Source organism: Spermophilus citellus (assembly GCF_964194105.1).
Source record: "Spermophilus citellus genome assembly, chromosome: 3".
In the NCBI taxonomy this organism is placed as follows: Eukaryota; Metazoa; Chordata; class Mammalia; order Rodentia; family Sciuridae; genus Spermophilus; species Spermophilus citellus.
The window spans coordinates 114,984,952-116,129,940 of record NC_138184.1 but is presented as its reverse complement, the minus strand read 5'-3'; the positions used below and the strand labels follow the sequence as shown (position 1 = coordinate 116,129,940).

The 1,144,989-nt window shown below is 43.1% G+C and overlaps 11 protein-coding genes, 3 long non-coding RNA genes and 2 pseudogenes across 23 annotated transcripts; 10 read left to right on the top strand and 6 right to left on the bottom strand.

Moving 5' to 3' along the window:
• Nucleotides 1-7,459: 7,459 nt before the first annotated feature.
• On the top strand, nt 7,460-9,861 carry LOC308645248 (uncharacterized protein C22orf31; the record flags this gene model as incomplete). The annotated part of the gene is made up of 3 exons (XM_081287309.1): nt 7,460-7,465; nt 8,082-8,534; nt 9,487-9,861. 3 exons carry the CDS (start codon nt 7,460-7,462, stop codon nt 9,859-9,861), a joined length of 834 nt encoding a protein of 277 aa, XP_081143435.1.
• A 644-nt stretch (nt 9,862-10,505) lies between these two features.
• Nucleotides 10,506-159,067, bottom strand: ZNRF3 (zinc and ring finger 3). Its single transcript, XM_081285666.1, has 9 exons — nt 158,316-159,067; nt 69,435-69,560; nt 23,579-23,653; nt 23,024-23,155; nt 21,487-21,597; nt 20,209-20,376; nt 18,022-18,124; nt 15,315-17,075; nt 10,506-14,128 (listed from the first exon to the last, which is right to left on the bottom strand). The coding sequence occupies exons 1-9, from the start codon at nt 158,604-158,606 to the stop codon at nt 14,085-14,087; spliced, it is 2,811 nt and encodes a 936-aa protein (XP_081141792.1). The 5' UTR covers nt 158,607-159,067; the 3' UTR covers nt 10,506-14,084.
• A 73,893-nt stretch (nt 159,068-232,960) lies between these two features.
• XBP1 (X-box binding protein 1) lies at nt 232,961-237,996 on the top strand. Its single transcript, XM_081285678.1, is given in 6 exon segments — nt 232,961-233,262; nt 234,310-234,406; nt 235,416-235,544; nt 236,260-236,319; nt 236,322-236,405; nt 236,713-237,996. Coding segments are annotated over 6 exon segments (1,161 nt in total). The 5' UTR covers nt 232,961-233,029; the 3' UTR covers nt 237,271-237,996.
• Nucleotides 237,997-240,734: 2,738 nt separating this feature from the next.
• CCDC117 (coiled-coil domain containing 117) lies at nt 240,735-253,051 on the bottom strand. Its single transcript, XM_081284060.1, has 5 exons — nt 252,702-253,051; nt 252,016-252,066; nt 246,866-247,090; nt 245,873-246,010; nt 240,735-243,610 (listed from the first exon to the last, which is right to left on the bottom strand). Exons 1-5 carry the CDS (start codon nt 252,881-252,883, stop codon nt 243,373-243,375), a joined length of 834 nt encoding a protein of 277 aa, XP_081140186.1. The 5' UTR covers nt 252,884-253,051; the 3' UTR covers nt 240,735-243,372.
• A 16,869-nt stretch (nt 253,052-269,920) lies between these two features.
• Nucleotides 269,921-284,886, bottom strand: HSCB (HscB mitochondrial iron-sulfur cluster cochaperone). 5 transcript variants are annotated; one of them, XM_081286169.1, is made up of 6 exons: nt 284,785-284,886; nt 283,102-283,198; nt 282,673-282,762; nt 281,939-282,083; nt 273,809-273,856; nt 269,921-270,057 (listed from the first exon to the last, which is right to left on the bottom strand). In XM_081286169.1, exons 4-6 carry the CDS (start codon nt 282,036-282,038, stop codon nt 269,963-269,965), a joined length of 243 nt encoding a protein of 80 aa, XP_081142295.1. In that variant the 5' UTR covers nt 282,039-282,083; nt 282,673-282,762; nt 283,102-283,198; nt 284,785-284,886; the 3' UTR covers nt 269,921-269,962. The 5 variants fall into 5 exon arrangements, with proteins under 5 accessions (XP_081142295.1, XP_081142292.1, XP_081142296.1 ...); XM_081286166.1 differs by lacking the exon at nt 284,785-284,886 and adding an exon at nt 284,528-284,765; XM_081286170.1 differs by lacking the exon at nt 284,785-284,886 and adding an exon at nt 284,519-284,659 and having other exon boundaries at nt 282,668-282,762.
• On the top strand, nt 277,311-278,106 carry LOC308644679 (RING finger protein 11-like; annotated as a pseudogene). The gene has a single exon. The product of its transcript is annotated as an RING finger protein 11-like (transcript).
• CHEK2 (checkpoint kinase 2) lies at nt 284,785-331,824 on the top strand. The gene is made up of 15 exons (XM_081286165.1): nt 284,785-284,916; nt 286,974-287,543; nt 295,604-295,728; nt 295,846-295,993; nt 300,652-300,742; nt 303,913-304,021; nt 311,563-311,616; nt 316,992-317,053; nt 319,120-319,219; nt 322,056-322,142; nt 322,871-323,034; nt 323,258-323,373; nt 324,482-324,567; nt 328,875-328,955; nt 331,457-331,824. Exons 2-15 carry the CDS (start codon nt 287,198-287,200, stop codon nt 331,544-331,546), a joined length of 1,659 nt encoding a protein of 552 aa, XP_081142291.1. The 5' UTR covers nt 284,785-284,916; nt 286,974-287,197; the 3' UTR covers nt 331,547-331,824.
• LOC308643944 (polyadenylate-binding protein 4-like) lies at nt 306,139-308,971 on the bottom strand. The gene is given in 3 exon segments (XM_081284477.1): nt 306,139-306,702; nt 306,704-306,933; nt 307,069-308,971. Coding segments are annotated over 3 exon segments (1,836 nt in total). The 5' UTR covers nt 308,462-308,971; the 3' UTR covers nt 306,139-306,489.
• Nucleotides 331,825-336,821: 4,997 nt separating the features above from the next.
• TTC28 (tetratricopeptide repeat domain 28) lies at nt 336,822-959,166 on the top strand. Of its 3 annotated transcripts, XM_081286162.1 has the most exons (23): nt 336,822-337,065; nt 366,855-367,133; nt 681,743-681,890; nt 692,554-692,826; nt 693,777-693,907; nt 808,250-808,757; nt 862,314-863,655; nt 864,872-865,395; nt 869,189-869,298; nt 870,837-870,966; nt 872,918-873,136; nt 875,419-875,584; nt 919,830-919,970; nt 933,886-934,030; nt 942,258-942,437; nt 943,370-944,090; nt 946,036-946,160; nt 948,164-948,395; nt 948,884-948,960; nt 950,174-950,197; nt 950,992-951,121; nt 953,198-953,305; nt 954,319-959,166. In XM_081286162.1, the coding sequence occupies exons 1-23, from the start codon at nt 336,964-336,966 to the stop codon at nt 955,893-955,895; spliced, it is 7,392 nt and encodes a 2,463-aa protein (XP_081142288.1). In that variant the 5' UTR covers nt 336,822-336,963; the 3' UTR covers nt 955,896-959,166. The 3 variants fall into 3 exon arrangements, with proteins under 3 accessions (XP_081142288.1, XP_081142289.1, XP_081142290.1); XM_081286163.1 differs by lacking the exon at nt 950,174-950,197 and having other exon boundaries at nt 954,319-959,165; XM_081286164.1 differs by lacking the exons at nt 336,822-337,065; nt 366,855-367,133 and adding an exon at nt 546,450-547,171.
• LOC308645555 (small ribosomal subunit protein eS25-like) lies at nt 416,098-416,548 on the top strand. The gene has a single exon (XM_081287764.1). It carries the CDS (start codon nt 416,113-416,115, stop codon nt 416,482-416,484), a length of 372 nt encoding a protein of 123 aa, XP_081143890.1. The 5' UTR covers nt 416,098-416,112; the 3' UTR covers nt 416,485-416,548.
• Nucleotides 441,874-443,025, bottom strand: LOC308645247 (caspase-6-like; annotated as a pseudogene). The gene is made up of 2 exons: nt 442,733-443,025; nt 441,874-442,209 (listed from the first exon to the last, which is right to left on the bottom strand). The product of its transcript is annotated as a caspase-6-like (transcript).
• On the top strand, nt 929,993-933,870 carry LOC308644680. The gene is made up of 3 exons (XR_014021075.1): nt 929,993-930,289; nt 930,411-930,762; nt 932,738-933,870. It is a non-coding gene; the product is annotated as an uncharacterized lncRNA (long non-coding RNA).
• Nucleotides 959,167-1,008,827: 49,661 nt separating the features above from the next.
• Nucleotides 1,008,828-1,072,260, top strand: PITPNB (phosphatidylinositol transfer protein beta). Its single transcript, XM_081283799.1, has 11 exons — nt 1,008,828-1,008,959; nt 1,013,519-1,013,549; nt 1,016,763-1,016,908; nt 1,028,214-1,028,305; nt 1,029,040-1,029,047; nt 1,029,568-1,029,642; nt 1,031,546-1,031,629; nt 1,051,009-1,051,086; nt 1,064,252-1,064,362; nt 1,065,988-1,066,110; nt 1,070,381-1,072,260. Exons 1-11 carry the CDS (start codon nt 1,008,940-1,008,942, stop codon nt 1,070,429-1,070,431), a joined length of 819 nt encoding a protein of 272 aa, XP_081139925.1. The 5' UTR covers nt 1,008,828-1,008,939; the 3' UTR covers nt 1,070,432-1,072,260.
• Nucleotides 1,072,261-1,094,452: 22,192 nt separating this feature from the next.
• On the bottom strand, nt 1,094,453-1,096,221 carry LOC308644957. Its single transcript, XR_014021126.1, has 2 exons — nt 1,095,991-1,096,221; nt 1,094,453-1,095,442 (listed from the first exon to the last, which is right to left on the bottom strand). It is a non-coding gene; the product is annotated as an uncharacterized lncRNA (long non-coding RNA).
• Nucleotides 1,096,222-1,104,169: 7,948 nt separating this feature from the next.
• MN1 (MN1 proto-oncogene, transcriptional regulator) lies at nt 1,104,170-1,144,241 on the top strand. The gene is made up of 2 exons (XM_081286129.1): nt 1,104,170-1,107,941; nt 1,141,759-1,144,241. The coding sequence occupies exons 1-2, from the start codon at nt 1,104,173-1,104,175 to the stop codon at nt 1,141,932-1,141,934; spliced, it is 3,945 nt and encodes a 1,314-aa protein (XP_081142255.1). The 5' UTR covers nt 1,104,170-1,104,172; the 3' UTR covers nt 1,141,935-1,144,241.
• LOC308644667 lies at nt 1,130,061-1,136,665 on the top strand. 2 transcript variants are annotated; one of them, XR_014021070.1, is made up of 3 exons: nt 1,130,061-1,130,242; nt 1,130,300-1,130,783; nt 1,130,821-1,136,665. It is a non-coding gene; the product is annotated as an uncharacterized lncRNA (long non-coding RNA). The 2 variants fall into 2 exon arrangements; XR_014021071.1 differs by having other exon boundaries at nt 1,130,300-1,130,849; nt 1,130,926-1,136,665.
• Nucleotides 1,144,242-1,144,989: the final 748 nt, after the last annotated feature.

Genomic DNA, 1,144,989 nt, shown 5'->3' with positions numbered 1-1,144,989 from the left:
AGCAAGTAAATCGCCCAAAGCAGAGTCCAAAAGTGGATGGGACCGTGCTACTTATTTTGCAGACTGAGACACTAGGGCACAGAGGGCTCGTGCTTTTCTTAAACTCTTAGCCCCTGCGTGGCAGGCCCTTTGCCCCCTAAGGTCTTCCCCAGCCGCACCCAGTTCGGTGGTAGGCCTGTTTCCTCCCCCGCACTCCCCCAGGCGAAGGGGATTTTCCTACCGCTCCCTCCTAAAACGCCACGGCGACGCCCCGTGGGACAGGTCCAGGCGGCGCGCCCGGCGCTTTCAAGTCCCTGGTCCCGGACTTGCAAGTGCAGACCTGCGCCCGGCCCGGCGGCGGGAACATTTATTCTCCTGTGCAGACTCGAAGCGCCCAGGGGCTGGGCGGTACCGGCCCCAAGGGATCCCGTACACCGGCCCCTGCTCCGGGTCGCCCACTCCCAGAACCCACGTTCCCCGCAACAACCTCGGACCCACACGCACACACCGCGCTCCCAAGGCTGGACCCCAAAGGCGCAGCTACCTCCCACGAGGCCTCTCAGCCAAGTGTCCCTCTCCACCCACACGCTGCGGCAAGAAAAATCTTGTTCAGGTTTTTGTTTTCCGTGTCATTCGTAGTTCAAGAATCCTCTGGGCTTCTTATTGGAGTATGCGAACCCGCCCCACGCCTCAGACACACTCCATCCCAGGGACACATCCTCCACATCCCACCTGTCAGAGGAGAAAATAGGAAGAGGCACGTAAGAGGTAGAAACAAGGTTTTTTTGGGCCATCCGTGCCTCCTGATGGTATCTTTCGACTGCCCTTTCCCCTGGAGGAAGGCCCCCACTGCTGGGCTGGCACCGGCCCCCATCAGTGACTTGTCTTCCTCTCCTTTGGGTACAAATGGGACCAGCTATATGATTTGCATGGCTCCATGAGAAATTAAAATGCGGGGTCCTTTGTTCCAACTTTGGTGACAGCAGAGCATTAAAGCAAGCATAGAGCCCTTCCAAGCATAGAGCCTGTGTTGCCACAACCGATGAAATTGGTCCTGTGTCCAACAGAACTCAGAAAGTGTGCGAGCTCCTGCCCCCTCTGGCTGCTCTAAGAAGCGTCCCTCCAGCCTTCCCCACCCCCATCTTCTCTTTTCCAGTTTAAAGCCCATCGCAGGTGATGGAAACAGTGCACAAGAGGCTAAAAATACAGCCGAGTGTGTCTAGGTCATGGCACTTAAGGGCTCAAGGTCTTTTGCTCAGTTATGTGGTCCCGGCCTCTAACAGGGAGCAGCCCGAGATATTCATTTCAATGCTTCACATGCCTGGGGTGGTTAGCAGCTTTATTTCATGGAAAGAGTGGGGACATTGACTGCAGGCTCTGGGCCACCAGGAGGATGTTGGTGTTGGTTTGTTTGTTTGCCTGTTTAGCTCTGCAGTCAGATCCTTTTCCTCCTCTGAAAGGAGCAGGATTTGCTAAGAACTGGAGACAAACTGGTGGAGTTTGGGTCAGTCTAGTGTCTTTGAAACCCCAGTTGTGGGATGTTTTCTGATGAAAGGACAGTTTTGCTTTGTTTTTGGAACCGAGAATTGAACCCAGAGGTACTTAACCACTGAGCCACATCCCCAGCCATTTTTTTAATATTTATTTTTTAGTTTTAGGTGGACACAATGTCTTTATTTTTTATTTAATGTGGTGTTGAGGATCGAACCCAGCGCCCCATGCATGCCAGGCAAGCGTGCTACTGCTTGAGCCACATCCCCAGCCCCGCCCCCAGCCATTTTTTAAAAATATTTATTTAGTTGTTGATGGACCTTTATTTTAATCATTTATTTATATGTGGTGCTGAGAATCCAAGCCAGTGCCTCACACATGAGTGGCAAGCACTCTACCACAGCCACAGCCCCCCAGCCTTTTTTTAATATTTTATTTAGAGACAGGGTCTCACTAAGTTGCTTAGGGCCTCGCTAAGTTGCTGAGGCTGGCTTTGAACTCCTCCTGCTTCAGCCTCCCAAACCACTGGGATTACAGGCATGTGCCACCTTGACTGGCTAGGACAGTTGTTTTTACAGAGAGTACTAGTCAGGGGAATCCGGTTATAATGACAACAATACCAAACATATTTTACCAAGCACTGTAGGGAGTGTTTATGGTCAAATTGCATAGATCCCCCAGTAGGTTTATGAGGGAAGGGTCCTTGGCATCCAAAGTTCACATGGTAGTGGGGCTGGGCTTTGAACCTAGGCAGAGAGATCCCAGGTCTCTTTTTTTAAACACTATGGTAAAATGTCTCCCTGTCTCTACAGGAATGTCAACAGAGAGTGCTCCAGGACTGGGATTATGGTGAAACAAGGGAGATACGGACTCAAACTAAAAAATTAAGGAGACATAATAAAAAACACAGTAAAAAAACACCTCAGTAGTCATGATAAATATTATTTAATAAATATTTACACATCTAATAAATTAATAAACAGCATTTTAATATAATATTTTTAAAAATACAAATACCAAGAAAATCCACAATGAAGCTGGGCCTGGTGATATATTCCTCTAGATCCACTGTTATGGAGGTTGAGAAGGGAGGATCGCTTGAACTTTGGAATTCAGGGGCTGGGCAGGCCCTGGCAACATACTGAGACCTCATCTCATTAAAAAAAAAAAAAAAATCCTTTGGATGTAGTGGCATAACCTGTAATTCTAGCAGCTCCGGAGGCTGAGACAGGAGGATCACAAGTTCCAAATTAGCTTGGGCAACTTAGTGAGACCCTGTCTCAAAAAAGAAAGAAAGAAGTATGGGGGTGTGGCTCAGTGGTAGAGCACCCTTGGATTCCGTCCTCATTATGGGGGGGGGGATATCCAAGATGAGCAGAACGATAACATTTTTAACATCTCCTTCCTTTTCTTCCCTTCCCTTTTCCTTCCTCTCCTCCTTCCTTCCTTCTTTCCCTCTTTCCTACCGGAGCTGGGGATGGAATAGCCCTCCCCTCACACAACCTAGGCAAGCACTCCACCACTGAACTACATTCCAAACCAATGTCAATACTTTCAATAAAGATAGGATCCATGGTCCTGATTTTCCTTTGGACTCTGGTTTGACTCAGCACAGAATACTTACTGATCCTTTGTCCCAGGTTTGGCTCAGGCATCTAGTGATGGAAAATTCCAGAGAAGCAGTCATTTTTTTTTTCTTGTTGTTGTTCTGATGGAGATGAGGGAAGAGAAAGAATCTGGACTTAAACACAGTGACCCAGAGCTATCTGTGGAGCTTCCAGGTGAGTATGTTTGGGTTGGAAATGAAGAAATAGGACTAATCTACATCCTGGATCAGACAGGACCCGATCATCTCACACCCTGGGCCCACGATTGGTGCCTCTTCGGCACATGGGGTCTAAATTATTGGTCCTCGAGTTTGCATCATAGTTCAGGAATCTTTTCAAAATCTCTCTCCAAAGTTTTTCTCTCCTTTGCATCACAGACCTCAGATATACTCCCACATGGGTGTGGAAGTTTGCTTCTGGAGTGTTAATAAAAATATCTTCTGAGGAAAAGAGAAATTTGTGGGGGGGGGGAGGGCCATAAAGGGGAAAGACAAAAATTAATAAATGGAACCAATTTCTTCTTGATTAGCTGAGTCTCCAGAAACAGAATAAAAGCTAAGGGAAACTGAAGGAAGGAAAGAAAGAAGAAAGATTATAGGAGCTAAAAATATTATGAGAAAAGTTTGGCTAAGCATCAAAGACAGGCAGATGTGTTTCCCAATAGAAGCTCTGGTTTAGATATGTCAGGAAGCACAGCTCCAAAGGATGGGTGGAAAATAAGGTTATTTAGACTAAGCTCAACAGAATAAAATTTTAAAAGATTTAGAGGAGCATCAGATGGAAGAACAAGCCTTTCAGCAATATGGAAGCTCTGCCGCCTCAACCCCAAATTCTCTGGATCAAGTGTTGGCACTGAGGATGGAAATTTGCACCACAGTTTTCAGGACCTTGGACCAAATGGTCTTTCCAGCCTGACTTTATAATTCTAAAGGGAACAATCTCTGTTAAAGCCTAGCTACTTTCCTTATCATATCCTCGGCTGCCTGCTTCCCTATCCATTTAATAAAACATGGACTGTTCTGGAAAACTTCCACAACCAGGCAGGGAATGTAGCTCCCATGCATACACCACTTCTGTGAGGTCAATCAAGTCCAATTCTAGTAGGATTTCGTATTTGGTGAAGATGGATCATGAAGAAAGAGTTGCTATGATATCCAAACCAGGTCAAAACATTTCCTACATTCAATGGGCTTTTTGCTTGGCTTCATAAGCCCCATAGATGTATATAAATGACCAGATGTGAAGATCGTATCTAGGGGCTAGAGAGTGTTAAATGAGCACATGGGCCACAGTATAAATAACATTATAAGAAAATTATTTATTTATTCTCTGTAGATGTGTTTTCCAATTTAATCTCCACCACCCCAAAGACAGAAAATTGATTTTTTTTTCTTTTGCATCCTAGGGCAAGGACATTATTTATTGGGTACTGGCTAGGCACCGGAAGTCATGCCAAGTGCTTCCCATGGATCGTTCCACTCTGTTCTCACAGTAATTCTTGGGTAGGCACTATTACTATCCTCATTTCACAGAGAAGTACATGAAGGTTTAAAGATGTGGGTTTGCCTGTTGAAAATGGATCTGGGATGCCAGTTTGGGCAGAGTGACTCCAGAGCCCAGAGAAGGGTTCATGACAAGAATAGGACTAAAACTGGGCCCAGGGGTGCGCTGACCAGAGGACACACCTCATGGTAGTGACTGGTTCAGAGGAAGGGCGGTGTAGAATTTGGTTGAGTTCAGTCTTTTTTGGTTACTAGTTATGGGACCTGGGGCATGGCCCCCCTTTTTTTTTTTGTGGTTGGAGGTAGAACTCAGGGGCACTCAGCCACTGAGCCTCATCCCCAGCTCTATTTTGTATTTCATTTAGAGACAGGATCTCACTGAGTTGCTTTAGGGTCTCGCTAAGTTGCTGAGGCTGGCTTTGAGCTCGCGATCCTTCTGCCTCTGCCTCCTGAGCCGCTGGGATGACAGGCGTGTGCCACCACGCCCGGTTGGGGCATGGCTCTTGCTTCTTTTTTTTTTTTTTTTCTTCCTGGTGATGCTGGGGATTGAACTCAGGGCCTTTTATATGCAAGGCAAGCACTCTACCAACTGAGCTATATCCCCAGCCCTAGGGCATGGCTCTTGAGTAACTCAATTTCTTTGACTGTAATGTAGGGATGGCAAGAGGACCCATGCTCATGGTACTCTGGTGGCATTTCATGACTTGAAACACTCCTGGAACAGCACTTTGCCTTCAGTAAATGTTCAATAGATAATGAATTTTGTCAACATAGGAGAAATAGAACCCAGGTTGGTTATAAGGAAGGTGAAGGCTCCCTGATTGGGTACAGTCAATTGAAGTTACACTGAATAGACAGAAGGAGGGACTTACCAGATTTGAAGACACTGTGTCTGAAGCCACCTGGGTGAACAGCTCTGTGTAAAAAGAAGGAAGTTCAAAGTGCTGCGAGTCAGAGCTGTGTCCCTTGGTCATTGAGTAAGAGACCTAGGAAAGTAAATATGACCGACCAAGGAGTCGTGGGAAGGAGGAAGAGGTGCGGAAAAGCCAGATTCAAGACAGGAGAGAAGAGAAATAGAAAAGCTCTTCCAATTGTGCCTTTTTGGCTCCATGTTTGCCTTCTGTCCCTGCTGGGCACAACTGAATGCAGATGGTCATTTTCAGGAGACCCAAGAGCTTGGTGCCACCTCTTCAAGATTCCCTGGCTTTGAAAGGATGCTTGCCTGCCCAGTCTTCAGACATTCACAAACCCTTCCCAAAGACAAACCCTTTCCAACGCCCTGCTCTAAAACTGACCCACCTCTTGGGAGGTGAGGCCAGGGCTCGACACTGAATGGGCACCATTGTCCTCCCAAGTGTCTGTGGGTCCAGATGCTGTCGGCCTGGAGGTGGCTCCACCACAGCCTATGGTGAGGTCTGCCTGTAAGGCTTTGATTCCCTCCAGGGACAACACTTCAAAGATTCAAACAGGCAACACATGCAATTCCAGGAGTCCCTGCCAGGCTCATACTCTGTTTTTCCATCATTTCACTCTCCTCCCCTTCGGGAGGGAGCCTCCTTTGGCATTTTGCGTATGAAAAATGAAAACCACCAACAGGGCCAACACCTGATAAGGAGCAAGGCATTGCCTAAGAGTTCCCAGGAAGAGGCGTCTTTGTTCTCCTTTCAAGCCCTTGACACTGCTAACAGCTCTAATTACTGCATTTGCCATGGGATGTAAAATAATACCACATTCCAGAAACCCTGTAGTCTCCCTGGGAGAGACACACAGGGAGAGGTGCCCAGGGCTGCAGGAATGTGTTCTCTCATTTCTGGTCCCTAATGTTGGCAGCTATTCTGAGAACAGTACCTTCTTTATGTGCATGGAGAAGGGCACTTTTGCACGTGTAAGGGTACATCCTCTCACTACCCATATCCACCAATCTGGTCTGCGTATTGGACAACGCTTCATGCAGATCATGCTTCTGGAAAACGTAGGCTCTCCACCCAGGCCATTCTGGGGGGAAATGAGGACTTCAGAAGTTCCTGAGGCTATGAGCAACAACAAAATGGAACTTCTTCCAATATAATTTAACTATAAAACCTGATGATGTAACACCCACCCACACCCACATCACAAACCAAAGTGACATCACAAATACTAAAGATAATGGCTCCAAACTGCCTACATCTAAGCCCAAGTCTAAACAGCAATTTGCCCACACATGGCTGAGGCAGAGAAAGACAGGTGACTAGAAATATTCAAACAAAACAAAACAAAAAACAAAAGAGAAAAAAAGAAAAAAGAAAATACATGTTTCTTCCCCCTACTAAGCTAGCTAAAATAAAATTTAAGGCAACCGAAATATGGTAAGGTGATATTATTTATTAATTTATATTATTTTGGGGGTATTGGGGAATTGAACCCTGAGGTGCTCTACGGCTGAGCTACACCTCCAGTCCTTTTTTTTTTTTTTTTTTAAAGAGAGAGTGAGAGAGGAGAGAGAGAAAGAGAGAGAGAGAGAGAGAGAGAATTTTTAATATTTATTTTTTAGTTCTCGGCGGACACAACATCTTTGTATGTGGTGCTGAGGATCGAACCCGGGCCGCACGCATGCCAGGCGAGCGCGCTACCGCTTGAGCCACATCCCCAGCCCTAGTCCTTTTTATTTTTATTATTTTTTTTATTTTGAGGCAGGGTCTTGCTAAGTTGCCCAGGCTGGCCTTGAACTTTTGATCCTCCTCCTTCAGCCACCTGAGTCACTGGGATTATAGGCGTGCACCACGGCACCCAGCTGATTTTATTTTCTTATAGATGACATTTCTTAGAAAGTCAGGGCTCTTTAAGAATGTGATTCTAACCTATCCAAATTGTTTTCTTGTTCTTGCCCAGTCCCCGGAAATGGAGGCAAGTATGAATTACACGGGCTTTTGCCTCTATGGACCCTAGAGTTGATTTTCCTCTTGAGCAGCTTTTCTTGGCTCATGGGAGCCTGGTTAAAAGGTGTCTTGGGGTTTGGCAGGACTCACCTGCTGTCAATTCTGTGTTGCGGTGTGGTTGTGAAGTGACTGCAGCTCCCATAGGTGTCCTGAGTCATTCCCTCCCATCCCAGTCCCTGAGTGATCCCCTCCCATCCCTTTCCTGCGTGGATTCCTTTCTTTCCAGCAGGACTAAAATCGTCTTCTTTTATAGTAAACCCTCCCCGATCCCCCAACCCCCAACTTTCTGCCCCAGCATGCTATGTTCTTAAGAGTAGTGACCTTGTAAAGTTCCTATCTCTACCCTACTTGGAAGAAGAAGAAGAAAAAAGAAGAAGGAGAAGAAGGAGAAGAAGGAGAAAAAGAAGGAGATGATTATTTCAGTGAGCAGGAGAGAGCCATATAACAAAATTTCTAAGATTCATGTGGAAGAAATGGTCCATAGAATGATGTTAATACTTAGCCTTCAAAGTATAGATCTAGTCTCTGATTGAGAATTAGTCTTCTTTTTGTTTTATTCCTTCTCACCCCCCTTATAATTCTAGCACCCAATCAATGTGAGACGTGACCCCAGCATCCCCACCTATGGACTCCGACGGTCCATCTTACTGAACACCAGGCTTCAGGATTGCTATGTGGTTTCACCAGCTCTCACCAACATCTGGACTGCCAGAACATGTGCAAGGCAGAACATCAAGACCCCAGCACCAGGTACCACCTCTTGCTGGGAAGTGGTAAAGAACCCAATAATTGCCAGTTCGTTCTCTCTGGCTAAGCTTGTTCTCCGGAGGCAATTGAAGGATAAATGCTGTCCGGTACCTTCCAAGTTTGGAGAAGCGAAGCCACTGAAGAGATTAAAGCCCAGGAACAATTCAACAATGAAAGCCACGCAGAAGGCCAGGATAAGAAACTCCATCAGATCCAAGAACAAGCGGCCAGCAGGGCAGCTGCTGGGCTCACCTGGACGAGGACAGAGTCCTGCAGGAAGCATCGGCAAGGTAGACAATGGCCAGGAGTGGAGAAAGTGGGATGGGTGGGAAGAGAGAAATTCTAAAGTTGAAGACAGGATTGGGGAGGGAGGGTGCCCCGTGACAGAGTGGACAGAGAACTAGATCTAGGGTCATAGTATGTATTATTATTTTATTTTTTGTGGTGCTGGGGAGTGAACGCAGGGCATTGTGCATGTGAGGCAAGCACTCTGCCAACTGAGCTGTACCCCCAGCCCAGTATATATTATTTGTATTCCACCTCACTCCAAAGATGAAGGGACCTTCATAAACACAGACAAAAGGAACTTGGAGGTGAAGGGAAAATAAGGGTGAGAAAGGCCAGGATCATGCAAGCTTAGGTACATGTATGTGCGAGGTGAGCCGTGAGCTTCATATGGAGAACCTGGCAGCTAGAGGCTGATGGGAGCCAGCTCGGTCAATCCTTGGTGGCCAGTGGAGCTCAGAGCATGTCTTGGTGCTCAACTGTCAGGGTTCATATCCTAACTCTGACCATAATTGGGGATAACCTTGGGCTTAACCTCTTTTGTGTCTTGATTTTATCATATAAAATGAGGGATAATGGCCTCTCCCTTACAGGGCTTCATGAAGATTAAATGAGTTAATACATGCAAAAGGCTTTTGAATAGCGCCTGGCACAGAGTAAATAATTAGGATCCTGCATAGCATTCAATAGATGACAGCTGTGGTTATTAACCCTCCAACTGTGTGGCCTTGGGTAAACCAGTTCCAATTTCTCTGCCTTTAAAGCTATCTCCTGCTGACCTTCCAGGGCTCTGGGGAACACATGCAGTGGTATATAAAGGGGTTCAGTAAGCTAGAACATGCTGGACAAATGTTGGTTGTTGCTGTAACCAAGACTCTGAGACATAAATCCCAGATAATTATTCTGAGCTCCCTCCTCAAGTTTTAGCTTTGACTTCTCTGCTTTCTTCCTGGCTAGAGCAAAGAAAGTTCAAAGGAGAAAAAAGTAACAGTCCGCCAAGATCTTGAAGATAGATATGTGGAACGCGTGGCCGCCACCCAAGCACTATCCTGGGACAGAGGGACCGCAGCCTGGAAGGGCCGAGCATTGCCTCCTGAAACCCCAATGAGACAGCAGGTGCTGGGGGACTCACTAACAATCCATGGTCTCCCTACAGAGTGTTACCGGGCTCTGTACCATGCCGTGGTGGAGCCGATGCTGTGGAATCCTTCAGGAACCCCCAAGAGATATAGCTTGGAGCTGGGCAAGGCCATTAAACAAAAACTTTGGGAAGCTCTGTGCAGTCAGGCCACCACCCTTGAAGGTGCTCAGAAGGCCCAAGTTAAAGAGTGAAAGAAATGGCCCAAGTTAAAGAGTGAAAAATAAAAATAGGAACCCATGGGAATAGGATATTCTTTGCTAGATGTCTGAAAAATAAACACTACTTTGCACCTTCTACATAATCTCAAAGAGTGCTTTACAAATTAGTGACTGTGAAACAAGACAAACAATCCCCTCTACACTCATGGGTAGGTAATTTATTTGTGTATGTTGCTTTAAAGAGATGGGGCCTCACTTAGTTACCCAGGCTGGGATACAGGTGTGACACCCTGCATCCAGCACATGGTTATTTAATTTTGAGGGCTAGTGTTTGGAGGTTTTTTTGTACATAGGAAAAGCCCTGCATAGGAAGCCAATGGCTGAGGTCCCAAATTTTTAAAAAGTGGACTGTTCAGCTCTTTGTCTCCCTCCACACATCCTGAGCAGAAAGCCTACCACCACCTCAAGGAAATAAACCCACAGTCAGTCCCTAGCAGATGACCGCTTGTGACATTGCAGAAATGCCCTGTAACCTGGACTCCATGTTAACAGGGGAGGAAATCACATGGATGCTTCCACCGGCAAGCTGATGCAAAGCTCTTTGTAGGTTCTGAAGACCTTAGCCAAACAGCAACGACAACATATAAAACACATACTTGATAAAATTGTATTTTTTTTACAGTCATTTGTACAATTTGTTACAAAACCATAGACAACTATGACTTGTTTTAAATCATTTTTGGTCTGCAAATATGTAAAATCTGTGTGCAATTATCATGTATTTACAGGGCCTTGTGTTAGTCATTTTCAATGATTATTCCAACAATGTCACACTCTCAACATAAGACATGGCTTAAGATAAATATATTAGTAAATAAATATTCTGAGAACATATTTCCATAAATGAAATGTGCTGCTATACATATACAGAATATACATAAGTTGTTTTCTAGCTTTTAAAACATTTTTTTTAAAAAATGGTAATGTTGGAAAAAGAGCCCTTAGACCATTTTATTACAAAATCTTTACAGCAAAGTTTTTACAAAATATCTTTTAAGTGCTATGGGAGAAATTAAAACAAAACTTTTTAAAATAGTGCCTTGTTAGACCAACACAATAGAATTTATATATAAAGAATAGAAAAAGGCAGTTCTGTTTAAAAGACAATGCTCTTGATTAGTAATTCATTTTTAGACCTCATTAAAAAAGCATTAGCCCTGCCTGAATGTGAAGGAGGGACAAGGAGCACATAGGGGAAGATCTGAGCAGTAAAACAGGGTGAACTTAGGAAAATGGTGGGGGCTTCGGGTGGGGGAGGGGCTGAGTTAAACTAGCTTACTGGACCTGTGTCCACAAAGAGGTACCTCATTGGTCAGAACATCCAAACATCCATTTTCAGCTGGTTCTAGAACTCTTCAGTTTACATGGCTGTCCTACACCCAGGGCCGGGCCATAAGACCACACTCACTCCCTGACTCGGGGGATGTGGGGTTCTCAGTGTAAAGTGGGATGCTCCGTTTCCGTGGTTAAACCACCACCATGCCACTGAGAGTCCACGGAAAAAGGTACCTGTCACGATTACTGGAGTCTTAGAGCTTCAAAGAAGACATTTCTTTTGATTTAATGGTGACACAGATAGTTGTTAATTTATTCTAGTGACCTCCCTGTCTGGTGAGCCAATACAAATTCAAAAGATGGTGACTGACATTTTAAGTTTTTAAATTTTCATTTTTGCTTCTACTACAACAATTAAATATCCTTCTTTTGTCATCTGCAGCTATCACTCTTTCAAAACGAAATTGGATGCACGTAACAAATCCAGTGGCAGCCAGATTCTGTATTCCATCTATTTAATGCTTAAGGCTTTTGAGGAGTGGTTTCTAGCCAGGACTAAAGAAAGCTGCTTTGGGGGTATGGTTTCAGACAAGGAAGATAATATGCTTCAAAGGCATTAAAAACAAGAAAGCAAAACCACAAACAACAAAAATCTCAACAATGAGAAGCTGCTTTCTGCAGTTCATGTTAAAAGCCATACACTCCCCTTCCCTAAACCATGTAATGCAAGCTGTTGTCCTGAGCAGCTGCTACTCCTGGCCCCAGAAATAAAGGCAGCCCTGATCTCATGTCAACAGCTTAGGCGCTTCTCACACACTCGCCAACAGGTGTGCTGGGACAGCTTGCGGGGAGCCACCCCCAAGGGACCATACCCCAGAGGCTGGAGGACAAATCTCTCCACAGTGAGTTCCTAAATGGCAAATGGCTCCACCCTTTGATGCTGGGATCAGTGTCAAATCCTAGCTAGAAATAAGTACATTTCCTGATCATAGACTGGGGTTTTAAAGAAAAAAGGATTATATAAAGAGATATCTCATTGAAAACGTTCCAGTCTGTACTCTGGGTTGACTTCCTGTAAGCCGACTGTGAGTGGTAATAAGGGTTTCCTTGCAACCTAGGGTGGTCCCTATTTCCCCTACAGGAGGCCAGAGCTCAAGGTTCCTATGCTGTAATGAACATTTAGACCAAACAGATAAAACTTTAAATGGCAACAAGTATCTGCTAAATGAATAAAAGTGACCAGAAATTACTTCACATGAAGGCTAATGTGATTAGTTGCTTTTTTTTTTTTTTAAGGACAACAAGGACTACATTGGACAAGAAGGATGACAATCCCTGATCTGAAGTAGTTTTAAATATTCTCTCCCTTTTAAAAATGAAACATCTTAAAAAAAAAAAAAAAAAAAAAAAAGAAAAAGAAACAAGTTTGGGTTCTTAAAACTCTCCCTCCCCCTTTTAAAAAAACAAACAAAAGGCTGGAAAAATATACAAAACCCTACCCTTTGGGGTCTAAACTATCTGATAGTCTCTCTGTCTCATGGAGAATCAATACATAATAGTGCATTAGGCAGATAGGGTAGTAGACATTTACAGGCGAGATGAGCAATTTCAGCCACTAGGCAGAGGGCTGAAAAACCCTGAAGCAGTACTTCCATGGGGGGAAATGGAATAGGAAAAGCATCATTCGAATGGAGCTCAGTGCACACCCTAGGGGTCTGAGAACTTGCCCCCAGGAAGGCAGTCCAAGGAAGCAGCAGTCAAGGGGCATGGCCGCCCTCACAAACGTGCATGTGCACAGGCTTGCTCCAGCGTGCCCATCCCTTCTCCAAAGGGTAGTGTGCTGCTGGGAGAGCGCAGAGCACTCCTCCCAGCCCCATCGGACACCAAGGCCACAAAACTACATTCCTCCTGGGTGTCTGCCCCATACACCCTGCTGAACCATTTCTGCAGCCAGTGGCAGGAAGCACAAAATATTTTTCCAAAGGATTCCAAAGTCAGGATCACAGAAGGGAGAGCTTTCTCTTCCCTGCCCCAGGGCTGAGAGTTCGTGTACAAGACTACATGAACACTGCCCTTATTATAATCTGGACCTGTCAAGACCAGGACCAGGAACTTTTTGCTTGGGATAATGACCCAAAGGGACCGACTGAGGATACTGGGCAGAATTGTCCCTTTCACCCTGGGGCTTCTATAGCAATGGCTCGACTCAGCTCTCCAGTGCTGCAGATTTTATGGCCTGGGCCTACTCCTCGCCATTTCCATCCTCTGCCTACAGGTGTGGGCTGGAGAGGCGTGGCTTCGGAGAGGACCTGACATTTTTTATGTTCAGATTTGCCATAAGAAAGGAAGGCAGCTTTGCATTGTTCCTCAGAGTTTGTACCCATATCAACTAGCTTTACTTCAAGTTTCTGGTTCATTTTCTAAGGCAGGTGTAGCCCTGAGCTTTTCAAAGGCCTGAGCTCCCTCAGGGGAGACAACAGTATCTACACATGATGTGGTTCATTTAATGCAGCAGTGATTTTTTTCTTTTTCAGCAAAAGTTGGCAGCTAGGGTTCTTTAAAATATATATTTAAATAACTTTTTACATTTACATATAATATTAAAAAAAAAACAGAGAACTCAATCCCACACACCTTGGAACCCCAAGCACACACTCTACAAAACAAAAAATAACATGTTATCAAAAGACACAAAGGACTCAGAATTTTGTCTGTTGGTTTGCTAATGAGGGTGGGGGGGGCAGTGGGGGAGTTGCCACAGGTGGCTCACATTTTGGGTTGAGAAAGAGGGCTCTCTTTATTACCACTTTTGTGTTTGTCAAAGCTAAAAAAAAAATTGTTTCTTGTTTTTGTTTTGAAGGAAGTCAGAGTTTGGAGTCTCCATAAATTTCCCAATTTCCAGATAAGAGTTCCTTCTGAGCTCAGGCTCCTGGGCTGCTGCTGTCTGGTGGGTGAGATCCCAGTTCTAGGAGAGAGAAGGAAAACATTCATTAAGGGAGGGAGGTGGCACTGCAGGCTTTGGAACAATGCATAGGGAATAGGAGAGGGACCCCAGGTACCCTGTCCTTTGTACAGGCTCTTCTTCCTAAGGGCAGGCTCTTAGGAAGTGACAGTTCTGTCACATCGACTGTGTGCATGGTAACCACTGAAGCACAGCTCCTTTTCTGAGAGGAGCTCAGTGTATGCTAAGACCACCCCCCCACACACACGTTTTCCTCATCCCAGAGCCTTCTGGAAGCCCTTAGATAGCATGAAAACACAATGTACAAAGTGATGTTAACTGACTGCTGGGTGTAGGCCCTGGGAAGAACAGGGAGGAAGAGCCCCTCACAAGCTTGCAGACCTTCCCACAAAGTAACCTTGGCTTGAGATGACTTAGGAAGTAAGCAGATGGTTCAAGAGTGACCCAGAAGGGGCTGGAGGCAGAAATGAGCTTGGCTGGGACAGGCTGAAGGCCACAGCGGGGTAGAGCAGAGAGCAAGGAGAATAGAACAGACAATGGTGGATGGGTCAGCAGGAGCCAAATCACAGACAACTGAGGGAGCAGTTTACATTTTTAAGATTCTAAAGGTAATGGCAAGTCACTAAAGGTCTTTCTAAAGACATCAACTAATGTTTCAAAAAAGAATATTCTGGGGCTGGGGTTGTGGCTCAGTGGTAGAGTGCTTGCCTAACATGTGTGAGGCCCTGGGTTGATTCTCAGCACCACATATGAACAAACAAATAAAGGCCCATCAATAACTAATTTAAAAAAAAGATATTCTGCCTCCGAAGAGGAATAGAAGACCAGGCCAGTTATAGAAAACCCATCAGAAGGCCACTGCACACTCCGGAGAAAGGAACACAGCTGGGACAGAGGGGACAGCAGTGAGGGATGCAGAGAAGATGCAAGATACACTCTGGGGTGAATGCTTCTGTGGATGTAACAGGCTGGGATGCTTATGAAGCATTTCGGGGAAGAAGGACAACATCATAGAAACAGAGGGCTCAGGGGATCTAGAACTCAGGAGGTCGGGTAGGCACTGGAATGACGTTTGGAAGTCATCAGGTGCAGGAAAAGCCAAGGGCTCAGAGGAAGTCCCTCAGAAGAGGATGGAGAAGAGACGCCATGGAAATGCCTTCCCTGGCCTACTGCCGTCTTCTGCTCTCACCTGCAGCCTCAGTGGCTAGGGTGTTGGACTCCTGAGTGTCCTGGTGGGCAACAGGGAGGCCGACCCTGGTGGCACCTGCCTCCTCTGAAGGGCAGCCAGGCTGTAGCAGTACCTCAGCCTGGTGGCATGAAACCCGCTCCTCTTCCCTGGCTGTTGCCAGGCTCCTGTGGGGCCGCTGGGCATCTAGGCCCAGTGTCCCACTCCAGGGGCTGAGGCTGTGGGTCCCTTGGCAGTCTGGGGACAGGCCCAAGTCACAGTCCATGTCCTCCGGAATGATGGGGATGCGCTGGCTCAGGTCCTGGGCCCCCGGGGAGCAGCTGGGTGGGGGCTCCTCGGCAAGTGTGTACTGCACACTCACTGAGTAGTCCTCAGTGTAGCAGCCACTACCCCCGCCACCACTGTGGGCCACCTGCTTCTCTTCATAGAAGCAGCAGGGCAGGCCCTCATATTTCACCCCATCTGTCCTGGGCAAATGGTCTGGGTGGAGGCCATACAGGCCGAGGGAGCCTCTGGACTGTGGCTCCCCACCCACAGGGCCACAGCCCTCAAGGAGCAGAGCACCCAGGAGCAAGGTGCTGCCACCGCCGGCTGCCCCTGCCCCAGGCCCCGGTGCAGAGGGCTGAGGCTCACAGCAGCAGGCACATGAGGGACCCTCCCGGCTCCCCTTCCAGGTCCTCCTGAGGTCCAGGGCAGCCCCAGGAGAAGCCTCGAGCCCCACTTCTGAGGTAGAGCTATTGGGCCCCCTGTGCTCCAGCGAGGAGTTGCTGCTGTAGTTCATCTCCAGGCTGCAGGTGGACAGTTGGTCCCCTGAGGGAGAAGCAGGGCCCAGCCACGGTTCTCCCCTCCCAGCACCATAACTGTGTGCTGCCGGGAGCTCCTCGGGTGGCAGGGAGCCCTCAAGGCAAATGGCAGGCCCCCGGCCAGAGTTGCCTGAGGCCCCCGCCTCGCTGGTGCGACAGGGGCTCCGGCTTCGGTAGATGAAGGGGTCATAGTCACTGCTGAGGGAGCTGCGGAAGGTGGAGCAGCTTCCGTACACACCCTGGTTGCTGACCTCAGTGCAGTCCACCACAGAGTCGCTAGAGGAGCAGTGGCACTGGCCAGAGCTGCTGCTGCTGCTGCTGTCACTGCCTGGGCAGTCGGCCAGGTAGCCACTGCACACTGAGCGGTGGCCGTGGTAGCAGCTGAAGCTAGAAGTGCTGCCGCTCTCCAGGTGGGAAGGCGGGGCCACGTGCACCACAGTGGGGAAGAGCAGGTTGCCGCTGCCGCTGCTGCTCACTGGAAAGGCACGGGAGGGGCCCCTGGGCGTGAGGCTGGGCAGAGGCTGGCCCTCCTGCTCCGGGTAGCTGAGGCCCTGGAAGTAGTAGTGTTGGTACATGGTCTCATACTGGGAGAAGCAAGCTGCCTTGGAGAAGCTGCGGCCACTGAACTTGGGTCTGCGGAAGGGGTGGGCTGGGGAGTAGGCCCGGTGCTCCAGACTACAGCGGTGAGTGGCCAGGGCGTGATCCAGGTGCAGGGGTGGGTAGCTGCGGATGTAGGTGGGCGTCTGTGGAGAATAGAGGCTCTGCTCCCCATGCCGGTCCATGGTGAGCAGCGTGACGGGGTTCCCGTGGGAGTCCATGCTTGTCCTTGTAGGGTAGGCTGGGATGGCATTGGTCCTGTGCACGCGGCCAGGGTAATGTACTGGCAGGGTCACCCTCTGCTGCCGACTGCGTGCAAGGTTGCTGGTCTCCACACACACGGCACCCGGGTTTCCCTTTTGTTCTGGGGAGAGGTGGAGGAAACAAGGTAAGCAGGGCTGAGCATACTGGTGACAGGGGCTAGAGAAGTTAAAAAAAAAAAAAAAAAAGAAACGAAACTGAAGCAGCAAGCTGGGCCACGTCCCAGTGCCTATTCTCACCACCCTGCCACATCCTAAGCTATCTCCAAACTCAGCTGTGCTGGCAGGGCCCAGCTTGCCTCCGTGTGGAAGGCAGTTAGTCCCATAAGGGCCTGTGTCTCTCCTCCCCACTGCTCTGCCTGACAAGGGCACCTGTCTACAGAAAGCAATAAGGACTCAGGATAAAAGTGCCTCCTTCCTGCCCCATAAGAGTGATGCAGGAGCAGCGTCGCAAACCTGCCATTCATTATCTTTTGTGGTCCCTGGGAACACCCCTGTGGTCTGAGCACGGCAGCATCATTACTGTCATCCCACTGAGACTGGGGGCCTCAGGCTGGAGAGGCCACAGGCCTTGTTCAAGGTCAGGAAGCTATTTAATGTGAAGCCTAAACTTGAGCTTGGTGTGATTTTCTTGTGTGTGCTGAAGATGGAACCCAGGACCCTGAGCATGCTAGGCAAGTGCTCTACCACTGCGCTGCATCCCCAGCCCCATAGGGAGGTTCTTTTTTTAAATTATATATATATATATCTTTATTTATTTTTATGTGGTACTGAGGATCGAACCCAGTGCCTCACACATGTGAGGCGGGCGCTCTATCACTGAGCTACAGCTCCAGCCCCCTTCGGGTGGTTCTTAATGCCAAGCTTTTCTAAGGACTGTGTAGACAATCTCCAGAACTAAGGCCACATGCCTCCAGTCAGAGGACAATGCTATGGTGGTCTTGCTTGCTCACTAGATTATGACATGTGTCATGCTCTCGCTAGGCACTAGGAAGGGACAGTGTTCTTTGACTTGACTCTTCACCAATGATTAAGGCAGGTGACAATTACCTATGATGTTGTGCCGACAGTGGGGGCAGGTGTGGTGCTGCAGCAGCCATGGGTCCACGCACTTCCTGTGAAACCGGTGAGTACAGGGGATGACCCGCAGCTCCTGGGAAGGGAGAGAGGGGACACAGCCTGAAGGGAGGACGTGGCGGGAGCAGCCTCGCCTTCTGCCTCACACATACTTGCTTCTGTGGAGTCTGGCATGGGCGGAGCGGAGAACTCCTGCTCACTGTATTGGTACGTTCCTGCTTCAGTTTGGACCCTAACCTTCCCCAAAGGCCCATGTGTTAAAGGCTGATCCCCAACTTGGCACTACCAGGGGTGGGGCCTGGCATTGGTCTTTTGGTCATTGCAGGCATGTCCTTGAAGGGGATTTGGGGACTCCAATCTCCCCTATCTTGCACCCTGGCCATGAGGTGAGAAGTTCTGCTCGGCCACAGCCTCCCATAAGGATGTGCTGCCTCGCCACAGAACCAAAGCAATGGGGACAACTGATCATGATCTGAAACCTCTGAAACTGAACCAAAATAAAGCTCTTCTAAGTTGATTCTATCAGGTACCTGTGGCAGCAGTGGGCCACTGAATAACATATTTCCCACTCTCCTCTGCCTCCAGCTACAGGTGAGCTCCACTCCCTAAAGCAGAGCCCAGAAGGGAGTCTAGGGAGAAGAAAACTACCCCTCCCTCGGCCCGAGCCCTCAGAGTGGAGGGAGTGGATGTCCACAGAAGCAGCTCCTTTCCTGGAGTTGGAGAGGATGTGAACATGAGGATGTGAAGCCTGGGGTGTGAAAAGAGGGTCAGGAACACCCTAAGATATTATGCATCTGGAGTAGGAGGCATTGCCTCCAGGTACCCTAAGTGAGGATGATAGAAAGGGCGATGTCTAGGACTTGTGATTGACGGGGTGGGATGAAAGGTAGAGAGGGTGGTCCCTTCTGTCAGTGGACCCCAAACACTATCAGCCTATGTGGAGAGAACACGATGGGGGTTTTTGGGGTGCAAAACCACCTCTGTGGTTCCTGAGCCTAAGCATCCTGCAAATCTGCCTTATCTGACCAAATTAATATCAAACCTTTGTGCCTGTCAGGGTGACAGAGGTCTACCTGTACTTTGATCTTTGTGGTCACCTAGAATGCTGGTCAGTCTCAGGCCCACCTCACAAGTGCAGGCACAGGGAATGAGGTCACTTGCTCAAGTTCACAAAACTAGAATCCAGAAACTGGGTTGGAACCCAGGCAGTCTCTACTCAGAGCCCATGCAGGAACCTGTCATCCCAAAGGACTCTGCAAAACTAAACTCAACTCATTGTCATCCAACAGGGGGGACACTTTCATCAAAGGGGCATCAAATGTCAACAATTCAAGTGGTTTACTTGAAATTGCTCCGCATATATCTATCTACAGATGAAGCCACAGTGGCTAAATATTAGTGATGGGTGATTCTAGATGAATAATCTATGTCACTCATGTAATATTCTTATAACTTCTTTTTAAGATTTTTAACTTTCGGGCTGGGGTTGTGGCTCAGTTGTACAGTATTCGCCTAGCACATGCGAGGCCCTGGGTTCAATCCTCAGCACCACATAAAAGTAAATAAAATAAAGGTATTGTGTCCAACTACAATTAAAAAAAAAAAAAGATTTGTAACTTTCGAAAAAGAGCTGCAAGGAAAAGCAAAAAAGGGACAAGTTCCTTGTCTCTTTCCAAGTAAAAAACACCATATCAAGTATTAAGAAATTTTAGAAGAATGATTCTGAAACAGAGCCAGCATGTGTGAATGTGGGTTTTTTGTTCTTGTTTTTTTTTTTTTTTGGTGTGTGTGTGTGTGTGTGTGTGTGTGTGTGTGTGTGTATTAGTTACTGGGAATCAAACTCAAGGTCTTAAACATTCTAGGCAAGTGTTCCACCAGAGTCACATCCTTAGCCCCTGTGAATATTCTTTAAACTAGACATTTTCTGTCCTACCATATGTTTCTGATCAATTTCTGAAATCACTTACATCTAGCTGGACCCTGTGGGGAGTGTTGTGTCCTCCCCAGTCCTGGTGAGGGAATGGTTAGACTGTTCGGGCATCATCCCTTAGAAACCTCTGTGTTGACCCCTTTTAGGGTGTGGGGAAGACTGTGGCCCGAGTGTCTATGTTGATCTGCCACCTTCTCCCCACCCAAGACAGGCCCTGCCTCTGCCACTACCTCTCCGTCGATGTACTTCTCCAGGCAGATGGCACAGTCGGACGTGGAGCTGCTGCTGAGAGTGTCCAAGGCCCCGCAGCTTCCCTCCCGACGCCCCTTGCTCTTGGAGTTGAACTTTCTAGTTTCCATCTTCTCCAGAGCCTGCACAGCCAGCCTGTTCATGGAATTCTGCAAGGCAGAACAGGGTCAGTATTAAGAATCTGGTACATATTAACAGTGGTAATTATCCTTGGGGCCATGGTACCTGATGTACTGGGATAGTCGCTATCAGGCCAGAACAGATTTTTTTTTTCTTTTTCCCTTTGGTCCTGGAGATTTAACCTAGGGGCATGTAAACACTGAGCCCTCCAGCCTGTTTTATTTTGAGACAGGGCCTCACTAAGTTGCTTAGAGCCTTGCTCAGTTGTGGAGGCTGGTCTTGAACTTGCAATCCTCCTGTTTTAGCTTCCTGAGCTACTGGGATTATAGGTGTGCACCACTGAGCCCGGCTGCCAGACAGATTTTTGAGAAACTTAAAACTCAGACGGCCACGGCAAATATTTTCCAGACCCCTGGAGTATCCATGATATCAGCCCAGGCTGTACTCGAGTGGCCCTGCTAGCCGAGGTCTTGCCTTTGAGGTGAAGGCAGGGCTCTCTCTGCCACTGCCCCGCTGCTTCCCAATTCAGTGAGACTGCTTTACACTCCTTGTCTACAGTGGAGGAAGCTGTGAGGGTGAGGCAATGTATGAATCTTGGCACAGACACAGGATGTGCTCAGTAAACATCAGCCCCTGTGGTCGGTGGTGGCCCTCACCCCTTGTGAGAACTTGGTGCGTCTCCTTGACGGACTTCTGCCAGCTGTGGCACCATCTGTCTCTCAAGATGTTACACTGCTACATCTGAGAGTCTAGATTCCTGCTGGTCCTCTCACCACTCTACCCCTAAATCTTCCTTTCCTATAAGCACATAGTGACATGCTGGCTGGAGAATCACCAGGAGAGTCTGGTAGATGCGGATTTGGACTCTGTATTTCTAGTAAGCACTCAGGCCACTGGTGCCAGATCTGCTTGAGAAGCTAAGTTCAAGGATTCCATAAGTACATTTAAACATTTCCTTTGAAAAACTAGCTGGAAATGTCCCCAGCGCTGGGGCTTTGCCCCTTTTGGAACAGTAAAGGCATAGTGCTGGGGAGCAGCTGGGAGTTTGGACGCCCAAAACAGTAGGCTGATGAGAGCCCTGACTTTCACCAGCAACAGAGTAATGGGGTCAGTGTTCTGGGACTGCTCTGAGGGATTACCTGACTACGTCGCTGCTTCAGCTTGATTTTGACAAGGAGGATGAGGCAGACCAAGGAGACCACGACAAAGAACGCCAGGAAGATGCCCATGTCAAAGTACTCGGTGGGTTGCTTGAACAGAAGACAAACACGGTCAGTCAGACTCCATTCAGCCAGTAACAGGCACAGGGGGTGCGTGTTCCCACTGTGTGCAGGAAGCTCCTGAGGGTCTGTTCACGTCACACGGTGAACTCAGTGTGGCTGGGGGAGGCCTGTAGCCCTCAGGCCTCCCCATAGCCAAGTGAACTCTATTCGTTAAGCCTGGTCCCACTGGAATAGTGCAAAGTTTGATGTAACCATTAAGGAAAGCTCTTCCAAATAAATACGAATAATCACATTTAGAGGACAAAGGAGTGAGTGTCATGTTTTGAGGGAACAGTGATTACTAACCATATAATTAACGGTTTACAACAACTCAGAAAATTGTATGCTGCTTCCACAAATATCAGCTTCCACTACAATGAGTCATATTTACCAAAGCATTCTTTTTTCCTTTAAAAAGAAGCCAGCAAGTCAGTTCTGCAAATTCCCTCTAGTTTTAGTTCTAACCTTTTCTTCACGGCACACTCCCCAACCGCTTGAAGCCACCTCACCTCAGACATACATTTAGCCAAGGAGAGCAGAGTTGTCCTAAGAGGATCCCATGTGTGAGGAAGAAACCAGGGGTACTAGCCCCAGGCTCCTATTATCCTTCAGCTTGAGGTTGTACAAAACATGCCAGGCCAGCGTTAATAGCCATTAGTGTTTCTTCAACACACTGAAGAGAAGACTAAATGCTGTGTAAGTCAAGCCCAGTCGAAAGCTTATCTTTCCCAGACTCATCTGTGAGTCAGGGAGTTTGTGTTTTTTTTTGGGGATGGGTGGGGGATACTGAGGACTGAACTCAGGGGCCCTCAACCACTGAGCCACATCCCCAGCCCTATTTTGTATTTTATTTAGAGACAGGGTCTCACTGAGTTGCTTAGGGCCTCTCTTTTGTTGAGGCTGGCTTTGAACTGGTGATCCTCCTGGCTCAGCCTCCCAAGCTGCTGGGATGACAGACGTGTGCCACCACACTGGGCTTGAGTTGGGGAATTTGAAGAAGGTAATTTACCCCATGGAAAAAAGGACATACAGGCCTTTTCCCTATTCTCTAGTGTCTGGGTCAAATGAAAGGAGGGTGACACAGGAACCCAAGTGCTGGGCATTCCACCTTCATTCTCCTTCCCATGGCTCCCAGAGGCAGGCGCCATGTGAGAGAGAGAGAAGGAAGGATGAGAGGGAATACCAGGCAGGGAGAGCACAATTTTCTTAGCCCAAGCCATCTATTTCTGGGAAGTTTTTTCAACTTCCTGAAAAGGAAGATGGGTGAAATATTTTCCTGGCATCCTAGAGCTGATCTTGACCTGCAGGAGCCTGGGGTATGCCGGTATTTTAAAGAAATGACAGGAATGAAAGCATCAGCCCAAAGGAAACAAAGATATAGAGAGCAGCCAACAAGTCATGTGTGGACACTCACTCGAGGAGGGCGGTGTTGGATCCTTGCTCGGGCCACTTTCTGCTTGTTAACAATGTTCATCAGCTTGAGAGCATCGGCGCCCTTCACGTACACCACTGGTCTTTTGAGTGGGTCTTCTGAGCCCTGGTTTAGCTGAGAAGCAGAGAGCCCTCGTTAGAAGATGGGCTGACTTTAAGAAGAGAGGACTGAGGACACAGCTCAGTGGAAGAGAGCTTGCTTAGCCTGTGCAGGGCCCTGGGCTCAATAAAAATAAAGTGCAAGAGAAAGGGGCTGGAAATCTGTATCTGGAAATCCTTGAAATTGTGAGGCAAGACAGCCTCAGGGTCCCCAAAAGGGCCGCTAAGGCTGATGGTTGTTGTAAGATGGGCTAGCCAGGCTGCCGGCCCAGGAGTCTTTGAAAATGTTTTGCACCCCAACCCCCTGGCTCTTCACCCCTCTCAATACGCCTCCCCCAGGTAGGATGTCCAAATGCAGACAACTTACTTCAGCAGACAAGTTCACTAAAGGAAGTGCCTCTCTCAGGGAGATTTCAGGGTTGGTGTGGCGCAAGTTTACCTGGTCGATGGCTTCTGGGTTTTCAGACACATCAAAGATGACCGCAGTAGCTCCCCGCTGCACTGCTCGCTTGGCCTGGCAAAGGGAAAAAGAACAGGTTGGCAACTCTGGTCCTCTGACCTCACCAATGCTGACCTTGGACATTAGGCCTGTATGTGAAAGCAGACTGACAATAACCAACTTGTGTGGCTCTGAGCAAGTTACTCAGCTTTCTTAAACTTCAACTCTCTCATCTGTAAAATGGGACAATGCCACCTACCTGGTACGCATATCCTAAGAACCAGGTGACTTACAGGTAACTGGGTACTTGATAAGCCTGGCTCCTCAACCAGCCCTAACATTAACAACAAACTATAGATCAACAGACACACTGATATCAGTGTTTCCTCTGGTGAACACTGAGCCTTCAGCAACCAAGGCAAACACCTTTGGTCCATCTCTGTGGTCCTTTTCTTCCCTCCCACGTCACCTAGTTGGAACAGCATGTTGATTATTTCTGAATGGATCTCAGAATGGTCACTTTTAATCAGTGACACAAGCTGAAGACCTCTGGAGACACTGTGTTGGGGGGAAGCTATGAGAAATAATTGTGCATGGGGATTTAGAGCAGTTGGCTGCCAAACCTGGCTGCACATCAAAAACCACTTGGGAAGTTTGTAAAGCAGATTTCCTGGCTCAAACCACAGAGACTGATTCAGCAGGGCTGGAGTCAGGCCCAGGAAACTGAGTTCTATAAGCTTTCTGAGGGATTCGTATGATTCAACTACTTAGGGAACTACAGATCAGAGCGATGAGATTAGAAGGTTCAGAAACAAATGAGAAGTGAAGGGATTCTTTTTTTGAAGGGGGTGTGGTAGTGGGGAGAGAATTCCTTTCCATCCCAATGAACCTTCTAATTTCACATCCAGCCAAGTGGACAACAGGGCAGAAGCTGTGGAAGAAGTAGACTATAAGACAGACTTTTACTTTTAGGAGTCTGAATCTTGTTAAGGAAGTAACTCCTCTAAAAAAAAAAATGTGGGGGAAAAACAAAACAAAAACAAGACTGCTATATGCTATTAGATAGGCAAGTGATGGAAAGTGTTCAGAGGTCAATACAGGCACCAAAGGCCCGAGTGCTTGAGAAAGAATAAAATCTGAATTCCTTCCACAGGAATAATGGCTCTATATTGACATGGCTAGTCTAATGACTCCACTGGACCACTAGAGGGCAGCCTCATCCCACAGCTTTTAAACCAATTTCCTGCGCTTGGTACCAAAAAGCAGGACCAAAAACCTCTTCAGTGGTTCTCCTGGGCAAGGCATGTTCCTCAGCAGTTTAAGAAGCTCTGGCAACCTAGATGCTGTGCTGCAGAATCTGTCCCTGTTCTGCAGGAGACTCTCTCTCTCTCTCTCTCTCTCTCTCTCTTTTTTTTTTTTTTTTTTTGCAGTACTGGGACTGAACTCAGGAGTGCTTTACCATTGAGCTATATCCCCTGTTTTTTTGGAGACAGGGTCTCACTAAATTGTCCAGGCTATCCTCAAACTTGTAATCTTCCTGTCTCAGCCTCCCAAATAGCCAGAATTACATGTATGTGCCACTGCACCCAGCTCTTCTTTAAAAAATTGAGGTGGAATATATTAAAAGTCTTGCCTCTGGTCTGGTCCACCCCACCCTGTTTTACAATGGAGTTCTGCACTAGAAATCAGGAGTGAATCAATACTGGGGGCTCTTCCCAAGCAAGTTACAGAATCTCTTTCAGCATGTCTCAGTTTCCTTGTCTGTCAAAGGAGGTGGATGCCCATGTAATTATAACTAGGGTCCCTTTGACTTCTCAGTCTTGGCCATTCAACAGAGAATCCAGAGTAACTCAGAAGAGCAGTGTCATGTCCTCCAGCAAGAGGACATGGGTGGCAGAATTGAGAAAATATAAGGCAAGGTAGCATCAATTTCGTAGTTTGGAGCCTAGTTTGAACAGTGAAGAGGGTGGGTGGCAAATAAGGTGCTTCCATTCCACTTACAGCCCGATTTCAGATACAGCTCAACCAGCTCATACACAGGAGCCAAGGACAAACACCATGTTTAAGAAAATGCTTAATTCTCATAGTTTACTTTTAAAGTTATATTTAATGCAGACTATTAAAACGTTTATATTTCCTGCATGTACCAGGACTGGACAGGAGGGGAGTTAGGTCAGAACCCTATTGGAAACCTGCCTGTCAAGAGCCAGCTTAGGATTTAAAATAGGCTGTGAATAACCCATACTTAAAAAATATTCTTTATTATAATTTCCCCAAAGCAAATTTAAAAAGTACACAACACTTCTTGGTCACACCTTCCCTTTGCTCATTTTTAGTTAAAAAACTTGATGAGGCAAATTTCTTGAATCAATCTTCATACCTTAGAGCATCTCCCATTTTACCAAGTCAATCTTGAGCCAGGATATTATTTCAAAATAAACCTAACCCTAGTTGGGAGATTGTCCATACTGTGACTACTACAAACCCAGTCTCCACAGTGCCACACACTCAGTGTCCAAAACTCTCGAGGCTACTTGAAAGAAAGGATGTAGCCTGTGGATATGGCTAGATTAAGGTCGCTGGTCCAGAGGGCAGTTACCCCTAAAAACTGCAGAGACTGGAGTGGAAGGGAGAGTAAGAGAAGGCTGTGACAGCAGAAAAGAGGTGGGACATTTTGGCAGGCACAAGAAGAGCTCTTGCCTTGATGACCTCTGTGTACCCTTCCCACAGAGGGATCTTCACCTATGCTGCTTTGATCCTCACTGCAGGCCCCACCTGTCAGCAGGTGACTGGAAGCCCAGCGGGCAGAATGCTAAATAAAAGGTTGTCACGGTCCTTATTTACCCTTTCCAGGGTTGCAGAACCCAAGGTAGACAACGTCTGCAGCCACTGACAGCAAACGGCAATATCTGCACACAGATCCATTTTGAAAAGCATAAAATTTGAACCCTTACAAGAGGGGGGCCTACTGTGGTTGGCACTTATTGTTCCTATGGTAACTCAATTAACATTTATTAAAACTGAAAGACAGCCAGATGGGATCATACTCTTGATTGCCATTAAAAAAAAAAAGTGTTCCCCGACTATGGATGTGGTTTCCCGTCAGGAGGTCTATAGTGTCCCAATGCCAAGGGTATTCTGATTAGAAAGGTCCCATGACCTTTCTCATAAACATAAAGCCTAGAGGCCAGCACTTCTCAGAAATCCTACTTAGGGGAGGCTGAGGCAGGAGGATCATGAGTTCAAAGCCAGCCTCAGCAATAGCAAAATGCTAAGCAACTCAGTGAGACTCTATCTCGAAATAAAATACAAAATAGGGGCTGGGGATGTGGTTCAGTGCCCCCGAGTTCAATCCCTAGTACCCCCACACCCCAAAAAAGAAAAGGAAAAAAAGAAATTCCAATCAGTAATAGATCTCATGTCCCCCTTCCCACCATGTATAGTTACACTCAGACTGGTTTGGGGCTTGGACCCATAGAATCCATGCTCCCTGGAGTCTCCGGAGCACAGAGCCCATTTTTTAACCTGTTTGCCTATTCCTTTGCCAAACACTTGGGTGTGGTGTCCCCAATGCCTAAACTCTCATTGTAGGAAACCAGACAGAATATAATCTTAATCCAAATGATGATAGAAAATCTCTTTTGTCCCAAATTCCTAATCATAGGATAACCAAGGAAGCTTGGATTCTCAGAGATGACATGGGCTCTTTTGGGAAGTTCCACATATAGGGGCTCCAAACAGGCTTTTTTTTTTTTTTTTTGCATTTCACTTTTTCTAAATACTTATCATAAGCTTTCAATGAGTCATTAAAAATCTTATTTTTTTTTCCCTCCCCCTGTGCAAGTCAGGGCGTAGAACCCAGGATCCACATGCATCATAGGCAAGTGCTCTACCACTGAGCTATATCCCCAGCACTGCTATCACCCTTCTTGTGGTAGCTTTTAAATATAATACTGTGGTTTACATCCTTCCATGTTCTCCTTTAACCCATGCATTAGTAAGAATAAAATTAAGGGGGCTGGGGTTGTGGCTCAGCGGTAGAGTGCTCACCTCGTATGTGCGGGACCCTGGGTTCGATCTTTAGCACCACATAAATATAAATAAGTGAAATAAAGGTATTGTGTCCAACTACAACTAAAAAATAAATATTTAAAGAAAAAGAGTAAAATTAAGAATAAATGTATATGTATTATGTACACACAGCAAAATGTACTTCAAAATAAATTGGATGTGCGCTGTTCCATGTCTGCTATTTATTCTTTACCTCAATAATTTTCTCAACAATATTATAGGCATTGATGTAGGAAAATGTTCATTCTTAGCAGCTACACATATAACTCCACTATACGGTTGTGTCGAAGCTTATTTAATGACTGTCCCTCTGACAAGGGCACACAGGGATATCTACCTTTTCTCTTAGTATGAACAGAGCTGTATCCATATTGTAATTAGTTTGATGGCATTTGCCCTTAAAATAGCTCCGAGTGGTCCTGCTGAGGGAAAAGGGTATAGATATCCTATCTCCAAACACCCTGCTTGAGTGCCCAGCACACCCTTGGAGCCTAACAGAGACTCCTAGAAGCTAGGAAGTAGATCTTGCAGACCATGTTTGTATATCCCATAAAGCCTAACAAAGCAGATTGCCCTGGGCATGGTCCATACTCAACTAATTAACACAGTAGGTGGGAATGGAGTTTAATTCTTTTATATTACCACTTATTAATTTAGTTGTTCAACAGTAGTTATTAACCAGTTACTATGTGTGCTAGCCCCTGGGGAAAGGTCCAGCAGTGAACAGCAAGCAGTGACAAACCTCTGTCTCCATAGAGCATGTCTTCTGCCTCTGGGGCCAGCAGAGACCTCTCTGAAGAGGCTGGGAGTTCGCCAGGGAGAGTCAGTGTTTAGTACCAAGAACAAATAGGCATCAAATCAAGAACATAGGATCACTTATCTCATGTCTCCATAGCAGTTTTTCCTCATTAGTGTCCTTAGGGAAATGCTGCCTCTGATATTAATGTTCTAGAGGCTCCTACCTATCCAGCATCCCAAACTTTTGGACACAAAATCCCTTTTCCAGCAATGTCTGTGAACACCCTCTCTTCCATGAAGTAGGCTTTGGGACCAATGCTCCATGGCAGGTGGTATGCTTATGAGCAAGGGGTATCGTCTCTTATTTCTCTCCCACTCTCACTCTCACAAGTAGAGGATGTTGGGTCATGATGGAGGATCTACAATTTAATATACACACCTACAATTTATATGAGATGGATATTGGTATGAAAACATCCAACTACACAGTTCATCTGACAATTTAAGAGGCCCAAATCATCCCAAGAAATTCTAAGGAAGATACCAGCCAGGACCTTGTAGAAGTGTCTGCCATAACATACTTGCTGCTGTCTTGGGTGAGGAGATCTTGCTTAACAAGGAGCAGACTCTTTCCGTTTGACCATGTGCGCATTCACTGAGGCTCTCCTCAGGCAGACGTACATTCAGCAGCTTGCCCCAAGGGGCAGAGACAGGACTGTAGAGAATTCAGAATGGCATCAGAGTCCCAGAGCTTGGTTCCCATGACTTGGCCATCAGCCTTCTGTTTCAGCTTGGATCCCCAAGTTACTTGTGCAGCTGTTTCCAGAGCAGAGCACACTGTCCTGGACATCTGAGTCATCTCCTACTCAGGCCAATGTGGGTGTAAGGGGTCTTGCCATAGGCCTGTACTGTCCCTCCTACAACCTTTCCTTTCCTTCAACTTTAGTTTCTTCCTCAGGAGGTGCCTGTGCCCTCCCTGTCCTCTGCCCGCATCAGCATACACATCTGCTTACCCAGTTATACTGACTGTCTTCTCAATTCATCCATTGTTTCCCATCCCCACTGCTGCCACCCTGTCACCTTGTGAGTCGATCACATGTTGCCATGGGGGCTCCAGCCCACCCTCCCCCAGCACAGCAGAGGCTTTCTAAATCATGGATGTGACCTGCCTACTCTCCCATTTCTGTACTGCTCCTAGGGAAGGATCTCATCTCCTGGCTGCTCATTGCTTCTGAACGCTCCAATTTCCAGCCTCGAGGGGTCCGTTCTCTGAACCCCCAGGGGCTTTTCACTAATGCTCACACCACCGCCCCATGGATTCCTCTTTACCTCTTCTAACTCTCCTTGGCCAGGGCAGTGGGGTTCCCCGGAGCCTCCCTCGGGGCTCCACTGCAGCACTTATGACATCACACTGTAATTATTTACTTCAAATGCTTCCCTCACTAGAGGGCAACCTTTGTGTCAGACTTCTTTCCTGCTCAATTCCCAGAATTCAACAAAGGGCCTGACACTGGGTAAATGACCAAAAAATCTTGCTGATAGACCAACTTTTAAAGAGGACCAACTTTTGCCAGACAGTTTGGCGTCAAACACCTGGGCCCTGCTGTGTACAGCACCGACTGTGGCGTGGACTGCCTGGTCTCCTCTAGGCTGCTGTGACTCTTGGGTCAAGAAAGATCATTCTCTACCACGTCTTCTTGAAGTGGATATTGCTTGCACTTCAGGAGTTGACTTCTTAGTAGCCACAAAATCTTCTGCTCTCTATTTGCTGATCGGTTATTTTATTAGCAGGAATCACCTGCGCTCTTGGGCCCCTGAGGCGGGGGGCACACACAGGTTAACAAAAATAAACTGGTTTCTTTTAAGGACATACAAAGCATATGATTTTATCAAGTCAAACTTTTCCTTCCTTCCTTTTAAACACTGAGCCACATCCCCATCCCTTTTTGGTATTTTATTTAAAGAAAGGATCCAATTGAGTTATTTAGGGCCTCACTCAATTGCTGAGGCTGGCTTTGAACTCATGATCCTTCTGCCTCAGCCTTCTGAGCGCTGGGATTATAGGTGTGTGCCACCGCACAAGGCCTCAAGTCAAACTTGTAGACTGCTACCTACTAGGTAGGCACTTTGTCTCCGCCTTGCTGTGGATCTTTTTCAGGCCCTAGGTGTCTGTGCGTGCTCTTCTCTGGATATCAAAGCTCTCAGAAAACAGCCTCTGCACAAAACTGTGTGCAGGCATCGAGTCTGTTCTTCCCCTCAGTGTTTTCACCTAAGAAAAGCCAGCCAAAGACCACCCTTGGACATGTCTACAGGACAGAATGTACCAGACACATGCTTTTAGAGCTTCCACCCATTATCACTAGAGAAACTAGGCTTTCCTTTGGCCTAGAAGATTGATGGAGTCCATCCTCCAAAATGAGAGGAGAGTGGGACTTGAGTCTGCCCTCCCTACCAGATTCAAAGATCTGGAGCATGGCTCTCTGGTTGGACTGGTAGAAGATTTTACAGCTTCAAAGTTCTCAACTCAATGGTGGCCTAATTTGGGATAATCAGAGACCAAAGCACTGGCTTAAGAGACATGTCCACCTAAGGCCTGAGCCTACATAAAAGCAGGGCAGCAATAACAAGTCCTGTTTACGTTGCTGTGGTGGGGCCTGCTTCTGTGGTCAGGGAGGGGTGAGAGACCAACTAGCCAGCCTGGGGACTGGCCACGCCCAGCACCCACAGGTCTTTCTTGGCGGGTCCTACCCAGTCCAAACAGCCAGGCTTACTGGGTCCTTTTATGCTCCTCCTTCTGGAGGCCACTAAGTGGATTTTAAACCCTCATTCCTCGCTTTTTCCTTCCCTCCTCCCCTAGTTCTTCACTTAGCAGTGACCACCCAGGCACCAGCCTCTTGCACATTCTGGTCAGCTACTGTTCCCTGAAGCATGAGTCACTGTATGACATGGGACGCTCAAGCCAGTCAAGGGGGCTCGCAAAGCCTGTCTTACCAAGGGCCCTGTTTTCCAACAGAAACCTTTCATTCCATAGGAAATGAGGTCACACACCAGAGCACAGGGGTAACTGGTGAGAAAAACCTGGTGCCAAGGGGGAGGGCGACAGTGTGAGAAAGGGGGTGTGTGTGGTAAATCAGGCACCAGGGGGATCGCCTGCGCTTTTGAGTAATTCATATGGGGTAGGGGGCACACAGCTCAACAAAAATAACCTGGTTTCTTTTAAAGGACAGAGAAGGCATATGATTTTATCAAGTCAAACTTGTAGAGTATTTGGCTAGTTTACTTTCAGGACTTGGAGTTCCCAATTCACTGCTTAAGAGACTAACACACAAAAGGGCCCCAAGGTAAAGGAGGATAGGGCGGGAGGCCTGGGCAACTGGGCAGGGTCACTTCCCCCAGGAGTGGGTGTTACTGCACTGCTGCCCGTTCCACCGGCTCCTCGCTCCAGGGCTTGGCTGTAGCCCGGCCTGACCTTCCAGGTTTCCCTGGCAGGAGATCAAAGCACTGAAGCCACAAACAGCTCAGAACTCAGAGGCCCCACGGCCAACACCACCCCCCCTTGAGATCTGCCCCCAGGTCCCTCCTCCCTCTCCACCTCCGTTGGTATGGGGGGGTGGGCGCTCTCAGAGTCCTTCCTCTTCCCAAGCCTAGCTTCCCCAGGCTCCCACCGCCTACCCAGAGGGCTGGCCTTTGGGGCGGGCTGCTATCCGGCCTTCTCGCCCAGAAAATACCCTCCTGGCTGGCGGCATTCCTCCCCACAGGGAGAAGATATTTCTCGCCATAATTAAAGTTATTAAGCCTCCAAAGGCTCCCATCCGCTGCAGGTTCTGAGCTCCGGAACGAAGATGATGCATTTTAAGTCCTAGTTAAGATTATGCTGATCTATTTAGGAGACATATAACAGCGAGCATTCAGTGGTTAAGTTAGTGGTTAAGGCTGCCTGAGTTTAAACAAGGTGGGTTTTTCTCAAAATATGTAGCACCAAAAAAAAAAAAAAATATATGTAGCACCCCCCACTTAATCTCTCCTAATTAAAGGAGTGGACAGGAAGGCTAGAGTCCACAGCTGTGTCACCAGTACAGGTTGGTACCCTTTCCATAATCAGAAACTACTGGGTGTCAAACGGAAATGCACTTCCCTAGATCTTAATCTTAAACACAGACTTTCAGATCAGTTCCAAGAAACACAATGATCCTCTTTATTTTAACACCTGACAAGGAGCACCAAAAACCCGGGGGGAACCTGTTCACACCCTCCAGTTCCACTGATACTGCTGGGTGAAGGATGTCATGGAAAAAATGGCTACAGAGCCTGGAAGAGAAACTTTTGGAAACAACTACCTTAGGTTGAGCTCCCCAAAGTCCCACTTCAAGCCAAACAGTAACTAGAAACTTCACAAAGGACCTCTGCGTTCTATACATGTGGCAACTAACTAATATAAACAAATGTTAATTAGGTGGCAAAATCAGGCTTAAAAAGGAACAATGGGGCCTGCAAATCTGCACACTCCATAGCAGTTCTTCCCAGATGAAGACAGGCCCCCTTGAGGGCTGGGCTTCTTGCTGCAGTGGTCTTGGTTCTTAACCTTGGCCCACGGAGGGGGCAGTGGCGGGAAGGAGCTAAAAAATAACCATGCCTGGGCCCCTCCCTTAGAGATGAGTTTGATGTGGTAGCAATATTTTTCTAAAAGTTTTCCAATTAATTTCAAAATTCAAGAGGGTAGAAAACATTCATGCATCCTGAAATTGCAGTGATCCTCCGAGGTGAATATCCATGGTACACCCTGATACGGCTGGACAGATGTAGCTCAGGGGCTATCCAACCAACACTCAAGATGAGGCAAAGGAAGTCATTACAGCATTCCTGAATCAGGTGGTAAACTGATGTACAAAGCAGGATTATTTTGCTTATGCAATTTTGTTATTTTTATTAAGAGGAAAGCAATCTGAATAAAAATGTGCATGCCTGAGACATCTATGGGGCTTAAGACACAGGTTAACAAACCATCAAGTACAACATATCCTGCCCTAGACACATACACCTCCACAAAAACCTCAAAGGTTAAGTTTCAAGTGAGATTCTCTCGTTTTTTGGAGCCCCTCACCAAAGCAGTTCAGGTAGCCAACTGACACTTGGAGGGGCCTCAAACAGGTGCTGGTGGATCACTCCAGCCTCCAAAACCAAGCTCTCTCCTTGGGAAGAACAGTAGCTGCCATCCAGTCTGCCCCCAGGAGGACAGTCCTAGAAAAGCAGGCTCACAAGGGCTGGAAACCAGTACAACAGGGTCATATTGGAGAATTGAGGGATCCTTGGGAATGGTCAGAAGAGGCTTCCCTTTGGACTCTTTACCTTGTGGCCAGAAACTTGGCCTTAAAGTATGCCCCACCCCTTGCCTCATAAAGGGCAGGGTGGGGTATGGGCCCAAAGCATGAGACTATAAGAAGGGGGAGTAAGAAATGAAAGCACCTAGCTGGGTGCGGTGGCTTATGCCTGTCATCCCAGTGGTTCCGGAGGCTGAGGCAGGAGTTCAAAGCCAACCTCAGCAAAATCAAGGTGCTAAGCATCTCAGTGAGACCCTGTCTCTAAATAAAATATAGAATAGGGCTGGGGATGGGGCTCAGTGATGGACAGCCCCTGAGTTCAATCCCTGGTACCCACCCCACCCCCCAAAAAAAGAAAGGAAAGCACATTCAGTGCTTTCAGACAGTACTGAATCTGCACAGCAACTCTGCAAGAGAGGTGGTGCTGGCCCCATTTTATAGCTGGAGACTCCAAGATTACACAACTTGCCCTTGGGCACTCAGCCACAAAGTAGAGAGCTGATATTTGACCTAAGCCCCCTCTATAATCCAGGCCAGAGAAATACTCATCTTGACTCCGGGGTTTCTAAAGTCAAGCATGGTGATGTGTGCATATGTGAGCATGAATGAATGCTGAACCTCCAAGTGTTCAATTACTAGCTTGTATAAACACTGACCTTCCCAGTTCACAAGGAATTCCAGATAGCTCTCATCCCAACTCAGATGGACTCCCTTCTTTTCCACACTTCCTTTACAAATGTCATGCCACTAAATAGTCAACACGAGAACGATTTTTCCCTAGTTGCCTACCACACTGCATCACATCTAACCTTACCTGGAAGGGGGTAGGCTGCAAATTTGTACTGGTTAGCAGCTTGAAAGCATGTGTCTACTTAGTCAGAAGCTTTTTCATTAGAAGGGGTCATACCATTGCCACTGTAGATGGTCAAACCATTGCCACTGCAGACACTGCACTGGCCCACGCCAGCTCACACAGTCTTTACCCTGTGTACTTTTTTCTTTTTTCTTTTTGTTTTTTAAAAATTTTTTTTTTAATATTTATTTTTTAGTTCTCGGCGGATACAACATCTTTGTTGGTATGTGGTGCTGAGGATCGAACCCGGGCCGCACGCATGCCAGGCGAGCGAGGAAAAAGAGAGGAGGCATCCTCTGATCCCTCTTGCAGGCCCAGGATATTTGCAAAGCAGGCAGGCATTCACGATAATGACTCTATCTTTGAAGGTTTCACATACACACAGGAACATCACAGTGTAGGGCAAGAAATTATGCCATGGCACAAGTCAGGCACAGGATGCTCAGTGGCTGACCCTGGGGGCGGGGCACTGTTGAATATAATCCTCCACGGAGATGAGCGAGGGGAGCTGGCTGGAGGTGCACCTGGCCTCCGTAGGTTTGAGAGATCCTCAGATCAAGTCAATTCTTAGGTGCAACCAAGGTACATAACCACAAGACCAAGACCTTACGGGGGTTGGAGAGGAAGAGGTAGCGGGCTGGGAGTGAACTTCTTAACTCTTGTTCCTTTCCTCCTAGAATGGTCAAATTCCTTTCTCAGCTATATTTTCAAGAAACCCGCTTATGCTATTCTAACTCAGACTTGAGGACAGCCCTGTAAAAGAGAAAATGTGCTTCCAAGTCAATAAACAACTGAGTTTTTTTTTTGTTTTTTTTTTGTAATATCTGGGGAGAAAGAAACCCCTTTCTTCCAAGGGCTAGGCCCTTCCCAATGAAAGGCCTCATGGACATTTACTATTCCAGGCATTCTGTGGTCACCAACTGCTGGCATAGCACCTGGAACTGATGCCAGGAGGACACAAATGTGGGCACAAGAGCAACTATTTTAGTCTAAACAGGGCAAGGTCTGAGATTCACAGATGACCCCTGGCTCAGGGGCCTGTATCCACTAGTAGGACAGAATGCAAGTTTCAGAAGGGTCTTCTGTCATAACAGGTGGATAAAAATTGGGAAAGATGAGAATCTCAAGGACATAATTTTCAAGTTTAAGACTCATTACTCTTTCAAAAAACACATGCCTTCTTGAATTAAGCCCTCAAATACACTCTGAGCTGAACTTCTTAAGACACAGAACTTGTGTCAACCACCCAACTAATACACACTTCTCTGAAATAAGTCATGACACCTTTGTCATTAGGAGCATTTTTAGTGATGGGGCATAGGTGTGGAGAGGGCTACTGGCTATAGCAGCTGAGGTTATGGGATAGGCTATAAAACAATATGAGTTAAACTACAAAAGTCATATTTAAGGGTCTAATTCAAAGAAATGATGTCATGATCATACTTCTAAAGGCTAAAAGGTGAAGGTGTTTTCATAAGTACACTCTTGTTTTTTTCCAAATGCATTTTAGTCCTGGCCTTCTATTTATTAATAGCCTTCACAATAGCAGTGATGATGGAAGGGGAAGGAGAGAGCAGATTAGGCACCACACTGGCCTTCCTCAGCCCAATAACTGACGCTAAAAAAAAAAAAAAAAGAATTGACACTAATTGGGGGAAAAAGATGCTCCCAGACATGCTACCACGCGTCAGGGGTACAGCAGCAACAATCTTCACTAGTACTTCCTGCTCCTAAGTTCACGGTCCCATTGATGCCTCTGTCTGGGCTGCAAAGCAGTGGGAGGCAGGCCATCTGTGGGTTAAAGAAATAGAGCTAGACCAACAAGGCGACAAATGGATCAATTGTGTGGGGCCACCTCAAAGATGCTCAACACAGTCTGGGATGGAGGAGCTTGGGTGGAGTGATATGGCTGGTGTGGTAAGGAAGGGTTTCATGGAGGCCAAGCAGCCTGAAAGGAGAGAAGAGAGGGCTGGCCAGGAGCTGGACACATGGCATGCTGGTGGAAGCAGCACAACCTGCAGTCACACCAAGTGGCACGGAGGGAGAGGTCTGCAAGGGCAACTCTGGGGTGCATGATGGCTTCGTATGATAGTCCACTCCCAAGGCCAACAATGTCAGCGCCCACCCTTTCTCTTGGTAGCAGTCAGCATGCCCACAGCTAGTTTCCATCCAGCGCATCTAAGCAGTCCCTGTGGTTTTGGATCACTAACTGAAATTTTACCTTCCCTGGAAGGAGTCCTGAACTCTTACCCAAGGCCTGGTCCTGCTGCTCTGTGTATCCAGGCAAAATGCTTTACTTTAGCCAACTGTCTTTTCCAGGATTCACTAATTCAACCAATATTAGGTATCTAACACGACAGTCTAACTGCATGCCCCAAAGACCCAGTTCTAAAAGATTTAAATGTGGGGCTGGGGATGTGGCTCAAGCGGTAGCGCGCTCGCCTGGCATGCGTGCGGCCCGGGTTCGATCCTCAGCACCACATACAAACAAAGATGTTGTGTCCGCCAAAAACTAGAAAACAAATATTAAAAACTCTCTCTCTCTCTCTCTCTCTCTCTCTCTCTCTCTCTCTCACTATCCTCTCTCACTCTCTCTTTAAAAAAAAAATTAAAAAAAATAAAAAAAATAAAAAAAATAAAAGATTTAAATGTTCCTTCCATGGAACACAAGTAGCTACAGAAGGGATCCTACAAGCACAGTCCTGGAGAGGAACTGCAGGACAGCAAGAAGAAAGGGGGGAAAGGAGGAAGGAGGTACTTCAGGGCCTGTGTCTCCATTCTACAAGGACTCAGCTGGTCATGCTGTGAAGGGTCTCCTCCAGTGCAGGCATGCCGCCTGCGAGCCCCCGCTCACAAACTAAACATCTCCTCAATACCAACACTCCCACCCACAACACACAGGCAAGCTTTGTTACAGGAAGGCAGACTATAGTGTGAGAGCAGTTAACAGCACTGAGGATTGGAAAAAAAAAATAGCCAACGTCTTTAAAAGCATTATAATGAAGGTGACTAAGGGGACTACAGGCCACAGAAAGGTGGAGCTAGGCCAATCACTTCCTTTGGTCAATAATAGGTAAATGACTGTGTCATTAAGGAAAGGACATCTTGCAAAGGAACAGCTTAATCCCAGTAAAAGAGTAAAAAGGTTACATTAAGGGAGTCAGGGATAATCTCTATCAATTACTCAGAGCCCTTCCTGTTGGGGAAGTCTGAAGAGAACAGGAAGAGAGCTGGGTTGGGATCCAGGTGCTTACGGTTTGTTTTACATCCAAGGGTTTGGCTGTCTGGTCTGTGGGTAAGTAGACAGAGCTACACCTATGGGCTTTATGTAACCCCCCAAACAAGCAGGTAATTGCAGAATATGCCAACAGTGGCTCAAGAAGGCAAGCACGCAGGACTGGATGGCATCATTTTGAGGCTAAACAAATAAAAACTACATACCCTCCAGGTAGCTGGGACACGTGAAAGCACTGTAAGCCAAATCCAGATGGAGGACCGCAAACCACTCCCTTTGAGGATGAGTTTTGGCCAGATGGTCTCACATGGCATAACTGAGTCGGCTTCCCCTTCCTGGCCCCAAGGGCCAGTGTGGCACACCTCAGGAGACTGAGCCTGCTTTTCTCATTCTGGGACATGTGAAGCACCCTAAGGAGACTAAGCCTGCTTCTGCCATCCCAGGAGCATATGCGGAACCCTGAGGAGTTCCTGCTTCTCCTGTCCTGGGAGCGAGGGAAGAATCCCTGCAGTCCTCATGCAGAGGGACACAGGGGGTCTCTTAGTGATCCTGACTATGGTACATCTGCATGGGTTAAGGGCTTCTTAGCCCTGCTATGGGATGGAAAGTACAACTAACCCACACCTGAGATTTGCAAAGGAGACTGCGACTTTCCTGAGGTCAGCAGGGGAGGGCGCTCAGAGCCAACTGCTTCCTGTCAACCCTGAGCCTCTACTTTTTATACTCTATTAAAGTCTTGCAGTGTCCAAGTTTTTGTTTGGCAAGGGCCGGTGGGGGATCAGAATTTAGGGGAATTCAATGTTAGTTTTCCCAAAAATAACTTTAAAATATAGTAGTGTGTTAGTAAAAAATGTTGCCATTTTGTGTATTATTTTAAACAATCACCACTAAAACATTACTAAGAGATATGAAGCCATATCTCTTAGTAAGGAATTTCTTAAAAACCAATTTGTTAAAGAAAGGTTGACTATAAAGGACTTGGTAGTAGATGGGTGTAAGTTAGATCAGAAGGGAGATGGAATCTTGAAAAGAGAATACATGAAAATAATTTCAAATGTACCAACTAAGTTCACTTAATAAATCTTAAAGTGAGTACTTTGGTAACAATACTAATTTCACCAACATACTGAATGCTTCTAATGGGACTGGGGATTTTGCATAACTCAAAATCATAAGACTGAAAGCCAGAGGTTTTAATGGGGAACTTAGCTCTTGCCAGTCTGCTGGTCACACAGCCACACACAGCCACATGCCACCACAAGCACATGCTACATCGAGTTGCAATGATGGGTAAGGACCAAGACTCAGAAACAATGGCTTCCTCAAGGCCCTCAGCCCTACTTCAATTTCCACCTGAAGAGAAAGTGTGTCTAGAATTAGGGTCTGACAGTCAAGAGGCAGTTAGGTCTGGGGGTCACATTAACAGCTAGCAGACCAAGTTATAGATTAACTCATCACTGCCAGTGCTTGGTTAATGGACAATTTGTAAATAACTTCAGTAGTTCTGGCACAAGTTCGGAGTAAAAAAAGCAGCATTTTCTCTTTTTATTTAAGACTTAAAAAGTCATAAAAAGGAATGGATTACTACACCACCAAAATGGATGACTCTTAAAATAATTTTGCTGAGTGAAAGCCAGATTAAAGATACATATTGTATGATCCCATTCCTATAAAATTCCAAAAAATGCAAACCAATACATATTAGGAAAAAGCAGATCAGTAATTTCTGGGGACTGGAAAGGATAGGAGAGAGGGATGACCAAGGGGAACAGAGGGAACTTTTGGGGAATGATAGATCTTCACCTTGATTATAGTGATGGTTTTGTGTGTGTGTGTGTGTGTGTGTGTGTACAGGTCAAACTACCAATCTCTATACTTTATACTATTACTTATCTTTTCAACAAAGATATTTTTTTAAAAAGCACCATGGCTGGAGGAGAATCCACAACTATTCTTTTCCCATTATTGTCTTCAAAAGCAAATCTATAATAATCCTTTATCATGTATATAACATTAATTTTAGTTACTATAGGAAAATTCTAAAGCCAATTTAAAAAAAAATTATCCAGACTGAGAAGATAATACTGCCTTCTGATATCTACAACAGTTTCAGTATTTTATTTACTCAGTAAATCTGGATGAATGGGTAAGTTTGGCCAGTAGTGCAGAACCCACCTGGCCTCTGGGAAGCAGGCAGATCCTAGGTCAGCATATACAAGAGAACACTTCCATCAAGACAAGGATGATCAGTTGTGTGTGTACACTTGCTGCCCACTGTCAGGAGAGCTCAGTGGCCTGACCAAATTTTCTATTTCTGATTCTATCATATACTAAATAGAAGCCTTGGGGGAAATCACTTAATATATGATCCTAGTTCTTTATCTGTAGAACTGGGATAGTGATGATTCTTTAAAGGGTTGTTAATGGCATTAAACAGTTCATAGTTGTAAGGTGCTTAGCATAGTCTGGACATATGGCAAGTGCCACAATTCATAATAGCTATGATTACTACTTGATCTTTACTTCAATGAGTAATGGCACTAAGGTACTGACTGCTGCAAATCAGACAATACTGCTTTGAGCAAAGGGACTCAGAATGGAAGTCTAACCTGCATTTTATCTGTTTTTATAGTAATTGCTTTAGTGCAGTGTGATGGATGTGAATGGTACTGTTTTGTACTGCACTGACTTTACACTTCTGCTTTCATTTGGTGAACCGAAATAATCTCCAAAAGTACAAAAGTCTTCAAAATTGAAGATGCTCTCCTATGATCTTCCATCTTTCCAGGCTCAACTGGAAGTTACACGATGAACCTAAAGAATCAAGTATCTCCTCCTACCAAGTGTTAGAAGAATTCATTCATATCCCCTGGAGTAAACTGAAGAAAATGGCCACAATGTTTTGTGGTTCCTCCTAGCAAGGAATGAGTTTATTTCCTCCTCTTGAAGCCGGGCTTGAGCACGTGACTTGTGTTGGCCAATGGACATGAACAGATAGAACCCAAGCAGGGGCTTGGAAAGTACTCATGCTTTGGGCCTGGAGATCTCCATGTGAAGAAGCCTAGGCTAGTCTAACTGGGGCATTAGAGGCACAGCTGTCTCAGGTGAAGCTCCATACAGGAGTGGTGCCATCTTATCCCATTCAGGCCCAGCTGAACCAACAACTGACTACAGACGTCACCCATGCTGGCCAGGCCAGAGCTGCTCAACCAAATCACAAGCCGCAAAAAAAGGTGTTTTTTGGAATAATAAGTTTGAAGGGCAGTTCGTTAGCAGCAAAAGCTAACTGATAGACCTGTGCTAAATGAATGCATGAGGTGGTGCTGCCTCACCTGCACTGTCCACTGTGCTTTTCCACCATCCTATTTACGTTCTCAAGTTTCTCCTAGACCCAGGTAGGTTTGTGGAACCACCACCGTGTGAGCAGAGAAACCCGTGTTGCATGAGTTTCACTGTCTCTATTTGTTTGCCATTTCATCCTGTACATAATGCCCAGAGTTATCCTCTAGTCCTTTAGAGGATAGTCTGGACTCCTCATGTGATGTTTGAATTCAAGTCCACCTGACTTAGTTTGAATTCAGTCCACCTGACCTCCACCATCCCCCCATTTGCCTCCAGGCACTGTGTGCACCAGCCATATAGTCCTACCATTTCTGAAAAATGAACACACTTCTTCTGGCTGTTAAAAATAGGACTGGAGCTGTAGCTCAGTGGTTGAGCGCTTGCATAAAACCCGCTCTCTGGAAAATATTCCACTTTTAGGAATGGAAATGAATGAGGAGACTCCAGAGTCAGACTGTCTCTGCCTCTCACTGGCCCAGCCCAAAAGACCATATGTGGGTCAAGAATCACTGCCGAATATCAGACATAGACAACTGTTCTACCTACGACAGTGTTATTTCTCCTTCTAGTTTCAGGTCACTTGGGTGAAAATGTGTTGCAGAGGTAAAGTACACCCCTGGGCACCCCCGCCTTGCCAATGCTCATGGACACCTCAGCTAAAGTCTAAGGAGAAAGTTCTCTAATCCATCACGACTGTCTTGGGCTCTCATCTTCCTTCAAGGAGCTCAAACACTACCTCACCTTCCCCAAAGCATCTGTCAAGGGTCGAGAGGACACTTTGCTGGTCTGGTTTTCAGATTTTCATGTGAACTTGAGTTCGATGCACTGGGCAATCTGCATGGTCTGTGACAATGACCTTCCCCAGTGCCAGTGACATCATTTAGTGATGATCACTTAAATTCTTGCAACATAATTTAGTTCAGGGTGTAAGATACAAGCCTCAACAGTCAAACCGATTTTAGTTTTGATCCGTTTTTTCTTCTTCCTCCTTTCCTTCCCTTCTCTCCCCATCTACCACCCCTTTTGTGGCGCTGGGGATGGAACCCAGGGCTTCCTACATGCTAGGAAGGCACACTACTGCTGAGCTACATCCCCGGCCACAATCCTTCCCTTCTTAAAGTCACTGGGAGAGAAAGAAGTCTGGAAGGAATAATATGAACTCAGAGCAAAACACCAAGACTGGATTTAAATTAAGCTTTGGACTTGTTAGGCTTTTCTGAGCATTAAAACTATGCAAAATATAAGTTTTAGGCAATTATTAGTAAAACTAAGGTATACATCTGTAACTATATATCTATACATGTCTATATGTCTATGTGTATATATATATATATATATATATATATATATATATCCTTTTACCTCACACAGCATATTATGCAACTTTCAGATAATTTAAAAGCAATTGTCACAAAACAGTCAAGTAGATAATATTTAGCAAGATACCTAAAATAAAGTAGCTAACTTTCTGTAAGTCTCGAGTGTCTTCCTTTCATTACTTGGCAGAGGATAATACCTAATATGGTAGCAAAGTGCTGTTTGATGGGTTTGAAAATGACAGAAATGACAGGAAGCAGTAGAGCACACCTCAAGCAGCAGATGTGCCAAAGATCATGTGCTAGAGCGGAGGTGGTAGGCTCTGATGTGGGACAGGATGTGTACAGTGTCTCCCTCTTTCTTCCAGGAACCTCGATTTTGGGTTCTCTGCTCAAGGCAGCGGCTCTCCACTTCTCATTCTGTCAGTCTCAAAGTCACATCACAATCTGGATTGACCTTATTATGCGTTTGCATGTTGGTTGTCTCTGTGTCTCCCCTACTAATCGGGAAGCAAATGAAAGGAGGAAATTTGTCCACTTTCACCTATATAGGTAATGTCTAGAACACTGTGTGGGGCTATGGAAGTCCAATAAACATAAGAACAAATTCCATGGACTAGTATGCTCTACACTGAGCTTCCAAAGGGAGCCACTTAGTCAAGCTCATTGTATCCATGTTACTTTTGGGTAAAACTGGGAGGCCAGGGCATCTCAGCCTCCTGTCCAACAGGGGGTTGTGGCAAGACTGTCTGTGAAACAGCTTGGGAGGCTGAGGCAGGGGATCATGAGTTCAAAGCCAGCCTCAGCAACTCAGGGAGACCCTGTCTCTAAATAAAATACAAAACAGGGCTGGGGATGTGGCTCAGTAGTTGAGTGCCTCTGAGTTCAATCCCTGATACCAAAATAAATAAATAAATGAATGAATGAACAAATGAATAAATAAAATAAAAATAAAAAAAAGAAAAGAAAAGGAAGAAAAAAAAAGACTGTGAGGTTAGCTTCTGCACCATGGAGTGGCAGCTGCTGAACTGCTCTTGGCCCAGGGATCGCATTTATACTCAGGAATCACAAAATCCAGGCCTGCACTGCAACTTAAGCCAGGAGGCTGCTATTATCAGGGGATGCAGGGCATTGACAAGTGACTTCAACTAGGCCCACTACTAAGCGGGAGTGCCATGGGATGGTGGACAGGCACATAATTCAAAAGCAAGAAAACCAGTGGTGATAACTATCTTTCTGTAAAGATTGACTAGGATTCTTACTGTTGTTACAACAGCACTTGGGATGGCTGTGTAACTTTACAGCAATACAGAAATGTCCAGAGCAGAAGGAAAAACACAGGGAAAAGATACGTAAAGAAATATATTAAGATTTTTGTACCGTTTTCTCTGAGCATGGAGACATTTTTTACATTGTTAATAATGCCAGGCTATCCTGGAAAGGCTGCAATCAATATTCTGTGTTGCCTACAGTACTCTAACCCAGGTGCCAGGTCCACTCCAACCAGTCCCTCTGGCTATAAATCCAGTGTTATTCTGCTTACTCCATATACTCATGCTTTTATGGCCTATAGAGGTAATCCAAAATTCTGTGACATAATTTGATATTTGACACGTGAGTCCCTTTCCAAAGTCACAGACATCACAAATTTATGAAGGAATGATTTAAGCTGTTCATTAGTACAAATTTAAGTTGACAAGCAAGGTATCAGGGACCCTCTCCCACCCTCATTTTAATTTGATACAATTTTTGAACGAGCTGTGAGTGTGACCTGATAAATATTTCAGATAATAACCAAGGGGCAAAAGTTGCCACCACATTCTGCCATTTGTGTGGCAAAGAGCAACAAAACAAAACCAAGGACACAATGGTAATTTTTTTAAAATTTTTTCATATATTTTATTTTTTTTTAGAGAGAGAGAGAGAGAGAGAGAGAGAGAGAGAGAGAGAGAGAGAATTTTTAATATTTATTTTTTAGTTCTCGGCGGACACAACATCTTTGTTGGTATGTGGTGCTGAGGATCGAACCCGGGCCGCACGCATGCCAGGCGAGCGCGCTACCGCTTGAGCCACATCCCCAGCCCCGGTAATTTTTTTTTTAAAGAGAGAGAGAGAGAGAATATGAATCTTTTTTTGTAGATGGACACAACATAATGCCTTTTTTTTTTTATGTGGTGCTGAGGATCGAACCCGGGTCCCACCAGTGCTAGGCGAGTGCTCTACCACTAAGCCACAATCCCAGCCCAGTAATGTTGTTTTTATTATTTTTTTAGAAGGATCAATACAGTATCAAAAAACTTGTTTTTATTATTTTTTTAAGTCTGTTTCCCAATAACTTTCTGTAGCTTCTAGAAGCCCCTAAAAATTAAACCAAGAATGAAAAGCTGGAACTGGAATAGTCATTAGCACAGAAGGGATCTTGTTCATGGTCATCACTGTGCCAGGCAGCACACAGACTGGGCTACTTTCCTCCAACAAGCTGAAGCAGCCTACCCCAAGTGTAGAACTGAAAAACAAATGTCTTTGGATTCCCTGAAGCCTAACTTCAGACACTATGAACAAACTGAGGACTTTTGGGTAGTAAGTGCAACAGACATGCATTCTTCTAGCATGTGGCAACCAGGAATGGGTGGCTCTTTGGCAGCAGTGAGCTTCAACACTGGGAGGAGGCAGATGATCGATCAGAAATCTCTCCACGTGTCCTGTCACATATGCAGAACTGGAACAACCACCAACTGGAGGCTCAACTAACCCAAAGGGCAGAACCGATGTGCCAAGAACAGTTGAGATGGGCTGGAAAAAGCAGGAGGCCTGGACCTAACTTGGGACCTGGACAGGGCAGTGGCTGGTGTCTACAGGTCAGTGTCCTTTGCAGAGTCTCAGAGTACGCATCTTTCAAGTAGTGTATGGATTAGCTTCTATGAATGTGGATTTTTAAGGACTGTTTGGACAGAGGCCAGCCCAGAGCTCTGCACAGAACAGATGCTTGGCTCAAAAATGTAAATTTCCCTCAAAAGTTGTGTGCTCGCAGGTTTGCACAGTGCCATTAAGTCACACCCCAGCCCCATCTCCTCACAAGTTTTGGAAGCACTAAGCCGTGAATTTAACAACTACTCTGAAAGACTGAAAAGCATGTCACAGTATTCACTTTAGTTATCTAGAATCATCTACAAGTGGCTCTGTAATTTACCAGCACTTTGATACTTTTGGCCCAGAGAGGCTCAGTTCATCTGCCTTTCCAGGGCCACAGAGAAGTAAAGTTGAGTAGGATCATTCATTCTAAGTCCCTATGGATGCTGGGCAGGTCAACAAAACACCTACAATAAAATACCAGCACAGCATGTTCACCACCTGTGGGGTTCTTCTGGATATTCTGAGAACTAAAGGGTGATCAATTGGAACGAGACCTCTATGCTTCACTGTCTGTATCTAAGAGCCAAAGAATTACATAGCAGGCTGAAGAGAAGGCCCTGCTGTCTATTTTAGGCTTTGGTACCTGGGGGCTCCAGTTCTCACTCCCTACTTTGCATTTTGCTCACACTTCTTTTTTCCGTTGCAAATGAAGAAGTTTCACTTGCAGTCCAAGCATGGATTCAGGTGTCACCTGGGTAGGGGCAGCATAAACTCAAACTTGGCCAACAACTTCAAACGATAGGCCAATCCAGGTGACACAGTCACTCTGGCCTAGCCCAAGGTCTTTTGTTTTGGATTAGGCTGGTTGCAGGGTCCCCTGGCTGTGGTGGGCCCACATTGTCAGCTTGTTGCTGCTTTCCCAAAAGAGGATCTTGTTACAAAGAGAAGCTGGAAATTTCTTTGCACACAAGCAGAGACATGGCGGCCCTGCAAAGGCCCCAGGGTAAGGATTAAAGAAAAACAAAATAGAAACCCTTCCATCTCTAATTAGGGTCTTCATTTGCCAAAGTGCCATTCCCCAGCAGGAGGATTTACATTCAAGCAGTTGCTTGGAGTTACTTGGAAAACGTCTCCCAGCAGGTCGATTCCTCTGTTCAGGTTCCTTTGAGCCAACAGTTTCTGGTTACTTGGAGGAGTGCTGCCTACATATTGTTTTAACTGGCCTGGCTTCTGCAGCCAGCTTAGTTGTGTGAACAATCTCCCATTCAGAACCAAAGATAAAAGCACAGTTTGGTTGAAAAATCTTTTTTTTTTTTTTTTAATTTTTTTAAACTTGAGAATTATAGGTCTTGGAGCTGGCATTTCTTTCTCTCGGACATGGAGTGTTTTTCCCCCTCTGCCTTGGTTCTCAGCCAGCAAAGCCTGCATCCTGGAGTTCAGCCAGCCGCCAGTCCCTACTTCCTCGCCATTCACACCATGAGGCTGGTGGCAGCTGGCCATGGAGACGGACAGCAGCTCCCCATTTGCAAGAGGTTGACCGCAGAATAGTGAAGCCAGCTTGCTGGACCCCTGCGGCCAGCACAGGGCACCTCCTGTGCGGTCCCTTATCATTCTTTGTGTCCACAAGAGCCCATCTTCTAACACATCAAGACACTGGAAGCCTGGCCCAAGAAGCAAGAACTATCTTCCTTTCTGGAATTCTCAAGACAACAGTAAAGGATAAACCAAGACTCAGCAGGAAGTGGTAAAGTGTTCTGTGTGTGAAAAAAATTGCTAGGTGAGGATCAATTAAGGAGGTGGTGGAGGAGGAGGAGGAGGAAGAAGAAGAAGCAACATAATGGCAATAAAAAGAATAAAACAGATAAAGTGAACTTCCTCAAGATGAAAAACATCTGTACATCAAAGGACACTGTCAACAGAGTGAATGGGCACCCCCACAGAATGGGAGAAAACATTTGCAAATCCTATCAGACATGAGATTGAAATCAGAATATATAAAGAATTCCTACAACTCAAAATAAAAAAAAAACAATCTGATTAAAAAATGGGCAAAGACTTGAACAGTTCTTCTCCGAAGAAGATATATAAATGGACAACAAACATGCAAAAATCACTAATCATTAGGAAAATGCAAATCAAAACTTTATCTCATTATTAAGATGACTTTTACACAACACACACACACACACACACACACACGCCACAAAAGAAGTAGTAACAGGATATGGAGAAGTAAAACCCTATATATTTCTGATGGGAAAATAAAATGGTGGAGCCACTGTGGAAAATGGCAAGGTGGTTCCTCAAAGAATTAAACGTGGAGCCTTCTCGTGAGCTAGCAATTCCATTTCTAGGTACAGTATATACCCAAAAGAATTGAAAGCAGGGCCTTGAGCATGTGTGCACTCAAGTTCTTAAGTATTTACAACAGCCAAAATGTGGGAGCAACCCAGCCGACCAATGGCTGAACAGGTAAATAACATGTGGCATATCCAGACAATTGAATACACAGTCAACCATAAGAAGGAAGAAAATTCTGATACACACTACAATATGGATGAACCTGATGACATTATGATAAGGGAAAGAAGCTAGGCACAAAGGACAAATACCATGATTCTACTCATATAAGGTACCTAAAGAGGTCAAATCCACAGAGACAGAAGAATGGTGTTTGCTAGGGAGTCTGAAAGGCAGAACCAGGGAATTAACCAGTGTTTTATTGAGCAGAGTCTCAGTTGGAGCAGATGAAAAAATTCTAGAGGTGGTCAGCAATGATGGGCACACAGGAATGTGGATGTATTTAATGCCATAAAACTGTACACTTAGAATGAAAATGGCAACTCTCACATGGAATATATTTAACTACAATTTTAAAAAGAGAGTGAGAAGAGAGGAGTCAGGGTAAAATAATTAGCACCACAGAGAAGGGAAACCGGAGCCTTGCTGTGTTTTATGTTGACTGGTAAGTTCTACCCAGTACCACATTGGTTCTTTCATGTAAAAAATTGGATTTGGGCTGGGAATGTGGCTCAGGGGTAGTCTGTGCACTTAACATGTGTGAGGCCCAGGGTTCCATCTTCAGCACCACAAAAGAAAAAAGAAATCTCTGGGTTTTGAGTTTGAAGATCTCTAACACATTGCAAAGTTTTAATCCTTTTATATTTAAATTGCCACAGAACAGCAATACCATAGAAATGTCCAGAAATAGGCAAGCTATTTCTAGGCTGAAGCACATCCTGTTCCCTCTGCTGGGAGCCCGCTCCCCTCCCTCCACCTCACACTCCTCTTCTGCTCTCCCTGGGAATGCTTTCCTTATCAAGGGGATCTTCTTGTGCTTGCTCAGACACTCAGGCCCAGTGCGCTGGCTCTGGAACATGCTATGTGTTATTTATGTTCCTGCTGTCCCCACTTCTGGAACTTCCTCCCCCATCTCTTCCTTACCCCAAGCCCATTCATTCTTGAAAGCTTGAGTTTTTGTTTCTTCTGTGGAGCCATCCCTGATGCCATGATGCTGGTCCAGAAAGACTTTCAAGAAAAAGTGATGTCTAAATCAATACCAGAAGGAACTTGTCCTGATTCCCTCCCTACAATGATGCCCCAAGGAAAGAGGCCAGAGCACCACGGCATGCCAAAGCTGCTTGCTGGCCATCAAGAGACCAGGGAACCCAGTGCAAAGGAGTGTTTGGGAAGCTCCAATTCTGAGACACTAACTAAATTTAGTATCTAGACACATCCACGTCTTAACTTATAAACCCTAGTCCATTATAAGCCTTCTTGGTTAAATGACTACCTATATTAGCTCGGCCACAGAATTTGGACAAACAAGATAAATAATTTGAAGAATAAATTGCAATGGGTAAGAAACAACTTTCCTAATTTTTAAGTAAGCTGCTTACAGCACAGTCATAAGTGTACATGATGAAAAAAAACATGATCATCTTCTGAAGAACAATAAATTCAAGTCAAGAGCCATCACCAGTGGACATTCCTCCTGCAGAGATCTGAATGAGATCTAGGCTGTGCCAGGCCTCTCTCCCCGCGGAGTTTTATCAAAGAACACACAGAAAGAAAATGGTACTCATTCTTTCAGTCTTGATGTTAGATGGGTCCAATGTTGGGAAGAAGGAAAGACATAAAAATCAGAAAGTTCAAGTGAATAAGAACTTTATGTCCCTTTTTCCAAACACATGCTTGGTACCTAAGAGAGCTAAAGTATCAAGCTACCATTAATTTCTGCATGTCAAGTTGGATAAAGAATCCTGGAAGAACTGATTCAGAACATGGAATGAACAAAGCAATCATCTCCAAGAAAGCATGTACTGGTAAACTCAGCCACAGAAGACTCCATGGCTGTGGCCCAGTGCTCTGGAATGAGAGGCTGTGGTGTCCTAATCTGACCTGGAACTAATCAGAGTCTTCAACTCCCTTGAGCAAGAGCAGTTTGGAGCACATACTCTGCCCACCAAATGGGACACAGTGATGATGACATTTTTAAACACAGAGAATTGTTCCACCTTCTCATTCCCTTGTTGTTTTAGCATATAAATGAAAGAGACATAACTTCACATGCTTTTGCTAAAAGGAAAGAAACAGATTGCTTATAGAAGGGGAAGATGAGCAAATAGGGAAAAATGGAAAGCAAATTCTTATTCTTATTTTTGGTAGTGGGATTGAACCCAGGGGAGCTTTACCACTGAGCAATATATCCTGAGTCCTTTTTATTTTTGTTATCTTGAGATAGGGTCTTGCTAAGTTGCTGAGGGTCTTGCTAAGTTGCCGAGGCTGGCCTAAAACTTGCAATCCTCCTGCCTCAGCCTCCTAAATCACTGGGATTAGAGATGGGTTCCACTGCCCCTGGCTAAAGGCAAATTAAAAGCTACATGAGAGGGACTGTAGCTCAGTGGCAGAGCACTTGCCCTGCACGTTTTGAGGCACTGGGTTTGATCCTCAGCAATGCATAAAATAAACAAATAATGGGGCTGGGGTTGTGGCTCAGTGGTAAAGTGCTCGCCTAGCATGCATGAGGCACTGGGTTTGATCCTCAGCACCACATAAAAATAAAATAAAGATATTGTGTCCACCTAAAACTAAAAAATTAAAAAAAATAAACGAAATAAAGGCATTCTGTTGATTTTTAAAAAAGTTACATCAGAGAAAACAGTGACTTTAAACAGGATTATTTCATCAGGCCTTTTTATTCACTTATTAGACTTCTAAGTGCCCACTACGGAACTGAGTAACTAAGTGTAACCAACTTTCCCCTCTAGAATATTTAAGGTAATCTGACAACCACTGATAGCCTCATGTAAGACCTTTCACTGGGGCTGGGGTTGTGGCTCAAGCGGTAGCGCGCTCGCCTGGCATGCGTGCCGCCCGGGTTCGATCCTCAGCACCACATACCAACAAAGATGTTGTGTCCGCCAAGAACTAAAAAATAAATATTAAAAATTCTCTCTCTCTCTCTTTAAAAAAAAAAAATTAAAAAAAAAAAAAAAGACCTTTCACTGGAGCCAGGGCCCTCACTTCCAGAGCCCACTGGGAGCGGGAGACAGTGGGCAGTCTTGGGCTCCTACCTGCCTACCTACCTGTGGGCATGACCACACATTACCAAGTCACTGTGCGCCATCATCCTTATGTTAATAACACAATCTAGTAAACCATACCCTCCTGAGATATTACAAGGATTGTGAATCATGTGTGAAAACAACCATCACACAACAGGAATGTAATCATAATGCCTGTTACTACGACAACCAGCATCACTCTTCACTTTGCTTTTCACAGGCATGCCAAGTGCACTAGGCTTTAGGGCTCTAAATATGTGTTCTAACAGAAAAGCATCTTTGGGAATGCTGGTGCTCTTGAAACAAGACTTTCTGAAAGACTATCCTTAAAATGCTACTGTGGTCAGTGAAGACAGATAAATATTATTTTGGTGTAAAAAAAGTCTCCATAAGCTTTGCATATGCAAGTTTTGAAAACCTTTTCCAGAAGGATGAGTTAAAAGTAGGAACCAGAGTCCACACCATCAAGGAGAATTTTCCTCTAGTAATGTAAAAAGCAATCTGAAACTGCTCCAGAATTTTCCTCCCTATGAGCACAACTACTGAGAGTGCCTTTTATAGGGCATCCCCGTACTCTAACAGCAGGAAAGGGACAGACAGCCTGAAGTCTGACAAGGAACCAGAAATGATGAGAAAAGGAACACTAGGGCGAAACAGCCCAGATGAAAAACAAGACTCATAACAGTAACATACTCTTGGTAGCCCAATGCACAATTAAATGGTGAGCTCCGAGCTGGGGGACAGGCTTGGCATCTAAAATACAAACTTCTCAGATGATAAACACCTTTTAATTCCAGCAATATCATGGAACAGCCCCGACCCTGAAAGCCACTAAACCATTGCCTCTTTCCTCCCCAGGCAGACACAAGAGGCTTCATTTCCTGGCAACATTCAACAAATAAGCAAAAACAAATTTCAACAGGGTGGGCAACTGCTCAGGCATCTCTGGGCCATGGAAAAGTGAGCTAGCACATTCTTTCCCATCCCAGTTTGGGGGACAGGGAGCCATAGGCACCTGCCTTGATTCTACTCTCTGCTGGCTCAAAAGACCAGAGTCTAGCTGAGGATGTGCCAGTTGCCACACATGCCCCATCCCAAGTTGTGGTCTCTTCCCCACGCTCACCGAAAAGAGGCCACCTCTTTTCCTACAAGGAGCTTGGGCTTTGCTCTTTCCTTCCCTTTCAGGAAGGCTCTGCACACAGAGATGTGGGAAAGGGCAACACTCTCCCTTTCAGTCTGTAATCTCTCCATACAATAAAATCTACAAAGGGGCCCACGAAGACTCGGTGTCACAAGTGTGTGCACATCCGCCTACTCTGCAGAGGGCTATTTCTGTGAGGCTGGACAGCCTCTCTTGGCAAAGGCAAGGTCCTTCTCCTGGCAAGTGGGTCTGAGGCCTGGCGTGGAGCAGCCACTCATTGTGCACCCGCCTGGGGCAGGCAGCGCAGCGCCGGGAGGGGAAAGGTTCCCTTTGAAGCACATGGCGCTAAGAGCTTCCCAGTGACCATGGAAACAGGCACAGTGGGTTCCCAGCCTGAGAACCAGGGAGAGCAGCAGTGATTCAAACACAAAACACACAGAGTCTGAAAAGCGGAGACAGGAGGGGCCGGGTGAGGGGCAGGCAGCCCCAGGCTGGCAGGAACTGAGCGGCTCCCTGATAGGAAAATCCGGCCAATGAAGCCGAGCAGGTTCACGGGGTTTCCTTTTCATTCCCGAGGCTTTCTTCTCACTCGTCACTGCCCCTCGGGTCCTATTCAGCACCTCATCAGATCAGTAGAGCTGGGCTTTTGGCCGGCCTGCTGGCAGCAGGGCCAGGAACCGGGCAGGAGGGCGGGAGGTGATCAAAGGAGCCGCTGCTGCAGCCGCCACCGCCTTCCTCCCTCTTCGGCCCGCCCTCCTTGGGATGAGGCCCTGCCAAGGTGATCCAGTGGAAGCCACTGGGGGAGGGCCGGGAAGAGAGGCAGCTTTTATGTCTGCCTTTCTGTCAGAAGAGAGACAAAGCACAGCATGAACCGAGACATGCCACTGGTAGGTCAGAGCTCCTTCCTTTGGGGATGTTACTGTTCTTACACCACGGGACACAGCAGCCACCTAGACTGGCATAGTTGGGGTGCACTCAGATGCCCAAATCCTGAGTCTGAAAGACTAGCAGCCCTGCCACATGCTGCTTCCTGGTCCCCTTTCACAGCTGTCTACCTCCTGATTCTACAGATGAAGTTACATTGAAAATCCCTGTCATCTAAAGGTATCCAAGACACTGTGCTTCATTCTTCAGGGCTCCAATTTAAAGGGGGAGAAAAGCTATCTGGGATGTTTTTTTCAGGGGAAGAGGAAGCAATGTGATCGGTCTGTTAAGATAGACTAGTTCCTTGCTTACTGATGGGTATCTTTTCTCTTGGGCCAGACTGAGTCCTCATACCTGGCTCAGGGCCACACCAGAGAGAGAAGGGAGCCCACTTCTCTACCAGCCTGGCTGCTGACGGGCAAGGGCAGGCTTCGTCCCTGACCAACTTCTCTTGAGGAAGGCGGTGTTTGGACAGGCCTGTAATTTGAGAAGCCCATTAGGTGCATTCTCCCTTTCTTACCTTTGTTGGGCTGCCAAAATATTTACTTGACTTCTTAACTCTAAATCTCTGAAACACACCTGGATTGCCTAAAACAGGCAATTTTCTTATTTTCTCTTATTCACAGAAGAGATCCCAACCTAAGAAAAGATGACAACAGTACAGAGGGATCAGGAAGAGGGGAGGGCTGGTAAGAGATGCAGCTTTATAGAACCACCCCCCTTTTATTCCCCCCAGGTGCTGGGGATCCAGGGCTGCCACTTCTTAAGAGATGGGGTGTATGCTAAATTTGTCGTTTACCTGTGTTTGGTGGGTTGGGCAGATAGTTGAAAGCAACTGCACAGGCAATGCTGTTGTAAAACAAATGGACTCTACTTTGACTTACAGGGAAGAGTCAATTTCCATGCCAAGTAAAAACTCTGTTTGGTAGTCATTGCATTTATTCATTTTTAAAAAATATAATCATTCTATAAAAGTCAGCTGCACTGTATCATCATCAAAAGGACTAAAGGGGGGAAATAGAATGCTAAAACAAACAATGGGAAGTGTTTGGGATAAATTTCAGATGATAGAAAAGGCCCAGAAATAACGGTGATACTTCTGGCACTAGGAAAAGAACTACCAGTCTTAGGTCTAGTAGGCGTGAAGCCGCGGCAGAACCATTTTCCTTTGCTGTGTGCGTCTGACTATCAGCTCGCCTTTCTGCAGGGCACTTGCGGAAGTGCACACTTGCCAAGGCTGAATGGTCTAAAGTCAGACCTTCCAGACGGGCTGTGGTTTATGGGCAGAACGCAATGAAAGGTCCCTGCACCACTTGTTGGTGCTGTTCTTAGGAGCACAGAATCCTGGTTAATGATTCTCTACCCACAAAGACATCTACACCCCCTTCTGAAAACAAGGGCCCAACCATTAAGGGAATTATTTTTAGTCTGGTGCTTATCAGCAAACCTTTGAGAGAAAAATTATTTTGAAAACATTTTTTCAGATCTTGAAATTTCTAAAATGGGGCCTTGAGCTGTTCTTTTTTCAAAGGCTCAAAAAGCATAGCAGGGGCGGGGGGCTTACTGACAGCTGTCACTCGCCTACATCCTTCCTAGAGCATTAGGCTTCAAACGGCAGCTCTCCTATATTTACTTTGAAAGACTGGCTTGTCTTTCCTTACTTAGATCTGATGGAATATAATTTTAAGCTCATAAGAAACCAGGTCCCCTAAGGCTGGGCAGCAGGAGTATCCACATTCAGGGGTACTTTCTGGAATTCTAGTTAGTGGTGGGCCAGTCTTTTCCAGAACCCTCATTAGCTAAAAAAGGAGGAGCCTGGGCAGTAGCTCTCTGCTCTTTCTAAACATCCAACCTAGCCCTTCAGCTCCTGAGCTGGAACTGAGGGAGCCCTGACCGTTGGCATGCCTAGAGATCTGCTTCCATCCTCCCATGGATATATGGAGACTACTGTCATTCAGATGTCCCTGGTGAAACTAAGGATCTTAGAAGAAAAGTCAGGAGAAGGTCCAGTAATGTAGAGACTAATGCTTCCCAGCCCTTTATTATAAAAGCTTTTAGAGGGAAAGAAGAAATGAATTCTTTACTAGACATCCCAGAGGACCCTAAATGTGACCATGTAAAATACACCACACTAAGGACAATTACTGGGTCTCAGTAAAAGAATGAGCCTTCCACTAGTTGTCCTTAATGTGGTATATTTTACATGGTCATATTTAAGGTCCTCTGGGATGTCTCATAAAGAACTCATTTTTTTCCTTTAGATATAACAACAAAAGTCCATGAACTGCAGAAAAAATAAATTGGATTTCATCAAAATGAAACCTTTGTGCTGCAAAAGACATTTAGAAAGTGAAAAAAATAAAACCCACCGAGTAAGAGAAAATATTCTCAAATACTGTATCTAAATAAAAGACTTATTATAAGATGGACATGGTGGTGCATGCCTATAATCAAAACTACTGAGACAAAAGGATGCCAAGTTTGAGGCCAGCCTAAGCAACTCTCCAAGACCCTGTCCCAAAATGAAAAAGGACTGTGAATGCAACTCTGTGGTAAAACATGCCGTGGATTGAACTCAGTTCAGTCCCCAGAACCCAAAAAGAATTCTTATAAGTCAATAACAAAAAGAAATTACCCAATAAAAATGGGCAAAGAATCCGAAGTTATTTCACCAAAACAGCTATATAAACTCAGTAAGCGCATGAAAAGATGCGCAACATCATTAGTCAGCAAGGAAATGCAAATCAAAACCATAATGAGATACCGTTTAATACCCAGCAGAATGGCTATATGATCAAAGACGGATAATAAATTTTGGTGAGGATAGAGAGAAATTGGAACCCTATTATATTGATGTTAGGAATGAAGAATAGTACAGCCACTTTTATTTCATTTATTTATTTTTTGTAGTGCCAGGGGATTGAACCCAGGGCCTCATACATACTAGGCAAGTGCTCTGCCACTGAGCCACAGTCCCAGCCCAGTATAGCCACTTTAAAAACACAATTTGGCAGTTCTTAAAAAGTGTCAAACATGGAGTTGCCATATGACTCAGTAACCCTACTCTTAAGTATATGGGGGGGGGGGCAAAATGACAGAAAGTACTGATACAAGGTAAAACTTGGATGAACCTTGAAAATGTTTTGCTAAGTAAAAGGAACTAGACACAAACCATACCACATACTGTATGATCTCATTTACATGAAAGGTCCCAGATTAGGCAAATCCATAGAAAGTAGATTGCACGATTCTATGAATATATTTAAAAAACATGACATGTTTTTAAAAAAGGCCTTTTCATAGCTTCACAGGAACAATTTGATCATGCCTGTTTCTGTATAGAATCCAACTGTCCAAAAAATGGATAGTAGTTTTGGCAACATTAAGTTCAAATAGGTTTTGTGATTTAATCACAGTATACCTTTCCAGTATTAAAACAAAACAAAACACCATGTGCATGTGTGCATGCTAGAGTAGAACAGAACTTCAATATGGAAATTATGATAGTAACACAGATTCTGGGAACAACTCCTCATGCTGACACAGTCCCAGGTAGGGATATGAGGTGCTGGGCTGGGAAAATTAGGATTCCCTTATCTAAAGGGTGGCACAAGCAGGTACTTGTTCTGTCAATTTACAGATGAGTTTTTAAAAATGTGTTTATAAGCACAGTTCTTTTAGCTCTAGAAATATAAGCTTTAAGACAACAAAAATCAAAACAGTGTGGTACTAGACCAAAAAGGGATATAGATTTTTATTTGACAGTACATAATGCAGAATATGATCCTATTATAGAATATAGGACATAATGTTATTTTTTAAAAGGAGGGAATATATATAGAGAAAGAGAACTTTTAAGAATTCTACTTCCTACTCCTAAAATTACATCAAAATAATTATATGATTTTTAAGATGTTATATATTAAAATAAAAATAACAACCCTAGAAAAAGTAGAAGAGGGAAAGATGATTCTGGATTTCCAAGGGAAAAATAGAATAATTAAGCTTAGAAGTAACAGAAGAAATTATGAAGGAATGATGACCGTGTAAAAATTTAAAAGGACAGTTAAAGGGGCTGTGGCTGTGGCTTAGCGGTAGAGCCCTCCCCTAGCACGAGTGAGGCCCTGGGTTCGATCCTCAGCACCACATAAAATAAATTAATTAATTAAAGATATTGTATCCAACTACAACTAAAAAAATAAATATTAAAAATAAAAAAGGTCAGTTAAAAAACATTCCGGGGCTGGGGCTGTGGCTCAGTGGTAGAGCGCTTGCCTAGCACGTGTGAGGCACTGGTAAACAAATAAAATAAAGGTATCCATCTACAACTACAAATATTATTTTAAAAATAAAGCAGAAACAAAAAACATTCCACAAGTTGGGCATGAGGGTGCACAGTTATAATCCCACATGCTCAGGAAGCTAAGACAGGAGGATCTCAAGTATGAAGTCAGCCTGGGCAACTCAGTAAGACCCTGTTTCAAAAAATAAAAATGAAAAGGGCTCAGCAGTAGGGCTGGGGGTGTAGCTCAGCAGTAGAGTGCTTGCCTAGCATGCTTGAGGTATTGGGTTCCATCCTCAGCACCTCATAAAACAAATAAAGATACTGTGTCCATTTATAACTAAAAAGAAAAAAAATTAAAATGGGGGGGGGGCAGTGGTAGACTGCCCCAGATTCAATCCTTAGTGCCATGGGGTTGGGGGGCGCCTAGTAATCAAAGAAATGCAAAAGAAAACAGAGTAGTGCTTGCTATTTTAAATTTTTACTAAATTAGTAAAAGAAACATTAACAACAAGAGTCATTGTTGTTTCTGTGAAAAATGGTTCACTCTTACTTCATGGGTGGCACTGTAAACTAAGGGAAATTTGTTACACAGTGATTTGTAACTGTTTACATAAAGCCACTTAAAAAATGTTTGTATCTTTTTATCTATACTCATCTCTTAGAATATTACCTAAGGAAATAATTCAGAGGGCAGGGGCAATCAATCAGAAAGCCCATCCTATGCAAAGATTTCAGTCTGGTTTACTTATAATGGTTAGAAGTAAAACAGAAGCAATCTATATACTGAATACTGGGGGAATGGTCAACTAAGTCATTCTTTTAACTTTGTTATTCAGTCATTAAAATGATAGATTATGAAATTATATTAAATTAGTGAAATGAATAGCATTCATTATTAGGTTTGAAAAGGCAGGGTTGACATTTATATGTTTAAGAATTATATGCAGGCTCAGGAGGAACACAATAAAGGAATGAACCAAAATTGGCAGTACTTGTCTTAGGGGAATAGAATTCAAGGTGGTTTTCTTTCCTTCTATTTTCAATCTACATAATTAATTTTTTGTGCTACAAATATTTCTTGAGTGTCTGCTATATGAGTTAGGCTCTGTCTTTGGCACTTGGAATATAAAATTGGTGATATAACTGGGTGTCTGTAATCCTAGCAGCTCGGGAGGCAGAACGGGAGGCTCACGAGTTCAACGCCAGCTGCAGTAAAAGCTAGGCACTAAGCAACTCAGTGAGATCCTATCTCTAAATAAAATACAAAGTAGGGCTGGGGATGTGGCTCAGCGGTGGAGTGCCCCAGAGCTCAATCCCTGGTACCCCTCCACCCAAAAAGTGGTGATATAAATTATTATACTGTTTGTTTATTTTTTTAATATTTATTTTTTAGGTGTAGATGGACACAACACAATGCCTTTATTTTTATGTGGTGCTGAGGATTGAACCCAGGTCCTGCCCGTGCTAGGCAAGCGCTCTACCGCTGAGCCACAATCCCAGCCCATTATTATACTGTTTATACACTTAAAAACAAGACAAGGAAAGGGGGCTGGGGTTGTGGCTCAGTGGCAGGGCCCTTGCCTACCATGTGTGAGGCGCTGGTTTCAATTCTCAGCACCACATATAAATAAATGAATAAAATAAAGGTCCATCAACATCTAAAAAAATATTTGAAAAAATACAAGGAAAGGGACCACAAAACTTCTAACAGTAACTGAAATAGTAAGACAAATTAATGCTATAAATTTTGGGCTTAAATTAGAATTTAAAATGATAAGATTTTACCAATTAAATCAACAAAGTAAAAAATACTAACAACTGATTTTTACAAACCAATCTACCATGTTTACAACAGATGAAAAGGGAAACTTTTAAATCTAGATACTTTTAAACATGATTTTAATAAATGGAACATAACAATTGCACATTCCACATTCTTTGAGGTTCCCTTAAGAGTTGATACATTTATGAAAACCTATAGCTACAATAGGTCCCTCTATTTGAAGACAGAGAGCAAATTAGACTTTTGGGCTTCTAAAGCTTCCTTTTTCATCTATTGTAAACATAGTAGAATAGGTTCATACAAATCAGTTATTAACATTTTTTTTCTTTTTTTTTTTTGTTTAATTGATAAAAATGAGAAATTCTGGCCAAATATCCTGGTACTGGTTCTTTTATATTATGATGACTTAACATATTAGGTTCCAACTTCTTTCATAACTCAAAACAGTTTTTCAAAAGCAACCAAGTTTAGTGGCTACTTCTGAGTTTTTTAGTTGGCCTATCACACCATCTTTTGTTTTCTGGGACAGCCTCACTTGTGGCCCTTGCTCTGCTGAGAGTCTGGTTCCATGGATGGCGACAGTGGCAAAGAGGATTGTTGTGAGTCAGGCTTCCCTGTTCTGGGATCTGACCAGCCACCTGTGTTGCCTAGGGTAGAGACACATTATTTGTTCTATTCACTCATATATTCAAAACTCCCATAAATCTCCCAGTAGGTTTCAAATAGTGGTTTTGGTTAGGCTTTGATAGCTGAAAATGTCTCTGATATAGTTTTTTAAAAAATTGTGTTTAATATAGCTTTTAAGAAAGAGGTTCTTGGGGCCGGGATTGTGGTTCAGTGGTAGAGCGCTCACCTAGCACGGGCGGGACCCAGGTTCGGTCCTCAGCACCATATAAAAATAAAGGCATTGTGTTGTGTCTACCTACACCTAAAAAAATTAATTAAAAAAAAAAAAAAAGAGGTTCTTGGGTCAGGCATAATGGTGCACACCTGTAATCCCACCAATTCGAGAGGCTGAGGCAGGAGAATCACAAGTTCAAAACCAGCCTCAGCAACTTAGTGAGACCTTGTTTCAAAATAAAAAAATCAAAAGGGGTGGGAATGTGACTAATGGTTAAGCACCCCTGGGTTCAATCCCTAGCCCCCTAGCGCCCCCCCCCAAAAAAAATAAAAGAGGATCCTGGAAGATTTAGGTATAGATGAAAAGTATCAAATTAAAAGTTTGTGACTTTCAAATCAGACATGTGCCCTCAAAAGGAAAGTGGCATTCTGAGTTTTTTCACTCATATCACATCAATCTTTCCCTCTTGATCTGATCTCTTTTATTAAAAGTTCCTCTCTTACTTTCCTTTTTAACCATATATGGGAGATATTTATAGAAGTGTTCCTTAAAATAAATCTCAGGACCTTCAAACTTCCTCCTCACCAAGAAACCTGCCTTGCATGGCTCACATTAGAAAAGGGCTCCCGTTTGCTTGGTAGGAGCATGTTTTAAGGGGAAGAAACTACAATTTGTTGATTTTCTAAGAACCTGGCAAACATTTTAAAATCATTACAACTGTCTTTACAGAAGGGGATATGCAGAAACAGGGCAAAGAGACATCAGCTGGCCCGGTTATTCAGCTTCTGCTGAGCAGGACCGAAGCTATTCAGCCTCTTGGCCTTGGTCTCTGCACTCCTTACATGGAGACACAGATGTGCCATGACACTTACCATTCACTTCATAGAACACAGCACAAAGGCTACCATGTCACCACAGAGGAAGGCAATGGGATAGAGAATGGAATGAAAGAGGAAGAACTAGAATATATTGTCGGGCTGGGGATGTGGCTCAAGCGGTAGCGCGCTCGCCTCGCATGCGTGCGGCCCGGGTTCGATCCTCAGCACCACATACCAACAAAGATGTTGTGTCCGCCGAGAACTAAAAAAATAATAAATATTAAAAGTTCTCTCTCTCTCTCTCTCTCTCTCACTCTCTCTCCTCTCTCACTCTCTCTTTAAAAAAAAAAAAAAAAAAAAAAAAAAAAAAAAAAAAAGAATATATTGTCATTTTAGGGAAAGAAAACTTGTATGTCATAATGAAATAGGGCTTCTCCACCTCAATACTACTGACATCTGGGACCAGATTATTCTTTTTTCCCTTTATTATTAATCGATAAATAATAACTGAATGTGTTATGTATTTGTGGGGCCAGATTACTGTTAGCGGTAGTGGCTGTCTACACCGTAAGATGCTGAGCAGGAACCCTGGCCTCTACCCACCAAGAGTAGATCTCTACCCACTGACATTTTTGTCTAAGACCAAAAATGTCTCCAGACATTGCCCCTGGTTGAGAACCACTACAATAAGAAGACCCTAAAAGGTATTTAAGTGTCCCAAGCAATTGCATGGAGTGCCTCCAGAGATGCCAAAGCAATGAGCTGTAGTCATGGTGCCCTGCACTCAGAATGGGACAGTCACCAGCTTGGTTTGCTGACTGGAGAAAGCTGGAGAGTCTAATGCCTGAGGTGTGGAACAGCTGCCTCCAAACCCTGGGACCTCTCTCCTCTCCCACAGATTAGACCCCGGGATTTTAGTCTGCCATCCCTCTTGAGATGGGCATCTCACACTCAGAAGTGCTAAACTGGGCTTGGGATAAGGACCTGGGCACTCAGGTATCCCAGGAAATGCCTACCTGTGACCAAAACCCCAAGAGAGAATGTTATGTTGAAGGATAAGTCCTCCCTACCCCAAAACATATATGGCTTATAAAGGAACAAGCAGTTGTACCCAAGTTCCTGTCTCAAGTAAGGCCCATGCAGGTAAGCCTTGTTCTAGAAGGTCAAGACAGAGTTTATATCCCAATGCAAGCCTCGAAGACAGTAAGATCACTGCTTAGGTTCTTCCAATTAATTCTTGTTATTAAATGTGAAAAACATTATCCCGTTTGTTTTACTCAATTTAGTAACACTCCAGAACCAACACTCATTTGGCTGCAGTACAGCAGAACAAAATCATTTCATGACAATGCATTCACCTCTGTTTCCTGTAGTGTCTGCTAGTTTCTACTCACTTCCACTGACTTTAAAAGTCATGGAGATCAGCCAAGCTCTAAGAGATGATCTTGCAGTATGAACAAAATGCCAGGTTGTGAACTTACATTTCAGGGCCTATTTCATTTTAAATTACCTTAAAAATTATTAAGAGGGCTGGGGACATAGCTCAGTTGGTAGAGTGCTTGCCTGGCACAAGGCCCTGGGTTCAATCCCCAGTACCACCCCCCACCCCCAAAATTAAGAGCCTTAAACAACTTTTGTTCATATGTTTTATAGCTATTGGTATTTACAACATTAGGAATTTTAAAAGAAAGTTTCAAAACACAGCCTATGCAAACACACATTCCATTAGTTGTCGGAGAGATAAAGTCACCCCATTCAGTGATGCACTTGGAAAACACCACCATATACCTGTGAGACAATGTCAGTGAAAATGGCAAATGACATTTCATTTTTGTTGTAAAGTAATTTTAATCTTGTGGACTCCCCTAGAAACAACCTTGAAGATCCTTAAGGAGGTCCCCTGGCCATGCTTTGAGAACTGCTGTGCTAAATTAACACCCATACTATGACTTGACTAGCTTCAACTTTTACTGGAGAACCCAGTGAGGTAGTGCTCATCAGAGAAAAGCCTTAAATTCAGAGAGATTTGTCAAAATCCATCCATCACCATGAAGCAACCGTTCCCTGGATTATTCCTGAGTCCTTTTTTTTTTTTTTTCCTTAAAGCACCAAACTGCTGCCCATCACTTTATCGCGTATCAGGTTCTGGTTAATGTTTTGTGAAGAACATCTTTGTCCTTCAGTTAGTTTCATCTTCCTGTCCTCTATCCACTATGTCATGAGAACAGAACAGAAATAAATCCTTTCTCCCTTTAACCAAATTCTCTATTTTTTTTATTAGTTGCTCAAAACATTACAGTGATCTTGACATACCATACATTTGATTCAAATGGGGTATGAATTCTTATTTTTCCACGTGTACAGATTGCAGTATCACATTGGTTTTACAGCCACGTTTATACATTACAGCCATACTAGTGTCTATTGTATTCTGCTACCCTTTCTATCCCCCCAAATTCTCTATTTTAAGAGCTGCTGTTTGAAATATATGTAAGAATCTTTCCCAGGGTGGCCTGATGTAAAAGAAGGATTTGGTCTCTCTTCTCACCGCACCTACAATATCTGTACTATTACTTCTCTTCTTCTTCCCACCAGGATTTAGTGGTATCAGTCATCCATTCATGATGGAACTCTACTCTATCACTTCAGTTTTTATACCCCTGTTATCCTACCCCCCACATTATAAAATTATTTAAAAGTGATACCAGATTTCTCTTTATCATGGTAAAATACATAGTAGGCCATTTACCATTTTTACCATTAAGCACACAGTTGGGCAGCATAGACCACACTCACATTATCAACCATGACTATAATCTACCTCCAGAACTTTTTCCCAAACAAATTCCATCCATTAAACAAAAATTCCCCATTCTCCCCTGTCACTAGCTCCTGGGCAAGCACCATTCTTTCTACCTCTATGGATATGACTATTCAAGAATACAACTTTGAGGGCTCAAAGAACCTGGAGGCTAATAAAGGAAGGAGAGTGAGGAAGAAAAGATGGACCCTAAGAACCACTACTTTGTTTGGTGCATAGGGATGTGCCAGGATGATCAACACCACACAGACTCTCTCCTTTAGGTTCAGTTTCCATTTAAGGAGGTGGAAACATGCAGTGATGGGGGTCATAGAGCTCAGAGGGTTGAAACTGGGTTTTAAAGCCAGGTTGATTAGTATTAGCCACTACAGGCTCCCTACCCTCCAACTATCAAGAAAAGTAAAGCTTCTTTTAACCATCTTCTGGTCATCTTGGTTACGGGGGTCTTTATTTGTTCTTTGCTATGGCACTTCCAAGACACTTTAAGGGCTGTACAAGGTTGCTTGGCTGAACACAGGGGCTCAAGCTCCATCAACCCTTTGCACCATGGTTTCCCACTGCTCCTCAGAGGAGCTCGGGGTACACACGGAGCAGCTCTCCTGCTCACAAAACAGCAGTTTTAATCCTTGCCACTCTGCTGGCCACGATGCTTTTGCATTGCACACTTGCCTACATGTGAAAACAGGGAAGGACAGAGGGCAAACATGAGGTTTCCTCAGTCATTTCACTGGCTTGAGCCTCACCAAAGCATCACAGAGAACTAGTCTGGGTTGACGCAGTTACCAGAAACATCAAGCCGCAAAATGCAACCAGATATTCCATCCAGCCTAGACCCTACTGCAAAATGATCATCCAGAGAGGAGGGTCCTATGACACGGGTCCTTATCAGAAGCCTTCGGTGGCTTCCAGTTATCCAGAAAGAGACCTTCCTTAACCTGAAAGCCTCCTCCTTCCTCAACAACTTCCAATGTCCCTATAAGAAACCCTTGATCCCTCTTCCCTGCACTATTTTGGAGATTCTTTCCCCTGGTCCTGTCTCACGTCTCATGCTCTGTCACACAGCCCCTCTCAGTACAACCTGCCCACCCCTCCAGTCTGGACTAGCCATTCTCCGCTCACCACATTCATGGCCTATGTGCAGGGTAAGAGGATCTGGCCTATGAACCAAGAGTTCCTTCCCACTGGACCTCTCTGAGTGACTCAGGATAAACTGAGGGAGTTACTTGCAGACCAGCACTGCCTCCCCCAGCTCCCTTCCGGAGAACACAACTTCCTCTCGCTCTCCACACACAGCAGGGCGAGGCAGGCCAAGTTCCAGTGTTTTAAGCCTCCAAGTACCTGATCCAAGAGGGGCCAATGAATCTGTTTTCTAGAATCTTTTAGACTCAAAACAGTGTGTCAAGCCAGGAATGTTCAGGACTGTGTCTCCCACCCAGGAGACCAGGGGCAGGGACAGAAAGAGACAGATGCATGCAGAGAAGACTCAGCGGAGGCTGCCCAGGAGTGGCTGCATTAGAAGAGCAGCAGCAGCAGCAGCCGCCACACCACTGTGGGTTCCTAGGTTCTGGGACAGCCCAGGACCCTCAGAGCAAATCCCCTTTTCTGTCAGTGGAGCCCAAGGTGGGAGGCCACTGTGTGGAGCACAGTCCTGATCAGGCCTGCGGCTACACTAAAATGCATCTCACCTTTATCTAGAAAAACTGGCCAAGACAAAAGAAGGCAAGGAGAAGAAACCAACATTGGTGAAGCAGCAGAGGGTTTATTTCAGCTCTTCTGAGCTGTTTGATCTTAGGTTATGTAGAGAACCTCTCTGGGACTTGATTTCCTTGGCCTAACATGAGAACATGAACTGGAACTCAAAGTTAGTCGGATAATCCAAGGAGACACCGCACCTGCACATAAAGCTCCAGCCATGCGGAGGGCGCCCAACAAGTGACGATGCTTTCATACTCTCACCTGGCATCGCTGTGGTCAAGCTTGGAGCCAAGGGTGTTGCAAACGTCTCATAAGAATCCGCACAAAAAGGACAAAGGCAGCATTAGCTTATTTCACAAATGAGTAAGGCACCAAGAACTGAAGTCACCTTTCTAAGGTCACTCAGCCAATGTAAGGTCTCTGTGACACGAAATTCCTTGTCTTTTTATTAATGTCCCCACACTATCCTCTTAAGCATGGAAAGAGCTGAGTCCACGCCTGTTAACCATGCAATTTCAAAACCCTTGCTGGGAATCACTCCACTCGGGAGGTAGAGAAAGATTTATTCTGCCTGAAGTTACAGAATCAGGGCCAAGTGCTCCTGTACATCTTTTCTTCCATGAAATTCTCCATGAGGTGACAGGTCATGGGAGTCAAAGCTATTAAAGTGGACCCTCTAAATTCTTTGCAGCCCCACAAGATGCTTAATAAACACTGAATTGAAGGATTAAAATGCTTGGATTTAAACAGATTCTTGTACTTTGGGGGATGATTGAGACCCTTATTTTTCAATACAAGCTGTCCAGAAATGTCAGTTTATTTTTTTAATAACCTAGGACTGAAAACTGTCTCAGGCCACAGAGTCTGTCTTTCAATGGTGTAACTATAATCTCCCCACACTAGAATATCCAGGAAAGATTTTACATATGATCCAGAAGCTCAAAATACTAAAAGTGCAAGGGACCCAGTACAGGCTCCTCACATAAAATGAAAGAGAGAACCCTGGAGGTTTAAGAGACTTGCCCTGTGCCCGTCTGAGGCAGGGTCTGGCATGGCGCCCTGGCCTGCTGCTTCCCTGTGGGGGGCTCTCCCTCAACCCAAATCGGCCTCCCTAGCTGATCCTACTGTCTGAGCCTCCTCCTATTGCATCAAAAGATTAGAAGGAGGGGACCATAAATCATTTTTCTCATAAGTTTATAGTGTTCTTTTCCAAGAAGTTCAAAAGCACTTGGTAATAAACCAAGGTGATGAGTTTATGTCTTTTGTTTTTAAAAAGAAACTTTATTTGGGGAGGGGGGATAGTGGAGAATGGGATAGACAGCAGAATACATCAGTCACTAGAAAGGCAATTTGTAAATCAATGGAAATGTAACTGATGTGACACAACAATCTGTATACGGGGTAAAAATGGGAGTTCATAACCCACTTGAATCAATCTGTGAAATATGGTATATTAAGAACTATGTAATGTTTTGAACAACCAACAATAAAATAAAATTAAAAAAAAAAAAGAAACTTTATTTGAACTCCTGGAGAGGCATTTAAGTTTTTTTAAATTTAGGACATTCCTCTCTTATTTCAAGGTTTCACCCTGTGGCATTTTCTATGGGTGGGTGGGTGATGGTAAGAGAGAAGGGCCATGTCTAGCCCTCCCCTGTCTCTCCCAGGCTTTTCTGAATGCCTGCATGCTTCAGTTGACAGAAGCCTCCCTTCCATGGCTTTCCACAAGTCCCAACATCCACCCAGAGGAGTCCCTCCATGCGCACCCACAAGCCGGCCTTGTTGTACTTTCTTTCTATGTTTTTCTCAACTTTTTAAGTGCTGGGGATGGAGCCTAGGGCCTCCCACAAGCACTCTGCTGCGAGCTACAACAGCCCTCCTCCCTGGCCTTCTGGGCCTCTCTTTGCCCTGACTCCTTAGCCAAGAACTGGAAGGAAAATCATACTGTCTGAAAGGGACTCAGCTATTCACAGGAATTACTTTGCCTTCCTAGTAAATTAAAAACTCTTGTCTTTTGCTCCTGCCCTTCGGAGGTCAGAAAAAAAGAAAACACAGCAAACTTAATGAAACTGAAGCTGAGAAGAACCACATTTTATGAAGATGAGAAAGAGACCGAGAGACAGACAGGGTGGGCGCAGGCCGGACTCATCACACTTCCGACACCAATTTTAAGCAAATATGAAATCATCTTACTTTGACAGGACCAAGCTTTTTTTGCTAATGATTTTATGCAGGTATCAACTCTAAGACAAAGGGCAATAACTGTGTGCCAATGTTCCCTCCCACCCTGTAGTCTTTCCAAACAGAAACATGGGGTTAGCTGCTCTCAGGCAGGTAGAACTACACACTTAGCTCCTAGGATCCTGCATTCAATAAACATTTAGTGAATGAATAAACCCTCGAAGTACTTAATGATTCAATATATGTCTAAGGTTTCTATTCCCTCTGGCTTCACCGACTAGCAGACCAAACCATATAAAACTCTCCAAGTAAAACCACGGATGGCTAATCCAGGAGGCGGAAGAAATAGTGGGGTTCTCTGATTTCAACAAGTGCCCCTACCATTAAACTGTGGGAGAACAATAAGGTAACCCTTTGAATCCCATTCCAACCCATTTATAGACACAACAGTTATAAAGATGGAGCCCCACCACTGCGGAGCAGAGCAAATGAAGCGAAGGAGCTGAGCGCTACACAGCCGCAGTTTAAGTAGAGAAGAAAGCTGAACACCGACAAGGCAAGTTCTGTTCCTACCTGTGGATGTAGCTGGCATTTCTCCTAGAAAAATACCAAAATATTCTTAAGAGGGTTGTTGCTCTACTACAACCATTAAGCAGCTCTGGTCAACTATTTAAATGATAAAGTATCAGGGCCTGAGCTACTTAAAACATCTTGACTGAACTTTGTGAATTATAAACCAAACAGGTAATCAATTCCTGAGGGGCTCCCCAACCAACATCATCAAATGAAAAGCAGGAAAACTTGACAAGTGCCCTGTTGCTACTCCAAAGACAAAAGGGACACAAAAATCAAAAATTAGATCTGTGATGGTCTCCAGGGCCAAAAGTCTTTCAGGAGATAGGGGCTTCTTTAGACCCGAGAAAGGCTCCCCTCTCTGGTTCCCTGCACCCAAATCACCTCTTCTCTTGCCTAAATCTCTCAAGAGAGCCTAAGATGTCAGTAACCAGGATGGTTCCCCCACCAGCTGTCTCCCAACAGTACTCAGAACTAAAGCTTTTGAGAACATAAGAGATGTCCAGCAGTAATATCCATAGGGGACACCACTTTTCCTCCAACCAAAATTCAAATAATTTTCTCTGAACCTTTCCTTTTAACAAAATGATCCACTTTAAAACAGTTACCTGTTGTATTCTGAGGTCCCTGATGGATGGATTTATTTCTATCTTACACTGCAGTCAGAAGCAATGCTGATCCTTCTGGCTAAAAAGTCTTTTTTAGTACTTCTAAATGGGTGACAATGGTCAGCGGCAGCAGATGTCTTTGGAGAGCTTACTCTTACAGGAGGTATTTGCATCTCATCTCACCTCCTAACTACCCTATGAGGTAAGTTCTAATACAAGACCATAATTGCTGTCTGCCATTCTGAAACCTAAAAAGCTCTAAAACCCAAAAGTTTTTCCATAACTTACTTGGCAGCAAAATTTAATGGACCTGAACTCATTTGGAGGCAAAGCCTGCCCTGAACTAACATGAGACTATTTAGATTTTAGTTATCCCACATAATGTGAATATCCCAATGGTTTGCTAGACAAATAGGAATGTGTGTGATTACTATGTGCTGTCCTAGATCCCCTGGAGGTTATTTAATAGAAACTATATGCACCTTAATACCTTTTTAACCCCCCCACCATCTTAGGATTCTCAAATATTTGGTCCTCGTGTTGTAAGACATAGTATTGCCAATTTCTATTCTCAATTTCTATTATTGCTAATTTCTATTATTTCTCATTTGTCATTTTACAGACGAGAAACAGACTCCTTGAGGGGAAGCAACGAGCACATGAACACAAGGGGTAAGAGCTGTCTCTGAGGCTGGCAATTTCTTTCCAAGCCCAAGTTTGTAAGCACTGTGGTGGGTTGCCTTAAGATCTGTCTGAATCCTCAACACAAAACTTCACCAGGAGAGGCGCTGTGCCAGCTTGACTCTTCTCTCTAACCAACTACTTAAAAACCTAGGGAAATGAGTGGAAAACACCAACCAGAATGGCAGCAATTCAGAGGGCCTGGTACTTACCTTGCCCAGGACAGTGAGGCATGGTTTGGGGTCCAATTCTGGCTGTTCCAGCTTCACCACTCCTACCCAGCCATACTCGTACAAGTCCTCTTCATCATTGTTATTACACAGGCCCAGTGGGTGCATCTAGAGACAAAAGGGAAAGAAAATTTCAACAGGCCAGTTTGACTCACATCATACATTTCTCAGATTCCAGCCAAATGTAACCTTGAAACTCAAAACTTTAAGACAGGGGACAGTTTTCAACCCATGGGCAATCCTATTTCAGTACATTGATCTATGTGCTGGGGAGAACATAACAGACCCACTATAAATATATTTTATGGATGCTTTCCTTCTGCTTTGTAAGTAGTGGTCATTCAAGGTGGAAACCACCTGATAGGAGGTAGGGAAAGGAAAACAGTATAACTCCCATGTAAGTGCCAACCTAAATCACTATGAAATACCATAAATTTAACATTAAGTAGCAATTATAAATGAGACTCGCTAGGTGAGCATCCAAAACCGTTTGGCTCCTAAACCTTAAAAACACATATACTTCAACTTAAGCAAGAGACACATCCAGGACTTTATGGAGAGAGAACCAGAAACATGGCAGAATCACCAGTATGATTAGCAGAATGTTTAAAAACTTCCCTGGGTTAGTGGAAATTAGTTTAGTCTTTTCAAATTTTGCAAAGCACAAAATTGAAGATTGGCAGAAGAGCATCAACAAATTTTCTTACATAAAAGCCTGAAAAATGGCAATTCTAAGATATGTGCTCAGTTCTATCACTGAGTTGTATCAGATCCTAGAACCTTAACCAACAACACGCAAAGAGAAAAATCCTCATGGATAAACATATCAAGGAGCTGATGAACTAGCAGTGTGTGCTAAGTAAGTTCTTGCATACGGAAAAAATCAGTCTTTTGAATTGTGGCAAGTGAGAGACACAGGAGACCTAAGACAGAATAAGGGCCCTTAAAGACAAAGATTATGTCCTAATCTTCAGAACCTCTGAATAAATTACCTTACCCAACAAAAGGCAGTTTCCAGATATGATTCAGTTTGAGAAGGGAAGGCTGTCTAGATTATTCAGGCAGGCCCGATATATTAAAAGGGTCCTTAAAAGGGAAAGAGGGAGGAGAGAGTGAGGAGAGGGGAGGGGAGGGGAGGGGAGGATACACAAAAGCAGAGGTTGGAGTGATGTGCTCTGATGCAGAAGAGGGACAATATTCAAGGAAAGCAGGCAGTCTCCAGGAGCTGGAAAAAACAAACAGATTTTCCCCTACAGCTTCCAGAAGGAACGAAGCCCTGCAGACCCATTGTGGACTTCTGACCTCTAGAACTATAAGAGAACACAATGGTGCTGCTTTAAGCCTTTTAATTTGTAATAACTTGTTATAGCAGCATATAGGAAATCAATACATCCACCTTACCTCCACTTATTTTTACAGATGAGAACAGAAGTTTAAGTTTAGTGGCTTTTCCAAGATAACACAGCTATGAAGTAGCAGACCTAGAGGTATAATCTGTCACTCAGATTCATAGTTGAATACCTTCCCATGCTACCTGCTTACTTTATGATCCCTTCCTCTGAGAGCTGGCCATCTGACTGAGAGAGGGAGGAAGACAGAAAATCTTTAGGAAAAAAATGTTTCCAGCTGTATTTGAGTGCAATAGGGAATTATTGCAGGCAACAAAGGTTGCTAGAATGTTTGGGAAAGCTTTGCACAGCTGCTGAGCCTCAAATGAGCTTCAAAGGAAGAATGGGACCAATCAGGGCCATCATTCCAAGCCCTGGAAGAGCTGGTAAGAGATGATGGTAGGGGGAAGAATGAGACCAGCCTGATCAATAGACGGGCCAAAATCTACACCAAGAAGGCAAAGAGAAATTCTCAAAAATTAGAAGCTTGTCTGGAACACCAAGATAGTATCATAGGTTCTTATTACAGTTTTTTAGGCAGAAGATGATGCATTGCCATTTAGGCAGATGTGTGAAAGACACACCTTTGGGCGGTGAATGGTACAAACAGGGTGCAGCTCCCAGATTTGAGATCCTTGGAATCTGAATTTCATGGAATAATGAGGAAATGGTTGCATAAGCCCACAGAGCAAGTGAGGGGTTACTGTTGCTGAGCACGGAGTGGAAGGGGCCACCAATTGCTGTTTCTATAGTGATTGAGTACTGTATCCTCTGGGAATTCAAGAGATAGAGAGCCCTGGTATATCTAATTTTTGTTTGAGCCTTCAGGCTCAGGGCTCTACAGAACAGTGGAACTGTGAGACCTTTTCCCCAGGGTGCCCCTGCAGGGCCTACCCACTCTGGAATGATCTACAGTTATTAATGATGAGTAGCCTGAATGCCGAGACCTCCAACTAGAAAGGGGATGTGTGACAATGATGAGCCAACTGTACCACCTCTGACTTCCAAGAAAAGATTTGAGTGTTGGCTGAAACCAGCTTCCTGAAATCCCAGATCAACAGCAATGTCAACCACACTTGTGACCCTTTTCCACTACATTCCATGATAGTTCTAACCTGGCCACGTAACTTAGAGGTCTCCAGATAGATGATTGCTTTTTGTTACTTAGACATTTATGTGGTTTGATCGATGAAGAAGTACTGCTTTGGAGGAGCAGAGGTATCATCCAGTCCTATGACATTGTATCTTTATCAAAACTCTACTAAGGAAATAAACCTGGCACACAGGGCCACATATCATGTAAAATCTACTTGTATAAAATGTTCAGAACAGGGAAGATCACACAAACAGAAAGCAGACTTGTGGTTGCTATGGAAGGAGAAAATGGGAGTGACTGCTTAATAGGTATAGAGTTTCCTCTTGGGGGTGATAAAAATGTTCCTGAACAACATGGTGGTAATGGTTGCACAACACTGTGAACACGCTAAATGCCACTGAATTATATACTTCAAAATGGTTAAAATGCATTTTATGAGTGCCACAATAGAAACATTTGTTTAAAAAAATTGTACAACTGTATTGAGTTTGTTTACTCCAAAATTACTGCCATCTGCCTAGTGCTGCCTTCAGCTAATGTGGGGATCCACAGTGAAGGACAGTGCAGTTTCCACACTTCCAGAACCAAAGCCAATTACAGCAGTCCTTCTGGAAACTGTGTCTTGCAGAACAACAGCCCCACAAAATGAAAAACAGGTTCTTGCACAAGTAAATAACACAGAGGAACACTTCATAGGGACCAGGATCTATATTTGTAAATTAAAGCTATGTAGAAGATTATGGTTTAAAAAACAAAAAGTTGTGAGATACAGTAGTAATACATGCCTATACTAAGGCGGGAGGATTTCAACTTCAAGGTCAGTCTCAGCAGCTTAGTCAGACCCTATCACAAAATAAAAAAGAATCAGGAATGTAGCCCAGTGGTAGAACAATCTGCAGTACCAAAAAACAAAACAACACAAAGCTTTAACTCTTTGCTAAAACCACCAATTCCTACTCTAATTTTAAGCCTGTTTGTGTTTAATAGATCACATTGTTCATGGGACATTTTAAGAAATGCTAAGTTAGGGAGAATACATATACACATGTGGGAGAATAAACCTACAGTAAATATGACACAAGGTAAAGCTAAATGTAATCGAATGCTGAACACACAGAATGCAAAAGCAAAGGCAATTTTTGTGGAAAAAAGTGGAGGGACAGTCAAGGGCAGCCCGAGAGAAGGTGAGGCCCGGGAGGGCAGCAGATGTGGAGGGGAGAGGATTGGGATAGGAACCATGAGCAGCAGAAGTTGAGGCTGAGGACTAACCCATGGCAGCCATCGTGAGGATGAAGTAGGCCTGACCAGGCCAGAGGTCCACACCACGGAGGAGCGAAAAATACTCAGTTCCACACAAAAGGCATGTTAAGAATGCGTCCCCAGGCAGGCAGAAATCTGAACTGTGTAAACATCAGAACACACCCAAAGGTCCCTAAGTGTCTGTCAGGGTCCACTCAGGTCTGTCATGCCAGCACCCTAGGCTGCACTTCATGCCAGACCCTCTCTCCTCTCCTCAGCACCCACACTCTCCTCCACGACTCGCCTATCAGCTCTTCCAGTGACACCTGGGTGACTGTTAACAACTCAACATGTCAGTCCTGTCACAGGTGTTGACTTCTGAACAGGATCAAAGCCTTAAAAAGCAAAAGAAGGCTGTGGTCGAGGCTCAGTGTTAGGGCATTTGCCTTGCAAGTGCGAGGCACTGGGTTCGATCCTAGCACCACATAAAAATAAATAAAGGCATTGAGTCCATACACAACTTAAAAAATGTGTATGTTTTGAAAGCACTAGTGAGTACAACTGGCTGGTGTGGGTTGTTTATTTTCCTGTGAAAGGTAAAGAAGTTACCAAAATCCTGTCTCATAGGATTGAAAACCACCTCATCATCCTCGCCACTTCCTATCACCACTTCCTATCACCACACCAGTTCCTTCTCTTCTGAGTTCCTTATTCTTGTCTACATCCCCAGGTACCCAAACCTGCAAATTCAATCTTACCTACTATGTTTCTCAAATATAATGGGCTCTTTCAACCCAACTGCTAGAAGAAAACACTGTAAGATTCAGGTTGCTGTCAATTCAACCCTGACAACAGTATCTGCTTCCAGAAATACCTGTTTTCCTAGGACTATCGTCATTTACACCCCGGTATTCTCTTTACCCAAAGGTCAAAGTTATGAGCTCAGAAGAATGTATTTTAGGGTATAGAAATAGTCATACATGAAAATATTCATTAGTGAGCTGACCTGTCACAAAGGATAGAGTCTTCTAGGCAAAGGTGTCAAATACAAATTACTTATGCCATGTCTGGAAGACTGAAGCAGAGAGCTGTCCCATTCATTAAACGTATATTATGCTCCTATGTTTATATATTTTAATTTCATTTAATCCTTATAGCAAACTCTTTCCAGTTGTTGAAATACCAAAGAAGACAGTGAATAGACTATATTAAAAAGTTGCAAACTACAATTGCAAATCAGCAACCAACACAGAATTTAACAGAGTCCATCAAAGTCTTTTTTCTTGGTACTGGGAATTGAACCTGGGGGTATGTTACCAGTGAGCTATATCCCCAGGCCTCACCCATGCTAGGCAAATCTCTTAACACTCAGCTACACCCCCAGCTTCATTCCCAGTCCTTTTTATTGTTATTTCTGAAACAAAGTCTTGCTAAGTTGCTGAGTCTAGCCTCGACTGGGAGATCCTCCGGCCTCAGTGTCCCAAATTGCTGGAATTACAAAAGGCATGCACCATATGCCTGGCCCATGAAAGTCTAATTAGTTAACAATGATAGGGTTCTACTCAAAGCTAATGACAAATAATCTACTTAAAGAATAAGAAATATTCATAGGTGCTTCCATAGAGAATGATCAAATAGTTAAGAGAGAACTTTGAGCAAAGTGAGAGTTCTCTCACTTGGAAAATGACTCTTGATGATCATGCTGCAGAAGTAAAACATGAGGGAAGGACACCAATATCCATATTCTTAGCCAAACGTACTGAAAGTGTCTTAATACTATCCACACGAGTTTTACTCTTTGTTTATTCCTAGAAATCTAAACAAGGTTATCATTACCATTTAATTTGTTAAATTAAAAAAATTCAATTTCATTTTTTTAAAAGATATAACCTCAATCAAATCTTTTTTTTTTTAATATTTATTTTTAGTTTTCGGCGGACACAACATCTTTGTTTGTATGTGGTGCTGAGGATCGAACCCGGGCCGCACGCATGCCAGGCGTGCGCGCTACCGCTTGAGCCACATCCCCAGCCCTCAAATCTTTATTTATTGCCTTCTTAAACACACACACACACACACACACACACACGCCCTTAATTTTAAAAATCCCAAGATCTTTTTTTGGATAACAGCCATCTATACAGAATGGAGACCTTCTACATTTGAAATTCACATATTATTTCAAAGGTTCAGCTAAGCACTGCTTCCACACCATTGCTCCAGAGAGTTATCCTAATTCACACCAACCAGTATCATGCAGACTAACCAAACACAGGACCTGTGTGCACTTCTGAAGACAATCATTCAAAATTAGTCTTAGAGTACTTCAATGTACAATGTTTTAAACACTTTAACTTTGAACTTAATGGGGCATATAAACATTTTAAAATTATAGTCTTTTCTGAGTTTACTTTCTTAAAATGTTGATGAGTAGGGTTTACCTAATCAAATGTTTGAAATTTAAGAATTTTTGGCCTTACTATTTGTAAGAAGGCTAAAAACATGTATGAGGCACACGAGAAAGAAATACTAATGAAAACATAAAGGGAAAAATCCAACAGACTCAGAAATCTAGAATGGAACTCGACAAAAATACCAATAAACACTTTTCTTCTCCACTATGGAAGAGGACAGACTGAAATGAGAAGATAAGCAAAATTCCTGTGATGTATTTACAGAAGAACTTTGTGCAAATGAAAAGCTTCATAATGGAAGTATGACCTGTGTTATAACTTTGATCTTATGCTACCAGAACAATAATATCTTGCTTAAATCAATACCACGAAGTGTGCCACCATTATTATTCAGCTGTGGCTCGTGCACTCTTATTCCTTGTTTTGTCCCAAGTGGTATTTGGGAATGGGAAGATGAGAGCTTGGAAATCATGTTCTCTTGTGTCTAAATCTTTCTCCTGCATCTTAGAGGCACATCATATAGGCAGATGACTCTATACACCTTGATTTTCTGGGACAACAGCATCTGTATAAACAGGATATCAAGGATTAAGTGAGATAAAATACACAAACATAGTAACGTAGAAGATGTTCAATAGATGGGGAAAAAATCCCTTTCTCTAGAACTCATCATGCTCACTTGTGCTTTGTGCCTTGGAATATTCTGGCCAGGCATGGTGGTGCACACCTGTCATCCAGCAACTCCGGAGGCTGAGGCAGGAGGATCACAAGTTCAAAACCAGCCTCAGCAGATTAGCGAGGCACTTAGCAACTCAGGGAGACCCTATTTCTAAATAAAATATTTTAAAAGGGCTGGGGACTTGGCTCTGTGGTTAAGCATCTCGGGTTCAATCCCCAATACCAAAATAAATAAATAAATATTCTGCCCTTCGAGATTAGTTTAAATGTCACCTCTTCCATGAGGCTTTCTTGACAGTTACATTTAAGTTTCTTCCACCTCTGATCCCAAACACTCTGTATGATGCTTACCACAGTTCCTTTTCCCTCCCCTTGATAAAGCACAGTATTACTTGGAGGTCTCCATTTACCCCACCTAGGGCCTTGTCTTCAGTAGGTGCTCAGTAAATTACTACTGGCCAAACTGCCTTTGGCTTCTGGTAGACAGGCCAGCTGCCACGACTCCACTCTGCTTTTCTTAAGCCACTTGGGTTTCAGCTTGGCTAAGTGGTCAGGACAAACAGGTCAGGATTTAATCAAATTACTGGGTGAACTCTTAAAGACCTGGCTCTTACATTAATTGATTACCAAGTCAACAGATATTCTCAGGACAAAAAAGACAAGTAATGGCATTGGACAGAGGCTGTTCTCGTCAGCCCTGCTGTGAATCCATGGCAGCCAGAAGGCCAAGGCTTCCAACGTATAACACACACAAAACCACTCCCAGCTGACTGGCCACCAGGGCACTAGAAGGGGAGGAAAAGAGGATATCAAGCTTTCCCACTCATGTCCAGTCTCAAAATCTGCAGTAAGCAAAAACAAAATGAAAGACTAAAACAAGGAAGAGGCAGGCATGGGATCCAGGCACAAGGCATGCAGCAGAGAAATGAAGGAAATATCAGGATATAGGCTCTGCAACCAGCCTGGCAAGTGACCTGTCCAGATGAGGCCAGGGGATGACAGTTGTGTGACAGCCAAACAAACAAGATCCTGAATCATTACCCGATGAGTGTGCAGTAGTAAGGAGAGTTTTACAGTCCTGGACAAGAGAACGAAATGTGACAGTTACAGGGCAAAATCAAGTAACTAAGGGCAGGGAATAGGAAATGACACACAACTACTAACGCCAGGAAGAAATAAAAAGTTACACCAGAAGGTTAGACCATGAGCAGGGGAGGGCCTGCAGGGATGGCCCAGATGAGAAAACTGACAGCCAAATTAGTGCAGACCCTGACATATAAACAACAACTGTGATATAACTAAATTGGAAGAATGTAGGGAAGGAAGGGGGGGGGGTGCAAAGGAAAAAGAAAGAGACTAAAACCTTCATCTTTTTATAGCAGGAAATAAAAAGGCAATTTTAAAATGGACTAAAAATATCAAGCGGCAGTATGAGCATTATTCACAGAACTTGAGAAATATTCACTGAAGTGAAGAGCAGAAGAATTGAAAATAGTTGCCTCTGGCAATAGCATCAGAGATGGTGAAGGGTAAAACAGTGGAATAGTCTTTTTTATCTTGCCTGGGGTACTTTTTACCTACCCAGTCCCCTCCAGCACTGGGGATGGAACACCCAGGAGCACTTACCACTAAGCTATATCCCCAGTCCATTTTATTTTAAGACAGGATCTTGCTAAATTGCTTAGGCTGTCCTTGAACTTACAATCCTCCTGTTTCACCTTAATGAGCAGCTGGGATTACAGGTGTGTGCCACTGTGTCCAGTTTACACTTCTGTGTTTTTATTAATATAATGGTTCGGTTTTTTTTTTTGTATGTGGTGCTGAGGATCGAACCCAGGCCGCCGCTTGAGCCACATCCCCAGCCCCATGGTTTGTTATTTTGACCAAAACTTTATGCATTGCTGGTCAAAAGGCTCTTCCTCCAGGTATCCCAGCAGATTCTGTGGGTCCCCCCGACTGGAAAGGAAGGGAAGCATTTTGACAGGCCCAAGAGAGATCCCACAGACTCCCTGCACAAGACAGTGGACACTTAAAGGAAGACTGGTTGGGATGACTATTCTGAGAGCCATCCAGGACCTGGGCTGGGAGGGCTGGGAACACAGACAGCAAGAGGATGACTCAGGGAGAGACAGTGGAGGAGGAAGACCCTGCAGGATTCACCATGCTCACAACCAAAAATAACTCACAGGTGGCACCAGAGTGTGATATGGATTTTGGTGTCACAGAGAAGACAGACAAACAAAAACCAGGGTGACCACTCTAGGAAGCCCCAATTTTCTCCCAGACACTTACAGATCCTAAGATCTCTAGAAGAGGCCCTGAACATGCCACTGGCATTTCCAGGTAAGGAGCTGCACTGGCAAAATGGTTAACAACAAGCAACGCAGGCACCTGACCATCTTTGGTGTCAGGGATGGAACAACTGGTTTAATGTTGAAATATGAAAATGGACTTTCTTCAAGTTTCTGAGAGCCGGATGAGCTGGCTATCATGGTTTCACTGTTTTGTTAATAGACAAAAGAATCTATGAGAACTTCTAAGCCTGAAGACTGTGTCAGGCAAGGTTACATATCTGGAGAAAAAAAAAAAAAAACTACGTTCCCTTGAGTATGGTCCATCAAGCCAAGCTTTGAAACCAAGACCAGCTCTTTAAGAAGCTTTTAGCACAAAATCCTTGAGATACATTGCTGCACTTTCCACCTGTCTGAAGGGCAAAACTGAAACCACGGCTGGTGGTGCTTTTATCCAAGGTTACAATATCTCTACACTCCACTGAGAGTTTAAAATAACTTCAAAAGGGCCGCCTGCTTCTAAGTGGGTCACTGTTACACAGGAGCCAAACACTCAACTAACAGGAGGACCAGACATTTCACTCTGTAATATTATCTCATCAAAAGATTCCTGGGGATTTAAAAGGGAAACTTCCTTCCTTTTGTCCTTTGCCGATGTCGGCCAGGGTAGGGTGTCGCTGTGGTACAGTTTCACATCAAACAGTCCAGACCTTTTCTTAAAGGTGTGGTGGCTAGGATCAAGACTATAATTTATGTGAAGGAATGGAAAAAGGACAGCCCCACCCATTTTTCTCTTGAATCATAGGGATTAGTTTTTTCTCTTCTATGTACAAAGAAATGGACAACTCTTTACTTCTTTCAACAGACAGCCTAAACCTTTTTCTGGATCTAGAATCCAGAAGAACCTGAATATACTTTTTTCCCTTGTTGTTATAGCTGTAATGGGGATGGAAACGGACCCAGACTCAAAAAAGGAGCTGGCTGTGGCTGCTATTTGCTGGAGATTTCCAACTCACTGTGCCTGAGGATTAAACCAACACTTCTCCAAGAGGGACTCTGGTTTTCTGAATACTCAGCTGGAATCTCCCCCAGTGGGCATCAGTTTTTAGAGAAAACCAAAGAATATCCTATTTAGTTCCTCTTTTGGTAAAGAAGACAATAACGATGGTATGGTAGAAAAAGTATGATAAAATTTTTAAGTAAAATTAATATACACAATAACTACTATTTAAAAACCACATCTGCATCTGGCCCTACACTGACGGGAAACAATTTTAAAAGTTGATGGGTTGGAGAATAAGGACGATAGGAGATTTTTCTTTGGGGGAGTCTAGTATTCATTCATACCAACACTTGCTGAGCACTGACCCCATGAATGAAGGCTGGATAAGAAAAGGCAAACAAGACCTGAGCCCTCTCTTACCAGAATGTTGTTTGATCAGTACAGGTTTTCAAAAAAAATCTAAAATGTATGTACATCTACTGATGCAACTGACAATGGAAACTGGAAACTTAGGGCTTTTTCTTATAAGTGAGCTCTACGGATAACACAGTTTAAAAACCAACAAATGACACAACTAGGTAATAACATGCATCATCAAAGAGATGCACTCCTTTCCCACAACAAACACCACAGCCAGCTTCCAACGGGCTGGCTCAGCAGGGCTGAGCACACCCCTAGAGAAAGCTCTCTGTGTAAGTTGGAAAGAGAGACATGTATAGCGCCGAGCACACAACATGCTAGTTACCAAGGCAGCACAGGCTGCCTGCTGGTGCTCAGCAAGAAAAATACAAAAGAGCCAAGTATGATGGTGCACGCCCATAATCCCAGCAACTCAGGAGGCTGAGACAGGAGCTCACAAGTTCAAAGCCAGCCTGAGCAACTTAGCAAGAATTTGTCTCAAAATAAAAATAAGCCAGGTGTGGTGGCACACGCCTGTAATCCTAGCAACTCAGGAGGCTAAGGCAGGAGAATCCCAAGTTCAAAGTCAGCCTCGGCAACTTAGGGTCACACTAAGCAACTTGGTGAGACTCTGTCTATAAACAAACAAACAAAGAAACAAATAGGGCTAGGGATATGTCTCAGTGGTTAAGTGCCCCTGGGTTCAATCCCTGGTACCAAAAAGTAAAATAATTAATTAATTAATTTAATTAAAAGGCTGGTGGTGTAGCTCAGTGGTAGAGCATCCCTGGGTTTAATCTTTAGTGCTTTCAAAAAACAGAAAAAGAAAAGGGAGAGGAAAAAAAAAAACACAAGAGAAAAGCATAATGTAGCAGACAGGGTGCAATCAACAATAAAGACTATTTTAATTCATGATGACAGCAATTCAGCTCATCATTCTAACACCAAGTTTGTTCAAGAGGACATAATGACCGAAGGAACACCAACGCAGAAAAGAGACAAAATTAATCTAAACAAAAACAAAACTAAAAAATCATTTCACCATATATCTAAAAATACGTATCCTCCAAGTATCACAATACAGTTCGAGTCAAGGTTCTTTATAAAGACAATGACTCCTGACAGGAGGAATTTTTTTATAAAGATCTGGTGGAATGTAATAAGCCCAGTTTTTTGTAATCTTGAGTAGTTTTCTAAAGAAAGTGGAAGGTAAGCCTTTGAGAGACAGGTTCATTTCCTCCCGATCAAGAGTCTAAGTTTCTTTCTTTCCAGAAGTCTCTTTAATTAGATAAACATAGAAATTAAAACAGGAAGAATTATCCAATACAGTATGGAAAACAGGCACTTTAGGGTCCAGCCTAAGAGTAGAGCCTATGTTTTTAGCCTGACTCCATCAGGGAACCTTGAACCTACTGCGCTATCTATCATAAGCCATACTGGCCTGAGGTATAACTCGGCTCTGTCACTTCCCTGTGGCCTTGTCAGAATCACATAACCTCTGAGCCTTGTTTCCCCAAAGGGCAGTACTGATCCTTCCAACCCTGCTTACATTCCTGAGGGTTAAATATAAAGAACTTGTGTGTCTGGCACATGAAAAATGAGCAAATAAACACAATACCAAAAACACAAGCAACCAAAGGAAAAATAGATAAACTGAACTTCAACAAAATTTAAAACTTTTATGCTGTAAAAAATACATGCCATCAAAGAATACATACCACTGTAGGTGGTACACACCTACAATCCCAGCAATCCTGGAGGCAAGGAGGATTGCAAATTCAAAGCCAGCCTGGGCAACTTAATGAGACTGTGCCTCAAAATTAAAAATGAAAAGGGGTGGGGATATGTGTTGGTGGTAGAACACCCCTTGGTTCTATCCCCAGTATGGGAATGGGGGGTAGTGAAAAGATGACCACAGAATAGAAGAAAATATGTGAGAATCTTCTATGTGGTAAGGAACCTACATCTGAAATACAAAAAGAGATCTTACAATTCAATAATAAAAACACAAATTATCCAATTAAAAATGGGCAAAAGATCTAAACAGATATTTCTCTAAAAAAGATGTGCAAATAACAATAAGCACATGAAACGCTGCTCAGCGTCATTAATGCAAATCAAAACCACAATGATACCATTTCACACCCACTAGGATGGCTATAATACAAAAAGATAGTTAACAGCTTTATACACTGCTGGTAAAAATGCAGAATGGCATAGCTGCTTTGGAAAAGAGTCTGGAAGCTCCTCACACAATTAAACAAATGACCTAGCAATTCTATCCTTAGGTGTATATTCAAGAAAATGAAAACTATATATGCACAAAATCTTGCTTATAAGAATATTATTCATAATAGCCCAAAGGAGGAAATAACCCAAATGTCCATCAACTGATGAATGGGTAAACAAAATGTGGTATATCTGTACAATGGAATATTATTCAGCACTAAAAAGGACACACTAATACTTGGAGAAACTTGACAAGCCAAAGAAGCTGAGTGAAAGAAGCCAGTCACAAAAATCTACATCTTTTTTTTTTTTTAAAGAGAGAGTGAGAGAGGAGAGAGAGTGTGAGAGAGGAGAAAGAGTGTGAGAGAGAACGTTTAATATTTATTTTTTAGTTCTCGGCGGACACAACATCTTTGTTGGTATGTGGTGCTGAGGATCGAACCCGGGCCGCACGCATGCCAGGCGAGCGCGCTACCACCTGAGCCACATCCCCAGCCCCTCTACATCTTATATAAACATCCAGAATAGAGAAATCTATACAGACATAAAGCAGATTAGTGGTTGCTTAGGCTTAAGGGTTGTGAGGGTGGACAGAAAAACAGGAAAATGAGAGCCAAAGATTTCTTTTTGAGGTGATTAAAATGTTCTAAAATGGACTGTGGTGCAGACTGTAGAACACCATGAATATACTAAAAACTCCTGAATTGTACACTCTATATAGGTGAATTATGTGGCATGTGCATTATACCTCAATGAAGCTGTTATTAAAGAATTATGCAGGGACTGGAGTTATGGCTCAGTGGGAGAGTGCTTGCTTAGCACGTGTGAGGCACTAGGTTCGATTCTCAACACTACATAAAAATGAAGATATTATGTCTCCCTACAACTCAAAAATACCATTAAAAAAAGAATTATGCAAATAATGGGTAAGTGAGGGGAGAATATCTAATAAGGTAAGACTCATTATCATCAGTGGCATGCTGTGATGAAAAGAACACTGCCGAGCTCCACTACCCAGGCAATCCCCGCATCTCCCCAACGTTCCACTTGCTCATCTATTAAACAGGGACAGCGCCTGCCTCACCCAAGTGAGATGGCACAAGTCAATATACTCAATAAGGATCCAAGGCTGGATGGAAGTGGGGTGGATTATGGGGTACTGCACAAGGGTATCCCCCCAGGCAGGGATGGAATGGCCATGGCGCAGCCTCATGGGAGGGTCAGTGAGAGGGGCACTGGATGCAACAAGATTACTTCCATTCAACATTCCAAGACCACACAATCAAGCAAGAAACCAACACAAAGCAGGACACCAGGGACGAATCTGGCATGGGCAAGAATCCCCAGGGAGGCAGATGGTGCCTCTGGGTTTCTTAAGGGCTCGCTAGCTATACCCACAGGCTACAGATTCACCTCATTCCGTCCTCTGACTCTGTAATTGCCCTGGTAAGTTTCCAAACCCAGGGAAGGAGCCAAGAGCACTTCAGGAAGGGACACTTGATGAAAATCACCTGTTTAAAATATTCCTGTGTAGTCTGTTAATCGCAGGGGAAGAGGGTTGGGAAGGGAGGAAACCACAGGATCAAATGTTAAAAGCAATAAATTATATGCTGGGCTTTGCCACCCTGTATGACCTTGGGCAAGTCACACAAGGGCCCCGTTCTCTCTGATCCTGAGAGCAAGGGGAATGCCCGCCACCTGCCTACCTCATGGGGGTTTTGGGAAGATTAATGAGATAAAGTCTGAGCTGTGCTGTGAGCTCCATGGAGACAACCACTATATATCAGGAGTTATTAGCACAGGCTAGGGTAGTTTCTTGCCGATTCCCCACCTCATTAAGCTACCTATGCCTATTACATCTGCTTATAAAATTTCTTGCTCAAAGAAGAGTGGACCGGGGAGGTCATAACCCAGGCTGATCTGCCCTGATAGGTCTCATTAAAGCCACTCCCTAAATCTACCCTTGTCCCTAACAGGGCACCTTGAAACTCTGGCATAGTGTTCAACATGTCATACTAGTGATGGATGATTGAGGGTAGCGGGGAGGCCCTCTGGACAGTTTGAGATCCTTTATGTTACCATCCCCTACCTACCCCCAACGTTCTAACACACTAGAAGGTAACTGCTATGTTGCTGGGGATAAGGGACATATTGCTGGGGTCTTCAACTAATCAGTTCTAGGTGTCAGACAAGTTTTTGCAGTGTCTAATTTCAAGACAAAGAAATCAGCTGGCTCTATGTTCCTACACAAAGAAACCAGTATTTATTGTGGTTCTCCCCCACCTCCCCCACCAGTGCTGGGGATTGAACAGGGCATTCTACCATGGAATTACATCCCTAACCCTTTTTATTTTATTTTGAGGCAGGTCTAAGTTTTATTGTGTTTCGAAGTGAGGGCAAGATTATATTGTGTGACTGTGTGTATATAATGAAACACAGTCCTTATGTTTGATGCTGGTCTCTACCCAGTTGGATAAACTAAATGTATTGTTGGATGTATTTCTAAAAAGCTCACTAGCCCTGATACACACCAGGGGAGAAATTAGAGAAGGGGACCCAAATGCTTCAGGTCAAAGGATGCAGAGACTGTGGGCCTGTGGGTCAGAGGGCTGAGGGAATTCTCTGCCACAGCATCCTGCCACAAATCCATGGAGGTCTCCCAGGCAAATGCCATGAGGACCATGAGGTGTACTGCAAGACCTCCTCTATCTCCATTCACCTCCTCCATCTCCAGGAAGGCTGTCATAAGATAGTGTCTATCACCTCTGGGTTCTGATGAGGATGAGGCTTCCTACCTACTTCAGAACAGACTTGCAGAAGGTAAAATCTTGGTGGCAGTCTCAAATGGACTCCTCGGCCACAGAGCATCCCACACCCCACATTGAGGTCATCTGGCCCCTTTTGTTTCAGCAGCATTATGAAGGACAAAGATCTGGGAAGGCTGACACCATGCTATCTACCCTTCCTTCTGCTGTTCATGTAATTAACAAACTGAATCAAAAAGTGTCAGCCAAATCAGTGAGACCCTGGCCTTGTGTGCTTGACAACAGGGTGTACCCAACTCTCATAATGACCACACCAAAGCTTCAGGTCAAGAGGACAAGGCTGCTTTCCAGGGCCTGTCATAAGAAGAAAGCATCGGGATCTAGGACAATGGGCAAAGCTTTAGACCCAAGCAGCCCAACACCTCCTGCATGGCCAGAATTCTTTCTGTTTTATCATCCATACATAAAGATAGCAATACTGACAATTATGAGGTTATTGTGAAGATGAGAGACACCATACATTACACCCCTAGAGCAGTGCTTAACACAACCACTAAGAAGAGAGATGATAATGACAGCTGCTAACATTTAATGTGTCCTTGCCAGGTTGCAAGCACTATTCCACTACTTTTATAGGTATTAATTCATATGATCCCCATATTCGCCTTTTTAAAAAAATATTTTAAAAAAATCTTTGTTAGTTGTCAATGTACCTTTATTTATTTATGTGTGCTGAGAATCGAACCCAGTGCCTCACACATGCTATGCAAGCCCTCTATCACTGAGCCACAGCCCAGGCCCCCACAATCACCTTTGAAGTAGATACTTTTTGTTTTATAGATGAGGCAGTCAAGACAAAAATTCCGCAATAGGGCTGGGGATGTGGCTCAAGCGGTAGCGCGCTCGCCTGGCATGCGTGCGGCCTGGGTTCGATCCTCAGCACCACATACAAACAAAGATGTTGTGTCCGCCGAAAAATAAAAAAAATTAAATGAAATATTAAAATTCTCTCTCTCTCTTAAAAAAAAATTTAGCAATATACTCGGGGTCACACACAAATAAGTGGCAGGGCAGAGATTTAGAGCCAGGCAGCCTATGCATCTGGGCTCTCAAGCCCCCTCCCACTGTGGGCATCAACATCTTCCCATTACTTCACCTGCTGTAAAGAAAGTCACGTTTTATCCAGTCTAAGTGCTAAGAACAATTCCTGTCCTCACATCTTTGGTTGAGCTTGAAAGAAGGCAACAATGAGGCAAAGAGAAGAGCTGGCAGGGATAGAGATAACACAGGACTCTAGCAGTGATGGGAGCCAGTCTCTTAGCGAGAGAGAACATACCTGGTTCAAAGGTAAAAAGAAAGCCAAACTGAGCTTCAGGAACCCCCTGCCTCCAGATCAAAGGTCCAAATTTAGACTATGTAAGCAAGCATCCATGATATATTCAGCCAAATCCTAGACCAATTAAGTCAGATGTAGCAATGGAAATGAGAACACCAAATTCAGGAGGGTGGTCCCATTTTGCAGGAAGAGAAAAGAAAATACTGTTTCTTGGGCTAGTGTGTGAATGTCCAAGTATTTAACGTATTGTTGTTTCATACCCCAATCCCTTGATTCCTTAAGAAGCTAAAAACTTGATGACCCCATCACCCTCATCACAAGCACTCTACCCACTCCATAAGTCAGTGATCTTCCCAACACACCTCCCATTTACTCCCAGATACTCTCCCCAAAGCCTTGAGCACAAAAAACTAATTCTGATCTCTGCAAAGTTTCCTTGTCCTTGTCCAACTGAAAAAGAACAATGTACAAAATTAAATGTTTGGAACTCAACAGGGTAAGAAAAGGAAGGAAACAGGGTAGCGAAAACCAGGATACTTTGGAAGGAAGAAAACAAAAAGAAACTATCAACTATGTCAATTTTCTTAATCTGAAGAAAAATTTATAATAGCAACTAGTTAATACACAAAGTTGTTCTAGCTACGTATTAATAAAGGAAATAAGTCTTTCTTTTTTAACCCATTGTATCCCACCGTCCCATTTATGGAATACCTAAAAAACAAATTGAGCAACAAATATCTCACTTACAGTAACCTTGACATAGATATTTACATAATTTTTAGAGTTTTGTTCCTTTGAGAAAAGTAACAGGTAAATTATATATAATATTATATAATATTCAGTAATGACACAATTAATATTTATTAATAAATTATGTAATAAGTCCTATGATTTCCAACCTATTTTAATGTACCCGTGTCAATTTCTTTGACATATTTGCAGAATTGAAAACTTTGGACTTGACAGGTTAATTTGGAGGCCAAAAAAGTACAGAACCAGGCATCTGGTTATTTGTTGGACCTGGAGGATAACCAGGCAGTCTTGCTCTCTCCTCCATCAAGATGTAGCTGATCTACATCCAGAAACCAGGGGACCACTCACAGCCCTCGTGTAGAAGGTCATCAGCCACAACTGAAGCCACAAGGAGAGATCTTTAACTTAACACCTGAACTTATAATAAGGAGCTGAGAACTAACTCCTTATTACTGTAGCTGTTTAGTTAATTCACTAGCCTGAGAAGGAGCACACAGGGGCTCTGGACAACAGCCTGAACTCAAGTCTTTACAACTGTGGCCTTGAGCCCCTCTGGGCCTCAAGGATCTTCATCTACAAAATACAAACCCAGATCCTTTCTCAAATGACTTAATTTGTGGCTAAGAGCAAAACCTTTCAAATGCAATGTAAGCAATAACCTACTGCTTTAGTATTTAGGATTAAGGCTTACAATGGAGTACAATTGTGTGTGTGGGGGGGTACTTTACCTTCAAACTGTTACACCATAGGTCATTTGTCTTCTCTTTTTAGTAGCTTTGAAGACTTGTTTTATTCCTATATTGGGCTATTTTATGTTACTTCAGTGTGTCTGAGGGTAGATTTATCAATTTATTTCGATTCATTTTGTTACTAAGCAAAGCACCCTGTGCTTTTTTTTTTTTTTTTTTTTTTAGAGAGAGAGAGAGAGAGAGAATTTTAATATTTATTTTTTAGTTTTCGGCGGACACAACATCTTTGTTTGTATGTGGTGCTGAGGATCAAACCCGGGCCGCACGCACGAATGCCAGGTGAGCGCGCTACCGCTTGAGCCACATCCCCAGCCCCGCACTCTATGCTTTCAATCTGAAAACTTCACATCTTATTGTACTTCTGAAAAATTCTCACCCTTCATGCCTCTAATAGTGCTTGTCTGTCACCATCCATACCCTCTTTCCCTGGAGCAGGGTCAGTCCTGGCTTAGAGGCCGCCCTCTGGATCACTGACCACTCTATGAAAACACATTCACTCTTCCTTTGTGCACCCTTGCAAATTCTGAAGCATCTCTTCCCATTCACCAATCTACCTGCACCTTTATCAAGTTTGGATTTTTCACCTAAGATTTAAATTTCAATGCCTGGTTTTTATTTCTAATTTTTTAAAATATTTTTTTAGTTGTAAATGGACACAATACCTTTATTTTATTTACTTTTTTCTTATGTGGTGCTGAGGATGGAACCCAGTGCCTCATAAGTACGAGGAAGCACTATGCCACTGAGCCACACCCTAGCCTTCATTTCTAATATTACTTTATCTACCTAGTCACATTTCCCTTCTGTTGTGTTTTATATTCTTATTGATGCAATTCATTCTTCCTTTTCCAATAATCTTTTTTTTTTTTTTAACTGGGATTGAAACTAGAGACACTTTATCACTGAGTGACATCCCCAGCAGCCCATTTTTAATTTCGAGTCAGGGTCTTGCTAAATTGGTTAGGAACTTGCTTAACTGCTGAGGCTGGCTTTGAACTTGTGTCCTCCTGCCTCAGGCTCCCCTGTCACTGGGATTACAGATGTGTGCCACCATGCCTATCTCCTTTCCTGTAATACTACAGGATACATTCTAAAATCGTTGTCAGACCGCTCTAATTCCATGTGATCTTAAACAAATTAATCTCCCATTGTTGATTTTGTTAACTATCTTATTCTTTTCTTTTTGGTGATATAGGGATTGGGTATGGTTGTACATATTTTAACCAATGAACAACAACTCCAGCCCTGGTTATCATCTGAAGTAGTTTTTCCTTTTTTTTTTTTTTTTTGTACCAGGGATTGAACTCAGGGGCACTCGACCACTAAGCCACACCTCAGCCCTATTGGCTTTGAACTTGCCATCCTCCTGCCTCAGCCTCCAGAGCCACTGGGATGACAGGCATGCACCACAGTGCCCAGCTTCCTCTGGTATTTTTGAATTTGGATTTGCAAATGCATGGAGTCAGTTAGGTGGGGGCTTCTCTGGTACTAGTATCATCCCTTCTCCAAAAGTGTTGGAGTTACTTCTCTCAGGATCCATAAACCTAGAACATTCTTTATTTTGGCAGATCAGGACCACAGGACACAGTGACCCAGGTAAACTTCAGTCATAATGCCTCCTGGTGGCCTTGGTCCCATGTGGGTTGCAAGGCTGTATTCTTCCTATAGCCCCAGGCTTCAACTGAGCAATAACTGTCCAGAAGCCCTGGCCAAACCTTGGTTTTAAGTGGGGTCACCAGTCTCTTCCCCACATGGGCTACTTTTAGTTCTCACTGCCCCTCCAGAGTAGAGCTCTGGCACTAGCACCCACTTTCAAACTCAAAACACGGCAGGACTGTGACTTCAGCATCAATCTTTGCATTGTGTTTCTGTTCCTCCACCTCCTGCCACCATAGATGTTTATTCTTGTTTTGCAGCATAATTACATCTCTAATTTTTTTTATATGTGATGTTTGGAATAGGGGTAGAGAACTATTCAAAATTAAACTTATACACTGAACAGAAGGTGATGTTTAAACAACACTTAGGGAAGCAGGGAAATAGCCATGCCTGGGGATAGAAAATTATTCCATACCAAGGAAGTAAGAGCAAGTACAAGGGGCTGGGGATATAGCTCAGTTGATAGAGTGCTTGCCTTGCATGCACAAGGCCCTGGGTTCAATCCTCAAGCACCACCAAAAAAAAAAAAAAAAGAGCAAGTACAAAATACCTGAGCTAGGTCTGCATGTAAGAAGACCAGTGTGGTTGGAAAAGAGTGGGCAGGGGGAGAGTACAGGGAAAAGAGAGGCAGGTTAGAGTGGGCCAAACCACAAAGGGCTTTATAAGCCTTCGGAAGTCAGCTGGGAAGTCAGTGGTGAATTCTGAATAGAGTAGTAACATGGTTTGGCAGATGTTTTAACAGGACTCCTCTGGCTGCTATGCTTGGGAAAAGACTATGGGGTGGGGAGGGGGGGAAGGGAGGATAAAGGGGAAACCAGTTAGGAAGCTCTTAACAACCCAGAGGAGAAATGATGATGGCTTGGAATAGGGCAGAAGCTGTGGAGGTGGGAGGAATTGGTTGGATTCTGAAGCTAGCAGAATTTATTGATGAGCTAGATGTGGATGAAGGAGAAAGAGTATAGAAATGCCCTTCTTGAGAGGAGGATAAATGGTGGGATGGGTTTTTTTTGGGCGGAGGGGGGTGTCCCACTTTAAATGAAGACCACAAATTATTGTAAGTCTCAAAAGAGGAATGAGAGTTATAAACCAGAATATATGAAAAACTAAATGATGCAAATGCAAACAACCTAATTTAAACTAATTTCACCTAAATAAAACTGGATAAAATATTTGAATACAGACTTCACAAATAAGGAATGGCAAATAAGCAAATGAAAAAATGTTCAATATCAGTAGTCATCACAGAAATGCAAAGAAAACCACAGCTTACTGCTATGTCCCTACTACAATGGCTAAAATTAAAAGCCTGATAATACGAAGTGACGGCAACAGAAGTGTGTTTCCAAAGGACTCAGTTCCTCTGGAAGTGAGTTTGGCATTTCTTATAAAGTTAAACAGACATCTATCATGTGATCTACAAATTCTACTATTAGGTATTTACATGAGAAATGAAAACATTTGTCCAAACAAATCTTTTATTTGAAATCCATAGTGGTTTTATATGTTATAATCAAAAAGTGGAAACAATGCAAAGTCATTGGACAGGTGAATAGATACAAAAACTGGCACACCCACAAGATGGACTACTAGTCAGAAATAAAAAGCAACAAAACATTGATACATGCTATAACATGGCTGAATCTCAAGATCATCATACTGAATAAAAGAACCCAAATTTCCTGCCTTCTCTCAGGGTACATAATGGATGTTTTCACTTAGGTGAAATTCCAGAAAATGTAAACTAATATATAGACAGAATGCAGATGAGTAATTGTCTGGGTCTGGGATAGAGGAAGGGATGGACCACCAGGCGACGTCATGAAAATTTCTATATCTTGACTGTAATAATGGCTTCGTAGGCTTATACATCTGTCAGCTACACACTGCATCTTTAAATGATTAGTTGATTGGATGTAAAAATCTCAATTAAGATGTTTGTTTGAGCTGGGCAGGGTGGCACATACCTGTAATCCCAGCAGCTTGGGAGGATGAGGCAGGGAGATCACGAGTTCAAAGCAACTCAGTGAGATTCTGTTTCTAAATAAAACACAAAATAGGGCTGGGAATGTGGCTCAGTGGCCAAGAGCCCCTGAGTTCAATCCCCAGTACCTACCCCTGCCCCAAAAAAGATGTTTGATAAGAGGAAATTATTGAACTTGGGCTGTAAACAAACATTCTAAAAAGAGTCAACAACAACATCGTGGAGCTCTACAACTCAACCAAAAGTCTTGAGAATCCCAGTGTTGACCAGTCGATGACTACCAGCAGCTTCAGTTATGTAGATGGGCATTTGATTTATAAATAACTGAAAGTTTTTCTTTCTTGATTCAGGTCCAGCTCAGGACTGGACAATGGAAAGCCCAAGAAACGATGCCTTTTCAAGACAACTAGTATGCAAGTTGTTATTTCCCGTGCTTCGAAAAACCCAATATTGGGGCTGGGATTGTGGTCAGTGGCAGAGCGCTTGCCTCACATGTAAGAGGTAGTGGGTTCGATCTTCAGCACCACATAAAAATAAATAAATAAATAAATGTATTGTGTCCATCTACAGCTAAAAAAAAAATTTTAAAAGAAAGAAAACCCCAATATTGGTAGAATAAAGACTAAAACCTAGAGCAGAGCCCTCGTGATGTCAGGAGTCTTAATGCCCAGTCAGTGGCGGCGTACACACTGAGACATACAATAACCTTCTTTGCCATGCCCTTCTGAAAGGACACTCACAGTAGATGGCACTGTACAAAAAAAGAAAAATGACTTATTTCAATGCACTTGAACAAAAAGCAGTTCCCTACCTGTAACTCTGGATTCAGGATTTTATTCTTGCAAACTCAAAGAATGTTCACATCAAATTCCAGTCAAAAAACAGCAAACACAAAAGAGAACATTCTTAAGGGTGGAGGCATTAAGATGACAGCTCATTCCTTTGTATCAGAGCTTTTCTGGTTGCAGCTGTCCTCCTCTGCTGTCCCTCCCCAATCCAGGCACATGTATTCATGTGTATCTATTGATATGCACACATGCCCACACGACTACATAGATGTGCACCTCCAAGGACTAACTGAGAACTCCATATGTAAACATGTAACAAATGACCATACACCAGTTCTAGACTCCCTCGTGGCATGATGCCCAACCACAATACACCTCTACCAGTGTATTACAATCAGAGGTTTTCCTCTTTGTGAAAAATAACCGACTGCTCATGTCTCTGGGGGCAATGACCCAGAGAACATCTGAGGCTGGCCTGAGACATGTATCAGTAAATCTGACAACTTTGTTGCAAGAACCAGCTGAGAAAACATGTCAAATAACAAATCGCTGCATGACAAGATATAAAAGGCAACATTATAAAGTGAAGAGGGATGGTAGAGCCATGGGCATCACTAGGGAGAAGCCAAGGATGGTCTAAGAATGATTGGGAACAGTAGGAGAAGAGTAGCTGGTAAACCCTGCCAGTGGAATTCCAAAGGACCCCTCTCATTAGAGTCAAAGCAAGGGGGAGCCTGGCAGGTGGCAGCTTCCATGAGACCACACAGGGTCAACACTCCTAACTGAAAATGCCTCAACTGCAGTAGGGGCGGCAAGGTGGGCCCAAAGGCAAGTCACTGCAGTTTCCTTCCAACCAAGCTGCCAGGTTAGCTCTTTAAAAATACAGTCCCAATCGATATGACCCAAGATCTACAAAATTTAAGAACCTTGAATTCAGAAGAGTAGACCTGTTCGCTATATCTAATATTTTAGCAGTGTCATCGATCATTAATTAACAGTGGCTCTCTGGCTACAGGAACCACTAATAAGACATTCTGGGGTGCCATTAAAAATACATAGTCCAGGGGCTGGGCTTGTGGCTCAGCGGTAGAGCGCTCGCCTAGCGCATGCGAGGCCCTGGGTTCGATCCTCAGCACCATATAAAAAGAATAAGTAAATAAATAAAATAACAAAGGTATTGTATCCAGCTACAACTAAAAAATAAATATAAAAAAATACATAGGGCACAAGGGAATTTTCTGGGTTGATGTCATATTCTTCTCTATCACGACGGGGCTAAGGTACAAAAGAGAACTCATTTGCAAAAACCATAGGATAGTACACTTAAGATTTGTATACTTAATTCCATTTAAGTTTTACCCCAAAGGAAAAAACCATAAACAAAAAATGCACAGTCCCGCCACACACACATAACACCAACCAGAATCTCTGGGGCTGAGACTCAGACTGAGTTTTAACATTCTTCCCAGATGATTCTTAAGAAAGTGAACACCTTGAAAATGACTTGTCCAGACCAAAAGTTGATGAAGCACATATTCACATTAGCTTCCTACTTTCTATCTGAACCAAGTATCTTAGTCTGTTAAGTGGACATAACCAAATGGCACAGACTGGCTTAAACAACAGAAATGTATTTCTCACGGTTTTGAGGTTGGAAGTCCTAGATCAAGCTGCCAAAAAGGTTGGTTTCATTTTGAGGCTTTCTTGACTAGTGGGTGGCCACCATCTCACTGTGTGCTTGCATGACCCTTCTTTGTGCCCACGAAAGGTAAAAGAGAGTAAGCTCTCTGAGATATGTTTTTATGAAGACACTAAGCCCATCAGAGGGACCCACCCTCATGAGCCCATTGCATTCTAACTGCCTCCTAAGGACCCATCTCCAAATAACATCACATCGGGAGTCAGGGCTTCAATATATGAATGGGAAAGGAACACGAGAACATTCAGTCTGTAGAACACCTATCCACAGACATGACAGAAATCAAAACTCGGATTTTCAAGCGTTGTTATTGGGAAGGACCATATGAAAGGAATATCATTTCCCAGTTTTTTTAAATCTACAAAAATGGCACTTGCACATGGTTCTAATTTTAATATGGCAATAAGATGCATACGTCTTAGTGAATAGCTAACTCCTTAGCCACAGAAGAGCATCATCTTCTGGCCTACTCGGACCAGAGGTTCACCTGCATCCTGAAATGGACTATTACTCCCAAAAGGGAGAGACAGAAAGAGAGAGGAGAAAGATGTGAATTTGGTGTCAACATACCCTATATACAAACAGAGATATGATAAATTGTGGTATAAAGGTGTATTAAGAATTATAATGGGGCTGGGGATGTGGCTCAAGTGGTAGCGAGCTCGCCTGGCATGCGTGCGGCCCGGGATCGATCCTCAGCACCACATACAAACAAAGTGTTGTGTCCGCCAAGAACTAAAAAATAAATATTAAAATTCTCTCTCTCTCTTAAAAAAAAGAATTATAATGCAAAAATAAATAAGAGAGCTCATGTATAATGGCATAATTTGGCACGAACATACTTTATATACAGAGTCATGAAAAATTGTGCTGTGAATGGATAGTTATGATCGTAATGCATTCCACTATTGTCATGTGTGTGTGTGGGGGAGAGAGAGAGAGAGAGAGAGAGAGAGAGAGAGAGAGAGAGAGAGAAGGTAAGAGGAAGCAGCAGCTAATGGCTGTGGCAGTCAGAGGTGTTCCCCCATCCGCCGGGGCTCCACAGTTAAAGGGCCACTTCACGGAGCTGCTGGACAGATGCTCAGGTAAACTGAGCTTCTCTCTTTCTCTAAGAACAAGACTGGATCTTCTTGTTTCTGAGTTCTGGCTTTCCAACAAAACCAGAATTTTTACCCAAGGTTTCAAGACACACTTGATAAGTAACTTGGTCTTCCCTTGGGAAGGATAAAAGAATATACAAAAAAAAAAATTATTTTCACAACACTTGTGATCAATGAGAAGTTTCATACTAGGATGAGTACTCACTTCCAAGTGACTCTTTTTTCTCTGGTAATGAACAGATGCTCATGTTGTCAAGTCCCCAGAGTCCTATTTATTCCTTGCTATGAGATACAATGATTATACATGCTAGACGCAATTCATATGGTTCTGAACAGTCACTTGTTTATCTTGGGCTAAAACAGAAATCAAATTTGGAAATTCGTCTATTAAAGGAATTGAATAGAATTTGGTATCCATGGAGGATAGGAGAACCAATTGTGGCCAGTCATGAGCTTGAAGCTCCTAGTGTCCTCTGTACCCTATGAGGGCAACTCTTATACCCTCCCCATCCATTAGTAGCAACCATTTTAGATATGCAGGCTTCACAATTCATAATTCAGGTCACCTCTGCCTCCTCCCAGTGTGAGGTGAGCAGGAGAGAGATGACCTCCTTGTGCAAAGAGGAGCCTGGGCCCAGGTGACATACCCAGAACACATAATAGAGGTCTGCCAGACCCACATTCAAACCAGGCATTCTGACACCCCACCCCAAGGTCTTTGTTCTTAATCACTGTAACATTTTTGCTTCCAAAGGAGAGGAACAAAAGTAAAATCAACTGAGCTGGGTGGGTGGCACATACCTGTAATCCCAGCAACTTGGGAGGCTTAGGCAGGAGGATTGCAAGTTTTAGGCCAGCCTCAGCAAACTTATCAAGGCCTGGTCTCAAAAAAAAAAAAAAAAAAAAAAAAAGCCCAAACAAATTTTTTTTTAAATTTTTAATTTTATTTTTATTTTTAAGGCTGGGGCAAAAAGGCCTGGGGCTGGGCATGGTGGTGCTATAATCCCAGCGGCTCCAGAGGCTGAAGAAGGAATATTATAAGTTCAAAGCCAGCTTCAGCAACTTAGAAAGGCACTTAGCAACTCAGTGAGACCCTGTCTCTAAATAAAATATTAAAAAGGGCTGGGGATGTGGCCCAGTGGCTGAGCACCCCTGGGTTCAATCCTCAGTAGCCCCCTAAAAAAATGAGGGGACTGGGGATGTAGCTGAGTGATAAAGTACCCCTGCGTTCAATCCCCAGTACCCCTCCACAAAATAAATAAAAATAAAATTTAAAAAGGAGGCATGGTGTTGCGGAGTGTAGCTCTGTGGTAGAGTGCTCTGAATTAAATTCCCAGTACCACACACACAAAAGAAAACCCATTGCTTTATCTATCTCTAAATTTATCAATCATTACTTGATTGCCTACTTAGTAGACACTCAAATAGTTGTAGACAGACCAACTGGTTACTACATTTCAAGAAAGACATAAATTTGTTCCAAAAAAAAGTGTTGTAACCTCAGGTTCTATTAACAACGGGAGTAAGGAGTCATGCTTTTCAAAGCATCCTACTTGACTTCCCCATTAAATTCTCCACATGCAAAAACTAGCACAACACATATTTGTTTCCCATCTCTGAACATTGTAACATCTCAGGGGAAATTGCACAAGGTTCAGTGTAATAAGCAAAATCTCAGAAAGACTAACTATCCTTATCCAATTAATTAGAAAGCAATTTGTAAATTTATAACCTCATCTGAATAAATTTATTAAGCACCCTATGGGTGACATGCATTGTGACAGATGTCGTGAGGGAAACAAAGAGTCTACCTGCAGATGCAGCTGTGGAGCGGCTCTGGATAATAATCCTCAGCTTGGAATTTTTAAACAATTAGTCTTATTTTGCGACTAATGCCACCAAAACAAAAGTCCTTGATAAAGACAGAATTTGGAAAGCACTGTTCTTGGCTCCAATCGTAAAGCCCAGGGTTGTGATAGACCCAAAGCTATGCTATGTACACCTGCACTGCCTATAATGCTACTTTCAAAGGGAGACAGGCCTGAGTATAAAGCCCCCACATCCTGCACAATAGGTGTATTACCTTCTCTAGGATTTAATTCAATCATCTTCTTTTTAATATTTTTTAGTTGTCAATGGACCTTTATTTTATTTATTTATATGTGGTGCTGAGAATCAAACCCAGTGCCTCACACATGCTAGACAAGCACTCTACTACTGAGACACAACTCCAGCCCTCAAATCCATCTTCTTAACAAATCAAAATGTGCTGAGAGGGGGAAACAGTCAGTCTGGTGCCCTGGACCTCATTTGGCTGCTAAGACCTCTGGGGATAAATTACGGAGTGTAAATGGGTTATAACTATTAGGCCTTATTTTCTATCCAGACTGTCCCTGGTTAATTCCCAACCTTCAGAGACTATTTATACTCCATGCTTCAATCAGTGGGGCCCCTCCTCCTCAACAGGAGGCTGAATGATGCCCAAAGAGGTCTCAAGAAGCAGAAATGCTTTGCTCGGTTCTCAGCCCTCTTGCAGATAAAGTCAAAGCAGGAATTACATGCTGACCTCACACACTGCTTGGGGCAATTAGGTAATGTTCTTGCTCAGATCAAGGTTCAAGAAGTTAGAAGGACATTCTCTGTAAAACCATATGACTTTAGAAAACTGAAAGACAATCTCCCTTTTTTGCAGACAAGTCCTTTATCTGTAAGAGAAGGGCAAAACTAGCTTCCCCAACTCTCCATGCTGCACTGTCATTCACACAGAAAATTTCAGTCCTGGAAGAGGGAAGGGTAGAAGAGTCAGGAGGTGCCTCTGTCAGGATTATATTCAATTCAATGCAAGAAGTTATGTATGGCTTTAAAAAAAAACACACACACACACAAAGTAAATAAGATACTCCATTTAATAGGAAGATGTTCAGGTATAAGCAGGAACTATCCAACACCCTTCCCCACTTTATGTGCATTACACACATGTCCAGTTCCTTTTATTTGAGGGTAAGCACCATATATTACTAGCTCATTTCCATCCCAGAAAGCAGCCTGCAAAGAACACACTCCCTCCTTAAGGTGGCACCCCTCCCAGCATCTAGTCATCCCTGCAGCACTCAGGGTGCTCTAGAGTTAGACAAGGCCCCGCCCATGGATCAGGTAGACCTGACTCCCAGACAAACTTGGAGATGGGGCCTTTGGGAGGTAATGAGGGTTAGATGAGGTCATGAGGGTGAGGCTGTCGTGAAGAGGTTTGTGCCCTCATAAGAACAGACACCAACACCAGAGCTTGTGGTCTCCATTCTCCCTTCTGCCATGGGAGGACACTGCAAGAAGACAGCCCCCTGTGAGCCAGGAAGAAAGCCCTCACCGGAAACCAGCCATTCTGGCACCAGCTTCCAGCTGTATCGCTGGGGTTGTGGCTCAGTAGTAGAGCTCTCGCCTAGTGCGTGTAAGGCCCTGGGTTCTATCCTCAGCATCACATTTAAATTAATTAATTAATTGATTGATTGATTTTTTTAAAAAAGAAAGTCTGCTAGGGCTGGGGTTGTGGTTCAAAGGTAGGGCACTCAAGTCTGCTGTATTAGCCACCAGACCTACAGTATTTTGTCATAGGAGCTGAGTAGATACGACAATAAAAAGGTGACACTAGGATATGGCAGAATTGTGAAGGTTCTTGGTGGGACTGCAACCACTATGAAAAGCAGTAAGGAGATACCTCAGAAAACTTGGAATGGATCCACCACTTGACCAAGCTCTCTCACTCCTCGGTCTATACACAAAGGACTTAAAATCAGCATACTACAGTAACACAGCCACATCAGTGTTTATAGCAGCTCAATTCACATAGCTAAACCATGGAACCAACCTAGATGCCCTTCAACAGAGGAACGGATCAAGAAAATGTGGTACATATACATATACGCCTTAAAGAAGAATGAAATTATGGTATTTGCAGGTAAATGGACGGAACTAGAGAATATCATGCTAAGTGAAATAAGCCAATTCCCAAAACTAAAAGCTGAATGTTATCTCTGATTAGCAAATGGTGATCCATAGTGGGGCAGGGGGATAGGGAAGAATGAAGGAAGTTTGTATGGAGGGAAGTGAGGGGTGGGGGTGGGGTTTTGGGGATGGGAAGCACTGTAGAAAGTGCTTTATTACCCTATATACATGTATGATTACACTAGTGGAGTGACTCTGAACCATGTACAGCTAGAGGAATGAAAAGTTGTGCTCCATTTGTGTACTATATGTCAAAATGCATTCTACTGTAAAATAAACAGATAAATAAATAAATAAGAATTAAAAAGATTTGTGAAGGTCCTAAGAATGACTGAGGAAGAACAGTTCATAGTGAGCTATGTACCAAGAATTCCAGCCCTGCACAAGGTGTGCCTGGTCCAGGCACCTGATCTTTTTTTTTTTTTTTTAAAGGTGTAGATGGACACACACAATGCCTTTTATTTTTTAAGTGGTGCTGAGGATCGAACCCGGTTCCCACCCTTGCTAGGTGAGCGCTCTACTGCTGAGCCACAATCCCAGCCCTGAGGTACCTGATCTTAAGCAAAAGATCCCTCCAAGTAAAGCCATGGGAAACTGCCAATATCCAACCAGTGCTGACCTACAAAAATGGAAAGGCCGCAGCATTCAACCAAATATATGTAAGTGCCATTTGTTAAATATCTGATTAATAATTGACATATGATTAGATGCAGAGAAATATCCTTTCAGGATATAACGAACGGCATCTTCATCACTGGTGGAACATCACTAGGCTCAGCGAAAAGTCCTGAAACTTTTAAAATGTTCTAGAATATTTAACTGAAAGCCCCCTCCATCTTCTTCACACAGATTCCAACCTCCAGGGTCAACTGAAGGGCAAGAACACTTAGAGGAGATAGGTACAAAAAGGACAAACAAGGGCTGGGGCTGTAGCTCAGCAGCAGAGCACTTGTCTAGCATGTGTGAGGCACTGGGTCCCATCCTTAGCATCGAATAAAAATAAACAAATTTTTAAAAAGGTATGCTGTCCATACACAACTACAAAAAAATTAAAAAAAAAAAAAAGACAAACAAGGGCACCCACTTTACTTCAACTTCAGGATTGGCCCTCAAGCCATTTCAATGCAGCCTTAAGAGACAACCAGTAATTCTTCAGACTGATCTCTCACCAGCTGTGGCCTCATTCCTGTCAAGCTGTGGCTGAACTATGGCTAAGCCAGAGGCTGGAGGGCAAAGCCGTAACCCAGAGTTGGCCAAATACTCTCAGATGAACAATATGGTTTAAGGACAGAATACTAGAGTTATAACTAGTATTCATGTCTAAAAATAATTACATATTAATTGATCCAAGAAGCTAGAATCTCCACTCCACAGGCCTTCCCGGTTAGTGCCTGCTCTGAAGGGCTGCACTCCACTGAGCACCCTTGACTCCCTGGTCTACTCTACGAACACTAAGATGAATGGGGCCCCTAGAGTTGCACAACATCCAGGCCCCTCCTGCGGGTATGCAGGAAAGTATCTCAGGTTTCTAATAACACTGGGAAGATGCCCAAAGAAGATCTGAAGTTAGGCAGAAACCTGATACACTGTGATCAGCATGGAGGAAGGCAAGGGGAAACCTGGATCTTATTTTAGGAAAATGCTACCTTATTCTGACATTTAAATCAAAATACCTGATAGCCAAGGACTTTGACTGGGTTAATACTCCCAGCCCTTATACCAGCAGATCCTGACAGAGAAATCTCTTCTATTTCTTTTTAACTTCCAAAGCTCCTTTGCATTACTAATATACCTCTGTTAACTCCTAATTCCAGAGAAATTTTAAATATGACAATTTTTTAATTGTCAAAGCTCTGCGCCAGAAAAAAAATTAACTTGAGTCAGAGAAGATTATCTTCATAAACAGCATGTTCTTAATAGAAATAAACAGCTCTTTTCCCTTAAGCAAAATAGAACGTAACTATGCAATGCCTTTTGTACTTGGTTTTCAAAACGTAAATGGGAACACTTTTCCAAAGTCACTAACATACAAAAGAACCAAACAAAATTGGAAAAAAAACATGGAAATGAAAAACTTCTCTCTGCCAAAAGGAGCTGTTCTTTGTTGATAAAGGGAGGTTCAAACATATTTTAAATATTTTTAAACAAAGGCCTAGCTGATGTCCCTTAATCCATCTATCCAGCTCAACTTTCTGTGCAGGCAGCTGCTGCCGTAGAGCACCCATCCAGAAGGGAGGGCCACAAGCATTTCCTTAGCATCCCACATTCCTGGGGGACAGGGGACTTAGCAAGGTTAATAGCAATTTTCAAGCTCCAATGCAAGTACAACAACATCTTCATAAAAGTTTTACAAGGACATCCTGGCAAGAACCAAACTACCACGAAGGGTAATGTTTCGGGGCCCTGAGCATTCCAGCAGCTCGCTTTTCTTGGCCACCTCTCTGGGCTGTGTGGTACAAATCAGCGGTCAGCTGGGAACCCGCAGGAGGGTCCCATGAAGAAAGCTCTTGGAGAAAATAAAGCCAGACAGACCCATGCTGGCTCAATGCTCTTTGCTCCACAAAGCAAAGAGTCCAGTCAGAGTGCAACATCTCTAACCAGCACAGGGGAACAGGTATGGACAGAAGGAAGTAGACACATATAGGGGTCCATTAACCTTTTCCATCCTCCCTTCCAGAAGACACTGTCCTCAATCGTGCATTCTTAATTAGCATGAGCATTCAAAGAGCATTGCTCCCAGCAAGAACCTTGAGTGGTGGAAGCACCCTGGGAAACCCTCCCTGGTGTGACCTAAGGAATAAATGTCCAAGGTAAGTAACAGAAGCCTGTCCCCATGGGAGACAGCGGTCCACCTTGAGCCAGTAGTGATTTCCTAGTGCTGCTTCAGTGAATACCACAATTTGAGCACCTTAACAATAGAAATGTATCATCTCACAGTTCAGGAGGCCTGAAAGCCTGAGATCAAGGTGCGAGCAGGGCTGGCTCCTTCGGAGGTTGTGAGGGAGGATCTGCTTCATGCCTTTCCCCTAGCTTCTGGTAGACAGTCTTTGGCGATCCCTGGTTTGTAGAAGCATCACTCTGATCACTGCCTCCATCTTCACCTGGGGTTCTCCCTATGTGTTTCTACATGCAAATTTGAGGGCTCAGCCTAGTGACCTCATTTTAATTGATTGCCTCTATTAAGACCTTCTTTCCAAATTTTGGAGAAACAAAATCATAAGAGGGCCCTGAAGAGAACCACTGGCAGTTGAAAAAAGGAAGAGCCCTATAATAAGACATTAACATTTTTATTCTTTAACGTCTCTTTCACATGCTACTACAGAAGCCAAAAACCTTTAATATCAAGTGCAGGAATAAGTTAAACGAATAATTTTTTTAAGTCAGTGGAAAGATGTAGAAGTGAGAAACACAGGCAAGGTGCCATCCCAAGGGGAAACAAGGAAAAATGAGGTGTAAAACGATACATTCATAACTGTTTTGGCAGAGGCCTGTTGCCAGTAGCTATACAGTAGACTCTCAAGAGTTTGGCAAGAAATAAGAGGACAAGGCGCAAAATACATTAATGGCCCAGCTACAGCTTTAGATGGAGTCATAATTGGCTGGGAAACTGGGCTCACCTTACAATTCCATGAACTGCTAAGTTGGAGTCTCATGCCATTCAGTGAGAATTTACATGGCAAAGATCAGGTCATTGCCAGCCACTGGCCTGGGCTTGAACTAGACACCAGTCAAGGGTTTTCAATGTAACTGAGTGTCCTGAGAAAGAGAAACAGAGGAAAACCCTAAAGGACCACTGCCCTTCCAAACTCAAAACATGAAATAAGGGAAACAGCACATTTGGCAAAAGGGGGGCACTTGTAAAGAAGATACTTTCCTCAGAATAAAGAAAAGGAAGAAGAATGTAGAAAAGCATTTTATTTTTAAAGGTGCTCATTGGTAACAGGTTTGCAATTCTGTATATTGCTAAAGATAGGAAGAAAGGTGTACTTATAAGGTGCTTAATATCATGTGCATTCTGCCTCTATCACTATGCAAGACTATGCTGCCAGTCTCAGATAACCGAGGAGCAAGAACTTTCAAAACAATTTTATCCTAGTTTCCATCCAATGCTGTCTAGGCAAGCAATTCTCGAAGTCTGATCTATAAGCCCTGGGTAGGGTAGGATGTCTTTCAAACTTTACAGGTAATCTGTGAGGGCAAAAATATGTTTGTAATAATGCAAAGACACTACTATTTCCTTTTACAATCTGCTGACATTTGTGATGGTACAAAAGTAAAAGTGAGAAAAATTGTTGCAATAATCACAGCAATATCACCAAAGTACTCTCTTGACCACTATATACTTTCAATTAAAGAGGTTTTCTTAAGAAAGTTGATAAAGCAATGTGAAGGAAGCAATCAAAACTATTAATTTATTACACTTCAACCTGAGTACACTTTTTAAAATACTGAATGATGAAATGGGAAATATGAATAAAGCTAAATATTTATTTAAGAACCACAGACTGAACCCAGGGGTACTTTACCACTGAGCTACATCCCCAGCGCCCCCCCTTTTATTTTTAGACAGGTGTTGCTAAATTGCTGAGGTTGGCATTGAACTTGCAATCTTCCCACCTCAGCCTCCGAAGCCAGTGAGATTATAGGTCTGAGTCACTGCGCCTAGCTGCATAAAACTCTTCTGCTTTGCACCAAAACATGGACAGTTACCTCTGCTTGTGAAATTGTAAGTTTCAGGCTGAACTAGAATTTTTCCTTGGTACACTGTTGTAATTAAAAGAACAAATAACATGTATAGTTATATCTCAAATACTTACAGATGGAGATAGGGCAGGCATTTTCTCAAATGAATGAAGCAAACCTGTTGTTTCAAGAAAAGCAACTGAAAATATGTGTTACCAATGACAAAATTTGAACTTTCAAATTAAAAAATCAGAATTCAGGGAAACTTTTATCTACTACCATGAATTTAAGTCCTGATACTTATTGATATAAATGGGAATATTGACAAATATGAATTTTTAAATACTGTACAATGAAATGTGCTGGTATTTGGAAGAGCTGCAAGACTAGGTGAATCTAAATGACCAATGCATGATAATATAAAATCATCTGTTAGTAAAAGATCTATTCGGGGTTTAAGAGAAACCAGTGGATTTCACTATAAAAGAATATGAAGAGTTCATTGGTATGAATTCCACACTGCATCTAATCTTAAGAAACTGCCACTTGTCAAGTTTTGATATCGTAATAAATAATATCCATAATTAACCGGGCTTAGTGGTACACCCCTGTAATCACAGAAACTCGGGAGGCTGAGGTATGAGTTCAAAGCCAGCCTCAGCAGCTTAGCAAGGCCCTAAGCAACTTACTGATATGTGGCTTACTGATATGTGGCTCAGTGGTTAGGAATCCCTGTCTCAAAATATAAAAAGGGCTGGGGACGTGGCTCAGTGGTTAAGTACCCCTGGTTTCAATCACTGGTACCAAAAAAAAGAAAAGAGAAAAAAAAAGTATCCTTAATTATCTTAAGAGGCTATTAAAATGTACTCCTTTTTTCAACAACATATCCGTATAAAGCTAGATTTTCTTCACATACTTCAACCACAGTATACTGCAATAGACTAGGCACATAAACAGGTGAGAATCCAACTTTCTTTCAAGTATGTGAGTATATATATGTGTACAAGTGCGTGTTTTGCTGGGAACAGAACCTAGGTTCTTGTGCCTGTATGGCAAGCACTCTACTACTGAGCTACTTTCTCAGTTCCCAACTTCCTGTAACATGCTAGGCATTAAAGAGATTTTCAGAGCTAGAATGTGGCTCAGTGGTAGAGCACTTGCCCAGTATGCACCAGGTCCTGGGTTCGATCCCCAGCACTGAGAATGGAAGAATTAACAAATATATAAAACAGGCTACGGATCTCACTACATTTTCCAAAACAAAAATGTATTTTTCATTTAAAAAAGTTATTCTAGTTAACAGGCAATGGATTTTTAAGTCATTTTTCTTTTTCTTTAATATTTATTTTTTTAGGTGTAGATGGACACAACACAATGCCTTTATTTTTATGTGGTGCCAAGGATCGAACCCAGGTCCCGCCCGTGCTAGGCGAGCACTCTACCACTGAGCCACAATCCCAGCCCCTTTAAAGTCATTTTTAAATGAATTAAAAATATTTTTAACTGATTTGTTCTAATTTCTCAATAACCCACTTAAAGAAAATTTGTAATTCTCAATATTTTAAAAGTATAACTGCTCTTGCAATTCAAAAATCAAACAAATAACCCAACTGAAAGGGATAAAGGATCTATATAGACATTTGTGCAATAGAAATTGCATAGGAATGGCCAGTAAGCACATGAAAAGATGTTCGACATCATTACCCACCAGAGAAATGCAAATCAAAACCACAATGAGATACCACTTCTCACTTCCTTAAAACCAGATGGCTATCAACAACTAGATAAGTAATAACTAATGTTAGGGAGGACATGGAGAAATTAGAACCTTATACACTGCTAATGAGAATGTAAAGTGGTACAGTGGTATTGGAAAACAGTCTGTCAGTTCCTCAAAATATGAAATGTAGGGTGACCATATGACCCATCAATTCCACTCCTAAGCATATGCCCCTGAGCATGTGCCCAAGAGAAATGAAAAAATGTCCACACAAATTTGTTAATGAATATTCATAGCAGCATTATTCATTATTCATAATAACCATGGAGTGGAAACAATTCAAATGAATTGATGAGTGGATGAATAAAATGGTATATCCACACAGTATAGTAGTATTCAGCAATGTATGGTTGATAATAGGGTACCAATGGAAGAATATTCCATCACAACACTCATGGACTCCCCTGTGTGCTTATTGAAAGAAATAAAAGATGAATCCAACAGAAACACAGCATTGTAATTTTATCCATGTTCCAACACTCTGAACTGGCCTCAGCAACTTCCCAAGAAGTGGCTATTATTCTTTCAGCCTAATAGATTTCTCCAGTACTTGATGACAGTAAGGGCCAAGGAAGCATATAGCTTCTCAGCCCATGATTTCAGCTATTCATCTTCCAACTCAATGAACCTCATGGCCAAGTATACCTCAACAGAGTATATATGACTTCTCAGCCATCAGCAGTCATCACCTTCCACCAAACACAAATGAAACCATTCCAAGTCCCTTTCCCACCACTCTGATGCTTCTAGACAACCTGCTCCATTAATTACTAACACATTTCATTCTTCCCAAAATGCAAACCTTTCCAAGTAAAGATGGGTCCATGACTAATTATTTCAACCATCAACAAATGGAAGAGCTCCCAAGTCCACTGCCATTCATCCACCTTTAGTGAATGGACAATCCTCCTGAACTTTGTTACAAATAGCAGTTCAAATACCAATTTCCATAACTATTAAGTCATTCTGAAGTCAGATTATAGAAAGATGATACATTATTTTAATAAATTCCCGTTAAGGGATTTAACTTTCTTTGGACAAAACTGCAAAGCATTTCTCACACAAAAGAGTGATGGTGGCTTGATTTTAAAAAAGCAAACTCACAGCAGAGGTTAGTGGTGCATGCCAGTAATCCCAGCAACTTGGGAGCCTGAGGCAGGAGGATCGCATATTCAAAGCCACCTCAGCAACTCAGTAAGCCCCTGTCTCAACATAAAAAATAAAAAGGGCTGGATATGTGGCTCAGTGGTTAGGAACCCCTGGGTTCAATCCCCAGTATGGAAGGAAGGAAGGAAGGAAAGAAGGAAGGAAGGAACGAACGAACGAACCACAAATGCATCCTAATGACAAAAAATGGAAGGCATTCTCTTGATTCTCTTGATTTATTAAATACTTAGCTTTAGATTTAAAAAAATATATTCTTCAAGTACTTTGGGGTATGCGTAATCAATTAAAAGTAAACTTTCTCAGTTTATAAAAATAATATCTGCAATAGAAAGAAAATTAAAGTATTAAAAAATCCCATTATCAAAGAAGCAGTTAAGGAATAGAATTTCATTATAATGGCAAGTCCACTGAACTAAAGAGAAGTGCATAACCTAGCTTCAAGCTGCAAGCTGTCCACACAGGGTAAGGGCCAAGGACCAAGAGGTTCTGCTGCTTTAAATGAAGAGAAAATATGATGCTTTGGGGGAAAACAGGGGTGTTAAAATGTGTAGAGATTTAGATAATTCGGCAACTCCCAGAGCTCACATTATATCAGGAAGCAAGTTTGGTGCTAACAAACATTTGGGGAGGTTAAAGGGGAACAAATGGAGCCACCCTCTCCCTCCCATATGTGTTAATCACATTATAATAAAAATGAGAAGTAAATCAAGGAGCCTTAATAATCACCACAGCAACTATTTCCAAATTAGCTCACAACTAGGACCATCCTATAAACTGAAAGCTCCTGGATTCAAGCCCTAATATTCTGTGTATTCATGAAAACGTACAAGTACAGACAGACAGACAGACACACACACACACACACACACTTTCTAAACCTCATATTTTGGAGAGAGAAAATTCAGGCTGAGGGACGCTGGGAACCCTAAAAGAAATGTGCTAACAGCAGGGCCCTACCCCCAGCCTGGTAAATCTCTCATCTATAATCCAACATGAGAGACAACAGGCAAACAGCAAGAGGTCATCGTCAAAGGACCGGTTGCTAAGGGAAGCAAGTGTAGAGGCAGCAAGCATGTCCCCATCAAAGTCCAGCAGCTGCAGAAGAACCACAAAGGTACAGCTCCCTTCAGAGTGGAGCAAGAATGAGGGGGCGGGGGTGGGGGTGTACGTGGACAGAAGGAGGAGAAGGGGAGAGAAAAACATCAGACCCACAGCAGCTGCCCAGTGGAACATAAAACCTGGTAGTTTTGTGTTGTTCGATAAGGAAGAAAGTAGGAGGATAAAGAAATACAAAAATAGCTTTTCTTGACTATGCCTTTTAAGCACTCTCAAATCTTTCAGCAAATCTGAGATGGATAGATAAAGCTCATAGCTAGGGAAAGAGTAGCCATTAGGGACAAAAGGGAAATTATCAACTTTAAGGACTGCCTCAGTACAAATATGATCATTTCTTACTAGAAAAATCTCTAAATCTTTAGTCTAAATTGCCCCTTTCCCAAGAGAGGACCTACAACTGCTTCACAAAATCTAAATAGGGGAATCTGAGGGCACCGCTTAATTTGAGGAAAAGCTGCCCTCATTTTTCAAGGTAGAAGGCACAGAGTCAACAAGAGTCCGCAGGCCTAAGGGGATACTTCAAATAGTTCCTTAGTCCCACCAGCCCTAGGAACCACAGAGAACTCAGGGGAGACACAGGACAATCAAGTCTCGTTCCCTCACACTACAGAAAGACCTTGGGATGTTAAGAGACTTGCTCAAGGTCATCTGGCTTGTGGAGAGCCCAGGTCTTCCAACTCCCAGTCCCATGTAGGAACAAGAAAGAAAGGGGCTAATAGCTCGGACTCCATTGCTCAATTTCTGGTTGTTACTAATACTTTATACAAGTGCTGGATCTTCTTCCTCTTCCAAAAATTAAGCACAATCCCTTAATTTTCAGGGATTTTCACAGAAGTTAGGCCACCAGGCAGGTGGGCATATCTGTCTGTACCACATATGTACCACAGCTCTCTGTCTATACCACATAGCTCTGTTGACAAGCCCAGCTAAAAAAGTACCCAGACCCTCAAAGAAGGGAAGGTTTGTTCAAAACCATTTCTTGCAATAGCCAAGAGATTCATTCACAGGGCTACAGGTATATATACACAAAGACACAGGCTTGAAATGCCCTCAAAGATCCACGTCCCATGTGGAAGAGCAAAGCTAAAATGGTCTGAGAGATTCTTTCAACTTAGAAACTCAGAAGTTGAAAAAACACCACCTGTTTTTAATCAATGGATCTTCACTGCATTTTGCAGATACAAAATGTCCTGGGTTAAAAACAAAAATAGCATTTAAATAGCTCATTCAACCAGTCAACACTATCAATGATTGTCATCCGTCAAGTGGAAAAGAGTAAATATAGAACTTTTAAAAGTAGAATAAAATAATTTCATTCTACAAGTTTGGTGAGGTTAGAAGTTGCCTATACAGAATTTTAGCATTGACAATTACAGTGAGTTCAAAATTAAATTTCAAAGATGAAAAACAATAAAGACCAAAAAATTCCTCTGAATTCCAACAATAAAGATACATTTAAAGTTCCATTGCATTTGGTCTTTTGGTTATTTTTAATCAAAAAAATTTTGGTTGAAACCATTGAAGCTCTGGCTGAAATGGAGTGAATCCTTGCTGGTTACAGTTCACAACCAGAGATTAACTTTACAAGACCCAACCCAACCCCCCTCCCCAAAGAATGGGGCACCACTCCTGCCCTCAGAGCCTTCTGAAGGCCCAAGAGGAAGACCTCTGTGGCCTGGGTCAGGCGCCCGCACCTCTAAAGGGGAGGGGCAAGGGCCTCTGAATGACCAGATTAAGTCTGAATGGAAGAAGAACCTGTGATTAAGTTTTCTGAATAGTTGGTTCTCTTAAAGGGGAGCAATCTCCTTTAAGGGGGAAAAAAAATTAAAGGCAGAAGCCTAGTGTGGCTTTTCGTTACAGCCCTCTAAAAAACGAGAACCCTGCTGTTTGAATCTGGGAAGAGTGTATTGTCACATACTATACAAGTTCAGCCGATTTTCCAAGAGGAAGAAAAATAACATCATCATACTTCTCTTCAAGGTTACCATTAAGACAGTTCAGGCTGACATGGAACGTATTTAGCCACCAATCCTCCGAGGACAAACTTAGAGACTTCTCCAAGAAGTCTTTCCCTTAACTCACTCATGATCAACCAAAACTTCTTGAGGGTATTATCCCAATGTGGTTGGCCCAGAATCCTTGTGGGAATGCTCTTTCCTACAAGTGTGAGCAGGAAAGGAAAAGAGTGAACATTTCATCTAACCTGTGGCAGTCTAGTAAGAACTGCCCTGGCTAACAAAACACAGGCCTGCTGAGGTTTTGTTCCACTTTTCTAAGGGGGTGGGGAGGTAACCAACATAAATCTTTCCTCCCAGTGAAAGAGCTAAGGATTACATCAATACATAACGAAGACTACTCATGTGTCAAGATATAATTCATTAAAAATCCTGTTGAACAAAATGTTCAATAACCCTTCTATGTTCTATATTCTATGTTAAAAAATCAAGGTTGGGTGTCAAAGGCCCTTAAAAACCTTTAAAAATCAGGCAGTTGGGAGAGGTAAAATCATTTGCAAAAACTATAATGTGTAAGCACAACCTGAGATGCAGGATGTGAGCCCTTGCTATGGCATCTGGTTCTGCAACTGATATTTAATGTGTCCCATTAAACTGCAGGGGATACAAAAATGAAAGGCACAGATTCTGAACTCCAAGAAACTGTAGTTGGACAAGAGAGAGGCAATGTAAACAGAATATAAGGGAGATGTGAATGGAGAGTGTGGTGTAGGTAGGCCCACCAGGAGTGTGCTATGGAACCAAAGTGGGACATGAGAAGTTCAGGGAGGTTTCTGGATCTAGTCTTGAGAAATGAAATGTATTTATGAAGCAGAATAATAGTTAGTTCTTAATATTTAAGCTTTGCAACAACCCTCGAAAGTATATTTTAAGATACTCAAAACAAAAATTCAGAGAGGTTAAGTGCCCTGCCCAGAGTCACTCCGCTAAAAAAGTAACGATCAGAATTTGATCAGAAGTCCCTGATTAAAATGGTTCAACAGAAAATTGTTCCATTTTACCATGGTGTGAAAATAATATTTAATAGAAAACATACATTGAATTTTGATCTTTTCCTGGTTTAGTGATCCCCTCCAGTGGTGCTAGACATGGCAGTCAACCACAGCTTGCAGTCCACTACGATGAGATCACCAGGGAAAGAACTGAGACTCTACAGTGTGCTGTATTACTCAGCTAGAATATTCCATAGGTTAGGTGTATTCAATGCATTTTCAGCTTATAATGTTTTCTACTTACTAAGGGTTTATCGGGATGTAACCTCATTTTAAGTCAGGAAGCATCTCTACTTCCAGCCTCACTGTCCCAGTTCCAGGCACATACCTCCATCAGTGTCTTTGTAAGACATCAAAAACCCACCTTGTGACCTCTTATAACTTGCAACCTCTAGAGTTATAATCATTTATATATTTCTCTCTCCACTAGACTGTGAGTTCCTGAAAGATGCCCCTCCTGTTCATACTGTGAACCATACCGGGTGAAGCACATGGGAAGGCTGAACAAGCAAGCAATGTGCACACTAAGCTGAATGGCTCACAGCACCCAAAATGCCTCAGACAGCTTCAGCTAGAACGCTGTCAAAGGGTTTTGCTCACTTAACCTTCCTGACCCTCAGTTTCCTCATCTGTTAACAGGAATATAATGATACCCGTTTCATAAGATTGTTCCGATTACTGAATTAGATAATATATGCTAAGTACCTGGCAGTGCCTGGAACATGCTAAGCACTCCATAAAAGCAGGCAAGTAATCTCTAACCTCCAATGTAAGATAAAAGGGAGGTGTGCCAGACCTCACCTTTAATCTGCTAGATTTAAAATCTGGAAACAGATAAGATAACTTTTAAAAGGGTTCAAAAAAACCAGTGTGTGCTGTCCTTTAACAATGGGGCAGGGGCTGTGGTTGTGGCTTAGTGGCAGAGCGCTTGCCTTGCATGTATGAGGCACTGGGTTCTATCCTCAGCACCACATAAAAATAAATAAAAAGAAGATATTGTGTCCAACCAAGGAAAAAATTTTTTAAAAAAACAATGGGGCAGATCTAGATACACTAATGTAGAAAATGTTTTAAGACATATTTAAATGAAAAAAGCATATCCCAAAATAAGAAGGGTGTACATGTAATTATGCGTGTACATAAAGGAGAAAAATACCCTGGGATATATAGGAAGTGGGACGGGAAGAGTGACATGGTTTCTGTCATTCTGAAGTTCTACTTGAATCTTATGAAAATACATGTATTTTCACTAAAAGTGACAACAGCACAGAGTTCAGTTAACAATGTTGATTTCTTTGTTGTAACAAATGTTCTACAACAATGTAAGTTATTTAAAAAGACCAGGTGCAAGGTATATGGGAGCCCTCTTTATATTTTTGCAACTTTCCTGCAGATATGAAAATAAAATAAAAGGATGATGCTTAAAAATGCAATATTATCACCCAGAACTATCACCTCTTTTAAGAATATGTCCATATAAGTATGCATACATTCATTAAACCCTAAAATGTTAACAACTGTTCTCTCCAAACAATAAGATGGTGTTCATTTCTTTGTACCTTCAAAGGGTGGTTGTCAGATTAGCAGTAGCAGCAGCAGCAGTAGCATTTTGGAACTTGTTAGAAATGCAAATTCTCAGGCCCCACCCAGAGCTACAGAAACAGCCGCTCAAAGAGGTGGGGCCAAAGGATTCTGATGTACACAAAAGTTTGAGAGTGCTGTTCTAGATCACAGAAACTGGTTTTGTAACAAATGCCACTTTTATAGTCAAAACAATAGAACAATGAAACTTTAAAAAGGGGTCAGTGTGTTGATAGATGAATAGCATTTTAAGAGCTGCCACATGCCCAAACATGGTTTGTGCTGCACACACCGGCCACTCCCCAGCTTATACTGACCTGCTCATCCGTCCCCCCACACCCATGCCAGCTTCCACAAGGACCTTTGGGATACCTACAGAGGCAAATCTCAGACAAACCAATCTGGCATGGGTTGTTTTTTCCTCCCTTTTGATAAAATTGTTTTGTTCATTAACCAATTATGGTCATCTTCAAATTTACGGCCTCTAGTTTGTTTGTATTAACAGCACTGGCCAGAGCATGCAACTCACAGTCTAAGAGACTCATCTTCATAATTTAAGAAGAATCTTAAACATAGTTATAGCAGTTCTAATGAACAAGGTGCTATGTCAGGCTATGAACGGTGGCTTTGGGACGGCCCCTCGAGTCCTTCTTCTATTCTGTGGCTGGGGTCTATTTATTTATTTATAATAAATTGTTTATATTGGACTTTTCAGGGATTTTTTTCATGTTTTCATTTTCTTAAGTATTTTATTTATTTTTATGTGGTACTAAGGATGGAACCCAGTGCCTCACACGTGGGAGGAGGGTGCTCTACCACTGAGCCCCAGCCCCAGCCCCTCCCCTCTGGGGTCTATTTATAACCACCAGCTGGCTTCTCCCCAGCTCCAACATCCTTAGGCTCCTGACTCCCACATAGTGTAGAAGACCCAGCTCTCCCCAGTACTTTCAGAGGCATTCAAGAGGCTGCTTTTGGGCTGGAGATGTGGCTCAAGCGGTAGCGCGCTCGCCTGGCATGCGTGCGGCCCGGGTTCGATCCTCAGCACCACATACAAACGAAGATGTTGTGTCTGCCGATACTAAAAAATAAATATTAAAAAACTTAAAAAAAAAAAGAGGCTGCTTTTATTAGCAAAACTCTACAAAAGTCAAATAAAATTAAAAAATCACCCCTTTAAAAAAAAATCGGGGCTAGAGCTGGGGCTCAGCAGTAGCGCATTTGCCTGACATGTCTGAGGCACTGGGTTCAATACTCAGCACGGCATATAAATAAATAAAATAAAGGTCTATTAACAACAACAACAACAAAAAAATCATACTTCTTACAGTTAATTAGTTCATTCCAACTCCATGGGATGGCAGAGCCTAAATGGGCTGGGGTGGTAGAAGAGAAAGTATAAATGTACTATGATCAGAAGTCACCCACTCATGATCAAGCAGCTGCTCAGGACAACCTTCCCAGAACCAAGAAGCAGGGCCTACATTCTCAGGTGCTGAGTTCCATGCTTTTCCAGGGCAGGCTGCTGAAGTACTCTTGGGCAGGGGACAGCACCTGGCCACAGTATTGAGACTACATAGGTATGGCATGTTGGGTGGCCATGACATCCACAACACCTAAGCTAGAAGGACCCCTGGGTCTAGGTGGTGGCTGAGTCAGGTCAGGACTCTGAGCAAGAGGATGATGAGAGAGCAGCAGGAGTGCAGAGAGGAGGCTGGTCTCCCTAATCAGGGGCCTCGGGCTGAAAGACATTTGCAGGAGCATGGAAACACAATGTGGAATGGAGATGCCTAAGAAATGCCTCAAGATCAATGATGGTACTTGGGAGGGAGTAACAGTCCCATGTTTATGAGAACACAGAGTGCAGCGAATTACCCTGACCCTGCAACCACTCTGCACCTTGGAGCTCCCTCGCACCACAGAGAGCACTAGGAAAGACTACTTGGGTGAGTCCAGTGATGGTAGAAGAGCAAAAGTACAGGTAGTGCTTCTTGAGATGAAGGCATCATCTCCTCCCCTCTCTTATCCCCAGGATTAGTGGGACAGTTGGGTACTCAGGTGGGGAGTATATTTAGAGATACTAGAAGAACACTCTGTTGCTGATCACCCTACTGCTGGCGAGGTGACCCTATGATCAAAATTAGGAACATGGATTCTATTATAAACCACAGTGAAAGAAATGTAGCAAATCATGATCTGTAGCCACTAGAGGCAGGACTCCTACCATTCTTAGAGGAGATGGGATGAGGTGGGATACTGAGCCCAGGTTGCTGGCCAGATTGGTTCTGGTGATACTGGTATGGGCGTTTTACCTGCAGAGCACTCCAACAGCAGAAAGGCCAGGCCTCAAGTGTACAGACAACAGTCTTGACTGCAAGAAGTGGAGCTTGGTGAATATGCTTCAGGAAAAGAACTTGAATAAAGAAATGAACCAAGGACATGTGCAGAGCACCCCAAAAGCAAAGACAGAGCAATTTTAGGTTGGGGTGGATCACTGGAAACCTAAAAACAACAAGGCTTTATCCTTGGGACACCAAGACCTGCTGCCTCAGCAGAGCCAGAGCTAATCATATGATTAGAGCACTCACAGGGGTACCTTAGGGACAAATGGCAGGCACATAAGCAGGCTTAAAAGTCTCCTACAAAGGGGTCTGCGTGCATTGCTCTAGAAGAAATTGAATTTCGCAGAAATTTCATTCTAGAAGAGCCCTATTAGGAGAACAAGGCAGGAAGAATAAAGAATTGTAACAGGCATATCCAGAAAGTGGAATAACGTCTGAAGCTTAAGAGAAGAGAGGGCTGAGGATGCTGCTCAGTGGTTGAGTGCTTGCCTACCATATGCAAGGCCCTGGGTTTGATTCCCAGCACCACCAAAAAAGGGGGGGGGGGGGGAAGAGGAGGAGAAACCCCAGAGGCTTAAGGTAATTGCTGCTCAAGTGCCTGGGAGCATGTCCTGTCTCATAGCATACACATCGTGAGCCAACACAAAATTCTGCTGTAGTGCACCTAGAGTGCCCTAGATTCAGGGAGGCCCTGGGCCAGCAAGTCTAGTAATTGATGTACAGGATAATCCCACTTATGCAAAACCATGTAAAGATAAATACACAGTGAAGAAAAACCAGACACCTAGCTGGTCATAATCGAATCTACAAGAGGAAGAGAAGGATAGGAGGGCTTCCCCTTCTTATTTTTTATACTTTCTCATTGCTCAGATTTTAACATCTTCTTGCATGATGGCAGCAATTCTTCAAAATGATTTTTTAAAAAAATTAAGACCAAGAATACAGGAGAGCTAAGCAATGACTACCAATGAATGGCTTTTGATGCCAAGTCTCAATGCACCTCATCAGCTCTTTTTCCAAGGGGTATTTGAGAGTAAATGAGAAGCAAAGAGAAATGGCCACTCCAAAGCACTCTATATAGAAACAGGCTAAAATTTTATGGGGCCCTTTAGGCTAGGAAGCTATTAGGCGCCCCTGCTCCAAAGCAACTAGGTGGCAAAGAAAGCACTCCAGAGGAGCTATTCAAGAGCCTCCAAGATCTTCCCATTTGTAAAGTTGAAAGTACTTTTGTTCTTCTCAGGGTTTAAGTTTCTGGGTCATCCAGCCTTTTGTTAATAACCAAATGAACACATCTGCACTACAGCGGTACCTTCCTTAATCATTCCCATACATGTGAGTAGCCTGGGGAACATTAGTACCCCAAGTCCTTAAGCAGAAAGCTCTCAACTGCATTTAATTGCACCCTACTATCACTCAGTTTCCATGAAGCAACTCAAATGAGCATCCCAAATAGGAAAATAGGTTCCTTTTACTGTTACATAATGAAATAATCACTACAGCTTTCTCCCCTAGATTCAGATAACTCCTGGAATAGGGTCATGGTTGACAGGATACAAAATCTTGCTAAGGCAAACTCAATGTAACCACAAAGTCAGTGTTTCTTTGGACATAATCAAGAATCTCCCTTTGTTGTGGCCTAATGTCTATTCTCATTCTGACCTAGCATCTCTGTGGAGAAAGAACAAAGCTCGACTGCCAGAAAGTATTCCAAGGAATTGCTGATAACAGATATGGCAGAGGAAGCCCTTTGGTTAATGTTCAAACATGGCAGAGGTAACGTTAACTCCTTAATAGTTATGATAAGCAGCAGCAGGCTCAACTTAACTCAATGAGCCTGTGGCTCATTGGGAACACAGACTCCTTTATTCAGGTTTGGGAAAGTGCTTTATTTTAAAAAAAATAAATCTAAACAATATTTAAAACATCTTTGAATCACTATGCTGCTCAAACTTGACTTGATTAGGTTTGAAACAAATACAATGTGCAGTTCCTTAGTTCTTCTAAGTAGATTCCAAAAGTTTCTAGAGAAATTAAGAAGAAAGGGAAGATTGTGCTGGAATCGGGGTATGCAGCTTTGCTTTGAGAGGAAAGTGTATGTTCTAGAATGTCAAATGATATACTTTTGAAGCTATGGACACTGTTAGATGTGGAACACACAGACTCCCTTATAACACTCCATCCTAATAAACGTTGGCAATCTATTTTTCCATATAATAAGTAGTTTTGTTCTCCATTAAAGTAGACCAAAGGAGAAGAGGGCATGGGGAAAGGGAGAGAGAACAGACAGGATCTGAGGGAAGACATGTCCTAAAGACTTGCTAGTGGTGAAGAAGGCTACAGAGCAAACAGATATCTGATGACTTTCCTCTGGGACGGCTCTTACAGGGGAGTCAACCACAGCCAATGACACCCAAGTCAAGGCTGTAAAGGTCACTTCAGTCCAGGCTTTTGGGGTTCCAGCTGCAGAGGCCCACTTCTCTGCTCAGTATTGCCTCTCAGCTGGAGGGCAGGGGAGGGCAGCAATTTCTCTTAGGGCAAATGAACAGCCTCATGATAGGTTGTAAGGACGCTTACACGTGGACCCAGTGTCACCATGTGGTTACTACACTCTCACACTAAGATTCTGTGCATGTCAATAGGGACCCAGTCGTCAGAAAAATGGACATTCTGCACTCGCTCCAAAGGCAATGGGGACCAGGAAAGTCTGTTCCCCTTCATGCATGCGAATCATGGCAAAGATCAGAGGCAACAAGTTACATTCTTACTCAACAATGTCAAAATTTATTATTATTTTTTAAAATTTGAATCTGGAAAGACCTTTTGAGATATAGGCCTCATTTTACAGGTGAGGAAACCAAGACCAAGAGAGAGGATAGGCCTCCCCCCACTAAGATAATCCTAAACTCTCCCACCACCCATTGCCCCACACAGACCTCCATGATTCTATGCTTTCATCATTGCCAGTGGCACTCAGCAACAGCCTCATGAGTGGCTGAATGGGTCCTCCATGCTGGAGGAGGGTAGCTACTGGTGCCACATACCACTCTTGTCTGTTCCAAGGCTTTTGACCCAAGTTGATGCATACCTGGCCAGTGACCTGCATTATCCTTACCAAAGTTCTCTCAGGTGTCACTGAGCCCATCACACCTTCTACCTTTTCTGACCATACCAGCCTTACCTGCATTTTGCTGTTTGAACAAAGCTTGGCTATTCCTCAATCACAAATTCTCTTTACAAATCTAGCATAAACTGGACAGGAGGAGTCTCTGATTCCAGAATAGAAATGTGCTAGAACCTAAGTTTCCCCAGTACTTTGCTGGCTCCATGAGGACAGGTATCTTTTCCACTGAAGTATCCCTCGTGCTTTATATGGTACCTAGCATTGTTGGATAGATGGTCGGACAAATGCATAGATGGGTATGAGTAGTGGATGGTATTCCCTAGGAGCTTAGGAACCTTTCATTATTTTGCCTTTTGTCAAATCCCATCTGAAAACAGCACTGCTAGCCTAACAGCAAAACTTATGCCTTACTGGTAACAGCTTTGGGACAATAATCCTAGGGTTCCCCCTCATGTTAAATGATACACAATTTCAGGGTTCTTAGGTAACACAAATACTCACAAAGAAACACATTTACCTAGTGAACCAAGGCTGAAAGATAGTAGCTTCTTTGGGGGCCAGGGGAGGAAGGTTACAAAGGGCAAAAGAAATAGCTCTGCTTTATGCAGGCTGTTTCAATCCATAAGGCACCCCAGTGAAAAGTCCTTCACGGTATGAACATCATTGCCAGATTGATCTAACCTCAAACAGCTCAACTCTGGTCAACTTCTTGATGACTCACTGAAAGAAAGAAAGTAGCATCCTAGGGTTGATGGGAAGCGGGGGGTGGGGTGGGGATGAAGCTTCTAAAATATTGTACTGAAATGATCACTTCTTTTTCTTCCTGGGTAATTCAGTCTTCACAATATCACTCACTTTGTATGCACACCAAAGCAAGGGTAAAGGCTCTGTGAGGAGAAGCTGGCTGCTGCTTACACTCCACTCCAACCTCTGGTACTCACCCCCTGTGCTCTCACACCACTGTCTGCGCTCAAGGTTCATCACTGAGAAGCCAGTAAGCTCCATTCAAGCAAGACAGATGACGAAGACCCAGTCCTACGACGTGCCTTCACCATCAACACAGTAGAAACCCAAAGCCATTTCCTCAGCAGTGGGTATGAATCTGCACTGAGCAAAGCCTCCTGCATTTCCTCTTCTGACCAAAATCTCTTGCTGTTCAAGTGTTCTGTGGTCAAAGAAGCAGTAGCAGCCAACAAACCCTCGGAAGAGCACGTTCATTCTCAGGCTAAGTAATAGCTGGCTCATTAACAACAACTCAGTGTCCCCCTGTCCTTTACCAAGGCATTTCCTGTTACATGGCCGGCATGTAACCTGTGGGATAACCTGTTCTGTAGCTAAGACAAGCATTACTATCATTTCCATTTGACAGATGAGCAACCTGGGGCATGGGGCCACCGAAGGGCTTGCCTCAAATCCACAGATAGAAGGGAAGAATTGTAGCTTGAACCCAAGTTCCTGGCCCCTAAGAAGGCTCAACCTTAGAAAAGGCACCTCTACTTTTCTCTGGGGGCCACTTCATGCACTTCAAGAACATAGTGGGGGGGCTATTAACAGACCTGCTTAACTGTTAATAGCATCTGCACCACTGAAGACTCCTAGCCAAGAAACTTCTAATAGCCCCACATACCACTATTCCCACCAGCTGAGTTATCTTTTAGGCCAACTTGTCTCCTGTAATTATCTAACTAAATTAAATATCAATGTAAAAACCAGAGCTTTATTCTATGAAAACTATGTCAATTTTTTTAAAAAAAGAAAATTAAATGTTGGCTTTTTTTTTTTTTTTTTTGGACTGGGGATTGAAATAAGAGGTACTTACCACTGAGCCATATCCCCAGCCTTTTTTATTCTGAGATGGGGTCTTACTACATTGCTTAGGGCCTTACTTAGTTGCTGAGGCTGGCCTTGAACTTGCAATCCTCCTGACTCAGCCTCCCAAGTTGCTGGAATTACAGGCATATGTCACTGCACCCAGCTAATGGGAGTAGATATTATTTAATTTTAATTTTTAAATAAGTGCTGAGAACTAAGTGCAAATTTGAGGACACGAAGGAAAATAAGTGAAATTATAGAAGGTTCTCAATAGCTTTACAAGTGTCTTTGTCTTGCTTAGCTACTTAAAAACCCAGAAATGTAAATGAGAAGTAATGGTTGTTAGCTTCAACCATGATGTAAGAAGCCCATACTGATTGTCCTCTTTGTAAAGGCCTAGGACTGTATGTAAACTTACCAGTCTTAGACTTATTTATTTTTGGTACTGGAGATTGAACTCAAGGCTTGAAGCATGCTAAGTATGTGCTCTACCATTTAGCTATACCCCAATCCCTTATAACTTTATTTTAAACTATCACTCTTTTAAAAGCATTCCCTGCTTCAACTTAACTGACCTTTTTCAATTACCCAACCACCTTCAGATAACCAAAAGTATCAGATAACAAGGCTTCGGATAAAGTGTAAAAATCATGAAAAGGCACATACTCGGTTGACATCTGCCAACTAATTCTGATCCCTTGGTGAGTGACATCTATAAATTTCTGGGTTCTCAAATTGGGACAGGGCTTAAAAAGAACTTTCATTATAATAGGAAATGTTCCTCCAAAGAAATTTATCAGTAGCATAGTTAATAGCAACTCAACAATTAACCTTAAAGAATTTCTAGAGCAATGGTTCTTAACCCAGGGTTGACTATTGCCCACCCCGGACCCAACCAGAGGGCATTCAGCAATATCTGAAGACACTGGTAGTCATCATGTCTGGGGAGAGGGTTTACTACTGGCCTCTGGTGGGTAGACCTGGGATGCTGCTAAACATTCTATAATGTACAGGATAGGCCCCCAAACAACAACAAAAAAAATCATTCCAGGGCTAGGGTTGTAGCTCAGTGGTACAGTGCTTGCCTAGCACGTGTGAAGCGCTAGGTTAGATCCTCAGCACCACACAAACATAAAATCATAAAAATAAAGGTGATGTGTCCATCTACAACTTAAAAAAAATCAGCCCATCCCAAGTGTCAACACTACGGAGACAGAGAAACCTGGTTGGTCTAAGACAGGGAAAAGGGAATCCTACAACCTACAGATTCTCTTACATCATCATAAGTCAGCTTTTGAATAAAAAAATGGAAGACCTGATTTTTTTTCCCTCTTGATTCAAACATTATTCCAAGGCCACTGGCTTCCTGGTATTCTCCAAATCTCTCAGAATTTTCAACCACAATTTCTGGTAAAATATCACAACAGTTTTGGTCAGTCTTATTTTTTTCTTTTATTCCAAAATACCTCCAATTATCTTGGTTATAAAAATGAACTAAAAAAGTCTATTTGAAGCTTCATTTTTAAAGAATGTAGGAGACAGAAAAGTGAAATTGGTTTGGTTTATCAAGATAGTAGGAAATTTTTCCTTGTATTTTGCTTTATGCATGTATGCTAAATACTTTAAAAATTACTTTGAATATGTGAAACCCTGGGTTTGATCCCCAGTGTGTTTAAAAAAAAAAAGAAAAAGTTAAATTACATGAGAGGTTTGAACAAATCCTGGATTTTTAAAAGGCCAACAATAAAAAGACATTTCTGAGCCAGGCACAGCGGCACACACCTGTAACCCCAGAAGTTCAAGAAGCTGAGGCAGGAAGATCACAAGTTCGAGGCCAGCCTGAGCAATTTAGCAAAACCCTGTCACAAAATTAAAAATAAAAAGGGCTAAGGATGTAGCTCCGTGATAAAGGGCCCCTGGGGTTCAATCTTCAATACCCTGCCCACCCCAGAATCTGAGACGGAGATCTTTAAACATGTCAAGTCATTGGTGTGATAATGGCATAGTGGTTAGGAGCATGTCCTTAGTCTCAACAGATGTGTGTTGAGGTATTGAGGGGTTAAATTAAATGTCATGATGTTGGCAACTTTCCAATGACCTAGAAAAAAATAGAGATTTAAAAAAAAATGAATCAGAAAAGGAGGTTAAAAGAAAAAGAAAGAAAAACAACCCAGAGTATGTATAAAAAAAGAATACAAACTGGTATGGGGTTGTGGCTCAACGGTAAAGCACTCGGGTAAAGCGCTCACCTGGCACCTGCGAGGCGCTGAGTTTGATCCTCAGCACCACATAAAAATAAATACATAAATAAAATAAAGGTACTGGGTCCAACTATAACCAAAAAAAAAAAAATTTTTTTTAATTAACTGAGCAATTCTTTTGCCATAAACTGAATATTCATTCAACTGCTCTATGGGCTTAAAAACTCCAAAATAAAAGAACTGGGTAAGAATTAAAAACAGACCAAATAAAAGGTAGGAATATATCAATCAGCTTCCAATTATCACTGATCACAACTCCGAAATATACAGGAAAAAAATGTTCTTTAAAGGAATCAAGCTGGAGATGGTGATCTTAGTTTCAATATTAAAAAGCTGTATAGCTGAGCTGGGGCTGGGGCTCAGTGATAGAGCTCATCTCACCTATGTGAGGCACTGGGTTCCGTCCTCAGCACCACATAAAAATAAATAAATAAAACAAAGGTACTGTTGTCCATCTACAACTAAAAAAAAAAATTTAAAAAAAAAACTATGTAGCTGCCTTCTACAGTTACAGGTTTAACACAGGCACAACAGGCAGAGTCAGCAGGTCCACTACTCGACTCATGTCACAGACTTCTTGCACCCTAGAGATCATGGGAGACCACTGCGAAGTCTGATCATTGTTCTAAATACACACACACACACACAAACACATACCCTAGACCATATCTGAGTTTAAGTCCTCTAAGCAGGGAAACTACAGGTTGGAAATACAATATGCTACCTCTAAGAAAGGAAGAGCTTAGCCATTCTTTGAAGAATCAGTTAAGCTTATAGACCCTGTCCATCTCCTGCTCATGATGGTAAAAAAGGTGAATGCTGCTTCCTCTTTAAGACTTTACAGGCACATTGCACACATTTACACTCATAAGAAGCCACAATGCAACCAAGTGTGTGTGGTCCATCATAACTTTGCAAAACTTGCTCATTTTACTTAAAGTAAGTCCAAGCATTTTAGGCTTCCAGGATCCTTCTAACAGGTTTACAAGTGAGAGCTAAAGCCTTTCTATAAAAGGGTTAACATTTAAGATAAGCAGATTTTACCAACTTCAATGGAACCCCTCCTAGCCCCAAAGTACAGGTGCACATTGATATTTCAAGAAACCTGATTCATTCTGTTTACTTTAAAAAAAAAAAAAATGCTGTTTAGAGATTTTTTTCCAAACCAATTTACTTAAAACCTACCAAAAGTTCCACCCCATAGCTAATCACATACTCTATAATAACCATGCCACTTTCCTCCCCTACCCATTGTACAAAAATCTATAATCTCTGGGGAAAAAAGTGCCCTTGCTCATGGCAGCCACAAGGCCACACCACTAGAAGGCAAAGGGAGGGAGGATGCAATGAAGGAAAGACAATGGGCTCTGCTTCAGGACAGGATGACAAATCACTTAAGCATAACAAGGTCTTCACAACAAACTGTAACCCAAGTGGTCCATGGTCTCTGCCACCTCCTGGGTTCTCTCTTGAGTGTCTGAATATAGAAGCAAGATCTCAACTTGAGTCAGGGTGGGAGGGGAGAGTTGATCTAAAGGTACAGAAACATAAATAAAGAGGCCCTCAAAAACAGTCTCACATTCATTAAAGCATCTAAGTACCTACAATGTGCTGAGTGTGGCTTCAAATATTAAAATCATGTGTAGACAGACAACTATGTGATAAACTAAATTAGGTAAAATGTTAGTGATAGAATGAATATAAGTGGTGGATATATATGGGTGTTCACTGTAAAATTTTTCCCTGTTCCTATGTGTCTAAAATTTTTTATAATAAAACACAAAGCATGTGCTTTTGTAGAAGATGGGGGAAACCTAATTTATAATAGAAAAGAAAAGGAAAGGAGGAAAAGAAAAAGTTCCATTCTTTCCCTCTTAGAGTTTACCAACAATTCCACATGCATGGAGAAAGCCAGCATAGTCTGGAATGATATCAGCTTCATAGCTTGAATAACAGAAAAGAAACAGGTTTGGGAAGAGAAATCTGGCTTGACAGGTGTTGGGTTTGGTTGGGACACCTGTAAGATGCCAAGATGAATTCAGTCACCATGATTTAAATTGAGGAATGCCTTAGACCCTACTGATCCTGAATTCTGATATGGGGTACATTTGGGGAAGAAATAACACCCAGTGAACTGGCTCAATTTGGAGGGCTACCTTGTCAGTCGGGCTAATTGTAAGACTTACTAAACAAGGAAACAACATGGATATGAGTTTACTCATGTGTTACTGGGTTTCACTGATTTGTGTATTAAACAACTGCTAAAGGCAGGGGCACCAGCATAATCTGGGTACACCCCAAAGATCAGTCATATTTCTGTAATTTTAATAGAGAATGGAGGGTGATGGAGATCCTGGCATTCAGACATATTGCTGGGAGTCCCTGTCCCCCACCACATGGCTCTGCCTGCCAGCCTCTTGAAATCTCTTACAACTCTGGGGAAGGGAAGAGATATGCTTCCTTCCTGGATCTAGCCAGGGGCAGGTTGACCAAAGGCAGCCCACAGACTGCCTGCCTCCTTTTGGACCTGACTTCCCACCTGGTTCACCAGTTGTATTCCTAGAGTCTCCTTCGCTGGGGATTCAGCTTTCAAAATCTCAGGAATGTCACTTGGGAACAAACCTGACAACCCAAGAAGGGGGCGGGGGATTAACAGAAACTGGTTCTCTTTCGTGGAGAAAATCTGCAAGACTACCTAAAAATTGGCTACTTGCATCATTCTTGCCCCACCATAGACCCACCTGGGTCAGGAGACCTCCCGATGCCGCCTGCCCTCCATGCCACACACTTCACCTCCTTAAACAAACAAGGGGTGTCTTTGTTTAAAAAAAAAAAAAAAGAAAGAAAGAAAGAAAGAACCTGTCTCACAGGCTACGATTACATCAGCATCAGCAGAGCGCTCTCATTCTGGGCATCAATCCGGGCTGTTCTGGCGGCTTTGAAGCACCCCAGTGCGCGGTGCCTTTGATCTTTGGGTTCCCGCCCGGGGGCAAACCCGATACCATCGCGGCGCCCACGCGGATCCGAGATCACCATCTCAGGGCCAGCGCAGAGCCCGAGCCTCTCTCTCGCAGGCAGGCTGGGACCCCACCAGATCCGGCTCCACCGGAGGCCCCCAGACCCCATTTCCACTGCAGACACACAGATGCCACACAGTGTCTTAAGGAGTGCGAGGGTGGAGTGGATGCTTGTCCCTCCCGAGACCTCACTAATTTAACATTTACTTCTTGTGGAGCTAGCCTTGTGATTCCATTTGTTTGTTTTAAGGATATTTATATTTTATTTACAAGAAAAAAAATGATACAGGGTTGCCTTTGCTTTGGGAGTACAGATGAGACAAGTGGAGCCAGGCTACTGAAGGGAGGATGGTGATGAGTACATGGCCAGGGCACTGTGCACTGCACCATTTTTGTCTAGTGGGGCATATATAACATTTTCTATAATAAGAGCTTGAAAAAAGAGTTAACCTCTAACGCTCTGCTATTTTTATTCCTCACAGATTTTTAATTTCAGAAGAAAAACTCGGTTTGCCACAGGATGAAGATAAGGGAAGATCACATCTGACTTTCCTACTGTGTCTCCAGGATGGTCACCCGAGCTACCAAAATGGTAGCCCACAAACCCCACTTCTCCTGACAGTCTTTGCAGGGGCAGAGAGGCATTAGTGTCACCCCTTAGGGGCTCTTTACCACTGCTGGAACACAGAGTCCAACTCTCTGGGAAAATACCCAGGAATACACAAGAACTGGGAGGAAATACCAGAACCAGCTCTCAAAATCCATTACTTGTGGGACTTGGTGGCACATGCCGGTAATCCCAGCAGCTCAAAGACTGAGGAAGGAGGATATCCAAGTTCAAAGAGCCTGGGCAACTAACTTAATGAGGCCCTGTATCAAAATTAAAAATAAAAAGGCCTGGAGATGTAGCTCAGAGATAAACCACTTACTTGCCTGGCCTAGTATGTGTAAGGTCCTGGGTTCAATCCCCAGTAACAGAAAAAAATAACCATTACTTGTAGAAATCGACTTATTTTGTTTATTTATTTTTATGTGGTGCTGAGGATAGAACCCAGTGTCTCACATGTGCAAAGTAAGTGCTCTGCCACTGAGCCACAACAGCCCAGAAATCAATTTATGGACAACACCTGGAGTAAGTGCTTCCGGTTGCTTCCTTTGGACAACTCCTTTCATTTAAGAGGTACATACAGGTACTTGACAAATGACTAGACTTCCAACACCACCACACTGGGTCATCATGGGACATGGCACATCCCTGAGCTACTTCACAAGGCCAAGTTTGCTCATTTCTGGCTGTGGCCTTGAGTAAGTCACCTAGCCTCTCGAAGCCTATTTCTGCACTTTAGAAATGGACAGTTATCAATGTTAACCTTGTGTCATTAGCACTTCTTCTGCTTTACACTTGGGAAAGGGTAAAAGTGCCAAAAGGAAAAAGGATGCAAAAATATTCCACACACAGCTGAAGCTGAATATGCCATATACAGATGGGGCACAAAAAAGTTAACTGGGAAAGGGACATGGGCCAGGGCAGCTAGGTGTTCAAGGCCAGAATTTCATACACACAAGGCCAGAAGGCGGACAAAGGACTGGGAAGAGATGGAGAAGGGAAAACAAATCCTTCCCCTACAGAAAGGTGCACCTTTAGGGGGGCAAATTTAAAATTCCAGGGAAGGCTTCAACATATCTGATCCCCTCAGAATCAAGAGCTCAACTACAAACTACAGAAAACAGTCGAGAAAACAAAATATCTTCTCATAAAAGCTAAAATGATTAGAAATATTTTTTTAAATATTTATTTTTTTAGTTGTATGTGGTGCTAAGGATCGAACCCAGGGCCTCCCAAGTGCTAGGCAAGTATTCTACTGCTGAGCCACAACCCCAGCCCCTAGAAATATTTTTAAGAGAAAAACATAACTATGAGTAGAATCAAGAAATGAGTTGGGGGAGAAGTTTTAAGAACACTGATGTGAAAGTCTAAAAGTAAAAAGGCAACTAGGGAGGGCTGGAGTTGTGTCTCAGTGGTAGAGCACTCGCCTAGCACGCGTGCAAGGCCCTGGGTTCCATCCTCAGCACAACATAAAAATAAATAAATAAAAATAAAGGTATTGTGTCCAACTACAACTAAAAAATAGATATTTTTAAAAAAGGTAAGTAGGGTGCTAAACATCAACAGCAAATTTAAAATAGCATGTATTTATTAGCTTTCACCTTGAAGGACTCAATGACAAAAATCCTATTATAGATCATATGCCAGGCAAGTCACACATACCAAAAAAACTAAATTCCTTGATTTATTCAATAATTCTGACTTAAAGTACCGGTTCTGACACTGTACAGATCCCTTTTATTCAGAAATTCATTTAGCGGGTTTTTCATTCTTTTTCTTTTTTTTTTTTTTTTTTTTGATAGGAGATTGAACTCAGGGGCACTTGACCACTGAGCTACAACCTAGCCCTATTTTGTATTTTATTTAGAGATTTAGAGACAGGGCCTCACTGAGCTGCTCTGTGCCTCACTTTTGCTGAGGATGGCTTTGAACTTGCAATCCTCCTGCCTCAACCTCCCTAGCTGCTGGGATGACAGGCAGGCGCCACCACACCAAGCGGGTTTTTCATTCTTATTAATAGAAAAATTATGGCATTTCAGTCCCAGATCCTTGCACCTGGGCCCATGGAATGATGCAGGTGACTACAAAGCAGCTAGTTGAGAAGGCACACCATGGACCTCAGTGAGCTTACCCTTCCAGCTGGGAAGACAGACACACCTATAAATTAAACACCACAAATGAATATATTATTAAGTGACAAATGAGTGGCCAGATGAGGGTGTTTAGTTCTGAAGCAGCAGAGACAAGTGGATGCTGCAGTTGTGAGAGCCCAACCTGAAGGCAGCAGCTTTGAAAGATGGGCAGAATGTGCGCAAAGAGGAAATAAAAGCCAAAGCGCATTTGGAAGAGACATTTGACTGGAGCTAACTTTTCTATGGCTACCCAATTGCAAAGACAGACTGGGAGTAAAATGCCAAGGGCTTTAGAATATTAAGGTAAGGCAGGGTTTAGGTTCCATCCTATAAGCAGTAAAAAGCTTTGAAAGATTTGTGAAGAGGAGCATGACATCTGGCAGCCGAGTAGCAGAAGGGGAGAGCGGGTGTGGGGCCCTAAGTGAAACAGACCACTGGGGGTTGGGGGCTTCCTTCTTAAAAGAGAAATGCTGCCCCTCAGTGAACTAGAGGGAACCATGTGCTCAGTTGTGGTTTTGTATGTGTGGCTTTTTTTTTTTTTTAAACAAAGGGGTGAAGATCAAAAGAAACTGTTTGCAAATGAGAGCCCTCCTACTCCTCTGACTTGTCATTTCTATCCCTTTCATCTTGCCTCCTGTTTAAAATTCAGGTGAAAAGAAGAGGCCTGTGGCCAGTGATCTGGGAACCTGCCAGGCTGGCCCTCAGTTTGGCCCCAAGCATGACTTGGGGGTGGAAAGGGGGATCACTCAGCTTCTCAGGGCTGTTTCCTGCTGTGAGCTGAGGAGGATCCAGAACAGGATCTCAAGCCCCTTTGAAGGAACTGTCACCTCTGATTCTAGGCTGAGGAAAGAGCAAATCCTGTAACGAAGGACCCTGAATGTATAGCAATCTGTCTATCCCCAACACCAAGATCTTCAACTGTTAAGAAAGCCTCAGTTAAAAAGCCAGGCAATCATCTTCCCTTCCTTTTCAAGGAAAGAGAAACAGCATTTGTGTTATAAAGATAACATAGAGAATTGGTCATTAGAACAGTTACCTTTCAAAAACTACGAGGCAAAAGGCATTTGTTTATTCAACTATAACTGATCAATAAGAGTCAACCAATGAACCTAACATGGGTCAAAACTGCCTGAATGAACAGAGTTCAATGTTCCACTCATCTCCCTATAAACAGCTTCTGACCACGTTTGAGGCACAGAATTAAACTTCACTCTCCATCACTTACTATAACTTCTATCAAGAGTAAAGAGTGTAAAGTCAGCTTGACTGGGTCTGTATTTCCACACTGGTACATAATAGAACCTGAAATAAGTCATTTCACTTCTTCTGACCTTGGTTTCCGTATTTATAAAGTGGAGACAAGAACAGTTAACAGCATAGGGCTCTGGGGAGACACAGATGAGATCATTCATGTTAGGTGCTTAACACAATGCTGGGCAAAATGCAGCAATAAATGTTAGCCACATGGTATTATTTTTGTATCTGTGACCCTCATCCTTGTCTAAGAGAGCTAGTGTAATAAGATGTAAGAAATCTATATGAGGGCATCTCCAAGGAAGAAGGGATTGCACACTGCAGTTCAGAAAGAACTTGTGTGGCCCCATCTGTGGGGAGAAACAGGTTGGCATTCTTCTCTAGAATAGAACAGCTGCCTCTCCTCCCATCTCGCTCCAACCCCTCCTCGGCTGCAAATACTCAAGGATTAAGAAGACATTCAAGCTTTGTTTCGTCTCATTTCTGCTCTGGCATTCTTCTCTTTGGCCCCTTTATCCTAAATGCCATTTCTGCTCAACAGCAGAGCCTACATTAGAGAAGTATCTTGCACTTTCTCAAGGTGCCCCCAACTCTGTATTTCCATGGATCCTTAAAATACCTTTGTGTCAGGGGCTGCCAGCTCCACTTTAATGAACAGGAACCCAGAGGTGAGATTAGTCACAAATACTGAACCCAGTGCTCATCTGGACTTCTGAGATTTGTCCTGAAACTGAGATGAGATGGATCAGTGGCAGCTTTTCTACCCTAGTAGAGAGCAAGAAGAGGTCTGGTCTCTCTAGAACTTCACATATACTCCAGGATAGGACCCCCACTTGGAACAGCCCCAGGGGAAAGTGCCTTCAAAGGGATTCCTGTCACCTACAAAGGGGTAGCTGCATTCTAACTCTCTTGTTGAGAAACACTCCTTTCATGGAGACTTCTCTCACACACACACACACACACACACACACACACACACACACACAGCCAGCTCCAATGGGGCTCAAAGCTGAAAGCTCTTTGAGAAGATCCCCCCAGCCTGGGAGGTTATAATGAAGGCTGGGGGCTTCGTCTCACAGCAAACTCCCTGGAAGAGAAGTGCATTCTAGCCCCACTCCAGATTTTACTCTTCACCAGGTTTTACCCTTCACCGCTTCTCCTAACACTTCAAAGGAAGTATTTTTGTACAGCTCAGGGAGGAGTGTAAACTGGCCAGCTGCTTCCAAAGCACAGAAATTAACCCTGAAAGGGCCACTGGCCTGACCCAGCATGCCAGAAAATAAGAGAACAAGGTCATGGGGAGTAGACAGGAGTCCCCATACTTCCCCAGGCCTGCCCTTTCAGGCCATACTGAGGACATGGCTCTGAAACCATTACAGAAAAGCAGGGACTCAGTTCCTCTAAGCACGCAAACAGCTAGTTATAAATACCCTCATAGGCTGCAGGGTCAAAGAATCCAGCAGTTAGAACTTCAGTGGAAACTCCAGCTAAGAGAACAGGCCTCGCGCACAGCCCCAGCCCTCCCTGATCCATGCAAAGAACTGCAGAGCTCAAAAGCAGCCACACAAAACCAGCCCCCAAAGTCCAACTTGGCATGGCAGCCAAGGGAGAATATGGCTTCAGCAGTGTTCTAGAAGCTGAGCCCTTTCCAACAATGCCCTATTGGGCCTTTTTAAAAGATTTTACGTACTCTTAAAGTCTGTCACCCTACAGACTGTATCTTACATAAATTTAGAATCAATGTTCTTATAATTATCTAGTTTAAATTCGGTGAACCCTTCCAGTGAAGACTAAATGAACAGCGCACACAATACTCCCCAGTACACCAGTGAGTTAAGTCTTAAACTTCTGTGTGCAGATTGCTAAAAACACAGCCACCCACGAGTGAGCAGTGCAATCAGCATGGGCTTCTCTTAAGAGCACACATACATCAGTGTCTCCCCACCTCCACCCCACTCAGCCCCACCCCTAACCACTCTATCACAAAGGATGTGAACTCCAACCAGAAACTCTATGGCATCCCAGCAGCCTTAGCATTCTATACAAGTATAGGTGAGGCCCCAGAAGCACTCAGGTGAGGCTGAGCTCCTGCCACCTGGCTGCTAGGCAATCACAGAGCTGCAGGCAGATGAGTGTTTGCCCCATCCCACTGGCAAGGGCAACCTATAATTTACTGACACTGAAAAGTATGCTATAAATAGTTGGTGTTTTTAATGTTGTCGGGCCTCCAAAACAGGGGGCCTAACAGCTGTGTGGGGCCAGGGATCTGGGGATCGAAGGGCTACAATTTGGAAATCCTGGGTGGTGTAGTCAAGTGTCTTCAAAGAAAGAACTCCAAGAGTATCACACTCGATCTAAAGAGACTACAGGAAAAAGAAAGGCTGTCAAAACTATCAATCAGGATTTACAAACCACAAGTTAGCAGAAGAATGAACAGCAGGAAGGGGCTCTTCATGGGAAGCTCCACAGTTCAACAGCAAAAGGGAAAGTAAGGGCTGGGGATGTAGCTCGATGTAGAGCGCTTACCCAGCATGCATAAGGGTTCAATCCTCAGCACGGAAAAAATTTAAAAAGAGAAAAGCAACCAGAATTGCCAATTATACCACATTTAGGACTCTAAGACACATCAGGACACTCCCAATTAAATGAGCACAAGGTGATTAAGAGGACTCATTCAGTCATTCAACATACCTTTTCTGAACTCCATCCTGATGAGTTCTGAAAATGCAAAGAACAAGTCAGAGCCTTTTTGACAATTTCTGGTGGAGAAAATGGGCAATAAAACAAACAATTTCCAAAAATGAAGAGGATCTCTTATAATTTTAAATCTATTTACACTACAACTTGGTATAAGGGAAAAAAAATCTCCTCCACAATCATTTGTTCTTTTGGAATAACTACACCCACTAAATTTCCTAAAACTGAAGAAATATGAGGAAGGAAGAAGAGTGGTAAATAAATCTAGCATTCTTAATTCTGAACACAAATGCCTGAATCAAAAGAAGACTTATAGTTAGCACTGAACTCATGAGAGTGTTTATACACACACATGTGTCAATGGTCAGACACATTCAGTTCAAACTGAATAGTTGCTACTGAAACTTTGCAGGCCTATTTTCAGCTTTTTAATTTTTTTCAGAAATCATCAAAATTCTTCCTGGGGAAAAACATTAGAATGAATTCTATCTGAAATACCAAAGCAGTTCAAAGTATCTCACTTTGTCCTTCAGTTCAAAGTATCCCACTTTGTCCTTCCTAAACTGAACCAAGTTCAGACTCAATATGATGAGAAATGTCAAAACCATCTCCTGGGGCTGGGGTTTTGGCTCAGTGGTAGAGAGCCTGCCTTGCATGTGTGAGGCACTGTGTTCAATTCTCAGCACCATATATAAATAAATAAAGGTATTGTGTTCATCTACAACTAAAAAAGAAATTTTTTTTTTAATCAAACCACCTTCTATGAAGAATGACGGAAAGAACTGGGATTGCTCAGCAAGAAAAGCACAATTTTATTGGTTTTGATGATAAGGATCATAACCTTCAAAAATGTGAAAGGTCCTCAAGTCTCAGTGGCTCTATGTTATGGGATCTTTAAAGAGGTAATCAGGTTAAAACAGGTCCAGATCCAATATGACTCTTGCCTTTATAAGAGGAAATCTGGACAAGTCACAGGGAAGACCATGTGAAAACACAGGACAACCACCCATCATTTTATAAGCCAAGGCAAGAGGGCTCAGAAGACATCAATCCTGCTATCACCTTGATCCTGGACTGCTAACCTCTAGAACTGTGAGAAAATAAATTCTTGTTTAAGCACTTAGTCTATGATAATTGGTTATGGTAGCCCTAACCCACTTACACACTAGAAGAGACAGCACTGAAACCAAGAAGCAGAAGTATGGTTTGACGTAAGGACTTTCTGACAGTTAGCACTCTGCAAAAAAGAGAATGCCTCCTCAATGGAGGTAGGAGGAAGGCAGTGGAGACACACTGAAAAGAAGCTGAGCCCAGGTGCAAGAGAGCAGGGCTTGGGGCCTCATCAAAAGTTATTAAGGCGGCTGGGGATGTGGCTCAAGCGGTAGCGCGCTCGCCTGGCATGCGTGCGGCCCGGGTTCGATCCTCAGCACCACATACCAACAAAGATGTTGTGTCCGCCGAGAACTAAAAAATAAATATTAAAAATTCTCTCTCTCTCTCTCTCTCCTCTCTCACTCTCTCTTTAAAAAAAAAAAAAAGTTATTAAGGCGAAGATGCTCAGGCTGTTGCTGACAATATCACCAGGTAGGTCAACCCCAGTTTTATATTTATTTTTTTTTAAACCCCAAGTCAACACTGTACAAAATACAACACATAGAGAAGAACTTGAACTCCTGATCTGAGTTGCCTCTTAGCACCTTAAAGGTGGAATATTTCAATCCAGCTCATGTCACTTACTCTTCCTGCAGGCAACTACATTCATCTTCCATGCATTAATCACAGTAGACAAACATGGAAAAGGCATGTCCATCCAACTCCTCCATGGCTGCAGGCTCTCAAAACCAGGCAGCCAAATGTATAGGCTAAAAATCATTGGGGAGCATAGCCACTCCTGATCCAGGATGGAAACCCAGAAGAGGGAGGCCAGCAGATTATCAAGAGAACATCTCCTTCCAGGAGGCTTTCCAGGCATTTCAGCCAACTGGAAAACAGCTCATGAAATCAAGTCACAATAAAGACTTTCCCCGTTTCCTGCTGCCCACCCCCCTCCAAAATGCCACAGGACAGGTCGCTTGGAGCTGGGGTTGTATTCACTTTGGGATTATTCCATACACCACTGGACAGTATAACTGTTTCAATCTTTTATGACTCTTCTCAACCCAGTAAAAATTAAATTCCTCAAGGAGAGGTACTATTTCTTGATTCTTTCATACTACAGAACTATACCCCATCACTCAGTTATATAGAAGACACAAATTTGCTCAGCTGAAATAGGAAAAAAAAATGTCCAGGCCATTCTGCGTGGTGATGGCTATATCCCAGGGTCCTTAAGTTGGAAGTGACCAGTCTTGGCCTACCTTATTCATAATCCAACTGAACAAGGACAGATCCTAAACCAACCTAATACCAAGTACCTATAGCAGAATCTCCCCCAGTACTTTGGGTCCTTGGAGAAAGGAGTTTTGTGGTCAAGTATATTTGAGAAATGCCAGAATAAACAGAATAAAATCTTTTCAGTAAGATTTATTAAAGCCATTAATTCACTACCATGCAGAATATTTCTTCAAGAGGGAATGATGGTAAACAGCATTTCTCAAAATTAGGTCACTTGGAACATTCTGCAAGACTGGTGTTCTTGAGAAAATGAGAAATGCTCATCTAGGGCATACTCCAGAGAAGTCTGCATGTGGCTTTAGAAAGTATACATCTATTTTAATACAGGTATGCCTAAAGTCCCCCAAATTTACCACTACAAAACCTAAATAAGTCACCCAGTAAAAAACCAAATTAAGAAGAGATAGAAGACTATGTCCCTGAGCCTAGAGGGTCTTTGTCTATACCAAAAATTAACTTAGGAATGGTCTTACTGGGACAACAACAAAGGCAAGATGAGCCCCAGCCTCCCTCCCCTGGAGTGTCTGTGCTGCAGCTGACATCTTTCCTAGGGGCAAAGAAGCAATAATCAAGGGCTTGGGTTAAGAGGAGGCCTCCTTGATCCCCAGATGTAATCCAGCATAGCTAAAGAGAAAAGATAAGGACCAGGCTAAAATAAATAAATTAATTAATTAAGCAGACAGGAATAAAGGTCACAAGGAACTGATACTAAGAGAAAAAGAGAGGGAGAGAGAAACCCAAAATTAAACATTCTCAAGAAAATTCTGCCTGGACTGGCTCAGTTCATTCTGCACCTCTTGCCCTAAATAAAAAAGCTGACACGTGCTTTAGTTCTGGCTAGAGCAAGCAATGCTTCTGGAACAACTTCACCTTGGTTACATATTTCTACTTTAAACATTCCAAAGTTGCTGAAGGCCTCCCAGGAGCATCTGCTCCTGTTTCTCAGGCGGGAGTTAGTTCCTGTGGAAAGTGTTTGTTTAGTTTGATTACAACTTTGAAGAGGGGTAGGAATTCTGGCTCAGAAGAATTTAATGGCCAGGCCCTTCTCTTACATAATTTGTAAACAAACAGAGTTTATCCCAGTGTGGCTCATTTGGCTCACTGGCTGGATTTAGAAAAATATATTCCTCATTCATCTGGGAGAAGCCACAGTAAGGCCCGTCAATAACCAGAAAAATGTCCAAACCAGCCTATCGCCCTATTGCCTAATCCTAGGGGACCTAGCTCAGGATAGGGAACAATCACAACCTTCCTGCTGAAGTCCAGGACAGTCAATAGACAGAACACAAATGGAAGGGTGATAGGCAGAACTTGAAAGGCAGCTGATAAATTGCTCCCCAGAAGTTTCTACACACTCATGAAACATTAAAAATGCCCTCAGAAAAAAGTGTTAGCCAAGGTCAAATGCCACAACAGCAATTTTCCCCTAAGGTGTCATGAATGGTTGAGTGTATGGGTGGAGAGCAATTTGTAACTAATAGCAGTTAAAGACCAAAGTTGGCATGTGATTTATTTATCTTTAATAAAGTGAATTCAGGGTTGTCACTAGAACATCACCTACTCCCTTAACATTCCAGGCAGTTCTCATGAAAGGAGTGACTACTGGGGAACAGCCCCCTGGCCCCTGCAAAGGGACTGTTGCAACTGCAAACTGCTGGAAAACATGGGGCAGGAAGGAGGTTTTGTCATCAAAAACCTAACCAACCAGGTGTGGTAGTACAGCTACTCCAGAGGCTGAGGCAGGAGGATTGAGTTCAAGGCCAGCCTAGGCAACAAAGGCAACACAGCGAGACCCTGTCTCAAAAAAAAAGAAAAGAAAAGAAAAAGGGGGGGGGCGGGGGGAATCCAGCAATGACATAGATGTCCCCACTGGTCTCAATGGTTAAAGTCAACACCTTTCCCTGGCATTCAAAGGCATCCATCTCTCCCTTACACTTTGAAGTTCTTTTCCCTCCCTGATTCCCCAGTTAGGTTGCCTCTCTCCCTACTTCTGTTCCCACCAAACACCTTTCTGAGAGCCAGTTGCAGATCTCTTCTTCTCCTTCCAATAATTGTATCCAATCCCCCGAACTCAGTTTACAGTAGTGGGAATGAGGCCCAGGACAGCTGGCTGCCCTCGAGTCCCTAAGCAGTAGACCAGAAGGCAGATAGGTCTCCTGACTCCAGCCAGGCCTCACTTGCCTCCTGAATCTGCCAAAAGCATGTTCTATACCAGGCAACACCCCAAACTATACAAGCAAGGAAAAGCCCCATTAGATGCCAATCCAGTATGGGGCTCAGCAAAAACTGCCTTCCCCACCACAGGGGCCAGCAGGGGCCAATCCAAGCACCAATCTTTCTTAAAATCTAGATACTCTCTCTTGGCCCCAAGCATGTGGCACTTAGCCCATGCATGATGTACTGGACCATCTCAGGGACACATCCTGTCTTTACCACTGGCCCATAAAGGCCACCCCTAACAATCTCAAGAGAAGGCTGGCAATGATTCTGTGAGCAATATTCAGAAAATATCAAGCCCCATATCTATCAACCCTCTTCAGGAAAAAGAGGTCATTAGGGCTGGAACTCAGATAAGCAAAGCAAGGTCAGATACACCTTGCAATATCTGAAACCTATTGAAGATTTCCTCACCTTCCTACCCCAAAATGCAGTAACAAGGCAGTCCATAAGGAAGAGGCCAGGACTGCTTACAACCATAAGGAGAAGAAAGTATTAAGGCATTTCTTTTTTTTTTTTCTTACTATTTTTCAGATCCAAAGTCTAATAGACAAACTGAAACTTCCTGACACAAATCATATTTTAGTTGGGTGCAATGACATTTGCCTGTGAACCCAGCTGCTTAGGAGGCTAAAAAAGGAGGATCACAAGTTCAAAGCCAGCCTGGGCAACTTAGCAAGACTCTGTCTCAAACTAAAAAAATAAAAAAGATTAGGGATGTGGCTCAATTCACTATGTAAGTAGTAGGGCTAAATGAAGGTGCTCCCTTCTTTTGGAGTAACTACATTCCCAGGATCATAAGTACACAGACCTCATTTGCATAACATTCTATACCTGCAAGGGCAGGTGTTAGTTCAATGATTTTCTGTAAAATCACCCTGGTCTAAAGGGAAGAGTCCACAGAAGGGTTGGTAAACAAGCCCACATGAAAGCCCCAGGAAAGGCCCAGGCTTAAAAGCTGTTAGTTTCAAGTTGCTGCCCATTCCCAGAAAGCAAGTTTCCTGCAGGCAGCAACAAAGAGCTAAGACCAGAAAGGGCTTCAAAACTTTGGAAAGAAATTCAAAAAATCAAAAAAGCTTCTTCACACAAGCATATCTAAAAACTCACCTAAGACACTAAGCCCCCACCTGGGTACCAATGGTCTCCACTAGGCCAGAAGCTTCATCGTGGCTCCCCCTCAACACATGCAGATAAAACTAATCACCAATTTTAAAAACCTAAACTGAAAGCACAGGTCCTATAGCTTTATTATCAATGCAGGCTTTCCTTCCTTTAACAAAAACAAATTTCATTCAATGGATCACATATCCAGCTAAGCCCAGGGAGAGCCAAGACAGAAAGGACTCTGCTTCTGCTCCCAGTTTTGACAGCCAAAGGGGAAGGATAGAGACATGCTGCACATGACACGGGGCAAACTGATGCTCCCTGAAATCATTAGAAATGTAAACTTCACCACATACAGGCCCAGTTGTACTAATTCAGCCCTCTTGGACTTCTTTCTTTCTTCTAAACTTTGCTAATTAGTGACACCCACACATTCCCTTCAAAAGAGCTTTGCATGCTGCCCAACACTGCTTTAAAACGTTTCCTAGACATAACTCTTATCCACAGCATGGCCAGCATGCACTGTGCACCAAGGACAAAAGGATGCCCAGGAGAGGGTAAGAAAATATAGAGGGCTATTTAGGGTCCTTAGAGAGGAAAGCTGGGCTTCACTCACTTCATTCTCAATAAAATGAGACAGAGATGAACTGCAGCCATGCTGCCTTGTCATTTTTGCATTCTTCTGAACAATCTTCCAATCAGTTTTTTTTAGCTGATCAGAAGCTACTTCTAATGTGAAACCAAACATGCCATTTTAAAAAAGCATGGACCAGGCACAGTGGTGCACGGCAGCGTGTAATCCCAGGGGATGGGGAGGCTGAGACTGGAGGATCACAAGTTCAAAGCCAGCCTCAGCAATAGCAAGGTGCTGGGGATGTGGTTCAGTGGTTGAGAGCCCCCGAATTCAATCCTTGGTACTTCCCCCAAAAAAATAAAAGAAAGCATGGAATCAGGTGTGGGGGCACACACCTGTAATCCCAGTAACTGGGGAAGGTAAGGCAGGAGGATCATAAGTTCAAAGTCAGCCTCAGCAACTTATTAAGACCTTGTCTGAAAATAAAAAATAAAAAAAGGAATGAGAATGTAGTTCAGTGGTAAACTACCTCTGGACTGAAAGAAAGAAAATGAGAAAAAAAACCGAAGTTGAATGTAAGTAGTTGACCCCTGTGGTCCCTCCAAAAGGAGCCAAATTAAATGAAAACACTATTTTCACAGTTCAAAAGCAGTAAGAGCATCATCTTAGCATCAAATCAACTGCATATTTAGAGAAAAACTTCCCACTGAAAACCCAAGAGAAATGACATAGCTAGAAATGATCTTAAATCTGTTTTAGAGAAAGGCTTATTTGGTTCTCCCCATCATCACCACTGGTTTTTTTGTTGTTGTTTGTTTTTTGTTTGTTTGTTTGTTTGGTTTGGTTTGGTTTGGTTTTTTGGTACTGGGGATTGAACCCAGGATTTAACTTTACCTCTGGGCTACATCCCCAGACCTTTTTATTTTTTGAGACAGGATCTCTCTAAGTTGCTTAGGGCCTCACTAAGTTGCTGAAGCTGGCTTTGAACTTGCGATCTTCCTGCCTCAGCCTCATGCAACCACTCCCAGTTTTACTTGGGTTCTTAAGTATACAAAGACAACAATTGCCTTTCAATTGTGTCTTTTGTTCTAGATTAAATAAGTTATCAATCAATTCAACAAGTATAAGTACTCTAGATTATGTACTATGAGCACAGAGAAAAATTCTACTACACAACCAACCCCACTGCTTGCAAAGCTATTGGGGGGGGGGGGGGGTAGAGAATGTGACTCATGTTTCAGTATAGCCAAAGACTGAGACAATGCAACTCTGCAGAGAAAAAAGCTACAGTGCCAGTAATTAAGTCTGAATATGGTGCTGGGTTGGAAAAACAAATCAAAGCAAAATCTTATCAACAAATCCTCACAGAACTAGACCATGAGAAGGCACGGACACCATCTGGGCACTGTGGGGAACAAAACGGTCACCACCTGCTCCTTTGGCAAGTTGATAGTACATTCTCAAGGACCATAAAGTTCTCATGTGGAAGAGACCAAAAAAATTAGGGGAAATTAGATAAGATTAAAATAATAGTTGAAGGATAGCACAAGGCCATACAAGATAAATTGTTAAATGGAGTATATAGCTGTGCTATTTGGCACCTTGCGGTTTTATGTGAAAATGACTCCAGGAAATCTTTCTCCAGGTGGCAATTAACATTTTAGCTTAAATTCCCCCAAGAAGGAAAATGGAAAATTCGGGGAGGAGAGGGGAATCTGTGTGATTCAGTAACTCCACTTGGCACAAAATAAGCAAGCATTCAGTACATATCCACTAAAACAAAGTATATAAAACTCCCAGCCACTGGCTCTGTCCTGGGTTCCCACTAAGCATCAGCACGTCTCTCCACTGTAGCTGCCAAGCTGTCTTCTTTATTTTTTTTTTTTATTGGTTGTTCACAACATTACAAAGCTCTTGACATATCATATTTCATACATTAGATTGAAGTGGGTTATGAACTCCCATTTTTACCCCAAATGCAGATTGCAGAATCACATCGGTTACACATCCACAATTTTACCTAATGCCATATTAGTAACTGTTGTATTCTGCTACCTTTCCTATCCCCTACTATCCCCCCTCCCCTCCCCTCCCATCTTCTCTCTCTACCCCATCTACTGTAATTCATTTCTCTCCTTGTTTATTTTCCCATTCCCCTCACAACCTCTTATATGTAATTTTGTATACCAATGAGGGCAAGCTGTCTTCTAACGAACAATTTACCTGTCTTCCCACAGGACTATGAACTCCTTGATGATGATAATTTGGTAATAGCAACAGCCACTGATACTAACATACATTAAACATTTAATGTAGATCTTACATATATTATGTCACTTCATCTTAAAAAATGCTTTGGAGGTACAAGCGATGTGACCCATGCTACAGATGAGGAAAGAGAAATTCACCAAGTTTGGGTGAATTTCTGGCCAAGGTCACACAGCTGGCAGTGGCAAAGATGGCAAATATAGGCCTGTCTAGTACCAGGGCTGTGCTCTCCACCCTGCGCCCCTTGCATGGCAAGAGCCTAATCAGTTCTGAACTCTCAGAATACAACACACAGAAGATTTTAGCCTCAAGAGGGCTTCTAGCTGTGAGAGATTAGCAGACCACCACTGGATTACCTTCCTCACACTACTTATTGTGAGGATGCACACACAGTCCTCCAATTACTGGCTGCACTTTGGTGTCCTCATGTACCAAGACAGGGGTGGGGAGATGGGGGCTTCTTATCACTCTTAATCCTCCCAAGGATCTAGTGAGACAAACAGTATAAAGTTCCAAGGACAGTGTCTAACACACAGTATTCATTCATTCAAATATTTCATCAATCACCTATGTGACCTTCAGCCCTGCAAGGCTTCCAAGTAGTAGAAGGCAAAGCAAGCAATAATGGGGGGTTGGGGGTATTGTCATGAAATGTTCTGGGCTCCTGCCTGCCAGGGCCAGGTAAGTAACAGCAGTTCAATAACTGTTTCACAAGCAGAATATTTACTCTGAGCCCAGGCTAAAGAAATCACTGTCCTCTGTTCTATCATTTGTTTTGATTGGTAAAAAGTTTCCTTCTTTTTCCTTATTGGTTTAATAAATCTACATTGCAGCTCTGTTTTTCCCATCCCTGAGACTAAAGTCTTTGATTTTCTATTTCTTTTAGCCAAGAAGTCCGGCAGAGCCAAACAGGGCAAGCCTATAATGATCAAGAGAGAGTTCTGTCCATCTGGATGTCCTGCCCCAGTTACGACAGAATCTGCTGAAGCTACACTGTAAGTCATAACTTGCAGAGGCCCGGATAACAGAAGCAAGGACAGAATACCACAACACTGCCTGGCCATCTATAAAGAGTCACTTCCACACACACTGCCCAGGTCTCTACACTGGTCTGAAAACTTTCGGATCAGTCAGAAAGTAGATTCCTGAGCCAAATCTGAAGAGAACTTAGACTCTAAAAAGTCAAGGGATGAATAGAAGAAAGTGAAGGGATGAACAGAAGCCCCTTAAGCAATCTCAGGCAGGCAGGATGATGGAGAGAGGTGGCCTTTACCAAGGAGGCAAAACGAAGGGTCAACTTCATGTGTGTGTGAATGCAGCCAAAGAGCCTTCGCCAAAGCTGCAAAGGAAACAAAAATAAACTAACAGGATAAAAGGAAGGCTGTTGCATGAGGAAGAACTTTTGCTCCAGTTTTAAAAAGAGAGAGAGAGAAAAGAAAAAGAAAGCACACACTGAAATGATCTAAAGCTGCCTATAAATATTTGGGAACATCAAAGGCGGTCCTGTTAAATTAAAAATGCTGTCACACAGATAGGAACTCGCCTCTAGCACTGCCAGCTTCAACATGTGAGCCTGTGATCTGAGGAGCGAAGGCTCAGCTCCTCGAGAAATCTGATTCACTAAAGAAAAAAGTGAACAAGCAGTTGAGTTTTAATAAGGGCATTAAATACCTTAGGAATGAGCTAATTAGAGTTTAACTCTTTCAAGATTGTCCGAGCTCTTAAGAATGCTGTAAAGTAGGCTCTCTCCAGAATCTAGTTAAATCAGCCTCAAAACCTGCAATGTGAAAGAAAAATACTAAAATAGCACCTTAGAACTTCAAAGCCGATAAATCCCAACAAGTCAACTTAGACTTAAAGGCAGAGGCCACATGAAGAAGAGGAAGGAAGAGGTTAACCAAGAAATGTTTTCTGAGGTGCGGTTAGGTTGCTTGCTTATTTGGAGGCCTTTTTTTTTTTCTAGTTTAGATAAGAATAAACTCACTTTCTAATCCCAGATTTGTTCTACCCTGTGAGTTGCCCTTTGCCCCAACACACTCTGAGGAGAAACGCAGGGCATGGGGTAGGAAGTCCTACTGACCTCGCTCACAAGCCATACAAGAAATTATGGCTGAGCCTCCCAGATACACTCAAGGTCACTAACAGAAGTCACCCGAAAAAAGTTTTCTTTGCACACATTCTGACTCAGAATCCCAAGGAAACCAAGATGAATTCTCAGCCAGGAAAGTTCCATCAGGACAGCAAACACTCTTTTGTGCTGAAGGAGGAAGATGCAGAGCCCCATGGAGAAAAGTATACACACACCTTCACAGAAAGAGCATCTATTTCCATCACCCGGTTTCAGGAATGTGAGAGAAGGAGGTAGACAGCGATGGAAATCACCTTCTCCATTCAAGGAGAGGAATGCACAGCCCAGTCTTGGTGGAAGGGGAATGGGGAGGGGTAAAAAAAAAAAAAGACCCACAATGCACTCCAATCATTCCCATTTTTAGAAAAAGTCAATGTGTCTAATTTGGTGTGTGGGGGGGTAAGATTAATAAAGTATTTGCTTTGGCAAAATTGCATACTGGATTAAACTAAGCGCTGAAGTCATTTGTGCTTGCCATATAATTAGGCCCCCAGAGCGTGGCCTTAGTGTATCACAGCATTCCACATACCCTGGCCAGATCCAGAGGCGCAATCAACCACCCTGCTTTCCGTCAGAGCAGCCTTACCCAAACACAGGCCATGTGGTTCAGCAACAACAGACAGCAAGCCTAGAAGCACATGAGACTCATAATTCCCATCCAGCTGAGCATGTGCATGTGTCTGTGTGCACATGCCCAAGTGACAAAGCTTGAGGCTTGGCGGTGATCTAACTGCAGACAGGAGGGATGAGCAGGTAAGTTTCATCGAAGCACCACTCCCAGGACACAGAGAAGAGAGAGGGGACTGGGAGTCAGGGAGGAACAAACAGCCTGGGCCTCTCTCTGAGGAGCCCATGGATCCCTCACCAGGGCAGAAGGAACACAGCTACAAGCAAGATGGCATTGAACATGTTTTTTAAAAAAAAGATTCCCATGGTATTATCACTCTCAAAGAGTGGTAACCTGGAAAAGCTACGACTAGAATAAAACTTTTCAACCATCTGGAAACCACAACTTAAATGTTAGGTATATGTGGGGAACATCACGAAATTATGTATGTTCTTTTTCTTCATCCCATCCTGACTAAACACCAATTGCATGCTGAGTAATCTTTGCAGCAAGTCTAGGAAGGGTTTATCTCCATGGTACAGATGAAGAATCTGAGATCCAGAGGCAAAGCCGCGTTTCCACAGCAGGTAACTGGCAGTGTCAGTCTGACTCCACTCTGCTGCCTCTCCCATCATCAAAGGAAACCCAGAAGGACTTCTCTCTTCAGTGCTTACAACATGCTTTAAGGAACCTGGCAAACACTGTGTATCTGCAATGCAAAATTGAAAACTACCGCTCCTAATTAGCCATGCCAAAGCTTCATGACACAAGAAAGTGTCCTCCCGAATCCAGCTGGCTTTTAAAAGGTGTAGTTATAAGAACTAAAGAGAATTTGTACACAAATCAGGTTATAGTTCAAAAGTTAACTTGAAAGTTGGTGACTAGGGCCAATCGTGGTGGTGCACACCTATAATCCCAGCGGCTCAAGAGGTAGGAAGATCGAGTTCAAAGGCGGCCTCAGCAACAGCGAGGCCCTAAGCAACTCAGTGAGATCCTGTCTCTCAAAAAAATACAAAATAGGGCTGGGATGGGGCTCAGTGGTCAAGCGCCCCTGACTTTAATCTCTGGGCCCCACACCAAAAAAAAGAGAGAATTGGTGATTAGGAATATATTTGTATTTTTTCCCAAAAGGATCACCCATTAAACTATAAGTTACCAAAAGTTTCAGAACTGCATACTCCAGTCAACCGACCTTCAAAGAAGAGAGGTTGTGGCTGGAGTTGTGCTTCAGTGATGAAGCACTTGCCTAGCATATGTGAGGCACTGGGTTCGATTCTCAGCACCGCAAACAAATAAATAAAATAAAGGTCCATCAACAACTAAAAAATATTTAAAAAGAGAGAGAGAGAGAGAGAGAAAAGAGAGCTAGCACCAAGTAGATAAGCAGCCAGCCAAAGTAGATGCCGAGAACCACATACTCAATTCCTGACATCCCCTTGGTCTCTCTATTTCCTAACTTTACACACAATTCTATGGCTCCCTGATTTTCTAGGAAGGGACCTCAGAAATGAGAAGCAGCAAACCAGATTGCTGCAGGGGAAGCACTGGAGAAAAAGGAACCATTTATAGACAGGGGCCTCATGGGTCAACAGGGAGAAGGAGGAGAACCTTACGGCACCATCTCCCACACTTCAGAACACTAGGGAGTGCTATTCACCTCTGCTCTCAGCCTACAGCCACAAACAGAAATCAGTATCCTAAGGAAAGAACAGCTTTTCATACTTTGCACAAATAGGCCCTTTGGTCTGAAGTGGGGAAGTGTTAACAGATTAAGACATGAACCCTGCCCTAAAGGAGGTTACATTCTAGTAGAGAATATCAAAGTTGACTCCCAGTCAACAAGCGAAAATTACATTTGCGATTAGCCTCCCTCTTCTGAAACAGAAACTTTTCCTTTGGTTTTTTGGGTGATGAGGTTTGAGGACAAGCCCTCTACCAGACTATATAAGCTATTGAACCTGGTCAGTGTGAGCCTTCAGTGGCTCAGGTCTCCTTCTATAAAGAAGTGACATAGCACAATGGATGGCACCTCCAAGTCCATCCCACTCTACCTTCTGGGATCCCATCTGGCTTACTAGGCCTGATCAATTCCCCTTCTGACAGTTCACTGCAGAATACCAAGCACTGCAGAATAATCATGCAAGACAACATTGCAAAGGGCACTGAGGTGGGATGCTAAGCACACGGCCCTCCTCTCCTCATCTCAATTCTACTCGCCAAAGTTTGAAAGCAGGGCCCAAGATCCCACTTACAGATGATGGCACCCATGATCATGGTCTTTGCTGATATACAAGAATAGGAAAACAAGCAAAGACTATCATATTCTTGGAAGATGGGAAAAAAAGAAGGAAATGAAAATAAGGAGACAGGAAAAAGTCCCCCATCCACTCTTCCTCCTGGTCTATTCCTTCTCCCTTCTCCAATCAGACATCACTAAGTCAGAGTTACCAGAGGGCAAGGGATGTTGGCAGGGTTTGTAATGTTAAGAGCCAAGATTCCCTCTTTACAGTATGTAGGAAAGACACACACAAAAAGCCCACCAAATAAGTTCCACAGGCTTGCAAAAGGACAATTAAAACAGTCTCGCCAAAGAAAATTAATCATTAAGAAAAGCAATTAATGCTATCCAGTATGCAATAAAAATTCTAGGCTTTTCTACAATATCTTTCTTGCAGAGGCACTTCTAGGGAATAATTCCACTTGGAATATTCAAAACTATTCTGTCCCATCTCATGGTTGTTTCACAGCCCCCACCCCCTTCCAAAAACAAGGTTGGCATGACAACCAAGGCACCAGTCATCGTGGTCCCTAACCACATCCGCTGGGGCTTGGCATGCTGAGACGTGTGCCAACTCTGTTGTCTGTAGGGCACTCCTGGCCACAGCACACGCAAGCTATAATCAAGTCAGAAACCACCACATTCGTATAGAACTCAGTTGAACATAAATATTCATTAAATGTGAAAACCTATGGTGATGCAATGTTGAGACTGCAAATTTAAACACAAGAGTCAGGAAATGCAAAAATTACCATTGCCACTGGAACTCGAAATCACCCACATGGCACATTTAATGCCACAAGCTAGTTTATATGTGTCCTAGAGATTTAAACCTAATAACATCAAAACTTCAAAACTACATATTACCTACTCATTTGGCTTAGAATGAGGGTGACATTTATTGATGGCCACTGGAACATTTCCAGAGTGAACACGCCATGAAAAGGCAGTCATAAAAACCCTCTAGTACAAGTAAAACACAATACATCACAGATAGACTCTGGAATATTCCTGGAGGTCCCCATGCCCATGCAATTGACACTGTCCCACAAAAACAACAACAGTAACCGAAAAGTAAAAACCTCAATGCTAACATGTACAACTAAGCAATAATTTAATAATTTCCTAAATGCTTACTGTTGGCCCAGCAGAGCAGAAAATCAAATGTCACTAATTTGAAATCTAAAATTCTTTCATGCATAGCCTGCTGAACTCTTTAGAAATACTACTGTAGTACTTTAAATTTCTGCTTCCCACTTAGCACTTAAACACAAGATCAAGACCCATGCCAGAGCTTCCAAAGGGAGAAGAAAACCTTAAGGGAAAGTGACACCAAATATTATACATACTTAAATAAAACACATCCCTAAAGTCTACAGTCAGGCTGTGATGTCACCTTCTCCAGCACTCTCAGAACATACCCAGGCAGTCACACAGCAGGCTGGAAGGAGTTAGTGGGTGTCATTTCCTCACCCGACCTCTCTTCCCCAGACCTCCAAAAGAGCACAGGCAAGGTGAAGTTATTTTGAGAGTCTGGTCCATCCTGACTCTTTGGAATAGCCCTAGGACACACCCATGTCTGAAAACTGCTTGTGAATAGTTGCTACAATCATAAAGTTCTTCCTCAAAAAGCCCAGTCTTTTTCTGGACACACTAGCATCCCCCTCGCTATGCTATCCTGAAGCATAATGCTCTAAAAGCACTTAAATATCTGAGAATTTTTACATGCAAGGCAATAGAAAGATGGAGTGCTCTGGCTCAGAGGAACATACTGGTGGAACAAGAAAATGCTTGATGGGAATGGCTAGAAATTTGGCTGCACGTGGGAAAACTGGAAAAGGGTAAAAGAGAAAGCAAAAATGGCATTCAGGAATGTTGGGGTGCAGTAATATATTTCCGCAGAAGGGCAACCAAAATGGAAAGCACAGAGGGAGGAAAAACTGAGACCCATTCAGGGAACAAGGGCAGGAATACACAGGCCCAAGTCCCAGAGGCAACAATGAAAAAGACTGAAGAGCCCGCCAGCCTCTTAGCTCAGTAGTAAACAACAAGACGTCACAAAAGATTCTGATTAAGGGACTGGTATGATCAGAGGTTAATTCAGAAAGATGAATCTGGTGGGAAAGAAGAGATGATGGGAATAGAGAAGGGAAAAAGCTTGGGCAACAGCAGGCATGAAGAAGTAAGGTCAGCAAGAGGTAAAGAAAGCCAAGTATCATCATGAGAACACCACCATTCCCCTTTGACTTAGCCACAAGCTAACTTGATTTAAATTTTGAAATAGTTTGCAAGTCAGCTTGCAACATTCTTTATGTGCCATTAGCAGTCAGCTCACTACCTACTCCAAGACTGAGGCACTTTCAGAAAAGATGTCACATCTTCAGGTACACTGTTATATTACAAAAATCACATAAAGGAGCTGAATTCACAATGTCAAATGCATTTAAGGAAAAATATACAATCAGGTACAAAGAAAAGCATTTGGTGTCAAGCATGGGACAAAGCTTGGCAACCAGGACCACCTAAATGGCAGACAGCCTTCTTTCTGGGCAGAATGTACTCCCAGGTGAGAAAACAAACCAAGATGATACAACTAAAAGTACATCACGGACTAAAGCACCAGGTTCATGGAAGATTTTATAGAACACAACCATAAAGTGAAATGCTGCTCTAGAAAGAATACATCAGAATCCCTTAGACCTGAGTTTTAATGCCAATTTCTCTTGTGACCAATGGCAGGAGGCACCGGCCCACAGTTACCTCACTGTGAGAGCAAAATTGTGCCATTTTCAAGGTGCCCTTCATCTCAAAGAGTAACTCTCCTAATTAAAAGCATGGAACAAAAAGAAAGAAGGGACAAAGATCCTAATGAAGGCGCAGGACATGAGACTTCAGCCTTCAAGAAATCCAAGAGAAAATAAAAGCACCCACACCAATGTAAGAGCACTTTGATCACATCAGGGCCAATACAACCTTAACCAGCAGAATAACTTGAGACCCCTGGCCCCCCCCCCCCATGGACATCTGACATGAAGGAGAGAAAGGAGAGAAGGGAGTCGTGCAAAGTGCAACCTGAAGGAGTTCAACATTGGAACTTTCAGAAATAGCAAGGATGGCAAACTTAAATGCCTACAGGAATCAGGCACTGGTGAATTTAATTATGAAGTAAGCTGGGTGATGGTATAGGGACTCACAACCTGGAGAGCTCACGCCCCATCTGAAGTAGGGTGCAGTTACTCTACTACAGCAGGCTGTTACCACATGGGGACCTAATGTTGCCAGATCTTCTAATTTTTCAACATGTTAATTTGCATGTAAAATTTCTAGATATTTAACGGGATTGGAACAAAATACCTAGAAGCTGTTTTTAGCCCACAGGCTTGCCCATTAGATGTACCCCTCAGAGTCTGGCGCTTGGCTCTATTTGTATCTATACCCACCAAGAACTGACAGTGTCACTTTGAATTCAAGTCCGGATTCATTTGGTCTTTCCCAACCCAGGGTGTTCATAAGCCTTATAGGAAAGAGGCAGGGCAGAGAACAGCAAATGCAGTAGCACCCTCCTGGGCAACAATCTGCTGCCACGGATCTACAGACAGCACAATGGTCTGGGCCACAATGTCTCCTCTAGGCCTCCAAGCAATGTCATCTGCCTAGACAGCTACCACACCCCTGCCCAGAGCACAGGGGCAACCTGCTGCTCCTGAAATGTGCTCAGAGACACCTACAGGGAAGTAGCTGGATATGCAAGGTACCTACATAGAACTAGCCATAACTCAGATCTCATGACAGAGGAAAAAAAAAAAAAACAGGATTAGTGCTGGGCTCAATGGCACATGCCTGAAATCCCCAGGGGCTCAGGAGGCTGAGGCAGGAGGATCGAGATTCTGAAGCCAGCATCAGCAATTTAGCAAGATCCCGTCTCAAAACTTAAAAACGGTTTGGGGATGTGGCCCAGTGGTTAAGCATCCTTGGGTTCAATCCCTGTTATTAAAAAAAAAAAAAAAAAAAAAAAAAAAAAAAAAAAAAAAAGCCAGGATTCCACTATTTACTAAAAAGCAGGAATATATAGGCTTTCACTTTATGACTTTGTTATTTTTCTGCTGTTATTTAGATTTTTTTTAAGAATGACACACTATCCATTGTGAATGGGGTACGCTGAGATACAGGTATGCTCATCTAGAACGACCTTTCTACAGAGCAATCTGACTGTAAGTAGCAAGAATCTTAAAAATGTTTATACTGGACTGGGGCTGGGGCTGAGTGGTAGAGCACTTGCCTAGCATATGGGAGGCCCTGGGTTCAATCCTCAGCACCACATAAAAATATAAAGGTATGGGCTGGGGATGTGGCTCAAGTGGGAGCGCGCTCGCCTAGCATGCGTGAGGCACTGGGTTCGATTCTCAGCACCACATAAATGTGAAATAAAGATACTGTGTCCACCTAAAAACTAAAGAAATAAATATTTTAAAATATATATATATAAAGGTATTGCATCCATCTACAACTAAAAATATTTTTAGATGTTTATATTTATGACCCTAATTCTAAAAATCCCATGATAATAATCAAGGGATACAGAAAGCAGCAAGGAGATATAGCTCAGTAGAGTGCTTTCCTAGCATGTGGGAGAACCTGGGTTCCAGTCCCAGCACAGAAAAAGGAAAATAAAGAAAAAAAAATAAAAAAGAAAGAAAGGTTGTTCCTCATAACACTACTTCTAATAACAGAAAATAAGAACATATTACACAGTCACTAAAAATGTTTCACAACATTTATTAACAGGAAATACTCAAGATAGACAAAGGGTTATAGGCACTACATGTTTTCCCAGCTTTTTTTAAGATCCCTATAAGCTCATGGGGGAAAAAATTAAAGAGCTTCCAAAACACACAGGTATTAAAAGGTTAACAGAGTTAGGCATAGATAGAGGGAATTTTTTTCATATATTTCTGTATTTCCCAAGTATTCTGTAATAAACCTGTATTACTTGTACATTTTTTTTAAAGTTAGTTACAGATTTTTTTTTAAGATAAAGTTTGGGCCCTGACTATAGGTAATAAAAATTTAATTTATTCTAACATTTTTGCCTAAATCTCACTAAAATACATGTGGGTCCTGAGTCAAGTGGGGCAGTGAACACTGGTTTTAGGGGACCCAAGTTGAAATCCCAGCTCTGTGGCCTCAAGAAGCTTTCTTAGATGCTCAATCTCAGTTTCTTTTATAAACTGAAATTAATTAGGCAGCCCACATTTGTACTGGAGAAATCAGAGAAATAACATCTGTAAGTCACAGCTATATATCATGGATATACAAAAGCAACTTTTCGTCTCAAGAATGTATCCACAGTAGGAATTTGGTGATTGTCTGCTTACAAGTTAGCATACTAAAATTAACTCAAGTTCAAACAGAAATCAAGTTTTAATCAAATTCTTAGTGTTGGATGGAATTTTACATACACTTAGGCTAAGCCATCCTTATTTTTACTTTTTTAGCTTAAAAAATGCAGCAGCTTCTGCCCCAGGAGGCCACAAGTCTTCAACATACATTTTCACATCAAACTTCCAAGAGTCATCAAAGTTTTTTTTTTCCCCACCAAATCAACTCTCACATCCAAACAATCATAATCACACTAGCTGCTGGGAAGAGGAGGAGGATTAATATTAAGTCTTTAGAGTACACATCTTAAGAGTAATAAAAATAAAATGCTCTTCTCTGAACCACAATGGGCCCGGCTGACCTTATTCTTTTCACACTATCATGAGTCAACAGAGCTGCTAAAAGTCAGATTTTAAAACATCTCATTCAGGCTACAAATAGAACAAAGAGACTCCACTCTTTACCTCCTGCCTATTCTGTTTGACAGGTACAAAGGCACATTGGGGTTATCAGCCTTAACCTCAAAGGTAAGTAGAAAGGAGTGGGGGAAAGGCCAAACTGTTCAAATCCACATACTGTGTTGTGACATACAATGGGTTGCCCAGGCCCAAACTCAGTACCAGGACCAGGTTTCCTATTCCAGGGACTTCTCAGTAGCCTTAGTCCCAGTGCAAGTAACAGCTTGGGGTCTGGCTCCCTACCCTCAGCTGCCTGCAGGCAGGTTCTGAGTCTTACTCATCCGGGTTCCCTGCTTCACCCCATTCGGGGTCTGGTGGACAGAGGGCACCACTAAATGTCTGCCAAAGGAAGGAGCAGGGCGATGCACAGTTTTGGGCTCTTAAAGCCTTTTAATCAACAATTAGGAAATGTGCAGCCTATGCAAAGTAAGAAAGGCAATGAACATAGTACATGACCTCTTTGGAGAAAGCCATGCAAACTCCGAATGGCTCTGAAAAGTCAGCCACAGGAAGGAGGTGTGTCTCACACCAGAAATCCCTTTAAATGCCAGAATACTTCAGCTGTTCCAGCTTTCCAATAGCCAAAAACAACGGAAGTGCCATCAAGTGACAGTTGTATACTTCAAGTCACTGGTCCTTCTTTCCAAACTTGGCAGCCTGGCTCTTAGTGGAAAAAACAAGTTGGAATGATCCTTCTGTAATTACAAAAAGAAGAAAGCAAGTTGGAAAGGAAGGAAGGAAATAAATTTCTGTGAGGGTAGGGATTTTTCCCAGTTGATGATATAGACCCACTTCTTGATCAACCATTCACGGTTTAAGCTCAACTTTAAATTCCACCATCAGTTTGATAACCTCATCACAAGAAGTGCCAAGTGAAGCAGTCTTGTGAAAACAGAAATGTCTTAGAATCCAAGGGACCAGAGTTTGAATCTCAGCTCTACTTACTGACATGCTCAATGACTCTGACAAGTGACTTTACCTCTCCACTCAGTTTCCTCATCTGAAAACCTGGTAAATGTCACCTACCTTATCTGTTAAATGAGAGCAGAGCACTACCCAGGGACTGGCACATGGTAAGTAAGTACTTAATCATTAGTAGCTTTTTTTCTTTTGAGACAGGTTCTTATCATATTGCCCAGGCTGAGCTTGAGAGCCTCCTGCCTCAACCTCCTCAGTAGTTGGGACTACAAGTGTATACCAGCTTAATTAACAGCTATTTTTAAAAGTTCTGACAAAGACTGACAGATTCAATTTAAATTAATTAGAGAGGAAAAGCAACCACTTAAACTCAATGTACAATTGAAGAGTGCCTGGCTTTCCTCAACAATCTACCTGATCATAAGGCATGCTTCTGCATCTGCTCTTCCCCAGTACCCTCTGCTCAGATGCAGCCAGGGAGAACAATGCCTGAAGTTGGGGGACCTGAATATTAACCCTGGGTTGTTCCATGTGGCCCTAAGTATGACCTCTCTGGATTTTGGTCATATTATCTAACATATTAAAGGACTACAACTGGTTCTTTTTGCTCATGAAGATTAATTTAAATATCACCTTTGCCTTGAACTATAAATTATAAATCCACATTCTTCAAACTAGGGAAACCGTCATAAGCAAAATTTTTCACTTAGCATATATTCAGATTAATGATGATTTTCTGAATACCAAACCTTTATAATTACTCCCGGGGACACAAGTGATTCAAACATCTTTTTATCCACAGTGTCTGTAGTGTTTTATCTGGAAAAGGTTAACTTGAGACTTTTATAATGCTAGGTATCCTGCCCTGGAATGTGCATACCCCACACAGATCTCTCCATATAACCCAATTTTATAATACCAGTGGGTCTTCTGGAACCAGAGAGAGATATCCTTTCCTTCTAACCAAGCAAACTTGTGGAAATAACCAAAAAGGAAAAGTAACCCTGAAGTTAATCAGCCAAGCCAGACAAAGTTGTTCTCATTAATTAATCAAACCCCATGACACTCAGTGTCTACCTGACGTCCACTCTAAATCCATCATTCATTAAACAAATATCAAGTGTCTGATGAGTAAGTAGCAGGTATGGGAGTCTCAGGGATGGATCCAGGGGTGAATAAAAAAAAATGGAACTACTCCCTTAGAGTTTAGGTCCATGAGGGAAGGTGTGAGGAGCTGCTCTTAAAGCATTTCAATGCCAACAGACACATCACTTAATTTTTCAATGAACTGTGGAAAGGAATACATTCATACTATCCTCCCAAATCCTGCATTCAGATCATCTTTTTGCTCTTTATCTAAATTAAAAAAAATTATTTGACTATTTTTTCACTTTTTTTTTTCCTGACTGGGAAAATCCCGTCAGGAAGGATTATCATTTATCCATGCACATGACTGTGAACACCACAAGAGACTGTGAACACCAGAAGATAGTATCAATGTAGAACAGGGCTCTGGTAAATGTCTATCAAATTAATATGCTCCGTGGAGGCCTAGAAATACACAGCCTTCTTTCCTGCTTCTCTTGCCAGCCTAAGCCCCACATCACCTCACTCAAATTCTTAGTACTGGACTATTCCAGTCCATGACAAGTAGTAGTTCAGACCTTCTCTTTTCCTCCTGGGAGGAGGGTAGCACTTCAGAACCATCCAAGAAGTTTGCATGTCTGCTTAGGAAAACAAAAGTGCCCAATCACAAGAATGTGTGAATAAATTCAGTTTCACAGGACATCTCTGGATATCTGTGACCCTTGGGTTAAGAACTCCTATAGTAGATCGTTAAACATTAGACTTAAATCTGGGGCTGGGGATGTGGCTCAAGCGGTAGCACGCTCCCCTGGCATGCGTGCAGCCTGGGTTCGATCCTCAGCACCACATACAAACGAAGATGTTGTGTCCGCCGAAAACTAAAAAATAAATATTAAAATTGTTTTAAAAAAAATAACAAAATCCTAACAAAGCAAAGTTGTTTATCTGGCAAAAAAAAAAAAAAAAAAAAAAAAGATCAAGGACCCATACAGATCTGGGTTTCGATCCGGGTTTTATCATTTGCTAGCTAGCTGTGTGAGGTTAGAGAATTAAACTTGCCTATCAGTTTCCTCCTCTGTAAAATGGGTTAACAATAGTTGCCAATTCTGAGTTAATGTCAGGATGAGATGACAAACACATGACATGCTTGGCACATTGCCTTGTATACAACACAGGCTCATAAATGGAAGCCATAGATGCCTTCCTTTTAGTCTACAGACTCTACACTTACCTCCCACTCCCAACTTCATCCTTATTCCGAATTATACTAGTAAGTTCCATGAGATCTCAGAGTACAAGACAGAAAATAGGAGACTCTAAGAATTTATAAGGTCACAAAATATAGCCCTAATTCTTCCTCCAAATTAAATGCTTGGCATTAACCCATGAAGGCCCATTTGATAAGACAGTCAGCAATCCCTTCTGTGTAAATCCAGGTCAGCTGTCAGCATGTAATTGTTCTATTAGGCCAAGTCAATTTTTAGAGGCAGGCCTGTTAGTGGAGATGAAAAGAAAGTATTTGATCAAATGCTAACCTGCAAAAACCACACTGACAGGGAAACAGGCAGAGGAATTCGTTTCTTAAAATTATTTCTGTGATACTTTTAGTTTAACAGTGGATATTTAAGGACTTTAACCAGTCTTTTTTTTAATACCTTTATTTTATTTTTATGTGGTGCTGAGGATCGAACCCAGGGCCTCATGTGTGCCAGACGAGCACTCTACCACTGAGCCAGAGACCCAGCCCCTTAATCAGCCTTTTTAATCTACCACCCAGCTCTCCTTCCACCGATAACAGATGAAAAAATTGATTTAGTTCTTAATGTTCCCAGCTTCAAATCTGACCTAGGATCCAGAAAAGTTGATTTTAAAGTTACACAGAATCTATCATTCTGATTCCTTCCACAAATGAATTTCTAAAGCATTTCTAAATATTTGACTTCAAGGGGAAAAAAATGTATTTCCACTTTAAAACAATCTTTCATCTCCAGCAATGCAAATTTTCTTTGTTTGTTTAACCAATCCACATACCACTAGCCAGTGTTTAATCGGGCCTCTTTATTTAACATCATCAACCATGTGGGTTCCATAGCCAAGTCTAAAAGTTTCAGATAATGATCTCATTAACAGCAACAAATTGGCTCAAAGATGAAATATGTATCAATATGTCTAAAAAACCTTTAAAATGCCATGCTTCAGAACTACAGAAGTGTAATTAACTCCTCCAGCTCTCCAAATGCATACTGACACTCCTACATGCAAACAGGCTACAACATTGCATGAATAATACAAATAATTAATGGAATTTCATACCCACATAACTGTATTCACAATATATAAATGTGTATGTACAAATACATATATATACACACATGTATACATACACACATATCTTCACACTGACTATACTGTTGACTTTGGGATAGTTATTTAAGCCTAAAAGTGCACAAGGAAGAACCAATATTCCTGGTGACTAAATCCCAAGGTTTGAATTACAATCTTCTCTCTCTCTCTTACACACACACACACACACACACACACACACACACACACTTCTCCATACCCTAACCCATGCAAATGACTGAAAAAGTACTCTAATTAGAAATAGCTGGGCAAGCCAGACTATGATAAGGTATCTACTGTATAAACACACAGATATTTTCATTGGTATATAATAGGAAAAGAAAAAAATAATAATACAAACCAATTTCTTATCTTAAAATTCTTAAAGGAGAGAAATTTTCAGGTTTTTTTCCCCCTCTTTTTAACCAAGAACAATACTGTTATAGAACCCCACTGGATATTTAAAAAAAAAAAAAAGCAAGGCTATAGTCCTACTATTTAGCTTTCGTTATTGAAAATAAACTGTGAAGATCATAAAACATTAAATGCAAATCACTAAGTATTTTAAGATAGTACATAAAATGTTTTGAAAAGTTCAGAGTACTTAAAAAACATGAATAATCTGAAGCTGAATACCTATTTGTTTTTCCTATTCATTCCTTTTTTTAAATTTTTTTTTTAGTTGTCAATGGACCTTTATTTTATTTATTTATATGTGGTGCTGAGAAGTGAACACAGTGCTTCACACATGCTAGGCAAGCAATCTTCCATTGAGCTACAACCCCAGCCCTCTCACAAAAAAAAAAAAAAAATCACAGCCAGTAGACGGGGATCACAACAATTTCTTCAACTGCATAGTATTCGAAGAATAAAAGCATACCAGCCTTTGTCCACACATAGCCCTAAAAGCCACACTGCACTCCATCAAGGGACACAGTTCAACAAGTTGGCCACCACAATAAAGTTATTAAAGATATCGGATGCACCAAGGAATGGTTGTTCAGATAGCTCAGATAAGCCCACCAATATTATTGCACTTATAAGGGAATTAAGGACACCTATTAGTGTTTGCTTAACAGGTGAACTTATTAAATGCCATTTATGTCATTTTTTCTTAGCAATTGTTGACTTAATTTTTCTTTTTTCTTTTTTTGGCTAAGCTAATGGACTACAAACAATTAGATAAGCACTTCAAAAAGTTTCAAAAGAGAATAAATTCCTTCTGCCAAATTTACACATTATCTCTCTACTCACAAGGATAAAATAGTTACAAATGGTGTGTTTAAACTGCTAATTTTGTATTAAATGGTGAACCCAAGATTATCTCCAAAGCATAGCACTACTCTTAATGGATAGCTAGCCAAACTGCTGTGAATAAAGAGTATAAGTTAAAACGCTGGAGGTAAAAATCAAACTTCAAAAGTCTCCTCAAAAAGTGAAGAACCACGTTAACCCCCCTACCCGACACCCCAGCCTTTGGAAAGCTGTAAATCAAACAATTTCCAAAGCCATCAGGACACAGTGAAAGCCTCAAAGAGAGGCAAGAAGTCACAAGGAACAAGATTTAAGTTCAACTATTCTTGAAGGCTGCAATAGAAATGTTTAGGAATCGTCTGCAAAGCATGCTCTCTAAAGCTTTTATATTAAGAGATGGTAATAATAATATTATAAAGAAAAAAGTTCAACAGTTTTTAAAAACTGTCTGTAGTCACAGAACTCAATCAACGTGTTTTGCCTTCTATTTATCAGATAGAAGTCAGACAAGTCAAGAGCCCTGTAAGGCAATGCTGATTAATCACAGCATAGGTCCATCCTCCCTCTTTGTAAAGGACACACCTCTAAGGAGTCAAGCTGCATGCTTGCAGTCCTATGCGGGCTGGGCTCTGAGTCCGCACCAGAGAAAGGAAGAAGCAATCTACACTCTAGGCAGCTATACAGTCAGTCCGCACACCCCCCTTCTCTTTATAACTCACCCAAGACTAAAGGCCCAAAGTTTAGGCCCTGCAGCGATCCCATCACCCCAAAAGGCTCAAAGACATGCCAACCATTTCAAATCACCCCCACCAGAGGCGCGCCTATTAACAGCCATAAGTGCGCTGGCCCTCTACTAACAAGTTGATAAAATCATGTCCAAGGAAGCGGGAAATCTATCCCGCTAACCACCCGCAGAGACTTCAGCGAAGAGTCCCTCCTTCAAACCGTGGGCACAGTTTAACGCTCCCCCTAGCTAGCTTCCTTTGGAACGCAAACCTCTTTCATTTGCAGTAAGGTGGAGGCCCTGTCAGAAAGCGACCCTGGCTGGCGATTTGCAAGCCTCCACATTAGTCCTTGGCCGAGGGGCGGGCAGGCGGTCTCCCTCCGGTTCAGTGTAATCTGAAGCACTCAGCGACGGCTGCCTTCCACCACCACTGCTGGGCACCCCCGATCCCCACTCCTCCGCCAGGTTTCCTGCCTGCTTGTCCAGAGCCCTGCTGGAAGGGTCAGCACTCAGGTGAGGCTGGCGGCAGGTTGCAAGGAAAGAACCTGATGTTGTGCAGCCCCTCAGACAAACCTGGGCGTTCCGAAAAGGAGCATGCATTGGCTGGAAAGCACAGCCTACGACCTGTAACAAGCCACCAACTCCTCAACACTTGTCTTTCCAAAGTTGGCATTCAACAGGTAGTTCCCGAGACTTCCACCTGAGGCAGACAGAAGTACCCAATGGGCTCCGGGGGCCGCCCGAGAGTGGGTGCCATGCCCAGCGACTCCCTCCCCCACCCCGGACCCTCGGGAGGTCGAGCCCCCACGTGCGCTGGACCCCGCTGCAGTGCCCCGGAGGCCGCGTCCCGCCCGCCCGGGCGGGATGCCGCCGGCCTCCTCGCCGCCCCTCCCGCCCGCCAGTCAGCCAGCCCGCGGCGGGGTCGGCGGGCGCAGCCCCCGGAGCCATCTTGTGGCGGCGGAGGCGCGGGGCCCGGGCGGCGGGCAGCTACCTGCACGATCTCGCCCTCGGCGCTGAGCGTGGCCCCGGCACGCGAGAAGCGGCCCGTGAGGCCGGTGGTGTAGGTGGTGTAGTCGCCACTCGGGCTCGACTCGAACAGCACCACCTCCACGAACGCCGTCTCCTTGGCCCGCGCCGCGCCGGGCCCCGTGGCCGCCAGCAGCAGCCCGAGCAGCAGCGGCAGTGGCGGCGGTGGCGGCAGGCGGGGGCCGCGGGGGCCGCGGGGGCGGCGGCGGCGGCGGCGGCCCGGGGCCCCTGGGCGCCCGCCCGAGCGCGGCCTCATGGTCCTGCGGCGGGAGGGCGCGGAGGGCGGGCGCGGCCGGGCATAGTCGCGGGCCGGCGGAGGACCGAGCTAGGGCGGACGCCTCACAGCCCCATCGCGGCGGCAGCGGCTTTGTGGGTCGCAGGCTCCACTCGGTTCCCCCGGCCGTCGCGCCGCGGCCCTTTCATCTGCTCCACGTGAGGGGTTATCCCCGCCCCGGCAGCGTCGTGACCCGCTCTCCCCTCCCTCCCCGCGCTCGGCCGCAGCCGCGGCTGTTGGGGAGCTCGAAGGCGGGGCGGGTGCGCCTGCGGCGGCGGGAGGCGGAGCCCTGAGGCTGAGCACGCCCCGCCCCGGCCTCCGTCTGCGATCCTCCCCTCATCCTCGCTCCACCCCATCGTCCTCGCTCCGCCCTCTCCAGCCGTCTTGCCCCGCCTCATCACCCTCGCTCCGCCCCCTCTCTCAGTCTTGCTCCTCCCCCCTCGTCCTCACTCCGCCCCCGCCGGCCGCCTCTACCCCGCCCCTTCATCGGCGCTCCGCCCCCTCACCCGCGCTCCGCCTCCACCGCGCTGTCCCTTCAGCGGCCGACATTTCTCCTGGCGGTTGCTACGGTTCGGCGGGAACCGGGACCGCAACCTGCTCCTGGACTATGCACGTTTTGCCTGCGGGCCCCGCGTGTCCTTGTCTAATGCAGGAATTAGAGCCATTCAGACGTGGAAGGCCTCGTCCTTCCCCGGTCCACTGAACCTAAGCCCGAGTTCTAGTAGAGCTGGACGCCACCACCCGGCGCTATATCCCCACCCCCACCTCGGTGATCAAACGGGAAAGGCCTCGGCGGTCGGGGGCTGCTTGCCTCTGCTGTGCCAGGATGTGTCCGTGTAGCTCAGACAGTTCCTTTGCACCAGATGAGTAAGGGCAGGTGGAACAAACTTTGAGGAAGTCATTTGGATTCTCCTGGAGTTATCTTTCTACAGCCCCAAAGACCTAATTGATACACCTCCCTCAAAAGAAGTTCTGAAACCTTGAGGCTCATCTGTGCTGAAGGGTGAAAGAGTCCAACACCTTTACTGCAGATTGATGGCTGCCAGATTAACATACCAACCACACGTGCTCGAGGGCCCCAGGGTTCCCATTCACCAAGAAAAACTTTTTAACTCCCTACTCCTCTTTGAGCAAGCCTTTTCTTTCCTCATCTAATCAATTAGAATCGAAACCCTCCTTCGAAAGACACACATGAAATTCCTACTTCCTCCATCTGTCTTCCTTACCTGACTAGAATGGTTTGTTCAGATATTTGCAAATATTTGGTTAAGATGATCTGCTTCTACTTGATACCACACCCAAAATATTAAAAAGACCAAAAGAAAACTCATTGGGAATTCTCTTGAGTAAACAACTTACCAAGGTTACATTTTAAAAGTAGAAAAAATACTTCAAAATGTGAACTGGAGGGGATGGGTCTGTGGCTGAGCAGTAGCGTACCTGCCTGACATGTGTGAGGCACTAGGTTCGATTCTTTTATAAATGAAATAAAAGTCTATCAACAACTAAAAAAATAATAATAATGTAAACTAGAAAATACACTTGAAAAGATATCCACAAATTTGTTACCACATTTGGATCACCCAGAGCCTCAGCTCAGGAGAGAGGCACCTGGGAAAGTAGACTCTGTGAACAGCGGCCTCTTGGCTTCTCTGAAACCAGACTTCTGATGCTGACTTCTGAGCAGCACCCTCAGTTCTGATTGTCCCATTCTAAACCTCATGGCACCATCTAGTCTTTAAGGGCTAGGGCAATCACAGATGGCCCTTTATAATATTTAAAATTCAAGATGGTGAGGCATTGAGTTTGATCCTCAGCACCACATAAAAATAAAAGGTATTATGTCCATCTATAAATAAAAAATTTTTTCTTAAATTTCAAGGTCATCACCAACTGATGAATGTGTGAACAAAAATGAAATACTGATATATGCTACATTCCTGGATGAACCTTGAAAAGAAACTGAGTGAAACATATGTTATGCTCCCATTTATGTGTAATGCACAGAACATGTAGAGACAGAAAGTAGAATAGTGGGGGGTGGGCAGGGAGTAGGAATGGGTAGTGATGGCTAATGGGTTATTTTGGGGGGTAATGAAAATATTCTGGAATTAGATAATGGTGATGATTGTACACTTTGTAAATATCCAAGAACCAATAAGTTGTACACTTTCAAAGGGTGAATTTTTTGCTATGCAAATGGTATCTATCACAGTACACCTATAAACATACTTACGCCTTTAGCTGGGTGCGTTGGCATGTGCTTATGTTTCCAGCTACTTTGGAGTCTAGGGTGTAAAGATCACATGAGCCCAGGAGTTTGAGAAGATCACCCTGGGCAACACAATATAACCCCATCTAATGGTAGAGCACTTGCTAATAGTGCATGAGACCCTGAATTGGGTTAAAAAACAAAAATGGTCCTCAATTGTATTTTCATGCATGTGCACACATACACACAAGATACTATATAAGGAAACCCTCTGTTTTTTACTTCCTTGTCTTAAATCAAATCTTATACCCTCACCAAAGTCTAACCTGACTGATTAAAACTGCTATGTGTGCCCTACCCCCCACTCACAAACTCCCTTAGCCTCTTACCATTCCTATGGCATTTATCACCTTCTAACATACTAAATAATTTGCTTACTTATTTTTGTCTCTACTCCCACGTATACACATGCCAGAGAATGAAACTATGATGGCAGGGACCTTTGTCTCTTGTTCACTGAGAGGCCAAAACTGCCTGGCCCAGAGTAGGCACTCAACAAATATTTGTTGCATGAATTAATGACTAAATGAATGAGTGATAAGCTCATCATCATGTATCCCTCCCATTTTGCAGACATTTGGAGCAGCTTATTAACAGCTGCTTAGGAGTACTGTGCTTCATGGGACCAAAATAAATTCTGAGTGTGGAGAAGAACAGCAGTACTTCCTTCAAAAACTGGATGAAAATCCAGATGGGAGTCAGAAAAGAAACTAATTCTGATTTTTTAAAACTCGGCTTAAAGAAAGATGGTTAATGAGACACAGGCCAGCAACACAGAGGTAACAATGATTCATCTCTCAGCAGCATGAAGCTGTTTAGAAATTGAGGGTTTTAACCAGCAATGAAGTTTCACCAGAATCTAGCAGACAGTAAAGGGAAATAAAAAATAACCTCAAATAAATAAGAGATAAGACCCGTCAGTTAGAGGGAAGAATGGGATCAGCAAATTGATCAAATGATAGGAAAGAATTGATCAAATGACAGGAAAAGAAGTGATGGACATTCATTATCTTGTGTGGCACATCCCTAGTAAATAATCCTGGTCTTAATATATTCCTTTCTGTACTTATCAGACCACAGCTCAGATGAAAATAACTGAGAACAGGTGCATTAGCATCAGTTAAAGTTGCTAGATCTTTGGTAAATCTCACAAACTCAGGGCAAACACCACACAAAGCTTTAGGAAATTTTCTACCATCAAAGTTCTATTTGTGGCTGAGCATGGTGGCACATGCCTATAATCCCAGCAATTCAGGAGGCTGAAGCAGGAGGATCACAAGTTCAAGGACAGACTCTGAAACTTATCACCATCCTGTATCAAAATAAAAAATAAAAGGGGCTGAGGATATAGCTTAGTGATATAGCATCCCTATCTTAGCTCAAATCTCACACCCTCACCAAGGTCTACCCTGACTATTTAAAACTGCTTCGTGTTTTACACATACACCATGCAATGTGCTTTACATAAACACCATGGAGGTACTCAGCCTCCTATGCCTATAGGACAAAAAGTTCCCATTTGTATGACCAAATATGGAAGTGCAGGCATTTCAAATCCATAAATATATGCGTTAGTACCTAAATAGACTATATCTGTGCTAAATAAAAACAAGACATGGATATTCACTGCAGGACTGTTTTTAATAATAAAAATTTTAAAAAACCTAGTTGCCCATCAATAAGGGTTTAGTTAAATAAATTATGGTGCATCCATTTAATATTTTATTTTTTAAAAAATTGAAAACCCAGGCTGGAGTTGTGGCTTGGCGGTAGAACACTCGCCTAGCATGTGCGAGGCCCTGGGTTCAATCCTCAGCACAACATAAAAATAAATAAATAAAATAAAGGTATTGTGTCCAACTACAACTAAAAAATAAATATTTTTTCAAAAATTGAAAACTCTATGAACTTTTATGGAATGATCTCCAATATATATAGCTAAGTGCAAAAAAATGTGCAGATGGTAGGCTATAATGGAAGGGCAGATGTGGGCAGGGAGAAAATAGACTAGACACAAGAAGTTTTACAGATATTACACATGGAAGGAGACATAAGAAATAAATAAATGACTGTCTCTGAAGAGGTACCTGGGTGACTGGAAGGCAGGAAAGAGAGGGAGATCTGCTTTTCTGTAAATATCCTTTATACTGATTGAATTCGGCACTATGCATATATATTACCTACTCAAAAATAAGAAAATAAATAAACTAATGTGCTAAATCAACATATGATAATACTTGTTTTCTATATGCAAACACATTCATTCAATAGACTTTACTGAATAACAATATTTTGTACCATGGAAAGACATGCCATCAGAAGATGAAAAGGAATTGACCTGTAGTTATGGAAGATGTCACTTTTGCAGGAAGCTAGGTATTGGGTACACGGTTCCTCCTGTACTATTTTTGTAACTTCTAAATATTTATTTTTTTTAAGAGAGAGTGAGAGAGGAGAGAGAGAGAGAGAGAGAGAGAGAATTTTTAATATTTATTTTTTAGTTCTCGGCGGACACAACATCTTTGTTGGTATGAGGTGCTGAGGATCAAACCCGGGCCGCACGCATGCCAGGCGAGCGCGCTACCGCTTGAGCCACATCCCCAGCCCCACTTCTAAATATTTAAAGATAGAAATTAAACCACACATGGTAGCTCATGCCTATAATTCCAGAGACTTGGGAGGCTAAGGCAGGAGGATCACCAGTTAAAGGCCAGCCTCCACAACTTAGTGAGACCCTGTCTCAAAATAAAAAACGTAAAATGAGATGGGAATGTAGCTCAGTGGTAAAGTATCCTCAGGCTCAATCCCCAGTACCAAAAAATTATAAGAAGTCAATCTAAAAAGAGATCAGTCAGTGCCTGTATTCAAGTAGTTTCCTTCCTTTTCTTTTTCCTGCCTTCTGCAAACATTTATTACTATATGAGACAGACAAAGAAGTCAATAAAAGATCTCAGTGAAATGTAAGTAGACATTAACTATTTTACAAAATAATTTGAGACTTTGAATCTCATCTTGCTTCTTTAAGGTGATTCAAATTTAAGACATGCTAGAATTCTTCCACAGTGTTTAAATCTATTTCTGGAAACTTTCATTTATTGTGTTTAAACATCATATAATTCTCTTGAAAGGTACAATAGTTGTTATACAGACAAGTAGCAGCAGTTCTTTCAAAACCCTTAGAAGTTTCTGTTCTGCCTTTGAAGTACACCATCAATCCATGTCTACTTTGAGCCTTAAGGCAAAAGGCCAATGGAGGCCCCACTCATCAGTGGTTTAAACCTTGCTTCAACCTGTCCCTGATTTGCAATGGCCACCCAACCAGGAGTCACAAACTCCTCAAACAATGCTCCAGGGGCCAGGCAGAGAATGTGAGTGAGTGAGTGAGTGAGGTGGGCCAGGTGTAAGCAAAAATAACCTGCAAATGAGGTGGTATAGGGCACTGGGGCTTCAACTGGGAACACCTTTGGGAGCGTGGCCTGGGGAACATTTGGCTGGTCTAAAGGGCTATTTCAGCATATGGTTGCTATGGGTAACGTGGGCCCAAGATTCACAGGTATTCTGATTTGTTCAAAAGAAGCAAAACTCCAGGTTTATTTGCAGCATCGACTGGTTCTTCAGTGTGTGCAATAGTTTTTAGAGATATGTGTTAGTGTGGGAGCTAAATAAACATATAAACATATCTACAGACCAATTTTGGCCAAGAGACAGAAGAGAAAACTAACAGTAAATATGGATTGCAACAAGTAGTTACAATATCTGTCTCTTCTAGGCTGCCAAGGTAGAGGAAGAAAAAGCTACAAGATCCCAGAAGTATAAATACTGTAGTGTATATATAGGAGACAGTTGTATCTGTGGGCAGCACCCTTCTCAAGAGGCCCATGTCTCTAGAATGCAATATTTAATTGAAATAGATTTGTAATCCCAAGCCTATTTGACCAAGAAAGACCAATGATGGATGAGGGGTCATTAAACCTTTGAAAAGAGATAAGTCAGGTTGCTTTTACACTGATTATACTTCTATTTGAAGATAAGAAAAAAAGGATTGGGAGAAAACACTAGGAAGAAATAAAGGCCAATTACTTGCTTTGTGCAACTCTACTGGACAGGATGGCTTAGAACAGAAGTGAGTTAATAAGAGAGAAGAGAGTTTGGGTGATAATGTAGAAATGTACACTCCATTAACGGAGCCTGGAAAACATCAGTTTGAAGGCATGTGGTAATGAACGGGAATTATTTACTCAGCATCTGTTCTTATGGGTAACCACCCCTCCCTGCGTGGCTGTCAATCACAGAGCTCAACATTCCAATTTAGTTGAGCATGTGACCCAGAATAACCAATCACAGTGTTCCATTCCCCTAGCTCTAATGATTGGTTTAGAGATGAGCATATAACCAAAGCAGGGCCAATCAAAGTCTTCCCTGAAATTCCGTCTACTGCAACCTAGTAGGAAGATCTGCTTTGGGATTTAGAACTGTGAGGGTTATGTAAATTTAAGCTGTTCTCCGCTCTTTTCCTCAATCACATAGAAAAAGCTGCTGTGGATGAAAAGACCAGCAGAGGCAAACTAAGCTGAGACAAACAAGAAGCGAGAGCACTGGCTGCGTCCATTGAGCACCTGAATCCATCCTGGAACAAAAGATTACTCATAAATATAGCATTAAATCTGCCTAGTCTGGGCTGGGAACGTGGCTCAAGCGGTAGCGCGCTCGCCTGGCATGCGTGCGGCCCAGGTTCGATCCTCAGCACCACATACAAACAAAGATGTTGTGTCTGCTGAAAACTAAAAAATAAATATTAAAAAATAATCTCTCTCTCTCTCAAAAAAAAAAAAAAAACTGCCTAGTTCTATGCTGCAAACCACACACACACACACACACACACACACACACACACACACATACCATAAAACCAAAGAAACTCTGAGGTTGCCGAACATTAAGAAACCTGAATTTTCCTGGACGGGGTAGCGCTCGCCTGTCATCCTAGCAGCTCCAGAGGCTGAGGTGGGAGGATTGTGAGTTCAAAGCCAGCCTCAGCAATGGGGAGGCACTAAGCAACTCAGTGAGACCCTGTTTCTAAATAAAATGCAAAATAGGGCTGGGGATGGGGCTCAGTGGTCAAGTGCCCCTGAATTCAATCACCAGTACCCCCTGCCAACACACACACACACACACACACACACACACACACACACCCCTAAATTTTACTAAAAGTAATAGACTCAAACAGTTTCATTTCAAGATCTCTAGTATTAAAAAAATCTTTTGTGAAACAGAAGGACAAAGAATTCTAAAGCAAAATACCTAAAATAAAGAAGTGCTAGATATATTATTTTTTTTAGAATTTTTTTAATATTTATTTCTTAGTTTTCAGTGGACACAACATCTTTGTTGGTATGTGGTGCTGAGGATCGAACCCAGGCCGCACGCAAGTCAGGCGAGCGCGCTACCGCTTGAGCCACATCCCCAGCCCTAGATATATTATTAAGTGAATGAATAAATACATAAAGTTTCTTATTTCAATTTGAGGACACTTATAAGAAATAACTATATAGAAGACAACAAAACTGTAATCTCCATATGTAACATGGAATTTAGGTAGGCCTCATATTTTATTGCTGAAAGACACTTTAAACATCACATAATTTTATTTTTGTTGCTGCCATTTGTTTGACAGATGAGAAAACCTTCTAGAAGATGCAATGAACTAATAGACCCATAGGATTATATACCATGGGGGGCTGGGGTTGTAGCTCAGTGGTAGAACATTTGCCTAGCACAGTTGAGGCCCTGGGTTCCATCCTCAACACCACATAAAAACAAATAAATAAGAGTTAAATTAAATACACACACACACACACACAAACACACACACACACCATGGAGGTACCCAGCCTCCTGTGCCTTCTCTTCTATACTCAAATGGTATCTAGCAACAGTTAAACACTGAGTTCAGCCATGACATGGAAGAGAGAACCCACAAATAAGCTTAACTGGTTTGTGTTTGGAGCACGGACTTAAAACAGCCCCACTTTCTCTTGCCCAGTTCTTCTAGGCTCCTAGGTCTTCTGGCCCAGGTCTTCTTGAGGCTCTTGTGAGCCCCAGCCACCAGGTCCCCAGGAATTGATGACAACCCCCCTCCGGGAATGGCCAGGTAAGTAGCCTTCCTTCTTGCTCTTACTTTTCCCCTTCCTCTGGGCATCTTGTCTCTTTCCATCTAAGATAGAAGGAAAAAGAGAAAAATCAAAAACAGCAACTTGAACTGAAACAATGAGAAAGATGTTCAAAAGAAGCCCAAGAAGACGGGCAGGTGCAGTGGTGCACACCTGTAATCTTAGCAGCTCAGGAGGCTGAGGCAGGAGGATCGCTAAGTTCAAAGCCAGCCTCAGCAACTTAGTGAGGCCCTAAGCAACTCAGCAAGACCTTGTCTTAAAATAAAATAGGAGAAAGGGTTGGGGATGTGTTTAAGTGGTAAAAGTGCCTCTGCATTCAATCTTTAGTACCAAAATAAAAGAAGGGGGCAAAGAATTGACGATGCAGAATAGGAAATAGGATATCTCCTTTGAAGGACAATCTGACAAAATCGATCAGATTTTAATCCTTTGGATCAAGCAAGCCCACTCATGTAAACTTATTTTACAACTGTCTGCAAAGATTTATTTACAGGAATGTTCATTGTAGCATTGTTCATAGAAACTAGAGAGTGCAAACAATCTGCATCCACCAAGAGAGAATAAGGTATGGGATGAATGAGGTGAGAGCCTAAATTTGCTTCAAAATAATGCAATGGGGGAAGGGAGAACAGATGGAGGAAAGGTGAAGCAAGATTGGGAAGATGTTGCTTATTATTGAAACTGAGTGTTAGGTTCATGAAAGTACATTCTACCATTCACTGCTTTGTATATGTGTGAGATTTTTCCAAGATAACATTTTTTAAACTTTAAATTACGATACACCCATTAATGAAACACTCAACAGCAGTTAAAAATAAAGTAGACCTATATGTGCAAGAGTATATAAATCTGCTTTATAGACTGATACAGCAGGAGTTCCGGCACATTACTTTACACATCACAACATGTATAGAATTTTCCCAGTGTATTTTTCTCTTTGAACCTCTAGTGTATAAAATTAGATTAGTTATGGCACACTCACATCATTAGTCCATGTAAGATCTGCTTTTATTTAGTTAGTTCATTAGTTTTAACAATATAAGAAACAACCATGATTTCACCACCCAAAATAAAAATTAGAAACTACAATGAATACTCCAATATGGCATATACTAAATGTGAAGAGAAGAATTATTTACAAGAGCAAAAACTTGGAGATAGCCTAAATGCCCATAAACAGAAGAATGAAATGGATGAACTCTTAGATATCTATTTAATAAAATATTACACAAGAATTAAAAGAGATGAACCTCATGCAGGGCATAGTGGCCCATGCCTGTAATCCCAGCGACTCGGAATCTGAGGGGGGAGAATTGCGAGTTCAAAGCCAGACTCAGCACAAGGGAGGCCCTAAACAACTCAGTGAGACCCTGTCTCTAAATAAAATACGAAATAGGGCTGGGGATGGGGCTCAGTGGTTAAGTGCCCCTGAGTTCAATCACCAGTACCAAAATAAAAGAGATGAACTTCAATGCCTCATAATGATAAAAGTATTAGCAGTAAACTACTAAATAGAAAAATTGAGATCCCAAAAGATTTTATTCTTTTTTTTTTTTTTTTAAAGAGAGAGTGAGAGGAGAGAGAGAATTTTTAATATTTATTTTTTTTTAGTTCTCGGGGGACACAACATCTTTGTTGGTATGTGGTGCTGAGGATTGAACCCGGGCCGCACACATGCCAGGCGAGCGCGCTACCGCTTGAGCCACATCCCCAGCCCAAGATTTTATTCTTTATGATACTCTTATAAAACTAAAAGCGCCTTGGGGCTGGGGCTGGGGCTCAGTGGTGGAGCGCTTGTCTAGCACTTGCGAGGCCCTGGGTTCAATCCTCAGCACCACATAAAAATAAAATAAAGGTATTTAAAAAAAACTAAAAGCAACTAAAATGAAAAAATAAAACTTTTAGTATTACATGTAAACATTGGGATTCAAGATGATGGATAGCTCAAGTGGAGAAGGGCTGGGCCATGAGATAAGGGAATCTTATGAAGGGTCCCTTTTTTTAAGAAAACAAAAGCATTTATGTGTGTGTGTGCACATGTGTATGTTTAAGAAGAAAATTGTCCAAATTTTTTGGAAAAAAAGGAAAAGAAAAATTGGAAGTTTGGGATGGGAAAGAGCGGGAACATACTGAAAGACTTTCACTCATGGTGACAGAAACCCAAGTTAGGCAGGGCCGGTGGCGCACGCCTGTCATCCCAGCGGCTCTGGAGGCCGAGGCAGGAGGATAGCACGTTCAAAGCCAACCTCAGCAACAGGGAGGCACTAAGCAACTCAGTGAGACCCTGTCTCTAAATAAAATTTTAAAATAGGGATGCGGAGGCTGGGGTTGTGGCTCAGTGATAAAGTGCTCACCTAGCACGCATGAGTCACTGGGTTTCATCCTCAGCACCACACAAAAATAAATAAATAAATAAATAAATAAAGGTATTTTGTCCATCTATAACTATTTTATATATATATATATATTGGGATGTGGGTCAGTGGTCTAGTGCCCCTGAGTTCAATCTCAGCACCAAAAGGCGGGGGGTGGGGTGAGGGTGGTTAATGGTTCTATAAAAGTATAAGGTGCAGGGTTAATCTTGGGTTCAGACACAGCTAAGTCCAGGGCTCAAAGGATGTTATTAGGTGCCACTTCTCTTGGGCTCGAGGTTCTGCTTTTCTTTGGAATGTCACCCCCCACCCCCCGGTTTTATACGGGTCTCCTCTCTTCTAGGCTCCTGTCACCCAACCCTGCCAACACACCCTGGGAAAAGACAGCTCCCCCCGCCCCACCCAAGTCATGAATTGTCTCTCACAGGCCGCACCTGGTTGATATACACCTCAAAGAGCCAATCACCATGGCCAGAGGGATGGAATATACTGATTTTTTTAAAAATATATATTAGTTTTAACAATATAAATATTTTAGTTATTCATATGTGGTGCTGAGAATCAAACCCAGTGCCTCACATATGCCAGGCAAGTGCACTACCACTGAGCCCCAGCCTCAGCCCTGGAATATACTGATTAACCAGACCTGTTTCCTCTGCCTTTCTCTGGAGATAGGGACTGATACAGGGGACTTGGGTCACCCTCAGTATGGACTGAGACTGGTTGACTGTTTCCCCTTAGGATAGGGGATGTGAATACTAGGCAGGCAAAACCCATGAAAGCAAAAACAGATTCTGTAGTCACCTCCTGAAACATATTCTCTGGATTCCCACCCCAGGTGGACGCGTGCCTCCCCTCCTGTTCTCCCTCATCAGCTGTGCAATCACTCATCTATCTGTTCCTGTGTTCTTCCCTCCTACTAGACCATTTCACTCATTGAGGACAAGGTCTTTTGCTTAGACAGGTAATCCCTGGCAAAAAAATCAGATACAGTTGGCATACAAGAAATATTTGCTAAATGAATGAATGACTCTTGATCCTGTGCCAAAACCAAATCCTGGCATTCAGAGCTTTTCCCTGATTGGGCCCCAAACCACCCAATCTGCCTCTTCTGCACCTTCCACAATCTATACTAGGCCAGCATCTGCCTCAAACCCACCCTCCCCTTTCCCCTCTTCATCTTGCTATCCCTAGACTGACCACCCTCTCCCATCTCCTAAGGGCTCATGATGGAACGATCTAGAAAGATTGGCAAACCAGTTTTCTGATCACAGACCCTGCAGTTGAAGTTTCTATAAAAGAAGTCTTTTAACTACTTTGCTCAGCTTCTCGTTTTCACTTTTCTTTCATCTAATCCACATACACTGAAGACTGTGTTCAAATGAAAGGACCCACCTCTTTCCCTTGCTAAAGTTGGGTGCTCTGATTGGAGAGGTCAGAATTGTGGTCCTAGTAAGTTGATGGGGTGGTGCTAAGCTGGGGAGGGCTGGGGAGGCTGTTGCCCAACATGTGGAATGATAACGACGGCTCGTGTTTATTGAGCATTTATTATGTGCCAGGCACTGTGCCAAGGGCTTTGTACATGCTTTCCCCTTTGATTTCTACCTGGGGACTGTAGTATCCTCATTTTACAGGTGAGGAAGTGGAGGGAAAGTGGGCTTGCCTGAGGTCACAAAGGTAATAAATGGTGAAGCCAGGACTGGCACTAGATTTGACACCAGAACCCTTATTCTTACCTCCTTCCCTGCCCCCAAGTAGAAGGGAGAATAAAAATAAATGTTCAATAAAGAAGCAGGATTGGGAGACTAGGTGGTCCTGGAAAGAGTCAGACATTTGTTGCCTTGCCTCCCAATTGCTTTGCTGCTCCTGTCATTTAGAAGGCCCAGCTGTGTTTACTGCCCATATATTCCCGAACACACCCTTGAACTCTATCAGTCTCCTCTTTTTGCTAAAGCCATCTCCTGCTTATTGTCCTCCACCACTGACAAGCTGTGTGACTAGGACAAGTTGCTGTTCCTCTCTGAGCAAGGAACCTATGAAGTGCAGTTGTCCTAGCAGGTGAGCACGGAATCACACGAGATGATGGACAGGTCACGGTGGGCCGGGTGATTGGCACACGGTGCCTATGATGTCTGTGGGCTCTGATTTCCCCACCGCTGAGCTGAGGATAGGTTCTGATGGTCTTTATATACCTGTCCCCGCAGAACCTGGTGCCGAGACTTGATTATAGAAGGTGCCAACGTTTGCACACTAGCCTAGGGGAGCCTTGAGTGGCGGGCACTTCTGACAAGCAAGGTTCTTCACATCCCTGCGGCTCCCCAGTCCCGGGGCTGGAGATATGCCCTAAACTCCTGTTTGTTTCTTCCGCCAGTTAATGATTTACCTCCAGTGTTTAATTTTGTTTAAACAGACATGACCCCGTTGGTGCCCAAGGCTCTGTCCCTGCCAAAGTGGCTCAGAGATCAAAGAAATCTAAAGACACCAGAGCCCTCCCACTGCCCTGTCCCGGAATTGTCCTCTAGCCTGCTGGCAGCCACTCTGCACCACGGCACCATTGCCCCTTGACCTTGCCTGCAGCTATGCTTTAGTGAGCCCTTCTCTGTGAGGTTAGTCTGCAACCCTTGGGGGAAAGCCATGTGCCTGCCACCCCCTGGTGCTCAGGAGGCCTCCTCCCTCTTCCCACCATGGATGAGGTATCTAGAGGTGTCTGAAGTAGCTTCATTTGTTCCATTGAGGACATTGGGAACCAAAGATCCTTCTGGTTTGGGCTCTGTCACTTAACACCCGCTTCATGGCCGCTGTCTGTCCTCCCAGGCCTGTCAGAAAGAGGGCTGCCTGCTGCAGGCTGAGGCTTTGAATGTGACTCATCCCACACCCCCTGGTCTTCTCTAGTCTTGCAGTCTGGCCTCCCTGTCCATGGCCCTGCCGGCTCCCTTCTTCACTTTCCTGCCTGTAGTACTTTCCCAGGGTTGTTTAAGCCTGTGGTTAAAACAGCTGGGCACGGTGGCTGTAATGCCAGCAGCTCAGGAGGCTGAGGCAAGAGGATCACGAGTTCAAAGCCAGCCTCAGCAACTTGATGAGGCCCTAAGCAACACAGCGAGAACCTGTCTCTAAATAAAATATTCAAAAGGGCTGGGGATGGGGCTCAATGCTTCCGCGTCCCTGAGTTCAATCCTCAGGACCAAATTAAATAAATAAATAAAACCATAGAGTTGTATTCTCTTACAGCCTGAAAGCTGGAGAATCTAAATCCTGGTGTCACCAGGGCCCTATTCACTCCAAAGACTCTAGGCAGGATCCTTCCTTCGCTGTCCCCATCTCTGGGGGCTGTCCCTCTGAGGGTTCCTGGGGTTCCTGAGATTTTGACTCCATCACTTCAGCCTTTGCTCCCATCTGCACACAGCTGTCTCCTTCTTTTTGTGCCTTTTCCTCTTCCTTCTATCATGAGGCCACTCGACATTGGATTTGGAGTCCACCCAGGTAAGAACCCAGGAGGAACTCATTCTGAAATCCTTAACCTAATTACATATGCAAACACCTTTTTTTGTGAAATGAGATCACTGCAGGTTCTAGGTGGGCCTATCTTGTGAGAAGGAGGAACGTCTGGAAGTGAAAATAAAACCAGCAAAGGCTCCAGGCAAGAGAGAGCCCAGCCCCAGAGAACCGAGGCTCCCTGTGGCTGAAGAAGACTGGTGACAGGTGAGGGGGGCTTGGGTCGGTTCCTGCAATATTGAATACACCAAAGCAAAGAGATAGGGCTTCTCCTCATGGACTGAGAGCCACTGGAGGGTTTTAAGTAGGGGAATGGCACTCACTAATTGTCACCAATTATTGAGCATCTAAGAAAGTGACAACTTTTTATTCAAGTAGAAAAAAGCAGGGGGGAGAGGGGTCCGGCATCACAACATAGACACAAAATCAATGCCAAGAAGATTGAAGTCTTCAACTTGAAAGGCAAAACTTCAAAGCAAGGAAGGAAATAGGAGCAAATACTGTTTTGACTTTAGTGTTAGAGTAGTTTTTGTTTTTTAGGGTTGTGTGAGGGGGTCTGAGAATTGAACCCAGGGCCTGAAACATGTTAAGCACACGAGTTACACCCCCAGCCCTGGTGAATTTTTTTCTTTCTCTCTCCCTCTTTTTTTTTCCCCATTTTTTTTTTTTTGAGAGAGAGAGAGAGAGAGAATTTTTTTTTTTAATATTTATTTTTTAGTTCTCGGCGGACACAACATCTTTGTTGGTATGTGGTGCTGAGGATCGAACCCGGGCCGCACGCATGCGAGGCCAGCGCGCTACCACTTGAGCCACATCCCCAGCCCTTTTTTTTTCCCCATTTTTAATTGTAAATACCATTATTTTATACATTTATTTTTTACGTGGTGCAGAGAATCAAACCCAATGCCTCACATGTGCGAGGCAAGCACTTTACCACTGAGCTACAACCCCAACCCATCTTCCTCCTTTTTTTTTTTCAATTATTTTTGTGGTATTAAGAGGTATTGAACAAGGGGCCCCACCAATACTGGGAAATATTCTATCACTGAGCTATACATCTCCAGCCCTTTTTATTTTTTATTTCAAGGCAGTCCTGCTAAGTTTTTCAGGCTGGTCTCAAAACTGCAATCCTCCTGCCTTAGCCTCCCCAGTAGCTGGGATTACACGTGTATGCTACCACGCATGACATTTTTTGTGGGGGGGGGGGTTGGGGGGGCGTACCAGGGATTGAACTCAGCATATAAGGGATTGACCATTAAGCCACATCCCCAGCCCTATTTTATATTTTACTTAGAGACAAGGTCTCACTGAGTTACTTAGTAGCTCATAGTTACTAAGACTGGCTTTGAACTCACGATTCTCCTCTCTCAGCCTCCTGAGCCACTGGGATTACAGGCTGTGCCACTGTGCCTGAATTCTATTTCAACTTTGAGAAAGGGTCTCACTGATTTTCCCAGACTGGCATTGAACTTGCAGTCCTCCTGCATTAGCCTCCTGAGTAGCTGGGCTCCCTAAAGATTTCTCAATGAAGTCATATCATGAAGGAAAAGAGAGAAATAAAATTTTAAATCTTCAGTTAAAGGCTGGGGTTATGGCTCAATGGTAGAGCACTTGCCTGGCACATGTGAGGCACTGGGTTTGAGTCTCAACACCACATAAAAAAATAAATAAAATAAGGGTACAGTGTCCATCTACAACTAAAAATATTTTTTAAAAAAATTCAGTTAAACAAAAGGCATCATTAAAAAGGAGAACATAAGTCACAGATGGGAAGATTTTTGCAACATGTCATTAACAAAGATCGAGGGCCTGGGGATGTGGCTCAAGTGGTAGCGCGCTCGCCTGGCATGCGTGTGGCCCGGGTTCGATCCTCAGCACCACATACAAACAAAGATGTTGTGTCTGCTGAAAACTAAGAAATAAATACTAAAAAAAAAAAAAAAGATCAATATTGGGAATATGTAAAGAGCATGTGTCACTACATGGTATAAACATAAGCAACCCAATAGAAAAGCAGGCAAAATGTAATTGGGCAAACCTGAATGGGCAATAAATGCATGAAGAAACTCACTCAGAAACAAGGAAGAAGCCTGGCATAGTGACACATGCTGGCAATTACAGTGATTCAAGAGACTGAGGCAGGAGGATTGCAAGTTCAAGGCCAGTTTGACCAAACTTGGTGAGACCCTCAGGGCCTTAGCGAGATCTTGTCTCAGAAGAAAAAGGACTGGGACTGTAACTCAGTGTAATATAAAAATGCCCTTACAGGTACCAAAAAACATGAAAGAGCACATTAAAATCACAATAAGACCCAGTGCACAGTAACATTGGAAAACATTACTTTATAGCAAGTATTGATGAGGATGTGGGCCGTGAGAATTCTCATATCACTGGGAATGTGTAAATTGGCATGATTATGGCTAGGGTTGTAACCCAGTGATAGAGCACTTGCCTAGCACATGTGAAGCACTGGGTTCAATCCTCTGCACCACATAAAAATAACTAAATAAATACAATAAACATATTGTGTCCACCTACAACCAAAAATATATTTTTTAAATTAGCATGGTGGGTTTGGAGAGCAATTTCATAGTTCAGGTTGAGTATCTCCATCTGAAAATCCAAAATCCAAAATGCCCCAGAATCATAACTTTTTAAGTGTAAAGATGGTGCCACAGAGGAAAATTTTATATCTGACTTCATTTGACAGACTGCAGTCAAAACACAACTGCACTAAAAATATTGTCTAAAATTACCTTCAAGTTGTGTTTTTAAGTATTTTTATGTGAGATATAAATGAATTTTGCACTTAAATTCAGATCTCATCCCCAAGATGTCTCATTAATGTATATGCAATTGTTCTAAAATCTTCAGTTAAGGTGTGGGGTTGTGGGCCCAAGTATTTTTTGGGGGGTAAGGGGGGATGCTGGGGATTAAACTCAGGGGCACTCAGCCCCTGAGCCATATCCCCAGCCCTATTTTGTATTTTATATAGAGACAAAGTCTCACTGAGTTGCTTAGTGCCTCACTTTTGCTGAGGCTGGTTTTGAACTCACAGTCCTCCTGCCTCATCCTCCTGAGTCACTGGGATGACAGGCGGGCGCCACCACACCTGGCCAAACATTTTTAATTTTTATTTATTTATCCTTTTTTTAGCATTTTGGATAATGAATATTCAACCTGCATCTGCTAAAGCTGTTGATGCACACACCAACAACTTCTCATTCCCATTCTTACATTTGTATACTTACAAAAATCCTTGCTCATGCACACAAGGAGGCAGAAACAAAAATGTTCAGAGGAGTATTGTTTTCAATGGCTAAAACTTGGAGAATAAATGATCATTCACAAGAGAGTGGACAGATATGGGACAGTCACTATGAAATAGCAGAGAGCCAGGAACATGAAAACTTGGTTGATTCATAAATGCTAAATAAAATGTAAAGAACACTCAATGTAGGATTTCATTTAAACAAGCTGTACAAACATCCAAAACAATACCACTTCTTGTTAGGACATACATATAGATGTAATAAAATTATAAAAATTTTTTATTATGGGAATAAAATCAATCTGGGAATAGTATTTACTTTGGACAGGAGGAGATGTGATTGGAAAGGCCCATGGGGATTCTGGGGGGATGTTCATTAATTTATTTATTTACTTAGGGACTGGAGATTGAACCCAGAGGCCCTTTACCCCTGAGCCAGCCCTTTTTACTTTCTAATTTTCAGACAGTCTCACTGAGCTACTTAGGGCCTCACTAAATTGCTGAGGCTGACCTTAAACTTGCAATCCTCCTGCCTCAGCCTCCCAAGTTGCTGGGATTATAGGCCTATACTGCCATGCTTGGCTATTCATCTTCTTTCCTTTTTTTTTTTTTTTTTGAGACAGAATCTTGCTATGTTGCCCAGGCTGGCCTTGAATTGCTGGGCTCAATCTATCCTCTGCCTCAGCTTGGGCTACATGCTACCACCCCTAGCTTCATGATTTTTTTTTTCCTGTGCTAGGGATCAAATCCAGGGCCTCATGCTTGCTAGGCAAACACTCTATCACTGAGCCACATCCCCAACCCTGGCTCCATGATTTTTTAAAAATTGTTTTTTATAGTTCTAGGGAACCAACATAGGGTCTCACACATGTCAGAAAAGCACTCTTCCATTGACCTACATGTAACTCCAGTTTCTTGATGTTTCAGTTTTTAACCTGTGTGGTGGAAATTCATATATTTATTATATTATCTTTTTTGTGGGGGTTATTTAACTCAAGGATACTCAGCCACTGAGCCACATCCCCAGCTCTATTTTGTATTTTGTTTAGAGACAGGGCCTCACTGAGTTGCTTAGGGCCTTGCCATTTCTGAGGCTGGCCTTGAACTCAAAATCTTCCTGCCTCAGCCTCCTGAGCCACTGGGATTGCAGGCGTGAGCCACTGGGATTACAGGCGTGTGCCATAGCACTCAGCCTATATTATCTTTTATATCTTTTGGTATGTGAAATATTTTATACAAAGAGGTGATAACAAAGCTCAAGCAAGTGAAACAATTCACTAAGTCATTAGCTGTCACGAAATTGAAAATCAAAATCACAACGAGACATTACTTCACACCCACTAGAAGGGCCATGATCAAAGAAACAAAATAACAAGTGTTGGCAAGGATGCAGAGAAATTGAATCTTGTGCCTTGTTGGTATGAATGTAAAATGGTGCAGCTGCTATGGAAATCAGTTTGGCGGTTCCTCAAAAAGTTAAACATAGCCAGGCACAACATCCCACGCCTGTAATCCCAGTTACTTGGGAGTTTGAAGCAGGAGAATCACAAGTTGGAGACCAACCAGGACAATTTAAGGAGACCCTGTCTCAAAAACTAAAGAAGACTGGGGATGTCACTCAGTAGTAGATCACTTGCCTAGGAATCATGAGTCCCTGGATTCAATTCCCAGTACTGAAAAAAAAATTAAAAGTAAGATTACCATATGATCCAGATGTATGACTCTAGGTGTATTTCAAAAGAATCAAAAGAAGGGATTTATATAGCAACATTCATATCAGCATTATACAAAATAGCCAAAAGGTGTAAATAACCCAATTGTCCATCAACAATGAATGTGTAAGGAACAAGAGAATCTAATTCAGTCTTAAAGGTATAAAAATTCTCAGCCTGGCACAGTGGTGCACCCGTGTAAGCCTGTGGATTCGGGAGACTGAAGCAGGAGAATCACAAGTTCAAGGCCAGCCCCAGCAATTTAGCAAGGTCCTAAGCAATTTAGTGAGCCCCTGCCTCAAAATAAAAAAATAAAAAGGGTTGGGGATATGGCTTAGTGGTAAAGTGCCCCTGGGTTAAATCCGTAATACCAAAGGGGGGAAAAGGTCCAAATTCTCATATACACTACAACCTGAGTAAACCTGGAAACTATCATGTTAGGTGAAATAACCAGCCACAAAAGAACAAATATGATGTAATTCTCCTTGTATATAGGTCTATTTTAAGGCAAGTTCACAAAGAGACAGTGTGATCTGTGATTACGAGGGAATAGAAGAAGTCAAGAGTTACTGTTTATTGGGTACAGAGTTTCTGTTTGGGAATCACACACACACACACACACACAAAAAAAAAAGTTCTGAAAATGGATAGCGATGATGGTCACCCAATATTGTGAATATGCTTAATGTCACTGAGTTGTGCTCTTAAAAATGGTTAAAGTTGTAAATTTTAGGTCATGTATATTTTATCACAATAAACAAAAACACCAAAGGAAGGTAAAAGGATAGAAAAATATAAACCATGTAAATGCTTTTCTTTTCTTCTTTTTTTGTACCAGGGATTGAAACCAGGGGTGCTTAACCACTGAGCACCATCGCCAGCCCTTTTTTATATTTTATTAGAGACATGGTCTCACTGAGTTGCTTTGGGCCTCGCTAAGTTTCTGAGGCTGGCTTTGAACTCATGATCCTTCTGCCTCAGCTTCCCAAGCTGCTGAAAACCACATAAATTTTAATTAAAAGAAAATAAAAGCTGGACATGGTGTTATACACTTGTAATTCCAGAAACTCAGGAGGCTGAGGCAGGAGGATCCCAAGTTTGAGGCCACCCTGGGCAATTTGGCGAAACCCTGTCTCAAAATAAAAAAATAAAGGTCTGGGGTTGTGGCCTAGCATGTGTGAGGTCCTGGGTTTGATCCTCAGCACCACATAAAAACAAACAAACAAATAAATGTATTGTGTCCAACTACAACTAAAAAATAAATATTAAAAAATAATAAAATAAAAAGGGCTCGGATAGACCTCAGAGGTAGAGCATTTGCCTCATGTATTTGAGGCCCTAGATTTAATTCCCAATAACATAACATCAACAAAGAGAAAATTCAAAACAAAGTCAAGTAACTGTATTAAAAAACAAGAACAGCAATACTATTACAAAGTGGCACATGATTGAATCTAAACTGCTTGTCTTCCACAATTGCTTCATAGATTTTTTATTACATAAAAGTCAACTTTTTTTTAATATTTATTTTTTTAGTTTTCGGCTGACACAACATCTTTGTTTGTATGTGGTGCTGAGGATCGAACCTGGGCCGCACGCCTGCCAGGCGAGCGCGCTACCACTTGAGCCACATCCCCAGCCCTAAAAGTTAACTTTTTTCCTTTTTGGTGCAGGGGATTGAACCCAGGGGTGCTTAACCACTTAGCTTAGGGTCTAACTAAGTGGCTTAGGGCCTTGCTAAATTGCTGAGGCTGGCCTCATACTTGTGATCCTCTTGCCTCAGCCTCTCAAGTAGCTGGGATTATATGTACACACCACCTTACCCAGCGGCAGCAAGTAATTTTAATTCCTTCATTCTCATTGCATAATAGAATCTCAATATGTGAACATTTCCCAATTTATCTATTTTACTGCTGATGAGATCTGAAGCAATTTTCAGGGTTGTTGGGATTTTTTGTTTGTTTGTTTAGTTGGTTGGTTGGTTTTGGTACTAGGAATTCAACCTAAGGGTGCTTTACCTCTGAACTTCATCCCCAGCCCTTTAGACTTTTTATTTTGAGGCAGGATCTTGCTAAATTTGCTAAGGCTGACCTTGAATTTATGATCTTCCTGCCTCAGTAGCTGGGATGACAGGCATGTGCCACTGCATCTGGCTCTCAATTTCCAGTTTTTGGTATTAAGAGCATGCTGCAGTGAACTCTGTAGTTCGTATCTTCTGGTGGACATATGTACACATTTCAGTCGTGCACATACCTAGGAGTGGGATCTTTGGGTCATGGGATTTATACATATAATCAACTTTGGTGACTACTGTCTATTTTCCAAAGTGGTTGTACAAATCATTGCTCCTGCAAACAGAACATGAAAGTTTGTTTCGAATTCTCAACATTTGGTATCATCTGCCTTTTACATCTTAACTGCTCTAGTGGGTATATGAAATGTACATTGTTATTGGGTTTTTATTTTTTATTTTTATTTTTTGGTACTAAGGATTGAACCCAGGGGCATTCAACCACCAAGTCACATCCCCAGCCCTATTTTGTATTTTACTTAGAAACAGGGTCTCACGGAGTGGCTTAGCACCCCGCTTTTGCTAAGGCTGGCTTTGAACTCACAATCTTCCTGCCTCCACCTCCAAGCCACTGGGATGACAGGCATGTGCCACCACACCTGGAGACATGTACATTTTTAAAATTTTTATTTATTTATTTATTCTAATTTAGTATATATGACAGCAGATTGCATTCTTACTCATTGTACACAAATGCAGCACAACTTTTCATTTCTCTGGTCGTACATGATGTAGAGTCGCACCACATGTGCAGTCACACATGTACCTAGGGTAATGATGTCCATCTCATTCCACCATCTTTCCTGTCCCCATCTCCCTTCCCTCCCCTCTCTCCCCTTTGCCCACTCAAATTTAATCTAATCTTCCCATGCCTCCTCCCTCATTATGGATCAGTATCCACTTATCAGAGACAACATTCAGCTTTTGGTTTGTTGGGATTAATTTACTTCACTTAGCATGATATTCTCCAACTCCATCCATTTACCTGCATATGCCATAATTTTGTTCTCTCTTTTTTTAAGAGAGAGAGAAGAGAGAGAGAGAATTTTTTTAATATTTATTTTTCAGTTTTTGGCTGACACAACATCTTTATTTTTTTTTTTTATGTGGTGCTGAGGATCGAACCCAGCGCCCTGCACGTGCCAGGCGAGTGCGTTACCGCACATCCCCAGCCCCAATTTTGTTCTCTTTAAATGCTGAGTAATATGACATGTACATTTTTAAGGCTTTTGATTCTTATTACCCAAATGGACTTCTAGAAAGTTGCTGTAATTAACATTTGTGCCAGTGATACATCAGAATCCAGAAATCTTGAGTTCGTTGAGTTTAAGATGACAAATATCCCTAGAGGGTCCCTACAAAAATCTGTATCATGTTTCCTTGGAGTTGTATGATGTATTTCCCCAGGCAATGTACCTTCAGAGGCATGATCTCATTTGACCTTGTGACCTGGACTAAAAGGGCTGGCATAATTACCCCTATTTTACAGATGGTGGGGGTGAAGCTGAGGCGCTGAGAGTTTTAGTCTCTTGGCTTGTAAAGGGTGAAGCCAGGACTAAAAGCCAGGTCTTCTGACTACTAGGTCAATAATACTATTAATCAGGCCACGTTCACCTACAGTGAACTTAAAATAGATGATGAGTATGCCATATGATGGATATATCACCTAGGAACAAAGTCTGAGTTCATTCCACATTTACTTTGAAAAACTTAATCTATGTGCCTAAATGTAGCCACGTTCTGTGCCTGTATCTGAAAATTCCAAGAGAAGTTTTAAAGGTCAAGGACAAAGTTAAGGATCTCTTAATTACTTCAGTACTTCACTCCTAATCTTTCCATGAAAATAAAGTCTTTCTGCTAAACCACTGGGCTAGAGCATCAGGCCTGTCGACCTTTGACAAGTACTATAATCATGCAAAGCAGAAAACATCTCCGTCTCTCCCCAACGTACAAATATACTGCAGTACTGATGCCCGCTGGGCATGGCGGTGCCAGGCTCAGTCCCAGAGCTGCAAAAACAAGAAAGAAAAGAAATACTGATGCCAAACCATCCCAAGCCACTGAAGTTGGTCAAACTTAGAGGGGTCTCTGCTGTCACAACCCCATGACCATACTGGAAGGAATTCCAGAAATCATCTAAGGTTCACAGAGAGAGCATAAAGCTTTCCCCTCCTGGACCAACTTCCACCAGTCAGTGTTGAAAAGAATTTCGAGGTGGCATGTGCGTGGAGTTGGAGGGAAAAGCTCCTTCAGCTGGTCAGAGCTACCTGTCATGGTACTGGAGGTGGCTGTGTATAGGTCCCTCTTCATTTCACAGGTACAGAGCTGAGTAGAAGGGAAGTGACTTGCCCAAACTGGGACTTCAGTGTGAGTCGCCCAGCCTTCGGGGCGTGGCTCCTCCTCTGTGCGCAGCCTCGGAGGACCTTCCAGCCTCACACTGTACCCGTGAAACATTGTAGCAAGGTAGTACCAGAGAACTGTTTCTTTCTGAACAGAATCTAAGTCTTCACCTCAGTTGTCCCCAGTTCTGGGTGTCCTTTTGTCCTTGACAATTTATTAGCTGCAGGCTGGCTCCCCACATCCATTACCCGCGACAGATACAAAAGCCATGGATGCAAGATTTTAAAAAATATTTAGTTTTTAGTTATAGGTGGACACAATGTCTTTATTTTATTTTTATGTGGTGCTGAGGATCAAAGCCGGTGCCTCACGCATGGCAGGCGAGCACCCTACCTTTGAGCCATAACCCCAGCCTCTAGATGCAAGATTTCATGGCCAATCCAGCCCTGTTTTCTTTAGTGGAATAGGTAGCAAGCGAGACTTCTTGAGCTTAAGGTCGGGGGAGCAGTCAGGAATCAAAGCAGAGAGCATGATCTTTCGGCATCCATCCTTTCATCTAAGAGCAGCAACTGGAGCGCTGAGCGTGTTCCAGCGAGCTGCTTAGATTGCCCCCTAGTGCTAGAAAGAAGAACTACGATTAAGCCAGTCGCACCAGTTTCCAGCTGTAAATGGGCCGCTAAGGTCTTAGTTTAACTTGCAACCCTTTCTTTTACAGTTGAGAAAGGCAGCGTGCACCGGAGGAAAGGAAATCACCAAGAACGTGAGCAAAATAGTGGTGAAGCCTAGACTAGAATCAAGTCTTAAACTTTCACACTCCCATATTGAAGACGCTGGCCACAGAGAAATTAAGAATTGTCTTAAAAGAAGCAGGGAATGACCCAACGTAGTACAAGCTCTACAAGATACAAAAAATGCACATTAAAAATCCCTCCTCTTGGGCTGGGGTTGTGGCTCAGTGGTAGAGTGCTCGCCTAGCATGTGTGAGGCACTGGATTTGATCCTTAGCACCACATATAAGTAAATAAAATTAAGATTCATCAACAACTTAAATAAAAAAAAATTCTCTCCTCTTAGGCTAAGGCTGTAGCTCAGTGGTAAAGCACCTGTTTCACCTGTGTAAGGCACTAGGTTCAATCCTCAGTACCACATTAAATAAATAAATAAAGATACTATGTGTTCATCTACTACTGAAAAAAATATATTTTAAAAAATATCTCCTCGGGCTGGAGATGTGGCTCAAGCGGTAGCGCGCTTGCCTGGCATGCGTGCGGCCCGGGTTCGATCCTCAGCACCACATACCAACAAAGATGTTGTGTCCGCCGAGAACTAAAAAAATAAATATTAAAAATTCTCTCTCTCTCCCCTCTCTCTCTCACTCTCTCTTTACAAAAATTAAAAAAAAGAAAAAAGACATTAAATATTTCTTAATAACCAGAACAAAATAATCTGTGTATTTCTTGGGTGCTTAAATAATTATTTTATCTGGGCTTGAGGGAACACACCTGTAATCTCAGCTACTCAGTAGGCTAAAGCAGAAGGATCGAAAGTTCAAGGTCAATCTGGGCAAGGTAGCTAAACCCTGTCTCAAAATAAAAAAATAAAAACAGCAGGGGGTAAAGCTCAGAGGTGAAGCACCTTTGCTTCCAATGCTAGTGCATAATAATGTTTTAATATAGAAAAGGGTGGCTGGGCGTGGTGTCATAGCAGTGGCTCCAGAGGCTGAGACAGGAGGATTGCGAGTTCAAAGCCAGCCTCACAACATCAAGGCACTAAGCAACTCAGTGAGACCCTGTCTCTAAAAGAAATACAAAATAGGGCTGGGGATGTGGCTCAGTGGTCGAGTGAGTGCACCTGGGTTCAAACCCTGGTACCACCCTCCCCAAAAAACCCTCTTTTAGCAGGCCCTGATGGTGCACACCTGTCATCCCAGTGGCTCAGGAGGCTAATGCAGGAGGATCATGTGTTCAAAGCCAGCCTCTGCAATTTAGCAAGGCTTTAAGCAACTCAGAGAGACCTTGTCTTTAAGGAAAATATAAAAAAGGCTAGGGATGTGGCTCAGTGGTAAAAATGCCCCTGGATTCAATCCCTGGTGTCCTTTAATTAAGTAAAAGAGGCTGTTTCATGGTTTTCCTGTATGATAAAATCAGCCAATCTTTCTCCCTCCCCCTCCCCCCTCCTTGCCCTCCCCCACTCTCTTTCTTTGGGGGGGGGGATTGAACCCAGGGGCGCTTAATCACTGAGCCACATCCCCAGACCTATTTTGTATTTTATTTAGAGACAGACTCTCACCAAATTGTTTAGGGCCTCACTGTGGCTGAGGCTGGCTTTGAACTCTCACGATTCTCCTGCCTCAGCCTCCTGAGCCCCTGGGATTATAGGTGTGTGTCATGGTGCTGACCCAGCCACCTTCTAGCGGGTGTGGATCAATGGTACAGCACTTACCAGTATGCATGTAGTCCTGAGTTCCACCCCTAGCACCACCAAAATTTAAAAAATGAAGAAAATCTCTAGATGGTTTGAGGTCTCCCTGCAGGATCTGCAGTCATTGTCTGAAGTTTAGTAACAAATTATAATTTGTCTTTTATTGTTGAGTTGTAAGGGTTCTTTGTATGGTGAAGATGCTAAACTAAATACATGATTTGCAAATATTTTCTGCCAATCTATGGATTGTCTTTTTACTTTAAAAAAATATTTATTTTTTAGTGTAGCTGCACACAATACCTTTATTTTACTTATTTATTTAAACGTGCTAGGAGAGCACTCTACCACTGAGCCCCAGCCCCAGCCCATCTTTTTACTTTCTTGAAGGTGCCTTTGGATGCACACGAGTTTTAAAATTTGCTGAAGTTCAAATTTTCTGTTTTTGCTTCTTGATTTTTTGCTCAGCCCTGGCTTTAGCTGCTTGTGATGGACACGATGTTCACTGCAAGAGCATCAGATGTCAGCCAGGCCCTGTGGCAGATTCCTATAATCCCAGGGACCTGGCTGAGGCAGGAGGATGGCAAATTTGAGGCCAGACTCCGCAATTTAGTGAGACTCTGTCCCAAAACAAAAAAATAAAAAGGCCTGAGGGTGTGGCTCAGTGGTTGTCATGGCTTGGATATGAGGTTTCTTACTCCACCCCAAGCTCAGGTGTGAGACCACATGAGGATGTTCAGAGGAGAAATGATCAGATCTGATCAGTCTCATAATCCGCTGTGTATTAGCTGGGTGGTGACCCTAGGCAGATGGGCTGTGGCTAGAGGAAACGGGTCATTATGGGTGTGCCCTTGGGATTTCTATTTTGCACCTGGCGAGTGCAGCTCAAGAGTTTGCTCTGATTCCTGGTTGCCACGTCCTGAGCTGCTTTCCTCGGCCACACCTGCCACCATGATCCGTCTCGCCTCCGGCCCTGAGCAATGGAGTCAGCTGACCATGGACTGGACCTCGGAAACCCTAAGCCCAAATCAACCTTTTCCTCCTCTTGGTTATCCTTTTGGTCACAGTGAAGCAAAAATAACAAAAACAATGATTAAGTACCCCTGGGTTCCATCTCTAGTACTAACAAGAAAGAAAGAAAAAAAAGAAGAAGAAGAAGAAGAACTTCGGGATATTATTTCTCTTCCTCATCAATTTGCAAGTTTTGTAGAATTTACTTGACTATGCCGCTCTGGCCATCGTCTCTCCCCTCACCTGGGTTGTCTGCTGGGCATAACCTGACTCATCCTTAGGCTCCAGCCAGGAACAACTCCTTTCTTCAATTGATGTTTGCCGCCTTCATTTCCCTGGTGAAACTGAACGAATTAATAGAATTTCCAAGTCCTGGGCAATGCCTACCTCTACTGCCCAAAATTCCAAACACACAGACATGTATTTTCACATTCTCCAGGAAGCAGATGCCAAGAGGAGATTAGAGGAGCTACTGCTGTGTGGGAGACATACCTGTGGATGATAAGAGGCGGGTGGGGCCGAGGAAGAGGGAGACCTGGACTCGGGCCTTATCACTGTGAAAGGAGGGGCAGGAACAGGGCCCGGTGAGAAGAATCCCAGGTGGCCCAGCGTTCTGAAAAAGCTTTAGACAGGCTGAGGGGGGCTTGCTGTGTGAGGACACTGCTTGAGGTGTCCCCCAAAGTTTCATGCATTGAAAGCATGGTCCTGGTGTGGTGATGTCAGAAGCCGTGAAGCGTGTGTGTGTGTGTGTGTGTGTGTGTGTGTGTGTGTGTTACTGGGGATCAATCCCAGGGTGCTCTTCCACTGAGCTCACCCCCAGAACCTTTTATTTTTCATTCTGAGGCAGGCTCTTGCTAAGTTGCCAGGCTGACCTGGATCTGGCCATCTTCCTGCCTTAGTTGCCTGGGTACCCAGGATTATAGGTGTGCACCACCGTGGTAGAACCTTTAAGAAGTAGAACCTTCTAGAAGGTCATTGGGGTCCTGCCCTCAGAGGGATCCCAGTTAGTTTTTCAGGAGAAGTTTTTTTTTTTTCTTTTCATTCCAACACTCTCTCTTTTCTGGACTGAATTAAAGTGGGCCAGTTCAGCAGACTCAGAGGGGGCCTAAGGGTAAGGACGCTCTCCTGGCCACAGAACCCTGGCCTTCCAGCACCATGGGAGCTATGTCAATGAAAGAAGATGACTCTTAGCTTTTAGTCTCAGTTTTAAATTAAGTGAATTTTATAGGCAGAGAGTGAAGACTCATACAAGTAGGTCATAATCGTAAGCCCAGGTTGTAGGGTCAGACACATCTAGTATCAGACTTGAATTTCCCTCTAAGATGTGTTTCCTCCTAGCTCTTAATAGGTACCCCTCCTCTCCTTAGGAGCCCCAACATCAACCAAAGTGTCTCCCCCAGCTCTACCCCAGTTGCTTAACTCTGATCACGACCCAAAATCACAGATGGTTCAGATCAGCCCTGATAAAGGGGACCCACTTGTAAGAGGCTGTCTTGATCCATTTTCTGTTGCTGTAATAAAATACCTGAGATTGTGTACTTTATAAAGAAAAGATGTTGGGCTGGGGATGTGGCTCAAGCGGTAGCGCGCTCGCCTCGCATGCATGCGGCCCGGGTTCGATCCTCAGCACCACATACCAACAAAGATGTTGTGTCCGCCGAGAACTAAAAAATAAATATTAAAAATTCTCCCCCTCTCTCTCTCTCTCTCTCTCTCTCCCCTCTCTCACTCTCTCTTTAAAAAAAAAAGAAAAAGAAAAGAAAAGAAAAGATGTTTATTTATCTCACAGTTCTGGAGGCTGAAAGTCCAAGATTGGATGGCCTTGTCTTTTTGGCCTCTAGTGAGGGTCTCCTTGACTGTGTCACAATATGGGAGAGGAGCAGAAAGGAAAACAACCACTTGCAGAAGGGGCCAAGAAACATGGGTAGCCTCGGTTTATAACAACATAGTCTTGAGACAACTAGACTGGATCTTTTTTTTTTTTTGTACCAGGAATTGAACCCAGGGGTTAAATTAAGCAATTTCAATAAGTTGCTTAGGGCCTCACTAAGATGCTGAGACAGGCCTCAAATTTACAATCCTCCTGCTTCAGCCTCCTAAATCACTGGGATTATAGGTATGTGCTACCACACCCAGCCTCAAAGGGTTCTGAGACAATTACTTAATCCTGTTATAGGGTAGTGCCCCTAATGATCTAGCCCAGCTCTTAGAGGTCCCACCACCTCTCAACAATGCCACATTTGGATCAAGCTTCCAGCACATGGACTTTTGGGGGACACACTCAGATCATATCTACACCACAGCAGGGGCCTGGGTCGGGTCCCCTAGGAGCAGAGACCGAGGCAGGGATTCTCAAGCAACTGACTTATTGAGGGAAGGGGAGAAAGGTAAGCAGGTGAGGGAGGTAGAACAGGGCAGGGGAAGGAGTCAGCAGACAGGAGAGCCTGACCACAGTCTGATCCCGCAGGGGTTTCAGGAGTGTTCGCTGTATGCAGAGTGTGTCCGTCTCCAGGTCAGGAGGCTGGGTTTCCATGCCTCACCCCACTGGTCAGTCGGTGGCCATGATGTCTGGGGGTTAAATCCCGGGCAGTTCTGGGAAAGGCAGCTTCCACGGGCTGAGAGAGTCCTCCAAGGGTGTGACCCTGAGCTTTATCCAGCCAGGGTGACCAGGGGAGCGGGCACACCGACTGATAAGGAAGACCTGGGCAGGAGGACACCAACGGCCGCACTACCCAGACGACAGCACGCACCACGCACCATGCAGACAACAGTGTTCCCCAGACAACAGCATCCACCACACGGGCAACAATGTCCACTACACACGCAACAGAGCCTGCCACCAAGACAAGAATGTCTAGCACTGAGACAAGGGCATCCTCCACAGGGAGCAAAGCATCCACCACAGACATGACAGCTCTGTCACTGAGACAGCGGCACTGACCACAGAAACAAAAGCATCTGCATAAGGCTGGGGCTGGGGCTCAGTGGCAGACACTTGCCTCGCATGTGGGAGTCACTGGGTCCAATCCTCTGCACCACATAAAAATGAAGATACGGTGTGTTCATCGACAACTAAATAAATATTTTTTTAAAAGCATCTACTTCAGAGACAATAGTCTCTGTTACAGAGATAACACCACCTGCCAGAGAGACAACAGCATCCACTACTGAGACAGTCTCACTTCACTTCTTTTAAAAAAAATTTTTTTGTAGTTGTGGATGGACAGAATGTCTTTATTTTATTTTATTTTTTTATTTGTATGTGGTGCTGAGGATCGAACTCAGGGCCTCACACATGCTAGGCAAGCGCTCTGCCACTGAGCCACAACCACAGCCCTCACTTCATTTTAATGTGAATTAGAAAGAAAGATTCTGAGCAAAGATTGAGACTGGGTTGGAACATTGTGACGACAGGAAAGGGTTAATGAAAAGTTGGAACTTGAATAGGTCTTCACAAAATGTAAACAGTATGATCTAAAGTTATTATTGATATGTCTCAGCAATTTAATTAAAATGCCCTTTGGTTTTATGTTCCTGATGACAAAAGAAATGTATATTAACTGTATATAAATTCTTGAGTTATTAAAGTACTTTATTCTTAGAAAGGAGCAGTTGCCCATGTTGTTATGTACCTCACCCCCACTCCCATCCTGGTATGACCTCTGTTAAGAGTAGGAAGTGGGGCTGGAGGTGTACAAAATAAATTGTAAAAAAGCATCACATAGGGGCTGGGGATGTGGCTCAAGCGGTAGCGCGCTCGCCTGGCATGCGTGCGGCCAGGGTTCGATCCTCAGCACCACATACAAACAAAGATGTTGTGTCCCCCAAAAACTAAGAAATAAATAATAAAATAAAAAAACATTAAAAAAAAGCATCACAAACAATAGCATCAAAAATTTAAAAATCAGCTGGGTGCAGCGGTACATGTAATCACAGAGGCTGGGGAGACTGAGGGGAGTTCAAAGCCCATCTCAGTAATGGCGAGGCCCTAAGTAACTCAGTGAGACCCTGTCTCTAAATAAAATACAAAATAGGTCTGAGGACGTGGCTCAGTGGTTGGGTGCCCCTGAGTTCAATCCCCGGTAAAAAAGAAAGAAAGAAAAAAGGAAAAAAGAAAGAAAGAAATTTAAAAATCTAGGGCTGGAAGCATAGCTCAGTGGTGTAAAACTTGCCTAGTGTGTATAGGCCCTAGTGCTGGAGAAAAAAAAAAAAAAGTTTTTGCAATGTCCATAAAAAATATGTGCATGATCTCTATTCAAAAAAACCTGAAAACTAAGACTTTTTTTTTTTTTTTTTTTTTTTTTTTGCTACTGTGGATTTAATCCAGAGGCACTTTACCACTGAGCCACATCCCCAGTGCTTTTTGTTTTTTATTTTGAGACAAGGTCTGTTGCTCAGGGCCTTGCTAGGTCACTGAGCTTGACTTTGAACTTGCCATCCTCCTGCCTCAGCCTCCGGAGCCCCTGGGATCACAGGTATGTGCCACCACACCTAGATGAAAACTAGGACATTTTTTAAAAGCCTCAGAGGTTTTCTGGAACACTGCTCCATTTCTCATGGTAAGCCTTTTCTCTTAGCCCATTTGGGTGGACTACACTATCTTTCTAGAAGCATCAATCAACGGTTTACTTATCAGGAATGGTGGCAAATATATTACATGCCCTTTTCTTTGTCATGGGAACAGCACTGTCCACTGTTATTTATCACCAGTGGAAAGAGGAAGCCAAGGGTCCCAGTCACCCAATGGGAAGCTCTAGCTCAGGCCAACCCACCTGGGACAGTCCTCAGCATCACCTCCAATGATTGGAAGCTCAACCTTCAGATTGATAGTGAGGCAATATTTTTAAGTCCAAAGCTGTAGGAATGTTTATAAAATAAGTTTAACAAATTTCATAAAGGGGTATCGCTGATCCTCACTGGGGAGAAACCCCAGGTGTGAGTAAACCCTTTGGGGGACTGCGGAATGGAAGTCATTTGCATGTGCAGTGACAATAATCTGCCACTAGATGGCTCTGCGGCTCTTTGTGGTTCCATGGTTCCCAGGGGCCAAACCAAGAGAGAAGAGAAATGAGAAAATCAAGGGCAATTTAGGACCCTTTCCAAAAAGCTTAATGTACTGAATTATAAAGGCAATCCTATATTCTGATATCATGTCCTTTCTACGCTTTTGAGTGGTAATAGATGATTGTTCCTTGGCAAATATCCTTGCTTGGCAAAACTGACCAATTTTAGACACGCCCTCTCCCCCAACCTTTTTTTTTTTTTAATATCCCTTAACTGTGAATTCTGAAAGTATAGGATCAGTAAAGTATCAACTTCTTGTTGTGCACCTTGCTGGGGATCAAACCCAGGACTTTGCACATGGTAAGCAAGTACTCGACCACTAAGCTATACCCCCAGCCCAAGTCAAATGTCTTCATCTAGTTTAAAGATTCCCAGCCTTCCACACTAAGGTCCCTCTGCAAAGTTAAATATAGATATTATATATAGAAGCTCTTTTCCCTTCTTTGTGGACTATAAAATGAAAAAATGTTGCTAAAAAAATTCATGAAGCCAGGCTGGGATTGTAGCTCAATGGTAGAGCACTTGCCTCGTGTGTGTGAGGCACTGGGTTCAATTCTCAGCACTGCATATAAATAAAATAAAGGTCCATTGACAACTAAAAAATAAAATAAAAGGAAGAAGGTACAACGTATGGGAAGTTGGTTCTAGAGAAACTAAAGTGGGAAATCTTTTAATGAGTCAAAGGTCATGGCACAGTGGAGGTGTTGGCTGAGAACGCTCAGAGATGCAGGGTCTGGGATGTGCCGAAGTAGTTAGGAGGGGTTGGGAAAGAGAATCCCTAATGAATATGATCTTTTGTTCTGTTGTTGAGTGTCCAAATATCCGTGTCTTTGGGTGTGTCCAAAAGATATCAAAGCCTTGGGATAAGTATAGAAGATTATCCAGATATCAGACACAGCAGTTTTGTTGGATTTTTGTTTTATCTTTGTTTTTAAGAACTGTTGAGCCGGGCATGGTGGTGTTCAATTGTAATCCCAGCAACTGGGGAGGCTGAGGTGGAGGATTGCAAGTTCAAGGCCATCATTAGCAATTTATTGAAGTCTTAAGCAACTTATTGAGTCCCCATCTCAAAAAATAAAAAGGGCTGAGGATCTGGCTCTGTGATTAAATACCTCTGGACTCAGACCCTGGTACAAAAAAAAAAAAAAACTGTTGAAATCTGAAATGCTCAGTATGACCTTCTTTCTAGAAGTCTTCGCTAACTCCTGCTGCTTTGCATAGACCACACCAGCTGTGCTGCGGTTTCTTGGCCTTGCTTGAAATTTTACTTCTCTCAATCTCTGAGTCCCTTCTCCGTTCTTCGTACTGGGGATTGAATCCATGAATCCATGGTGCTATACCACTTTTAATTTTGAGACAGTCTTGCTAAGTCCCTGAGGCTGACCTTAAACTTGCCATCCTCCTGCCTCAGCCACAAGAGTGGCTACTTCTGTGTTTCTTCCTTTTCCTTCTCCTTCTCTTTCTCCTTCTCCTTCTTCTTTTTTTAATGTATTTTTTAGTTGTAGATGGACACAATATCTTTATTTCATTTATTTATTTTTATGTGGTGCTGAGGATCGAACTCAGTGCTTCACGTGTGTTAGGTGAGCACTCTACTGCTGAGCCCCATCCCCATCCCCTTCTAAGTTTCTTGAACTAACAATTTCCTAAGGCCTACTCTGTGCTGGCCACAGTTCTAATTGCCATACACTTTGGGTGAACACAATACAAATAATTCCTCCCAAGTGTCCAAAGATGAAGCAACTGAGACTGCTGAGATGTGGTGATTGGGATGTGACTTTCCCACCTTGGGTCATGCAAGATGATGTCAGGTTCTGTCCGGGCCCAGGGTTCTGGGGGCTGAGCTGGGCGTGGGTGAACTGCAGCTGTAGGGTGTGGGGTGCAGAGTCAAGAGGAATTGGAGTCTGAGCCCTGGATGAGGAAATCCAGGGAAAGTCCCAAGTGTCAAGTTTAGGAAAATAAATATTAAGCAAGAGTCAGATTAGGAGCCAGGGGTGGGCAGCTCAGAGCAAGATGGGCCAGAAGGCCCAGGAGGAAGGGCCAAAAAGATTCCCAGAGACATAGGGTCCAAGGGGCATCCACTGTGGGGTACCCAGAATCCATAACATCAAATCACAAAGGGCAGCAGGAAAAGAGGCTGGTCCAGTACCCTGGGAGTCCCCAGGAGTTAGTGGTGGTGGGCAAGATGGTGGGGGACCACCTCCCTCTCATTTCTCTCCTCCCTCCTCCCTCTGGGTAAGAAGAGCTCTAAAATTAATCTCAGTTTTACTAAGTAGGAAATAGGCATGCAAAATAGTTTTGGGACATGCAATCTGATCATTCTCATTCTGTTTCCCATTTTTAAACCATATATTTTTTGTGTTTAAGTAACATGTACCAAGAATTAGTTTTGCTTTTAGTAAAAGCAGATTTAAAAAAAAAAAAAACTTCTTTTTAACTCCATCTGCTATTATTTTTATTTATTTATTTTTATGTGGTGCTGAGAATCAAACCCAGGGCCTCGAATGTGTAAGGCAAGCACTCTGCCCCAGCCCCAGCCCTGCGGCCCCGCTATTGCTATTTTTTGTCAAATGCTTCTGTGGACTTTTTTTTAATTTTCTTTTTTAATATTAGAAACTGAACCGAGGGCTTCCAACATGCTAAGTATGTGCTCTGCCACTGAGCTGCCCCTGCAGCCCACTATGAACCATTTTTGATCACTGTCTAGAGCCTTCCTGCTCCAATTTGGGCTGCTTGTCCTCTCAGGCTGTGGAACAACCTTCCTGGATCTCATGTCTTCTTCTTTCTTGGGATACTGCCTTGTTTTCCTGAAGCACATCTAGCCTTTCATTTCCTAAACATCTGCAATGTACCAACTTTGTGTGTGTGTGTGTGTGTGTATGTGTGTGTGTGTGTGTGTGCTGCTGGGGGTTGAACCCAGGGCCTTTTGCATGAGAGGCAGGCACTCTACCAACTGAGCTATATCCCCAGCCCACAATGTACCAACTTTTTTATTATTATTATTATTGTATTTTTTAGTTGTACACTATACCTTTGTTTTTATTTTTATTTTTATGTGGTGCTGAGGATCGAACCCAGGGCCTCACACGTGCGAGGTGAGTGCTCTGCCGCTGAGCCACAACCCCAGCCCATGTACCAACTTTTTAATAGTTCTATTTAGATATGATTCATGTAACACACAATTAGTCCATATACAGTATGATTTCTTTTTGTTCTTTCTCTCTTTCTTTCTTTTTTCCTCTGTAACAGGGATTGATCCCAGGGGCATTTAACCACCGAGCCACATCCCCAGCCCTTTTTTATTTTGAGACAGAGTCTCACCAAAATTGTTGAAGCTGGTCTCAAACTTGTGATCCTCCTGCCTTGGCCTCCTGAGTTCCTGGGATTATAGGCAAACGCCATTTGGTCAAATGGGTTTCGTGGCTGTGAAACTATCCACGCAAGCAATTTTTTAGAATATTTTCACCACCCAAAAAGAAACTTCATATCCTTTTTTTTTCTTGTTTATTTATTTATTTTAGTTGTAGTTGAACACAATACCTTTATTTTATTTATTTTTATGTGGTGCTGAGGATCGAACCCAGGGCCTTGCATGTGCTAGGTGAGTGCTTTGCCACTGAGCCACAACCTTAGCCCCAAACTTCATATTCTTTAGCCACCATCCCCAACCCCTCTTATCACCCCCAAACCCAGTCCTAGGCAACCCCCTATCTATTGTTTATCTCTATGATTTTGCCTTTACAGATATTTTGTTATATACCAAATCAAATAATATGTGATTCTTTTGTGAATGGGCTCTTTCACTTTGGTTTTTATTCATGTTTATTTATTTATTGATGCTAGGGATTGTACCAAGGTCCTCGTGCATGCTGAGCATGAGCTTAATCACTGAGGTATGGTCCAGCCCAGCAAAAAGTTTTCAAGGTTCACATAGATTATGGCATGTATCAGTACCTCCTTTCTTGTTTTTTTTTTTTTTTTTCTGTACTGGGGATTGAAACCAGGGCGCTCTACCACTGACCTAGTATCATCCTCAGCCCCCATCTTTTTATATGTTTGATTTTGAGATTAAGTCTTGCTAAATTGCTGAGGCTGAACTTGAAGTTGCAATCCTCCTGCCTCAGCCTCCTGAGTTGGTGGGATTGCAGGCGTGCACCACTCCAGCTGGCTGAATTTGACTATTTTCAATATTTTCTGTAAGTGAGATCATGTACTATCTGTCCTTTTGTGGCTGGCTTATTTCACATGGCATAATATCCTCAAGGTTTATCCATGCTGTGGCTGTGTCAGAATTTCCTTCCTTTTAGCCAGGCGTGGTGGCACATGCCCATAATCCTAGCAACTCAGAAGTGAGGCAGGAAGATCTCAAGTTCAAGGTCAGCCTTGGCAATTTAGTGAGACCCTGTCTCAAAATTTAAAAAGATAAAAATAAAAAAGGGGGCTGGGGATGTGGCTCAGGGATTAAGCACTCCTGATTTCAATCCCCGATACCAAAATAATACTTGTTGGGGTAGCTGGCACAAAGACCCCCGAGAGACAGCTCTGAATTCAAGCAAAGTTTATTGACTGAGAATATCTTCCAGGCTGCCCTTCTGCAAGACACAGTAGCCATTGTCACTTGAATGGAAGTTTATATATCTTTTGGACCAGAAACAAGAGTAAGCTAGAATTGACCTTGGGTGCAGGTAGTTGCGTAGCAACAGTTTTTTTGTGTGTGTGTTTAGGGACCTTGGTGGGGATGAATACAGGAACAACGTATCTGAAGTTTCTTTTTCTTGGCAGTTTATAAGTTTTGGTTTGGGGTCAAGATGGAGTTCCAGAACCAAACTGGAGTTACTAATGTCAAGGGACCTAATAATAATAATAATAAGAAGAAGAAGAAGAAGAAGAAGAACAACAACAACAACAACAACAACAACAACATGGAGGTATAGATATCTTCAGTCCTTGCTTTAAATTCTTTTGAGGATATATTCATCTTTTTTGGGGGGGTATCAGTGATTGAATTGAGGGGCACTCAGCCACAGAGCCACATCCCCAGCCCTATTTTGTATTTAGAGACAGGATCTCACTGAGTTGCTTGGTGCCTCACTTTTACTGAGGCAGGCTTTGGACTCAGTATCCTCCTGCCTCAGCCTCCCAAGCTGCTGGGATCACAGACATGAGCCACCTCGGCCAGCCTCATTCATTTTTTGATTACGGAATAATATTCCATTGTGTAGATAGACCACATTTCATTTATCCATTCTTCCATTGATGGGCCCTGGGTTGTTTCTGCTTCTTAGCTATTATGAATAAGGTAGAAGGAACATTTGTGTACAAGTTTTTGGGTGACATGTTCATCCCTTCTGGGCATATGCCTAGGAGTGGAATTTTGGGGTTGTCTGGTAACTCTGTGTTTTGAGTTGGAACTGACAGACTGTTTTCCAAAGCAGAGGTATCATTTTGCTTATTAGTTTTTGCGGTGTTGGGAATGGAATCCAGGGCCTTACACATGGCAAGCACTTTACCACTGAGCTACACCCTCAGCCTCTGGATGTACCATTTTGAATTCCCTTCAGCTATGTATGAAGGTTGATTTCAATTGCTCCACATTGTGGCCAACACTTATTATTATGTCTTTTGTATTATGGCCACTCATATAGTATCATCACTAGGCATTTTATCTAGTGAAGTGGTATCTCGTGTTTTTAAATTTTTTTTTTTTAGTTATTGATGGACCTTTACTTTATTCATTTATTTATATATGGTGCTGAGAATCTAACCCTGTGCCCCACACATGCTAGGTAGGCGCTCCACCACTGAGCCAGGTCTCACTGTCTTGGGGCCTTGCTAATTTGCTGAGGCTGCCTTTGAACTCAGGATCCTTCTGCCTTGGTCTCCCAAGCTGCTAGGATTACAGTGTGTGCCACTGCCCACAGCAATCCCTTTGTTCTTAATCCCAAGTTTTATCTCCATTCTCTGCCATTTCTGGGGTTCTGCTACAGTTTGGATTTGGAACATCCTCCAAAGTCTTGTTCCTGAGCTTGGCAGTATTTGGAGGTGGTGGAAACTTCAAGAGGTGGGGCCTAGTGGAAGGTCTTTATGGGATGGCTTTGAAGGGAATTGTGGGATCCCAGGCTCTTCTTCCTCTCCTTCACTTCCTGACCCTCTGGGGAGTGGTTTTGCTCTGCAATATGCTCCTGCCATGATGCTTGGCCACAGGCCTGAAGCCATGGGATCAACCAGTCATAGACAGGAAATTCCACAACCATGAGCCAAAATAAACCTTTTCTGTTTATAACTTGATTATCTCAGATATTTGTTATAGTGATTGGAAGCTGACAAATACAGGTCCCCAAATTGACTCAATTTTTCCCTATTTCAATATGGAAGTTTCTAAGGAACCAAATAATAGACTGAAATCTGTTCACTTTTCACCAGACATATCATACCACCTTATCCCTTAAGACTTTCTACCATGCCTCAAACATGGGTTGCTAGGATTTAGTAAATGAATTCCCAATTAAATTTGAGTCTCATGCAATGATGCAATATTTGGGACAGACTTGCACTAAAAATGATTTGTTTCTCTGAAATTCAAATTGAACTGGATGTCCTGCCCTTTATCTGATAGTCTGACACACACAGCCAGCCTTTCTTGCTCCCTTCACCTATGTGAGCCCAGTGCCAGGGTCTGGGCGCTAATCTGATCCTTCCAAAGATCCAAGGGGAGGGGAGGGGGCTGGGGATGTGGCTCAAGCGGTAGCGCGCTCGCCTGGCATGCGTGCGGCCCGGGTTCGATCCTCAGCACCACATACCAACAAAGATGTTGTGTCCGCCGAGAACTAAAAAATAAATATTAAAAATTCTCTCTCTCTCTCTCTCTCTCTCTCTCTCTCTCTCTCTTTCTCCTCTCTCTCCCCCCTCTCTCACTCTCTCAAAAAAAAAAAAAAAAAAAAAAAAGATCCGAGGGGGGGTCGTTCCCATCTCAGCATTCCGTGAGCAGGAAGTCCTGCCTTGAGGGTTAAGCAATCTGCCCAAAGTCACATAAGGAACAAGTGGCAGAGGCAGATAGATGAGGCAAGAGCCAGACAAACGGTTGTGGCAGGATGGAAATCCAGGGCCTCTAACTGCAAAACCACCACAAGTGACCACTGTGTTAAAGTCCCTCCCAAGAGACAGTGAAACTCAACTTCATGCTTTGGGAGGAGGCTCCTTCCATTCAGAGTATAAGTTCTCTGAAATAAACTGATATAGAAAAGCCCCACATGGGACTAATAAAGCAGCCTCCTCCCCTCCAGAAAGTGCATTCATGAAAACAACTGATGAAGGATGGGAAAACAGTTGAGTGGGGTAACACATTTAAAAATGGGGGCAGGGGGCTGGGGATGTGGCTCAAGCGGTAGCGCGCTTGCCTGGCATGCGTGCGGCCCGGGTTCGATCCTCAGCACCACATACCAACAAAGATGTTGTGTCCGCCGAGAACTGAAAAATAAATATTAAAAATTAAAAAAAAAAAATGGGGGCAGGGCGCTGGGGTTGTGGCTCAGTGATAGAGTGCATGCCTAGCACGCGAGAGGCACTGGGTTCGAGCCTCAGCACCACATAAAAGTAAAATAAAGGTATTGTGTCCACCTACAACTAAAAAATAAATACTAAAAACTAATAATAATAAAAATAAAAATGGGGGCAGATGTAGCTCAGTGGCAGAATGCTGGCCTCGCACATGGGAGGCACTGGGCTTGATCCTCAGCACCATATAAAAATAAAATAAATGTATTGTGTTTATCTACAACTAAAAAATGAATGACCAACATGTATTGAAGCATCACATGGTAAATATACTCAAATTTTATATATCAATTTTTTTTTTGGTACCAGGGATTGAACCCTGGGGCATTCAACCACCGAGCCACATCCCAGCCCTATTTTGTATTTTATTTAGAGACAGGTTGCTTTTATTTAGAGACAGTTGCTTAGGGTCTCACCATTGTTGAGGCTGGCTTTGAATTCACCATCCTCCTGCCTCAGCCTCCAGAGCCACTGGAATTACAGGCATGTACCATTCTGCCCGGCTACTCAAATTTTATATATCAATTAAAAAAAATTTTTAAAGGTAGGGGAACCCACTTGCAACTGAAAAAAAAAATAATAAAAACAGATTGAGCCTAGATACATTCATCAACTAAAATGCTGACCTCTTTCTAGGACACTTCCTCCCCACCCCCACCCCACCCCCAGCCACAGCACTAGGGGTTGCACCCAGGGCTTCGTGTATGCTAGGTAAATTCTCTGTCACTGAGCTACACACATCCAGCCCTTTTAATTTTGTTTTAAGACAGTGTCTCAGCTGGGCACTGTGGTGCTCACCTGTAATTCCAGCAGCTCAGCAGACTGACACAGGAGGATCCCAAGTTCAAAGCCAGCCTCAGCAGTTTAGTGAAGCCCTAAGCAACTTAGCAGACCCTGTCTCAAAAAAAAAAAAAAAATGTCTGGGGATGTTGCTCAGTGGTTAAAGACCCCTGGGCTTAAGGTTCAATCCCTGGTACCAAAATAATAAATAAATAAAAATAGGGTCTCCTTATCTTGACCAGATGGGTTCCCACCTGTGATCCTCCTCCCTCTGTGTCCTGAGCAGCTGGGGGTTACAGGCTGTGCTCTTGTTAAGTAGAACTCTGCAGGAAAACCTTGGATTTGGATTGGGCATCTGCCCTGGGCCCCTAAACCCAAGCCAACACGGAATTTCATCTAATAATTGAGCTCTGGTTGGTTGTGGAAGACCGGGTGGTCATGACCTAATGGACCTGGAAGCCATTAACTAGTGAAGCTGTCACCATTGACAGGGTGATGGAGGGGCATCGCTGACTCAGCTGTTTCCTTTGTCGCACCTGTTTTTCTTTTTTTTTTCTTTTTCTTTTTCTTTTTTTTTAATTGGTTGTTCACAACATTACAAAGCTCTTGACATATCATATTTCATACATTAGATTGAAGTGAATTATGAACTCCCAATTTTACCCCAAATGCAGATTGCAGAATCACGTCGGTTACACATCTACAATTTTACCTAATGCCCTATTAGCAACTGTTGTATTCTGCTACCTTTCCTATCCCCTACTATCCCCCCTCCCCTCCCCTCCCATCTTCTCTCTCTACCCCATCTACTGTAATTCATTTCTCTCCTTGTTAATTTTCCCATTCCCCTCACAACCTCTTACATGTAATTTTGTATAGCAATGAGGGTCTCCCTTCATTTCCATGCAATTTCCCTTTTCTCTCTCTTTCCCTCCCATCTCATGTCTCTGTTTAATGTTAATCTTTTCTTCTTGCTCTTCCTCCCTACTCTGTTCATAGTTGCTCTCATTATATCAAAGAAGACATTTGGTATTTGTTTTTTAGGGATTGGCTAGCTTCACTAAGCATAATCTGCTCTAGTGCCATCCATTTCCCTGCAAATTCTATGATTTTGTCATTTTTTATTGTTGCATAGTACTCCATTGTGTATAGATGCCACATTTTTTTTATCCATTCATCTATTGAAGGGCATCTGGGTTGGTTCCACAGTCTAGCTATTGTGAATTGTGCTGCTATGAACATCGATGTGGCAGTATCCCTGTAGCATGCTCTTTTAAGGTCTTCAGGGAATAGTCCGAGAAGGGCAATAGCAGGGTCAAATGGTGGTTCCATTCCCAGCTTTCCCAGGAATCTCCAAAGTGCTTTCCAAATTGGCCGCACCAATTTGCAGTCCCACCAGCAATGTACAAGTGTACCCTTTTCTCCACATCCTCGCCAGCACTTGTTGTTGTTTGACTTCATAGTGGCTGCCAATCTTACTGGAGTGAGATGGTATCTTAGGGTGGTTTTGATTTGCATTTCTCTGACTGCTAGAGATGGTGAGCATTTTTTCATGTACTTGTTGATTGATTGTATATCCTCCTCTGAGAAGTGTCTGTTCAGGTCCTTGGCCCATTTGTTGATTGGGTTATTTGTTATCTTCTTGTCTAATTTTTTGAGTTCTTTGTATACTCTGGATATTAGGGCTCTATCTGAAGTGTGAGAAGTAAAAATTTGTTCCCAGGATGTAGGCTCCCTATTTACCTCTCTTATTGTTTCTCTTGCTGAGAAAAAACTTTTTAGTTTAAGTAAGTCCCATTTGTTGATTCTTGTTATTAACTCTTGTGCTATGGGTGTCCTATTAAGGAATTTGGAGCCCGACCCCACAATATGTAGATCGGAGCCAACTTTTTCTTCTATCAGATGCAGAGTCTCTGATTTGATATCAAGCTCCTTGATCCATTTTGAGTTAACTTTTGTGCATGGCGAGAGAAAGGGATTCAGTTTCATTTTGTTGCATATGGATTTCCAGTTTTCCCAGCACCGTTTGTTGAAGATGCTATCCTTCCTCCATTGCATGCTTTTAGCCCCTTTATCAAATATAAGATAGTTGTAACTTTGTGGATTGGTTTCTGTGTCCTCTATTCTATACCATTGGTCCACCCGCCTGTTTTGGTACCAGTACCATGCTGTTTTTGTCACTATTGCTCTGTAATATAGTTTGAAATCTGGTATCGCTATACCGCCTGATTCACACTTCCTGTTTAGAATTGCTTTTGCTATTCTGGGTCTTTTATTTTTCCATATGAATTTCATGATTGCTTTATCTATTTCTACAAGAAATGCCGTTGGGATTTTGATTGGCATTGCATTAAACCTATAGAGAACTTTTGGTAATATCGCCATTTTGATGATGTTAGTTCTGCCTATCCATGAACAAGGTATATTTTTCCATCTTCTAAGATCTTCTTCTACTTCTCTCTTTAGGGTTCTGTAGTTTTCATTGTATAAATCTTTCACCTTTTTTGTTAGGTTGATTCCCAAGTTTTTTTTTTTTTTGAGGATATTGTGAATGGAGTGTTTTTCCTCATTTCCGTTTCAGAAGTTTTGTCGCTGATATACAGAAATGCCTTTGATTTATGCGTGTTGATTTTATATCCTGGCACTTTGCTGAATTCATTTATTAGTTCTAGTAGTTTCTTTGTAGACCCTTTTGGGTCTTCTAGGTATAGAATCATGTCATCTGCAAATAGTGATAATTTAAGTTCTTCTTTTCCTATTTTTATGCCTTTAATTTCTTTTATCTAATTGCTCTGGCTAGTATTTCAAGGACTAAATTAAATAGAAGTGGTGAGAGAGGGCATCCGTGTCTTGTTCCAGAGCACCTGTTTTTCTTTTGTTGTTTTGCTGAGCTGGGGTGGACCCTGGCTGAGACCCACCTTCAGCCCCAGCCCCTCTGTTTTTCGACAAAGGCTGAAGATGACCTGTTGGGAGTTCTCAGAACCCCCTCTGTTCCGGGGACTCCCAGCTCACTGATCGTCTGTCTGCTGCACTCGCTCAGGGGAGCTCTACTAAACTGAATTGGTCCAGGGATCTTCCTGTTTGCACCCCAAAGGAGGCTCGTCCCTGGGGAGCAGTGACCCTCCCTTCCCGTCCCCCGCACTGGCCACCGCACTCTGCCTTCCACCTGCGGTTCCCTCTTGTAGGGTTCATCGGTTTTTTTATGGCCTGGTAAAATCCCACACCAGGCTCCCAAGAAGGAGGGGGAGGAGGACAAAACGCAACAGGAGGTGAGGTCACATGCAGCCAGAGGATCCCGCCCAGAAGAAAAACATTCCTGAGGACGAGGTGACCTGCCTCCTCCTGTTCGCAGAGGCTCTGCCCATGGTGGGGTACCCGGGCGGTGGGTGAGCCCCGGGGTTTCCCTTATCAACAAAGCACCATTCACCGGCAAGGCTGAAAGAGGACAGCTGGCGTCTCTCTACCAGTGACATTGACATAAAGGCCAAAGTAAATGTCAGCATCCTGGAAACCGCAGCAGGTGCTTCAAATGCAAGAAGAGCAGCGGCTGGGGGGGGTGGGGCGCAGCCACCAGCGGCCAAGTAGCAGCACCTACTCAGAATTCATTGGAAACAATCGTAGAACCTGTGATTTCTGGCTTCTGGAGGCCATCTATCAGGAATCCTTTTCTCTTTCTTTTCGTTTCTTTTTCTTTCTTCTTCTTCTTTTTTTTTTTTTTTTTAACTTAACCATATCCTGGCCCTTTCTTATGTTTTATTTTGAGACAGGTTCTTGCTAAGTTGCTCAGGGTCTAGCTAAGTTGCTGACGCTGGCTTTGAACTTGTGATCCTCCTGCCTCAGCCTCCCCAGCAGCTGGGATTACAGGTGTGCAGTTGCCAGCCTGGCTTCATGAATCCTTTCGATACTTCGGTTTTTTTTGTTTTTTTTTTTTTTGTTTTTTTTGTTTTTGTTTTTGTTTTTGTTTTTTTAATTCCTGGGTTGTTTTGGACAATTTCTGACATTTTCTGACCAGGTTCTTGGTCAGTATCATCTCCTTAGCATCTACTACATAATGTGGTTTGGCACATATTAGGTGAACAATAAAAAAAAAATTGGAATGAGAGCTGGGCTTTTTGGAATGTCACACACTTGTCCTAGCTATTTGGAAGGTTGAAGCAGGAATGTTGCTTGAGCCCAGGAGTTTTGAGACCTGAGCAGCAAAGCAAGACCCCATCTCAAAAACAAATAAACAAATAACAAAAAAAAAAAAAAAAACAGAATTAACCATCTGTTATTACTGATTCTAAAAGTGGAATCATAAAACCACTGTATTTTGCAGAACTAAAGGGAAAGGGGGAAAAAAGAACTAATCAGATAATAAGTGAGATCCCATAAGTGCTATACCAGGTTGGTTTATACGCACAACCCGCATCCCTAATCATCACAATTACCTTAAAAGTTATCATGTTATTGATTTTATAGATGAAAACACTTATAGTCACAGGGGTATCCATCCTGCTATCTGCCAGAACACAGAGGTCCAAGCCTTTCATTTGGAGATTGAGGAACCAGAAGCCCAAGCAGTTAGGGATCCTTTTTTTTATGTTTTATTTGTTATTTTTAGACATACATGACAGTAGGGCGCATTTTGACATATTATACATGCACGGAGTACAACCATTCTTGTGGCTGTACACATCAGGGATCTTGACCCAAGTGACAGAGCTAGCCTAGTTAGTGACCTTCCTAGAATGTCCCCAGTTCCCAGAAGGCATAGTGTAATGATTCTAGAAGCAAAATGATCATTTGTGTCCAAGTCACAACACAAAAACTTTCCAGGGGCTGGGGTTGTGGCTTAGTGGTAGAGCACTTGCCTAGCATGTGAGACGCTTTGGATTCAATTTTCAGCCCTGCATATAAATAAATAAAATAAAAGTCCTTTGACAAGGACTTTTAACAATTCATTTTTTAAATTTTTGTACCAGAGATTGAACTCAGGGGCAGTGGACCACTGAGACACATCCTCAGCCCTATTTTATATTTTGTTTAGAGACAGGGTCTCATTGAGTTGCTTAGCACCTCGCTGTTGCTGAGGCTGGCTTTGAACTCAGGATCCTCCTGCCTCAGCCTCCCGAGCTGAGCCGCTGGGATTACAGGCATATGCCACTGTGCCTGGCTCTAAAAAAAACTTCCAAAGGTTGAGTGTTGTTTAAAAAAAAAAAAACGCATTTGGCCTCCCAGGAAGGTTTTAGGCAAATGAGCCAAGGACTCTAGGGGGCTTCAAATCTCGGCAGCTCAGTGGGTGGGCAGGAATCCAGCAGGACTCCCAGAAGCCTGATAAGGCTGGTGCTGGAGCCACAGGGACTGGCCAGTGTATCTGGCTGTGTCACTTGTATCCTTTCTGTGCCTCAGATGTGTAAGTGATTAGGAAGGGACCAGGGGCCTGCCAGATGCTCTGCCTGGAGAGACACATTCAGTCCAGAATAATCACTGAGTGCTCACAAGTGGCTTGGAGGGGACAAAGGCACCTTAGATGAATGCCCTGTTTCTTTCTCTGAAGAGGTGACCAACCATCCTGGCTGGTTGGCATTGTCCTAATGTAAGCTAAAACTCCCCCACCCCAGGAAACCCCTCAGTCCCGGAAACCCCTCAGTTCTGGACACACCAGAATAGTTGGTCACCTGTGTGGATCTTGATGGGAGAGGAAAACATTTATGCAATAGTGACATGGACCATAGGGTAGCTTGCCATTCTAGCTTGAACACAGAGAGCCCAGCCGACTCAGGACAAGGGTGTTGTGCCATCCATACCAGAGTTGATAACAAAAAGAACACACACACACACACACACACCCGGGCTGGTGGTGGAGCTCAGGGGTAGAGCATTTGCCTAGCATGTGTGAAGCCCTGGGTTCAATCCCGGCACCATGAAGAAAAGAAAAAGAAAAATCAGCGCATGCCTGTCTTCCCAGTGGCTCAGGAGGCTGAGGCAGGAGGATTGGGAGTTCAAAGCCAGCCTCAGCAACTTAGTGAGGTACTAAGCAACTCAGTGAGATCCTGTCTCTAAATAAAAACAGAAAAAGGGCTGGGGATGTGGCTCAGTGGTTAAGAGCCCCTGAGTTCAATCCCTAGTACTGAAAAAGCAAACAAAGAAAAGAAAAATCAGGAATACTAATTCTCCCCTGCAGCCACATTCTAGAGGTTGAATCCAGGTCTTGCACATGCTACCAATTACTTTATCCTTGAGCTACATCCCAGTCCTTTTCAGACTTGTTTTGAAACAGGCATTCACTATGTTGCCCAGGTTGACCTTGAAATTGAGATCCTCCTGCCTCAGCTTTCCCAGTTGCTGGGATTATAGGCATGTGGCACCATGCCCAGCTTAATGGTTCATGGTTTTTCTTTCTTTTTGCCCAGTGTTGGGGATTGAACCCAGGGCCTTGTTCACACTACTAAGCAGTCTACCACTGGGCTCCATCCCTAGTCCCTGCCTTCTTTATTTAAAATTCAGTTATTTTGTTCATCGTGGATTTTTTTCATTAATTTGAAAATACTGTTTTTGTATTATCTATCTTGATTCCTGAATTTTCTGGTTTGCTCCTTAAATCCTGCACCTGTACATCTCACCCTGCCTTACCCTCATCCCGGTCTTGTAGGGCAGCCCTAAGTGCTACCCATAAGTCTTTACGACCAGGAACAATTGATTGGCATTTGTCTGAACACCCACTGACAGGACTCCACAGCCTTCAGCTTTCTTCCTGGTCTCAGTTCTGTGCTTTCATAACTGGGTGCTGTAGAAATAGGACCAGGAGGCTGGGGTGTGGCTCAGTGGCATGTGTGAGGCACTGGGTTCGATTCTCAGCACCACCACATATCAATAAATAAAATAAAGATCCTTTAACAACTAAAAAATATTAAAAAAAAAAAAAAGAATAGAAAAGAAAGAAAGAAATAGGACCAGGAAGCTGGATGTGGTGGCGCACACCTGTCATCCCAGCAGCTTGGGAGGCTGAGGCAGGAGGATCGAGAGTTCCAATCCAGCCTCAGCAATAGTGAGGTGCTAAGCAGCTCAGTGAGACCTGTCTCTAAATAAAATATTAAAAGGGCTGGGGTTGTGGCTCAGTGGTCAAGTGCCCCTGAATTCAATGCCCGGTACCCCACCCCCAAGGAAAAAAAGAAATAGGACCAGGAGGCAGATGAGGTCTGAGACAGTTGGCAGGGGAAAAGGAAGTATCAGAGACAGCAGGCAGTGGGAGACAGATGTAGATCTAGATGAAGTAAACTTCAAGGAATTGGCTTATGTGATTGTGGGAGCTGCAAGTCTGAAGCCTACAGGACAGACCAGCAGGCTAGAACCGTCAGCAGAAGAGACAGAAATTCTTCTTCTGGGAGAATTCTCAGTTTTGCTCTGAATGAAGAAGGCCTGTTTGTTTGTTTGTTTGTTGGTTACCAAGGATTGAACTCAGGGGCACTCCACCACTGAGCCACATCCCCAGCCCTATTTTGTATTTTATTTAGAGACAGGGTCTCATGAGTTGCTTAGGGTCTTGCTTTTGCTGAGGCTGGCTTTGAACTCGTGATCCTCCTGCCTCAGCCTCCCCAGCCACTGGGATGACAGGCATGTGCCACCACGCCCGGCTGAAGAAGGCCTTTTCATGACTGGAAGAGGCCCATTCAGTTACCTCCTTGACTTAAAGTCGACTGATTGTAGGTATTAACCACATCTACAAATTACCTTCATGGCACACTTGAATTAGAATTTAATTGAATAACTGGAACTTATGCCTGGCCAGGTTGACACACAGAACCACCACAGGAAGGGAACTGGTCCGGGGAAGTTATGTAGATTGCTCAAGATGATCCTGAAAATGTGCTATGGGCAATCACAAGGTCCACCTTCTCCCATGTGACTTGCAGTGCTCGGGTCTCTGGAGAAATTCCTGTGGTCTCATGGGTGACTGTTCCTTCCATGCCATTGTCAATTTGTGTGCACCTCCTACTAGATTGTGAAACCTTCAAGACAAAGTCCATGTGAGTATCTTTTATCATCTGTGGAGCTAACACAGAGCCCTCTATGTGGCGGGCATTCAGCGCATACTTGCAGAATTCAGGAATCATTGATAGTTGTTTTTTGTTTTTGCTATACTGGGGATTGAACATCGGGACACTTTACCACTGAGCTACCCCACAGCCCTTCTTTTTTTTATTTTTTATTTTTTTGTAGTTGTAGTTGGGCACAATACCTTTATTTCATTTGTTTGTTTTTATGTGGTGCTGAGAATCGAACCCAGGGCCTCACACACGCTAGGCCAGCTCTCTACCACTGCGTCCCTGCCCCCGCCCTCTGTAAGTCCTTCTAACTCTAACTTCTTGACACCCCCAGGAGGTGGGTCCTACTATTAACCTTGGTTTCTGATAGAAAAAAAAAAAAAAAGAGGCTCTGAAAAGTTAAGGATGAGTCTAGATCACAGAATTTGTAAGGGGTGAATCTCAAACTTGAACCTCACAATGAACTCCGTCTGGTACCTAACCAACCACTGCACTGCCCAGGTAGAACTGCCCCTGAAGCCTGCCCCTGAAGCCTCGATTTGGTTTCCTCCACACTGGAGTCAGGAAGGGCGAGGTGCTCAGGATGGCATCACTGGGACCAGAGCTCTGGGTCCCACCCCCCTGTCATGGCTACATTCTCCTGCTCCTCTCTCAAAGCAAGACCTCCCCTAGGGAGCTGGCGAGCCCAGCCAGGGCCTCCCTGTGCTATTTACTCAGTGAGGTGTGGCCTGGTTTCTGGTCTGTTGTTTGCAAAGTAAATGTCACCTAGGCCCCACCAATCTACACTCCCAACCAAGGAATGGGAACAAAGACCGAGAGGAACATATTTTTGCTGCTTTCAGATGCCCCCACTTGAGTTTTCAGTTTCTGTCTCTTAAAATGAAATCAGGGGCTGGGGGCGGAGCTCAGTGGTAGAGTGCTGGCTTAGCATGTGCAGGGCCCTGAGTTTGATTCCCATCAGAGAAAAAAAAAAAAGAAAGAATAAAGAAAAAATTGGAGGCGTACCTGAGAAGGGTCACATTCAGAAACAGTGGAACTGTTTTTTTTTTTTTTTTTTTTCATGCCTGTGTAAACTCCAGGGCACTGAGCAAGGTCTAACCAGGAATCTAGATTTGAACCTCCATTCTACCACTGACTACTTGTGTGACCTTGACCTTGGCCTTAACCTCTCCCAGCCTCATCTCCCTTCTCTGGGAAACAGAGCCAGTTCCTAACTTGCAGCAATAAAAGAGAGCCTGGATGGATGTGAGTGTTCAGACAGTACATGGCTCACATCAAGCTTCATTAGCCACTGTTCCTAATATTCATGTCACGCATCCACGTGGGTGTCTCTTTACAAATAAGGATGCTTTAGAGTAAAGCAGACCGAAACAGGGCTTCGTGTTCTTTGCTACTCTGATTTCCTAGCTTCTTCCTGGAAAGGGACTCCAAGAACTTTTGCAAATAGTTCATAAACAAGGGAGATTTTAATCTGCAAAACCAGATGGACATTTTCTCTTTCTGAAGCAGCTGGAAGCAAATCTGCTCCGTCGGTAACTCTACCTTCCTGACCAATTTCCAACCCGCAGTTCCTGTTCTGAACCCGGATCTGCAAATAAGAGCATTCATTGGAAGGGAGGTTCAGGGCCTCTGGGATTTCATCAGCTGCCAGCTCTCCCAGGAGACTCGGTGACACCCGTCAAGCCAGTGGCCAAGGCCAGAAGGCAAGCGATTCAAGGCCTCCGGCCAGGCAACTTCCTTTTGAGTTTTGAAGACAAGCAGTACACATCTAAAGAAATGCCAAGGAGGAAATATGGATTTATTGTTGCCAAGCCAATTGGGCTGCAGAGAGAAGAATAATACTGAAAGGTCCGCTTTCTGGTTGTGCAAAGCGAGGGGGAGGACAGGGGCAGGGAGCAAGCTTGGGCTCCATCTCAGTCTCCTACCCCAGGGGGGAACCTCCCCTGGGACTTCCAGGGGGAGCAACAGTGCTGCCCAGGCCCAGAGACCCAGTGTTCCCTCCCACTGCTCTAGGGAGACCCCCAAAGCAGAGAAGTGGGGACAATGCAGAATTTAAAGCTAAAAGAAGGGGTGAGAGCCAGGTGTGGTGGCACACGCCTGTCATCCCAGCAGCTCGGGAGGCTGAGGCAGGAGGATCCCAAGATCAAGGCCAGCCTCAGCAACAGCAAGGCCCTAAGCAACTCAGTGAGACCCTGTCTCTAAATAAAATGCAAAATAGGGCTGGGGATGGGGCTCCGTGGTCCAGTGCCCCTGAGTTGAATCGCCAGTGTCCCCCCAAAAAAAGAAGCAAGAAGGGTTAGGATAGACTCTCTTTCCCTGTCATACACCTGCCCCGTCCTCTCCTGTTATTATTCTGGGGCTTCGTACTTCTCAAAAAATAAATGAGGGTAAGAAAGGGAAAGAGACAGTTAAAATCAGTATGCAGAAATTCAGAAAGGTCTTACACTGTCTTGGGCACAGTAGCAGGTGTTAAAGGTTTTATATATAATATATGGTCAGTTTCAGGTCATTTTTGGCACCAGATAAACATTATTTCCTTATTGAGATTTTATCCCAGGTGCCAGGTGGCATCTAGCTTCTTTAGCAGGGAAAAGGTAGACAGGAGGAAAAACAAAGCTAAATCCTGTGTAAACCCTTATCCGTCCTTCAAAGTCCATGCAAACACGCCCTCTTTTATGAAGCCTTCCCCGCTGGCCCTGTGATGGGAGGGTCTGGTTATTCTGCACCGGAACTGTCCACAGGACTCATCTTCTAAACACTCCTCCCGGAGAGCAGCATAAAGGCAGCACCGTGTGCAGGATGAATGCATGACCTCAAACCAAGGCCTGCTGGCCGGGAGGCTGATCAGGATGCTGGAAATACCAGTTTATTTACCTTGAACACCAAGTCAGAAAACACTGAATGTGCAGCCATGAGCACAGGTGCAGGGGAGCATTTCAGGAGAAACTCAGGTCAATACGTCATCTTCCCCCTCCCTTCAGCTCCTGGGGTGTGTGTGGAACACTGGATCAAAGGTAGGGGAGTGGGGCCAGATGCTCTATGAAAAAGAGAAAGGGAGAGAGATTAGGGAAGGCGTCAATATTTAATTTTATTTATTTATTTATTTATGAGTATCCGGGATTGAACCCAGAGGCTCTCAGCCACTGAGCCACATCCCCAGCCCTTATTTATATTTTATTAAGAGATAGGGTCTCCCTGAGTTGCTTAGGGCCTTGCTAAATTTCTTTTTTTTTTTTCTTTTTTTTTTATTGGTTGTTCACAACATTACAAAGCTCTTGACATATCATATTTCATACATTAGATTGAAGTGGGTTATGAACCCCCAATTTTACCCCAAATGCAGATTGCAGAATCACGTCGGTTACACATCCACAATTTTACATAATGCCCTATTAGTAATTGTTGTATTCTGCTACCTTTCCTACCCCCTACTATCCCCACTCCCCTCCCCTCCCATCTTCTCTCTCTACCCCATCTACTGTAATTCATTTCTCTCCTTGTTTATTTTCCCATTCCCCTCACAACCTCTTATATGTAATTTTGTATAGCAATGAGGGTCTCCCTTCATTTCCATGCAATTTCCCTTTTCTCTCCCTTTCCCTCCCATCTCATGTCTCTGTTTAATGTTAATCTTTTCTTCTTGCTCTTCCTCCCTACTCTGTTCATAGTTGCTCTCATTATATCAAAGAAGACATTTGGTATTTGTTTTTTAGGGATTGGCTAGCTTCACTAAGCATAATCTGCTCTAGTGCCATCCATTTCCTTGCAAATTCTATGATTTTGTCATTTTTTATTGTTGCATAGTACTCCATTGTGTATAGATGCCACATTTTTTTTATCCATTCATCTATTGAAGGGCATCTGGGTTGGTTCCACAGTCTAGCTATTGTGAATTGTGCTGCTATGAACATCGATGTGGCAGTATCCCTGTAGCATGCCCTTTTAAGGTCTTCAGGGAATAGTCCGAGAAGGGCAATAGCTGGGTCAAATGGTGGTTCCATTCCCAGCTTTCCTAGGAATCTCCAAAGTGCTTTCCAAATTGGCCGCACCAATTTGCAGTCCCACCAGCAATGTACAAGTGTACCCTTTTCTCCACATCCTCGCCAGCACTTGTTGTTGTTTGACTTCATAGTGGCTGCCAATCTTACTGGAGTGAGATGGTATCTTAGGGTGGTTTTGATTTGCATTTCTCTGACTGCTAGAGATGGTGAGCATTTTTTCATGTACTTGTTGATTGATTGTATATCCTCCTCTGAGAAGTGTCTGTTCAGGTCCTTGGCCCATTTGTTGATTGGGTTATTTGTTATCTTATTGTCTAATTTTTTGAGTTCTTTGTATACTCTGGATATTAGGGCTCTATCTGAAGTGTGAGGAGTAAAAATTTGTTCCCAGGATGTAGGCTCCCTATTTACCTCTCTTATTGTTTCTCTTGCTGAGAAAAAACTTTTTAGTTTGAGTAAGTCCCATTTGTTGATTCTTGTTTTTACTCTTGTGCTATGGGTGTCCTATTAAGGAATTTGGAGCCCGACCCCACAATATGTAGATTGGAGCCAACTTTTTCTTCTATCAGACGCAGAGTCTCTGATTTGATATCAAGCTCCTTGATCCATTTTGAGTTAACTTTTGTGCATGGTGAGAGAAAGGGATTCAGATTCATTTTGTTGCATATGGATTTCCAGTTTTCCCAGCACCGTTTGTTGAAGATGCTATCCTTCCTCCATTGCATGCTTTTAGCCCCTTTATCAAATATAAGATAGTTGTAACTTTGTGGATTAGTCTCTGTGTCCTCTATTCTATACCATTGGTCCACCCGCCTGTTTTGGTACCAGTACCATGCTGTTTTTGTCACTATTGCTCTGTAATATAGTTTGAAATCTGGTATCGCTATACCACCTGATTCACACTTCCTGTTTAGAATTGCTTTTGCTATTCTGGGTCTTTTATTTTTCCATATGAATTTCATGATTGCTTTATCTAGTTCTACAAGAAATGCCGTTGGGATTTTGATTGGCATTGCATTAAACCTATAGAGAACTTTTGGTAATATCGCCATTTTGATGATGTTAGTTCTGCCTATCCATGAACAGGGTATATTTTTCCATCTTCTAAGATCTTCTTCTATTTCTCTCTTTAGGGTTCTGTAGTTTTCATTGTATAAATCTTTCACCTCTTTTGTTAGGTTGATTCCCAAGTATTTTATTTTTTTTGAGGATATTGTGAATGGAGTGTTTTTCCTCATTTCCGTTTCAGAAGTTTTGTCGCTGATATACAGAAATGCCTTTGATTTATGCGTGTTGATTTTATATCCTGCCACTTTGCTGAATTCATTTATTATTTCTAGTAGTTTCTTTGTAGACCCTTTTGGGTCTTCTAGGTATAGAATCATGTCATCTGCAAATAGTGATAATTTAAGTTCTTCCTTTCCTATTTTTATGCCTTTAATTTCTTTCGTCTGTCTAATTGCTCTGGCCAGTGTTTCGAGAACTATATTGAATAGAAGTGGTGATAGAGGGCATCCCTGTCTTGTTCCAGATTTTAGAGGGAATGCCTTTAACTTTTGTCCATTCAGAATGATGCTAGCCTGAGGCTTAGCATAGATAGCTTTTACAATGTCAAGGTAAGTTCCTGTTATCCCTAGTTTTTCTAATGTTTTGAACATAAAGGGATGCTGTACTTTGTCGAATGCTTTCTCTGCATCTATCGAGATGATCATATGGTTCTTATCTTTAAGTCTATTGATGTGGTGAATAACATTTATTGATTTCCGTATATTGAACCATCCTTGCATCCCAGGGATGAATCCTACTTGATCATGGTGCACAATTTTTTTGATATGTTTTTGTATTCGATTCGCCAGAATTTTATTGAGGATTTTTGCATCTAGGTTCATTAGAGATATTGGCCTGTAGTTTTCTTTCTTTGAGGTGTTTTTGTCTGGTTTCGGAATCAGGGTCTTGCTAAATTTCTGAGGCTGGCCTTGAACTCACGATCCTCCTACCTCAGCCTCCTGAGCCACTGACATCCAATATTTTTGAATTAAATTTAGATGATGCACTTTCAGCAATCCTGAGCAAATCTGGGTTTTCTTTTCTTTCTTTCTTTTTGGTAGTACTGCAGATTGAACCCAGGTCTTCCGTTGAGCTACATCCCAGCTCTTTTTATTTATTTATTTTAAAATTTTGAGACAGGGTCTGGTTAAGTTGCTGAGGCTGGCCTTCAACTTGGGATGTTCCTGCCTCAGCCTCCTGAGTGGCTGGGATCACAGGTGTGCACCCCCCTGCACCTGGCCAAATCTGATTTTTCAGAGTCCTGCAGAAAATTTTTTTAATATGCGAAATGTTTATTCCCATCCAAAGCTGTAAACGGGCCAGCTACTTCTTTACCCCTTTATGTGTTCTAGAAGGTAAGAAAAAAATTATATTCATAGACCACTGGAGATGCCAAGGAACGAGGTCACCTGGCGGGTGAATCTGAAGGACCCGGTCCCTCCCGCAGGTGTCTGTGGGTTATCAGAGAATCTTCGCCTGTTTCTTCTAGGCTTGTGCCCTCTGTACAATGAGCCTTTCCAAGGTTCAGAGCTAGAGGTTCTGAGCCTGGGTGAGTTCCAGACACCGGATCGTGCTGTTTCTGTGAGCTGAGGGGCTGTTTCTGAGCAGGTGGATGTCTCAAACAGGGATTTCTTCTAGTTTCTGTCACCTCCTCTCCATATCTCGGCATTATTTCCCAAAGTGAAGTCAGATGGGGATAGGCCACCTTTGTCCTGGAGCCCTGAATTATAAACGTTAAACTCTTTCCTGTATTCCAGGCAGGCTCCTCGGCTGTTTTCACACACATTTCCACCTTTTCCCATAAAAACAAATAACAATGGGGGAGAGTCCTTGAGAAGGTTAATGCCTCACTAAGTCTGGCCTTCAACTTGCAATCCTCCTACCTCAGCCTCCAGACTCGCTGGAATTACAGATGTGTGCCACCGCGCCTGGCTGAAAATGATTATTGTATAAAACAACAGTCTCATTTTAAAAGAAACTTTATTATTTGTCATGCAGGGGATGGAACCCAGGTTTTTGAGCATGCTAGGCACAGAATCGCATTTTAAAACTGCAGATCACAACCTTCTCCTTTTTCCCAGATGTGACAGCCGCACTCACCTTGTTAGGGGCCCACAGCCGCCTGGAGCCACAGACCCACAGTGATGGTGCAATCCAAACCCTGCCCTGGAATCCTGCAGTTGCAGCCACAGGTCACAGGTCTGTGTGTTCAGCAAATGTTTATAGTCCTCTGCTGGGAATTTTATTTCAGGTCACAGTAACAGGGCAGCTAATTGGCAGCCTGTGGCAGGGTCTGGTCCACCCGGAGACCAGGCAGGCATTCTGTTCTCAGGTGGGGGAGGGGGCAACTGGAGAAAACTCATAACTGCGACCACAGGGGCACACCACTGTGCCCCACTTCTTCTTTTTTTTTAAAATCAGTAGATATTTTTTAATAACCATTTTTAAATACATTTATTTTTTAAAATGTTATTTTTTTTAGTTGTAGTTGGACACAACACTTTTATTTTATTTATTTATTTTTATGTGATGCTGAAGATTGAACCCAGCACCTTGCACATGCTAGGCGAGTGCTCTTCTGCTGAGCCCCAGCCCCAGCACAAATACCTTTATTTTAATTTATCTTTTTTATGCTGTGCTGAGGGTTGAACCCAGTGCCTCACATGTGCTTGGCAAGCGCTCTACCACTGAGCCCCTGCCCCAGCCCTGTGCGCCACTTCTTAGACATACTTTAAGAACTTGGATACACCATTGTTCCACTTAGACTGAGAACCGTCAACATTCTTGGCTCCTGAATATCTATATATGCAGATGAGACTAATGACTGATTAAGAGTTTGAAAAAGTTTGTTGGCATTAGGGTGGAATACCTTTGGCAATAAAGTAATAATAACAGTAACAATAATTATAACAGTTAACATATATCATGTGCTTTCTCTATGTCATGCACTGTGCTAAATACATTATCTTATTAGATACTCAATATTAGCCAGGTGCGGTGGGGCACACCTGTAATCCCAGCTACCTAGGAGCCTGAGGCAGGAGGATCAAACCAGCTTTCACAACTTAGCAAAGCCCTAAACAACTTAGCAAGACCCTGTCAAAAAGAAAAAAGAAAAAATGCTGGGGATATGGCCCAGTGGTTATGCCCCCTGGCTTCAACCCTTGGTACCAAAAACAAAAAACAAACCAACAACAACAACAACAACAAAACTTAATTCTCATTTTACAGCCAAGGAAACAGTCTCAGGAAGATTGAGCAATTCATTCAAGGTTATCCAACTAGTGTGTTTTTAACTACAGCTGAAAACCTACCCATGTCCATCATTTCACATTCAAACATTCCCTGCCCCCATCTTGCAGTGACAGACGGTGTACGATTGGAAGATGAACAGATGGATGATGGAAGGTCTCTTCCAGGGTCCTCTGGGATATATATTCAGTTCTACTTCCTCCTCCAAGCCTGAAACTTTTCTCTTCTCATATCCCTTTTATTCACCAAACCAGAGTTTGGTCTATATTTACCCAGCTGACCCTTGAAACCACATAAATTCTGGGTGTTTTCATAAAAAAAAATTATGAGAGAGCTGAAAACTATGGTTTGCAGTCATTCTCCACATGAATATTAGATGTGCAAAGTCAGTTGTAAATAAAGGGAAGAATTCTTCTCTTTTTCTTTTTCTCTTTTCCCTATGCTGAGAATCCCTGGGCCACTCTCAGGAAATCCAGTCTCCCCGAAGCCAGGTTGTGCAAAAACTCCCAGCATTATCTAAAGCAGTGTCTTTGTGGGCTGAGAAGTTTAGCTCTTTAGATAAATACTGTTTACTGAAATTAATCACAGAGCATTTTTTCCAAAACAAATGTTCTACCCAGAACCTAAGTAATTGAAACCAGTGCCAGATCCTGGAATAGAAAAAGATATTAAGCTGGGTACTATGGTGCACTCTCGTAATCCCAGCAACTCAGGAGGCTGAGGCAGAAGGATTGAAAGTTGGAGGCCAGCCTCAGCAACTTAGTGAGACCCTGTCTGTAAATAAGATATAAAAAAGAGCTCAGGATGTGGCTCCGTGGTTAAGTGCTCCTGGGTTTAATCCCCAGTATAAAAAAAGAAAAAAGACATTAGGGAAAACCTGGAGAAATCCACACAAAGGCTGGTTTAATTAATAGCAATGTGTCAGTGTTGATTTCTTAGTTTTTAACAAATGGACCACAATAATGTAAGCTGATAACATTAGGGGACCCTGGAGCTGAGTGAGGGGTATGTGGGAATTCTCTGTAGTCATTTAGCAAACTTTTTCCCTCCACTAAGCCACATCCCCAGCCCTTTTAAAAAAAAATTAATTTGGGGGCTGTGGTTGTGGCTCAGTGGTAGAGCACTCGCCTAGCATGTGCGGAGCACTGGGTTCGATCCTCAGCACCACATAAAAGTAAATAAATAGAAATAAAGGCATTGTGTCCACCTACAACTAAAAAAAATTAAACTTTTAAATTTTGAAACAGGGTCTTGCTAAATTGCTGAAGCTGGCCTTGAATTTTTGATCCACCCACCTTAGTTACCAGGATTACCGGTGTGTGCCATCACGCCTGGCTCACTTGGCAACATTAAAAAATACTTTAAAAATATTTAATTTGGGGGCTGGGATTGTGGCTCAGCAGTAGAGCGCTCACCTAGCACAGGCGGAACCCAGGTTCAATCCTCAGCACCACATAAAAATAAAGGTATTGTGTTGTGTCCATCTACACCTAAAAAAATATTTTAAAAATATTTAATTTAACACATCACAATTATGAATATTTAAGGGGTACAGCATGACATTTCAATGCATGCATGTATTGTGTAATTATCAGGTTGGGGTGATTGAAATACCTATCACCTCCAACATTTATCTTTTCTTTGTGTTGGGAACACTCAAAATCCTCTGTTGGACATTTTGAAATATTCAATTAGCTGCTGTCACCCACAGTTCTTCTGTGCTACAGAACATTTCAAGTTATCCTTCTCATCCAACTGCACCCTACACATGAATTGTCCTCTCTCCCCCCTAGTTTTGCAACTTCTCTGTATATTTAAATGATGTCAAAATAAAAACTTTATTTGAAGTTGGGCACAGTGGCACACACCTGTCATCACAGTGGCTAGGGAGGCTGAGGCAGGAGGATCTCGAAGCCAGCCTCTGCAACGGTGAGGCCCTGAGCAACTCAGTGAGACCCGGTCTCTAAATAAAATACAGAATAGGGCTGGGGATGGGGCTCAGGGGTCAAGGGCCCCTGAGTTCAATCCCTGGTGCCCCCCCCAAAAAAACCCACAAAAACAAACACACACTTTTGTTTAAAAAATTTCAATACCAGTGAACTGATTTTATTTCTCCTAGGAGGGAAAAGATGGGAGCCTGGAGCACTTAAACTTCTTTCAAACAAGATAAAACTTGTTTCCTTTGCTGCTTTTAAACTTAGAAATAAAGAATAGTTACCAGCAATAGAGTGTGTGCTTCTTAAAAAGACAAAACCCAGCACAGAGCCATTTGAAGCTCTGGTCCTTGCCAAGTGGAGGAGAGACACAGAGTGACGTCTTCGCAGTTTTCAGGTGAACCTTTTCCATTTGTCGTCGTGCCATTTAGTCCCTGTTTGATTGACTGTACAAGTGACCTGCTGCATTTTGCAGAAACCAGAGGTGGATTGAATTTCTTAGAACCCTGATATGCACAAGGGAACTGCAGGAAGTGTTGCAACATTTTCCAGAAAGGGGTTAGCAGCCACAAGACTGAGGAGAGTGTCTGTCCTTATGAGCAGGAGGATTTCTTGCCCGTACACCAGGCATCTCAATGTTACTAAATGGTTCCTAAAGGTCCTTCTTGAAGAAATGCTAAATCTTGGGCTGGGGATGTGGCTCAAGCGGTAGCGCGCTCGCCTGGCATGCGTGCGGCCCGGGTTCGATCCTCGGCACCACATACAAACGAAGATGTTGTGTCCGCCGAAAAAAAAAAAATAAATAAATATTAAAATTCTCTCTCTATCTCTCTCTCTCTCTCTCTCTCTCTCTCTCTTTAAAAAAAATATTAAAAAAAAAAAGAAATGCTAAATCTGGAGATGTAGCTCAGTGGTAGAGAACTTGTCTAACATGGATAAGGCCCTGGGTTGCATCCCCAGCACTGCGAAGAAAAATAAAATTAGATACTGCTGGGCATGGTGGCACGGGTCTGTAACTCCAATGACTCAGGAGAATTGCAAGTTTGAGACCAGCCTCAGCTATGTAGTGAAATCCTATCTCAAAATTAAAAAATTAAAAGGACTGGAGATGTAGCTCAGCAGTAAAGTGTCCCTGGTTCATCCCCAGTATCAATCAATCAATCAGTCAATAAAAACATACTAATAAAATTAAACACAGTAGCCCCAGCAGCTTGGGAGGCTGAGGCAGGAGGATCGAGAGTTCAAAGCCAGCCTCAGCAAAAGTGAGGTCCTAAGCAGCTCAGTGAGATCCTGTTTCTAAATAAAACATAAAATAGGACTGGGGATGTGCCTCCAGTTGTTGAGGGCACCTGAGTTCAATCCCCAATACCAAAATATAAAATAAAATAATTGGGGCTGGGGATACAGCTCTGTTGGTAGTGCTTGCCTCACATGCACAAGGCCCTGGGTTCAATCCCCAGCACCACAAATATTTAAATACAATAATTAAACACGGTAGAATGACTAGTCCAAAATGACTTTGTCCATTCACAGAAGGTAATGAAGTCCTAGGCAGCTAGCTGGTTTCTGCATTTGTGGTACTTGTACCTGATCATTTAAACCGTGATGACATCAGGGGAACGGAAGTGAAAGGAGTGTGCTCAGCACTTCCCGCAAGATCAAGACCCAACTTTGATTCCAGGAGGGAAACAAAAACACCCATCCAGAATTTGCCCTTTGCTCTCTCCTGGATCATTTAAGAGTTTTGTTTTTTTTTCTTTATTTTCTTTCTCTGTGAGAACATAAGATGTTGCTCTAAATGTTTCCTCTCTTTTTCCATTTCAATAGGTACATTTAGATCCAGGAACAGTGTGACATGTCCCTACTAGAATCTGCCTCTTCACAAAAGCCTGGGAATGGATAAAACACGACTCCAAGCAAAAGCTCGGGGCTCGTAAGCCTTTAACAGTGAATGTCAAAATCAGGGCCCTGGGCTGGGCACTGAGGCGCACGCCTGTCGTCCCAGCTACTGAGAGGTTAAGGAGGAGCACTGCTCGAACCCAGGAGCCTGGGGAAAGTCTGGACAACATGGTGAGAACCTGTCTCAATGCAGCACAGTGGCACACGCCTGTCATCCCCACTCCACTCAGGAGGCTGAGGCAGGAGGATCCTGAGTTCAAAGCCAGCCTCAGCCACAGCAAAGCATGAAGCCACTCAGTGAGACCCTGTCTCTAAATAAAATGCAAAATAGGGCTGAGATGAGGCTCCATGGTCAAGGGCCCCTGAGTTCAACTCCTGGTACCAAAAGGAAAAAAAAAAAAAAGAAAGAAAGAAAGAAAAATGGGCTGGGAAGGTTGCTAGGGAGAGTGCTTGCCTAGCAGGCGCTCATCCCTAGCACCAAAAAACAACCAGACAAGTAAATCATGGCATCCAGAAGATGGAATTCCTGAATTCTCTTCCCATTCTTCTCCTGAACCAGTTTAAAAATCTCTTTCATCCATCATCAGGGAGATGCAGAGATGCTCAGCCTGAAAGTCCTCCCAGTGTCACATGCAGTCACAGATGGTGAGCCTGCTCCCACCAGCGCCCAGCGGCAAAGCCATCGCGAGCTGCCTAGGAACTGGACGGGCACAGATTGGAGGGACCTCAGTGTGCAGCCCCGAGTCTCCACTGGGGGACCTCTGGGCTCCCTGGGAAGCTCGGCAGTGTCTGAAGATGGTTTCAGTTATCACAACTGGGGCGGGGCGTGCCACTGGAGTGTTGCTCATCATCCTATGTGACAGAGCTGGGGATGTGGCTCCGTGGCAGAGCACTTGCCTGGCCTGCAGGAAGCCCTGAGTTGATCCCCAGCACTGAAAAAAACAAAAAAAAAGAGAGAGAGAGAACTGCGCAGCCCCACATGTCAGTGATGCTGAGATTGAGAAACTTTTAAAAGAAAGAAGAAACAGGATTTGCCAGGAAAAATAAGGAGGAAAGCACATTCCAGGAAAATAGGAGGACTGCAGGGTGGGACGAGAAACTGGAAAGGTGACCCTGGCCTTGAGCTCGCTGTGTCTTCCCTTTGAACCTCAGTTTTCCTCAGCAGTGACCCGGTGACACTAAATGACTCATATGTTTTCCTGGTATTGGAAAAAAGTACTGCCGATAAAAAAGTTATGTCTCTGGGCCCCACCCCCTTCCTGTTGCCCTACTTGTCCCTCAGCACTGCTGGTAACCTACTCATGAGAACGACGTGGCAGGTAAAAGTGCTGGTCAGCCAGGCACAGTGGCCCACGCCTGTCATCTCAGAGGCTCCAGAGGCTGAGGCAGGAGGATCGAAAGTTCAAAGGCAGCCTCAGCAACCAGCAAGGCCCTAAGCAACTCAGTGAGACCCTGTCTCTAAATAAAACACAGAATAGGCTGGGGATGGGGCTCCGTGGTTTTGTGCCCCTGAGTTCAATCCTGGTACCAAAAAAAAAAAAAAATACTGGTAAAAGGAACCCCAATACTGGCCAGGCAAGTGGTGCACACCTAAAATCCCAGCAACTGGCTCAGTAGTAGAGCACCCCAGGGAACTAACACACACACACACACACACACACACACACACACACACACACACACATGCACACACCCCAGATGCCATGGTATTTAAATTTTTTACATAACTTGAGGTCTGGGAATGGGCAGTCAAGGCTAGACAGCCACTCCATGATGCCATCAGGAACCCAGACTCCTTCTATCTTTCCCTTCTCATATCTGTAGTACATGATTTCTTTCCTCATGCTTGCAGAATGGCTGCTGAACCTTCTCAATATTTGGAACTTACATCAGCATTCCAACAAGAAAAAAAGCAAAAAGGTAAAGCCAATAGGTGAAAGGCTTCCCAGCTGAGTCTTCTCCATTGAACAAACTTTCCTAGAATCCTCTAGGCCTGGGACTTCCACTTATACATTGACCTGCACTGTATTACATGGTTATCCATAGCTTCACCGGGATGGGTAGGCTCCGTGTTTTCAGGTGGCACTTTGAACAAATCAGAGGTGTTTTTTTTTTTTTTTTTAAGAATTAAATGGAAGAATTACTTTAAAATTTAGCCCCAACCCCAGCCCCAAATCAGTGTTTTTAATAAGGAGAGAAAATAGACTAGATAGAGTGTAGGCAACTAGGATGCAGCCTTACTGCCTTCAATGAGTTCATGCTAGGCTCTTACAGTGAGTTCAAGGTAGACCACCTTGATGTTGAATTCTACTTTCAAGAGAATGATATTATATAGCAATCTTCCAGAGTAAATTAAAAGATGTTTTGTCATTTAAAGTATATTGCATCTGGATGTGGTGACACATGCCTGTCATCCCAGCAGTTTAGGAGGCTGAGACAGGAGGATCTTGAACTCAAAGCCAGCCTCAGCAATAGCAAGGTCCTAAGCAACTCAGTGAGACCCTGTCTCTAAATATTTTTTTTTTTTATATATAAAGAGCTTGGGGTGTGGCTCAGTGGAAAAGCACCCTGGGTTTGATTCCTGGTACCAAAAAAAAAAAAAAATTATATTGCAGACCTGATTGGGGATGCAGTTAGTAGTGCACTTACATAGTATGTATGAGGTCCTCGGTTCCATCCCCAGCCTTGGGGAGTAAACTAAAGACATTCTAATAGTTTGATAATTATGCAAGGGGCTGGGGCTGGGCTCAGTGGTACAGTGTGTGTCTAGCATGTGCAAGGTTCTGGGTTCCCTCCCCAGCACCAGTTAAATAAATAAATGATCATTCAAAAATATTTATTTCAAGTTGGGTATGGCGACAAACAGTTGTAGTCCCAACTACTTATGAGGTTGAGGCTGGAGAATCACTTGAGTCCAGGAGTTTGGGGTCAGTCGGGGAAACATAGAAAGACTCTGTCCCCTCCCCTGACACACATACAGAAAGAAAAAAAGAAAATCCCCAAACAAATAATGACAACAACAAAACGCACGCGCACACACACACACAAAAAAAATTTATTGAGTGCCTTGTATGTACACAGCATTATAGTAAACACAAAAGACCACAGAGAAGTATAACCATGGCTTTTGCTTCTCATGAACTTGTAGAAATCCAGTTGGAAAAAAACAGCATGGGCAAAAGAAAAGTTGGGTAACAGTGATACAGTTAAATAACAACCTGCAATAACAACATAAGAAAGCAGTAGATTGCCAGGCATGATGGCACATGAACATAATCCCAGTGGCTGGGGAGGCTGAGGCAGGAGGATTGCAAGTTGAAGGCCAGCCTCAGCCACTTAGCGAGGCTCTAAGTAACTTATGAAGATTCTGTCTCAAAATTAAAAAATAAAAAGGAGTGGAGATGTATCTCAGAGGTAAAGCACCCCTGGGTTAAATCCCCAGAACCAAAAAAGAAAGAAAAAGAAAGCAGTATGTTGTTTTCTAATTAGAAAAATCATTTTGAAAAACTGGTAGTTTCTAAAAAAAAGTCAAACATACTTCTACCATATGATTCCACAATTCCATTCTTGGTATTTACCCAAGAGAAATTAAAATAGAAAGATTTCTTCCATAGCTGGGGGCAGTGTTGCACACCTGTAATCCCCGGTACCCAGGAGGCTGATACCCAGGAGGGTCACAAGTTTGAGGCCAGCCTCTGCACTTTAGAGAGACCCTGCTCCAAATAAAATTAAAAAGGACTTGGGGAGTAACTCAATGGTAAAGCACTTTCCTGGTATATGCACAGCCCTGGGTTTAATCTCTAGTACAGATGAAAAAAAAAAAAAAAAAAGATTTATTCCAAACAAAGATTTGTACACAAATGTTGATAGCAGTTTTATTCACAAACAGTGGAAACAATTTCATTTCAAAATCTAAACCACAATAGTTGGTCTTACTTTTCAGGAATAAAAAGTGATTCAGGAATAAAATATGGGGGTGTCTGTTGAAAGAAGATGTACTTGGTAAGGAAGAATGTTCTCTATGAGATCAAACTTTTTTTTTTTTTTTTTGAAATTGTTGATAGACCTTTATTGTTAATTGGGCTATTCAAATCTTTTTTGTCTTCTTTACCAGTTGATTCTGAGAGAGGTGTATGTGTTCCATTGTGATTGTGGAACCATCATTTTCTTCATTGATTCCACTCTTTCCTTTATACTTTTCAAAATAATGTTGCAAATAAAGATTTACACCGGTTAATTGGTAACCTCCATTGATACAAAACACTCTTCTTTGTTTTTTTTTACTTTCCTTTACTTTAATTCTATTCTATCTGATATTAATATTATTAATATTGCTGTACCTGACTTTCTTTCTGTAAACATTTGCCTTATAAGCCATTTTACATTCTTACACTGTTTCTCTCTCTCTCTCTCTCTCTCTCTCTCTCTCTCCCTCTCCCTCTCTCTCTCTCCCCCCCCCTCTCTTTTTAGGGCACCAGGGATTGAACTGAGGGGCACTCAGCTACTGAGCCACATCCTCAGCCCTATTTTGTATTTAGAGACAGGTCTCACTGAGTTGCTTAGTGCCTTGCTCAATTGCTGAAGCTTGCTTTGAATTATCAATCCTCCTGCCTCAGCCTCCTGAGTTGCTGGGATTATAGGCATATGCCACCATGCCCTGCCATATATGTATCTTCTAAAAGCAGTATATAGCTGGATTTGGGGTTATTCACTCAATCAGAGCTTCTCTCTTTTGAGAATATGATCCATTTACATTTGTTGTTGTTGTTCTGGGGATTGAATCCAGGGGTGCTTTACTACTAAGTCACTTCCCCAGACCTTCTTATTTTTAATTTTGAGACAGGATCTCACTAAGCTGCTTAAGACCTTGCTAAGTTCCTGAGGTTGGCCAAACTGGTGATCCTCCTACTTCAGCCTCCTGAGTTGCTGGGATTATAGGTGTGCATGACCATACCTTGTCATATTTGATTCTTTATTTATTTAGACTTATTCCTGTAACATGGAACATGATATCAGGTGGGGTTTTTTTGTCTTGCAAATTCAAAAAATGAGATCCACAGACAGGTGGAAGGTAGAGTAGCAAGATTTATTTGAAGCAGAAAAAGGATCCTGCAGTAAGGAAGGGTTCCAAAGAAGGGGAACCTTGGCTATTCTTTGTTGTTGACTTTTTGTTTTGTTCTGTTGTTTTTTTTTTCCTGGACACAATACCTTTATTTTTATGGGGTGCAGGGGCACATGCTAGACAAGCACTCCACCACTGAACCCCATTTCTGGAGGGCTTTTGAAGGCATTTCTGAAGGCCCAGCCAGGTGATTGGTGGAGCCAAGGTAAATGTGGGGTGCTGGTCTGGATCAGTCCAGCTCGCTCTGAGTTGGACAGATCTGTTAGAAGTGCACAAGTTTAACCCCTTATTTACATAATTAAGAGGATGGACCTGGGCCTTGGGATTGAGCATGTCTGTTGGCGAGAGGAAGTGCTTCAGTTCTTCGGGCAGGGGTGGGTTTTGTGGTTGGCCGTTGCTAGGGGTAGCTAAGGAAAAGTCCCTGTGGTTGAAGCTGTCAGGCGCAGGCACAGGTTGTTCTTCAGGCCTGGTGTGTCCTAGGATGGTATAGTCTCCCTCCCCCTTCCCTCAAAAAAAATTCCCTTCTTCCCTCCTACAAGGCACTCGCCCTCCCTGCCCGGTCCACCTCGCTGTCTCACTCCTGCCTCTTTATGTCAAGTTTCCCACTACTAGGAGCCTTGTGCTTTCCCTTTATTTTCTAGAACAATTTTTGTTGTTCTCTGTCTCTCACTCTCATTTTTCTTTCTCTCTCCTAATGTTTTGGTTCTACTTTTATTAGAGTGGTCTTCAAACTTTTTGTTCACACAGTCCCTAAAATAATTAGGTAAAACTAAGTATCCCTGACAAACATTCTTTGCTTGGCCAAACTTTAGTCAAGCTCCTGAACCTCCTCTTAAGATCCATCTGTGCACTTATTTATAAAGTGCAGTTTCAGCAAGCAGAACTTGGCAAATCAGTTAAACAGGGATCCTCCATCCTTGATAACTGCTCACCCTCCATATCTGATGGGTTCCTCATATCTCCCAACACCCCTCAGGTGATGTCTGATCACCTTGGCATTTTGTAAAAAAAAATTCTTTTAGGTCAGTGTAGCCAAAGTCTCCCTCACCCCTGATATTTCCTTTTAGTAATTTTCCACCTATTGACCCCCACCCTGCCCCTCAGCCATCTAGAGCTACTTGCCCGTGCTGTGTCCAGAGTTGACCCCAATGTCTCTGCCCCACCGCAACATCCACTGTTTACACACCCGCAGTGGTAGTGGCCCCCTTGAAGGGTCTGCCCTAGCATCTTTAACCAGTGTTTTGCATCATTTTTCTTTAACACCCCTCACACAATTTTCATTTGACATCTAAAATTTTCTTATTGTAGACTTAAATATTTGCAAAAGATGCATTTTTAAAAATTGTTGTTTTAAAAAATTTTTTGTTTTTGCAGTGTTGGAGATCAAATCCAGGGCCTTGGGAATGCTAGGCCAGAACTCCACCCTTGACTTCTATCCCTAACCCAAAGGATGTCATTTCTAATGAAACTAGAAGTATCAATATTTAAATAAAACCTTTGGGGCAACTCAGTGGTAGAGCACTTGCCTACCAGGTGTAGAGCCCCAGGTTAAAGTAAATTGGGTTGTTGTGATGAAGAATATACAGGAGGGCTGGGGATGTGGCTCAAGCGGTAGCGCGCTCGCCTGGCATGCGTGCGGCCAGGGTTCGATCCTCAGCACCACATACAAAGATGTTGTGTCCGCCAAAAACTAAAATAAATAAATATTAAAAAAAAAGAATATACAGGAATTATTCACCATATTCCTGCAACTTTTCTATAAGTTTAAACTGATGTCAGGCACAGTGGCGCACGTCTGTATTCCCAGCAGCTAAGGAGGCTGAGACAGGAGGAGGATTGTGAGTTCAAAGCCTGCCTCAGCAATTGAGCAAGGCACTAAGCAACTCAGTGAGACCCTGTCTCTAAATAAAATATGAAAAAGGGCTGGGGATGTGGCTCAGTGGTTAAGCACCCTGGGTTCAATCCCCCGTAACCCCCAGCCCCCCCCCCCAGCCCCCATCACCAGGAAAAAAAAGAAAAAGAAATTGATGAAAATTAAAAGTTAAAAAAAAAGTTTGTTTTGCTGTGTGTTGGATGGAACCCAAAGCATGCTGGGTAAGTGCTCTCCCACTGGGCTAAACCCCCAAGAGTCAGAGTCAGATATTTTACTCCATTTCTTCTCTTTCAGTTGTATTTCTTTTTTTCTTTTCTTTTTTATTTTTAGGTGTAGTTGGACACAATACCTTTATTTATTTATTTATTTTTATGTGGTGCTGAGGATCAAACCCAGGGCCTCGCACATGCTAGGTGAGCGCTGTACCACTGAGCCACAACCTCAGCCCCTTAAGTTGTATTTCTTATTCTACTTTCTCGGGGACTTTTATCCCAATGTCATATAGTTCATGTTGGAAAGTTTTCTCTTGTTGTTTGTTTTATTTTTTAGACATGATCTTCCTGTTGCCCAGGTGGGCCTGGAACTTCGGAGCTCAAGTGATCCTCCTGACTCAGCCTCCTGAGCAGCTGGGACTGAAGCATGCACCATCACCCCTGGCTGCACCCCCATCCTAAAATCACTGTTTGAAACAGTGGAGCTAAAACAGAGAGAAGAAAGAGGAGAGAGGGAGAGGGGACAGGGCGGGAGAGGGGACGGGTAGGAGAGGGGACAGGGAGGAGGGGGAGGCTATGAGTCCACCTATTTATGTTAATATGTCTGGATCTTTAGATCCAGGAACCAGTGAAACTTTCCTGAGCGAGACAGGAATCTTTGTACACTTTTATTTCCCCTACTCCTCTCCTCTTCTCCTATGCCATCTCCCACATTGAAATCTTGAGTAGCACTGTGCAAAGAAATACAATGCAAGTTACTTATGTCACGTTCTAGTAGGTGTGCCCGCATACACACACACACATACAAACAGGTAAAATTATTTTAACTTAATAAAATTAATTTTATTTACCCTCATTTCAAACATACAGAGGTAGGAAAGAGGAAACAAGTATAGATAGACAGGAGACTAACAGGGAAAGGAAAACGAAACTGTAATCTGAAATCAGAGGAGCTCTGTGATCACCTTTACTCCACAAGCCTGTTTTCTTCTAGACCTAAATTCTTCTTTTTTTTTTTTTTTTTCTCTTGGTACTGAGGATTGACTCAGAGGTGTTCTACCTCTGAGCTATACCCCTAGTCATTTTTATTTTTTGTTTTGAGACAGGGGCTCATTAGGTTGTTCAACTGACCTTGAACTTGTGATCCTCCTGCCTCAGCCTCCTGATTTGCTGGGATTACAAGCATGGGCTACTCATGCTGCTCACACCTAAATTCTCTCTCTCCCTCTCTTGAGAACAATTTTTTCTTCATTGATAAAGTCCATTTCTAGATGGCTCTTTGTAGTTTATATTTCATTTGTTTTATTAAAAAGCAAAACCCTAAGAAGGGAGACAAGTTAGTCCTCAGATTCATCTTTATCGTGACTAATCTGGAAATAACAAAGTTCATAAATCTTTTTGTCAGAAGCAACCACATGAAACCAATCACAAAGATTATTCTTAAGATATTTCAAATACCTTAGAGAATTATTTCTCAGAAACAACTGTGATTTTATTCTTGAAATATTCAGTGAGATTTTAAGTTTTTCCATTGACTTTAACCTTCTCCCTTTGAAACTGTTCAAAATTCGCAGAATAAAATTCCATCTTCTACAGGATGAGCAAGGTCCAAATTAAACTTCTTTCTGCTACAAAATTAACATAATCATAATGCAGAACCATCTTGACAGCCAGCTGTGTGATCAGAGAGCCAAAGTTCTTTACAACACTCTCGAATCTTAGAATATTCTGAGTCTAGGTGATTAATACCTACTTATATTGATAGTTTTTTTTTGTGTGTGTTTTGGGTACTGGGAATTGAACACAGTGGTGCTTTACCACTGAGTGACATCTCCAGCCTTTTTTTTTTTTTTTTTTTTTTTTTAGAGAGAGAGAGAATTTTTAATATTTATTTTTAGTTTTCGGCGGACACAACATCTTTGTTTGTATGTGGTGCTGAGGATTGAAACCAGGCCCAACGCATGCCAGGCGAGCGCGCTACCGCTTGCGCCACATCCCCAGACCTTTTTATTTTTTGGAGATAGTCTCACTAAGTTGCTGAGGCTGGCCTTGAACTTGCAATCCTCCTGCTTCAGCCTCTCAAGTTGCTCCAATTACAGGCATTAATTACCAAGCTGGGCGCATTGCTAATTTACACTACATAGTTTGTTTGTTTGTTTGTTTGTTTCTTTCTTTCTTCTTTCTTTCTTTCTTTCTTTTTAAAAAATATTTATTCTTAAGTTTTAGGTGGACACAATATCTTTATTTTATATTTATGTGGTGCTGAGGATCAAACCCAGTGCCCCATGCATGCTAGGTGAGCACTCTACCACTGAACCACAACCCCAGCCCCTACATATTTTCTTTAGACTAAGTAAAGTCATGGGAAAATATTGTTATAGGCTTATGATATGAATATATTCCAAATATTATCTTTTGACCAGATGACATTAATTTAGAGAGCCTGAAAGAACCAGACCACTGTGACCTGTCTTTTGTGCTGCATGATTAATAGAATTGGGCTCATGGGGTTGATTAATAGAATTGACCTCACCACCTCCCTACTTCTCAAGTTCACTATTTATAAAAAGTCCTTTAAAAAGAACACAAGATCCCCAAAATGTGTCTCTTTCTTAAGTACCCACATTCTTTCTCCCTTTGAATGTATATTCTGCTCTATCATGTGCTATCTTACATAAATCTCTTCACTTTCTTATATATATCTTTCTTTGTGCCTCTATTTTTTTTTTCTTTTTGTACTGGAGATTGAACTCAGGGGCACTCAACCACTGAGCCAAGTCCCCAACCCTATTTTGTATTTATTTAGAGATAGGGTCTCACTGAGTTTTTTAGTGCCCACTCCTACTGAGGCTGGCTTTGAACTCACGATCCTCCTGCCTCAGCCTCCTGAGCCTCTGGGATTACAGGCATGTGCCACTGCATCTGGCTGTGCCTCTTTTGATGTGTCCTGAAATTCCTTTCGGTGGCTTAGTCAAGAACCTACCAGGAGTGCTGGGTGTGCTGGCGAACACCTGTAATCCCAGTGGTTGAGGAGGTTGAGGCAGGAGCACAAATTCAAAGGCTCTAAATAATCCAGCAAGACCCTGTCTTTAAATAAAATACAGAATGGTTAAGAATTGTAATGTAATAATAATAATAGCAGCTCATGTATAATGGCATAATTTGGTGTGAACATACTTTATATACAGAGTTACGAAAAATTGTGCTGTGAGTGGATAATTATGATTGTAATGCATTCCACTATTGTCATGTATGTAAGACATTTAAAAAATAATAAAAAATATAATAATAATAAATAAAATACAGAGCGGGCTGGGGTGTCACTCAATGGTTGAGCACTCCTAGGTTCAATCCCTGGTACCAAAAAAAAGAAAAAAAGGCCAGGCACTACACTATGGCACACACCTGTAATCTTAATGACTCAGGATTTAGGAGGCTGAGGCAGAAGGACTACAAATTCAAGGTTAGCATTAGCAACTTAGAAAGGCCTAAGCAATTCAGAAAGACACTGTCTCAAAATAAAAAATAATAAATAAAAAGGACTGGAGATGTGGCTCAGTGGGTTCAATGCCCAATACCCAAACTACAAAACAAAACCAAAAACAAATGAACAAAAACCAGAATCTGCCAGAGCTGAGTATACCTTCATTTCAACATTAAATCAACATTGGTCAATGAGATATTTTACAATTTTTTTAAAATATTAAGTTTTCAAACCCAATGTGTTTCATATTTGCAGCACACTTTTTTGAATTTTTTAATATTTATTTTTTAGTTTTCGGTGGACACAACATTTTTTTTTAATGTGGTGCTGAGGATCAAACCCAGTGCCCCCATGCATGCCAGGCGAGTGCCCTACCACTTGAGCCACATTCCCAGCCCCTCTGGTTTTGTTTTTAATAGTGGTTGGATACACAGAGCATGAAATTTAATATTTTAACACAGTGGTATATAGTTCAGTGGTATTAAGTACATTCACATTTTGGGGCATGAAGCAGTTTAACTCTGACCCATTTCAAGTGCTCAATAGGTAGTGGATATCATAGAAGAAAGAGCAGCTGCTGAATTCTAGCTTTTAGATTGTTGCTTTTTTATTTTTTCTTTGCATTGCCAGGGATAGGTCCCCCAGCCTTGTGCATGCTGCAAAAGGGCTCTCTCAGCCCCTAAACCTAATGTTTTACTGTTTATTTGATTATCACTGCTTCTCATATGTCACGAAGACTGAGACCTTTGTATTTTACTTATTTCATAGCTCTTATCAGAGGGGCCTAGTGAATGTTTAAAAAAATTAATGGCATCTGATGCAAGAATTATCAGGTTGATCTTGAGCAGAGAATATGAAACTGTTCAAGGGTTTGTAGTTGACTATACAATTTCATGGAGGGCTCAGCAATAGATGCTCATCTAGCACGTGCGAGGCCCTGGGTTTGATCCTAAGCACTACATAAAAATAAATAAATAAAATAAAGGTATTGTGTCCAACTACTTCTAAAAAATAAATGTTTAGGGGCTGGGGATGTGGCTCAAGCGGTAACGTGCTCGCCTGGCATGCACGGGGCGCTGGGTTCAATCCTCAGCACCACATAAAAAAATAAAATAACGTTGTGTCCACCGAAAACTACAAAATAAGTATTTTTTAAAAAATTCTCTCTTAAAAAAATTAAATAAAATAAAGATTTCATGGACAGCAATCCACAGAGGGTCAAATTACTGTTTTCAGTGTGATGTTAAATGTTTGTCCAAAAGATAAAAAGCCTTGAAAAAAATTGGGTGGGGGGGGGCAGGCGCAATGGTGCACACCTATAATCCCAGCGGCTCAGGAGGCTGAGGCAGGAGGATCGCGAGTTCAAAGCCAGCCTCAGCAAAAGTGAGGTGCTAAGCAACTCAGTGAGACCCTGTCTCTAAATAAAATATAAAATAGGGCTAGGGATGTGGCTCAGTGGTGGAGTGCCCCTGGGTTCAATCCTCAGTCCTTGCTCCTCAAATTGTGGGGAGTCAAATTCAACACTCCCTCTGTCCAGTTAGCCAAGACTAAAACAGCATCCACCATTTTTTTTTCTCCTCTACCCCCACATCTTGGGCCTTCTCCACAGTTGCTCATTCTTACCCTGCTAGATTAATATGGACTGCATGCATCTTCTTTTTATGCCTAAATGATTTAACTTTTTAAAAATTTCCACATTCTTCAGAGCCTCACAGCTTTCCCAGTTTTTTTCGCATAAACTTGTAGGTCTCAACCAGAAGATACTTCAAAGACTTCTTCCAAAAGATCCCAGAGGCCAAGGTTGAGCACCCAGTAGCTCATGATAAGATTAAAGTTGAAATTAAAGCTGAGGCGGGTTTCTTTGTCCTGAAGAAACTCTGATTACCCCACCTCTTTTCCAACCCACAGAAACAACGTGTGCTCTGAACCTCCTGAGAGGGCCAGTCCAGTTCAAAGAAATAGTTCCTGATTTCCCCATTCCAAAAAGGAAGAAGAAAATACATGTTAGGAGACACATAGTCCAGTCCTGGGAATTTAAAAAAAAAAAAAAAAAAAAAAAAACTGTGTCCCTTTAAAAGGTCTTCCTTCTTCACATTCTGTTCCCTCCCCACAGAAAAAGAATTGGGAGTTAATCTGACTTAATTCACTAAACAATTACTTAGAACTCTGCTGTCTTAAGCATTCACTTTCTGCATAATTTCCACCACCAACCGGTTCTTAGTAATCTTTGCATCCCTAGAATCCAGAATGTTGCTTAACATAGAGGAGGAAGCTCTTGTTAAAACCTTTGCTTTGAAATTCCAAGGAACTGAACATTGTTAATTTGCTTAAAAAAGGAAAAAAAAAATATGAGAGGGGACATGCATATATGAGAAGTTGTCTCAGATTTTTCCATTTTAATATTTCGTGTGCCAAAATTGTTCCCTTTTTGCTACATGGAGACCCCTCTTTCAGAAGCACCTGGCACTCAATTTGAAATGTGCATTCTTATTTCGCGGAATTTCTTTCTAGGGGTTTTGGGTTTCCCCGCAACCCAAGGCCGGATCTGCGATCCCACCCTGTTTTCCGCTCCACGGGGCTCCAAGTGACGCACGAGATAAACTGTGGTCAGGTTGAGGTCATCATCTGTGAGTCCCGGGAAAAATAAAGTCTGGAAATCTCTTGGTTTTGAATTAAAGTCTGGCATTTCGGGTACAAATGCGTCAGCCTAGGGGAGACATTCGTTTGTTGAGGACGCGACACCAGCCTCGGGCCCCCCGGAGGTCCCCTCAGTCTCCGCGCGGTGTCCCTCGGGTCACCAGAGCCGAAAGGCCCCCAGCTCCCTCTGCCGGGGATCGCGGTCGCCACGCCGCGCGCCCAGGCCCCGCCCCGGGTGGACCCGTCGGACCAATGGGCGGCGAGCTCTCCCGCGCGTCACGGGGCACTGGCCAATCGCTTTCGGCCACGACCCTAGAAAGGCTGGGCGCGGCGGGCCGGCAGCTGGGCGGCGGCGGCGGCGTGCACTCGCGTAGACGGTCGTGGGCGATGGTCGTGGTGGCAGCGGCGCCGAGCCCGGCCTCTGGGGCCCCCAAAGTACTGCTTCTATCTGGCCAGCCCGCCGCCGCCGCTGCCGCCGGAGCCCCGGCCGGCCGAGCCTTGCCGCTCATGGTGCCGGGTCAGAGAGGGGCCAGCCCCGAGGCGGCAAGCGGGGGGCCGCCCCAGGCGCGCAAGCGACAGCGCCTCACGCACCTGAGCCCGGAGGAGAAGGCGCTGAGGAGGTGGGCGCAGGGCCGGGGTCTAGGACAGCCCTGAAGTCCTGACAGGGGGCTGGGCGGGTACCGGGAGTTGGCCACCCCGCCGCACTCGAGCGCCCCGGGCCTGGCCGGTCCAGTGCCAGCGTGGCGCAGGGCAGGGCAGGGCGGGGCAGGAAGGCTGAACTGACCGGACCCGCAGTGCAGGGTGGAGTCCAGGGCTTCCCAGGCCGGTTTTCGTTACTTTTTCCTGATTCATTAGAGCTGACTGGAGCTGGGGATGCGGGCTTGTGTTCCAGACCTTGCTGAGTGACCATAGAACGGTCGCTCTGCCTCTCTGAAAACTGGGGCTGTTACATGAAGTCGATTCGCCTCTTCTTGATTTACCTACTGTTTTGGAGGGGCGCAGAGAAGAAAAGACAGCTGTTGAAAAAGCTGGAAGTGCTAAGGCTCAAGCTTCGTCAGTGGCTTTAAAATGAGAGGCGTATATAATGTGCCTGGCACTTGGTCCTTCGCAAATGTTCATTCTTTTATGATCATGATCACGGTGCCTTTTATGGTGTAAGACATGGCTCCTCCAGCCAGACACGGGTCCGTTCGTCAGGACACCGCCTAGGATCTCAAACCTAGAGCAACAGTCATCCGCCTACTGCAGTCTGAGTTGGTTTTGGGGAAGGAGAGCTTGTGTCATAACCATTGCAACCTTCACTAGATTTAATCTGTCCAGGCTGGGTCCTGTGTGAGAAAAGTGGAATCAGGAAGCAGCGGGGGAGGGAAGGGGGGGAAGGGAAAAGATTCTTATGATGCAACATGAATTGGGTTTGTGTTCAGTCCTGCTGCTGTGGCCAGGATGAGCCGACATGGATGACGCCAGATGGGAGAGAATAAAGCAAGTCTTCAATCTAGACTGACAGAAGGCTGTACTTTTGGTTTTATGGTAGGGAGGAGCCTGAAGTATTTTACCATTGCTTTGCCTTATACTGTAAATTAAAAGGAAAGCACCAGCTGGCCAAGTTTTCAAATAAAGATATAAATAAGGTTTGAGATGACTCAATGTGGTATGTTCCTTCTCAGGAAACTGAAAAACAGAGTAGCAGCACAGACTGCCAGAGATCGGAAGAAAGCTCGGATGAGTGAGCTGGAACAACAAGTAGTAGATTTGGAAGAAGAGGTAAAACTTCTCAAGGCCAAACTCTTATACATTGTGTGTCCTTCCTTGGTGAATATCTTGATATTTTGCTCTGTCCCAAGTTGTTTTAGCCCCTTTTAGATCTTGTTTGAATGTGTAATTAAAGTTTAACCAAGTTAGGTTAGATAGGTAGTTGGAATGAGGACACTTGTAGAGATTGGAAGTGACTGACCCTCTAGAATTTGGTGCTACATGTAGTCACAGCATGTAGTCACAGCATGTAGTCAGTGAGTGCTAAGTTAGCAAGGGCAGAGAGGAAATCATTGCTTTAACTTTCAATTCTTCCTGGCTTGGCCAAAAGTTCCCTTTCCCTTCTAGGATTCACCTGCTATCTAATACAAGGGTTATTTATGTTCTTTTGATTACTGTTTGTGGTGTGGGGGATTAAACCATGGCCTTGTGCATGCTAGGCAAGCACTCTATGAACTGAGCTATATCCCCAGTCCCTAGATTGTTCTTTTTAAAGTTTGAATCATTTTGGTATCAGTTTACTTTTTTAATATATTTTGGTATTATAGTCCATCACTACCATTTTTTAACCTTCAGTTCAAGGTAAGATTTTTTTTACTTTTTAAAAAGTTATATTTAAAAGATATATCTAAAGCTAAAAGTTATCCTTTGCTGAAATCCAATTTGCAGTTGGAGATGTTATTTTTATAAAAATATTTTTTAGTTGTAGTTGGACACAATACCTTTATTTTTATGTGGGGCTGGGGACCAACTCAAGGCTCAAAAGTGCTAGGCGAGTTCTCTACCGCTGAACCACAACCCCAGCACGCATTGTTATTTTTGACCCCATGAAATGGCATTTCTTAAACAGGTTTTATGTCTTTCATAATTATGGCCAGCCTTCTAATACCTACTGTGAACAAGTGCATAAATGTGGAGTTTTCTAAAATTTCAAGAAGAAAACCAATGTAGTAAAACTTCAGGTGGATACTCAAGTGAAAGAATTAGATGTTTAAATAGCCTCTTACCAATTTTCTTATAGAACCAAAAACTTTTGCTAGAAAATCAGCTTTTACGAGAGAAAACTCATGGCCTTGTAATTGAAAACCAGGAGTTACGACTGCGCTTGGGGATGGATGCCCTGGTTGCTGAAGAGGAGACAGAGGCCAAGGTAAGTCATTTTTAGTTGGTGTCACATGTGAGAACTGATTCCAAGTGAAATGGCCTAAATTATGTTTGCATTATCGATCTCTGATGAAAAGTATGCTTGAGGTTTTGCTTTACTTTTATGACATTTCCATGTAGGCAGGATGTCCTTTCTTTAATGACATTTCAGGTGGGTAGTGAATAGTACCAAGTGCTAATAATTAAGTTACATGGTTCTCTCAGAGTAAGTGCTAACAAATGCAGTAGCCAACAACAGGTACCATAGAAGCATCAAGGAGAACCAGAGTATGAGAGCTAGTCAGATTAGACTATAGCTAGAGTAGCTGTCTGATGAATATGAGTAAAGAGAGAGGATTCACTGAAGAGTGTGAAAAAGGGTGGTGATGGATGGGTTTTAGTCTGTGGATAATGGAAAATTCAGTGATGGTGTCTAAGTGGTCCAAGATTGGCAACAGAAGATTCTAGGCTTAAATCACTATAGAATATTATTATTTAGGAGCATTAGGATTCTCAATCCTACCTGATTCTTTGTTTGGGAGGGAAAATTTTTCACTGTATTAAAAAAAAAATCATATCCTCATCTCTTGAGATCTGAAGAAAATGGAAGTAACAATGGTAAGGGAAAAGTTTCATCTCTAAGGAATAATCTTTCTTGAGAGGCTGGTAAGCATTTCCTTGGGTACTCCTGGCTGTTTACTCACCCTGGTTTTCCCTCTCAGGGGAATGGAGTGAGGCCGGTGGCCGGGTCTGCTGAGTCCGCAGCACTCAGACTACGTGCACCTCTGCAGCAGGTGCAGGCCCAGTTGTCATCCCCTCAGAACATCTCCCCGTGGATTCTGACAGCGTTGACTCTTCAGACTCTGAGGTAGGGACCATTCTGTCTTACTAAGAGCTGAATAACTGGGTCATTTCATGTCCTTGACGTGTGACATCCTTGATAGATGGGGAAAAAGTTTGTTTCGGGATGAAAGTTCATTTTAGTGGGTTAGAGATGAACATCAACTATCTCCTTAGTTCTCAGAGGCTTAGGACAAGGATAAACAAGTCATTTGGGTCCTAAGGTCATCTTACAGCCTCAGGCCCCGTTTACATTTTGAAGCCCAGTACTAAGAGTGTTCTTAACAGATTCTAGGTAGTCTAATAGTTGTACTCTTATTTTTTGCCTCTTGCAGTCTGATATCCTGTTGGGCATTCTGGACAACTTGGACCCCATCATGTTCTTCAAATGTCCTTCCCCAGAGTCTACCAGCTTGGAGGAGCTACCAGAGGTCTATCCAGAAGGACCTAGTTCCTTACCAGCCTCCCTTTCTCTGTCAGTGGGGACGTCATCAGCCAAGCTGGAAGCCATTAATGAACTAATTCGCTTTGACCATGTATACACCAAGCCTCTAGTCTTAGAGATGCCCTCTGAGACAGAAAGCCAAACTAATGTGGTAGTGAAAATTGAGGAAGCACCTCTTAGCCCCTCTGAGAATGATCACCCCGAATTCATTGTGTCGGTGAAGGAAGAACCTGTAGAAGATGACTTCATTCCAGAACTGGGCATCTCTAATCTGCTTTCATCCAGCCACTATCTGAAGCCATCTTCCTGCCTGCTGGATGCTTATAGTGACTGTGGATATGAGGGCTCCCCTTCCCCTTTCAGTGACATGTCCTCTCCACTTGGTGTGAACCCTTCTTGGGAGGACACTTTTGCCAATGAACTCTTTCCCCAGCTGATTAGTGTCTAAGGACTGTTGCCCTTTTCCTTGACTATTGACCCTGCCAGGAGGAGAACAGAGAAGACTATTCAAAAAGCCAAAGTAGAGGGCTGGGGTTGTGGCTCAGTGGTAGAGCGCTTGCTTCATATGAGGCACTGGGTTTGATTCTCAGTACCACATAAGAATAAATGAATAGAATAAAGGCCTATCAACAACTAAAAAAAACAAAGAGTGAATTAAGGAAAAAAAAGCCAAAGTAGAGGGCAGACAGTCCTAGAGAATTCCTCTAAAGTATTTGTCTATTCAGACCTCAGATGACTCCAAGTATTGTCTTTTCATATCCAGCAGTCCAAGTTACTCACACGTATTACTATAATTTAGAGCTACAACTTTTGAGATTGTACTTTTAAGGACAGTAGTTTGCCCTGATTCTTATGTAAGGGTCATCTGATGCGTCTTAGACAATGGAATTTATGAATGGCCTCTTACCAGTTTTTCTTATCCCTTCTCAAGCATCAAGGCTTGCCTCCAATTTTAGGTCCTTTAGTTTGCCTCTGCAAGCAGAAAAAACACCTATCTGAGGGGGTTCCTTTTTCCTTATGAATAGATTCAAGTAAAGATCAAGAATCTTGTAAAATTATATAGAAATTTACTATGTAAATGCTTGATGGAATCTTTTCCTGCTACTGTAGTTTCTGGAAGGTGCTTTCTTTTATTTAAAACTACCCTTGCAATTAAAAAGTGCAATGCAGTGTCCATGTTCTTTGACTTTTTCTAGGATCATAAGTCATTTTTTCCCCTATAGATGCCTCACTGTTTCCAGTTTATCCAACTAAAGTGCACGTTGTTTTCTAGACTGACTGAAGACTTTTCCACCTTAATCACTGCCTGTTTCAATTCCTGGCTGCCACAATGCTAAAATGTACAATCTGAGAGTTCCTTCAGCCTAATTGACCAATACCGTAGCTAGTAGGTGGCAGAGCTAGAACCCTATTGTTTTGCTATACCATTTTGGGAATTTAAGAGGGCATAGCATCAAAAATCAAGATTCTCTTGCCATTATTACAGGAATTAAGAGCATATCCTAGATTCTGATCCCATGGTTTCAATTCTTGCCATTGGTGAGCTGGGTAACCTTGCAAGGATATGCCATCACTTCCTCAATTATAAAGGATAATAGTATCTTTCTGAAGAACACTTAAAGGATGCCTTAAAAGTATGTCATGCCAGGCACCATTGTAAGCAAGTGAAAGTTTTTTGTATCTCCTAATCTGCTTTGTAAAGTCTTCAGTCTCTTATACTTGTACAACAGTATGTTTCACAAAACACTTCTGTTCAAAAAAAGTAGAAACAAAATAGTCCCAAACTACAGACTTGACAATATCATCCTTCATGGTGCACTGCATTTTTTCCTTGGGAATTTCCTTATTTATAGAAATTATTTCACTATACCAGCAGATGAAATTATCCTATGTCCATTTAGCAATTAAATGAGTTATTAAGACTACGTCTGGGGAGGTCAAAGTGAATGAATCAAAAGGAAGAAAGGGGGGGCTGGGGATGTGGCTCAAGTGGTAGCGTGGTCGCCTGGCATGCGTGCGGCCCGGGTTCGATCCTCAGCACCACATACAAAGATGTTGTGTCTGCCGAAAACTAAAAATAAATAAATAAATAAATGAAGAAAGAAAGGGGGGCTGGGATTGTGGCTCAGTGGTACAGTACTTGCCTAACATGCACAAGGTGCTGGATTCGATCCTCAGTACCACACAAACGTAAAATAAAGATTAAAGAAAAAAGGAAAGAGGATTCAGAGAATCCCAAGCAGCAAGGCAAAGCAGGCTATAGTTTCAGACAAGTACAAAGGAATGTGCTGGTTGAGGTGACTGAAGTGGGACCACAAGTACACTTGCAGGCAGGCAGATCTGGTGGCCTGAGTCCAATCCTACTATCCAGCAGTGCAGGTTTACTTAGACTGTTTCTATATTGCAAATGTAAGGATGGTCTCCAGTTGTCCCCACGGTTGAAAACTATCTTGCTTCATTCACTATGAAAAGCTGAGGGCCAAATATCTCTTTAAGGATTATATAAGCCAGTGCATTCACAGAGGCATTTTTGTCCTCCCACAACAGCACAAGCATCTGGAGGTTGAAGCTCAAGTCATTTACATCAAATGGCATCATATGAAAGAGGCAGCTGTGCCAACAGGAGAGGCCATATGTAACCTGAGTAGTTTTCATTTCCTGCACAGATGGGTGAGAATTACTAAACACTGCTCAGCCTTGAGAAAACACCTGGTACTCAAGGACATTTTCATATTGAAACACCAAATTGCATGGTTTTAACTAAAAATCACGATTTTTCCATAACACCAAAACAAGAGCTCTACTAAATGCAAAGGCGTGTTTCATGATTAAGATTAAAGATGCAAGTGACAAGATGCCTACAATCACTTCCTCCTTGCTTTTCTACTAGAGGTGCTACTGGAGCTGAGACAACTAGGCAGACGGTAACAATGCCTATTCCAGGAATATTTTAAAGTATCAAATTCTAGTTTAAGACTCTATACCCCTGTGACTTGGGACTCTAATGCTGGCTGACACACCAAATGGGTGTTGAAAGACATCATTGTTTCGCTGCAGCTCAAGTCTCAACACTTCTTGGCTGCACTAAGGATTGAACCCAGGAGTGTTTTACTGCTGAATTATATCCCATCCTTTTCACTCATTTTACCTTGAGACAGGGTTTCATTAAGTTTCCAAGGCTGGCCTCAAACTTGCAATCCTCCTGCCTCAGCCTTCTGAGTAGCTGAGTTTGCAGATGGGCACCACTGTGTCCACCTCTGAACCACACCATTTCAATGAAATCTAAATGACATGTTAGGTACTGCTACAAAAAGATTCTGTAAAACCAACTGACCAAGAACAACCCTGGATCTGAGTTGGATTATAATACTAAAGCATCACTTCTAGCTATTATTTTCAATTTTGGTTAAAAACAAAACAGTATCTTTTGCTTTCTGTTAACTACAAGCCAAAGGTAACTTCCCCTTTCCAGCAAGTCAGGGATCCACATTTATCAAAGAATGACCACAAATATGCAAGCAACACTGCCACCCAGCGACCTGTCAGCTCGTAAAGCATGTAACCTATCCCTCATTCTTGAAGATCCCAAACCCTCCTTTGTGAACTCTAGAAACCATTTCCAGTTTCAGAATTGAACATTTTTAACACGATCATAACTGCTTTCTAATACTGACAATCCACAGCAGTGAGCTGCTCTCAGTGGGAAGCATTCTACAGGTTTCAGAATGGCAAAACAGTCTGTCTCCTGCTAATCTCAGCTATGAAATTTATCTTTAATCCAAAATACTTATCCATTCGTGACAATTTATGTTCCTCATTGATATGAATGCTGCTTCAATCACATCTTAGAGGAAAGCAAAGAGAGTAACTATTTCATTTACTTAAGTGCAGGAATACAAATGTCTCAAAAAGTCCAAAACACTTAAGAAGTTTTATTGAAAATGATAAAATACAGAAACACCAGATTCTCATTTTAAAGTAAAAATGACAGCATCTTTCAGAACTTTTCTAGTACTGCACCAAAAACAAAACCAAGTTCCAGATCCAAAAGAACAAATGAACCTGCTGGTAAATTTTTCTCATGGTTCTAACCCCTACCTTCTTAATTTTTCTAAATTTTACATTGTACCTGGTTCCAGAATGAGTAGCACTGAAAAAAACTGATTAATATTTGTGAGAACTGGACTTTCTAAAAATTAAAAAAAAAAAAAACACACGCATACACGCACACACCCTATTCAAACTCAGAGGAAAATATACATTTGTTCATTAAAGCTCACCTGCTTTAGATTATTTTTTTTTCTCTTCACACATTAGCATCGTAAGCCAATGTTTGATCCATGCCGCAAAAACTGTACAAAACGAAAAGATCTGTTAATTCCCAAGAGAAACCTGAAGACAAAAGCAAAAGCTTTATGCTACAAAAGAAAAATAAAATGTACTGGGGAGGTGGAGATGGCTCAGATGAATAAGCACCACAAGGATGATGAAGAAAATTTTTGTACAAACATACGCAAGAATATAAAAGTCCAAAAATGAGCAAAAACATCCATTTTCCTGCAGAAATAATTTTGTCAGATAACTTGACTCAGAAACAAATGCTTGGATTTTAATTAACAGAATCTCAATTGTCCCCCATGTTACCCGTTGTATTAGAGCCTCATTTTGGAGCTCTCCCTCCCTTCTCATGGTGCAGACCCCTGATCAGAGGCCTTTCGACAATTCCCACAGAAGATAATCTTGGTGTGTTTTGGATCTGTCTTTGGAAAGCTGCCATCTGCCTTTCCACCCTACACTGGGACTAACTCCAAACCCTAGGAAGTCCCTTCATGCTTTTGAGTTGTACTAAAACAAACGTTTAGCAGAGATTTCTTTAAGGCTATAAACTTTACAAGTTGGTCCCATTAAACAATGACCTCAAGGCAGGAGTTTTTCAAACTGCATGAATCAAACACTTGCACATTTCAACAGAATACAGTTTACATTCATCTCTAAGTTTGAGATTAAGAAACTATTAGCTGGTTTCCAACTGGTTTCAATACTGGTTTGAAGTTTGAATAATTTTACTGTGTAGACATTAAATATTTTGTTTAAATATTAAACATTAAATCTTTTCCTGACTATCCAGACAGAAATAGAGAAAGCAGAAACAACAGGCAAGAGAAGAAACAGTCTAACAGACTTGTGACTTCTACACCATCTGTAACAAGGGGAGGGATTTCAGCATGGGTTTCAAAAATGCCTGGAAGCTGGTTTCTATAAATTCACCTCTACTTGGCATAAACCAATTTTTTTCTACAAAAGATATCTCTTTCTTACAAAGGGAGAAGAAACCAAAAAAATAAGAACTGGGGTGGTCTCCTGTTGGGTGATGAAAGGGCCAGTATTACACTCATTTAATAACGCCTAGTGAGTGTTCTGTAGCAATGAAGAAATTGTCATTTTACCTTGCATGGAGTCCTTGCCACACATAAGAGCTCTTCCTGAGAAATTAGGAACTTTAATCCTGGCTATTCCCAAAGGACATCTTGAGCCTGGTTTAGGTACTCAAGAAGATAAAGATTTCCTGCTAGCAGGAAGCCATCCTCTATTAACTTGTAGGCTTACTGCACAATAATTTAAGCACCAGACAAATTGGCTATTTCAGTAAATCTCAATGTCACTTGCCCATATATTCTCAATTAATCATTCACTGTTTTTGAAATTAACATTTAACAACTCAACTTCTTAATACTATCTTGTCTTTTTTTTTAAACTACAGAGGTCATCAATGCTGGGTTCAGCTGACACTGCACTTCCTCAGGATTAATTAAAGGATGCTTGCTTCCCCCATAGGCAATTTGCAGATGGGTTAGCTCACAATCTTTTTAACTATCAAAGTTAATTAAGCTGTAAACACTGCGGAACAACCTGGTTTATCAACTCTGCAAGGGAGACCAAGGAGCAACATTAGAAGGAAAAAACCTTTTCTTTGTATTTTCATTGCATTTACCTGAGGCACAGAGAGCCACATGCTATTTATAGCCAGTCACATGCTGGCTATATAATCAACACAGCTATGTTGAATTGACAACTAATACACACATTTCATAGCCTCTGTTAAATTTTTTAGGAAGAGGCTTAAGCTAATGCTTTCTTTCCTCCTGCTCCCAAATCACATATAGTCCCCGCTGTAAATAGCTCAAATCCACAGACTATGCTGGGACTCCCTCTTTCTCATCTTTTTCAACTCAAGAATGTTGAAAGTTTACGAATGGCTTACAAAGTGACAGATGACTTCAGTCACCCTTACACATACATACAGCTTCTATACTTGCCTTTGAGGAGACTAACACTCCTTTAATAAGCCTGCTAGGTACTTTTCCCTTAAGACAAGCTTCCTTGGCAAAAAGTTGAAGTCAATAAATGGCTACCCAAAATGAGAGTCCCACCCCAAGTCACAGGTTACACCCGTTTCATAAAACTTTCAAGTCCCTATACTAAGCAAGTAGGCTCATCACTAAACACAGGAGCCTTCTAAATTTGACAACTGTAGTGTAGAAACTGGTTTCTAGAGTTCCATCTCTTCTTCTGTGCTAGCAGCTGTTTCCAAACTAGTGTAAAGAGGCATCCCTGTTTGCTGAGGTTCCAAGAACAGTTCAGTCCTCTGCGGGAAGGCAGTGCCAGCAGATGCATGTTTAGTTTGGCTCTCTCCCGTGTAGTTCTTAGCATTAGATGATGGCTTTGGCTTATCAGAAAGGAGTTCAGGGAGAGGTTTCCAGAGCACAAGCTCCATGGAAGGACGGCTCCTAAAATACAAAATAGATTTTTATCAGGAAGGCACTAAAATACATAAAATCTCACAGTTCTATAATTTTTTTTTTGGGGGGGGCGACTGGGGGACCAAACAACTAGGGTTTCACATGTGCAAGACAAGTGCTCTACCACTGAGCTATATCCCCAATCCTATATATATTCTTAACCAAACCAACTAGTTGTACTGATGCTGTGATTACAAAGCAATATAAACATCCAATGTAGAAAACAGAGTCGATGTAATTTTGGTGAGGGGTGGGGTATTGAACCCAGAGACATGTTATCACTAAGCTACATCCTCAATTCTTTTTTATTTTAAGACAGTTGCTGAGGTTCCCTGACCTTGTGATCCTGCTGATTCAGCCTCCTGAGTGGCTGGGATTACAGGTGTTCACCATTATGCCTGACTAATGTTATTATATTTTTAATGGCAGATTTGGGTAACAATCTCCTATACCCCACCAATGCTGAACCCAGAGCCTCAAGCATGCAATGCACTCACTCTACCACTAAGCCACACCCTCAGCCCTATGGGTGAATTATAGCAAATCATTATAAACAAAAATGAAACAGTGGACCAACATATTAAAGTATCTCACATGCCTTTTGCTTAGTACAGTTATAAAGGATAATGCTTGCAGTTAAGCCAAAATAATCTGTCATGCACATTCAATCACATATTCTCCCAAACCCTGTGGTAGTGCAAGTTTCTGGGACCCAAGGCAAGTAAAGCAAAAATACAATACAATAAAGGACAACCCCAAAGGCTAGCTTCTGGAAAACTGCCAAGAGCAGCAGGTGCTCTGTTTCAGGCTCGAGAGCAAGGTGACCTGCTTACTTTTGGCTAAACTATTTAGTCTCCCCTCAATACTCGTAGTTAATTATAAACTCAAGCCAGGGCGCTATTGCAAAGCTCTGTGATCTAACACCAAGCAACAGTTGAACCTCAGTGTCAGAAGGCAATAGTGCCTTATTTCTTTGGCATCAAGGAGACTAGCATCCTATGAGGCTTTTTTGGACACCCAAAATTCACCTTCATTGGGTACCAAGTGTATACATGGTCTTTTGTAGACAATACTAAAATGGTACTTTAGAACTTGTCTACTACTGTATGCAATATATAATAACCACTTGAGATTGTTCAGGCTCAGGGACTACAGGATTATGGAGGTAATCATTACTTTTTTTTTTTCTTTTTAATTGTAAATGGATCTTTTAATTCATTCATTCATTCATATGCCATACTGAGGCTCAAACCCAGGGCTTCACACATGCCAGGCAAGTGTTCTACCATCGAGCTCCAACTCCAGCCCCACCATTAGTTTTTATATTAATGGGTCCCAGGCCACTTTGCTTTTTAGGTTTTTGTGTTTGCATCCCAGTTTTCCCTCCTCGACCTCTGCTATAGTCACTACTCCTCTACCAGGAGTGAGTCTGTTCTGTTCTCACTTACTCTTTCTCTGCTTCTACTCTGATAATCTAGACAACGAGAAAACTAAGTTTATTAAAACATGATTTACTTTTTTTTCCCCATGGTACTAGAGATGGAACTCAGGGCACTCTACCACTGAATCATACCCAACCCCTTTTGGTTTTTATTTTCAGACGGGGTCTCATTAAATTGCCAAAGCTGGCCTCAAACTTGTGATCTCCTGCCTTAGCCTCCTGAGTCACCGGGATTCCAGGTGTGTGGCCTGGTTTAAACTATGTCTTAAATTAAGAGCAAAAGAGCTCTGCTAAAGGTCCTGAGAGGCTACATTCTTAGCCAAGAATATGGGCTCTGGTTTGTGGCCTTTGTGATAACTATTTGGAATCCTGGGACACTTTATTTTCTTTGCTGCCTAGGTCTCTATGGTGTTTCTGAAAAACAGAACCAGATAAACCAGAAGTTTCAAAATTAGGTTCCTATATCCTACCATGAGAATTTAAGAGAATGAACTCTCTTGTCAGTTTTCCCTTTCACAAATATTAAACTGCAGTGCATTTCAGAGCTTAAGAACAAACCCAGGAGGAAGGCAGCAAGGTAGCCTCTCCTACATACTTCAAACTCTGCTTGCACAATACTGTGCTCACCCACAATCAACTAAGAAAAAGCCTGTCTCCAACCTGCGATGAATATAAACCCACTCTGCTCTCACTTGCCCGGTGAGGAGAAGGTGAAGAGCTGACTATGACAGGATGAGCAGTGTCTAGACTAGATACTGGGTTTTTCTTTCAAGATCATAATTAAATGGAAACCAGATATCAAAACTCACATAGACTCAATCATCTTCTTTGTAAAGACTTCATCAAATTCTCTCTTCAAACCTGTTTTCATGGTGTCAGAAAGGACAAGACTGGGGAGATGGTTAACATTTCTGTCAGCTTCGACTTCTTCATCTTCGTCAATTATTCTAAATAAATTAAGGCAGGAGCAAGGAAAGAAAAAATATTTAGTCAAGTTATTACATATTCTTCTAGAAACTAGACAACATTTCAAAAATAAACAAGATAAAAGCAACAGGTGTTACAGCAAAAGATCAAATTAGGCTACACCTCAGTTTAACATAAAGATGGGCCAAGTACGGCGGTACATGCCAGCAGCTAGAGCAGCTGAGGCAGGAGGATCTCAAGTTCAAAGCAGGCTTCAGCAATTTCTGTCTCTAAATAAAATATAAAAAAAAGCGGGGCTGGGGATGTGGCTTGGGGTAGAGCGCCTGCCTAGCACACATGAGGCACTGGGTTCAATCCTTAGTACCACATAAATGTAAAATACAGATATTGTGTCCACCTAAACATAAATATTTAAAATAATTATTTAAACATAAATATTTAAAACAAATATATTAAAAAAGGCTGGGGAGATGGCTCAGTGGTTGAGTGCCCCTGGGTTAAATCTATAGTACAAAAAATAAAAACAAAAAGATCAAATGATGTCAATGGAAAAGTATGTATGGAAGAGTTGTTTAACATTCCATTTAATAAAAAAGTTTTACAAACAATGGAGTAAAATATGAAGAACGTGTCCCAGAGAACTACTTCGTAAACCAAAATAAATATTTATAGATTGTAAATAAAAATGTTTAGTACAGCTCTATGACAACTCACTTTTAACATTTAAAGGGTACACTTTGGATTCCCTGATCTTTATAGTCCTCCTGAGAGGCTGAGGATCACAGTTATTACCAAATGTTAACTCGACTAGCTTAAAAGAGGAGTGACATTATAAAGGAGCAGCAGCAAGTTAGTTATGTGTGCTGTCCACTTACCTGTCCTCAATCTCCTGAAGCCTCCTTCGGGCAACTTCACATTGTGGTTCTCCAGATGTCTGATCCATTTCTTCAAAAACAGCATCCAACATTCCAGGTACAGAAAGGCCACTAGTGCATGGATTTACTCCATGACCCTCTACATCCTGATGCGTTCCGAGAATCCAATTATTTGGACCAGCACAAAGTTCTGCTTCAGTAAGTCGTTTCTTTCTTACTGGACACCTGGGAAAAAGAAAGGAGAAAAAAAAAAAAAAGGAAGGAAATTCAATAAAAACCCCAGTCATCTCTATCTGTAACCAAAATCTTTATTTGGTTAAATTATTTTTTTGACATTGTGTTCATAAAAGATAGAAAGTTATCCATTTCCCTGCCTGTGACTCTCAGCCTCCCTGAGACACTTTCTTCTACTGTTCTTCACCAACTAAGCATCAGCAAGATTTTACCTATTAAGATTACAAGCATTCAATGAGGGAACTTAAAAGAGGTGGCACATGCCTTTAATCCCAGTGGCTCAGGAAGCTGAGGTAGGAGGATTCTGAGTTCAAAGCCAGCCTCAGCAAAAGCAAGGTGCTAAGCAACTCAGTGAGACCCTGTCTCTAAATAAAATACAAAATAGGGCTGGGGATACGGCTCAGTAGTCAAGTGTTCCCGAGTTCAATCCCAAGTACCCTCCCACCCCTGACAAAAAAAAGAGGCTGGGGTTGTGCCTCAGTAGTAGAGCGTTTGCCTAGCATATGTATAAGGCACTGGGTTTGATTCTCAGCACCACATACAAATCAATGAATAAAAATAAAGGTTCATCCACAACTAAAATTAAAAAAATTTAAAAAAAATTGTCTCTAGTTATTTGGTTCTGGAAAGGTCAAGCAGGAAGCAAAGAAACCAAAAATGACAAAACAGCAATTCAGAATCAGCCATACTTTGTTAATTGCTGCTGTTCCCTCAAACACACAGTAGTAGGCTGGCATACAGCCTATATCTCCTTAGGGCAAAAATGTATGCCTGGCATATTCCAAGTATTACAAGTGCAGGTGACATCACTGATTTTTTAGTTCCTCCAAAATGTCACAAAATGTCCCTGATAACAATGGGGTCCACTTTTCTCTTATGTTGTAACATACTCCTCTATTTTCTGGACAAATTTGTATTTCACAGAGACCTTAAAATTCAACAAATCCAACTTCCTCCTTTTGTAGATTTGGAAGTTAGGACACAGAAAAGTTAAACTGGCCCCTCCAAAGTATCACAGTAAGGTAATGAGTTGCACCTTGGGGTCCAGATCCCAGAGTTCCTGAATCCTACCTCTATGTCATTTTCACTACATCGATCTAGCTCCTTCAAAAAGTTCAACTGCTTTTTCTTTTTTTTTTTTTTAAGAAAGAGTGAGAGAGGAGAGAGAGAGAGAGAGAGAGAGAGAATTTTTTAATATTTATTTTTTAGTTCTCGGCAGACACAACATCTTTGTTGGTATGTGGTGCTGAGGATCGAACCCGGGCCACACGCATGCCAGGCGAGCGCGCTACCGCTTGAGCCACATCCCCAGCCCTCAACTGCTTTTTCAAGCTTTTACTGTAAACCTGTATTTGCAAGAGTTTATGGTATGCCCAGTGTTTATCTGAAGCAAGTAAAATAGACAAGTGGCCCTATTCGTTCTAAGTATTTAGTACTTTTTTGCCTGAGCATCAGCAAGTGCAATCTCAAGACCAGAACACAGCTCTGTAACCAAAAAAAATCATTAATGACTACCACAGCTTCTGATTTGCTAAATCAAGGGTCAAAGGAAGTTGCATGTATTTTAAGACTTGCTAAGGACTGAAAATCAACATTAAAGTCTCCATTAATATAAAATCTGCCAAGTAATAATGTTCTCTTGAGATGGTGGTGCACGTCTATCATCCCAGAAGCTTGGGAGGTGGAGGGAGGAGGACCACAAGCTCAAAATCAGCTCAGCAACTGACCCTGACTCTATTTAGCCACACTTCCTCCCAAGGCCTCAGTCTCTCTATTCATAAAAAGTGGGTTTTTTGGGGGGTGTGGTATTGGGTGTTGAACCCAGGGCCTTGCACATGCTAGGCAAATGCTCTACCACTGAGCCTTTTTGAGACAATTTCGTAAAGTTCCCCAGGCTGGTCCTGAACTCACGATTCTCCTGTCTCAGTCTTCCAAGCAGCTAGGATTACAAGTGTGGATCACCATGCCTGGCAGTTTCCACACATTAAAATTTTTATTGTATTTAAGCACGGGAACTAAGCAAAAGCCAAAAGTGGGCTGAGGCTATAGCTCAGTGGTAGAATGCTTGTTTCAATCCCCAGCACCACAAACAAAGAAAAAAACATTTTTGCATCATTCACAGCAATTTCAAGAAAGAACAAATATTATCTGGTCTAGTGGCTTTTAAACTAAGGCAACCTTTAAATCTACTGTTGCATAAAACTGTAACAAACTTAGAAGGTGTCTGATGAAAAAAACCAAGAAAAAGAAAAAGAGGGACTGGGGATATAGCTCGGGTTGTACAGTGCTTGCCTCACATGCACAAGGCCCTGGGTTCAATCCCCAGCATGGGGGAAAAAAAAAAAGAAATTCACATGCAAAGTTAAAAAATGAAGGGCAAATTTGAGGCAAGACTTTTTCTTTTGTACTAGGAATTTAATCCAGGGGAGCTTTACTACTAAGCTACATTCCATTCCTTTTTACTTTTTGAGACAGGGTTGTGGCTAACTTGCTGAGAGCGTCACTAAATTGCAGAGGCTGTCCTCAAACTTGTGAGCTTCCTGTCTCAGCCTCCTGAGTTGCTGGGATTACAGGCATGCACCACTGTGTAGAGCTGAGGTAAACTTTTTTTTTTTTTAATTTTTCTTTTTTGGTACAAGAGATTGAACCCAAGTGCGCTTAACAGCTGAGCCACAACTCCAGTCCTTTTTCTTTTGAGACAGGGTTTCCCTAAGTTGCTTAGGGCCTTGTTAAGTTGCTGAGGGTGGTTTTGAACTCTTGATCCTCCTGTCTCAGCCTCCCAAGTTGCTGGAATCATAGGTGGGTGGCGCCTGGCAATGAGGTCAACTTTTACAATATACATATAAACTATAAATTTCCTTAACAGAGACTTCTTATAAATCGAGAAAAAACCCCAATAAGCCAATAAAAAATTCGCAGAAATACAAACAATCTACATAAAATGAAACAAATAGCTTAAATGAAAAGATGTTCAGTAAAATTAAAACATGTGACTCAATTTCTTTCACTTTTAATAATAAATCCTACATAAAGTATATCAAACACAATTTAATGAGTAATTACAAAATAAACATCTATAAAAATATCATGTAAGATACAGAACTCTGGGGCTGGGGTTATGGCTCAGTGGTAGAGCACTTGCCTAGCAGGTGAGGCACTGGGTTTGATCCTCAGCACCACATACAAATATATAATAAAATAAAGGGGGCTGGAGATGTGGCTCAAGCGGTAGCGCGCTCGCCTGGCATGCGTGCGGCCCGGGTTCGATCCTCAGCACCACATATAAACAAAGATGTTGTGTCCGCCGAGAACTAAAAAATAAACATTAAAAATTAAAAAAAAAAAAATAATAATAAAATAAAGGTATTTTGCCCATCTACAACTAAAAATTAAAAAAAAAAAAAAAAAGAATTCTAGGGGCTGGGGATGTGGCTCAAGCGGTAGCGCGCTCGCCTGGCATGCGTGCGGCCCGGGTTCGATTCTCAGCACCACATACCAACAAAGATGTTGTGTCTGCCAATAACTAAAAAATAAATATTAAAATTCTTTCTCTCTCTCTCCCTCTCTCTTAAAAAAAAAAAAAAGAATTCTACTGTATGAATTTGTAATTTGTTTCATCTACTTCACTCTGCAGGACACTGGGATTATTTCCAGTCCTAAGCTATCATGAACAAGGATGCTGGGAACTTTCTTGTACATGGCCTCCTACATGCTTATGTATGAACTTCTGTGAGGTACATTCAGGAGGGAACTGTTGGGTAAAAGGATATATGTGCCTCTGACTTTGTGAGAGAATGCCAAACTGTTTTCCAAAGTGTTTACACCAATTTACAACCTCACTCATAGTATCTGAGAGTTCCTGGTGCTCCACATCTGCTTCAATAACTAGTGGCAGAATCCTCTGATGCATAATATGATTTCCCAAAAGACTAATGAGATTGAACACCTTTTCATTTGGTTGGTCACTTGGATATCCTCTTGGGGCACTTTCTTACTCTTTTTTTCCATTAGACTGACTATGAGTTACACCTTTTCACCTACCAGTTAAGCAGCAATCAAACAGTTTAAAAATACAGTTCAGTGAGAAGATGGAGAAAAAGGCATTCCCACTATTAACAGGAGTATAAACTGTCAACAACTCTTTTTTAAAACTTAAAATGCACACACATTAAAATCCGGTAATTCCACATCAAGGAATCCATTCATCAGGCTGGGATGTAGCTCAGTGGTAGAGCACTTGCCTAGCATGCACAAGGCCCTGGGTTAGATCTGCAGCAGGGCAAAACAACAAAACAACCATTCATCCACTTGCAAACACACAAAGAACTTCAAAAGAATAGATATGGTAGACTCCTTCATAAGAGCAAAATATAGAAACAACTTAGAGACTGGTTATCTACACCTAATCCTCCAAAAGAACTGCATATAACAGGTGACAAAAAAAAAAAAAAGGGTAGAACTTTATGTGCTGATAAGGAACAAGCTACAGCAGAGTCAAATGAAGGACCAATGTGTTATGCACTGTGAGCAGTATCTATGCAAAACAAAAAACAAAGGCATATACAATTACAAATGTTGAGACTATCTTCTAAAGAAGAAACAGGTAACAGGGATGCCTCTGGGGAAAACAGAGTACTTTTCAATATGTATCCTTTGGTTCTTTTACTTGGATCTGTAATCCTAATAATGTCAACATAGTTTAAAATCCAAATATTACAACTCATTACAGAGTGAAGCTTGCCTCTGATATGCCAGTCACCCTTTTCTCTGCCTAAAAGGAAACCCATGTTATCAGTTTCTTCTGCCTGCTTCCAGACGCACACCTGTTTCACCTTTTCACTTAAAACGGAGTTTAGAACAGACCTATTTTAAATTAACAGTGACCATAAAATGAACACACGGCCCCTGAGACTTACTCATCATCCTCCGCCTCTCGCTTGTGTTTCTTTTTACAGTGAACGGAAACACTGTTGAAACAAACAAAAACCAGTCAATTGAGCAACCTGTGTGGGCTTCAGTTTCCAGCATCCCGCTCTCACCAGCCAACAATCCCGCTCACCCGCCACACACCCAATGTCCCCTTCCTTGCTGAGTGGGATGGAGACAGGTCACGAGGTCAGTCGGGTAATGCTGGGTGGTCCCGACATAACCAGAGACACTGACAGGGAACCTTGCCGTTTTGTCAAGGTAATGGGAGATTAGGGAGACCACACTGGGGGCCGTCGGTGCAGGCTGAGTGCTCGGCGCTCCTTCCGGACCCATGTCTGTCCCCGCACTGCCGACGAGGAACCGAGCGTCCAAGAGGCACTGAAAGTTGTCACCACCTGCGGCCGCGCTGCGGTCGGCAAGGGGAGCGCGCCGAGTACGCCGAGGGGACACCCGGGCTCAGGTCGCCAGGTTCCAATCGGAAAAGTCTCACTTCTCCGGGGCGCAGCCGGCCCGAGGCTCCGCCTGGATTCCCGGGCTGGGCGACCTCCGGCGATCTACGGTTAACGTCTCCGGGACCAGCTCCTCCTCCGTACGCGGGGCTGGGAAGCCTCCCGCGGAGGGTGCTGGGGAGGGATAACGAGCCCGCCCGCCCCGCGCCCGCCGGGCTCCTCACCGTCCGCGCGCCGCGCTCCCGCCGGGGCAGCTCGGGGCGGCGCGGGGTCCCGGCCGCGGGGCCAGCTCCGAGTCGTCGGCTCCCGGCGCGAAGGCCCGGCCGGGGAAGGCCGGCGGCGGCTGCAGGAAGTCCGAGCTGCCGCTCAAGGGGAGGCCGCTGAAGGGCCGGCCAAGCGCTGCCATGGCCGGAGAGTCGAGGAAGCTGCGACCGCGGCCCCGGCCACCCGCGTCCCCAGGCCCGGCAGCTGCCGCCACTGCGACTGCCGAGAGGCGCCCGCCTCCAAGCCCGCTTCGACCCCACGTCACGCCTTCTAGAACCCTCCACCCCGGGCCGCCCAGGGGCACGCCGGGATTTGTTGTGTGTGGAAGGAGAGCCGCCGCCGCGAGGGATGCTGGGAGTTGTGGTCCTTGCAGACTACAAGCAAGATGGCTGCCCCAGACTCGGTCGTGCGGCTTGAGGATACCCAGCCCTAGCCAGCCTCTAGTGTGAGAGGTGTTCGAATCCTCGGTCCTCAAGTAAAGTCTCTGTACCTCAGTTTCCTCGGTAATGAAACGGAATATCAACAGTATCTATCTTCAGGGGGCCGATGTGAGGAGTGAATGAATTAAAGCCTCTAGGACTTGGTAGGAGTAACACTGGTAGGGCGCATGCTCTGCATACATATGGTCACTCAGTAGCACCTCAAAAATATGAAGAAAATATCTAGAGCCCTTGGAACACAGCCCAACACACATGCACTCAATATAACTGTCAATTCCTTCTGTGTTTTAATGTAAATGAACTTGGTGATGCCTTAGAGGGAACAGCATGGAGGATCAGCGAAAACCTCAGAATGCTTGTGAAAGGTACTTTTAGCTTCCCCCTGGAACATCGAGAAGTGACAGGCAATGCCTCTTGATTAAGCTTGGTAGACAGTCTAGTACAGTTGATCCACCTCCATTACTGATCATGCCTTTGGGGGGAGGATAGTGGGGTTGAACCCAGGGGTGCTTTACCACCAAGACATCCTCCATGTTTTTGTTGCTGATGGTTTCCCTAAGTTATTGAGGTTGACCTTGAACAACCTCCCCAATTGCTGGGATTACAGGTGTGTGCAACTGTGCCTGGCAATTAGGCCTCATTTTTAAAATGTCTTGAATAGCGCCATCATCCAATCTGCCTTAAGTATTTATGACATTGTCAGTGTCCTTCAGTGAAGACCACATAGAATAAAGATGGATTTAATGACTGAATAAAGTGAGGGAGTGGCTCATCTAAAGAGATTCTTAAAGGATTTAGTGTTGCTTTAAGTCATTGGGGGAAGGTTTGAGAAACTGATGTGACTCCATTTTTGAAAACAGCTTCTACCTCAAAGCCTGTCCAAGGAAGGGGGCGTGACCCTTGTTCTTGGAAAAATCCACAGAGCCCTCCTAGGCACATACCCACCCTGCTGAGTTGTTTGTCTGCAAATAACAGGAGAGATCTGTGGTGCCAGGAGTCCTGACTCAGTTAGGCTAGGTGAGGACCCATAGCAACCCCCTAGCAACCACTAATCAGCATGAGACAGAGAAAATACCTGGGATGCCAGATGACACACCCCCCCCCAGTAGTTTATGGTGGTTGATAACATGTTGGGAAACCATGTAGTTTAGCATGTACACCCCTCGTGGCTTAAACTAATCTGTTCAAACGAATCCTCCTCTTGTACTAACCAATCACCCCTACCCAATTTGTTCCCACCAGTGAATGTGCTAATCAAAGTTAAGAGTTGTTGTTTGATTTTTTCCCTCGGTGTGAAATGATTTGCTGTATGATGTTGTGACACATAGAGTATCCCCCAAAACCTATAAAATCTCACTGAACAAAGGACCAGGACTCACTTCTTGGGACCACTGCATAGGAAACAGTTGTGAGTCCAGGCTGGAGCTTGCAATAAAGACTCTTGTGTGGTTGCATCAGATTGGGCTCCTGGAGGTCTATTGGAGTCCCACAAATCTGGCATTGCAGGTTCCGGAAAGGAGCTTTGCTCTGGAGTTAATACTGTCAATAAGCAGAGATAATTTTGTGGTGTTTATCTTAATCTTTTCAAGAAGGTGGGAGGGACAAAGAAAGGCACTAAACCTGGATTTTTGTTCATTTTTGCAGTTTGGATGATGTTCAAGTTTTTGTTTTTTGTACTGATGATTTAACTAAAGGGCGCTTAACCATTGAGATACACCCCCAGCACCCCCTCCTTTTTTTTTGGTACAGGGGAATGAACTCGGAGGCACTCCACAACTGAGCCACATCCCCAGCTTTATTTTGCATTTTATTTAGAGACAGGATCTCACTGAGTTACTTACCAAGGCTGGCTTTGAATTCGTGATTCTCCTGCCTCAGCCTCCTGAGCAGCTGGGATTACATGCCTGCCTTGGAAGGATTTTTTTTTAGTTGTTGATGGATCTTTATTTTATTCATTTATTTGTATGTGGTGCTGAGAATCAAATCCAGTGCCTCATAGGTGTGAGGCAAGTGTTCTTTACCACTGAGCCACAACCCCAGCCCTAGAAGGATTTGTGTGTGTGTGTGTGGTGCTGGGGATTGAACCCATGGCCTTGTGCATGCCAGGGGAGCACTCTACCAACTGAGCTATATCCCCCAGTTTTTTTTTTCTTTTTCTTTTTTTTTTTTTTTTTTTTTTAAGGTGAGGAATGAAGTGGTCATCTGTAGAAATGACCCGGGATCTAGGTGTGGTTTTTTGGTTTTTCATCAGAAAGGCAAAAGCTGTTTTGATGCTATTAGCTAGGCCTTGGTGTCCTATTGAACAACTATGAAAACAAAGCAGGGACCCAGGTTAGTCCAGTGGCAGATCATGTGCCTAGTATGCACAAGGCCCTGTGTTCCATCCCTAGCACTGGAAATAAATTAAAAAAAAAAATTGCTTTGAAGAAGGCAGTGTAAGTTCCACTATAATGTTCCTTAGGGTTTTGAACCCCTGAAATCAAATTATGGAGAGTTGTTATGCATTTTCTCCCACATTAGCCTGGGGAGAGTAGAAACAGAACTTGACGGTGGTCCCTGAAAGCACCCCCTCTTCCTAGTGACAGTCCAGCCATGCCTGTTCCATCTCATCTCATCGCATTGCTGGGGCAGAGACATACACACTTAAGATAATCCCTTCCTTATTCTTTTCTTTTCTCCTGGTAAATAATCATATTTGCTTTTTTTTTTTTTTTTTTTTTTTTTTTTTTTTTTTTTTTGGGTACTGGGAATTGAACCCAGGGGCATTTTATCACAGAAGTTATCCTTAGTCATTTTATTTATTTATTTGAGGCAAGATCTTACTAAATTGCCCAGGCTGACCTTGAATTTGAGATCCTCATGCCTCAGCCTCCTGAGTCACTGGGATTACAGGCATGTGCTACCAAAACCACCTAGATTTTCTATTTAATTTCTCAGTCCCTCCCTGTCACCTCCAAACTTTTGCATATATTTATTTGTCCTGCTCAGTGGTTAATGATAGACCCAACCTGATCTTTTCTTAAAATTGGGAGCCATCTCGCCACAAAGCCACGAAAAGATAATTTCGGCTGGGCTGGGGATGTGGCTCAAGCGGTAGCGCACTCGCCTGGCATGCGTGCGGCTCGGGTTCGATCCTCAGCACCACATACCAACAAAGAAGTTGTGTCCGCCGAATACTAAAAAAACAAATAAATAAAAGATAATTTCGGCTTTACTATAAATTACTGCAAATTCTGAACCTGCTTGGAATGCCTGCCTGTGCCTTGAACTCACCCATGCCTGGCTCTCTCTCTGAACAGACAGCAGCCCTCTCTGAAACTTTAGTGACACCTCATAAATATTGGCCTTCCCTGGTCAGACAACGACCCTCTCTGAGGCTCTAATGGTCCTCATAAATTCTGATGTTGGGGCCAGCAAAAAATGTAAACTACCATTAGTGTGATGCTTGTCAGAGTTCTGTTATCTGTAACCCCCCTTTGTGTAACTTCCTGGGCTATAAAGCTGGGCTACAGGAAAGCTGGGGTGCTGTCTTGTTCCCGCCATTTTGGGAGGGAGAGGCAGCCCGGCCAGTCGAAATAATAAGCTTGCTTTAATTTGATTTTAATTGGAGTCAGTGGTCTTTTCTTGCGTCCTGGTCTAACAGTTAACAACTGCTATCTCTTGCATCCAAACTGAGCTTTCCAGTACACTGAATATTGTGGTGTTTCTGGGGCCAGAAGGGCAAGATTATGGGCAAGAGTAAGTAGTTCACCATGGTGGTGCAGGCCTGTAATCTCAGTGACTTGGAAGCTGAGGCAGGAGGATCTCATGTTCAAGACCAGTTTCAATAATTTAGTGAGACTCTGTTTCAAAATAAAAGCAAAAAATGGCTGGAGATGTGGCTCAGTGGTAAAATGCCTGAGTTCAATTACTAGTACCAAAAAAAAAAAAAAAAAAAGGGAAAAAGAGTAAGCAGTTCTATTTGAAACTCTTGGAATACTTTATGAAATGTATTCCTTCTACTACTACTACTTTTTTTCCCCTCTTTCACCTTCCTCCTCCTCCTTTTTCCTTCTCCTTCATCTTTTTTTTTTTTTTTTTTTTTTTGTACCAGGGATTGAACCCAGAGTTGCTTAACCACTTAAACAATCCTCAGTCCTTTTTTATTTTTTGATACAGGGTCTTGCTAAATTGCCTAAGACCTCACTAAGTTGCTGAGGCTGGCCTTAAACATGTGATCTTCCTGCCTAGCCTTCCAAGTCACTGGGATAACAGGTGAGCAGCATTATGCCTGGCTCTGTGAAATGTATTCTGTCATGTAGGCTCCAGGGGCTAGGGGTGTATGCAGCTCAGTCATGGTGCATGTGCTTAGTATATACAAGGCCCTGGATTCAATCTCCTGAAACAAAAAAGAGCAGCAAAAATGGTAGGCTTGATACTATAGGTTAACTTAAAATATATTAATAATATTCTAAAGATTAGGTTTGTAACCAGGTGTGTTGGTTTATACCTGCAGTCCCAGCTACCTGGGAAGCTGAGGCAGGAGGACTACTTGAGCCCAGGAGACTGAGACCACCCTCAGCAACATAGTGAGACACTGTCTTTAAAAAACAAACAAACAAACAAAAAAAAAACAACCCAGGGTCTCACACATGCTAGGTGAGCACTCTACCATTGAGCCACAATCCCAGCCCAGGCTTAATTCTTAATGAGTAGGTTTAAAAATAGGAAATTAGAGATTTTGACACAGCCTGTTGTGATTAACATCAATGAAAGTGACCACGCTATTCCTTGGTGCCCATGTCTGAGGCAGAAAAAGGGATAATGGGCCAAGCAATGAAGCATCCCCCTTGTCTCCACATTGTCCCAAGAAGAATGAAGGGGCTCTTGAACACATTCTTGACTATTCATTACACTCACTGCCCTCATGTTTGTTTTTTTTTTTTAATCAAATTTATTTATTTATTTTTCCAAATGGATTTATTAATAAGGTTTTATCCAGACACAGTTTCTCTTGCAAGGGGAGGGAGGCCAAGAACAGAAAAAGGGTGGTGGAGAGGAGGGTAGGAGGGGGGGGAGAGGGATGGGAAAGGGGGAGGGATGGGAAGGGAGAGGAGGGAGAGAGGCAGGGGGGGGGAGAGAAAGTGGGAGAGGGAAAGTGGGGAGAGGGAGGGAGAGTGAGAGGCAGAGAGGGGAAAAAGAGGGAGGGAGGGGAAAAAGATGAAGAGGGAGAGGGAAGGTGGGGAGAGGGAGGGAGGGAAGGATAGAGGGAGGGACTAGGAGAGGTGGGGAGAGGGAGAAAAGCAGAGGAATGTGAGGCAGGGTAGGTGGGGGAGAGGAAGGGAGGGAGAAGGAAGGAGGGGAAGAGGGAGGGAAGGAGGAATTCCGGGAGAGAGAGAGAGAAAAAAGGCACTTGAACATGGCCTACAGTTTCCTTTATATTGTTTCTGCACAGACAGGATGACAGAACGCAGGAGTTGGCATTGCTCCACTGAGTTCAAGGTACTTTCCTCCCTAACCACAGTGTATTCCTGTGGGGTAAGGAGATCAAATCAAAGGCACTCTCCAAAGGCAGCTTCTGCAAGTGCTCAGCTGTCTTTCACTATTCTAAACTCTAGAGGTTTTGCTTATTAACATTATCAGTGTTAGAATGGGGTTTCCATTAATAAAAACAGGTTTAAAACATGTAGATTGAGCTGAGGGTATAGCTCAGTGATAGAGCATTTGGGTAGAATGTGTGAGGCCCTGGGTTTAATCCCCAGCACCATTAAAACAACAACAACAAAAAAAACCAATGTGGGGGCTGGGGCTATGGCTCAACAGTAGAGCACTTGCCTGGCATGTATGAGTCACTGGGTTCAATTCTCAGCACCACATATAAATAAATAAGGTCTATCGACAACTAAAAAAAAACATTTTTAAAAATGCAGATCAATTAGAATTACTTTACTGGCATTAAAATAGTGTAAAATCTGGTGAGCTTTTTACCTTTCCACACTCAAGATGGCATCCTAGGTTTAATTTTTTTTTTTTTTGGTACTGGGGATTTAACCCAGGGATGCTTAACTCCTGAGCTACATCCCGAACCCTTTCCTATTTTTTGAGACAAGATCTCACTAAGTTGCTTAGGGCCTTGTTATGTTGCTGGCCTTGAACTTGCCATTCTCCTGCCTCAGCCTCCAAAGTCACTGGGATTACAGGCATGTATCACAGTGCCCTGCCTAGGCTTAATTTTTTTTTTAATTTTTTAATTGTGTTGGACACAATATCTTATTTTAGTTATTTATTTTTATGTAATGCTGAGGATCGAACCCAGGGTCTCATACGTGCTAGGTGAGCACTCTACCACTGAGCCACAAACCCAGCCCAGGCTTAATTCTTAAATAGTCTGATGCCTCACACTGGTGGGAGAATTCTTGGTCAAATCCTGCCACTTGAATATTTTTTCATTTGCTTCTGATGAACCTTCTGTGCAAGGAGTTTTTGGAGAAATAGGATCAGAGGTGGGACTTGGAGCTTTTGGAGTAAGTTGTGTGGCTGTTCTGTGCTTCCTTCTACATGTCCTCACAGGAGGCAGAATTCTATGGGAAATCTGCTTTCATTAACACCTGGCTGACCCCAAGCCAAAGAAGAAATCACAAGGGAAACTAGGAAATGCTTTGAAGTGAGTGAAAATGAAAATACAGCAAAACCAAACTTATAGGATTCCACAAAACCAATGCTTCTAGGGAAATTCTTAGCTATAAACATCCATTTTAGAAAAGAAAAGGAAGGTTTCAAGTCATTAACATAAACTACCTTAAGAAACTAAAATAGAGGAAACAACCCAAATCAAATGGAAGGAAACAATACAGATTAGAGCAGAAATAAATGAAATAAGAAATATAAACAAACAAACAAAAAATCAACAAAACCAAAAGTAGTGAATAAATGTATGCCAACAAATTAGTTAATTTAGTCAGGGACAGTGGTCATGTCTGTTATCCCAGCAACTTGGGGGCTGAGGCAGGAGGATCACAAGTTTGAGGCCAGCCTCAGCAACTTAACAAGATCCTGTCTCAGAATATAAAATAAAAAGTGCTAAGCTCAGTGGTAAAGTGTCCCTGAGCTCAATCTCTAGTATCAAAAAAAAAAAAAAAAGTCTGAAAGTAGCTTTAGACAAACTGAAGTAAGTTTAACCCTAGAAGGAAAGACCATGTCCTTGTAAGATAGTGAAATCTACCAGATAGTTAAGAGAAATCAAGAACAATCTTTCACCAGGTCTCCCAGAAAACGGTATAGAAATCTTCCAACTTATTCTATAAGACCAGTATTATCCTGCTACTGAAACCAGAAAAAGTTGTCACAAGAAAACTACAGACCAACATATTTCCGAATATAGCTATCAAGCCCCTTTTGAAACACTGACTCTGTAAAATATTCTTACTGCAATGAGTCTTAATAAACATAGTTGCCTTTAAAAAAGAATATAGCTACTAAAATCCTCAACAAATATAAAACTAAAAAGTTTTAATCCTCAACAAAATACTAACAAACCAAATCTGCAGCATATTAAAAAGATATATCATGAGCAAGTGGGATTTATTCCAGGTATGCAACACTGGCTGAATAATCAAAAATCCAGAAATTTAGTCCATCACATCAACAGACTACAGAAGAAAAACTCATATGATCACTTCAATAGACACAAAAATATTGACCAAATCCAAGAACTTTTATGATGAAAGCATTCAACAAACTAGGAAGAGAAGGGATGTTCCTTAACCTAATAAAGGACATCTATTAAAAAAAAATACAGGTAACATTATACTAAATTGAAAAAAACAATGTTTGTCCCTAAGTTTGAGAACAGGAAAAAGATGTATATTTTTGCCATTTCTATTTAACATTATATTACAGGTTTCAGATAAGACTATTAGGTAAGATAAAACCAAAAAGCATCCAGATTGAAAAAGAAGAAGTAAAACTATAGCTATTTGCATATGACATGATTGTAACTCTAGAAAGTACAAAGGAAAGAAAATCAGAATAATTGAGTTCAGTAAACTTGTAGGATACAAGCTCAAAATTAAAAAAAAATCAATTATAGTTTTGTAAAGTAGAAATAACCTGAAAATGAAATTTAAAGAATAATTTTAAAAATGGAATAAAATATTTAGGAATAACTTTAACAAGATCCTAGGCAATACCCAACACTGGGGGAGGAGGGGAGGAAATGGTGTTTTCACTTAAAGTATAAAACTGTTCAAAGAAATTAAAATGACTGAAATAATGAAAATTAGGGGCTGGGGATGTGGCTCAAGCGGTAGCGCGCTCGCCTGGCATGCGTGCGGCCTGGGTTTGATCCTCAGCACCACATACAAACAAAGATGTTGTGTCCGCCGAGAACTAAAAAATAAATATTAAAAATTCTCTCTCCCTCTCTCTCTCTCTAAAAAAAAAAAAAAAAAAGGAAGAAAGAAAGAAAAAGAAAATAGCCCATGTTCATGGATAAGAAGACTTAATATTGTTTATTTTTATTTATTTATTTATTTATTTTTAAGAGAGAGAGAGAGAGAATTTTTTAATATCTATTTTTTAGTTCTCGGTGGACCAACATCTTTGTTTGTATGTGGTGCTGAGGATTGAACCCCGGCCGCACGCATGCCAAGCAAGCGTGCTACTGCTTGAGCCACATCCCCAGCCCCTTTATTTATTTTTTTAAATATTGTTTTTATACTGAATACTCTCCACATTGATCTTCAGATTCAATGCAAAACTTATTAAAATTCCAGCTTACCTTTTTTCAGAAAAAAACAGGCTGATGGTTAAATTAAAAAAGAAATGCAATTTTGTATAATAAAGAATTCAGCTGACTTTTGTCACTGGTTCCTGGAGGGAAATGCTAATAAACACACACACACACACACACACACACACACACACATACACACACACACACACACATATATTAGTAGTGGTTGGACATGCCCTAAATTCATGAAGAGAAGGTGTGGAGGCTCTGGGTTCAGAACTCTCTCAGACCTTGTGCTGTACCTATCAGACATTAAGCCCATTATGTGTACCAGATCTATCTGACTCCATGGAGTTTATAACATAACAAATATGATTTGTAATTGCTCCCTTGCTACTGATGAGCTCTGTCTCTTGTTTTTTAGTTCATTGGTCACATATCAGCTCCAATGCAAAGTCTATCTTGCTTCTTTTTTTTTTTTTGCCCCTTTCAATGCTTTATTCACTCAATTACTCAATACAATTTTACTCTATAGGTTCTTTTTTTTCTTTTTTTAATTATTAGTTGTTCAAAACATTACAAAGCTCTTGACATATCATATTTCATACATTTGACTCAAGCTGATTATGAACTCCCATTTTTACCCCGTATACAGATTGTAGAATCACATCGGTTACACATCCACTTTTTTACATACTGCCATACTAGTGTATGTTGTATTCTGCTGCCCTTCCTATCTTCTACTATTCCCCCCTCCCTCCCCTCCCATCCCATCTTCTCTCTCTACCCCATCTACTGTAATTCATTTCTCTCTCTTGTTTTTTTTCCCCTTTCCCCTCACTTCCTCTTATATGTAATTTTGTATAACAATGAAGGTCTCCTTCCATTACCATTCAATTTCCCTTCTCTCTCCCTTTCCCTCCCCCCTCTCATCCTGTTTAATGGTGATCTTCTTCTCATGCTCTTCCTCCCTGCTGTGTTCTTAGTTGCCCTCCTTATATCAAAGAAGACATTTGGCATTTGTTTTTTAGGGATTGGCTAGCTTCACTTAGCATAATCTGCTCTAATGCCATCCATTTCTCTGCAAATGACATGATGTTGTCATTTTTTTAGTGCTGAGTAATACTCCATGGTGTATAAATGCCACATTTTTTTTATCCATTCATCTATTGAAGGACATCTAGGTTGGTTCCACAGTCTAGCTATTGTGAATTGTGCTGCTATGAACATCGATGTAGCGGTATTCCTACAGTACGCTCTTTTAAGGTCTTTAGGGAATAGTCTGAGAAGGGGAATAGCTGAGTCAAATGGTGGTTCCATTCCCAGCTTTCCCAGGAATCTCCATACTGCTTTCCAAATTGGCTGCACCAATTTGCAGTCCCACCAGCAATGTACAAGAGTACCCTTTTCCCCACATCCTCGCCAGCACTTGTTGTTGTTTGAGTTCATAATGGCTGCCAATCTTACTGGAGTGAGATGGTATCTTAGGGTGGTTTTGATTTGCATTTCTCTGACTGCTAGAGATGGTGAGCATTTTTTCATGTACTTGTTGATTGATTGTATGTCCTCCTCTGAGAAGTTCAGGTCCTTGGCCCATTTGTTGATTGGGTTATTTGTTTTCTTATTATTTAATTTTTTGAGTTCTTTGTATACTCTGGATATTAGGGCTCTATCTGAAGTGTGAGGAGTAAAAATTTGTTCCCAGGATGTAGGCTCCCTATTTACCTCTCTTATTGTTTCTCTTGCTGAGAAAAAACTTTTTAGTTTGAGTAAGTCCCATTTGTTGATTCTTGTTTTTAACTCTTGTGCTATGGGTGTCCTATTAAGGAATTTGGAGCCCCACCCCACAATATGTAGATTGGAGCCAACTTTTTCTTCTATCAGACGCAGAGTCTCTGTTTTGATATCAAGCTCCTTGATCCATTTTGAGTTAACTTTTGTGCATGGCGAGAGAAAGGGATTCAGATTCATTTTGTTGCATATGGATTTCCAGTTTTCCCAGCACCGTTTGTTGAAGATGCTATCCTTTCTCCTCTGCATGCTTTTAGCCCCTTTGTCAAATATAAGATAATTGTAATTTTGTGGATTGGTTTCTGTGTCCTCTATTCTGTACCATTGGTCCACCCGCCTGTTTTGGTATCAGTACCATGCTGTTTTTGTTACTATTGCTCTGTAGTATAATTTGAAGTCTGGTATCGCCATACTGCCTGATTCACTCTTCCTCCTTAGAATTGCTTTTGCTATTCTGGGTCTTTTATTTTTCCATATGAATTTCATGATTGCTTTATGTATTTCTACAAGAAATACTGTTGGGATTTTGATTGGTATTGCATTAAACCTATAGAGAACTTTAAGTAATGTCACCATTTTGATGATGTTAGTTCTGCCTATCCATGAACAGGGTATATTTTTCCATCTTCTAAGATCTTCTTCTATTTCTCTCTTTAGGGTTCTGTAGTTTTCATTGTATAAGTCTTTCACCTCTTTTGTTAGGTTGATTCCCAAGTAGTTTATTATTTTTTTTTGAGGATATTGTGAATGGGGTGGTTTTCCTCATTTCCATTTCAGAAGATTTGTCGCTGATATACAGGAATGCCTTTGATTTATGCTTGTTGATTTTATATCCTGACACTTTGCTGAATTCATTTATTAGCTCTAGTAGTTTCTTTGTAGACCCTTTTGGGTCGGCTATCTTGCTTCTTCCCCTTCCATAGCTGACTTACCTGTTTCTTGCTTAGTGTTTTCATGTGATCTGGGAGCCCCAGGGAAATTTCCTGTTAAAAATCCCAATTCGGGGCTGGGTATGTGGCTCAAGCCGTAGCGTGCTCGCCTGGCATGTGTGCTGCCTGGGTTTGATCCTCAGCACCACATACAAACAAAGATGTTGTGTCCACCGAAAACTAAAAAAAAAAATATTAAAAATTTCTCTCACTCTCTCTTAAAAAAAAAAATCCCAATTTTACTGGGCTTGGTGGTGAATACCTCAGCTTGGGAGGCTGAGGCAGGAGGATCATGAGTTCAAAGCCAGCCTCAGCAAAAGAGAGGCACTAAAAACTCAGTGAGACCCTGTCCCTAAGTAAAATACAAAATAGGGCTGGGGATGTAGCTCAGTGGTCAAGTACTCCTGAGTTCAATCTCTGGTAGCCACTCCTCCTCCAAAAGATCCTAATTCCAGCTTTTAAAAAATGATCAAGAGATCATTGACATGGTGTCAGAACCTTGACACAGAAGCAGTTACCAGAGCTGAATCAATGTCTTTCTTTCCCTGTTGTCCCCAGTTTGGAGATGGCACATTCTCTCCAATTCCTCAAAGACTGTGCCCTCTCCTTTCAGGTCCACCTCCAGCACTGTCATAGTGTGTTTCCTGCCTGGCCCCTTTATCCCTCTTGAGGTTCACCATTAATTTCTGAGTCTCCCTGGCTTTCCAGAAGTGATTCCTAGAAAGGAAAAGATGATGTCTTTATTTTTTCGCGATGACATCTGATATAACCAACATGTCCTCTAAAGTGGCAGAACAAAGGAATTTTTTACTCAGGAAACTTAGGTCCAAGTTGGCTGCAGCCATTTGTTATTTGCCATTGAACGCACTAGGTGGCATGACTGCTTTGGTGGCTCAGAAAGCATGTTTCTCTTTGCCAGGAGGGGGAAAAAAAAAAAGACAGACGTGAGTAGGACTACATACACTGAGTCCTATAAATTTTTCCAGGAAACCATTAAACCTCTGGGTGGTCTTGGGGGCCCATGACAGCTTCTCTTTGTCTAGAGTCTATTCCTCTTCTTCCACGGTTACCACAGAGGGAATGACTCCTCCTGAGGCCTAGGGAAGCTGCCTGCACAGGCTTTGGAGATAGGACCTCAGGTCAAAACCTGCCTATGGAGTGGTGCACGCCCTGGTGAATGGCACCTCTTGGCAGGAACTCCTTAACCTCTCAGATGGTACTTAATTTTGGTTGTTTCATTCTTCCTAAGATCACAGGCTTTGCAGACAGACCTCCTTTTGAATCTTGACTCTCTTACCTTGGAGCAGCCTGTTTATCTGGAAAATGAGTTGAACTGGGTTTAATTTAAAGGAATCACAATGTAAAATAGTGAGCACAGCGGTATACAGTAATCATGCAGCAGGTAGGAAGTTTTATTATTGTTCTGGTTATTGTTCATCTCCTCAGAGAGGAAGCATCTGACAACAGTCAAATCTGAATTATCTCTCTCAGCGCTGTGAAAGAACAGAGTTGGAATTTCATTAAAAGGATAATATTTTCTCTGTTGTGAAAGGCTTGATTTTTGTCATCAAAATAAAAATAGTGGGGCTGGGATTGAGGCTCAGTGGTAGAGTGCTCGCCTAGCACACATAGGGTCCTGGGTTCGATCCTCAGCACCACATAAAAATAAATGAATGGAATAAAGGTATTGTGTCCAATTACAACTAAAAAAATAAATATTAAAAAAATAAAAATAGTAAGGTAGGACTGGGGGTGTAGTTCACTAGTGGGTCACTTGCCTAGAATGTGCAAGGTATTTGGTTTGATCCCCAGCACACATGTGAGTGTGCATGTGCGCATGCATACACACACAAATTAGAAGTAATTATGGGCTGGGGATGTGGCTCAAGCGGTAGCGCGCTCGCCTGGCATGCGTGCGGCCCGGGTTCGATCCTCAGCACCACATACAAACAAAGATGTTGTGTCTGCCGAGAACTAAAAATAAATATTAAAAAAAAGAAGTAATTATAATTTACAAAGCACATTTGAGTGCTATGTGTCATGTACTAAGCTAGTAGTTCCCATAGATAATTAACTTTATTTAATCTTCACAATAACCTGTGTGATAGGTACTAATATTATCACTGCTAGAATTTGGATCTGAAATATCCCTTAAAGGACCATGGGTTAAGGGCTTGGTCCCTAAGCTGTAGTGCTTTTGGGAGGTGGTGGAAGGTTTAAGATGTGGGATCTACTTATAAGAAATTAAGTCAGCAGTAAGTTGTTCCTTGGAAGGGGATCCTTTCAAGACATTGATTCAGCTCTGGTAACTGCTTCTATGTCAGGTTCTGACACCTGACCCCTTCTTTCTTCTGCTTTCTGGTCCCCATGAGGTGAGCAATCTTTTCCTGTAGGTGCTTCCTACTGTGATGTGCTCCCTCACCATAGGCCCCAAGCAATATGGCCAACTGATCATGGACTAGACCTCCAAAACTGTGGGCTAGAATAAATCTTTCCCCTTATAAATTATCTCAGGTATTTTGTCACAGTGATGCAGACTAAGAAAATCACCCATTTTAATTTTTTAAATATTTATTTATTTTCTTATGTGTGTGGTGCCGAGGATCCAACCCAGGGCCTTGAACATGCCAGGCAATCGCTCAATCGCTGAGTCACAACCACAGCCCCAATGACCTACTTTTTAATTTAACTTTTGGTGGTGTTGAGGATTGAACCCAGGGCCTCACAAGTGCTAGGCAAGTGCTCTACCACTGAGCCACATCCTAGTCCTTATCAACCTTCCTCCCTCCATCACCCTTTCAAAAATTAGGAAAATAAGTAGGAGAGCTGGATTCAAAGCCAGGTAGGTGTATTAGCTTGCCTGGGCCGCTATTTACAAAATACTAGAAACTAGACCGCTTAAATAAAGAGAGAGAGAGAGAGAAAGAGAGAGAGAGAGAGAGAGAGAGAGAGAGAGAGAGAGAGAATTTTAATATTTATTTTTTAGTTCTTGGCGGACACAACATCTTTGTTTTTTTGTATGTGGTGCTGAGGATCAAGCCCGGGCCGCATGCATGCCAGGCAAGCGCCCTACTGTTTGAGCCACATCCCCAGCCCCAGAAGTTCATTTTCTTACAATCCCAAAGCCTTGAAGTCCAAGATTAAAGTGCCAATGTGGTCAGTTTGGTTGCAGAATCTAATATTTTCTCAGAGGCCCCATCTCCATATATAGCTGTCTTAGGTGTTAGGACTTTAAAATATGAATTTTGGGGAGGTGGACACAAACATTCAGTCCACAACACCAGCACTGTTTGGCACCACAGCCTGGGAAGACATAGCTGCAAAGTGGTCAAAACCTCTGTTTTTTTCCTGATACTATTATTAAGATAGGTGTGGGAAGTGGGGTGAATAATTTGCTTCACTTGTTGGTCAAAAACAAATCCAAGTGGGGCTGACAAGTTTTTAGACATCTAGCAACAGATCTCCCACAGGGCTTTGTTAAGGAACACTAGAAAGGGTTCCTGGATTTAGAAGTCCCACTAAACTTGGAATTTAGACAAAAAGGGAAGGCATTTGGAAGAAGAAAAAAACAATCCCACTGACCTCAGAAGCCATGACCCAGAACAGTGTTTTAAAATTAATCCCCCAAATCAGAGATGGTTTGCTGTGGGGCCTAGCAGTTTTTCCAGCTGATGGCAACAGGTAAAGGGAAAGTTTTTTTCAAGTTCCTCCAAAGATGTGTTTGAGGCAATTACTTTTTGTGGTCAGATTGTTTGGGTCCTGACAACTGTTCTGAGGAAGGAATGAAAATTGTCTACAGAAGTATTTCAAACCTCTTTTTTTTTTTTTTTTTAAAGAAAGAGTGAGAGAGAGAGAGAGAGAGAATTTTAATATTTATTTTTTAGTATTTGGCGGACACAACATCTTAGTTTGTATGTGGTGCTGAGGATCAAACCCGGGCCGCACACATGCTAGGCGAGCATGCTACCACTTGAGCCACATCCCCAGCCCCGTATTTCAAACCTCTTTTCATTTCATTCCTCCTTCTTTGCAAAAGTACTAAAGGTATTTGGGACATTTGCTTGCATTAAAATCATTTACTTAAAGGACTCCTGGTGTGTTTTCAGACAAGTAAGACATTCTTGTCAGTTTTAAGGGGTCAGGGGTGGGGGGTGGAGATTGTATAGATAGTCCTAAGTACCTTTAGGTCCAACACTTGCTCTAATTAATTTGCCTCTTGAATACTAAAATGTTCACTGAGTGTAATGGGATCAGTATTCACAAAATACAAATTTTTAGACAATGACAAGGGACCGCAAAATAACTACAATTTTAAGCTTTTGAACAATTTGGTTTAGTAAGTGATTCTTTCTAGAAGTGTTTGAATGTATTTTTTTTTTTTAAATCAGAATTTTCTGTTTGCTATTTTAATCTTTCCTGATCAGAGACTTAAAAAACCAAAACAAAAAACAAACAAACAAACAAACCACAAAAACAACAAAAAAAACCAACTTTTTTTTCCTGGACATGGATCAAAAACTTAAACTGAATTTCTTAAGATCCAAAAGTGGGAGGTAAAGCTGTTTTGGGCTGAATTAGAAGACCATGGAAATAGTGACAAGAGAGTGTCAACTATCCAGAGAATAAGTAAAGTTGTTCCACCCTACCCAGGAGGAGTAGAACTAGGGCTAACATTTACTATCAGACTAGTTCTTGCTAGCATTATCTACAGGCCAAAGAGACCTCTAGGTGGCTTTGCATTTTATCAAACAGAATACACCCAAGGCCACAGTAACTAAGGGGACTGCCCATCAAAGTAAAGGTCATACCATTAAAAAGAAGTTGTGGCTCTTGGGCAGAAGCTAGTCAACTCTGACCAAATCTGGCTTATTGCCTATTTTGTAAATAAAACATTATCTCTCTTTTTTCTTTCTTTTTTCCTGGTAAATGAAGTTTGATTGAAACACTGAACTCACCCTTTCATTTAAATATTGTCTTGGCTGCTTTTGTGCTAAAATGTCAGAGTTGAGAAGTTATAAGAGAGGTCATATAAGCCCATCAAGCCTAAAATAGTCACTATCTGGACATCTGCAGAAAAAGGGCCTCAAGTTGTCCCTTCCCCACCTCCTCATCCACTGGCCTAGGTGGGATGCTTGCTGTATCAGGTATTACATGAAGTCAGTTGAAGAAGTGACCACTCAAGCTCTGACCTGATTGTTTTTCCTCCAGCACAATGAACTTTGCCATCCATTAAAGCTTGAGCCACAGACTGAAATAAAATGATATAAAGGTTAAAGCATACCTATTTTCAATTAGCAGAAGCCAGAAAAGAATACAGGAAATTTATTTTTAAAACTTTAAATAAGTAATTAACTATAGGGAATCTTCTTTAACTTGATCTTTTCTTCTATATTTGAAAAGTATTTCATCTTTGTTAAAATTTCCTTGGCTTTTTCAAAGTCATCTGAAATAAACAAGAGACACTGACGTCAGACTTCATTTTAAGCAAGAATAAGACCTACTCTGGCAACCATGGCAGCTAGATCAAAGCCAAGTCTGGGTTGTTGGAGGGGCCCTCAATTACTCAGAAAATCAGCAAGGGGGGAGTGAGGACATCTGAATTATTAAGGGGACAAAGAGATTAATCAAAAGGAGGCAAGAGCACATGTTTACAGGGTTTGGAGAGGGTCCCAAATAATAAATGGACTGTGTTTTAACAGTTTTCCCCTAACACATATGGTGGTAGCCCTGCGGAGGCTGTAGAAGAACCAGATGCTTCTCTTAAGACAGGTGCCAAGGGGCTGGGGATGTAGCTCAAGTGGTAGCGCGCTTGCCTGGCATGCGTGCGGCCCAGGTTCGATCCTCAGCACCACATACAAACAAAGATGTTGTGTCTGCCAAAAACTAAAAAATAAATATTAAAAAAAAATTCTCTCCTCTCTCTTAAAAAAAAAAAAAAAAAAAAAGGACAGGTGCCAAGGCACAGAGCTGTCCTCAGGTGGCTTTCAGTCTCTGAGAATGATGCCCTAAGCTGGTGGCTTTCAAGTGAGCGTGATTTTGCCTCCAAGGGGACATCTGTCAATGTCTGAGGCATTTTTAGTTGCTGTAACCTGGAAGGTGTTACTGGCATCTAGTGGGTACAAGCCAGGGATGCTGCTAAATACCTTAAAGTGCAAAGGACAGCCCTTTATGACCAAGAATTATCTGACTCAAAATGTTGGTAATGTGGGGCTGGGGCTGTAGCTCAGTGGTAGCGCGCTTGCCTAGCACGTGTGAGGCACTGGGTTTGAGCCTCAGCATCACATAAAAATAAATAAAATAAAGGTATTGTGTTCAATACCTTGTGTTATTTTTTTTTACAACTAAAAAAAAATTTTTTTAAAATGTTGGTAATGCTGAAGTTGAGAAAACTAGACTTAGAAAAATACAAAATAATGTGATGAGTGCTGAAGTGAAGATATGTTATAATTACCCAGATTGAGAATAAAATGTCAGAAAAAAGTTTCAGAATACATAAACTATGATGCTATTTATACAAAGATTAAAAAAATATGCAAAAGTGATTTACTGTTATATCCATTAAAACTACAAGAAAAGCAATGGAATGATTAATAGAAAATTTGGGAAAGTGGTCACTGTGAAAGGGAGCTGTAATGTAATAGCAAAGGGCCTGCAGGGAGCTTGGAACACCATTTCTTTTTTAAATTTAGAGACAGAGTCTCACTGAGTGAGGCACTGAAGAACTGCCTCAGCCTCCCCAGCTGCTGGGATTACAGGCATGCACCACCATGCCCAGCTATCCTTACTTTTTTAATATTTATTTTTATTTTTAAAAAAATATTTGTTGTTGGGGCTGGGGATGTGGCTCAAGCGGTAGCGCCTGGCATGTGTGCGGCCGGGTTCGATCCTCAGCACCACATACCAACAAAGATGTTGTGTCCGCCGAGAATTAAAAAATAAAATAAATATTAAAAATTCTCTCTCTCTCTCCTCTCTCACTCTCTCTTTAAAAAAAATGGAAAAACATAAGTTTAAAAAAATATTTGTTGTTTAGTTGTAGTTGGACACAATATCTTTTAATTAGCTAATTAATTTATTTTTATGTGGTGCTGAGGATCGAACCTAGGGCCTTGCCCGAGCTAGGTGAGAGCTCTACTGCTAAGCCACAACCCCAGCCCTTAATATTTTTTTTTTAAAAATATTTATTTATTTTTTGTTTTCGGCGGACACAACATCTTTGTTGGTATGTGGTGCTGAGGATCGAACCCGGGCCGCACGCATGCCAGGCCAGCGCGCTACCTCTTGAGCCACATCCCCAGCCCCCCCTTAATATTTATTTTATTGTATTTATGTATGTATATAGGCATGTATATATTTATTTATTTTGGTACTGGGGATTGAACCCAGAGGCACTTTATCACTGAGCCACATCCCATCCCTTTTTATTTTGAGTTAGGATCTCACTAAGTTTCTTAGGGCCTTTTTCAATTACTGAGGCTGGCCTTGAACTTGCATTCATCTTGCCTCACCCTTCTGAGTTGTGGGATTACAGATGTGCACCACTGTATCTGGCAACTTTTTTTTTTTTTTTTTAAAACATGTGAGGCAATAGGACCAGCTCAGGGACTTCCATTGCATCAGGCATGCTCTTTTTTTTTTTTTTTTTTTTTTTTTTTTTTAAAGAGAGAGAGAGAGAGAATTTTAATATTTATTTTTTAGTTTTCGGCAGACACAACATCTTTGTTTGTATGTGGTGCTGGGGATCGAACCCGGGCCGCACGCATGCCAGGTGAGCGCGCTACTGCTTGAGCCACATCCCCAGCCCCTCTGGAAACTTTTTAAATATCCAAATATCTGAAAATTAGGGTAAAACATACTGTTTATCAGGTTATTTATTTATTTTTTGGTGGTGTAGGGGTTTGAACCCAGGGCCTTACACATGCTAGGTTAAGTGTTCTACACTGAGCCTTATCCCTGGCCCTTCACTTCACTCCTTTACTTCACTAACTTATATGTCGTTATATTTATATAGTGAGGCTTTTTTTTTTTGGGGGGGGGTGGTACTGGGAATCAAACTGAGGGCGTACTGTGCTCTATCACTAAGCTATATATCCCAGCCCAGCCTGCATCTTTTTATTTCTTTCCTTTTTTTGAGAGTCTTACTGTTGTTTTGGTCTTGAACTCCTAGGCTCAAGTGATCCTCTAGCCTTAGCCTCCCAAGTAGTGGTTTACAAACATGTGGCACTGAGTATGGCTGGGGGTCTTGTCCTTGACCCCACCCCATACTGGATTGCACACAGAGACTCTCTACCACTCAGCCACCCCCAGGCTCTTTTATTTTCTTTTTGAGACAGGGTCTCACTAAGTTCCCAGGCTATCTAGACTTGTGATCCTTCTGTCTCTACTTCCTGACTAGCTGAGAATACAAATGTGAGCCATTGCACTTGGCTTCTATTACTGTTTTGAACTTGTTTGTTAGATCAATTGAGAATAATGAAAAAAAAAAAGTATTTGACATTCATTTATTCCTTTTCCAATAATCTTCTTTCCTCTATGTAGACCCAAATTTCAGACCTGTATCATTTTCTTCTATTTCTTTTTTTCCTGCAGTGCTGGGGATCAAATCCAGAGTCTTGTGCATGCTAGGCAAGTGTTCTATCACTAAGCCATACCCAGTCTTTCCTTCTCTCTAAAGAACTCCTTTTAGCTTTTTTTGTAAGGCAGGTCTGCTGGCACCAAATTCCTTTAGTTTTTGTTTCTCTAAGAAAGTACTTTTCCTTCAGATTTGAAGGATGATACCATAGTACAGAATTCTAGGTTGATAGACTTTAAATACTTCACTTTTTTTTTCTTTTTTGGTCATGCTGGGGATTGAACCCAGGGCCCTGTGCATGCAAGATAAGCACTCTACCAACTGAGCTATATCCCCGGCCCAATATTTCACTTCTATACCTTACCTTAGTTTCTTGCTAAAGTGGAATGGAAGTACCTTCCTCCTATTTAATGTTTCACTGGGATATTTCTGTTTTTGGTTCACAGTTTGTTTCTATAGCAAGACTATAACTCTTTAAAGACAGAAGTATAATTCATACATATTTTATATCTCCAGGTACCCATCAGAGGATAAGTATATAAAAGCTACTCATTGAATGAACAGTTATGCCTCAATGCTTAAAATTTCTTTCCATATTTAACAAAGTCAAAAAATAGAATACCTTGTTCAAAAGCTCTGCTCACGTTGTCAGTACATTCTTTCTGTTTAGCTGAAAGAGAAACCATTATCTTAGTTTTTCTATTTAAATAGACTCATAATACCACTTTGTAATCATCTAGCTGTAAAGGCAGGAAGCTTAGATTCAAGGTTATAGTTTCATAACCTTTGTTTCCGAATATACCTCAATGGTGGCTGCAGTTTCATGCAGCACCAGGCCAGGCGGCTGAGGGAGGAGGATCACAAGTTTGAGGCTAGCCTCAGCAGCTTAGTGAGATCCTGTTTCAAAATAAAAAATAAAAAAGGCTATGGGTTTAATTCAGTGGTAGAGCACCCCTGGGTTGAATCCAAGTACTACCTCCAAAAATAAACATATAAAAAGAAAAAATAAAAAGAAGCAACACTGGCTGAACCTCATTACACTGTTTTTTTTTTTTTTTTTTGTATCAGGGATTGAACCCAAGAACGCTCAACCACTGAGCGACATCCCAAGCCATCCCCAGCCCTTTTTATATTTATTTTGAGATAAAATCTTGCTAAGTTGCTGAGGCTGGCTTTGAACTTGTGATCCTCCTGCCTCAGCTTTCTGAGCTACTGATTACAGGTGTGTGCCACTATACTACATTACACTGTTTTTTAGCCCATGGAAGGTCTGAGAGGCAATCACTGAGGTTTATAAAATTGTAGGAAATCAAATTAAAAAAAAAGGGATAGGAGGAGAGCTATAGTTTGGATAAGAATCTTCCAAAGGTCCATGTGTTAGAGGCTTGGTCACTAGCCTATTGGAAAATGGTGGAACTTTTAGGAGATGAGGCCTAGTGGAAGGCAATTAGGCCACTGTGGGTCACTCTTTTTGCTTCCTGATTTCTCTGAGGGGAGTAGCTTCCTCCACTGTATCCTTCTGCCATGATGTGCTGCCTCACCATGGGCCTCCAGAGCAGTTGGGTCAACCAAACGTAGACTTTCTTTTTTTTTAAAATTTTAATATTTTATTTTTTTTTTTTTAGTATTTGGCGGACACAACATCTTTGTTTGTATGTGGTGCTGAGGATCGAACCCGGGCCGCACGCATGCCAGGCGAGCGCGCTACCGCTTGAGCCACATCCCCAGCCCTGAACGTAGACTTTCAACGGGGCATGGAAATGCATGCCTGTACCTACAGCAACACGGAAGGCAGGAAAATAAAAAATTCGAGTCCAGCCTCGGCAACTTAGCAAGCCCCTAAGCAACTTAGCGAGACCCTGTACCAAAATAAAAAATAAAAACAAAATGGGCTGGGGATATAGCTCAGTGGCCAAGCACTCCTGGGTTCAATTTCTAGTAATCTCCTCCCCAAGAGACTGATACCTCTAAAAATGTGAGCCAAAATAAGCCTTTTTTTTTTTTTTAATTTGTAAGCCGATAACCTCATGTATTTTGTCTGAGATGGAAAGCTGACTAACACAGGGGACAAGGATATGCCTCACTGCCTCCAACAAGTAGTCTTCCAGATTTCAGTGAAAAAATTAACACGTGAGCATCACCTATCAGCAGGGCACACCAAGTATTTTAGGAAGCTATCTCATATTTCTTTTGCTTCTTCATTAGAAAATGTGGAATTTGGGCTGGGGATGTGGCTCAAGCAGTAGCGCGCTGGCCTGGCATGCGTGCGGCCCGGGTTCGATCCTCAGCACCACATACCAACAAAGATGTTGTGTCCACCGAAAACTAAAAAATAAATATTAAAAATTCTCTCCCTCTCTCTCTTTAAAAAAAAAGAAAATGTGGAATTTTAAAAATTACCGAGTTTTCCAGATATAAATAATACCAATCATTTATACAGTGCCTTCTTTCAAAGAACTTTGAAATACATCATATTACCAAGGTAGTTAAAGATAGGTAGGGAGGGAATTGTCCCATGACTGGGAACTACAAGAGCCTCGAAAAGAAGCCCAGGCACCTGACTTCTAGCCCAGTGTTTGAATCTTGCCTCTTGAATAGCAACTGGCATCAACGAAAGAGCACTGGACGGTAAGTCCACAGGCTCTGAAGTCCTGATCCCAAAACTAACTGGTTCTGTGACCTTGTACATTTACTTAATAAGGCCTGACTGGTACCAGCTGGGGAGGAAATGTAGGAATTAAATCTAAATCAAGGTCCGTTCTACATGCTTGAAGTCAAGAACTAGACTAAGTGTGTGACCCACTTTTTTTTTTATCTTTACCTCATTACCTTACAACAAGCAGTACTAATAGTTTCTGTTTTATGGATAAGGAAACTGAGGCCGAGATGCGTGAAGTCACTTGCTCAAGGTCACATAAAAAAGTCAGAAGCAGTGGTGGCAATAGACCCATGTCTCCTTCCCCTCAGAGCTTCATGCTGCCTTGCTTTCTGAAGCAGCAAGCCCTTCTGATTGCATGCTCTGGGTCTCTCCTTTCTGTACATCACCCAGTCCTAATGCTATTAAAACAGTTGACAGTCTCCCCACTACAACTTCTATTTTATAGTCTTTAATTTTTTTTGCTATTATTCACTCATTTAATAAATATTTCCTGAGTTCCTGTTATGCTCTGAGTACTGTAGTGTGAGCTGAAGATGTGGGGAAAGTAAAAAAGCAGGCACAATTTCTGCTTCTTTAGAAATCTAGTGGGGAGATCAATATTGTTTAAATAATGTCACACAGAAGTGTATAGTTATAACTGTGATTAATCTTAAACAGGAGAGGTATAGAGGTCAAAATGGTACAGAGGTCAAAAAAGGCTTCTCTGAGGAGTGGTGACTGCTCCCAGATCTGAAGGGGTTAACTTAGATGGGGTCTGGGGGAGATGAGGATTTTGGGCAGCAACCACAACATATGCAAAGGCGCTGGAATAGGAGGGTGCCTGGTACAGATGAGGAAATGGAAGCCACTGTGTCTATAATGAAGTGGACAAAATGGAGAAGAGGCCAGAGCATATGGCGTCTTATAAGCCATGCTGAAGATTTTGGTTTTGCCAGGTGTGGTAGTGCACACCTATAATCTCAGTGATTCAGGAGGGTAAGGCAGAAGGATCACAAGTTTAAGGCCACAGCTGACAGCTTAGTGAGATCCTGTCTCAAAATTAAAAATAAGAAGGGCTGGATATATAGCTCAGTGGTAGAGCTTCCCGGGGTTCAATCCCAAGTTACTCCCCCCACCAAAAAAAGTTACTCAGGAGACAAGGTAGGAAGAGATAATTTGAGTTCAGAAATTCAAGACCATCCTGGGCAACATAGTGAGACCTTGCCTAAAAAAATAAATAAATAAAAAATTAGTTTTAAACCCGAGGACAGTGAGAAACCACTTAAAGAATTAACTTGTTATGATATCTGCTAAGGGTTTATAATTGTTCAGCTATATGGTGTCATTCATGTAACAGAGGGAACACTGGAAGAGGCACAGGTGATTTGGTGGAAGGGCAAAGAAAGGAGACACATAACTTTCAGTTTAAACATGCTGGGTTAGAATATATAAACTTAGACCGTCAGAACGGTGCAGAGATCACAAGCCCCAGCCCTGGAAGATGGGGAACTGCCTCAAATCCCCCACCTCGGATGACATCTCCCTGCTTCACGAGTCTTAGTCCGACTGGGCTAGCTTTGGCGAGGGGACGGAGCCGGATCAGGAGCCGCCACCGCCATATCAGGAACAAGTTCCAGTTCCAGTTTATCATCCAACACCTAGCCAGACTCGGCTAGCAACTCAGCTGACTGAAGAGGAACAAATTAGGATAGCTCAAAGAATAGGCCTTATACAGCATCTGCCTAAAGGAGTTTATGACCCCGGAAGAGATGGATCTGAAAAAAAGGTCCGGGAGTGTGTGATCTGTATGATGGACTTTGTTTATGGGGACCCAATTCGATTTCTGCTGTGCATGCACATCTATCACCTGGACTGTATAGATGACTGGTTGATGAGATCCTTCACGTGCCCCTCCTGCATGGAGCCAGTTGATGCAGCACTGCTCTCATCCTATGAGACTAATTGAGCCAGGGTCTCTCGTCTGACTTCAAGTGAACCATCATTTTTGGTGGTTTTGATCTTTCGTCACTGAGCCCAAAGAGCCAGGGATTAGGAATTAAGATCATGCACAAAAAGTTTCCTAAAAATTCCTGGATGGCTGCAGATGTTGAGGAAAGTATGTGATATTTTAGAAACTTAGGGGGGGAAAGTAGGATGGTATTTTTATGTAAAGCCTTGACCCAGTGTTTAAGAATGTAATTGTATTTAGACCTTGTTATTGCTCCAGTACATAGGAATTGTGTAAAGTGTTAAAGCAACTGTATATGTTTAAATTGTGTGTGTTGAAGATTAGGAAAAAAAGATAGTGGTTATTTTTCCTAAACGAAATAACTTTCTTCTCTCCACCAAATTTTTTTGTGAAGTTAATGGCATTTGGGTCAAGGTTTTATTAAAAGCTACATTTTATAACACTGGCACACAAAAAAAGTAGTTTTAAGCTTGTTTGCACAGTTCTTTTTTTCCATTGGAAATGGAATTCATTGCCTTAGGTCTTTTTAAATAGTGTATTATCGTTGGGGCTGGCTCTATGCTTGAAAACCAGTTTATTTATAACCTGCTGTAAGTGCTATATTCTGTTTGCAGTTAGGAAATGCAGAATTTTAAGTGATCTCCTAGCTTGTAAGCAAACTGAGATGCACTATCCCTTTTCTATATAAAAATGAGTTAATGTGTCAATAAATCAACTCAGCAAGGTGGGTTTAATATTACCCTTTCCTATGTGTTTTATCTAATTCTTTTGGTTGTTAATATGGTGATAAATGAAAGTCAGGTAAATTTTAAATATTAAGATTTCCGGGGCTGGGGTTGTGGCTCAAGCGGTAGCAAGCTCGCCTGGCATGCGTGCGGCCCGGGTTCGATCCTCAGCACCACATACCAACAAAGATGTTGTGTCCGCCGAGAACTAAAAAATAAATATTAAAAATTTTCTCTCTCTCTCTCCCCTCTCTCACTCTCTCTTTAAAAAAAAAAAAAAAAACTTAATGAGAAGTAGTTTCTCAGTTGTAATAATTTTGATTTCTCTTTTTTTTTTTTTTTTTAAAGGCTAGGAGCATCATTCAAAGCACTATGAACTTTATTTTAAGTCCGAGTGTGCCAACATTGAATCTGAGCTTTTTTATTTTTTTTTTAGAGAGAGAGAGAGAGAGAGAGAGAGAGAGAGAGAGAGAATTTTCAATATTTATTTCTAGTTCTTGGCAGACACAACATCTTTGTTGGTATGTGGTGCTGAGGATCGAACCCGGGCCGCACACATGCCAGGCGAGCGCGCTACCACTTGAGCCACATCCCCAGCCCTGATTTCTCTTTCTTGTGATCTCTCCTTCCCTGTTGTCTTGAACCATAGCAAAAGGATACTGCATCTCTCATTACTATAGTGATGAGGTTATTGAAGTTATATAAACACATCTCAGTCTATGTTTCTTTGAAAGGTCCTGCTAGGTGATTGACAAGACTAAGTAGGGAGAATAAAGGTAAATGTGATTCATATTTTGCACACAAATGCAGAATTTTATAACCACATGACTTCATAGTTGTGATCTCAAAAAAGGAATTTCTCCTTTAATTTTTCTTGCAGTTAATGTAAGAATACTCTAAATCTCTAAGCTTCTCAAGTGTTAGAGGTAGAGATGGTCTAGTAAAGATGTAGTAGTAATGTTTATTCATTTAGCATGTGTTTATTTTTCCTTATGTACTCAAGGTGATTTATTTGTTCAGCTCAGTGATATTACAGCTAAAAAACATTCATTAGCAAAAGGAGAAGCAGTCTACACCTAACAGAGGAATCAGAAATGTTTCTTATTTTTTGTTGAGTTGAATGTTTGACTCTAACACTTTTCTACATAGAAAACATAAGTTCCTTAAAGATTCTTCATAATTGTATTATAGAAGAATTTAGTATGTCATAAATAGTTAATTTGACATTCAACTGTAGTAGCCATATGTTGTTTGATTTCCTTATGAGCACCATGATGGAAACACTCAAATGAATTTGAGAAAAATTGGAAGAAATTAGATTATCGGGTTCTGTTAAATTGTTTGTGTATCTTGCTTAAATTTTTGTTCATTAATTTATATCCATCTGATTATATAAAGTAAATTTGGAGGAAACAAACAAACAAAAAGAATATATAAACTTCATGAGGACACAGACCATGTCTTTTTTGTTCCTTCCTATTTTCTACGTCATTTATAGTGCTTGATACATAGTAGGCAGACTATAAATATTTGAAAAAGTGCATAAGCACATATAATCTGTATGAAAACCTGAGAGTCTTTTCTAAGTGGAATGGTTAAATTTATGTGTTAACTTGGATAGGCTATGGTGCTTGGATGTTGATCAACTCTGGTCTATACGAGGCTTGATGGCACATACCTCTAACCCAGCTAGCTACACAGGAGGGTGGGGCAGGAGGATCACAAGTTCAATGCCAGCCAGGGCAACTAATGAGAACCTGTCTCAAAATAAAGAATAAAAAGGGGGACTGGGGGCTGGGGATGTGGCTCAAGCGGTAGCGCGCTCGTCTGGCATGCGTGCGGCCCGGGTTCGATCCTCAGCACCACATACAAACAAAGATGTTGTGTCTGCCGATAACTAAAAAATAAATATTAAAAATTCTCTCTCTCTCTCCCTCTATCACTCTCTCTTTAAAAAAAAAAAAAAAGAAAAAAAAAGGGGACTGGGGTTGTAGCTTAGTGGTAGAGTGCTTGCCTTGCATGCGTGAGGCACTGGGTTCGATCCTCAGCACCACATAAAAATAAATAAATAAAATAAAGATAAAAAAAAAAAAAAAGAATAAAAGGACTAGGGATATAGCTCAGTGGTAAAGTATCCCTGGGTTCAACCACCAGTACTGGGAAACAATAACAACAATGGTCTAGATGATACTGTGAAGGTGTTTTTTATGTGATTAATATTTATGGGGCTGGAGTTGTGGCTCAGTGGTAGAGTGCTCACCCAGCATGTGTGAGGCCCTGGGTTCGATCCTCAGCACCACATATAAATAAAGGTATTGTGTGCAACTACAACTAAAAAATAAACAAACATTTATATATATATATATATATTTATAATCAGTTGACTTTATTGTATGTATTTTTTTGCAGTCCTGGAGATCAAACCCAGGGCTTTTCCCAAGCTCAGCAAGTGTCTACTATTGAGTTACATCCTCAGCTCTCAGTTGACTTAAGTAAAGATTACCCTTGGTAACGTGGGAGGGTGTCCTCCAATCAAGTAAACACATTAAGTATAAAAACAGAGAAAGAATTCTGCTTCAAGACTTAACATAGAAACTTGACCTGAGTTTCTAGCTTGTTTGCCTGCTCTATAGATTTTAGATGTGCCAGACCCCACAATCATTCAGGCCAACTCCTTCAAATAAACCTATCTGTATCATATGGGTTTTATAGAAAACCCTGACAGATATATATGGAATAAAGTAAGAAACAAACCCATTCAGGATCAGAAGGTCAGAATTTCAAGGTTTGTCCTGTTGCATATCTACTTTGTGACCTTGGGTGCCTGTGCTTTGTGATCTTGGACATTTCTGCCAACTTCTGAAGCCCATTTTACTTGTTAGAGATAAAAATAGTATCTAAATCATATTGTGAGTAAAAAAGATCACTGCAATGTACAAAATATAATTATGTTCTTGGTTTAAGGCTGCCTTCTAGCTGGGTACACTGGCACATGCCTGTAATCCCAGCTACTCAGGAGACTGAGACAGGAGAATCAAAAGTATATGGCCAGCTTGGGCAACTCAGTGAGGCCCTATCTCAAAAAATAAGAAGGTCTGAGGATGTAGCTCAGTGGCAGAGCACTCCTGACTCCTGGGTTCAATGCCCAGTACCAAAAAATAAACAAAACAACAACAACAAAAAACTGCCTTCCACATGGTTAGAGGTGTTGCAAGTTTAACTTCAAGCAAAACTGGTTTTAATATGATTAAGGGAAAAAAAATATTCCTTGATTCCTTATTATGACCAATGTGCTGGCAAGTGCTCTACCCTTGAGCCAGAATCCCAACACCCAACATGTACTCTATGTCCATTTTTTAACTTAATCCCAGACATGTACGCATAACAACAATAAAATGCATTCAACATTTGCTCTTTCACCTTGTATAGTGGATTCAATTTCTTTCACGGCAGCTTCACTTTGAGCTTCTGCAAGTTTTTCATTGATTTCCATTATTTCCACGAGGAAGTGACTATCCATTTCATAATCTGTCCCTTTCGGAATCTCTATCCCATGAAGCTTTAGCTATTGAAGCATAGAGCAAGGAAAATAAGATTGGTTAGAGAAACTATGACCAGAGTCATGTAAATCTTGCTTACCCATCAGAATAAAATACCACTCATGGGGAACACTTGATCCGTCTCAATAATGAAAGTGTGAGGTAGGCTGTCAAAAGCCTGAACAGAGACAGGAGTTCTGAAACAGCATCCCACCTTATGTTACCTGGAATTGTGTGGCCCTGAGGTAGGCAGTCCTCTACTTGGAATTTAAAATAGATGTTTGTAAACTTTCTATTTAAAATTTTCTGGATTCTAAGATGTTCTTGGGAGAAAACAACAACAACAACAACAAAAGAACCTGAAGTTACTCTTCCCTAAAAACTATCATTATCAAATCCTTGAAATTTATAGAAAATGATTAAAACAATGCAATTGGGGCAATTAAGATTTACAAAGAATACTCGGAAAAGTACACTTGTATAATATTTTTTTTTCTTTGTGTACGATCTCTGAGGCTAAATATCACTGGGTTCCTGGACTTGCTAAGGTCTCAAGCACACTTCTGCTGAATACAGGGGGAAGTTATTCATAAAAGACTTGAGAAATCACCTTACAAGGTATAGTCCCCTGCTCAGGGGGGCCAGCAGGGTCTTATAGGCATCATTCACCAGGGTTGAATGCTTCTCTGAGAAGTCCTTTTCAGTCTGTTAATAGAGAAGAAGACAGTCTTATTACCATTGAAATCTGCCTTCTCATTCACAAACTTTTATAATAGGCTGATAGGCAGGCACCTAAGGAAGTGGCCAGAGTAGAACTGGTGCTGGGTGAGGTCTTTAATTTTAGCTCATGAGTTCTAAGTTGTCCATGTAATCAGACAAACAATGTGAGGGAATGACATTTCTAGGGCCTGCTTGGTGGGGTCCCGCTGCCACAGAGTGGAGCTGGTAGTCTAACTTTGTCCCTGATAATCATATAATCACAGGCCACTGCTACCTACCTAGTGTATATGTGTCTGGGGAATATGGGGGTGGCCAATAAATTACCTGAGATCTCTGGCTGAAGAAATCTGGGTGGACAAGACGCTGTAGTTGCTGAAACCTGTGCTGGAGTTTTGTAGTGTTAACTCTGAAGGAACGGTTGCTAGAAGGAAATTGGGAGATAAAAGTCATGTCACAGATGTTTATAGATTTATATGTTATGAGACTGGCTCTTATAGGGAAGATGTAATCAACATGAAGAGAGAGAATTTCAAAAAGTGGTAGGTGCTATGAAGGAAAGTTGAACAGGGTCAGAGAAGGTGGCAATGTGTGGAGAGAGATGACATTTGAGCTAAATTCTGAATGATACAGCTGATTAATCAAAGATCAGAGGAAACTGTCATCCAGCAGAGAGAACTTCAAGTGCAAAGACTCTGAGATGGGAGGCAAGATTGGAAACTTAGCAGGGCCTGGTGCTGCACGCCAGGCAATCATAATCTCAGCAGCTCAGGAGGCTGAGGCAGGAGGATCACAAATTCAGTCTGCCTCAGCAACAGCGAGGCACTAAGCAACTCAATGGGACCCTGTCTCTAAATAAAATACAAAATAGGGCTGGGGATGTGGCTCAGTGATCAAGGGCCCCTGAGTTCAATCCCAGGTACACTCCCTTCCACACAAACACAAATTGGAAACTTGACAACTTAAAAAGTCGGGTTACTACAGCCCATCATAAGTGCTCAGTGACTGGTGGGAACAGATTAGGGGAAGGGGCATTCTGAAATCTAACCTATCTTTCCAACATGCAGGTTCCTTCATCCCTATCTCCCACTTTAATCCAATCTCCTTCTCTTCCAACTCCCAGAACCTGCCTTACTTGCTTACCAGTTCAGCTCTACCCACACCTCTCCAGGCTACTCAATCTTCAGAATAATGAAGGGAAAAACCCCATTGGACCCTCTTCTTCCAATTTCCATTTTGTCCTTGGAGCTTGCCAACAACATTTTTCTGTCTTTATTCCCATGAGTAATAAAGACAGTAAAACCGCCTTGGTGCTGGGGATCGAACACCAGGGCGTCAAGCATGCTAGACAAAGGCCACATCTCCGACCCTCACTCTCTAATCTTGGACTCCACTTCGATACTTCTTTTTTAAAAGTCTCAACCCAGCTCTAACTTCCGGAGCCTTTCCCTTCTCTCAAGTTAGGCCTCTCATCTTCCCTTCTCAGTCAGGAAGCTCTGGCCCCTCAAGTCTCCCTCCCCAGACACCCTCGATTTCCTCCATTCCCCGCCCCTCCCCTTTCCTCTCCATCCTCAGACGCCCCTTCCCTTAGTCCCCGCCCCTCAGTTTCCTCTCTTGGAGACCCCTCCCCGACCTCGCTCTCTAGGGCTCCACCCACTATCTTAGCAGCCCGGCCTTCCCACTCCCAAGCCCGATCGGCCCTCCTCTCACGCAGGCCAGCCCCCGACGTCTCTCCCGTCCCGACCTCCTTTACCAATCCATGAGGCTGAAGTAGTCTCGAGTCGGGTCCGGCGGCTGCAGCGCTCGGCACTGGTGGCAGAAGAACCCGTCCCCCCGCCCGGGGCTGCCGCAGTTCCAACACCTCGCCAAACCGCTTCCCTCTTCCGACGCAGCATGGCAGCTTAACACTCTCCTTCCGGGGACCCCTGCGGGCCGCAACCCCCATAGCCGAAACAACACCTGGACCCTCCCACCCCACATCGGCCCGTGGCCTATCTTGGCCGGGGTCACCTGTTGGGGAGAAAAGCTGAGAGCGTGCCGCACACACGAGTGCTGCTGATTGGCTGGAGAGCTGAGGGGGCGAGGTCTCCTGGGGGGAACTTGGACGCTGAGTTCCGCTTGCATTCTAAACTACAATTCCCAGTAAGCATTGAGGCCACACGCGGTGGTCACATCCGCTGCTCCTCATTGGTCGGGCTGCGGCGGGGGGTATTTTGATTGGCTGAGGGTGGAGTTTGTATCTGCAGGTTTAGCGCCACTCTGCTGGCTTCGGCTGCGGAAAGTTTGCGGCTTCAGGTGGGCTCACGCGGTGAGTCATAGTGGAAAACTTAACTTGGGTGCTTGCGGGTTCGAATCCCATTCCTAGGGTCCTAGCAAGGGGAGTCTCCCGAGCTTCCGCATTTCTGGATTTTTTTTTTTTTGATCTGGAGGGGGGAGCGCGTGGGCGACACTCTTCCTTTGTAGCTAATCTTCGAGGTGAAATTTACTTTCCCTCTTACTACAAGTTGAAACAGGCCTGGATGTACAGGATGAGAAAGAACAGACTTGTGCTTCTCAATACCAGAGCGGAGTTACTTTGTAAAGACTTCTATAAACATTAGTAATTATTGCCATTCTTTAGATTCAATCTCTAAAAAAATACTTCTTGAGAACCCAACCTTAACTGCTAGGCGCTGCAGGAACTGGAAACGCAGTTAGTAGGATATTCTAAGTGTTCATAAGTTAAGTGTGTGGGATGGGGTGGCAAGGAATGGATAGGAGAGGATCAGTCCTCGCTGGGACTCAGTTTCTCTATTTGAAAGAAAGGTTGTTTGGCATTCGGAAGGCCTCTTGATTTCATTGGGACTGGAATTCTGTTCCTAGTCTTATAGATTTGCTTTGGTTACTTTGTTTTTTCACTCACCACTGGTCTTCCATTAAAAATAGCTCTCCATTAGCAAACATTATGAGGGGAGGAACTTTACATGCATTACCTCAGTTAATCTTCACGGTTCATCTGTTTTTTTCAAATGAGGAAGCAGGTCAGAGAAGTGATTTATTGAAAGCTCACTACTTGTCAGGCTGGAGAAGTATTGCTCAACAAAACTGCAGAGGGGCTTGGGATGTAGCTTAGTTGAAGAGTGCATGCTTAGCATGTATGATGTCCTGGGTTCCCCAGCTTTGGAGGGAGGGGCACAGGGAAGCATCAGAGGGATTCAGCCTGGCTGAGGCGGTATTAGACCAGCAGGTCCTGGAGTAGTAGATTCCACCATGGCATCACTTTCCTGAATATGTTTGAAGGATAACCATCTGGACCTTTGTATCTCCAAAGCTATGTAAATGCAGTTAGTATGAGTATAGCTTTTTACTGGTCCAGAGTGTGGGTTGGAGGAAATGTACCTTTTTATTTTGAAAAACAAAATTTGATTAGATCATTGAAATTTTCTTTGGCTTTACTGGTGATTCTGTTTTTCAGAGTCTATCAAGTGAATTAAAGTGTCAGAGGCTCTGTTATGATCTCCTGTGATCCAATCATTCCTTTAAGATTCCATCAAGGCTGGAAAGTGTTTGCAACTTTGAGCCATCAAAAGGGTTTCGTGGGGCTGGGGCTGGGGCTGGGGCTCAGCGGTAGAGCGCTCGCCTTGCATAGCATGTGCAAGGCCCTGTGTTCCATCCTCAGCACCACATAAAAAATAAAATTAAATAAAGGTATTGTGTCCAACTCCAACTGAGAAATAAAAGAAAAAAGGGTTACGTGGATTTGTCTAGAGCAGTCCTCTTTGGGTTCTGCCTCATTATGTGAACTTGCCCTTAGTTAGGTATCAGGGAACCTAGACTGAACAAATAGGACTTAATTCCAACCCTACTGGAGAATATCGTGGGTATAAGGGGCACAGACATTTTATGCAAATGATTTCCTTAAAGTGGTAAAGGGAGTTACTGTACAGTTTCTTTTTATCAGTCTTGTATTCCATGTCCCTTGACCCTTTCTTTTCTTTTCCTTTCAAAGCGTATATGAAATTTAAATGCATTATTGATATATATTAATACATTTGTATCCTAATTTTCAATAATTGGATGCATGGAATTTTTTATGAGCCTCCCAATTCAATTTTATTGTTTTTTGTGTATCTGTAATCTTCAAATTATTTATATATATATATATATATATATATAGACATATATTGATATATATTGATATTTTCTCTTGTGCTTTATAGCTGTTAGACAAAATGCTTATCCAGTGAAAGTGATCTTATGAAAAGCCCAACCCAGAAGAATCAGAAGTGGACTATTAGGATTTTAATTTTTGCAGAGCACGCTTGACCTGGATTTTTTCTTTTCTTTTTTGTCACTGTAATATGTCCAATCTTGACTCTTGAACTTCAAGCCTTGTTCCTTGAAATTCACCTTATTTTTGGACACTTAACTTTTTGAAGTCGTGATGTCTCGAGAGACGGATGCAGAGAGTCAACAGTCCCACAGCAGCACCTCTCCTCAGGCTCACGCCAGTGGTGTCTCTTCACAGTCCCAAGGTGGCTTCACTCAGTCCCAAGTCCTCTCCCCACAATCCCACGGGTCCTCACAGTCCCAAGGCACATCCAGCTCTTCTACCAGCACGGCACCCACCTCCAGCCAGTCCTCTCACTCCAGCTCCGGGACGTTAAGCTCCTTAGAGACAGTGTCCACTCAGGAACTCTATTCTATTCCCGAGGACCAAGAACCTGAGGAACCTGCCCCTGCCCCTTGGGCTCGATTATGGGCCCTTCAGGATGGGTTCACCAATCTTGGTAAGACCTTTGTTGTGTTTTTGTATTCTGTTCAGAAAAGCAATTACAGATGATTGTTGCAGCACAAAACTCAGGACACTTTTGGCATGATTCTGGAGTTTGAAAGTGATGAAAGAAAAAAGAGCCACTGGTGGGTAGTGCACTGGCTTTTACTTGCTGTGGATTCCCTTCATTTATTCAAATATTAATGGGGCATTTGCAATACGCTGTGCATCTGAAAATCTGAAGAGAGCTGTGGATCCTCTTACAGATTCCGCTCGGAGTGGTGGCGCACACCTGTAATCCCAGCGGCTCAGGAGGCTGAGGCAGGTGGATCACGAGTTCAAAGCCAGCCTCAGCAAAATCGAGGCTGCTAAGCAAATCCATGAGACCCTGTCTCTATATATAATACAAAATAGGGCTGGGGACATGGTTCAGTGGCCACATGTCCCTGAGTTCAATCGCTGGTATAAAAAACAAAATTGCCGATTCATGCAAAGTTGAAAACATTATTATCTAATCATAGAATCTTTGCCATTTAACCCCTGATGTGGTTTGATATAGCTTCAAAGCTGTTCAGAATAGGCATGGCTCTTGGGCTGGGTTTGGGGAATCAGTGGTAGAGTGCTTGCTTAGCATGTGCAAGGCGCTGGGTTGGATCCTCAGCACCACACGAAAAATAAATAAATAAAATGAAGATATTGTGTCCAATTACCACTAAAAAAAATTATTTAAGAATAAGGATGGCTCTTTTGTTGCTGGGCTCGCTCTTTTGTTGACTACCTGTTTGTTATTTATTTTTGTTTTTGGTACTGGGGATTGAACCCAGGGGTGCTTAACCACTAAGCCACATTCCCAGCCCTTTTTTTTTTTTTTTTATTTTGAGATGGGGTTCACCAAGTTGCTTAGGGCCATGGTAAGTTGCTGAGGCTGGTTTTGAACTGTGTTCCTCTTGCCTCAGTTTCCAAAGCCGCTGGGATTACCAGGCTATTTTTTGTTTTGAGCCAGAGTCTCACTAAGTTGCCCAGTCTAGCTTTGAACTTGTGATCTTCCTGGCCTCAGCCTTCCAAGTTACTGGGATTATATGCATGTGCTGCCATACCTGGTATAATCTTAAATTTAGAAGTATATATTTGGAGTTATTTGTTCCTTTTTTTAAGCCATATTTTAAAGATATGCTTATAGACTTAGGTGAGTGAGAAACAGAAATGGTAAGAAAGCATGAAATGGGATGTATTAGTTTTAGTAGTCACAAAACATTCAAAGAGCCTAAGAGGACTGGGGATATAGCTCAGTTGGTAGAGTGCTTGCCTTGCATGCACCAGGCCCTGGGTTCAATCCCTAGCACCAAAGAACAAAAACAAAAAAGAACCTAAGAGGGTGACCAGTAGATAATAAAAGTGTCCCCCTTCCCCATCGTATTGGGGATTGAACTCAGGACTTTGTGTATGCTAATAGTAAGCATTTTACCACTGAGCTACATCCTCAAGCTCCAGTGGTAGAACACCTTTTTTTTTTCCCCATCAAGTACTGGGGAAAAAAAAATTGTGTGAGAGCACAAATGTGAGACTTTATTTCTGGACTCTGAGTTCTGTTCCATTGATTTATGTGTGTATCCTTATGTCAGTACCAAACAATCTTGGTTACTGTGGCTTACTAAATTTTGAAATCCAGAAACATGAGTCTCAATTTGCTTTTCCAAGATTGAGCTATTCTGGATTCCTTGCATTGTCATATGAATTTTAAGTTTGTCACTTCCTGCAAAGAATGCAGTTGAGGGTAGTTGAGTCTGTAACTGGGGGAGTCTGGACAACCTTACAATATTGTCTTCCAATCTATGAACATGGAGTTTCTTTCCATTTATTTCAGTTCTTCTTTAATTTCTTTGAATAAAACTTTATAGTTCTCACTATACAAGACTTGCACTTTAAAGAATGTATTCCCAAATCTCTGCTTTAATGTTTACCTTTTGATTTTGATAAAATCTAAACAGAGCAACTGGGTTGTGACTCAGTGTGGTAGAGCACTGAGGTACTGAGTTCGATCCTCAGCACCAAATAAAAGTAAAACAAATAAAGGCATTCTGTCCATCTACAACTATAAAACATTTTAAAAAATATTGTATCCACTTAGAACTAAAAAATTATACATAAATACAAAAAAAATCTAAACAGAAACTTTATGTCCACTGAACAATTACCAATTGCCCCTCCCCCAGCCACTTGCAACTCTAATCTACTTTGTGTCTCTGGGAATTTACCAATTATAGATACTTCCTGCAAATGGAATGATAACTCAATTGTTCTTTATTTCTGGCTTATGTCATACGGCATCATGTTGCAGGGTTCATCCATGCTATATCATGTGTTAGAACTTCCTTCCTTTCTTTCTTTGCTGGGCCTGAATCCCAGGGCCTTGCCCATGTTAAGCACATACTTACTTCATCATGGAGCTTATACCCCCAGCCTTTTCTTTTTATGACTGAATAATATTTCACTGTATGTCTATCACCATGGTTTGTTTGTTTATTTATTTATTTATTTATTTGCTCTATGTTGATTGAACCTATGGATTGAACCTGGAGCCACACATGCTAGGCAAGTGCTGTACCACTCAGCCACACCCCAGACCCCCCAACTCCAGTTTTTTATTGATGATCACCTGGCGTTATTTCCAGCATATACCTATTGTGAATGATATTGCTATGAATATTAGCAAACAAATATCTGAATCTCCTTTTTCAATTCTTTTGGTATATACCAAGGAATAAAATTGCTGGATAATATGGAAATTCTTTGTTTAACCTTTTAAGAAACTGCCAAACTATTCTCCATAGTGATACATCTTTTTGGAGAAATGTTTAGATCCTCTGCTCATTTCTTAATTGCTTCTCTCTTTTTTTAAAAAAAATTTAAAATTGTTGATGGGCTTTTATTTATTAATTGATTTATATAAATTAATAAATTGTGGTGCTGAGAACCGAACCCAGTACTTCACACATGCTCAGCAGACGCTCTACCACCGAGCCACAACCCCAGGCCATGATTGCTTCTCTTTTCATTATTGACTCCTAAGTGTTCTTTTATGTATTCTAGATACAAGTCCTTTATCAGATATGTTTAGCAAATATAGTCTAACTGTCTCAGCCTTGTCTTTTTCATTCTCTTGATGTTGTTCTTTGGTGTATGCAGACTTTTTAAATTTTGTTGGCTTCCTTCTAATTTTTTTGTTTTTCTTTTGTTAATTGTGGTTTTAACATCCTATGTAGGAAGAGGGTACTTAGCCAGGGTTTATGAAGATTTATCACCTTTTTTTCTCTTTGGGACTGTATAAGTTTAACACCTGCAAGAAGTTTTTGATACTGTTTTAGTTTATTTTATTTATGTTGTGAGATGGGGATTCCAACTCCATTATTTTGCATTATACATGCAAATGCACTTTTTTTTTTTTTTTTAAAGAGAGAGTGAAAGAGGGGAGACAGAGAGAGAGAGAGAATTTTTAATATTTATTTTCTAGTTCTCGGCGGACACAACATCTTTGTTGGTATGTGGTGCTGAGGATCGAACCTGGGCCGCACGCATGCCAGGCTTGAGCCACATCCCCAGCCCCCAAATGCACTTTTATTATGCATTTTTCTTAACACTATTGTTGAAAACAGGGATTCCCCCTCCCCCTCTCCCAGTTAATTGTTTTGAAGGCTTATGGAATATTGATTGACTGTTAATGTGAGGGTTTATTTCCTTTTTTTTTCCCCCCTATTAATCTATGCCTTTCCTTAGGCTAGTACTACATTGTCTTGACTATGGTAGCTTTATAGTAAGTATAAGTAAATTTTATTTTTTATTTTTTTGTACTGGGGATTGAACCCAGGGGTCTTCTACCACAGAGACACATCAAGGTCTCACTGAATTGCTTAGGGCTTTGCTAAGTTGCTGAGGCTAGCCTTGAACTTGGGATCCTCTATCTTAGCCTCCTGAGTCACTGGGACTATAAGGACAGGCCACTGTGCCCAGCAGAATCTTTTAAATTTGTGCTTAATTTTCAATATATTCTGACTCTTCTAAGTCTTTGTTTTTTTTGCAAAGAATTTTAATGTGAGCTTGTTAATTTCTGCAAACAAATATAATCAGGGTTTTTAGAGGGATTGTGTTGAATTGTAGATGGGTTTGAAAGTATTGCCTCATAACATTAAGTTTTCCTTTTTGGTGCTAAGATTGAACCCAGGGCCTCACACATCCTAGGTAAGTACTCTACCACTGAGCCAGATCCCCAGGCCATCAATATTAAGTCTTCCATTCTATGAACATTTATATAGGTCTTTTAATTATTTTTCAGTGGCGTTTTGTAGTTTTCAGACCATAGGATTTGCAGTTCTTTTGTTAAATTTGTTTCCAGATGTTTTATTACTTTTTTACTATTTTGAATGGAATTCTTTTCTGAATTGCATTTTAGGTTTGTTCATTGCTAATATATAGAAGTACAGGTGATTTTTGTATATTGATCTTTTTTAGTAGAATGTTGAATCAAAGTGGTGAGAACTTTGATTCTTGCCTTGTTTATAATGTTAAGGGGAAAGGTTGTAGTCTTTTGCCCTGAAGTGTGATGATATCTCTGGGTGTTTCATGAGTGCTCCTTCTCAAGTTGACAAAGCTGTCTTCTATTTCTAGTTTTTTCTTCTCTTTTCTTTCCTTTTTCTTTCTTTCTTTCATTCATTCATTCATTCATTCATTGTAAAGGGCTGTTGGACTTGTTAAAATTTCTTCTGTGAGGCAGGTGCAGTGGTGCACGCCTGTAATCCCAGTGGCTCAAGAGGCTGAGGCAGGAGGATCATGAGTTCAAAGCCAGCCTCAGCAAAAGTGAGGTGCTAAGTAACTCTGTGAAACCCTTTCTCTAAATAAAATACAAAATAGGGCTGGGGATATGGCTCAGTGGTTGAGTGTCCCTGAGTTCAATCTCTGGTATCTCCCCACCCCCTAATTTTTTTTCTTCTGTGTCTATTGAGATGACTTTGTGGTTTTTGTCTGGTGGTTTACTGTTACTGTGTATTACATTAGTTGGTTTTCAGATGTTAATTGAATCATACTTTCCTGGGTTCTCAGTCATGTACAGTCTTTTGTTCATTTATTAGTTTGAAGATGGGGGCTTCTGCTGTTGCCCAGACTGGTTTTGAGCTTATGAGCTCGTTATCCTCTCATCTGAGTCTCCCGAGTAGCTGGGACTCTAGACACACCTGGCTGGCTCGCTCTCTCTCTATCCATCTGTACACATACACTATTTTTGTATGTTGTTAGATTTAGTTGGCTATTTTATTGAGGATTTTTGCATCTGCATTCATAATAGATATTGGTTTGTAGTATTCTCATGATATCTTTGGTTTTTTGGCAGAATTGATATTCTTTAAATGTTTAGGAGAATTTAAAGTGAAGTCATCTGGGGATAGGCTCTTCTGTGTTGGGAGTGTTTTGATGACTAATTCCATTTTTTTACTTTTTTAAAAAAATTTTTGTTTTAGTTATATATATAACTATATATACCTTTATATATAATATACCTTTATTTTATTTTTATGTGGTGCTGAGGACCAAACCCAGCATGCTAGGTGAGTGCTCTACTGCTCAGTTGCAATCCCAGCCCCGCCATTTCTTTACTTTTATGGTTCTGTTAACATTTTCTTCTTGTGCCAGTTTTATATATATATATGAAAACTATATATATATATATATATATATATATATATATATATGTATAACTAAATATATATATATTTAGTTATACACGGACACAATACCTTTATTTTATTTATTTATTTTATGAGGTGCTGAGGCTCAAACCCAGTGCCTCACATGTGCGAGGCAAGTACTCTGCCACTGAGTCCCAGCCCCAGCCCCTTGTGTCATTATTTGATAATTTTTATCTCTTTAGACTTCTGTGTATTTCAATATCTGTTTCACCTAATTTTGTTGTACAGTTGTTCATATTACTCTTTTTTTAATACTTTTAATAAATTTGTAAATTTGAGTCTTTTTTCTTTAGTTGTAGATGGACCCAATACCTTTATTTTATTTATTTATTCTCAATATAATGCTGAGGATTAAACCAGTGCCTCATATGTGCTAGGCAAGTGCTCTATCACTTTTTTTTTTTTTTTGAACTCAAGGATTGAACTCAAGGGCACTTGACCACCAAGCCACATTTCCAGCCCTATTCTGTATTTTATTTAGAGATTTAGAGATAGGGTCTCACTGAGTTGCTTAGCACCTAGCTGTTGCTGAGGCTGGCTTTTTTTTTTTTTTTTTTTAAAGAGAGAGTAAGAGGGGGGGGAGAGAGAGAGAGAGAGAGAGAGAGAGAGAGAGAGAGAGAGAGAGAGAGAGAGAGAGAGAGAGAGATTTTTTAATATTTATTTTTTAGTTCTCGGCGGACACAACATCTTTGTTGGTATGTGGTGCTGAGGATCGAACCCGAGCCGCACGCATGCCAGACGAGCGCGCTACCGCTTGAGCCACATCCCCAGCCCCTGAGGCTGGCTTTGAATTTGCTATCCTCCTGCTTCAGCCTCCCATGCTGCTGGGTTTAACAGGCTTGTACCACCATGCCCAGCTTTTTTTTTTTTTTTTTTTTTTTAATTATAGCCATCTTTGTGGATGTGAAGTGACTGCATGTGTAATTTTGATAGATCTTTCCAAATTATTCTCGCTAGACAGTTGTATATAATTTGTATAAATTTTGTTCTTTCTGTGGTCAGTGTGTGAAGTACCTGCTCTTCCAGACCTCTCGCTAAAACTGTAGCATGAGACTTTTGGATTTTTATTAATCTAGTAGATAAAACATAGATACTTAATATATTTTTAGTTTCAAAATTTTCTTGTATTGAGTTAACTTGGCCATCTTTTCATGTTAGTGCTCGTTGTATTTTTTTCCTTATAAATTGTTTCTTCATATACTTTACTCATTTTGTCTAGGTTTGTTTTTTGTTGATTTATAGAATCAGTACTTTTATTGGGGAAGTTAGTCCTTTGTGATACGAATTTGCTGATGATTTCCTCATTGTCCCAGGTGCTGGAGCTGTATTTTTTTTTTTTTTTTTTTAAACCACTGGGGATTGAACCCAGGGTTAATTTTCCACAATCCCTAGTCCTTTTATTTTTTACTTTGGGACAGGACTTGCTAAGTTGCTGAAGATCTTACCAGATTGCTGAGGGTCTCAGTAAATTGCCCAGGCTGGCCTCGAACTTGCAATCCTCCAAGTCTCAGGGATTACAGGTGGCAGCACCACACCTAGACTCTTGCTCCTATCAAGCGTCCCATGCTGCCCGCTAGGCTTTATGTTCTCTCAGGGGAAGGTGGAATAACTTCCAGTTATGGCCTGCATGTAGAGTGAAATAAAGCAGGGTACCTTATCCTGACAAGTGGATGGTGAAATGGGAGGCTGCTTATATAGAAAACTGAATGAGAGATGATATTTGAGGCCAGACACAAAAAGCAATAGGGAATGAGCCTTTTGGGTAGTTAGGGAAAGGCCACAGAACAAATTTCTCCCAGCTAGTGGGACTGGGTGTAGCCAGCAAAGGAATAGGTGTCCAAGGTGAGGCTGGAATGGAGGCAAGGCCAGACCCTGAGCATCAATCAGGCCATAAGGAAGAGCATAATTTTTATATTAAATGTGGTAGGAAGCCTTAGGACGGGAATGAGCAGAAGTTATTATATAGTATTTTCCCAAGTCATTAAAATAACTAAGTTTTAATGACTGCATGTTGCTTCATGGTTATAGATTAGCCATTCCTTATTAAATCGTAGAATTTTGTGTTCCCCACCCATGCAGAGTTTTTAAATTATTTTGTTTTGGGGGGATGGGGAGTCCTGCTGGAGATTGACCCAGGGCTTTTAGTATGCTAAGTATGCCTTGTGCTACTAAGCTATACCCTCTGGCTCCTCCCCTCGAATTTTTAATCTTACAAACTTTTGATAATCAAATTTATAGATTGCCACCTCAGGCTGTTTTCCTACAAGTAGATTTTATGGGCAATTTTTAAAGGTGTTGATACTTGCAATGTACAGCTCCAGCATGTGCTTTTGTATTGCAGAGTGTGTTAATGACAGCTACTGGTTTGGGAGGGATAAAAGCTGTGACTATTGTTTTGATGAACCACTGCTGAAAACGACAAATAAATACCGGACGTATAGCAAGAAGCACTTCCGGATTTTCAGGGTAAGTGACAAATGTCCGTATACTTGGGAGAGCTGGTAATCTGGTCATTGCTCTTGGATGTCTTCCAACTATAAATCCCGGCTGTTAAACTTCGAAATAAAATGTTCTCTATTTTAGGAAATGGGTCCTAAAAACTCTTACATCGCCTACCTAGAGGATCACAGTGGGAATGGAACCTTTGTAAACACAGAACTTGTAGGGAAAGGAAAACGCCGTCCTTTGAGTAACAATTCTGAAATTGCTCTTTCACTATGTAGAAATAAAGGTAACATTATTATCTTATGTTTACTGGATTTTCTTTCCCCTCCTGTGTAAAAGGAAAATTAACTTTGTGAATTTATAGGGCACCATTTAAGTGGGTAAAATTTAGTTAGCATGCAAGATTTAATTCTATTGCCCTAGTTGCCTTTTTAAATCATGAAAAAGTTCTATCCAGACAGATTTTCTTAGGTTTGGTTGGCTTTATTTAAAGCCATGTGTTGTCAATTGAATTATCTTATTGGTTAAAATAAATTACAGTTCTTTGATTGATTGTTATGCCATATCTGATTGTTATGCCATATCTGCTTTAGATATATGTGTTATTATTGTTGGAGGCTATTAATTCATCCTCCTTCCCTCTCTCCTCCCTTGCTTCCTCTCTCTCTTCCTCCCTCATTCTTTCCTTTTTAAAATACCTTTATTTTGTTTATTTATTCTTATGTGGTGCTGAGGATCGAACCCAGGGCCTCACACATACTAGGCAAGTGCTCTACCACTGAGCCACTACTCCGGTCCCATCTTTCCTTTCTTCATTTCTTCCATTCATGCATTTCTGCATACACTCTTTGAGCTCCTTTTACATGCCAGGCATTAGGCTGAGTGTTTCTCTAAGAGCTCAATTTAGAGCACTCAGCTTTCTGTTCTTTTTTTCTTTTGTGATTCTGGAGATCAAACCCAGGGTCCATGCAAATACTCTGCCAGTATGTTACACCTCCAGCCCACCTTCTTAAATACCACATAGTGGTCTTGTGCAACTGAAGCTGTTGATTGTTATCAGGTAGCATTTTATAAATTTTATAAGACATTTTAAAAACATTCACTTATGAAATTTCATGAATATCATATCTAAAACAAACAGTTGTCACTTAGGGCAGAATGGAAAGAATGATTGATAAGAAAAATTGATAATTGACCTGCAGAATTAAAAGTAGCTCATAGTGATTTCAAATCTTGGAGCAAGAGAAAAACTTTTTTTTTAATATTTGTTTTTTAGTTATAGATGGACTCAATATCTTTATTTTATTTTTTGTGGTGCTGTGGATCGAATCTAGAGTCTCACACATGCTAGGTGAGAGCTCTACCGCTGAGCCACAGCCATAGTTCAGGAAAACTTTTCATCTTTAATTAATAAACCATAGAACTTCCCAGAAACCATCTGAGAGCAGAATGACTTGGAGAGAGAGAGAGAGAGAATGAATTTGTGTGTATTTGTGTGTGTGTGTGAGAGACAGAGAGAGAGAGAGAGAGAGTTTAAATATAGAGGTTCACATAAGCACTCTTACAGATTTTGATCCAGTAGTTCTAGATATTTGAAAAATCATAGCAGGGGCTGGGGATGTGGCTCAAGCGGTAGCGCGCTTGTCTGGCATGCGTGCAGCCCGGGTTCGATCCTCAGCACCACATACCAACAAAGATGTTGTGTCCGCCGAGAACTAAAAAATAAATATTAAAAATTCTCTCTCTCTCTCTCTCCTCTCTCACTCTCTCTTAAAAAAAAAAAAGAAAAAGAAAAATCATAGCAGGAGCTGGGGTTGTGGCTCAGTAGTAGAGCACTTGCCTAGCACCTGTGAGGTACTGGATTTGATCCTCAGCACCACATAAAAATAAATAAATAAAATAAAGGTATTTTGTCCATTTACAACTAAAAAAAATATTTTGAAAAATCACAACAAAGCCTGGCATGGTTGTACATGCCAGTAATCCCAGCTACTTGGAGAGACTGAGGCAGGAGGATCACAAGTTTAAGGCCTGTCTGGGCAGCTTAGTGAGACCCTGCAGTAGAACATCCCTGGGTTTGATTCTTAGTACTGTGTGTGTGTTGGGGGGGAGTCCTTAAAAAGGTGATTCTTGTGCAGTCATCTTCAGACTGACATCTGGCAACTGTAACTATATTAAGCATCGTAAAATGCATCTAATTATTTTTGGTGTGTGCAGTTGATCCTGGGACTTTGTGCTTGTAACACACACTGAGCTATCCTAGTCTCCAAAACTGCATTTTATGATTGACAATTTTCCCTGTTTCTGACTACTTTGTGTTCTGTCTGATTCTTATAATTGGGGTAATGGCAGTTTTTGCTTTTTTTGGTCACCTAGCAGAAGGAACAGTTGGGACAACATTGGGTCTCTTCTGGTCAGGCAGTGTGCCACCTTTTGCCTAGTCATCTAAGGGACACCTTTTTAAATTTTTTCTCTTTTTTAAATACTGAGAAAAACTTTAGTTTGTTTTATTTGACATAAAACTGTATGTATTTGTCACATACAATATGATGTTTTAGTATATGTATACAGCATGATGTATCACATGGTATCCCATATGTATGTACAGTTTTTATGCATGCCTATAATCCCAGCAGCTCAAGAGGTTGAGGCAGGAGGATTTAAAATTCAAAGCCAGCCTCAGCAACTTAGTGAGACCTGTCTCAAAGTAAAAAAATTCAAAAGGGCTAGGGTTGTGACTTAGTTGTTGAGCACCCCTGGCTTCAAGCTCTTGTTCTTAAAAAAAAAAAAAAAAGTATGTGAATATACTTAGTTCACATTGACACCCACAGTTACCTCACATTATTAACATTTTTTTGCGATAAAAATACTTAAAATCTATTTTAGTGATTTTTCAAGAAGATAGCATGTCATTATTAACTATGGTTGTTGTAGAACAGATCTATTCATTTTTTTCTAATTTGAACAAAGATGTCATATAGGTCAAAGGTGGCCCTGATAATGTAGACCAAACAGGTGCTCTGTGAACTTGCATTTAGCCAACAGATATTTTCTTTCTTCCTTTTTTTGTTTTGTATTTTATTTCTGATTTTGTTTTATTATTATTTCTTGGCTTACAGACTTTTTTTTAGGTGTTTGCCAATTTTTATAACTCGAAAGTTTAGATTTTTTTTTTTTTTAAGTTGGTTGCGGCGAGCCTACAGACCTGCAATCTGGGGATCTGCAGGCTCTGAGTAGAGGCTGCCTCCTTTGATTGGGGGATTTGTTTCCCTGTTAAAATCCTCACTTCTCCATCTTAACCTTAAACTCAACCCAGCTAAACTTGGGTGCATTTCCCTTCCTGGTTTGTGTGGGAAACTGTAGTCTCTGAAGCAGACCTTGACATTTGAGGAGAAAAGCATTCTTAGAACCCCTCAAATTTCCCTGTTTCAGATGCCACTGGAACATATAAGTTCATAAATAGCCACAGGCATAAAGGGGGATTCGTCCCTGGGTGGACATCAGGGAAGTGTCAGCTCCTACTGTCTTTTCCTTAGCCTGGAATCACTCAGGTAACTGGTGTCTGTGCCAGAGGCTGTTTTTTTTTTTTTTTAATTTTTTAATATTTATTTTTTAGTTTTTGGCGGACACAACATCTTTGTTGGTATGTGGTGCTGAGGATCGAACCCCGGGCTGCACGCATGCCAGGCGAGCGCGCTACCACTTGAGCCACATCCCCAGCCCCAGAGGCTGGGTTTTAAGGTTGTTGTAGGGAGGGCCAAACCCTTCACCTGAAATCTCAGAAACTCAAGGGTCTTAACCAATTTCACTCTTTCAAAACATTATAGGGGGCGGGGGTTGTGGCTCAGTGGGAGAGCTCTTGTCTAGCATGCAGGAGGCACTGGGTTTGACCCCCAGCACCACATCAAAAACTAAATAAACCAAATAAAGGCATGTGTCCATCCATAACTAACAATATTAAAAAACAAACAAATAAACCAAAAACAACAACACAACATTATAGGCAGGTACAAATTTATTATTGGAGGCTTTGTAGAAATGAGGTGTCTCATAACTGAATGCACATTTGGCATTGATGGGATTGTTGAATTATTAAATGAACAGTTTTATTTATTTTTAATGCAAATGTTATATTGAGGGCATTTCAACATGTAGCTTTAAAATATACGGTGATAATACTACAAAGTGTGGATGGGACAAGTGGAAATGTAGTGTTATGTGTTTCTTATGTACAAACTAGTATAAATTATATATTAAGGCAAAGTAAAATGTGAGGCCTGGGGATGTAGCCCAGTGAGAGAGTGCTTGTCTAGCACACGCACAAAGTCCGGGTCTAATCCCAAGCACTGCGGCTTGAATCTTGGGCAACTAGGAATGCATCCTCTAATCTGCCATTCGAATCTCCCTAAATGAGTGATTTTATTTTTTGAGATACAGCCTTAAAAATGTAGAAATAAAAGGGATTAGTTTAGACAATGCTATTTAACTTTACAAATAGGTTCAAGATGGTTTGTACCATAAAATACCAGATAGGTCAATGTAGAAATGTCTGAGAGAGGATAATATGAGTGTGGTCAGTACTGGCCTGTTTTTAAATTAATTGCTTTTTTGTTCTGGGCCTGTGGTAAGCTGCATGGGTATTTTGTATTAGTGCAATTAATTAATATTCCGAGGTCAATGAATGTGAGCAGCCATTATGTTATACGTTTCCTGTACTATTGTGAGCTCAGTGCTGTGTATTTCCAATGAAGGATGATATTTGATTATCATTTCTCAGGGGTTTTATAACATGCCTTTGCCTAGCTAAATAATTCCTTCAGGGTTATGTGTTAAATATAATCAAAAACATTTGTGTACTATTCCATATAACTATATTTTAGAATTAATTAATTTTCTAGTTGTTATGAATTAATAAGCACATTTCTGCCCTTTTTATCCCCTTAGTTTTTGTATTTTTGGATCTGACTGTAGATGATCAGTCAGTTTATCCTAAGGAGTTAAGAGATGAGTACATCATGTCAAAAACTCTTGGAAGGTAAAGTTTTTTTCTTATATAAATTGAAGTTCACTTTTTTCCTATACGTTTGTCATTAGTTTTTCATTCCTGATTTTATGACATTCATAATCTGTTCATAATATAGTTGTAGGGAAACTATTTGTGATAGGTATATTATTGATTGATATGATGATGATCAATTGAAATGAACTCTTTCCTTACAAATTTTATTGACAACTTTATTTTTTTGGTTCTGGGAATTGAACTCAGGGGTACTTTACCACTGAACTACATCCCTAGACCTGTAAGGTTTTTATTTTGAGATAGGGTCTCATTAAGTTACTTAGGGCCTCACTAAGTTGCTGAGGCTGGCCTCCGTCTCCTGAGTCACTAGGATTACAGGCATGCACTACCACACCAGGCTTGATGATAACTTTTTAAAAGCAGCTTTTAATGAACTGTAATTCATATACCATGTACTTTGTCCTTTTTTTTTTCTTCTTTTTTTTGTAGTCCTGGGCTCCTTGATGCACCATAGTCCAGTACCGTGCCCCTATCCCCAGGCCCAATTCATTCTTTTAAATTGATTGTACAATTTAGCATGAGACTCTAGGTGCAATTCCCAGCATGATAAAGGGTACAATTTAGTGGTTTTTACTGTATTCACAGAGTTGTGAAACTATCACCATAATCAGTTATAGAACATTTCTATCACCTTCCCCAAACCCACAATTATTGTATTTCTGCACTGTTCAGAATTTGTACCATCTTGGGACATGAAGTAATACAACTGTTGAATGTAACCTTGGGCAAAGTTCTCAAGATTTTCAGATTCAGACCCTTTAAGCTCTTAAAAATTACTGAGGAAAGGGCTGTGAATGTGGTTCAGAGGGAGACACTTGAGCATGAACGAGGCCCAAGGTTTTATTCCAGGCACTGAAAAACAATTAAAAAATAATAAATAAACCATTAAGGAGCACAAAGAGCTTGGTTTGTGTGGCCTAAATCTACTGATATTTCCTGTACTAGAAGTTGAATTTGAGATCAGTCATGGTGGTGCACGCCTGTCTCCTAGCATCTTGAGAAGCCGAGGCGGGAGGATCACAAGTTTGAGGCCACTATGGGCAGGTGTACAAACAAAAACATGTACACAAATGTTTATAAGAGCTTTATCTCAGTGATGAATTCTCATTTTTTTCATTTTTCTTTTGTTGCTTATACTTAGAGTTTAAGGAACTATTCACAAAAGGTAGAAACCCCCAAATAGATGTCTATCAAAAGATAGCTGGTTAAACCAGAAGTGGTATTTCTACATAATGGTAGATCATTCAGGTATAAGAAGGTATGAAGCTGGGGGCAGTGGTGCATGCCTGTAATCCTAGCAGCTTGGGGAGGGAGGCTGAGGCAGGAGGATCATGAGTTCAAAGCCAGCCTCAGCAATACAGAGGTGCTAAGCAACTCAGTGAGACCCTATCTCTAAATAAAATACAATATAGGGCTGGGGATGTGGCTCAGTGGTCAAGTGCCCCTGAGTTAGATCTCTAGTACCAAAAATAAGAAAAGAAAGGAAAAAAGAAGGAAGGAAGTAGCCCGATGCTATGTTATTCCTGTGTGTGGCCCGAGTGTGTGTCCTATCTCCTTGGGAGGATCACTTGAGTTATGGGTTTGAGACTAGCCTGGGTACCATAGTGAGACCCAGTCTCAAAAAAAAAAAAAAAAGAGAGAGAGAAAAAAAGAATAACGTGCTGATAGATGTTATAGCCTAGATGAACCTTGAAAGCGTATGTTAAGTGAAAGAAGCCAGACACAAAAGGCCACACACAGGGGACTGTGGATATAGCTCAGTTGGTGGAGTGTTTGCCTCACAAGCACAAGGCCCTGGGTTCAATCCCCAGCACCCAAACATACATACATAAATAAATAAATAAATAAAGGCCACACAGGATATGACTTCATTGTTGTGAGATATTCAGAATAGGCATATCAGTGGAGACAGCAGATTAGTGGTTGCTGGGGACGGGGAGAATGGGGAGTGACTGCTTCATTGTGTAACAGGTATGGGGTTTTCATTTAGGCTGATGAGAAAGTTCTGGAACTAGATGGTGGTGGTTACAGAGCATTGTGAATATACTTCATGTGACCAAGTTGTAGACATAAAATGACTGGTAAATTGTCATGTACATTTAATAAAACAAAAAAGTGTCTTGGTAAACCCCTCACCTCACTCCTTCAGAACCAACGGTAGTTATAGTAGTCTAATAATCCACTTCAGGCAGATAATGGATGATTGATACTTTGATAGCTGTTACCTTGGGCTGAGCCAGGCTTTGGAGAACTGATCCTACTTGGGATTAAGAGTGTGTTGCCTGATGTCCTGGATAAGCATTCCTTCCTCGTTAGTAGTATCCCAATTAATTTGAAATCCTATAGGAGAGCAAGCAGGTTAATTGTGCAATACTTTTGGATTTGATGTAGAAAGCAGTTCTTGCTAAATCAACTGTTTATGTACACTCACCCCCATACCCAAGGGCTTTATCTTTGAGCTACATCACCAGTCCTTTTTTATTTTGAGACCTCACTAAGTTGCTGCGGGTCTTACTAATTCTGAGGCTAGCCTCACACTGTGATCCTCCTGTCTCAGCCTTCCATTACTGAGATTACAGGCATGTGCCACCTATGCCCAACTGTACTTTCTTTTTTTTTTTGCTTCTGGTGCTGGGGATGGAACTCAGGGTCTTACACATGCTAGGTAAGTGCTCTACCATGGAGCCAGCTCCCCAGCCCCTCACTTTCCTTTTAAGACAGAGAGTGAGGACAGAGAAATGTACCAACGAAAGTAATTCATGTACAGATTCTGTTTTCTTGTTTGGGGGGTTCCTTTTTGACCTGCGATGACTCTTGCAGTGGATGTCTCTGACTTCTGAGATAAATTTCTCAATTTTTTATTGTCTTTCTGATCATTTCATAATTTGGGGCTGTAATAAGATTAATTCTGTATCAGCTCAGAACTGGTATTTGGAGCTGACTCAGTGTGGTTGGATGCCCCACTTACCTTTCACCTTGGTGAGGTTTCACTGTGTCCTCTGAAAATAGGGACAGTAAAAGGGTTGTTTATATAGACTATCTTAACTTCTAATGGTAGAGGAAGATAGGCACGGTGGGTCTCATGATTAAAAACATCCCCCATATCACTCTGTTTTTCCTTTTAGTGGTGCTTGTGGAGAGGTAAAACTGGCTTTTGAGAGGAAAACATGTAAGAAAGTCGCCATAAAGATCATCAGCAAAAGGAAATTTGCTATTGGCTCTTCGAGAGAGGCAGTAAGTACCTGTGTTTCTGGCTGGGTAGCTCTGCTTTTTCCTTTTTTTGATACTGGGATTGAACCCAGGGGTGTTTGACTGCTGAGCCACATCCCCAGCCCTTTTTATCTTTTATATTGACACAGGGTCTGGCTAAGTTGCTGAGGCTGGCTTTGAATTTGTGATCCTCCTGCCTCAGCCTCCCGAGATGCTGGGATGATAGGCGTGCGCCCTTGTGCCCAGCTGCAGCTTTTTATAGCTTCTTCATAACATCCCCCAAATCATTGTGAGATGACTGTTTTCAGTCTCAGGAACAACTGACTGCTCAGATAGTAATTTGTGACTGTCAAAGAACATTGAAAAATTTAAGTATCTTTTGATTAATCTAGAAATTGTTACTTATAGATAATTTTGTTCCAATAATTTTTGATTGTTTATTCCAGTTCAAAGTTGTTGCAAGATTGTTTTTACCAGATTTGAAATTAGAGAGTGACTGTTACAGTCTTATAGCTGTTTTCAATTTTTCTTTCTCTTCTTTTTTGGCTCATATGAATTCATGTTTCTCAGTGGTTTCAATTGTGTTGTATACAGCTGGGTATTCTGCTTTTCCATGAATGCAGGATGCAGGATAGCATAGACTTTTCCCTTAGCACATTCATCCCTTGTGATAACTGACTCTTCATTTCATCAACTTTCTTTCTTTCTTTCTTTCTTTTTTTTTTTTTTTTTTTGTGCCAGGGATTGAACTCAGGGCACTCGACCACTGAGCCACATCCCTAGCCCTATTTTGAATTTTACTTAGAGACAGGGTCACTGAGTTGCTCAGGGCCTCGCCCTTGCTGAGGCTGTCTTTGCACTTGTAATCCTCCTGTCTTAGCCTCCCAAGTTGCTGGGATTATAGGCATGTGTCATTGCTCCTGGCTCATTTCATCAACTTCTATCCTGATTTTTACTTTTGGCGTGCAGTCCTTTCAAAGGGTTAATTAAGCTACTCTTCTTTTTTTTTAATATTTGTTTTTAGTTGTAGATGGACACAATATCTTTATTTTTATTTATTTATGTTATGAGGTGCTGAGGATCAAACCCAGGGTCTTGTGTGTGCAAGGCAAGCACTCTACCACTGCGCTACAATCCCAGCCCTAATTAAGCAACTCTTATGTTCATAGCACAAATGAAACTTGTTGAGGGTTATAGGGTTCTAATGAGAAATTAAAATAAAATCTCAGAAAACCTCAGTGTGAGCCTGTCACGAGTGCTGCACTCCATTCTGACCACTGATTTTGACAACAGAAATCAAAAATGTAAAATCCCCAGCAACCTCAAAATAATGTATCACTGTGGCTCATTCTACAAATTGGTGATCTTCTTTCTGACTCCAAGTTTTGAAGTATCAAAAACCAAGAGGCAAAGAGCAGTAGCAGTGCACGTGTTTACCCAAGGCTGGTATTTTACCCACGCCTTTCCCACCTCGTGTGACCCAGAAGGTACTGGGGTTGTCCAGAATCAGCAGAAGAGCAGCAAGGGATGTGCAGATGTGCTTTGCCTCCTTTAACTTGAAGTTGGGACACTGTGAGGAGAACTCTGTAAGATGCTCTGGATGATCCTGGGGACAGATTTGTAGACTTTGTCAAAGTCATCCACAAAGAAGGAGCTGTCCCAACTTATGATGATTTACCCAGCAGTTTCTCTGGTTGGTCATTTAGGTAATTCCTAGTTGTTTGCTCTTTTGGGTGATGTGCCAGTGAGTATCTTGTTATTTATGGGTTAGTTTTAAATTTATTTTTCCTTTTATTTAAGGTTTTTTTTTTTTTTTTGAGAGAGAGAGAAAGAATTTTTTTTTAAATATTTATTTTCTAGTTCTTGGTTGACACAACATCTTTGTTTGTATGTGGTGCTGAGGATCGAACCCGAGCCGCACGCATGCCAGGCAAGTGCGCTACCGCTTGAGCCACATCCCCAGCCCTTTTTTTCCTTTTTTTTTTTTAAAGATATATTTTAGTTGTAGATGAACACAATACCTTTATTTAATTCATTTATTTTTATGTGGTGGGGATTGAACCAAATGCCTCACACATGCTAGGTAAGTGCTCTATCTCTGAAGCTATATCCCAGCTCTGAGTTTCATATTTTTATTTTTTTTCTTTTCTTTTTTTTTTTTTTGTGGAGATTTTTTTTCTTTATTGCGAAACTTAAGACTTGGGTACATCAAATAAAACCAATTTCAGGGGGAGGCAGGTAACGACCAAATCCCATAGTAGAAAAAAAAATTAACACTGTCTGGGCTATAGTAGAACCCAGAAGAATATATTCTTATAATTGAAAAATTCTAGGCGTTTTCGTAATTGACCTTTTGATACAAAATGACCTAATAAATTTGCAACTTGTGGTTCTTGATGTTGAGGTCCATAGGACAAGCTAGGAAGTCTTCAAACCTTGAGCTGATTTCCACCAGGGGTTATTATTTGGCTTTTGAACTGGTTTTTCCTCGTCTAAGAGGTAGCAGCAGCAACAGCGCCCACCTTCTGGGCAGCTTCTTTCTTGGCATGATGAGCTTGTAGAACCGCCACAGCTTCATCCACCTTGGAGCGGAGAGACTCAGGGGACTCCAGCATGTGTAGCAGCTCAGAGTTATCAATCTCCAGCAGCATTCCTGTGATCTTTCCAGCCAGGTTTGAATGCATTGTTTGGATAAGTGGAAACAAAACGTTCACCCAGCATCTGCTTCTGTTCCTGGGGTGGTGCTGCAGCAAGCATGGAGGCGGTCAGGGGCTCTTGCCCCTGCACATGGACTGCAGGCTGGGGTGCCTGCAGAGGCTGTATGGCAGGGTGAGGGCTGCGGACGCTAGAGGCATACTTGTATGGTGCTACAGCCCGAGGAGCAGCAGCAGCAACTGCAACACGTGGTGCAAGGTTTGGCACAGCTGTTGGAACACCTCCAGACTGGCAGCTGTCAGTCAGCCCTTGCTGGGCGGCACCAGCCCCACCAAAGTCCATAGCCAAGCGGTCCGGGCACTCAGACCCGACTCTCTGAGTGGTAGTAGGAAGGCCACGAGAGGCCGGAGCATTACCAGTTGGAGCCAGATGGCAAAGAGTTGGACGAGGCCCAGACTGACGTATAGCACTTGGCATTCCTTGGAAGCCTTGAGGTCTCCCACCTTGTTGCCAGCGTGGATTAGGCCTCATCTGTGCTAACTGGTTAGGTATGTAATATGGAGGTCTTCCTTGAGCCTGTGGAACTGCTGGCACAAAGTAGCCACCAGCTGCAGGCTGGAACTGATTTAAGATGGCATTGGCAGGGAGTGCTCTCATCCCAGCTACCCGTTGCATATACTGGTTGGTCAGGTGAGCCTTTCTCTCTTCCTTCCTCTGGGCCAAGACATACAGTGGCTTGGAGCCCACAATGCGTCCATTCATTTCAGTGACTGCTTTGGTTGCCTCTTCAGGAGATGAGAAGCAGACAAACCCAAACCCTTTGCTTCTTCCATCCTCCAGCATTACCTTAGCACTGGTGATTGATCCAAAAGGAGAAACCTCTTTCCTTAATTTCTCATCATCAGTGGTGTCATCCAAGTTCTTAATGTAGAGATTCACCCCCTGGTATCGACTAATTCTCTCCTGTTTGAGCTGCTCAAATTTCCTTTTTAATTCAGCCTGGCGTTCTACTTTCTTCTGTGCACGGCCTACGAATATGACTTTCCCGCTGATTTCTTTTCCATTCATCTCTTCCACAGCCTTATTGGCATCTTCATGTTTTTCATAACTCACAAAGCCAAAGCCTTTGGATTTTCCACTGGGATCTCTCATCACCTTCACACTTAGGGTCTTACCAAATTGGCTGAACAGCTCTTTTAGACTCTCATCATCTATTTCTTCCCCAAAGTTTTTGATATAAACATTGGTGAATTCCTTAGCTTTGGCTCCAAGTTCAGCTTCCGGCTCTTTTCGAGACTTGAATCTGCCCACAAACACTTTGAGGTCATTGAGGAGCATGCCATTCATCTTCTCGATGGCCTTGTCGGCAGCCTCTTGGGTCTCGAAGTGGACAAAGGCATAACCCTTAGAGCCGTTCTCATCACACACTACCTTGCAGGACAGAATGTTCCCAAAGGCAGAGAAAGTATCATAAAGTGCCTTGTTATCTATAGATTTGTCCAGATTCTTGATGAAGACGTTTCCCACACCAGATTTTCTCAAAGAGGGATCCCTCTGAGACCACATGATCCGGATTGGCTTTCCCTTAATCACATCAAAGTTCATGGTGTCCAAGGCCCGCTCAGCGTCAGCTGGCTGCTGGAAGGCATAACCCAGCGAGCGGCGGGTGATCATATCGCGGCAGACCCGGATGGACAGCACAGGCCCGGCAGGACTGAACTTTTCGTACAGCATGGCCTCGGTGACGTCCGAGTGCAGGTCGCCCACGTACAGGGAGGCCGTGGGGTAGCTGCTGGCGGCAGCGTTCATCTCCCCGCTCCCCACCACCCCGAGCCCCGCCAGGAGGACTTCTTACGGGGCCCACCGCAGGACAAAAGGGGCTTCTCTCGGAGCCGTGGCCCACGCCGCGGCTCACAGGTGGCACAGAGCGAGGCTGGGAAGAAGCTGCAGCAGGGAGGCTCAGAGGCAGGACGAGAGAGTTCGGGCAGCTCACACGGGACCGCAAAACCTCAGACAAAGGCTCTCAAAAACAATATGGCCCTCTCCGGGAGTTTGTAGTTTCCAGCTGTCCTGGCTCGAAGCTCCAAATTCCAAAAATTAAGGGGAATAAAAGCGGGGAATCCCCTTCCTTGGGGTCAAAAATTCTTCAAGAGGCAGCCAGATGCTACCCACGGCGGCCTTGGGGACACGCGTTTCTCGATAAATATAGGCCCCGGGCTCACGGAGGTTTAAGATTACAACAGCCAGGGAAGAGGGAAACTAAATCTTTGCGGGTGCCGACTCGGCCAGCCCCGGGCGGGAGGCGGCAGCGAAGGGCAGCACGGACACGCGGTGCGCCGGTCGGCGGCGACGGGGGCGAGGGCGCGGGGCTGCCACGCGGCGCGGACGCACGGACGGACGGAGGCGCGCGGGCGGGCGAGCGGGCTGCTCACCACCGGACCGACGGACGGACACCGACGGACGCCGAGCGCGGTGGCGGCGGCGGGCGCGGGCAGGCCGGAAGCGTGCGAAAGTGACTTCCCCGCGGGCTCTCCGAAGAGGACTCGCTTTTTCTTTTCCTTTTCTTTTTTTTTTATAAGGTTTTGAAGCGTTTTCAGGTTTTTTTTTTAATCTTTTTCTCTTTTTTTGCTTCAGGCTACTGAGCCCGAAAGCGGCGCAGATGGCGGCGACCCGGGGCGGAGAGAGGAGTTTCATATTTTTAAATTTTAAAATATTGAAATTATTTCTCCATAGTAGCTATTCATTTAAAAAAATTTTAAAATAACTTTATTTTATTTATTTACTTTTTTATATGGTGCTGAGGATTGAACCCAGTACCTCACACATGCTGGGCAAGTGCTCTACCACTGAGCCCTACCCCCAGCCTAGTAGCTATTCATTTTATTACATTTTCTGTAGTCCACATTCACTATAGAGGTGAAGTAGCCAGATATATTGATTGATCTGTCCACATGTGACTGGACAAAGTGATAGAAAAACAGCCCCTAATAATATTTTTCTTTGTGGCCAATTGTTTCTGGGTGGTCTTATTATTATTATTTGTAGTGCTGGGGATTGAACCTAGGGCCTTGTACATGTGAGGCAAGGACTTCACCCAACTGAGCTATATCCCCAGCCCCTGAGTATTATATTTTAACATTCTTTAAAGATCTTTTTCTTCCCCTCAAGACAATGCTGTTCTTGCATGGCAAGAGGAATTTCCTTTCTGTGTTCCCTTTGTTATGGATCTTTTCCCTTGTGATTCTAGATTTGCTTCCCATTTTGGGGAGAAGAAAATATCTACCAGATTGTTAGAACTGAGAATAAAATTTTACTTCTTAGTTTCCTTCTTTGAGTCAAATTGGACTCTTTGTGACCTCTCTTTTTTCAGAGTATGTACACCCTGGTGTGGTAATGAGTAATGGATTACAGGAAGAGGCAGGCTTTAAAAATTAAACATCTGGGGTTTCTTAGCAGAAGTCCATTCTACATAAATATGTCACTTTATATCCTCTTTGCTTGTGGAGGGTGTAACCTGGGAAGTGGAGTTATTTAACTCAACTTGCTCTCTAATTTTGCGGGGGATGGGATGGGACAAGGTCTCACCATGTTGATCAGGTTGGCCTTGAATTCCTGGGCTCCAGCAGTCTTCCTGCCTTAGGTTCCTGAGTAGCTGGGGCTGTCTGGCTTCGCTCCAGTGAACATTGTCAGCTTATGGTTGAAGTTGGAACTTTTGTCTGCTCAGAAATTTTACCTGACATTTTTTTCATACAGTTTCATTAAACACCTGCTTCTTCATGGACTTCATTTCTTTCTTTCTTTATTTTCTTTTTTTTTTTCTTATCAGGGGCTGAACCCAGGCTGAACTTAACTACTGAGTCACATCCCCAGCCCCGATTTTTACTTTTTATTTTGAGACAGGGTCTTACTAGGTTGCTTAAGGCTCACTAAGTTGTTGGGGCTGGCTTTGTGCTCATGATCCTCCTGAGCCACTAGGATTACAGGTGTGTGCCACCACACCCAGCTCTTTCATCATTTTTTTAAAAATTTTTTTTTGTAGTTGTTGATTGACCTTTATTTTATTTATTTATACGTGGTGCTGAGGATCGAACCCAGTGCCTCACACTTGCCAAGCATATGTGCTATCGCTGAGTCACAGCCCCGGCCCCCATCATTTTTTAAAAATATGTTTTAGTTGTAGTTGGACACACTACCTTTATTTTATTTATTTATTTTTGCGTGGTGCTGAGGATTGAACCCAGTGTCTTGCATGTGCTAGGCAAGCACTCTATCGCTGAACCACAACCCCAGCCCCTCTGTCATCTTTTTTATAAATGTAAATAACTCCATAGTTAATGAGATAAGTATAGCTTACTGGCTACTGGTTACAGATGCAAACAATGGAAACACATTTCTCTGGCAGTGGAACTGTGGGTAATGTCTTCCCTTTATTTTTTACTAAAAAAATAAAGGGAAGACATTACCCACAATATCTTTATTTATTTATTTTTATGTGGTGCTGAGGATCGAACCCACTGCCTCACACATGCGAGGCAAGTGCTCTACCACTGAGCTACAGCCCTGGCCCATGTCTTCCCTTTTCTGAACCCTAGTTGCTCCATTTGTAAAATGGGGGTAATTATAGAATCCTCTTCAGTTGAGGATTATGAGGCTTATGTGAGATGATTCGAATGAATAAAGAGCTTAGCACAGGGCCTGGGCATTTATTGACTGCTTATAATTTGCGAAGCAATTTGCAGAATGATTTTAGCTGAGTTATTTAATTCATTGTATTTTGGGTCTGGGTTTCTTTGCATTAAATATAGCCTGGTTTGGATCTCAGGCAGTCAATTAAGTATAACTGTAACATTTTAAAAATATTGGCCATTATTGTTATTATTAGTAAACTAATATTTTTCTGTTTATTAAAGGATCCAGCTCTCAATGTTGAAACTGAAATAGAAATCTTGAAAAAACTAAATCATGTAAGTATTGCTGTAAGACATGGCTCATATTTAAATTTATTTATCTCTAAATATGGAAGAATGTAAAGTATTTCAACGTGATGCAGTTAGTGTTGACCTGGGTTCTTTAATTTCTATGTGCACATGCATGGATACTCAAACACCTAGCTCTCGTTTAGCTTGGAAGAGTTTAATTCCAAAATTTTGAGGGCAATATTGCATAAAGGTTTTATGATTAAATAATTGCCTGATGACATTTCTGCTGAGGTCTTCTTCTTCTTCTTCTTCTTTTTTTTTTTTTTTTTTTTGGTTAAGATGGGCTCTTGCTATGTTGCCCACACTGGTCTCTTGAACTCCTGGGCTCAAACCTTCCTCCTGCCTTAGCCTCATGAGTGCTGAACTGCATATGTGTGCCACCCTGCCTAGCCTGAGTTATTCTTTTTTTTTTTTTTTTCCATTTTTTTAGTTGTAGATGAACACACAGTATCCTTATTTGTTTCTGTGTGGTACTGAGGATCGAACCCAGTGCCTCACACATGCAAAGCAGGAGCTTTACCATTGAGCTACAGCCCCAGCCCCCTGAGTTATTCTTGTAGAGAAATAAAATAAAATTATTCTATCTTATAGAGAATTGATCAACTGATTATGTTTGCAAAGACAATGCTAATTTTAGTAAATTTAAAAATACCTGAATTTTTAAAATATTTATTTATTTGGGTGGTAGTGGGGATTGAACCCATGGCTTTATTTTATTTCATTTATTTTAGGTTACTGGGGATTGAACCCAATAGCACTCAACCCCTGAGCCTCATCCCCAGCCCTATTTTGTATTTTATTTAGAGACAGGGTCTCACTGAGTTGCTTAGCGCCTCACCATTGCTGAGACTGGTGTGAACTCACGATCCTCCTGCTTCAGGTTCCGGAGCTGCCAGAATTATAGGCGTGCACCACCATGCCCAGCCGAACCCAGAGTTTTACACATGCTTGGCAAGCATTGTGCCATTGAGCTCCATCCCCGGCCGTTTTTTTTTTTTTGTTGTTGTTGTTGTTTCTTTGTTTTTGTTTTTGTTTAGTTGTAGATGGACACAATATCTTTATTTTATTTGTTTATTTTTATATGGTGCCTGCCGGGGATCGAATTCAGTGCCTCTTGCATGCTAGGCAAGCTCTCTGCCCACTGAGCCACATCCCTTGCCCGATCCTCAGCCCTTTTTATTCTTTATTTTGAGAGAAGCTCTTCCCAAGTTTCCCAGGCTGGCCTTGAACTTGTGATCCTGTTTCCTTAGCCTCCTGAGTAGCTGGGATTATAGGTGTGTGCCACTGTGCCTGGTTATACCTGAAGTTTTAACACCCTAAAATACATTTTATTTGGAGTGACCCAGATAAATCAAATAATGACAACATCCTATCCTTATATCTGATAAAAGTGGTGTGTCAGTGGCCTCTTTGGGTATAAATAGTTCCCTCTTTTGTACAATGATGACATTGTCTCGATGAAGACTTTGACTCAGTGTCAGCGGAAGGTATGTCACTTGAAAAAGGTGAGAAGAAAAATTAGAATGTGGTCTGATCCTGCTTTTCTGTTTATTGGTTCTTTCAGTTTCCTCATTAATTCATGAGCAGCCATGTCATAAGCTCAGTAGTCCCTGCACTTGAAACAAATCCTGTAGTCTGTCTACTGTTTGACTATGATTATCTTATTCTGGTTTTTATTCTCTAAACAACAAGAAAATTTCTTTTCTTATACCTCCCCAAATTCCTCAAAGAACAGGGAGAAACCAAGAACAAGAATACAATCATTACCTTGACAAAATACTTCCATAGGCTCCTTGAGAATCCTGTGCAAGGAGCTGGTAAACCGTGGGAATCTGAGGGACTGATCTTCCTGCTTGGCTTTCTTTTAATAATTTTTTAAAACATTTTTGATTTTTTGTTGTTGTTGTTATTACAGATGGACATGATACCTTTATTTTACTTTCTTATTTTTATGTGGTGCTGAGGATCCAACCCAGTGCCTCACATGTGTTGAGCAAGTGCTCTACCACTGAGCCACCAACCTCAGCCCCATCTTTTTTTTTTTTTTAAAGAGAGAGTGAGAGAGGGAAAGAGAGAGAGAGAATTTTAATATTTATTTTTTAGTTATTGGCGGACACAACATCTTTGTTGGTATGTGGTGCTGAGAATCGAACCCGGGCCGCAAGCATGCCAGTCGAGCGCGCTACCGCTTGAGCCACATCCCCAGCCCCCTCAGCCCCATCTTTTAAAAATTTCTTTGTAACTTCTTCTGTGTACTCTTTGAATTTTGTCTTTTGGTGGCGAGTGGAAGGCATGGGGTCTCTCTATATTGCCCAACCTGGCCTTTGACTCCTGGGCTCAAGTGATCCTCCTGCCTTGGCCTCCTAAGTAGCTGGGACTATAGTGTTGTACCCCAGCTTGCCAGGTCTTTTTTCCAAGAGCTTGGAAGCCTCTTTAAAGAGCAGAGCTCTCTTTAAGGCATGTGGGGTATGTTTAAAGTCTCAGTGACTCTTGTAATTCCAGTGACTTGGGAGGCTGAGGCAGTAGGATGGCAAGTTCAAGACCACCCTTGGGGGACTGGGGTTGTGGCTCAGTGGTAGAGCACTTGCTTAGCATGTGTGAGGCACTGGGTTTGCTGCTCAGCACCACATAAAAATAAACAAATAAAGGTAAAAAAAAAAAAAAAAGACCACCCTTGGCAACTCAGTGAGACCCTATCTCAAATCAAGAATAGAAAAGGTGGAGGATGTAGCTCAGTGATAAGGTACCTACGGGTTCAATCCCTAGTCCTGCGGGGGGGCGGTAGGGGGAAGAGCAGAGCCATCTAGTTTTCTAGGGGTAGGATTGCATCAAACATACCCTTAAAATAAACACTAAGAATTCTCAGAGGAGTTTCTCTGATGTCAGATGATCCTCAAACATAACATATATACAAATCCAGTGTCCAGTGCTGTTTAGAACACTAACAGTTAGTTAGGTCCCTCTCATATTTCTTAGCCGTTTCCTGGAGCATTTGGAACCTTGGGAATTTAACATGGATCCATGGCTAACATTTGGGTGTTTGGGGACAATGTCTCCATAGCCCAAGAACCTGGCCTTAGTTGTCCAACACTGATTTGGTCAATTGTCAAACACTTAGTGGGCCAAGACTATCTTCTAGGCCCAGGCAGTGTTGAGCCAAGATGGAGCAGTTCACCCCTTCCCCCGTGTCTTCTGTCTAGTGTGGAGACAGACCTGAGCTCCCAGCTCATTTGTACCGCCTCCTGGCTTTGAGAAGGTCATCCACTTTTCAGAGCCACTGTTTGCTCATCTGTGTAATGGAAACAATAAGGATACTTACCTCACAAGGTCAGCGTGAGACTTCTGTGGGTCTGCTCCTAAAGCTTTCAGCACAGAGAACAGGCTGAGATCATGGTCGTGAGCTGGATTCCTTGAGCTCTTTTCCCCGTGTGACCTAAGTGGAAAGTCTGGGTTAATAGTCTCTGGTTCCTGTTAGAGAGACACTTTTATCTGTGACAGCCCTAGCCAGTGACCTTGGGTAGGAAAGACTAGAGACAGTTCATGGCTTTGATTTTTGGGGACCTCTTTACATTCAGTCAGCTCTTGGCCCCATCCATTCCCAAATGATTAGGTCCCTGATATATTTCTTAGCAGTTTCCTGGAGCATTTCCTGCCCGCTGTTTGTTTATTTATTTAGTTGTAGATGGACACAATACCTTTATTTTATTTACTTTTTTATTCATGATTATGGGGTACTGAGGATTAATTGCAGGGCCTCATACGTGCCAGGCAAGCACTTCACCACTGAGCTACAACCCTAGCCCTCTGCACTGCACATTTTGATGCCAAGAGGAACCAAGCAGTTCCCATTTTCCCTTCTAATCTAGTCATCTTCTCCATTTATGAGTTTTCTTCTGCTTCTCCTTTAAAAAATAATTTGGCCAAGGCATCACAAGTTCATAATCTAAAGAGTCAAATAGTATTAATAATTTTGCACAAACCAGCAACTTCTCATTCCTCCTAATCCTCCTCTCTATAAATATTTAAAAACTCTTTCTTGGCTTTTTGCTAGAATTTGCCTCCATGTTTGTACATAATATGTATAAACCATTGTCTCTTGGTTTATCCACTTTAAATAGCCTGTTGGCTTCCTGTTATGGGATATGAAGATTTTAGCTGTTCTTTCTTTTCTTACAAGGAGTAGTCAGTGTTTTATTTAAAAAAATTTTTGTTGTTGTTGTTGATAGACCTTTATTTTATTGGTTTGTTTATGTGGTGCCGAGAATTGAAGTCAGTGCTTCACACATGTGAGGCAAGTGCTCTACCACTGAGCCACAACCCCAGCCCTGAGTGTTTTCATTATTGTGTAATAAAATTGCTCATGTAGAGTCAAGTAGTATACAGTGATCATAGGCCAGGAGTGGGGAACTGGTTTGTTTCGAACTTGGCTCAGGATTACGACCTCCACCTCCCCATTAGCTGGGAATACAGGCATGTGTTGACAGCCACCTGAAGTTGGCTATGTACTGTGAAAAAATAGCTCTGCTAAGTATGAAGTCATAATATTAAATATGGACTTTTAAAAACGTACAATACTGCTCCCTTACCCTCAGTGTTCTGTGCTCTCTGCCGTGGTCAGAGGTCACAACTCTCATCCACTGTGTCTCTGTCCCCTACCTCCAAGTGTGCTTAAAAGTTCTTAGGAAATAACAGGGCTGCGATTGTGGCTCAGTGGTGGAACGCTTGCCTGGCACGGGTGACGCCCTGGGTTCCATCCTCAGCACCCCATAAAAATAAATAAATAAAATAAAGGTATTGTGTCCATCTACAACTAGAATATAATGGAAAAATAATTTAACTTATAAAATTATCAAACTAGAATTTTCCTCTTTCCTTGGCACAATGGGAGGCTCTTGTCACATGGGGTCCCATTCCCTTTGGTTCTAGAACTGGAGCTGGGTGATCTCTGCCTAGCAGTGTGGCCTGGCTCTGCACCTGGCCTGCTTTTTCATTCATATTGCTCTTCAGAGTGTCACCCGGTTCCTTCAATGCCTCTGTTTTAGGGCTGGAGGAGGAAGGCTGGGAAGAGACTGGCCTTTGTTCCTCGGTAGGACATCCTCATGTGAAATATGAACCCGCTCCTCACTGTCATGGCAGGGTGTGGACTGTTTCTTCCATTTTCTCACGGAAGAGTCAGTCTGTCAGATTCCACACCCCCACCCCCGACTTCAAAGCTACCAGAGTCAGTGGGCCCAAGCCTGGGCCTGGGCTTCCCGACTCCCTGGGCAGATGTCTCAAATTCTGTGGCTTTTGTGGTTTCCTTCTTGGGAGTTTCTCACTTGTTTTCATTCTTTCCTCTCTCTCTCTTTTTTTTTTTTTAGCCTTGCATCATCAAGATTAAAAACTTTTTTGATGCAGAAGATTATTACATTGTTTTGGAATTGTAAGTAGTACATGTTTTAAACTTGACATTTTCATTTAAATGCTTAAAAGCCAACATAGACTTGAATGTAGACTTTCCTTGTTCATGCTGGGGCCCTCCCCGTAAGTATGTGGTGGTGGGATCCACAGTGTGTTTGCACGTCTAGGTAGTGTTAATTCTAGAAGTCAGGCAGTATTTCCACAGGCAGGTAGCAGGGGATTGTAGTCCCTGCATCTGAGTCCTGGGTTTAAACACTACTCTGTAGGTAACTAGTTGACCACCCATGGGTGAGTTTCTTTCATCCCTCTGAGTTTCATCTTCTTAGTGTTAAATGCAGATAATAGTACAGAGTCTTGGAGAAGTTTATATGCTATGAGGGATGGAAAGCCTTGCAGAGTACCTGGCACATGTGGACGCTTGACATGGGGTCCCTGTTTTTTGGTACTGTGGATTGAACCCAGAGCATTGAGCTGCATTCCCAGCCCCTCTTTTTTGGGGGGAGGGTGGGAACCAGGGACTGAACTCAGGGGCACTCAACCACTGAGCCACATCCCTAGCCCTTTTATTTAGAGACAGGTTCTCACTGAGTTGCTTAGTACCTTGCTGTTGCCGAGGCTGGCTTTGAACTTACGATCTTCCTGGCTTAGCCTCCTGAGCTGCTGGAATTATAGGGATGCACTACTGAGCCTAGCCCCAGCCATTTTTATTTTTCATTTTGAGACAGGTTCTCACTGAGTTGCTGAGGGCCTTGCCTAATTGCTGAGGCTGGCCTCCAACTTGTGATCCTCCTGCTTCAGCCTCCTGAGATGCTGGGATTACAAGTATGTGCCACTGTGCCCAGCTTCCACGTGTGTTGATGTTATTACTTTAAAAATATCTGCTTCCGGTGGTCCTTTCTACTTAAGATGATGCGATCTGGTGGCATGGTGGTGCCCAAGTATCTTTCAGTGTCTTGCTGCTTTACTTCATGGTTAGAATGTCCTATCTTCTTTGGTATAACCAAAATAATTTCCTGTGTCATTCCTGGAAGAGGCCTGTCTTGTGTCTATTCCTGCATAAATTCACATTTTTGAAGCAGCTGTTGTGACAGGCATGGAATGCTTTGTTCTTGGCTGAAAAATGGAGGCTATGCAGATTGAGTGGCAAGAGCAACTTAGCAAGACCCTGACTCAAAATAAAAAAATGAAACCGACTGGGGTGGTAGCTCTGTGGTAGAGTGCTCTTGGGTTCAATGCCCAGTGCTGCAAAAAATAAAATAAAATAAAATAAACAGCAATCCTGATTATAACCCTGGGAGAGATGAATGTCCTAGGGTTCCTCAGGGAATATTTGCTGTTACCAAATAGGAGATTGTTATCTGACTGGATCTGGTTGACACAGTGAATAATGGTCATAATAGTACAGTATAGTAGCTGGTATTTATTAAGCCCTTACCTGCAAGCTAAGTTAGCACTTTCTGTGGACTGACTCATTGGTCCTTCATAATAATCTTACAGGTTACTTACATGTCACAGGTGGGTTTCTATTTTTAGACCCACTTTAAAGAAAAGGAAACTGAATCAGAGAATTCGAATAATATTGCTGAGCCCTGTGCCAGGTGCCTTACCTATGTCAATCATTTCTATTATTTTATACCAACCATCACAGCAGGTGGTGTTACTCCCACTTTTTAAGCTTAGAGAGATTAAATAGCCCAAAGTCCCACAGCTAGGAAGTAGTATAGTTGGGGTTTAGACCCGAGTTGACTTGATTGTAAGTTCTGGCTTGCTCTTCCTCATCACCTCCGAATCACGCAGGGTACGTGATAAACATGCAGGCTCCTGGGCCCACCTTGGTAGTGAATCAGATCTTAAAGTTTCCCAAGTATTACCAATTCCCACTGCATGTTCCTTCTCTCATATTCCTTATTTCTGGTGGGGACATCAGATTGTAGATGAACCTTATTAGCTCATTAGCTCTAATAATGTGAGTCAAAGGTGAATAAAAATGGCAACTCTGTGCTAGTCTGAATGAGTTTGCTCTGTCTTTTATACCATGCAAGTGAGTTTTCCTCTAGGAATGAACACCTTCCTTTGTCTGTGTTTCAGGATGGAAGGAGGAGAGCTCTTTGACAGGGTGGTGGGGAATAAACGGCTGAAAGAAGCTACCTGCAAACTCTATTTTTACCAGATGCTCTTGGCTGTACAGGTGAGAAAAGTCCTCAGTTATTGTGACAACCTAGTTTCTGTGTGGTGCAATTACTACCTGGGTTAGGGAGAAACTGAGGGACTGAGAATTAAAACTCTGAAGCGATCCTGTGTTTGTTCTGTTCTTGGAAAAAACATCCTAACCCTTTGACTCAGATGACAAAGCTCTTGCTGTGAAGTTAAGAGACAGTAAGGAAGGGAACTAGAAAACCAACACCCCCCAAGTCTCCGCTCTTTAGCCTGGAGGTCTTCCTGGAGGGAAATTGATTTCTACCTGTTTTAGTCAGCTTTTTTACCCTGTGACTAAAAGACCTGACAAGAACAAGTTTAGAGGATGAAAAGTTGATTTGGGACTCACAATTTCGGAGGTCGAAGTTCATAGAACACAAGCTCGATTACTCTGGGCCCGCAGTGAGGCAAAACATCATGGCGAGGGCTGGGTTCGAGGCTCAGTGGTAGAGCACTTGCCTAGTATGTGTGAGGCACTGGGTTCGATTCTCAGCACCACATGTAAATAAATAAAGATCCATCAACAACTAAAAAATATATATTAAAAAAAAAAAAAACCCACAAGCCATCATGGTGAAAAGGTGTGAAGGAGGCAAACAGCTCAAGACGTGGAAGCAGAGAGAGCTGTCCTCACCAGGGACAAAAAACATACCCAGGGCATGCCTGCAGCGACTTACCTGCTCTAGCCATACCCTGTCTGCCTGCTGGAACCGCCCAGTTAACCCCTACCAGTGGATTAATGGTTGATTATTAGATTAAGGCTCTCATAACCCAATCTTCTCACCTTTGAACTTTTTTTGTGTTGTCTCAACACCTAACACTTCATATCTAAACCATAGAACTACGGCTACCTTATCTTTGTAGAAAACCTCCTGTAAACTGGGACTGGGCAGAGTTGAGGGGACGGTGGGCAAGCTGGGACGAGGGGGACGGCGTGCTCTTCCTGGCTCATTTACTCAGTTCCCTCCAGATGCAGCATCTTGGTCATGGGAGTGGACAGGGGGTGAGGTATGTGCCTGGCCTTCTCTGTTCAGTGAAAGTGTTGATAGAGAAGCTGTTGGTGGCACTGTGCCTTGAGGAATACCACCATTTTCCAAGCAGAATCGGTTATGGTGATTCCCCACCAAGATTTCTTTTCTTGAGAACCTATTCCATGCAGTAAATGCAGTGGAGGGAGCAGATTTCTTTTGGGGGAGGGGGACTGGAAATTTAACTCAGGGGCACTTAACCACTGAGCCACATCCCCAACCCTTTTTTTCAGTTGGACACACTACCTTTGTTTTATTTATTTATTTTTATGTGGTGCTCAGGATCGAACCCAGGGCCTCACATGTGCTATGCGGGTGCTGTACTGCTGAGCCTCACAACCCCAGCCCCCCCCCCCCCAAGCCCTTTTTATGTTTTATTTAGAGACAGGGTCTCTGAGTTGCTTAGGGCCTCGCTTTTGCTGAGGCTGGCTTTGAACTTGTGAACCTCCTGCCTCAGCCTCCTGAGTCCCTGGGATTATAGGTGTGTGCCACTGTGTCTGGCTGGGAGCTGTTCTTGTATTGGGTGAGGATTGAGGGAGATTTTTCTGGGGTAGGTCCACCTGGGTTTGGCCCTGAAGGTTTCATCAGGTTAATTTCCCACTGAAAGTGCCCAGAGCAGGCTGAAGTTCATGATCATAAGTCCCCCACCCCTCTGCCCAACCCCCCCTTTTTTGTTTTGTTTTTCTGTTCTGGGAACAAGTGCTCTACCCCTGAGTTACACACCAGTCCTCAAAGTCTTTTTAATGGTGGCTGTCACCTACCTAGTGTTTATCTCCCTTATTGGTTTTTCCCCTTCTTATATTTATTGATTAAGAATATTACAGTGAGGGGCTGCGGCTGTGGCTCAGTGGCAGAGCTCTTGCCTGGCATGTGATCCTCAGCACCGCATACAAAAAAAATAAGCAAATAAAATAAAGGCATGCTGTCCATCTACAACTACCAAAAAATTTTTTTAAAAAAGAATATTACAATGGATTGAGTATATGGAGCAATTGCTATGAGACATTTTTAGTATATATGTAAATATATCATTTTGATGATATTTTTATGTTTATTTTGGTACGTTCTCAAAATATTTTATATCACTCATTTGAGTTTTATTGAATTAAATACCTTATATTTCTGCCAATGTGAAAGGATATGTGTTTTCTTGAATTGTGAAATGCAAGCTTTATTGTCTCGGTTGCTGTTTTTGTTTTTTTAGAGAATTCTGAGAGTTTACTGAATGCTGTAATTAACTTCCTAATATTCTCCCTCCACCATAAAAAAGAGCAGTGTAGTTTTTGCAGTTGACCTCAAGTTAAAGATAGAGTCTGATTTCCTGAGGGAAGTATCATTCCTTTTTTCAGTAATTCTTCTAGGATAGGCTTGGTCCCATTTCAGAGGAGAGAATAATTAGAGTTTTCTGGAAAATTCTGTATTGTCCCTTAAAGAGAGATGGGATACCATTCTTTCTCTTCCTAAATGAGATAGAAAGTGTTCTTTTCTGGTAGTCATCTTTCATAGGTAAGAACAATCTTAAGACAAATCTACACACACACAAACACGCGCGCGCGCGCGCACACACGATAATGTAGCAGAAAATAGAGAAAAGGAACCAGGTCCTTGACTAAATTGTGACTAGTGCTGACCCCACTCTACTTTTGAATTTCCATTTATAAGTCACTGAAGTCTATCTTCTTTTTAAGTCAATGTGGGCAGGTTTTAAATGACCAACAAAATTGATTTCACATTAAAAAAAAAAAAAAAGGACTTCCTAGAAAATATAAATCTAAGGGCTATGCCTCCCTTTCTGTGTAGTACCTTCACGAAAATGGCATTATACATCGGGATTTAAAGCCAGAGAATGTTTTACTGTCATCTCAAGAAGAGGACTGTCTTATAAAGGTAAAAGTTATGTTCTGTATGTGAGCATTTCGGTAGAAACTGTCTTTTAATTCCTCATGTGAAAAATGGGAGCAAAAAAAAAAAAAAAAAGACTGAGAATCTGATTTTTGCACTCAGCATTTGTTGTGGATCAGGTGATATCCTGTCTCTCTGGAGTCTAATGAGCATTTATCAGCTCCATTGTATACAATCCACCTTTGTGCAGAGGGGTCTAAACAGATGAATGAATTACATATCCTGCCTGGACCTCTTTTTCAAGCTTCCTTTTAGAATCTCCTGTTAGAATTTAAAAATAAATAAGAAAATAAACTATATCTTAAAAGACCCAGGCTGCATCTCTGAATCTGAGGGTGGCACCCAGGTGTAAGAATTTTTTTCAACCTCCCCAGATATTCCACAGTTAATCAAATTTGAGAGCCTAGGGTCTAAGAAGAATCATGTAACTAACTAGAATCCTTGGGTGTTTGTCATAGGGATCACAAACTTTCTATAAGGTTACAAAGAACATAGGTAAAATGGAAAACCTAATTCTTGAAGTTCTTAACTTAGGGATTTTAAGCAAAATTTAGTACTGGAACTTGCAAGCCATGAGTTTGCAGACTTCAGATGAACCACAGGTATGAAGCACACAATAAAAGCTGATGTAGCTGATGTGGGACCAGCAGACTATGATACTCTTTTTATTTTAGGACATTGTTAAAAATTATTCCTTTTGTCCTTAATTTTAGATTACTGATTTTGGGCAGTCCAAGATTTTGGGGGAGACCTCTCTCATGAGAACTTTATGTGGTACCCCCACTTACTTGGCTCCCGAGGTTCTTCTTTCCATTGGAACTGCCGGGTATAACCGTGCTGTGGACTGCTGGAGTTTAGGAGTTATTCTTTTTATCTGGTAAGAAAAGTTTTCATTGCTACACAATCTGGTTGGAGGTAATTAGATGAAAGCATAACCATATTCAGGTAGCAAGGTCATGTTTCATTTAGGTCACTTTTCGACCACTGATTTAAAGAAAAACCTGCTTTTTCATGATGCTGAAACCAAGAAATCTGTATATCTGAATGCCTCTGAGAATGCCATTTGATTTCTTTCCCTTTTTCTCTCTACCAATATAAAGCCTTAGTGGGTATCCACCTTTCTCTGAGCATAAGACTCAAGTGTCACTGAAGGATCAGATCACCAGTGGAAAATACAACTTCATTCCCGAAGTCTGGGCAGATGTTTCAGAGAAGGGTATGGATACGAAAAGGGTTAAGAATATGTGGTTTACTACGATGTGGGTATGCTCTTGGTGGGAGTGTCTTTTCAAACTCTGTGGTGTTTTCTCCTATCAGTCTGTTCTAGTTTTGATTAGTTTTTACAGAATTTGAAAATTAGAACAAATGATCAAATTGTTCATTCAGCACATTGAGCTCAAGTTCCTACTCTACTGTTTCCTAGCTGTGTGACCTTCAGCAAGTTATTGAACTTCTCTGAGTTTCTATTTTCTTTATTTGTAAAGATCCTCCTCTGATAGTCCTCACCTTAAATTAAATGGTTTTTCTGAGTGCTAATACCTATTTTAGTGTGCCAAAGAATAAGTAACTTTTTAGTTACAAACTTTCCTTTGAGTTAGCCCCACATAAAAAGCTCAGTGTCAGTTACTTTGTTGTTTTTTTTGTTTTTTTAATTTTTTAGTTGTTGATGGACCTTTATTTTATCCATTTATTTGTATGTGGTGCTGAGAATTGAACCCAGTGCCTCACACATGCTAGGCAAGTGCTCTACCCCTGAGCCACCACCCCAGCCCCTTACTTTTTTTGTATTTTATAATTTAAAAATGTAACCTTATAATTTCCAGAAGAAAAAGTGGAAACTTAAAACTAAATATCCAGTAGTGTAACATAGGTGATTGTGCTAAGCATGGGTGCTCTTTAAGGAATAATATTATTGCAGTATACAAGCCAGCCTTCATTGCTTGCTGGGGTAGTCAGGCTTTATTTCTGACAAACCAGATTTTTACAGAGCCCCTCTTTGGTTGAGGGACTCTCATTACCAGTCCTGGGGTGTCAGGGAGAGTTGGCTGTAGCATTTTAAATATCTCAGAACTGGGTAGAAGGTCAGTTTTAGTTAGTTTGAGTCCAGCAGCGAGAGAGGGAGCAGGGAGCTAAGAAGCTCGGTGTCCCATCATTCCTGGTATTTAGAGTCCTCTGCACACAGGGAGGAGGACCAGGGGTCCTGCCCACTGTCTGCTGACTCCATAATGATCTCTTTCTGGATGATGGCCTGTCATTCTGCATACCTTAATATTGCTGATTGTCATCTTTTTCACTATAGTTTGCCAATTCTCTTGTTACCTTAGCTCTGGATCTCGTCAAGAAGTTGTTGGTTGTGGATCCAAAGGCACGGTTTACGACAGAAGAAGCCTTAAGTCACCCGTGGCTTCAGGTGGGTGTGGGGCAGTACCCACTAGCATGAAATGCACAGGGAGCCCTGAGCTAAGTGAGGAAGAGGATGGAAACATAACCTTTGCAATGTTGGGTCTGTTTTAGGTTGAACTGTAGGTTCACCCAACAGGTGAGCTAGGCTGGGCTTCATTCCAGCCATTTTTCCACCTTAAATAAGGGAACTTGGAGGAGCTGGAGGATGGCAGCCTCCCTGGGAAGAATCCAGCCATTTCTCAGTTCCATGTGATTGGGTGTGAAGGGTCTCACTTCTTATTCCTGGTGAGTAGGCATGCTGTAGTGCAGGCTGACACCTGCGTCTTTCAAGCCTGCATTACTTCTCTGTTCTTGCTGGGAACTGTGGCTGCCATTAGATCTTGCATGGACCTCATTCAGAGTTGCCAGAGTTGGAAGTCTTTAGTGGATTTGTCAGATTCATGTTTGGCATTAGAATTAGCTACAGCATCAGGGAGGTTTTTTTTTTCTTTTTGTACCGGGGATTGAACTCAGGTGCACTTGACCACTGAGCCACATCACCAGCCTTGTTTTGTATTTTATTTAGAGACAGGGTCTCACTGAGTTGTTTAGCACCTTGCTTTTTGCTGGGTTTGGCTTTGAACTTGCGATCCTCCTGCCTCAGCCTCCCTAGCTGCTGGGATGACAGGTTTGCACTACTGTGCCCAGCCAGGCAGGTTTTTGATGGATGTCTGATCTTCCATTTCCCGTGACGTCATTCAGCACAGTCATGCCTCTTTCTATTAATTTTCTTTTGATCTGTTTTCTGTGGGGATTAGGCACTTAACTAATCAGGTAGTTTGAGCAAAACACTCTTACTCTTGGGGATTACTGGTCCACAAACTCCTTGGGCAGTCTGGCCTCAGCTCTATATTTCTGGGACTCAGGGGAGGGCTGTTCCCCATTTGTTTTCCAACTCTCTACACCTAACAGTTTTGCTCAGGCCAGCTCAGGTTGAGAACAACAAATCCTTAATGGAGGGGAAAAAAAAGCCCAGATATATGTGTTTGGGATGTTGCCATGGAAACAGCAATCTCCCCAGAAGAAATCTGTCAGATGATTTAGCATTTAATAGACCACACAGATTTGAGACAGCAGGACCTTGGAGAAAAGGAGTTTGGAAACAAAGGGTGCCTTTGGATGTAGTGATTTGATTTTGATAAAAAAGAGAAACACGCCTCTTGGCTTTTTTCATGTATCCTAGTAAGGAAACTCTTGGGGTCCCCATGTGGAGAGGTTGGAGGAGCTGTGTTGGGCTTGGAAAAAAAATAGAGCTGGCCAGCAAGTCCTAGGGACAGGATTTGCATCTGCCTGAAATTTATGAGGCAGCACAGCCTATTTTTCTTGTACTTTTTGTCTCAAAAGAAAACTTACAGGGGCTGGGGATGTGGCTCAAGCGGTAGTGCGCTCGCCTGGCAGGCGTGTGGCCCAGGTTCGATCCTCAGCACCACATACCAACAAAGATGTTGTGTCCGCCGAGAACTAAAAAAAAAATAAATATTAAAAATTCTCTCTCTCTCTCCTCTCTCTCCTCTCTCACTCTCTCTTTAAAAAAAAAAAAAAAAAAAAAGAAAACTTACAACTAAGAAGGTGAAGTTCAACTCTGCCACAGGGGTCTCCTATGAATACTCTTTCATCCACATTTTGTTTTTGCAGCCAAAGGTGGAGAGGACAAGGCTGCAGATGGGTTATCTAAAACATCAGTTAGTGATGTTTAGGTTTTTATTTTGGGAAAGTTCAGTGTTTTTCAGAAGCCAAATGATTTTATGGGTTTGGCACTGGGCCGAACACTGGGAATGTGAATCGTGGTCTCTGTGTTGTCATTAGCAGTGTCTGGTTTGGGGAGCATCTCTCATTTCTCCTTCTTCTTTAATACATTTTTAGTTGTAGAGGGATACAATATCTTTGTTTATTAATTTATTTTTTATGTGGTGCTGAGGATCAAACCAGTGCCTCACACATGCTGGGCAAGCGCTCTGCCACTGAGCCCCAGCCCCAGCCCCCCTCACGTCCTCTTCCTGCCTCATGCTGAGTGCCTGAGAGGATTCCTTCCTGCTTGACTTCAAGGGATAATTTAATACTTTTGAATAGGTTGTGGACATCTCAAAGGAAGGACATTTACAGATAAACTCTGCCACCAGGGGGCTGAGGATGTAGAGCCCTTGCTTAGCATAAGTGAAGTATTAGTTTCAATCCCCAGCATTCCAAAAAACAAAACCAAACAAAATAAAATAATAAAAAAACACTTAACAGTTTGCGTCAACAATGAGGTTTTTTTTAATGTAATTGCTAATTGATGACTTGTAAATATACTTAATAGACTTGGGTCACTGAAGGTCTAAAGGAAAAGTGCGTTTGTGTTAGCTGCCTCTTACTGTGACATACCTGAGATAAATTGATTTAAAAAAAGGAAAAGTCCATTTGGCTCACAGTTTTGGTGATTTTAGTCCATGACCAAAGGGGCCCCATTGCTTTGAGCATGTGGTGAGGCAGCATATCTCATAGCAGGAGTGTGTGGTGGTAACCTGTTTGTCTCATGGCTAGTGTGAAAAATATGAGAGAGGAAGAGGAAGAAACTGGATTTCCACAGTCTTCTTTGGGGAATGCCCCCAATGACCTAACCTCCTCCCACTAGGCACCACCTCTCTGAGGCTCCGCCCTCTCACGGTAGTGCTGAGACACACAATCCTACCATTATTCCATTGTAATTTCATTGGTTCATGCATTTATTCCTTCAGAATAGTCAATGAGCTCTTGTGTCAAATACTCTTAGGCAGCATGGATATAAAGAGGAATAAGATAAGTCCTTGCCTAGGGAGCTGACGTCTGCATCACAGTTGCTGACTGTACAGTGTGGTGTGATGTATCTATGGGTGGGGGTGGGGGTGGGGGTAGGTGCAGAGTACAGTGCTAACCAGGAGGAGGCAGGGCCACTGCCCACAGGGCTCTGGTGTGAACAGATTTCACATGGTGTGAACAGGTCTGAAGCCTGCATGATCTGGCAACAGTGTCGGGGGTGAGTGTCAGCATTTTCAAATGTTTACTGGGTCCCTCTGCCAGGAAGGCCCCTGTGCCTGTGAGAGTGACTGGCATCTAGGGGATGGATGCTCAGGAAGAATTTGTTCACTGATTAGAACAAGGAAGGTGGGCTATGTGGGTTGCAGGGAAGTAAGGAGGGCATTCCTGGGGGAGCTGTGGTGTGAACAAGTATGGGGGGAAAGAATGGATGGGCTTTGGCAAGTGACAGTACGTGAGATGTGACATCCTCTAGCCATGGCAGAGTCTAGAGGGGAATCCAGGTGAGCATGATCCTACCAAGATAGGCTGAGGGACTAGGCAGAGTGATGGAAGCAGGTGGTGGTTCTAGCTGCTAGATAGAGAAGAGATGAAGCAGTTGGTAGTCCTCTAGCATCATGCAGCTGCTGAGCGGTGGAGACCCCGTCATCCTCTCCCTCCGGTGGCTTATGGGGAAGAGTAGGGAGAGGGTGGGTTGGTTGGTAAAGTATGTGGGGCTTTGGAATCGAACTGCTTGAGGTCTGTATACTGCACACTTCACTGGTGAGTGGCTGAGCTTAGTCCACATTCTTAGACATGTTTTGCATTTTCGAAGATGGGGAGAACCGGACCAGTCCACCCATCAAGACTCTCAAATGCAAATCCTTGAACCCTATAGAACTTAGCTTCTGGAGAGGTAGAACTGCCCTCACACCTCACACATCTGGGCAGTTGTTCTCTTTGCCCACTCCTCCCCTGCCCCACCTTTTCCTCCTGTAGCATGAAGCACCTGTAATGCTATGTTGTGTTCATTGTTGTCCTTTCTCATTAGAGCTGAGTTTGGGATACTGTGGGCTTCAAGACCATGTGGCACTTTGTACAGCACCTGCTGGTTAATTTTCTTAGGTGCTGAGTCCGTTGTTCGGTTGGTATCTGGGTAAATGGCCTTGCTGATGGCAGGGCAAGGGGGCGATGTGGAAGGATTCAGGAAGCTGCATGGAGTCAGCCCCAGCCTTTGGCTCTCAGGATCTGCTGGTTATCTGGAGTCTGTGGTTCTCTTATCCACTGAGCTCTTAGGACCATGGGTTTGATTCAGTCAGTGTTGACTGAGCTGTTGACTGCTCATGAGACTACTCAGAAGGCAGAGGTGAGCACCCATGGGCCCTTCACTTCGGGAACTTGAGCAAGGGGCTGATTCTTAGCAGACAATTGCCATCCTTGCAGGGGTGCCTTGCCCTGTCCTTCTAAAGGAGCTTTCTTTTCCCCAGACACAGCCTACTTATGTTTTTCATTTCTTCACAGGATGAGGACATGAAGAGAAAGTTTCAGGAGCTACTGGCCGAGGAAAATAAATCAATCGCTCTATCCCAAATCCCAACCCAGGTATCCCTACTAATGATTAATAAATGTAGACTAGATTTAAAGAGCTGATGAGTGAGCCTAATGAGCCTAAAGGTTCTCTTTTATTTATTTTTTAAATATTTTCTCTTTAGTTGTAGATGGACACAGTATCTTTATTTATTTTTATGTGGTGCTGAGATTCACACCCAGTGCCTCACACCTGCAAGGCAAATGATCTACCAGTGAGCTACAACCCCAGTCCCAGGTCTGAAGAGTCTTGAGGGTGACAGTTGCTTCACATTCTTAAAGATCTATGTAGTAGGTGTTACATTTCAACTTGATCTGCTCTAGCGTCCTTATAAGATTGCTTAATATGTTAGTGAAGCACAGGTAGGGCCTGTCACTTGAAAGTTCTCCTGCAGGGCAAGACTAAACAATCTGTTAGAGGCTCAATTTTAAATTCGTTGGAAAACTTAAAATTTGGACAAATGATGATTTCTTGGTTATAATTTTATTCTTCTAAAATTCTTTGTAAGTATAAATAAATATCACTTCATTCCTGTCCAGCTTTCTTTTGGTTAATGATAGTTCTGCCTTTTTTTTTTTTTTTTAAGGTACTGGGGGTTGAACTCAGGGGCACTTGTCCACTGAGCCACACCCCTAGCCCTATTTATTTAGAGACAGGATCTCACTGAGTTGCTTAGTACCTTACTTTTTTTTTTTTTGCTGAGGCTGGCTTTAAATTCGTGAACCTCCTGCCTCAGCCTCCCGAGCCGCTGGGATTATAGACGTGCACCACTGGTTGCACTATTGCAAGCACTGCAATAGTTCTGCTTTTTTCCCACTCTCCCTCCCAGTTTTATAAATGGGGAAGCAAGCAAGGCAGAAAAGATTGCCTTTTCCATAAAAGAGTTAAAGTTGGGGCTCTAAGTGAGAGGTTTTAGTCTTTCTCACTTTTTTTGATATCGACCATTGAACCCAGGGCCCCACACATGCTAAGCAAATACTCTACCACTGAGCTATACCCCCTAGCCCTTTTTATTTTATTTTGAGACAGAGTCATACTAAGTTATCCTGAAGGCCTCAAGCTGTCTGTCTTTTCTGCTTTAGCCTCCCAAGTAGCTCTCTCTTTTGGTGCTAGGGAGTAAATGCAGAGCCTTAGCGTAGGCTAAGCACACACTTTACCACTAAGCTGTAAGCACAGCTCCTATATTCTAATGATGGGATTACACCCTAGTAACCCTATCTTAAGTTGAAAACATTTTAAACTGAAATGCATTTAATACTCCAAATCTACTGAGCTTGGCAACAGTTGTACACCAGTGTACAGTATTCCACTTGTGATCTTGCTGACCAGGAGCTACAGTTGCCTCACATCAGGAGAGAATATTGCTAGCCTACAAAAAGATGTTCAGAGTCTGCACCTGGGGTTGTGGTGGCCCTGTGGCAGAGCGCTTGCCTGGCATGTGTGAGGCACTGAATTCAATCCTCAGTGCCACATAAAAATAAATGAAATAAAGGTATTGTATCCACCTACAACTAAAAAAAAAGATATCTAGATTTAGATTCAAAGTTTACTTTCTACTGTTTGCATTTGCTTATGCACCATTGTAAAATATAAAAATTGTAGTTGAAAAAAAATTGTAATTGGGGCTGGGGATGTGGCTCAAGCGGTAGCGCGCTCGCCTGGCATGCGTGCGGCCCGGGTTCGATCCTCAGCACCACATACCAACAAAGATGTTGTGTCCGCCGAGAACTAAAAATAAATAAATATTAAAATTAAAAAAAAATTGTAATTGAACTGAGTATAGTGGTCCACATCTGTAAATCCCAGTGGTTCGGGAGTCTGAGGCAGGAGGATTGAAGTTCAAAGTCAGCCTCAGCAACTTAGTGAGGCTCTGTCTCTAAATAAAATATAAAAAGTGTTCGGTGGTTAAGTGTCTCTGGGTTCAATCCCCAGTATCAACAAAAAGGGTGGTGGGTATTCCTGGGGTTGTGGCTCAGTGGTAGAGCACTTTCCTAGCATGTGTGAGGCACTGGGTTCGATCATCAGACCACATAAAAATAAATAAATAAACATCCTAAAAAATACAATACCCTTAAAAATTTCTTTCTTTCTTTCTTTTTTTTGTAATGGGAATTGAACCCAGGGGCGCTCAACCACTGGACCACATTGCCTTTTTTAAAAAATATATTTTATTTAGAGACAGAGTCTCTCTGAGTTGCCGAGGCAACTGATCCTCCTTCCTCAGCCTCAGCCTCCTGAGCTTCTGGGATTACAGGTGCACTCCACCACGCCTGGCAAGATTTCTTATAAAAACAAAATTGCAGTTGAACTGTCCTTACATCATTAAGTGGTTGGAAGCCACAAGAAGAGAAATGTTAGATAAGTGTATTGGAGTCCAGCGGGGATTCAGTGACCACCAGTTATTCTTGGTACCATGCTTCACATGAATTGACCCTGGTTTACTATAGCTAATGGGGAACTTTAATAGAAGCTGGTGATTTTCTTCTAAACATTCTCCCTTTTCCTTTATTTGCAGCCTTCCACTAGTCAAAAGCGGCCCCTGGAAGGGGAAGCCGAAGACACAGAGTCCTCAAAGCGCCGGGCTGTGTGTATGGCTATGCTGTGAACACTGGACTGAACCTGAAGAAATGTACTTCTTTCACTCTGCTGTCATCTTCCTTTTCTTTAAATCTTTTTATTTTTAATCATTTGTATTTTAATTATGGGAATAATTGCTTTTCTACAATCACTGTTAATTCAATTAAAAACCTAATGGAATGTGGGCTTTGTGCTTATGCTTCAACCAACTTTTTGGTTGAATGCCTTTTATTTAAAAAAAAATTTTTTTTTCTTAAAAAAAAGTTAGGGGGCAGGCTGGGGCTGGGGCTCAGTGGTAGGGCGCCTGCTGTGCATGTGTGAGGCCCTGGGTTTGATCCTCAGCACCTAGGTTGGATCCCAGCTCTTCCGCTTATCAGCCGTGTGGTTTTGGAAAAGTTACCTTATTGTGTCCATCTACAACTAAAAAAATGTTAAAAGAAAAAAAATGTTAGGGGTGGGATATGGTTCAGTGACTGGATTCTTACATTGCAAATGCAAGGCCCTGCGTTTGATTCCCGACACCAAAATAAAGAAAGAAATAAAATGAAAAAAAAAAGTTATTGTGTGCTTTTTCATCTAGAGCCCTACTTGGGTTGTTACCAGGTGGTTTCTCTGGATGTCACCTGGTTTCAGCCAGGGACAGCTAAATACAAATTCTAAAGGCCCCATAGAAAGTTACAGGGAAAGGGGCACAGGGAGGTTGGGGGTGGCATTTGTATTGACTCACATTCAGAGATTTCAAGAGATGGTAGGTACATTGATGTATCATGTGCCAGTTTTAAATTCTCCTCCTTTGTGTTAAAGATACATGTCTTCACAGTCTGAAACCTTGGGACTAGATAAGTTGTAAAATTCAAATTTTTCCGAGGTTAGGAAGCGGATTCACTTCTATTGTATATTATGTGTAATACCCCAGGGGGGTCCCATAACCATACTCATTGGTATTTCGGCAGCAAATATTCACAGCAAAAGGGGAAGAGAAAGAGGAAGGTTGCCCCATGTTAATGCATGTCAAACTTTTCTCCCAAATGAATTAGGGATGACTTATTTTGGAAGTGGAGTTTAGGCATGTAGGCATGTTACATTGACCCAGTAATGATTAGGAAGGCCCTGTGCAAAAAGCCCTATTCTTGGCTGATCTTGTCCTCACAGTGATCCTATAAGCTAAGTCACCCAGCCACCCTCATGTTACAGGTAAGGAATCCAGGCTTAGAGAAGTAAGGTAACTTTTCCAAAACCACACGGCTGATAAGCGGAAGAGCTGGGATCCAACCTAGGTTTTTCTGAATCCAGAACTAATGTCTGTCTTCCTAGTTTCATGTTCAGACTCATGGATGGTGACTTGCTTGCTGACAAAATGCACAAGCAACTGATGTCTAAACTCAAATGTCAGCATGTTCAGTGAACTGCCCAAAGGAGCATATATCCTTGTTTACCATCAAGTGCGATCAGTCCCTCCAGGCTGGCTTCAGGGACAGCCCTATGATCTGTAGAAGTTGGAACATCTTTGGCAGAAAACAGACCACTCACATCATTTCATGGAGGGGATGTGTATCGAGGTCACAGATGCCTGGATCTGGAGCCATCAGGAATGCAGGCATTTCTAATGCCTGCTTCCTTTCTGATTCTGCTTTTTCTTTCTTTTTTTTTAGAGAAAGAGAAGAGAGAGAATTTTTTAATATTTATTTTTCAGTTTTCGGTGGACATAACATCATTATTATTTTTTTATGTGGTGCTGAGGATCGAACCCAGCACCCCGCGCATGCCAGGCCAGCGTGTTGCCACTTGAGCCACATCCCCAGCCCTGCTTTTTATTTTTTTTAAAAAAATATTTATTTAGTTGTGGATGAACACACAGTATCTTTATTTATTTGTTTTTATATGGTGCTGAGGATCGAACCCAGTGCTTCACCCATGTGAGGCAAGCCTTGACCACTGAGCCCCAGCCCTAGCTCCTCTGCTGCTTTTTCAATTTTGCCTGGTTGACACTAGATCTTATTGTAATTCACTGGCCATACCATGGTTCGAATGCTACTTACCAGCTAGGACAGTGTCAAGGGCACACAGCTGTTGCCCCTGGCACTAGGGCTGGGAGTGGGGTTGGCAATTTCTATTAGAAAGGTATGCAAGTATTCTGAGGTTTGGCTAGCCTGGTGCAGGGGGCTGATGGGATTTAGGTGGTTTGAATATTGAAAGGAATGAGGTTGGGATTGCCAAGTTAGCTGGGTTTTAGCTCATTTGAATAATGTGGAGGCTGAGGTTTCTTAGGGCATTTTCCCTCTTGGGCACAGTTAGCCAGCCCTTCCCTGTTTCCAGGGGACACTGTGGCTCGCTCTGATGATACCTGCCATGATAGGCTAAATTATGACCCTCAACAGGTGTCCTCATTCTAATCCCCAGAATCTGTAAATGTTACTTTACATTGCAAAAAGGACTTCATGGACATGATTAAGGATCTTGAGGTGGGGAGATTATCCTGTCTTATCCTGTGGGCCCAATGTCATCACAAGGATCCTTTTAAGAGGGACCCAAGAGAAGCCAGAATCAGATGAGATGATGTGATAACTGAACGTAGATTGGATTGATGTGCTTTGAAAATGGAAGGAGGGGTCCAAAGACTATAAACAACCATGGAAACTGAAAAAGGAAGCCAATGGATTCTCCCTTCAGTGCTGTTTTAAGGAACCGGTCCTTTACAACTTGACTTGAACCATCTGAAACTGATTTCAGGCTTCCAAATAGAACTATAAGTAATATAGTTCCTATAGAACTATAAGTAATTTTGTCTTGTTTTGAGCTGCGCAGTTTGTGATAACTTGTTACAGCAGCCATAGGAGACTAATACATTTACTAAAGGGGAGACACTGACTGCTGATGAGAGCCATTTGACACTGATTTTCTCTTCCTAGCCTCACTGTAATTTCCTTTTAGGAGAATTCTTTCCTTTATTACATGAAATCATGGCACGGGGGCTTCAAGGTGAGGTGGGGAGACAGAAAATGAGTGTTTGCTTCCCAACTGGGGAAGCTGAAGAGGTCCTAGAAGTTCCTTCTGCTATGGAACTGATAGCTGGTCATCTAGCTGGAGATGGGTATAGGACTTTGAAATATGAGCAAAAGGAGCTGGAATGACAACATTCATGGTGGGCACATTATGGTGCTTACCCAACATTGGCTTTTGGGTAAGTTACTTGCTGGAATTTTGGTTAAGTTTCTTGATAAGCTTTGGCTTCCTATCTATAAAATGGGTTCAGTGAGAATAACCATCTCTGATGTTGTTTGTGAGGAATCAGTGGAATAAGGTCCATAAAGTGCCTGGTATGTGGTAAGGGTTGTCTTCCATCATGAGGTAGGATACCCATGTAAGTAGTCAGTTCTTGAAAGCACCATCATCTTTCAGTTCTTGCTTGGGGCACTTGTGGGGTCATTGGGTTGCCTTTGACTAAGCAGACTTGGCAAATCTGGGCCTGGGGTTGGCGGTGAGAGTCATTTCTCATTGGCGGAAGGAAGTAACTGCCACTCCCTTTTGTAGAACAGGCAGTTGGCTCTATGGTGGACCTACTGTATGCCCATTTGATGGTGTCCTGGATATCTCTTGTTTGTGCTGGCCCTGTGCCCAATGCCTCTTCTGGTAATTGCATTCCAATTTTTCAGGTGGAAGCATCCTTTTTCCCAATTACCCTTCCTGTTTATATCCTTCTGGAGGGTCTGACTTCAATCCCTTCCCATACATCCAGCTCTAGCCAATATGGATTGGCTCAGGAAGGGCATGTAGCCCAAATGGGTCCAATGATGAGTCAACCTTGGGACCCTGGCTGGATGCTTAAACTCAGGTTTAAGCATCCCTAGTCTGAAAATTCAAAATGCTTCAAAATCCAAAACTTTTTGAGCAGTGATATGATGGATTGTGAAAAATTCCATACATGAAACTTAGTTTCATGTACAATATTACTAAAAATATTGTATAATGTCAACTTCAGGCTCTATGTTTAATGTATGTATGAGGCATAAGCAAATTTCATATTTAGGTTTGAGTCCTATCCCCAATATATCTCATTATACGTACACAAATATTCCAAAATCCAAGATCTGAGACACTTCTGAGCATTTAGAATTATGGATACTCGACCTGTACTGGGAAACAGCCTCTGCTTTCTTGGTAGATGAAGCTACTTAAGTGGAAGAAACTGTATGGAAATGAAGTTATTAGAGAGCAAATGAAACTGAAACAGGTCAGAGAGGCTGAGTTTGGTTTGAGGTACTGGATTCCGCTATGCCAGAAGTGAGGCTCCAGCCAGAATTTTGCAATTATGGGAGCAGGTAAATTTCTCTTTTTCCCCCTTCCAGGTTGTTTGTGTCACTTGTGTCTGAAAAATGCCAAGAGAAATAAGCACAACCATTTACAAATTCCAAGAGACTCTTGAAAACTTCTTTTTCTAGTAGGGAAAATGTTCTCTGATATTGTTTTGGTGCCAGCTTTAGGGTTTTGAGGCAGAGTGGAAAGTGAAGACGTGGGAAGTAAGAGTCTCTTGCAGCCCCATGGTTGGGTGAACTCCCAGCTAATTATACCGCAGAGTTTGGGACAGAACCCCTTTCATTAAACTTTTAGAGGAGTCTTGGACGGATAAGGCAGGAGCTACAATACGGAGCCTTGGAAGGCTGCTTGTGTGCCAGGCAGCGTGCTGAGGGGTGTGGATGCCTCCCGAAAGCCCTTGTCAACCTGGGAAATCCGCTGCACACGTAGAAGTCGAGGTTCTCTGGGTTGGTCAAGTGACATGCCCAGTCTCCCAGTTTGGGAGATGGAGGTGGCACTTGAACCCCTTAAGGAGAGCCCACCTCTCAAGCACTTGGGGCGGTGCTGGATTTTGACCCTGATGTCCGAAGTCAGTGAAGAGGCGAGACTTGAACTCAGGTTTCCAGAGTCTGGCTCTCCCCAGGATACTGGAGTTCATGGTGCCACCTCCATTCGCGCACGTGCCTGCCCACCTCCAGGAGTGGGGTCTCAGCAACCGAAGGGCGTCCTTCGTCTGGCACTTCCTGGGCGGACCCTCGCCCCAGGCCCCGCGATGCGGGTGACACACTGGAGGCAGTGGAGAAATGGGCTTGGCCGGGGTGGTCCGCAGTGCGGCAGGCGGCGGCGCAGAGCCGGGAACGGCGCGCTCTCCCTCCTGGGCCGGACAGGCACGGCGGGGGTAAACGCGACGCCGGGAACAGCCACCGGCTTCTCCAGGCTCCAGGCGGGGCGCGCGGGAGGGGGCGCGGCGAGCGCGCGCGTGCGCGGTGTGTGCGAGGAAGCCGCGGGCGCGCGCGTGCGCGGTCCGGGGGGGGCGTTGTGGGTTGCCTCGGCGGCGCGCGGCACGGCGGGAACATGGCGCGCGGGAGCGGTGCGCGCGCCTAGCTGGCGGGACCGTTAGCTCGAGGCGGACGCGGCCCGGGTCCCGCGGGGATGGAGCAGCCGCTGCCGCCAGCGTCCGAACCGACCCCAGCGTCGACCCCGGCCCGGAGCCGCAGGCGGCGGGAGCCCGAGTCTCCGCCGGCGCCAGCGCCGGTGAGTGCGTGAGGGGCGCGGGCCGGGAGACTTTCTTTGTGAAACTCCGTCGGTGCAAGCCGGGCCGGGCCTCCGCGGCTGACGAGTGCCCGCGAGGCGGAAGCCACCCCGTCGTCGGGGTTCCAGCCCCTTCGCGAGCCGCTGTGCAGCGGGACCCGGTCCGCCGCCTGCCTCAGTTTCCGCGGGAGTGTGTGAGTGTGTGCGGGAGCGGGGCCGGTGGTATGCAGTCGGCGCTTAACTCCCGCGCGCCGCCTCCTTGACCCCTCCCCGGGGGGCGGAACCTTGGGACCTTGGTCCACCTAAGTGGCAGACTGCATCCTCCTGGAGACAGGTGTCTGCCGCTGGGGAGGCTCAGGTGCTGCCAGCCTCAGGTGAGGTTGGGAGGGAGTGAGCTCTCAGACCCAGGAGGGCAACAAGCTGCTGGTGGCTCACCAGAGTGATACCAGAAAGCCTTCCCTCTACCTTGGCCTCGGGGTGTGTTTGGGGTGCCTGTCAAGGTGAAGGCTGCTGAGCGGACTTTGAATGTGGGGCTCCTGCAGGATGGGTGGGATGGTCCAGTGGAGGAATAATTGGGAGCACTTTGTAAAAATACAGCTTGCATGCTCCACCGCAGGCCCACGAGCCCTGGCTCCTCAATGTAGGGGACAAGACTGAATTTTTAGCAGGTTCTTGAAGTTGAAATCAGAAAGGTTTATCAGGCTGTAGAGAACAAGCTTCCTGCAACCAGGGACCTGCTCTCTTTATACCTCACTGTGGCATCCTGGTACCTTGCACCCTGCCTGGCAAATGGTATATGTTCGGTAAATAGTTATAGGAAGACTAAATGACTAAGGAGTTTGCAACATTGGAACTCTTGAGGCATTTTCAGGAGCTTCTTGAGAGTAGTTATTTTTATTGTGTACTGTGATATTTCTCAGCTCCCAACTTTTGTCTGGTTATAATGCTGTGTTTTCAGTATGTTCTAGTTAAGCGCAGGGTATTTGTTGTTTAGTATAAAGGATCAACTCTGTATACCCTAGCTAGGTTAAAATTGATTCTAAAACAAAATTCTGAATTAAAAAATATATATTTCTTTCACTTGGGAACACTAGGCTTACAAGATTTTGTTCCTTTGAGGCAGGTAAACATTTATATTTGCATCAGAGCAAATCTGAATTACTGTTTATCTTTTCTGGAAAGTTGGCAATTTGCTTAAACTCTGAGTATGTCTAGTTTTTATGTGATGCATCAAAATTCAGATTTTTTAGTTCAGAGTCGATGCTAAAATAAAGGTGGTGTATATTTCAGAGGCATTTTTTTTTTCATCAAGTTGAATTTCAGATAGTTGGTTTCACTTAGGTAGGGTTTTTGTTGTTGTTCACTGAACAAAGTATGCAAATATAGGAAGACTTGACTTTCAGATTTGAGATTGCATCTCAAGAAGAAAATGGAAAAATTAGGTGCTGCAGTCTCCCAGTGTATTGTTTTTGTAGCTTATTTGGATGTCTTTTTAAAGTGTCTTTAAAAAATCTTTTAAAAAGCTTTTATTGAGATATAATTTACCTCCCATAAAATTAACCCTGGTAGTGTGTAATTTTGTAGTTCTAATATTTTCATAGTTGTGTAACCATCACCATTATCTACTTTTAAAACATTTTGTCGGGCTGGGGATGTGGCTCAAGCGGTAGCGGGCTGGCCTGGCATGCGTGCGGCCCGGGTTCGATCCTCAGCACCACAAACAAACAAAGATGTTGTGTCCGCCGATAACTAAAAAATAAATATTAAAATTAAAAAAAAAAACCATTTTGTCACCCTACAAAAAATTCTTATATAGCAGTCCTTTCCTTATTTCCCATTCCACCAGACTGTGCCATTTACTAATGTTTCTGTCTCTGAAATTAGCTATTCTGGAAATTTTATGTTCTGGGCTATTGTAGTCTTCTGAGATTGACTCTTTTCATGGCACAGAGTGTTTGAGGTTCAACCATGATGTAGCATGTATAGAACTTTATTCCTTTTTATTACTGAATAATATTCTTTTGAATGGATATACCAGATATCGTTTGTACATTCATCTGTGGATATATATTTCCCCCTATTTTGGGCTCTTTAAATAATGCAGCAATAAACGTGTACAAGTTTTAGTGTGGACATATTTTGTAATTTCTCTTGGTGTATCTCTAGGAGTAGAATTGCTAGGTCACATAACTCTGTTAAGCATTTTGAGCAACTGTCAAACTATTTTCTGAGGCTCTACTGCATATTACATCCCATCGCTAGTAATGCACCAGGGTTGCTGTTTCTCTACCGCTGACCAATACCTGTTACTGACTGTATTTTTAACTTTAGCCATTCTTATAGGTACGAAATGGTATTTTATTGTGGTATTAATTGCTTTTTTATACTGTGGATTGAACCTAAGGGTGCTTTACCACTGAGCCACATCTCCAGACCTTTTTAATCCTTTATTTTGAGACAGGGTCTCAATTAGTTGTTGAGGCTGGCTTTGAACTTGCCTTAGCCTCCTTCCTCAGCCTCCTCAGTCAGTGGAATTACAGGTGTGCACCACCACACATGACTCAATTTTTAAAAATATTTATTTTTTAGTTTTAGGTGAACACAATATCTTCATTTTATTTTTATGTGGTGCCAAGGATTGAACCCAGTGCCTCACACATGCTAGGCTAGTGCTCCACCACTGAGCCATAGCCCTGGCCCCGACTCAATTTTTTAAATAATGTTCTTTGATGTAAAAATGTATTTAATTTCAACCAAGTCTAGTTTTTTCTTTTATTGCTCATGCTTTTGCTGTCATATCTGAATCCATTGTCAAATACAAAGTCATGAAATATATATTCCTATGTTTTCTTCTAAGAGTTTATGCCTTTAACTAATATTTAGGTTGTTGATCCATTTTGAGTTAATTTTTGTATATGGTATGAGTTAGTGGTCAAAATTCATTTTTTTCACCTGTGGATATTCAGTTTTCCCAGCACCATATATTGAAAAGACTGTTCTCTTCCTCATTTATACCTCTTATTGAAAATCAGTTGACCAGATGTGAAGTTTTTTTTTCCTGAATTCTGAATTCTATTCTGTTGATCTATATATCTGTCCTTATGCCAGCACCTCATGATTTCATTACTGTAGCTTTGTGATGGAGTTTGAAATTAATTGTAACTCCTCCAACATTGTTTTTTTTTTTCCAAGACTGTTAAGCCATTTTATGTCCTTTATATTTTTATATGAGTTTTAGGTTCATTTTATCAATTTTTGCAAAAAAGACAGCTTGGATTTTTTATAGTGATGTGTTATTTCAGTGTGCGAGTATTGCACTTAACAGTATTTTCAAAAAAATTTTTTTTTTATATTTATTTTTTAGTTTTTGGCAGACACATCATCTTTGTCTGTATGTGGTGCTGAGGATCGAACCCGGGCCGCACACATGCCAGGCAAGCGCGCTACCGCTTGAGCCACATCCCCAGCCCTCAAAAATTTTTTGTTCTGTTTGATGTGGATTGTACATGAACTTTTTGGGGGAGTAGAGAGGTGCTGGGAGTGGAATCCAGGACCTTATACATACTAGGCAAGCACTCCACAACCAAATTAAATCTGCAACCCGCCATGAAACTATTTTTAAAATTTTATATTGCACATTGCTAAAAATACAGTTGACTTTGGATTCACTGTTTTTTTTTTTTTTTTGTAGATGGACACAACATCTCTTTTATTTATTCATTTTTGTGTGGTGCTGAGGATCGAACCCAGTGCCTCACACATGTTAGGCAAGTGCTCTACCACTGAGCCCCAGCCCCAGCCCTGGATATACCTTTTAACTTCATCATTTAGTTGTTGTTTATTCCAGTTTTCTTTTTAAAATCTTCCCCTTAAAATTAACAAGGAAGAATGGTTTGAATACAGATCTAGATTCATATGTCTTTGTTTGGCTGTGTTCCTAACTAGTTGTATGAGTGTTCACAAGGCCGAACTGTTGTGCATTTCAGTGTTCTCATACATACAATGAGACAGTGATATCCATCCCAAAGACTTGTTAAATAAAAGAATGTAGGTAGTTGTTTAGAACCATGCCTTGCCGTGTGGCAGGGATCTGATGTTTGTTGTTTCTCTTCTGGTAATTAACTCCAGTTAAGGATACCCCCCCCCCCCCACACACACACACGAAAAGGTAAAAACAAAACTGAAAATAACCCAAACAAACAAACAAACACAAAACCCAGAAAGACATAAAACCACAAACAAAACCCACAAACCTCTTCCTGTCCCCATCACTTTCCTGTAACCCAAGAAATCCTGGTGAGTGCTTGAGGAATGGAGATAGATAGAAGACAAAGTCTCACACACACCACATAGTTGTGTTATAAAAGCATGATAAATTCAGGCTGCTGTATAAGATATTTGATGCTGTATTTCCAAATATTATTAACAATAATAAAAGTGTGATTCAAAGCTACTCATTTTTACTCCACAGTTCTTATTTAGTGTGCTTTTTTTCATCATTTTTCTCTTAAAAGCTGAAGTAGCATTTTTAAAATTAGATTTGATGGTTACAATTCTTGTTTCATTTGACTTTTTGCTAAATTTTATTTTATTTATTTAATTTTAAAATGAAGTCTAGCTATGTTAACAGCTCAGGCTGATCTTGAACTCATGGACTCAAGTGATTCTCTTCCCTCAGCCTCTGGAGTAGCTGAGATGACAGGCTTGTGCCACCATACTTATTGCTAATGCTTAAAAATGCTGATGTTTGGCCTGGGGCTGTAGCTCAGTGGTAGAGCACTTGCCTAGCACAAGTGAGGCCCTGGGTTCAATTCTCAGCACCACATAAAAACAAATAAATAGAATAAAGGTATTGTGAAAAAAAATTCTTAAAAAAATGCCGATGTTTGAAGTTAAATTTAGAAGTAATTTTATTTTGGGTTGGGTGTAGTGGTTCAAACCTATAATTTTAGCTACTGGGGAGGCTGAGACAGGACGATCACAAGTTCAGGCCAGCTTGATCAACTTAAGGAGATTCTGACTCAAAATAAAAATGGCTGGGGGTGTAACTCATTGGTAGAGCATGGGGAGAGGGAGCAAGTATTTTTAATTGGTATCTGTGTAGTAGCTGATACCAATTAAAAAAATTAACATTAATTTTTAAGGGAGAAACCAGAGACATAATATGATTCAAATATGATGCTTGGAACAAATTGTGTTCATTGAATGTGTATTCACTGTGACCAAAGAGAATAATATTTACTCTGTAAATATGGTGATTTTGGAGGTAAATTTTTATTGCTAAAATAATATTTACTTTTGCTAAAACATCTATTTTGTAAATATTATTTTAGCAATAAAAATTTACCTCTAAAATTACCATTGTAAGTATATTGATAACCTACAAATCCACAAATTGATAGCCCATGGATGTTAATATAAGAAAACTTTCTAAGTTTAAAAATCAAAGCTGATAGTTATTTTTTAAAAAAGTCTCTTACTATTATAAAAACTACATTGTATAAGACTATAAAGTAGAAGAAGCAAAATGCTCCCATTAGACCTCATAACTTGCCAATACCCAGTGATTACTGCCATCAGTACCTTAATACATACCCTGCTGGAACTCTCTCCGTGCATCTTTCTTTTCTTAAAAAGTATTTATTTAGTTGTGGATGAACACACAGTATCTTTATTTATTTTCATGTGTGCTGAGGATTGAACCCAGTGCCTCACACATGTGAGGCAAGCGCTCTACCACTGAGCTATAGCCTCAGCCCCTCTGTGCATCTTTCTATCAAGATTTTTTAACTTTATCTTATTTGTATATTTATTTTTATGTAGTGCTGAGGATTGAACCCAGGGCCTGGTACATGCGAGGCGAGCACTCTACTGCTGAGCCATAACCCCAATATTTTTATACATAGGAGAGTACATACAATTTTAACCATCAAATCTGGCATTTTAGGGGCTGGGGATATAGCTCAGTTGGTAGAGGGCTTGCCTCATATGCATAAGGCCCTGGGTTCAGTCCCCAGCAACACACACACAGAAGAGTACATTGGCATTTTAAATAAAATAAGAAAAGTACAAAGTATGTTCAATTTTATTATATTTAAGAATCAGCTGTATTTAGGTAGAGTTTATGTGCCACAGAGGTTACCAATTTAAAGTTTGTGGTTCTACAAATTCAGACATATATACAGTTGTATAGTTACTACCACAGTCAATAGAAATGATAGATCATTCCATTTCATTACTCAGTATTACTCTATTATATGTGTATACTACAGTTCATGAGCCATCTATCCATGAATTGATGGACATTTGGGTTGTTTTCCATTTTTTGGAGCTGTGACTAGAGGTGCTGTGAACATTTACTTACCAGTCTTTGTTTTGTGTTTATTTTTTCGGGGAGAGGGTGAATACTTAAAAGTGGCATTGCTGGTTTGCATCACATATGGATACTCTTTTGAAACTGAGATTTTAATTTAAAAAATGTTTATTTTAATTTTTTAAATTGTTTTTAGATATACATGACAGTAGGGTGTATTTTGACATACATACATGGGGTGTAACCCATTATAATTTTGATCCCATTCTCGTTGTTTAACGTGATGTGGAGTTACACTGGTCGTATATTCATACATGAGCATAGGAAAGTTATGTCCAGTTCATTCTACTGTTTCCTGTTCCCATCCCCCTTTGTTCCCTTCATTCCCCTTTGCCTAATCTTATGAATATGTAACAACTAATCCCAACATTATATATAATTATAATATACCAATGCAAATATAGAAAGAAACTTGAGTCTTTTTTTTTTCAGTCAGTGATTTGTCCTACTTCCCTTTTATTAAATGTGCAGACAATATTCAGAATTTCTGGTCAACCCCAAAATGTTCTTTAAAGCTGTTGGGTCTGTCTAAATCATAGACCATGCCTTAATTAATGTGCAAGTCTCTTAATCTGGCATGGTCCCCTTTTTCACAACACATTGCATGAGACTCAGTGGAAAGACCAAAACAGTTGTCCTGCCGAGTATCTTTCCTCCTGGGCTTCTCTAGTAACTGCCCTGTGGTGTCATTTATCATGTTCTTCTGTTGCCTATGAACTGAAAGCTGTATAAAGGGTTGATGGGGCCTGTGGTGGTGATGCCTATAAACCCAGCTACTTGGAGACTGAGGCAGAAGGATCACAAATTTGAGGTCATCCTGGGCACTTATTCAGACCCTGTCTCAAAGTAAAAATAAAAAAGGGTTGGGGTTGTAGTTTGGTAGTAGATCACTCCAGGGTTTAAACCCCAGTATTGAAAAAAGGAAAAAAAGACTTGATGAATTCAAGATAAATATTCTTTGGTTAGATTCCAGTATTGGTGATGTCTACTAAATGGTTCAATATAAGGCTTTATTACTTTATTACTTAAAACCTTACCAATACAAAATAAAGTTTTTTTAATCACAAAAATAAAAATAGAAATAAGGCCTTTATCACTAAGAACATTTTAATCATTGAAAATCATTAGCAATTTCTTTTTTTTGAGAAAGTATTCTTTTATTCTTTGACTACTGACCAAAGACAAGTCCCTTTTACTAGAGAAAAGTAGTAATGGGAGGATTTAATAGGCAGTAATAGTATCTAGAGGGTAGGACACAAGAAATAGGGGAGTAGTTGTCATAGAATGGTTTCACTGTGACCTCTACTAAAACCCCCTTTTTTGTCTCATAGTTACACTGATTCTAGGAGCGAGCATCTTGGTCTGAAAAACATGCCTTATGGTATTTTAAATGATTAATAGTATGAAGTTAATGTATTATAATCTACATTGTGACTATTATTATAGTCGATAATTTATTATTAGATATGATTTTTTTTGTGGGTAAATATTTAGGATTACTTAGAAATTGCAGTTGAAAACTGGTCTAAATAATACAACAAACTTGACCTTAACTTCTTAGGAGTAAAAAGAAAAATAAAAGTGAGCTCTGAATGTTACTAAGGGAAGGCACCATTATGTACACATTGCGTACTTGTAATTTCCATTACTATCGCCAGCTACGTTTGACCTAGGGGTAGTTAAAAAATTGCTGTGGTATTATTTCAGCTAACTATGGACATAGTTCAGAAATTTGTTGGTTGCTTGTATATCTTATTTGATAAATTATTCAAATTCATGTCCATTTTAACTGAGTTGTTCACCTTTTCATCATTGAGTTGTAAGAGTTTTTTAATATATTCTTGCAAATATTTTCTTCCATTCAATATCAATATTCTTCCAAATTTGGTACCAATAGTTTTTGCAATTACAGAATAGCATGAATAATGTTACTTTAATAAAGATGAAATTACTGGGGCTAGGGTTGTGGCTCAGTGGTAGAGTACTTGCCTGGCATGTGCGAGGCCCTGAGTTCAATCCTCAGCACCACATAAAAACAAATAAATAAAATAAAGATATTAAAAAGATGAAATTACTAAGATTAATGTTGTCAATCTACATAAAAGGAAAATAGAATTAGCACTACTTATATTTTGCCAAATTGTACATATGGAAAACAGATTAGTTCTTATTTTTAGAAGATTATAGACTAGAAGATAATAGTTTTATAGATGAGAAGGGGAAAAATGATATAGAAGTGAAAAAAAAAGATGTTGGAAAATAATCAAATAAGTAGAAAGCAGAAGCAAATGGAGATGGGAGAAGAAAAGAGGATGATAATTAGATTTACATATTTAATTTTATTAGTTTTTTTAAATTATTATTTTTGTGGTGCTGGGGATTGAACCCAGATCGTGGCACATGCTAGTCAAATACTTTATAATTGAGCCACATTCCCAGCTCACTTTTTTTGTGAAATGGATCTCTTTGTTTTGTCCAGAAGAACCCCAACTTCTAGTCTCAAGCACTCCTCCTGTCTGAGCCTCCTGAGTAGCTGGGACTGCAGGCATGTACCACTGCACCAGGCTTGGTTATATTAAAGGAGAGATTCTTTTTTTTTTTTTTTTTTTTTTTTAAGAGAGAGAGAGAGAGAGAGAGAGAGAGAGAGAGAGAGAGAGAGAGAGAGAATTTTTAATATTTATTTTTTAGTTCTCGGCGGACACAACATCTTTGTTGGTATGTGGTGCTGAGGATCGAACCCCGGCCGCACCCATGCAAGGCGAGCGCACTACCGCTTGAGCCACATCCCCAGCCCTAAAGGAGAGATTCTAACGAAATATTTGAATCTCTTTTTAATTGGGCTACTCTTTTGTGATTGAACTCCGTGGCATTAAATAAAGCTGGGATGGATTCAGTTCCTTAGGTTTCAGGGTGTTTTGTTTGATTATTTTGTTTTTAGCAATTGGGCTGACTGAGTTGTTTAAGGAATGTAGTTTTTGTCTTTTGTCTTTATTTTTGTTTTTGTAGTGCTGGGTATTGAACCCAGGGCTTTTAACATGCCAGGCAAATGCTTTATCACAGATATGTACACAGCCCAGGAATTTAGTTTTTTTTTAAAAATTTTATTTATTTTTTAGGTGTAGGTGGACACAACACAATGCCTTTATTTTTATGTAGTGCTGAGGATCTAACCTGGGTCCTGCCCGTGCTAGGCAAGCGCTCTACCGCTGAGCCACAATCCCAGCCCAGGAATTTAGTTTTAAAACAGAAATACATTTTACTCGAGTGCCCATGTTCATGGGCAAGAATTAATATTAAGATGGAACGATTTATAGATTAAATACAATCCCTATCAAACTCACATCTGCCTTTTTTTTTTTTCTGGCAGAAACTGACAAGCTGATTCTAATATCCATATAAAAATTCATGATCTCCAGAATAGCCAAACTAATCCTGAAAAAGAACATAGTTAGAGGACACACACTTTCCAATATCAAAATCTACTGCAAATTTTCATTAATCGAGATGGTGTGCTAATGGCATAAGGATAATACATAGATTAATAGAACTGAGAGTCCAAAAATAAACCCTTACAGTTACGGTCAGTTGGCACCTCCTACCCCCAAGTAATGGGAATTGAACCTAGGGGCATTCTACCACTGAGTACATCTCCAGTCCTTTTATTTTATTTTTTAAATTTTGAGATTGAGTTTTACTAAGTTGCCTAGGTTGTTCTCAAACTTGCAATTCTCCTGCCTCAGCCTCCTGAGTAGCTGAGATTACAGGTATTTGCCAACACACCTGGCTGGAGTTTGGAATTTTTGCATATACATAATGAGGTGTCTTAGGAATAGGACAAAAGTCTAAACATGAAATTCGGGTTTCACATACAGCTTCTACACGTTGACAGAAGGGTTTTATACAGTATTTTTAGTATGCCTGTGTTGTGCTGCAAGGTCAAGTGTCAAATTTACCACTTGTGTGTGTTGTCATGATGGTGCTCATAAGGTTTTAGATCTTGGAGTATATCAGATTTCAGATTAAGGGTGTTCATCCTGTAGTGCAGAAATTATTCAATTGGGGAACAAATGATTCTGTACAATTTGATATCCACCTGCAAAAGAATGAATTTGAACCCTTCCTTCATACAGGCACAAATGAGGCTGAGTGAGGCAGGAGGGTCACAAGTTTTGAGGTCAGCCTGGGCAACTTAGCAAGACCTGTCTCAAAATACAATCTAGGAAAGGGTGGTGATGTACTTGGTGGTAGAACGCTTGCCTAGCATGCTTGGGGCCCTGTGTTCATTCTGTAGCACCACTCCCAACCCTCCCTGCAAATTAACTTAAAAGAAATAACAAAGAGCAAAAGCAGTACAATTCTTGGAAGGAAACACTGTAATAATTTTTAAAAAAATTTTTATGGAATAAATTTTGAGTTAGGCATCGATTTTTTTTTTAGATTTACCAAAAGTACAGACAAAGAAAAAAGTGGTTAATTTGAAATAAATCAAAATTAAAAGGAGAGGGCTGAGATTATAGCTCAGTGGTGGAGCAGTTGCTTGCATAGGTGAGGCACTGGGTTTGATCCTCAGCACCACATAAAAATAAACAAATAAAGGTTAAATTCTTAGAAAAAAATGTAAAAGGGTACAATCAAGAAAATTAAGAGAAAACTAAGAAAATGGAGAAGATATTTGTAAGAATATATAAAAGATACAACTTAGTGATAGGAAGATGAACAACTCAGTTAAGATGGACAAAGAATTTGAATAGACATTTCTCAAAGAAGATATATTAATGACCAAAAAGCAAATAAAACAGTGTGCAGCATCGTTAGTCATCAGGGAAATTAAAATGTGAAATAATGGGATACCACTTCACTTCTACTAGGGTGGTTTAAATGAAAAAGACAGTAGCAAGTGTTGGTGAGGATGTGGAGAAATTGGACCCCCTTATACATTGCTGGAATGAGAAATGATGCAGCTACTTTGGAAAACAATTTGACGGTTGCTCAAAATGTTAAGCATGAACTTAACCATGTGACCCAGTAATTCTAATCTTAATTAATTCTTTTTTTGTAGTTGTAGATGGACAGAATGCCTTTATTTTATTTTTGTGTGTGTGGTGCTGAGGATCCAATCCAGTGCCTCACGCATGCTAGACATGTGCTCTGCCACTGAGCCTCAGCCCCAGCCCAATTAATTAATTCTTTTTTTTTAAATTTTTTTTATTTTTTTTTATACAAAGTTTTTTTTTTTTTGAGGAGAGAGAGAGAGAGAGAGAGAGAGAGAGAGAGAGAGAGAGAGAGAGAGAGAATGAATTTTTAACATTTTATTTCCCAGTTTTCGGCAGACACAACATCTTTGTATGTGGTGCTGAGGATCGAACCCAGGCCGCACGCATGCCAGATGGGCGCGCTACCGCTTGAGCCACATCCCCAGCCCCCAATTAATTAATTCTTAATCTTAGGTATGTATCTGAGGGTAATGAAGATATTTGTTCACACAAACACTTGTACCTGAATGTTCATTGCTTTGTTATTCATAATAGTCCCCATATGGAAGCAGCCCACAGCGTATCAATCAACTGTTAGTGAATAAACAAAATGTAGCATACCTAAATAGTGGAATATTATTTTTGCCATAAAAGGAAGAAGTACTGATTGAGACATGACACATCAAAGGTGAACTCTGTAACCATTCTGAGTAAAAAAAAAATCACAAAAGATCTCATATTGTGTTTGTGTGAGATAATTCAGCATATGCCTATACATATGCCTGTATGCTCCATACAGAGAATGGATCAGTGTTTGCCTTAAGCTGGCTGGGAGTACAGCTAACTTGCATGGGATGATAAATGTATTCTAAAAGTAGATTGTGACACTGGTTACAAAACAACAAAAAACACTGAACTGACCAGGTTAAAAGGGTGAATTTTATGATGTGTGAAATATATGTCAGTAGTGGTATAAAAAGAATTAGAAAATGAAAGGAATACGTCTTATTCTTAAAACATCATGAAAGGTATTCTCATAAAATCTTTGTTTGCCTTAACCTCTTCAGTTTTGTTTTCATTAATAAGTGATAAAATGAACAATTTCTTGATCCTGTTATCTATGGCTGTATTATGAAGTGAAAAACTAAATTCAACTGTGATAGTTAAAATAGAGTATATACATATAAAAAATTTCAAGCACATGGAAAAATAAGAGTAAATCCAATAATAAACCTTTATATTTTCTCATCAATTCAGTTTGATAAAATTATTAACATTTTGCCAATAAATGGGCACAGTGTATTTAAGAAATAGTGGAATAAAGATTTGTCTCTAGAAAACAAATAAATATCCACCATTTATTTAGAAAATACCTGATATTAAAATGGATAAGTTTTCTGTGAATTTGAAAAAAATGTCACGTGAACACATTAGGATATCTGAGCTTTCCTTGCAACAGGCCTATAAATGAACATTTTTTTGTACAAGCATGTTAACTCTTGTACTTATGAGATTATTGTACATACTTGTAGAAAAGAGGAAACTGTCAATTTCACAAGGCTTACCCTGTGACTTTCCCTCTGTAGGAGCTGAGTTTTCTGATTTTTTTAATTAATGTAGTGTGATATTAGAGTATGTATTTAATAAGGCCAAGCACTTAGGTGGAATTGTAACTTATATTTTGGAATTAAGCGGTCAAACATCTAGGTATACTTTTCTTTTACTTCAGGAATTTCCATGTTACCAGTGTGAATTCAGGCACTTGTTTTAGACATTTGATCTTGTGTGTAGTTTCTTATCATGAGGAAAATTATGTTGCAGAAGGTTGAACAGTTTGCTGAGAAGGCACTAAAAACACAGCCATAGTTACTTCCATTCAGTATGTATGTTTTTGCATTGGCTTTTGTCTTAGATCCATGTGGTTTTAGCTTATGTAGAAACTGAATTTTTGATTGTTGCTCCACTGCCAAATAATGTTCTTGTTAAATTCATTGTTTCCAATTTCCATAGAGATTTATGAAAATCATTTAAACATGTTCCAGAGCTGAGCATGGTGGTGCAAATCTGTGATCTCAGCAGCTCAGGAGGCTGAAACAGGAGGATTGCAAGTTCAAGACTAGCCTCAGTAACTTAGTAGTGAGGCCCTAAGCAACTTAGTGAGACCCTGTCTCAAAATAAAAAATAAAAAGGTCTAGGGATGTGGCTCCATCCATGGTAAATTGCCCCTTGGTTAAATTCCCAGTACCAAACAACAACAACAACAACAAACTTTTCCATATATTAACTACAAATTCTAAATATTTTATGAAAAATGAAAATTTTTATTAGACATATTTGGAAGAACATGTAAATTATAAAGTATTGTGTAGAACAGCTTACTTTCATTGGTGTAAGTGTTTCAGATTTTTATAGCTAACATACTCTGTCAGGCTCTGTTGGTACTTCATATTATCAACTAATTTAATCCTCACAACAACCTTATGAAGTAAATACTATTATTATCCCCTTTTTACACACAAGGAAACTGAGCTTCAGAAAAGTTAACTTGCTCAAGATCACTCAGCTAAGAAGATGAGTTGCTCCGGATCTTGATTTGGCAGTCTGACTCTGGAGTCTGCGCTCTTAACCATTGCACTAGATAGTCTTTGATTTGTATGATCACCAACAATAGTGATCAATTTATAAATGCCTACTGATGGAAAATGACACAGCCAGTTCCCGTGGGGATTTTGTTAATACCTAGTTTTTGTGAGTTTTAAGGTTAGGTTGGTATGGTATTCTAGAATTTGAATCTAGGATGATTCAAGAGTATTTGAAACAGGGGGCTGGGGTTGTTTCAAATACTCTTGATCAAGAGTATTTGAAACAAGGGCTCAGCGGTAGAGCGTTCTCCCAGCTCACACGAGTCCCTGGGTTTGATCCTCAGCACCACATAAAAACAAATAAAAAAAATAAAGGTATTGTGTCCAACAAAGTAAAAAAAATATTATAAAATGAGTATTTTAAACAAATTAAAAGATAAAATTTAAAAAAGAATGGGTATTGATACTGTTTTTTATTATTGTTGTTTTTGCAGTGATGGGGATCAAACTCAGAGCCTTATACATACTAAGCAAGCATTCTACCATTGAGCCATATCCACAGTCCTCATGGACTATTAAATAAAAAAAATTTTTTTCAGTACTGGGTATTGAACCCAGGACTTCTTGCAAGTGCTCTACCACTATATCCTCAGCCCTCATTTTTTTTGTAGTTCTTGGTATTGAATCCAGGGCTTCATGTATGCTAGGCAATAAATGGCCTCCAGACACTTATTTTTATAGTTGAGACAGGGTCTTATTAAATTGCCAAGGCTGGCTTGGGTCTTGCAATCCTTCTGCCTCAGCCTCCTGAGTTGCTGGGATTATAGGCTTGTGCCCCCACACCTGGTTAATATATTTATTTATTTAAAATTATTTAAAAAACTTTTTAAAATCCTTTTAGGAACTGGGATTGAACCCAGGGGTGCTTACAACTGGACTACATCTCCAGCTGAGTTGTTGAGGTTCTTGATAAATTGCCTAGGGTCTTGCTAAATTGCTGAGGCTAACCTTGCACTTGTGATCCTCCTGCCTCAGCCTCCTGGGTTGCTGGCATTATAGGTGTGTGCCACCATGCCCAGTTTATTTATTTATTTATTTTTAAAAATATTTTTTAGTTGTAGTTGGACACAATACCTTTATTTTATTTATTTTTATATGGTGCTGAGGATCAAACCCAGCACCTTGCATGTGCTAGGTGAGCACTCTACTGCTGAGCCACAAGCCCAGCCCCCAGTTTATTTTTTTAAGACACAGGGTGTCATTATTTTGCTCAGACTGGCCACAAACTTCTGGGCTTCAGTGATCCCCCTGTGCAGCCTCCCCAGCAGTTGGGACTATAGGCATACACCACCATACCTAGCTGCTGCTTCTTTCTTTTCCCCCTTGCCTAGCCATTTTTAGTTTTATATTCTCAACCCAGCATGTTTTTGAGCTTCAGTCAATAGAAATAATAGTTTTTCAAAATAAACTACATACATCTACCATGAATAGATTTACTTCTGATTTCTGAGTGAGATAGTAGTGAAGGTGGTAGTTTCATTTTGCAAGTGGAAGATTATTTCATTGCCTTTAGTCTGTTCATCTTCTCCTTTATTGTTTAGGGCATGAGAAGTATATTGCAGATTCTTTGCAAAGTCTTGAAAAATGTCTATGTGTGACAATATGATATTCCATAGGGTTACAAATACAGATGTAACTTTTTTTTCATACTGAAAATTGAAGTCAGTGTTTCTCTATCACTCAGCTACACCCCCATCATTTTCTTAAAATTAAAAAAAAAATTTTTGAGTTAGATTCTTGCCAACTTGCTGAGGCTGTATTCAAACTTGCAATCTTCCTGTCTCCGTCTCCCAAATTGCTGGAATTACAGGCAGGTGTCAGTGCACCTCATCAGATATGAACTTTTAAAAGCATGTAAGAAAATTTTGTTCAACAGAAGTTGCATTTCAAAGGCTTCTTTAGATTTAGAGAGCATTGCCTATTGTGGCATTGTAACACATGTCGTGATCCTAAGCATGGGGACTGGAGTGTGATTGCCTGGGTTTAGTCTGAAATCTTTCACAACTTTGAGATATTGGATAAGATATTTAACTTTTCTTCACCTTATTGCTGTCTATAAAGTGGAAATATTGCTATGGCCTACTTTACAGGGTTGCTGTGAGGATTGGATGAATTCATATATGTATACTGTTTTGAACAGTTCCAGGCATGAAGTAAGTACTAAGCAAGTGTTAGATGTGGTGGTTGTTTTACTCTTCAGAGTAGGAGGAAGTGATTAGATGTTAGATAGGGATTGATGTCATTGATTGTGATCCTTTATACAGAGTGTTAGATTTTAAACAGTTTGTGTGACCTTAGAACAGAAAATGTTTTGCTAGTTAAATTATTGTTCTTTTAACTCCAAATCCATTTATTTATTCTGCCTTGTGATCCTGAGGCCCAGACTCCACAAGTCACATTTCTGCTTGGCCACATGCTCCCTGTTGCGAACAAGGGCATTGACTGCCTAGAAGAGGAGGGAGGGACTTGCTTTTTCTGCTCTGCTTGCCATTCCTGTGACTGCTGCCCTAACAACACTTCTTCATCCCTGCAGCAGCAGTACCTTCCTGTAGCAGTTGCTGGATCCAGTTTGCAGTTTTTCCAAGGACCAGTTTCATCAAGCTTTCTTCAGAGACCACTAGCGCCAGCCAGCACCGCTCTTTAGAGGCCTGGGTCACAGGCACATTGGTCCTCTACTTGGAAATCTGAGACATCAGCACCAGCTGAGCAGTGCCTTCCCAGAAGTCTGAGTTTGAGTTCCTGAGTTCTTCCTCTAAGCATTTGTTAGCCCTGCGCTAGGGGTGGTAGTTGCTTCCTGCAGTTGTCAAGACTATGATTGCTAAGAGTTCTTTTTTTTTGCCCCTTTAGCCGTGTACTGAAAAACTTGAAATTCAGTTAACAAAATCTTGTATTAAATTCTCTTTGTTCAAATAACTGGTGTGGTTTCTGTCCTCTGACTGAATTCTGGCTGATAGAGGTGGTAACAAATAGGAGTCCATGTGGGTTCACTTAAACACTTGTGATTACTTTTTTTTTTTTAAGGAATAATTCTAAGATGATAGTTTATTTTTTCTAAGTAATTTGATATATTATCTCATGATAATCTTATGGAAAATATGAATCTTTTGGATTTAATGATAGTAAAGCTGAATTACATAATCATAAATTATGATATGTGATAGAAACTTATAGGAAGTCTGCACCAAGATGCAGGACTCTATTTTTAAAAAATCTAATCTTATGTAATAGTATACTGTTTCCTGGATGAAGGCATGTTTGTTGAATTTATAGTTTTCACAAATATGAGATAGATATTACACTGAAAGAATTAGGATTCAAAGTAGTACTGACATACTACAATGATATGATGAAACCACCAAAATATTCTATGATCTGGAAGACAGGAACCATGTCTGTTTTCTTTTTTTATGTCTAGTCTTCCCCCCCCCCCTTGGTACCAGGATTGAATCTAGGGTGTTTTACCACTGAGCTATATCTCCAGCCTTTTTTATTTTTTGTTTTGAGACAGGATCTTGCTAATTTGCTTAGGGCCTCGCTAAGTTGCTGAGGCTGGTTTTGAACTTGTGATCCTCTTGTCTCAGCCTCCTGAGATGCTGGGATTACAGGTATGTACCATCACACCCACTTACATCCAGTCTCTATTAAATGTCTGGTACAGAAGTATGTGCTCTGTAGTTGAATATATTGACAAGTCAATAGGCTGGGGATGTGGCTCAAGCAGTAGCATGCTCGCCTGGCATGCATGTGGCCTGGGTTCAATCCTCAGCACCACATACAAATAAAGATGTTGTGTCTGCCGAAAAACTAAAAAATAAATATTAAAATTCTCTCTCTCTCTCTCTTAAAAAATATATTGACAAATCAAGGCAAAATTCATCAATCATAAATGAGGTTCTGCATTTGGGTTCTAATATTTGTGAACAAGTTTACTTATCAGTAATTTGTGGGAAAAGAGGTTGTAACTATAACAAGAACTAACTATATTCAATCACTGATGAATATAGCCGTAGTATTCATTAATGAATATAGAGTATTAAAATATAGAAAGCTGATAGCTGTTGCTTCTCAATTCTGAGTTTGAGTCTACTTTTGGAAATCATATTTTTAGAGGAACGTATTAGTTAACTACAGAGCATCTTAAAACATGGCTAGATCAAGGAATGAACATTTGAGGGAACTTGGGGTATTTAAATAGCTTAGTGAGGAAACATTTCCCACTTCTTACCTAAGGATTTGCTGTCACTGCAGATGGCTAAAGTGACAAATTTGTGATAACTTTTTTTTTTTTAAGGATATACTAAGAATGCCTATAATCCCAGCTATTCAGGAGACTGAGGTTGGAGGATCACTTGAGCCTAGGAGTTAGAAACCAACCTGGGTAAACATAGTGAGACCTGTCTCAAAAAAAAAAAAAAAAATCCCTAAAGGATATCCTGAGAAAACACTGGACAGTGAAGGGAGGAGAATGACTGGTGTGTATGTGTATATCTCTATGTCTGTCTATCAATCTATCCATCTATCAGTAGATCAATCTTCTTTTTACTCTAAATAGGTAACTTTACAAGGATAGAAGTTTAGCTCACAACAGTTCTAAACCACAGAAGCTATAGAGGCAAACAAAAGATGTGAAAGCAGTGAACAGTATCTCAAGGCAGAATAATTAATATGGTGTTTTAGGGGATGTAGGAGAGGAAAAACTTCTACCCTCTTAATTAAGTGAAGGGGGTCTGCAAATTAAGCTGATGAGACATTAACAGAGAAAAAAGGTTTATAGTATGCATATGGGAGCTGACAGAAGAAGTAGCTGGTTTATTAAATGCATAAAGTTAAAGCCTTATATCCCTAACTAGTAGGCAAAAAAGAATAGGGAGATACAGTTTCTGTGAGAAGAAATAGGTTTCTTTAGACAAAACAAATGAGTTTTTAGAATTGAAGGGAAATAAGAAAGTTTGTGGAAATCTCTTGTTTATACAGGTACCAGTGATCTCTCCGTCTCATCCAGGACCGTGAAATAAAAGGGTATTTATGGAAGGATTATTTTCATTTTTCTTCCTGGGGTTAGACTTGCCCCGAAAAGGGAATTTGTGATCGCCTCATTTCCCAGAAGTTACTATCGAGGGAAGCTCCTAGATAACGGATAGTAATACAAATGATTCTTGTCCCTGGACATGCAAATGATTCTTTCCATATGGAGGGGCAATTGATTTTCTTCCTCTCCTGAAAAGGCCAGTTTTGCGTATATCCAAAAATTAATTTCAGCATTCCTGATTGTCTGTACATGTGTTGTCCTTTGAGTTCTCCTCTGAACTGGCTGTTGTATTTTCCTGGGTCACTCATTAAGGAGTGAAAGTTTTTGATTAGTTAAAGTCTTTGATGTGGGATCATTTGATATTGTGTGAGAGTTATGATCTTATCATTATGAAAATAGGATCAGGGTTCTTTAGTAGATTTTATTCACTGGTTCCCCTCTCAAAGCCTATCAGCAAAGGAGGGGGTGAAAGTACCAAGTTCAGAAATCAGTAATACCCTCATGGATTTTTATTTTTCACAATTGCTGAAGATAATGCTTTTAAAAATCGAATGGCATGTGATATAAAGTATTCATATCTATGAGTTACATGTTTAAATTGCATTTATTTGTAATGATTGAATTTAAACTTTTAATAATTATTTTTGACCTTCTATATTTGGATATCTGTTATTACAAGTAAATGAAGCAAACTGTTTTCTCCATTAGACTTAAAAGAAGGAAGCTGGCTATTCACCAAATAAAATAGTAATGATTTATTTATAACCATATCAAGTAAAGTCAATAGTGTAGAGATGCAGAGGTTATGAATATCAGAATTTTGTTGTGATAAATCTCCAAATTATTTTAGATTGTGAGTATATGTTTGTGGTGTAGGTTCTGTTATTGACAGGTTGAAACTGTGGGAATTAACAAATAAATGTAATTTTAGTGTTATAAAAACTATAAACTGGGAAGTGAATTTTTTTTTTTTTTTGTACTGGGGGTTGAACCAGGAGGTGCTTTACCATAGAGCTACATCCTCAGCCCTTTTTATTTACTTTTTAAAAATTCCAGACAGGGTCTTACTAAGTTGCTTAAAGCCTGGCTCAGTTGCTGAGGCTGGCCTCAGACTTCTGATCGTCCTGCCAAAGCTTTGCAAGTCTCTGGGATTGTAGGCCTGTGCCACCACACCTGGCTGGAACTGGAACGTTTTTAAATGAGCAAAAGTAGTTTTAGACATAGTTTTAGCATAGCTTGTTCAGTCTGTAAGAAAGATAGGCCTGAGTAGTCTTTCATCATTTCCCAAACTACAGGGACAATGTTTTATCAGATCTTAATAGGCATCCAAGTAGTGCATAAAATATTGTGTTTTCAAATAATTCTGAGAGGAGGTATAAAATGGTTAAGAGTAGGGACTTCAGAGCCAGACAAGCTTGATCTGAATTATAGCCCTACAGTTAATTCCCTTGATACTTTCACTTCCTCCCTTTTTGTTATTTAACCTTTGTCTTCCTTTGCAGTAGTACAGCTTCATAGAGATTTTGAATAGTAAACAAGTGAACATCTGTAAAGCACTTAGAATAGTGACAGGCACATACTAATTGTTCAATGATTATAACAATAATCATTCTTTTTTTAAAAAAATTTTTTTTAGTTGTCAATGGACTTTATTTATATGCGGTGCTGAGAATCGAATCCAGTGCCTCACACATGCTAGGCAAGCACTCTACTACTGAGCTGCAACCCCAGCCCCACAATAATTATTCTTTTTTTTTTTTTTTAAGAGAGAGAGAGAAAGAGAGAATTTTTTAAATATTTATTTTTCAGTTTTTGGTGGACACAACATCTTTATTTTTATGTGGTGCTGAGGATCGAACCCAGCGCCCCGCGCATGCCAGGTGAGTGCACTACCACTTGAGCCACATCCCCAACCCCCACAATAATTATTCTTAATGGGAAACACTGTATATGCTATCTGATTTTTGGAGGCTCACACTATATATTAGCATATTAAAGGCTCTAAGGAAGTCATGCAGTAACCAAATCTATCTTCCTCCAAATTATTATAAAGTATTGGCAAGAATTGATCAGGAATCAGCTAAGGCTTTTGTATCTTAAGAAATGAAACTTTTAAAGGTGTGGGTGAGGAATTTCAAATTATTTATATTAATTCCTTCCAAGTTGACCATGGAGTAGCTTTTCAAGGATGCCTATTTTTTAAAAATATTTTTTTAGTTGTAGATGAACACAATATCTTTATTTTACTTATTTATTTTTTTATGTGGTTCTGAGAATTGAACTCAGTGCCTCACACATGCGAGGCAAGCGCTCTACCATTGTGCAACAACACCAGCCCCAAGGATGCCTATTTTTTTTTTAAATATTTTTTAGGTGATCACTTAGGCAGCACATATACTAAAATTGGAATGATACAGAGAAGATTAGCATGGCCCTGCGCAAGGATGACTCGCAAATTCGTGAACGTTCCATATTTTATTGGATAGAGAGAAAGGATGGGAGAGGAGGGGAGGAGTAGGGAGGATAGGAAGGGCAACAGAATAGAATAGACAATATGATTGATGTATGTACATTCCAAGTATTATATGTCAAAATACATTCTGCTGTCATGCACGACTAAAAATAAATAAATAAATAAAGAATTTTAACAGAGAAAAAAATATTTTTTAGTTGTAGTTGACACAATACCTTTATTTTATTTATTTATTTTTATGTGGTGCTGAAGATCGAATCCAGGGCCTCGCACGTGCTAGGTGAACGCTCTACCACTGAGCCACAACCCCAGCCCAGGATGCCTATTTTTTAAAATCTATGTTTTTCCCATTTTTTAAAAATTGGTACATTAGGCTTGTGTATAATGGTGGGATTTGTTGTTACATATTTGTACATGCACACAATATAACAATATAATTTGGCTAATATCACTCCCCAGTATTTTCCATTTCCCTGTTGCGATAGGCACTAGTGTTAACATATGTAGTCGAGGGGAGAAATAAAGAATGTCCATGTGCTAATTCCCTTTTTAATGTTTTATTCACTCAAATAACTTAATATAATTTTACTCTATAGGTTCTTAATCAAGAAAATGACAATCCTTACTGCTGGGCACTACAAACAAAATAATTCAGGCTGATAAAAGCTTAAGTGCTAGATTTAAAGTCTTAAGTCTTAGGCCTTAAGTCCAGCAGATGCACTCACTCAGACTGCAGGGATCCTCAAGAACTCATGGAGGCTTCTCCTGGTGTGGAGTTGATGGCTGGCTGAGGAGATGGTTGTAAGGAGAAGTTGCATTTCTCACCAGGGTCAGGAGACTGTTGTAGAGTTTGAGAGCAGTGAGGACAACACAGAGGATCAGGCAGATGATGATGAGAGTTGGGATGTCAGTCCAGGTCCTCATCAAGCTGTCCAGCATGTGTGCCTTAGTATTGGTTGGCTAAGTGTCTGTTCATTTGTTCCATTATTTTTACTAAATTTTGGGAGCTTCTGCTCGCTCTATGGGTCCCTATCAGCTGTTACCAGGTTTCTTAGTGACATCTTATATCTTAAAGAGGACATGTGGTCTGGTGGTTTCCGCCCTGAGACCCCTCTATCTCTTATCAGGATTATGACAAATGACATGTGACTTCACCCTGACTCTTGTTAGAGTTGTGGAAAGTGACTTGCTTTTATCGGGCTGTGCCTGATTGACATATCGGAGGGCTCTGTGGCTTGCTGGGTGAGACTGCAGTTTATTTTAAGATGGAGTTGCTTAGGCTAAGTCCTAAGGCCATCCTTACACCCTCTCTTCCTTCCCCGGTGCCTTTCCTCTATGCCTGTTAAGATCATTTAAGTGAGTTTGAGAAGTACTTGCCTAGTTGTCCTGGGACCTGGGAATTTATTAAAGGATAAGTGGCAGTTCTGCTTTAGGGTTTGGCCTTGTAAGAGCTGATGACCTCTGGTCTAGGCTGATGATGTTTCTCTGTTTCTTTTTGACAGCCTATAAAGCTCTAAACCTGCTCTGTCCAATAGTACTTCCTGTGAAGATGGTCATTTCTGCATCTGCACTGTAGTCTGTTAGCCACTAGCTATCAAGTGTGACTATTGTGCACTTGCAGTGTGACTAGTACATCTGTGGAACTGATTCTTTAATTTTAATTTGGTAAAATAAAAATTTAAAGAGCCACATATACCTGGTGGCTGCCATATTGGTAAATAATTTGGATCCCATTTACTTTTCTTACCTTACATACTTTTACTTTCTATTCTGCACTTAACACTGATTTCTGCCTTTTCTCCAACATGGCTTGTCCTTATTGCCTTCCCCCTACCTTTAGATACCTAAATTCATTTCTATCTGCATGGCCAACTTCTTTACTTCCTTCTGATTAGTTACTCTTTGATCTGGTCTTTGATCACTGGTCTAATTAGGTGCAGCCTGTGTAGGAAGACTTCTACCCCTATGGAAGCTCAGGGCTTTGCAAGACATGAAGAACTGCCTAAAGCCTAATTTTCACAGATGGAATCAGTGTTTTATTTATTGATTTTTAACAAGCCACCTATTTTGTTTTTTCTCTGGATTTTTATTCTGTAGTGCCTAGGAGCTTACCTGGAATATAAATAATCTTATTGTGGGGCTGGGGTTGTAGCTTAGTGGTCAAGTGCTTGCCTAGCATGTGTGAGGCACTGGGTTAGATTCTCAGCACCGCATTAAAAAAAAATAAATAAAATATGGGTAAAATTTTTAAAAAATAATCTTATTGTATTCTAGCTCTGGAATATTCTAGCTCTTAACCTAAGGCCTTAAGTTTTATCTCTTAACATTTTTGACCCATTCCCTACCTCCATCTATCTTATTATCTTTCTTTCACTGTTGGCTAGGTTGCACTGCAGGGCAAACCCCTTTTAAAAAATGTTTCTTTTTTTCTATTTCACTTTCTTTTAGATGAATCAAGTTTTAAAATGATTTTATTATTTTTCTGTTAACTTGATAATTACGTTTTCAGTCATAATTTCCTTGACTTGATTATACTACAATGCAAATCCTTGATTTAATATAGTCTAATAAAATTAATAATTTTACTCTTTACTTGGGTCTGGTAGAACCTTAGAACCTTGATAAAATGTGGCATATAGTCTAGCCCATCTACATCATCAAGACTTTATAAAATGCAGAGTCTCATGCCCCACTGTGAATGTGTTGAATCTGAATCTGCCTTTTAACACAATCCTCAAGTGAGGATTGCATATATTAAGGCTTGAGAAACCATATAGAACTTTAGCTCTATTTCCCACCCCCTACTTATTGTGCTATAAATATTTTAAGCTTCACATTACAGTTATTATTTTGCATATATGATATTCATTTTTATTTATTCTTTCTAGTATTAATCATTCTCTCTTGCATTTCCATGTTTCTCTCTGGGATAGTTTTCTTTCATTGTTTATTTTAATATTTAAATAATGTAGGCCTGCTGTTAATTCCCAGTTTTGATTCATCAAATTTTGTTTTATTTTTAAAATTGAGATATATTGGGCTGGGGATGTGGCTCAAGTGGTAGGGTGCTCGCCTGGCATGCGTGAGGCACTGGGTTCGATCCTCAACACCACATAAAAATAAAATAAACATATTGTGTCCACCTAAAACTAACTAAATAAATAAAATATTTAAAAAAATTGAGATATATTTCACATATCACAAAATGCACCCATGTTAAAGTGTACAGTTCAGTGGTTTTTAGTGTAGTCACAGTGATATACAGCAGTCACTACTATCTAATTCCAAAACATTGGCTTACTCTCAAAAGAAATTCTGTGCCATTAGGAGTCATTCCCCATTCCTCCCCTGCCTTTTTAAAAATTTTTTTTAGGGCCTTGGGATGTGGCTCAAGTAGTGGCGCGCTTGCCTAACATGGGTTAGATTCTCAGCACCACATAAAATAAAATAAAGATGTTGTGTCCACCTAAAACTAAAAAATAAATATTTAAAAAATTTTTTTAGTTGTAGGTGGACATAATATCTTTATTTTATTTATTTTTTATGTGGTGGTGAGGATTGAACCTAGTGCCTCATGTGTGCTAGGCAAGCGTTCCACCATTGAGCTACAATCCCAGGGCCCCTATTTCTCCCTTTTGCTAAACCCTGGCAACTACTAATCTGCCTTCTGTCTCTGTGGGTTTGTTTATTATGAATGTTTAACACAAAGAGAATCATAGAATATGTGCAGTCCTGCATACTTTGTGTCTAGAGCTTCTTCCACTTCACATTGACATTTACAGGGTTACATGTTGTAATATATATTGGTATTTCATTTTTTGTGGTTGATTTAATATTCCATTGTATGGTTTTGTCACATTTTGTTTATTCATTAGTTGATGACATTTGGATTATTTTCACATTTTGACTGTTATAAGTAATGTCTCTCTCAACATTTGTGTACTAGTTTTTTTTTTTTTTTTTTTTGGTACTAGGGATTGAACCCAGGGGCGTTTAACCACTGAGCCACATCCCTAGCCCTTTTTAAACATTTTATTTAGAGACAAGGTCTTCGCTGAGTTGCTAAGTTGCCGAGACTATCTTTGAATTTGCAATCCTCCTGCTTCTGCCTCCCGAACTGCTGGGATTATAAGCATGCGCCACCACACCTGGCTACTAGTTTTTATGTATTTTATATTTTCAGTTCATTTCAGTAGATGTCCTGGAGTACACTTAATGGGTCATAAGATAACTTTTATCTTTTGAGGACTTGTCAAGGTGGTTTCCACAGCAGTTGCACCATTGTGTATCCTACCAACAATGTGTAAGTGTCCCTATTTCACCTTCATTTTTGAAAAATATTTTCTCTGGGTATAGAATTTTAGGTTAGGTCCTGTTTCAGTTTCCATCTTTTCTGTTGAGTACACAGCTTATAGCTTTTTGAAGGAAATGCATCTCCCCCGGCTTTAATATTTTCTCTATTTTTGTGTTTTAGCAGTTTGACTATGACGTGTGCAGTGGTGATTTTCTTTGTGTTATCTTGGGGTTGGATGAAATTCTTAAAGCAATGTGTTCAATATTGCTTTAAAGTTGTTGTCTTTCATCAGTTTTAGAAAATTTTTGGTCACAAGTTATTCAAAGTTTATGCATGTATTATGCCAAAATGAACTCTGTTTTGTATAACCTTAATGCACTAATAAAAACATTAAAAAAAGATACTCAAACAGTGTTCTACTCCCTTGTCTCTCCGTTCTTTCCAGAATTTCAGTCATATGTGTATTACTCCTCTTTCTTGAGCATGTTACTTATATCTTTAATATGCTCATCTTACCCACTCTCTTTTTATTTTCTGTGGTTCAGTTTGGGTATTTTCTATGGACTTGTCTTCTACTTTATTAATCCTGTTGCATAAATCTTGCTAACTCTAAATCTATTCATATAGTTTTTAATTTCTGGTATTATATATTTTAGTTTAGTAAGGTACATTGAATTCTTTATTCCGTGGTCAATTCTCTAGTGAAATTTGTACATGTCATCTTTCTCTCTTTTTTATCTTGTGGGGATTGAACCCAGGGTTGCTCTTTCACTGAGCTATATTCCCAGCCCCTTTTATTTTTTATTTTGAGGGTCTTGCCAAGTTCCTCAAGCTGGCCTTGAACTTGAGATTTTCCTGCCTTAACCTTAAGTCAATGGGATCACAGGTGTATGCCACTGCACCTGGCTTTAAAAAATGTTTTTTGATAGGGCCCTGCTAGGCTGGTCTAGACTCTTGGGCTCAAGCTGTCCTCCTGCTCCTGCCTTGGCCTCTTGAGTAACTAGGACTACCACTGCACCTGGCCTGTTTTTTTTTTTTTTAATTAAAATTTTTTAAAAAAATATTTATTTTTTAGTTGTAGTTGGACATGTTACCTTAATTTTATTTATTTTTATGTGGTGCCAAGGGTCAAACCCAGGGCCTCCCACATGCTATGCGAGTGCTCTACCACTGAGCCACAACTATGATTGCTGCTGTCTGTATAGCAGTCACTGCTGTCTTTTGTTTTTCATTTGTGTGGAATATCTTTTTCTCTGCCTTTACTTTTCAGTCTGTATTTAAAGCTGAAGTGAGTCTCTTGTGGGCAGCCTACAGTTTTTTTACTTGCTCAACAACTCTGTGTTTTGATTTGAAAATTTAATGCATTGACATAAAAAATAATTATTGTTAGGTAAAGAACTTGGTATTGTTAGTTGTTTTCTTGCCCTTTTTTAGATCTTTTGGTCTTTTCTTCCTCTCACTATCTGCTTTTGTGATTTTTTAAAATTTATTTTATTGCTTTTGTGATTTGATGATTTTCTTTAATATGCTTTGATGCCTTTAACTTTTGTATACCTACTGTAGGTTTTTGCTTTGTGATTATCATAAGGCTCATATAAACCATAGTTATAACAATTTATTTTACATTCATACACAATGGGGAAAGGATAGTCTACAATAAATGGTGCTGGGAAAACTGGATATCCACAGGCAAAAAAGAAGAAAGAGAAATTGAATCCTTATCTTACACCATGTACAAAAATCAATTCAAGATGGATATAGGGATTTGTTTATAATCCCAGTGATTTGGGAGGCTGAGGCAGGAGGATGGCAAGTTCAAGTTCAGCCTCAGTAACTTGGTGAGCCCTCAGCAACTTAGCAAGATCAAAAATAAAAAAATTGAAAGGACTGGGGATGTAGCTCAGTAATAAAGCAGCCCTGGGTTCAATCCCCAGTATCAAAACCAAAATAAACACAAAACCAAAAATCAACTCAAATGATTGATGATTTAGACTAAGGCTTTCAACCCTAAAACTCCTAGAAGAAAACATAGAGGAAAATCTTCATGACCTCTTGCTAGTTATTTTTTAGAGACCCAGAAATAGAATTTATTTCTACAACTTGTGGCTAATTCTAGCGTTAAGCAGAGTCATGATGATTGTATTTTCCAAGTGAAATCAGTCTTACATGTATTCAATGTCTTGTACATTGATTTGACGATGGGATAAAATAATTAAAAATCAAAACTATTTAGGAAAATCCTGATTGTTTAGTAAACATTACATAGTTCATTCACTTTCAAACAATATGTTTCATGATCATTATTTTTAAAAAACCTTTAATAATACATCATTGATTAGCTACTTCCAGTGTGAGGAAGTTGAAGGATATACCTTAAACACAGATATTTGAAACTTCTAGAATATTTTAGCATTTTGAATTATACTGAAAGTCTAGGATATACTATCCTTATGAAGAGAAGAACAATGGTCACAAATGTAGATTAGATCTGTCTTTGTGGAAATTGTTCTTTTTAGTATAGACATTTTGGTGAGGAATCTGTTATGTTGTATATATTGGCGTACTGCATCAAATCAGATTCATCCTCTTTTTAAATTTACACACACACACACACACACACACACACACACACACTGTCACACACTTAGAGGGACAGAATACCTTTCTTTTATTTATGTATTGTTTGGTACTGAGGATTGAACCCCGTGCCTCACATGTGCTAGGCAGGCGTTCCACCACTGAGCCACAACCCCTAGCCCCAGATTCATCCTCTTTTGAAGGACAGTATTGAACTTGGTCTTAAACGAAGACATGGGGTAGAAAATTATACTTTTTAAAAAAAATTTTTTGCTTAGGTTAGGTTTGCTTAGAATTATGAACTATCTCTCCTGATACTATTGTGTTAAATTTTTTCTCTTTAAACTTAGTGCAGTTTTAAAAATGAATTAAAACTTGACTCATTCACTCTCTTTGGTTTTAAGGTCACTGTTATCAAATCACAGAAAATTTAGGGATTTTGAAAAACAGATCTCAGATTGCAGGATATACTTCACAGCTGAATTTTTTTGTGTGTGGTCTCCCTAATCTGATGTTGAAATTTCATGGTAGTAGTCAAATTCAGTTACCAAATTTGCCAGTCCAAAAAGATTGAATCAAACATTAAGATACTTTAATTTTTTTTAAACTTGTGCATACTCGTCGTTTACATTTGGATAGGAAAGAAAATTTAAGAAAGTAAAAAAATGGGCTGGGGATGTGGTTCAAGCGGTAGCGCGCTTGCCTAGCATGCGTGCGGCCCAGGTTCGATCCTCAGCATCACATACAAACAAAGATGTTGTGTCTGCCGAGAACTAAAAAATAAACATTAAAAAAACTCTCTCTCTCTCAAAAAAAAAAAGTAAAAAATGCTCCATAATGTTACATCAAGTAAGTAACAGCTTAGCATTGTTAGTATTTTGATTTTATGCTTTCATTATTTTTTGAAGTAGAACGATCTTTTTTTTTTATTGGTTGTTCACAACATTACAAAGCTCTTGACATATCATATTTCATACATTAGAATCAAGTGGGTTATGAACTCCCATTTTTACCCCAAATACAGATTGCAGAATCACATCGGTGAACGATCTTAACATGTTGAAATCATGTTGTCTATGTATGTTTTTATTTTGGTTTTTCTCTAGTTAACTTTAAATTGCTAAGGAAAACTTCAGTATTTTTTTTGCATGCATTTATTTATTCATTCATTCACCCATTCATTCCTCCATCCTGTCAGTCAATAAATTTGTACAAATATTTATACAAATATGAATGTATATAACTGTTACACAAATGTATGTATGTATTCAAGGCACTGTGTTGGCTGCTCCATGGAAAGTTTACTATATTTCAGGGGACAAAAGTCAAATATAATGTAAAGCAGATGGGGAAGAATATCCATGTTTTATTTAGGTTCAAACAAGGAACCTGACTGGATTATCTGAACTGTGTTTGACAATTTCTTTGTAGATTTCTCTTTTTGGTGCTAAGACTATTGGCCGGAGAAGTCCTGATGAACCAGTACTGAGCAAAGCTGAATTTGTTGAGAAAGTTCGTCAGAGTAACCAGGCTTGTCACGATGGCGATTTCCACACAGCTATTGTCCTGTACAATGAAGCCCTGGCTGTTGACCCTCAGAACTGCATTTTATACAGCAATAGATCTGCAGCCTACATGAAAATCCAGCAGTATGACAAGGCACTGGATGACGCAATCAAAGCCCGGCTTCTCAATCCCAAATGGCCAAAGGTAGAAGTTTATTGAATTTCACAGAATCTTTTGTGAAATCTTTTAGTTCAGTGTAATATTTATTGATTCAGTACAGGTATTAGTAAAATAATCTGTACTTTAGCAAAATGTGGAATGAATGACTTCATTGAGCTTGTATGCTGGTGACTGGATTCCTTTTTAATGCTTTGGAAATATGCTTTCTCTTTCCAAGTTTAATTCTTTTTCTGTATGTTTGGAATTTTATTTTTTCTCTCACCCTCTTGATAGGATTCCTTCTAGTTATTTGGATTGTTTGACGTCCTTCTTTGGGCAGATGTTTTGGATGGGGTACAGAGGTCATGTTTCTCTCCTTAAATCTAAAATTAATTAATTTTATTTTTACTTGTTTTCAGAATGTTATTTAATCAGAGATATTTCATATTTTTAATAAATCACTGTAATTATCTATATTTTTTTGAATACTGAAAGGCTTGAGTTGTGACTTTTTTTTTTTTCTTTTTTTCCTCATTTTGTTGCCCAGGCTGTTCTCAAACTCCTGGGCTCAAGTGATCTGTGTCAGACTCTCAAGTAGCTGGGACTATGGGTGTACTGTGCCCTGCTTTGTTATCTTTGTTTTGGGCACATAAATGCTTCTTGACTTACACTAGGGCTATGTCACAATAAACCCATCCTACGCTGAAAACAGCATGAATCAAAAATGTATTTAATACACCTATCTACCAGACATCATAGATTAGCTTACCCTCCCTTAAATGTGCTCTTAACACTTAAACATTGGTCTAAGTTGGACAAAATTATCTAACATTAAATCCTGTTGTATAATAGAATGTTGACTGTCTAATGTAATTTATTAAGTTTCTATATCAAAAAACACTAGCCACACTGTTAGGATGCTGTAAGGTATTGTACACTGTACAACACACTGCAGAGGGTTAGACACTTGTGATTGTGTGCTGATAGGAACTGTGGTGTACTGCCCCTGCTCAGCTTCATTAGATGGCACCCTACTGCATGATCCTACTGCATGATCTTTGTTTTGTGCACATAGATGTCTCCAGCCCATTCCTGCAAGCCTGGGACAAGATCAAAATTCAAATTTCCAAGTTTGTTTTCTACCAAATTTATATCACTTTTGTACTATTAGAAAGTTGAAAAATCATAAGTTAAACCATTGTAAGTAATTTGGGGACTATCCAGTAATTTGACCCTATAGGCTATTATTGAATTTTCTGTTGTAGTCCATTGATCTATGTATTTATTCTTATGCCCTAACCATGATGCCTTAGTTATTGCAGATTTACAGAAAGTCTAGCATCAGGTATTGTAACCTTGTTCATTTTTTTTCTCAGTTATATTTGCTATTCTATGTTTTCACATTTCTATATAAGTTGCAGACTTAATTTCTTCAAAAAGTATCCTGGGAAGTTAAAATGATTGTATTGAAATTTTAGATAAATTTGGAGAGAATTGCCATCTTAACATTCTTGAGTGTTCCAATTTGTGAGCATGTTATTATGCCTTCTATTATTATTCATTGTGTAGTTTTTACAGTTCAGGGTTACATATGTTTTATTTTTATTTATTCCCAGATATTTTCTTTTCACAATTTTTTTTGGAATATTGTTGTAGGTAATGATGGGATTTGTTGTTACATATTATACAAGCACATAATACAACAATATAATTTGGCCAATAGATTTTTTTTTTTTTTTTTTTGTGGTGCTGGGGATTGAACCCAGGGTCTTGTACATGTGAAGCAAGCATTCTTTACCAACATAGCTATGTCCCCAACCCATTCCACAAGTTTTAACATAATATTTTCATTATAATTCAGTTAAGAATATTTTCTGATTTTTATTCTAAGAACCTTTTTGATCCATGGATTATTTAGAAATTTGTTGTTTAGCTGGGCATGGTGGTGCATGCCTATAGTCCCAGCAGCTCAGGAGGCTCAGGCAGGCAGGCAGGAAGATTGCAAGTTTAGAGCCAGTCCCAGCAACTTAATGGGGCCCTGTCTCAAAATTAAAAAAAAAAAAAAAAAGGGCTAGGGACGTGCCTTAGTGGTTAAGCATCCCCTGGGTTCAATCCTTGGTATTTTAAAAAAATGCTGTTTAATCTCCAAATATTGGTATTTTCTTAGTTATTTTGTTATTGCTGATTTCTAATTTGATTTCATTACATTCAAACAACATACCCTTTGTGAAATATCAAAATTTCCTTATGAACTATCATAAAGAGTGCTTTTAAATTTACTGAAGCTTGTTTTATTGCCTAGCATATAGTTTATACTGGAGGGTCTACCATAGTACTTGAAAAGAATATAAATTTTATGGTTGTCAGATATAGTCCTGTAGATATCAGTTAAGATGATTGATAATGTTCATATCTTCTGTCTTTGCTGACTTATTTGCCTAATTATTCTGTAAATTGCTGCAATAAAAAGTTAAAGTCTCCAACTAAGATTTTGAAATTTTCTATTTAACACCTTAATATTATTAATTTTATGTTTTGCTGGTACTGGGCACCCTACCACTGAGCTACATTCCCAGCCCTTTTTATTTTTTATTTTGAGACAGTGTCTCAGTAAATTGCCCAGTCTGTCCTTGAACTTGTGATCTTCTTGCCTCAGCCTTCCAAGTTACTGGGATTACAGATATGCCAACCATGTATAGCAATACTGTCAGTTTTGCTTCATGTATTTTCTTTTTTTAAAAAGGGTTTTTTGTTTACATTTATTTGTTTATTCACTTACTTATTTTTTTGTACCAGGAATTGGACCCAGGGGCATTTAACAACAGAAGCACATCCCCAGTCCTTTTTAATTTTTAATTTTATTATTATTATTATTATTACTACCAGGGATTGAACTCAGGGGCACTTGACCACTGGGCCGCATCCCCAGCCATATAGAGTCTCACTGAGTTGCCTAGTGCCTTGCCGTTGCTGAAGCTGGCTTTGAACTTGCAATCCTCCTGTCTCAGCTTCCTGAGCCACTGGGATTACAGGCGTGTGCCACCGAGCCTGGCCCTTTTTATTTTTTATTTTGAGACAGGGTCTTACTAAGTTGTTTAGGGCCTCACTAAGTTGCTGAGACTGGCTTTGAACTTGTGATCCTCTTACCTCAGCCTCTGGAGTTGCATGGATTATAGGTGTGCGCCACCACTCCAGACTTGCTTCTGTATTTTCAAGGTTCATACTGTTAATATATACATTAACATATTATTATGTCTTGATAAATTGATCATTTTATTTTCATGAAAGATGATGATAAAGAATCTCTCTCTGGTAGTAATATTTGTCTTAAAATTATTTGTCTCATATTAAGTACTCCAGCATTCTTCTACTTACTCTTTGTCTTTTACTCTAGATCATTAAAAAAAATTTTTTTAATTGTAGATGAACACAATATTTTATTTATTTTTATGTGGTGTTGAAGATAAAATCTAGTGCCTCACATGTGCGAGCCAAGCGCTCTACCACTGAGCTACGACCCCAGCCCCTCTAGATCATTTTTTTAATATTTATTTTTTAGTTGTAGTTGTACACAATACCTTTATTTTATTTATTTATTTTCATATGGTCCTGAGGATCAAACCCAGGGCCTTGCATGTGCTAGATGAGCACTCTACCGCTGAGCCACAACCCAAGCTCTGTAGATCATTTTTATCCATGTATTTTCAATCTCTGTGACCTTATATTCAAAATTCATCTCTTTTGGATAGCATATAACTATATCTTACTTCTTAAATAAATTTTGTCAATTTCTGCCATTTAATTGGAATTTTTGTTCACTAGCACTGACTGTAATTATTGGTGGTGATGATTTTGCAGCTACCGTTTTATTATTTCTTTTTAAATTTGTCTTCCCTTTTCTTTGCTTTTCCTGCCATTTGTTGGCTTATTTGAATACTTCTTAGAGTTGATTTTTTTTTTCTCTTGAGAAGGTTTTCCATAGTTTTTTTTTTCTTAAAGAGAGAGTGAGAGAGAGAGGGGGACAGAGAGAGAGAGAGAGAGAATTTTAATATTTATTTATTTTCTTAGTTCTTAGTTCTCGGCGGACACAACATCTTTGTTTGTATGTGGTACTGAGGATCGAACCCGGGCCGCACACACGCAACCGCTTGAGCCACATCCCCAGCCCCTTCCATAGTTTTTGATTGTGGTCAATTTGTTTGGCAGATGATTATCTTAGAATAGAACTATGAACTGTTTCTTTGAGTGGTAGCTCAATCTCAGTTCAGATACTTTGTTGTTTATTGAAGTGCTTTGGATTGTTCCATGCATATGTGACTTGAGTATCATCTTTTTTTTTTTTGCTCTTTTCCTTTTGGGATCCCATTCTCACTTTTCTATCTCTTTGGTCAGACCGTAGTTTCCTGGACTTCACTGTTCTGGTTTCCCAGGCCAGAAAGACTTTTTTCCCCCTACCAGTACTCCCATCATACTGCTCCTCCTCTGACTACATGTGATCCTTGCAAAAAATGAGAATGCACTTCACGGCTTCCTTCCTCCAGAATGTGCCCTCCCCTTACTGTCTGTTGCATTCAGGGAGCTTTTTTAAAAAATCACATCTAGATTTTATGGTTGTTTTCTGTGTGAGAGTGAGTCCAGTAGGATCTTGCTTAATCATTATTAGAAGCAGAATTGATATCATTCAGTGACCTAAGGTTCCTCATGACCAGTAGATTCCCAACAAACTCATCTTGTCTCCTTGGACCAGGACCAGGTCACCTTCTCGGGTTGTTTTTGGTATTGGGGTGCTTAGCCACTGAGCCACATCATCAGCCCTTTTTGTGTTTTTTATTTTGAGACAGGGTCTTGCGAAGTTACTCAGAGTCTTGCTAAATTGCTGAGGCTGGGTTTGAACTTATGTTCTTCCTGCCTCAGCCTCCCAAGTCCCTGAGATTACAGGTGTTATGCCACTACACCCTGCCCAGGTCACCTTCTTGATATTTTGAGTTCTTTCACTAGGGTCCTTGTCCCCATTTAGGTGATTTCATGTATTAGAATATTTATCTCTTTTTTCCTTTTCCAAGAAGCCCAGGAAGGCCTGCTGGATGATCACAGACACCTGACTCAGCTGCTGCTGTTCCCCTGGCCAACAGCACACCAGTACCAGAAATGTGAATAAGATAGTCCCAGATTATAGAACCTAACTTCTAGTTGACCACAAGCCCAGATCAATAAAGACAGTCCACTCAGCTCTCTTTGTTTACATTATAAATTGTCCTATCATTAGAAGTGAAGTTCTGAAGTCTCTAGATATTACTGTTGAATTTTCTATTTCCCTCTTCAGTTCTGTAAGTTTTTGCTTCATGTATTTTTTGGTGGGTTGTTGGGTACATAGGTTTTTGTAAATGTATGTTTCCCTGAAAGATTGATTCTTTCATCATTACAAAATATTATTTGTCTCTAGTAAGAATTCTTGTCTTAAAATCTATTTTGTCTGATATTAATATAGCCACTTCAGCTTTCTTTTTGTTACTACTTTGTATGGTATGTCTTTTGCCATATTTTTCTTTCCAACTTATTTGTTTTTTTGAAATGAGTATCTTGTAGACACCATATAGTTGCATCATGTTTTTTAAACCATTTTTGCTAATCTCTTTCTTTTGATTGTAATGCTTAATCCATTTGTATTTAATGTAACTGTTGATGAGATGGATTTATGCCTGCAATTTTTCTAGTTTTCTGTATATCTTATGGCTTCTCTGGCTCTCTTCTTCCATTGCTTCCTTCTTCTGTATTAAATAGATATTTTCTAGTATATCATTTCAATTGTTTCTCTCTCTCTCTCTCTGTGTGTGTGTGTGTGTGTGTGTGTGTGTGTATTTTTCAGTGGTAGGGATTGAACCCAGAACCTTTCACTTGCAAGGCAAGTCCTTTACCACTGAGCTACACCCCTCAGCCCTTTTTACTTTTTATTTTGGGTTAGGGTCTCACCTAACTAGCCTTGAATTTTTGATCCTCCTGCTTCAGTCTCCCAAGTAGCTGGGATTATAGGTATGCACCACCATGCCCAACAACTGTATATATTTTTAAGTTTTCTTGGTGATTGCCTAGGGATTATAACTAATGTTTCACTTTAAAACAATGTAGTATGAATTTATATAACTTTAAAATTCTATGCAAAAACATTCCGTATAGCTCTATTCTTCCTTCCTTTACATTATTTTAATTTAAATAGTATACAAAAACCTTACTCCAGTATAACTATTCCCTTCTATATTCCTTTGTCCTACTATTGTCATAAAAATTACATTTTATACATTATGAGCCCATCAACTTAGTTTTATGGTATGCCATTTTCTTTTAAATCAGATAAGAGGAAAAACAAAGCTTCAAACTAAACATATTTGTATTATCTTTTATCTATGCAGTTTCCTTTACAGGTCCTCTTTATTTCTTAATGTGGATTTAAGTGACTCTCTAGTGTTTCAGTGTAGCCTGAAAGACTTCCTTTAATATTACTTGTAGAACATTCATACTAGCAACAAATTGTTTTTAAAAATTTTTTTTTAGTTGTAGATGGACACAACACCTTTATTTTGTTTATTTACTTTTATGTGGTGCTGAGGATATATGCTAGGCAAGCATTCTACTGCTGAGCTACAATCCCAGCCCCAAATAGTTTTTTTTATTTTTTATTTTTTATTTTATTTTATTTTTTTTTTATTGTTGGTCATTCAAAACATTACATAGTTCTTAATATATCACATTTCACAGTTTGATTCAAGTGGGTTATGAACTCCCATTTTTACGCCGTATACAGATTGCTGTATCACATCAGTTACACTTCCATTGATTTACATATTGCCATTCTAGTGACTGATGTATTCTGCTGTCTATCCTATTCTCTACTATCCCCCTTCCCCTCCCGTCCCCTCCCCTCTTCTCTCTCTACCCCCTCTACTGTAAATCATTTCTTCCACTTGTATTATTCTTCTCTTACCCCTCTTTTCCTCTTATATGTAATTTTGTATAACCCTGAGGATCACCTTCCATTTCCATGCGATTTCTCTTCTCACTCCCTTTCCCTCCCACCTCTCATCCCTGTTTAATGTTAATCTTCTTCTCAAGCTCTTCGTCCCTACCCTGTCCTTGGTTACTCCCCTTATATCAAAGAAGTCATTTGGCATTTGTTTTTTAAGGATTGGCTAGCTTCACTTAGCATAATCTGCTCTAATGCCATCCATTTCCCTCCAAATTCTATGATTTTGTCATTTTTTAAAGCAGAGTAATACTCCATTGTGTATAAATGCCACACTTTTTTTATCCATTCATCTATTGAAGGGCATCTAGGTTGGTTCCACAATCTTGCTATCGTGAATTGTGCTGCTATGAACATCGATGTAGCAGTGTCCCTGTAGCATGCTCTTATTAGGTCTTTAGGAAAAAGACCAAGAAGGGGAATAGCTGGGTCAAATGGTGGTTCCATTCCCAGCTTTCCAAGAAATCTCCATACTGCTTTCCAAATTGGCTGCACCAATTTGCAGTCCCACCAACAACGAACAAGTGTACCCTTTTCCCCGCATCCTCTCCAGCACTTGTTGTTGGACTTCATAATGGCTGCCAATCTTACTGGAGTGAGATGGTATCTTAGGGTGGTTTTGATTTGCATTTCTCTGACTGCTAGCGATGGTGAGCATTTTTTCATGTACTTGTTGATTGATTGTATGTCCTCCTCTGAGAAGTGTCTGTTCAGGTGCTTGGCCCATTTGTTGATTGGGTTATTTGTTATCTTATTGTCTAATTTTTTGAGTTCTTTGTATACTCTGGATATTAGGGCTCTATCTGAAGTGTGTGGAGTAAAGATTTGTTCCCAGGATGTAGGCTCCCTGTTTATCTTCTTATTGTTTCTCTTGCTGAGAAAAAACTTTTTAGTTTGAGTAAGTCCCATTTGTTGATTCTAGTTGTTAACTCTTGCGCTATGGGTGTCCTATTGAGGAATTTGGAGCCCGACCCCACAGTATGTAGATCATAGCCAACTTTTTCTTCTATCAGACGCCATGTCTCTGATTTAATATCAAGCTCCCTGATCCATTTTGAATTAACTTTTGTGCATGGCGAGAGAAAGGGATTCAGTTTCATTTTGATGCAAATGGATTTCCAGTTTTCCCAGCACCATTTGATGAAGATGCTATCCTTCCTCCATTGCATGCTTTTAGCCCCTTTATCAAATATAAGATAGTTGTAGTTTTGTGGATTGGTTACTGTGTCCTCTATTCTGTACCATTGGTCCACCCGCCTGTTTTGGTACCAGTACCATGCTGTTTTTGTTACTATTGCTCTGTAGTATAGTTTGAAGTCTGGTATCGCTATACCGCCTGATTCACACTTCCTGCTTAGGGTTGTTTTTGCTATTCTGGGTCTTTTATTATTCCGTATGAATTTCATGATTGTTTTATCTATTTCTACAAGAAATGCTGTTGGGATTTTGATTGGCCTAGCATTGAACTTATAGAGAACTTTTGGTAATATCGCCATTTTTGATGATGTTAGTTCTGCCTATCCATGAACAGGGTATATTTTTCCATCTTCTGAGGTCTTCTTCTGTATCTCTCTTTAGGGTTCTGTAGTTTTCATTGTATAAGTCTTTCACCTCTTTCGTTAGGTTGATTCCCAAGTATTTTATTTTTTTGGGGGATATTGTGAATGGAGTAGTTGTCCTCATTTCCGTTTCAGAGGATTTGTCGCTGATATACAGGAATCCATTTGATTTATGCGTGTTGATTTTATATCCTGCCACTTTGCTGAATTCATTTATTAGCTCTAATAGTTTCTTTGTAGACCCTTTTGGGTCTGTTAGGTATAGAATCACGTCATCTGCAAATAGTGATAATTTAAGTTCTTCTTTTCCTATTTTTATGCCTTTAATTTCTTTCGTCTGTCTAATTGCTCTGGCCAGTGTTTCGAGGACTATGTTGAACAGAAGTGGTGAGAGAGGGCATCCCTGTCTTGTACCAGGTCTTAGAGGGAATGCCTTCAATTTTTCTCCATTCAGAATGATGCTGGCCTGTGGCTTATCATAGATTGCTTTTACAATGTTGAGGTATGATCCTGTTATCCCTAATTTTTCTAGAGTTTTGAACATAAAGGGATGCTGTACTTTGTTGAATGCTTTTTCTGCATCTATCGAGATGATCATATGGTTCTTATTTTTAAGTCTATTGATGTGGTGAATAACATTTATTGATTTCCGTATATTGAACCAGCCTTGCATCCCAGGGATGAATCCTACTTGATCATGGTGTATAATTTTTTTGATATGTTTTTGAATCTGATTCGCCAGAATTTTATTGAGGATTTTTGCATCTAGGTTCATTAGAGATATTGGTCTATAGTTTTCTTTCTTTGAAGTGTCTCTGTCTGGTTTAGGCATCAGGGTGGTGTTGGCCTCGTAGAATGTATTTGGAAGTTTTCCCTCTTTTTCTATTTCCTGAAATAGCTTGAAAAGTATTGGTGTTAGTTCCTCTTTAAAGGTTTTGTAAAACTCTGCTGTATACCCATCTGGTCCTGGGCTTTTCTTAGTTGGTAGTCTTTTGATGGTTTCTTCTATTTCCTCTATTGTTATTGGTCTGTTTAGGTTGTCTATATCCTCCTGACTCAATCTGGGCAGATCATATGACTTAAGCAATTTATCTATGCCTTCACTATCTTCTATTTTATTGGAGTATAAGGATTCAAAATAATTTCTGATTATCTTCTGTATTTCTGAAGTGTCTGTTGTGATATTGCCTTTTTCATCCCGTATGCTAGTAATTTGGGTTCTCTCTCTTCTTCTCTTTGTTAGCATGGCTAAGGGTCTGTCAATTTTATTTATTTTTTCAAAGAACCAACTTTTAGTTTTGTCAATTTTTTCAATTGTTTCTTTTGTTTTGATTTCATTAATTTCAGCTCTGATTTTAATTATTTCTTGCCTTCTACTTCTTTTGCTGTTGTTTTGCTCTTCTTTTTCTAGGATTTTGAGATGAAGTATGAGATCATTTATTTGTTGGTTTTTTCTTTTTTTAAGGAATGAGCTCCAAGCAATGAATTTTCCTCTTAGAACTGCTTTCAATGTGTCCCATAGATTCCGATATGTTGTGTCTGTGTTTTCATTTAACTCTATGAAGTTTTTAATTTCCTCCTTGATGTCTTCTAAAACCCATTGATCATTCAGTAACCTATTGTTCATTCTCCAAGTGATGCATGATTTTTCCTTCCTTCTTTTATCGTTGATTTTCAGTTTCATTCCATTATGATCAGATAAGATGCATGGTATTATCTCTACTCCTTTATATTGTCTAAGAGTTGCCCTGTGACATAATATATGATCTGTTTTTGAGAAGGATCCATGTGCTGCTGAGAAAAAAGTGTAACTACTTGATGTTGGGTGGTATATTCTATATATGTCAATTAAGTCTAGGTTGTTAATTGTGTTATTGAGTTCTATAGTTTCCTTATTTAACTTTTGTTTGGAAGATCTGTCCAGTGGTGAGAGAGGTGTGTTGAAGTCTCCCATGATTATTGTATGGTGGTCTCTTAGACTCTTGAACTTGAGAAGAGTTTGCTTGATGAACATAGCTGCACCATTGTTTGGGACATATATATTTATGATTGTTATGTCTTGTTGGTGTATGGTTCCCTTGAGCAGTATGTAGTGTCCCTCTTTATCCCTTTTGATTAACTTTGGCTTGAAATCTATTTTATTAGATATGAGTATGGACACTCCTGCTTGTTTCCGCAGTCCATATGAGTGGTATCATTTTTCCCAACCTTTCACCTTCAGTCTATGTATATCTTTTCCTACCAAATGCGTCTCCTGTAGGCAGCATATTGTTGGGTCTTGTTTTGTGATCCATTCAACTAGCCTGTGTCTCTTAATTGGTGAGTTTAAGCCATTAACATTTAGGATTATTATTGAGATATGGTTTGTTCTTCCAGCCATATTTGTTTATTAATGTTACTAAACCTGATTTGTTTTCCTCTTTGATTACTTTCCCCCCTTTACTGTCCTACCTCCCACTGTTGGTTTTCAATGTTATTTTCCGTTTCCTCTTCCTGTAATGTTTTGCCAAAGATTTTTTGAAGAGATGGTTTTCTAGCTGCGAATTCTTTTAACTTTTGTTCATCGTGGAAGGTTTTAATTTCATCTTCCATCCTGAAGCTTAATTTCGCCGGATACACGATTCTTGGTTGGAACCCATTTTCTTTCAGTGTTTGAAATATGTTATTCCAGGATCTTCTAGCTTTCAGAGTCTGTGTTGATAGACCAGCTGTTATCCTGATTGGTTTACCCCTACATGTAATCTGCTTCCTTTCTCTTGTAGCTTTTAAAATTCTCTCCTTATTCTGTATGTTGGACATCTTCATTATAATGTGTCTAGGTGTGGATCTCTTATGATTTTGCACATTCGGCGTCCTGTAGGCTTCTAGGATTTGGGATTCTGTTTCATTCTTCAAGTCTGGGAAGTTTTCTCGTATTATTTCATTGAATAGATTGTTTATTCCTTTGGTTTGGAGCTCTGTGCCTTCCTGTATCCCAATGACTCTTAAGTTTGGTCTTTTAATGTTATCCTGTATTTCTTGGATGTTCTGCTCATGGTTTCTTAGACTTGCTGAGCTGTCTATGTTCTTTTCAAGTTGAAATAGTTTGTCTTCATTGTCTGATGTTCTATCTTCTAAGTGATCTACTCTGCTGGTAGTATTCTCAATTGAGTTTTTAAGATGGTTTATTGCTTCCTGCATTTCTAGGATTTCTATTTGTTTGTTTTTTATTACCTCTATCTCCCTGTGAAATTGATCTTTTACTTCCTGGATTTGTTTATGTAGTTCCTTGTCAAAGTGATCTTTCATTGTCTGATTTTGCTGTCTCATGTCTTCCTTGAGACTCCAGATCATCTGAAGCATGTATATCCTGAACTCTTTATCTGACATTCCATCTGTTGCAGCTATTACCTCTTCTAAAGTTGAGTTGACCTGCATTGCTTGTGGTCCTTTCTTATCTTTTCATACTGCTTGCGTTTCTTTCTGCTTGGTGAAACTGTTGTGTTTTTGAAATTTTCCCCCTATTTATTTATATTGCTCTTGTATAGTTGGGAAATCTCCCTTGCAGGGTGGGTAGTAGCTGTGCTCCTCCTCTAATTAAGGTGATCTGTCTACCACGCTGGTCGGTCGCAGGTCTGCCCACCCTGCGGGCGCGGGTGGCGGCTCTGCTCTGCCCCCACTCCAATTGTGGTGACGTAACTACCACGCCCTCGGGTCGTTGGTCCTGATCTGGATGTGGGCAGCGGCTCTGCTTGGCCCCTACTCCAATTGGTGTGACGTGTCTACCACACTGGCAGGCTTCTAGGCCTGTTCTGCCTGTGAGTCGCAGGTCTGCCTACCTTGCGAGCTCGGGCGGCAGTTCTGCTCAGCTCCCACTCCCAGTGGGGGTACCTGACTGCCTCTCCAACGGGTCGCTGGGCCTTTTCCGGACACGGGTGGCGGCTCTGCTCCACCCCCACTCCAACCAGTGTGACGTGACTGCCTCGGTGCTACTTGTCCACCACGCTGGCAGGCTACCGGGCCTGTCCTGCCAGTGGGTTGCAGGTCTGCCTACCTTGCAGGCTCAGACGGCGGCTCTGCACAGCCCCCACTCCAAATGGGGTGACTTGGCTACCGTGCTGTCGGGTCGCTGGTCCTGTTTCAGGCGTGGGCGGCTACTCTCTTTGGCCCCAGCTGCAGTTGGGGTGTCGTGATACCACGCCGGCGGGACACTTGGCCTGCTCTGGGCGCAGGCGGCAGCTCCACTCTTCCCCCCTGGCCCCCACAGCACCCAGCAGGACCTGGACCAAGAAGCAGTCACCGCAGGTTCCCCAGCCCTGGGCCAAAGCAGCTTCGGGAGCCAGAACCCAGCCTCTCCGATCCCATCCCGGCCACGCTCCGCTAGGAGCAGGCTCCAAGGAGCGACCCCCGCAGGTTCCCCAGCCCTGGGCCAAAGCAGCCCAGGGAACCAGAATTCGGCCGCTCAGAGCCTGGCGCACGCCTTGCCAGGAGCGAGCCCCAAGGAGTATTCTCCACAGGTTCTCCAACCCCGAGCCTGAGCGATCTGTCTGCGAGACGCAGGCAAATACCAGCCTGAAATCACCTGTTCCGTAGCTGAATGAGCTGAGATCAGTAGAAAACAGGGATGATTACATCAGCTCTCCAAGATGGCGGCTGCTGTCCTCCTCCGTGGTCCGACCGGTGTCGAGAATCGAACTGGACCGCTTCTTTCCTCTGTCTCAAAGCCGGAACTCAGCACTAAGCACGGCCATTGCACCACTGGCAGGAGCCCCCAGAATCCGCATCGCTGCACTCCCGCTCCGGCACCTCGCCGCTTCCCAGCGCCGCAGACTCCAGCTGCGGGGTGGTCCGCAGATCAGGCAATGCGACCCTCCGTGCGGAGAAATCGCCCGCGACCGAGCCCCCGCAGCCGAACCTCGCGCGATGGAAATCCGTCCACTAGATTCTGGAGCATCTCAATTTCACTGGAAATTCCCAACAAGATAGCCTTCAGCTGTTTCTCCTCGTCTTTCTCCCGCACAGTGACGCGGCGCACTGGGGTGATGCACTCCCTTCGCCGCCATCTTCCGCAGCCCCCCCAAATAGTTGTTTTTATTACCTAGGAACATCTCAATTTCTTTTTCATTTAAAATTTTTTAAAATTTATTTGTTCTAATCAGTTATACATGACAGCATGCCGCAGTCTTGGCTGGGCACAGAATCATGAGCCACTCAAGCAGGAACAAAACTTTATTTTGAAAAAGCCGCCAATACTCTGTAGGCGCTGGCAAGCCAAACCCGGTCCTCCCACGTGGGCCTCCACCGGAACCGCGCGTTCCCGGAACCGGGGGTCCCCCGGACCTCCCCCGGAATTCCCTCCTACTATCCTTCCCCAACCAATGGGAACTCTCCATGAGTCCCGTAACATGAATCCGGTAGCAGGCCAAGGTGAACAGCGGGAGTCCAATTTCCATATGAATGTAAATCTTAACATAATCATCTCAGTGGCTAGCTGGCGTCACTTTACAACCAAAGGTGCCATACATCGTATATTTGCTTGTGGCTCCTAGCATTTGCCCCCTTCTGTTTAATTAAGCAACAAGCAATGTGGCTAGGGACCGTGCCTGGTAGGTTGTCCAATTTAACATATGGTTCTTACCCGTCATGGGAGAACTGACATTTAGGCGTCAGCTTCCTGTCTTACGTTGAATCCACTGTAATCAGATCAACCCGTCATTGACTACCGGTCCAGCATTCAGCCATGCTTGTGGATAGGCCTATGCACCAGTGGGGGAGTGAGGTTCTTGCCTCACCTCTGTTGGCCCCCAAATTTAGCCTTGGTGCCAGTGGGGGGGTGAGGTTCTTTGCCTCACCTCTGTTGGCCCCCAAATTTTAGACCATCACTAGTAGAAGGGAGGAGGATACATAAATGCCACGACACCAAGCCAATTGATGGCTCCTTTGGAAAAATTGCGTCACTGGTGACACCATCAGCAAAGATATGCCAGTATTACCACAATAAACATGGGGTGAGCTGGCAAGGAAATTGCATCACTGGTGACACCATCAGCAAAGATATGCCATCAGTACCACAATTCGGTGCACCAGATGATATTTCACAATGTATGCAACTGATATATAGTCCAGGCAAGTTCTGCAAGCAGTTCAAATTGGAGGAGTCTATCAATATGTCCATTTCCTCCCAAAGTAAATCAAGTCCTTGATTGAGCATTACTTGTTGAGTTATATTCATTGATGCATCAGTTTATATAGTTTACTGTGATAGCTATCATAGAAGCTGTAGTTTGGTTTTATTTCAGTCTTCACCGGAATTGGGATGGAGATGGAAATTCTGGCAATGATGCTAAAGAGACATTATCCTGAACAGAATTATTAAATATAATGAAAAGGAAAGGTGAAAGTAAACAAACAGATCTGTTAAACTCCTTTAAAAACAATCCTTAACAGCTGTTTACCTAATTTAAATTAAACCATATAAATTATGTGAATAAAGAAAAAATTCGGATCCATTTTTTCATGAGCGCTCCTCATGTAAGAAATATGGACATACACACATACAGACATACAACACAAAACAGAAGTGTGCATACAACATACAACACATAAGACAATAGTAAATAAAGGCCTTGTAAGTATACCTAGGTGAAATCTCCATTGCAATGTTTAAAAACTCCACAGTCAAAAAAATAAAACACAGTCAAAAAATAAAACTGATCAGAAAAACATTAACCTAGGTTTGTATGAGCTGAAAATTAAAATAGAACTTTATGATGTGGGAAAAATGCAATAATAAAATAGATATTGAAAAAAAAAAAAACCTTGGTTAATCACTGTCGCAGATGTAAGAATAGCCAAGCTGGAGCTCTGGATGTCAGCTGTTATGGATTTGAGTCAAATCATCTTCTTTTTCTGTAGAAATTGTTTTAGTTAATCTCTCTGGAATCCAAATCGGTTGCTGTTCATCCTGTGGGAAAACACAGATAGCGCCCCGATTCCAGACTATCACTGGATCTGGGCCTTTCCATTGTCCTGTTAGAATATCTTTCCAAAGTACCTTAGGCTTATGTACATTTTTTGGGTACAAATGTCTTTCTGCAGCACTAAGTCCCGATGAATCCAAATTTAAAAAGTTTAGAGTAAAAAGGGTTATTTTAAGTTTATCTTTGGGGGATATATACCCCTTTTTAATTCCCTCCTTTTGTTTTAATAAGTACATTTTAATAGTTTGATGAGCTCTTTCAACTATGCCTTGTCCTTGTGGATTGTATGGAATTCCTGTTATGTGAGTAATGCCAAATGATGAGCAAAATTGTTTAAAAGAGGTGGAAGTATAACCAGGACCATTGTCCGTTTTTAACTGTTTTGGAACGCCCACAGTGGCAAAATTTTGTAAGCAATGAGCTATAACATCTTTAGTTTTTTCTCCGGCATGAAGGGAGCCTATCAAAAATACGGAAGAGGTATCAACTGTAACATGTAAATATTTTAATTTTCCAAATTCTGGCAAGTGTGTGACGTCCATCTGCCAAATATGGTTAGGTATCAGTCCTCTAGGATTGACTCCAAGATTAACTTGTGGTAAAAATGTCACATAATTTTGACATTGTTTTATTATATGTCTGGCTTGTTCTTTACTTATTTTAAAACGTTTTTGTAAAGTATTAGCATTGACATGGAACCTTTTATGAAAATTTATAGCTTCTTCTATTGTGGAGAAAATATGTATGTCATGTGTAGATTTATCTGCTAGTTCATTGCCCATACTAAGGGCTCCAGGCAATCTTGTATGTGCCCTGATATGACCTATAAAGAATGGATCTTTTCGGTCCCAGATTAGACTTTGTATAGCGGAAAACAAAGAGAAAACAGTAGAAGAAGGTGAAATCCTACCAGCATCTTCAAGGGATACTATAGCATTAACTACATATTGACTATCAGAAAATAAATTAAATACAGAATCTTTAAACATCATAAAAGCTTGTAATACTGCATTAAGCTCTACCTTTTGAGTTGATTGCTTGGGTACTAAAAATGTAAAAGTTTGATCAGGAGTAACTACTGCTGCTGTACCATTGTTTGACCCATCCGTGAATATATTTGGAGCATTTATGATAGGGGTTTTTCTTGTCATTTTTGGAAAAACTACAGGATGCTTAGACCAAAAAGACAACAAAGGATTAGATGGTAAGTGATTATCAAATGAAACACTAGTTTTACATATGATTATTGCCCAAGTATTTAACTCATTAGCTAACTCATCAATTTGATCCATAGTATATGGAGTAATAATTTTATTGGGAGAAATCCCAAATACTCCCTTAGCTGCTTTTATTCCTTTGAGTATCAATTGTCCTACAGCCTCAGGATATCTAGTAAGAATAGTGTTAGGAGAATAAGATAAATGTATCCACAATAATGGACCTTCCTGCCAAAATACTCCTGTAGGAATATTTTTTGTTGGTAGTATAATAAATAATAAAGGCAAACTTATATCAATTCTATCCAAATGCATATTTTCCATATATGTTTCAATGATTTTTAATGTCTTTCTTGCTTCAGGCGTTAACATGCGGGGTGAATTTGGATCTGATGGACCTTTTAGAATATCAAATAAAGGTCCTAACTCTCCTGTTGGTATGCCTAGATAAGTCCTTATCCAATTTATGTCTCCCAATAACTTTTCAAAGTCATTAAGTGATCTGAGTTGATCTACTCGTATTTGAATTTTTGGTGGACGGACCATGGTTGAGGATAATAGAACTCCTAAATAATTAATTGGAAGATTTAATTGTACTTTATCTATTGCTATCTCTAGATTATAATTTTTCAATAAGTTTGTAAGTGTGGCATAACATTCTAGTAATGTGTTTTTATCTTTATGTGCCAATAACACATCATCCATATAGTGAAATATTTGTAGTTCAGGATTTTGATTTCTAAGTGGCTGGATTGCTTTATTAACATAAATTTGACACATAGTTGGGCTGTTAGCCATCCCTTGAGGGAGTACTTTCCATTCATATCTCTGATCAGGACCTTCATGATTCAGTGCAGGGATAGTAAATGCAAAATGTGGACTATCCTCGGGATGAATTGGAATTGAAAAGAAACAATCTTTAATATCTATAGCTAAAACATGCCAGGTTTTTGGTAAAGCAGACAATTGAGGAATCCCTGATTGAGCAGGTCCCATAATAACTATCTCATTATTAATGGCTCTTAAATCTTGTAATAATCTCCATTTACCAGATTTCTTTTTAATGACAAAAATGGGAGTATTATGGGGGGATATGGAAGGTTGTATATGTCCTTCCGCTAATTGTTGTCTGACCAAGTCATGGGCTACTTGTATCTTTTCTTTAGTCAGGGGCCACTGAGGAACCCACACTGGTCTTTTTGATTTCCAAGTAATTTTGATTGTCTCAGTGGCCCTTTCTGAAAACCCAATTCATGTCTATTTATTTCTTGATCTATTTGAATAGGTGCTGTCATACCTTGTTCTTGTTCTCTTAATCTTTTTTCTTTCTTAAAGCCTTGTTTAGCCCTAGTAGTGGGCGTGTTAGGATTGATGTTATTTGTTAATGTCAATCCTAATTGATCTAGGACATTTCGTCCCCATAAATTTACAGGAAGATGATCTAATACATAGGGCTGTATAGTTCCTTCACATCCTTCAGGATCCCTCCAATCTAATACCATTGCGCTTCTATCGGGATTAGTCGCTACTCTTAGGCCTCGAAGCGTTTGAGTGGCTTGTTGTAATGGCCAATGTTTTGGCCATTCTTGACGAGATATGATGCTGAGGTCAGCACCTGTGTCCAGGAGCCCATTAAAGTCATGTCCTTGAATATTTAATTTTAGCATTGGGTGAGAATCTAAATTTAAAGACAGCATAGCCCAATGTACACCTGTGGAGCCTAATCCCTTGGAACCTCTTTCTACATTACAGCTGGAAAATTTATCATGCAGGCTGGGTATTATTAATAACTGTGCTATTCTATCTCCTGGTGAAATTACTGATATACCTTTTGGAGAACTAGCTATAATTTTTATTTCACCCTCATAATCGGGATCAATTACCCCAGGACTTATCATAAGTCCTTTTAGTGTAGAAGAACTGCGTCCCAATAATAAGCCTACTGTTCCCTGGGGAAGAGGTCCTTTTACTCCTGTGGGAATGATTTGAACTCCCATCTCTGGAGTTAGTACTGCTCTGGCAGAGGCGCAGATGTCCAACCCTGCGCTCCCTCTAGTTTCTCTGATGAGGGATTTAATGGATAATGCGTCCTGGGCACTACCTTGATGGTGCTGTTGGGTTCCTCCATTGCCCCATATATTTGTGGTTTTGGGCCCCGGGGCATTGGGCCTTTTAGTCCGTTTTTTGGCAATGGAGCTTGATACCTTTCTCCACGATATCGTGGGTAAACACTTGGTCCTTGTCCGTTTTTTGATAATGGAATACCCTCTATGGTGGTTTGAGAACGGCATTCATTAGCCCAATGTTTCCCTCTATGGCATCGTGGGCAAATACCCGATATTCTATTCCTTTGATACCCAGCTTTGTTAAACCCTCCTCTTATGGGGCAACTCCTTTTAAAATGTCCTGTTTGATTACAATTATAGCACGTTTTTGGCCTGGCATCTAAAGCCTGTTGTACTGCTGCTAAGATTTGCCCTTGTTCATTAATGTCTCTACATAATTTAATATATGTGTTTAAATCTTCATGTCTCCATGGTCTAATGACCTCTCTGCAGCAATGATTTGCTTGGTCATAAGCCAGTTGTTTTATAAATGGCATTACCTGTTCTGTATTACCAAATATCCTAGAGGCTGACTGAATAAGTCTATCTACAAATTCAGCGTAAGGTTCATCAGTTCCTTGTATTACCTTAGATAATTGACCTTGTAAGTCTCCATGCCCCTGTAAAGTTTTTTATGCCCTAACTGCATCTACAGCAATTTGTGCGTATACGCCAGGGTCATATTCAATTTGCTGTCTTTGACCCTCATAAGGTCCCTTTCCCAATAGCATATCTATATTTCTTTGAGGGTAACCAGCTTCTGCATTTTGCCTAGCTGTCTCCATGCAAAATTCCTCATTGGCAACCTTCCATAACAAATATTGTCCTCCGTTTAGCACGGATCGACACATGTTAGCCCAATCTGTTGGTGTCATGTCCAAGTTGGTAACAGATTCGACCATGCTTATTGTGAAGGGAGCTTGCGGCCCATAGGTTGTTATAGCCTCCTTTAATTGCTTTATTGTTTTGAAATCTAAAGTACGGTGAATTCGTTGCCCTCCTGCCTGCTCAAGTACAGGGCATGCTAATCTTTGGGGTTCTGTCTCAGAATTCCGTCCATCAACTACGGGAGTTGAGGGCCGCTCAGCGGTAGATGGAGCTGTTGGTTGAATTACGCCCTCTGGTGATAGAACGGAGTTGGTAGCAACCTCCTGTTGTAATTCTCCACCTGATGGTTGCTTTTCCTCTAAGCTTGCTTTTTTAAAATTTTCCTCTGTCTGACTAGCTTGAGAGACCTTCTCTTTTGCTTGACCTAGCGTTTTTTCTACCATAGTCTGGACCTCTAACAATTTACTTAACAGTTTTTCGGTTTGTTTTTTACTGGATTCTAATCTACTATAAAGGTAACGTAACCCAATAAGATAGGATAAAACAAAGCCGAAACAGAATGAAACAAAAACGGAGCAGAGAATGGTTGTATTGATTTTCTCTTTCTCAGGGCCGAATAACTTCAAACCTTGAGCCAACCATTTTTCCCAGTTCGCCTGAGAAAATTCTAGGGCTAGGGAGCTCGAAATAAAAACAAAATAAATCAATACAAGAACACACTGTTTTTTGAGATGGTCACGCATCCTGCCGCCTTCCCTCAGGGGCGAGCAATTTTACTCACCTCTAAGCTTCAGGCGTTCCCCGTACGGGCCACCAAATGCCGCAGTCTTGGCTGGGCACAGAATCATGAGCCACTCAAGCAGGAACAAAACTTTATTTTGAAAAAGCCGCCAATACTCTGTAGGCGCTGGCAAGCCAAACCCGGTCCTCCCACGCGGGCCTCCACCGGAACTGCGCGTTCCCCGGAACCGGGGGTCCCCCGGACCTCCCCCGGAATTCCCTCCTACTATCCTTCCCCAACCAATGGGAACTCTCCATGAGTCCCGTAACATGAATCCGGTAGCAGGCCAAGGTGAACAGCGGGAGTCCAATTTCCATATGAATGTAAATCTTAACATAATCATCTCAGTGGCTAGCTGGCGTCACTTTACAACCAAAGGTGCCATACATCGTATATTTGCTTGTGGCTCCTAGCAACAGCAGAATGTTCTTCGATTCATTTTACACAAATCGAGTACAATTTTTCACATCTCTGGTTGAACATGAAGTAGGATCACACCATTTGTGCAATCTCTTCTTCATATAAATATATTTTTTTAATCTTTTTCTTTTTTGGGGGGGGTTACTGAGGATTGAACTCGGGGGCACTCAACCACTGAGCCACATCCCTATCCCTATTTTGTATTTTATTTATAGACAGGGCCTGGCTGAGTTGTTTTGTGCCTTGCTGTTGCTGAGGCTGGCTTTGAACTCGCGATCATCCTGCCTCAGCCTCCCAAGCTGCTGGGACGATGGGCGTGCACCACCACGCCCGCCTTCTTCAGTTTTAAAGGATAGTTTTGTTGGATATAGAATTGTTGTTTTTCAGTTCTTTGAATTCATCATTCCTTTCACTTTTGGACCCTTAGGTTTTTTTTTTTTTTATTTGTTCTTTTGAGTTATACAAGATAGTAGAATGTATTTTGGCCAATTATGCATACATAAAGTATAACTTATTCTAATTAGGATCCTATTCTTGTGGTTGTACATGATGTGGCCTGGTCGTCATGTATTTAAATCTTAGTAGGGACCCTTTGGTTTCTGATGAGACGTCACCTGTTAATATTATAAGGGTTTTTGTTTGTTTGTTTGGGTATGTGATGAGTCACCTCTCTCTTGCTGCTTTCAAAATTCTGTTTTTTTTTTTTTTTTTGACCATTTGAGTATCATGAGTCTAGATGTGGATTTGAGTTTATCCCACCTGGAGTTCATTGAGGTTACTGGATGAATAATGTTTTTGATGAAAATTGGGGCGTTTTGGGGTATTTTTTCTTCAGATATTCTGCCCTTTTCTTTCTTTTTTTTTTTTTTAAAGAGAGAGTGAAAGAGGAGAGAGAGAGAGAGAGAGAGAGAGAGAGAATTTTTTTAATATTTATTATTTTTTAGTTCTCGGTGGACACAACATCTTTTTTTGTATGTGGTGCTGAGGATCGAACCCGGGCCGCACGCATGCCAGGCGAGCGCGCTACCGCTTGAGCCACATCCCCAGCCCTATTCTGCCCTTTTCTTACTCTCTTTTGTTTGCAGAGCCCCGTTATGCATAGGTTGGTAGCTTGATTGTGTTATACTGTTCTCTTGAATTTCTGTTTATTTTTGATATTCTACTTTTTGTTTTTGTTTCTCAGAAATTTACCTATTTAAAGTTTGCTTTGCATTCTATCTAGTGAAATTTATTGATCCCTTCTAGTGAATTTTTATTTTCAGTTATTATATTTTTAAAATATCATAATTCCTATTTTGTTCCTTGTAAAATATGTATAATTTATATCTCTATTGATATTTTCTATTTGGTGAGACATCATGCTTACAGTTTTCTTCAGTGTTTTCTCTATATATACATCTATAGATAGATAGATACTTTATATATATATATATATATATATATATATATATAATGTATATACATTTTGGCTGATTGATTTTTTTCTTTCTCCTTCTCCTCCTCCTCCTCCCCTTGTTCTCCTTGATAAAACTCACATGTGCTAGGCAGCTGCTGTGTCACTAAGTTACATCTCTGCCTCCTGATTTAATTTGTCCAGTAAGTCTAACATGTTGATTTTTTCAGTTTCTGTTGACTATTTTTATCTCCAGTGTATGGGTCATATTTACCTGTTTATATTTGTACGATTTTTTTTCATGAAAAGTGGACATTTTAAGTTATATAAAGTGGCAACTTTGGAAATCAAATTCCTCTTTTTCCCGGGTTTGTTAGTTCTGTTCTTGTTTTTAAGGAGGTAAAAATTTAGTTATTTTTTTTTTTAAAGAGAGATTGAGAGAGGAGAGAGAGAGAGAATTTTTCAATATTTATTTTTTAGTTTTTGGCGGACACAACATCTTTGTTGGTATGTGGTGCTGAGGATCGAACCTGGACCGCACGCATACCAGGCGAGCGCGCTACCACTTGAGCCACATCCCCAGCCCCTAAAAATTTAGTTATTTAGAAGCTTTTTGTAGACCTTTGGAATGATCATCAAGAAAGAGGATTTTTCATATGTAAGAATGTGACACATCCACTTAAATTGAAATTGAACTTTATATTCTATTGTAGGAGAGGAAAAATATATTTCCTGTTACCCAAGTTCTCTGTAGGGTCCCTACCCACCATAAAAGATGATTAACAAGAGAAAAGTGTACACATTTATTTAATATAAGTTTTATATGATATGGGAGCCTTCATAAAATGAATGGTTAAATCCCAGTGTTTTTATGCTAGGTTTGATAAAGAGTATCAAAAAAAACCATAGAAAGACATGATAGTATAAAGGGTCTATGAGCTAAGGAGAATAAACTCGGGGGAATTTAGCTAAGGTCTGTTTTTTTGGATTTTTCTCACTGTCCCTCCTTCTTTGGAGGTAAGGGTAATCCTTTCCTCATAGTAGAGAAGGCCTTATGACTTGGTTTAGAGGATTGTCAGAGAAGTCTTCCTGTGCCTGTGATTTCTCAGATTCCTTCATCTTAAAATATTTAATTTGCACAATTTTTCGTATCTCTGGTTGTATACAAAGTATATTCATACCAATTCATGTCTTCATACACATACTTTGGATAATGTTGTCCATCACATTCCACCATTTTGCTTTATATGTGTAATATGAATTTTAATACATTCCACTGTCATATATAAATCAAAAAATTTTAATTTGCCCAAGTGCCATATTTAGGAGTAGCATGTCCTGAACCCTGTCACTAACGTAAGCTAAATTTCATAATAGCTAATTTGTCATGAATTTCTTTAAAACAATTTTTATTACCAGTTTGTCTTTGAAAATAAATTGTTTATTTTATTAATATAGGCCATTATTTCATATGCTTAAATAAATGATTTTGTGATAAAGTTATGATTTGTATGCACTTGAAGCCATGTTCAGGTCTTTTGAGCTAATATATAAATTAAATATATACATTTTTCCAGTCACAAAATGAATTCAAAGTTACTTTTAATATATTTTCAAATAAGAATATATTCCTCTGTTTTCTACTACTTCTTATTTTCCCCATTTTAGTCTTTAAAGTTAACTCTTTTAACCTGTTTTAGTATTGATTTTAATAAGTTTTTGCATTCCTGTGACCTAGATGTCCTACAAGAAAAACTTAGAGGAGGAAAAGTGTATTTGGGGCTCACGTTCTAGAGGTCTCAGTCTGAATGGCGGACTGTATTGCTCCGGGCAAGGCAGCACATCATGGGGGAAGGTCCCAGTGGAGGAAAAGTGGGGAAAGAGCCAGTGGGAACTTGCCCACTCCAGGGGATGCCCCCAGTGACCCACCTCTCCAGCCATGCCCCACCTGCCTGCAGTTGTCACCCAGTCAGTCCATTTGAGCTAAGGTGGACTCTCATAATCCCAATTGCTTCATCTCTGAACATTCCTTCGTTAACCAGAGCTTTTGGGGGCCACCTCATATTGAAACCATAACACGTATTTTTTAAGACCTTTTGTAATATGTCTTTACACACCCATGTACATTCACATATATACACCTACATACTTTTTTAAGAAAAGGGAGACTTTTAAGATGTCGGATTTGCAGCGTGTTTATCTCTTGTCAGTTTACGTGCCTAATTATTTTTAATGGTTACACACTATTTCATGTTATAAATATAGCAGTTTAATATTTTTTGATTTTTTTTATTGAAAAAGAAGAGAAAGTTTATAGAGATGAGGGCTTGTTTGGAGGGTCTGTCGGGGGTGGGGGGGCGGCTCAGTGACTTTTGTACCCTTGGCTGGAGAAGGGTCCTCCTGTTGGGGAAGGCTGTTCTCTTCTACTGAATCCTATAATAAGCCATGAGGTGGAAGGTGGTTGAGAGGTTTCTGTCTTTTTTTGAGTACACATAAGAAGACATAAAGTGGTCTTTGTTTCTTTGTTATTCAAACAAAAGTATGTTTTTTAGTTGCCACCATTGGATTGGTAGCTTTTCAATTTGTTGTTGAAGTGATTCTTTCTTAAGCCTATTCCTCATTGTTTATTTTCTTATACATTTATTTTACTTTTGTTGATCTAAGAGGAGAGTCACAGTATTTTACCAACGGGATTTTTCTCATAAATGTCAGCCTGAAGTAATGTGAGAGTCCACAGTATCTCCTTGGAAACCAGGCTTTTGTGGGATAGAAACAACTGCTTTAAGATGGATTCTGTGTCCTAGGAAATGATTCAGGAAGTCTGGCAAGAAGAGAAGTCTTGCTATTAAGGAAATTCGGGAAATAGCAGTTCAATTATTTACATGCTCAGGTTTGTTTAAAAACAAACATATTATAAATATATGATAAGTAACAAGTTTGACTTCTGGCTCCTACATTGTATGAATTTATCACTAAAGAGTTTGGATGTATTGTTTAAAATTAAGTAAAAGTTTGTTTGCATATTTTTTTGTCATTTATGCTTGCCAATGGCATTGATTGAAATGCAGATATGTGCTTTGTGGGTGACATTTAAAATTCATTAGATCATATAACTTTTAAAGGTTTCCATTGGTCTTTTCTCCTGTTATAAAGTTTGGTAGCACTTTCTGTCTCAATAAACAGAGGAAACTACCTTAGAGATTTCTAATTGTTTAATAAAAATGTTTCTCAGTGGTCTCAAAAAAAGCATTTCAGATTAGAAGTTACAAAAAACTCCAGAAATGCTGGCAAAGAAATAGTTTTTCCAAAAAATATTTTAAAGTGATAAGATTGGTAGATGACCAGTATACTTAAATAAAATTAGTATCTTGGAAATTGAAGTATTACTAATACAAAAACAGAAACATTCATTTTGTTTGTGTTGTTATAGCAATACTGAAAGCCACTGGAAAAATTTAGTAAGGTTAAATTTAGTGATTCTTTTGTTACACAGATTGGCTTATTTCAGAAGTACTAATTATACTGTTTCAGTTTTGAGGAAGGATCTCAAAAGCATTGTTTTTACATCATATTTTAAAAGTTACTTGTAGATAACTTTGTAGGATGTTTACATTATTACCTTCATTTAATTCTCTGGAAAGAGTACCTTTTAATTTAATTTAAGAAAGTTATTATCTCTTGCTAATTAAAGTCGGGTGAGGCTTTGAAGAACTAAAGTTAGAATGCTTCATGTGTTTATTAGTTTAGACATTTTTTGAAATGTATTACATTGAATTGTGAAAGTATTATATCTATTTTAGTTTTTAACTTATTTTGAAATAATTTCTTGCACTTATCAATGTAGATATTTCTCCTAAAATGTATTATATTCATTTTCAAAGCATTTAAAATTTTATTTAAATATTTTTAATTTTTAAAATTTGAGCCAGATGTGGTGGTGCACCCTTGTAATCCCAGAGGCTTTGGAGGCTGAGGCAGGAGGTTCTCAAGTTCAAGGCCAGCCTCAGCAACTAAGTGAAGTGCTAAGCAACTCATTGAGACCCTGTCTCTAAATAAAATACAAAAAAGGGCTGTGGATGTGGCTCAGTAGTTAAGTGCCCCTAAATTCAAACCATGGTAAAAAAAAAAAAAAAGGAAAAATTGAAAGTAGAGGAAAAATTGCAAGATTAGTACAAGGACTTTTGTATGCCTTTCCTCTAGATTCTGCAATTGTTGACATTTTACTATGTGTGTCGTATAATTGTCTCTCTGCTTGTATTATTATTGTTGTTGTTTTTGTAACCATTTGAGATTAAATTGCAGATATGATGTCTTATCACTCAAAATCACTTCTTCTAACATTGGCTTAATACTGCTATCTAATCCACAGATCCCATTCAGATTTCAGTGACTTCTTCAGTAATGTTCTTTATGGATATTCCTTCTTTCTGGTCTAGGATCCATTTTACCCTATAAGAAGGAATCTCTAGATAGTCAGATTGAGGTACCAGATCTGTACCACCTGCCCACATTTTAAGTAACTTACTTGATTGTCTTGGTTTTGAGCACTCTTTGGCTTCTAATGGTTATTTCTTTGGTTGGTGCCTTTGCCTTTGATTATTCTAATGTTGTATTCCTAATTCTTTGTTTTTGAGTATAAGTCTTTGCTCATACTACCTGTTTTAGTTAGTTTTTTTCATCACTGTGCCCAAAGCAACTGACAAGAACAACTTAGAGGAAGTTTATTTGGGGTTCACTATTTCAGAGATTTCAGTCCATAGATTCCATTACTCTGGGTCCAAGTTGAGGCAGCGCATCATGGGGAAGGACCTAGTAGAGGAAAGCTGCTTAGTTCTTGGTGGGGTCAGAAAGCAGAGTGAGAATGGGAGGAGGAAGTGGCCACTGGACGTGCCACCAGTGACCCCTCCTCTAGACATAACCCATCTGCCTAACAGTTACTACATAGTCAGTCCATTCAAATCAGGATTAACTGATCAGATTACAACTCTCATAATCCAATCATTTTTACTTCGAAATGTTCCTGCATTAGCAGGAGATTTGGGGAGACAGCTCATATCTAAACTATAACACTACCTAATATGTAGCTCCTTGCTGATGGTTGGGACTCTTTTTGAAATTCTTCCTAGTGGCCAGTTCATCTTTCTTTTGTTTCCTTAGCTTCATAATATGAAGGAATAAGTAATGTTTTTTTGTGTGTGTCTGTCTGGAGTCCTCATGCCAGGTGCCTCTTCTCTGCAGCGGTTAGGCAGAATATGACAGAGTAGGAGTTGGCATTCAGAATAATTTTACATGTCCAGCCAGTATTAGGTCTATGTAAAACTGAAGAGAGGTACACATTTGGAACTTATGTATACATGTATATGTGTAAGAGTGTGTGTGTACATGTATACATACATAGTATTCTGTGAATCTTGTATTAGGTAGATTGTACTCCTGAATTATTTTGGATTATGCTTCAGCCAATAGATTTTATGATCCTAGTATATAATTTTAGGCGGTGGCTTGTTATTTTATGAGGGAGTAAACTAATAAAATTCTTATCTATCATTTGAGATCAACTCTATATTCTAGCAACTCTTAGAATATAAAGATAGAATAGTCACTGCTCAAGAATTAAATGGCTGATATTATTATGATATGCATTTACTTACATTTCTAAAAGTCAGAAATTATTCCTTATAAGACATTTATTATAATTATAGTCATTCAGTGGTTAAGCTCTGATATTAAAAAATAAACATTTTAAGAGTTGGCCAGTTTTTGTAGAGGTATTTCCAGAAGAATTTAGACTAAAAAGTGATATGAACTTCTGACTCAAAGTAATATATTTATGTATGTGAATATGTATGTATATATATCTGTATACAGATACATGTATATATGTACACATATACGTGTATATTTATATATAAACAAAGATACACACACGCATATATACATACCTATATACACATATGCGTATATTTTTTTTGTTCTCAAATTCCTGTGCTCAAGTGATCATCTTGCTTCAGCCTAGTAAGTGGCTAGCACTACAAGTCTGCGCTACTATGTCCAGCTCCTCTTCATTTTTCTTTTCTTTTTTTAAAAAAAAATTTATTTTTTAGTTGTAGTTGGACACGATACTTTATTTTATTTGTTTTTTATGTGGTGCTGAGGATTGAACCCAGGGCCTTGCACGTGCTAGGCGAACGCTCTACCACTGAGCCACAACCCCAGCCCCTTAATTTTTCTTAATGATAAAAATATTAAATTTAAGTTTAAAGTCAATTTCGATAAGGAATTGGGTTTTCAGGGAAGCAATGATTTGATTTCTGGAAAGTATATTTAGAAAAGGAAACATTTTTAGTATACTATGTGTCATGTACATGCAAGAAGAATCCTTTATCAATCCACGTGACCCTGTATTAGCAAGAGCTGTAAATTGGGTGGGGTTGTGGCTCAGTGGTAGAGCGCTAGCCTCACATGTGTGAAGCACTGGATTCGATCCTCAGTACCACATAAAAATAAATGAATAAAATAAAGGTATTAAAAAAAAAAAAGAGCTGTGAATTGTTGAGCCTTTGGCTTTATGAAGAATTTCCAGTCTCATACGCCCTCTTGTGTTCAGCTATGGTTAGAGCTGTATGTTACATGGCTCTTGGTATTCTTTTCTAGATTGATAGGTTGGGTTGTTATAATGTATTCTTTGAAGAGATTATAAATTTTGAGCTATTAATGATAAATATTCAATACCCAGCCTCTTATTTTATCTTTGTAGAACTGTACAATTGGAGAAACACTGAAGTGTTTCCCTGATTATATTCCTTACATTTACTTTTGTATATTTGATATTAGTATTTATTATATTTAATTAATGTATTCATTGAGATATATGTCCTTGAATATATATCATTCTTAGAGAGGCTGAATGACAATGTTTATACTGTTTTTTTTTAAAGCGAGAGAGAGAGAGAAAGAGAGAATGAGAATTTTTAAAATATTTTTTAGTTTTCGGTGGACACAACATCTTTGTATGTGGTGCTGAGGATCGAACCCAGGCTGCACGCATGCCAGGCGAGTGCGCTACTGCTTGAGCCACATCCCCAGCCCTATACTGTTATTTTTTTTTTAAAGAAAGAGTGAGAGAGGAGAGAGAGAGAGAGAGAGAGAGAGAGAGAGAGAGTGAGAGAGAATTTTTAATATTTATTTTTTAGTTCTCGGTGGACACAACATCTTTGTTGGTATGTGGTGCTGAGGATTGAACCCGGGCTGCACGCATGCCAGGCGAGCGCGCTACCGCTTGAGCCACATCCCCAGCCCCTCTTATTGTTTCTTTTGCTGAGAAAAAACTTTTTAGTTTGAGTAAGTCCCATTTGTTGATTCTTGTTATTAACTCTTGTGCTATGGGTGTCCTATTACGAATTTGGAGCCCGACCCCACAATATGTAGATCGGAGCCAACTTTTTCTTCTATCAGATGCAGAGTCTCTGATTTGATATCTAGCTCCTTGATCCACTTTGAGTTAACTTTTGTGCATGGCGAGAGGAGGGGATTCAGTTTCATTTTGTTGCATATGGATTTCCAGTTTTCCCAACACCATTTGTTGAAGATGCTATCCTTCCTCCATTGAATGCTTTTAGCTCCTTTATCAAATATAAGATAGTTGTAGCTTTGTGGATTAGTCTCTGTGTCCTCTATTCTGTACCATTGGTCCACCCGCCTGTTTTGGTACCAGTACCATGCTGTTTTTGTTACTATTGCTCTGTAATATAGTTTGAAATCTGGTATCGCTATACCGCCTGATTCACACTTCCTGCTTAGAATTGCTTTTGCTATTCTGGGTCTTTTATTTTTCCATATGAATTTCATGATTGCTTTATCTATTTCTACAAGAAATGCCGTTGGGATTTTGATTGGCATTGCATTAAACCTATAGAGAGCTTTTGGTAATGTAGCCATTTTGATGATGTTAGTTCTGCCTATCCATGAACATGGTATATTTTTCCATCTTCTAAGATCTTCTTCTACTTCTCTTTTTAGGGTTCTGTAGTTTTCATTGTATAAATCTTTCACCACTTTTGTTAGGTTGATTTCCAAGTATTTTATTTTTTTTGAGGATATTGTGAATGGAGTGTTTTTCCTCATTTCCGTTTCAGAAGTTTTGTCGCTGATATATAGAAATGCCTTTGATTTATGCGTGTTGATTTTATATCCTGCCACTTTGCTGAATTCATTTATTAGTTCTAGTAGTTTTTTTGTAGACCCTTTTGGGTCTTCTAGGTATAGAATCATGTCATCCGCAAATAGTGATAATTTAAGTTCTTCTTTTCCTATTTTTATGCCTTTAATTTCTTTCATCTGTCTAATTGCTCTGGCCAGTGTTTCGAGAACTATATTGAATAGAAGTGGAGATAGAGGGCATCCCTGTCTTGTTCCGGATTTTAGAGGGAATGCCTTCAACTTTTGTCCATTCAGAATGCTGCTAGCCTGAGGCTTAGCATAGATAGCTTTTACAATGTCAAGGTAAGTTCCTGTTATCCCTAGTTTTTCTAATGTTTTGAACATAAAGGGATGCTGTACTTTGTCGAATGCTTTCTCTGCATCTATCGAGATGATCATATGTTTTTTATCTTTAAGTCTATTGATGTGGTGAATAACATTTATTGATTTCCGTATATTGAACCATCCTTGCATCCCAGGGATGAATCCTACTTGATCATGGTGCACAATTTTTTTGATGTGTTTTTGTATCCAATTCGCCAGAATTTTATTGAGGATTTTTGCATCTAGCTTCATCAGAGATATTGGTCTGTAGTTTTCTTTCTTTGAGGTGTCTTTGTCTGGTTTCAGAATCAGGGTGATGTTGGCCTCATAGAATGAATTTGGCAGAGCTCCCTCTTTTTCTATTTCCTGAAATAACTTGAAAAGTATTGGTATTAATTCTTCTTTAAAGGTTTTGTAAAACTCCGTTGTATACCTATCCGGTCCTGGGCTTTTCTTGGTTGGTAGTCTTTGGATTGCTTCTTCTATTTCATCCATTGATATTGGTCTGTTTAAATTGTGTGTATCCTCCTGACTCAGTCTGGGCAAATCATATGACTTAAGAAATTTATCGATGTCTTCACTATCTTTTATTTTATTGGAATATAGGTTTTCAAAATAATTTCTAATTTTCTTCTGTATTTCTGTAGCATCTGTTGTGATATTGCCTTTTTCATCCCGTATTTTAGTAATTTGAGTTCTCTCTCCTCTTCTCTTCGTTAGCATGGCTAAGGGCTGTCGATCTTATTTATTTTTTTGAAGAACCAACTTTTAGTTTTGTTATTTTTTTCAATAGTTCTTTTGTTTCAATTTTGTTGATTTCCGCTCTGATTTTAATTATTTCTTGCCTTCTGCTACATTTGCTGTTGTTTTGCTCTTCCTTTTCTAGGGCTTTGAGATGAAGTGTGAGCTCATTTATTTGTTGGTTTTTCCTTTTTTTTGAGGAATGACCTCCAGGCGATGAATTTCCCTCTTAAAACTGCTTTCATTGTGTCCCATAGATTCCTATATGTTGTGTCTGTATTTTCCTTTATCTCTAAGAATTTTTTGATTTCCTCCTTTATGTCTTCTGTAACCCACTGATCATTCAGTAACATATTGTTCATTGTCCATGTGATGTAGGATTTTTCCTTCCTTCTTTTATCATTGATTTCCAGTTTCATTCCATTATGATCAGATAAAATGCATGGTATTATCTCCACCCCTTTATATTTACTGAGGGTTGCCCTATGGCATAATATATGGTGTATTTTTGAGAAGGATCCATGTGCTGCTGAGAAAAAAGTATATCCACTTGATGATGGTTGATATATTTTATATATGTCAGTTAAGTCTAGGTTATTGATTGTGATATTGAGTTCTATAGTTTCTTTATTCTACTTTTGTTTGGATGATCTGTCCAATGGTGAGAGAGGTGTGTTGAAGTCACCCATAATTATTGTGTTGTGGTCTATTTGATTCTTGAACTTGAGGAGAATTTGTTTTATTTACCATTATTTGGTGCATAAATATTGGTAATTGTTATGTCTTGTTGGTGAATGGTTGCTTTTAACAGTATATAATGTCCTTCCTTGTCCCTTTTGATTAACTTAGTCTTGAAGTCGATTTTATTCAATATGAGGATGGCCACCCCTGCTTGCTTACGAGGACCGTGTGCGTGGTATATTTTTTCCCAACCTTTCACCTTCAGCCTGTGTATGTCTTTTCCAATCAGATGTGTCTCCTGGAGGCAACATATTGTTGGATTTGTTTTTTTAATCCATGTTACCAGCCTATGTCGCTTTGTTGGAGAGTTTAAGCCATTAACGTTTAGAGTTACTATTGATATATGGTTTGTACTGCCAGCCATGTTTGATTATTTATCTTTTTTTTTTAATTTAGTTTGTTTCTTCATGATTAGCTTTCGCCCCCGCCCTCTGTCATTACTGAGGCACTTCCCACTGATGGTTTTGGTTGTTGTTTTTCATTTCTTCCTCGTGTAGTGTTTTGCTCAAGATGCTTTGCAATGCTGGTTTTCTGGCTGCAAATTCTTTTAACTTTTGTTTATCATGAAAGATTTTTATTTCGTTGTCGTACCTGAAGCTTAATTTTGCTGGATACAGAATTCTTGGTTGGCATCCATTGTCTTTCAGTGTTTGAAATACGTTGTTCCAGGATCTTCTTGCTTTCAGCGTTTGTTATGAAAAATCCGTTGTTAACCTTATTGGTTTACCCCTGAATGTTATCTGCCTCCTTTCTCTTGTAGCTTTTAATATTTTCTGTTTGTTCTGTATATTGGCTATCTTCATAACAATGTGTCTTGGCATTGGTCTACTGTGATTTTGTGTTCTCGGTGTCCTGTATGCATCTACAATTTGTATATCCGTTTTCTTTTTTATTTCTGGAAAGTTTTCTGTAATTATTTCATTCAGCAGGTTACTCATTCCCTTGGTTTGAATCTCTGTACCTTCCTCTATCCCGATGACTCGTAAGGTTGTTTTTTTTATGTTATCCCATATCTCTTGGATGTTTTTCTCATGATTTTTTACCAGCCTTTTTGAGTTGGCTAGACTCTTTTCAAGATGATATATTTTGTCTTCATTATCTGACGTTCTGGCTTCTACTTGCTCCACTCTGTTAGTGATACTCTGAATTGAGTTTTTAATTTGGTTTATCGTTTCCTTCATTTCTAGACTTATTGTTTGATTTTTTTATTATCTCCTGATAAAGATGCTTAACTTCTTCTTTTATCTGTTTATGTAATTCATTTTCAATGTTTTCTTTCACTGTTTGGATTTGCTGTCTCGTATCCTCTTTAACGTTCCATTCCATCTGTCTAAGGTATTCCTTGTGTTCTTTATATGACCATTTTTCTGATGACTCTAGGTCCTCCTGAATATTTAGGCTGTCTTTCGTTGTTTGTACTCCTTTTCTTCCTTGCTTTTTTATGCTGCTCATGTTACTTCTTGTTCTGTTTTACTGCTGAGTTACTGTTTACTCTTATAAATTTATTTGATGTTTGGGAGGAAAGATATTAGAAGGGAAGGGAAGAAGTCACTAAAGAGAATGAGAGTAGGCAGGTAGAATTCAAGGAAGGGGGATAATAAAATTGAAAAGAAATGAAAAGACAAAAGAGAAAAAAATAGAAAATAAAGAAAGAAAAAATATTTTTTGATAATAATAATGATAATAAAAAATGAAAATTAAAATTTTTAAAAAATAATAATAAAATAAGAAAATTTAAAAAAATTAAAAACATTAAAAAAGTTAAACAACAACAACAACAAAAAAATGAAAATGAAAGAAAAAAAAACCAAATTAAAAAAAAGTAATAATAATAGTAAATGCAGTCATAGAGTTTGATTAACTTCTCTTCCAGTAGGTGGAGCTGTGCCCTCTGGGCCAAGCTTCTCCTCTCAGTAGGTGGGAACCAATTACTGTGCAGCAGCTTTTCCTCCCAGACTGGGCGGGTCTCCAATCCTGAGTGTCTAGGGCCTTCTCTTGTGTTTCCTCAAGCCAGGCCCCGCTCACCTGTGACGCTCACCACAATAATGGTACATGCAAGGTCTGCTGCTCCTGGGAGCCCTGTTTTCATGAACGCCTGGGCACACTCTCCCTGTTTGCCTCCCTCAGACCCTAAGTTTGTAGAGCTTGGGGCTGAGAACCCCCAGCAAATTTGCTTGCCCTCCGGTAGCCATGCCCCCGGTAGCTGGTGCAAGAGACCTCAGTTGTCAGCACTGGTGGGAGCAGTAGCCAGGAGTTTCATGCCTCGAGTCCCGAGCCACTCCTGATTCCCTCGGTCTGGCTATCGAGCTCACGGAAGAGCTGGGAGGGGCCCTTACGGGAGAGCTGGGAGGGGCCCTTAAGGTTTCCCCGCTGTGTGGAGAGGGATGGCTAGGGGATTACACACCTGTCGCCACTGGTTTCAATGAAATTATCTCCTCCGCCCGTGACGTCAGTTCTCTGCCATGGTGGTATCCCATGCAAATGGTGACCGTTCGTTCCCTTTGCTGGGTGACCAATGCAACGGGTGGGTCCTGACTGTCTCTCCCAAGCCCCGTTTCAATCCTGTGGCCACTGCCTACGAAGGCTCGGTTGGCTTTTACCTCTATAAGTTCAGAAGGGCCGACAAGTTATTTCAGTGGGATCGTTAGTGCTGAGTCACGAGAAGTAGGCGAACTGGAGCTTGAATGCAGTCGATCTGGGCTCAGTGTGTGTTCTGAGAGGCCCAAACTGTTCGCCCCAGATCCACGTCAGCTCAGCATTGCCTAGTGATCCTGAGCAGACAGCATTTACACAGTTTACGACTCCCTATGCCCACGCAGTTGAAGAGGTCAGAGACTTGATCTCTCCGCGCCTGCCGCCATGTTGGATCTCGGTAACTACTAAATTTGTAACTCAAAATTTAGTAACTTGGAAAAAGTTACTTACATATAATGTATCTCTTTAAAGATTTGCTCCTATGTATGGTGAATAACCACACCTATAATTCTGTCCCTTTAATGTGATGGGAATAAAACATACCACTCTTTTGTTCTCATTATATAATAGTATGTAGATCTATATTTTGATCACCTTTTTTTTGTGGGGGGGATACTGTTTGATTGAACTCAGGGGCACTCAACCACTGAGCCACATCCCCAGCCCCATTTTGAATTTTATTTAGAGACAAGGCCTCACTGAGTTGCTTTGTACCTTGCTCAATTGCTGAGGCTCGCTTTGAACTATCAATCCTCCTACCTCAGCCTCCCGAGCCACTTGGATGACAGGTATGTATCATGGTGCCTGACTTGATCAAAACTTTGACCTTGCTATTAGCAGATTTAAGAGTTTTTTTCTTTTTGTTGTTGTTGTTGTTGTTTGGCCCCAAATAGAGGAAATTCTACTGCTAATCTGGAATATGCTATAAATTATTTGAAAAATATTTAGTAAAGAATTGCATGCATAGCACTATGTCAGCTATTGCTTTGTTATTAGTAACAAATTTAAAATTTATTTTTAGAAATTTATGTGTGGGTCTGGGGAGATAGCTCAGTGGTAAAGCACTTGCCTAGCATGCATGAGGCCCTGGGTTCAATCCCCATCACCACATAAAAAATAAATAAATAACAACAACAAAAGATTAAAATATGTATGTATATTAAAAAATCATTAAAAAGGAAATTTATGTGTGTCGTTGTGTTTTATGGTGTTCAAATTGCATTTACATTTATCTCACTTTCCCTCTGTGGTTCAAATCTCTGAGGTCATCATGGTGGCTATTTTTATCACTGTTTTATATCTAAAGAAATCTGAGATCTGGAGAAATTGTGATTTGACTAAATGCACTTGTACATGTGGAAGTTCTTTCTAAAATGTAGAAAGGCTAAAAACATGATGATTTTACTATAATTTGTTAGGCTATTGTCAAAACTTAGGTCTTTTAAATGTGGTATCCATTCTCCCGCTATATTATGTACTTTTTCCATATGAATAAATCATGCCATTTTGGCTAGTTGCCCTACTGCTATTTAGCAATAACCTTTTTCTCTGTAAATATTTTGATAGTATTCATGGCAGATTGGAAATAGTGCAACGTTTGTTACAATGTGTATCTCAAGTCACTTCTTTTGTGTTTTTGCCTACATATTGAAGATTATTCTTAGCCCCTCCCACAATCCACATTGTGGTTTAGGAAATGGGTGAAATGTCATTTAAGCAAAAACAAAACCAAAACACCAACTCAAATGTTTGTATATGAAGTTTCTTTTGTAGGGTTTTGATATTTTTATAATGCTGTAAGTTAAAAAAGTGACATAAAAAGTAGAATGATGGTGATTAGGGTGTGGGGGAGGGTACAAAGGGAATGTTGCTGTTTGGTGGGGGTAGAGTTTCAGTTGTATAAGATGAAAAGTTCTATTTTTAATCTTTTATTGATTTTATTTTTTAAAATACAACAGCAGTGAAATGCATTACAATCCTTATTACACATATAGAGCAGAATTTTTCATATCTCTGTATATAAAGTATGTTGACACCCAATTCAAGTCTTCATACATGTGCTTTGGATAATGATGCCCATCACATTCAACCATCCTTGGTAATCCTCTGTCCCCTCCCTATCCCTCCCACCCCTCTTCCCTATCTAGAGTTCATCTAATCCTCCTATGCTCCCCCTTCCTATCCCACTTATATCAGAGAAAACATTTGGCATTTGTTTTTTTGGGATTGGCTAACTTCACTTAGCATTATCTTCTCCGGTGCCATCCATTTACCTGCAAATGCCATGATTTGTTCTAAAGATCTGTTGCATAACAATATGAATATACTTAACAATGATGAAACTCAACTCATTCAAGTGGCTAAGATGGCAAATTTTGTGATATGTATTTTTTTTTAGGAAAATGTAAAATTGAATTTATATTGAAATGTCATGTGTTTACACACACACATACACAGGGCTTTGTTTAAATTTAAGCATTTAACATGTTGTAGCTGGTATGAGAAGAGGTATGGTAAATAAGTTTTCACTCTTCCACCTGTGATATGTATTTTTTGGGACAATTAAAAAACATTGAAAAGGTAGAAAATGCAGTTTAACAAACATTTAGGAATCTCCCACTTCGAGTGAGCAAATGATAATATTTTTCTCCACAGTGAGTATTTGTGAGACTAACCGAATCTTGGAGTAATGGCTTGGTATTATCCTTGAGGCTTCTACAGCACCTATATCATCTCAGGTGAAATACGAATCTGACCTTAATTTTTAGGCTATTGCTGTATTTTGTTCAGTTAATATGGCAAGAGTGTTCTCATATGTTACTTTTTCATTCTGGTTTCTCTTGTAAGAGGAAAAGATTTATTGTGCTTAATGATTTTTCCATACTTTCACTCAGGAGCCTCCTCTCCAGATGTCTTTCTGGTGCTTCTTGTGAGCTATTTGGAGATATCTTAGGCTTTGCAAAATTAATAAGTGATTAGCATAAGATTCTAGTACAGTCATCTATAATGTACAGTGTTTTATGCAGAAGCTCTTCAATTTCTTCCAATAATGACTGTCAAAATCTCATTATTCTATCTTCTATTAAAATGTTAGTAGACACTGCTGTTTTATCCTTTAGTCTGAAGATTTAATTATAAAATAGCTTTTCACTAAAAAGTAATTTATTAAAACAGAAAAGCTCCCTAACCAATAGCATGGCAATTTTCTTTTCCAGTATTAATTTTCCTTTTAGTGCTACCTACTAGGCAAACACAGCAATTCAAATCAGCAAATATATACTATGAAGCTTTAAATAAATTTCTATCTCAGAATAAAATCCTTATAATAGCCCAAGAAAGCTCTGATCTGGCCTCTCTGATTTCATCTTTTATTGCTCACCCCTTTGCCACCATATTGTAACCGTAGTCTCCCCCACCCCTTCCTCTTTCTCCCCACTTTGGGCCTTCTGCACTTGCCACCAGGAATTGTCTCCTTACTCCCTGGCACGGCTGGGATATCATGGCCTGATCTGATGAAGCCACTCAGCTGTCTCTAGTCATACTGTATTGTAGTCTCTTTTTCATTCTCCATCTTCTCTGTGGTGCTTCTCTTTTTGAAATATGGGATTATATTTTATTTCTAATGAAAAAGAATAAAAGACATTTCTTGTGACTAACAGAAGATCACTAAATAAGAATAAATTCACTTTAAAACTGTTTATAGTCCTATTTTGTGTTATTCTAACACCAATTTTCTCTTTCTATTAAGCTGCTAGAGGTTTATTGAAACACTAGTTTATTTCATTTTATTCTCTGATAGATCTCTCATAAAAATCTATAAAATTTTTTGAAACAAAGTTTTTTTCTAAGATGGGTTAATTATTTAGATATAAATAATTATTTATCACATTTTTTTGCAATTGAAGGCATTAGTTAATAAAATTACATCCACTGACAAAGATTATGTATGGAAAGATAAATCTATTCTTACATTTTCAAAACAAATTTTTTTTTCTATTCTCAACCTCCTGCTCTTCCCTTTATTCCCCTTTGTCTAATACACTGAACTTTTATTCTTCCTCTTCCCCCTTGTATTTTAGCATCAACATATCAAAGAGAACACTTGACCTTTTTTTTTTTTTTTGGATTGGCTTATTTTACTTATCATGATCGTCTCTAGATCCATCGATTTACTGGCAAAAGTCATAAAGTCATTCTTTCTTATGGCTGAGTAATGTTCCCTCGTGTATATATGTACCACATTTTCTTTAGCCATTCGTCTGTTGAAGGGCACCTAGGTTGGTCCATGGCTTAGTTATTGTGAATTGAGCTGCTATTACTACCTGGTTGTTTTTGGTTTGGGGTCATCTGCCTTTCTCTTCTAGAATATATGCTCCATTCGAGTAGGGAACTTGGCTCTCTTTTTCACCACTGAATCCCTTTTGTGTAGAACAGTGAGTGAAACACAGTAGGTGGTAGTAGAGTCTTAATAGTTTGTTGAACAAATGACTGCATGATTCATTATTGTGTCCTGATATGTGGTAGGCAGTGTGAAATGCCCTGTGGAAGAACAGGGTTTAGTCAGGGAGATTAACAAACCAAGAACTGTAATATGAAAATGTTAAGTCCTACAATAGAGGAATCTATAAAATGCTATGGGACCACAGATGAGAGAATAATTAATTTCTCCTAGAGATAGGTCAGGGGGTATTAGAGATGAATTAATGTATTACTACTTTATATTTTACATTAAATCATTCTCCTGAGGCACTTTGCTGATTAGTTACTGACTAATTCTTGAATTTCTAATACCTCACTTAACCTTGCTATTTTCTTTTCTGTAAAAAGATGTTGATGATATTGACCTGAAGAATGTTGTAAAGATTAATCATTTGATGTTGGCTAAGTGCTTTGAAAATACAAAAATGCTGTATAGACCTTGATGTTCTTAATCATATTAGCAACCACTTTCTATAATTAAGTTTTATTATGTACTTAGTTTCTGACTGTTTTTCTTAAAAAAAGATTATTTTGGAAAGGCCTATTTGTTATTAAAAGAGCTTTACAGACCTTTTGTACCATATTGTTAGTAGAAAATCATGTCTGTATTTTCTATTTATTTTCTTAGAAGAGTAGTAACGTACTATAACCCCCAGGAGGCAGTAGAGGCCAGGAAGAATGTGTGCTTATCCTGCTAAACAGGACTGCAGGGCTGTTAGTGATTAGTGCCTTGATTTAACAGGAAGAGACTTCCCTTCTTACTCATCAGATGAAGATTTCAAGAGATATTTTAACTTTTCCTTTCCTATAGCATTATATTATCTTGTGTTGAAGATTTTTTCCTTTCTCAAAGAGAGGGTCTTTTCTATTTTAATACTTGGAGTGTAATGATATCTATGGATTGTTATATACAAAGTATCTCACTTTATAATGCATTATACTATGCTGTAGATTTTTCTAAAAGTTAGGAGTAGATTAAATTTTTAATAAATTGAATCTTACTTTACATTTATTATGGCAATAGGTCTCACCTTTTGTTTCTATCCCAAGGTATATAAACTCCTACAGTGGCTACAAGATATACATAAAACCCTAACAGTGGCTTGCTGCTTCAATTATTCTTGACTTACAGCAGTTTTTCCCCCAGATCTCAGAAGTTTCCTGTTACATTGACTAATTGAAGACTCCTACCTTAGAGAGCTAGGATTAACCATCTTTTTGGAATTAGGGCTGGTGGCCATCAAAAGAATGTTACTCTTATTAGTCAACCTCTGCATATCACTTATTTCTTAAAGAGTTTTTTTAAAAAAATAATATTAACATATTAGCAACAGTGTTTCCTAAAGTGTGGAAATGAAGTGGTTAACAGTAAAGCACTGGGGCACACAGTTCTCCTTGAGGGCCCCTCTATTCTCCTCATCCGTATCTTATGTACTGACTTATCGCCCTGGATATAATTGAGTTTTCTCTGTCCCTAGACTGTGAGCTTCTTTAGGGTGGGGACTTTGTCTTGTTCATATATGTGTTCCAGACCTAGTTTTTTGGCAAGTAGTGAGTGCTCAACAATATATTGTAAATTAATGGATTTGTGTAGACTTGAGAAATTTTAAATACAGATATTTAATGCAGAGATAGATACCATTTGCACAAGTTTTCTGCTCAGAGACTGAGCAGAAAACTTGCATTGTATCTGTGATATTTTAGGGAATTTTGATTGGGAATACTGGTTTTAGTGTTGTAGGGACAAACGAAGCAAGGCACCGAAGACAGCAGGAAACAGTTTTATTTGGCTGCAGCCAGGTTCAGAGGGCACAGCTTTTGCTGTAATCAACCAATCCCCTGAACCCTGAGTTCAGGGAGTTTTAGAGTTTTATACCTAGCATGTAAGGGGAGGGGCTCAGAAGTTCACAGTCTGCAGAAGTTCACATGAAAGCAGCTTTTTATTTCACTGTTCTGGGCAAGTTAACTATTCAAGTACAACACCTGAGAAGTGGAGAGCTTCTTCTCCCCTTTCTTTCCTCCCCCTGCCAGCTGTTACCATGGACCCTATTTGTAACTTATCTTAAAAATGTAGACATCTCTGTGAAGCCCAGCTCAAGGCCAGAGGCCTTGTTTGCATATTTTTAAAGTACTATACTGGATATGTTTGTGAAAAATTAGTAAGGGGGTGTCCAGCACCTGGAGTGCTAGTATCTTCTTGGCCAGTGGCCAAGTAAACAGGGCAACATGAAAACAGGAAGTTTATCTACATTGGACCCTTTTGCAGAGACTCTTTTGCTGACAGTCCTAAAATCAGCCATGGTGAAGAGGGCTTTTCTGTGGAAAAAGGGGGTGCCACTTTCTGTAGCACCATGGATACTTAAAACTGGTTTTATTTTTCTGAAACAAAGATTTGGAGTCTGTATAGGTATTATATTTAGAAGATGACTTGGCATATTGTTTGGTTGATTACTAATTCTTAGAAATTATATGGAATAGAGGAGAAGTAGTATTCTGGTGAATTTCATAATAGGTGTTGATGCTTGATATGAACTTTTTGTATTGGTCCTGCCCCCTTTAAAAAACCCCATCATATTATGTAAGACCTTTTTTTTTTTTTTTTTTTTGAGAGAGGAGAAAGAGAGAGAGAGAGAGAGAGAGAGATTTTTTAATATTTATTTTTTAGTTTTCGGTGGACACAACATCTTTTTTATTTTATGTGATGCTGAGGATCGAACCCAGCACCCCGAACATGCCAGGGGAGCATGTTACCACTTGAGCCACATCCCCAGCCCGACATTCTACATTCTTGATGATGCTTTTACTCCTTTGCTACTCTATCCTTAAGCCTGTTCTTGTGCTTTCTTAAGGGTGATTTTAGAGTCAGTATACACAGTTTAGTCCATTGCCATCAACCAGGTAGTTTCAATAGATTTGCATCATAAAGCACTGTTCCTGATAGGTGGTCTTTGGCCAGGGAGTGGGTGTCTCTGCACTTTCACCTGTGTATAGTTGTGATGAATACACCCTCATTACTATCATCTGCTCTAAAAATTCTGTGGCTTTGTGTTACCTAGGGTAGTTTTTGTTCTTTTTTGTTTTATGTCATCAGGAAAATGAGGAATTTTTCTTTATTTATTCTTAAGTTTTAGGTGGACACAGTATCTTTATTTTACATTTATGTGGTGCTGAGGATCAAACCCAGTGCTCGTGCATGCTAGGTGAGCACTCTACCACTGAGCCACAACCCCAGGCCCCCCGAAATGAGGAAATTTTTTCAAAAATACTTGAAATTACAGTGTGACACTTCTCACTATGATTGTTAATTTAGTTGTTGAGGGCGCATTGACAGATGCAAGGAAGACTTTTTTCCTTCATTTTAATTAACAAGGATTGAAATAGAACTTTAAAAATTCATTTAAAATATTTTTAGTTGTATTTTTAATATTTTTAGTTATTTATATGTGGTGCTGAGGATCGAACCCAGTGCCTTATATGTGCCAGGCAGATGCTTTACCACTGAGCTACAACCCCCAGCCCCTCATTTTTTTTCTTTTAATCATAGAAAAACCTTGAATTCTTTGGTAAAGAGATACTACCAGTTGGTAATAATGGCTTTGGCACTGAAAGTTGGGAAAATATTTCATTGCTTTATTTTACCACATTCCCCAGAATATACATTTTATATTAAAAGGTCTAGTGAACTGTGGTAATTTATATTTTGTCTGATTTAAATCCCTTAATTTATTACAATTCCTGTATCATGCTCTGGACTAGTCACTTTCAGGGTAATATGTTGAAATTATCAGTATCATAATAAATTTTTTAAAAAGCTGTAATTTCTTAGAGGATGAGATGAAAGATAAGATTAGCTTATTAGCAATGAAAAAATAATGCTAGAGACTAAATAATCTCTAAAATTTATTTTGTCTGAGGTTCTAGGCCCAACATCAATGTCTCTCATCATAGCACTTTATCTATTCCTTAATTATAGCAGTAGGGACACTTTTGTCTTTATATCTGTCATGAGTAGTTGTTAAATATACCAGTGAGTTAAGGAGAAAATTTCTTCTTCCAAACTCGAGAAGCCTTGGCTCTAGCTTTATAGTTGATCTTTTCTCTATGAGTGCAAAAACCTCATTCCTGACATCCATTCTTTTCCTCCTCACTCTTGTCCTACTTACAGCCCAGAGGTCTGAGAGATAGTCAGACCTATAAATGACCACACAGAAAACCCCCATGTCTGTGTAGCCATTAGAGGAATTAGAAAAAATGTGAGTATATACTTTTAAATAATGACTTTATTTTTGACTAGATGATGTATGATTAAACTGTGATTCAATAAGGTTCAAAAGGGTATACAGAAAAAAAGTTTTTTTTTTTTTCTGTTTCTGTTCTCCAGCTGCCCAGTGTCCCTTCTCTAAAGGCAACTGCCATTACTAGATTGATTTGTTTCCTTCTCCAGGTATTTGATGAATATGTTGAACAAACTAATTGAAATCTGTCTGTCTTATCTGTCTATCAGGTCAGTAGTCTGGGACTGATAAGGAAAAGAGAGGCATTTAAAAAATTTTGGGTATAAGAGTTTTAATCTGAGAATTTGAGCCTGCATGAATAGTGAAAGAACCAGGGAAATGAATGTCATGCAAGTGACCTTAGAAAGTAAGGAAAGTTAGGATGGAAAGGTGAGGAAAGCAGAAGACCTGCAGGTCTCTGAAGCTCAGTAGAAACTGCTACAGTTATAAGCACCTTTGAGAAAGCTTCTGTCTTGTGTCTTGGGCTACAGCAACAAAATATGTGATTTTCAAGCCCTTTCTCAAAAGCTACTGCGACTCTGCTTCTTTTCCTCCAGCTACCTCCAAGGAATAAGTTTTGTGCTCTCTACGTCGTGTGTTCCTTTTTAAAAAAATTTGTTCTTTTTAGATATACATGACAGTAAAGTCTATTTTGACCTATCACACATACATGGAGTACAACTTATTATAATTAGGATCCCATTCTTGCCATTGTATGTGATGTGGAATTTCACTGGTTGTGTATTCATATATATACATAGGAAAGTGATGTCCAATTCATCTTCTCCTCTTTCCTTCATTCCCCTTTGTCTAATCCAAAGAACTACTTCTTCTTCTTTTTTGGGGGGGGGCAGTGCTGGGTATTGAACCCAGGGCCTTGTGCATGCAAGGCAAGCACTCTACCAACTGAGTTATATCCCCAACCCCCTTAATCCAATGAACTTCTATTCTTCCCTCAAGCCTTATTGAGTGTTAGCATCAACATATCAGAGAGAACATTCAGGCTTTGTTTTTTGGGATTGGCTTGTTTCACTTAACATGATAATCTCTAGTTCCATTCATTTACTGGCAAATGCCACAATTTCATTCTTCTTTATGGCTGAGTAGTATTCCATTGTGTATATATACCATATTTTCTCAATTGATTCATCTGTTGAAGGGCATCAAGGTTGGCTCCATAGCTTAGCTATTGTGAATTGAGCTTCTATAAACATCGATAGGCTGCATCAGTATAGTATGCTAATTTTTAGTTCTTTGGATATAACAGATACCTAGAGTGCAAGAAGTAAAATAAAAAATCAACAAATGGGATGGAATCAAACTAAAAAGCTTCTTCACAGCAAGGAAACAACGAAGAACACGAAGAGAGAACCTAAAGAATGGGAGAAAATCTTTGCCACCTGTACCTCAGATAAAGCATTAATCTCCAGGATGTACAAAGAACTCAAAAAGCTTGACACCAGGGCTGGGGTTGTAGCTCAGTGGTAGAGTGCTCCCCTGGTGTATGAGGCCCTGGGTTTGATCCTCAGCACCACATAAAAATAAATAAATAAAATAAAGGTATTGTGTCCATCTACAAACAAACAAACAAACAAAAAACTTAACACCAAAAAGACCAAGTAAAGCCAATCAGAAAACTGGCAAAGTAACTGAACATTCTCTGCATAGAAGATGTTCAAATGGCCAACAAATATATGAAAAATATTCAACATTTCTAGCAATTATAGGAACACAAATTAAAACTACACTGTAATTTCATGTCACTCCAGTCAGAATGGCAATTAACAAGAATACAATTAATGATAAATGTTGGCAAGAATGTGGGGGAAAAAGCACACTCATACATTGCTGGTGGGACTGCAGATTGGTGCAAATCACTCTGGAAAGCAGTATGGGGATTCCTCAGAAAACTTGGAATGGAACCACCGATTGACCCTGCTATCCTGCTCTCCTGGCATATACTCAAAGGACTTAAAATCACGAGTGCCTTTCATTAGTAAAATCTAACCTAGCTAAGGATGGAAAAGGAATTCCAGGAAACACATAGAAGACCTTGGAGCTGTGGTTGGTTGTGCTCAGTTGCCCAGACAATGGCACATAAGATTTTTGACTTGGAAAACTGCTCTGCTCTGCACCAATGAGACTGCAGTTCTAACTTGTGCTGGAAGAAAGGGGTTTGAGGCTTTTTTTTTCTTTTTTCTTGAGATATTAGGAATTGAACCAAAGGCCTTACATATGCTAGGAAGTACTCTCCAACATTGAGCTACATCCCCAGCCCCATCTGAGTTTTTTTTTTAACCTTTATTTATTAAATTTTTAATGTGGTGCTAAGGATCAAACCCAGTGCCTCACACATGCTAGGCAAGCACTCTACTGCTGAGCCACAACCTCAGCCCCAGTCTGAGGTGGTTTTTGAGTTGCTTAGCCCCTCACTTTTGCTGAGGCTGGCTTTGAACTTGCGATCTTCCTGCCATTGGGATGACAGGCGTGTGTCGCTGTGCCTGGCTAGTCTGAGGTTTTTGTAGTAAATAGTTTATAGAAAACAAAAAAAGACAGATTTAAGGAGACTCAGGTGAGTGCAGTGTCCTGAGAGCCAACGAAGGAAAAATTTTCCATAAGATGAAGTGGTTAATTTTAACAGTACAGTCAAAAGCACAGAAGGGAGGAAGAAAAAGAGTCTGTGTTTGAAATTGAAGATGATAATTAGTGAAATTCAAGAGTAGTTTATTTATTTTTTTTATGGTGCATGGTTTTGCTCTTTTACCCAGGCTGGCTTTGAACTCCTGGGCTCAAGGGATCCTTCTGCTTCGGCCTGTCAAATAGCTGGGACTAGAGGTATGCGCTGCTGCACTGACTGAGAATAGTTTTGTCAACTAGTCAGAGCCCAGTCTTGTGATAGTCTGTAGAATCATGATAACCAATCACTTTGGTAAATGAGGAAAAGTTTATCAGCTTTGTTCAGCTGATTAAAAAAAAAAGTCTGTCAGCTTTGTTCTACTTTCCCATATTTTAGTCTTCCCATATTTTCAAGGCCTTTTCAGTGATGTTATTTATATTAACCAAATGTAACATAATTCTGTAATTATCAGAGCAGAACCTTATATACCCAGAAATTACTTATTTATGTATATGTGTCAATTGTCTTCACTTGAGTTTAAAAAAAATCTTTGAGTCATGTTTGTGGTCTGTTATGATTCTCCGGCACTGTAATAAAAAGTACATTGACCAATGTGAACTCATGGTTTTGAAATTGTACTATATTTACATAAGATGTAACTATTCTAGAGTACTGGCTGAAGGGTACATAGTTGTTTTGGTGTGTTTCTGTAACTTCCTATAAATCTGCAGTTACTTCAAAAATTTAAAAAAGAAAGTATCTGAATCTGGATTTGAAACTAGTTATCTCTACTTAATAGCTGAAATTTGTCTAATTTCTTTTAGTATCAATTACATATCTACAAAATAGGATTGAAAATAGTATATTTTTCAGAATTCATGTAAGAATTAAATAAGAGTTTTTTGAAAACAGTTTATAGATAGCAGAGATCATTGTGAATCTTATTTAAAATTGTATTCTTATTTTAATTAAGATTTCTTTATTCTCTTGATTTTTTTTTTTTTTGGTATTGGGGATTGAACTCAGGGGCCCTCAACCACTGAGTTACATCCCCAGCCCTAGTTTATATTAGAGACAGGGTCTCCCTGAGTTGCTTAGCACCTTGCCATTGCTGAAGCTGGCTTTGAACTTTCGATCTTCCTGCATCAGCCACTGGGTGCCACCGTGCTCAGCTGTCATCTTGTTTTTAACACACTTTTTTTCACAAATTCATTTAAATCAATTTAACCTTTAGTTCTCCTTTCTAGAGCTGATTCTTCTAAATTTGTTTTTATCTACAACAATGAGTATATTCTCAACACTGTGTAGACCAAAAATTTGCAGCGGGGTATGGTCCCTTTTTGATTAAAGCCATATTTTTATTGTCTTAAGAACAATAGTTGAAGTCATTATTTGCAAGGTTTGTTATCCTTTGTAAGACTAGTAGGTTTTATAATTTGTTAGGCTAGATTGAACAAAAAATAGTTTGAACTCATGACTCATGAGTCCTTTGCCATAGACAGACCACTGGCATATGAGATTCAGTTCTTTCATTCAACAAATGTTAACTGGGTGTCTGTTAGGCATAGAGACTGTTGTATGCAGGTACTTGGCATACATCTGTGAACCAAAAGAAACAGTTATCATCAACTGAGTTGGAGCCTCCTAGGGAAAAGACAATAAACAATATTCAAAGTAAATGTATGGTACATTAGAAAGTGGTAGGTGCTGTGGAAAAAAAAAGAAGTGAAGGTAGTACTAGTGGGATAGGTGGGAGTAGGATAGATTTTATGAAAACGGTAACATTTGAACAAAGAATTAAATGAATTGAGGAAGTTAACCATGAAGGTCTCTGGCAAAACAGTACCCGGGCAGAGGGGATAGTTAAAGCAGAGAGTACTTGGTATGATTGAGGAAGGAGTTGGAGCTGGGTGTGTGAAGGGAAAATAATAGGGCATTAGTTCAAAGAGGTAAATGGTGTCTACATCATGTAAGCCATTGTGAGAACTCTTGGCTTTTCCTGGGGAAATATGGAGTTGTAGGGGGGTTTTGAGCACAAGTGGCAGGAACAGACTTACCTTCTAACAGGATTACTCTGATTGCTGTGTTGGGATTGGATCGTGGGGTTCAAGGATAAGGAACAGAGAAAACTGTCAGGAGGCCATTGAAGTAGATTATGGTACTAATGTGGAGGTAGTTAGAAGTTGATTCTGGCTGTTTTTCTAAATAGTGGTGACAATATTTTTAGATAGTTTGAAGGAAATCAAGGATATTTCCTAGGTATTTTGCCTAAGCATAACTAGGTTTGCCATCATTTGGGATGTAGAAGGTTGGACTGAGACTGGAGTTGGACTGGGAAGAACATCAAGAGTTCATTTTTGACTGGGCATCGTAGTGCGTGCCTATAATTCCAGCATCTAGGAAGGCTGAGTCAGGAGGATCGCAAGTTCAACGCTAGCCTGAGCAAATTAGTGAAGCCCTAAGCAACTGAGAGAAACCAGACCCTGTCTTAAAACAAAAACCTAAAAATGGGCTGGAGATGTGGTTTAGTGATGAAGCACCCCTGGGCTCAATCTCTGGTACAGAGAAAAAAAGATGTCAGTTTTGGACATGTTGAATTTGAGGTCCTTAAAGATACCCAAGTGAAATGTTGAGTAGGCAGTTGAATATATATGTTTGGAGTTTGGGAAAGAGGTCTGAGCTCTAATACAAAATAAATTGTGTTTAAAACTATGATACTGGATGCAGTTACTGAGGGGATACTAGACAGAGTAGGGGGCTAAGGCTTGAGTATGGAGGTGCTCTACAGTTCAGAGATCAGGGAGAAGACAAATAACAAAGAAGAATGAAGGGGAGCTTTTTGTCCGACATCTTGACGAGGCTCCAGTGGCGATTGCTGCTCTCCAAGCTTCGAGATGCCGCCCAAGGACGATAAGAAGAAAGACGCTGGAAAGTCGGCCAAGAAAGACAAGGACCCGGTGAACAAATCTGGGGGCAAAGCCAAAAAGAAGTGGTCCAAAGGCAAAGTTCTGGACAAGCTGAACAATCTAGTCTTGTTTGACAAAGCTACTTATGACAAACTCTGTAAGAAAGTTCCCAACTATAAGCTTATTACCCCAGCTGTGGTCTCTGAGAGACTGAAGATTCAAGGTTCCCTGGCCAGGGCAGCCCTTCAGGGGCTCCTCAGTAAAGGACTTATCAAACTGGTTTCAAAACACAGAGCTCAAGTAATTTATACCAGAAATACCAAGGGTGGAGATACCCCAGCTGCTGGTGAAGATGCATGAACAGGTCCAATCAACTGTACATTAGAAAAAATAAAACTTTATTAAAACAAAAACAAAAAAAGAATGAAGGGGAGTGATGAGTCATGCAGGAATAAATAGGACAGTGTGTGGCATCCTGGAAGCCATGCGCCTTTGGGTCCATTAGGCCTGGGAATGATCAAGATGCTGAAAATGTTTATGGTATCAAAAGATGTTTTGTGACTGTCATTTCCAAAAGTAGTGAGTTTAGTTTAAAAGGATACGGAGGTTGGGCTGGGGCTATAACTCAGTGGTAGAGCTCTTGTCTGGCATGTGTGAGGCCCTGGGTTCTAAGCTTTAGCACCCATAAAAATGAATAAATAAATAAAATAAAGGTATTGTGTCCATATACAACTAAAATTTTTTTTAAAAAGGATATGAAAGTTTCTGATAACTTTCTATAAAGTTCTTTAATTGAAATTTAAAAAAATTACAATTTCTATAATTTATTTCTGTAATTCTGCTAATTTATTGCATAAGCAAATATCTTACATCATTGCTGGAAAGTTCGGAACTTCTTAGGGGTTTTTTCTAGGTTACTTTTCCTTATCATGCTTGTTAAAAGTGGCCTATTTGGGAATTTGGCAGTTATCTTTCTCCTGGATTATTGAAAGGTCAAATAAACAACTTAGCTTCAGATTTGTGACATGGGACTTTAGCATAAGGACTCTAATTTGTTTTGTTCTTTTGGGGCCTGGTGCAGGAGCTCAGCTCAAATTAATGACCTCCTATATATTTTATTTAACAAGGTCACTAAGACTGTACAATGAAATTATTTGGATAATCAAGAGATTGGAAGATACAGAACTGCTACTTTTATCTTTTAGAATTTAGAAATACTTTCAGTAAGAATTTGAAGATCTAATTTAATATATTTTTCAGTTCTATTTTATTTTCCATAAGTTATAAAAGAGAAATGAAGGCTATGAAGGCTTAACCATGGCATATTTATAAGTTAAGGATGATACTCAATTAAAGTTACATAGTTCCTTTCTCTAGGATCTGAAAACATGAATAATATCTCAAGTTACTTTTGAAATATTATCTTAACAATCACTTAAAGATTCTATTATCTGGAAGAGAATAATTAACCAAAAGGCACGGTTTCATTGTTTGGATACTTGGAAAATTAATTCCTCATGTATGTTGTAAACTTTTAACATTTGGTTTTCATGACATTATTGCCATTATGTACCCATCAACCTCTTGGTGGATAATATTCTTGTGGTACAGAGGGTGAGTATTTTGCTTTTTTGTTTGTCTTTTAGATTTGTATAGTTATTTTTCTTTGACACAGAGTTTATGGTGTACTCATAATACTTTAATTTCATCAACACTAATTTATACTACAATTTGAGTATGCCCTATCCAAAATACTTAGAACCAGAAGTGTTTCAGATTTCAGATTTTTTTTGGTTTTTGAGTATTTCATATACATAATCAGATACCTTGGGGATGAGATATGAGTCTAAACATGAAGTTTATTTATGTTTCATATACACCTTATGTATATAGCCTGAACATAATTTTGTACAGTATTTTTAGTGTACCTGTGTTTTGATTACAACCTGTCACATGAGGTCAGGTGTGGAATTTTCAATTTGTGGCATTTTGTTAGCATATGCAAAAGTATTTGGATTTTGGAGTATTTTGGATCATTGGATCAGGGATATGCAACCTATATTTATAATTATTCTTTTGGAAACTTTCATTCCTTGGCTTTCAGCACACCCTGTTGTTCTTTCATTCTCCTTGTATAGTTCTTATACTACTATTTAAAAAGAATCCCATATATGTAAAAATTCCTTCCAGAAGGCTTCATGCTGGCAGTTTCTGGGAATCTCATGCTGTTATACTTGGCTTTAGTGATTTGTTAAAAATGTTAGTTGATTTTTTTTTTTCCTCAAGGTGTAGCACCTGGAGTCTGTTCCAGGTAAGCAAGAGCTCACCTCTTTTTTCTCCTTGGTGGCACTGATCTCCTTAAAATTCAGTATAGTTAGTTGTCCAGCAACCTTAGCTCTCTTATGGTTTCTAGAAAAGTTATATTTGTTTCCATCAGCTACCTTTTTTATGATAATAGGTGAGGAACCCTATTTCCAGCATTCTGCATGCTGAATGGAAGCCAGAAATTATTTATGATACTTAAAAACTTTAAACTTTGATCTTGTAACCAAACTTGAATGACATTGAAGGTAAATTTGTTATATTTACAAATGATAGAAGTTACATATGAGGGCTGGGATTGTGGTTTAGCGGTAGAGCCCTTGCCTAGCATGGGTGGAACCTGGTTTCGATTCTCAGCACCTCATAAAAATAAAGGCATTGTGTTGTGTCCATCTACAAAAAAGATTCATATTCTCTCTCTCTCCTTTAAAAAAAAAGAAATTACATATGATTCATTACTAAAGTTTGTAGCTCTATTATGCATTTAAAATTATACTTTACTCTTAGTAACGACATGTTTTTGTAAATGCATATGCTTTTCTACTTTAGGAAAAAAAATCAGTAAAATTTTAGATATTTAAAAAATATTTGACTTGAATGCTTCTTTAAATTCAAAATTTAAATTAAAAGGATTCTTTTAGAGTTCAGAATTTAAGGTAATAGATCTGAGAGTCCTATAAAAATTCAAATTATGCGGGGGCTGGCGATGTGGCTCAAGTGGTAGCGCGCTCCTCTGGCATGCGTGCGGCCCCGGGTTCGATCCTCAGCACCACATACAAAGATGTTGTGTCTGCCGAAAACTAAAAAATAAAAATATTAAAATTCTCTCTCTCCCTTAAAAAAAATTCAAATTATGGTACAAAAGCATAATTGTAGTATAATTAATTATAATGATCAATTACATTTAGTTTCTCCTAATTTTTAATAAATCCAATGAAAGGTGAAATTTCATACCTTGGTATTATTTATGAAAAAATATAGCTGAAAATTACATAAATATAAAAGAATTTTTTTCTATATTTATTTTTTAGTTTTCGGTGGTCACAACATCTTTATTTTATTTTTATGTGGTGCTGAGGATTGAACCCAGCGCCCTGCGCATGCCAGGTGAGCGCGTTACCGCTTGAGCCACATCCCCAGTCCCAATATAAAAGAATTTTGATCTCACATAAGAAGACATTGGTTTAAGCATTTCCTATGTTTCTTTAAATGTGTCAGTTATCCAGTGTTGTAAGCTACTTTCCCACAGTAGCTGATTGCATCAAACCATCGTCTTTAAACTTTCCTTTTTGATATCATCTGCTCACACAAGGTGTTGCCTTTTGCTTTATAGTGAAAATACAGATCATTAGGTTTTAATTTCACCTATTTTCCTGTCATCCCTAAGCCCCTGCACTATAAATATATGTACATTCACGCCTACTTGCTTTCTATCCATCCATCTCAAAGGAAGCGATTTTCTTCTTCCATCCAAGGTTAATATCTCTTGCCTGAACTCTGAGTTCCATTTCTACTTATATTTTCTGGAGCCTTCCCCATCAATTATTCTCACTCTCTTATAGTATCTTTAATCTTTCCATAGATGGTTTACTGCTTCAATCCTGAATTTCTTTCCCTAGTTCTAAGTTAACCTTCAAAAGAATGAATTTTGGCATGAAAAAGACCCTAGTTTTTGTTTTGTTTTATTTTTGTACTCATTGGTATGAATGGAGCCCAGGGCCTCACTCGTGCTAGAAGATGCTTGCTTTACAATCCTAGCACCACCAGGGTCCCTCTGAAGCTTAAGTTCTGTAAAGTGACAATAAGGTTTACTCCAAGTTTGTTTTAAGAATATCAAGTTAGATAGCATAATCAACATGAAGGTCCTTATTTCAAATTTTAGCCCTGATCACTTCTCCATGATGTTTGTCCTCCACATCATTTCTTTCTTCCTTCACAGTCAGATTTCTTTAAATAATGGCTGATTTGTAACCACTACTTCCAGCCTAGATTTCTTCCCCCACTACTCAATTGAAAGTTCTCAGTTGAGTTTATGGAGATCTTCTAATTGTTATATCAGTGAGCACTTTTCAGATCTTTATAAGTTGCTTTCACTTCCCTACTCCTAACATCATTCTGCCACAGAGCACCCAAGGAAATTTTTCAAAATGTGAACCCAGCTTTTTAATAACTCTCTGTCATCTGCATGGTAAAGTAAATCATTTCTGGTAGGAATAAAAGCTCTCTTGATCTATGTCTGCACTGTCCAATATGGTAGGTATTAGTTCCATGTGGCTATTTAAAATCAAGTTAATTATGATGAAATAAAATATAAGAAATACTTCCTCAGTCACACTAGTTACATTTCAAACATTCAATAGCCACATGTGACAAATGGCTACCAAATTGGTCAGCTCAGATACAGAGTATCACATAAAGTTCCGTTGGACAGTGCTTATCTAACTTCAGTATATTAAGAATGAGAGATTGGAATTACACCAGACAGACTTCAGCTGATTTGGACAAGGGAAGCCCAGGTGATGATGCTGGAGAGTTCCTATTATTACCCTGCAGAGTCGAGCCCTCCTGGGGAGACCTGGGCTGTCTTAAAAGAAGGAGCACTTTGCAAGGGCAGCAGCAGTGACGGTGGTATCTGGAGAGATGGGGGAACTGCTTCTGTCCTTACATTGAACTACTGATGAGGATGAAAAGAACCACATTGAAAGAAATAGATGGAATGCTGCTGGAAAATTTCCTTCTTGCGTTAAGCTGAATATCTTAGAAGAAAAAAAGAAAACCTATGTTGTTTACTTTTATTATTAAGAGAAAAAAATAAATAATCAAGAAGCAATTTCTTGGGATTTTAACCTTTTGGTAAATGACACCTTAAAGCTGATATTAACCCATCTGCATTCTTGGCTTCAAGTTATTTGGCAGGTATAAATGTTTTTGCCAAGTTGAAAGAGAGATTTTTATTCTCATATTCTGTAAATGAGTATAATCACCTCCAGTCTTTAGATTTATTTTCTGATCATCTTACAGTCAAGACTGTGGAGCCTGCTTTATTCACATCTGTGTAAGTTATTAATGTTGTGATTTTTTTTAAAGCTCCTGGATATTAATGTTTTAAGTCCCTGAACTTCTGCAAGACGGGTCCATACCGAAGGAAGCAGTTGTGAAATGCAGATGCTGACAAGCAGAAAAACAAAGAGAGTTCACAAGGAATTATGGGTATTAATGTAACTCTTTGCTCACAGTTCAATAAAACCTTGTTGTTTCCATAGTATTCCATTCTGTATTAACCATCTGTTGTATTGCACAGCTAATTTTAAGGAAGAAAGATGTATTACATTTGTCATCTGCTTTTTATCTGCATTTTAACTTTCACTTCTAAGACAGCATGAATCCTACTATCCCAGCACACTTTAGTGTATTTTTAAAAAATAGAAGTATACACATTTGTAACTTTTATTTACTTATTAAGTAGAAAACTTGTTTGTCTTTTATCCTGCTTGCAAAAGTAAAAATGAACCACAAATTATAAGTGAAACTGATCTTTTATTTAGATTTTGTTTTTTTCCCCATGATGTCCTTTAAAAAGAAAGATTCTGTAAAATGAGAAGCATACTGAAATCCTGTACAGGAAGAAAGGGAGGAGAGGTGGCTGCATTATGAGGGTGGATAAAGGGGTGGGCAGCATGATACTAGGCTACAGGCTGTGAGCAATGTAGCATTTCTCATTTGTGTCATCATGCAGCTGTGGAGGAACCACCATGGAGCCTAACCTGGTATTTCTTTTTAATCAAGTCCAGCTGTTGGTCATGTGAACATGCTCCTTCCTTCGAGTATGAAGGATGTGTTTCCTTCTTTCCTGTGGTATCTTAAATGGCTACTTACATATCACCTGGAATTTACTCATGTGCTCTAGGAGCTCCTGTTACAGTGATCATTTTTCTTTATGAATCACAAGTAAAATGCTCAACCCAAGTTGCATATAAAAACTTGAGAACAAAGAATGGGACTTGACCACATAAGTATTTTTTTTTATATGAATAGAGCTCTTGTTTTTAATTTGATGAGCAGGGAACTTTCCAGCTCTAACCCTGTCTTTACAATCTGTCTTTAATTTGTGAAAAAGATGCATTCTAATTTTTCAAACATAAAACTCTTTAATGGATTTTTTTGGGTTTGCTGGTTCTCTATTCATATTGGGTTATCCTAAAATTCAACATGTATCATTTCTTGGGTTTCAAGCTCCTTTTCTTATTTGCACATTTACATTTACTTCTTTGATATTAAAAATAATTAGATGGCTCCTATCTTTAGACCTCCTTAAATTACCCACAGTTGCATCTATTAGACTGTTTTTAGAGAGTGCTCTAGAGACCCAACTTGTTCTTCCTGAAAGAAATATGTGTGATATAGTCTGTGTGTCCTTTTAAGGCTGTTTTGTCTTAAATATGGAACTTTTCTATCTTCCTAGTAGTACTAAGAAACAGATATTTTTCCTCTGTTTTCTGGGATCTTCTCCCTGTCACCCCTTAATACTGAAGCCATGTTTATGGCATTCTGCTTCCAACACTGGACAACACTTGGTCAGTTAATCATCCTAATATATTCAGATAAGATAAATCTGAAAACTTGTATAGTAATTACCTATCATGAATTGATTCAATGGGTAGTAACTATAGGTATGAATTTTTGCTTTATAGGCCACAAAATTATTATAATACTATGGTTTTGTTTTATTTTTTTTTCAAAAGGAAACTACTTACTATTAAGATAGAAACATGGTGATTATCAAAGTATTCTAAACAATCTTCAAAAGTTTATAAAATTCTGGAATGGTATTTTAGACCTTGTATCAGATACTTGAAATGCCACATATGTTAGTATATTGTTTATAAGCTTATAGATACATGATCTATTAGTAAAATTATAATAACTGGCATATGAAAATAAGCTATGTAACAAAAGGAAGAAATGTTCTCCTAGTAATATCTGTAGGTAAAATTATTGGATTCTTTTTGTTAGTGATATTGTGTTCCTATAGAAACTTCAAAGTATCTATATATGTTTGATAATTAATCATGATTATTTTCTTCCTTAAATACTTGCATTAGTTATTTATATTTTTCTTTACTAAATTGTAGCATGCTATTTGTTTTTACTTTGAAATTTACTGCCAAATCTCTATTTTGTGATATTTAAGGGCATTTTAGGGATATGTAAGATTATTAAAATAAAATTAATTTTATCTTATTTTGTATAAGAGTATTTTTCTTAACTATTTCATTTTTCCATATGTTTATTGGTGCATTACAGTTGTACATAATGGTGGGATTTGTTTTATATTCATACGTGCACACAATAAATAATAAACAGTATAATTTGGCCAATATCATTCCCCACTAATACCCCTTTCCCTCTCCTTCTCTGTCACCTTGATCCCCTTCCTCTACTCTCCTGATTTCCTTTTGATTTTAATGAGGTGCCCTCCACCTTTCTTTTCCTTTTTCCTCTCTAGCTTCTTTTTGTGAGAGAAAAAAATATGACCTTTGATTTTCTGAGTTTGGCTTATTTCCCTTAACATAATGTTCTCAAGTTCCATTCATTTTCCCACAAATGTAATAATTTCATTCTTCTTTATGACCAACTAAAACTTCACTGTGTATATATACCACATTTTCTTAATTCATTCATCTGTTGATAGATACCTATACTGGTTCAATAGTTTGGCTGTTGTGAATTGTGCTGCTATGATCATGGGTGTGCATGTATTGCTATACTATGCTGACTTTAATTCTTTAGGATAAATACTGAGGAGTGTTACAACTGGCTCATGTGGTAATTCCATTCCTAGTCTTGAGGAAACTCCATACTAATTTCCATAGTGGTTGTACTAATTTGCAGTCCTACCAACAGTGCAAAAGTGTTCCGTTTTTTCCACATTCTCCTCAGCATTTGTTACTAATTGCATTCTTTTATTAAGTAAGTTTTTTTAGTTGTAGATGGACACAATATCTTTTTTAAATTTTTATGAGGTGCTGATGATCAAACCCAGTGCCTTACATGTGCCAGGCAAGCGCTCTGCCATTAAGCCATAATCCCAGCCCCTTAATTTTTTTTTTGTGTGTGTGTGTGTGTGTGTGTGTGTGTGTGTGTGTGTGGTGTTGGGAATTGAACCCAGGGCCTTGTGCATGCGAGGCAAGCACTCTACCAACTGAGCTATATCCTCGGCCCTTAATTGTATTCTTGATGGCTGCTGTTCTAATTAGAGTAAGATAAAATCTCAGTATAGTTTTGATTTTCATTTCCCTAATTGCTAATGATATTGAACTTTTCATACACACACACACACACATTTTAGTTGTTGGTGGACCTTTATTTTATTTACTTATTTATATCCGGTGCTGAGAATCGAACCCAGTGCCTCACATGTGTGAAGCAAGTGCTCTACTGCTGAGCTACAACTCTAGCCCCATGAACTTTTAAAAATGTATTTGTGGGCCAGTAGTATTCATTCTTCTAAGAAGTGTCTTTTTAGTTAATTTGCCTATTTATTAATTGGGTTATTTGTTTTTTCAGTGTTAAGTTTTTTTTGTGTTCTTAATATCCTCTCAATATTAATCCTCAGTTTGAGGAGTAGCTGGCAAAGATTTTCTCCAATTCTGTAGATTGTCTTTTCATATTTTAATTGCTTTTCTTTGCTGTGCAGAAACTTTTTAATTTGATGCCATCATTTAGAGAAAGTTATTGTCTGCACCTATATGTTGGACTGTTGAACCTATGTTTTCTTCTAGGCATTGCAGAATTTTTGGTTTAATTCCTAGGCTTTGATCCATTTTGAGTTGACTTGTGTGTAGAATGAGAGAGAAGGATCTAGCCTCATCCTTCTACATATGGATAACCAGTTTACCAGCACCATTTGTGGTGTCTTTTCTTCAACATATGTTTTTGGCACCTTTGTCAAGTATCAGATGATTGTATCTGTGTGAGTTTGTCTCTTTGTCTTCTATTCTGTTCCACTGGTCTATTTGTCTGTTTTTATGCTGGTGCCATGCAGTTTTTGTTACTATAACTATGTAGCATAATTTGAAGTCAGGCATTATGATGCCTTCAGCATTGATTTTTTTTTTTTTTTTTGGCTCAGGATTGCTTTGACTATTCTGGATCTTTTATTCTTCCAAATGAACTGTAGAGCTGTTTTTCCCCCTTTGTTCTATGAAGAGTGTCATTGGCATTTTGATGGGGATTTCATTGAGTCTGTTTATTGCTTTTGTTAATGACCACTTTAACAATATTAATTATGCTTATCCATCAATACGGAAGGTCTTTCCATCTTGTGTCGTCTTCATTTATTTTTCTTTAGTGTTCTATACTTTTTATTGCAGAAGTCTTTCACCTCCTTGGTTAGATTTATTCCTAGATACTGTATTTTTGTGTGTGTGTGTGTGTGTGTGTGTGTGTGTGTGTGTGGCTACTGTGAATGGAATTTCTCTCTCTCTCTCTCTCTCTCTCATGAGTTCATTATTGATGTAGAGGAAAGCTATTGATTTTTGTACATTGATTTTGTGTCCTACTACTTGCTGAAGTTGTATATTAGCTCTTGCAGTGTTCTGGTGGGGCTTTTTGAATCCTGAAGTATAGGATTGTATCATCTGTAAACAGTGATAATTTGACTTCTTCCTTTTCTATTTTTTTTTCTTTTTAAATTCCTTCTCTTGCCTAATTGTTCTGGCTAGACTTTCTAGTCATATATTGAATAGGCGTGGTAAGAGTGGACATCTTTGTCTAGTTCCTGATTTTAGAGGAAATGCTTTCAGTTTTTCCCCGTGCACTATGATGTTAGCTTTGGGTTTGCCACATGTAGGCTTTATGATTTGAGGTAAGTTTCTTCTATTCCTAGTTTCTTTGGTGTTTTCGTCATGAATGAGTGCTAAATTTTCCCAAAGGCTTTCTTTGCATCTTTTGAGATGACTGCGTGATTTTTGTCCTTAATTCTATTTATATAGTGAATTATATTTATTAACTTGTGTATGTTGAACCCTGGAATAAAATCAACTTGGTCATGATGTTTAACATTATTAATATATTGTTGAATATGATTTGCTAATATTTTATTAAGGATTTAAAAAATCTAAATTCACCAGGGATATTGGTCTTTGTTTTCTTTCTTTCATGTGTCCTTATCTGTTTTTGGTCTTAGTGTGATACTGGCTTCCTAGAGTGAGTTTGGAAGTATTCTTTCATTTTCTATTTCATGGAATAATTTGAGGAGCATGATCATTAGTTATTTTTTAAAGGTCTGATAGATTTCAGCTCATAATCCACTTGGTATTTGTTGGAAGGCTTTTTATTACTACTTACATCTCATTGCTAGTTATTAGTTTGTTTAGGTTTTCTGTCTTCTTGATTCAATTATGGCAGGTCATATGAGTCTAGAAATGTACCTGTTTATAGTAGTTTTACAAAGAATATAAAGTACTTAAAAACAAGTTTAACCAAGGAGCTAAAAGATCTGAACACTGGGAACTATAAAACATAGATAGAAGAAACTGAATGAGACACAAATAAGTGGGAAATGTTCTATGCTCATGGATCAGAACAATTAATATTGTTAAAAGATGCATATTACCCATAGCAATTTACAGATTACAGTGCAATCCCTATCAAAATTCCAATGTTATTTTTAAAAATTTTAATGGACTTTTATTAATGTATAAAACTAAGTGATGTTATAAATTTTAGAACTATTTAAAGCTATCAAATGGTAGATTTTCTTATGAAAATCTACCATTTTAGAACTATTTAAAGCTATCAAATGGTAGATTTTCTTATGAAAATCTACCATTTGATAGCTTTAAATAGTTCTAAAATCCTTTCACATATGTTTATTATTATTAATTTTTAGTGTCTTCATACATGGACTTAGGGTAATGAAGTCCATCTCATTCCACCATCTTTCCTCCCCCTCTGCCTGCTTCCTTCCCTTCCCCTTTGCCCTATCTAAAGTTCCTCCATTCCTTCCATGCTCCCCTCCCGTCATCCCAATTGTGGAACAGCATCCTCATATCAGAGAAAACATTTGGCATTTGATTTTTTGGGATTGGCTTACTTCTCTTAGTATAATATTCTCCAGCTCCATCCACTTACCTGAAAATGCCATGATTTTATTCTCTTTTAATGCTGAGTAGTATTCTATTGTGTATATATACCACAGTTTCTTTATCCATTCATTTATGAAGGGCATCTAGATTGGTTCCACAATTTAGCTAGCATGAATTGTGCTGCTATAAACATTGATGTGGCTGCATCACTAGAGTATGCTGTTTTTAAGCTTTGGGTATAAACCGAGGAGTGGGTTAGCTGGGTCAAATGGTGGTTCCATCCCAAGTTTTCCAAGGAATCTCCATATTGCTTTCTGTATTGGTTGCACCAATTTTCAGTCCCACCAGCAATGTGTGAGTGTGCCTTTCTCCCCACATCCTCACCAACACTTAACTGTTGTTTGTATTCTTAATAGCTGCCCTTCTGACTGGAGTGAGATGAAATTAGAGTAGTTTTGATTTGCATTTCTCTAATTGCTAGAGATGTTGAACATTTTTTTCATATATTTGTTGATTGATTGTATATCATCTTCTGAGAAGTGTCTGTTCAGTTTCTTGGCCCATTTATTGATTGGGTTTTTTTTTTTTTTTTGGTGTTAAGATTTTGAGTTCTTTATATGTCCTAGAGATTAGTGCTCTATCTGATGTGTGTGTGGTAAAAATTTGCTCCCATTTTGTAGGCTCTCTGTTTGCCTCACTATTTGTTTCTTTTGCTGAGAAGAAGCTTTTTAGTTTGAATCCATCTCATTTATTAATTCTTGATTTTAATTCTTGTGCTATAGGGGTCTTATTAAGGAGGTCAGGGCCTAATCCGACATGTTGGAGATTTGGGCCTACTTTTTCTTCTGTTAGGTGCAGGGTCTCTGGTTTAATTCCTAGGTCCTTTGAGTTGAGTTTTGTGCATGGTGAGTGATAGGGATTTTTTTTTTATTTTGTTGCATATAGATTTCCAGTTTTCCCAGCACCATTTGTGGAAGAGGCTATTTATTCTTTCTCCAATGTATGTTTTTGGCGCCTTTGTCTAGTATGAGATAATTGTATTTGTGTCGGTTTGTCTCTGTGTCCTCTATTCTGTACCATTTCTTTTGGCTCTGTTTCAGAGGTGCAGTCCATTGTTAGCCCATTCCATAGCTTCTGAACCAAGGTGAGGCAGAATATCATCCTGTAGGTAGGAAGGGTCTGACAGATGAAAGCAGCTCAGGACAGGGCAACCAGGAAGCAGAGAGAGCCATCTCTTTTCATCAGGGACAAAATATAACCCCCAAAGGCACAACCCCAATGACCTATGTTCTCCAGCCACACCCCACCTGCCTGTAGTTACCACCTAGTTAGTCCATATCACTGAATTAAGCCACTGATAAGGTGGCTCTCATAATCTAATTATTTCACCTCAGAGTTTTCTTGCATTGTCTAATCAGTGGGCTTTTGGGGGACTCCTCATATAGAAATCACACCAGCTACTGTGAACATTCTAAATGTTATTGTGAAGAATTCCTTATAAAAGAGTTTTTCTTTGAGTTTCTTTGAGTTACATTGCTGGGTTGCAAAGTATACACATCTTTATCTTTACTACATAGTACAAATTTTTTTTTCATTTTTTTTCCTGTTTACTTTGTCACCAGCTGGATGAATGTGCTCCACATTCTTGCCAACACTTCGTTATCACACTTTAAACGAATTACAGTGCATTTTAAGCTATTTAAACCAACAAAACATAGGGCTGAGTCTTGATTTGGAAGCAGATTAATTTTAAACATGTTCTTAAAGAGAATGACTTATGTCCTTGCTGAATTGTTTTAAGTTCTGAATTTATAGTATCTAAATTGCTGAGAATTTGTACCATTTCATGTAAAATTAATTTATCCAGATTGTTTCTTTCAATGAGAACAAATATACAGGGCTTCACTTATGATACAGAAACTTGAGTCAGGTAGAAGCAGTGTTGCCAAAGATTTACTTGGCACATTTATATTTTGCTTAATTTGGCCACTAATCAAATTGTGCACAGCTTCATATATTTGGTATTGAGGAATAGGCATAAATGTATTTTAATGAGCATAGACCTATTCAGGACATATGCTTTCCTCAAATATTTACACATATTATCAATTTATATGTTGTACTTAAGGAGAAAATTAAAGAATAGTATAAAATCTTATCTATACATTCAGACGATTAATGGCTTTAAAATTAACTGATTTGGGCCCAGCATGGTGGTGCACACCTATAATCCCAGAGGCTCAGAAGGCTGAGATAGGAGGCTTGAAAGTTCAAAGCCAGCCTCAGCAACTTAAGGAGGCCCTAAGCAACTCAGTGAGATCCCTGATACCACCCCCCGCCAAAAATTTACCTGATTTCATTTCTAAATTTAGTCTTCATTTTATTAAGATTATAGGATACACCTCTTCAAAGGGCTCAGGGAACTCCAAATTTTCTGCAGTGCCTTGTATTTATTTGTCTTCTTTTCAACCTTACAGCTTCCTTGATCTTTAAAGGCAGTGAAGTTTAACTCTTCCACAAGTTTGTTTTGCAATTTGCTTCCCATATGTTTTGCTATTACTTTTCCATTTTATTGTGGTAAAATATATGCAACATTAAATTCATATTCCCCTTTTTTGTGGTACTGGGGATTGATCCTTGGGGTACTCTACCACTGAGCTCCATCCCAGCCCTTTTTATTTTGAGACAGGTACTTGCTTAGTTGCCAAGGCTGGCTTCAAACTTGCAGTCTTGTTGCGCTAGACTCCTGAGTAGCCAGAATTACAGGTGCACGCCACTGCACTGGGATAAAATTTACCATTTTAACAATTCTTAAATATGCAGTGGTATTAAATATGTTCACATTATTATGCAACAGTTAACAACTGTGCTGTTATTTCCTAATTTAAAAATATATATTGTCTTCCCATGATGAAAGTTGAGGATTTTTACTCTTTTGCTTTTCTGGTACATATGTATTCTTTCTGTGCTCCCATTTTCCCAATATAGTTATGTCATAATTTTGTACAAATTAGAATTGATTGTTTATACTAGTATTACTTAGAAAAGGCAATTCACAGCTGAATCATTTTGTATACTATGATTGCTTTTCTTGTAGAATTATTTTCTCTTGTGCTAATTTTGTGTGTGTGTATTATGCTGGGAACAGAACCCAGGGCCTTGTGGATGCTAAGCAGGTGCTCTGCCACTCTGGACACTCCCAGCCACAATGATATTTGTGTTTTTCTTCATTTCCCCCCATGTGTTTATCACTAATTCATTCCAATATTATCCCCAAACTTCCAAATCTCTTCACATTACATTTCAAATACATTGAATAATTTTCATCTTCCTGAGGACATTCTTTCTGATGGTTTCAATTAATTCTGGCTGTTCTTTTCCTTCCTGCTCAGATGTCATCTTGGAATCTTCCTTCCTCATCAATCTGAAAATTCCTTTTGACTATTTTTTTTAATATTTATTTTTTGGGGTTTTTTTAGGTGGACACAATATCTTTATTTTATTTTTATGTGGTGCTGAGGATTGAACCCAGTGCCTCATGCATGCTAGGCGAGTGCTCTACCGCTGAGCCACAACCCCAGCCCTCCTGTGTTTTGTGTTGAACTCTGGTTCCGATTTTGTATCATCATCATTCATTCCCTCATTAGGTGGTAGATGTCCTCCAGCAACTTCCTGTGAAAGTAAATGTAGGTAAATGGAGACTTTGCAAGTCTCAAAAATACTTTTCTGATCTTTTGACTTGTTTTAGAATGCTAGGTCAAAAATAATTTTCCCTCAGTTTCAGTTGTCTTCTTCTTACAATGCTCTTCTACCAGGTTTTCTCAGTCTGAAGCCATTCTGAATCCTAACCCTTTGTATGAAACTTACTTTTTTTTTGTTCAGAAGTATTAGAGCATTTTCTTCTTATTCATGGAATTTTGAAATTCCTGATGATGTATTTTATATTAGATATTCTGTATTCAGTCTTTGATGATGTCTTTCCATCTGGAAACCCATGTCATCAATTCCGATTTATTTATTTATTTAATTTTTAGTTGTAGTTGGACACAATACCTTTATTTTATTTATTTTATGTGGTGCTGAAGATGGAACCCAGGGCCTGACACTTGCTAGGTGAGTGCTCTACTACTGAGCCACAACCCCAGCCCAATTCTGCCTTTTTTTTTTTTTTATTATTGATTTACTCCTGTTCAATTTTTTTCTTAATTCTCTTTCTGGTACTTCTTTTGTATAGATATTGGGCCTCCTGGATTGATTCCCTAGTTTTTTTGGTCTGTTCTCTATGATTTTTTTGTCTTTTTGCTCCATTGTCAGGACATTTAAAATTTTATCTTCCAGTCCTTTTATTGAGTTTTTATTTCTGTCATTTGATTTCTGATGCCTGAAAACTTTCCCTTTTCTCTTTGTTATTTTTAAATGCCATTCTGTCTTGTTTTATGGATGCAGAGTCTTATCTGAATATATTAGTGATAGCATTTTTGAATGTTGATTGACTTTTAGAAGAAAGTAAAAATTATATGAGTGAACTTGGTAATGTAGGAATATTGAAATTTTGTCCTCCAACATGCAAGCTTCAAAGAAAATGTAGCTTCTTTATTTATTTTTGTAATGGCTCTAATCTTTCTTACAAGCATATAACCCAATAGGGTAGTGGTAGGCAAGGAGCAGATTAGGGTGTTAGACAGCTTAAACTTGCCAATTAACGTTTGTCTCATTAGGGAATTTAGCTTCTCTTAGGTATATGCTCAGTCTTTTAAATAATCTCCCCTTTCTTTTTCCTCTTCTATGCCTAAACATGCTATGGAAATGCTATGGGGTGGTCCTAAGGTGATTTTATTTGATGGTAAAGAGTTTCTTGCAATCAGTTATTGCTCTCCATAGGTGTTTAATTATCTTAGACCATTTGTTGTTGCTGTAGCAGAATAGCTGATACTAGGAAATTTATAAAGAACAGGTATTTATTTTTTAAGGTTCTGGATGCTAGGAAGTCCAAGTTAAGGGGTTAGCATCTGGAAAGGGCCTTCTTGCTGCATAATCCTATGGCAGAAGGGCAAAGATGACAATAACAGAGCAAAAGAGGGCTGGATTCACTTTTATAATAAGCCCACTCTTGCTGTTGGCCGCCCACTCCTGTGATGATGACAGTCCATTCCTGAGAGCTCACCTCTGAAAGGTCCCACCTCTCAAGACTTACATGGGGCACTAAATTCTAACACATGAATTCTGGGGACTCATTCAAACTATAGCATTAGTCTTATCCTAAACCATCTTCACTGTTTAAATGGATCTGTTTCCTCTGTCCTCTAGGAGTGATATTTTCAGAGTTTATGGAACTTCTCTTGTCTGGAGGCGCTGGGGGTCCAGGAGCATTGCTTCAGGCTCATCTACTTGCTGCCGACCTCTGGCAAAGCTCTTAATCCTCCTCTCTGACCATATTGTCCCAGATCATCCATGAATGGATCTATGTATATGATGGTCTATACCCAGTGTTCATGGTATAGATAGGCAAACACCCATCCTGCCTTTTAATTTTCCCCTTCTTTACTCACTCTTTGTTACAAGAGATGGGATTTCTGTCCCATAACGTTTGGAAGATGGTTTATTTCACAGCCCTTTCTTTTCCAAAGTTGTGTTTTCTTGCTCTCTGGACTGGAGCCATATGGCAAATAAGGTTATGTGAGAAAGATTTGCCATTAAGAGAAAATTTAAAAAATATTATCCCAGTTATATTAATGAATCATTTCATTGTGTAGCAGGAGAAAATTTGTCATCTTTTAAAATGATTTTAGCACTTCTCCACTTTTTCCATCTTTAGTAAATATAAATTTTTTTTCAACTCTGAATCAGTTTCTTATGATTTGTGAAATGTAATCTCAGAACAAAATTTGAAATTAGTAAGCAGTTACTAAAGAGCTATTTTATACTCTTAGGGTACTTCCAGAGGTTGCAGATTCCACTATAGCTGTTTCTCATTTGGGAGTTTTTGGGTCCAGGTCTTAGAAAGATGGATTCTGTGCAGATATGTGTGTTAAGAGTGTATCAAAATGTGTAATCAAGTAACTCTTTTTGATAGTGTTCTAGCACTTTAGGTCTAAATCCTCCAAGCACCATATCTTATTTATTCTCTAATATTCTGTCCGGGTATCATAAGTATTCTCTTTGGTACATTTTGTGGGCAAATTAACTTTGTATGGAAACTATGATGATTAACATTGTTTTAATTTTTTTTTATGGAAACACACAGAGCCTAGCCATTTATTACCCAGGTATATTGTTTCTCTGGCCTTCCCAGCTGAAGTGAGTAATAGTTGTGCTCTGCTGTGTTTAACCAAAATCCTATAATTCACATGAATGTCTAATTTGTGAAATTAAAAAAGACATAAATAAAGTATTGCATTCTGCAACAAGTATTTGCTGACTACTTCTATTCTAGATCAAGAGCCAGGAAATTTTCTGTAAAGTGCTCAGTAGTAAATACCAAGGCATTGTGGGCCATGTGGTCTGTGTTGCAAGTACTCAATCTTATTGTAGCACTAAAACAGCCACAGACAGCATGTAAACAGATGAGCATGGGTGTGTTCCACTCAACTTTATTTTCAAAAACAGGCAGTCTGCAAGATTTGATTCATGGTCTGTGTTTTGCTGACTTCTGCTTTAGGCATTGGGTATTGATGGGGATCAGGACATGCTACCCCAAAACATAGCAGCACATTGGCATTTGAGCAAATAGAAGCATAAAGATCACTCTCATCTTCCCCATCCTTTTCCCTCAGAAGGAGTTTCTGACCTTCCCTTGAAGCAGGTTGTAAGACCTCATGTGGAGAGACACTCTACCTATAATGGTGGAAAGAAACATCCTTCCCTCTGACAATGAAGGGACACAGAAAGGACTCTAAATGAATAGGCCTTGCTAGGTGTCCCTTAGATCATAGGTACCCCTTTGACGTGTTGCATCTCTCCAGCTCTGTCCTCTCACACCTAGCTTGATAGTACTCAGGTTAACCTTTGCTTCCTTATGAAGGCTCACAAGTCAAGTAACACTTACATTAAGTAAATCTGTATGCTTTTCTCTTGTTAATCTGTCTTTTTTTTACAGCGCCCTTAATCATGAACCTAGCATAGTAAAGAAAAAATCTTTCCCTCCCCCGTAGTATTTAGTGTTAAGAAAACAGATAAACATTCTTGTTTTAATGGACCTTACATTCTAGTGGTAAATCAGTTGGTGTATGTATATGTTGAGGGAGGAGGTTTAGATTCTCATATTATCTGAAAGGAAGTTGGTTAAGATATTAACCTTAGATTCTGTTAAATTATGTATGCATGGAGATATTTCAAAGGTTATCAATTGAATAATAGAAACATAGAATCAGGAAAAAAAACCCAAATCCTTTATTTAATCTAGTAAAAAAGTAATATTTGGATCAGGGGTAAGTTTTATAGATGCCTTGGATGTTCTATCAAGTGCTAGTGTATGTGAGGTAATGTACATTCCGCTGTGGATAGTTGTTAGCTTTTGAAAAACTAGTAACCTTAACTTTTCCAGAATAATTCAAGTTTAAACAAGGAAATGAACAGTAAAGATTGTATTTGTTTCACAGTGAAAATGCAGCCAGCACTAAAATATGATGAATAGAATAAAAATCTAGTATTTATTAACTACAGTATAAAATGCTAGACATTAAATATGAGTATATAATTATGGAGAATATTTTGAAAATCAAGATTTGTATATGGAAAATATGAATATATTTCAAACACTAAACACGTGTGTGTGTAAACAGATGATTATTAAATATCTATACATTAAACATCAATATATAAATTTTATGTATTATATATTTATATTTGTTATATTATCTAAGTTAACTATCGTGTACTACATGTGTTATAAAGTAATCTGTGGCATTCTGTGAAAACTTACACTTTGCTGCAGGGCAAGTCCATTAAACCTTTGTGTGACATCATTTCACTATAGAATTGAATTTAAGGAACATAGGTACTTTTTAATGTTTCATTCTTTTTTTTTTTTACATATTATTCATAGGGAAAAATAATGTTAAAGATCATTTTCTGCCTTCGCTTTGCTACTGATACAAATGAGAGAGGTGTGTGCTCCTGATAGAAGTAGGGCCCAGAAGCTTGAGTAGTCACTAATGGTGTTGCTTACAAGGAGAGTACATTGCAGTTATAGTTGATTCCTGAACATGGTTATTTAAGAACCCTTGTAGTTGATGAAATGGACTAAAACAGTCTTGTCCTTAAAGAATTGTAGCTTGAATGAGAAATAATGAAACTATGGTAATATAGATAAAACTTATTGACATTTTATATTTTTACAAAGGAAATGAGATCTGAAGTTGCTTTAGTTAAAATTTCAAGCAAATTGTAGTCATACTTCTGACATTATGGCTTTCTAATCCTAAAAAATTCTTTAAAAGAATCACTATCTATGTCTGCAAATGTCAGTAATATCATTTACCTCCTTTTTCAGGAATATAGCGAGGATTAATTCTTAGAAAATGGAAAAATGTTATCTGTTAAAGTTTTGTATCTCATCTCTAGAAAAATACCTTTACACTAAGAAACTATAGAAAAGGTGGTTAACATTGATCTTAAAATGGACTGATCACACCCTCATTGCACTAAAAATTTTGAGAATCATATATAGATCTTATATAATTGTGAGCAAGAGAAACTTTGGTTTACAAAATATGGAAGTGGGGCAATTTGGGCTATGAAAATAATAATTTATAATCATGTTTTGTAAAATCAGTGAATCTCTAATCTTTAGACTGAATAACAGTGTTGAAGATTATGATTTCTGCTGTCCCTTCCAACTAGCAAATCAAGCACATTTTTTCCCCTCTGCTCCTAAGGATAGAACTCAAGGTCTTTCACGTGCTAGACAAGTGCCCTACCACACCTTTGGCCCACTTTTCTTGTTTGGTTTTAAATTTCTTAATTGTAATAAGCCTTAAACCAAATAGGTCTTCTTTTGAAAAGCGATCTGAATTACAAAATACAATTGTATTTTTAAGTTTAAAGATGTTCTGGTTTCATTAATTGTCAAATATTTGATTAGTTATATATTACCATTATACTAGGCACAAAAGAATTGAGATACACTTAATAAATGACAAAATCTCAGTACTTTGAGAGGAGGACTGTTTTTATGTTTTTATTTATGGCACCTAGCACAGGGCCTGGCAGCAGTAGGCATTTACTGAAGGTTATTTTAATGAGTAGATGAATGAGAATGACCTGATAGTTGCCTTCAAGGAACTTAGAGCCTCTAAATATAAAAAAATAAGTATATAGAAAACCACACTCAAGAATAGACAATAATTATGCACTAATTAATTAGAATTTAGGGGTATTAGAACTTGGAGGAAACACAAAAATAATTTGCAAGCATGATATTTGGACTATTACATCAGAACTTAGTGTGGCAAGGTCAGGTGAAGTCTTCCTGAAGAAAGTGGGACTTGAACGAGCTTTGCAGGATTGGTAGGATTTGGGTGTGAATACAGGAGGCATCCTCGGAAAGGGGAACATCTTGACTAATGTGAGGGTGAGAAGGCATGTTTCTGGGCTGGTGAGAAAAATGACCTCATTGGAAAACATTAAATTGTCATAAATTTGGATAGGTAGGTGGTATTTAGGCAGAGTAGCTTAGATTCCCAGATGGCACTTTTGCCATTCACCACCAAAACTGATTTGCTGAGTGCTTCCAGCCATATCCATCTGCCAGGAGCCTGCCTGGCACACTGCCTCTCAGCTATTTGCTCAGATGGTTTGACAGATGCATAGGTGGTAAGAAATGGTGCTGTTAATGTCAGTAAAGCTGCCCTCTGTGAAAGCTAGCAAATCATTATGACTTTGAGCTTTATAGCTGATGATTTGTGATGATATTAAATAAAAAAATGTGGCTTTAAGTTGAATAGTACTGGCTGGGCTTGCCTTATTATCCAGAGTTCACCATTGTGGTCACAATGCCAGGCCAGGGGGCCTCTCTGCTCACCTCGCCCACTATGTCCTCAGCACCTGAGATGCCAGAATCAATTGATTATCTCTTTGCCCACTATATATATATTTAGAGAAGGGTCCATGCTAAACTTTTCATAATTGTTTTGGAATCTGTCCCTAAGATCATGATTTCCTAGAGCAGGGGATACAAAGAGCAGAAGCTCACTGAATACCTGGTGAAGTAGGAAAGACAGTATGGGAACACCACTCGGTGAGGGAGCAGGGCAGAGAAGAGGCCAGAGGAGCGAGTTATGACTTTTATCAATGTGACATTGTTGATCATAGTTTTACCTGGAGATAATTACAGATTGGCTTAATATTATTATAGGTACTTGTAGTATGTTAGGATTTACTTTTGTGATTGGGTAGACCTGTACATTATGGACTAGTAATGAGAAGATCTGAATTTGCATTCTACCTATCTTTACTGTTAAGTAGATAGATTCCTTGTTCCTTATTGAGGATTAAGAGAAACTGATGAGGTAAATCTTCGAGTTCTCTATGACTTCTAAAATTTTATGAATCTTTGTGGGAAATAGAACAACATAGCTGGGAATGAAATCCATGGAGATATATATATATATATATATATATATATATATATATATATATAGCAAAACCCCAGACAATTGCACTTTGGATGTAAGTATTTAATTGAAGGATGCATCTGTTTTTTCTAATAGAGCGAAGCTAGCAATTGTTTACAGGTTATATACTTCTTTTCTAAAGGCCAAAAGTCTGTATCTTTCTGCTATGCTGCTCAATTCTTTGTTAGCTTTGTTATATTTATATTGCAATTTATTAATATATTTAAAAATCATAATTTATATGAACTGCCTAAGTATATATATTGATTGATTTGAGCTCTTCAGTAATTTTTTATTGATCCAGTAGAATTAGACTATAAATGGCTGAATAACTAGATATGCCAACAGTTTAATATTGAATATACCTTTCAATAGATACTTGCTTACAAGGTTTATCTCTTTTGGTAGAACCTCAGCAATGCTGGTGAATGGTAGAATGGGTCTGGAATTTTAGCTTTAGAAGCCTCTGTTCAGAGCCTTAGGAAGATATTTTGGTTGAATACTGAGGCTGAGGGCACATGGCCAAGTTTATTACAGAATCTTTATGCTGCATCAACCTTTACATACCTCACAGCAGAGTTCAATCCCTGTATTTTCTTTGAGATTACCTTGTTATTTATTTATTTATTTACCAGGGATTATAAACCAAAGGGTGCTTAACTCCTGCTTGAGCCATATCCTCAGCACTTTTTTATTTTGAGATAAGGTCTTGATAAGTTGCTTAGCTCCTCACTAAATTACTGAGGTTGGCCTTGAACTTGGAACCCTTGTGCCTCAGCCTCCTGAATTGCTGGGATTACAGGCATGCACCACCAGAGTCTGGCAAGATGGTCTTATTATTTTAAGATGATCACGGACTAGGCTGTGTCCTTCAGAATGACTACAACCACTTACATCAGTGTCAAGAACATGGGGAATTTAGGTGAAGAAAGAAAGCAAATGTCACTTTTTGGAGGGGCAGGTAATGGGGATTGAACTCAGGGGCACCCAACCACTGAGCCACACCTCAGTCCTACTTCGTCTTACTGAGTTGCTTAGCACCTCTCTTTTGCTGAGGCTGGCTTTGAATTCATTATCCTCCTGTCTCAGTCTCTGGAGTCGCTGGGATTACAGGCATGTGCCACCACGCCTGGTGAGATTTTGTCCTTTTTTTTAAAAAAAATATTTATTTATTCTAATTTGTTATATATGACAGCAGAATGTATTTCAATTCATAGTATAATATAGAGCACAAATGTTCATGTCTCTGGTTGTACACAAAGTAGAGTCACACTATTCGAGTCTTCATACATGTACTTGGGGTAATAATGTCCACCTCATTCCACTGTCTTTTTTAAAGACAGTATTTAGATAACAATGTTAAAAGCTAGTACGTTAGAATTAAATGACAAAAGAATTGCAAGAGAGTAAGGGTGTTAGGTGATTAAAAATGGATACAGATTAGAGACCTACAATTTTTATATAAAATGTTCTTGATAGAGTGATACAGTGCTAAGAATTTATGGTTAAAGAGGTCCTTATTTGGAATGATTTAATCTTTAGCCAGTGTTTAATTGTTGGTTCTGGTTTTGCATAGTTTAATTTTTTTGACCAGGAAGAGTTAAATGATACATGTCTCTAGAGTTATTTTATGATACTTTTAAAAAACATGCCTCAGCATTAAAACGTTCTTAAAGAATATTGCATTATATCATAAGAGTCTGACTATGGAAGGAATGCAACCATATTACAGTGAGTAAATTTTTCATGACTGCAGCCCATGGATGTTAAATAAAAAATGACAGCTTCTTGGATTTGGTTGCAGTGTAAAATTGTGACTCAGAATACTAGATTCATAGACGGGGGAGGAGAGACACAGGCAGGACTCTCCACTTAGTGTGAGAGGAAGAACATATTTTCCCTATTTTGTAAAGGAGAGAGGGAATCTGTTTTTGTTTTTTTTCCCCCTTTTAAAGCAAGTAGGTATTCTCATTTACACAAAGCAAAGATGGAAGGTTTGGGAATAGAGGTGAGAAGATCTCTGCTTTCTTTAAATGGGCAAATGAACTAAATAGATACTTTTCAAAAGAAGAACTACAAATGGCCAACAAATACATGAAAAAATGTTCAACATCTTTAGCAATTTGGGATCAAAACTTCACTGAGATTTCATCTTACTCCAATTAGGGTGGCAGCCATCAAGAATACAAATAATAAATGCTGGAGAAGATGTGAGGAAAAAGGAACAATTTTATACTTCAAGGGATTACCTGCGTCTCAATCCCTCAGATGAGAATCTTGAGTGTTGTTTTAAAAAGTTATTTTTATTGATGCTTTAAAATTTTACTGAGTAGTGGGTGTCATTGTTACACATGTATAAATGCACACAATATAACAGTATGATTTGGCTGGTTTTATTCCCCAGTCCCTCGCTTCCCCTCCTCTCCTCCAGGTCCTCTCCTTCTACTCTGCTGGTCTCCCTTCTGTGGCCATGAAGCCCTCCTGCATGGTTTTTCCTTTTTTCTCTCTAGCTTCTACATATGAGAAATCATATGACCCTTGACTTTGGAGTTTAGTTTATTTCCCTTAACAGTGCTATCAAGTTCCATCCATTTTCCAGCAGATGACATAATTTCATTCTTCTTTATGGCTGAATAAAACTCCATTGTGTATACATACCGTGTTTTCTTGGTTTATTCATCCACTGGCAGCCATCTAGGCTGGTTCCATAGTTGCTTTTGTGAACTGTGCTGCTGTAAACATGGGGTTGCCTGCATTGCTACAGTATGCTGACTTTAATTCTTTCTTTTCTTGAATTAGAAAATTTTAATAAAACATGAATTTCAAGTATGTTATTAAAGGAAAACAATTATCTAAATCTTGGGTTTCAAAAACATTATACAATATTTTTTTTAATAAAAAAAGTCACAAAAGGGGCTGGGGTTGTGGCTTAGAGATAGAGTGTTAGCTTAGCAGGCGTGAGGCACTGAGTTCCATCTTCAGCACCACATAAAAATAAATAAATAAGATAAAGGTATTTTGTCTAACTACAACTAAAAAAATATTAATAAAATAAAGATATTGTGTCCACCTATAACTAAAAAGTAAATATTTTTTAAAAAGTCAACAAAAAAGGTCACAAGCTAAATCATCTAAATATTTTGAGTATCCTTGCAGTTTAGTAAACTGCAAAAAAAAAGAAAGAAAAAGATAAATGTTTATAGATTTTTATATATAGTAATTTCCTGAGGATTATTTTCAAATCCTTTCACAATGTACAACATGACTTACCAAAAAAAGGCTCTTTCTGCTGGGCATTAAAACCTTGAAATGTACCAAACTGCTCCAATTTAGTGATACTTATTTATATAAAAAGGGAAATATATGGAATGCATACAATAAGGCACAATGGCCCCTACTTACTAGATTTTGGAGAGAAATGAAGCCTTTTTTTTAAAAAAATATTTTTTATGTATATTTTTTAGTTGTAGATGGACACACAGTATCTTTATTTATTTTTAAGTGGTGCTGAGGATTGAACTCAGTGCCTCACGCATGCAAGGCAAGTGCTTTTCCACTGAGCTACAGCCTCAGCCCCAGAAATGAAGCCTTTTAGTTAGCACTGAGGCAAAGCGGGGAACCTGCTTCTTTCCAGTTGCATTTGATGTTTACAGGGGTCTGCTTGGTGCTAAGAACCTTCCTGTTTACCTGTGAACTCTGAGGAGGAGCCATATTTTCCCAGCATCTCACATAGATTTTGAGCCCTTCACAGTTTTTGGATGAAAATAATATCCCCTGTGACACAGTAGCACCTGAGGAAGTCTGCTCCAGCAAGCAGTATCCACCTCAGTTGTGTCCTCTAGCTTGTCTGTCTGATGGTCCATGACTTCCGAAGGAGTGACTGGCACACTGGGTTGGTTTCCCTAACACGCCTGAATGATAAATATCTTGGGTTTTCCAACCAGGCTCTGTCACTTGTCTCCTTTGAACAAGCCAGTTAATGTCTGAATTTTAATTTTGGCATCATATGCATGAATGTGATTGCCTTCACTGTGGCTTAGGAACATAAAAAACAATTGGTGCTGGGGGCTGGGGTTGTGGCTCAGTGGTAGAACACTTGCCTAGTTCAATCCCCACTTACCCCTCCCCCCAAAAAAAGACATCTATATGACTAAAGGTTGACACAGTGAAGGGCCACCCAAATGTTTATAGGAATGAAAACAAGATGTTTGTTACCTACATATAAGAATTTAATTTGAGGGGCTGGGATTGTGGCTCAGTGGTAGAGCGCTCGCCTAGCATGTGTGAGGCCCTGGGTTTGCTCCTCAGCACCACATATAAATAAAGGTATCATGTGCAACTACAACTAAAAAATAAATATTTAAAAAGTTTTTTAATTTGATACTAGAAGAACAATCCAGTCATGATCGGAGGATTTGGTATTCTTTATTTTGGTACATGAGATTAAACCCAGACGTGCCCTTTCACTTTTTAAGACAAGATCTCACCAAATTGCTTAGGGCCTCCTAAAGTTGGCTAGGCTGTCCTCAGACTTGTGGTCCTCCTGCCTCAGCTTCCCAAGTTTCTGAGGTTATAGGCATGTACCATTGCACCTGACTTGGTATTCTTTAATAAATGTAAAGTATCTTTATGAATTTTGAGCAGAAGTTCTTCTGCTTTAAGAGCATTAAAGTATTTCACTTCAAATTCTAGATCTGAAAACCTGAAAGTAAAGTTCTCTCTGTCCACTCTGTGCCCCGCCTCACCTGCAGTGTCCAGTGCCAGAAGAACCTCTCATGATTGAAGATAAGATTAATTCCTCTCATCTTGTGGTCCATTTTGTGCTTTTCTGACAGATCAAACATTTCACTTTTATAGCAGGCCTCTGTTTCTGTCATATTGTTTCCTATCTCATCATCATCACCGTTCTAAGGTGTCCTTCAGGGGAGCTGCCCACAGAAAAGAAAGCTCTTCAGTCAGATCCTTGCCGTAGGCCATTGGGAGCCAGGTACCTTGTACTCCATATGCTGTTCTGCAGGGCTAGGCCCCGAGACCCCGAAATCCTGAGACCCCGAATCCTGAGACCCTGCATCCAAGGTCAAAACTCCCAGCTCAGTGGCCTCTGACTTTAATTATTTAGAATAAATGCCAAAGAGTGGATAGCTAGGTCATATGATAATTCCATTCCTAGTCTTTTGAGGAACCTCCATAATGATTTCCATAGTGGGTGTACTAATTCATAGTCCCCCCAACAGTATAAAAGTGCTCCTTTTCCTCCACATCCTCTTTAGCGTTTATTATTGTTGTTTATTTCCCAATACTGGGGATTGAACCCAGGGGTGTTCTACACCTTAGCTACATCCCTAGGCCTTTTTAGTTTTTATTGTAAAGACAGTCTCACTAAGTTGTGTAGAATGACCTCTAACTTGGGATCTCCTGTCTCAGCCTTCTGAGTCACTGGGATTGCAGGTGTGTATCACTGCACCTGGCTCTGTTACTTGTATTATTAATTGCTGCCATTCTAACTGGAGTGAGATAAACTTTCAGTGTGATTTTCATTTTCATTTTCCTGATTGCTAAAGATGTTGAACATTTTTTTTTTTTGCACACTTGATGGCCATTTGTATTTCTTCTTTTGTGAAATATCTGTTTGGTTCACTTGCCCATTTATGGATTGGGTTATTTGGTTTTGGGGTGGTAAGTTGTTTGAATTATTCATATTTCTAGATTTTAATCATCTGTAAAAAGAGTAGCTGGCAAAGATTCCCTCCCCCTTCTTCTTTTTTTAATGAAAACCATGAAAGGAACTTTAATCAGTGTAGTTAAACTGGGAAGACAAGGGGAACCATGTCCTTATCCCCGTCTTTGAGGGACTGACAATGACTGAAAGATTTTATAGAAATAGATATTTTCTTCCATTCTGAAGATTCTTTCTTCACAATCTTGTTTCTTTTGCTATGCTGAAGCTTTTTAATTTGAAGCTATCACATTTGTTAGTTCTTGGTATTTTTTCCTGAGCATTAGGAGCCCTGTTGAGGCACAGGTTAATGCCTGTGCCTAGAGTGTTGACCCTACATTTTCTTCTAGGAGTTGAATAATTTCTGGTCTGTTTCCTAGGTCTTTGGTCCTTTTGTGCAGGGTGAGAGAGAAGGATCTGGCCTCATCCTTCTACATATGGATAACCAGTTTACCAGCACCATTTGTGGTGTCTTTTCTTCAACATATGTTTTTGGCACCTTCGTCAAGTATCAGATGTTTGTATCTGTGTGAGTTTGTCTCTTTGTCTTCTATTCCGTTCCACTGGTCTATGTGTCTGTTTTTATGCTGGTGCCATGCAGTTTTTGTTACTATAACTATGTAGCATAATTTGAAGTCAGGCATTATGATGCCTTCAGCATTTTTTTTTTTTTGGCTCAGGATTGCTTTGACTATTCTGGATCTTTTATTCTTCCAAATGAACTGTAGAGCTGTTTTTTCCCCCCTTGTTCTATGAAGAGTGTCATTGGCATTTTGATGGGGATTTCATTGAGTCTGTTTATTGCTTTTGTTAATATGACCACTTTAACAATATTAATTGCGCGTATCCATCAGTATGGAAGGTCTTTCCATCTTCTTGTGTCTTCTTCATTTATTTTCTTTAATGTTCTATACTTTTTATTGCAGAAGTCTTTCACCTCCTTGGTTAGATTTTTTCCTAGGTACCTTATTTGTTTTTTGAGACCATTGTGATTGGAAATGTTTTTTTAAAATTTCTTTTCCAGTGAGTTCATTATTGATGTAGAGGAAAGCTATTGATTTTTGTACATTGATTTTGTGTCCTACTACTTGCTGAAGTTGTATATTAGCTCTTGCAGTGTTCTGGTGGGGCTTTTTGGGTCTTCTAAGTATAGGATTGTATCATCTGTAAACAGTCATAATTTGACTTTTTCCTTTTCTATTTGATTCCCTTTTAATTCCTTCTCTTGCCTAATTGCTCTGGCTATAAATTCTTTTCTTTCTTTTTAAAAGACTTTAACCTTTATTTTATTTGTTTTTTAAAAGTCATCTTTAAATTTTATTTATTTATTTCTAAGTGGTGCTAAGGATTGAACTCAGGACCTCACATGTGCTAGGAAAGTGCTTTACCACTGAGCTACAACCCCAGCCCCTCTGGCTAGAATTTCCAGTCTTGTATTGAATAGGAGTGGTGACAGTGGACATCCTTGACTTGTTCCTGATTTTAGAGGAAGTACTTTCAGTTTTTCTCCATTCACTACAATATTGGCTTTGGGTTTGTCATATATACTCTTTACAATATTGATGTAAATTCCTTTTATCTCTAGTTTCTTCAGTGTTTTCAACATGAATGGGTGCTGAATTTTTCCAAAGGCTTTCTCTGCATCTATTGAATTACTGTGTGATTTTTGATTTTTGTCCTTGGTTCTATTTATGTGGTGAGTTACAATTATTGTTTTGTGTACATTGAACCATCCTCCCATCCCTGGAATGAAACCAATTTGATTATGAGGTACAGTCTTCTTAGTGTATTGTTGAATATGATTTGCTGATATATGTGTGTGTGTGTGTGTGTGTGTGTGTGTGTGTGTGTGTGTGTATAATTTTAGTTGTAGTTGGACACAATACCTTTATTTTATTTTTATGTGGTGCTGAGGATCGAACCCAGGGCCTCACACGTGCTAGACAAGTGCTCTACTGCTGAGCCACAAAGCCAGCCCCTGATTTGCTGATATTTTATTAAAGGTTTTTATATTTATGTTTATAAGGGATATTGGTCTGTATTTTTTTCCCTTCTTTGTATTTATCTGATTTTGGTATCAGGGTGATAATGGCTTCATAGAATGAATTTAGAAGTATTTCTTCTTTTTCTATTTCATGGAATACTTGAGCAGTGTTGTTATCAGTTCTCAGAGTTCTCAAAATTCAGCTGAGAATCCATCTGGTCCTGGGCTTTTCTTTGTTGGAAGGCTATTTCTTATTGCTTCATTGCTTGTTTTTGGTTTGTTTGGGTTTCCTGTATCTTCTTGGTTCAATATTGCAGGTCTTATATGTCTAGATCCTTTTTCTTCTAGGTTTTCCAATTTATTAGTGTGCAAGTTTTCAAAATACTTCCTATTGATCTTCTAGATTTCTGTGCTATCTGTGGTGGTATCTATTTTTTTTTATCTCTAATATAATTAATTTGGGGCCTCTCTCTTTTTCTTTTGGTTAGTTTGACTAAGGATTATCTATCTTGTTTATCATTTCAAGGAAGCAACTCTTTGTTTTATTGATCATTTATATTTTTCAAATCTTTATTTCATTGATTTTGACTTTAATCTTAATTTCTTGTAGTTTTGTGTTGTTTATTAATGGTAGAACCACTTTGTGGAAAAAATGTAGAGACTTGTACTATTTCACCTTCATTCCTTCAGCTGGAGTGGTGATTAACCACCTCTTTGTCTGCATTTGAGAGAGGAGAATCACTTTGAACCTATCTATGAATTTGAGATCAGCCCGGGCAACAAAGCAAAACTGCCTCTCAAAACAAATCAAACAAAAAGAAGAAAAGAAAAACAAAACAAGAAAGGTCACTTTATCAAAATATAATTTACATACACTAAGATTCCCATTTTAAGCATATATTTCAATGAACCCAGAAATATATTAGTCTGTGTAATCAGATTTATTTATTTTTATCGTGACTGAATAGTATAATTAGATACAGGACATTTCCATGTTCCCAGAAAGTTCCCTGTATCCATTCCTGATCACTTTGTTTTTGTGCCCACCCATAAAGCAACCAGTGACCTGTTTTCTATTGCTATAGATAAGATTTTCTTTTCCAGTCTCATATGTGTGGAGTTGTACAGCATGGACTTAGTGTTTGGCCTCTTTGCCAGCCAAATGCATGCTGATCAGCGTGTTTTTCATCCATGCTGCTCTTATATTACTAATTTATTTCTTTTTATTTCTGTGTACTATTCTATTTATATATTGAAGATATACTACAATTTATTTGTTTATTTTCTTGATTGATGTTTGGTTGGGATTTTTTGGTATTGTGAATAAAACTTCTATGAATATTCAACTATGGATTATGTACATAGGTTTTCAATTCTCTTGGGTAAGTACTTGGATGTAGAATTACTCAGTCCTCAGTCACATGGTGGTAAGTGTATGTATAACTCTAAAGAAACTACTGAACTATTTTGTTATGGTGCCTAATATTTTATACTCCCACTAGCACTATAGAGTTCCAGTTGTTTGACATCCTTTTCAACAAGTGGTGTTGTCAGTCTTTTTAATTTTTGTCTTTTGAATGCATGCCTAATGATATTTTGTTGTGGTTTTAATTTACATTTTCCTAGTTACTAATGAGGTTGGGCATCTTTTCATATGCTTACTGACTTTCAGCACATTTTCTCTTTTTTTTTTGTTTTTCCTTCCTTCCTTCCCTCCGCCCCCTCTTTCCCCCTTCTCTCCTTCCTTCCTTCCTTTCGTTTTTTTTGGTAGTACTGGGGATTGCACCCAGGGGTGCTTGCTCTACCACTGAACTACAATGCCAGTTCTTTTTTTGAGACAGGTATCACTATGTTGCCAAGACTGGTCTTTCTTGTTATCTTTCTGTCTCAGCCTCCTAAGCCACTAGAATTTCAGGTGTGTGCTACCATGCCCTGCTAGTACATTTTCTTTTGTAAACCTTTAGTTTCTTTTTAAAAATGTGCTTTTAATAGGTTGTTTTTATTTTTATTATTGGTTTGTCAGAATTTTCATTAATTTCTGGATATCTATCTATTATAAACTTATTTGTGGTCTGAAGATTACTTTTTCTTAATAGTGCTTGTAGAGACTTTTAAAAAATTTTTGTTTTTTGTAGAGAAATTTTGTGAAGTCCAGTTTATTTATATCTTCTAATCTGGATCATGATTTCTGAGTACTATCTACAAAATATTGGCCTACTCCAGGGTCATGAAGATTTTCTTCTAGAAATATAGTTTTCACATTTACATGTAAGTCTATGACCTACTTAGGTTAATTTCTGTGTATATTTTAAGGTGAGATTGAGGTTGATTTTTATTTCATGTGAATACCCTGGCACCTTTATCAAAAATCAAGTGACTCACACAATTTGAACAGACCAATATCAATGGATGAAATAGAAGAAGCAATCAAAAGACTACCAACCAAGAAAAGCCCAGGACCGGATGGGTATACAACGGAGTTTTACAAAACCTTTAAAGAAGAATTAATACCAATACTTTTCAAGTTATTTCAGGAAATAGAAAAAGAGGGAGCTCTTCCAAATTCATTCTATGAGGCCAACATCACCCTGATTCCAAAACCAGACAAAGACACCTCAAAGAAAGAAAACTACAGACCAATATCTCTGATGAAGCTAGATGCAAAAATCCTCAATAAAATTCTGGCGAATCGGATACAAAAACACATCAAAAAAATTGTGCACCATGATCAAGTAGGATTCATCCCTGGGATGCAAGGATGGTTCAATATACGGAAATCAATAAATGTTATTCACCACATCAATAGACTTAAAGATAAGAACCATATGATCATCTCGATAGACGCAGAAAAAGCATTCGACAAAGTACAGTATCCCTTTATGTTCAAAACATTAGAAAAACTAGGGATAACAGGAACTTACCTCAATGTTGTAAAAGCTATCTATGCTAAGCCTCAGGCTAGAATCATTCTGAATGGAGAAAAATTGAAGGCATTCCCTCTAAAATCTGGAACAAGACAGGGATGTCCTCTATCACCACTTCTATTCAATATAGTTCTTGAAACACTGGCCAGAGCAATTAGACAGACGAAAGAAATTAAAGGCATAAAAATAGGAAAAGAAGAACTTAAATTATCACTATTTGCGGATGACATGATTCTATACCTAGAAGACCCAAAAGGGTCTACAAAGAAACTACTAGAAGTAATAAATGAATTCAGCAAAGTGGCAGGATATAAAATCAACACACATAAATCAAAGGCATTTCTGTATATCAGCGACAAAACTTCTGAAATGGAAATGAGGAAAAACACCCCATTTACAATATCCTCAAAAAAAATAAAATACTTGGGAATCAACCTAACAAAAGAAGTGAAAGATTTATACAATGAAAACTACAGAACCCTAAAGAGAGAAGTAGAAGATGATCTTAGAAGATGGAAAAATATACCTTGTTCATGGATAGGCAGAACTAACATCATCAAAATGGCGATATTACCAAAAGCTCTCTATAGGTTCAATGCAATGCCAATCAAAATCCCAATGGCATTTCTTGTAGAAATAGATAAAGCAATCATGAAATAGATATGGAAAAATAAAAGACCCAGAATAGCAAAAGCAACTCTAAGCAGGAATTGTGAATCAGGTGGTATACCAATACCAGATTTCAAACTATATTACAGAGCCATAGTAACAAAAACAGCATGGTACTGGTACCAAAACAGGCGGGTGGACCAATGGTACAGAATAGAGGACACAGAAACCAATCCACAAAGTTACAACTATCTTATATTTGATAAAGGGGCTAAAAGCATGCAATGGAGGAAGGATAGCATCTTCAACAAATGGTGCTGGGAAAACTGGAAATCCATATGCGACAAAATGAAACTGAATCCCCTCCTCTCGCCATGCACAAAAGTTAACTCAAAATGGATCAAGGAGCTTGATATCAAATCAGAGACTCTGCGTCTGATAGAAGAAAAAGTTGGCTCCGATCTACATATTGTGGGGTCGGGCTCCAAATTCCTTAATAGGACACCCATAGCACAAGAGTTAATAACAAGAATCAACAAATGGGACTTACTCAAACTAAAAAGTTTTTTCTCAGCAAGAGAAACAATAAGAGAGGTAAATAGGGAGCCTACATCATGGGAACAAATTTTTACTCCTCACACTTCAGATAGAGCCCTAATATCCAGAGTATACAAAGAACTCAAAAAATTAAACAATAAGATAACAAATAACCCAATCAACAAATGGGCCAAGGACCTGAACAGACACTTCTCAGAGGAGGACATACAATCAATCAACAAGTACATGAAAAAATGCTCACCATCTCTAGCAGTCAGAGAAATGCAAATCAAAACCACCCTAAGATACCATCTCACTCCAGTAAGATTGGCAGCCATTATGAAGTCAAACAACAAGTGCTGGCGAGGATGTGGGGAAAAGGGTACTCTTGTACATTGCTGGTGGGACTGCAAATTGGTGCGGCCAATTTGGAAAGCACTTTGGAGATTCCTGGGAAAGCTGGGAATGGAACCACCATTTGACCCAGCTATTGCCCTTCTCGGACTATTCCCTGAAGACCTTAAAAGAGCATGCTACAGGGATACTGCCACATCGATGTTCATAGCAGCACAATTCACAATTGCTAGACTGTGGAACCAACCCAGATACCCTTCAATAGATGAATGGATAAAAAAAATGTGGCATTTATACACCATGGAGTATTAGGCAGCACTAAAAAAAATGACAAAATCATGGCATTTGCAGGGAAATGGATGGCACTAGAGCAGATTATGCTAAGTGAAGCTAGCCAATCCCTAAAAAACAAATGCCAAATGTCTTCTTTGATATAATGAGAGCAACTAAGAACAGAGCAGGGAGGAAGAGCAGGAGGAAAAGATTAACATTAAACAGAGACATGAGGTGGGAGGGAAAGGGAGAGAAAAGGGAAATTGCATGGAAATGGAGGGAGACCCTCATTGTTATACAAAATTACATATAAGAGGTTGTGAGGGGAATGGGAAAAAAACAAGGAGAGAAATGAATTACAGTAGATGGGGTAGAGAGAGAAGATGGGAGGGGAGGGGAGGGGGGATAGTAGAGGATAGGAAAGGTAGCAGAATACAACAGTTACTAATATGGCATTATGTAAAAATGTGGATGTGTAACCGATGTGATTCTGCAGTCTGTATTTGGGGTAAAAATGGGAGTTCATAACCCACTTGAATCTAATGTATGAAATATGATATGTCAAGAGCTTTGTAATGTTTTGAACAACCAATAAAAAACCCCCCCAAAATCAAGTGACTGTATAAACAGGGTCCTTTTCTCTCTTCTGTTCTATTGATTTATTATATATCTATCCTTATGCAAGTTTCATACTATCTTGATTACTGTAGCCCTATTATAAGTCTTTAAATCAGATAGTGTAAATTTTCTAGCTTTGTTTCTTTAGGTTCTTTGCATTTTCATATAAGTTAAAATATAGGATCAGCTTACCAATTTCTCTAATAAAGTTTGTTGGAATATTGATTTGAACTGCATTGAATTTGTAGATTAATATGGGAAGGATTGACATTTTAACTGTATTATGTTCTAATCCAGGAACATAATATACCTCATCATTTATTTAGGTCTTATTTAATTTCTTTCAGCTATGTTTTGTAATTTTTCTTATATAGGTCCTATATATATTTTATTAAATTTAAGTATTTCACATTTTTTGGATGCATTGTAAATGATATATTTAAAGGTTTTTAAATATACAATTATCTAGTTCTGGTATTAGAACTTCAGTTTTTTTGGGAGCTGGGGTTGTGGTTCAGTGGTAAAGCGCATGCCTAGCATGTTGAGGCACTGGGTTTGATTCTCAGGACCACATATAAATAAAATAAAGGTCCATGAACAACTGAAAAAAAATTTTTAAAAAAAGAAATTCAGTTTATTTTTGTATATTGAATTTATATCCTATGACCTTGTGATATATTCATATTAGTTATACTATTATTATTATTATTTTACTTGTAGATTCCTTGGGATAATTCTTGCCTTATTGCAGTGACCAGAATTTGACAGTGTTGAAGAGAATTATGATATTGTATATATTTGTTTCGTTTCTGACTATAGGGAGAAAATATTCAATCTCTCACCATTAAGTATGAAGTTAGCTGTAGATTTTGTTGTAGAAGCCCCTTTTATGTTCAGAAAGTTCTCTTCTAGTCATAGTATGAGAGTTATTTTTTAATAATAAATGATCTTGAATGCTGCCAAATGCTTTTTAAAAAACATTTATTTAGGGATTAAAGGGCTTTCTTTTTTTTCGTCTAATGTAGTGGTTTACAATTAATTTGTGTTCACGTGTCAGCCAGTCATGTGAGCATTATTATAGGGATGCAAGGTTTGTTTAAAAGTTGAAAATAAATGCCAGTTCGTTATGGTGTATTCTTTTTTTAGATGTTGTTGGAGTTTTTATGTTCTTAGATTTGATTTACTCAAATTTGATTCAGAATTTTTTCATCTATGTTCATGAAAGATATTGATCTGAAGTTTTTCTTAAAACCTCTTTATCTGCTTCCGGTGTAAGTAGAATGCTACCTTACCACAGGAATTTGAAAGTGTTTCCTCCTTGCATCTTTTCTGAAAATGTTTTTGTAAGATCAATATTTATTCTTTAAATATTTGATAGTATTACCAGAGAGGCTGAGTCTGGAGTTTTCTGTGAAGATGTTTAAATTACAAATTCAATTACGTTTAAAGATATAGATTTCTTCAGATGTTCTATTTCTTCTTTTTTATTTTTATTTGTTTTTGTTAGTTATACATGACAGAAGAATGTATTTTGACATATCCCACATATATGAAATATAACTTGATATTTTTGTGGTTGTACATGATGTGGAGTTACACTATTCATGTATGAATATAGGAAAGTTATGTCTGGCTCATCTACTGTCTTTCCCATTCCCATCTCCCCTCCCTTCTGTTTCTTCTTGATTCAGTTTTGGTAATCATGTCTTTCAAGGAATTTTCTAATTTCCTTTAAGTTGTTGAATTTATTGGCATACATTTTTCATTACATTACTTTACTATTCCTTTTTTAAAAAAATATCTTTTTAAAAATTTGTTTTTATGTGGTGCTGAGGATTGAACCCAGTACCTCACATGTGAGAGGCTAGCACTCTACCACTGAGCCACATCTTCATCCCCTCTTACTATCCTTTTAATGTCTGTAGATATAAAATAATGTACACTTTTCCCTTCTAGTTACTGATAACTTATGACTTTTCTCTTTTTTCTTAGTGAATTTAGCTGTTACTTTATAATTTTTATTAATTTCTTTTTTCAAGGAAAACTTGGTTTAATTGATTTTTATTTATGTTTTTGTCTATTTTAATTTTATTTGTACTAATTCTTACTTTTATTATTTTTTTCCCACTACTTATTTTGGTTTTACTTTATTCATGTTATTCTATCACTGGTTTTAGACCTGACTTTTTTCCAATAAGCATTTAAAGCTACATGTTTCCCTCCAAACACTGGTTTAGCTGCATTCTAGAAATTTTTGAATGCTATATTTTCATTTCCAATCTCTTCAAAATGTTTTCTGTTGTCCTTTGTGTTTATTCCTTGAGCCATGGATTATTCAAATGTATTTTAATTACAGTATTTTAGGATGTCCCCAAATGATCTTTGTTACTGATGCTTAATTCAGTATTCTAATAAATTGCTTATTTATTAATTATGGTAAAATATACATAACAAAATTTGCCATCTTAGCATTTTAAAACGTACAGTTGAGTGATGTTAAATATTCACGTTGTTACTCAACCATACCACTGTCCATATCTAGAACTTTTTTAATCTTGTAAAAATAAATCTTTGTACTAATTAGACAGCAATTCCCCATTCCAGAAGTGTAATCTGCTGTTATGGATCGGAGTGTTCTATAAATGCCAATTTGATCCAGTTAGTTGATGGTGATAGTCATGTCTTCTACATATCTTACTGATTTTCTGTGTGTTTTTTATCATTTATTATGAGAGAAATTTGAAATATTTAACTAAAATTGTAGATTTATCCATGATTCCTTCCCATTCTGTCAATTCTCTTCAACAGCTCTTTTGTTAGGTGGGTATACTCATTTTGGATTTTCTGTCTTATTTGTGAATTGTCCCCTTTATTATATATATGATTTTTCTCTTTTTCCCTCCAGATTTATTATGATTAGCTTTTCCATGTTGTACTTTTGTATATTTTCCTATATTGTTTACTTTTAGCTGACTTATGTCATTATATTTAAAATGACTTTTAAAGAAATAGATAGCATGTAGATAAATCTGTGTTTTTTTTTTTTTACTTACTCTGATACATTCTGCCTTTTTATTGGACTGAATGTTAAACCATTCGTATTTAATGTAATTTTGTAATTCTGTAATTTGATTATGTTTCTTGACATTAATTTATTTGTGTTTATCCAGGATTGGGTTCATTGAGTTTTCTGGATACCTAGATTTATAGGTTTATCAAAATTGGAAAAATTTTAGCCACTACTTGTTCATGTTGTTTTCTGTCCTTCCCTTTCTGTGTGTCTCCTTTATGACTCCAGGTATATGTATGTGCACTGCTTGATATTGACCTATAGGCCAGGGATGCTCTTTTTATTTTGATTCAGTTTTTTTTTCTCTCTGCACTTCAGTGTAAAGGTTCCATGCTGTGTCTTTAGATCCAGTGATTGTTTTCTGTAGTGTTGGTATAGTTTGAATATGGAATGTCCTCCAAAGGCCCATGTCTTGCTTTCCAGCTTGGTGCCATTGTGAGGTAGTGGAATCTTTGAGAGGTGGGGTCTATTGGGCGGTCTTTAGGTCACTGGGGTTGTGCTGTGGACGGGGATGGTGGGATTCTGACCCACTCCTTGCTCTCTTGATCCCTGGCCATGAGGTGAGGGGTTTTGTGCCGCTGTGTGTTCCTGCCATGACATGCAGCCACAGACCCAGAGGAACCAGCTCCAATGGGCCCTGGTCTGAAACCTCTCAACCGTGAACCAAAATAACCCTTTTCTCTTTATAAGTTTGTTATCTTAGGTATTTGCTATACTTACAGAAAACTGCCTAACACAAGTGTCTGTTTTGTAATCCATCTAGTATTTAAAAAAAAATTTCAGATATTTTTATTTTCTAGAGTTCCTTTTGGCTTTTTTCGGGTTTTTGAATACATTTTTGTTTTTTAAACATTTGAAAATAGATATAATTACTCTCAACTTCCTTGTCTGCTGATTTTATAATTTCTGTCTTTTTGGCTATCTTTTTATTGATTATTTTTTTCTGATTGTTTCACATTATCCTCTTCCTGGCATTTCAAAAAATTAGATTACGGACCTTGTTAATATTTTTCTGTTGTGCATTTGGATTTGGTTGTTTTCCTTTTGAAAGTGTTTGGCTGTGTTTTGGCAGGCAGTTATTTACAGATTTGTGGGGCTTTCAATTTTAGGGGCTCTGCTCTGCTGCTTTCAACTGTCTAAGGGTTCTTAACTCTGACCTCTGACTTCAAGCCAGCAATCTCTCTGTTTTGTTTTGCTCCTGTCCTAGAGCATTCCTAAGAATCAAAAGATACTAAAGGGCAGAAAAGTCAGGGCAGTTACAGGGCTCGCTTATTTTGTATCCCTTGTCTCATCCATCACAGTTTTGTGCTGCTGCTTATTGTCCAGTTTCATGCTTCATTCAGTTTTCTAGTTGTTACAGCAGAGCATAAATATTATCTTTATTACTCCATCATGCCTGAAAACAGAAGCTATTGCTGGCTTTGATGTTAGTTCATAACACTTTTGAGGATGTGGTAAATATCATATAAGTGTATTAAGTATAAATTTTATAAAGATTATTTGAAAGCAAAAGTCTGTGAAGAGATTATGGTTTTGTTTCCTTCTAACTAGTTTCCCTTGTTCTATAGTAAAGGCTGACCTAAATCTGAACTCATATTAAGTTTTGAAATTCTGTGATTCTGTATTATATCTATAAATGTTACTGAAGGTTGAATACCAAAGCTCTTGAAATTAGTTGAGCATTGTTTAAAAATGAAGAGTCTGAGTTCTGGGTCTGGCATAGTTTGTTCCTAATTTGATCTAGTTAAATAATAAATCTAGAGTGAAAACATTATTAAATGGATTTTATAGTACAAAGGGCAATATTCATAAATATTGCACATTCTAGCAGCGTTTTATGCAAATAGATGGTAAAACCCTATTCTGATATCTCTGGGTTTGCATAGGATCTCATTTAGAAACAACTTCCTGCAGGGAGAAATACAACTAAATATATAGATATTAAATTCTTAATCTCTGTTACAAATTCTCACCCAAATCCTTTAAAATATTAACTATTTTTGATTATGTAAAACATGCACATACTTCCAAATATGAAAAATACTAAAGGGAATTCAGTGAAATATATCAGTTTATCTTTTTACCACCTCATTCCAACCTTCAGCAATCTGGTTTACATCTTTATAGAACTCCTTCCCAGAGTCCACTTTTATTATCAGTTTCTTGTTTGTACTCCCACAGATAGTCTGTGCATTCAAAGGTATACCTATAAATATTAAAACTATATGTACAATTATATGTATGCAAACACACACATTGAAGTAGCATATTATGTGCATTATTCTGTCCCATGTTTTAAAAATTTTTTTAATATCTTATTTTTTTTCCATATCTTGTTTATAGAGAGCTACCCATCTACTTGCTTCTTGATATTGAACAAATTTATCTAAATTTACTTATGTTCAATTAATACATTGTTTCCAAGCCTTTGCTGTTAAATTTTATATAACAAATAAATATATTTCCTGGGCTAGGATTGTGGCTCAGTGGTAGAGCGCCCGCCTACAGGGGCGGGACTCAGGTTCGATCCTCAGCACCTCATAAAAATAAAGACATTGTGTTGGGTCCATCTACACCAAAAAATAAATATTTAATATATATATATATATTTCCTTGTATTTTTATATTTGTTGTTATTTGTTTTTTACATGCATAAAATTTTAATTTGCACACATTTTATTTTATTAATCTTTAATTTTACAATCTTTGTCTTTCAACTACTCTTTGAGAGTGGTTGATTAATTTAGAATTTCCTTTAGTCTGAGAGCACTCATCTTGATTTTTTTCCCAAGATAGTTACCAGTCCATTTTTTTCACTACTGATATACAATTTCACTGTTATCATATTCTAAATTTTCTCATGTTATTTAGATTATCTTTGTACTTTCTTTTTCATTGTTGTATGTATATCTCCTTGTAACCATGCTTGTAATTATTATAACTGTTATAATTAACTAAATAAATTAAACAATATAATTAAACTAATATAGTTATATAACTGTATTTTATCACCTGAGTTAGGCTAGTACTCCTCATTACTACTTTTTTCTTTTTGTTTTCTTGTGTTACTGAAAATTCATTCCATGGTCTTGCATATGCTTAAGTGTTCTACCTCTACCTCTGGGCTACATCCCTAGCCCTTTTTAAATTTTATTTTGAGACAAGACCTTGCTAAATTACCCAGACTGGATTTGAATTTATAATCTTCCTGCCTTAGCCTCCCAAGTCCCTGGGATTATAGTCACGCACCACCACGCCTGAAGTTATTACGTTTTCCCCTAGTATCTGTCCAGTTTGACTCACACGTATGTTGTTGTTAGCTTTAGAATCAAGTGACCTCATTTAAAAATTCTATTGGCATTTTGTTTGGGTTGCATTATATTGATACAAAAATTATAGATACAAAGTTAACACTTTAATTTGTCTCTCCATCCAAAATAGGTTAAACAATTATATTTATTCAGTGCTTCTAAGTTTTAAAAGATTTTAACAGATAGGTCTTGCACTTTTTTTGATGACTTTATTCTTAGGTCATCTATTATGCTTTGTTGCTCCTATATTGGAATAACTTTATATTTTTTGAATTGTTGCTTATATATTTGAAGGCCATTGATTTTTTTATTGGTTTAAAAATAGTTTTCTTGCTGTGCATGGTGATTTACGACTGTAATCCCAGTGGCTTGGGAGGCTGAGGCAGGAGGATCAAGAGATTCAAAGTCAGCCTCAGCAAAAGTGAGGCAACTCAGTGAGACCCTGTGTCTAAATAAAACAAAAAACAGGACTGGGGATGTGGCTCAGTGGTCGAGTGCCCCTGAGTTCAATCCCAAATAACCCTCTCCCACCCCGCCAAATAGTTTTCTTGCTGAATGTGATGGCACATGCTTGTAATCCTTGCAATTTGGGAGGCTGAGGAAGTTGAATTGCAAGTTCAAAGCCAGCCTCTTACAACTTAGCAAAGCCCTAAGAAACTTAGCATGAGACCCTGACCCTGACTCAAAAAAAAAAAAAGTTATAAATTGGAAAAAAAAGTTTTCCAGTTAATTTCTTTGTGTTTCCTAGGAATTTAATCTTATTATTTGTAAATATAATTTTACTTTCTTCTTCCTAGATTTTATTCTTTTATCTGCTTGCATTAACTATTACTTTTATAACAGTGCTAAGTAATTATAAGATGGGTATGTTTTTAGCTTTTTTTGACTTCTATAGGAAATACTTGTAGAGTTTTCTTATTGGACATGATATGCTGGTTTTTAGGTTGACATTTTCTCCATTTTAGTATGTTAAAGAAGTAGACCAGTTTGTGTTTGTTTTTTGTTTTCTTGTGGTACAAAGAATTAGATCCAAAGGTTCCCTACCACTGAGCTACATACAAAGCCCCTTTTAAAATTTTTATTTTGAGGCAGGGTATCACTGAGTTGCCCAGTCTGGTCTTAAACTTGCCATTTTCATGCCTGGCCTCCCAAATTCCTGGGATTATAGGTATGTATCACTACACACAGCTAGCTCTGTCCTTTTAATTTATTAAGACTTTTTTAGAAATTAAAGCCTCCAAACTTTGTGTTGATTACATGGTATTGGAATTTTTATTTATTTGTCTTCTTGCTGATTTATGGTTTTCAGTTTCATAAATCCATGGATATTTTAGACATGTGTTCAAATTATTCTCTTCAAAGTAGTCTGTTTGAAAATGAAACAAAAAATAATAAAAGCACAATGGTTTTCCAGTAATTGAAAAGCCAATAAATTTTTTTCCCACTGGAAACAGGTTGACAGTTTTGCAAAATCACTGGTACAGTATGAGTCGAAATGTTTTACATCGTGTTAAAATATTCCAGAATAAAGATATGTTAACTTTAAATAATCTTACACTGGCTTTTTTAACTCCTTGGTTCAGGGAATTAAACACAGAGCCTCACACATATTAGGGTCTATCACTGAGCTACTTTCCCAGCCCTTTTTGGAAAATTTCATTCTGAGTCAGGATCTTGTTAAATTGCCCAGGCTGCCCTTGAATTTGGGATCCTCCTGCCTCAGCCTCCTGAGTAGTTGGGATTACAGGTGTTCTCCATGCCTGGCTTTTCACTGGTGTTTAAAACAGTTTTTAAAATCGAATCTAGGGATTACCACATGCATCCTTGATGATATACTGAGAAATAAATATAGAACCACTTCAAGAAAAAGACAGGGACCTTGCAGTAGTATAGTTCCATTTTCTACCCTCTCATCCTTTGTGATATTGTACCATACATATTGTGCATTACATTATAGTCTCCATAACATTTTAATTTTTCTTTAATCAATCATGTCTTTTTACATAATTAAGAGAAGAAATGTGTTCTTCATATTTATTCACACATTTATAATTTTTCATTCTCTACCACAGATCTGAATTTTCATCTGGTATCAATTCCTTTAGTTTGATAATCCTCTGTTAATTTTCTTGGAAATATATTTATTTTGTCTTCATTTTTGAAGACTTATTTCACTTGTATAGATTTCTGGATGGAAAATTTTTCCTTTCAACATTTAAATATATTCCATTGTCTTCTGGCCTCGTTATTTGTGATATGAATTTAGTCTTCCATATTTGAAGTATTAGGATACAGTTCTTTATCAATGTCATAAATTTCAGATGAGAAACTATGAATTCAACCTATTGTCCTAATTTAGCATCCTATACAACTAAATTTATCTTCTTAATTTTCAGCAAGATCTACCCTATATCTACAAGAAATAAAAGATTACACTAGGGCTATGAAAGAAGCCTTCTGGATCTTGGTTCATGATTTTAGCTGAGAGCCAGTGGACTTGAAGTTGTTACTTTTCTGTCTACAAGCACTAAATGCACTCAAAAGCATTCTTGCCAAACCACAGTCCTTTTACTCGTTATTATTGTCATCATTGTGATGTGCATCAACCACTTGAGCCCCAAAGGCACACGCTTCAGTTCGCACTTTATCACACACAAAAGTTGGTGATATTTTGATTAATTGTGATAACACTGCTTGCTGTTTGTTAGCATCCCCTTTCTCATTGACGAGGACCTTATACTTCCCTGACACACAAGGAACCCAACCAGACCAATCCCAGAATTCCATCTTTAGGGGTCTGTTTTCTGGGAACTTTTCTGAAACAATTCTTTATCAGTCTGGGTCCACTCAGGAGATAGTCACTTAAACGTGAAATTCAGCATAAATAATTATTAAGTCATATATCTATAAAATTTAAAAGATTTCTATAGGGTATCCTAGAAATTAAAGGACCAAAGAAAGGACAACTTGGAAGGGTGCCCCTTTCTCAAGGTTGGAGACTTTGTTGGGAAAGATGTACTTGTAGCTCATTGGATGGCAGAGAAATTTCTGGTTTGCCTAGATTAGTATTGGTCTGCCGTTGCTTAGTAAGCATGAAGCAACTCCGAGGCACAAGTATCCTTAGATGATGAGCAGTCACATGGGAGTAGAGAGAAAGCTGGGGAACCAGAGCATGCAGGAGGCATGGAGGCCTGGAGCACGTCTTGCCTATGTTTGGTGTGTCTGTGGCATTGGAGTTGCAGGAGACAAGCCTCTTGTGAGGAGTGAGCAGAATAAGTTGAAGCACCACAGTGGGCTGGAGATCTGGAACATTCTATGTTGAAAGGGTCACAGAAAGGTGATCACTAGGTTGAGGTGGAGTTGAGAATTTGCTGAGGTACTCTACATTGTCAGCACTTGCCTGGGGCAGAGTGCCCCGCGTGTTCTCATACCAACACCATTGATTGCCTGTGCAGCAGCCAGAAAAAAAAACAGGAGAGCTTCTTCCTGCAGTAGTCCTCCAGCGCCCTCTACTGAGAAAGCTCCAGACATACCATGTTCATTGTAAGAAAGAGTGCCATCTGTTCTTCAGAGCAAATACTGAAGGGTGAATTTGCAACTAAAAAGCAATAAATATCCATCCATCCTCTAACTCCCCAGGTCTCAAAGACTGTGGCTTTCTGTTTTGAGGTCTAGCTGCCTGCACTGTATGGACTGGGAATATCTCAGAAAAATAGTCATCAACGTGTACTTTCTGTCACTGTACTTTTAAGGGTTGGTTCCTTTCCATTTTCTGATTTTGTTTATCTTTGGGAGGATCTAAATCAGATCCTCTGCCAGGGTTAGAAGTAGAAACTTCATTCTTATTATGGAAAGAGAAATTTAGAGCTGTGAAAGATATTGTTTGATTAATTATATATAATATACATTGAACATCTGACATAAATAAAATAAGATATCGTATCTCATTGTAACTTAGTACGAGGTAGTTATTATTCTTCGTAGTTTTGTAGATGAGGATATCCAAACTCAGAGAGGTGCTTATTGATGGTGATCATATAGCAGAGCTGGTGTTTGAATGCAGGTGCTTCCCACTTCACAGCCACGTCCCAGGCTTACAGATTTGAGAAAGAACAACTTTGTTCACAGTGTTAACTTAAGAAGTAAAAAAAAAAAAAAAAAAAAAAAAAAAAAAGGCTGGGGATGTGGCTCAAGCGGTAGCGCTCTTGCCTGGCATGCCTGCGGCCCGGGTTCGATCCTCAGCACCACATACAAACGAAGATGTTGTGTCCGCGGAAAACTAAAAAAATAAATAAATAAACATTAAAAAAAAAAAAAGAAAAAGAAAAAGAAAAAACCAAAAAAAAAAAAAAAAAAAAAAACCCAAAACCCAAAATTTATGTTTTGGCTTGTTCATTAGAATTCTAGTCCTTTAATGCAGAAATGTTCATCTCATTTTGTGATGAATTAATGTGCTACATAAAATATAGTAACTTTTCAATAAGTGTTTGCTCAATAGTTGGATTTACGTGAATCTAAAAAACCATACAAACATTTATAAGTATTGTATTATGTAATTATTACATAAAAATAAAGTTTTTCATACATCAGTTAATTGTTCTTAAATTAGCATTTTGTTAGTTTCAGGTTTATTGTCATGTTCTATGAGGCTTTAATATAAGAATGAATTTCTTATTTTATCTGTGGCACCTGCATAGTCTCCACTTTGTAATTGTCATCTTTATTGGAAACCTCATGGAATATAGATAATCAAGCTTTTAAATGCAAGCTTATTTATAAAAGAAAAATGCAATTCTGTTGTCTTAAGCTTAAACATTTTTCCCTTTCCATAGAATGATTCTAATTTAAATCATCTAGTTTAAAAAGGTATGAATGTGTTTCTGCTTAAAAGATTTGTACTGGAGAATAATAAAAACAAAACTTAAGATTAAAAGAATTTTTAATAATAGCACATTTTAGCTAAAGATCATTTTAAGATACATTAAATGTAAAGAAAAAAATCAGAAGTAATTTAATCCCCCCAACAATAAGCCCATTGAACTTTTTGTCGACTAATATGTATGTCTCAAACACTTTCATGGAGATAAATATTTTTTAAAAATATTATTTGAGGGGCTGGGGTTGTGACTCAGTGGCAGAGCACTTGCCTAGCATGTGTGAGGCAGTGGGTTTGATCCTCAGCACCACATAAAAATAAATAAATAAATAAAACAAAGATATAAAAATATGATTTGAAATAACTAAATATTATTTTGTTATATGAAAAAGTCATTATTTTATTATGATTTATTTATTGATAACAATTTTTCCATTTGGGGACATGAGTACTGCTTTCAATTTTCAACATTAAAATAGTACTTGCATGGGCTGGGGCTGTAGCTCAGTGGCAAAGTGCTTGCCTAGCATGTGTGAGGCACTGGGTTGGATCCTCAGCACCACATATAAATTAACAAATAAAATAAAGGCATTCAGTACAATTAAAAAATTGTACTTGCATGAATCTTTCCCTATGATTATTCCTTATTATAAATTTCCAGAATTAGAATCACACAAAGAGAGTTAGGATTTTTTTATGGCCAATGAATGTAATTTCAGATTTCCCACATATATATTGTATACATGTAGTATACATAGATATATATATATACACACATACATATATTTATTATATACATGTACATGTATACATGTACAAATTTTTCAGGTAGAAACACATATCTTTTTAAATTGGATGATTAAAATTAGGATCACTCTAGGGAAAAGGAAAAAATATTTAAACTTAAGATAACAGAATTGTATCAGCAACACATAAGAATGCTCATATTACCATGCATTTTACAGTGCTGGGAATTGCAATTTAAAATATTTTATATTTTGTGATGCAAAGAATGGTTTGTTGAGCAATTTGTATTGATAGCAAGGGAGATAGTTAGCATATACCTATTAGATACTGTTAATTTTTTGAGGGTAAAGGACTACTAATTTTCATTCACCATCTCTTGAAAAAATGACTTTAAAAAAAATTCAAATAGACTTTATTAGACATATTTTTAGTAGGGGTAAATCTCGATAAAATTGTGAATTATTCAAAATTTGCCTTTTCACATTTCCTTCTCCATATTTCCCTACCAACTACTACTTTGCCTTCATGTAAGTTTGAAGGTGTCAGAGGAAAAGGGAGAGAAAGGAGAAAAAAGAGGGAGAAATATGAGAAAATAACGTTAAGCTCTTAGTATGTTTGGCATTTATTAAGTAATTTGTAAAAAAGTATTATTATCCCTGCTATTACTGTTGTTACCATTAAAACTTAGGTGTTTTTTTTTTTTCCTACTGGGTTTCTTTAAAACCCTACTTTTTAAGATTTTAGCTATTTGGCAAGGGGTGTGTGTAATCAGAGGTAGAAAGCCTGGCTAGCTTGTGCAAGAGACTGCGTTTGATCCCCAGTGGTATGTCTGTGTGGCGGGGTTGGCTATTGGGGTTCTGCAGTTTGGTAGATCTGGCTTCAGTTCACTGCTCTATTACTTGACTGTGTAACTTAAAACAAATTACCTCATCTCTCTGAGTCTGTGTCTCTCTTTAAAATGGAAATATTAACATTTATCTCATAGATTTTGTGCGAGGGTTAAATGTTAAAATGAATATAGTGTTCAGCTCAGTGCTAGCACATAGTAAATGATCAGTTAATGATTGTTTTAAGGATTATTATTGATTTAATGGATTACATTTCACAAGTTATGTTTTCTTAGTGATAGGATCTTCCTGAAAAACATGGTTCCATCAAAGCCGCAGCTTCAGTGGTGGGGACTTCAGACAGTGTGGCAGTGGTGGAGGAAAGCTGAGTGGGGAGCAGCTTTAGGGTTTCTCACTTGATATTCATCCTGCCAGTTGATTGTTATTTCCATATGTGGTGGGAAGGAGGACACTTACAAGAAGTTACTGCATTTTTGGAAGGAAGAAGAGAATTCACTAATACAGACAGAAATTTCATATACCAGTCCAGGTGTTTGTAAGCCTGAAGCTCTGCCTTTCAAAACTGCCACTCCTCTGGTCTATTTTGAATGGTGAAAACATGATAAAAAAAATGACAGTGTAGATTGATAAGAGGGGACAAAACATTATTAAGTAATGGTCTCATTAGCTTCCCTCCACCCCAAAGCAAATCCACGAGGGAGATGACTTGCTGATGAGGCTGGAAAGACTGATTTATCTTCATCCCGGTTCTGATATAATGGGTTGTAATCAGCCTCTACAGTTCTCTGCCACAGAGTATTACAAGCTTAAAAGTCTTTATTGAAGTGGTTTCTAGAAGTCATAGGAAGACTGCCTTATTTATATGGCTAGTTAACACTAATTCTCTTGTTACTCAGCAGACTTCAGGTTTTAGTAAATTCTAAAGACCCAAAACTAATACAGAAAAGGAAGATAAGATCATTAGCTAATTTCTTATTAAATGATTATTAACATGGTCTTTGGTAGAATTTATTTTTTTGTGGCTTTCAGCTTAGGGCAGTCTGTTCAATTCTTTGTAATTATTTGCTGGAAAAAGTTATGCTTTATTAGATCTTCTTCCTTAAATTTCCAACTTTCTATACATATATATTTTATACCTTTATTTTATTTATTACTTTTATGTGGTGCTGAGGATCAGACCCAGTGCCTCACACATGCTAGGCCAGCATTCTACCACTGAGCCACAACTCCAGCCCCGATTTACTGTATTTATCAGTCAGCTTATTAACTATTGTTTAAATCCACTTTTTTTCCTGAGATCATAGAAAAATAAAAACCATGACTTCTGCTGATGTTGGAGGGAACAGACTAGGGAAGAAGAATTAGGAAATAATACAGATTTCTGTTGGGGACTTTGCTGTTTGAGATATCATGATGGACTCAAGGGAGAGAGCAGATAGGCATTTGGATATTTGAACTCAGGAAAGACAGGACTGGGATAAAAGTTAGGGATTATTAGCATATAAATGGTCCTTAAAGCCATGTGCAACCAGGGTAAGAGAAGAGGCCCTGGTACTGAACCCTAGGGGACTGCAGGGCTTAGACAAGGGGCAGAAGAGCCACAGAGGAGACTGAGAGGTTACAGTACAGTTAGGAGCAAAACCAGAAGCATGTAGTGTCAGCAAACCTGAGAAAGACTCGTCTCAATAAAGGGTTGCAGTCTTTTGTGTCTAAGGCCATTGGGAAGATGAATTTTCAGAGAAATGACCATTGTGTTTGACACTGTGGAGGTGTGTTGGCTGTGGGGTAAGTGGTTCCAGTGGAGTGATGCTGCCAGATACCACCCTTATGTGAGTGGAACTGTGATGGGGTGAGTTTGAGAAAGTAAGGAGTTGAACAAGCTGGGGGTGGGGGGCAGTATTTTTGGAGAAATATACCTGGGAATGGAACCATAGAAATGGAGAGTATTTAATATTTTGCATTTCTCAGTATCTTCATACCTGATTTTCTCAAACCTGTGAAAAGGAGGCATTGGATCATATATTTTCTAAAGCTACACTTTAAAATTAATAGTACTTAAATTTCATTTCTATTCTGTTGTGAGAACATGAGAAACAGTATCTTTTGCTGAAATTTTTTCTGCACAAATTTTTAAGTTTTTGTTGATAACCAAGGAGATAGACTACTGATTTTCTATACTTAATTGGCTGTTCAGTTTCTCTAGATTCTTATATATTTTCTATCTGCTTGATCTGTCAGTCATTTAAGTGGGTTAAAAATAGTGTCCCACAATAATTGTGGATTTATCTACTTTCTCCTTTTAGTTTTTTTGTCAGTTTTTGTCTTACACACACACACACACACACACACACACACACACACATTATAGTGCTGCTGACAATCAAATTCAGGGCCTTGTGCATGCTAGACAAGCACTTTACCACTGAACTATACTCAGGATGTATTGTATATTTTAATGTTATGTTAAGGTAATAATCAGGTTTTGCTGTGTAACATGCAATCCTAGAAATCTCTGTGGCATATATATACTATAAGCATGTGTATTTTGCTTATGGATTGAATGAGGAGTTGTGTTTCAGGTTGCAGGTTTAATTTAGTTCTGCTTCATGTGTATTTGTTTTGCAGCCCCTGAGATGGTTACTGTAGACATTTTCTCCTGATGGTGTATCAGTAAGCACAAGATACAGTCCTAACTGTGCAGACACATAACTCTGCTCATGTTATGTCACTGAAAGTCCCATAGCCAAAGCCAATGAGGTGGCCAGATAAAGCCTGGTACTGTTTTCTTTTGGTATGTGTCTACTCTTTTACTTTTAATTTTCTGTATATTTAAAGTTTATCTCTTTAGGTCCCATATTGAATTTGTTTCACTTTAACAATAACAGCTTTATTGAAATATAATTCATATGCCGTAAGATCTACCCTATTGAAATATATAATTCAGTGGGTTTTAGTTATATTAACCAAGTGGTGCTGTGCACCACCACTATCTAATTCCAGAACAGTTTTATCATTCCCCAAAGAAATGCTGTCCCCGTTAGTGTTTGCTCCTTGTTCCCTCTCCCCACTCCAGCTTCTGGCAACTGCTACTACTTTCTGTCTCTGTGGATTTGCCTGTTCTGGATATTTCATGTAAATAGAAGCATGTGATATCTGGTCTTTTGTGCCTGGCTTCTTTCACTTAGATTGGTTTTTTGGTTCATCCATATGGTAGCATGTATTAATACTTAATTCCTTTTTTAGTGTTTTTTTTCTTGCTGTGCTTCAATTTATTATTTTTATTGACCTGCTCTCTACTTCATCAATAATGTGCTGTTAAACTCATCTATTGAATGCTAATTTCATGACTTTTTTTCAGTTCTATTATTTCAATTTATACTTTTAATACATTTTAATTCTCAGTTGGGATTCTCAGTCTTTTTCTCAATATTTTCTATTTCTTAATTTTCTTAAACAGAATAATCTTGGTACTCTAAGAGTTTTTATTTATTAACTCTACTTTCTGAGTCACCTGGGATTCTCTTTGTGTTTTCTCACTGTTGTCTGCCATATATATGGTAAATTTTGGTAGAAAGTTGAACCTTGTGTATAAAAATTGTTGAATCTACAGATAATGTGTTCTTTAGAGATGTTTGTTCTTTCCTCTGCTAGGGAAAACAGAATGGGGATTGAACATTGTAATCTACTCAGGGATGGAACTAAGGGCCAGCCTTATAGAGTACTGGGGATTAAACCAAGGGGTGTCTTATCACTGAGCCACATCCCCAGTGCTTTTTATTTTTTTAGTTTGAGGCTGTATCATTCTGAATTCCTGAGGCTGGCCTCCAACTTGTGATCTTCCTTTCTCAGCCTCCTGAGTCACTGGGATTAAAGGTGCCACTGTGCCTGGCTAGCCTTGTAGAGTTTTTGACAGAGCTCTGCTTTGTGTTCAGCAGAACTTTTTGCCCTGATGGGTTCTGAAATCTAATTCTTTTCTCCTTAGCATCCAGAGATCACTGCTCAGCTTCCTACCTTGCACAATTTGGCAGATACCTTGCGAGGAAGCTGGCTGTGTATCAGGTTTACTTCTCTACTTCACTGTCCTTTCTGGGATATTGGCCCCTCAGAGTTCTAATTTTATCTTACTGTCCCCAGGAGGCAACCAAAGCACTGCTCATTTTTATGTTTTCCAAAAGCAACTTCATGTCTAGGGCAGGTTGGGGGTCCGGGGAGCCTTGATGGATTTTAAGCCCCTCGACCTTTGTTCAGAATTAGCAACGGCCCCAAAGGGAGGCTGCAGAATCTTTGCTCAGCCCCATGTTTTCTCCTGTCCGAAATCTTGGCCTCTTTAAACCCAGTTGTTTGATCAGTGTTCTCTAATGTCTTTAAAAAGATTGTTTTACAAAATTTGTTATTTGGGGCTAGGGCTATGGCCCAGAGGTGAAGTGCCTAACGCATATGCATGAGGCCCTGGGTTCTCAATCGGTAATGCAGCAAAAACCAAAACAACAACAACAACAAAACAACAAAAGTCCCCACATAAAAGATTTGGATTTTAGGGAGATAATTTTGATGGGAAAGTTGGTTTGCTATAATCTACTCCATCCTACTTGAGATCAATAGTTTGACCTAACTGAATAATTGTCAGTTAGGAATTCACTAGCTTTTGTAATTTCCTTGTCTATGGGTTTGACCTCACAATGAAAGGGAATATTTTGGTATGAATTATTATAAGCCTTGGAGATTTGTAAGATGTATATATGAGACATTAGTTTGTGAAAGGCTTTTATATAGTTACAAAACACACAGAGGTTAACTCATTTGGTCCTTTCAACTTTGTGAGAATAAGCATTATTATCTTCAGTTTTCCAATGAAAAGAGTTGAGTTTCCAGAACTCTGACTTGCTGCTTCCTCCTCCTCCTCCTTCTTCTTTCTTCTTTCTTCTTCTTTCTTCTTCTTCTTCTATATTCTTTAGTTGTCAGTGGGCTTTCATTTTAGTTATTTATATGATGTGCTGAGAACCGAACTCAGCGCCTCACCACATGCTAGGCAAGCACTCTACCGCTGGGCTACAACCCCAGCCCTTGCTTCTGTCTTTAATTTGCTGCTTTCAGAGGGAGTTAGATCTCAAATGCAGATCATGTGACATCAAATCTAGTAGTTTTTTTTTTCCTATACACATCTGTTTGGAACTATAGCGGTTGGTTCTTGGGTAAACAGTTTGTCTTCTGCCTGATAGTACACTATGAAGTGTCAGAACTGTAAGGAAGTATCACACTTATAGATATATTCGAGACCCCCAGCATTTCTCTAGAATGTGCAGTTCACAATAGTTCTGTGTTCTTAACTGCCAACACATGACAAGGACAATTTTACTATAATCTTTGTTTTTCTTCATTCTGAGCTTAATAAAATGACTAAGGCAAAACCAGAAGACCTATGAATTAAGAGTCATTTTCTTCTATTCCTTATGGATCCATAATACTACTGTGAGGGTCTCTGGATCTGATTTGTTTACTTTTTTTCCAGTCATCTCCTTTGTTAGCTTCCACCTTGGCCATTGTCATTGCTTGGTTTCTTGGTACAATTCCCTCTTCTCTCTTTATTTTTGTTTTGCTATTGCTCAGAAAGCTAGATAACCAAGGATGTTAAAATTGTATTAAAAAATAAGAATATCATCTTAGGGATTTAGCAGGTAGTTAGAGTGTTTTTTTTTTAACTTTATAGGTAATTTTATAGGTAATGAAATCAAGATCAGATAAATGAAGTGATTTGCTCGAAGCACACAGCTTGTTGGTTAACACAGTTGGAAAAAGAACTGGATCTTCTCTTTGTAATAGTACATGGTCTTCAATTTTTTTCCTGACTTTTATATTTTAGTCCCTGAATGAGAATTTGAGAGACTCTAATGAATAAAGCATATCAGAACGTTTAGAGATCATTTTACTTCCATCCTAATTGGTAGATGAATTCTGCTAGACATGCTACTTCAGTATAAGTTTGGTTTGTATGTATGGCCTTATTCATTCTTATACTTAATTCTTAAAAACTTAAATCAGTCATCTGTGATCTTAGAATAGTTATCTGTTAATAAACCAGGTAACTACTCAGTTCACCAAAGTCCATAAAACATTCTTTATGAAATGAATATTCCATGCAAAAGCCAGAAAAAGCCAATGATAAGAACATTTTAAGATTTCTGCTTAAAATCACTGAACATATCATATCTAGTATTTATAGTAAATGTGTCATTAAAACTTAATAAATTTAATAAACACTTGAAGAACCCTCTTTCTGTAAACTTAAGAGAAAAATTGCCTAGTGAACTTTAGAGCCAGAAACAATTGGTTTGAAAACCTAGTTCTGCCATTATTTATTCACATTTAATATATATTATGAAGTATTGAAGCAATGTTGGCGAAGTAGAGTTGAAAGCATTTTCACCCTACAGTCTTAATTAAAAAGAGTAAAAACATTGTTTTAATAAATGTTTAGCAAGTATATTCAAGGAATTTAAATGCCTTTGTGAAGTTTCTTTTTCTTTTTTTCTTTCTTTTTTTTTTTTTTTAGTTAGAATGAATTGTCTGATTTTAGGTTAACTTGACTATTGAGAACAGGAATTCTTATTTGATGGCTGAGACATTTTGTAAAGATAGCCTTGCCCCTAGCTTGTATATGGGTCCTAATGGGAAGTCACTAAACTTCACTTAATGATGGGCATACATTCTATAATATATCATTAGGGGGGACATTATAGAGTGTACTTACACAAACCTGGATGGCATAGGTCAGTCACTTGATATGATCTCTTGATTCCATTAAGAGATACAGTAAAGATGAGATGTATGAGGCTGCTGCAGGGGTAACATGGCATGTATTTCACAGTAAGTTTTTTTTTTTTGTGTGTGTGTGTGTGTGAATAGAATATACTCTAAAATAACTGTTGAAAGTATAGTATAGAAAGTACATAAAGCAAAACATAGTTGTTCATTATCAAGTATGTACTGTACATAATTGTATGGTCTGTACTTTATATGATTGACAGCATAATAGGTTTGCTTTCACTAGTATTATCATAAACATGTGACTACTAAGTGATGGAATTTTTTTAACTCCATTATAATCTTATAGGACCACTCTCATGCATACAATCTATTGCTAAATGAAACATATTGTGCTGTATGACTGTATATACAGGGTTTGGTACTAACCTGTGCTTTCAAGCATGCACCATGTGGGGGGCGGTGTCTTCAAAAATATCCCATATGGATAAGGGGACCACTGTAGTCCTTAGAGAAATTGAGTTTTATACTTTATTTTTAAGTGTCTTTCAATTTTTTAAAAAACATTTTTTAGTTGTTGATGGACCTTTATTTCATTTGCTTATTTATATGTGGTGCTAGGAATTGAACCCAGTGCCTCACATGTATGAGGCAAGCACTGTACTGTTGAGCTACAACTCCAGCCCCAAGTCTCTTTCAGTTTGGCCAGTTTGATGGAGGAAAGCTAGTGAACTTTAGAGCCAGAAACAATTGGTTTGAAAACCTAGTTCTGCCATTTATTAACTGTGCAACCCCAGGTTCAATATTTATTGTTTGTGAACCCAAGTTCCTCAAGTATAAAATGAGTTGTAGTGGGTATTATTTAGTCAGTACAGGGCAGTGCGTTTGTATTATTATTATTAATTAATTTTTATATTTTAATTGTCAAAGAAAATTTTATATAGTTAGGGTGTACAACATGATTTTTTTTTTGTGTGTGTAGAGGGGATATCAGGGATGTAATCCAGGGTCACTTAACCACTGAGCTATATCTCCAGTCTTTTTATTTTTTGTCTTTTTTTTTTTTAAAGAGAGAGTGACAGAGGAGAGAGAGAATTTTTTAATATCTATTTTTTAGTTTTCGGCAGACACAACATCCTTGTTTGTATGTGGTGCTGAGGATCGAACCTGGGCCGCACGCATGCCAGGCGAGCACGCTACCGCTTGAGCCACATCCCCAGCCCTTATTTTTTGTCTTGAGAAAGGATCTTGTTAAGTTGCTTAGGGTCTTGCTAAGTTGCTAAGGCTGGCCTCAAATCTGTGATCTTCCTGCCTCACCCTCCCGTGTCACTGGGATGATAAGTGTGCGCCACCATGCTCACCAACATAATGTTTTGATATATGATTACATTGTGGGATGGCTAAATCAAGCTGATTAACATATCTATTACCTCACAGAGTTACTTTCTTTTTGTGGTGATGAATATTATTGATAATATTTGAAAATCATTATATTATCCTGGAGCATGGCACCTATTTTATAAATGAATCGTTGATGTTTTTTAGAACCATTCTTATCTTACATTTCTGGGTAGATTTTGCTTTAGAAATGCTTAAGCAATTCTTAAGAAACATCACAGTGTCTATCTAGTAGACAATCTCACGCCTCAAAAAATTTATGGCATTGTCATGTTGATATGAAAATATGACAATAAAATCAGATGAATTTAGTGAAGTTTAATTATAAATAAAAATGTCATTACCCATTTTTTATAAAAAGGTACAATAAGTTTGTTGTACAATACCTGGCTTATTTTTTGTAGCTTGCCAAATTTCAGATATTGCTACCATTATATGATAGGGTAACCTGTATCCCTGAAGGCTGAATGAAGAGCTGCTGAGGACTTTCAAAGAGAGTACTCTAGTCTGTTGTATTGCTCAAAGATTAGTTTTTTTGACATTTATCTTAAAACCCTGAACAGTTTGTGTGAGAGAGCTCTATTTGCTGAACCACCTAGTCCTGAACGACCTAGACTCCACCTGAGGTCTTGCAGCAGTTTCTTCTCATATTAGTTTTCTTATACTTACACATGTGGTCTTATAATTAGACCATGGACAAAAATAATTTGATATTAGTAATGTTGATTTTTCTTCCAATTTTTCACTGATTTAAAAAATAATTAAGGAGGACCTATGATAGCTTATTGAAAATAATCATCAAGGTTTTCAACCATCTCGAAGGATCATGAGTCCATTACATAGTCATTTTAAAATCTCTTAAGATGTTTAACTTTCAATTAAAAAAATCAGAACATTATTGAAAGCTTTTCTTTGACAGGAAATCTGCTTTGATTTTTATTTCATAATCATTAATGAAAATATTAGTTACATGAATTAAGATTTATAACTCACATAGTAATTTTCATCTGTCTTCATAATAAAAATTCATTCTGTAATCTCTTTCATAAAAACACAGTAAACAGCACCTGCCAGAGCACTGTTGAAGCTACAAGAGCCATCAAGCGTGTATTCACTCCACTATGCAAAAACAACAGTGAAAGAGTTAATAAAAGCTGAATAAATTACAAGATTACAAAGGCTTTTATTTATTGGGGGATAGGGAGAGTATGGTATATATGGGATGAAGCATTAATAACCTCTTCGTTCCCCAGGATCGACCTATTGCTTTGGAACCACTCTCTTAGCCCCACAGGGACTGTGAAACTGTGTTTTGGTGGTCTACAGGAGAGGTTAAACTTGGCAAATGCAGTGGGGAATGATGTCATCGAATGCATACCATATGTATTGAGAGTCCGTGAATGCTATTCTCACTGTCGTGCACAGGCATATGTAAGTGTTGGAATGGAAAAATCATTTTTATGAAAATATAGAGAAGTAAAACAAGAATGTTCTGTCCTGAGCCTGATCAGATCACCAGTAGCTGCCAAGTACTAATACTCCCTGTAAGGTTTTCTCTTCTTAATTCTCCAGCTTCCGCCCTTTTGTTGGCTCTCGAAAGTACTCCATTCAGAAGGCCTTATTCAGCATGTTCTTTCTATTGATATGATATGAACACCAAATGAAAGTTCCATTTTATCCATTAAAGTAAAGCTGGGAGGGTATTTTAGTGTGCATGGTTGCAGCAGATGGAAATGATTAATTGATCCAGCTAACTTGCCAATTTATTCTCTTTTCCCCAGTACAGCAGGGTTGTATCAGAGATTCATAGTGCTAACCATTGTTCATTCATTAATATATCAGAAAGAGTATAATTGTTGTGTTTTAAATATTCTCATTACTATTATTTAAGATGTCATACTCTAATGCTATAGTAATGGATATATAAGTAAATAAAGCAACTGATTTCTATTAGGAATTTGTGGCTTGTAAGATAGAAGAATACACGGAGATACAAAAAAATGTGAGATCCCAGTTATTTTACTCTTAGAAAAAATCCAATGTCATTTTTTCTTAAGCTAGAATAGATAACATCTTAAAATCTTAAAACTATTTTGTATTTTATACAAAGATCACCTTATATAGCAGTATGATTTTAAAATAATATTTATGAAAAGAAAAGGAATATGTGTCCATTGTAGGACATAAGAAAGTACAGAAAACATAAATAATAAAGTATTATAATAGAAATCTGTTAACATTTTTATCTTTCATTCAAGAATGTTTTTCTGTATATGTGCACATACATGTGAATATAGATATAAATATATAGATGGTCCCTGACTTAGGATGGTTCAACCTGTGATTTTTCAACTTTATGGTGGTACAAAAGTGATATGCCTTCAGTAGAAACTGTGCTTTGAGTTTAGGCTTTTCCTAGGCTAGTGATATGCCACGTGGTACTCTCTTGTGATGCCATAGCTCCCAGTGAGCCACAGAATTGTGTGAATAAAACACCAGTATGATGCACAAAATTGTACTGTTGCCAGTGTTTTGTTTTGTATTTGATCCTGGGAACTGGACCTGGGGCACTTTACCACTGAGCTGCAATCCCACGCCTGTTTAATTTTATTTGGAGACAGGGTCTTGCTAAGTTGCTGAGGTTGGCCTTAAACTAAAGATGAGAATAATAATTATTCTCATTACTATTATTTAAGATGTCATACTCTAATGCTACGTAATGGATACATAAGTAAATAATACATGACTAAATATTTTTTTTGTGATCCTTCTGCCTCAGTCTTCTGAATTACTTGGGATTACAGGTATGTACCACTGTGTCAGGCTGCCAACGTTTCTTGGATACAAGTGTTCAAGAAATTATATGAGATATTCACATTATTATAAAATAGACTTTGCTAGATAATGTTACACAACTATAAGTGAATGTAAGTATTTTTAAAAATATTTTTAGCTGTAGATGGGCACAATACCTATATTTTATTTATTTTTATGTGATGCTGAGAATTGATCCCAGTGCCTCATATGTGAGACCAAGCACTCTACCACTAAGCCACAACCCCAGCCCTTAATGTAAGTATTTTGAGCATGTTTAAGGTAGGCTAAGCTAAGCTATGTGTTTGGTAGATTAGGTGTATTTAATTTTTGACATGCACATTTTTAACTTATGATGATTTTATCAGGTCATAACCCCATTCTGGATTTGAGGAGCATCTATATATTTTAATTTTTACAAAATTTGGGAACTCTCCAAAGTTAATATTTTCTGTGCTATTTTTACACAATAACACATCTTGAGACTTTCTCATGTAATTAAAATGTTTTTGGCCATCTTATTTATTTATTTAAAAAATTTTTTAGTTATAGATGGACATAATACCTTTATTTTATTTGTTTATTTTTCACATTGTGCTGAGGATTGAACCCAGTGCCTCACACGTGCTAGACAATGCTCTGCTACTGAGCCACAGCATATCTAGGAATCTTATTTTTCATGAGAAATGAATTGATGTTTTAGAAGGTAAATTCTGCCTTTTGCACTAGAAAAAGTCATCACATTGCTTCCATTTCAGCTCCTAAAATTATAACCAAGAAAGCAATGGGTAGAATTAAATAGTGAGGTGGTCAAAATTATCACAATGACAGGTTATTCTCACAATGACTCTTCGTTCTTCATTGGGCGTGACTCCTATTGGTAAAAACAATCTCACTATATGTGTAATTACAATGCACCAAGAAAAAAACATAAGAGAGAAAAAAGCAACAGCTCCTTTTTTTGGTACTGGGGATCCAACCTAGCATCTCACATGTGCCAGGAAAGCTTACTACCACTGAGCTATCTCCCTAATCCTTATATATTTTATTTGCAGTCAGGATCTCACTAAGTTGCCCAGGCTGCCTCAAACTTGTGATCCTCTTGCCTCAGTCTCTAAGTAGCTGGGATTATAGGCATCACCATTGTGCCAAGCAAGAGCTAACATTTTTCATTCAAAGTATGCACTGGTAATAACCACTACTTATTGTATTGTATTGTCCTGAGATGAATATTGAGAAAAAAATTCCAGGTAAAAATATTCAAAAGGAAAGTTTTTAACTTTTAAAATTGTTTTGCATTTAAAATTTTTATTATGAAAAATTTCAAATGTATACAAAAGTAAAGAGAATTCTATAATGAACTGTATAAAAATTTTAAAACAATTTCAGCTTATAAACTTATTTTACCTTAAATGCTCATGTTACCTCCCACAGGATTTTTTTTTTTTAAGCAAATGCCCGACCTTGTATCAGGAAAATATTTTTATTAAGAGCATTTCCTTCAGAGCTGGACAATCCCAGAAGTTGACTCTTTGTTAGTGTGAACTAGCCATCAGAAAAATGTCAGCGTGGGGAGAGTGTAAAATGTAAATTACATGTGATTAGCAATTGGCCTTTATGTGTCTGGCTTTTAGTTGTTTACATATGATTTTTTTAAAAAAATCTTCTCCTTATAAAGATAGTTACTAGAAAGAAATACTTGGAAGATGTGAATAAACAACTTGGTGTGTATTTTTTATTATAGAGGAAAGAGAAAATGTCTTTTTACCATATTTATACCAGATTAGTGCAGAACACAGGAAAAGAATGTGTGTTGTTTTATAGCCAGGTTTATATTAAAGATCAAAGTCTGTAAATGTAGCAAATATAACAAGTTATTGATTTACATGAGTCTTATTGACTCAGGAGTAGTTACGAGTGAATTGGAGAAGCTCATCTTTCACTATTGATCCACACTTTAGCTGGCGTATTTGTTCACGAGGCTGACTCTATAGGAAATGTTTCTTTCTGAAGCATGAGTTACAGTAGGCCTGCCAGGCTTCATGTAAGATGGACAATTATTATGAAACTGGCAATCGTTAGATCAGTGCTTGGAATCTGTCACAGGTGACTACTGACTGGAACTAATGACTGCTTATTAATTTTTGTCAGATAGTTCCATTATTTATTAGCATCTTATAATATGTAATATTTTTAATGATCTTAGCTCATATTATTAACATATGGCTAAAACAACATTATATATGAAAAACATCCTTGCTGAGAATAATAGACTAATATTTTTAAACAACATTTTAAGAGTTTGGAATTCACTATAACTACCAACAACTCATTGAGGCAATTTCATTATCTTTATTTCATAGATATGAAACTAAAGTCTAATGATATTAAGTATACTTTTCAAATTTACCTAGTAAGTTGCACAGCTAGTTTCCAAACTTATCCATTTATTCAACAGATATTCATTTTTAGTCTGCTTGTAAAGACCTGGAGAAAATGATGTGAAAGCCATGGCACTTACATCCTAAGGGAGAGTTAGATATTAAAGTGATCAATCACAGAAAATTAATTATTTAATTACAGCAGTGATGAGTGGTGCCAAGGAGTATAGCGTGGGATGAGAACATTTTGTAAAAAGAGGACCTGACGTAGTCTGGAAGTTCCCTGAGGAAATATTTCACCTGAGTTCACAAGAAAGTAGGGGAGGGGCTGGGGTTGTGGCTCAGTGGTAAAGCGCTCGCCTAGATGTGTGAGGCACTGGGTTCAATTCTCAGCACCGCATATAACAAACAAACAAATAAATAATAACTCCATCAATAACTAATAAAAAGAAAAAAAAAGAGAAAGAAATTAGGGGAGGTGAGAGAATGTTCCAGGCAGAGGGGATAGCATGGGCAGTCATCTTGAGGGGGAAAGGATATTGTTAGGTTTCAAAACAGATCAGGCAAGAGTGTTTGGAGCACAAAGAATGAGTGAGGGAGAGAGATGTCTGATGAGGCAGTCAGGAGCCAGTCCCAAGCCTCATGCTTTTTTTTTTTTTTTTTTTTTTAATGAAAAGTACCTTTTTTTTTTTTTTTTTTTAGTTGTAGATGTACCCACCACTTTTATTTTATTTATTTGTCTTTATGTGCTGCTAAGGATTGAACCCAGTGCCTCACACATGCTAGTAGTCAAGTGCTCTAGTAGCTAGTAAGCAAGCTACAACCCCAGCCCCCAAATTGTTCATTGCCCACCATTCATGAGGCAATGCAATGCAGTCTGAAAGAATTTCCAACCTAAATTAGAAAATACACATACCCCTCCTCCCCCATCACCCTCCGAGAGTGTAAGGCCAAAGGAAGTCATGGACCCCTTTGGGTATTGTGGTATTAAATGATTAATTTTTATCAGTAAGTATATAGCTCAAACTTGGGTATGGTTATTTTTACCCTTTGTTTGCAAGAGTAATTCCTGTCTTCTCACTTTTGGGAAGGTTAGATATCTATATTATCCAAGATTTCTACTCTGACAACCTCCTTGTCAGAATCCTGTGGAAAGCTCATTTGAAGGACCGAATGCTACCTTTACATTTCTATTATAACATTTTTTGGAAGGAGCCTGCATGATTCCGACTGTGTTGCTAGTCAGTCCGTAAGTGATATGTAGTGATATGAAATCAGTTGATGATCGTTTTCCAAGCTGTAACCTCTCAGGTGTAGGGATGATGGGGATTAAGCTACATAGACAGATATTGGTGCTTCATTGGAGAAACAGCTGTTATCTCTTAGTTGATTGTTATCAGCTGGATTTTCAAGGCTTTAGTTATAGACCAGCACCAAAAATAGTAATTCTGTCCTATTTGAAGAATATGTAAGAGAATACTGTATTAACCACATAAATCTTAAAAGATAAAAGATATGGTTAAAAACATGTGCTTTTATAGGTACCAGAGAATGCTTTTAGTACCAGACAGCTTTTCAGCTTACAGCATCAGAACACACGGTAAGACCCCAAACTTAATGGCATTTTAAAAATTCATTGCATCCAAAGGGAATAAATACAAAAATTGAGTAGGCCAGTCATGATTTTTAAAAAGGATATTTTCTTACATTGCATAGATTATGTTCAATAAAGCAAAAAGAACAACATAAGTTAAGACTTGCATTATTATGACAATATGAAGTTTTGAATTTACTTGGAAAAGAACTTCTCCATAAAATTTAATCCCTTTAAAAATTCTGGATAAGCAAATGAGATTTCTTCAAGCTTATATGAAAGTTTTTTTTAAAAGATGGACACATATCTTTATTTTGTTTATTTTTTATGTGGTGCTGAGGATCAAACCCAGTGCCTCAAGTGTGCTAGGCAAGCACTCTACCACAGAGCCGCAACCCCAGCCCACTGAAAGTTGTTTTTGGAGAAGTAAAATAAGAATAAATATCATATATGTTAAGTTGATATTTGTCAGTTATGAAATATAAACTAATGTTTTAAATAGTCTCCTGTTCTTATGTTTATCTTATATCCCTCTTACATCAAATATTTTCATCCTACAATTAAAAAATTAAATTCCATTCTTATTACCATTGCCCTAACTGCCACTCAGATTGAAGAAATGGAATATTGCCAGTGTCCTGGAAGCACCTCCTTTCATTCCCTCCTAATCATGGCCTCCTCATTCCTCTTCAGACATAGCTACTGTCCTAATATCTAACACCACAGATTTTGATATTTCTGTTATTTTATATAGAATTCAAATAATGTGTGTTCTCTGTGACTCTTTGTACTCTTGCTCCTTTGGCTTTTTAATATGTGAGATTGACTTATATTGTCTATAACAGTAGTTTGTTCACTTTTATTGCTGTATACACAATAATTTACTTTTCTATTCTGTCACTGATGGATGTTGGGATTGTTTCCAGGTTTTATTATTATGAACAGTAATGCTATGATCATTCTGTAACACCAGGCAGTTACACAAGCAGTTTATGAGAATTCCAGTTTCTCTGCATTCATTGATAACATGTAGTATTTTTATTATATTTGATTTTAGCCATTCTGGTGTTGTGTAGTGATATCTCCTTATGTCTTTTGCTCCCTGGTGGTTAATAAAATTGAGAATCTTTTGTTTATTGGACATTTGGATATCTTTTTAAAAAAATCTTTATTTATTTTATGTGGTGCTGAGGTTTGAACCTAGTGACCCACACTGGGAGGCAAGCACTGTACCTCTGAGCTACAGCCCCAGTCCATGGATCTTTTTTTGTAGAGTGCATACTGGAATCTCTTAATTTTTGGTGTGGGTTTTTTTTTCTTACTGATTTTAAGTTCTTTGTATAATCTGCGTATAAACTGTTGGTCAAGATGAATATTGAAAAAAAAAATTTCATTGGAAAAAAAAGATGAATATTGCATGTATTTTCTTCCACTCAGAGGTTTGCCTTTAAATTCTTCTAATGATGTCTTTGATAAACAGAAATTCTTGATTTTAATGTACTGCTCTTTTTCTTTTCTTTTTTTTAAAATTTATTTTAATTAGTATATATGACAGCAAAGTGCATCTTGATTTATTGTACATGATTGCAGCACAACTTTTCATTTCTCTGGTTGTACACAATGTAGCATCACATCCTGTGTGCAGTCTTACATGTACCTAGGGTAGTGATGTCCATCTCATTCCACCATCTTTATGATAGCACTTTTGTATCATACTTAAGAAATCTTGTGTTGGGAGTGTAGCTCAGTGGCACTTTGCTTGACTAGCATGCATGAGATCCTGGGTTTGATCCCCAACAGTGCCCCCAAATCCCATCCCAAACCAAACCAAAACCAAAAAACAAAACAGCAACAACAACAAAAAACCGAACACCCACCTCAATCATGAATATATTCTGTTAAATTCTAAAAGTTTTATTATTATACCTTCTACTCTTAGATTTGTAATTCACCTCAGTTAATTTTTTTGTGAAGGGGTAAACGGTTAAAACATGTTTTGTCACCCACATATTAATATGAATTGACCCAGCACCATTTATTGAAAAGTTTGTCTGTTCTTTATTGTTTTGCAGTGATATTACTGTCATAAATCCAGTGTGTGTGTGTACATTTGCATGTGTGTATATATATATTTTTTTTCCGAAATTTCTATTTTGTTTTATTTGTCTTCTCTTGCTTAATACTGTATGGATTATTCTTGTTTTATATTACATCTTGATATTCAGAATAAGTGCTTATACTTTATTCTGCTTATTCAACTTTGTTCTGCTTTTTCAAAGTTATCTTGGCTTTGTATTTCCATATACATTTTAAAACCAGCTTGTCAGATTCATTTTCGTGGGATTTGAGATTGGGATTATACTGTATCTGTAATAGATGCATTTAGGGAGAATGAACATTTTTAAAACAAGGAATTTATGGTTGTAGGGCCTGTAATGATTTCCCCTCTTTTTATTCATAATGTTGGTTATCTGGACTTTCTTTCTATATGCTTTTTTTTCTTGATAAGCCTTTTGAGGAGTTTATAAATTTATTAGACTCCTTAGAGAATCACCTTTGCTTTGTTGATCATCTCTTTTATATTATTAAATTTTGTTTAGGGCTGGGGATGTGGCTCAAGCGGTAGCGCACTCACCTGGCATGCGTGCGGCCTGGGTTCGATCCTCAGCACCACATACAAAGATGTTGTGTCCGCCAAAAACTAAAAAATAAATATTAATATTCTCTCTCTCTCTCTCTTTAAAAAAATTGTTTATCTTATTTATTGCTTTTTAACTTCTTGAGAAAGATGCTTAGGTTATTGATTTTTTAAAATCTTTTTTTAATATTTATTTTTTAATTGTAGTTGGACACATTACCTTTATTTTATTTATTTATTTTTATGTGGTACTGAAGATTGAACCCAGGGCCTTACACATGCTAGGCAAGTGCTCTACCACTGAGCCAGAACCCCAGCCCCTATCTTTTTATTTTCACATATATGCATTTAAAACTATACATTTTCCTCTGAGCTCAGCTTAACTAGGATCTCACATATTTTTATGTGTAATACTTTGTCTTTACTTAAATATTGTGTATCCTTTGTAATTTTATGGCCTATCCTATATTTAATTGCTTAAAAATGTCAACTTTATTGAGTATAATTTATGTACAATAAAATATACCTGTTTTGGGGCTGGGATTGTGGCTCAGCGGTAGAGCGCTTGCCTAGCATGGGTGGGACCAGGGTTCGATCCTCAGCACCACAAAATAAAGGCATTGTGTTGTGTCCATGTACATCTAAAAATAAATATTAAAAGAAATACATATATACCTGTTTTATGTTTAATAAGTTTTAACAAGTGCATACATCCCAAACATGACCATCCCAATCAAGATAGAAAGCATTTCCATTATCCAAAAGTTTTCTTGTGCTTCTTTGAAGCCACCCTCTCCACTGGCCTCAGGCAACCACTGATATGCTGTCATTATAGATTAAAGTTCTTGAATTTCCTATAAATAGAATCATATAGACTCTGTAATCTTTCGAATTTTTCCTGTTTTACTTAACACTGTGCTTTTGAGATTTATATAAATTGTACATGTCAGTAATTTGTTGCTTTTTATTACTGAGTAGTATTACATTGTGTGAATATATCATGATTAATTTATCCATCTACTTGATGGATATTTGGGCTATGTCAATTGTTTTTGTTATTGTTACTCTGTGTGTATGTGTGCTGGGGAATCAAACTCAGGGCCTTGTGCATGCTGAGCACGTACTATATAACTAAGCTGTGTTCCCAGAATATGTCTAGTTTTCAGCTCTTATGAAAAAAGGTGTTGTGAACATCTATCTTTGTATAGATATTTGCTTTGGTTTCTCTTAGGTAAATTCCTCAGAGCAGGATTATTAGCAATGGTACACTTAATAGTATAGATAACTGGCAAACCATTATTTTGTTTAATGAGTTTTAACAAATTATTTTATACTCCCACCAGCAGTGAATGAGAATTTCATTTGCATCACATCCTTGAAAACATTTGGCATTTTCATTCTTTTAAATTAAAAAAAAATAATCATGGCAAAAACATGTAATATAAAATTTACCTTCTTTAACAATTTTTTTAAAATTTACCTTCTTAATTGTTTTTCAGTGTACAGTTCAGTAGTATTTAGTCTGCTCAGGCTGTCATGTAACAGACCTCTAGAACTTTTTCACCTTGAAAAACAAACTTTGTACCCTGATCATCAAACTACTCTTGCTTCCATTAGGCTTCTGGCAATCATTATTCTACTTTGTTTCCATGATTTTGACCACTCTAGGTGTCTTATATAACTGGAAACATACAATATTTGTCCTTTTGTGACTCACTTATTTCACTCAGCATAATGTGTGCCAGGTTCATCTGTGTTGTAGTATGTGACAGGGTTTCCTTTTTTTTTTTTTTAAAGCTGACTCATATTCCCCTGTATGCAGATACTACATTTTCTTTACCCAGTCATCTGTTGATATACTTGGTCACCTCTACCTTTAGATGACTGTGAGTAATGCTACAGTGAAAATGAGTATGCGAATCTCTCTTGTGACACTGCTTTCTGTTCTTTCAGATATGTAGCGCAGAAGTGGGATTAGGGGATGCTTTGGTTTGAATGTGCCTTCCAAAGTTCATGTGTTAGAAACTGAAACACCAAGGCAACCGTGTTGAGAAATAGGGCCTAATAATAGGTGAAAAAAAAATATAAATATATATATATTTTTCTGTGTGTATTGAGGGAGTGGGTTAGTTATAAAAATGACTTCAGCCCTTTCTTGCTCTTGCCTTCAAACTCTCTTACCCTTTTGCCTTCCACCATGATATAAAACAGCATGAAGCCCTTCTCCAGATGCCAGCATCAAGTTCTTGGACTCTTAGCTTCTAGAACCAACCATGAGCCAATAAAATTCTATCGTGTACGAATTACCCAATCTCAAGTATTGTGTCATAACAATACAAAATGTACTAAGACACAGAATTTTCATATGGTAATTCTAATTTTAGTTTTTTTGAGGAATCTCCATACTGTAGTCTATGGTGGCTGCACCATTTTACATTCCCTCTAGTAGTGCACAAGGGTTTCATTTTCTTTACATCCTTACCAACACTTGTTATTTTCTGCTTTTTTTTTTTTATAGTGACCGTCCTAATGGGTATGAGGTGATATCTCATGTCATTTTGATTTGCATTTCTCTAATGATTCGTGATTTTTAAAATATATTTTTAGTTGTTGATGGACCTTTATTTATTTTTTATATGTGGTGCTGTGAATAGAACCCAGTGCCTTACACAGGCTAGCCAAATGCTCTCCCATTGAGTTATAACCCCAGCCCTGATTGGTGATTTTTGAGCATCTTTTCATATGTTTATTGGCCATTTGTATATTTCTTTGGCCAATTTTAAAATCAGGTTACTTGTTATTTCATTGTTGAGTTTCAAGAATTCTTCATATATTCTGTGTATTAATCCATCAGATATATGATTTAGAATTATTTTCTCCAATTCCATGGGTTGTCTTTTTTACTCTGTGATTCTTTCCTTTGTAGTGCATAAGTTTTAAGTTAGATATAATTCCATTTATCTATTTTAGCATTTGTTGCCTATATTTTTGGGGTCATATCTAAGAAACTAGTATAAAATCTAATCTTATGAAGCTTCTAGGAGTTTTATAATTTCAGGTTTTGTTTTTAGGTCTGTAATGCATTTTAAATTAATTTTGGTATGTGTATAAAGATCCAACTTCATTCTTTTGCTTGTAGACCTTCAATTTTCTTAGCACCATTTATTGAAAAAACTGTCCTTTCCCCATTAGGTGGTCTTGGCACCTTTGTCAAAGATCATTTGACTATATATGCAAGGGTTTATTTCTAGTCTCTCTATTCTGTTCCACTGATCAATGTGTTGTCATTTTGCCAGTTCCATGCTGTTTAGATTACAGTAGTTTTATAATGTTTTGAAATCAGGAAGTGGGAGATCTCTAACTTTGTTCTTCTTTTTCAAGTTTATTTTGGAAATTTTTGGTACTCATGATTCCATATTAATTTTAGGATTTCTTTGTATCTGCAAAAAGCATACAGTTGGAATTTTGATAGGAATTGCATGGAATTTATAGATTTGGGTACTGAGGACATTTTAACAATATTAATTCTTGGGAGTCCATGAACATGGGACATCTATACATTTGTTTGTGTCATACTTAATTTGCTTCAGCAGTGTTATGTAGTTTTCAATGTATAAGTCTTAACTCCTTGATTAAGTTTACTCATAAATATTGTATTCTTTTTGGTGCCTGTTGTGAAAGAATAGTTTTCTTAATTTCTTTCTTGAATTTTTCATTGTTAATGGATGGAAACAGATTTTTTGTGTGTTGATTTTGAATCTTATAGCTTTGCTAAATTCATTACTTCTATGTAATTTGCTAGTTTTGTGTTGTGTGCATGTATGTGTTTGCATGTTTTCTACATGCAAGAGAAAATTTTATTGCTTCTTTTCCACTTTGGGTGCCTTTTATTTCTTTATCTTGTCTACTTGCTCAGTCTAGAACTTTCCATACTGTCAATCAAAAGTGTGATAATAGTCAACCTTGTCTTGTTTCTTATCTTAAAGGGAAAATGTTAGCTTTTCCTATGATGTTAGCTCTGGAATTTCATATATGGCTTTTATTATGCTGAGATAAATTTCCTTCTCTTCCTAGTTTGAGTGTTTTTTTAATCACAAAAAGGTGTTGTATTTTGTCAAATGCTTTTTCTGTGTCAATTAAGATGACCACGTGGCTTTTGTCTTTCACTCCTTCATGTGTTGTATTAAACTGACCTTTTGTATGTTGAATCATCCTATTCCAATCATCCTTCTATATCCAACTTGGTTATAGTGTGTAATCCTTCTAATGTGCTGTTGAATTCAGTCTGCTAGTATTCTGTTGAGTATTTTTCAGCAATATTCAATAGGGATATTGACCTGCAGTTTTCTTTTGTTTGACTTTAATTATCAGGGTAGTGCTGGTCTCATAGAACGAATTTGGAAGTGTTCCCTCTTAAATTTTTTGGAAGATTGTAAGAATTGGTGTTATTTTTTAAATATTTATTTTTCAGTTTTTTTTGGTGGACACAACATCTTTATTTTATTATTTATGTGGTGCTGAGGATTGAACCCAGCGCCCGGTGCATGCCAGGCGAGCACGTTACCGCTTGAGCCACATCCCCAGCCTCTGGTGTTACTTTTTTAATGTTTGTGAAATTCCCCAGTGTAGCCAGCCATCTGACTCTGGTCTTTTGTTTGTTGGAGATTTTAGGTTATAAATTCAGACTCCTTAATAGTTATAAATTTGTTCAGGTTTTTTATTTCTTCAGGATTCAGTCATAATGTTTCATGATCCAGGTGGTATTCACTAGCAGTTTATCTGTTTCTTCCAGGTTATCCAATCTTACAGTGTATAATTGTTTATAGCAGTCCCTATAATCCTTTTTTAATTTCTATGGTCAATTGTAATATCTTTTCTTTATTTTTGATTTTACTTATTTGAGTTTTCTCTTTTTCTGAATTAGTTTAGGTAAATGTTTGTTAATTTATTGATCTTTTAAAAAATTTCAACTCTTAGTTTCATTGATTATTTTTTTCTGCTTCTTATTTTGTTTCTGCCCTAATCTTAATTATATCTGCTCTTTTGCTAACTTTTGATTTAGCTTGTGCTTTTTCTAGCTCATTGAGGTGTTAGGTTATTCATCTGTGACTCATTACTGCTATAAACTTGCCTCTAAGAAGTGTTTTTGCCACATCCCATATATTTTGGTGTGTTGTTTTCTTTTTTATTTATCTCAAAATATTTTCTAATCTCCCTTATGATTTCTCCTTTGATCAATTGCCATTTGTCATAGTCTGTTTGGGCATGTATAACAAAATACCAAAATATGATACAAAATACTTAACTGGGGGGTCTACAGCAACAGAAATTTATTTGGCACAGTTCTGAAAGTGGAGAAGCCCAGATTCAAGTCACCTGGCAGATTTGGTGTCTAATGAGGGTCCTTTTCCTGATTCATGGATGGCTGTATTTTTGCTGTGTCCTCACATGACAGGAAGGGCAAAAGATTTCTCTAGGACCTCTAATCAAGACTAATTTCATTCATGAAGGCAAAGCTCTCATGACCTAATCTCTTTCTGAAGACCCTACCTGCTAGTACCATTACCCTAGTGTTTAGGATGTCAACATATACATTTCTGAGGAACTTAACTGTTTGGTCCATTGCACAGTTCTATTTAATCTCAGTCATTCTTGAGGATGTATAATGGCGTCTGAGGTATTCCATTTCTCTGATGAATAATGAGGATACACATTTTTGTGTGTGTGCTTTTTAGCAATCAGTTGTTTACTTTTGTAAGCTGTTAAATTTTTTGTTCAATTTTGAATTGAGTTGTTTTCTTCTTGTATTGAGCTTTAAGATATTTTCTAATAACAGTTTCTCATTAGGCGTATGTATTAAGAATGCTTTCTCTTAGTCAGTAATTTGCCTTTTGATTTTTCTTAGTGACATCTTCCAAAGAATAGAAGTTTCTCATTTTGGTGAAATCCATTTATCAAGTTTTTATTTTGTGGTTCATACTTTTTGAGTTATGTCAAGGATTTGTTTGCCTTCTCAAAGATTGTGAATATTTTTCTGTAGATGTTTTATAGTTTTAGCTTTTATGTCTAGTGTATAATTTACCATGAGTTGCTTTTTATGTATGGTGTATATTAAGGATCACAGGATTACTTTTTTCCCATACATATATCCAGTAGTTAAAAGTATCACTGAAAAAAAAAACAGCAATCTTCTCTATCATTGAATTAAGTTGGCAATTTTGTTAAAAATGAATTGACTATATATAATTGAATGTAAATACTTGAGTCTATTTCTGGATTCTTTAGTCTGTTCCATGGATTTATACATGCACTATTAACAATAATTTGACACTGTCTGATTGCTTCTGTTTAGAGTACGTCTTAAAGTATTATGAGTCTTTCAACTTTGCTTCTTTTGCCAAGCTGTTTTGACTATTCTAGGTCCTTTGAATTTCCATATGACTTTTAGAGTCAACTTGTCATGTTCTGAAGAAAGCTAGCTGGGATTTTGATTGAGATTATATTGAATCTATAGATAAATTTGTAGAGGGCCGTCATCTTAACAACACTGAATTTTCCAATGCATGAATGTGGCATGGATATTTCATTTCATTTCATTTCATAGATATATATATTTCATTTCATAGATCATTTCATTTCCATCGTGATCTAATTAACCCTGCTAAAACTTTTAGTTCCATTTCTTTCCACTCCTCAGCTCTAACTTCTTTTTCCTCATCTACTGAAGTAACCACGGTTGTCTTCACATACCATGCCATTTCATGCTATAGACTCATGGGATTTCCTTTATCTGTGCTACCTTATGTATCACATCTTCATATAACTAATAAGGCTCCAGAATCATATTACTGGAATTGAATTAAACAGGACCTATCTCACTGCAGGTTCTCAATAAAAATGTTAGCTTTTATGTTGACCATGTTTTCTGCATCCACTAGATTGTGTACTCCTTGTGAACAGTGAACACTTTCTTCTGCTTCTTTTTCATCTTTGTCCTCCTCCTTCTTTTGTAACTAGTGTCTAATTCAATACCTGGCATGTAGTATGTGCTTTAAAAATGTTTATCTTATGAGTTTTTTAAAAAGCTCTGGAAATAAACACTGATAAATTTCACACCATTAAGAAATAACCCTTTCAATTATGAAATTTTATCAAATCAGCTTTTCCTATTTTGCCAGTTTGCAAGCAAAATAGTGGCAAATAAAATGGAGTCATTGAAAAGGTTTTTAATTCTAATCAAAGAATGCAGTGTCTCAAGTGATTGATCTGTTTCTAGTTTTTCTTCCTCTTGTCTCATTTTGTGAAATTGCTGACTACATCTTTATTTGATTCTTGATATAGCTTTATGAAACTCATGTTATCAGAAACTGTAGAAAATTGTTACTGCTAATAAATAGAAATTTTGTTGCTAATGAAAATTATGGGATTGCTGTAATAAGGAATTGTCCATTATAAATGTTGAGGTTTCTGCATATTGTAGACTTTAATGTAATTATCTATGTCCTAGCAAGATTATATATTATTCAAAAGATAAAACTAATCTGAATATTAAGGATAAATTGGATCCACATTATATTGCTTTTACTGTTACTATTTTATAATCATTTTCTCTTTGTAATAATGGATCCTTAAATAAGAAATAATATTTTAAAAAAATTTTTACATGTATCCAAGATATAAGTCTTAACTTCCTGTTTTAAGAATTTTTTTTACCTCCTATTTTAGAGAAAGCTAGATAAAGCCATATGATACAATGGCAAAAATGAATGATCTTAAACACATTGACAGAGGAATTCTCACAGGAAGGCACTGGAATGGAGGCCAGCAGACATTTGCTGTAACTGTCTGACAGGTAATCTTTTAGGTTAAGGTGGCGATGGTTCCTTCTTGGAGACTTCTTTCACTTTTGCAGGTTTTCCCAGGAATGTAACATTGGCACATTAATTGAACAAATATTTATTCAATACTTACTATTTGTATTATTTGGAAGTAAGTTAGAATTATAATTTTTCCACCAAAAATCATAGCATTGGACCTATTTGACATGATAAAATAAAAAAGTCATAACAAGTACTGACAAGTATGTAGAAAAGTCAGAACCCTCAAACACTACTGATGGGATTGTAAAATGGTGAGCCACATTGGGAAACAGTTTGGCAGTTCCTCAAAATGTTGAACAGAGAGTTACCATATGACCCACCAATTCTACTAGGTATATACTCAAAGGAATTAAAAACTTAAGCCCACACAAAAATTTCTAAAAGAATATTCACAGCAGCTTCATTCCTAATAGTAAAAAAGTGGAAAAAATTAAAAAATCTATCGACTGATGAATGGATAGATAAAATGTGATATATCTCTGGGGGTGTAGCTCAGGGGTAGAATGCTTTTCTTGCATGTGTGAGGCCCTGGGTTCAATTCCTAGTATCATATACACAAAAGTGATACATCCATACAGTGGGATAATATTCAACCGTAAAAAAGATGAAGTGGTAATGCATTCTGTAGTGTGGGTAAACCCTGAAAACGTTGTCCTAGGTCTTCTAGAAAGCAAGACATAAAAGATCATGTATTATATAATTCCATTTATAAATAATGTGTACAGTTGGCAAATCCATAGAAGCAGAAGGTAGATTAGTAGTTTTCAGGAGCTGGGGATAGAAAGACATAGTGATTATTGTTAATGGATATGGAATTTCTTTTTGGGGTGATGAAAATGTTTTAATCTTGGTTGTGATAATGGATGTACAATTCTGTGAATATACTGAGATCACTGACGTGTGTATTTTAAAAGGGTGGATTTTATGATGTGTGAATTATATCTCAATAAAGTTGCGATGTAAAACACCATAGTGTTGGAGTTTTCCTAATAGGCTATTTTAGACCTATAGTCTTGTAATGTCTTATGCATGTGTATTATCTCCATAGTGATATTTTAAGTTCTTTCAGGATAGAAGCCATGAATTTATGGTTCCTTTTATTTCTAGGGCCTAGTAATCTTTCAATATTATAGTTCAGTAAATATTTATTTAATGGGAATAATAACATGTTGTATTGCAAAAATCTGCATTTTTATTCAGGGAAAGCGTTTTCTTCTTGTAACATAAATAGTAATCATAAGATGGGACTGAGGCTGTCAATTTGTCCCCCTGCCTTGAAAACTATAGCAAACTCTAGTCAATAGTCTTGTTTAATGGAAGATGTGAAAATCACATAGTTTTGTCATTAATTTTATTCTTTATGTTTAACGAATTTAAAAATACTAGATGAAGTTTGCTTTTTTATTTTATGTATTTAAAACTTTTGAAACATCTGAACTTTTATTTTCACATTTTTCTGACCAGTGATCTTGTAAGGATACAGAAAACACTTGTTGATTATGAATAAATTGTCACTATTTTATTGATACTGGCTCAGTAAAGACAAAAAACATATTCTTCAACATTTCTTATAAAAGTTCACAACTGGAGCTGCCCATGTATTAAATCACTAGGAATGGACTACCACTAAGTGTGTGCTTATTCTTCTAGAATGTTGTAGGAACTTTGTGTGTAGTGTGCTCTTTGTGATCCTGAAGAATAATAAGATGGCCCAATATACTCATGTTCCCTTAGGTGAAAAGAGAGCTTTAAATGAATAATATAGGACTCTTACATTATAATAGTGTTTTTTCAATAGTGAAAGGATTTATTCAAGTGTGAAGAATACGAAACAGAATGCTTGCAGGGGCAGGAGGGGACCCCAGTCGGGGATGCCTACCATGTAACAGTTTTACAGTGACACCAAAGGAGTCATTTTTGAATAAATATTGCATATTGTTTGAAGTGGAACTTGAATTTAGAGTCTGTGAAATGTAGAAGTAAAGGATTAACACAGGTTCTTCCTAAAATTCTCTCCTCTCCCCTTTTATGTGTTACTTAGGGATAATGCATACTTCAGACTCCCATTTTATTTTTGAGCACATTTCAGAATGGACTTGCTATTTCACAATTTAAGTTTTCCCACTTGTAGAAGGATAAGGAAAACAAAACAAAACACAAGAAAGAAAACTGTGTTTACTGTATTCCTGGCTGCCTAAGAAGTTCTCGGGAGTATTTTAAGACTCTTACCTTCCACAGGGTTGAACTGTATGGACCCTGACTTGTTCTGTTTCACTGTAGGGAGAGGCTCCTGATGTTGGAGAAGTGCCAAGGTTTTCTTGCTATCACTCCCTCTCCTCACATTTTGGGCTTTTTTTAAAAAACTGAAGACTCGGTGCAGTGTTCTGTTCACCACAGCCAGCTTAAGATGGAATATTTATCCTTCTTTTATAAAAATCTTGGTCATATATTTTTTATCATGGTCTCTAACTTTGTCCCCAAGTTACTCAGCCACCACACTCTCTTCTTTTCCTTTGTTAAGTAATTGTTCCAACTTCAATATATTGTTTAAAGTTTTGACTTTAGTTTCTTAAAATCAAAATTATATGAATTCAGAGTCTAAAAGTCAGATATTCAACATAACTTGTTATAAAAAGTAGCCATCCTCAGCCCCCTCCCCCACTTCTTGCTTCCAGAAATAGCCATTTTTTAATTCTTATAGCTGCTTCTTTTTGAAGTATAATGGTACCGATTTTTCAGTTTTGGCAGTTATATAGTGACTTGGAGTTTAGAAAGATGAAGACTTAACTCTTGTTCACACCTCTTGTCTCTAATACCACCATACCTAGCTCTCACCCACTGTCTCCCAATGTGGTTAAGTTGTGATTTTAGTTAGATGCATGCTTCTAAATACTGACTCTACATTTGTATCACTGGGAAACTTGAATCAACAAATACAGATAGGTCCTCTTTTGTGTGTTTTCAGGAGGAAAATCCTAAGTACATATTTAGTTAAACTTTATCTGTGAGAATCCTAATGGCCTAAATTGGGGATTATTTATTTCAGGAAGAATTCTCATTGATTTCTCCCAAAGCCAAGGGTTCTATAGACCTGACACTATTTGACACCCTTTAAAAATCTTGTCTTTATTTGGAGGTGGGGTGTTTCTCACTTCACCCAAATTTAGTCCCTCAACTCTATTCAGCTCATTGTTCTTTTAACCCTGCCTCCCAGAGATATCCCTTATAAATCCAGAAATACATTAAAATTAAAATACTTAAAATTTTTTATTAATTTTATTTTTATTTATGAAGAAAAGGTTTATTTAACTCATAGTTTTTGAAGTTCAAATGCAAGTTTGGGTGACCACTGCTTTGGCCTCCAGTGAGGGTGGTAGATGGCAGTGGTAGGAGCACGTGTGGGAGAGAACCAGGGAGTAAAGAAAGAAGAGGACAGATTCCACAGTCCCAGCCCGAGACAAGGCCCCAGTGACATAAGGACCTACCCACAGGCCCCACCTCTTAGAACTTTCACCATCTTCCAGTAGGATCTGTGGGGGGGACTAACCCTTTTAGGGGACATGCTACATAATCAAACCATAGCACAATTTATTCCTTCATTGTGGACTATATCACTCAAAATGAGTTCAAGTTGAAGATTCTGGAGACTTCAGTTAAAAGTCATTTCTACCATTAACATAATTTTGGCATGCACACCAACATTACAATGAAAAGTATAATTTTACCTAAAACTACTTTTTAAAGAAATCCCACATCCCGAATCAAGTTCTGTAATAAAGACTTACTATGCCTGCCATAAACAAAAGACTTAGGAAAGTCATTCCTAAGAATGTTGGGAGACAGCATATATACTTAAAATATTCATTCATCATATTCTCTATTCCACTGATAATAATGATGTATTATGTTCACATTGGTAATACAGGTTTACCAAGAGCTTTCACATGTCTTATTGAATTTAATCTACACAGCAACAAAGTATAAAAATCTTAAAAAACCAAGGTAGGTATGTTTGTTACTAAAAATTGTCATTTCCAAGAATAAGGAATTGACTGGGTAAGTCATAACAAGGAATAATATTTTGGTATTAGTAACTTATTACAAAGTAGTTCATTTATTGTAATTTGGCATGCTGCAACTTAGAACATGCTTAAAATAGATGAAAAAAGAATATAAAATAGTATCTTTATTATTATATGAATTATGTGTTCATGTGGGCAAGCATTAGAAATACACATGGCAAAGATAAGAAGAGTTGATTTAGGATGTTAAGATTACAGAAGTTTTATTCATTTGATTCTAGTGTTTTTATGATTTTGTACAGTTAACAAAATATACATAAACCTATTCAATTGGCATTAATTTTCTAGTTTTTATTAAAATCAATATATGCATTTATACAGAGAAAAAATCTAGAATATGTATTTGTATGTATTCATATAAAAATCTTAACCATTATTATCTCTGGGTGGTAATATTTCAAGTAATTTTCAAAATTTTATTTTTATGATATTTCGCAATATTTGGTTTTTAAAAACAAAGGTAATTTATTAATCTTATAATTTCAAAAAATGTCAATTCTTTTTTTTAAAATTTATTTTTTGGTACTGGGTATTGAACCCAGAGGCGCTTGTGATCCTCCTGCCTCAGCCTATGGAGTCACTGGGATTATAGGTGCCCAGCTAAAGCCATTTTTATTTTGAAAAATGTTCTATTGCTATAAAAACTAGGCTTTGACTAAAACCTTTATCTTTTAGTAGAGTGAGGTGGGTAAAAAGCTTATGTACAAAGGGAAAAAACAAGCAAGGTGGATCTTTACAAAATTCTTACTTCTGTGGTGAAAGTACTTAAAAATTGAGGATTACAGCCTCTCATTTTCTTAACTAAATGTTGAATGAGAGTCATTTGACTTTAGAGATCTCATACTATGCTTAAAAGTTTTTAAAAATATTTTTTAGTTGTAGATGGACAATACCTTTATTTTTTTGTTTATTTTTATATGGTAACTGAGGATCAAACCCAGTGTCTCCACAGATGCTAGGTGAGCACTCTACCACTGAACTACAACTCCAGCCCTAAGATTTTAATCACTTGAGTAAACCTTAACCAATTAAGTAAATATTTACCTGACTTGTGGACTTCATTAGGTACTTTATTGAGGTACTTTACATACATAACACTTAATGTTAGAATGATCTTATTTTTAAAATATTTTTAGTTGTAGATGGATGCAATACCTTTATTTTGTTTATTTAGTTTTATGTGGTGCTGGGGATCGAACACAGGGCTTCACACATGCTAGGCAAGTGCTCTGCCACTGAGCTACAACCCCAGCCCCTAAAATGATCTTAATCTCACAACTATCCTATGGTGCTGGGTAACCTTCACTGTGTACATGTGTCAAAAATTGTGATGTAAGAGATAATTGGTGGGTCAAAGTTATTTAACGAGGAAGTGTAAGAGGCCGGATTTAACCCACTTGTGAACGATTGGAAAGGCTTTTCTCAGTTCATAGTAAAGCATGGCCTCCCATGAAGAACTGACCCTTCCTGATGTTTATCTTACTTGATTTTGCTCTTTCTTTATACAATTTTCATAGGTCACATGATTATTTCAACACAGAAATGTATTGGAAAATGCACATAAAAAGTTGATTAGTTGTGGTTGTCATAAGAGTTGAGGAATCCCCTCCCCCCTTTTCTGGCAGTCTGCAAATGGTTAAACTTGATGAAATACTAATGAAGAATTACAGAGTTATTTGTTTGACTTTGCCACTTGGGACACTTGGCAAATGAGACAATTCATCTCAGTGTGCAGCTAGTCTCATTTCTTAAAGAAAATTAATTAATGCAGTTTGTCTTCCTCCCATATCTCTGATTATAGTCCTTTTATTATACCTTCACTTTCCTGCTTTACTTTTCTTCCCTGGAAATATCTGTTTTCCAAGCCTTCCTTATTTCTTTTAGCCTGATAAGTAAAAGCAATTTTCCTCAGTGCGGGTGTGTATTTGTAATTTTAGTACACTTTAGACAAGACAAAGACATTTGCACAATATCCCATAGGAAGAAAATTCCATACTAAAGAATTGTACAGGCACCAGTGCCTCTTTAAAAGTGATTTAATCAATTTTCTCTTATCACTGCTTTATTACTCTTTGTCTTCTTTTTGGCAAGATGGGTTAGTATTGTGTGTATCTTACCACAGCAGTTCATTACTTAAATTTGTCAACACAATAATTTTATTCCTAATACCTTTACATTTTTTATAATAAAACCTAGGGTTTCAGAGCTATATTTAGTGGTTTTTGAAGGACAGAGAGTTGTTTTCTATAATCTTAACAATTGCAACCAGAAGTGCAGTTTCTTTTTAGGAAATGGCTTGAGCAGTTTGTTACTGTCTCTTTGAATATCTCTTTCTTTCTCTTCACACCATGGACTTCTCATTTTAAAGATAGAATGACTATGTGCTCATTTTCTTGCTCTTTTGATATTCATCTGAAAAAAATGGGATTTCACAAAATCTAGCTTTTAAAAAACACTTTTTAACATTTTTTCCACCCCACAGACCCAGCAAGGAATCAGTCTGAGAAGAATAAGATTGTTATCAATCATCTCCCATACCAATGTTGTATAATTTTTTTTTAATCATGCTGGCAAGAACATGGAGAATTGGCATGAATATATTTAAAGCCAACTGAATGAGAAAGATCTGGGAAAGAAAGGATGGAAGTGAAGTTAATTAGGAATTAAGCAAATAACTCGTGTTAAGATAGCAGTTTGTATATTTATGTTAAAATTAAATAAAAGCAATATGAAAATCACTTATAGATTATTCTGGTTTCTAGGTTATTTTATTGCATATGTAGAATATTGACTTTCATGTAACTGAAAGTGAAATGTAATGAAATAGTTTGATTCAGTTGGGTTTGAATTACTGACACAACAATGGAAGCACTGTATTTTCCCTAAGATTTTGTATTCTTTTTAATTTTTTCATCAGATGAGGTTTTAGAATTGTTGAGATCATTCCATTCACTGACAACCTTTAAAAAATTTTGACTCTATGTAGATTATAGAAATATTATTCTATTATTTGCCCCTCTGATAGCTGATATCTGGCAGTTGAAGGGATGGTAACCTTTAAGATGAAATAACCCTGTCATAATATCATGGCAGAAAGCTGACAAGATAGTAAAAACACACTGGACTTTGAGGACCATTCTAGGGGGAGCAATTTACAGATATTTTTATTAGAGAGATTTACAGATGCTGTGCTATTCAGTATACTTAGTGTCAAGCTGAGGAGGAAGATCAGACATATAAATCATATTTGAAGATTCTAGAGATAACTCAGAATTTTCAGGCTTCAGAGAATAGTTGTGTGGTTGGATGGCTATTGTTTTAGCATCATACTTCTTAGTCCTCTTGTACTTTCCTTAAATTATTTCAGTTTTGTTATTCTGAGTTCTTTGGGGTTAGAGTTCTGGAATGTATTCCTTGCTTGTCCTATTATTTTTTTTATTTGGTACCAGGGATTGAACCCATTGAGACACATCCCCAGACCTTTTTAAATTTTATTTAGAGACAGGGCCTTGCTAAATTGCTGAGGCTGGCTTTGAACTTGTGATCCTCCTGCTTTAGTTTTCCACGTCCCTGGGATTACAGGCATATGCCATTGTGCCTGCCGACCCTGTTGTATTATAAGTTTAGTATCCATAGGAGAGATCCTTGGAACAGGCCCTGAGCATCATGGAAAGAGAATAAGAACAGAAGTAGACTTCTAGGACTAGTAGGTGAAATACTTGAGGTTATGTATCCCTGAGGCTTCCAGGAGGACTCAGAGGAATTTCAAATATTAAAAATAACAAATCATGTGATTTGCTTAATAATTTTGACACCTTTTTAAAAAATATATTTTTTAATTGTAGGTGGACACGATACCCTTATTTTATTTTTATGTGGTCTGAGGATTGAACTCAGTGCCTCATGTGTGCATGGTGAGCACTCTACCACTGAGCCTCAGCCCCAGCCCCAGCCCCAAGTTTGACACTTTTTAAGAGATAGTCATAAACCTTTTGATAAAATTTTGGGGGTAATGGGAAATGTTTTTTTTTAAATATTTATTTATTTATTGGTTATTGGCAGACACAACATCTTTGTTTGTATGTGGTGCTGGAGGATTGAACCTGGGCCAAATGCATGCCAGGCGAGCGCGCTACCGCTTGAGCCACATCCCCAGCCCCCGGGAAATGGTTTTAATAGAGATTTAGAAGAGCAAGGATGAAAGGCTATTATTCCTCAGTCTTTCAAGAGTTGAATTGTATATTGTTGTCCCTTGGTATCCCCAAGGGATCGTTTCCAGACTCCCTTTGGATACCCAAATCTCCAGTGCCCAAGTCTTTCATGTAAAATGGGGTATTTGCTTATGACCTCCATGCATCCTCCCATATACTTTAAATCATCTCCAGATTACTTATAATACCTGATACAATGTAAATGTGATATAAATAGTTATTACACTGTATTGTAAAGGGAATAATGACAAGGAAAAATGTCTTTACATGTTTGGTACAGATGCAGGTTTTTTTTTTTTTTAACCACAAATATATTCAGTTCATGGTTTGTTGAATCCACGAATGTAGAACCTACAGATGCAGAGGACTGACTGTATTATGAAAAAGCATACTTCTGTTACCTAGTCACCAATTCCATTGTGAGATTAGCAAGTCTTGCCTGCACCTCAATGGAGTGGTTAAGGCATGAGACTCTGTTTGAAGTCATAGACATATATTTGGTAGGACTGAATAAAATCATCTGGGGAGATGTTCGTGGAGAATATGTTAAGACCTAGTGTATTTCTTTTTTTTTTTTTTAATTTTTTATTGATTATTTAAAGCATTACATAGCTCATGATATATCATCTTTCATACATTAGACTCAAATTGTGTTTTGAACTCCCATTTTCACCCCAAATATAGATTGCAGAATCACATCTGTTACATATTCACATTTTTACATAATGCCATATTAGTGTCTGTTGTATTCTGCTACCTTTCCTAACCCCTACTATTACCCCTCCCCTCCCCTCCCCTCCCATCTTCCCTCTCTATCTCCCCTGCTGTTGTTCAATTCTCTCCCTTTTTTTCCCTCCCCCTTGCCCCTCATAGCCTCTTGTAATTTTATGTATCCTTGAAGAAGACCTAGTGTATTTCTATACTAGAGAATTTTGTTCTAAAGTATATGTTGTCTGTGAAATAAAGAAAAGTCAAGTCAATTAAATAGTAATGCGTTTTAAAAAATTTACTGTAAAGGAACAATAAATGCAACTTTTAGATGAAGAAACATAATAAAGTTGTCTTCATTTTAGCTATGAATTTGGGACTTTTTTAACATCTTGGATTTTTAAAATATGAGTAAAGTGTTGAAAACTTAAGTGAAGAATGACATCTTTGGTTATATTGTTAAGATCTTTCATGGTAACAGTGGACTTTGAATCATTCAGTCCTATCTGGGTTAGAATCCCCTGTTGCTATGTAGACCTGGGTATATCTGTGTGATCTTGAACACTTACTTTATGTCTCTAAGAGATATAACTCATGTAAGATATATATTTCCATATATGTGCCATATATATGTATTTTATGTATGATATATATTTTACCTAACTGTGCCAGGAATGTACTAGTCACTAAAAAGACAGTTTTACAATGCTCTGTGCTGAGCTTACAATCCTTTCTCTATGCCACTACCCTGTCTGTAAACTGACATCCAGGACTTGCCCAGGGTGGTGGAACAGGATTTAGGACTAGGGTTCTTAACTCTTAGCCATAAATATTTACCACATGTTTAGGGGTTAGTATATTTATTTTTTAGTTGTAGCTGGACACAATATCTTTATTCATTTATTTTTATGTGGTGCTGAGGATTGAACCTAGGGCCTTGCATGTGCCAGGTGAGCACTCTATCTCTGAGTCACAATCCCAGCCCTAAAATTTTTAAAAATATATTTTTAGATGTTAATGAACCTTTATTTTATTCATTTATTTATATGTGGTGCTGAGAATCGAACCTAGTGCCTCATACATGCTAGGCAAGCACTCTACCACTGAGGCACAACCCCAGCCCTGGGGTTTAATATTTTATCTGTGGTTTTCATGATTTGCTAATTATATTCTTTTGGGAAATTCATGGTTTGGGATCATAAGAGTTCTAACATTTCATGATATTTTATTTGGTTCTCGGCGGACACAACATCTTTGTTGGTATGTGGAGCTGAGGATTGAACCCGGGCCACATGCATGCCAGGCGAGCGCTACCGCTTGCGCCACATCCCCACCCCCTTTATGATATTTTATTTGATGATTAGTTCTAGAAATCATATTAGAAATGTAGAAATTGACACAAGGTATATCAGTGATCCACAAAATTCACCAGATGGGTTTTATTTTATATTGTACAAAAGTAAAAAGGATCTTTATATAAAGTTACCATTCTGAATTAGCATTTGGGAAGAAAGTAACAAAGGGGACATTATTCAAACAAGAAAGAAAGTGCTTTAGGAAAGTGTCATGTAAGAATGTTTCAGCTGGGGTGGTGTCACATGCCTGTAACCCCAGCTATTTGGGAGGTTGAGGCAAGAGGATCACAAGCTCAAGGCCAAACTCAGCAATTTAGTAAGACCCTATCTCAAAATAAAAAATAAAAAGGACTGGGGATTTAGCTCAGTTGTAGAGCACACCAGGGTTCAATCCCCAGTACTACCTACATGTATGCACACACACACACACACACACACACACACACACACACAGACACACACAGACATACACACACACACATACACAATGCAATTTTATTTAAAAAACCTATTTTGCTGATTATTGAGATGTCTGAAAGTATTCAGTGATCTCATTTCAAATTATTCATTTATCAAAGAGGCCTTTCCTAACCATTCTTTATAAGGGGTGCTTAATACCCACTGCCTAATGGGTGTGGGATTTTACTATGGGATGATGGAAGTGTTTCAGAACTAGATAGAGCTTGTGGGTATATGACATTGTGAGTGCACTGGCTACTCTCCCATTCCTCTCTGTACTCTACTCTGCTTAATTTATTCATAGCATTTACTGCTACCTGACATAACATACATGTGTGTGTGTGTGTGTATGTGTGTGTATAATTAGTGATTTACTTATTATTTTTTCATTAGAATGTAAAACTTGATTGGTCAGAAATGCTTGCTTAACTGTGGAAAGCAGTTTGTTCCTCCAAAAAAATGAAACAGAATTACCATATGCCATAATTTTACTCTTAGATGAATACCCAGAAGAACTAAAAACAGATTCTCAAACAAACACATGCATGTATATTCATAGCAGCACCATTCTAGTAGCTGATGGGTAGGAGGAGCCCAGATGACCGTCGGTGCATGAAGGGATAAACAAAGTGTGACAAATATGTACAATAAAATATCATTCAGCTATAAAAAGCAATGAAGTTTTGCTATGACATGCATGAGCCTTAAAAAACATAATTTCAATGAAAGAAGCCAGACATAGAAGGTCACATATTATATTCCATTTGTATGAAATGTCCAGAATGAACAAGTCTACAGAGACAGAATGTGGATTGATGGTTTCCAGGAGCCGGGGGAGAGGCAGAGCTGGGGGAACTGCCTAACGGGTGTGGGATTTTCTATGCGATGATGGAAGTGTTTCAGAACTAGATAGAAGCGGTGGTTGTATGACATTGTAAATATACTACCACTGAATTGTTCACCTTAAAATAGTAATTTTATGTTATATGAATTTAACCTCAATAAATTATTTTTCAATGCATGATGAATGAATGAATGTGGTCATTTTGTTTTGAGTGCTTGCTGTGGGTAGGTTATTGTATATAAAACTGCCAATTACTAGCTCTGCTCTCTGAGAAAAATGGAAGAATGGGAATGAGCAGTGATTAGACTAAAATATCTACAATACCATTCAATTCATATGGGAGAAGGAAAATACTTGATTGACTTGGAACACACTTAGAAAGGGTTCCTAAAATCTGATGTAGTACTGAGGGGCAGAGCAAATAAGATTGCTGGTGCATATGACTGCTGTGTACATGTGACATTCACTTGTCAAGTTCAGAAATGCTAATTCTTTGGTTCTTTCCTTCCCGTGGGACTGACTGCCTGTGCGACAGAGCTCATTTGACCTCCTGTTCCTTACCTTATCCTTATTGTGGATCCTATATCATAGCTGCAATCCTTCTGGTGTGGGGGTGTAGTGGAAGCATTACAGCCCCAAACCAACCTTTAATTGGCTAGAAAAATCACTGTTGGTTGACACAATCTTTCTTCCTAGGGAATGAAGGAAAGAATAATATCAAGAAATTGATCCAAATTCTATCTCAACATTTGAATCCATTCGCTTTACCCCACCAGCCTTCAAATTGGAACAAATTGCCTATTTCCGTCTACTCACTTCATATCTTTCTGTAACTTTGTTGAGCTCCACAGTGCTGATCGCATGAGGACTTTCTGCATTTTTCTAAACTGAATCTAGGTATATTGGGATTATTATAGTGAATTGTCCAGATTAGATATTTCCCCCTACTAAAGTATAACCTCATATGTAAGGTTCTACAAGTCCACCAAGTGATTGTTTAAAAAAAAAAAACAACTTCAAAATTTTACCCTTGTCCTTTTTCCAGTTTGTATTTCCATGCATATAATTATTAGCAATGGTTTCTCTGTTATAGGTATCTCTGAAAATGAGGAAACATGTAAGCAGTAAGCCCCGAATGTTTCTCAAATGTGTGTCCTAACTGCTTTTCTGTAGAAATTAATAATGAACAACCAAAATTGTAGTATGTCACCTGTCATATTACACAGGAATAAAAAAAACATTTCTTTCTTTCAAAAGAAACTGTCTTAAATTTTTGTGTTAAATAAATTTTGATGTAATACAATGGTTAACAAAAAATGGATTAAAAAATAGCTTAGTGGTTTAGGGAACCAAGTTTTGGAATCAGACCTGAACTTGCTTCCTGTCTCTGCTCTCTGTGTGACCTTGGAAAAATCATTTAATTTCAATACTCCTCAGTCTAGCCACTTAAACAACGAGGATAATTAACCTATCTATCTGGTATGATAAGCATTTTAGAAAAATAGGGCCTGGCATGTAGTCAGAGGTGATTGTTCTTTTAAATTAAAGATTTTGAAAATCAAATGGAGAAAAATCACAAGATACCTTCTCTGCTTATGCAGTGAACACCTGACTGTATTTTTTCCTTCTTGGTTTGCTTTCCTCCCTAGCTGTTCTCACTGTTGTCTTGCTTGATGGGAAACAGTCTTAGAAAGCATTAGCCTGCTAATGAAATCCCCTTTCCTCCTCTACCTTCTGGAACCTCAGCTTTTGACTTGGTTCTTATGTATGTATGCAAATGAAATACTGAAGAATTGTAGAAGGGATGTAAATAAAACATTGGTTCACCAATCATCAGATTGTTAGTGTACTAGAGAAATGTGCCAGACTGCTTTTGACAGAACCAGAATGGAAGTCTTTTTAAACAGCATGCCAAATACTAATTAATTTCTGAACATTTCAAGATTCCTACTGAGTTTATATTCTTAAATCTTTCTGTAGTGCCTGTGACCTGAGATTAGTGCCAAAAAGTTGATGGTGAGGTCACAAGTGTAAAATTTTAGTTATGGCAAGATAGTTGGCAAAAAAAATCTTAGGATCTATGTATAGCTTAGTTACATGCGAAATAAGTGTCTGTAAAACAAGAGAAAGAGAAAATTGTTGGGTATGTTTGTAAAAATCTCCCCAAGTCTCATTAAACAAATGCTTTTAGAACGAATGCTTGTAGCAGCACTCTTTCTCTATATAGCCGTAGTGAGATTGCTGTGGTAATCATTGTGACTGACAGTTCACATCTGGAGACTTGTAAAATCTGCATATTGATAATCCCCATTTGGCTTTGCTTCATCTTCTGTGCTGTGAGCTTGCTGTTTCTCTTTTTCTCTCAGTCTGATGGGTAAAAAGTGGTATTTCTTTAGAGTCTTATTTTTCATTTCTTTATATTCATCAATAAACATTTTAAAATTATGAATGAGTTCTATTTTAATGGAGGCTTGGGGATAAGGGAAGAAAGGGGATAAGACAAGGGATTGGCATGGGTGTGGAGGAAAATAAAGAGAATGGAAGAGAGAAATTGAGAATGTGTGGTAGAATGGCAAAGATGAAAAGATTGAGGGTGTAAGGTTTAGTGGAAAAAGAGGAGAGAGAGCAAGGAAAATCATTTCGAGGTCAGCGGCAGTGAGTACAAACACATCTCATTGAAGCTTTGAGATTCTGATTATCACTTATAATCTGCTGTCTTTTAAAATGTTTATTAATTAATTATGCTTCCCCAGCTCTAATACTTGAGTCCTTAGAGGTTTCATTCCACATGGGGAAGTCAGAGAAGCCTACCAGAATGGAAATCCTGTTAGATGCAACACCAGTGACAAGTGTACAGTCAGATTGAGGTCAGGTTTGTCATCCTCATGTGACTAGGTAAGTCTTTATGCTTCCAAAGAAAAGAAATAGTATCTTTTGTTTGAGAGTTTATCGAGAGGCTATATGTGCAGATATTCCTCAGCGAAAGTGAGGAAGGAGGCTTAAAAAGCATTTGTTCCCACTTGCCCTCTTGCAAAACTGGGCTTTGCTCTTATCCCTCTCCCTTCATCATGAAAACACACCCAAGACTGCCTGCTGCAGGAAAAGACAAGGGGGACGAAATCATGACAGCCCAACAGAAGCCCTAAACATGTGAGAGAACCCACCCAAGGTCAACATCATCACCCAGTCTAGCCACAGCTGATCCTAGGGTCCCTCCAAGCCCCACTTACAGCCACACAATCACCCAACCAATCCACAGACTCTTGGTTTATCTATGTATACCCCTGAGGTTTTATGGTTGTTATATTGCATAATTGTGATAACAGATAACTGGCCAAATATTTATGAGACAACTAGAAGTTTGAATAAAACCTAGATATTTGATATCAACAAACTCTTGTGAATTTTTTTTCTAGTTATGATAATAGTGTTCTGGTATATATTTTTAAAAAGAATCCTTATCTTTTAGGTACACATATTGAAATATTTGATAAAATTATATGCTCTCTAGAAAACATTAAGATGTTAAAATGATATGAGGGTAGGGTAGGGTAGAAAGATTCCTCAATGAAACAATATATGACATAAGTTAAGAATTGTTGAAACTTACGATGCTTACATATATTTGAAAATCATAATAAAAAATGAAAAAAATCCAAGCCATCCACTTCAGGGACTTTGCACTTGCTGCTGCTCCCTCTGCTTCAACTCACCCAGCTAGACTCTTACTTTTTCATAGAGACCACTGATCACCCTGTCTAAAACGACCTTCTCCTGGGTCACTCTGTATCACATCTTCCTGAATGTCTTCTCGGAATTTAAGGACATCTAAAATCACCATATTTATTCCCTTGTTCTTCTCTCACCACCACTGCAATCCTGAAACTCAAACTCCATCTAAACAGAGTCCTGCCTCTCCTGCTCACTTCTTCCTTCACAACATCCAGCAGACTTCGGGCTCATTGTAGGTGCTAAAAGAATAAAGAAATCAGGTCCCAGCTGACTGTTTCAAGTGCATAAATCAAAGCAATGTGTATGGGCTAAGCACAAGAGACAAAACCAACTCTGAGATGTCTTCACATGACTACAACCAAATGGGGTGCTCAAAGCAGAGCAGCAGGCCATCCCAATTTCATTCTCTCGGAAAAATGCACAGGCAGTGGCTGGAAGGAGAGGACCCTTTGGCACAGGCTGTTCCTGCACGAGCACTACGTTCCAATGCCGGCATCAGGGATTTGAAATAATCAACTTACAAAGAGAAAAGGTTTAGAGGTTCAGGCCATGACCTATTATCCATTATTTACCTATTGATGGACATTTGGTTTGTTTCTAGGATTTTTTTTTTTTTGGCTTATAGTTTTAGAGGTTTCAGGCCATGACCCATTGGACCTATTGCTTTGGGCCTGTGGTGGCACGCCATGGCAGGAGTATATGACAGAGCAAAACTGCTCACCTCATGGCCAGGGAGCAAGAGATCAAGGAGGTGCCATTATCCTCCTCAAGGGCAATTCCCGGTGACCTGAAGACCTTGCACTAGGCCATCTCTGAAAGGTTCCACCACCTCTTAATAGCTCCATGTTTGGGAGCAAGTCTTAGCACATGGTCCTTTGGGGCATTTGAGATAGAGACTGTAGCAGGACTACAAGGGTGCTGGACAAAGCAGGGTGAGTTTCGGAAAGCCATCTACTGGTGTTTTAATGCAGTGACCCTACCACTGCATTAATATGAGTTTCTTTGGATCAGAATCCAAATTCTACGACTTGTGATTAATTTCTATTTCTTTGTTCCTACCCCATGTATATTTTTCTTTGTAGTTGATTTTTTTAAAAAGAGAATTTGGAATTTATAATAGACATTCAGAAATCTAATGTGGCTAATAGGAACCAGGGTGATAGATGCAGTTTGGAGGGTCCATACTAATTCTTTCAATGTCTTGTGGACCAAGGAAAGCAGCTTGGGTTTTAGTCTAAGAGCATTTGGGAAGACATGCCAGGTTGGGAGCTGGGGAATGACATGATCTGATGCATGTTTTGTTTTTATCTCAGATGTGCTTACATGCAGTAAAATACACAGATGAGTTTTCATAATGTGTGCATTCAGGTGGCCCCTACCCTAGTCAAGGTATTGAACAGTTCCAGCCCCCTAGGAAGTACCCTGATGCCCGGGCCCCAGTGCAGTCACTCTCTCCTTCTCCACTGGTCTGACTTCTTTAGAGTAGTTGTATAACTACAGTTATACCTGTTCCAGAATAGAACTTCATGTCAGTGGAATAAGTTTAACATTATTCTTTTTTTTAAAAAAAACTTTATTTGTTTTTATTTTTTTATATGGTGCTGGGGATTAAACCCAGAACCTCACACATACTAGGCAAGTGCTCTACCACTGAGCTACAACCCCAGCTCCTTTTGTGTTTGAATCCTTTCATGCAACATACTCAACCATGTTGTTTCAGCATTAGCAACTTATTTCTTTTTGCTGTGTAATGTAATTATTTGCATATACCACAATTATTTACCTATTGGTGGACATTTGGTTTGTTTCTAGGATTTTTTAAAAAACTATTATGAATAAAGTGGGTATGGACATTCATACAGAAGTCTTTTGTGACATTTTTATTTTTCTTGAACAAATTCTTAATTTCTGGGTCAGATGGTGTAGTGTTTTTTAATTTTTATAAGAAACTATCAAACCAAATTTCAAAATTGTTCATATACTGTCATCATTAATCAAGGAAATGCAAATTAAGAACAAAGTGAGATACTGTGTCCTCCCAGAAGATTTACAGAAATGCCATTTAACTCAGTTTTGTGGGGGACAGTTTCAGCAAAAACATTTACATCTTGGTAGTGTGAATGTACATTGGTATAAATTATTTAAAAAAATTTTTTTTGGTATTAAAGATTGAAGCAAGGGGCACTTTGCCAGAGTCACATCCCCACCTTTTTTTTTTTTTTTTTTAAATTTGAGACAGGGTCTTGCTAAGTAGCTTGGGGCCTTGCTCAGTTGCTCAAGTTCCTTGAACTTGCCATTCTCCTGCCTCAGTCTCCTGAGTTGCTGGGATTACAGGCATAGGCCACCACACCCTGTGGTATAACCAAATTTGAAAACAGTTTGGCAATATTTTAAAGTTGTGCTTTGTACTTCCTACTCTCACCCTAGCAATTGGATTCCTAGGTAGAAAAACATTTGTATAAGAGCACTAAGAACTAATTTAGAATTTTGAGAGCAACAATATTTATAATAACAAGAAACTGGAAAGCACTCAGCTGTCCATTGACAGGATAAAGAATAAATTGTGTATATTCACATGTTTCAGAGTTATACATTGGGGGACAATGAATGAACTACAATTACATGCATCACTGATGAAGTTAATAAACAAGCAACACTAAATAATGTTATATTCAGGAATAATGTGATAAAACTATTACAAAAAGACAAGGAGGTAATAAATACAATATTAAGAATGATATCAGGCAGGAGGCAGGTGGATAGAGTAGTAGAGTTAGATGCAAGTTCCTGGTAATTTTCTTTATAACTTAAATATAATCTCATGATATATCAAAGATTATATTTAAAAAATCATGCAAACTTCTCAGCATGTACACAAAGGACTTAAAATCAACATACTACAGTGACATAGCCACGTCAATATTTATAGCAGCACAATTTCACAATAACTAAGCTATGGAACCAACCTAGGTGTACTTCAACAGATGAATAGATAAAGACATTGTGGTATATATACACAATGGAATATTACTCAGTCATAAAGCAGAATGAAATTATGGCATTTTCTGGTACATGGATGGAACTGGAAACTACCATGTTAAGTGAAATAAGCAAATACCAAAAAACCAAAGGCCAAATGTTCTTTCTGATATGCAGATGCTAACACACAATAAGTGTGTGGGGGGTAATAGAAGTTCATTGCATTAGACAAAGCAGACTGAAGAGAAGGGAGAGGGAGATGGAAATAGGAAAGACAGTAGAATGAATCAGACATAATTTTCCTGTGCTCATATATGAATACAGGATCAGTGTAAGTCCACATCATGTTCAACCACAAGAATGGGACCCTAATTAGAATAAGTTATACTGCATGTATGTATATGTCAAAATGAATTCTACTGTCATGTATATCTAAAAAGAACAAATTAAAAAAAATTAAAAAAAATCATGCAAACTTAAAAATTACTCTGGCTTTTGTGTGAAGAATGGAGGCAAAAATTCATTCAAAGAAGAATTTGTTATAGCTATTGTAGGAAAAATTAGTTTAGGCCTTTTCCTTGAAAGAGAACTTTATTTGACAGGGGCATTATTTGACATGTCATCCACCAGGGATCTTGGATTCTTGTTAGTGATTTCCCCCTCACATGTCAGTGTTCATCCAAATTCCCACTAATTAGTACTGGTGACATTTTAAAACTCAGAAATCATTTACTTAATGTACATTTATAGCATTAATTTAGTATGTATCCATTCATTCAGCATCTGACTGGTTTGCTTTAGTTACAGGATTTATGTTATTACTTGGACTATAAGAATACATCTTTATTGATGGATTGATGAAATCTTACTCTTCACATACACAGGAGCCAGCCAAGAAGAGTAGTATTTTACTTTATAATTTGAGACTTTCCCTCTCCCTTTCCCTAGTTTTATGTCTGTTACATAGGTGTTATCCCGGGATTTCCCTTTATCATCATCTGGGGAGGCGATTTGATATCATCTTTTTGGACTTTCTTTTTCCTTGATCCTGTATCTTCATCTTTTTTGATGTACTTTCTCATTTTGATAGAACAAACTTTCTCTCTTAATAAAGGAAACATGAGACATATATTTTACCCTCACATTTAATTTAATTCTAACTTAGGAAGTATTTTCCTTTAGAATTCTTAGGGATTAATTTATCTTTTTTTCATTTTAATTGTGCAATTAAGAAATCCAGTGCTCTTCTTAAGTTTTTTAATTAGTGCATTATGGTTATAAATAATATTGGGGTTCATGTTGACATAATTATATAAACATGGACAAAATTTGCTTTAATACAGTCCCTAGTACATCCCCTTTTCCTAGTCTAGTACCATTTTGATTCCTGATCCTTTGTTTGAAATTTGGGTTTTCCTCCTCTTTCTTTTTAAAAGCTTACAAGGTCTTAACCTTGTCATTAGAATTCTGCAGTTTCACAACAATATGCCTTGGTATGTTCTGTGTTGATTCTCTGTGTTCAGGGTAATTTTGATTGTTTACTTTTTTTACTTTATTGTTTCTTCTTAGAATTCCATTATTGAGATTTTGGGCCTGTTCTTAATTTCTTATGATTTCTCCCTCAATGTCATCTCTTTGTCATTTTGCTGTATTTTCTGGGACATTTCCTCACCCTTATTTTCAAGTCTTATTACAAGTTTTTCATTTTTTTCTATTATATTTTGAATTTTAGAATTTCCTTTTGCTTTATTTGTTTATTGAGATACAATTGACCTACCATAAAATTTTCCATTTTAATAAAACATGTATATATATATTATATATAAAATATATATAATTCAGTGATTTTTAGTATATTCTCTAGGTTAAGCAACCATTATCACTAATTATTATCATTTTAATAATTCCCAAAAGAAACCCCTACCCATCAGTCATTCCTCATGCTCCTTACCCCTGAGCCCCTGGGATAACTAGGAGTTAAAATCACTAATCTTCTTAGTAGATTAGAACACTAATCTACTTTCTGCCTCTTTGGATTTGCATATTTTGGGCATTTCTTATAAATGGAATCATACAATACATGGTCTTTTATTTCTGGCTTCTTTCACTTAGCATAATATTTTCAATGTTGTAGTTTATGTCTCTTTTGTTTTCTGAGTATTCTTTTTTAGTACACTCTGTTCTTTTTTTTAATTGAACCATTGTTCTCTTACTATCTTTAAGGGTATTTTTTTTTCTTTAAGGGTATTAATAATAACTTAAAGATGTTTAATCTATGTGCACAGTCGCTGTTTTCCCCTTTTCTCTATTTTTTCTGTTTGTTTTGGTATCTGTCTTTTATATTAGACATTTCCAGAAAATGCCTGTCAACCTTATTTTCTGCTTAGTTTTAAGTGTGAGCTCTAATACAACTTAATGCAAGCTCTCCGAGCAAGGGTGAGATTGGTTGACGGGTTCCCATGGTGATCTGGCTGGGCTGTATCCTTAGAGAATGCCTGATAGAATTCTTTTGGGTCCCTCTTTCTAATAGATTCTCCAGCACCAACTCTTCCACTTTTCTGCTTGAGGATATGTCAAACATTTAAGCCTTTAATTCATTTGGGTATTTTCATTATGGAACCTCTACCCATGCTCCATCCCTGGCCCACAGACCTTTGTTTCCCTTTCTCCAGGCTCCCCATAGAGGGAGGGTCTTCTGGGAGTGAAGCTGCTTCTTGCATGGACTGTCAACCTATCTTCCAGTGTCTGGCCCTGTCTCCCTCTCAAGTGTCAGAGGCACATGGTGCTGCCACTTCCTGAGTCTGATAGGCATTCTGATTTAAATGAAAATTGGTTTGCTTCTCTGCTTTCCTCGCTGGCTTAAGTTTTGCTTCTCCTAAGTCAGTTCCTTGGTTCTGCTACGTCAGTTACCTCTTGACCATCTTCTTTCTACCTTTTAATGCTTTGCTGGTTTTGCCTCCTTTCTTGCTCTTATTTTTTCCCTTATGAACTTGTACCATCTATAGAGTTCTCTTAATATCATTTTAGTGGGATTTTGGAAGAGTAAAGACCTAAATGCACATGATAAACCCATCATGTTTAACAGTAATAAAAATTATTATAACAGAGTATAAAAATGTTATTAGTTGTTAGGACTACCGTAACAAGTACCACAGATTGGCTTTACAAAATAAAAGTTTATTTCCCACATTCTGGAGGCAGGGTTGATTTCTCCTGAGGCTGCTGGCCTTGGCCTGTAAATGACTGTCCTTTCCTTCGTCTCCACATGGTCTTTTCTCTGTGTTTCTGTGTCCTGAGCATCTCTTCTTGCGATATGACACCAGTCATATTGGATTAAGGCCTACTCACATGGCCTCATTTTATTTTAATTACCTCTTTAAGGGTCCTATCTCCAAGTACAGCCACATTCTAAGGTCCTAGAGGTGGGGACTTCAACATAGGAATTCAGCCATGGACATTTAGAAATCGATTATTACTTTTAGCCTGTATATCTTTTTCATTTTCATTGCATTATAAAGATATCTTTTATATTCATAGGAATAATTGTGGGTCACTTCCTGTTTTTATTTTTAAATATGCGTTTCCCTGAGCTATGTCCCTAGCCCAATGCTTTTCCCAAATACAATGAGATCATTAATGTTTTTGCTAAGGCACTTTTGGAAACCCGACCAAGCTTAAATAGTGTTGCTGGTGAAAAGTCTAAAAACCATTCTGATTCCAAAGGCTTTTTTCATGAACATCTTCATTTCTCTGGAAGTTTATGAAATTTTCAGTGTTCTGAAATTCTTTGATACTATATGCCTGGAGGTGAGTGTATTTTCATCCCTACCAACGTTGGGTGCTTAGTGAACCTTTTTGATCTGAAAATTAATATCCTTTGAAAATTTGCTTGAATAATTTCTTTGACAGTTTCCTCCATTTTCTTTTTTGTTGAAATGATTGTTAGGCAGATATTGGCCTCCCTGGGCCAGTGCTTGAATTTTTCCTCCTATCTTTTCTCTCTTGATTTCAAATTCTTTTCCTTTTCTCTCTACTTTATTAGAGACTTTTCTAGTTATATCTAACTATCCTCCTAGTGAATCCTTAATTTTTGTTAAATTTTAAATTTCCAAGAGATCTTTTTGTCTCTCTGCAGTTTTTCATGGTATTTTTTAAAAAGTTATCTGTTCTAGCCAGGTGTGGTGGTACATGTCTGCACATCTATTAATCCCAGCGAATCACAAGTTTGTGGCCACCCTTAGCAAATTATCAAGGACCTATCTCAAAAAAAAAAAAAAAAAAAAAAAAAGGACTGGGGATGTTGCTTAGCACCTTTGGGTTCAATCCATGGTGCCAAAACAATTAAGGTAGGTTGTTCTTATTTAGTGCTTGCTGTTTCACTTTTTAAATACCTGAGGATATGTGAGCGTGCAAACATTTGCTTTTTTCAAAATGTAATCTGCAAACACAAAGACATTCAAAACTGAATATATAATTCAATTGTTTGCCAGTTAACATACATCTATGAAACTAGGACAGGTAATAGAATGAAGTCTCCCATCCTCTCCTTTTGGCCTTCAATCCCCCAGGAGTCTTTTCTTCACTGCTTGAGGCTCATATCCCCCACTGTAAAGAATGATTACACAAATTGGTCTTTGCATTATTCTTTATATGGAGGATGGCTACCATTTAATCAAAGAAATGTCATTGTATTTTTTTTTTAAAAGAGTGACAGACACAACTGGAAGAAAAACATACAGGGTGGAAAACTAGAAATTGAAAGGAAGGTATGATGTTTGACATAAATTAAGAGAATGCTGGATATAAATAGATGCTCTTTGTGTTTCTTATATATTAGTTTGGCTGATATATACGTTTGTATTTGAAACATTAATTAACTATACAGGAAAAGCAGAATCTTTGAAGAAAGGCTGGTGATATTAACTTGGGTCATTGATTTATCAATCAGCCATACATCCTTTATTAAGCACTGAAGATTCAAAGATGCATTGAAGCTGGGCATGGTGGTGCATGCCTGTAATCCCAGTTACTTGAAGGTTGAGGCAGGAGGATCACAAGTTTGAGGCCAGCCTGGGCACCTTGGCAAGACTTAAACAAAAATGGCTGGGATGTAGCTCAGTGGTAGAGTAACCCTGGATTTAATCCCCAGTACTGAAGAAGAAACAAAGATGCATGGAGAAGTTACTGCCCATGTCATTTATGTCTCTGCCTCAAATGGAGCTTTCTTTAAAAGGTAGATCCTAATAAAGGACAGAACATGAAGCACTGTTTTTATCCAGCAAAAGAGATGTATCTGAGACGGACCTGGCAAGAGATTGGCATATGATGTTAATGTTCCCAGTGTCCTTTCTTGTACTATGCAGAAATCACACTCCACTGATCCCAAGTTTTCAGTGGATTAGAGGTAAATCTTAAACCCAGGAAGATTAATTCAAATCCTGTATTAACCTATTTGATCATTTCACAGTATTACTGGATAATTTGTAATTAGTGACAAGCATTTAGAGTTCACAGCTAATCCCGTTTGGGTGAGTGCTCCCTTGTTCTGACCTTCTCTGCTCCCTGTCGTTTCCAGGTGATAAATGATTACTTTAGTTATCTATTGGGCAGAATGGTCTCTTTTTCTTCACCAATCTTTCCAATTTATGTTAAGCATGCATTTTTCCCCCAGGTCTTTTCTTTTGTCACAGAGACTTTTCTAGGTAAGCATATCTTTATTTCTGAGACTTTAGCTGTAACATTTCAACATGGATTAGGTTTCTGTTGTGTTGGGATTTTGCTTTTCTGGATGACTAGTCAAACAGTCTCTAATGATACTGTTTTGTTTTTCTTCTTTATTTTTGGTAGTGGTGATTGAACTAGTGGTGTTCTATCACTAAGCTACATCTCCCAACCCCTTTTATTTTTTTATTTTGAAACAGATTTTTGCTAAAATTCTGAGGCTTCCCTTGAGTTTGTGATTCTCCTGCCTCAGCCTCCTAAGTAGCTGGGATTATAGGTGTGCACCACCATGCCCAACAGCACTTGTCTTTTGATGTGAATTGAATATCTAAGCACTAGAGAAGTTCCAGCTCCTAACTACTTATCTTATGAAGGTGCAATATGGAAGTATAAACCTTTTTGAAAGAACAGTTGTGCTGTATGCTGTTAAGAATTTTGAAAGGCAAATAAAAGACCAATAGACTTTAATAAGTATTCATAAAAGTACAACTTTCCAAGCTCTGAAAGAGGATAGGATTAGTGAACTTGTCCATTTCTCATTGTTGAAAATGGAAGCCCATGTCTCTCATTCTATGGAGGTCTGGGATTCATGACGAGAGAGTGTCATTTATGTCCTGAGCTTTTAAGATAGGTTTGGTTTGTGGAGCACATTTGGTTTCTCTGTTGATTCTCTGAATCTGTAGCCCTTAGGCTGAAATGTGGGAAAAATGGTTCCTGTCCCTCAGGTCTTGAATCTAACCTTCCCTGGGTGCCCACTTCTCTTGGGTACTTGTACTCTTCAAGTCCCTGCTAAAAACTCCTCCTTTTACATTTCTACCTTCTGAATTTTGCCTTTTCAGATGATTGTTTTTACATTTCAGTTACTTCCAACTTCCTTCTTGCAATTGAATCTCTTCTTGGTCTATTTATTTAAGGCAAAGTATAAAATTTTACTACAACCCACTTGAATCAATCTGTGAAATATGGTATATTAAGAACTATGTAATGTTTTGAACAACCAACAATAAAATAATTTTAAAAAAATTTTACTACATTATTTTGTCAATAAATCCATGCTGATGTGTTCAGTTGATGCAGTTTTGTTGGGGGAATTCCCCTCTTAGGTAAAAACAGAGTTGCATTTTAAAGTGGGGCATTTTAGAGATAGTATCTAAAGCTATGTGGGTGAGTCTTATGGTAGAAATTTGGGGCATCATTTTCAACTTTGGAAGGTACTTTCCCCATGGAAACCGTGAATTATGGTTCTTCTCTTTTGCACTGCATAGTTTCTTACGTATTGACTTTATTGAGCTTGCTTATTTATAACCTAAGATTCTGATTGGTCTAAGAAAACTGTTGACTTTGTTATAAAGCCACATTGGTATTTCGTGGAACCCAATGGCAATATGTGCAAGCTAGACCATGTGAAAGAATGTGCAGAAAGCAGTTTGGAATCCAGGAAACCACCTGTCAGTCTGTCTAAGGCCACATGGTCTCTATATGAGTTTCCTGTTGCCACTACAACAAATTACCACACACTTAGTGGTTTGAATGACACAAATTATTTTCCTAAAGTTTTGAAGGCTCAGAAGTGTGAAATCAGTTTCACTGGGCTCACATGGTGCCTCTAGGGCAGAGTCTCCAGGTAAGGTCTCCTTACCTTTTCTGTCTTCCACAGGTACATTCCTGACATTCCTTGACTCACGTCCCCTTCCTCCATCTTCAAAGCAGTTGTACTGCTTCCTTCTATAGTAAAATCTTCTGTTTAGAAGGGCACTTATGATTATATTTAGAGTTCATCTGGACAATCTAGAATGTTCTCCCCAAAATCCTTATTTGATCACATTTGCAAAGTACCTTTGCCATCAAAGGAAACATTCATAGGTTATAGGATTAGGACCTGGATCTCTTTAGGGGTCACACTGAGTTTACTGTGGTCTCTAGTAGCTGCTTCTCTCTCTGCAGTTGGCCAGCACTCTCTTTCTTTCTGAAGACCCTTTCTCTGTTTTGGTATATAGGTGCCAAATATATTGTAGGACATTTTTCCTCCCCTTCTTAGGCTCTTGGCTGTGTTTGAAATAGAATTGACAAAAACAGAGTAACAGGAGAAAAGCACAACAAATGTATTTAATTGAAGTTTTATGCATCACAGGAGGCTTCAGAAATGAAGACCCAAAGACCCTATCTGTTTTTAATTCCTAGGTTCAGTGAAGGACAACCATGTAGAAATGCAATTGGACAGAAAATGTGTGGATCTAATAGTAACAGACATTGGGCTAGAGCACAGGAAGGGCTCTTTGGATTCTTCTTGTCCTTTCCCTGTGGCCTGCCTTCCTCCTGGGTACAGGGTAGTACCCCTTCTGGAAAGAGGGTCTTGGGATCTACCTTAGACAAGGTAGGTCAGAGGGTCTTTATGGCCAGTTCTTACCCAGAGGGGAAACTAGAGTGATATTTCTAGGCTTCATGGCTGACTTTGAGTGTTCTAGTTTCTGTAACCCATCTTTGGAAGAGGAATTCTAGTGTCTATAGCACCTTGTGGGGGGAAAGGGACAGAAAAAAAAAAAGGAGGACAGGATAAGGTCAGTAAGACCTTCTTCTGGAGTCCTTTCCTTGGGTTCAAAATTTTAGCATGCTAAGGCACTACATTTGGGGTATCATATTCTGAGCCCCTGACATTATCTAACCCATAATGGCAGCCATAGGTCCTGTGTTTCTCCTAGAACAGTTCAGATTAATAGTTGAGTATCAATTTTAATCCCCAAAGAGGCAATTGGAAGTCCTAACTTGTTGGGTATTCAGTTCTGGTCCAGTTGTGAAACATGACTTCAGACTTCTCAACCTTGTTTGAGGAGATGTAGTTTTCAAGAAAAAAAAAAGGGATAAAAATGGGGCCTCTGCTGAGGTGGTTATTTTAGCCATAACTAGAGACAGAATGTATACATGTTCTTGAAAATAATAATTGGAATGTATTGGTTGCATCAAGCAGGTGAATCTAACAAGAAATGATAGACACTTATGATTATTATCTCTTTGCTCTCAAAAGCAAGTGAGAGCCAATCCTATAATCCTTCTTAGTGCCTCATGATAGCATTATAAAAGGTGAACTCTTCTACACATGGAAGAAGAGGACTATGAAAGAAATAATCAGAGTTTAGAGGAGGGACAGGATGCAGAGACTGAGAAATAGATAGTTACTGTTTATGTTCCCCTCAGACTGTTGATTTAAATAGCTTCTGCCATCACACAGATAGATTCTGTGGGTCTTGGACTGCAGACTTGAGCCTGATCCTGAGGGTTCCTCCCCTTGACTACTCCCACCATTTACAGGCCAGCTGCAGCCCTGCCCATGGGGACCCCATTCAGCTTCTTCTCAGGGAGAGTCATGCCCACAGCCCCAGAGAGGCTCACACTCTTTCCGGATGTTTCCTTTTCAACATATGATCATATTTTCATAGTATTCTTACTTTGTACCTTATTTCTCTAAAATAAATAGATCTCTTCTGGGAACATTCAGATTATTTCACTTTTCTGATACAAATTCTAAGCTCGTTAATGATTGAGGCCTGTCTTTGGTTTTATATTTGCTTGTCATGTACAATTCCTAATATGACAATTCCATAGTGAAGACTAATTTGAGGATCCATTAATTGATGGCACTTGAGATAGGAGAAAATGACCATATTCAACAGCATATTGTTAGTTTAGAAGCAAATTGCTACCACAGCTGCCTCACTGAATAGGCTCAATGATGTGTCTGGTTGGAGCTAGATGCCAGCAGATCAATAAGTACAGAATTATTGTAATAATTGAAAACCAGTATTAAATTTTAACAAATAAAAGCTTTGGTTTATAATTTTTATTGAATTTTCAAGAATTCCAATTATTAGAGCGAATTTTTTCTTCAATAGATAGAGGAGGATTCAAACTAGCAAAGTATATGACTCCCATTTTTGGATGGGGATGCTCATTTTTCACAAATAGAATAAAATGCCCATTTTCAAAATGATCTTCCTGATGTGTTCTAAGTTAAAGTGAGAGTTACCTTGTCATGCCTTCTTAATCTATTACTTATCAAGGTCAGGAAGATGTTGGTGTAGGTGTGTATGTTGAATGTGAGAATACTCATTCTAGGAAGTGGGAGAAATAAGAATAAAGTGGTTTATGCTAGGAAACTAATGAAGGATGAAGGGGGGCACTACCCAAGCCTGGGCACCCATAAAGCACAGAAGATGTGGGTGCTGACCCACAAGTATATGTAGAGTGATAGTCTCTAAACCCATCTGGCTTAATGCATTTATATGAGCAAATTAGAGATGTAAATGTGGCCATGCAGGATTAATCACGTACTGTGCTGCTCTTTGCTGGTCTAAGTGCCAAATCGCATCTCACATTCTTGGTACTCTATGATTTCTTTAGATTTATTACTTCTGTTTGCTATAGCATCTCTTATACGGTGTTAATGCTGTGCTGTGGAATTTCTCCATGTCTGTACCTGCAACACAGAGGAAAGGTCTCAAGGGGAAAGAGGAAACAGAAAGCATGAAATCAGCATTGTTTTATTTCATTGTACAAATGCTACCTAAAATCCTTAGTACATTCACTACTGCCTCTATGTTGAGGGACTCTTGGTATTTTCAGTATAACCCTATATTTTCTGGCATTTTTCTACTTGATACTCTTCATGCCAAGAGTTGGGAGACGTTTGTTTGTGAGAAAATGTAAATTGACTTGCCTGAGGTCAAACTTGTGTTCTGGTGCTCAAAAACACTGAAATGTGATCATGACTGTGGCAGAAATTGCTAGCTATCCTCAGTGTTCACTTTCCTCTTTTCCTTAGCAATAAGCTGTGCACTTATTAACTGGAACTTGGGCCATAAGAATAAAAGCTATATTTCCCAACCTTGCAGCTAGTCATAAAACTGAATTCCAGGCAGTGGGCGGTAGGCAGAAGTGTCAAGTACAATTTCCAGGACATGTCTTTATAGGGAGGGATATGTGTTTCTTCCTTTCTCCTTTCTGCTGGCTGGAGTGTGAATGTGGTGGCTGGTGCCTGAGCAGATATCTTGGAAAGCTCAGTGTGGGTGATGAGAAGGGTGGCAGGAGAGAGGCGTAGGTCTCTGGTGACAGTGAGATGATGTATCAACCTTGTCTCAGCTTTGTATCAGGGAAAATTAAGCTTCTTTCTTAAATCACTATTATTTTTAGTTATCTAATACCTGCTGCTAACTCTAACCTTAACTGATAAATCAGATAAACCTATTTTGGGGCCAAATGGACAGTTTCTGGAATGAACAAATACATTCAAGACTTAAATAAAAATTTAGTCTCTAGTTCTTTTCTCCTTACTTATTGTATTCCTGCAGTTTTCCCACATGCAGTTAACCTGGATAACTGTTTTTTAGGAAAACAGCTGAAGAAAAGTGTTTTATCTCAGATGAGAGAAACCGGAGTTGCAGATGTAAGTCAGTAACCAGAAAATGTCAGTCTGTGTTTTATAGTTCTGCTGGTTATGTATGATCTTCGGACACACTGAGGTGCAGAAATGCACCGGGAGAGTGAAGTCTGGGGAGTCTATAAAATGGAAAGCATCTGGCGTGAAGTCTATAAAAGACCGTGGTATCAGGTCATTTCAGGTTCCTTTGTGTGATGAAATCTGCCTCAACATAAATGGCTTCCAAGTGGATCGTTTCCTGCTGTTCTGGAAGAGGAGGTGCAAGCAGTGAAGAATGCTGAAGTCAGTCAGGTGGAGAGAGAAATCCTGGGAGGGCTGACACGGTGACCGTCATCCCTTCTGGTATTAAAAATGGAGTGATAACAGGTGGTGGCCGGGGGCAGGGACCTGGAGATAGTAGAAAGAGCAGAGATAAAATGGAAGTCCTGACTCCGAGAGAGAGAGTGAATGTTTCATTTTAAGTTTTTTTCTAAAGAGGATTCAGGTCTTAAGAATTTTTTCCCTTCTGAAGTAAGTGTGAAGACAGAGTCTCATCATCATCTAATATATATATATATATATATATATATTGTATGTAGGAGAAAACCTTTTCTAAAGAAAATTGAAAAGTAAGCCAGAAGAGATAATAAAAAGATACTTCTGTAATCAGGAAAACAAAGGTGTCAGAGTGGCAGGTCAGCATCTGGCAATGACTTCCTTCAACCATGCTTAGCCAGAGCTCTCTTTCTGGATAGATTCCAAATTCCATAGCTTTCTGTGTATTTTTAGATATTTAAAATTTTTATTCTGGTCTAATTTAAAACTCCAATATCCTATCCAATGTAAAGTTCTTCCTTTCTCTTTTTCCAGAGCAGAGGCCAGGCTTCATTAGGAGGGGACATTTTTCTTTTTATTGGTTGTTCACAACATTACAAAGCTCTTGACATATCTTATTTCATACATTAGATTGAAGTGGATTATGAACCCCCAATTTTACCCCAAATGCAGATTGCAGAATCACGTCGGTTACACATCCACAATTTTACATAATGCCCTATTAGTAATTGTTGTATTCTGCTACCTTTCCTATCCCCTACTATCCCCCCTCCCCTCCCCTCCCATCTTCTCTCTCTACCCCATCTACTGTAATTCATTTCTCTCCTTGTTTATTTTCCCATTCCCCTCACAACCTCTTATATGTAATTTTGTATAGCAATGAGGGTCTCCCTTCATTTCCATGCAATTTCCCTTTTCTCTCCCTTTCCCTCCCATCTCATGTCTCTGTTTAATGTTAATCTTTTCTTCCTGCTCTTCCTCCCTGCTCTGTTCATAGTTGCTCTCATTATATCAAAGAAGACATTTGGTATTTGTTTTTTAGGGATTGGCTAGCTTCACTAAGCATAATCTGCTCTAGTGCCATCCATTTCCCTGTAAATTCTATGATTTTTGTCATTTTTTATTGCTGCATAGTACTCCATTGTGTATAGATGCCACATTTTTTTTATCCATTCATATATTGAAGGGCATCTGGGTTGGTTCCACAGTCTAGCTATTGTGAATTGTGCTGCTATGAACATCGAAGTGGTAGTATCCCTGTAGCATGCTCTTTTAAGGTCTTCAGGGAATAGTCTGAGAAAGGCAATAGCAGGGTCAAATGGTGGTTCCATTCCCATCTTTCCCAGGAATCTCCAAACTGCTTTCCAAATTGGCCGCACCAATTTGCAGTCCCACCAGCAATGTACAAGTGTACCCTTTTCTCCACATCCTCTCCAGCACTTGTTGTTGTTTGACTTCATAGTGGCTGCCAATCTTACTGGAGTGAGATGGTATCTTAGGGTGGTTTTGATTTGCATTTCTCTGACTGCTAGAGATGGTGAGCATTTTTTCATGTACTTGTTGATTGATTGTATGTCCTCCTCTGAGAAGTGTCTGTTCAGGTCCTTGGCCCATTTGTTGATTGGGTTATTTGTTATCTTATTGTTTAATTTTTTGAGTTCTTTGTATACTCTGGATATTAGGGCTCTATCTGAAGTGTGAAGAGTAAAAATTTGTTCCCAGGATGTAGGCTCCCTATTTACCTCTCTTATTGTTTCTCTTGCTGAGAAAAAACTTTTTAGTTTAAGTAAATCCCATTTGTTGATTCTTGTTATTAACTCTTGTGCTATGGGTGTCCTATTAAGGAATTTGGAGCCCGACCCCACAATATGTAGATCGGAGCCAACTTTTTCTTCTATCAGACGCAGAGTCTCTGATTTCATATCAAGCTCCTTGATCCATTTTGAGTTAACTTTTGTGCATGGTGAGAGAAAGGGATTCAGTTTCATTTTGTTGCATATGGATTTCCAGTTTTCCCAACACCATTTGTTGAAGATGCTATCCTTCCTCCATTGCATGCTTTTAGCCCCTTTATCAAATATAAGATAGTTGTAACTTTGTGGATTAGTCTCTGTGTCCTCTATTCTATACCATTGGTCCACCCGCCTATTTTGGTACCAGTACCATGCTGTTTTTGTCACTATTGCTCTGTAATATAGTTTGAAATCTGGTATCGCTATACCGCCTGATTCACACTTCCTGTTTAGAATTGCTTTTGCTATTCTGGGTCTTTTATTTTTCTATATGAATTTCATGATTGCTTTATCTAGTTCTAAAAGAAATGCCGTTGGGATTTTGATTGGCATTACATTAAACCTACAGAGAACTTTTGGTAATATTGCCATTTTGATGATGTTAGTTCTGCCTATCCATGAACAAGGTATATTTTTCCATCTTCTAAGATCTTCTTCTACTTCTCTCTTTAGGGTTCTGTAGTTTTCATTGTATAAATCTTTCACCTCTTTTGTTAGGTTGATTCCCAAGTATTTTATTTTTTTTTTGAGGATATTGTGAATGGAGTGTTTTTCCTCATTTCCGTTTCAGAAGTTTTGTCGCTGATATACAGAAATGCCTTTGATGTATGCGTCTTGATTTTATATCCTGCCACTTTGCTGAATTCATTTATTAGTTCTAGTAGTTTCTTTGTAGACCCTTTTGGGTCTTCTAGGTATAGAATCATGTCATCCGCAAATAGTGATAATTTAAGTTCTTCTTTTCCTATTTTTATGCCTTTAATTTCTTTCGTCTGTCTAATTGCTCTGGCCAGTGTTTCAAGAACTATATTGAATAGAAGTGGTGATAGAGGACATCCCTGTCTTGTTCCAGATTTTAGAGGGAATGCCTTCAATTTTTCTCCATTCAGAATGATTCTAGCCTGAGGCTTAGCATAGATAGCTTTTACAACATTGAGGTAAGTTCCTGTTATCCCTAGTTTTTCTAATGTTTTGAACATAAAGGGATGCTGTACTTTGTCAAATGCTTTCTCTGCGTCTATCGAGATGATCATATGGTTCTTATCTTTAAGTCTATTGATGTGGTGAATAACATTTATTGATTTCCGTATATTGAACCATCCTTGCATCCCAGGGAGGAATCCTACTTGATCATGGTGCACAATTTTTTTGATGTGTTTTTGTATCTGATTCGCCAGAATTTTATTGAGGATTTTTGCATCTAGCTTCATCAGAGATATTGGTCTGTAGTTTTCTTTCTTTGAGGTGTCTTTGTCTGGTTTTGGGATCAGGGTGATGTTGGCCTCATAGAATGAATTTGGAAGAGCTCCCTCTTTTTCTATTTCCTGAAATAACTTGAAAAGTATTGGTATTAATTCTTCTTTAAAGGTTTTGTAAAACTCTGCTGTATACCCATCTGGTCCTGGGCTTTTCTTGGTTGGTAGTCTTTTGATGGCTTCTTCAATTTCATCCATTGATATTGGTCTGTTCAAATTGTGTGTATCCTCCTGACTCAGTCTGGGCAAATCATATGACTTAAGAAATTTATCGATGTCTTCACTATCTTCTATTTTATTGGAATATAGGTTTTCAAAATAATTTCTAATTGTCTTCTGTATTTCTGTAGCATCTGTTGTGATATTGCCTTTTTCATCCCGTATTTTAGTAATTTGAGTTCTCTCTCTTCTTCTCTTCGTTAGCATGGCTAAAGGTCTGTCGATCTTATTTATTTTTTCGAAGAACCAATTTTTAGTTTTGTTAATTTTTTCAATAGTTTCTTTTGTTTCAATTTCATTGATTTCCGCTCTGATTTTAATTATTTCTTGCCTTCTGCTACATTTGCTGTTGTTTTGCTCTTCCTTTTCTAGGGCTTTGAGATGAAGTTTATTTATTTGTTGGTTTTTTCTTTTTTTGAGGAATGACCACCAGGTGATGAATTTTCCTCTTAAAACTGCTTTCATTGTGTCCCATAGATTCCGATATGTTGTGTCTGTATTTTCATTTATCTCTAAGAATTTTTTGATTTCCTCCTTTATGTCTTCTGTAACCCATTGATCATTCAGTAACATATTGTTCATTTTCCATGTGATGTAGGATTTTTCCTTCCTTCTTTTATCATTGATTTCCAGTTTCATTCCATTATGATCAGATAAAATGCATGGTATTATCTCCACTCCTTTATATTTACTGAGGGTTGCCCTATGGCATAATATATGGTCTATTTTTGAGAAGGATCCATGTGCTGCTGAGAAAAAAGTATATCCATTTGATGATGGTTGATATATTCTATATATGTCAGATAAGTCTAGGTTATTGATTGTGATATTGAGTTCTATAGTTTCTTTATTCAACTTTTGTTTTGAGGATCTGTCCAATGGTGAGAGAGATGTGTTGAAGTCACCCATCATTATTGTGTTGTGGTCTATTTGATTCTTGAACTTGAGGAGAATTTGTTTTATGAATGTCGCAGCACCATTATTTGGTGCATAAATATTGATAATTGTTATGTCTTGTTGGTGAATGGTTCCTTTTAATAGTATCTAATGTCCTTTCTTATCCCTTTTGATTAACTTAGTCTTGAAGTCGATTTTATTCAATATGAGGATGGCCACCCCTGCTTGCTTATGAGGTCCGTGTGCGTTGTATATTTTTTCCCATCCTTTCACCTTCAGCCTGTGTATGTCTTTTCCAATCAGATGTGTCTCCTGGAGGCAGCATATTGTTGGATTTTTTTTTTAATCCATGATACCAGCCTATGTCGCTTTATTGGAGAGTTTAAGCCATTAACATTCAGAGTTACTATTGATATATGGTTTGTACTTCCATCCATGTTTGATTATTTATCCTTTTTTAAAAAAATTTAGTGTGTTTCTCCATGATTATCTTTCCCCTCGCCCTCTGTCTTTACCGAGGCCCTTCCCACTGATGGTTTTGGTTATTGTTTTTCATTTCTTCCTCGTGTAGTGTTTTGCTCAAAATGCTTTGCAGTGCTGGTTTTCTGGCTGCAAATTCTTTTAACTTTTGTTTATCATGAAAGATTTTTATTTCGTTGTCATACCTGAAGCTTAATTTTGCTGGATACAGAATTCTTGGTTGGCATCCATTGTCTTTCAGTGTTTGAAATACATTGTTCCATGACCTTCTTGCTTTCAGTGTCTGTGATGAAAAATCCGTTGTTAACCTTATTGGTTTACCCCTGAATGTAATCTGTCTCCTTTCTCTTGTAGCTTTTAATATTTTCTATTTGTTCTGTATATTGGATATCTTCATAACAATGTGTCTTGGCGTTGGTCTACTGTGATTTTGTGTGCTCGGTGTCCTGTATGCATCTTCAATTTGTATATCTGTTTTCTTTTTTATTTCTGGAACGTTTTCTGTAATTATTTCATTCAGCAGGTTACTCATTCCCTTGGTTTGAACCTCTGTACCTTCTTCTATCCCGATGACTCGTAAGTTTGGTTTTTTTATGTTATCCCATAACTCTTGGATGTTTTTCTTGTGATTTTTTACCAGCCTTTTTGAGTTGGCTAGACTCTTTTCAAGATGATATATTTTGTCTTCATTATCTGACGTACTGGCTTCTACTTGCTCCACTCTGTTAGTGATACTCTCAATTGAGTTTTTAATTTGGTTTATCGTTTCCTTCATTTCTAGAATTATTGTTTGATTATTTTTTATAATCTCTATCTCCTGATAAAGATGCTTAACTTCTTCTTTTATCTGTTTATGTAATTCATTCTCAATGTGTTCTTTCGCTGCTTGAATTTGCTGTCTTGTATCCTCTTTAAGGTTCCATTCCATCTGTCTAAGGTGTTCCTTGAGTTCTTTATATGACCATTTTTCTGATGACTCTAGGTCCTCCTGAATATTTAGGCTGTCCTGCATTGTTTGTACTCCTTTTCTTCCTTGCTTTTTGAAGCTGCTCATGTTACTTCTTGTTCTGTTTGACTGCTGAGTTACTGTTTACTACTATAAATTTATTTGATGCTTGGGAGGAAAGGTATTAGAAGGGAAGGGAAGAAGTCACTAAAGAGAATGAGCGTAAGCAGGTAGAATTCAAGGAAGGGGGGATAAGATAATTGAAAAGAAGAAAAAAATAGGAAATAAAAAAAGAAAAAAAAAGTTCTTTTAAAAAAATAATAAAAAAATTAAAATTAAAATTAGAAGAAAAAAAATTTAAAAAAAATTGTTAAAAAATTTTTAAAAAACAACAAGAAAGAAAAATGAAAATGAAAGAAAAACCCAAATCAAAAAAAAAGAGAAAAGAAAAAAAGAAAAAAAAAACCTAATAAATGCAGTCTTAGAGTTTGATTAACTTCTCTTCCAGTAGGTGGCGCTGTGCCCACCAGGCCAAGTTCCTCCTGTCAATACGCGGGAACCAATCACTGTGCAGCAGCTCCTCCCAGACTGGGCGAGTCTCCAATCCTGAGTGCCTAGGGCCTCCTCTTGTGTCTAGTCACTTCCCACTTTTCCTCTAGCCAGGCCCCTCTCACGGGTGCCGCTCACCACAATACTGGTACATGCCAGGTCTGCTGCTCCCGGGAGCCCTGTTTTCATGAACGACTGGGCACACTCTCCCAGTTTGCCATTCCCTCAGACACTAAGTTTGTAGAGCTTGGGGCTGAGAATCCTCAGCGAATTTTACTTGCCCTCCGGTAGCCACGCCCCGGTAGCTGGTGCAAGAGACCTCAGCTGTCAGCCCAGGTGGGAGTGGTAGTTCCGCGCTGCGGGTCCCACGCCACCTCTGATTCCCTTGGTCTCGCTCATGGGAGAGCTGGGAGGGGCCCTTAAGGTTTCCCCAATGTGTGGAGAGGGAAGGCTAGGGAATTACACACCTGTAGCCGCAGGTTTCAATGAAGTTATCTCCTCCGCCGAAGTCTGATGACGTCAGTTCTCTGCCATGGTGGTGTCTCTTGCAAATGGCGACAGTTCGTTTCCCTTTGCCAGGCGACCAATGCAATGGGTGGGTCCTTACTGTCTCTCCCAAGCCCCGTTTCAAACCTGTGGCCACTACCTATGAAGGCTCGGTAGGCATTTACCTCCGTAGGATGAGAAGGGCTGACCAGTTGTTTCAGCCGGATGGATTAGTGCTGAGTCACAGCTGTTTGTCTGCGGGAAGCAGGCGAACGGGAGCTTGAATTCAGCCGATCCGGGCTTAGTGTGTGTTCTGAGAGGCCCAGACTGTTCGCCCCAGATCCACGTCAGCTCAGCATTGCCTAGTGATCCTGAGCAAACAGATTTAGGTTATTTACGACTCCCTATGCCTGCACAGCTGAAGAGGTCAGGGACTTGATCTCTCTGCGCCCGCCGCCATGTTGGAATCTCGACATTTTTCTTTTAAGGTTCTCACCTTCCTCTCTTCTAGGCCTCCAGTTCTTCCACTGTGTGTGAGTGTGCGAAGGAAGATGGAATGGGCTCAATGTCTGTCACCTAACCCTTTCAGTTCACTCACTGTTGACTGTTGCAGGCTTTTGGGTCAACCCCGGGTAGGGATCAAAGTGCTAATTCTCTTCTGAGCCTATGTATTAATATTTATGTTGCCATCAAAATGTTAATACATGGAGTCTTTCTATGACAGTTTCTTGATGTGAGAAAGTATAAGTTCCAGTTCTGCCCCTTCCAACTTCTTTCAGTATCCACCTTTAGTGATGTATCCCAAAGCCGCCCGCAAGCCTGTGACAGTCCCCTTGCATTCAGGCAGCCCTCCTAGCTGGATACCAGGAAGATATTCCCAGCCATCTTCTGTGGTATCTAAATTTTAGAAATTCATGCATCTTTGCCATGCCAAGTGATGGACATTTAAGCTGTTCCACTGTGGTCCACCCTTCTGCCAGTTCTTTCAGATTATCAGGCACATCAACTACTCATGGCCTGCCCCACTAATTCTCAAAGACTGCTCCCTCGCACAGTGCTTTAACCTCATCTGGAAATTTGTTATAAAAATAGTTTTTGTTCTAATGAACCCTCTAGATAATTCCATTGCATCTAAAATTTGGTAACAGCTGGTCTTAATGACTATCCAAATGGGAAAGGAGATGTCACTTCTGTAGTAAACAGGTATTCTCAATTTTTATGAAGGGTGTATTTTTCGGGGGAGGGGGGGAGAAGCCCAAAATCCTACTTTAACTTGGGGTAAGGTAAAGTAAGCCATAGAACTTCCCAAATAACTTCTTGGAATTTCTTATGTTATTGTTGTCATTATTGCAAAGATTAGAGAAGCAAGGATGGGGAAAGCAGCTGTAGGAGTTATTTGGGGTATCATCTTATGTTACGCCCAAGAAACAGTCCCCAAATCTTGGTGGCTTAAGAGGACCAATGTTAGTTTTCACTCACATTACTTGTTCACATGGACTTCAGGTCAGCAGCAGACCTGCTCCACAACTTCCTTCTTCAGACAGGGCTCTCCCCTGTGTGAGACCGGCCAGTCTCCTGGCAGACGAGAAAGAGGCAAGACAGAACAACACGTCTCTTTAAAAAAATGTTCAGATATGATATATAACACTTCTACTCACATTCTGTTGGCCAAAGTTAGTTACGCGTCTCAACCTGGAGATGACTGGAGCAGGAAGCACACTCATCTCAAAGGGAGGGATTCTGTTCAGATGAGCCAGGAAGAGGAGAGCAGTGAATATTTTGAACAAATAGTATCATCTATCAGTCACTCAATAAGTAAATTGTAGCTATTATAATATTGTTAAAAATATAGTTTCTACCTTAGAAGTTAATAAGGGAGGAATACTAACATAAATGAAATAGAATAACTAAAATAGAATAACTAAAACTAAATAGAATAACTAAATAACTAAATAGAATAACTAAAACCAAGCTGTATACAGTATAATGCAACATGGGTTGAGAGAAGATTCGGAGACAAGCTTTGTCCTGGATGATGGCTGTAATTGGATTAGGGGAGGGGTGGCAGGACCTGGGAAGGAATTATACATCAGAACAACAAATTAAGCTATGATCTGATGGGGGTGAGTGTGACTGGTGTAAAGGACTGAGAAGAGGCCACTATTTATGGACTTGGGTGACCTGATTTTGAAATTGAGGAGGATAGATTGGTGAGAGTAGATAGGCCCAGATTATGAATGACCTCAAAGACCAGGGAAAAAGCTGAATTTGCAGCTGCACATAGTGTCACATGCCTGTACTCCCAGGTACTTAGCACGCTAAGTCAGGAGGATTGCAAGTTCAAGCTAGCCTGGGAAATTTAGGGTAATAGCATCTCAAAATAAAATGGAAAAAGGGGTGGGGAGTCTTGGGTTTGCTCAGTGGTAGAGGACTTGCCTAGTATGCATGATGCTCTGAGTTCAATTCCCAGTACTGCCCCCACCTCAAAAAAAAAAAAAAAAAAAAAAAGCAAGTTGGATTTGACATTATGGGGGAAGAGTATTTTGCTGACTAGTTTTTGAAATTTAGGAAGACCATATGGTTCAATGGAAAGAAGGAACAAGATTGAGAAATATAATGGCATTTGTCACTTATTAATTATTTGTATTTGGACAAGTCAATGGTAATTTTTTCATTCATTCAATCTTATTTAGCATTACTATGTATTAGGCACCAGTGTAGATACTACAGATAAAAAGCTGTGTTAATAGAAATCCTGCTTTTAACAACCTTTCAGGCAATTGAAAGGTAACTGTATATGTTAACTTTTCATTGCTATGATAAAATGCCTGAGAAAATCAACTGAAAGGAGGAAAGACTTATTTTGACTCATGATTTCAGTTGATGGTCACTTGGCTCTGTTGATTCTGGGCCTGTGGTGAGACAAAACATCAGGGCAGAGAGAGTGTGGTAGAGCAAACTTCTTACCTCATGGCAGCCAGAAAGCAGAGGGAGAAAGAAAGACAGTAGTGGGGGATAAGATATAGTCTTCTGGGGCATGACCCCAAGGACAAGGTTCTACCTCGACAGTTTCTACCACCTACCAGTAGTCCATTCAGCCTTGAACCCCACAGGTGAATTAATTTTTCGATGAGATCAGGACTTTCATGATCCAGTCACATTCAGTAGCCCTACCTCTAAAGGTTGCCACAGTGGGGATCAACGCATGAACCTTTGGGGGATATTAGAGATTCAAACCATAACACTATGGAAAATTAAAGAATGGCAGTAAGCAAGGAGGACACATAAGAAACAGACCTGAGAGCATGCTAGACACTCTTCAAGAGGCAGCCCATGATCAAACCAGTCCTACCAATGTGTCAGGTAAGTTATTATATTTTGAATAGGATATAGTACTTAAAATCAAAGGAGGTAGCTCCTGATAGGTCCTAGATACTATTTTGTAAAGTGTTTCCCCATGTTGGTTGGAAAAAACATTTGTAAAAGCACAGAAAGTTTCAGCAAGTAGATATAAGGGGAGGAAAAGGACTGGTAGTGATGGGAAGAATGATTTTTAATTTTTTAATGTCCTTTTATCTGTTTGCATTTTAAAACTTGTTAAACAACAACAACAACAACAAAAATCTCATCACAATCAACTTTTAGCATGATTTTGTCTCTGTTCTCAAACATCCTGACACTGATATATTCTTGTTAATATTCTTTAATTTGGGGCTGGGGCTATAGCTCACTGGCAGAGCGCTTGCCTAGCACACATGAGGCAGTGGGTTCAATCCTTAATGCCACATAAAAAAATAAACAAATGGGCTGGTGTTGTGGCTCAGTGGTAGAGTGCTTGCCGAGCATGTGTGGGGCACCGGGTTTGATCCTGGCACCATATAAAATAAATAAATAAATAAACAAAATAAAGGTATTGTGTCCATCTACAACTAAAAAAAATAAATAAAGGCATGCTGTCATCTACAACTACAGAAAAAAATTTTAAAAATTCTTTTAATTTTTACCTGCTTCTCTTTTTCCCATATTTTAATTGGTGCATTATAATCATACATAATGGGGGATTTGTTGTTACATTTTTGCACATGCACATAATATAACAATCTGATTTTGACCTGGCTTCTTTTGTTTTATCGTGGTAATCCCTAGTTTTTACCATCTTACTCAATTTTTTTTTTTTTTTTTTTTTTGGTACTGGAGATTGAACCCAGGGGTGCTTTACCACTGAGCCACATCCCCAGCCCTTTTTATTTTTCATTTTGAGATAGGGTCTCACTAAGTTGCTTAGGGCCTTGCCAAGTTGTTGAGGCTGGTCTTGTGATGCTCTTGCCTCAGCCTTTTAAGTAGCTGGGATTACCAGTGTGCACCATCATCCTGACTGTATATTTGTTTTTAGTAACCCTCTCCTGTGAACATGTTCCTTCAAGGCACCATTCTCTCTAGTAAGGACAATCAACATTTCCTAAGCGGACAACCTCTTACCAATAGTTATAGCCAAACTTGGAGTGTTTGAGACCAGGGGACAATCAAGAATAGGAGAAATGGGGCTGGGATTGTGGCTCAGCAGTAGAACGCTCACCTAGCATGTGCGAGGCCCTGGGTTTGATCTTCAGCATCACGTAAAAATAAATAATAAATAAATAAATAAAGGTATCGTGTCCAACTACAACTAAAAAATAAATACTAAAACAAACAAACAAACAAAACAGAATAGGAGACACATACCAAATATCAAGAGAGTAGGTCATGGTGTTAAGGTGTCCTTGAGGAAAGAGCCAGGCATGGGTTCAGATATCTGGATAATCAAAGACAAGGAGTAAAGCCTTTGGATAAGGGCAGGCAGCAAAAACTCAGGACTCTGCAAAGGTCTCCAACGACAGAGGCAAGGTAATTGAAAATGGAGCAACAGCGGTGGCAAGAAAGAGAGGGGACTGCTGATATATATTTTCTGCAAATAGCAGGAGCTGATTTTGGGGTGTGGATGGTATCTGACCTGGAAGAGGGAAGTAGGTGGCATTTTACTTTGAAAAGCTGGAAAGGTGGTTTTTGTCTGTTTCTCATCTCCTTCTTCAGGCTTTCTGTTAGGAAATAAAGGAGGTTAGATATTTGGAGTAGGAATGTAAAACCCCCAAACCAAACATTTCTCTTTCTCATCCTGCCTTTGTCAAAACACACACATAAAAACACAGATGGACACTTACACCCACACTTAGGGTATGTTTTGGGCTTTGGATGTTGTGTTCAACAGAATCTTTTTTACTAAAATGCGGGATATATTTGGTTTGATAAAACTAGAGCTCACTGGTATTATTCTGGTAAATATTTTAATACTATGTTTTGGAAAATGACTTAAGAAAGAAGGATATCAGTCCTCTTATTCAGGAACATATTTTAGATGTTTTTTATCTTTACTAAATCTTGATTAGTGTTAGAACATCTATTTCAGGAGAGTATCAGTAAAGTTATAGGAAAATGGATTTAGTATGTCTGAGAGTTTTCAAATGGTCTGACCCATTTCAGAGTGATTTGTATATGTAAATTTGATATGAAATCTATACTATTTGCAAACTAAAATCTGCTATCTTAGGTTCTATTGACATGAATTGGTTACCTTGTTTAATCTTTTATTTATTTTATATTTCTAGAAATCCTAGGACATTGCTCTCTGAACCATTTAATTGTCATTACTTTGAATTATACTCTTAAGTTTTTTGAGGTCAAACATTTATTTTCATTTATTTGTTTATTTATTTGGTACTGTATTTTAAATCCAGGGCTTTAGGCACGCTAGACAAGTGGGAGGTCAATTTTTTTTTAATATTTATTTTTTAGTTTTAGGTGACACAGTATCTTTCTTTTATTTTTATGTGGTGCTAAGAGTCGAACCCAGTGCCTCACGTCTGCTAGGCAAGCGCTCCACCACTTGAGCCACAACCCCAGCTCTGGAAGGTCAAATTTTTAAACAGAGTTTTATATAAAATGAAGACAAGATACTTATAGTAAACATTTTATACCTAGAAAGTCAAAATAAGTTGACTAACATATTAGTATAACCAAGAGTTCAGTTAATAAGTAACTTTCTTCTTAACATTCTAACTTGACATCCAACTCAGGCATTATAATGGGAAAAAAGGCACTTTATATATATAATGATCAAAAATGACTTAAGAATAATATAAGTGAGAATCACATATGACTTTATATAATTTTTTTATATGAGAACTTTATTTAATATAAGTAGAACTTGATTAAATGGACATATTCTCCATTTGTGACTATTTTTGGAAATATAATGATAGTAATAAAAATTTCAACTTAAATGTAAAATTGGGTACAATGAATTTGTGTACAATGTGTACAATGAATCAAAATACATTCAGCTGTCATATATACCTAATTAAAATAAATTAATTAATTTAAAAAATTTCAACTTAAATTTCCTTTGGAATTTGTCATCTTTTATTTGAAATTTATTTATAGGTAAGAATACTACAATTTTTAAAAAATAAGGCTAATAAAAAGGGATTGTTTTTATAGTATGATACTGCATAATTCAAAAAAAACCTTTTTAAATTATAGATGGACACAATACCTTTATTTTATTGATTTATGTGATGCTGAAGATCAAACATGCATGCAAGGCAAGCGCACTACTACTGAGCCACAACCCCAGCCCAATAATGTCTAATTTTTTAAAAGCTATAATTAAAACAGAATTATATTATTTGAATGGATCATTTTTCACTTTAAAACTCATGTAAATAAAAGTAACTATGATAAGAAGCTGGAAATTTCTGAAAGACAACATTGAGTTCTGGACTTTCAGATACAGTTGGGACTGTGGGAGTGTTACCTGTGAAGATGTCATGGTGCCTCAGAAAACAGAGGTTTTTTCAAAGGGTTCATTTTAGATGGGAACTGATTTTGGCATTTAGGATAGGCACTGTGTTTTAGGGTTAGACTTTTAAAATTTTATTTTTGAAGTAGTGGTGCTAAAATAATTGACGATTGTATAAAATAACCTTTTTAACTGCTTTTTAAGAGGGGATTGAGAAAAGGGATTGTGCACAGCTTTTATTTTTCTAGTTTTTTGGTATAGCTGAGATTAGGTTAGTATATGCTGTTACTAAGATAAACATTAATTTCATCTCTACTTGGCCATATTGGCTTTGTTCTCTTTCGTTGGCTTAAATGTATTGGACAAGACACCATCTAGAGCCATGATGCTCTTAGTGAAGTGCTCTGAAATACTGTCCTATATTCTGTCTTTTGGATGGACTACAGATGAGGATAATTGTGAAAATTAGTTGATGGTACAATGCAATAATAACTTCATACCATCAGCACATACCTATGAATAAAAATCAGCCATTTAACCAAGAATGTTGATCTGTTTTCACAAATTTTCATGCTGACATTAGTTTGCTAGTTGTTTTTGTTGTCCCTTGTGGAAGACAAGTAGTAGCTATGTCAATGATTTAAAAAGTTTATCAGAAGTTGGGTGCAGTGGCACATCCCTGTAGTCCCAGGTACTGGAGAGGCTGAGGCAGGAGGATAACTTGAACCCAGGAGCTCATGGCCTGCCTGGTCCACATAGCAAGACTCCACCTCTTAAAAAAATACATGTAAGGGATCTAGGGTTGTAGCTCAGTGGTAGAGCACTTGCCTGGCATGTGAGCACTGGGTTCCATCCTCAGCACCACACATAAATAAATAAATAGATAGATAGATAAACAAACAAACAAATAAAATAAAGGTCCATTGACAACCTAAAGAAATATTTGTAAAAAAGTGAATAATTTATGAGAGAAAAGGTTTTCAATTGAGAGAATTACATATTAATAACTTCTGAGTTATAAAAAGCTGGTCATGTTCTTTTTTAATAATAGCTTTATTAAGATCTAATTCATATAGCATACAGTTTAGTCTTTCAAGGTGCACAATTCAGTGGTTTTTGTATAGTCACAAAGTGCTGCAACCATCCCTATTATCTAATTCCAGAACATCTTCATCTCCTCAGAAGAAACCCTATACCCACTAGCGGCCACTTCTCATTCTCTCCACTCCCCAGCCCCTGGCAACCACTGAGCCACTTTCTGTCTCTATAGATTTGCCTATTCTGGGCATTCCACATAAATGGAATCATGTAATATATGACCACATTCTTTTTTAGCAGTGGAATATCTGAATCCAAGTCTAGAAATTTTTACCCAAACAAATTTGAGCAAAACTTCAGTTTTATTGCTAGACTGAATTCCACATTCCAGAAGTTGAGAGACATGAGAATATAGGTATGAAGATGAACCAGATGGAAAAAACTGTTCAAGGAGCTGCTTTTTGTGTAGAATTATTAGTGCTTCAAGAAGGAGGACTGCTTGGGGGCAAATGTGAATTAGAAAATTCTTTAAAGGCCTGGGAGTATGGTGTAGGACAGTGGTAGAGCCCCCGGTACAACCCCCCCAAAGGAAATTATCAAAAATAATATTTATACCTTTCAGTTAAATTTTTAACCCTATTTTCATTTTATATGGTAGTTCAAATTTTGCTATTTATTTTATATAGCCAACCTCAGCTACTAACAGGAAAAGTTACCTCTAGCATTGTGTTCTACCCTCAGTAGACTGGTAATAATTGTGTTAGGTGGTGTAGGTGACAATAATGTGTGTGTGTGTGTGTGTGTGTGTGTGTGTGTGTGTGTGTGTATTTTTTTTGGTGGGGATTGAATCTTGTGAATTACCTCCCAGGCAAGTCAGTCAGTAGTTGCCTTATATGACTCAGAACTTAAATGGGAAGTTCTTTATGATCAAAATTGCTGTTGCTTAATTTGGTAATCAGAGTGCCCACTAAGTGACCCATTCCTATACTTTTGAAATAGGAAGAAAAAGCCCATGATGTTTTTATATGGGTGGCCAGATAGACAGCACTTTAAAAATTAGCATATGAATGTTTTGACTGTCTCACTTAAGACAGCCTGTCAGTTTGGCAGCTCTGAGCCTGTTATTTCTGTGTCTTCTCCTTTTTTCAATTTCATGTTTTGACAAATGAGATTGTACTTTTGACAAGTGATTTGTATTCCATCTAAGAATTTCAAAGTGTTTTTAATTTATTTATTAAACTATCTAAAGATCATTTCATCTATTCATCTTTAGGTAATACACGATTTTACCTAATACAAATGAAGATAGAAAGTGATAGTACTGGAGTTCTTGCAATAAAATAATTATTGGACAATAATCATTATTACTTATTTTTTAGAAACTTATATTGTTTTCTATTCAACATCTTCTGACAGGTTGGGTGTAGTACTGAGTTATGAATTATGAGTAATGGTCTCTTGTTATATCACTTGGGAGGGTGTATCTCTTGATAGGTGAATAAATGCCATGCTAAAAATATTATTACAAAAAGAAATCCTATGTATTCAATCTCATAATGAGTAACCAGCATTATATTCAGCCATTTGTTGAACAAATATTTGAGTGTGTAAATTAGTATGCTGGGACCTTTCCTAAGAACTGGACTTCATGGTGAACAGATACCATTCTATAGAGTTTACAAACTGTTGGGGGAACACACAGGTTAAATGAGGAAATAATGTAATTTCAAATATTAAACATACTTTTTTAAAGATGGGGTCTTTTTGCCCAAATTGGCTCTAAATTTCTGGGCTCAAGTGGTCTTCCAACCCCAGCCTTCCAAATACTGGCACATCTTTAATTGTAATAAGTGGTTTGAAGAAGAAAATAGGATATTTAGTGATTGGGGAGGGGAGTTATTTTGGTCAGGGAAGACCTCTTGGATGACTTTCCATTTGAAAAAACAAGAACAACAAAACAAAAACAAGCAAAAAACCTGAATGTGGAGAAAGAAACCCCTACTCTGGCCTTCCAGGCAGACTAATTTAAACTACCAAGGTCACGAAGAGCTCAGGAAGGTGGTGTGGCTTCAGCCTGTGAAGGGCCAGTAGGTAAGAACCAGGGTGAAGAGTAGAGGTGAGACCGCGCAGGACCCTAAGGGCCGTGGAGAGGCAGCAGGTCTCCTTGGCTGTGCAGAGGGAAGGCTTAAGTGAAAATGCACGATCTGATCCACACAACAGAAGATCGTTCTGGCCACACTGAGAGGCCGGTTCCAGGAGGCATGGTAGTCCAAATGGTTGGATGGCATCTGTGGCCGAGGAGGAAGGGCGGAGGAGATGAGACAAGTGGCCGGATTTGTATTAGATTTTATAGAGCAAGAGTTGAGGACTTACTAATGGATTAGATGTGAAGTGTCAGGAAAGAAGAAGAATCAAGGTGACTGTTAAGTTTTTGGCTGGAACTGCTGGATGAATAAGGATGCTGTTTAGTTGAGATGAAATATAGCTCAAGGAAACCCGGGTTCTTGGGCTACATGAGTTAGATGTATATTAGAGATCTTAATGAAGACATGGAGTAGGCCACTGTTTACACAGGTGAGGTTCAGAATTAATATGGGAACCATCGATAGCAGATGGTATAGGATACTACTCTGAGGTCCAACAGCACTGATGACCCTAGAAACTGGATGTTTCAGTGGCTACTGCAAATTCTCTGTCACTCTTCTTTGTGTCACTTACTTTATATTCAGTGTCCTGCCAGAGAATTGGGTCTAGGTGTTGTGTTTTCATTCTAGCTATCAGGTGATGGGGGACAGTAATAATTTGCTTTCTAATTGCTCTCATGAGAGGGATCACCTCCATTCTACCCAGAATCAGAGAACAAAAGAGACCCCCAAAACAGAGGATGGGAATTCAGAAGCCAGGCAATTCAACAACCACCATAAAAGTGTGTTTACAAAAAAAAGGACTGTGGTTATATTTTCAAATCATTCGTGTTTCAGTTATGTGAATGCAATCCATTTGATTGCTAGTGAACTTATGGTTATGGAGCTTAGCAGTAAGTCATCAGAGAGCTTCCAAAAGGACCCACTCCCCCACCCCCGACACACAACCTGTTTCCTGCCCTAGGATTAAGAAGAACTCACTGTGTCTTTTACCAAGAAAATAATAGTCTCTTTTGATAAACACACACACACATAAATAATCCCCCAGTTCAACCATCTTTTTTTAAAATTTTTTTTTTAGTTGGACTTGGTACAATTTCTTTCTTTCTTTATTTTTAATGTGGTGCTGAGGATCGAACCCAGTACCTCCACATGCAAGGCAAGTGCTCTACCACTGAGCTACAGCCCCAGCCCCTCAACCATCTTTAAAAGTAACACCTACATATTAAATAAACAAACCCTACACACTTGAAGTTACTACTATTGTATAATCAGGGTCCTTTAGGAAGGTTAATAAATCCCAAACTCCATATTGTGGCCCAAATAGCTTATCACTGAAGCTACTCAAGATAAATTTTAATTAAAGATTATATATGCTAAATTTTCTTCCTGATTGGTAAATTGTATAACAGCAAAATTATGCATGCTCTATAGCCATGGCTACTTACTATAGAAAGTAACAAGACTGTAGCCTGAGATATTATAGTTCATTGATCTGATTTATATAGGAACATTCCTAACATAGCCACAGCATTCTTGTGATAGAAGATGAACTGCTTGCCAACGAGATAACAAAGTATTTCCAGGATAGTACCTGTGTCCTTTTATAAGCATCATTGGAAAATGAATGCTGGACATTAACATCGAATGCTGACAGATGGTTACTTGCAGATTAAGTTGGCTCCTTTTGCAGCTTGTTGCTAAGTTTTGTTAAGGTGAGGTCGAAGTGTGCTTTACTCTTACCCATGCTGTGAAGACATGACCTCTTTGAGTCACTATTGGATGTCTTGAGTGTTCAGCGATAATGCCCCACTCTTGCTGGCTTGAACTTGAGAGTCTTCCAGTCCTGATGAGCTCGGGGATTGTTTACCTTGCAGTGTCCCTTAGCCCCGCCTTGTGGAGTTCCCCTACGTTGGGCAAGTGAGTTTCAGCTAAAACCCAAGGGGACCCTCTGCTGCCTTCTGGAGCTCCGTGTCTCTCTAGCCTCCTCCACTTCTCTACTTTGACTGTTCCAGCTATTTAATCCTTCTCCAACACTCGTCTCTCCCTTCAACTCTGTGAGACCCTGTGCTCTTCCTGGGACTTCCTTCCTGCTCTTGGTGTGGAATGTATCTCCAGGCAGAAAGCCAGGGTGATGGCCGCTCCTCTGGTTTGTTCAGGTACTGGGCTGCTGATTTGTTTTGTTTTCTTTATTTTTGTTTAGTTTTTCTTTTCTATTTTTCCCAGTGTAGTGAGACTGGTCCCAGTTGCTCTGTCATGGTTGAAAGAAAAGTGGCACAGGATTGATCACACACACACCTGGGACAGGAAGTGGGTCTGCAAAAAGACAGGGAGAGCAGCAGCAGCTCCCCTTGAATGTTCCCTTTTATAGGCGAGAATCATGGCTGCCCCGGGGGCAGGTTTAGTTGTGATTGACTTAGTAAGTACCCCCTGATCTTGTGGAAGGCAGTTTTGTTTCTTGGGAACAGAGACGGGCAGTTTTCCTATCTCTTGGAGGGGGAACAGGGAAACTGGCATGTCCCTTTATCTTCTCAAGGACAGAACAGGGAAACCAGTATGTCCCCATCCCAGGGGCTGGCAAGTTGTCTCCTGTCTCTCAAAGAGAGAACAGGGAGAGACCAGCATGTCTCCAGGCCAGTAGGTTTTATCTCGGGCTACTTTCTGTTTCTTGGGAATAAGAACAGTAGTCATAAAGTGGGGGGTATGGAAAAGGAAGATGGCTGCAATTATGCTAACAATGGGCAGGTAGAAGTCTCATTAGAAAAATAATCATCACAGAAACACATGAGCATTAGCTCTGGTATTCTGTGCTATCTAGATTGTAATTAATACAAAATCCATTGTATGATGAAGAAAGAGAAAAGAAAATCAGAATTATAACAGAAAAACAATAACAGTAATAACAGTATTAAGCATGCAGGATTTTCCTATGTACAGGATGTACTATGTGTGTATATAATTGCACATATAATTTAATCTTTCCAACAACTATATTCGGGTAGGTGTTATTATTATCATCTCCATTTAAAGAGTTAGAAATTGGGACTAAGAAAAATGAAGTAACATAAGGTCACACAGCTGGTAAATGATGGCTCTTGGGTTTGAACCAGGCAATATTGGCCAAATGAAAGTTGCTAAGGAAAATAAAAAATTACTTAAGGAAACTGAGTATGTTTCCTATCTCATTTGGATGAATTTGAAAGAATATTGTGCCATCTCTCCTATGAAGTTGCTATATTTAAAACCATAGCATTGTTCAAGATTTAATTTTATGCCCCACCCCTTTCTTGTTCAGACTCCATCCCTGGAAGAGTTTTAACCATTACCTTTTATACATACTATTGTTATGTGAATGAGACCCCCAAATCTCTTGATAGCTCTTTGTATGTACATATCTATTTATCTAGCTATTGATATGCACACCAATGTTTATCCCTCTGTCCATTTATCCTTGACTCTAGATTATTACTCCACCTACACACTTCATGTTCCTGTATCTCTCTTATCATCACCCCAGACTCTACAAGTCTCAAACTGCATTCAGTATCCTCTGCTCTTTTTGTGACTTGTGCATCAATTAGTGGAGAGTCTTTTTCTAAAAGACGGTGAGACTTTGGGATCACCTTTAAATCCTTCCCTCTCTCCCCTTAATGATAGGACTTCTCCCCTTTCTTAGGACCTGTTTTACTTCTGAAATGTATCTCAAGAAGTTCCTTTTTCTATCTTTGCTGCCCTAATTCAAGATGCCCTCATAAGGTCCCTTGTTGATTTATTGTAACAGAAACTTACTTGGCCTTCCCATCATTATTGTTCTCCTATTCTTTCTATCCTTCACAATACTTGCAGAATTATCAGCATAAGACTCAAATAGATTTATCAATACCATGATTAAAATCCTGTGCTGGGCTGGGGTTGTGGCTCAGCGATAGTACACTTGCCTAGCATGTGTGAGGCACTGGGTTCGATTCTAAACACCACATACAAATAAATAAAATAAATGTCCATCAACAACTAGAAAAATATTTTTAAAAAATCCTGTGCTGCTGCATCATTGTAATCTAAATTAGGAATTAAGAGCAAGGCTTTGAAGTCTGACCTTAATTTTCTTTGTGCCACTTTCTAGCCATGATATGCTGAGAATTTACTTAACCTTATAGCTTCAGTTTCCTCTTCCATAAAATGGGCATAATAATAGTTCTTTATAAAAGCATTTATTTCAATGAAATGAAAAATATTTAAAATATTTCACCACCTGGCACATACTCAATAAATGATAGTTATTATTACTCTGAATAGAAAAGCATTTACCACCTTTTAGACTTAGCTTCACTACCTCTTGCCTTCAGGCATTCGATGACTTGCTAACATGGCCTCATTTCCCACCTTCAGGTTTTGGCTCTTGCTCTGTTCATTCAGTCTGAAGCACTGCCACCCACACCCTTTCTCTCCTTGTGGAAAGAGTATTGGGCCACCTCTCCTGTGAAACCTTTCTCACTTACCACAGTCAGAAGTAATTACTCTTTAGGGCTTCTTTATTCTTAATGAGAGAATATGCCATTAATTATTCCATTCTTCTAGCGCTTAGCTTGGGCTAAGTCCTTGGGCTCCTGAGAGTCAGGAAATAGCAAGATCAATTCGTGTTAGTGCCCCTGTTGTTATTTTTTCTGTTAGTCATGTACCTGTCTTCCCTTTTGACCTCCACCAAACAGCTATCTCCTCCAGGACAAAAATTATCTGATTTATTTTTGTCTTGTCTCACAGAGCCTCGTACTGTCCAGGGTGCATAATGAGTGCTCAGTAAATGAGTGTTGAATCAAAGGCTTGGGATTCAACCTCTCTGGAGCTGCCTGATAATGGACAGAGGTGAGGGTGTGGGTGGGTGAGGTTGGATGCGATGTTGTCCAGCCATCTGCCACGGTTTCCTGCCACAGGATGGGAGCCTGGTCCTGTATCAGCAGGCAGAGTGGCAGAATTCCTATTGTAACAGGTTAATTTAGTTTTTTTCCCCCCAAGCAAAGCAAGGCCTTTTTTTAAAAAATATTTTTTATAGTAGATGAGCACAATACCTTTATTTTATTTTTAGGTGGTGCTGAGGATCGAACCCAGTGCCTCACACATGCTAGGCAAGCGTTCTACCAACTGAGCTTCAGTCCCAGCCAGGCCTTCACATTCTTAATGCATCCAATTTTGTGAAATATCACTAAGGCGGCAAGATTTTTTGGAATCAAATATACTTCTACCTTTGTCCCTTTATTTTTCCCTTTACTTCTTTAGTACTTGAAAGTCATTTAAGGGTCTTTAGGAAAATTAATGTATTTTCCAAATACTGTTTCACATTGAACTTAATAATGTACTTCTAAAACACGACAAATGTAAATAAGTATGAGGCCAGCTTTTGCAGGCATTTACCCTATGATCAATGTCAGACATATCACTCCTTAGGAAATCTTGAAGAAATTCACAACAATGAAAAAAGGTGTGTTTTCACCATTCATTTCCTCTTTCTTGCTTTTGTTCAGATTTGAATAGACAAGTAGTTATTGAGGAAAATATTATTTTAATAGACTGTTTTACAGTATCTGCTTTTAGGAAAGTGATTTGCAAATGCTATGTTAAAAATGAGGAAGTTATAAAGATGCTTTTTAGTAGCTACAGATCTGGGAAAATGTGTTCTTACTATTCAGTGTTGGATCTCTGAAACAATAATGTTAAATGACAACATTTTGAACTACCTGTGCTAGCTTGGTAACTCCACATAAATAATTCTTCTTGATGGAGAAAGTATATTGGTGCAATACTAAATCTGTAAAGATTTGAAGTACAAATACCAATTCAATTTGGGTTAAGTAGAATAAATAAATAAAGGCACAGAGAAGAAAGAATAAAATGATTTAAGACAGTGTTGGTATTTAAAGGCTTCTGGGGGTATGGTCCTCTACCGAGTGGTACCTATTAAATGAAAGCTGAAACAGCTCACCCGACAGCAGGGGCAGAAGTGCCCTACAGATTACAAATAAGTGACCCAAATGCAATATAACTAAAAAATTGAAAACTGGTTTAAAACCTTGCATCACTGTAAAGTTTTAGATTGATTCTTTCTGTAGAAATGAAAGTTTTTTTTTTTTTTTTGTCTCCTGATATGTCCACTCCTCTCAGACCCTCCCACCCCCAGTTTAAATAACTTGTGTACTGTGAAGTCCAACAACATCTGAGCAGGGAGACCGCTGTTCAGTTCACAGACCAAGAGTAGTATGCATATGGAGTCACAGATGCCTTAGGAAAACTACCCCACAGATTAGAACTATTAGATCTCTTAATTTACATATGGGAAAGTGAAGCCCTGAGTGGTTAAATCAGCAGCCACAAATTAGGACCTGAGATGAAATTTAGTCCTCCAGGCATGTTTTGTTTGGTCTGTTAGGATGCTTTAAATTTTTTTTAGCAAACAGTTAGAAATCAGGAAATTTCTAGCTTCTCATGAAAATTTAGAGGCTCTGGCACTGTTGGACTGATATTCCTGTATGACATCAGTTCATTGGAGTTGTGTCACATCTGCCCCCTTTACACGATCCATGTATCTCCAGGTTTATACTCCTCACAATTCTCTCCTGTTTCACTTATTCATGTTACTTGCCTTGCCTTTCTTAAAATGTCATACAGCATGTCAAAGAGTAGAAACTTCTTTTGACTCCTAAAGCAATTGTAGGTTTCTACCTCCATTACTCAAGCAGTGGTTTGTAAACAGAAGGAGTGCTTTCCCATTGCCACGGACTTGCAGCATGGTGTTAACTGGCTGCTTACCTTCTCTGAACTCCGGTTTTGTTATTTATCAAATGGCCATAGCATTTTAATCATGCAACTAGTTTAAAAAATTAAAAACAGCCCCATAAAATAATAGTCAATATTTTGTGTTACATTAGGTTATTTTAAAATGTCGTTTCAAGCCAGGCACAGTGGCGCATGCCTGTAGTCCCAGCTGCTCAGCAGTCTGAGGCACTGGGATCACTTGAGTCCAGGAGTTGAAAACCAGCTTGGGCAACATGGGGTCAAAGAAAACCCCAAAACACAAAACAACAACAACAACAAAAAAAAAACACGGAGTTACATTCTTGTAATCCCAGTGTCTCAGAGTCTGAAATAGAGGATTGCAAGTTCAAGGCCAGCCTCAGCCACTTAGCAAGGGCCTAAGAAGCTTAGTGAGATCCTGTCTCAGGAAAAATAAAAGATAAAAGGACTGGGATGTGGCACAGTGATGGTTTATAAAGCACCCCTGTGTTGAATCTCTAGTATCCCCCGTCCCCACCAAAGAGCTGCTTCAACCTGCCCCCTTCCATTATTAATTCTTTCAGTGCTTTACATTCTATAGGATAAAGTCTAAATTTTTTTGGTTTACGTTCCCAGCAATTTGGTTTTAATATATCTTTCTAAAGTATCTCTTTATTTTGTACGATGTGGAAGATGATTTTATTCATTCACCATTTTTTTAAAGGGGAATACTGGGGATTGAACCCAGGGGCACTCAACCAAGAGCCACATCCTCAGCCCTATTTTGTATTACATTTAGAGACAGGGTCTCACTGAGCTTCTTAGTGCCTCGCTTTTGCTGAGGCTGGCTTTGAACTCATGATCCTCCTGTCTCAGCCTCCCAAACCACCGTGATTACAGGCATACATCACCACCAGCTCATCATTCATTCTTTTTATCACATAAATATTAAATACTTATGTGCTAGGTACTGTTCTAGACACTGGAGATTACAAAGTTGAATAAGACAAAGTCCTTGTCTCTAATATTCTCATACTTAGGTTATCTATCTATCTGTCTGTTGGGGTGTGTGAGTGTGAGTGTGTGTGTGTGTGTATGTATGTATATATATTTATATTTTAAAATAAATTTATATTTTAGTGCTGGGAATTGAACATGCTAGGCAAGTGCTCAGAGCAGCATCCTCCATCCAAGACATATATTGTAAGCAGGTCAATATTTTGTATTTTGAAGACATCTTACATATGCCTGTCTCCTTTGCTCACAGAATTCTCCTTTTTCTCTCTCTTTTAAAAATTGTTTTATTCAACAAGTATTATTGGTTGCCTTCTCTGTGTGAGGTAATGTTCACTGGGTGTTGGTGTTTTAACAAAGTTCCTGCTCCTTTGGAATTTATGTTTTTGTGGGGTGAATAGATGTTTTATAATAAACAAACTAAATATGTGATTGGGCTTGAAGTAACATGTAGCAGGGTCAGAGGACAGATAGTACCAGGTGAGGGTCATGACACTGTTATATTAGGTGTGATGGTGAGAGACAGCTTCCTAACATGATTTTTGAACAGTCCTGAAGGAACTGAGGAATGCAGCCACAAGGGTATCTGGAGGAAGTGTTTTCCAGGCAGAGGGCACCACAAATATATACCTGGCATGTTTAAGGGACAGTGGGAGGGCTGGTATATTGAGGGATTAGTAAGGGAGCAGGAGAAGGAGTGAGCTCAGAGACATGGGAAGGTCCTAAAAGGCACTGCAGCCATGCTAAGCACTTGGGGTTTTGGTGCCAGAACAAGTCATCTCTTGTGATTTTTTTTTCTTCAAGTTCCTTGTGAAGCCTTCCTTGGCCACCCTGTTTATGATTTCTCCTAATTCCTAGGACACCTGTGGACCACAGAACTCATTAGTTGTCCAACTAACTGAGGCAGCAAGTGCCTGGCTGTCTTCTTACAGGATTTCTGATCTGTCCTAATTTCTTTGTAACCTCCTCTGGCTTAGGGACTTAGTTTCATAGCTTTCTATCCCACAGGATGCTGTGCACTGAGTTGATACTTAATATGTATTTGTTTTGTGAGGCTCTTCTTTCAGATGTCAGCAGGAGGAATTTGAAAGTGATGTACAGGAAAGAAGTGAGAGGACTTGGTGATAGATTAGATATAAGGAATGGTGTTAAGGTTTCAGTTTGTGATCCTGGAAGGATAATGCTGTTATGGACAAAAAAAAGGAAAGTTAGGAAGAGAAGCTGATTTAGGAAGAGACTGGATCAATTTAGTTTGAATTTATTGAATTTTCTTTGCTAGTAGGATATCCACATGAAGTTGCCCAGAATATTATGGATGCATCAGAATACAAACAGAATTGGAGCTACTTGTGACTGCTTCCTGAAGTCATGTAATCTTCTCAAGAACAGGGGTAGCCTCTTCCTCATGTTTCTAGTGTCTAGAAAAGGAGCTGGCAAATAACGGGTGCTTGTTGTTGGCAGTTGATAGGCTTATTGAGATGAGAGGTGAAGTTATTGAGATGAGCTGGCATGTAGCTATGAGGCTTAACATGAAAGGAATACAGGCTTTGAAAAAAGTTCCTTGCGGGTTTGACTTCTAACCCCACCATGCTCTATGTGTGGTCTCTGAATCACCTGTCCCGATCCTTGAAATGGAATGATAACACCAGTCCTACATGGATACTGTGGGTCAACTGTAATTGTTTGGGGGTGTTTTGATGATTTATTTATAATATGATATAGTTAGTGATCCATCTGTATATTATCTTCCATATCAGTCAGTTCTGACAATGCATTCAGCACTCTGAGAGTAGTTAGGTTAAACACTGGGAACACTGGACTTAGTACATCCATTACTTTCATAATGTACATCAGTTGGTATTACAGTAACTAATACTACCTTTTATATTGACAGCTATCAAAACAGAATCATGATAGCATGGGATTTGATAGACATGTTGGATGATTAATAATAGAATTACATAGTATTTTCTATTTATAGATTAATCTGCTTAACTAAAGATAGAATCATCTCATAGAAGATGAATGAAAATCCTCATAGCAATATTTTTATGTAATAAAATTAGCACTAAATTTAGAGAAGCAATTAGAATCTATATTTAACTTCATTTTGGGCAAAACTCTTGATTACCTTGATAGATACCTCAAATCTCTTTTCTTCAAGTCGGAAATTAAGTTTTTAAAGCCTTCTGGTCTAGAATCTCCTTTGCCTTTTTTCTCTGAATATAAATCCTAAATCCATGTCTTTTGAAAGGGTTTTCTAACCTCGTATATCTCTTCTGGATCTGTTTCTTTGGAGCCTTTGGGTCCTCCAGAACTGTACGTTTTGCCTTACTTTTTGCATCTGAGCAGATGTCGTGGCACTAAGACCCAGAAACCGTTTTGCTGTGTGGCTGGAGCTGGGCAGGCTGTGCTTGCACTGAAGGGAAGGAAGTCATTAGTGCAGACTGAGCTGTGGAGTTGGGTTCTTGCAGGATTTCCTTCCAGCCTTTCCCCACTAAGGTTCTTGGGAATTAAAAAAAAAAAAAAATCTAAACACACAAACCAAGTTTTCCTATTTACAGTGTTCAGGGAAGGTAGGCATTCCGGGAAGGGCAGATCCTTTTCCCAAGTTATCCAAGAAGGAAGAGAAAACAGCGTAAAAGAAGCTCTGATTACAGATCTTTGGAATTTTCTTTGCTAAATTTTACAAACGAGAAATACACCCAGAATTTTGGGAATTGCTCCAGGCTGCTCGTGAGGGTTTGATTGCTTGTCTAATCTTTTTTGAGAAGAGGAGAATTCGCCAAAGGGGTTTGGATGGCAGGAGCCCGGCTGGGTTTTTGCAGCAGCTCGCGTTCTCAGTCTCTTCTCTGAGAGAGGGTCTCTAGCCGGCTCCGAGACCCCCTGCCGCAGGCTCCTTTTGCAAGCGCCAGCCGGGGAAAATGCCCCGCTTTGGCAGGAGTACACTGGTGGCTGCTGGGACTTCCTAGCCCGGTGGGAAGTGTGTTCGTGGTTTGGGGATACTTTTCATTGAACTGAAGGCGAAAAGACTGGACTCTCCTGGGCTTTTTCCCTTTGCAGTGAATATGGGGAAGAATTAGGGGGTGGGAGGGAGGCAGCATGACTTGCAGTCGCCGCTGCCCTGCATCTGCCCCCAGCCCCCAGCCAACATCTTGATGTTCCACGTATCGGCTGTACAAATATGATGAAATGGCAGCCCCGGAAGAAGGTAAGTGTCACGGAGTGGGGACGGGGCCCGGAGCCCCACTCAGGGTGGGTGACAGGGGTCGGCCCTCGGTCCCTCCACATCTTTCATAGTTCTCTGGGCCGGGGGTGCAGACAGCCCTGGACCCTGAGGGACTCGCGCCGTTCCCTTCGGGACAAGTTACCAAGTCTGGTCTGCGTCCACTGCCCTCCAAGTTTTCCTTCTTGGTATGCGTGGACCCTCAGGGGTGACAGCTCAGAAACACCCGTTCGCTCTAGAGCCCTGTGGAGCCCGTGACATCCTTAGCTTTGCCCGAGCCAGCCAAGAGCTTCCAGGGTCCGAGTTCTCGGCGGCGCAGGGTCTCGGGGTGGGGACCGTCTGGGGCTGCCCGGGACTCGTTCCAGCGGCCCCGCAGGTGGGTCTTGGAGCACCTACTTCCCCAAGGGGTTAACAGTCTCCAAGCCGCTGGCAGCCGCTTCCCCAGGGCCCCGCTGGGGGGCGAGCAGCCCCAGCACAACCGCGCCGTGGCTGGTTCCCGGGCAGCGGGCCGCGGGGCCTCCCGCCCGAGCGCCCCGGGCGGGCCGGGCCGGGCCTCGAGCCGAGCCGTGGGGCGCGGGCGGCCGCGTGGGCCCGGAGCGCGGCCATTGTGCTCGGGCTGGTGTCCGCGGGTCGGCGTGAGCCGCGTGTGTGCCCCGAGCGTGGGCAGGGGAGGGGACACCTCGCTTTTTGCGAGATTATTTCCTAATATGGCTCCTTTGTTGAGAACTCAAGAAAAAAACAATCCAGTGGTTCTATCAAAATAAATTGCTATTGGTCCCAGAAATAACGTTTCCAAACGTGGGACTGGTCCCCACCCCAGGATGTTGAGGGGGAAAGACAGCCTTCTTCAAGTTGTTGGCAGCTGCACGTCTGGCCAGGGCTCCCTTTGCTAACTTGTCTGACTGCCCATAACTGTTAGGTGAACCCAGCGGCTCACTGCGTGGCCGCGCTTTCCCTCCCCCTGCAAAGACCTCATTTGGACGTGGGTTTTATTGACATTCTTCTGGAGGAAAACACAGAGAACTGGATTTGCTGTGCCCCTCCCCAGCCGCGACCTGTGTCTGTTAGCAGCTGTCTGGTGTTTTACTTGAACTAGCTAAAATGACTCTTTCTTTGTGCCATGATGTGTGATGCCGAGTTTTACATCAGAGCTGAAATAGAAATCATGTGTGAAATGCCTGAGAAGATATTGTGCATTTGTTTTACTGCTCCGGAATCTGACAAACCCTGCCTCCGAATAGCCTGGTGAATTGAAAGGTTTTCTTGGACATCCCATTGATGTGATTTTGTCCTGTGACATTGTCTTTTCTACCTCATCCAGAATCTCTTATGTATTTGTTCTCATCCTAGAGGTTCTTTCAGTGGGGTTGGTTTCGTTTACTTAGGTCGGGAGAGGCATATATTTCCCCACCCCCACCCCACCCCCAGTAAAAACAGTTAGGATGAGGAAAACCCATAGAAGGAACCATATAATTAAGCAATTTAAACAGATCCTGCATATTCCTAAAGTCCTTCATTTCTTCTGTATTTGTAAATTGAATATTTATGAGTAGTTTAAAGATGTCTGCAAACTGTACATTTATAAATGTCTGTTTTTTCTATTTTACCCAATATGCAGTAACTCATGTGGTTATGTCTGTGGAATCCCCTCTGGGTGCGGGTATTGCTTGAACCACGGAAGTATTATTCTTGGCAGTCAGGTGGATTTCTGGACTCTGGAAGATTCTGTTTCAAGTGTTAGGATTCACTCTCAGTATTTACTCACTCTGTGATGCTTCAATTGCTATACCAGAAGGTTGTGTTTATTCACTGTATTCATAATCTCAAATCATCACATTATTAGGATCCAGATCTAATTCTGTGGAGTTCACAGAAGATTACAAAAAAATAAGCTGAGCCATCAAATGCTGTATGATTATTTGGTGGTTGAGAACAGATCTTGTTTCTCCTGCACTGGAAATGGAAGCTACTTTAGAGAAGACTCAGTATTCAACTCATTAGGGCACTAGTAAGTCTTCACAAAGATTAGGCTTATTTTTGTACTCTTGCCAGAATACTCACATGATCAGATCATTGTGATGGTTTCTGGCCATGTCAGCTAACACATTTGTAATGGTACAGTCACATGCCATGTGTTTTACCAAACTGTTTCATAAAACCATTTACACTACAGATGAAAAGTGATACTGCATTGATGTGATTTTAACAAAGCTAAGAAGATCATCCACAGAATGCTGCCTCAAGCAGTGTCTGTGTGCAGCTGGCTTCATGACTAGAATTGGTGGGTAGTTAGCTGTCATGGTGTCCTGTCAGCCTCTACTAGTTGGGGCTTTTCTAAATTCTGATTTCACTGTAAGAGAGTAACTATAGGTTCAAGATTTCTTTGTTTTAACCGAGGATGCAGCTGGGGTACGTGATTGAAGGGGAGCTCTTTCCTCCTCTTTTCTCTGCTTACTTGCTGGGTTAGACTTGATATTTAATGCAAGCTTTTTAAACATGAGAGTCTGGCGTATTCTATTAGGGTCTGAAACCTTTTCACAAAGAAACCATGAGAACATGACATAATTCATCATGTTTTGCCCCCCATGATCAGTGAGGAGCTTGGGACCCAGTCTTCCAAAACACTGTAGGCCTAAAAGCATGTTTCAGAGGTATATACATATCTACAAACTTATCAAGTTGTATAAAGATGGACAGCTCTTTCTAAGTCAATTATACCTTAATAGTTTTTTTTTTTAAAGCAAGATTTTGAACAATTGTCCTTGTTGCATCATGGTAAGAGTGACATTTGATATCATGCAAATAGCAACTACCATTTTTTTTAGATGTTGATGGACCTTTATTTTATTCATTTATTTATATGCAGTGTTGAGAATTGAACCCAGTGCCTCGCATATGCTGGCAAGTGCTCTACCACTGAGCCATAACTCCAGCTCCAGCAGCTACCATTTTTGAGGCACCTGCTCTATGCTGGACATCTCTAATTGGTCTATATGAGCTCATTTTATTCTTATCCAGTGAGATGGGAGGTGTTATAACTTGTACTTTAAGGAAACTAAGATTTAGAGGGGGGGAGTGACTTACCCACAGTTATACGGCATGGCAGGGTCAGAACTAGGGTTGGGCCAGGCTTTATTTACTTCAGAGTGTGTGTTCTTTACCATTGTACTTGGGAACTTTGATGAAAAGGGCTATTTATCCAAGAAAGATAAGCCTGAGTTGATCTCAATATACTATATTTAACCAGAGCTCTGCTCTCTCACTTCAAGGTGCTTGCAAAAAGATGTCCCCACCCAGCCCTTTTTCCTCTTGAAATGTGGTGGTTTTACCTACATCTGAATTCTTGGAGCACTATCTTTCATGTCTTGGGATGTTGTTTCCTCTTTACCATGTATATCTCCATCACTTTATGTATGTATCTAACCTCTTTCTACCACTTCAATCTTCTTAAGTTCGGGAACCATCTCCCCTCTTTTTTGATGCCAAGGGAAGTATAATTGCTCAATAAATATTTCTTTGATGTGAAAGTAATAAGAGCTATTACTTATTAAACTATTACTTATAAAACTTGTATTTTTAGATTTTCCTATATTTCGGTTGATTCATAGTTATTGAACTGTAGTAGATTACTAAGGAAAACCAGAATTATTTTGTCACTTACTTCTTATCTTTGCAGACAGCATTAAGGAGGGGGCAGCCACTCGCCACAAAATCTCCATGGAAGTCATGATAGGTCACAGCGCCAGGCTGTGTAGACTGGGCTCACAATCCAGTGTATGATCCTTTTATTCACATAACCTAATTGGTCTGGCAAAATAAGCTTTCCTTTGTTTCCACATTAAGAGGCTATCATGCATCACATTATTTTAATCTTATATTTGCAGAAATGATAGCAATTAAAATGCTTATCTCATAGGAACATGTTTGTTTACAAATCTGAAGCGATTTCTGTTCTTTAAAACCCAAGAATTACTATCAGATAACACTGTGTAAATAGGGCTGCAGTCAGAACCTTCAGGAAGGCAACTGCTGATTGGATTTTTTTCATTGCTCATCTAATGTTATTTTACTGTTCACACATAATAAAAGATCATTAATAGGAATATGTCACATAAGCTACATTAATTATGTCATTTGAGAATCATATGATATATTTATCTTGTTACACTTGTCACATTAATAAAATGTGAATCTGGCTTCTTAAATGACTTCTCTGACAGAGCTTCATTTAAAAAGCTTGTTTGGAAGCTCACTTGTGAGGATTATGTTCTGTAAATCTGTGTCTTAGGATAGCTTATTACTTTTATGAAAGAGTGTATTTCAGATCTCTATACTTTCTCTATGATGAAATAAGTATTTTGTTTCAGGATTATAAGGCTAAGTCTCAAATTTTAATACAGTTATACCAAATGACAGTCACCTGCTTGAATGCTGTGCAATTGATATTAGATTATTCATTTTGGGCCACAGCTTGTTTAATGGTATAAAATAGATTTTAAAAAATAAGCTTTGTGGATTAGGTAGTTGTAATTTCTAAAGTCGTAGAAATGTCCTGATTGAGATGTTTCTGCAAATCCAATCCAAACACCATTCCCAGATCAGTGCGACCTGAAACCCAGGTTTTGGTGCTGGCAGTTCCCTTGACTCATGTCCTTGGGCAAGTCATTTAATCTCTCACATCTGACTCCCCACTGTTCAAGTTTAGCGCCTCATTATCACTTGCTGGATCTACTGCAAATGGCATCCTAATGATTTTTCTTTTTCTGGTCTCTTTTTTTCTCTGGTTCTCTCTTTTCATTCCTTTCAAGTAATTGTTTTTAAAACACAGGCTGCCATTGCTCACCTTGTTAAGTCTTGCCCTGTCTCTCTGGGCAGGGGAGGGAGGTGCTGGGCAAGAAAATGACAGGAGTTTGTTCCATACTCTCTCACCTGCTCAGAGGCCAAAGGGATTCTTGGCGGTGCCCATTCATGGTTTACTTTCAGTGTGTTGTGGCATATTGTAGCTTCCATCATAAAAGATCTGTCTTAAGCAACTAACTTTATTAAAGAGATGAATGAAAGAAAACTTCAGTACAGACTACATGAGAAGGAAGATGTGCTCTGCCGCTACTCTGCGTGGGAGGGAATTCCAGCTCAGCTTCTCAGTAGCTGTGTAGCCAAGCTGCCTACCGTCTCTGTACTTCTGGGGTCTCTGCTATTCAAAATGAATGGCACCTCGCTCTTAGTATGACTTTGAAGATATAATGCAAAACGCCTACAAGAGCGCTTGGCATATAAAAAATGCTTCCTACATTTTTCCTTGTGGCACAGTGTTACCCTGCAGCCTAGCTGGACATGGCTCACTGGGATTCTTTCCTCTCCCTAGATGCCTTCTCGTCATACTTTTCCTAACTCACCTTGCTTTTGTCATTGGCCAGACCCAAAGAACTGGGTCCGCCCTGTCCTCCTAGTCAATCTTCCTGTGAACAGTTCTTTTATTGCTGGGCATTGATGGCCATACATTCTTTTGACCATACTTGTATGGGCTGCAGTCCCAGCCCTGGACTGTAACTGTCAGTATGTCTGTCTCTACAAGTTTAAGATTTTGAGGGGATGGGCACAGAGGAGGAGCTGAACCAGTGAATTTTGGTGTGAATGAATGCATTTATGGGATGAGATGCTCTGGGATTTTCAGCCAGTTGGCAAGATCCTTTGATTTGCCAGTTACTAGAAATGACTGTCTTGCAAGTTTACCTATTTTCACCCTCCTAGAATGCCATATTGAAGAGAAGTGAGAGCAGCTCATTAAAGGGATGAGCTGAACTATATACCAATTAAAAAGTGGTAGTTGCATAACACAGTGCATGTACTAAATGTCACAAAATTATATGCTAAAGTATACAATATATATTAAAAGATGATAAATTTTGTGTTCTGTGACTTTCACCTCAATTTTTATTAATTTTAAAGTTTTTGATAGTGGGGACTGAACTGAGGGGTGCTTAACCACTGAGCCATATCCCCAGCCCTTTCTCCTTTTCATTTTTGAGACAGGGTCTCTCTATGTTGCTTAGGACCTCACTAAATGACTGAGGCAAGCTTTGAATTTGCAATCCTCCTGCCTCAGCTTCCTGAATCACTGGGATTACAGGTGTGGACCACCACACCTAGCCTCAGTTTTTCAAAAATGGTAAAAAGTGCAGTTATTTGTGACTCTTCTCACACTGATCACGAGATGTCTGTGCACCAACCCTGATTGTAAACTACTAGAGTACATCTCTATTCCCTTTAGCCCTCAATATTTATTATTCTGTATATTTGGTAAGAAATGGTCATCTGTAGAAGACTACTTCCAGGAACACTCAAGAAGGTGGAAGTAGTTGGTAGACTTGATAAGAAATGAAGGAAGTCAGCAATGAGGAAATCTGAGTTGGCACCTTCACTGCTCAGGAGCTAGCCAGTAAGCTTTGCCAGTGTGAGAGGCTACAGAGTTTAATTGGCCCAACTTCAAGAAAGGGCGCCAGCAGCCACCTTCATTTTGCTAGTCAGTCACAGTGATGACATGCTGTGGAAAATACAGCGGAAGCAGAGAAAAACCTAAACTCCCGGCCAGTCCTGCCAACTCTCGCTTCCACCGTGAATTCATTCCATCATTAATAACAATGTATGTCTCAGCTTTAAGACTTTGCTTTTATTGATGTGCTAAAACCATGTAGTGTTATTGAAAGCTATAAAATTATATCATTTAACTGACATTTTCAGGATTTATATGAAGCTTTTGTCCTGAACTTTCTTGCTAGTCCCCCCTTTTTAGTTTTCTTTTAAGCTAAGAGTTCTCACATTCTCACATGACTGAGCCCTTTAACTACATTCCTTTTCCAGCGTACTTTGTCCTTTAGATTGTTCTAGTAGGGTGTCCTGTCTTTGTTATTTTTTTTTTTTTTTTTAAAGAGAGAGTGAGAGAGGAGAGAGAGAGAGAGAGAGAGAATTTTTAATATTTATTTTTTAGTTCTCGGTGGACACAACATCTTTGTTGGTATGTGGTGCTGAGGATCGAACCCGGGCCGCACGCATGCCAGGCGAGCGCGCTACCGCTTGAGCCACATCCCCAGCCCCTGTGTCTTTGTTATTTTGAGTATACTGTTCTTCTTTTACATGTAGTTTAAGAAAAACCATAAAATTGTATCCTTTGATTTATACTTTCTGTGTAATAAATTGAATTTCTAGGAAAGGCTCATGAAATAAGTTTGATGAGTATTGTCAAAGCTGCAAATAAGCTTTTATTATTATTATTATTATTATTATTATTATTATTTTGCTGGTAGATACCTCTCAGTTTAGACTGTTAAAGAATGGAATTTCTCTAGCATATGCCTGGTAATGAAAGCCAATGTCCATTCATAAATACACCTGTATTTCCAGCATTGTTTACTTTTGTGAGAGATAATATTTTGGAAGTATATCATGTTGGGGGCTGGGTCTTGTAGAAGCACAGATATTAAGGCAAGTTCAAGTTACACCGTAAACATTTGGAATAGGGGCCCAGTGGAGTTGGAAGTAGGAAGTTGTTGTGAGAACTGCTTTTGTTTGGACACATACTCTCCCAAACACACGCTATACACATACTTGAATCTAGACCCGTAATTAGAGGGGAGCAAGGGAGGGAGAAACCCACCGGGAAGTTTGCTGCGTACTCTGGGACAACCTTGGTATAGTCCTATGCTGGCAAAACAACATAATAGATTATAGTTAGTGTTTTATAGGTAAATGATTTCTTATTCTGATTTGTCCAAAGTAGGTATCCCTTATTTTAAGGAAAGTAAAAATACAATGTTTAAAATTTGACAATAGACTGCATGCTAACTTGTTTTATATATCTGAGAATCTTGACTTCCATTACATTTTTCTGGATTATTAATTCATTGTTCTAACTTAGTAGCATATCTTGTAATTTTAATATTTATAATAAATGAACACAACTAGAATGCACACATAGACATATTTTCAGGTTTATGCTAGATTTGGTATCTGTGAAAAGCTGTAATGCTTAAGTCTAGATATATTACATATTTTGAGACTGTGAGATTTTCAGGCATAAATAAAATTGTTTTTTATTAGTTAAAAATTCTTTTAATTCTAGATGAACACTCTACCACTGAGTTACATTCCCAGTCCTTTTAAATTTTTTTGAGAGAGGATATTGCTTAATTGCATAGGCTGGCCTCAAATTGGCAACCCTCCTGCCTTAGCCTCCCAAAGTAGCTGGGATTATAGGTGTGCCCCACCATACTGTGCTTGAGGATTGCTACATTTTTGACTGAGGAGTAGAAAGAAAATGTCAGTGATGGGGGCCCACACTATTTTGGTGGACATTTTTTATTACCTAGTAATTAGATTTTTTTTTCCAACAGAGTGTGAGCTACAGTAATAAAGATAATATGAAAAATCACTTTATTATTATTAAAGTTATTGATAATTTTAGTAAATTTATTAGAATGTGAAATGGCCTATTTGTGACCATCTTTGAAATACAATAGTAGAGATTTACTATGGCTTAACTGATGTTTGAAAGGAGGGTAGGAATGGTGGTGATAAATATCAAAAAGTTTGGGGAAGGCAGGGGCTGTGGCTCAGAGGTAGAACGCTTGCCTAGCATGGGCACTGGGTTTATCCTCAGCACCATGTAAAAATAAAACAAAGGTATTGTGTCCTCTCACAACTAAAAAATAAATATTTTTTTAAAAAGTTTGGGGAATTGATTATGAATTTTGATATTCCATGGTCACTATGGTATCCATGGAAAATCATTGCACTAAGTGGTGTTTTTGTAATTGCCACAGTAACCCAAACTTAATTTATTAACTTTCAACCTTTAAAAAATTTCAACTATTTTAAATATGAAGTTTTCTAAAATATAGTACATATTTTCCATCTTCTTTAACAAAAAGATGCTAAGAATGATAGAATGATTTAATCTCCTGATTACATAGGATTATTATCACAAACATGAATGGTTCTGTTGCTGTGACACAGTCATTCTATAAGAGCTTTTAAGGAATGTGGAATTATTTGTTCCCATATGGAATGACCCCAGATTGATATCTTGTTTTTTTAAAAATAATTTTATGCCTTCTTTGTACTGTTTTTACTTTTCTTTCTGCACTGCGCAGAGTAATACTGCTCTCATGTAGGTTCATGGACTGTCTATTTATTAAAGAAACACAAAGTGCTCCAGTAAGGGAATCAACACTTTTAAAAAGGTGACCACGACATGTGTGGTGGTACATGTGTGTAACCCCAGCTACTCAGGAGGCTGAGGCATGTTCCAGCCAGCCTGCGCAGCTTAGTGAGACCCTGTCTCAAAAGAAGAAAAAGAAAAAAAGGCTGTGTGGATGTAGGTCAGTGGAAGAGCAATCCCCAGTATTGAAGAAGAAAAAAGGTGGCCAATCAAATCTAATTATATCAATATTAAATCCATTCAAATATTTGGAAATTAAAGAAAGTCTAATTGATTAAACAAAAACTTGACATTTGTTCTCTTTTTGTAATTTCTTTTTAAGGCAGTTTTCTAGATAGTTGATGTAGTGATCTTTTGATAAATGAGTTATTATTCATTATTAATAAGTGTTAGATACAGTTGTGAATGCATCATAGGCTTGAAAACATTTTGAGTGATGTGGAATGCCACTGCAGTTCTCCTTTCCTGACTCTGCTTTGGTGTATCTGACTTGGAATTTATTTTTCATGTAACTTACATATAATGAAAACTACACATGATGAAAAGCCATGGCAATGCTGGGTGTGGTAGCTACTTGGGAGGCTGAGGTAGGATCTCTTGAGACCAGGAATTTGAGCCCGTCTGGAAATAAAACCCCAAACAAAACCAACAACAGCAGCAAAACTACTGCAGAAGGAACCAGTATTAGTGGTTCAGGTGGAGGGTATTACTTCCATCCCAGGGGATACATGTAATTGCTTTTGAGAAGAAATAACCAAGGAACTCAGTTATTAATAAATAATATTTACTTAAATATTAATTAGTTGCACATTAATTAACTAAAACATTGTTTTCCTTACAGAAATATAAATTATTTTAAACAACCTTTTTGTTTTAGCTTAGACTTGCTGGAGAGAATTTATAATACTTAGACTAAAAGTTTTTTAGAAAGGAACCTTAAGGAGCATTTAGTCTTGCAGACTAAGAAGGAGAGTGCCAGAGTGTAAAGTGACCCTCTCATATCACTTAGCTAATCAGGGGTGGCCCTTGACCTGGGTACCCTAATGAGAGAACTGTGTCCACTGTTCTGCTCTCCTTCTTCTGTAGAAGTTAGCAGCTAGGGTTGGGCTCGTTTATAAGAAAAGACAGCTAAAAGGATGGTATATTTGAAGACATCAAGAAGTTTATTTGCTTTCAGACACACACATCTAGAACTTATTTCTCTAACATCCCATTGTGCTGAGGCTTTAAAAACCCACAGTAGGGACTGGGGCTGAGAATCAGTGGCAGAGTGCTTGCCTTGCACATGTGAGGCATTGAGTTCAATCCTTAGCACCACATTAAAATAAATAAATAACATAAAGGCATTCTGTCCATCTATACCTACAATTTCTTTTAAAATCCCACAGTAAAATACAAGTATAATAGTAGCGTATGTGCTGACTATAAATAATAGCATTTGTTAGCAACTGGTCTGTCCTCCAGCAACATCTTAAAAAGGGGGTCCATATAACCACTTGGTATAGCTGGTAGGGAGGAACATGAAATGGCAGGACCTGGTTTGAGGTGGAGATGGGGCTATTTTGGTGGGGACCTTGAGTAGCTAGGAAACAACATTCAGCAGGGGGTCTTCACTTCTGTGGACAGGACAAGAAGGGAGTTGTGGACAGAACATTACAGACTTCATAATTCCAAGAAAGGACCTGTCTAGGCCAGTGTAGGTAACGCAGGAGGACCAGGAAGAAGGGAAGAGAAATTAATGACTGCTATCAATAAGGGTAGAATAATGTGTGAAAAGCAAACTGTTTATGTCAGCTTGCACAAATATAAAATAGAACTCTTTGATAAGTAGATTATATCTAACTGCATTGCCATTGTTCTAATTATTTTTGATGCTAGCTATACGGTTCTCAAGAAATTTTAATGAACCATATAAATGCAATCCCATTTATTTGGTTTATGGGAAAAAAAAATTTAGAACTGGGCTATTATGGAGCCAGTATTTACAGTAAATAACTGTAAAGTTGGCAAAATTTCCTTGTTAATCTAGGCAGAACTCTATGACTTTATTTTTTTAAGTGAATCTGTAAAATATATTTGCATTTCCTCATACTGGACTAAGAATGAACAAGAATGTAAAATACTTAAAGCTAATTCTTAAGTATTATAAATCTATAGAATATACTTGTGACATTTAAATGTTTATTAAAACAGTTTGAAAATATGGAGATACTGAGTACATTTCATTATCCTTTTGTTTAAAAATTAAGCATAAAAATTCTAAGCTTAAGAGATACCAGTTAAAGGTGAGATCTTAAATGAGAGGTTACTGACTATGTATAAATACATGTACAAATAAGTTAACATTTATCCTGACCCGGGCTGGAGGTGTGGCCCAATGGTAGAGCTCTTGCCTATACCTGTGAATCCCTGGGTTTAATCCCCAGTATTGCAAAAGTAAAACAAAATTGTATCAACCAAATATACCAGGGAAGATTAATAGGCACAGAGTTATAATCTCACCAAGGATGAGCTTTAAACACTGACATAAAAATTACAGTTCAATAAAACCAGGTATTTATTTGCATTCTGTAGTCATTTTACAGATTGTTTCAATGATATGCTTCTAAATGGGAAAACTTTTTTAAGTCAAATTCATTTAAATTGATCATATTATTAAACATGTGTTATAGCTGGAGGAGATGCAAGTATAAATAAAAATACACTTCACAGCTTACAATCTAGAAGAGAGGGTAAGAGAAGTGTACTGTTATCTGAAATGTGAGGGGGCATATGTTAAGTATCACCAGAGTGGCAGAGAGTGTTCTCTGGAAACTGAATAAAAGGAACTGTCACAGCTGAGTGGAGTGGGAGACAGAGAAGGGCTTGGAGCTGGGGTGCGAATGAGTAGACCAAGAGCGGAGGACATTTCAGCTAGACATGAGGGTCGGTGGGTTTTTCTCCAGCAGAGATGAGACTGTTCCAGACAGTGAGAATGACTTAGGGAAAGGCAAGCTTGGGGCATGTTTTTTCTTTTACAATGGTAAGGAATCCCAGTTTGGCTGGAGAGGAGACTTCAAATGCCAGCTGAAATCCAGACGGTAATTGGCCCCAAAGATTGTGAAATTAGGTTTTCACATGCTTATTCTCTTCCTAATGCCCACTGAGCAACTGTTTTTTCTCACATTTTCGTATTAAAGGAAAATGAAAAACTGAGTAGGCTGCAAATGATGGGATTTCATTTGGCTCTGCAAGGATTTTTATAAATACTCCAGCAGCTGTTTACATGTTTTTCACGATTGCCCTGTGCATATCAGGATGATTTCCCCATTGTTTCAGGCATAAGCCCACATTTAATTCAGGTTTATCTTTGAATGTTTGCCATTCTCATTTTGTTGGGACTCCTTTGGGTGATATTAGTTACCTGATGAAGGGAATATCATAAATTTGGAATCCTAAACTCTTCCAGCTTCAGAATGCCATCTCTTTACTACACAGATGATATGGTATTGATAATAAGCTTGAGTACTATAGCACAATTCACAAAGCAACAATCTCTCCTGTATTTCCAAATAAAGTATTTGAAGGGAATGATATTTGCAGAATGTGCTATAGTGGTAAATTTAGAGAGTACAAGATAATTACTTGTAATTATGGCAATTTCTGTAAGGGAAATCATCTTAATTTGTTCCCACTAAGAAATAGAATTGCTCTACTCATAGCATTTGAATCTTTTTAGGAGATTAATGCCGTGTGCCTTCATTACTTTGAATGGACATTACAGCTTTTCACTACATCTGAAATTACCCCTTTAATTCACTCTTCTATTGGAATTTTGGTTAAATGCAGCCTTCACCTTTAAAAAAAAATCATATTCCAGAGCCCTTCTTGGAGAGGATTTACACGTCCATCCCAAGAATAATACATCTCTACTAGGAGAATAAACTCAAGAGGAAGTCAGAGGCGGGAAGGTGAAGAGTCTAACTCATAGGTGGAGCATCCTGTCATGTTGTTCCCTGAAGACTTTAAGATTTAGATGGCCTTTAGGCTGATGGGTAATTGCTGTGGCTTAAAAGCAATGCTGTGTCTCTGGGCATTTTTGTGAAGACAGAATTTTGACTACTTTTTTATTTTTAAGCATTTAATTATACCATCTGGGAAAGGTAACCTGTATGTAGGTTAAGACAGAAATTGAAGTGGGAAGAGTAGGTTTATAGTAGGATATAATTAACTGGAAAGGATATGGAAAAATAATTGATGGACACATGTCTAGAGAGGTGACAAAGATGTTAAGTGTAGAAAGTTAAGTCATTATCAGGCTACGATCGTCTACAAGAATAAATTATTTTGGCCTTTGGAGCTGCTGGGGTTATTTAAAAAACCTCGAGTTTTTTCAGTTAGCACTTGTTTCTTATCTGGGGATTTCAGTTGCTGCAGTGAGTTGAGGCCAGTGCCTTAGTGCGGGGACCTTTGTACTCCCGGCCCTAGGTGCAGTGCTTCTCGCTGTTTGGGGTCTGGGAAGGAGAAAGGTGGCTTGTCCACCACTCTCAGCCGCAGTCAGAAGCCATGCTCAAGTACGGCAGCTTTTAGGTAGGATCAGGCAGAGCTAGTGAGACAAAAGCTTTTCTTTGAAGAATCCAGCCCCTTTTACCAAGGCTAAACTTGCACTGGAACTTGGGTGAATGGGTTGAATGATTATTTCAGTATGCATTTCTTAAGAGTCTACTATGTGCCACATGCTGGCTGTTAATGTTATAATAAGTAGGAAAATTGAGTCACATTAATGGTGACTACTTTACTTCAAAATTTGGGGTATTTCAGTTTACCTTGTGAAAGTTTGAGGAATTTAAGAACAAACTGATTTTCTAATTATAAGCTCTCTAATTGGTGAAGTATTAGACCTTGGGTATGCAGATTTAGATATAATGTGATTCCCTTCTCAAGGAACTTACAGTCTAGACAGGAAGTCAGATGAGAAAATGAATTATTCCAAGACAATATGCTAACAATTTACCACATACAGAGTGCTGTAGGTATAATGAAAAACAGGAGGAAGAGGTGATATGAGCTAAGCATTGAATTTTGTGTAGAAGTTGTCTAGGTTAGTAATCATTAAGTATGTCCATGGTATACACTTTCTCATAATCTATCCCTTTATTTTCAAATGTAACTAAGTTAAGCTAATTTAAAAGGTTTTGCCATTTCAAATTCATGTATTATTTCCATGGTATCTTGTTGTTCATATGGCTTGATTTCCTCTTAAATACTTTTGGAAGATTAATGTGCATTTCCTACATATTTACCTATCCTTGATTTTCACAGATTTTTATTATAGGTTAAGCATCCCTTATTCAAAATGCTTGGGATCAGCAATGTTTGAGATTTGGGTTTTTTTTTTTTTGTTTTTGTTTTTTTTTTTTTTTTTTTTTTTTTTTTTGCAGTTTGGAATACCTGTGTATACATAATGAAATATCTTGGGAATTCACTTATGTTTTGTATGAACCTTATATACATAACCTGAAGTTACTTTTAAAAAAATATTTTTAGTTGTAGATGGCCACAATACCTTCATTTTATTTATTTAATTTTATATGGTGCTGAGGATTGAACCCAGTGCCTTGCGCATGTGAGGCAAGCACTCTACCACTGGGCCACAACCCCAGCCCCCTGAGGTTACTTTTATACATTTTTAGTGCACCTGTGCTTTGACTGTGATCCATCACATGAGGTTAGTTGTGCAATTTTCCACTTGTGGCATCCTGTCATTAAAAACTTTTGGATTCTGGATTTTCAGATTTCAGATTTAGATATACCTGTTAGATGGGTGCTTTTTTGCGGGGTGGGGTGGGGGGGTGGGTACTGGATATTTGAACCCAGGGATGCTTTTCCACTGAACTACATCCCCAGCCCTTTTTATTTTCAAATTTTAAAACAGGGTCTCAGTGAGTTTTTTAGGTCCTCATTAAGTTGCTGAGACTGGCCTTGAGCTTGTGATTCTCCTGCCTCAGTCTCCTGAGTCACTGAGATTATAAGCCTGGGGCCTCTGCATCCAGCTAACATTTTCTCTTTATGGTATAATGTCCTCCTTTCCCCAATATTTTAATTATATATACTTTTTTTTTTTGGCGGGGGGCTACTGCGGATTGAACGCAGAGACACTCAACCACTGAGCCACAACCCCAGCCCTATTTCATATTTTATTTAGATACAGTGAGTGTCTCACTGAGTTGCTTAGTGCCTTGCTTTTGCTGAAGCTGGCTTTGAACTAGGGATCCTCCTGCCTCAGCCTTCTGAGGTCAGGTGGGGTCAATGCATTTTCCACTTCTGTAATTTTCTTCTTTTAAAAAAAAATTATATTATTTATTTATTTATTTTTGTTACCCGGGATTGAACTCAGGGGCACTCAACCACTGAGCCACATCCCCAGGCCTATTTTGTATTTTATTTAGAGACAGGGTCTCATGGAATTGCTTAGCATCTCACTTTTGCTGAGGCTGTCTTTGAACTCGCAATCCTCCTGTCTCAGCCTCCTGAGGCACTGGGATATATACACCTTTTAAATGTATGATGCCCATATTAATTTGGTTTTCCTTGATTTTTAAAAAATCAGGGATAGCAATTCTTAAAGTATTTTCTATGAGATTCACTGGAGAAGGAAAAATTCAATTGTTAAAAAAGCATAGAAAAGGGCTATACGCTGTTTTCCTCTTGGAGCACACATTGGCACATTGTAAGGGTCCTGAGAAATCCTATAATTAAAGAGTTTTTTTGTTTGTTTTTGTTTTACTACCAGCACTGGGAAAAGAGAGAGAGGGAAGGAGGTAGGGAGAGAGACAGACAAACTTCTTTACCTTTATTCAACCAACATTTTCTCAGTGACTTTTTTTTTAAGAATCTTTTTTAAAAAAAGTGTGTGTATATATGTATATACACACACATATACTTTTTTTGCAGTTTGGAATACCTGTGTGTGTGTGTGTGTGTGTGTGTGTGTGTATGTGGTATATATATATATATATATATATATATATATATATATATATATATGAATGCTGTGTATATATATGAATTATATATATATATATATATATGTTGTAAATGGACACAACACCTTTATTTTGTTTATTTACTTTTTCTTATGTGGTGCTGAGGATTGAACTTAGTACCTCACATTCTCTAGACAATGCTCTACTGCTGAGCTACAGCCCCAGCTCCAGTGTGACTTTTTTTGATAACACAAAAATATGTTTTGAAAATTGTTTTCTTAATGTATCTTTTTTTTTAGATTAGATCTGAGAATTTGTACATTTAGTCAATATAGAAATGTTCTTTTCCTCTTATGGTTGAATTTAATTAGAAGAAAATAAAAGAAGCAAGGAGGCAAAAGAAGGAAATAAAATGAGAAGATTTCTTTGTCGACAGTAGAGAAATGTGAGAGGAGAATGTGGGTAGCAGCAGAAAGGTAAAAAAGAAAATGTATTTTATGAAAGTACAAAATGTTATTAAAATGTAGCACAGTGAAAATCCACTTATCAGATTCCTGGATTTAATATTTCCCCAGAGACATGAAAATATTGCCAAGTGCCAAAGTGTTTTTTCTAACATTTAATTTTTCACTGTGCTTAAAACATTTCCCTACCATTTTTCCTGAAAAACAATATCTGTGGATTTCACTTTATTATTGAAGGACTAAAAATTTTAACAAAAAACTAAACAATAAGCTTTAATAATAAATTAAATAAGAGGGTACAGTTCTTTTGGCAGTGTTCACAACTGGGGAAGCATTTTCCCTCCCTGAGTGTTTAAAGTAGATAAATTGAGGTGATATGAAAAGAATCGGTGATGTTGAGGTGATTTGAAGTTTGAGGTAATGTGAACAGGAAGTGTGATGTCACCTGTGATTGTGTGAGCTGGTGGACCATCTCTACATCTTGAATAAAGGGTTGGATTTTTGTTCGATGACTTATTTTAATGGGGCATTATTTTTCTTTTGGACCCTACTGGGAAAAATGGCCATTTCTTAGCTTGATTTAGAGGGAAGGCAGGCCAGGCCACTGAGCCTGTCATCTCTAGTCTTGCCAGATGCGGAGGAGCAGAGGTTGCAGGGAGGGCCACACCCTATGTCGTGTCAGATTATGCTGGTGAGCTCTTGCATGGTGGATCTCCACTGGTTCCCTTATGTTTAAGCAGCCCAAGGAAGTAAGAATTGACACAATTGGGAAGTTGTATGGATCCTTTTGAATTAGAATATAGTTATTTGGAAATAAGAACAGCCTGATCCAACTGTGAGGTGAATCAAGTAACTATGTGAAGATAGATTCAGAAATATGATTGTAAGCCTGACTGTGTGTGTGTGTTTTAAACATTACTATTGTGCTTTGTTTTGTTAGCCTTAGCATTTTAAGTATTTTTAAAACTGTTATCAGCTGTATTGAAGAGAACCAAAGAAAGTTTTTATTATTTTCCTCCATTCCCACTAGGTTGGGTCATTCATTGAACAAGTATTTCCCACGTGTCTGTTGAATTTTGGTGAGGGAAACAACACATCTCTAGGTGCTGGTGAGGGGGTGACAGCCATTATCCAGGGAACAGCTTCAGAGGGCAGTGAGTCTGAGGAGTTGTTATTGGGTTCTGTTTTAGTGAGGAAGAGTTTCCCTTACTTTATCTCCAAAGTCCCCCATCTCATCTCAGCTTGCCATATTGAACTTATTATTTAAGCCTCCTCTTCATGAGCCTCCTCTAGAATTAATCTCTTCTTTCACTGCACTCTTTTACCCTAATTAGAACAATTATTGCATTTTGATCCATTGACCTGTGATTGATTTATTAGTTCATTCATTTGATGAGTATTTGTTACACACACTGTATCAGCCATTAAATAATGTATCAAGGAGGTTGCTGATGGGTAAGAATCCATTCCTGTCTGCAAGGAGCTAATTGTCAAGCATTTCTTTTGCTTGTTTATATTGGTTCTTCCCACTTGATCTACCCAAAGGGCGGTGATGGGTTCTTATTCCTCTTTTCTCATGTGCCTAGTGTAGTGCCTGGCCTATAAAGCATTCAGCAAGTGCTCTTGAATATATTGGATTTGTTTTTGTTTCTTGCACACTCGGAACTGAAAATTCATGGATATTGGTCCTGGGTAATTTAAGTTTGTACTAACAGGCTTACATTTTAGGAAACCAGAGTTCTGACAGGTTATATTAAATGATACATTCAGCTGTATTTAGTAAGTCAGTAGTAGATGAATTTATATTCTGATACATTTTATGTTACTTTGTAAGCCACTGACCTATTATGCTTTACTTTAGCTTATTTTAAATACCACCCCCCCCCAAAAAAAAAACCCCTGAAGGACTGTGTTTTAGAAATATCATTTATAGTAGAAACAAAAGGTTGGATCTTTGTTTATATGCATAATGATTTAGTAAGCAATGAAGTCAGATGTCAGAAGGCTTTTAGGTCACTGGTTGAGTAGCATTGTGGTTTATTATTTACCTTTTGCCTACCACAAATGTTCCTCTAATCCAAGAATCCAGAGTAAATGTTTGCTGAGAGTCTCTACAATGCCTAAACAATGAAATATTCACATGCTTTAGTGGTAGCAAAATTGAATGGCAAACAGCTGCCAGCAGCCATTCCTTGCTGATCTAATCCAGGAGGTTTGTGAAAGGGGAGCATATGGATAGGGACTAACTGGAAATTAGCAAAGACCTAAATGTTTGACTAAATGTGGTTATACTTTGCTATGGTGAAGCCCAAAGGTGAGAAATGGCCTGCTATTGAAACCAAGTGGTAGGAAAGATTTTTACAGGAAACAGCTCTGACACAAACACAATGGTAAATAACCAGGAAAATGGGCCTTTGTATTTGTATGCATTTTCTATTTTTTTTTTTTCTACCAGGGATTGGACCCAGAGTCTTTTAACCACTGAACCGCTTCCCAGCCCTTTTTTATTTTTTATTTTGAGACAAAGTCTCACCAAGTTGCTTGGGGCATTGCTAAATTGCTGAGGCTGGCTTCTTTGAACTTTCAATCCTCCTGTCTCAGCCACCTGAGCTGCTGGGATTATAAATATGTGCCACTGTGCCTGGCTGGCATTTTCTAATATTTAATACAGTACTTGTCAAATGAGTGAAAGGACAAACTTCTATTGCATCTTTTTATTTTATTAGGTCTTTTCCAAGTTATTTAATAAGGTTAATTTATGTGAGTTGAGTACTAGTTGGTTCTTCATATGGATAGGTTCCACATCCACTGATTCAACCAAGCGTAGATAAAAAATATTAGGGAAAAATGTGTTTATACTGAATATGTTCAGACTTTTTTTTTTCCTTGTCACTATTATTCCCTAAACAATATAGCATACAACTTATTTACATAACATTTGCATTGTATTAGGTATTATCAGAAATCTAGAGATGATATAAAGGATGTGGGAGGATGTATGTAGATTATACACACATACTATGCTGTTGCATGAGGGACTCACATGTGTCCATTAATCTGGATGTCTGTAGGAGCCCTGGAACCATTCCCCACAGATTCCAAGGGATGACTGTACACCAGAGAATGTTGGTGTTTCCTGATGCAATGTTCAAGATTTAAAACATTCTAGTGATCCCACAGAGTGATGCAGAATCTGTGATTTTACCCAAGCACACTATGTGAGTTGCTTAGCTGGCTACTCAGGAACCTCATATCAGACCACTTAACAAATGTACCCACATTTGGATCACCGCTAATGCAACCTACTTCTCCCTGGTAAGCAGTGGCCATCATTGTCCTCTTTATCACAGTAGCTCTGTGCTGTCTGGGGGCTGTCATCAGCACCTGGAAGCATGCTCTGGTTTTATGTAGACAGGTAAGGTTAATGGAGCTACTGTAATGATGTAACTTAATGGAGCTTAGAGTTTATTTGCATGACCAGATTTATTTTAATGGAATTATGAATTACTTTATTTCAGTATTTATAGAGTCACTGAGGGCCTGAAAAGGGTTGCCTAAAATTTCAGCATACTTCAGTGAATTTGTAGAGAAAGCTATTTACCATAGTATTATTTGCAAATTTGGGGATTTAGAATGATTCAGAGATCTTTAGGGATAGAAGTTTCTCACAGTTTTTTTTTTAATACTTTTTTTTTTTAACTGTTAATCTGGGAACTTTTACCTGACAGATACATGGTGTGACTGATGGTGTGTGTTTGTGTGTGTATGTGTGTGTGTGTGTGTGTGTGTGTGTGAGAGAGAGAGAGAGAGAGAGAGAGAGAGAGAGAGAGAGAGAGATCTGTTATTTCTTTAAAAAAACAACAACAACGGGGGTCTGGGGTTGTAACTCAGTGGTAGAGCACTTGATGCACAAGCGTGAGGCACTGGGTTCAATCCTCAGCACCATATAAAAATAAATAAATAAAGATATAAAAAATAAAATAACATTATTTAAAAAAACCCTATACTCTCATTTTTTTGAGTGAAGATTCAATGACTATAAATAAGAAAATGGCAATTTATATTATCTGTTGTTAGGGATTGCTAATGTCAATAATATAATTTTTAAAATATAGCATTGATTTTTTTAGTATTTATTTTTTAGGTGTAGTTGGACACAATGCCTTTATTTTATTTACTTATTTTTATGTGGTGCTGAGGATCGAACCCAGGGCCTCGCACATGGTAGGTGAGCGCTCTACCACTGAGCTATAACCTCAGCCCCCTAGCATTGATTTTTAAAATAAAAATTAGACTTTTAGTGTTCATGATATAAGGGATTGCTCACTGATTTTTAAAATGCTGTTGAAGTCTTATAGAGGCAAGAATACAGATTAACTTATTTAATGTTACTGGTGTGGGGTGCAGACTACATAGAATTTGGAGGTACATGGAGGGTTTTTGGGGGTTGGGGTGGTGAGGGTGGAGCTGAGAATGAAACCCAGGGCCTTGCACATGTGAGGCACGCGCCCTACCACTGCGCTGCACCCCAGCCCGGCATGTGCAGTTTTAAATCACAGCTGAGAGGATGCCAGGAGCAGAGTGTTTGTCGTGTTATTTGTCTCTAGCAAAGGATGTTAACCTTTAACCTCTGAAGTCCACCCATACATCTGACCATTCATGTATAGAATCCCTTATGCTCATCAAAGACATTTAGCAGGGAGACCATTCAAGTATGAAGGGGAGGAAGACAACTTTCTTCCCTGTGTTTGAGTGTTACACTGTTACTTTGTATTATGTTGAGTTTAACATTTCATGTTCTGTTAAGTTATACTTATATTCATTTACTCCTCTCCTTTCCTTTGAAAATAATCATGAACTTTTAAAAAATACAACTGAAGATTGTAATATCTACATCAAATCTGTTGAAAGCTTAAGTTAGACCACATTTCTTGTTCTACCCACTCCCCTTGGTGAGGTATTTATTATATCTCTTCTTAATTTGAAGTAGCAAACTGTAAGCATTTTGTGAAATGCCTTGAACAGTCAGAATTTCACCAGTTCTTCTATGAATGGTATTTCATTTTTTAAAAAATTTCTTTGAGAATCAGCCATCAATTGGTAATTATTGTTAATATACATTCCAACCTTATTAGAGAAATTTGACATCCCTTTTTGGGGTTCCAGTTTATTTTATTTAAAAAAAATTTTAGTTGTAAATGCACACATATCTTTTTGTATATTTATTTTTTTATGTGGTGCTGAGGATCGAACTTAGTGCCTCACACCTGTCAGGCAAGCAGTCTACCATTGAGCTACAGCCCCAGTCCTTCAGTTTATTTATTTAAAAAAATTTTTTCTAGTTGAACATAATACCTTTATTTTATTTATTTTTATGTGGTGCTGAGGATCGAACCCAGGGCCTCACACATGCTAGGCGAACGCTCTACCACTGAGCCACAATCCCAGCCCTCCTTCAGTTTATTTTGATGATATACTTACTTGTAATTTTCTTCAAAACATCAGTAAGTTGCCATATAAAATGGAATAAAAATAATTCTTTTTAGAGATGTCCCTTTCTTACTTATATTTTCCTCCACTGAAACAAATTGGTTTTCCAGGGTTGCAACTTTGTTTAATTTTGAAAGACAGAGTATCAGTGAAGCCTGCTTTTTTACACCATTTGAATGACAAAGAACATTTTATTAGATCAGTCATAATTATAAGTGGTTTTCTCTCTCTCATTTTTTTCCCCTAGTACTGGGGATTAAACCCAGGGTCCTCCGGGCTGGGGCTGTGGCTCAGCGGTAGAGCGCTCGCCTAGGACATGTAAGGCCCTGGGTTCAATCCTCAACACCACATAAAAGTAAATAAACAAAATAAAGATATTGTGTCCAACTATAACTAAACAAACAAAAAACACACCAGGGTACTCTACCACTGAGCTATATATCTAGCCCTCCAGCCGTTTTAATTTTTTTTTGAGAAAGAGTCTCCTTAAGTTGCTCAAAAGTGGGCCTTGGACTTTAGATTCTCCTGCCTTAGCCTTCCAAGTAGCTGGGATTACAGGTATGGTCACTGTGCCTACTGATAAATAGCTTTTGGATAAAATGTGACATTATACATTTGAATTTATATCAGCAAATAGAAAATATAGCAAATAGAGGGCAGCCATCTAGTTTCTTTTCCAAGTGTCTCAGCTAAAATAATGTTTAACTTTTTATATTTCTTGGTTTTATGATTATAGAAACAGAATTGTTTGTTTGTTTGTTTTTCTTCTGCTGCTTGGGGAGAATAAAGGACAGCTATAAAGCTGAAGAGTGAAGACTCACTCACTTCTCCTTTTTTAAGAATCTGCTGTTGCAGAGAGAGACAAGAAGCAACCAGGAAAGCACTTAACCTTCATGCAATGTTTGTGTTTAGTAATTTCTCATTGGTATTAAAGTTAGAAAAATAAAACTGTTTTTTTCAATGAGATAAGCTTGAAATTTTGTACTACATTCATGCTTTCTTAACTACAACCCTAATTATTAGTTAATAGTAAATTAAAGATAGATTTTTTAGTACAGAGGGAGAGTAATAGATAGGCATGTTTATTGCCAAAGATGAGCATTTAGTCAACCAGCCAAAAGCTTTCATCTTCGTCTTCTACAATTAAAACAAAGTCTATTAGTCTTGTCAATCAGCAGGCATCTGGGGTGATGGCAAGGGCTGTGCAAACACTAGTAGCAGCTGCCAAAGAATCAAAAATGTAACTTTTCAAAATCAAAGTTGCTGCATAGAAAATAAATCAGCCTTTCATAAGATTGCTTAATTTCCAATAAATCTGTAAATTAATATCCTGTAATCTGGATTTCAGAACAGTTTTTTTTAATATTTATTTTTTAGTTTTAGGTGGACACAACATCTTTATTTTATTTTATGTGGTGCTGAGAATCGAACCCATTGCCTCACACTACCACTTGAGCCACATCCCCAGCCTCAATTTGTTTTTATTTATAATCATCTGTAGTCCTCTTTCTTGAGAAGACAATGAGTTCTAGTCTCATTTTAGAGCTGTTCCTGGGAAAATAGCATTCTGAGGTACTGGATATTTATATTACTTGGAAGAAGTGAAACAGAGACACTGTATGATCTTGCAGTTAGAGTATGATTCTGAGATTTTGATTTTAAGTGAAATAAACAGTTGCTTTTGTTGTGATCAGTTTGTTCAGAATTGAGTGTCCTGTTTTAAACAGAGTGTGGACATACCATGTCTGGAAGGTGGCTTTTTTAAAAAAAAATTATTTATGTCGTTGGTTTGCAGTTTAACATCATATTTTCATTAAAAGTTTTAAACAGCAATGTTTCTTAATGATGCCCCTAGACAGTGAGGAAGAAGACGAAGCTATATTTTTGAATAGGAGTTTAGTTCAATTAAACAAATATGTGTGAAGCTCCTACTTAGAATAAAGAATTTGGTGTTAAAATAGATATACAAGTGAGTTTGTTCCATTAAAGAGGTTAACTACTTATCAGTTAATGAATGCAACCTAGTGTAATACAAGACAATATAAAAAGCATATTATTAAGTGCTATAGGACATGGGGAGGTAACAATTCCTGCTTGATCAGAGAAAGCTTCTTGGAAAAAATAATGTTTTATTTGCCATGAAAAATTGTAGAAGTTCAACAAGTGGACAAGGGGATGAAAATATTTAAAAATACTGATGTATTTTTTTAAGTAATATGTCTTTAAGAGAAAAATGTTGATACAATGAGAAATTATGGTTTCAGATAATTATATAGTATTCTTGTTTATGATTCTATGATTCATAGAAATTATTTAACTTGTAGGTTTTTTAAAAAATATTTATTTTTTTTAAATATTTATTTTTTTTAGTTGTAGTTGGACACAATACCTTTATTTATTTATTTATATTGAATCCTGGGCCTCTCACGTGCTAGGTGAGTGCTCTACCACAAAGCCACAACCCTGGCCCCTAGCTTGTAGATTTTTAAGAGTAACAAAACATTCAGTAGAATATTGACTCCTAAGCCTGGCTGGTCATTGTAATCATCTAGAACTAGGGATAAAGTACTTATTTGTGGATCCTGCTGCTATAAAGTTTGTCCCAGGAAATCTTGGGTAGGGCTCAAAACTCTCTCTCTCTCTTTTTTTTTTTTTTGGTTTGTTTGTTTGCTACCAGGAATTGAACCCAGGGGTGCTTAACCATTGAGCTACATCCCAGCCCTGTTTTGTATTTTATTTAGAGAAAGAGTGTCACTAAGTTTCTTAGGGGCTCGCTAAATTGCTGAGGCTGGCTTTGAACTCGAGATGCTCCTGCCTCAGCCTCCCAAGCTGCTGGAGTGACAGGTGTGCACCACTGTGCCCAGCTAAGGTTCTGTTTTTAGCATCGCTGTGATTGTGTCCATTTGCATGAACTTTCTATGCCCACATTAAAATAAAAAAACAAATGATAAACTAACACCCTTTATTCCTTTGATTCCCCATCTCTCAAATCTAAACCAAACAAGTGGGCATGTTCCAAACTATGTTTAGTTATTGGATTCTTTTGAAATTTCAGTGTTCAGGTGGGTTTGGAATTTATTGTTAGCTATAGGTACTATGTACTCAACAAATATTTGTTGAATAGATAAGAATGAACATACTAAAAAAATCTTAAGATTGTATTAGAAAATATCCCATTTTTCTTTCTTTTCTCTTTCCTCCCCCCTCCACCCCCCGTCTTTTCTATGTTTGATCCCCACATAAGATTCTCTTAGATTTTTGGGAAAGCCCTGCAGCTTCCTTGTGGCCCGCACTTTGAGCTTCACTGATAGTTAAGTCCCTGTCATTGTGAAGGGCAGCTACATAAAGCAAGTCATATTGCTGGGGATTTCTTTAATTCGAAGCCTCTTCTGTAGCCTGTACTTTTGCTTCTTCACTAGTCAGAAAATCTGTTTTCTTGAGATTCTGAAGAGGGACTGCATGCTGATGAGTATTTTGAAGTTCTAAGCAGTTCAACTGCTGTCATTGGGGGTTGAACTGTGCAGTATATTTGATTTGTTATAGCTTCTTTATTCTACCCGCTCAGCATTTTCCTGGCAGTTAATTACACCGTGGCTTTAGGGTGCATTCCATAAGATGCTGAAGTCTCAGCTTTGCTGAAGTCTGACACACTTTCCTCCTTGGTTACATAGCTAATGGCCACTCTGGGATAATTAGTGAGAAGAAACTCCAATGGCCCAATTACTGTCTTCTCAAGGTTTTCTCTCTTAATTCTTCTTTGCTTAAATCTTGAGAGATTGCCTCCATTGTAGATTATACTTGTGTGCTATTTTAATCTGGGTTTTCTTAGTTAGAATCAGACAGAAGGTGAAAGGCCTATATTTCAGTGTGTTGGGAGTGCCGTAAGAGGTTATATTTTAAAGACGCCATAGAGTAGTGCCATTCAGAGCAAGAGACAATTGATATTTTTACAAGCTACAGTAATTCCTGGCTGAAGACACATGCCACGTGCCCTCTTCTATGTTATTGAAAGGGCTTGGGGTTTCAGGATCAGCGTCACTAGGGCTTCCATAGCTGTGCCCAGTATACAGGTTAGTAATCAAGTACTGTGCCATTTTTCTGTCATGAATCTTGACTTGGGGTATTGTAATTCACTAATGTGATGGAAATGCATGTGCATATGCCTTGGTAATGAAACTATATGAACAAGTCTACTATAGCGTTTAGTAGGTAGATAGAACCTAAATCCGGTAAATTCCTGCGTCATCTAAGTCAGCCATATGCTGTCTGCCTTTTGAGAATGTCCATCTAACATGGAACACAGTGATTTCATTCTTTTTCATAAGGTCCATGTCGGCAGAAGGTACTTCTTATTGGAATCATGCAAGCAAACCTCTGTTTTGAACTTTATCCAAACTAGGAAAAAATGACTATGTTAAAAGAAACTCTTTTGAAAATTTGCTTTATGGAGTTCCTAATATTATGGCTATGCTATGGATGTGCCATTTTCCATGAATGTGTTCTTTATACAGAGAGAATGTGCTCAGTGAATATTTGTTGATTGAATGTAATGAGGTTTTAGCATAGGAGTTCTAAATCTTGCCTTTCATTCCAGTCTTCCTGTTTGGTTTAAATGTTCCCAGCTCTCTTTATAGGGCATGCTTCTATCTCATGGAGCCGTTTGTTCATTGTTGTATGCTGTGCTTTCCCCAGTGGCTTGTGAGGGTTGGTAGGTGGACTCTAAAAGCTTGGAGTGGTGGGACGGAGCCAAGTTGTGTTGATGGCCCTCAGTCGAACCTGTCATGCTTTGCTGAAGCAGTGAGATTAATGGGCATAAGAATGCTTCTAGGAGCACAGCAGCAGCAGCAAGTCCCCCTTGACAGCCTGGCGAATCTTCCCCTGGCTTCTCCCCAGCCAAGTAAAAGTTCTTTAGGGTGAGGGGGGCCTTGTTCAGTATGTGTGCTGTGCTTTCGAATTTTCAAGTCACATGATTTTCAAATAATTTTCATTACTTCAAATTGACGCATGGATGGACTTGCTAACGCTGCTCAGAATTCTATAGGAAATTGTGACTGGGTATGTTATTTTCCTTGACTGTTCTCTCTCTCTCTTTTGTTTGATTTTTAAAATTTCTTCTTAGTTTATACTTGACAGTAGAGTGTATTTTGACATATCAGATATACATGGAGTATAACTTCCTATTCTTGTGGTTGGACATGATGTGGAGTTACCATGGTTGTGTATTCATATATGAGCATAGGAAAGTTATGTCTGATTCATTCTACTGTCTTTCCCATTCCCACCCCTCTCCCTTCTCCCCACTCCACCCTGTCCAAATCAGTGACACCCCCGACACACATTGAGAGTCAGCATTCACATATCAGAGAAAACATTTGGCCTTTGTTTTTTTGGGGATTGACTTGTTTCACTTAGCATGATATTCTCCAGTTCCATCCATTTACCAGCAAATGCCATAATTTCATTCTTCTTTATGGCTGAGTAATTTCCTTTGGGTATATATACCACTAATATTCTCTCAGTTAACAAATATTTTTGGTGAGAGGAAATGTTTCAAAGGATAAAGGAAAAAAATCGATGAAATATTCAGTCTAATCAACTAGAGGTGGGAAAATAAGACTATAAACATATTCCTTGTAATCATGAGAATTTTTTTCCTCCAGTGTATTTTTAGAGTTCATTGTATTTTCATTAAAAAAATCAGGCAATTATTATGCAGTGTTCTTTTATAGATAGGGAGATGTTTAGGAAAATTGAAATTATAATGCTGAAATATTGATGCTTCTTTAAAAGAAATCTTTTAAGTCTTCTATACTGAAGGACTTTTCCAGAAATTCTATCCTTTTTGTGGAGATATACATTCTTATGTATATCTCATTTTTTGGTTGAAGACTGTAAAATGTGGAAATATATGTACTTGAAAAAAATACAGTGGTAGAGTGCTTGCCTTGCATGTATGAGGCACTGGGTTCAATCCTCAGCACCACATAAAAATAAATAAAATAAATAAAGGTATTATGTTATTAAAAAATACAAGTGTTTGGTGTTTTAAAAAATTTATTAAATTAATTTGGCCCTTTTAATAAGTTGTATCATTATTTGCACTTTGCCCAGTTTGAGAAGTTGAAACACCTGATGAAGAGCTGAAGGAAAATTCACAATTGTATCAGCATCAGTGTTTTCCTAAGGGCTGTGATCCCTTTCCTCTTATTGGAATAGAAATTAGTAAATTTATGTCTGCTGGCAGTTTTTCTGTGTCTTAGATGTGTAACCATGGGCACAGTCTGTACCCAGTCAGAGCCTGAGCCTTATTCTATGTTACATTAGTTAAGGAACTTTGCCTTCTCAAGGGCTTTTGGGAGGATTGCAGGATAGTGGTATGAAAGCATTTGGAAAACTGTAAAGCAAGACATTAGTATCATCTCCCTGAAAGGGAGTTTTGAGTCATATTTACCTTTTGGTGTCTTTGGTCTAGTATAAATCAGTCTGTATTTAATTTCTTCTTTTAAATTTCCCAATGTATTCACCCTAATTCTAGAATCACAAGGAAAATGTTTCATTCTGATTCAATAAAATAATAGATTTCTGTGTCTAAATAAAAAATCTGTGTCATATATTACTTTTTTCTAATAAAAATTGCAATTGCTCACCTGCATGCCTCCAAGGGATAGTCTCCACTTTTCTCTTCATTTAAAATTTCTTGTATTTATCTTGAGGGATTTCATTTATCTGATATTGTCTTACTATTTTTTTTTCTGTCATTTAAGGATTATGTTAATTAAACTCAGACCTGATACCAACCTTGGCACATGCTTCAGACCCTCTCCTCATTTGAGGTATTTTCCTCTATCTTTTTTCTGTGTGATCTCAGAGCCACTTTTAAATCCATCTGGCAGTGCGCATATTAGGCCAGTTTTAATTAAGCTTGTGAATTAGACTCTGAGACACTATCTCATATATTTTACTGGAATACAGTTTTAGGTCATTGGTTTTGCCATAATTCAATAAATTATGTGATTAAAATATTAAAAGTAAATTGACCAAGTCTGTTCAACCTGATTCCATATTTTTTTTAAGTTGTAAATACTGACTTAATTACTCCATTTACTTCAAAGGAAGATAGTTTTGAGGTTTCTATACAAAATTGGAAATCGAAATATACAGACTGAATTTGTTGGATCATTAGCAGAATTTTGCTCCATTTTTGGTCCTGCGGTCAGTGCACAGTCACTGTGGCTCCTCGGGGACTCCTTGCGTTCCTGGCCCGTCCCTCTTCAGTTCTTCCCTCTCCTCACTCACTGTTATAAATGCCTGGACAGACAAGCTTAGTTTTGAGATCTTGATTCTGCCGCCCCTTCCTCGTTGTCTCCGTTGCCCCTGACTCTCTGGAGCCCGTGCCTCTGGGTCACTGTCTCCAGCACACTTCTCCCCTCATAGGCCAACGCCAGCTGAGAACCAACTGCTCAGTCCCGAGCTGTGTGGGTCTGACAAGAGCCATCTCCCTGCAACATGACATATTGGGCTCTCCCCACACTCCCCGTCACCTTACATTATTTGAGAGGGTTGCAGTTAGCATCCCAGATGTTTCAAATATTCCCTCCTGCAGACACTCCCCGGTTGCAGTGTGATCAACCTCAGATTTACTGCTGTTCTCTAGAGAGCCATGCTGCATCTGTGCGGGGTGTTTGTTTCTGAAAGGTCATTTCCTGGTGAGAATTCCAACCAAGGGAGATCAAGCCAGGGAACAGACTTTTTTCCCCCTCTTGTTGCTCATTTTACTTGGAAAAGAAAAATTAAAGTTCCTTTCAGATGTGCTGCACAGCACACAAAATTAGATGATGATGTGACATATCAGTGATTGACAGACATGGGTGAAAACAAGAAGAATGTTTAAGCTCATCTAAGCTTTGACATCTGTCTAGGTTTCACAGTGAATTAAATAAAGAATTGTTTCTGAGTTTGAATTTGTAGTTTATTCTTGTCATTGTAATAACCCCTTGAAACTTAAAGACAACATAACTTTCCAGCTTTCTTTTGGGTTGAATGTCATTTGGCTGTCATTGTATTTGGCTTCCGGAAAGAAAAAAAAAAGCACAAGCAAGTAATCTCCCTTCATGTATTTCACTGTCAACATCATCATTCATGATACAGACCACAGCCTATAGCAATGGTGGGTACGTTAGCCACTTTTTCTTTGAACTCTCAACCTTAATTAAAATTTTCTGAAAATATAGATTTGCTTCTTTAGCATTCTAAATAATTCTGACAGGTTGTTTGAAATGTTCAGTATTCCTCATGCATTATAAATTTAAAATAAGTTCTCCTATAACAAAATTGATTCTCCTTAACCCCTGTGGCTGCCTTCGGGGAGGCTTCTGATATCAGTGTAAGTACCAGAGTTCCTTGCAGCATGTAAGCTCTCATAGCTAAGTATTTCATGAAAATAAAATCCCCATTCACGTTGTTTCCTCATAACACATCAGTGACTAGAACCAACCGGGCCTTAAAGGAGTGATAAGTATCTTGGTGCCTGATCTGGACCTTTCCTGGACTCCTCTCTGAACGTGCTCCTAGGCATTAGAGATCTGAGTTACACAGCACCAGTCAATTTTTTTTTTTTTTTTAAACAAAGGTGATAGCTAGTGATTTGGAGCAAATGTTTTAAATGGAGAAAGTCTGCTCATCACTCTGTTTTGCATTCCTGTCTCTTTTCAGTCCACTTCCCTGTTCTCTGCCTCTGTATCACCAAGCATCACCACACCTAAATACACAAGAAAAAAATCATAGAAAACACAGGACAGGCTAAAACTGTGAAATGAACAGAGGCGTGGTGGTGTCACTGTGAGAGAGAGCAGAGCTGGCTCTAAAGGGGGAGTGCAGTTCTGTCAGTTGCAGGAGGGCAAGGCTAGGATGCGTCCAGCACAGAAGTGTGGACCCTCTGGCACAACAGGCAGGCCGAGGAGACCCCTGGTGGGTCTCACTGCATTTCAGAGAAGTTTGCGCAGGGGCAGGGCTGGCGCTATATTGGGTCATACCGTGAAGGCCTGCTGTGCCAAGCTACGAAGTTTGGGGCTTTAGGATCCCATGAACATTCAACACTTTCCAAACTTGGCAGAGAACCATGATTCTCTCTGTGTGTCTGTCTCTGCTTGTAGAGGATGAACTGGAAGAGAGTAGCCGTGGAAAAGAGGTAGCAGGAAGACCAGCGGAGCACTCTCATTCAGTTTGCAATAGCTCTAATCTGGGGGTCACCAAGGCTGGACTCAGATATCGAGTTGATTCTAATGGGCACAGCTTTCATTCGTCTTCTGTAGAACCCATCTTCAGAAGTCAGAAAGGAGTTCTGTGGTTTTTATTTGTGGCACCTATGTGGTCCTATCTCTTCTCTCTTACCTGAACAGTGGATAAATGGATAAAGAGCAGTGACTTCTTAATCTATGTTTGAACTTTGCCCTGCTATTCTGTGCTCATGCCTTCTATGTGACTATACTATTATTAAAATTATTGTGCTTTAGAATACTTGATTATTTTGAAATAGCATTGCTGTAAGGTCTTTATTTTGGGAAACTTCAGCAAGATTCAGACCTTTTTTTGGGGGGTGGGGCTACCAGGTATTGAACTCGGTTAGCCACTGAGCCCCATCCCCAGCCCTATTTTTATTTAGAGACAGGATCTCACTGAGTGGCTTAGGCCTTGCTGTTGCTGAGGCTTTGAACTCAAGATCCTCCTCCCTCAGCCTCCCAAGCCACTGGGATTACAGGTATGTGTCACCGCACCCTGTGAGGATTCTAGACCTTTTTTGAGAGCAGCATCTTGGAACCTGTATTTATGATTCTGTTGGCCAGATCTCAGACTGGCAACAAAAATCTTTGATTTTGGTTGTTTCTCCTCTCTCTTAAATGACAGGGTTAGTACGATTATGTCTGTTTAATGGCTGCTACATGTGTAGGGCTTGGAGCTGTTGTTTTAAGGCATTATTTTCACTGCTTTTGCCACTGTGGAGATCAAGAGTGAACACCATCAAACTGGCATTGGAATGGTTGCTGTGAAACCAGAGTTTTCTTGCAGGCATCACTGATCCCATGCCTTTTTGGATAGGTTGTAGTCTTCGTGGAGAGGTGGAGGAACATTGTGCTATCATATAAGCGTTGCTTTCCTATGAAGTCTTTCAGGAGGGAAACTGGGTTTTTTGTTTTGCATATTTCCTTTTGAGTTTCTCAGGATGGAGAAGAATGACCTTCTGAATCAAAATTGTTTTCCAAGACTGTGATTTGGGAGGAAGCTTGCTTTTAGATCACTAAACGCCATATGCTTGGCTGTTTTAGGAGTGGGAATCCTTCCCTTATGAGTTGAACCACTGTGCAGTTGCTTTTCCTGGCTCTGGATTGCAGCGACCTGCAAGTGTTGCTGTCATTGGCTCTGCAGCTGGTCTTGAGCGAAATTTTTGAGGGTTACAAGATATTACTAAAATGTAATGCTTGTCTCTAAAATCGGTATTAAGTATTTGATCTGAATATTAATGAATATATTAAAAAACGAATGTCTACCGAACTGACTGGAGAATATTTTAAAAGTTGGGGCTGGAGGTGCAGCAAGTGGTAGAACACTTGCCTAGTGTGCTTGAATCCCTGGCTGGGCTCCATCCCCAGCACAGGGAAAAACAAGTTACCTGTAAAGCAAGGGAACTTAATCTGTCCCCCTTTAAAACAAACAAACAAAAAAAAACTTGAAAATAAAGGAATTGAGCCAGGTGTGTGGCACAGGCCTGTAATCCCAGCGGCTTGGGAGGCTGAGGCAGGAGCATCGCAAGTTCAAAGCCAGCCTCAACAAAAGCAAGACCCTAAGCAACTCAGTGAGACCTTGTCTCTAAATCAAATACAAAATAGGACTGGGGATGTGGCTCCGTGGTCAAGTGGCCCTGAGTTCAATCCTCATACCCACTCCCCCCAAAAAAGGAATAAACACTAAGTCTTATCAATAACTTACCCAAATCACTGTTTAAGGAATGGTTGTTCAGGTCACTTTTGTTTTAATTTCATTCAGGGTGAGAATTATTAATGAAAAAATTGTGTATTGAATCCAAAGACAGATTTTTTTTTTTCTTTTGGAAATGGTGAAAAGGAAAGAATCCTACCCTATGCAGTCACTTTATTTGCTAGTTCACTAAATTACTGTTTTCCTTCTGGTTCTACACATTTCATCTTTTTATTCTCATGAATACATCCTGAATACCTTTATGCTTGTATCTCACTAAACACCAGTTTTGTTATATGCAAACTGTGTTATTCTCTCTTAGGCTCCTCCCAACCTATTTGGCTACTCTGTCTTTTTGAATGACCTAATTTTTTTTTCTCTGTTTTCCAGATAGCTTCTTTGATCACTAAGATCTGAGCTTAGGACTCATGATTTCTTTTTCTGTTTTAAAGTATTTTTTTAGTTGTAGATGGACACAATATCTTTATTTATTTATTTACTTTTTATGTGGTGCTGAGGATCGAACCCAGGGCCTCCTGTGTGTCAGGCAAGTGCTCCACCACTGAGCCCCAGCTTCAGCCCTCATGATTCCTTCTCTTTCACACTGACACAATCCACATTCCTTTCACAATGCAGTGCTTGCAAGAATTCCATAACTTACTTTTGTTCATTATTTGGCATGTTTGGTGTAACTTTAATATGAACATAGATAAACTGGAATATGTTCAAGATAGACACAAAAGCCAACAGAGTGGCTGAGAGGGGTGGCTTTTAAGTGTTCTCAAATGAGGAATGACAGAAGGAAATGAATATGTTTAGTAGTAGGAGACTATCTATCATAACTTCTCAAGTATTTGAAGAATTGTCATATGGAGAATTTAGCCCTGTTCTGCCTTGTACTAAAAGGTAGTAGTATTAAAGGGTAGTATTACTAGAGGTGAATTTTAAACTTAAGGCATATAAATTATTTATATATAATATAAATGTATATATATGAGGACCAGTGGGTGGAAATGGCAGGATGTATTTTGGCTTATTTGTTTTATTTAAGGGAAAGATTTCAAAGGGAGAATATTCTCCAGACCTCTTGCTCTGCCTCTGGAGGTGAGTTTTCTGTGCCTAGCTGCTCCCCGGGCACTGAGGGGCTGCCATTGATGAGACATGGGCGTCCAGGAGAAGATTGACTTAGATGACCTCTGTGCTGAATTTCTTTGATTCTGAAAGATGCATTTTTCTCAGCTCTTTAATAATACAAGGGTCAGTAAACAATAGATTTGGTTATGAGAATGACCTCTTTTTTAGTTTTGTAGAACTCTATTGTTTCACAATTGCTGTTTTTCTTCTCATGATTGTCACCAGTTGTCACAGCAGGGGAAGGGTGGAGTGAACCTCCCACGTTTTGAGGGTGAGTGTTGTATAACATTGCAAGATTGCAAGAGGATGGGGAAGAAGCAAGGGGAAGAGTCCGGAATCACAGCCAGAAGCTTCGACTCCTCCGTGCTGTGGGAGCTCAGAAAGACTCGGCTCTCAGTTTAATCAATGACAAGTGATCTGAAGAGCTCCTGGGTGAGCAGTGCCCTGCTGCCTGGGTCTTCAGTGACTTCTGGAAACTGTGCCGTCTGCTGCACGCGGAAGCAGCTCTTTGTTCACCTTCTCTTTCTGAGTTGGAGGTGGTCATTCAGGATTCACTCGAGCTCACTGCAATTGCAAGTTACTTTCCAACACATACTGTGGCCCACCGTGAGAGGTAGAAAAGCCCTGGTTGAAGGTTGACACTTTAAAATTAGAGTTGGGATTTTGTCCTAAAATGCTTGCTGGTTGTGTGTTTTATGAAGTGAACTCTGCTTCATGAAGCATGGAATCTAGGTAGAACAAGTCTTAGGAAGTCCAATCTCCTGGTTCTTCCGAGAAACTAGAACAGCTCATTGAAAAATGGGTCTGAACAGTTTTGTGTTTCTACATAGAAGAGTGATGTTTTAGAATTTCCTTTTCTTATTATTTTTTCCATTCTTTGCAGCTTTTAGGAGATTTCTTCCTAGAACCTTGTTAATTAAATCTACTGTATAAAATATGTTTACAAAACAGGGAAAAATAGGAACCATAGCGGAATTTATAGAATTCTTCCCATAATATAACTAAAATATGAGATATTAATAAAATAGAAGTTATTAAGAATTCACAAACACCTTTCTGGAGTACTGTTAGTAACAGAACTAACTGTACCTCAGCATGTCATTCGGATTGCCACCACATGGCCCTAACTTCTCCTCTGTCCAATGCATGTCCCTTACAAAGTTGTTGACTATACAGCATTCTGTTTAGTCCCTTGAGTTATTTACTTGACTTTATGACCAATAGCATGGTCCTACCATCATTAAGCACCCACACCTGTGGTTGTCCATGGGAGACTAGAGAAATGGAGAAGAATTTGTCATTGGGGTGACTCAGTCTTTGTGTTCATCATGTGTGCAAGTCACAAAGCACATAACAGCACAAAAATGCCTAGGCTAAAAATGGTATTGTACCTGTAACAACTGTTATTTTTTTCTTTCCTGGAAGATAAGATTAGAGCTCTGAAGAAATTCATCAGACAGTGAAGCAATTACACGGGTTACTAACCACACCTATCTTAATCCTAAGCCGTAGAATCAGTATAGTCTTTCAAAACACCAAAACCTTGTAAAAGCCTGTGTGGTGTGTGTGTGTGTGTGTGTGTGTGTGTGTGTGTGTTAGACTCCTGTGTAAGTACTTGTAACCGTTCTTCCATATTTCCAAACCTTGCAGCCCAGGCACTCTGGACAGACATGCCGGGAACAGGACTTTGTTCCTGCAGCCTTAGAGACAGCAGATACAGAGTGCCTGAAACCCTGGACATGGCATTTCTGTGCTGTGTTTGCTCTCCTCCCTGCCTTCTCCAGGATTATCTTTGTTGTAGGCTTAAGAAAAGTCTAGAAAGACTAGAAGAGAACTGTTTTTTCCTTCCTAATTAGGCAAGAAAATTAAGTTAGAATAAATTAATTTCCATTTGTGTGTCATTATTTTTCGATGTGGTGGAAATGCATCCTCTAAGAAGGACCAGGAAGGATACTTACAGTCAGTTGCTAAAACATAAAATATATTCCTTTCACAGTTGTTTCATCTCTGTCTTGCTTCAGGCAGGTCCAATACCTCCTTACTGCAGTGAGAATGTATAGGGCATGTTGCTGCTTCAGAGAACCAAAATTGGCCCTATAAATGTTTCTGTAAATCTGTTAATAACCTTTTCAAAGTTCTGAAGCATTTTCATGAAATTAATAATAAACTGAAAACAGCCTAATTTTCATTAGAAAGTGAGGTGAGGACTGGAACAACATTCAAGTCCTGATTTCTCTAAGGAGTGGATCTGTCAGAAGGAGAGTGCAAAGTCACTGGGGTTAACCAGAAGGGTAGGTGAGACCTCGGGCTACTGATGGTTTCATTAGGTGCTGTACACCTTTTTTGGGGGGAAGGGTACTGGGGATTGAACTCAGAGGCACTTGACCACTGAGCCCCATCCCCAGCCCTGTTTTGCATTTTATTTAGAGACAGGGTCTCACTGAGTTGCTTAGCGCCTCACCATTGCTGAGGCTGGCTTTGAACTCCAGATCCTCCTGCCTCAGCCTCCTAAGCTGCTGGGATGACAGGTGTGTGCCATTGTGTTGCACCAGTGGTATTCTACGTCGATATTTAGAGATTTCCTTTTAAGAGAACATTTCTTCACATAGTTTGATGTGTACTAAGTGCCAGGTTTCAAACTTTTAATGTAGCAGATGTTACCAAAGTTTACAATTGTCTTTCTGGGTGTCTAGGACTGTTTTGCTGGATCCCAGTGGAAAATGCATCCCTAGGCCCACAAGGCTGTTCCTCTGCTGCACAGCAGGGCCAGGCTCTTCCCCATCTGTCTCCAACAAAGATTTCAGCCTGAAATGGAGGAGAACGTTTGCCGTGTTAAGTCATTAACAACTGTTTCAAAACAGTCTGATTTCTAACAGTTGGTGCATGTGGAGATACCTAATTAAAATAATTCCAGTCTCGTTAATAAGATAAGTGTGTTTTCTAGTTGCTATGGGATTATCACTATCAGATACAAAGGGCATGAGGCTTAGCTGAGTGAATTAAGCTTGTATTTGGTCCCTTTCCTAACATCCTTGTAATTTAAGAGTTAAGTCCTTATGTTTTTTTCTTACATTTTCATTTGAGGAAATGGAGGCAGCAACTAGAGAGAGGCTGCAGGAACAGCCTCTATCAACAGGCAGAGTCCCCATGAAGTCCACAGGAGACTGAGCTCCCCAGAGAAGGTCACAGAGATTGAATCGCTCCTGTGGTTCACCTGCAGCCTCCTGTCTGAGCCACGCAACGTAACTGTCATAACTGTCGTTTCTGTGAGTCCCTGGGAGGGACCACAGAGCGCTTTATCTGCTTTGTATCCTGCTCCTGATGCTTTGTAGTCTCACCTTCTGCTGAAGCTCTTTGTTTGCGAGTGGTGTAAATGCTCCTCCCTGAAGGCAGGCTGCCTCTGCGCCCTCTTTGTCTCCCCTGGAGCCCGGTGCGATGTATTGAGGCTCACTCTGCGTTTGTTGAGTGAATGACAAATCCAAAGAAATCGCATTTTATCATAGACTGCAATCTTTTTATGTAATCATTTCAAATTCTTGAGGAGGGACTTAGGAACTGTTTTTAGGCAGATAGGGATGTTTTTATTTTTAAATCCCCAAAATATCTTTTTAAAAAGTCAAAATCTCTTAAAAAATACTTCTGCATGCTGAATTTCATATGAGGAGAAACTGATGTGATTCTTTTTATCAGAACCAATAATCTTGCATTCTTTGTGCTTGGCTTTCCTCCAGAAAACCCAAATGAAGATAGACTTCCTCACTAATTGTTCAGGGCTCAAAGGTGTCCCTGAATCCCTTGCCTTGACAACATACACTATTAAATGGTGAACTGATGGGCAAACAGCCCTGCCATTAGTTCAGGAGATAGAAGAAGAAAAAATATTCTGTCCAGCTTCTATCAGCCCTGCGCAAAACAGATTCTGCCTTTGCTGCCACAGGTGGTGTCCTTGGTGGTGATCACCATCATCCTCACTTTGTCAGGCTCCATCTCCCTGAAAACTCACCCCTGCAACAGATCACTGTCAAAATTAAAACCGTGAGGACCCAACGATAAAGACATTGTTACTGTTCCTAGGAAAGGGTCACACAGGTACACCTGGCAGACAGTGTGAGGGAACGGGGTGGGTGGGACGGAGGTGAGTGAGAGCGGCTGAGAGTCGGAGGAAACCCAGGGTCAGTGCTGGGAGGCAGCATGAGGGAGGAGCAGAGAGGCGGGGACAGCCTGGGAGGCCCCAGGAGGGGGGAGCAAGCCTTGGGGGATGGTGGGCCAGGTCCACAGCAGCACCACATTGCTTTTGCAACGATGCATATAGTCTAGTCTTTTCCACCTTATGAATATTTAGGGTGCCGTTTCGCAAGTAGTTGTATGTCATTTGCTTCTGGAGCCTGTCATTTGAGAGGCAGAGATGGAGAGCCAAGCCACAGTCACATGACTAGGGAAGCTTGTTACTTAAGCTTTTGGGACAGATGTTTCTTAGCTTAAGAGAAAAGAAAGAAAGAAAGAAAGAAAGAAAGTCCGTTTTCCCTATTGCCTTTCCAGCTCTCACTGACCTCCTCAGACCCAGGGCGTGAATGGCCGCAGAGATTGTTTTCAGGAGGAAATGAGAGCTACAACCACTTTGAACTACATAGAGCTGTTTACCCCGATGGCAGGAAGCCAAGCCAAACCTGTCTAAAGTTCTCCTCTAGCCTTTCACACCCTTATTATATGTGGAGTGACTAAAGGGGACATTTGCAAGACAGGAATCTGTTTACTGCTAAGAGACAGCTCTAGTTGGCCACCAGGTCCGTTGCAAGTCCTAGAAGCGATTTAATGCTTCCCTTGAAGCACTTGGGTAAGGGAGCTGGAGGGAGGGCAAAACTGACATTTGTGGCTCAGGGTGTCCTCTTATAAGGGGCCTAAGAGTATGGGGCATGAACAAATAGCAGGGCTTTGACTTCAGAACAAAAGATGGCTTGAAGTATCACTATTCTCTGCACCATGTCCCCTCCACATGTTAGTGTCACTAACATTCATAAGGACATAATAGCTTTATTCATAACACAGTTGTCTGTGGCTCCAACAAAATGTTTTGGACCATGTTTTCCCCACAAGCCAGCCTTGTAGGTAGCTGTGCTGGGCGTCTAGTGCCGGGTTCAACAGACTACTGGCCAAGCACAAAGAGCAGTGATTGTGTTCTTTCCTCCCTCTGGTAAGTTTGGCAAGACTCAGTTGAGATCAACTTTTGTATATACTTCTCCTGCTTTGCTTCATAATTAGATTAATGTCCAGTTAAGAGATAAAAAGGCACAACCCCTGTAGCCTTTGACATGGACCACCTCCATAGATCAAATTACCTTCTAGGGACTGGAAGATTACCTAGAAGTTAGACAAGTCTTTTACTAATCTCTGATCCAAGAGTAATGACGGTTAGAATAAAAAGAACATCAGAAACCTTGGCTTTAAGAGCATGATTGGAAATAAAACTTTCGAAATTCTTCAGTTCCACAGACGGAGCTAAGCAGGCACAGAAATACTGGAGGAAGGTTGTCAGCACTGATGATGGGAATGGCTGCCATCACTGAGTGCCCTGGTGCTGGGCAGTGTGGTGGCATTGTTACCCTCCCCCTGTGGTGACAGTGCTGAGTTTCACAGTGACCAGAGTCTAAGAATGGGCTAGTAACTTCCTAGCGTCCACAGACCTATGAGTAGTGATCTGGGATTTGCGCAGGCTGTGGCTGGCGCAGGTGTGCTGTGGTTCTCTGCGTGAGTGCTTTAAGGTGAGATAGGATTACAGACAGGCCTAGCAGAAGCTGTGCCCCAAACTTGTAAGGCATAAAATCTCAGGAAAAAGGAGCTTTCAATGTGCTATCAAAAATCACAAACAGTAACATGGGATGATCGGAATGAATTAAGAAGCAAGTTACTTAGCTAACGTGCTGGGATACTTTTTAGTAAAGGAAGGTATTAATATGTCCTTTTTTTCATGTATAGCCACATGTAAACTGACTTTCTAGGTTTCATAAGTGCCAGTGTTCACAAGCATGTGTCTCCTGTCACCATGTTAGGCATTATCTAGAGTGGACACTAAGAACCTGTTCTTTTCCATCAACCACCTCTCCTGGAAACAGATATTCTCCTAAGCCTCGTGTCCAAATATTCTCCTAAGCCTCGTGTCCAAAGTTTCCTCTGACCCATTCATGTGAGTGGTGGTATTGTGTTTGCTCTGTGTGCTTAACTGTTTCTGGAGATTAAACAGAAGGCTTCAGCCTCCACGCCTCAGCCCTTCTTGAAGGAAGTACTCGTTGGGAACCCATACTTAAGTGTAATTAATGCTGAAGTCACAGTTCAAGTTTGGAATAAGGGTAGGGGAACTTGTCCAGTAAGCAAAGATGGAAGATCCTGGCTTTTATCTAAGGAAGGGTGAATTAAAAGTTCTCTGTCTGAAATATAGCAACTGTGAATTAAGTGTTCATGTCTTTTCCAACATGTTGAAGTTTAGATTTGCATTATGGATTAGTAAATTAGTTGATTATGTCTTTGTTTTGCTGTAGGTCTAATGGCTTAGTTTTTAAATAAACGACTCTGGTCTTCATTAGGAGACTTTCAGCCCATTAAGAATATTATTTGAGCTGGGTAAATTTTATTTTGAGACAGGGTCTCGCTAAGTTACCCAGGATGGCCTTGAACTTGTGATCCTTGCCTCGCTGATAGCTGGGATTACAGGCTCCTGTCACTTAAGGACATTTTATGATTGCTATGCTAATCAAGAGACAACACTAATTTGATAATAATCATCTTGACCTTAGAGGTGTGCGACATGAGCATGTTCATTGCTCACTATATGGTGCTTTCCACGTTGCAGGTTTTAGCAAGCACTTGGTGAATGAATGAAGGAATCCAAATGTATTTAGGAGTTTGGTTTCTCTGAATGTCTTTCAAGCATATCCAGAAGGTTCGGTTTTTGTTTTTATTTGGCTACACGACTTGCATGCTCTCGTAGTCAGCAGCAACTCTTGCTGCTGAGTGGAGGGGCTGCACTTAGTAGAATGCTCTTTTGCTTCTCTCTCAAGGTCTTTGGCTGACTAGGAAAGGCTTTCAAATTTCCCTGTCTGTTCCTCCACCAGCTTAACTTTCTACTTCCTTTTTAGTCCATAAACACCTTTGTGTTACCTTTCTTGCCATACCTCCCTGTTCCCCACTTTTCCTGCCCTTACTACCTACCTACTCTTGTTTATATTTGAGTTGAGGTTCTTTCTCAACTCAAATATAAACAAGGATTGCAAAAGCTAAAATACTGATTTAAAAGAAGAAAAAAATGTGCTTTTCCAATGGTTGGTGAATATGTATTTATACCTTTTACAAAATGTTTGCATCTAAGAATTGAAGAAATTAGATTACATTCTTATTGGGTATCTTATATACAATGGTTGGGAATATAGAAGACTGAAATACTCATAGTAGAAGTGCATTAATAAGTAGCCTGGAAAATTGGCACTATTGCTGTTACCATCTGGGCTACCCTAAAGATTTTAGCCAATATTTACACATTAAGTAACAAAATTCATTTAGATCTCAATCAGTCTGGACAATGTGCCTCTAAATCCAAGGTTCTATTGTTTTTCCAGGTTGAGGATGAACTGCTTGATAGCTTGAAGGGCTTTGATTTGCAGTGAGCTTTGCCTGTGCATGATAAGTGTTTCCAGGTACAAGGTGGTGGTGTTACGGTTGCTGCTTTGCTTCTGCCTCTACTACCCTGGCTTGTCGCACTGTGTGTGTAATGCAGCTTAGGGGAGGGGACCTGGCACTTTCTGAGTTACCAGCAAGACTTGAGCTATGTGTCCTGGCAGAGGGAAGTAGGTAGGTCATTCCTGGCCATGGAGAGATGGCTTGCAGTAAAAATTGGTTGGTGATGGTCTCAGATTTGGTACTAAGTTGGACAAGCTAGCTGGGGCCCATTTGGGATATTCAAATTTGATATAGGAATTAGATGAGATGAGAACTTATGGAACTGGAAAAGTGAAGATTGTTGGCTTTAAAACTCAGGTTGCAGAATAGTACAGAGTATAATGCTATTCTGGTGAAAACGTGTATATGAATGTATGTATGGGACAGAGGCAAAGCCACTGGGCTGAATATCAAGGTGTTGGTGGTGCTGCTCTCTGGATGATGAGAATGTGCAGTGTTTATTATGATACTTTTGCTGATCTGTATTTTCTAATTTTCTATACTGTACATGTTTCTGCTATTGTTATAGAAGGCTGCTTTTAAAATTGGCTGTTGAAGAGGAATAGCTGGTAAATTCTCTTGGTTATAGATGAGGATGGCCCAGGTGAGACAAGAAAAGTGAGGGAAACTTTGAAGGCTAATAGAGAGATGACTAATACAGAGCTTTGATAGACATCAAGAATAAAAAACTCCTCTTTTAACAGATAGTATTTAGGCTACATTTATCAACTTGTATGAGTACAAGACACTTCACTTTCCTAATTATGTCTTAGACTGATAATAAAATTAGTTTCTATTCTCAGAGTATACACAATCGTACCAGAAAGAGCTCAGAGATGAGCTGGATGGATGGAGAAGTCAGGCTGGGATTTAAATTTCACAGAGATAATGCAGGGATCATAGTATTAACAGTTTGGCAGAAATCCCCAGGAGTTAAGGAATTTCAAACAAAGGCTGACAGGAGACAGTTGGCTGGAGAACCCTGAGTCTGGTGGAGCTGAAGAGCCTCGTGTACTAGAATCCTTACCAACGCAGTGCGTTTTCTCTGCCAAATCACTGTAGTTAGAAATTTTAAAAAGCCATTTTGGTTTCTGTAGTCCATATTTCAGTTCAGTAATCACATAGTATATCTGAACTAGCTACTGTAGTCCTATTTTTCTAAACTGAAGTAGGAAGGAGGCTATGGAAGTGATATGCTAGAAATCACGAGGAAGAATGACAAAGGACTGTGACGCTCAGATGATAGGGAAGTCATTTTCATTCACCTTCAGAAAAATCTTATGAAGCTAGACCTTACTGAAGAAGTTGGATTCCAGTCCAGTACCTCCAGTGAGAAGTGACATAGTCAATATTACCTTGAAACATCCCCTTAGAGATTAAATGTGAGAGGGCCAGGTATGGTGGCACACACCTGTAATCCGATTCACTTGGAGGCTGAGGCAGAAGGATCACAAATTTGAGGGCAGCCTGGGCAATTTAGTGAGACCCTGTCTCAAAGTGAAAAATAAAAATGAAGTTCAGGGGGGAGCAGCCCTGGGTTCAATCCCCTGAACCGCAAATAAGGAAGGAAAAGAAAAGAAAGAAATTATATGTTAGAGCTCAGTAAATTCAACCAGTATTACAACAGGACAGTATTTCTTTGGTTGTGCCTTAGATATCTGTGGTTTCTATTTAGGGGCCATAGCATCTAGGGACAAGTGATACTTACACCCTGGAGCCACCTTCAGCATGTCAAAACATCCACACTATGAGAGCTCAGAGAGACTGAGGCTGGCTGCAGGAAGAGCAGGTTCCCCTCCCCACCCCTGACTCAGGCCCACATTTCTGGGTTTTTTGTTTCCATGCTTTCCTTCTCTTTCCAGGGGCACTCGACCACTGAGCCACATCCTCTGCTCTATTTTATTTAGAGCAGGGTCTCACTGAGTTGCTTAGGGCCTCACTTTTGCTTAGGTTGGCTTTGAACTCGAGATCCTCCTGCTGCAGCCTCCTGAGCTGCTGGGATTACGGGCATGAGCCACTGCGCCCAGTGAGGATCCTCTTTGATTCCAAATGGGAGCCAGTGTTCTAGCCTGAGCAGACTTGCACTGTGCCTTACTGTGCCCTGTTTCTGGAGCCACTTAATATTGGGACAACTGATGTCACTTTGAAGAGTTCGTCTGAACTGAATCCTCAGGGCTTCCAGTCTGGTGGAGGTGCTTTGCAGATGATCTGGCCTACATCCCAAATTCAGAGGCTGTGTGAGCTTCCAGGGTTATCATGAGGCTCCTCTTGACTTGGGATATACTCAGCAATCCTGGACTGACCCCTGGATTATAGGAGTCCTTTGCAAAGGTGCAATTCACGTGACCTGGATTTCTTTTGTATGTTCGGAGAAGTTTTATTTTATAGTAGCAAGAACCCTTAATGAAGAATCAAAAACTTGGTTCTGTATCACCACTTATTAGCAACGTGTTCGGGGTGGGGGTGGGGGTTGTGGCTCAGCGGTAGAGCACTTGCCTGTCATGCACGAGGCACTGGGTTCCATCCTCAGCACCACATAAATGTAAAATAAAGATATTGTGTCCACCTAAAACTTAAGAATAAAAATTAAAAAAAAAACCCTAGCAATGCGTTCTGAAGCTGGTGTTTCTCAGGTTTTTATGTGTGTGGCATATTTTCTAATAGTAGAATCTTGGTGGCACAGTTGAGGGGAATAAAAGACTCAGAATGGCAGTGCCATGTCAGAAACGGTTCCGCAGTGTTCCAATCAGGGATCCAGAATCTCGGTGCCTATTTGGGTCCTATAACTTGGCCACCCTGTCCGCATCGTGTGCTCCCAGAGCTCTTGGCTCCCTGCCTGCGCTCTCTGTGGTAATCACGATGGAGAGTCCTTGTGCTTCCACAGAGACACCACTGCTGTGGTCGCAGCTTTATGGTGTGTTACTCCCTGGGCTCTGCTTATGGCAGCACTGCGCTCTGACCCTGTGCTTTCCCTGTTAGGTGGGGATGGTAGAACTCTTCTGCCTGCCTCAGGACCTTGTGAGGATCAGGTGCTACAAGGTAGGCTCCAGGTTTGCAGAAGTTCTGAGGGCTGTGGGACTGTCAGGGGTTTTTGTTCATTTTTGCTTGTCCCTGTCTCTCTGCCTTACTAGACTGTGAGATTACTGGGACCAGAGACAGTTTTTTCCCCTTTACTTTGTTTCCAGCATCTGACTTAATGTTTGGTATATAAAAGTTATTCAATAAATATTCATTAAACTAAAATTTAACATTTTTATTCTCGATTGAACTGATTTGCCACACAGCCTGCCTCCTCTGTGGAAAGTGGGATCATAATGCAGGGCCCAGCTGTGGTCCTGTAGACCTCCTCAGTGTGGAGGGACAAGGTGAGTGCTGATGTTTCTGCAGGCAGAAAGGCAATCCGATTTAGGTGCCTTCTTTTGGGACGAGTTCTTCCAGTGCTCAGCTGGATTGTCCCATGGCTGCTCCAGGAAGGCCGAGCGCTGCATTTTATTTAATCTGGTTTGAGATAGAAGTGGTTTTTATTTTTGTTGTGCATCTATTTGAGGCTCTTCCACTGCCTTATAGATTTCATTTTCTTTAATTGGGATGGTGAGGGAGGAAGAAAATAGCATTTACTTGGCATTCTTGCCTTTTAGAGCTGTAGGTTATTGATTCGGGGGCCTAGAATAGTAACGCTTGGAAGTAAAGGTTCCCTTGGGAGCACCCATGTTAAAGGGCAAAGGGAAAATGATTAGAATTTAAATCTCCAGACTCCACTGAATTTGTGGCTTCATTTAAAAAAGGAGGGGAGGAGGAAATGGTGTGGGCTGCTGCTGTAGGCTTTGTTTAACAGTTGCCTCCAGAAACTGATAACTCAGAATTACAGCCTTACAAGTTGAGCTACATGGCCAAGGGTGAACAGTCAGCCATGGACAGACAGCTCTTATAGGTTCAGTTCGGGACAATCGATACGAGTGAAACGTCTCTTCTCTTCTAGGGAGAGTGTAACCTTTGGCTTTGGCCTTCTTTGAACTAGTGAGATCTCTCTTTCCTGTTTGTGGACCATGTGATCACCAAGTTACACACATACTTTGTTCTTTGATGTGTCACTCCTTAGAAATTTGATTTCCCTAAAGTTGGTTTTTCTTTTAGACTATGTGATACTTAGCATTGCTACTTTAAATACTGTACTCTCTCATCTGTCTGTTAGCAGAGGAGGAATGTGAAATAATGGGAAGAAGACTGTGCTATAGTGACAAATAGGTTTTGCCACTAAACCACTGTGTGACCTTGGACAAATCACTTAACCTCCCTGAACATCAGTTTCATTGTGTTTAAAAATGGAGACTTGGATTAGTGACTTCTAAAGTTTCTAGGAGGCTGGAAATTATGTATATACTCACCACCCCCCATACTAAGGATTTAATCCAGGGGCTCTCTATCATTAAGCTACAGTCCCACCCCTTTTCCTTTTCCTTTTAATTTTTTTTTTTTAAATTGTGTTGGACAGGGTGTAACTAAGTTGCTGAGGCTGGCCTTGAACTTGTGATCCGCCTGCCTCAGCCTCCCAGGTAGCTGGAATTATAGATAGGTACCACTGCATCTGGAGGAAATTTTATTTCTATAAAATGTAATGTGGTTAGTCTTCCAACCTTCAGCTAATCCAAAAGTTATACGTATTTTCATCTGGATCGTATGGTTACCTTGTAAAGAGGCCTTGTAGTCCAGGGGTTCAGAGCAGGAACGCTGGAGTGGAGTGCCCGAGTGGAGTCCTGCTCTGCTGGTTACTGTTGACTGTCGGTCCTGGCTAGACATTCTGTCTCTGCCCCTCAGTTTCCTCATCTATAAAATGATACTAACAGTGTTTACTTTCATAAGGGTTAAATTTATGTAATGTAAATAAATGTAAAGCAGTACTTGGGCACTTAGTAAGTGCTACTGTTGACTTGTTTTCCCAGTGAATTTGCCTTCTTAGTGATTCTATTTAAATAAATACTTAATGTAGGACATATTTTCTAAAAAACATCGCAACAGATAGAAAAGGTTACCAAAAATTTGAGGGATGACAGGGAAATGTCATCTTGAAGTTACAAACATGGAAGAATATATAAGAAGAAAACAGTTAACTAAGTACATTTGCTTAATTAATGTTTATATTTCTGAAATCTGCAAAAAGTTTCCTATCAGTGATGTTTTACCAGTTCTTGAATTTAAACTCATTTTTTAAGCTATGAGAAGAGGAATTGTGGTAGTCAAGAATCAGTGGACCTGGAAGTTTGGCAATTTGACCTTAGACTAGTTACTTCCTTGCCAAGATTGAATCTTCTCAAGCAAAAATGATGCGATTCTTGTTTGTTTGTTTATTTATTTATTTATTTATTTATTTATTTATTTATTTATTTATACTGAGGTTTGAACCCAGGGACCTTTTACCACTGAGCTATATCTCCAGACCTTAATTTTTTTCTTTTTTTCATTTTTAGACAGGGTCTCACCAAGTTGCTTAGGCTGGTCTCTAGTTTGCAATCCTCCTGCCTTAGCCTCCTGAGTCCTGGGATCACAGGTGTGGACCACACCCAAATTAGGTTGATATTTTAAAGACACAGCATTCAAGACCTAAAAATTGTGGCTTGAAGGTTCTTATTATTCGTCTCTTTATTATTCATAGTTGTGAATATTTTTTAGATTCTTAGGGCTTCTATGTGCAGTTTACCAGGGTCTTTCTGATTTTGCTTACTTTGATGAACAATAAACTATAGCTCACATCCAAATGGTGATTAGGCTTTGAGTATGATGTTTAAAAATGTTATTGCTTTTGTTTGAATACATTTTATAATGTAAATATTTTGGTGGTGCAGCATATGTCAGGGATGAAGTAGCATTGCAAGGACAAGGGGTTGTGTACACAGGGTTTATGTAAATACAAAGTAACAATGGAGATTGGGATTGTTGCTGTTTTATAAAGGAAAATGTTTTCTGAAGCTACTCCACCCCCCACCCCTCCCAAGGGACAGAAGGAAGGAAGGAGGAAGAGAAGGAGAGAAGAATGAAAGGAAGATGGATTAATTTGCTCTTTCTTTTTAAAGAATTATGTACCGCAGATATTTGTGTGTGTTAACAAATCCTGCTGCAGTACCCATAAAAGCACATATGCATGCATATTGCTAACTTGGGTTAAAGGAGGATTGTCAAGGCTGATTGCATACACAGTATAATATACTTCTGAGCTCCAAGTTTTTAAATTGAAACTCAAGTCCCTGCCTGGGAACTTGAAATTAAAGATAAAAGTATGGAGGTTTTGACTTAAAATGGCTAGTTGGTTATTTATCTTGTTGACAATAAGTAGATCATTTAAGCTGGTTCAAGTAGGAGCTGTAGTTCATGTTCCAGCTCCATTGGTTTTTGACTATTCTGAGGAGAGAGACAAAATATCGAGTAACTGGGGACAATATAATATCCCGAAGGCTGAAATTCATACATTATTGAAATGCTGTGTGTTCTACATGCTATAGGTTTCAAGAAAACAAAGCAAGAGACCACCCTCATTATGGAGATTGGGCAGTAGCCCAAGCAGCTGTGAAAGTGAATTTTTCTGTTCACTGTCCCTGTTTGTCTCAGCTTTTCAATTCATTTTGATCCAAAGTTTAGCATCACCAAGCAGAGAGGTGGCTTTGCTTATCGGGGTTTAAGGGTGGTAGTGATATTGTTGTAGATTAGATCATTTTTAACAGTGAACAGAACCTCCTACTAGCAGAATCTGTTTAAGTAGTGATTTTGGTGCGATGAATGGAAACCTCAGCAGGGAAAGGCTCCTTAGGTGGGGCTGAGGGTTTTTAGGGATTCCAGATTTGGAGATGACAAATTTATTTTAGAATAAGACCTTGGGAACAGTGACAGAATGAAATGTTTTTAGTTGTTTTTAAAACAACTAAACAGTAGCCTTTTGTGTTACATATTCAAGGTACTATACAGTTTACTTCAGATAATCAGGCATTCTTCCACACCATGATATACATACATTCTGTAAAACTGTCCACTAAAAGTAACGGGGGAAAAAAGGGATGGGTACAGACCACTCAAAAATCTATGCAACTTTGAACCATAAAACAACACAACAACAACAACACACACACACACACACACAATAGCAGGGACTACATGCTGGGAGGCAGCTCAGCATGGGTGCAAGTGCCATGGAAGATATTAAACATGCACACACACACAAATACAGTAAAAATGCTGGCTTGCAGGAATGTGAGATAATGCATTGAAAGTGGAGCCGGGAGCCAGCAGGGTTGCCATTAAGATGTACACAAAAAGAGGTGAGTCTTGCTTGAGGTGAGAACCAGGAATTTCGCCTCTCTTAGCCTCTGTGTAAGTATTCACTTTGAATTTTCCTTAAATAAAGTGAAGTGCCCTGTCTGCAAAATAGCCCCATTGACATTGTTTTTACTATTCTCTTTGAATTCTATTATATTATTATGCTCATTTTGCCTAGGGGGGAAAATCACACGTGAACCAATACAACTTCTGCGTTGTATTGACTCGAGCTAAGTGGTGCTGTAGAAAGTGTGTATTGTAGCAGAACAGACTGTGAAACTGTGAGATATGAACTCTCCCTACACAGAATTGATCATTTAGCTGGTGATATGAGAAATAAAATTCAATGATGAGAAGTTTAGAAGTGGCTGAAGGAGGCTCGGGGTAGAGAACCTGACTACCAATCAGGAGGCCCTACTGGATTTGGTCCCCAGCACTGCACACACATGCACACTCGCACAAAAGTGGTTAAAAGAAAACACTGCAAGAAATGACAAGGCATGGGTACAATTATCATATGATTACTGCAAATAGAATTGCTCTAGGAATTTAGAGCTGGGAAAAGAGACTTCAGAAAGGTATGGTCAGCGACATTTAGGACAAGGGGAATCATTGGCTTCAATTTCCTTTTCCAAACCTCTAAGTTTCTAGATGAAGCCAAGTAAAATCATCATTTAACGTATGCTTCTGAGATGTTACACCATTACAGAATTCTGCAGCTGTTAGATATTTAGTGTTCTCTCTTGTATTTCCTCCTTCTCACTCTAAGCATTTTTTTTTTCTTAAGCTCTTAAAGGCTGGCTGTGGTGGCACATACCTGTAACCCCAGCGGCTTGAGGCTGAGGCAGGAGGATCACAAGTTCAAAGCCCGGCTCAGCAAAATCGAGGAGCTAAGCAACTCAGTGAAACCCTATCCCTAAATAAGATACAAAATAGGGCTGGGGATGTGGCGCCCCTGAGTTCAATCCCTGGTACCAAAATAAAATAAAATAAAAGCTCTTAAAGTAGAATACTTGATGGAGTTAAAATATAGAAAATCATCTATGTCTGCCTGAGTACCCACTCAGAGATAAATATTTTAGGGTTGGATCATTAACCTCTCCTCTAGTGGGAGCAACTTGTGATTGGTAAATGTTGATTCAATTCAAAGACTTTCTCTGACTTCTGTGAAGTACACAGCGCCATGCTGATGGCTGAAAAAGATGTAGTCCCTGCTCATGAGGAGAGAGCAGAAAAGAGGTTTAAACCAAGTAACATGCACATGTAGGAAAGGCAGAGGTCAATGCCAATTGGTAAAACTGGGGGTCTTGTGGCAGAAGATGGGATCTGAGCAGTGCTTAGAAAGATTGGGAGGTTTGGGCAGACATGTGGGAAAAGTATTTTTGGCAGAGATGGAACAAAGAACAGAAGGAGGAAAATGCTGAATGTGATCAGGAATTGGAGTAGAACTGTGGGTGGAGTGAAGATTGCGAGGGGCTGGCCCATAGGAGGTTAAGTGAAAGGTAAAGTTGGAAAGTGGGTGGGATCCAAACTGTGGAAGTCTGCGAATAACAGACTGAATTTTATATGTAGTAGTAAACCAGTTAAAGGTTCCCCAGAACTGGGGATTGAATCCGGGATGCTCCACCACTGAGTTACATCCCCAGCCCTTTTAGTTTTTTTATTTCTTATTTTGAGACAGGATCATAGTTACGCAGGCTGGCCTCAAATTTGTGATCCTCCTGACTTCACCTCCAGAGTAGCTGGGATTACAGGTGTGCACCACCATGCCCAGCCAGGTAAAGTTTTGAGAGAGGGAATAACCTAATCAGAGTCTAGAAAGGAAAAAAACTCACAGTAGGTGTCTACTATGTACAGTGCTACCAACACCATATATTATTTTACATTATTTTATCTACTTCTTATAATAATCCTGAAAAGCATGTATTATGTGTAGAGGGAGGATTGGGAATTCTTTGGAACTTCTGCTCAATCTTGCTGTGAACCTAAAACAGTTTTAAAAAAATATAATCAATTTGTTAAAGTAGGTATTGTTATCTCTTTTTATAAGTGAGCAAATTTAAGCCCCAAACATTTCAAATGGTTTGTCCAAGGTCACCTAGTTGGCAAATGACTGCTCAGTGAAAGCCTCTCTGCCTGATTTTCAGTCTGTCATCTTCCATTTCCATTAGACAAAATTGGATGCAGGCAGAGCAGTGGTGAGCCTGTCACAGACCACAGATGATGAGGAGCCGAATTAGCCGTGGAAATGGAAGTAGAAAGATGAAAAAAAGTGTCATGGACATGGGACCCTAGAGATTGACAAGATGTGGTGACAAGGCAGAGGAAGTATTGAGGCTACCTCATCTGGTCATCAGATATGTCACATGTACCCGTCACGTGCCTGATGCTGGTTTAGGCAACTGGGAGTCAGCACTGAACCCAATGAAGTCCCTGCTTTCGTGGAGCCTGTGTTCCACCGTGGCAGGGACGAGCTGCTCCTTGTGTGGGAGATGACGACAGCGTTCAGAAGGAAGAAGCGGGAAAGAGAGGTACAGAGTGGGGAGGGGGTGGGATGCAGTTCCCCCTTGGGTGGGATGGAGGTTGGCTTAAGGGATGCGTGGGGCAGGTGCCACACCCTGAGAGGCAGGGAGTAGGGGAAAGCCATGTGGCTTCTGGGAATGGTTGTCCAGACAGAAGGATCGTCAAAGGCAAAATCCCACAGGAGGGGATGTGCTTGCTGTGCCTCCGGAATAGCAAGGGGAACACTTGGGTGACTGGAGTGAGTAGAAGATATAATGGCAGCAGACGAGGTCAGAGGTTGTCACCAGGAGGGCAGATCACATAGGATTTGAAAACCATGGTACCAGAGGGTTTTGAGCAAAGCAGTGATATCAGACTAATGCTTAGAAGGATCATCCCAGCTGCTTGTGGAAAATAGGCCATTGGGGTGTCAGGGACAGATCCGCAAGTCCAGTCGAGAGACCCTGTAGTCTAGCCAAGAGGAGATGGTGGCCTGGACCAAGGTGGTGGAGAGAGTGGTGAGGACTGGTTGGTCCTTTTTTAGAAAGTAGGGCTACCTGAATTTTTTTGAAGGATTGGGTGTGGGCTAGGAGAAAAAGAACAGAGCCAAGTTATTTGGCCCACAGAGCGGGTGGCTTGAAGTTGCTCTTTGTTGAGGAGGGGCAGATGTGTATTAAGAAGGTTTTTGGGAAAGGGAGTTGGAATTAACAGTTTAGTTTTTGATGCCTATTAAACATCCAGTGCAGATGGGAGTCCATGTTTGGAGTTCAATAGAGTTAAAATTTTGCCAGTTGTAGGTCATAGCTACAGCCATTTGCCCCTGAATCACAGAGTGTCATTGGAGATGGAGAGGGGATGTGGACAGTTTGGGACAACACATCACTGCTGTGGGCAAAGCAAGGTGTCTCAGACTCCACAGTACCATTTTAATCAAAGGAAGTGCATAGATCAAGCAATAAATGTGTCATACAGAGAGAGGAGTGTTGAGTATTCCAACGTTAGAAAGGTCGGGTGAAGAACAAGGAGAGAAACCACACAGGAAGGAAGGGCAGTGGATGAATCAGTGCCATTGCTCTGTCTGCATACGACCTGCCCATCACCCTGCTGTCTGGAGGGTGATAGACTTCTGAAGAATGGAAAGAGAAAGGAGCCCTTGAGTCCCCAGATGTTTCAAGAGTAAAGAAATGAAAGATCAAGTAAAATGAGATTGAGAATTGATCACTGTATTTAATAACAGAGATGTCATTTTTGATCTTGCTTAGACAAGTTTTGGTGAAGGTGGTTCAAGAAAATGGAAGTAACAATAAGAATAGGTAGTTTTGAGATTCTCTTATTAGGTGCTCACACACTGAAGATGATGTGTCATTCAGAGGGGTTCACCTACTTATAATCATAAAATGTCATTATCTCTGATGCTACTCTTAGTTTTGAAGCCAACTTTATTTGACATTTATTTGAACCCCCTTAGGTGTCGATTTGGTCCAGTGTGTTTTTTAGGTCTTATTTCCTTTGATAACCAAGCTGTAAGTTGGGAGCATTTGCATGGGGGTGTGGATTTGCTCTTCTAGTCCTTGTGTGTATGTGATCGTTTATTGGTGTGGGATGGCTGATGAATTAAGGAAAGATTACCAAAGGTCAAACCCATAGATAATCCCATCCAAGAATCAGATCTGCTCTGTTATCTGTACTTTGAAGATGGCCCAAGGTGAATTTCCTCTTTTTTGTGCCTCATTTACATCAGAAACAGCGTTGAGGTTCAGAGAACTCTCAAGGGATGATGTGGAGAGAATGGCCAGGGCTCTGCCAAGTCTAACAGGGATGATAAAAGGCCTCGGTGTAATTGTCGTGATTGCCACTGTGACACTGCACATTACTATATTCATATTTGTATCTTGAGGGAAATGCAGAGGATTTACTTTACTTTGAATTTTGGTTGATTCAGATGATGGTTCACTTAAATTCTTTTGATAGCTTGGATCCTACCAGTAGTCACGTTCCTCCATGACTCCTGTGCCCACTCCCTAATGAGGCGCGTGTTGTTAGTTACAGTGGAGTAATCAAGCCTGACTGTTGGGTCTGGGCTGCTTCTGCTTGTCTTTGAGCTGCACCCTGAGTGGTGACTGCGCGGTGTCTGCTGCTCTCTCCAGCCAGCTCACAGACCGGGCGCCCTCCCTCCTATGCCTCCTGCGTGGGCACCTCTAGTACATCTTCGAGGGGATTCAGGGGATACTTTGATTAGGTTTTAATCTAAACTATCAGGCATCAGAAAAATATATGTTTGGAAATATAAATAGGACATAATTTTTTATGGAAAAAATAGCCTTTAAATCTTGCAGTTTTCTTTGGCAGAAGAAAAGTATTAACATCTGGTTACCAAACTGTGGTACCCTTAAGAGAATTGGAGTTGGTCCAATTTCCAATAAAATATTGGATTAAGTGACTGTGCTTGAGTTTTTATTATTTTTCAGTACATTTTTAAACCTCTGTTCTCCCTGTAATTTGCAGTTTGCATTTACTTACAAGCAGTGATTTTAGTTTACACGATGAATCACTCTCTATACCAACATTTGTAGGACACCACAAAAAATATCATCTGAGTGGTAATGCCAGGTTACTGAAATGCTGCAGACAGGAAGGCACCATCTGCTAATAGGGCAGCTCCATCCTGGAGTCCTGGGATTGGGAAGGAGGGAACTGGTGTCATTGGGCACCCATCTCGCATCAGGAACTTTAGGCATGTTTTCTCTTCTATTTGCAATAAACTTGCAACTAACAATGAGTTTTTTGCTGAATCTAGAAGGACAGATAGTGTAATTTACATTGGAATAGTTGAGAATCTCGGATTTAAAGGGTTTTATGAATTGCCACATTGCTAATCGGTGGTGGAGCTGGGATCAAATCCCAAATTCCTCATTTCTAGTCTATTCCTTCCACTAGTCTCCACACATTCATTCATTCTTCCCTCCCCTCCACATCCTCTTGTCTTTCTGAAGAATGTGATGGGATCGCTATAAGGAACTTTGGTGGCTTGTTTTCCTGGCTCAGCCTCCCGCCACCATTCTTTTTTGTAACAACTGTTAGTCTAGAGTGTGCCTGATGCCAAGGTGAATATTGTGTCATCCTGTAGGAGTTTGCAGTAGGTTCCATAAGGCAGGTGTGAAGCAATGCTAGAGGTGACAATCTAATCCTTGATTCCTAGGTCCCAGAAGAGCTGTGATTCATGTAAATTTCCCTAATGGAAGAGCCAGGGCTGGAGCACTCACCTGTAAAAATGGAGATAATAATACCTTCTCCTTAGGCTTGTTGTGAGGATTAAAAGGATTATAAGATGACTCCTGTGTAAAGTATTTTGAACACTGCCTGGCACAGATAGCTGATCAATAAATATTAGTTTCAGTTTCATGCTTTTTCTGTTCCATCAAATTGTTTCTACAGAGTGAAGTGGGTAAGAAGACTTACTTTCATCTCATGGACAGGAACAGTAGAGGGAAAAACATGCTTTGGAAATTTAACCAGATAATTATTAGTATTTTGCAGAAAGGATTGATAAGTGACTAGATTTTGTACACAAAATACAGCATCTAGAATCTCACAAACCAACCCTTCATTGCATGTTCTTTATTCTTAATTTCACCTACATTTCTTGTGTACCTAAATCCCTACTTTCTTTGGATTAGTTTTGGGATTTGTTTTACTGTCATGTGTTTCAATTTGGGGAAGGGAGCTGTTTTGCTTTGTTGTATTCGGACCATGAGCTTGATGCGGTGTCCGAAGTGTTGGTTGATATTACCCCACCTACTCCTGTTTAACAAAACAAACAGGGCTGGGGCCACAGCTCAGTGGTAGAGCACTTGCCTAGCATGTGTGAGGCACTGGGTTCAATCCTCAGCACACATGAAATAAATAAATAAAGTAAAGTAAATGTAAAAAGAACCCAAACAACACAAAACTACTTTAGTTTTCTGAGTTAGACCTAAAATGTGTTCTCCCTTAGAATTTACTCACCTATGTTAACAGTGGAGCTTTTGGCCCTTGTCAGAGTAGTATGCTAACAATGTCTTCTTCTTTTTAAAAACTTATTTGAAATAATATCAGACTTACTGAAAAGTTGCAAAAAATAGAGAAGAGTTCCTGTTTACATCCAGCTTTCTTTAATTCTAACATTTACTTAGTGTAATTAACATGGATATAATACTATTAACTAAGCGATAGCTCACAGAAAGTCCACGTTTTCCCCCTAATGTCCTTCTTCCATTCTAGGATTCAACTGGGAGCCCACATCGAGTTTCATTGTTGTTACCTCCTGATGTATGACCTTTCTTGTCTTTTGTGCATTAGTCTTCTCTCACAGTTCTTATAGTGAATGTCTGCTGCTAACGAATCCTTGTAGCTTTTTATTTTTTGAAAACCTCATTTTATTTATTTTTTAATGTAGTGAAATATACATGTAACATGAAATTTAGCATCTTCACTAATTTTAAGTGAACAGTTCTGTCAGGTTCAGTGCATTGATATTTGTGAAGCCAAGTCCAGAACTCATCTTGCAAAACTGAAACTTGCTACCCATTAAACAACTGCCTGTGCCCACTTCGGTCTGTCTCAGGCAACCACCATTCTGTTTTTGTCTCTAGGGATTTGATTTCTCTAAGAACCTCATAAGGGGGATCGTACGGTATTTCTTTTTGTGACTGACTTATTTCACTTAGCACAGTGTCATTGAGGTTCGTCTATATTGTCATGTTTTCCTTTCTTTTCAAGGCTGAATAATATTCCATTGTATGCCTATACCACATTTTGTTTTCCCATTCATCCATTAATGAAAGCTTGAGTAGCTTCCAGATTTTGGGTCTTTTGAATAATGCTGCTTTGAACATGGATATACAAGTATCTGTCCAAGTTCCCATTTCCACATTTTTGGAGTCTATACCTAGAAGTGATATTGCAGATCATATAGTAATTCTATTTTTAATTTTTGAGGACTGCCATGCTCTTCCCATATCAGTTTATATACATCTGAAAATTCCTTCTTTTTGCTTTGATGTTTGGAAGATATTTTCACTAGGTCTGCAGATTTCTTTTAAAAAATATAGAGGTTGTTCCACTTATTTCTCTTGTATTGTTTCCAATGAAAAGTCTGCCGTCATTCTTAGCTGTACTCCTCTCTCCAAAAGTCTTCATTTTTTTTCCTGGCTGCTTTTAAGTGTTTTTTCTTTATTAAAGTGTGTAAGAATGTTGATCATGATGTGTGGCTTGGTGTCATGTTTTTAAAATAGTTTTTATTTTAAGAATAAGTTTTTGCTAAACCTGGAATTTTTTGGTTCCTATTTTCTCAGACATGCTTTTCTACCTTTTCTTCTTTATCTTCTCCTTTGGAGACTCAGCTGTGTGTCTATTAAGCTGCTCAAAGTTGTTCATAGCTCACTGGTTCTCTGTTGACACCCGCTGTGTTTCATTCTCATTTGTTTCAGTTGATATATCTTCAAAATGTGCTATTAATTCTATCCTCTGAGTTTTTTTTTTTTTTAACATATAAGACATTGCATTTTTGTCCCTAGGTCTTTGATTTTGTCTTTAAAAAGTCTTCTGGTCTCCCCTCAACATTTTCATGTTTTCCCATCTTGAACACACAGAATCTTGTTATTCTATGTTAGTCTTTTTCAGTAGACAGTATTCTGGTGTACTAATCAGTGTCATTTGATTTGACTTTTAATGGCTTATTCTTCTCCCCATGATGGATTGTATTTTTTCTTATTTGCCATCCTGGTAACTTTTTACTATACATCTGCCATTGTGAGTTTTTCTTTATTTGATACTAGGTATCTTTGATTCATGAAACATTTTTTGAACTTTGTTGTGGAAGTTTGTTACTGTTAAGTTACTTGAAAATGGTTTCATCCTTTCAGTGTTTGTTAGGGTGGCACCAAGCTCTTGTTCTAGGCTCATTTTGCCCCACTATTGAGGCGACACCCTTAGTTAGGATGTCCTGTGTGTTAATGGAGGGCTTTCACTCTGGCCTGTGAGGAGGCTGTCCCTGCCCTGTGTGAATTCTGGAGAGTACTCCATTTGCTTCTCCCTGGTCCTGGGTGATCTTAGCCCATGATGTGCTGACCAGGTCTCAGCTGAAGACAGGGTGAGGGGCTCTGAAGACCTTAGTGCTGCTCAGTTCTTTCCCTTCATCTGCCCTGGGCCCTCTGGCCCCTTTGCCTCTCTGAGCTCCCAATTCTTGTCTTCTCAGACAAGAGAAGGACTCTTCTCTGGGCTCTCCAGGCTGTGGGCTGGGCAATCGCAGGTCTTACCTTTTTTTTTCCTTCTCTCTCAGGCTTACTGTCTTGTGTTACTTCTCATCCACTGTCTAAAAACTGTTAAATCTGTATTTTTCCCAAGTTTTTTAGTTGTTTGTGCCTTGACTTGAGGACATTTAGACAGTTGGTAAAACTTTAGTGGTGTCTCTGGAAAAGATATTTGGGGTACTTAATATTGTTTTTATAACTTGACATTGTCTCAAAACAGAAACAAACAGCAAAAATTAGGTAGATAGACCTTATCCCTGTTACTCCATCTTGTCCAGAAGCAGAATTTGAACCACTAATTTAATATCCTTCCTTGTGTTCTAATTTACTCATCTATAAAATGAAGATTGAATAAAATAAGATAAGCACTTGGTATAGTTCCTAGCACATACTAAATGCTCAGTAAATGTTAGTTGCTGTTATTGTTAGCACATAAAAAGAGGAGAACATGGCTTTTAGCAGTCTGGGAAACTAGGATGAGAAGTTAATCCATTTTATTCTGACTCCCTTTCTTTGATTTGTAGCATCAAAGCAAGAGGAATTAGCGAAAGTGTTTTTCACCCTCCCTCCACTATTTACTTATTTATCGACCAGGACTGAAACATTCTTTGTAATGTGCTGGTCTGTGTAGACGGTTCTGACTTTCCCTGCAGCCATCTGGGTCGTTGTGTGCTCAGCAGTCAGGAGTGCTGTCCGTGGCGTCCGGCCAGGGAGAAGGCTGGGCTTTCCCTTCACTCCTGCCAGAGTTCCTCCGCTGCCCAGCCCTTAGTTTTACCAGTAAGGCAACATCACATACTTGCCAGAGTTGCTGGAAGAATCAAATAAGTTAATATAGATGAAGACCTTTGCACAGCGCCTGCCACGCGGTTAGGTCTTAATAGACAGCACCTACTGTGAACTTGACCTAGTAGAGCTCATCCCAGAGATCTAAAACCGAAAGATCACATCTGAGCTCCACGTCCTGGGGCTTGCTTTCCTTGTGGCCTTTTATTTTTTAGTACCAAGAATTGAACCCAGGGACACTCAACCACTGAGCCATATCCCCAACCCTTTTTTTATATTGAGACAGGGTCTTGCGAAGTTGCTTAGGGTCTTGCTAATTTGCCGAGGCTGGCCTTGAACTTGCGATTCTCTTGCCTCAGCCTCCTGAGTCTCTGGGATTACATTCGTGCACCACCCACCCCGCTTGTGGCCTTAAATTTTTAATATGCTTTTTACTTAATAATGTTTGTATATTCCTTTACAATTTATATAATATATTCACATACATTTTTATCTTATTTGAAGTATGAATCTTTGTCTTTATTTTCCAATCAGGAAACTGAGACTCAGAGAAAATAAACAGTGAGCCTAAGGCAGAACACTAGTAAATTACAGAGCCCAGCTGGATCAGTGAGCGCCTAGAGGGTCACATGAGGTGGCGTGCACCTCAAGTCCCAGCTACTCAGGAGACTGAGGTGTGATCACCTGAGCCTAGGAGTTTGAGCCCAGCCTGGGCAACTTACAAGACCCTGTCTCAGAAAAGAAAAAAAGAAAGACGTTCCTTCCACTGTCCATGTGGCTTCCTAGAGGAACATTTTACTTGTTTATATACGTTCACCACCAATGGATTTTATGTTCTCTCAGAGTCAGGACAGTGAGGAGTCTTAATCCTTTTGTTTCATTTAGTGGCTAACATTCAATGTAAAGATATTATACATAATAGCATATTATTTATATAATATCTATGAAAAGAAAAACATGGTTTTTCTTTTACTGTTTAATTCCCTAAATTGAGGATGATTATTAAGTAATTAACACATATTTGTTTGACATTGTTCAGTGGTAATTTCTTCTTGAATATGTAACTCTATTCTTGAGAGATTTTAATTTTGAAAGCAAGCATATTTTCTGTAGGTGAATTTACTACGTTTTCTTTTCAGGCTAAAGCTCTTTTAGAATTCACATCAAATGGAGCTGCTGTTTGCCAATTTCATGGAAGTTGTAGTAATTCCTTTAGTAGATTCCATTTATAGATCAAATGTCTATGACTAAATATAATTACTCACAGCTAAATCTAATCAAAGCAATAAGCTCAAAATAACATGTGGAATTTAAAACAAAGACGGGAGGCAGAATGTTTCAAGTGATGGACGTTCTCAATAGTTTCTTTTGAAAAATAGCCCTTATTTTGAAAAATATAACTGTGTGTGTCATTTGCTTTCAGAAAAAAACAAAAAACAAAAAATCACCTTCAACTTGTATTTCATGTTTTTAAACCTACACTATGTTTTTCTTACAGGGAGGCAATGTTCTTTTTTTTTTTTAACTTATTTTAAAAATTTATTATTATTTTTTTAGGGCTTAATTGTTATACATAGTTGTTAGGCTCATCCTAGCAAACAAGACAGACAATGTTCCTTGAGGCATTTAATTATGGTTAATTACCAGGGTCTACCTAGTATTAGAATAGTTGTATTCTTTTAAGGAGCCGTTTTTTGTGGGGGGTGGGTACCAGGGATTGAACTCAGGGGCACTCGACCACTGAGCCACATCTCTAGTTCTTTTTTTTTGTATTTTATTTAGAGACAGGGTCTCACTGAGTTTCTTAGCACCTTGCTGTTGCTGAGGATGGCTTTGAATTTGTGATCCAAGGAGCCTATTTGGGCCAATTTTTATTCTGTTGTCTGTGCTGCTTATAGATTTAGGCAGAGGATTGCTGTCCTTTTCAGAAACTAGTTTTGGTCAAACACTCTCTAAACTTAATTTTTTTGGTAGTATTATTTATTATCTTTAGCTACTGGTTGTACTCTTCATAATTAACTATTAACATACTTATGTGAAAAATCTTTTCCTCTAGATGATATTGATCTATGTTCCATATTTGTTGTTATAATTAAAATATCCAATGAATACAGATGTTGAACACTGGTAGTTTTGGGGATGTATTGGAATCCATAGACTCTGATCCCATTATCCTTTCTTTTCCAATGGAAGGCTTCTGTTAACAGCCACATAATGCCTGGTGAATGTTATTGTGTAAGCAAGGCAGCCTTGCATTTGGGATCACTTTGATTTGCTCATTTCTTTCAAAGCATTGAATGCTTATAAGATATCAAACTTTGTGTACCATGTGCGAGGCCTCATATAGTGCCTGAAGGAGTAAAAATGAAAGGCAATTAACCTCCAAAGTCCTTTTGTTTTCTTCTTTTGTAAAATAGGAATAAAACTTGCCTTATATGTTGATCCCTTCAGAATCTTGGATAGTACCTGGCATAATGAGTGCTGGGTAAATATTTGTTATTTGAATAAATGAAAGGTTCTGGTATTCCCCAAGAATAAGGCCATCACTAGGGATGAGGTCACCATCCACTGTCCCTTACTCTTTCTTTTTTTCTTGCTCTTGGCGCTTTTCTACCCCCACTGTGTGGCATTTCATGCCCCTCCACCCCTTGCTGTATATTAGGGGTTCAGCTAAACATAAGCTTTAGCCAGAGGCACACTGTTCTGGAAGGAGTGTGGCTAACACACCTTTTTCTGATGGGAGCATTCCTGAGTTTGGAAATGACCTGTCCAGGGCCCTGGGTCCATCAATGTGGGATTTATAGTTCTGCTTTGAGTGGTTACACTCTAGTAGTACAAATCTTATTGCTTTTCTCTCTGTAGATGCTTCTTACCTGGGCCACTGGGATTGACTGGCAGGGAGGTGACAAGGGGAAGGAGAGGGAAAACCTTCGAGTCAGCATCCCAGTGTCCCTGGCCTGGCCTTCCCGTTAGGAACAGTGACAGCTACCTTGTATATAGAACAAAGTGCAAAGTCCTGGAAAAAGTAGGCATCAGCGTCTTGCATGTCTTTTCTTCCAGTTTTTAAAGAACAATAGGACAAACTTTGAACAATAGGGACATGGGGAGATAAAGTGGCAGCTGGCGGAGGGCTGGGGGAACATGGCTGGGTCTGAAGGGAGGAGAAACATTGCCATGTGGCTGAGAGAGATGCTGGAGTTTCAAAGCAGCAGTAATTTTACAGTGAAAATCCTCCGATTCCGTGCTTGGCTGTTTAATCAAAACATCTTGTAGTGAGATGACTACATATTGACTCTATCTGAAATGCAGAATATCTTAAAAACATATGTCATCAGAGATGGGTGCTACCTCTTAAATTTTTTTGAAAAAGGAAGTGAGATGTTTTTAGTAGCAACTGCTCAGAAATTTTCCAATAGTGCATGAGCAATTCACAGCCACCTGATTAAATCTATCAATTGCGAGTCTTGGTTTTCCTGAACTCTTGGAAGGACATTTCTGTGCAGAAAAATGTTTATATTATTAACTCCTTGCATTGAACCCACTGTGAAAAAGCAGATCAACAACAATAACAAAGAGACCTGGTAGCCAGGGTGGCAGGTGGGATCTGGACAGGCTTGTTTCTTCCTGGCCCCAGGCGGAAGCTCAGGTGTCCTGGGTTTCTAAGTGTTGGGACCTTGTGACTTTGCATACAGGAGCAACACTTTCCCTGCTTTGATGACAGTTAAAATGTCCTTGAGTTAGCCAAGTGTCAGTGCCTCTCATGCTTTAAAGTGCACTGAATCACCTGGGGACAGCTTCTGATGAAGGAGCTCTGGGCCCAGGGAGCTCCCACCTCCTAACAGCCCCTTCTGCAGTGATGCTCCTGGCCCTGGAGAGGAGGGCCAGGCTGGCTGCTTTGGCTTCGCTCTGACCCGCGTCCTGCACTCTGTGTAGTGCTGTCTCTGTGTTTCTTTTTCCTTTTTTTTTTTTTTTTTGGTGGTGCCCGCCCTCTTTCATGCCAGGCAGGTTCTGCCACGGAACCACCCACCGAACCCCGTTGTGATTCTTTTATCCACACGTGTGTGTGTGTCTCTCTCTCTCTCTCTCTCTCTGCTGTTTCTATTGCTTTCTTTTTCCTTCTCTGACATTCTGCTTTTCTCTACCTCCTTCCTGTCTCCTTTTCCCTTCTCTGATTTCCCCTTTTCTCTCTCTCCCTCCGTCTGTCCATCCATCCCTCCCTCCCTTCCTTCTTTCCTCTCTTTCTTTCTCTCTTCCTTTTCTCTCAGCCACTCTGCCTCTCTGCCCATCTCCTTTCAGCCTTCCCCTTCTATCTTAGTCAGTTTTTTGTTACTATAACAGAAAAGTCAAGGCTAGTAATTTTATAAAGGAAAGAGGTTTAATAGTTGATAGAGAAGTCCAGGAATATGATGCCAGCATCTGCTTGGCTTCTGGGGAAGGCCTTGTGCTACTGTGTGCATGGTGGAAAAGCCGAGGGTGAGTGGGTGCTCACATGGGGAGAGAGGAGAAAGCCCTCCCTCTTTGTAATAATGATCCCAGTGCTGTGAGAAACCCGTTCATCCATTCATGAGGGCTCTGCCCCCACAAACCAAAGGCCCCTTAAAGGCCCTGTCCCTTGTCAATACCAATGTATAGGCAATTGAACTTCACTGTGAGTTTTGGCAGAAACAAACTATATCCAGATCACAGCACCTCATCCCCCCCTTCTCTTCCTCTCTCCCTCTTTCCCTTTCCCTCTCCCCTCTCCCCTCTCCCCCTCTCCCCTTGCTGTCTCTCTCTCTCTCTCTCTCTCTCTCTCTCTCTCAGAATCACATGATTTAGGAGAATTGTTAGTTTGGGTATTTGCTCACTTGTAATCTGGGACAATACCAGGTACAGAGAAGCTCAGTGAAGAATGTTGACCAGTATTTAATTATGTTGATGATGTCTTTCCCATTTTGAGTCCAACTTAATGCCTTCTTTCTTCCTGTTCTCAGAGATAAGAAAATACCAAAGATGCAAGAGTGGTTGCCTGAATTGTTATTCATCCTTGGGATTCTGGACACTGAGAAATCCTTCTGAATTGATCAAGGTTCCCTCAAGTGTATTATAAAAACACAGACCCCCCCTCCGTACAATGGTAATTCAGAGCCCACAGTCTGCATTTCCTCCCTGATTTAATCGCTTCCTTTTAAGAAGCCATACTTCTTCATGCCCCCAAGGGTTAGTAGTGATAAGGTTCAGACTAACCAGCTCTTTGAACCAGTTTTGTAAACCTTGACTGTATCACTTCTCCATCTAAATCTAAATGGCTTTTTCTGTGAAATGGGACTAGACGTGATGTGTTTGGTTTTTAATTTGAGGATTAATCAGTGTATTTCGATAATCTCTCAATTATCCAAACAAATGGAGGTGAAGTCTAAACAAAAGTCGTTCTTGCTTACTTTGGAAACATTATTTCATTATAACAGAATTTCCTTCCCAGTTTTCTTGGGCTTGTATTTGACAGAGTTTGCATTTTTGGAGCCATCATTATTTGGGTGTGGGATCTAACAGTAGGTACTCTGAGGCCTTGGGGCCCAGCTGGGGGCCTTCCACCTTTTAGTGCTCTGCAGACTCTTTCCTACTCCCTGCCACTCAGCAGAGGTCAGTTCATAGCTGTATTATAAGATCCTGTGGCTTTTGAAGTATCCATGGTGTTTGGTTTTGGTGGAGGAGAAATGAGGATGCAGGAACTGAAACGAGGAACTGAATTCCTTAGGTTCTGGAACTTCTATAAATGGCTCCTTCTTGTTGGATGTGATAGTCACACACTGGCACTATTCTGATGTTCCTTGGATTTCACATCTCAAAATATCAAGTGTTACATGTTTTTTGTTATTTACTTATCAAGAAACTAGAGATGATTATCTTCTGAGATAAGACTTTCAGTTTTATATGGGGAAGGCGTTGGGTAAGTATATAATCACAAACACAGTGCTAGATTGGTGTGTGTTCAGTCACTGGTATCATGGTGAAGTTCAAATAGATGGGAAGGGCAGGATTGGATAAGACGCAGATTAGTATTTATATAAATTGTTCATTTATCTCTCAGAATAGGCATGCCTTCTTTTAGAGAAATGCAGAATTTAGAAAGCCAGGGTTTTACTGAAGAGTATATGATGAGGGTGTTGTCTGCAGGCGGTCAAGCAGAGTTAAGGAAGTCCGCAAAGGATGATGGGCCACCTGGGACCAGTATCACTGGGAAGCTGGAACCACCTCCCTAGGCGAGGAGAAGTGGAGGAAATAGTGTCATTGAAGCCTGATTAGAGCTTGTGGAAGGGGAGTTTGTGATTGATGGAAGCTACTGAAGCCATTGCAAGGAAGAGGATGAGCTGGGGTGGTGGAGAGATGGGGAATGACTCTTGTACCTCCTCTTCTTGCTTTCTGGTCTCTCAGAGTGCCTCCCATTGGCCGAGCCCAACCAGAAGGCAGTGGAGTCCAGCTGTTTGTGGACAACTGGGGGCAGAGGGAATTGCTAAGGCAGAGGGTGAAGGTGGAGGGTGAAGTTGGCTAACAACACAGTCAGCACAAAATGGGTACCTTTTGATTTACAGATAGAATTCAGCCTTAAGGTAAAATGCAACATTCTGTGATTTTACCTCATGTCTACTCTACTCTACAGTCCCTTTATTCTTTTTTTTTAATAGTTTTTTTAGATGTCAATGAACCTTTATTTTATTCATTTATTTCTATGTGGTGCTGAGTATCAGACCCAGTGCCTCACACATGCCAGGCAAGCGCTCTACCACTGAGCCACAACCCCAGCCCCAGTCCCTTTATTCTTATGTGTGTATTTTTTTTTTAGCATTTATCCCTTAAGCTTTTTATAGATAATAATTTTCACTGTGCCTTGTAAATCCCTTAAGGAGAAGGAGTTCTATCTCATTGCTAAAATCCAAATTCAGCTTGTTCTCTAGATCTTGTTTACTTCTGTAAATCTTTATTACACTCAGGAAAAGGAGATGAGCTAGCTAGTAGTGTTGACATTTCTTTTAAAGCTGATGAAAGATATTTTAAATTAAGCATGAATCTTTGAAGAACCTGCTGGTTCTTCATTTTTAAAACATTACTAATTCTCTGAAGTACATGGACTGTGTGAAGAAAGGAGTCTTTCTACTTCAACACCCCATCTTCTCTTTTGAATGATCTGTTACTAATCTAATTATAGTACTTGTTACAACTGATCACACAGAGCATGATCTTTTTTCAAAGATTTCTTTAGTGCATGTACCTTCATGATTCTTTTTGGATCTCCGATCACCTGTTACCTGTCTAAAGGTTTACCACCTCAGCTTAATTGGTGACCTATTGGAGTCACATATTGTGCTGTGAGACTCATCCCCCAAGCAAGAGAGTTCTGCATTAAAACAAAAAGCAACAACAGCCAACCCAAAAACTCATAGTGTTTTTAAATATACAGGTGCTTTAAATATAGCCCCAGTGTGTTCTGGATGTGAGTCTCTAGCCTTGCTGGCTCCCTTGTACTGTCTACTCAGGGGCTGATACCCTTGATAAGTCACCTTGGATCATTTTTTTTTTTTTTTTTTTGGCAAGAGTAGGTTAGAACAGACAAAAAAGAGCAATGGATGCTCTAAGTGTTAACTCATTGAAAAGCCAGAGACCCTTTTAGCTCTTGAATCAGATCTTAAGTGTATCAGCTTACCATTGTAGATTGAAAAAAGAACTTCAAGTGCACGCATCTAGCTAGGACATATAGGTGAGAAAGTCGAAGTGGGGAACGGTATTTATTTTGCTAGCATATTGTTATAAAATCTTGAAATGCATGTTGGTAAACATTTAAAAGTCTTCACACTCAATTTTATGTGTTTTTGCACATTTTCCAGCACCACCCACTGTTCTATGAGTTTAAACACATCTCACTAGACTAGTATTTACATGTTGTAGTGCACATACTCAAATGTGATTTCACAGTGATATTGCAGCATCCCAGTTACCGGGATGAAAGAGAAACATTCTTTGGAGTCTTTCGTCATTGTGGTAAAAGAAATTGTTAGATGAAACTGCTCTGTATAGTTAAGCTTTTGCGATCATGGAAAAAAATAAATTGAACAGAAAACAAAATATCCCCAATGACTATTTTTTAAAAACATTTATTTTTTAGTTTTAGGTGGACACAATACCTTTATTTTATTTTTATGTGGTGCTGAGGATCGAACCCAATGCCTCATGCATGCTAGGTGAGCGCTCTTCCTCTGAGCCACAACTCCAGCACCCCCATGGCTATTTCATAGCTATTAAGTTGCTCATGGAGGTATGTGAAAGTATGACCTCTACTAAGTTGTGTTTTCCGTCCTCATCTGCTTTTTTCACTTTATCATGAGTAAGTTATCATAAACGAAAAACTACTTAGAAATACAAACCTCAGGTAGTGTCTTTGTTGCACTGTCTTCATGTATTCAGTTCTCCTACAAAGAAGAATGTAATTAGTGTGGGGGACAAAAATGATTATTAATGCTTCAGTATAACACTTTTATTTTTTAAAAAATGTTTTGGGGGGCTGGGATTGTGGCTCAGCAGTAGAGTGCTCACCTAGCATGTGCGAGGCCCTGGGTTTGATTCTCAGCACCACATAAAAAAATAAATAAGTAAAATAAAGTTATTATGTCTAACTATAACTAAAAAATAAATACTTAAAAAATAAAAAAAAAATTAGGGGGGTGGGTACCAGGGATTGAACTCAGGGGCACTGGACCACTGAGCCACACCCCAGTCCTATTTTGTATTTTATTTAGAGACAGGGTCTCACTGAGTTGCTTAGCGCCTCGCTTTTGCTGAGGCTGGCTTTGAACTTCAGCCTCCTGAGCCACTGGAATGACAGGTGTGGGCCACTGTGCCCAGCCCCTTTTATGTTTTTAAAAAGCTCTGTTGAGATATAGTTGACACATAATAAGCTGTATATACCTGAAGTGCGCAATTTGTAAGTTTTGACGTAGTTATACACTGATGAAACCACCATCAGAGTCAAGCTAGTGGACACACCAACACCCCCCACCCTGAAAAGTTTTCTTGTGCCCCTTCTTGTCCTTGCCTCCTTGCAGTGCCCTACCCAGACAACAACCAGTCTCCTTTCTTTCACTGGATTTCCAAAATTTTTTTTTATATGGAATCATACAGTATGTACACTTTTGTGCCTGGCCTTTGTCACCCAGCATGATTATTTGGGGATTTCTCTGTGGAGCTATTTATCTATAGTTCACTCCTTTTTATTGCTGTAGTGTTCCATTGTACAGATATGACACAGTCCATTCCCCTGTTTGTGAACATCTGGATTCGTCCCAGTATTCGGCTCTTTCACATACGGCTGTAGGCACTTGTGTGTGAGCCTTGTCTGAATCGTCCCTTTCTCCTGGGTAAAAATCAAGGAGTACAATGGCTGGGTTATTTGGTGGGTGAATTTATAAATTTTTTAGGAAACTGTCAAACCAAAAAAATGATTGTATCATTTCACATTCCCACTTGCAGTTTGTGTGAGTTGTAGTTTCTGTATCACCTTGCCAACACTTGGTAGGTATGGCCAGTCTTTTTAATTGGAGTCATTGTCATAGTTGTGTAGTAGTAGCACATTATGATTTTAAATTTCTATTTCTCTAGTGACTAATGGTATTGAGTATCATATCAAGTGCTTCTTTGTTATCTATGTATCTTCTTTAAAAATATTTTTTTTAGTTGTAGATAGACACAATACCTTTATTTTATTTGTTTTTATTTTTCTTTATATGGTGCCAGGGATCAAACCCAGTGCCTCACGCATGCTAGGTAAGCGCTCTACCACAGCCCCGGCCCCTCAATGAATCTTTTTTGGTGAAGTGTCTAACTCTTTTACTAATTTTTTTCATTGGATTATTTGTTTTCTAGTTGTTGACTTTTGAGAACTCTTTATACCCAGAATAAAAGTCCTATATATGCTTTGTAAAGATTTTCTTTCAGTTTCAGTCTTTTTAATTCTCCTAATGGTCTTTTTTTGTTTTTTTGCCCCCCTGGTACTAGGGATTGAACTGGGACACTTTACCACTAAGCTACATCCCCAGCACTTTTTAAAATTTTTAAATTTTGAGATGAGGCGATCTTCCTGCCTCAGCCTTCAGAGTTAGCTGGGATTACAGTCAGGTAATCCTACTAGGGCCTGCCTCCTAATAGTCTTTGAAGAAACAGTGGTTGTTAATCTGAAATTGTGAATTTGAAGCAGTTGTTAATATAGAGTCTTATTTATCGTTTTGTTATTCTATAGAATGTACTTTTGGTATACTACATAAAAAAATCTTTTCCTGTCTCAAAGTCACAAAAATTTTCTCCTGTTTTCTTCTAGAAGTTTTATGCTTTTAGGTTTTATATTTGATGTCTATCATCAATTTTTATTTGGTTTTTGTATTTGGTGTGAGGTGTAGATCCATGTTTTTCTTCTTTTCTATTCTTTTTTCCCTCCTCCCCCTTTTTCTTGCCATCCTCCTCCTCATTATTAGGCATGTGGCCATCAGTTGTCCTGGCACCTTTGTTGAAAAGCCAGTCCTTTTCCCATTGCATTTGCTTTTTGTGCCTTTGTAGAAAAGGATTTTCTGAGTGGGCCCTTGTGCTTTCTGTTACGTTGTTTAGCACTGTACACACAGAAGAACACGTAAAAGACGAAACTATTTGGAGTAGCCAGCCAGACCCTTAGTAATCTGGCCCTAGTTTACGCTCCTTGTTCCTTGGTCACAACTTCTCACCTGTCTCCCTGTCGTGGCTGTGTGGCGTTGTCCTCCTGGCATGGCGCTCCTAGCTCTCATGCCTCTGCTTTTCCACAGCTCTTCCTCTGCTGGGCTATTCTTACCCCAGTGAAGAGTGGAAGGAGCCGCCCACAACCTAGGTTCACTGCCCCCTCCTTTGTGTCACCAAGACTCAGTAGACAGACCCCTACTGAGCGCTTACAACTTTTTATTGTGCATATCTGCATATCTGTCTTTCCTAAGCTATTGTGTAAGAAGACAGGGACCAGGATCCTGACTGAGTCATCTTTGTATCCCAGGGCTAGACCTGGCTAGGTAAGAAAATGTAGAACAGTAGGTGGTGGAGAGAAGGAGGAAGAAAGTAGCAGTGGGTGTTTTAAGAGAAAAGCTGTTGGGGCTGGGGATGTGGCTCAAGCGGTAGCGCGCTCGCCTGGCATGTGTGCGGCCCGGGTTTGATCCTCAGCACCACATGCCAACAAAGATGTTGTGTCCGCCGAGAACTAAAAAATAAATATTAAAAATTCTCTCTCTCTCTCTCTCCTCTCTCACTCTCTCTTTAAAAAAAAAAAAAAAAAGAGAAAAGCTGTTGAAAGAAAATGCATTGTGATTAGATTTGGTTTGGTTTTGAGCAGATGTCATATGGGCTATAGACATCTTATATAGGACTATATAACTTTTCATGGGTTTCTTTATCAACTTCACAGGATTCTTGGATGAAATTTGGCATTATTTTTCCGTACACTTAAATGCATTTAGTAAATGACAGAGGAAAGTAGCAGAAGACAGTACTCAAGAAAGGGATGTTAAGAATGGTCTTTCATGGGCCTGGGTTATGGCTAATTGGCAGAGCGTTTGCCTGGGATGCTTGAGGCACTGAGTTTGATCCTCAGCACCACATAAATGTAAGATAAAGACGTGTCCACTTAAAAAAAAACTAAAAAAAAAAAAAAAAAGAATGGTGTTTCATTATGTATACATGCAAAGGAAAAGGAAAGAAGTTGTTCAATTAGCAGCTGTTCAATTAGTTGACACATGCTTTCCTTTTGGGCTCAGTGTTACATAGCATTTAGCACTTAGCCATGTGCAAATAGGTGTTTAATAAATATTTGATTGACATGTGCCATATTTTGTGTTATTGCTTTAAGCCACTTGGGGTGAGTGACATTCGATACTGCTTCCTTTTTACACAGTTTCTCCCCCCCCCCTTTAATCCTGATGAAAAGAGATTTAATTAGAAATGTGCATGGGATCTAATTTGGGTTTTGTTTCTGCATTGTGTCACTCACTAAGATTTGGCCATATTTTCTAATAGACTGATGAATTCAAATTAGAAGGAGAGGGGATAGGAAGTAAAACATACAAATATGCATGTACACATGTTAATATCAATGCATAGATTTCATTCTTTTCTTGTTTACAAGAATGGACTTCACCAAAGAGAAAAGATTTGTGTTCTTGGAACATTTGCAGAAATAGCCTCTAAACACAGGCCCTGAGCCCATTAGCACTAATGAAAAGAGTCACCCAAGGGAATAAGATGGATGGCTTATGTTTGCGTGTGCTAATCTCATGTATGTTTTCTGCTACAAATAATTTCCCAAAGCTTGCTTCTGTGTTCAGGTTCATGTGCCTTCTTGCGGGTAGCTAAGCTGGTAAGGATGACATGTGTGCTTCCCCGCTCCCCGCCACTTCCTGGCCTTATTGCCTAATTGTGAATATCTGTTAAATAAATCTATCACACCAATGTAATTCACTTGTACTGATAGTTTTGAATGAAAACCAATGCGTCTGTGTTTTGGACTGAATATTGATGTCTTGGTGAGCAGGGTACCCTTGTACCTAGCCTTGAGAATGTTGGACTTTGTTTGAAAACAAATAAACAAGAAAACCAAAGAAAGAAAATAACTTTTTAAAAAACAGCTGCCTCCTGACATGTGTTTTATTGTTTTAGAGAATATTAATTTCATGTCAAAATAACATGATCTAAATTAGTGTTTGAAACTAGGCTTATTGCAAAATATCGAGAAAGTAGGTATCCTGCCTAGGATCCCAGAGACTGTAGGCTCAGTTAAGTGGGCAGGATTCTAGAACATGTGCTCTTACTTCTTTCTCAGTTTGCAGCTAAGCAGGTCAATTTAAATCTCTTTTATATATTGGACTTTATTGGCTACTTTAAGCTGAAAATGATAAAGAAAAAGGAAGGGAGAAAGAGAGAGTAAAGAGAAGAGAAAGGAGAAAATTACATGTTTTAGATCAGGAATCAGATTTATCTATCTATCTATTTATTTATTATGCAAGGGACTGAACCCAGGGCCTTCTGCATGCTGGTCAAGTTCTCTACCACTGAGCTGCACCCCCATCAACTTGGGAATCAGATGTTTAGAATCAGACTCAAATCTGCTAGCTCCATGTCATATTGAGCAAATGACTTCTGGGCCTTGATTTTCATTTCTGCAAAAAGGGGAGGGAGGAAAGGTTTACAGCAGATGATCTCAAGGTGTGTGGTGTCTCTTTCATATCCTGTATTTTATCAGAATGGGGGCTGCCTGAGCACACACATGCAGGTTGGAATCCTCTGCCCTGATCCAGCCACTCATATCCCTGGACCAGATGGCATCATGAAAGGACATATAGGGCTGGAGTTGGAGCTCAGCGGTAGAGTGCTTGCCTTGCAGTTGTGAGGCATTAGGTTTGATCCTCAGTACCACAAAATAATAAATAAATAAAGGTATTATGTCCATCTACAACTTTAAAAACAAAACAAACAAACAAAAAAGACATCTAAGCCTGACATTAATAAGAGTCTCCAGTCTCCAGTGTCTTGGGATTCTCCCATGTTGAGTGATGCCCACTGGCCTATTGTAATCTATAAACACAGCTTCTCTGGTTACTGGTGCTCCTGCTGGACAGTTGGCAGGTGGCCCTTGACCTTGCCAGGAGCTGGGTTCTGTTCCTGGTATCTGCCCACATATTTACTACTTGTTCCTTGACAAGCAGGTTATTGCTGTTGGGTCTAGAAAAGAACTCCCTGTCCCACCAAATGTCTTAGGCACTAAGAAGACTCTTGAGTATATACAGAAGCACTTGTTTTCTAAATCCAGTAAAATATGTCTCATATGAGGAAAAATACACTTGGATTCTGGCGGGGCAGCTCTTTTCCTTGACCCACTCAACTAAACCAATGGGCCTGATCAATTTCTAATTGTGAGAAGCTGTCACAGACAAATGCTCTTATGTAAGCAAGCAGGGTCCATGACTACAGTCAAACCATGTTTTTTTCCTTGATGTGATTCTGATATGATACCTAAAATAGCCACTAGAGTTAATGGAAGAGATTTTCTTTAAAAGCTTTTTCAACTTCTTTCCTTTACTTACTATTTAACGTTAGTCGTTTTAATCCATATTCTAGAATTCAGTCCAAACACTCAAACCTATTAGTACTTAAAAATTATGTGAAACTATTTTTAAAATTTTTTTTTTAGTTGTAGGTGGACACAATATCTTTATTTTATTTATGTGGTGCTGAGGATTGAACCCAGGGCTCACAAATGCAAGACGCGAGCTCTACTACTGAGCCACAGTCCCAGCCCCATGCCAAACTATTTTCCCCTTGCAGTGGAGTGTTATTAATAAGATAATCTGATTATGAGTTATTGGTATTGATTTCTTAGGAATTAATTTTGTCATGTGTTTTCAGTTATTGTTATTATTGAGCTGTATAACAAAAGAGAATGGGGAGGGGCTGTGGCTGGGGCTCTGGCTGGGGCTCAGCGGTAGTGCACTTGCCTGGCATGTGTGAGGCACTGGGTTCAATTCTCAGCACCACATACAAATAAATAAATAAAAATAAAAATTTCATCAACAACTAATAAAAAAATATTTAAAAAAAAAAGAGGATGGGGAAGCAGCTTACTTCTCAGCTAAGATCCCATCCCTGTTTTACTTAGGGAGCCGAAGGCAGGAGATGTGAAGGCAGCATAGAACAGGGATAGCAGGATAGTAAACAGGGACAGAATCAATAATAGGAACCCACTGGGAACTGAATGGAAGCCACAAGCCGGGAGGGTCAGGGATCATAAGTCCTTGTTCACTCAAGGCCTGCAGTTCCTCTGTTCCGGGCCAATGGACCGTGGATACCTTACGCTGAATGCAAACAATGACTTCAAAATAATAAGTTCCTTGGCATGAAATACTTCATCTACTGACTAAAGGAGTGAATTTTGTGATATATGAGGATATTATTGGCCCAGGACAAGACTTTCTTTCCTAATTGGGGGTGCTTTGCGGGACCACTATTAGCATACCCGCTGATTCCTCCAGTGTTGTGCTGCAAATTGCTGATTAACTGCTTTTATGTATGCGGATCTGACAAGTTGCCTCATTTAGAAACAAACAGTAGAGCTCTAAGGAACTAGTCAGAAGTTCAAACTGACATTTAGAAATTGTAAACCCACGGACTTCATGACAAGTAATGCTGTCAGTTTAAATTATGGCTTTCCTACCTAGAGATAGGATAAAAAGAGCTAGTAATATAGCCTGTGACCAGTGTATTAGAGAAGATTCTGCTCTAGTGAGCTGAGAGATTGTGCTGTTTGGATCTAACATGCAGTTGCACTTCCTTTTCCTTGGATATTTTCTGGGTGATCAACCAGTGTGAAGGGTTGACACTGTGAGTGGTTGTAACAAATGCATATTAGTTCAACCAAAAAATACTGTATTTTTGCTTTTAAGGGAGATTTGTGAATGAGTGAATTAGGAAACTGAAATGAATTGAAGTCTTAAAATAAGGTACTTTATTAGAACATAGCAGGTAGCAACAATTTCACTATCTGGAAAGATTGAATTATAGAAAATATGTGGAATAAGGGTAAAGAAGAGCCACGTGGAAGATCTGTGATCCAGCCTTTTTGCCGCCTCTACTCATTGCTACAGGATCTCAGCTGGCCACTGACCTGTTCTGTCCAGGGGCTGGTGCCACCCCCACCCCCGACAGGGTTCCTGTGTGGACACAAAAAGGATTGGTGGACACTCTACACAATATTAAGTAACTAATAAAATGAAAAATTATCAATATAACTTGTTGAGAGAGATGTAGATCACACACATGAAAAAGAAGAAAGTTCTTTTTTTCTGCTTTAAAAATAATAGGCCCCAAATTTTTATTTTTTATTGCCCCCACAAATTATATGACTGTCCCAGAAAATATACAACCAACTCTGTATTTCAGAGCCCTCAGGGTTTCTCAGGGCCTGTCAATAGGTAATAGTGACTGTGACAAAGGCCTTTGTAGGCATAGGGAAGTCAGTGGGTGGAGTGGTGGCAGTTGGGAACATGTGCCCTGTATTGAATTAAAACACTGAACCCCATGGAGAAGTACAAATCTATATGTCAGTTTAAAAGAAACAAAGATGAGCTTTAAAGACTGGGGAAGAGAGTGGGAGTTGGAGTGGGAGCTAGAGAGAAGGGTTTTTGGTTTTTATTTTTCAAAGAACACCAAGCATGTTTAAATGTTAATAAGAGGAAGTTAGTCAAGAGGGAAAAGTTAGATATAATCACTTCTAAAATATTTACTGAAAATTTATCATATAGGTTTTGCTGTTCACTCTTGAGGTTCGAAAGTTTTCCCTTTTCCAAAGCACCAGAAGGTGCCTTAGACTCAATTCTTTGTCCCCAGACTGGGGAGAGCAGCACACTCCCTTCCCTGTGGCTCAGGGCCATCCTTCTTTGGCCGGCTTTTCCGTGGCATTGGGCTGGTGCTGGAGCAGAAGGCCTCCCAATCCGGTCTCCCAGACTCCGCGGTAAAGCGGGGTGATCTTGTGCCCTGAGCAATGTGTTTGGGTGTGAGGTCTGTTGGGCTTTTGAATATGCAGCCGCGCAGCATGCTGGGGCAGCTGTCATGCTGTCTCCTTCCAGGATCTGGGACAGCTTTTGGCAGTGACTACTATTCTTTGACTCCCTGGGGAATTAGAATTAATTGGCTTCCACTTGAATAGAATATTTATCAGAATTTGAAAGTACCAAACAGGCATATTTAGGATCATTGAATTTTTTTTAATCAGTAAAATGGGAATAATAATCCCTGCCTCACAAATTGTTGAGAGTAGATTAAATTAGATACAATATGTCAAATGCCCCCACAGTATCTGGCACTCAGAGCTTGACAAATTATTAGCTTCCTTCCTATTCCTCTTTTGTTTGTTTATTTTGTGATGTTAGGGATGAAACCATCCTCAGCCCCATCTTTTGTTTCTAGATTAAATGTTGTATACATAAAATATCTAGGTACATTAGAGATGGTCACAAAAATTATGTGCAAAATCAACTTAAGCTTAATTGTGCCAGTGGAATTGATATTAAAAGAAAGCTTTCAGTAATCATTCCTTTTCCAAAAGGGGAAACTACTTTTGTAAAGACATTACCTCCAGTTTATTTTTAAAAATTTCCTTTTCTCCATAATGCTTATTTAAATAAGGACCAGTAGATTTGTGAGCTCTGTAGACCTCTTTTACTTTAAAACAATTTTTTTTTAATTGTAGATGGATACTGCACCTTCATTTTATTTATTTGTATGTGATACTTGGGATCAAACCCAGGGCTTCATGCATGCTAGGCAAGTTCTCCTACCATTGAGCTCAGATCACTCTTTTCTTATTTGTAAAGTCAATATAATAATACATACTTAGTGTTCTTAAGGAGTTTATGTGAGAATAGTGGCACTGGGTAAGAACTCAATAAATATTAGCAATAGGGCTGGGGATGTGGCTCAAGTGGTACCGGGCTCGCCTGGCATGCGTGCGGCCCGGGTTCGATCCTCAGCACAACATACAAACAAAGATGTTGTATCTGCCGAAAAATAAATATTAAAAAAAATCTCTCTCTCTCTCTCTCTCTCTCTCTCTTTAAAAAAATATATTAGCAATAATTATTTTTTTCTACAAAGGCATATTACTTTTAGGTTATTTAAGGATCCTTTTAAAAGTACTTATGCTCTTGTTAGTGATAGTAAAATATTATTTATTCTTCATCTTTAAAGATGATTATGATATGTTAGTATATATTAATAACATTAGAGAGAGATTCGATGAGTCACCTGCCAGTTCTATCTGCTTGTTTGCTTATTTATTTATTGTGGTAAAAGATGCATGTCATAAATTTGCCTTTTAACTTTAAACAATTGTGATAAGATATATATAGTTTGCCATTTTAACCACTTCTAAGTAGATGATTCACAAGCATGAAGTAGATTCAAAAGTATATTCTTAACTGTGCAAACCCCTCCAGTCACCCCAAACAGAAAATCTTAACCCATCAAAGACTGGTTCTGTTTCTCCTTTCACTAATCCCTGATAACCCCTATTTTACTTTCTTTCTAAATTTACTCTTGCAGGTACCTCATATAAGATCATACAATATCTGTTCCTTTGTGTCTGCTTAGATCAGGTAGCATAGTGTTTTCAGGGTTCAGCCATGTTGTAGCATGTATCAGAGTTCCATTCCTTTTTATGGCTGAATAATAGTCCCTTGTAGATATATAAATATCTCTCTATATAGCTATCTATAGCCACACATCTGTTGATGGACACTTGCTCGTTTATACTGTTTTTGATTATTATGAATAAAACTGCTGTGAGCATCGGTGTACAAGTATCTGCTTGAGTCCATGCTTCTAATTTTCGGGATATATACCTAGAAGTAGAATTACTGGGTCATACGGTATTTCTATGTTCACTTTTCTTTTTTTTTTCCTTTCCTTTTTTTTTTTTTTTTTTTTTGTACTGGGGATTGAACCCAGAGGTACTTTACTACTGATCCACATCCCCATCCTTTTATTTTGAGACAGGGTCTCACTGAATTGCTTAGGGCCTCGCTAAATTGCTGAGGCTGGCTTTGAACTCAAGATCCTCCTGCTTCAGCCTCCCAAGCTGCTGGGATGACAGCATGCACCACTGCATCTGGCTCCATGTTTAACTTCTTGAGGAGCCACCGAGCTCTTCTTCAGTGGTGGCCCCGTTCTGCAGTTCCACCTTCAGTGCCCTGCAGTTACTGCGTTTCCAGGTCCTGGCCAACACTGTGGTATCCTAGTGGGTGTGAAGTGTGTCACGTGGTTTGATTTACATTTTCCAAACGGCTGATGACATTGGGCATCTTTTCAAGTGCTTGTTACCTGTATACCTTCTTTGGAGAAATGTCTGTCAAGTCCTTTGCCCATTTTAAAATTGGGTTGTTTGTTTATTTTGTTGTGGAATTATAGGACTTCTAAAAATATATGCTAGATATTAATCCTTAATCAGATGTAAGGTTTGCAAATATTTTGTCCCATTCTGTTTATTATCTTTTCACTCTCTGAAAGTGTCCTTTTATGCACAAAGGTTTTTAGTTTGACAAAGTCCAATTTATTTTTATTTATTTTTTCCTTTTTATTGCCTGTGCTTTTGGTATAAGAAATCATTGCCAAATTCAGTGTTTTGAAACTTTTCTCTTATGTTTTCTTGTAAGAGATTTATCATTTTATGAATATATCTTACATTTAGGTCTTTGATCAATTTTGAGTGATTTTGACGTCTGGTGTAAGGTAAATGTTCAGCTTCACCCTTTTGCACGTGAACGTCTGGTTTCTGCAGCACCCTCTGTGGAAAAGCCCGTCCTTTCTCCATTGAGTGGTCTCTGTGTCTTGTAAATCAATTGAGATACATGTGTGGGTTTATTTCTGGGATCTCTGTTCTCTTCCACTGATCTTTGTCTGTCTTTACATTATTATGACAGTGTTTTGATGCAGATTTGTAGTAACTTTTTAAAATCAGGAGGCAGGAGTCCTCCAACTTTGTTCTTTTTCAGACTGTTTTGGAGAGGCCCCTTGATATTCCATATGAATTTTAGGATTGGTTTTTGTTTTATTGTTCTGTTTTTAATATTTATCTTCATCAAATTTTAAAAAATTAACAGTTAAAACAAATTGTGAGTATTCCAGAAAATAAAATCCTTAAGGCTGCATGTGGTTACTTACATATAAGACTACACAAAATATATAAAGTTGAGCTATGGTGCTTTAAAAGTGTCCCACTCCCCATGCACAGAGAGGCTGTCCTGTAATGTAATTGATCTTTGTGTGCTTTGTAGGGATGCCTTATTGTTTCAAAGCTCTATCCATAGAGAGACACCGTTAGGTAGTGACGAGGCCTATGGGCTGGAATTAGACACCCTTGAATCCTGGCTCTGGGATTCTCTACAGGTGTGACTTTGGGCAAGCCGCTTCTCTCTAAGCCTGTTTCCTTCTCTGTGAAATGAAAATAATGCCAGAGTTATTTTGGAAATTAAGTGTTGTAACTCAGGACTGTAGAACTTTAGCAGTGTCACTCATGTTTAAATAGTCCTCAAGTTGTAAGATACCTGAGAGAAATGTTGGGCTAATGTAGTTTCTTTTTAAGGGGTTCTTCTGTTAGGAGGATGTGGGATTCTGATCCTCCCAGCCTCGCCTCCAAGCTGTGATTGCAGGTGGTTTCCAGAGTGGGATGTTCTCACCTGTGAAATAAGGTCTCTTCCAGCTATCCTTCTTCAGTTATGTCTTCCACTCATCTTTCTCTTTCTTTTTCTGAACTGTCATTTGATGCCTTTTGAACTATTTTATTCGAACTTCCTTGTCTCATCTTCTTTTTCCTATCTTTATCTCATTTGCCCTGCATTTTGGGATTTACACTTGATTTCCCTTAGGATTTCCTTGGACTTTCTTCCTAGCTACTGTTTATCAGCTGTGTATTTTTTGGTTTACTTGTTGAGGTTCCACCTTCCAATGAGGGCCCTCCTCCTTTTCTTGTGAGCTAGGAAATGTAGCTTAAAATTATTAGTGTTTATATATGATTTTTTTTCCTTTCAAAACTGCCTGGGTTGGGGCTGGGGATACAGCTCAGTTGGTAGAATGCTTGTCTTGCACGCACAACATCCTGAGTTCAATCCCCAGCACCACAAAAAATCAGACTTAGCTTCAGTCACGAACAAAAACCATGCCCCCTCCAAAAAAAAATTGCCTGGATGTTTTTTTATACTGTTATCTTTTTACTTTGTTATTTTTCTTCCTTTATCTTCTTCAATATTTTAAACATATTTTTCTTTTTTCTTTTTTTTTTTGGTTGTTAAATTTCAGCTAACATTCCTTGTACAGATCTCCCATCCCTATTACTATACTGGGTGGTGACTGGAGTTTTTCCATCCCCTATTTCACTGGCAGACCTTGGTCACTCTGCTTTATTCAGTTTGTGTCCACTGAGCAGCAAGCATATGGCCTGTCGCCCTGGCATCTGGAGCAGAGGGAGCACCGGTGACTTCTCTCAGTGACTGAAGCTATGTCTGATCTGTCACCCACTCTTCTTCTGGGGGCTCTTTGGGCTTTAGTTTCTTTTTTTTTTTTTTTTTTTTTGGGCTTTAGTTTCTGATCAGTTTTCTGAACATATTTCCTCATTGTTTCTGGCACTTGTAGACTTCCCCTCCTAGGTTGTGAGCCAGGAAATTGAGCCTAAAATTATTTTCATGTGTTCTACCCATTCTTTGTTTTGAAATTGACAGCTGTCTTTCCACAGTAGCCCAGTACACCATTCTTACCATAGTGATTGGGAGCCTCTGTACATGGCTGGACATACACATGTGCATATCCTGTCCAGCCAGTCTTTAGAATCTTTGATTAATAGCCCCTCTTTTCTCAGCCCTAGCATGGTATTTTGTTCATAGAGAGTGCTCGGTAACTAGCTGTCAAATAAGGTAATAAACAAATGAGATCTAAGACATTGCTTCCAGTTTTGGAGTTTTATAAATCACAATTGCTTAATTTTGCATGTTTTTCCTGCTTTATTTTTTTTAAATGAACAACATACTCTATATTAATTAATGTGAACTGAATTAGAGGGTAGATCATAGGGGGGAGAATATCCAGAAACAGAATACAGTAGAGTGTTTAAAACTGAACTAGGAAACAGTGATTCAAAGGGAGGTAAATATCAATAAGCCACTAAGAGATATTCTTAGACAGAATCAGTGAAAAGCCCCCAGGGACACTTCTGAAAGGAGAGAGCAGTGTTATCAGCTCTCCCTGTATCAACCATTTGTGTTTTTTCATGAAACTCACCTCCTTATCTCTTTAAGCAGACCCTGATAAAAGATCGCAGACTTAGTAGTATGTTTTTTCTTGACTTCCAAAGCTACTTTAATTTTTCATAAACACCAAGATAATCTCACTTAAGCTAAGTGCTTTCTCCCCTTTCAGGCAGAGCCTATTTTCCTGCTCCTCAGCTTGAGGAGGGTTAATATTGGCTCTGAATGAACATCTGCTGGCCCCATATTGACACAGGAATAAATTATTCAGCATGTAGTATTTGGGAATTTAAAAGCTCCATGATGAATTCTACAAAACTATATTATGTCTCTGACATTCTAGGGTTTCATTATTTTGTCTTCAATTATTCACAAAGGTCTTTTCACCTCTCAAACACATATGGGATTCTGGAGATCCAGCGAGCCCACGGCTGAAACGATGGAAGACTATATTAAGATGTGATTTTCTCCTGTTGGTTTTGGTACTATTTGTCTTTGGGGAGGACCCAAAATCCCTTCTTCTATGCTTAAAACTGAGATCCATTTACTGTCAATGTGAGCTCTTTGGTTTGGGGAGCACAGATTGTCAGAAGATGTCCTTTATGTGCAATGTGACCAGCTCCTGCCTGGTCACTCTGGAGAGGTACTCTTAGGATTTCACAGTGATCTTTAAACTTTATTTACTATAAACCATTAACTGGGCTGCCTGACTGTGCACCAAGTGGCACTTTAAGATCTAACGTCAAGCAAGGGGGTCTCCTGAATGCCTCTTGAATCAGCTGCTGCTTTTCTCTTGGCGTGGTAACTCCAGCCTGATTTGCTCCTGATTGCATTGTTGTGGTGGTGCCCACTAACTCAGGGGTCCTTAAGAGGGTGTGTGCATGTGAGTGTGTGCACATGTGCGCTTGTGTGTGGGAGATCCCGTGATTTCAGAAGAAGCTGATTACAGAAATATAATCTCACCCATGTTCTGTGTAGCTCAGAGTGTGAACTGTCTTCTCATCTAACCTAATCCAGACCTCAAAAATATTCCATCATTCCTGAGTTTTCCATTCCTATGATTAACCCCAAGGCAGATTTTTAGAGTTTGAGCAAAACACATCAAACCATAAACAGCCAACTTTTTTGATGACTAACTAAATATTATTAGTCCTTTGAAAGGGATAGAAGCTAAGAATTGAGACCCAGATTTTCTTTTTTTAAAGTTCTTTTTCATGTATTTATATTGGTACATTATAATTATGTATAATAGTGGAATTCATTGTTACGTGTTTGTACATATACACAACATAACAATATAATTTGTCAATATTTTTCCCAATATCTCCCCTTTCCCTCTCCTCCTCCTTCCCCTTGGTCCCTTTCCTCTTCTGCCTGTTTCCCTTCTCTTTTTATGGGGAGATCCAGATTTTCTTTCAATATTAATTCATACACAGAATGCATCCTATTCCTAAAATTGCTAGTGAATTTGCTAGATGCACAGAATATATAATCAGAAAGTAAGTCAATATAGCTATGAGAAAAGTGTACACCATCTGAAATGCAATTAATATTTAAACTTGCTCCTTCAGTACAGCTTTTATAGCCTTCTCCAGTTGCTGTTTTATATACAGTGTGTAAGAGAGGGATGAGGAAGGTGAGAGATAATGGATCTGTCTCCTTCCCTTACTGTGTCCTCTCTGCTAATGAGTTAGCTACAGAAAGAGGTGCATTTACTCTTTGAACCTTCTAGACATGTACTGTACATGTGTGCCAATTTCCTACATGGAGACAGCATTACTCTCATCTTTAAGGTAACGTAATGTTAGTAGGTTGATTTCTTAGAAGTGTTGGGCACTCTGGGGGATTATTAGTACTGTACTGGGATTATGTCATTCATTCACTGCTTATTTTGCCAATTAATGCAAAATTAATTCAGATATTTTTAAGTTATGGTAAGAAACTATTTGTTTTCATATTTTGCCCCAATATGCAATGACAGATTGTAATAATTGCTTACATTTTATGTAACTGTTTACAAAACATTTTATTTGATCTCACTGTATCCTCACAGTTTCTAATGGCACAGATGTGACAGGGATTATCTCTATTTCACAGAAGAGTAAACTGAGGCCCACAGAGGTGGTGACTTGCTTAAGGTCACAGGGGCAGCTGCAGAGCTGAGATGGGAACTGGACTCTGGGCTCTTTTCTGGAACTCCGGTCTGAGATGGTTCTTCTTAGTTTTCCCTCCACTATTCTTTCATACTCTTCAGGCAGATGGATGGGCGTTTGTTCTGTTCTGATAATGGACATGGATTATGTCCCCATCTGCTTGGTGGAAAATCAGTGACTATACTGAGCAATGTCCATTTAAAATATTAAATTGCATCAAAACTTATGACATTTAAAGTGCTTTTACAATTTAGTTAAGATAACAGTTTCGTCTGTTTCCATATAATTACAGAGGTTTTGAGTCATTTTAATTTAGCAGACTGGAAAAATATGACCTCTGGCTACGTGGCCTTTTCATTTCTCTGTGTGTGTGTGTGTGTGTGTGTGTGTGTGTGTGTGTGTGTAACAGATGAACTTGGGAGCTTTCATTACTTTCTGCTCTGCTTTTCCAAGGGTTCTAACTGTCTCCGCTGCTGCAACCCCTAAGCCACCACCTCCTGTCTGCTGACAGCAGTCAGGATTTCCATGTGACACAGAGCAGAAGATTATTGATTTTGTTTTTTTGTGTGTGTGTGTCAGGGCACTGTGTGTGTCACTTGAGGTGGTCTTGTGGGCATTTAGTTCATCAGTGATTATGCACAGGACCCACTTTAGCTTGAGCTGGGAAGGAAATGTCAAACAGGAAAGGACTGGGACGATTCTTTTAAGAGTGAACATCAGGGAATTTATACTAGAGAGAAACACTGAGCTGTCACTTCTCCTTCAGCATTTCACTTTGATTTCCACTTGGCATGTTTAAAGAGCCTGACATTTCGTTTCTCTGTGTGCACTTGAGCAGGGAGTATGGGATCAGAAGCCATCGATTGCTTAGCAGTAGTCTATAACTCTTAAGTAGCATTTGGTCATGAATGAAAGCTCCGCACGTTTGGAAATCAGCCCCCAAATAATTGGGTCTATCTGCAGCCTGTGGAGGTCTGCCCTGCTCTGGCTCAGATGTGGGGATGAGGATCTGGTTCAGTGAGGCTGCAGGGAGCCTCAGCTCGTCTCAGGTGAAAGCTAATTCTAAGGACTTCAGAAGATCTGTGTGTCATCTTGGGAGCTTTCTTAGCACACTGGGCTTCCCTTGGAATACACAGTGGTCTTTACAGAATCCTTAGAATTTGCCTCTTAAAGTCATTTAAGTAGTCCTGTGCAGAGAACCCAGTGAGTCCCTGACAGCAGCTCTTCCTTCAGCCCCAGCTACACTGTACCTTTCAGTGATGAGCAGCACAACGAAGGACTTAGGCCACCATGCAGGTGGGCAGCAGCCAGACCAACGTCTCTTACTTTTAGGCCACCCCTTTGGGTCTGCAGTTACTCCTGGTGTCTTGGAAAGTAAGGACTGTTTTTTTTTTTTTTTTTTCTATAAATTTGACCCTAGAGGGAATCTTTTGTCACAGTTAGAGGTGCAGACTTTAAAATGGCTTAGAACAGTAATAATATGCTTGACTCATTCCTGTTCACTCTTGAGTGGCAAATCTGCATTTGGTTTTGATTGGCTGATACCAGTCTGGTGGGTTTTAGGGGAGATGTCCCAACCCTTGCTTTAAGCCCTCCCTTGTGGAAGTGAGCATGTGTGATATTGGTCCTTTTGCCCTTCTCAGGGGGCCATGCTTGCCCTGAATGAGGTCTGAGTGAGCAGATAGCTCGGGTGTTAGATGGTGTCTGCACTTACATAATGCCTGACTGATATAGAAATCATTGCTGCTCTGATACTGTGGGGAAACACAATTAACAGAGCTTTAGGAATGAAATATGAAATGGAGTGGAGTGCACTGTGAATGAGAATGGTAGAAAAGAAGAAGGAATTGAAGACGCATGTACTGAGGAAAAAAGGGTGGTGACTTTCAAGAGCTTTTCAAAAATTTAAAATTTTAAATTTGTTTCCACTTTCATCACCTCACTAAATATTTTTTCTTCAAGTTTTCTTTTACCTGCTTGTTCCTTGACTGTTACTTTTGTTTGTTTTCCTTTTCTCTCTTTAGATTGTGTCTTTGTTACCTGCCCTGCAGGGTGCTTATCCACGCCTTCCCCTCCCCCGTCATGGCCCAGGATAGTGTTCGGGCACTTTTATTTCCTCCCACCATTTTTCTGCTCCCCTTCCTCTAAATCATCCACATTGTCTGCACTGGGAGAGTCTTGTGTGCTACAGAGACAGGCGTTGTGTGAAGTGTACACCAAGGATGATCATTAGGCCATTTTTATGGATACACAGAAAGATTATGTTCACAGGCCCCACTGTCTGTCACCTGCGAGAGCTGTTGGTAGCCACCTGCCCTAACAGGTGATAGCTGTGGACTATTGTCAGCCCACTTGGATCTCCTGCTTTCAAACTCTGGTGAGGATTTGGAGCTGTTATCACTCCTTCCAGGTTCTAGAAGTTTTCATGAATATAAAATAGCTTCAGTGTTTCAGATAAGAGCTGTTGGCCAGTGTGTGTCCTCATCCTTCATCATTCCAGTTGCAGTCCCTAATCCAGGCTGACACATTAGAGTAAAAGTAACACAGTACCAAAGGGTACTCCATTTTGGCATGTTTTGTGATTTTGGGCACAAAGCCTGATGTACTATGATCCAGCGTGGGGAGTTTATCTCCCAGATCCGCTGCCTAATACTGGATGGTCTCGTGCTACTTGGTTACCCTTCTGCGCCTCAATTTCTTCTCAGGAAAATGGGCTAGCAGTACCTGTTTCACTGGTGGTTGTAGAGATTAGAGGATTGCATGTCTGAAAAGGCATCCAGGATAGTAACTGATAACTAATAATGTTTTGTTTCTTCCACACAAACCACTCCCTACCAACACCCTGAAGATAGAACAAAAACTTAAATATGTGTAGGCAGCAAGGATGATTCAGGTTAGGTATAAGAATTCATTTCTTATCATGTGTAACTAAAAAGAACAAATAAAAAAGAGAAGAAATAATTTCATGCCCATGAATAGTGTCTTTTTTTCTGAGAGAAGGTTTTAATATTGAATGAATTCCCATTTATTTTAATATGATTTTGTTTGAAATGAGGATGGACTACGTAACTGTTCAAGATCCCCCCAAGCCCTGTAGTTTTATGATTCTTTGTTGTTTTTGCAAAACCAATATAATAAGCCTTTCTGGGTTTTAAATTCTGATTTCTATGCAGTAAAAGTCTTTGAAAAAGAGACTGAGCTTCATAAGAAATATTTCTTGTTTTTGTAACCAGAGCATTAATGTTTTTGTGATGATGTTTTCTCTTAAAAATAAAAACAACGAAAAATGAGTTTCTTTGCCAACCCTCAAAGTTGCTTTGCCTTGGGCTCTGTGAGCAAGCACAGGCAGAGCCATAAAAGGTCATGACAGGCACTGAGCAACCCAGCCTCCTTTGTTCCCGGACAAGAGTGGGCTGAGGTACAGGGAGGACAGGAGGGCCTGGGGAGGAGATGGTTCTGGGCTTGGGATTCAATAGTCCTGTGCACTGTACAAGGAGTTTTAGGGGGTGATTATTAGCATTTTGCAGCAGTTTTTATTTTTTTCCTTCCTGTGAGTTTTTATTTTGGGGTCTAGCTTTGAAAGTCCTAGTAACTAGAACTTTTATTAGCTATAGCATGCTGTATTCCTTTGTGGTTGCAAATATTTGTGGTTGTTGTGGATTTTTCTTTTTAATCTCAGTTCCTGTGATATTAAGACCAGCTGGTTAAAGTTATTTATTTTGATACAGAAAGGTATTCTGACTAAACCATGCTGAAAGAGACCCGTCAGGGAGGCAGCAGGCTGCAGTGGGAAGAGCAGGGGCTTTGAAGTCAGATCTGAGTGGCTTCAGGAATGTGCGTGACACCATGGGGCAGGCTGCTCGACCTCTCTGAGGCTGCTCTCCAATGCTGGATGGAAAAATGGATCAGTAGACCTTATGTTTCAGGGTGGTTGGGAGCATTATGTAAAATGTCTGATATGTAAAAGTCTCCCTGTGGCAGCCCCTGTATTTCTTTTCCTTCCTCTTTCCCTCCTTATTCTTAAAAGAATGATTCAACCTCTGGTTTCCCAGGAGGACAGAGCCTTAGGAGCTCCTTTGGAGATGAAAGGAGAGAAAAACCCTCCCTTCCTCCTCTCATTAAGGTTCAGGAGATTCATTTTCCTGCTCACTGGGGAAACTTCCCTGTCTGGACCTTGGACTCTTATCTTGATGCAGATGAAAGAATGAAGAGGAATAGAGGATGACTACTGGTTTGGGGCTTGAATGGAAAGTCTGGCTGTTATGTATGACCGTTCTTACCTTTAAGAATGCCAATCAGAAGAACAGACCTATTATTTTTAGTTACATTTCCTATAAACGTTACAGATATTTAGCATGGTATAGAACCATTCCTACAGTCTCCTTAATGCTTTCAGATTCTTGGGTTTGGCTAGTCTAATACCACCAAGAAGATATTTCTCACACCTTAGTTCTTAAGTGTATTTCACAGGGATCTTAGTTTCAGAATTGGTTTGTGGTCCTGGGGAACTTAACCCAGGGCCTCGCACATGCTTGGTAAATGCTCTGTCACTGAGCTACATCCAGGCCCAATCTCAGATTCTTTACGCTGAGAAAGAAAACTGAAGAAATTTTGAGTTGAGATTATTTTAAAGAAAGCCTGGGGCTGCGGGTGCAGCTCAGTGGTAGAACACTTGCCTGGCATGAATCCCCAGCAGTGCAAAAATTTTAAAATTTAAAAAAAAAATCTGGTTGAATTTGCTGTCTTTTCTTGGAAATGGTGCTTCAGGGAGTGTGTTTCTTTATTTCTCTCTGGTCAGCAGCTCTTCTTTAAGACAGAGGTAGAAGTTGCTTGTTTTGAACATGGCCTAATTTCTCAATTGTGTCGCGAGATACCACACTAGATTGCTAGGCCAGGAACCACAGGATTGGGATATATGTGGTTAGCACGATCTGTTACAGGCATAGGCCAGATGCCAAATGACTAGGAGAATGAGGTTGTTTTAAAATAGTAAATGCTACTTGTTTCTATTGAATTTTATAGTATTGCTAAAGCATGGCAGTGAATGTATACACATGTGGTTGTCTTCATCTATTAAAAATAGATACATTTAATGGTGAAATAAAGACTCCTTTGTTCTTTCTCTAAGCTCCCCAAAGAAATTAAAAAATACCAGAATAATGGGTTAATGATGGGTTAATTAGTTAAGTTTTTACTCTTTGCAAGAGTTTTTAAATAGGTAGAAGCTAGTTTTATACCTGCACTTGAAAGCTATAGAGTGGCTTGCAGAATGCATAACTCAGTGAAAAGGTTGGTGCAAACAGAATAGGCTCCAATAGATGCCTACAGATATTTGCACATGTTCCCCGTTTAAGCATATTCATCATCAGTGCCACATCCTACAAAACTCACAAGAAGGACTTACCTGTGCTCCATAAAAGTAATCTTCAGAATTCTCAAAAGAGATAGAGGGCAGTGCTGTACCTTTGTAACAAAAGCTTTTAAAGATAAATCTGATTTTTCCATCCAGGTTTTGCTTTCTAATCTCTAATTTATTTTATTCTAAAATGAAACTGGACTGGGGGTATAGCTTAGTGGTAGAGCACTTGCCTAGCATGTGGAAGGCCTGGGTTCAGTCCCCAGCACTGGAAAAAAATTAGGTAGAATCAAACAACTTTGTGGATTACATATTTTGGAGATGGTTGTCACTATTGAGTAAATCTGTAATCTTTGTATACATCACTCATAAGGTGTTGTGCTTTTCCTTATGGATGTACATGTGCATTCCCTCTGCATCAGCTAGAAGTTATCGTAGTGAATAGAATTATTTTCGTCTTACTCTGTGTGTGTGTGTGTGTGTGTGTGTGTGTGAGAGAGAGAGAGAGAGAGAGAGAGGGAGAAACAGCCTAGCAGAGTCTAAAATGAAGGAAAGGTGTTTGTAACTTCCTTTTTAGTAAAAACTTGAGTCTAGATCTGAGTGTCAAAGTCTCACATTTTTTGAAAACTAATCTCATTTCTCTTACCTGATTAGTCCCCATTATATAGTCAACAGTTTGCAAATTAGTCATGCTGTGTATATATACTAATTTGATGTAATTATGGTGTGGCTTCAACTCTAAAATGTAAATCTGAGTGGGTCAGTAGAACAGGTGAGCACTTAACACATACTTTTTCATATATATACATGTATGCATCTGTATGTATTTTTGTGTGTGCTGTACACACAGACATATATAAATCCTAACTGACTTGTAAATCTTCCTCTGTCCACTTTTAGCTATGAAGATTATGTAAGTAAATGATTAAAACAATTTAGGCCAATATAAAAGGTGAGAAGAATTCCAAGCTTTGTAAAATAACATGTCTGAATTGGAAAATAGTGGCAACTTATAAACAAAAGTTAAAGTGATGGTCTGTGGGATTAAATAATTGATTAATTTTTGCTGTGTTTTTATATTTTTCCTAAATTTCCTAGAATGGAATTAGGAGTAATTAGAATAACCAGTCTTTAAAATAAATGTAATTTATTTATTTTTTAATTTTTTTTAGTTGTAGTTGGACACAATACCTTTATTTTATTTGTTTGTTTGCTTGCTTATTTATTTGTTTGTTTATTTCTATGTGATGCTGAGGATCGAACCCAGGGCCTTGCACATGCAAGGCGAGCACTCTACTGCTGAGCCACAACCCCAGCCCCTAATGTAATTTATTTTAAAGAGGTTTATTTCAAACAAATTTCCTTGAAAGAAATATTTTAAACTTATTCATTCTACCTTAAGAAATATGATATTAGTATCAATAACTTTAGAGTTTGAATGTCAAACCTAACTGTAAAATTATTTTAAGTAATATTACCATTTAATTTTACCATTAAAATAACATGTTAGTCATATACTGAGAACATAGTTTTCTAACCAAGACCACATGCAGCAATTAGGAAATTTGAACTTACAAAACAGTGTTAACTCTATAAGCCAAAGATAGATAACTTTTTATTATAGAGGGTGTTTTCTTCTTTTTCCTCCCCTTCTTTCGTTTTTTTAAATTAATTTTTAAATTTATATATGACAGTGGAATGCATTACAATTCTTATTACACATATAGAGCACAGTTTTTCATATCTCTGGTTGTATACATAGTATATTCACACCAATTCATGTCTTTATACATGTACTTTAAATAATAATGATCATCACATTCCACCATCATTAATAACCCCATGCCCCCTCCCTTCCCCTCTAACCTCTCTGCCCTATCTAGAGTTCGTCTATTTCTCCCATGCTCCCTCTCCCTATCCCACTATGAATCAGCCTTCTTATATCAAACAAAACATTTGGTGTTTGTTTTTTTGGGGATTGGCTAACTTCACTTAGCATATCTTCTCTAACTCTATCCATTTACCTACAAATGCCATGATTTTATTCTCTTTTGTTGCTGAGTAATATTCCATTGTGTATATATGCCACTTTTTTTTTATCCTTTCATGTGCTGAAGGGCATCTAGGTTGGTTCCACAGTTTAGCCAAAACAATCTGTGAGGTTAATAGCGAACCTACATCTTGGGAGCAAATCTTTACCCCTCACACGTCAGATAGAGCACTAATTTCTAGGGTATATAAAGAACTCGAAAAGCTAAGCACCAAAAAAACAAATGACCCAATCAACAAATGAGCCAAGGACATGAACAGACACTTCTCAGAAGAGGATATACAATTAATCAACAAGTATATGAAAAAAATGTTCATCACTGCTAGCAATTAGAGAAATGCAAATCAAAACCACTCTAAGATTTCATCTCACTCCAGTCAGAATGGCAGCCATTATGAAGACAGACAACAATAAGTGTTGGCGAGGATGTGGGGAAAAAGGCACACTCATACACTGCTGGTAGAATTGCAAATTGGTGCAGCCAATATGGAAAGCAGTATGGAGATTTCTTGGAAAATTGGGACTGGAACCACCATTTGACCCAGTTATCCCTCTCCTCAGTCCTCCTTTTTGGTACTGAGGGTTGAACCCAGGGGTGCTAAACCACTGAACCACATCCCCAGCCTTTTTTATTATTATTATTTTGAGACGGGGTGGGGATAGGGTGGGGGGGTGGTCCCCGCTAAATTGCTGAGGCTGGCCTTGAACTTGCAATCCTGCCTCAGCTTCCTGAGTTGCTGGGATTATAGGCACATGCCACCATACCTGGCTTCAATACAGAGTTTTAAACTATGTTCAGAGTATAAACACGTTTCAAAATTTACTAACATTAAATTTTTTAAAAAATTTTTTATGATAACGCTGGGGTTGTAGCTCAGTGGTAGAACACCTGCCCGGTATGGGCGAGGTACAAGGTTCAATCCTTAGCACCATGAGGGCAAAAAAACCTCCAGAATTCTTTATGATAAAGCTTAGGTAGTTCAAAATTGCAAAAATCTGAAAGCAAATGATCAAGAAGTCCGTCAGATTAAAAAAGAAAAAAGAAATTTACTCATGATATTATGACTCTGCAATTAATTGAGCAATTTTTTCTTCTATTGTTTTGATACATTGGTCTCCAAATACCCATAATGCCTATTTGCATTTATCTGTAATTCATCTTTTTTTTTATATTTTTTTATTGGTTGTTCAAGACATTACAAAGCTCACGATATATCATCTTTCATACATTTGACTCAATTGGGTTATGAACTCCCATTTTTACCCCAAATACAAATTGCAGAATCACATCGGATACACACTCACATTTTTACATAATGGCATATTAGTGACTGTTGTATTCTGCTACCTTTCCTATCCCCTACTATCCCCCCTCCCCTCCCCTCCCCTCCCATCATCCCTCTCTACCTCATCTGCTGTTGTTCAATTCTCTCCCTTTTTTCCCCCCACTTTCCCCTCACATCCTCTTCTATGTAATTTTGTGTAACATTGAGGGTCTCCTACCATTTCCATATGCTTTCCCTTCTCTCTCCCTTGATCTCCCCCCACTCGTCTTTGTTTAATGTTAATCTTTTCCTCATGTTCTTCCTCCCTGTTCTGTTCTTAGTTGCTCTCTTTATATCAAAGAAGACATTTGGCATTTGTTTTTTAAGGATTGGCTAGCTTCGCTTAGCATATTCTGCTCTAATGCCATCCATTTCCCTGCAAATTCTATGATTTTGTCATTTTTTATTGCTGCGTAGTACTCCATTGTGTATAGATGCCACATTTTTTTTTATCCATTCATCTATTGAAGGGCATCTAGGTTGGTTCCACAGTCTAGCTATTGTGAATTGTGCCGCTATGATCATTGATGTGGCAATATCCCTATAGTACGCTCTTTTAAGATCCTCAGGGAATAGTCCGAGGAGGGCAATAGCTGGGTCAAATGATGGATCCATTCCCAGCTTTCCCAGGTATCTCCATACTGCTTTCCAAATTGGCCTTACCAATTTGCAGTCCCACCAGCAGTGTACAAGTGTACCCTTTTCCCCACATCCTCGCCAACACTTATTATTGTTTGACTTCATAATGGCTGCCAATCTTACTGGAGTGAAATGGTATCTTAGGGTGGTTTTGATTTGCATTTCTCTGACTGCTAGAGATGGTGAGCATTTTTTCATGTACTTGTTGATTGATTGTATGTCCTCCTCTGTGAAGTGTCTGTTCAGGTCCTTGGCCCATTTGTTGATTGGGTTATTTGTTATCTTATTGTTTAATTTTTTGAGTTCTTTATATATTCTGGATATTAGGGCTCTATCTGAAGTGTGAGGGGTAAAAATTTGTTCCCAGGATATAGGCTCTCTATTTACCTCTCTTATTGTTTCTCTTGCTGAGAAAAAACTGTTTAGTTTAAGTAAGTCCCATTTATTTATTCTTGTTATTAACTCTTGGGCTATGGGCGTCCTATTAAGGAATTTGGAGCCTGACCCCACAGTATGTAGATCGTAGCCAATTTTTTCTTCTATCAGACACAGTGTCTCTGATTTGATGTCTAGCTCCTTGATCCATTTTGAGTTAACTTTTGTGCATGGTGAGAGAAAGGGATTCAGTTTCATTTTGTTGCATATGGATTTCCAATTTTCCCAGCACCATTTGTTGAAGATGCTATCCTTCCTCCATTGCATGCTTTTAGCCCCTTTATCAAATATAAGAAAGTTGTAATTTTGTGGATTGGTTTCTGTGTCCTCTATTCTGTACCATTGGTCCACCCGCCTGTTTTGGTACCAGTACCATGCTGTTTTTGTTACTATTGCTCTGTAATATAGTTTGAAATCTGGTATCGCTATACTGCCTGATTCACACTTCCTGCTTAGAATTGCTTTTGCTATTCTGGGTCTTTTGTTTTTCCATATGAATTTCATGATTGCTTTATCTATTTCTACAAGAAATGCTGTTGGGATTTTAATTGGCATCACATTAAACCTGTAGAGAACCTTGGGTAATATCGCCATTTTGATGATGTTAGTTCTGCCTATCCATGAACAGGGTACATTTTTCCATCTTCCAAGATCTTCTTCTATCTCTCTCTTTAGGGTTCTGTAGTTTTCATTGTGTAAATCTTTCACCTCTTTTGTTAGGTTGATTCCCAAGTATTTTATTTTCTTTGAGGATATTGTAAATGGAGTGGTTTTCCTCATTTCCATTTCAGAAGTTTTGTTGCTGATATACAGGAATGCCTTTGATTTATGCGTGTTGATTTTATATCCTGCCACTTTGCTGAATTCATTTATTAACTCTAGCAGTTTCTTTGTAGACCCTTTTGGGTCTGTTAAATATATTATCATGTCATCCGCAAATAGCGATAATTTAAGTTCTTCTTTTCCTATTTTTATGCCTTTAATTTCTTTTGTCTGTCTAATTGCTATGGCTAGTATTTCAAGAACTAAATTGAATAGAATTGGTGATAGAGGGCATCCCTGTCTTGTTCCAGATTTTAGAGGGAATGCCTTCAATTTTTCTCCATTCAGGATGATGCTAGCCTGAGGTTTAGCATATATTGCTGTTACAATGTTGAGGTAAGTTCCTGTTATCCCTAGTTTTTCTAGTGTTTTGAACATAAAGGGATGCTGTACTTTGTCAAATGCTTTTTCTGCATCTATCGAGATGATCATATGGTTCTTGTCTTTAAGTCTATTGATGTGGTGAATAGTATTTATTGATTTCTGTATTTTGAACCAGCCTTGCATCCCAGGGAAGCATCCTACTTGATCATGGTGCACAATTTTTTTGATATGCTTTTGTATTCGATTCACCAGGATTTTATTGAGAATTTTTGCATCCAAGTTCATTAGAGATATTGGTCTGTAGTTTTCTTTCTTTGAAGTGTCTTTGTCTGGTTTCGGGATCAGGGTGATGTTGGCCTCATAGAATGAATTTGGAAGAGCTCCTTCTTTTTCTATTTCTTGAAATAGCTTGAAAAGTATTGGTATTAATTCTTCTTTGAAGGTTTTGTAAAACTCCGCTGTATACCCATCCGGTCCAGGGCTTTTTTTGGTTGGTAGTCTTTTGATGGCTTCTTCAATTTCTTCCTTTGTTATTGGTCTGTTTAAATTGTGTGTGTCTTCCTGACTCAATCTGGGCAGATCGTATGACTTAAGAAATTTATCGATATCTTCACTATCTTCTATTTTATTGGAATATAGGGTTTCAAAATACTTTCTAATTATCTTCTGTATTTCTGTAGTGTCTGTTGTGATATTGCCTTTTTCATCCTGTATGTTAGTAATTTGAGTTCTCTCTCTTCTTCTCTTCGTTAGCATGGCTAAGGGCCTGTCGATCTTATTTATTTTTTCAAAGAACCAACTTTTAGTTTTTTCAATTTTTTCAATGGTTTTTTGTTTCAATTTCGTTGATTTCTGCTCTAATTTTAATTATTTCTTGTCTTCTACTACATTTGCTGTTGTTTTGCTCTTCCTTTTCTAGGGTTTTGAAGTGTAGTGTGAGTTCATTTATTTGTTGGTTTTTTCTTTTTTTGAGGAAAGAACTCCAAGAAATGAATTTCCCTCTTAAAACTGCTTTCATTGTGTCCCATAGATTCCGGTATGTTATGTCTGTATTGTCATTTGTCTCTATGAATTTTTTTTATCTCCTCCTTTATGTCTTCTGTAACCCATTGATCATTCAGTAACATATTGTTCATTTTCCATGTGATGTAGGATTTTTCCTTCCTTCTTTTATCATTGATTTCCAGTTTCATTCCATTATGGTCAGATATGGTGCATGGTATTATCTCCACGCCTTTATATTTACTAAGAGTTGCCTTGTGGCATAATATATGGTCTATCTTTGAGTAGGATCCATTTGCTGCTGAGAAGAACGTGTATCCACTGATGATGGTTGATATATTCTATATATGTCGGTTAAGTCTAGGTTATTGATTGTGCTATTGAGTTCAATAGTTTCTTTATTCAGCTTTTGTATAGAGGATCTGTCCAATGGTGAGAGCGGTGTGTTGAAGTCATCCATAATTATTGTGTTGTGGTCTATTTGACTCTTGAACTTGAGGAGAGTTTGTTTTATGAACATTGCAGCTCCATTGTTTGGTGCATACAAATTGATAATTGTTATGTCTTGTTGGTGGATGGTTCCTTTTAACAGTATATAGTGTCCTTCTTCATCCCTTTTGATTAACTTAGGTTTGAAGTTGATTTTATTCGATATGAGTATGGCCACTCCTGCTTGCTTACGAGGGCCATGTGAGTGATATTATTTTTCCCAACCTTTTACCTTCAGCCTGTGTATGTCTTTTCCTATCATATGAGTCTACTGAAGGCAGCATATTGTTGGATTTGTTTTTTTGATCCAGGTTACTAGCCTATGTCTCTTGATTGGTGAGTTTAGGCCATTAACATTTAAGGTTACAATTGAAATATGATTTGTACTTCTAGTCATGTTTATTTATTTATTTATTTTAGTTTGGCTAGTTTTTACTTTTTGGTTATTTTCCTCCCCCTTTACTGAGATACCTCCTGCTGTTAGTTTTGGGTACTATTTTTCAATTCCTCTTCTTGTAGTATTTTGCTCAAAATGCTTTGCAGTGCTGGTTTTCTGGCTTCGAATTCTTTTAGCTTTTGTTTATCGTGAAAGATTTTAATTTCATTGTCAAATCTGAAGCTTAATTTTGCTGGATACAGTATTCTTGGTTGGAGACCATTATTTTTCAGCGTTTGAAATACATTGTTCCAGGATCTTCTCGCTTTCAAAGTCTGTGATGAAAAATCAGTCGTTAACCTAATTGGTTTACCCCTGAATGTAATCTGCCTCCTTTCTCTCATAGCTTTTATTATTCTCTCCTTGTTCTGTATGTTGGCTATCTTCATAATTATATGTCTTGGAGTTGGTCTATTACGGTTTTGAATGTTTGGGGTCCTGTAGGCTTCCAGGATTTGGCAATCCATTCCATCTTTCATCTCTGGGAAGTTTTCTAGAATTATTTCATTTAATAAGTTGTCCATTCCTTTGGTTTGATTCTCTATGCCTTCTTCTATCCCGATGACTCTCAAATTTGGTTTTTTTATGACATCCCATATCTCTTGAATAGATTGCTCATGGGATTTAAGCATCTTTTCTGTGTTGACTATATTCTTTTCAAGTTGATAAACTTTGTCTTCATTATTTGATTCTCTGACTTCTACTTGATCAAGTCTATTTGTAATATTCTCGTTTGAGTTTTTAATTTGGTTCATAGTTTCCTGCATTTCTAGGATTACTGTTTGATTTTTTTTTAAGATCTCTATCTCCTGGTAAAGCTCGTTCTTTGCCATTTGAATTTGTTTGTTTAATTCATTTTCAAAATATAGTTTTATTGCTTGGGCTTGATGTCTCATGTCTTCTCTAATATTCCTTTCCATCTGAGTTAGGTATGCCTTGAGTTCTTTCCCTATCCCTGTTTCTGATGCTTCTAGGTCCTCCTGTAGATTTAAGTTGTCCTGCATTGTTTGTACTCCTTTTTTCCCTTGTTTTTTCATAATGTTCACGCTACTTTCCAGCTCTACTTGATTGCTGTGTTTCTGCTCTCTTCTACAAATTTGTTTTGTTTTTTTATATCTCTGTTGTCTCTCCTTTGTGTTGGTAGACTATGCTTGCTAAAGTGGATTCCACTGGGAAGGAATTCCAACGGCCGAGCTCCAGTGATGTCACCTCTCTGCTATGGCGGGCCCCAGGTTCCTTACTGGGGTGTCCGAATGGAGGGGTGGGACTGGACTGTCTCTGGTTGGTTTCAGCTCCCTGACGCCGGTGGCCGGGCGGTCTCCAGCCGCCCAGTCGCGCTGGCAGCCGGTGGTCGATCAGGTGTGCGGGCGTGCGGTTTCCAGCTGCTCAGTCGCAGGGGCAATGGGCCGGCTGTTGCTGGTGGGTTGGCGATCTCTAGCCGCCCAGTTGCAGGGGCAGTGGGCCGGCTGTCACTGGTGGGCGGTCGATCTCTAGCCGCCCAGTCGCAGGAGCAATGGGCTGGCTGTCGCTGGTGGGCAGGCAATCTCTAGCCGCCCAGTCGCAGGGGCAATGGGCCGGATGTCGCCGGCGGGTGTGCGTTCTCCAGCCGCCCAGTCGCGAGGGCCTGGCCTCTAGTCCCCTGGTTTCTCCTGCTAGTCTTGGTTTCTCCTGCTAGACCAGATTTCCCCTGTGATGCCTTTCTGCTAGGAGCCACAAACAAAATATAAATGGCACCTTTGGTTGTAAAGTGACGCCAACTAGCCACTGAGGTATTATTATGCTAAGATTTACATTCATATGCAAATTGGGCTCCTGCTGTTCACCTTGGCTTGCTACAGGACTCTAGTTACCGGACTGCTGGAGAGTTCCCATTGGTTGGGGAAAGATAGTAGGAGGAAATTCCGGGGAAGGTCCGGGACCCTAGCTCCGGGAGGCGCGCGGTTCCGGCAGACGCCCGCGTGGGAGGACCGGGTTTGGCTTGCCTGCGGCGGCTTTTTCAAAATAAAGTTTTGTTCCTGCTTGACTGGCTCGTGATTCTGTGTCCAGCCAAGACTGCGGCATTTGGTGGCCCGTACGGGGAACGCCTGAAACTTAGAGGTGAGTAAAACTGCTTGCCCCTGAGGGAAGGCGACAGAATGGGTGAACATTTAAAAAAACAATGTGTTCTTGTTTTGATTTATTTTGTTTTCATTTCAAGCTCCCTAGCCCTAGAATTTTCTCAGGCGAACTGGGAAAAATGGTTGGCTCAAGGTTTGAAGTTATTCGGCCCTGAGAAAGAGAAAATTGATACAACCATTGTCTGTTCCGTTTTTGTTTCATTCTGTTTTGGCTTTGTTTTATCCTATCTTATTGGGTTACGTTACCTTTATAGTAGATTAGAATCCAGTAAAAAACAAACCGAAAAACTGCTAAGTAAATTGTTAGAGGTCCAGACTATGGTAGAAAAAACGCTAGGTCAAACAAAAGAGAAGGTCTCTCAAGCTAGTCAGACAGAGGAAAATTTAAAGAAACCAAGCTTAGAGGAAAAGCAGCCATCAGGTGGAGAATTACAACAGGAGGTTGCTACTAACTCCGTTCTATCACCAGAGGGCATAACTCAACCAACAGCTCCATCTACCGCTGAGCGGCCCTCAACTCCCGTAGTTGATGGACGGAATTCTGAGGCAAGACCCCAAAGATTAGCATGCCCTGTACTTGAGCAGGCAGGAAGGCAACGAATTCACCGTGCTTTAGATTTCAAAACAATAAAGCAATTAAAGGAGGCTATAACAACCTATGGGCCACAAGCTCCCTTCACAATAAGCATGGTCGAATCTGTTACCAACTTGGACATGACACCAGCAGATTGGGCTAACATGTGTCGATCTGTGCTAAACGGAGGACAATATTTATTATGGAAAGTTGCCAATGAGGAATTTTGCATGGAGACAGCTAGGCGAAATGCAGAAGCTGGTTATCCTCAAAGAAATATAGAAATACTTTTGGGGAAGGGACCTTATAAGGGTCAAAGACAACAAATTGAATATGACCCTGGCGTATACGCACAGATTGCTGTAGATGCAGTTAGGGCATGGAAAACTTTACAGGGACATAAAGACTTACAAGGTCAATTATCTAAGGTAATACAAGGAACTAATGAACCTTACGCTGAATTTGTAGATAGACTTATTCAGTCAGCCTCTAGGATATTTGGTAATACAGAACAGGTAATGCCATTTATAAAACAACTGGCTTATGACCAAACAAATCGTTGCTGCAGAGAGGTCATTAGACCATGGAGACATGAAGATTTAAACACATATATTAAATTATGTAGAGACATTAATGAACAAGGACAAGTCTTAGCAGCAGTACAACAGGCTTTAGATGCCAGGCCAAAAACATGCTATAATTGTAATCAAACAGGACATTTTAAAAGGAGTTGCCCCATAAGAGGAGGGTTTAACAAAGCGGGGTATCAAAGGAATAGAATACCGGGTATTTGCCCACGATGCCATAGAGGGAAACATTGGGCTAATGAATGCCGTTCTCAAACCACCATAGAGGGTATTCCGTTATCAAAAAACGGACAAAGACCAAGTGTTTACCCACGATATCATGGAGAAAGGTATCAGGCTCCGTTGCCAAAAAACGGACTAAAAGGCCCAATGCCCCGGGGCCCAAAACCACAAATATATGGGGCAATGGAGGAACCCAACAGCACCATCAAGGTAGTGCCCAGGACGCATTATCCATTAAATCCCTCATCAGACAAACTAGAGGGAACACAAGGCTGGACATCTGCTCCTCTGCCAGAGCAGTACTAACTCCAGAGATGGGAGTTCAAATCATTCCCACAGGAGTAAAAGGACCTCTTCCCCAGGGAACAGTAGGCTTATTATTGGGACGCAGTTCTTCTACACTAAAAGGACTTACGATAAGTCCTGGGGTAATTGATCCCGATTATGAGGGTGAAATAAAAATTATAGCTAGTTCTCCAAGAGGTATATCAGTAATTTCACCAGGAGATAGAATAGCACAGTTATTAATAATACCCAGCCTACATGATAAATTTTCCAGTCGTAATGTAGAAAGAGGTTCCAAGGGATTAGGCTCCACAGGTGTAGATTGGGCTATGCTGTCTTTGAATTTAGATTCTCGCCCAATGCTAAAATTAAATATACAAGGACATAACTTTAATGGGCTGCTGGACACAGGAGCTGACCTTAGTGTCATCTCTCGTCAAGAATGGCCAAAACATTGGCCATTACAACAAGCCACTCAAACGCTTCGAGGCCTAAGAGTGACAACTAATCCCCATAGAAGTGCTATGGTATTAGATTGGAGGGATCCTGAAGGATGTGAAGGAACTATACAGCCCTATGTATTGGATCATCTTCCCGTAAATTTATGGGGACAAAATGTCCTAGATCAATTAGGATTGACATTAACAAATAACATCAATCCTAATGCGCCCACTACTAGGGCTAAACAAGGCTTTAGGAAAAAAAAAAGATTAAGAGAACAAAAACAAGGTATAACAACACCTATTCAAATAGATCAAGAAATAAATAGACACAAATTGGGTTTTCAGAAAGGGCCACTGAAACAATCAAAATTACTTGGAAATCAGAAAGACCAATGTAGGTTCCTCAGTGGCCCCTGACTAAAGAAAAGATACAAGTAGCCCATGACTTGGTCAGACAACAATTAGCGGAAGGACATATACAACCTTCCGTATCTCCCCATAATACTCCCATTTTTGTCATTAAAAAGAAATCTGGTAAATGGAGATTATTACAAGATTTAAGAGCCATTAATAATGAGATGGTTATTATGGGACCTGCTCAATCAGGGATTCCTCAATTGTCTGCTTTACCAAAAACCTGGCATGTTTTAGCTATAGATATTAAAGATTGTTTCTTTTCAATTCCAATTCATCCCGAGGATAGTCCACATTTTGCATTTACTATCCCTGCACTGAATCATGAAGGTCCTGATCAGAGATATGAATGGAAAGTACTCCCTCAAGGGATGGCTAACAGCCCAACTATGTGTCAAATTTATGTTAATAAAGCAATCCAGCCACTTAGAAACCAAAATCCTGAACTACAAATATTTCACTATATGGATGATATGTTATTGGCACATAAAGATAAAAACACATTACTAGAATGTTATGCCACACTTACAAACTTATTGAAAAATTATAATCTAGAGATAGCAATAGATAAAGTACAATTAAATCTTCCAATTAATTATTTAGGAGTTCTATTATCCTCAACCATGGTCCGTCCACCAAAAATTCAAATACGAGTAGATCAACTCAAATCACTTAATGACTTTCAAAAGTTATTGGGAGACATAAATTGGATAAGGCCTTATCTAGGCATACCAACAGGAGAGTTAGGACCTTTATTTGATATTCTAAAAGGTCCATCAGATCCAAATTCACCCCGCATGTTAACGCCTGAAGCAAGAAAAACATTAAAAATCATTGAAACGTATATGGAAAATATGCATTTGGATAGAATTGATATAAGTTTGCCTTTATTATTTATTGTACTACCAACAAAAAATATTCCTACAGGAGTATTTTGGCAGGAAGGTCCATTATTGTGGATACATTTATCTTATTCTCCTAACACTATTCTTACTAGATATCCTGAGGCTATAGGACAATTAATACTCAAAGGAATAAAAGCAGCTAAGGGAGTATTTGGGATTTCTCCCAATAAAATTATCACTCCATATACTATGGATCAAATTGATGAGTTAGCTAATGAGTTAAATACTTGGGCAATAATCATGTGTAAAACTAGTGTTTCATTTGATAATCACTTACCATCTAATCCTTTGTTGTCTTTTTGGTCTAAGCATCCTGTAATTTTTCCAAAAATGACAAGAAAAACCCCTATCATAAATGCTCCAAATATATTCACTGATGGGTCAAACAATGGTACAGCAGCAATAGTTACTCCTGATCAAACTTTTACATTTTTAGTTCCCAAACAATCAGCTCAAAAGGTAGAGCTTAATGCAGTATTACAAGCTTTTATGATGTTTAAAGATTCTGTATTTAATTTATTTTCTGATAGTCAGTATGTAGTTAATGCTATAATATCCCTTGAAGATGCTGGTAGGATTTCACCTTCTTCTACTGTTTTCTCTTTGTTTTCTGCTATACAAAGTCTAATCTGGGACCGAAAAAATCCATTCTTTATAGGTCATATCAGGGCACATACAGGATTGCCTGGAGCCCTTAGTATGAGCAATGAACTAGCAGATAAATCTACACATGACATACATATTTTCTCTACAATAGAAGAAGCTATAAATTTTCATAAAAGGTTCCATGTCAATGCTAATACTTTACAAAAACGTTTTAAAATAACTAAAGAACAAGCCAGACATATAATAAAACAATGTCAAAATTGTGTGACATTTTTACCACAAGTTAATCTTGGAGTCAATCCTAGAGGACTGATACCTAACCATATTTGACAGATGGACGTCACACACTTGCCAAAATTTGGAAAATTAAAATATTTACATGTTACAGTTGATACCTCTTCCGGATTTTTGATAGGCTCCCTTCATGCCGGAGAAAAAACTAAAGATGTTATAGCTCATTGCTTACAAAATTTTGCCACTGTGGGTGTTCCAAAACAGTTAAAAACGGACAACGGTCCTGGTTATACTTCCACCTCTTTTAAACAATTTTGCTCATCATTTGGTATTACTCACATAACAGAAATTCCATACAATCCACAAGGACAAGACATAGTTAAAAGAGCTCATCAAACTATTAAAATGTACTTATTAAAACAAAAGGAGGAAATTGGAAAGGGGTATATATCCCCCAAAGATAAACTTAAAATAACCCTTTTTACTCTAAACTTTTTAAATTTAGATTCATCGGGACTTAGTACTGCGGAAAGACACTTGTACCCCAAAAATGTACATAAGCCTAAGGTACTTTGGAAAGATATTCTAACAGGACAATGCTAGGAGCCACAAACAAAATATAAATGGCACCTTTGGTTGTAAAGTGACGCCAACTAGCCACTGAGGTATTATTATGCTAAGATTTACATTCATATGCAAATTGGGCTCCTGCTGTTCACCTTGGCTTGCTACAGGACTCTAGTTACCGGACTGCTGGAGAGTTCCCATTGGTTGGGGAAAGATAGTAGGAGGAAATTCCGGGGAAGGTCCGGGACCCTAGCTCCGGGAGGCGCGCGGTTCCGGCAGACGCCCGCGTGGGAGGACCGGGTTTGGCTTGCCTGCGGCGGCTTTTTCAAAATAAAGTTTTGTTCCTGCTTGACTGGCTCGTGATTCTGTGTCCAGCCAAGACTGCGGCACCTTTCGGCAGTTCAAACTGTACTCTGGGCCTACCGTTTGTTGGGCGTGGAGGGTGGCTATTGAGAACCCCCTGGCACTCTATTGTTTTGATTTTTTCCCGCTTGCCCCTCCCCCCGAGCTGGCAATACAGGTTTCGTTTTCCCCGCTGATGGGAGGGGGAGTTGAAGGTCGGGTGTCTCTAGTTTTCCCTGCATCTTTATGCAGGCTTTCTCTGATAATCCCTCCCCCAGAGAGCCTAGGAGAGATTTTATGCGAATTCCCCGCTGGATGGGAGATGAGCTGAGTAACACGCACCTGTTTTATTGTTGCAATCTGTCGGAGAGTGGCGGTGGTTACTTCAGCTCTCCAAGATGGTGGCTGCTGGTTTCCTTGGTGGAGTTTCTGTTGTGGGGGATAGAACTGTCCCACTTCCTTCCCCGTCTGAAATCCCGAACTCAGCCTGGGGCTCCGTGATTGCTCAGGCAGCAGGATTCCACAGAATCTGCAGCAATCTCCCTGCTTGCTGGTCGCTTCTCGGTGGCTCCCCGCCGTCTGTATCCGAGGGGCGGGCAAGGTGGATCAGTCAGCCCAGATCTCCGGTCGCACAGTTGGCTCCTGTATGAGACTCAATTACCGGACCTCGGTGCTGGAAATCCTTCCTCTAGGTTTTAGTGCACCCCCATTTTGCTGTAAGTTCCTAACAAGATAGTTTTTTGTCGTTCTAACTCATTATTCACCCGAGCAGTGGCGTGGTACACGGGGTGTGATGCACTCTATTTGCGGCCATCTTAAAATGTCCTCTGTAATTCATCTTAATTAGGCAGTTGGACTTGGATCAAAGGCAGGACCATTTCGACCTTACTGATAGATATATCTTGGGATCCTCAGGACATTAATTGTCTTTGGAATTGTTTTAGCTTTCTGAAAATGCTACTTTAAAATATTTTCTTCTCTGAGTCATCTAATTTAATTCACTAGTTCAATGCTGGAAAAAAGGCATCTGAGCATTAAAAAAATTTGATTTTTCAGAGCATTCTTTAAACCTACAAAATGTTATTTTCTGTACTTTGGTCATTTTATAAAGGACTTTAATTGTAGACCCTGTTTATTGGAGGCTCCTGTATACATAAATCAATTTTGACATTTTCTTTGGTTTAACAATAATGTGACTTGTTAATAATTACTGTAGTAACTTCCAATTAATGAGAATTGTGACTCAGATTAGGTTCCTTCTAATTAGTACTTTGTCATTTTACATCATCAGAGAATGGTGTGTGCTGGTCTGGAATTAAGGAAAGAGTTCCATTTGGCAATAGGTGGTTCATTAACACATGGAATGAAATAGACTGGCTCGCACCCCTCTTGCCAATCACACCTGTTTTTGTTAAGAGGATAATCTTGCTCTGCTTTGTCAGGGTGGTGTCGGTGGATTTCTTACCCAAGACTTTTATGTTAGGTTTTCTTTTTAGGAAAAAGATGTTTGCAAAAAAGGTAAATTGACATTGAAGTGAAATCAGGTGTGGTAATCACAAGGCTGGAATTATAGTGATTAGATATAATTTGGAGCTTTAAGGAGAAGTTTGGGATACCTATGTAGTTAGTACTCTATAAACAAAGCTCGAAGAAGATTGCACTTCATAGATAGGATTTCAGAAGGCTGTGGATGTAAAGAACCTAAGACATCACCTAACCCAGTCCCTCGATTTAGAAATGCTAGAACTGAGGCCCAGAGAAGCACAGTGATTGGTGTTCACTGACCTGGTCAGTAACAAGGCAGAGTCAGCCCAAGGTTCCCTTACTCCCTCTCTGGTGTCATAGCGGGTGGGGGAGGATCAGTCCAAATGTTCTGGAGGAAATGTGACTGTGATTGAGCTGAAAGTTAGAAAACATAGTGACACATTTTCAAAAGTCTGGTACCAAATTGTGTCAGAAAACTTCACTTTAATTGCTTTTCCACAATAAAAAGTATATGCTGAGTAAGTATTAAGGATTTTAAATTTAGGATGCAAAATGCTTTTTAACTTAAATGTCATTTGGAATGAGAAGTTCAAGTGTGTAATTCAGGAGACATTCTTGGGAATAGGTAGAGCTGTGACACAGTGTGGCTAGAGACAGTGACCATGTCAGATCTGGATGTTAGCAGGGCAACGAGCATAACCTAGTTGATTTCATATAGCGTCTACCTGCTGGCGCCACAGGGCAAAGGCACCTTGTTACCTCATCACTTGAAAGCTCTCCCTGTTGTTGGTGTGAGCGGAACAGTGAAGGGATGAGCTTCTGAGTGGGTCCTGATGTCCCACATGTTGTTTTGATTCCACATGTGCTGATGTCTGAACACTAAGTCATATCTATTTATGTTGAAATCAATAGGCCTTTCCTCTTAGGGGAGGAGGAGGCAGCAGGAAGAGATCGTGTTTCTAACCTCCCTTTTTGTTTTTATTACAAGGTGTATTTACGTTTGTTCCTCTTGTCCAGTTTTAAAAAGAATTATTCAGATGGTTTCAAATAAGTAAAAGAAAATCTAAATTATTTTCAAATAGACTAAACTGGCTCTTGCAATTTAAGATCGTTTGATTTTTGTTTGCATTGGCTCTCCTTACTGCACTTAAATATTTCTCAAGGAAAGACCTCTTCTGATCTGTGGTCTCCCTGGCAAATGAAATCAGTGGAAGCACTTGAATTTCAAATGCATGTTTTTTACATTTAAATTGCTGTTCTCTGCTGTAGGAAGAGCTCATGAAAACCATCCATAGTTCATAAGGGTGGACTCTTGCAGTGAAATTAGAGGCCATTAGAACTATTGGTCTTATTTCCAACTGAATTAGTTAACTGCCTGTTAAGGTTCAGAGCTTATTGACCAATAGGCATTTATTACCCTAGCCATAATGACACAATGATTTCCATTAAATTCCAGAGTTTATGGAAATAAAAAAGAGATCTTGCGAAGAATGTGGCTAGTGGTTGCATTTAATTATTAGGATTAATTAGGCATTAAAATGTGGATATAAAGTATGTTTTAAAAACAAGTATTTCTGTTTCATTGCTCTGAGCCAATTGTGCTGAAGGGGATGAATATTTTGTTGTTCTTTCTTGAAAGTCCTGCTGGTTCTCTTGTTTCACCAAGTGTATACATGAAATTGCTGAGCCATGTCTTTAAAGACTGCTTATCAATATTACGAGATATTCTCTAGTTTAACATTTGCCATTAATAATATTCAGGGATAAGCTCAAACATAATCAACATAGTTGGTAAAGAATATTGAATATACTCATCCAAGAGCTTAAGAAAACAATAGGACTTTTTTTCCCCAAGGACTTCTAATGTGAGAAATTCAGAACCTCTATTTCCATTACTTCTATATTTTTATTTAATTATGGTCGTAATTTTATACTTAACAAGGATTCTTTACAGAAGATATCAATTAAATGAGGGGATTTGTGCATCATTTTTGAACTTGTAGTGGTTAAAAATGTATCTTAGGAGCTAAGTTAAAAGAACGTGTTAAAAAATTAATGTTTCCTGAAAGAATGTAGAAAGGATGACAGATTATGAAGTGGAACCTAGTTTTTAAGCATTTGGGATTCTATTACATTAAAAATTGATGTGAGATCTGAATATTCATCTCTAAGACCATTTGAAATGATAAGCTGCGGAATCAGAGCTGCTTCTCTGTAGAAGATTCATTTGCAAGTGTCAGCCAACATTCCTTTCAAACAACTTGAAATGAGTTTCTTAATTTGCTTTAGAAGTATAGTTTCAGAAAGTTGATGCAGCCCAGTTTCATTTGCATTTCCTCTGGACAGGATAAATCCACTTCCTTGATATTAGTTCGGATAATTTCTCCCCAAGGGGCAGTGCATCTTTTTCAAAATCAGAGATCCAAGCGCCTTATGGGTAAAGCGTCCTAGGTTAAATTCATCTCCGTCCTCGCTGGGAGCAGGAGCAGCAACATAGAAGATGTAAATAGGAATTTATTCTCTTTGGATTTCAGCATTGAAGAAAGGAAGGAACAAGGAACAGAGAGTTTGAAAGATACTGAATTTAAGTAATGAATTTGAAAGTGGCCAAGATTGTGTATTTGGAAAAAATTTCCAGACTGTGAGGTGTAGAAATGGGATGGAGTTCTTTGGTTAATAAAATATTTATTGATGGATAGATTATGTATCTGTGTTAGGCCACATGTGTATACATATGAATTCACAATGAGCCCTGCCTTTGAGGAACTCATTTTCTGTAATTTTGTTCATTCAGTGATCATGGGGTACCTGTTCTATGTCAAACACTATACCAGAGACACAAAGATATGGAAGCAATGTCTCTGCATTGCAGAATCTTTGGGGTTACCAAATATATTCCTGACATTCCCATTTGGAATGTGGGAAAAAAGTCCCTTCTAAATGCTGTTTGAAAAGGAAAGCTGTGTTCTGTAGGAGTAGTCTTGACTTCAGAGACAGTTCTGCTTTTGAATATCTTTTCTGTCATTTACAATCTATTACTTTGGGCGAGTTACTTAACCTCTATCAGCCTCAGGGTCCTTACCTTTAAAGGAAGACATAATAATCTACCTTGAAGTATTATTAAAACTAAATAAGATTAATTGTGTGAAAGTACTTGTACCCTAATGTCACTTCCATTTTTTTTCATTTCTATAATATTGTTGATCGTATAATCCCCTGACATTTTCCTTGAATGAGGCCATTGTGGACTGGCTAGAGAATATCACCACTCTTGAAAGCATAATCTTTTAATGGAAAAATACTTAAAACATTGTAAACAACTGACTTGAAAATTAAGTTCTATAACAATTCTTTTGTGAGTTGGGGAAGGCTCACATTAAATTTTTATAGCACTTATTCTTACATTGGTTTGAAACAACTCTGTAATTTCTTAATGTGCAGCTCTTATGTGTGTCCCCAAGTTGACTAGCTGCGCTTTGACTGAGATTAATTATCTATTTCTGTGTATCATGGAAACACTGAATACATTAGTATATACTAAGTAGAAAATATATTCTTTTTTATTATAATTATTAGTGCATGTTAGAGAACACACTCTTGATAAAAGCTGAAATAGTTACAGAAAAAGTGCCAAGCATGACTTTTGTTAAAAATATAGAATCATTGATTTAAAAAGTAGTAAGTTTCAATGTGTATGTTTTACAGAAAGAGATCTTAAGTGACAGAATGATATTAGCAATTTGTGATCTTTGCAAAAGCTGCAGAATCACCTCCTTGTAGCACAAAAGCTACCTGTCATAAAGCGTGCAGGGGGCCCCAGTGGGTCAGAGAAAGCCATAAATCTGGAGGTGTCAGCTGCCAGTAAATATTACTGTCTATATGTGAAGAGTGAGTTATTAATAGAATTATGCAGTCGTATTTGGTAGTTGTGCTTGATTTAAAATGATTTTGCAAAATATAGAGAATCCTAGGAATAGGTCATTTAAATTGTGTTGATATCATACCTGAATACAATTGCTGAACATTTCTGAATCAAAATAATTTATTCAGTTTCTAGTTATATAGGAACTTCTATGCTATTCTGATAGTTTTTTTCTTCTTCTTCTTTTGAAAGAGAATTCATTTGCCCCATCCCTGCTATTTCTTTTTTGGAATTGCTGTCATAATTTCATAGGAAGGTGTCACCAATAGCACCATTATGCTGATGAATAAAAGCTTCCTGCGCCTGTTGGCAGGCACTAAGTAGTCTCTAAGCAAACTAAAATTCATTGAATCTTAGCAGAGCTATTAAGAAAATAAGTGCAAATTGTCAGGAGAAGAGATTTGTTCCTCAACATCATCACTTGACTCTTGGGTAAGAAATGTTAGGCAAGAAAGAGACTGTTTCAATTTGTCATCCTCCTGAGACCTCAAGATGTTATCTGCAGTGCTGAAATAAACCATTCCTTCCTATAAGCAGAGAAAATGAGAAAATGGTTTATGCCCAGATTGGTCCATTTAGTTAGGAGGACAGTCACATAAATAACTATCTAAGAAAACAAAAACAAAGGGAGAAAATGGGAAACCTGAGTCCCTGGCACAGAACATTTGGGATTAAAGTGCCTGTAAATAATATGTGCAAAAGAGAACTGCTTGTTAGGACAACTGTAATGGCCAAGGAGAAGATATCATGAACTTTACCCTCTCTTTACCTTATTTTTGTAAAATAAAAGCCATTTTCTTTTCATGTCTCATAGAGGAAAGCAATTTTAGCTTGTGATTGAGAGAAAGCCCTGGCACGCAGGGGTTATAGAGATGTAATGGGGATGATAATGTAATTACTGAACACGTGTCAGCAGTATGCGGCGACAGTGGAAGTGCATCAGATCCTGGCGTGTACACTGACTGAGAGACGGCAGATCTCAACAGGACTCACTGACTCAGATCCTGTTTGTTAGGTTTCTGTGCTTTACTTATTTTTCTCATATATATTATGTAATATGTGTGTAGAGATATATATTAACATACACAGTTGGTAGGAGTCATTGGGGGTGAGTCAAAGGCCAGCAGGGAACAAACAGGCTGCAGCAGGCTGTAGGTAAAGAACACAGATGTTGGAATCCATCTGCCTTGAGATTGAATTCTTGGCTATTAGCTGTGCAACTTGAACAAGTTTCTTTACCTCTCTGAACTCAGCCCCATGTTTAAAAAGAGAAACCCATCTAAAGACTGTCTTCCAAGGTGGTTGTGGGAACTAAACGACCATCTCATGCCATCCTTTCCTGATGCGCTGTCTCTCTCTGCATCCCCTGAGAATCCCATGCCTTTGCAGTCACAGGCCTTGCCCCCCTTCCTGCAGTGCTGTTTTCTTGGTTAACTTTGTACCACTCTCGCCCTCAGCTTAGATGGGAACTTTTCTGAACATCTTTTTAAATAAAGTATCTTTACTTCCCAATTATACTTTATTATATACATGTTTTGTTTCATTATTAAACTTCTTTTACAGTTCTTTTTTGGGGGCGGGAGGGTGTCTGTGTATTTGTTTACTGCTTGTTTCTTGACCACAGATGAACACCAGGTAGCCCAGGGACACGGGTATGTCTAACTCCTATTCCTTGAATTTTCAATGGTGATGTCTAGCACAGAACTGTCTTGCAGGTGTTTATTAAAGACAGAGTGAAGTCTTTAAAACACCTGAAGAGGGTTGGTGAACTAGGAGGCACTTTTAATGACAAGTCACTGTGTGGTTAGTTTTAATCATTGAACTGCTACTTACAGCTGCTTCCTGTGCTATACCTTGGAGAGAGGGCCATGGCTGGCAGGCCCTGCACAGTGGCCACTTCACTGGGAGTCTGAACAAGGGGAGAGTGGTTTTCCTTGCCTCTGTTTAAAGCATACAGTTGATTCCTGTCATGCCTGGTGGTTATATTCTGTCTACAAAACTGAGTTAGGAAATACTGAACCACTGCTCCTAGGGGAAACGCAGGATGCGGTTCTTGTGATCCTCAGTCACATTTCATTTTTATCAACTGATCAATACAAAACCAAGTTTTTGGTTTTGTTTTTGTGATACTGGAGTTTGAACCCAGGGCCACTTTACCACTGAGCTACATTCCAGCCTTTTTACTTTTTATTTTCAAGGTCTATGGTCTGAATTGCCTAGTCTGGCCTCAACGTTGCAATCCTCCTTCCTCTGCCTCCCCAGTCACTGAGATTACAACATGCCCTACCACGTCTGGCTTACAAAATCTTATTTTATGTGTGCTTCTGTTTAATGTTATCTGATTAAATACGTGTTGTTGGTTCATTAACACTGAGCTCATGGCCAAGAGCACTATAGCTCATGTCTGAACAAAGCTTACCTCACATGCATTTCCTAAGGCCCACGATGGACTTCTTGGGTTTAAGAACTCCTGTTAGCATCTCATTGCCAAGTGAAAGTCACCACAAAAGGACACTGAGTACTATATAAATATAAATCTCAGTGCCTCACACGGGATTCTACATATAATATATATGTAGAGATTTTATATTATACGATATATAATATTTATAATAATATATAATGTTTTTAATGGTAGATGGACATAATACCTTTATTTTATTTATTTTTTATTGGTACTGAGGATATAGAACCCAGTACCACACACATGCTAGGCAAGCACTCTTCCACTGAGCTACAACCCCTGCCCTGAGTACTATACTTTTGTCTTTCCAAAATGTCATATAAATGAAGTAATACAACATGTCTTCTTTTGACACCACACCATCATGCCTTTGAGTTGATGCAGGCATCAATAGCTTATTCCTTCTTGTGGCTGAGTACTGTTCCATTGTATGCATAAAGCATGTTTATCCACTCACCCACTGAAGGACATTTGAAGGAGAAAATTATGAATGAAGCTGATGTAAACATTTATGTAGAGATTTTGCATGAACATAAGTTGTTATTTTTCTACAATAAATATGTAGGAATGGGAGTGCCAGATCATAGATAAGTCTAAATTTCACTTAGTGAGAAAAAAACCATTTGTTTCTAAAAATTTGCATTCCACTAGCAGTATATGAGTTCCAGTTACTCTGTATTCTCATCAATACTTGATATTATCATTGTTTTTGTTTGTTTGTTTGCGATTCTAATAGACACATAGTGGTAATATTACATTGCTTTCTATTTCCATTTTGTTTTTAAATATTTATTTATTTATTTATTTTTATGTGGTGCTGAGGATCAATCCCAGTGCCTCACACATGCTAGGCGAGTGCTCTACCAGTGAGCCACAGCCCCAACCCTGCATTTTCTTAATTGAACAGTGTTTTATGTACTTGTTTGCCATCCAAGTGTCCTCTCTGTTGAATTGCCCAAATTTCCTGCCAATTAAAAAGAAAAAAGTATTTTTCAAACCATTAAATTTTCAGAGTTCTTTATGTATAATGGGTATGTATCCTCTTTCAAGTACATGCTTTGCAAATATCTTCTAATTTGTATGTTGATGCTTCATCATCTTAACAATGTTTTTCACAGAGCAAAATCTTTGAATTTTGAGAAAGTCTAATTTATCAAATTTTCTTTATGGGTTGTGTTTTGTTTTATTATTTTTTAATATTGAAATTCATACAACATAAAATTAACCATTTTAGGGCTGGGGTTGTGGCTCAGTGGTAGAGTGCTTGTCTCACACATGTGAGGCACTGGGTTCGATCCTCAGCATCACATAAAATAAATAAATAATACAAAATAAAGATATAATGTCTATGTATAACTAAAAAGATATTTTAAAAAATAACCATTTTAAAGTGAAAAATATAGTGGCATTTAGTGCATTCACAATATTGTGCAAATACCATCTGCATTAGTCTTCTTTCTGTCACTATGACTTAATAATTCAGACAATAAACTGACAAGGAGGAAAGCTTTATGTGGCTTATAGTTTAAGAGTTTTCAGTCCATGGCAATTTGGTCCCTGTTGCTTTGGATCTACGTGGCACAGTATATCATGGCTGGAGCATGTGGCAGAGGAGGCTGTTCATCTCATGGTGGGAGGGAAGCAAAAGAGGGGGAAGGGGAGGATGTGGAGGAGTTGAGGTTCTGGTGTCCCTTTCAAAGGCATGCCCCCCCCCCCACATTGACCTAACTTCCTTTCACTAGCCCAACTTCCTAAAGGTTTTATTACTTCCTTTAATGCATGGGCCTTTGGGGACATGGACATTCAGGACCCAAATTATAGCACCAGTTTTGTCTGGTTTCAAACATGTCATCATCTCAAAAGAGAAAGCTCTGTACCCATTGAGTTTCCAGTTCATCTGTCTAATCCCTGGCAACTACCAGTCTGTTTCCATCTCTATGGATACACCTAACTCCGATAATGTCCTGTTTGTGACCTTTTGTGTGTGAGTTCTTTCATTTATGCAGCATGTATCAGTAATTTATTCATTTTTATGGCTAAATAATATTTACCTATGTGTATATTCTTCATTTTATTTATTCTTTCATCCACTGGTGGACACTGTATTATTTCCCACCATTTGAATGTTGTGAATAATGTTACTGTGAACGTACATGTGAAAAGTATTGGATTCCCTGTTTTCAATTATTTTAGGGATATACTTGGGGCCAGAATTGCTGGTTTGTAAGGTAATTCTATGTTTATTTACTTACTTATTTTTGCCCTGGGTATCAGAAATATCATTCTAAGCACATGCTCTACCACTAATCTACATTCCAACCCCTCTAGGGTTAACTGCCACGCTGTTTTGTACATGACTAAACTATTTTATGTTCCCACAGTAATGTATGAAGTTTCCAATTTCTCCACACCCTTGCCAACCTTTTGGCCCCATTTTAATTTAAAAAATTTAAATTATTCCCATCCTGGTGGGTGTGATATGGTATCTCGGTGGGAGTTTGCTTTGCATTTCTCTCCTGGGTACTGGTGTTGAGGGTCTTATGTGTTTGTGGCCATTCGTATATCTTCTTTGGAGAGAAGTCTGTTCTGATCCTTAGGGTTTGTCTTTTTGTTGTTGAGTTGTAAGGGTTCTGGATGCTAGAACCTTATTACATATATGACTTACAAGTATTTTTTCCCATTTTGGATATTGTCTTTTCACTTCCCTTTTTTGTGTTACTGGGGGTTGAACCCAGGGGTGCTCTACTACGAGCCACATCCCCAGCCCTTTTTATTTTTTATTTTGAGACAGGGTCTCACAGTTTCCCCAGCTACTCTGGAACTTGTGATTCTCCTGCTTCAGCTTTCCAAGTTCCTAGGATTACTGGAGTTCTCCACCATGCTCGATTCCATATGTTTTTTAATACTTAGTTGTCTATATATATACATGAAGACCTTGTTTGATTTTCACTGGGATTGTGTTGAATCTAGTGGCATTACTTTGCTTTGGGGAGAATTGACATTATAATTACATTCGGTTGTTAAGTTCATGAACATGCTATTTCCCTATTTATGTAAGGTCTTCATTGATTTTTTTTTAAGTGAGAATTTTTTTTAGTTTTCAATGTGAACATCCTATACACATTTTTGTTAGATTTACATCTATTTCATTTTTTGAAGCTAGTGTTTTTAAAATTTACATTTCTAACTCTTCCTTGCTAGTGTGAAATACAAATGATTTTTATATGTTGACTTTGTATCCACTAACCTTACTGTATTCATTTATTAATTCTAGGAGTTTTTTTTGCCAAATCTTTGGGATTGTCTATGTAATATAATCATATTGGCTGTAAATGGGCATATATTATCTCTTTTGAAAGTTTTTTTGCCATCTGTTTGTTTTATTTAGACTTCCTGCATTGCCATCTTTTCCTCTAGTATTTCTCTTGTGTCTGAAGTCCTTTATTAGCATTTCTTTTGTAGCAGGTCTTCTTATTCCCTTAATCTTCATTCATCTCATGTCTTTATTCCATCATGATTCCCAGAGGATGCTATCACTAGATGTAGTATTCCTGGGTGACAGTGCTTTCAGCAACTCAAAAACACTTTTCTACTGCCTCTGTGCTTTCTTTAAAACACACACACACACACAGGCTGGGCTGGGGCGGTAGCTCACTTGCCTGGCTTGTGTGGAGCACGGGGTTCGATTCTCAGCACTGCATACAAATAGATAAAATAAAGATCTATAAACAACTAAAAATATTTTTAAAAAACCAATCATTTGATCATTTGAGTTATTTTCCCCTTCTTTGTAAATGTGTCTTTTTCTGTGGCTGCTTTCAAATTCTTTTTCTTTATCTTCAGCTTCACTAGTTGGACTGTAGATTGGCTTGGCATGCACTTCTGTGGGTTCATCCTGTTTGGGGTTTGCTGAGTTCCTTGCATCTTTAGGTTTCATGAAAATGCAGGAAAATTTTAGTCATAATTTATTTAAAATTTTCTTGCTCCATCCATCTTCTCTCTTTCCTTTCTCTGTCATCTTCATCCTGCTACTAAGCCCATCCCATAATATTTTATCCAACCTGTTATGTTTTTGTTTTATTTTATTTTTAGTAGTCGATGGACCTTTATTGTTTATTTATTTCTATGTGGTGCTGAAAATAAACCCCAGAGCCTCCCACATGCTGCACAGTGCTCTACCACTGAGCCCCAGCCCCAGCCCCATCCTGTTATGTTTTGATGTTAGATTTTCGGTATCTTTTCTCTCTCTTGAGTGTTTCTTGCAGTTTGCGTAAGAGCATTTGCCCCTATTATTGGAGCACGGTTATAATAACCACTTTAAAATCTTGTGTTCGTGTTCATCTCTATGTCTTCTCTGCATTTATATGTTAATTGTCTGATCTCCTGTGAGTTGAGATTTTCTCTAGCTCTTCATAGGTCAAGTAATTGTGGTTTATATTTTGGATGTTTTGGTATTTTCTTATGAGTCTGTACATCTTATTTACAGTTTAAGAAGAATGTAGTTATTATTTCGCTTGTTTTAATAATTGACCTGGCTAGGTTCAGCCTACAAGGTCCAGTTCCTACTTAGTGGACTTTAGTTCCAATGTCTTGTTTTCAGAAATGCATTGCTGTACTCGGACCTGATCTTCATGTGCTGGCACCTCGGGGACTGAGTGCTGGTCTCTCCTGTAGCTCAGTGCTCAACGCCTGTGGTATGTTCTCTGGGCACCGTATGGGATGACTTTCCTAAGCTCCCTCTTTAGGTCCTCTCTTGACACTTTCCAGCTCTCTACTTGCCCCTTCCCAGTCTTCCACCAGCAGCTAGGACTCCAGTTCCCGGTGCTGCCCTGTGATCCTGTGACTACATCCAGCAGTGAGGGGGACAGAGAGGGCGGGAAAGGCACTAGAGTGCACCCTGCACTCTTGAGACCACAGCTGCATGGGCCAGTGAGGAGGTCCTCTTCCTCGGAACTGCAGGCCCCTGCCCAGCAGCCACCGCTGCCTGCCTGGGGTGTGGGCTGGGAGAGAGTGGACAGAGATTTTAAAATCACAGGGCTTTCACCATTCCTCCTGACCCGTAGGAGTCCCCTTTCTCTGACCAAAAGGAGAAGGCTTTTCTTGGTACCCTTCAATGCACTCAAGAAGTGCCTGTCTTTGGAGTCAAGCTGGGTGAAAACAGATGAGAGAGAAAAACAAAACAAAACAAAAAACTAAAACCAAACAGGAACTCTGTTGCTGGTTTACTCTTCAGAAAGATGCCCTGAGGGTATAGTTCATTGTATTTGGTGGAAAAAGTTGGGAAAGAGGTAGGTTGGGAAGTTTACCATTTGGAAAAACTCTAGGAAATTCTTCCTGCAAGTGTTTTTAGGCATACATGTTTTCCTTTCAGCCTTGCCCTCTCAGGTTGCTCCTGCCACCCTGTTCAGGTCTCTCTCCCACATACACCTGCCCTGGGGATCTTACTGCTGGTAGCAATGGAAGCAGTTAATAAAGCTATGGTTGCTAGTGGTGTAGGCAGCATTTCTCAAACTATGTTTCCCAAATACCTAAAGTCAGAAAGGATTGGGGTTGGGGAGGAGTGGAGATGAGCATTTCTTTATATTTTCTCTTTTCAAATATTGTGTGAGCTTTTCATTTTGTTCTGACATTTTTATATAAAAATATTTCTCCCCAGATAATAAGGAATGTTCCACTGTGGTGCAGGATGGTCATGCGTGAGCAAGAAGTGGTTTGCAGGAACTCTCTGTCCTTACTGCTCAATTTCACTATGAATCTAAAACTGCTCCAAAATAAAGTTCATTTATTAAAAAATATTCTGACCCCAAAACTAAGTAACTTTGACATTGTAGAAGATGGGTGGCTTTGTGCTTCTCCCTGGTACAATGCTATGGATTAGAATTTGAATAAAAAAGTAAGAGTTGGTAGTCAGAGAGTTGACCCAAGGGGTAAACCACCATGGTAGACTTTCATCTGCCCAAGGAAGCCTTACACATCGCACCTATGACCCCACTGTACAGCACCGATGCATATGCTTTTCATAGACTGCTTCTGGAAGGAGTGGATTTCACTAATCTGGTATAGTTTGGGTATAGCTACATTATGGTAGGCACGATGCCATGTTTTTTTTTCAACAGTGAGAATCAGGCTGCTTTAATTCCCACGTGGTTGGCGTCAGTGTGTTTCCTAATCTGCTGTTCTGGGCCCACCATTCGGTTTTTCCATTTTGCTTCTGGTCTTACTGCATTCCCCAGAACCAGACGTGTGTGTGGAAGCACACGTTCTCCATGTTCTGGGGTGGAGGGAAGATTGGTAGGGCAAGGGCACAGAACTCATGCTGAAACCAGATGATTTCTTGGAGCATGTTCAGGAAATTCCCTGGTTTTCTTCTTGGCATGACATTACACGCTTCCTATGCCACACCCACAGAAAGAGAGCATGAGATATGGAAAGTTCAGAACTGTGGCTCCAGGGGCTGCAGACTTCTTTCATTGTTTATTTTTAAAGTTTAGAAGAGAAACTCCAGATGATGTAGGCACACTTTATAATCTGACATGAACTCTAACGTTGGAAATGTCTCCAGTGCTAGAAAGTGACACCTACTTAGTTATTTAACTCCTGGTTGGCATTTCATCTTTAATTTCTTATCAAATTTCTGATTCCTTTTTAAAATATGATTAAATTTTCTCATAAGTGTGTCACCTTAGTAACACTTTTGAAACAATTTGTTTATAACTAATTTGGGGAAAAGAAATGGCTGATATGATATGAAACAATGAGAACTGAGAGCAGATTTCCTTTAGAAATTGATTCTGAACATACCAAAAGCCAACACTGAACAGAAAAACAATTCACAGCTGCAGATTTGGTTAGAACATTCTGTTTAGGCCATTTGGTCCTCTGACTCTGGGTTCCAAACTAAATAACAGTGTTTTCTAAAATAGCCCCCGATCTCTTACATGTGCTTTCGGCATACAATAAGACAGACCAGTACAAAAAAAAAAAGTAAGAAATAGAAGAAGGAGGAATGATTACTCCCAGCTGGGCAGGTAAAACACATTGCCACAGGAAGAATGTGTTCTCTGCTGATTCTCAAGGTTTTATTTTATTTAATTTTTAATATAAAGTGTCAGCAAATAGAAGCAAGAGAAAACTCACTTGAAAATATCAGAAGATAAAAGAAGCGCAGCAAATTGTATTGTAGCCAGCCAGCAAGCAGGCAAGGCTTGGCTGAGAAGCTTGCTGATGGCTCCTTTTGTTTCCCTTTGATTTAAAGCCTCATGCCTGTAATCTAATTAACATCGAACTGAGTTGCAAGTACAGTGGCCTGTTTGGTTCAATAATAATACATTTATATGAAAGGTTAATGAAATGAATTTTCCCTCCATCCAATTCATTAAAAATTGTTCTACAATCAACGGTTGCTAATGGAATAGAGATTAAATATTCATGTTCATAAATTTTCTGTGTCATTTCTGATTTTCCTTCATTTTTGCCTCTATAAGTTGAATTTTACAAGTATAAGAATTCCCACACAGAAAGCTGGGTTAGAGGTTAATTGCACACCATTAGTTCTTTTATCAAAGAGGTACTGTGGAATAGTGGAAGGAGAGAGGATTGCCAGCAGGATTGTGTCACTTCATAGCTGTGTGATTTGGGGTACATTTCATAACCTTCTCTTTTGCAATGGTTGTCATCAGAACTTCTTGAGGGTGGTATAAGGGCCATTGATAAACTATGGAAAGAACCTAGCTCTATGTCTGCCTAGAATAGCTGTTCAATAAACTAGAACTTAGAAAGGTTTGGAAAATAAATAACTACATATATGGAGTAAAACAGGATAACATATTGATATGGCAGTACTGGGTTCCTTTTAATGCTAAAATTTGTGTCAGGTTTGGGCCTCAGAAAAACCCTGTAATAATTCTAATAATTAGTGTATCAGGGTAAAGTCTCTGAAAGGAAAGAGAGCTTCATATTCCTACAGATAGATTTTTGGTCTCATACTTTCCACCAGCCCTTTCCTTCTTTTCCATCCAGGCCAAAGTACCTTATTTAACTTGAGTTTAATGTTTGTTCCAAATAATAAACTTACTATGTCATTGAAGCCTTCTCAATCAACAGAGTGTAAACATTTAAAAAACAATTTTGGTTGAGAAATTTATTTCAAATGTATCATCTACTGTGAAACAGATGATGACATATATACATGAACTATGTCCTCAGTGACTCAAGGTGATCATCATGATCATTAATTTTTTGTGCTTAATTTTGTCAGCCCCTGGTCCATTTTAGAAAAGGCGATTTGTACAAAACTATTCTTAAGATTTCATCTTACTCCAGTCAGAATGGCAGCTATTAAGAATACAAACAACAACAAGTGTTGGTGAGGATGTGGAGGAAAAGGCACACTCATACATTGCTGGTGGGACTGCAAACTGGTGCAGCCAATCTGGAAAGCAGTATGGAGATTCCTTGGAAAACTTGGAATGGCACTACCATTTGACCCAGATATCCCTCTCTTCAATTTATACCCAAAGGACTTAAAAACAGCATACTACAAGGACACATCCATATTAATGTTTATAGCAGCTCAATTCACAATAGCTAAACTGTGGAACCAACCTAGATGCCCTTCAGTAGATGACTGGATAAAGAAACTGTGGCATATATACATAATGGAGTATTACTCATCATTAAAAGAGAATAAAATCCTGGCATTTGAAGGTAAATGGGTGGAGGAGAATATTATGCTAAATGAAGTAAGTCAATCCCAAAAAACAAATGCTGAATGTTTTCTCTGATATGTGGATGCTGATCCATAATGGGGATGGGGGGGGGAGCATAGGAGGAATGGAGGAACTCTAGATAGGGCAAAGGGGAGGGAGGGGCAGGGGGGAGTTATGGGGGTAGGAAAGATGGTGGAATGAGATGGACATCATTACCCAAGTACATGTATGAAGATACAAATGGTGTGACTCTACTTTGTGTACAACCAGAGACATGAAAAATTGTGTTCTATGTGTACTATGAATTGAAATGCATTCTGCTGTCATGTAAAACAAATTAGAATAAATAAATAAAAAGAAAAGACAATTTATAATGTGTAAGCTGGGAAGCAGATGGCCCACCTGACCAAATAGCAAATGCCCAACTGCAAGTGACCACAGTGAGACACTAGGCTCAGCTGAGTACTTGTGAAGTGCTGCCTTTGTGTCTTCCATTTCACATCAGTTAGCAGCCATCATCACAACCCACTGAGGTCATGTTAGCATCCTTGCTGTATGTGGAAATGAAACCTAAGATTTGGTGAGATCAAGTGACCTGGTCAGAGATGTATGGCTATGGAGTGACTAGGTCAGGGTCCCCTTCAGCCTTAGATGTTCTTCCTCTTTTACCAAAGCTGTCTTGGGACTAATGTGTGTGGCTCCAGATGAGATGTTCTGCAGTTATTTCACTTGTTACCTTTTCAGTTTCTTCCCATTTAGATATGTGTTCATAGGCTAATAGTTACAGGAAGACCAAACTCTCCATTACACTATCAAATACAGTACCTACTGGCCACTGTGGCTCTTTAAATTATGCAAAATAAAACTTAAAATTTAGTTTCTTAGTCACATCAGCCACATTTCAAGTGTTCACTGGCTACAGGAGACACGCTACATATATAATATGTAAAAAATAACAACTTTCATGGTAGCTAATATGTGTATATTTACAGTTTGCTCATGATTAGCATCTGTTTCATGTAATGCAAGCAGTCTTTTATTTACTCACATAATGCATTCCTGAAAAAGTATATGAAAGTTAACTGTGTAAAATACTAAATATGCAGATATCAAATGGGAGACGTATGTTCAGCAAGTGAGGAGTGTTAATCCCAGAGAACTAAAAATACAATCTTAAATCATGCCTTTCTTTTTAAAGTCATTTTTCACCTACTCTCTAATTTTATCCTTTGCCATCACAATTGAGCGTTGTTGTTTGTGTGCATACAGTGATGCCAAAGGTTTCCTGGTATTGACATCCTATAATCATTTTCATTTTTGACCCCACTTGTGTTAAATTACAAAGCAATGCTGCTGCTTTTCAAAAACTAGAATCAGCATATCTATTTTCTCCATTTCTATTCATTTAAAAAATAAGATAATAAGGGAAAATTTAGTTAAAAAGTCATGTGATTTACAAACATTATCAGAAAAAGCTGGTAATAGTGAGGAAAGTTTACGCTGGTCTTCTAATTAGAGAGAATTCTTCTCTGGAAGATATATTAAAAAAAGTTGAAATTCCAACTGTAAAATGTAGGTTGTGAATATTTAAGTAAAACATCTGAAAGTGCAGATTAAATCCAAATCAAAAGGCAGATTATCTGCAAATGCTGGCACTAAGTAGCAGATTATTCATTGTTCATATGAATACACACCCTTAACAATAAGTATAGTTAAGATGATTCCACATTGTATATAGAGTTACATGTTTGGTCTGCCTATGTCCCTGTGCAGAGTAGTTTGCCTTATGGTTCAGTGGACCAGGGGAGAGTAGAGAGTTAGGTTGTCACTGGGTTTAGTGACGTTCTGGAGTCAATGGAGTGTTAGGAGTGAAGACTTAAAGGTCCTGCACTATTTCCAGGGTACTGGTGAGGTGCCTAGTTTACAGTTGTAAATGTTTCGTCTTTGAGCGTTTTTACTTCAACCCTGGGGACATCCACTTAATAAAAAGCAAATGCTAATAATACTAACAATTTTAACTAGAGGCTGTAAATACTTTAGTCATCACTACATTTTTGTTACTGCTGAAATATTACAGCAACAGTTACTATTAGTTAGAATTTACTGCAGCTGGCAGTCAAGACATTTATAGGTTTTATATTCTTCCCCTCTAGACTGTGAGCACTGTGAGGGTGCGAGTCCTGCCTTTTGTTTCTTTGTCCTGTGTGTTAGAGTGCCTGGCATGGGAGATTTTAGGGAATGGCAATTGAAGGGAGGAAGAAAGGAATGGAAACTTATTCTCATAATCAGTTGCCTTCTTTTATTTGTAAGGTCACTAGTGGCATGCAGAATAATCACTGCGGTTTCTTTTTGGTGAACAAGAACAACAAAAATAAACCAATGACCACAGGACACTTGCAGGACTAGGTATCCCACATTTAGTCTGGAGTATCACCTGCTCTCTGTAAACATCTTCTTTCAGGCTGAGGTTTCAATTGAGAACTGCTGTTCTCAGGGTACAGGTATTCTCAGTAGTTAAACTATGTTGTTCTTCCTTCTCCCTCTGTGACATTACCAGTGCCCACATGTGGTGTGTGTGGTAGGATTCTGAGGTTGACCAGGCACCAGGTATTCAGTCCTGCCTCAAAGGTCCAGTTTCCTGTGGCATGCTGCATCTGCTGTCAACATTTGCCCTTCTCCCCATGAAGTGGCTTCCTGTGAAAGCTGTGATGGCAAGAACCACATTAATAGCAGGAACCAGTAGGTGGGGAGCTGATTGGCTGGAGGATATCATGATGGTTCTCTTGAAGCTCTGATAAACAGCTGTCAATCTCAGCACATCTTAACCTTGACTTTGGAGGAAGCTGGCAGAGGATCCTGGTGGCTTCTCTGTCTCCCAAGACTTGATAACACCAGTGACTTTTAGTGAAGTGGTTTAGATTTGTCTGAAAGCCCTTATAACAATGAGCGGTCTTGATTCTGTAGTTTCCTGGTTGCTAATTATGTCGTTTCTCTCCCTGGTTGGAGCAAGAGAAGAAATAAATGAAGCAATGATAGGATTGAATACTGAAAGTATTTATTGGAATCCCTTTATATTCTGTTAGTCTAAAATTACGTGTTCTCATCAAGATAACTAATAATAAAAATAGCTCATTTAATCAAGTAGTTACTCTGTGTCAGCTACTGTACTAAGTTCACTTATTCTATCACCATAACCCACAATCTAGGTTTTATCAGCAACAACTTGAATTCCAGTGGTGTATCTCTCACTCAAATACAGACAAGTAATTTTATTCAACATTTGTTTGTGCATATAATGAATAAAGCATGGGGATAGTTAGGAGAGCTTCATGGAGTCTGGAGTGGGGCTTGTCAGATCCTTAAGGGGAAACAGCTGAGCTCTTCTGAAGCTGGATTGGGGAATCCAGGAAGGGCATAGGAAAACCTTTAGAAATCTTTCCTGAAGAAAGGGAATCCAAGATTGTGGAAGGCATGGTCTTCTCTTGTCTCTTATTATCCAAATTTCTGAGTGTCCTAAGAAAATACAACATGCTGCTGTGTGAACTTGAGACCAGAGTGTGATTTGACAGTGAACTCTGCTAACCCCTTAGGGGTAGGTAAAGAAATCAGCTGCTATCTCAGTGAAGTAGGACATGTATAAAACTTTATTTTACAAATGCAAGAAATCATCAAAATTGAGACTAATTTAAGATTTTTGTGTTTCTAATAGAACATCCTACACAAAATCAATCACTACAGACACCATTTGTCTTGTTCTGTAAATAGTAATCAGTTTATAGGCATTTGGTATATTTATATATGAATATATGTACATATGTATATAAATATACATTTTTAGTTAAGCTTTAATAGAACACTCCTAGACTTATATAAACTATAGTTGTTTTGAGTTGGAACATACTGTGTATTACTTTTGGGATTATAGAAACCACCTAAAATGTGAAATGAATGGGGTAAATGAAAAATGTCTGTAAACACATTAAAGATTAAAACAAAGGCTGAGACCAGCGAAACCAACTGATCTTATGAATTAGTAATGAAAGTGCATTTACAGGTTATTGTCTTTCTGGGGTCTGAGTTTTAACAGCTGCTGATAGTTTTAACTAACAGAGGCCTGAATAGCCTGTAATAATTTGAGTATTCATTGCGTTTATGGATTGCTTCTTAATGGGAGCCCTGAATAGCATTGTCTTGCTTAAAGTATTGTTATAAAAATGGAATAAGTAAATAAATTTTGCAAACATGAAAGGTCCTTACTATCTTATTCTCTGTGTTGTGTGTACATGTGATGTAAAACTATATGCTAAGCTTACTGAGTAGTAGTTTTAAGAGTTTGAAACTTCATTTAGATTCCATGAGTACAAATAGTGAAAATGTCTTAAGTATGTTGGACTGAAAAGGTTAAGTTTATGTCATAAACAGTATTGTAAGAATGTTTAGAAGGAATAGGAAGCCAACTATTTTAGAAGCAGATGTTGTCATATAAGCAATGAATGCATTAATAATATGTCATTTTAATGTATTATTTAATTGGGTACAGGGCCCTTTGCTGGTTACATACTATAACATGTTGTCCATATACTTGGTTTTACTCTGTGTACTTGAAAACAAACTGCAGTTTCTTTTCTTTTTTGGAGTACCAGGGATTGAAGTCGGGGCACTCAACCATTGAGCCACATCCCCAGCCCTATTTTGTATTTTATTTAGAGACAGGGTCTCACTGAGTTGCATAGTACCTCGCTTATTCTGAGGATGGCTTGGAACTTGCAATCCTTCTGCCTCAGCCTCCCGAGCTGCTGGGGTTACAGGGGTGCACCACTGTGCCTGGCCACAAACTGCAGTTTTTTAAAACTATTCTAAAATTCAAATATTTAAGTTCTCAGTTTAAATATTTTCTTAACTCACTTATCCTTTCTTCAGTTATCTATAAAGGGGAATGTTTTACTATCATCACAGATGATTATACTAGTTTTAAAACTAATCCAGTTAAAAGATACAGCGGACAAAAACCTTTTTTAAGCAAAGCACACATTTTTTTTTCCTTTTATGCTCCTACGTGATTTTTAAAATTTTGTTCTTTTTAAATATACATGACAGTAGCATGTATTTTGATATATTCTACATACATGGAGTATGACTATTCTAATTAGGATCCCATTCTTGTAGTTGTACATGACAGTACAATTCACAATAGCTAGACTGTGGAACCAACCCAGATGCCCTTCAATAGATGAATGGATAAAAAAATGTGGCATCTATACACCATGGAGTACTATGCAGCAATAAAAAATGACAAAATCATAGAATTTGAAGGGAAATGGATGGCACTAGAGCAGATTATGCTTAGTGAAGCTAGCCAATCCCTAAAAAACAAATACCAAATGTCTTCTTTGATATAATGAGAGCAACTATGAACAGAGCAGGGAGGAAGAGCAGGAAGAAAAGATTAACATTAAACAGAGACATGAGGTGGGAGGGAAAGGGAGAGAAAAGGGAAATTGCATGGAAATGAAGGGAGACCCTCATTGCTATACAAAATTACATATAAGAGGTTGTGAGGGGAATGGGAAAATAAACAAGGAGAGAAATGAATTACAGTAGATGGGGTAGAGAAAGAGGATGGGAGGGGAGGGGAGGGGGGATAGTAGGGGATAGGAAAGGTAGCAGAGTACAACAATTACTAATAGGGCATTATGTAAAATTGTGGATGTGTAACCGATGTGATTCTGCAATCTGCATTTGGGGTAAAATTGGGGGTTCATAACCCACTTGAATCTAATGTATGAAATATGATATGTCAAGAGCTTTGTAATGGTGTACTGCTATGAACATCGATGTGGCAGTATCCCTGTAGCATGCTCTTTTAAGGTCTTCAGGGAATAGTCTGAGAAGGGCAATAGCAGGGTCAAATGGTGGTTCCATTCCCATCTTTCCCAGGAATCTCCAAACTGCTTTCCAAATTGGCCGCACCAATTTGCAGTCCCACCAGCAATGTACAAGTGTACCCTTTTCCCCACATCCTCGCCAGCACTTGTTGTTGTTTGACTTCATAGTGGCTGCCAATCTTACTGGAGTGAGATGGTATCTTAGGGTGGTTTTGATTTGCATTTCTCTGACTGCTAGAGATGGAGAGCATTTTTTCATGTACTTGTTGATTGATTGTATGTCCTCCTCTGAGAAGTGTCTGTTCAGGTCCTTGGCCCATTTGTTGATTGGGTTATTTGTTATCTTATTGTCTAATTTTTTGAGTTCTTTGTATACTCTGGATATTAGGGCTCTATCTGAAGTGTGAGGAGTAAAAATTTGTTCCCATGATGTAGGCTCCCTATTTACCTCTCTTATTGTTTCTCTTGCTGAGAAAAAACTTTTTAGTTTAAGTAAGTCCCATTTGTTGATTCTTGTTATTAACTCTTGTGCTATGGGTGTCCTGTAGATCGGAGCCAACTTTTTCTTCTATCAGACGCAGAGTCTCTGATTTGATATCAAGCTCCTTGATCCATTTTGAGTTAAGTTTTGTGCATGGCGAGAGAAAGGGATTCAGTTTCATTTTGTTGCATATGGATTTCCAGTTTTCCCAACACCATTTGTTGAAGATGCTATCCTTCCTCCATTGCATGCTTTTAGCCCCTTTATCAAATATAAGATAGTTGTAACTTTGTGGATTAGTCTCTGTGTCCTCTATTCTATACCATTGGTCCACCCGCCTGTTTTGGTACCAGTACCATGCTGTTTTTGTCACTATTGCTCTGTAATATAGTTTGAAATCTGGTATCGCTATACCGCCTGATTCACACTTCCTGTTTAGAATTGCTTTTGCTATTCTGGGTCTTTTATTTTTCCATATGAATTTCATGATTGCTTTATCTATTTCTACAAGAAATGCCGTTGGGATTTTGATTGGCATTGCATTAAACCTATAGAGAACTTTTGGTAATATCGCCATTTTGATGATGTTAGTTCTGCCTATCCATGAACAGGGTATGTTTTTCCATCTTCTAAGATCTTCTTCTACTTCTCTCTTTAGGGTTCTGTAGTTTTCATTGTATAAATCTTTCACCTCTTTTGTTAGGTTGATTCCCAAGTATTTTATTTTTTTTTGAGGATATTGTGAATGGAGTGTTTTTCCTCATTTCCATTTCAGAAGTTTTGTCGCTGATATACAGAAATGCCTTTGATGTATGCGTCTTGATTTTATATCCTGCCACTTTGCTGAATTCATTTATTAGTTTTAGTAGTTTCTTTGTAGACCCTTTTGGGTCTTCTAGGTATAGAATCATGTCATCTGCAAATAGTGATAATTTAAGTTCTTCTTTTCCTATTTTTATGCCTTTAATTTCTTTCGTCTGTCTAATTGCTCTGGCCAGTGTTTCGAGAACTATATTGAATAGAAGTGGTGATAGAGGGCATCCCTGTCTTGTTCCAGATTTTAGAGGGAATGCCTTTAACTTTTGTCCATTCAGAATGATGCTAGCCTGAGGCTTAGCATAGATAGCTTTTACAATGTCAAGGTAAGTTCCTGTTATCCCTAGTTTTTCTAATGTTTTGAACATAAAGGGATGCTGTACTTTGTCGAATGCTTTCTCTGCGTCTATCGAGATGATCATATGGTTCTTATCTTTAAGTCTATTGATGTGGTGAATAACATTTATTGATTTCCGTATATTGAACCATCCTTGCATCCCAGGGATGAATCCTACTTGATCATGGTGCACAATTTTTTTGATATGTTTTAAGAAATTTATCTATGCCTTCACTATCTTCTATTTTATTGGAGTATAAGGATTCAAAATAATTTCTGATTATCTTCTGTATTTCTGAAGTGTCTGTTGTGATATTGCCTTTTTCATCCCGTATGCTAGTAATTTGGGTTCTCTCTCTTCTTCTCTTCGTTAGCATGGCTAAGGGTCTGTCGATTTTATTTATTTTTTCAAAGAACCAACTTTTAGTTTTGTCAATTTTTTCAATTGTTTCTTTTGTTTCGATTTCATTAATTTCAGCTCTGATTTTAATTATTTCTTGCCTTCTACTTCTTTTGCTGTTGTTTTGCTCTTCTTTTTCTAGGATTTTGAGATGAAGTATGAAATCATTTATTTGTTGGTTTTTTCTTTTTTTAAGGAATGAGCTCCAAGCAATGAATTTTCCTCTTAGAACTGCTTTCAATGTGTCCCATAGATTCCGATATGTTGTGTCTGTGTTTTCATTTAACTCTAAGAAGTTTTTAATTTCCTCCTTGATGTCTTCTAAAACCCATTGATCATTCAGTAACCTATTGTTCATTCTCCAAGTGATGCATGATTTTTCCTTCCTTCTTTTATCATTGATTTTCAGTTTCATTCCATTATGATCAGATAAGATGCATGGTATTATCTCTACTCCTTTATATTGTCTAAGAGTTGCCCTGTGACATAATATATGATCTATTTTTGAGAAGGATCCATGTGCTGCTGAGAAAAAAGTGTAACTACTTGATGTTGGGTGGTATATTCTATATATGTCAATTAAGTCTAGGTTGTTAATTGTGTTATTGAGTTCTATAGTTTCCTTATTTAACTTTTGTTTGGAAGATCTGTCCAGTGGTGAGAGAGGTGTGTTGAAGTCTCCCATGATTATTGTATGGTGGTCTATTAGACTTTTGAACTTGAGAAGAGTTTGCTTGATGAACATAGCTGCACCGTTGTTTGGGGCATATATATTTATGATTGTTATGTCTTGTTGGTGTATGGTTCCCTTGAGCAGTATGTAGTGTCCCTCTTTATCCCTTTTGATTAACTTTGGCTTGAAATCTATTTTATTAGATATGAGTATGGACACTCCTGCTTGTTTCTGCAGTCCATATGAGTGGTATGATTTTTCCCAACCTTTCACCTTCAGTCTATGTATATCTTTTCTCATCAAATGCGTCTCCTGTAGGCAGCATATTGTTGGGTCTTGTTTTGTGATCCATTCAACTAGCCTGTGTCTCTTAATTGGTGAGTTTAAGCCATTAACATTTAGGGTTATTATTGAAATATGGTTTGTTCTTCCAGCCATATTTGTTTATTAATGTTACTAAACCTGATTTGTTTTCCTGTTTGATTGCTTTCCCCCCTTTACTGTCCTATCTCCCACTGTTGGTTTCCAATGTTATTTTCCATTTCCTCTTCCTGTAATGTTTTGCCAAGGATTTTTTGAAGAGATGGTTTTCTAGCTGCGAATTCTTTTAACTTTTGTTTATCGTGGAAGGTTTTAATTTCATCTTCCATCCTGAAGCTTAATTTCGCCGGATACACGATTCTTGGTTGGAACCCATTTTCTTTCAGTGTTTGAAATATGTTATTCCAGGATCTTCTAGCTTTCAGAGTCTGTGTTGAGAGATCAGCAGTTATCCTGATTGGTTTACCCCTAAATGTAACCTGCTTCCTTTCTCTTGTAGCTTTTAAAATTCTCTTCTTATTCTGTATGTTGGACATCTTCATTATAATGTATCTAGGTGTGAATCTCTTATGATTTTGCACATTCGGCGTCCTGTAGGCTTCTAGGATTTGGGATTCTGTTTCATTCTTCAAGTCTGGGAAGTTTTCTCGTATTATTTCATTGAATAGATTGTTTATTCCTTTGGTTTGGAGCTCTGTGCCTTCCTGTATCCCAATGACGCTTAAGTTTGGTCTTTTAATGTTATCCCATATTTCTTGGATGTTCTGCTCATGGTTTCTTAGCAGACTTGCTGAGCTGTCTATGTTCTTTTCAAGTTGAAATACTTTGTCTTCATTGTCTGATATTCTATCTTCTAAGTGATCTACTCTGCTGGTAGTATTCTCAATTGAGTTTTTAAGTTGGTTTATTGCTTCCTGCATTTCTAGGATTTCTATTTGTTTGTTTTTTATTACCTCTATCTCCCTGTGAAATTGATCTTTTACTTCCTGGATTTGTTTATGTAGTTCCTTGTCAAAGTGATCTTTCATTGTCTGATTTTGCTGTCTCATGTCTTCCTTGAGACTCCAGATCATCTGAAGCATGTATATCCTGAACTCTTTATCTGACATTCCATCTGTTGCAGCTATTACCTCTTCTAAAGTTGAGTTGACCTGCATTGCTTGTGGTCCTTTCTTTCCTTGTCTTTTCATACTGTTCGCGTTTCTTTCTGCTTGGTGAAACTGTTGTGTTTTTGAAATTTCCCCCCTATTTATTTATATTGCTCTTGTATAGTTGTGAAATCTCCCTTGCAGGGCGGGTAGTGGCTGTGCTCCCCCTCTAATTAGGGTGATCTGTCTACCACGCTGGTCGGTCGCAAGTCTGCCCACCCTGCGGGCGCGGGTGACGGCTCTGCTCTGCCCCCACTCCAGTTGTGGTGACGTAACTACCACGCCCTCGGGTCGTTGGTCCTGATCTGGATGTGGGCAGCGGCTCTGCTCGGCCCCTACTCCAATTGGTGTGACGTGTCTACCACACTGGCAGGCCTCTAGGCCTGTTCCGCCGGTGGGTCGCAGGTCTGCCTACCTTGCGAGCTCGGGCGGCAGTTCTGCTCAGCTCCCACTCCCAGTGGGGGTACCTGACTGCCTCTCCAACGGGTCGCTGGGCCTTTTCCGGACACGGGTGGCGGCTCTGCTCCACCCCCACTCCAACCAGTGTGACGTGACTGCCTCGGTGCTACTTGTCCACCACGCTGGCAGGCTACCGGGCCTGTCCTGCCAGTGGGTTGCAGGTCTGCCTACCTTACAGGCTCAGACGGCGGCTCTGCACAGCCCCTACTCCAAATGGGGTGACTTGGCTACCGCGCTGTCGGGTCGCTGGTCCTGTTCCAGGCGTGGGCGGCTACTCTCTTCGGCCCCAGCTGCAGTTGGGGTGTCGTGATACCACTCCGGCGGGACACTTGGCCTGCTCTGGGCGCAGGCGGCAGCTCCACTCTGCCCCCTTGGCCCCCACAGCACCCAGCAGGACCCGGACCGAGAAGCAGTCACCGCAGGTTCCCCAGCCCTGGGCCAAAGCAGCTTTGGGAGCCAGAACCCGGCCTCTCAGATCCCGGCCACGCTCCGCTAGGATCAGGCTCCAAGGAGTGACCCCCACAGGTTCCCCAGCCCTGGGCCAAAGCAGCCAGGGAACCAGAATCCAGCCGCTCAGAGGCTGGCACACGCCTTGCCAGGAGCGAGCCCCAAGGAGTATTCTCCACAGGTTCTCCAGCCCCGAGCCTGAGCAATCTGTCTGTGAGACGCAGGAAAATACCAGCCTGAAATCACCTGTTCCGTAGCTGAATGAGCTGAGATCAGTAGAAAACAGGGATGATTACATCAGCTCTCCAAGATGGCGGCTGCTGTCCTCCTCCGTGGTCCAACCGGTGTCGAGAATCGAACTGGACCACTTCTCTCCTCTGTCTCAAAGCCGGAACTCAGCACTAAGCACGGCCATTGCACCACTGGCAGGAGCCCCCAGAATCCGCATCACTGCACTCCTGCTCCGGCACCTCGCCGCTTCCCAGCGCGCGCCGCAGACTCCAGCTGCGGGGCGGTCCGCAGATCAGGCAATGCGACCCTCCGTGCAGAGAAATCGCCTGCGACCGAGCCCCCGCAGCCGAACCTCGCGCGATGGAAATCCGTCCACTAGATTCTGGAGCACCTCAATTTCACTGGAAATTCCCAACAAGATAGCCTTCAGCTGTTTCTCCTCGTCTTTCTCCCGCACAGTGACACAGCGCACTGGGGTGATGCACTGACTTCGCCGCCATCTTCAGGAATCCCTAAAAAAAAAATTTTAAAAAAACAACAAGAAAGAAAAATGAAAATGAAAGAAAAACCGAAATCAAAAAAAAAAAAAAAAAGAGAAAAGGAAAAAAAGAAAAAAAATTAATAAATGCAGTCTTAGAGTTTGATTAACTTCTCTTCCAGTAGGTGGCGCTGTGCCCACCAGGCCAAGTTTCTCCTGTCAATACGCGGGAACCAATCACTGTGCAGCAGCTCCTCCCAGACTGGGCGAGTCTCCAATCCTGAGTGCCTAGGGCCTCCTCTTGTGTCTAGTCACTTCCCACTTTTCCTCTAGCCAGGCCCCTCTCATGGGTGCCGCTCACCACAATACTGGCTACACGCCAGGTCTGCTGCTTCCGGGAGCCCTGTTTTCATGAACGACTGGGCACACTCTTCCAGTTTGCCATTCCCTCAGACCCTAAGTTTGTAGAGCTTGGGGCTGAGAATCCTCAGCGAATTTTACTTGCTCTCCGGTAGCCACACCCCCTGTAGCTGGTGCAAGAGACCTCAGCTGTCAGCCCTGGTGGGAGCGGTAGTTCCGCGCTGCGGGTCCCACACCACCTCTGATTCCCTCGGTCTGGCTGTCGCGCTCACGGGAGAGCTGGGAGGGGCCCTTAAGGTTTCTCTGATGTGTGGAGAGGGAAGGCTAGGGAATTACACACCTAAGTTATCTCCTCCACCGCAGTCTGATGACGTCAGTTCTCTGCCATGGTGGTATCTCTTGCAAATGGCGACAGTTCGTTTCCCTTTTCTGGGCGACCAATGCAATGGGTGGGTCCTTACTGTCTCTCCCAAGCCCCGTTTCAAACCTGTGGCCACTACCTATGAAGGCTCGGTAGGCATTTACCTCCGTAGGATGAGAAGGGCCGACCAGTTGTTTCAGCCGGATGGATTAGTGCTGAGTCACAGCTGTTTGTCTGTGGGAAGCAGGCGAACGGGAGCTTGAATTCAGCCGATCCGGGCTCAGTGTGTGTTCTGAGAGGCCCAGACTGTTCGCCCCAGATCCACGTCAGCTCAGCATTGCCTAGTGATCCTGAGCAAACAGATTTAGGTTGTTTACGACTCCCTATGCCTGCACAGCTGAAGAGGTCAGGGACTTGATCTCTCTTCGCCCGCCGCCATGTTGGAATCCCGAGAATTTTGTTGATTCATTCTTTAGTCTTTCCTATTTCTCATCCTCCTCCCTTCCCTTCATTCCCCTTTGTCTAATACAATGAACTTCTATTTTTCCCTCTCCTTCTTACTGAGTGTTAGCATCAACATATCAGAGAGAACATTCAACCTTTGGTTTTTTGGGGACTGGCTTACTTTGTCTCCATGATAGTCTCCAGATCCATCCATATCACGGCAAAAGTCATAAAATCACTCTTTTTTATGGCCGAGTCCCTTATATATATGTACATTTTTCTTTATCCATTCATCTGTTGAAGGGCACCTAAGTTGCCTCCATAGCTTGACTCTTGTAAATTCAGCTGCTATAAATACTGATGTGGCCGCATCACTGTAGGATGATGATTTTAAGTCCTTTGAGTATATGCTGAGGAGTGGGATAACCGAGTCAAATGGTGGTCCAATTCCAAGTTTTCTGAGGAATCTCCATACTGCTTTCCAGAGTGGTTGCACCAATTTGTAGTCTCACCAGCAATGTATGAGTGTGCTTTTTCCCCAACATCCTCACCAACATTTATTGTTACTTGTCTTCTTGATTGTTGCCATTCTGACTGGCGTGAGTTTTAATTTGCATTTCTCTAATTGCTAGACCATTTTTATATATTTGTTGACCATTTTTATTTTTTCTTCTGTGAAGTACCTGGGTTTCCCATTTTGTAAATTGAGCTGCTATAAATACTGATGTGTCCACATGATTAGGGTTTTTTTTTTTAATGTGTGTGTTTTTTAAGTTTTTTGAGTTGTTTTTATATCCTGGAGATTAATACTCTTTCTTAGGTGCAGGTGGCAAAGATTTTCTCCCATTCTGTAGACTCTTTCTTCTCATTCTTGATTATTTTCTTTGCTGTGAAGTAGCTTTTTAGTTTGATCCCATCTGTTTATTGATTCTTGATTTTACTTCTTGTGCTTTAGGAGTCTTGTCAAGTTAGTTCCTAAGCTAACATGATGGAGAGTTGAGCCTACAGTTTCTTCTATCAGGGGAAGGGTCTCTGGTCTAATGCCTACTTCCTTGATCCACTTTAAGTTTATTTTTTTTAAAAGAGAGAGAGAGGGGGGAGAGAGAGAGAGAGAGAGAGAATTTTTAATATTTATTTATTTTTTCTTAGTTCTCAGCGGACACAACATCTTTGTTTGTATGTGGTGCAGAGTATCGAACCCAGGCCGTACGCACGCCAGGCGAGCGCGCTACCGCTTGAGCCACATCCCCAGCCCCTAAGTTGATTTTTTAAAAACATATATTTTAAGTAATTTTTTAAATAGTGCATCTGAAACATAACGTTAAAAGTACATAAGCAGGGGCTGGAGTTGTGGCTCAGAGGCAGAGCGCTTGCCTAGCATGTGTGAGGCACTGGGTTTGATTCTCAGCACCACATATAAATAAATGAATGAAATAAAGGTCTATTAACAGTAACAAAAATATTTTTTAAAAAGTACATAAGCATGTTATGTTACTCATTATTAAAATTATCTTAATAGTAATCACAAATTGATATTTTTCCTTTTAATCACAGAAGGGAGAAAATTCAAAATAAGTTGAATTTCTCTCTTACTTATTATGCACTGTATCAGGTACTTTGGAAAGAGATAAAGAACTCTCCTTCAGGGGCTTATGGAATTAAAGATGGCATAGAAGATTTTTTTAATATATATTTTTAGTATGGGGGTAAATGCCAAGGAATGTGATAAAATTAAGAAGTGTCCCAGCTGGGCGCAGTGGTACTTGCCTGTCATCTCAGCGGCTGGGGAGACTGAGAAAGGAGGATCCTGAGGTCAAAGTCAGCCTCAGCATCAGTGAGGTGCTAAGCAACTCAGTGAGACCCTGTCTCTAAATAAAATACAAAGCAGGGCTGGGGATGTGGCTCAGTGGTCCAGTGCCCCTGAGTTCTCCCCAGCACCCCCAGAAAAAAAAAGAGTGTCCCAAAAATAAAAAGAATGAAAGTTCTGAAAGTGAGGATGCTCACATTTGATGATCTTAGAAGAACTCAATTCATTTGGTTACCAACCGCCTGTCTTCTTTTTGGACCGAGGCCATCCACTTTGGTTCTGCTGACCTGTTTATTCTACTGAAGAACCCCAGTCAGCCCCGCTGGGTAACTTGCATTGTCCTCCTCTGTTTCCAGGCATACTTCCGACAGGGTGTTGCCCTCCAGTACCTTGGACGTCATGCCGATGCCCTGGCAGCCTTCGCATCTGGACTGGCTCAAGACCCCAAGAGCCTCCAGCTTCTGGTGGGGATGGTAGAAGCCGCCATGAAATCTCCCATGAGAGGTAAATATGATGAAAGTACTTGGTCTGACCTTAATTTAAAGTTAAACATTTGTAACCTTCTAAGACTTTAGGCTCAGGGACAGGAAATTGATAAGATATAAAACTTAATGGGCTGGGAGTGTGGCTCAGTGGTAGAGTGATTGCCTAGCCTGGGCCAGGGCCTGGGTTCAGTCCCCAGGATGGTGGGACAAAAGGGTGGTCTCAGATTGGCTAAGATCTGACATCTTACACAAAGGAAGATCAAGACACACTGCCAGTCATTGACGTTAATGAGGCAGAAGAGTATGGAAGACCACTGGCCTGGACATGGAATATATTCTTCAATTTTTCATTTACTAACTACATGACCATGAGTTGACCACTTCTCCAGAGTTTATGGTTCTTTAAATAATTTCCTTTTTTATTTTTTGTAGTTCTGAGATTCTGTAATTCTAAACACAATGCCTCTAAAAGTAAATTGATTTCTTCAGATGAACCAATATACCTTCTAGAAATAAATAACTGAAGATATTAGACATTCTTTTGTTTCCTAAAAGAGAATGTGTACCTAACGAGAGGTGGTATCTAATATTTTCCAGAGGAGCAATAAGAGATTATATTGAATTAAAAGGAGAGAGGGGCTGAGGCTGTGGCTCAGCACTAGAGTGGTCTCCAAGCACGTGCGAGGCCCTGGGTTCAATCCTCAGCACCACATAAAAATAAAAACAAATAAAAATAAAGGTATTGTGTAAAAAAAAAAAGGAGAGAGAGCAAAACAAGATGAATAGACACTATAGTTTACATTTATTTTTCCCTGTTATTTTTTCTACTTTATTGTAACCAGTATTCTGGAAAAACAAGCGAATGGAATGAAAATGGTACTGTAAAGGTTAGAGTAGCTTTCTGGCCCCAAATAGATTGGCTTCATTTTGAGGAACATTGATTTTTTGTTTTTTTCTTTTTTCTTTGCGTTGCTGGGATCGAACCTAAGGCCTTGCTCATGCTAGGCAAGTGCTTTACCTTTACTGAGCAACACCCCCAGCCTGGGAACATTGATTTTTGAGGAATGAGCTGTTGGGAATATTTGATTGAAAGCGTGTACCAGTTGTTGTCTTTAAGTGGCAACGGAGTCACTAAGGCATAGTCCTGGCATACAGAAGGCAGCTAATGCCTGACCCTAATTAGGTTATGTCAAGCAGAACTCTGATTTTGACTCAAAAATGATGCACTTTTGAATTTTTCATATGGGAGAATAAACCTAAAAATTTCAATGGTAGTATAATTTGACATTTTATCTAGTTTTGAAACGTAGCAATAGATAGTTTTATTATACTGACTACTATCGTATTTGGCTCAAAATATGTGTTAAATAAAAGTGTGATGGACTCAATGCTGCTCGTATGGTCTCTGGACGATTCATATCTGTAAAACATCTTTTTCCTGAAAGTTAGGGATTTTGTGCTTTAGAAAAAAATGTGGTAAGAAAACCTCCCTTCATGCAACTTTATAAGCCATACAGAGCCGAGTCTTTGCTGCAGGAACCTAATGGCTTCTCCCACTGTGGGACCTGCTGTTAATAAACTCTGACTCAGAGCAGATGCACTTTGGAGCTCTAGGGCTGGGGGTGGGGAGGGGAGGGACAAAAACCAACCTGTCTCTCTTATATATTTTTTTCTAACATTTTCCCATCCTCTCCTTAAATCCCCCACAAAGAATATACATGGGATATTTTATTTAGTTCATGAGGATATCACTTCTTTATTCAGATGTTTGTGCTGCTGCCTTAGAATATTGGAGTGAATGTGTTGCTATCAGCAGAATCAAACTTATAGTTTATCCTTTGAAGCAATTTGTTTAGATAAGTGTAAGGAAACCTTCCCTGCACTAAGAAAAATAGCTCAGAGCTGCTGTCACCCTTAGGGTTTTCTGTGCCACTTCTTTGTGTCTTACAGTGAGTGACCTAAGGCTGACCCTGGAGAAGGCTGCTTCTTACAGGTGCCTGGAGCGCTTCAATATTTTCTCCTCTTCCCTTAAGGCAATTTAATTTATCTGGTTTATTTTTAGCGTTGCCTTTACCACTGTATCTACTCCAGGTGGGCTTCTCTTAACATTTTATAGGCTGTTGCTTTGCACACTGCTGTTCTGCACATCATCCTATATCTTTTTAAAACTGTTTTTATTAGTCATCGCAGTTATACATGGTAGTGGGGTTCATTTGGCCTAATCACACACACATGGAATGTAATATGCTCCATTTCAGTCCCCAGTGCTTCCTTTCCCACTGCCAGTCCCTCCCCGTTGCTCTTCCTCTCCTCTACTGGGCATCTGACATCTTAATGACCTCTTTTTTGTCATGTGATTGTAATTTACAAAATCTATCATCACCTGCTGCTGGTTTATTTACCCACCATTTATTTTACCTTCCTGCATCTTTAAAAAAAAATTATAGTAGATGGACACACAATACCTTTATCTCATTTTTTTTTAATATGGTGCCTCACATGTGCTAGGAGAGCGCTGTACCAACTAAGCTATAGACACAGCCCACCTTTCTGCATCTTTATAAGTTTTACCCAATGTCACATGGCTAAGGGATCTGGACACTTCATAGGTAGGTCTTTTCTGTTGTATGAATTGTTTTTATTTTGTAATTCTTTTTTTTTTTTTTTTTTTTTTTTGTACTGGGGATTGAACCAAGGGATGCTCCACCACTGAGCCACATCCCTTCCCCTTTTTATATTTTTATTTAGACATAGGGTTTTGCTAAATTGCTGAGGCTGGTTTTGAACTCTCGACCCTCCCACCTCAGCCTCCCAAGCCACTGGGATTGGAGGAGTATGCCACCGTGCCCGGCTGTTTTGTAATTCTTGAATGCATCAGAGAAAACTCCCTAGTCCAGGAGATTATAAAAGCAAACAGAACTTCCATGACCAACACAGTGTTTGTATGGTGGGTCTGTCTGGAAGTTTTAAGATTTCATTTTTGTTAAGGTGGAACCAATTTATATTAATATACTCTGTTTGCTATATTTATACAAATACTATATTTATCTATATGAAAACTAACTTAATTTATTGTTATTATTTCCCATATTTCTCAGTGAATTAAATCTGCTTTATTTTTATAGTGTGACTTATATTCACAAACTGGCTGTCAGTTTAACTATTTCTCTTTGTGCATTTGGTTACAGTATGGTATACAATAAATTTCTCTTAAATCATTAATAGAAATATAAAAGTAAGTAGAGATATAAACTGGTACTCACATGATTTCTCAACTTACCCTTTGACATTTTCCATTTCTTCTTAGCTGGTCCTTCAGCAGTTTCAGGTCACAGGATCTGGTCGATGTTTAAGCAGAGTTGGCGGCTGTAGCACACTACTGCTGCCGACCGTGGATTTAATAAGACAATTAGAAATCGAGATTGAGTTTGCCTTTATTTGTTCCTCTAAAGATGCAGGGCGGCTTCTTGCTGAGGGTTCTCTTGTGTGTATTTTCTCTCCTTTTGTTAATTTAGTGATCTAAAGGCTATTACATTTATGGGCTGTCACCTGTTGTGTTTCTAACAGCTCTAGAGGATCCCAGGAAGCTGCTTTTATAAAATGCCCATAGAAAATGGCTGTTGAATGCATAAACTTTTCTCTCAGGTTGAGCGGGGCTCACCTTTTATTAGCCTGATGTCCACCCTCAGTGGACCCTTGCCCTCTGACTTTCTTTTAGATGCACCTTTCACAGGAGGCCTATTTTTGAAATGCTGTGTGAAAAACTCAGGCTTCCTCCCAGCCAACAAGGGTGGGATCTAATTCCAGCACTGCCGTTTGCCAGTCCGCTGGCTGAGCAAGGGCCCTGCCCGGCTGTGCGCAGTGCTCCTCTGTAGAGGTAGATGGTAGCACAGGCCAGGCCCTACGAAGGCAGCTCTATAGGGGCCTTCTACTTTGCAGATGATGTCCAGAGTCTCACTGAGGAGGGGAGGCAGCAGCAGTGTTAACCTGCTCTTGTGTTGTGGTGGCAGAAGGAACACTTCCCAGTACCCCAGGTTCTGCATATGAACATTCGCTGAGAAGTTCTCTCAGGCCTGAGCATTAGACAGCTTGCTCCCTTTTATTCTCCTCTCCAGGTATCCCAGCTAACCCCCTGCTGTTCTTGAAAAACACTGTGCTTTCCATTATGTCCTGTTTCCTGCAGACATTGCTTCCTCTGAGGAGCCTCCCTATACCTTCCCTTTAGGATCACATAGCACCTTCTACCGGTTCTAAGAACTCTGGCTTGGAAGCTGTCTCATTATTTTATATATTACCAAGAAAGAAGAAGACACTGATGATTAAATGCTGGCAAGGTCCTTTCTTCTCACTTTTTATTTGTATATATTGAAAGAGATCTTTTAGACCTATTCAGATGTAGTGGCAAACCATCGTGAGGCACCCTTAAGTTCAGGATACAGAATCCCAAATTCAGAAATGTTAATACGTGAGTGAATGTGCACCTCAGAAGTAATGAGGATCACATGTCTCTCAGCTCAGAGTGTTGTTTTGTTGGCCTGTACTACATCCCTATAAGCTCTTCATGTGTCAGGAAACGTGACTTTGTTTACCTTAAACTCTGAAAGCCTTTACATTTCAAAAACCCATACCCGTGAATCAATCAGTGTTGGGAAGGGCCTTTTTGTTCTTATGGAGCTGGTTTGACCTTGACTATTTCATGTATTATGCATAGATTCTAGAAAGAAAAACATCTTAATAGCTGTAGACTCCAAATCTCTGTTGTATCTAGCCTGACAAAAATCACAAAGTTAGTCTCTTTTCTAAACACTCAACTTTACCCTGGAACAGGCATTAGAATAATAGAGTTGCAAAGAATCTTAGAGATCATCTATACATTTAAAAAAATCATCTCACCATCTCTTTTTCATCAGAAGCATGTACAACTAGCCAGGTGTGCTGGTGTGCACAGAGAGCCTGCTAGGCAGGCTGAGGCAGGAGACTAGCCAGGGCCAGGAGTTGGAGACTGACTGGCCTAGGCAACGTAGCAAGCCTGTCTCAGAAACACACAGCAAAAAGCTTATGAGCATTTTCAGGGCTGGGGGTGTAGCTCAGTGGTAGAGCACCTTTCTACCATGTGCAAAGCCCCAATACTCCAAACAACAGCAACAACAAAAAACACGTACAACTGCTAATTAGAGTTTCTGATTAGTGAATATGGACCAATGAGACAATTACAGCCCAAAACAAAGAAATTTGACATTAAATTTTTTTTGAAAATTTACACACAGTGAAATGGACAATTCTGTGTCCGTGTCTGTACCCATGCACAGATGCACACATACGCATCTGTGTATCCACTTATGTACATGTGCACATGTATAGATTTGTGTACTACATTTGACAAAGTGAGGAGGCTGAGGCTGTGTGGCTTTGAAATTCCCATCTCTTCGTCCATAACTCAGTGTTTTCTCCACCCTTCCACCTCAGCCTCCTTCCCTGACAGGTGTCCTCTGGTCAACTCGGCTGGCCTGCTTAGCACTCTGCTTCCTGTGCACCCATCTTCTCCTGGTGCCTCTGGTTAGGACAAATCCTTTGCAACTTTTTAAAAAAATATTTTTTAGTTGTAGATGGACACAGTACCTTCATTTCATTTATTTATTTTTATATGGTGCTGAGGATTGGACCCAGGGCCTCACATGTGCCAGGCAAGCGCTCTTCCCCTCAGCTCCAGCTCCAGCCTCCATTGCACTGTTTGGCTCTTGAAAAGCAAAGACCTGTCTGGGTCCTGCCCTTTCTTCAAGAAATCAATTCTGCTTCTAGGAAGCTTTCTACTTGCCCCTGCTAACCCCGCTTCCTGTCAGCTTTAGGGTTACCTCCACACTGGCGTTTATCCTTTAATGTGCATGTATTTTCTACAAGTGGGGATCTGATCTCTTCTCATTTCTTCAATTTCATTTCATCTCATGGAAACTTACACAATTAAAGATTTCTTTCTCTTTTAAGACTCTTTTTAGCTGTTGTAAGGTTCTCTTCTTTCTACTTCTGTTGTACAGTTTTAGAGGCTTAATTAGGTGGGTCTTTTTCTAACGTAGCCATGGTTGCTATGGGAAAAATATCTCCAAATGAAGCAAAGTGTCTTTGTGGGCTGTCGGTGTTTGAACAATCTTCCTATATTTTAGGAATTCCCCCATTTTATACTTCTGCTTCCTGCCTTCTACCATAAGAGCTGAAAGCATCAAATCCTAATTTTCACCACCATTGAATTAAGAGCAGAAAGTTCAAAGAAGAAAGGACAGCACAGAATTATTTCTGGTGCTGGTGGGTGGCAAGAGCAATGTCCATTTTCCCAGGGTGGTGATCAGTGTAGGGGCAGCATTGCAGCTGTGGCATCCTGTGTTCAGTGGTGGCGGTTATGTTGCCTTCAGTGGGCAGCTTTTGTGGCATGATTTTGACTGTGGGTTTGGAGGTCTGGATTTTCACCTTTCCCAATATTCAGTTGCTCAGGGCATTTCTCTTCTACTAAAACCAGCCAAGACGGGTTTCTGTTGCTAGTGACTAAGCAAGAAGAGTGAAGCAGGTAGCATCCCTATACCAGACCTTAACTATCCTACAGAGCAATAGTAACAAATGCAGCATGGTATTGGTACAAAATGGACTTGTAGACCAATGGTACAGAATTGAGGATACAGAGACAAACCCTCATAAATAACAGTTATCTCATATTAGACAAAGGCACCAAATACATATATTGGAGAAAAGATAGCCTCTTCAACAAATGGTGCTGGGGAAACTAGAAATCCATATGTAGCAAAATGAAATTAAACCTCTGTTATCATTCATAAAACTCAACTCAAAGTGGATCAGAAGGTTCAGAACCCTGCACCTAATAGAAGAAAAAGTAGGTCCAAATCTTCATCATATTGGATTAGGTCCCGACTTCCTTAATAAGACTCCTATAGTGCAAGAAATAGAATCAAGATTCAATGAGTGGGATGGATTCAAACTAAAAAGCTTCTTCTCAGAAAAGAAACAATCAGTGAGGTGAATAGAGAGCAAATTTTTACTGCACGCACATCAGATAGAGCACTAATCTCTAGGATATATAAAGAACTCAAAAATCTTAACACCAAACAAAACAAATAACCCAATCAATCATCAATGGGTCAAGGAAATGAACAGACACTTCTCAGAAGATGATATACAATCAGTCAACAAATATATGAAAAAATGTTCAACTTCTCTATCAATTAGAGAATGCAAATCAAAACTTCTCTAAGATTTCATTTCACTCCAGTCAGAATGGCAGCTGTTAAGAATACAAACAATAACAAGAATTGGTGAGGATGTGAGGGAAAAAGTACACTCATATGTTGCTGGTAAGACTGCAAATTGGTGCAACCAATATGGAAAGCAGTATGAAAAACTTGGAATGGAACCACCATTTGACCCAGCTATCCCACTCCTCGGTTTATACTCAAAGGACTTAAAAACAGCACAGGGACACAGCCACATCAATGTTTATAGCAACTCAATTCACAATAGCTAAACTGTGGAACCCACCTAGATGCCCTTCAATAGATGACTGGATAAAGAAACTGTGGTATATATACATAATGGAATATTACTCAGCATTAATAGAGAATAAAATCCTGGCATTTGAAGGTAAATGGATGGAGGAGAATATTATGCTAAATGAAGTAAGCCAATCCCCAAAATCAGATGCTGAATATTTTCTCTGGTATGTGGATGCTGATCCATAATGGGCATGGGGGTGGGGAGCATGGGAGGAAGTTTAGATAGGGCAAAGGGGAGGGAGGAGCAAGGAGGGGACATGGGGTAGGAAAGATGGTGGAATGAGATGGATATCATTATCTTAAGTATTTAAGAAGATACAAATGGTGTGACTCTACTTTGTGTACAACCAGAGACATGAAAAATTGTGCTCTATATTTGTACTATGAATTGGAATCCATTCTGCTGTCATGTAAAACTAATTAGAATGAATAAATAAATTTTTTTAAAAAGGATCTTTTTTTTTTTTTTTTTTTTTTTTGTACTGGGGATTGAACCCGGGGCACTTAACCACTGAGCCACATCCCCAGTCCTTTTTATATTTTATTTAGAGACACAGTCTCACTAAGTTGCTTAGTGCCTCACTAAATTGCTGAGGCTGGCTTTGAACTCAAAATCCTCCAGCCCCAGCCTCAGAGCCACTGGGATTACAGGCATCAGCCATCACACTGGAATCTTGCCTGGTATAAGTTTCAGAGTCTGGGCTTAAGCACTGTAATGGATGGATATTTTCCAAGCTATCTGACCTTGGGTGGATATTGTAAAAACTCTGATCCTTAATCTAGTGTGGGGTCATAAGCCTGTGATCCCAGAGACGCTGAGGGCTGAAACAGGAGTATTGCAAATTCAAGACCAGCCTTAGCAACTTAGTGAAACCCTACCTCAAAATAAAAAATAAAAAGGACTGAAGATGTAGCTTAGTGCCAAAGTGCCTGTGACTTTAATCCCCAATTCCAGGAAAAAAATAAAAACAAACAAATGGTTCTGGGCTTGATGGTGCACGCCTGTAATCCCAGCAGCTCAGGAGGCTGAGGCAGGAGGATTACGAATTCAAGGCCAGCCTCAGCAACTCACTGAGGCCCTAAGCAACTTAGCGAGACCCCGTCTCAAAAAATACAAAGGTCTGAGTATATGGCTCAGTGGTTAAGTGCCCGTGAGTTCAATCCCTGGTATGAAACAAACAAACCCCAAACAAAAAATAACCAAAAAAAAGAAAAAGAAAAGAAACGATAAAGAAAGCTCAGATTCCTCAATTCTAAAATGAGGGTTTAAAAAAAACATTTTTCTTAGTTGTCAATGGACTTTTATTTTATTTATTTATTTTTATGTGGTACTGAGGATTGAACCCAGGGCCTCACACATGCCAGGCAAGCGCTCCATCACTGAGCCCCAGCCCCAGCCCAGATGAGGGTGTTTTAAGTCTTTTAGCCCTAAAAATCAATCATGTTTGTTATTGGCCAGTGGGAGGCTGCTGTGACCATCATTGCTGCCAATTCATCAGCGGGCACCACCAAAATTCTGCTCCTGGCATCTCAGTGTGGTATTGTTCTGTTCTAGTAATTCCTGGTTCCTGCTTTTGTGCCTAACCCTGTTGGTTAGCTGCTGTTTATGGGTACTGTGCACTGCTTGCATCCTGACAGGTGTAAAAATGTTCTTTGTTCTCTGTTTAGTGATCTGATTGAAGGGAAAAAATGCTTTAGGCACCAGTAAGTTTCAAGGTTTCCGTGGTAATGTTGATTCAGGCGAGAGCCCCTTAGTGGAGAGTTGAGAAGTCATAAATTGTAAAAATTACATTTTAATGCAGTACTGTTGGCTAGGAGATTCAAGATTTAAAGAGACCCATCCTCTTATAGTTTTTTACCTGTTTACTGAAACAGCTAATGTGAGGTAGTTTTTCAGGAAAGCTAACAACAAATGGCTGTGAGTGCCTTCTCCTTACAGGGCAATAGTTAATAGCTTTGTAATTGCCTTTAAAGAAAAATCAAAAGGGAGCCAGGGGAGAAGGAGCATGGAGGTCATCTGCACTCAAACCCAGCCTCAGATGCAGAGAATCCCTGTGCTTGTCACCTTTAATCTATGACCTTCACAGACAGCATGTGAAAATAAAATGAGATCAACAGTAATTTTATCTTCTATCTTACTTTAGTAAACACAGATGATTTCTTTGTGGTCTTGTTTGGTAATTTTTTATTTGGGCAGACTGACCTCAGAGCAGCAGTGGACATTGGGTCACCAGTGAGAGTGATTGGCTTTTGTTGGTAGAGCTTCCTTTATCGATTCTTCTAGGAAAAAATAAGGGCAGGTTTTATTAGTCAGTTATTCAAATTCAAGTTTAATAAATGTTTATCAGATGTTAGGGACTTTCGCCTATGTGGTGGGGGGGAGATTTTTGTTTGTTTGTTTGTTTGGTACTAGGAACTGAGCCCAGGGGTGCTTAACTACTGAACCACATCCCAGCCCTCTTTTATATTTTATTTACAGACAGGGTCTCACTGAGTTACTTTGGCCCTCACTAAGTTGCTGAGGCTGGCTGTGAACCTGGATCCTCCTGCCTCAGTGTCCTGAGCTTCTGGGATGACAGGTGTGCGCCACCACGCCTGGCTCAGGGGTAGTTTTTAAAATCGCATGCCAGTGTTGTACCACTTGCTCAAGTTATTCTAACAGTTCAAATGTTGTCCTCAGACTACCTGGGAAAATATTTCAAAAATTGACATTCGTGGAACAATTTTTAAATAATTAATGGGCACATTGTGCAATACTAACCATAAAGACCAAAAGAAGCTTAGATATAAGAATTAGTGCGGCTGGAGGAGCTGGGAGGCTTGCAGTGGAGGCAGGGCTTGAAGATGCGCTCCTAGTGCCCAGAAAAGAAGGGGGTGGGAAAGTGGCCACCAGGATGGCAGACGGGCCCAGAGAGAAGAGGGGCGTGGCAACGCGTGTCACAGCCAGGAGAAGGAAGCTGCAGGGCCCGCGGGTGCTTCTAGTCACATGGCCGAGTAGTCAGTGAGGGGCACCTGCTCACAGATTGGAGGGTTGCACTTGAACTGGGTCCTAAGCATGTGTTTCTAGAGGGCACTGGAAAAGATTGTTTTGTGTATTGTCCTGGGTTCTCTTGTTTTCTTTTTCTTCAGACTCCCTGGAACCCACTTATCAGCAACTTCAGAAAATGAAACTGGACAAGAGTCCCTTTGTGGTCGTGTCTGTGGTTGGGCAGGAGCTCCTGACGGCCGGCCACCATGGGGCCTCTGTGGTTGTCCTAGAAGCCGCTCTGAAGATTGGCACCTGCAGCCTCAAGCTGAGGGGCTCCGTTTTCTCTGCCCTGAGCAGCGCGTACTGGTCTCTCGGGAACACAGAGAAGAGCACTGGATACATGCAGCAGGACTTGGACGTAGCCAAGACCTTAGGTAGAGTCGCGCTTCTCTCCTTTATTTAAGCACAGAAGGGAAACAAGGCTGATGAGCCTGACAGGCATGGGGACAGCACTGACCGTGAACAGTGGGGGTGACTCTAGAACATTCCGTTTTAGAGTAGTCATGACTTTAGGGCTTCTCACATGACAAGGTACTGAGGCTCCCAAAGGGCCAAGAGATGTTGATTAACAGATTCATTGCCTTCCCCAGAGATTTGTGCTCACAAATTTAATATCCAAATGATGGTATTGGTGTGTAAATCTTTTGTCTTAATTCTAATTTTTACCTCCACAAGAATGCTTCATTTTGTTAAAGGAGATAGTATGGTTTAGAAGTTAAGAGCATGTACTCTGGAGCCAGACTGCTGGGTTTAGTGCTCTGATATTTACTAGCTGTGTGACTTTGGATAAGCTTCCTAACCTCTTTGTGCCTCACTTGTAAGACGAGTCTGGCTTATGACTATAATGGGTCATTGTGACGATTACTCAAGGACTTATAAGATTGCAGGAAGAGCAAGGATATGGTGAATCTACCATCAGGGTACTTGTAAAGAAGCAGTAGATTATGTAGGTTTGGAGTCAGATGACTGAACCAACAAGCTGATAATTGTTCAGAATCAAAGGTCATTAGCAGAGAAATGAGGAGATTTAAACAGCAGCTGGTTTATGTGGAGGTCTGTGACCTCTCATTTCCAGGACAGCTAAGTGCCTGCCTATGGTTGTAAGTTACAATAATGATAACAGTTGTCCAGAGCTTTAAGTTCTAGAACGTTAACTTCCCATATAGGGTCTTGTGGAAGAGGCAAGTCCTTTTCTAAAAGGAGAAAGGGAAATGAAATCTGAGCTACTAAATCTGTGCCTCTTAAATCAAGATGACCATTATATTTTATAAATAATGCTATAACTTAGAGAAATTTTATCCTTTTTTTTTTTTAACCAATTCAGGTGACCAGACAGGAGAATGCCGGGCTCATGGGAACCTGGGCTCTGCATTCTTCTCCAAAGGAAACTACCGGGAGGCTCTCACCAGCCACCGGCATCAGCTGGTGCTCGCCATGAAACTCAAGGATCGGGAGGTAGGAAGGAGTTCGCCTGTGGATGATTTTTTTTTTTTTTAAACAACATGACTTGCTTTTATCTATGCAAGAAATGTTTCATGTATCTTAAAATATTACTTTTTGAACTTGATCATCAGTGATTCTTCCTTTCCTTGACCATCAGGTGTTGGATGTCTACTGCACTTTGGCCTTGGGTGTATACAGATACATAAGAACTTGTCCCTGTCCTCAGGACTTCCTAGCTCGGTCAGATGCGTTGTTCTTATTCTCTTCAAATGTGCCATGGGGTAGACACATAAAATTAGCAAAAAAGCTATACATTGTGACATTCTCATTAAATTGTAAGAAGCAAATATGCTTTATTGGAGGTATCACTGCAATTCCTGCAGTATGGAAACATAGTAAGTTTATTGATTGACCTGAACTGTAATGATAAATATTATCCTAGTTTTTATTAGCAAAATGGAATGTAATATCAAAAAGTTGGCGGCCAGTAGATGTGATGTGATGACAGGGACCTGCACTTCTTCTCTTCTTGGATAGAGGATGGGTCTGAAATCAGTAGACCCCGCTGTGCGCCTGGCTCCGGTCCTTGCTGGCTGAGGGGTCTTGGGAAGTGGTTACTTACCTCCTTCTCTCTCCTCTGTTTTCTTATTCAGGTAGTGAGGGGTATTTTGCTAATCCCACTCACGGTTATGGTCGGGCTGTAAGTGAAACACGTGATGCGCCTAGTACAGTGCCTGGAATGCTCTAGGGCCATCCATTAAAACTTCATAAGTGATAGTTTTTATTAAATTAATAGAGAAGAAATGATTAGTATCAGAGGCAATAGTAAGTTTATGAATCAATTTGTATGTTGAGAAATATGTTTAGTTACATTTATATCTAAGAATTCCACTATGGGACATCATAAAGATTAATCATATTATTTAAATGACCCTGCAACTTCAGTTCTGCAGAACATGATAAGTCTGGCTTATGACTGTAATGGCACCAAGAGCTGAAGGAATTGGTGAAGAAAAAAAAAGTCTTTGAAAACCAATAAGAGCCAGGTGTGGTATGTACCTGTAGTCCCAGCTACTCGGGAGGCTGAGAAGGAAAAATCACTTGAGCTGAGGAGTTCAAGTCCAGCTTGAATGAAGGACATAGCAAGACCCTGTCAGAGAAATTGAAAAGCCAGCTACAGAAGGGACCACTGCAAAGGGCAGCAGACTTAGCAATTCCAACCTCTAGAGAGTTGGCCCCAAGCGTTTCTCTCATTACCCTTATTTTAACAACAGTTCTCATGAGCCAGATGATCGGATTTCTTGATGTTCCGGGAATGAAAAGAGGAACCAGATTTGTAGGGACAGACACACTAATGGCCTTTAGAAGAGAGCCAGGATCAAGAACTAAAAGAGCACAGTTGTCTAGATGGGGCCATTTAGTAAAAGAACAGATAACTATAAACGTGTCAAGAGTGGCTTTTGTACTCTTTCCCCCTAAACTTCAAAATGTGTGTATCAGCCAATTCCTGGTCAGGTGCAAAGATTTTTAATTAGGGTCATAGTAATGTTGGAGATTAAGAAGGAGAAATGAAGACTTCCTGCCTTCCCTCTTCTTAGAAGTGTAATTTTCTATCACCCGTTTTTCTGGGTTTTGTAAACCACTGGTGTACAAGGATGCTTTTTTTCTCCCTATTTTTTTATTGGTACATTATGATTAGCCATCATGGTGGGATTAGTTGTCACATCTTGTCATGAGCACCATACAACAGTTCAGCCAGTATCATTCCCCAGTGTTCCCCCTTCTCTCTCGCCCTCCCTCCCCAGTCCCTTTTCCTTCCTGTCTCCCTTTGGTTTTCATGAGACACCTCCAGGATGATACGTTCTTAAGAAATCATTGAATTATGAGGACAGAGGGGTCCTGAGAAGATACTGGTGCTATTACCTCCTCTACGTGTCTCATCTTAGAGTTGACACCTATCTCTTCCCTTTCTGTCACCCCTTGCCTGGCCACACTGCAGTACTTCACAAACTTGCCTATAGACAGTCCATCCACGATAAGAGACCTGGGACTGACTGTCTTCCCCCAGTGGGAATATAGAGAATGTCCAGCTACCACATTCTTGTCTAAATGGAATAATTCCATTCATTTTTCTCCTTGAAGTTTTTAAATTATTAGCCAGGCATGGTGGCACACGCCTGCAATCACAGCAACTCGGGAGGCTGGGGCATGAGGATCACAAGTTTGAGGTCAGCCTCAGCAATTTAGTGAGGCCCCATCTCAAAATAAAAAATAAAAATGGCTGGGGATGTGGCTCGTTGGTAAAGCATCCCTGGATGAAATCTCCAATATCAAAAGAAAAAAGTTTCACGTTATTAACACTTCAGTAATCCTAATGACCCTCTTCAGGCTGTTTCCCTTTCACGCTGGCCAGCCTGGGTTGTCACTTAGCTGAAGCTTCACCCCAGCGGAGGCCTCATTGTGAGGTGGCCCTGCTGTTAGCCCACACTCCTGCCTGGTGTTGCTGCAGCATGTTTATCTGACCTTCACAATTTCCCTTTTCTCCTGCTGTGTCTCTTCTGTTGTGCTTGTCTCTGGAGTTATAAGGTAGCATTTGTTTTCATGAAATTTAATGTTATTTTCTTACCACTTAATTTTTTGTTGGTAAATTTATTTCCTATATCTGAGACATAGCAAGTGTTCAATGACACTTTTTAAAAACTTTCTTTTCTTTTTTTTGGTGTGGTGAGAATATTTGAGATCTACTCTCTCAGCAAATCTCGAGTGTACATCATGGTATATTAACTGTGCCCTGCTGTGCATAGAGCTCTGGATGCCCTGGTGCTGCATAACTGACACCTTATGCCTTTGAGCCAGCGCCTGCCCACTCTCTTCACACCAGTAACCGCCCTTCCATGGATTTGATGTTTTAGATTCCGCATTACTGAGATCATACAGTGCTTTTTTCGTGTGTCTAACTTATTTCACCTAACATGAAGTCCTCCAAGTTCAGCCATGCTGTTTCAAATGGCAAGATTTCCTACCTTTTTTTTACACCTTTTTTTTTAAGGATGAATAATATTGGGGAGGGGGTGTACACCACAATATCTTCATTCATCCGTTGGTGGACTCTTTAGATTGTATCCGTGTCTTGGCTATTATGACCCATGCTGCAATGAGCATGGACATGTCTCTCACTTTCAAAGATTGTTTTTGAGTCCTGCATCTTACCTGCTTGTGAATAACTAGAAATTTTTATTTTTATATCTCTGAAACCAATACCAGTTGATAAGACTAGAGTTAGTATTGGTTCAGAACTTCAAAGAATATACAGAGGGCCTAAAAGGAAGTGTTAGAATAGCAAATATTTTATGTAGGTTTACATGACCTAAATTTCATTTAGCTGCCCCCCACTCGGTTAAGCATGGAATCTGCTTACACGTCTTGCGTTATGCCTAGGCTAGGATCTGGCCAGTGTGGTACGAGGTTTCTCCCCAAATGGCTTAGGTTCTCTTTGAGGCAGACTTTTAGGACACAAAAATGTTAAAATGTGTTTGACAATAAATGACAAATACTGTCTTCATCAATGCCAAGATTCTGGCATTCTGGAGGAACCAGGGACTCGTTTAGACTTTGTGAAGCAGCTCCAGCTCTGAACGGGCCCTCAAACCTAGTCAGCACGTCCATCGTGCTTTGCTGGAGGATAAAAGAGAGTTCCACACTAGGGTCACAGAATCTTGGGGTTCAGGAACCTCACAGAATCTGGGTTTTTTCAAAAGTAAATATTTAGTAGTTTTAACCAATTCCATAAGAAATACATGAAACACAACCATAATATATTTATTATTATTATTTACTATTTATATTAATAATTTGGGGTGTTCTCTTTTGGTCATATACACAGTTATAATTGTTTATTTAAACCAAAATTAAAATTCTGTTGTAGGACTGTTATGTTTTCCCCACTTAATTTTTAAAAAAGTTTCTTCATTTTATTAAGCATTTTACTGAAAGTCTTGTGTCTTTACATATATATCTTTTTTCCTCTGCCCCCTCCTATTTTATATTTAGGTTATTTCACATTTTTTTTTTTTTTGCATAGTAGAAGAGGAGAAAACATCTTTGTAGATAAATCTTTGAACACATTGTGCCCTTTCCTTCAGTTAAACTGTTAGAAGTGGGCTTGTTTGGAAAGAGTTTTCTGTCTCCTTGGACGTAGGGGTCATTGCTTCAGTCCTGCAATGTCCCATGTCCCCTTTCCCTGCACTGCCAACTCTGAGCATTAGAATTAAAACAAGAAGGTCAGTTTGGTAAGATAAAAAGTAGTATTTATAGTTTTAATTTGCATTTCTTTGAGCACTATTTGGGTTGACTATTTTTTCTAAGTTCTTTTTTGAAGAACTATATGCTTAAATTTCTCTCAAAAGAACTTTAATATTAACCTATATTTTCTATAGTGATATTGGTGTTTTATGTTGGTCTGATACTGAGAATTGTTATATATCATCCCTCTGTGTTGTAGCAATTTCTGTTCTAAAATCACACAGCTTACATCATTATTGCCTTTTAGCACATTTACCTCTGCTACTAATCCTATACCATCCCTCTTTTTTAAAATGTCTAGGATATGCTGGTCACTACCCCTACTAATGAATTTTAAAATTATTTTGTAAATTTTGGAGAATCTTCCATTGGGGTTTCTATTAAATTTACATATTAACTAAAGAAACTTGATGTATTATGTTTAAGAACCTACTCTATTCTTCCATTTATACTTTTATGGCCTCTTGTCGAAATATTCTTCAAGTTAGGTTTTTTCCCCTTCCTATTTAACATATCTCATTGGAAATGGGCTTTTATCCCCACTGTTTTTAAACTATTTAATAGGAAAGGTGTTCATGTTTCATATTTTGTAACTGGTCATACAAAAGTTCTCATAATAGCTTACATTTTTTTGTTGGTTCTCTTGATTTCTTGTAATAAAAATTGTCTGCAAATAATGATAAATTTGAATACTTCTGTCCTTACATTATAGCCTACTTTTTTCTTTTAATTATTGCATTGATTAGAAATTTGAGAACTCTGTCAACTAGTAGTCCCACCCTCTTCAGTATGAAACATTCAGAAAATGTACTTTTTTGTTTTTTATTTTTTGTAGTTGTAGATGGACAGCATGCCTTTATTTTATTTGTATATTGTGCTAAGGATCAAACCCAGTGCCTCGCACATGCTAGGCAAGGGCTCTACCACTGAGCTACAGCCCCAGCCTGAGAATGTACTTTTTTACAGTTATCCAAATCTTAACATTGTATCTATGACCTTAAATTGAACCTTATTTGCCCTTTAAATTATCTTTATATTGAAATCAAATGCAGGAAACTGTCTTTTGAAGTAAAACTGACCACTCTAAATGCTATGAATGGCGAGGATACCAAACTATATCTTCTTGCCTTTTGCATCTTGGGCTATAATAAATTTAATGATTTTTGCAAATAGCAAGAGAGCAACCTGATACCCAGTTTGTCTGCTTACCTTTAAGAAGCAATAGGTCTTTCTTTTACACAATTACTCTCAGATACTTAATGGGAGAGGTGGTACCTTCTCCACAGGATTTTTTATTCTGACTAACCTTCTGTCTGCTCTAATGGTTTCAAAATTAATTTTAGGTGCCCCCAGAGACCTTCCTGCAGGCTAATATTAATTGTCAGAAGAGTGTATAAATTACAGTGTATTAAAGATGTTGTTCTCTATTCAGGAAATCTGATATGCAAATGGCTGATGACTTCAGAGTGTTTTATCCATGTGATTTTTCTCCGGGGCTTCTTATTTCTCTACCCCACTGTCTCCTAGACACACACCTTCAGCTAGTTCAGCGCCCCTGACCTGAGCCTCAGTCTACCCCTGTTTCTGACGTCACTGTTGTGCTACTGCCCAGGCCACCTCCTCCCTTCACTCTCATGTTTGGTTGGTTACTGGTCCTCTTCTCGCTGTAATAGAAATCTCTTTTATGCCTCCTCCCTTCTGCCATACGTTTTTTGAAAAAAAAAAAATTTTAGTTGTAAAAAATAAGACATATTAGACACAATACCTTTATTTTATTTATTTTTATGTGGTGCTGAGTATGGAACCCAGGGCCTCACACGTGCTAGGAGAGCGCTCTACCGCTGAGCCCCAGCCCCAGCCCATCTGCCACACCTTTCGTCTGGACCATTGCAGAAGCCTCTTCTAGGAACTTTTCACACTTCCTAATGGAAATCTTTTTTTTTTTATTGGTTGTTCAAAACATTACAAAGCTCTTGACATATCATATTTCATACATTAGATTCAAGTGGGTTATGAACTCCCATTTTTACCCCAAATACAGATTGCAGAATCACATCGGTTACACATCCACATTTTTACATAATGCCATATTAGTAACTGTTGTATTCTGCTACCTTTCCTATCCTCTACTATCCCCCCTCCCCTCCCCTCCCATCTTCTCTCTCTACCCCATCTACTGTAATTCATTTCCCTCCTTGTTTATTATCCCATTCCCCTCACAACCTCTTATATGTAATTTTGTATAACACTGAGGGTCTCCCTCCATTTCCATGCAATTTCCCTTTTCTCTCCCTTTCCCTCCCACCTCATGTCTCTGTTTAATGTTAATCTTTTCTTCCTGCTCTTCCTCCCTGCTCTGTTCTTAGTTGCTCTCATTATATCAAAGAAGACATTTGGTATTTGTTTTTTAGGGATTGGCTAGCTTCACTAAGCATAATCTGCTCTAGTGCCATCCATTTCCCTGCAAATTCCATGATTTTGACATTTTTTAGTGCTGCTGCTGCACTAAAATCTTATTACGAGGAGAAGGAAAGAGTGTGTGTTGCTCGGGTCCACAAGCTTAGCCTGAAGCTGCTGCCCGAGCACATGCTTTCCTTCCAGTACAGTGGCATGGAGAGTATGAATTCAGGTATTTGACAACTTGGGCTTGAATTTTGTTTCTACCCATTGGTTACTATGTGGCCCTGAAAAGTATCTAATTCCTTTAAATATACCAATGGACACATGAGTTGTTTCTAATTCTTGTCTGTTATACAGTTTATCTGTATCTTGATGAGCATCAGCACTTATTTCTGTTCCATGTTTAGTCATAGATATGTTTGGATTTAGTCAATATTTTTTGCCAGTTTTTTAAAGTGGTGTTCCAAGTTATATCATCAGCAATATAAGGGATTATTAAACCCTAATGAAATACATAAAAAGTAAAAAGAAGAAGGAATTTGGAAACACAAGTGTCTGAGCACATAACTCTGTATGTGTAATCAGGTGTGTAGTTAATTCACTCATGTTGTGAGAATTAGATGAGTTGCTTTGTAGGAAATGCTTGCTTAGCCCAGTGAGACATAATAAAGATTCAAAAGGATGCTACCATTGAGATGGGCAAAAGGACATCAGTGCAGGTAATGAATGGTGGGTTAGGAAGATGGGGCTGATTCAAAAGGAAATAAAATGCTAATAGCTCCAGAGCTCTTCCCCCTCCTCCACTGGTTGATAAGGTCACCTGCCTCCAGGGAATTGTTCCAGGGAGCAGTTGTTAATGCGTGCCCCATGGGTGGCTCCTTTCCTGCCCTGGGTCATTCCACCTTTTGGACAGGATGGGAGGAGGGGACCTGAGAAGAAAGGAAACTTGGACTCTATCAAAGGGGCAAGACACCCCCAGTCCCTGGGGCTCCAACCAGCTCTGGACCCCCTCCCCTCTGGAGAAGTCTCTCTCTTTCTCTGTTCTGTCCTTTAAATAAAACATTCTGCTCTTGCCTCAGCGTTACTTGGGTGTTCAGTCTTCAACACCTCAACCCTGGGGAACGGGACCAGATCCTGATTTTCAAGACCCGTTTCACCATCATGTTGGGCATTAGCCTTGCCATTATGGCACATGGCTTGGCACACGACTTGGCACATGGGGTCTGTAAATTCTCTGGCTTCTAAAGCCCTGTTTTGACTTTGTCCTGATTCTGGTTTCTTCTCCATCAGGCCCAGCTTCTATCCAGCCCTAGAAGCACCCTTCTGAAGTTTAGGTCTGATCATGTGATTGTCCCCCTGAAAACATTTGTGGACTTCCTGCTGCCTCCAGGATAAGGTCCACACCCCTCCCTAACCTTTCCCTGCTGCTCCTCAACTAGCCCACTCTCTCACACCTTAAGGTCAGCTCGCTGGAGCAAGCCTGCACCTGATGCTTTCACCCCTCATTCCAGTCCCTCTGCGAGGAAGACCCCACCCTGACCCCTCAGCAGGTTCTCCTTCTCCAGGTGTAGCTGAATCACCTCTTCCTCACTACAGCTCTTTTTCAGTTCCTGTCTTTCCTGCTCAGTATCATACCCACAGTTGGTGAGCCCAGTTTATCTGTCATTTTGTCAGCACCTTTGTGTCCTGTTGAAGGAAATGTTTGCTTCCCAAGGTCGGGAAGAAATCCTCCTGTGGAGCTTCATTGTTTTTCCTTTTGCATGAGATCTCCCCTCCTGGGGACTGACCCAGTTTGTTCTGGGCTGAGGTCAGGGTTCACAGTTTTCCCTTTATGTGGAGGTCCAGTTGACCCAGTGCCATGTATTCAGGATGCTGCCTGGTTGCTACTTTTGTCCTTCAGTTAGGTATAAGGACTTTGTATTCCATTCTCTTGATCTGTTTGTCTGTTTTTATGCCAATAGCATATTGCCTAATTACTTTAGCTTTTCTTTTATTTCTCTCTCTCTCTCTCTCTCTCTCTCTCTCTCTCTCTCTGTGCAGTGGAATTGAACTCAGGGCCTCATACATGCTAGGCAAGCGCTCCACCACTGGCCACATACCCACTCCCGCTGAAGCTTGCTAATGGTTCTATTTATCTGAAAATGTAATTCTTATAACTTTGTTCTAGCTCAAGATTGCTTTGACCATTCCAGCTTCCTCACCTGCATGAATGTAATGTATTTTAGAAGCAGCTTGTCAGCTCCCCCTTCCTCTCCTCAAGAGACCTGCTGGAATTTGGATTGGAATAGCACTGAATCTATAAATATATTTGAATCTTATATTTCATAAACATGGAATATTTCTCCATTTAGTTAGGCCTTATAAATCCCTTCCAACAATGTTTTTGTACTTTCCAGTGTGGAACAATTGCATGTCTTTCTTTGGGGGTATGTTTGCTACTATAAATGATATTTTTTGTATTTTACTTTTCTCTGTTCCCCCTTCTTGACCCATGCAGTCAGCAACTCGAGGGATAGGATTATTTGTTTAATCATCTATATTCACATATTACTTTGTTTTATTTATCATTATATAAATAATGTATGTTAGTTATTAATGTAAGAGATTACAGTGCTATCTTTTAAAGAAGTAATCACTTCTACCAGTTTGAAGTGTGTCCACAACAGTATCTACTACCATGTGTGGCTGTTGAGCATTGAGTTTGAATTGAGATGTGCTTAAAATGTAAAATGTACTCTGGACTTCCATGCCTAGAATGAACGAGGAGAATGTGAAGTATCTCAAGACTGTTTTTATATTGATTATTACTTAGGGGTAATATTTTAAATACCTTGAATTAAATAAGATACATTAATAAAATCAATTTCACTTTTCAGTTTTATCTTTTTAGTGGTTACTAGAAAGTTTAAATTACATTTGTGGCTTATCTTATATTTTTATTTAATAGTGGGATTCTAGCCCATTTTCTATGCATTTAAGTATAGTTTTATATTCCCTTTTTTTTTCCTCCTTTTTTAATGCCAAGAAAATGAGTATATTTTGTGCTTATCTTTTCTTAATATATAATGTTTTTGATTGATAAATAATGTTTATACTTATTGCAGGGGCATACAGTATGATAATTTGATATAGGTATACAAAGTACAATGATCAAATCAGAGTAATCAGCATTTCCATCTCCTTAAATATTATAATTTCTATGTTGGGTAACTTTAAACTCTTCTCCTTTGGTTATTTTGACAACATGATAAATGAGGCTATAGTTGCTCTACTCTGCTCTAGAACATTAGAATGAATTCCTCCTATTGAATTGAATTTGGTATCCATTATCCAACCTCTGTCTCCTCTCCTGTCCTCCTCTTAGCCTCTGGAGACCACTATTGTACTTCTGTGTGATCAACTTTTTTAGCTTCCACAGATGAGTGGGAATATGTGGTATGTGTCTTCCTTTGCCTTGCTTATTTTAATTAGCATAATATCCTCCGGTTCCATCCACATTGCTGCAAATGACAGGATTTTGTTTTTATGGCAGAGTAATATTCTATTGTAGATATACACCACATTTTAAAAAACACATCTATCCATTGATAAATGTCTTGATTGATTCCAGCTCTTGGCCATTACAAGTGGTCTGCAGTAAACACGGGTGTGCAGACATCTCTGTAATATGATAATGTTATTTCCTGTGGTAAATAGTACTATATTTTATTCCTCTACTGTTCTGCATAATTGCTCTGCCAGTTCACATTCCAACAATAGTACACAGGGTTCCCTTTTCTGCATACCTTACACTTCTCATTTCTGGTTTTTTGGATAGTAGTCATACCACCAGTATGGGATGTCATTTTGGTCATTTTCCTTTATATTTTCTTTCTGATTAGTGATGTTCAGCGCCTTATCACATACTTATTAGCCTTTTATATATCTTCTTTTAAATATTTAAATAAATGTGTCTATTCCCTTCTTCACCCCAAATAATTGGATTATTTGGGGATTTGCTGTGGAGTGTCAAGATCCGTCTGTGTCTTGTATATCAACCCCTGCCTGACACGTGTTATTCCCCTTCCGTGACTCACTTTTTCATTTTCGTTGATGGTCTCCTTTGTGTGCAGCTCTCAGTTTGAAGTAGTGTCACTTGTTTATTTTTCATTTTGTTGCCTGTGCCTTGGTGTCAGATCCAATACACATTCAAAATTAAAAGAGTCCCCAAATTTCTTACCAGAAAGCCAGCCCATTCTAAACATGTCAGCACTTCATTGCCATCTTTTAGGTTTCCTTTTTTCAAACTGACGGGTGACCTGTGGTCCTCAGTGACTCTCAGCCACAGCACTTGCTGTGGAGGTCTTCTCCCCACTGTGACTGGAAGCTTCTGTAAGGAAGGGACCAAAGCTTATTCCCATCAAAGGTCACATTCATTTGTCCATCGTCTGCAGTTACTGTGTGCCAGTGTGGGCGCCTCTGGTGTGCAGGTGGATGTGCTCTTGTTCTTTCCCTCAGGAGCTCCAGCCCCCTGGCGAGCTCCCAGCATCCCAGCTAGTATGGATCAATGCTTGTGGGCCTGGAGGAGAAGCAGGCAGGTGACAGCAGGTCACAAGGGCTCTCCTCTCCTTGCTTCTTATCAGTGGAAGTCTGTTTCTCTGGAGCTGGAGAGGAAGTCTTAGGAAGCCAATTAGTAACAAACTACAATTGTCTTCTCTCTTTTTGCAATTAACTTTGCTCTTAATAACTAAAATCTGAAGTTCACAGTCAATAAGAATCCCTTTTATATTCTGATATTGCCTCTCACATAAAAGATCTTTTAAAGTGAAATTTGATTCTTTGTGATTGTGAAGGACAAATGTGCATCGTGATTATCATCAATTTGTGACACCTGTGGGTTTACATGAATGGTTACTGACCAGAAGAAAGAAAAGACTCATTGACTTTGTGAGAAAACCGAGCCTTCTGGATTTCCTGTAGGATGTGACTACAGGAAATTAATCAGATGACTTTTGATGACATCATTCTAACCATAGCACTTTCTCTTAAAACAATGCTATTTTTCTTGGAGCTTCTTGCAGACATTTTCTACAGTGTGTGTATTATTATATAATTTGCAGTAGTGCTAATATGAAATCCATACAGAGATTTGTGGTATGTGCATGTGTGTGTGTGTTAGAGACAGAAAGAATGTAGTTGAGGTAATTATTCTATTTCTACTAGTGCAAGGAATGGGGCAAAAAGCATCCCGTTAGAGCAGAGAACCTAACCTCACAGGGAGTATGGGGTTCATGAAGGAAGGGCTTGGAACCTTTTCTGGGGTGTGGGTCTAGAGGCTTGAGAAACAAATATGATTGTTAAATGGAAACTCTCAAGTCCCTGAAGACTGTAGACCTGGAAAGTAAATTAAAGTTAAATAACATAAAAAATTCAATTCTCCAATTACAATATCTATATTTTAAGTATTCAATAAGCTAGTATGACTGGTGGCTTCCATATTGGACAGCAAAGGAAAAGATTTCTATTAGAACGCTTTAGTGGATAATGTTATTAAAGTTTTTTTAATCAGAAGACAAAATATGCTTCAGTATGGATCATAGGCTATCTTTATTTTTACATGGTATTTGCTACTTATATTAGATTTACTTGTATTATCTGAGATAACAAGGGAAAGAGGTTAGGTCTTAATTTTGGTAATGGCAAAGTTGCACATATTAACCACTCAGAACAATTTTAAACTCGGAACAAAATAGAAAACAAGTGACTGTGGAGATACAGGAGAGTAGCTTAAAGTAGGGGGAAATTGAAAGAGAATGAACACTTGGAAGAAGGGAAATACATTGGCTTCTTATCTTTATGACATTTTTGGCTTGCTTGCTTTTTGCCAGAATGCAGGCCCCTGTCCCACAGTGCTATTGAACCTTACATGGAAGCCTTTAGTCGTATTGATTGAGGAATCCGAGAACAGAGTTTGGGCTGCAACAGCAACTAGAAAGTGAGGAGGAGATCCTGGAAAGCAGGGAGCCATGTAGTGGAACCCCATATTTATGTATCACTTTTGATCAGGTCACCCTGAAGTAAGGATGTGAGGTCAGAGTCCAAGAAACAACTAAAGCTGGAAGAACTGAACAGATTCCAGCTGCTGCCCACTGCAGGAGGAACAGTTTGGTAGGCGAGTTCACCAGGGTTAAATGCCTGATGAAAGAAAAATGCTCACACTCTATTTTAGAGAAACACAACAATATCCCAAGAGTCTACACTGTATTACTTACAATGTCCAAATATATTCCCAAACTATTAAACAAGGGAAGAAACAGGACACAACATTTCTATTACTCAGGAGAAAAGGCATCCAATAAGAGTGATTCCAAGAAGAACAAGATGTTGGGATGGCTAGAAAAGACTTTTTAAAAGTTAATATAAACCAGGTGCAGTGGCACATGCATTTAGTGTCTCAAATAAGTTTCATACATTAAAAAATCATCTTACCATATTTTTACATCAAAAGCATGTACAACTAGTCAGGTGTGGTGGTACCTGCCTATAATCACAGTTACTTGGGAGACTGAGGCAGGAGGATCACTTGAGCTCAGGAGTTTGAGATCAGCCTGGGCTAATAGCAAGACCCTATTTTAAAAAAAAGTTATTATAACTATATTCAGATACATAAAGTAAAATATGCTTATATGAATGAACAGATAGGAAAATCTCAACTGTGAAATAGAAACTGTAATAAAGTAACATGAAAATTCTTGGACTGAGAAATACAATATCTGAAATAAAAATATTGACTGGATGGTTTTAATAGAATATTCAAGGTGAAAGAGAGGCATAAACTTGAATCAAAATCAGTGGAAAGCACCCAATCTGAAAATTAGAGAAAATAGATTTAAAATAATTAATAGAGCCTTAGTGCTCTGTGGGATATATCAAAGGGTCTTATTATGTATAATTATATATGTGGTGCTAAAAGACAGAGTAGAGAAGATCATGTAAATAGAATATTTGTAGAAATAGTGTCTAAAATTTAATCCAAATTTAATAAGAAACAAATAAAAGTATGATTCTAACAGCTCAGTTCATTTAAGCAGGACAAATACAAATAAAACCACACCTATGTGCCTTATAATAAAACTGCTATAAACCAATTATAAAGAGTAAATCTTGAAAGCAACCAGAGAAAACGACATGTTACAATACAAATCATGGCTGATTTCTTTTCTTTCTTTTTTTTTTTTTTTTAGTTGTAGATGGACACAATGTCTTTATTTTTATATATTTATTTTTATGTGGTGCTGAGAATCAAACCCAGGGCCTCACGCTTTCGAGTCAAGCGCTCTACCACTGCGCTACAACCCTAGCCTAATGACTGATTTCTTATCAGAAATAATTGAGGACAGAACAAAGATTTAAATTCCTAAAAGAAATGTCAATCCAGAATTCAATAATCATCAAAAATAATTTTCAAGAAGGAAAGCAAAATGAAGATGTTTTATATAAGTGAAAACCAAGAAAATTACCAAGAGGCCTGTATTATCAGAAATACTACAGGGAGATTTTCAAGCTGAAGGAAAATAATACCAAACAGACACACAGATCTTCAGGAGCAAAGGATGAACACCAGAGATAATAAATATAAAAGACTATATCTATTGTTTTACTTCTTAATTTCCAAAAAGTCATAAGATTTTTAAGGCAACAATTATAACATTGAATCATGAGATTTCTTGCATAAATATATTTTATTCTCGTGTTGTTATTGAGAATGTGAAATGGAACAACTACTTTAGAAAAAGGCCCTAGAATTTCATTAAAATATAAACATACCCCACCCCTGTGGCCTAGCAAGACCACTCCCAGGTGTTTACCTTAGAGAATTGAAGGCGTGTGTCCACAGAATGACTCATATACAGATGTTTATAGCAGTTTCATTCATAATAGCAAACTCTGAAAATGGCCCAAGTGTTCCTTGATGGAAGAAGGGAGGTATATTATCTGCTGCATATTCATAAAATATGGGCAGCAAAAGGAATAAATCTCAAAAACAGTAGATTCTGTGAAAAAAAGCCAGACACAAAAATAAATGCATTTTATGATTCCAGCAATAAAAAGTTCTAAAACAAGCAAAACCAATATGTGGTGAAAGCAGTCAGATCTATGGTTGTCACTGGGAGCCTAAGGTAGGGACAGGGATTTCCTAGGAAGGGGTCTAAGGGTGTTTTCTAGGGTGATGGGAATGTTTTAGTTTTGAGTGACTTGGCTGTATGTTTGTCAAAACTCATCACGTAATATATTTAAAATCTGTGCATTTCATTATATGTGAGATTTTCATGAAAAACATAAATATTGAATCCTAGTTAGTGACATACATGGTAGAGTATTTAGGAGTAAAGTATAATAATCTGACTTACTTTAAAATGTGTCAAAGAAACAGATGGATTGATGAAAAGATGGACAATGAAGCATGTTTAGGAAAGGTACAAAATGTCAGGAATGACACAATCCTAATATGAATATATAAGTATTCACTCTACAGTTCTTTTGACTTTATCTTCACAATTTTCACCATAAAATGTTGGGGGGGAAATGAAGACTAGATAACTTGGTGGTGAAAGAGGGATGAGCAGTAATTCTAGTGATTAGAACTCTTGGTGAGAGCTGACCCATGTGGAGTTTCACTGGGTGCCCCTGCCCTACCCTCCAAGCCAAAAAGAAAGAAAGAAAAAGAAAAAAATCCCAAACCAAAACTTTGGAGAAAGTTTTTAGTGCAATGTAGAACCACTCAGGCTAATCCTCTCATTCTCTGGCTCAGTGGTGGAGCACTTGCCTAGTATGTGTGAGGCCCTGGGTTCAATTATCAGCACTGTATATAAATAAATAAAATAAAGGCCCACTGACAACTAAAAAAATATTTTAAAAAATAACTCAGTGGCAAGCACTTGCCTTGCATGTATGAGGCACTAGGTTCAATCCTTAGCACCACATAAAAATAAAAGAATAAAGATATTGTGTCCATCTACAACTAAAAAAATATTTTTCACTCAAGACAGAGTAAATTGCTTCAATTTTTCATGTTTGAGGATAGTGGTTTTTGTCATAATTGTGGCACTTCTAAAGAGCCCAACTTGGTCACTTTTTAACCTACAATGCTACAATCCACAGCATATTAACTGGATCCTAGTCATTTAAAATAATGATTATCATTACTAATGAATTATTACTTGTATATGATTAATGTTAACCATTCATAGGTCATTTTCTTATTTTCTTTTACATTATTTCATGTTATTCTCACGAAAATCCAAAAGAGGTATTTGAATATCAGGAATGGGGTTTTATTTTGTAATTTGTTGTTTGTAATTTCTCACAGAGCCAGGCCCTGAGCAATCCCCAAAGCCTTTTGCTTGAGAATGAGTGAGCCACGTGTTGGGAACTGTGGACCGAACCAAGAGCTGAGAGATTTGATTATAAAGGGCCAAAATAAAAAACTCAGAAACAGATAAAATTTGACATCTTGGAGGCTGTAGCATCATCTAGGGACTCAGAGGAGTTTAAGTGGCATTGTTCTTAAAGGAATCTGAAAGGCTAAAATGAAGTTTTTTTTATGGCCAAGATGCCATCCAGACAGAAGGACTGCTAGATAAACTTGTACTCACTTGATTTTTTAAAAAATATATTTTTAGTTATATATGAATATAATACTTTTATTTTTTATTTATATGTGATGCTGAGAATTGAATCCAGTGCCTTATGCATGCTACAGCCCCAGCTCCTATTTACTTGATTTGTAACTTTGAACTTAACCCATTCTGAGGGCCATATTGGAGAAACTAGAACCAATTAGTGATCTTATTTCTATTTTATAGAGGAAGAACCGAGGGCTTTAAAGAGGATGGATGATTTTTCATAAGACTACACAGCTAGTTTTATTAGAATGATGGTTTTCAAAAACAACATAAAATATGTTCTGCTAGCTACTTTGAATAGCATTTTTGGTACACATCATTAATTTCTGCTGAAATGAAATCTACCCTGTGTCCAGTTGTTAAGATAATTTCCAAAACAAAAATATCCACAGAAACGATAATTTCTGCAGTCCATTTTAATTTTATAAGGGCATCACTGAGGTTTGTTCAATTTTATGTCATTGTGGGTTAGAACAATTAAAATCTGATTAGAATAGATTGTAAGAACAATGCCCTTCCCATCCACTACTACAGATGATCCAAATTAGGAATCCTTTCTTATTTTCAATTTTAGTTCACTAAAAAAGCCTGTTTTTGAAGCAGCAATCAGAATCTTTTATTCTTCCTGAATAAAAGCACTTCCCTCTAATTACCATAAAATACATATGAATCCCAAAGTTCTCCTTTCCACTGAGAAATCACATCCCAAACAAATCCCCATTAAATTGCTTATGGCTTTAATTTATGAATCCATATTCTTCTGTAGACTCACCGAACAGGTGTTCAGTGGTTTCTGGAGGTGTGTTGGCACGTGTCTTTTGGCCTTTCCTGGGAGACAGAGGTTGAGAGAGCCAAGAATTCTCTGAATTTTTACCATTTCTGTCACTGGTAATGGTTCGCTAATTAGTTCATTATATTGATTTTATTTAGAAATTGTGATAATTGGTTGAGCCTAAATTTTACCTATCTTTTAGGAAATGTTTGTAGGTAAAACCAAGAGGCTAAAAATGATTATAAAATGGCTAAAATGCTTAATATGCACTCATAAATTCTCTGGAATATTAGAGTATAAGAATTTCACTATGCTGATCCAGGCTTAGAAGCAGAATGTGGTTTGAGTCCTCACTCTGTGCCCTTGCGTAAGTTCCTACCACCACAGCCCTGAGTCTCTCCTCTGGCCAGGAATCCATTAGCATTCTAGTTCCTGGGTATATTTACAGCAGCACAACTACCTGTGTCTAATCATGTCTTCTTAGTAACCCAGACCCATCTTTCTCCTGAACCCAAATCAGCAGCGTACTTATTTTCCCTCTGATGTACAATGTTATTCTATTACTTTAGCTGTAAGTTTATGATTCCAGTTACATAGGTTAGCTAAGATTTGAGTGTTGATACATTTGAAGTGTCCCCATAATAAAAACTGTGCTGACAGTACCTATTTTGTTGTTCTCTTAGTCATCTATAAAACCGTCCTCTAAAATCTGTCTCTTTCTGTAGATCAATTACATTGTGTGTTTCCATCCAGTGCTGCTTCAATTTAGAGGTCAGAGTCACTTTCCTAAACCAAACCTACCAGCCCCACCCCCACCCCAAACCGATTCTGTCTTATGTTTTCACATAGCAGCATCAGTGAAATGGAGGGTAGGCAGCATGGTGTAGGGAGAAAATTTTTTTTAAGTCTTTCTCCACTTTCCTTCCTTCCTACTGTGAGTTTGAAAAAAAAAAAAAAAAAAACCCTATTCCTTTTCTCCACTGCAGAATGCAATATGTTTACTCCCCCCAGAAAAGCAGGGAGAGCCTTCTTGCCTTAGAGGAGGACAAGGGTGTTTTCATATCAGCACAATGATAAGTTCAGTATGTCTATTTCTGTGGGCGACTGTCTTTCCTAAGTCTCTGCAGAGACTGCAGAATCACCGAAGTGGAAAAATATTCAATACCCGTAAAGCTTGGCCTTGGTTCTGCTTCCTAACCTTGTTCAGTGTGTTTTAGAGCCACCTCCACTACATGTGAGAAGCTGTAAGAAAATGATTAGGGAAAAACAATGGCCAAATCAATAAGATTGTTTTATTAACAGTCTGTATTACAAACTGTGTGCTGATTTTATTGTTGGGGCAAACACATGGTGATTGTGGGAATTTAATTTGAGGGCCCACTCTCCTTGTTCCAAGTGAAACGTACGTGAGGTTGCAAAAGGGCTTTGCCAAAGCTTTTATGCCACACTGATGGATTTTCTGAAAGTTGCTTTAGAAATGCAGTATTTCTTATAGAACTTAGATAGTGGCCTGTATAGTCCAGACTATTTTAAAATTCTTCTGTGATTGCTAAACACTTACTCTGTTGCAAATGAATTCTTCAGTGTTCAAGACACTGTCTTTCTTTTCTTTTTTACAAAAATTTTTAATGGACACTTTTTAATTGTACATATTTCTAGATACAGCTATGGTGTGACGTTTTAATACATTTATACAATGTATAAATGATTGGATAAGGAAAGTGGGCATGTTCATTGTTTCAAACATTTATCTTTTCTTTCTTTTTTTTCCCTTTTTTGATGCTGGGGAGGGAATCTGTTTGGTATGCTAGCAGATGCTCTACTGCTGAACTACAACCCTAACTTGTATCATTTTTTTAAACTGGGATCATTCAAAATCCTTCCTAATAGCTATTTCAAAACAGTTATGTTCAACATAGTTACCCTGATAGCAAACATTAGGCCTTACTCCTCCTATTCAAATGTATTCTAGAACCCAGTAGCCATCCTCCATCCACCCACCGTGTTAGCCAGCTTTTGGTCACTGGGACAAACCCAGGAACAACTTGGAGTGGGGGAATTTATTTTGGCTCATGGTTTCAGAGGTTTCAGCCCTGTGCCAGCTCTGTTGCTTTCTGCTTGAGGTGAGGTAGAACATCATGGTGGAAGGGTATGGCGGAGGAAAGCTGAATAGCTCGTGGCATTTGGGAAGAGAGAGAAAGAGAGAAAAGGCCAGGGACCTTTCCTGAGCAGTCACTGTGGACCTGCTTCTCTAACCATGCCTCGCTTGCCTACAGTTGCTACCACCTCCCCGTTAGTCCACTCAGCTGTCAGTGGGTTAGTCCACTGTCCTCAGAGCCCTCCCGATCCGGTCACTTCCCCAAAGCCCCACCTCTGAGCACTGCTGCATTGGGGGCCAACCCTGCAGCACATGAGTCTTTGGGGGACATATCCAAACCATAATACTACCCCCGGCTTCCCCTTCCCTCACATATTGATATTCTTGATCTGTTCTACCAAATGCCTCATTTCCTAATGCATTCTTGCTAGCATTTTTCCTATCCATACATGACATTATATTTTTTGGGGGGGTTACTCTTAATAAATAATCATTTCCATCTTAGATTGTTTTTGTTTTACTTATATTTAAAATTAATTTCCCATTGAAATGTCTTAAATAAGATCAAGTTTCAAGTCTGGTCCTCAATACCTGTTTCTATAAGATAAAAACAATCTATAGATGAACTATAAATTTAAGCTGCTGTTTCTGAGACCACTTCATTCCATAGTGCATTCTAAACACAAAGAAGGGGTGATTATAGTTTCTGCTAGCAATGAGTAAAAAAGAAAGAAGCTGTGTATGCATAATTTGTGGACCACATTTGTAATTTAAAGACTGGTATACGTTAATGTGAGTATGTGTTTAAGTAAACTTTCATTGAAGTATAACATGCATGTGGAAAAGTGAACAAATTTTTTTTAATGATATTTTTAGGAACACATCTTCCTAACCTCTACCCAATCAGGAGCTAGAATGTTACCAGCAGCTAGGAGTCTGGTTCTTGTCTCCTTCCAATATTAACCACCCCCAAGGGACAACCAATATTCTGACTTTTTATAGCATAAACCAGCTTTCTTTCTTTTTTTACTCTATACAAATGGATTCTTAGTCTAACTTCTTTTGTGTGTGGTGCATGTGCTCAACATTGTGAGCTTGGTTTCTCAGCGACGGTAGCGGTAGTTCGAACTCTCAGTTCTAAATGGTATTCTATCATGTGACTATCCAAACTCTTCATTTGGGTTGTTTATGTTTTTTTTCTATTGAAAAATTCTATCTCAGTGTTACTATTGTTGAAGACAATTTTGTTTGTTTTTTTTTCTTGTTTTCTTTTTTCTCTCTTTAGCCATTTTACAGAGTGTGATTTATTTTATGTTTATTCTGTGTGAGATTCATCAATCCTCTTGAATTTGTGGCTGATGGTTTTCATCAGTATTGGAATATTTTTAGCAATTATCTCTTCAAATATTGTTTCCACCCCCTTGTTTTTCTCCTCCCATTCTAAGGTTCAGTTGCATGTGTGTTATACCTTTGTACCACATTCCATCTCAATCTTACGTTTCACACTTTATTTTCCGTCCTTTTTATCTCTGTGTATTATAGTCTAGATATTTTTTTTACCATCCTGTTTTCTAGATAATATGTTTCTCTCTTTAGCTATGTCTAACTTATATATCACACTCTTAGTTATTATATTTTTCCATAATTTCAATTTGGCTATTTTATTAAGAAATTTTAGTTCTGATGAAATTCTCTAACTTATCTTTTTTTTGGGAGGGGGGAGGGTTGGTGGTGCTGGGGATGGAACTCAGGGCCTTGCACATGTGGCCAAGTGCTCTACCACTGAGCCACATTCCCAACTCTTTTCATTTTTTGAGACAGGATATTCCTAAGTTACCCAGGCTAGCTCGAACATGCATCCTCCTCCTCCCAAGGTGCCTCGACCTCCCAAGTAGTTAGATCCCAGGCCTGCACCACCTATCTTATCATAAGTGAACATACTAATAACAGTTATCTTAAAGTTCATGTCCAATAATCTACGGGTTTGTTTCTGTGTTCTGTTGTTGTTTTTTCCCCCCTCTTGGTCCCACTGTTGTGCTGAATCCAGTTTTGTATTGTGTGCCAACCATTACATACAAAAATATTAAGAAAATATCAGTGGTATTATCTTTCTCCAGATGGCATTTTCTTGACTCTCTGGTAGGCATTGGAGTAGGAGTAGATCATCATACTCCAGTCAAGAATGAGATCTTTCAGGGCTCGGGCTGTAGCTCAGTGGTAGAGCACCTGCCTTGCCCGTGTGAGGCACTGGGTTTGATCCTCAGCATCACATAGAAATAAATGTAAGATATTATGTCCATCTATAACTAAAAAATAAAAAATTCTAGCATATATCATTTTAAAAAAATGAGATCCTTCAAAGTTGGTTTTGGTCAGGCGAGTTTCTAGTTCAGACTTACTCTTAGGCTTTAATTCAACTGCCCCAGCTTTATGGCTGCGGTGCTTCTGAGGGCCACCACCTCTGTGAGCATGGAACTTTAATCTTATCTTTCCAGTGCCAGGAGAGTGCCACTAACATGATTTCCTGGAATCATTTCTCCTTGCCTTTTCCTCCTCTGGGGGGAGCTGCTTATAGACCAGTGTGGCGTGGGGAGCGTGCGCAGGTGTGCCCTACAGTGTAGTGAGGCTGGCTCTGGCTCTGGGGTCACTTTTCTGTAGTGTCGGCCCTTCAAATCCCGGCTTCCTAGGTAGCCCTGAACTTCACTTTTATCTTCCTGGTCTCAGGGGGTTGCTAGAAGCTCTGTTTTTTCTGTGCTTCACAGTAGCCACTTGACCTTTCGACCTTTCCCCCATTACCTTTTCAAACTGGAAACTTGCTCCAGAGGGTGCTCGCTACCTTAGTGTTTCTCTTTGCTCAGCGTCTCCATCTCTTCCTTTTGGAGTGCTGGACACCACACGGGTGCCTTGAATGGATTTTTAAAATTATATGTGTTTTCTTCTTGTTCTTGATAAATAAATTTATTTATTATAATCTAGTCTATCATAGCTAGAAATTGTGTATTATGTGCTTTTTATTAATGAGTATATGGATTCCAGGTATTTATTTATTTGTTTAGAATCACACCTTTTGGATCAGGTAAGGACTTAATACCTTGCTGAGACAGCTAGAGCTCCGACAGAGAGAACCACCCAAGGACAGAGCGCCAATTAATGGCTGTTCTCATATCAGGGGCTTTCAGCTTCTAGCCCAGTGGCTTTTACACTGCATTCCTCATAATGTAGTATTGGCGTCTTGTCTACTCTCTGAGATCATAGACCATGTCTAACCAACATTCTGTAAACCAACTCAACTCAACCTGGCTAAGTGATAGCAGTGCACTGCCAGGCTTCATCTTATGAGAAAAGAGCTTAAGCTTCAAGCTGTGACAACATTGTCGGATTTTGTGACATCTATGAAGTCCTATCTGTGTTAGACAATACATTTTTTTTTTATCCTTTTTCTTAGTCTCTACATGTAAAATGAGCTTTTTTTTTTTTTCAATCTAGAGAGGTTAATTCAGAAAGAACACTACCAGATTTGCCCATATATAAGGCTATAAAGAAATAGTTATCAACCATAGTAGCTCAGTTCAATGGGCATGCCAGAGGAGAATAAGTACATACAATTATGAAATCACATTTTACAAAGAATACCGTCTTGAATTTTATTTAAAATTTATTTTAAGAACATTTAGATCAACTTAACATTATTTTATTTTTTTGTGGGTGGGGGGGTACCAGGGATTGAACCAAGCACTCAACCACTGAGCCACATCCCCAGCCCTATTTTATATTTTATCTAGAGATAGAGTCTCACTGAGTTGCTAAGCACCTCACTTTTGCTGAGGCTGGCTTTGAACTCCCGATGCTCCTGCCTTAGCCTTTCAAGCTGCTGGGATTACAAGCATGCACCACTGTACCAGCCTTAACCTTATTTTTATCAGTAAAATTGATAGCTTCTCTTACAAAGGATAAATTTATTTGTAAATTCAGAGAATACACTGTTGAATGAACAGAATTGACCCTGACTACAGAGTTTGATCTGATTTATTTATGTATTTTTGTTACTAGGAATTGAACCCAGAGGTACTTTGCCACTGAGCCACATCCTCAGGCCTTTTTAAATTTTTTATTTTGAGATAAGATCTCATTAAGTTGCTGAGAGCTTTGCTAAGTTACTGAGGCTGGCCTTGAACTTGTAATCCTCCTGCCTCAGCCTCCTGAGCTGCTGAGATTACAGGTGTGTGCCACTGCACACTGTAGTTCAATCTGATTTATGGATCTGATAGAGGAGCCATTGACAGTGGCTTTTATAGTACCATAGCTTGATTACCTGGTGTTTCTTCCTATATAAGGGTGTATAAAGTAACTTCTAGGTAGCATATCTATTTGCCCTCTAGTTTTAATGTTAGGAAAAGTGAAATATAGCTAATGGAAATAGGTGAATAAAAAATGACATTAATGGGGAATAAATACTGCTTAGTGTTTGACCTCTGTGCTTTTAAAAGCTACTTTAAATTTTGTGGGTTGTTTTTTAAATTTTTCTTATGACGAGTGTAATCTGCACTTACTGACAATCTGGAAAAGAACTCTGGAGTTGCTTTAGGTTCTCATCATCTCTAGACAAAGCACATTTGTTAGGGAATGTCTGATTCAGGGACTGCTGGTCTTTAATAGCATCACCAGAGCCCTCTTTTATGTGCTTCTGACCGCTCATCTCCCTATTTTGTTTCAGAATGAAGGTAATCCTGAAAAGTCATATTTGGAATATGTGCAGCTTTTTAAAACTGTAGTTTTAGGATTCAAATGCTTGTCAATGTCTCTTTTTATCTTTTGCCTTTTCCCCCACAGGAATTAAAGGATAACAAATGGAGGTGGTTAAGGTAAACAACAGGAAATAAATCAGCAAATCCTTTGTTGGGGAAGGGGTCATTTAAGAATCCCAGAACCCAAATTTGAGAGGTGTTAAGAACTCAGGGAGAAACCCAGAGCTCTCTTTTCATTTTTTTAGATGAAAAGACCTAGGAGCATTCGTCCTCTGTGTAACTGGTTGGGGTAGATGTGGAAGAGTTGGCAGCCTCCTGACTTCTAGCCCAAAGTCCTTACCACCCTCTCCTGCAACCTGAAGTTGGAGGCTTTCCTTATCAGTGTGCACCCTGGGCGGGCTTTCCCTCCCTTTTCAGATCTCAGAGATTGATTGGATGAAGCGGTTGGATCCTGGGCTCTAGTTGTCTCTTTCCTATGTGAGGGCTCTGCTTATCCTAGGTGACAGGAAAAAGGCTGGTTTAAGAAAAGCACCTGGCTTTCTCCCCACACCATTTCATAAGTGTCTTTCTTCATCCTCACAGACTCCGTGAAAACCACTCTACTTCCCTAAACTTTTTTTTAATTAGCCAGTCTTTCTAAAGCCTTTCATCCCACAGTAATTTAGGACAGATATCAAGTACATTTGGCATTTTTAAGGCAAGGCCTTATTTATATCACAAGCTGCTCCTCTGTGTTATAGAAATCCGCGTAGGTACATTGTGCTAGAAGTCAAAAACTCATCCCCAAGACGGTGTTATTAAATGTAGCTAAACAGGTCTAGCTAGAACGGCCAATGTACAAAAATAACTTAAACAACAAAACTGGGAATAGTGTTGAGAGACCACAAGGATTTGAAAGCAGAAATTAAAAGTAGAATAAGGAGAGCAAAGCAATGTGTTTCTGGTTGGGCAGAGCTCCCCCGCGGGACCCTGTATTCAAATACTCTTTGACACTGCATTTGAATCCTCAGCTTCCAAAGGCCACTGATACCACAGAGACCCAACAGTGTGTAATGGTTCCTTCATATCCTGGGTCTCCAGACGCCTCCTGTTACAGCCTCATATTTAAAAATAGCAAGGAAATAAGGGAAAATCATAAACTAGCTATAATAAAATTAGTGCTTGCGTGAAAGACTATTGCCAGAGCACAGCGTTGAGAAGGCCCGGAGCTGCCAGCAGGCCGCTGGGTGTTGGCAGTCTCCAAACCCTCACTGGCCAGCACACGGAGACCTGAATGAAGCATTTTATTAAAGATATATTGGCCTTTCTTTATGATCATGAGTGCTAAGGGGTCTTTTTAAGTAACAGAAAAATGGATCAGAAAAAAATAGATTGTCATCATAAATAAATACATTACCTGTTCCTCACCAAAATAAAGTTAAAATTAAATAACATTGACTGAAGAAGAAATATCATTGCTTTTCTCAAAAAGACCATGATTAAATGAAGGGCGTTTTAAGAGCGAGCAGCTAAGAAATGAGATGCCTATGCAAGGAACAACAAAAACCTAACTCCCCATTAATCTGGGAAAGGGGAAAAGTAGGAATTAGACATGGAGGTAGGGTGAGGATCGTTGCATTTCCATTAAGTGCATACTTGCAGAAGATCTGGAATTCTCATTACTACTTGAAAGGAAAATGGATTCTCTTTCAGAATTAGATATTTTCAAACCAGTGTGTTGCTGAGCCCGCTCTGGTTCAGTGGTTCCTGCTACTAAGTAGGCATCACGGTGGCCCTTGGCTTTCGTTCCCACATACATCATTAGCCCAGAGAGTCCTGGAGTCAGTCTGCCTTCAAGGATGTTTTCAGTGACCTGGTTGAAAAGATTTTTACCTAACCCTGTGAATCGGTCTTTGAAAAGGACTTTGCTGGCATGATCCCCACAGTCTCTGCTGTTGAACTTCCCGCGCCCACGGAAGGCAGGAGTGTGGATCACATTTCTCTGCAGTCTTCTTGTTTCTAGAAACCTTGGAAAGAATGAGCTGGAGGATTTCGGTACTAATGCTGTTCTGAGAGCATCTAGTGAGAAGCTTGGTGAAATCTGAAAAGTTGGATGGGCAATCCGGAGCTTTTATTTTAAGTGAACTCTGCACTGAGGCTGCAGGGCCAGACTGTTGTCTAGTTCCTATCCTCCATTTGCTGTACTCTCTGAAGTCCACAGTGTGTGCATCTCCACGCTAAATGGACAATAAAGAGCCTGTTCTTGACGGTACACTAGGCTTCGACATGCCCTTTAGGTTTAAATAAGACAAAACACCTGATATTAGACTTTGAAATGTCAGTGGAAGGATTTCACTGCAGCTGACCAGCCCTGGTCCCAAAGGACTTGATCTCTGTCCTGTGCTATTATGGTGGAATGTGTGATATAAATCATTTTAGTGAGATTGCAAAACAATTATTGAAACCTCAAGCAAAAACATTTGAATTCAGAAATGTTGTAATTGATATTATTGGCTTTCCTGTGTCTAGGGAGTGCCCCCTTCTGATTAGGTACCGCAGGTTTAATTCATGTGGTGTGATTAGACAGTAGGATTAATAGTGTAGGTTTTATTTATACATTGATCTTCCTCTGAAGAACTCCAAATATTTATACATATTTGCATATTTATTGTTATGATCCTCGTGTGTCCTCGTTTACTTTTTGCTCTATTTCTCTTGTTTACAAAAAGAATTTGACATAGGTAATACACGAAGGCAATGACTTGGGTCCTCCTCCCAAATTCCAGAAGTAGATATTTTGGGCTTACCTTGTTCCTGTTTGCTACAGGCCCTGGCCCCTGGCTGCTTTACTGTCCCAAGTGACTATTAACAAGAATGTATTTCCCAGCCTGTAAGTTTCTTCTGCTTTGATGCCAAGATGAGGCTCTGGAAAAGCCTGCTGAAAAAGCCTTGCCAGGAGACAGGAGCAGAAATTTCACTGCTTTTTCTTCTCACCAGAAATGGTGCTTCTGTTCAGTTAGGCAGCTGGCTTCTATCAATTTAGAGAATAAGAAATCACAGAAATTGGAATAGGAAGGCTGATGTCGGTCATTTGGCCCAGGGTTTGGTACCAGTACCCGACCAGTCCCCATGGGCCCCTAGTCAACGATTGCAGTTTTCTCAAATGGACATAATCGTAGCAATTCAATATCCTTATTTCTTCTAATTTGGAATTTAGAAGTAGTATCATGGAAATATTTGGTGCAGCTCTGTATTAAAAACTGATTGTTCATAAGCACCTGAAGAACATGGCTCCCCAATGCCTTTTCATACCCATGTGACTCGTGGCCTGGTTCAGATGCTATCACGTAGTCCTGGCCAAGTCTGGGCTTTTCTGGGGTTAGTGAGTAAACAATCTTCAGATGCTTAATAATCATGTGTATCTGTTTTCTGTTGCCATAGTAATGTTGAATGACAAAACAACCACAAAACCTTGGAGACATAAAACTATACACTTTTTTTTTTTTTTTTGCTTACATAGCTTTTTTTTTTTTTTAAAGAGAGAGTGAGAAAGGGGAGAGAGAGAGAGAGAGAGAGAGAGAGAGAGAGAGAGAAAATTTTTAATATTTATTTTTTAGTTCTCGGCGGACACAACATCTTTGTTGGTATGTGGTGCTGAGGATCGAACCCGGGCCGCACGCATGCCAGGCGAGCGCGCTACCGCTTGAGCCACATCCCCAGCCCTTGCTTACATAGCTTTGATGTGAGTTGGGCCCAGTGGGATTTTTCTTGGTCTGTAGCCAGCTGAAGTTTGTGGGGGCAGTCACTGGCCAGCCTACCTGATCTTGCCCAGCCTCTTGCACCTATCTGAGGCCTCTCCTGGGACATGTGTGCCCGTTAGACTTTCATCTGGCAGCAGGTCACCCCAGGCACACTCTTAGATGAAGTCAGAGGAGCAATCGTGTGTCAGTCTTGCATTTGCATCACATTTACTAACATCTTCTTTGTCTAAACAAGTGAACTTGACTGAGCTCAGTGTCATCACCACATCCCCAGTTGGAGGAGTGAAGAATTGCAGCCATCACTGGGGGTGTCATTGTCCCACAAAGGAGCATGGTTGAAAATGAGGCACTCAGGTTGAAGATGCCTTCTTGTGTGTTCTTTTCAATATGATTCCTTTCAAGAAAGTAATAAACTCACTATCTATGCAATCAAAAGGAAGAACAGTGGGTGCAGTTGGCATATGCCTGTCGTCCCAGTGGCTCGGGAGGCTGAGACAGGAAGATTGTGAGTTCAAAGTGAGGCCCTAAGCAACTCAGTGAGACCCTGTCTCTAAATAAAATACAAAATAGGGCTGGGGATGTGGCTCAGGGGTGGAATGCCCATGGGTTCAATCCCTGGTAACCCCCTCCCCCCACAAAAAAAAGAAAGAAAAACAGAAGAAATGGGGACTCCAATTAATTTACCCAATACTGTCTTTGTTTTTCATTTAAACCCCACGAAAACCTACGAAAAGAACTCCATTTAATTATGACTATTATTGCTATTCCCGAAGTGTTTGGGCTTCCTTACTTCTGGGTGCTGTTAAAGGAATGTTGATAACTTCTAAAGGCCATTTCTATTCTAAGATCTGTATGATTTGGCGGTTACTACATAGTCTGGGTATTTGTCTCATTTGCTCTGTTATCTTGGCCAAATGACTTTGGCTTTTTGTTTCAGCATTACTCTCTCTTAATGTTTGTCTTGTCCCAAGAATTTTAAGTGTTTAAAATAAGCGTGTATCGTCAGCCATCAGCAACCTGGCATAGGGTCTGGTTTTTGAGAAGTAGCTGCTGGTTATTTGGCCAAACCGATGTGAGGATATCTCTCTGGTGTCCCATGGGGCACATGTGGCGTCTGCATGTGGCAGTCCCTTCAGCCAGCCACAGAGACAGGTGAGACCACTTTGTCTTGCAGATGTGGGAACCGAGGGGCCCTCTTTGTGGACACATTTTAGTAGGTTATCTGTACCCAATGTTCTAAGTTTTTCTCCCTCTAAAAGACTGTTTGGAAGGAGTGAATTAATAAGCACTGATAAGCCATTTGAAAACTGCAATTACTAGTTCATAGACAGAAAAATCCCAGCATGGATGCCTGGTATGCATGGCCGCACAAGGTGGTTGCTTGGAATGGACAGTGAAGCCTGTATCAGTCTTACAGTTCCATTAACTGTGTAATTTGTGCAAGTTCTAAGAATTTCATAAAACCTCAATTTTCTTTTATGTATGGGATACATAATTGTAGGTTAATCACTTTATTTTTCTAGTCTATCTAGAATTGTCTGTTGTAGATTCTGTTTTAGAAATCATGGTGTATTTACTTAGTGTCTTATTTTCAAGGAGCTGTTAGGTAAAGTAGAATATTGTGTTGAAATAACTATTTTATACATCAAAAAAATAGAATATTGGTAGCTTCAAAAATTTCAACCTCATAGTCAGTAGTGTCATCTGTGAGGGGAAATGAGGAATCTCTGAGAATCCCTAGAGACATGTGTCCACCCTGGGTCTTGCTCTTAAGCTTCGAGTCTCATTCCGACTTCCTTCTGGATAACTCCGCACATGTCGCAGGCACCTCCCGCTCAGCATGTCTTCACCTCCTGTCTCTCCCACAGCATGTCTCCGACTCCTCTAATGCCCTGTGCAGAAACCCAGCTGTCACATGGTCTCTGGGCTTGGCCGTAGCCCAGGAGTCCTCAGTGCCCGTCTAACGTATGCACTCTCACTTTGTCTCCCTCACATATGAATATGTTTATATAATATATATGAATGTATGATATTTACCATCTCTTTTAAAATTTATTTTTAATTTTTTTAGTTGCTGATGGACCTTATTTTATTTATTTTTAAGTGGTGCTGAGGCTCAAACCCAGTGCCTCACACATGCTAGGCAAGCACTCCACCACTGAGCCCCAGCCCCAGCCCCTTGCTCCATCTCTTTTAAATATTCTTTATTTCCTCCCAGAGTCTGTCTTGGTCACCTTCATCATATTCTTCTGAACACATTTAAATTTTACTTATGTTCTGTGTTATTTCACAAATGATGGAAGCTGTAGAATGAAAATAGCATCTGAATTGGTCTTTGTGCCTCTTCACTCGCTTCTTTTAATCTGTTCCTAAGACCTTTAAATCAAATCCGCCAATGACTCTCTGTAGCCCACAGGAGTGTAAACTCATTAATAGTGCTCCTTTCTGACTCAGCTCCTAATCACCTTTTTTTCTTTTTCTTGGAGTGCTGGGGATTAGAACCCAGGGCCTTGTGCATGCAAAGCAAGCACTCTGCCACCTGAGCTATATCCCCAGCCCCTCCTAACCACCTTTTCACTATCCTTTTCTGCCACTGTGTGGGTCCTGCCCTCTAGCCTGAGTAAACTCCTACTCCTCTTGTCCTGAGATCAACACTTGGGTCAGACTACGTCTTCTGTAGTCAGCCTTCCCTAAACTTATGGGTCAACACAAACCCCCGCCAGACAGACCCTGAGGACTCACCTGTCACCATCACCCTAGTGAGAATATAAAGCATTATGCTCTTTTATTTTTTATTTTTTGCTCCACATGTATAAAAGAATTGACGCTGGAACACAGTAAATAGTGTAGGTATAGAAAAGTAGATGATTATATGAAATAAAAGGCAGAATCCATCTGTGCATGAATTGCTTTCAGTTCAAAGTCAAATGTTTTTTATCAAAGAATAAAGTAATGTACGTATGGCTGAAATCTTAATTTTTACTACATGTCCACTGTGGCTCCCTTGGCATGAGATGCTTATTTTGGACTATTATATGTCATGTAGTATGTGAATCACAGATGTAATAAGAGTTTTATTGTTTAAAAATAGTTGAGTTACTGCTCAACCTCTCTAAACCAAATTTGTTTATTCATCTGTAAAAAGGGGACAGAAACAGAATATACTTTGGTGATCTATTAAATAAATTAAATGCATGTTAACACATCCTGTAATGCAGGGTCCACAATAAAGATGTTAATAGATGTGGGCCATAATTATTATGATCTCTTGATGCTGGAAACTGTCTCATTAATTTCTCATTCATCTTGTCAATATAAAACCTAATACTACACCATGAAGGTTTATCTCAAGGCTTTTCTTTTCTCTTTGCAGTGCTGGTGATTAAATCCAGGTGCTCTCCCACTGCATCACACCCCAGCCCACTGAGGTTCCTTTAACACCACCTTGGTCATCCAGCCCTATTCTGGAATGCTCGGGGCTGCCTACCCAGCTTGCTTGCTGTCTTCTTTCTTGTCTGCCAGACCTAGTTCATGGCCCCACCTGCCTCCTGCTCCTGACAGTGTGACCTGCTTCCACTCTGCACCTGGTGTGCTTTCTTGTCACCACATTGGACGTCTGGGCGTTCATAAGGGTCTGCTCTCTGACCATCGTTCTAGGTATCATCCCTTCCCTTCCCATGAGGAAAGCCCTGGTTTTCCATGGCCACTTGGGACTTCAGGGATGGCTCACTTGGCTTTGTTATGTATATGACACCTGGAGGAAGCGGCCGCTGCTCCTGGGCACTCAGCTAATAACAGTCTTACTCTTAGATCCATCAGTGTTAGCACCGATTTTACTTATAGATATTTTTAACTTTAAAGGGGAAATCTCATAGTTGATTATATCAGAAATGAAACTATACAAGTAAGCTGTTAGTTTATATTAAGCTTCAGTGGACAAGAGATATTATGGACATACAAAACTTATTTGAGATACTTTGATGTAACTAAGAGGACATCAAAGAAATAAATTGGATAATGAATATATTGCTTTGAAAGGTGTAACTTTGATTTAGCCTTGCTGCAGTGTGGAAGACTCCATTTGTCTAGTTTAGTCACTCAGAACAAATGTTTGCATAATTTCCAAAGTCAGTAGCTGAAATAAACATTTGTGTCAGATATAAATGGCTGCGAGGTTGTGTTTCTTGTAATAGTTCAAGCTGTAGAACTACTCTGATGTGGCTAACAAGCCAGTGAGGTTCTCTGCTTGTACTGATGACCTTAACTTAAAAAAAAAAATTTTTATAACTTTCTTTTTTATTTTTTTATGTGGTGTTGAGGATCGAACCCAGTGCCCCACACATGCCCGGCAAGCGCTCTACCACTGAGCCACAACCTCCACCCTGATGACCTTAACTTTTGATTTGCCCAGTATCACAGTATGCTGAGGAATATCTTGGCCCTGACGTTGTTTCCATGTATTCTTGATTCTATTTTCCTTGTTATTATTTCACTGTAGCAAGAGAGAGATTGAGAAAGAATAGCCATCTAAAGCCTGCAGTGTCCTCATCTATTCTTCCAACAATTTTTGTTGACCCTGTATAATGTCAGTTTAGTTAGGGGTCTTCTGTCAAAATGTCAGATACAAGAACCTAAGAAGGAGCTTATGGGTCATCTAGCCCAGTGTTTCCTGGCCTGGGTTCTGAACTAGGGTCTCTGTTCTCTGAAATGATAAAATTATTCAAACACTTTTTTTTTTTAATTTTTCTCTGCAGTGCTGGGGATTGAGCCCAGGATCTCTGAAGTATAGGCAAGTGCTCTGCCACCAAGACACATACCCAGTCCTCAATGATAGAAAGGACTCTCTGGGCCTCATGGATACATGATTTCCAAGTTTAAAAGATAAACTTAGTGGTCTTTCTGCAGCAGTTTTCAGAGCTTTAAATTAACAAGGCATACTGCTAATGCTAAAGGGAGACATTTAATATGGAAAGTCACCCAGATATTTGAATTATTTTTATGTGGAACACTTATTAGCATTGACTAGAACAATCCAGTTACAATAGCAAGTCAGAAAGAGGATGCTTCTTTGCTATTCAAAACCATCAAAATAGTGGTTGTGCCTAGAATCCCAGCTACTGGGAGGCTGAGGCAGGAGGATTGTGAGATCAAGGACAGCCTCAGCAGCTTAGTGAGTGAGACCCCATCTCTTTATTCTTTCTGAAGTAGGAAGATATTTTAACATCAAAATATCTTCCCACTTCAGAAAGAATAAAAACCAGGATTCTGACCTCAGTAGACCTGCAGGGCCTGATGTCTTCTCTATACCTCCCACTGTCCGGGAACCCTGGCCCTCAGTGAGACCTGCTCAGGTCATCCTGTTGCCAGTGTTCCCCATCCTCCTTCCTGCTCAGTTTTCTCCATAGCACTTGGTTCTTTCAATACTAGCTACATCATTGTCTGATTCAAATTCCTCTTACTAGAATACCATTCTACAATGACAAAAATTTCCACGTATTTAGTTCTCTTTTGTGACCCCTGCATCTAGTATAATGCTTTGCACATAGGAGGTAGCCAATAGCTATTTGCTGGATGAGTTAGTTACCTTTGGGAGAGATCAAGAGAGTCTGAATTAGGGAGACACACCTGAGACTAGGAAGAAAGGTACAGTGTAGCCATCCCCTTCTGAGTGGACCAGGAAGGAGACCAAGGCTCCATCAGAACAGGAGGACCCCTCCAGGAGGTCCCTGTGATAAAAGAGGAGTCCTACTATGATCCTGTACAATAAATGTGGCGATAGCTTCCCTTTTTTAGGACCCAGGGTGAGAAGAAGTAGGAGGAAATTTTGGGGGGTAATGCTTCTGAAACAGAAGTAGGTTATGGTGATCATCTTATGGTGTTACCTTCTGGAATTACAGCCAGTGTTATGTGCAAGGACAAAGGCAGCCCTCTGGCTTGGCCTTACAGTGACCTCTTAGTTTAGTCTAGAGCTCAGTTGGTCTTGAGTCCAGGAAGCACTAGTCTGTCTTTTTTTTTTTTTTTTTTTTTTGGTGCTGGGGATGAAACCCAGAGGTGCTCAACTATTGAGCCACATCCCCAACCCTTTTTATATTTTATTTAGAGATAGGGTCTCACTGAGTTGATTAGGGCCTTGCTAAGTTGCTGAGGCTGGCTTTGTGATCCTCCTATCTCAGCCTCCTGAGCCACTGGGATTACAGGCATGTGCCACCGCACCCAGCTCATTCTTTAGACACAGATTTTCTGGGTGCCAAATAATGTCAAACAAGTTATACAGGACTAGATGGTATTTTTACAGTGAAAGATCTGTGTATTGTTATTTGGTTTAGCAAAACTTATTTGTTTCATTTATGGATTTCGATAATTTCTCATTTTATTTTTTAGATCATCATGTTAAAAATTATTCCTTTTTTTTTCTTTGTCATTCAAAAACCAATGGAAGCCTAGGTTGAAGTCATAGTGTTATCGTGATCATTCTAGTTCTTGCCACAAAGAAATATAGTTGTCTTTTTTTTCCCAGCTGAATGGTTTGTTGGGATTACTTTCCTATCATATATTTATCAAAAAGAAATAAGAGTAAGAATTTTAACCCCATTCTTTTCTAGATGGGTAAAATATGTTCCTGTTCCATTAGCCAAATAGAATGGGTATAAAATGTTAGAGTACAAAATCATAAATACCTGCTTTCTGCATCTTCCATTCTTACTTCATGAAAAGTGAATTGTTTAGAGGCCTGTTGATGTTCCCATGGGATTTGGTGTTAGGACATGTGATTGCCCTGAGAAAAGCACAAGCTCTACTCATTCCTAATAAATTATTACGTCTTCCACATCTGCTCCTGTCTTTTCTCTGAAGCATTCATCCAAGAGAACACAGCCTTGACTGAAAATATCAGAATTGTAGGAAGACATTTTCCTGATAACTGTGTGGACAGTTGATTTGTTGTGAATGGTGGAAAGCCTCTGGGGCAGGGGTTTTGGGCTGAACACTGACTTTCTGCCTTCACTGCCAGACAGAGTCTCCTTCTGCCCTTTTCCCCTCTCCTTGCAATTTCCTCTGGGAGAAATCATGTGACCATGTCACCATAGTTTTTAAATGCTAAATATCTAAGTGTCTTTAAAATTCAGCACAACACTCTTAAAGGCAAATAGTGAAGTAGTTTCATCTGACATTTCCATTAGAGCTGCTCTTAGTGGATTCTAGACATCATACATAAATGTGGCTAGCCAATTCTTTTTTTAAAAAAAATCATGATGCAAAACCATTGAGCTGTCTTTTCATATTTGATGCTTCATCCATTGAACATGCAACACATTTTTTTTCCTTAGAAATGTGATTTGATCTGAGGCTATCCACAATAGTCTCTACTAGATTTTTCTAGCATTTGTGTTCTATTTTAGAGGTTCAGCCATCTCTCCTAGTTTTGTGACATACTAAGTATTTCTGAACTATCAGCAATTACTCTGTTTTCTCCAGTACTCTTAAGTCCAAACTGGAAAAAATAAATAAAAGGAAAATAAAATGTTAAATTGCCACCATTATCGTGTAACTGTCCACTGTTGTTTCACACAGAAGTGAAAATTGTGTTCTCAGACCAATATACTAATTGGTTTTGCATCTTAAGAGTTTTATTGAATACATTTTAATTCATTTATTAAATACTTAATATATGCTTACTATGGGGTAGAAATGGTGTATTGTGACTCAGATTCGAGGATGAACCCGCTTGGATCCTGTCCTGAAGAGCTCACAGTCCAGAGAGAATGGTGATCAGAGAAGTCACAATGACAGCCACTGCACGCTGCTTCTGAAGTTTGTTCTGTGTCCATGACACATGCTCCCCAACTGCACTGTGGACTCCCCCACCGGTGGACATGCAGGCCCCCTCAAGCTCCCTCCCCCACAGCTGTGCTTCAGAGGTCACCACTGTATTCATCACCTCCTGCCCTTGCGTGAGAATTTCCTTGAGTATGTGCTCGGAGGTGGAAGTGTGGGGTCATGGGATATACATGCACTTAACAAAGCACATCCCGATTCCTTTGGAACAGTGGGACATTCTCCACCTCCATCCACAGTGTGTTCCTATGTCCCTCCTGTCCGTGACTCAGGGATTCTTCAGCGTTCTAACTTTCCTTGATCTAAGAAGTGTAGCATATTGCCTCATTGTTTTAATTTGCATTTCTTTCATTACTAATGAGTTTGAACATCTATTCATGTGCTTGTTAGCCCTTGAGTTCTCTCTTCTCTACATTGTTACTCTTGGTGTGAGTGTGGTGGGCGGGGGAGATGTGCTATCTTCTCCTGTTGCTTTGCAGGCATTTCTCAGGTCACTTGACAATTATAAGCGCTGCACGTGTCCTGTCTCATTGCCATTTTTTGTTGTGAGTTTGTGCAGTTATTTATCTTTTTTTTCCTTTTGCTTCTATTTATAAAGATGAGTAGCAAAAAGATGTGTAGGTCTTATAATCTAATACAGTTGAAATGAAGATGGAAAATTATTGGCCCCACCCCAAATAGTTCATTTTTGCCCTCAATTTCTTCTGTTGGTAAATGAAGGAAAAGAACAAGACTAGAAGAACACATGTAAAAAATAATCTGAAAATTTATCTTTGAAGATCCCTTGTAACAACACCCCCCCTAGTATGACATTCCACTGTTTGACCTGCACACATCCAGCCTTTGTTCACATTTTCAAGAACAAATTTTGCTTCCAAAGTCAAGCACAGCTCTGTTTGAAGGACCAGTTACAAGGGCACTGCTAAGTGATAACCACCACTTTAGGGGGCACTGACTGGTCAACTATCACATGCTCATAAAATTATATTTGATTTCTGCTAATTCAGGTAGAAGACAGACAGACCAGAGAGGGCAAACTTTGGAGACTGATTGGTAGTTTTTGATTAGTATAGAGAAAGGATATGAGATTTCCAGAAGGACTGTGGTGGTAGAAACCAGCTGTGCTTCCTATAAGATTCGCTTGCAGAACTTAGGGAATGAACAGAGAGAAAAGCATATGGTGAACAGAGAAACCATAGTTAATAAATGATATGTCATCTCTCTTTTCTGTCTCTAACCTTTATGTGACCCTCTTCCTCCTCAACGTCAGCCTGTGAGTATGCTGGGGGCTCTCCTATCTTAGAAAACATTTTCATCAACCTTGAGTCATCTTTTAAATATTGTACTGTTTCTTTGCCACCACAGTGAGTCACAGTTCTTGAAAACATAACCTGTATTCAGCTCTGACACTTGCTATTCACTCTTCCTTTTTTCTTTTTTTTTTTTAAATCTCTTTAGTCATATTAAATGTATTTATTTATAAGTGCATCTAAGTTATTCTTATATCAAATGAGACAGGCTAGATTATCCTGCAGCAATAATAACCACCTCAAAAACTCGGTCATCTAGAACAGCAAGGTGCTTATTCTCTTTGTGCTGTGTGTTTGCAGGTCTTGAGCAAGGCTGTGCTCACTGAGGTCACTCAGCACCCACACCAAGAAGCAGGCCACCATCTTGAACACCTCCAGTTGTTATCCCAGAGGATAAAGAGATCTCAACTGGAGCTGAAGCAAGTTGCTTGCCCAGCTCTTCCTGCAAGGGGGCTAGCAGGTGTTGTCTTATGTGCCAGAAGGCCAAAGACTGGAAATATTAGAGCAGTGGTGACAACCAGGGATGTATAGTGTCACTTTGAGGGAATGTGCTATTACTTGATTTACTGAGGCTTTTTACCCCCTCTTGGCAAATGGCTTTCTTGTGTAGTCTGCTTTTTTGAGTTGTGACATCTTCTTTATTGGGGATGATTGTAGAAGAGTTTCTACAAAGTGGCTTCATATGTTTCTGCTGAAGAAACTCAAGGGTTTCGCCAGCTGAGAAATTGTTCTTAATGTTTATTTCTTAATTTAGGAAATATAAATTCAGACTCCACAGCTGTATATCACCAGGCCTGATTTTAATTTGTCACTGGATACAGTGTTTCTGGGTAGAAGACTGGTGACAGGTTTTCTTGCATCTTTCAGAGATGGTTGTTCTGTCCCCTGTTCCTGGAGAGCAAAGGCCTTTCCTGGGTCCTTACTTTAAATAAGAGCGTCAGCTCTGGCTCATGGCCTCTGCTGACCCTAAGGCCGGGTTTCTTAACACCCCATTCATGTATGGGTCCTTATCTTGGCCCCTGGGCCAACGCCCTACTGGCTCCCAGACTCCATATGTGGGTTTTGAGTTCCCTTTTGGTGTCTAGCTCCCAGGACATTTGCCATGCTGTTTTATTTGACATTAGCATGTGTTTTGGTAGGAGGAGGTCGATGTGTAGACTTCAGTACCCTCCACCCTTTACAGGGTATCTGTTCTTCCTTTACTGCTGTGGACTGTTGTTCATTGGTTTTGATTGATTTTCATCGTCAAATCTCAGGGATACTTTTCAGCTTCTTATCCAATCATACTTTATTTCTGCAGTGTTTTACTTTCCTTAATAAACACTCCTTTTGAAATACTTTTCTTCTGATTCTTTTAATATTAATTAGTTCATTCATTCATTCTAGAGATAGGGTCTCACTATGTCACCCAAACTGGTCTTGAACTCCCAGGCTCCAGCCATCCTCCCGCCTCAGCCTCCTGAGTAGCTGGGACTACGTGTGTACCACCTGGTGGCTCATCTGCATCTTAATGCTTTGTATCTATTCTTCACTTTCATTCTGGGGCTTTCTCAAATATATCTGCTTACCAAATGTCGGCATTCTTCAAGTTCATGTTTTCCCTATATTCTCTCATTTGTATGACCCCCTACATTTTCATGAAGATAACCCTATTTCCAGCCTCACCCTTTCTTATCCACTCAGAGGTCTGCTGGACACTTTTAGTGCCCCAAACAGAGCTTTTCTTAAACCTGGACTCATTAGTTTCTGTTCAAATCTAATTTTTCTCCGTGAATTCCTGTCATCTTGTGATGAGACCAGCACTGACCTTGTTACTCAAAGAGGAAACCGGACTCCTCATCCCAGCCTCCTCCTCCCAGACTCCTCCTTTCCTCAGACCTTCATCTGGCCAGAGAGAAGGACTCAGTGACTCACCTCCTAAATACTTACAAACCCAGGATCATCTCTCTCTGTTCCCACCACCATAGGTAGTTAAGTCCTCACTTTTCACTTATTAGTTCATTTGACAAATTCATGATGGGTACTTATCATGTGCCAGGTTCCGAGTGCCAGGTGCTGAGGGGTCAGGTGCTTTTGCTGACTAAGAAGCAAAGTTCCTGCCACCATGAAGCTTTTATTCACACAGGGGAGACAGTGAACAAATAAACATGTAACATATTACTAGAGGGCAGCAAGCCACTGAAGGGCAGTGACAGTGCATTGTCACCTAGCAGGGATTTAGATCATTGCAGGCTTGGTTTTCGGAATGGGAATAAAATCTGTCTTAAAGATTCCATCTACAATTAAAGTTCAGCGCCAGAAAATGCTGCATATGACTCTTTCCTTGAGTTTTAATTTAGATATTCCAAACATAAGTTTACTTAGTTGTAAGTCTAAACAGTTGTTTCCATTATATTATTGAAATGAGTTCCTATTCAAAAACACGTGATTACATAGATATGTTATTTTATATGTTTTTTTTTTAAAAAGCTATATTTGGAAAACTTTCTGGAAGTGGAAGAATATACTCCCTTTCAAGAATATTTAAAATGTTCATAAGGCATTTTGTTTTTCAGTTTCCATTCTCTGAAATATCTGTGCAAACTTTTTATAGGTGGTTTTAACATGATTTGAGTTCAGAAGAAAAACACCAAACTATAGCAAATGATTAAAAAAATATTTTTTTGCAGTACTGGGGATTGAACCCAGGGACTGTATACCACTGAGCCACATCTCTAGCCCTTTTCATTTTGAGACAGAAGTCTTTCTAAATTTCCTGGGATGGCCTTGAACTTGTGATCCTATGCCTCAGCCTTCAGAGTCACTGGAATTACGGGTGTGCACCATCATACTCAGCTTAGGCAGCTGATTTGAATGAGCACGAACATACTCAAATCTGTCTCTGTATCTAATGGACAGGGTGTATATAAAGGTATCTTTATACCCACATTATGCTGTTCTTTTTGGCTTGCTACACTTGGTGATGAATCAGTCAACATGTTTCTCAAACCATAACTAAACCACATAATTAATAACTCCCCTTGAGGAAAGGCAGAACATGGATCTGGTTTGCCAGGTGGGTTAACTACCATCACACCTGTCCCTGAAGTCAAGTTCTGCCAGAGGATGGTGCCAAGTCTTTTGTGGACTTTGAGCACAAACCCGAGTCTTTCCCTGAATGGTCACGTCTTTAAAAGACTCCAGCAGGGCTAATGGAGATGAGCCTGACTGTCTGAAATGAGAGGGGGAAAAGAGTCCCGGCATCTAGCTCTGGTTTTAGCTGTTTCATTTAGACAAATGTTTCTAGGAAGATGAGACAGTGCCATTTGCATTTATGGGTTTAATCATGGAAGTTACAGCTCGATTATCTGGCTTCAGTTCCCACCACCCACTCCTGCCCCTCCTTTCTTGATCCTGCTGCCATTATCTGATCAGCCCAGTTCAGCAGTTGGAATAGAGAATAGCAGGTGAGGCAGGGTAAAAATGGTGAATGGGGACTTCACCTCTTGTTGCCCTGCGTGGTGTACTGAAGCACTGTTTTTGTTAGGGACTTCAGCCCTAAGAAAAGCTGTTTCCCAGTAGCTGTAGCTACTCCTGGTTAATGGGAAAAGAGCTATTGAAAACCTGCTGGAATTGCTCTGTCAAATGAGTTGAAGCCTAAGATAGAAATGGAATTACTTCATATTGGCCCCAGGCTGTTCTGGAAAGACAGTTACAGCATATTACCATCTCATGTGCACAAATTATGACACCAAATAATTTTATGGCCATTTTGAGTTGTGTGCCCACTGTATATAATATAACTAAATTTCATCAGCTAAAAATTTATTAACAGAATAGAGAATGTTCTGTAGCTAGTTGATGTGGCTAACAGCCAGTTGTTTGGGGATCTGGGAAAAATGTTCCTATCCTAGTCCTGGCATGTGTTTTGCTGTTAATCACATGGGATATGAAATTTTGAGAGAGAGAGTGAGAGTGTATGTGAGACAGAGAGAGCGTGCGAGTGAGAGCGAGCATGAGCAAAGGGCATGCTGATTCAGGGTTTTCAAAAACAGATAATGAAATGGAACTAGCCTGTCTCATTGCCCTTTTAATGTTTCAAACATGTATTTTCTTATATTTTTATATCATTATTAGGATAAATACTGTCATTCGATACATTAGATTGTGAAATGTAGTTCCAAGCATTCAAATAATTTGTGTGAGATCATAAATTATTTACTAACAGTGACCACCGTTACTATTATTAATTGCTATTAATTTGTGAATCACTTATATTTTAGTTAGCAATTCAGCATCGTCAGAGTCAGGTATTGGAGTCCAGCTCTCATTTCCAGTTCTATAGCTATTCTTTTGACCCTGGGGTAGGCAGCATTTCCTGTGAAGGGCCAGAAGGTTAACACTTTAGGTTTTCAGGCCCTCTGATCACAATTAATCAGCTCTGCCACTGTAGCATGAAAGCAGTCATAGATAATAAATAAGTGGGTGTGGCTGTGTTCCAATAAAACTTTATTTAAAGCATTAGGTGTTGAGTAGGGCTCGGCAGATGTCTGTTCTAAACAGTTGCTTCTAACTTTTCCCTACTAAGGAGGCTTTTATGGTTCTGATATGTGACTCCTTCTACTCTCCTATGTTTCAAAAGTTGAACTTTCTGGCTGGGGATGTGGCTCAAGTGGTAGCGTGCTCACCTGGCATGCGTGCGGCCTGGGTTCCGATCCTCAGCACCACATACCAACAAAGATGTTGTATCTGCCGAAAACTGAAAAAATAAATATTAAAAAAAATAATTCTCTCTCTCTCTCTCTCTCTCTCTCTCTCTCTGTCTCTCTCTCTCTCTCTCAAAAAAAAAAAAAGTTGAACTTTCAAACAGACTTGGTATTGAATAATAATGAGCTCGTTTCCATGTTTTAATTAATCAGAGGCATAAACAAGTACCAATCCAAACCTGTTGTAGCAATATTTTTTAAAAGCTGTGATCATTGAGTCACCGTGGCCTGTGATCCCTTGGGTCCAATTTCTTATCTGGGGCATGGCCACCGAGCTGATGACTTGAAAATTAGATTACGTTATAATGTAACCCCTGGGTCCTGGGCCTTAGGCTAGCTGATGACCTCTTTTTTGTTTGCTTCTGTGGTCTGTTGCAGGCCAACCACATAAAAGGACCCACTTGCCATCGTGTGGGGAACAGCCCCCTGATGTCTGCATCTCTAGGTTGCCTCCCAGCCACTCTCTCCAGTCACTGTACAGCCTCACCAAACTGAGAAGTGAATCCTTGAAAGTGCTTGTGCAAAGAAGCCTAGTAGGTTTGGGATGCCATAATCGTTCAGACAGAGAAGCATCTATTTAGAATTATATACTGAAAAACATAAGTAATTCTAACCCTAGTATTAATGTTGGTTTTCTGTGTATATGTTTGGAAACATGTACTTTTAATATTTAAGAGAATTTGCCTACTCAATTAATGGATCCTCCTTGTGATTCTTTTTTTTTAATTTTTTTAGTTGTCAATGGATATTTTTACTTACTTAATTAATTTATTTATATGCAGTGTTGAGGATTAAACCCAGGGTCTCACACATACTAGGCAAGTGCTGTACCACTGAGCCACAACTCCAGCCCCTAACCTCATGATTCTTAACCTGTAGCTGAGTTATTAATTAGACCTCCAATTTTGAGTTAGAACTGTAAATTTGTTAATGATATTAGAACCAAAGAATTATCATATCTGAATTCTGAGTTACAAGAGTCACCTATGTCCCTTGAATGGGCTTGCCAGATTACTAGAGTACTTGAAGAAAAAATGGGATGTATTACATTTGTAAACATAAGTGTTTGCGGTAATAATCTCTCTTTAAAGGTGATGATAGAGAATAATGAGAAAATAATTTAAAATCCTGAGTTTTGAATATTTAAATGTAAAAAAATGAATAAATAAGCAAAAGAGCACTGGGTGTCTTTTCTGTTGACATCCTCTGGGGCATTAAAAAGAAGAATCTCATGCCAGAGTGACCGGCGGGAGTGATCAGGGTGACTCTGCTGTGCTGACGGGATCCCGGGCACAGCAGAGGGACATGATGTTTGGGTTGATCACGCAGTTTCCTGTTTCCAAGCAAAACTGTGTTTCCTTGTAGACCACTGAAAATGATTTAGGAATCTCCCTGCCTGTCTTGTAGGACTGTGATTTGCCACTTCTTTCCATTCGACACCTCTCTATTAATTTCTTAGTTGGCTGTTAATTGAAATTTTGTCCTCATTTTAATCACAACAAGAAGAGAGAAATTCTCAAAGATCCAGCTCAGAGAAACAGAGCCTCTGTCTCCACATGAAACCCAGGGAATGGCTGGTCTTCAGGCTGACCTCTGAGGTAATGTCTCAGAACTGAGTTTTCAATAAAATAGATAAAGAATTTTTATTAAGTTTCCTGAGCTGGAAACCCATCCATCGTCTCATTCTGCTGGACAGTGTGTTTACCATTAATGGCCTGCTGGTCCCAGTGAGAGCTGAGGCGGCCATCGGGGGCCTGCAGTCCGCCTCAGGGGGAAGTGAAGCTTGGCCGAGTCCCAGGCGCATTGCGGGTCCTGCTGGAGGTGCTGCCCTTCTGCCCTTGTCCTTGGGAAATTCATCAGTTCCTAGAGCTACTAGAGATTACAAGACATTATCTCATTCCGCCCTCTGACTCCAAGCAGGAATTCGCTTAAATTATCTCTGGCAAAGGAGAATGTCTTCATGTTCTACTTGTATAATTAAAAATTAATTTCAAAGATTTTTTAAAAATTACCTGTGGGAGATTTTGTGCTACCTAGTCCTAGGATCTGCAGGGATGGCGAGTCGCCTTGCCACCCTATGAGAAGTGAGGATGGGAAAGATAATTAGAGCTCACGAAGCTTGAGCGTTTTCCGTGTGCCAGATACTGAAGCCAGGGCTTTTTATACGTTCACTTATTTAATCCTCAGAGCTACCCAGTGGGGCAGACTCTGTTCTTGTCCTCATTTTGCAAATGAGAAAACTCGGGTCAGAGCTCTCAAGGAGCAGAGTTGGGACTCGCAGCCCGGGTCTGTCGCACTCCCAAGGCCACTCGTCTGCTCTCCCACTCTGGTGCCTGGCCTGGCTGCTTATTGTGCTTCTCCGTGGGGGATAAATTATTAGGATACATAAAGAATCACAGAACCCAGTGTAAATGGAAGGATTTGCAGGATTAAGGAATTAATGCCGTTCCTCTGAGCCTTACCTATTATGAATTAGCATGTGCAGTGTTTAGAATGGAGAGAAATATTCGCTCTCATGGTAGGTCTGGTCCTAAAGGAAGCAGGTTGCCTCGTCCTGCATTTCCACCTTTGCCAAATATCCCCTGCTTCTTTAAGTTTTAGTCTATTCTTGCTGTGTGGAGAAGTAGAGAAGCATGAAAAAATTAGGGGAAACATCTGCAAGACAACTATGGTCTGATATAAGAGTGTGGTCCTTATTCTTGGCCTCCTAGAAAGAAGCCCCCTAGATTTTAAAGACCCACAAATTTGGTAGGTCTTTTCTGTCTCTGTAAGTAGGTCTCACTGGACACCCACCCCAGTGTGCCTTCTGGGCTGGGTATACTCCACGTCTTTCCTCCTCTTTGTTAACTATCTAACTGGAAAAAAAAATCCTCCTCATTTGGGTAGTGTACAGTATTGGGTGTGTGTTGGTTATTTTTATGGTTGGCAGTGTTGAGAAGTGTGTTCTGTTTTAAATTCTAGTGTCCTCCTTAATTTGAGAGCACCTCTGTTTTTCCATGGTGAATACAGGTCTGAGAAAGTTGTGGAAGTTAATGTAAATCCATCCCCCGGCCTGGCCCCTGGTTTCCAGGCTGGCTACAGTGGGAACTGTCAGGGAGACAGATGGGGGCTCTAGGGTTTCCTAGAGTTTTCAGCCATGTGTGGGCACCACATGTGGCGTGTTCAGTGAATACAAATACACGAACACATGCTGTTTCCATTAGGGACACTTCAGACCCCTCTCTGTCCCTGGCCTTACTGTAGAGTTGGATGGGTCATTTATCATAGGCCACTTACTGATACTGACTGGGTGTCAGGTCCTGGAACAAGCAGCGAACAGTGCGACTTAGGTCTAGAACGCCACCGTACAATGACATAATTTCTTAACATTTCACAAATTCATTGCAAAGATGCTGCGCTTTGATAGCTTTGATATTTAGAGGGGACTTACTTGTTTCAAAATGCAAATCTGACCTTGTGCCTACCTCACTTAACCCTTCTAATAACTCATGAAAATCCAAAGGATTCAAGACTGGGCACCCTTTTCTCGGCAGTCTCACCCCCTCTATCACCTCTAGAAGGCTAAACTGCTTTTAGTTCTCCACATACCTCACAGATAACCTCTGTTTGTTCATTTTGTTGACAAAATGCCTTCTTTGTCAAGGGAAGCCTTCTCATTTTCTAAGACTTAGGTCAGGCATCGTGTCTGACTCCCAGAAAGCCTTCCCTATTTCTTTTCCCCCAGTTGGGTTTGGGTGCTCCTATGTGTGTTCAGAGACTGGGGAGATGCCATCCAAAGCTCTTACCCCATTGCATCAAAGAAATCTGTTCTCCCCTCTGTCTCCGGACACATCTCCTGTCTCACCCAGTGGCAGCTGCCTAGCGGGGCCTGGAGCAGCCACAGGCAGCCATCAGAGATTCTGGGGCTGAGCAGGGCTGCCTGGTAAGCAGCTCCGAGCCTCACTCGACACAGCCACAGATGATTCTCATCACATGCCCATCCCGGGCCACACACACCTACCATGAGGAAGGCCACGCTGAAGAACTGGCCAGCAGTGTGACCCCCACAGTTTGCCATGATTGAAGAGCCCAGATATCCAAACTGTACAGTCTGATTTGTGAGTGTTGTCACTAGAGATGCTCTTTGAGTGTTGTCCCTGGCCGTCCTCACAGGCACCTAGGAGCCACATCTATTGTTTACACTTGGGAGAAAAAGAGTGTCTTCAAAAGCGTATCTGGGATCTCAATCATTTCCTGTTTTACTTAGCAGAGGTGCACCCGGGGTCAGGCCCATCTCACAGGGTTCCCACTGCTTCCGAGAGTGCCTGCCTGCCTACTGTTTACTTTCAAGAAATGCATTTGCTTCCCAAACAGGTTCTCGGTGTGCAGAGTCTTCTCCCTTTAAAAACCAGTCTGTCCACAAGCTTAAATGGGTTAAAACCAAAGGAGACCGGCTGTTGGGTGGCAGTGAGCAGGCAGTGAGTCTTTGTCCTCTGTGCCTTGGCTGATGTGTGAGGGCACTACTGAGTCTGCCCTTGTACCTTACCATATGATGATTGCTTCCAGTCAGATTATAATTGTTTATGATCCTTATAGTTATTGGTCAAAAAGTTTTGTTTTTTAATAGCTTTTAACTAATAAATTTTTCATTCACACACACACACAAATAAACAAACAAAAAACAACCCAGTCCACTGAGGTGAGGCACATCCCGCCTATTGTCCTGCCTTATTTTTACTAATCTGTGATACTTAGTCTTCCTTCTTGTCATTTCTTCAGGAGGCCATGTAGCCCTGTGAGAGTAACAGGAGCTTTGAAGTCAGCCCCTGGGCAGAGAGCTGAGCCCCACCACTGACTGGCCTGTTAGACCCTGTGTCTTTAGGTTGGTGTGAGAATTCAGTGAGATAATCTGTGTGTGAAAGGTGCCAAGTACTTGGTCACTGTGGTCATCACCATATGTAGCTAAGCTACAACCCAGCTGGGGCGTGAAATACTGACACATCAAACGAGTGAATAGCAGTATCGGGTCTTAAATGAAAAATGGCAAGATTGCCCCTTCCACAGATCACAGTGTTATTCAGATTAGATAGAACAGAGCCTGGGGTCCGGCTCCCTCGCCTCCTGGCTTTGCATATTCACACACACTTGTGGAACACCTATTTATGCCCAACCTTAGGCTGGTGTGCTGGTACTTTATGACTTATGACTCACTTAATCCCCAAAACAGACTAAGGTTGATGTTTTTATTCACCATTTTATAGATGAGGTCAAATGATCTGCTCAGCAAGTGGCAAGGAAGGGTCACACCCAGGTTGCTTGTGTCCAGGTGTTGTGGCTTTCCCAGCAGATTCTGTTACTGACAGTGCATGCAAGACACAGGACAGGCCCAGTGTTGGGCTCAGGGGCATGAGGATTTCCTACCACTGGAGCTGCCAGAAAGTAACAGGAATGGAGCTGTGTGCCTTTAGCTTCATGGAAAGCTTTCCATGAAGCTAAAGGCACTCAGCCTCCCAAGCCTCTGGGATTATAGGCCTATGTCACGGATTTACACTGCCCTTTGAAGAATGGGTGAAAGTTTAATAGGAGAAGAATGTGGATGTCGTTGCAGATGGAATAACAGCACTCAGGGGTATGTGGTTAGAGGGGAGGGCTAGTGAAGGGCACCAAGATTGGAATGGAGCCTGTGTGAGAGTCTCATGGCCAGGTTGAAGCCCTTGATCTTTATTCTAGATGCATGGGCAAATGATAGCCTGGCCCTAGTAAGGAAACAGAAGGCAGTCTCACTACTTAATCCAATTCTAAGGGCAAAATGCCACAGGTTAACCTTTGTTTGTGAGTTGAGTTTCTTTTCTTTCTTTTCTTTTTTTTTTTTTTTTTTTTTGGTACCAGGGATTAAACTAAGAGGTGCTTAACAACTGAGCCACATCCCCAACCCTTTTTATTTTATTTTGAGATAGGTTCTCACTGAGTTGCTTAGGTCCTTGCTGAGTTGCTTAGATCCTCAATAAGTTGCTGAGGCTGGCTTTGAACTCTTGATCCTCCTATCTCAGCCTCCCAAGCCTCTAGGATTACAGGCCTATGTCATGGTGCCGGAAAATTGTGTTACTTTTTTTAATCATATGGAAACATTTAGCACATGGAGAGTATTATGGCTTAGAACATTCTAATTATGACTCATAAGCTTGCATATGGTGGGTTGTTCATTTCTTTTGTGATGTCTAGACACCCCCCCTGCCACAAAACAGGATTTAACTTCTGACTGAACAGTTTATTAACTGTGTGACCCCAGATTCAGTTCCCTCATCTATAAAACTGGAAAATTACAGCTCTATTCACAATAGCAAACATACAAAATCAGCCAAGGTGCCCATTGACAGATGAATGGAAAAAGAAAATGGGTACATACCCACAGTGAAATAGTATTCAGCCCTGGAAAGAATGAAATCCTGTCATTTGCAGACATAAATGGGACTGGAGTACATTATGTTAAGTGAAATTGGTCAGGCACAGAAAGATAAAAACCACATGTTCTTGCTGGTATTTGGAAACTTAAATGCTGATCTCATAGAAGTAGAGAGTAGAAGAATAGTTACCACAGCCTGGTACAGAGATGGGGACTGGGGGGGATCAAGAAAGGATGGTTATCAGGTTCGAGAGTGCAGTTGGATAGGAGGAATGAATTCTCGTGTTCTGGAGGACAGTAGAATAACTAAGATGGACAACAATTAACGGTGCCTTTCAAAATAGCTAGTGGAGAGGATTTTAAATGTTCCCAGCACAAAGAAATAATAAAACATGAGAGGTGTGGACATGCCATTTACCCTGATCTCACCATTGTACATTGTATACATATATTAAAATGTCACACTATCCCCTATAAATATGTACGGTTGTTATGTATCAGTGAAAAATACAAAATATATTTTTACAAACTGGAAAAATTGTTACTATGTACCCCTTACTTTGCAGAACTAGCCCAAGGATGAAATAGAGTCCTCACTGTGTGCCAGTAAGGATGGCATTGGGATGACTGTAATTGTTAATAGCTGGTGTCATGATCTTCCTGCTGTATTCTGGTTTTATATTAAATATAGTTGGATCTCTGATTTTTTTCCCATCATGGGAAACTGTTAAAATGGTGATTCAGTTTTTATACGTCTGTTAAAGAAAATTTCTGCTTCTAAACATTATCAAAACCCCCAAAGGGAAGCTACTATTCCCTGCTATTTATGAATATGAGCATGATTTCTGAAAAACAACTTTTCACGGTATAAAAATGAAGGCCCGGCTCTGCTTTCTCGCTGCATTCTGTTCTAGCTAGCTCTAAGGGCATTTGAATGATAACTGCTTTCTCTCTTAATACATAATGTCGCCACTTGAACTTATCTTGCTTGTAGGCATGACACAAGCAGCATCGAGGCTGGGCACTCGCAGTAGACCCCCTTCTAGGTATGTGTGGATGGCCGGCTAGATCACTCTCACTTCACTGAGCTGTGAAATTGACACCAAATTGTGCCATTAGCTTGCTTCTGAAGGCTATGTTGTGCTGGATGGTCTCTTCTTGCTTGTACGGTACATGAAAAAAGATGACAAGATAAAATTGTCCCATAAATGAACATGAGCACGAAAATTTAGATGTAATTTGTCATGAATTAAAAACATTGAATAATGTATCCCGAGCCCTGGGAGCCGAGGTGCTGAGCGTTCAGAGCAGACGTTTAGCGCTGGGACGTGGGGAAAGAGGGCTTCAGTTCTTTTTTTCTGAGGCCTTTTCAGGTTTCCTTTGCCTTCTTTATCTCCTCCAGCAAGAGGACGGTTCTCGAAGGCAATTAAATCACCCAGAGCACCTCCCTGCCTGTTCTTGATGTGGGTGTCAATGTTTTCCCCTTCGTAGTTAAATCACCTTTGCCGACTTCTGAATAGAAAATCAAGATGAATTCCGTCTCACCAAATTCTTTTCCCGTGTTGGGAAAGAGGCGAAGGGTAGCTACAGGAGTGGTGGCTGGAAGAGGCTTCTCTGGCTAGCGTCCACTCTGTCCTTGCGCAAGGGTTCTGGAGGTTCAAGCAGTGGCTGGTCTCCATCTGGCCTGGGTCCTTTCTCTTTGCCCTTCTCCCAGAAGCCGGTTCAGCTCATTCTCTCACCTCCTCCTGGCTCTTACCCAAACCCACCCAACCTGCTGTTCTTCCTGCTTGCTTTTCCCCTCAGAGCTTATCACTGTCTAACTTCTTGTTCTGTTTATGGACTCTGGGCATATATATTTTTCACATCTTAACATCTCTGAAATCAGGACGTATGTAACCATCGACAACATCCTAACATCTGTAAAACAAGTTGATATAATTATGAATTGTCTTTTTCTCACCCCTAAACATATAAGCTCCATGAGGGCAAAGATTGCTCTTCTTATTGTGCGTTGTGTATCTCTAATGCCTGCCACATAATAGTTGCTCAATGACTATTTTTTGAATGGAGTGAATGAACTGTCTGGGTCCAAGGAAGTTGGGGAGAGCTCTTCAACATTTACCCCTCTATCCTTGTGCCTTCCTCTTCCCCAGCTCCTACTGACCTTTATTTTGGTCCGACTGCTTGTGTCTTGTTGTCAGAGAGCTCTTTCATTATTCTGACCCCACCTCACCCTATAGAGCTTATGAGTTCATCAGTGAGAAGCAGTGAGCTGGGGTTTCTGTAGGTAACTGTTCCACATTCCCTAGAACCCAAGCTTTAAACTCCAAGCATTTACCTGCTGGGTCCGATCTTACTTTGTCTTGCTTTATAGTTCGTCGTATGTGATAGGAGCAACAAAATTCTCACTGTATTAGGGGAGTGAATTTCCAATCTATCACAAATTGGTACTTTTGTAAAATACAAAAAAAGAAAAATAGAAATGCAATTAAATGAAAAGAGTCAGGTATAAGTCCCAGTTTTTAAATTATTAGATTAAACATAAAATTACTGCCAAATTGTTTTTAATCCTTAAATACTCTTAATTTCTTATGCATTTATATATGACATGTGTATTCTAATATACCAAAGATATCTCACTGCAGACCCATGACAGATTTCAGGTGAGCCCCAGTCTGCAGTGCCAGGTTGATAAGCAATGTGTCAGGTCATGTTTACCCAATTTGATGTCACTTCAGTTTTAATGTATCATCTAAGTAAATCTGCTTATTATTACTTCCAGCCTATTAATATGTTATTGATCACAGAGGTTAAGTAAAATGGCAACTTATGTAATCCAACCAGTACAGGTAATTGTTGGTTAATGGGGAAATCATTTGAATAGGAATTATAACAAAGATACACACACATCCAAATGTATTATTTCAACTAAAACAAACACAAAAACCCCACCGATGCAAAAACCTTAAGATACAGAGCCAATGCCTTTTCCTTAATGCAGGGCTTAGAATTCTGTAGTCGTTCTTGCATAAACCCATTTATAATTTTGTTTTCTTCAAAGAGGTGCAAGAATTGAGTGTATTGTTTGTAAAGAAATCTTAAGTGTATTGTATGATTTTTCTAATTATAGTTCCTTTATCAAATTCAGTAAAATTGCATTGTCTTTCCCAAATATCCAGTGTTGTTTGTAGGGAACAAGAGCTTTCCTACTGTGCTCAGGTTCATTGTTTACATTATGACATGTAGTCACTGTAACAAGAAAATGTGGCACAAGCGGGAACATGTTTGGGAACAGCTTGAAGAGACTCTTGGCAGGTGTCCCACTCACTCACTAGAGGAGGAGAGGGCCGGGCCTGCTGGGTCTCGTGACCTTCACAGGTGAGGGGTGTGCTTGGCCCCAGCTCAGAAACCAGAGTTGCTATGAAGATCCCTAAAAATCATATCTGTTGGGCCATTTTACTAACCAGTGATTCTTATCTTTACAGTACCACTTTTAAGTTTTTAGTGGGACTCCTAGAATCCCACTACATGAATCTTTTTCTAACCATCCTATTTGTGATGATAAATGCTTCATTCATGTCTCCACTTATTTTTCCCTCCCTACAAAAGAGCCTGGTCTTAGAGTAGAACCAAGTGACCCATCCTAGGGATTTTTTTAAAAATTCTTATTGTTATAGTTATTTTTCTCCAGACTTTTCTTGTTCCATATTACTTTCTTATGTTGTAATCAAACCACTTTAAGTCCTATACCTAAAACCTGTGGGCATGTGAAGATTATTTTATGTGACTTCTTATTTGTTAATAATTCCAAACTTACAAGACAGTTGTAGGAGGAGTATAAGAAACTCCCATATCCCCTCCAGTCAGATTTTATTTATTTTTATTAGTATTAGTATTAGTAGTATTAGTAATATTAGTAATAGTAGTAGTAGTAGTAGTAGTAGTAGTAGTAGTAGTATTTTGGTACCTGGGATTGAATCCAGAGATGTTTAACCACTAAGCCATATCCCAGGCCTTTTTTTTTTTAAATTTTGAGATGGGGTCTCACTAAGTTCTTCAGGGCTTCCTTAAGTTGCTGAGGCTGGATTTCAACTCATGATCCTCCTGTGTCAGCCTCCTGAATCCCACCAAATGAATCACTGAGATTACAGACATATAAAAGAAGAAGTTAAGCATCTTTATCAGGAGATAGAGATTATTTTAAAAAATCAAACAATAATTCTAGAAATGAAGGAAACGATAAACCAAATTAAAAACTCAATGGAGAGTATCACTAACAGAGTGGAGCAAGTAGAAGCCAGAACGTCAGATAATGAAGACAAAATATATCATCTTGAAAAGAGTCTAGCCAACTCAGATAGACTGGTAAAAAATCACGAGAAAAACATCCAAGAGATTTGGGATAATTTTAAAAAATCAAACTTACGAGTCATCGGGTTAGAGGAAGGCACAGAGATTCATGCCAAGGGAATGAGTAACGTGCTGAAGGAAATAATTACAGAAAACTTCCCAGAAATAAAAAAGGAAACAGATATACAAATTGTAGATGCATACAGGACACCGAGCACACAAAATCACAGTAGACCAACGCCAAGACACATTGTTATGAAGCTATCCAATATACAGAACAAAGAGATAATATTAAAAGCTACAAGAGAAAAGAGGCAGATTACATTTAGGGGTAAACCAATAAGGTTGACAACGGATTTTTCATCACAGACGCTGAAAGCGAGAAGATCCTGGAACAATGTATTTCAAACACTGAAAGACAATGGATGCCAACCAAGAATTCTGTATCCAGCAAAATTAAGCTTCAGATACGACAACGAAATAAAAATCTTTCATGACAAACAAAAGCTAAAAGAATTTGTAGCCAGAAAACCAGCATTGCAAGGCATCTTGAGCAAAACTCTACACGAGGAAGAAATGGAAAACGATAACCAAAACCATCAGCGGGAAGTGCCTCGGTAAAGACAGAGGACGGGGCGAAAGCTAATCATGGAGAAACAATCTAAATTAGGGGAAAAAAAAAGAGATAAATAATCAAACATGGCAGGAAGTACAAACCATATATCAATAGTAACTCTAAACGTTAATGGCTTAAACTCTCCAATAAAGCGACATAGGCTGGTAACATGGATTAAAAAAACAAATCCAACAATATGCTGCCTCCAGGAGACACATCTGATTGGAAAAGACATACACAGGCTCAAGGTAAAAGGTTGGGAAAAAATATACCACGCACACGCTCCTCGTACGCAAGCAGGGGTGGCCATTCTCATATCGAATAAAATCGACTTCAAGACTAAGTTAATCAAAAGGGATAAGGAAGGACATTATATACTGTTAAAAGGAACCATTCACCAACAAGACATAACAATTATCAATATTTATGCACCAAATAATGGCACTGCAACATTCATAAAACAAATCTCCTCAAGTTCAAGAATCGAATAGACCACAACACAAAAATCATGGGTGACTTCAACACACCTCTCTCACCATTGGACAGATCCTCCAAACAAAAGTTGAATAAAGAAACTATTGACCTCAATATCACAATCAATAACCTAGACTTAACTGACATATATAGAATATATCAACCATCATCAAGTGGATATACTTTTTTCTCAGCAGCACATGGAACCTAATCAAAAATAGATCATATATTATGCCATAGGGCAACCCTCAGTAAATATAAAGGGGTTGAGATAATACCATGCACTTTATCAGATCATAATGGAATGAAACTGGAAATCAATGATAAAAGAAGGAAGGAAAAATCCTACATCACATGGACAATGAACAATACGTTACTGAATGATCAATGGGTTACAGAAGACATAAAGGAGGAAATCAAAAAATTCTTAGAGATAAATGAAAATACAGACACAACATATCGGAATCTATGGGACACAATGAAAGCAGTTTTGAGAGGGAAATTCATCGCCTGGAGGTCATTCCTCAAAAAAAGGAAAAACCAACAAATAAATGAGCTCACACTTCATCTCAAAGCCCTAGAAAAGGAAGAGCAAAACAATAGCAAATGTAGCAGAAGGCAAGAATTAATTAAAATCAGAGCAGAAATCAATGAAATTGAAACAAAAGAAACTATTGAAAAAATTAACAAAACAAAAAGTTGGTTCTTTGAAAAAATAAATAAGATCGACAGACCCCTAGCCATACTAACAAAGAGAAGAAGAGAGAGAACTCAAATTACTAACATACGGGATGAAAAAGGCAATATTACAACAGACGCTTCAGAAATACAGAAAACAATTAGAAATTATTTTGAAAACCTATATTCCAATAAAATAGAAGATAGTGAAGACATCGATAAATTCCTTAAGTCATATGATTTGCCCAGACTGAGTCAGGAGGAAACTCACAACTTAAACAGACCAATATCAATAGATGAAATAGAAGAAGCAATCAAAAGACTTCCAACCAAGAAAAGCCCAGGACCGGATGGGTATACAGCAGAGTTCTACAAAACCTTTAAAGAAGAATTAATACCAATACTTTTCAAATTATTTCAGGAAATAGAAAAAGAGGGAGCTCTTCCAAATTCATTCTATGAGGCCAACATCACCCTGATTCCGAAACCAGACAAAGACACCTCAAAGAAAGAAAACTACAGACCAATATCTCTAATGAACCTAGATGCAAAAATCCTCAATAAAATTCTGGCGAATCGGATACAAAGGCACATCAAAAAAATTGTGCACCATGATCAAGTAGGATTCATCCCTGGGATGCAAGGATGGTTCAATATACGGAAATCAATAAATGTTATTCACCACATCAATAGACTTAAAGATAAGAACCATATGATCATCTCGATAGATGCAGAGAAAGCATTCGACAAAGTACAGCATCCCTTTATGTTCAAAACATTAGAAAAACTAGGGATAACAGGAACTTACCTCGACATTGTAAAAACTATCTATGCTAAGCCTCAGGCTAGCATCATTCTGAATGGAGAAAAATTGAAGGCATTCCCTCTAAAATCTGGAACAAGACAGGGATGCCCCCTATCACCACTTCTATTCAATATAGTTCTCGAAACACTGGCCAGAGCAATTAGACAGACGAAAGAAATTAAAGGCATAAAAATAGGAAAAGAAGAACTTAAATTATCACTATTTGCAGATGACATGATTCTATACCTAGAAGACCCAAAAGGGTCTACAAAAAAACTACTAGAACTAATAAATGAATTCAGCAAAGTGGCAGGATATAAAATCAACACGCATAAATCAAAGGCATTTCTGTATATCAGCGACAAAACTTCTGAAATGGAAATGAGGAAAAACACTCCATTCACAATATCCTCAAAAAAAAATAAAATACTTGGGAATCAACCTAACAAAAGAGGTGAAAGACCTATACAATGAAAACTACAGAACCCTAAAGAAAAAATAGAAGAGGATCTTAGAAGATGGAAAAATATACCTTGTTCATGGATAGGCAGAACTAACATCATCAAAATGGCGATATTACCAAAAGTTCTCTATAGGTTCAATGCAATGCCAATCAAAATCCCAATGGCATTTCTTGTAGAAATAGATAAAGCAATCATGAAATTCATATGGAAAAATAAAAGACCCAGAATAGCAAAAACAATTCTAAGCAGGAAGTGTGAATCAGGTGGTATAGCGATACCAGATTTCAAACTATATTACAGAGCAATAGTAATAAAAACAGCATGGTACTGGTACCAGAACAGGCGGGTGGACCAATGGTACAGAATAGAGGACACAGAGACTAATCCACAAAGCTACAACTATCTTATATTTGATAAAGGAGCTACAAACATGCAATGGAGAAAGGATAGCATCTTCAACAAATGGTGTTGGGAAAACTGGAAATCCATATGCAACAAAATGAAAGTGAATCCCCTCCTCTCGCCATGCACAAAAGTCAACTCAAAGTGGATAAAGGAGCTAGATATCAAATCAGAGACTCTCCGTCTGATAGAAGAAAAAGTTGGCTCCGATCTACAGATTGTGGGGACGGGCTCAAAATTCCTTAACAGGACACCCATAGCACAAGAGTTAATAACAAGAATCAACAAATGGGACTTTCTTAAACTGAAAAGTTTTTTCTCAGCAAGAGAAACAATAAGAGAGGTAAATAGGGAGCCCACATCATGGGAACAAATTTTTACTCCTCACATTTCAGATAGAGCCCTAATATCCAGAGTATACAAAGAACTCAAAAAATTAGACAATAAGAAAACAAACAACCCAATCAACAAATGGGCCAAGGACATGAACAAACACTTCACAGAGGAGGACATACAATCAATCAACAAATACATGAAAAAATGCTCACCATCTCTAGCAGTCAAGGAAATGCAAATCAAAACCACCCTAAGATACCACCTCACCCCAGTAAGATTGGCAGCCATGACGAAGTCAAACAACAACGAGTGCTGGCGAGGATGTGGGGAAAAGGGTACTCTTGTACACTGCTGGTGGGACTGCAAACGGGTGCGGCCAATTTGGAAAGCAGTATGGAGATTCCTGGGAAAGCTGGGAATGGAACCACCATTTGACCCAGCTATTGCCCTTCTCGGACTATTTCCTGAAAACCTTAAAAGAGCACACTACAGGGATACTGCCACATCGATGTTCATAGCAGCACAATTCACAATTGCTAGACTGTGGAATCAACCCAGATGCCCTTCAATAGATGAATGGATAAAAAAAAATGTGGGATTTATACACCATGGAGTATTACGCAGCACTAAAAAATGACAAAATCCCAGAATTTGCAGGGAAATGGATGGCACTAGAGCAGATTATGCTTAGTGAAGCTAGCCAATCCCTAAAAAACAAATACCAAATGTCTTCTTTGATATAATGAGAGCAACTAAGAACAGAACAGGGAGGAAGAGCAGGAAGAAAAGTTTAACATTAAACAGAGACATGAGGCGGGAGGGAAAGGGAGAAAAAAGGGAAATCACATGGAAATGGAGGGAGACCCTCATTGTTATACAAAATTACATATAAGAGGTTATGAGGGGAATGGGATAACAAACATGGAGGGAAATGAATTACAGTAGATGGGGTAGAGAGAGAAGAGGGGAGGGGAGGGGAGGGGGGATAGTAGAGGATAGGAAAGGTAGCAGAATACAACAGTCACTAATATGGCAGTATGTAAAAATGTGATGTGTAACCGATGTGATTCTGCAATCTGTATTTGGGGTAAAAATGGGAGTTCATAACCCACTTGATTCTAATGTATGAAATATGATTTGTCAAGAGCTTTGTAATGTTGTGAACATCCAATAAATAAATAAATAAAAATAAAAAAAGAGATTACAGACATATACCATCACACTCATCTTCATTCAATATTTTACTCTACTGTCTTTGCCAGGGTTTCTCTCCTTCAATATACATATATGCAAATGTACATATTGCATATATATGCATAAATATATATACATTTTTAGTCTTTTGAAAATAAATTACAGATATTTGCCTTTTTACCCCTAAATACTTCAGTTTGTATTTACTGAGAATAAGAACCTGATGCTCTTGTATAACCTTGGTATAGTTATCAAACTCAGGATATTTTTTTCAATACTGGATAGTACTCAGGACCTCAGGTACACTAGGCAAGTGCTCTACCACTGAGCTACATTCCCAGCCTAATTCATGAAATTTACCTTGATTTAATTATGTTATAATATCCACAACTCATCCTCAGATTTTTCAATTGTTCCAATAACATTTATCTGGCTATTTTTTTGCTAGTCCAGGATCCAATCCAGGATTATACTTTGCATTCAGTTTTCCTGTCTCCTCAGTCTTCTTTTAATCTAAGCAGTTCTTTAGCCATTTTTGACCTTGACTCTTTTGAAGAATACAGGCTGTTAATTTTGTAGAATGTTCCTCCACTCGGGTTGATTCTTGTGAGTTTCCTCAGCATTAGATGTTGGTTGTGTATTTAAGGAGCAGGAATGTCACAGAAGCACTGTTCTTCTCAGTGGTCACATCAGTAGTCACATGGTGTTAGGTGCCTCCTTCCTGGGGAGGTAAACTTTGATCTTGTGGCTCAGGTGGGGACTGCCAGGTTTCTCCACTGTGAATTTACTGATTTTTACACTACTGAGTAGTTTATAATTTTGAGACAGGGTCTCACTAAGTTCTTCAGGGCTTCCTTAATAAATGATTTGTGGAGACTAGGCTATAAACATTTCCTGTTCATCCTTATGTTATTAGCTGATGTTTTATCAGAAAGAAGAGAGTTCCCTTTTCTATAATTATTTGGATTCTTATTTTATTTTCCATTTTGTTAAGTGGGCTAGAAGGCCGGTTCTGCTATTATTGAATTTGATCTGATACTGACACTGTTCCCAACTGGGAGCCCTTTCGAGAGCTGGTCCCCTGGGTCCTCGACGCGTCTCCATTATTCTTTGACATTTCGTTAGTTCCTGGTGCAAAAGGTGTTCCTGACTCGTGGATTGCTTGCCCTGTCGGCATCTCAGCGCCCACCTTTCCTCAGTTAACTCTGCTTCCATTTAGGACAGAGCACAGTTTAGAAATTAAGATCTGAGTTCTAGGTGTGCTCATTGCTAATGAGGTGCAACATTTTGGGGTCCTCTTTGGAAAAGAAGTTAGGGGAAAATATCTATTAGTATAATTATGTGCGTGCACACAGGTATATACCCCCCCATTGCAAATGACTAGTCAGTTCAAGAAAAGTCATTGATGGTACTTCATCCAGTTTTTTTCCTACTGTACGATGGAGCAGTGCTCTTCCCAGCGTTTCTACATTTTTCAAGCTGAAACCAAAACTCACTAGTAATATTTCAAGTTCTCATATGTGGCTACTGTGCATCACATTGGACAGAGAAAATGAGACTATTTCCATCATTGCAAAAAATTCTATCGAGCAGCAGCACTGTGTTCATAGAAGGAAATTGGAGAGAACAAAAGAAAAGGAAAACCCTGTTCTGGTTTTGAGGGAGTTACAGATCATCCACCTGCTTTCCCACTGTAAACAGCAACATCATTGGTCAATCCAGATGAAGAAACTGTTTTGAGACATTGGATAAGTACTGCAGGGTCATGGTTCCTAAGAGAAGGGAAACGGCACCAAGCTTCACAGTTCCTGTTTTCCCTGGAGGCACCCTGCCTGTCGTGGTGTAGAGAGAGCAGCCCAAGAGGAGCACAGTGCTTTCACTGAATTGATGAGGACTAGATCATAGTTTGGAGAATCTGAAGTATCTGGAATTTGTGGGGCAGAGATGGGAAGAGGCAACAAAGAGACCTCTGGAAATTTTTTGAGGGTCCCCAAGGGTCTTTGGATGAATGCTAAGCTGTAACTGCATAAGGTAGTTTCCATGAATCTTGGCAAAGAATATTCCTGGGGGAAAGGATGACCACCTGCAAGCTGACCAACTACCAGGACGACTCAGGGCCACATTGCAAAGGTCCTGTTGGGCCCCCAGGACACTCAGGAGAGACCCTTATAAAGGCTATATCCTAGGAGTTGGACCAAGTATCCCTGGTGACAAAGACAAGTTGAAATCAACAAGTTGATCTGCTATATCTATGTTCATGGATTTAAAAGAAGACATTTGATCTGCAAGTAAATGATACAAGTGATGGAATTAATATGTTCATGGAGTTAAAAGAAACATTTTATATAAAGAAGAAAGAAAAGGAAACTATAAGAAAGAACCAAGTGAAATTTCTAGATTGGGAATAATACAGTTGGGAAGTGAAAAATTATGGAGGTGCTTAATAAGAGATCAGCCACAGAAGGGATGAAAGACCCTAAGATGCCAACTGTAAAAGACCACCCAAACAGAAACAAAGGGAAAAAAAAACAGCAACACAAACAGAACCTCAGTGGCCTGTGGAACCATCAATTGTTCTAACACATGTGTAATTAACAGATGTGTAATTCCAAAAACAAAAGCATACAAATATTTGGAGAAATAAAAATCAAGGAATTTCCTAAGTTTTTTGAAATCAATATACATAAGAATCTCAGTGAACACATTCCATGCAGCATAAACACAGAGTAAACTGTATCAGGCTCACCCTGATCAAAAGGCTGAAAACAAATGATAAAGAGAATATGTGATGCGCAGCAGAGAAGAGAGACACCCATCCAGAAGAACAAAGGCAAGAGCGATGGCTGATCCCTTGTCAGGAGCCACACAAGCCAGAAAACAATAAGGCGACACCTTTGAAGTGTTAAAAGAAGAAAAACTGTCATCCTAGATTTCACTATCTAGCAAAAAACATACTTCAAAATGAAGATGAAATAAAGGCATTTTCTGACAAAGCCCAAGAAAAGCTGTTACCAGAAGACTCGTACCACAGAAGCTTAAAGGAAGTTTTTCGGGGCTGGGGCTCAGAGGTAGAGCGCTCACCACATGAAAATAAAATAAAGATATTGTGTCCACCTACAACTGAAAAATAAATGTTCAAAAAAAAAAAAAAGAAGTTTTTCCAAGTGGAAGGAAAATGATACCAGAGAGAAACCTGGATCGACAAAGGACAGAAGAGAACCCAAACTGTGAACATGTAGATAGATATAAAGGATTTCCCCCGCCTTTTTCATTTATTAAAAAGATTTTTGCTTAAAAGATAACTCTATCCATAGATCATTTTTATAAGCAGTCCCATTGAAGAGGGCGGTAAAACCAGTGCTGAGGGTGGGCGGGGCAGAATCACTAAGAAGTCAACAGGAGGGACAGAATCAAATTCTAAAAAATACATACTGGATCTAGAAGAAGGCAGGATAAAGAAGGGGAAAAGACCAAAGGAGAAATGGCAGTTGCAGGTTTAGCCATTATTTTCGGAGAGGCCATTTACAGGGGTTCGAGGTCCTCGCTTTATCAGAGAATACCTGTATGTCCTCATCCTTTTTTGTCAGGGCTCAGTTCCTTCCCCTTGAATACGATACTTAGTGATAGGAACTCTCAAACCTATGGTATGGCTTCAGGAAATAAGGGCTTCTTTCAGGACAACCATAGAAACTTTCTGGTTCCTAACCCTGACCTTAAGCTGGGAATTGAAAGTACAAGCTTGTAACTTTCTTTCTTCAAGTTCTCTAGCATGCTTAGAATCAACCAACCAAGCCCTCAGGCCTTATTTCCACTCTAGTTCCACTTACAGTTACTATTTAGCTGTAGCTTCTAGGCCAACAAGAGCTTTGTACTTTATTGACACTTGACTTCATGTGACTGCAAGTGATAGTTTTATCATTGGGTTGCACTGTGTACCACATACCACCATTGTCCCATTTACCACCAGCAATAGAGTCACCAAGGTCTTAAAGGGTAGTGGGATCAATTTCAGATCTCCACCCTTAACATTCTATACATTGAACTCCCCTTCTAAGACCAATAATGATACCAGACATGCAAGCAAATCTACAGTGAGGGTTAGGGGAAAGGGGTTCAATAGAGGAATTAGGCCTTATGCAAATGTGCGAGTAGCGAAGGAGATGGAAGCCCAGAGAGACTGGAGGGTCAGTGAGAAGTCCAAAGCACAAGCTTCAGTCTGCAGAGGAATGGGAAGAGCTAAGCCTGTCTAGCTGCTGAAGTAGGATTGGGAAGGGACATGTGTGGAGCAGTCTGTGTGGAAGATGTTGCCAGGCATCTGGGGATGGACCTGGGACCACCACAAAGCTGCAGTCACCTGAATGTGGATAGAAGAGAAAGACAAGTTGGAACTCACAGCTACCTCTGTGTCTGTCCCTCAGGGTATTAGACCATGAAGACTCACTGATCATAATAGATGTCACTTTACTTCTACCCCCCCACCCCAGATTTCTCAAGAGTCCTTCTGTTAGCCTTTTCTAACTGAACCCATCCAAAAGAAGAGGTGTCTATGAAATATAGTTCCAGCTTCACCAAGTTAATGACAGAACAATCCTGTGGTTTCAGATTTTGCAGTTTTGCCTATGATCCATTTTGAGTTTATTCTTATGGATAATTTCATCTATTAAAAGCTATCCAGTTTTCCCCCATTGAAATTTGGTAAAATGCTTATCTCTGCCTCAGTTCTATGAGTTGCTACCATTAGCATGTTTAAGATTCACTGTGTCTATTCTGGGCTTTGTATTCTATTCCACTGTTCTGCTTATTCAAGCACTTCTACCATTTTTTATTCTATAGACTTTGTAGAATATTTTCATAACAATAGGGCTAGTCTTCCTTTATAGCTTGAAAGCCTGTATTTAAACTTCATTTTTGTTTCCTGTAGCTAGAACTTTACTTTAAGCAGGGTTTCACCTTAAATATTAGGAATTATTAATATTATTAATGGACAGGAGAGACCTGAGATATTAGATTCCAATTAACATTACCCTGATTATGGTGGAGTCAGTGGAGGTGAAGGGGATTATTCTTTCCTATGTGGAGTTGAGTGGAGGCCATAGATCAGGTACCAAACGCAAGTGCAAATTCCTGGTCTCTTGGTCTTTTCTATTTTAGTGAAGAAACCAAAACCAAAACAATGAGGATAGCTTGAGAATACCTGGGTGAGCAGGCTACTCTGGGCTGAGAAAGTGGCCCAAGTGGTGGCTTTGCCACTGACACACCCTGTGACACTCTGGGAGAGTCCTTTTATTTCTTTAGGCTTTGATTTCCACCTGTCACATGAGTTGACATGCTAAACATCTCAGGTGTCACTTTTCTAATATAGCATGACTAACCCTCCTAATTCTGTTAAAAAAAAAAAAAAACTGGGGCTGAGGTTGTGACTCAGTGGTAGAGCGCTTGCCTAGCATGCATGAGGCACCACATAAAAATTAAAAATAAAGATATTGTGTCCACCTAAAACTAAAAAATAATTTTAAAAAACCCTGAGATACAGGGGCTGGGGATGCAGCTCAGTGGCAGAGCCCTTGCCTCCCATGTGCAGTGCCCTGGGCCCATCCCCACTGCCACAGCAGAACAAGAAAAGCCCAAGAGAGGAAGCAGCCCCTTCACCATCGACTCAGAGGTCATCGTTGGCTGAGTGTCTGTCAGTGAACATGTTTTAAGAGCTTATTGTATGTAAGTTCACATCCCATTCAAACACTTCAGCAGTGTATTTCTATTTAGAAGTAAATTCTGTTTTAGGTGCTTTCTTAGCATGTCTCTTTGGGAGAATCTCAGCTTCTCCCTAATTTTGTTAGTGTTTAAATTAGAAGATAAGCTGATGTAGCAGAATTTTTAGATCTTTTTAAATTTTTTTTTTTAGTTGTAGAGGGACACAATATCTTATTTTTGTTTAATTTATTTATTTGTATGTGGTACTGAGGATCAAACCCAGGGCCTCAAGCATGTGAGGCAAGCATTCTATCACTGAGCCACAACCCCAGCCCTGAATTTTTAGATCTCCTTTCTCCCTAATAGTTTTTTCTTCCATTGTCATTTAGCCCGTGATGTATAAGGCTATGGAATGCACATTAGTTAAGGTTCTTTGTGCTCCTGTAGCAAATACAGCATGCAGCTACTGTAGTGTATGCATTGCTGGTGAATATTTACTGTCTGAATGATGTATGGGATATATATGTCCAACTAGGGAACCAATCCCTGGGTTGTTTTTTAATCATCATTTGATTTAGTTTTTCACTATTTCACTGGTGTGTAATGGACAGATTCTCACATATTAAACAATATGGCAGCATTATAGAAGTATACAAATAGTACATTAATAAAAATATGTACCTTTTGTGAGGTGTAGAGACATCTCTATGGTGAAGGAATATGAAAATAATTAAAATATGAGCAGAATTGTGTAACAATATATGGTTCTTTTTGAAAGAACGAGAAAGATAACATTCAAATGTAAATCAGTTGGGAGAGAGTACTCCCTCTGCTAGTGTATTTGATTTTCTTCAAAATTACCAATGAAAGAAATCCAGAATTCTAGTGCTCAAATTCTATTGTGGCATTAATAATTATAAAGCAATAAAGCAAAGGCAATTCAGAATTAAAATGGGAAAAATTTAAAGCTACATAATAAACATAATATCATCAAAGTAACTCTAAATAAAAGAAAGGAAAATATTCATTCATAAATCTGTGAGGAAACAACAGTCAAATTGTTGTATTTGTTCACACTACTTTTCTGGCTTGAGCACACGTGGGACTCAGTCTGAGCCCTGTCACTCAACTGAGTACTGAGTTGCATTGAGTCATGCTTTCTTCATTTGAAAAATCGAGATTATTCTTGGGTTCTTTGGGTTTGAGAAACAGAAACTTATGAAAACCTTGTTAAGAGAAAAGGAGTTTATTAGGAGGACACGTCCTTGTCATGGAAACTCCAGCAAGGACCAGCAGCCCTCTCCCCAGTGAACTGTGAGGTGTGTCTCCCGATCTCTGCTGCCGAGGTCATTCCCTTAGCCTGGTGCTTGCTGTGAGTGCCGTTGCCCAAAAGCCTGCATCATGAGGCCTCAGTCTCTCTCTCTCTTTTTTAAAAAATATTTTTAGTCGTAGATGAACACAATACCTTTATTTTTTTTTATTTATATGTGGTGCTGAGGATCTAACCCATGCCTCACACATGCCAGGCAGGCACTCTACCTCTGAGCCCCAGCTCCAGTCCCGAGGCCTCTCTTTTTATACATCCTTTCAGCGTTAGTTTCACTCTGAAATGACTCCTCCTTTTAAAATTTATTAGTTTAAATTCCTGAAAGTGGATTAATCTGATCGGTTGGAGTTCTTTTCTTCATTCCAGACCACAAGTAGGCAATTGGTCATTCCATAGATTAGCTGTCTTTCAGACCCGAGCCCATGCCTGGTTCAATCAGTTTTGAATGGGTGATCAGAATCCTGCCATCAAGAAGCAGTTTCCCTTAGAAAGGGATCTGGGCACGCGTTTCCCATCATTGGCTTGTCTGCTATGAAAAAACTAATACCTGACTTACGTGGTTGTAGGTAATCCTTTAGAAAATTATCTGTGGTTCCCAAATCTCTGCAGGATACTTTCTCAGTCATTATGAACCACAGCGGCCCCTTTGTGTACATCTAGAATAAGTATTTAAGCTTTGTATCAAATCTGAAAGAAAACCTCCCTTGCATTTACAAGTCATTGATTGATTCTTTGTTTCACATAAATAAACCATTTGCCATTCTTTCATTGCTTTTATCAAAGCTGGAACTAAATGTATGGTGAGAAGGGCAGGTGACCTGATGTTTAACATCTTTGGTTCTTTCACCAGCTCTCTTCCTTCCACACATGATTTCCATGAAGTTCCCCCACAGCCCTGCCTGGTCTGTTAGAACTGAGCTCCTGATGGTCTTGAATTGCTTCTCCCTCAACCACGTGTCAACTGCAAACATTCCACAACTTCCCACAGGACTTGTAAACCAAACAGGACCCAGACCTGTTTCCAGCTGTGATCTCCAGACACCAGCCACTCTTGTCCTGAGTTTATCTTGGGATTCTAGGAGGAGTTACAATACTGATAGATACAAGCTGTGCTTTTGACCTCTTCAGGGATATGGACTTAAAACTTGAAAACCGGACTCTAGGTTCGTTCATCTGCTTGTGTTTCAAACAAAACAAAACAAACCCCCCAGTCTCAGATGTTCTGATCTTCTCTTTGAGTGCCTTAGCCGATGTATTAAAGCACTTATCATTTTGTAATGCCATTTATTTACATATCTAACTCCTGCTAGGGTATAATAGAATTTGTGGCATGAAGAGATTGTTGAAGAAAAGGTAGAGTTACTGACATTATAGTGTGTCTAAGTATATACAAATAGAAACATTTTTGACAAAAACTCACACACAAAATTGAGTAATGAGGTTAGACTTCCTATTAGGTCATTTCCGTTGGCTGAGGAGGATTAAAATCCTGGGATTGGAATGAACGAGAACTCGTAGTTTACAGCTCTGGGAAGGTTTTCCTGCCTTTGATACAATTCAACACTTAACTTTCAGACCCTTCCCAGCCGGCACTGTAGGGTGTACTTCCAGAGGAAAATATCCTATTTCTGCTAAGCTCCCCCCCAGGCTCTCTCGGATGGATGAATCGTTCATGGCATATGAAGGAAATGCTATGGAGGAATCTCTTCAAAGACTGTCCTGTGATGTGCCAGGTGTCACTCAAGAATAAAAGAGTGTTTTTCTTTGGGGGCAACGAGGAGAAAAGAACCTCCTCCCCTTGTGTGAAGGCATGCTCTTAATGTTGCAGTCACTCACAGTGTGAGTGAATTGCAGTAAATCTTGTCTGAATCTCTCAAGTTAGATTTAATAACCTGCAGAAAGTTCCAGCAGGATCAATAAGCCTTTTACAGGCCGCAGAGCTCTATGCCTTGCCTGGAGAAGTCCCTCCTGGGCTTGGCTAGAAGGGGCCTCTCCCTGGCGGGAAATCTTTGCTTGCATTCTTCACAGTCTCTCTTGCGCGTCATAGTGTGGCCACTGCAGTGGTAAAAGTGCCTGGATTTTTGTCACGTTCTGTTACTTCTCACACTGGAAGTAATGCCAGTCAGAATCTGCTGTTGCAGAATGCAGGCGACCACCACTTGAGTTTTTCCATTCCTTCACTTCCAACTGGTATGTCAGCTGGTGGCCAGGTTGGAGAGCAGGTTCTCTCTCTTTGAATATTCCGTCTGAAATCCAGAGACATTGTGGTGAGCATCCTATTTATTACCACACCATGAGGCAGTCATTAGCAATAGAATTTTGCCCTCTTGAGATTTTTTTTTTAACTTTAGGCTTTTCAAAATGTTTTAAAGAATTGTAATTCTCAAAATTCTTTCATGGAGAAGAGAAAGCATCATCATTTCTCTCTGGGGAAGATGTTCTGGGAAGTTATGTTTCCTCTAACTCAGAGAGCTTGGAAGGAGGCTTGGAGTTGTGGGTATGCAGCCCAACATCCTTCTCAACTCCTGGCACACACGCTGAAGGGCTGCAGGGGGCAGGGAAAAGCTTTCATGACCAGCAGCCGGGAGGAACCTGCTTGTCGCCACTCACCTGTCTCACCCAGGTCACTGTTTGGAGAGCCCGACTTCAGCTATACAGTCTCATGGTTAAGAGAATAAGAAAGTGGTGAAGTCTCTGGATCTGGGGGTTCAGTGAATCTGGGTTGTTGGTTCCATATTCACCTACCTTCCATCAAGGCGAGGAGGTTGAATTGAATGGTTTTGGAATCAGGCTTTGCTGGGAATAGTGGACGAATAGTGGACAGTGGTCCTTATGGTAACTGTTAAAAGTTAATTCTCTTTTCATCCTGTTGGGTTCCCTTTATTTTAGCCAGTTTAACTTAATTTTTGTTTTGTATTTTTAAAGCCAAATGAAGGGTTTATTGTTTTATGTATGGTGTGTGTGTGTGTGTGTGTGTGTGTGTGTGTGTGTGTTTGGGGATTTATTTAACTGAGGAATGCTCTACCCCTGAAAAACCCTGGAGGTCCAGGGTCTTGATAAGTTGCTGAGGCTGGCCTCAAACTTGAGATGCTCCTGTTTCAGACTCCTGAAATGCTAGGATTACAGGCAAGCACCACGGTGCCTGGCTTTTATATGATTTTTAAAGGCAGTAGATGGTCTATCCAGAGCTACAAGACTGGCTTATCTTTTCCCTTGTAAGTGACTCTGTTATCTTATCAAAGAGGGTATAGTTTTTGTTTTAAAACATTTTAGAAAAATATTTACATACTATTTATTAATTTAAAATTTAAAAGAATAGTTCCTACCCATAGAGGGGTCTTTGCTGTCTTAGAGTGACCCTTCTCAGATTTGGGGTAGAATCTGAGCATGTGTATTTTTAAAAATTGATTGATCATGGTGCCGGGGATTAAGCCCATGGGTGCTCTACCACTGATCTCTATATTTTTTAGTTTTGGTGGACCATTATCTTTCATTTATTTATATGCAGTGCTGAGAATTGAACCAAGTTCCTCACACGTGCTAGCAAGCACTCTGCCACTGAGACACAGCCCCAGTCCCTGAGCCCTTTTTATTTCTTGTTTTGAGGCAGGGTTTTGCCAAGTTGCCAAGACTGGCCTTGAACTTGCAATCCCCCACCTCATCCTCCCCAGTAGCTGGGGTTATAGGCATGTGCCACCACATCCAGCTAAAATTTATTTTTTATTATAATAAATCATATACAACAAAATAAATATGTGGACCACTTTTTCTTATCCAATTGAGTGCTGTTGGTACAGTCACACCGTGACGCAGCCATCACCACCACCCATCTGCAGAAATATTTCATCTTCCCCACTTGAACTCTGTACCCACTGCACACTGACTCCTCATGCCTCACTCCCTCCCACCTCCAGCCTTTGGCAGCCATCACTCACTTCCTGCTTATGAATTTAACGACTTTAGGTATCTTATATAAGTGAAGCCTCATATTATTTGTATATGTACATCACATTTTGTTCATCTGTTCACCTGTGATGGACACTGGGTCGCTTCTACCTTTAAGTTATTGTGAGTAATTCTGCTATGAATGCGGGTGTGCAAATTATCTCTTTGGGATTCTCGTTTCAATTGTTTTGGGATATTCCCCAAAGTGGAACCCATGTGTCCTGTCCTATGGTCATTCCGTGTTTCATTCTTGGAGGAATCATACGTTGTTTTCCATTGCAACTGTGCCATTCTATAGTGTGCAAGGGTTTCAATCTCTTGACATCCAATCCTTGTTATGTAACAGCTTCAGAGTGGGTGTGAAGTAGCTCTCATTGTGGTTTTCCTGAGGGACTAGTAATGTATCTTTTCATGAGCTTATTGGCCATTTGGGTTCTTGTTTAGAGAAATGATCAAGCTTGATGCCTAAATTAGGTGATTCCTAATTATTGTTGAGCTGTAAGAGGTACACATGTATTCCAGGTGTCAACCCCTTCTCAGGTATGGAAGTTGAAAACATTTTGTCTTCTGCTGTGTATTGTCTTTTCATTCTCTTTTCAGTGACCTTTGATGAAGTTTGGTTTATTTTTAGTTTTATTGCTGTGCCATTGGTGTCATTTAAGAAGTCACTGTCAGATTCGAGGTCATGAAGCTTTTCCCTCATGTTTTATCCTAGAGCTTTATAGTTCTAGCTCTTACATTTAGGTCTTTGATCCATTCAGAGTAAATTTTCATGTATGTTGGAAAGTTAAGGGTCCAGCTTCATTCTCTTGCAGGTGGGCTTCCAGTTTTCCAGTGCCATGTGTTGGAAAGACTCTCCTTTCTCCATTGATTGGTCCTGGGGCTCCTGTAGGGAATGAATTGACTCCATCTGAGGGCCCTCCATTCTGCCCCAGTGTTCTGTGTATTTGTTTTATGTCAGTATCCTACTTTTTTTTTTATTACTGTGTCTTTATAGTAAGTTTTGAAGTTGGGAAGTGTGAATCCTTCAACTTTGTTCTTCTTCCATATTTTGGAGTAGAGGGGGGTACTTTAGGGTTCCATAGGAGTTTTAGATGAGTTTTTCTATTTCTGCAAAAAGTGTCATTGAGACTTTTTTTTTTTAAGCACTCAGAATTGAACCCTGGACATCACACACTAAGCTACATCTTCAACTTCTTTTATTTTTAAGTTTGGCCCAGGTTGGCTTCAAATTTTCCATCCTCCTGACTCACCTGGTATGTTTGGGCAGGAGCCCAACTCCGTTAAGATTTTGATAAACATGTCTCTGAATCTAAAGTTCACTCTGGGCCGCACTGTCATCTTAATATTATTTCTCCCAGTCAGTGACACAGGATGGCCTACCACTCATTTATGTTTTCTTAATTGCTTTCAGTAATATTTTGTAGTTGTCAGTACATAAATCTTTTGCCTCTTGGTTAAATTATTTATTTAGATTATTTTATTATGTAAAACATTTTTATCTTATTCTTGTTTGTGCTATTGTACCTAGAATTCATTTTTAAAATTTTATTTTGTTTTCAGATTATAGAATATAGAAATGCAGCTGGCTTGAGTGTGTGTATTTCAGAAGCTTCTCAGGGAGCTCCGCTGCATGTCTTTAGCTAAGCGTTCCCCAGCTCCTCGGAAGGTTTTACCTGAGGAAAATGGTTAAATCTCACCTCTACCACTTACCCATTTACTACTTATGACCTTGGATATTTTCTCAGCATTAAAATGCCAGTCATACGTGGTTGTTTTAAGTATTCAATGAGGTAACTGGTTATAGTACCTGGAATTCAGGAACCCCTGAACAAATATTAGCATGTACTATTTTTTAAAAATTTCACTATTATCTCTAGAGAAGATAATGCTTGAGGTAGTTTGGAAGTCACATACAAGTTAGATAAAAGAAGAGTGTTCCAGGCAAAAATAGCCACAAGTATTAATGATGGAGATGTGGAAAGGCTTGTCATGCAGTGTGGCTCCATGGTGATTAGGGACAAAGGCAGAATCAGAGAGGATTGGACTCAAATCCCACCTCTTTTCCAAGTGATTTAGCCTTCCTGACATATGGATGCGAAAAGAATTTTAAATGGAAATTAGAAAACGTTTTGAGCTGAATGGAAATCCAGCATGTCAAAACTTGTGGGATGCCACTAGACAGTGCTTAGGGAGATGTTTGTAGCACTGAATAGCTGTATTACAAAAGGAAAGAAGTCCTAAGCTAACGACTGGAGAAACCAGGGAAAGAAGGGCAGGTTAAACCCCACATAAGCCAAGAAATGGACTAATAAACATCAGATCAGAAATCAGTAAAACAGAAAACAAAACAAAAAATACAGATAATCAATAAACTTTGAAGCTAGTACTGGTCAGGAAAAAAAACCAAAAACACAAACCACTGACATAAGGAGAGATCTGATATCACTATAAATATTAAAAACATAACAAAGAAACATTAGATTTATATCAACATATGCTAATAAATCTGACAACTTAATGAAATAAATTGTGTAAAAGATAAAACCTAGCAAAGCTCACTCAAGAATAAATAGATAGGGCTGGGGCTGGGGCTCAGTGGTAGTGCTTGCCTGACATGTAAGAGGCAGTGGGTTTGGTCCTCAGACCATGTAAAAATAAATAAATAAAATAAAGGTATTGTGTCTGTCTACAACTAAAAAATATTTTAAAAATAAGAATAAATAGATAACCCGAATAGTTTTTTAAAAGATATGTATTTTGGGGGAGCTGTTTTGACATGCTGGATTTCCATTCAGTTCAAAACGTTTTCTAATTTCCATTTAAAATTCTTTTTGAATCCATGTGTCAGGAAGGCTAAATCACTTGGAGACCTATAGGGAAGAACAGAAGAGGCTCAGTAGTAGAGCACTCGCCTCGAATGTGTGAGACCCAGGTTCGATCCTCAGCACCACATAAAAATAAATAAACAAAATAAAGATATTGTGCCCATGTATAAAAGCATATTTTTTTTAAAAAAAGATGTATTTTTTATTTACTTATTTTTGTGTGGTACTGAGGATCAAACCCAGTGCTTCACATGTGCGAGGCAAGTGCTCCACCACTTAGCTACAACCCCAGCTCCCCAAACAGTTTTATTGACTGAAAAAATGTTCATTTGTGAATATACAACCAGTGAAACTCCACATCATATACAACCACAAGAATGGGAAGTTACATGACAAACACACTCTCCTGTCAAGTATATCTAAAAAGAGCAAATAAATTAAAAAAAGAAATAGGATTGACAAATTGGACTTCACCAAATGAAAACTTTGGCTCTGTGAAAGACACTATTGAGAAAATAAGAAGAAAATAACACAGTTTAAAAATTAGCAAGAGGGCTGAATAGACACTTGATCAAAGAATGGCAAAAGAAGAAGAAATGGTACTCAGCCATGGTTACGCTCTTCAAGATGGAGGACAGACATTGTGGGCAGGAATAAGTTGGGTTTCTTAGGGGGTTGGCTTTTTGTTTGTTTGGGGTTTTGGGGGTTTGTTTGTTTTTGTTTTTGTTTTTTGGTGGCTCTGAACCCAGGGTCTTACACATGGTTGGCAAGTGCTCTACCACTGAGCTACACCTACAGCCCAGAAATTGGTTGTTTTAAGTGAATAAATTCCTTAAACTAACTTAAACCCAAACCAAAACAAAACAAAAAATTCAAAACAAGAGGGGAGTGGGGAGAATATAGATGTAGTATATGGAAGTACCAAAGAGTTCCAGGGCAGGGAGTTCAGCTGGGTCACAAACTTGTGGAACTAAGGGGAGGTCATGTGTCGTGTTTCCTGTCATCAGGAATCTGCTCATTTGGCTCAGAACCCTCTATTTCTCTAGGTGTATGGGCTCCGCACATGACTATTCCTGCCCTGGCCCTACATCCACTTCTAGCACCTGGAATTGCTTACCAGCTGCTGGTTGTCAGCAGAAACCCTGTTTGAACCCCTGGAGGCCTGATAACAAGTTCTCAAGAGAGGGCGTATGACCTTCAGACTCTAGGGACAGGGCTGAGGGAAAACTGGGTTCCGGGTCCTTCAAGGTATAATATATAATTATATGGCTGAAAAGTGTATCCACGCAGCCCACTCACCAGGGCTTTGAGAGCAGGTTCTTGAGAAGGTCTACGTGAGGCAGCCTGGCACCAGGATACTGCGTGTGCTCTGGGTCCTGGGAATTCCACGGGCCTCTAACATCAGCACCCCCTGGGAACCCAGGCAAGCTGCAGAAGGCCAAGCCCTGCCCCAGGCCCACTGCATTTGAACTTGACCTTCAGGTAGAGCATACGCGTGTTAAAGCTCAAGAAACACTACTCAATTCAAGGCTTTTCTCTCTCAGCTCTGTGGACGTGTGGCACTGGCTCCTTCTTTGTTGTGGGGAGCTGTCCTGAGCAGAGTGAGAAGGTTAACAGCACCATCCCCCTTTGCCTGCTAATTGCCAGGACCAGCCTGTCCTCAGCTGTGACAACCAAACATGCCTCCAGACTCTGCAAGATGTCCCTAGGGGAGAAATTGCCCCTAGCAATGGAAAACCATTGCTGCAGAAGATTAAATGAAATAATATGTTAAGTGTTTTATGAATCATTAATATCTGTGGAAATATTTGTCAGTCTGATGGGATTTGCCCTCCAAAAGCCAAAGCTCACATAAAAAGGTAGGTTAATATCAGGCTTTTGAGCACTACTGAGCAAGACAAAGCAGGAGGTATCACAATACTGCTCTGAAACTCATCTACAGAGCTGTCGTAACAAACAAATGTATGGCTTTGGCATCAAAATAAACATGAAGACCAATGGAACAGAAGACACAGAGACAAATCCACATACCTTCAGTCATCTTGATATTTAACAAAAGTGCCAAAAATATAGCTTGGGGAAAAGACAGCCCTTTTAACAAATGGTGCAGGGAAAACTGGATAGTTATATGTGGAAGGATGAGATTAGACCCCTGCACAAAATTCAAATTGAGGTGGGTAAAGACTTAGGAATTAAGACCAGAAACTTTACAACCACTAAAAGAAAACAGTGTCAACACTCCACTGAGAAGGTATTGGCACTGACTTTCTTAATAAGACCCCCAAAATGCAAGAAATAAAACCAAGAATTAATAAGTGGGATGCCATCAAACAAAAAAGCTTCTGCTTAGCAAAGGAAATGATTAAGAGTGTGAGGAGAGAACCTACAGAGTGGGATAATATCTTGGCAGGCTACTCTTCCAAGTGGGGATTAATATCCAGAATATACAAAGAACTAAAAATATTTAGCACCAGAAAAAACTCCAAATACCCCAATCAATAAATATCCAAAGAACTAAATAGGAACTTCTCAAAAGAAGAAACACAAAAGGCCATAAATACATAAAAATTGTTCAACATCTCTAGCAATCAGGGAAATGCAAATCAAAACGATACTAACGTTCCATGTCACTCCAGTCAGAATGGCAATGATCAAGAAATGAACAATAAATGCTGGCAAGCTTGTAAGGGGAAAGGTACACTGCTGGTGGGACTGCAGACCAGTACAACCACTCTGGAAAGCAGTACGGAGATTCCTCAAAATCTAGAGATGGAACCACCATATGACCCAGCTGTCACACTCCTGGGTATTTCCCAAAAGATCTAAATTCAGCATACTGCAGCGATACAGCCACACCAATGTTGACAGCAGCACAGTTCATAATAACTGCAAGTATGGAATCAACCAGATGTTTGACAATAGATAAATGGATTAAGAAATTTATTTATGTGTGTGTATGTGTGTGTGTATTTTTTCTACTCAGCCATGAAAAAGAATGAAATTATGACATTAGCCAGTAAATGGATGGCCAAGTGAAATTAGCCAAACTCAGAAACTCAAAGGTTGGGTGTCTTCTCTAATATATGGAAGCTAGAATAAAATAAAGGGAAGATGGAGAGGATAGGATAACATGAAGAACCAATCAAATATAAATTGGTAGATGAGCAAAAGGAAGTCTGGTGGAGCAGAGGGAGGAGACTGGGCGAGGGGAGGACAGGAGGGCAGAAGGGGGTCATGAGCTGGAATCGATTTCCAAGCATGTGCATTTGTCAGCATATCGCAACCACTGCGTAGAACTATAAAGCTCTAATAAAAATATTTTAAAAATCAGGCTTTCAGTGAGTTTTAATTTCTTCATCATGTCAGGTTTTATAACATTCTTGTAAACCTAACTGTATTAATGTAAAAAGTCATTTTCATTTTCCATGTCTGAGATAGAGTAGTAAAAGGTTTATTCACGTTAGTGTCATGCACACATTAAATCTTGAACTTAGCCACTTGTGTAATTGTACTTGTTTTCTACAAAACGTCCCTTGTCATTGAACAGTGAGACCTTTTCAAAGGGACCGCCCTGGGAAGCTCAGGCTCTGATCAGGAAGTCCCACTGTGGGGATGAGAAAGCAGATCAACCCCAGAGCAAAGAATTAAGTCCTAATGCACAGGTGCTCTTCAGAATAGATTATAAAAGCTGGAATTTCATAGTAGCCTCTGTAACCTTTTAACAATGAATAGAGGAGGTAAATATTTTCTCAATTTCAATTACTTTTCTTTGGTGGAAAAAGCCAAGTGTGTTTCCCAGAGGACGTTGTTGGCTTCACCTAATGCGGTTTAAAAGTTCCTTTTTCAGGCTGGGGTGGTGGCTCAGTGGTAGAGCACTTGCTCAGCATGTGTGAGGTCCTGGGTTTGATTCTCAGCACCGCATAAAAATAAATTAATAAATAAAGTAAAGGTCCATCAACAATTTAAAAAATATTTTTTAAAAAGTTCCTTTTTCATATCTTACATTTGTCACTTATGCCACTATTTAAACTCCCTTCTATGGTCCTATCGTAGCAATAGCACTGAGCAAGCTCCCAAGGAATATTTGTTGAGCGGAAAGAAGGAAAGACAGAAGAGGCAGCGGACAGGCAGGATGCTGTGTGAGGTGCCAGCTCTCCCTGTGGAACGCACCCACTTTGCTGAGTGTGGTGTTGAGAGCATCGTGGAGACGGGCCCTCTACTTCCTGCACATGTTCTCTCCACAAGCCTGACTCCAAGGACATATTAAGCAAATTAATTCTTTTTTTGTCAGCATAGCTAATGCTTGTCCCTCATTATGAATGGAATTCTTTCATTGTCCTGGGCCAAAGGGCCATTTTAAAACATGGATCTATGCATATTTTAAAATAAAGTGAAAAGATGTGTGCATAATTTGTTCCCATTTCCAGAGTTTAATGTCCATATTAAGAAGCTGAAGAGGGCTCTTATAGAATCACTGAGTCCTTATTTCCAGCCACTCTCCATTGGGGTCATCTTGAGCATTAACAATCAGATTTGAAAGATTTGTTTCAACTGAAAATCTTAGAGCATCTTGACAGATGCTGTTGTTGATGTCTGAGGATGACAAGTAGCCCATGTCTTCTGCCCTGTAGAAGATAGGCAGAGCAGGAACATTTCTTAGTAGCCTCAGAAGTAGTCATTGCTGGGTTGGAAATCCAACTTTGTACATTGGGTTTAGTCATTAAAGTCTCACATGTGAGGACATGAGGAAGCCAGGCTCACATGCAGAATGAATTTTTAAGAGGAAATTCTTTTACTGTAGCTTCAGACACCAAGTGCCAAGATGTGTGTTTTTCTTGTCAGCAAAGGGAGAGGGACTGAAAATCACCTTCGGGTCATGTGGATTTTCTGGGTTACCCACAGTGGCAGCCATGAACCCCACTTGGGATTTGCTCTCTTTTGAAAACATGTGGGTGTTGTGTTCTGCTTTACCTCTCACATCTGGTGATCAGAGCTCAGGGTCAACAGGGGAAATGTCTGACCGAGCATGCAGATTTGCAGTTTGTCCATAAAAGATTTAGTGCTGTTTTTTCAGCCTTCGATGTCAGGCTTCAACTGCATTAATGCTCATTAAAGAATAGCAGCCCTGTGAACCCAGGCACAGACACAGAGCTCCCATCAATATTGCAAGAAGTGGGTGTGTAACGGGGGGATGGGGGAACAATATTAGGCTCGTAAAGCAAACTCAATAAGCACTATGTAGCTGCTCCCTGCTTTTGCTGTTCTGATAATTTTTACCAAGTCCCCACTAGATGCCAGCCACTATTCCAGGTAGAATGGATAGACATTGTCCTTGCCCTCTCATATCCACAGTCTATTAGGTAAAGACACCAAGAATAGGCAACCATGAGATCTGCACAGTGGGCACCATTCACAGAGAAAACAACATTGGAACTAGGTCCTGAACAATAAGTAGGGATCCCCAGGAGGAGGTGGAGGAGGTAGGATGGTCCAGGGAGAGTAAACAGGGGCTAAGCCTCATAGGCGTGTTCGGGACACAGCAGGCTGGTGTGTGGCAAACAGAGGGAGACAAGACTAGCAAGCTGGATTCTGATGGGTTCTTACCATACTATGAGTGTGTTCTCCATCCAGGATCCTGAAAATGGGTCCTGAACTATCCAAGCCAGTTTTCCTCTCTCCCCCTGCTCAGTGTTCCACATCAATACCTCAAAGTCCAGCCTCACCTTGTCAGCCCATGCCCGAGTCAGTCTGGGGAGCAAAAGTGGCCCTGGGCTGTTTATTAGCTATGGAATATACTTGCTTGCTGCTCTCTGGGCTCTGGACCTGGGTCCTCATGCTATCCTTACTCTCATTAGCTTTCCAGTCCCCATCACTAGACCTAGAGCCCAGACACCAAGTCTGTCTCCTCTCAATTCACCCTTTCCATGGCCTAGATCCTTTTTCCATATTCCAGCTGCTCCCTGGGATCCTGCTACAACTGAGAGCTTTTCCAGAGCCACGCCATATCATCTCTTCAACCCACTAATCAGACCTCCTATGTAGCAAGACTATCTGTGCTCTATCTGGATTTGCTGTGCCTCTGTGAATCTAGGTTTAGATTGATAGTAGTACTACACTCCTCCTTCTCCATAATCGTCAAGTTTATTAACTTTCTTCACCCTAATCCTGACTCTTCTCAACTGCTCCCTACTCCCCACCAGCCCTGTTGCATGCTCCAGCTTATCTGGCAAATATGCTCTTAAGGTGGTTCCCAGGATTCCTGCTTCCTGGTGTCCCTGCCTGTGTGTGATCTCCCCCTCGAGTATGGCCAGGATCTGTGACTTGCCAATGGGATATGTCAAACATAACAGAGTTTACACGATTACGTTTATGAGATTATGTTATATAAGATTGTAGCCCTGTCTTGCTGGAGTCTCTCTCTCCCTTGTTGTACTTGAGGAAATTAGTAGCCATGTTGGTGAACCCCACAGAGCAAAGGACTGCGGGTGGCCTTGAGGAGCTGAGGGCAGTCTCCGCTGATGGATGTCAAAAAACTGCAGCTCTCACTTCTAACATCACAGGGAACAGATGCAGCCCCAAACCACACAGGCAGGGAGGCAGATCTTCCCCAAACTGAGCCTCCTCATGAGAACCCCAAGCCTGGAGGACACCTCATTGCAGACTTGCAGAAGAAGGAGCTCAGCTCTGCTGGACTCCTGACTCACAGGGTTGTAAGATAATAAATGTGTGTTATTTTAAGCAACTAAGCCTGTGGAAATGTTGTTACGCAGCAATAGATAACTAATACAATGTCTCAGTGGAGCAAAACAAGATACAGCAATTAGAATATCTGTTCTGGTTAAATACTTGCCATCTGGTAATTAGATGTGTAATCATGCTTTATTAAACATTTTTTCCTCTCTCTTACTAACATTCCTAAGGAAATGGGAAATTTTTATTTTCTACAAGGAACTGGTTCATCGCGTTAATTGTCTCATTCCTGAAGCAGGTGTCCTAGATAAAGGACACCAGATGGGATCCAGCAGCTGGAGAAGAAGTCTGAAATCACAGAGATTATGTTGAGAGCAACCTTGCGAGCTCTAGAGAACAAAGGAAAAAGGATTCTTAATGGTTTTCCTGTGAGTGTCGGCAAGGAGTCAGGGTATCTCAAGTGCAGTAATAAATGGTTCAGGAAGAGTGTTCACACCGTCACTTGTGAAACCGAGACAGTTTACAAATGTTCACTGGCAGAAAATATAAACATTTGTCCAAAGCGTTTTCAAGTCTCTCAGTTTCAACTGTATGAGTTGATCTGTTATTTATGCATTGTTCTCAGAGCAATTCATCATTAGTTCTTCTGATCTTCAGGCCTTTGACCTCTCTTGGCCTTTGCATATGTGAGAAATGGGATAAGCTCCTCTCTATGCAGGGGAAAGAGCTAAAAATAACATTGGTGAACACCTACTGAGCACTCTGCTCCTCCTCACACACCTCCTGTGACCTTCTCCCTGTTGGGATCTGAAACGGGATTCTTTTTCCTTTTATTTTTTTTTTATTTTTTTTTTTTAAAGAAAGAGTGAGAGAGGAGAGAGAGAGAGAGAGGGAGAGAATTTTTTAATATTTATTTATTTATTTATTTAGTTCTCGGCAGACACAACATCTTTGTTGGTATGTGGTGCTGAGGATCGAACCCGGGCCGCACGCATCCCAGGCGAGCGCGCTACTGCTTGAGCCACATCCCCAGCCCTCCTTTTATTTTTAATTTGCTCTTTACATATATACATGACAGTGGAGTGTATTTTGACATATTCTACATACATGGAATATAACTTACTTTATTTGGAACCCATTCTTTTACACGAAGAAGAGTTTTACTGGTTGTGTATTCCTATATGCATATAGGAAAGTTATGTCCGATTCATTCTGAAATGGGTATTTTTATCTTTGTTTTGTTAAGTGAGTGAACTAAGGCCACAAGAGGTTAAGCAAGGTGTCCAAGAGCACACAGCAAGTAAGTCTCAGAAGCACGACTCAGACCATGCAGACCTCAAAACTGTCCTCGACACCTGTGGTTCTCAGGGTGCTCAAAGTATGGTCTGTGCACCCCCTGAGGGCCCTGAGGTCCTTTCAGGGAATCTGTGAGGCCAACACTATTTTCTTGAGAATACAAAGATGTTATTTACCTGGGTTTTTTCTTTGTTTGTTTGTTTTGTTTTTGGTACTGTGTTGATGTTTGCACAATATCAATGATGGAAAAAAATGGTAGAGTCTTAGTATAAATCCAGACAGTGGCACCAAACAGTACAGGTCATCACCGTATTCTTCATTGTCATGAACCTGCAGTTAAAAGGAGTGGGGAGCTAGTTTCACTTTAAGAATGTTCTCAGTGAAGCAATAAAAACATGAATTTTATTGTATCTCAACCCTCAATTATATGTTTCCTCGCATTATTGGGGACTGAACTCAGGGCTTCAAATGTGCTATGCAACTGCTCTACCACTGAGCTATATCCCCAGCCCTTTTTATTTTATTTTGAAATAGGACCTTGCTAAGTTGCTGAGGCTGACCTCAAATTTGAAATCCTCCTGCCTCAGCCTCCTGAGTTGCTGGGATGGCAGGCCACATAAGGCTGAGTGTATCTTTTTAATCTCCTGTGTGCCTGGTACATATTGCCCCTGCTGTATACGCGCCAAAGCACTGTGGTTGCTTCCAAAAAAGGCACTGGTGCAGTTGTTTGCATTGTGAGCTGAGTGGCTGCTCTTTCATGAAACACATTTTTTTAAAAAAAAATATTTATTTTTTAGTTGTAGTTGGACTCAATTCCTTTATTTTATTCATATATTTTTATGTGGTGCTGAGGACCGAATCTAGGGTCTCGCAGGTACAAGTGCTCTACCACTAAGCTACAACTCCAGCCCGCATTTTTTTTTTTTCAATATGGAAGAATGACTGAAACAAAAACTGGTTTTTCAGACATGGGTATTTAGAGAAATTTTATAAAAAATGAATGAGTGAAAAAATAAATGAGTGAACCTGTCACTCCAAGGAAATTTGGATTGTTAACAATTCAGACTTCTAAGGAAAAATTGGAATTTTGCGAAATTTGTATCCACTCCTGTTGACTGTGACAATTTCCCAATACTTAAATACTTATGCGACTGGGAATACTAGGGAGAGTACTTGTCTGACAGGTGTAGAGTTCTAGGTTTGATTTCCAGCTCAAAAAGAAAGAAAAAATCCTTCCTGAAATTGGTGGTGAGTTTTTGATAGTGTATAATGAAATGTGTCAGTGCTAGGAGATCTGAAGCCTTGCCTCAGTAAACAGTATTTTCCAAAATAACCAACACAGGAATGTTATAAAATCACAAGTGGCTAGGATGCCAAGCACAGGAGGGACAATGGATTTGAAAGTGACCGTGAACCAAAGGTTCACTGTTGTAGTCTCAGATTCCATATTACAGCCAGCCTTTCAGAAACATGTTGAGGGTTGAGTTTTGGTATAGTGATAAAGAATAATGTCCACTCATCCCCTTTCCAGTTACATATCTGTGTGAGAATGTATTTTAACAGATTCAGTGCGGAAGCAGATTGGAAAATCCAGTTGTCTTCCATTAAGCAAACTTACATTTTTAAAAATGTTCTTTTTCCTCATTTTGTTTAGAAGACAGTTACTTTTCATGAAAATGTGTTATTTATATTGACCTGTAATTGATTTTTATTTTTTATGGGTTAATACACAAATATTCAACCATTTTTAATGCTTATTTTTTTTAATTAAAGGTGGATGCAATATCTTTATTTTATTTTTTATGTGGTGCTGAGAATCGACCCCAGTACCTCATACGTGGTAGGCCAGTGCTCTACCTCTGAGCCACAACCCCAGCCCCAATATTCAACCATTTTAATTCCTCATATATTAAATATTAGTGAGTAGAATCCACATAAACAAAAGCTCTTTGGATTTGTACTTTCTAAACATATAAAGAGTCCTGAAACCAAAATGTATTTTAAAAAAATTTTTTTTAATTGTATATGGAAACACAATACCTTTATTTATTTATTTATTTTATGTGGTGCTGAGGATCAAACCCAGGGCCTCCCACATGTCAGGCAAGTGCTCTGCCACTGAGCCATAACCCCAGCCCTCAAAATGTATTTTTGAATGGCTGCTTTACTTTTGCTGTTTTTTGTCCCCATGTGTCCCTTCTGAAATGAAAATGAAATGTCATAAGCAGGCTAACTTAATAACATACTTTTAAGATGCATTTTCCTTTCATTAATGATAATGAGCCTGTCTCACCTTTATTCTGTTAGCCTCAATTTTGCTGTTGAGAAAGAAATCTCCTGATGATATTAGATTATACACAATGATCACTTTCCTTCAGCACCACAGTTCCTTTTTACTAAATGGAATCCATAAATTAGACACGACTTGGCTGAACTGATATAACAGGTATACAGTGAACTATCTCATAATTGTGTCTGAATTTGTTAGGTCATTTTAGATTTTCCTAGCAAGTTACACTCAATTTTAATGGCAGAAAACTGCAGATTATTTTACTGATCAGTTTATGTAATCAAACTGCCACTGAAATAATTCCTTAGCCATGAGCCTGGGGCAGTATAAATTGTTATAGACTATTAATTACCCCTCTTCCACTTTCCCTGTGGAGCAGAGTAATTCTGGGGACCACAGCCTGAGGAAGACATGTGCCCCACACAGTCGGTCACTGACACTCAGTTATCAGGAGCAGTGGGTTTTCTGATACGGGCCATTTATTAACACCAAATGAATATGCTATAACTGACCACGGCACATTTCTTGCCTTTATCTGAGAATATTTGATATTTTCTTCATACACAGTGTTCGTCACCATTGTGTGATGTTTATTACTGAAAATAATATTTAGTGCCACCAACACCATTAGTGGACCTCAGAATCAATGATGACGGCGATGTTGCTAGACCTCTGTGAAAGCTGCCAAGATCCTTTTTCCCTCACTGACTGTCTCAGGCCTTGTGTTTACATTTCCCCTCCCAGTACCTAATGCCATTGCGTTAGTCAGCTTCCTGGTCCTACCTGAGATGCCTGAGGCCATTAGCTTGCAAAGAAAGAAGCTGTTTATTGATTTGGTAGTGAGGACAGAAACAAGGGCTTCACCCTGCTGGACAGGTGCTCTACCACTGAGCCTCACCCCCAGCCTTTTCAAAATTTTCAGATGGGGTCTTACTGAGTTGGCCTCAAACCTGCCATCCTCAGCCTTCCTCCTGATAGCTGTGGTCACAGGGGTGCACCACTGTGCCCAGCTGAGAAAAAGCCTTTTTAGCTCACATTTTGGAGGTTCAAATCCAACATTGGACAGCCTCTGGCAAGGGCAGCATGCCACGACTGGTAGTCTGTTTCATGTTGAGTGGTCATTTCACAAGCCAGGAGGGGCAGGGAGAAGAGAGAGACAACAGGCCCGGGTCCTTGCGTTCCCTCCAAGGGGATGCCCCGGTGATCCAAGGATCTCCCACAGGCCCCATTCCTAAAGGTTCCACCACCTGGAAATAGCATCAGGCTGGGGATTGGGCCTTTAGCCATTGACCTTTTGGGAATATTCATCCCAACCATGTAGCAGCCATGTAAGGGGCATTCAGCTCAGTAGGCCTACATACAGCGAAGATGACACGAACACTGTCTGTTCCTTCCTGCACCCTGTTTTATTTACAACATGTTGCTCATGTTTTACCATGTATTTCACTCCGACTCCTCAGGACTGAAGGGGAGTTCGACTCCTTACAAAATTTATGCACATTTCGCTCTAAGCTCATCACTTTCCTGCAGCCCCACTCACTGAGCTCAGTTCAAGTTGAATTGATCATGCCTTCCTCCATGCCCTGACTGTATGGAGTTCTTCCAAATCCACCACGACAGCGCTCTTGCTATGTGCCAGGCCCTCCGTACTGCACTCTCACCCTTCAGTGACAGGGGCCATGTCTCATTTGTTCATTCTAAAATGTCGATTGTCTGTCTCATTGCTGTGCTGGGTGCTAAGGATGCAGCAGTAACCCAAAGTGACTGCCCTCTCAGAACTCGGGCAACGTTGTGTGCCCATGCCTTGCCCCCCTGGGTCTGCCATGGAGAAAGGCAGAAAAATGTCTTAGCAAAAAGATGTCTATTGAATGGTTGAATGCTTTTCATTCACAGCTCTTTGCTAGTATTTAATTTTTAAGCAAGTTAAAGTTTAATGAGCATCTACTCTCAAATGTGACTTTTCCCCCTCTGATTTCAAGAAAACCTTTGTCTCTAAGACTAAGAAAAGTTAATCAAACAACTTGCCTTATATTTGTGCCATGCTTAATGATTCATGGATTCTTTTCTATACTTATTTCATTTGAATCTTCTAGTATCTCTAGGATAAGTAGAAAAGACGGTTTTGTCCCCATTTTGCACATGGCTAATGAGAGGCAGAAAGTCACTAGGATCCTAGTGCTGATTCAGCCCCAGCATGGCTACACTCACAGACACCTCCTCTCTCGCACACGTGTGCATGCTTTAAGATCATCTTAGAGACTGTCAACTTCAGAAGGCCTTGCTTTTATTTCTAGAGAGATACATTCCAAAATTAGGCTGCTATTCTAAGAAAGAAAATTAATCACCAAATAAGGAGAAAAAGACCAAAGGGGGCAGGGGAGGCAGGGGTTTTTTTGGAAGCAGGTACCAGGGATTGAACTCAAGGGTGCTTAACCACTGAGCCACATCCCCAGCCCTATTTTGTATTTTACTTTGAGACAGGGTCTCACTGAGTTGCTTAGGGCCTTGCTTTTGCTGAGGCTGGCTTTGAACTTGCAATCCTCCTGCCTCAGCCTGTCGAGCTGCTGGGATTATAGACATGTGCCACCATGCCCAGCTAGGCATGATTTTTCACAGTAAAACACAACTAGTGTGATCTCTTATTGGAATCTCTACCTTCCTTTTGCGGTGGTAGCTCAGTGGCATAGGTATGAATGAGCATGGCATTTCTGGGCCATAAGGCATCCGTGGACCACCTGACCCAGTCTGCTCTTTTACAGCTAAGGAGACTGTGGGACCAAGAAGTGAAATGACTAACCTAAAGTCTCTCAACTTCTCTAGTATGAGACAATCTATAGGTCTTTGACATGGAAATCTGAAACTATGAGAGCACTGGCCTCGTGGGGTATGCTGGTCTGTTTACAAGGCATGTGCCTGAGAAACACTCTCATTCAGCTGGCCTGTTTTGAGTCAGTGACTGTAAAGTTATTTTCCTTGGCAGATCCCACATGATTCTAATGAGTTAGTGTTCTCCTGAATGATTGGAGATTGATCCTCTAATATGTAGAGAATAAGCACCTTCAGCCTAAAATCTGAGTGCACAATTTTCTGACAGACTCTTCCCAGAGGCTGAATTGGTTTCAGGGCTGTCAGATCTCAGAGGCAGTTCTGTGTGTTGCCTACAACCTGTCCACATCTTTAAAAGTTTGGGAGAAAAATTACACATATCTGCTAGAGGTTCAATACTTTAGTTTCAGAAGAGCACAGATAGCAGTGGTTTGAATTCATACATTTAATTTGTACAGAAAAAGGCTGCTTACCGTTGTGTAGGTGAGGCTGTGGCTCTGCTTGGTAAATTAGGGGAGGCCATCAGTGAGGACCTGGCTCTTTATATTCCTAGATTCCCAGAATCTTTGAACTTCCTGTTTTCTGGCTTGTGGCAGAAAGAGCCAAGAACTGTCCAGACTGAGAGCTGGAGCTTAGAGCCGTTCCGATTCCTTTGGTGCACATGCCTTACATTTGTAGCAATGTCAGGAGTCTCCGCCATTGCTGTTGGTTTTGTCACATGCTCTCTGGCTGAAAAGCTGAATGCAGTGTGGAGTTTTGCGACAAGGGCTGGTGAAGGAGGAGGAGGAGGAGAACCACAGCAAAGCTTGGTTTGAATTAGGCTTGAATAATACTAAGTTATTTTATCTAAAGCCATCAGGACATTAGGATTTGTGGATGTCAGTGGTGCTTGCTGTGTCCCTATTCATTTAGCAAATATTAAACAGCCATTTAGGCAGGTGGTTACACAGAACCATCCAGAGCAGTGAAGCCTATTTTTTCTGGCCCCTTGGCTGCCTGCAGGGCACCCGGCTTCTCAAGATGGCCCTTCTGCCTGTCAAGTTCTGCCACTGTGAGTGCCTCTTATTTCCTGCTCCTTCCTCCAGCATTTACAATCCTTGTGCTTCACTGAAATACATGCTTATAAATTCGGGTCTCTTCTGAGTCCTCCACCAGGATCAGTGGGAACTAGGAGAGAGAATAAAGAATATTCTGTGTCCCTAAGCCGTGTCTCTGCCTTAGCTTTCTAGCGTCTCTCAAGCCCATCCTTCAGTGATGCTTTTGGTAGTTCTGAGATTAGAAAAATCCTCCCTCTGTACACCTACTGTATCCAGGCCTCCATGGTGTGTTTCCATAGTTAGAACCCATAAGGGTCAGGCACGACTGGCCTCATTTCATAGCCTGAATAGACCAAGGCTCAGAGGGACAAGTAGCTTGTCTGAGGTTGTACATGTGACACAGTGGAGCCATGATTCATTCCCACGTGTTGTTCTCAGCAACGTGGCCCCCTGCCCTAGTCAGTATGCCATGTGGCCAGAGCAGTGTTTCAGGGCCATTGTTTTCCAAACCTTTTGCATTCTTCCAGTAGGATGCTCGAGTGATTTTTTTTAGCATGAATTAACCCATAGTGATGTCACAGAAGCAGAGTGAAGTCTTCCCTGAGGGCTATTTTCCTCTCCTTTTTTACTCAGACCTCCATGAAATCAAGTTGCATCCTCCTCAAAGGGCTTGGTGGCTTGCAGTGATTTACACTTAGAATTTTCCCCTTAAGGGTACTCTGTTAAATTCGTATATAACCTTGTTAATAGATAATCCCAAGCAGGGACAATCTAAATGTCATTTACATTTGGGGGGTTGTCTCAAACTTACCTTCCTATGACATTTTATGTTCTCCATGTGGAGACGTTGGGGTGAATTCCATGTCCTGACTAGTCCTTCCTCTGTGCTTCAGGTTTCGCTGCCTCTGCCCTCCCCACTTCTGTCCAGTACACTTTGCCCATTATCTGTCACAGCACCAGTCAGTAGCCCTTAAATGACTTTTGAGGAGCTCTTTCTCGTGCCAGTGCTGAGCACCGTGTTAGCGAGGATGGCAGCTGGAATGCAGCGTGTCTCCCAGGGTGGAACTGTGTCAGCTCCTTTTCCTGCTTCCCCATAGCCAGAATCCAGTGATGTTTCACGTCCCTGCTGAGGGGGCCCGTCTCTTTTGTTTATGAAACTCTAGTGCCATTTAAGGCAGAACACAGCTCCCTGGTCTTAAATGATTTAACAGAGAAAATACTAATCAGAGTTCATCTACTACAAGGGACATATTAACCAGATTCGTACATCAGCAGAGTAGGCTCAATTTTCCTTTATGGCCTAATGTCTGAGCCACATGATAAAAGAGGTTCTCTCGCACTGGCTCTGAACACTTAAGAGCTGCTTGGGCTAGCACAAATACTATAATTAGCATCTAAGGTTATTAAAGTTGAAAGATGATTAGAAAGTGGACATATATCGTCACTTCTCCACAGAATTAAACAACAAAAGATCTGGAGGTGCTATGTGACTCTCGCTCGTGTTGAGACCCACAGTGAATGAATATTTTATCCAAGAAATCCAAGGAGGCTGGAGCACTTGCTAATAACCAAAATCTTAGGGTTCCCCTTCCTTCTTTAAATGCAATTATTTATCATCACTGACCAGTCTGTGTCCATGGGCCATTGTGTTTTTGTTAGCGATTACTGCCCCTGTGCACTATTAGGGTAATCATGGGAATAGACTTTTCAAGCAGCCTTCCAGAGGACTTAGAGTTGTCCAGTGATGTTTAGTTGTAGATCTCAGGACTCTAACCTCTCCCTTCCCCCATTTTTAGCAACAACACCCTTTGGGACACCCCGGGCTACTTAGGGATTCATGCAGGTGGGCTCTGCACCACCCTTTTCTACCTGTCTCCTTAAACCTTAGTAGGACTCATTGGGGGATCAGTGTTGTTTTATGAAAATCAATGTGCTACTTCTTCTAGGGGATTATTTCTCTTTAAGTGTGCTCCTTAATGGTGAAATAAATGGCTTGTAAAAGGAATTCACGCATGGGAAAAGGTAAAGGATTTGGTTCCTTCCTCAGTCTAGGGGATCAAACCTTCATTTCAGAGTGGGCCCTGCTCTCAAAAGTTTAATTTGTATGTATTTATCCCATTGACTGTTTTATTCTGTTGTTCACTTAACATCATCATTGAAAATTCTCATTTAATTCATCCCCGCCAAATAGGTCAATCACTCACCAGCTTGACATTTTTCTATGTTAATCTCATTTCTCTCAGCCCTTTGGAATTCACTAGATGAAAGTGTCATTTTATTAAAATTTAATAGCAACTTGACCCTGGAGAGTGGGCAGTTGGGCAGAATTGTCATCAGGTGTGAATTGTAGTCGGGACTTTGGGTACATAGGACCTTTTGGGCTTCACCCTGTGTATTAATTACTGTGCTGTTTCAACTTAATCAGGGGCTCTGAGAAAATGGATTTTAGGAATTTGAGGATATTTATAAGGGGAAAATGTCCAAATGAAGAAGTAAATGAGGTTGAACAGAATCATTTCTCTCTGTCTTACTTTCTCCCTGGATGTGTATGTAGCATTAAAATAAAAGAGCCTCTCTTCATGCTTGCCATATTCATTTAAAAGGTCTGAGCACTTTTTATTCTCTGTTTCCGTCTAAGAAGACACTGTGGGCGATATTTCACAGGGACCCTTATGATGGAGATAAGGCTGGTAGTGACTTGCTTATAGGTTCCTCTACTACGATCATATTTTACCTGGAACACATATTAGTTTTTGGCATTTGGTGTGAAATCCAAGAGACTAAATAAATAATAAACAGCTTTAGGAGAAGGATGGGGAAAATGCAAGTAATAAACTGGTATTTACTGCTACCAGGAGTCCTCATCATTTAGACACTTAATTTTCTTTGAATGAGAGTGTAGATGCATGGCTATGTTTCTCTAGTGTTCCCTGTAGTGTCTAGCATTTATGAGTACTTAATAAATTTTTATCATAATTAATATCCCAAGTGGTTTGGGGTTTTCTCTGGGGTATGGCAGGAATAGAGGCTTAGGAATCTACAGGAAAGATGAAGTGCATTTTTTATGGATCCCCATCTGCCTGTGTCTGAGGGCATCCTGATGTCCTTATTCCTTGTGTTCTATGCCTCAAGCCTGGCTCTGTGTGGCAGGGGAGGCTTCCACAGAACCACCAGAGCCAGGCTAATGTTTACTGTGTTGGGCACAAGGAGTGGGGAGAGCATGGTTCTCAGAGTTAGGTGGAGTTATGGTTCCACTACCATGTGGAAAACAGGGACAATTCTACTTTTCTTCAGGGATCATAGGACCAGGTGGCAGAGGCTGCTGATGAGGATAGCTGTTCCTGTGACACTCTAGGCAGACCCTGAATCCTTGTGGACATTAGAATAGGCAGCTTTGCCCTACTCTCAGGGCCGTTACGGTTTTTAGATTGCCGATACCCCATCACAGTGTGCTCAGTGCTGAAAGTCACTGAGCTCAATTAAGCCCATTCTTCTTTGGGGGGGAGGGGTACCAGGGATTGAACTCAGGGGTGCTTCACTACTGAGCCACATTCCCCGTCCTTTTGGTATTTTATTTAGAGACAGGGTTCACTGAGTTGCTTAGCACCTCACTAAGTTGCTGAGGCTGGCTTTGAACTAGGAGATTCTCCTGCCCCAGCCCCCTGAGCCACTGGGATTACAGGCATGCACAACTGTGCCCGAGCAATTCAGCCCATTCTTAGTAAGTACTGAGTGCCAAAGAGAGGGGGCAGGTGCCTTTCCCTGGGAGCACTCGCATTCTAATCAGGGCTGCACAGGACTGTTTGCTGCACTCTGTGCCACAGGCCCCTGCTCTGGCATTCCGAAGCAACAGAGCACTCTTTTGGGAAAAGGGTTGTCAGAGTGGATTTTATGAAAGAATTGGCAGTTGCAAAGAATCATGAAGAATAGATGAAATTTTGATAGGCAGAAGTAGGTTTGAGAAGTTGTATAAAAATATTAAAAATATGGCAATGAATATACATATTTTCTTTGCTTTTTTTAAAATAGCAATATCATAATCAGAAGAGTCTGCAGGCACAGCATTAGTCTCCCTGTGATGAGTGAGGCTGAAGTGACATAAACAGCCCTGCTTCTGCTGGCATTGGCCCCGAGCCCCAGTTTAGCATCTTTATTGGAAGCACACATGAATGCTCGTTCTATTTCTAGATATCACAGAATAGTATGGGTTGGAGCTCATCCACGGCAGTGGGAAGGGACAGAAGCTGGGACTGGAGCTGGGGCACACAGTTAGACTTTAAAAGACTTCTGCAAGTTTGACTCCTGATCATAGGCATATAGAATGACATTCAGTAGAGATCAAAGATTTAGTGGCTTAATTCTGCCATTAAAATAAACAAGCCAAGCCCAGCTGGATAGGAGAATTCATAAAAATGCACAAAGTCAACCTGGAAATAATCACACCTTCTTTTATACGAGCACAGGCAGCCACTGGGGACCTCAGGTCCATTCTAAGATTTGGGTTTCCCAAACAAATGTGAAGAACTTTTACAGGTTGCAATAAAAACAGCTACCATTTATTGAGTGTATGCTGTTTTATTATGACAAATAATGGTTAACATTTATTGAATATTTGTTTTGTGCCAGGCCTGAAGATAGGTATTATCTTAAACCTCCCAATAGCTTTGTAAGATAGGTCTTTATCCCCATTTTATGAATTAAAAAATGAGTTCTGGAAGGTTCAGTAATTTGCCTGAAGACTTAAGACAAAACAGCAATTCCTGATGATGCTAAACTGCACATGTCCCTCACTTCATCGTGTTGTCTTCTCCCCAAAATGCAAATATGTGCAAATAAGCATAGCAAATCACATATGAAGAATGATGTGTACTGTTTGTTATCATGTGCATAAAATTCAAAAACATACAAAAACACTATCAATTTTCATGGATCCATAATATATAGTAATAGTATTAAATGTGCATGGGAGTGGCAAACATCAAATTTCACATAATAATTGCTCTGGAAAGGGAAAGGGGTGTAAACTATGTCTGTAATGTCTATTTTCCAGAGAGAGAGAAAGAAGAAGAAGAAAATTGAAACAAATATGAGAGAATGTTGAAATTTGCTAAAGCTAGGTCATGAGTAATCATTATATTATTTTTCATTATTTCTGTTTGAAACATTTCAAAAGATGAAAAGCAAAAAGAACATCAGGCCTAAATTACCAGATAGAAAGCTTCACTGGCTCTTGCTTTGGAAGGGGCCAGAGCTAGACGATGCATGCGCGTCGAAGTCTCTGTAGGCCAGCTGTAAAACTCTGTAGCTCTCTGGTGACCAAGATCTCTGCTAGTTTGACATCTTTATGGCTTTATAAATCTAAGATACAGAATGATGATGCAAAGAAAATTCTTCTACCTATCCTGTTTCTCCTGGTTTTATGCTACTGAATTAAAAGCAGGATTTGGAAGTTACTGAATCCATTCAGAGGTGGTATGATATTTTGAAAAGATCTTGGAGTCAGAATGACTGAGGTTTGAATCCCAGCCCTGCCATGTCTGTTCCCTGAGACCAAGGACAAGTTACCAACTCTCTCTGAGCATCTGCTCCTTCTATGAGAGAAGATAGTGCCACCTTGCAGGATTGCTGTGGGAGTGAGAGGTGACATTTTGTGGAGTCACTTAATAGGTACTCCTCGTAGGCAATTTCATTTGGCCTCTGAAGCTCTATACCAAGATCAATTCCATTCAATTCTGCCCTGTTTCTGTATCCTCTGTTCACTCCATGCCCAGGTCCTCCACCCCTCGTCAGACCACATCCTTGATCAACCGCCTCCTAAGTGGTCTCTGGGCGCATGCTGCTCCCCTCCAGTGGTCTCTGCTTCCATGTAGGTGGACCTTTCAGAAACCTCAATCAGACCCCCTCCTTGCTGACTCCAGTCTTCCAGGTTCCTGTTGGTCTCTCCTTTGGTGTCTCCAACCTGGTCTTTCTCTCAGCTGTCATTGCAAGAAAATTGCATGGCCTGCCTCCCCTGCACTGAGTTTTCTCTTCAAAATTCCACATCCTCTCTCACCCCCTGCATCATATATCCTCCTGCTCCACCTTGTCTTTCTTTTCTTCTCTCTCTTTTTTATTCCAGTACTGAGTTGTTGTTGTTGTTGTTGTTTAAATTTTGAGAGAGGAAAGCTTACTTTGTTTAAATGCACAAGCACAGCAGTGGTGATAGCAGCACTATGACTCCTCAGCGGCACAGAACCAGGGCCTCGTGCACACAAGCAAGTGCTCGACCGCTGAGCCCCCACCTTGCTGACTAATCCTTCAGGCTTCATTTTAAACCTCAGCGTCTCTGGAAGGCCTCCCTGACTCCTAGATGAGGGTAAGCTCTTGCTCAGTGTCCACCTCTCTTCCTGCCCTCCTCAGCCTTCACTGGACTTCATCTTGTAATCGTGCTCCACTCTAGCCCCACATGCTTGGTGACAGCGGAGGGCATCAGGCTCACTGTCGTATCTGCAGTCCAGCAGGTTAGGTGGTTGGACTGGATGAGTGAATTTTGAGGTTAATCAAGAACATTTCCTTCTTTCACCATGTGCTCCTGGCTAGATGGCCAGACTGACCATCAGTTTTCTGGTCTCTAAAGTGCAACAACACCACCCAACTCTCATGTGTCACGAGCAGCAAGTGCTGAAGTGAATGTAACACTGCCTGGCGTAGACTGGATGCCGAATGAATGCATACTAGTTTTTCCTTCATAAATGGATGAGCCCGAATAATGGAGATTCCACAGGAAATATAAATGGGCTTTTAAAATATAAAAACAACAACATTACAGATTTAGATAGTCACACACAAAGTAACTTTCTATTTATAAATCAGTAGAACAAGTTTCTGAGAACCTATTATCACATTGCTTTGCAGTCTTGCTGCCACCTAGCAGTGACCCTAGGCCATTTCCAGCTTCTACCTGACCAGGCCATCAGTACTGCCCCCCCCCTTTTTTTTCCCTTTTGGTACCAGGAATTAAACCCAGGGGCACTTAACTGCTGAACCATATCCCAGTCATATTTTATTTTGAGACAGGGTCCCACTAAGCCAAAGAGGGACTCACTAAATTGCTGAGGCTGGCCTCAAACTTGTGATCCTCCTGCCTCAGCCTCCCGCATTCCTAGGATTATGGGCATGTATCACTGCTCCCAGACAGTACTGCTCCTTAGTGGCTAGTTAGAGAGAATGTTTGTACCTATTTTGTGTCTGACTTGCCCTCCTGTGGTTACTAAGTTTTCATAAGAGCTGTGTTCTAAGAGCTACCTTCCTCCAGTCTAAGCTCCTGCTCCAAACTTTTTTTCCCATCCATGGACGTTGACCTCTGTGGCTAGGGTTTTAAAATCTTTTTGATTTTGAATTGCCAGCTACTATTGCTGTCTCTTACCCTACTCAGTCTTTCTTTATTCTTTTGACACTATTCTTTCTAAGCCAGAGATAGTAAGACTAGGATTTTTTAAAAGCAAATAAAACTTTTTTGAATTGCAAATTAGTACATGCTGCTGTAGAAAATTTCGAAAGCAAAGATCAAAAAGACAAACAAATATAACATGTCATTTTGGTTCCCATCTGCTAACACTGTTACCATTTTATAATTTTTTTGGTCTTTGTCATTTTCTTCAAAAATAAAGTTGATTTTATTTTTAATTTTCTAAATTGGTGCAGGTTATAGAACACATATATAGAACATATATATAGAAACAACAAATGTCACACATAGTTTCACACCCTAAAGATGATTACTGTTAATATTTTTGTATATTTTATTTTTAATTCACTTTTAAAAGTAAAAATTGTACAATAATACACAGATAGATTCTCATGGTAAGTAAACTTGTAAAATGCTGTGGTAAAGAGATGTGCCCACCCTTCCCTCCAGTAATGCTGCTGCCCAGTTACTATGGATCCTTCCCAACCGGGTGGTGGTTGGCAGTGGTGTCTGTGGCCAGGGCTGTTGCAAAACATCCTGAAAAGCTCACGATCCCCTCTCCTGCCAAACCAAGAACTCTGATTCAGAATGTTAATAGTGACCATCCTTCCTGAACTTGTTCTAGAATATTCTCCTGTGGACACATACAGGGACACACACAAAAAAATTTAGTTTTCTGTTTTTAAAGTGTAAATGGCATAATACATTAAGTATGTTCTGCTCTTGCTTTTTTGGTGTTTCTGTTTATTGATTTTAAGATGGGTCTTGCTTTTGCCCAGGCTGGCCTTGAACTTGTAATCCTTCTGCCTCAGACTCCCCAGTAGCTGGAATTACACCTCTTGCTTTTTACTCTTAGCAGTCTTCCTCAGAGATATTTCCAACGCGGTTCATATAATTCTACCTAATTCCTCTTATGCATAGTATTCCATACTATGTGTTTCCATATTTTATTTAATCAGTTCCCTATGTGGTCATTTAGGCCATTTCTGGTATTTTTATTTTCCTGGTACGTGTTCCTTTGTGTGTATTTCTCTAGAAGGTGTATTTAGAAGTTGAACTGCTGACTTGTAAGGTATTTATTAATTCTGGAAATTTTTTTTTAAAAAGAAAAGACTGGGTGTACCTTGAATGTATGATGTATGTATGGAATGACTCTTTTTATTTATGCGTCATGACTCTGACCAAGATTGAACTATTGGTTTACCCAATCTGTTTTCTGTTTTTTTCTGGACCCATGACTAGGCTACATTTCCCAACCCACTTTGCAGGTAGTTGTGGCCCATGACTCAGTTCTAGACCATACGACGTGAGTGGAAGTGGTAGTTCCTCCTTCTAGGTGTGTCCCAGAGGTGACTTCCAGTCGTGATCTTTCTCTTTATCTCACTTCTAGGTCAATACTGACTGACATCAAGGGTAACTTTGGAAGCTCCTACCTGCGTGGAGCAGGGCCCCATCTCTACCCCATTCTACCTTGTCCATCTGGCACCCCCTGGACTACTTCATGAGCAAGAGTTAAACATCTTTTTTCATGTTTTCAGCGAAATTTTGGTGCTTGTTACAGCAGCTATCACTCTCCTGATTAACAGAGCGAGCATTTTTATCATTTCATTAAATGTCTTAAAAACATTTTTTTTTTCCTGTGCTGGGATTGCCTCCTGGGCCTTGCACATGTTAGGCAAGTGCTCTGCCACTCAGTTATACCCCAGCCCTGAAAATGTCATTTGAAATAACTGTATGGTATCTTATAATATGGATGTGTCATAATTTATTAAATCATTCTGTTATTATTGAGCATTTGCATGTTTTCAGTATATTCCTACAATGTCATGACTTTTCTATAAAAATATTAATCCAATTTTCTTATTTTGCTTGTATGGATTAATAGCTCTCAACTGGAAAAGATCCCCCAGGGGAAATTTGGGAATGTTTAGACATTTGGGTTGTCAAGACTTAGAGGGGGTTTTGCTGGCATATAGTGAGGGCACAGGACAGCCCCTTAAAACCAGGAATCACCTAGTCCAAAATGTCAATAGTGCCAAAGTTGGAAATTCCTAAAGAATCTTGAGTTTAGAAATAAAATTATATCATCAAATGACATTTTTAGGACCTTTGATTTGTTCTATCAAATGTATTTTCAAAAAGTCTTCACTAATTTATATTCCCAACAAGAGTACACAAGAGAGCCCACCTCACCCTTCTTACCAATATGGTGAGAAATTATTTCTTTATACTTTGCTGTTGGAAAGATGAAGTGCAATTTTATTTTCTCTTATCTCCCCTTAATTAACAATGCAGGTGAATTTTCTGTACATTTGGTTGGTTTTATATCCCCTTAGTGAATTGTCTGTCCTTGTTCCCGAATCTTTATTAGTAGCATGTAGTTTTTTTCAGGAAAACTTTTTTACCATTTAATTTTCTTTATATCTTATGCGTTTTTGACATATTTAAATTTAAATTATTATAGTTGTATCTTGTTTTCTTTGTGGTTTCTGTTGCATTCAGGTTTAGAAAGTCCTTTCCAATGCAGAGGTCACGTTATCGCCTGCACCCACTTCAAGCTTTATTTTTTGTCTAACACTTTTGGTCCATCCTGTATTTATTTTGAAGAACTGTGTAATTTTCTTAACCAATTGTCCCATCTCCAGTTAGTTACTAATCTGTTTTTTCCTCATTAATCTCATAACCAGGACTTTTGAAGGAGCCTGAAGCATAATTTGAAACAAACCTGCATTTGAACATGTTTCTTGTGATTAAAAATTTAACACAAATAAGAACCATGGCCTAGAAAGAGGAAATGAAGCAGATGTTTAGAGAACAACAAATATGCCTGGGGGTCCGGATTGTGAGTAGGGAGATAATACTAAGTAAGAAGGTGGCATCGCTGGTGAAAGTCATTACCTGCGAGGCCTGGAGGTTGGATTAGTATGCATTGGGAAATCATCAAAAGGTTTTTAGCAAAAGGCTGGTGCCATCAGAGCTCTGCCTGAGGGAAACTGGTGGAGCATCAGAATGGAAAGGGGAGAGGCCAGGCAACCAGCTAAGGGGTTGTTAGAGGAAGGCAGGGGAGAGATGAAAAGGCCCAGAGCCTGACAGGTCTACAGTGAGAGCGGGGGTCTCAGGAGACAAACCCCCAGAAGGAACCAGGCAGCCTGCAAGTGAGTGGAGTGTGTTCAGGTGTGAGGTCTGTGGGGAACCTGACCGTGCTTGCACCCCATAGGGACAGCCGCTGTGCAGCTAGGAGTTCTTCTCTGTGGGAACATGGGTCAGTGTCATCAGGGAAGTTGGAAACCTGGAATTTTGTGTGAGTTTCCAAATTAGGCAAAACATGGTGTGACCCAAGTAAATTGTTGGCTGGCCACCATTCACTACGTGGACACACACCTCAGAGGTGGACTCAGCGGCCTGGTTGTAATCAAATAGGGAAACAAGGAGACTGGGAGGAATGGCAATAACTTTAGAGGAGCGGCTGTGGCCCAGAGGTGACAGAGGCAGGATCTTGAGCCAGAATGACTCTGCATTCCACTAATCCATGGCCTTTGGCAAGTCACTTGTCCTCCTAGCTGTGAAGTGGGGATGGAGATAGTGTCTTGGAGGATTGCTGTGGAGATGCAGTGTGTTGGGTTTCCATGTAAATGTCCAGGCCAGTCCTCACCATGGAGCACTCCCTCGGCAGGTGAGAAGCAATATTCAAATAGTTATTAAATCGAACACTGGAGTTTGCATCTCTGACCCTGCAGCTCTGTGACCACGGGCAGGTGGCTTCACACATAAAGTGGGGAACAGCAGTGCCTTCCTAATTCTGTTGCTTTTAAAGTGCCCAGCACAGAACTGTAGCAGTACCTCGACTCATTAAATCCTTTTGAAAATACTTTTAGCTTCTTAATGAGGAAAAAAGCAGAGTGCTGCACCAGTTAATTGACTGTGGTGATGACGAGGCTCCTTTTTTAATTCCTTGGATTCTCCCCCTTTGTCTTTCATCATCAAGAAGGGGCTGGGGCTGGGGCTGGGGCTGGGGCTCAGTGGTGCAGCACTTGCCTGGTATGTGTGAGGCGTTGGGTTCAATTCTTACCACCACATATAAATAAATAAAGGTCTATTGATAACTAAAAAAAATCTTAAAAAAAAAAAAGAATCTGGGTAAAGCGCCCAGATGGGAAGAGTGGCCCTAGCAGTTCTAAAGTCGTCCGCTCTCCATCTCCACTCCTGCTGCTCTGGCTCAGGTGCTCAGAACCTCTTGCCAGGCTCCCAAGGGACTGGCTGACCCATCCTCCCATCTCCATCACCACCCTGCCGGCTCGTCCTTCATACTGCCGTGATCTCTCTGTATTGCACAACTGGAGTGAGTTGTTCCTTTGGTTTGCTGTTGCCATGGTTCTGCTTGCTTCTCTTTGTGCTAATTACAATTGTCAGATGTTCCAAGGGAACTCTGAAACTCCTTTCTAGAGTTTGAGACCATCATGTCATCTATGCCTCGTGCTTTCTCTGGAGGAATCCCTTTCACACATCCTCTGTATCTTGCTCCCAAGGTCACTTGCTTTTAGGACCCCACCCCGCTGCCATTCTGAGCCTTCTCTCCCGCGATCTGGAGGGTTCCCTTTGTTGAGACCTCTGTCTCCTGGACCGTGTCTTCTTTTAAGATTGACACCCCTAGGTTGTGGGAGCCCCTCCCTGAGGAAAGGAGCATGGTAGGTAACATTCCTGGGATTTGGGATGTCTCAAAATTCTTTACCCTCAGCCTTGACAGCCTGGCTAGGAATAGAATAGAATGCTAGCTCCCAGAATTTTGAAAATATGTGGTTCATTGTCTTTTAGTTTTAATTATTGTTGTGAGGGTTAATGCTATTCTGGTTCCCAATTTTTTGTATGTTACCAGATTTTTTTCTCTCAGGAATGTTTTGAGATCTTTTCTTTATCTCTGGTGTCCTGAAATTTCACGATGCTCTTTTTTCTTTCTTTCTTTAAAAATTTTTCACTATCTATAGTCTAATGTATTTAATTTCTGGGAAATTTTCTTTTTTAAATTGTTTAATAATTTCTCCTGTTTTCTTGTTCTGTTAGTCAGATGATAGTCTTCTTTGGTTCTTTGATTTTGTCTTTCTTCTCTCTTCTTTTTTATTTGTTTTCTTTTGGAGGGGGCGTTCCAGGGATTGAACTCAGGGGCACTTGACCATTGAGTCACATCCCCAGCCCATTTTTATATTTTATTTAGAGAGAGGGTCTCACTGAGTTGCTTACCACCTTGCTGTTGTTGAGTCTGGCTTTGAACTCAAGATCCTCCTGACTCAGCCTCCCAAGCCACTGGGATGACAGGCGTGCACCACTGAGCCTGGCTGTATTTGTATTCAAATGCTAATTCCTACACAGTAATATTCAATTTGTTCTAATCCATATACTATTTTTTGTAGTTATTTAAAATTCTAAAGACTTTGCTGTCATTCTATGAGTGATTCCGTTATGTGGCGTGCAAAGAGTTCATGCCTACAGTATGTCATTTTAAGTCTTGGAAACTTCATATTTTTTGAAGGCTTTTTTTTCCCACTACAAATATCGTGTTGATTTCCCCTGAATTCTTTCTTTATTTTTTCTGTTTATTTATTTGGGCCACTATCTTTCAAATTAGAGGTTTCCTCAAATGTGTAGTAAGTAGTGTTTTATTCAGCTATTAACGCTGCTGTGGCTAAGGGACCCCACCAGCACAATTGTAGGGGAGGTAAAGTATCTTTGGGGGCTCACAGTTTCAGAGGTCTCAGCCCACAAACAGCAGGCTCCGTTCCTCGGGGCTCCAGGTGAGGCAGAATGACATGGCAGAGGAGCATGGCAGAGGGAAGCAGCTCACATGATGATCACACAGCAGAGACAGAGAGATCTCCCCTTGCCACATACAAATATGTACCTCACAGCCACGCCCCCAGTGCCCGCCTCCTCCAGCCACACTTCACCTGCCTCCAGTCACCACAGCTAATCCCTCTCAGGGGAGAATCCACTGATTGGGTTAAGGCTCTCACAACCCAATCATCCTCCTCTAACCTTCTTGCACCGTCTCACAGGTGAGCTTTATCTCTGGTGTCCTGAAATTTGAGGGACATCTCACATCCAAACCATAACAAGTAGTATTTGACTAGCCACCCATATTAGGAGTGAGGCCGTGAAGACTGACCAGAGCCTCTGTGTGGCCGGGCAGCTCTCATCCACAGATGGGCAGCAGTGCAGTCTGAGGAGACCGGGAGCTGCTTTCACTTGGGAATCCCCTCGTGATAATATGTGCACACCTTTTTGGGGGGGACCTTTTTCCAGAAACTTCCAGTGTGGCTGCCCACATTCTGGAAGCTGCACAGAGCAGTGGGGCTAGTTGCCTGGGAGAAGAGTGCTGAGTGGGCGTCTCACCAGTCCGGATGCTGACTTCCCCTCATCTGTGTTTCCAGGGTAGCTGTCCGTCCTGTCTTCCTCTCCAAACTGCTCCGACAGCAGGCACCATCTTTTGCAGGTTGGGTTGCAGGTCTTAGGTCTGACAGCTCCTTATGTAATTTACATCCCACCCCTCTACTTTCAGCCCTCACCTTCCCCTGAACTCAGAGGCCTTGGTGACCCCACGCCTGCCCCTTTCCAAGGCCCTGCAGCTGCATGGGGCTGGTCTCTGGCTGCTGCCTCTCCTTGCAGACGGTTTGGTTTCCCTTTTCTGTACACTACTAAATCAGATGTCGTTCACCCTTCTGCTTTCAGCTTCCAGAATTTTGAGAAGATTCTTCATCTGCTCTCATCTTTCTCAATCTTTTTGTTTGTATGGGCTCTTAGCCTTAAAAAAAAATCCTTCACTGTTGTTTTACTGGGATTTCTGGCAGAGGTTGAGAAACATGGAGGTGTCCACATGCCCTAGGAGTCTGGATGTCTATTGCACTTTTTCCCAGTCTGTCTTCTGAGCTGGGAGCAACTCCAGAGCGCATGCCTTGTCTTATTAACTTTGATAGTTCCCAGGTCCAGCACCTAGTAGGCGCTAAGATGTTTGTGGAGTGAATGAGTAAATAAATAAATCAAAGTATGTTTTGTTGTTTTTGCAAAACATTTATTTTTTTTCTTGAAAATGAATGTGTTTCTTAAAGCAAAGTGCCCCGTGCCGGGCTGTCTGCCATTGTGGCTCCACCGGCTGATCGCCTTTGAATGGAGCTGGTATTCCCAGTCTGTGCAGGGTCCTTAGAATTCCCAGTGGCCATTGCGACACGGAGGGTTTTATTAAGTACCCAGTGATGACTACATCTCCCAGACTCTATCCACCAACCACCTGAGGCACATCCTGGACGCCCCAGTTACTTAATCACTGCTTTGCTCTCAAGTGACCCCCATGGGCTGAATGTCCTTGCCTACATGGCTGTCACACAGGTGAGGACCACTGATACCTTGAGAGAGGGGACACGTTGGAAGAAGCCTCCTGGAGGAAGGACAACCTACCTGGAAACATCTGGGTGCGCTGGGAAAGACTGGGAAGTCCTGAGGGGAGTCTGGGTGCAGCTTGGTCCTGGGGGTCTCTGCCCTTCCATCATTGCTCATTACACCAAAAAATTGGGTACAAAATCAAAGTTCTGTCTTTTTCATAACTCGTAAAATGCAAATCAAGCTGCCATGTTTCTTTTAAATGAAATTTAGGTTATCACACTTTCACGTTTATGGAAAATAACTTCTGCTAGGCTAGTGTCTTTGCACTGGTATTTTTCACTTCTTTCTGACCTCTGTTTTGTGTCCTTTCACACAGATGAGGTTCATGTTAGCCTGTTACCCTGCTACTGATTGTCCCTCGTCAGCATCAAATGAAGTCCCTCACACCGTTAGTCTTTGAACTTGAAACAAAACTTATTTATTTGCCCTCCCTTTTTCTCCTTCATTTCATCCCTCGCTCCCCCTCTTCTCAGCTATAAAATTAGGTAACATAAGCTTTGGATGTAATCAGATATGATACTGAATGTGCTTTATTACCGGGAAAATGTGCTGCTACTTTCTTGGGGAGAAGCCAGAGCGGGACAGGCCGCGCCGCCCCATCTGGAGTGGCAATGGTTGATGGTCGGGAGTATCATCACTCACACCTCGCCGCCTCCTCCCCCAGCTGTGACCCAGTCATCACCTCCTCTCCCACCCTTTACTGGAAGCAAGGTAAACCGATCCTTTCCTAATCCCAGATTTTTTTTTCAAAAACAGGCTTCTGAGGTTTCCATAAAATGACATGATTTCTAGCAATCTCTATTTAATACCATAATACTTTGAATGGAACATTCTGGAAATGGGCCCTGCCATTCTAGGAGTTGATCTAATTCTTCCTTCCTGTGGAGCTCCCAGCACATATGCATTACTAAGGCACTTTTAAAGGGCCCTGGCTGAACTCACGGCCAGTATCACTGTTGAAACCCATCTGTGTCCCTGAGTGGAATAAACTCATACCTGACGCCACTCATCTTCTGGATGACTGTAATTACAGGCATTTGGGGGCACTTTCTGGGGGCTTTCAGGCATGCCTGACATGTGACCAGATCTAAGCAAGGTACATCCTTTAAGCTTTTCACTCCACATCTCGAATTTGTATATATCTTGAGGAGAATATTAATCAAATAACATACACCGTTTTTTCAGACTATGGGCAGGTTGGCAAGCTTGAAGAAATATAAATTGTTCGAATTGTGCTGTGGAACCGTTGCGGATTTTTTTCTTTCTCGGTCTCAATAAAATTCTAAGTCTGTGTCCAGTTTATGATAGTTTGACAATAGTCGTTTTTATAAGATATTCCAAATTAGCAACCCTGCCTGCTAAGCGATTGTGAGCACTTAACTGTAAACAGCAGTAGTGAGGAGGTCTTTCCAGAGCACAGGCCTGGCCTCCTTCCTCACTCTGCGGGAGAGTTCTGGAGGAGGAACTCACTCAGACAAGGGTTTGGGCCAGGTAGACCCTGACTGAACTCCCAGCTCGGGCTTTATTAGTTATTTGACTTTAGACTCATTGCTTAATGTTTGTTTTCTCATCTGAAAAATGAGGGTGAAAATTCCTACCTCATGGACCACTGTGGAGATATGAGATAATGCAAATAAGCTGCCTGATACATCGTGACTCATTGACTACAAAATGTACATTTTTCATGTTTTGATATCTCTGAAATCAGGATGGGTTTACACCCAATAAGCAAGTATACTGTTGATGTTTAATTGCAGCGTTTTCCTTTATTTGTATCATATATTAGAAAGTTTTTATAATTGATGATAGCTTGAACTTTATGAGACAATTTCCGTGTTAGCTTTGCATTGCTGTGACCAAAGACCCAACAAGAACAACTTAGAGGAGGGAAAGTTTATTTTAGCTCACAGTTCCAGCAGCTTAGTCCATGGTCAGCTGAGTCCCCTCCTCTGGGCCCAAAGTGAGGCAGGACATCCTGGTGGAGGGGTGAGGTGGAGGAGGACTGCCTCACTCATGGCAGCCAGGAAGCAGAGAGAGGAAAGGGGGAGGCCACAGGGAAGATGCACCCTTCTAGGGCACACCCCCAGTGAGCCCCTCCTCCAGATCACCCCTCCTGCCTGCAGTTCCCACCTGTTCAACCTAGAGTGGGCTAAGTAGGTTACAGCTCCCATAATCCAATCACTTCACCTCTGAGCATTCCTGCATGAACAAGGGAGCTTTGGGGGTGGGGTGCAGAGGCACCTCATGTCCAAACCATGACATTTGCCTAGTTTTCAATGAATAGTATACATACTTATTCTAAGACTTAAGCATACCCAGAAAGAATCTGTTCTACTGATTTTCTCAGACTCTGGTTTTGGGTGTCAATACAATTATTAAGGGAAACGAGTATTATAACAAAAATAATAACAGCTCCTGTGTAATCATTTCATGCCTCATGTGCCCAGAACAAAGGCAATGGGAGTGGATTTCAAAAGATTTAAAAGAGTCAGAGTGTGACTGACTGTATGAGAAGCATCAGGTAGAAGAATAAGAACGGTAATAAGGGACCTAAGGTTGTGTGCAGACACGACATGCTGGCAACTCAGAAACGCCTATGCTTCTGGTTCTTACAGCTGTAGTAAAAAGTATTCAGGAATGAGGTTTTGTGCACCAGAATTGTGCCCAAGGAGAAATAGGGCTGAAGGGTATTAGTACCATGTGTTCATTTTGGAGGATTTTTTTTTCTTTTATATCCTTATGCAGACCCACAGCCCCAAGAACATCATTTTGATTCTGCATGTGTTTATTGAGCACCTGCTCAGTGCTAGGCAGCATGCTAGACTCTGAAGCACAGAGCTGAATAAGACAACCCTTGGCTTCAGGAAGCTTCCATCTACCTATCTCATACTGTGCTCTTTCACCTACAGCCTGTATCTTTTCTTATTACATTAAATAGTAATTATGAATCATCTCCTTTGTTATCAAATGTATTTCCTCTGAAATTGAGCATATTTTTTAGTATTCATTTTGATACAAAATGATCATACCACTGAAAAACACATTTTAAAATAATATCATGAATCATTTAATCATACTTGTAATTATTACCTTATCTAACAGTTTATCCTGTGTTTAATGCCAGTTGTATATTTTTATGGTAAGCTAATTTTAAAAAATAATTTAGGATCTTAATTAAAAATTTAATTTTTTGTGAACATATTATGTTCCATTTTTGGATCTTGGTACAATGCCTTCTTTCTTTGGGGATTTCCAAAATGGAATATTTATGTGCTTACATGCCCAAATAATTCATGTGCCAAAGGAACAGTGATGAATGCCACACAAGGGAAATGACATTTTGGGGTTTTTTAATTAATATAATGAGGGAGGGGAAAGAGGGCACTAATTTGGTACATTTAAATTTTAAATAAGCATACAAAACAGATTAAATTAATATAAATATGTGACTTTAAAATTACTTAATTTACTCAGTTTTATTAGTATTTAAAATCCATAATTCAGCTAGCAGTAATTGAATGTTTACTATGTACCAGGCACAATTCTAAGCTCTTTTTTAATGTATACCCTAACAATCCCATGAGGCATTATTACCACCATTGTATAGATAAGGAAACAAAGACAGAGAAAGTAATTCCTTAAAAAAAGAAAGCCAGAGCCAGCCACATGCCTAATCCCAGTGACTCAGGAGGCTGAGGAAGGAGAATCACAAGTTCAAGTCCAGCCTCAGCGACTCTTAGTGAGGTCCTGTCTCAAAACAAAATAAAATAAAGGAGATAGGATTCAAACCTAGGAAGTTCTAATCATTGCATCACCCTAAGATCTCTAAAGCTGCGATTATCAGGGGGTAGAATCAATAGTTGGGAAAGTAACTAAAGTTTTATTAAAGTTACTGAAGTTTGCCACTGAACTTGTTATGAAATAGTTGGCTAGGATTTTAAGGACAAAGCAGTATGTATTTTGAATGTGTTCCACATCTCATCTGTTAACACTGTCACATCAACTTTTAAAATATTTAAATATCATTTAAGATAAAACTGCCAGAAATTAATTCTAAACTGATTTAGCATAGACATAATTGCCATTAAAATAAAGATTAGTAAATAAAAACTAGAGTCATTATAATTTCAAGGACAGGCCTTGATTGAATACAGAGAAAAGGTAGTGATAATGCTGAACCTTTAACTGGTCATGTGCTTCCTGTGTCAATCATGGAAGCCACAGAGCAGGGGACAACCAGAAAAGGTGATGAGGACTTGCTTCCAGGTAGCTATGTCATGGCCTGATGGATCTCGGTAAAGCAGAGTGAGGAGGGGACCAGCTGGGTGCCTGGACACCTGGGCTCGGGTCCTGCCTTCGCTGCGCTTCAGCCCTAGTTTTCTGCTTGTGAAGACATGGAGGGATTTTACTGGGAAGTGGTTTTCAAAGTCTGCTCTGAAGAGTCCTGGAGAGTTCCACAGATGCCCCTCAGGGTTGCTAGCAGAGAAAAAAGGGCTCCAGTCCAAGTTAACCTAAACAGCTATAATTTTTTATTGTTTTTGAGACAGGGGTCTCGCCCTGTTGTCCAGGCTGACCTTGAACCCCTGGGCTCAAATATCCTCATGCATTAGTCTCCAGAGTAGTTGGGACCACAGATATGTGCTTCTGCTCCCAACAAGAGCTGTATTTTAAACACATGAAACACATGTTGGTAATTTGGCTCAAACAAAGCTTGAAAAACAGTGAATTAGGTGATCCATAAGACCTCTCCAGCTCAAAAATTTCCCTCATCTCTTGTTCTGAAATCTGGGTTTGGAATCATCCAACAGGGATAGAGATTGAATCCGCTGGAATGAGTGAAAATATAGAGAGCTGGGGGTGCAAGCCATTTGTTCCTGAATGTTCCAAAGCCTTGCATTGCAGGAGGTCTCAGCTACATCAGGACCTGTGCTTTATAGCAGGAGACTGTCCCAGGGTCCCTTTCTGGATGGAAGCAGAAATTCTCGGTTGTTTCTTAATTCCCTCCAGGATCCCTGAGGGTCCTTTTTTATTCAGTTTGAAGATTTCTTATTTAAATTGTTATCTGCTGGTTTCTACAAATAAGCCATGCTTCGGGGGACTTCCTTCCTTCCCTGCCTCTTGTAGGTGCACACGTGTGTTTCCCATCTCTCTGCCTTTTTCCATTACACCCTGCCTTGCCAAGGCCAGGTTTTATGGCTCAGTGTAAATACTGTCTTTGAAAGGTGATTGGCTACGTTCCAACCCCCTACCGAACAATGTTTTATAGCCCACTGAAATTCAGGTTGGCTGGCAAGTGTGAAATGGAACAGTTTTGATTGGACTAAAACAGCATGATGGTGGGTTGTATTTCCTAATCCAGGTCAAAATTATTACACAAGGAATTGAGTGAATTGTGTCTTAGAGAACTCATGAGGTAGGTTACCTGCCTTCCCCCGGAATCAGTTTTCTGAAGATGTAGGTGAAACAGAGTGGGAAATAAATCTCCAAAAATAATCTTAACTGATTATTTCAAGTGAGTGAGAGATTTAGCCCCAGAGTCAACTCCCCAATAGAACTGCCAAGACCCTAGGCATTTTACTGGATCATCATATTGGCCAAAGAGCTACTCGGAATGGAGTTCCTATAGACATCGTCCCAGGTGGATAGCAGTGGAAGATGGTGGAATGTGAGAGAGGGAGGAGATATCGGGAGTGACATTTCTTTCCTCTGTTGCTCACCCCCAGCCTCCCCATTGCCAGTCCTTCAGGAGAAAGCACTTCCCAGGGCTGAAACTTGGCATTTACAGCACATAGCACAGATGCCTGTTGGATTGCATCAAGTTTACATGGAGCATCAAGTTTTTTAAAAAATGAAATCATTATAAATTCTGGCAGTTTTTATGGTATAATTAAAATGTCTAACAGGATACCTCTGGGAAACCAAATGCAGTTTTGCTATTTATAGAGCCAGCAGAGGTAGTGTTTCTTGCCAACTTTCATATCTTATGACCTATAAATTGCTCTTAATAGCTAATCTGTCATCCCAGTTCCCATACCAGAAAGCTTGTTTCCTTATTAATCTGTTAATTTGCATCTGCAAAGGACATTTACAAACACTTGGTGTGAAATCATCGCTGTATTAATGCTAGGCATTATAAATAATTTATCACCTGTGATAGCAACTCTTAGATCTAGGTAATAGATCTTTCTGACATTGTATTATTCTTCCAACCCTAATATAATTTTGATAAAAATAATTATTATGAAAGCTCCTCTGGCCTCACAGTATTAGAAAAGGCTGACAGGTTACCATGGAGAAGCTGTAACTATTACTAATAGCTCTCTAGGCTCAGAGTAATAGATTCAAACCAACTATTTCAACTATTACCATAGGAAAGAATTCAGATACATACATTATTTTCTTTTCTGAAATAATTGCCAAATATTTCTCCAACCTTGGATTTAAACATTGGGATAGACTGGTTAGATTGATTATGATAAACCTGATACCAATTACCGAACATGCACAGCATGGAAATGATTTAAGGCCATTAAAGACCATGTAATTAAAATTTCCCTGTTTGTGTGGTAGTTAAGACTCCTCCTTCTCTGGGACTATAAGTTCACAATTCTTAGAAATCCCATTTAGGAAGCTTTCTCCCTACCAAGATACTTAGAATTTAACTGTTTGTTTGTTTGCATTTCCTTGATTTGTCTGATTCAATTCAAGAAGCATTTGTGGAAGCAGAAAACAAAATATAAAAGAGGAGAGATCAAGTAATGAGGGGAAAGGGTCAGAAGCCAGGTAAGACTTTACAAGTATTTGGGGATTCCATCTGCCTGTTAAGGTGAGGCTCTGAGCCTGGCCATAAGCCTCCTGGTGGCCCAGAGAAAGAGGAAAATATGACTACGGACAAAACTCACAGTAAGCTGAAGCCATGGCAGCGCAGTGAAAGGCTTTTTTTCCTTTGTCCTTATAAAGATGGCACTGGGTGATACCCTGCACAATGTCCTCAACAATACAGAGATAGAATCTCTTTAATTCTTGTCCAGTTGGTTCAGTGTGACTATTGAGTAAACAATTCCAGAAGTTCATGACCATCATTTAACCTTTACATGGAATTACTCTGTCAGCTCAGTTGCGGATTAAGGGTAGATTTTCAGGCTAGAATCCATTCCTTAAATAGGGAGTCTATGTCACTTCAGGCCTCACAGAACACGATTCAATCTTCTGCTTTCAAATACGATACAATCTTCTGTATTTGAGTGGCTAATGATTCCCCTAAGCAATCTGTGATTTGGATAAAGTACTTCCAGAGAGACTTTTGCATCTACTAATAAAGGTTTCAAAAATCAGCTGCGTTTAGTACCCAGTTCTTTTCAAATGGGGCTTTCCTATAAAAATGCCTAAAATTTCATCATCCAGAAACCTATGGTAATTGGCACATAATTGAACCACTACATAATATTAATGGTAACTTATATTTCCTGAAGAATTAAATTATTAATTTTTGTTCAGTGTGATATTGGTCAGGATTGGCCAGATTTATGGAGTAGTAGCAATCAATCTCAAAGTCTCTGTGGCTTACAACAGCTAAGGCTTAGTTCTGGGGCCCCCTGTATATTCATTATAGATCAGACAGGGATCTGTTCCGCCTTGACGTGCTTCTCATTTGAAGATCGATTCTGATGAATCAGTTTGTAGCAAAGGGAATAGAGAATGTGTAAAGATGCACTGGTTCCTGCAAGCTGCCCTCTGGGGAACAGTCACATTTATTAGCCACAGCAGGTCCATGGCCACCCCCACTTGGCCTCACGCAGGCGGTGATGTTCACTCTCACCTGTGTGGAACGAGGAAGCTGGCATAATTGTGAATGGCCCCAAAGACTATTCTTAGCATCACTGGTGCTTAAAATATCCTAACTTTATTCTAATTAGCCACTTTTTAAACTATATTCTAATTAGTCACTTTTGTTAAGCATTTCATTGTTATTTTTACTGATCTCCTTGGTTTTCATGTACTTCATAGAAATATGTGGACCAGATTGCACCACGGGTTGTGAATTTATCAAAAGAGGCCATCTGTACACTTTGTAGTCCAGTGAGCACAAGAGCTAGTCTGAGGCTGTGGCTCTGAACCCGGGCACTGTCGTTAATTTTGTACTTTGGGGCGTGTCACATCATTTCTCTGAATCTTGACCTCTCTTGAGTCTGGTTTGATCTCGCAAATCAGTACCATCATAACATATACTTAAAAGCTTTGTTACAATGATCAAGTGAAACTCCACACGAGAAGTGTCTCAGATTCTACATACTGTGGACAGACAGAGCTCATGGAAACTTACCTTCCAGACTCCAGGGTCTAATCAGCTGCCTGCTCCAACCTAAACTCACTCTGCCGTACTTCATGCCCTTGACCATGACATTTCCATATCCCAAAAGAATGCTCCTATTCTCCCAAGAAGGAAAACTCCAATTCATTCATTCATTTTTAAGTTAATAGACATTATTTTTAGAACAGAAAACTGAGTAGATATTATAGACAGTTTCCACATACCCTCTCTGTCCCCATTAGTTCCCCCTTTTATTAATATCTTGCATCAGTTCGGGACATGTGTCACAGTTGATGAACCAATATTGGTGTCTTACTGTTAGCTCAGTTCATAATTGACGTCAGGGTTCAATGTTGTACAGCTCTATGGCCTTTGACAAATACCTGATGTCAGGTGTCCACCATTGTAGTGTCATGCAGAATAGCTCAGTTTCATTGCCCTCAAAGCCCAGTTCTCCCAGAGTCCCTGTAACCACTGATCCTTTTACCCTGTAGTCTTGGCTTTTCCAGAGGGTCACACAGTTGAAATCACACAGTGTGCTGCTGTTTTAGGCTGGCTTCTTCACTAAACAACAGACACTGAAGGTTTCTTCCATACCTTCCATACCTTTTGGTGGTTCAGTGGACAATTCTTTTTATCATTGAATAGCATCACACTGCACAACAACACCACAGTTTATTTACTCATTCATTTTTTGAGAGCTGCCTTGGTTGCTTCCAGTGTCTAGCAATTATTAATAAAGCTGTTATTAGGATTTGCATTCAGGGGCTGGGGCTCAGTGGTAGAGCACTTGCCTAGCATGTGTGAGGCACTGGGTTTGATTCTCAGCACCACATAAAAGTAAATATATAAAATTAAGGTATTGTGTCCCTCCACAACTAAAAAGAAATTTTTTTAAAAAAAGAGTTGTGTTCAGGTTTGTGTGTGGACAAACATGTTCACCTTGATTGGGAGCAGGATTGCCGAATCCCATGGTGAGACTATACTTGGTCTTAGAAGGAATTGCCCAACTATCTTCTGGAGTAATTGTACCATTTTCATTCCTTCCAGCAATAGGTGAGGATCTTGGTGGCTCCGCATCCTCACCAGTGTTTGGCATTGTCACTGTGTTTTGCTGTGGGATACACAGTGGCCTCTCATTGCTGTTTTGATTTCCAGCTCCCTGAGGTCAGGGATGTTGAGGGTCTTCTCGCTTGCTTCCTCGCCATCTACATTTCTTCTCTGAGAGGTGCTTCTTCAGATCTTTTGCCCTTTTTTATCGAGTCATTCCTTATTGTTTAGTTTTTATATTTGGATACAAGTTTTTCTATCAGATGTGTGTTTTGCAAATATTTTCTCAGCTTGCAGTTTGTCTTTTCATTCTCTTAACAATGTCTTTTTTTTTCAATATCTTTATTTTACTTATTTATTTTTATGTGGTGCTGAGGATTGAACCCAGGGCCTCGCATGTGCTAGGCAAGCACTCTGCCACTAAGTCACAACCCCAGCCCCTTAACAGTGTCTTTTGCAGAGCATAAGGTTTTAATTTTATAAAGTCTAACTTACTAATTTTTTTTCTTTCATGTTATATCTAATAACCAGAGGTCACCTAGATTTTCTCTCGTTATCTTCTCAAAGTTTTATAATTCTGCATTTTATATGTGGGTCTGTGATCCATTTCAAGTTAATGTTTGTGAAAGGTATGAGGCCTGTATATAGAATCTTTTCTTGGCATGTGAGATTTAGTTGCTCCAGTACCATTTCTTGAAACATATTCTTCTCTGTTGAATTACCTCTGTTCCTTCGACAAAATTAGTTCATGATATTTGTGTGGGTATAGAGAATTTTCTTGACTGCGTGAATGAATGAATGAACAGATGTCCCAACCAACCAGCAGACTCCAAATACTCCAGAGCTTAAACCACTTGAAATAAAGTGTTTACTAAGACCATGTGTTGGATGTGCAAATGATCCTAAGATGTCCCTAAGCAAGGGGTGAATTTTCTCATGAATATGATTGCAGAAGACTAATTGAAGGCATGCCAGCCTTCGTATATGAAGATGATGACTTTCCCACCATGGGTGGTCTTTTTAGTTGTGGTAACAGAACTTCATGTTCTATTGCCTGATCATCTTCTACCACATCTCTGAAATGAATAAAGCTAAGTTGGTATTATTTTGGTTGGAGTAAGAAGAGAAACTCAAAACTAAAATATTTGAGCATCTTCTACATAATAAGCCATGAATGAGGCTCTTTACAAATACTGATTTATTTTAAGCCTATCAAGCCTCTAATATTAATATTCCCATTTTACAGATGAGGAAACCAAGGCTCAGAGATGCTACATGATGTGCCTTATCACACATTGTGCTATTTGAGCCTTTGCATACTTGATTCCAGAGTATCCCTGAGTTTCTGTGTCCCTCTGTCTACATGCATGGTGCATGTGGATTTGGGCAGTAAAAATTAAAAAAATATTTCTAGTACTAGCAGCCAGTACATTTCCCATTTTTCCAACTACATGCAATTAAGTCAATCAGCAATTATACTGATTATTTTCCATATAATACCACTGTGCATTTAATCTCCCACACAATAAAACTTTAATAAAAAATATATATTGTACAGGGGAAAACATGCTAAGAGGAAAGAAAAACATGTTTAAATCTTCAGACGATGGTTAATGGTAGTGCCATCAATATGGTTATAGTTTGGGGCAGTTTGAACTTTATTTCTCCAACTAAAACCCCTTAAAGGTGGATGGATGAAATATGAGCAAATTTCCGGCTCTAGATTCAGGTCCCGTGAAACTAACTTGTCAGATGCAGTTCATCTCAAATATTGAGGTCACAGAGCGCGGGGCTCCTGACTCCTCTGTGTTCAGTCTGCAGCTGGAAATGGAGCTTAGGCAGGAGCATGAGTAATTTCTGTCTGTACAAAGAGAAAGCCATTGTCTTACTCCAGCCAGATAGTTTGTTAGCATAACTGTTTGTATGCATTTTAGTATTCAAATACAGATGTTCCAAAATGTTTCCACTGTGGGAATCAGCTGCTGCTATTCTAGCACAAAAATCTCAGAGAGATTAATATACAAAGGCAGCGTGAACCTTGGTGGCAAATGCAGCATCTGCTTGAGGTGGGGCCCGTGATTCCCTATCAATAGTGGGTCTTCAGATCCTCATTAACAGCCTGAAACCATGTTTCAGATCTACATTTATTCTACAGCAACAGGAACAAAGACAAGTGGTTAATTTGTAATTCACTTAGCTGATAAATACCATCACATGTTATTTGCCCTGAGCTGTAAAACCTGGACTTCATTTCCTGTGGCGACTGATAGGAATATAGATGTTTGGTCACAGTGACTGATGTTTTCAGGTAACAGAGCCCAGCCCAGGCAGCTTGCCTTCATAAGACACCATGCACCCCTTAGCAACGCCTTCACAGAGCACTCGGGCTCCCAGCCTCATCTGATCCCCTCCCAGCCCTGTGGAGTATGGACAGTATTGTCATCAAGTGCCATGTTATAAATAAAGAAAGCAAGTTAAATAGGTTAAAATGACTTATTAGGGTGTCACAGCCAGGGCCTTGACACCAAATCCTATCCACTCCTCCCCTGTGCCAAGCTGCCCCTCTGGTCTCAGGGGCTGTGGTGTATGCTTCCTCAATTCAGTGGTCCTTGGTAGCGATGCTGGTTTGCAGGACACCCGCCTGACAGCATCAGGAAAGAGCTCCTGGCTGGTCCTTCCCTCCTCTCCCCTCCCTAGAAGGGAGATGCCCCAGAATCCCTGTCCTTATGTTTGGAGAGCTCCCCTAAGCGAGTGCTGTGTCTCCCTGGCATTGGAGAAATGAAGGACCAGAGCAGAGGCTCCCTGGGCCGTCGTTTGGAGTGCCATAAACCAGAAGTTCCTGAGAATGGCGATGCCTGCCGGGTGTGGAGCCGCCCGGGGCCTGTAACCCATCCCAGCGCCCCCGGCTCACTGCCTCCACGAGCTACTGTGGGAGCCATCTAGTGAATTATTTATGGTTTGTGCATTTGACAGAGGCTCCTGGCTCCTGGCTGGGCCTAGCGATGTTAAGTGGCTCCAGCCAGGGGAGGGCGGCGCAGCTCTGAACCAGGGTGTGACTGTGCGCCACCCCGCTCTTGCAAAAGAGCCCTGGTGTTTTACTGTGAGGGTGACAAAGGGCTGAGGGTGGGAGGGTTTGGGGAGAATAAGGCTGGGAGAGCTAACCACTGAAGCAGAGGGAAGAGGCCGAGTCCTGGGCCTAAAGCACAGGAAGAGAAGATGGTCGGGTGGGTGAGTGGGTGGTGCAGGGGAAAGGCCGGGAGCAGCAGACGCCTGTCTAGACTGCTGACCCGAAGTCCTAAGCTCAGCCCCAAGGGCTGTCCTGTGGGAACCCGTGGCCAGTGTGGTCCAAGTGGCATGTCATTTGGTGTCACCAGTGCTGCTTCTGCCAGATCACAGCACTGCAGCATTGTGACTCTCGTGGAGCTGTTTCTGTTCTCTCCACTCAGAGGAAAGCAAAAAAAGTAAATTTCTGAGGATGTATTTCCTCTCTATCTTCTAAATCTTTTTGTTGGAACATCTGTGAAATGATAAAAGCAACTTAGAACAATATGGAACATTTTGCAAATATACTATTTGCAAGCCCCATAAAAATGGTGTCTCAGTCATTTTGATCAAGAACTGCTATTTCACAAGCAAAGGAAACAGGGTAGCAAATCACTCATATCTATAAAATATTAATAAAAGTGTCCTGAAGTGCACAAACATAGAACCCTTCCCACAAAGAAATGCCCTTACTCAGCAGGGACAGCATTACCTCATGGCTAGTCCTGTGCCCGGGGCCCTGGGGAAGATTTCTTGCCCATGTGTGAGAGTTCAGCCTTTGTTCCGCCAGGGTCTGGTTTCCATGCTTCAGAGGGAAGCATCATGGAGAGAGGGGGTGACATGGCCCTAAGCTGTAGACAGGCAGTGAAGGAGGGGGAGGGGAGGAAGCTTCCAACTTGTGGAATGAAAAGAAGGACTTAAAAAGCCCAGCATAACTTCCCTGTCATACCTCTGCAAAGGAGTTAGAAACTGAAGACCAGGATCTAGGACTGTATGTGCTTGTGTACCTCTCCTGTGATATTTTCATAGTTCCTGTGTGATCCGCTACACTGACACAGAGTTATTTTCATTGAAACCTTTAAGACCAAAAGGGTTTCTGTGCTTTTCTTTGGGCGGTGAGCCTAAGGAGGGCAGGGAGGCTTCATGGAGGATAAATGGAGACCACCCCATTCAGAGGCACAGGTTGGAACACAGCCATTGATTTACAAGGAGACTCATCCAAATCTAAGCCCTCCACAGTAACCAGCACCCATAAAGTCACTTTGAAGGAACAAGATGAGAAATCAGGACCTTCAAGTGGGTCCTGGTTTGCAAAATTCTCAGTCCTCATGGTGAACATCTCCCTCACCACTAATGCATCCATTTGCTTCGCAGAAAACCAGAGTACAGAATCACCCAGGAGGGCCACAAGCCAAGCGCAGGCTTCTCCTGTGAATGTCCTACACTCTGTCATATGTAGTAATTAATTTTGGTTTTCTTCAACACTTTCTTATAGCACAGAGGTTAATGGGTATTAACAGAGCTGTAATATCATAGTGAATATTAGAAATGTCACCAAGTCTTTAAACTAAGACAAAGGTCATATGGAACACAACCTGCTTCTGTGAGATTAGGCATGGAAAGCTCCTGATTAAATTACCATTGTCTTCTACTGGGAACTTGGTGTTGGATGTGCTCTTTATCAGTTCTCTGGAGGTCTGTGGCCCACTGATAGAAACTCCATTAGGGACTGGATTGATAGTTACAGGCAAACTCTGTGAAATTTTATCTGCTGAAACAAACCAAAGCCATTTTCTGATGTGCTTTCATTTCTCTGCCTTATCCTTTCTCTCCAGGCAGCTTCGTCAGCCCTGAGCAGTCTGGGCCACGTGTACACAGCCATCGGAGACTACCCCAATGCACTGGCCAGTCACAAACAGTGTGTTCTTCTCGCCAAGCAGTCCAAAGATGAGCTTTCCGAAGCCCGAGAACTTGGCAACATGGGAGCTGTGTATATTGCCATGGGTGACTTTGAGAACGCCGTGCAGTGCCACGAGCAGCACCTGAAGATAGCTAAGGAGCTGGGGAACAAGCGGGAAGAGGCCCGGGCCTACAGCAATCTGGGCAGCGCCTACCATTACCGCAGGAACTTCGACAAGGCCATGTCCTACCACAACTACGTGCTGGAGCTGGCGCAGGAGCTGATGGAGAAGGCCATCGAGATGCGGGCCTACGCAGGCCTGGGCCACGCCGCCAGGTGCATGCAGGATTTGGAAAGAGCGAAACAGTACCACGAGCAGCAGCTGGGCATAGCTGAGGACCTCAAGGATCGGGCAGCAGAGGGGCGCGCCTCCTCCAATCTGGGTAAGGAGCGGGTTGTTTGTTTGCAAGACCCTGGGTCGATGTCATGCGCTGGAAACAGCTGGAGCAGCCCACTGTCTCTTATAGTGTGTGCTGTCTTTCCTTGAGATGGGTTCCCCTGGAGCCTGCCTCCTCTAAACCACCCCATCCTTCCTATTGTCATTGCTCTGAGGATTGGACTCTGAACTACTAGGAAAACAAAATGCCCCAACCTTTCTTAAAAAATATTTTTATTAGTTGCTGATTTTATTTTATTTTATTTATCTACATTTGGTGCTGAGAATCAAAGCCAGTGCCTCGCACATGCTAGGCAAGCTCTCTGCCACTAAGCCACAACCCCAGCCCTCATCCCAACCTTTTAATCTGTCTACAGAGAAGAGCAACCAGATTTATCTAATTAGAGAGAAGGGGAAATGAAGATGATATAAGCTATTTTAATTTAAATGAAAGAGATGCTACTAGGAAGTGACCAGTGCGAGAGAACTGAAGAGAATTTTTGCTTATAGGAATTTCTTTACCTAACCCCACAGAAAATGTATCTTTACTCAGAATTATCTGTATTCATAAAAGCTATTGTTAATTTTAGTATAATGCAAAATTATTTTGTGAAAGATTAAAAGATAGGTTTGCAGTCACCATTTTGCTAGTACTTGGTTACAGTAAAGACATTTACAGTTTGAGGTAGTTTATATGTAGTGGTAAGAGACCAGCAGTAATTGGTAACTGGTTTTTAAAAGATATTGTTATAGCTCTTGTGGGTATATAATTAATGGCACGTACAGATGTGCTTGGAAGTATAAGCTGTCTGGAGCTCCTGGTTCATTCTGTGCCCGCAAGGATTCAGGGTGGGGCGAAGACAAGGAGAAAATGACTTGATGGTATCAGTGCATGCCTATCAGATACTGGAGGCAGCAGGATGTGAAACTCAGCCCCATTTTATTTATTATGCTTGCTGAAACCAAGCATCCCCATCTCTTCTTGTAATTTGGTCACTCACTACTTCTCCCTCCCTTTACCTCTACTTATTTTAATCATATGTTTTTTGGCTAGTTGTTGGAGAATGCCTTACAGATGGTATGAGAGTCTGACAAGAGCCACAGAAATAGGATCTTGACTTTATAGATCCATTCAACAGTTTTTTGCAAATATTTTACAAATATTTATTGAATGCTTAATATGTGCTTTAAGGGACAGAGAACTTTTTAAAAAAATCGTTATCTTTAAAGAGCTAATAATTTAGTTAGAAAAATAAGACAAATATGCAGGACAACAAAGTCCTCCCTCAAAAACAATGATAGTGATGTGTTGCCATGGAATTCCTAGAAGAGAGACCCTGAGGGCTGGGAATAGCCTCAAAAATGAAAACTTCCTACAGGGGATTAGATCCAGGTGGACTCTGAAGCACTGGCAAGATTTGGCCAGGAATAGAATGGCATTGATGCCAAGGGACATGTGAAAGAAGGTGTGAGTTGTAGCAGATTTGCATATCTGAGAGATGGTACCATGATTAGAATTCAGGAATGTGCTGCAGGGTGATAGAAGATTGGCATGAAAAAGAGGCAGGGGGTATGTTCGTGAACAGAATTGTGCAAGTTGTGAATATGGGGATCAAAATGAGTCAAGCAGTGATGGCAGGATGGAGTAGAGGGCTTGGAACCTAGAGGTGAGAAAGTTATACGTATTAGACTATCAATGTTTTCCTTTTCATCTTGTGTCAGTTTGATAAGTTGTATTTTTTTCAAAAACTTTGTTCACTTCATCTAAATTGTTGAAATTATTGGCCTAATGTTGTTTTTAATATCTCATTATTACTTTAATGTTGAAGGTTGTCTAGGGATATTCCTCCCGTATTACTGATATTGGGAGTTTGTGTTGTATGGCCCCCCTCCACTTTCCTGAATCATTCTGACTAAAAATTTATCAATTCTCTTGACTGTTAAAAGGAACCAACTTTAGCTTTTGTCAATTTTTCCCTATTGTTTATCTGCTTATTGTTTTCTTTATTTTTAAAGAGAGAGAGAGAGAGAGAGAGAGAGAGAGAGAGAGAATTTTTTAAATATTTATTTTTTTTAGTTTTCAGCGGACACAACATCTTTGTTTGTATGTGGTGCTGAGGATCGAACCTGGGCCGCACGCATGCCAGGCGAGCGCGCTACCGCTTGAACCACATCCCCATCCCCTGCTTATTGTTTTCTTCATTCTACTTTGAGTCCTTTTTTTAGCTACCTAAGGGCAAAACTTAGATTATTGATTATATACTCTTCTTCTAATACAATCATTTAAACATATGAATTTTCCTCTAGAAATGTGGGGTGAATTTAATAAAATCATGCCTCATATAAATATGGCACAGAGAATTCCACCTTTATGTATATATAAATATGTATATATAAATAAATAAAGGAAGATCGATAGAGTAGAAGAAGGAGAATGGGGGAGGGAAGAAGCAGAAAAGATGGGAACCAGGACTGAAATGGAGGAAATCAAATTCCATATATGTATGGCGTTGTCACACTGAACCCACCTACTCAGTATAATTGTAATGCTCTAAGAAAATTTTTACTATATCTATACCCCTTTCCTCCCTCCCTCCCTCCCTCCCTCATTTCCTCCCTTCTTCCTTCCTTCCTTTCATTCTCTCCCTCTTTTTTTTTTCTCTCTCTCTCTCAATTTAACCCAGGGGCACTTAACCACTGAGTCACATCCCCATCCATTTCTCACTTTTTAAATTTTTGAGACAGGATCTTACTCAGTTGCTTATGGCCTCAATAAATTGCTGAGGTTGGCTTTGAACTTCCAATCCTCCTGTGTACGCCTCCTGAGCCTCTGGAATTACAGAAGTGTACTACCACATTCAGCTCCCATACCTTTTAAAATATGTTTTCACTTAATTGAGCTTTAAAAATTTTATAAAGTTATTTATGCTTTCTTTTTGACTCATGAAGTATTGTTTAACTTTAAAATATTTGGGGGTTTGGAGTGTAGCTCAGTGGTAGGCACTGGTCAAGTATGTGTAAAGCTCTTGGTTTAATCCCCAGCACTGCACCAAAACAAATTTTTTAAAATTGAGATTTTCCTAGATACTGTATTGTTATTTTAGTTTAATTTTATTATGGCCAGGCAGTATATTTTAGGATTTCAATGTAATCTTTAAGTACCTAATGGGTCAAGTTAGTTGATAGTATTGTTCAGATCATGTCTGTTTCATTGTGCGTGGGAGGGTGGGTACTGGGGATTGAACTCAGGGTCACTCAACCACTGAGCCACATCCCCACCCCTATTTTATATTTTATTTAGAGACAGGGTCTCACTGAGTTACTTAGCACCTCACCATTGCTGAGGCTGGCTTTGAACTCACTATCCTCCTGCCTTAGCCTCCAGAGTCTCTGGGTCTATAGGCATGTGCCACCACACCCTGTTTTGTTGTGATTTTTAAAATCTTTTTTCGAAAATTATTCAGAAGGGGGTTGTTAAAAACCTCTGTATATTATTGTGGATTTATCTGTTTCTCAACCTAGAATTCTATGTCCCGCAAAACTGTCCTTCAAAAATGTAGATGAAACAATTCAGCAAAAGCTTGCTTCTTGAATTTTGAAGCTCTCTTATTGAGCTAATATTCATTAATGATAAGTTTGTCTTCCTGACATATTGTCCCCTTAATGATTATGAAATGACTTTTTGGTCTTTGATAATATCCTTTTATCTGGAAGACTACTTCATCTCATACTGATGTGCCCATTCCCGTATTCTTAGGCTTATTATTTCTATAGTTTATCTTTTTCCATCCATTTGCCTTTTATTTCTGTTTTTTATTTAATATTTGTCAACTGCAGACAATGTATAGTTGTCTGTATATTGATATATACTTCTCCATAGTTGGTTTGGGCCTTATATTTGGAGAATCTCTTTCATTTAATATTTAATATAATTATTAGTATTGTTGGATTTATGTTTGTTTTCTTACTCTGGTTTTCCCATTAATGTTTTGATCTTTTGTTGCTTTTCTGCTTTACATGGGTTAATTTAACCTTTTAGATTTTATCTATTTGCTTTTTTAACTCTGTTTCTTTGCAATATTTTGTAGTGGTTGCTCTAAAGAGCACATCCTCTACCACTGACTTTTTAGTCTCCCTTGAGCTAACAGCATTGCACTTCCTGTGAAGTGTTTCTTGCAACCATCTGAGTCCACCCTGGACTTAATACTGCAGTTGTCACACTTGTGTTACTATACCCACATTCTTATTAAATCCACAGGACCTTGTTATATTTGTATTTAAAAAAAGACATTTTAATGAATGAAGGGGGGAAATGACATTTTATATTTACCAACTGTTCCCCCATTTCTGCTGCTCACATTTATCCTAAAGATCGGAGTTTCCATCTGATCTCATTCCCTTCGGCCTGAAGAGCACACTGGGCATATCTTGTGGTGCTTGACTGCCAGCGAATGCGCTTCCTTTTTGTTGGATTTATTTATTTATTTATTTCATGTTTGTCAACCACAGACAATGTATTGTTGTCTTCTTCATAGTAGGTTTGGGCCTTTTAATTGGAGAATCTCTTTTATTTAATATTTAACATAATTATTGGTATTGTTGGATTTATGTTTGTTATCTTACTTCTGGTTTTCTGGTTTGACCTTAAAATGTCTTGGTTTCCTCTTAATTTTTTAAGGATAACTGTGCTGGATATAGAATTCTAGGTTGATATGTTTTTAAATCTTTCTTTTAGCCCTTTAAAGATGTCTGTCTAATGTTTTTTTTTTTTTAATCTTTATTTTGTTGATTTATTTGTACGTGGTGCTGAGGATCGAACCCAGTGCCTCACATGTGCGAGGCAAGTGCTCTGCCGCTGACCCCAGCCCCAGCCCCTGTCTAATGTTTTTTGACTTCTATTATTTCTTTTTTTTTTTTTAACTTTTTTTATTAGCTACACATGACATTACAATGATCTTGCTGATTCATACATTTGAATCATTGGGGTATAATTTCTCATTTTTCTAATTATACAGATTGCAAAATCACACTGGTCATAGAGTCACCTATATACATACAGCAATCATAATGTCTATTCTTACAAAAACTCAGTAGATTTTCATACTCTATATGTCATGTGCCATTTTTTCATGATTTTTTCAAGATTTCCTCTAAATTGGGTTCTTCAGCAGTTTGACTATGATGTGCCTAAATGTGACTTTTCTGTGTGTGTCTTTTTCCTTTTTCTCATTATTTAAGCTTTTGAATCTGCAGATGTATAACTTTTACCAAACTTAGGAATTTTTACCTATTGTTATTTCAAGTATCTGTTCCCCCTCTCTCCTGTATTATAAGAATTTACATATATTTTAGATCTTTTAATATTGTCCCATATGCTACTAAGGTTTTCTTCATGTTTTTAATCTTTTCTTCAGTTTGGAAAATTATGTGATCTACCTTAAAGTTCACTAGCTCTTTAGCCACCTCCAATCTGCTGTTAAAACCAGTGATGCAGAGTTTAGGGGTTCCCTAAAATCATCCTCACTCTGCCATCAACTGCAAGGTTAGGGGTCCCTGAGAACCACCCTCAATTTCAGAACCTCACTAGAAGGACTCATAGAAATCACTGAAAGCTGTTCTACTCGTGGTAAGAGAGTAGAAGGTCCGAATGAGTTTCTCTGGCCTGCACAGGGTATTTGCCCACCTGAAACTCACTCAGACCTTAGTATTGGTTTTTACTGGACCTTGCTCACGTAGATGTAGTTGGCCACCTGCGTGTGTGACCTCAGTTTCCAGCCCCTCTGGAGGCTGAGCTGATACCATATGACCAAAGGCCCCACAAGAAATCACATTATTAGCCTAGACCATCGACATGGCCAATGCTTTCTGATAAACAGTGACACTGTTGTCATGTAGGAGGATTCCAAGGGCTTTGCCAGACACAAAGTCCAGACCTCTCTTTGGGCAAGATTAATTCCTTATTACACAGGTGAATTTCCTTAGTTATATACTTTATTTTTAGCTGAAGAATTCCACTTGGTACTTTTCATTGACATTTCAGTTTTTTCGGCTGGGATTTGTGTGTTTACTCTTGTGTTTTTTCCTTCAAATGGTGAGTCTAGTTATGACAGCTGCTGTTAAAACCTTGTCTGCTAAATCCATGCAGGTCATCTCAGGGTTAGACCCTATTGATTTTGTCTTCTTTTTTTTCCCTTTCCGTAACAGCTTGACTGAGATATAATCTACATGCCACACAATTTAAAGTGTATAATTCAATGATTTTTAGTATAGTTGCAGAGTTGTAGGTTGGTCACCTTTTGTTCTGAGTATTAGTGACTTCCTAATGTTTCTGTGTATGCCCAATAATATAGGATCATATCTGAAATGTCTGAATGATGTTTTATAGAGAAATTGGATTCAGATCTCTCATAATAATGTTGATTTGTTGTTGTTTTATCAGGCAGTTAACTTGGCTGAATTTGACCACCCAAATCAGACTTCCCTATGGTGGTGACTTCGGAAATCTTTCTTGGATCATTTAGCCTTAAATTGGCTGCTTAGACTCTGCCTTGCACATATGTGTTTTAGGGGTTAGAGAAAGATATAAGGGAAGAGTTCATACTCAGGATTCGGGGCTCTTTCCCCTCTTTGGGATATTTTCCTCCTCTGATTTTTCAAGTTGATAAGACTGTGTTTCTACCAGAATTTTAGCCTCACCATATGGTACTATTTGGGGCCTGCCCACTGGCAAAAAATAAAAATAAAACTTAGTTTTATTTAACGTGTCCTCTGGGCTGGTGAGCTCAGTGGTAGAACATATCCTCGTTGTGCACCAGGTGCTAGCTTTGATGCAAAAAAGGAAAAAAAAGTGCATTAAAAATGTTCCCTGGCGTTTGAAAGGTGGCCGCTGCCGTCTTCAGTGGGTCGGTCCCCACCCCTCTGGGACCTCTGGCTGCTCTGCTTGCTCTCCAGCACCTCCGGGACTCTCTTCCCATCACTCCAGGCTCACATTGGTCTGAATGGAGGAGTGCCACTCCATTGAAGCCAAACCTCACCTAGTCTTTTGGTTTGCTTTTTGTTGTTCTGATTTTGTTGTTGTTTGTTTGTTTGGTATGGGGCCACATTCTGCAGCCCCCCCCCCTTTTTTTTTGAGACAGGGTCTTGCTGCCTTACTGCTGAGGCTGGCTTTGAACTCACGATCCTCTTGCCTCAGCCTCCGAGCTGGAGCTGCTGGGATTACAGGCATGCGCCACGGTGCCCAGCTCCACCTATTCAGTTTTGACCATGGCAATTTGATTTGCATCCTTGTGCCTGACAGAGATAAGCAGCCTCTCCTTGTGGCAGAGGTGAAAGGTGTTCTGTCGCTTTTCCTCGTGCCTTGTCAGCAGGCAGTCTTTGGAATGCCCTGCTACCTTGGCCTTGAAATTCCCAGCTCTCTAGGTTTCTGGGAAGCACCACTGTCCTGATTTTCTTTTTACATCTTTTTCATTGGTTTTTCTTGCCCCTTTAAAAAAAAAAAGAATGATATTTTAAAGTTACAAATGTGGTACTTACTCTTGTGAAGAAATATTCTTCTAGTACAATAATGTATAAAGTAGAAAAAGGAAACTTGTCCCCTCATGTGACTGTTCTTCCCTGACCCACTCCTCAGAGTTAACTACGGTTACAATCTAGTTGGAGTCTTTCCAGACCAGTTGGCTCTGTTCTTACACAGTGTCAGCACAGTCACGGGTGTGTGCAGCTTGTTCCGTTTTCGAAACGTGGATCATGGTGCTTTTCTGAGTGTGCTTTTTCCCACCTTCTCTCAGGCCCCCGTGTCATCCAGACTCCTGACGTTGCTTCTTGACCCTTTCCCATCATATTGCTACTTGCTGAACATGGGAGTCCTGGGGTTTGTTCCTGGATTCTTTCCTGTTCTCTCTGTCTCTCCCCTTATTAACTCTTGAGGGCTGCATTGGTACATATTGTTCCTAATCCATACTCCCCAGCTCTGACCTTTTTCCTGCCTGAGCATCATTTCACATTTCCAACTACCTGGTAGATACTCCATCTGATTCTCATGCTGATCTGTCAACATTAGTGAATCCAAACCAATTCTCCTGGCCTTCCTAATTCTGTGGAAGGCTCTCCCATCCTGTAGCCATCTGTATAGTTTCCTGTTGCTGCTGTAACAAAACACCATAGACTTGGTGGCTTAAAACAATGCAAGGTTATTAGCTCTTGGAGGTCAGGAGTCTAAAGTCAGTTTCACTGAGCGGAAGTCAAGATGTTGGCAGGGCTGGCTTATCTGCAGGGTCCAGGAGAGAATCTGTTGTTTCTTTGCCTTTTTATCTGTCTGGTGGTCACCCTCCTCCTCTCCAGAGGCACCACTCCAGTCTCTGCTTCTGCTTCACATCACCCTCTCTCCTACCCTCACCCTCCATATCCCTCCAATAAGGACTTCTGTGCTCACATCAGGCCACTGGAAAGGCCAGGAAGTCTCCCTGTCTCAAGTCCTTAACTTAATTACACCTGCAGAGTCCCTTTTGCCATGTAAGGTGACCGTCACAGGTTCTGGGAATCAGGACGTGGACATGCTCAGGGAGATATTACCCACCCTGCCATGCCATCATGACATAGCATCCAAGGTCCTCATTGATTTCTTCCCTGTTTTCAGTTGACTCCGGGTCACATCTTCTCACTTACTGGGTCCAGCAGGATCACCCTGATCTCACTGTGGGGTGAGTTGCAGTTAGGAAAGCAAAAGGAGACGTGATCGAGAGGGTGGCTCGGTTCTTTGGTCTCTGCCTCTCTTGTCTCTTCCTCCCTCTCCCCTCCCCCACTCACCCCAGGTGACCACCTGGTTGCTCCTGAGCACCTGGATAGATGCAAAGGTGAGCCCGTTTCAGGATTCACTTGCCACACACGTCAGTCTCGGGCCTGGTTGTGTCTTATAGAGGGTCAAATATGAGGGAGGCACAGTGTCAGAACATCTTTCAACTCCGCTATAAGGAGACCACTGCTTATCTCACATATGAGGAGGTCAAGTATCCAGTTAACTGTGGAAAGTGATGGACAGTTTCACAACAACCGTCCTTATTTACTCGTATAAGGTTGAGCATTCGTTACGTGACAGGCATGTGCTATTTAGTGGATAAACCAACATAGCTCCTGCCCCATGGAGCTTTTGGGTTCCATTCAACAAATATGTGTTGAAACCTTTCATATTTAGTCTTCCTCACAAACTTACAAGGTCAAGAATATTAATTGATTTTTACATATGAGAAAATCAAAGCCCATGTAGGCTTAAAAACTCATTAAGATCTCATACAATGATGTTTGGCCCCTTTTGCTGTTTTTTAGTCTTGGGAGGTGTGTGTTGGAGGGAAGGGTTGGTGGCAGGCTGTGGTAGGTGCATCCTTCCTCTTACCTCAACTACAGTCACTATTCCTGGTGGCTCTCGGCTGTTTTAATTCCAGGATTTAAGAAAAATTACTGGGATAACATTTTTTAAAGATTTTTTTAAAAGATGGACACAATATCTTTACTTTATCTATTTTATTTGTTTTTATGTGGTCCTGAGAATCACACCCAGTGCCTCTCATATGCGAGGCAAGCATTCTACTGCAGAGCTATAACCCCAGATCCAGAAAAACTTTTATAAAAGTCACATTATGCTGGATATGACCAGTCATCCAAGTACTTAGGGGGCTGAGGCAGAAGAATCGCAAATTCAAGTACTACCAAAAAAAATTAAAGAAACCATATTATTAAAAATTACTAGCTGTCTAAATCAGAAAATTCTGAATTCCCAAGGTCAGGTGGAATAATGTTACATATTAACTACAAAGTACCCACCCATATTACACCTTAGTTATCCCTCACTAGATTTTATGGGTGAAATCTTTTTTGAGAACACACCTGAAACTTGGTATTCCTGAAAATCTTACAATAAATTTTAGAAGAATTTTCTATAATATAGTAACCACTTTCTTTTACATTTTTTACCTTTCAATTTTTGTATGTTGGTCTTTTTTAACAGAAAGAGACATAGCTTTACAAGTAAAATGTTTGTAATTAACAGGAATAGTTAATTTACAGTAATGGAGTATTTTTCTTTGGAGATTCTCAGAATGACACACAGGGCCATATTCAAAATAACATCTCAAGATGTTCAAAGGAGTGTGAGAACTCACATACAGGTTCTTGGTATCGTCATGCGAATCCGTGGCATTTGTGTTTTACAGCACTTGTCTGTGCCCCCAGGAACCCTCAGAGGCAAACTATTATTTTCCAATTCACTGATGAGCATCCCAAGATCAAGGGACATCTGTGGCTTACCTAAGATCATAGAGTCTGAGGCAGAGTTGGGACCAGTTCTGATTCCATGTCCTCGGATCTTCCCATGAGAACATTCCCACTGAAATGCAGATCCAAGTGGGAGCCATTCCAGGATTACCTGGCCCAGGGCTAAAAGCCAAAGGGGCTTCTTCTCCCACCCCTCGCTGACACCCACCTGCAGGAAGAGAATAGCCACCACCCACATTCCTTTTCCCAGGGAAGCTGTTCTGTGATCCCTTGCATTGAACTAGGTTCTTGCAAGCATTTCATTGACTCCTCACCACAAAGCTTTGCCGTAGGTCAGAGCCACAGAGGGAGGGTCCACACACAGGTCTGCTCGCTGTCTTCTCTCGCAGGTCACAGGCTCCCTCTGGACTTTGCACATTTATTGTGTCATTAATTCTGCTTGAGAAGCATGGACGGGACCACACAGATTGTCCAAGTCTAATAATGCCCTGGATCTGGGAAGCCAAATCACACACCTCTGATTTTCACCCAAAGCATGGAAAGGAAAAAATGTAAATATAAAAAATAATATATGTGCCAGAGCCTACAACAGATTTTTCTAGACATCTAAAAGAAAGGACCAAGAATGTTCTTTCCCTGTTAAAAAAGGAGAAATGAGAAATGGAGAGCATCAACAGAGTGGGAGATTTTTCTGATCAAGCACCAGAGGACTCGCAGAAAATGATTCAGACCCTCATTAAGGTTATGACACGCACATCCTGTGCCGGGCCCCACACCTATCAGTGCCTAATAAATATTAATAATATTTACTCACTCCTTTAGGTCAAGATTTGTCACCCGGCTTGTCTAGACATTGCTGTTTAAAAGGGGCTGTGATTTGCTTACAGATACAGAGCGTCTGTAAACATGGGAGCAGAGGCAGACGGGGCAGTAAATCTTGGTCCGAGCTGCACTTGGACTGTGGCGGGAGAGGCTGCAGAACCGTCATTGGGATAATGAAGTGGATGCCTGCTGCCAGGTCCCTGGGTTGTGTCTCCAGCAGGCAGAGCAGAGCAGTAAATTAGCTTATGTTTCAGCTTGGCAGTTGGCACTTGGTTCATTTGTAGATGCTAATTGTAATCTGATGTTATCAGCAGCAGGTAATTGAAATGGGCTTGATGAATTACTTAATTTCTTTTAATAGCTGAGTCTTCAAGAACTGAATAAAGAAGATAAGGTGATCGGGAGGAAAACACAACAGCTCTATCTTTCTAATTAGTGCTTGGAGGTTTTTTCTTCTTTACACAAATGGTTATGAACATGTGAGGCTGAATGGGTTTATGAGTCACAGGCCCCCGTGGGGGCGTTTCCCATTAGGCAGCCCCGTCCTGAACATTGATAACAGTTCTGTTAGGACTTGGGAGAGGAACACTTGAGGGAGCTCCAAGAAGAACATCGACCGCTGAACACAATTGGTTTCCCAGGCTGGGGTGGGCACTGCCTGCCACAGTGGGACTCGCCCTGCCTTCTGCCCCTCTTCTGTGGCCCTTGTCCCGGAGCAGGGCTGCCTGGCACCACCCAGGAGCATGGGAGCCTCGAGATGAAGTTAATCATTGGCTTCTGCCACCCGCACCTGGCACTGGCCCCTCCCACACCTGCCTGTCCCCAAGTCTTTCCATCTGCAGCAGGTCCTGGGTAGCCCTTTGCTCTGCCAGCTATGGCAAGTACAGATGTGACCCGAGGTCCTGCCATCTGTGCTGGACGCTGCACACTGGACCCATGCCACATGACTGCACGGAGCTCTGGGGTCTTCTGGAATCACCTGGCTCTGCTCTTGTCTTTTGTTCCTTCCTGAAGGGATTCACTGTGCTGGAGTGACTGTGGAAGAATTTGCTTGTGGCTGATTTCAGAAATTTGAAATAAGGGCAGAAAATGTAGAGTGCCAAAATTAGGTCTTTTGGATAGACATTTGGAAATGATATAGCAAACGATTTCTCAGACCACCTCTGGGGTTCTCCTCCATGGAGAATTCTATTTGAAGAAAGGTACAGTTAGAGGTGTAGACTCTGAGACTATAAGCCACCAGTGTGATCATGGCTGTAGATGCCTTTGATGTCAAAGAAATGCACTTCATGGCTCTGAAAATGTTCCACTTCTCCATCTGAGGGCTAGTTATATAGCTGTCCTGACTTTGGGACAATTCATTGATCTGTGTGCATATGATTTTATACTTTTCTGATTATATTTAATATTTTAATTAAAGATTTCTTTTTAAAAAACATTCTAGAACAAATTAGATTTGGAATAATATGCCTTTCTTTTTTCCTTTTTTAAAAACCCTTAATTAACATATGATAATTGTATATATATTAATGAGGTAAATTGTGATGTTAATATGTCTAAATACTGTAGAAAGATTAAGTCAAGGGGCTGGGATTGTGGCTCAGCGGTAGAGCGCTCGCCTAGCAAGGCCCTGGGTCCGAATCTCAGCACCACATAAAAATAAATAAATAAAACAAAGGTATAAAAAAAGATTAAGTCAAGATAATTAGCTATCATCTCACTTCTTTACCTTTGTGTGTGGTGAGAAAGTTTAAAGCCTACTCTTAGTAACTTTGAAATATACAATACATAATTGATAAACTGCTGACTATGTAATAGATCACTAAAGCTTACTCCTCCTGTCCAACTGAAACTTTGTATCCTTTGACCAACATTTCTCCTTTCTGCATCCCTTGCCTCTGGCAACAACCATTCTACTCTCAGCTCCAAAGAGTTTAACTTCTTTTGATTCCATATATAAGTCAGATTGTTTAGAAAGTACTACTCTTTCTGTATTTGGCTAATTTCACTTAGCACAATATCCTCCATGTTTATTCATGTTGTCTGAGATGACTGGATCTCCTTCTTTTTAAAGACTGTATTGTACTCCATTGCATGTATATATCTTTGTTTCTTTAATCCACTCCCCCGTCGATGGACTTTTAGGTTGCCTCTGTTCCTTGGCTGTTGTGCATAATGCTGAAATGAACGTGGAGTGTTGATGTTTTCTTTGACATACTGATCCCATCATGCTCATGGTTTTCACTATTACACACAAACTCCCAAGCCCCTACTGACTTCCATCTACGTCACTGATCAACTCCTTTCTCCTGGGCACCTCCCTCTGCCCCAAACAGAGGCCTCTCTCCAAGTCTGTGATTTCTCATTTTTCCCTATTTCTGTGAGTGGGGAAACATGTCGTCATGGTACAACACTGTCTCCTCACGGTGCAATCCAGAATTCTCAGTTATTCTGGAACCCCACCTCCCTCCCTCATAGGCAGACTTAGTTGGTCACAGGTCCTGAGAGGCTCGCCTCCCCAGCCAGCTCTTCCTCTCTGCAGCGCTCTTTTCCCCGTCCCTTGGCCTCCCCTGAGAGTCAGCACAGCTCCTTCCATGCTGGTCTCCAGCTTCCCCTCCAGCATCCTCCTCCCGCTTCTCAGTCGCCCTCTAGAAACTCCAGCTGTGCACCTCATCATATTATTTCTAGCTTAGAACCCTGCAATTCTAAGTTCTAACCTGTTCTAACCAGTTCTAACCCTGCAGTAGTCCCTAGTGCTTTCAGGGTGAAGTCCAAGTCCTGGCCTGGGCTGTGGATATGCTCGGTAGCTTGACTCACCTGTGCTATAGGGTGGGCACGTACCAACATCCCATTTTACCTCATTAGTACATATAGTTATTCTATATTTCAACAACTCTCAGCGTCCAGAAAGAATCTATCGGCACGTCTGCTATTGCCAGGGCCTGTTTGGACAAAATAGGTCTTTGAAACACTTGAGGGAAAGGACTTGAGGTCTCATTAAACTGGGGAGGAGCGGGCAGAGAACTCTTGCCTGAGGCATTGGACCCCTCACATGTACTGTCCCCAAACCTCTGGGCTCATTCACTCTGTGGATTCCTCCTGCCATTTGTTCTGTCCCATGTATCTTCCTCCTCTGTGAAGCTAAAGTCTATTCTTTTGTAGTTTGATAAGAAATCACACTACTCTGAAGCCTTTCAGACTCTTCCAGAAGTTTTAGAGCTCTTCTCTGTTCCCCTAACATTTTGTGTGGAACACTTACTGGGTGGTGTAATTATTTGCCACCTAGCTCACAAATTCCAGGAACTGGCAGGATGTGTATCTTAGGCTTTTTTATGTCCTTACTACCTGCTGGCTACTGCTGGTCCACAGGGGCATGCGTCTTAGTTCCTTTTCTGCTGCTATAACAGAATACCGTGGACTAAATTAAATTATTAACCACACAAGTTTATTTGCCATACAGTTTTAGAGGCTGAGATGTCTGACATCAGGAGGCCACATCTGATGGAGGCCCTATCACAGAAGAAGGCAATCGAGCATGCGCAAGGCAGAAAGGGCAGGAGGGGGCCAGAGCACAGCATGTGCAGAAAGCTCACTTGCTTAACTAACCCACTCCAGGGGCAGCAATCTGTTCATGAGGGTGGAGCCCTCTTGACAGTCCCACCTCCCGATGCCTTCAGTCACAATTAGATTTCCACCTGAGCTTTGGAGGGAATAGCAGTACTTATTAAGGATGTTGAGAGCCAGGCACTGTGGGAAATGCTAGGCACCAGGAACTGGAGTCTACAGAGTTCAAATGATTTCTTTCCTCTTTTAAATTTGTGGTCTTAATGAATTTGGTCTTCCTTCTATCATTAAGTCCAGGTTCCATTCCTGCTGCTTCTGATCCCAGAGCCCAGGGAGACCACTTCTGGGCAGCAGTAGCAAACTCTGTACACTTTATATTGTACCTTGACATTGTCCCTGGCATGAACGATGTCTAAAATTCTTGCCTACTCTAAAAAGCTGAAATTCTATGATTTTTCCATGGAAAGACAATGCATACAAAGTTGGAACTTGATTCCTAAAACTTTTTCAAGTATCAAAACTTCTACAATATAAAATTTGGAAAAATAGTTAAACCAGCAGGCAGTGATTGGATTTTATGATTGCATTTTAATTTTATTCCTTTCAGTTAGTAGGAATAGTGAATGGAGCAGATTTCTCTCCTTCCTTTGCCCTATAGCTAAGTGAGACAGTCTGCTTAGTGGGCTAACTAAATAATATATTAACCTTTTGGATCTTCATCCAAGAAGTTTGCAAAGTATGGCTAAAATGAGCCCCTTTATCCGGGTTTGAAGAGCCCTAATATTTATGACTTTTGGACAAGAAAATCACTGGGATAGCACGCTGTTTCTTCTTTTAAGTATGTGAACTTAATAGTCTATTCTCCTCTGTATTTAACATCTAGCCTTAGGAAACTGATGCTGGCTTCCCTTTTTGAGGTACTCAAATAATAGGTTCCATAGAGAATATATGAAAAGGCCTTTGTGATCTCGCCAACACACCTTTGAAGTGGCTTAGAATAAAGGAACGATACTTATTGGACGCCCCCGGTGTGCTAATGCTGCACTTGCTGAAGCTCCTTATGCAGAGCTCATTATTTCATTTAAAAACTCAAAACGATGAGGCTTATTATTCCCATGTAGGAAGGAAAAGCCCAAAGAACAGAGGGGTTAAGTTGTCCAAGGTCCCATAGCAAGTGTGTGGCAGAGCTGGGGTTTGAGCAGAGCTGTCGAAGCCGGAGCTGGTGCTCTTTCTGCTGTTACAACACCTCTTTAAAGAAAATGGCTACATTTTTTTTAAAAGAATGCTAAAGCTCTGGTATTTCTTTTTTTTAAAATACATTTATTTATTTATTTTTATGTGGTGGTGAGGATTGAACCCAGTGCCTCACACATGTGAGGCAAGCGCTCTGCCACTGAGCCCCAGCCCCAGCCCAAGCTCTAGTATTTCTAAGGGATGAGGACAATGTGACATTGTAACTGGGAAAACCGGGAAGTGAGTCTCTCTCTGCCTACAGCTTCGTTTCATCCTCATTCACACGCGCCTGCTTCATACCAGGGGTGCAAAAGCGCACGTACCCACCATGCAGGACGCAGACGTGGCTGCTCACACCGCAGCCCGAGGCTCCCGTCTTCCAGCATGAAATCCACAAGAGACTCAAGTGTTTAAGACTCTCTTCAGCATAATTAGTAATTTCATGGTGACTTCAAAAAGTAACTGTTCACCGAGAACCATTTTCTGCCTGTTGTTCCAGAAATTCCTCTTAAGGCTCCCTCTGACACAGCAGAAAATGCATTTGTTGAATTGGATTAAAGCCAGAATGCAACTTTTAGCTGGTCCTGCTGAGTCAGCGTGTCCCCACTTGACTTTCAAACAGCTTTGTTAGTTCTGAATACAGGCTCTCGGTTTTCAATGGATTTCAAACAGTGGTCCTCTCTGCCCTCCTACAGAAGAGTTAAGTTACTCTGGGAAGTGAATGCTTTCATTTTCTAGTAAAAATTGCATTTAAAACGTTTCCAAGAGAAATTAAAAAGTGAAGTAAATGCTTTGTCGTTATGTGTCCAACGTGCCTGTAAAGCAAGCCCTCATCACAACAGCCCCAGTGGAAAAAGAGGAACGAATCTGTGTTCCTGAGCCAGACTGTCAGAGTTGGCCACTTATTGAAACAACAGCAACTCCATAATTGGGTTTCCCTGATTCAAGTGGAAGGTTCCACCAAACCCATTATCTAATACCAAAGAAGACAAAGACAGCTTATAACGTGGCCCAGCTGAGGGAGTGCTCTGGAGGGAGATGTGTGTGCCGTGTGACTCAGTAAGCAGAAGGTAATGGACTAAAGTCACCGAGCCCCTCATAAAAAGGAGATCTGGAGTTTAACCAGGAATTTCAGACTGTCAACCTTAGCAAAACAGATGGCGTCCTCCAGTTTGTGGCACCACCGGGCAAGCTGGCGTGTCTGTCAGAACAACTCCTGGTACTTCTTCACTGCTTGATGGAGAAAGATGTCCCTTTTGTCACCAGGGAAGAACTCCTGCTGCTCTGCCTGTGACAAAGGGAGTGGGCAGCACTTACTGCTGATCCTCCACTGTGACTTCTGATGGCCTTTCTCTCTGGGGCCAGGCATTCTGCAGAGGCACCCTGGTGGGCTGGTCTTTTTTCTTCTTGTTGTAGCAAAGAAACTTCTCAACTCATGTGCTACTGTCTCTTCATTCTGCTAAGACACCCCGTCCACAGAGGGTCCACCTTGAACCCACACAGGGGCCCCTGTCGCACAGCTGGAGTGGCCGTGTAATTTGTCCCTGTGTCAGCCAAGGACCTACCAGGACACAGTCACCCTAATGGAGCGTGTTTGTGAAGGATTTGAGTGCTGGGGTTAGGTGGCCTGGCTCTGGGTCCCCTGAGCCCCTTTGTGACCTTGGACAAGATGCTTAGCTCTCTGCCTTAGTTTTCTACCTGTACAGGGGGCACAGTCATAGTACCCATCTCCCAAGATGCATGAGGAGCGAATGGACCAACACATATGAACTCCCTACAAGGGACAACTCACGGCACACCCTGCCACACCACCATCGTAGTCTGTATCAGCATGGGCAGAGTATGTCATTTGTTAGCACAAAACTAAGACACAAAAAAAAGATGAAAATACCACAGAAATCCGCTTCCTAATCTTCTGATCCACTGAAAGTCAAAGGTGGTTCCAGGGGCCAGAAGTGCATGTCATTCTCTGATGTCTTTGATTCTTGTTGACCCACTTTGACTTACCATCTGCTGACATCCTGCCCTCAAGGAACATCTCGGATGAAAGAGACCCATAAAAGACCAAAGCAAGACGTCCAGGGGGAGGACTCCACCCAGTGTGGAGGAAGGCCACGGCCCTGGGCACCACCAACAAGAAGCTCAGGCACAAGCTGTGCCCAGCAGCATCACGTGGTGCAGATGGCCGGACAGGCCTCCGATGCCCAGGCCCCCAGCTGAGCTCTGAGCCTTACCTGGTATGTGAGCTTGACCAGTCGCCTTGCCTTCCTGGGCCTCAGTTTCCTGATGTGGAACAAAGGCAACAACAATGTATTTGTTCTTCACAAGATTGTTGTTATTCCTGGTGAGAATGCAGGTGTGGAGATCTTCCATGACTAACAGGTGATGGTGACGTGGCCGAACTGAGTACCCAGAAGCGAGTGTTGGGTGCTTATCTGGCTTTTCCACCTCTATGATGATTGTGCAGCAGAAACCTTAGGAAGATGTCTCCCAGGAGGCCATGCTAGGAACAGGCAGGGTGGCTCACAGCGAGGCCGCCTGGGGAGTTCCCAGCTGTGCACGTTGCACGGCCTCGGGTCCCATCCCAGTTTTGTGGGATTGTTATGAGGAGACCCCCACGCCCTCTAAGAAACCGCCTCAACTCCAAATCAGTGCTGCTGCACTTACACAGCGACCACCAGGCACCCCCAGATGCTCCCGGCAGGTCTGCTTGCCTGCCTTCCCCCCTTTTAGGCCACAAGTCCTGGAGAAGCATCTGAGCATCTGCATTCCGAGTGCTTAGCTCTGGGCTTGTTAATTTTTGATGCCACATGAATTGATGAGCAGTGCTTAGCACATAGCAAGCACTCAGTAAATGGTACTGCTGCCATTATGCGCCGAGAGATTTGTCTCTTTTAAAATAAGCTTACAGATGTCTCCACTCATCTCAATTAGCTGGATGTTAAAATGCAGACTTGGGTAAGGAATGACCATAGCACAGCAATTTTGGCTTTCCAGGAGGTTTTTACCAAAGAAAGACAACAACTGCCAATTGTTTGGAACAGCAGTTTCAGATTTTTGAAACTCTGGCCAGTGATTTCAGATCAATGGTTTGCAAGAACTTGAAGGTGTACCTGGTAGATTTCCAACTGTCTTCCACTACCACGCCTGGGAAAGCCCTGGTTTCCTGAGGTGCTCAGAGGGCAGGGAGACGGTGGTAGCGGGGAGCAGAAAATCCTGAGCCTTGGTGTCAGAGTAGCCCTGGTGTGAACTGGAGCTCTGCTGTTGTGTGGTCTGGGGAAAGTTATGGGATGTGAAATGGAGTTAAGAATAGAACCTCCGGTGTGGCCTGGAGGGCGAGGCTCTCATAAGGATTACGTGAGACTGTACTGAGGCGCACACGCAGGCCCAGGGAACAGTGGCAGCTGTAGGCCTGAGACCGCCTGGCTCAGAAGTGCCACTAGGCACTTCTTCTCCACCCCCTCCCCTCCTTCTCCACATGATGTCAAGGCTCTGGGGAAATCTAAAAGTCATTTCTCTGAAAAACTTGGAGATCCTGACCTACACAAAGATTGGAACTCGTTCCTTGTGTGCTGTGGGGTTCGCCAGAAGTTTCTTCCTGGGCTGGTGAAAAAATAACCTTCTTTCCTTATATGGTTTTAACTTTGACAGAGCCCTTTTTTCCCTGTTTTAACATTTTAGACCTTCTGTGAGATCTTGAAAACATTTTGTTTTCTTCTAAATGTGTTTATGATAATTGCAGAAGCAGTGGTCCCTCATGGAGCACACAGCTGGCGCAAGTCCCCCTCTGTCCTGGTGCCTCCCCGCCCTCCTCTGTGCTCCCTTATTACTGTGTGACTTTTAAAAGGAAGTCCTGCTAGAAGGCCATCAGGTCATGGCAGTCCTGTTTAAGGAACCTGTGTTCTCATCACACTGATTTGTCCTTTGTGGATATATAGTACCGGTGCTGTCCAACATGGTGTCACAATCGGAAAAAAAAGAATCGCTGGAGTCCATAATGGCTTTTTGGAAACATTGCTCACCAAGGTCCATCTGGCTTTTCAGTTCTCCTTATTTTATTTCTGGGGTATTTCAATAACGTGTCCTCTTTGATATTTTCTGACTCTGACATTGACTCACCTGGGATGGTTCTGCTTTCTGTCCATTTCTCTTGTCATTTCCCCATTTGCTCAGCTCTCCACAGTCTGCATCCTGCAACCCATCCCCTTGTTCTCAGTCCCTACCATGCTGGAGGCATCCTGTTCAAGATCCAGCTCAGGCGTTTGGGGGCCCAGGGATGCGAGGGTCAGTCCCAGCTCTGCCATTAACTCAGCTTCCACCGAGAGGGAAATGGACTGGCTCGGGCCACATGGAACACAGAGGTCTTTCTCCTCTGACTTTTATGACACCTCCCAACAGAAAACACGACCAGGGCCCAAGTACCATGGTTGAAGGACATTTCACACCCCTCGAGGGTCGTGAAATATGTGCAGAGCGCTCAGTTGTGTGTACGTTCAGGCACTCTAATTTATGTTAACATCAAGGCATTCCTCAAAAAGCTCATTCCATTCTGGGGACTCTGGTGGCGATGGTTTTTATGAATGACAGCGTGCCCATCAGAGCATTGCTGGCCTGCCAGACAGTTTCCCGAATGTTACATTTTCATTTTGTGAAGCCATTAGCAATGGTGGACAAGGCACGTCAGGAAAGTCCATCCGTGATTTTCCTTCTTTGCCTTTCCTTTGTTCTGTTTTTATGGCTCCAGTAACAGGAGTTTTATTACAGCAGTTGTGTCCTCAGCTCTTTTGCTGAGGCTCTGCATAATTTATGATCTAGATTCCAAAATGTTAGTGAATTGCTCCACCAGAAATAATGGAATGTGACAGCAATGGATTCCACATTCTTGGCCCAAATATTTGTGTCTGTGGTTTACAAGTCATTTCAGAGCGTGATTGCTACATTGCTCAAGCTGTTACTGAGAATGAATTCTGACAAAAGAAGAGAATTTGGGTAATTATAAAAACACAAACCGGGTCGGTGCAACAGTATCACTTATGTGTACCAGGGAGAAGAGCACAGCTCCCTGGCCTTCCCTCCCCAGCCCTGCGTCACCCTCCAGTCTGGGCGAAATTGCTCTGTTGTTTGTGATTGAGACTTATTTGTTATATGCCATATACATGATCCTGTGAACCAACCCTTCTTGGGTCCTCCTGTCTGAATAAAGCAGGTATCTGCCTACCCCAGGACACATCACTTTTTTTGGAACCCTAACCCCCCAGGTCAGAGAGTCTGGTAGTCTGGTAAAACAGCGAATGCTAAGCCTTCCAGAAACCCAGGTGCACCCAAAATTCCATAATCTGTTTAATTACTTTTTATTGAAATGCATTTTTGTAGGTTTATCTCCCAAAGATCTCAGGAAGATCTGGAAGGAACTTACTTCAAATGCAAAAAATCACTTACCATGACAGAGTCACAGTCATTGCAGAAGAACCCAAGAGCCTGTTTGGGGGTAATAAATGGCTCCTTGTCCCTGGGTTGGTGTGGCTTTTGCTGCTGAGTCAGAAGAGGTTTAGTGGTTGTGGAATTAACTATGCAAAAGCTCTGGGGGCTGTTTTGGTATTAAATTGTCCTTCGTGTGGCAAAAATAAGATACAAATCATCTGAATTCTTGGACTCTTCACAGAGGAGTGCTGTGTCTTGATCTTGTAACAGAGCTGATGGGAAGGAAAGTCTGTCCCTGTGGAAGGGCCTGCAGCAGCTGCAGGCTGTCCCTCCATGCCTAGGAGCCAGCTCTTCCTTTCCCCTGGTAAAATACTGATACATCGTCTCCACAGCTACCTAGACTTTTCCTCTGGACCTTCCGCTGGCTGTGAAGCACAGTGCATACACTTGCCTCTGCTTTCCCACTGCGCCCTCTCAGGGAGACGTGATGGAGAACGCCTGCACCTAGGGCCCCTCCTTCCTTCCTTCATGTAACACCAACTAGGTCTCAGGCCTGTCCGGGGTATCAGAGATAAAGCAGGGAATGAAACAAAATTCCTGCTCATGGTTGTTTTATTTTTTGTTTTTTGTTTTATAGGGGGTGGGGATTGAGTCCAGGGGCACTTAACCACTGAGCCACATCCCCAGCCCTTGTCTTTTGTTATTTTGAGACAGAAACTAAGTTGGTTAGGTCCTTGCTAAATTGCGGAGGCTGGCTTTGAACTTGCTATCCATCCTGCCTCAGCCTCCCAAACTGCTTGGGATTACAGGCATGTACTTCCTATGACCAGCCCTGCTTGTGTTTTTAAACAAACAAGTGCTCTGAAAGAAAACAAATCGAGGTAAAGAGATGGAAAAGGGCAGAGAGCTGATGGAGAAGAAGAGGGATTTGGGATCTTCTCGGAGGTGGTCAAGGAAGGCCTCCGTGCGTGACCCCAAGTGTGAGCCAAAGATTCTGGCCTTGTACTGTGGGTTCTGTTGGCCTCTCTGATCTGCTTCCTCGTCTGTATGCAGTACAGAGCTGCTTGAACTCATGTGCCTGGTGTTTTTGACATCACTCTTCTCCCTCCTCCTCCTTCTCTCCCTCTTTTTCTTCTCCTTTTATATTTAAAAATTAAGTGCAGCTTTATATTCTCAGACCATGCTGGTTAGCCCAGAGTTTACATTATTTCCAGTTATCATATTTTTCAGGTTAAAAAAATAAAGTCTCAAGAATCTGATCTAAAAAGAAAATAGTCTGATTTATGGATTTGTTTATATTAATAAATATCCTGGAGAGTTATAAAAAATATTCCTATTCAGTTATACACATAATTAATCTTCGCCTTTATTGAGAAGAGTGTTACATGGAATTGGCCATTTCGGGAAGGTCCAGGCCCATGGATAGCTTGGCTGTGTTAAATGTCCACAGTCCCAAGAAACACATCTTGGGAATCCAGAAGTCAGTCATAACCGAGATCCTAACTTCTTGGAACCCTTCACAGGACAGTGGGTGGCGTGTGTATTGGCTAAGTGGGAAGTGACAGGACAGTTGTGCAGTGTGGGTTCTGGGGGCAGGTGCTCCAGAGGCTGAGTCTGAGTGGGATTGATGTGGATGGCGTGACTGCCAGTTCACTGTCACATTAAAAGCTTCCTTCGAGAAAGGGTCCACTGGGACCTTATTAGTTCTAGAGAGATTCACAGGCCCATCAGCCTCGAGGCTCTGAGGGTTTCCATCAACTTTCCTCCCAGGGAGCAACAGCGCACACAGCTCTGTCCTTGAGAGACTTCGGACCCCTGAGTCTGCAGTGTCCCACACTGGCCATCACCACGATGCTCTGTACCTCGGCAGTGCTTTATGAAGTGCTTCCTTTGTCCCCGCCACTAATCTGCTGGGAGTCAGGACAGACTTTCCTGGCCTCATGGGTGAGGAAGGTAGATCCAATGTCCCCCAGGCAGCCAGCGCCACCCCAGGCCCTACCTGTGAACCAGCGCTGTTCCTTGGCTGCCTTCCTGGAGACAGCACCCTCCTTGCCCTGGGAGCTGCTGACGGGTGGCTAACTTTCTGCACAGATCATCTGGGTGGCTGCAGTTGGTGTGATCCTGGACACCCGTGTGAACTCAGCCAGGAGAAGAGAGAAAGGAGGCTTGGCCCAACCGGGTGCCAAGGCAGGCTGTGCAGGGACGGAGGGACCCGCAGGCCAGGGAGGCTCTCCTGGGAACGTGGTTAAGATCGTCAGTGTCAGGGCTAGAGAGCAGTGGAAGGGATTGTGCTCTCCAGTCCCCTGGTGTCTACAAAACCACAACAGAAACTCAGCTGAGAGAAGTTAAGGGGCTGGAATCGCAGAGCTGGTTCCCGGCTAGACGCTGAGGGCCTCGGGTTTCCAGTGCCCGTGTTGGTGGGTCTCAGTAGCATCTTCCTCTTCTTGGCAGGCTTCCCCCCTCCCCCTCCGGCAGTGGAAACCCTTCAGTCTCCTACAGTTCCCTGCTTTAAACTTGCTCCTCTGGTGCTTGTGGTCCCTAACAGCAGAGGAGGAAGTGGAGGGGCCCATGCGCCACCCTAACCAGAAGCTGCGCAGGGGAGTCGGCCAGGCTCTCCTGGGGAGCAGCTAGCAGACAACCTCCACCAGCGAGGACCCCTAACCGCCTCCTGCCTAAACTGCCCTGAATCGAAATAAGAGCCCTGTTCAAGGCCATCCTGTCCTTGTCCCTGTGGGTCCTCATCCTTGCCATCATCTTGAAAGGGAGCTTGTGGGTGCTGGAGGTCACGCTCATTTCTCAAAACTGTGTTCATTTTCTCGTGTGGGGTGTCGTGCTGTGTTCCTGTTTCTTTCCGTATCTTCCTTCCTGTCTAGGGTGGGAGCTTCTTCAAGTCCTCTGGAGCCTGTGGCCCATGGCCCCCGGCACAGTGTGTGCCTACAGAAGGGCTCAGTCACCCTGCTGACTTTGGTAGCATCTTCACATTCCTTCCCCTCAGCCTCCACCCAACTCCACCTCATTTTCCCCAACCCCAAACTCAGGATGAAGGCAGTCACTCTATGCCCCTGAGAGTTCATACACAGGAGAATTTGGACTCTTATGATTCACGTTCACATTGGTCTTTGTAAGTATCTGCGATTTATTTCCCCCCAGTCCAAGGATTGAACCCAGGAATGCTGTCCCGCTGAGCCACATCCCCAGCCTTTTTTATTTTTTATTTTGAGACAGGGTCTCACTTAGTTGCCAAGGCTGGCCTCAAATTTGTGATCTTCCTGCCTCAGCTTCCAGAGTCACTGGGACTTCGGGCATCTGCCCCGACACCCTGCAGTACGTGTGTTTGAGAGCTGGCCGTCATTGTTATTCTCTGTTCACCTGAACTGTCCTCGATTCTTTGTTCATCTCTTTGAGTTCAGCTCAACAATATTGATTTCCTTTTAATGGAATAGAAGCCACCTCAGATCTCTGCTGCATATTGAGCTCTGTGCTGGCATTTAGAGAGGCAGCGCCGCCCAGTGACAAAGCGCACAGGCTGTGGAGCCAGCAGGGCACACGGTCCCTCACGTCCTGTCTGCGGGCTACTTCTTCACCCTTCATAAGGCTCAGGATTTTCCCAAACTATTAAAGCCTGAGCTGCATGGATCAAATCACTGTCACTGCAGTTCTAAACAGTAGCATATTCCTGGATCGATTCTGGCTCCCATCATCCATGCAGATGGAGGGACGGGCTGTCGCCAGAGTCGACATCTTGGTGGTGATACTGGGTGGGAGGAAAGACACACAATCTCACACTTCCAACCCTCTTGTTATATTAGTTATTAAAGCTTCCCTTGCACAAATACTTGTCAACATTTGCTCGGTGTTTCTTAAAATTTGTGGCAGAAAGAAATGTATTGGAGCACTTGAAGATTTTTGGATCTCATTTCCCAAGAGTCTAGCAGTACATCCTTTTATCCATTATTAAACATTCATAAAAACAAGGAGTCCTAACAGCTTTGACAGGATCTTGAGATTATAATGATTTCTGTGTCAGACAGTTGTTTGCTTCAGACTCCTAGTGGCTGATACTATCATTCATTCCACACAATGAATTAAACTTATCAGAAAATGTTGAAGGAGCACAGTGGTGCTAAAATACATCCAGATTGTTTGACATTCTTCAAAGAGTGCAGTTTAATTCTCCATTCCCTGCATGTGGGCCAGCCTTAGGGATGCCATCTAACCAATGGAATATGACAGAAGCAAAGTCTTGTGACCTGAGAGGTGAGGTCACAAGAGAGGCACTTAGTGAGTCACTTCCCTCTGGGGGGAGCCAGCCTTCATGTGTTGGGACTGCTTAAGCCCAGCTCTCCACGGAGGACAAAACCGAGAGTCTCTGGGACGACCTCTCAGCATTTGAGGTTCTGGCAGGAACGGGAGAGTCTCATTCTTCAGACAGATGTGCATTCGTAGTGAAATACTCATCTGCTCCTGCACCTTTCCGAAGGAAGATGTAAAGGCGGGGAGCAGGCCATGGCAGAGAGCTGGTGCTCGCCTATTTGGCAAGTCAAGGGTGCATGAGCATCCTGCAGCAGGGGGGAGGTGACTTGAGACCTCTGAGAGCCTGCCCTGAGCGCTCCCTCTAGAGGACCCCTGGATGAGGAAACCGCAGCCCCACTGGCCATGGAATGCGACTCAACAGACAGGACCTGAGAGTTCAGCGTTACACAGCCCTGCAGGCCCAACACCAATGATTGGCCTGTGACCTGTCACTGCCCAGGAGGAGTTAAGCACACAGACACGCAGATGAGCTTTGCCAACCTCTGTCGCACCTGCGTGTTGCTGAGGGGTTTTGTTTTTTCTCAGTAGTGGTGGGTCCGCAGAGGATCATAAAAAGCCAAATCCCCACCCTGGCCCTTCCTCAAAGTAGATGGAGAAGCACCGAATCCGCAGGGTTAAGGGAGTAATCAGTCTTGGAATTGTTTCTTTTTTGTGTTTATGCCACATGTCTACTCTGTCTCTGAGGCTTCTTGGCCTCTCTTTTGAAATGACCTTCATAACAACAGTAAGAGGAGAAGCCATCAGGTCCACAGGGCCTCTGCTCCCTCCCCAGCGTGGCTGCCCTCTTCATCCTCCTTCTCGTAGGTTCTCTTTTCCAAAGTTCTACTTCCTTAGCTCTTTTTTTCCCCTCAACCACCTGAAATCTCACTTCTTCCCCCACCACTCTTAAAGGTCTTTGCTGAAGTCACTAAGGCTCTGGAGGCCAAGTCCATCGGCCTCTGCCCTGCCTTCCTGCACTTGGCCGCCCACCCGCCAGCTGCAAGCCCTTGCTAGGGGAGTTCCCCCTGTGGTTGGCAGGAGCACCCCTCAACCCGAGTTTCCTCCTCAATTACTCCAGTTCGCCAGACTGCCGAAGGCATTTGGAGCGTAAAATTTTTGAAATTTAATTCATTAGTGGAATTAATAAACCATTGTTTATTTTGTGAATAATCTTTTCATAATGTGAAATAAGTGTTTTCTTAATTGTAAAAGAGAAGAATTAATTATAGTTCTGAAAAAGAAAGACTAGAAATTATCCACACACAATAACAGGAGTCAGTTCACTCTTAACTTCTCTTCATCCACAGCATCAGGAAGCTATGCCTTCATTTCAGGTCATTTCGATTTCACCTGGCTGCTTCAGTTATCATTGAGCGAGCTGCTTTCCATGTGTTGAGCACTGGGCACAAAAATTCCTTATCACAGAGTTGAGGTGACTTGTTCAAGTTTGCACTGCAACTTCCCCTTCTAGGAAAATGAGATCGATGTCCTCTCCCAATTCCTCTCACTACACACAACTAAAACATCTGGACCTTATATATAAACACACATAAGAACGGCAGAGAGGGGCTGGGGCTGGGGCTCAGTGGCAGAGTGCTCGCCTAGCATGAGTGAGGCACTGGGTTCCATCCTCAGCACCACATAAAAATAAACAAAAAGGAATGCTGTCCATTTACAGCTACAAAAATAATTTTAAAAAGAAGAAGGCAGAGGGACCTTGGGACACAAGACACCACATGGTGGCAAGTTCCTTGGATTTACTTTTTGCTTTGTGTGTCCCAGACTGAAGAAACTAGTAACCTGGACACACCTGGATGCAGAAAAAAAGAAGTACAGTCCTAAGAAATGCTTGCTCTTTAGCCAAAAGATCACAAAGTGAAATCTAGCAAGGCAGGAAACTTCTAGACAGACTGCTCTATGCCAGACAGAAAGCAGAAAAAACCCTGCCCCACCCCATCCCTGCCTGCCTGCAGAGTCTGAGCTATGAGCTCTCCCTCCACAGGCTGCAGGGAGCCTACCTTCTAATCTACCTTCTGAGGTGGTGTCAGGGAGCTGGGCTCATGTCCTGGCCAAGTGGCAAAAGCCCCCTGCCAACCCTGTAATGGCAGACCACACAGGAGCCTGGAGACCCTCACACCTGCTGGGAACCAGACACGCTGCCCTCTCCCGGGGTAAAGTTAAGGAGACTGGAGAGTGAGGACTGTGATCACCAGGTGGTAATGATGCCCACACTGTCCTGGTGTCAGGACCACATGGGACACCTGGGTATCCAGCGCCCCCAGCAGGAATAAGATGCCATCCACCTCCTCTCTGGAGGCTTGTTGTCACCAATAAGGACTTTCGCTGCAGTAGTAACAAGGCTGCCCCATGGTGTCATAGAGGCAATGTGGGGAGCAGTGCCCCTGGCCCTCCTGCCAGATTGGTATCAGCAGAGCCCCACTAGGAGCCAGAAGTCCCATCCTAATCCAGCAAGCACTCCCCCAAGTACAACTAGAAATACTAGACATTATATATAAAACAAATATGACTTAGAAAAATAGAGGGCAGCCACGTGCAGCAGCGCACAGCTGTAATCTTGACAGCTCAGGAGGCTGAGGCAGGAGGATTGCAAGTTCAAAGCCAGCCTCAGCCATGCAGCAAGGCCCTATGCAACTTCACAGGACCCTGTCTCAAAAGATAAAAAGGGCTGGGGATGTGGCTCAGGGGTTGAGTGCCCCTGGGTTCCGTTCCTAGTACTTAAATTTTTTAAAAAAGAAAAATAGAGGGCAGACCAACTGAAGACCTTGTGACCAAGAGAATGACATAGCAAGCTCCCCCGGGGGCCGGGATCCAAGTAGGAACCTGACTTCCAGGTAATAACCAGGTGGCAACCTGCGCTCAACCCACCAGAGTGGTGTCAGAGGAGACCTGACAAAACACAATACTTAGACCTAGCTCACAACATCAAAAACATCCAGGTGTCAGCTGAAACTCACACATCACCCCCAAAATCAAGAAGGTCTCAAAGGGAATGAGAAAAGACAACTAACAGATGCTAACACTGAGGCCACACTGATGTTAAAACTCAGTGACAAAAACTTTAATGTAAGTGCCATAGAAATGCTTCAATGAGCAATTATCAATATGCTTGAAGCAAATGGGAAAAAATAGCCTCAGCAAAGAAACAGCTTAAGGAAGAAGCAACTAGAAATTTTAGAACTATCAAAATATAACAAATAAAAATTCCAACAGAGAGACTAGCAACAGAAGGAAGAGGAAACAAAAGAATCAAGGCCGAACACTAGACATTACCTCTGCTAGGCCACAGAGGAATGACCAGACAAAATGAACAGAGCCTTGGAGACACGTGGGTCTACAGAAGAGCCAACATTCATGTCATTCGAGTCCCCAGAAAGAGAAGGGGGTGAGGCTTAAAAAGTATTTGAAGAAATAATGGCTGAAAACTTCCCCAAATTGGCAAAAACAAAAACCTAGAAAATTGAGAAGTTGAATGAACCCAATAGAAAAAGCCTAGTGATACTGTGTTGTCAAACTTGAGAAAACTAAGGACAGACAACCACAGGAAATATAAAGGGAAAAAACAATTCTGAGGACAGCAGAGTTCTTACCAGAAACTGTAGAGCCCATTTTAGGTCCTTTGGGTATAAACCGAGGAGTTGGATAGCTGGGTCAAATGGTAGTTCCATTCCAAGTTTTCTAAGGAAACTCCATATTGCTTTCCAGAGTGGTTGCACCAATTTGGAGCCCCACCAGCAATGTGTGAGTGTGCCTTTTCCCCCACATCCTCGCCAACACTTATCATTACTTGTGTTCTTGGTAATTGCCATTCTGACTGGAGTGAGATAAAATTTCAGTATAGTTCTAATTTGCATTTCTCTAATTGGTAGAGACGTTGAACATTTTTCATATATTTGTTGACCATGTGAAGTGTCTGTTCATTTCCTTTGCCCATTTATTAATTGAGTTATTTGTTTTTTGGGGTTTTTTTTGGTGTTAAATCTTTTTGAGTTCTTTATATATCCCGGAGATTAATGCTCTATCTGAGGTGCAGGGGAAAAGATTTTCTCCCATTCTATAGGCTTTCTCTTTACATTCTTGATTGTTTCTTTTGCTATGAAGAAGCTTTTTGGTTTGAATCCATTCCATTTATTCATTCTTGATTTTACTTCTAGAGCTTTAGGTGTCTGTCTATACCCAGAGGCCTTAAAATCAGCATACTATAGTGAAGCAGCCACATCAATGTTTGTAGCAGTACAATTCACTATAGCTAAGTTATAGAACCAACCTAGGAGCCCTTCAAAAGATGAATGGATAAAGAAACTTTGGTATATATACACAATGGAATACTACTCAGCCATAAAGAGAAATGAAATTATGGCATTTGCTGGTAAATGGATGCAACTGGAGAGTATAATGCTAAGTGAAATATGCCAATCCCAAAAAACTGAGGGTCAAATGTTCTCTCTGATATGTGGATGCTGACTCACAATAAAAGGGGCAGAGTAGGGAAGAATAGAAGAACTTTGGATTAGACAAAGGGGAATGAAGAAAAGGGAAGGGAAATGGGAATAGGAAAGATAATAGAATGACCCTGACATTACCATCCTATGTGCACATATGATTACCATGTAATTCTACGTCATGTACAACCAGAAGAATGAGAAGTTTTAGTTCATATATGTATAATATGTGTTCTACTGTCATGTATAACTAATAAGAACAAATTGTTTTAAATGAAAGAAAAGAAGCCGTAGTGCTGTGAAGGAAGTGGCAGAACAGTTTTCAAGTGCTGAACTGTGTCAACCCAGAATTCTATATCAAGCCACGATGGAAGTCAAGACATTCCTCAGCTGAAGGAAAATCAAGAGTTTAGCTGGGTGCAGTGGCACACACCTATAATCCCAGTGGCTTGGGAGGCTAAGACAGGAGGATTGCCAGTTCAAAGCCAGCCTCAGCAACTTAGTGAGGCCCTCGGCAACTCAGCAAGATCCTGTCTCTAAATAAAATATTTTTAAAGAAAGGGCTGGGGAGGTAGCTCAGGGGTACAGCTCCCCTGGGTTCAATCCCTGGTACCAAAAAGAAAATCAAGAGTCTGTCCCCAGCAGACTTCCTCCAAACAAACAGCTTCAGAAGGTATTCCTAATACAAAGGAAATGACAGAAGGAATTTTGGAGCATCAAAAAGGAAAAACAAAGTGAGCAGAAATGTGGGTACATCGAGTAGACCTTCCTAGCACAGGAGAACCTAGAAGAATCCAACTGCCCCATTACCCTGCAGGAGCTGGGACACTGACATTCCTAGGACAGCCCACCAACAATAGCAGAATACGAGCATTTGAATATTTATCAAAGTGGATAGTATCCCGGGCCATAAAAGAAATTTCAGCAAATTTAGGAGAATCAAAATCGTACACTGGGGCTGGGACTGTGGCTCAGTGGGAGCACAATTGCCTGGCATTGTGTGAGACACTGGGTTCGATTCTCAGCACCAGGTATAAATAAATGAAGTTCTGTCAACAACTAAAAAAAATTTTTTTTAAATCATACACCATTTCCAATGATAATGGAATCAAACAAGAAACTAATAACAGAGCTGGAAAATCTCCAAATGCTTGGAAACTAAACAACACACTTTGAAATAATCCACAGGTCACAAAGGAAGTCTCAGGGGAAATGAAAGAAATACATTGAACTAGTGAAAATACATCCAACTGTGGGAGTCCACTAAAGCAGCACTGGAAGGGATACTTAGAGCACCAAGTGCTCACGTGAGGAGAGGGACACCTCAGTCCCCGAGTTCCCACCTGAAGAAACCAGGAAAAGGGCAGAGCAGGTTTAAAGCATCCAGAGGATGCAGTGACGGTAAGAGCAGGAATCAGTGAGTGGAAAGTATAGAATCATATCAGGAAGCAAGAGATGATAAAAGAACCATAAATTGACAGATTTATAGCAAAGCTAACAAAGAAAAATAGAAGACACAAATGACCGATACCGGAAATGAAGTAGGGCTATCATTGTTGGCCTGCAGACATTAAAAGAATAGGAACTTCCTTTAAAAATTCTACATGAAAAATTTGACAACTGAGATAACATGGACCAACTCCTCGAAATTAATAATTTGAACTGTGCTGTAACTATTAAGGAAATTGAATTCATAATTAAAAGATTCAAAAAAGAATTCTCCGGGGCTAGATGGTTTCACTGGAGAATTCTACCAAACATTTAAAGATTTCATACAAATTCTACAATCACTTCTAGAAAATTGAAAAGCAGGGAAAACTTCCCAACATGTGCTACAAAGCCAGAGTTACCCTGATACCAAGATCAGGCAGAGATATCTGACAGACTTATCATACAGTATTTATGTACACACCAATAAAACTCATGAATATAGATGTTAAAATTATAACAAAACATCAGCGAATAGAACCCAGCAACATATAAACAGAATTTCACATCATGATCAAGCTGGGGTGCGATACCAGGAACGTGAGACTGGTTCTCTATCAGAAAACCAAACAATATAAGGCAACAACCCAGCAGTCCCTCCTAGGTGTTTACCCTGGGAAACCGAAACGTCTCCATGCTGTCTTTGCAACTTCCTTAGAAACCGTAATCACTTCAAAGTAAAAGGTGGGGGAAAATCATGTCCAGCTAAGTTCAAGGACAGGATTGAAAACGGGGACTTTAGATTCTTTTCAAAGGTTTACCATATTGACACCTCAAGAAACTCGACCTTGCTCTTGCTGCCTCAGAATGTCAAATCTAGACACCCAAAGATGATCTCTCGGCATTCATCCCAGAAGCCACTGGAGCCATTTTTCAAGAGCCACTGTCATTCAGCACAGCTGTATTTGCTGAAGGTTTGAGTATTTGCTGAAGGTTTGAGTATTTGCTGAGGGTTTGAGGGGCCTGTACCCTTTGTCTTATGGCCCCAAAGAAGCTGTCAGCGGGGTTCTTCCCAACAATGTTAGTGTCACGGTAGAAAACTAGAACATCAGCGTGTTCTAGAGTCAAGTGGCTTTCAGAACAGAGTCCCAGAGTGGAAAGGCTTTTAGTAAAATACTGTGCACTGCAAGTCTTTGACTTTGCTGTTGAAAAAAATTGTGTCTTGGGTATATTTTGATGAACATGAGACCACACAACAGATTCCTTGCGGAGCCTAGAGAAGAACACGTTTCTCCTGGCTGTTCGTATGTTGGCTCCTGGAGCAAGGCTCAGAACTGTGCTTAGGAAGTGCAGCAAGACCGCAGTCCACTCAGTTTACACATCAAGAGGATTGTCCTATTGAATGTGTAATTTATGAAGGTACAGACCTCATAGTGCATGATTGCTTCTACAGGCCAAACTCAGGAACATGAGTCGAGCCATTAGAGCTGGACCCCAGCTCCAGGCCTACGCTTCTGTCTTCTCAGGTTTTATACTTTCTCACTCTGCTCTTGTCTCTTTTTACTGCTATAGCTCTGCGTTACCCCTTTTCCCTGAAGTATGAGCCTTGGAGACTGTGGTCACCAGGATGTGACAACACGAATCATCTGCCTCTTAAGCATAGTTGGCATAATGGCCACAGTTTTATAAATCAAATTCTCTGAATCTTCTGAGCTGTGACTGGTGTCTTCTTCTGGTTGCTGTTTTAGGGATTAGTCCAGGGACAGAAGAAAATAATTAAAAACTAGTGAGTGAATTTTCAGGCTCCATAATAAAAAGTGATAATGCCCATGTATAGAGCCTGGTTCCATTCCAGGCTCTGTGCGGAATCCTTGGTCTGCCTTCCTGTCCCCAGCACAGCCCTGGGCAGCAGGTGGAATCCACTTTGTAGCTGAAGAGACTCAGACTTAGAGAAGATAAACAGTTTACCAAAGGTCACAGATTTAGTACCTGGTGGATAAATATATTTCACAAAATTGATCAGGAATCTGATTTTTAGCCAAAAATATCTACCTTAGAAAAGTTTTTTTAAGTTAAGAAATGAAACTAAGCCTCTCAATATAATATCCAATTATTAGACAAGTCTTTCAAATAAAGGCTTATTGGATTTGTTATCCACGGTCCTTGCCTAATCACCTCTGGCCCCTCACACTGAGGTCCCTGCAGCCAGCCTTCTGTGGCTCCTGATCTCAGGTTTGTATTCACAGATTAAACCAACCTTGGGTTGAAAATATTTGGGGGAAAAACTGCACCTGTACTGAAAACGTACAGTCTCTGTTCATCTGTCATTCCCTCAGTTATACGTTACCTGCTATACCAGCGATCTACAGCTCACACTGTGTTAGGTGTGGGAAGTCATCCAGGGCTGATCTAAGGTACATGGTAAGATGTGCTTAAGTTCTGTGCACACACAACAGCACTGTATACACAGGTTGTGAGCATCTGGGTCTTGGCAGAGGCAGCCCCCTGCACACTGAGGGGCGACTCTACTCTCCAGGCAGGCACCACCAGCGTCTGTGGGCATCCTGGATATTGCCGTTGTTAGCCAAAACCACCACACCATGGAAGGTGCCTGATAAAAATGAAAATTGAGCATCTTCTGAGCAGTTCTCAGAAAGATCTGTGGCTTCCTGGGTCAAATCCATATGTTTCAGAATTCTATGTTATAATTTTGGGGAAAGTATTCAAACTCATTTTTATCCTGTCTGATTTTTCTCTGATGACAAATAAAAGCCATGTGCCCAAGAAAGCAAAACAAACAAACCCTCCAAGAAACAGAACCCATGATATTGGAAAGGACTTCTGTAGAGGTGATCAACAATTGGCGTGATCAGCCTCGTATGGTGGTGCATGCCTGCAGTCGCAGCTAATTGGGAGGCTGAGGCAGGAGGATCACAAGTTGGAGGCCAGCCTCCACAATTTAGTGAGGCCCTGCCTCAACATAAAAAGGGCTGGGGGTATGTATGGTTCAGAGGTAGAACACAGGAAAGAGAGAGAGAGAGAGAGAGAGAGAGAGAGAGAGAGAGAGAGAGAGAGAGAAACATAGAGGTGATCCAGTTCACTCATAACAAAATGAAAATCCAAATTTTCCAAAAGACAAAGTAGATTTTCAAGGCTGGTTTTTAAAATTATCTTTCACAGAAAACCCTAAATAGCCAACTATATTTCTGCATCTGCCATCTTTCTGCATCTGCATCACATGGCAGTTTCTCATGCCCAAGTTTTAAAGGACATATTTATATGTAAAGCTGGATACACATGTATAAAACAAAGACTGTCATTCCAATAGAATGCTCTCCAGGATCAAGATTATTATGCTAAAACAGAATGATGGACATGGTCAAGAATCACCAGCCTCATTTCATTATGAAGTAAAACTAAGGAAGTTTCTGAGGCACCAAAGAGGTAGTTTATGATTATTTTCCTAAAGTGGGAGAAGCAGCGGAAAGCTCCTCGGAGGTTGTGATGAATCTCCTCTTTTCCTCAGGATCAAAGGGAGACGGGTCTTTAATCGGGGGGAAGGAGGGCAGGGGTGTGTGTTCCACACTTGGTGATTCAGATGTGTGTTCATTAAGTTGAATCAAATGTTGGCCATTGGGCTGGGGATGTGGCTCAAGCGGTAGCGCGCTCGCCTGGCATGCGTGCGGCCCGGGTTCGATCCTCAGCACCACATACCAACAAAGATGTTGTGTCCGCCGAGAACTAAAAAATAAAAATATTAAAAAAAATTCTCTCTCTCTCTCTACCCCCTCTCTCACTCTCTCCCCCCTCTCTCACTCTCTCTTAAAAAAAAAAAATGTTGGCCATTGGCAAAGGGAAAGAACAAGGAAAGAAGGAAGGAGGGAGGGAAAGAAAAGAAAACTAGAAGATGAAAAACAGTTGTCTTCATCCGCCTTGATAAATATTCAAACGCTCGTATTCTGCTATCGTTGGGTGGGCTGTCCTAGGAATGTCAACATCCCAGCTCCTGCAGGTTAATGGGGCAGTTGGAGTCTTCTAGATTCTCCTGTGCTAGGAAGGTCACTCTATATACCGCATTTCTGCTCTCACCTCGTACTTCCTTTTTGATGCTCAAAAATTCTTATGTCTGGGGATCTCTGACTTGGGATATTTCCTTCCTGGGGTGTTAAGCTGCTGTCACCTCTCTAAAAAAAAAAATGGCTTGAGGTTTCAACAGAATAGGTAACATGATGGTATTTCCCCGAAGCGCGTCACAGCAGTTTGCTAAGTAAAGCCTTTGCCGTGTACCATTGTGTTCCTCAAAGTGGGTCCCATGATCACTGGAGTCTCCGCACCTGGGGGCTTGTTAGGACTTGGGGATCTGGGAATGCCCCACCTTAAGCCGAGGAGATCAGTCTCTGTATGTCAACAAGGTCCCAGTGACGCACATGCACATTAAGTTTAAAGAAGCTGGTGTCCACATCCTCTCCCCAGCCAGCAGAGGAGAGAGTGGGGTGACTACCTCCCGCAGGAACCACTTCCCCTGAGGTGAGGAGAATCATGATGAGGACAAGGGCTGTTCCTCGTCCCCATGTGCCTGGCACTGTGTGCAGGTCCTGGCACCCTCGTCACCCTCCCCATGCTCAGGAGACAGGTATTACTAGCTCCGCTTTACAGGATAAGTCATGTGGCTAAGACCACGCAGCCAAGAAAGGCCGGAGCCTGCTAATTCCCCGACCCTGAGCCTCTATTCTTCCCCTGAGTCTGAGAACATGCTAGACTGCGAAGGGGATTACAGCGGGGGATCTTAACCCTGGCTGCGTTTGGAATCACTTGGGGAGCCTTCCAAACACCGATGCCCACCCTCTGAGATGATGGTCTGATTGGTCTGAGGTCTGGGCTGGGATTTTGGAAACCTCCCTCGATGATTCTAACTTGTACCCCCAACTTGAGAACCTTGGTTTGCAGACTGGCCAAACGCCTGGCCTTGCTGATGTTCTATGTGGAGAAAGGTTTGCGTGCTGGGTGGCCACGCTTGAGGTTGCTGTCACTGTGGATGTCAGAGTAGGACAGAAGCTCCAAAGCACCCCACACACTGTTCCCTGCGACAGCGAAGCATATTTCAGCCCTGGCTAACACAGGCACCCCTTGCAGCGTTTGTGATTCGGTCCCTGCACACGGCTGTTTCCTCAGCAGCTTGCCTCGCACCAGCCTGGCCCTGCCTTCAGGTACCTCTTAGGCTTGTGTGGGTCTGCGGATGGGTCTCGGCCCACCTTTTACAGCTGAAACCCGGTCACAGAGTTTCAATCCTGTCCATCATTTGGTGAAGTAGATGATGGTGTGCTTTACATAAACACTCCATTTAATCCTCACCTATCCTGTGTCTCAGTGAGCAAGTGGAGTTCAGAGAAATTAAGCAATTTGCTGATTGAGTTTCAAATAATTCCAAACAGCCCGTCTCTTTACTGCCCTTCTAGTAGGGAAGGGGGTCTGGCCCCGGAGAGCCAGTTCCTGGGGATCCACCCTGACAGAGGCTCTGGTGTGGGCCAGACTCAGAGCAGAGTTCTGGAAGTAGAGAAGGTAAGGTGGTGTTCTTCCCGAGCTCCGGGTCCTGGAGGGCAGGTGAACGGGGCAGTTCAGGGCTGGCTAGTGAAGAGGCGAGCCGCGAGTGTCAGTTACGTTTTTCTAGTAGCTGCATTTTAAAAGGTAAAAAAAAAAGGGTGAAATTCATTTTAATAATATTTTTCTAACCCAATAGATCGAACCTATTATTTCAACATGTAGTCCAGCAGGGAAAGAGATGACACCATACGTTCTTTTCCTCACGTGGTCTGAAATCCTGCGTGTCCCTTCTGTCGCAGCACCTCTCGGTGCAGACTGGCCTCACTCCCAGGCTCAGCCTTTGCTGTGTGAGGGAGCCGGGGTCAGGAAGGTTGATTGTTGCTACCGTTCTCTCCTTTAAGGGGCACAAAAGCTGCTCGTGGGGTACATCACTGCTGCGTCCTCCAGATGACCAGGCTTTTCAGAGATCCTCAGTCATAAATCCTCCCCTATCAAAGGTCCAGCAAAATTACTGGATCCCGATTCTAGACCAAGAGGCCTTCCCTGCCCTAGTCCAGAGAGAAGCTGCCTGTGGCACCAGGGCTCAGTGACTTGCTGGTGGCCCTGCCAATGGCACATCCTTCCAGGGGGGGCTTGACTCTGTAATGACTGTGTTACATCAAAACTTTAAAGAATCCATCTAAACAGGAGTATTTCACTTTACTGGTGTGTTTTTAAAACTCGGCTGGAGCACAAGCTGTCCGTAGAAGCGCTCTTCAGGGTGGTGTGGATGGGCTGGCTTGGTGGCCAGATAATTTGGGATAGTAGGTCCCCTCCAGGAATCCCACGTCAGCATGCGGAAGGCTCTGAGCAGTCCTGCCTTAACTGTCACTCAGCTCACAGGCCCGGGACAGTCTTCTAGATACCTCTTAGCGTGTCATGGGATGCGCCTCTGTTCCTTTGCCAACCTGCGGGACAGGGAGGAGAGCCGCCCACAGCGGCCTTCACCCCACACACTTCAGGAAGACTGTGGTTTCTGTGGAGGTGCTGTCTAGACCGCAGTCACTAGGACTCAGTGAACCACTGCAGAAAGGGGGACCCAAAAGTACAGAGAGTGGGTGGACCTCGGGCACCCTGGGGTGGGGGCCACTGCCCATCACTTCTCCATGGTCAAGCCCAACTCCAGCTCCCTTTGTGGTATTCACCCACGTGAGGGATCTGTCCAGAGTTTAGCCCAGGCATGAGTAACGGGTGGACTGCCTCTGTAGGTTAAAGAAAGGCTGCTTGTTCTTGGGAACGTACAGTGCTTCACTGTCTCCCTGTGGCCCCATGTGGTTCAGGAACTGTCATCAGGGGGAGCTGTTCTGTAGCCCAAGAATCCGGTTGTGGGGATGTAGAACCCACTCAGTGCTGCCGAGTCACCTCACATCTGCTTGGAGGACAGGGCCCAGTCCATCCTCCCATCCCCTCCCCTCCTCTCCTCTCCTCTCCCTTCCCCTCCCCTCCTCTCCTTTCCCCTCCAGTCCCTTCTTCTCCCCTCCCTTCCCCTGTCTCTCCTCCCCTCCTCCCTTCCCCTCCTCTCCTCTCCATTCCTCTCCTCCTCTCTCCCATCCCCTCCTCTCCTCTCCCTTCCTCTCCTCCTCCTCTCCCCTCCCCTCCTCTCCTCTCCCTTCCTCTCCTCTCCTCTTTTTCCTCTCCCTTACCCTCCCCTCCTCTCCTTTCCCCTCCAGTCCCTTCCCCTCCCTCCCTCTGTCTCCCCTCCTGTCTCCTCTACCCTTCACTCCCCTCCTCCCCTCCCCTCCCCTCCTCCCCTCCCCTCCTCTCCTCCCCTCCCCTTATCTCCTCCCCTCCCCCCTCCCCTCCCCTCCCTAGAACCTAAGCATCTCTCTTGTTCACATGTTGTTTTCTGCCCTGAGGGCACAGTGTCTTTCACTAATAGAGCTTACAGTCACTCTGCTGCTTTCCAATCTCTGTCCTCTAAGGAACGTGCCTGTATGTGTGTGCAGTCACTGAGCCCCAAGCCAGGCATTTTTTCACCTAATTTATGCAGATGTCTCATAAGAGAAAGCTCATCCTTTTGTGTCTTACCCAGATTTTTGTAGCAAGCTAGGCAACATTTTTTTTTTTATTATTTAATGGACTGAGCATTTCTGAATTACTTATGAGCTTATCTTTATGCCAAATAAATTTCATTAATGATTTTTTAAAAACCAGCGTGAAGCCAGCTGGTGTGTCCTATTAATGATTGGTGATAATACTTTTTTTAAACAGTCCTGTATAAACCGTCGCAGGTAAGAAGCACATCGTGGAAGAAATATGATCCTCTTTCTGCGAGCCTGCACAGTATTGATCTCAACTGTTTTGTGTTACCAAAGTTCCAAGTGGGAAGGCATTCTTTATTCTTTTTCTCCCCTCCCACTTCGAAGAGCTTTGGCAGCATCGATGGCCATTACAGTGAGCACCCAGAAGCTGGGGGCCTGTCCAGGGTCACGATTGTGCCCCACCAGGGTGGGGGCAGGAACCTGTCTCATTATCTTGTCCCTGACTCCAACCCCACTCTGGCACTTCAGTAAATGTTTGCTGAAAGAATGATAAAAGCGTGTTAGCAGGTCAATAGAGAGTCACCAACCACCGTCTTTCCCTCTGGAGGCTCACAGAGCCTGAGCCTAAGGAGGTGGGACAGCCGCAGGTCCATGCTAAGGTCCCCAGCTGTCTGGCTTTGGGGAAGCCACTCCCGTCTTTGGACTTCAGTCCCTCCATCTGGAACTGAATCAACTCCTCCCCACCCCAGGGCTTGAGGGGGTGGGGCAGGAGACATCCCGAGACTCCTGGCTAGACCTCAGGCAAGTCCAGGGGATGATTTGGAACTCTGGGACCCTTAGCATCCCCCAGCTCCCACTCTCTCCTCAAGGAAGCCTTGTTTTATTGTCCCATGGTCATTAAGGCTACCCAGTGTGCTGGTTACATCCTCAAACTCTCGAAGCAGATTTCCTGGGTTTAAATCCCTGTTTGCCACCTCCTGGCTGTGAGATGCTGGATAAACTGCTTAACTTCTCTGTGACCCACCTGGAACAGGAGGATAATTGTAGCACCTGATTCATACCCTCTTCTGTGAGAATTAAATCAACACATGTGATGCGCCTTGAATAGTGCCTGGCACATATTAAGGTGTCAATGATTCTAGCTCTTTATTGTAAAATGATTTGTTGTACCCTGGGAATGGAGCTGGGCATTGTATGTGTTACCATTCTGTCACCTGGCTACAGATATGAGACAGAGACCTGGCTATTGCACCCAAATGCTTGGAGAATGGGTCCAGAGCCCTTTGGAGCACAACCCATACTCTTTATTTATAGGTGGATATAAGGTCTAGATATAGCTTGCTTTATTTGAAGTCAAACTGGAAAAAAATAGATAAGTGAAATATTGCTACATAATGATTCTCAGAAGATGAACAGACCTTCAAAAATGTTTGACTTTAAGAATTAATAGTTTATAGAAGTCCAGCACCCTCAGCTGGATGCCCAAAGATACGGAGCAGAAACTCCAAGGAAAAAGGTTGCTGTGGGGAAAGAATCGGATGGACCAGAAGCTGGATGATGGCAGGAGGAACCCAGGGAGCCTAGCCCTCAGATCTGCTTAGACAGAACCAGGCAGAACCGATCCACGGAACTGGCGCCTAGAGGGGGGCTGCATTAGGTGTAGAAGAAGGGGGGGTGGGAAGAAGGGAGGGGCGCTTTGAGCAGAGGCTCCTGACCTTACCTTCTCCCAGTGCAGTGGCCACGGTAAGATGGCTTTGGCTGCAAAGGCAGGTTCAGGCCTGCCGTCCCCATCAGACCTCTTTCTTTGGCTCCTCTCTCAACACTAGAAAATGTCTCTTTTTCTACATCCTCCCTCCCACCCTCCCCATTTCAAATGGAATCCCTTATCCAGAGAGACATTACCAAGAGCCACGTTTGGTGTGGTCCTGTCTCAGTGTACCTTAGGAATGGCTTAGTTACTTTTGCCCAGTGAGAACACTATCAGAAGAATTACTAAACTAAAACACTTTTTATCCTGCAGAATGGAGCTGTGGAGAACAATATACTGACCAGTTTCATTACTAAGAAACGTGAGAAATGATTGTCTACATCCTTTAAAGCCATGTTGAATGATCCAAGTCTAAGGAAATCTCCAGTGGCAGATAGCTGTCATCAAAATCCTTTTTATCTTCCTTTAAGAACCTGGTCTTGTTTTAATTATGTTTTAAAATTAGCACATATAATGCGATCCCAATAACATGAACAAAATAATCCACATCAAAACAACAAAAAACCCTCAGAGTATTGGGAGCTACATTAAAATGGTTATCTCAGACAATCGCGAGGCTAGATAGATGATAGACACAAGATACATAGATATGCAGAGCTATTTTCTGTATTTTTAAATATTTTCCATATTAACAGGAATCTTTTGGCTATAAGAAAAAAGAAAATATTATTTGGAATGCTGTAAACAAATAAAGGCTTGTTTTTCTCACTAAACAATAAGTGTGAAGCATCCAACATAGATTCAGAGGCCCAGGAATAACAGAGCCTATTTTTCTAATTCTCTTGATTTTTCTCTCATTCTAATCCCATTTGCCTCATGCTCTGAGGAGGGCTGCTGAAGCTCCAGGCATCATGACTCATTCAAATCAGAAGGGAGCAAAAGCTTTTGCTAAAACCCCAGAGGAAATCCCAGGAGACTTCTGTTTTTGTCTCATCAGCCAAGTAGTGGCCCTTGACCAGTCCTAGCTGCACAGACACTGGAAAGGTCAAAATGTAGCTTTTTAGCTCCATGAGCAAAGGCAGGCAGGAAAGAGGGAGGTAAAAATGAGTGTTGGGGACGGGGGGGGGGGGGGGGGGTGTGTGTGTGTGGCTCTACCATAGAGCACTTGGCTAGCACTCGAGAGGTCCTGGGTTCCATCCCCCTCCCCACACATACACAAAAATATGATGATGATGATGATGATAGAAAATGAGTGCCGGGTGACAGCCTTTGCTGTCTGCTTGCAAGACTTTTTAAAAAATATTTATCTTTTAGGTGTAGATGGACACAACACAATGCCTTTATTTTTATGTGGTGCTGAGGATCGAACCCGGTCCCACTCATGCTAGGCAAGCACTCTACCGCTGAACCACAATCCCAGCCCTTGTAAGCTTTTTAAAAAGTCATTTATTCTGGGACTTGGGTGGTGGCTCAGTGGTAGAGCACTAGCCTAGCATGTGGGAGGCACTGGGTTTGATTCTCAGTACCACATAAAAATAAATAAAAAATAAAGTCCCTTGACCACTAAGCATAATATGCTGGGTGTGGTGGCACAGGCCTGTCATCCCAGCAATTTAGGAGGCTGAGGCAGGAGGATCACAAGTTCAAACCAGCCTCAGCAAATTAGTGAGGCCCTAAGCAACTTAGTGAGGCCCTATCTCTAAAACATTAAAAAGATCTGGGAGTATGGCTCAGCGGTAAAATAATCCTGGGTTCAATCCTCGGTATCAAAAGAGAGAGGTGGGGTACAGAGAGAGAGAGAGAGAGAGGAAATAATGTGTTACTTTTATAATTGAAAAAAGGTAAGATTATGTTCTATCTTGAATCTACTGTAAAATCTCAATTATGTAAAAATATGCACAACTAAAGGTGTGAAAAAAGCCATGGTGGCATGAAAGTTGTCTTCTTCAATCTTGAGATAAATGGCACCCATGTTCCCCCCTGGCTACTAGGTGACCAGAGGCAGAAAGATTGGTGGTTCCTGGAAGAAGTGGGAGACTCGGAGAGGAGGGTGGATGGACAGGTCTGCAAGAAGAGACAGGCTAAGAAAGCACCCCTTGCTGATGTGTGTGGGCGGGGCTGAGGTGTCCTGAACCAATGAGCGTTCGGGAAGCTGAAGTTCGGGTGATTTCTAGTAATCCTGACCTGCAACCCAAAAGTGGGTTTTCAGATTGAAAGTAGATCACAAGCACTTTCTAGGAATACATGTATCAGTGGCATCTCCATGATGTGCTTGAGCAAGTCAGCTTCAGAAGCCTCCAGTCCAGTAAACCCTCTCCCTTAGATGGGGGACAACAGCTGACAGCAGTCAGTGCTGTCACGATTGCAATCCCATTTGGTCCTTTCCGTGTTTTTGAAATGGCCCTAACCACAAGCCCATGTACTAATAGAAAAATGAGCAGAATATATGAATCACTTGTTTTGATAGCATTACGCTTAATCTAGCTAGAACACTTCACACAATCATAGAGTTTGAATTCTCAATCCAGTGTGAATTTTTAAAATGAAGCTTTTCAGACCCGATTGCCCTGGGAAAGCAGATTTCATAATTTGCTCTCCAGCCTTGCTAGAAAATCCATTTGTCTTTGCAATTGAATTTGCAAAGTGAAATCATTTTGAAGGGCTGCTCCTTTGGCCAGCTCTTCCACTCCACCTCCCTTTTCCTGTGCATTTCCAGGACTCCCTGTTGATCTGGGCAGACCAAGCCATCCTGTCATCCCATCTCAGCTGAAGGCGTGATGCTGCTTGGGGGTGGGCTTTGTCCTCACCACAGACTGCCCGGCTGAATTCTGCAGCATTTGCTGCCTCAGATTCTCAGAGGGGCAAAGGAACAGAGTGGGTGGGGAGTGCTGGGCCAGGAGGCTGTGGGCAGTGGGTCAGTCCTAGCTCTGTACCTTAGGGATACCATCACATCTGTGAGCATCTTCAAAAGCAGACCCAGCCACCCTGCCTTTGTTCTAGAGTGAAATAAGATTATGAAGGTCCAGGGGCTTTGACAATGCCATAAAATGTTCCGTTTAATTCAACTCCACAATACAACAAATATTTTTGGAGATGGTGAGTTTCCAGCTGAGATGTAGCCAGGTAGACACATCCAGTAGGCAATTGGATTTATTAGACCAAGGCTTAGTAGGACAGAACTCTGAGCTGGGATTACATATTTGTGAGTCACAGTTTTTCTTGGTACCATTGCACTGAGATCACAAAGGGGAATTTTGTATATTATTGTCATTATTATTGCTACTACTGTCTTACTATTTAGGAGGAGTTCACTCTCCCTTATTAATAATCATAATGAAGTTGGGAGGAAGCCCATGTATCAAGGTGTTTTAATTTATCTTCTTAATGAATTACATCTCACAGATAAGAAACTGGTGAATAAGATCTGCCAGTAAGCTGGATTTTCAAATTAAGGTTTCCAGTTTCTCAGACTTGCTTAAATTATTGGATACCAGCCAAAAGACTTCCCAATTAATTAGCTTTGATGATTTATTTTAACAACTTCAACTGATGACAGTACAGAAATGAAGTTGTTTTTTTAGATTATTAATTAGTAGTTCCAGAGTATAAAAATCACCTCGGAGCATCCACGGTTTCTCTTTGTAGTGCTTTTGGCATCTGGGACGCGATGGCTCCTCACTGTGTCTGACTTCCCCACGTGCCGCCTGGGTTCGCCTGTTTTCTATTGCTGATGACACAACACCACACACTAAGTTAGGAAGAGAAAGGTTTATCAGGGGCCCAGGACCTGGCAATGGTCTTCTTATTGGAAGAGTCCTGAGGTGGCACCGGGCATCACATGGCAAGGGACAGGGAGCATGTGTGTGTCTGTCTACATCTCTCCCTCTTTTTACAAAGCCACCAGTATTCAACCACAGGGGCTCCATCCCATGACCTTATCCAGGGTCAGTCACCTCCCAAGGGCCTCACCTCTAGACACCACAGTGGGATTAAGTTTCCACCTCACAGTGGGGCTTCAGTGTCAGCACCTGAAGCCTTGGGGACATCCAACCACATGCAAGCCACTTAGTACCCTAGGCCCCACAACCTCCTCCTGGTACCCTAGACAATCTGCCAATCAAAACTCCCTGAGGCACTTCCAAATATCCTGCAGGGGGCCCTCCAGCCCAAACACTTAAGGAAATGGGTCCCCTCTGTCATCACCTGCAGAGCTTGGCCATCATGTCCCCAGGGCCCATAATAGTGCACTGGTCTTTGGTGAGATGAGCTGGTGCCCAAGGCATTTACTTAGGAAATACTCTGCATCTAAGACCCAGAGTGACTTAACGCTCCATAAGAATACTGTTAGGAGCAGCGGCAGCTTTTTTACTTTGTCATTTGCAATATTGAGAACCACATGATGAAGCTGTTTGGACTAACTAACGTCAGTGACCTAGAACGTGGAGCAGCAGGCTGTGGCATTCACTATTTTGTTTGATCTTCACAACAGCCTTCTGAGAAAGATGAAAACCTGAGGCCAGAGGAAGTAGTAACTTGCCTTTGTCACATGTGACAGTGAAGTAGTAAAACCAGAAATAGGGACCTTGAGATCCTGGCTGGAGCCTTTCCACCATAAAGCAGTCTCCAAGTAGCCGGCACCTCTGGGATCTTAAAGCCGGCAGGACTGGCCCAGGGAATGAATCACAGAGCTCAGGCAGCCAAGTGGGGGCGCGGCAGCCCCATGCACTGCCACTGGTGTGGAAGGGGCTTTTGATGGCTTGTTTGTTTATTTAGCCTATGATATCAAATGACGGTGCAATTGAAATAGAAAATTCAAGCCTAGGGAAATGTAGAGCCAGGCGCAGTGGCGCAAACCTATCATCCCAGCGGCTCGGGAGGCTGAGGCAGGAGGATCACGAGTTCAAAGCAGCCTGAGCAAAAGCAAGGCTCTAAGCAACTCAGTGAGACTCTGTCTCTAAATAAAATACAGAATAGGGCTGGGGGTGGGGCTCAGTGGTCTAGGGCCCCTGAGTTCAATCCGGGTAGCAAAAAAAAAATAAAAGTAGAACACTAAGAGGAGAACCAAGAGCCCAGCGCGCAGCCCAGGAGGCTGACCCGCTTGTTGTATTAGAGCTTCATTTTCCAGTCAGTCTCCTGGCAGCCAAAGGGAAAGAGAAGGGCATGATTCACATTCCCCCGAAGTTGGGAGCACAGCCTTCCTCAGGGAGGGAAGCTGAGTGCTAGGAAATCGCTCAAGAGGGTCTTACATGGGGGATTCTGGGGACAGATGTATGATGTTAACAAGATTTCACAGGAAATATTATAGTAGATTATATTATATTTATATTATATAAATATTATAATAGATCTAATTGTTCTTTTTTTAATAGCATCGTTTAACCAAAAACAGATCAAGTAACCCTGAGGGTGGGATGTGGACCCTCAGTTAAGCTGAGCCTGTTCTGTTTGGGTCCATGTAATTCGGTCCAAGATGACATATGTTAGTGGTCTCACTAGATCCAGGGCTAAAGTCTAAAGCGCCCAGAGTTGCATATGGCTCAAAAACTCTTCTGGACACTTCTCTTAGTAGATGCCTCTCCTCTCGCGGGCTTCTTTGGGATGCAGGATGAGCTTGTAGGCTGTGACAAAGGCCTAGAAGGTTGGCACCATGCCAGTGGCACATCCCTCGGGGTATGATGGCACCTTAGCAACAGTGGCCTGAAACACCCAAGTGATGGAGTCACACGAGGCCGACAGCAGGTTCCTGTGGCCCTCGAGTGACTCACTGATCCAGTCCTGCCACGTGCCACCTTCCCAGAGCTGCACCGTGGGGGACGCACAGCTTCTGCAGCCCCCGTGGCAGGGCAAGAGGGAGCCGAGTGTCGCAGCCCAAGTGTTTCCCAGAACCACCCAGAAGGAACACGTCACTTCCCTTCACATTTCCATGCAAGTCCTTGGCCGTGCCCGACTTCTCCTGAGTGCAGCATCTCCCACAGCCAGGGGAGGAAGGCGGCCCACACCAGGAAGGGACGAAGGTCACTCACAGAAGACGTGGGGGGAGGGAGCCGGAGGTGAGAGTGAGGAGCTGGTGGCCCTGGCAGCACCACGGGGACCCGGGGGTGGCTGGGTTGGTGCTGGGAGGGAAAGGCAGTAAGTGCCACTTTAATTGGCCTCCACTCTGCAGGCCAGGGGACCTGGGAAGGTGCTCAGGAGGCGGGACTGGTCCTGCTCCAGGCCTGAACCAGGAGGCAGGAGCAGCTACCTCAGCACCTGAGAGTCTACCCAGGCCCTGAAACAGAAGGGACCCCGACATTTAACTTATGAGGTGCCTCCCGCCTCTTACTGTGATCTGGAGTGAAACCAGGCCCACTTGGGCTTTTCCAAGCAGTGACTAATGGCGGGGTTCGGCCAGCCAGGCCCAGCGCATTTTTCACTTGCTCCGGGCTTCCTGCCACAGTGGCCTGGCCAGAGCTGTTAGGGATGACTATGCCTAGCACTCCCTACCTCACCATCCATCACCGAGCACCCTCTCCAGCCACCTCCTTTTTAATAGGTTTAATTATTACTTCTCCTGCTTCATGGCTCGATTAATCTTCCCATGGCCTCTGGATTTACAGCACACAGCCTGGGAATGTGTGAGCTATTCACTACAGCCTCCGTCTCTCACTGTGTGCAGGAGGAGCTGGTGGAGTAGTCAGGACTCTCACCGTGAGCAGGTGGCCTCAGCTGTTCTTACTGTCCCCTCCTGTCCTAGATAAAGTACCACCCTATCCTCTAAGAGCATTCAGAACAAAAGATAAAGTGTCATCGTCTTACCCAAGCTCAGTCAGTGGGGTGAAGGCCTGTGTTGCTGCCAGTCCACACACGTCCTTCACACGCTCCAGACAGTATGAAGGCTGGAGTGACTCTATTGAGGTCCCAGAGACAGAAAAAGGGACTTAACCATCCACATCAGGACTTAGCTCAGATCAGGACTCAAAAAAGTTTCCTGATCCAGAAGGGGTTACACAAGAACATGCCGCGTTAGCCAGGCGCTGTGGTTCAGCCCTGGAATCCCAGCGACTCAGGAGGCTGAGGCAGGAGGATCACAAGTCTGAGGCCAGCCTCAGGAACTTAGTCAGACTCTCTCAAAGTGAAAAATAAAAAGGGCTGGGGATGTAGGTTGGTGGTAAAGCACCTCTGAGTTTAGTCCCCAGTTTAAAAAAGAAAATGCAGTGCAAACTTCTCTATCAATCTTTTTTTTTATATTTATTTTTTTTTAGTTGTAGTTGGACACAATACCTTTATTTTACTTATTTATTTTTATGTGGTACTGAGGATTGAACCCAGTGCCTCATGCTTGCCAGGCAGGCACAGTACCACTTGAGCCACATCCCCAGCCCCCTCTAACCAATCTTTATTATTTACTTTCTATTATGGACATTTTCACAGGTGGAGAGAATAGTGTAATGAACCCCACAAACTCATAACCCCGTTATCAACATTTGCTAATTTTGTTTCATCTATTTTCATAAATGTGCACGTGGGCAGGCACACACACAGTCCCTGTTTCCTTTTAAAATACTTCCACGTGTACCTCTCCGGAGACCTTTATCAGTGTGGCTACTGCCCATGGCACACCTGTCTTTGGTGGAAGCCCATGGGCTGGTGCAGCTAAGGCGGGGGTCCAAGGGTTCTCGCCCGGCTGCGCCCACTAACGCTGCCTCTTGCGGGGAGCGAGCTTGTGGGCCCCTCCAGTCCCCAGGTCCTGTGTTTTCTTCGGGGGGTCTCTGGATAAGGCAGATCTCAGTTCCCTTGAAAGCGGGAGAGGGTACGTCAGGGCTGGAAGCCCCTCCGGGTCACGCTCAGGGGTGGTCACAACGTGGGTGTCTTCAGTGAGCGGAAGAGCGCACCCGCTGTCGCAGAGGGGCACGGAGGCCCGACGGAGAAAGGCGGCAGGGTCCACTGCTCAGATACCCCGCGTTGAAATAGATAGTCCTAGTTGAAATTGTGGGCTTGCCCCGTTCGCAGCTCCTGTGCTCTTTGCTCTCAATGGTTAATGATAAAATCAAAACGTTGGGAGCGCTCACTGTGTCCCAGGCCCCTGCGCCAGCCTCTCATAAGCCGGGCCCCCCAGCCTCACCACCACGGCCTCTGAAGTAGGCTGTGACCGAGCAGGAGGCCTGCTCTGGGTTGGATTTGCAACCACGTGTCCTTCCCCCCCCCCACCCCCGCACGCCCTGGTGAGAGCAGGGCTTTGTGAGGGTCTTCTGCCCCACTAATCTTCATTTAATTCCCTCCCTGCAGCACGTTGTCACCTCGCGCGCCCCTGCTGACAGGCCCTCTGTAAGTCTTCATCTGAGTGACGGCCCTGGAAAATCAAGCTGTGGTCTGGAAAGGGAAGGAGGATCTGCAGATTATCCCCTCAGCATGTGCAGTGGCTCTGCTGGCAGCTCTCAGGGCCGCTTTTATGTCGCTCAACAAAGAGCAAGCACAGTGTTCCCTTCAGAATCCCCCAGACTGGCAGCGGGGACAGCAGAGAGAGGGGCAGAAGAAAAAGTGTCCCGCCCTGCCAGGCCCACCGCTGGCCCTTGTCTGCTGCAGAAGGCTTTGTTTTGAGTCCCTTCCTCTGGACACTTCAGAGGAGGCCCTGAGAAGGAAGAACAGAGGCTGGGGGAGGAGGCTTGGAGGGCTGGCTGCAGGTCGGATCACTTTGCTGTCACCAGCAGGCAGTTCCCTTCGCAAATCATCGAACCCTGGGTAGCCATTATCTACCAACTGCTCCCTATTAACTAGCCCAGACTCTTCCGGCCAGAGTGAGGGAAGAACAGTCCCTTCCCTTTCTCTCTCTAAGTACTGCTCATGCCATGTTATATGTTCAAAAACGCACATTGGTGATTTTGTTTTTTATTTTTCTTTTTGCAAAATTGGGCTCTCCACCACTGAGCTACATCCCATTTATTGTTTTTTGTTTTGTTTTGTTTGTTTTATTTTGAGACAGGTCTCATTTAATTGTAAGGTTGGCCTCAAACCTGTGATCCTCCTGCCTCAGCCTCCTGAGTAGCTGAGATTACAGGCATGTGCCTCCATTCCCAGCTGCATATGTGCTTCTCATACTCCTTCTTTGAGATGATTATAACCTGACATTGTTAGTAAGAAAGCAAAAAATGCCAAAATAAAACCAACTTTCAATTAAAATAATAGGAAAGCAAAGTTCAGAGACACTGACTGTCTCAAAGACACTCAGCTGAATGTGGCAGGAGCCAGGCCTGTAAAGCAGGACTTCTGGTTTATTCTGAAGCCCGGTGCCTTTTCTGTCATCATGCGCCTTCCTGAGACTCAGCTTTCTGAACAATCAATCCTGGAGGAGGGTGGGGGCTAGCAAGGAGGCCTTGTCTTTGGTAGGGGGACATACATGAAGACCAGCCTGCCTCTAGTGGCCTTCTCTGAAGACCTCTGTTGCTTGCTTCCTCTATCATTGTAGCAACCAAACGTAATAATACTGGCTTAAAACTCATTGCAGCCAGGCGAGGTGGAGCATTGCCCCCCTGTAATCCCAGCAACTCGGGAGGCTGAAGCAGGAGGATCACAAGGTCAAGGCAGGCCCCATCCAAAAAAAAATTTTAAAGACAAGGATTGGGGACGTAGGGATGTGGCTCAGTGGCAGAGTTACCCTGGGTTCAGTCCCTAGTGCTGCAGAGAAGGGGGAGGTCATTGAAATAATCCAGTGCTCTGGTGCCCAAAACACTGCAAGCCATCCCTGTGGGAGATCCAGGCACCCTGCCACCCGCCCAGCTGCCCTCTGCTCACAACTTGAGATCCCAGGTGTTGCCAAGGCATGAGTTCCTCTCGGGCCCCTTAGAGTTCCTGACCTTGAGACAGACTCTGAAACACCGCCAGCCTTCCAGGTGGGACGCCCCTGATGCCGCCAGCCTGGGACAGTGACCCCAGGGAGGACTCCCGGATCGGTCCCAGAAACGTTACTTCTCCCATTGGACCAGAGTTCAAAATTACTTTAAGGGTTATATGTTCCTTATTTTAAAAATATGTATGTATTTATAGGGCCGGAGCTGTGGCTCAGTGGTAGAGCGCTTGCCTAGCATATGTGAGGCCCTAGGTTCAATCCCAGGACCGCATAAAAATAAATAAATATTGTGTCCATCTACAACTAAAAAAAATTAAATACAGATAAGTCAAAAGAAAAAAAAAGCTTCAATCCTACCACCACACACAAAAAGTAAATACGTTTGCATACATGTGCCCTGTTAGTCTTTATCAAAATGTGGCTTTGTAGCATATATATTTCCTTAATATAACTACATTACCATTTTAATGTTATCATGTTATCCCATTAATATAGATGTACTGTGATTTAGTTATTTTAAGATTATGGAATATTTGACTCATAAAAATCACACAGAAGAATTACGGTATTTTACCTCTGCCACCTCAAGAATTCCCTTTCCTGGAAGTATATAGTAATTGCAGTACTAATACTTGAATTTCACTTACAGTTTACAGTGCACTTGCAAATATTTTATGTCATTTGATCCTTATCACCACCCTCTAGTGTCACTATCACTATTCTTAATTCTCATTTTATAGAACTGAATACAGTGGAGTGGGGCTAAGTGATTTACCCAGTACCCTAAGTCCAGTTAATGTCAAAGAGGCAGCAGGCCCAGGAGCAGGCAGGACTCTTTGGCAGGGCAGACCTCCATGGCAGGTGGGGAGGAAGGGCCATCGAGTGGCCCTGGCAGGCTCACCCCCACCCCCGCGCCCCAACTTCAGCATTGATTATGTGTCCTGGCGTGATTCGCACCTGACCGCCACCCTATGGTTCTGTACAGAGGGCAGAGTGGCTTCATCTCTCTCTGTACCCCTGCGGCCATCACAAGTCTAGTTCACATTTGCTGGGTGAACAAGTCAGTAAACAAAGGGTGACATAAAGTTAGGTAAGTTGCAAAGGCAGGGATTCGACAGCTCCCATTTTCAAATCAGACATTTGCACAAGAGCTCATCTTGGTGACGCTAAGATTCCTGTGCCTCTGCAGGTGTTGGTCACCACTGCAGAGCTTGCTACTGGTGCACAGAAAGGTATGTGCAAAACCAAGAGCCAGGAGGAAGCACACACAAGGTTCTGCACCTCTTCCAATGCCCCTCCCGCCCCAGCTGGGATGGGCCACCTTGGCTACCCTGATGACACCCCTCATTTGGAACTAATTTATATTCATGATGCATCTCATTTTGAACTGCGGATAAAACAGTGGCTTGGCTTAGGAACTGGAGTGCAGTTTATGGGGGTTGTTTGAAGCACTGTGATTGTTGATTGTCAAAGCATAGAGCAGAGTTACAAGAAATTTTGGAACAAAAATCACTCAAATCCCCTCACTTAGCAAGGCAGCTACTTTCATCTTGTGGAGTCCCCTCCAGGTCTTGTCCACGCACACAAATTTTGTTCTCCTACTTGTCACCTGCAGCTTGCAGCGTTGCTTCCTGCTTTTCCAGTTAACATGATTGTGAGATCATTTCCCATTTTAATGCACAGACTTCATAATGACCTTTTTAATAACGGTGTCATCTTCTGTTGAGTTGATATGCCAAAATGCACTCGCACAGTCCCCCAGTGTTTGGCATTTAAGATGTTTCTGATTTTCCACTTCTCTATAATGCTGCAGCAAAGACTAGAGGCACTTAGTTTGTGTGGCTGTTGACTGATTTCTTTAGCTTATGCTCCCTTGAGCAGGATGGTGGGGTCAGAGTAGGACCAGATGCCAAGTGTGGTAACTCATACCCACAGTCCCAGAGACTCTGGAGGCTGAGGCAGGAGGATCTCAAGTTCAAGGCCAGCCTGGCAACTTAGAGAGACCCTGTCTCAAAAAAAGCTGGAGGCAGAGGGCTGGGTATATGGCTCAATGACAGACTCCCTGGGCTCAATCCCCAGTCTCTCTCTCTCTCTCTCTCTCTCTCTCTCACACACACACACACACACGCACATGCACACGCAGTGGGACTATCTTCATTTGGCACACTGCTGATCCAAAAGTTGTTCTTGTTTATGTCCCCAGCAGTTGTTATGTTTATCAATTTCAGGGCAACCTAATCAGTATAGGGGGTGTTTAAATTTTTTATTTGCTAATTTAGCAGGAGTAAAATGGTACTTCAGGGTTGGTTTATTTTGCATTTCTTTGATTATTAAAGGAAATTAGCATTTCCCCCTGTGGTTACTCTTTGTATTTCTTTGGATGTGAGTTGTCTGCTAACATTTCTAGTTCTTTGCCTCTTTTAATAAATTGGGGGGCTGGGGTTGTAGCTCAGTTGTAGAGCACTCACCTGGCACATGCAAGGCACTGGGTTTGAGCCTCGGCACCACATTAGAAAATATAAATAAATAAATAAATAAATAAATAAATAAATAAATAAATAAATAAAATAAAGGTATTGTGGCCACCTACAACTAGAAATATTTTTCTAAAAAATAAATCAGGGTCTTGATTTTTTTCTAAAACTGAATGATATCTTTACTCACAATAGATATTAAACTTTTTCATATGTGTTTCACATATATCCCAGTGTTTGTTGCGTTTTAATTTTAGATATTTATTTGCAGTAGAAAAATCCTTATTTTTGTAATCAAATCTGTCGATGTTTTTTCCTGTTGCTTTGAAGCTTAGAAAGCTCTCCTCCCTCTGGAGAGTTGATAAATATTTAATTCTACCTTCTGTTATTTGAAATTCTTTAATTCATCTGGATAGTATTTACTATAAATTGAGTTGCAAATTACATTTTTTTTCCTAAATTACCCATCAGTTATGCCCATCTTCCTGGCCTTCTCTCTTCCTTCCCAGGAATCATCCACCAGATGAAAGGCGACTACGACACTGCGCTGAAGCTGCACAAAACGCACCTGTGCATCGCCCAGGAGCTGAGCGATTACGCCGCCCAGGGCCGCGCCTACGGGAACATGGGCAACGCCTACAACGCCCTGGGCCTGTACGACCAGGCGGTCAAGTACCACCGGCAGGAGCTGCAGATCTCCATGGAAGTGAACGACCGCGCCTCCCAGGCGTCCACACACGGGAACCTCGCGGTGGCCTACCAGGCCCTGGGCGCCCACGACCGGGCCCTGCAGCACTATCAGAACCACCTGAACATCGCCCGGGAGCTGAGGGACATCCAGAGTGAGGCCCGGGCCCTCAGCAACCTGGGGAACTTCCACTGCTCCCGGGGAGAGTATGTCCAGGCTGCCCCCTATTATGAACAGTACCTGCGGCTCGCTCCTGACCTCCAGGACATGGAGGGAGAAGGGAAGGTCTGCCACAATCTCGGCTATGCCCATTACTGCCTTGGCAATTACCAGGAGGCGGTGAAGTACTACGAGCAGGACCTGGCGTTGGCCAAAGACCTTCATGACAAGTTGAGCCAGGCGAAAGCCTACTGCAACCTGGGCCTCGCATTCAAGGCACTGCTGAATTTCAGCAAAGCTGAAGAGTGTCAGAAGTATCTGCTGTCCTTAGCCCAGTCCCTGAATAACTCCCAGGCTAAATTCCGGGCCCTAGGGAACCTGGGCGATATATTCATCTGTAAAAAAGATATAAATGGTGCAATAAAATTCTACGAGCAGCAGCTGGGCTTAGCCCATCACGTAAAGGACCGAAGGCTGGAGGCCAGTGCATACGCAGCCCTGGGCACTGCGTACCGGATGATCCAGAAGTATGACAAGGCCCTGGGCTATCACACGCAGGAGCTTGAGGTGTACCAGGAGCTCAGCGACCTGCCAGGGGAGTGCAGAGCCCACGGGCACCTGGCTGCTGTCTACATGGCCCTTGGCAAGTACACGATGGCCTTCAAGTGTTACGAGGAGCAGCTGGATCTGGGGCAGAAGCTGAAAGACCCAAGCCTAGAGGCCCAGGTCTATGGCAACATGGGCATCACGAAGATGAACATGAACGTGATGGAGGAAGCCATCGGCTACTTTGAGCAGCAGTTGGCCATGCTGCAGCAGCTCAGCGGCAACGAGTCTGTGCTCGACAGGGGCCGCGCCTACGGCAACCTGGGGGATTGCTACGAGGCCCTGGGTGACTACGAGGAAGCCATCAAGTACTACGAGCAGTATTTATCTGTGGCCCAGAGTCTGAATCGCATGCAAGACCAAGCCAAGGCTTATCGGGGGCTAGGAAACGGACACAGGTAAAAATGACAGAGGACAGATCAGGTAGATAAGCCTACAACAGGAGCAGCGGTGAGGGTGAGGGCACCTCTACGTGGCAGCTTATTAGCTACAAAGCATTTCCACACGAACCTCCTTTGCTTTCTCCCACAGTCTTTGTGTTAAGCTGGTGATATTATTACCTTTGTGTTACGGAAGAAGAAACCAAAGCCCAGAGAGGTTAGGTTAATGCTTAAGATTACACAGCTTAAAAGGGATGACTAAGAGTCACACCCAGGGCTCTAACTCCAGAAGTGGTGTTTTTTGGATGATATCAAAAGGATCAAAATAAAAGAGTGAATAGGGATGGGAATGGGAATGAATCAATTTGACAGGGCTTTTCTAAATACCTCCCACATTTTATGAATGTGTTTATCAGTATATCCCTACCCACTAACTCCTTTTCCTAAAAGCCCCCCGAAATTTGCAGGAGAGGACGGACCCCTCCCCCACGCCCTCACCAGGCTGGGCCCTTCTCTTGACAGAGCAGTCCTGGTTTCTGTGCACTATTACCTGCCAGGCCTGGGGATGTGTCCCCCCCCAGAAACTGAGACTCAGGAAAGGGAATCCTTAGGCCCCACACAACTGGTTTGATTTGCTGCCAGGTCCCGTGCTCTTCCCATTCTGATCATGTCATCTCCCAGCAGCACACAAAGACACACAGTTGGCCAAGGGTGCTTTTCTTCCAAATGTGGGGTGCCTGTGTCTGCAGAATCTATGGCCTCACCACATAAGCAGGGGATTAGGGCCCCGGGATGGGAGGAAGGGGAAGGGTCAAACTAAATCATCACCCACAGAGTGCTCTGAGAAGCCCAGGTGACAGATTTATAGCCTCTGTAAAGTGATTTCAAAAACATAGTCTAAGCAGTAGTGGAAATTGGGAAGCCCGAAGAACCCAACAGTTCACTTGCTATCATTGTGCCTATTAATATGTTTTATGTTTCCTCTGGGGTGTATATCCCATTGAATCTCGAGCTCTTGGGAAGGTCACTAAGGGATGACTTTTGAATTGCTTTCCAGATTATGAAATTCCTCTGCATCTCACTCTAAGGGCACATGATAGATTTTAGCTAGAAGAGGAGTTAAGAGCTTCTATAGTAAGTGACAGTGACAAATGCTTTCCATTTTCTCAGGGGCTTTGGCATGTCTGCACCTGCACGAAATAATATCATTGCTTTTCTGTCTCCATCCCCACAGGGCCATGGGGAGCCTGCAGCAAGCCCTCGTGTGCTTCGAAAAGAGGCTGGTGGTGGCCCACGAGCTTGGGGAGGCCTCCAACAAAGCCCAGGCCTACGGCGAGCTGGGGAGTCTGCACAGCCAGCTGGGGAACTACGAGCAGGCCATTTCCTGCCTCGAACGCCAGCTCAGCATCGCTCGGGAGATGAAGGACCGAGCCCTGGAGAGTGACGCGGCCTGTGGCCTGGGGGGCGTCTACCAGCAGATGGGCGAGTACGACACGGCCCTGCAGTACCACCAGCTCGATCTGCAGATCGCCGAGGAAACCAACAACCCCACGTGCCAGGGCCGAGCCTACGGGAACCTGGGCCTGACGTACGAGTCCCTGGGCACCTTCGAGAGGGCTGTGGTCTACCAAGAGCAGCACTTGAGCATCGCTGCGCAAATGAACGACCTGGTGGCCAAGACGGTGTCCTACAGTAGCCTCGGAAGGACCCACCATGCCTTGCAGAACTACTCCCAGGCCGTCATGTACTTACAGGAAGGTAGGTGACCAGGCCACCCTGTCTCCATCTGCCAGAGACTTGGGGGAGTATACAGTTTGAGGGGTCATCTCTGCATGGAGTGAGGGTCTCAGAGGCCACATTGTCTCAACTCCAGAGTCACAGTGGCTCTCTGGGTGGTTCTGAGGCGCTTCACTGATGATTCTTTTTTGTGTTCCTGCCATGCTGGGGATCGAACCCCGGCCTCGCACGTGCTAGGAAAGTGCTCTAACATCGAGCCACACGCCGAGCCCTGAGTCATTGTCCAGAACACCTTATCCTACTCTTTGGGCCCAGATTGCCACACTGTCAGTGACACCCGCTGCCCAGGGAGCAGCTCCTCAGAACCCTCTGCTAAGTGAATGACTCAAACTACACCAGAGTCAATGATACCTGGTCACGTCTAGCTGAGGGTCTGTCAGAGGGAAGCCCGTGTGCCTCAAGTCCTGTTGTCCCCTAGGAAATACCTGACCTGTACCACAGCTGTGTAGTCATCAGCTCTGAGCCGGCAACTGAGGCCCAACCTGAGCACCTTCCCAAGTGTCAGCCAGCTTTCCTCCTGGGCCTGCAGTGCTGGGCTGCCACATGGCGGGGCTCTGTTCCGGGTGCCCCTGGGAACTGGCTGCTTCTCCTCCTCCTCTGCCATCAGGTTCCCTCCATTTGCTGAGCACAGTGGGTCCTTGGACGCCTCCTTTTCTCCAGAGCAGAAGCCCCACGGCAGGGTCTGCCCTCCCCCTGTTTACCCTGGGTGGCCTCTGCTCTGAGGTCCTCCCACAGACACTGGGCTCCTCCGAGCCTGGACAGGAGAGGGCAGAGGCGATGCCCTCCACTCACTAGTGAAAGGAAATGATTGCTGTTTTCCTATGAAACCTCTTATTTATAGTTTCCAAAAGGTTTTGCACAGGTAGTTTATTTAATCTGATTTAATCCTCGAAACCTTGAAGGTTGCAGCTAAGTCACCTGAGGCTCGGGGTTAGGGTCTTTGTTTCCTACCATGCGGCTGGTTAGTTGCAGAGTGGGGCTCTGGGTTTTCTCACCCGGGAACCAAACAAGACCCTGTGGGGGGCAATTTCCAACCGCAGAGAACAGTGCAGGGTTGGGGCGGTGCTGTCCTGGTTACTGCTGAGCCCCAGCTGGGAACCGGGAGAGAAGCAGGGGCCGAGTGGAGGGCGAGGGAGGGGCTCCCTGTTCTTGCACAGATGGGCCCGCTGGCTGCAGGCTGAGGGTCCTGGGGGACTGCAAGCCTCTGTCCAGGCCTTATTTAGCTCCCACTCCCTGCAGATGGGGCCGTGCCTTGGTGCATTCAATATGAACAATGGCTTCTGGCTTCCGGAGCCACTTGACTGGTGAAATTCCAACAGTCTAGGGGCAATTTTCAGTTGAATTTGTGAAAACTATTAAATTGAGACCCAGCATCTGACAACTTCTCAGCTGTGTTCTCCAGACCTTCCTGAAATACTGTTTCCGTGCCACAGCTGGCTGCCCGAAACACCACACCATCACCAGGGAAAACTGCCAGCTCCTTTTTTATTACTTCTTGCAATTCCTGAGTCTCATGGAGACCTGAAGACTCGTGTTTGTAGCCTCATGTTTGTAGACCTGAAGACTGGTGTTTGCCTTAAGGAGAGCTCCAGCCAGAGCAGCCCTCCATGCCCTTCTTACAGGGTCGGGCTGGTATGGGTGCAGGCCCCTGCAAGGTGCTCTCGTGTGCTCCAAGATTGGCCTGCAGCCTCTTGCACTGAGGGGACAGTTCAGCTGGAAAATACCCCAGTGCCTTCTCCTGGCCTTCAGAGGGGAGGGGGCTCAGATCAGCATCGCCCTTCCCCCGCATTGGCATCTCCCAGTGAGGCTGGGTCTAAGTCAGCTGAACAAGCTCCCCAGGTGATGTGGATGGATGCCTCTGGGTAAAGCCTCTGGTTTCTCATCTTGCAGATGAAGAAAGGGAGACTGGGCAGTTTGGTGATTTACTTGGGGTTATGCCGCCAGTCTCTGGCGCTCCACCCCAGGGAGCTGTGTGGGCTCCTGAACAGCAGATGCACATAGGAGCTGGGCAGGCCACTCACCATGTCTGGGAGGGGGTTGTGTTGTTTTTTTACACTTCTGGGAATTGAACCCAGGGCTTCACACGTGCTGGAAAAGTGCTCTGCCACTGAGATGTACCTTCAGCCCTTTGTAAATTTTATTTTGACACAGGGTTTGAGTTGCCCAGGATGGCCTTGAATTTGCGATCCTCCTGCTGGAATTGCCCGTGTGCACCATGCACTTGGCTGTCCAATGGTCCTTTACCTGTTTGTCATAGAGCACTGCCTAATGCTAGTTAGGTGTCCTAGGTGCTGGGCTACAACAGAAACCAAGCAAAGCTCCTGTTCTCACCAAACATGTCTTCTAATTTGGCTTCCCCAGGCAGTTTACTTGACTCACACCCACACCTGGCAGGGACATCAAACTGGAGAACCAACCTGGCAGCTTGTTGAAAGTTAAAACAATCAGTATCCTCCTGGTTTTCTCTCAAGAAACATCTTTTTTCCACATGTGTTTCCTTTTTGTGAGGTGTTTAAAAATATGAGTTGCTGGGCATGGTGACTCGTGCCTGTAATCCCAGCAACGTGGGAGGCTGAGGCAGGAGGATCACAAGTTCAAGGCCAGCCTTAGCAATTTAGCAAGGCCCTAAGCAACTCAGTGAGACCCTGTCTCTAAATAAATAAAAGTGGCTGGGGATGGGGCTCCGTGGTAAAATGCTTTTGGGTTCAATCCCCAGTCTCCACCCCACCCCACCCCAAAATACAAGATAATGTGCATTTGAAATATGTATTTCATGAGCCTGAACCGGAGAGTCCCTTTTATCAGGGCCTCTCCTCCAGCTCAGCCCCTCTCCAGCAGCTGACAAGTGACAGGTTGGTGTGTGCAGAGGCAGCGCCACCTCTGACGTGGACCAGGGGAAGCCCTGCTTTTTGGGTGCAGCAGGCTGGGGACCCCCATGCTGTCTTCTTTACAAGCCAGCCGCTCTGTACCGGGAGCAGGAGAATGAGGGCAGAGTGACACTGAGAATGGATTAGTGACCGATACAGTAAGTAGCTGCCTTTAGATTGGACTCCCACAAGGCCCCACAGGCTGCTGGTGTCCTGAAACCCAGAAGCTTGCTATGGGTAAGTGAACCAGACTGCAGGGGCCTATCTGAGGCCATTAAAATGAGGACAGTCTCAATTAAGTCTTTTGACATGAGTGCTGGTTTTGCAACCCCACGGAGGCACATCAAAGGCTCAGACTCTCGGGAAACAGAGTGGACTTGGAACGTGCCGTCTCAGCAGCCACAGGGGCAGTCCAGATCCCGTTCTGCTTTCAGGAGAGCACTGCATGCCTCCCCCAGCGCCCACTCGATGCTGTGCGGCGACACGGGAAGAAGTATTATGGTGGATTCTGTGCTTTACTCTCAGGAAAAGCTTTTGCCAGCCAGAGAATCGGACAAGATAAATTCCTCAGCCAGTCGTCTCCAAGTGCAAAGCTCCGGGTTTGCATCTGGGAGGGCGCCAGGTTCAGGTTACATTTGTTTCCATTTCTGCCCACCCAGCAAACCTGTCTGCTGCTCACAGCATCACCTGAGCTCTTGCTGGGCCTCCTCTGAGTGTCCCGGAAACTGTGCCACCAACGTGGCATTTGAAGAGAGCTCTTGTCTCATTCCCCCTCTACTGTGCTATTAGTGTTCTTTACCCCTGAAGCAAAGTCACCTGCCAGGACTCGTTGAGGAGTGGAACTATCTGTCTTCTCTGAATCTTTAAATTTTTCTATCTGGTTTCAGGTTTAAGGTTAGCTGAGCAACTGGGCCGAAGAGAAGATGAGGCAAAAATTCGCCATGGTCTGGGCCTCTCCCTTTGGGCTAGTGGAAACCTGGAGGAGGCCCAACACCAGGTGAGCAGGAGAACCCTGACCCCAGTGGAGTTCACGGCCAGAAGCGTGGGAGGGAGGGCCGAGGTGGAGTGCACCAGATACCGACTCATGCCTTGAGTCAATGCACAGGGTTCCCAGCCCGTGCCAGCCCAGAGGTGTTGACACTTCACACAGGGAAGACCCTTGCTCACTCACATGATAAGTGACCTAGTCATTTCTTTGGAATTCTTATATTATGTGCGGCTGCTCCACATTAAACTTTAATAGAAGCAAAACAATAATTCACGATTATTGGATTTAATGTCTTTCTAAGTCTCCAGTTACAGCAAGATATTACCTCTCTCCCATGGTGAGTCCATGCCCCTGTGTGAGTGCAGACAGTTGAAGAGCAGTTCCTTGACACGCATCTCTGGAGAGTAGAAAGATCCCTAGAGTTACGGCTTCCTCTGTTAGGTTGGAGCAGGACAGAGATGGCTGCTTCTCAGGTCACCTCTCACCCCTTAGCCAAGGGGAAGGAGGAGAAGTCAATCAAGGCTACTCCCTAGTGCTCAAAGCACTGAGGACGTGCCATCATCTCCTGGAATGTTAAGGCATTTTTATTATACTTTTAAACTTTTAAAGGCAATTTAAAGAATTAACTCTAATTTACTGGCTGCAAAAGTTAAAATTTATATTGATGGAGTGATTTACTATTTTCAAAGTACTTTTGCTCACTGAATTTTTTCTTCAAAATACCCATGAAGTCAAAGGATGATTGTTCCCTTCACAGATAGGGAGCTGTCACCCTGAGTCTCGCCAAGTCACACAGCAGTCAGTAGCACAGTCCTCGCTGAGTGCTCTCCTGGTGTAGGGCTCTTAGTGTTAGAATGTGCTTCTTTAGGCTTGGAGAAACAACAGGACAGGATCTCCATTAGGAATGCCAATTGTCTGGTCCTCAGAGTGCTCATGTGAGTGGGCGAGGCCGGCCCTCAAGGGGCCCATGCGAGTGGGCGAGGGCGGTCCTCAAGGGGTTTGTGCCAGTGGGCGTGGCCCCTTGGGGAGCTTATCCAGCATGGTCCTGACCCTGGGGAGGGTGGGGAGTGATTGAGTCTGCGGCACTGAACCACCTGCAGAGGCTGCCACTGTCCTGCGAGTGTGGCGCCTCTGCCCTTGCCCTAGCCTCCTCCATCTCCAGGGTGCCTCCACCGCACGGGCCCATTCCCGTCCTTACGCACCCTTTTCCTGGGGACAATGGATCATGGTTGCCTGATGACAAGAAGAGAACTTTTGTTTTAATCAAAATTAGCATTTGTTTGGATTAATAGTTTTTTCTTAACTTCCTTTGGACCTGATGTCTATAATCCTGTGTTTAGATCTCTTGACCAAAGTTGATTCCATAAGCTATGATTTACTGGGGACAGGGTGACACTTCTTCAGCCCACAGTGGCCTCCCTGGAAATAGATTCTTTACAAACCTTTAAGAACACATGGGTGGTACCAGGTGTTAGCAGGAGTCATCTGTACTCTGGGAAGAGCTGGCCTGGCTCTGGAGGTGGGTGACGACCTTCTCCCCCCTGCAGCTCTACAGGGCGTCGGCCTTGTTCGAGACCATCCGGCACGAGGCGCAGCTGAGCACCGACTGTAGACTCTCGCTCTTCGACCTACAGACGTCGTCCTACCAGGCCTTGCAGCGGGTGCTCGTCAGCCTTGGTGAGAGTGGTTGGTGTGTGCTCGCTGTCCCCAGGGTGCCCACCACAGCTCTGATGCAGTGTGATTTGTTGTCACAACGGACTCTGAAGGCACAATCAGCAGTTGAACACTTCTTCCTTTATTTGACAAAGACTGATAGAGCACCTACTGTGTGCATGCCAGTGCCAGCCCTGGGGATAATAGTTCAGAGGCTCCCAGGATGTCGAGCCATAGTTCAGTACCCATTGTTTGTGCTAAAGTAGAGAAACTCCGGTACTGGGAAGTATAGCAGTCCTGGGAGCCTGAGCAGGTGTCCCTGAGACAGATGCCTGGGCCAGGAGTCCCTGACCCTCACGTTCCTTCCCTTCTTCACCCCACCTGGCTCAAGCCTCTGACCAAGGGGAAGCACCTGAGAAGACACAGGTGTCTTCCGTTTCCCCAGCACACAGCCTCCCCGACGCTGTTCAGGGAGTGCACCCTCTTGGCCTGTCCTCTGGGCTGTGACGTTCACGGTTGGGGCTCGTCCTCTCAGGCCTGCATGATCTGGGGCACTGGGGCAGCCTGCAGTTCCTCTCATCCAAGCCTTAACTGTCCCCTTCCAACTCCTCGGTTGCCTGCCTCTTCGCAAAAGATATTCACTGAAACTAACAGTCTTTGAAGTTGAATGTTGGGGACTTCTCAGTAACCTGCCCTTTCCTGTGTGTAGGAACACTCAAGTTTCCCCTTGAAAAGTTAAATACTCATTGCCCAGGATTATAATTTACTGTCTATTGGAGTCACAGTGCTGAGTCTGTCCAGCACCATGGGACTGATTTTCCAGCGAGCACAGGAGCTGTCCCAGCTGTTCCCATTGATAACTTAATAGGGTAAAAGATACATTTGCACACACTCCCGTGAATGCCTACTTTGTGCCAATGCCTGAATGGTGGGCAGCAAGGCATTCTTGATGTGCCACTGCAGCTGTGGCCCTGGTCCCCTGCCTCTGCATGCTCTCTCCATGGACCTGGCTCTAGCAGCTCTTCCATGCTCTTATTTACCCTGAAATCCCCGTCCTCTGCATTGCGCTGCCCACTTACAAATCAGCCCCCCTGGAAGGCAGAGGGCTCTGCATTGTTTGAGGCTTCACATCTATGAATCAGCTTTGAAGCCACATTATAGACTAGCTTCCTGCAGGAAGTGGATGAGAAGTTGGGTTGAAAGACTGGAGGAAAGCTTGAAAGAAGCAATTTTAAAGCAATAGAGACCTCAGAGGTTGAAGCCCTTTGCACAGAGGGACTGGAAGAGAGAAGATGAGAGGGAAGCCTGCCGGAGCCAGCGTGGAATAAAGTGTCAGCTTTAATATTAACAGTGCCACTTGTCATACAGGTGGTGCTTCAGGAACACCTCACACAGAGTGCCTCGCTTGATTTTGAAAGTAGCCCTTGAGAGAAGTGGGACAACTAGTGCAATCCCTCTTTTTGAGACAAGCGCGGTGAATAGGGAAAGGGCACCCAGCAGAGGACAGGCACAGTATAGGCATGGAGGTGTCATTGGGGGACTTGGCAGGGGGGCTGGATGATGTGATGCACGAAGGGGCCACATCTAGGAGAGAGGAGCCAGAGGTGGGTCCTACAGATCAGATGTAGGTGGAGGAGGGAAGCTGGTGAGCTCTGGGGGTGCTGGGGGTGAAGTCAGGGAGCCTCCCGGGATGAGGAGCAGAGTGGGCCATGCTCCCAGCTGCGGGGACTGTTGTGTGGCTGTAAGACAGGAAGGCCCAGTGACTTATGAAATGGGTCTTGTTGAATCACAGAACAGGATTCTGTGTGTGCACCCTGCCCCCACTGGTGATCAGAGGCAGAAACGGACTCTGCAGTCTGTCACTCTAGGAGAGCAGAGGTAGGGGCGTTTCTGCCTACAGCCTAACCCAGATGCCAGTTGTCCTTGAGGGGGCTCACTCACCATGGAGCACTCATACTGTCCCTTTGTCTCTTAGGCCACCATGATGAAGCCCTGGCTGTAGCAGAAAGAGGTCGGACAAGGGCATTTGCTGATCTTCTGGTGGAGCGACAGACAGGACAGCAGGACTCGGACCCCTACTCCCCAGTCACCATCGACCAGATCCTAGAGATGGTCAACAGCCAGAGGGGACTGGTGCTCTACTACTCGCTGGCGGCTGGCTACCTGTACAGCTGGCTGCTGGCTCCAGGGGCAGGTGAGGGTGCTGCCCTTGGGGACCAGGCGTCTTAGCTTTGTCATGCCTGTGACCAAAAGACCTGACCAGAACAACACAGGGGAGGAAAGGCTGGTTGGTGCTCAGGGTTTCAGGGGTCAGGTCCACAGTGGGCTGACTCCATCGCTCTGGGCCCAAGGTGAGGCAGGGCATCCTGGTGGATGAAAGCTGCCCAGGACATGGCCACAAGGAAGCAGAGAAAGAGCGCCCCTGTCAAGGACAAAGGACAAAATACAAACCCCAGAGACCCACCTCCTCCAGCCACACCCTCCTTGTTCACAGTCCAGCCCAGCCAATCCATATCAGTGGATTAATCCACTGCTTAGATGACAGCTCTCCTCATCTACGCATCTCACCTGTGAACGTTCTTGCATTGCGTCACACATGAGCCTTGGGGACACCTCACACTTAAACCACAACATCAGGCAACAGAAACACCAGCTCCGAGAAGACAAATCGTGAAAGGGGAAAGACTAGATGAAGGAGCCATTGTCAGGTTCCAGTAAAGATGCCACCGTGGATATTCCACAGTGGGGCATCCAATTAATAAGACATTCAGCTTTCCCCCTCTACCAAGAAACCGTGGCCCTCACAGTGAGTCAGGAAGCACTTGTCAGGGAAGAGCAGGAGGAAGAGGTAGCATTTCAGTAGCCGCCCTACTCTTAGGCAGCTGCTGCTCATTAACTAATAAGGAAGACGGCCACTCCTAATGAGTTCTTTCTAGATATGATTTGATAATTGTGGTCCTTTGTCATGGCAAATTTAGACTAAAATGATAATGGCAACCCTCAGTTTATAAGTCTCCAGCTTGAAATTTCTGGGTTTAACAGAACCCCCTTTTTTACCAGTTTTGTTGAAAAATCTATTTTAGGGGTAAAAATCCCCTTTGATTAAATCGGCATTAAATGTTCAGGATGGAACAGTTTCGCTGAATACAGAACCACTAATTGGCTGTTAGGGCCATATTTTTTGCATAATAAAATGCTGATGGCTTTACCGCGTTGGAGACAGACCAGATCCAATTAGAGTTTATTGACTGGGGAAGTGGATCTTATAATTGGGAATCTTGAAGAATGGGCTTCTTGAATGTCTGTAAAAAGTTCAACTGCCAGTGAGAATTGACAAGATTTTCTTGAATATGTTTCTTTCCCTTTGATTTAAAAAAAGAAAAAAATGGTGCTGGATGACAGCTCCCAGCTGCTCTTTGGTCCTGCGCCCTCGCGACTCCGCGTTCAGTTGTCTCACTTTTATTATTGCAATCTTTCCCCTCCAAGTCCATGTTCTTATGGGCTTTCCACAAAGAACGCCCTTGCCCCTGACCTTTCTATGCTAAAAGTTTTAAGTTACCATTTTCGGAGTGACCTGGTGAATGAGTGTCAGCCACAGCGGCATCCCCAAGTGTCCCCACTCCCAGAAGGCACTGGTGCTCCTGAGGAGGAGGCTGACAACTGGCGGGTATCAAGCTCTCTCTCTCTGTGGTTGTTACGTCTTGGGGACATGATTTGACAGGTGGCATATCCAGATCCCTGTAATAATGAGCCGTGTGTAATGAGGCCCCTATTGTTTCCCTTTTCATTCCTCTTTGCTCTTAATGACACTCCGAAGCTTTCACTGGGGGTTCTAATCCAATCAGAGAGGACCTGCGTTTTCCAGGGCTGACACAGCTCATTACCACTTGAGAATCTGCCCCATGTTTATTGCCAGAAAACCAGCATGGACGGCTTTGGTTTCATGGAGACATCATTTTTTGCACCTTTAATCCATTAACGACCACTGACCAGTTAGTCTTATTTTTAAAAGGGTGTTTTTATTTGACCTTTATACTGTATGTTTATTTTTATTTGCTTTTGTGACATGACAGGTTTTTGTGACACAATTTCCACTTGGCTAATTACCTGTTTGTTCAGGATTTCAGCCTCCACAGAGAACCTACCTGGGCACGTTCATGCACAGACCCCAAGAGCAGGCCTTCCCTAGCTGGTGATTCTGCAAAGCAGGAGTTTGGAAATGCATAGGGAGTAGTCTAATTACCCAGGAGCTTCTGAATGTGTCATCAGCAGCAAAGGCTGCATCTTGATTCCTTGTCATCAGGCACCACCCTTGATGGCAAAAGCTGTGGAAAGGGCACTGACCTGGGCTCAGGAGGACCTCTGGGGTGCTTTACAAAGAAGTCACGTAGCCTCGGCCCTCCCAGCCCTGCCCTCGGCCCCTCTCTCCAGCCAGCCCAACCCCCTGTGATGTTGGCTATGCCTGTCTGGTTTCAGGAATTCTGAAGTTCCATGAGCACTACCTGGGTGACAGCACCGTGGAAAACTCCAGCGACTTCCAGGCCAGCAGCAGTGCAGCGCTCCCAACGGCAGCCAGCTCCGCCCTGGAGCAGCACATCGCCAGCGTCCGCGAGGCCCTGGGGGTGGAGTCTTACTACTCGAGGTAGGAGCGCGACGTCCCAGGCCACCTCAGTTAACTCTCAGGCCTCTGTTCTATAAGTCTCCTGTTTGGACTAGTACCCGGAACCCTGTGGAAATCACGCGTTTGTGCGCCATCTACGCACGGCTGCTGTGGCAGAGCAAGTCTGTCCCCGGTGTGCAGCCCTGGGGGCCATCTTGGTTCTTCTTGGTAATTTCCCTTCAGATGGGAAGGGCCTCGTCAGAGACGCCCATTCCCTGAGCAGAGTGTGTAGACTGTTTAAAGTGAGCATGACTTTGAACGTGGCAGACCAGCTAATTAAAACTGAGGCTGGTTTTGGTTTGTAAACAGATGATAATGAGTGAGTTTGGACTGTCGCTGATGGCCCATTGAAGAACATGAGTAAGGGAGTTGTGCACTGCTGCCTGTGGAGGTGCTCAGGTGAAAGGAGCTGAACTCCAAATACCAAAAACAGAGAAGGCAAGTGCCTCCTGCCAGGCTTGTGAAGGTCTCAGCTCATGGGTACATTTTCTCATAGTGATTGACTGTTGAACACATGGGAGATAGTTTCCACAAACACCTGTGTCTGGTTACAGCACCAGAAGAGGGTACCATGGTGCCAGGCACCCAGCTTAGCTTCCCTGGGCCCCTCAGTCCTCCAGGCATGAACCGCAGTGTCCAGTAGCTCTGGTGGTAGAGAATCTGCTTTTCCTTGCAACAGGTCCAAGGACAAATGTCGGCTTGTTCCCCACCCCACCCCCGCCCCAATGGCATCTGCAGTCATCACAGTCCTGAGCTGTCTCCACGACTAGTCCCCGTAGAGATGCTTTGCCCCCACTCTGTGTGTGGTGGTCGTTTCCAGAAGCCAGACTGGTCTGTGGGGTGCTTATGAAGTTGGGGGAGGTTCTTGGGTGAGATAATCATGCATGAAATATCAAGATCTGGTCCAGCCCCTGGTTCAACAGAAGCCAGCACTGGAACAGGTGGCCCTGCAGGGTCAGAGCCTGTGTCAGAGCAGTCAAGAATTCCCCCCAGCCTTCTAGGCCAGGTGTGATCTGTTTTTAATTATCAAAATCAATATCATATTTTGAGAAAATAGCCAAGGCAGGTAAGAATGTCGTTCTGTAGCTTCTGGTTTTGTGAAGTATGAACAGGCCTTAGCCACGCGCACACAGTGCTCTGATTTGTCTTGACTGCTGGGCGTCCTAGAGTGCCCTGTCCTTATGCCCGGGCAACAGTGTGGCGATTACAGGGGTTGACAGTGTGGTGACCCCCACACCCTTGGGTGTACGACTGCCCTCTGAGATTTAAGTTACAAATGCTCCAGACTAGGTCAGACTAGCGGTATGCAAAGCCGGGTCAGCAGAGAGAAAGGCGGGTGGGCCTGTGTGATCAGACTGGCCATCAGAGGAGTTCCCATCTGAGGAAGGAGTGGGGGAAGTGGTCGGCAGGCAGGGAGGGACAAGGGACCGAGTCAGCAGGGCCGATTCCTGCAACAAGCCCGTTCGGGGCACTATCAGGAGGACAGAGGATCGTGTCCCATCGGCAAGGCTGCTCCACGGTGGCAAGCGGTTGCCATGTTCCTCTTCATTCCCCTTCTGCCTCGTCTTCCTCCCATAAGGCCCAGTGTCCACAGTGTACAGGGCTTGTCACGCACGAAGCAGACGTGGCTCCCGCTCTCACTGACCTGGGAAACAGTAAAAAATAATAATAGCAAAAAAGACAGCCTACAAATAGTTAATTAAAATTGTGGTAAGAGTTTAAATGAAAGTGCAGGGTGTAATGAGGTCTAGGCTGTGGTGAGGTGGGAAGACCTGTAGTGGGAGCAGTGGAGGCTTCTCTGAGTGGGGACAGTAGCGGAGCCCGAGGAGTGACAAGAAATAAGCTGCAGACAGACAGTGGCCCAGGCACTGGGCACAACCCTTGATGGAGAAGTCCCACCGCCATGACTGCTTCAAGCCTCACGTCCTGCCCATCTCTCTGGTGATCATTTGGTTTCTCCTGTAAAAACACTTGTTTGTAAAAGTCATTATTCCAGTAATAACTGGAATTCTAGTGGGTCAACTGTCTTTGTGCTTAGCCAATGAAAGTTCACTCCAGAGGCAAAAATTCCGCCTCTGTGGGCACATTAGCAAGGTTAGTCAGGTTTATCAGACTTAGAAGGCCACAGTCCTGAGCCTGAACTAAGACCTGAAGGTGCCTGGGTGTGCACACCTGCCATCCCCTCTACATGCTCAGGGATCTCTGTGCACTCCCTTCCACAGAGAACAGCCCAGCCCAGACCACTGAGGGGGCTTCCCCAGGGGAAACACAGACGCACTGGATCCCAGTTGACTAACACTCACAGTGAGAAGGAAGGGGACTCGTGGTGGTTGAGCTCCCAACACTTGTGCCCAAGCAGTTCCTTTATGAGGCTGAAGGCTGAAAAAGTCTGTTCCCAGGGGTCTTTTCCACCGAAGAGTGGCTTGGGGTTATAGTTCAGCTCTTCCTCACTGGAAGGGAGAAGGGAGGGCTGGAACTTGCTGGAATTCCCCATGTTAGTGTTTCCTTCCACCTAGAGCAGAGGCTAAGTTAGGATGAGTCCTCAGGGACTGCAGCATACCCTGTGACTTGGGCTGCCCTCTGTAGCTCGGATCCCCCCTTGCACCACCAGGAATGAGGACTTTCCTTTCATTTTGGAGATGTGTATTCATGCACCTCTGGGTTCAATCCTGGTACCAAAAAATGAACAAACAAACAAACAACTGTATTCATAGTTTGTGAGTTAACTCATGTTCCTGATTTTGATAGTAAAGTTGAACACTTCATTGGCATGGTTTTTTTTTTTTTTTTTTTTTTTTAAAGAGAGAGTGAGAGAGGAGAGAGAGAGAGAGAGAGAGAATTATTTATTTTTTAGTTCTTGGCGGACACAACATCTTTGTTGGTATGTGGTGCTGAGGATCGAACCCGGGTCGCACGCACACCAGGCGAGCGTGCTACCGCTTGAGCCACATCCCCAGCCCCATTGGCATGGTTTGAATTTAATGGAATGGAATTTTTGTGAGATTCTGGTTTCTGCCTCACAATTTCATGAAGAGAGTTAAGAAAATCTCAATGACATATCCCCCCCCTTTTTTTAGTTGTTGATGGACTGTTATTTTATTTATTTGTATGTGGTGCTGAGAATTGAACCCAGCGCCTCACACATGCTAGGCAAATGCTCTACCACTGAGCCACAACCCCAGCCACGACATATCCTTTTTCATCTATTAAATTAGTAAATATTTTGGAAGCTATATTTCTCAATGATTAGAAGGGTACAGGGAATGACCAGGCGTATTCCCTAGGAGTCTAATAAATAGGTTTATCCTTTCAAAAAACAGTTTTCCAATAATATTAAAATTCTTTAAAATGTTTGTGTCTTTTCACCCCCAAATTCTCCATTTGAGAACTGGAGCAAAGATATGTACATAGGAATATTTATCATAGGCCTATAATATTATAGAGAGAGGGAACACCACCTGCATATCCAATTGAATGTCAAACAGATTACATTCATCCAATATATTATTGCTATTAAAATTATCTTTATAGAGATTTTTGATCATATAGCCAAATATTTGTGAAAAAATATTAAGTTAAAAAATAGGGTATAGAATTACTTTGTATAGTATAATTTTAGTTTTGCAATATATGCAAAGTAATGCAATTGAAAAGAAAAAATTCTTGGAAGGAAATAGGGCATAGTACTAGTGCTAATTATAAGTGGATGGTTATAATTATGGATTATGCTTATTATTTTATTCATTCTTAATTTTTATGTGTTTTTATGGTGGAAATATATTATTTTTGAAATTAGAAATAAATAGCTATAAACAAACAACTCTGCCATTCAAAAGGGGGACGAAAAACCTTCCTGTAATTTTACTTCATAGAGAATAACACCCAAATTTGAAAGCCTGTCACCAGAATCTGCTCCTAGGAGGACATTTCAGATCCTTGTGGAGACTGTGCCTGCCTCAGCTGCTACACCTTCCCCGCACTGAGTGTGCTCTGTCACTTGTCCCTCCACTCCAGCTTGGGTGCCTCTGGGCTCTGGGTCTGTAGCTATCCACTAAACATCTCTGTCTGGGCATCTTCTAATCTAAAATTTCTAATGCCCAACTCCTGAGTTTCCTATTTCTACCCCAATCTTTATCCAGTTCTTGTATCATCATGTAAAGAAGATCATCACCTGTTACTCTCTTTCCCTCATTTTCCAACCCATAAGTAAATCTTGCAGATTCTCCCTATAAAATTCATTCTGAACAACCTGCCAACTCTGAACCATGAAGAAATAAAACATCTGAACAGATTTATATCTAGTAAGGAGATTGAATCAGTAATCCAAACCTCCCAATAAAGAAAGTCCATGACCAGGACCAAACATGTAAAGAGAATGAACACTGATCCTTCTCAAAGTCCTTCAGACAAGTGTGAAGGAAGAATCAATCCAAACTCACTTTATGACACCAGAATTACCCCAATACCAAGATCTGACAAAGACACCACAAGAAAACGACAGACCAGTGTTTCCGATGGATTGATGCAGAAATCCTCAAAAAATACTGCAAACAAAATCAACAATATATAAACAGATACTAGAGCATGACCAAGTGGGATTGATTCTTGAAATACAAGGATGGTTCAGCATAGGAGTCAGTCAGTATAATGCACGACACTAACAGAACGAAAGACCAAAGAGCACATGCTTATCTTGGTTGGTGCCGGAAAAAGGATTTGTAAAATGCAACATTTTTTCATGATAAAAACACAAAATAAGGTAGGAACAGGAAGAAATTACAACATAAAGAACAGCCACATATGAAAAGCCAAGCTAACATTATATTCGATTGAAAAACTGAAACATTCTTCCTAAAATCGAGAACAAGAAAAGGTTGGCTTGGTTTGCCACTTTTATTCAAGATAGAACTGGAAGTCCTGGTCAGAGAAGTTAGGCAAGGGAAGGGGTTAAAATGTACCCAAACCGGGAAGGAAGTAAAAAGTAAAATAATCTGCTCACAAATGACCTGATCTTTGTAAAAAACCCTAAAGTCCACCCCAAACCTGAGTCCTAATAAACAAATCCAGCAAAGTTACATGATATAAAGAAATCAATTGTGTCTCTACAGACTAGCAGTGAATAATAAGAGAATGAAGTTAAGAAAATAAGCCAATTACAAAAGCATCAGAAAAAATAAAATACTCAGGAGTTAACCAAGAAGGCAAAAAGACTGATACACTTTAAAAAATTACAAAATGCTACTGAAAGAAATTAAGCCATAGATAATGGGAAGCCATCCCATATTCATGGATTAAATGTTCATATTACCCAAAGCATTAAACAGGTTCAATGAAACCTTTACCAAAATCCCAGTGGTATTTTTTTGCAAAATCAAACAAGCAAGCAAAAAAGTTCAGTAATTCATATGGAATCTTAAAGGACTCAGCATAGTCCAGATAAATCCAGGGACACTTTATCACCGAGCTACATCCCCAATACATTTTATTTTTTAAATTTATTTTAGTAGAGCATGATAGTCATCCATAATAGTTTAGTTCATCTGACAAAATCATACATGCATAGAATTTGATTGACTCCATTTCAGTCCCTGATCCCCACAACCCTGACCACAAATTTCCCTTCCCTTCTCCTTCCCCTATTCTTCTTCCTCTACTCGGCTGATCTTCCTTTAACTCATTTATTTATTTATTTTGATTGGTGCTTTACACATACACATAAAGGTGGAAATCACTGTGGTATATTTACATATGCTTGTAGGGTAATTTTTTCACATTTCCTCCCCTTTCCTATGCCTCTTATCTTCCTCTTGATCACCACCTCCTACTGCACTGATCTTCCCCATATTTTCTTGATATCTGGCCCCCCACACACACTTTTCCCCTTTATTTTGCTTTAGCTTTCACATATGAGAGAAAAAATTTGATCTTTGATTTTCTGAGTCTGGTTTATTTCACTTAGCATGATGTTCTCCATATCCATTCATTTACCAGCAAATACCATAAATTCATTCTTATTTATGGCTGAACAATACTCCATTGTGCATATATACTACATTTTCTTTATCCATTCATTTATCTATTGACAGGCACCTGGGCTAATTCCATAATTTGGCTATTATAAATTGCAATGTTATAATATTAGTGTGCCTGTATCACTATAGCAGGCTGATTTTAGTTCTTTTGGGTAAATACTGAGGAGTCGGGTAGCTGGGTCATATGGTGATTCCATTCCTAGTTTTTTGAGGAACCGCCACACTGCTTTCCATAGTGGCTGTACTAATTTGCAATTCTACCAGAAATGTACAAGTATACTTTTTTCCTTACATCCTTACCAGCAATTATTATTATTTGAATTTTTTTGATCATTGCCATTCTGACTGAAGTGAGGTGAAATCTTAGTGTAATTTTGATTTGCATTTCTCTGATTGCTAGAGATATTGAACATTTTTTCATATGTTTCTTATACATTTATTGCTTTTAAGAAATTTCTGTTAATTTCTTTTGTCCATTTATTGATTAGGTGGTACTAGTAGTAGTAAAAGTAGTAGTAGTAGTAGTAGTAGCAGGTGGTTAAGCTTTTTTAGTTCTGTATATATCCTGAATATTAATTCCAAGCCAGAAGAGTAGCTGGCAGGATTTTCTCCCATCCTGTAGACTCTCTCTTCACACTCTTAACCATTTCCTTTCCTGGGCAGAAGCTTTTTAATTTGATGGCATCCCACTTATTGATTCTTGGTTTTATTTCTTGAGTTTCAAAGTTTGTTTATTTTTTTTAAAGAAGTTGGTGCCTACATCAATATGTCGGCATGGTGACCCTATGTTTTCTTCTAGCAGTTGCAAGGTTTCTGTTCTAATTCCTAAGTCTTTGATCCATTTTGATTTGACTTTTGTGCAGGGTGAGAGATAGGGATCTAGTTTAATCCAACGTATGGCTTTCCAATTCTCCCTGCCCTTTGTTTTTAAAAGGCTCTTTTCTCCAACATAAATTTTGTCACCTTTGTCAAGTATCAAGTGGTTGTAAGTAGGTGTGGGTCTGTCTCTGTGTCTTCTATTCTCCTCCATTATTCTTCATGTTTATTTTGAGATGACAGTGTTGGGATGCTTCCTGCATTCCTAATTTCTCTTCTTGCTCAAGTTTGCAGGCAATCCTGGGTCTCCTATTCTTCCAGATGAATTCAAGTGCTTTTTTTTTTCCAGTTCTATAAAGCATGTTCTTCATATGTTCATGGGGATTGCATTCAATCTGTATGTTGTTTTTGATAGTTGGCTGTTTTGACAATATTAATTCTGCCTAAGAACATGGGAAGTCTTTCCATCTTCCAAGGTCTTCTTCAATTTCTTTCTTTAGTGTTCTGTAGATTTCATTGTAGAGGTCTTTCACCTCTTTTGTTACATTGATTCCAGTTTTTTTTTTTTTTTTTAGGCTATTGTGAATGGGATAGTTTTCCTAATTTGTCTTTCAGTAGATTCATCTTAAGTTTAAAGAAAAGAAACGAAACAGCTGGAGGCCTTATACTCTCTGATTTCAAACATTATCACAAAACTACAGTAATCAAAACAGTACGACACTTGCATAAAGACACACACACACACACACACCACTGAAACAGGACAGAGAACATAAAAATGAACCCTTATGTGTGTGGTCAGAGGACCTTTGACAAGGGTACCAAAGCTACACAATGGGAAAGGACAGTCTCTTCAGCAAACAGTATTAGGAAAACAGGATATCCACATGCAAAAGAATGAAATGGGCCCCTTACCTCACACCACACACAAACACTAACTCAAAATGGAATAAAGACCTGTTTAGTCAGCTTTTTTGCTGCTATGACCAAAAGACCTGACAAGAACAACTAGAGGAGGAAAAATTTATTTGGGGCTCACAGTTTCAGAGGTCTCAATCTATAGGTGGCCGAATCCATTACTCTGGGCCCCAGATGAGGCAGGACATCATGGCAGAGGAGTGTGATGGAGAGAAGTGGCCCAGGACATGACAATTGGGCAGCAGAGAGAGAGCTCCACTCACCAGGGACAAAATATAATTCCAAAGCACACCCCAGGGACCCACCTCCTCCAACCACAACCATGACCCCTCAGTTAACCCCTAACAGCAGATTAATGCACCAATATGTCAAGACTCTCGTAACCCAGGCACTTCACCTCTAAACTTTCTTGCATTGTCTCACACATGAGAGGCATGTTTGGGGGACACCTCGTATCTAAACCTAACATGACCTGAAATTATAGGACTCTCTAAAGAAAATATAAGGGCAAACCTTCACAACATTGGGTTTAGCAATTATTTCTTATATGTGCTATCAACCACAGGCAACAAATTTTAAAGTATACAAAGAGGACAAAGAGGACTATATCTACTTTAAAAACTTCTGTGCAGCAAAGGAAATAAAGAACAGTAAAAAGGCAATCTTCAGAACAGGAGACATTATTTGCTAGCCTTATTATATCTGATAAAAGATATAATATGTGATAAAAGTTAATATTCAGAATATATAAAGAACTTCTACAATTCAACAACTTACACAGGAAAAAAATTTCAATTAAAAATGGGAAAGGGCTTGAATAGATATTTCTCCAGAGAGATATACAAATGACCAACAAGCATATGAAAAGATGCTCAAGATCAGTTCTAATTAGGGGAATGTGAATTGAAACCACAGTGAGAGCCAGGCATGAGGGTGCATGCCTATAGTTCCAGTGGCTCAGGAGGCTGAGACAGAAAGATGGCAAGTTCAAGGCCAACCTCACAACTTAGCAAGACTGTGCCTCAAAAAGGGTTGGGTTGTCACTCAGTGGTAAAGTGCCCCTGGATTCAATCTCCTGTATGAAAGGAAGGAAGGAAGATGTAAGGAAAGGAAGGGGAAAGGGAAGGGAGGCGGGAGGTGGGGAGAGAGGGAGGGAGGGAGGGAAAAAGGAAGGAGGAATCCACAGGAAGATGCTCCCTCACCCAGGAGACCGGCAACTCTCAAAAAAACAATCCCAGTAGCTCTGGAGGCTGAGCCAGGAGGATCATGAATTCAAAGCCAGATTCAACAAAAGCGAGGCACTAGGCAACTCAGTGAGACCATGTCTCTAAATAAAGTACAAAATAGGGCTGGGGATGGGGCTCAGTGGTCATGTGTCCCTGAGTTCAATCCCTGGTACCAAAAAAATAAATAAATAACAGAGTTGGCAAGTATGTGCAGAAATAGGACCCATGTGCATGGTTTGTTGGAATATAAAATAGTGCAACCACTATAGAAAACAGTATGGAGATTCCTCAAAAAATTAAAAATAGTATGAATGTATGACCCCGCTATCCCTACTTCTGGGTGTACCTCCAAAACAATTGAAAGCACATCCTCAGAGAGAGATGTACATACCATGTTCACTGCAGCACTGGTCACAATAACCAAGAGGCAGAAGAAATCTAAATATCCACCTGTGGATGCATAGGTAAAGAAAATGGGTTATAGACAGACCATGGAATATTGTTCAGCCTTGAAAAAGAAGGTCTTGTCACATGTTATAACATGAATAAACCTGGAGGACATCATGCCCAGGAAATAAGTTGGACACAAAAAGACACACGTTGTGTGAGTCCTCTGAGGTCTCCACAGCAGCCCAACTCTTAGAAAGTGGAGGAGTGCTGGTCAGCAGGGAGGTAGATGGGGAAGGAGCTGTTCAGTGGCTCTGGAGTTTCCTGATTTGAACAAGTTCTAGAGATTGTCACACAGCAAGGTACATAGAGTTAATATTACTGTTCACTAAAAATGGCTAAGGTAGTAAATCTCCTGTGCTTTTTACTATAGTCACCTATTAAAATGCATTTTTAGCTGGACGCAGTGGTGCACGCCTATAATCCCAGCAGCTAGGAGGCTGAGGCAGGAGGATCACGAGTTCAAAGGCAGCCTCAGCAGATTAGTGAGGCACTTAGCAACTCAGTAAGACCTCTTGTCTAATAAAATTTATATAAGGGGGGGGGGGCTGTGGATGTGGCTTAGTGGTTAAGCACCCCTGGGTTCAGTCCCAGTACCAAAATAATAATAATAACAACAAAATGACTTTTTAGTCCCTCTGCCTCTCCCTCCAGGGCTCTCAGCAGGGTGCAGTTGCTGTCTCCTGCCCCTGAGCCTCTGCCACGCCCTCCTCTTGCCTCTCTTGGCCTTCCCCACTCCTGGACCTCCCATTCCCTTTAGCCAGGCTGGTCCTGCCCAGGTATGTTTGGGTCTCTGTTACCTTGCCCTCCCACCCGTCACAAACCCAACAGGCACACTCGAGTCCCCTGAGGGTTCAGAGAGCCTTTAGATTCCAGCTCCCTTTGGTTACACCTGAACCCTGTGTGATCAGCCTCTGCCACATTCAATAGCCTGGAGCTGGGTTGCGCCTGGCGACTTCCCATGGGGCCCAGCCTCCCTTGCCCTCCTGTGAGGAGGCACCAGGGCCATTCTCGCCTTAGACTTCTGTACTCGCTTCCTTCCCTTAGTGAAGTTCTTTCCCTGCCCTTCCTGTGGCTGATGCTTTTCACATTTCAAATTCCTGTGGAAACACTCCCTTCCCAGGCCTTTCAGATGCTCCCGCCCAGTCTCTCCTGCTCTGTGCACCTGCCCCACCTGCAGCCCCAGACACAGGAGGTGCTTAGTCAGTGCTGGAATGAGGGCCCATCTCTTCTGCGAGAGCTGTGTCATCTCCTGCAGACATTTGGACCACCCTCTGCCCTGTTCAAACCTCACTGTTTCCACCGGAACAGCCCTGCTCCTTAGTAGTCCCGCTCAGGTTCCCCTCTGTGCCGCCTAGTAACAGTGCTTCCTCGGCTCCTCTTGTTTCGTAATCTGGTGGTTTGCACATCCTCCCAAGCAGATGGCAGCACCCTGGGCAGCAGGTGCTGTGTCCCCACCCTGAATTCTCACCAGGCCTTGCCCAGCCCGTGGTGGGACATAGGTGATTGGAATGTAGTCACCAGAAGATGTGCTCTGAGCAGACTGTTCCTGCTGGCTGGTTACTGCTTCTCTGGTGGTTGTAAAATGCACCGCGCCCCTAGAAATTGAGTCCCTGCGCCTTGGGGGATACCTTCATTCAATTACCCGCCACTCGCCACCCGCCACCGTGTCCTTGTTATTCTACAGACCGTTTTGCTCTCCTTAATGGCATCTTGCTGCTGAAAGGAAGTAAAATGCTACAAAGGAGTTTCTGAAAATGGATTTAAAAATAAAAGAATTGCTTTTATTAAGTGTTTAATAGAAACTTCCAGTCCCTTCCTCCCCAATCAAAGGAGGCAGGGATGGAAACCACTCTGCAGACTGTGAACCTCCCGTGAGGAAGATGGCATGAATTTCAAAACACATCTTCAGTTTTTAACCCTGACGTGTAGCCAGACTCTTGCAGCATAGAGGCTGCTCTCTGGGCACCTGGGGCAGTTCAGTGGCCTTCGGGGAGCCGAGGACTGGTTAGCACACCCTCAGGGCTGAGTTCAGTAGCAGACACGTTGCAGAAGCGTTCCCAGGGGCTGTGAGTGAATCGCAATTGTGGGCTTCCTTTAATGGGGTGAGCAGTGCATTGGGAGGGAAGGTTACACCCTAGTAACTGTAAACTATCGCTGTGATTTTTCCTCCCATTTGGGGCTTTTCCATAGTCAGAGTTGGTTTTGCAATCAGAGGCATTTTCTTATTTCAAGACACTGATTCATTTAGATCGCGCTGCTTCAAATATGCTGACGACTCCTTTGGTTCTACTCTGAGAACAAGCAGCAGATATTAACGAGTCTGATCATACAGGCACTGGAGGTGACATGGGAGACCATGGGGCCCACAGGCTTTCTGCCGTGTGGCTGGTGGGCAAGTGAGTGGGCACAACCCCAACAGCAGAAGTTTGGCATCACCCTCTAGAGGCGAAGAATCACGGCGTGAGGCCCAAGGGAATGCTTGCCTGGAGGGGAGAGTGATCAGAGCTGTGCTGTGAAGAGTGCAACATCTGGGACCAACCCACGCGCCATCAGTGAGAAGGCAGATGAGCAAATGGTGGCGCGTCTCCAAATGGAATATTAGGCAGCTTTCGAAAACAAATGAGCTGGACTGGGCATGTGGCTCAGCGGTGGAGCGCTTGCCCAGCATTTGTGAGGTACTGGGTTCAATCCTCAGCACCACATTAAAAATAGATAAAGTTAAGGTTCCCATCTACAACTAAAAAAAATTTTTTTAATTACCAAAGAAATGAAAACAGGCAATGCAAGAGGGAAGGGCGACACAAACCAGATTATGATTACTGCAATCCCCAAAAAATCCCCCCAAAAAAGAAAATGAAGGGTTCTTATGCAACTTGATCACAAAAGCAAGATTGCAATTATTACACATGTAATCTGTTCATAGACTGAGTGATGTTATTTGATCTGTTCTTCGGGGTGGGAACCCAGGTACTGACTACTGTGTCATTGCTACCTCATTAGCCCCACTTCGGTTGGAAAAAAACGATCTTCATAGACTTATTTTCTAATTCTGGCTTTTTGTTAATGGAGGCCATCCTCCCAATTAATCCAAACTGATAAGATTTTGCTTTAATAAGACAAATTTTATTCTTACCACAAATCCTTTCCAGAACTCAGTGGAGAAAAAGTAGATATCCTGTTTTTTGGCATTGATATTGTCCCTTAAACAGCTTCGGATTTCATAGTGAGCGGGTAGTACCGCTTTGGAATGTTTCATGAGCACCTAGTGTGTGCCAGGCTGAAGCCGGGCCTGGACTGGGAGCTTGGCAGCGGCTGGGGTCCTCAGCCTTCCAGGAGCGACAGAGTGGGATGCAGCAAGTTGTGAATGACGAATCTGCCACGCAGGAAGAGCTGAGCTAAAGGTGGGAACACTGAGGCCCCGCCTCACTCTGTCTAACTGAGGACAAGGGGATGGTTCTAGGGACATCGGAGGAGACATCTGAGGGGAGAAGGTGCATCCCAGGCAGGAGCTCTTCATCTGCGGAGGGAGGGGGCGTGGCCTCCAGTGTCCAGTGGCATCTGGGAGGAAGTGGATCTGCCCTTGCTGCAGGAGCCCTGCATAGTTTCCCCATCCAGGCCCTGGGCGTCTGCCTCCTGGGACTCACCTCTTTCTTGCAAGATCCAAGGCCCTCTCAGATGGGGCTTGCCTGGCTCAGCCTGCCTTGCGGAGGCTGGGCCCCAAAGGGCAGGCACAGCCTCGGCCTCACAGCAATGCCCAGACTCAGTCACATCTGATTGAAGGAGATAAGATGCAGCCAGGTTGGGCCCGGAGCACCATAGGAACACACGGGCCAAGCGCACGGTCTCCCCCGACTCCCCCACCTGGGTTCCTTCCCAAAGCCTGACAGCGGTGGAGCTCTGAAGGTTCTGGAAGCTCTTGGGTAGCAAGGTGGTGGGCGTGGCTGGCTTTCCCCTGGCCTCCGAGGCAGTCTGTGTGGAGTCCCCTTTTGGGTTTCTCCTGACCTTTTTTGGAAAGCAGGTGTGTTGAAATCACCGGATCTCTGAGTTCTCCCATTGTCCACAGGAGGATTGTCCACAGGAGGGGTAACCTGGTGAGTGACGGGATGACCGTAAAGAAGGAGATCTGCTGATTCAGGAAAACCTTCGGGAGCCTGCCCCTGGGAGTGTGCAAGGACTTGGGACCTTAATGGCTGGGGCCAGCTTGTAGTGTCAGAGCTGCTGTGGAGCACCCGACCTCCCCACTTTATCTCTTGTCCCAGATGCTTAGTTTGTGGTCCCAAAGCTTGGGGTAGTGTTTTTTCTAGAATGAGGGTCTGGGGAAGGGGCAGCCAGTTCTGAGACTCCTGACCAGTCCAGACATCCAGTCTCTCTGGGATCCCTGTCAGCAGTAGGCTGGGTGTTGCCACAACCAATTGTGGAGAAGCTCTTTCAACTTATCAAAGCTCAATATCCCTGGCTTTGTATATCCTGCCCTTTGCCCCAGTGAAACTCCCCGTCTTCTCTTTCTCATTGATCGCACACAGCTTTATTTAGCAATCAATATTTAAGACATTTAATACATAACTCTTGACTTATCTTGCGTTGAGAAAATAACCCCAGAAGACAGTCACCAAGTTCTCCTTTGAAGTGGCTGAAATAAGCATTGTTTTTCATCCTGTTTGTGCTTTTGATTCTGCACAGTAGTCAGGAGGCCTGGAGGGGTGACCTTCCTACAAGGGGTGCCTTTGACCGCGGCAGACCCCACTTGTGCTGTGCTAGTCAGATGTTCCCTGATAGTGCCACAAGGCATCCCAGGATTCCATGGACTTAGAGCCCCAAGCATGTATCTCTTGTCCTCAGTCTGCAGGTCACCCGGTGGCTCTGCCTCCCAGTGCCCATTGGGTTTGGGTCAGTGCCCTGTGCAGTGTCCTGTGGCTAGTGGGGCCTGGGGAGGACTCTTGTGGCAGAAGTCAGGACTGCAAGAGATCCAGCAAAACAAGGAGGCTCATCCACAGCTCCACGCACCCTCATCTGCTCACATTCCCTAGGCCAGAGCGCATCAGGAGCACGCCCAACATCTGAGGGCAGGATGCGGTCCTCCCACGGGGTGACGTGTGTGGACCAGGGCTCCCGCCTCCCACTCACAGCCACCGCCAGCGGGGCCTGGAGACAGGGTCAGGGTCTCCCTCAGGCTCCCTTTGCTGTGTTCCCTGTAGCAGCCCACGGAGGACATTTCTCTGCTCAGCTCTGCCAGTACCTGCCACAGCCAGGTGTGGGTGAGGACCTGCAGGCCCTCCTTCCGCTTCTGGGGCTCTGGGCACCCTTGATCCTTGCACTTTCCCTTGGAAACTGAGTCTGTCTGAAGGACACAGATGTACCTCCCTGGCCGTTGTCACCCTTAATTTTTAGGCTTACCTCCCCTTGCCCCCCAGGAATTCCACCGGCTGGGCACATCCAGAACCAGAGCCCCTCTCAGCACACCTGCTGGGCTTGCTGTTAGACCCAGCGTTGTTCGAGTGCTTTAAAGCCTCGTCTTTTTTTCCTAAGTCCCTTAGTTTTCCTTAGTTTCGAGGCTCTTGCAACATTTGTCCCTAAATCTCCCTTTCCTTTATTGCCATCTGTTTTTTTCAGTGACTGGCTGCTGTCTGATCTTGCCTGTCTGTTCCTAGAATCCTCCCTTGTCACCTGTGGTGGGCTGGCTCTAACCAGAACATGCCCTGGGACCTGGTGGCCTTCCTGCCTCCTGTCCTGGGGGTGCCTCTGGTCCTCTGCTGCCCAAGGCCATTTCTATGAGCTCACTGCCATCTGCCTGCTCTCATGCAGCGGCCACACACAATGGTGTGGCTGAGGGGTGCCATCAGGCCAATCCTTCCATACCGTGTGGCCCAGTCTACCTCCCGATGCCAGCCCTCTGTTCCAACAGAGCCAGCTTCCCCTGTCCCCTGTGCCCCATGCATTTCTCAGTAAGCTTGTGGTGGCCATGTGCTCTGTTCTTCTGTCCTTGGGGTCCTCAGCTCACCCCCAGGGTGTGGCCCTTTCTAGCAGTCTTATGCTCCAGGTGCAGCAGGAACTGCTCACCCTGGTAGGGAGCCCAACAGGGCTGGACTGGCTGAAGAGGAGGGCGCCTGCAGGGGACTTGCCCACCTGTGCTTCGCCTCCTCTCCCAACCAGGATGCGGAGAGCTCTGGACACACAGTATGTGGAACTGTGACCTACACTGTGATGAGTGCCCTCGAGGCCAGAGAGGACTGGGCGGTGTGAATCCGGTCTCCGCAGGGCCAGCGCCTGGCAGTGCCTAGGCCAGAAGAGGCCTTGGGGATGCTGATTGAATGAGTGGACAAGTGGGGACGAACCTAGCCTTCTCCTGAACACGCAGTCCAAGAGCATCGTCAGCAGATGGTCAACACGTCGTCAACGTGACAAAGGGTGGCCCAAGTGATAACATGTATCTCATAGTCACCCCGTTTCTCTAGCCTCCTCCTACCCCTAAGGAGTGTCGTGAAGGCATGATATCACCCCAGATGCCCAGGGAGGTGGGCTTCCCTCCACGGTGCAGCCTCACCTCCAGGCCAGCACCCGGGACACCTGATTCCCACTAGCACGTGAGGTCAGGACTTGTTGAAGTGTCACAAGGGCGAGATGTCCTTCCCTGGCTTTCAGAAGACTTATGTTAATGCAGCAAGGAGTCGCTGCTAACAAGCAGGGAGAGACAGAATTGACGTAAGATCTGTCACTTTGAAAAACACGCCTGCTGATGGAGACCGAGTCACCGTCCTAAGCTCATCTTTTTCTTATTTCTGTGTGCACTCCCCACTAATTAAGAGACATCGTGAGATGACACTTCATTTTCTGGTCCTAATCAGAGGCTCCTGGGTTTAGAAAGGGACTGAGCACCCTTCCAGCTCGCGCCGGGCTGCAGCACACACTCCTTCAAATTCCCAGGTCCCTGCACTGGGCCACCTCAAGCCGCCACCCACTGGGGACTTCAGCTTGCTTTCTGGTCCTCACCTCCTGTCTCACAGGTGCACCAAGCAACAGTGATGCTTCCACAGAAAACCAAGTGTTAGGGTGACGGAAGAATCTAGCTGGGAGATAACGTGCAGGTCGCACTGCAGGCATTTATTTATGTATATTTATTTATTTACTTATTTATTCATTTAGACTGATGAGGGTCATGTATTGATCATCACCTCAAGGCTAGAGACAGCCTTTCCTTGATGAAGATTAAATGGGAAGAGTGAGTGACACATGACATCGATTTCCGTCTTTAGCTCTCCCTTCAAACCAGCCCTCTGTCTTCTGGACTTGCTTCTTAAGGATATTTTAGATGCTGCATCCCTGTTGGGGGCTTAAGAAATCTCTGGGATTGTTTCAAACAAAGCTCTGGTAGGCGTGGGCAGCTTGCTGCTGTGGGTTCCCCCGTCCCCTTCCCTCTGAGCACCCTGGGTTCCCCTTCGACAGCCCTAATCGCAGAGCTGTATCTATTTGCGGGGTCACTGTGGGATGTCTGTCTCTCCCATCGGCTGCCGACCTCTGAGGACGGGATGGAGCCTGTCCGGTTCCCCATGGATGGTGCAGGCCTGGCACAGAGTTGGCTCTAAGGGAACAGTCATTGATGACTACCGAGCCGCCTGTTTCCCCAGGTAAATGCACTATTCATAATTCTGTTAGAGCTGCAGCTCGGCCAGCTATGGCCAGTGTTAGAATGGGTCTGGCTGTGCTCGAAAAACCATGATCTCCACAGGAGGAGACCGGCAGAGGGAAGTGAGGGGACACCAGAGTGAAATGGAAAAGAGGACAGGGAGCGTGAGTGTGTGCACGCATGAGCGCGTGTGCGTGTGGTTGTGTGTGCACGCATGTGTGTGTGTGTGCTGAGGGGCTTCCTTTCAGTCTAGCGTAGACTAACATTTTATTGTATTTTTCTTCTTGTCCGCTTCCTCTAGCTTTGGTTCTATATTGAGTTTCAGACCCTACAGATGAACTCAGTAGAGTTTATAGAGAGGACGGACCTTGGAATACAGTGTTGTGAATGTTAGAAGTGGCAGTGTTTAAAAGACATGGAGAATTGTAGTTAGAAAAGTTGTAAAGAGGAAAAAAATCTACTTGTCTAACTCATCTTTGGAAGTACGTCAAGAGGCAAGAGACTCCAGCTTCTGTATTATACTGGTCATTCAGTTTCCCACGCAGTAGGATTTCCCAGTAGATAAGACAAAATTCTGATTTCATCTTCCACTAATGAGTAATGTTAATAAGCCAAGGCGTGCAGATGCCTGGCTGGGGGTCCCATCGGGCCCAGCTGATGTTGGTGTATGAGCTCTTGCTTTTTTATGAACTAAGACAAGAGAAATGGCTTCTTTGAGGGCTTTTCTACGTGCTAGGCACTAGTGTCTAAACTCACTAGGTGTGTCTCCTGAGGTGGTGTGGTGATCTTGGTCTCTCTTTTACAGAGGACCAACCTGAGGCTTGCAGTGATTCAGTGAGTTGTCTAGGGGCTTACTCAAAGCTACATGCTTGATGGGAGCAGTGACACAGGCCTGTCACCCCAGCAGTTTGGGAGGCTGAGGCAGGAGGACCACAAACTCAAAGCTAGCCTCAGCAACTTAGCGAGGCCCTAAGCAACTCAGTGAGACCCTGTCTCTACATAAAAATTGAAAAGGGCTGGGGATGTGGCTCAGTGGTTAAGCACCCCTGGGTTCAATCCCTGGTACAATAAACAACTAAATGATGGTACTGGAATTCAAATGTGGGTTTTATTTTATTTTTTTAAGAGAGAGAGAATTTTTTAATATTTATTTTTTAGTTTTCAGCGAACACAGCATCTTTTATTTGTATATGGTTCTGAGGATCGAACCCAGCTCTGCGCGCATGCCAGGCAAGCACGCTACCACTTGAGCCACATCCCAGCCCTCAAATATGGGTTTTAGAAGGGCTCTCAAAGTCGGCATGCTAGCCTCCTAGGACTCTGGAATTACATTTTCAGATGATTTTGTTTGAGAATGAAAAAGATGCCTTTCTAGACTTTTGGAAATGTTGGTAGACTTCTTTTCTAGAAACTTCCTCGTGGTCTCCAAATCTGGGTATTTTCCAGTCTCACTGACCTCAAAGGTAAGGTGGGGGGCAGAAAAACATAGAAAAAGATGCAAAGTGAAGATATTCTGATACCAGCGGTCTGACATATCAATTAAACAATCTTCCTACAGTAAACATGAGAGCAAATAGCATGGCTTCTCATTGAGAAATAAAAGTCCTTTAGTTTGAAGAATTTTTTCAAAAAAATAAATCCATTACCCTAGATATTTCTTGAAATAACAATGGTTCATATCAAGGCACATCATGAAAGAAATAATTCAGCAGTCCTTGAGAATTTACCTATTTTCCATTCAAACATTAAAGTGATCATTTAATCTTACACACAATTCCCTGAACTCCTCCTAAATAATTGCCTTGGTGATTATAGCTCAACCTTGAAACAAACTTGGATCTGTAGTGTATTTGACTTCATTTGAAAGAGAAAAGCAGTTTTAAAGCAGTAGAGACCTCCGAGGTTTAGACCCTTTGCCCACGGGGACTAGAAGACAGGGAGGCTTCGGGAGTCCAAAATGGAATGAGGTCCCCACTCCAACAGCAACAGTGCCACCTGTCACACAGGCACTTGAACAGCATCTGCCGGGCAGCTTCAGAGAGAGCATTTCCCTTATGGCAACAGTGGAGTAGCAATCACTATGATCCCTCTTCTTTGTGATGGGGAAATTGAGCCTGGAAGACTAACTGAGGTAGCCAGAGTGACACAGCTCACGGTCAGGCCCAGCACTTGAACTCAGTCTCCAGGTCTCTAGACTCCAGTCTCCACAAGGCCACTTGTCTCTCTCACAGGTGGACCTGACGTGGATACATTCTTGTTAGAAAGATCTGCCCACGAGAATCCTTTGATTGTGATGGAGTTTTTCCTGTGTTTGAGATGGCTGGCTGTTTCCTCGGTCTTATAACATTACTTATAGAAATGGAATCTGAGCTGTGATAATGACATTCTGAGTTATTCGCTGCTGTAACTAAGGTTTACAGATGAGCTAAGTGTAAGTCAGTAGTGTATCAGAACTGGTCTACATAGCCTCTGCCGTGTGAGCATGCAGCTTCCAGGAGACATCTGAAGCTGCTTAAATCAAAGTGGGGTAAGAGGCAGGCAGCAAGAGGAGATAAATAAGATGTCAGTGTGACACAATTCTACTTCAAAGAACAGCCAGGAGGTGTTTGGAATCAAAATAGTGCGGACAATTTTAAAAGCATTCTTTTTCTTTTCTGGTACTAGGGATTGAACCAGTGGCTCTTTACCACTGAACTACATCCTTAGCCCTTTTTAATTTTTATTTTGAGAAAAGGTCTTGCTAAGTTGCTTTGGGCTTCTTTAGGTAACTGAGGCTGCGATCCTCCTGCCTCAGCCTCCAGCTACTGGGGTTATATAAGTGCACTGCTGCGCCCAGTTGATTGCATTTTTTCAAGTGAGTCAATCTTATATGCACATAGAGTTTGAAATAGAGTATCCATTTCTCCTTTTATCCATCTGTTCATTCAGAAAGTATGTATTGAGGACCCACCTTGGGCCAGGTGCTGTTCTGGGCCTCAAAAATTTAGAGAGGAAAAAAAATACAGTTCCTGTCCTCGAGGTACTGGTAAATGGTAACTTTGCAGGCATCACAGGTAGAGGCCCTGGAAACACAAGTGGGAGCTTCATGGCAATCTAGAATTCATCATATGGCAGGCACCAAGTTTACCTGCCCCCACATTTTCTAAATCTTTTATTTTTACTATTTCATATAACGAGATATTGCAATCAGTCAAACTTGTGAGAAACCTGAATACTGAGACGCCCATTCATTGAGCAGACATTTGCCAAATGCATGCCATGTGCAGGTTCCTCTTCTGAGGATCCAGGTTACAGAGATGAAGTCAGTATATTCCCTGCTGTAAGGACCCTCAGTTTAAGAGGAGAGAAAAACAATCAAATACACCAATCCTGACTCTGCTACTTACTAATGCATAGTCCTTAGCAAGCAATTCAATCTCGTGGAGTGTTTGTAACCACAATGTATACAGAGGAGATGAATGTGGATGCAGAGATCCTAGAAATCAGGAGAGCAGAACCCAGTACATTGGCGCCCTCACCCAGTTATGAGAGGAGGACAGGGTCAGGTGCCCAGAGGCGCACAGGTCGGGGGCACCAGCACTAACGGGCAGGCTGGGGAGAGGCTTCCTGCAGGACATGCTCCTTGATCTGCCCCGGAGACTGTGGGTTTTGCCATGTTGAGCCCAGGTGGAGGGGCAGCCTGAGCTGTGGCAGGGGCTGACAACAGCCACACAAGGGAGATGCAGGGGGCAGTGTGGTCAGAATGTAAAGTACAGGAATAACGTAAACCAGCGCACCACAGCAAAGAGGCTAGGCTGGTGCGCAGGACAGGTGCTGGGCAGCCACGAAGGAGCCGGGCAGGAGTACATAAAGGCAGGCTTGCAGGGGAGAGAGATCACGTGGTCCCAGAGGTCCAATGAGAACCCAGGACCACTTTGCTCTGTTCTCTGTTGGTGTCTTACATTACATATTCCAATGGTCTGTGATTTTAAAAGAAAAGAATTTTTAAAAAATCTTCTATGAGTGTTCACTTATATGTGGGAGCTAAAAGAGTTGAACTCATGGAAGCAGAGAATAATGAATGGTGGGGGGGTGGGGAAGTGGAAGATTTGGGTCAAAGGGTACACATATCCGTCCCTATAGGATGATAAGTAAATCCAGAGATCTAAGTAAGGTACCGAGTGATGACTACAGTTAACAAAACTATGTTTTATACTTGATATTTGCAAACAGTAGATCTTAAGTGTCCCCACCCCCACACATACACACTGACCATAAGTAGTTGAGTCAGTGGATGTGTTGGGTAATTTGATTAAGAGCATGGCATGGTGGTGCACATCTGTAATCCCAGCAGCTTGGGAGGCTGAAGCCAGAGGATCCCAAGTTCAAGTTCAGCCTCAGCAACTTAGCTAGAACCTGGTTCCAAATAAAAATAAAAGGTTCAGGGGATGTAGCTCAGTGGTAGCGCATCCCTGGTGCTTCAGTCCCCAGTACTGCAAACAAACCAACAAACCTAAATGATTGTGGTAATCATTTCACAATACCTATATCAAATTATCCCATGTACCTTGAATATATACAATTTTAACTTATCATTTCTACCTAAATAAAACTGGGAAAACCCCCCAAATATTTCTATTAAAAAATCCTGGTGGACAGTTAAAAGTCATATTGAGTCTCTGCCTTTAAGAAGAAATATTATGCATACCAGGGGGAGGTTCAATTTCTAGTTCTAGAGAAAACCAGAAATTAACATTCTGACTTGATCCAGCAAAATGTTGCAAGAATAAATCAAGTACAAAATACATATCTCTTAGTAATGTCTTTGGTTTTGTTGGCAGAAAACCACCTTCCTGGGATAAGTGTTTGGAGAGACAGCTGACCACAGTCCAAAACCTAACCCCTGCCCTCTGCACCTACCTGGCCTGGCTGGGCCTGCAACCCGGAGTAGAATCAAAGTCTCTTCACCCAGTTTCCTTTTAGAATTAAAGTTGAATACTTTTGTCCTGATGCCACTCAAAATAAATAGAAAGAAAACAAAGAAATACCCCCTTTCTGAAGGGCAGACAGGGCTGTGCCGTGGTACAGTCTGGGGGCTGCGGTGGCGGAGCTGTCAGAGCAGCTCGTTGGCCCTGAGCTTAGCCACAGAAAACAGGTTTGCCTCAATTATCTTGGCCTTATAGGGTGTTTTCTTAAAAGAAAAACGATCGCAGTTAGCATGCCTGACCCTTGTTGGCCTGACCATTTTATGAAAAATAGTAATGTTGTTATGGCAGAGCGGTCTGGAGAGAATGTCAGCTCGCTCAGGTTAAAGATGCTCAGTGACCTCGGAGCCCGCACTCCTGCAGAAGGACGAGCCGAAGGCCAAGTGCGCAGACTGTGAACCGTGGCGCCGGCTCCAGGGCTTGCTCCTGCGTTCCTGGGCTTTCATTTCCTTCTTTGGAAGAATCTCTTCTTGGTGGGAAGTGTAATTATCCTTGCTTATACCATGTTGGGGAGAGAACGTGTGTCCATAATCGCTGAAAGGAAAAACTCCGCGTGGTCGCTCCGTCTCGGCTGACCTCAGGGGCTTTCCAGGTGCCACCAAACTGTGGGTGCAGGGCGTGGCGGGGCTGGATTCCAGAGATCTCCTGGCTTCAGGGTGCCATGGGGAAGCCGTGCCCCTGTCTACGAGGCACCTGAACAGCGCACGGGTGAAGCGGGGGCTTTCCCCTGTGCACCTCCTCATTTGCTGTCTACATTTTTATTGGGGTGTTGAGTACGTGGCGCTCGCTCCCGGCACCTCCAGCGCTCTTGCTCACCACCCGCTTCCCTCTCTAGTTGCCCTGTAAGATGTCCCGGGCTCCTGGCTGCCTTTCCAGACGTGGCATCACTCATCAGCGCGTCATGTGCCTGTCCCCTTGCTTCTGGAGGGTGACAGTCAATATGGTGGACTGCTTCGTGACCTTAGTTCTGAACCTAGAGCTGACTCGAAGGCGTGGCACTCTGGGGGGGAGGGGTGTAATTCGGCCTATTGAACACTGCATGTGATATTTTGTAATACGTGATATTTGTAATAGCAAAATGTTTGAGTCTGTGTTTGTTCTGCCCTGTTACACTCTAGAAAACCCAGAAGAGGCGGGTAAAAGAGAAAGGGAGGCAGGGTTTGGCGCATGGCAGCTACTCGTTCCCTTGTCCAGCTTGGGTCAGCGGGCCAGGCCTGATTGCAGAGGGAGTAGCCACGCGGTAAATTTTAAATGGTAAATGGAATGTTCTGAGCTCAGAAATACTTTGCCTCCCATCTTCAAAAATATCAGGGGGAAAAATTGTAGAGATCAGAGGGAGCAACACTGTGAAGATGTATTAAAGCCAACGCACCCCAAAAACCTATCCCTGCGCACTCTGTGTGCCCAGCGCTGAGCCAGGTGCTCTCTGTTGACTGTGTGATGTCACAACCACCCTGTAAGGTGGACGGCATTAACCACCTCACAGGTGAGAGAACAGAGGCCCAGAGAGATGAGGGAGAGTACCTCACATACAACTTGAAAATGGAGCAGCCGGAATTCACCTCCAGATCTGCGCTTGCCTCTGCCAAGCGGTACTGATTGGAGCTGCAGATAGGGTTGTGATCTCCAGCATAGATGTTTTATTTATTTAAAGATCTAACAAGTACACATCATTAGTAGTAGTTACCAGCAGTTAATAAAAGATTATAAAAATCCAAGTGTTAGACTCTTTTAAAAAATACCACAGAACATTACTTTGAAAAGTAAAAATTGAGTCCCTGCTTTCAGCATGCTGCTGTCAAGTTGAAGGCACAGAAGTAACACAAATGCACATTGGAACATAAATAACGTGATCATAAAAACCACACTTGGAAACAGAATCAGAGAGTTTGGAAGTCAGAGGGGCCCCGGAGGTAATTCAAAGACCTCATCCAAGCCTGAAGTCATCCTTTTCCCTCGGATTTGTGTGTCAGTGATATCCCCACCTCCCCGACTCCAAACCCACAGACATGGCCTTCTAGGACATTGCTCCCATTGCTCCTTCATCTCGTCTCCTGAGGAGCAGACTCACAAACTACACTTAAAGTGATCATCAATATCATGCTTCCCGGCCCGGGGTTGTGGCTCAGTGGCAGAGCGCTTGCCTCTCACATGTAAGGCACTCGGTTGGATCCTCAGCACCACATAAAAATAAAGGTATGTGTCCATCTACAAGTAAGAAAAAAAAAATTTAAAAAATATTGTGCTTCTCCCTCCTCTCCAGGAAAACCAATAAGCACACGCCTGCTTCCACCCATCCCCACCCCACCAACCTGCTTATCCTGGTTCCTCAATCTGGACCAAAAGAGAGGGCACTAACCCAGATCCTTGGACCCCAGTCTCTTTATGGTTCAGTCAACACTCTGCAGGCATAGAATCTTCTAGAACACCACTCTCTGTCCCCTTGCTTCTGGAGGGTGACAGTCAATATGGTGGACTGCTTCGTGAAGGCTGTGTGGACTTGCATCTGCCTGGTCCCCACTTCAGCACTCAACTCTGCCTGGCAACAGCCATGCTGCTGTCTTCCCCAGCCGCTCCCAGGCCAGGTTCTGGTCTGACTCTGATTTTTGCTTGGTATGGAATCTTCGTCCAGATGCCTCCCGGCCTGGGTTATTTGAGCACCAGCCTGGGTTGTTTGAAATAATATTTACAAATAATATTTAAAAATTGAGTTCCTGCTTTCAGCATGCTGCTGTCAAGATGAAGGCACAGAAGTAACACAAATGAGCATCGGAACCTGGGAGTTGGCACCATCCCCAGTTGCATACCTGCCACAGGTATGGTAGGCAGGTAGAGTGTGGCAGGAACACACCCTGGGGTGCTGTGTAGCAGTGGACATTGCAGTGGTCACGCTCAAGCTCCTTCTAGAACAGTCCTCCCACAAGTAACTCAAAACACTATTACCCAGAGGTGCTTGAAAGGGAACAAAAGCCGACAGATTCTAGAGGGTGCCAAAGCACAGAAGGGCATGGCTACGTGCTTGCCACTTTATGGCGTTTAGCCTGAGGTCAGAGCATGGTCAGTAGCCACATTTGTCATTTAAAACTCGAGTAGTAAATGACAGCCTTTCTGATCTGAAGAACTAGATGACAGTGTTCTAGGAAACCACAGCTTCTGGAAAATGAGAAAATGAGGGGCCTCTGTGTCCTGGGATGGAAGGACCCAGAGAGTGGAAAACCAAATTTTAAATGTGGACTCAGCCCAAGTCTCTGGCTGATCCCTGAATCACAAATTCAGGGGACAGATTTTTAAGATATAAGAACTAAATCAAGATTTGAGTTGCCACTCAACCCAAATTTCCCATTTGATCAAGTTCAATGAAGTTAGCTCCCTGCTTTGAAACCAAAAAATAATTACTTTTTATTGAAATATAACAGAATCCACATCAAAACAGTGTCCATGACAGGTTGCAAAATCACCAGAGAAACAGGAAAATGTGACTCATATGTCATGGAAAAAAAGGTAAGTTGATACCATCTATAAGATGACTCGGGCGGAGCACATTGGCTCCTATCTGTAATCCCAGCCACTTGGGAGGTCGAGGCAGGAGGATTATAAATTGAGGCCAGCCTCAGCAACTTAGTAAGACCCTAAGCAACTTAGACTCTATCTCAAAATTTAAAAAAGGAACTGGGGATGTAGCTCAGTGGTAAACATCTCCTGGGTCCAATCCCTAGTATCAAATAAATAAATACATAAATAAATAAAAAAGACTCAGATGTTGAAATAGCAGACAGAAATTCAAACCAATTATGAATTTGCTCATGAACTATATCCACAGTGGCTAAAAATATAAGACATTTCACCAGAGAACTAAGAATTTAATATAATGCGATGGAAATTCTAGAGCTGAAGAATACAGTGTCTGAAATTAAAAATCCACTGGATGGATTTAGCAACATAATGTAAATAACAAATGAATGGGTAGGCTTGAGGACAGATCAGTGAGAAGTTATCAAATATTAAAAACACAGAGAAAAGAGATTGAAAAAATAAAAACTAGAGTCTCAGATCTACGGGACAATATCAGAAGATCTAACGTGCATGTCATTTGAGTCAAAGGAAAAACAAAAAGATTTCAAGGCAGAAAAACACTTGAAGAAATAATAGCTGAAATATTCCCAAATTTAGTGAAAGACGTAAGTCGTTTAAAAATTTATAAGGCTCAGAGAAGCCTAAGAAGAATAAACAAGGAGAAGAGCCACGCCTAGGCATGTCACTGCCCACCTTTTGTAAACAAGATAAAGGAAAAAATCTAGAAAGCAACAAGAGAAAATCAGCACATGACATAGAAGGGACTGGGGATGTCCCTTCAGAAGGACACAGGGCAAAGACAGTGGGTGACATCTTCAGTCGGAATTCTATAAATGGCCAAAGGTGAAGGAAAAACGAAGATGTCTTTAGATGGCAGAGCAGAGGGCGCGCTGGCGGTGATGTGGGCGGGAGGAGAGTGCTAACCGGTGTCCAGCAGGGATGGGGAGCCGCAGGGATGGGAAACAAAGGGCAAAACCCCAGTTGAGCTTCTCCTTGTTTCTGGAAGTATGCACGATGACATAAGAAATCAGATTCTCCTATGATGGCAGTGGCAGGAGGGAGAGCCTGACAACAGCCTTACACCAGTGAATTCTACAACTGAGGTGAACGCAAACACCCCTTGAAAATTTTATTGTACTGAAAACTAATGCTAGATTAAACAAAATATAAATAGCCCTGTGTTTATTGAGGATATTAAATTCATTATCAAAAGTCTTTTAACAGTAGCAATAGACTCAAGGCCTGGGGGTGGGAGGAGAGAAAGAGGGTGTGTGTGTGTTCTGACTTAGGGGTAGAGAGGTCATAGGAAACAATAACCATAAAAGAAAAAATTATCAGTTAGATGTCATTACTTAACACTTGGGCTCATCATACACTTCATGAAGCAATGAAGAGGCAGGCCACAAATCATACATCTGACAGGAAGGCCACTCAGAACTCGTGAAGGACTCCTGCAACCCAATAACAAGGGCACAAACAACCCAATCTAAGATGTGGGAAGATTTGAACAGATGATACTTCATTGAAAAAGTTATGTGATGGTGATATGCACATTGAAAATATTTAATATTGTTAGTCATTTATGGAAGTGTAATTTAAAGCACAAGAAGAAACCACTAGAAGGAATAAAATTTTGAAAGCTGACATCACAAATGCTAGTGAGGATATGGAGGAACTAGAAGGTTTGTCTATTTATAATAATATTTTTTGTGGCATTGGAGATTGAACTCAGGGATATTTTACCACTGAGCCACACCCACAGCCCTTTTTATTTTTTATTTTGAGATAGGTCTTACTAAATTCTGAGGCTGGCCTTGAATTAAGGATCTTCCTGCCTTGGCCTCCCAAGTTGCTGGGATTACAGGGCTGTGCACTGTGCCACACTGGAAGGTTCATCTATTATCTAGGGACACAAACGTAGAGTCACTCTGGAAAACATTCTCACAGGTTGTTTTTTTGTAAAGTCTGAGGATTGAACCCAGAGCCTCATGCAAGCCAGGAAGATTTTGTAACACTGAGCTACATCCCCAGTCCTTTTTACTTATTTTGAGACAAGGTTGTCTTGCTAAATTGCCCAGGCTGGTCTCAAACCTGTAATCTTCCTGCCTCAGCCTCCTCAGTAGCTGGGACGAGAGATGAGGGCCAATCTGCCTGGCTTCTAACAGTTTTTACAAAACTAAAGGTATACATCCCCAATGGGCCAGCAATTTCACTCTGAGGTGTTGACCCAAGAGAAATGAAAATATATGTTCACATGAGGAATTCTACATGAGTGTTTTTGGCAGCTTTATTCTTAAACCCCCAAACGAGATAACAGCTGGGTGTGTCTCAGTAGGAGAATGACCAGCGCACAGTGCCCATTCATACAGCAGGATGGTCCTCCCAGTGAAGTGGAGCAAACCCTCAGGCGTCAGCAGGTGAATCTCAGAACCACATCATCCCAGCCACTCAGGGGGCTGAGGCAGGAGGATCATGAGTTCAAAGCCAGCTTCAGCAATGGTGAGGTGCTAAGCAACTTGGTCCTAGAATGGGCTTACTGAATCTCTGGTGGAAGAAAATCAAGGCAATGCTTGCCTCCTGGAGGGGCAGAAATTACCTGGGAAAGGTCATGAAGGAACTTTCTGGAGTGATGATAACATTTTATTTCTCCATAGGCTCTATGAGCACAAGCACATGTGTTTGTCAGAACTCAATGATCATGTGCATTAAGATGTGCAGTTCATTTTGTGTCATTATTTTTTATTGTATATACATTTTATATTAGAATATTTAAGTGAATATTGTACTCTAGCTGATAATATGCCTTCTGAAATATTTAGGGGAACTTTAGTTGAAATATGCAATTTACTTTGAATTGCATCCAAATGCAAAATGAATGGCTGAATGAAAAGAGGAAAATAGTTAAGACAGATATACTATAAAGCAATTTTATTAAATGTTAATGATAGAATCAAGGCAATAGGTATGTGGGTATCCAGTATAAAACACTTTTAGGATTATTTATTTATTTTAGCGGGGGGGCAGCAGGGATTGAACTCAGGAGCCCTCGACCACTGACCCACATCCCCAGCCATATTCTGTATTTTATTTAGAGACAGGGTCTCACTGAGTTGCTTAGTGCCTCACCATTGCTGAGGCTAGCTTTGAATTCATGATCCTCCTGCCTCAGCCTCCGGAGCGGCTGGGATGACAGGCATGCGCCACTGCACCCGGCTAGGTTTAATTTTTTTTTAATAGGATATTTTCTTTTTTAAAATTTTTTTTGTAGTTATAATTAGACACAATATCTTTATTTTATTTTTATGTAGTGCTGAGGATCGAACCCAGGGCCTTGCACATGCCAGGCGAGTGCTCTACCACTGAGCCACAATCTCAGCCCCAGGTTTAATTTTTTTATCATAAGATTTTGGGAAAATCTACAAAGCTGCACTGTCAGATCTTGAGCATATAGAATGTAGTAGGAAAATAAGATAATGAACTATATAAAACAATATCAGAGGCATGATTAAAATAGTTATATCTGCAGATTTGGGGAGAGAAATTTAGGCAAAATGATCCACAATAAGCACATAGAGTAGTTGTAGTGGGCAAAGGAATAGGAGTGGGGACGACAGTGATGAGTGGCAGATGTGCGGCTGCCTGTGAGCCTTGCATGGACCCAAGAGAGTAATGAGGGGGTGCGGGGCAGGGCCCCGGAGAGGTCTCAAACTTGGAATCAGATGTTGGCCTGCATTACCAGCTGGGTCACGGGGCCAGGAGGGCATTCTTAGACTCCCTCTTCTACCCTGGGAAACGGTCATCATCTCCCCTCACAGAGGGTCATGAATGTTGGGACTAGGTCACATCTGGGAACCCCTGGCAAGGCCTTACCATGGCAGACACTCAGCAGAGCACTCTTCCTCCTTCCTTCCTGTTCATCTAGCTCCGTGGTGTCTTCCTAACTATTCTTCAAGGACGTCTTCACTGATGGCCCACGCTGCTGTGTCACTGTCACTCCTGTAGGGCGTCCTTGGGGGTGTGTCCATCTCACCTCTACTACTGTGAACTACTGCACAGATCCCTGAGGGCTCAGGGTGGGTACTTCACTCCACGGGGAGGGGACTCGGCAAATGCTCGAGGAGGAATGCATGAAGGGGCAGACAGAGCCTGCTTCTCAGAGCCCTCTCCGGGGAGCACACTGTCTCATCATTTGTTACCCCCTTCCCACACTGTCACCCTCGCTGAGCTGTTCAAGCCAACAGATGTTGTGGCGTGAGACCAACCCAGATCTGCCGTGGCGTGTGGACCCTGAAACACAAAGCTGGGCCCTCGTCACCATGGTAGTTGAGAGCTGGAGGGATCTGAGGTCGTGTGTACCAGGAGCCTGGAGCGCTGCAGGTCAGATGAAAGAAGCTGAGTTCACCAGTCGGGACTAGGGATGGCCTTGGTGGGGGAGGTTCACAGTAAGCAGTGTTTAGTGGCGGGGAGAGATGTGGGCTGTCTAAAGAGGGCAGAACATTCCAAGGGTGTAGAGTGACATGATCTGGGTTGGGGATGGCGGCAGATCTGTGCTGTAGGGAACCCACAGAGGGGCTCTGGCTGCACATCAGGATGATCACATTTCGCACAGGGGACAAGATGGTGCTTGGATGGGTGGAAAGCCGTCTCCGTCCTCCCTCTGCTCTGTCCTTTGCAATGCCCCGTCTCATCACTGATTTGGTCCTGACCCCTTCTCCTTTTATCTGGGCCAGAGATATGGCTCGAATGCTGACTTTAAAATGAAATCCAAATGACACATTTGGAACTCTACGTTTCAGCCCGGAAATGTTGGTTTTGCGCTGTGCATGTGGCACACGTAGCAGCCAGCTGAGATGGCCCCAGACCCAGGGGGGACCCTTGGCATAGCCTCAGCCTCATGTTTCCATGTCTTCGGATCAGTCCAAGCTACTCATTAGGAGGCCTCGTGTGGGCCAGCAGCCTGCCACACTCGGCCATCCTGGGATCCCCATGACCCCACTTTGGTCCATGTCATCATCCTCCCCATTCCTGCCCCCACCACATTTTTGGATCCTGAGGCACAGCTGCAGGAACACAGTCCTCCCTCCTCCCGGAGGGCCAGTATCCGCCTGTGTGCCTGCCTTCCCCGACAGGGACCCTGTGCAGTCTCCTAACAACGATCGTCCCTTGGACTCCGCAAATGTATCCGAGATTTGTTTGAGCCTTTTTCTGGCTAATAAGCATCAGTACACATTTATATTTAAAAGAAGAATTATTTAATATATTCTCTTTTTTTATACTGAGGATTGAACCCAGGGATGCTTTACCACTGGGCCACATCCCCAGACCTTTTTTAAATTTTATTTAGAAACAGGGTCTTTCTGAGTTGCTAAGTGCCTCACTAAGTTGCTGAGGCTGGCTTTGAACTTATGATCCTCCTGCCTCAGCCTCCCGTGCCTCTGGGATTATAGGTGTCTGCCACTGCACCTGGCTAATACAGTCTTAAACCCCTAAAAATCAAGTGTCCCTCAGCAGCACTACCTTTTGCTCTAGACACCAGTGTGCACTTTATCTAGCTAAAGCCTGTCTTTCCAGAACAGCTTGCTTCTTTTTTTTTTTCTAGGAACTGTTGCCCTGTGCTTCCTTTTCTTTCCTCTAATCATTAAAAGCGAAAAAGGAACACAGCTGCCCTGTAAGCACCTTCCTGAACTCCAGGGCCTCTAGCTCAAGTGCAGCCAAGGGCAGGTGAGCAGCACGGCACTGCCCCGTCAGGAGAGGACCTCATTCAGAGTGTCAGCCATTCTATTCAATGGGCAACCGCCTTTCCTCATTTAACACTGCTACAATTCATGCAATAAAAATAACCCTGCAGAAATTGAAGCTCTTATTACCCTTGCTCTTTGAATTTGAATTTTCCAATACTTTCATCTTGAGTCCTAATGACATAGTTATTGCAATTTGTCACTTCTTATGGTGCAAATAGTAAATCCTGGATGCCGAGGTCTGCACCCTGATCCTGTCTGACATAGAAGTTACTTTTCTTATATGCTTTCCCAAGATCCATTACACTTTTCTTCTTTAAGGCTGAAAAAATAAAAATAGACCATCAGCAGAGTAATTTGGACCCGTGTAGATTCTGTGCAGAGGCCCAGTGGGAGAAGATGGGCCGCCTGCATCCAGGAGGGAGGTGGACCTTCTGTGCCCTCGGGGCTCACTGAGGACCAGCTTTCAAGCCTGACAAAGCAGAAGCCATTTCATTGCCTGCATTTCTTTGAGGCCCTCGTGCCGACACATTCCCTGAGCTGTGTAGACAGTCTCTCTAGTACCAGCAGCTTTTATTCCTGCTCCTACCCATTGTAAACCCAGAAACAAATATTTAGCTGGCTGTGGAGAGCCTTCCCCGCGAGCGCACTCCCTCTGGGGGTCTGCGGCACACAGCGCCTGGCTGGTCTTTTCACGTCGCACAGGACATATAATATATTTACGTCTCGCGTAACCATAGAAACCTGTTGTGTCGAAGACGACTTTATGATTTTGCTCCTCTCTGGAAAGAGATGAATAAAGCCACAGGGCAACCTGCCACCTCTTGTTTAGTGACTTTGTAATTGTTTAGCAATTAAGACTCCAGAACGTATTTACTATAATTTTCACATCTGTAGACATTTCATAAAGTATTGAATATACGTAAGGAAATAAAACCACTCGAGATGTTATTTTAGAAGCCCTATAGCCAAATCAGTTTTATTACTATTATTATTACCTGTGCAATTTGTACTTTATTAATTGTTCTTGAGAACGCCTGGTCTTTCCTGTGTTGCCCTTCCCTCTAGGGAATCCTTAGCATAAGGAATGCACACATCTTGTCTTGCTGGCTACACAATAGGGCGGCAGAAAACACCGGTCTGGAGCTGGGAAGGGTGGGCTAGACAGTCCAATTTGAATCTGGCTCTTCTGCTTACTGGCTGAGTCTCCCAGGACAAGTGACTGAATCACACATAGCTTTGGGGGCTTTTTCAGAAATCTATAAAATGGGAATAGCAATGGATCATTTTGAGGAAAGCAGTAATTTAGGGAAAGACCTGCCATGTGATCAGGGGTCACTATATGGCACTATTATTGCCCTTATTCTTAATTTCCATGTCTCAGGTCTAATGCAGAATGCATGTGTACATTGTGACACCTGCAAAAGCTTGTTTTGTTCTGCACATAGATGGTACTTCATACTTATCAAAGGCTTCACAAATATTTATTAATTATAAAACCCCCAAGGGAGCTGAGGAATACAAATTCCATCTCTTTTCCAATTAATTCTGCACCTTTCCATTTGGCAAATACATGTGTTTCAGGGCTTTTAATAGAGCAAGGAACCCCCTTGGCTCTTTTGTCTATGCCTTGGATTGTTTAAAGGAATTATCCGCGATGTGATAGCTTAGCTGCTAGATGACTTGGGCGCCCCCTGCTGGCAGGCTGCAAAATCAGACACGTCCACGGAGCCAAAAGCTGCGTCCTACCCCCAGGCCCAGTATAAATTCGCTGTAGACTGTGTGGACTGTGGGTGGTAGGGTATAATCATGGCTGTGAAGGCATGGAGTTTACTCTTATTGTTATTATTTTCTTTATTATTGTTATTTAAATGGAGGTATTAGAATGCAGGGGAGTTTCCCACCAGCTAATAACCATTTAAGTTGCCGTTGGGGGCTTTCACGACTTGACAACAGCTTTTCAAAAATCTCGGGCTGTTAAACCCCCTACCGGGTTAATGTGGCAGAAAAAGACAAGAACGACACCAGCCAGGGGCTCTTTGTACAGTGCTGTATCTTCAGCATCTGGAAGAGAGAAGGGGAAAGGGGTCCTTTCAGAAAATCCAATTAGAGTGAGAAGGGAGTATGCTTTGGAGAGAGAGAGGGGACGGGGTCTCCCCGGGGTAAGAGGCCCGATGTTAACAAAGGAAAATCCTCTGTTACTTTGACTTGCTTCAAAAAACCAGTGTTTCTGGAAACCAGGAAGCAAACACTGCAGACAAACAGGGAACCATTTCCACCCAAAGTTCAATTCAGACATCAACAAATACAACTGTCCAAAGCCAAGGGGATGCGGAGGGGCTCCATGACTCCTCCCAGAGGTCCCGCTCTGCCTGTCTCTTCCCGATGTCGAATGGTCCCAGGGAGATCTAGAGAAGCCAGTGGTGGGCTCTGGTGTCTGTGCAAGCAGCCCTCACCCCAGGCTGCTAGCACTGGGGCACACCTTGGCCCTCTGTTAAGTGGTCTCATTACAGAGACCAAAGAGACTTGGTTCGGTGACTCTCATGACATTATTTGCATAGAAATTTTAAATGTGTACAATTTACCTGGATTTAGAGGATTATAAACAGAGGTGCTGCACACCCCTCAGGTTCTCCTCATTAAGGGGATCACGGGGGATTAGAACGTGCGTTCCGTTGTGACGTGTCGGGACTGCTGTGCCTAGAGCAAGCCGAGGTGTGCTCTGCAGCACAGTGAGCCCTGGCTGCAGGACTCCCATCATAAGCAGGCCCCATAGGAGCTGAGCAGTGATATTCTCATTATCCTCCACCTCTGCTCTTCTCACTTGTTAAGGGTCAGTCAGTGTTTCAATAGGACTTGCACCAGTGCATTTGTAGGAGACGGAAGTCCGTACACCTGACCACTGGGTCTGTCTGGAGCAGCTGGCGAGAGGCACGCCATTCCTGCACCGCCTCGCCAGGCTCCTAAGAACACTGCCTGTGCTCCCTGTGCTCTTTCCAGAGCACCTTGCTCTTAGCAGGCAGTGAACAAGGGAAATGGCCCTCAGAGTGACCTTGAAGACCATTTTCAGTCATAAGAGCCTGGGTTTTGCACAGTGAAAGCGAAAAGCCCGTGTGGCTCTGGCAGCTGGAACTGCAGGGGGAGCTCATCTGATGCAAGTGCTTTTGTGAACCTGAGCTCCTCTGTCCCTGATCGCCCTGGGAAAATATGATCCTGGATTGGCTTCTGAGCCCCCAGAGGCTGGAGGGTGTCATGCAAGACATAGGTCTGGATTCAGTTTCCCTCCTTCTGGCCCATTCTGCCGCTCACTCCTGGAGTCTCCAGTTAGGCCTTGTTAACAGAGAGAGGACGTTCTGCCTCCCAGCTGGGCCATAGGACTGATGGTCACACATGAGGAGGAGGACCCCTACGCTCCGTAACCGACTTTGGTATTACTAATGACACGCGTCAACCCTGTTGCCCCGTGGGTTTGGAATCGGGGCCTACAGATTAAAAAGGGTACTTAACTGCAGATGCTCAGTGTAAGGGCTCCGAGCTACTCACCTGATTAAATGCCTATCCTCTCAACCCTCTCTCTCCCATGCACCCCCACGAGATGCCTCACGCACACTCATCTTGTGTCCCACCCACCACACGCTGCAGACACGCACTCGCAGCTTCACTTTATGCGTACACACACACATGCCCCGCCGTGAAGTGAAGGGGGACCATCAGGAGCCTTCATACAGTCCCCACCAAGGTAGGAAAAGAAAAAGCCAAGTTCCATGGGTTTGAGACCAGCCTCCAAGGGTACACTGTCCTCTAGTGCTCCAGAAACCTGACCCCAATCAATTCTGCTCAAAAAAAAAAAAAAAAAGAAAAAAAATTCAAGCCTTTCTGTAAGAATCCATCTTCTCTCTGGGCACCTTACAGGAAAAGTGTTCAAGATTCTGGAAAGGGAATGGAAAAGAGTCTAACAATTGCTTCAAAACCACTGATTGCTTAACGGGCACATTTTGGTCTTCCAGTGACCGCTTGGCTGTCCTGGGAGGTGATAGAGGTTGGCCTGCTTGTGGAATTTTCTGCAGACCATCTCACAGCGATTGGTCATGTGGTCAGGGCTGTGGAGAGTGTCTTAGGCACTGGCGATGAGGTCAGGGAGGCCCTCTGGAGTCCTTATGCTGCCCTGTGCCTGGGCTGGCCTCTGCCAGAGCCTGGGCCTGTGCTAGGCCTTGTGGGGGCCAGAGATGGGCCCACTCCACGCCTGGACCTCCAGCCAGGGGCAGACAGCAGGCTGCGCGGTCCTCACGGCTCCAACCTTAGGGTCGCTCGCAGAAGGGAGAGCTCACGATGGACAGAGGCGTGCGGGCTCTCTCTAGAGGACAAGGCGGGTCCGGAGGGCAGCATCGGTTCCCCGCGTCAGGTCAGGGTTCTGCACGATGGACCAGGGCTGATGGATGGAGTGGGGGTCCATCTGGAGCAAAGCAGGGGCACACGTGTGTCTGTGGAGAGGAGGGTCCCTGGTTTGGGAGGAGCCAGCTTCTCTCACATGGTGGCAGAGGTGCGATTTAGAAGATGACCGTGCGTGGACACCAGCTGCTGTACTGGCTGCCGGGACTCCTGCAGTTGAGGCCCAGCCGGGAGCTGGCTCTCAGAGGGATGTGATGGTGTCTGTTTTACCCTGAGGCCACCTCTGCTTCTCTTTTGCCATTTCCTCCTCCTGATCTCTTCCTGTCACCCTCACCCGCCCTGATCTTGGGTGTTCCTGGCTCCTCTCAAGCGCCACTGTCTCTGAGAAGACAGGAAGGGCCTCCTTTCAGTGTGCCCTGCTGCCCTTGCTCCACACCCACCCCCTCGGGCTTCCAACTCTAGCAGCTCCTGGCTTGGGCCTTTGTCTGCATTGGCTCTCTCTCTGGCTGGGGCTCCTGAAGGCTTGGCGGGCCGGCTCTCTTGTGATGCTTTGCAGGCCAACCGGAGGTCAGGTAAATGCTGCCTTCCGTTTTGGACACCTCACCTGTGCTGCTCAGAGACTAGGAGCCTGGTCAGAAGACTCCCACGTGGGCATCCAACAGCTCAAGGGGGTGGGTGGGGTGCAGGGCCCTGTCCTGAGGAGGGAGAAGGAGCTGGCGGTTCATTCTGCATTTGAACAACAACCTGACTCCAGGAAGAGACCAAGACACCTTCCTCCCTCCCCCGGTGCCTGAGAGCCATGACTTCCGGGACCAGTTCAGGGCTGGGTGTGTCCTGTCACCGTCCCACAGAAGCAGGCAGCGTGCCCACCTGGGCTGCTTGGGCTGGAAGCCTGTGGAGGTAGGGGTGGCCCCTCACTGCTGCCCCTGGGGCTGATGGACGGAGGGAAGGAGACAGTACTGAATTCTGCTTGGCGGGGTGGCTGGGGGCCTCTGGGTCTGGCAGATGGTTACAGTGGAGTCTTGCCTTTGCCACTTTCTGGGCCCTTGGCGAGAGGCGTGCTTTTCCTCTGGGCCCTTGGTGTCTGGTGCGCTTCCCTGGCCTCCCAGGTGGCTATGTTAGACGAACCTGAGATGGCACCCGACCCCAAAAAAGAAACTCTGCCAGCACAGACCCGTTTCCTGCAGCCTGGTGGAACAGGGGCAGGGTGGCCAGGGAGACTGACCGCAGGGTCAGCCTTGTCCTGACTCCAGGGTGCACGCCAGGCTTTCTGAACGGAGCCCCATGAAAACAGCTGACTGCCAGCAGCGGGGGAGGTGGGGCCCCTTCCTCCTCTCCCAAAGAAGCTGGTGGGGGGCGCTGTACGGGGTGACTCTCTCCAAGGGAAGCTTCTCAGTGTCCTCTCTCCCTCCTCTCTGACCCTGGTCTGGGTGGGGACCCATACCACTGGGACAGCACAGACATTTCCTGGGCCTCTGCCTCCCCTTGGTGTCTGGTCATTATTGTGCTGACACCTCTATTTGGAAGGTGCTCTGACGTCCTGTGTCCTGTGCACACACACCCACAGATACGTGTGCACTGCCTGGCTCAGGATGATGTGTGTTCAAACAGTGGTAGCACTCACTTGGGTGGGGAGGGGAGTCTCACTTGCTCACCTTCTGAATGAGTTCAAAGCCTTTACCACAGAATTAAAAGAAGGTAAAGAAGATTGAGTGGCCGTACTCTCTTCTAGTCTTTGGCATTTTCCCAAGAAAAAGCATGCATTGCTGCTAAATATTGGTATAGCAAAACACCCAGTAAGCTGGGCATGGTGATACATGCCTATAATCCCAGATGCTCGGGAGGCTGAGGCAGGAGGATCACGAGTTCAAAGCCAGCCTCAGTAACTTAGCAAGGCCCTGAGCAACTCAGAGAGACCTTGTCTCTAAATAAAATGTGAAAAACATTTGGGGATGTGGCTTAGTTGTTGAGCACCCCTGGGTTCAGTCGCTGGTACCATTAAGTACTGTGGTGACAGAGAGTGACAACTTTGACTCACACAGTCTGCCCCTTCAGAGGACTTTCACACAGGCTCCTGTTTGATGTTCAGGCTGTGTAGCTGAGACGACTGTGTCATTGGATATATCTGTACATGTGAGTATGTGTGCATCGAATTCCCATTCATCTTACACACAGACACAGAACTGGGAAGGGACAGTGTCCATCAAGTCCAATAGTGTGGGCCAGACGCCAAGGCCCACTGTTCATCAGTCCTGCCATCACCCACTTCTGCCTGTGAGGAGGAGGCTGGCTTGCCCTCTCCAAGCGTCCAGAAGGCCTGGGACTCACCCGTCTCCCAGATTCCCAGGCCATGGCTCTTTCTACCACAGAGCAGGTTGATCGGGCTCTGATGATGTGACCGAACCCCACGGATGCGACAGCCTCGAGAGCCACTGTGTCAGGAAGGCACTGCGCTGCCAGCGCGTTCCCAGAGCTCTCACCTACAGGACCCCCAGCAGCCAGGTCAGCCACGGTCCTTCTGAGTCCCGCACACAGGGTGTCGAAGGGAGGCCGCCTCACGTATCTGATCGCTGTGTTTACTGAAAGAAGAGAAGCTAGGGGAGCCCTGTGATCCTCCTTTTAGCACTTAAGTACAGACTAGATGATTCCAGGCCCTGAGATAAGCCAGGTGTTCAAGACGCTTCTGAGTGACATTGCACAGTCATTCTGGGTCCCAGAGGTCTTTTTTTTTTAATCAAATAGTTTTCTTAATAAAGCATTTTGGAAGAGGACTTTATTGTTTTACCACTTTAGTAATCAAAGCACACATCAGAGTTTATTGATCCTGTGTGCATGCACGTGTGTGTGGGGTGGGGGGACTCCTGGCAGGTAAATGTAATCATTTGCCCTTAGACCAACAGAAGGTTTGTTCTATAAATAACTGTGAAATACCAGTGTGGATTACAGTCTTGAGAGGACACAGGGAAAAGCAATTCCTAGAGTGACACCCAGGAGCAAGGAATTATATCTAGTTTCATCCAAACATCAGCATTTCCAGAGAGATGAGTGTGTGACCGGGAAGGGCTTTCTGATAAGCGACTGTTACCCTGCCGGGTGGCGAGGCCTCCCTGCCAGCGAGGTGTGAGCAGGTGGCTTCCCCTGGGCGCCTGCTTCCTGGGCTGCACCGCCCTGCACCATGGTGTGGCCTCTGGAACCTGTCATGAGCAAGTTCGTGTGAGGAACTCCCTGAGGTAGGCAGCCTCAGGCCGTCCCTGCCCTTCTGGAAGATTCTAGAACTCCTTTTCTGTGTGCACCCATTCTGTCTACCCACTGGCTCTGCCAGGTGTCTCCATGTTTGGCTGATGTCAGAGCCGCTGGGGAGCAGCAGGGCCACACAGGTGTCTAGGACGCCCCTCATGCCCGTCGCCCAGCAGTCCTCTCACATGCTCGTCTGTGAGCCCGGTGCAGGCCGGCCCAGGGGAGGAAGCCGTCGGGAGCCCTGGGCTGGGCGAGGCAGACGGTTCTCCTCCTGGGGAGATGGGCATTGGGTGGGACGCTTCCCCTCCTTTCCTCAATTCCCCAAAAGTAAGCCTCAGGCTCCTTCTATCGTAGGGTTCACTGAACCACCATGGAAACACAGACGAGTAAGGGAGAGTTTCAGAGGTCCCGTCCTGGGTCCCCAAGTCTCGTGCTGGTTTCCGGCCTCTTGTTAGGTGGCTTCTTGCAGCAGACCTGCCGCGCAATCCAGGAGGTGCCCCTTTTCTCACCTCTGAGGCCTTCTCTGCTTCCAGGCTGGGGAACCCCAGGAGCCAGGGCCCCCTGCAGTCTGACCCGACCTCCCAGAGTGGGTTCCAAACGATCTCAGTGGTGACACAGGGACTGACTGGCTGCTCAGTGCCCCCTGCTGGGAGATCTTTGCTCTGAGAAGGGGCATTTGCCGCCTTTGGTAGCCTCCATCTGGCAGGGCTGGTGGTGTGGCTCCCCCCTGTGCACAGGAAACTCCTCACCACCTTCCAGCCTCCGTGGGCAGCTGCTGATCTTTAGCAGGTGCCTAGATCCCAGGCCAGAGAGGCCTGGAGACAGGGCGGGGCCTGGAGGAAGAATCAGGCAGCAGGACGTTGAGGCGTAAATCAGAGCTGCCTCTGGAGCCCCAGTCGCGCTGTCAAGAGGGATGACAGAGAGGCTGCAGTTGGAGAGATCAGGAGGCCACACTTGCAAATGAAAATCCTCTCTGGAGCCTCTTGCCAAGCCCTGTCCCCAAGAACAGGATGAGCTTTGGCTCGGCTCCGCGGGGCTTGATTCATAGCCATGTCCATCTCTGGGGAGAGCCGCATGGGAACAGCATTTGGATCCGGCCTCTGGTGACAGTGTGATTTATATTCCCCAGAGCAGGCGGGCCAGGTCTCTCATGGGGTCCCAGGGACAGATGCTGGCAGGCTACTGCCTGCCGCTGGCCTGCCCCCTCACCAGCTGCCCTCTTGACCCTCTCCAGGACGTGTCCCTCACCACCCTCCCTTAGGCCAGCTTCTGCTGGTGCTGACCTTTGTCCTCAATTATTCTCCATGACCCAAGACAGTCTGAACCTCCGCCTGGCGCCCAACCCCAGGCTGGGGACTGGAGCAAGAGCAGAGTCCTCCACACTGCTCAAGGGTCCAGGGTAGAAAGGACCAAAGTTCAAGCTGGACCCTTGACCTACAGAGCCACAAGGGAGAGGGACACAGTGTGGCTGATAAGTGCAGGAGAGGATGGCGGGCAGGGCCAGGTGGATAGCCAGCATGTCAGCCATGGGGAGCAGAGAGAGGCGGGGTCCTGGCCAACTTGTCCATGCTGGGGGACAGGGGTCAGGGGTGTCCTTTCCACTCCTCCCACCTTGCCACCTCACTCACGTGCCTCTTTCCCTTGAGACCCTCCAGTCTCTCCCTGATGAGCTGGGACCACACATGTGTTGCACATCACTGCCACCAGAAGGGTGACAGGAGACTCTCGCTGTTGGTTGGCGCATGTGTCATCTCACACCCGCTCTCCAGGCCCCAGCGCTTGTCCACGCATCCCGTGTGTGTGCTCACTGTTGTCAGTGTGGTCTCTCATTCTGGGTCGCAGAAGTCAGTGCATCTGTCCAGCACCCTTCCTGAGCTTCCCAAGCCCAGGGGCCGTCTGTGCATGAAGTCATCCCAGTCCCAGCCAAAGGATGGCACCCAGTGGTCGCCCAGTGAGTGCCTGAGGGTCACTCAGCTATGTTTGCATAATTGTGTGAGTGGCACCAAAGTGTGACTTACTGTCTTAATCAACAGGATTTAGTTTATATACTAGATTGACAGTGCACAGCAGTCAGTCTCAAAACAGGCCTGGGAAGCCACTCAGCCACTGATGAGGAATGGCTTAAGGTACAGAGCTGCTCATTGTAACAGAGACTGGCGGTCAGAGGGAGCCCTCTAGCCAGGCGCAGCACGGCTGCCCCAGAGGCTGAGAGGGAAGGTCGCTTGAGTCCACAAGTTCAAGGCCAGCCTGGGCAACATAGACCCTACCTCAAAAAATAAAGAAATAAAGAGAACTCCCAAGAATTCTAGGTCCTACTAGACAGTAGGTGCCTCGAAGACAGGTGTGATGTGACTCTCTCTGTTTAGGTCCCACTCGGCATCAGGCATCACGGTTGGTAAGTGCATTGACCCAGGGCCTGTGGTGACCACACGTGGTGTGATGTGCCATCTCTAGAACCCGCTGGGAGGGAGGGACAGAGGAGGGACCATGGCTGGTGGCAAGCACTCTTGGGACCCTGCTATACAGACAAGGCTCCTTTTGTAAATGGGAGATTCCCTTATCGGTGACATCTCATGTTTGTTTTCCCCTTCGGTGTTAATACTTCAAAGGGTCAGGGAATAGGAAACAACCCCATTAAGCCTGCGATTCTGAGGGCTCGGTCTGTGGCTGACAGCTGGAGAGGAGCTGTGAGATAATGGAGCCGATACTAGTCCCAGCCAATTCCTCTCCCCTTTGCAAAGCACTGAATGACAAGCAGATCGCTCAGCTCCAAGCAGGCAGTCGCATTCAGATGACAAATGTGTCCCTGGACAGAGGAGCTTGTTGAGTGATATTTACCAGGGTCTCTGGGAAGGGCCCTCCACTCCCAAGAGAGCAGTCCAAGCCTTGGCCTCCGTGCCTGCCCAGGCCCGAGGGGAACCAGCCCTCCCTCCCTCCTCTCCATCTCTGGAAGCCCTGGTGATTTATTTAGATGCTAGAAGTTTCCTGTGCTCTTCCTTCTTCCTCCTTGTATTCCACCTCCCTCTCCCTCTCAAACCCCAGCAGCCTGGAGCTTGCAGGCGGGGTAGGAGGGGGGCCTGCCTTAGCCCGCGTGGCCCAGCCCCACCCTAGTGCTCCGGTCAGGTTCCCCCATCCTTGGAGCCTCAATCTCCTGAGATCCAAGAAAGAACTAAGAAGAGCGACTGCTCAGGCTCACCATCCAGGTAGAGAAATCTGGGTTCCCACACGCCATCCCACGTCACTTAGCCACCCCTCCCCACACACACCCTGGTGCCAGGTACTGTCCTTTGTTGGAAGAGCCAGTTCCAGACAGTGTGTTTGAGAAGCAAAGGAGGCCAGTGGCCAGGGCTGCCAGCCTCCAAGTGGTTCTGGGGGTTCTCACCAGGGCCTTTTACCTGAGCCCACGGGAGAGACAGAAGCCAGAGAAGATGGACACGTGTACGTGGATACGTACGTAGGCGCCTGCATGAAGGTATAAACATGCTCATTTACCTGCTGAATACATACAGATAGGACATGGCTTTACACGTACACTATTCACTTATACCAAGGGCAAGAGGTTTGCTGCAAACAAAGTCAGCTCACACGATCATGGAGTCTGAGGCCTGGGCTCAGCAGCCGGCCACCTGGAGGCCCAGGACAGCCGACTCCATAGCTCTGGTCCTAGTTGCAGTCTGAACTCAAGACAGGACAGACAGATTGCCCTCCTCCCTGCCTTTCTGTTCTACTCAGGCCTTCACGGGTCGGAGGAGGCCACCCATGTGGGAGGGGTGCTGCACTTTCTGCGGTTCAGAGGCCCATCTCATGCTGACACTCACAGACCCCCGGAACATCTGGGCATCTTGTGGCCAGTCAAGTGGACATAAAGTCAACCACTACTCTAGCCTGGATTCACGGACCATGTTGAGTTTACCAAGCAGATGGTATTTCATTTGGCTTCCAGAATGATCCAGTGAGGCGCTGTCAGCCTCTCTGTCCCAGGTGTCACCAGCCTGGCGTTTGAAGTGCAGTATGTTCACCACAATCCCATATCACCATGTGCCAAGGCTCTTCCCTCCCAGAGACAAGACACCCCTTCCCAGAGTCCCACCCGCCTGCCCTGCATGTGAGAGGCTGAGAGCTCTCCCCCGGGTCCCTGGCCTCTCCTCTGCCTCCACTGCTCCTAGCAAGCAGGAAAGGTCATCCATGGGCTGAGCCGCGGTGGAGGTGTCCCCAGGCATCTCCAACAGCTGGGTGTGATCCCGATGCCAAGGAAGGGCTCGGCGTCGAGGTGAGGCTGGCGAGGAGCAGAGGTTGCACGCAGGTGGGCAGCTTCCCTGGGACAGGAGTGCCCTTCTTATGCCCGTCATTGTCACCTTAGGGCAAAGTGCATGGCATTTACACTTAATAAGCTTTTGTCACCATAATCCTGATGGTAAATCAAGGCACCATGGAGTGTGTCCCTTTATTTAAGACACAGTGCAAGGTGTTCTGGCGGAGTCTGTCACAGGGGCATATGAATCAGCTCTAAAATGGTCACATCCTCACAGTGAGCTTGGAAAAAGGCCACGGAGCAGCCTTCCTCAGGTTTTCATGCCAGTCCCTGCCCACACGGCCTGGTGTGGTGGCCATACCTGAGTGTGTTGGTCCATCTGGAAATTGCCTTTCCAGGCTGCCTAGCCGGCATGGTGGAGGAACTATCTATCTGTTTCTGAAGGGAATTGGACTGGACCTTGTCTGGGAGGACTGTCCTGTAGCCACACTGGCCTTAGCCCCTGCATGGGGAGAGTGCCTGGCTGGGCCTGCAGAGAGCGGGGCAGCTGGGTGTGGTGTATGTGCCAGCCCCTGGGACGGCCATGCTTGTCCGCACGGAGCTGTGGTCTATGGAGAGGCCACAGCTGAGCTGGGACAGAGGGCCCTGAACAACCACCCAGAGTTCAGTATGAGAAGCTATGTGTGGTGACAGCCTCTGGGGCACCAAGGGGGCTTGGTGAGATCCCAGCACCAGGGGGCATCCATGCTAGGGTTCGTGGGTGGCAGGTGGCATGGGACCTCAGAGCTGACTCTGTGTGTGTGTGTGTGTGTGGCACTGGGGATTGAACCCAGGGTGCTCTGCCACTAAGCTCCATCCCCAGCCCTCTTATTATTTTTATTTTGAGACAGAGTCTTGCTAAGTGGCTGAGGCTGCCTCAGCCTCCTACATGGCCAGAATGACAGGCATTGCCACCCCGCCAGCCTCAGAGCCGACATTTCTCTGACCACCCTTTTCTGCCATCCCCCGCAGGGCCTGTGCCAGCAGCGAGACGGAGAGCGAAGCTGGAGACCTCATGGACCAGCAGTTCGAGGAGATGAACAACAAGCTCAACTCGGTCACCGACCCCACCGGCTTCCTGCGGATGGTCCGCCGCAATAACCTGGTAAACAGGTGCGTGTGGGCTCTTCCTCCAGGCCTGGCACAGCCCAGGTGACTCGTCCGTAGCCGACACTCCTTCCAGCCGGGTGGGCTCCTGGCCCTCACCGCACAGCTGCAGAAGCAAGTGGTGGGCTCGGGGGCCTCTGCTTACAGCAGCCTCCAGCTGCAGCAGGGACTGGCTACGGGCCTGACCACCAGTCCTGGCTGGGCTGGGCTGGGAGGCCCAGGTGGTGGCCTGTTCTCCACACTCCTCCCAGCTGACACTCTGAACCCAGGCGAGACCAGAGTCGCTCTGCATCCTGCCGCAGGGAACTGGCAGGTCATGCACCTGTGCTGCTTCCTGGCCTGGGACTCAGGGAGGCAGGGACAGTGCAGAGCCAGCGTTGCTGAACAGAGAGGCTGACCAGCAGTGAGCACGGCCACTAGCCAGTAGCCCAGGACTTCCATCCCCAGCGCCCACCCAGTGGCCTTGACAGGATATCCTGAGTCGGGATGGCCAGCCCCAGCCCCTCCACCTTTTTCCCAGCTGTGAGGCCAGATTGGGTCCAGATCAGCAGAGGCACTTCTCACACTGTCACTTGGTTCCCCAGCAGCAACCTGAGCATCACGTTTTAACAGACTGCTGCAGAGAGACACCTCAGACTGCCCGGGTCCCTGCCTCAGCCTGGGAGGCCTTCGAGGGAGGCTGGACCAGGGCCGTGGAGGCGGTGCACTGGGTGGGGCACAGCCTCTGCTTGTTGGTTCATTTCAGTGGCACCAAGGGCCCTCCCGTCCCTCCCCCAGCCCTGGCTTCCTCTCATTCTTGTGCTGTCAGAGTGACAAACGTGTGTTTACTTTCCCAGGGCCAAACTCCCGGGGAAGGGCGCCAGGGCCAGGGCAGAGGACGGCAGCGAAGTTAGGAAGGAGGTCGAAACATCCAGCCAGCCCCGCCCATGGCCTCTTCCCTGCCACCTTTGCAAGGGTCTCTGGAGGCTTCGGTTTGTGGGGGACATAGCCAGAAGGGAGCAGGCCTGGCTCTGCGGGGGCCCAGGAGGCAGGGGCCGCAGCTCTGCCAGGGGGTGACCTGTCAGAGCGGAGACTCGGGCGGCTCTGGCCTCACTGCTCTTCAGCTGGGTGACGCTGGACAGCCGTCTTGCCATTGCCAGCCTCTGTGTCTTCAGCCCTGGGATGGCCTCCCTTAATGTGGGATCCGAGGGGTGGGAGTAGCAATAGCACACCGGCCAGCTTTCTGATGCCACAGAGGCCTGTCCACAGGTGGCTCCCGTGCTGGGATGAAGTGGGAGGAACCATGCTGGACCCGATTCCCAGGATACTGTGGGTGGATAGACTTTGGAGGGGTGGCATCCCTAGGTGCCTCTGTGACAGTGCTGACTGTCCTGGGCCGTGGCCATACACCGGTCCGATTCTCATTTCACACCACCATGGCAGCCACCAGACATCATGGCCACCTGATTGCAATTCCCACAGGGTTATGGACACTCTAGGGTCAGGAGAAGGTCGGGCCAGGTGTGCCTGAACCCCAGTTTTCAACCCCGGGTCCATGGAGGTATGAGTTTGGGAACTGCGTTTTAGAAAGATGGTTTTGTCCTGAGCAGCTCTGAGATGGAGCAGGATCCTGTGAGCAAGATGTTGTAGATTAGCTTCTTGGTTCATTTAAATGACACCATCTGAGTCCCCTGGAAGGGGGGCAGCGCTGGCCCAGCCCTGGGACCCCTTGGGGAGCAGTAAGGCCCACAGCCCTGGAGCCCGGGCCAGCCCTTGCCCAGACACTCTGTACCAAGCTCCCTTGGCAGGGGCCGAGCTGGCCAGGACTCTGGTGCCCTGCGGGAGAGCAAAGGGACTAGGGGCCTCTGCAGACTCCAGCCCTGGCCTTTCAGGGGCTGCTGGGGCTGCCTAGGAAGGAAGCAGCCTGTGTTCTTTCAGCCTCGCTGCAGAGAGCCCTTAAGGACAGTCGGCACCCAATGTGTCCCCTGCTGCCTTCCTGTTGGGCCTGGAGCAGAGAGGCTGTGGCCTCCAAGCCCACGGGTGGGGAGCTACAGCCAGGGACCCACAGAGGGAGCAGCATCCTTGCCAGCTAGCAGCGTGATCCCTGGTGGTCTGCCAGGGCAGCCTCCTGTCCTCCAGCTGAGCACACGGGCAGGAGGACAGAGACCTGTCACACCTCCCGGCTGCCTGCAGTCTGTGTCTCCTGTGTCTCCTCTCTGCCCCTTCCAGGGCCAGGGATCTGAGCTGAGAGGTGTGCCAGCTTGTCACTGCACAGAGCAGCCCAGAAACGGCTTCCTGCAGACCCCACACAGCGGCCAGGGCCTGTCGCACCCACAGAGGCGAAGGGGAGCAGCCACGGGCATGGGCCTTGTGTGCTGGAGGCACTGGCTGCCCTGTCTGGGGCTCCCTGACTCGGGGACTTTAGGAATCCTCTGCCCTTCCTTTCCTGAGAGCTTGGCTGGGCGGAGTTGGCAGCGAGGCCGCCGTAGCTAATGCAAGTCAAGTGAGGCTTGGCTGCAGCGTTCCTCTCGCCACTCCGGGTTTGGGCTTTGTTCTGCTTTGTTTCTGAGGTCTCAGCAGCTGCTATTTTTCTTCTTGCCTGTGCACTTTGGCAGAAAATGCTTTTGCATTTGAGCCCAAGGCAGGCATCACTGGTGAACAGAAAACAAGGGACTTTCTCTTGGCTGGCACAGTAGCCCCCGTGTGGGTCCCAGAGGGCAGAGCAGCAGCCGCGGGCCTCAGAAGTTATGCTGAGGCCTGAAAAGCTAGTGTGCACGTGCGCGTGTGTGCGTGTGTGTCTGCGTGTGCGTATGTGTGTATGTATGTGTGTGTGGTGAGGGGGGCGTGTTGCTGACTGAACCTGGGGTACTCAGCAGATCACATCTGCTACAGAAAAGACAGAGACAGGGTGGCTCTTGACTGCACCCTGCATTCCTGGTAGCACCTTGGCATTAGCAGGGCGCAGCCCAGGGTCATAGGACCAGCTCCTAGAGGAACATTCCGGCTGCCGCTGCCACTGCTGGGTGACATGCGTTGTAGGTCTCGGATTCTCCACCTACGGCTGTAGCATGACACCAAGCTGCAAGGGGCTTCCCTGGTGCCCAGACTGATAACTAAAGCCAACACAGAGGACAAAGAGGTGGTGTGTCTCTCCCTTCTTTTTCTTTTTAATATTTATTTTTTAGCTGTAGTTGGACACAATACTTATTTTACTTATTTATTTTTATGTTGTGCTGAGGATTGAGCCCAGGGCCTCACACATGCTAGGTGAGTGCTTAGCTGAGCCTCCCTTGGGCCTCTGCGGCTCCCACCTGGCACCCTGCATGCTCACTGGTGCTCGTGAAGACTGGGGGATCAGCAAGCACTAATCCTGGGCCTGGTGGAGGGTCCTCCCAGAAAGTCTGTCATGCCAAGGGGAGGGAAGCATCTCCGTCTCACAGGCCAGCTGTGGAGACTGTGCACAGGGAGAGAAGAGACTCAACTGAGGGCCCTGGTGAGGGGATTGGCCCGGTGAGGTCCACATGCCCATGAGGAACAGGCTCAGAGGCATGTGTCCTGCTGGTGGGTCACATGAGAATCCCACAGTGGAGATGGGGTGCATAGCCCGTGGCAAGACAGAGGGGCTCCGGCAGGCTCTCCCCATCTGCTTTCACCCCAGCTCAGGCCCTGGCAGTGGGGAGAGGGCTGCCCCAGAGCCTGCCCTTCCCTCCACTCCATGAGCAGCAGGCTGGCCTGCAGGGGTGGCAGGAGGGCCAAGGGCTGCTGCACAGGAGGGTTTCCTGAAGGCGTGGAGGGGACGGTGGGTAAGATGACTGGGTCCGTGTGGCCAGCCCCATGTGCTTGCGCATGGCCCTCTCTGTGCCCCCGCTGAGCACACAGTGCCTGTGTGGTCGTGTGAACCTCCGCGTGAGCCCAAGGGAGTCCAGCATGGAGGCAGGTGCTGCCCACGCAGGGCCCAGGCGTCCTGCGGTGAGGCAGAGTGTGGGAGGGCCTTGCCCTGGTGCCCGGCAGGCCTCGACTTGAACCCTGGCTCTGCCCCAGTGCGCCGGTCACCTTGAGCCTTTTATGTATCTTACTTGTCATCCGAGCTTGGTGGTCGTGCATTGTCCTTGTCCCAACACACTCATACATGTGGAATTCAATCTGGAGAACCGGGGGACACTACCTTCTGCCAGGGTCCTGTGGTGCTGCACGGTGGGAGGCCAGGTGACGCTCTGTCCAGGGCTTCTTTCCTTCCCTCCTCTCCTTGCATTGGAGGTTTCTGTGGCACCCAAGGTTCTTTGGGGGGATTCAGTCGCCCACCCAAAAGACCAAAATCAGAAACCTGACTGGGCTGCTGGACGCTTCTCCCCTCTCAGGCCACCAGGTCCTGGAAAGACTGTGACATAGATGACATAGATGCACAGTGATGACCAGTCATATCATTGCAGCCACGGGCCTCTCCCCGAGGCCCCCAGCTCTCTGGCTCCTACCCTGCCACCCTGTCTCCTGCTCTTTGGAGGTGGCACATGGCTCCTAACTCTGACCTGCACTGAATCCACCACAGGGCTGTTCCCGGCAGCCCCTGCCAACAGCAGCTGGGCTCCGTGGCCCCGCCTCAGGCAGGAGCCCCATCCCGCCCCATCCCGGCTTCCTGCAAGTAAGCACAGCCACCAGCCTCCTCACTTGTCCTGGCCCAGGGCCCCTGGCCCCCGCACACCATCCACCCTGGGTGCGTGCTTCTCCCTGGCAGCACAGACACCAGCGAGGTGCGGGTGGGGAACTTGGAAATGGCCATCAGCAGCCACTTTACAGGCAGTTCCAGCAAGTAGTGACAAGCTTCTTCACAACACAGAAGTCCCCAAAGGTTGCCACAAAGTGCCATGCTTGCCAAGATATCTTAAGGTAGCACTTAATTCACAAGCACTATTTTCTTTGTGCACCTTATTGTTCTAGAAATGATTTGAGTTGACCAAAGCGTACAGATGGTACTAGATCAGATAAAAGATAAACAATGGATGAGAGACATTATAGAGGAAAGGGTAAGCCCAAGAGAAGGAGTGGAGACTAAGTCTAGGTGCATGAGCACCTCTCCCGCTGGGACCAGCACAGGCTGGCAGGCAGTGTGGACAGGCCAGCTTCCGCCCTGAAGGCCTGACCAGATCTGAATCTGCAGGCTAGCAAGGCCAGACATCTAGGAAAGCCTGAGCTGCTGGCTCTGTGTGGCTCCCGTGGGCCTGAGCGCTAGGCCCCTCACCCCACGGCCCTTATGGCCTCTTGACATGCACCAACCCCAGGGCCCAAACGCACTCAGCTGCTGAGACTGCAGGTCGCCCCGCGGCGTTTCTGGGCTCCTTCCCACTGGGCATCCCCTCTGCTGTCCTTGGGTGCTCACAGCTCGTGTGAGGTTATTACACAACCCTGGGGTCAGCCTTGCAAGATGGCTGGTGTCCAGCAAGATGAATTGCCCCAGGCCTCCTGGTTTATCAGAAGCAGCAGGTCCTTCCCTCTGGCTGTGGCTCCCGGCAGCTGGCTGCGGCCTCTTCCCTCTGTCCTCCCCTCTAATCTCCTAACTTGCTCAAGCCCCGGGGCTCCCAGAGAGTCCCAGCCACCGCTGTCATGCCCTTCCATCCTTCCCGCTGTCTATTCCATCCTCCCCTTTCCCTCTGTACAAACCCAGGGGAACCCGGACTTGTCCTTCCCCCCGCAGGACGTTTGCCTGGACGTTGGGTGTGGCCATGGAGCCCTTCCCCTGAAGGTTGGGTTGCCCCAGTGGGAACAGAGCCTCTTCTCTCTGGGATCCCCTGGCCCTTTTTTCTGGTGTAAGGAGTCACCACCTCTCCTGGCAGTGGCACTGCCCTCTCTCAGGCCAGGCCACTCGTGCTGGGGACAGATCCCATCTGGTTTCTGTCTGTGACCCCCAAGGTGCCTGGCCTGGTGCCTTGTGTTAAATAGGTCCAGGTTGTGCTCGCTAATGGAATAGGGAGAAAGGGAAGGGAAGGAAAAAGGGAAAGAAACAGGAGGGAGGGACACCTGTGGGCACCCCAGCTGCAGTAGCAGAGATGGAGGCCACAGGTGGTCTGGATACCAGGCCCCCAGCACTGAGCAGTCTCTTGCTCTATGTCCCAGCAGCCACCAGGGGTGATATTATGACATGGGGGCTCAGAGAGGTTCAATCAGTTGCCCAGGGCCTCACAGCTAGAAGACAGGGTCAGATTAGATCCAGATCCGCCACCCTCCAAAGCCAGCCCCGGGTGCCTGTCCCCCAGCTCCCCTGCCACGTGATGGGCGGCCTGGCCTTTGCTCAACTCCTCCTGCGACAGGGCGCTTCCTGCCTTCTGTAGCAGTGTCTTCTGTCCTCAGAGCTCCAGAGGTTCTTTGTGAACTAGTGAGACCCCACAGTTTTGTTGGGGAAACAGGTTTGGACCACAGGCTGTCTGAGGGTGCAAGGCCACTTGGAAAGGCATTTCAGGGTGTTGCTGGGCACGCATCAGCCTTGCAGGCTGCCATGCACAGGGCCATCTTTTCTTCTCTCCATCCGCAAGCCCATGACAGGCCTGCCCCACTGACTGCCTGGCTGGGCTCCATCCTGACCCCTGGACGAGTCTGCAGGAAGAGCCTGCGCCCAGAAGGCCCAGGCACGGGTTGTCCATGGTGGCATCATCAGACTGGCCACAGAGCCCCACGCACGTCACAACAGAGGCCAGGCACCACCCACTGCCTCTGTGGTTCTGGGGAGAGGACATGGGCAGGCTGGAACCTCTGTGTGGAGACACATGCCACCACGCTGCACCTGGGCAGTGAACCTGACGTGCCAGGAGAGGAGCCACGCAAGGCCCCAGACTCCTCCTGGGCTGGACGGCCCCAGGCAGCAGGGGAAAACAGGGTCCCTATAGCCGGGGAGAGCAGGCACCTGGTAATTAAGGAGGCAGCAGGCGGAGAGCTCTGCAGCTTATTGAATAAGTGCTTAAAATGCAGCATTGACAGTGTCACACCCAGAGGACCCAACCTTTTGTGTGCAGATGGTCATGGAGGAGTGCCGCTGAGTGGTATCAGAACCCCTGTTTTAATTGAATTGTGGCAGCTCTGGCTACTTGGATATAATGGATTTGCCAATTAATTTTTCCACCAGTCCCCTAAAACCCAGGTTCAAACCTCAGCCAGCTCCATCCCTTAGAATAGGAGATCCAAGTTCAGAACACAGAAGGGGTGGTCAGGGCTGGGGCGAGGGAGGACGGGACAAGAGCTGCACTCGGCCTGCCAAGACTTTCCCAGGAGCCAGCCAGGGCCTGGGAGGAGGGAGCCCCAGCAGAGAGAAGCTGTGGGACCTGGAGCCAGGGTCGCCTGAGAGAAGGCCACCACACCCGGAGTGCTTTCTGGGAGCACCCCCAGGAAGAGGGCCTCTGTCCTCCTTGGTCCCTGCCCAGCAGGGCCTGGCCCAAGTCCTACTCACAGATGACCCAGAAAATGGGGCCCCCTGCAGGGCCCACCATCCTGGGAGAGAGGGCTTCAGAGGAGGGTTCAGTGGGCTGGAAGTTGTCAAGGCCAGATGTACCCTGGGCTGTGTTCCTAGACAGGCAGAGAGGGCACTGGGTGCCTGGGGGGAACCAGGTCCAGCTGAGCAGGAGGCAGGGGTGGGAGAGGGGAGGACTCTCCATGAGGCCTCAGCCCTGCAGCCTGCCTTGGAGCTCTTAGACCAGTGCACATCCGTGGGCACAGCCACATCTGACTGTGAGCTCCAGGCCTCTGCAGCTGGCCCTGGCCCTGCCCAGGAGGCTCTTGGTCAGAGCACTGAACGAGTGAGTGACCACCACCGTCATTTCTCTCTGTCAGGAGCAAGCCACAGACCCAGCTCGTTCTTCCCTCAGATTGCCCCAGTGTGTTCCAGAAGCAGCACCTTCCTAACCTCTCCCTGTGCCCATTGGGCAATCTCCTGCCCCTCCCCAGGCCAGGAGGTCTAGGTCACGTTCCTATAGCATCTCTGGCCTCTCCAGCACTGGCCAGTGCCTGGAGGAGGCAGCTGCAGCCAGCCTGGAGGTTTGGGGCTCGGGCTCCTGAGGCTCCTCCAGGGTGCGTGTTCTAGTTTGCTGTCTCAGCCCTCCACGCTGCCTGCATAGCCCTGCAGCAGAGACCCAGGCACAGACTCTCAGGGCTGGGCTAGAGCTCAGGCCTCAGAGAGGAAGGAGGCCCTGTTCCTCTTTCCACCTCCCAGGTGCCTCCCTGCTGGAGGACAAGCTGTGCTCTGCAGGTGGGAGACCAGATTTCCCAGCTCAGGCTGCAACAGAAATGTTCCCTTGGAAGCCAGGTGGGGGGTGGGGGGGTGGGCAGAGGGCTAAGGAAAGGAATTGTGTGTGTGTGTGGGGGGGTGTCCAGGCGCATGCGCATGGGGGGACTCAGGCGGGCAGCCCATTCAGCTCCCCCAATGGCTGAGCGTGAGAGCTTGAGAGGAGGAGCACGTGCGGGGGCGGGGACGGGGGTCCACCCACCCTGCTGTCTGCAGACTGAGCTGGGTGGGAAGCCAGAGGACTGCCACTCCCAGCAGGGCCCTGTAGTCCCCCTGGTACAGCTCAGGTCGGCTGTGTTTGTCCTCATCCTACAGACAGAAGCTGCCTCCCTGACACCTCTTCCCCACTGGATGAGTCTCACATGTCACACCCAGGGCTCTGCGTGGTGTTTAGGTCAAGGCCTGGCCCCTCCCTGGACATGTGCTCCTTTCCTGCCATCACACAGACTGCTGTGCTGCAGAGAAAATGCATATTTCTCCAGAAGTAGATTAATAAGCATCATCTGAGAAATGAGCTAATAAAGACGATGTGTGGGGGGAAATCCTCCGCCCAGGCCCGGCCCGCTTAGCCCCATGGAGCCTGGCAGTGAATGGCCAGCCTGGAGGACGGTGAGGCAGCGCCACCTGCTGGAGCCGCAGGGAGGTGCAGGGGCGAATCCTGCCCGCCACCATCAACAGCCCTGAGGCTAGTCTGGGCCCCCTTGTGGGAGCACAGGGCACACTGATCTTCTTGCCCTCTCTGGACCTAAATTCCTCGCTTACAAAGGAGGAACAACGCCCCTTATGGCCCTGGGAGGGCAAGATGGCTATGGCAGGCCTGGTGGTGTCGCAGTGATGTAGGGCAGAAGAGGCTGGGCACCCAAGGGATTTTCAGGAAGCAGGTTTATTGGCTGCAGGGTCCAGAGGGGCTCTTGCCTAAAATTCTCTGGGCCTCAAGTCTGGAAATTCTTGGAACTTTATACCCAAGATGGGGGCAGCTTGGAGGTTTGCATTTTTGCAGAAGTCTACATAAAAGTATTTTTTTATTGAGTTCACAGAAAGTGCTTTTAGTCCCATGTTTTTATATTAGTCCGAAGTTTTACAACAAGATAAGTGACATCATCAAGTCTTCGGCCAAACTTAGTTTTTGCAAGACAGAATAACTTAGTCCTCCTAGGACATAGGAAGTCCAAGCCCACGGTGAGTTCTTTGTAGAGATTTTTGTGGGTATTCTGTTACAAAGCTCTCTGATAAGAAGAGAACTCATATGTTACAAATGGGGGGGGGCATCTACTTGATTATGGTACGGGTCTTCTGGGAGGGGCCACCGGTCTGCTTCAGCAGGTGCCCCTTTCTAGCTCCTGTTCTACTAGTGAGAAGCACCGGTCTCTCCTTTTGGAGCCTAGAGAGGAAGATTGAGAACAGTCACCCAGCTGGAAGTCCTGGGGACATTCAGAGCAATGCGCCTGAGGCACTGTCCTTGGGAACCCTGGCCTGTGGCCACAGAAGCCCCAGGCCTTCAGGGTGCAGGAAAGAGGACAGCAGGGGGCCAGTTGTCCCTCCCACTGTTCACACCCCCTAGCCTCTGAGCATTCTGCTGTCCCAGGGGCCCCAGAACCTGGGGGGCCTGCCGCCCTCCAGCTGTGACTCTGAGGGCTAAACTGCACATAGGCACCTGTCAGTAGTGCCATCTCTCCTGGGCAGATGACAGCACCTGGAAGCTGTGCGCACCCTCATGGCCCGTGCCTGACACTCACCGGGAGACACAGGCAGGGTGTGGAGGCTCAGCACAGGGGGAGGACTCATCTAGATAGAATCAGCTTTTCTTTTTTAAAATCAAAGAGACCAACAAGAACTTTAACCCAACTCTTCATTTCGTAGTAAAGGTAGGAAGGGAGTGGAAAGTGGCGTGCCCTGGTGAGGTCTCCACAGCTGCGGTCCACACCACATCTGTGCTTGTCCAGGCTCAGGGCTGAGGACCCGCTGCTTAGCTGATCGCTATCAAGTAGACCCAGTAGCAGGCCCAGTGCAGCAGCTGCCTCAGGTCACTGTGGACATAAGGACTGAGCCTAAGATTGCTCTGTGCCGCTTGGTGACCATGCAGGTGAGAGACCTGGGTCTGGTGGCTGTGTCCTGCCTCAGCATCCCAGCCTGAAGCCCCCCTACACCTGCGCCCGGGGAGGAGGGGCCGGGTACCAGTGCCTCTGTTCTTGGTTCCTCCCCAGCTCTGCTGTCCCTGGGCCTTGTCACTCCTGGGACAGCTCTCCAACTGTGACTCTGAGGGCTAAACTGCACACTGGCACCTGTCAGTGGCACCATCTCTCCTGGGCAGATGACAGCACCTGGAAGCTGTGGGCACCCTAAAGAGTCACAGATTCTACTGCCAAGGCAGAGCCAGGCCTGCAGCTGCCAGAGCGAGGCAGCGGAACAGCTGGGCCTGGTTGCTGCTGCTGTGGGGTGAACGGGAAGCCCCTGGGGGCCGCGCAGAGCTGGCCGGGGAGGCCGCTTCGGGTGGCGGGTGCCTGCTGCTCTGGAGAAGTCCTGAGTGGGTGACTCTAACCTCAGTTCTGGTTTCAGGTTAGTTTGGTTCTTTTGTGGTTTTTTTAAGCCATCAACTCACCATTTCTGGGATTTTGTTTTTACTTGAAAAGGGTCTCTAGGGATAGGCGCCCTCCTGGATCAGACCAGAGGGTGACCTCCAGATCTGCCTGTCTGACCAGCACAAGGGGCCATGTGGCCAGGGCCAGGTGTGCCCACCCAATCTGGGCCTGCAGGGTCAGTGCCCAGGAACTTTCGATCCAGATGTGGTTGGTTAGTGAGCTGCCAGGTCAGGACAGGGCGGGACAGGAGGCTGAGAGCCAGCACCCAGTGTGGCATCTGGGGCAGAGGTGTGCTCAGTGGCCTTGGAAGGAGCAGGACAAGGTCAGGTGCCAGGCAGGATGGCTCTGCTGAGACTTAGACACGGGGTCTCTGCTGGGGGCTCCAGTGCTGGCCATCCCACAGGTGGGCTTCCTGATAGTCTGCACCATCTAGAGACATGCCAACATGCCGTGTGCCAGGTGGGCCCAGGAGACCTCTGCAGACCAGGCGGGTGCCCTGGACGGCTGCACGTTTGCCAGCCGTGGCCAGGGACATCTGACTGGCATCCCAACTGAAGTTGGCCCAGGGTGACAGTGACATAGGGCCTGATCGTGGCTATGGTGTCAAGCAGGGGACCCAGGGGAGAGCTCTCAGGGAGAGATGCAGGTGACCTCCCTCTGCTCGTGCCATGGGCAGAACTGTGGCCCAGTGGTGGGCAGAGGAAAGGGGGACCTGCTCCCCACAGGAAGCCAGCACCCTGCCTGGCCACCGGTCTGACTGCTGCCCAGCCTGCAGCGGCCCTGCTCTCCCCCTCTTGCCCCTGTTTAGAATGACCTCTTCCATCTTGTCCACCGGGCAGCTGACCCCAAATTGTCCCCATGGCCCAAATCAAAAAGTGCTCTTCAGAAAGCTGCCCCCACTGAGTCTGCCCTCAGTGGAAGTCAGCGGCCTGAGCCCAGGCGCCGCTGTGCCCCTGTTGGAGTGGCACATGGCGGAGAGAGGAAGAGAAGTGTCCTCTCCTGCTGGTGGCCGGCTTGGGCTCCATCCCCGCCCTGACTCTTCTTTCAGCAGCTCAGCTTTGGAACGCCCTGTGCAGGTGTCCAGGGCCCTAGGCCGAGGTCCTGTGCAGGACAGACACCTGGAGCACTGGTTCTGATAGTTTAGGAGGGAGTCCCGGGTCTGCCTGTGCAGCTGGGACCCTCCTGGTCTCCTGAAGCCCGAGGGGAGCTGGCGGACCTCCACAGCTGGGCGTTGTCTCCATCAGGGTCCTTTGGTGCAGAGTCACCATGCGGACCTGGGGCTGCACATCGCTGGGCATGTGGCACCTCCCTGGATGTCCTCAGGGGAATCACAGACTTGGGTGCCCTGGGGCAGTGCCAGGCCCGTGCAGAGACCCCAGCGAGGTGTGAAACAAGGTGCAAGGGCAGAGGGCCTGACGCCTCCTGCCACCCCACACAGTCTGACGGCCATGCGGTTCCTGAGGGCCGTGCTCCCGCCTGCTGAGAGCTGTGGTCACCCTACTGAACCGTGCATGACAGACACCGCATGTCACACTGGTGCCTCTCCTCTGGAGAGCAGTTTGGTGGTCGCCCCCCAGGGCAGCGCTGCTCTTTGCAGTGTGTCCTGGGGCATTATGCAAGCCTGAGTGTCACTCCAGGACTGTCTCTGCTTCACTGGCTCTGACGCCTGTCACTACACATTTCCTGAGTGCGGGGACGTGAGTGGGCTCTGCAGGCCTCCACATCCCGCTGCTCAGCTCTGCTCTGGAGCAGGTGGGGAGCTGGGGGGCTCAGAGCTTGGCTCAGCACCACCCCCAGACTAGGTCCTGCGAGACCCTGGGGAGGGCCCGAGAAGGGTGGGGACGCCAGGGGTGGAAGCCATTTCTGGGAAGCATAAACAGAGCTTTTATAGCATGTTTTAGATGGCACAGGTCCTGAGCCACGAGGAAGGCCACCCTCTGGCTTGTTCTTAGGTGACAATCAAGTTGCTGTCACGGCCAGCAGCCAGCGCTTCCAGAAGCCCATGGTACATCTGGTGTGAGACATGATCCCTGCCCTCGAGGTCCCTACAGCATGTGGCAAAACTCGAGGTTGAGAGATCCCTGACTGTCCAGCTGTCACAGAGACCGTCACCAGACGGCTGTGCTGGGGCCACACTGGCTGGGCCAACAAGGGGTTCTGAGAGGAAAGTGTGGCTGCGTCCCCGCCTCTGTCCAGCTCATGCTTGGCCATGCATTTTGTCCCCTCTAAGTTCCCCCACAGACCCCAACAGTGCCTGGCAGACAGTTGGCACTCGGGAGAGGTTTCTGGACAAATGACAGGTCCTCAGCCTGTGCTGGGGTGGGATATTTGGGGTTTGTGGGGTGAGTAGACAAAACTGCCTGGAAAGGAAGGAAAATTGAAAAGCAGCCGGGCACGATGGTGCACACCTGTCATCCCAGCAGGGGAGGCTGAGGCAGGAGGATGGCGAATTCAAGGCCAGCCTCAGCAACAGTGAGGCCCTAACCCACTCAGTGAGTCCCTGTCTCTAAATAAAACACAAAACAGGGTTGAGATGTGGCTCTGTGGTCGGATGCCCTGGGTTCAGTCCCCTGTCCCCCACAAGAAGAAGAAAGAACGATTGAAAAGCAAACCTCAGCCCTGCAGCCTTCACAGGCACGGCACAGTCAGCACTCACAGTGTCCCTGCCCCGTGAGGTCGTGGCCGGGGCCTTCAGGTGCCCATTGGTGCTCTGCGCCTCGGCGGCCCTGGCGTGCTCTTTTCTTATCTGTGGCTCTAATCGGCACTGGGCGCTATCCTCCTTGTCGGGTGGTGGCCACTGCTGACTCCTGAGGGCCCTGCATCTGCCTCACCTTGTGGCTCCACGCAGGATGTCATTAAGTCCTTTGAGCTGCACTTTGGGACATTTGATCCTGTGGAAAGGCTTCATGGAAACGTAGGCCGCAAGTACAGCTGCTCGCTAGCGGCTTCTGCCCGTGCTTGCTGTTGTGTGAGAAGTACCTGGGAGGGACAGCAGGGGACCAGGCCGGGAGGGACGTGGCGGGTACTGCGTGCCGCCTCGGCTCAGGAGGGCAGGGAGCCCACCCTGGCCCAGCCCCATGCATCTCCGTCCTCTCCCCAGGAGCTGCCAGAGCATGACGAGCCTGTTCAGTAGCACTGTGTCGCCCATCAAGGACGGGACCTCCTCTCTCCCCAGGAGGCAGAGCTCCTTCTCTAAGCCCCCGCTGCGCGCCCTCTACGACCTGCTCATCGCGCCCATGGAAGGGGTAAGTGCCTCCCGGGGACAGAGGCTCCTCGGCGTCAGGACACATCATTTCCTGGCCAGTGCCCCTGAGTAGCCCCCAAGACAGAAAAACAGCTTCGGAGGCAACCTAGGGTTTCCAGCGCGCGCGACGTCCATGTCCAGCTTCCCGCGGCACTGGGGCCTTAGGGATGCGCAGGCTTGTGGGTGGCTGGCCAGTGCCCAGGCCCCAAGCTGCAGCATGGGGATCTGGGCTCAGGCCCTGGCTCTGCTCCCAGAGCTCGTCTCCTGCTCCAGCTGCCTGACAGAGGCCTGCAGTCTCCTGAGGAAACCACCTCTTCTTCTTTTTGGAACTGGGGATGGAATCCAGGGGTGTATAACCACTGAGTCCCGTCCCCAGCCCTATGTAATATTTTATTTAGAGACAGGGTCTCACTGAGCTGCTTGGGGCCTTGCTGTTGCTGAGGCTGGCTTTGAACTTGCCATCCTCCTGCCTCAGCCTCCTGAGCCGCTGGATGGGCCTGGGCCTGTGTGAGCATGTAGGCAGAGACAGCAGATGCCTGTGAGAGGTGGCCATTGTGCCCATCACGGGGAAAGGAGAGGCCCTGCCCAGGCCTGGTGGGTGGCCTCTGTGCCCAGGTACCTCTTAAGCTGAGTTGCTGCCGGGCCCTCCAGCCTTCCTGCACCACTGCCTCCATGCAGCCCCCCACAGCAGCACCCCTCCCCGATGCTGCCCTCCCCCTAGGGTCCCCCCACAGGGTGGCCACAGCGCCAGGGGCACCCTAGCTGGCAGCACCTCAGAGGGAGAAAGAGACACTGAAACCTGAGTTGCCTTTCAGGGTTTCTTTCCTACCACCAACTGTTACACAAACCACCTTGGTGACTTACCTCCAGCCTCCCCTCCAGTGCCCTCCCGCTGGCTCCTCAGGGGGTTTGGCCCTGTGCCTGGCTCACCCAGGTCCCCACATTACTGCTCTGTTGATGGTGGGTTGGTGGTCAGGAGCAGAGGGCAAAGAGGGAGCTGGCTGTGACCGTCACCTCTGCCCTGGGCAGTGTGGGGCATCTGGAGCCAGCCCCTCTCCTGGCCAGCGCCAGTGTGGCCTCTCTGAAGCCTTCTGGCATCTTCTCTACCTTCCTCGAGCCCCACCCCTCCCACCGGGCCCTGCATACCAGGAAGTCTGGTGGCTTCTGGCTGCTGACCAGACCCAGGACTCCCATTAACTCTTCGTGCCTCTCACCCTCCATCTTGCCACCTACCCCACGCTCCCCTGAGGCAAGGACTGTCCCTCATCTCTGTCTCCAGCATGCTCAGTAGATAGTGGGTGGTGCGTGGTCCGAGGTGCCTTTGGTCTAGGTTGGCACAGAAAGCAGAAGACCAGGGGAGAAATCCGCTGCCCTCCTTCCCGCAGCCGCTCGTGCGACCCTGGGCTCAAGGTGTGAGGCAGAAGGCAGGCTGGGCCAGCTCTGGGGCACTTCTGGATCTGGGGGTGTCTGCCCCCAGCGGGACGCTGCCAGGTTTGGGGCTATTTCAGGGCAGGATTGCAGCTGAGCGACGTGCCTGCATGTTGACCTGAACAAGTTAGAGCAGCGGTCAGAACGGGAGAGGAGAGGCCCTGCTAGCCACCAGCAGCATCGGTGTGTCCACCACAGCTGACTGCCTCATCTCAAGATCCCCAGTTCTGGCATTTAAAATATCCCCTTCTTGTGAATCAAGGAGTTTAAGCACAGCGAGGGAGTCTGACTGCGTCAAAGGAGAGCGAAACCTTAGATTCAAGGATCAGAGCAAGAGCTAACAGAGACCATCCGCTGCCACAGGGCATGGGGTGCACCTGCAGTCCCAGCGACCTGGGGGGGCTGAGTGGGAAACCAGCTGAGCCAGGAGTGTGGCCTGGGCCCCGTCTCAAAATAAATGAACAGCTGGGTGCGGTGGCACGTGCCTTCCAAGGCCCTGAGCTACTCAGTGAGACCCTGTCTCTAAATAACAAATAAAAATGGCTGGGGATGTGGCTCGGTGGTTAAGTACCCCTGGGTTCAATCCCTAGTACCCCCCAAAATAAATAAATAAATAAAACAGATGAATAAATTTTAAAACTTAAAAATAAAACCATCCACGTGTTTCAGTAAAAACGTTTCCCCGAGAAGCTAGAATCTAGTTAGGATTCCTCTCCTCCCCGTTTCACCCATTCGTTCTATAAATATTTACTGGCCACGTCAGGAGCGTGCTGTCCCACACCAGAGCAGACAGTGTGGCCAGTGCAGAGTGGGTGGGGGACCCTTCGTCTTGGGGGCCACCTCTCCTCCCCACTGGGCTGGATCCCTTCTGCTGCATGCAGCCCATGGGGCTCCCAGGGCCACGAGAGGGCGACGCGGCACCGCCAGCCGGCTCCCGGAGCCTGGTGCTATGGGCGCCTGACAGCCAGACCCTTGTTCCCGTTTTCAGTGAGGCTGCAAATCAGACCTGAAAGTCCAAGATCATGAATCACTGACACTTCAAGACTGAAGCGATTAGCCTCTTCACATGGGGCGTATAATTATTCCAACAACCGCCTTTGTGTCGCCGCAGTCCTGTGGCTGAGGGACTAGGTCTGGCAGTATGGAAAGTGGAACAGAATAATCCCTTACCCTAGGCCCCGCACCAGCCTTTGATTTCATTTGGCTCAAGGGTAGCGGTGTCTGGGCTCTTTCCTAGGACCGCTCTGTCCTTTGCTGTCAGGACGGAGTGAGCGTGTCCACTTACTCGGAGGGGCCTGTCACAGCTGCTCGTGAGCCATCACCAGACATTAAGTCAAAGCCCGTCTGATGCCCAACGGGGAAATGCCACCAGAGGAAAAGTCCCGAGTATCTGGTGGTAGCCGGACTGGGATTGTGTGTCTACAGCGATATTTTTTAATCAAATTCGAGTGAAGGATGGTCACTGGGCTTTGTGAAAGAAACAAGGGAGCCGTCCTGTCCCCACGACCCAAATGCTGACAGCGTACTTTAGAGGTGACTTGGGCTCTCCCAAGGTCACTCCAGCAGCATGTGTGACGAAGCGCTCAGTTGGGCCAAGTGAAACTGCTGGTCCACTTGTGCACCAGGTCACCCTCCTGGTCACGGACACCTCCTCCTCCAAGGTCAGATGCTGAAATCATCAAGGCCAGGTTTAGAGTCAGGAATTCCTGGGGTTTGGCCAGCTCACTCCTCAAAAGCCCAGCCTTAGACACCCTTCAGGATGTTGGAGTTGGAACTTGTTCCAGCTATAGACTCTCTTGCCCTTGTCCTATTTCCCTATGTTCAAATTTGTTCCTGTTTGTGAAATCTCAAAAACTCAAGGTGTGGGCCGGGGAGCGCGAGACAAGAGACCCTGGTCAGAAAGAGAAGTGGCAGTTCAGCTGCTCCAGGCGAGGCTCCATGGCTGCTGGCTCCAGTGCAGGCCAGTTAGACTGGGGACTGCCTTCCTGCATGCTGGGATTTGGAGACGTCGCCCAGGGCCTCATGCCTGGGAATACAAGCCCTCTGCAGTGAAGACCGCTTGGCTTGGCCTGGGTCCTGGCCATGATCACTCCAAGGAAGGAGTCCCTTGGTGTCTTGTAATGTGCCCCTTGCAAAATCAAGTAGTGCAATAAAGAGCGGACCCTGGACACTCGCAGCGGGAGCGAGCCTGAACACTGGGTGCCTGTCTCCCAGTGGCCTGGAACCTGGAGGTGACCAGGGAAACTTCGCCCGTAGAAACAGACCCGGATTTGAGTCTGCCAAGGAGCACGAGGCTCTGGGGACTGGCAGCCCTGCCGGCTGTCTAAGTGATTTCTGATTGAGACATCTGTGGGAATATGCAAATGAGGGCAGACGTCACCAAGGAGCCAGCATTTCCACGACTGATTAGGAGGAGGAAAAATGGAGGCGATTATCCGCAAGCTGTCTGTGGTTGGAACCCCATGGGAGCGCCCGGGGTGGGGGCAGGCCCAGCCCTCTTGCTCCACAGGGTCATTACTGAGGTCCCCATCACCGGGGCTCTTGAGGATGGGCTGCTGCCTCCATGCTGGTTGGTTGTGGTTAGAAGCTGGGGTCAGGCAGCCACACCCTCTCCCACTGGCCATTGGCCATGTCCTTCTAACTCCAGCCCCCTGGTGTCTCCCGGTCCTCCAGGTCAGCCAGCGGCTGCGGGGTTGGCCAAGGGTTGCAGTGGAACCCACTGAGCTTTCCCCTGCTGCGAGCCCACGGCCACAGCCCCCCCAGTGCTGGGAAGCTTTAGGGTTATTTCCAGAAGGTGTGTGCTGTTTGCTTAACCAGACGCATCCACCATGGCAAGGTTTCTCAGAAGCTTTCAGAAAAGACTTCTCTACTGTCAACAGTTCTGCTTGGTCAGCTCACTAGGTCACACACGAGAGTCGGCTAGACCTCCCAGACACCTGCACTTCTGTGTCCAGATTCCCTGCAGCCCCTTCCCCTGGGGATCCTGGGGAGGTGTGGGAGTCTACAACATCCGGCCTAAGCAGGCCACAGCCAGGACCGGCTAGCCTTTCCCTGCCCCTTGGTGATCAGGGCTTTCATTCCTCTGGCTGGGCTCATGTCCTCCCGTGAACAGGAGGGCACTTGTGAATCCGTTGAGCCTCGGTGTGCAAAGAGTGCACCTGTTTCTTTAGGCAGAAATCAGGATACGTGCAACCTAACGTTTGCCTTCAGAAGAGCTCAGGACCTCTGGTCATCACGTGTCGTGAGGAAGACGCCCCGGGTCAGAACACCAGATACCCAGGGCTCCTAGGGGTCTCCTGGAGAAGCTTAGGATTGGGATCCTGGCTTCAGGACTTCATGGTGCTGACTCGGGAAATAGTGTGGACGGTGGTGGTGGTGACGTAAATATGAGGGGACAGCTCTTTCCTGGTCACTGGGTTAAAGTTTGGACCTGGGTGCTGCACAGAGGCCACTTATGTGTTTTAGCCACATGAACATGAATGCTGGGGAGCAAGGACAAGCTGTACTGCAAAAGTGACCACGGCCACCACCCCTGGGTGTTACTCCAATGACACAGGCATTCCCAGGTTGATAGCAGCCCAGTTCACAGCAGCCAGACTGTGGAACCAGCCTGGTGTCCATCAGAGGAGGAGTGGACAAGTAAAATGTGGTATATACCCACAGTGGAGTTCTGCTCAGTCATAAAGAAAAACGAATCATGTCATTTGCAGGGAAATGGATGGAACTAGAGGCCACTGTGTTAAGTGAAATAAGTCAAACATAAGGCCAGGAGTCTTGGGTTTTCTCATGTACAGAAGCTAGAGAGGAAAAGAGAAAGAAAGGGGGCGGGGGTCTCCTAAGAATTAAAAGGAGATTAGGACCCTCCTCCTCCTGAGTGCCGCCTGGCTCCCTGGTGGGCTGGCCCAGAGCAGATCTGATGGGACTTGGACTCTGAAGTCCTACCCAGAGCCACCTCAGGGCGCCTACCCCCTGCCAGCCCAAGGATCAGCTCTCCCCAAGGCTGTCCCTGTCACTGCTGCACCTAGTGAGCCCAGAGCTGGGCGCGAGGTCCCCGGGGGCTTGCTGCCTATTCCTGTTCTGTCCCCAGGCGAGGCACACAGGGCTCAGCAGTGTCCACTGCCTGGCCTCACATTTTGACCGCCAAGGTTGCAGCCTCCAGGGGCATGCCAAGGCAGCGCCTCGGGAACAGACAGGCCAGCATCCCAGGCCTCCTCGCATTTCTTCTCCAAAGAACAAGAAAACGGCTGCTCAGGAGACCCGTCCTGATGGGGTTTACTGGACTCTGTCGGTGGCTGGGGAAGGCTGTCACCTGCGCCATTCTGTCTTTCAAACCCAAGACTCAGCAGGCAGCAGGTGCCTCCCCTGGGCTGGCAGGGCCCATGCAGGACGGGGGTTCTGGAACGCTCTCCCTGGCCTCTGCTGGATGGTGTATGGTGGGTGGAGACCCCACGGCTCCTCCCTTTCAGGTCCACCTCGGGTCACAGCTGGCCCTTCAGTAGAGGGCGGGATGTGGGCACTGGCAGGGCTCAGAGGGCCGCTAGGGCCCCGCGGCCTTCCCACGGCCTCCCGGCTACGGATGTACGTGAGGCCCAGGGAGCTCCCCATCTGCAGGCTCCTCCCTTCTTGTTCCTAAGGTCACTCTTCACCATGTCCTGGCAAGTCCCCCTGTCCCTGTTCCTCAGCACATCTGCCCTGCTCTGAATCACTGGGTGGCCCTCTGCGTGACACAGACCAACTTGAGGACACGCAGCTGGCCTTAGCCCACCTTCTGTCCAACCTGCAGGGCCTTCGGCTCTCTGCCCCACGTCTTCCTCTCTCTCCCTCCTAGTGATGCCTCATGGCTCAGGCCAGGCCTTCCCAGCCCTCTGGTGCAAGTCGGTCTCCTGGGCAGGGCCTGCATGGTGCCTATGTCTCACTACCTCTGAGGCCCAGGTGGCCCTGGGTTCTGCTACGGTCGGCCCTGGGTTCTGCTACGGTCGGCCTCGGGGCCTCCTCTGTAATGGCTGCCCGGCTTCCCTAAGAGCCCAGTCGGCTCAGGACAGGCCATCCAGAGCTGAGGGAAGGCAGTTATGCCTTGTCCCCTACCCAGCTCCTCCACTGGCCTTTGGTTCACATGGACAGGTGCCGTCATAACCCGGAACTTGTCCCCAAGGGCTGTGGAACAGTCCCAGGGACGTTCAGTGGCCTGTGGGATATACCAGACAGAGCTTCCTGGGGCTTGGGCCTGAGCAGCAGGAGCCCAGGAGGACCTGCAGGCTGGGGCTGCATCCTGTCACCACACCCTGTGTCCATGGAACAGGGTGGGCCAGTTTTGCAGGTAGCAGGTGGCACGGGTCCCATGATGACTGTACCTCAGGCTGCTCAGTTCTCGCTGAGTGGCAAGGGTCTGTCATTGTGACAACCGCTGACTGCAGAGCCAAGGTCAGGGGGCTGTCAGCGTGGCCCCCAAGGCCCAGCTGCCAGTCCACCTGCGCAGTCCCACAGAGGTGCCCCAGGGCCATGGCCTCCTGCAGGAGCCTGGGCTTCAGGCGTGGTCCTCAGGCTGGGGAGGGGCAGGCCCAGGTGCCCACTGCTGGCCCCTGTACAGACCCCACGCCCATCACGGGCAGCACTGGGTGGCCGAGCAGCCCGCTCCCCCCTTCTTGGGTCACATAGAGACTCACCCCGTGTTCCTGAGGGTCGGCTCATAAAGCAAACGAGTAGCAAATTGACGTGATGGTTTTAATTTCTACTTTCTTTCAATGCAGCTAGAATTTAAAAAAAAAAAAAAAGTCACGGGGCTTTGTAGGGCTTGACTGTCCCGCCAGGCATGTGTCACTTTAGGTTAGCCGAGTGCCTCTGCCACCCTCAGCCAAGTGCCCGGGGCAGCGTGGCAGACGGGCCAGGCGAGCACACGTGCTTCCTCGGGGCACACATCATTCCCGCCTGGCAGATGGGGGCGGGGGCCTGGGGACTCCCTCCCACAGAGCAGCCTTGCCCGCAGCGTGACACAGACCTGGGCTCCCCCGTGGCAGGGGCCTCTGCTCCATCCGCCCACAGCCTGAGTTGGGCCGGCATCAGAGTTGCACCTCGCCTCCTCCGAGGGCCCCAGGCCTCAGTCTCCGTCATTAGCCCTTTGGGAATGAAATGTGTCTAGAGAGAAGGGGGTTGTCTGTCTGCGTGGGAGATGGACCACTCAGGAGGAACAGTGTCATACCAGTGCCGTCTAGATCTCCTGATGTCCCCAGAAGGCAGAGTGCCTCCAGAGCCCAGACCAGGCCCTGCAGAGGAGGTGCACAGAGACCTCAAAAGTCACCAGTTCTGGGAGCCCCTCCTTGCCCGCCTCGGGTGGGAGATGTCATCCTCGTCCCCAGAGCTGAACTTTGAGCCTCTTACTCATCAAAATGGAAAACAGCCCCCTGGGTCCCGCTGCCTGTTTTGAGAGGAGTCATTCCTCCCGCTCTTGGGATCCGGGTGACATGACTCTGGGGACCCCTTCTGGATAGCTCTCTTTGCCTTCATTCCTCACCTCAGTAGAAACATCTGGAGCTTCTGGAGTCTCCCCGGGTCTTTGAGGGCCAGCCCCACTCATGACTAGCACCCTAGCCTCCCTGATGCCCCAGGTCACCCGTGGACTTCAAATCCTCTAGCCCTGCCGGTGGTCAGAACCCACCAGACTACCCAGCTGGTCCCAGAGTGAGCCCCCCTCAGGCCCACAGTCCTCGAACCTGCCCGTGGCTCTCGCACCTGACCCATGGCCCAGCTGGCCTTGGTGTGCTGGCCCTGGCAGCAGCCGGTCAGCCTGCCACACTTCTCCACAGGGCCTGATGCACTCCAGCGGCCCCGTGGGCCGGCACCGGCAGCTGGTCCTGGTCCTGGAGGGGGAGCTCTACCTCATCCCCTTCGCCCTGCTCAAGGGCAGCTCCTCCAACGAGTACCTGTATGAGCGCTTCGCCCTCATCGCTGTGCCCGCCATCCGCTCACTCGGCCCGCACACCAAGGTAACCTCGCAGGCGGCTCTGCAGGGGCAGGAAGGAGGCTGGCCTTGGGAACCCGGGCCCTGGGACTCTTCTGGGCCTTGGTTGACCGCTGGGTCACTGGCCTGTTCACGTGGGGTCGGTGTCTGCTGCGCATGCCTGCAGCCCTGGACTCTGACTGTCCTAGTTGCTGGATCCTGTGCTCCTCACGGGAACAGCCAGCCCAAAGTGAACGACAGGGTTCCTGTGAACCTCTGACCCTGTGATTGACCGGATGGATCCCAGTGACGAGTGAGCTGGTCTCCCAGGCGCTGCCGCCACCGGAGCCCTCCGGGTGTCAGTGCAGCCTTCAGAGCTTTGACTGGGGGCAGCAGTGAGCTCACTGTGTCAACTTGTCCAGAGGCGTGGAGGGGACAGTCTTCTGAGGGCCACTGTCTCCCTTGCCCACAGTGGACCGAGGCCCAAGCAGAGGCAGGCGTTGTGAAATAACATGATGCCTTTGCGTTTCCTTCAAGAGCATCCGAAGTTGCCCTGGTGGGAGGTCACACTGTGGGGCTCCAGGCTGGTTTTCTACCCTGGGATGTTTCTGTCCTGGAAGGTGACAGAGTGAAACTCCTCCACACATAGAGCTTCTGAAGGACTTGATCTGGGCTTGTGTCCCCAGATTGACGGCAGCCTAAGAAAGGTCACTTCCCAGCCTCCCCCCCACTTCAGGAGCTCCTCTAGGGCAGCTGGGCGTGAGCCATGGCAGGCTGGCCGCCCTTCACCTGGCAGACAGCGGTGTCTCTCCCCAGCCCAGGCCTGATCTCAGGACTGTAGGACAGGCGATCCCTGGTGGCCAGGCACCTGTGTCGAAATGTTGGAAAATCAGGGTGAAGGTCACCGGGGACCCTGGTCCTCCCGAGATGCCCGCTGCTCACTCTGACGGTGTTCTGCTGTGTCCCCTCCCCTCTTAGTCCCACCTGAGGAAGACCCCACCTGCATACCCCAGCTCGGCGTCCATGGCAGCTGTCATCGGCAACCCCAAGCTCCCGTCGGCAGTGATGGACAGGTGGCTGTGGGGGCCCATGCCGTCGGCCGAGGAGGAAGCGCACATGGTGTCTGAGCTGCTGGGCTGCCAGCCCCTGGTGGGCAGCGTGGCCACCAAGGAGCGGGTCATGAGCGCCCTGACCCAGGCCGAGTGCGTCCACTTCGCCACCCACATCTCATGGAAACTGTCGGCCCTGGTCCTCACGCCCAGCGTGGACGGCAACCCTGCTGGCAGCAAGAGCTCCTTCGGCCACCCCTACACGATCCCTGAGTCCCTGCGGGTGCAGGACGACGCCAGCGACGGGGAGAGCATCTCGGACTGCCCGCCCCTGCGGGAGCTGCTGCTCACGGCTGCCGACCTGCTGGACCTGCGGCTGTCCGTGAAGCTGGTGGTGCTCGGCTCGTCGCAGGAGGCCAGCGGCAGGGTCACGGCCGACGGCGTGGTGGCGCTGACGCGGGCCTTCCTGGCCGCCGGCGCGCAGTGTGTGCTGGTGGCTCTGTGGCCGGTGCCCGTGGCCGCTTCCAAGATGTTCGTCCACGCCTTCTACTCGTCGCTGCTCAACGGGCTCAAGGCCAGCGCCGCCCTGGGGGAGGCCATGAAGGCCGTGCAGAGCAGCAAGGCCTTCGCGCACCCCTCCAACTGGGCAGGTGGGTGGCCCCGGGGGGCTTCGTGGCGCCTCGAGGTGCAGGTAGGCATGGGGGGCGGGGGAGGTGCCTTCCTGCCGAGGTCCTCACCCTGGTCCTCGCCCTGGCCAGGAGTGTCCCTTCCTGGGCACCGTCTTTTGGACCAGGGACAGATGTTTGCCACCAGATGGACTCGCTGTGCCCAGATGACCCATGTTGCCACCTTGAAACCCCCAGCCAATGGGAAAGACCCTTGATCTGGCCTTCTGGTCACACACCTGCTGTCACCTGAGACAGTTACAGCCCTCTCTGAAGCCCGGTGTCCTCTGTGCCCACTGCAGGTGGATGGGGTGGTGCTGCGGCTCCACCCTACCCACAGCTCGGGCCTGGGTTGCCCTGCCCAGTGCGAGGCACTGCCTGTGCTGGGAGACCCTCGGCATGGCGCTGAGGGGGCTTGGGAGTGAGGGGGTGGCTGACCTGTGACCTGGCCACAGGAGGGGTGGGGAGGGCTGCTCGTGGGCAGAGCTGCTGTCCCTGCAGCAGCCTGTGGTCATGAGCCACGGCGTCACCAGAAGCCCCGGCATGCCCGAGACCTCCCTCTCTAGTCAGGGACCAAGTGCAGGGCTAGCCCCGGGCGGTCCCCACCACGCACCTCGGAGCTCATCCCACTGCCTCAGGCTGCTTTGGCGCCGAGCAGCAGGCCCAGTGGTGGGGACTGGCCGGAATCCTGTTCTCAAGTATTTACATTTCATCGCTTCAGCAAAAGCCGGCCCTGTGCACATTTAAAGTTGGAGATAACATGGCTTCCCTCACTCTCCCTCGTGACAAAAATCCAGGTGGCATGGCCTGAGACTGCTGATGTCACTGCCAATGTTCCCAAAGGAGGGCCAGCCCCGAAGGGGAGTCACCACGTTGCCAGGCCCAGCCAGCAAGTAACGTTGGCTGTGGTGGCCACCCCTGGTCCCACTGGGTACATAGACTGTGCTGCCCACGCCAGGTGCTGGTGTCAGGAGGACAGGCCGTGTGTGGGGGGGAGCACTTTCACGTCACAAAAAGCAGATCTGCAGCATTAAAAAAAAAAAAAAAACACTATTGCCTGTGTCCTCCCGTGGCTGAGGCCCGTGTCCTCCTGATCCTGAGGCTGGTCGGAGGCCCACTGCCTGCTTCCAGCCCCTCACCCATCACCACACAGAGTGGCACGTTGCTGAACCGCTGCCCCCAGGAGATGCAGGAAGCAGGTGACCCAGTGGGTCCCTCACTATTCTCAGCCCATGTCCTGTTTTATCTGTGCTCTTGGCAGGTGGAAGGGGATCTGGGCCCTGCAGGGTCCCACAGAAGGCCCCCCAGGCTCTGTGGGAGCCTGGCTCTGCTTGGCCATTCTGGAAAGGGGTCCCTGCTCCTGTTGGTCCTCCTGTGCATATGGATGTGACGTTTTAGAAGAGGGTCTCTCTTTAGCTTTGTTGGTAGAAGCAGCCACTGCTCTGAGGGCAGGGACTTTTGGTGACACTGCCTTGCTAACTTTAAAACGGCTCCCTCTCCTGGAAAGCCCTCGCCCCCCTGGCCTGGGGTAGGCCCCTCCTGAAGCTTCTCCTTGGTGCTGAGGAGCCTGGGGCTCGGGAAGGATGTGGCTCACGTGCTCCTTGGACAGCAAATGGTGCTTCCTGGCCACTTTTAGAGCGGGAGGGTGCCTCCCACCCCCAGGTCCCCCCACAAATGCTAGGACAAAAGATGCAGAAGGATCTCAGGGAAAGCAAGGCCAGTCACTCCTGGGAGGTGCCCACCCGGCTCTGCTCAGTGTAGATCGGCAGGCCCCGCCTCCTGAATGGCTGGAAGCGTGTGATCTGGAAAGGACAGGGACGGGGTGCTGGCTGGATGTCCTGCGAGGGCCAGCTCTGTGCCGGGTTGGCCACGGGACCCAGACTGGGCGGGTCTCCGGGGGCCCTGCTGAGGTGCCCCACACTCTCCACAGGGTTCCTGCTCATCGGGAGCGACATCAAGCTCAACAGCCCCTCCTCGCTCGTCGGCCAGGCCCTCACGGAGATCCTGCAGCACCCAGAGCGAGCACGGGACGCCCTGCGAGTGCTGCTGCACCTGGTAAGGGCACCGACACCCGGAGCCAGTCGCCAGCCACAGCTGGGAGGTGGGCAGGTGGCATCACGCAGGGCCCCAGGACTGCTGCAGCAGTCCTTGCCAAGACCCTGGGAGAGGGCAGTGGAGGGCAGCGACCCGCACCCCACTATTTCCCTGTGGCTTCGGACAAGTCACTTTGGCTCCCTGAGCTCAGTTTCCCCCTCTAGAGGGTGGTGATGAAGCCAGTGTTTCAAGATTGAGACAATGTGAGCACCTGGCACACAGTAGGGCTGCGGTAACTCCCAGACGTCACTGTTTCACAGCTGGATGCCACTGGCCCCTCTGACACCCACACGGAAGGCTCCTGATCACGCCTCTGGCTGCCCCAGAATCTGCAGGGCCCCAGTGAGCGTGAGCGGAAGTGTCATCAGCTACACGTTTAAAAGGTTTTAAGTCAAGACACAGTGACGTAAAACGTATCCCATTTAGCACTTACGACCCCCTTAGAGCTTGGTGCCAGCAAGGCTAGCCCAGGCGAGCCTGTGGCTTGAGTGGCAGGGTCACACAGGTGCTCCATGTCCACCCTTCCTGCACCTGGAGCATGCAGCGGCCCCAGGGTTCCCATGCAGGTCAGGAGCCCCATGCTCTGTGACTCCACCCAGGCTTGTCAGGGAGCACCCCATGGATTCCCTGCAGGGCTGCATTCCAGGTGAGCAGGTCCCCTTGGCCATGTACGCTCCTTGTCCCATGGAGGGCCTGGGCAGGAGTTGCACACCCTGTGTGCCCGGGCTGGGCGCTCTTGGACCATCTCATGATGGACGGGTCATGCACCTTTCTCCAGCTGAGGGTCTGCCTGAGGCCGGCAGGAATGGGGTGTGACAAAGTGTGTGGTGGCCCAAGGCACCCAGGGGCACCTGCTGCAGGCAGATGGGCCCGTGTTCCCCGAGGGTGCTGGGAAGCCATCTCCACTGGCACCAGCTGTGTCTGAAGCTGCGCAGATGCTTTCAGTTGCTCATCCCAGGTCCCTTCTCAAGTGCCTGTCACCCCTGAAGTCTCTCTGTCCTGGTTCCCTCTCCTAGCCCGCCTTTCCTAGGTGGCAGAACTGCCCTCCACACCCCGGAGCCTTCTGCTCAGGCTGGGCCTCAGCTGCCCATGTGCCCTGGGGTCCTCTCCTTCCTCAGCTTTGTCTTTGAGGGTGTGGTGGCCACGGTCAGGCCTGCTGGCCCCTCCCTTCTTCCAGCTACCTGCTCCCTCCAGCCCCGGGGCAGGCAGGGCTCAGCTGCACCATGCCTTCTGGCTGCCATGAGTGCGCTGCGGCCTGCCCCGGGGTCGCCTGAGCCCTGTCATCTCACTGCTCCACGCTCAGAAAAGCCTCGGTGGGCCTTTTGGACGACTGACTGCCCCCCAGGGATGGTGCTCAGTCTCAGGGTGGACAGAGGTGTCCCCTAGAGAGACCTGCCAGGGACAGTAGGCTCCCCTGTGGAGGACGAGGAGGGCAGGTGATGGGGACGCCAAGGCCCGACCCTGGTGAGGCCTATAGACAGAAGGCCCTTCCTCGCGGGGAGCCGCGGTCTGTGGGACAGAGGTCAGGCCGAGGTCAGGCCGAGGGAAGCCGAGTGGCGAGTCAGGGAGGGAAAGCGGTGCCAGCCATGGCCTGCGATGGGTGCTGCGGGATGCGGTGTGGGGTGCGCCACCGGCAGCAAAGGGGTCTTGGTGGGGCGAGGGGCTGTGACATGGCCTGGGCAGCCCCTGGCCTGAGAGCTGTTTTCAGGCAAATTTCTCCAGGGTCTGTGAAGAGACTGGGGACAGGAAGGGCTGGCCGGGGACTAGGATGGGGACAGAGGCCTCGTCCTACCACTCTCAGGGGCAGACCGCCCACCTCACCCCCTGAAGAGTGACCCTTGGTGCCCCCAGGCTTGGCCCCCTTGGCCGCCCGGGGTGCTGTTGGCACAGCCCTGGCTTCTCCCTCAGAGCCAGGCAGAGCGCAGGGGGCGGCCAGGGCCTCTGACCGTCCCTCTCCCCGCCAGGTGGAGAAGTCCCTGCAGCGCATCCAGAACGGTCAGCGCAATGCCATGTACACCTCGCAGCAGAGCGTGGAGAACAAAGTGGGCGGCATCCCCGGCTGGCAGGCCCTCCTCACCGCCGTGGGCTTCCGGCTGGACCCCCCTGCCAGCGGCCTCCCGGCGGCTGTCTTCTTCCCCACCTCCGACCCGGGGGACCGGCTCCAGCAGTGCAGCAGCACCCTCCAGTCCCTGCTGGGTGAGCCACCGCAGGACATCAGCCTCGGCAACAGGGGTCAGGGGACAGGGAGACCCATCCCGCTGGTACCCGCAGCCAGGAGGGCCAAGTCGTCCTGGGCTGCTGATCTAGGCCACCACGGCCCCTCACCGGGGGGTCCTTCTTTATGAGAGTCCAGGCTAAGCAGGCCCCAGCTCTGCCCCTTCCGGGGTGACGTGAGGTGGCTCTGGGCAGGTGTTAGTTCCGACGCTGTCACTGGCGGCGGTGGGTCTGACAAGCTGCAGGGCAGCCAGAGTGGCACAGTCTGCTGACTGGGACTGTCCTGGAGGGTGTGGCAGAGTCAGGCTTCCTCAGAGGCCACATTCTCCAAGTCACACGTGGACATGTCTGTTAGGTCCAGGCTTGAAAAATGCCACCAATACTGAGCGTGTGGGGCTCTCTCCCCTGGAAGGTGGCAGGACCACGGGTGCCGAGGCCCCTGGGTAACCCCGCCCCCTTGTCTCCTGCAGGTCTGCCCAACCCCGCCCTCCAGGCCCTCTGCAAGCTCATCACTGCCTCAGAGACCGGGGAGCAGCTCATCAGCCGGGTGAGTGGGGCCCCGACAGCGGAGCCTAGGCCCGGCTGAGCCCGAGGGTGTGGTGTGGTCCAGGACAAGACCTGCGAGTCTCGCAGCCCTCCTGCTCTTTTCTGTCTGAATGATCAGAGGGGAGGCACGGGCTGGGTCTGCAAAGGCAGGTCCCCATAGTGTCCTAGTGCAGCGCACCTCCAGGTAACACTCAGAGCCTGTCACCTGAAGCCCTAGGTGGTTCCTGCACTCGCCTTGCAGTGCCCACCTGCACCTGTCAGCCCACCCCAACTTTTTTAGTTGATTGACAAGTGTCACAGCCACCATCCCCAGCCCAGTGGGCCTTGTGCCAGTCTATGGGATGGCCACAGGGTCCCCTACCAAGTATGCCTGAAAAAAAAATGGCAGGAGTGGGCGGTGTGCCCAGCAGGCCTGACGGGCGCTCGCCCTGAGGACGGAGCTGCTCTGACCCGGGGATTGGGAGGGGCTTCGTTCTTAGCCTCAGTCAGGTCCCCCACCTGGGCCTTGAGCTCCTCTATGCCTGCTCAATCTCCTGCTGGCCAGCAATGTCTGGGACTAGCCCAGGGGACAGCGCATGTGGGCTTCTGGGTGGGAAAGATCAGAGCACAGAGCAGTTTTGAACTGTGACCTGAAGCACAGTCGCCCTTCCTGGCCATCCTGCTGGGGGACCTCAGGACCTCAGTCAGCAGAAACACTTCCCTTGTGGACATGAGCCGCCCAGTGGAGCAAGCTCTGAGGTCCTCAGTGGGGCTGCAGCTCCTCACCTGGGGCTGTTCCCGGCCAGGACTTGAACAGGACACTTGCCATGGCCGCCCCTCCCTCCATCCTGTGTCTCTAGGAGGCCCTTCCTGCTCTTGTGGGCAGCACCAGGAAGGCGCTTCCGGAACCCGGCACATTAGCACACGCAGCACAGAAGGGACAGCTAGACCACACGAGGGCAGTGGGCTTCCTGGGAGCTAGTCCTCACTTCCCTGCCTTCAGGGGAAGCCCTGGGGCCTCGGGAACCCTCTGGAACCCTCTGGAACCCTGCGATGCCACATGCCCTGCCCCAGCCCTGGCCTGGGTGTGCCTGTCCTGCTGCTCTCGCTCCTCCCCAGCCAGGGCCTCCTGCGGCAGCGCGCGCTCGCTCGTGGTGCAACAGCCTGTGCTTGACTCTAAACTCTCTCTTCTCTCTCTCTCTTTCTTTCTTTTTCTTATAATCTGCTGGCCGAAGGCTGTTAAAAATATGGTGGGAATGGTAAGTATGACTTTAAGTAGCAGCAGCCCCCAGATGAGCCTCCGCCCATCCCACCGAAGCTCCAGCTGCTGCACCACTGCCTGGCTCCGGGGACCCCTCGGGCCCGTGCTGCTGCCCACTGGCTCCATCCTCTGCTCTGGCTCCCCCTTTCCTGCTCCACCCTTCTGTGCCCTTGATTTGACCTTTAAAATTTTTTTTAGTTGTAGATGGACACACATCTTTATTTTGTGTATTTGTTTCTATGTGGTGCTGAGGATGGAGCCCAGGACCTCGCACATGCCAGGCAAATGCTCTACCCTGAGCCCCAGCCCCCTCGATTTGACCCCAGAGCAGCAGGGGTTGAATGAACTTTGACACCGTGAACATAGGAAGCGGAGCTCACAGACAGACCTGGGCGGGGGACACCTGAGCGGGCCAGGGCTCCTCCCTGACGGCTGGGGTGCTGGACACTCCTTTCCCGTGAACCTCAGTATCCTGAGGATGGCTTTATGAAGTGCCTGGGTAAAAAAAAAAGAGGTCACCAGTACCCATCCTGCCCTTCCTCTCCTGAGGCCGGAGCAGAGCCGGGTGCAGGGAGGCCTTAGGACCTTCGTGCCTGTGGCCTCGGTCCCGCTGCCCCTCAGCTCCCTAGAGGACAGCAGGTGCTAGGCAGGAAGGCACCTTAACAAGATCGTCAAACACTACACACACACACAAGGCGAGAGGGTGACAGCAGTGACGGGGACAAGGACAACTCGGGCTGGAGGGGAAGATGCCGGGCGGGCCGGGCGCTCATGTCCGCCTCCCTCCCTCAGCTCCACCAGGTGCTGGTGCAGCTCCAGGCTGGTGAGAAGGAGCAGGACTTCGCCTCAGTCCCCATCCAGGTGTCCATCAGCGTCCAGCTGTGGCGGCTCCCGGGATGCCATGAGTTCCTGGCCGCGCTCGGTAGGACCCAGCCCCTTGACCACCTGCTGTTCCCCGGGCTCTGCTGGGGCCCTGGGTCCCCCCCCCCAGTGCTCCCTTAGATGCCGTCTTACAGTTCAGAGATTCCGACGCCCCCTCGGGATTCCCAGGTGCCCTCTAGCTTCGTCCATCCCCCTGCCTTATGATGTCACCTCCTTCCTCTCTCCACATTGCCTTACTGGGAATCTGCTGGGTTCCATTTGTGGCGTCCACCACGATTAGCAGCTGAAGGAAATTCAGAGTCGCAGGGCCAGACTGGTGGCTGAGTGTGGACCATGCTGGCTACTGGGAGCTGGGAGGAAGCAGGACTCACTGAGACACCCAGGGGCCAGGGCAGCTAGTGCTGCCCCGCAGGCCCCTGTCCCGCCCAGGAGGCTCACTGTGCCTCCTCTGTTCCTCACGCAGCCAGTCAGTCTTGACGCGGTGGTGGCTTCTTGAAAGCAGGTACATCTGCTGATGAGGCCCAGAGGCCCAAGCCTCCATCCTCGTCCCCCACGTGCCCAGAGACTTGCCTTTGTCACGCCTTTCTAGGCTAGGAGAGCTGTGGCCTCGAGGGGCCAGGTGGCTTGGGCCCCTAGACTTCTTTGCTCTGCTCCTCACCTGTGACATCCAGTACCAGCTGTGTCACAGGGCACCGTTCAGAGGGACACAAGAGTGCCCATGCTGACTCTGGGGCTGAGATGGGCTGCTACCCTGGTGAGTCAGGGTGCCCAGGCTCCCAGGTGGTCCTCGAGGGCTGGTGACCAGTGCTGGGCGGAGAGCAGCCCCTCAAGGCCAGGCATCCAGAGCAGAGCCCTGCGGGTCCTGCGCAGGCTGGCAGGGGAGGGCACCAGCTGGGGGAGCAGCCAAGTCAGCTGTGGGTGAAGGTAGAGGTTAGGGTCAGAAACAGAAATGTGACATTTATATAACTAGTCACTCATTTTTAAATGAGTGACTTTCAGGGATTATTTGTTCTCCACTTCAGGATTATTTGTTCTGATCACTCCACGGTGATCAGAATGTCACCTCTTCCAGGGAACCTTGTTCCAAAGGGAAAGGTGGTGTCCAGACCAGTGTCAGAGTCCTTGAGGAAGAACAGACCAGGAAGAGCTGTCCCCTCACGGGCTGTGCAGTCCTGAGCCACGCGGCCTGCTGACAGTGGCCGCACTGTGTGCCACAGAGCCCTGATCCGAGGACAGGCCGTGGCACCCCAGGTGCCCTGTCCCCTGGGGGCTCAGCACAATCCTTCTGAAGGTTCAGGTGGAATCAGTGGTCTTCCAGGAGAGGCGGGGCCGAGACTCAGTGCTCAAGGCCTCCAGGACCTTTGTCATGCCTGGTGGTCCCCATTTGTGACAATCACAGCCACATGTCTGAGTTAGCATCTTCCCAGGGAGAGGAGAGGTTCTCGTTGGCTGCCTAAGAGAAGGGTTTTCCTGTGTCACCCAGGATGATCCTGAACTGGTGGACAGAGATGTTCCTCCTGCCTCCCTCGTAGCTGGGCTACAGGCATAGGCCACCACACCCGTTGTGGTGGCTCCTACATTGTCACTGCAGTATCAGCAGCTCATTAGCCAGCCTCGTCCCATGAGGCCCGTGCATGGGCGTGGCTGTGCTGCTCTGGGCTCCTTAGGGTCCTGGGGGTCGGGGAGCAGCCCCTGGGCTTAGGCATGACTGAACTCCCTGTGGGCAGTCAGCCAGGACGGCGAGGCCGTGTGATGACGCTGTCCTTGCCCAGGAGAAACTGCCACCTTCCCGAGCACCAGCTTTAGATAAGGGCCCAGTGCTGAGTGCAGCGTCCGTGCTTGCCCTGGATGGTCTGAGCAGAACAGAAAACATGGACATGTTAATGAGCCTCATTAAGTCCTGCTCAGCACCTGGCTCAGGCAGGAGGGGACCAGAGCTCTTCGAGGGCGCAGGGCCTGGCAGCAGCAGCACCACACTCAGCTGTGTAGGGACAGGGACAGGAGGCCCAGCCCCTGCGGACGCACCCCGCCGTATGGAGCAGCGCAGAGGCCCCGCTCTGTCCTGTGGGGCACCTGAGGCCCCCTGAGGACACAGCTCTGTGCCTGGTCTCCCCAGGGTTCGACCTGTGTGAGGTGGGTCAGGAGGAGGTCATCCTGAAGACCGGGAAGCAGGCCAGCCGGCGCACCATGCACTTCGCCCTGCAGTCGCTGCTGGCTCTCTTTGGTAAGACTGGCTGGGAGGCCCACCCGCTCCTCCTGGCTGCATTTTGGGCTCTGTGTGGGAGTTGGGGACTGCAGAGCTGCAGGGCAGATGGTCCGTCCCAGCCCCGGGCAATAAACAAACCCCCTGCACCCAGGGAACTCACCACCTGTGAGAGAGGACGGCTGAGGTGTAGGTAGCGTGCCTGAGGGGCTGGCACAGGGCACAGGAAAGGGCAGGGTAAGGGCAAGGACACCATGGAGGCCTGTCCCTCCATGGGCCATTGGGGACCCACAGGCCTGGCAGGAGCTGGCACCCAGACTGCGCACTCTCAGGTTGCAGAGTGACTGCATCATGGTGTGCATTGCAGCAGGGAGAGAGCCAGCCCTGTTTGGCTGGTCAGGAAAGCAGCAGGAAGAATGGTGGCTGTAGCGTGGGCCCACTCAGTGCTGCCGCTGGTGACCAGTGTCGAATGCAGTGTAGATGAAGCATGCAGATTAGAGGGGAGGAGGACCACGTCCAGGGGCACTCCAGGATTCAAAGGTCACAGAGATGAGGGGGAAGCGGGTGAGAGCAGGGTGTGTCCCACAGCAGGTCTGAGGGTGAATGCTGGGCCTGGGAGTGCTGGCCTCCTGGTGGCCTCTGTAAGAGCAGGGGAGAGGCAGCTGAGGAGCAGCGAGGGCCGGTGACTCCTGGAGTCTGCTGGGACCACCAGGACCCGGCTGCCACGAATGGCACATGTGGGGCTGAGCACCAGGACACCACTGACAGCTCAGTGCTGGTCAGAGCAGGATGGCAGGGTGGGTCCCTCTAGTGGCCAGGAGCAGAGGTGTGAAAACAGGTGCTGGCTGTGGCTTCCCCAGGGTGTCTTTGTCCCACTTCTCTTTCCACTTGGACTTGGGTGTAAATGAGCTCCACTCGGGCAGGAGTAGCATTTGCATAATTTTTGCTAGTTTCTAGGGATGTCTGTGATTTTTGAAAGAAAAATGGAAACCGTCTAACATTCTAACCACCCTCCTCCCTGTGTCTGTGCTCAGATTCCACCGAGCTCCCCAAGCGCCTCAGCCTGGACAGTTCATCCTCCCTGGAGTCCCTGGCCTCTGCTCAATCCGTCTCCAACACCCTGCCCTTGGGCTGCCAGCACCCGCCCTTCTCCCCGACAGGGGCGGACAGCCTGGCCTCAGACGCCATCTCCGTGTACAGCCTGAGCTCCATCGCCTCCTCCATGAGCTTCGTCTCCAGGCCGGAGTGTGGCCCGGAGGGCGGAGGCCCCAGGGGACGGCAGGACTTCGACAAGCCCAAGAACACTTACCCGCAGCGAGCCACCACCCTGCCGCGGAGCCCGCTGTCCCCCCAGGCCCGGGGGGCGGGCAGCAAGGACGAGGAGGAGTACGAGGGCTTCTCCATCGTCAGCACCGAGCCCCTGGCCGCCCACCCCGAGGGCAGGGAGGCGCGCTTCTCCCCGGACCCCAAGCAGGCCCGCGGGGGCACCGCCGTGGGCGCCAAGATATCGGTCAGCTCCAAGGGCAGCGTGAGCACCCCCAACTCCCCGGCCAAGATGACTCTGATCCCCAGCCCCAACTCGCCCTTCCAGAAGGTGGGCAAGCTGGCGAGCTCCGACACTGGCGAGTCGGACCAGTCCAGCACGGAGACGGACAGCACCGTCAAGTCCCAGGAGGACGGCAGCCCCAAGCTGGACCCCCAGGAGCTGGCCCAGAAGATTCTGGAAGAGACGCAGAGTCACCTCCTGGCAGTGGAGCGGCTCCAGAGGAGCGGCGGCCAGGGCGGCCCCGGGAGCCCCCGCGAGGACGGCGCCCCGGTGCCCCCCAGCGCCCCGGTCTTCAGAGCCTCAGAAACCAGCGCCTTCAGCAGGCCCGTCCTCTCCCACCAGAAGAGCCACCCGTCGCCCGTCGCCACCAAACCAAAGCCCCCGGCCCGGAGCTCGTCCCTGCCCAAGGTGAGCTCCGGGTACAGCAGCCCGGCGTCCCCGAGCCAGCACAGCGGCCGCCCGTCCCCCTGCGACTCCCAGGCCTCCCTGTCGGACCAGCCGCTCTTCAAACTCAAGTACCCCAGCTCCCCCTACAGCGCCCACATCTCCAGGTCGCCGCGGACCCTGTCCCCCAGCTCGGGTCACCAGTCCCCGGCGGGCAGCGCGCCCTCGCCCGCGCTCTCCTACTCCTCGGCCGGCTCCGCGCGCTCCAGCCCCGCCGACGCCCCCGACCTGGACAAGCTGAAGCTGGCGGCCATCGACGAAAAGGTGCAGGCCGTGCACAACCTGAAGATGCTGTGGCAGAGCGCGCCCCAGCCCCCCGCGGGGCCCGTGAGGGTGCTGCGAGGGCCCCCGGGAACCGCCACCTCCAAGAGAGACGTGCTCAGCCTGCTAAACTTGTCGCCTCGGCACAAGAAGGAGGAGGGGGTTGACAAGCTGGAACTGCAGGAGCTGTCGCTGCAGCCGCGGGACGAGGCGCCCCCCAGGGCCCCCCCCAACGGCCACTGGCGCCCCGAGACCACCGCGCTGGGCCCCGCCGCCCCCGCTCGCCCCCTGAGACTTCCTTCAGCAAACGGCTACAAGTTCCTGTCCCCAGGAAGGTTTTTTCCTTCTTCCAAATGCTGAAGCTTCCCTCTTTCCGCCCACGACTCTGAGAGCAGCGCGCCCCCGCGGGGGCCACCCGCCGGAGCGCTGTCCCCCTCAGCCGCGCAGCGCCCCCGGTGGCGGCCCTGGTAGGGCACGTCGCTCCGCCCGCCCCTCAGGCGCCCCGGGCTGGTGGCCAGGGATGGCACTGGGGCGAGTCTCCACACCTCACCCATGTCCACCCCGACCCCCTGCCACTCGTCTTTGATGTGATTCTTTGACAGGATTTTGTACAAAAATGGCCATGATTCTGGGTGGAGGGGACAGGAGCACGTGTCTGCCGAGAGCCCGGCCAGCACCTTCTCTGCAGAAACTCCAATGCTCTGTACCAGGTGCCACCGGGAGAGTCAGAAAATCCAAGTCGAGTTCGACATGAAAGTGTCATATTAGCCAAAAACAGAATAACGGTTTCAAAATGCCAATGACGTAAACCTGTCGCAGTCCTACGGCCAGCCACAGCCACTCGCAATAACGCCCGTCAGCGAGCTTCCGCAAGGCCCTCGGGCCCCACCTCAGCCAAACTTGAATTTTCTTAAAAAGTTTATGTAACTCCGACCCAGGCATTTTAGAACTATGCAATTGTGATTTAAGATGCAACTTTGTGCTTTTAAAACATTACTGACCTTTTTTGTACACGGATGAACAACCTGGTTTTGTTATCAATAGTACTTTGCATTTATAGCTGTTATTTTTAAAAGCTCAAAAAGTTTTTTAAAATGCCAAATTTTGAATAGTCATCCATAAGCAATTATCAAGTTTTGGGGGAAAAGGTTGAAAATATTCAGTTTCCTTATTAAGCAAAAAAAGAAAAAAAAAGAAAAAGGAGGGAAAAAAACTAACAAAACAAAACTCTGGTTCACCAGACGGAACTAGACCCTCCTTCCAGCCCGGTTGCCTTTGATTAGGTGCTCATTGTCCCCCCTCTTCCCCACTCCAGGCCCCACAGACCTCTTCAGCCTCCATGGGCCGTGGGCCACGTCCCATAGCCCTGGGGCCCTGTCCCCTGTGAGCTGCCTTGCTGGTGCCAGTCCTGGGACGCAGGGCACCCGCATCTGAACCATTGCTAAACAGACAGGAAGTCGGGGATCAGAGACCAGGCACAGCTCCCGCAGAGACAGCAGGACCCTCAAGGTCTCTGCTAGCTGGACACATCAAGGGAATGGCCACCTTGGGGTGGCCTTTAATTTATTTTAATATAGAAATGAAGTGTTGGAAATCCTATTAGTGCTAAAATTAGCTGGAGAATCTAGAATTATCTAAAAGATACTTATTTAAAGTTAAAGCCCCCCTCCCTTGCTGTGAGGGTCCACCACAGAAGGTGTGCAGCCACCTGACCTGGGACCGCAGCACGTGGAGGGGACACATGGGGCTGCCAGAGGGACACCAGCACCAGGACGCCAGCTGCAGCCTTAGCCGTGGGGAGGGTCGCACTGCACCGACATGACTGGCCCCATGCCTGGGGGGGGTCAGCGTACTCTTCTGAGGGGACGAAAGGATGTCCTCCACTCGGTTACTCTCAGGAGCACATCGTGGAGGGCTTACGACAGCCAGGCCGATTCAGGGAGGCTGCCCTGTCCAGCCCTGACTGACCCGGGAGAGATCCTTCATAAAGCGGTGGGCAGTTGTGAGAAGTCTTATGTTCACAGGGGAGGATGGTACTAGAAGTGCTAGAGTAGCCAGGGGGACAGCACTGTGTGTTCAAGCCCCGCCCCGCCGCCAGCCTCCTCAGGGCGCCTCGGCAGTCTCCTGGCCAAATGCCCTAAGCCCTGGGGCAGGGGCCTGGGTTTTGTGCCCTTGTCCCTCCACTCTGGAGAACGCCTCCCCCCAGACCACTTCCTGCGGGTCCAGCGGGCGAGTACTGGTGACCGACCTGCTTCTAGCCCTTGGTACCTGTTGTCCCTGGTCTCCTGCTGCACACAGGACCTTTCCACCTGGTCCTGAACATCAGTTTCAGGGGGGAAACAGTGTGGCTGGATAGAGGTCCAGTGTCCCCACCAGAGTCCCCACGTGTACAAATCAGCGTCAGAGTGAATTTCCAGGCTACTCTGAAAACACTGTGTGCTTGCACCGTGGGAGACGGTGGGACAACTCGGACTTCTTGGCAGGAGCAGGGGCTGGCAGGGGACCCATGGGCTAATTTTTTTTCGGGGGGTGTCCTAGGCTGAGAGGATTTTACCTCTTTCAATTGCTCTCTAAGTACCTACATGATATTCTTGATCTTGCCTCTTGGCCCCCGAAGCCTAAATGATCGAATGCTGACCCGGGTTGAAAGAGAAAGTTTGCAAGTCCCGGCATAGGCCTGCGACCCAGGAAGGAGTGTCGGGAGGGAGGACAGCCGTGGAGACCTGGGCGACGCTCCTGGGCGACGCTCCTGCACGGCCCTGGCGCTCATCCTGGGGAGGACTCACCGGCTGGTGTGTGGAATCCACCTCAGCATCCGCTTCCCCCTGCAGGCAGCCTTGACATGCTCTTAGCTCAGGAAACGGATGGCCCCGACCCTGCCCCCTCACATGCAAACACACTGGGGACCAGCAGGAAGGCCCCCCTCTCTTAGGACCTCGGGAGGCCCACAGTGAGAGGTAGACGACGCCCCCAGCTCCCCCCAGCCAACTCCTCTGGTACTTGATGATTAACCAAGTCAAATCACCAGGAGCAGGTCAGCTGCTAACCTTCCACGCTGGTGACACAGGTGTGCCCCAGTCGCTGTCCCCTCCTCCCCAAGTCCTCACTGAAAGAAGCCAGGCGCTGCCCCCGGGTCCTGCCCCACTCTCCTCTGCCCCACGGACCCTCCAGTGGGTGGGTGCCAAGCAAGTCCCCTGTCCCTTCCTGCCCAGGCCCCAGGAGAACTGTACTTGGCTAGTTTAGGTTCAGTCACAGAAACCCCAGCAATAACCTGGTTTGCCCTTGGCGAGCAGCCAGAGGAACACTGTGTGACCTCCTCACAGCGCCGGCGTGGTCTGAGACGGCTGCGTGTGGTGTGTGAACTGGGCCCTCGCGCTGCTGCACCCCGGCCCTGTCCCCTGGGCGCCGCGGCCACCGACGCCCCCTCTTGGCATTCCTGCTCCTTACATGCAGTGTGAGCCGTCCGCGGCCTACATGGACTTTTTTTTTTTTTTTGTAAATTTCACAGTTTCCAGATAGCATTAAACTTTTTATATTACAAAGTTTGCCATGTAAAAAGAACTTCATATTTTTATTGAGATTGCTAAGGCGCTTGGCCTTCTTCCTTTGTGATTTCAGTGTCTATTAAAGCATGAGTTCCCTCGGTTTTAAGTGCTGCCTCTGCATCTCTTTCTGTCTCCCCGTAGGTCCTCTTCACCGGGCACGTGGCCCTGTCCTCCAGGGGCCGGGTGAGCACTCCCTGTGGGGTGGACGGTGCTGGGGCCTGGCCAGCTCCTCTGCAGCCTGGCCAGGGGCAGCTGCAGCCCCTTTAGACGCCAACACACCCGTTACCTCCCGACTCCCCATCTAAGGAAACGGGCAAGGCAGTATTTCAGAAATGTCCAAGAAAAGCAGACAGTGAGCAGAGACAGAGGGAGTGTGGACAGAGCAACCCCGACTACAACAAGAGCCGTCTCATGTGGGTGATGATATGTCACCGCGGTGTTTTAGCCAGCTGTGACCAAAGCGCCCGGCAGGAACAACTTAGAGGAGGAAAAGTTTATTTGGGCTCATGGTCTTGGACATTCGGTCCCTGGTCAATGACCTTGCAGCTCTGGGCTGAGGTGGAGCAGGACACTGTGGCAAAAGGGCGGGCAGAGGGCAGCAGTTCTGGATGGGGCAATCAGGGACAGACAGCTCTGCTCACCTGGGAAAACAGACCCCAAAGAGCCGCCCCAGGGACCCGTTCCTCCCGCCAGCCCTGTCTGCCCGCAGGTTCCACTGGGTCATGCAGTGGGTGGATCAATCCACGGATGAGGTCACGGTCCTCCTAATCTGATCGCTTCACCTCTGCAGGCTCCTGCCTGTGTCCCACTGAGCCTCGAGGGAAATTTCATAGCTAAACCCCAACAAAGGGAGCTGGGGTGTTATAAGTCTGGGAACAGAAAAAGAGTAGATTATTTTTAGAATAAGTTAAATACCCATATTTACACGCAGAAATAGAAGCAGAGGGTTATACTTATATATAGTTAGTGGAGAATAAATACATCGATTTTAAAAAAGCTGGGAACAGGACTGGGCTGGGGCCGGGGCTCAGTGGTGGAGCACTCGCCTGCCTAGCATGCACGAGGCACTGGGTTCGATCCTCAGCACCACATAAATGTAAAACAAAGATATTGTGTCCACCTAAAACTAAAAATTAAATATTAAAAAAGCAAGATAAATAAAATAAAAATAAAAATATTAGTAGCGATATTCCACACACCCTTTGAAAACTAGGTGCTTTTTGGAAGAAAACTCCACTGAGGCACAGGGTCCCACATGGCTGATATATAAGGATGAGCACAATAAAAGCTGGAGTGACAGACACTGAGAAAGAAGAGTCATTTCCTAATGAAAACTTGACAAAAAAGCAAAATTCTAAATTTCTATGCTGCTGACTAGCCTCAAAATTCATAAGGGAAAAACTGGAAGACACAGAAGTTTGGAAAAACAGAGTGTTGCAAAGGGAGATGTTTTGGGGGAGGGTACCGGGGATTGAACTCGGGGCCCTCGACCACTGAGCCCCAGCCCCAGCCCTATTTTGTTAGAGACGGGGTCTCAGTGAGTTGCTTAGGGCCTTGCCTTTGCTGAGGCTTTGGACTTGCAATCCTCCTGCCTCAGCCTCCCAAGCCCCTGGGATAAAGGGAGATTTTAGACTCTCAACTCTCAGTAACTGATAGACCAGACAAAAACTACTACATGCGGGACAGGCTAAGCGCTTCAGCAGACAGGCCTGTGAAGTGCAGTTACAGGAACCTCGTCTCCAGTGTTGAATCCAGTCTCTTCTCATCCCACGTGTCACCATCTTATTCAAATAGACCAGGGACAGGCGAGGTAATCAGTCTCAGCAAACATCAGAGAAGTAGTATCATCGCCACCGCACAGTGCGAAGGCAGTTCCAGCGAGCCAGACCCCGCTAACAGGAAGCTAAAAGGCTGCTAATCATGTTTCAATGCGCTCAATAGTGAGAAGAAGAACTCACGCCAGAAATGGGAGGCTGTGGGACGTGGAGAGCAGAGGGTGCCTCAGAGCTCCTAGGTTCTACTTTTATTCATGACATTGGGGTTTCCTATCTGTTCTCCACAGTCTAAAAATGGATACAGTGGACTCCGATAAGCTCATTTTTGCTCCATAAGCCCTGCATTTATTTTAATTCCCGTTTACCTGCTACTTTCAGGAAACATAAACTACAGTTGTCCCTTCGTACTCCTGGGGATTGGTTCCAGTCTCTGAAGCTGCTCACAGCCCGGCCACAGCCGGTGAGGGTTTGGACCACCCCAGCATCTCCCTTTCCACTCACACGTCGCAGGATTCCTACCCGAGCCTCTCTGTGGGACAGGCTTCCCGGCACTGCTGGGACGTGAGGGCAGGCAGGCAGGGACACACACAATTGTTTTCCCAAATATTTCTGGCTCACGGTCGGTGGAATCCAGGAATGGGAAACCCAGATTCAGAGGGTGACGACATAACAGCTCAAAAATAATACTAATTCCCCATCCCACAAAACAGGTGCAGCGCTTTAAAGGAAAACTGACGGCCCTAAAACTTCATGTCCAAGGGCAAACTCAAACCACGGCGGCAGGAACCCCAACCGGCAAGGAGGGGAAGGCCGGGCCAGGTGACCAATTCCTCAAGGTGAAGGAAGAGAAAACGAAGGACCAGGAACAAGAGAGGCCAACTCGGACCAGGAAGGGCAGAGTTTGTCCTCGAACTAAGCCTCTAAAGGCTCCACCACCCCCAACAGAGCACGCTGGGACCCACCCGCCACAGGGGCCCTGGGACACTCCAGCCCCAGAGCAGCTCAGCAGTCCACAGACCCCACCCACTTCCTAGTGAGTTTAGGAACAAGTGAATGATAAATAATATTTGTGAGCTTTTAGAAAAATAATGTCAAAAGTTTTGAATAGAATTTTAAAATGCCAACACGGTACAGCAGAAAAGAGAAACTAAAATGGTGATCGCGGCCCTTCAGCTCTTTGCCCTTTGACCTTGTTTTCAACCAACTTCCCCAAAATAACAGGCTCAGTGTTTTGCATGTGTTTTGCCAGATTTTCAGGGATTGGATAATCTCTCCTTTCAAATGTGTGGTGGCGCCCGCCTGTCATTCCAGAGGCTCGGGAGGCTGAGGCAGGAGGATCACGGGTTCAAAGCCAGCCTCATCAACAGTGAGGCCCTAAGCAGCTCAGTGAGACCCTGTCTCTAAATAAAAACACAAAATAGGGCTGGGGATGGGGCTCAGTGGCCAAGTGCTCCTGAGTTCAACTCCCGTTGACACCACCACCCCAAAAAACTCAGGCCCTCATGCTTTATTGCAGCCACTGGTGGTAGTGGTTTGAACCTCAGGGTTCTGCAAAGGACCACAGCTTGGTACCTTTCTCTTTAAAGCCCTTCTTTCCCGAGGACCTCCACACTTACAGCCTTGAAGGAGAGATAATGGCAAACAGCAGGGGACAGAGAAGCTAAAGTCACTTCTGCTTCAGGACACAAGGCCGCACACCTGGATGCCGACCAGCGGGGAGATCCAGGTAGTGGGCAGTGCTCTGCTTCTCAGGTGAAGTCCATCCACCTTGAGGTGTTTATTAAACAGGCAACGACTGTGCACTTGAGCTTCAGGGAATAATAATACTCCCAAATGCATAATTATCTCCAATACACCTACATTAGATGAAAAGTTTCAAACTCCACAGTGACTTGAAGTCCCAGAAGCGGAACTCGGAACCTACCCTTTGAGCTGGGGCACCTGCCTGGCAGGCTTTGGCCAAAAGCCCGCAGACCGTTCAGAAGAATAGATGTTTTCTTTTTGAACCAGAAATGCAAAAGTAAATAAAATGGGCAGAAAAATAAGTTGATTCTTATCCAGCATTTCAAAAGTCATTCATTCCACAAATACCTGCTGAGAGTTGTGTAATGCCAGATTCATGGGACCCCAATAGACCTCCAGGAGCCGAATCTGATGCAACCACACAAGAGTCTTTATTGCAAGCTCCAGCCTGGACTCACAACCGTTTCCTATGCAGTGGTCCCAAGGAGTGAGTCCCCGTCCTTTGTTCAGTGAGATTTTATAGGTTTTTGGGGAGATACTGTATGTGTCACAACATCACACAGCAAATCATTTCACACCGAGGGAAAAATCAAACAACAACTCTTAACTTTGATTAGCACATTCACTGGTGGGAACAAGTTGGGTAGGGGTGATTGGTTAGTACAACAGGGGGATTCCTTTGAACTGATTGGTTTAGGCCACGAGGGGTGAACTGCTAAACTATGTGGTTTCCCAACATGTTATCAACCACCGTAAACTACTGGGGGGTCACCATTTTCTCTGTTTCATGCTGATTGGAGGTTGCTAGGGGGTTGCTATGGGTCCTCACCTAGCCTGACTGAGTCAGGACACCTGGCACCGCAGACCTCTCCTGTTATTTACAAACAACTCAGCAGGGTGGGTATGTGCCTAGGAGGGCTCTGTGGGTTTTTCCAAGGACCAGGGTCACGCCCCCTTCCTTGGACAGGCTTTGCTCTGAGGTAGAGGCTGGTTTCTCAAACATGGAGTCACAGCGGTTTCTCAGTTGGTGTTGTTGTAAGCAGAACCCAGGAGCCAGAAAGAAGCAGGAGTTCTATCAGGGGTTAAAAAGTGCATCAAATGAAGCTGCTCCACCTAGATGCCACTGTCACCGGAACACCTCAATCAGCACCGTCTGGTGACCAGCCAACCACCACCGGCCCCTTGTCCCCTCTTGAGAAGCACTTGGCCACCCTTGGGGGAGAGGGTCCCGGGCAGCTGCTGTCCTGAGTCCTCTCCTGTCCTGGCTGCAGCTGACCCGGCAGGAGCAGGGCGGGTGGCAGGGCCGGCCACTGTGGGAGGGCAGACCTCAGGAGAGGCTGTGGGCACTTGTCACTCCCTGCCTCCCTCGGAAGGCGGCCCAGGAACCAAGAGGTGACAGTGAACTGAGGTCAGTGGGGCCAGCAGCCGACGGGAAGAGCAGACAGACACCAGGACAGGGGCCGCAAAGTCCCTGGCCCCTCTGCAGGGCCAGGCTCAGTCACCTCCCCTGGCGACCCCGTGGGCCTAACTGCCGTCGGAGGTTAGAAACGGCTGCGGGTCCAGCTGCGGGGGCGGGAAGGGGAGCTGGGCGCAGGGGCCGGAGGACGCACCGGGGGCTGGGCCTCGCCCGCTCGCCCTGCCTTGGACACTGTGACCTGGAATAAGGAAAGGCCCACGAGCCTCCCACGAGCCTCCCGCGTGGCCAGCTCCTCGGCGGCCTCCGGGGACAGCGCTGCCGCTGCTGCTCCTTGTCCCCGCATCTGCAGGTTCTAGAGAGGGGCAGGTCCTCCGTCCGCCTGCCCCTGCCCCTGCCCCCGCCCCCGGCTGCCCTCGACGACCCCCTCCGCCAAACCCTCAAACCAGGTTCGCGCCCCCAACAGCATCAGCAGCTGCGTCCAGAAGCGAAGGTCAGGGGCCTTTGGCAGGTGGTACAAGGGACAAGGGCTAAGCGTTTGCTGAGCATCTCATGAAGCTTTAACCCTCTGTCTGGAACCACGGCCACGGCCACGGCCAGGTGGGGACTGCAGAGCCGCTACAGGGCGCCAGAGAACAGCGAGGCCACTGCGGTCACCACCCCTGCACATGATGGGACCCTGTGCGGCCCGCCACTGTCGCCTCGAGGCTCACGGCACAGCTCAGCTGCGGAGCCACGGGGACGCACTTACAGGGACCAGGACAGGCGCGTGAACTGGAATCCAATGTCTATTTATGTAGAAATGGCCTCGTGCGATAGCCGGCCACCCTCCCATACAGCACAATGAGACCGCTGGGCTGACTGTGTGAGGAAGCCACGTCAGAACAGAAACACGGGAAGCAACAGTTAGAAGCAAAACAAGTTCAACTACAAACTCAGGGCACAGTGGCAGCCTGTCACCCCAGAGGCTCGGCAGGCTGAGACAGGAGGGTGGCAAGCTCAAAGCCAGCCTCCGCAATGGTGAGGCCCTAAGCAGCTCAGTGAGACCCTGTCTCTAAATAAAACACAAAACAAGGCTGGGGAAGGGGCTCAGGGGTCCAGGGCCCCCAAGTTCAATCCCCAACCCCCACAAAAGGCATGAACTGGCCACAGGAGACTGAATACAGAAGCCATCCTGTGAGCACAACACAGCGAACACAGGAAGCCCACACTCCTGACCCAGGACACAAATCCCACAGCAGTCAAACCAGCGTGTGGGGACAGAGACAGAGTGGTGGCCTGTGGGAGGAAATGGAGACTGGCTGGAAAAGGCCTGAGGACCTGCTCTAGGGCAAAGGAAGTGTTCTGTACCTTTTTAAAATTCATGTTTTATTGGATTGTTACAGGTCCGCAGGACAGTTGGGCTCATCCCCGCCAAACCAGGCCTATGGTAGCCCATTTTGGTTCTTCTGGACAGATACCCAGGAGTGGGACAGCTGGGTCACATGGTGGAGATCTCCCCCTGCTTTCCAGAGCGGTTGTCCCGTCCCACCAGCAGCGCCCAACCCGACCTTTGCCCCACAACCTTGCCACTATTCATCATTGTTTGTGTTCTTGATAACTGCCATTCGTAGAGTCGTTTTTCTTTTTCTTTCTTCCTTTTTTTTGTGTGTGTGTGTGTGTGTGGTTGCATGAGCACAGCATGCCTTTTTTAAAAGATTATTTGTTTATTTTCATGCGGGGCTGAGGATGGAGCCCAGCACCTCCCATGTGCTAGGTCGTGCTGTGCGGCTGAGCCCCAGCCCCGCCCCTAATGAGGATTGATCTGAGTCCCATGGTTGCTAGGGATGTCGAGCACTTTCTCATATATGTGCTGGCCATTTCCGTTTCTTCTGTTGAGAAGTGTCTGGTCCATTTGTCCGTCTCTTGGCTGGGTCATCTGGTTTCTTGGGTGTTGAGTTTCTGAATTCTCTGTGTACTCTGGTATTAGTCCCCTGGCAGAGGAGCAACTGGCAGACCCTGCCCCGTCCTGCGGGTCCCTCTTCGCGCTCTTCACGTCTCCTGTGCTGGGAAGAAGTTCATTAACTAGGTGGCACCCCACGGTAGGACTCTTGGTTTTGCTCTTGAGTTTCAGGGTCTTGTCAGAGAAGTTGGTACCTGTGGCAGTCTGCCGGCGGTTGACCTGGTTTCCTTGAGCAGTTCCAAGGTCCCTGCTCTAATTCCTAAGTGTCTGATCCATTTTGATCTGACCTTTGTGCATTTAGGGATCTAGTTTCTTCTACACACGGCCTTCCAGTCTTCCCTGCACCATTTGTTTAAAGTCTGCTTCTTTTCTCCGTCATGAACTCTTGGCACCTCTATCAAGTGTCACACGGCTGCCGGTTTGTGGTGTGTCTCTGCGTCTTCTCTTCTGTGGAAGCTGCTCTTGGTCTTGAAGGTGTGCCGCGTACATGGCTGTCGACATTTGTAAGGACTCACTGAATCGCAGCCTTTCCACTCGTGTCTTTCATTTTGTGTACATCACATGGGAAGCCAGAGCAGGGCGTGGTTTGGCAGAAATGAACCAGGTGGTCCTCAGATTTATAAGGAAGTGCCGAGAGGCCGAGTCCATCTACCAGGGCACCTCGAGGAGGAAGCGGGCTGGAGGAGGTGACTGCAGGAACTCGGCTCCCTGCAGAGCTGTGGTGACCAGGGCCAGTGGGACCGGAGCTAGAGGAAACTGGGGAGCAGGAGGACACCCAGCAGAGGGACACTCCCAGGCCACCTGACTATGACCAAGGTGGCACCAACAGTGCAGCAGAGAGAGCCTGGCGCTGGGCCAGCTGGATCTGTGTATGGGGGGGGAGAGCACCAGAGATTGAACCAGGTGCTTAACCCCACCCCCTCAGCCCTTTTCATATTATATTTAGAAACAGGGTTCCCTGGGTTGCTTAGAGCCTCCCTGTGGCTGAGGCTGACTTTGAACTCACGATCCTCCTGCCTTCGCCTCCACAGCTCTGGGATGACAGGCGTGCACCACCGTGCCTTGTTTGGATATGTCTATTTTTTTAATGTATATATTTTTAGCTGTAGTTTAACACAATTCCTTTATGTGGTGCTGAGGCTTGAACCCAGGGCCTCACGTGTGCTAGGCGAGTGCTCGACCGCTGGGCCACACCCCCAGCCCCACGGATATGTAGATTTTTAAAAACTAAACACAACTTTTACATCATACCTTATATAAAAACCAGCTCTCCATAAATTGTACATCTAAATGTGAAAGGTAAAACAAAAAGGCAGAGAAATCTAGTGAGAATCTTTAGAAGAAAACAAAAGACTATCTTCATGACTTTGTTTCTTTTTTCCATGTTTTTGACTGGTGCATGACCGTTGCCCATGATGGTGGGACTCCTTGTTACATCCTCACACATGCGCACAGTGTGACCAGTCCCCTCTCCCTCCTCCCCGTCCTCTTCCTCTTCTCTGCTGATGCCCCTTTGACTTTCACGAGACCCTTCCCCACATTTCTTCCGACTCCTCCTCCAGGGCCTCCACATCCCGGGGAACATGACCTGTGGTTTCTGAGTTCCGTGTGTTCTGCTGAAGGTGATGTTCTCAGGTTCCCTCCATGGTTTCATTTTTCTTTGTGGCTGAACAAAACTCCATGTTTTGTCCCCGCGGCTGGGAGGCTGAGGCAGGAGACAGGAGTTCAAAGCCAGGGCTGAGGCTGGGACTCTGTGGCAGAGCACTCGCCTACACATGTGAGGCCCTGGGTTCAATCCTCAGCACCACATAGAAATAAATAATTTTTTTAAAAAAAGCTATTGTGTTCATCTACAAAAAATATTTTAAAAAGAAAGAAGGAAAGAAAGGGCTGGGGATGTGGCTCAGTGATTCAGCACTCCTGGGTTCAATTCCTGGTACAAAAAATAAAAATGTGCACACACACACACATACACACACACACACACACACACACACACACACACACCTCCATTGTGTAGATACAGCACATTTTCTTTATCCATTCATCAAGTGATGGACAGCTAGGCTGGTTCCACAGTTTGGCTGTTGTGAACTGTGCTGCTGTAATCGGCTGTGCATGTATCACTGTAGGAAAATGACTTTAATTCTTCAGGATAAAAACTGAGGAGTGGTCTAGCTGGGCATATAGTGGTTCCCTGCCTAGTCCTCTGCTAAGCTGCAGAGGCTGGCCTCAAACTTGCAGTCCTCCTGCCTCAGCCTCCGGAGACACTGGGCTAGCAGGGGTGCACCTCCACTCTTGGCCGTGGTGCTTGATGAAAAACTCTCACCTAAACATTAGCAGCAGCAGAGAAGCAGAGGCGTATGTTCGCTCCTTGTCAGGGATGGGCAGGTGCGTGTGAGGTCCCGCTCACTCTTATTTGTTTGTTACTTAGCTGTTGTGAGGATTAAGCTCTGGGTGAGTTACCACTGGGTTGCACCCCAAACCCCCCTTTTTTATTTTGAGAGAGCTTCCCAGGTTAGCTTCAAATTTGTGATTCTCCTGCCCCAGCCTCCTGAGTCCCGGGGATTTCCGTACCTGGCGCCTTCAGTACCTTCTTGTAAATCACTGGCCAAAGTTCTAGCAGGGACCCGTTGTCTGCAGAGCTCCCCGGGGGTCCCCGCACTGCTCTGTCTCCCTGAAAGTGAGTGCGGACGCCCCCAGGTCCTGCGGGGGTTGTAAGCAGCCAACCCCCCTCCCTGAGTCCCTGTCCAGCCTGAAACACCCAGGGGCGTGTGTCCCCTGCCCACGGCTGATTCAGGTTAGGTGAACCAGAAGGAGTGGCCTCAAGGCGCTGGGAAACCCCAACCCACAGACAGCCCACGGCCACACAGGGGACAGGAGCCTCAGCCAGTGCCCAACACAGCCTGGTGGACGATGCGGGGCCTTTCCTGCAAACCCTTTTCCAAACAGAGACAGGCTCTGCTCACCCACCCGATGTCCAGGCCAGGCGAGTCAGAGTCTTAGAGGTAAAAAATAAAACACTCATGAGCTTTAGCACAGGATGATCCGTGCTTCCCAAATAAGGAAGGACTTCACAGAATCCCAGCACGTCCCCCTCCTCCACGTCCCCTCCTCCTGAAGCTGTGGGACGAAGGCCATGAGGGGGTTCTGAGCCAGGTGATGGTTGGCCTGGGGGAGGGGCCCCGGGACCACGGGAGGGGAGGCCTCCGCTAGGGCAGGGCGACAGGACGCGGCGTGGAGCAGTGCTGGCAACGGCCTGGACAGTGACAACCGGGACACACACACACACACACACACACACATGGGAAGACCGACCAAGTGCACAAGGATGATAAGGGCTGGGAATCATGCTTCTGACCTGCAGGGAGGGAGTCCCAAGAACTCCATGTGGCCCTGGACAGGGATGGCAGTGCTGACATAGGCTGGTGCCAGTCAGCCAGTCCCTCCGTCTGTCCCCCCATCTAGATACGACTGGGAGCCTGGCGGAGCAGCACCCCAATAACAATGAAAACACCCAACTGCCAGGCCTTGGCTTCTAAAACCACTCTTCACTGGAAGGACCCAGGACTCCTTGGGAAATGGCCGCTTTTTCCTGTGTATGACAAAGCAGGAAAGGCTCAGGGAGCCCGGGACATCTGGGTTTGGAAAGGTTCCCGCTGGCCAAACCAGGCACCATCCCAGCATCACACGATGCCAGTCAGGGATCCTCTGCACATCTCCAGAGCTTCCTGTGCCACTTTCTCTCTCTGGTACTCGGCTCAGCCATGCCCACCTCGTGAAGGGGCAGCTGGGGATGATACAGGCTCACTTCACTCTTTTCCTCCTCTAGAGCCCAGGGTCCAGCATTGCCTGGTGTCCAGTGTCTGGATGCTACTGATTCTAGGGGGTTTTGTTTTGTTTTTGGTACCAGGGATTGAACTCAGGGACCCTGACCACTGAGCCATATTCTGTATTTAGAGACAGGGTCTCACTAAGTTGCTTAGGGCCTCGATATTGCTGAGGCTGGCTTTGAACTCATGATCCTCCTGCCTCAACCTCCCAAGCAGCTGGGATTATAGGCATGTGCCACCACACCTGGCAGAAGGATGCGTTTTTGATCCACCTTCCTGACCACAAAAGAATACTCGGCATTTAGCAGGTATTCTTCTTTTTGAAGAACAAATTGCAAACAATGTTTTTTATTTTCATTGAAAATTTGTCATCAAAGAATTCTTTTGAAAGAAAACTCACGTGCAACGGGACATGCATAATGCCCTCCACAAACCACAGAAGACTGCCCTTCTCTGGGAATCCATAGGTTCTTGTTGTAATACATTCAGAAATGCATACACACGGATAATCTTTGACTTATGGAAAGCCTTAAGGAGTTCAAAATAAAATAGAGTAAGATTCATAAAAACAAAAATAAAATGGGTCAGTGTTGAGAAGGGGAAGGAAGGAAACAGTGGGGTTTCTTTTTCAGATTGGATCGTGGCCTGTGCTCCATCGCAGGCTGCCCTCACCCCATGCAGGGGCGTTTCTGAGAACGGGAGGTGGGAGTGACAGGTGTGGCACCCCCCACCTCCGCCAGCCAGCTCGGAGTGCACACCCACGACAAGGCCCACAGCCTTGATGTTGCTGTTGCCTCAAAACAAACAAAAGACCATGACTATTTTTTTTTTAAACAAAAGACCTGGGGTGGAAATTAGGGACGAGATCAGCGCAGGACAAGAAGAGGTCCCCAAGGTGGCCTGGTGCCTACAGTCAGACGCCACATCTGCAGAGGAGCTCAGGGTGCGGGAGCCCAGGGCCGCGCTAGTGTGACCAACAAGGGCTGCAGGGACAAGCATGTCCTGCCGCTGGCCTGGGTGCACACGCTGAGGCCACCGCCCGGCACTGCCAGCCCTGATCCAAAGAAACATGCCTGGGGATCCCTGTGCGCCCCTGGGACCACGGACCTGGGATCCACCTCCGGAGGACCCCGCATCCCGGAGGGCCAGCCTGCGCCAGGCACCGGCACCGCCAGGCACCGGCCTTCCCGGGCTCAGGGTCCGGTAACTGGCGTTGTCCTCCCGGTCCCTTGCTTTATTTTTAAGTGTGGTGAGGACCGAACCCAGTGCCTCATGCATGCCAGGCGAGCGTGCTACCACTTGAGCCACATCCCGAGCCTGTGGACACAATATCTTTATTTTACATTTATGAGGTGCTCAGGATCGAACCCAGTGCCTCACGCATGCCAGGCAAAGGCTCTGTCAATGAGCCCCAGCCCCAGCCCCAATCTTGTGTGTGTGTGTGTGTGTGTGTGTGTGTGTGTGTGACTGAGATCATGTTAAAAAGGCATATGTAGAAAGACAAATGTAACCAGATCAAAATGCTATTAAGTCTTAAATTTATCAATCAAATTCAAGCAGTAATCATGCCTGAAAACCGACAGTGGAAATGGTTCTTGAAGCTGATGTGGAACTTCGGAGCAGGGCGTCCAGGGGCTGGAGACACGTGACGAGGAGAAGGAAGCCTGGCCTTTCCCCAGAGCTCCCCCAAGGGAACAAGCGAGAGCCAAATTGTGGGGTGAGTCTGGGTGAAGCTCCTAACACAGTGAGCTCGTCCACGGGACTGGCACCCGGCTGCCACCAACAGGAAACGATTCCACATTTTGCTTTGGAGCCTTCAGGGTCTGGATGACAAGCACCTGGCCTCCCAGAGCAGAGACAGGGGCAGGCACCCAAGGACAGTAAAATGCCACCCAGCTGCTGGCACCGAACTAGACGCCTCGAAACTGGGTTTTGTTTTCCACTAATGTCGACCTTGGAGAGGAGGGAGTATGTCCTCAGGCTTGCTCCTCTGGAGGGTGACTTCAGCAAAAACCAATGATGCTTCTGAAGCTGGGCGGGCGGCACGTGCCTGGGATCCTACCAAGGTGGAAGGCTGGGTGAGAGGGCCCCAAGGTCAAAGCTAGCCCCGGAAACTTAGGGAGACCCTGCCTCAAAATAAAATAAAAAGGGACACAGATGTAGCTCAGTGGTACAGGGCCCCTGGGTTCAAACCTCAGAACAGAAAAAGAAATTACTCCTAGCAATCACAGAGTGTGAACTTAGGTGAAGATAGGTGGAGATGGAGGTGCAGTCAAGGTGACATGAGGTCGTCCACATGATTCTATATTTAGAAGACCCAAAAAAGCTCCAGTAGAAAACTTCTAGAACTCAAAAATGAGTTCAGCAAAGTAGCAGGGTATGAAATTAGCACCCATTAATCCGAGGTGGGGGTGGGGCTCAGTGTTAGTGCACTCTAGCATGTGTGAGGCCCTGGGTCCATCCTCAGCACCACACAAAAATAAATAAACAAAGGTACTGTGTCCACCTACAAATAAATAAATAAATATAAAATTAACACCCATAAATCAATTCATTCCTACATATCAGTGATAAATCAACTGAAAGAAAAATTAGGAAAACTACTCCATTCACAATAACCTCAAAAAAAAACATATTTGGGGAAAAAAAAGAGGTGAAAGACCTCTAAATGAAAAGTACAGAACTCTAAAGAAAGAAATTGAATGAGACCTTAGATGATGGAGAGGTCTACCATGCTCTTGACTAGACAGAATTAGTATTGTCAACATGGCCCCACTGCTAGGGCTGGGGCTGGGGCTAGAGGTGGAGCCCTCATCTAGCACGTGGGGGGCGCTGGGGTCGATCCTCAGCACCACATAAAAAAATAAATAAAATAAACGTATTGTGTCCAACTACAACTAAAACAAAAAATATATATATTTTTTAAAAATGCCCATACTACCCAAAGCACTATAAGGATTTAATGTAATTCCTATAACGTTTCCAATGATGTTCTTCATAGAAATAGAAAAAGCAATCACGAAATTCACTTGGAAAAATAAGAATAGCCAAAGCAACCCTCAGTGAGAAAAGTGAAGCAGGAGGCATCACAATACCAGACCTTAAACCATACTACAGAGCCATAGTAACAAAAATGGCATGGTACTGCCCCCAAAACAGAATGTAGACCAGTTACAGAACAGAGGACACAGAGACAGACCCACATAAATACAGTTATCTCATCCTAGACAAAGGCACCAAAAACATACATTGGAGAAAAGATAGCCTCTTCAACAAATGGTGCTGGGAAAACTGGAAATCCATAGGCAGTAAAATGAAACTAAACCCTCATCTCTCACCATGCACAGAACTCAACTCAAAGTGGATCAAGGACCTGGGAATTAGACCAGAGACTCTGCACCTATTAGAAGAAAAAGAAGGCTCAACTCTCCATCATGTTGACTTAAAAACCAAATTCCTCAATAAGACTCCTATAGCACAAGAATCAGTAAATGGGAATCAAACTAAAAAACTTCTTACAGCACAGGAAACAATCAAGAATGTGGAGAGAGAGCCTACAGAATGGGAGAAAATCTTTACCCCCTGCACCTCAGATACAACATTATCTCCAGGGTATACAAAAAACATAACCCCCCAAAACAAGCAACCCAATTAATAAATGGGCTAAGGAACTGAACAACACCTCACAGAAGAAGATATATGATCAGTCAACAAATATATGAAAAAATGTTCAACACCTCTGGCAATTAGAGAAATGCAAATTAAAACTACACTGAGATGCCATTGTGCTCTAGTCAGAATGCAATTATCAAGAATACAAGGAACAATAAGTGTTGGCGAGGATGTGGGGGAAAAGCACACTCACGCATTGCTGGTGGGACTGCAAATTGGTGCAATCACTCTGGAAAGCAGTATGGAGATTCCTCACAAAACTTGGAATGGAACCGCCATTTGACCTGGCTATCCCACTCCTTGGTTTATACCCAGTGGATTTTAAATCAACACACTACAGTCACACATCCACAACAACATTCATAACAGCTCAGTTCACAATAGCTAAGCTATGGAACCAACCTAGATGCCCTTCAACAGATGAATGGATGAAGAAAATGTGGTACATATACACAATGGAATATTACTCAGGCTTAAAGAAGAATGAAATTATGGCATTTGCCAATAAATGGATGTAACTGGAGACTACCATGCTAAGTGTCCCTGCAAACCAAAGGACAATATACTCTCTGATATGTGGATGCTGACTCACAGTAGGCGGGGGTAGAGGCTCACGGATTGGAGAGGGTGGAGTGGGGAGAATGGAGGCCAGATGGGAACCGGAAAGACAGCACGAGGAGCTGGACATTGTGAATATGTGACCAGTGTTAACTCCACATCCTGTTCACCCTCAAGAACGGGAAGTCGTCCTCCATGTGTGCATGATCTGTCAAATACACTCTACTGTTGCGTATCACTAAGAAGAACAATTAAAAAATGAAGCAAAAATTGACAAGATGTATAGGAAACATACCAAACTCATAATCATATTTAGAGATTTTAACATCTTTTTAAAAAAGATCAAGGAAAGGAAAAAAAAAAAGATGAGGTGGTCAGGTGGCCCTAATCTGCTGAAGGCCTTATAAAAGGGAAATTTGGACACAGATACAGACACGCAGAGAGGGAAGGCAAAGAGGAAATCCGACTACTGGATTTGGGACTTTTACTCTCCAGACCTGTGTGACAATAAATTTCTACTTTTGAAACCACTCAGTTTTGCCTGGTGTGGTGGCGTGTGCCTGTCATCCCAGAGGCTCAGGAGGCTGAGGCAGGAGGATCACAAGTTCAAAGCCAGCCTCAGCAACTGGCAGAGACCTGAAGCAACATAGCAAGATCCTGTCTCGAAATAAAAAAATAAAAAGGGCTGGGGAGGTGGCTCCGTGATTAGGCTCCCTGGGTTCAATCCTGGTACAAAAACAAAAACAAAAACAAAAACAAAAAAGCCACCTGGTCTGCGGTACTTCTCAGGCCTAGGAAATGAAGACACCAGAAGCAATTCCTTCTCCCGCCACCAGGAGCCTGTATTCCACTCCCCTAAGAACGTGCTGTTTTAGGAGCCCCCAGAAGCAGAGCCATAAGAATGTGTCCGTTGGTCTGGCTCATTGCACTGAGCACACAGTCTTCCAGGTCATCCTCGTTGTTCCACGAGTCAGAAGGTCATTTCTTTTTACCAATGAAAAATATCCCCTTGCATGGTCAGTTTATTTATCCAATTTTCCGTTGATGGACATGTGGGTTTTTCCTATCCGTCCCCCCTCGTGAACAATGACGCAATGAACGTGAACCAGGAGGTGTCTCCTCAAGGGTTCTTTGGGTCTGTCCCTGGGTGGGGTGGCTGGGCAGGGGGGCCATTTGCTACTCTCTTCTGTCACTGGGCTTTGTCTAAGGCATCTCCACCTGCCCAAAGTCAAAAACAAAGTCAAGCCTTTTCCTATGTTTTTCTCTGTGAGTTTTATAGCTTTAGAGCTTATATTTAGGTCCATGAACGATCCTTTTGGAACTAATTTTAATGCATCATGTTAAATAAGGGCCTAAGTTCTTTTTAAAATTTTTTTCTTTCTTTCTCCTTATCCTTTTTTTTTTTTTTTTTTTGGTACTGGAGATTGAACTCAGGGGCCCTCGACCACTGAGCCCCATCCCCGGCCCTATTTTGTATTTTGTTTAGAGACAGAGTCTCACTGAGCTGCTTAGAGCTTGCTAATTTGCTGAGGCTGGCCTTGAACTTGCAGTCCTCCTGCCTCAGCCTCCCGAGCCACTGGGATGACAGGCGTGCGCCACTGCACCCGGCTGCAGCCAGTTTTTTGAAAATGCTTTTACTCTGTAGAAGAAGACCTTCCTGTTCCTTGTTCACTGAGAGTTTTAACCAAACATGAGTGTTGGGTTTTTGTTCAATGCCTTTCTGTATATAAAATGATCACCTGTTTTTTCTTTCATTGTATTAATGTGGTGACTCAATTAATTTTTTGATTTATTTCGTTTAGTTGTACACAATGCCTTTATTTTTATTTTATTTATTTTTTATGTGGTGCTGAGGATCGAACCCAGAGCCTGGCCCATGCCAGGCAAGTGCTCTACCGCTGAGCCACAACCCCAGCCCCTCAATTAATTTTTAATAATAGCTTCAACATGATTCACATATCAAACACGTGACTCTTCAGAGCACATAATGAACTGGTTTCTGGTGCTGTCCCAGAGCGGGGTGGCCACTGCCGCAAACTTACAACATTTTCATCATCACCCTGAGCAGAACCGCCTGCCCTCAGCACATCCTTTCATTCCCCCATGCCTGGCAGCCCCCGTCTATTTTCTGTGGCTTGGTCCATTCTGGGCCTCTGAATAAATGGACTCATACGAGGTGTGGTCCCTTGTGACTGGGTGTGTCACTTTGAGTGTTTTGTGGGCTCCCTCCTGTTCCATCGGTGTATCAGCATTTCCTTTCCGTTCCCTGCAGGATGATCCCTGGTTGGATATACTCTGTTTATTTATTTATTCGTCCCATGACGGACTGTTATTTCCACTTTTGGGGAATGTTGTCAGGTGACCTATTTTTTTCCCACTTGTCTTTGGGACACACCCAGGAATAACATGGCCAGGTCACGGGCTCACTCCAAGTTCAACCCCTTGGCTTCCCAGAAGGGCTGCAGCACCTTCTACCCCCGGACCCTGCTCGTGTATGAGGGTCCCAGGGTCCCCACGTCTCTCCAACAACCTGCACTGTCTGACGACGGCCTTCCCAGTGGTGTGAAGTGGCAGGATGGTGCATGATGGCATCTTTCTGCACTGCACGGGGCCCACTTGCCACAGCACAGTAAGGAAACCCAGAGGTGAGAGGAGTTGTGCAAATCGGGTGAGTTTATTAGAAACTCAGCTCATCACCGAGTGGGAGTCTCAAATCACCTCCCCAGGGAGGCTGGGGGGTGTCTGGGGGATAAAGAAGCCCAGTGACTTAAGGTGGGGGGAAGGTGGTGCTCGGTGACGTGGTCAGTGGTCTGTATGTGTGTGATCAGACTCGTGGCTCTCTATGGGACGCATGTTCAATCTGGATGCCTCTTATTTTTCTTGCCTAAATGCTCTGGTGAAAACCTCTTGCTCATTCCTTAGGGAGAAGGGATTCAGTCTTTCATCTTAAGTCTGACATCAGCTGTTTTTTTTTTTTTTAGATGCTTTTTAAAGGTGGAAAAAGTTCCTTTCTATTCCTAGTTTGTTGAGTGATTTTTATCATAATGGTGAGCTGGATCTTGCCTTTTCTCTTTCTATTGGAATGTCCAGGTATTAGTTATCCTTTATTCTATTAATATGTAGAGTTACATTAATTGATTTTTGGATGCTAAACCAACCTTGCATTCCTGCAGCGAGTCTCACTTGGTCTTGGTGTATAATACTTTTCATATACTTCTGGATTTGTTTGCTAACATTTTGTTGATGATTTTCACATATATGTTTATTTATTTATTTGGTTCCAGGGATTGAACTGAGAGGCGTTTAACCACTGAGCCACATCCCCATCACTTTTTTTAATTTTTAATTTTGAGACAGGGTCTTATTAAGTTGCGGAGGCTGGCTTTGGACTTGCAATTCTCACATCTCAGCCTCCCAAGCCACTGGGAATACAGGTGTGTGTCCCTGAGCCTGGCTCACATCTGTTTATAAAAGATAGTCATTTCTCTGTTGTTTTTTCAGTGATTTCTCTGTTTTTAACATCAGGGTAACAATGACTGCATAGAGTAAGCTGGGAAGTATTACCTCCTCTTGCTTTTTTAAAAAAAGTCTGAAAACTTGCTATGAATACTTGTTCGGCAGAACTTACCAGTAAAGTCATCTGAGATAGGGCTTTTCTCTGTAGGAAAAATATTTAAGTACTAATTCAATTGGAGTTTTTGTTTTTGTACCGTGGATTGAACCCAGGGGCATAAAATCACTGTGCCACATCCCTGGCCCTTTTTTGTATTTTATTTAGAGACAGGGTCCTGCTGAGTTGCTTAGGGCCTCACTTTTGCTGTGCTGGATTTGAACTCATGATCCTCCTGCCTCAGCCTCCAGAGCCACTGAGATGACAGCAGTGCACCCCTGTGCCCAGTACTAATTCAGTTTTTAAACTTTATATATAAAGTTTAAAAATTGAATTTTATATATATATAATATTATATAAAACTGAATATATATATCCAATTTTTTTGTAAATCAGTTTTTAAAAAATATTTCTTTTGAGTTGTAGTTGGACACAATACCTTTATTTTGTTCATTTATTTTTATGTGGTGCTGAGGATCAAACCCAGTGGCTCACATGTGTAGGTGAGTGCTCTACCACTGAGCTCCAGCCCCAGCCCCCATAAGTCAGTTTTGATAATTTGTGTCCTAAGAATTTATATAACTTATCTAAGTTGCATAATTTCTAATTTAAAAGTTCATATTATTCCCTTACAATGTTTTTTTTTTTAATTTCTCTAGAGTTTGTAATGAAGTCTTCTCCTTCAATCCTGATTTAGGTAATTTGTGTCTTTTTGCTAAAAACCATATATAAAAGTCATTTTAAAGGACTAGTTTTGGGTTTCATTGATTTTTGTTGTTGTTGTTTAATGGACTTCTATTCTGAATTCTATTATTTCCTTCTTCCAGTCATCTGAGCGTGACTTGCTCTTCTGTTTCTAAATTCTCCTGGTACAAGCTTAGATTTTTTACTTCTAGATCTATCTTCCTTTCTAACATGTTTGAAGCTGTAACTTTCTAAAGCATTGCTTTTGTGGCATCCCCAAAATTTTATGTTTGCATTCACTTCATTTGGCTCAAGATATTTTCCAACGTCCTTTGTGAATTCTTCAATTCATGGGCCATTCAGAAGTGTGCTAATAATTTTCCAGTCCTTCTGGATTATCTAGGTATCTTTGTATTGTTGGTTTCTTATTTAATTCCCTGGGTCTGGAGCAGACTGAATAATTTTGATCCTTTCAATTTTATCAACAATGCTTGCTATGCATTTGAAAAGATGTCCATTCTATCACAGTTCTATGTGTTTCATTGACATCAAGTTGCTGACAAAGTGGTTGAAGTTTTCTGTGATCCTACTTTCTAGTCTTTCTAGAGATGACTGCAAGTATTGAAATCTGCAACTATAAATGTTTTCAATCTTACCACTTTTTGCTTCATGTATTTTATGGCTATATGTTCAGGGCGTGGATAACTGTTAAGTTCCTGAGTTTTGGGTCCTTATATCATTATGAAATGTTTCTCCTTTGTTCCTAGTAGTAGTTTTTTTTTTTTTTTCTGGTTTTGTACCATGAATTAAACCCAGTGGTGCTTAACCCCTGAGCCACATCCCAGCTCCCTTTTTTATATTTTATTTAGAGACAGGGCCTCACTAAGTTGCTGAAGCTAGCCTTGAACTCACGATCCTCCTGCCCTAGCCTCCCGAGCCACTGGGATGATGACAGGTGTGTGCCACTGGGCCGGGCTCTGCAGACGTTTTTGTTTGTTTGTTTTTAGAGAGAATTTTTTAAAATTTATTTTTTAGTTCTCGGCGGACACAACATCTTTGTTGGTATGTGGTGCTGAGGATCGAACCCGGGCCACACACATGCCAGGCCAGCGCGCCACCGCTTGAGCCACATCCCCAGCCCTCTGCAGACGTTTTTAAAGTCTATTTTGTTTGATAATCATATGATTACTCCAGTTATTTTATGGTTACTGTTTGCATGGCATTTATTTTTAACCTTTTATTTTGACCCTTTTAATGTGAAGCGTGTCTCTTTTAGATAGCATACAACTTTATCTTTGCTTGGAATATTTACTCCATCATAATAGGATTGCTGATGCGGCTGGATTTATACCTGTCGATTTGCATGTTGTTTTTTATGAATTAACATTTTTATTATTGATGAATATATAAATTCTGGGATGACAGGTGCGCACCACTGCATGTGGCAAATTCTTTTTTATTTTCTTTTAACTTCTGATTAGTATGAGTTTTCCTTCTGTCCCAGGGTTTTATTGTTGGAGTACACAGGGTGGCTCTCAAGTTCACTTGGAAACATAGAAGAAAAACATGTAGAAAAATTCTGAGGGGAAGAAATGTAACAGGAGACCTAGCCTCTTGTCAAATAGCCAAAGCTGCGGGTCAAGGGGTGCCCTGGCTGGGGCGTTTCCCCTCCCAAGTTTCCTGAGCTGGGAGTGGTTCCCCGGGGCGTAGAGGGTGTGGCCCTTTAAAAGGTGGGGCCTGCGGGGAGCCCTGAGGTCCCTGGAGGGCTCCTGCCACCTGCCACACCAGGGGGCCTCACTGGAGCCCACACTCTCTGTTTGGCCTTTCACTTCAAAACTATGAGCTGAATAAAGGCTTCTCCTCCTCGGGTGGCCTGCGTGAGCTTTGCATCATGGTGACGGAAGGTGACTAATGCAGAGGGCGTGGTACTGGCAGGGGACAGAGCCACCAGTGAAATAAAACCAGAGGCACATAAATGAGAGGAGAGGTGTCTCAGATCCCTGCCCAGGAACAGAGGGCTCAGTAAATGGCCTTAGGACAACTATTTGAAAAATGATGAACCTGGACCTGTGTGTCACACTAGGTCGGAGGACACGTCCGCATGATCACAGAGTTGACTGCACCAAGGAAACCACCAAGACCAGAGGGAAAGGCAGCACCGTTCTTGAAACAGTCACCTGGAAAGGCCAGTTTACTGGACTGGACACCCACAGACCATGAAAGGAAATATATTCAACCACATAAAAAAAAATTCTAGGTTAAAAAAAAAAAAAACATAAGCAAATTCAAGACCCTTCTTCTGAAAAGAAGGAAAAATGTCTGCGATTCACACCAGCCAGGAAAACGATTCCAGCACACTACACCGACCCAGGAATGGAACTAAAATCACATCATTTTGGTAAAAATCCCCAAACTTTCTAACATAGTCTGTCAGCAAGACTTGCAGAAGGAGGTGGATATTCTCAGGCTTCACAGGTAAGCTTAGAAATAGGTATGAAGTCAAGCAGTGGCCATCTGTTAATATTCAAAGTTATACGCCTTCCTCTCATTTTATCCAGCAATTCTAGCTTGGGGCATTTATCCTGTATCTGCCCTGAACACGTCAAATAATATACGCAATGGGTTTGCCTGTGGCATTGCTTGAACAGAAAAAGACAGCGCAGATCTTAACATGCAGGAGAAGGAGATTCAGAAAAAAAAATCTGCAGTCAGTAGAATACACGCCAGGCTAATTCAAACACAACCTACCTCCCTGCCGCATCCTCACCAAAAAACCACAAAGAAGCTGTTCATTATGGAATGAAATGTAAGCATCTGAGACAACCTGAGAGAGAAAACAGCGTGGAAATGTAAAGCAGGTACTGTGTGTGTAAAAGGGGGAGGGAGAAGTACGTCCTTCTCTGTGTGTTCATATGTGCATTCAACAGTCTCCTGGGCAGACCCACAGGAACCAACGCAGTCTCTTATTTTGTGTGCTGAGGTGGGACCCAGGCAGTAATAAAAATGGAGTGCACTGGAGCCGGGTGTGGTGGCCCACCCCTGTCATCCCAGGGGATCGGGAGGCTGAGGCAGGAGGATCCCAAGTTCAAAGCCAACCTCAGCCACAGCAAGGCCCTAAGCAGCAGTGAGACCCTGTCTCTAAATAAAAAACAAGGGGATGGGGCTCAGTGGTCGAGGGCCCTGAGTTCAATCCCTGGTACAATAAAAAAAAAAAAAAAAAAGTGGAGTACAGGCTGGGCTGGGGCTCAGTGGTAGAGGCTGGCCTTGCAGGGGGAGGCACTGGGTTTGATCCTGAGCGCCACATAAATAAAAAAATAAAGTTAGTATGTCAATCTACAACTAAAAATAAAATATTTTTTTAAATGGAATACACTCCTAGAAAGGGACCTGCCAGGCCTACGGATACCTGCGCGTGTCATTTTGTCCGGTGTCCTCAAATCCCCCTGCCGTCGTGCGCGCCCACCAGGTAAGCGGGTCTGTTTGTCCCAGCACCTCCCATTTTCGGATTTTCACTGAGCTGGTAAGAAATGCCACCCTGGTGTGGTTTTTGCACGATGACGCCGTTGGAGCCGCACTGAGTGTGTCCGGGAACCTGCGCCCTTGGAGTGGAGGCAGCGCAGTGGGCTCTGAGGAGCACGCAGTCCGGTGACCAAATCGCGACGCTTCCGTCGCCCTCCGCAGCTCCCGCAAGTCCCATGCCACCCGCCACCCTGATGCCCACGACCACGGGTTTCTGTCCCTCCGGCCTCTTGCAGAAATGCATGTCACGAACCTGCGTGCGGCCTCGTGGCGGGACCTGCCACCCAGCGTGACTTCTGCCGCCAAGCGGTTCCTCACCTCTCGTCGCCGCGCGGCTTTGACCTGATTTCACTCGAGTGGACGCAGCGTCCACTCCTCGGTTCAAACGCCGCTGGGCCTTCCTTCCCTGGGAACTGAATGCTCGAGTTTCTGCAAGGTCTTGTATTGGGTTTTTGATTTTTCTTCTCGTGTTTGCAAAGCTCCGTGTATATTCATGAGATTAGCCCCCTGTGACAATAAATTGCGAAGGCTCTTTCTCAGTTTGTCACTTAAGGTATTTTTAGATGCAAATTGCTCTTTAATTTTTATGTAGCCACATTTATCCATCCTTCCTTAATATTTCAGATCAAGTCGAGTTAAGGGGCCTTTGATCTGGGCAATGATTTTTTGGATGTGACCCCAAAGACACAAGTTAAAACAGAAATGGGATTTACACAACTCGGAAAGATTCTGTGCAGCAAAGGAAACAAGAGTGAAGAGACGACCGACATGATGGGATAGAATATTTGTAAAGCAATCATTTCATAAGAAACTGATATAAAAATATAAAAGGAACTCAGCTTAATACAAGAAAGGAGCTTGATTAAATGATGGGCAAAGAGCTGGGTGAAGAGTGCAGGCCTGTAGTCCCAGCTTTTCTGGAGGCTGAGGCAGAAGGATCACAAATTTGAGGCCAGCCTGAGACACATAGTGAGACCCTGTTTCAAAATAAAAGTTTTAAAATAATGGGCTGGGGACATAGGTAGCTCAGTGGTAGTGTACCCCTGGGTTCAAGACACACAGTCAATAGGTTTATGAAAAAAAAAAACATAGCTAATCATCAGGGAAACATAAATTAATTCCACATTGAGATACCACCTCACACCTGCTAGAGTGGCTATTATCAAAAAGAGGTGGACATGGTGGTGTGCGCCCATAATCCATGGACTTGGGAGGTTGAAGCAGGAGGATCACAAGGTCAAGGCTAGCCTGGGCAGCTAATTCAGCAAGACCCTGACTTGAAATTAAAACATAGAAATGGATAAGAATGTAGCTCAGTGACAGAGCATCCCTGGGTTCAGTACCTGTACCAAAAAAAAAAAAAAAAGAAAAAAGAAAAAGAAAAGAAAAGAGAGAGAGAGAGAGATGAGAGGTAACTACTGGAGAGAATGTGGAGAAAAAGGAGCCCGTGCACGGTGTTGGGGAATGTAAACTCATAGAGCCATTGTGGAAGACAGTACAGAGGTTCTTCAAAAAATTACAAATAGGATTCAGCAGCCTCATCTAGGTACTGACCTAGAGGAAGTGCAATCGGTGTGTATGGGAGATCGGCACCTCCCTGATCACTGCAGCATTATCCACAAGAGCCAAGATGCCTAACCAGCCTAGGGGTCCATCCACAGATGGAGGGACAAAGACTATGGCTATATGCACTGAATACAATACTCTGTGGTCTTTAAGAAGAAGGGACCTCTGTCGTTTGCAACGTGTTGGAGGATACTATGTTAAATGAAATAAGCCCCGCAGAGTACAGTAGTTTCCCTCATCCGAGGGGACATGTTTCATCGGCACTGCCAAGCAAAGACAGTCTGGACTGTCTGATAACTGAGGTAGCTACTCAGGAACTAAAGCACAGTGTGGGCGGACATGCTGGACAAAGAGATGATTCCCATTCCAGATGGCATGGTGTGAGATTTCATCAGGTCATTCAGAATGGCATCCAATGTAAAACTTGTCAATTTCCTACCCCTGGAATTTTCCATTAAATATATTTGGACCCTGGTTGACCACAGGTAACTGAAACTGGAAAGCCAACTATGGCTGAGAGGGGACGGTTACACTGAGTGACCTCACATGGGGATGTAAAATAGTGTATTTGTTTACAGTAACTCCTAGTCTATTAACAATCCAGGGAAAACCAAAGAACAAAATAAACCTAAAATAAAACTAGATAACTTTTCATTAAGGTGGTCTTTGGAGGTTAAAAATTCATGCATAATAAAAGAATACTGGTATCAGTATCTGGAAACAAAGTGGAAGCAAGCATGTGAATATTGTCACTCTTAGAAATCATGAAAGGGAAAAACAAATAACAGAAGTATTCAGTATTTCTCATACATGACTGAGCTACACATGGGCATTTGAATTAAGGTTTGTCTTAAGATGCACTGATATAGGATGCTTAAAGATCATGCTAACATTCAATCTAAAGGAATTTTCATCAGTTTTGCTAGTCTCATCCCAGAAATTAGGACTTACAAGGTCACTGGAAAAAGACAGATCACAGCAAACACAGATCTGTCCTACGAAGTTCACTGTTATACATACAGTAGCAATGATTTTATTATGTATCGTTCCTTATGGGACTGAACTCAGGAGGTACTCTACCACTGAGCTTCATTCTGGCCCTTTTCATTTTGAGACAGGGTCTCACTAAGTTGCCGAGGCTGGCCTTGAACTAGTGATCCTCCTGCCTCAGCCTCTCGAGTTGCTGGGATCACCAGAGTGGGCTACTGTCAGGCTATGTGTCCACAGTTGACAAGCAGAACATGTTTCCGTTGGCCAGGACTTTATATCACCAACTCTTTTTCTCTCCTCCTCCCTGTTTTTTACTTAACTTTATGGCTTCTATCAAGGTATTCTGGTGTTAGGCTTAATGATTATTTATTGATTACTCCTTAAAAAACTTCGGATAATTTAATCACAAATGTTTAAAAACTGGACACGGTTTCAAATACATAATAGTATCTATCCTAGACTCTAACCCTTGCCATTCTTTAACCTTATGAGAAGTGAATTGTAAGAAAAACTCTCAGAGAAATCAGAAAACTTTATTAATTATATATGGCAAGGGAAGGAAAACTCAAAAGTCACTGTACTGTTCTGGTTTAACAGAATATCCCCTCTAGCACCAAGACTTATCTCTGATTGATAATATGTGAGAAGATTCTATGCAAGTAAAAACAGAAAATGCAATTACATTTTATTGCAAGAAATTTGGAAAACATCTTTTTAACAAAGTTAGCTATTCAAAGTGTTACCTTAGGCTGTGTCTTAATAGCTCCTTTTCACAAGTGTGAAATTTAATGAAGGCAACAGCATTTACAAGCAAGACCAGAATGGTATCTTAATTACTAGCCGCATTTTCTTAGGCAACAAGAGATTAAATGGAAAGAGAAATTAGTTTTACAAATGGCCTCATACATCTTTATGTTACAGCCCCCTCCATCCAGTCACAGATGGTTCTGTATCTTGAACTTCCTAACATTGTAGGCAATTTTCTCTTCCTTGGGCACACCCCAATTGATCATAACTCTGAATTATATGTGATTTGGGGATCATTCACAAGGGCTGACGCTGTCTGTCATCACAATTTAATGTTTACTGACCACGTGAAATGGGTTCCTCTGGGATCGGGCTCTTTGTGGATATGAAATAAGATCTACCCAAACCACCTGCCCTGGAAGCTGGCCGCCTGCTCACTAGGGTAGTGCAGAGGACCCCGTTCTCGGATGTGACCAACTCGAGTCCAGTTACTGCTGCCAGCTTCAACAGCCACAGTCTGGAGAAAATGCCTGATGTCACCATTGCCCATCACCTAATGCTATCCATGCTTAAAACAGGGACTCACCAGGGACCACGAGGGATCGCTGCCCTTGGATGGGTGTCTATAAAACTGCAGGCACAAAACAGCCCAGAGACTTTACGTCTCATCATGGCCAAGTAACACCTCCCGGAATATAACAACTGTAAACCCCGGACAAAATGGTGAAAGCCCCCATCGACCCAAAGGCACTGGAGAGAATCACAAGCAGAAAGATCCCGTTGCGGGGGCGGGGGGGGGGGGCTGAGTTTTCTGTTTCCCTGTTTGCCCCCCGCCCCCCATAGCAAGCATATTTTAAAAGTCCACAGTTTTACTTTCGTGCCCCAGAGGATAGATTTCAGAGAAAGTGCAGTAGCTGGTGAGGAGGAATGTGCTAAAGGAGCCGAAAAGGCCCCAGTTGCACTTTGTCCAAATCGCTGGCTGCCTTGTGGAGCACACCTTAAGGGTAGACTCCAAGTAGCTCAGAGAAGGGGCTAAACGCTCAACTGAGGAAGGGATAAGAGATTCCAGTTTCTCCCCCACAATGGCTGATTTTAGAAAGGAAAGAAAGAATTAAAGAAAAAATGGAAAAAAAAATCAATACTCTTAGGAAGAACAGAATGGAATCCAAAGTCTTTACAATGTATCCTTCGTGTCTAAGATACAATCCAGAGGTCCCTCATGTAAGGGTGGGGATGTGGCTCAGGGGCAGAGTTGGGGCCTAGTGTGTGCAAGGCCTGGGCTGAGTTCCATCCCCAGTGCCTCACATCAACAGAAACAGGTAAATGTGACCCACACCCAGAGACATCCAGGGGGTATAGACCAAGAAAGGATTCCAGACACCGGAAATCACAGGCACCAAATTTAACGGTGATAGCTATGTCCAAAGACATAGAGGACAATAAATGGACACTTTAGACTTACAAATTGTATCTTAAGTAAAAATTCACTGGATGGACTAAGTGCTATTTGAGAATGACTGAAGGATATGTGAATCTAAAGACACCAACAGAAACCAGCCAATCCTTTATTATTTATTCATTTGTTTCTTTATCCTAATTTGTTTTACATGACAGCAGAATGCATTTCAATTCATAGTACACATAGAGCACCATTTTTCATGTCTGGTTGTATACAACGTAGTCACACCATTTGTATCTTCATACACGTTCTTAGGGTAATGATGTCCGTCTTGTTCCACTGTCTTTCCTAGCCAATCCCCCGCTTTTTTTCCTTTTTTCCAGCTTTATGGTTACACAGAGAGTGGGTGGCTGGGTTCGTCCTGAGGTGTGCATACAGCAGAGGATTCGATTTCCATTTGAGATCCGTCCTCTTCCTTCCCCTTCTCCACCTCATTTCTCTTATTTTAAAAAATGAACAGACCTTCAGGGGCTCACGGACGACATGAGAAGGTGTACCGCACATGTAGCTGGAGTCCCAGAACAGGAAAGAAAAGCCAGTGGAAAAGAATTTTGCAGGAACGAATAATGGTGAAGACAGATTCGGAGTGAAAGAAACATAAACTGAGAGGAAGCTCAGTGAACCACAAAAATAAAAGTCTAAGCGCAACATCATCAAAATGATAAAACCCAAGATTTTTCACATCACCCCACCTCACATCACTCACAAGGGGAGAAGGATCCAAACGTCTTCTGACTCTCATCCGATACTCTGAAGACCAAAGACCAGGAGCAACACCTTTAAAGGTCTGAAAGAAAAAAGATGATTAATCCTGAATCTTACCTCCAGGAAAAACAGTCCCTAAGAAGTAAGGCCCAGTGAAGACATTTTTAGTTGAAAGAACATTCATGTCGACAGACCTGTATTAAAGAAAGGCAAAGGGGAGACGGAGGGCAAAGGCGGGACTCCAGGGGGGGATGTTCACACAGCAGCCAGGAGGACCAGCAGTGGTAAACATGGAGGTGGATCTGAAAAGCCACGGTGCTCCATCGACCTCATTAAAATGTACAGAACTGTGAAGGCAAAATCATCACATGGTATAAAGGGCGTTAATCACACTTTAAAGCAATCCCATGGTGAAGCACAGGAAGGGAAATGGAGTAAATGGGACCCTGTGACTCAGGTTTCCTACACAGACGTGGACTTGAATATTCTTCTAGCTGTAGGTGGGCCAGGGCCTCTTATTGTCTATCTGGATGAGGGCTGAGGAGGGGACCCAGGGCCTCCCGGCGTCCGGCCAGCGCCCAGCTACAGTGAGAACCGAGACGGACTCGGCTGTCAGGGACATCCTACAGCAGCCACCAGAAAAACCGCCAGGAGCAAGAGTTATGGTGCAGAGAGAGAAGAGGGAAAATAAAGAAAACAGCGACAAAGACCCCACAAAACAGACGCCAGACAATAGTGACACTGACCATCAGTGACCCGAATAGGCCAAAGACGGAGGCTGTCAGCCTGGACTGGAAACAACCAAGAGCCAGCTGAGCGCTGTGCAGAGGAAACCAGGATGCAGGTGACGGGGAAAGGCACCGTTGGGAATCACGAAAGTGGGAGTGGGAGCAAGGAGACGCTGACTGATGTCAGGTAAGACAGACACGGGGACAAAGTCCCACCAAGGCAGGAGAGGAGCGCCCATTGTAACAGGAAGCAGGAAGGTGCAGAGGTGACACCCGGGTGCAGACGTAGGGACAAGTGGAAATTCAAGTAAGAAAACACCACTTGGGACAGGATGTGTTTTAGTCAGCCTTTTTGCTCCTGTGACAAAAGACCTGGCCACAACAGCCGTAGAGGACGGAGAACTTACTTGAGGGCTCACGGTTTCGAGGCCTCAGTCCATAGACGGCCGACTGCCTTCCTCGGGGCTCGAGGTGAGGCTGGACTTCACAGTGGCAAGTGTGACAGAGGGAAGCAGCTCACGTGAGGACCAGGAGGCAGAGACTCCACTCTCCAGACACCAAACACACACCCAGGGGGCACAGCCCCATGCCCACCACCTCCAGCCACCCCACTGCCCCCACTACCACCCAGTTAATCCATCAGGGACCAGTTCAGTGATCGGTCAAGACTCTCATAATTCAATCATTTCTCCTCTAAACCTTCTTGCATTATCTCACATGTGAGCTTTTGGGGGACACCTCACATCCAAGCCATAACACCATCCAAAAACCAAAATCTCAGGAACGAATTTCACATGCTTTAGACCTGTTAATCAAAACTATGAAACCGTGCTGAGGGAGATTGAAGGACCTAAAAAATGGAGATATACTATGTTAATGAAGTGGAAATTTCAATATTGTAATGAGGTCAGTTCTCCCCAAATGCATTAGTAGGTTCAATGCAATTTCACTCAAAATCCCAGCAGGTTTGTTTCTGTAGGAATTGATAAGCTTTTTCTAAAATTAATATGCAAATGAATGATCCATATCACTCTGAAAAATAAACAAGATGGATTGATTTCAAGACTTGCTACAAACTTACAGTAAGGAAAGCTGTGTGTTATGACCATAAGGATAGAGACATATGGAGCTGAATAAGCGCGTACAACAAAACGAACTTCAACCCTTACTTTGTGCTACAAAAATTTACTTGAGATGGCTCGAAGGCCCAAATAGAACAACTAAAACCACAAACTCTCCAGGAGAAAACCCTTTGGACACCAAAAGTGTGAATCATAAAGTCTAAAATTTTGATAAGTTTTAATTCATTAAAATTAAAAACTTATGTATTTTAAAAATCATTAGATGAATCATACATTAGGTAAATTACACAAGTATCAAAGAACGCATATGCAGAATATATTAAAAACAAACTCTGACAACTCAATTAAAGAAGGCGACACAATTTTTTTAAAAAATGGATGAAAAAGTTTAACAGATTCTTCACAAATGAAGCTATGTGAATGGACAACAAGGATATTAATTATTCGAAAAATTCAATTAAATCCACAATGAGGAAGCATTACCATCTGTCAGAAGAGTTAAAAGTTAAAAAGATCAAGAACACAATGTTGATGAGTTCACGGACTGACTGAAGGCCCACATGTTTCCGTAGGAGCATAACATGTATCTAAGATTTTTGAGAATTATTTGGCAGTTTCTCGTTGCTGTCAATTTCACTTCCATACAATAGAAAGGAGGGCAGATGTCACAGGAAAACAAGGGGCCCTATTTGTAATAGTTAAAATCTGGAAACAACTCAAATTCCTATTAACAGTAACATGGATAAATGGGGGCCTGAGTCTAGAGCAATGAGGATGAATAAAGTGGATTCCAGAAGAAGAGTTTGCCAAAGCAACGGGCACTGCCATCCAACCCCAGGTGAAAGGTGAGCGCACAGGTAGAAGGGCACCACACCTGGGCGGTCAGCTCACCTGAGATTGTTGTGCAGTGGACGGCAGAGTCTTAAGAAGTACATGGTGAAGATGTGAATGGAACTGCAAAGGGGAAAAGAAGGCGTATCCACCACCGTCATGGGAAGTTTTAAGACACCTCTTTCAGTTCTTGTATCAAGCCCCACCCCGCCAATAAATCCCTGAGAAGGTGGAAGGTTTTTGAACAACATGATGATAATCTTGATCTACTAGTCTCAGAGCACCCCGACCAAAACCCGGAGAAAACACATTTTTCAAAAATGGGAAATTCATAAAAGTGTCACATATAAAGAAGACCTGGAAAAAAATTGATATATGTCAGAATTAGCGCACTGTATGAAAAACTGTTTAATAAGTGGTGCTAAAACTATTGGTTTCCATGTGGAAAACAACACACAAATATTAGATCCCTGTACTTGGCCCCCAAATTAAGTCCAGGTAGATTAAAGACCCAAATGTAAAATGCTAAACTTAAATTTGGCGGGGCATGTACTGGGGATTGAACTCAGGGGCACTCGGGCACTGAGCCCCACCCCCAGTCCTATTTTGCATTTTATTTAGAGACAGGGTCTCACTGAGTTGCTTAGGGCGTCAGTTGCTGAGGCTGGCCTTGAACTTGCGATCCTCTCATACACACCCAATTAGAGACACTTACAAGAGAAGCCTTTTTTTTTTTCTTTTTTTGGTGGGCAGGGGGGTGGTTCTGGGGATGGCTCTCAGGGCCTTGTCCCTGCCAGGCAGGCACTTCACACTGAACCCCACCCCAGCCGGGAGACACAGCTCATGTGATGTGCATGTCAATAATCCCGACTACCCACTGGGCTTCAGGCAGTAGAAGTCATACCTCTTAGAGGACCCAGCAGCAGGAGGTGTAAATGTGGGTGCATGGCAAGGCCAGCCTGATGTCCATCACGGACTGCATCAACTCCAACTGAACCTGGGCAGGTTTCTCGGGGTTGACTTCACCCTGGTAAACTGGGCAGATGGAAACAGCACTCTAGGGGGTGGGTGCAGCCCTTGTCTTAACAGGATCAGCCTAGCAGCAGGAAGCAGCAGGCTCTCCAGGCAGACATGGAGATGGACTTCCCACAGAAGCGGAAGGTTCTGAGCCAGGTGCAGCGGTCCCAGGTTGGCGAATGGCATTAACTGTCTGATCCCACGCATCTGAAAGACTAGGGTCTCAAGGGAGTCTGCTACTTTCTCTAGCAGGACTCAGAGGTGCTCAGGACTCATTTCTTTTATTGAGAATTTCATTGGTACCAGCTGCTTTAGCTGATTGGTCTTCAGACCCTGGGACAGATACTTTATGTTTGATTCCCTAAGCGGACTTGAACTCAGTGAGAGTCTTCAAGGGGGTCTGAGTCCTCCAGAAAAAAAAAAAAAAAATGAATGTCTGAAAAAAAGGATGTCGGTGGAGTCTGAGGCAATATACTCTCATATATTGCCAATATAAGTGTAAATTTGTGCTGTCTTTATGGAGAATAATTAGGCAAAATCTGTTAAAATTACAAATACACATTATCACCTCCTAGCCATGCTGGCAACCTGAGTTGGGCTCACAAGAGCTGGCTGCACCAATAACTTAAGAAAAATGGCAAAAGCAGCCCACAACCCACAGAAATACCTTTTACTTGCAGGAATCAGGGACGGCTCTCGGCCTTAAGGATCCATTGGAAAAAGAGAGCTTGCACCTGGATCCTTGTTTTTGATTTATTTTTTTAGTTGTAGTTGAACACAATATCTTTATTCTATTTATTTACTTATATGTGATGCTAAGAATCAAACCCAGGGCCTTGCACATGCTAGGCAAGCCCCCTACCGCTGAGCCACAACCCCAGCCCGAGGCCACCGCCACCTGGGGAGGCACACATAGGGAGGTTCCATGGAATGCTCTTTCCAAATAAGGCATGCAGGGGGTTGGGTCTAACTTCATGATGTCTGTGATCAGCAGATTGACTGACGTCTTGGAAGGCCACGCCCATCTCAGGTGCTGTGTGGGATCACAGGCAGAGAGAGTGAAAAGGACACGTATGTCACACAGCCCAGTCAGCGCAGAACATCAGTCCAGTCCCCTCCTGTGCTCAAATGCTCACAGCTCACACACAGCCTATGGCTGACTCATGACAACACATAACTCTTTGACTCAATTCCACATTTAGGAACTGCTCTCACAGTTACACATACACGTATGTGGAATATTTCTGTAAAAGGTTATTTGCTGTAGGAATCTTGTAATAGCAACTGTTGTATATGACCCAGTGACTTCCAATAGTAGGCAAGTTAAATTATGGTGCACCTACACAACAGAGAGACAGCAATACAAAGTGAGGAAGCCCATCACCGTCAATGGATCTAATGTAAACTCCAATAGCATGGGGTTTTTTATTTTGTTTTACAGAAACAGAAAACCCATTGTAAAATGCATATGGAAACTGAAGGAACTCTGCACAGCCAAAAGAGTCTTGGAAAAGAGAGCAAAGTTGGAGAGCTCACATTTCTTGATTTCAAAACTTATTACAAAGTTACAGTAATCAAAACAGTGTGGTACAGACATATGGACAGACCTGTATTGTCACGGTGGAAGCCCAGAAACACACCTTTGCCTGTGTGATCAAACAAGTTTTGACAAGAGTGCCAAGACCATTCAGTGGTGCTTGGAAAGCTAGACATACAAACAGAAGAATGACATCAGACCCTTCCCTCACACCATAGAGACAAATTAACTCAAGATGGATGAGAGGCCTGCATGTGTGATAGTGAGTTTGGCGATGCTTTCTTGAATGTAACACCAAAGGCAGAGGCAATGAAAGAAAAAAAAAATAAACCAACTGGATTTCAGGTGTAAATTTCAATAAAATTTACACCTCCTGCTGCTGTGTTCTCTAAGAGGTACATAGAAGAAAACAGGAACAGGAAAATCAGGAGAAAACATTTCCAAATTATATAATCAGGGCGGGGACAGTGGCTCATGCCCGTAATCCTAGCAGCTCTTGAGACCGAGGCAGGAGGATCATGAGTTCAAAGCCACCCTCAGCAAAAGAGAGGCACTAAGCAACTCAGTGAGACCCTGTCTGTAAATAAAATACAAAACAGAAATGGGGACGTGGCTCAGTGGTCGAGTGACCCTGAGTTCAATCCCCAGTACCCAAAGGAAAAAAAGAAAAGAGGTTAATATTCAGAATAGGTACAGAACTCCTAATACTCAATAACAACAAAAAAGCTAAATTTAAAACTCGGCAAAGAAGGGCTGGGGATATAGCTCCATTGGTAGAGTGATTGCCTCACACGCACAAGGCCATGGTTCAATCCCTGGTAACTAACACACACACACACACACACATTGGGCAAAGATCTTAAATAATATTTTCTCCAAAGATCTACAAATGGCCCAAACAGCAATATGAAGATGCTTAATATCCCTAATCATTAGTTGAATGAAATCAAAACTACAATGAGATGCCTCATACCTATTACTATGGCTACTGTCAAAAAGCCAGAAAATTACATGCAAGAGCAAGGACATGAACCATCAGGACCCCCTTCATTGATAGTACAAAGGCACAGCCACTAAGGAAAACAGTGTGACGTTCCTCAAAAAATTAGAAACGGAGTTACTACACGACCCTGCAGCTCCACTTCTTGGTGTGCATCCCCAAATTGAAAGCAGGTGTGTTAGCTCTCCATCACACACAAGAAAACTTGAGATGATTAACTTATAAAGAGGTCAAGTTCATTTTGCTATTGGTTTTAGAAATTCCAGCCCAGGACCGACTGTCCCCATTGGCTTTGGGGACATCACAATGGGAGCACACGGTGAAGTGAGTCTGCTCACACCACAGGCCAAGGAGCAAGGAGGGTGAGGAGGGGCAGGGTCCCGCAGTCCCTTTCAAGGGCACACCCTCAGTGACCTGTCTTCCTTTTACTAGGCCCCACCTCCCAACAGTGCCACCTGGGGACACGCCTGTGTCACACGGGCCTTTGGAGGACGTTAAAGATCCAAAGCAGAGAGCAGTGCCCCAGAGAGGTGTCTGTACATCCACGGGCACGGCCACCCTGGCCACAACCGCCATCATGTGAGAGCATCCCAAGTGTCCACGGTGGCTGAACAGATGAGGAGATGTGTTGTGTGAGCAGATCTCACTCGCCAAACTCACTATCACACATGCAGGCCTCTCATCCATCTGCTGCGCAGACACTGAGGCTGTTAGGCTGAGTGGGATGAGCCGGTCACAGAAAAGGAACAAGCTCTGCTTCCACTCAGGTGGAGTCCGTGGAGGGATCCAGTGATACAGAGAGAAGGAGGGTTATCAGACACTGGGGGAGGGGAGAATGGGGGCTCATTATTTAATGGGTGCAGAGTTTCAGTTTTGAGGAAACGAGTCCTGGAGCTGGGTCCTGACCCTGGTTGCACATTACGCAAGAACGCAAGAACGGAGCCCTGTTGGATTGCACACTATACAGGGACCAACTCAGAGAAAAATACCTGAAGGACTTTGGGTTGTCCGTCTTGTCCTCCAAGGCAGGTCCAGCTCTTCTTGCTCCATGATCGCTCTGCTGAACGCCTCCCAGCAGCCTGGGCCAACCACCAGATCACCGGCTGCAAATCCAGAGAGGCAACGACAGAGGCACCAGGTCTCCAAAGACTTCTCCCGTTTGCCATCTCACCGCTCCACAGGGACGTGCTTGGTTTGGATTTCACTACAAGCTCTCACTTGTCCACCTTCACAGTCTGTCACAAAGCCTGGTTTTGTTCAGTCTCCAACTCTCCTTTGTGACTTTCATTTTCCAAGCAACTCCAAACAGTAAAGGCCAATTTGTTTGGAAAACATGCCATAACACACCAGAGCTCTCCTTCTCTGCCTGAACCAAGTCTCCTCAGTCCTTAGCTGGGGATAGGGAGGGCAGCAGAATACAACAGACACTAGTATGGCTGGATGTATAAATGTGGCTGTGTAACCAATGTGATCCTGCAATCTGTACACGTGGAAAAATAAGAATTCATACCCCATTTGAATCAAATGTATGATGTCAAGATCATTGTATTGTCTTGAACAACCAATAAAAAAAAAGATAAATCAAAGAAAAAAGATGAGACGCATGATGGTGTTTATATCACAACTATGTTGAAAATAAAAGATAGGGAGAGCTGGGCGCTATGGTCCTCGCCTGAATATTCCAGCTACTCAGGAGGCCAAAGCTGGAGGATTGCGAGTTCAAAGCCAGCCTGGGCCACCGGGTGAGATCTGGTCTCAAAAATAAAATAGAAAGGGCTGGGGATGCGGCTCAGTGTGGGGAGTTGGCCTAGCATGTGCAGGGTCTTTGGTTGAATCCCTGTAATGCAAACTAACACAAAAAAAAACAAAGGAAGACAGAATAAACATTTTGTTTAGATAAGAAAAAATTTCCACAAGGATATAAAGACATGGATGGCATTATTTTCTGTAGGAATCAAGCCTGCATCGTCTTGTGTACATTTTGAATTGTGAAACATTATTGTATTACATATTAGAAAATAGATAAGTGCTTTAAAAAACCCCTCTTCAGTGAAAATAAACATACAGAAATCATCTTCATTTAAAACTAGCTGGTAAGCCACTAGTTTGTCATCTGAGGTTAAATAAGGACTGTTATACATCTCTCTCTGCTGAGAGTCATTAGCCAAGTAGGTATGACAGTTTCCTTGCCAGCGTACCCCATGTTGCTTAGAGGAAGGACTCGTGGAAATGGACATGCCTTGGACACTAGCAGTGACACTGCATGTATGTTTGAGAAAGGTGACCCTGCTCAAGGACCAGGGTGGATCCGGGTTTAGGGAGAATCCTACTGGATTAGGGCGGATCAGGTTTTAGGGAGTATCCCGCTCCTTGGGTTTAGGGTGGTTCCAGGTTTAAGGTGTACCCTGCTGGGAATAGGGCGTATCCTGCTGATTAGAGCCTGGTGGAGTACGTGGATTTTGCGCAGAACGTGAATATCCCCAGAACGTGTTTGTGTTTGTAGAGGGCCGGTGTGAGTTCGGGAATAAAGAATTGCTGTTTGAATCTACAAAGCTGTGAGTGGCTCATGATTTTGTGCCCAGCCAGACTGCGGCATCTCTCATTTTCACAATCTTGATTTCCTGAACTATTAAGCAGACCTAAAACCTAAAATTATCTGACAAATGAGAAATAAAAAATAATAAATACAAACCACCACTAGCTAATGTTTATTCTGAAAATGCAAGCACAACTCAACATAGAAAATCTAGTAACAGAAGACATCGAACTAACAAAAGAGAACAAACATTATCTCAGAAAAAAAAAGCCAGAAAAGGCATTTTGTAAAATACAACACTATACATGGCTGGAAGTACAAACCATATATCAATAGTAACTCTGAATGTTAATGGCTTAAACTCTCCAATAAAGCGACATAGGCTGGTATCATGGATTAAAAAAACAAATCCAACAATATGCTGCCTCCAGGAGACACATCTGATTGGAAAAGACATACACAGGCTGAAGGTGAAAGGATGGGAAAAAATATACCATGCACACGGTCCTCGTAAGCAAGCAGGGGTGGCCATCCTCATATCGAATAAAATCGACTTCAAGACTAAGTTAATCAAAAGGGATAAAGAAGGACATTATATACTGTTAAAAGGAACCATTCACCAACAAGACATAACAATTATCAATATTTATGCACCAAATAATGGTGCTGCGACATTCATAAAACAAATTCTCCTCAAGTTCAGGAATCAAATAGACCACAACACAATAATTATGGGTGACTTCAACACACCTCTCTCACCATTGGACAGATCCTCCAAACAAAAGTTGAATAAAGAAACTATAGAACTAAATATCACAATCAATAACCTAGACTTAACTGACATATATAGAATATATCAACCATCATCAAATGGATATACTTTTTTCTCAGCAGCACATGGATCCTTCTCAAAAATAGACCATATATTATGCCATAGGGCAACCCTCAGTAAATATAAAGGGGTGGAGATAATACCTTGCATTTTATCTGATCATAATGGAATGAAACTGGAAATCAATGATAAAAGAAGGAAGGAAAAATCCTACATCACATGGAAAATGAACAATATGTTACTGAATGATCAATGGGTTACAGAAGACATAAAGGAGGAAATCAAAAAATTCTTAGAGATAAATGAAAATACAGACACAACATATCGGAATCTATGGGACACAATGAAAGCAGTTTTGAGAGGAAAATTCATCGCCTGGTGGTCATTCCTCAAAAAAAGAAAAAACCAACAAATAAATGAGCTCACACTTCATCTCAAAGCCCTAGAAAAGGAAGAGCAAACCAACAGCAAATGTAGCAGAAGGCAAGAAATAATTAAAATCAGAGCAGAAATCAATGAAATTGAAACAAAAGAAACTATTGAAAAAATTAACAAAACTAAAAGTTGGTTCTTCGAAAAAATAAATAAGATCGACAGACCTTTAGCCATGCTAACGAAGAGAAGAAGAGAGAGAACTCAAATCACTAACATACGGGATGAAAAAGGCAATATCACAACAGATGCCACAGAAATACAGAAGACAATTAGAAATTATTTTGAAAACCTATATTCCAATAAAATAGAAGATAGTGAAGACATCGATAAATTTCTTAAGTCATGTGATTTGCCCAGACTGAGTCAGGAGGATACACACAATTTGAACAGACCAATATCAATGGATGAAATTGAAGAAGCCATCAAAAGACTACCAACCAAGAAAAGCCCAGGACCGGATGGGTATACAGCGGAGTTTTACAAAACCTTTAAAGAAGAATTAATACCAATACTTTTCAAGTTATTTCAGGAAATAGAAAAAGAGGGAGCTCTTCCAAATTCATTCTATGAGGCCAACATCACCCTGATTCCAAAACCAGACAAAGACACCTCAAAGAAAGAAAACTACAGACCAATATCTCTAATGAACCTAGATGCAAAAATCCTCAATAAAATTCTGGCGAATCGAATACAAAAACACATCAAAAAAATTGTGCACCATGATCAAGTAGGATTCATCCCTGGGATGCAAGGATGGTTCAATATACGGAAATCAATAAATGTTATTCACCACATCAATAGACTTAAAGATAAGAACCATATGATCATCTCGATAGATGCAGAGAAAGCATTCGACAAAGTACAGCATCCCTTTATGTTCAAAACATTAGAAAAACTAGGGATAACAGGAACTTACCTTGACATTGTAAAAGCTATCTATGCTAAGCCTCAGGCTAGCATCATTCTGAATGGACAAAAGTTAAAGGCATTCCCTCTAAAATCTGCAACAAGACAGGGATGCCCTCTATCACCGCTTCTATTCAATATAGTCCTCGAAACACTGGCCAGAGCAATTAGACAGACGAAAGAAATTAAAGGCATAAAAATAGGAAAAGAAGAACTTAAATTATCACTATTTGCAGATGACATGATTCTATACCTAGAAGACCCAAAAGGGTCTACAAAGAAACTACTAGAACTAATAAATGAATTCAGCAAAGTGGCAGGATATAAAATCAACACGCATAAATCAAAGGCATTTCTGTATATCAGCGACAAAACTTCTGAAACGGAAATGAGGAAAAACACTCCATTCACAATATCCTCAAAAAAAATAAAATACTTGGGAATCAACCTAACAAAAGAGGTGAAAGATTTATACAATGAAAACTACAGAACCCTAAAGAGAGAAGTAGAAGAAGATCTTAGAAGATGGAAAAATATACCTTGTTCATGGATAGGCAGAACTAACATCATCAAAATGGCGATATTACCAAAAGTTCTCTATAGGTTTAATGCAATGCCAATCAAAATCCCAACGGCATTTCTTGTAGAAATAGATAAAGCAATCATAAAATTCATATGGAAAAATAAAAGACCCAGAATAGCAAAAGCAATTCTAAACAGGAAGTGTGAATCAGGCGGTATAGCGATACCAGATTTCAAACTATATTACAGAGCAATAGTGACAAAAACAGCATGGTACTGGTACCAAAACAGGCGGGTGGACCAATGGTATAGAATAGAGGACACAGAAACCAATCCACAAAATTACAACTTTCTTATATTTGATAAAGGGGCTAAAAGCATGCAATGGAGGAAGGATAGCATCTTCAACAAATGGTATTGGGAAAACTGGAAATCCATATGCAACAAAATGAAACTGAATCCCTTTCTCTCGCCATGCACAAAAGTTAACTCAAAATGGATCAAGGAGCTTGATATCAAATCAGAGACTCTGCGTCTGATAGAAGAAAAAGTTGGCTCTGATCTACATATTGTGGGGTTGGGCTCCAAATTCCTTAATAGGACACCCATAGCACAGGAGTTAATAACAAGAATCAACAAATGGGACTTACTTAAACTAAAAAGTTTTTTCTCAGCAAGAGAAACAATAAGAGAGGTAAATAGGGAGCCTACATCCTGGGAACAAATTTTTACTCCTCACACTTCAGATAGAGCCCTAATATCCAGAGTATACAAAGAACTCAAAAAATTAGACAATAAGATAACAAATAACCCAATCAACAAATGGGCCAAGGACCTGAACAGACACTTCTCAGAGGAGGACATACAATCAATCAACAAGTACATGAAAAAATGCTCACCATCTCTAGCAGTCAGAGAAATGCAAATCAAAACCACCCTAAGATACCATCTCACTCCAGTAAGATTGGCAGCCACTATGAAGTCAAACAACAACAAGTGCTGGCGAGGATGTGGAGAAAAGGGTACACTCGTACATTGCTGGTGGGACTGCAAATTGGTGCGGCCAATTTGGAAAGCAGTTTGGAGATTCCTGGGAAAGATGGGAATGGAACCACCATTTGACCCTGCTATTGCCCTTCTCGGACTATTCCCTGAAGACCTTAAAAGAGCATGCTACAGGGATACTGCCACATCGATGTTCATAGCAGCACAATTCACAATAGCTAGACTGTGGAACCAACCCAGATGCCCTTCAATAGATGAATGGATAAAAAAATGTGGCATCTATACACAATGGAGTACTATGCAGCAATAAAAAATGACAAAATCGTAGAATTTGCAGGGAAATGGATGGCACTAGAGCAGATTATGCTTAGTGAAGCTAGCCAATCCCTAAAAAACAAATACCAAATGTCTTCTTTGATATAATGAGAGCAACTATGAACAGAGCAGGGAGGAAGAGCAGGAAGAAAAGATTAACATTAAACAGAGACATGAGATGGGAGGGAAAGGGAGAGAAAAGGGAAATTGCATGGAAATGAAGGGAGACCCTCATTGCTATACAAAATTACATATAAGAGGTTGTGAGGGGAATGGGAAAATAAACAAGGAGAGAAATGAATTACAGTAGATGGGGTAGAGAGAGAAGATGGGAGGGGAGGGGAGGGGGGATAGTAGGGGATAGGAAAGGTAGCAGAATACAACAATTATTAATAGGGCATTATGTAAAATAGTGGATGTGTAACCGACGTGATTCTGCAATTTGCATTTGGGGTAAAATTGGGCTTCATAACCCACTTGAATCTAATGTATGAAATATGTCAAGAGCTTTGTAATGTTGTGAACAACCAATAAAAAAAATATTAATGACAAAAAAAATACAACACTATAATGACAAAAACTCAAACTAGGAAAAGAACACCTTTACTAAAGGGCAGCTACCAAAAACCTACAGCAGCCGTACTTAAAAGAGACTCCTAAAGCATTCTTTCTAAAGTCAAGATCAAGGCAAGTATACTTCCTTTCACACCTGCTATGCCAGGCTGCAGGCAATTTAAGGAGGCAGTAGAGTATACTGGTTAAAAACTCAGGCTGCCAGGAGCGGTGGTGCACGCCTGTAATCCCAGCAGCTCAGGAGGCTGAGGCAGGAGGATCACAAGTTCAAAGCCAGCCTCAGCAATAGCAAGGCACTAAGCAACTCAGTGAGAGCCTGTCTCTAAATAAAATACAAAATTGGGCTGGGATGTGGCTCAGTGGTCAAGTGTCCTGGAGTTCAATCCCCAGAAAAACAAACAAACAAACAACAACAACAAAAAAAACCCAAACTGAGGTTGTGGTACCAGGTTGCCTGAGTCTTTCTATTTCTCAGTGTGCTTACTTTTAAAATACACAGTAGTACCTACACCTCATGTGTCATCTTAGAGAATTAAATATGCCAAAGCATTCAAAGCACTTAGAACACCCAGCACATTCTAAGTACTGAATAAATGATAAGTAGATGAAAAAACACTGTTTTCCTAATTCTTCATTTCTTTAAGACAGACTATTTTAAAGCAAAATTAAAAACAGATGTATCTGTGAGGTTTTAAGGACAGGATGAAGGAGAAAGAGGTGTACCTTTGTGAGTTCCTTCCATTCTATGTGAAATAGTATGATTTAATTTGATGGTAGACTGTGATTATTTATAGATCATGTTTTTAATGTTAAACACTGAAAAATAATGTTGGTAGATTTAACCCAATTACTTTCCCAACCTTTTTAATTGTAAATGGTCTAACATTCCCCTTAAAAGGCAGAGAGGGGCTGGGTTGTGGCTCAGCAGTAGAGTGCTACCTAGCACGTGCGAGGCCCTGGGTTCGATCCTCAGCACCACATAAAAATAAATAAATAAATAAAAACAAAGGTATTGTGTCCAACTAAAAGAAACAATTTTTTTTTAAAAAGGCAGAGATTGTCAGACTAGATTAAAATGCAATATCTAACTACACAATGCACACAAGATACTATTGATTTAAAAGTAGGTTAAAAGCAGTAACAAGAAGATAACATGAAAACACATCATGAGAAAGCTGGAATGGCTGCATTAATAGCAGGCAAAGTAGACTTCAGAAGAAGAAATTTCAAGGACAAAGGAAATAAAAGGGAAATATCAAGCATAAAGATTCATCATGACAAGAATAATTAAGAAGACAACAGTCCTAAAGGTGTATGCACCTACTAACAAGACCTCAAAACACATGAGGCAAAAATGCAAAACTGGGCTTAATACAAGTTTCAATAAATTTGAAAGAATTAAAGTCATACCCAATATATTCTTAGGTTATAACCAAGTTAAACTGGAAATTAAAACAAAAAAATATGGAGAGAATGTGCAAATATTTGGTAATTAAACAATACACTTCTAAGTAATCCAAAGATCAAAAAAATTGTAAGAAAATTAGGAAATATTTTTAAGTAAATGAAAATAAAAACATTAAAAAGTGTGAAATGCTGCTCAAGCAGAGTGTAGAGATTAATTTATTACTTTAAATGCTTCTACTTGAAGACGCGTAAAGTCTAAAAGAAATTATAGAAGTTTTAACCTTTAAGCAAATACTAGGAAAAACTACAACGGAATCCCTGGTAACACACACACACACACACACACACACGCACACACACACACACACGCACACACACACAATGGGCAAAGTGACTAAAAAAGTGTCAAAATCAATTATATAAAAAACAGTAGAGAAAAATCAAAGAAAACTTTTTTTATTGAAACAATCAATAAAATTGATAAACTCTATTCAGACTGATTTTGCTTTTACCAACATTTTCCTGATGCTCTTAAACAGTGTAATGAAACACAAACAAGAAATAAAAATCGGGGCTGGGGATGTGGCTCAAGCGGTAGCGTGCTCGCCTGGCATGCGTGCGGCCCGGGTTCGATCCTCAGCACCACAAACAAACAAAGATGTTGTATCCGCCAAATACTAAAAAAATAAATATTAAAAATATTAAAAAAAAAGAAATAAAAATCATAAAGACTGAAACAAAGATAGAAATCATCCTTATTCATAGAAAACATTATTTATGTGGAAAATTATTAAATATGTTAAAATACTACTATAATTGAGTCCACCAAGGAAAATTATATAGTATCCTTCAAAATTAAAAAAAAGATTTAAATAGCATCTAAATTATGAAATACTTCAGGATAAATATAACAAAATATTTCAAAGCCTGTACTCTATAAGCTATAAAAGACTGCAGACAAACATTAAAGAAAACCTAAGTAAGTGAAAAGATGTACCATTCGTGAAGATTCATAAGTGGCAAAAAGTATTTCCTGTCTTCTACTGCCTTTGGTGTTGACTTAATTTTCTTTTTATAGGGCTTTGAGATGTAAGGTTAGGTCACTTACTCAATGGCTTTTTTAAATATTTTTTTTTAAAGAGAGAGAGAATTTTTAATATTTATTTTTTTTTAGTTCTCGGTGGACACAACATCTTTGTTGGTATGTGGTGCTGAGGATCGAACCTGGGCCGCACGCATGCAAGGCGAGCGCACTACCGCTTGAGCCACATCCCCAGCCCAATGGCTTTGTTTTTTTAATGAATGAGCTCAACGCAATGAACTTTCCTTTAGCACTGCCTTCATAGTATTCCAGAGATTTTGATATGCTGTATCAATGTTCTCATTTACCTCTAAGTATTTTTTTAAATCTCTAATTTCTTCTGCTATCCACTTGTCATTCAATAGTGCATTATTTGGTCTCCAGGTGTTATTGTAGCTTCTGTTTTTATTTTATCGTTGATTTCTAATATCATTCCATTGGGATCTGATAGAATGCAGGGTTTCCTCTCTATTTTTTTTTTTTTTTTTGTATTTGCTAAGAGTTGCTTTGTGGCATAGTATATGGTCTATTTTAGAGAAGGATCCATGTGCTGCTGAGAATGAATAAAATATTCTATGTCTGTTAAATCTAAATCATTAATTGTATTTTTAGTTCTATGGCTTCTTTATTTAGTTTTTGATTTGAAGATCTATTGACTGTGAGAGAGGTATGTTGAAGTCACCTAGTATTATTGTGGTGTGATCTATTTGATTGATATGTGAAGGGTTTGTTTGATGTACGTAGCTGCTCCATTGTTTGGGGCATAAATATTTATGATTGTTATGTTTTGCTGATGTATAATTTCCTTCAGAAGCATGAACCGTCCTTTTCTGTCCCTTCTGATTAACCTTGGCTTGAAGTCCACTTTATCTGATATGTGGATGGAGACCCCTGCTTGTTTATGCCATTCATGTGATATTTTCCCCCATTCTTTTACCTTCAGTCTGTGGATGTCTTTGTCTATGAGGTGAGTCTCTTGGAGACAGCATATTATTGGGTCTGTTTTTTGATTGATGAGTTTAGATCATAAACATCAAAGGTTATTATTGATATGATCTGTATTCCCAGCCATTTTGGTTTATTTCTAGTTTTTAATTTGCATCAGTTTCTTCTTTGCTTAACTATTCCTTTAGTGTAGTCCTTCCCCTTGCTGGTTTTCCATTTTGTTTAATTTCATCTTCACGGGCATATTTTGTTGAGAATGTTCTGTAGTTCAGGCTTTTTATTTGCAAATTTTTTTGAGGGTGGGGTAACCAGGGATTGAATTCAGGGGCATTCAACCACTGAGCCCCATCCCCAGCCCTATTTTGTATTTTATTTAGAGACAGGATCTCACTAAGTTGCTTAGCACCTTGCTTTTGCTATGGCTGGCTTTGAACTCACAATCTTCCTGCCTCAGCCTCCCGAGCCACTGGGATTACAAGCAGGCGCCCCCTGCAGCCAGCTGTGAATACTTTTAACTTTTGTTGATCATGGAAGGTTTTATTTCATCTTTAAATCTCAAGCTTAATTTTGCTGGATCTAGTATTCTTGGTTGGCATCCATTTTCTCTCAGAGCTTGATATGGGACCTCCTAGCTTTGAAGGTCTGAATTGAGAAATCAGCTGAGGTCCCCTTTTCCCACTCCTATAGGTAATCTGATATTTTTCTCTCACAGCCTTTAAAATTCTATCCTTATTCTGTATGTTTGGCATTTTTATTATAATGTGCCTTGCTGTGGGCTAATTGCAATTTTGTACACTTGGGGTCATGTAAGCCTCTTGTATTTGATTTTCCATTTCATTCTTTAGGTTTGGGAAATCTTCTGATATTATTTCATTGAAAAGATTGTGTATTCCTTTGGTTTATATCTCCGTGCCTTCATCTATCCTGATAAATTTTAAATTTGGTCTTTTCATGTTATCCCATGATTCTTGGAAGTTCTGTTCATGGTTTCTTGATATCTCTCTGTGGCAAACTCTATTTTCAAGATCATATATTTTTTCTTCATTGCCAATTGGTCTGGTCTGTTGGTAATGTTTTCTATTGAATTTTCAATTTGGTTTATGGTTTCCTTAATTTCAAGAATCTTTGCTTTTTTTTTTTTCTTTTCAGAATCTCTCTTTATTGAAGTGATCTTTCACTTCCTGTATTTTCTGATTTCATTCCTTATACAGTCTTTTACTTCACAGATCAGTTTAACCACGTACATTCTAAACTCCTTCTCTGACATTTCTTCCACTGCGGTGTCAATGGATCTTGTTGTGGGAGTATCTTGGTTTGTTTTTCAATTTTTTTTTTTAGTTGTTGATAGATCTTTATTTACTTATACGTGGTGCTGAGAATCAAACCCAATTCCTCATACATGCCAAGCAAGTGCACTACCACTGAGCCCTAGCCCCAGCCCAAGTATCTTGGTTTGTTTGGGGCGATTTGTTCCCTTGCTTTTTCATGTTGTTTGTGTGTCTACCCATTTACCAGTATGGATCTGTGGCAGTAGAGTTTCTATGCTGTGGATTTATAGTGTCCCTGAAGTTTTCTGGTACCTCACTGTTTAGGGAGAGACAAATAACAACAACGACCAATGCAAACAATATACAGCATTAGACCAAACAGTTTCTTTTTTTGTTTTTAATTTTATTAGTTGATGATGTATCTTTATTTATTTATTTATATGCTGTGCTGAGAATCGAACCCAATGCCTCACACATGCCAGGCAAGTGCTCTACCACTGAGCCACAAACCCTGCACCCAGACCAAAGAGTTTCTACTATAATATCTACAATGTTAATTATCACAATAAACAGAAATGTTATGATCGGTTATTACCTACAATAAAAACAGCCAGTTTACAAAAGGGTTTATAGTTTCAAATGGTGGACAAGGAGAGAATAGAAGTGATATAAGCTATGATGAGGGCTGGGGATGTGGCTCAAGCGTAATGCGCTCACTTGGCATGTGCAGGGTGCTGGGTTCGATCCTCAGCACCACATAAAAAATAAAGATGTTGTGTCCACCGAAAACCAAAAAATAAATAAATAAATATTAAAAAATTCTCTCTCTCTCTTTAAAAAGAAAAGATGTGATGATTATAAGGGAAGAGAGAAGTAAAAAATTAGACAAACAGTGAAGGAGAGACCAGTTAAAGTTGGTGTTAGAAGAAAAGAGAGAATCAAGGGAAACAGGTAGGAGGAAAAAAAATACAAACTAAAAATTAAAAAAAAAATTAAAGTAATACTAAACAAAACTAGAATATACTAATTGAACATTTGAATTCACAAAAAACTAATGCTAGAAAAGAGAAAAATACATGAAAATGTATAAATATCCATGTATCATTAAGATAATAATTAAACAAAGGAAAAGAATTTTTAAAAAAGGAAAAGAAAAAAATCTTGATGAAAAGTTAAAAGAATTTTTTCTTTTGGAGTTCAAAATATTCTCAGCTTCTCTTCTCAGCAGTTTTAGATAGGGTCACCTGGAGTGTGATGCTGAAACCTCTGGATTGCTGGAGTGAAAGAGGTAATCCTGTAGGTGGAATTCCTGGAAGCAGGATTTAGTCTTAGGTGGGCTGCAGGCTCTTCTCTAAATGTCAATTGGTCTGGAGATTTTAAATCAGTGCACCTCAGTGCCCAGTACTTGCTAGCCCACATTGGAGGACTGTACTCCCGGGATCTCACCTGGGTTCCACTCCTGTAGTGGGGGAGCCAATTCTTAGTCTCTACATCACCTTCAGACCCCATGCTTCCTGGTCCTGGGTTCAGTCTCCAAACAATCTCTCCTGCCCCAGCCCTTCTGAGTTCCTGGCCAGATGCGTCTCTCCCAGCCTGTCTGGCAAGCAGCTGGATAGGAGAGGAAGCAGTAGAACTGGGTGGGTTTCCACCACCAGTTGTTCCCTTTGTAAACCTCTCTCCACTTTTGATTTTCTTGGTCACGTAAGCACACTCTGTGTCGTGTGGTGTGTGTTTACCAGGCCTCTATTTCAGGCCAAACCTGGGTTTACCAGCAATCAGCTCTCTCAAATGCCAGCCTCTGCATGTGGCTGCGAAATGGTTCCTTCCCTGTCCTCTGCTCACTGTCCAGAGAGATGGCAGCTTCTTTCCCCGCAAACAGATATCATGCAGCACATCTTTCAGGTCTGTTGGGCGATGTCCTTGATCTCTAACGGTCCATGGCCAGACACACCTGAGACCTCCCAAAATGTGGGTTCCTTTAATTCCCTTCTCTCTGCGCTGTGCTCACAGAGGGTTCCGCTCTGAGTGGTGCTTCTGGCCTGGCATGGCAGTGGCTGTGCTGCTAGGGATTTTTGCCTTATTATATCCAACCTCCTGTGACCCCTGTCTGCCTTGAATGTCCAGTTTTAAATTCCAGGAGAGCCCCTCCCCTTTTCATTTGCCCACCTTGTGGAGAAACTGTCTGCTCTCTTGGTTTCACACTACAGAGCAGCTTGGAACATGACCCCCTCTATCCTGCCATCTTGCTGTTCAGGGTTTACATCTTAATTTAAATTATTGCACCCGCTCTCTGGAAACTTTTAAAAAAGGTTCCCATTCACTGAACATCTATTATACATCAGGTAATGTGTAACAAAGGTACTTCATTCCTTTAAACAAATCTGTTGCACACAGATCTGTCTCCTTTTTCAGACCCATCAACTGAGCATCTGAGAGACACATGTACCTTGAGTTGGAAGAGCCAAGATTCAGGCCAGGTCTCTCTACTCTAAAGATCAGCCTTGCCTTTCTCATAGTGGCACAATATTATGTTCTACGCTTTTATGTTCCTTAAAATTAAAGCATTCTTGGAAATATTCCTAGTTTTGGTGGAAATACTTTCAATGAAGATCATCCTGTTAGGGAAGGAGGAGGGAAAAATGGGAAGACAAAATGCTGAGTAAACAAAGCAAATGAAGCCATAGATCCTAGAAAAGTGTGCAAAAACATGAAACAATGCATGAATTTTGGCGGTCCACAAATTTCCTGGGAGCCTCACTAAAACGTCTTCAGACCCCAGATAAAGGACCCTTACTTTCTAGGGGACGCTCTTTGACCAGGGCTGTGTTGTATCAACTGGTGCAATAAGTGTTTCACTCACTGCGTGAGTTCAGGAATCTTTTGGTTTGCCTCAGTAAATCCACTAGCATTTGTACTGTAAGGAGCTATTTACTCCACAATTACATACAAGGGGAATGGTGAATTATTGCTTGTGAGAGGCCGGTAGAACTGGTTTAGTTCACCTCTGTGGGGGACTAGCAGTCGGGGCAAGGACCTGCGAGGACAGCGAGTTTCTGGGCATCCGGAACAGCCTCCCGCGGACTCCAGGTCGGCAGAACCGGGAGGGTGCAGACCCCGCAAGGCCGGCTTCCAGAGCCCGTCAGAAATCTGCAGGGAGGACTGAGGAAGTGAGGGGCAGCTAAGAGGGGCTCCTCTCCGAGCAGGGAGAGTACAGCACTAACAGCCGCAAAATGCCTTCCAGGGAACCCACTGAAACACTCACCGGAAAGCGTAGGCTGCACACGTGCCTAGAGCGCCAGCCGCTGCTGGGAGGAGTCACTGAAAGCAGGCAGGCTTGCGCCCTCCTCTCGCGCAGGCGCAATAGAAGGCACTGGCTCTCCAGCGCTCTGCGTGGATGCCGGGGAGGCCTCGTGCGCCCCGTGGGGCGTGCAACTGGGCGGAGCTAACCCCCCACTGGCGCGCTGACGCAACGGGTCGCGGCGGAAGGGTGTGGACGCGCAGGCGCAGCAGTGGCTCGGCGGCTAGGGAGGCGGGGCCGCGCATGCGTCTTGAGAGGCGGTAGCGGCGGTGGTGGCGGCAGAGGCGGCGGTAGCGGCGGCAGCTGTGAGGGGGTTCTGGGAAGATGGTGCTGATTAAGGAATTGTGAGTGGATCGGTGGGCGCGAAGGAGGGTTTGGGACGATGACTTTGGAAGATTCATTGAGAAATGGCGAAATTTTCCTAAGACGTAGTGAGCTCCCGGCCGGCCGCTCTCCCGCTCCCCGGCGTGCGCCCCTGGCCCACCCTTGGGCCTTCCGCGGCGCGCCCCCCAGGCCCTCCGGGCGTTGCCGCGGTAACACGGCCGCCTTTTTCCCCCGGGCGCAGGCGGCGGCGTGCGGGCCCCGGCGCGTGGCTCGGGAAGACGCGGCCGGGAGTTTCCGCTGGGACCCGCCTCTTCCCCGGCCCTCCCCACCCCCGGTCTGGGTCTGGGCCCGGGCCGGTTCCCAGGCCCGCCGGTGGGACGGAGCCGCAGCTTCCGGGGTTGGGGGAAGACGCGGTGGTCTGACAGTGATTTGTCGCCCGGGGTGGAGTCTGTTTGTCACCCGCGGGTGATGCGATTGCCAGGTGAAGGCATCCCTACCTTCGGGAGCTTGGCGCCCTGAAGCTCTGCGGCAGCCTTGAGACCCGATAAGCCGTGCTCCGCCGGGCAGCTAGGTGCCTTGGCCCGAGAGCTTCCTCCCTGCTCGGGAGTCTCACTCCCCAGGTCTTTAGATGGGTTGATTCTAGGGGACCCACCTGCTTCACGGGTTAAGGTGGGGCGTTAGACCCATGCACTGTCAAATGGAGGGGTTGTCGGGTGCAGCAGGGCCAAGGGATTTTGTTGAAAACTTAAGTTTTTTTTTTTTTTTCCCAACTGTCGGGGTCTTTTAACATCGCAGAAAATCTGGTTGTCAGTATTCAGCTGTCACACCTGGTTCCTGACTTCAGCCTCCCTTTCTGGGGCAGCTTGGGATTTTTTAGTTTGGCCCATTCTTTGTTTTCTTCCCAAATTCACGTTTTCATTACAAATTCTTTAAAAAAATTTTTTTTTGATGTAATTTAACTGTCTCCAGACACCTTACTTGTAGCGTTAATTGTCTAATCTTTAAAAAGTCACTCATGTCACTTCCCTGCTTAAAACCGCCCAAAGACACACTGTCTCTTTAGAATAAAAGTCAAAGTCTGTGCAACAGCCTGCAAGGCCTTATCTGATTTTTTTTTTCCTTGCTGTAGTCCCATTGATTACTTTTCCTGTCTGTGCCCAGTCCAGCCTCAAAAGATTTCGTCACTGATCTAACTATGAGCTCTGTTGAAGACCTGTTGGTTTTTGTTCTGCCGGAAATATGCTTCTGCTGGCTCAATTACTCAACATTTTTAGATCTTTGCTCAAATAAATTCCTATTTTCCTAGGTGTATTCTCTGTCTTTTAAAAATATCTTTATTTTATTTATTTATTTTTATGTGGTGCTGAGGATTGGACCCAGTGCCTCACACTTACTAGGCAGGTGCTCTACCACTGAGCTAGAGCCACAGCCACAGCGCTAGGTGTATTCTTAATACATGTAAGGTCCACCAATTTGCCCATTTTCCCCACTTTTCTACCCCCTGATTCTTGAACCATCCCTAGCACATAGTGGATGCTCAACAAACACTTGTTTCATGAATTGATGAAAAACTACAACTTTTGTCAGTGACAGGATTCTGTAGAGTGACGTTTTCTAATTAAAGCTCATTTATAATACTGAACTTTGGGTTTATATAAAACTTCCAAGTTTCTTATAACAATGTATCATGCATTTGTTATTTTAATATATGATGTAGGTAGTAGCAGATATTAAGACAAATTGAGGATATAATTCAGGAAGAAATTGTCTCGGTTCAAGCCCCATAGAGAGTTGTAGAACTGCTTTTAGGTCAGATATCTAGTCATTTTTTTTCTTCTGTTGGAATTACCTTCTCCCTCCAAAATGTGAATTTAAGTTTTCAGTTGATCCTTTGACAATTTTGTAAGTAGTACATAGCTCATGAAAAGTAGTTCCTGCTGAGAATTTGTACACTAGTCTTTTTGCAAATGTTTCTTTTCCCTATGAAAATTTAAATGCACTGAAATAACGAAAGTTGAAGTGTGCCCCGAATCTGATTATTTTTCGTAAGGTGTACATTGCCCTTCTGGATGTTTACTTCTCTTACTTCTCTTGTGTGTCTTTCCCAGGGTGTTTTTTTTTCTTTTTTTCTTTATAGACTTTTCTTTAGTTAAGGGCTGTTTTTTTTTTTTTTTTAATGCATTCCCAGTATCTAGTATGGAATATGGTCTAGCATAGTCTAAGTACTCGTATGGTTGAATGAAAAAATGATTCTTTCTACTCTCCAGTCATCTTTCTGAAATTGTTTTTGGTCGGGAGAGTCATTCCTATATAAAGACATTGGTAAACTAAAATACTTTGGCAAATATTTGTTGTCCTAGAAAACTCTATTTTTGATAAAAATTTAAAAGTCAGAAATTACTTTGAGCGTGGGTGAGTTCCTGTCCATTTATTACTAACACAGTAGATGAAGTTGCCATTAGTGTAATGGAAAAAATTTCACAAGGATTTTCAGAGATGTTTGTAAATTTTCAAATTACTCTGAAAATTGAATTTTGCTTTTAGAATAATAATGGAAAATCAAAACCTGTCAGTTCCTTTTCCCATTTACTTTTTACTAAGCAAATCTTGAAGAAGTTTCTTGACTCATCACTCTGAATGTCTTAATCACTTTCGTTTTGTGAAAGAAATTTCTTTGAAAGTGCTACTAAACAAAATGGGGATCTTCACGCTAGTGCATATTTGTTGAAATCACTCAACTATGATTTCTTTTTGGTTTTGTGAGACTACAGGGAATATTTTTCTTTCCTCTCTGTCCCTTTGTCTCTACAGTTCCCTTGGTTCAGGTCTTTATTAGTAACACTTGAAGACCCTCCCAGAAGACTTGTATTCCTCATTCTCCTGACCCTCAGTGTTTTTAACCACCTCTGGATGATCTCCTGGGTCTTCTGTAGTTACATCATTTACCTCTTGGAACAACCTTCCAGGACTCCTTTTTGCCTGTAATTCATTTAATTCTAACTTTTCCTCCCCCAAGTTATGCCCTGTTTACTGAGACAGTGAGCAGTGAGTGTGTACCCTGAGGGGACAGCTAAAATGATTAGGGATTTTTAGCTATGGAGGGACTTAGAACAAGTTTATTCTTGATGAGAATTGAAACCAGTGACCATTGTAACTTTGAGATTGTCATCGTTTTTAAGTCACCATTATCAGTAAGAAAGAGTGACAAGTGACCCTTAGTCAAGGGGAGCAAATAACAGGCGACGTGTCCAGTTCATGTTGGAGATTAAGGTGATGTGAACATTCAGGGCAAATGTTTGAGGGGACTGTGGAGAGGAGATGGAGGTGCTGCTGAGATGAAAACGAGATGTAGTATTCCTGGGGTACAGTAATACCCTCTTCACATTGTGCAAAATAAAGCCAACTAAGAATGTCTGGGTAAAAAAAATTGCCACTAATGTAAACAAGAAACTGACTTACTTGAGGAGAAAAGCAAAAACACTGCAGCTGAGGAGAAACTGGAATGAGTAAAACCATTGGGAATTTTCTGTAAAATGACAATTGAGGTGACTGTGGGGTTGTTTTTTGTTGTTGTTTTTCTGCCCCCCCCCCCCCCGCATTTTTTTTTTTTTTTTTTTTTACTTTAAATAAAAGACTAAGGAGAACCAAGTAAGGGGAAAAGGAAGTTGCTGTCTTGGAGCTCAGTGTTATGAGACAATTAGTCTACAAAGAGGACTTTGGTTTTCAGATTTTATGGTAGAAATGGTTAAGGATGGAAATAAGGCATCTCTGTAAAAACTTAGAAAAAATGCAATATTCTGACATATAATAACACCATAATATTTTTAAAAATAATTCTTTAATACTGTATTATAGGTAAAATGGAGTTATAAGGATATCCTTTTAGTATGTCCAATAGAAAATTCTTGGACAGGATTAAACATCTATCAACCTTATTGAGTCTACCCTGGAAAAAATTATTGTAATTATAAAGTTTAAGATAGTTTCCTTAATAAAAGAGCTTTTTTTCTTTTTTTTTTTCTTTTTTGGTGTGTGTGTTAATTTGAAAGGATCCCTTACTTATTTTTACCTGATGACACTTGAACAATTGGGTACTAGAGAAACAGTTTCTGGAAACATTTTTTTATGAAATTCAAAATACATATTCTTTGAGAAGTGTCATAAAAGCAAAACGCACAGCATATAGATGGTCGATGAAACCATCTAAAAATTTCATGAGGGCAGATAATAGATTCTGTACCCTGCAATTTTCAATGATGACTTTTTTTTTTTTTCTTGTTTAATTTTACTTACAAGAATTGCTGCAACTGCATCTTTGGGGTCCTGGAACAATGAGGACACTTAGTACAAATGATCATTGGGATTCAGGGGAGGTAGCTTTTTTTCTGTAGTTTAGAAACCTTTATTTAGGGTTGTGGAAATTGCAAAGACTCTCTTAGATATATGACATAATTTTATTTTCAGATTTAAGAGTCCTATTGTATCATTGGATTTAAAGTAAAAGATTTTTTTAAATCTTAGAGATCTGTGTTTAAAGCCATTAAAGTGTAATACATATTTTTTTCTTTTGTTATTTTAGCCGTGTGGTTTTGCCATGTTCTGTTCAGGAGGTAAGTCTTTCTTCTGAAAATTATTGGCATAATTTACTTTGATGTGTTTATCTAAACTCATTTCTTGGTAGTGTTCATTTTTTTTAATTCCAGTTTTGTAACACAATATGAGTTGTGGTATATTATAGATAATCAGTTGCAAACAAATTTCTGTTCTACTGCCTTGTTTTTGCAGAGTGTGAAGAATAAAATCCCAGCTTCTCAGGAGGCTGAGGTAGGAGGATGGCAAGTTCAAGTCCATCCTCAGCATTTTGGAGAGGCCCTAAGCAACTAAGTTAGATCTTGTCTCAAAATATTTAGGAAAGGGTTGGGGATGTAGCATCATGGTAAAGCGCCCTCAGTTCAGTCCCCCAAAAGAATAGAGTCTAACCAGTGCAGGGATTCTTTCTACACCATCCCAGCGAAATGAGGTTTCAGCCTCAACTGAAGAGCTTTTCAGGTTAAGTAGCTGGCTGCCTATAAAAGCAACTGCTTTACTATTGGGCATTTTAAAACATTTGTCTTTTCTTTAAGCCAAAATCTGCTTTCCCTTAATGTCTGACTGTTGTTCACACTTCACCCCACTTGGGTTTGGATATAGAGTCTGCCCTGTTCTGCTTGTAGTACCCCTTCAGACTTCCTGATGGTGGCTCTCCTGCCGACCCCGCTACATGCCAAGACTTTTTGTTCCAGTTTCAAAGGTCATAAAGTTAAACATCCCAGCACATTTATTTGGCCTAATATAACGAGACCTCTAGGCTTCCTCCCCAACAGGTCACATGGCTGTGTGTGTCATAGTTGTTTCCTTGAACTGAAAACAGTGTTCTAGACACAGTCTGACCAACATCTGACTGGGACAGCTTATCTTTCTTGATTTGTGTGTGCCATAGACATAGATCACCTATAGAGGAACTGTGTCCTGCAGTTGCAGCCACCTGTAGTAGAGCTAGAAATGATGAAAAAAAGAAAAAGCTATCTGTTAATTGAAGATATGAGTAGCAGGCCTCATAAAACTCCCCGGGGCCTTCTGTTACTTGCACACAGTTCCTGCTTACTTGTCTGGTTTTCCTAGAGCTGTCAGTAGATTAGAAGCAGTGAATTGGAAGTGGGACAAAATAAACTGATAACCTAAGAGGTGACAGCTGACAGAAGATGGGGGGAAATGCAGGAACTGAAAAAGAGTAGCCAGTAGCCTTCTGGTCCTGAGTGATGTAGACAGGAGCACAGCTTTGTGGGTCCCAGTAGTGCTTGACGTCTCACTGTGTTGCAACACAGTAGAGACAAGTCAGGACCCCTGTTTATTTGCACAGTTGATTGTTTTGAACTTACATGTGCAACTTGACATTTGTTTTTGTTAGGCTTTTTTTGTTTCAGCTGGTTGAATCAGTTTGTTGAAATCTTTCTGAGTCTTGGTATTGTCACCCACACTACTCATAGCCTTTTGTTATGTTCAGATTTAATAAGCATGTCTCTTGTCTCTACTGAAATAATAATAATAATTGTTATTATTATTATTTGGTACCAGGGGTTGAACCCAGGGGCACTCAACTACTGAGCCATATCCACAGTCCTATTTTGTATTTTCTTTAGAGACAGGATCTCACAGTTGCTAATCACCTTGCCATTGCTCAGGCTGACTTTGAACTCACGATCCTCCTGCCTCAGTCTCCTGAACAACTGGGATTACAGGTGTGCTCCACCGTGCCCGGTTGAAATCATTCTTAAAATAAGAACAAGAGGAAGGCCTAGTAGCATGCCACAATTTATCAGTACATCAATCACTTCTTTTATGGTTATTTAGTTGTCTCTGTGTGAATTTTTTTACTCTGTGTTGATCAAGACCAAATTTGCCTTTTGGTTGAGACATTTTCATCCTGTTTATGTATATGATGACAGTGTCGAAAAGTACATTCTGAAGGATTTAAGGATTGTGGTGTGACTAGACTAACCCTAGTGTTGTAACAGCCCCTTTGCAGTCTAAAGTCCCTAGACACTTATTTTTGGACCATGTAAAAAATTTGTTTGGTTCCAGCTTCCTAAACCCTTCCAAATTGAGTAAAATTGTGTGTGTGTGTTTTAAATTAATCTGCAAGATAGCATCCTTTTTTTTTCTTCATTAAATAGTTGTAGTTGGACACAATACCTTTATTTTATTTATTTCTTTTTATGTGGTGCTGAGGATCAAACCCAGGGCCTCGCATGTGCTAGGCAAGTGCTCTGCCACTGAGCCACCATCTCAGCCCATATCCCCACCTGCTTTTTAGATACTAATATTTTCAGTTTATAGTGACTCTTATTTCCTTAAATCAAATTTTAATTTTGGATTATGAGTTCTTGGAGATAGATTTTTGTGCCTTTACTTTGATAATATAAAGAAAAAATGCTTCTTTAAGCTGTTTTCATTGGAAGGAAAAAGTTTTATCAGATTTGAAGAGATTGGAGCTGGTTTGGTGCTGTGGCTTCATCACTAGAACAAGTTAAACCATGAGAACTTTGCTTTTTGTTGCTTATGGGAATTGATAGTGACAGAGGACAGTGCTGTTTCCTCACAAATGTATGTGCAGGTCACTGAGAATTGAGGTTCACTAATGAAAAACTTGTCAGCAAGTTACTGCCTTTTATGGTAATACTCGTATATTTATGATATTTTTAAAGCAGTTCCTGTTTACTCGAAGACTTTGTTTTAAAGTTCCGATTCCGGGTATCCAGTACTGTTTAGTTGAGCAAGGGCCAAATTGGGATGTCATACGTAAGTCATGAGGAAAAAAAAAAAAAACCAGAGTTCTAAAATTTGGACCCCCATTGTACTTTGACTCTTCAAGCGTTTGTTATTAAACTTTGTACCCTCCTTTTTATTGAGACAGTATTCTGGTTGCTCAGCTTTAATTGACACAGTGACAGTTATGTTCCTGCCATACTTTCCTCAGAATTTTATGAAGTTAAATGTGATACAATAGAAGTAAAAATGCTTTGGAACGTACAAAAAAAAATTTTTTTTCAAAACTGGCATTTTTTGAATAATGGAAATCCTATAAAATATATAAATATTGAAAGCTATATGATCACCTGCTGTTTGTCTTTTTTTAAATGCTAATTTCCAGCTTGGGTTGTATTTTCGTGTAGATCACGTGCTGCATGGTTTGGATATACTTTTCTCTGTCTTCTCTATTAAGATTTTACTATAGGACATTTTTGTATTTTTTAGTGAAAAATCTGTGCTCTTTTACATTTTAGTATCAGGTTGGGCAGCTGTACTCTGTTGCAGAAGCTAGTAAGAATGAGACTGGTGGTGGAGAAGGAATTGAAGTCTTAAAGAATGAACCTTATGAGAAGGATGGAGAAAAGGGACAGTATACACACAAAATATATCACCTGAAAAGGTAAGTGGGGTATTCATCTTCACTGCTCAGTCATTAAGTCAGTAGGCCATAAGTACCCAGCTTGTGTAAAAACTACCTATCTTACTAGAAGACATGCTGAGGTACATTTCTTATTTCAATGTGACAATGTGTTGCATTTTAATTTCTTGAGAGAATTTCTTCCTTATTGGTTATTTTTAAGTTGTAAAAACAATTTCGTTTGTTTGTAACAAAAATTCAAACAACAAAGAGAACTTTAAGACAACTTGGTCTCTAGCCCTTGTATCAACTATCCATACCCACAGAAAAGAACACTAGCAGTGAGTGGTTTAAGGGTTTATCTTTCTAGATCATTTTTTCTGTACTTACTCAAAGATATTTTTAAAAATAAGCATGTATATGTGTATAATTTTTATCAGCTTTAGTTTTCTGCTAAAATGAGAAGATTCATACTGGACGGATTGCTTTATTTTTTGTGTAATAACAGGTGATAAACAGACATCCTCCATGTTTTTATTTCATATCCATGTGATTCTTTTTAAAGTCGAGTAACATTTTTTAGCATGGGCATGCCATAGTTTACGTAACCATTCTTTATGTTACAGAGTCTTTTAGGTATTACTTTTTGTCTCTTAAAAATGATGTTTCTGTTGAGTGAACCTTGTTGTACATAAGTCTTATGTCTTAGATTACTATTGTCTAAGAGAAATTTGTGAAAGTTGGATTTCTGGGAGGGCATATTCATTGTAAATTTTGACATTACTACCAAATTGCCCTTCCAAGAGTTTGCTACTGTTCATTTTTCATATTATTCTTTTTAAATTTTCACCAGTTTTATACACAGAAATTAGCCTCTTATTTAAGTTTGAATCTCTTCATAGTGAGGGCGAAAGTCTTCGTTGTAACTGACCAGTTGGATTTCTCGTATAACTTGACTGTCCATTGTTGTTTTGGTTTATCCAAGTTCTTTTGCACATTTTCCTAAATTTGGTAGTCTAATCTCTATCTTTGCCATAAATATTTTAAAATAGAAAGGCATGTCAGAGCCAAAGGCACCCAAGAGCCAAAGATGAGTAGTGGCTTTTAAAAGTCCCTTCTGTCAGTCATCTCCCAGGTTATTAAGAGCAGGAGGCAATTTCTGCTTTCTTCTTGCTTTTATTTTCTTCATAGTCCAGTAAATTATGCTCCTGTTTCGTAGAGTTCCATGCAGTGTGGATGAGCTGTGGTGATTAGTATTTTTCTTATTTTCTCAGTTTAACTCTACAGATTGGTTTATGATGATGCATGAATATAAAATAGGCTATCACTTTATAGATCTTAAATTTTATCATTATTTTCTGATAGAATACAGCATTTCTTTGTATCTGTTGCAGGTTTGACCTGAGAAATAATGAAGTTGGTGACTGATCAGTTATCCAGAGATTGACTTATGGTGTCTTTAAATTTGTTAGCAACAAATATCTAAAGAAGTGTCTCTTGACAGAATATTTGGGTATTCCATATGGCACAGTTTAATGATGATTAATGATGATAGTGTTGCTTATACATACTTAGCTTTACTTTTCTAAAGTCTTAATTCACACATTAATTGATTTCTTTTGACACATTAGAGTTCCTTTTATAAATGTTGGACTCTTTCTGGTAATTGTAAAATGAACCAAAAAGTATATAAGCTCTCTATTAGTCTGTGATGTCCTTTTGTTTTGTTTTGTTTTGTTGTGATAACAGGGATTGAACCCAGGTGTGCTTTATCACTGAGCCACGTCCCCAGCCCTTTTTTATTTTTTACTTCGAGATAGAGTCTCACTAAGTTGCTTAGGGCCTCACTAAGTGGCTGGGGCTGGCTTTGAACTTGCCATCCTCTTTTCTCAGCCTCACAAGCACTGGAATAGCAGGCCATGCAGCAGTGCACCCGGCTGTGAGACCTTTTAAAATCAGCATTCCATGTAAATAAGATAGGTTGAAACAGATTCCTGATATCCTCTGGTTGAAATATTAAGAGTTTGATTGTTGGAAATGCTTGCCACATTATCATATGGTCAGTTGCTAAATAATGCATGTATATATAATACATTTCACATTTTTAAAAAACTAATCTGAAAAAAGCCTAGAAAGATTTATTAAGATGAAAAGAAAGATTATTGGTTGATTGGAGGATGTGGATGATTTAAAAACATTCTTACTCTTTTGTGATTTTTTTTTTTTTTTTAATGAGAAAGAGAAAGACTGTTAAATACCACTTCTGAAACATCTGATTTAGGTAGCACTACAGCCATAAATAATAACTCTGTCTAGTTGAAGAGGCCTATAAATATGGTCAGTAAGATATTCTTACTTAAGAGCTTATTTGGGCCTGAGGTTCAAAATTCCTTTTAGGCTTTTAGTGGATTAAATAAAGTCTTGGCTCCCTGGAGGCCAGCCTGCCTGCACACTTGGGCTTTTGGAACAGCTTCTTCAATCCTAGAAGGAGCTAACATCATTCCAAGCACCCTTTAGTTTTACCCTTTCCCCACACTTGTTTCCTACCCATCATTATGGTCCTGTGAAAAAGGCTGTGCACATATTGTAGATAAGAAGACAGACACCAAGACACATGTTTACCCACAGTCACATTGCCAATAAGTGGCAAGATGGTGATTTTTTGATTGAAGTGGCAGTCTTGGGTGTCTGATAACAAGACCAGAACCCAGGTCTCCCATGAAAAGGAACAGGAGAACAGATTGGGTGGTGAGACTGTGTGGAACAGGTGGCAGCTGAGCATGGAGGCACAGAGAGGTGGGAGACAGGACAGGGAAGAGCATCCACTCAGGTAAGAATGAGAAAGGGCCAGCATCCTACCCATTGATAAGACAAGTCAGGGATTGGTGGTCAGCCTGAGAGGGAGGATGGCTGTTGGGGCCAGGACTATCAGATGCTGGTACTCAAATTCCTAAGTTCACATTGAAGGCACATTGGACACAGGACAACTATATTGTGGAAGGACAAATTTCTGTCTCATTTCAGAACAATAGGAGCTGAGGCCTTTGCTGTACTGCAAGAAAACCCCGACCCAGAGCAAGGCTGGTGGCACATCCCCTTAGTTTCCTCAGGGGCATGAGGTTAGCATTCTAAAGGTGCACCTGCCCTCTCTGGAGACTTAATGGAGCTCTCTTCCTGGGAGAGTTAAGGTTTGTGTCTTCAGGATGTGTTTCTTTCCCAGCATTGATCCCATTAGTTGACCCACACTGTGTGCACTGTCCCGGGTAACATCATCAGTGACATTTCACAGTTTGGCTGAGGCTATTGGCACCTCATTTTACACTTGAGGTGCTTGGAATTCTGAGATTCACTTTACTCATAATAACCAAAGTCTCCGAATTCCCTGGCTAGTGTGCTTTCCCACTAGCAGAACACTACTTGGTAAAGTGTGTATACTTGATCTTAACCAGAAGATTGAGAAACAGTATTGGCACAAGGTGTCTAACCCCCAAAGTAGTGACTCGACAAGGGACATTTTATAAGTCTGTTTTCCCAGAAACTTCATCACTGGCCCCATCTCACTGCTGTTTTGGTAGCAGGCAGAGGACGGGAATCTCAGCTGTGATCTGGGGCCTGCCCTCTTAACCATTTTGCTTTGCTTCTGATCCCCAGGGAGAGTCTGCATATTTTCCCATTCCTGAAGTGAGTGCCATGGGGCTCCATGGAGCAATCTTCTGGAATCTCAGGTTCCACCATATCTCATTTCTCACAAGCCTTTAAGTCTAAAGTCCTCCAAAATAAACTTAGCAAGGTCGTCAGGATTATTCATGTGACCTTAGTTGTTACACCTCCATTCAGAACAAAAATCCTTATTTCTAAGCAGGTCAGTCTCTCTGCTGTCCTCTGGAAGTAACCTGTCAGTTGTTCAGTGCCACCTGCCTCCCCCAGCCTCAGTTTGTTCAGTCCTTCACACTTTTTTTTTTTTTTAGATGTTGGGCCTTTTTGTGTGCAGAGGCATTTGGCCTCTTGAATTCTATTCATGTGGTATATTAACCTTTCTTCCCTCAACTCATCACTTTTTGTTCCTTCCACTCATTTTGACACCTGGTCATATATTTCCATTATTTGTCTTGGACCTCATTTTCTACGACAGTGTTGAGTATCTTTCCTTGTTTAGTACAGACTTTCTATAGTAGGTGATGGTGAAGGAAGGCAATTTAGTGGGCATAGTTGTTTGGTTTTTTTTTTTTTTTTTTTTTTTTTTTTTTTTTTTGACCAGGGATTGAGCCGGGATGCTTAACTGCTGAGCCACATCTCTAGTCCTTTTTTTATTTTTTATTTTGAGACAGGACTTCCTAAATTGCTTATGGCTTTGCTAAATTGCTGAGACTGGCCTTGAACTTGTGATCCTCCTGCTTCAGCCTCTAGAGTTTCTGGGATTACAGGCGTGCACCAACACACCTGGCTAGGCAAAGAAATTTGAAGCAGAACAACAAAATGTGTTGTAGCTTTTGAAATGGTTAAGAGAGAAAGCTCAGCTGTCCCGAGACTTCATTGTACAAACACACTGATCTGTCCTTTTTGTTCTTTTTGTTAGTTTGTCACTTCTTGGGGAAAGCTTTGTTCTTTTTCAGTTCTTGTAAGCATTATGCCGTCACCACCGTCAGTCAGTCCTGGATGATAGATTGTAAAGCTTTGTCAGCTCTAGAATGGCCCTGTTTTCCAGAAGTTAAAATAGCAGGGGTTTTGTTGAAAGTCATTTTAAAATTTCATGTTTATTCAAGGTAAGAGTTCATTTTTGTAAGCAAAAAGTAATCATTTTCCAGGAACTTAAGTTATGTTTAAAAAGGAGAAGTTTAAGTCGCCAGAAAATATAAATGTGGATGATGCTTCACATTCAGAGAACGTATTGTACAAGTAACGAGTCAATAAATAATCAATTCATTCCTGAGTCAAACGTCAGTCATTGTGGGCATGTCATTTTTTTTGTATGTAGTTGGGTCTCTTCATGTGTCACATAGTGGGAAGTTTTCTGAATCGAGAGTAATTCTTTTTTTTTTTTTTTTTAAGAGAGAGGTGAGAGAGAGACAGAGAATTTTTAATATTTATTTTTTAGTTTTTGGCTGACACAACATCTTTGTTTGTATGTGGTGCTGAGGATCGAACCGGGCCACACGCATGCCAGGCGAGTGCGCTACCACTTGAGCCACATCCCCAGCCCCGAGAGTAATTCTATTCCAGAACGACATCAGAAATATTTTCTGAATTATGTTTTTTCCTCTTCATGGTTTATCTCCTTTTTCATTACTATTCTTCTCTTATTAGGTGAAAGATACTTTGTTTTTGTTTTATAATCTCCATTTATTCCTTTTCCACAAATTCAGATTTTAAACCATTTTTCTTTTTTTTCCCTTATGCACTCTTTTTTCTTCTTCCTCCATCTCCATTGCTGCTCTGACACACATAAGTCACCGTCACCTCTCTCTCAACCCCTCCCTTCGTCTCCAGACTGCTGTGTAGACATCCAGTTTGCTCGTTTTCATTTGGGTTTTTAAAAATATAGAGATAATTTACTGCCATAAAACTCATCCTTTCAAAGGGCTCAGTGGTGTTCACAGAATTGTGCAACTACCATTTCTATCTGATCTGAGAATATCTTCTACACTGTAAAAAGAAAAAGAAACCCTGTTGCCGTTTGTAGGTGCTATCTATTACCCCTTCCTCTGGCTCCTGGCCCCAGTCCCTGTCCACAGAGGTGCCTTTTTTTTTTTTTTTTTTAATTTTTAATATTTATTTTTTAGTTCTCGGCGGACACAACATCCTTGTATGTGGTGCTGAGGATCGAACCCGGGCCGCACGCATGCCAGGCGAGCGTGCTACCGCTTGAGCCACATCCCCAGCCCCACAGAGGTGCCTTTTGTGGTCGGCTTCTTCTCCTTAGCACACTGTTGAGGCTCATCCATGTTAAAGCACGTATCAGTGCTACCGTTTTTGTTGCCAATAATATTCCATTGTGTAAAAATACCACATTTTGTTTGTGTTGGACATCTGGGTTGTTTTTACTTTTTGTCTATTCTGAATAATGCTGTGAATATTTGTGCATAGGTTTTTTAAAATTATTATTTTACATGTTGATGGACCTTTATTTTGTTCATGTATTTATATGCAGTGCTGAAAATTGAACCCAGGGCCTCACACATGCCAGGCAAGTGCTCAACCACTCAGCCCCAGCCCCAGCCCTGGACATAGTTTTTTGTGTGAACGTGTTTTCATTTCTCCAGGGTAGAGAACCAGCAAGTGGAGTTGGAGAGTCATAAGATGGTCATATAAGTATGGTTGACCTTTTGAGGAACTGCCAAATTGTTTTCCAAAGCAGCTGCACCATTTTACATTCCCACCAGGAGGATACAAGATTCCATTTTCTCCATAACCTCACCAACACTTGTTATTATCTGTGTGATTATAGCCCTCTGTTTGGCGGGGGGAGGGAGGAGAAATGGTACCTTACTTGGTTTGAGTTGCATTTTCCTCATGATTAATGATATTGAGCATCATCTTTGTGCACTTTGGTTATTTGTATGTCTTTGAAGAACTCTCTGTTGAAATCTTTGGCCTGTGTTTGACTTGAGTTTCTTTGTTTCTGAATTGTAAGAGTTCTTTATATATTCTGGATACTAATATCTAATGGATATAGGATTTGTAGTTTTCTTTCCTCTCTTTTATGGGGTGTCTTTCACTTCTTTGACAGTATCTTTTTATTTTTACTTTTTCGTAACAGATGGACACAATACCTCTATTTTATGTATTTCTTTTATTATTCTATTTATTTATTTTATTATTTTATTTATTATTAGGTGCCTAGGATTGAACCCAGTCCCTCACACGTACTAGGCAAGCGCTCTGCCATTGAGCCACAACCCCAGACCTTGACAGTATCTTTAAAAGCTTTAAATGTTTTTAATTTTGTTGAAGTTCACTTTATTGGGTTTTTTTTTTTATCTTTTATTGTTCATGTTTTAGTGTCAATTATAAATATTACTTATTCCAGAGGTTATGAAGATTTACATCTATGATTTTTTTGGAAGAATTTTATTTTCCATTTACATTTAGTTTGTTATCCATTTTGAGTTAATTTTGACCATCATTCATTCTTGCTTGTTCTAATTAATGTTCCTCACAAATCCAGAAGGATCTCAGAACTTAAAAGCAGGTTGTGTCATTTCCCTTCTTGGTGTCCTCACTGGCTTCCCACCTTACAGAGAACAGAATCCAGACTCTGGGCCATCAGGTGGGCTGGGCCCCATGTGATCTGCCGGCTTCCCACCTCATTAGCCAGCCTCATCTTCATCTTGTCTCCGCTCTTTTGGTCACCACAGTGCAGCCATGCTAGAGGCCTCAGTGGCTCTAGCAGGCCAAGTCTTGTGCTATCATAGGATTGGCCATTTTGTTTTTCTGCATCCGTTCCCTCTGGTGACCATTGTCCCGTCACTCCTTCGGAGGGCCCTCCCTTGCTGACTCTTCCTCATCTCACTGCACTGCAGGAGACTGATAATTCTCTTTGCCTTTTGTTGTCTAGAGTTTGTTTTCTGCCTCCTTCCCTGGAAAGTAAGGACTGATCCCTGTTTATTCAGCCGTATTGGCACAGCTCCCGGCACCGTGCACACTCAGTAAACACTTGTATGGGTAAATGAGGGACATGCTCAGTGTGTTTAAGATCTCTTTCAGTAGATTACAAAGTGAAAGATTAATTGCTTTATTTATGGCATAGTAATTTGGTCTTAATTCTTCCCATAGGACGGAGAAGGATAAGAAATAGAACTTTTCAGTGGTTAGGCTATTTATAGGTAGATATAAACTTTTCAAGGGAAAAATGCTGTTTGAAATGATTTGCCAAAGTATTTATCTCAGGAATCAGAACTTAAAAAGGAATACTTCAAGATCAGAAGTTACATGATAGTGATTTGTTATGTGTCTTTTAAACCTTTCTTTTCCTATACTGCTGTAACAAAGTTGCCTTGCTTCAAAACAAACAGCTTTACAACCATTATTAAGGTGAGATTTATTGTTATTTTATATATTTATTTATTAATTTAGGTACCAGGGATTGAACCCAGGGGTGCTTAACCACTGAGCCACATCCTCAATCCTTTTTAATATTTTAATTAGAGACAGGGTCTTGTTAAATTGCTTAGGTCCTTGCTAACTTGCCATCTTCCTGCCTCAGCCTTGTGTGCCACCATGCCCAGCCCTGAGATCTTAATACTATCTCCTTTCAACATAATTGAATAAGATTCTGTGGTAGGATTTTACCATGAAATTAAACATCTTTAAAGTGCATTTAGAGTGGGGAGGAGGAGGGACCGATGAGCTTTGGGCATTCTGCTGTGAGTAGTTCTTACCTTAACATCTGAGATCTGGTCGAAGTTACCTTGAAATCAAGTTGGGAACATTGGCTTGTTGTGGGAGAATAGCATTTCATGAATAGTTTGGGGAGAACATACGAAGGAATGTCCTTTTCCTGTGCTCTATTTTGAAGGCCTAGCTCATTTTGTAAATTCATTCAGTATTTTCCCTTTTCTGAGGCCCCCTAAGCAGCATTTCCTGCATTTTATTAAAGTGACCTCCTGATGGAAAAACGATGTACATGCTTTTAATTATATATAAATGGCACACCTGAATTGCCTTGTTCGAAACCCTCAAGGTTGCCATTATTGACAATTGCTCCTCTTTAAAGTAGAATCTTATTTACTTCATTTGTGCATGTCCCTCAAGGTCAGCCAGTTCCTTGGATTCATTAGGAGCAGTGTCAATGTTCTTATGTTACATGTAGAAAAGACAGTAAATTTGAAACAAAACCAGCTCAAAGATTTGGACCTTATTAAATAAATCAAAAGAAACAAACAAAAAATGAATTGTTGGAATTCACATGGGGGGGAGGAGGGTCCTGGAGAGTAGAGTGGGCAGTTGGGACGCAGATGGAGAAGTAGTGCCACCTCTTGTAGATGTGGTTCTTGGCAGCCTGTATAATGGCTGCCACTTTGTTTTTCTATTCGAGTCAACAAATTTTAGAACATTTTATGACTATTTAAAGATTGTCACTATTGGCCACTCTAGGGAAGTTAAAAGTGTTTCTGAGCTAGGTGGCTATGTGTTTTATAGCTGGTGTTGGTCTGTCTTTTCTAAGTTGACCAGCTGAATTACTGATAGGTATTTGTCCCACTCTCAGACAAACTGGTAATCTCGTAGCTCACCTTTGGTTAATTGTATGTGCTGCAGTATACTTTGGTTAAGTCTCACCCATATTTAAAGGGCTATTGATTTTAGCTCTTCAGCAATGTGAGATTTTTGTACTAGATGTTCTTGGACTTTTAAGGTAATACTATGTTCAGTTATCCTGGCTTTGTATTTCTGAAGTTTGAACCATCCCACGATTTGAAAAGAATCAATGATCAAAGAGTTAGTAAGCTCTGTTATTATCTTTGAAGTCCATGACAGCACATGTAAACCTCTTTATGCCCTTGGAATCTCAGTTGAACTGTCATATGTACATTAGTTTTTCTTTTCCTGAGTTAATGTGCCAGAATAGGTGAAAGCCCCAAGCTGTGCACCTGTTTGTAGTACCTTGAGCCTGAAATCTGAGGTCTCCAAGGAGGGTTGTCTGCACTGCCTCTTCTGTTGGCGCTTAGCTCTCTGGCTGGTGTGTTTCTCACCATTTACCTTGCTTAACCTCCAAAATTCAACAGAAGAATAGCTCTGGCCGGCTGCTTAATCTTATTATAGGCCAGAAGTCCTTGCTGGATGCCAGGTCTTCTGAGTTTGTTCTTTTAGTTGAAGAAACTAAGTTTTATTTGAAAGTTCTCAGAGAAACAGCTATGTGGAAATATGTGTTTATAGTGCTTGAAGTTGGAGGATATAGTTTTGATTTATAGCTATTTAGCCTCTTACATGCTGATTATCTGAAGTGATGAAATACCTCACATTGTTATTGGATGATTTAAATGAGTAAAGGTGTGATTTGCTTCATGGCAGATCATAGTTAAAATTGTTGACTACCATTATTTGTGCTCTCATTGTACTGCACAGTGTGCTGAGTCCATTACAGATGCTGTCTGATTGAACCTTCTCAGAACCTGCACAGTAGGTAATGTGAACCCCACCAATACGTGAGAAATTCAGAGAAGCCACTAATAGCCCAGGTCATCTTGGAGCTTCTCAGCCATGTCAAGATTTGAGTCCAGTATGTGTGAAAACCTTTTGTGGTGAAACTCCTCTCCTTACAGAAGGCTCCAGTCAAAACAAATGATCATTTTGTTTGCATTTCTTTGAAGACTAGTAACTGATTTTTTCCATTTGTTAATAGCATTTTCTAGGCAGGTGCTCCATCACCAAGCTACACCCCCGCTACTTGGAGGAGAGTGTGTGTGTGTGTGTGTGTGTGTGTGTGTGTGTTGGGGACATGCATGGACTTGCGACGCTGGGTATCAACCCAGCCCTGTGGGCAGTGTTTGCTGTTGGTGATATGTTGGTGGATATCCTTTGTCTTTGGGGACTGCTCCTGACTGTGAGGAAGTTGCATAAGCTTGGTGGGTGCTAGTCATGTATGCAGCCCTTTTCATACTATAGGCAGCAAGTGACAGTCACCTGTGAAGCCTATAGGATTTTATAATTGGTTATGTTTGGATTTCTCATTTTCTGTGTGATCTTTCCCATTGTCACTGTTTGTCAGGCCTTTTCTATAAAATATATTAGACTTTTATTTAGAGATATTTATTCTCTTATTCTGGGGCTTTTTGTGTTTCAGGAACTAGCATAATATAGTTTTACTACATGAGAATTTTGTGTTGTAGTAATGTGTAGCTAGGGCAGCTTGGTTAACTCTCAGATTTCATACCAGGGGAATAATTAAAAAACTCCAAGAGGGCTGGGGATGTGGCTTAAGCGGTAGCGCGCTCGCCTGGCATGCGTGCGGCCCGGGTTCGATCCTCAGCACCACATACCAACAAAGATGTTGTGTCCGCCGAGAACTAAAAAAAAAAGTAAATATTAAAAATTCTCTCTCACTCTCTCTCCTCTCTCACTCTCTCTTTAAAAAAAAAAAAAATTTCTCTCTCTCTCTCTCCTCTCTCACTCTCCCTTTAAAAAAAAAAAAAAAAAACTCCCAAGAAAGAATTCCTTCTATTTAAAAATTTAAAAACAACAGAATCCCTCTATATAATTTAACTTTCTCAATCATTTTGTTACTTTTATGTTAATTTTCTACCTGATTAATCTAGAGTAATGATCACATTTAATAAAAGTATTTTTTGATACAAAAAAGTTAATGACCGAAATGAAAATACATCCATTCTCAATCTCTCTCTCCTTACAGCAAAGTTCCCACCTTCGTGAGGATGATTGCTCCTGAGGGCTCCTTGGTGTTTCATGAGAAAGCCTGGAATGCCTACCCCTACTGCAGAACAAGTAAGCCTCGTCCCCAGCAGCACTTCACCCCTCTGCGCTGAGGAGGAGGAGCGAGGACTCCCAGTGCCCGGGTCTCTGAGAAGGGTTGTTTGAGTGATGGCAGGAGAGTGGCTACCTTGTGAAGGGCATGGGGTTTACTCCCAGATGACAGTCACACTGATGTCCTTGCTGACTGTGCTGGCTCTAGGGTGAGCAGATGCATACTTTGAGATTCTAAAGAAAGCTCACCCACACTCAGAAGTTCTGCTTGGTGGACTTTCAACAGTAGTTTACTTATGTTGCCACGTGACAGGAGAGGGAGATGACAGACTTCTGAAACAGCTGCTGTCATTTGCTAAATTAACTCTATAGTGTTTTGCTCTTGTGACATTATTCTTTTAAGCTTTATTTTATTTCTTCAAAATTTATCTTAGTTGTCAATGGATCTTTATTTATTTTATGTGGTGCTAAGAATCTAATCCAGTGCTGGGCAAGTGCTCTACTCCTGAGCCCCAGCCCCAGCATTATTTTAAAGTTACATTAGTCTCCATATTTTATTTGGACCTCATAATCTAAGGTATCCTATGGTGTCACTTGTGTACAAACTGTATTTTGAAAACATAAGCTACTAAATGTTCTGTGTTTTCAGGTAGTTTAGTCTTTGTGGCATAAAATATTGGGACAGATTGTTTTGACTCCAATTAATATTCTGAAATTTTTCCTGTTTCATTGCCTGCCTCTCCATTGTGCCTCAGTTGTAACGGTGAGTAAAACTTTTTTTGTGTTCCATTCTCTTATCTTTATTTAGTCCATATTGTAATTTTTAATTTTTTGGTAATTATCTTGTTTTTGTTTTTAAACTAAAACTACCCATTGCTTCATGCCCCCCCCCCCCAAGTCCTGCTCTACCATATGTCCCCAGGGCTAATGGGCTCTTTCCAGTCTTGTCTCCAGATCTCCCTATTGATTTCATTTTGCTTTTGCTGCCTCCTTTTAGTGCCAGATTTACTGACCAAACCTCACAGCTGCATTTACTATATGATTATGTTAGCCCTATAAGCTATTGACAAGTAGGACTGTTTACATTATTTAGAAGCATGCAGCATTTAGTTTGCTTGACAAGTCTGTAAAGATCAGTAGCTAATGATCGTTAGTCACTTGAGGTAGGTCTCTTGGTAGAGTCAAAGCATGACATGGTGCTGGTGCTGGTAAAGGCTCCTGTGTACACAAGCTCCAGAGAACTGGTGAAACATCATGTCACTTTCCTCTTGTGTTTTCTACAGAATGAATATATGAAAGATGATTTCTTCATTAAAATTGAGACATGGCACAAACCAGACTTGGGAACATCAGACAACGTAAGTTGTGAGGGCTGGGAGGAGGGTAGCCTGAGACAGGCATTATCACCCCATGTACATGGATGGCCACACTGCTGGAGTGACTGCACCCTGTGCAGCCAGAGGAAGGAGAAGCTGTGCTCCATTTGTGTACTCCACTGTCACCTAGGGCCAACTAGAACAAATAGTTCTAGATAAAAGAAAAACAAGAAAAAAACATTAAGTTGCTGCTCCTCACTTTCAGCGCAGAAACCCCTGGAAAGGGAATTACTGTGTCTAGTGTATTCTGTCGTCAACAAAGTGAAGTTACCTGCATCAGACTAGTTGCTGGCCGCATCAGACGGTGTCAAATTTAGGTGAGGCAAGCAAGCAGCCAGAAACAGGGGGCTTTCCTTGTCATTCTCTTGCCATGACACTGTCTGGAACGGGGAGAGAGTGGATCATCAAAGTTCACTGATAATCCCCCAACCCAGTTTTAACCATTAGTGTAGAATGCCTTCATCTCTGTGTACTTGCCAGAGTTGCTCTAGCATAACGGAATGATTGCTTTCATTTTCACCTCCTACCCACTTTACTGGAGTATGGGTTGGTTGATGTCAGAGAAATGACCAGAAGTCAGGAGGGGGAAGTTCTTTGAATAATTTACAAAAATGTTGACAAGCTTCTGGTTTGTTATAAGTTGATGCACATTTATCCCCAAAGCAAGCTTCAAGAATCAGCTAGGACAGGACATATGGTACATGCCTGTAATCCCAGCGGTTTAGGAGGCTAGGGCAGGAGTTCAAAGCCAGCTTCTGCAACTTAGCAAGGAGCTAAGCAACTTCAGTGAGACCCTGCCTCTAAATAAAATACAAAATAGGGCTGGGGGGTGTGGCTCAGTGGTCGAGTGCCCCGAGTTCAATCTCCAGCACCAAAAAAAAAAAAAAAAAAAAAAGAACATCATCTTGGACTCAGAGACATGATTCTTAAGGCTTGTTGGGAAATGTGAAAGGGCATCTGGCATCCTTGGTGGATGCACTGGCAATGTGTGGTCCCTGGGCCAGCAGCAGCATCTGGGAACTCATTAGGAATGCAGATACTCAGTCCCCACCCCAGAGCTCCTGGATCCCAAGCTCTAGAGTGGGATCCAGGAGTCGGTTTTTTGATGTACACCCCAGTTTGAGAACTACCATTCCAATCATAGGATATACTGTTAGTGGTAACGATTGTGGTAAATTCTATTCTTATTGTTGTAGGACTGTGCTCTTTTGTAATTGATGCCTTCTAATAGACCTTTTGAATTTTAATTTGTAGTACTTTAGTTTTCTTTCAAGTGATCATTTAACATTTCATAGTAATTCTCTAAAATTTAGGGTTTAGATGAGATAGTTTGGTGTGTTTTAATTCATGTGTGGGTTAGTTAGTCTGCCATTTTCAGCTCTCAAGTGGGTGTATCTGTTGGCAGTTCTTAAACAATCCTTAATTGGTTCATGAAGTTTCAGAAATAAAAGACCAGCAATAAAGCATAGAGGAGTCAACATCATACTGAAAATGAACCGCTTTGGGTATAGCAAATTCAGGAGAGGTCTTGGAGTGTACAGTGCAGCCTAGAGCCTGATTCTTAGACTCCTTGTGTTAGCACGTGACCTACAGCTTTCAAGACTTTGTTGTTTTAACACAGGTCAGATGAGAACTACCACCAGGTGACATTGACAGATTTCTTTCATGTGTCGGTGTCCCCCCCCTTATTTGGGGGTGCTTAAGGCTGTAATAATTCCTAGATCCCTCAAGATCAGACAGCTAATATGATAGGTAATTTGCATTTTTTTCATTCCCCATAATGTATTCTAAGATTCAAGATGGAGATTATACATGTAAGTGTGATAGTTTTACCTAACAAGAGTAATCTAGATTTTGTTGTTTCATTTCTCTTTGTTGTTTATAGGTACACAGTTTGGATCCAAACACATGGAAAACTGTCGAAATTGTCCACATAGATATTGCAGATCGAAGTCAAGTTGAACCAGCTGTAAGTAAAATGCCACTTGATAACATTTTAATGTATCCCAATTTACATGTAAAAGTGATTTTCTTTCTTTCCTTTATGACCTGTATTTGCACACTGAAATAAGCCTGGAGCTCAGCCTCAGCAAAGAGATTCAGAGTGAGAGAAGGCGACTTGTTTCTGTGTGTATCTTGCCTCTGTGCAAGTGATCCATTTTAAGAAATTACAGTATAGCTGGTGTACACAGGTGTGTGTTTTTATTGAAAAAACATTGTTTACAGAAGTGTTCTCTCTTGTTTCTTTTTTTATTTTTTATTTGTTTTGATCAGTTACACATGATAGCAGAGAGCTCTTCGATTCATTGTACACAAATGGTGCACAATTTTTCACTTATCTGATTGTGCACAAAGTAGAATCACTATCGTGCAGTCATACATGTACCTAGGGTAATGGTGTCCATCTCATCCCACCGTCTTTCCTTCTCCCGGGCCCCTTCCCCACCCTCCCTTTGAGTTTCTTTAACATGAGTCCTTCATACATTTCAAGTGTGATTAAGAAGGCAAAAATGTAACTTACACGTAAGTTTTTAGTAATTGAGCCAAAGCTAAAGTTAATATTTGTGGAAAATGTTTTTTTATGTGCAATAGCTTAATTTAATACTTAGCTTTCTGTTTTGATTGTTGGTTCTTTAGGCTTTGTTTTAAGTTTTTGCCATTAAAAATAATCCCCATGCCAAATTAAGACCCTCATATTTTATTGCTGAGGTTTTGTGAATATTAACTCCGATATATCTTATTTTGTAGCATGCCAAGTGCCAGGTGGATTTGCAGGGCACATTTAAGATTTTTTGCGTATGAAGACAACCAGTGAGTCCCTCACTGCTAGTCCAGAGAGCCAGAGCTGTGGGGAAGCAGCAGCCCTGGTTTGTCATGGCCAAGCACAATAGGTTCAGCCAGCATCACCTTCCTTTTCTATTTTTGTGTTTATTCTCTGAACCTGAGTAGTGTTGTCAGCTGAACAGAAATAAACACAAACAGAAATAAACCAAATAACAGAAATAAACCAAACGAATGTCTGGTTTTGCTGTTGAAATTTAATGGTAAACTTAAAGGTTTCTGACCTTTTCTCAGAAATCACTGGAGCTGACAGCAGTGACCCTGTGCCTGTCTGGTCCCTACACTGCTAGAGCCACTTCTCTACTTAGAAGAGCAAATACTGAGAAGGAACCTTCTTTAATTTTAGTGGTCCTGCAATTTGAAATTACTTCAATTTTAAGGTTGTTTCTACCTTTGAAGTTATATACAGAGGTTTTTTCCTAAACCTTAGAAGTGAGGGTCATTCAAATGAGGTGTCTGTTTTACAGTCTTTTATTTCTCTCAGTATCTTTTCGAGCCATGATTTACTTTATGTGACGGAGTGCTGAGGGGAAGAACAGTAACTGGGGGTAATGAATGAGTGAGTCATTTGGCTGACCCAGAGTTGGTCACAAGAACTGTTTGGCATCTCGGGACGGTGGGGTATGCTGGAAGAGACATTCAGAGGTGGTGGCCAGTCAGAATGGCTGCACTGAGCCAATCCTGGGGCTTGCAGGTGTGCAGACCCTGCTGTTCACCAGCAGAGTGAGGGCGCCTCTTTGGTTTTGCTGGGAGCATAAAAGCAGTTCTTTGTTCTTGTTCTCAGGCAAGATGGCTGGTGGGTGGAGTGACTGGAGTAAGGCAGGTTGTGTAGAGCCCAGAGGCTCTGGGGCTCTTCCTTCCCTCCCAGGGTGCCCTCTGGAATGGAGCGAAGGCTCTGCTGGCCTGGAGAACACCCAGGCACAGTGCTCGAGAGGGTGCTCTCGTGGAAGTTTTGCGCACGCAGAGGCCGCAGATGACTCTGTGTGAGTGGTGTGTGGCATGTGCCTGTGAGTCGGTGGAGATGCACTAAGACATTCTGAAATGAGATCGCCCTCAACCTGAGGTTCTGAGACTCTACCATTTTATATTGGGCAGGTTGCGTGACCTCATTGTGCTTTCATTACCTCGTGTGAGGTAAAGGCTTATCACCCCACAGGGTCACACGTGAGCACGTGAGCAGTGCAGTTCACCAGGCCCTTGTCACTGCTGTCCTTAGTAACTGGAGTGGTGGAGGGGTTCTGAGAGCCTGCGTCCACCAGCCTCGGGTGGGAGTCTGCACGCACCTATTTGTGTGTGGTTTTATTTTCCAGTGTTCACAGCTCATGTTTTCCGAGTTACATTTTAAAAATGAGTAGATGCAGCCAGGCATGGTGGCGTATGCCTGTCATCCCAGCAGCTTGGGAGGCTGAGGCAGAAAGATCTCAAGTTCAAGGCCAGCCTCATTAATGGCAAGGCCCTAAGCAGCTCAGTGAGACCCTGTCTCTAAATAAAACACAAAATAGGGCTGGCGATGGGGCTCAGTGGTTGAGGGCCCCTGAGATCAATCCCTGGTACCAACCCCCTTAAAAAAAAAAAAAAGAGTAGATGCAAATTTATTTTAAATTGTATTGAATTTGTAGAAGTGTTTTTTTTTAATTGTGATAGAATTCACATAACATAAAATTTACCACTTTAGAATGTGCAGTGGTTCTGTAACAGTGTATTCAGTATGCTCAGCCATCCATGCTCTCCAGTCCAGGGGTCTTTTGGTCACCCCAGAAGGACAGCCCGTACCCTAGCACTTCCCGTGGCTGCCCACCCCAAACTTTGGCAACTACAGATCTCTAAAGTCTCTTGGGATCTGCCTGTTCTGGGTATTCCGTGTCGATGGGTGGCCTGCTGCGTGGTGTTGTTAAGATCAGTTCACATTGTGACGGTGTCAGGTATTTCTTTGTGGCTAAGTAGCGCTCCCCCGTGTGGATATACACATTCCATTTGCTCTCATCCATCGGTGATCGTCTTGGCTGTGTCTGACTCTTGGCTGGTGTGAACACTGGGTCACGGCTTTTTCATCAGTGCACTTTCTCAGTTGTGCATAATTCAAGAAAGACTGGTGCGTAGGAATTGTCAAACCTGACATTTAAAAAAAAACAAATTTGCACATTTTTCTGCTATAAAAGAGGCCAAGGGGCCTTTGATGGTGAAGGTTGAAGCCTAAAAGTGACCAAAGTAGAGCGTTGCCCTGCCTGACAGGGCACAGAGGCTGGGTGAGTAACGGGGAGGGGGCCGCAGTGAGAGCTGTGGGCAGGGCTCCGCTCTTCAACACATCCTCTCCTGTCTGCCGTCCCGGCATGGAAAGTTGTCCCCATGCTTGTCTCAGCAGTTTCCTGGCACCCCTCCATTTGTCAGTGTGGGGTGACTGGACTGTGGGGCTGAGGAGGTCCTGCCTGTCCCCTCGACCACTGCAGTCCTGCTTGTCTGACACTAGTCTTGACCCTAAAGTTCACTTTGAATGTGCACTTCTGCAGCTTCAGAGCGTGGTTTCGGGGCCCACCTCTCTTGTTTTACAAGTGAGGAAGCTGGAGCCCAGGTGAGCTAGTTTTTCTCATGATCACTGGGCTGGTGCCAGAAGTGGGCATTCTGACCGTCAGTCCAGTGCTCTGTCCCCTGGCCTTCACTCCTTCCAGGTGAGGCCCCACTTTGTCAGTCATTGTCTTCCTTTCCTCAAACCAGCCTGCCACCAATTACGTCCTGTGCTTTCCTGTCCCGGCGCACTACCTGTTCTCATCGCCTTTCTGGGACTTCTTACTCTCTGTCCAAAGCCTACGTGTCCTCCAGGATCTAGGTCGGGTCCCACTTTCTCAGGGAGACTTCAGATTCACCCGAGGAGCTTGAGGACGGTGAGGAAACTGACCTGTGAGTTGAGAGCTCACACTGGGATGTGAGGTTAGTTGGTGTCAGCCTGAAGGGGGCGAGGAGTGGGAAAAGAGAGGAGGAAAGCAGCGTTCCCACTCCTCGCCTAGGGGAGTATAAATTGGTCAAACTGGTCTAGCAGAATTAACACACATACACGTCCTTTGACCGAGCAGAATTCCACTTCTAGGAATTGGCTGTACTTGATATGGAGTGATAGGTTAAAACCTAAGATGGGAAGAGGGAGGGGGAGGACTGGCAGGTGTATGCAGAGGTCTGGGGGGATGTCCTCCGTGATGGTTTGGGTTTCCTGTTGCTGTCTGCACAACACCAGTGGCCAGGCAGTTTAGCCTGATCCAGGAGAATGACTTTCCGTCAGCCGTCCCCACAGTCTGTGGTCAGAGACAAGTCGGAGGCTCCCTCTGCGCTTCAGGGAGGGCGGCTCATTTGTGGGCAGGATCACCTCAGACCCCTTCCTGCCAGGCCAGTAGTTAATTTTTAATGCTGAAAACTTGTTCCTTGAGGGTGGGAATGACATTTGAATAGAGAGCTGAGTAGTGAGAATAAGCTAAGTAAGGTGGGGGGGGGGGGCTGCAACCAGTGGGGTGGTCACCTGTGTTACCCTGGGAGGAGGGGAGGTGGACTGGGAACGCAGGTAGGATTCCCTTTCTTCCCAAATTCGCTGAGTGCTTGTGTAGAGGACCAGAGTGACTGTGGAGGTCTGCATTGAGTGGGTGCTGGCTTATGGTCACACCCACCCTCCAGATCCCAGCTCAGCTGGGGCGTCCCTCTCCTGCTGGGTACACAGGGCACCCACCTTCACCAGGCATCGGCTTGTCGAGGCCTGTGCTCGGAGGCCTTGGCTGGGTTCCTCCTTTGTTTTTCTCAGCGCTGCTTCTGTGATAGGGAGAGAGCACTGTCCTCTGAGTGGGAGATCACGTAACTAATTAGAATTTGTCCCCTTCGTCTGTGTGCCAGATCTACTTACCTGTGCTGTTGTGAATGCCCAGAAATTCGTCAGAGCAGTGTGTCTGTCTTATCCTACCCAGTTTAAAAGTTGATAAGATTTGACCCTTAGTTCTTCAAATAAATGTATTGGTGATGGTTTGGAAGGCGGGGCGGGGTGGAGGCGGGGGACAACCTGAGGCTTGCTGCAGGGTGGGGATCTCTCAGAGTTCAGACTGTGGCACTGACACTTCTAGAGGGTTTTGTCCTAATTGAGTGATTTTTTTTTTCCTCCTTTCTGTTGAACTACTCTGGGGTTTCCGAGTGAGCTAATTTTTTAAAATCAACTTTTAAAGTGGTTGTGTTGTTTTATATTACTTGCTTTATAAACATGTGAACAGTTATTACATTAGAATTTTTGAGAGGGTAAATAGGCAAGTCCTATCAAAATTTAAATAACTTTAAAATAACTGGGGAGTAAAGAAACCAAGAATTGTTCAGAGTGAAGCTCCATGCAGCTCCACCTAGCGGAGCTTTCTGTGGTTGCAGGTGGATTTAACACAAACACAACCCCAACCATTTTAATTCAGAGTGACTGCTGATTACTTTTAGGGTTTGACTCTGCTAGGTTGTCAGGAGACTCCACATCGCTGGTGTTGTCGACTTGCTGTGTTTTGGTCGTCATTATGAACTGCTAACTTCATCATGTGCAGAAGAGATGTGATTTGACCCCTGGTGTAACTGAATACTTGGCTACATGGTTTGACATGTTTACATAATCAAAGAGTGACATTGTCACAATAACTCTAGGAACAAGGATTTGTTGTAAAAATCTGTCAGTATGACCCAGGTTCACAGAGTAGTTGCTACAGAAATCATATATATTTCAGTACATGGGTTGATAGGACTTTTTGTGGCTACCTTATGGGAAATGTGTATGCGACTATTGCTTTAGACACTGCTCTGTGTGACTTGCTAGAAGATAACATTTCCTGAAGAAACAAGTGAGAAGCCTGGGATTTCTGCTTAAATGTCTCAGTTTCTTTTGGCTCATTAGAATGTATCCACCATACAAAACCATTTTTCCTGTTTCAAGGGACAGGGGTGAAGGGTTATTAAGACGTTATATCTTCAAGAAGGAAGGGGCCTTCTGCCTGACTTACAGCAAGCATAGAGTTCACCAGGCTGCAGCAGAACACATGTCCTACCTGCAGTCCTGCCGGCCCCAGCCCTCGAACCTCCTCCCCCCATTTTAAGTCTAACCCAGGTGTCACTCCTTAATAGCCTTTTTCTGGGAATTGGGGGCTCCCTGGGGACCAGGACAGTAATACTTGTCAGTCCTGTGTTTCTGGGACACAGCAAGATGCTTGGTTCCTAGCATGGAGTGAGCCTGACAGTCAAGTTTTAGTGGATCAGAGAGAATTTGCAGAGTGTTTTCCTCTGTAGTGTTTTGTTTTTTTTTTTAAAAAGGCCTCAGCCCATGAGTTCAGGATAGCGATGTTCTCAGAACAGACAAAAACAAGGTGGGGGAGGCATTTTGGAGAAGCTGAAGTTTTTATTGTTCAAGTAGTAAATGAACAAAATGCTACTTTAGTTCTTTCTTTGCTCATTTTAGATGATGAAAAATACATGATGTGGGACTAGGGTTATGGCTCAGTAGTAGAACGCTTGCCTAGCACGTGTGAGGCCCTGGGTTCAATCCTCAGCACCACATAGAAAAATAAATAAAGTAAAGGTATTGTGTCCAACTACAACTAAAAAAATAAAAAAAAAATTTAAAAAAGGAAAAATACATGATGTGTCTTCTTTTCTAAAACTTCTGAATTGTTTCTAAGTGAACAAACACCTTTTTGGTCACATTAAAGAGGTTAGGTCTGTTGTGGTTAGTCAGGTGTCCAGCATAGAACACGAGAAGGCAAGTTTAAAGTTGTCGTCCTTATTGTTGTTTTTCCAGTTTCTAAAGTTGTCATTGATGATAACTGCAGGAAAAAGTTGAGGGTTCTTTACATGTCCTGATGAGATGCACATGCATATCTTCAACTCATTTCCAAAATGTACACAAAATGAGCCAGTTGACATCTGCTTCTGCTTTTTTTGAGGTATAAATTTGAATCTGGCCCCTTTTAATCATCCCCAGCACTTTGTCTAAGTAGCTTTCCATGATTTGTATACAAAAGTCACTTCCCAGGAGAGGAAGACTCTTTTAAAGTATAAGCTGAAGTGTACACACGATTAACATCAGAGAGACCTTCATTTTTGGAAGTAATTTGAAAGAAAATGAGCACTGTTTAAAAAAAGAGAGAGAGAAATTGGAACCATATTTTAAGGTATTTATGTGAAACCAAAAAGGATTGGTATTGGCCTTCCTCTGCAGTACATGTTATGTGACTTATGGGCTTTTTTTTTTTTTTTTTTTGGTAGTAGAAATAATGTTAATTCAAAATATTTAGATGTATTCTAAAAATGATGCATCTTAACATATGTTTTCTAGATATCAGTAAAAGACAAATATTAGTGACATAAAAGTATTGTTTGGAAGATGTAGCAGAAAAATATAGGTCAGTTCCATGTTGTAATATAGCAAACTAAAGAGAGCAGACTTGTTGCCCTCATTTGTCCTGCTTTAATTTGTGGTGAAATAGTTTTCCTTTATGAGGCATTTCAGAACCAAGAGTTACATTTTGGGGACCACAGTGATGTTAGATGGTTTTCCCAGAAATGAGGAGACACAAGTTAGAAACTCGTGTTCCATTTCATTTCTGGGTCACAGGAAAGGTGTGCAGGGTGCCCTGATTGATAGATTCCTGTACCGGGACTTCCCTACAGAGCTCCGAGGGGCCTCTTTTTTGGGGGTTACCCAGTAAGCTTGGCAGCTCTTAAGATAAGGCTCAGATTTCACCCAATTTCTTCCTTTTTGTATGCCCCCACGCAGGGATTGAACCCACGCTCGACCTTAAATACCACCATGCCCCTTGTCCTGACCTGAATCTAAGGATAATGACCTGGGCGGTCCTATTTGCCCTGGATCTCTCTCCTTTTTCCTGGTGCCTTTCTCCATTTGCCAGGGTTCTCCTTGGGGAAAGCAGGAAAGGCTGTGTGACAGTGCGGCTCAGGGCACCACAGCCCCTCTGCAGCCCTGGTACCCGCCCAGGTAGCTACCCTTCCCTTCCTGGGCCGTGGGCCTTGTCTGCTGAACTCTGGACTGCCCTGCCTCTGTCTCAGCACAAGAGCTTCTCGTGGGCAGCTCTGTGAGCACAAGCTCCTGTGGCAGAGCTGTAGGGTCACTCACTAGTCACTTCTTGGTTTGGTACCCTGGAGGACACAGGCCGTCCCTGCTGAGAGGGTGGGCTGTGGATAAAGCTCAGCTTCATTGCAGTACCTAGAATCACTTCTCCCTCAGCACCGCTGCCTCTTCTTTGCCTGGTTTTGTCTCCTTCGGAAAGCACTTGGCCAGTGTGCAGCGACCTGCTGTTGGCAAGCCCAGTCTCCTGCACTCCTTGGAAGTTAAGAAGTTTCCAGGGATCCTTGTGGCCAACTTCAGAGATTGTCAGAGTCCTTATGACCCAGATCAGACTAGAACACTTGTGGCCCTTTCGCTTCAAGGGTGGTCTGCCCTTGGGCAAGCATGTTAGAAATGCAAATTTGTTGCCCTCTCTCTGTTGATAATCTCTGGGGTAGGCCTTGCTCTGGTCTGTCCAGCTCTCCCAGTAATTCCTGCCCTTGCTCACCTTTGAGAAAGCTGTGTTTTGACTCACCATTAGTGATCAAGATCAGACAGCACGCAGACTTCTAGTAGGATTTGGAGGCCAAGGTCAAACAACATTCACCTCAACCTCTATTTGTACTGTTAAGAAATTTGTAGCCCAAGGAACAGCCTTGTATCCAGAGGGAGGAGACTCAGGGCTCCACCCAGGACTGCTGCCTTTTGCCTTTCTAGAGCATGGGATCCTGAGATTTTCCTTTCTGTTGCTGATTGAAACTGCTGCCTGTTTCCCCTGCATCTTCCCTAGTTCTCTGCTTTCCTCAGTGGTCTTGATCACTTCCTCCCTCCCCTGCTGAACTCTGGCATATTTTGATTTATGTGTGTGCAATAGAATAAAAAGCTTGGAGACCCAAAGATGTGTTTTGGCCTGGTTTCTTACAGAGAACACCACTCATACATTATTTCATTTGCTCTTCTAATAATTTATTGGAACTTAGTATTTGCTGTGTGGTGTTCGCGTAAATTTTTCCACATAAAGAAATAATCGTATCTAAGGAAAGTACAAGATACTTATCTGTGGATCAGCTTGAGTGTTTCCAAGTGTCCTGGAGATAGTTTGTTTCAACTGTTGTTTCTTTAGAAGATGGTGCTGGATGTTCCTTCACCAAAGGGCACAGCTGGCATGGACCAGTGCTGGACCCCAGGCTGCAGCCCAGTTATAGGGTTCAGGGGCTAATTAGAGCTGGGAAGTTTGGAGATTCGAATTTGCTAAATGAACAGCCCCCACACATTCTAATTGGATGTCAGAAAATCATGAGATTGTTGGGCTCTCTTATCAACTTAATAAGTTCTAGGATATTTTTTCTTTTTTCTTTTTTCTTTTCATTTTTTAAGGATTGTGATGTCAAGGATAATGAAGTGGTTTTGAAATTTTGTACTTTTTGGATTTCCCTACCATTCACCATTTGTTCTTTGGTTATTATCCATTCATTTGGTGAATTGTTTTAGTAGGCAGAACAACATTCCTTTTAGATGTGGCCAGGAATAAGCTTGAGTTTTCTTTTTTTTTTTAATTCATTGCCTTTGAAAATAAATTTATATGATTTGGTTTTATTTTAAATCATGAGTGTGAACTATTTTAAAAATAAACATACACACACACATACACATATATTTATATTGCTGTTTTGAGTATTACTCTAAGTGTTAACCTTGCTGATTGAAATCTGATGACACTTGGGTCAGTATATTTGGAGGCATCTAAGTTTTGGCAGCATCTTAAGCAGAGTTTGTTACTTGTGCTTTCAGAAGGGTTGGGAGGTTCTTTTTTTGGTTGTACATTCTGTTGGTGCCTAGGTGTTATATATTTGAGTAGATAATCTTAGTAAATACATATTTTACTGTACTGCCTTTTTTAAAGTGTTAATTTTAAAGACATGAAAAATCATACAATGTTTTGTTGTTGTTGTTGTTTGTTTGGGTACTGGGAATTGAACTCAGGGGCCCTCGACCACTGAGTCACATCCCCAGCCCTATTTTGTATTTAATTATATAGAGACAGTGTCTCACTAAGTTGCTTAGCGCTTCACAGTTGCTGAGGCTGGCTTTGAACTCGGGATCCTCCTGCCTCAGCCTCCCAAGCTGCTGGGATGACTGTGTGTGTGTGTGTGTGTGTGTGTTTTAAAGAGAGAGAATTTTTTTAATATTTATTTTTTAGTTTTCTGTGGACACAATATCTTTATTTTTATGTGGTGCTGAGGATCGAAACCAGCGCCCTGTGCATGCCAGGCGAGCGTGCTACTGCTTGAGCCACATCCCCAGCCCTGTTTTTTTTTTAAATAATCTGATTAACATTAAATTTTTTCTCTTCAAAATTAAAAAAAGTAATGAAATCTGACTGACAAAAGTTAAATATTTGATCAAACCATGTGAAATTGTTAATATTTGTTAGTTTTTGAGCTATAAAATGACACAGCCTTTGGTCGGTGAGAACTGAGATGGCCACCGTGGACCATAGCTCTACTTCATTCTCCCTTTTGGATGTTACATTTTTTCCAACTGTTGCTTCTTATTTCCTAAGAAGGGCTTTCTGCTTCTCAGAACTCTTCGGTGGCTACCCAGTCTTTAGATCTGAAAAGAGCTTTTGTTGATGAGAAGTTGGTGGCTGAGCTCCAGCAAGTCCTGTGATTGCCAAATGCTGCTTTGGTTAGTTCTCTCCAGCAGGAGCAGACACTTGATCTCAGTGGAGTGCTGCTTCCTTCTGCTGTTAAAATGAGCCTAGACATTCATTTCTGTCTTAAAAGTCAGTAACTTATCACTGATGTCTGTGGAGAACTCCAAAGGCTCCTTATTAATGCGTGCATAATGAAGAAGCGGGGAGCGGGAGCCAGCTCCTCCCTTGTGATGGATCTGTATAGTGGCCTCCTGAACGGAGGGAGAAAACAGCTTGTGCAGGTTTTGAAGCAGCAGTGATTTTGCTTATACTTAAAAAATTTGCACTTGTCACGTGTTCATGTCTTCCTGCCTTTGCTATGCTGCAAAACAAACCACTGTCCAGGTCTTTCTTGTGGTAAGTTACAGGAGGTCTCCCCCAATCTGCAGAGAAGATATAAATAAATGTAAGCATGGTTCCTATTATAAAGAAATGTGAAAATATTTTCCCACTTTATTCTGCTGCCTTACATGGTCAAGTTATTTCAGATCACTTCCAGTAGTGGACTTGGAGAACGCCAGGTGTATTTGAAGACACAGTTGGCTGGCAGCGCCCTCTTGTGGGAAAAGCACATATCGCTTATTTTAGGCTTGCTGAAATCCTAGCAAGGCTCTTTAACTCTGTTAAAAATTTGTGTACAGCATACTTTGCACAAAATGTCTTCTTACTAGAACCAATGTGAATGCTCATTCCTGATTTCTTCTACGTTTTAAGCAAAAAAAAAAAAAAGTGAGGAGGGAGTTGTGTGAAGTTGAATTTGCTCCAGTTCCCTGGGTGGGAATGAATTCCCTGGTGAGAACCAGAAAGTTGTTTTTGAGCAGCTAATGGCAGGTAGTTTTAAAGAACTTAGTGTGGACAGCTTCAAGGCAAGTTTTTAAAGTGTGTCCCTCATAGAAAGCCTCTTTTCATCTCACCTCTTTCTTAGAGGAGGCTCTCTAGGCTGAGAAGGAGCAGAGATCCCTTCAAGTACTGGAGTATAATCAAAGGATAAGTGTAAAACACTCTTGTGATGTAGTTTTGTGGTTGGCTTTGGTGTCAGATAGGGCAGCGACTGGGTCCCTGTTTCTGTGCTCTGCAAGGGTGGGCTCAGGCCAAGATGCTCACTTCCCTGCCCCCCTGCTCCGTGGTGGGGAGAGCTGACTGGGAGATGTGCTGCCTGGCTGTGGGTAAGTGCTCCAAAATAGTAGCAAGAATGATGCTCTTAATAGAGATTGTTCTTACTGTAAAGAAATGATACTTTTTTTTTCCCTAATAATTTTCCTATTTAATGTCTATTAAATTAGTGCTAATGATTGAAGTGTATCATGGGATTTAGGAGCTGAAGGTCAAGTTATAAACTAACATTTTACTGGAGAGGGTGCACTCAGATTTTTCAATAGGATATTTTTCCCCATTTTAGTTGTGGGAATTCAATGTAGTATGCTCAGTGATCTGCTATCATTTAAAAGAAAGCAGATACATCATTGTTAAAACTTTCCTAAACATGTCACTTGCATTTCAAGTATGTGCAATTTAATTTTAAAATAGATGATTGTTTGACAGACAAGCACATTTAATGGTATTGTCATGTTAATGTTAAAACTCTTTTCATTGGTGTCTAGAATTTTAAATTTTATACTCATTTTTACACCATAATTAAGAATAAACATATAGTAAGTATAATGTTACAATAATAAATATATTGCATATTTGTACATGAAATATACCCAAACCCAGCTCCCCTGAGGGAAGGATGGAGGAGGGGCCCCGCAGGCTACTAATTGCTGAGGGCCCCTTACCAGCCCAGGACTGTCCAGGAACCCCCTCTTCTCACTTCCCAGTGCTCATTCCTGTCTAATTCTATAGCACAATATTTGGTTTTCCTTGCTGTGTTGTGCATTTTCCTGTGATTTTTTTTTTTTTTAGGTCCGAAATTCTGACCACCTTTTCTATTAATTTGTAATCTTCCAAAGGCTTTTGAGGTGTGCCTTCATAAACAGCAGTGTTGGTGACCTCTGATTGTGGAAAAGATGAGATCAGAAGGCAGGAAGATAGTGCTGTACCCATCAGAGTGACCACAGGTAGCAGGGAGCTCCTTGGAGGTTCCCTGTGGATGCCTCGTAGATGCCAGGATCATGCCTGTCCACCAGGAGTCTTTGGGAGAGTCTCTATGTGATCAGAAGATTACAGAAGTGTTCTGTCTGAGGTGCAGATTTGATTGCAGTTCTCAGTACAGTTGTTTAAAAATGCAGCTTGTAGAACTCGTTGGTGGAAAGCCAGGACGGATTAATGAGAGGGCTGAACTGTAGAATATTTTTTAATGCAGTTTTGTTCCTCTGAGGTACATTCAGTAACAGAAACTAGGCCAACAAGTTATTGACAATTAGTGGTCCTTTGGGAATCTGCTTTAATGAATAGATAAGAATGATTTGTAATTAGCATAATAATTATATGCAAATGAATGCTTCTGAATTGCTCTAAAACACTTCTGAACTGTTTAAACAGCCCTCCTGAGATCTTGTTACTCTATTAATTTGTGTAGCAGATCTTTTTTTCATAGATCATGCAAAGATAAACTTCAGCCCAGCCCCTGTCCGAGTGATTATGAATTCCAAGGTGGTAGGACCTGAATTAATGAGATTTACTTATACTATATTAATGGTACTCTGTGGGAACCTGAAAGGGTGAGGAGTCACTGGGGAGATGTAATTAAAAATAGAAAAGAAAGCTGCTTATTGGAAAATAACTGTTGAAATCAGTTTCTTAAACAAGTTAGTAAATGTTATTTCTCTTTACACCTCTGTTATTTGCTATTACAACATTTAATGCAAATATTTTTTAAATGGGCTTACCCTCTGGGGGCTGGCTTGAATTCCATCAGCTTCAGTTATGCATTTTGCACTTGGTCCATGATGATAGGATCCAGAAACTTTTTGTTTTTTTAAGTACAACTACACTTTTTAAAAATGCAGAGCAGTGCTACTAAATTATGTTTGTTATTTATTTTCATATTTCTTTCAGCTCTTTCTTCAATCCTGGGCTTTTTGTTTTAGGATGTGATTAGAGGAAGTAAGCCTTGCTAAGTCGGCAGCAGTACCCATTCATTTTTAACTTAGAGATTATCTTCGAGCTATTTGAATAGACACCTAATTAATCATCTTGTACTAAAGGAAAGTATTTTGCACCAGTCTGCAAGACCCTAATAACCCTCTCAAGTTTTTATTTTGACTTTGCAAAATCCCCCCTTCCCAGGGCAGGCGGGGCGGGGCGTGGGAGTGATGTGGCGGGCAGGCCTTGATCCTTAGAAATGAGCAGAGGTTGGGTGTCCGGGAGTGGCTGGTCTTGCTGACTTGCCTGCTCTTTCCTTAGTGTGCACTTAGCCTCACCTGTGGGAACCCAGGCCTGGTTCTTTAATCAGTGTCTGGTGTCTGGAGCACATCTTGATTTTTCCACAAACTGTCAAGAAACTCCTACCAGCATGCTCCTCATCTCCTACTCACTTTCCCATTCATAATGATGAGTTCAACCTGGGCTGAAGGACATACTTAGGCTGGATTGCACAGATTTTGTATTTGGATTTTGGGGGACAGCCACTGTGCTAAAAGATTCATAAACTAATATTCTTTGTCTTCAAAATGAATCAGGTTTCTATTGAGAATTTCTGTTGAGAACTGGAGTGAGTAACAGATGTACACCCGAGAGGTAGCACAACTTTTGTATTCCAGTGACAGAAAACAAGTTATTTATGAGAATTTAATGAATGTATTCTGTGGCTCCAGCATGAAGACTCAGTAATCCATTTACTTGCCAGATTATATTTTATTTTGTTCTCCAAAGGGCTTCTTGACTTTGACTCGCTTTCATTTTTGCTTAAATAAGAGTTTTCAATTAAATAGAGTTGTATTAACACTAATCCCAATCTACCTTATGCTGATACCACTGGATTTTCATGTTGTTCAGACACTGTTATTGGTGGAGCAAGTAGTGTCTAGGGACATTATACCTAACTTGATAATGATGGTTTTACTAAGCCCTTATCCTGGCCAGGCCTCTGGGCATTATACAGATAATTAAAATTGGATCTTCAAAAATTTGAAACACAATGCACCTTAGCAATAATATTTTTCTACTTTTAAACATGATTTTAAAAGCCATTTTTAAAATGCATTTCCTTGGCCTGGTGAATTTGCTTTCTTTTTTTTCCCAAGGATTACAGAGAGTGCATAGCAAATTCAGCCTTGAGAATACCCAGGAGCTGAAGACTCAAGTAGGCTACAGCTGTCTTCACCCACAGTATTCTAAAAGAACTAATGAGATGAGAAGTCTGCAGCTGGTGGCAAGCACAATAAACTATGAGCCAAGGGCTTCTCTTCATCAGAGCCTCCCCTTTCCCCATGGGATCCCAAAGGAGACAGAATACTAACAAAGCCAGCAGGCTGTCTCATTCCACACTATTGCTCATTTGCAGCTATAATTGGTAGCTGAGGTTGCATTCTGTATACTGAAACTGTCATACATGAAGGAATATATTTGTTCATTGTGATATGGATATAAATCGGCCAGTTTTCAAATACAGAAAGACCAAACCAGATACTCAACAATAAAATTGTAGCAGAGAAGATACTGTTCAAAAAAATTAAATGTTTATTGTAGGTATGCAAAACCGAGGTTATTAAAACTGCATCTGCTACTAGCTTTTTAATATCTTGCTACTTAATTCAACTGATTAAACATTTACACATTCAAACCAACATTAAAAAGCACAAAAAATTCCTAGGTTTTGACAAGATGCATTATTCTCAACTGTCAAGGTTAAAGTGCTATTGTTAATAATTGGGTTTCTTTGCATTTTCAGTATGATATCTTTAATGTTTGCTGTTTTGCATTCAAGAGGAAAAGGCAGAGAGGGGAAACTTGGTCTCCGGTATTCATGTGTATGGATCTCCCTCGTAAGAAAGTCCACCTGGGCATCTCTGGTGCCACGGCTTCGTGGTGCTCTTGAAGTGATCTGATGAGGCAAGAGTTTGTTGGCAGCTTCTGCCATCATCCTCTACTGTGGTGTGCCAGAACGAGCCCCAGACGAGGCTGGGAAGGTTGGATGTGGAGTCCTGAGGGAGGGGACCCGGCCACCTCCTCTTGGACAGTGGTTTCCTCATCTAGAAAATGAGGGGCTTTGGGTACTTGAGGTTCAGTTCACCTCCATGATTGTGTGAATCCATAGGAGAAAAGTGTCTCCCTGATCACCCAGCACTGATAACGAAGCTTCAGAAATGGACTTTTGGGAACAGTGTACGAGGTCCAAAGCAGAGAAGTTTTGAATCTTTGTTACACTTTCTGTAGTCAGTTAGTCTATGTCAGATTTGAATGGAGACTTCCTGAAGCTGTCAGCCTTGAATGGGACTGGCGTTGCGAGGAGGAGCACGCAGTGGAGGTTCGTCTCACCCATTCAGTGTACCAAACCTTCCCTGGGCTCATAGCCCTACCCAGGTCCATCTCTGGGGAGACTTGCCCCTTGATTAATTTACTTGTACATGACAATGGTTTATGCTGACCGCAATTTAGGCCAAGTTGTCTTTTCTTAAATTAGTTGTTTCTTGGTTTGTGGATTACTGCCCTTGTCATATGCTGCCATTGCTGTTATTCCTTTAGCCCTAGCAGTAATTATGTATGCTGTATTTTGTGGATATATTTTATCTTTCTCTTGAAGTGTGCAGTTTTAAAATTCATAGTGATTCTGTACTCTGAATATCAGTTCTACAGTCCCACCTCCTCCCCCCTCATATTTTAATAAATCCAAAATCAGAAGTTGTCTTCCAGTTACGGCATGTTTTATTGGCTGAGTGTTTTTCTTCCTAATGGTACATAAAATAATGGCGCATCCTGTAACTGATGGCCTCTCGGATGCAGGAAATGTATGGTATTGACTGTTCCACTCCTTCAGGCTCCCTAGTTGCTCAGGTTTTGTAAAATAAAACCACCAGTGTCATGAGTGTTGTGTGCCATGACACTCCCCAGTCAATAGGCAAAAAACGGGAAGAGGATTTTTCCCTCAGGTGAGATAAACTGGCAAACATTGGCCAGGCTTTGGAACATTATACTGATGATTAAAATTTAACCCTCAGGATGGGCTGGGGCTCAGTGGCAGAGCACTTGCCTGGCCTGTGTGAGGCCTGGGTTTGACCCTTATCACCACTTAAAAATAAATAAAGGTGTTGTGTCTGTCTACAACTAAACACACACACACATATATATAAAACACTTTTTATAAAAAAAAATTAATCATCAAAATATTTTAGTTATAACAGTAAGATTTTTCTATTTTTAAATGTTTTAAAATTCATTTTAAAAATGGGTTCCTTGCCTATTTCATTTGGTTCCAATTCTGCCTATAATTCGCTGTGCTTTCTGTGGCAGTTCCATGTGCTTCCTGGGGTTTGGCTGTTTTGTTTGTTTTGTTTCGTTTGTGTCTCTGTTTCTTCCAACTGGCCTGACTCTCTAGGAGTCGGGGACCTGTTGGTTGGGCCTCCTCCTCTGAACCCTTGGACTCTCCCTGACAGCATCCTGTGTGTGCCCCTCTGCGTGGAGCTCTTCAGTAGATAGGCTTTGATTGAGGGAAATGATGCTGAAAGTGATTATTTAATATGATGTTAATTTTTAATTTGGGGGGAAAAAGCAAGCCTGATTGAGGGTTTTAATTAAATTTAAACTTAATTTAATTATTATGACCTAAAAGAAAAGTTTTTTTTTTTAATTTACTTTATTTCACTACGTGATTGTTGCAGATTTTATGCCAGAATTTTTTCTGCAGAGATGTGGGATGTGACCATTAATGTGAATTTTTAAAGAAAACATTGTGCCAGTATCACCTAAAAGTCCTTTCTGCCTTAGTAGCAAGATCAGATGCATTCATGCACTGGCAGCGGTGCTGTGCGCTATACAGGCAGACTTGTCCCTGTCAGCAGGGGACTTATTTCTCATGGTGAATCAGGCGCAAGACCACCTGTACAACTGAATCTTCATCACAAGTGAAGTTTTGAGGGTGCAGTTCTCAGTTGGAATTTAAGGATCCCTACTGCTGGCAGTAATATCGCTTTGCACTGAGCCCAGGCTTACCAAGTGACTTCAGTTGCCCAACTCCTCCTAGGCAGCTCCTCTCAGTGTGTTGTTGCTACGTCATGGCGGCTGACCTCATGCCCATAGCTGTGCCACATGGCATGTTTTTACAGCCTTAAAAGTTGGTGTCACCAGCTAAGTTTGCTTGTTCAACATTTTTAGCCCATTGTGGGGCCTTTTTGTAGCTCTGGACAACCTTGAGACAGGCTTCAAGTTCAAGGTCACATATTTACCCAATTATCTTTCTTTCAAGTTTTATTTTCTCCCTGACCCTCACATTTTTTTTCTTTGCATAATTTATTTATAACTTTCTCCCTACAAATTAACATGCTATATCGCTTACTGAGTAGCGATTGAGTTTTGAATGGCAGCTTCTCAACATGTTTTCTTTGATTTGTGAAGGTTGGTATTAGATCTTTGTTCATGTCCAGGGTCTGCTTTGTGCTGGAGCTGCCCTCATCTCCCAGACAGTGGTTTAGGTAGGGTATCCTGCCTGACTTGTCTGGACATGTTCCCCACAGTTGGTGGTCCCTTCGCAAATGCTGCAAAAAAAAAAAAAAAACCAGGAAAGGAGACTCCCCACCCGTACACTTCCTCTCTCTGCAATATGTTAAACTTACCTCTGACCTTATAACTTGCTGGGGATTGAACCCCCGGGTGCTTTACCACTGAGTCATTTCTCCAGCCGTTTTTTAAATTTTGAGACAGAGCCTTGCTAAGTTACTGAGGCTGGCCTTAAACTTGAAATCCTCCTGCCTTAGCCTCCTGAGTTGCTGGCCTGATAGGCATGCACCACTGCGCATGGCTACAGCTTGTTTATTTTTGGCACTTCACAAATAATTTTTTATTTCTATCCTTAGAGTATGTATATGTGTGTAATGATAAGAACTTTTATAAAGCAGATAGGTAAGAAAAGATTTACTCCTTTTATTTTCTCCATTCTGTCAGGAATAGGGGATTAAGGCCAATGAAATTTACATGCACTAGAACCTTGAACAAAGTCTAGAGTTTAGCGCCCTTCCTCTGTGGCATGATATAGCTATGTCAGTCCCATGACACCTGACCTTTACTGTCTTTGACAGAGGCTGACAGGAATGTAGTCCTTCTTCCTTGAGGAACCCAGATCTGTGCCTCCTACAGCTCTCTGAAAACAGCCTCTTTGGAGAGGTTGACCAAGAACTGGAGCTATCCAGAGCAGACCTCACCACAGGAGAGATAGGGGGACGCGGTCAGTACTTCTGATCTGTGTCACAGGGGACGCTCTCTGGGCATCAGGAGTCCAGGACAGCCATCTGCAGGTGTTGTTGAAGATGAGGTGGTGTGTTTTATTTCTTGAATGTGATTACCTGTGTATCAAAATGCTGAGACTGTTGAAAAGTGTTGGCAGATTCGTTCTCAGATAGCTGTCTGGTAACCAGTCATGGTGGATTGCTGATCAGGACTTTTATTACTTGTTATTTTGTAGCCATGTTGCCTAAGATAAAAGTTTAAAGCAAAGAGAATAAACTGCGAACTTAATTGCATGCAGGAGTATTTTACTACTTGCGTGCAAAAGCATAGGAAGTTGAATGAGTTTTGGTAGCTTCAAAGAGGGCTGTTCTGGTAAGGTTAAAGGGTTTTTTCTGGTTTTCTTTTCAGCCTCTGATTCTGTTTTTCTTTACAGGACTATAAAACTGATGAAGACCCAGCATTATTCCAGTCAGTCAAGACCAAGAGAGGTCCTCTGGGACCCAACTGGAAGGTACTGGAGGCTGACCTTTCTGACAGGCAGAGTCTTGGCAACAGAGCACTTGACAGGTCCTGAGTCTTGGAAAGCTGGGGACATTTAAGTGAAAAATAGAAATGGCACAAAAATTGTTTTATTTGTGATAAGGACTTAGGACCAGTTGCAGTTGGCCAGCAAGTCTGTGCTGCATTAACAAACAGAGCAGAGCTGGACTGTCACTTTCAGTATAATGCTATTCTGATAACTCTTAAAAGAGACAAGTGATTTAGTCTTTGGGGGCTGTAGCGTTCTCTTTTGAGACTTGAAACAGTACAAAAATCCATGTTAAATGAAGGCTTATGGTTTAAGTTTAGTTTTAGTAAAAATTGAACAGGTTTGTTTCATCCAAGCTCATGTTCCTGCCCTTTGAATAGTTACATTTTTGGAAAGCAGGACTCCAGAGAGCACTTCTTGTGGCAAGTAGTTGTTTTTGGATAAAGGGGGCACCCTTACTGTCCTCATGGAAGTGAGACACAGTGGCCAGGTGGTGATTTGAATTGCTGTGGAAGCATAACGCACTCGAAAGCTCTCCACTCAACGAAATGACAGAGACCAAGCGTTGACAGCAAGTTATTGCAGCTAATTTGACAGGAGAAGAAGAGCTGAAGGACCTGAGCCTGCCCTGAGCAGACTTTCCACCCACAGGGTTGACTTGGTCACCAGTCTGTACACAGTGCCCCTGGTCCAGGGCATCGGTAAAGGGCGTCTAGGTGCTGGTTGTTGCTTATAGGGAGGGGATTATTCTGACACCCCCACCGATAACTCAGATAACTCATGGAGCAGTTCTCCATCAGTGTCAAGAGTGTTTTGTGGACCGTCTGGTGCATCAGCCAAAAGGAGGAATGAGTTCTGACTTGGTTTACAAGAAATGACTCGTGGTTGATTTCATATTCGAGTTTGTCCTCTGGGCAGAGTTCAGTTCAGGATTCTCCCAGCTTAATGACCATGGCTGGAAACAGAGTGTGCTCTTTGTCACTTACAAATTAAAGAGCCGACTCAGCGTGCGTGATCTAAGTTCACTCTGGTGGATCTGCAGATTGTTCCCACCCTTTCCAGGCTTCTGCTCCAGGCCCCGGGCTCCTTCTGAGCGGAGGAGCAGGCCCGCCAGTGGCTTTTCTGAGGCCGCCTTCGCTGTGCCGGGCGTCCTGCTCCAGCGGGTACTGACTACAGCTGGTGCTGCTGCTGCAGAACATAGAGGAGCGTGAGTTGAGGCTTGGAGGGGAACTAAGTTCTGAATCTTCTTCAGATTGTCAGTGTTTCAGGTGTAGATTTTAAAAGGCGATGCTGCTTGCCGAGGTGGGTTTAGCACTCTTGGTTTCAGATTTTTCCTGTGGGAACTCCTAATTATATAACAGGTCACAGACGTATTGGATGCTGGGACTTTTACCTGACTGTTGACTTTTAAGAACTTAGAATATACGCATTGATTAACATTGCTTTGTCTTTTGATATTAATGATTATTTAAATTTTTGGAATAGGTTGGGTCTTTAGAAATAATATGAGTTTAACCCTGGTGAATGATGACAGTTGAAGCATGCTATACTTCCTAAATAAAAGGAGGGATCAGGAAGACATACATGTAGCTATGGGAGGAAGGAAGAGGAAATCCTGTTCTGGACCCGAGGCACAGGGTTGTGAGTGCCGGGCGCTGGGTCTGCAGCCCTTCAGAAGGCCTGTGGGCTGCCCCATCTGCGCGCTCAGCAGAAGGTTGCACCTTACCAGTCCACATTCCAAGGAGAATTCAAGGCCAGGAGTGGATCTCCAATCTCTGGTAGTGTTTTTGTTTTGCGGGGGCAGGTGATGGAACCTCGTGCCTCACACATGCTTGGCAGGCACCCCGCTACCGAACTACGTCCCAGCCCCTGTGATCTCAAAAAACTTTTCCTGTGTATTCCATGCTGGTGTTCCCTCTCAGTTTTGCAGTGTTTACTGCCTGTCTGCACTAGACTGGATAAAGGGAGAGGCATCCTTGGTGGGCACTCAACAAGGTCACATTTAATCTTCACGACTTTCCTCTGGGGCAAGTACAGCTGCTTCATTTTACACATGAGGATGTGGCCAGAGAAACAGGAGTTGTAGAAGCAGCAGCATAATGTCACCTAATTCTGTGCTAGTCTTACGTGTATAAGGTGTGGAGTCGCAGCAGAATCTCACTCTTAATCCAGTGGCCCCCAGATCACCAGTCCCGTGCACCATCACCACCCCCAGCGTGCTTTTGTGCCATGACAATTGTGTGGCTCTGTGAATGCCTGGTATTTGTCAGAATTTCATGATTCTTACACCAGTGGTGCATTTCCCATGATCAGGGGATCTGTAAGTGACACGAGCACTAATGGAGATGAATTAAAAACACTAAATCTGTACAAGTTATGGCTTAAATAACTTAACCCTGAGAGAAAACCTTTGCAAGCTACTCTTCTGACAGCAGATTAATATCTAGAGAATATAAAGAACTCAAAAAAAAAAAAAACAACACAAAAATAAGACAAATAAGTGGGCAAATGAGCTAAACAGACACTTTTCTAAATGCAAATGGCCAGCACATTCAACATCTTTAGCAATTAGGGAAATGCAAATCAAAACCACCCTGAGATTTCTTCTCACTCTAGTCTGAGTGGCAGCCATCAAGAATACAAATAATAACAAATGCTGGAGACGAGGTGGAGAAAAGGGGCACTGTTTCACTGTTGGTGGGACTGTCAATTAGTACAGCCGCTGTGGAAGTCAGCGTGGAGGCTCCTCAAAAGACCAGGGATGGAAACGCCATATGACCCAGCTATGCCACTCCTTGGTGTTTAGCCCAAAGGGTTAAAGTCACCATGCTGTAGCAGCACGTGTGTACCCGCGGTTACAACAATTCACAGTAGCCAACCTGTGGAACCAGCCTAGGTGCCTCTCAGCAGATGAATGGATGAAGAAAATGCATATATCCACAATGATGTTTTATTCAGCCATAATGATAATGAGATCGTGTCATTTGCAGGAAAATGGATGGAACTTGAGAACATGATGTTAGGGGAAATAAACCAAATTCAGAGTCAAGGGTCATGTGTTTTCTCTCATATGTGGAAGCTAGAATGGAAAAAGGAAAAGAAAGGGGTGTGGGGTGAAAACTGAAGGGAGGTCAGGCGAGGAGAGGAGAGGGGCTGGGACGGGAGGGGGATGGTAAGGGGGTGCAGGAGAGTCTGAGTCCTGTTACGTTGTGTGCACGTGTGACTGTGTGACAGATCTGCAACCATGTTGTACCGATTTTTTAATGGGGGAAAAATAACCTTTCATCTGATTTCCACATCTCAAAAATGAGGCTCTTAGTCCCTTAGAAGGTTACTGTGAGGAGTGATGGAGCAGTGAGCAAGTTCCCTGCGCAGAGGATGCGCACAGTGAACCTTGCCTCTTGTCATTGTCTTGCTTTTGTCTTTGAAAATAAAGAGACTGTTCCACCTTCGTCATCTCTTGGAGTGGGTGACGTCTGTAAATCTGACGTGGGTCACATCTGTAAATCTGACGTGGGTCTTGCTGGTCCCTGTCTGCTGCCTCAAGTTCCCTCGGTGGAGTATCTGGGGTTGCCAAACATGTTCCGGGTAGCCTGTCCGTCACCCTGTGCCTCTATGCTCAGTGAGGGCTGGGTGTGGCTCAGGCACAGGGCAGAGGGTCTCCCAGTGGAGAGCTTCCCTGACCAGGAGAAGATTTTTGTATTTTCCACCTTTGTTAAGTGCACTTTTTAAAAAAAAAAAAAAAAAACTATGATATGATACAGCAGCTTTTGTTTTTTAAAACTACAGACCCAGAGATGCAGACCTTAGTTGCACATTCATTTTTCCCTCTGAAGAACAAATTTTTGAAATTCTGAGCACATGAATTCTATTTTGTTCCTTAGGGTTCAACGCTTGATGAGTGACCGTGCATAGTAATGGGAGAGCGACGTGTAACCTGATGGAAGTTTTTGCTTCAAGGCAGAATTGTGTGTTTCTGATGGATGTGAATGTCTTGCTTCTCCACAGCACCGTGTGTGTGTGTGTGTGTGTGTGTGTGTGTGTGTGTGTGTGTACATACACATGTACATGCTTCTGCTGCACCTTTCTGGGGCTTTGCATATTGTGACAGTGACATGACTACCTATTTGGATGGTTTATCAAAAATGTTTCATATGTGGATTCCTTTAGCTTTTCAGCTCACTGCCTCTGATCTGGGTGAGGAGTTGTCATCTGAACAAATTGAAATACTAACCTTTGAAGATTATGGTGTCATCCTTATCCTGTGGCATGGCTTCATTTCTTTCTTCATTTAAGCCAGCCATGAAGACTTAAGCTCCTGTGTCTACATATGTACAAAAGTTAATCATCAGGCCTCTAAAGGTCTTTGTAGGAGGCTTTGCTGAAGCGTCTGCCCCTTCGAGTGCTCAGCGTGTCTTGGGAGTCTCACTGAACATTGAAGGATGAGAGCAAAGGTCAACTAAGAAGTTGATCCAGAAATTACGGTGGCTGGGACATTCTCTTCCTGTGTGCGCTCTTTTTAATCATAAAGGCGTGTGCTCTCTGTCTTCGTTGTTCACCTTAGTCTGAGACAGAGCTCCAGCCGCTGGAGCGTGGCCTTTCGGCCTCCCGTTCTGTTTACCTGCTTAGTCACATTTCCGATTGTTTTAGAAGAGCAGTAGTGGCCATTCTGGACCCACTGTAGCAGAGAAGAGCCGCCATTTTTGTGGCAGAGATACAGAGGTGCTAGTTTGTTCTCTTGGTGTCAAGGTTCCTCTCTCTCCCTGTCCTCCATCTGTGAGGAGGTGGCAGTAGCCTTGGTCACCAGTAGCCTAAGGTGAAGAGAATGTAGCCTAGGGAGAGAAGAAGAGAAAGGGGCCCTGAGCAAGGCGTTATCGCCCAGCTATGGAAGTCCTCTTCCTGCTGTGACTGGCAGGAAAGAGACCAGAAACTGGTGGCTCCTGGGCAGTGTCCTCTTCTTGGTGGCCACCCTAGTAGGAAAGACTGATGGTGCGCTCATGTCTCAGAACAGGATGTCTGTGAGGGTTGGGAAAGACGTGAAGGTGCTTGAAAATCTCTTCCCACCTGTGATCTTAGGTTTGAAACCCTTGGTGGGGGACCCAGAGAGGCTCCATGGTTAGTTTCTGGTTAGGCCATGTTTTAGACAAAGTGTAATCATTTGGACCTACAGTCACGGCTGGGTTTCTTTGTTTCACATGCTGTTTGATATTTGTTTTTGAGTTCCAGGGTTGGCGACTTGTTTATTTTGGTTAAATTTTTTAAATACGTTTAGTACTTTTTAAGTATTGTGTTAACTTCCTCGCAGGGTACCAAAACAAGCCGTGCCCGGTCTCCAAGAATCCAAGTGCCTGAGAGACATGATTAGTTGTAGCTTATCTTGGCCACTTAATGTCCCTGTTTCTTGGCGGAGCTGAGTGCAGAAACCAGGCTTGGATGCGGGCTGAGGGACTTGCCCCTGGGGGCCTCTTGCAGATCCTCTTCCTGATACTGTCGAGAACACAAGTCTTCTTCATGAGTTTCATTTGAATGTGAACTTGTGGTTTCACTTGTACATGTGTCTCTTCCACAGTGAATGAACACAAACATGCAGCACATGTCATAGTCCTGGTAACTAAAATAGATTGAACCACACAAAAATTAAGGTTGGAAGCCCGGTGTAGTGGTGCGTGACTGAAAACCTTGCCACTCAGGAGGCTGACAAAAGAGCATCACAAGTTTGAGACCAGCCTCTACAAGGCCTTAAGTGACCTAGCGAGACCCTGTCTAAAAATAAAAAATAAGAATGGCTGGGGATGTGGCTCAGTGGTAGAGAGTTCTTGGGTTCAATCCCCAGTATGGGAGGGGGTGTGGTAGGGGTAAATCTAGAAAAATGTGATTGATTATCCTTTCCCAGGCCAGAAGCTTTTCTATCTGAATTTCATTTTGCCTGTTTTTGTAAAATGATTGTGACCTACCATTAGTTTAACTTTTTGAACCTTTGTCACATTTTACTTCTGCATTCATTCATTCATTTTAGTTGTCCGTGGACCTTTATTTTGTGTATTTATTTATTTATATGCAGCGCTGAGGATCAAACCCAGTGCTTCACCCATGCTAGGCAGGGGCTCTGCCATTGAGCCCCAGCCCTATTTCTGTTTTTTAACATGCCCCATTTACCCAAGCAGATGGGACTCTCTGGCCTCTGACCCCCGAAAGGTCTCATGGATGACCTTCTCGTGGCACTTGATGTGTCCCGCATCAAGTGGTGATTGGTTCGTGCTGTCTAACTTTTCCCACCTCCTCTTTCTCAAATGTTAGACCATAGCCTTTGTATCTTCCTTATCTCATACGTGGCAGTGGCCAGTACAGAGCTGTGCTCGTAGAAGGTGCTTAGTAAGTGCTTGCTAGATTCATGTTAACTGTCTTACATCAAATAAAAGTCAATTAAAGGTCGGATTCGCCGTGTACTTAGAAAAATGTAAATATTTAACATGGATCTGTCCAGAAGGCCACCAAAAAATAAACAGCTATCTGAATAAAGTTGAGAGAATGGCTGAGTTGGAAAATTGGGGTTTCACTTGAAATTTCAGTGCACATACTTTACATGTATTCTGTGACCTCTTGTTGATGTTTACTGACGCACGCACTGGCACCTGCCCTGGCAGTGTGTCTCTTGGGACTTTCTTAATGAACTCTAGAAGGAAACTTGACATTACAGAGTGAGCTGCCAGAATCGAACATTCGGATTACCTGGAATCGAACAATCACACTATGAAGGGAGTGTAGACCTCTTAGAAGCTCTTGTGTCTTTGTGACATACTAGTTGGTTAAGTGGACCACATACTGGTCCATGTTTACCCCAACACATTTTTTTTAAAAACTATTTATTTAGTTTTTAGTTGTAGTTGGGCACAATAACTTCATTTTATTTATTTATTTTTATGTGGTGCTGAGGACTGAACCCAGGGCCTCACACGCGCTAGGCAAGTGCTCTACCTCTGAGCCACAACCCCAGCCCTACCCCAACACATTTTTAAAGCAGAATAAGTATATGTAAAGTCGACAGGTCTCACGAGACTGCAAAAGGACTGTGTTTTTAAAAACCTAGTTTCCAGAATACCTTTTTTTTTTTTTAATCTTTTTACATTTGTATATTTTTGTCACTGATTCAAGAAACTAGTTCTCATGGACAGCGTGGGCCGATTGCTCCCCATCCCATTTGCATGCCGCGTGTGTGTTTGGTTACACTGTGTGGTTCCAGCCATGTTCCTCCCCGTAGGCCTCATCCACATACCTTAGGGTAACCTAATAGTCCTCGTTAAATTAAAAACATGATTTGAGTTTGTGAGCTTTATTTATAGTTAGTAAATGAAATGTAAGGAATTCAGTGAATATACAAACTATTTAAATACAATTTTGGAAATGTTTCAGAACCAACCAGTGCTTACTATATTACTGATGAAATTTAAATTATGTGGAAAAGAGTTATAACTTGGGATACTTCTGCTAGCCCATGACTCCAATCTCATACACTTCTGATAGCTCGTTTTTGTAACTAGTGAGTCTTTACCTTCTTTAAAAATTGGCCTTTGAAATTTTCATGCTTTGATCTCTATAAAATTCATTTATCAGCAAAATAATTTTGTCTGCTCCTAGATTAGAATTAATTTTAACTGTCTTGCCTTAGATAAGGGAATGTGAGGTTGGGCTGGATTGGAATTCAGATCTGAATTCAGATTTTGACTCTTTGAGATGGGGAGGGGAGTCTCACTGTGTTGTCTACGGCTGGCCTCAGACCTCTAGGCTCAAGTGAGCAATCCTCCTGCTTCATCGTTCTCAGTAGCTGAGACTACAGGCACACCCCAGGCCCTGCTGGTTTGGGGGTTATTTTTTAAGCAATGAAGAATGAATCAGAAATGGTGGTACTGTTTAAGACCAAAAAGAAGGCTTCTTCTAACCCCTGACTGAGCTCCTAGGGGCTGGGTACACATGCCAGAACTTTTTTGGTTCCTGTGGGATTCCAAATATTTGCCCCAGTGAGATTTTTCACACTGGAGGTTACATGTTTCTTCAAAAGAATGTTTCTGATGACCCTGAAGGGTTGGTTCTATTTTTCTTTGCTTATACACCTTGTGGCTATTTTTAGGAAAAATTAAATATGGACTGAACTAAGATTTGTCTGTTAAATAATCTTAATTCAACTATTAGTTTGATTTCATGTAGCTTTGATTTATTAAACATTAAAAAAGCAGAAAAACATTTAAATTGTTTATCATTAAAGAAGAATTAAGATTTGAAATAGTACCCAGATAACTTAGGGCAAAGTAAATCTTTGTCCTAAAATATGTGGCTGTGTTCCAACACATTTTTTAGAGCCAATTTTTTTTAAACATAGTTTCCTCCCCATGATAAAATAGGGGAGTTTTGAAAGTAAGAAATCATACTCAAAATAAAATAAAAATCATTTGTTATTTTCATCATTTAATTACTACTATTGGTATATTTCATGATTCCTGTAGTTTATTTTGTTACAAATGTTTTTACCATATATAGATACCTTATTTATATTGGTGCCCCCCCCCCCCAACACACATTGTGAGCTGTTCTTTGAAAGATGGCCTTTAATGGCTGTCTGCATAATGGCCCATTGTTTGGAAGGCCGGTGAAGTATTTCACCACTCTCTCTTAGTGGGTGTTGAGGTTAATAATTAATAAGTATAGGGGTTTTGCTGTTACATATAAATTTAGGGTGTTGCTGTTTACTTACCTGATGAATAGGGTACATTTTTTAAAGTGAAATTAACAGATTAAAGGGTCTGTGGTAGGATATAAACAGCTTTAAGACTTTATTACATAGTATTAGATTTCTTCCCAGAAAGAAACACCAAAAGGGTTCTTTCAGGCTTTGCTTACAGAACGAGTATGGGCAGTTTCACGGTTTTCTGTTTTGTCATCTAGTATGGAGGATTTTTAAATCCCTGTCCTTAATTTAATCAGGAGTTCAAAGGCCATAGCTCAGAAAAAGAGATGACTCCTGTAAGTCACGTGCAGGATTGGGTGAGACCTTAAATACTGTGTTTATTCGAAAACAATTGAAGAAATGTGCAGCTTGTATGTGCTCAGCTTTCTCTTGGGGCTGTTTGGGATTGTGGTTCTGGAAGTTACTTTTTGTGCCTCCTATGTGAGCTATCAATACTGTGGGAAAGAGACCAGAAATTAAAGGTAGCAGGCTTTTTATCTGTTTGAACTTTGGTTGGTTTACATATTATTCCCTGAATGATTTGTATTGTTTTTTAATAATTACTTGTTAAAATGGATGGAAAACAAAAAGTAGATTGAGAATGGATATACATCTTAGAGAACTGTTGCTTTTTTTGTTTCATTACTTAGTTTTTAAAATAAGCTTTAGAGAACAATATTACCTAATAAATTGCCAGTATTAATTTAATTGATTTGAGCCTCTTCCCCAGATCTAATAGAAAATATGAGATGAACAAACCTGGTTAGTTGCTGGCGTCACATGTGCGCTCCATGCTTGGAATCCGAGTTGGGCAGAGGCGTGTTTGTACAGCGTTTTGCTAACTCTGAATTAGAACCATTCTTCCTCCTGTGTTTTTATAAAATTGAGGTAGAATTCTGAAGAGTTGGTATTGCACCAGGAACATCCGAGGTTTTTGTGGAGAGCGGTGTCTAGTGCTTGGGGTTTCAGAAGCTGTCACCAGCCCCAGGTTCACAGGAAGGACCTTTGAATGTTCTATCTGGAAGGTGTCTTGGGGTTAATCAGTAAGAGGGAGCGATGTCAGCTAGAGAGGAGATCCGGCCTGGGAAGGTAGGTGGGTGTTTTAGTAAGCCAAAACGTACTATACAATTAAAAATAAGATTCCAGCAAGAAGTCCAGCTGCCCTGCCTGCTCCTGCCAGAGGAGCGAGGCCCACAGAGGTCAAGGATCCTGCTGGTCACACAGGAAGTGAGTGCGTGATGGGAGCTCCTAGGGTGGCACTGCAGGCTGGACTTCACAGTTCAAGTTCCATATTCCACACATACACAAGTCCTGTCGCCTGGGTCGGAAAGTTCCTCGGGATGAGCTCAGTGCTTTTTGAAAGATCATCTCCAGAAGACAGTCCTTATTTCCGCAAAGCTGAGCCTCCGAAGCTAGCAACAGCTCATGGAAGGCCTGTTGACCACTCCGCACACCGGACTCAAGTTGGTGCCAGGGACTTGCAGATCAAGAAGAGAGCAAGCTGGGTTGGGCGCGGTGGCACACTCCTGTAATTGCAGCGACTGAGGCAGGAGAATCACAAGTTCGAGGCCAGCCTCAGCAACTTAGCAAGACCGCATTTCAAAACTAAAGAAATAAACAAAAGGACAAGGGATGAAGCTCAGTGGCTAAAGTGCTCCTAGGTGGGATCCCTGGCACCAAGAAAAATGAGGGAGAGATGCCAGTGTGCCCATTTTTGGCCCAGGGCCACAACATCCACAACAGGAGGTGTGTCGCCTCTGAAATAGATGACCGACACCAAGGACAGTGGGGGAGGGGGTCATTGCCGTGTGTATACGTAATTGTGGTTTTTTTTTTAATATTTATTTTTTAGGTGTAGATGGACACAACACAATGCCTTTATTTTTATGTGGTACTGAGGATCGAACCCGGGTCCCACCTGTGCTAGGCGAGTGCTCCACCGTTGAGCCACAATTCCAGCCCCCAATTGTGGTCTTTTCTTTAAGCCATGTTCAGGTGCCCTGACAGAACCTTGCACGGGTGGAAGTGTAAATGGTGCCCACTGAACCCTGGTTGAAGCACCTATTCATCCCGGTGTCTGTATTCACACATCCACTGGCTGAATCTCACAGGCACTCTAGTGAGGTGGGAGAGTTCATGGGAAAATGGAACTAGGCCAGCCAGCTCGCTCTGTTCATGTGGAACTCACCTACAAAGGGACAGCGTGTTGTCATTTTTTTTTTTTTTTTTTTTAATGCTTGCTGATGTTACCTCCTTGATTCAACCCCTTGCCAGGATATGTGCTCAGAAGATGAGTCAGGCACAGTTATGTGCACCTGAATCCCAGCTACTTGGGAAGCTGAGGCAGGAGGATCATGAGTTCAAGGACAGCCTTGAACCTGTCTCTGGGTAAAACAAAACATCAGGTGAAATGTTACATTAGAACAGAATCCTGAGGAAAGCTAGTCATGCAGGACTCCACAGAACTTTTACTCCCACTGATAACAAGATAGAATTTTTTCATAGAGCATATCCCTAGATTCACTTAAAACTGGGACATCAGCTGGGCACAGTGGTGCACACTTGCAATCCCAGTAGCTTCGGCGCATGAGGCAGGAGGATCATGAGTTCAAAGCCAGCCTCTGCAACTTAGCAAGGCCCTAAGCAGCTCAGTGAGACCCTGTCTCTAAATAAAATACAAAATAGGGCTAGGGATGGGGCTCAGTGGTTGAGTGTCCCTGAGTTTAATCCCTGGTACATAAAATAAATATGGGGACATCCTACTTTTGGGGAAATGTGATGTGGTTCTGTAGTCGAATAAATGAAAGATAGCCTTGAGGTCTTTGAGTAAAGATCTGGAAATTCCTCCTTTTCTGAAATCAATTGAGTGGACAGGACCTTCGCTCACATTCAGAGTTCTGAGAGCAGGATGCCCAAGTGGGTTGGGACCAGAGGAAGCAGCGGTGGCAGCTGGTGTGACTGGCATTGTGTTGTGCTCCCACCTTGGGAGCACCCACCTTGGGCTTGGTGATTTAGTTTCTGCAGGAGGTCCCTGCAGTGCACGTGACTTGAACTGTTTACTTGGATGAAGAAGAATTTGGTTAAACTTGTGTGAAGATTGAAAGTCACAGATAAGGGGCTCAGTGGTAGAGCACTTGCCTGGCCCACGGAGAGCCCTGGGTTCAATCCTCAGCATTACATAAAAATAAATAAAGAGATAAATTAAGCTACTAACAAAGTAAGAAGAGAGGAAACTAATGTGTATTAAGCCCTGGAGTCCTACCAAGCATGGAACATGTACTGCTTTATTTAATCTTCAGAATATGACATTTTGGGGGCTTTTGTTGTTTACTGTGGTCTCACAGGCCACCAGCTTTGGGGATTAGGCTTGGGGAACTGTCCTTTCCCAGACTATCCCTGCAGTCGGCCTCTGTGTCCCGTTTTCTTTGCTTTGTGCCTTCCTTGCCCACTAGACTGGGGGCCCCGAGGGCAGGAACATGGGGCTGGCCTCCTGCCAGGGGCCTGTCCCAGCCTCTGGACCTACTCAGGACTGTTTGGGTCTCCTGCACACACCACTTTGAAAGGGAACCCTTCCACTAAGCAGACCCAAGTCAACACACAAGCCCCCTCCTGAAAATACCCACAGTCACTAATGGTCAAAGGCACAAGTGCCACAGGTTGCCACCCCTGACGGAGATTTAGTGAGAAATGGGAACCCGACTGCATTCGGTATTTAAATTATTTTTTGGTGAAACCTACACATTAAGAATAAGTTTTCATACTTTGAAAGCAGGGTGACTGACATCTGTGGCTTCTGCTGCTAATTGCTTTTTTCTTGTCGTCTCCTGAAAATAAATTACAGACATTATATTTTGACTCTCTTAATCCATTTGATCCCTGAGTCTCTCTCTGGTCCTTTTCCTCACACTCTTATTGTCCAGAACAAGACTCGGTTTCATTCCCTGGCTGGGAGATGTAAAATTAAAATCCATATTATATCATCTGTGCAGCTTATGAGCAGTGCCATTGCACTGGCCAGTGTTTGGAGATGCACAGACGACTGAAGGTCCTTGACATTTTATTGTGACTCACCACTTCCACAGGTGGGTGTGTGGTACTGGCGTTAGGAAGATCCATGTGTAGTAAAAGCTCACTTTTGACATGATGTGAGTAGAGGTTGGTATTTAATAAGGCATCTGGAGAGGAGTAGCCATTGAGGCCCAGCAGCATGCCCATTGAATTTTGGAGGTCAGATGGAAGTCCCTTGATCTGTGGGAGGACTGTTCCCAGCAGGGGGGTTGGGCTGCTGCTTTTTCAGAAATGATTTTGAATTTCCACATATTGGAATTAAACACTCAAGACTGTGATTGATTTTCTTCACATATGTCTGCGATGGTGTCGCACGATCGTTGGTTTTAACGTTTCTCCTTTTCAATTTCCCTCACGCAGAAGGAGCTGGCAGACGACACTGACTGCCCTCGGATGTGTGCCTACAAGCTAGTGACCATCAAGTTCAAGTGGTGGGGCTTGCAGAGCAAAGTGGAGAACTTCATTCAGAAGGTAACATCTGTTGAGAACGTGGTGCCTTGGGGCCAGGTTCCGATTTGAGGTAGCTACTGGCAGGAAATTTTTTTCTGCTATTACTTTTTCCCCCTCCATTATGAGATGAAAATTATTTGTGCAATCAGTTTCTGCCCTTTTTATCCTTAGAAACCACAAAGACAGGTGCCTGAGGTTTTAAGGGACTTTCCTTGGGGAAGTGCAGAACGGTTCCATTCAGAAGGCTTTCCTGTGGCCTACCTAGCACTGCCACACACAGCATGTCCCCAGGGAATCCTGGGCCTGGCTGGAGGGAGTGGGTAGGCTTTGCCTCCTGAAGGTTCCGCTGCCCCACCCCGTCTTTGTGACACACACAACTGTGCCTTCATGTGGGGGTCCCTAGAGGTGCTCACTGAGAACAAGGCACTCTGAATTAACTTTACATGATCTGAGAACCCAGACCCTAATTGGCTTTTTTTTTTTGTCCTTATCACTAAAGGGAAAGCAACGTATAGGTAGTTCAGATCTCTGAGCATGGGGAGCTGTGCTTACATAGCACCCATTATGGTTGAGCACTGTGCAGCTCTCACAGGGTCCTGGTTCAGACCTCGGTGCCGAAAGCAAACCAACAACAAAATGCACCTGATTAGAAATCCACAAGGAACCAGGAAAGTGTCCTGATCTTTACTTTTTCTGTAGTATGAATATTTATTTCATTATCATTCAAAGGAAGCCCCCGTTATATTTCTGATTCCCGCCACTAGCTATGTCTGCTCCCCCATAGCTGTAGGACAGGGACCCCGCAGTGCCTGCTGGCTGTTGGCCCACAGCTGGCTCTACGGGAATACTGGCTTCCTCCCTAGTGGGATGGAGGACTAGATGAGCAGAAGTCGCACATGTAATCGATAAAGTTAGTTCATGGACAAAAGTTAGAAAAACTGAAGATTGTTCAGCAGTACTCACTGTTTTCATTCGCTTCTCTCAAGAACATTGAGTACAGCTTAAGTCATTCAGCAGTTAAAACCATTATAGTATACGTGGCTTTTATATAGACACAAATATGTATATAAGCCATATATATATATATATATATAAACACATATACACTTATGTGTGTGTAGTGGCAGTAACGCAGCACTGAAAAATTAGTGGTGAGTGTGTAAGAATCCTTAATTTAATAAAACCTCTTTATCCCAAGGAACCCAGCTCTTTTTCTCTCGCATCCATTTTTTTTCTGTGCCACCTCTCAGTACTCCCTTGAAATGCAGAGAGGTGAAGAATGACAATGTGTAGTTTTATAACAGGAAAAAATCCTGTCGGCTTTTGCTCACTGACATTTAGGAAAAGGTAAAAATAGATCAGGTCCAGCAGGAGTGTGCTGGATCAGGTGGTGCACACCACTTTTTTTTTTTTCTCGTTTCTACTAGATCATTACCCCTCGGCCAGGGGAGATCATTTCCCACTTCACAGAGAAATTTTTGTCTTTATTTTGCCGTTCAAGATGATAATAGGGTGGAGTTAAGATTTCCACTAGGCTTCAAACTAAAAATGTGAGTTTCGTGGGTTAATTGGGACATGTAATGTCAGTGTGTCATTAATCTCAGACTTTTGCCATCTTATGCTACTTTTCTTCTTTGTTTTAAAAGCAAGAAAAAAGGATATTTACAAACTTTCATCGCCAGCTTTTTTGTTGGATCGACAAGTGGATTGATCTGACAATGGAGGATATTAGGAGAATGGAAGACGAGACTCAGAAAGAACTAGAAACAGTAAGACTTGCCATTCTACCGGAATCCCCTCATTTCCCCTGTCTGAAACTGTGTAGACCTAGAACTAGGAAGAGTGTTCCTGAAGCCTCTCTCTGCTCTGTCTGCATCACAGTGGAGTTTCTAGACACTAATGCCCGCTTCCTGGGTTCTGACTCCTCTCTTATTGACCATCTTTCCTGAAGGTGGACTTTGTCACCTGTGAACTGCCCAGTGGTTTTGTAGTTCTTCTCATGCATTACTTCTCTAACAGAAGAGGGAACAAGGACTTGTCACATTAGTTCAGTCCTTTTAGAGTCCCTTTGTCAGAAGCGAGAGCCTTTGGCTCAGTTTTGTCACAGCTGATTGAAGTTCTGGTTCCCTCTTCTGTGCACAAGGTAAGGCTGGTGTGGTCGCTGATCTAAAAATGCCTCCTCCCTCCCCGATCTGCAGTGAGTGCTGACTTGTTCTGAGTTTGGGGCGCCTTCTGGGGACCCCTGGCAGGAGGTCAGCCTGCTGGGTGAGGGTTGAGCCGCAGCAGCCCTGTTGCCAGTGGGTGTCTCCTTTCTCTCAGGGATGGATTCTTCTCTGGCTTCCTCTTGTATGTGTCTGGTTTTGGTTTTGCCCTGGGCCATGCTTGTCTGCAGTTGGCAGCAAGGCCCCAGAGGGGAAACGAACCCAAGGAATGTCCAAGGCCTGCTAGTAGTTTCCATGTGGTCACCTCGAGTCCTGCCAGCAGGCCCAGCTCTGGAAGCCCACAGGTGCGCGTGTGTTTGACCAACTCCCGCGGGTGAGGGGGAGCCTAGTTTAGCGGGGGGAGAGTGGCCGCATGTCAGGTTCTTTGGCACAGAGGGAACCTATTTCTCTGGCACATCTCATTGTAAAGAATCTGTTTTTTAAAATTGCTTACTTTTGGTGATTACAACAGGTCTGCTTCTAATTAGCTTTATACAAACCTTCTGAGAGGGCTTGGACATATTTTCTTTATAAGGCAATAAAATGTCTTAACCTTATCTTATACACAAAGTAAACTATAGGCAGACTCCAACTTATGAATGGATTTTGCTCCAAATTTTTTTAGGTTGATTGTTTGAAGTTTGGAGCGTATTTTGCCATAGGATCACATCATAGTTGAGTTGGTTTCTAGATCAGCCCTAGTTTCTCCTTCTCAGTGGCAGGGCTCTGAGAGCCAGGTCCGGGTGGGATGAGAAGATGCGGGAGTCCAGGCCCTCCCCAGGCCTTTGCCTTCGCGCTGGCCGTGGGTGGTAAACAGGCCAGAGCAGGTCGTGGGTGCCTCCCTCCTTCCTTTCCCTGCCTCTTGCCCACTTTTGTGCCCTGTTCTCAACAGTGAGGTGCCTTCTCTGCCCCTGAGAATCATCTGTCACCACCCCGCCCAGTTTCAGTTGCTTTCCTCCTGCCTTGCCTAGGGTCGCTCCCTCCTCCACGTGTCCCAGGCTGCAAAGACACTGCTGTCCACCTCTGGCCCCTCTGTGCAGCTGGTGTCCTGTGCATGGGGAGCTGTGTGCTGGCTTGCATTTACCTAGGCTCGTGGCACAGCTCTGCCATTGCCAGCGAGGCTTTGCTACCCCCAGAGGAAACAGAAAATGAGCTTGTTTCTGTTGGTTTGAGCCCTTGGGAAAAAGGCCTTCTCTTGGTTCTGGGTGTTTCACTGAAGAATTGTCCCACATGAAGAAGAGCAGGCAGCGCTGGCCAGCTGGTGGCTGCAGCCCTCCCCGCCTGGCCTGGGCTCTGAGTCCCAGGAAGTTCTTAGAACTCGGCAACACCTCTTCTCCACTCCTGCTGCCTGTGCAAGTTCAGTCTCCTGATGACCTGAACCCATGGCAGGACCCCCGGTGGGGAACTGGTGACTGGTTGCCATCTGTGGCAGTGGCCCTGCAGGCTCAGCTGCTGCTCCACGCAAGTCTGTGACATGTGGGTTGGAAACGAGGTTCCAGAAGGTGTGGGGGAGACAGCAGCTCAGAGCCCCAGGTGATGAGCCCTGCATCCTCGCACCCACGTGGCCAGGCTGATCCAAGTCCCGTACAGCTGACCGTCTTGATATGGAGTCCTACCTAATAAGTTCTCTCGCTCTCAGTTACCGGGGAGTGCCTCGTTCCTCGTGGCATTTCTGCTGCCATGAGAGTGGGTGTGGGCATCTTCAGATGGGGGGGCGCATGCACACGTGAGGCCTGGTGATTTCAAATGCTCTTTAGGATTTTGCCCTGCCCTCAGGTCCTGCCTCCCGATGCCTGGTGGCATCACCCGATGCATTGTGATGCTCTTACTCACAGGTCTTTCAGAATCCGCTCGTTTTCTCGTGACCAGGTTTTGGTCAGGTAGAGAAGGCCTGGCACCTAGGAGGCTGGGCCCCCACAGAGCTGCTGGGGTTCAGCCCAGCACCTGCAGGGCTTCCTGGGACAGGTGTCCCCCCTGTGGTTCCCCGCTGGCCTCTGGGGGGTGGAGGCAGTGTGTTGATCACATTTTCTTTGGTTTTGCTCGTTGAGGTCTGTCTGTCTATAGTCTGCTGTTAATGCCTGCCCTTTCTGTTGATCCTTCCCACCTCGCTTCTCTGCCATCCTGTATCTGGGCTTGCTTGCTGCTTTTATTCACTTTCCTTTCAGCAACCTTGCTTTAAAGAACCCAAGAGACCTGGTCTCAGAAGCAGCAGAGGTCCCGTTCCACCCCCACACACACACTCCTGCCCCCATGGCTTCTGCCTGGTCTGGGGACTATAGTAGTATAAACCACACTTAGGGGCAGTTTGTCACATTGTATTGACAACGGCTCATGTACCATCAGTGTCTCTGATCAGTTCCTGTCAGTCTGTAGGCCTTTGTCAGATACAAGATGATACAAGGTCCACAGATTTTTCAGTCTGTAAGGAAAGCCTCTTGCAAGAGTCTTTAGGCCAGGAATGTTGGCGGGGCCTCAGCACTTTACTCACAGGAGGATATGGCTGTCAACAGGTGGCCTTCCTTCATTAGCTCATCTAGGTCCTCTTTCTCCTCTTGCTTACTAACCCCTACTCAGAGTCTGATTTTAGCAGCTCATGATTTTATTTTACGTTTAGATGCGTAAGAAGGGTACCGTCCGAGGCACGTCGGCTGCTGATGTCTAGATGAGTTCCCTGTAGGGTCAGAGACAATATCACACTGTGTAAGTGAAGACCTGGATAAAGAGAATGTTTCAAACCTGTACCTGTTGGTAAGGGGGAGTTGACTTGCTGAGCACAGGGGCTCTGACCAAGTGTTAAATGTGGCTTTATTTTTAAAGTATAGTACATAGATAGTTTAGAAACAGACAGTGAACGCCTGAGTTGTCACACTGTGAGACTCGTGGAGTGTAGTCGTCAGGGCTCGCCCTTAGTGCCACATCAGGAGCCAGCTGCCCGTGCCCTTGCTTATCGCAGGCATCATCTTGGAAGCTGGCTGGTTCCAGTAGCAGGTGACTGGCCTGCTGCTCAGTAGGGCCCTGTGGGGTTAGTGAGGAAACAAAGAGCCCTCACCCCATACTGTAAGGGCCAGCCTTGGTGATTGATTCCCTTAAAAAAAATAGATGAGATTTGTTTCTGTGCAACACAGAGCGCTCCTCCATGGTTGACCTTCAGTTACCTCTGAGCTGGCTTTTCTCTGTGTAAATGCACTTTGTTTTTTTAACTAATAGCAAAAGATTTCCATGATCTTATTTATCTAATACAACTCATATGCCCAGATAACAGATTGCCCTAAAAGGGGACTAAGAATACATACTACAGTCGGAACCGCACATTGGAATGAGTGTAGGGAAACAGAAGTGACGGCCCGTTCTCCGGGGCAAACCCCGAACCTCGATGTTCACAGGGGCCGGAGGCTCCCCTCTCCACCATGGCTCTTTGCTTCCCCCTTAGTGAGCTGCTGCTCCCAGTGCTAAACAGTGACTGGGGTGCCCATCCATGGAAAGGGGTGATTGTACCAAATAAGAATGGAGCGACTCTCCCAGGCTTCTGCAGAAGCTCTCTCTTTATATAGTGTTCACTTTAAAAAAGTTTTTCTTGGGTTACTGTTGTTATTAAGTTCTGCTAAGCTTCTGTGATTTATTTTGCTTCTAATTTAATTTTCCATCTGATGAAACAAAATGTTATGCCATTAGTAAGACCAGAATCTATTTGAACAGAGTAAAATTTTAAGGTTGGGATAAATTTTCTGCCAAAAGTTTTGCCACATTGACAGATTTTTTCTGGTGAGTGTGCGGGATAAGCTACTGTCCTTCGTCCCGTGTGGTAACGCGTTCTCACTGTCTTCCGCTTTTCTTGCAGTTACGTAATCAAGGTCAAGTGAGGGGAACCAGTGCAGCCAGTGACGAGTGAAGACGAATCTGACCAGTGTCCTGCAGTGTTGAAGTTTCCGACGTGTGCTTGTGGAAACGCACACACACGCACAGGTTCCCAGCCACATGTGTCTGTGTGTGTGTGTGTCTGTGGCTGTATATAGAACGCATGTAGAGCTGCAGACCCAGATGCACACGCGTGTGTGTATATATGTACATACAAACATCCTGAAGGGATTAGTACACTTTCTCCAACGTACTGTACCTATCTTCAGCAAGAATGCAAAAGAAAATATTTTCAATATATATACCTGGAACAGATTTTAATAATTATCAGAGTAAAACCATTAATGGACAAATTGACTGCGATGTGATACGAGCTGGTATGTTTCATAAATGTCAAGCTGTGGACCAACATATATAGCCTTTTGTTATTTTTCTGTTCTTTTAAATCAGTCTCTTACAATTTTTATTTTAGTCCCATAAGCAGCAGACTCCCACAGAGAGATTCCTTCAAAACTTTTTGGTACTCCCATGAATCTGGAATGTCAACTCTGAATGTATTTATAACTATTTATTTCTGGATGGTCATTATCTTCCAGCCAAATTTGATGATATCTATTAAATAAGGAGTAAAGTTACAGGCCAGTTTTTACTAGTTTGAGGGGAAAATCCTTTTAAAAAATTTTTTCTGGTTTTTATTGGAGTTTTGTATTTTAAATTTCAAGTATTTTTCTACATCAAACCTAGAAAAATGAAGATGACGGTTTGTGATTTATAGTAAACACTAGAACATTTTCAGGCTCTTGTTAGGTAAACAGATCGATAAAGAAGTCAGTCTGAATGGTATCGGAGGCCATATAGAAAGGCTGGGTGCCAGCGCCTCCCGGGGTCTCATTTCTGAAGCGGCTGTTTTCTGGGGTTAATGCAGAGACCGCGCAGACGGTCCAGAAGCCTTGCAGCCGGGGCCCGGTGGGGCCGTGGTGACAGTGTGCTCTTTCTGTGTGGCAGTGCACTCGGATTGGGGGCTGCCTGCGAGGTGGGACGGTTCATTGCCCCTCAGGGCCCTGGGGGGCTGGTGACCCCGACTTCTGGATCTGCTCTCTGGTAGACACCCAGTGACATTCCCTGAGGAGACATCAGGAAAGTGCTGGTTAGACGTCACTGCCACTTTTTTTTTTTTTTTTTTTTAAAGAAGGAGCAGTGGCTGGGTAGATCTTTATCCGCTTTCTCTGTCTGGATGCAGCTTTTCCCCTGTCAGGCCTGGAAGCTTGAGTGCAGTGATATCCTTGAGGCCTTCGGGCCACAAACTGTCGTCTGTAACCCCCTGCTCCTCCTAACCCCACCCCGGCCCTGCGGTCAGAGCGCAGTAGTCATCCGATTTGCTGACAGTCCTGCCCTTGTTGCTCTGCGCTTTCCCACGTGTCCTGTGTCCCGACCCGAGCGCTGCCGCATTGAGACCCTGGTACCTCAGCAGCACACCTCGCGTTTCAAACGTCCTCCATGTACTCAGGATACAGACCATGTTTCCTCTCGGGGCTCTGAGGGTAATGGGTCTGTCAGAGCGTGATCGTCGCCTGCAGAGTGTCGGGTGCGAGGAAGGCGATGCTGATTTGTGGAGTGGAGAGTCCAGGCCTCTCTCCTAACAAACCTAACTCTTGCTGGCATCTGCAGTCTCATTGGGAGCTTGGGCACACATGGAAATGAGAGCCCGGCACATGGATTTTAATGTCTTTCTAACAACTGTGGAGATTTGAGGGAATGTGTGGTGAATGTAAAATACCTAGTTTACTTGGCAGTCTCTTGTGTAAATTACAGTAAAACAAAGTAAATGAAATTTAAACAAAAAATAAATTTGATCACAAAATGCCACTTGTGTGCTCGAGTGGTTGTTTCCCTGATGCTTCGGCTGGTGCGGAACACTGCAGCCCGCTCTATGGGTCTTTCTAGAATTCTGTGGTGTGCAGCACTCCCACTCTGGGAAAAAGAAAGGGGAAGAAATGGGTTTTGTGTTTTTATTGCAAACTTCTGGAAAGGCACGCATGACACACTAGGATGTTACTCTTGGTTTCTGGAATAATTTTCTGTCTTTAAAAGCTCAGCAGTAAACTAAAGGGGTTTTTAAAACATTTTTTTTCCAGTAGGGGGAAATATGGAAATCGAGAATATTTTTTTGAAGTGAGATCCTGACTGTTCAAGATCGTGGCATTGTGGTCTGGGGCTGATTCGCCTCTCCTCTGGACAGTGTCTTCTCTGGTCTCTTCTTTCTGGACGAGCGACGACTATTCTGTGGTTTTATCTGCTTTCTAGAGTACACAGCCTTGGGAGAGGTGGCCATCAGGGTGGACAGATTCGGTACAGATTACTGCATTTCCAGAGTGTTCGGGTTGGTTTCCGAGGTGAGCCTTCTGGTTTTCCATTTCAGATGAGGTGTGTGCGCTCATGGTGATGGTCTGTCGCTCACGCTGTCATCGGTCTGAGCAGTCATGGGTCCGGCACTCAGTATTACTAGAGGGTCTAAGATGGAAAAAAGGAATTGTACAGCCCAACATGAGTGACAGAACTAGGGACAGATAAATTCCAAGTCAGCGTGATAGTCGGGCAAGAGGCGAGAGATGGTGGAGAGGGATGTTAGACACTGTAGTCATGGTACAGACAAGAAAGCAGACGCCTGGCCCAAGGCAGCAGGGACCCAAGGAGCCTCGGGCCACAGCACAGTCAGCACACCCCTGGCTCCTCCTCACATCTTGGACTCCTTATCTGGAAATGGAGGTCAGGACCCCCAGCCCCAAGGCCACCAGGGCCAGTTGAGACATCACGGCCTCTAACAAATGGCAGGTCCTTTCCTGGGTGAGCACTCTCTTCCTGTCCCACTCATTTACCAGACCGCCTCCTACTGAACTCACTTGGATCTCCTGTCTTTGTGGGCATCATAACTGGCTTTTAAAGTCGACCTCTCCGGCCCTTCTTTAGCTTGGTAAATCTTAAAGTTTTGCAGCCCATCTTCCTGCACTGACCTCCTCCAAGGAAGCGAGAGATTCCACCAGCATTTTTGTCCGTCTTGTCCTAGCAGCTTGGTTGCAAGGGCCTGGTGTGGGAGTTCTGTGATCCTTCATCTGCAAGGAGGGAGTTCACACTTGGTTCTTAGACCCTCAGATTTGGTGTCCTAAGTGCCACAGAGAGGAGAAGTTCTGGCTCCAGAATGTGTTTTTTCCAGGTGGCACTGGTGACTGTGGAGTTGAGCCCTTGGGGTGCTTGGGAGGGAGGGAGAGTGCCAAGGCCAATTTCCAGGTTGTCCTGCTAAATTGGAGCTCCTGCGGGAATGGGGTGCTTCCCAGGAACGCTGCCAGTGCTGCTCGGGTCATGCTTTCTGCTTTGGAGACATTGAGCAGCGGCGGTGCCCTTCAGAACCAGTCCTCTTCCCGGACGGCACTAGAAGAAGCGGGAAGTGCAGCTCTCCAGCAGCCCCAAGGCCAGGCAGGCCACGAGAATCCGTACCCATCCATCTGACACGCTGACCCTGTGTCTCATCCTTCCTCCCATCTGACACTGCCATGTCGTGGGCCACTTTTTTGTTCAAAGGAGACTTTAGAACTCTGTTGGCCCTGCTGCTCCCCCAGGGTGGCTTGCCCTCCCCAGGAGGGGCACCACTGCTTCATGACTCCTCCACACATTTCTCTTACCAACTTAAATTGTGAGTTAAAATGTGTCCCTGGACAAAAGAAGAACGTCCCCATCCCAGGCGGGCTCTTCAAGAGCTGGGTCTTTGGGGTCCCATGTCTTGAGTAACTGATCTGTTTTGCTGGAGGCGCCAATTTGAAAAAGCTCGTGACACAGTGGTGCTCCATCCTGGCTGCAGCTTAGAGTCCCATGAGGAGGGACTTTTAAAAAGATCCCCTGGCCCACCCGTCTTGTCTTGGCTTCGGTTCCAGGTGCCCCTTTTTCAAAGCACAGGCAAAGAGCTCAGAGGACTGCTGCCCTCTCTTCTTGGAAGACCCTTGAAATGGACACACTGTCTCTGTAGCCATGATTCCTGCCCACTCCTCAGAGCCCCAGGGCCAGCTAGGACCGCTTCCCGCAGGAAACCTCGTCTGTCTTGGGGTGCCATCGGGGCTGCCGCAGCCCACGCAGCTTATTAAGTCTCCAGTGTCTTATCCCACATTAGCTTGGGCACTCCTCAAGGGCAGGTGTGACAGTTGTTCCCCAGAGTCACCTCCTTTGATGGAAACTCTGTTCCTGGACCTGCTCCTTTTTGCCCACAACAGTTATCTGCTGACCTGTGCCCAGGCCTCTTTGTGTCCTGTGGGCTGAGTGGACAATCAAGAGATGTTGTCTCCGACCTCAGCAGCCAAGTCGAAGCAGCCAGCAGGCTGTGGTAACTCAGTGGCTGATGGGACTAAGTTGATAAGAGAAGCGGGAAGCCACGCCCACGCTGCCTCCTCCCTTTCCAGGCACCTGCAAGGCAGTTCGGGGACTAAGGAAGTCCTAAGCCAGACTCCTGAGGCCATCCTCCACCCCCAGAATGTACCGCTGCTGCAGTCAGTAACCTCGCCACCGACTGGCTGCCGAGCCAGAAGTCCATGTTGGTCCCCAAGTCTCCCCAAACGCTCTCAGATGGAGGTGGAATCCTGCCAGCCACGTATGTCCTGGTCCACACCATCCGAAGACCTCTGATGGGGGTCCACCTACTTCCTACAAAAGGCTAAGTAGTAAATATGTCGGGCTGTGGCCATCTGGGCTGTGCGAGCTCCTCAGCTCTGCCCTCGCTGCACAGAAACAGCCAGAGACGTTGGTACGTAAGCCAGTGTCTGTTCCAGCAAAACTTGAGACACAGGCCAGATTTGACTAGTGAGGCCGGGTCTGGTTTGCCAGGCCCCCAGATGGGGTGTTATGAGGTAACCTTCATCAGCCTCCTCCACCGTCAACTTCTAGAGCATCCCTGTCACCTGCACATCCAAGACCAGTGACGTCTTTCTGCCCCTAGGAAGGCCGAGCCAGGGTGCTCGCCAGCCTCATGGCTGCAGGCACATAAGTCTCAAGTGTAAGGAGGCCACTCTCGACGCGCCTGTTGTCCATGGAAATGGCTCTCAGCGTGCTTCCCAGCGAGACCACCGCAGGTCAGAGGGCAGAATCAGGACATGCGGACAGAGCCTTGCCACAGGAAATTCAGTGAAGTAAAGACAGTTCTGGCTAGTTAGGCTCTCCCCTCCCCCCCCTTCTCTCTCTCTCTCTCTCTCTCTCTCTCTCTCTCTCTCTCTCTCTCTCCCTCCCTCCCCCCCTTCCCTCCCTCTCTCCCCCTCTCTCCCTCTCTCCCCCTCTGTCCCCCCTTCTCTCATCCAGCGTCTGCAGCTGTTCATTTCTAGATGCTCTGCTTGGCGACAGGTTCATAAATGTCCAGTACCCTCCGTAGGGTGCAGACCTGGTTCTGGGTGCCAGTGCTGGGCTGTTCACCGGGCTTGGTGACCCGCCTTCTGACAGGGCACTGTCGGGCCAGGCGATTCCCGAGTCCCCAAGACCCCACCTTGGGTTGGCTCTGCTTACTCCCCAGCTTTCTGAGAAGTGGTAAAGTGCCATGATGGCTCCGCCCTGTTGATCCCTTATATGTCCTGACACCACCTGCTGATGAGTCGGAGCAGAACTGCCCTGCACTCAAGAGGGTGGGCGCTCCTGGAGTGGGACGAGGCTTGCAGTGTTTGTTACCGTGTGTGCTAAATGGGGGGGCTTCGCCTCGGGTAGCCCGGAATACTGACAGCGCTTCCCCAGCACTGTCCCCACTTTCCCATGGCCCATGAGGCCACTGTGAGGTTCTGTGAGTGCTTCCTATCCAGAGTGCTAGCTGCTGGCCGTCCAGGAGAGGGGGACTGGGAGGCCACAGCAGCCATGTGGAGCTCCCACTCCTTCAGGTCAGGGGGCGATGCGCTTTTTCTGCACAGGACCAGATAATAAATAGTCTGGGCAATGTGGGTCGTGGAGCCTTGGTTGCTTCCACTCGTCCCTGCCTGTGACACCAAAGCAGCCTTGGACATGACCTAAGGGAGCCAGCCTGGCTGTGCGCCAGTGAAGCTACTCAAATAGGCGGTGGCTGGGTTGGCTCAGGGCCGTCCTTTGCCGGCCCCTTTTCTAGGTTTTTCCCACGGTGTCTCAGCTCCTCAGATTGCAAAGAACCAAATGGGCCCAGCCAGCTCAGCCCGTGGCCTCCGGAATCTCCACAGCCCCTAGACATCGGCGCCGTCAGTCACCTGCTTCACAGATGCAGAAACGGGCACAGGTCAGCATGGTCAGTGCCGCAGTCGTATCGCTAACAGTGGCAGAGCCAGGGTTGACGCCAAGAGCCACCTGGGACCATGGCCTCCCCGCTGCATTTTTTAAGCCAGAGACTTCAATTTAAACGGAGATTTAAGGGCACAACCAGCAGCCTTGGCTGTGGTGTTGCCCGAGGGTGGGTGTGAGCTGAGCCCTGTGGTGAAGAGTGCCCCTGGGACCCTGTGTCCAGACACCACTGAGGAGCAGCCCCTGTGCCTGGCTGTTCCTGGGGCCAGGAGTGCTTGTGTCCCTCTCGGTGGCGCCCTGGGTGCCCCTTGCCTTCTGCCTCCATCCAGGCTGCCTTGGTAGGCAGGGATCCTGCCCCTTGAGTTTGATTTGTGTCGTTGCTGGGAACGTGGGGAGTCAGGTTCTCCATACCCTCTCCTCCTGTCTGAGTTGCCACCAAGTACCTAGGGGTGGTTCCCAGAGCACCTGCTGGAGAGGACCTCCTCCTGCCTGCTGCAAGGGGCAGCTTCCAACGCTGAATACTCGGGGAACCACGAGGCGGTCTCAGGAGCAGGTGGGATTGTGGGTAGTTGGCCCACCCCAACAGCTCTGCCTCCACCCCCAGGAGATCCTTATTTCAGATCCCTCAGCCCCTGAGGCCTGCAGCTCACTCCCCCACGTGGCTGCGGGTGCCTCCTCCTCGCGGGATGAGGTTTTCGGGTCAGCATCTGGTGGCCCGTGAGCTCACTGCTCCAGGGAGCCAGAAATCCGACGGGCGGTGGGGGGCTTGTGGGGGAGGTCAGGATTCTTCCAGCCCCTTCCAGCCGCCGGGCTCAGATTTTCCACTTGTGCGATTGAGGTCAGCGCCTTCGTCCTGCTGGCGAGCGCTCCGCACATGTCAGAGCCGGGCCTTGGGCGGTGGCTTCTCCCACTTGCTCTGGAATTCGCTCCCCGCTCCAGTCCTCTCTCCCTCAGGCTGTCCATGGGCTGCACCGCGCCCAGTGTCCTGGGGGGTGGGGGAGCAGGGTGGCTGCACTGCCTGGCCAAGCCCTGGCTCTGTGAGAGGGCGGCCGGATGGGAGCGGGAGGCGGTGTCTGGCCAGCCAGGGAGGAGCGGCTCACTGTGCTGCCGTCCCTCCTGGCCAGCCAGTCCAGAGAGGCCAGAGCTCAGCAGGCACGACTGATACCCATGCTCTCCCCCAGAAGCCACCCTGGACATGGGGGCTTTATTTAGCTCCAGCTCTCGCCACGTCCACTTGCTGAGCAGTGGACCCTCAGTGGTCCTGGCCTCTGCACTTGATTCCTGGCCAGGGGAGGTCGGGGCCATCGCAGCAGCAACAGCGGGCATCCCTGCAGTTCCGGCTTTGGCCCTTGGCTGACCTGTGGGTTGGCTCAGGTCAGGGGTGGCCCAGGAAGCCATGCTTTTGATACTAGAGCCAGGACAGTCCTGGGTGAGCTGGGACAGTGGGTCACCTGGGAGAGCCCCCAATACCAGCGTTTTTTAAGCCAGCGACTTTGAAATCAAACATATTTAAAGGCACAACCAGGGGCCTGCAGGAGACAGTTGATGTCATTTTGTAGCCTGATGTGTCCCAAGCTCCCTTCCTTCAGCCCCCGCAGGGCATGGACGTCTTGTCAGAGCCACCGGTTTCCACAGGGCATCGTCACACCCTGACACCACCTGGACAGTGGGGTGACCACCTCCATCGCCTGACAAAACAGGCCCTCAGGTCAAGAAGCCGTGCTCAGCCTCCTGCAGCCCAGAACCCTCAGAAGGAAGGCAGGTCCTGTCGTTCCATCATGGCTTTCAGGACGGACAGACGTGTTGTCCCCACCACCCATTCCATCCTTGCCTGGCTGCCACCTCTCACCTCCAAGCTTCAGCCACGAGGGCCTTACTCCTGTTGAGGCCAGAGCCCTTTTTTCCCCTGTTCATCCTGGATCTCAGTCCAAGGACCACATCCTCAAAGACAAGGTTGAGTGCCACCGTCTCGGCCCACCTGGGAGCTCCAGAGAGAGATGCCCGCCGTGTCGGTGGCCCTGGCCATCACGGGCTCAGGGCCTGCCCACGGCCTACCGCAGAGTAGACCACGCTCAGCAGGCGAATGAAGCAGAGGAGCCCAGAGCTGAATCACTGTCCTCCCAGTCCTCGGCCACCAGGTCGCCTCCCCACTTCAGTTAACCATTTCCCTGACCCTGCCTGCAGCATGGCCAGGCCCTGTCCCCATAGCAGCCACTCCACCTCGGCTGTCCCATCCTCTCTGCTGTCCCATCCTTTGCAAGGAAATATTTCTGTTTTATGGCTCACCCTGCTCCGTTCCTCTCGTGTTATCTTAACGAATTAGCGGGGTCCCCCTTGTGGCCCAGGCCCCCTGCAGTTGACGAGCTGTACGGCGCTGTCTGCCATCTCAGCCAGGCCCGCACGGCTGTGGTGCTGGTTCCTATTACAGTAATTGGCATAAACTTTATTCTTTTGCGGAGAGATTTTTTTGGCCCGCTGAGACTGCATAACCATCTGCCATAAATTGAGACTAGTACGGCTTATTTTGGTGAATGCAAAATTGGATCCCATTCTTTACTCTGTGGCTTGATTCAACTTCCAGATGGTTAATCCACATGAAGTAATAGGAATGCACCGCGGCTCTGCTTAGCTGAAGATGGAGACGTAATATTTATTTGCTGATGTGGAGCCCTCCGCACGCTGCCCTGTTGGGATGTCAATATATAACGCAGCAGCACAGAAATGTCAGCTTGTTCCACGGGAGCGACAGCGTTTCTCCGAGTTGCCATGGGGGACCCCCGATGCCTTTTTTTTTTTTTTTCTTTTTGGTCTGCCCTTGACCTAATCTCAGGAGGTTTTGTTCTCTCCTGGGCTGTTTCTTATCAGCTGTGTCTGCCTGTGTAGCCGGCTTCACATCTGCTTTGACTTTAGTGCCTGTGACATTTTCATTAATACTTCTCCAAGGTTGAGCCCTATTCCAAATACCCTGCAGCTCACGGAAGCTGTAGCTCAGCTGTGCCCGGCTGGGGGCTGCTGGGAAATTGGCCCCTCATATCGATGAGCTTGGCCCGCTCCACCCAGTTGGGCTAATCAGTCCTGCTGTGCTGGGTGGGGGGGCTCTGAAGCCCATCTAGGTCAGCAGAATTGGGGCGTCAGACCCCATGGGTGTGGCTGCCCAGGAAATCTTGACTTCCCCTGGCCTGGGATTACCTGCCCCTGCCAGCCAGTCTTGTCCTCCCTCCTGCTAGAACTCAGAGCCTGGCCCAGGGAAGATGAGCTCACAGTGGGCACAGGGTTCTGACTGGGGCGTGTCGTGGCTCGGTGGCAGAGCTCTTGCCTAGCATGCGTGAGGCCCTGGCTCCCCAGTACTAGAGGGAAAAACGCCTGACTTGAGGGGTTTCAACCACCCCAGTTTGCCCAGAATCTTTTATCCTGGGTTTAGCACTCAGAACCCCACCTCCAGGCGAACCCCTTAGATCTGGGCAAACCCACCCGCCCTGTGTGTGCACCCTACAGACCTGAAGGAGAACCCGAGGCCTCAGGCCTTGGGGTCCAGCCCATCTCATGCGTGTGCCTGGTGCACAGTGCACTTAAAGAACATGTCACATGGATTTAGCACACGGTACCGTAGTTTACTTAGGAGTGTTAACCCCCCCACACCCCACCCCACCCGGTTCTTTTTCCTCAGTTCCCAGCTCTGCGCCTGGCTTCAGCTGCCACTCAGAAAGACGGACGGAGGAATATCGGGCACAGGCAGATGCTCGTAGCTGGGCGTGACCCACACCTATTTCCCTCACTGGATTCCAGAGTTCTGAGGTGGACATGGTTAGAAATGAGATCAAGGGTATTCTAGTGGCGTGGGAATTAGAGCTAGGCTGGATTTTTAAAGGAATGAAGACCTTGAGAGTTTCAAGACGGAACAAATAAGGAATCAGATCTAAGAAATTCTAAAACGGAACCGACTGGAACCGTGAACCCGCTAAGATGGAAGGGCTCTTGCTTCCCTCATCGTCACGGGTTTTCTACAGGCAAAGAACAAGAAGCTGGACTCCTTGTGTCTGATCAGCAAAGCCCTGTGGGCCTTTCAAATGTTCAGAGGCTGCAGACAGGTGTGGGGTCTCCGGCGGGTGGTGGGCTGGGAGCCTGGGAGTGGCCGGGCCAGGGGACCCGTGTATGGTTTCTGCGGGAGCCAGCACCGCGGTTCTCCGCCCCAGCCTGTGCGGGGCTCACCCAGGTGATGACTGTCCGTGACCTAACTCCACCCCAGTGTTGCCCCAAGTTGCCCCGCTGCTCTAGTGTTGTGGGCTGCAGGTGGAGAGACCCGGCCCTGCCTTGTGGGTGCAGAGGCGCAGGGTTATTCCTGTGGGCTTTATCTGTCCACGAAACCAAGAGGACAGGAGGGGACAGAGAAGAGGAGTCCAAGAAGAAGCCTGAGATCATCCTGAGAGGGTCGAACCCCTGGATGTGGTAGCAGTCAGCACATGTGTGCAGGGGGACACTGAGGTTCTAGACCCCTGTGGAGAGCACCAGGGCACGACCGAGCAGCCCCGGCTCCCTGGCTGGGCCAGTGCCACACGTCCTGCCCGCCCCACCTCAGCCCGAGTGGTGCCACTTCCCACTTCCCTGCTGCAGCCCAGCTGCCTCCCACCACCCGCTCCCTGGTGACTGCTCAGGAGTCCCTTGCCCCCCGCTTCCCCTCAGACCACAGGGTGCTCCCGCTTAGCTCAGAGGCGTTGGGCATCCTCCCTGGCCCTCTCCTCCATCCCCTCCAGCCACAGTGGCCTGCCACCTGCTGCTCCTGCCCGCCAGGCAGCTCCCCAGCCCATGCTGTCCCTGCCTGGAATATCTGTCGCCCCTCAGCTCCCTCCCTCCCACCTCTCGGGGCCTTTCTGGACCCTTCCATCTGCCTTGATTCCTAGCATTCACACCGCTGCCATGTGCGTGCATGTCCCCACTGGACTGGAAGGTCCTGGGAGCCTGTTTTCGTTTCTTTCCCGCCTGGAGCCAGCTTGGTGCTGGATGTCTGGGAAACACCGACCCGTGAGCGGTGCACCGGCCCCTGTGAGCCTAGGCCGCCCTCTCGGGAGCCGCTCAGCAGTTGCGAAGACCCTCACCCTGGACAGGGCTGTCCACATGTGGTGATGGCCACTGCCCTCGCTCACCCCAGAGCGGTGATTTCTGGAGCGTTCTGTATAATTGGAGCACATTAAGCATATGGCAGTGTCTGCACGGCCGTCGGTCTGTCCCGAGCTCCCCGGCCGTGGGCTCTGGTCTCTTTCCTGTAAGATCTAGATCCGCCACCACGTGGGCCCTGCCCACCAGACCGCGGGGATGGGGTCGGATGGGGCTCATGCTCACAGGATGGGGCTGGACATCAGCCAGAACTTCCTGGAGTTTGTAGCGACATAAATAACGGCAGGAGATGGCGTCCTGCAGGGACAGGACCGCCTGGCCTGCTGCCGTGTGGTCACCGACCCGCAGAGCCCCCTGGGGTCCCTCCGCACGGCTGCCCCCTCCCCCACAACGCCCCTTGGCCTTCCAGCCCCTGCCTTCTGCAGCTCAGGGGCCACGAGGGGCAGGGCGGAGGCCCCAAAGGCCGGGTGGAGGCCGAGGCGCTCATTTGACACCCAACTAACTCCACCATGTAGTGAAGTTTTCCAGAAAATTTGATTCTTTGTAGTTATCCGCGAAGTAGGACACATCCCGACATCAGGCCGCGGAGGACGACTCCCTGTCCTTTGGTTGGACGTGACGCGGGGTTCACCCGTCCTGGGTTCATCTATGAGCGCCCTTCACTCCGCTGCCTTCCTCCCTCCCTCCCCCTGTCTACCCGGTGAACCCCCACTGCGCCAGCACCCCCGACCAGAGCCAGCACTCAGCCTTGGTTTCTCGGGTTCCTTGGGGCCTGTGCCAATCCTGTCCCTCTGACTGACTGGGAACTTGGTAGAGAGGGCTGCACTTCACTTGGCCAGCCCTTGGAAACTCGGAAGCCATCTGTGGCCCCTCATTTTGTAGATGAATGAAGAAAGTGGCCCTGTCTCAGAGCAGGGCTGGAAAGAACTTGCTTGTCCATCTGTGGGAGAATCGACAAGAGCTGTTCGTGGCAGGAATATCACACAGCCATCAAAAGGAGTGCCCTGGCCGGGCACAGTGGCCACGCCTGTAAATCCCAGCTCCTCGGGAGGCTTGGGCAGGGGGATCTCAAGTTCGAGGCCAGCCTGGGCAACTTAGCAAGGCCCTATCTCAACACATGAAAAGGACTGGGGTGTGCCCCAGTGATAGAGCGCCCCTGAGTTCCATCCCCAGTGCTGCTCCCCAAAACCAAACCTGTTACTACACTTGCCAAAAAAACATGGGTCTTGAAAATTAAGATTGACAAAGTTGCAGATGAGCCACGAGGAGAACTGACCCACCCAGTGCGGGCTGGGGACGGCCCGGGAGGGTGACACCATGTGCAAACGTGCTAGCACTTGTCTGGCAGCAAGGAGCGGGACAGGCGGGTTGAGGGCTGTCTAGTCATGACACTGAGCTGCTCCCCAGTGCCCCTGAGGGACTCTGTCATTCCTGTGGCCTCCAACTAGAAATGATCAGGTGGGGCGTCCCCCAGGCCACACGGATGCAGCCTGGGCAGCGAGGAGTCCAGGGGCCACGACCTGCCTTCCCATGGTCTCCAAGCAACCCTGGTTCCCGTCACAGGACTGTGGCATCCATAGGGCAAACACTGGGCATAGTCCTTATTGGAAATGCTTGGGACCAAAAGTGCTTCTGATTTCAGCTATTTCAAATTTGGGGATACTTGCACAGATTTTGAACACCCCTAACCAGAATGTCACGCACAAAAGGCTCCAGATCTTTACCTGGATGCAGTGGCGCACACCTGTCTTCCCAGCAGCCTGGCAGGGCTGAGGAGGGAGGAGCACATTGGAGGCCAGCCTCTGGGACTGTCCCAAAGGAAAGGAAAAAGGGCCTGGGACGTGGCTCAGGGGGACAGCGGCCCTGGATGAAGTCCCCAGGACTTCAAAGGTTCCTCCTCGAGGCTTCAGATTTGCTATGTCCCTTCCCCCGGCAGGTCACCCTGGGCCAACCTGTATCCCCAAAGGGAGGCCATTCCAGCAGCAGCCGTCACCATGTCACCATCACCGAGGCCCTTGACCACAGGGCGTGCCCAGAGCCAGGAGCAGGAGGCAGAGGAGGGGGGAGGAGCACTGGAAAAGCCCGGGACAATGGACAAGAGCTTTTAAGTTAATTAAAATAATCACAGCCATGGTGGCCCAAGGGCAAAGAGCCAAGTGTGGGTCCTCCAGTGGGACACTCCTCTGCATCTCACCATCTGCAGCCTGAGGATCCAGTCCTGCGGGTTTGGGGCAGGAGGCCCCAGCTGGAGTCCTCACGGGTGGGACAGTTAGGGGGATGATTGGGGCTGAGTCATCTTGGCCAGGCCAGGGGGAGGGTGTGGCCCACTGGCGCAGTGCTGGCGACTCCGGCTTCTCGCTGACATGGCAGAACTCGGTTCATCACAGCCGGGTCTCCTCGTGCCATGTGGCATTGACAGCAGAATCTGTCTGAGCCTGACCCTGGGGTGATCTGGTGAGGACCCCGCCCCTGGGGCAGGAAGCAGGGAACATGGGAAGAATGGGCTAGTTCCATCCGTGACCTAGACCCCAACCCGGGATGTGACTCCGGGGTAGGGCGTCTGCCTAGCACGAGCGAGGTCCTGGGCCCTCAAGGGACCAGCACCACAGAAAATAGTGAAGAACGTCCTCATCTGCAAAACTGGAAGGAGGCCCCACCCATCCACCCAAGAAGTTCTCCTTTCTTCACATCTTTCAAATTGAGATGTGGGCCGGGCGCAGTGGCCCCCGCCTGTTATCACAGTGACTCGGGAGGCTGAGGCAGGAGGATCTCGAGTTCAAAGCCAGCCTCAGCCACAGCGAGGCCCTAAGTAGCTCAGTGAGACCCTGTCTCTAAATAAAACACAAAACAGGGCTGGGGACGGGGCTTCGTGGGCGAGGCCCCCTGGGTTCGATCCCTGAGACCAAAATAAGTAAATAAATTAATTAAAATAAAATTGAAATGGAGTTTGCAGTTGATGTGTCCTGGACGTGGTGAGCTCTGGTGATAAGAAGAGAAAAATAGAAGCTGAACCTCAGCGACAGAGGGTGCCCTGTTTCTGGTGGTTTCCACGAACCTTGGGGTCCAGTCCTATGAGATGGGCGTCAATTCCCTGTCCAGCTGAGGGGTGGGAAGACCAGAGCTTCAAGGCCATGCACATGCCCACTCTGGCCACTGCAGGGAAGGCAAAATCTGGTGACATTTGCCATGTGGACTTTGCAAACATGGCGTGTTGACATTTTCCTGTGGCACCTGACACGCTAGTATTTGGTGGCCCTGCCCTCCCGGCTGTGTCTGTTTAGAGCAGGGCATCAGCAGGCACACAGGTGCCCAGCAGACTGGATGGGTGGATCAAGTTCCTGTCACCTGTGCCCCACCCACATCCTGGGCCACCCTTGAGGTCACCTGAGCAGGGCCCTATGCTCTCCTGCCAGACAAGTGGGCGGCTGACCAGAAGACCCACAGCCCCTGGCGTCTCCAGCCAGGGAAGGATGACATTGGTGGGGACACCCAGCTCCCTCATCCCACCTGTGGGTCAACTGAGGTGACCCAGTGTCCCCGGGCCCCCGGCAGGCCGGACCCAGTGCCCGAATCCTTTACTGGCTCTGCTCCTCCCTCAAGTCCCCCTCCTGACTCAGTCTTCCTGACCCAGGTCCTTGCCCCAGGTCTGTTTCTGGGGACCCGGAGCAACCTGGGCGCCCCGTGGTGGGTGGCCGAGGAACCAAGTAAAACTAACACAGAGGCCAGGAGGCCAGGAGGCCAGGCTGTGTGACGCCCGGCAAGGAGCCAGCGGTGGCCAAGAGTGCTCTTCTTTCTGTGGTTGTGGCCACAGATCACCGCCATGGTGACCCAAGGGCAAGGAGCCAGGCGTGTGTCCTCCACCCGCCTCTGCCCACCCAGCTGGCTTTGGGCCAGGCCTGCGCTGCAGAGAGAGCCGTGGGCTTAGAGCAAGCTGGCTGGGAGGCTCCCGGGCTCCCTGGGTCGCCGCCTCGTCAGAGCCACTTACCTTACAGGGTGGGTTGACACCCGAGTCCCTGCGTCCGGCTACTGAGAGCTGGGCACAGACTACACCCCACTCCCTGGCACACCTCAAAGGAAAAAGAATCCGTGTTTCCTTTCCAGGAGCAACGAGACCCACGGAAGGGGTCAACTGCGACAGCCCCAGCCCCAGCCCCTTGCATGGTGGACCCCGAGAGCCAGTGGCCAAATCCGTCTTGCCTTTTCTGAGTCCTGCACACTCCAAACCATTCGCCTAAATATTCCCTGTGCCCGAGCCTCGGGGACTTCTGTTTTCTCCCCTCGCCTTGAGCTCCTGGGTTTATTTTGAGCCAAACAGTTCCTCACCCAGACTCTCTCCAAACCCCAGGCCAGGTCCAAGCTCACGGCCCCAAACCGCGCTTACATAACCCGCAGTGACACTAAGTGTTTGTGAGGCTGGGGCCGGGCCTCCCGCTCTGGACCACAGGGGACATGCTGTCCTGCAGGCTGACTGTTTGGGTGGCTGCGTGCGTGTGTTTCTCTTCCTGAAATTCAAAAACAGCTTCTTTGACTCCAGCTGTCAGAAAGGAGAAGAGGAGAAGAAGAGGGAAAAAGCCTGTAACCACTTCCACACTGGGCCCGGCTCAAGAGCTGCAAGTGCCGGGGATACCGTCCAAAGTCAGGAACCAGGCAGGAGTCGCCGCCTGACGGGAAGTTGACGCTGACCTTGGGGGACGTCCAGGGGCCCCGGCTCCCGCCCCCCTCCACGAGGGCAGGACTTTCCTTGGACTGTCAGAGCCCACAGTGGCCTCACCCTTGGGCACACCCGCCAGGTGCCAAGGGGGCCTCTCTATCCCCCCTCTCAGCTCCTTCTCACAAGTGAGTCCTCCTCTGATTCCCATGTCCCCAAAGTTGAAGTGACTTGACCGAGGTCAGAAATTTGCCTCCAATCCAGACTTCCACCTCTGCCCGGTGCTGGATAGAAGCTCCTACTGTGTGCACATAAAAATTGTTTTGAGGGGGCTGGGGATGTGGCTCAAGCGGTGGCGCGCTCGCCTGGCATGCGTGCGGCCCGGGTTCGATCCTCAGCGCCACATACCAACAAAGATGTTGTGTCCGCCGAGAACTAAAAAATAAATATTAAAAAATTCCCTCTCTCTCTCTGTCCCCCTCTCTCTCTCTCTCTCTCTTTTAAAAAAATTGTTTTGAGGGGCTACCAGGGGTTGAACCCAGGGGCCTCGGTCACGGAGCCCCATCCCCAGCCCTACTTTGTGTTTTATTTAGAGACAGGGTCTCACTGAGCTGCTTAGGGCCTCGCTGTGGCTGTGGCTGAGGCTGGCCTTGAACTTGGCAATCCTCCTGCCTCAGCCTCCCGAGTCACTGTGATGACAGGCGGGGGCCACCGCACCTAGGCAGACAGATGCTTTTGAAATGCTTTCTCGTGTTCTTCTTGCTGATGACGCAGCCAAGACTCTCATTGCAGGCTTCTCGCTGGTCCTCCAAAGGCAGCCCTTGGTGTTTCTGTGTCTGCTCCGGAGACTGGTCGCTGAGCCACCCTGCCTTGGGACAGCTGATCCCACTCTATTTTGTTTCCCTATAACCTGATTCTTGGATGGAGAACTCGGAGGCCTGGGATCAGCCCCCAAGAGCCACATGAACCTGTCTCCACAAAACAGTCAGAAGAGCAAAAGGAACTGTCATTTAGCTGAACACCTACTGTGTGCCTCGGGACCTCATCTGATTTAGTTCTTGCAACAATTTCCAAAGCCACCATACAAACCCACTTTGGGCCAGCCACCCTGGGCTTGGGGACCACACGGCCAGGAAGAGCAGAGGTGGGAGGGGACCCAGGCTCACCCACTCAATGGCTGTGTCCTGAGAGCTCGGTCTGTGTTGGCCAGGCGCTCTGGGGATGTGCAGGTGATAGAGACATGCCCCTGTCCCTAAGGAGTCTCGCTGAGGACACAGTTATGGAATCTGGGGATGGGGACATTATCCTGAGTTATCCGGGTGGCCCAGTTTAATCCATGAGTCTAAAATGAGCAGCAGCCCCGCCCTGACCACATTCAGAGGGAGAGGTGAGCAGGGCGGGTGGCTGGAGAGACGCAGTGTCGCCAGCAGGGACCAAGGGACATGGAAGCTTCCAGAAGCTGGAAGAAGCAACAGGACAGAATCCCCTCTGGAGCCTCAAGAGAGGAGCCTGGCCCTGCCAGGACCTTGGTGACCGCCCAGCCAGGCCCATGTCGGACTTCAGATCCCTAGAGCCGACAGACAGGAGGACTATGTTATTTTAAGCCTTTGTGGTGTTTTGTTAGTGCCACAATAAGAAGCCAATGCCAGGGAAGAGCATTCCAGGCATAGGGAACAGCATGTGCAAAGGCCCAGAGGTGAGAAGGAACATGGCTTACACCACATAGTGTCAGCAGGGGGTGCTCCTGCTGCTGCTCCGCCCTTATCAGGACAGATTGCCAGGAGACAGACCTGCTCTCAGCTCGCAGGAGCAGACCCTCGGGGGCTCTCTGGTCCTCCTGACAGGCACCCAGGGGAGACACGTTGGCAGGTCAGACTTGGAGGATCCTCTCTCAGCCCTGGACTTTTTTTTTCTTTTTCCAGAGAATTTGTTGAAGAACGCAGACGAGGGCCCTTTGAAAATGGGGGGAAAGTTTGGGCAACGTCAGGGTGTCTAGCTGTTTGGGGAGCCCAAGGATTCTACTCGTGGGTGCTCCTGTTGCCACCGTGCTGTTCCTTGGGCAATTACAGCCTCGTTGCGGCACTTTATGCTGTGGCCCATGGTCCCCTGTGTGAGCCTTTTGAGCCCAATGAGGTCGACAGGGTCAAAGGCGATAATAACTCTCATGCCCAGAGATGTTCAGAGCAGAACATTGACTGCCCCAGGTCACCCAGCACGCTGGACGAAACTCAGCTGTTTCCTGTGTCTGAACTTGCCTCTTCTGGATGTTTCATGCAAGCAGAATCTGGCCGTGCCTAACCCTTCGCGTCTGGCTAGTCTTGCATGGTGTGACGTTTTCCAGGTTCATCTTCGCGGTCACATGTAGAGGGCTTCCATCACTCCTTGTTCACGGCTGCGTATTACTCTGCTGTGTGGATAGACCACGTGGTTCCTTCAGCCCTCTGTTGGAGGTGGTTTCCAGGTTTGCGCTGTTGTGAAGAATGCTACTGGGGACCTTGGTATCCCTGTTTTGTTGGGCCACTTGTTTTCAGTCCTCCTGGGGAGGTGCCCAGGTGTGGGAGAGCAGGGGCATGCGGCGTCAGAGTTTCTCTTCCCAATGAACCTGAACCCGCTTCTGTCTCTGCCTTGGTCACAGCCTGTTAGGATGGAGGCAGAGCTGGTGCTGCCTTTAAGTTGTTTTCTTTTTTTTTTTTTTAAAGAGAGAGAGAGGAGAGAGAGAGAGAGAGAGAATTTTTTTTAATATTTATTTTTTAGTTCTCGGTGGACACAACATCTTTGTTGGTATGTGGTGCTGAGGATCGAACCCGGGCCGCACTCATGCCAGGTGAGCGTGCTACCGCTTGAGCCACATCCCCAGCTCTTAAGTTGTTTTGTTTTGTTTTGTTTTTTGGTTCCAGGGATTGAACCCAGGGGTGCTTAACCACTGAGCCACGTCCCCAGCCCTTTTATTTTTCGATTTTGACACAGGGTCTCGCTAAGTTGTTGAGGCTGGCCTCAAACTTGAGATCCTCCTGTTTCTGCCTCCTGAGGCACTTGGACCACAGGTGTGCACCTCTGTCCCCAATCACAGCTGGTGTTTCTGATTCAAGTCCAAGTTATTTGCCCAGTGCCCCTCTGCCTCTGAGGGTAGTGGACATGTCTGCCTGCTTTAGGACACTGCACATCTCAGGGACTGTCCCTGTCACTTGTTAAAAGCTCTGAGTAACCAGGCACCGTGGCACACACCTGTAATCCCAGCAGCTCCGGAGGCTGAGGCAGGAGGATCAAGAGTTCAAAGCCAGCCTCAGCAACAGTGAGGCACTAAGCAACTCAGTGAGACCCTGTCTCTAAATAAAATGCAAAACAGGGCTGGGATGGGGCTCAGGGGTGGTAGGGCCCCTGGGTTCAATAACTGGGACAAAAAAAAAGTGTAATCTAGCTATATGCTGGCATAGTATGCAGCCATGAAAAGGGATGAGATGCTGAAACACACTACCATGTGGATGAATTATGAAAAAATTTTGCCACTTAAAAAAAGCCTGGTATAGGAGGCCACATATTGTGTAATTCTATTTACATGAGGTGTTCATAGTATGCAAATCCCCAGTGACAGAAAGGAGATTCATGGTTGCTAGGATACTAGGGGAGGGAGGAATGAGAAGTGGGATTTCCTTTTTGGAAGGATGTGAGTGTTTGAAGCTGGAGAGAGGTGGAGGCTACACAGTGTGATGGATGCATTAGTTGCTGGTGAATTACTCATTTTAAAAGTCAATGTTAGGGGGCTGGGGTTGTGGCTTAGTGGTAGAGCACTTGCCTAGCATGTGTGAGGCCCTGAGTTAGATCCTCAGTGCGATCTATAAATAAATAAATAAACAAAAAAAATTTAAAAAAAGAAAACCAAAATGTTAAAACAATTATTAGAAAGAAAAAGCTGGGCTGGGGTTGTGGCTCAGTGGTAGAGTGCTCACCTAGCATGTGCGAGGCCCTGGGTTCGATCCTCAGAACCATTACAAAAATAAACAAACAAAATAAAGATATTTTTAAAAAGAAAGAAAGAAAGAGAGAAAGAAAGAAAGAAAGAAAGAAAGAAAGAAAGAAAGAAAGAAAGAAAGAAAGAGCGAGATAATGTTTGGACCGGTGTGTTTCAATCCCATTTTAAAAAGTGACTTTTGGCCAGTTGCTGTGGCACACACCTGTCATCCCGGCAGCTTGGGAGGTTGAGGCAGGAGGATCATGAGTTCAAATGCAGCCTCGGCAACTTAGTGAGGTGCTAAGCAACTCAATGAGTCAGTCTCCAAATAAAATGTATAAAAGGGCTGGGGATGTGGCTCAGTGGTTGAGCGCCCCTGAGTTCAATCCCTGGTACCAAAAAAAGATCATCCAAACCTCATCCCTCTCAGGTCAAACTATATCTTAAAAAAAAAAAAAAAGATAGACATATATAAATATAGACTAGTTGTCGATGGACCTTTATCTTATTTATTTTTATGTGGTGCTGAGACTCAAACCCAGGGCCTCACACATGTCATGCAAGCACTCTACCACTGAGCCACAACCCCAGCCCCAAACTAGATCTTTTTTTAAAGTTTTCATACTTGTTCCTTTTCCCGGGATTACAGGGCCCTGGGAAAGACAGTAACTTCTTCAGGTTTAAGTTAGTGCAATTATTATGGGCATCCAATTGATCAAAACAACAGAAACCGATGACACATTGTATACAGTTATGGTCAAATGTTTATGACACAATTAGAATCAAAATGATTCTGATTATTTTATAAAGTAATTGTAAACTCTTTGGGGCCCGTCCCCCACCGTGAGCTGCGTCCTCATCGAGTTTTTCTTGGCTGGTTCGCCCTGAGCCCCCGGCAGGGCCTGCTCCTGGGTTTCTGGTTCGTTGGTGGACAGGCTATTGAAGTCCTATGGGATGGATGCAGACGGACCGGAGCTGGGGCGGAGTGTCTGTGCGACTCAGTCACCGACCTGACACCCGGCCGCACCTGCACAAAACCGCAGAGCGTTCTCGCAGGCGGTTGATCCAGCGCGTCTTGGAAAAGCCGGTGCCTCTGGAATCCCTTCCAGTATATTGAAAGAATCGGGATGAGCTGAAGCGAACAGTGTCCCCTCGATACTCAGGTCCACCTTGAACCCACGAGTGTGACGTTACCTGGAAACAGGGTCTTTGCAGATGTGATCACGCTCAAATGTGGTCAGTTGGATTACAGTGGGCCCCCAGAGCCACAGGCTGGTGCCCTCATAAGAAGGGAGATGTTTGGACACAGGGACACCAGGAGAAGGTCACATGATGTGGAGGCAGAGACTGGAGCCCTGTCCGCCAGCCCAGGAGAGCCAAGGTTGGCGGGAGCCACTGGAACTCAGGCACATAGTAAGTGCTCAGTTAAAGACTTGCAGGTCCTGGTGTCCTCGATGCCGGAGGCTCACTGGAACTCAGTTTGCGCGGTGCCCAGAAGTCACTCCATGTTTGTCCCTGGGGTGGGGGGTCTGATGGTGACGACAACGCCCAGACCTCGGACCTAGGAGAGCACCTCAAGTTAAGGCCATCAGGTGTAAGTGGCCGGGAAGGACTGGCTCAGCTGACCCTAACTGAGCCAAGAGCCCTCAAGCCCTGGGCACGGCTCCTGCAAAGGCAGGAAGGGAGGAACGGGGCCAGTGTGGCTGGGCCCGGAGACTGTGGGAGTGAGGATGAGGGTCTCCTTGCCTTTTCTTTAGTCATTTGGTACCAGGGATTGAACTCGGGGACACTTAACCCCTGAGCCCCATCCCAGCCTTCTAATTCTTTATTTAGAGACAGGGCTTCACCAAGTTGCTTAGGGTCTCCTAAGTGGCTGAGGCTGGTCTTGAACTTGCAATCCTCCTGCCTCAGCCTCCTGAGCCGCTGAGACGACAGGTGAGCGCCACTGCACCCGACTGATTTTTATTTTCAAAGGATGTTTCCTCTGTGTGGGTGGTGGGGTGCGGTGTGGGTGGTGGGGTGCGGTGTGGGTGGTGGGGTGCGGTGTGGGTGGTGGGGTGCGGCTGTGGGTGGTGGGGTGCGGGTGTGGGTGGTGGGGTGCGGGTGTGGGTGGTGGGGTGCGGTGTGGGTGGTGGGGTGCGGTGTGGGTGGTGGGGTGCGGCTGTGGGTGGTGGGGTGCGGCTGTGGGTGGTGGGGTGCGGTGTGGGTGGTGGGGTGCGGTGTGGGTGGTGGGGTGCGGTGTGGGTGGTGGGGTGCGGCTGTGGGTGGTGGGGTGCGGCTGTGGGTGGTGGGGTGCGCTGTGGGTGGTGGGGTGCGCTGTGGGTGGTGGGGTGCGCTGTGGGTGGTGGGGTGCGCTGTGGGTGGTGGGGTGCGGCTGTGGGTGGTGGGGTGCGGCTGTGGGTGGTGGGGTGCGGCTGTGGGTGGTGGGGTGCGGCTGTGGGTGGTGGGGTGCGGCTGTGGGTGGTGGGGTGCGGCGTGGGTGGTGGGGTGCGGCGTGGGTGGTGGGGTGCGGCTGTGGGTGGTGGGGTGCGGCTGTGGGTGGTGGGGTGCGGCTGTGGGTGGTGGGGTGCGGCGTGGGTGGTGGGGTGCGGCGTGGGTGGTGGGGTGCGGCTGTGGGTGGTGGGGTGCGCTGTGGGTGGTGGGGTGCGGCGTGGGTGGTGGGGTGCGGCGTGGGTGGTGGGGTGCGGCGTGGGTGGTGGGGTGCGGCGTGGGTGGTGGGGTGCGGCTGTGGGTGGTGGGGTGCGGCTGTGGGTGGTGGGGTGCGGTGTGGGTGGTGGGGTGCGGTGTGGGTGGTGGGGTGCGGTGTGGGTGGTGGGGTGCGGTGTGGGTGGTGGGGTGCGCTGTGGGTGGTGGGGTGCGCTGTGGGTGGTGGGGTGCGCTGTGGGTGGTGGGGTGCGGCTGTGGGTGGTGGGGTGCGGCTGTGGGTGGTGGGGTGCGGCGTGGGTGGTGGGGTGCGGCTGTGGGTGGTGGGGTGCGGCTGTGGGTGGTGGGGTGCGCTGTGGGTGGTGGGGTGCGCTGTGGGTGGTGGGGTGCGCTGTGGGTGGTGGGGTGCGGCTGTGGGTGGTGGGGTGCGGCTGTGGGTGGTGGGGTGCGGCTGTGGGTGGTGGGGTGCGCTGTGGGTGGTGGGGTGCGCTGTGGGTGGTGGGGTGCGCTGTGGGTGGTGGGGTGCGGCTGTGGGTGGTGGGGTGCGGCTGTGGGTGGTGGGGTGCGGCTGTGGGTGGTGGGGTGCGGCTGTGGGTGGTGGGGTGCGCTGTGGGTGGTGGGGTGCGGCTGTGGGTGGTGGGGTGCGGCTGTGGGTGGTGGGGTGCGGCTGTGGGTGGTGGGGTGCGCTGTGGGTGGTGGGGTGCGGTGTGGGTGGTGGGGTGCGGTGTGGGTGGTGGGGTGCGGCTGTGGGTGGTGGGGTGCGGCTGTGGGTGGTGGGGTGCGGCTGTGGGTGGTGGGGTGCGGCTGTGGGTGGTGGGGTGCGGTGTGGGTGGTGGGGTGCGGTGTGGGTGGTGGGGTGCGGTGTGGGTGGTGGGGTGCGGTGTGGGTGGTGGGGTGCGGCTGTGGGTGGTGGGGTGCGGCTGTGGGTGGTGGGGTGCGCTGTGGGTGGTGGGGTGCGCTGTGGGTGGTGGGGTGCGCTGTGGGTGGTGGGGTGCGGCTGTGGGTGGTGGGGTGCGGTGTGGGTGGTGGGGTGCGGTGTGGGTGGTGGGGTGCGGTGTGGGTGGTGGGGTGCGGGTGTGGGTGGTGGGGTGCGGGTGTGGGTGGTGGGGTGCGGTGTGGGTGGTGGGGTGCGGTGTGGGTGGTGGGGTGCGGTGTGGGTGGTGGGGTGCGCTGTGGGTGGTGGGGTGCGCTGTGGGTGGTGGGGTGCGGGTGTGGGTGGTGGGGTGCGCTGTGGGTGGTGGGGTGCGGGTGTGGGTGGTGGGGTGCGGTGTGGGTGGTGGGGTGCGGTGTGGGTGGTGGGGTGCGCTGTGGGTGGTGGGGTGCGCTGTGGGTGTGCGGTCTGGTTTGCTGGGGTTTAGATCCGGTGGGGAGGGTGGTGGTCAGGCCCTGGGAGGGGACAGAGATTTCAGCAGCCAGCAGCTGGGCATGGACAGGATGGGGACACACCTGCGTGGCCGTGTGTGCGCACGTCCGTGTGGACACGTCCAGACCCCCCTCCACCGGGGACCCCCCTGGGGAAGCGCGAAGGGTCACACCAGGGCAGGAGGGGTCCAGGGCTCCTGTGGAGCGTCCCCGTGTCCCGCACCCTGCCCCTCCCCGCCCCTCCCCTGCTCCTGTGATCTGGGGGACGTTTCATGGGGATGATGGATACCCTGAACGCCGCGTCCGTCTCCTCTCCGGGGCTCCTGGGAGCGGCGCCTGCGTGATGGCAGGTGGCCTTCCGCCTGGGGAAGGGGCGGAGGGTGAACATTTGAGCGACTGTCCTGGCAGCTGCAGAGTCACCAAACCCAGATGACCTCATCGGGGCCATGGTGGGGGCTGCTGGTGTCTGGAGCCCGGCCCGCAGCTCCCCAGGTGGCCCGGTGGCCCTTGCTGGGGCAGAGGCAGCGGAGGGGTGGCCCTGACCAGGCGAGGCCAGCCCCACCTGAGGGTCCCCGGTCGCCAGGGGTGCAGGGCCGGCCGGGCCTCCCTCCCCAGGCGGAGCCCGTCACCGAGTGTTAACTGTGTGCTGAGGACTGGGCGCCTGGGCCCCACCCTGCCGAGGACCGGGGACTCTTTTCCTTCCCATTGGACAGATGGGGAAACTGAGGCCCGGGGGGCCACACTGCCTTCCCCTGCTGCGCACAGAACATCTAGAGGAAGAGCCAGCTGGCCACAGTGTCACAGCCCAACGGTGACAGGTGGGCACTTTTCCAAGGATCCCATGGAGAGAGCAGTGACTCACCCTCCTGGGGCTCTGTTTTCTCGGCAGGTGGGAGGGGGCCCCCCAAGCCCGGCTCCAGCTCACCGTCCTGGCAGCCTGACGGGGGCTGCCGTGGTGGGGTCTCCAGGGCCACCCGGGGCCTCCCCTGTCCTGCCTGGGCCGGGCTCTTAGTTTGAAGGACACCTCCCGGCTGCTCCCCAGAGCGCTGTGCCTTCCTCTAAGTTCCCTGCAGTGAAACGGCGTGGGAATGTTTCTGCTGCGGAGTTGATAAAATTGGGGGGCTGGGATTGGGGTTCAGTGGTGGAGCAAGTGCCTAGCATGGGCGAGGCCCTGGGCTCAATCCCAGCACCACATAAAAAATAAAGAAAATGAAGGCCCTGGGTCCACCCACAGCTCAATAAAAAGAGCTGGGCGCCATGGAGCACCCCTGTAACCACAGCAGCTCTGGAGGCTGAGGCAGGAGGATCGAGAGCTCAAGGCCAGCCTCAGCATCTCAGCCAGGCCCTGAGCAGCTCAGTGAGACGCTGTCTCTGAATAAAACTTGGAATAGGGCTGGGACGGGGCTCTGAGGCCGAGGGCCCCTGGGTCCAATCCCTGGTGCCCCCTCAAAAACAAAACTGGAAATCGGCTTCCTGGGGGACCCCAGAGGCACCCCGTGCGCAGGGAACGTCCAGGAGCTGGGGGCCGTGTCCCTCTTGCCACAGGTGCCAGGAGGAGGCCCCTTTCCACACTCGGGAGTCTCCTTCTCGTCCCCTCCACTCACTGGCCACTCACTGGCCAGGGCCGCAGTGACCATGACCTTGGACCCCTCCCCCGCCCCCTGGGGCTGCTGGGCCCAGGTGCTGCTCGGGTGGGGTTTTCCAGACCAGGCAGCGGCGGGAGGGGAGGCCACTGTGGCAGCGTCCTCCTGGCTGGGCACACAGGGACGGTCCCCGTCAGGTGCCCGCCTGCTGCTGCAGAGGCCCGTCTGGCATCAGGCCCGGCGGGCTCCTTCCTGGGAGCGGGGTCCTCCAGCCAGGGGTGACAGGGCACAGGGGACAGGGACGGGTGCCGAGGACGGACAGCCGAGTCGGGCTGAGCGCTGACTCACCCCAGCTCCCCTGGCACCTGCTCACTTGGTTCTGTTTATGACGCTCCTTTTCCAGCCGCAGAGGGCCGCGGGCACAGACAGTGAAGAGGGAGGAGGAGGCTGCGGGCCCAGAAGAAGAGGCCTGGGCAGTGACGGTGTTTGCATTTCTGACTGCGCGTGTAATGCTGGTGCCTCGTGTGTGTGTGTGTGTGTGTGTGTGTGTGTGTGTGTGTGTGAGCCCAGGGCCCTTGTGCATGCTCCTCACATGCTCTACAGCTGAGCCACATCCCAGCCCTGTTTAAAAAGACAGGATCTTGCTGAGTTCCTGAGGCTGGCCTCCAACCTGGCGATCCTCCTGCCTCAGCCTTCTCAGCGCTTGATTACAGTGTGCACCACCACACCCGGGGGCTTGTTTTCCCTCCCTCCCCCACTTCCTTTTTCTTCCTCTCCCCCTCTCCCTGTGGCATGAGAACTCTTGCAGGGGGAGGCTGGGCGGGCTGGAGTTCCTGGGCCTTCACTTGCAGCCTGTGGGGCTGGTCTGAGTCAGCCTGGGCCTGGGGCCTGGGGCCTGGGGTCAGCGCACGCTGCTTAGAGAATGGAAAATGGAAGCTCATGGCTGGATGCTGGGGAGAGAAGCTGTGTAGGAGGAGGCGGAGGGACGCCTGAGGAGTCCAGGCACCCAGGGTGAGACCAGGCCCAGCACAGAGGCCTGGGGCAGTCTCTGTGCTTCTCAGCCTCAGTCCTGGGGCTGATGGGGGCAGGGCCTCCTAGGGCTGCTTTCAAGATTCAGGGAGTCTGAGGAGCAGCTGTGCACTGTGCAGAGGGTGGCCCTTGTCATTGCTGTGCGCCTCCAGCGACTGAGCGGCCCCTCCCTCCCCCTCCCTCCCCTCTCCTCCCTCCCCCTCCCCCTTCTCCCTCCCTCCCCCCTCTTCCCTCCCTTCTCCCTCCCCCCTCCTTCCCCCCTCCCTCCCCCTCCTCCCTCCCTCCCCCTCCCTCCTCCCCCCTCCTCTCTCCCTCCCCCCTCGTCCCTCTCCCTCTCCTTTCCTTCCCCCTCCCCCTTCTCCCTCCCTCCCCCCTCTTCCCTCCTCCCTCCCCCCTCCTCCCTCCCTTCTCCCTCCCCCCTCCTTCCCCCCTCCCTCCCCCTCCTCCCTCCCTCCCCCCTCCTCCCTCTCCCTCTCCTTCTCCCTTCCTGCCCCCTCCCCTTCCCCCTCCCCCTGCTTTTTCTGGAGATGGAGCCCAGGCCCCGCTGGCCAGCCCTGACCACTGAGCTGCCTGCCTCCCAGCACAGTGGTGCCATTGAGGTTCTGTGTCACAGCCAAGCATGTGGCTCTGCTGTTGGGACCCTGGAGTGCCCAGGGGTTAGAAGCAGGAGCCAGCCCTGGAGCCTCCAGCCTGGGCCCTGGCGGTGGAGCTGCTCTGCGGAGGTGATGGTGAGACGGGGAGCCCACGGGCCACTGAGCTGGGAAGCAGCCACCTCTTGTTCCACATTCAGGGAAGTTCCCTGGTGTACCCGTGCCTAACCCCGTGGTCTGTTTGCCCCAGAGCCTGGGAAGCAGGAAGTTAAGGACAGAGTGGAGGAGGAGGGGCTGGGAGTCTCTGGTGGCGCAGACCCAGGCCCAAGCTGCATACTTCTGGAGTCTCTTAGTGGCTGTGTGACCTTGGGCAAGTTCCCTTGCCTCTCTGTTCCTCAGCTTCCTTCTTTATAAAATGGGAAAAATAAGAGAGCCATCCATGACCAGGGACACATGCCTCTAAATCTAACCACTCAGGAGGCCGAGGCAAAGGGATCTCAAGTTCCAGGTTGACCAGGGCAATGAAGTTCAAGGCTGGGACGCAGCTCAGTGGTACAGCACTGACCTAGCATGCACAAGGTCCTGGGGTTGATCCCCAGGTCTACAAAGAACAAACGATAGAACTTACTCCACAAGATGGCCGCGGGATGCGATGCTCTCTGTCTGTCACTGAGCTCCGTGCCTCTAGACTGTCGCTTCCCTAACACTGTGTAGACAGGCCTCACGCTGCCCAGGGGCCAGGGTGGCTTTGCAGGCTTCGAACCTAGGACAGGAGCCTTCTCAGGCCACCAGGGAGCAGAGTTCCTAGCCCCAAGTGAAGGGGACTTGTCTGTGTAAGCAGCCTGGCTGTGCCTCCCCCCCCACCCCCCCCACCCCCGTTTCCAAGGACACCAGGTGGAGCGGCTTCTGGGTCCACCTTGACAAGCAAAGCAAGGGGGCCCTCGGGTCTCCAGAGACCTTTTCCGGCTTGTCCCTGTCATTGGCTCTACTTGAAACCGCTTCAGAACAGTCCACACTTCCCAGCCGCCCTTGAGGTCCTTCTGATCCAGATCCTGCTGCTCTGAACCTGCCCACGCGCCATCTCCTTGGAAAGGCCTGTGGCTTTGTCTGTTGTCAGACTCCTATTCTACCCTCAGAACCCCTTGGGAACTTTCCTCTATTTCTCCTCCCAGCATAGCTACTTAGTCCCTTATTGATATGACTGTTTGAACCCCCAATACTGGGTGTCCTCTGATCTGGCTTAAGAGCCGGAACTGTTTTCTTTTTTTTTTTTCTGAGTTCCCCAACTGAGGAAAGAGATACACAGTAGGCATTCAGTAAGTACTCATTCAACGGAGTAGGAGATCCCCAAAGACATCAGGCATCCTGGGTAGAGAGAAGGAGGGGATGCTGTTGCCTAGCAACCACCCCCTCTCCTCTGTCCTGGCCACAGCTGGGCTTCTCAGAGGTTTCAGCCGGTGCATCTACCTACAGCAGCATGGGGGTGCGGGGGCACTGAGGGGGTCATCAAAGGGGGTTGCCCTTTCTCTCAAAGCCTGGCTGGTGAATAGGGCCGACCTTTCCAAACAAAACAAAACAAAACAAAAACAAAAAAACAAATCTTAAACCAGGTGCTGTGGCACACGCCTATAATCCCAGGGGCTGGGGAGGCTGAGGCAGGAGGATCACCAGTTCAAAGCCAGCCTCAGCAAAAGTGAGTTGCTAAGCAACTCAGAGAGACCCTGTCTCTAAATAAAATACCAAATAGGTCTGGGGCTGGGGCTCAGTGGTCGAGGGCCCCTGAGTTCAATCCCCAGAACTCCCCCCAAGGAAGGAAGGAAGGAAGGAAGGAAGGAAGGAAGGAGAAACCAGATCTTTCCGGGATCCTTTCTCTATTCTCCGCTTCTTTAGATTCAAATGCTGAGGAATTAGTGAGAAGAGGTTCTACCATCAAATGGAAGCCTTCTGTGTGTCACACTCTGCCTCCAATCTTACGGCCCATTTAAAATGGCTTTCATTTCCCCTTTCCCAAAGGGAGACTGAGGTTCAGAGAAGGCAATATTTCACCCCAGCCCACACAGCTCAGAGTGGTGAAGAGGAGATTGGAATCTGGGCAGGTGTGGAGCCTGTGTGTCCAGTGGGTGACCAGTGTTGGGTGCTGCGTTTCCTGGAGTGTGTAGGGGGGTCACTAGCCACCCTCCCCCAGTCTGGCGGGTCCCACCATCCCTACCTCCCAGCCTGTATAGGGAGCCTGGGGCACCTTACTGAGGCCATTCCAGACGGTTCCCTACATGTCACCAGCCCTGGGGCTCCATCCTGTGTCCCTCCCCCACCTTCCCTGCCCCAGGAGTCCCCTCCAGCCGCTGCCAGCACACTCCGGGAGGGCGGGGTACTCGGAACCAGAGGAGGGAGCAGGCCCGCGGGGGACCCTGTGGCGCCGGCGGGACTCTGCACTCCTTGGGCGCTAGGGGGCAGTGTGTCCGTTCCCAAGAAACTGCGCGGCCCTGGCAGGGAGGCACAGGAGGGGCGCCCACGCCGTGCACAGACACGCCAGCGCTTCCCCGGCCCCGGCTGGGCACGGGCACAGGCACACGGCTCGCACCTGCAGAGAGGGACAAGGACACACGCGAGCAGGGGCGCAGGCAGATGCCCACGCAGATCCCAGAGCGGGGCGCCCCCGGGCTGGGGCGCAAGACAGAGCTGCCACGCAGCCCCGGCACGGCCCCGCCGCCACGGACAGACACACAGAAGGCCTGGGAGTGTCACCCGGGGAAGACGCAGTGCAGGACGCGGCCACACGCCCCGCACAACATGCCCAGTGTTCAAGAAAGGCGACTCAGACACACACCCGGACAGAAACACGGCGGCCCAACACACCCTCCTTTCACACACACACACACACACCTCGCAGAGCCGAGTCTTGGAAACGGCCCCAGAAAAATACTCCCACACCCCCCTCCCTGGGGCGCACAGAGTTATTCCACAGGAAACCTGCCCAGGTGTGCAGGGGACCCCCGCCCGACGCCCGCCGGCGTGAAGTCATGGCTCTCCCCGGGCTGCAGGCCAGCCCTCCCCACCCCCACCACTCCAGGCCCGGGCGGGTCCCCATTCTCCCGTCGCACACTCACAGTCCAGAGCCAAGTGGTGACCTGGTGTCATAGACTCTGCACAGGCCTTTGCCCGGGAGAGGTGCTCCTCACGACAGCCATTCATCCCCCCACTGGGCCCCCTTCCTGCCCAGGAGGTCCCCATCTCCCCTGCTGTGGCCCAGGAGCCCTGGGAAGGGGTCACCAGAGGCCTTCTCAGGTCCTTAATTTCTTTGTGCCTAAATCGCCAGGCCCCAGTCTTCTCTCGGGCCCTCCCTTTCCTGTCACTTTGCTAAGTAATAATTTCCATGTCCAATTCCATTTCTTCTCTAGTTCTGAAACCTCTAAGCTATCAGCAAGAGGATAGTTCACATGAAAACTAATTACACAAAATCAATATTTAATCACAGACCAACAACCTGATCCTGCAGAAAAATCCTTTTAAAACTCCACCACCCTGTACAAATACTTCTTCCTGGTGCTTATTTATGGGCCCCATTTTTGGTGGGGGTGATTTTCATTTTTAATTTCAAAAAGAAAAAAATATAGATATCTGTGGACTCCAGGAAGGACCCTGGACCTGAGCTTGCTTCATCTTTGAGTTTTAAAGTTGTTGGGTTTTAGTATTTGTTTTTTTTTTTTTTTTTTTTTGAGGGGGGTTCTTGGGAAGTCCCTGGAGAGTCTGCCCCCTGCCGCTCCCTCCTCTCACCTCCTAAGTTGAGCCCTATTTTCCAGAGTCACCTTGCTGGCTGCAGCTCCGGGGGGAGCCATGAATCGGTGCGCGCACGACATGGTAACTTTTTAACTCGCGCCGGCGACTGTGGAGTGCTTAATCCGAGGTTTTTAAATAAAAAGGGCTCAGGGGTTGGTTTTATTATAACGTTTATTTCATTTCAGATTTCATGCGCAATTTAGCAAACGCTAGACAGACTTGGGCGATAAACACTTTCTTTTGTGGGGGGCAAGGAGGCATTTTATACACCATGCTTAATTGTATTTAGATTTAATAGCGATATCAGGGCCCTCCAAAGAAAGTTCTGTTTGTTTTCCTCCCTTTCTCCTAAGAGTGTAGGTCTGTTAGCCAGATCGCCTGGTGCAATTTTATGGCAAAGAAAATGAAAGGCCTCTCCCTGCTCCTGTCTCCTACTTACTCTTCTGAGCGGAAAACACACGCACGCACGCACACACACAGGCTCGCGTGGGCACGGAGACACGCACCCAGAATAAACACTACCCTCCATCACCTCCAACTTTCAACTTCTAATTGCAAGATAGATTTCAGCCTCGGTGGGGATCAGGAAGATCTAAACATTTTAACTAAGATTATTGGGATAAATATTTCATAAAGAGCAGGGCAGATATTAAATTACTTCTATTGATTTTAGTATCACAACCCAATTCCGTTCTTTGGCCTCTTCAGTTTAATTGATCTCTTAAGGAGGCCAACTTCGCGCCGGGAGAGGGCCTGGGCCTTGGCCCGGGTGGCTGGAGCAAGGTGCTGTGGCCGACCCGTGCGCCCTTTACGCGCGGGTCTTCTCGAGGCTCCCAGCCGCTAAGGCTAAGGCTACGCCTGGCCGCTCCGGCGCTGGGCTCCTCCGACGTCCCCCCCCCCCCCCGCATCCCCGCATGAAGTGGCAGAGTGATCGTGGCTCCTCCAACCCAAGCCAGAGGCTGAGAACCGGAAACCCCAGACGGTGGCAATAAGGGACAATTGTGCGTGCCCTAGTAAAGGAGGAAAGAGCAAGAGCCGGGGTCTCTCCAGGAGAACCCTAACTTCGGGGTTCCGGGTCTGCTTTAACCTCCAGCAAAATCCCCAGCCGGGCCAGCTCCGGCGCCGCCAGTGGAGAGCAGAGGGAGGGTTCACCCCTCGGCTGAGGAGCAGCAGACACTTAGAGACTTTCCGTGGCGCGTCCAGGGGCTTTGCCAGGCGACCCCATTGTCTGAGCGCCCCGCACCGCTCGCCGCCCACCTCCCCGCCCCCTGCCCACCCGGCAGGTCTCGCTCCAGTTGGGGGTGGGGAGTTGAGAACAGTGTGAATGGGAAGGGGGGTGAACAAAGCCAAGCTCCCGCCATTCTCCTCCGCCCGCGCACTCTCCAGCCCCCCGCGCCCGGAGGCCAGGACGCGCCCCCAGTGCACTGGCGCCGGACCCCGAGGCGAGGCGGGAGCAGGGGACCCCAGCGCCGGAGTAGTGCGGGTCCGTGGCGGGGGCCTCAGCAGCCAGGACCCGGGACCACCTTAAGAGCGAGCCCCGCCCCGGGCCCGGAGCTTGGGCGGCGCTGATTGGTGGAGATGTAATGGCTGAAATTGATTGCTGAAATGCAAAACTTGTTGCTGCTTCTCCCGGCGCTGGGCGAGAGGCAGACAGAGAGGGGAGCCGAGACCCTCCGAACGCCCCACGCAGAGCCCCCCCGCCAGCCTGGAGCGGGGTGCGCGGACCCCCCAGAGCTGCTCCCGTCCCCCTCCCCGTTCCCGGCTCGGAGAGCGCAGCCGGAACGCCTCGGCTCGCCGGCCCCGCGCGGCCCCCAACCCGCGTACGCCCCCCTTCCCCGGGTCCGAGGGGGACTCTCGGAGCACCTTGGCGCGGCGGCAGGGAACCGGAGCTTCGGAGCCACCCAACCCTTCGCCTCTGTACTCGCCCGAGCTTGCAGCGGGACGCGGAGACTCCCGCGAACTCAGACACCGAACGGCGGAGGGCAGAAGCAGCGGGCGGCGGACGTGGCCGAGCAGCGGCGCGCTGGGGCGCAGCGCACCCGCCGCCGGGCAGGGGAGCCGCGCCTTTCCCCCGACCCTCCGCTCCAATCCCGGCGCCTGCCGCCTCCCCAGCCCCGCTGCTTCCTCGGCTCGGGGGCCGGTACCGACGATGCCGAGCGGAGCCTCTAGACCTCCGACCCGCTGAAGAAGCAGCAGCCGTTCGCCCGGGGCCGGCGGGGACTGTGCGAGCGGATCGTGCTCGGCCGAGGCTCGGGCTGCCGGGCGCAGGGACTCCGGGGGGAGGGGGGAGGGCCTCTCGGTCGGTGCCCCCGCGCCAGCCGCGGCTTTTAAGGGTCTCCCTCCCGGCCCCTAGCAGCTCCACGCGGACTCCGGGAGGCTGCGGGCGGCGTCCTGGGGCTCCCGCACCGACCCGATCGGACTTAAGAAGGTGATTGCTCGGCTTTCCCAACCCCCTTCCCGCCCCGTTTCCCCCACTTAACTTTTTGTCTACGTTCGCCCGCGGCCCGGTCCCCTCCCCGCAAACCCACCCGCGGCTGTGCCAACCGCCTGGGGCATGGGTCCCCCCCCACGGCTCCTGGAGGCCCCGCGGCCTCGCAAGATGTGAGAGGCCCGCCCCGGGCAGATCCAGAGCTTCAGGAGAGGAGCTGAGAGCCCCCAGCCTCCCCACGCCTGGCGGGGTGGCGGTGCGCGCTGCGCCCCCGCGGTGCCGAGCGTCCCGTAGCGCCCAATCCTGGGCCGGAACGCGTAGCTGGCCGGAGGCGCGCCACGGAGAGCAAGCTGTCATGCCCTATTGATCCCCCCTTGCCCCCCGCCAAGTATGTTTGGGCTGGACCAATTCGAGCCCCAGATCAACAGCAGGAACGCTGGCCAGGGCGAGAGGAACTTTAACGAGACCGGACTGAGCATGAATGCCCACTTTAAGGCTCCTGCTTTTCACACGGGGGGGCCCCCTGGCCCCGTGGACCCTGCCATGAGCGCGCTGGGCGAGCCCCCGATCTTGGGCATGAACATGGAGCCATACGGTTTCCACGCGCGGGGCCACTCGGAGTTGCACGCAGGGGGGCTGCAGGCGCAGCCCGTGCACGGCTTCTTCGGCGGTCAGCAGCCTCACCATGGTCACCCGGGAGGCCACCACCCCCACCAGCATCACCCCCACTTCGGGGGCAACTTCGGCGGCCCAGACCCGGGGGCCTCGTGCCTGCACGGGGGTCGCCTGCTTGGCTACGGAGGCGCGGCCGGCGGCCTGGGCAGCCAGCCGCCCTTCGCAGAGGGCTATGAGCACATGGCGGAGAGCCAGGGGCCGGAGAGCTTCGGCCCACAGCGACCTGGAAACCTCCCGGACTTCCACAGTTCAGGTGCCTCGGGTCACGCCGTGCCTGCCCCATGCCTGCCGCTGGACCAGAGCCCTAACCGGGCCGCATCTTTCCACGGCCTGCCCGCCTCCAGCGGCTCCGATTCCCACAGTCTGGAACCCCGGAGGGTGACGAACCAAGGAACCGTCGACTCCCTGGAATACAATTACGCGGGCGAGGCGCCCTCGGGACATTTTGACATGTTTTCGCCCTCCGACTCGGAGGGGCAGCTGCCTCATTATGCAGCGGGTCGTCAGGTTCCCGGGGGCGCTTTCCCGGCTGCCTCGGCCATGCCCAGAGCCGCGGGCATGGTGGGCTTGTCCAAAATGCACGCCCAGCCACCGCAGCCGCCACCGCAGCAGCCACAGCAGCATGGCGTGTTCTTCGAGAGGTTTGGCGGGGCCCGGAAGATGCCTGTGGGTCTGGAGCCCGGGGTAGGCTCTAGGCACCCGTTAATGCAGCCTCCCCAGCAGGCCCCGCCACCCCCCCAGCAGCAGCCCCCGCAGCAACCGCAACAGCAGCAGCAGCCTCCGACACCCGGGCTTCTGGTCCGACAAAATTCCTGCCCGCCTGCTCTCCCGCGGCCCCAGCAGGGCGAGGCTGGCACGCCCAGCGGAGGCCTGCAGGACGGGGGTCCCATGCTGCCCAGCCAGCACGCGCAGTTCGAGTATCCCATCCACCGGCTGGAGAACCGGAGCATGCACCCTTATTCCGAGCCTGTTTTCAACATGCAGCATCCCCCTCCGCAGCAGGCGCCCAACCAGCGGCTGCAGCATTTCGACGCGCCCCCCTACATGAACATGGCCAAGAGGCCGCGCTTCGACTTCCCGGGCAGCGCAGGAGTGGACCGCTGTGCTTCGTGGAATGGTAGCATGCACAACGGCGCTCTGGACAACCATCTCTCACCCTCCGCCTACCCGGGCCTCCCCGGCGAGTTCACTCCTCCTGTGCCCGACAGCTTCCCCTCCGGGCCTCCCTTGCAGCACCCAGCCCCCCCGGACCACCAGTCCCTGCAGCAGCAGCAGCAACAACAACAGCAGCAACAGCAGCAGCAGCAGCAGCAGCAACAGCAGCAGCAGCAGCAGCAGCAGCAGCAGCAACAGCGCCAAAATGCGGCCCTCATGATTAAACAGATGGCTTCGCGGAATCAGCAGCAGCGGCTGCGCCAACCCAGCCTGGCCCAGCTAGGCCACCCAGGGGACGTGGGCCAGGGTGGCCTAGTCCACGGCGGTCCGGTGGGTGGCTTGGCTCAGGCGAACTTTGAGCGCGAAGGCGGCAGCGCGGGTACTGGGCGCCTGGGCACCTTTGAGCAGCAGGCGCCGCACTTGGCACAGGAGAGCGCGTGGTTCCCAGGCCCACACCCGCCGCCAGGAGACCTGCTGCCCCGCAGGATGGGTGGTTCCGGCCTGCCCACTGACTGTGGTCCGCATGACCCCAGCCTGGCGCCTCCCCCTCCGCCCGGGGGCTCTGGCGTGTTGTTCCGGGGCCCTCTGCAGGAGCCGCTGAGGATGCCCGGGGAGGGCCACGTGCCGGCGCTGTCCTCGCCGGGCCTCCAGTTCGGGGGCAGCCTGGCTGGCCTGGGCCAGTTGCAGTCGCCTGGGGCCGGGGTGGGGCTGCCCAGCGCTCCTTCGGATCGCCGGCCCCCGCCGCCGGACTTCGCTGCGCCAGCCCTTGGGGGCCAGCCGGGCTTTCCGTTTGGCCCAGGGAGCCGGCAGGCCACTCCGCACAGCGGTCCCGGCGTGAACTCACCCCCAAACGCAGGCGGGGGCGGCGGCACCTCCGGCGGCGGCGGCGGCGGGGGCGCTTACCCGCAGCAGCCGGATTTCCAGCCCAGCCAGCGCACCTCGGCCAGCAAGCTGGGCGCGCTCTCTTTGGGCTCCTTCAATAAACCCAGCTCCAAGGACAACCTGTTTGGCCAAAGCTGCCTGGCTGCGCTCTCCACCGCTTGCCAGAACATGATCGCCAGCCTCGGGGCCCCCAACCTCAACGTGACCTTCAACAAGAAGAACCCACCCGAGGGCAAGAGGAAACTGAGCCAGAACGAGGCCGACGGCACTGCCGTGGCCGGCAACCCGGGCTCGGATTACTTCCCGGGGGGTACTGCTCCTGGGGCCCCAGGACCCGGAGGCCCATCAGGGACCAGTAGCAGCGGCTCCAAAGCCTCGGGGCCGCCAAACCCGCCCAGCCAGGGGGACGGCACCAGTCTCTCTCCCAACTACACCCTAGAATCAACGTCGGGGAACGACGGCAAGCCGGTCCCCGGGGGAGGTGGCCGGGGACGGGGTCGCAGAAAAAGGGACAGTGGTCACGTGAGTCCTGGGACCTTCTTCGACAAGTACTCAGCGGCTCCGGACAGCGGGGGCGCGCCTGGGGTGAGTCCAGGACAGCAGCAGGCTCCAGGCGCGGCCGTCGGGGGAAGCTCTGTGAGCGACACGCGCGGGGCGCCCACGCCCCACGAGAAGGCACTTACGTCGCCGTCGTGGGGGAAGGGGGCGGAGTTGCTTCTGGGGGACCAGCAGGACCTCATGGCGTCCCTGGACGGTGGGGCCAAATCGGATGGTAGTTCACCGCACGTGGGTGAGTTCGCCTCGGACGAGGTGAGCACCAGCTATGCCAACGAGGACGAGGTGTCGTCCAGTTCCGACAACCCCCCGGCCCTGGCCAAAGCCAGCAGGAGTCCCCTGGTGACCGGCTCGCCCAAACTCGCTACTCGAGGGGTGGTCGCCGGGGAACACGGACCCAAGGCGCCCCCGCCCCCACTCGGCCTGGGTATCATGTCTACCTCTTCCTCGACCCCCGACAGCTACGGCGGGGGCGGGGGCACTGGCCATCCGGGCACGCCGGGCCTGGAGCAGGTCCGGACCCCCACGAGCAGCAGCGGTGCGCCCCCACCCGACGAGATCCACCCCCTGGAGATCCTCCAGGCGCAGATCCAGCTACAGAGGCAGCAGTTCAGCATCTCCGAGGACCAGCCCCTGGGGCTTAAGGGTGGCAAGAAGGGCGAGTGTGCCATTGGGGCCTCAGGTGGGCAGAATGGAGACAGCGAGCTGGGCAGCTGCTGCTCCGAGGCCGTCAAGAGCGCCATGAGCACCATCGACCTGGACTCACTGATGGCAGAGCACAGCGCCACCTGGTACATGCCGGCTGAAAAGACCCTGGTGGACGGCGCGGACGAGGATAAGACGCTGGCGCCCTGGGAGAAGGCCAAACCCCAGAACCCCAACAGCAAAGAAGGTATATGCGCACGCGCTCCCTCTCCTTTCCGGGTGACCCGCCCCATCCGCTGGGCAGGCCTTAGCCCCCGCCCCTCGGGTCCCTCAGGGCTTGGAGGGCGCAAGGCCCAACTCAGAGCTGGGTACCCCTCCTTTGGTTATATCAAGAGCCGAGGGGATGCCCACCACCAGGTGCTGCCAGGTAGATTCTGTCTCCGCAAGATGGTAAGAACTTAGATGTCACCCTCTGGGGAAATCTTTGCAGAGTCATCCGCATTAACCCTCTGTCCCCAGCCCCCCACTTCTAGCTGGGCCATCATGCAGTGCTCAGAGAAGCAGGCCACTTCTTTTTCACACCAAGACCCCCCCCTTCACCCTCCACATTCAGGCTGGTGTCCCTTCTTAGGAGTTGTGTGTGTCCCCTTTCCTGGCAGGACACCTGGAAAGTTCTGTCCAGGTCTCCCCACCTTTTCCTAGTTAGCCAGCCTGGGCTCTCAGGTGACGGCATCTTCACAGAAAAAGTTGCCAACCTTGGTGTCGGGCAGTGTCACGCAGAGACAAGGCCTTGCTGGACATCAGCTCCTAAATGAATTGCTGTTTTGTCCTCTTCTTGACTATCAGAGTTTCACTAGAAAACAGCCCAAACCTGGAGACCTGGCCGGCTGCAGGAGGCAGGCCACCTCCCCAGGAGACCTCTCCTTGACATGTGATGGCAGTGTCCTGGGGCTGGGGTGAGGTCTGCTTGGCAGAGACCAGACCCTTCCATTAGGAAATCATTTGTGGATGGGGATATGTATATATATTCCTAAGACACAAAGGACCCGCGTTTGTCAATATCTCGCTTGGCTTTGGTGACAGATGTCCGGTCCCACTTCTCCTTAGCATTCTAAGCACCCCTCTCACCAGGCCTGGAGGCCTTAAGGTGGGAGGGGCGGGGGCTGGTCCTTGGAGCCCTGTTCCCGCTAAAGTAGTAGCAGTTCTTTCAGCCTAAAGATGCCTGGGCCATAATAGGTCTCCATTTTATTTTAATGAGGCTTTATTAGAAAAATAGAGCTAGTAGTTTCTTAAAATTAGGTAACACCAGCCTCCTCCTCCTTTTTTTTTTTTTTAATTTCTTTACCTTTTTTCTTTGAAGCCCTAGTTGAATTCCTTGGGTTTCACAGGGTAGAATATTTCCATGGTGTCAGGAGCTGGTGACTCAGTGCTGTCCTTTAAAACAAGGTGCCCTGATCCTTGGTCTGGCTTGGAGTTTTTTCCCTTCTCCTTCCTTAGCCCATGTCCCCATGTCCGGCCATCTCTTGCCCCTGGGTTTTGGGTGAGGGTCAGTTTGGAAAGGGGGGGAGGGGATGGGAGTGGATCCCAGAGCCAGGTGGTCAGAACTGGGGATTTGGAGGCGCCCATGGCAGAGGACGACGTCCCCCCTAGGTTTTCCCGTTCCTGAATGAGGAGGCCCTGGCTGGCTTTTCTCTTTGTTCCCGGTCCCTGCCCAGCCTGGGACACAGGGACGCGCGCTCTCATTTGAAGCCTGGTGTTTAGCATGCAGGGCAGACGCCACGGCCGCCGGGCATGGGCATTCTGCAGGCTGCTCCTAGGCAGGGCCGTAAATTGGTTAGTTGGGGACCCTGGGCCCTTTTTTTCCCCCTTTTCCCCCTTTTTAAAATGGAGTTGGACACGGCATCCTGCTGGCCGCACCCCCTCCCCCTTTTCTCTTTTATTTTCTTGTACACAACATCTCGATCTGGCCCGATCGATAGCTGGTTAGCACAAATCTCAGCCCTGTCACTTCTACCTGGCCTGGCCTGGCCGCCCCTCCCCCTCCCTGCCCCCCCACCCTTCAGTAATTAGGAACATATTGGTCAAAATGGGTGAGAAAAGTTAAAACACACACACACACACACACACACACACACACACCACAGTCACCCAATTTAGAGAATTAGTAAAGAAAACCAGTGGCACTTCCCATCCCTAGTAGAGGGCCCTACTAGGTGGAGAAGTCCGTGGTGGCTTTAATGAGATTTTTTTGTGTTTAGCGGCTCTCCCGCACAGCCCCTGCCATCCCTTCCTTCACTGGGAAGGGGCTGAGAGGCAGCCTGGGAAGGGAGAAATGTCACTAGAGAATGTTTTGTTTTGTTTGCTTCATTATCACAGATGAGAAAAAATATTTGGGGGGAACATACGCTGGTCTCCTTAGGCTGGAGGGTCCCCTCTGGGCGGCCCAAGGCCCTCCCCTGTGCTTGAGAAGACAGGGGGCTTCCTCAGGGACCTGTGGGGCTGGCCGCCCTCTAGGCCCGGCGGGGACACCCACTTGACCTCCTTTGTTTTCTCTGCAGTGTGGGAAGGTTTTCCTGGAGAAGGCAGGGGGCTGAGGCTCTTGGCGCTCCTGTGGCCTTGGGGCTGCTAGTTGAGGCTTTATAAGGTACCTGCCTCCCCGGCTGCTCCCTTCCTGCTAGTAAATAAGGATGATTAAACTTTTCATTATGATCACACCCTCCAGTCCCATCTAGGTGCGTTGAGCTTTCCACAGGCCCCCGAGTCCCTAGACTGAAAATCAGAGTGAAGTGTGCCACTTTGAAATAGAGTCAGGGAAAAAAAAAATTAAAGCAAAAAACCATTCTTCCTTTCCTTAATCAACGTGCCCCGGGGCCCCTTAGCCAGTGTCTCTGCGTCTACCTTGTCCGGGTTCCAGGCCAGCAAGCCCTCTGCTCGCCCTCCCACCCCCTTGGAAGCAGAGCCAGTTTTTGTAATGATATTTTATTTTGTCACACCGTAAAACACGCCAGTACTAATGTGATTAAATATTAACACCGTTTCTGAAATTCCCCGCTCCGATGACAAAATACTAGTCGGTATTTAACAAAATGATCCGTGCTCGGATTGGAGGAATGAATCCTTGTTCAGAACTGTACAGGACGTGTAGCCACAGGGACGTGCCCGGAGTGTCTTATGGGCTTGGGATGTCCTTCGCAGGGAAAGAAACTTGATTGGCAAGTTGTAGGTCTGGAAGCGTCTGGGCCAGAATCGCATGTGATTTCACGATTTCTTAAACCAGGAGAGCAAGCCTCTCTGAACCCGCCTCCCCTGACTTCCTCCCGACCCACCCGACAACTTTTATATAATGAGACTCTGCATCGGATCCTGAGGTGGCACAAAGTTGGGGTGGGGGAAGGGTGAGATGATCCTGGGGGGAAAAAACTAGCCTGAGTTTGGACCTGTTCAACAGGGGAGATGTGAACTGAAGAATACTTTGCAGGACCCACCACCTGTCTTGGTGAGGAGGGTGTGTGTGTGTGGCTCTGGAGGAAATTCCAGAAGAGAGAAAGAAAAATCAGGGTAGAATAGAGATCGTGGATGTGAAGTTGGAAAAAATGATGCTTTTCAAAACTCTGAGCTAAACGTCTGCACTCATTCCTGCCAGACCCCCTTTCAATTGGGAGTCCTCCGTCTTCAGACCCAGGGCGGCCTGGAAGGGTCCTTCCCACACACTGACACCGGAGTGATGTCAGGGTCTGCTCTCCGTCCCTGATCTGGCCCTTTATGGAAGTACGATGTTTTTCCAGGGATGTGGGAGAAAATTTTTGGAATGTCATGCTTCTCTCCCAGCGTTCCAGAAGGAACAGAGTCAGGCAGGCCTGAGAAAGATGAGGCGGGCCGGGAATTTCTTCCGACGTGGGGCAGGGAGGGTAGAGGTCCCAGCCTCCCAGCCCAGAGCTGTTTTCCCGAGTCCTTCCCCCCCCCCCCATCCTCCCCATACCAGGCAGAGAATTTTTAAGGCTCACATTCTCAAACTTGCTTGGGAGGAGCCAGGGACACCAGAGTCCCCGCTTCCTGGGAGATCACCCAGCGCGCATGCCTTCCTGTGACTTTTGTGCCTCTAGAAGATGTAACCCAAAACTTCGCAGGTGTTAATCAGGGCTGATGGAAACAGATAGGGGCTCCCTTTGTGCAGCTGACTTGGGGAGCCGCTCCCTGGCTCGCCTCGGCCATCCCACTACTGTTCCTTGGTGCTTATTCAATATTTCATGGCTGACATAAACCTGTCTTCTTGATCCGCCTCCCGACATAAAACCCCAACCCAGAATACATCTGCGATTCTATATTTCTACTAAATATTAATAAAGGACAACGATGTTTTAAGGGGTTGAAGCTTAGTGGGGTCGAACTTCTCATGGTTTCTGCTACTGAAATTTTCTGCCTGTTTGGATTTTCAGTGTCCACCACGTTCTCCTGGGCCATACGTGCCTGGACCTTCTCCTCCCTCTACCGACAGACAACTTTTCGTAGACGGCCAGGCTTTCTCGGGATCGCTTCCTCTCCTATAAATTTCATTTCGATTTCTTGGGAGGGCCCCTCCAGACCGGAAGCAGGAGACTGTTGGAATGTTCTCCTATTTTATTGAGGGATCTAGGAAAGACGCGTGGGTTGGTTGATCTAATTTCGCTCTCTAGCAATGAAATTCTATGATTCCTGATATGATTCTGTTTGCCTGACAGAGGTATTTAAATTTCCACAAAGAATCTTAATAGGTCCTGAAAATAGGGTTCCTCTCGCCAAGAAGTTACTCGATACCCTCCGCTGATAGAGAATAGACATCTTTAATAAACAGCCCGGGAGGGCCAGGTGAAACTGGAGCAGCCCCGTCTTCCCACCGTGGCAGGGCAGAGTCGCTGGGATTTCACGGGATCTCCCAAACTCGCTCTGTGCCGCAAAATTGAGCAAACCACTGGTGGCCCCTTTCTCTCCACTTGAGTGACAATGACGTTGGATTGTGTTCCTTGCTCAGGGGAGCGATCTGCGTTACCGAAAGTGTTTAGGAGCTAAATGCTCTCAGTCAGGAATACTGTATTTACCTCTGTTTGGTTAATTTTAGAGATTAAAAGGCTGAAGCTTTATATAATAGGATCAAGTGTCTGGGGAACATGTGAGGGACAGGCAGGACTTCCCGGCACATGGCACCGGGAAAACTCCAAATCCCGCCACGGCGAGGGGTCCTCCATTTATTGGGGTACTCCCCCGTCATGGGTCTGGGCACCTTCTGTCCCTTTCTGGACCCCCACCCCCACACCCCGTCTCTGTTCCACCCGGGTTTTGGGTCTGCAGGGGCCGAGGAGCCCGGCTTCCTCATCTGGGCCCAAGTCGGGGGTTGGCCTTGCTGGGGATGGTGTTTGTGTTAGGACCGTGTCTATTTTTAGGTGCGTCCCGGGTGGACAGATTTGAGCGTGGGATTTGGTGGCTCGTGGTGGAGATGTTGACTGTATACGCGGGTGTGACGGAGAGGAGGGACATTCCCAGGACACTTGGCAAGCTTCCCCGCCTTCTCACGCACACGAGAGCCAAGCAAAGTGGTCTGGGGGGGCTGGCTTGAGAGAGTGTGGCCCAGGAGGGTGACAGGTCAGGAGTCAGCAGGGAAGAACAGGGCCCTGAGCAGTTTAGTAGGTGAAGGACCCCCCCCACCCCGCCCCCTGGTCCCACCCCAGCACCCCACGCGGGCCGGCCGAGTGTATTTCCATCAGATCTGAAGTCACTCTTCAACTTCACCCTTAATCTGCTTTCCCAAAGGTGACCGGGGAAGCCAGCTAGCCCTCCAGTCTCAATGGCCTTAGCTGACAGTTTCTGATTCTGCAAAAGACTCAAGGAGCGCAAGTCCTAAAAATAGAGGATTTTGAAGATCCTAATTACAAAATCTCGGCCTCCCGAGCCCCGGGCGACTTTGATCTGGGGTATTTCGGGAGCAGACGCCGGCTCCCCCTCGCTGGGTTTTGTGCCCGTGCGTGCGTGTGTGGGGTTGGTGGAGGTGTCTGTGGCTGGGATCCGCCATGCTCGTTTCCCCGCAAGGGCAAGAATCTCTGGGAACCGGTGGTCCCCGCCCCCAGCCTCCCCCCAGTTGTGGGAAGCCGCTTCTCACTTATGGAAATGCCTCTCTTGTATTGTGATCTTTTGGTACCAACGACAACGCTGGGCTTTGGAATTAGTCATGGCCCTGCCTGCGGGGACCCTCCGTGTCCTGATGCACAGAAGCCCAGCCTGCATTCCCTAGCTCCGTGCCACTCAGGGTCCCCGAGAAACCGTACATGGGATTTGAAGGAGAAGCTGGTTCTGGGCTCCTGGCCCATGTCCTGGCCCAGTGTGAAAGTGGCCCAGTCGTTTTCATTTCCTCCATCTGCAGAGAACATGCAGCTGAGATGTGACCTCACTGGGGGCCTGTGGCTCCAGAGGCTATGGGAGAGCTGAGAGTTAGTGAGCAAACCCCAAAATTATTTTGTGTCCAGGATTGAAAAGCAAACTTAAGTTGTTTTTTTTTTGTGTGTGTGTGGGGGGTTACCAGAGGTCGAACTCAGGGGCACTCAGCCACTGAGCCCCGTCCCCAGCCCTATTTTGTGTTTTATTTAGAGACAGGGCCTCACTGAGTTGCTCAGGGCCTCGCTGTTGCTGAGGCTGGCTTTGAACTCGCGATCCTCCTGCCTCAGCCTCCTGAGCCGCTGGGATGACAGGCGTGCACCCCTGTGCCCATGTAAACTTAAGTTTGATCTACCTGGGTGTGTGTGGAGGGTTTTTGAAGGACTTGGGTGTGATGGTCAGGGCCTGCTTTGTTTCCTGGCCTGAATTTTAATCAGCCGCCTCAGGAAGTGGAGTCGGCTTCCAGAACACTGCCCAGGAGGGGACCCGGCCAGTTTCCCCAGGTATTACAGGGCGCATTCCCAGGGATTCCCACTTTGGGCCTCACAAGGCTATCTTGGAGCCACACGGTGGGTACTTGGTGAGTGACACTCTGGCACCGCAGCACCCCAAGTTCCCGCTCTCCCTCTTGGCTGAGAAGGCTGTGAGTCCGAATAATCACTGCTTCCTCGCAAAGCCGATCAGAGAGCAAACTTTATGGCAACCGCGGGCGAGGCCGTCCACGATTTATACATCATCGGGGGACCCAGACGCCCTTTAAACCTGAGGCAATTGAATTTAACAGTTCGGAGTTTCTTAGCACATTCCTGCCGGCTCTCTCTGGAGGTCCCAGAAGGGGCATCTTACATGGAATGAATTGGTCCAAAAGAAGGAAGGGGGAGAAAACCAAAACCACCAATAAATGTCTCCATACAGCCTCCCGTCGCGGGGGCGGGAAGCAGGTTTGACGTTCTTGTCTTACAAGCTCCGACGCCCAGTGCACTCCTGTGACCCCGCTTTCCCTAGAGTTGGTGGGATCAGCCGTGTGAATCGAAGCCTCTGTCTTCTTTCCCATCTCTGACTGCTCTGTGGAAGGTTCTGGAACTCTCTCAAAACGCCTGCTCCTCGGGTTCTGGTCCCTCTGTTGCCTGGGTTTCCCAGGGTGCGGTCTGGGCTTGCTGGCCTTTGGTTCGGGTGACTCAGGTGTAGCAGAAAAAGTGTTTGAGGAAATGGTCCCCTTGGGTGAAGGGGTGCTGCGGACTTGGCACCCCGAGGATCTTTGTCAAGCTGGGTGTTTCAGAGACATGGGGGGGGGAGAACCACGGCATCTCAAAAACCCGCCACAGTCCTCAGACACCCGATGCCACGGCTTCCTTCATTGGACACTAACTTGGTAGCTTTCTTAAATTTTTTTAAAAAAATTTCCTGCTTCCTGTTCCAGGGGCCTGTCCTGTGACCACCAAGTGGCCCTCAGATGCGTTCGATCGTGAAGATTTAAAATTACTTTTTCCTTCTCCGTGTGAGACAACTCTTTAAAAAGAGCCTTTGAACGCTAAGTTTGCATTTGTCCAGCACAAGTGGTTCCCAACTTTAAGGACAAATGACACCATCTGGGGCCTTTCTGACTTCCCTGGCTTTGGGTGGTGTGACTGGGAAGTGGGTCTGTCCCGCGTTGAGGGCCCGTGTGCTTGTCTGGCTTTCCTGGTTGGATTTGGGAGCCCCTGGAACGTGAGGTGACAGCTAATGAGTGAACTTCACACTCTCACACACACTTTCTCTCTCTCTTTCTCTCTCACACACACACACACAGCTTAGCTCATCCAGGCAGCAGGGCCGGGTGAGATGTCACAAAAAGATATGACCCTTTTCAGTTACTGGGAGACCCTGTTTGCAGACGCCCCCAGGGCCTGGAACACAAGCATTGTGCGTGATTGGCACCGACCACCAGGGCTGCAGCCCCTCTTCAGGACCATCCTAGGATCAGAGGCGATGGGGGCTCTGCACAGAACAGCCTGCTTTGAAATTCCCGGGGCCCAGCCTTCTGCAGAGGACCAGGGCCGGCTGAGGAGTCACTGTCCTGTCCTCCTTCCGGGGGGTTCAAACAACCTTGAAAATGGTGTGGCCGGAAGCCCCCTGCGCCCCCTCTCCCTTCCAGGAGGCAGAAGGCAGGGAGAGAGAAGCACCCCTGCCCCCAGCTAGGGAGACTGGGTGGAGGTTGGGTGCCGTTGATTTTCTTAGGTGCTGGGATGAATGGACCTGGGAGGAGCAGGTCCACAAGGGTCGGAGGTTCTTTCAACCTTGCGGTTTAGAAATGGAAAATAATGTCTAACCGTGAGACACCGCTAACACCTCTGGTCAAGTCGTGGCGGCAGCCTCATCGCTCAGGGCTGAAACTTTTTCTCTGGGTTTACTCCCCTGGAGCTGGGGACTCCCAAAGGACCACATTCCTGGGGGTAAATAAATAGGACCGGATCGCACTGCCCGGTGGTCCCCTCAGCAATCCCGGCCTGTTTCTGTTGAGCTAGCGGCCGAGGCAGGCGATCAGGGTGATGAAGGGACCCAATGGGTCCCCCCAGTAATGTGGCCCGCTCCTGCAGAGGCGTGGCCCCTCTGGCCTGCTGCAGACGCACGTCGAGTGTTGAAGATGTGCCCAGATCTTTCCATCAAAGAGGGGGTGGGAAAAGGAGTGACCTTTCCCCTGGTGACCTGCAAGGTGACCGCTGGAGCCTCTCAGCTCCGAACCCTTCAGGGACAGTCACGGGCACTGCAGGCAGGTCCCACCTCTTGGAATGGAAACGTGCCCGAGCTGGCCTCCTACTGAATACACACACACACACACACACACACACACACACACACACACATATATATATATATATATATATATTTTTTTTTTTTCTTTTTCTTTTTCTGAATGGCAGGTAAAAAGGGAACCCAAGTCAGACAAATTCAGCACGAGGAAGGTTTCCCTGACTCACATCAGTCACCACCAGGAATCCGAACCCCAGGGCCTCAGGCTTTAGTAGCGACACCATTGGCTGAAAACAAATGGACCCCTTCCGTCCCCCACACTGCAACTCTGGGTGGCTGCTTAGTGTTGGGAGGGAGGCCAGGGATCAAAATCAGGCTTTTTAAAAATGGAAGCAATTTCATGATCCCTCCGCCGTGACTATTTCCAGATTCCTGGGGCGTCCGCTCCGGGTGCCCGCAGATGTAGCCGCGCACGCGCACACGCACCGCCCCACGCAGTCCGGAGAAGCCCCGTAAGAAATGCGGACCCCCCCCTCCGCCCAGCGTCTGCTCCTATAAGGTTTGGGCCCCGTCGGGGTGGGGTGGAAGCTGCTTGATCTCAGTGGGGTCAGTTTTTTGCTGCATTTGTAATCCGGTTAGGGCCTGTTGAATGTGCTGGTACCTTTGACTATTGGGGGTCAGTTTTGGTGAATCAGCGTTTATCTTGTGCTCAGGGTGAGAGGCACTTGGCTGGGATTAGGTGTGTGCGCGTGCGCGCGTGTGCCTTCATGGGGACCATGCACCCGTCACGGGAGAAAGGTCCCCCAGGCGCGGTTCCCACCGTCTCCCCAGGAAGAGGGGGCCAGGGCCGCCTTGGGCCACCTCTGGTCGCGGAGGAGGGCTTAGCGGGGCTGCTGAGCAGACCCAGCCTCCCAGATCCCTGGGGGCAGCCGGAGCACGCGGGCTCCCTTCTGGTCCCTTGGTCCTTGGAGTGTCCCAGCATCAGTTCCCAAGGCGCTGGGAGCCAAGCGCCTGCGGGCACGGGGGTGTCCTTGTGAGCCCCTTCTACCCCGCCGCTTTGACAAATGCTCGTGGGGGACCTGTGTCGCGCCACTTCTAAGCACGGCCTCGTGTGACTGGCAAAGAAGGAAGGAAAGTGCTCAGGTCTCAGGAGCTGGGGCGGGGGTGCCCCGGGAAAGGACAAGGGGCAGCCCGGCTTTGGCCTTGGCTGTCACCGGCCTCCAGAGGGGAGCTGTGTCACTTGGACGCGTGACCCTGCAGCCGGGCTCTCTGGCTGCCCCCTCTTCTTCCACGGGCTCTGCACGGCCCTGTCACAGCCTGTCTGCCTCCGGGGGATGACTCAAAATTCTGCTTTGTGGAATCGCCCCCACACCAGAGCAACCCCGGGCCTGTGGCCAGCAAGGGTCCCCGAGCCCCACACCGTGCTCTCCGCTCCCTGCGCCTCGCTGGCCCTGGCTGCCTCCTTGCAGAGGGAGCCCCTTGGGCCAGGTGCCCTGGCCCTGAGCCAGCGGCCACCAACTGGACTCCGAGGACATGGGCGTTTGCAGAGAGGAGGGGACAGTGTCCTTTTTATGTGGCTCCTTGAGGTCTAATGGGCGTGGGTGTCAGCCTTGAATTTGGAGAGGGTCTGATCCAGCCTTCACCCCAGAGCCCCTTCCGGCAAGCACAGCACCCCAGCTGGACACTAAATCTTCCAGAAGCTTCTCTGGGGACACGGAGGCGCAGTGGGAGGGACCGGCGGCGGGGCACACCTGTTACCTGGATCAGCAGTGACGGTGACATTTCTGGGAGAATTTATGGGCCAGACGCGCCGGAAGCCAGAAGCCAGAGGCGTTTCTGCTCCTGGCAGCGACACCCCAGGAGCCCCACGCCCAGCACCGTCCCAGCCCCTGCCTCCCTTAATGAATTAATTTAGCTCCCGACAGTTGGTATTAAGTAGTTATTTTGGGAATCCAAGGGAGAGAGAGCTGAAAGGCTTTTTTATAAAACATTTTTTTTGGGGAAAAAAAAAGTAGTGCATTTTGAAGTTTGAGATGACTTGGAGCCTGGGCTGGGGGGGGGGGTGGCCAGTGTGGGCAGGTGCCTGCCCCGTCCCCACCTGTGACTTGACTTCTCCTTGCAGAGTCCTCCTCCTCCTCCTCCTCCTCCTCCTCCCTTTTTGTTCTCTTCTGTGGGTAAGAATGGCAGGGCTCAGCACTGGGGTCTGCACAGCCCGTGAGAACCTGGAGATCACTCTCACTTTTCCGAGGGAGAGGAACTCGGTGTAATGGGAACATAGCCTTCCTGTTCTCCTGGTGTGTTGCTTTCAAGTTTAAAAATACTTTGTTTTCATGATCGCAGTTTATCCCTTGCCTGTTTTTTTTTTTTTTTTTTTTTTTGGTACCAGGGATTGAACTCAGGGCCACTCGACCCCTGAGCCCCATCCCCAGCCCTATTTTGTATTTTATTTAGATACACGGTCTAGTGAGTTGCTTAGCGCCTCACCATTGCTGAGGCTGGCTTTGAACTTGCAATCCTCCTGCCTCAGCCTCCCCAGCCACTGGGATGGCAGGTGTGCGCCACCGCGCTGGGCTGAAACATTTCCTTTGAACTTAAAAGGTCTTTTCCTTCCTTGTCAGCAAGCCCCCCTCCCCGCCCCAGCAATATTTATCTCTTCCTTAAAAAAGGACCGTGGTCCCTGTGGCCGAGGTGCCCTTGGACTCCCAGGGCTCACGTGGGAAACGTGTCCAGGGTGTGCTCAGCTCTGGCTGGCTGTCCTGTGCACATGGCAGCGGGGCCTGTTACAGAGAGTCAAAAAAGATTGTAAATGGCTTATGCAGAAAAACCATTTAGATAAAAAAGCAATTTTCCCTTCTGCATAAAAGTGCTAAGAATTAATAGCACATTCTTTCTAAATGGGTATTTTTATATTATATTTTCCCCCTAATGAAATTCTTTTCCCAAACAGAAATATGTTTCATTTTAAACTTTAGAGTCAAATTGATCTGTTGTGGAGCCGGCAGGAGCCGGGGTCCCGGGTGGAGCGAGGCCCTTCCCTCCGGGCTCTGAGTCTTGAGTTTAGGATGACGGGGTCTTCCCACAGTGGGGTTTGCCCCTGTTCCATCCCGTGGTGGGCTGGGGCTGTTTTTAACAGACAGACAGACAGACTGGCCCTGGAACCTGAGCTGTCTGTGTTGGCCTGGAGGAAGCTCCCTCTGTCCTGGGGCGTTTCCATGATCCTGTGGGTGCAAGGCCTCCCCACCCCCAGCCCGGGCACCCCTTCCTGCTCCCCTTTACAGGGCAGCTGGGGAGAGGGCTGCTTTCATCCCTCAAGGTCCCACCAAGGGGCAGCTCCGCGGGCGCCCCGCCACCAGGGCCGGCCTCCGTGGTGGTTTGGGGAGGAGTGGAGATTCAGAACTTCTCAGAAGGCCGGCTCCATGCAGCCTGGCCAAAGCCTGCAGCTGAGTGTCCTGGAACGTCTCTGGGAGCTCTTTGGGCCGGTGTCTGCTGGCCAAGTTCCCCTGCCCGGGTGTGTGGACGTGGAGTTGTTTGGAAGCTTAGGTGTCTGGCTGCGGTGGATGAGCACCCCCAAACACCTGCTTGCGGTTTTCACAGTCAAAATGACACTCGGGTGAATGTTTAGGCAACATTCCTAACATTGGAAAGATTCTTCTTCCATCTCTGTGCCCTTCCACACAAGATTTTCTAGCAGAGAAAACTAAGGCCCAGAGAGGGCAGGCAACTCCATGAAAACCACACAGCAGAGCTGTAAACTGAGGACTGGACTGTAGGGCTCTTGGCTTTGACCTTCTCTTCCTGCTTCTTGAACCCCCTCCCTGGGAAGGTAGGATCTGATTTCTCCTGGCTCAGCTTTGTGCAGACCAACGCCACATCTCTTTGAACCCGGCTTTTTTGGAAGGGGCCATGACACACAGCTGCGGGTGGCAGCAGTACTTGCTCCCCCTTGTTGTGCGGATGATTCTTGACCTTGGGGAAACCTTGACGGCACCACGTCCCACCAGAGGAGTGCTCCGGGTCTCAGGTCTGCTCTTGCCAGCAAGCTGCTCGGCTTGGGTTCCTTGTGGGGTGAGGGCAGAGGTGCTGCCCTCCTAGAGGTTCTGTGAGATTGTGGCCAGCATTCTAATGTGTGATGAAAAGCACAGGTTCTGGAGCCAGCAACTCCCCTTCCCAGCTGTGTGACCTTGGGCTGGTTACTTCGCCTCTCTGTGTTGTTTCCTCTCTGTTAGAGAGGGTAATAAGAGTTCTCACCTCATGGGGATAGGAGGAGTCACTGAATTAGTGGTTGTGTGAGTTGATGCTCCGAAGCCTGCCCAGCACAGCACATGTACAAGGCCTTTATTGACCAGCTTTTATTGACCACCTACTGTGTGCTAGGTGTTTTGCATATAGAACCTGGCCCCAGGGCCTGGCCCAGGACAGGGGATGGTGTCGTGGGGTCTAGCTCAGGTCCACCCTCCCTGCAGCCTGGCTGTTGACCTGGCATGGGCCCTGGGGGGCAGGGGGACGGGTGGTGTGTCATCCCTCCTTGTTGGGGACTCTCATCTGTCCCCGACGCTGGAGGGCCGGGTGCTACCTGGAGAGCTCAGGCCGGGTCTCCGGGGCTGGGGCAGCGCTGAGGGGTTTCTTTCTGCCTGACAGCTCTCCTGAGAGACGGTTCCCTGATGGGTGTGAGCCATGTCCGTCTTCTTCTTGGAGGAGTTCACCGGATGAGTGGCCTCCGGCCTCCAAGCACTCTGCCAGGGGCCTGGGCCAGCCTGGGAGCTGGCCATCAGAAAACACAGCCCCTGCATCTGGCCTCTTGGTTGGGGACTCAGGAACCTGCAGGCTTGGGCTGACCAGGGACAGGGAGGGAGGGAGGGGTTGAGACTGAGCCTCTGTGCCTCGGTCAGTCGGACGGTTTACGAGTCCAGCAGGCCTGGGTTTGATCCCAGCTCTGCTTCGTGACCTTGGGCTGGTGCATTCACCTCTCTGAGCCTCGTTTTGTTTTCCCTGCAAAACGGTTACAGTCCCTATGACTTCTCCAAGAGTAGCTTCTGGCGTCCTCTGGGTGGAGACCTGGGTGCTGCTGGCTATCGCGTGGTGGCCAGGTCAGTCCCACCGCCCTCCCCTCAACACAGAGCCACCCAGACCTGCACAGCCGTAGTGCCAGCGTCCAGAAGCCCCCGGCTGGAGAGTGATGGGGGCGTTAGACGGGAAACAATCTTTAAGATCTGGTCGCCACATCCGATAGAAAGTCCAGAGTCAGTCCCCAAACACACAGGAAGCGCCCGCCACGGGGTGAGGCCGGCTGCCGGCAGCTGGAGACCCAGGCCCTGCTTTCAAGGGAGGGGACAGACAGCAGCTGAGGTCGATGCCACCGGCTGGGCAGGGCCAGGCAGAGCATGAGAAGGGGTTCTCTGGACAGGGCCCCCGGGTCTCCGTGGGGTGGTGATGTGGGGCAGAGGGGTTCTGGTCACCGCCGCACAGCCTGCTCTCTGGGGGACAGTAGTGTCCACCTGAAGTGTGTACTGGTCCCCAGCGGCAGACCCTCCCATCAGGCCCATTCCAGGCTTCTGCAGTGACATCAGCCCCCCACCCCATCCCTGGGTCCCCGAATCTCTACCCTGGAGCCCGCTGTGTCGAGCTGTGCAGGAAGGGTGTGAGCTGAGGGAACAGCACGTGAGGGGGGCCCTGAGGCAGGACTGAGCTGGCGTGTTCCAGGAACGAACATGGGGTGCTGGGTGGGAGGAGAGAGTCCTGGTAGGCAGCACCCGACTGCTCAGGGCTTGTAGGCACCATCCGATGAGCAGCTTAGCTTTGATCCAGAGTGTGAAAGGAGCCAGGAAGCGGGGATCCGTGGCACCTAGTAGATGTGCAGTTAACAGTGGCTCAGCCACATCCAAGAGAAAGTCTTCCCTCCCCCGACCCAGCTCCTCTCGGGGAGGCAGAACTTTCCTGATAGCTTGGGGCACAGGTTAGGGAAGGGGACGTCCCTGCTAGCCCTCACGATGAGGTGCTCGGGGCCTCCAGATTGGGCCTCAGCCTGCCACAGATGGTGAGGCCCGTCCTGCTTCTCCCTGAGCTGCGCAGGCTGCGATTTGTGGCCTTGTCCAGGGGACTCGGTGTCCTTCCTTCCCCAGGCTTGGCTTTGCAGGCCTGGCAGGAGTCACCCCACGGGAACACGTAGGCCCGGCTGGGACCAGCCCCCAGGGGCCTGCAGGTGGGACTCGGGCCACCCTGACCTGACATCCACCTTCTGGATGTTTTCTTTGCTCTTCCTTCCTGGCCGCCTAAGTGGCAAAGAGGTTCTAGCAGGCTGTGGTTAGTGACCGTCAAACTGAGGCCCAGAGATGCAAAGTGAGTGTCCTCAGGCCACCCAGTGGGGGTGGCAGAGTGCGGTCCCACCACCAGGCCTGTCTAGTCCTGGGCTGGGGCACCGCGGCCTGAGGCGGGAGCCGTGGGCAGTCTCTGGGCCTCCCTCCCAGCCGTGGCCAGGCCGGGCCCCGAGCTGGTCAAGTGTCTGCCATTAGCTTGTCCCAGGGGAAGGCGGCTGTCAGAACCCCAGGCCTGGGGACGCCGTGGTGGGATTGGGGCGGGGTGGGGCCACCTCCCTGAGCCTGGGTCTGCTCGTCCGGCGTCTTGAAGGGGCCCAGGGTTCAGGGAGTGGGGGCCGCTGCCCATGTTGGCTGTGAGCCCAGGTGGGCCTCCTGCCCGGGCCCAGGGACGTGGAGCTCGGCCACCCTGACGCCCTGCCCTCTCTGCCCCGAGACCTGGAGGGGTGTGGGGCTGGCCAGGCCCGGGGACCCCCACCCCGCCTTCTGAGGGTCGAGCTCGCGGAGACGCTGTGGCCTGGGACAGCCACTGCCCCACTGGAGGGGCAGGCTGCAGACGTCAGAGCCCGTCCTGGGGGACCTGGGGGACCGCCTGCATCCGTCACCTGACTCCTGGCCATTGCGGTTGGCTCTGCGTCCTGGATCTTGGGGACCAGGACAGCAGGGCTGCAGCCTCCTGCTGCTGACCTCCTGGCCACCGCGGCCTCGGCCCCCAGCTGTGATTCTGGGCAGGGGGAGGATTAAGGGGATAATGAAGAGCGCGGCCAGCACCTGGCACGTCCCGAATGCCCGCCGGCCTGGGCATGAACCGCCGCTCTCCAGCTCCTGGGCAGGGGGACGGGGACCTCCCGGGGGAGGGGTGGCGGTGGGAAGGTGGGGGGCGGCGTCCCTGCCGGCAGCGGGAGTCCTTCACGGGCCGCCTGGTTTCCCGTGGGCGGCAGGAGCTGTGTCTGGGTTGGGGTGGCTCAGGTACGCGCTGGATTGGACCACAGGACACTCAGGGGCCCTCGTCCACGGAGCCATGTCCCTAGACCTAATTTGCATTTTATTTAGAGACAGCGTCTCCTCGCCATGGCTGAGGCTGGCTCTGAACTCACCATCCTCCTTCCTCAGCCTCCCCAGCCGGATGACAGCGGGCTCCAGGCGCTCAGTGGCTGCAGGTTCTTGAGCTCAGTCTGCAGGGTGAGTCTGCGAGAGGAGCTGGACCCTCTGCAGAGCCTGAGAGCTCCCCGTCCCTGGGGTCCCCTGCGTGCTCCCTAGATGGCGGCCTGGGTAGGGTGTGGAAGATGAGCCCCTTGGTAGGATGAGCGCTTCCTGAAACAGCTGGTGACGGTGGTTACAGGAAGGTAGATGGAGCACGTTCTCCTGGGACGGTTCCAGGACAAGCAGGGCAGCTGGTCCCCAGGATGCCCCCCGCGCTCCTGCCTCTCTCCTTATGGGCCTGGGTCGCCGACGCCGGACAGACAGACCCTGCCTGGCTTCTCTTCTTCTTTAGGTACCAGGGATTGGCCCCGGGGGCGCTTCACCACGGAGCCCTGTCCCTCCCCAGCCCTTTTGGATATCTATGTAGAGACAGGGTCCCTCTGAGCTGCTCGGGGCCTCGCCATGGCTGAGGCTGGCCTTGAACTCGTGATCCTCCTGCCTCAGCCTCCCGAGCCGCTGGGTTGACAGGTGTACGCCCCCGCCCCTCCACGCCCAGCTGCTTTTCTTCTTGGGTTTCTCCCCAGATCTGCGCCATGGCGGGCAAGAGCCCACAGGGCCGCAGGTCTCTTCTCAGATTTTGTTTTTTTGGGGAAAAAAGAAAACCCTCTTCTGATTCCCCACCTCCATGGTTCGCTCAGAGTTTAACCAAACCAAAGTGGGGTGTCCAGGAGGCTCACCGGAAGCTGAACCCCCTGCCCGCCGGCAGTGGGTTCGAGGCAGGGTCCTCCGATCACGGTAAAGACCAGGCCCAAACTTTCTTTGCATCCCCCTTTTATTTCTGGAACAGTCCGCTGGCTGGTTCCTTTGGGTCCCCCCACATTCTCTTTTTCGAAACAGAATCCATTCTTCACCCCAGATGACCAGGCCTGGAGTCCTTTGGTCAGGTCTGTGGCGTCCCCCTGGGTCGGTGGGGGGTCAGGCAGCCTCCGGGGGGAGACGGAGCGGGGTCAGGGAAAACCTCAAGGTCGGGGATCCCCGAGGGGCTGCCTCTCGAGGGACAGAGCCTGGGGGGGCGGGGAGCCGGGCTGCGCTTCTGGGTCAGTGGCGCCCTCCCCTCCAGAGGAGCTGCGCCCCACCACCTCCACCCGATCCTGGGGCCCTGGTGGACTTGGGATCTTCCGTCGTCTCTTTGGTTATGATTATTCTTTAATGAGGTCAGACTGAGAACCCGTCTGCCTGGGCCGCCCGGGCTGGAGGGCAATTAACCGGAGACCAACCTCTTAATTAGGGTTTCCCCTGCGTAAATCTCATTTGGTAAATTCCTTATCATCCCCGGCTTTAACGACAGCGCGTCCTCGAGACGGGATTGAGCCCCCCTGGGACCTCTCAGTGAGTCCCCCCAGAGGCCGCCGAGCCTCCCCCAGGAAGGGCTGCGGGAGGGACCCCCTTTCAGGGTTAATTAATCAGAAAATGTAGTGGAGCCTGTTGATTCGGGGAGCTTGGTCTGCCACCTTTTAATTCCCCGCCACCCCTTCTGCCTCCCTTCTGGGTCTTTCTTTTTCTTGGTGAGCCGAAGGGAATCTGCACCCCCGCCCCTCCCTCTCCCCAACCTGTCTGTCTTTGTGCAAAGGTTCCATTTTTTCCTTCCCTTTTTTAAATGCGAGTACAGCCCGGAGTGGAAATGTCAGGGGTCACTCTTCAGGCGGAGGGGGCAGGGGGCCCCGGGCCACCTCAGCTGCTGTCTGTCCCCTTCCAGAGACCAGAGCTGGACTTAACCCTTTGGAGCCCAGTGCCTGCCCGCCCAGGGACACAAGGCCTTTCTTCCCTGGAGTCCAGGGACACGGCCACTGGGTCCCCCTTTGGAGGTGTTAGGCTAAAAATCACTTCTGTGGTCGCAGGGGTGCAGGCACAGTGGCCTTCCCTAGAAGGAGGCCCGCCCTTTGCATTTTTTTGGGTGCGCGTGGAACCTGTGGTGTGTTGGGGACCAGGGTGGAGATGTCACCCGTTCAGACACAGGCCCAGCCACGCTCATGGCCTCCGCCCCATCAGCAGAGAGGTTCCGATTTACAGGTGGGAGGATGGGGGCCTCTGCCCCAGGAAGGGGTGGAATCAGGGCCCGCTGGGTTCCCAGACCTGCACCCCCAGTTTCTGCTTATCCAAGCCCCAGATCCAGGAGAGGAGAAGCCTGAGGTCAGAGTGGCTCCCAGATGCTCATGCCCTTCTGCGGCCATGGAAGGATCAGGGCCCTTGGACCTTGGGCCCTTGGCCCGTGGACCCTCCTGCCCCTGGGAAGCTGTGGACCCCTTTTACAGATGACAAAGCATGGCGGCAGGTGGCAAACCCAGATCTGTCCCCTCCTTCTTCCTGTCTGCCAGCTGGGCCAGGCTGCCCCTGGCACGGGGACCCTGCTGCAGGAGAAGCAGCTCTCAGGTCAGGTCTCAGGGCCTCCGTCACCTGGGGAGCTGTGTGTGCAAGGGCAGCCTAGATGGGTGGTCTGGGCAGTGGGACTCTGGAGGGCACAGGTGACCCAGGACCGGGCCTTTCGCTACTGATTGTGGGTGTACTCCCGGGGCCTCAGTTCCCTCCCCTTTGAAGGAGGACCTTGGCGGGGTCAGCCCCCGGGGGTCTGGGACCCTGGGCCCACTCCTCACATAGAGCTTCATGGTCAGCAGCGCGCACCCCTGAGCTGCCACACGGCTTAACTCTTGCTGTTGTTACTCGTTCCTGATGGTGGAGAAGAAAAAGAAATGTCAGTATCAACAAAGTCCCCAAAGTCGTCAGAGAGAGCGCTGCTGCAGCCCAGCTCAAGGGTTAGGCCTCTGACCTGGGGCTGTGTGACGCCAGGCAGGTAACTTGACCTCTCTGTGCTGTGGTGATGGGTGCACCATCCTTGGTCAGCGGTGGGCTGAGTCTGAACTCTGAGCCTGCAGGGGAGGAGACGGTGCCTTGCTTTGCTGCTTTGTCCTGAGCTGGGCGGCTGCTTGGGGATCCTCCCCATTGACTGGGCCTCGGTTTCCCCATCTGGAACGGGGAGGCTGCGGTGAAGCTTAGGAGCAAGGGCATTGCCCAGACAACTCCGGGATCAGAGATGGTTCTTTTCTTTTCTTTTTGGTGCAGGGGATTGAACCCAGGGGCCCTTGACCCCTGAGCCCCACCCCGGCCCTCACTGAGTTTTATTGAGAGACAGGGTCTCCCTGAGCGGTTAGGGCCTTGCTGTGGCTGAGGCTGGCTTTGAACTCGCGTCCTCAGAGACGGCTCTTCTTACACCAGGGGAAAGTGGGTGCTGCTCAGCTCTGAGGGTGGGGGTCCGAGCCCTGGAGCTGACCCCGTTGTGGGTCCGGGGTCCGTTCTCTGGTGTGTCCAGGGACTCCTGTCCGTCAAGGGCCAAGGGGACGTTTGGGGCCTGGGTTCGGTCCAGCGCCCTCTCCCCTGCAGCCCGCGGGGTCCCATTGCTACGCCTGCCTCAGTGTCCCCTTCTGTACAATGGGCACTGGTGCCCCACTCGGTCCCCAGAGCCAGCAGAGCGAGCCCGAGGCCACGGAGGCTCTGGGCCGTTGGTCACCCTGATGACGCGGCCCGCCAGGCCCCGAGAGGCCCGGAGCTGCCCGGAGCGGAGCTCGAGTGCCCTGCTGGCCCGCGGCCTGTCTCCCTCGCTCGGAGACCAAAGCCCAGCATCTGTTCCCGGGAGCTGTTTAATATTCTGTCGCGGTAAAATGAACTCATCAGAGCCACCCGAACACAGCTGAGGCGCCCGCCCGGCCGCCTTTCAGAGGCCCTGGGCCCCCCTTGGGCCTCGCGGGGCTGGCAGCAGCCGGGACAGAGGGGCCCCCTTTTCTTCTTGGTGCCCCTGGGGAGCTGTGTCCCCAAATGGGGCTCCTGGAGGGCCGGTGGGGGCTGGGTTTCTGGCCTGTTCAGGGCCTTGTTTGTTCGTGGCTGGGAGATTCTGTGTGGGGTCTCCTTGGGGACGCTGGGACAGTTAGGCCCTCCCCAAACCCTTCCTCTGACTGTCCTCCACCCAGCCTCCAAGGGGAGGCTGGAAGCCCCAGCCCGCCAGCCGCCCTGAGGACGCTGAGCCTCACAGGGCTGCCGACTCCCTGGGACTCCTGGGGACATTTATTTTCCTTATTCCCATTTGACAGGTGAGAAAACTGAGGCCCCCCGGGGTGAGCTGGCTTCTCATGTCACTAGGAAATGACCAGGCAGGGCCTCAACCAGAACCCGGCTCTGGCCACCGAGCCCTGTTCTCAGGGCCGCCCACCGACCTGCAAGGCCACCCTGAGGTGGAGTGGCGTGGCCAGCTGTGGACCTTGCCCCTAGGCATTCAGTGGGTGCCACTTAGGTGCCAGCCGTCATTGTGACCTGATGACTCTGTCCCAGCTGCCACGCTCGCGGGTCCTTGAACACCTCGGGTTCCCCAGCTCCTCCAAAGCAGGAGCACAAAGTGCTCCAGGTAGAAGCCGGCTCCATTTCATGTAATTATCTGTGATAGAATTAAATATCACTCTAATTAGTCGTGGGCAATTTCTCTGCTGAGGCCCAGCCAGGCGGTGGGGGGACGTCGGCAGGGCCTCCGCGGGGCTGCTGTGGGGGACGGGGGTGTCCTGGCCTGGGAGCCCCACACGGGGCTTAAGCCCGCAGCAGCGGTTTCTCCCCAGGGCACAGAGCTCCAGGGAGGGCTGGTCTGGGGACCTGGCAGCACCGTTCCTCTGTCCCTATGTACCAGAGGGACTCAGCACAGAGTGCTGGACTTAGTCCCTTCTGCAAGTGACCCAAATCAGAGCTGGGTCCACAGCCTCTGAGAGAGCCCAGCGCTGGGTCTCCAGCCGTGGAATCCTAGCCCAGAGTCTGAACCCCAGCAGCCCCCCTCCCTGTGGGGCCTTGTGCCGCACCCTTGCCCTCTCAGCCTCAGTTTTCCTTGGCTGTGAAACGGGGATAATTTGACCATCCAATGCATCTTCCTGTCCAGGGTCAGGCTGTGAATATCTGGGGGTTTTCAGCCCCGAGTCTCTGTCACTGCTTCCTAACCCCGACCTGGTCATGCAGGCGAGGCCGCAGTGTACCGGGGCGGGTGTGTCGTGGCTGACACAGCTCTGCTTAGGAACACCAGAATCTGAATTTCATGTAATTTTCATTTGTTATGAAACAGCCTTCCTACTTTTCAACCATTAAATAATGTCAAATGAAAATTCTTATCTCTTGGGCTACAAAAATAGAGTCCCCCAAGTCCACAGTTGCGGTGGGGCAGATTGGGCTCCTGTCCCAGCCCGCACAACCAAAAACCTTCCATGGGTTTGTGTAAGAGGAAGTTAAAAACAGCTGTGTATTAACCTGAAAGGATGATGATAACCATCCCCTTCGGCAGCCTATCCTGTACCCCAGTGTGTGTTTCTCTGCCTAAGGCAGGACTACTATTTACATCGCAGAAAAATCAAGGTTCAGAGAGGCAAAGCACTTTGTCCAAGATCACACAGCTGGGAAAAGAAAGGAGTGGGACCTGAACCCCCTGGGTTCTCTGCTCACCCCAGGGCCTGCTGGGGAGGGCTCCAGGGTCCTCTCTGGCAACTGAAGTGCTGGAAATCACCTTGGCCTGGGAGCCTGCATCCCTGCCTGAGCATCAGTTTCTCCATCTGGGAATGGCCCCCTTCGACCCCCTGTCTGCTGGACCGGGTGTCTCCCCGTCCACCAGTGTTGGCTCTGTCTTGTCGCAAAGGGTCATGGGTGCACGTGCTGTGCTGGCCAGAGAGGACTTGGGTGGGGGGTGGGGGCGTTGGGCAGGAGTTTTAATCCTGGCCTGGCCTTGACCCGTCTTCTGTCCTCAGGCAGGTCGCTGTTTCTCTGGGTCTCAGTTTCTCCCCCTCTGTGATTGGACTAGGTCAGACCACAGGTTCAAGGTCAGGCGCTCACCCGGGTTGATCAGAGCCCTCTGGCTGCAGCGTCGCTGGGAAGGAGCCAGGCTGAGCGGGTTCCTGAGCGGCCGGTGCCGCAGTTGTTCAGCCGGGTCAGCTGTGGGCACCAGGAGAAGTGCGTGTTGCTGGGCACTTTGTCCTTTGTGGCTCCCCCGACCCGCAGTAGACCTCCGCCCACGGAACCTTCTGTTTGAAATGACAAAGTTTGCCTTTTGCAAGAAAGCCCTGGTGGCCCGGCGACTGCCGCAGACTGGCGTTGACCAGCGCATCCCCAGAACTTTCCTCGAGCACAGAAATGCCCTCCGCCTGCCCTTCCCAGCGCGGTGTCCTTGGGCGCATGCAGCTGTCAAACCCCTGAAATGCAGTGATTTGTGAGCAGGGGATTGATTTTAAACTTTATTTAATTTCAAAATGTAAAAGCCACCCGTGCTAGAGGCTGCGCTGCCGGACACCCCAGGCCTGCATTTGGAGAGCCTGGGCTTGTAGGGGTTCTGGGACACCGACTGGTGGGGCCTTGGGTGGGAGCTGTTGCTTGGCAACAGGGACAGGAAGCTCTCCTTGCCCCGCCCATAGGCAGCTGGCCCCGCCTCTGCAGGGGTGTTGCCCAGGTGGGCGGGCTCTGTGCAGATGGGAGGGTTCTGCTGGTGGGCGGGCTTTGTCCAGGTGGGCGGGCTCTGTGTAGGTGGGCGGGCTCTGTGTAGGTGGGCGGGCTTTGTCCAGGTGGGCGGGCTTTGTCCAGGTGGGCGGGCTCTGCGCAGTCTCTCTTGCACCCCAGGCCTCCCTGGGAGGGCTCCTGGATGCCTGGGCTCAGACCCCAAGTGGGTGAGGTCCGGCCTGCATCAGATCCTGCCTTCAGGGGACATGTATGTGGGAATCTCATCCCCAGTGGCCTCACGTGTTCCAGGTGCAGAGTGGGCAGGCTGAGAGGGGAGGTGGGGAGTGCGTTTTATTCTTTCCTCCCTCTCTCCCACCTGAACCCTGTCCCTGTTTCTGATGTGAACAAAAGAAGACGAGGCCTTGGAAATTGACTTGGCTGTATCTTGAGTCAGCTGTTCTGTGCTGGGTGATGGGGGGCAAGTCACCCACCTCTCTGAACCTTTAAAAGGGAACAACGCCCGCCCCCTGAAGGGAAGACTGCAGTGCTTAGGATGGGTCTGGGTTGTGGTCCCTTTCCTGGGAAAGGGTGAGGTCACTGCCCTCCAGTGCCCTGATTCTCTCTAAGGACAACATCAAAACAAACCCAGCCAAGGCCCCACCCAACCGGCTCCTCCTGCCCAGAGGGCGCCAGGGCTGTGGGGAGGTCATTTAGCTGATGCTCACACCTGGAATTGACCTCCACTCACCCCAGAGGTTTTCCCAGAGGTCTGCTTGGGGTGGGGCGGGGTGGGGTGCTGGTTGGGGGAGGGGCCTCCCTGGGTCCTCCTTCCCAGGGAGGACGAAGTGGCGGGATCTCTGGCTCTGGCCGAGGGTCAGCTGCGGTCCCCTCTCCTGTAGGGATGCCGCCGTCTGCTTTCGTGGTCACGACAGGGCCCCAAGCACCGGGAGGATTCCAGCTTCCAGCTCTCATGGGAAGGCCGCTGGCCCGGCCGGGTTCTGGACAGGGTGTGGACAGACCTCTCGGTCCTGGTCAATCTGGGGACACAGGGTCGGCGGACCTCCAGGGAGGCCCCATGCCACGGTCTCCCGGGAAGTTTCTGTCCGTCTGTCTGGAGGCCTGGGGGTTGTGCTGTGCATCTTGGCCATTTTAGAGATTCCCTGGGGTTTGTTCCTGCCCCTGGGGGTGGATGTAGCGGGCACCTGTGTGGCAGCTGCCAGGGCCGCAGTGGGAGCTGCAGCAGGCCACAGGACATTTGCAAGTTCGACGGACTGAGCGTTCAGTAGGGGGGCTGGGAGAGCCCCGAGGCAGGAGGCCGCCAGGTGAAGGGAGGAGGGACACAGGTGGCCCAGGTAGAGAGGACAGCTGGCAGGAGAAGTGTACCCCCTTGGTGACAGTGTGCTGCTTCTGGTGAAGCGGGGACCAAGCGCTGGTGTGGGCGGTCGGGCCGCACAGGTCTCTGCCCTGATGCGCCTGCGCCCCCAGCCTGGTCTCCTGGGCCTGGTCCTGCCGGACCCCAGGGACAAGGGCTGTGACCTCTGCCTGGGAGCAGAGTCTCTGGTCTTAACCCTCCTGAGACAGGGGCCGAAATCCCTCCAGAGCTGCCTGTGGGCGTTGCCAAAGGTGCCCCGTCCTGGGGAGATCCTGGGGGTGAGGCCGGTTGACTCAGTAACGCACCGCCCCTGCGCCCGCCTCTTCCCACACTCTCTGCCGGAGCCCACGCCCCACCTTTCCAGGTCAACGCCAGAACTCGCTGACACTCAGCCAAGCCAATCAGCACCTCCCAACGCTCTCCACCCCCAGGGCAGGGATGAGTGCACTTTTCCCAGCAGTCCGCAGGAGAACTTGGGGTGGGGAACACCTACTCTTCAGGTCACAATCCTGGCAGTCAGCTCTCCTGCCACTTATAAAGAGGATGGCAGCTCAGAGAGGGCAAGTGATGCTCCTGAGGTCACACAGCTTCTGGCAGGGTCTCATGCTGGTTTTCTGGGGCTGGAGAGGAGAGCACAGTCTGATCAAGTGGCGATCGTTTGTAGCAGGCATACCCCTTCCCCAGAAGCCGGGGAGGGGCTGAGGGGCAACACCGGCAGCCTTGGGGCTTCCTCCCCATTGTTGTGATGGATGGAACCAGCCAGCTCCTTCTAAGCCCAAAATAGCTGCAACTGCTCCACCCATCTCTCTTCTCCAGGCCAGGCAGAACCTGGGCCTGGTTAAAAAGACACAGACAGGCTCTGGACTCATGTGGACCCAGGTGAAAATCCAGCCCTGCCATTTCCCAGCTGCAACACCTTGGCCCTCCTAGGCTGTTCAGGGGGTGAGTCAGCTCAACCGTGAGCATCCCAGGCTGTCCCTGGGATTACCAGGCTTGCCCAGCCTGTCATTGTCTACTGGAGTTGAGGCCATGAAAGGCTTCAGGACCCCCACCTATCTCCTGTGGCCCAGCATGGTAGGCTTGCTCGGCCTCAGAGACCCGCCCTTCTTGTGCTGTGTTTGTGGACACATCTTGGTGGTGGTGGTGGTATTATTATTATTATTTTTTTTTTTTTTTATTTTGGTACTGGGGCTTGAACTCAGGGTCCTTCGACCACTGAGCCCCATCCCCTGCCCTATTCTGTATTTTATTTAGAGACAGGGTCTCACTGAGCTTCTTAGGGCCTCACCATTGCTGAGGCTGGCTTTGAACTCTCAATCCTCCTTCCTCAGCCTCCCGACTGCTGGGATGACAGGCATGTGCTACGGTGCCAGCCGGAATCATTATTATTTAAGAGATTTCTAGAGGCCTCCCCCACCCACATTTCATATTTTATGGATTGTTAAGTAGGAGGTTAGAAAGGTTTCCACGGCAGCTCAAGAAGGATGACCCGTGCCAGAGTGAGCCATAGGACCTTTCGGGTCCCTTAGGGCCATGGTGCAAATCGTCACATTCCAGGAGCATGTGTTGAGCACCTGCTGGGTACCCAGGACTGCTTCCTCTTCAGGGGAACTTGGGCCAATGACCACTTCTCACCCTCAGGCTCAGGCTCAGCCGGCCTCCTCCGTCCAGGGCCTGGGAGCAGATAGATTTATACAAAGTGATGGTTAATTTTTTGTGTCAACTTGATTGGGTCCCAGGGTGCCCAGATATTCACATAGCCATTATTTCTCTGAAAGACCCTGAGCAGTGCCTACGGTCTCTGCCTCAACTGGGTGGAAAGAGCCACAAAGAAAATGCTTGGCTGTGTTCCAATAAAACTTTATTTGCAGAGGCAGACAGTGGGCCGGCCTGGCCTGTGTGCTGGGGTCTACTACCCTCACAGGTTCTTCATCTGTGACATGGGGCTGAGAGGCGGCTGAGAGGAGTCTGCCTCCCAGTCTCCTTGGGGATTAGCGTGGGACAGAGAAAAACCTGGGCTGGGTGTCGGCTGTGATCCTTATCTGTCATTGCTAATAGTCTCCTGTCACTTGGGCCACAGCCCTGCCCCGCGGGCCTGTGATCTCATTTCACAGCTGAGGAGACTGAAGCACAGATCAGGTGGCTGTCCCTCCACCCGTCTGTCACTGTCGGGTGACCTGGGCCACATCTGCACCCCTCCTTGGGCCTCGGTCTACCCCCCTGTACCCTCAGAGAGGACTCGCTGATGTGATGCATGGGTCACATGGTCACATGCTCTGTGTGGGGGGACATGGAGGGACAGAGGTGGTGTCCCTGGTAGGGGTCACCAGCTGAGTGGCATCCCAGAGCCCCTGCTGCCCCCGATGGGGAATGAGTCCCGAAGCCCCCGGAACAGCCACCCCAGCCCCAGGCCCGGAAGAGCTGCTCAGTGACAGCAGACTTGGGGGACCCGGCTCCCTGCCTGGGCCCGGGGAGCCCAGGGCTGTTTCTGAGCGCAGCGACTGGTGGCTCGGGGAGCCGTCTGCTGAACGGCTCATGTGCTGTGCATCCTGGGAACCTGGGGAGGCCTCCCCGGTGCTGAGTTGCTCCAGGTTACACGCTCAGAGAGGTACAGCGTCCTGCGTAATGCAGCTCAGCACTGTGTCTAACAGCATAGGGGCGACTTGGGTGTGATAGGGTGTGGGAAGTCGCTGAGCTGCCCATGGGGTCTCAGAATGATTCTGGTGACCCTGGGTGGCAGCTACCATTACTGTGTCATCCAGAGCCATGCTGAGGCTTGGCCTGCAGTATCCCTGTGTCTCGTCCTGAGGCCCGGCCTTCCCCTCCCAGCCTGGGCAGCAGTGGCTCCCTGCTGGGCCGTCTCCTGTCGTGTTGGGAGGACGGTGCAGGCAGGAGGGGCTGGCGCTCAGCTGCCCTGGGCCGTCACGTCTCGGTGCGCACCGGCCATGAGTGGCCCTGGGGTACGCAGGCCTCATCTGTCACAGGTCACTGGCTGCATGGCTGGAAGCTCCAGGCCCCTGGAGGCCACCCGCCCCTCTGTCCACTCCGTGGACCGTGGCCCTCTGCGTCCCCTCCTTCGGGGCCGGGGCAGGTCCCCAGCCCTCAGTCCCCACCGTGTCCTGTCCGCCTTGGGCTCCAGGAGGCCAGCTCCGCTCTGCCCTTGATGCTCTCCCCGCGGAGCCCTGGGCCAGCTCAGTCCAAGTGACAGCTGCCCGCAGCCCGGTCAACTTGGATCAGTCTCGGGGGCTCCTGGGCCTGCCCAGCGGCCAGCACCGGCTGCCACGGCCCAGGGCCCCTCCCAGCCAGCCTGCACGGGGGACAGAGGGCGCCCGGGCCTGCTCTCCAGGAGCCCAGCCAGGCCTGCGCTGCACGGTGACAGTGGCTATGCACGCACTGAGGCTCATCAGGGTCCATACCCAGCTGCTGGGTGACCCTGGTTCCTTCCCATGCCATCTGTGAGCCTTGGGCCCTTGTCCTAAAAGAAAGTCACTGTTGACCAGAGAGAGGGGGAGGTGGTCCCCTGGCTTGGCCGGGTGTGGCCGGAGATTGTCACCTGCAGGAGAGTGCAGAGCCGCCAGGGGACCCAGGTGCAGGGCTGGGCTGGAGGGAGGCCGTCCCCTGGGCCTGCTGTGGGTCTGCATGGCCCCTGCAAGATGCCCAGATGGGGTGTCACTCAGGCTCCGGCCACTGTCCCTGGGTCTCTGATCCTCGGGGTGTGGGTGCTGGTTCCCTGCACTAGGGCCGAGATGTCTCAGGGTCCCTCACTTTGGGAGGCCCCTGCCTACATCAGGGTAAGACTGCAGTGCGCCAAAGGAACAGGGGGTCGCACAGACACCCACCCCCTGGCCTTTTAGAGAAGACAAAATAGGCCCAGAGAGGTGCCGTGACCTGCCTGAGGTCACACAGCAAGTGGGAAACAGAACCGAGATGAGGATGTCCCTCATGGAAACAGTGAACAAAGGCTTCTCTGGTGGCTGCCGCATGCCAGGAAGCAGACAGTCCGGAGTCACATAGGCGTTTGTCCTAGGGCCCCCCCCTGGGCTCCACTGGCCCTTACTAGAGGGACTGCCAGCCCTTTCTGCAGGTGGGGAAACTGAGGCTGGCAGGTCGACCTGCCTGGGACCGTGGAGCTGGTGGGCGGCAGGCCTGTGGGGTCCAGGGCGGGATCTGAACCCAGGCCTCTGAGCTCTGGTCAGAGCTGCCCCCAGCTGTCAAGTGTGGGCAGGGGCAGGCGGAGCCCAGCCGTGGGTCATGGGATCGCTGTGTTCCTGCTTGTTTGGTGGCCGTGGAGACCCCTGGTCTGCCACCAGCGTCCGGCTGGGATTTGCTTTTGCTGCCCCTGAGCCCAAGGCACCCCCGGGCCCCATCCTGCAGCTCGGAGGAGGGAGGGGCTAGGGCTGAATGTGGACATGTCCCCTGGGGCCCTCTGTAGGGTCACGGGTTCTGCAGAAGGACTGTCTGGGTTTGGGGGTGACTGCTCAGGACCCCACACCCACAGAGGCGGGGTCCTGGGGACTGGGTTCCACCCCCAGCACTAAAGACAAGCCTGGTCTGGGACGGAGCCCTGAGGACCGGAGCACTATTTCCTGAGCACCTGCTATGTGCTGGCGCCACGGACCAGGTGTCGCTGGGCCAGGAGCTGGGGGCCCTTACCCATTTCACGGGGATAAAGCTGAGGCTCAGGGAGGGAAGCCCGAGGCCGACCTGCTGCTGAAGGCGCCAGGGACCAAGTCCAGACCCGGGTCACCTGACGCCGCAGACCCCAGGGGGCTCTCTGTCTTTGGTGGCCTGTGGGGGCGGGGCCTGACTCAGACCTTGTCCTTGGGTCAGCAGCGTTTCCGGCCAGGACTAGGCAGAGCCAGGTCCCATGACGTCACGGGTGGGGCGGGGCCACGTGCCAGGGGCGGGGCCACGGCACCTCACCCAGGGGCTTTGGAGAAGTGTCCCCCAGGGTGGCCGCCAGATGGGACGGCAGGAGTCCGGCAGAGGGGAGGAAGGAGGTCATGCCAAGCCTGTGGCTTCACCCTGAGGGCAGTGGGGAGCCATGGAAGGTTCTAGCCGAAGAGAGGACTCTGGTTGGCTTCCGGAGGCCCGCCCGGGTCACACAGGAGGATGGGGGCAGCGAGGGATCACGGAGGCCTGGGGCCTGGGGACAGGCGTGTGTGCAGCGGCCTTGGGGAGGCCCAGAGAGGAGCTGGCCCAGCCCTGTGGCCTCCATCCTGGGGCCTTACTTCCAGTCCCAGCAGCCAGCCGCTAGCCGAGTGACACCTGTCACAGAAGTCCCCTCCCAGGTCCAAGTAAAGGGGAAACCAAACTCATCTGGAGGAGACGAGGTGCCTGGCCCCGCTGCTGCTGCAGAGTCTCAGTAACAATCCCGGGGACTCAGCCTGGCCTCAGTCCCTGCCAGCACAGAAAGTGCCCCAAGCGGCAGGGCCAGCCCTGGCCATCTCCAGAGCCGGGCTGCTGAGGGCTGGGGACTCGGGGCCCTGACCTTTGTGTGGGGCCTGGCCTCTATTATCTCATTTAGTTCTCCCCACAGCGGCCAGGGGGACCCCGATGTGGCCCCGGCTCGCAGCTGGCCCAAGGCACTGGTCACTCTGTCCCCGTCCTCCACACCCTTGGCCATCCCCCTGGTGGGCACAGGGACAGAAGGTGGCTGGGCCAGAAATTCCCTGCCCGAGGGTCCCAGGGTGGCAGGGTGGCTGTCCCCGGCCCCAGCTCCCGCATGTCACCCAAACCGAGGCGGCTCTGTGGTGGACTTTCAGAGAGGGAAACCTGGGATCCCACCGTGGGGGCCTGAAGAAGGGAGGGGACAGCCGAGTGTCCCCAGGTGGTGGCAGGTGCCCTCCCCTGCCCTCGGCCACCCTGGCCGGCAGCTTGCGGCACTTCACCTGGACCCGGCGCTTTCATCCCTCGGAGTGGCCTGTTACCTCCCCCCAACCCAGGCCCTGGAGCTGTGGCGACAGGCACACAGGCCTCTGCTGCACACACAGTGGCCCCTGTCACTTTTGAACCCCATGGGAGAAAAGGGGCCACTGATTATTCCACAAGTACCTCTGGCACCTGCTGCCCGTTCTCTCCTCCCCTTGGTGAAGGTGACCGTCCCCACTGGGGGTCAAGATGTGCCCAAGATGACATCTGACCTGGGGCTGGTGGCCGGAGGGACAGTAAGGGCAGCCCACCTCCAGGCCTCTACCATGGGCACGGGACACAGGCGGCCTGTCCTGGCTGATACAGGTCCTGACAGCTGTCCTTGCTGGGCAGTCTGGCCCATCTGTCCCCACCCGCCAGAGGCCCCTCGGGCCACGCTGCCCCAGGGGGGAGGCCCCAGGGGTCCCTGCCTCTGGGACCGACCCACTCCGTCAGTGCCAGCTTTTTTTTTATATTGACCCCAAGCTGTCCTGAGCTGGGCCCAGACTTGCCACCGCCAAGTGACAGATGAGCAAACCGGGGTCTGTGGACAGGAGCCGCTGGCCTGGGTGCCTCGGGTCTTGAGGGGGGAATCCACCTGCACCCGGTGCCTCAGTCTTCCAGTCTGTCAAGTGGGGATGAGGGCCACGCACATCACCGCAGGGCTCTGGGCACTGCCCTGCCTCCCCTCTGCAGCCACAGTTGGCAGTGACCAAGTGGGACACGTGACAATACCCGCTGGGTGCCCTGGTGTCTGCCAGCACTGGTACCACAGCCTGGGGCCATCCCCAGCCCCAGGGACTCTGCAAGGGACGGTTCTGTCTCTGGTGCTGGTATGGGGGAGGGACGGCTGCCTGTCGTCCTGAGGCTTGGGGACCCGGGGCCTCTCCCCTACTGGGGCAGGCTGTGACTTGAGGGTCTTCTTTGGGACTGATTTATCGGCCTCCCCAGGGGCCACCGTCCTAGGGCGTGTTGGGTCCCCGCTGGAGCGAGTCCCCGGAGGATGGGTTTGGTCTTGCTGGGGTGTCCGGAGCTCACCGACGACCACGCGCTCCCTTAAGGACACCTGTGGACACCAGGCTGCCGTGGTGCTCCCTCCTCCTGGGCCCAGGCTGGGGGAGTCCCAGGTCCATGCTCTGTGGCATATGTTTCACCCTCTCTGGGCCCCAGCGCCGGGTCACCTAGTGCCACGAGAGTCTCTGGACTCCTCCTTCCCGATGCTGCTGGGGAAATTCCACCAAGGGAGGTGGGTGGGGACCCGTTGAGGTCTTGTCACTGCCTCAGTTTCCTGTCTGTAAAGTGGATGTGAACGTGGAGGGTCCCCAAGGCGCTCAGCCACCCCCAGAAGATCTTGCAGCCTAGGAAATCCCACCAGGCCTCTTTCCCAGGAAGCGGGGTGCTGCAAAGACCCCTGGCCTCGTGGCCCTCCCAGACCCCAGTGACAGTTCCAGCCGCCCTACCTGGGGACCGCTATGTCTGCCAGACTGTTACAAGGCCCCAAGGGGGATGAGGTCATCGCCACTTGAGAGCCAGACAGCTGAGGACCAGAGAGGGACAGTGGTGGAGCCCTGACACACAGCAGTGCCACTGTGACTTCACTGTGACCGTCTGGCACTGCCCCTTGGTCATCAGCTCCAGGGGGAGGGCGAAGCCTGTGTCTGTCGTGTCTCTGCCTCGATCCACAGGGCGGGAGTGCTGCCTGGCACATAGTAGTTCCTCAGTAAGGGCTCATCCATGGCGTGAGGGAGGAAGGATCCTTTCTCCCCAGGCCTGGCCCCTCTCAGCTCACAGGTCCCAAAGCCTCCGGGGAGGGGCCCCAACCCAGTTAGTGAGTCACACCTGGCCTGGCGTGGGTCTGTCCCTCTGGGAGGGTCCTCCCTGTAGGCTGAGGCCTCCTGCCTAATCCCAGAGGGCAGCCTGGGCGGCAGCGACTCCTTCCAGGCCCAGGCCCTGGGTCGGCCTGTGGCGTGGAGGGTGCGTGGGCCGTGGCCTTCAGTGTCTGGGTGTCCCCTGAAGCCATCCTCAATCCCAGCCTTCTCCACGTTTCCTGAGGCAGACGGTCACCGTTAGTCTGTGATCAAATGAAACTTCCTGTCCCTTCCTGGCTGCGTAACCTTGGGCAGGCTATGTGCCCTCTCTGAAAAAAGAGAATAATCTGACGCTGGTCACTGGTCACTGGACAACAGTAAATTCAAGGTCCCCCCAAACTCTGCTCCATTCTTTCTCCACCTCACCCTCAGAACTCGCAGGTCTGTGTGCTCCTGGTCTGATTCACACTAAGGTGTGAATGGCCTCCAGATTCTGCCTCGAGCATGTCTCACAGATATCATGGTGACCTGTGGTCTCTAGGGGTCTGTGAGGAGAAGATCGAGGGGATTTTCAGGGTACACAGGATGAACGGTCTTCCTCATCGTTGGTCTGTAAAGTTCCCTCACACAGCAGCTGGGGATGGTACTTCTCGATGCTGGTAGGGAGTCTAGCCTTGGTTTTTGCTGCCTTGAGGGCTTCAGAGTCTGCCTTTTTTGGGGGGTGGGGAAGGTACCGGGGACTGAACTCAGGGGCACTCGACCACGGAGCCCCATCCCCAGCCTTATTTTGTATTTTATTTAAAGACAGGGTCTCACTGAGTTGCTTAGTGCCTCACTGTTGTTGAGGTTGGCTTTGAACTCGAGATCCTCCTGCCTCAGCCTCCTGAGCCACTGGGATGACAGGCAGGTGCCACTGTGCCCGGCTTACAATCTGTCTTTCTGAGGAATGCCCTTCGCTTTTTTGTGAACACCTAGTACACTCAAAGAGGTCTGTGCACTTGGTGGACATTTCCATTTTCAGAGGAGGGGACTAGACTCGAGTCCCTTTGTGGGGCTAGCACCCAAGTCTCTCAGCCTTTGGGTTGGAGCTGTGTGTCTCCAGGAAAGTGTCTGTGCCTTTCTGGGCTGCCCACTCCTGTTCTCCTAAACTGGAGTCAGAAGGCTAAACCCAAAGAAGGGAGGGATGAAAGATAGGCAGGTGTCCCAGGAGGCTCCCCCACCTGTCCCACCCTGTCTCCAAGCTGTGGGGTGGGGGCCCTGCCCAGCCAGGGGTTGGGGGACTCTGGGCCTCTGCCTGCCCCTGGCTGTACCCTTTGGGCACCCACAGGCCCCTCCCCATCCTGTCCACTCCCCTGGGGAGGTGCTGTGCATTTCCCCTGCGTGACCCGCGCAGGTCGGTCCTCTGTGTCTCAGTGTCTTCTCTATGAAGTCGAGGTGACCTCCTTACTTCCCAGGGTTGGCCTGCAGTGGGCCCTGGCTTAAGACGTTTCCAGCACCCATCAGGCCCCGGGCAAATGTCCGTCTGGAGGACCAGAGGACAGGCTGCTCTGGACTGGGACCAGCCCCGCCTCCGCCCGCGGGCGGGGTCCAGCGAGCTCCTACACGTCCTTCACCGCCCCCACTTAGACGCCCCTCCTCCAGGAAGCCCGCCCACCCCCCTGTGTCAGTGGCTCTGGGAGACTCCCGGGTTTATCTTGCTGGATTCCACTTCCCAGGGGGACACGGGGACCCAACGGCGGGGAGGAGCTGCGGCCTCCCAGCCACGACCTCTAGACCCCCAGACCATCTCTGCCCGGAGTCGAGGCCCAGGCACGGCCTCTCTTCTCGACCTCCCTCCCCCAGAACCACGCCCACCACTAATCTGCCCTCTCCCTTCTCCCTCCACAGCCCACGACGCCATCAGCAAGGCCTCAGCCCAGCCCGGCAGCCACCTGCAGTGCCTGTCCGTCCACTGCACAGACGACGTGGGGGACGCCAAGGCCCGCGCCTCCGTGCCCACCTGGCGGTCCCTGCACTCGGACATCTCCAACCGATTCGGGACATTCGTGGCCGCCCTCACTTGAGTCGCCCAGAGCCCCCCCCCCAGGCCCTCCCCTCCCCCCACCTGTCCCCACCCCGTTAGGAAAGGGCCACTATGGCTGAGCGATTGGGTTGTTTTTTTTTGGTCGAGGTTGGTACCCGCTTAGTGGCTTATGGACCCGAAAGGGTTGATTTAAAGGGGCAGGGGATTAAAAAAACCTCAAAAGTTTTCTTTTTTTTTTTCTTTTCTTTTTTTTAAAGAAACTGCCACCTGTGTTACAGTGTGAACCCTGCCCAGTTAGCCCACTTCTGTTTCCACCTTGGTTTTTCCTGTAGAGAGCTCCCCGTTTCTCTGTAACCCTGGCCGACCCTTTTAGATGACCTCTTTTTTTTTTCCTTTATTTTATCCCCGAAGCTTCTGTGTCCAAGTACTGTTATTTCGTAATAAGACAAGAGTTGCTTTCCTTTTTTTTTTAAATTCTCTTTTATTTTCCTCCCTCCCCCATCTCCCCCCCCCCCTTTTGTTCACTGCTTATTAAAATGGAAATCCTGGAGAAGAGTACTTTTGGAATATTGCCGGGTGAAGGATTGTCATCGCAATATTATATATTGACACCCAACTGTCATCAGCCAGACAGGAGCCAAACAAGTCATACCCCTTAGGTATTCCGCCTGCAATTATGTTTTGTCTGTTCCCTAAGAAAATAGAGAGATTTTCCTTCCGACAGACACTTCTGGACCCCGGGCTCATCTTCAGTCTGGCTGTCCTGCTGGAAGCTGGCCCTCCCCGCCTGGATCTGAGGGTGCGCCCAGCTGCCCTGGGAAGGAGGCCCCGCAGTGAGGTTTTTCTCTCCTTTTCCAGGCCTCTGGTCTCTACACCCCCCCCCCCCAGCCCCCATTCCAGGCCCAGGGACCTCAGGTGCCTGAGGGGAAGCCTTTGTTCTTTCCTGGCTGGGCATTTCCTGGGGACCTAGGGGACTGGGTGTGTCCCCTTCTCTGCTCCTGTTCCCCCCAGCCAGTCCTGGGAGGATGATGGGGCCCCTGGCTTGGAGTCCGGGTCCTTTCTCCAGGGGTCTGCCAGCTGCCAGCCTGATCCAGGCCTTTTGTTCTTTAACCTTGGACTCCCTTCCCCCCCTTTTGATTTGATTTCTAAAACTAGAGCCATGTCCCCGTGTCTCAGGAGGGAACTGCCTCTACTGGGGCAGACGCTGGCGGTCACTGGAGGCCCATGTTGGCAGGGACAGACGGACACCTTGGGGTGCTGCTGACCCTTGTGAAAAGCGTTTGGGATTCTGGGGGTGGGGGGGCACACCGATTCCAGGGTGGGTCAGACGAGAAGCGACGTGACATCACTTCATTCAGATGGTGACGCTCACTTTTATTTCAGTTTTTCATTGGCGAGTGAGTTTTCTAAATGCTCCCTCCCAGGCCCCTGCCTGTGGGGTCCCCAGAGTTTACAGATCCAGTGTCCTTTAGCAAGTGGCCTGAGGCCCCATACCATGCCCACATTGTTTATCTCAAAGAACTTTTCAGCCAAGGGAGAGAAGAGCCCAGGAAACCCTCTGTGTCCCCTGTCCCTCCTCCTCGTTCCCTGGCTGGCCCTTGTGGCTGGGGTCTGGGCCCTCTGACCAAGGGCAGCCCTGGCCACAGGGGTGGACAGAAGCAGTGGCGGGCAGAGGGCAGGCTTGTCCCCACCACGGGCTGCAGGACAAGCCAGGTGCTGGGCCACACCACCTCCGTGCCCCTGGGGTCCGCTGCGCAGCTGTTGGAGAGCTTCAGGTGGTGGTTCTAGACAGGAGCGGTTCTCCCTGATGGCTTGAGGCCGGGGAGCGGAGTCTCCCGACCTGTGTCCTGGACTTGGCCCCACCGGCCGCCCGCACGTGGCCATCAGCCTGTGGTCCTTGCCATTCTAGAAACTTCGGAAGCTTCCAACGTCCTTGCTCCCCACGGGCCCCAGATCGGATCAGCTTTTCGAACAGCCTTAAGCAAAAGGATGTCATTTCCTGTCCTTTGGTTTTCACGGGAAGAATCAAAGCAAATGACGAAAACACACGGGACTCCGCGCCTGCACCCGGCGCTCTGCGGGAAGGAGAGGGAGCTGTTCCTATTGCACATGTAAAATAAGGAGACTCGACTCTGCTGTGTGTTAGGCAATCCTGTCGTCTTTTTTGACTCTTTAAAAGAAAAATTCATTTCTGAGATGCTTGGTTGGAAGACTGACAATAGCTCATGAATTGAGTGTTATTTTTTTCTTAATGTAAAGTGCGGTCTTCCGTATTCATGCAGATTGTATATACCTGTATATGTTTTCCTGAGCAGCTAAATAACAATAAATATGACGTTAATGGTGAGTGTGGAGCCTTTGTGGGCGGGGCTGCCTTTCTCCCCTCCCCCTTTCCGCTGGATTCTTCAAATTCCCCTGGTGTGTGTGTGTTGACGTTGCTGCACATTGGGTCACTTCAGGGTTGGTCTCCTTGGCCCCTGTTGACATTTGGAGCCTGATGATTCTTTTTCTTCTTATTTTTTCTTTTTTTGGTACCAGCAACTGAATCCAGGGTTACTTAACCTCTGAGCCCCATCCCCAGCCCTTTTTATTTTTTAATTTAGAGACAGGGTCTCGCTGAGGTGCTTAGGGCCTCACTTTTGCTGAGGCTGGCTCTGAACTCGAGATCCTCCTGCCTCAGCCTCCTGAGCCACTGGGATGACCTGCGTGCCCCATGTGGCTGATGATTTTTTTTTCTTGACTCCTGGGGTGAGCAGCATCCCTGGCCTCTGCCCACTGGATCTCAGCAGCACGCCCCTCCACTACTGGGACAACCTAAAATGTCTCCAGCTGTCACACAGAGTCCCCTGGGGGTGGGATCACCTGGGTCTGGTATCTGACAGTGTGGGAGGGAGGGGGCCAGGGAAAGCCACTTGGTGGCTGTGCTGTACCATGTGACAGTCCCACTTCTGGGTTCCAGCACTCAGCTGGGTGACCTCCTGCAGGTCATGTGGTTTTCTGGCTCCTCCATGTCCCCATCTATGAAACAGGCCCAGCTCATGGGGTCATCACAGGACACAGTGTGTGTGGACATTGCAGACAGGAGAGGCTCCAGA

Bases quoted from the DNA above. Each gene is read 5' to 3' on its own strand.
- ZNRF3 (XM_081285666.1), bottom strand. From the start codon at position 158,606: ATGAGGCCGCGCTCGGGCGGGCGCCCAGGGGCCCCGGGCCGCCGCCGC. The intron at 69,561-158,315 runs GTAGCTGCCCGC...TTTTGTCTCTAG, and splicing joins CCGAGGGCGAGATCGTGCAG to ATGCACCCACTGGGCCTGTG. The intron at 21,598-23,023 runs GTGAGTGTCCAC...CTTCTGTTCAAG, and splicing joins TCCAACACCGCCCTCCTCGA to CAACCCACCGAGTACTTTGA.
- CCDC117 (XM_081284060.1), bottom strand. From the start codon at position 252,883: ATGGCAGCGCTTGGCCGGCCCTTCAGCGGCCTCCCCTTGAGCGGCAGC. The intron at 247,091-252,015 runs GTAAGTCTCAGG...TCTTTTTCCCAG, and splicing joins CGAGAGGCGGAGGATGATGA to GTGTCCAGTAAGAAAGAAAC. The intron at 246,011-246,865 runs GTAAGTGGACAG...TAATTTATTTAG, and splicing joins CTTCAGGAGATTGAGGACAG to AATAATTGACGAAGATGAAG.
- HSCB (XM_081286166.1), bottom strand. From the start codon at position 284,754: ATGTGGGGTGGGAGGGTCCAGGTGTTGTTTCGGCTATGGGGGTTGCGG. The intron at 283,199-284,527 runs GTAAAGGAGGTC...ATTTCCTTCTAG, and splicing joins TACTTCAGCCTCATGGATTG to CAACCGTTCCTTCAGAGTTA. The intron at 282,084-282,672 runs GTAAGGTGATTT...ATGCTTCAATAG, and splicing joins TGAGCAGGGGACTATACCTT to CTAAAGCTTCATGGGATAGA.
- CHEK2 (XM_081286165.1), top strand. From the start codon at position 287,198: ATGTCTCGAGAGACGGATGCAGAGAGTCAACAGTCCCACAGCAGCACC. The intron at 323,374-324,481 runs GTATGGATACGA...TTGTTACCTTAG, and splicing joins GGCAGATGTTTCAGAGAAGG to CTCTGGATCTCGTCAAGAAG. The intron at 328,956-331,456 runs GTATCCCTACTA...CTTTATTTGCAG, and splicing joins TATCCCAAATCCCAACCCAG to CCTTCCACTAGTCAAAAGCG.
- TTC28 (XM_081286162.1), top strand. From the start codon at position 336,964: ATGGAGCAGCCGCTGCCGCCAGCGTCCGAACCGACCCCAGCGTCGACC. The intron at 870,967-872,917 runs GTGAGAGTGGTT...TTTGTCTCTTAG, and splicing joins GCGGGTGCTCGTCAGCCTTG to GCCACCATGATGAAGCCCTG. The intron at 942,438-943,369 runs GTAACCTCGCAG...CTCCCCTCTTAG, and splicing joins CACTCGGCCCGCACACCAAG to TCCCACCTGAGGAAGACCCC.
- LOC308645555 (XM_081287764.1), top strand. From the start codon at position 416,113: ATGCCGCCCAAGGACGATAAGAAGAAAGACGCTGGAAAGTCGGCCAAG.
- PITPNB (XM_081283799.1), top strand. From the start codon at position 1,008,940: ATGGTGCTGATTAAGGAATT. The intron at 1,008,960-1,013,518 runs GTGAGTGGATCG...TTGTTATTTTAG, and splicing joins ATGGTGCTGATTAAGGAATT to CCGTGTGGTTTTGCCATGTT. The intron at 1,066,111-1,070,380 runs GTAAGACTTGCC...CTTTTCTTGCAG, and splicing joins CTCAGAAAGAACTAGAAACA to TTACGTAATCAAGGTCAAGT.
- MN1 (XM_081286129.1), top strand. From the start codon at position 1,104,173: ATGTTTGGGCTGGACCAATTCGAGCCCCAGATCAACAGCAGGAACGCT. The intron at 1,107,942-1,141,758 runs GTATATGCGCAC...CTCCCTCCACAG, and splicing joins GAACCCCAACAGCAAAGAAG to CCCACGACGCCATCAGCAAG.